The following is a 944785-nucleotide window of genomic DNA, read 5'->3' as shown; positions in this document are numbered from 1 at the left end:
AAGACTAGTTTTCCAGGAATATTTAATGGCTGTCATGGTCCCTTAGAAAGGATGAAGGTAGTAATAAGAAGTATTGGGGGTAGGATGGACAGATTTGCTATGCCACTATGGATAGCAAAGTTCTGGATGTTAGTAGTTAAAAATGAGACATATCCAAAAGAGGCAGCATAACTGATGCCTACCATTTTTTTTTTTTTTTTGGTAATAATACCTATAACCTATGCCATCATTTATTCATTCAACAAATGTTTACTGATGGCATACTATGTGCCAAGCAGTTATAGGGGTTAGTGGTACATCAGTGAACAAAACAGAGAAAAAAATTTCCTCATAGAGTTTACATTTTGATAGATGGGTATAGAAAATAAAAATAAATAGACAATTATGTAGTATGTTATGAGGTGATAAGTGCTATGGAAAAAAATAATGCATCTGGTGGGTGAAATTTTTAAGGGAAGTTCTCATTAAGAAAAGAGCATGGTGAGCTCTGTGAGTTGTGTAAGACTGTTGAATCACAGACCTGTACCTCTGAAACAAATAATACATTATATGTTAAAAAAAAAAAAAGAAGAAGAAGAAGACAGTAGGGAGGGAAAAATGAAGGGGGGGAAATTGGAGGAGGAGAGGAACCATGAGAGACTATGGACTCAGAAACAAACTGAGGGTTCTAGGGGCTAGCCTGGTGATGGGTATTAAAGAGGGCACATTCTGCGTGGAGCACTGGGTGTTACACACAATGAGTCATGGAACACTACATCAAAAACTAATGATGTATGGTGATTAACATAATATAATAAAATTAAAAAAAATAATGATGTAATGTATGGTGATTAACGTAACATAATAAAATAAAAAAACAAACAAAACAAAAAACAAAAAAAATAATGCTACTATGAAAAAAAAAGAAAAGAGCATTTGAGCAAAGATTTGATAAAAGGTAAAGGGATCAACTATGTTGGAAATCCGGGCTCAGATTGTCACAGTCAGAGGAGTACATATCTGATAGAATGCAGGAACAGCAAGGGGATGACTGTGATGCTGAAGTGAAGTGAATGAAGTACAGATAGTGGATGAGATCAGAAAGGCGATGGAGGTCCAGATCCTACAGGAATCTTGTCTGCTGTTGTAAGGGACTTTGTTGTAAGGGAATTTATTCTTAGTATGCTGTTTATTCTGTTGGAGGACTGACATGCATTGACATGTCTAAATGGATCACTCTGGTTCTTGGTTGAGTATAAACTGAAGGATAGCAAGAGTGTAAGGGGAGATCATTTGAGCATGAGTAGAGCCTTCTCTGTATCTGGTAGTTACAAGAATTTTGGGTGCAGTACAAATGGAATAGACCAATAGGAAAACTAAAATTAATAAGATGACTCAGAACTTCTTTGTGAAAAGACTACATGCACACTGTGTTTGTGTCTGCCTTGGTTGTTGGTGTGTTTGGTAAGTCTATAAGCATTTTATGTGTTTATGGTGAATAAATCTGCAATTACAAATTTATGTTAACATCTTGAAATTCTACTCTTTGAAGTTCTATCTGTACTTCAAAAGTACTTTTCTTGCTTTATTTATATCTGGTGGCTTATCTCAATGGATATTTGCTCAATTGTCTCTGAAGAAATATTATAACTCTGCTCAAGGACAAAAGCTTCTCCAAAAATAAATAATTATGAACCTGAGAAGGTATTATGTTAGGGGCTCCTCCAGGAGTAATGGACTCGACAATCTCAGGAGTATAATATTGAGAAGTATATGAGTCAATAGAAATTAACTAAGTGTTTAAAATAGTAAATGTTTTATGTCTAAGACAAATTTGATTTTAAAAGTAATCAAGACTATGGAATTGAAGCAAATGATAAGGCAATTTAGTCTTTGCTATGAGAATAGAAGAAGAATATCAAGATTTCAGGAAAATGAAATAGGAAAAATTACTCATCGGAGTTAGCTATTCCTAAATTGTGGCATATGAATAGTTAAGATGATCAAACCAATAGGAACGAAAGCTTAAAGCAATTGTATAAGTATTAATTTAATTGCACACAGATTTAGAAGCTCAAAAAAAAAGATTTTATTTTCCTACAACTAAAAATAATCTGTGCCATTCCATTCTGCCTAGTAGCACAAATGTACAAATGTAACCATTGTCACTTTAAGGTAAATGTAATCAATTAAATAATCTGTCAATTTGATCAGGATTTTCTCCTTTCCATTCTCCCTGAAAATGCATAGGTATTCTGGGGGACTTCCTTCAGTGTCCAGCGCCAGAGGGGCAAGGCATCTATTTCTCAGTTGTCCTTGTTGGCATCTGTTGCCACCTTCCAGTGGTTGATCCTCAGTTGTTGGTATCCATCCTCACCCTAAAGGTAAAATTTGACTCTTGTTTTTTGTATACTTTGCACTTTCTCTGTTGAGAAACCACTAATTTAGTATGAAGAATGTCTTAGTATAACAAGGAACTTAGTCTAATAAGGAACTGATGTGGTATGGTAGTATATCTCTCAGATGGCTGGCATCACTTCCTTTCTTCTCTGTATATGCATGCTGTTTCCTCATCATGTAATAGCTTGGTTCACCCTCCTCCTCTTGAATCTAGACTCATCCAATTGACTTGCTTGACCAACAAAACAAAGCCTTGATAGTGAAATTTGGAGACTTTCAAAGGCTAGGTCATTGGAAGTCTTGCAGCTTCTGCTGGACCACTTGGAATGCTCACTTCTGGGAACACTGTCTGGGAATCCTGAGCTTCTTTTTTTTTTTTAGTAATGAATCCTGAACTTCTATATGAAATCCAACTACTTTGAGACTGCCATTCTGGAGAGGATACATGTGAGCATTCCAATGAATAGTTTTAGCTGAGCCCAGCCAGTCTTCCAGCCATCCTGGCCAAGGTATTAGTGTGTAAGTAAAACTGTCTTGGACCCTCCAGGTGAGCTCCTTCACAGGCTAACTACCACCGAGTAATAGCTATTGATATGACATGGAACATAAGAAATGCTTAGCTGAGACTTGTCCGCATTTCTGACCTACAAAATCATGAGAGATAATAAGTTACTGTTTTAAGCCACTAAATTTTGAAGTAGTTTGTTAGGTAGCAAAAGATAACCAGAATAGGTGGAGTACCACATTCTTTTCATATCTCAAGTTTTTATCCCATTACCTAGTTAGTACAGTCAAGTTGATAATATAGCATAGATTTCAAATTCTTTTGAGCATTGTGATCTGTTGTTAGGAAAATGATCTTTTCCCCAAAGAACAGGGTCTGCTCCATGAGTCTTTACTTACCATTGTCTGCTGCTTTCATGTGTCATCACCGGGAGACTTTGCAGAAAGACTTTCTTAGGAAATATCACCAGAGTACTTTTTGAGTGAATATCCATTCTCCCTGCTTTGAAACTACCTGCTTAGTTTCTCTGGATCTTTTAGCTATTTTACATACTTTCACTAAGTCTTTTCATTTATTTCTTTGGGCCCTGAAAGTACCAAAATCACACTAAACTAGCTCTAGTCCTTCATTCCTCTTCTGATATGCATCTTTCTGATTAATATATTTACTTTTATTGTTTTTGTTAATTTTTATTGTATGGTAGCATATGTACAGAGTAGTGCACAAATCTTAAGAGTATGCTCTATGAATCTTCACAAAACAAAACACACCTGTATAACTATCACCCAGATCAAGAAATAGGACATTTAGTAGTACCCAGAAGCTCTCTTTCTACCAGGCCTCCACTCATTACCCCAAAGTAATAAAGCATTTTGATTTTTATAACCATAGTTTTGATTGCTTTGAACTTTATGTAAATGGATTCATATAGTATGTATTCTTTTGTTTGAATTCTTTTATTTAACTTTTTGTTGGTGATACTCATCTATGTTGTACCTGTAACAATCTTTTGTTCATTTTAATTGTTATATGGTAGATCACCATATGAATACGTCACAATTGTTAATGGACATTTCAACTGTTCATAAGTTTTGACTAAGTATTGTCAAATATGAATGTTCAAGGCTATGTATATTCTAGTACATATGTACACATTTTTGGTATGTACCTTGAAGTAGAATCATAGGATCCTAGAGTATGTGTATGTTCAGCTTTGGGAGATAATCTCAAACCAGTTTCAGGAGTAGATGTGTCAATGTACACACCCACAAGCAGAGTGCCTGAGAGTTCTAGTTGTATCATATCCTGACACTATTTGGTTTAGGTTTTGTTTTGTTGTTGTTTTTGTTGTTTATTTTATTTATTTATTTGTTTGTTTGTTTGTTTGTTTTTTATTCTTATGTTAATCCCCATACATTACATCATTAGTTCTAGATGAAGTGTTCCATGATTCATTGTTTGTGCATAACACCCAGTGCTCCATGTAGAATGTGCCCTCCTCAATACCCACCACCAGGCCAACCCATGCTCCCACCCCCCTCCCCTCTAGAACCCTCAGTTTGTTTTTCAGAGTCCATCGTCTCTCATGGTTCGTCCACCCCTCCGAATTCCCCCGCTTCATTCTTCCCCTCCTGCTACCTTCTTCTTCTTTTTTTCTTAACATATATTGCATTATTTGTTTCAGAGGTACAGATCTGAGATTCAACAGTCTTGCACAATTCACAGCGCTTACCAGAGCACATACCCTCCCCAGTGTCTATCACCCAGTCACCCCATCCCTCCCACCCCACCCCCCACTCCAACAACACTCAGTTTGTTTCCTGCGATTAAGAATTCCTCATATCAGTGAGATCATATGATACATGTCTTTCTCTGTTTGACTTATTTCACTCAACATAATACCCTCCAGTTCCATCCACGTCGTTGCAAATGGCAAGATCACATTCCTTTTGATGGGTGCATAATATTCCATTGTATATATATACCACATCTTCTTTATCCAGTCATCTGTCGATGGACGTCTTGGCTCTTTCCACAGTTTGGCTATTGTGGACATTGCTGCTATAAACATCGGGGTGCACGTACCCCTTCGGATCCCTACTTTTGTATCTTTGGGGTAAATACCCAGTAGTGCAATTGCTGGATCATATGGTAGCTCTATTTTCAACTTTTTGAGGAACCTCCATACCGTTTTCCAGAGTGGCTGCACCAGCTTGTATTCCCACCAACAGTGTAGGAGGGTTCCCCTTTCTCCGCATCCCCGCCAACATCTGTCGTTTCCTGACTTGTTAATTTTAGCCATTCTGACTGGTGTGAGGTGGTATCTCATTGAGGTTTTGATTTGGATTTCCCTGATGCTGAGCGATATTGAGCACTTTTTCATGTGTCTGTTGGCCATTTGGATGTCTTCTTTGGAAAAATGTCTGTTCATGTCTTCTGCCCATTTCTTGATTGGATTCTTTGTTCTTTGGGTGTTGAGTTTGATGAGTTCTTTATAGATTTTGGATACTAGCCCTTTATCTGATATGTCATTTGCAAATATCTTCTCCCATTCTGTGGGTTGTCTTTTGGTTTTGTTGACTGTTTCCTTTGCTTTGCAAAAGCTTTTTATCTTGATGAAGTCCCAATAGTTCATTTTTGCCCTTGCTTCCCTTGCCTTTGGCGATGTTTCTAGGAAGAAGTTGCTTCGGCTGAGGTCAAAGAGGTTGCTGCCTGTGTTCTCCTTTAGGATTTTGATGGACTCCTGTCTCACATTGAGGTCTTTCAACCACTTGGAGTCTATTTTTGTGTGTGGTGTAAGGAAATGGTCCAGTTTCATTCTTCTGCATGTGGCTGTGCAATTTTCCCAACATCATTTGTTGAAGAGACTGTCTTTTTTCCACTGGACATTCTTTCCTGCTTCGTCGAAGATTAGTTGACCATAGAGTTGAGGGTCCATTTCTGGGCTCTCTATTCTGTTCCATTGATCTATGTGTCTGTTTTTGTGCCAGTATCATGCTGTCTTGATGATGACAGCTTTGTAATAGAGCTTGAAGTCCGGAATGGTGATGCCGCTGGCTTTGCTTTTCTTTTTCAATATTCCTCTGGCTATGCGGGGTCTTTTCTGGTGCCATACAAATTTTAGGATTATTTGTTCCATTTCTTTGAAAAAAGTGGATGGTATTTTGATGGGGATTGCATTGAATGTGTAGATTGCTCTAGGTAGCATTGACATCTTCACAATATTTGTTCTTCCAATCCATGAGCATGGAACATTTTTCCATTTCTTTGTGTCTTCCTCAATTTCTTTCATGAGTATTTTATAGTTTTCTGAGTACAGATCCTTTGTCTCTTTGGTTAGATTTATTCCTAGGTATCTTAGGGTTTTGGGTGCAATTGTAAATGGGATCGACTCCTTAATTTCTCTTTCTTCTGTCTTGTTGTTGGTGTATAGGAATGCCACTGATTTCTGTGCATTGATTTTATATCCTGCCACTTTACTGAATTCCTGTATGAGTTCTAGCAGTTTTGGGGTGGAGTCTTTTGGGTTTTCCACATAAAGTATCATATCTGCAAAGAATGAGAGTTTGACTTCTTCTTTGCCAATTTGGATGCCTTTGATTTCTTTTTGTTGTCTGATGGCTGTGGCTAGGACTTCCAATACTATGTTGAATAGCAGTGGTGATAGTGGACATCCCTGCCATGTTCCTGACCTTAGGGGGAAAGCTCTCAGTTTTTCCCCATTGAGAATGATATTCGCTGTAGGTTTTTCATAGATGGCTTTTATGATATTGAGGTATGTGCCCTCTATCCCTATACTCTGAAGAGTTTTGATCAAGAAAGGATGCTGTACTTTGTCAAAAGCTTTTTCTGCATCTATTGAGAGGATCATATGATTCTTGTTCTTTCTTTTGTTAATGTATTGTATCACATTGATTGGTTTGCGGATGTTGAACCAACCTTGCAGCCCAGGGATAAATCCCACTTGGTCATGGTGAATAATCCTTTTAATGTACTGTTGGATCCTATTGGCTAGTATTTTGGTGAGAATTTTTGCATCCATGTTCATCAGGGATATTGGTCTGTAATTCTCCTTTTTGATGGGGTCTTTGTCTGGTTTTGGGATCAAGGTAATGCTGGCCTCATAAAATGAGTTTGGAAGTTTTCCTTCCATTTCTATTTTTTGGAACAGTTTCAGAAGAATAGGTATTAATTCTTCTTGAAATGTTTGGTAGAATTCCCCTGGGAAGCCATCTGGCCCTGGGCTTTTGTTTTTTGGGAGATTTTTGATGACCGCTTCAATTTTCTTAGTGGTTATAGGTCTGTTCAGGTTTTCTATTTCATCCTGGTTCAGTTTTGGTAGTTGATACATCTCTAGGAATGCCTCCATTTCTTCCAGGTTATCTAATTTGCTGGCATAGACTTGCTCATAATATGTTCTTATAATTGTTTGTATTTCTGTGGTGTTGGTTGTGATCTCTCCTCTTTCATTCATGATTTTGTTGATTTGGGTCATTTCTCTTCTCTTTTTGATAAGTCTGGCCAGGGGTTTATCAATCTTGTTAATTCTTTCAAAGAACCAGCTCCTATTTTCGTTGATCTGTTCTACTGTTCTTTGGGTTTCTATTTCATTGATTTCTGCTCTGATCTTTATTATTTCTCTTCTCCTGCTGGGTTTAGGCTTTATTTGCTGTTCTTTCTCCAGTTCCTTTAGGTGTAGGGTTAGGTTGTGTACTTGAGACCTTTCTTGTTTCTTGAGAAAGGCTTGTATTGCTATATACTTTCCTCTTAGGACTGCCTTTGCTGCATCCCAAAGATTTTGAACAGTTGTGTTTTCATTTTCATTGGTGTCCATGAATTTTTTTAATTCTTCTTTAATTTCCTGGTTGACCCATTCATTCTTCAGTAGGATGCTCTTTAGCCTCCATGTATTTGAGTTCTTTCCGACTTTCCTCTTGTGATTGAGTTCTAGTTTCAAAGCATTGTGGCTCCAAAATATGCAGGGAATGATCCCAATCTTTTGGTACCGGTTGAGACCTGATTTATGACCTAGGATGTAATCTATTCTGGACAATGTTCCATGGGCACTAGAGAAGAATGTGTATTCCGTTGCTTTGGGGTGGAATGTTCTGAATATGTCTGTGAAGTCCATTTGGTCCAGTGTGTCATTTAAAGTCTTTATTTCCTTGTTGATCTTTTGCTTAGACGATCTGCCCATTTCAGTGAGGGGGATGTTAAAGTCCCCCACTATTATTGTATTGTTGTCGATGTGTTTCTTTGCTTTTGTTATTAATTGCCTTATATAATTGGCTGCTCCCATGTTAGGGGCATAGATATTTACAATTGTTAGATCTTCTTGTTGGATAGATCCTTTAAGTATGATAGAGTGTCCTTCCTCATCTCTTATTACAGTCTTTGGTTTAAAATCTAATTTGTCTGATAGAAGGATTGCCACCCCAGCTTTCTTATGGTGTCTATTAGCATGGTAAATGGTTTTCCACCCCCTCACTTTCAATCTGGGGTTGTCTTTGGTTCTAAAATGAGTCTCTTGCAGACAGCATATCGATGGGTCTTGTTTTTTAATCCAGTCTGTTAGCCTGTTTCTTTTGATTGGGGCATTTAGCCCATTTACATTCAGGGTAACTATTGAAAGATAGGAATTTAGTGCCATTGTATTGCCTGTAAGGTGACTGTTACTGTATATTGTCTGTGTTCCTTTCTGGTCTATGTTGCTTTTAGGCTCTGTCTTTGCTTAGAGGACCCCTTTTGAGATTTCCTGTAGGGCTGGTTTTGTGTTTGCAAATTCCTTTAGTTTTTGTTTGTCCTGGAAGCTTTTTATCTCTCCTTCAATTTTCAATGACGGCCTCGCTGGATGTAGTACTCTTGGCTGCATATTTTTCTCATTTAGTGCTCTGAATATATCCTGCCAGTCCTTTCTGGCCTGCCAGGTCTCTGTGGATAGGTCTGTTGCCAATCTAATGTTTCTACCCTTGTAGGTTACAGATCTCTTCTCCCGAGCTGCTTTCAGGATTTTCTCTTTGTCTATGAGACTCGTAAGTTTTACTATTAGATGTCGGGGAGTTGACCTATTTTTATTGATTTTGAGAGGGGTTCTCTGTGCTTCCTGGATTTTCATGCCTGTTTCTTTCCCCAAATTAGGGAAGTTCTCTGCTATAATTTGCTCCATTATACCTTCTGCCCCTCTCTCTCTTTCTTCTTCTTCTGGGATCCCAATTATTCTAATGTTGTTTTGTCTTATGGTATCGCTTATCTCTCGAATTCTGCCCTCATGATCCAGTAGTTGTTTATCTCTCTTTTTCTCAGCTTCTTTATTTTCCATCATTTCATCTTCTATATTACTGATTCTCTCTTCTGCCTCATTTATTCTAGCAGTTAGCGCCCCCATTTTTGATTGCACCTCATTAATAGCCTTTTTCATTTCTACTTGTTTGGATTTTAGCTCTTTTACTTCTCCAGAAAGGGTTTCTCTAATAACTTCCATATTTTTTTCAAGCCCAGCTAGTATCTTTAAAGTGATGATTCTGAACTCTAGATCTGACAGCGTACTAATGTCCGTATTGAGTAGGTCCCTGGCAGTCGGTACTACCTCTTGTTCTTTTTGTTGAGGTGATTTTTTTCCATCTTGTCATTTTGTGCAGAGGGGAATAGATTAATGAGAGAACAAAATGCTAGCAGAGTAACCACGTCCCCAGAAAATATACTCTAAACAAATCAGAAAAGACCTGAAGCAGTGGGATAAGAAAGGGAAAGAAAGAAAAAAGAAAAAGAAAAAAAGGAAAAAGAAAAAGATAAAGATAAAAACAAAATCAAACAAAACAAAACAACAACAACAAAAAAACCAGAATGTGATCAAATATGATCTATATGGTATATAGATCAGTGCCACACACTAGATTTGGGGTGTATTTTGGTCTTTTAGAAGAAAGTGCCTCCCAAAATTTTAAAGAAAGAAAAACTTATATATGCACAAAAATAAGAGTTGATATGATGAAGGGATGGAATATGACTGTAAAAATGGAAATTATAAAAAATTTTATAAAAGGAATTGATAAGAAGTTGTTTGAAAAAAGAAAGAGGATTAAAAAAAGAAAAAAGAAAAAAAAGGGAGAGAATGTGATCAGGCAGGGGAATAGAAAACACCATATACTAGAGATTTAGGGTATATTTTAATCTGTTAGAAGACACTATCTCAAAATTTTAAAGAGAGAACAACTTATATATATATGCCAAAAATACGGGTAACTACTATGAAGGGATAGAATATGACTCTAAAAATGAAAAATAAAAATGTTTTTTTAAAAAGGGGATTGATAAGATGTTGGTTGAAAAAGGGAAAAAGAAAAATTCAAAAAAAAAAAAAAAGACAGTTAAAGAAAATTAACCCTGAAAGACTAAAGAATCATGGGGAAAAGCCATGAATTCTATGTGCATTATTCCCCTAGCGCTGGAGTTCTGCCGTTCTCATTGATCGGTAAACTTAGTCTTGGCTGGCTGTTCTCACTGATCTTCTGGGGAGGGGCCTGTTGCCGTGGTTTCCAAATGTCTCTGCCGGAGGCGGAATTGCCCCGCCCTTGCCCCCTCCCGGCTAAGTAATCTGCTCGGGTTTGCTGTCCGGGGCTTTTGTTCCCTGCGAGCTCTCCGTACAGCTTTGGAGGCGGAGAGTGACGATGGCGGCCTCCCAATCTCCGCCCCGGAGGAGCCGAGAACTCGGGGCCCCGCTCCTCAGTGCGCCCCCAGAGAAAAGCCGTCAGTCACTCCCGTCTCCCCGGTCTCCGGCCGCACTCCGTGCTCACCCGGCCTGTGACCGCGCGCCTTTATCTCTGGCACCCGACCCCAGGTGGAGTCTCCAGACCCAGCAGATCCCTGCGGTGCACTCCCGCGCGGCTCCTCCCGGGGGAGGAAGGTGAGTCTCCCCGGATCTGCTGCTTGTTGGGTCCCTGCTGGAGGAGCAGGGGCCCGACTGTGCCGCGGATCACGGTTTATGGCCACCCCGAGCTGAGAGCTCGCGCCTGGGCTCCGCTTCTGCAGCCGGCTTCCCTGCTCCCTTACCTGGGAGCTCTGCCGCACTCAGGCACCCCCGGTCTTTCTGTGACCCCGAGGGTCCTGAGACCACACTGTCCCGGAGGGTTCCACCCCCCGCTTAGCCACCAGAGTGACGTCCCTCGGCGGAGCAGACTTTTAAAAGTTCCGATTTTGTGCTCCGTGGCTCTATCAGTTGCCAGAAGCGGCCGACGGAGGCCCCTCCCCCGCCGTCTATCCTCCCGAATATCGCCTCGGATTCACTTCTCCGCACGTCCTACCTTCCAGAAAGTGGTCGCTTTCCTGATGAGAGAGTTGTTGCTCTTCTTTTCTTCGATCTCCTGTTGAGTTTGTAGGTGTTCAGAATGGTTTGATCCCTATCCAGCTGAATTCCTGAGAGGAGACGAAATCCAGGTCTCCTACTCTGCCATCTTGCTCCGCCCCCCTATTTGTTTATTTTTTAAGATTTTATTTATTTATTTGAGACAGAGAGAATGAGAGACAGAAAGCACAAGAGGGAGGAGGGTCAGAGGGAGAAGCAGGCTCCCCGCCGAGCAGGGAGCCCGATGCGGGACTCGATCCTGGGACTCCAGGATCATGACCTGAGCCGAAGTCAGTCACTTAACCAACTGAGCCACCCAGGTGCCCTGTTGTTGTTTATTTTAAAGTGTTTGCTATTCTAGTGGATGTGTAGAGATTTTTTATTACGGTTTTAATATTCATTTTCCTGAAAGAATAATAATTTTAAAAACCCATGTATTTATAGCCATTTGGCACACTTTCTGTGAAGTGCCTGTTTAAATTTTTTTCCATTACAAAATCAAACTGTCTATATATTACTATTGATTAATAGAGGGTTTTTATATATTACTGAATTGCGTTTTCTCTTTGGATGTATGGTTGCAAATATATTCTCATCCTTTACAACTTCCCTTTTTACTCTCTTAATGGTGATTTTTTGTGAGCAGAAGCTCTTATTTTTCATGAAGTCTAACTTATCAGTCTTTTTCTTTATGGTTAGCACTTTTTTTGCATCCTATTAAAAAAACCCTTGCGTACCTCCAACAGTTTTCTATTGCTGTTGAACAAATTACTATAAACTTAGTAGTTTAAATGACATTATCTCATAGTCTTTATGGGTCAGAAATCTAAGCATGGCTTAGCTTGTTCCTTTCCTAAGGGTCCCACAGGTTGAAATCAAGGACTTGTCTGGACTGTATTCTCATCTGGAGACTCAACTGGAAGACTCTACTCCTAAGATCATTCAGATCGTTGGCAGAATTTAGTTCTCTGTGTTGGTATGATTAAAGGCCCTGGATATTTGTTGGCTTTTGGTTATCCTGAAGTCATAGAGGCCGCTTGTAGTTCCTGGAGGCTCCCTGTAGTTCTTCATCATGTGAGCTTCTTCAACATGACTGCTTACTTCTTCAGGCCCACAGGAGAGCACCTCCTTCAGGGAGGCCCCAGTCTCTCTTGGAAAGGCTTTCACTTGATTAAGTCAGATCCATATAGGATAATCTCTCTTTTGGTAATAACTCCAAATCAACTTATTTGAGACTTTCATTACATTTGAAATCCTTTCACCTTTGCCATATTCTATTGGTTGAAAGCAAATCACGGGTCTCATCCACACTCAAAGGGGACAGGAATCATGAGCACTAATTTCGGGACTGTCCCAGTCTGGAAGACTTTTAAAAACTATTATCTTTTAGAAATTCTACTATTTTACATTTCACATTTACTCTCACAATCTACTTGGATTTGATTTTTATGTGAGGTAGGGATTAAATTTTTTTTATGTGGATAAACAACTGACCAAGTATAATTTATTTGTCATATATCAAGTGAACATATGCATTTGCTTATTTTTCTAGATTGTGGTTTCTACTCATTGGCTCATGTATCTCTTTTGTGGCAAAACCACACTTTTTATACTTAGGTTTATATGTCTTGATTTCTGGGTAGTATAAATACTCCACATTTTTTCTTTAAGTTTCTCTTAGTTATTTTGTATTTTTCGTATTCCCATATAAATCATAGAATCAGCTTGTCAGTTTCTACAAAATCTCTAATGGGATTTTTATTGGTATTCCATTGAATTTATAGATCAATCTGGAGGGAACTGATAACTAAAAATTGAGCATTTCAGGCAATCTCTCTTTCCTCGCTAGCTCTCATTCTTTTTGTCTTTTAAAATTTCCTCACTACTGTTTTATAGATTTCTGTGTAGAAGTACTGCATATCATTAGGTTTATTTCCTTAGGAGGTAAATTAGCAGTTCTCTATGTGGTTGGAGCTTTTCATTAATCTCAGAAGAGGAAGCATTGTTGAACCAGGAGGCAGGATTGAGAAAACACAGTTTCCCCAAATTCCTCAATCAGAGAGTTAAAATATAATTTCACCAATAAAAATTGTGAATGCTCGGAAGATTAGCTACTCCAATATTCAAATATATGGACAAACTCAGTTTCAAAACCAAATCTAATAGCAATTATAGTGACAGCAAGAGAACTGGCCTGCTTTGAAGTCTCTACCAGGGGTTGGCAAACTTTTTTGTGTAAAAGGCTAGATAGTTAAAATTTTAGGCTTTGTTGGCCATAAAGGAGATCCTGATTCAAGTGCTCAACTCTGCCTTCATGGCATGAAAACAATCAGAGACAATATTTAAATAAGCAGGCATGGCTATGTTCTAATAAAACTTATAAAACAGGTGCTGGCTGGATTTGGCCTAAGGGCTACAGTTTGCTGGCCTCCTGTTCTAAGGCATTGTATAGATATTATTGCAATCTATATGTAATCCACTTAATTATGAATATGGAATGCTTAAATGATAAGCATCTTGATAATGATAAGCCTTGTTGCCTTGCAACAAGGAAGGTTGTTTAATGTTATTCAGAAAGTATAAAAATATCAATGCTTCTGCCCAAAGGGGCAATGTGGTTCCTTACCTCATAGTGTTTGCAGGCTAGTGTAAAGGGGAAGGAGATCCCAGGAAGAACAAAGTACTTCTTGATGATATGGCACTAAGGATTTTCACAGATTTTTTAATGAGGAGGGGAAAGAAAAGCAGATCCATAATGTATATGCGTATTCATATGTAAATGTATATGTATGCATATATTTGTGTTTGCATTAGTATACAGTAACAATTCTCCTACATATTACATATGCTTTTGTTATTTCATTTGTGTAAACTCTTTGAAAGCTAATTCTTCTCTTCGAGTATAACTATAATGCATTTACTATATTTAATTTGACTTATTTATGAATATAGACACAATATAAATAACTTGAATTATGGGAATTTTGCTACACACTTTCTGATGTGCAGTATTTTAGTATAAATTACATCCAGAAAATATAAAGTTCTTAACTCAAAAGCTGTTGATCTGAAACTTTTGAACAAAAGAATAACTTTTTTATGATGTATAATTAAAACATATATAATGTCTTAAATAATAATAGAGGATTAATAGAGATGAGGAAAGTATTCCCTAAGCTCAGATACAGATGTGGTAAATAGAACAGGAATTCAAATATCTGGAGTACATGTTGGGATGAACAGATAGATGATTATTTTCCAAAAATTTCTTAAAACTTTCTGCTGCCATTGTAGTCTAAGGAAAACATGATATGGTCTATCTATGGTCTAGATTTCTTTGGTTAGCTAAGAAATCAGGGTACAATTTGTAATTTCTACTTTTAGAATTAATCATTTTGGACTTACCAACTTACTTGACGTACTGATAAGCAATTTGTATAACATGAACCATTACTAGCGATCATGGAAAAAAGGATTTGTGATCAAATCAATGTGGGATTCATTGGATACTATCTCCCTCTGTTAGAGATTCACCATGTGCATGAACATATGTTAAGAGCTTTAAGTCTGGAAATTAAAAAATATGTTCATGCTTAGCCTAGATTTCTCACAACCTTTTTTTTTTTTAGTTGATCAAGCAGTTTTTTTTCCCCAGTAGAATACTTATGTTCAGAAGTGCTAGTGTTCTACAGGAAAAAGTTTGGGAATCAGATATTGTGATCCATAATTTATTTATTTTCCCATTTTTTTTCCCAACCACTTCTTGTTTCTGACATTTCTAATCAAATTAGTTGTATTTATTTTTGTCATTTCATGTAGACTTCTAGAGCTGGCTAACTTGAGGATAACTTGGGGAGAGAAATTTACCATTTTCTGTACATTGATTCTTGCTTAGTTGAAGACATTAGAGGCAAGTTATATTTTCTATTTTTATCAGCAGTTGACAGAGAAAAATGTCAGCCCAGTAAATACATTGATTATTAGTGGCTTAGCTAAGTACTGTGCAATACTTTTCATTTTTATTGTATATAATAATTATAATTATGAAATAATTATAAAAATAATTATGAAAATATGCTCATTATTAGAAAATGACACAATTCAGAAATTTCTAAACATTATCTTTAATGAGGGCTCCTGGGTGGCTCAGTCGGTTAAGCGTCTGCTTTCGGCTCAGGTCATGATCCCAGGGTCCTGCTATTGAATCCTGCATTGGGCTTCCTGCTCAGGAGGGAGTCTGCTTCTTGCTCTGACCCTTCCCCCACTCCTGCTTGTTCTCTCTCTTTCTCAAAGATAAATAAAATCTTTAAAAAAATTATCTTTAATGAGTAGAAAATTTTTATTTCTTAAATAAAATATAAAAAATTCCCACTCATTAAAGATAATCTTCATTAATAGATTGCATTCTTTGGGGTTTTTAAAAAAATGCATATTAAAGTATTTAATATTGGGTGTGCCTGGGTGGTTAAGCATTGGATTCTTGATTTCGGCTCAGGTCATGATCTCAGGGTTGTGAGATCAAGTCCCATGGGGGCTTGCATTGGGTGTGGAGCCTGCTTAAGATTCTCTCTCTCCCCTCTGCCCCTCCCTCTTAAAAATAAACAAACAAACAAATAAATATTTACTTTTTGGTTTTTGAGTGGTTTTTTTTTTTTAAAGATTTATTTATTTATTTAGAGAGAGTGGGGAGGGGCAAATGGAGAGGGAGAGAATCCTCAAGCAGACTCCCCACTAAGCCCAGAGCCTGACATGGGGCTTGATCCCAGGACCCTGAGATCATGACTCAAGCCGAAACTAAGAGTTGGATGCCCAACTGATGGAGCCCCAGACGCCCCTTGGCTTTTGAGTTTTATTACAAATGTAGAAAGTCCTCCTTTATCCCATGATTTTAAATAAAATAATTTTTACTTCCTCCTTAAAGAGGATGACCAGAAGTTTTGGAAGCATAAGTAAATATGTATAATAAATGGCTTATTGATATTGTGTTCCATATTTATATATGTTCAATGATATTCATGACATGTTCAATGTGTTGTCCCTCATTAGTGTTCCATAGTTCAAATGCACTATAAAGTTGCATTAACAGGGGCTTTCCATCCACCCCAGCACATGCATCTGGAATGCATTAATTTATATCTCTAATTTTCACTTGCCTTTAACATCATCTCAGAAGACATCACCAAAGTTCAACTTGTAAATATATATGTATATTTGTATTGCTTTATATTATAATGTATTTATATATATATTTTCAAACTTTATGACCACTCTGCTTTTGTAGAAAAAAAATTTTTTTAATGTTTATCTCTTTAATTCATCTAGAATTAGATTTTATATATGGCGTGAAGATAGGATCTACTTTTATTTTTTTTCCAAATGAATCATCAGTTGTTCTAATACTCTTTATAGAGCAATCCATGTGGGATCTATGTATGCCCATCTCAAGGCGGGGGGAGATGAAGAATTTTGAGCTACTTACAAAGAGATGAAAGTTGAAGGTACATGAGACCTTGGAGGAAGAGACTAGATACAGGGAAGGATGGTGCATAGCCTTGAACCTCAGGATATGCATACATTTAAAGGGGGAGAGGAAGGAAAGGAGTTAACCAAGAGGTAGGTAGAAAGGCTCAGAGTGGTGTCACGGAAGTTATAGATTAGGGAAGTTTCAAGATGAGGAGAGGACAGCAGTGACCAGCAGGGAAGCAAGAGTGTACTGTGAAATGGGTAAAACAGAATATTTGATACATTGGTTATGCAGTTAATTGAATTCCATGGTACAACTGTGGTATAAATGGCTTTTGGATCATTTTGGATTATCTTCAATTTATTCTATTGTTTTCACCCATGGATATGGATAATTATGAGCTAACTGTGCTGGGAATGGCCAGCAGTCTCTGTACTGACGGATGAAAGATGACTCCAAACTTTGCTGTGAAAGAGAGGAGAAGGCAAGGGGGTCAACGCTCAGAGACGAAGACCCTTTGCTCTTCTTTGCTCCCACCTTTACTGGTCCTTCAGGATAATCACAAATATTTATCACTGTTTCTCAAGCACCCGATGCGTGACAAGGGGTCTTACTGTAACTAGGAGGATCTGTTTACAGAGAGATACAATATGCTAATCTGAGTGTTCTAGTTCTGCTACGCATAGCCTAAGGGACAATGCGTGCATTTCTTAGATCACAGGGCGTCTGTTTGGGGTAAGAGAGCTTCGGGGAAGGCAACTCCCCGTGGCCTTCCTACGGCAGAGTGGTCACGCGGGCCCCGGCGTTTCAAAGGCCTACGCCCTTCTCGGAAACCTTCCATCACCCCCAGCGGCCTCTGTGTTACATTTTAGCAAGTCAGGTATTATGGCTGATTTCATGCTCTACATTAACCCCAACATAACTGAAGGCATGCTCTATTACTGGGTAGTAAAGTGAAATTTTCTGAACACATTTTAAAATTCTGAATGCATTTTATTGAAATTTTACTGGTATGGTGCATTTGAAAAGTATTTTCAGTGAAAACCCAGTGAATGTTCAATGATACCACATATATAAAAGAGCTTTTGACCTAAACAAATCTTACAAATAAAAGATATGGTTTGTGTGTATAACACGTGGTGGGCTTTTCCTCACCCACTTGGTGAAAATATGGAGCACGTTTGGCAGGTCCCTGAGCATCACCATGTTTGTCAGTGCCCTATAGCAATGCTATGTAAGACATTTTAAGCTCGCTAATTCTTTGTTTTTATATACTAGTCATGTCTAGCGCCTATCTGTGGCTCACTTTTTCCTGCTTCTCTCTTCAAAGGAGGTTGAGAGAGGTAGTGAATTTATCCCAGTTTAGTTTGGACCTCCTGTTTGATCAGTCTGTAGCCATGCCACAAGGGTGATAATCACTATATAAATGCCCAGCGACACAGCGTTGCACTCACCTTTCCCAGCTGCCTTGGAAAGCAGCCGGTCTGCAAAGGAGGAAGCTGGGTGCGCTGCTCTGCTCAGCTGCGCACTGGCTGAGGATGGATGGCAGCGGGACCTGGAACAGCTGCTCTACGCAAGACTCACGAAGGAAGCTCCATCTACGCATTGACTGGGAAGCCCATAGGAAATGTTGATGGGACACCAAGGGAGCTGCCATTCGTGATGAATGAGGGGCACTGTTTGTGGGCAGATATGGCACATGGCAGTGTGACAGAGGTGACTCATTTTGATTCGAGGTATTGAGCAGGCTGTGAAACTAGAAAAATCAGCAAACAGGGACAGGCCATGCACTAGTGCCTGTAGTCAGAAGGCAGGGCTTGACCAGCTAAGCTCTCTGTTTGGAGCAGTTTGAAGTGGTTTTTTTGTGGGATTTTTTTTGCTGTTTGTTTTAAAGCGGTAGCCATAAGTATGGAAAGTAACATTGCTAGCATCATTATAATCATATTTGAAGGAAGGTGATGCACATCCAAAAATCGTACTAATGAATGCCAGCTAGTGGTGACATACGAAATGCTGTATTCCATAAAAGTCTTCCTGTCATCTACTATCTGCTTATCCTGATTTATTTTCTTCATAGCCTTATCTTTACCGGATATTTTATTATATGCATTTATTTCATTATAGATTATTTCCTTACAAGCCCTACTGAATAGAGGTCACAGCGGGTAGGCTCTCTGAATGGTCTTATTTCCTGCTGTATCTCTGGTGTCAGCACCATTGCCTGCATGTAGTAAGCCCTCGATCTGTATGTATTTGAGAAACAATGTAAAAATTCAGTCTGACATATTTCTCATGGTTTCTCATAATACTGGAGAGGCTCAGAACATCAATTTAGAATCATAAATGTGCTCATTAACTAAACAGTAATTTTCTTCAAGGCAGTTCCTAAATAGCTGAGTTTTACAGTATTCAAAATGTTTGATGCCATATTTCTGATGGATTTATCAGTTAGAGTTAACAATTTAGCCAGCAAACTCATTGTCTTCTGCTCATGCTGTCAAATAACAGGGTTTTGTTTTGTTTTGTTTTTTTTTTTAAAGATTTATTTATTTATTTATTTATTTGAGAGAGAGGATGAGAGAGAGCAAGCATATGAGAGGGGGGAGGGTCAGAGGGAGAAGCAGACTCCCTGCCGAGCAGGGAGCCCAATGTGGGACTCGATGCCGGGACTCCAGTATCATGACCTGAGCCGAAGGCAGTCGCTTAACCGACTGAGCCACCCAGGCGCCCTCAAATTACAGGTTTTGATTAAATTCCCCTCCTCCTTTTTCCATCCCTCCCATATTGCCCTGGAGAGGGTATTGTCACAGCCCAAAAACTTACCTCTCACTCACTGTCAATACATGGATAATAGGAATCAAATGATCTACTTCCTTTCATAGATTGGGTGTGTCTGTGTATAAAAGGAGGTGGGAAAATTATGAGTTTTCCTAGGTAGAAAAAAAAAACTGGTCGTAATTATTTTAGGTGGAAAAGGTTTGGGCTCTCAGCTTGCAGGTATTCAAGCAGACATAGAGTAAACCCTACCAGACCAAGTGACAGACAGCTGTTCTTGAACCAGTCGGGCATCAGCATCATCTGGGAACATTAATAAGCCAGTCAACAACCCCTCCAAAACAAGAACAAAAAACCAAAAAACCCAGGTTACAAGACCCCATTCTGGGAGTACATCTGTGGAAGTACTGGACTCCAGCATGCAGAAAACTCCCCAGGTGGTTCTCCTGTACAAAAAGTATTAGGAAGGGTTTAACTTTCAGGTAGAAAGTTGGACCCGATCAGCCTTTCTCAGGTATCACCTGAGAGCACCTGCCCCTTAGTCAAGGCTTTTCCCATTGGGAATTCAGTTGTGCCAGGGTTGGGGCCCAATAATCTTTTCCTACTTTTTTAATTTTTTAGGATTTTTTTTTTAAAGATTTTTTATTTATTTATTTGACAGAGAGAGAGATCACAAGTAGGCAGACAGGCAGACAGAGGGAGAGGGAGAAGCAGGCTCCCTGCTGGCACAGAGCCCGATGTGGGGCTCGATCCCAGGACCCTGGGATCATGACCTGAGCCAAAGGCAGAAGCTTAACTGTCTGAGCCACCCAGGTGCCCCAATTTTTTAGGATTTTTAATAAGAGTCCAGGTGATTTGTATTTTCAGGCACATTGGGAAACATTAATCTACAAGACCTTGCGGTCTGGTCCAGTCCTCAGATTCTATGGTTATTCAAATAATTTAATTATCTACTTTATCTCTGTATAGACTCAGTCTTTAAATGATTTTTTTTTTTTTTTTTTTGGTATTAGGAGTCATATAACTAAAATCATAGATGGTGGTACATAGTTGGGCAGTTTATGCTTGGCTTACAGACACATAAATAAAGAGAGTCTTCATTTCATGCAAACTTCTCTGTGGAATGACATGCCCTATGGATCACTGGGCCCAGTAATGTTTTTCATTTGTTTGTGCGTACACTCTATGGTCCTGCAGTCTGTGGTGTGCAAAGGTTAAACTCAACAGCTAGAAAATGATGACAGTAACAAAGTTTAAATAACAAAAAAGCATGGTGCATGAAAACCAATCTTCAAAACCTATAAAACTACCAGTGCCAATTCCTCATTATATTTTTAACTACATCATGATTATGCAACTTGAACTACCCTACAAGTTGCAAAACAAATAGCCAGGACCTAGAGCAGTATTTCCCAGCGATGATTCTGCTTTGAATTTTCTCTTTCTTGCTTTTTTTTTTAACTATATATTTCAAGTGGATTAAATAGGGAATTTTAATTAAGAAAACAATGCTCAGAGCCCTATTTGCTTCTCAGATGCTGTACTCTATGGTCTAGTAAGCATTTTAATGAGTTGTAACACTGCAAGATGTTTCTAGTTCCCTTACATCCTTGACTCCATCAGCATATATTTCTGCCAGACTTTCAAAATGAATTCTATTTTCTCAAAATGGATAATTCTTAACAAAGAGCTTAGTGAAAGAATTTATTCCTATTCTACTTTTTTAGGTACCTAATTTAACGTATAAGCTATTCTTTACCCTAAGTAGCATTGAACTAATTTTTCCTTAGCCATTTTTACATAGATATTCACACTGCAGACGTGTTTGGTTATTTTATCTTACTTTTAGGTCTCCAGATGCTGCAGACAATAATTACAGAAATACAGAATTTTGTAATTTGAAATAACATTTGAGATCATTTATTGTAACATTCTCAATTTTCAGAGGTGAGAAATGAGATTGACAAGGACTAAGTGACTTACTTAAGGCCATTAATTTAAGACAACTAGTGTCAGCACCTGAGCATTCAGAAGCCAGATTCTGAGTTTTTTCCAATCCATACATTGACTTCAAGTGCCCTCACCCTAGCAAGACGTGTTGTTTCTGAATTATTCTTTTAAGCTATTCAAAGAGATCATTACAGATGATTTTGAAAACAAGGTATTTCTGCTTATATACTATATTCAAATATGTTTTTATGTACACACACAAATTTTTATAATTTCCACCATAACACACATATACATGTGGTAATAAAATGTCTCTCCAGACCCAGACTTAGAAATGATTTTCTTCAAGCAGTATGTGGCTTTTATGTTCTCCTTTCTCCTTCTTTTCTCTTTTTCTGCTATTCAACATTTATATCTCAATTCAAGCATCATTTCCTTAGAGGACCTTTCTCTGAGTGCCCAGACCAGGTCAGGAATGATTGCTACAACCTCTCTTAGCACCTTTTGACCTTCCATCACAGCATTTGTAATAACTGTGATTTTCTATTTATTTGTGTGATTACTTAATTAATGTCTGTCTTTCCCCCAATATAGATTGACTCTAGCCCTGTGTGGACTGGCCCACCTGCTATTGCTCATGGTTGTCCCCTAGTGCCTGGTTCAGGGACTGGAACACAGTACCTCCTTAGGAAGCATTTATGACATGAATGAAGAAATGAGTGAAATTTTCTCTATCCTAAAATTTACACTTGTAGTAATTACTCTATTTTCTTCCTTCCTTCTAGTATCAAATTCGTGAAAACTAGTTTTAATTTGTGGTTCCTACTCTTATAACTCCAATATACTGTAAGTAGACTTTACTCCAAGCACTTGCAAGTGGCCCCAGCCTGGGACTCACCTCAAAGGGGTGTTTCGGGATGAACTGATCTGCAGGAATATCAAAGCCATCTTCCTGGTGTCCTAGATCTAAGGAGAAGGAGGAAGGAGACCATGATTGAGAGCAAGAGTGAGAAGCTCCACGAGACTCCCAGCAGAACTTAAGCCAGTGATTATAGCTCAGCATTGCTCAGGGTAGACCCTCAGCATTTATCCCAGTCTGTCAGGGTGGTGCTCAACATCTAAAGCTAAGAGTTCCTCAGGTTCTTCTTAAATATTCATAAAGTGATAACATGTGCCATTTTGTCTTGGCTGTAGGAAAAGGCCATTTCCTTGGACGGTTTGGGAAACTCCATGGAGCCAAGGAAATAAGTCACAGGGACCCCTTCTGTAAATTGAGATGGATGAGTCCCTGAACAGGGGATGAAGATGCATGCACTAGATGATTGAGGAAGGGAAGTGGGGAGGGCTAGCTGTGCCTAGGCCACCTAAACCGAGGTTGGCAGAGTACGCCACCCCACATCCTGGTCCCAAACCAGGGGCCAAAGGAAAGTCAATGAAGAGCATCCTCAGAGAGACTTCTGCCTGCCCAGACTCCCTGGAATGCCAGGAAGAAATGCCACCCATACTCTTAACGCTGCTTTGCCTGTAAAATACAGGGGCCTTGCCCTGAGTAAACATGTGATTAAGATAAAAGACTAGGTGCCTATAGTCTAGGAAAAGACTACAGGATGAGGGCAGCCATCTTAAAAGAAGATGCAGAGATTTTACTGAAAAGGTGAACAAGGACTGGTAGGCAGGTTCCTCATTCTGGAACTGTGAAAATTAGGCCCAGATTCCACAGCCTAGACACACAATATGCCCCTGCCACATGCAGACAGTGAGAAATCCTGAAAGATTCTGGAAAGATGGTTTTGTGGGCCCTAGGGGGAGCCACATCAGGAAGCAAGTTCTACACTAATCTCTGGATTGGATTCTTGGTCACCTCCATACCCTCTGTGAAGCCTTGTGAGAGCTTACAGCCCGATTTGAGCTGTTCTATGGAGAAGTAATGGAAATTCTCATCTCCTGACTGAGTGTAAAAGGGGGTGGATACCCTGCCCCTTCCCAAGGATGGTGGTGGCAACAGCAGACCCCAGTGGAAGCTTGTGGGGGGACCTGGCAGAGTATTCCCCGAGGAGGCTCCACTGACAGGAGTGTTGGCATCATCAGACTTGACCAGGGGACTGCAGGAGACTTGCAGAACCTTCCTGAGCCAGCACAAATGCTTGAGAAATTACAGGGGACAGAAGCCAATCATTATGTGCATATTAAACAGGAATATGACATCCTTAGCACTTACAGCCTGGTGAAGAATAGTCATTTTACTTACAAATGAAAAGACTGGAACTCAAGCTACATGAATTAGTTTATGTGACACACAGTGTCAAGAGCAATGTGTAACACTTCATTCCTAATAGTAACTAATGTTAATGATCACCTGCTGTGTGCCAGGCACTGTTCTAATGGCTTCATGTATATCCTCTCATTAAATCTTTATAACAATCCTGCCAGGTAGGTGGTTTTTTTGTTTTTGTTTTTGTTTTTTGTTTTGTTTTGTTTTGGTTTTTAGCCCCACTCTGTGGATGATAATCACTTGCCCAAAGTCACACAGTGAGTAAGTGGGTCAGAATATGAACCCAGGGAGTCTGACTCCAACATGGGTCCCTCAGTCAGTATCTATACTTCTTCTCTCCATTGACCCTAGTGTGGCAACGTGAGTGGCCTCCATAGACATAGGAGACAAACTCACTTTTTTCTTGGGTGTTCATTTAAATAGCCCACATTTGTTAAACAGACCCCTCGTTGACATGCTGTGCTGGTACACTGAAGAGGTCCCAGGCCAGTTGCCTCTCACTGTATTAATTGCATAAAAAACCTGCGGAGTAGCGACGGAGCTGATCCATTAGCCACACAGGTGTATGGCACGCAGGCACAAACCCTGCCTACACTTTGTCTTTTAGACATCGTAAAGATTTTTCTCATTCCTCCTGTGTCTTTGTTCTATTTCCTCAGCCGCAATGGCACCATTTCCTCTTGGTGTGCCCTATAGATTTTTGAATACCTTGCATCAGTCTGTTTCATGGACTCCCTGCCTTCCTCCTCTTCCTACCTTTGAAATGTCGACGTCTCAGGTTCTGTCCTCTCTTGTCACTATCCATACTATCTTTGGGTACTCTCAGTCAGTCCCATGGCTTCAGCCACCACCAGGATGCCCACAAATCCCAGTTATCTCTCTCTTCCCACATCTTTTTCCTGCTCTGGGGCTCATTAAGATTTTACTACAAAAGATGTATGAGATGTGGTCTTTTTCCTGAAAGATACTTTAACTTAGTTGCTATAAATTGCACATTTTAAAGGAAACAAATATTGTTCTTAGGTCTGTGTTTATTCAAACTATCTTGGTTTTTAGTTAAACTTAGAATATGGTAATAAACATTTTGTAGTTTATTTAAATCATAATTATATGTTAGATATTTAATGTGTACATTTAATTTTTATTGGCAATAAAAATCATAATACCAAAGTAAGGATTAAAAGCCACTTAGGGGAATAGAGAAATACTAACTAATAACATCTTAGTACTTACATTTAATAGAATTATTTTTTGAAATTACTTTGTCTCAGAAATTAAAACAGAAAATGAATTTATAGGTATTCAGTTTTTAAAGCAATTTTATACAGAGAATAAACTTAGCCATTTACAGAGACACAAACTTTGCTTATGAAGAAAACAAATGTTTCCTCGGTAGCTATCCATAAATATAGTTACCAATGAAAAACAGAGAACTTCCCTTTCCTTATTAGTCTCTAGAAATATCCAGAGGATTTTCTTTCTTTCTTTAACATAAAAATGAGTTAATGTCCTTCAGAATTTTCTGTCCATTGTTAGCCCCTCTGAAGCTAAATCTCAGAAGAAAAGTGACTCTGGAATTACTCAGATAATCCAGGAAAATCTTTTAATGTCCATACAAAATACTTATTTAAACCATTGAGTTTGGGCTTCACTTTTTCTCAAGGGTTTTTACCTTTTTTTTTTTTTTTTAAGTCACTTAAAGATGATCTGGGCATAGAAAACAAGTGAAGGGCAAAACCCAGGACATAGGTCACCTCTTCTGACTTGGCATCACCATCTACTGAAACTATAAAATGAAACATCCTAAAACATTCAAATCTATGGGGTCTCTATAAATTACAATAAATAAGACAAGCATTAAGCATTGTGAAAATATGAAAAACAGTGCTGTTTTGGGTCCTCAGAACTGGTGAGGCAAGTCTGTTTTAGCTTTTGGTGTCCACGTAATGACAGCAAGGGCCCTGTAAACAGATCGAGATGTCACCAGAGCCATCTGTTCAGCGCTGCAGACGTGCACGGAGTCTACTAAAAAGAAGGGCCCCAGCAAGCCCACGGAGCCTTTGGCACATCCAGTGGCCCAGCCACACTCATGGTTTAGATCAAGAGTTACACCTGTCTGCACATCTGAATCCATTTATGGGTCACCCCCATGGGAAAAGGGACAAGTTTGGCTAGCTCACTTGTTTGGGGCAGCTGGGAACTCAGCAGCAATGAGGAAGTTCCAGAGCACGTGCAGTTATTACTGAGAAGACCCAGACCTGACAATGAAAGTAAATGGAGTGTGATTGGGTGGTTTGTTCATGGAGGTGATGTCCTCACTGGCTCTCCGTGGTAGCTGGTTACCGAGCCTAGGAAAGAAAAGGTAAAGGAAGAAGAGAACAGGAAGAAGCAACCCTAGAAGAGGCAGGGATCACTCCATAGACAGACGCTAAGATGCCACAAAGGTATAGAGAAGAAACATGAAGTGGTTATGAGCTAAGTGCCCGGTTTCAAATTCCAGCTCTAATGAACTGGAGGAAGTTATTTACCCTCACTTTGGTTCAATTTTCTCGTCTACAAAATGGGAATAATAATAGTCCTCATGTAGGAGGGTTATTGTGGGATTATGTGAGTTCAAATAGGTGGAGCACTTAGAACAGCATGAAACATGGTAAAATTGCTCAGTGAGTTTGAACCTTTATTTGTCATTGTAGTGATAAATGTTCCTACATAGTGCCTGAATACATCACTGCTTCGCCCTGAACACTAGCCACATAGCACACGAGCCATGGGGTGCAGAGTATGGGACCTACAATAGTTCTTAAGTGCATCTCTGTGCAATAGTCCCCTCTTATCTTTGGGGAAAATGTTCTAAGACCCCCAGTGGATGCCTGAAACCTTGAAAACCAAACCCTATGTATACTATGTGTTTTTTTATACATACCTAACTAAGGTAAAGTTTAACTTATAAATTAGGCATGATAAGAGATTAATAGCAATCACTAAAAATAAGAACAATCATAGCGATGTACTGTGATAAAAATTATGTGAATGTTGTCTCTCTCTCAAAATATCTTATTGTACTGTGCTCATTCCTTTTGTGATAATGTGAGATAGTGAAATGCCTCTGTGTTGAGGGGAATGTCATAAGCACTGTGGCAGAGTGGTAGGTTACTGTTCTTCCCCATCTGCTTCTGGACTGCAGTTGACTATGGCTAACTGAAACCATGGGTAAGGGGGAGCTACTGTATTTGACAAATTGCCAGATGAAAAGGAGAAGATCACCTCCTAGAGAACATGAAACTCTTAGAGTCATTAGTGCAAGACTACATAAATCTTGCACACTTTGGGGACATCTCACCCCTTTTTGTGGGGAATCAGTGCATGTGCACACACGGAGTGAGCTCTTACTGCATGTCACATGTTCTAATAACTCTTTACATGTACAATTTCACTTACTCCTCAGAATTCTGGTAAAATGAGCCTAATTATTTTCTTCATTTTAAAGATGGAGACTGACGTTTGGGTAAGTTAAGATGAACTGGAATCAAACAGCCGGTAAGTGGTATAGCCAGAGTTTGGACCCAAGTCGGCCTGACTCTGAAACCAATGCTCTTGGTGATTGTGCTAGAGGGTGTACGGGACAGTGGTCAATAGGAGGCCAGGGCAGCAAGCGGTGCTTGTCATGCTCTGAGGAGATTGCTATATTTTCTGGAGTGTGTAAACTGGAAAATATTAAGCTATGTTCTTTGTGTCACAGAGTTGAGATTTATCAGTCACAAATAAGGATATACAAAATGGAGTTTGTTTCCTGTATCTAAACTCAACTTCTCTTCAGCCCTTATTCCTGCTAATGATAGGAAATGGCCAGTATCTGTAAATTCTGGGGCTTCCACACATTGTTCATATTTTGACATCTTAGGTTCTTCATTACAGAAGATTTTCACAATTCTCCATTAATATCCTGTTCCCATATTTATCTGGGTAGTACCACATTTTGTTTTGTTTTTTTGCTGTTGTTGTTGTTGTTATTCTTATGCCCATCTATCTGGACCTGAGCAGTGGTGCAGCTCCTTTACTTCTGAAAGTTGGTTCACATTTCCAGTTTGCCTTTGTTCTTTGGCAAGAACTATTTCTGTCTGTATTAGTACCCATGGCAAGATAATGGTTAGTGTGGATGCTATAGCTGGACTGCCTAGGTTTATTTCCTAGCTTTGATTTCTTAGTGGGCAAACTCAGGTACATTCTTTCTCTTTTTTAAATTCCCATTTTATTTTATTTTTAGTTTTTATTAACATATAATGTAGTATTTGTTTCAGGGGTACAGATCTGTGATTCATCAGTCTTACACAATTCATAGCGCTCACCACAGCACATAACCTCCCCTGTGTCCATCACCCAGCCACCCCAAACCTCCCTCCCCCTTCCACTCCAGCAACCCTCAATTTGTTTCCTGAGATTAAGAGTCTCTTATGGTTTGTCTCCCCCTCTGGTTTCATCTTGTTTCACAAGACAGATCCTCTGTCTTGTTTCTCAAATTCCTCATATCAGTGAGATCATATGACACTTGTCTTTTTCTGATTGACTTATTTCGCTTAGCATAATACCCTCTAGTTCCATCCACGTCATTGCAAATGGAGGGATTTCATTTTTTGATGGCTGAATAATATTCCATTGTATATATATATGCCACATCTTCTTTATCCATTCATCTGTTGAAGAACATGAAGGCTCTTTCCATAGTTTGGCTATTGTGGACATTGCTGCTATAAACATTGGGGTGCATGTGCCCCTTTGGATCACTATATTTGTATCTTTGGCGTAATTACCCAGTAGTGCAATTGCTGGGTCATAGGATAGCTCTATTTTCAACTTTTTGAGGAAACTCCATGCTGTTTTCCAGAGTGGCTGCACCAGCTTGCATTCCCACCAACAGTGTAGGAGTGTTCCCCTTTGTCTGGATCCTCACCAACATCTGTCATTTCCTGACTTGTTAATTTTAGCCATTCTGACTGGTGTGAGGTGGTATCTCATTGAGGTTTTGATTTGGATTTTCCTGTTGCCGAGAGATGTTGAGCACTTTTTCATGTGTCTGTTGGCCATTTGGATGTCTTCTTTGCAGAAATATCTGTTCATGTCTTCTGCCCATTTCTTGATTGGATTATTTGTTCTTTGGGTGTTGAGTTTGGTAAGTTCTTTATAGATTTTGCATACTAGCCCTTTATCTGATATGTCATTTGCAAATATCTTCTCCCATTCTGTCGGTTGTCTTTTGGTTTTGTTGACTGTTTCCTTTGCTGTGCAAAAGCTTTTTATCTTGATGAAGTCCCAATAGTTCATTTTTGCCCTTGCTTCCCTTGCCTTTGGTGATGTTTCTAGGAAGAAGTTACTGTGGCTGAGGTCGAAGAGGTTGCTGCCTGTGTTCTCCTCTAAGATTGTGATGGATTTCTATCTCACATTTAGGTCTTTCATCCATTTTGAGTCTATTTTTGTGTGTGGTGTAAGTAAATGGTCCAGTTTCATTCTTCTGCATGTGGCTGTGCAATTTTCCCAACATCATTTGTTGAAGAGACTGTCTTTTTTCCATTGGACATTCTTTCCTGCTTTGTCGAAGATTAGTTGACCATAGAGTTGAGGGTTGATTTCTGGGCTCTCTACTCTGTTCCATTGATCTATGTGTCTGTTTTTGTGCCAGTACCATACTATCTTGACGACCACAGTTTGTAATAGAGCTTGAAGTCTGGAATTGTGATGCCACCAGCTTTGCTTTTCTTTTTCAACATTCCTCTGGCTATTCGGGGTCTTGTTCCATACAAATTTTAGGATTGTTTGTTCCTTTTCTTTGAAAAAAGTGGATGGTATTTTGATAAGGATTGCATTAAATGTGTAGATTGCTCTAGGTAGCATTGACATTTTCACAATATTTGTTCTTCCAATCCATGAGCATGGAACGTTTTTCATTTCTTTTATCTTCTTCAATTTCTTTCATGAGTATTCTATAGTTTTCTGAGTACAGATTCTTTGCATCTTTGGTTAGATTGATTCCTAGGTATCTTATGGTTCTGGGTGCAATTGTAAATGGGATCGACTCCTTAATTTCTCTTTCTTCTGTCTTGTTGTTGGTGTATAAAATGCAACTGATTTCTGTGCATTGATTTTATATCCTGCCACTTTACTAAATTCCTGTATGAGTTCTAGCAGTTTGGGGTGGAGTCTTTTGGGTTTTCCACATAAAGTATCATATCTGCAAAAAGTGAGAGTTTGACATCTTCTTTGCCAATTCAGATGCCTTTGATTTCTTTTTGTTGTCTGATTGCTGAGGCTAGGACTTCTAATACTATAATGAATAGCAGTGGTGATAGTGGACATCCCTGCCATGTTCCTGACCTCAGGGGGAAAGCTCTCAGTTTTTTCCCATTGAGTATGATATTCGCTGTGGGTTTTTCACAGATGGCCTTTATGATATTGAGGTATGGACCCTCTATCCCTACACTGTGAAGAGTTTTAATCAAGAAAGCATGCTGTACTTTGTCAAATGCTTTTTCTGCATCTATTGAGAGGATCATATGGTTCTTGGTCTTCTTTTATTAATGTATTGTATCACATTGATTGATTTGTGGATGTTGAACCAACCTTGAAGCCCAGGAATTAATCCCACTTGGGGATTTATTAAAAGGAATAATCCTTTTAATGTACTGTTGGATCCTATTGGCTAGCATTTTGGTGAGAACTTTTGCATCCATGTTCATCAGGGATACTGGTCTGTAGTTTTGCTTTTTGATGGGGTCTTTGTCTGGTTTTGGGATCAAGGTAATGGTGGCCTCATAACATGAGTTTGGAAGTTTTCCTTCCATTTCTATTTTTTGGGACAGTTTCAGAAGAATAGGTATTAATTCTTCTTGAAATGTTTGGTAGAATTCCCCTGGGAAGCCATCTGGCCCTGGGCTCTTGTTTGTTGGGAGATTTTTGATGACTGCTTCAATTTCCTTAGTGGTTATAGGTCTGTTCAGGTTTTCTATTTCTTCCTGGTTCAGTTTTGATAGTTTATACATCTCTAGGAATGCATCCATTTTTTCCAGATTACCCAGTTTGCTGCCATAGAGTTGCTCATAATATGTTCTTATAATTGTTTGTATTTCTTTGGTGTTGGTTTTGATCTCTCCTCTTTCATTCATGATTTTATTTATTTGGGTCATTTTTCTTTTCTTTTTGATAAATCTGGCCAGGTGCTTATCAATCTTATTAATTCATTCAAAGAATGAGCTCCTACTTTTGTTGATCTGTTCTACTGTTCTTTTGGTTTCTCTTTCATTGATTTCTGCTCTGATCTTTATTATTTTTCTTCTCCTGCTGGGCTTAGGCTTTATTTGCTGTTCTTTCTCCAGCTCCTTTAGGTGTAGGGTTAGGTTGTGTGTTTGAGACCTTTCTTGTTTCTTGAGAAAGGCTTGTATTGCTCTATACATTCCTCTTAGGACCGCCTTTGCTGCATCCCAAAGATTTTGAACAGTTGTGTTTTCATTTTCATTTGTTTCCATGAATTTTTTTAATTCTTCTTTAATTTCCTGGTTGACCCATTCATTCTTTAGTAGGATGCTCGTTAGCCTCCATGTGTTTGGGTTCTTTTCAACTTTCCTCTTGTGATTGAGTTCTAGTTTCAAAGCACTGTGGCCCAAAAATATGCAGGGAATGATCCCAATCTCTTGGTACTGGTTGAAACCTGATTTGTGACCCAGGATGTGATCTATTCTGGAGAATGTTCCATGGGCACTAGAGAAGAATGTGTATTCAGTCGCTTTGGGATGGAATGTTCTGAATATATCCGTGAAGTCCATCTGGTCCAGTGTGTCATTCAAAGCTTTTATTTCCTTGTTGATCTTTTGCTCAGATAATCTGTCCATTTGAGTGAGGGGTGTGTTAAAGTCCCCTACAATTATTGTATTGTTGTCAATGTGTTTCTTTGATTTTGTTATTAACTGGCTTATATAATTGGCTGCTCCCATGTTAGGGGCATAGATATTTACAATTGTTAAATCTTCTTGTTGGATAGACCCTTTAAGTATGATGTAGTGTCCTTCCTCATCTCTTATTATAGTCTTTGGTTTAAAATCTAATTTGTCTGAATAAGGATTGCCACCCCAACTTTCTTTTGATGTTCATTAGCATGGTAAATGGTTTTCCACCCCCTCACTTTCAATCTGGAGGTGTCTTTGGGTGTAAAATGAGTCTCTTGCAGACAGCATATCGATGGGTCTTGTTTTTTTATCCAATCTGATAGCCTGTGTCTTTTGATTGGGACATTTAGCCCATTTACATTCAGGGTAACTATTGAAAGATATGAATTTAGTGCCATTGTATTGCCTGTAAGGTGACTGTTACTGTATATTGTCTCTGTTCCTTCCTGGTCTATGTTACTTTTAGGCTCTCTCTTTGCTTAGAGGACCCCTTTCAATATTTCCTGTAGGGCTGGTTTCATGTTTGCAAATTCCTTTAATTTTTGTTTGTTCTGGAAGCTTTTTATCTCTCCTTCTATTTTCAATGACAGCCTAGCTGGATATGGTATTCTTGGCTGCATATTTTTCTCATTTAGTGCTCTGAATATATCATGCCAGTCCTTTCTGGCCTGCCAGGTCTCTGTGGATAGGTCCATTGCCAATCTAATGTTTCTACCCTTGTTGGTTACAGATCTCTTCTCCCGAGCTGCATTCAGGATTTTCTCTTTGTCTCTGATACTTGTGAGTCTTACTATTAGATGTTGGGGTGTTGACCTATTTCTATTGATTTTGAGGGGGGTTCTCTGTGCCTCCTGGATTTTGATGCCTGTTTCCTTCCCCAAATTAGGGAAGTTTTCTGCTATAACTTGCTCCAGTATACCTTCTGCCTCCCCTCTCTCTTCTTCTTCTGGGATCCCAATTATTCTAATGTTGTTTCGTCTTATGGTATCGCTTATGTCTTGAATTCTGCCCTCGTGATCCAGTAGTTGTTTATCTCTCTTTTTCTCAGCTTCTTGATTTTCCATCATTTGGTCTTCTATATCACTTAATTCTCCCTTCTGCCTCATTTATTCTAGCAGTTAGAGCCTCCATTTTTTTTATTGCACCTCATTAATAGCCTTTTTGATTTTGACTTGGTTAGATTTTAGTTCTTTTATTTCTCCAGAAAAGGATTCTCTAGTACCTTCTGTACTTTTTCTAAGCACAGCTAGTATCTTTATAATCGTCATTCTGAACTCTAGTTCTGACATCTTACTAATGTCTGTATTGACTAGGTCCCTGGCTGTCAGTACTGCCACTTGTTCTTTTCTTTGAGGTGAGTTTTTCCATCTTGTCATTTTGTCCAGAGGGTAATAGATGAATGAGAGAACAAAATGCTAAAATAAATGCTAAAAGGGTAACAGTGACCCCAGAAAAATATACACTAAACAAATCAGAAGAGATCCGAAACTGGGGGGGAAAGAAATGAAAAAAAAAAAAAAAAAAGAAAGAATATTCAGGCTGAATATAATAGAGCCACACAGTAGATTTGAGTATATTTTGGTCTGTTAGAAGAAATTGCCTCCCAAAATTTTAAAGAAAGAAAAACTTATATATATACAAAAATAAGGGTAAATACGATGAATGGATGGAATATGACTGTAAAGATGAAAATTAAAAAGGATTTTAAAAAGGGAATTGATAAGAAGTTGGTTGAAAAAAGAATGAAAAAAGAAAGAAAAACTTATATATACAAAAAATAAGGTTAAATACAATGAAGAGATAGAATATGACTGTAAAAATGAAAAATTAAAAAAGATTTTAAAAAAGGAATTGATAAGATGTTGGTTGAAAAAGGAAAGAAGAAAAATTCAACTAAAAAAAAAGAAAAATCAAGAAAATTTTAAAAAATTAACTTTGAAAGACTAAAGAATCATGGGGAAAAAGCCATGGATTCTCTGTGCATTATTCCCCTAGCACTGGAGTTCTGCCGTTCTCATTGATGGGTAAACTTGGTCTTGGCTGGCTGTTCTCGCTGATATTCTGGGGGAGGGGCCTGTTGCCGTAGTTCCCAAATGTCTTTGCTGGAGGCAGAATCGCCCTGCACTTGCCAGTCTGGGCTAAGTAAGTGGCTCCGGTTTGCTCTCGGGAGCTTGTTCCCTGCAAGCTTTCCATAAAGCTTTGGAGGACGAGAGTGAAAATGGCGGCCTCCCAATCTCCGCCCTGGAGGAGCTGAGAACTTGGGGCCGACTCCTCAGTGAGCCCCCAGAGAAAAGCAGTCAGTCACTCCCGTCTCCCTGGTCTCCAGCTGCACTCTGTGCTCACCCGGCCTGTGACCAAGCATTTCTATCTCTGGCACACGACCCCGTGTGGAGTCTCCAAACCCAGCAGATCCCTGTGGTGCCCTCCCGTGCCACCTCAGGTACCTTCTTAAATGACTAAATGACTTCGAATCCTATCAGGATTAGATGTACATTCAAATTGAGTAATTTGATGAGTGGACTGGTTTACAATGATTGTCTGGATTAATTACTCTCCTCCCCTTGTCCTCTTTGATATGTAATTTTGCAGAGTTTTTCTACTCTAGGTAGGTTTACCTGCTATACCCACCCCCTCCACTTTGGTACTGGGTTCAAGCATGTGACTTGCTTTGGCCAGTGCAATTTTAGCAGAAAGAATACAAGCAGAAGTTTGGAATGGATTTGTGCACTGAGGCTTCCTTTCTTGTACTAATACTATAAAAGAAAAAAAAAAATCAGGGTAACCTCCTGAGGTCAAGAAGCATGTGAAGCAGATCTGAGGCTAGCTCAGATCAGTTGTCAGCCAGCTGCCAGACATTTCAGTGAGCCACACCAAGCATTACCCAGCTGACCATCCAACTGATACTAGGCATATGAGCTATAAATGCTTATTGTTAATGCTGTTGTGGCTTTGTGGGTTTTATTATATAGCATTGTGACAATAGCATGAGAATTTAATTTGGGGACTTTTTAAAAAGGGATGTGGACAGGGTTTAAGCAAACCAGAGTTGCCAGTTTAGAAGTATTAGCAGCAGGATGCCCTAGGCCTGAAAGGACAAGGAGAGAAAGAGGTTAATAGAATTTAGAGAAAGTAATGTATGGATATTAGAGCTTGAACCCCAGCCAGTCAGTGGTTACACTGCAGGGAAGGAGTTGGGGGAGTAAATACCCTCATCTCACTCTCCCCACTAGACCTACTAGACTTACTGGCTAACTGTTAGATGAACTTGGTCTAAGATTTCATAAGCACCCACTCTGGACAGTGGTGTTTCAGGAATTGGGATTAGCACCAGATCAGAGCTGAGGCTTTCATAAGCCTCAGCAGTTCTGAGTATTTTCCTTTCCATAGGGCATAGTCAACCTGGTAAAATCACACCAGGTCCCTGTGGGAAGGACTGGGGTAAGATTTAGGATATAGGCCTCTGGCTGTGTTGCATGGTTCTTCCTCAAAGATCCCAGCCTCCCTCTCAGTTAAGGGCCTCTGGATTTATGAACTGGCTCAGTTCTGGTTGGAGAGGTTATAAATTCCCCTATAGTTATTTGAGTTAAGTTTCTGATGAACAAATCTAGAATATATCTGCTTATGTATGTACAGAGATACCTTAATGGGCAGCCTATCTGCTTTATTTCTAGGGATCATTGATGATTCCATAATCAATTTGTCATCCCCTCAAATTCTTGTGGGTAAAAATAGTTTGACTTCATTTTCCCAGAGGCTTATTGTTTAATTGCATGCACCTTATTGCTGATGTGCCAACATCTGGTTTCTACCCCTCTGGGATTGTGTTATTTCCACTGAGATTGGGAAACTAAATTTTAATGCAGCATTCTCCATTGTTATCACTAGCTTGCAAAGGACAGCCACCACAGAACTTTTCAATCTTCTGATATTCTCATCAATGCTTTGGTAAAGGAAGTATTTTGGGGGCCTTTCCATGAGGTATGGTTGAGGTGGTGAGACAGTTGCGTATAATGGATCCATTCCAACCTCCATTTCCCCTTAGAATTCCTTCCTCTCCAGTAACTTGAGCATTTCCACATTTTGACCTCACTGATGTAGATCAGGGGTCAGCAAACTTTCAGTAAAGGAGTAGACAGTAAATATCTCAGGCTATGAAGATCATATGGCCTCTGTTGCAACTACTCAGCTCTGTCATTGTAACCCAAAAGCAATCATAAACAATACAGAAATAAATAAGTGTAGCTGTGTTCCTATAAGACTATTTACATGAATAGATTGAAGGCTGGGTTTGGCTGATGGACCATCATTTGTTGACCCCTGATGTAGATAATTTTTGGATCCACCTTCAATTAGCCAACTTGGCAAATTATCAACACCACTGCCATGTTTATGGCCTAATACATTATTTGTGTGTCCTGGGTGAACAGACTTTAGTTAATGAATTCAGCTAGATCAAGCTTTATCTTACATAATCGATCTAATACTCTTAGATTTTACTTCTATACATGCTCCTCAACACTGCCAGCATATGTTATTTCTCTTTTGGTGTATAGATTATCTCCTTTGGAGATGGCCTTATATTACTCCATCTGGACTGTGTAGGGCTTTCACTTTTGTTAGGGTCCACAGTTAATGAGCAGTGGTTGGGGTTAGATCCTGACAATAGGCATTAGTTTGTGACGTAACTCTCCCTGGTTAATCACTGAATGATGTTTACTGAGGATTAAACTAGTTCCCTTGGAGTGTGGGGAGAGTATTCATGAGGGAAAGAGAGTTCCTTGAATTTGACAAGAGATGTTCAGAGAGTTGTGGGTTCAGAATCATCAGCCTCATCTATATCTGCTATTCCATATCTCATGGTCCTGTGCCTTCCCGTTTCATTAGGACCTTGCATTTATTTAGGGCCAAGAAGTATTGAGCATTTAACTGCTGATGTAGTTCTGTAAACCTTAAGATCAAGTTTACAGGGGAGTAATTTGAAGAGCATCTGAAGAGGGATTATTTAAGGATTGGGCAAAGTTTAGGGAAAATACTAATACCGCTGATGATGGGATGGGTTATTAAGACACAGGCCACCCTGCTAGAGTTAAGGGAGCCCAAAATACACTAACTTAATTAAGAGAGAAATTTATTACTTTCCAGTGTAAGAATCCAGTGGTGAGTGGTCTATTGCTAATAGAAAAGCTCTAACTTTTTCAACATATGACTCCAACATTGTCCCCGTCATCTTCATTTTCTAGGAAACGAGAAAAGGAAAAGGGGATGTTTAGGGGAAGTAGCATCAACTCTTAGTAGATAACCTGGATGTTGCATTCATCATTTCTGCTCTTATCTCATCAGTCAGCACTATCACTAGCCATGCCTTGCTTCAAGAAGACTGGAAATGTAGCTTCTATCTGGGTGGTCACATGCCAAGCAGAAATGTGCTAGAGTTTATCATTAAAAGGAAGAAATGGAGATATACGGGGTGATAATTTGCTGTAGCTGCCTCAAATGACATATTGAAGGTAAACATCCAGCAGGCAATACTTAAAAGGACACATGGAAGGTATGAGATGATGGCCTGGGACCCATATTGTATTCCTGGGGAATTTATTTTTGGACTGAATTCATTTGGTTTAGGATTTTGATGTGACTATTCAATGCCCGAGGTACATTTGTTGATCAGAAAGAAATTATGCAGTAAATGCTATCCTTTTGTTATTGAAACTCATTGTGACACTCATAATTCATTTTTCTTAATATGTGCTCTTGTCCAGTCAATTTATTTTTGTAAGCTTATCTTATTTACATTGGCTTTTTCAATTAAGATCTGCACTGATGAAGGGACAAAAAGTCTGGAAGGGTTATTGGTATTAGACAAGTATATTTTACTTCATTCAACATGGCTAATATTTTCAAGCTCTGAAAAGAATTTTATTATCTATTTATAAAGGTCTCAAGGCCTCATATTTTGCCTTTAATCAAATAGTGGGGAAACGTATTTACTCCTATTTCATGCAGATCTAAACACTGTTGGTACTAATTCATGATAATGTAATAAGAATTTGAAATGAAGGCAATATTAAAAATACAGCATGTACTATGATAAAAAGTGCAATGGTGGTTCTAACATTACCATTTCTGGCTGATGTCAGGATTGGTGCCAAAAAGAGATTATTTTTGATATCTGAAATATGAAAAAGATGATGCATTACATCTACTTGACATTATCATTTCTGATTATGCTTATCTCCCTTAATTTTAACCCTGGAGGGTAAGATAAAAGGTTAGTCTTTTTAGAAGAGTAAAATATATTTTTAGTTCTATTTCTCCAGGCTAGCTAGAGTGAAGAATTGAGAAAATACGTGGAAAAGTCAGCAGTATTTTTGACTGCATTACCATGTACATAGTGCTACCTTACTTACGTTTCATGTGGTATCATGAGGGTAATATTGTTTCCATTTTGCAGAGGAATTAAGTGAGGTTTAGAGAGATTAAGGGCAGTAACTCATTCAACAGCAAACATTCATTTGGTAGGAAATCAAGAATAAAGCAACTCTATCTCCAAATTCTGTATACTTTCTATTATACCATACTGTCTCTCATTATAATAGACAGATAATCATGGTAATTCATATTTAAAAAGACTACCTATATTCTGGCAAGTCACTTATTTTACTTTCTAGTGTAGATTTCCAAAAAGAGAGCTTGGAATGCCTAAGTTCTCATTAAATGTGTTCATACTCATGATCCGTGTTAAATGTTGTCCATTGTATGTCCTGATTCAATTGCTGGGCAAAGATTAATATAAAGAGTTGCAGGTACAGTTGAGGCAGCTTCCGGTGTGATGTTTCTCAAGGTGTGGCATCTGTGATCTGTGTGGACTTAGGGAGCATTCAACATGACAAGGTGAGGCCCACCAATTCTTGATGGTTTAGAACCTTAAAAATGTTAAATTAAAAAGTTGAAAATTAGATAAATTCACATAAGATACAGAGTTTCTATATTTATAATTGTTTAATCTCAGTGAGATCATATTGCTTTAATTTTCCCCAGAATAACAGTATCTGGTTCCATCTGGTGATGGATAGTTTGAGCTACTGGTCAGGTTCTACATTCCTTCCTTCCTCTTTATTTCTCTAGGAAATCCCAGCTTGCAGGGATTTGGCAAATTAGCCAATAGTTCTGGATATTCAGACCAAATATACATCTAGTGATTTTACAGATTTTTCATACTGAAGACATTAAGCAATAGCACCAGATGTAAAATTATAAGCAGATCATACACAGAAGCTGAAAGATCTAGTTAATGTATCATTTTGGGAGGTAGAGGCCAATGACCCTCTAAATTCATTCTGGAGATTCATTTAACTCTGTTCTGTTTCCAAATTTATACAAGGTAATAAAATAGATTTTATAACACACAAAATATGTCATCAATTTCTACCTATAGGTATGAAGAATAACATTAACTGTTGTAGGTTAAACTCTTAGAGATAAAGCCATTTGCATCACAGTTTGGTTTTCTTAAGAAACCCAGTATCTTGTCTTTAACAATAGTAATATTTTGTTATGTAAAAGGTTCAACTGTTTGAAAAATACTAGATAAATCCCTAAGTACGTCAATTGAGGAAATAGTTTGAAATCGTGTAAATGGTGTCTTTTACATAACTGGGTTCGCTGGTTGAAAAGTAACGCCTTACTTCTTATAGAGTACATTTCATGTAGAGAAGGGTCTCTTGTCCTTGCTGACCATTTCTTTATACAGCAGGCTGAAAATAAAGTTCTCAGAGTCTCTGCATATTGGACATTGGTTATGCTTTGTCTACCGATTATAACCTGGTAGGACTCTTATCAGGAGCCTTTTCCTCTGCTGTTCAAGGTGGAGTATTTGAATCCTATGTAGAGGAAAAAAGAGAATTAAACAGCTGGCCTTCTGTGCCAGATCAGTGGCAGGCTTCCATCATCCTGGTCCTGATATAGCACAATTGCTTCCTGATCCTTAGTCTCGGGCTAATTTCATCCCTCCCATTCCCAAGCCTGTTTCACTGGCCTGCCATTAATTCTGTGAATTCTTGTTACCATTTCAATAAGTTTATTTTTATTTAAATCAGCCAGAAATTGGTTTGGTTGTAACTAAAGAATGTTGACCTGATTATATTCAAAACTATTCCTATTTCCTGCAACACCGAATCAAACACAAATTATTTATTACTTTTTGTATTAACAAAGCAAGGTGTTTGGTATTTTGGTGCAAAAACTTAATAATACCCTTTCTTGCCACACAGCTAGTGAGTGCTAAAGTACTTATCCCAAGACACCATTTCTAGACTACATCATGATTCAAAAATATTGTAGCTATAATTTTTAAAAAGGCCTTTTCTCATGTAGTATAAAATTTCAGTGCTAAATGTTATAGAAAATCATCACTTTTCTTTCATATATCTACTGTGCATATTATAAGAGCTGATTCATACTACATCAATGGTTTCATCCAAATGCAAGGTGAAATATCTGGTAGGATACAAATGTATTTGTCATTCTATGTTTTGTGCCATTAATGTTAGGTGACATACAACAAGTTGATTTGATTAAAGGAATTTTGCCAGTGATCTTGCTATGGACTGATTGTGCCCCTCAAATTCATGTGTTGAGACCTTAACCTTCAGTGTGATGGTATTTGGATGTAGGGACTTTAGGAGGTAGTTAGGTTTAGATGAGGTCATCAGGATGGAGCCCCCATGATAGGATTAGTATCTTTTTTTTTTAAAGATTTTATTTATTTATTTGAGAGAGAGAATGAGAGAGAGAGAGAGAGCATGAGAGGGGGAGGGTCAGAGGGAGAAGCAGACTCCCTGCCGAGCAGGGAGCCCGATGCGGGACTCGATCCCGGGACTCCAGGATCATGACCTGAGCCGAAGGCAGTCGCTTGACCAACTGAGCCACCCAGGCGCCCCAGGATTAGTATCTTTTTAAGAACAGCAAGAGACTAGAGCTCTCACTTTCTCTCTTTGTCATATGAAGATACAATGAGAAGACAGATGCCATCTATAAACCAGGAAAAGGGCCCTCACCAAGAATCTGACCATACTAGCACTCTAACCTTGGACTTCTAGCCTCCAAAACTTGAGAAATAAATGTTTGTTGTTTGAGTCATATAGTCTATGGTATTCTGTTACAGAAACAAGAACTAAGACAGATGTGTTCTGTTTTCTTTTTAGCACAATATTTTTCAGTGACTGTAAAGACTTGCCAACAATATGATTTCTATATTTTTACTAGAAGGTATGCAATAATGAATAATCCTTCTGTAGTTTTGTCTCTTCCTCCTCTTTAGTATTAAATATCACAAATTTTTTCTTTAGAAATATGTTGTAATTGTTCTGGAAAAACACAGTTGGTTTACAAAAGAGACCATTGTGCTCTGTTTAGAAATGAAGTAGAAGCCTTAATAACGTTTTATAATTCAAACTGCTGTGGGGACCAGACGGAAATGGATCACAGGTCCAATAAAATTCAATATCAAAACTTATGCAAAATAACCATAACTGAAAATGCAATTGTCTCAGCCTATTTCATATTTGCTCTAGAGTCATATTCATTACATATATTGATGTTATTCTAAGTCACAATATTTAGATTAATATTTTCTTTAGTATTACTTTGCTTCAATAAACCAACTCTGAACCATATTCTCTACTCTTGGGGCTTAGCAACTTGACATTAGACAACGGTAATAATAAAGTGCAATAGAAACAATAAAAACCCAACAATAACAAATGTAAATAATAAGCACAAAAGTGATGTGAAAACATGTTAGTTGAGATTAATTGCAACCTGTTAATTGAATATGAGTTATGGTGACTAATCAGCATGATCTTTATAGTGTATATGCACACTTAATTGTATAATGATTTGTAAGAACCTAAAAGAATTTCCTTGGGATTCACAGATATTATTGCATCTAATCTTTGTGAAATTTATACAAATGAAAATTGTTTTTCCTCTGAAATTACCAAATCACCTGTCGATCACTTGGTAAACCATGGAGGCATTTTGAAGACCATACATTGAAAAATTTTGAATTAGAACGGTGGTTCCCATATTAACATATACCTTTTTCAGTAAAATCTTAACTATAAATATTTATTAATGATAAATTATATACATTCACTTCTCTTCGAACATTTAATGTACATTTAAAGCCTACACAAAAGTACAAAATAAAAAAGATAAGGACAAAGTAAACTGTTTTAAAAATAACTACATTATTGACACAAAAGTACTTTTTAGTATTTATACTAGTATACTATTTTAGTGAGTCTGTATTGTTAAATATATTTTATTATGTTTGAAAACCATCATCAAAACTTTGTGATATGATCATTAAAAAGATTGGTTCTAATTTCAGTTTATTTTGATATTTGGTTTTAATGGATCATTTTAACTTTATAGAAATGATTCCTCCGAAAGATATACAGATCCCAAAGGAGGAAGTACATATTTGGACATATTTAAAAATTTTGATAAAATTTTTTTCAGGTCTACAAGGCAATTACACAAATATTATTAAGAAAACCCTTCTTTTTTAAAAAAGATTTTATTTATTTATTTGAGAGAGAGAGATGAGAGAGAGAGAGAGAGAAAGCATGAGTGGGGGAAGGGTTAGAGGGAGAAGCAGACTTCCCGCTAAACAGGGAGCCTGACTTGGGGCTCTATCCCAGGACCCCAAGATCATGACCTGAGCTGAAGGGAGGCACTTAACCGACTGAGCCATCCAGATGGCCCTTAAAAAAATCCTCTTTCTTGATATTTATTTGTGCTTTTTATATTAGTATTACCTTTAATCTATGGTTTCTTTGCAGGAGTCTTTTCAAGTCACTTTATTTTGTGAGAGCTTCAAAGTTAGCTTCATATAATCTGTGAATTCACTTAAGTAGTCACTCATGAATTGTAATACATAGTGATATGTCTGAGTACACTGAAAGTATGAGTGAAAGTACTATGGACAGTCCCCTCTACTCTTATCTCAGGAGGTCACATGATTCGGAATTAGTGTCAAACTACATGTTAAACTATCAGTAAAGCTTAGTTTCTTTTAGTTTTCTTTTTAATCAATAAAAGGATGATTCTAATATTTCTTCCCACACTATTATGTATCATTGTGCATATCTCCTGGAATGTCTACACACTGATTTTGGAGACCCCGTCCTTTTTTTTTTTTATATCTACTGCTACATCCTGGGAGCCATTTAGGCCTGGAAAGTAGCTGTCCTTAGTAGCCAATGTATAAGCAAATTGAAGGAAAGAAAGGTTATTATCAATTGCCTATCTTCCCTTATTTTTATTAATATAACCTAGCATGATTTTTAGCTTGGCATGTGGTCTACCCAGCTAGAAACTGCATTTTTTACCTGTCTTGCAACAAGGTATAGCCACATGAGTACAGTCTTGCCAATGGGGTATAAGTGGAAGTGATATATGCAACATCCAGGTCATAAACTTAGAAAGGAGGCCTCTATGCACTCCTCTTCTTTCCCCTTTCCACTGAATTACACATGGCAGTCTCCAAGCATCCAGCCTGGAGTCAGTGATGGAAATGTCTTGTTGAAGATGGTAGAGCCATCTTGTCATGAACTGTTAGATAAAAGAGAAATAGATTTCTAATTTACCTGAGCCATTGTATTTTGTGCTTTCTTGTTAGAGCAGCTTGACCTGTTTATCTTAATATAAATCCACATGTGCAGATGGAAGAAGTATTTCCAAGGGACAGTATTTGCTGGTAGCTTTTTCATTAGCATCTAGAACCAATTGCAGGTGAATTTTGACTCATTTATTATCTTGACCATAGATGATAGAAGTAGAACAAAAGGGCAGAATATGTTTAGATAATTTCAGAACAAGATAGTAACAGCTAGTACCGTTTATCAAGCTTTTAACTAGTGTTAGGAACTTTTAATGTATTCTCTTATTTTTAATCATCAAACAACTTTATGAATTTGGAATTATTACCCCTATTTTATAGATAAAATATTTATCCAGAGGGCTTGAAAACTGTAAAATTACTAAGAGACAAAACCTAAGAATCTAAGGTCTCTGGTCTCTTTCCATTCTGCCTCTGCCTTTCTAGATCTATTTAAAAAATAAATAAAGCTATAGCTTGATGGGTGAGGGGATGCTAAGATTTTGCTAACTTTTTTAACAAGAAGATTTCTGACTTTTTATTTTAGATACTGAAGTTACGGTTATGAATCATCCCCACAAAGAAACAGAAATCAGAATAGTTTGGCATATACAGACCATTTATTCCATCAAGATGCATCATGTTTAACCTAAATACTTGGTCAACATGATCTGCTTTTGAGATCACCAGTAAGTATGTTGAAAAAAGTAGCAGAAAAAAACCTTTGATTTATATCAGCTGCATCAGTTTTCACAGGGTTGGATAATTAAGAGGACCCATGAGATTTTCCATGGCATTATTCACTTAAGCTTAAATAAAGATAAAGGATATGGTACAGCAGGAGGAAAAAAAGCACAAATATCAGAGAGGTATAAGACTTTCTGGCACAGGTCCCAGCTTCCATTCTCAGTCACACAGGATGTGCTTTGTCTTTGGATTATGAGACACCAATATATGTGCAAATTGCCTTAATTTCAGGAAAATCAGAGCCCTATGTGAGATATCTTTTATACCCTCCAGCCATGTAGCTCAAACCAGGCTTTATGACAAGGTTCAATAAGAGAAACCAAGAAAGCACACAGAGGCCAAGTGCTAATCAGTCTTTATGTTGTTGTTGTTGTTGTTGTTTTATAAACAATGGTGATAAGCTAGCACAGGTTGTCCCTGTCTGCCTTGGACCCTAGCTCAGGACTATATTCACCAATAGTTAGTACATTTCATTCAGGTTTGGCCAAATGTCAGCACCATGACTCAAAGTATCCCTGGAGATAAACATAGGGTAGGGACAGATCAGCTGAGTAAACTTGTTCTTAACACCATCCACCCTCCTGACGCTTGGTCAAGCTTTCTTAATTACAAATTGGTCATCATCATTCTTCTTTCTGCATTTTCAAACTATTTATGGAGCAAAAAAAAAAAAAAAGAGCAGAAAGATAAACACCAAACTACTAATCATTTGTAATATTCAATGAAGTGTAGGTATTACTTTAAAGAAATGTTTCAGCTTTTCAAATATTCCAGCAGCACAGAATTGTTCATAATTACATACAAGCTTGACAACTTTTTTTAATTTCATTTTTATTGTTTTTTTTAAAACTCCAATACAGAAAAAAAGATCATGAGAAGAATATTACACGATGGTGACTGAAGAAGCAGATAGAAGGTTTGGGTTAGGGATGCACAGAAAATTCCTATATGTGAGTGGAACATGGTGTCATGGAGTCTGAAAGAAGCAATAGGAGGAAAATTAGGATTTGTTTGGTACAAGAGATGAAGGTGTAGTTGGGGGGGGAACTCAACCACGGGACCAACATTCGGGAGCTGTGCTCATATTCCTAGGACCATTGCAGAGCAAGAGAAGATCTTAGAAATACCAGGCAATACGTCAAGATTCACTGTTCTGAATTGTTACAAGAAGAGCTTATTGCCTAGAACTCAATTAGGACACCAGAGAATCCATTAATTCACTCATTTACTCATTCATTCATGTTTACTCTTTCAATACATATTTACTAAACTCCCACTATGTGGTAAAAAAAATTAGATGCAGAATACATTGAGCTAAACATGATAGAAAAAAAAAATCCCTGTTCTCAAAATTTATATTTTGATTAGTGACTACAGAAAGGTTACTTTAATTCTTTCCAAATAGAAATAACATTTGTTCCCAGAGACCATAGTAGGAAGATACTGAAGAAGGGGGCTTAGCATCCTCAGATTTGGGCTTTGGAAAAATGTGCCAGCAGAAAGTCAAAAAGATTATTTCACTGCCTACATCTTCAGAATGGAAGTCTAAGAAATTACATAGTTTGTGTTGAAAATCTAAATTCATAGAAAATTGTCTCCCAAATCTTTTATTGCCATGATAGAATTGTCTTGATGTAACTGGCTATTTCAACATTCCACCTGACTTTATTATTACAGATCTAGACTAAAATGAAGCACAGAGTGAGAAAATGTATGATTTTACTCCATTGATGGTTGTTTTAAAAGTATGTTTAACAAAGGCTCTGCTCAAGCATCACAGATCTGTTTTAACAGTCAAACCTTAATATCGTCCTTCTATCTCATCACTCAATATGATTAGTACTTACTATATTCAAGGTCTATGAGTTAAAAGATTTTCAAACTTAAATATCTTCTATCAACTACAGAAATATAGTTTTTCATTTTATCTCACTTCCTGAAGCTTTTATAAACTGACTTATTTATTTCACTTTATCTTATTTTTAATACTGAAATAGTGAGCACCAATTCCTGCAGTTACAGTTGATAACAGTAAAATCAGAAACCTCATTAGCCAATCAAACTTCTTGTGGCTTAATGGTGATGACAAAAAATCTTTATTTCCATTTCATTAAAACATTGACTGCTTCTTTACTCTCTTAAAGAAATAAAAAACTCTCATGGAATTAGCTGGCGGTTTTTAAGACTCTTATGCAAATTGGTAGCAGAGCTTTAGCAGTTATCAGCAGAAGCTGATAACTCTGAAAAACATGAAAAACTGGAGTGCTTTGACTTCTGTACACATATGTGGCTGCATTTAAAGGTTGAACATGAACCAAAATGAGGTTTCTGAAGTATACACAGTGAACGGAATGAAACCAGCATCTTTGAGAAGAAAATTTAAGTGAAAGGCAAAAGAAATACATTGAGGCCTTAGAAAAGATACTGGAGCAATAATAGATTGTCATATAATAATCAGAATGTGAAGAGTAAAAAAATGAAGGCATCAAGTAAGAAACAGCGTACCCATGACAACTTGGGTAGTTCCTGCTTTCCTTTATTAGAAACAATGGATCTCATCACCATGCTCAAATCTAAAATAATAGCTTCTTGTCACAAGAAAGTCATCTGGATTTTTATTTTGGCTTATGCATTTATGTGGCATTTGCCTGTCTTTTCATGAACAACCTATCTATAATTCAGAAATGTAGATCTTATTTTCAAAAGCTGTTCTTAAACAATATTTTGAAAAACAGTAATTTTATTTTAGGGAAAAAAGGTCACAATCACAGATTTGCTGATTCTAGGATTCTTGGCTTATTTTTCATTTGTTTTAATTATAGAATCCAATTAAACAATAATCCCTGTACATTTCATTGTAAGAAAGATCATGTAGCAAATGCCAAAGTTAATTATTGGACAATTGAGTCTACCAATGAATGGGAGATGTTGTAATTAGATTCATATAAAGAAAAAAGTACGAATGTGAGCTTTTTAGATATGTAAGGGCATATCAAATATACATACTGCTACAAATAAACAGTGAGGAGTGGAAAGCTCTGTATTCAGTAGGCTTAGCTGGGCCTGGCCATACACCAGGTGTGCATAGAGAGAAAGCTTAATAAGCATGTCTCAGTGCAGGTTTGAGGTCTACATTTACGTGTGGACTCTCATTCCTAGGAGATTAGTATCCAGACAGTGAATAGAGCCTGTAATATAGAACACAGCTTTATTGCAGAGAATAGGAAGAAGTCTGTATTTGGAGTCAAATGAAACTGGCTTAGTAGTGTAACCTGTGTATACAGATTTTCTGGACCTTGGTTTCTATGAAATGGAAAAGTTGGATTCAGTGATCCTTAAAATTTTTCTTAACTCTAAATTCTGCAACTTGTTTTTAAATTGTACATTTGGTACCCTTCCTGGTCAACTCTTTTATTATGAAAGCAAAATCAGATTTGACTTTCAGCCACTGGCATTTCAGAAGTATGAGTTAGATGGATTTTGAATAGTGATACCATTATATTCAGGCCATTTAACTTTAAGAAAAGAATTGGTTCCATTTCTACTAACATTAAAATCCCATATCAGTTTAGTATTTCAAAACAATATAATCTATCAGCATATAAATTATTTTCCTCATGTTGTGGGCCTCCTGAATAATGAGATATTGTGAGCTATAGCATCATCTTAGGAGTGCTTCTCAAGGGATCACCAATCAATCATGATTTAAATAATAGTTATCTTGGGTAGCCAAGGAATCTGGTTAGAAAAGTTAATTGAGTGGATCCCTTTAGAAAAAATAAAAACAAAAAGACAGAATAATAACAACACACACACAAAAAACCCCCAGCTGATTGGAACTATGTTATTTGGTGGTCTAAGATATCCAAATTGAATCATTTTCACCACTACTGAATTTCAATTAAGAAATGATCGTTGAATAGGTAAATGTTCTAGAAATATTTTTTCCTGGCAAATAAAAGTTCCAGATACTTTTCCAAGAACATTTTCGTAAATATATGTTTGATTTGAACTGCTACAGACAATTATGGGAGCGTTCCTCTGAATAGTATTATGATAATTAGACAATGGGATGCATATATTTATATACTGCTTGAATTAGTTAGGAATTTTTTTTGTTCCATTTGATAGAAAATCTGAAAGTAACAGTTATTTAAACACGATGGAAATGGATTCTTCTTTTGGATAGAATTCTGGAGTAGACAGTCCTGAGTGTGTGTGACAACTTCCTTTTGTCTGGCTCCATCTGGCTGGTTGTGTTACCATATCTAACTTCCATACTCAAGATCATTTCATCTCCTAGATGGCTGCTTCAGATCCAGGCATTTTATTTGCATTCTAGAGAGCAAATATGAGGAAAGAGAAAAAGAACATATTTTCCTTTGAGGACATTTCCTGGACACTGCAAACACCATCTCTACTTAGACTGCATTGACCAGGACTTAGCCATTTGGCAATACCTAATTGAAATTTAGGCTGGAAAATGTGGTTTTTACTTAAGGTAGTCATGTGCTCAGCTAAAAATCAGGGGTTCTAATAGGAACATAAAAGGTAGAATGGATATTAGGGGTTACTACATATTATTAATTATTATTACCTGAATAAAAAGCAGTAAATACAAAACATATAAAGTAAACTTTCTTCCTTGATTAGATTAGGCAGTGTTGAACAAAATTAACAAATAGATAAACTGCTAGCTAATTTAATCTACAAGAAAAGTGAGAAAACACAATGCACAAAATAAGAAATGACAAAAATGTGAGAAAGCACAAATACACAAAATAAGAAATGACAAGTGGAATAACTTGTAAGAGTAGAAAATAAAGGGGAGGAGTTAAGATGGTAGAGGAGTAGGGGGACCCTAAGTCTCATCCCTTAAATACAACTAGATAGTTATCAAATCATTCTGAACACCCAAAAAATCAATTGGAGATCTGAGAAAACAAGTGCTGTAAGTGACCACTGTTTGGAAGGTAGGAGGTGCAGAGACCTGAATCTGGTGTGATATAACTGAGGATAAGGTGGTGGGGAGGCAGCCTGCTAAAGGAGGCTCCTGCAGAGTATTATAAGCAGCAGAGTACAAAATCAGAACTTTTAGAAGTCTGTTACAGTGGGGGAATTGCCTGGCTTGAAGGAGCTTAGGTGGTGAAATGTGGTGGAATCCCAGGTGTGACAGTGTGGTCTGAGGATCCCAGGGGTTGCAAGAATGTTTGGCACCTAAATGAAGCAAGGTTTCCAGGCATAGGAGCATGGAAGCCAGCTGAGAACAGTTAGTCTAGGTTTTGGTTTACTGCTTTGTGTTGCCATAAACTGCCCAACCACTGCACGGTCATGTGATTGCTTTCCTAGGAGAGGTCCAACATAAAGTAGAAGCATCATGAGACTGCACCCCCCTCCCCCCAGGGAGAGCGTGGGTTTGCATCATGGGAGTCCCTAAAATTTGGAGTTTTGAAACTCAGTTGCATGCCTGCAATAAAAATGCTTGGACCCAGGCAGGGTGAACACAGAATTCTGACAGAAACTGGGGACATAAGAGTGATTGATCGCTCTTCTTTGAGGGTTCACTGAAGAGTGGGGTGTGCAGATTTTCAGCTCTGGGGCTAGAGAGCCAGGGGCTGCCATATTCATCCCACCCATCAGTGCTGACAGCCTTCAGGGAGCAAAAGAGCACTGCCTAGTGGAGTCTGGAGCTGCTTACACTGAGCCCTGCCTTCCTGTGCACTGGAGGCACATTTTCACCAGGGCAAGTCCACCTGAAAATCAGCACAACAGGCCTCTCCCCCAGAAGACCAGCATAAACAACTCGTACCAAATTTACTGATCATAGAAGACTTCAAAGCTTCAGCTCCTGGAGAAAATAGTGTATAGCATTCTTTGTATTTTTATTCTTTAGTATTTTATCATTTTTTCAGTTATTTTCTTATTTTTTCAATTCTTTTTTATTTTTATTTTATTTATATATATACTTTCTATATTTTTTGTTTCCTTTCATTGTAATATATATGTGTTTTCCTTTCTTATTTTGGGACCTAGTTTCTTTTAACAAGTAGACCAAAACACACCCAGGATCTAGTTTTTTGTTGTTTGTTTTTGTTGTTGTTGTTATTGCTTTTGTTGTTTTTCCTTTTTCTTTCTTCTTTTCCTTTCTGGGCAAAATGACAAGATGAAGAAATTCACTCCAAAAGAAACAGCAGGAGGTAGTACTCACAGCCAGGGATTTAATCAATACGGATATAATTAAGATGTCTGAACTAGAATTTAAAATGATTATAAAGATACTAGCGGGGCTTGAAAAAAGCATAGACACAGAGAATCCCTTACTATAGAGATAAAAGAACTAAAATCTAGTCGGGCTGAAATTAAAAGCTATAAGTGGAGGCCATAAAGTGAGGATGAATGAAAAAGAAGAGCAAATCAGTGATATAGATGATAAAATTGTAGAAAATAATGAAGCAGAAAAGAAGAGGGAAAGAAAACTATTAGATCACAAAGGTAGACTTAGGGAACTCAGTGATTCAATAAAGTGAAATAATATTGTATTATAGGAGTCCCAGAAGAAGAGCAGAGCAGGGAAAAAGCAGCAGAATACACATTCTTCTCCAGTGGACATGGAACATTCTCCAGAATAGATCACATACTGGGTCACAAATCAGGACTCAACTGGTACAAAATGATTGAGATCATACCATGCATATTTTCAGACCACAAATGCTATGAAACTTGAAGTCAACAAAAAGAAAAAATTTGAAGGAACACAAATACTTGGAGGTTAAAGAGCATTCTACTAAAGAATGATTGGGCCAACCAGGGTATTCAAGAATTTAAAAAAATCATGGAAGCAAATGAAAATGAAAACATGACAGTTCAAAACCTTTGGGACGCAGCAAAGGTGGTCCTAAGAGGGAACTATATAGCAATACAGGCCTTCCTCAAGAAGCAAAAAAGTCTCAAATACACAACCTAACCTTACACCTAAAGGAGCTGGAGAAAGAACTGCAAATAAAGCCAAATCCAGCAGGAGGAGAGAAATAACAAAATTTAGAGCAGAAATCAATGATATAGAAATTAAAAACAAAAACAAAACAGAATGGATCAATGAAACTAGGAGCTGGTTGTTTGAAAGAATTAACAAGATTGATAAACCCATAGCCAAACTTATCAAAAAGAGAAAGGACCCAAATAAATAAAATAACGAATGAAAGGAGATCACAACCAACACCAAAGAAATACAATTATAAGAGAATATTATGAGCAATCATATGCCAATAAATTAAGCAATCTGGAATAAATGGATGCATTCCTAGAAACATATAAACCACCAAAACCGAAAGGAAGAAATAGAAAATTTGAACAGACCCATAACCAGCAAGGAAATTGAATCATTAATCAAAAATCTTCCAGCAAACAAGACTCCAGGGCTGAATGGCTTCCAGGGGAATTCTACCAAACACTTAAAGAAGAATTAGTACCTATTCTTCTGAAACTATTCCAAAAAATAGAAATGGAAGGAAAACTTCCAAACTCATTCTATGAGGCCAGCATTACCTTGATCCCCAAACCAGACAAAGACCCCACTAAAAAGAATTACAGATCAATATCCCCAATGAACAAGGATGCAAAAATTCTCAAGAAGATACTAAGTAATACAATCCAACTATATATTAAAAAGATTATTCACTACAACCAAGTGGGATTTATTCCTGGACCGCAGGGGTGGTTCAACATCTGCAAATCAATCAACGTGATATACCACATTAATAAAAGAAAGGATAGGGGCGCCTGGGTGGCTCAGTCATTAAGCGTCTGCCTTCGGTTCAGGTCATGATCCCAGGGTCCTGGGATCGAGCCCCACATCGGGCTCCCTGCTCAGCGGGAAGCCTGCTTCTCCCTCTCCCACTCCCCCTGCTTGTGTTCCTGCTCTCGTTATCTCTCTCTCTGTCAAATAAATAAATAAAATCTTTAAAAAGAAACATAAATAAAAGAAAGGATAAAAGCCATATGATCCTCTCAATAGATGCAGGGGGAAAAAAGCATTTGACAAAAATCAGCTTCCTTTCTTGATAAAAACCCTCCACAATGTAAGGATAGAGGGAACATACCTCAACATCCATAAAAACCATATATGAAAGACCACAGCAAATATCATTCTCAATAGGGAAAAACAGAGCTTTTCCCCTAAGGTCGGGAACATGACAGGGATGTCCACTCTCACCACTGTTGTTCAGCATAATACTGAAAGTCCTAGTCTCAGCAATTGGACAACAGAAAAAAATAAAAGACATCCAAATCGTCCAGGAAGAAGTCAAATTTTCATGCTTTGCAGGTGTCTTGATACTCTATGTAGAAAACCCAAAAGGCTCCACCAAGAAATTGCTAGAACTGATATAGGGATTCAGCAAAGTTGCAGGATATAAAATCAACACCCTGAAGTTTGTTGCATTTCTATACACTAATAATGAAGCAGCAGAAAGAGAAATTAAGGATTCTGTCCTGTTTATAATTGCACCCAAAACCATAAGATACCTAGAAATAAACCTAACCAAAGAGGTAAAAGATCTATACTCTGAAAACTATAGGACACTTATGAAAGAAATTGAGGAAGACACAAAGAAATGGAAAAACATTTCATGCTCATGGATTGGAAGAACAGATTATGTTAAAATGTCAATGCTACTCAAAGAAATCCACACATTCAATGCAATCCCTATCAAAGTAACACCAACATTTTTCAGAGCTGGAACAAGCAATTCTAAAAATTCTATGGAACCAGAAAAGACCCCAAATAGCCAGAGAAATGTTGAAAGAGAAAACCAAAGGTGGTGGCATCACAATTCTGGACTTCAAGCTGTATTATAAAGCTGTAGTCATCAAGACATTATGGTTCTGGTGAAAAAACAGACACAGAGATCAATGGAACAGAATAGAGAACCCAGAAATGGATCCTCAACTCTACAGTCAACCAATCTTCAACAAAGCAGGGAATAATATCCAATGAAAAAAAAAGACAGTTTCTTCAACAAATGGTGTTGGGAAAATTGGGCAGCCACATGCAGAAGAATGAAACTGGACCACTTTCTTACACCATACACAAAAATAAACTCAAATGGGTGAAAGACCTAGATGTGAGACAGAAATCCATCAAACTCCTAGAAGAGAACATAGACAGCAACCTCTTTGACCTCAGCCACAGCAACTTCTTGCTAGACATGTCTCCAAAGGCAAGAGAAACAAAAGCAAAAATGAACTGTTGGGACTTCATCAAGATAAAAAGCTTTTGCTCAGCAAAGGGAACAGTCAAAAAACTTAGAAGGCAACTTACAGAATGGGGAAAAGATATTTGCAAGTGTCTAATCAGATAAAGAGCTTTATCCAAAATCTATAAAGTACTGATCAAACTCAACTCCCAAAAAACAACAAATCTAGTCAGGTAATGGGCAGAAGACATGAACAGACATTTCTCCAAAGAAGGCATACAAATGGCCAATAGACTCATGAAAACATGCTCAACATCACTTGGCATCAGGGAAATGCAAATCAAAACCACAATGAGATTCCACCTCACACCTGTCAGAATGGCTAAAATTAACAACTCAGGCAACAATAGATGTTGGCTAGGATGTGGAGAAAGGGGAACCCTCTTATACTGTTGGTGGGAATGCAAACTGGTGCAGCCACTCTGGAAAACAATATGGAGGTTCCTTAAAATTTAAAAATAGAACTACTACCCATGACCCAGCAATTGAACTACTAGGCATTTATTCAAAGTTAAAAAATAGTGATTTGAAGGGGCCCATGCACCCCAATGTTTTTAACAGCAATGCCCACAATAGCCAAACTATGGAAAGAGCCCAGATGTCCAACTACAGATGAATGGATAAAGAAGATGTGGTATTTATATACAATGGAATACTACTCAGCCATCAAAAATAATGATATCTTGCCATTTTCAATGATGTGGATGGAACCAAAGGGCATTATGCTAAGCGAAATAAGTCAGTCAGAGGAAGACAAATACCATATGATTTTACTCATATGTGGAATTTAAGAAACAAAACAGGTGAACATAGGGAAAGGGAAGAAAGAATAAAATAAGATAAGAACAGAGAGGGAGGCAAAGCATAAGAGACTTTTAACTATGGGGAGCAAACTGAGGGTTGCTGGAGGGGAGGTGAGTGGGGGGATGTGGTAATTGGGTGATGTACATCAAGGAGGGCCCTTGATGTAATGAGCACTGAGTGTTATATGCAACTGATGAATTACTAAATTCTACCCCTGAAACTAATAAAACACTATATGTTAACTAAATTGAATTTAAATAAAAAATTAGAGTAGAAAATATAAGATATGGATTACTCTGTATACCTCCTCTATGAAAATATATTTGAAAATGTAAGTTCAATGGCTAATTTTCTATGAAAATAATTTTAGCAGTCATGTTCCCATTTAGATAGTAAGCTTAAACAGATCAATTTTTTATAGAAGTAGAGAAAGTTGTAGAGAAATTACCCTACTAAAACCCACTGGGCTTGAATGGTTTTACAGGGAGAGTCTAACAAAACCTTAAAGACCAGGGTGTCTGGGTGGCTCAGATGGTTAAGCGTCTGCCTTCAGCTCAGGTCATGATCCCAGTGTCCTGGGATTGAGTCCCACATTGGGCTCCCTACTCCGTGCAGAGCCTGCTTCTCCCTCTCCCTCTGCCATTCCCTCTGCTTGTGCTCTTCTGTCTATCTCTCTGTCAAATAAATAAATAAAATCTTAAAAAAAAAAAAAAAACCTTAAAGACCAGATAGTTCTAATGCTATAAGGACTATTTTCATTTTTTATGAGACTCCAATTAAACCTCAAGAAAGGCAAAAAAAAAAAAAAAATCAAATTTGATATGTAAGCTTCTTGAATCTTGGCTTAAAAAATTATAAAAGATATATAAAAGATACTTTGGGGACAACTGAAGAAATTTGAGTGTGAACTAGATATTAGATGACTTAAATTGTGATAATGCTTTTATTTTTAGGAGATGCGTATATAATTATTTAGGGATAGAGAGCCCTAACATCTGCAACAACAGCAATAACAAGAACAAAATTGTTCCAAAGGATAAAAATTATTGGGAAACTTCACATTCCTTTTTTTTTTTAAACAAATGAAATATTGATATTTAACATAAAAATAGTACAAAAGAAAATAATCACAGACCAACCAATATCACTATTAATGCAAATGTATTAAATAAACAGTGAGCTGAATTCAATGACATATTTAGAATATAATGTACCAGGACCAAATGGGATTTATTCCAGGAGTGCCAGGTAGATTTATAATTAGGACATCCATTAATTAAATATACTGTATAAAGTTCTTCCCCTTCTCCTCCTCCTCCTCCTCCTCCTCCTCCTCCTCCTCCTCCTCCTCCTCCTCCTCCTCCTCCTCCTCCTCCTTCTTCTTCTTCTTCTTCTTCTTCTTCTTCTTCTTCTTCTTCAGCTTTTGTGCTATATATATTTTTTGATGCACAACCTTATGACAGTTCATTGTGTATTGTACTTTTTGTCTTCATAAATTTTATAAATTATTTGATGCTATGAAATTCCAAAAGTTTGGTGTTCCCATCCAGGCCTATTTCATTGGCCCCTTCATCCATCACTGGTTTGGGTGGATTTTATCATTAAGTAGTATTTTCAGAAGGCTCATGGTTACTATACTCCTCAAGTTCTTTACTTTTGAAATTGTTTGCCTTTATAAAATTCTTAGTGTTATATATGTTATTCCTATGGCAACTTTGTTGAAAGCTTCCCTATATCTTGGTATTAACATTGTTATGAATAATTTTAAGGCTGACCTAATTTTCTTCCTTAAAAATAAGTTAGTTGATTCTTTTGCTTTCAGGCCTGAAAGTTTGCTATAGATAACTATCTGCTGCCTTCAAATCCTGTCTGATTTTGCATTTGCCTTAGATTTTCTGTGTTTTAAAAATAAAATATTTTATAAATAGTTGTATTATAATAAACTGGATGTATTTGAGAGATCTTCACTCTGTACTTCCAGCCCCCACCTTGAAACCTGCTGGTTATGCATATCCAGCGAGTAGAGTTTAGCATGCTGTTAAATCTGAAAGTTGACTAGCAATAATCTATCTCATTTATCTTGACCCTTTCCACATACAACCTAATACCCCCTTTCAAGTATGCAGGGCATGTGCTATTGGAGTCCACATACACACAAACAGCTGGAATAGCTAAACTCCATTGATATTGGTGGTGGTGGGTGAAATACTCTTTGCTGCTGCCTCTGCTGGCTATTTGGTATACCAGGGAGCTGCACTGTGGTCTGTGCCATTGCCTTTGAGATATGCAAAGGAATAAAAATTCTTTATGCTTGTAGCTCAGAGCAAGGCCAGAGACCCTGCTGGATGAATAGAGATCATTGGCTGCATCAGGCAGGGATTCCTAGGACCCAGAGAGAAGCCTGAATGTCCCAGGTCTTTTACATCGTGATTTGGCATTTGCTTTCCTTCAGCAGATCTGGGTCCACAGCTACATTCCTGATTGCCATCATCCCTCTGTCCTTAATTCTTCTACACTTGCTCCCTGCAAAGGTGGTATGTCTGACTGGTTCCTTGTTTAGCTGTACCTCTTCTGCCACTTTGGTCTGTTAAATTGGGGTCAGGGATACTCATCAAGTTTTCTCATATTCCTAGCTTCAGGCAAGGGTCATCAGCCTGCTTCTTCTTGGTTTTCCACTTACTTTTGGAGCGCTCCTTAGGATGCCTGAGATCTGCATAGTAATATGTTCCTTTTCAAAATCTTTGACTCGGTTTTGATTTGGTGACTATTTTAAACAGATTCTGGGTTGAGGCTGTGGTGTTTTCTAGTATCACCAAAAATCGTTTTTTCTTTCTTTCTGTTTTTAATTGTTGTTTTCTCTGGTTTTAGAGAATGAAGTGAGAGAACTGCCTATGTATCTTTGTTTTAGCTTTCTTGTGGCCCCCTAGTTGGCCTTTTGGTGGTTAGCTACCCCTCCTGTACAGATAGTTTAGCCTACTACCTTCATTTTCTCTGGATTAATTTTTTTTCTGTCCTTATCTCTCTATCACTCTCGTTATCTCTCTAACATGTACACATACTCAGATATACAGTCTCACTCCAATCGAAGATCAGAGTAGAAAATATTTCTTATTTAGTATGAGGTAAGTAGTAAATACTTGTAGGTTAACAATGAAACACTCTGTGATTTGGTGGTGAAATAGAATAAGAGGAAATAAATAGCACAAAAATTTTGCTGAGATTGACTTAAGTAGTGCTTTTTGAACTCCATCGCTGAAGTAGGCTTTTTCTCTTTCTTTAAATCTCTGTTACAGCTGATTACCTTGCAACTCAGATGTTGCCTAAATAAGGAACAGATTCTGGGAGCCTATTTAAATGGACTTACAATATCCTTTAAAGGACAATGAACTATGATTTTTCAAGGTGTTTCTAAGAGAGAAGAAATCCATTTCCATTCAATTGCTCTGATACTGCCATTCAGAAAATATAAATAATAAAAAAAAAGATATCTTGGATCTTTGCTGAATAGTTCTGTATTTTTTTTATGTGAAATGAAATTTAGAAAAGTACTTTAAATCCTAAAATCATACAATGCATTCCAAGAGTGAGACCAAACATTTCGTCCAGAGCAACTGCAAAAATGGAACTCCAACTATCTGAGATGGGAAAGACTGCAGGTGGTGCTGGTCAGAGGAAAATGACAAGAACTCTCTTTTGGACATGTTTTGTCTGAAGTGTTTATTAGACATGTATCCCAAATAGACATATGAAGTAGGCAGTTGGCACACAGGGATCTAGAGTTCAATGGAGAAGTTGGACTGAAAATATAATTTGGGTGCCTTCAACTTATAGATGGCATTCAAAGCATGAGTCTGGATGAGATCACAGTTGAGGATTAAATGTGAAAGAAAACAGAAGAAAGCCTTGGGCATACCTACTTGTAGAGTTTGAGAGGTGAGGAGGGACCTTGTGATGAGATGGAGAAAGGCCAAAGGAAAACTAGGGGCATGGAGAATCCTCTTTCAAGGAAGAAAGAGTGACCAACGATGTGAAATGCTGCTAATAGGTCAGATAAACCAGGACTGAGAATTTCATATTAGACTTAGCAATGCAGAGACCCTTGGAGATGTCGAGAAGAGCTGTTTTTATAAATTAATTATTTACATGTGAGGTTTTAATTAACATCTTCTCTTCCATGAATATCCCAGCATCATAGAAATGCTGTGTCTTCTTTGTTCACCAGAATATTCATATTTAGCATAAAAAGCACTTGTAAATATTTATTGAATGAGTGAATTCACTAGAGATGACCCAATTTTAATCTTTATTTCAGATCTATTTCTGAGCTCCTATGTCATAGATTAAACATTCGGTGGGGAGGGGGTGGAATTCTTCCTCTGGATTTACCAAAGTCATTGCCAATTATTAAGTACTACTATGGACAAACTCTGAGCTTGGCCTTGGAATTACAAAAGTAAACCAGATGCAATTATGCTTTTAAATAATTTTTTATAATTGGGGACACAGACAAATGAATGGAAATTTGAAAAGCCCTTGGATTAATGTAGTGATAAAAGTGAAGGAACTTTGTGAAGATGTGGAAGGAGTGCTGGGTGGGCCTGAGGGTGAAGGCAATGGGAGTATGGGAAGGTGAATACTTCTCAGAGGCCACATCTTTGAGCCTGGTAAATAGGCATCATCCAGGTGAGGTCTCCAGAAAAGGCAAACCCCAGAGGAACATGTGCTAGGTACATGGGTGAGACTAGCCATATCCTGCAAATAAATATTTCTTTGTTTGGTTTGAACCCATCCTTCCACTTCTATACCTTCCATTTCCTCTAGCTCTAGTCTAGGTTTTATATTCTTGGTTTGTCTTTCTACTTTTCCTCTGTTCTCTCTCTTCCATCTCCTTATTTGTGGTTAAATCCTCTTTCCAGCAGAATGTTTTTTTTCTGATTTCCTATCCAGAAACTTGTTTTTTCAATTTAACCTTGAGTTGAATCTGATTAACTTCCTCCATGTGCAACCCTGATGGGCACTGCCCAGATCTCATTCCTTCTCCATTCCTTCTCTCCCTTTCAGAGGGGCCTGAAAGTCATACTTCTCTCTTTTCTCCTCCATCACTTCCTCAGAACTTTCTTCTCCAGCAAAATGTAACTACTTGAACTTTTCTAAATTTACCATTCTGTTTAATGACTCTGACTGTCTTCTATGGCTACCTTGAGTTTCCTCCCAGCACACCTTCCCCTTCTCTGATGACTTGAACTCATGCTATTTTGTAAGATAATTTGCACATCACCTCAGCTGTAATGTATTATTAAGATAGGCCAAGTTAGGCTACAGTAACAAACAATATCAAAATCTATGTGACTAACACAAGTTTATCTCTTGCACTTGCAAGATCCTGCATGGATCTGGGAGACAATTTGGGGATGCTGTCCTTATTGTGCAGGCTCAACATCCCAGGATGTTTCATAGTCTTAAAGCAACACCACATCAACAAGTGCTTCCATGACCCTTGGGACAGGTAAAGAGAGCATGAAAAATTGTGCACTGGCTATTAAACGCTTCTGCCTGGAAGTGACACATGTTGCTGAAATTATCACATTTCAGTGGCATGTGTCCATGCATATATTTACAGAGGAATGTGTGCTGAAGGAAAGGAGAGCCAGAAATCTTAGTGATTACCAGGAGTGTCTATGTGGTGGGATATGCTGGTAAATAGTATTATCCCGATGTTGTCACTCATCACCAGTAAGTTATGTAATGGTCAAATTACATAATTTCTTCTGCTTTTGTTCCTTCAGCTTTAGAATAGGGATAATAAGCTTAAAAGGGTCATTGTTAAGAGCTAAAGTGCTTAGAACAGTACTTAGAAGTAGCACAAGTTGAGTCATTAAAGAATTCTTATTGATTTTTGCTATGAACTCTTCCTTGAGCTGCCTGCCTCATCATCCCACAGCACAGAGTGAAACACTTTTCCCCGTCTTCACTCCTCTTTGTATGCAACCATAGGTGGTTACCTTCATCTCACAGTTTATTTATTTAGATGAGATTGTGAGTTTCTTAAAACTAGGATTTTACCTGTTTAACCTTATACCCTGGAATCTAGCACAGTGCTGGCACTCAATATATTTCACGTGCATGAATGAATAAGTGAACAAAGGAATGAGTTTGTCATTTCAAATCTCTGCACTAGGGAATGATAATGTTTAGGCTTACAAATGCCTCCTGCTTTCCCACACCCCCATAGTCCAAATCCTTGATATTCTAGTTCCTAAACTGCTTCTGTATAATATATGGAAAGAATAGAAGCACTCTTGATCTGAATATTTATGTTTGCAGGTATGTTTTCCTCACTCAAGAACTCAACTACTTTGCTATTTGGTGTGGTCCACAGATTAGCAGCCTCAGTGTCACCTGGGAGCTTGTTAGAAATAGAATTTCAGACCCCACCCCAGACTTACCAAACCGTAATCTGCATTTTGATCCCAGGTGATTTGTATGCATATTAAAATTTGAGAATCATTGTTCTATAACACTTACGAAAGCTGCCAGAATGAGCTCATGTGCCTTCCCATGCACGTGACTGAGAGTTAGGGACTGAGAGAAAGCAGTTTTGGTCAACTGTGTTCATTATGTTTGATTTATTACTGAAGAAAAGAACTTGCCTTTAACTGGTCTAATATTAGCAGAACATACTTAGTATGGGAACTCATGGATTTAGAAATCCTTTGTTCAGGAAGTTAAGGGTTTGTCAGTTAATTAGTGTTAATTGACTTATTATTTCCTTGTCACTGAAAATAAAAAGCATACCTGAGAGAATGGAGGTAGGAAGTTATGGAAGTAACAGGTGGCTTTTGTCAGATGGTTTTATGACATGTAAAGTTGAGCTATTTCTTCTGTAAACTAGCCGATCTTAATATTATAGAAGACTTTATATGTGTTCTTTGCTACTTGAGAAAGAGATCAGGCAGCTGGGCTTCATGTATGTCCATAAAGTGGACGGTAATCTTTATCCTGGATAAAGACCTTCAATTTTTTTTTTAAAGTACTCACAAAGTACATCCCCTGCTGTAAGCATCTTTCATGTGAACAACTGAGAGTGATGCTTGATATCTGTAATGATTCAGGGCAGAGACGGGGCATGCCACAGCTGGTTCACACATGAGTGAGGAACAATAGAGAAGCCAACAGAATCTAGTCAAGGCATGATTTGGTGCTGCATAAAAGTTTCTATTTCAGGAACCATCAAATGACAAATTTTACAGAAAGTCCTATTTCATGACCTGCCTTGAAGTTCTACGGTAGAAGGAAACCTCCCATCATCCCTCATAATGAGTAATACTGTTCAGCATAGTAAATGTTAATGCAGGGTTCTATGGGGGAATTTCCTTTCTATGTGAAAAATGGCCAGAAAATTTCCCATAATTTCAGAATGCTTTTGGTTAAAGGAGCTAGTTCAGAATACTGATATGATTATATAGAAATATGGTCCATAGCTTTTTAATAGCAGAGTGTGCCCAAGAATCAACAGGACAGGTTTGATTCCAGAAATTGCTATCTTGTTCTTAGTAGAAGCTATATATTTCTGGCCTGCTGAGATTGCTATGTTCATTTTGGTTTTCTCACAGATAAAAAAGTCGTTAAAGATTTATTGGATAATATATTCAAAAAAAGTGGTAAACATCTGATATTATCTATCACATGAAGTAACACTTGCTGATTTTTATTATATTTTTGTTACCTCCTTAGCATATTTCCTAAAAACTGGATCAAACATAAAAGAAACATTTGCCAAGAGATACTATTGCATCTTTTTAGCAATCATAACAAAGAGTTTGCATAGCTATTTTAACTTGTTTTGATGGATTAATTGGTACTTATGACAAAGATTTCTTGCATAGTCAATTATTTTGTAAGGTTATCATGAACAATCTATGGAAAACAGCTTTGTGCTATGAGAAAGATCAGGAATTAACAACAAAATAGCTGAATGGAGATATTTCTGCCCTAACATTTTATATTCAAGCATTTAACAGAATATTTCCACACTCTTTTCTCAATGGCATGGCACTAAATATATATATGATTTTTATAAAATCAAATGCATCATGCTCATGAATAGTCCTTTATATACATTGTCATGGTCCTGTAGTTGCCAATCTATCACAGTGCCTCAAAAGCAGAGTTTGTTTTCTCATCTCTGTTATTATGTGAACAATGTAACACTCAGGTGACTTTAAAACTTGACAGATAAATGAAGCTTTAAAGGCATTTGGCTTTAAACGACTAACGACTAAATATCAATGATAAGTGAGTGAAAAGACCCAGCATAGCCAAAATACTTAAAAAAATAAAATTGAAGGAAATTTACTTCCTGATTTGAAAATTTACTATAAAGATACAGATAATAAATGTGTGGTACTGGTGTAAGGATAAACATATAGAAAAATGTAACAGAATTGAGAGTCTGGAAATAAACCCTTATATTTATGGTTAAATTGATATTCCACCAAGGAGGCAAGACAGTTCAATAGGAAGAAAAATGTCTTTGCAACAAATTATGCTGGAAAAATTGGATATACATGTGTAAAAAGATAGAGTAGACTCTTACCTCACACTATACACAAGATTTAATTCAAGTGGATCAGAGATATAGGCGGAAGAGCTGAAAAAATCTTTTTAGAAGAAAAGATAGGAGACAATTTTTGATATCTTGGGTTAGGCAAAGATTTCTTGGACATGACACCAAAATCATGATCCATAAAAGAAAACAATAACAAAGTGGACCTCATCAAATTTTAAAACTTTTGTGCTTCAAAAGACATCATTATGAAAATGGAAACAAACCAGAGACAAGGAGAAAATGTTTGCAAATCATGTATCTGATAAAGGATGTGTATTCAGAATATACAAACAACTCTTACACCTTCAGAATAAAAAGACAAACAGCCAAGTTAAAAATAGGCAAAATATTTGGATAGACATTTAGCCAAAGAAGATATATGAATGATTAGCAAGCATATGAAAAGATTATCAACATCATTAGTCATGAGAGAAATGCAAACTAAAACTATAGTGAAATACCATTTCATACCCATTGGAATGGTTCTATTAAAAAAGACAGACAACAAATATTGTCAAGGATGTGAGGAATCAGAAAGACTTCTGCATTGCTGGTGAGAATGTAAAATGGTATAGCTAATTTGAAAACAGATTGGCAGTTTCTTATAAAATTAAACATAAATTTATCAAACATTCCAGCAATTCCACACCCAGCCATCCACCCTAGATAAGTAAAAGCATATATCCATGTTTAAAAAATTGCATGTAAATGTTCATAACGTTGTTATACATAATAGTCAAAGAGTGGAAATAGTGCAAATGCCCGTCAACTGATGAATAGAGAAAATGTATATTCATAAAATGGAAGACTATTTAGCAATAAAAAGAAATGAAATACTGATAATGACACAACATGAATGAACCTCATAAACATTATGCTAAGTGAAAAAAGTCATACTCCCAAATGCGTGACTGTATTTATATAAAATGATCCAGTGAAGGCAAGTATGCAAAAATACAAAGTAGAATACTGGCTGCTTGAGGCATGAATGCTGTGTAAAGACAGGGATTAATAGGTAATTCACATGAGGGATGTTATTAGTGGGATGAAAATATTCTAAAATTGGATTATAATAATGCTGACTCAGTAAATTCACTAAAAATCAGTGAACTATACACTTAAAATGGGTGAATTATATATATGTAAATCACACCTCCTTAAATTTGTTGAAAAATGGTAAATGAATGATTAAAACAAACAAAATCTAGGTCTTTATGTCATCTTAATATCCAGTTGGGTTTATTCTTGTTAGAACTTTCATGTAATCTCAGTATTACTACTTCTGATGGTCCCAGACATCCATCAGAACACATGTCTACTTACCAACAAACTAGCTCTTTATTTGCAGATAGATATGGACCCAGGGCAGATTATACCCTCTACAGATAGAAGAGGAATAGAACCTTCCTAAACCACAGCTCATTATCATTTCCAACTGCTGATGGGACTGAAACACCCTCCTCCCCTAATTATCTCCTGCTCATATTTCAGATTTTACTTTAATCATGCATCCTCAAGGAATTCTACCTTCTGGATTATGCATGTTTGTCTGCCTTCGCATTCATAAACCAGTACTTTTGCTTCACTGACCACCTGCTGTTGAGATTTTTGCTTTGTTCTGGGCAGTGATGCCATTTGTTACATTATGTTTAGCATAGTAATTCTCCGAAATAGTCTGATAAAGGACTGATTAAATACTAATTACACGGGACTTTGTTAAAAATGTAGATTTCTGTGTATTACCTGTAAGACTCCTGGTGAGTGGATTAGAAATAAGTAATTTTGACAAGCTCCAATGATGCTCCCATGTATGTAGTATGTAGACCACATACTGTTTTTTTGACACAGAGATAACATTGCTGAGGATAGAATCCATCAGGGTATTATTTAATGTAACTTTATTTTGGCATATTTTACATATCATATGATTTACCTGTTTAAAGCATACAGTTAATTGAATTTTTATTAAATTTGCCAGATTGTGTAATCATCACAATAAATCAGTTTTAGAACATTTCCATCACCCTGATAATATTTCTCATATCCATTTGCTGCTAATCTCTATTTCTATCCCACATAACCTGCCGTAGGCAACCACTAATCTACTTTCTGTTTCTATAGGTTTTCCTTTTCTGAACATTAAAAAAAAAAAAAAAAACACCCATGCAATTATACAATATGTGCTCTCTTCTGTCTGGCTTCTTTTGCTTGACAGTTTGTTGTTTAAGAACAAAATGTAAGTGATAAGTGAGACCCAGAATAGCCACATCATGACATGTATCAGGGGCTCTTTCCTTGTTATTGCTAAATAGTATTCCATTGTGTGGGTATACTATATTTTGTCAATCCATTTAACAGTTGATGGACATTTAAGTTGTTTCCAATTTTTGGCCATTATGAATAATACTGATATAAATATTCATGTGTGAATCTTTGTACAGATATACATTTTCTTCTTTTCTTGGGCAGATATCTAAGAGTGGTTATAGTAAATTTATATAACACTATAGGAAACTGCCAAACTGTTTTCAGATCAGCTATATATATATATTTTTATATTTTACATATATATATATATATATATGTATTTTTTTATTTTACATTCCCTTTCCGATTCTCCACATTCTAGCCAACACCCAGTTCTAGAACCAGTTCAAATTACTACTCTGCCATTTGTAAGCCTTGAGACTTTGGGCATTTCTTTTTCACTTGTGCATATCCACTTGTCCAAGAATCACTTGTTAATAAAGCAAATTAATTTTATATATAAAAAAGAATATGTCTGTCCTTATGCCAATACCATGCTGTTTGATAATTATAGTTTTATATTAAGCTTTGAAATTGGGAAGCCTAACTTCCCGATTTGTTCTTCTTTTCAAAATTGTCTTGGCTCTCTAGGTCTTTTGCAATTCCATATACATTTTAGGCCAATGGGAAAATAGTACATACTACACATTTCTCATCACTTTCTGCAAAAAAAAAAAAAAAAAAAAAGACCTACTGGAATTTTCATAGGTATTGTGCTGCATCTATAGATTGTGTTGATCTATAGATCAGTTTGGGAAGAATTTCCATCTTAACACTCATGAGTATTCCCATTCAAGTAGATGGAATGTCTTTCTAATCATTTAGAAATTAATTTCCCTCAGTATTGTTTATGATTTTTAGTGTATAAGCCTTCCACTACTTTTATTAAATTTATTCCTATGTATTATATATTTTTTAAAATCCCACCACAGTACCTGAGATCTGTCATGCTCAAAAATGATTTAAACTGTATACCCAGATATTAACAGTGTTTATGTCTGACAGTGTAGTAAGTGTAATTTTATTTTATTTTATTTTTTAAGATTTTATTTATTTGACACAGAGAGAGCAAGCACAAGCAGGGGGAACAGCAGGCAGAGGGAGAGGGAGAAGCAGACTCCCTGCTGAGCAGGGAGCCCGATGCGGGACTTGATCCCAGGACCCTGGGATCATGACCTGAGCCGAAGGCAGACGCTTAACGATTGAGCCACCCAGGTGCCCCTGTAATTTTATTTTTAAATGCTTGTCCATATTTTCCAAATTTTCCAGAAGGTTTGTGAATCTCTTTTTAAGTTGCTGATGCCCCAAAACATAATAAATCATGAATATAAGAAAAATATATGAGATAGAAAACCTTAACCATAATAATTAAAGCTATTATATACTATACTCTTACTATATATCAGGAATTTTTCCTAAGAACTTTACATGTATCACCTAATTTAATTTCGTCAATGGATTCATGAATTATCTCTATTTTCATGCCTATTTTATTGATATGGAGACTGAGTCACAAAATAATTAAGGTACTTGTCCAAAATCTCAAGGCTTACAAAAAACTTTGAACTGGCTCTAGATCCCAAGCTCTTAACCACTGAAAATTGGAATAAAATCCATGAAAATATAAATAATAAATATCTCTGGTAGGTTAAGATAGATCTTTTAATTAAAATGCTTTTTTGAATTTTCTAAATGAGTGTTAATACTTTTACGACTAGGAAACAAATATTTAAAAGTAGCACAGAATAATTCAGTGGTAGACTCTACTACATGGGATACTTTTGCTTACCTTATAGATCTTCCTGAAACTCAGGCACCAGTGGTTGACCCAATGCGTAAAAACATTTTATCTTTCTTTCTCTATGAATACCTATTCTATTACTGTAATCAAAATTTTACACTTAAATCTTGCATTTCTTTATCCAAATCACAGGCCAATCCAGTAGCAATTTCAGTAGCATAATAAAAAGAAATGCACGTTCACATATTCGATAAATATAAATAAGGAAAGCAAAGGGAATGCAGTTATTTTTAAAAGGTTATTTAAAAAAAGACATACAACTTATTTTCTTTCACTCATGCACCATTAAATAGATTCCTATGTAATGTTTAAATTGACATTTTCACTCAGGCTTCTTCTGTTTTTGTGTCTTGTTAGTGAACAGACTTTTTAATGTCCCAAAGTCATAAGGTCATTAGAAGAACCTTGCATACTATAATTAAAAATTGCTATCCCTTTAGCTGTTTTGCTCAGCAAAGGCATAGGTCACAGTGTCTTTTGGAGACACTGCTCTTGAGATGGGAATAAAAGATTTTGACCTTTTATTGCAGCATTCATGAGTTGGAGGAACTTCATTTATTTTAGGTAAAGAGCAAATGGAGCATTGCCTATTTTTAGTAATTCAAGAAGGACTGGAGTCACCTACAACTTGCCAGTCAATAGTCTTTTCTAATGTCATCCATTTAGGAAACTATTGTACTTGTCTTTAAAACATCGGTGGCTCTTAGCTAGCAATTTGAACACACAGACACAAACACATGGACACACATGTACGCACACAACCATATGACTATAGTCCTGTCACTGATGAACTATAGTCATAAAGAACACAACCCTTATGTGTGAAAGTCTTCCTCCTCTTCCAACAGAAAGGACATATTTTTCAAAACTGAGAAATCATTTAAAAATTGACTCTTAAATGTAAAATAATTAGAGCTCTGGGACTCCATCTAGTTCAATGTTTAAGTGTGAAAAAAAAATGGCTTAGGGTCTATTTGATATTAAATTAACTCTATAATAGCACAATCATATTGGCAGACCCAGCTTGCTCATATATAAAATGAAGTCCATGGATAATCTCTGCACTTACTTCCATTTTAAAAGAAAAAAATTCAGATAATAATTAAAAACTGATAAAAGATTTTGTCAATTCTACATTGGTCACTAAGTCACATTTTATTTATTTATTTATTTAAAAGGTTTTGTTGTTGTTGTTTTTGACAGAGACACAGGGAGAGAGGGAACACAAGCAGGGGAGCAGGAGAGGCAGGCTTCCCGCGGAGCAGGGAGCCCCATGCGGGGCTCGATCCCAGGACCCTGTGACCATGACCTGAGCCGAAGGCAGATGCCTAACGACTGAGCCACCCAGGCGCCCCACTAAGTCACATTTTAAAGCCATATGTAAGTGCTTGGAAAGCTAAGTTCCCTCTCTGGTTTGATTAGACCACATGGAATCATGAACACCTAAAAATTATGTAAGTTCATGAGGTGTTTGAATTGTCTTGAGTCTGTATAGTTTAAGGAGAAGCAAATCTTAGTGTGGCAAGTTGAGTTACTAGGATTCGCAACTGCTGCTCTTAACAATCGATACAAATTGCTGCGTAATTAGCCCAGCTGCAATAATCCATCGATCATGATGACAAGCCGCAGAGAACCAAAGCCATTGATGTCTCCTGCTGTGGCGCACTTTGTTAAGGGTGTGCACACCTCGCTGTAAACGCCAGGTTAGAGAGTCCACCATGTGGTTTGCTTCTGCATTGAAAAAGACTGTGGCTAACAATTAAAAAGGGAATTCAGAACAAATAGAAATGTCTGTTTTTAAGGGTTTGATAAAAGATGGGGTGGGCTTGGGAGCGGAGCTATGTGAGGGGCCCAAATTTCCTATTATTGCTGGTCAGAAAGACAAAATCAGTTAACGCCTCTCCTAGTCAGGACCTCCTTAAAAGAAAAAAGAATGACTTAGGGATGGTGGTGATAGCGGGGGAGACAATGTGTTGATTTTAAAAACAGCATGGAAAGAGAAATTCTGAGTGATATTAATAACTTGTGAAAATTATGTAATTTCAGAAGGCCAACCTGGGAGCAATCTAAAGTTTATTTTTAGAATCAGATGTGTCAGACGCATTTACAAAAAACCAATTTCCTAACTCATCAAAGATAGAAACCTTGGAACTATATGCTGGGTACCTAATCTCCAAAAAAATATGTTATGGTTGTTTTAGAACAAATGCCTATTTTATTGGTGGCACAAGTAACAATTCAACAAAAATCTCAACTAGAATAAAACAGAACTCTCTACCCATACTGTGTTCAACCTAATATAAACTATGTACAGGACGAAGAATAAAATCCTGTAGTGGACCAGCCATTAGGGAGACTCAGCATAGTAGGACAAAGCTAACATTTCCTATAAGATCTTTTTAAATTTTGCTCTGACCAGTATAGAAAGGTCATGGAGTAGTGAGGGTAAATGTGATGTTTCTGTGATTCACTGATAGAAAAAAAAAATCTTTATGAAATCTAATTATGTACAGAAAGAAGCTATATAATTTATTTTGTACTAGATTCTTCAGAAAAATCTTAAGTTCAAATATAAAGACTCCGGAGCCAAGTAGTTTGGAAGAAAAGAGATCAGCTAATTAGGGTAAATCTGGTTAACTGAGGATGACTGATCAGCATAATTAATATTTTGGGGGGAATGAAAGGAAATATTTGAGTCAGAAAAAGTATTCTGTCTTATGGAATGAGTAAGTCTCAGGAATAAAAGGCGCAGATGAGGAATATAGTCAACGGTATTGTAATAGGGTTGCGTAGTGACAGATGGGAGCTACACGTGTGGTGAGCATAACATAATGTGCAGAGGTTGAATCACTATGTTGTACACCTGCAACTAATGTAACATTGTGTGTCAGCTATACTCAAAGTAATAAAATAATAAAATAAAATTACAAAGCAAAAAAAGAGGAAAAAAGAAAAAGAAGGAAGCAGTATACTGTTTTGCATATGTACCTGAATTAAAAGGAAGATTCAAGGTATTATTTACTTCGCAGATATGAACTTTGTAAATATTAATACTATTGTTGGTAAGTTTGAAAGAGATGATATAGACCTTTTTGAAAATTTGGATTCTATTTGGCAATCTATTTAGATTGATGCCGTTAAAATTCTTTTTTTTTTTGCCAATAAAATTCTTAATTGTTTTATCAATGAGAGTCAATGCAAGGCGTTCAAACTGACTGCACTGGGATCTGATAGAGTCATAGGCTCTTCTCTGGGGCAGGCACTCCGAAGAAGACAGCAGCAGGAACAGGAAAAGTTCCATCTAGCAAGCAAAACGCTGCATGTAAAGAGTATGACAAGGAAAAGCAGATAACAGTACTCCAGGAAAGTAGTTCATATCGGGGAGCAGTTTTAATACCAAAAAATGGAGGAGGGGGGATGATATTTGCCTAATAGTTAGCAATGGACAATCGAGGAGCAGTCAGGATAGAGACGTGGCAAGATCGGCAGGTTGGCATCAGGAAATCCTGTCAGCAGGTAGCAGAGTTCCAATCACAGGAAGCCCCCCCGACCCCCCTCCCCCGCCCCCTGCCAAAAAAAGACTGTGGTGGACATTGCAGACTGGCTTTCTCAAAATCGATTCCCACCTCTTTCTCGTGTGGCTTCCTATACTGCAGGGGCTAGTGAGCTAAATCTACATTTCCCACACTTCTGGACGTGATTTACGTTCTGTCACCCAGATGCCTTTACATAAGACTTAAATCCAGAACTGAAATAAGAGCAGAGGGGAACATGACATGAGGCTCCTGTTTTTGCTGGTGCAGATTGAAGTGAAAGTGCTTTGATCTTGAGCTAGCAGCTGTCACTAGGACTTCTTGATCCATCAGGCCGCTTCCTGAGTATGGCCAGGGCAACAGCCGTTCTGAATCATGACTTAAGATTTCTTTTCCTGGAAGATCAGACTAAAGTCTCTTCAGTTTATAAACAATTTAAGAAGCCATTTAATCCCTGATAAAACAAATTACTTTCCGCGGACACCATATAGAGTAGGTCTTGTTCTCTATAATTAAACCCTCCCAGGCTGTTGCAGTGGCAAGCAACCATCTCTCAAAAAGTGAAATTCTGAGGGCGCCTGGGTGGCTCAGTCGGTTAAGCGTCTGCCTTTGGCTCAGGTCATGATCCCAGGGTCCTGGGATTGAGTCCCACATTGGGCTCCCTGCTCAGGGAGAAGCCTGCTTCTCCCTCTCCCTCTGCCACTCCCCCTGCTCGTGCCTGCACGCTCTCTCTCTCACTCGCTCTCTGGCAAATAAAGAAATAAAATATTTAAAAAAAAGAAGTGAAATTCTGAGATACGTTAGCTCACCGGTTTGAACGGAAGGCAGCTAAGAATCTGTTGGTATCATAAAATAGACGCTGGTACTTACTTATGATGTATGAACTGAAACCATCACCTGGGGTTGTCCCAAATAAGGAGCCTATCAATGATGATGTTCTGGTGATGAAAGAGAGCCTGGTCATGATGAGAAGAATAAAGAATGCAAGGACTGTTGTGACTGTGTGGTGTAGATTTTTCTATCTGTTCCAGAGAACTTAAAGGAAAAATGATAAAATAAAATTTAAAGTGTTCTGCCTAAGGTAAGTTCAGAGAATTGAGGAACTACCATGCCTGCCTGCAGGCTCTCTTCTCTCTTGTGGCTGTTGAATTGACAGAGCCCAAAGATAGAACTAGAGCCCGATCCTTCAGGTTTCTGAGCTGCAATACAGTGTGGATTCCCAGACTTCACGTTTCTTATGTGAACACGAGGGCATTTATCAGAAAGAATAGGGCCAGGAAAAATGAAATAGGGCATTTGGCAGACTCCTATGTCTCTGAGTACCTTAAAAGCCCACATTCCACCAAATATTCCTTGAAAGCAGAAGCAAACTCGTTTCTTGTTTTATGAGGCTGTTCTTTTCTTGCCAGAGGGCCCTGTGATGACTGGAGGGAAGTAAGTCGGCAGTTGTCAGCTCTCTGTGTGTCTACACCTCAACGTTGTCTTCAGAGCCGTAGCTAGAATCAATCCCAGCATGCTGGTGTGGTGCAAATACAAAGTCCAAAGCTGGAGGGAAAAGATTTATACAACAAAAAGAATCAACCAGATTTTGCTCATGTGTGATGGCAAAAACCTGCAGTATGCGTGGAATGGATTCCGAGGGTGTCAGACCAAGAAGAGAGAAGAATAATTTTAGATCAGGTTGATTATTTTGCATTGGGTGCCTTGCCAGGGATTCTGGGTTCAATATGCTCACTTGAGCAGCTCAGAATGTTTGACAGAAATGTGGGTGTGGTGGTAGTCAATGCTTAAGCTATGTTACCAGAAATTTCTGGGGATAATGTAGAGAAATGGATGTAAAGATAAGGAAATATTAGGGTATATTTATTTTTTAAATTTTATTTTTTTAAGATTCTATTTATTTGAGAGAGAGAGAGTGCACAGAGGGAGAATGAGAAGCAGACCCCCACTAAGTAGACCCCCAAAGAGGGGCTCAATCTCAGGACCCTGAGATCATGACCTGAGCCTAAGGCAGATGCTTAACCAACTGAGCCACCCAGGCACCCCTTCTTATAATTTTTTTTAAATGAATTTCTTTTTTTTTTTTAATTAGCAAGAGAGAGAAAGCACAAGTGGGGGGAGGGGCAGAGGGAGAGGGAGAGGGAGAAGCAGGCTCCCTGCTCAGCAGGGAGACTTGATCCCAGGACCCTGGGATCATGACCTGAGCCGAAGGCAAATGCTTAACCGACTGAGCCACCCAGGTGCCCAGGGTATATTTATGATGTGCAAATCACTCATCTATATCTAGTTATGTCTCATGAGAGAGCATAAAGGGCACTTTATACAGTGAGGAACTGTCTTCATAAGGAAATACCTTGAGAATTGCCAGAGTGGCTATCTTCTGCAAGACAGACCTGATGGTGGGAGTTGCTACTAAAGGAAAGGGCTCCTGATTTCTCTGGGGGTGATGGGTCCCAGATGGCAAAAGTGCAAGGGACAGCACAATGACAGGACCCAAGACAGAGGCAAATGGGTGTGGTTACCCTAACTGGCAGCAGGGCTGGGGTGATATTGCAGGGTCTGTCAGGGATAGGACTGGAAGAAATGTGCAGAAACTTTATCATCCTCCTTGATCTGTATAAACTGAAACTAAAGCAAATTCTAGGTGGCCTGAGTAATTCTAATTATGAGTTATAGCCCTTTTTCAGCCCATACATGAAAGAGCAAGCACCCTACGATAGTGCCATGAGCACTGTTTCTAGTAATCCCCTGAAAAGGACCTGCAATCATCTCTTAGGAAAATGGCTATGTCCAGGAGAATCTTTGCAGGATTATTGCCATGGGCTCTAGCTACTGTTCATTCCAGAGGACCCAGAATGCTGTTGAAACCCACTACGGAGAGGAGACTTCCTGAAGTCCAGGGACTATCAGTGGAGATTTGGTCTAGGTTTCCTGCACAGTGAGTCATCAGGGACCTATTAGTGAATAATTCTGTGGTTACCTTCCTCGTTTTCCTAGGTACAGTTGGAATAGACTTGTTGGAACAGACTCTGTCTGTTGGCTTCCTGGCGTGTGGGGTAAAGGCTCTGGAGCGGCAAAAGGAAGCCTCTGTGTTAAGGTCCTGCTGTTACAGTCAAGCTAAAAAATGCCATGTACAGGGAGGGGTTGTAGAGATGAATGTTACTATCGAACACTTGAGAAAGGCAGGAATAATCATTTCTGTTACCTTCCCAAATGCTCCCACGTCCTCATTAAGCTCTTCTGTTTGACCAGTGAGAAGATAGGTGGGTTTGGGGAACAATATTCAAGGCCTATCGGAAACTTAGTGAGAGGGTGATTCCAATAGAAGCTGCTCTTTTGTATGTGGTTTATTTTCTGAAGCCAGTCAACACAGACTCTGATTCTTAATATGGAATTGTTAAGTTGGCAAATGCTTTTTCTAAATTAAATACCCCCATAAGGAGAGCCCACAAAAGCAGTTTCCTTTTAAACAGAAGGGGCGGCAATGGACTGAGGACTAGATCAACTCTCAGGCTCTGTGGTAATTTGGTTCAAGGATTGGCAAACTTTTCCTGTAAAGGGCCAAATAGTGAACGTTTTAGGCTTTGTAGGCCACATGCAGCCTCTTTTGCGTATTCTTCTTCCTCTTTCTTTTTTTAAAAACAAAAAACAAAAACAGCTTGACAAATAAAAACCATTCTCAGTTTGCAAGCTTTACAGAAACAGGCTGCAAGGCAGCTGCGGCCTCTCGACCATAGTTTGCTGGCTTCCGACTGGGCTCCTGGGCTCCCTAGTTTCCTCACCCATCCCCAGGATATCACGTCGCTCCAGTACACGTAGAACACTATAACTGTGGACACGGTGGACAGAGAGTAGACTGGGATGTCCTGGTAAGACATGTCCCACAAATTTCAGTGACCTGTTTCCAAGACACAGAGCCAATTTTTCAAACACTTGTTTTTAATTCTGGGTTTCAGAAACAAGAAAAATCCGAGGCAGGACAACTGGACACAGGCTCTGAGAAGGACGCACAGTGAGTGTATCTTGAAGTGGGACCCTCCGGTGTGGTGTGGCTGTCCTCAGATCCTTCCCACCAAGGGCCTTTGGAACTGAGAAATGGCTGAGCCTGCACCAAGGTGTCAGATGGTTCCAAAGGCAAGGAGAGAGAGAATACAGTGGCGGGAACCAGGGCACTGGATGAATAGGTCTTTGGAATATTGATTTTGAGCCTCTTTTACCACTAAGTCATTTTGATTGGGGGTATTGTCTGACCTTGAGAGAGAAGCAAGTCAGAATTTGACTTTAATTTTATTCCTCAGATTTCCAAGAAAAAAAAAAAAAGAAGAAGAACATACCTATAGGTAATATAAAAATAGCCATGTTCCAAGGGAATTTTAAAGAAAGGAACATTTAGAGATTGCTGAAAACCACGTAATGGTGTAATTGTGCAAGCAAAGATGACTTTTTTTATTCATTGTAAGAACAGTGTAAATTGGTTTGTGTATAATAAAAAGTTAGCCTTTCATCAATACTTGGATAAATAAACTGCAACATCCCTGGAATGTGATTATCAAGGGACAATCAAGCTGTGGTTTACTATTTCACGTAGTATGCTTTCTCTTTTGGAACTAATAAAAGCCACAACTGCATGCTTTATTATAAAAAGCAGAACTAAAACTGGCCAGTGTTTTCCTTATTTTAGAAAGACAGAGCTCAACAATGAATCACATATTAGGAATTTGACCTGGACAGTAAGAGATTTGACGTTCTTGCTGCCATCTTGCCATGTAAGTGTGGTTTGTAGTGGGGACAAGTATTTGAATCTCTTTGATTTCATGACCTTTAGCAGAAACATATTTCACTGTACGTATGTATGTTTTCATCAAATGCTGTTTTCTTCTATATTTGAATGTGCATTTGTTTCTCTAGGTATTTTTATTGGCCTGGTGCCCAGTATCTCTCTCTCAATCTGAAATCCTCCCAGTGACCTGCACTCAGAAATAATGCTACACTGCCCTTTATACTCTATAGAGAAGTATGGACACCTGATCTAAGGCTAGCCTAACCATAAGTGAGTCAGCAACACATGAGGCCTGCTGCAAGAGGCTCTCTTTTTTTTTTTTTTTTAAGATTTTATTTATTTGACAGAGAGAGACACAGCAAGAGAGGGAACACAAGCAGGGGGAGTGGGAGAGGGAGAAGCAGGCTTCCCGCCAAGCAGGGAGCCCGATGCGGGGCTCGATCCCAGGACCCTGGGATCATGACCTGAGCCGAAGGCAGACGCTTAACGACTGAGCCACTCGGGAGTCCCAAGAGGCTCTCTTCTTAATAGGAGGCAGATTAATTGCCCCAGTCAATCTGATGCTATCCTTTGCAATTTGGACTGATGAGAATATAGAAGGTCATTCAACTAGCGGTAGAAAGAGAAAGGGGGAACTTCCAAAAAGAAGCAGAGACAATAAAAGTTGCTAAGAAGTATTACTGATCAAAGGGAAGGATTCAGAAGCAACAAAGACTATGGTTCTGAATGGCAGTGTCCTCCAAGTTTTCTTTGTCCCTCCATTCATAGCCGTCCAGTATAAGGTGATCAGGACCCCAGTAGTAGCATGCCAGGGGCTTCTCTGACAGAAAAATAAGGAGAGTTACCAAGAGAGGAAACCACCAGACGGGCCAACACCATACATTTCTAGTATTTCATGTCTGCCCAGTGTACTTCTGTTTTTTATAACTATCACCCAAATGTGTGTGGCTTTTCCAGGCTTTGGGGGTCATATCTCCCTGCAACAAATAGTTAAGAATAGTTGGAGCTGGTATCCCATTTGATTTTTGGAAGCCCAGTATTTTTTTGATCCAAAGAATGCTTATATGTTCTACCAATTTGTTCTGGTTTGCAGAGTCCCCTCAACTATTTATCTTCTGATTCTAACTCCAGGCTGGCTTCTCCACATTGTTGCTGCCCTCCCGATCCACCCTGGGAAGGAACAAAGTCACCCAGTCTCAGCTAAGATTCTGCTACTATGTTTAACTACACTTCACAGATGAATGGTGGGTATACAAAGGAATGACAACAGAGGAGAACACAAACAAAAGATGACTTCTTGGGACTGCTAAGATATAAAGGCCATGTCCTTTCATAAGGAAGCTGGGATGTGGGGATAGTGACAGGATGGGGTGGAGAGGGGACGCTGCTTGGTTTGCCAACATGATGCAGGGAGCATTTTGCATCATTGAAAGAGAAGTGCCTTTGATCATGGGCTCCCTGCCTGGAGTTCAGTTGTCCCACAACCTTCTGAGATCCAGCAAGACACAGATCTAGGTTCTCTCTCATCCACCACTCTTAACCCCCAGTTCAAAGCCTGCCTCCAGGAAACATAATCATCTTCAGAGATTTAATTAGAGCCTAGAACAAAAGAAACTTTTTTTTTTCACTGTTATGTACAGCTATTTTGCTTCCTCACTATTTTGAGAATAATATTCTTTTTGGCTTTACCAGTACAAAAACCCAGCAAATTATCCCCTCCACAAATAAAAAGTAATCTGACCACATTTTTCATATTAATCCTCCATTTGAAGAACCTGGTAAAATGTTCACAGTTTTAAAAGAGTGGTGTTCACCTGTTCCCTGCTTCCACTCACTTCTGAGTACCCCATCTATCAAGCTTTTTTGGTGTTTGTTTGTGTTTTTGTTTTTGTTTTTTTAAAACACTTAAATCTACTCTCAGAGCTTTTGGTTACAAAACCAGAAAAGGTTAACTCAGACAAGGAGGTTTTTATTTTTATAGTATAGAAAGCATAAAATGAGTCACTCATTTGTTTGCATTATAACTTTCATGAAACTGAAACTCAGTCCTATAAAATGTTACTTCATTTTAGACCAAATAAAATGGTTGTCTTTGGTTGTCTTTTCACATTGATGAATTTTCTCAACCATTTCCTAAGGTTTCAAATGATCCTATTTGCCCATAAGTGCAGTGTTTCAAAGGAAGAACATTTTTTGAGCTATCTATAATGATTTCCCAGCTTTCACCTTAGAGAATATTGCAGTGTGTTCTATGTGAAAAGCTTATATTCTATTTACAAAGAAGAAAATCTGTAACTTTTTATTTTTCTGGATATGTTGTAGAAAGCAATATTCCATTGTATATTAAAAAGAAAAGTTACTCCGAAATATCAAAGTCTTCAAAAGGTTAGTGATCACACACACACACATGCATGCACATTCACACATTCGTTCATCTATTAGTATAACATGCGATAGTATTTTTGAAATAACACAGATGAATTTTCTTTTCATGTTCTCTTCAAATTCTTTCTCTGCATCTTCTCTGGCATTATTGTCCCAAGAAAGAGAAACACGATTGCCACCAGAGAGAGGAGGATATGATATAGAAGCCTTGGTTCATAGGGTAGGGAAGTAGAAAACTGGGAAGGGAGAAAGGGCAGGAAATGCGAAAAGGACAGAAAAATGGATGTGGTTGTCCTTCTTCCCACTTAGGGGTTAATCTGCAAGGGAGAGAAAGTAGGTAAGTTGAAATACATTCTGAAGTGCCCCAAACATGGCGCATCTCAGAGAAGTTTTAGACTCAGCCTGGGGTAGGATGTTAGAGAGCACTGACAGAGGAAGGTTCTAGATGGATGGGTAATGACATCTCATGATCTTCATGTGCCATGTGGAAGTCCAGAGTTCCTGTTGATCCTGTGAGGAATATAGAGGTGCTGAGAAAAATCATGGGTCAGAAGTTGCGTTACGACTGAGAAAACCCCTGTCCCATCAGAAGGTCCAAAAGAGATAAAACAGACCTTAAGAACTGACAGATTTCTTAGCAAGTGTAGTGAGAAGTTCAAGTTGGATATAATTTGACTTAAAAATAATTAAATGTAAAATTCCCTAGGTTTCAAGTTCTCAGTTTTCCAGAACCTTACCATCTGTTACATAAAGCTAAATAAAACAGTTTTTACTCTCAGGTGGAGCTTGTGACCCAGTGAAGGAGGCACATGGGTAAACAAATCCAGTGCAGTAAGTGATACAGCTGAGGAAGGTTCACAGTGCTAGGGAAGAACAGAACAGGATTAAATGGATGGTCTTCTCAGAGTAGATGATGTTCCAATCAGACCCTGTAGGATGAGGGTTTTCACCAGGTAGACTTCACTTATTCCTGTGCCCAGATGTCTCCCGGTGGAATTCCTACCAATTATGTCTCCGGAAATCCCTGACATATCAAACATCACCTCCTTCATGAAGATTTTTCTGATTCTTCCCACCAAATTTGATTTCTGCTGCTTCCTTAATGGCACTTTGGCTTAATATTTGGGAAATTCTCTGGAAAGTTCTCTCAGATGGCACAGACCTTAGCCAGATTCTTTAGAACTGTGTTACTTTTCATAGGTGCTGACCAATATCTCTGTAACTAATGTCTAGTCATAGGTAATGGTGAAATAGCTGGCCTAGAACATACAAATTAGTTTTCATAATGATTTTGCCTCTTCCATGTCCACCTTCTTCAGTCTTGGCAAGGGGAGATTGGATAGATAAGTTGTACAAGATGGATGCCAGCTCATGTCATGTCTTTATAGTGTTCCAGAGTATTTTCATGGTCAATCTATAGGTAAGTACTATTATCCCCTTTTACAGATAAGGAAGAAGAAACTCAGAAATTTTAAGGCACTTGTCAAAGATCACACAACTGATGAATGAGCACCATGATTGGAGCTCTAATTTGTCTGATCCTGAAGCACGCATCTTAGCTTGATAAACACATGACATCTTGATGGAGAGCATCTCCAGAGATATAGGTTTTACTGGGGGATAAAGTTAGATCCCATTCTGTCTTGCTTTGGTGATCAAAATTGGTTTATTCCAGCCTAGATCAGGTCATTAAGGGATGGTAAAACTTGATTATACCATGGAGAAGAGACCTAGCATGGTAAATTGTCAGGAAGATTGGATGTAGAGAAATTGTTGAAACCAGGATGAGAAGGATATATTTGTCTGTTTAAGCGATAGAGACACCAATGAACAAAATGTAACAAAATATTCAGAGAGTGGGCTTAGCTCTGGAAAGTACTAGTTGCTCCAATCAATGCCACTGATTACCACAAACATTTCCTACAAACGTGTCTGATAGGTAAGTTTGTCCTTCATTTTATAACATTAGTAACATAATTAGATAATAAAAAAGTATTTGGTTGAAAATGGGGACAGGAAGAAAAACAAGATATTTTTGCTTTTGAAGATGCTTTTGCATTTTTTTTTAAAAAAGCTTTATATTTCTTGAAGTGAAGCAGCATAATACTGTCACCTCTACTCCTTGAATATAGATATCTTTACCCAGTGATTGTCTATAATTTCTCCATTTATGATTCTATTATTTAAGAAAATAGAATTTCAAATAATACATTAGTAGAAAATTATATATATAAGCAGTATTTTTTGGTTAAAAATACTTTTCACACAACCAGATTTAAAGAACCAGATCCCCTGGGGCAAATATTCTCAATCTGGAGTCATAGATGCTATTCTGGGGGATCAGTGCACTTTCTGAAAATTCATTAAAAACAAGAAATGTAAGGGATATATTCTTAAAAGTCAGTAGAGTCTGTAAACCTCAGGTATAAAAAGTGGAACATAATTTTTCTACAATAAAATTAACTTACAAGCACCCATTTGTACTCAGAAACAGATAATTTAGTTTTCTTAGTCCTATTAAAACTTACCCAATGGGTTTAAAACTTACCCAGTTTGAGATACTGTTGCTCCCTCTCTTCATCTTTCTCCCTCAATCTGGGGTAGCTTACTGGTCCAGAGGAGACTGATGAAGCACTGTGATACTGGGAGACATGTCTGGGTGTTGATGACCTCTCTCATTTTCCAAAGAGGAGACTTGGTCTTTGTTCTCTGGGCATGAGTGAAGCACAACTTTGCTCTAGTGAATAGGCTCTGACTATTCTGAGGTCATTGCTTGGTCCCATGCCTGGTATGTGCAATGCCATGGAATTGTGGCCACATCTCTGCACACCGGTCAACAGGCCACACTGTTCCTTGGTATTTTATGTGGCCACCCTTCCAGGTGGCCTCTTCCATGTCCTGTTGGCTGGCCCTCTTTCCCAACTGACTTCCATACCTCCTACAGTTCACAGGGGCCCTATCCTTACGAAGTAGGCACCATGAGAAAACCCAGGGGCTGGACAGGCCAGAATCCTCAGCCCTCCAGAATCTAGATAAGGCATACTAGCATTTATATTTCCACTTTACACCCTTATGTTCAGGGTTCTTCTATTAAGACTGAGATTCTCAAAACACTCCAGTGGGAAAGCTGGATACAAATTTCTTTACTCTTGGGCCCTGTTAACACAAAGGGGAAATCTCCATCCCACCTCCACCTCGAGACTCATTCTGGAGTTCGATGCAATGCCTATTATGGGCTGAACTGTGTCCTGTCAAATTCATATGTTGAAGCCCTAAGCCCAGTACCTCAGAATGTGACTGTATCTGGAGAAAGGTCTTTCAAGAAGTGATTAGGTTAAAATGAAGCTCTCAGGGTGGTACCTAACCCAATATGACTGTTGTTCTTACAAGAAGAAGAAATTTAGACACACTAAGAGACGCCAAAGGTGCTACGCACAGAGGAAAGACCATGTGAGGACACAGAGAAAGGCAGTCACCTTCAAGCTAAGGAGAGAGGCCTTAGGAGAGAGTAACCGTGACAGCATCTTGATTTTGAACTTCCAATCTCCAGCACCATGAGAAATAAATTTCTGTTGTTTATGCCACCCAGTCTGCAGTATTTTATGATAGTCCCAGCAAACTAACATTGCAATTTTCTCCCATCCTTCTAAGAGCTCTGTTTTCTTTTCCTACCTACAGCTCATTTATGGCTCATTCAGGGCAGGAGTGGGTGGGAAGGGGACTTGGTCGCTAGGTTCACATAGGCTCCAGCACACCCTAACCTCAACCAAGTTTTTGGCTTATGCTTACTGGGCATTTGAATCTTTTGTATCTGGAGTCTTTGTTTCACTTGTTCAAGTGGGGGTGACTGAAGGAAGGAAAAAGAAACATGTTTAAAGTTTCAGATCTCAAGTAAGGTGGACCTCCAGTATCCACAGGAGATACTTTCAGGCCCCCAGTGGATGCCTGAAGCCATAGATAGTGCTGAACTGTATATATACTATGTTTTTTCCTATACATACAAACCTACCATAAAGTCTAATTTATAAATTAGGCACCGTGAAATAATGACAACAGTAAGTAAGAATAAAATAGAACAATTATACTATAATAAAATTTATGTGAATGTGGTCTCTTACTCTCTCAAATTTCTGTTGTGGTATACTCAACCCTTCTTGTTATTATGTGAGATGATAAAATCCTACATGCTGAGATGAAGTGAGGGAATGAGGTAGGCATGGTGACACAGTGTTAGGCTACGGCTGACCTTCTGATGATATATCAGATGGAGGATCACCTGCTTCTAGACTGAGTAACTGACACTGTGGAAAGTGAAACCATATGTAAGAGGGGACTAAGGTAGAAATGTCATATATCGTGTCACCACAAATGTGTCTGCATCTGCTCGTCTTTTTTTCTGGGGAGAGTCCACAAATTCTCATAGGGGTTCATGACCACAAAAATGTTAAGATTCACCACCCTGTTATGTTTGAAATATGATTCACTTTCAAATATATGATTTATAAACATTTTAGAAATGTAGCTATTATGTAAATGAGAGCAGAATGTTTATCGTCAATAAATGTAAATGCTATCACACTCGTTTCCTTCATTTAAAAAAAATCTCTGATTTAATTTGCCATGATGAAAGAAGCTAAAGTAAACTGTCTGTGAAATACTTGATTCCTTCTTCATGGTCATCCAGTTCCACATCAAGAGATCATAAAACTATATAACTACTTCCACTAGGACAAGTCATCTTAGAGCACCACGATCAGTAAGAGGCATTCTGCCTCACTCAGTATTTAAACACCCATATGCATTTACACAAAAGTCATTGCTCCTTGTGTTTCTTCTGCCTTTTGTGCCAATATTCATGGAACAGCAAGGGTCAGGAGTTAGCAGTGATCAGGAGTGACCTATACCCCTCCCCACATTCTGGGAAGTTTTATCCTTTCCCTCTTGTCTCGACACATCGCTACCAGCCCCCTGATTACTATAGTAGCTGCCAGGAGAATGTAACTTGCCCTCCATCTCCTGGCCATGATTGTCTGGACTGGGGTACAACACCTGGGCCAATCATGGTACTTCCTTGAAGATTTGGAACTGGCCCATAGACTATGAAGTTCAAGAGCTGTGAGTGACCATGCAACCTAGTGCACACCAGAGAAGCAGAGAAGGTCTGTATAAGAGGGAGAGAGAGGGAGGGAGAGAGAGAAAGAGAGAGAGAGAAATGGAGCAGGCAGCATGGTTGGGGAGGAGGGAGAGATAAAGTCCTAATGGCATGTCCCTGTCGCCAAGTTGTCACAGATGCCCAGCTGCATTCCTGTTTTTTGTTCCATGGGTAGCCTGGTACCTTTACAATGGTTTCTCCTTTTTAGTTAAATTGGGTCAAATTTCTATTTCTAATAACATTTCCCATTAATTTAATTTAAATACACATATACACACACACACACATGCATGCTCATGTAAAAATGACCTTAATGTATGATTATCAAAGCTTAACTCTTCCAGTGTTAATTTTTCAAAATTAGAATGAAAACCATGACTTGATCTACAAAGTTATCATTAATACAAATAAACAACTGTGGTAAGAAAAAGTACCTCTGTCATACTTGGCTATATTTTTATAGGTTTTTAATAGTGAAGGATCACAAAAGTATGGAGTCCTCCTTGTGCCATACCAAGCTCACTTGAAATAGAAATCTCCAGGAATAATGAATGAATTACTTCACTAAAAAGGAGGGTGTGACACCAGCCCTGCAGATCCTGGATTGATTTTATTGCTTTAGATAGCAAGGTAACTACTGGGAATCACGTTTTTTACCTCTGGCCATACAAAGATATTTCAAGAGGAAATGAAAAATATTTTGTCCTTCATTGGCAAATGGAATTATATTTGGGGGGCACAAGTGGCTAGAAGTTCAAGGTTTGTAAAAGTGGATGTTCATTAAATATGAGTTTAATAAACCACAGAAGCATCTGAAGCCTCTAGGCTTATTTAAAGAAAACAACAAATAACTAAAAAAGGTAACTATCAGGCTGATTGATGGATTTTTAAAATGCCACGTGATACATGTATCTGACTCCCTCCCTCCCTCTCTCTCCCCAGAATTTAAACTTCTAGAAGACGTACACAGATACATCACATTTTCCTGAGCAGCCCTGCAAAAGGTCTAGGTCAGCATGATCTGTGTCTGGATTTTAATTGTAAGAGGGTTTTCTGGGTATGTCACTTTAAGTGTTCATTTCCATAAAGACATCAGCTGCATCTATTTTACAACTCTGTCTTTTAAAAGGAACAGTTTAGTACTTCTGGCAATGTGGCAGTCTTCATAAACACACACACACGCGCACACACAGCTCCATTTCAAGTTAGAGGACAAATATGTTAAACATCTTTTCAATTTAGTAGCAAAGCTCTGGCACCCTGATGTTCAGATATTCTTTCAATCTTTCTGTATTTTAAGAAAAGGCTGAAACTGTTGCCCAGTAAGAAAGTTGTATCATCTTGCCAGCAGATCTCTATTAGCAGAATTTACCCATTGTTTCAAGCCCCAAGTATGACATAGTCTTTTTTTTTTCCTCCAGAAATGGGTGTGTTCAGCACTGCCCCATGCAGGAGAAATCGAACCGTAACAGGCTCCTCAAATGTGATCCACATCCTCAAGGGCCTGCCTGGACTGTTAGCCCCTCACCTTTCTTCTTTCCTTCTAGCTCACATGTGATGGTGGCTGGGCATAGCAGAAAAAGCTTGAAGGGAGGGAAAGGGAAGGGCTGCAGGGGCTAAGGGAGAGAACAAGCCAAGCACAGTGTCTGGCCCATGGTGTTTAATTTATTCCATAAACATTTATGGAAACTACAACATGTAAGGCTGTGTTCCAAGCTCTGAGGAAAAGTGATGGAAAAACAGACAGACAAACAAACAAAACACCAAAGTCTCTGTTCTCATAGATAAAGCTTATAACCTGGTGGCAGTTAAATGTTTGTGGAGTGAATGGTTGTCTAGATGCAGGAAATGACAGCAGGGGTGACAGCTGGGGGCAGCTATAGCTTCCCACTTTGTGTAACTCTAAGTGCTGACTTAACCCAAATCGACTTCACCATCCTAACTTCGGGATTCCTGCATGGCAAATGTAACTGATGTGTACTAGCTTTCTCACTCCTATTGTGAATTTAAAGCGCCCTTAGGGAAGGGAGAGGCTGAGGATGCCCGAGTGGACTGGAGCTCGGCCTTACCAGCCTTCCCATTACCTTTGAGCAGTTCAGATAAAACCTCTGCAAGAGAACCGCCAGGTGGCACCTGTAAGGCGCAGATGGAGAGAATCATTTGCCCCGCACCCCACAGCCCGGAATAACCAGGCTGCGTGCCTTCCACTGTGGGCTTGTTGGCTAGGAAGTGGGGGAGTTTTAGTCTCCGTTCAGACTGCGTGATTACGTACCCTGTTTTCTTGACACCCCAAACACGCAGAGTGCAGATCTGTCCCCACGCACTCGGGCTGCCAGAGGCGGTTAGGAGCAGCTCGGCCTTAGGCACCCGCCGCGACGTGGGGGCTGGCGGTGGGTGGCGGTGGGCTGCGCTGAGCTGGAGGCCCAGTCAGTGCCCAGGTCTCCCTCGCCAGACCTCTACCCGGGGCCAAGGCGGAGGAGTGGCAAGAGAGACGGGTCCCAGGGTGGTGGCAGGCTGAAGTCCGGGGCACGGGGAACACCGCCTCCCACTCTCGCTCACCCCCAGCCTGGGCCGACGCTGCCAGTGGGGGGTCTGGGGCACCTCCTCCCGCCCGTTAGAGAACCCTGTGGTTTTTCCGGCCCCCGCTTCAGCGGGGCGGCCCCGGGTCACCCCTCACCTCCACTCTGCAGCTGTGCTCCCTCAGCCCAGGCTGGGCGACCGTCCCCGCTTGCAGAGGGTCGGGGTGCAGGGTGTCAGCTCACGGAGCAAGCGTGTTTGGGTCATCTAGGGCTGGGCGGCCGGGGTACCAACTCCACTCCATCAGTAGCGGGAAGCGAGCTGCGCCAGTTACGAGACTGGCGCTGCCGCCGCCGCCCCTATTGGGCCGCTGGTGACATTGGGAGGAGACCGCTTGGAACGGGCGGAGGCGGAGGAAGAGGAGCAGGGAGGGTGGGGGTAGGGGGCGAAAGTAGCAATTGTGCCAGGGGGCGTGTGAGCAGCCGGAGAGGCGGCCGCGCTGGTGACAACTTCTCCGGGGCGCGCGCCGCGGGGCGGGCGGGAGGGCGGGGAGCGAGCGGCGAGCGCGGCCTGAGCCGGGCGCCTGAGGGAGCGGCGGGAGCCTCGGGGAGCCGCGGCCCGCGCCCTGCGCCGCCGCCGCCGCCGCCGCCTGCTCGCTTCCTCCTGCTTCTCAGCCCCGGGTGCTGAGGCTCCGGTCTATAAATAGCAGGTTACAGCTCCTGCTCGGCGCGCACACGCTCCGGAGCGAACGCAGGAAAGTCAGGCTAAAAGTGTCTGCTGCTGCCGCCGCCCCCCACTCCGCCTCCGGGAGAGGTAATTACCCGCCCGGGATCCGAGGGCTCGGTGGGGATTTCTGCAGGGTGGTGTGGGTGATGGTGGGTGATTCGGGAGGCGTTGGAGCGGGTCTGAGCGCGCGGGGGCACGTCCTGGCGGAGGAAGCTGTCTGTTTTGCATTAAGTTTCCCAGTCTCGCAGCCCCGATAGCTCCTCCAGCCCTGTCGCCTCCGGGGTGGGTGAGCTGTCTCTCCTCGGCGGTCGGGGTACCCCTGTCGCCGCGCTTGCCCCGCTGCCGAGCGCCCCTCGGCCCGGCGAGCGCTCGGGTTTACCCTCTCGCTCACACTCACACTCTCTGGGCCCGGGGTAACTGAGCTCTGGCTTCGCAGACTTTCCAGGTCTGCGCCCACCTGCGCAGTCCCTTTAGAGAGGCCGTGGTGGCCCCGGGGTTCCTTTCATCCCCATCCCGGCCGCGCCGCGCTGCCGCCGCCAGCCTCAGGAGAAGTCGGCTTTAAGGCAAGGGGTGGGGTGGGGGTGGCAGCGAGGGTGACTGGTACTAAGGTTTCAGTTGCCCCATGTCCTGGGTTTTCCTAAAGAGCCCCTCTCCATGACCACCCCCACCCGACCCCCAGCAACTCATTCCGGCAGAGAAGCCCGTCACGTCTCCTCTTGGCCGAGGAGCATCCCTGTCCTACCCCAACGAGGTCTCGCTGAAAGGGGTTAGAAAGCGAGGGCCTGGGGTGAAGGCACGGGGAGCGAGGGTGGTGGTGGAGGGGTCCTTGTTTGGAGTCCGAAAACTGCGCAGCGGGCTCCGCAGCCTCTCGCGCCCCCCTGGCAGGGAGGGCCCAGGCGGAAGGGTGTCTAGGAGCCAGGGCTGGTTCCTAGGCGGACTTTCAGGCTTGTAGCTGGGAGGAAGATGAGGATGCTGGAGCTACACATACCTGTTTTTGCCCCTCCCTACGCCTCTGAAATCTCCTCCCTTTTGAGTGGTGGTTTCTGCCCCCCGAGGACACGGTGGAGAGGGACCCGCAGTTTCTGTCTGGGGACAGGAGGTTTTATGAGGGTGAGGATGTGCATATTGATTAGGTTGTTGCTGCTCCTGCACAAAACTTACTGGAAAAACCCGGGAGGGTTTTCTATTACTCCTGTTGTTGTTGTTGTTGTTGTTGTTTAATGGTGCAGATTCGCTCCTTTGCCTCTTTTTTTTTTTTCTTCTTCTTCTCTGGAACCCGGTTTCCCCCGCCCCCTCTTTCTGAGATGTGTTTTTTTATTTATTTATTTATTTATTTATTTATTTATTTATTTATTTATTTATTTATTTTTTAGAGAGCGAGCGAGAGAGAAACAGCATGAGAGGGGAGAGGGTCAGAGGGAGAAGCAGGCTCCCCGCTGAACCGGGAGCCTGATGTGGGACTCGATCCCAGGACCCTGGGATCATGACCTGAGCCGAAGGCAGATGCTTAACCATCTGAGCCACCCAGGCGCCCCCTGAGATGTGTTTTTTGAGGTCATTACATTTTATGTCTCCAGGTGTTACAGTTTGCATATCTCCTTCCTCTCTGTGACAGAACTTGTTTATAAAGGTGTGAGTTTATAAATCAGTAAAAGCCCAGAAGACAGAGGATAAATTCATCTCTTTTCCCCTCAAGATGGGCACTAGATAGCCCTTTCATTGGTGTAAAACTGCATTTCAAAGACCTTGCTTGTAACAGGAATTTTCTTAACGGGTCCATAGTAAACTGACTTACTGCTAAAGCAGCATATGAGGTACAAGGAATCACCAAGATCGCAGCTGGCTGACGGTGTGCAAGAAGTTGAGTAAAAAGGGGAGTGGGCAAGTGGGCTTTGTTTCACTTAGTAGACAGAGAAACACATTATCTTGTGTTCCTTTTCCATATACTCCAGTAAAACATTGATAATAAGTCAGAGTAAATGATCAATGGCTCTGTGATAAGTACACGGGTGTTAAAAATTAAACCTCTTACATTTACAGCAATGTAAAATGTTACTGCAATGGAATGCTTTTTCAGCATATTTCTTTAAAATGTGATATAGAAGATTGTCCTTGAAAGGTTATGAAATTTACATGTGAAGAGAGTCTAAATGCTCAGTGTCATTAAGAAACGTGCTGCTGATTGAAATATGGGTCTTATTTTGGAAGAATATTCTCTTTGATTAGGCAAATCAATATTATTTGTGATAAACTAATGACCAGTTAGAATGCACATATTTATAACTGTGTTTTGCTTTTGATCTTTCCATAAAGCATAAGAAAACACAGATCAAGTTTGGTCTTGTCCCCCTGTTGTTCAAAGAAGCACATAGTCAAAGTTATAGGCAGAAAATACTTTCGAAATGTTGGATTTGAGCTTTACTTTGGGAGTACCAATTGACTGAATGACTTCATTTATCATAAGATTTTTGTGAAAAGACTCATAAACTAATCTGTTAAATTTGATTGTAGAACAATGCTGTTATATTTTAGTTGCATGAAATGGAAACTCATTAAGCTTGGGGAAAAAAACAGATACTTGTTTTAAATTGTGCAAGTTGAGAGTAATTCATTTCTTTTCTGAGATTTGGGAGTTTCTTTTAGTACAAGTAATATAAGTCCCCACATGGGTAACAGAGTGAACTTTTACTACTTTGAGGTAAAACCCAAGAGAGCAATTCTCCTAAAGACACAGAAAAAAATGCAAACTGATGTCATATCTCTTAGCAACCAAGTGGATGTCAGTTTCCAGGTAAGTATCCGACATCTGAGAATACAAAGTTAAAAAAATTATGAAATCATAATTAGTGAGTGAAATGCTTACTGATTATCTGTTACATTTTCTTATTTCACAGTGTGCAATCCCAGCCAGTACTAATATTAGACATACAAATATCATAATTTTTGTAATCTTCGTGGAATAAGTTGTCTTTCATAACCATGGGTATTCTAATAGAAATGTTCTGTTTTAAATAATCTCAAGTTAAGTGTTAATATTCAGTTCAAAGCTGTGTCTTTCTCTTCTGTATTTTCTACTCTAATTTTTCAGCATTTCCTATCTTTCTAAAGCCCTAGGGAATTTGCTTCATAGGCCATTTTGTTACTACTTTTTTTTATGTTGAGATAGAAATTATTGATTATAGACCTCCTTAGGACACACTCATACATACTTCCATATTTGGGCTTAATAAATGAGGCTATTAGATAAATAATTTCAGCTTAAACATTTATTTTTAGGTAAATCCAAATGATGATGCTACAATCGCATTTTTTATGTGTGTGCAAATACACAGTGTTTGTTTTCCAAAACTTTAAATGCAGTATATATATCTAGAAAACACACTAAGATGTGTGAGAAAATTCTCTGAGTCTTCAGAGTCTCAGGCACAGTTGTCATTTGAATCAAGACTTGTTAGTTCCTTCACTTTATACATTTTCACTACCTTGTAAATTAATAGGAGAATTTTAGAAATGTTTATGGAGTTTTATGGTAATATAACATTATAATATAATATAATATAATATAATATAATATAATATAATATAATATAATATAGTAACTATGTTGTGTATATATCTGCAATTGCAGTGGTTTTTCTTATATCAGGCATAGTTGTAACCACTATCTTACTTCCTGGAATTATCTTGTTATAGATGATATACCAGGCCAGTGGAATATCTAGGAGTTACAATTTTAGATTTTTTTACTCTAATTTTACTAAACATTGAGATGTCATGATAGATGTAATCCCAACATAGTGTGAAGAGTTGGATTTCAATATAATATGTGTTCTTAAATCATATTTTCCAAACTGAGTTTCTTAAATTGCAATGTTTAGAGTAAATCTTTCTTCTGCCTTGGGCAGCCTTATCAGCTAGGTGTCTTGATTATGTGATGAAGGCCTCAAAATAGCCTTAAGAGCCTCAAAGTAGCCTTAATAGAACTAAGTGAAATAGACTTGGCAGTAGTCATTTGGTTAAGCTGATTAAAGGAGATCCTGAAAAGTTTTCTAGATCATGTGGCTTTGATCAAAGATTCCTTTGGGAATTATCTAAATTAGTGATTTCAAGGGGATGGAGGTAACCCTTCCCTTAAAGGAAAAATTCTTTCTCCTTCCCTCCTTCTTTCTCTCGCTTTCTCCCTTCTTTGTTTCTTTACATGCATTTGTCTATCATCTATCTATTTTTCCATGCCTGTCTGGTTATTAAAATGAAACAATGCAACAGCCTAATGCTGAAATCACTGAATGACGTTCTCTACTGTCCACATTTCCAAGGATGGAAAAGTTTATAGGATATACAGGCAGCCTTAATACTCATGCTGATTTTGAATTATTGGAGTAGCGACAACATTGAAAAGTATCTTCTGAGATCAAGCTAAAAATAGAATTTTTAAAAATTTCCATATATTGTTTTTAATATATCTTTTATTTATAAACTTTAAGTACTTTAGGAGAACCTGAGATTTTTATGTTTCTCAAAAACAAGTGTGATTTTGAAAAAGTTAAGTAAAATGGTTTAAAGAAACCCTCTTATTATTTTTCACTATGAAGAACCTAATTGACCGAAATACGAGTCTTTCACTTTTCACTTCAGCTCTTAAAATAGGTAGTTATGTGTATTAAGTAGACCAAACTGATCAGAGATGACCTCTAGCGATTAGCACAACTGAAACACACAAAAAATTATTCACCTCTGGGAAAATAAAGTAGAACTAAAAACCAGTGGCATCTGAAATGGAAATTATAACCTGTAGATGAGGTGAGATTAGAGCTATGTCCTTAAGAAAGCTTGCAAGTATCATTAGTGATTTTTAACATCCTATGATGCCTTTTCAAACTTCTTTGTATGTCAGACTTGCCAGCTAAACACATATTCCACTTAGATCGTCAGCATACATCACATTCATAATAGAATATGTTGCATACTGGATGAACAGTATTAAAAAGTAACAAAAAACCCCAAACATTTCATGTCTTCATTAACAAAACCTGTAGCTTTTTATATTTACTAATCTAATCAGATCTTTCTTACGTAAATTTATGAGAGACAGGGCTGATTTTCTGGTATGTGTAATTTCATTTATTTTTATTAGCTTTCTTATATTGAATTAATTACAAATAACTATGTTTCAAATCTATCTAGATAAATTTGCTTTAAAATCGAGCATTTCCACTTTCTTGAAGACATTCATTGCGCATTTAGAGTTAAAAAGACATTAGCACTAGGTGGCAGTGTGCAATGCTTAGTAGCCTTGTGTCATTTTTAACTGCAGTATATTCATTATTAAAGCTTTTCTTTTAAACAGAATTTATTTATACTGTGAATGTGTTAGTGAAATTATTTGAAATAGGCAGCTAAACCTTTAGCAGCATATTTAGAAGATCTATTGTTTGTAAGACTTTAAAGATTTGATTGTAATATTTAACATACTCTGTTTTATGTGGGGTCTGCTTACATGAGGGATTGTTAGGAATTAATTGAATTAAATATGCCAGAATTCTGCTTATGATGGAATAGGAGAAAAGGAAAGGGAAAATTAAGTGAACATGATAGGAAAGAAACCATATGGCCATTCTAAAATAGACATCATATTAACTGTTTGTATTTTAATCTTAATCCTCTCACTACACAAGCTGAGCAAAAACATTTTTTTTCCTAGCGGGTTGAAGGCTATGATTGTTATTTTTTCTCTAGCTCATTGCCGTTGGGACAATGCAAAAAAAAAAAAAAAAGTGCAGATTGTCTTACTGATGCTTCAGCAGATCCCGTAATATCCTCTGTAATAGTGATGGCCTGGCCATCACAATGACCAAATTGGATTAGTTACGTAGCATTACAATTTACTGGTTATTAGGACAGCTAAAGTTTATCTACACCATTTTTCTTGGTTAATCTAGATGTATGTATCTCTGTCTTTGGCTAAATGATTAAATTATGGGTCTTGGCAGAGTTAATCAATTTATTCCATCATCGGTGCACCAGAATGGGACCTCTGCATTGTTTAGCCACCTGGTTGGAAGTTCCTCAGGATCAATTTGGTAGGCGTTTCAGCCATATTTACTGGACATGGCTGCTGTGGGAATGGATACCAAGGGAAAAGTTAATCAACATAAATTGACATAATTAAGAAATATACTTCTTTTAAAAAAACTTTTTACTACATAAAATTTCAAATGTAATAAAACAATAGAATAATATAACAAACTCCCATGTACCTCCAGCCACCTTTAACAATTGTCAAATCATAGCTATTCTTGTGTCATCCAGTCCCACTCGCTTTTCCCCTCCCTTGAGTTTTTGAAATCAAATCCTAGAAATTATATCAAAGGAAATACCTTTGTGAAGTAGTTATTTACAAAAAATAGGTATTGTAGGGGGGCCTGGGTGGCCCAGTCCCTTCGGCTCAGGTCATGATCCTAAGGTCCTGGGATCGAGCTCCACATTGGGTTCTCTGCTCGGCGGGAGGCCTGCTTCTCCCTCTCCCACTCCCCCTGCTTGTGTTCCCTCTCTCGCTGTGTCTCTCTGTCAAATAAATAGATGGAATCTTTAAAAAAACAAAAACAAACAAAAAAACCCATAAAAACAAAAAATAGGTATTGTATGAAGGACAATTTAAAAAATAATGGTTGCAGTTAAAACACTACATATTTCACTTTAAAAGTCTGAAATCTTGGCATTAGGTAAATTAAGCTCTTGACTTTGTTTCTGGAAAATATGGCAGACTTTATATAATTAGGGAATGTATTTCAATTAAGGTTCTATCTCATATATATTTTTAATCACGAGAAGTATGTAGCAATGTTCCTTAAACATGTTAGGTGGTTAGTACATACTTAATAAACCAATGACTACATTGGGCTTCTTGGATTAAGACAAATGTTGTCTGCATACCTTATCACCACAGTTCTCTTATTTAAACTTTTACTTCTAAAGAGGCAGACATAGAGCAGACCCTTGGCATGCAAGAATTCAGTTTGCATGAGTCAAGATTTTACCATTCATATTAAAGGTACGTGACATATAGTAATCTGTAGTTTTGCAGAAGTATGAATTTAAATCACCCAGTCCTGGAAACTAGCCTTTCAGTGAATGAGCTTAGCCAGTGGCGCAGAGGTTATACCTCTGGGTGATTTTGTGCTCCAGGTAACATGGTACTTCACTTTCTAGGGCTAATTATCCCTGGTGAGTGTGTTTCAGAATATGGGAATCTGAGAAATTGCTCCTCTCCTTTGAGAATATCATGGATATCCTAAAATATACCTGATAGATTTTGTGTAGAGTTAGAATTTTAAATAAATAGAATTCTTTCAGATTTCAAAAAATTGATAGTAACCACTGTGTAAATCTTTGTGACATTATGTGTCTAAGAGAAAATATAATTCCATTGTAGAGAAAACAAGTAATTTGTATTGCAAGGGTTTATATGCCATGCCATATTCTTCATATGTATAAATTATATGGGGAGAAAATCCCCTGTATACTTTTCTTAATATTAGACACATGCTATTTGTCTTTATTTTTGAAATTTACTATAATGTTTTCTTTCCTGGACTATGTTTTAAGGCTGCCTCCCAATTTATTCATGCTCTTCATATTTTCATTTCTCATCTTATATTCAGGTGGGAGTGAAGAATGGTACATTAGAATAGTGTAATGAGAAATAATTGAGCCAGTTGGCTTCTAGGTGATTTCTGGTATTCTTTATTTCCTTTCCCCCCCCCCCTACTCATTTTCCCCCTTGATTATAAATGTAAAAAATCTCCATTGAAAAAAATTTGGCAAGTAGAGACAAGTCTAAAGAGTCAGAAAAAAAAAAAAAAATCACCTGAAGACAGTATTGTTAACATTTAATCGTATTTCTTTCTAGGATTTCCTGTGACTCTTTTACAAAAGTTGAGATTAACCTGTGTGTGTGTGTGTGTGTGTGTGTGTGTGTGAAAATGAGTGATCTGTTTTTTTTTTTTTTCCACTTAGAATTCTGTTGTTAAATTCAGTTTAGAATTTGATTGAGCAATGTGCCAGGTAGTATGTGCCAGATACTGTGCTAGGCTCTGTTCTGGTTTACTGCAATGAATACAAAAGAAAATCACCTTTTCCATGCCTGTAAACTATTTTTCTATCATTTTTTAATTGCTCTCTGTTAGTTAGGGCTATGGATCATTATCATTTGTCTATTCTCTCAACTTAGACTTTTTTTTTTTTAAAGATTTTATTTATTTGATGGAGCACAAGCAGAGGGAGAGAGAGGGAGAAGCAGGTTCCCTACTGAGCAAGGAGCCCAATATGGGACTCGATCCCAGGACCCTGGGATCATGACCTGGGCCGAAGGCAGCCGCTTAACCGACTGAGCCACCCAGGCGTCCCTCAACTTAGACTTTTACATTACTGCCCACCCCCCTCGTTTACTGTTATTACACGGTGATGAATATTTCCTGGATGACCTCATTTTCTGGTATTCCTTGTCTATATTTTTCACTGTTTTCTTAGGAGTGATTTCTAGAAGTAGTTTACTGGATAAAGGGTATGAGCTTTTTAAAAACTTCTTATACCTATTGCCAAATTGCTTTCCAGAACGATTGCACCCATTTCCATTCTCCCTGGGAATACATAAGTCATATCTCCAGCCTCACCAGCACTGAGGGATATTATTTTTTTTAATCTTGTTATTGGGAAAGGTGAAGATGATTGTTAACAATACCACCAATATCATGATCAATAATCACAACAATAACACTTACTGAGCATCTCTTACAGGCCATTCATCATGAAAGACCTTTATATTATCTCATTTCATCTTTACAACAACTTTAAGAGGAGAGCAATATTATCCCATTTTAAAGTAGGAAACTTATTTTTTGAGAGGTGAAGTGACTTATCCAAGGTCAGGCAACTAAGAAGTGGTAGGTCCTGGCCTGTGGTTGATTTTATTTTAAATCTAGGCTTTAAAGTACTACCTTCTTCTTGTACTATTGTTTGATTAGGTGAGGCTGAACATTTTTGAAATGCTTATTTTCATTTATACTTTATTTTTTGATATGAAGTCCTACCTTTAGCCAGTTTGTGTATTGGGACCTGGGTTTTCATCAGTTTTAGTGTCCTTTATGATTTAGGAGCCCTGTTTCTTTGTCATTTATGTCATCTATACTGTTTTCTTATTTTCTTTAACATATAAAAGTCGAAAACATGTGTCTAGTGAAGTTGAATGTCATATTTCTGCTGTTGCTTGTTTTGCTTAGAAAATACTTTCTCATTCATAGAACAGATTAAAATTTCCCTGAATTATCCTTCCCTTAAAACAATTTACATCCAGTTCTTCAATGGCTTTTTTTTCTCTTGAGTCCATCCAACACTGTGATGGTATATGGTGTGAGATAAGACTTAAGTTGACTTATCCCTAAAAATAGTTATGTATTTTCCAGCAGCAGTTTCTGAATAATCCATTCATTCCCCATTTATTTGTCATTCTATCACATCATATCATATATTGTCTTACTGTAGAGGTAAGCATACACACTCCTTCATAGTGGGTTTCTGGTTCTGGTATACTTAGTCTAGTTTTCTGTCAATTCTTTTATTAATATCGCACAGGTTTAAATGTTTTTATCTGCTTAATATCTGTTAAGACTAATACCCTCTTCTTGTTGATTTTTTTTCTGTGTTTATGTGTAGCTTTTAAGATTCTCACTGATATTTCTTCCAGACTCATTTTAGAATATTTGGTAAGCTTTCCCCAAAATAGTTTTGGAGTTTTAATTGAAGTTTTGTTGAGTATCTAAATGAAATTGAGGAGAATTGGCAAATTTACAAGATTTAGTCTTCTTATCCAGGAACCTGGTATGTCTCTCAGTAAAGTTTTGATTTGGGTAATTTTTCATGCTTATATGTAAGGGCTTATGTTAGACATCAATTATTTTGCCGAAATACTTTCCTTTCTCATGTTTCACTCTTCAAACTGACCAAGGAATAATACAGCCTATCTTATGCACCATGGGTCCACATTAGCTTTTCTCATTCATGTTCATATGAGTTGACAAAGAGATGCCATTGGCCTAATGACATCTCTTTGTCCCTGGAGGGAGGGACCCAGGAGGCCTGAAAGCTTCTCTTCCCCATTACTGGACTAGAACCTTGTTCTAAACATTTATTTAGTTTAAATCATGTTACTTAAATTATCCCAAGAAGATACGTTTTGTATAAATATTTAAAACATCAATATGAATAATAGTGCAACTTCCTCAACAGCTTACTAATGAGATGTCATAAAATTGTCCAAAAATATGTATTACTTTGTATACCAACAGCATACAAGGCAGCAAACATTTCTCAGCTTGGTATTTGGTTTCCAGTTGTCAAATCCAACATAATTATTACCTCTAAGATCATCAATTTTGGTCCATTACAATAAGGTGGCAAGGTTGGATAAGTAGTCTGAAGCTATAGCTTATTCATCTGTGTCTATACTCCAGTTATACAGATTTTTAGAATGGAAATCTGGAAGTATTTTCATAAGCACAATTTATGAGTTTCTTAAGTGCTTCATAGCTATATATTCCAGCTCTCTTGCATTGATCATGGTATGTTAAACAATTTGTTTATTGGGATCATTCAGAAGAGAAAGTCTTGCTTTTACTAACTTGAGTCCTCCAGGTTTTCTTGAAGGGGAGACTTACTTATCTCAGGCTAATGGATCCTACTTCTGCTGGTGATGTGTCTCAGGAAGCTACAAATAGATAAGTAGAAGTATTATGTGTGTGCGTGGGGTCTTCAGGCCTGCTCATCTATACTTCCAATTCCAGTTTTATTATTTCCGAGGACAATTCTGTATGGTGGAATTTTGCATGTAAATTATATACGAGCTACAAGTATTAGGGTTTGGTGAGAACTATGTTCATTTCCCTGCCTAAAATTGCAAGAGCTCGCCCATGGATGGGTCACCAAGTCAGATTCTAGTAGCATCCACTTTTCATTTCATAGGCTAGATCACTGAGCTCAACAACAAATGACAGCAAGAGAAGAGCTTATAATTTGCTTCTGTTAAGATTTTCTAATTTCCATGCCTAGGTTTATATATTTCTTTTTAGTTGAATGCTTGAAGCAACAATGCACTAGCAGTGATGAAAATCCTCTCAAAGCCTCAAGAGACTTTTTCTACCAATTGTTGAAATTTCCCCGTCAAAATCTCTTGGGTGATATGATGCTAAGAAAGAATATGTGAGAGAAAAAATAGACTAGTGCAGACAGTACATAGGAAAGAAATTGTAATCTGCTTCCAGCACAGAAACATTAATTATAATAAAAATGATAAAAATTCACTGAAAAATACAGCCTTAGTTCAAGAAGGCACCTTCAAAAACCTTTAGTTTAACTATTTCTGTGCTCAATTGTAGGATGACCAGCATTTTCATTTGTTTGGGACTGAGGAGTTTCAGGACTAAAATCAGGAGAGACTAGAGCAAATGGGATGGTTGGTCATCTTATCTCCACAAACATGGTGAAAAGTATAGAGAGAGTAATAGGTATAAGTTTTTAAGTAATCTATTGTATTCAGTAGAAAGAAAAGACAATTTTTGGTTATAAAAGTGTTACTTCAACATTCTATGAATAAAAATGATACAAAATCTGGACTCAAGTTTTCTTTTGTTGGCAGAAACTTGATATTTTTTATTTATGTACTTATACTTATTTATTCATAATTTATTCCCTGAATACTTCCAAAAATGATTTGAGATGGCTTACAGTAAAACCATGTATAGAGATACTGAGCTTTTATAGCAGTTCAATAATAATGTAAAAGATATATTTTGGAGCTTGACTAAAAGTAGTATGCCTTAAATATTAAATTTGATAATATGAATACTACCCAATGCAAGATCTGAAGTGCTCTAGGTAGGAAAATACATATTGGGAAATTTAAAATCACTACCCAAATCCTATGATTATTTGAGCAATTATTTGATATTATAAGGCTCTCATCAGCTAGTCTGGGTGAGGTATTGAGGAGAGGCCCAATATAGAAGAGCTCTGGATCCATCAAAGTAGGAATAGCAACTTTCTGTCACATGCATGTTTTTGATTCTGGCTCCATATATTCTAGTATTAGACACAGTTGTTTTGCATTGAAAAGACTGTTGCATTTATTAAAAAGACCGGGTGTAGGTCTTTGTTCTTCGAAATCTAGACCATAATGATTTGGGGGGAGTCATTGTAATCTATCTGAGTCTGTTTTCTCATCTAGTAAGTACAGATAATAATAACTATCCCATAGATTTGATTTTGTTTTTTTTTTATTATGTTATGTTTATCACCATACATTACATCATTAGTTTTTGATGTAGTGTTCCATGATTCATTGTTTTTGTATAATACCCAGTGCTCCATGCAGTATCCCATAGATTTGTAGTGAGAATTAAGTGGGATTGGATAGGAAAAAAGACACAAAATATGTTATAAAAGCATAGTATTAAAAATATTGATAACCACTAATATAATTATTTTCCTGTTATTATGCCTTATACCCAGAATGATTATTTAGGACCTGATTTTAGCTCTAAATGTAACCAAGGAAACTATCTACTTTCATCTTGGATAGGGGCAGGTGGCCAAGTATCTTTAATAGATATATTTATTCAAATATATCCAAGTTAGCTAATTTTTTTTTTTTTGGTTAAAATTTTTAAATTACAGGGCTTGATTTCAGCTCAGGTAATGATCTCATGGTCATGAGAGCAAGCCGTGTGATGAATGGGCTCTGCACTCAGCGGGAAGTCTGCTGGAGATTCTCTCTCTCTCCCTCTGCCCCTTCCTCCCCACCGCTTGCATGTGTGCATGTGCTCTCTCTGTCTCTAATAAAAAATTTAAAAGGGGGGCACCTGGGTGGCTCAGTTGTTAAGCATCTGCCTTCGGCTCAGGTCATGATCCCAGGGTCCTGGGATCGAGCCCCGCATCAGGTTCCCTGCTCAGTGGGGAGACTGCTTCTCCCTCTCCCTCTCCCCCTGCTTGTGTTCCCTCTCTTGCTGTGTCTCTCTCTGTCAAATAAATAAATAAAATCTTTAAAAAAAAATTTAAAAGGGAATAAAAGTAATTCAACTTTCTACAAGCAGTTTATATTTAGGTTTTAAGAACTTAAAAAAGGCTCATTAAAAAACAAGATCTCAGGGTGCCTGGGTGGTTCAGCTAGTTAAGCTTCTGCCTTTGGCTTAGGTCATGATCCCAGGGTCCTGGGATTGAGCCCCATGTAGGACTCCCTGCTCAGTGTGGAGCCTGCTTCTCTCTCTCCTGCTGCCCCTCCCCATGTTCATGCTCTCTCTCTCTCTCTCTCTCTGTCAAATAAATAAATAGAATCTTTAAAGAAAAAAATTTCAATTACAGATGTAATTAATTGACTCCATAGGTATAATAAGTGAAATTACCTCATTTTTGTGTAGCAGCCATCTAGGGTTTCTAGAATAAATGACAAAACGTAAGTATGGGGCGCCTGGGTGGCTCAGTTGGTTAAGCGACTGCCTTCGGCTCGGGTCATGATCCCAGAGTCCTGGGATCGAGTCCCACATCGGGCTCCCGGCTCGGCAGAGAGCCTGCTTCTCCTTCTGACCCTATCCCCTCTCATGCTGTTTCTCTCTCTCTCAAGTAAATAAATAAATAAAATCTTTAAAAAAAAAAGTAAGTATGTTTTAAAAATTTTAAATTGCCTTAGACAAAGCAGGCATAACACATTTTTTAAAAAAATATTGATTTTAACTGTCTTCAGATGAGGTATGTCTATTCAGATGGCAACAGTCTCTACTGCTCCCTGTTATACTTGACCCACTTCACTTATGTGTGTTAATTGCCTGACCCTTGCAGGCATTTGAGCTTATATCTTTTAAACTTGAAAAAACAAAAACAAAACCAAATGGATTACATAGTCCTCAAGCTATACTTTATGTACACTATCACATAAAACAAAGCTCTAGTAAAAGGTAACATATACTTCAATGTTATATTTTCTGGTAGTGTTTTGGTTTGACTATACTCTATGGTTACTTATAGCTTAAAACTTGAGTTAAAATAGAATGATAGACTTGGCCTTATTTTGTGAAAATTAAGTACCTTGTACAGATTCTCATCCAAATATGCAGCTATTTTCTCCTGCCAAATGGAAGAGGACTAAGGAATTATCTGTGGGCATAGCCAAGAAATGTTTTCAAAAACAATTCAGAGTCTACTCTGATGAGTTTTAAACCATAATCTCCTTATCTAAAACTGGTTCATTAACACCCACTTGCAAAAATGTTATGAGGATTAAATATAATGTGTGTAGAGTGTACCATGTCAGAACATGGTAAGTCTTCAAGCTCTTTTATTACTATGGTTAATACTTTTTATTTTTATATGAATGAACAAGGAAATGAGATATTAGAGTTATCTGACAATATTTTCTAAACTTTTGAGAGTAGAATTTTAAATGAAATCCTAGTATATAAAGTAATATAAAAACAGTATTCTATTAAGATGGATGCATTTTGTAAGTTCACATTTAAAAAATACGCTTATTGATCATATCAATCATATCAATATGGTCAATCAATGAAAACAAGGAGGTTCCTTTGCTGAACACAAATACATGAAGTCTGGACATATAGAATAGTTGTGCAGTTATATCAACTTTGTCATGCAATTTATTTTTTATTTATTTATTTTTTTTCTTAGGATTTTATTTATTTGACAGAGAGGGATACAGCAAGAGAGGGAACACAAGCAAAGGGAGTGGGAGAGGGAGAAGCAGGCTTCCCGCTGAGCAGGGAGCCCGATGTGGGGCTCTATCCCTGGACCCTCACCAAAGGCAGACACTTAACGACTGAGCCACCCAGGCGCCCCTATTTGTTTATTTTTTACTTTGGTCTCTTTATTTGATTTTTGTTCATTTGGTATTTTTATTTAGTGTCTTTGTTTGGTTTATATGGCTTCTTCCTCTAGATTACTATTTTCTCAAGGATGGAGACTTTTGGCCCCAATACCCAGTAGAATGCATGGCACATGATAGGCCTCAAAAATGTTTTTTGGATAAATGAATAATCAGCAGAATGGGGCTTATTCTACCTGAGAAAAATCACTGTGCTGTTAAAGGTGTTAGAGTTTGAAAAGGACAGGAAATGGCATAATAAAATAACTGACCTAAAAATGGTACTTTCTAGAAGAACTTTAATCTATTAGTAAAGCTCTTGCTACACCAGGAAAGAATCTGGTCTTTGAAAAGTCACCATGCATGTGTGTGCATGTGCACAAGTGCACGCATGCACGCATATGTATGCTCCTTTGTGCATGTGCATTTATAAGAATCAGTGAGGGACAAAGTGAGGGAAATGAGAAGGGAATGAACATTTGTAGAGGACCTGCCATGTGCTTGGCACTTACCAAGCACATTGACTTGGATATGGTCTACCCTTCTTGAGGATATTTGCTGCACCAGAGCCTGTATAAATATGCCCACTGAGGGGCGCCTGGGTGGCTCAGTCGTTAAGCGTCTGCCTTCAGCTCAGGTCATGATCCCAGGGTCCTGGGATAGAGACCCACATCGGGCTCTCTGCTCAGCAGGGAGCCTGCTTCTTCCTCTCCCTTTGCCTGCCACTCCCCCTGCTTGTGCTCTCTCTCTGTGAAATAAATAAATAAAATCTTAAAAAAAATAGAAAACTAATTAAAAAATATATGGCCAGTGAAATGTTTATTACATTTCAGCAGGTGGAATATGGAAAACAATTACAAACTATATGTAGAACTTCTGTCTTTTTGAGGCTGAGTAATTTGTAGAGTTTTTGTTTTGTTTTTTAACCAGACCTTTCTTATCAATGAGAATCAGCATAAAAGGTTTTGGTAAATTGGGGAAAAAAATCCCCATGGGAACTCACATATGTGCTCTATTCTGAAAATAACAATAGCTAGCATTTATTGCACAATAAGAGTGCTTTACTCACATTAGCTCTTTTATTCCCATCAATTGTATGAGGTAGGCACTGCTGTTACTCCCATTTTACAGGTGAGAAAATTAAGGCACAGAAAGGAAATATAACATGCTCTAGTTACATATTTAGTAAGTGGTAGATCCAAGATTCTGAGCCAATTCTTTAAGGACCCCACTCTTGCAATTTGACTCTTTGAGTATCAGCAGCAGAAGTAAGAGGAAGCCTTGTATTCTTCTTGCCAGTTCTATGTTGGAGGTTCTCCACTGAGCTCCAACTGATAGGAAAAGAAAATGATTGCCCCCTTGAGGGTGGCTTGCAGCCATGGTGCCAGAGGCAAGGTGTGCTCTCCCAGTTGTGGTCATGAAGGGTGAAGGGGATGATTCCAATCCAAGAGAAAAGCTGGCTAAAAACAATGTAGGTATCTGCAGGACACTTCCCTTTGCCATTTGTTTCTACTTTAAATCGGGAAAATGGTTACTTAGCTCTGGTTGGATCAATCCATTGAATACAAGGTGATTTTACATGCATTGGGCACACTTAAAAATTTTACTTGTCACTGAATTTTCTATTCAGAACATTCCACATAAGTAGAAATAAATGTTAACCTCTGTAACATGCACTGGTTAAAGCCGTCTATAGAAGTTGGCAGCTAACTGTAGAAAAACCACTGTACAGGCTGGGTTGTTTTTCCCTCCTGCTGTCTTAGAAGGTATATCTTGAGCACAAAATATATTTTATTTTTAGGAGGGATTTGTTTACACTGTATGGTGCCAATGTTTCTAAGGTTTATTTGTGCCATGGCTACTTATAGTACAGATACCAGTGGGACCTTATCTACACTGTAAGAACAATATGTTTGAAGAAAATGAGCACACCTTGGGTGACAACTCTTCATTAAGATAAGCATACATTAAATCTCATTCTATGAAAAATTTTCTATTTCTTAAAGGAAGACAGTGTTGTGAGCTAACCTTGCATGACCATTGCAGATTTGTTTGCGGGTCTTGATGGGGAGGTTCATTTGCAGATCACCCAACATAGAGGCTTAATCTTGGGAAGAGGAAAAAATGCTTTTAGAAAAACACTAGAGGAATTGGTGTTTTCAGCCTGATCATAATTCACTGAAAGCACAGGGGGATCTGTATGAACCATGTTCTTTAAATTAATGGATAGTGAGAAGTCTTTCTTCACCCTTGTGAATCCTTGTAGAAGACATTTGCAGAGAAATTGCTGGAGCTGCTCTCCCGTGGGGAGATTAATGTTTTAATATGCAAAAGCAGACAACTCACATTTCCTTTGCTCAACAGTACTCTGAGCTGCAGTCTTACTGCTTTATTTTCTCCTATAGCTTGTCTTCCTAACAACTTCTGTAGAGTCAAATAGAGCCACTAATGTGAAGCCATATCCTCGGTTGAGACTTGAGGACTCTGCTGCATGGAACTACCATGCAATTTGTGACCTAGATCTGGTGGAATTAATATCTATCTGTAGGTATGAGATTCTTCTGCTCATCCATTTGAATTTTCTATTGGAGTTACCAGCATCAAACTTAGGCACTGGAAAATGTTCTTAGGGGAGGATGTACCCCTAGGCTCTCTCATCACTAATTTCTAGTAAAAGTAGAAGCCAATACAAGCTTCATTTTTAATAACTCCCCACCAATCAACTCCACTCATAACATCTTGTCACCATCTTCTCCTCCTTCCTGGATGGCCAAACTAAGTCCACATGTTTACACACAACTTACCTTCTCATGAAATCTCTACATGGCCATCATTCCTTATCTCTTATATCTTCACTTCTCTGCCTCCTTCCAATGAGCAATGAATTCAGGCAAGATTTTCACATGTTCAAAAGAGTAAAACACCCTCTCTACTGCATAATCCACTCCAGCAACCTCATTTCTCTTCCACGGGACAGCCAATTATCTTGGAAGATATGTTCACAGTTTCCTATACTTTCCCATTTCATTGAAGTCTGATCTCTACCCTCACAGCTCAAATGAAACTGCTTTCACCAGGGTCACTAAGAGACTTTGTGTTAATTCTCTGTCTTTATCTCACTTGGCCACTTGGTAATATCAGATTGTGTTAACTATTCCTTTAAAAAATTCCTCCTTTCTTTTTCTTGACATTAATTCTCCTTTAATTTTTGAATATAAAATATTTTTTATTATGTATATTAAATGTCTATATTACAAGAAAAAGTAATCAAACATGCTTGTGTCCCTCTCTCCTAACTAAATCCCTCTTTGGAATTACACTAAATTCTTAGATCAGTTTGGGTAAACTTGACCTCTTATAATGTTGATTATAATTTTGTATCCATGATCATAATGTATAATTTTGTATCCATGATCATAATGTAGCTCTCTCTTTTTTAGAGTCTTTCAACACAATTTAAACATTTTCTCTATAAAAGTCACCTACATCCTGTGTTCATTTTATTTTTAGGCACCTCATTTTTACTGTAGTTATTTTAAATGGTATCTTTTTTTATTATGTTAATCACCATACATTACATTATTACTTTTTGATGTAGTGTTCCATGATTCATTGTTTGTGTATAACACCCACTGCTCCATTCAGTACATGCCCTCTTTAATACCCATCACCAGGCTAACTCATCCCTCCCCCCCCAGAACCTTCAGTTTGTTTCTCAGAGTCCATAGTCTCTTATGGTTCATCTCCCCTTATGATTTCCCCCCCTTCATTTTTCCCTTCCTGCTATCTTATTTTATTTATTTATTTTTTAAAAGATTTTATTTATTTATTTGACAGAGAGTGAGCACAAGCAGGGGGAGCAACAGGCAGAGAGAGAGGGAGAGGTAGGCTCCCGGTGGAGCAGGGAGCCCGATGCGGGGCTCAATCCCAGGACCCCGGGATCATGACTTGAGCTGAAGGCAGATGCTTAACTGACTGAGCCACCCAGGTGCCCTATCTTCTTTTATTTTTAACATATAACATATTATTTGTTTCAGAGGTACAGGTCTGTGATTCAACAGTCTTACACAATTCACAGCGCTCACCATAGCACATACCCTCCCCAATGTCTATCACCCAGCCACCCCATCCCTCCCAACCCCCACCACTCCAGCAACCCTCAGTTTGTTTCCTGAGATTAAGAATTCCTCATATCAGTGAGATCATATGATACATGTCTTTCTCTGATTGACTTTCTTCGCTCAGCATAATACCCTCCAGTTCCATCCACGTCGTTGCAGATGGCAAGATTTCATTCCTTTTGATGGCTGCATAATATTCCATTGTGTGTATGTGTGTGTGTATATATATATATATGTATATATATATATATATATATATATACCACTTCTTCTTTATCCATTCATCTGTCGATGGACATCTTGGTTCTTTCCACAGTTTGGCTATCGTGGACATTGCTGCTATAAACATCGGGGCACACATACCCCTTCGGATCACTACATTTGTATCTTTGAGGTAAATACCCAGTAGTGCAATTGCTGGATCATATGGTAGCTCTATTTTCAACTTTTTGAGGAACCTCCATGCTATTTTCCAGAGTGGCTGCACCAGCTTGCATTCCTACCAACAGTGTAGGAGGGTTCCCCTTTCTCTGCATCCCCACCAACATCTGTCGGTTCCTGACTTGTTAATTTTAGCCATTCTGACTGGCGTAAGGTGGTATCTCATTGAGGTTTTGATTTAGATATCCCTGATGCCGAGCGATGTTGACCACTTTTTCATGTGTCTGTTGGCCGTTTGGATGTCTCCTTTGGAAAAATGTCTGTTCATGTCTTCTGCCCATTTCTTGATTGGATTATTTGTTCTTTGGGTGTTGAGTTTGATAAGTTCTTTATAGATTCTGGATACTAGCCCTTTATCTGATATATCATTTGCAAATATCTTCTTCCATTCTGTCGGTTGTCTTTTGGTTTTGTTGACTGTTTCCTTTGCTGTGCAAAAGCTTTTTATCTTGATGAAGTCCCAATAGTTCATTTTTGCCCTTGCTTTCCTTGCCTTTGGCGATGTTTCTAGGAAGAAGTTGCTGTGGCTGAGGTCAAAGAGGTTGCTGCCTGTGTTCTCCTTTAGGATTTTGATGGACTCCTGTCTCACATTTAGATCTTTCATCCATTTTGAATCTATTTTTGTGTGTGGTGTAAGTATATGGTCTAGTTTCATTCTTCTGCATGTGGCTGTCCAATTTTCCCAACACCATTTGTTGCAGAGACTGTCTTTTTTTCCATTGGACATTCTTTCCTGCTTTGTCGAATATTAGTTGACCATAGAGTTGAGGGTCCATTTCTGGGCTCTCTATTCTGTGCCATTGATCTATGTGTCTGTTTTTGTGCCAGTACCATACTGTCTTGATGACCACAGTTTGTAATAAAGCTTGAAGCCCAGAATTCTGATGCCACCAGCTTTACTTTTCTTTTTCAACATTTCCTCTGGCTATTCAGGGTCTTTTCTGGTTCCATACAAATTTTAGGATTATTTGTTCTATTTCTTTGAAAAAAGTGGATGGTATTTTGATAGGGATTGCATTAAATGTGTAGATTGCTCTAGGTAGCATTGACATTTTCACAATATTTGTTCTTCAAATCCGTGAGCATGGAACGTTTTTCCATTTCTTTGTGTCTTCCTCAATTTCTTTCATGAGTATTTTATAGTTTTCTGAGTATGGATCCTTTGCCTCTTTGGTTAGATTTATTCCTAGGTATCTTATGGTTTTGGGTGCAATTGTAAATGGGATTGACTCCTTAATTTCTCTTTCTTCTGTCTTGTTGTTGGTGTATAGGAATACCACTGATTTCTGTGCACTGATTTCATATATTGCCACTTTACTGAATTCCTGTATGAGTTCTAGCAGTTTTGGGGTGGAGTCTTTGGGGTTTTCCACATAAAGTATCATATCATCTGCAAAGAGTGAGAGTTTGACTTCTTCTCTGCCGATTCTGATGCCTTTGATTTCTTTTTGTTGTCTGATTGCTGTGGCTAGGACTTCTAGTACTATGTTGAATACCAGTGGTGATAGTGGACATCCCTGCTGTGTTCCCGACCTTAAGGGGAAAGCTCTCAGTTTTTCCCCATTGAGAACGATATTTGCTGTGAGTTTTTCATAGATGGCTTTTATGATATTGAAGTATGTATCCTCTATCCCTATACTCCGAAGAGTTTTGATCAAGAAAGGATGCTCTACTTTGTCAAAAGCTTTTTCTGCATCTATTGAGAGGATCCTATGGTTCTTGTTCTTTCTTTTATTAATGTATTGTATCACATTGATTGATTTGTGGATATTGAACCAACCTTGCAGCCCAGGGATAAATCCCACTTGGTCATGGTGAATAATCCTTTAAATGTACTGTTGGATCCTTTGGCTAGTATTTTGGTGAGAATTTTTGCATCCATGTTCATCAGGGATATTGGTCTGTAATTTTCCTTTTTGATGGGGTCTTTGGTTTTGGGATCAAGGTAATGGTGGCCTCATAAGATGAGTTTGGAAGTTTTCCTTCCATTTCTATTTTTTGGGACAGTTTCAGAAGAATAGGTATTAATTCTTCTTTAAATGTTTGGTAGAATTCCCCTTGGAAGCCATATGGCCCTGGGCTCTTGTTTGTTGGGAGATTTTTGATGACTGCTTCAATTTCCTTAGTGGTTATGGGTCTGCTCAGGTTTTCTATTTCTTCCTGGTTCAGTTTTGATAGTTTATACGTCTCTAGGAATGCATCCATTTCTTCCAGATTGCCTAATATGCTGGCATATAATTGCTCATAATATGTTCTTATAATTGTTTGTATTTTTTTGGTGTTGGTTGTGATCTCTCCTCTTTCATTCATGATTTTATTTATTTGGGTCATTTCTCTTTTCTTCTTGATACATCTGGCCAACGGTTTATCAATCTTACTAATTCTTTCAAAGAACCAGCTCCTAGTTTTGTTGATCTGTTCTACTGTTCTTTTGGCTTCTATTTCATTGATTTCTGCTCTGATCTTTATTATTTCTCTTTTCCTGCTGGGTTTAGGCTTTATTTGCTGTTCTTTCTCCAGCTCCTTTATTTGTAGGGTTAGGTTGTGTATTTGAGATCTTTCTTGTTTCTTGAGAAAGGCTTGTATTGCTATATACTTTCCTCTTAGGACTGCCTTTGCTGCATCCCAAAGATTTTGAACAGTTGTGTTTTCATTTTCATTGGTTTCCATGTATTTTTTTAATTCTTCTTTAATTTCCTCGTTGACCCATTCATTCTTTAGTAGGATGCTCTTTAGCCTCCATGTGTTTGAGTTCTTTCTGACTTTCCTCTTGTGATTGAGTTCTAGTTTCAAAGTGTTGTGGTCTGAAAATATGCAGGGAATGATCCCAATCTTTTGGTACCGCTTGAGGCCTGATTTGTGACCTAGGATGTGATCTATTCTGGAGAATGTTCCATGGGCACTAGAGAAGAATGTATATTCTGTTGCTTTTTGTGAAGTCCATTTGGTCCAGTGTGTCATTTAAAGTTTTTATTTCCTTGTTGATCTTTTGCTAGATGATCAGTCCATTTCAGTGAGGGGGGTGTTAAAGTCCCCCACTATTATTGTATTGTTGTCAATGTGTTTCTTTGCTTTTGTTATTAATTGGCTTATATAATTGGCTGCTCCCATGTTAGGGGCATTTACAATTGTTAGATCTTCTTGTTGGATAGACCCTTTAAGTAAGATATAGTGTCCTTCCTCATCTCTTATTATAGTCTTTGGTTTAAAATCTAATTTGTCTGAGAAAAGGATTGCCATCCCAGATTTCTTTTGGTGTCCATTAACATGGTAAATGGTTTTCCACCCCCTCACTTTCAATCTGGAGGTGTCTTTGGGTGTAAAATGAGTCTCTTGCAGACAGCGTATTGATGGGTCTTGTTTTTTTATCCAAGATGATACCCTGTGTCTTTTGATTGGGACATTTAGCCCATTTACATTCAGGGTAACTATTGAAAGATAGGAATTTAGTGCCATTGTATTGCCTGTAAGGTGACTGTTACACTGTATATTGTCTCTGTTCCTTCCTGGTCTATGTTGCTTTTAGGCTCTCTCTTTGCTTAGAGGACCCCTTTCAATATTTCCTGTAGGGCTGGTTTCATGTTTGCAAATTCTTTTAGTTTTTGTTTGTCCTGGAAGCTTTTTATCTCTCCTTCAATTTTCAATGACAGCCTAGCTGGATATAGTATTCTTGGCTGCATATTTTTCTCGTTTAGTGCTCTGAATATATCCTGCCAGTCCTTTCTGGCCTGCCAGGTCTCTGTGGATAGGTCTGTTGCAATCTAATATTTCTACCATTATAGGTTACAAACCTCTTGTCCTGAGCTGTTTTCAGGATTTTCTTTTTGTTTCTGAGACTCGTAAGTTTTACTTTTAGATGTCGGGGTATTAACCTATTTTTATTGATTTTGAGGGGGGTTCTCTGTGCCTCCTAGATTTTGATGCCTGTTTCCTTCCCCAAATTAGGGAAGTTCTCTGCTATAATTTGCTCCAATATCCCTTCTGTCCCTTTCTCGCTTTCTTCTTCTTCTGGGATCCCAATTATTCTAATATTGTTTCATCTTATGGTATCACTTATCTCTCGAATTCTGCCCTTGTGATCCAGTAGTTGTTTATTTCTCTTTTCTCAGCTTCTTTATTTTCCATCATTTGGTCTTCTATATCACTAATTCTCTCTTCTGCTCCATTTATCCTAGGAGTTAGAGCCTCCATTTTTGATTGCAGCTCATTAATAGCCTTTTTGATTTTGACTTGGTTAGATTTTAGTTCTTTTATTTCCCCAGAAAGGGTTTCTCTAGATCTTCCATGCTTTTTTCAAGCCCAGCTAGTATATTTAAAATTGTCATTCTGAAGTCTAGTTCCGACATCTTACTAATGTCCATATTGATTAGGTCCCTGGAAGTTTGTACTGCCTCTTGTTTATTTTTGGGGAGGGTGATTTTTTTCCATCTTGTCATTTTGTCCAGAGGCAAATAGATGAATGAGAAAACAAACCTGCTAAGAGGATAACAATGACCGCAGAAAAATATACACTAAACAATCAGAAGAGACCTGAAATCTGGGGAAAAGAATGGGAAAGAAAGAAAAAAAAAAAAAGAAGATAAAAAAAATGGAATATGCTCAAATATGATCAGGCTGGTGCACAGATCAGTGCCACACACTAGATTTTGGGTGTATTTTTGTCTGTTAGAAGAAAGTGCCTCCCAAAATTTTAAAGAAAGAAAAACTTGTATATGTACAAAAATAAAGGTAAATATGATGAAGGGATGGAATATGACTGTAAATATGAAATTATAAAAGATTTTATGAAAGGAATTGATAAGAAGTTGGTTGAAAAAAGAAAGAAGAATTTAAAAAAAAGGCAGGAGAGAATGTGTTCAGGGAGGAGACTAGAACAAAGCCATACACTAGAGATTTAGGGTATATTTTGGTCTGTTATAAGAAACTGTATCCCAAAATTGTAAAAGCGAGAACAACTTATATATATATATACACCAAAAATAAGGGTAAGTACATGAAGGGAAAGAATATGACTCTAAAAATGAAAAATAAAAAAGATTTTAAAAAAGGGATTGATAAGATGTTGGTTGGAAAAGGGAAAAAGAAAAATTCAAAAAAGAAAATTAAAAAAATTAACTTGGAAAAACTAAAGAATCATGGTAAAAAAGCCATGGATTCTATGTGCAGTATTCCCCTAGCGCTGGAGTTCTGCCATTCTCATTGATCGGTAAACTTGGTCTTGGCTGGCTGTTCTTGCTGATCTTCTGGGGGAGGGGCCTCTTGCCATGGTTCCCAAATGTCTTTGCCAGAGGTGGAATTGCCATGCCCTTGCTGGGTCTGGGCTAATAATCTGCTCGGGTTTGCTCTTGGGAGCTTTTGTTCTCTGCACACTTTCCGTCCAGCTTTGGAAGACGAGAGTGAAAATGGTGGCCTCCCAATCTCTGCCCAGAGGAGCCAAGAACTCGGGGCCCACTCCTCAGTGAGCCCCCAGAGAAAAGAAGTCCATCACTCCCATCTCCCCAGTCTCTGCACTCCATGCTCACTCAGCCTGTGACTGAGCATTTCTATCTTTGGCGCAGTCCCCGTGTGGAGTCTCCAAACCCAGCAGATCCCTGGGGTGCGCTACCACCCCGCTCCTCCCAGGGGAGGAAGGGGAGTCTCCCTGGATCTGCAGCTTGTTGGGTCCCTGCTGGAAGAGCAGTGGCCCGACTGTGCCATGGATCACAGTTTATGGCAACCCCGAGCTGAGAACCCACTCGGCTCCATCTCTGCAGCTGGCTTCCCCACTCCAATATCTGGGAGCTCTGCTGCACTCAGCTCCCCCCGGTCTTTCTGTGACCCCGAGGGTCCTGAGACCACACTGTCCCAGCGAGGGTTCCACCCCCCACTTAGCCACTGGAGCGACGTCCCTCAGCGGAGCCAACTTCTAAAAGTTCTGATTCTGTGCTCTGCTGCTCTATCACTTGCCAGAAGCAGCTGACAGAGGCCCCCTCCCCCGCCCTCTAGCCTCCCAAATATCGCCTTGGATTCACTTCTCCGCATGTCCTACCTTCCAGAAAGTGGTTGCTTTTCTGTTCAGAGAGTTGCTGCTATTCTTTTCTTTGATCTCCTGTTGAGTTCGTAGGTGTTCAGAGTGGTTTGATCCCTATCTAGCTGAATTCCTGGGACCAGACGAAATTTCAGTCTCCCACTCCTCTGCCATCTTGCTCCTCCTCCTAAAATGGTATCTTTTTAAAAATTAACTATTTGTTAATGGTATATAGGAATTGATCTTGTATTCAGCCACTTTACTGAGCTGTCTTGTTCTAACAATTATTTTTCTATAGCTTTTTATTTTCTAAGTATATTTATTGTAATGAGTCTGTTGCTAGTAATCGCTCTTGGTTTTCTGTTTGTCTTAAGCTGCCTTAATTTGGGGCTTGCTATTGAATAATAGTGTTAAACAATTCCAAGTTTACAGTTTTTCTCTCAGCACTTTACGATATTGTTCCACAGTTTTCTGACTGCTATTGTTACTACTAAGAATTTTCTGTCAGTCCAGTTGCCATTTCTTTGTAGTGATCTATCTTTTCTTTCTGGTTAGGGTAATGGGACCCTAAGCTGGACCACAAGGAAGAGTGCAGAAACTCAGGAATAACAGTGACAGAGCTGTCAGAGAGGGAGTGGTTGCTGGAAACTGGAAGAAGGGAAGGTTGTGTAGAGCAGGAGAAGTGAGCTTCTGTCAAGAGGTACAGTCAGTCCTGGGGATCTCTCAGATAAGGAGTCAAGGTTATAAATGCCTGGACTTGGTCCCCTTCCTTCCTCTGATCTGCTTGTGCTCCACGCTGGCCAAACCCAATCAGAAGACAGGGATCATGATATGATTCATATGATGATAGATACAGATCAGATAAATACAGGGGAAGAGAGCATGGCGGAAAAGGGTGGAAAGAGGGGATCTGGAGGGTTTAACACAAGATATTTAGCCCATTGTATTTAGTTTCCTTTCCTCTTCACATTTGTTTCCATCATTTTCTCTCATTCTTATTCCTTTCTCAAATTTAAATCTCATCTTTTATTTCTTTAGGCATCTCATGCATACTAATATCTGTTGGGTCTAATGTCTTAAGTCTTGAGGTTCTATAATTTTTTGTGTTCCTGCCGACTTTTGCCATGATGGCTTGTTTTCTTGAGTTTATGTTCATTTTTAAGAGTGAGCACATTTTGACTAAAGTTAATCTGTGTGATTCTTAAGGGACCAAAGAAGATTTGAATTTATTTCTGCCAGAAACCATGGACCGCCACAACCTTCTCTGTATGAGCAGTGTCCTTTAAAATTCAGACTCTGAAAGAATAACTATACATACTGTTTTTCAGAAAAGGCCATCGTTTTATATTTTTCTGCTCAGAGGTATGTTGGAGGCAGACAGATTTCCTCATCTATTCCCTTTGTTAATGAGGGGTGAAGTTTTCCAGTCTGCCTTCTGCAGACAGTACTTTACTTTTGAATATTGCAGTTCTGTTTTGGGGGGCAGCTCGGGGTCATCTTCTCCCCAGGACACAGGTCCAAGGCCTTAAAATCTATTCTGCTTTACCTTGGGGAATCCAAGGTCTGGTTTTCTGGTATTAACATTTGTCCTAGCCTTTCTTGATTTTTTTATTCATTTACTTTTACCGCTGAGGGATTTTCTTTAATTCTTTGTGGGCCCAGCATTGTATATATTATTGCAATTTATCTGAAATCCAGGACTTTGGTGTGAGAGGAGATGACCAGTTCTCCTGTTTTTTCACTTCTTGTCTTGCCTTGTCATCCTCAATGTCATTTCCCTGCCTGTCCTTTCAACTTGAGGTACTTTGGAGTTCTCCAATTCTCTGTTCCTGTATCATTTTACATTTATAAATTAATTATTACTTTAATTCACCATTGATTGTAAACTCTTTTGGGGCTGGGATTGTGTTGATATTCACCAATATCTCCCTAGTGTTTAGCATAATCTCTAGCATCTAGTAAGTGTCCAGTTCATATTTGTTTGAGAAAAATGAGTGAATGGAGTTAGTATACCCAAATGGAGAAAGGTCAGTTTGTTGTACTCTAGGCAGGAGTGGTTGGAACAGTGGCAGTCCTATAATGGATAAATACTTTCATTCAACTTCAGTTTCTTGAAGTTTGCACTTACCCTCAGGAAATATAACTTTGCCTCTGGCTTTGTCTCTCCTTTATGCTGCAGGCAATGTTAAGCATTTTTACCCCACCCTTAAAAATACATGCGTTGGTAATATATGTGGACATGTAGAAGTCTAAACAGCTGCGGTTGGTAATGGGATTTTTCTGTCTGCTGAGGGGGATGTTACTGCATCTCTCCTGGTGAATAGTAACAAATTATCATTGGCCTTTAGTCCCAGTTATTATAAGGACCTATTAGTTTGTGACTTTATTAAATTGGATGGTTGGGCTTGAAGACTTAGCTTCAAGTAGAGCAGATAAAAGGAAATGAACTTTTGCTAATAATCAGAGCAGGCAACACCTGAATATACAGGAAGACACTTTAAGTGAACAGGGGTAGAGGGCTAGGGTGAAATCTGTATCAGTATTGCACAGCTCTTATGCTAACAACTTGGAACTGGCTCGTGTGTATAAGATTCTTTCTGCCAGGAACAGGATGGAGAACAAGCTCCTGCTGTGTAGACGCAAACCAAAGACTAACCCTCAAAAGAAAGGATTTCTGGCTTTTCTAAACAAGAGGTGACTGACCTTGAAAGTAAGTGACTATTAGAAGCAGTAATGTGAGAACTGATTTGTGTTCTTTGGTAAGCCCTGAAAACAGTGGTGGGAGAGATGACTTTGGGAGCAGTAGATACCACAGAAAGGCACCAACAGACCTGTAGACAAAGAGATGCTGCTGCAGACTTCAGTAGCTGCAAAGGAAAAGCTATTTCAACAACAGTGGCAAGCTCTCAAGAGCTTTTAAAGATGAAAGTGGTCATTGTGCTTTATCTTGGCTATTTGAGAGAGCTTGCTGGGTTATTCGTTTTTCCCATGTATCAGAAGCTGGAGACTTGAGTTTGCGAAGACCATAGTGGAGAGAGCTCCTGTCAACGTGAATGGAAACACAGGCTTAGCTGGCTGTGAGTGTCCAAGGAGAAACAACAGTTGAAAAGAACATTATTATAGGTGAGGACACTGCAGCCGAAACATCGGAGAGGTAGACCTGTGCAGGAGGATGGGTATTATGCCATTTCAAGAGATGAGGGGGAAAGGTTTTCCATTTGTTTCGCTTGTTTGTGTTTGAGTTTAAGAACAGTTTAGCATTCAGAGGATGAAAAAGGGGACAGAGCAGTGCCTACGGGGATTTGGGGATTTGGGGACAGCTGGGAATGTCTCTAGGAGCAAAACTAAAAGACGGCAACTTCTAGAGTAAAATGCTGGAAAAATGCTATTAGTTCTTTTGTAGCATTGTCCTAAACATTCAAATGAAGAACTTGCTTTATGTAATTTAAGCATATGTTAGCCTCATTCCTCTGTGCAGCCAAATAAATTTACAAACTTAATCAACTAAAGCTTAGGGAAAGGATTTGCCACCTCAAATTTTGGCTGTTAGATCTTCTGGAAAAAGGAAGATGTGGTAATTATTTCTCATGTATATGTGTATTTCCCAGATAAATTTGTTAACCCTCTCTTAAACTACTTGCACTGAAATTACATTTGAGCCTGTCAATGGAAAATGGGCAATATAATCAAATTAAAAAGAAGTTAAGTATCTAGGAGCGGGTACACAAAAAAATGGAACATGTGAAAAGGGTCTTTTATTTTCTACTACTGTAAAAATAAGAGAGTGGGCAAAGCGTTCACTGAGATCCCTTCTAGCTTGAGTGTTATATGGCTCTGAGAATCTGCAGTTTGCATTTTATTTCCTACTTCTTCACTGTGCCCTATGCTATAACCAAACAAGACTACTTGATTTTTCTCAAACATACTCTCTCTGCTTGTTTACATTTTCTCCTTTCAAGTGCTCTACTTTCTCAAGTCTGTCTCTTAAAATTCAACCCAGACTTTAAGGTCTAATCCAGGTCCTAGCCCCTCTTCCACGGAGCTGTCCTCAAGTTCCCTGACTGAAAGTAATCTCCAGGTGCTGTGCACCAAAGCACTTCTGGTTCTAACACTTTTCACATGCTTCTTTGTATCACGCTTATTTGTTTACATGCCCACTCTTAATATCTCTACTAGATTATAGATTTCTCCAGGTCAGAGGTTCTATTGTTAGGTTCCCAATAGCACTGTGCTTTGCACATAATAGACACTTCCTATTCATACATTGATTAGATTGAAGGTTGAATAAAAAACAATTTGCTGGGAGATTAAAGCCAGATAAAGTTATAGTAAAATTTTAAGCTTATGTCATACATTTAGTGAAAATGACCAAACTTATGATTGAGGATCTAAAGCAAGTGAATGGGACCTTTTTTTTTGGCATCTCTACTAGCAGGTAATGAGATGTTAGATTATCAATATTCCTATTGAAGTAATCTAGTAACTATATCCCCCCGAAAAAGTACTAAGTTTTCTAGAAGTCGAAGGAAAGAAAATAACCTATCATATTCACAAAATGCAAATAACTTGCCCTTAAAATATGTCAAGAGAAACATGGCTACTAGACAAGTTTGACACACACTTTAACTCACCAAAGAAATTAGCACACAAATCCAGGGTCATAGTACACAAAATTGCCATCATTTTTCCCCTCCAGTGTGTCTCCTAGCTTTAATTTTTCTGGTGCTAAAATGGAAATGACTTTTTAAAAAAGTCCTCAACACTTTGTCAAGAAATGTTATTTTCAAATCCAAAGGCAGTGATTTTCATTTTGAATTATTTCTAATTTATATCATTAAAATTAAGATGTCTTTTTTTTTAAGTTCTTAATGTTTTTCTTCTAACAAAGAGAGGATCCTCTATTTAAAAAAAATCATTTGTATAAAGTGGAATAATGTTGAGGTGATCAAACTATCTTTGAGAGGGAGACCTTGAAATTCTGTATCTGGATAAAGAACTGGGGACAATGAGTTAGAGTTGAGATTGCTATGACAGCCCATAACCAAAGAAATCTACTCTTCTGGTATTACAGAGAGAAAGCTTTTAGATGGTGCCTTTGGAGGGAATGATTCATACCAGAAAAGCCATAGCTTTGGAGTATGGTTAATGCTAAATTTCAAAATAATCACTTACTTAATTGAGTGGGTTTAAGACAACACTTACCAACTAACTACTCTTTGTGTTTTAAAGCCAAGAGGGTTTAGAGGAAGGAAAGGGTTTAGCAAAAGAGCCCAGAGAACTGACAGCTCTGCACACAGCCTTTGCTTTCTCACTGGAACTTCCAGAGCAGAGAAACAGCTCTTGTCCTGAGGTGCTATCATTCCAACGAGAACAACCAAAAGTCTACCGAGTCTTGTGTGAATGAGTGTTGAAAGCAGAGGTCATTTGGAAGATAAAATATTTAGTGACATGTTCTTAGTGTATTTAGTGATTTATATCTGTAATCAATAAAGCACTTTTTTTAAAGATTTTATTTATTTATTTGACAGAGAGAGAGAACAAGTGGGGGAGCAGCAGGCAGAGGGAGAGGGAGAAGCAGGCTCCCCGCTAAGCAGAGAGCCCGACACAGAGCTCAATCCCAGGATGCTGGGATCATGACCTGAGCCAAAGGCAGACGCTTAACCGACTGAGCCACCCAGGTGTCCCCAACAATGAAGCATGTTAATAAAAAATGTATCTTCATCATTTAAAATTACTGAGATTGAGAAAAATTCAGTCCCTGTTTTTAAAAAAGGCTACATATTAACATTGTGTCATTATCTCTACTTCAGTGGGTTGTTTTGGGTGTGGATAAATATACCCTTGTAGTATTTTACATCTTAATTATTTTTTATTCAAGTTGGAAGAAATGCTGCATTTTCAGAAGAGGTATAGATACTGAAAAAAAGAAACAGAGGCAGTACCATGACCATATTGTGCTAGCACAGAAAGTTTACCTCTCTCATTCATTACTTAAGAAAAATATTTTGAGAAGCTGTGACATATCAGCAGCTTTTGAATGAAAGAATGCTTGAAAACTTTGTAGTGAAAATGTGGTAATCTGTTCACCAAATACTTCTTTCTGCCTTCTGAGCTATCACAAGATCGTACTTCCTGGCCATGCAGGTTTTTTTTGTTTTTATTTAAATTTTAGTTAACATACAGTGTTATATTATTTTCAGGTGTACAATATAGTGATATAGCACTTCCATACATCACCTGGTGCTCATCACAACAAGTGCACTCCTGAATCCCCATCACTTATTTTACCCATCCCCCCACCCACCTACCCTCTGGTCACCATCAGTTTGTTCTCTACAGTTAAGAGTCTGTTTCTTGGTTTGCCTCTCTCTTTTTTTCCTCCCTTTGTTTTGTTTCTTAAATTCCACATATGAGTGAGATCATATGGTATTTGTCTTCTCTGACTTATTTCATTTAGCATAATACTCTCTAGCTCCATCCATGTCATTGCAAATGGCAAGATTTCACTCTTTTTTATGGCTGAGTAACATTCTATTGTATATACATATACACCACATCTTTTTTTATCCATTTATCAGTCTATCTGGTCCTGAGTGTTTTGGGTGACCAAGTGGCTTGTTCTGACCAGTGACTTGTGAGTAACAATTAAATTTGTGTCACCTTTACCTGAGCATCTGCCAGTGCAACCCACTTCAGATCTTTCTTTTTCCCTCTACTATGGCCACCAACATCTTTTTGGTTGGCGGCTGCTCCATAAACCCCAATCCAATATTAGGAGATGCAGAACAGGTCACCAACATGTGTAGTGAATGAGAAAGAAAGCTTTGTAGAAGACAGGAGGATTTAGGAGTTTTTGTTAACATAGCATGACCTTGCATATTTTGACTGAAACAAAAGCAATTCCAAATAATAGAACCAGGTTAGAAGAGTATGTGGAAAAAAGGATGGGATGTCCAGCTCCACTGGTATTACTGAGGGGACCCAAGTCAGGTATATCATGTCCTTGAAAGCAGTACAACCTAATGGTTAAGGGCTGCTGGGTCTTCCAAGACCTAGAATCTAAGCCATTATTTCCCTTTTTATGAAATGGGAGTGATTATCTTAGTACTTACCTCCCGAAGTAGTGATGATTCAATAAGTTGATGCACTTAAAGTGCTCACAGTGCCACATAATAAACATGCAGCAAGCTTCAGTTTTTATTGTTTTTCCATTATTGAAATTGGGATGAATTATAACAGTTGTTAGGAATCTTGAAATCTTTTGGTCAAACTTCCCAGCCAGGTGAGGAAAATCACTTTTACAATATCTCTAGTAGGCAGTTGTCCTGCTTTTGCTTTGTCTACAGTAATTGGGACTCATTACTTTCTGAGGCAGGCAGAAATTTTTCCATATAAGGAAACAAAGGCTGTCTTCCCATGGCTTCTGCCTTTGGGTTTCATCCTGGCTTCTGTGGACACTCAGAGCAAAATCTAATCTTCCTTCCACAGACTATGCTAGTTCCTTTAGTCAGTCTTTTGGTGATAAGACCTCCAGATGCCTTTACTTCCTCAGATGTACTTTGATGTCCCAGTGACCCATTTATACTCTGTGTCCAGACGTAAACATGGTACTGTGGGACCAGTAACACCCGTGTCTCTGCCAGTTGAATTAGCATTTAGCAAGTGCTCAGTATCTGCCAGGTTGTGTCTTCTTTACAATTCTATGAATTAATTTTTGTTAATATCTCCATTTTATACATAAGAAGTGGAGAAAAGTGAAAATGTATCATTTTACCTGTTTTTAAATAAGATTGTTGAATATATAGGAAAATATTTGCATATAGAATTAGAAATGGACATTCACAGAGTAAATTATAAAATTAAAAAAATTATAAAAATATAAAAATAAAATTAAAAGTACATAGCTGATGGCAACTTGAAAAAGAAAATATATTAATATATTAATATGAATCAGGTAAACCAATAATATAATATAGGAGATGTGTATTTTTATCAGGCTTCTTATTAATTTGAATTAGTCTAAGCAACAAAGAAAGAACATTGTCGCCCAAAAAAGGTATATATAGCCACCTTGTGGTGTCATTTTAATTAAGGCTGTGTGTGTTCCTAACATAATGTGTAAAAATATGTTAGCATGTGACTGAAATATAAATCTAACTGTTCAATGAGAAAGTAGTATATAAATCAAATATATATAAATGCCTCAAGAGAATTTAGGCCCAAGAGAATGTAATAAATACTATATCTCCATTGAAGTTTTTTATAATGTTATTATTAAAAATGTAAACTAAAAATAAAAAAGCAATTGACTGAGTTCTCAAGAGGTATTTTAATTCCTAAGAGAAATAACTGACCAGACAGAAGCAAGCCTGCTAATTCACAGTTTGCTAATAAAATGCAGGAGACAGATTAAATTCTTAACCGACTATAACCGATGTAAAATTATAATGGAAACCATGAGATAGAGTCCTCTTGAAATCCATCCAATACGCAAGAACAACTTCAGACAATAAACAATTTAAATTAGAATAAAGGGACTCTGAGTTGGCTAAATAAATGATTTCTTTAAGCTTCAGAATCAGCTTTTCTATATTAAAAGATTAAAAACAAATACACAAATAAAAGCAAACCAACCAACGATACATACAGAAAAGGAGCAAAATAAAAAGTGGTACAGTATATTGCAGCTGTTCGTTTGTATGGAGCATGCCCATTTTCCTCCCCAGTACTGTCACAGCATGGATGGGCAATGGACTTGTCAACTGAAATCGAAAAAGTTCTTCCTCTGCATACAATATCTTCGTGGTTCTGTGACCTGAGAATTTGTTAAATTCAAGTGGACTTAAAATGAGGTGGGATTTATTTCAATTTTATCTAATTTAAGCCATTCTAGTTTTGGATTTGAAGTCCATAGCCTAACCAGGATATACACTGTTTTATTCTGGGTTTTCAGAAGTAAAGCCTGAGACAGGGATTTGGGTGCCATGATTTATTGAGGGGATGCTCTTCAGGAAAAGGGCTATAAGGGAAGAGGTGATGCAGGCCAGGGAAGGGAGAAGACTGAGCAAGCATGTGATTTCAGGTGCATTTTAGCCTTGGCTTGGGGGTGAAAGGAGGGACAATGGAGGCATAAATCACACCATAAACCACACCACACCTTGTCACCCAAAGATGTCAGCCCATCATTGGCTCTGTGTGTGTGTGTGTGTGTGTGTGTGTCTTTAGGGGTGGGGTGGGGAGGAGGCATGTGGTGTTTCCTGTCCACACTGGCCTGGTAAAGGGGGGTCTGGACAGGCTATCAACACAGCATCCTTCTCTATCTTCCTTTGAATTTTATTTTCACCAATTTTAAGGCCTTCAGAAATACCTTTTCTGTATAACTTACTTGCTGGAGGGAGGAGGAATACAGATAGAATTTGTGGCTTAAAAATTATGCTGGGTATTTCACCAGATTGGTAGATAGCTGTAGATTTAGATGAAGTGGGTAAAAGTCTTCATTTAGAATTCCGGATTCATAATTTTCTAAGGCTCACTTTGAATTATCTAGTTGCCATTTTAAGACTTCCTACTTTGTGTGCTTAGTTTTTTTCCTCTGTTGCTTGGAGAGTGACTCAAATGGTAACCGGACCCTATGTTTTGCCATCAGTGGGGTCCATTACAAGTTGGTTTGAAAGAAGTGGATCAAACACATCTCAGCACATTTTCCCCAGGCCATGTGGTAAGGCAGGAGAGTCCTGGATGCAGTCCTTTAGGACACTGGGTATTTAAAAATGAAGTTGTGTATTCAAACTGCAAACTCTTTACTTTCATCAGCATCTCTCTCCTCCTCAATTCTTGATCTGAAATATTAGAGTCCAGGAAGGCTGGGAACATGAAGGTCTGGGTCACTCCTCTTTCTGCAGTAAATACCACAAGGTAATCCCAGCATAACAGTGTAGGACTGAAAGTCATCCATTCCTCAACAAAGATTCATGAGCCTATGAGAACCAGGTGTTATTCTAGATTCTGCGTATGTGGCAATAAGCCAAACTGACCAAGTCTCTGTCCGAGAGGCATTCACATGCTAGTGGTCCAAAAACTCATCCCCAAATATAATAATGTATCAGTGGGAGAGACACAGGATGGGTAAAAATAAAACAGGACAAAGAGTTAAGGAACGTTGGTTACTATTTTATTTAGACTGGTGAGGGGGAAGGGGTTTTCCTTCTTTCTTTAAAGATTTTTTATGTATTTATGAGAGAGAGAGAAAGAGAGAGAGAGAGAGAAAGAGAATGAGCAAGGGAGAGGGGCAGAGGGAGAGGGAGAAGCAGATTCCATGCTGAGCAGGGAGCCTGACACAGGGCCCTGAGATCATGACCTGAGCTGAAGGCAGTTGCTTAACCAACTGAGCCACCCAGGTGCCCCAGGGAAGGGGTTTTCTGATGCAGTGACCAACAGAGCCATGGGGGTGAAGAGGAATAGCGAGTTCCAAGTATCAGGTACAGACAGTACTTGTAAGTATGGAAAGCCATCTTGCTAAGAGGATAATGTGGCTGCTGGGGTTGGATTGAGGCTGGGAAGACACCCAGGAGCTCACCTACCCACAAAATCTTTCTATTGCTGATTTTATATTGATTTTTATTTTTATATTGTTAATGCCGTTCTTACAATAAAGACTTTGAGGCATTCAGCTGACTTTATTCAAATTTTGGTTTTGACAGAAATTATAATTCTGAAATCTAGATAAAGATACAATTGGAAACACACACACACACACACACACAAGATATATCTATAGGTATATTTTTAAAACTGCCTTCCTTTTTTGGTAGAAAACTCAGCCCTGGAATAGCCTCTGATAAGAAAAAGCCATGGAAATTTTACTTTGGTAAAAACGTCAATAATGGAATCAAAAGCTTGCTTCATGTTGTTTCTGAGAAAGCAGCTATTGCTCAATGAAGTAATGGTGGTCTTTGAAATTAGGGTTCTATCAGAGAGGAAATGCAATGTTGGCAAGGGAAGGGCCTTAGAAGGACTCAGGAGCTCCACGTTGTTCAAGGTGCTTCTCTCACGTCATGTCAGGTCCAGGAGCTGGTTTCTTATGGTCTCCTTGTTCTTTAACATTACTGAAGTTCCATTTTTCTTAGTATTTTTGACTACTTGATTTTTCCCCCCTCTCCTGTCACTTTCTTGTCATTTAAGTGCTCCTTCTCACTTTTTTTCCCTCACTGTCCCCTTCCCTTCTCCCTTTCTGGAAAGCTATTTATTTTTTCTAATTCTAGTGAAAGGAAACCAAAAGTCCACCCAGATAAGTGTATCTAAGAAGTTCCAATTTCCTGGTGTCTTTTGTTGTTATTTTGGTTTCCTTTTTATGTCAATATATAGCAGTCATAAAGTAGGCTTAGCTGTTTTTATTTTTTATTTTTTTAGTTCAGATACACCCAGAATATAAAGTGGCACAAATATGATGACAGAAGCGACCCAAGAAATGTTCATGTTAAGTTATTTAAAACGGATTTAATTCTAGTTGAAAGCCGACTTCCTGGGTGACGCACTGTGAGGGAGTCTGAATCCCTGGCTCCGTGGTGTGTGTGGGTTGGCCTTGGCATACTAAGCACTTACAGTTAGTCTCCACACTACTATGGCCTGTTGGGGCCCAGGCTGTGCAGTCGGCCTGTCGCCTCCCTGGACATGCCCCTTGGAACAGAGATATGAAGGGGATGCATGAAAAGCATAAAAGGGCTGGGGAAGTCTGAAGCAGCTACATGCTCAAAGATTAAAGCACTTCATATGCAGTTTGACTTTGAAAAGACTAAGTAATCAAGGGGAAAGCAAGGGGAATTAAGAGGCTTGTAGTAGGTAGCTCTCTTGTGTTTTGGAAGCCTATCAGGTCTCTGACTGATGATTTCATTTCACACGTCTTTAGTCTTATGTTGCTTTTTAGCCATGGCTGGAAACCTCAGTGAAAAACTTTCATCGTAGAATCAGAATGATCAACCACCTTGTTGAATGAATACATGCAATGCAAGGTATAGGAACAGACCTATAAACAGTCGAGAAAATAGTTACATCTCATTTCCTCCCTGATCCCCATCTTTTTTGTGCTGTATAATTTTACATCTAGGACAACCATTGTGATGTGGAAGGCCTGGTGTATATCAGCATTTTCAAGGGCTCTATTTAAGCTGAATCCATTCTTAGAGAAATGCTTTTCTCTGTGTGTGTGTGTGTATATATATATATATATCTTTCTCACCCCCTGTATTAGTTTCCTAGGGCTGCTGGAACAGTATACCCTAAACTTGGTGGCTTAGAGCAAAAGAAATTTATTTTCTCACAGTTCTGGAGGCCAGAAGTCTGAAATCAAGGAGTGGTCAGGGCTGTGTTCTCTCTAAACCTTCTATAGAAGAATCCTTTCTTGCCCTTCTCCTCACTTCTGGGAGTTGCGGGCAATCCTTGGCATTCTTTGGCTTGTAGATGCACTATTCCAATTTCTGCCTCCATTGTCATATGGTATTTTCCCTGTGTCTCTGTATGTGTTTTGTTTTTGTTTTTGTAAGGACAGCAATCATGGATTAGGACCTACCTTAATTCAATATGACTTCATATTAACTAAATCTGTAAAGACCCTATCCTTTTTTTAAGATTTTATTTATTTATTTGACAGAGAGAGACACAGCAAAAGAGGGAACACAAGCAGGGGGAGTGGGAGAGGGAGAAGGAGGTTTCCTGCTGAGCAGAGAACCTGATGCGGGGCTCAATCCCAGGACTCCGGGATCATGACCTGAGCCAAAGGCAGGCGCTTAACGACTGAGCCACCCAGGCGCCCTGAGACCCTATTTCCAAATAAGGCCATATTGTGACTAGTCAGGTCTAGTTAGACATGAATTTTGAAGGGTTACTATTCAATTCAGTACTCCAGCCCCCATCCTACTAGATTGTAAACATTTTTGAAAGACAAGACTATACCTTATTTGTTTGTATAGATCTAGAGTGGCATTTGGAACTCAGTGGATGCTTAATAAATTTTTGTTAAATAAAATGGTTTTACTTTGAGTATTGAAATGTACTATAAAGAAAAAATGAGAGATTTAAATGGTGCCTAAGAACATTTATATATATATGTGTGTGGGTATGTATAAAATACATACACACATATGTACATATACACAAAGAGATGTATGTGTATTTTTATATATATCATTTGTATATGATTTTAAAGAAGTTAGGCACCATGGAGTAGTTACTATTTATTTTTTTTAAGATGGAAAATAGTTTAAGTCTATTGCCTATAGGAAATGACTAAGTAGGTCCTTTTGCTTTCTCCCACTTACTTGTTTTATTATGTTATGTTAATCACCATACATTATATCATTAGTTTTTGTTGTAGTGTTCCATGATTCATTGTTTGCGTATAACACCCAGTGCTCCATTCAGTACGTGCCCTCTTTAATACCCATCACCAGGCTAACCAACTCCCCTACCCCCTTCCCCTCTAGAACCCTCAGTTTGTTTCTCAGAGTCCGTAGTCTCTCATGGTTCGTCTCCCCCTCCGATTCCCCCCCTTCATTTTTCCCTTCCTGCTGTCTTCTTCTTCTTCTTCTTTTTTTTTTTTTTTAACATATAATGTATTATTTGTTTCAGAGGTATGAATCACAGACCTGTATCTCCCACTTACTCTTAACTTTCCTATGATAGCGTATTTGACATAATGGTATGGAAAGTGTGAATACATAATTAAATATTCTTTAAGAAAGTATTATCACAATATTCTTGATAATCCTAATGTTCTTAACAATTCCTTAATAAATGGAAATCAGCAACTTTGAAATTAACCTGTTTTTTAATCTATTCTGAAAATTACCTCCTATGAAAGTTACAACCCTAAGAATAGAGAGCGGCAAAATGTTCCATCAGTAAGATACCTTTGCCTAAAGACCCAATCATGGGTGCAAAGGTAGAGGTACTTCCCTGAGAGTCCTACCCAGGAAGAAAAACAGAAGACATGCATATCTATTCTGTCCTGATCATTTTTCTGACATTAGTCTGTTGTCACAGAAACAACAATGGTGACACAAATTTAGCACTATGACTTCATGATAGAAAGCAGACCTTTACTTTGTTTCACTTTCTTTACACAGCAGGTGGACAAGACCTACTGTGAAGGGAAAAAAAGCATCTTGTTTGAGTAAAAGCCAGTAATTGACAAAAGTGGAGAGAAAAACGAATAACTACCTATGGAGAAAAAAATGGGGTTTTCTGAAGTAGATTTTTACCTTTCCTTTAAAGCAAGATATCTTAATTTTTGAAATATGTCTCCAAATAATACACCTGATTTGTAAAAAAGTAGAATACATTGAGAATGATGCTAGTATATATAATAATATCTAGAAATTAAGATAAGGTTTTGTCAAGTTTACTTACCTAATTTGTCTTCATAAGGTTCAAAAATCTAATGAAAAATTCCTGCAGAAAGATAGCTCTATTGGGATGTCAGAAATTTTCTCATTACAGCTTACATTTAATGTAATGAGTAGCATGAAAGTTAATTGTTTTATTAAACTGAAACATATAAATGGCACGATAGACTTATATTTGTGTAGTTTTTGTTAAAATAAACTTTCTATTTTAGAACAGTTTTGGATTTACAGAAAAAATTATTAGGTAATACAGAATTCCCATGGATCCTTCATCTAGTTTCCCGTATTAATAACATCTTACATTAGTATGGTATATTTGCTAAAATTAATGAGCCAATGTTGATTTTTTTTATTATTAACTGAAGTCCATGGTTTTTTTAAATTTAATTTAATTTTATTATGTTATGTTAGTCACCGTACAAAACATCATTAGTTTTTGATGTAGTGATCCATGATTCATTGTTTGCGTATAACACCCAGGGCTCCATGCAATACGTGCCCTCCTTAAGACCCATTACCGGGCTAAACCATCCCCCCACTCTCCTCCCCTCTAAAACCCTCAGTTTGTTTCTCGGAGTCCATAGTCTCTCATGGTTCATCTCCCCCTCCGATTTCCGCCCCCCCCTTCATTTCCTTAGTTTTTAATCCAGTATTCTTTTTCTGTTCCAAGATCCCATACAGGATACTATATTACATTTTAGTTGTAATGTCTCCTGAGGCTCTTCTTGGCTGTGACAATTTCTTAGATTTTCCTTGTTTTTGATGACCTTGACAGTTTTTAGCAGTACTAGCTGGGTATTTTGTAAGATACCCTTCTACTGGAATTTGATATTTTCTCATGATTTGATTGGGTCTATGGGTTCTTGGGAGGAGGACCACAGAGGTAAAATGCCACCCTCATCACATTATATCAGGAGTACATACTATCCACGTGTCTTAACACTGTTGATCTTAACCTTGATTACTTGGTCAGGAGGTGTTTTTATAATTTCTCCACTGTAAAGTTACTATCTTCCCCCCAACCCTCTGCCTTTCCATATTGTATTCTTTGGGTAGCCCACACTTAAGATGTTTTGGGGTATGGGGGTTATGCTCTATCTCCTTGAATCTACATACATGATTTGGAATTCTGCACGGGAATATTGTCTCTTCTCCTCTCTATATTGATTTATTCAATTATTTGTTTAGTGTAAACTCATGGATATTTCATGCCTTGGATTATAATTCCATACTACTTTATGAATTTTGTTGCTCAAATTGTTCCAGTTTTGGAACAATTGGGAACTCTTTCACAAGTTGGTTCTTGTACCCTATGTATAATTTTTAGATCAGCCAAGTTGAATTTTAATAGTCCATGACATCTCTTATCCTCTTTCTTCAATTATTTGTAAAATAATTTCAGAGAAGGAGACAGATTATTTGGCCATGGTATTAGCAGGTAGCTTGACCAGATAGTAACATCCATTTTCTATCTTTGCTTTCATTTTTATCTTAGCATTTTGTTCATTTATATCTCAAGAAAAATAGACATGTTTCACAATTTATGTTAATATATGCTTGCCAATTATTTTATGCTCTTAGTAGATTTTTAAATCTATTGGGTGTTGGGAAGAAAGCTGAGGATATTGATGGTGAAGGAATCTCCCCCCCCCGCCCCCGCCCCGCAGCAGTTGCTTCATCTTTCGCTGACATTTTGCTTTTGCTTGAAGATATTGTACTTGAATATGATCTCTCCCATAGAGAAAGAGCATGCCTGGTCCTCCTTTATCCCTTTCACCTGCTTTCTTATCATTCCACCCCTTTTGTCTCTGGCACAACAATGGGGAAACACCCTGCTAGGGCAAAGATTATGTCCCAGTCTCAAACCACTGTCTTGTTTGCAGCAACCCCTCAGCCTGCAGCTCAAACCACTTTCCATTCTAGGCACACCTGGGGGAAAGGTGCAGACATTTTTTTGTTGTTGTTGTTCCTTTTTCCTCCTTTCAGGGACAACACCAATTAGAAACAGTCTGATGGTTTGGAGTAGAGTGTTTTTAGGGTTTGTAGAGAAATTGGTATCATGATTTTTTTTTAAAGTAGTTACCACCATGTTTTATTTGGAATTAGAATTTCAATTCAGAATATAAATACTGCTCAAAGACACAAAATACAGCATAATAAAAGGAAGTGAGAGGTAAGAGGTGGGGTTCTTCAGTTACTTTGGGGTTTGTAGTATATAGGACACTAATACACTGTAAATCATTGATTTAGTATTCATTTATTTTGTTGTTGGCACTATGATCTTTTATTTATTTATTTTAAAGATTTTATTTATTTATTTGACAGAGAGAGAGAGACAGCGAGAGCAGGAACACAAGCAGGGGGAGTGGGAGAGAGAGGAGCAGGTTTCCCGCCGAGGAGGGAGCCTGATGTGGGGCTCGATCCCAGGACCCTGGGATCATGACCTGAGCCGAAGGCAAACGCTTAACGACTGAGCCACCCAGGCGCCCGGCACTATGATCTTTTAAAATGAAACTTTTTATTAGCTTGGATCTATAATCTGTGTCACTAGAAAGCTTTGCCAACCTTTTATGTGTTACTGTTTATTTCTTTATCTTTTTACTGCCAGTGACAAGGGATAGAGCAAAGCTTAACTAAATAACACAAAACACCATTACATCGCTTAGTAACATGGAGGTGAAAGCAAGATGTGAAGAAATTGATATTACAGAAACACTGTGTTATACTTACTGTATTAACCCAACTGACTCAGACAAGTAAACCCTGGGCTCTGTTCATCTAGAGATTTTTTAGCTCCATGTGATGATTTGTCTGGAGAGGTTTTTCCTGAAAGACCCATTGGCATTCCTGTATCTTTTATCAAATGGATGTATAGAAAAACATGTTAATTTCCATTTTGAAATGACATGTTTATGAAAGATTTATAAGGTTGCAAGGTAGTGTTATTTTTACTTATTATTGGTTTAGAATATGAATAGTGCATGTATAAATCTCCTTTCTGGGTTTAAGAAGAAAGTGGAGTGGAAGAAACTCCCTCTACAATGAGGCTGTTTTTAAATTTCACTTTTAACATTTTCAGGAGCTAGATCATAAGCACATGGAGACAAGCTGAGGCAGGGCATATGGCATTAAATACCTGGATGTGCCTTATGTTATGGATGTGAATTTAGTGTTGATCGTAGTAAAGCCTTTTATTTTTTGGCATCTAAAGGATAAATGAAAATCCTCCATCTGTGACTGGTGAGGTGTTCCAGAAAGGTGTTCTAATAATTATAAAGGATTGTCATGCCTTTTACAAATACAACCTGTCAAATCCATATAGCTGAACAAGTTGGGACTAGGTTATGGATTCTAGAATTCTTTGCTGTTCGAAAATATTTCACTAAAGTCAGGTGTTCTAATGTCTTTTTTACCTTGTTTTGTTATGAATAAATTTAAATAAATCATCAATGAGGTAATATAATTATTTCTATTTTTCCTCAATGATAGTCTAGTTATTATTTAAACTCTTCAAGCATCCAGGTTGTGTGCATCTCAGAATTATATGCTCACATCCATTATTACACCTCAGGCAAGAAGAACAACATCGTTGTAATGGTGGGATTGAACAGAATTTAATGGAATTAATAAAACATTTATATTTATTAGAAATGCACGATACAATTTTCTAGCTTTAAAGGGGGAGGGGGAAACAAAGCAAAACCAAGAAATTTGGTGATGAAGCAGCTGTCGTGGCCTAAAGCCAGAAAGTGCAATTTCTCTATTCAACACCGACAACTATAAGGGAAGCAGTATTTCTGGGGCAATATAGGACAAGCACAATCCTGAAATCCCAAGCCCTTTCCCACTGTCCAGGCTGAAATGCCTACCTGGGTGTGTGGTCATGTGCATACCATTAAGTATATCATTTCCTGAAGAGTCTGTTGTCCTTAGAATGTAAAGTTTAATACAGAAGTGTGAAACAAATATTAGGGATTTTAATTTTTATTAAGAAGCTCTGTCTCGGGTGCCTGGGTGGCTCAGATGGTTAAGCGTCTGCCTTCGGCTCAGGTCATGATCTCAGGGTCCTGGGATCGAGTCCCGCATCGGGCTTCCTGCTCCTTGGGAGCCTGCTTCTCCCTCTGCCTCTCTCTCTCTGTCTCTCATGAATAAATAAATAAAATCTTTAAAAAAAAAAAAAAAGAAGCTCTGTCTCATTCAATTTTAAGTTAGCTGAGGGAAGGGACTGGGTAATTGTCTTCATACCCTCCTCAGAATTCCCATGGTACATCACACTTAGTAGGTTCTCATAATCTTTTTGTGTGTATGAAATTGAATTGTCGAGTTTGGATTTAGGGGGACATGGGAAATTATAGCTTCTAGTTGAATATATATGTATTTAATTATTTAGGCATTCATTGGATAATATTTTGAGGCCTATTGTGTGCCAGGGCCATGTTTTTTAGGGAGGAAATATGAGTAAGCAAATGTAGATATAGGCCCTCATTCTCACAGAGTGGGGGTGATGAGAGTAAAATGAAAAAAATTTTGAAGTATTATTAACTAGATGGTCAGATATATTAATATGTAAATCAATGCACAAGAAAAATTTCAAGAGTATTTTGTTTTCTGACTTAACTGGTATGTATCAGAAGACAGCTTACCAGGTGTTATAAACTGTAATTTAAATACATTTACATTTATCAAATCACTGTGACAAATTGCAGGTCCTTGGTTGATTTTTAGATAAAGCCAATGTGATATTTTATTGGAGAAGTTGTCAGTAGTTATGATGCTCCTTTCTCAGTCAAGATGTAGTTAATGCCATCAAACTTTTCCAATAACCTCCTCATTCAGTCTCCCCTGGTCAGCATTTCTATGCAGTTGGAGGGCAGTGGGCACCATAGTCCTAAGTCAGGGCAGAGTACACACCTGGATGTCAGTCGTCCCCTTATGGCCTGGACCTACGGAGACTCTGGCTTGGCTCACCTCCACCAGTGCTTCCTGCCCTGCCAGCCACATACCCAACGTGCCTGCATTGTGCTACCCTGAGGCATGGTCACCCTATGGTGTACTAGATGGATGTGTGGCTGGAAGGAGCGGGTGCATATTCACCAACACTGCCTCAGTTCCCAGCCTCTCCTGCCACTGCTCCATGGCAATATCCTTAGGTAGCATGTCATAAGGCAGTAAGTGTTCAGACTCAAAGCAGATTAGTCTTTTAATAACCAGTGCAGAAAAGTGTCAGCATTGTATACTGGTATCTATATATCCTTAATTTTTAAATTGCTAGAAAAGAGCCCTCTTCTGACTAGACATGGATAATTAGTAAAATTAGGAAGAAATAATGTGAATAAATAATGTATATCTTTGGTGAATGACAGTTTGTCTGCAAGGATTTTTTTTGGGTGGGAGGCGAAGAGGGTTAGGGGTTGGATATAAGTATATGATACATACGGTAACAACAAGAGTTGGTTTTGGAAAATTACCACAGTGACTTTGGGATCACAGTGTGAGGTTAATAACAGTCTTACATATGAATATACCTATGTTATGAGTGTAAAGCTTGCAAGTTAGTCAACAATATATTGAGATAACAATAAAAGTGTCTGGGAGAGTCCTTTGTGTTCTACAGGAATTCAGTAGATGTTAGTTGAGCTGATTTTATGAAGCCACTGGCACAGTACTGAAAATATGATTGTATATATTAGCTCTGGCCCCATGACTGAAATGTTAATCTCAGTAGATTACTGCTCATATTTATGGCAGTAAAATATTTATGTTCTGAATCAATGAATAAATAATGCTGATGGATCAAGATATGGTTCAGGGTTATAAGTAAAAGAAGCTAATACAATAGGAACAAAATTTTGTGTGTGGATGCAGAATAAATAGATATGAAATATTTTGTAATTAAATGATAAATGGCAGCACTATTAATAAGTGTTTAATGATAAATCCTTTTTAAAATTTGTGGTAAAATATACATAATAAAATTTATCATTTTAACCATTTTTTAAGTATACAGTTCTGTGACATTAAATACATTCACATTGTTGTGCAACTTCATAATAAATTCTTATTAAGATCAAGGTCATGTTATATCCTGTAGGGTTTTTGTTTAAAAAAAATGGGAAAACCAAATCTTCAGAGTCACTGACTACTGCTCAACTGACTCTTGTTGATCCAGGAACATAAGTCATAAGGAAGATACAGGGGAAGAACACAGATAATTTGGTTCAAATTTCACCACTTTTAAATACATTCTAGTATATATTCTAGGATGTTTGTACAAACTGAGGGTTGCTGGAGAGGAGGGGGGATGGGTAACTGGGTGATGGACATTGAGGAGGGCATGTAGTGTAATGAGCACTGGGTGTTATATGAACTGATGAATCACTGAACTCTACCTCTGAAGCTAGTAATACACTGTATGTTAATTAATTGAATTTAAAATAAAATTTAAAAAAGTTTTACATTATTTTCTTAAAATAAAAATATAGACCACTTTCCTTTTTAAGCTTTTTTGACATTAAAATTCCTTCAACATGCACTGGATTCCAAAACACATTTTACTGATAAAAATCTATTTACTGCTAAGATTAAACTTTCCTTCTTTAGTAATAAGGTTTTAATCCAGGGCACCTGGTGAAATCACTTCATATACAAATATTTTTGATAGTAAAAAAGCCTAAAATTCCTTGTGTTCACTTCACTAACCAACTTGAATATTTGATTTTTAATTTTTGAATACTGTATTATAATATTAACAAATCCACAAATATTTCAGATAACAATATTAGTGCTACTTAGGCATTATAGTCTCATATTAAAAGATATTGATGCTTTTCATTTTGAAGTTCTTTGGCTTTCAAAATCTTCACTATTTTAAGTAGTGAGTTATATAAATAAATATTTTGACAATATTAAAAATCAAAACATTCTGAAAAAAAATTTCTTATGTAGCCAATTTCTGTTGGTGTTCTGGTCATGAATGAATTGGATAAACATAGAGAATGATAAGGATTATGTTTGTATTGTCAAAGGCTATTTCCAAGTAAAAAAATCTCTAAGTTAATATCTAGCTCCTGCAGCATAACAACCTCCTAATGTACTCACTTTATATTATTATTAATTGCTTATGCATATTATTTATCTAAAGTAGAGTAGTCTTGTTGCACTGAAAAAAGATTAAGCTTTTTTTAAAATTTTATTATGTATGTTAATCACCATACATTACATCATTAGTTTTTGATGTAGTGTTCCAATATTCATTGTTTGTGTATAACACCCAGGGCTCCATTCAATATGTGCCCTCTATAATACCCAACACCAGTCTAACCCATCCCCCCAACCCCTCCCCTCTAGAACCCTCAGTTTGTTTCTCAGCATTCATAGTGTCTCATGGTTCGTCTCCCCTTCTGATTTCCCCCCCTTCATTTTACCCTTCCCAGTATCTTCTTTTTTAAACCATATAATGTATTATTTGTTTCAGAGGTACAGGTCTATGATTCAACAGTCTTACACAATTCACAGCGCGCACCATAGCACATACCCTCCCCAATGTCTATCACCCAGCCACCCCATCCCTCCCAACCCCCACCACTCCAGCAACCCTCAGTTTGTTTCCTGAGATTAAGAATTCCTCATATCAGTGAGGTCATATGATACATGTCTTTCTCTGTTTGGTAGAATTCCTCTGGGAAGCCATCTGGCCCTGGGCTCTTGTTTGTTGGGAGATTTTTTATTACTGCTTCAATTTCCTTAGTGGTTATGGGTCTATTCAGGTTTTCTATTTCTTCCTGGTTCAGTTTTGGTTTATATATCTCTAGGAATGCATCCATTTCTTCCAGGTTATCTAATTTGCTGGCATAGAGTTGCTCATAATATGTTCTTATAATTGTTTCTATTTCTTTGGTGTTGGTTGTGATCTCTCCTCTTTCATTCATGATTTTATTTATATGGGTCATTTCTCTTTTCTTTTTGATAAGTCTGGCCAGGGGTTTATCAATCTTGTTAATTCTTTCAAAGAACCAGCTCCTAATTTTGTTGATCTGTTCTACTGTTCTTTTGGTTTCTATTTCATTGATTTCTGCTCTGATCTTTATTATTTCTCTTTTCCTGCTGGGTTCAGGCTTTATTTGCTGTTCTTTCTCCAGCTCCTTTATTTGTAGGGTTAGGTTGTGTATTTGAGACCTTTCTTGTTTCTTGAGAAAGGCTTGTATTGCTATATACTTTCCTCTTAGGACTGCTTTTGCTGTATCCCAAAGGTTTTGAACAGTTTTGTTTTCATTTTCATTGGTTTCCATGAATTTTTTTAATTCTTCTTTAATTTCCTGGTTGACCCATTCATTCTTTAGTAGGATGCTCTTTAGCCTCCATGTATTTGAGTTCTTTCCGACTTTCCTCTTGTGATTGAGTTCTAGTTTCAAAGCACTGTGGTCTGAAAATATGCAGGGAATGATCCCAGTCTTTTGGTACCAGTTGAGACCTGATTTGTGACCTAGGATGTGATCTATTCTGGAGAATGTTCCACATGCACTAGAGAGGAATTTGTATTCTGTTGCTTTGGGAAGGAATGTTCTGAATGTATCTGTGAAGTCCCTTTGGTCCAGTGTGTCATTTAAAGTCTTTATTTCCTTGTTGATCTTTTGTTTAGATGATCTGACCATTTCAGTGAGAGGGCTGTTAAAGTCCCCTACTATTACTGTATTGTTGTCAATGTGTTTCTTTGCTTTTGTTTTTAATTGGCTTATATAATTGGCTGCTCCCATGTTAGGGGCATAGATATTTACAATTGTTAGATCTTCTTGTTGGATAGACCCTTTAAGTAGGATATAGTGTCCTTCCTCATCTCTTATTATAGTCTTTGGTTTAAAATCTAATTTGTCCGATATAAGGATTGCCACCCCAGATTTCTTTTGGTGTTCATTAGCATGGTAAATTGTTTTCCACCTCCTCACTTTCAATCTGGAGGTGTCTTTGGGTCTAAAATGAGTCTCTTGCAGACAGCATATTGATGGGTCTTGTTTTTTTATCCAATCTGATAGCCTGTGTCTTTTGATTGGGATATTTAGCCCATTTACATTCAGGGTAACTATTGAAAGATATGAATTTAGTGCCATTGTATTGCCTGTAAGGTGACTGTTACTGTATATTGTCTCTGTTCCTTCCTGGTCTATGTTACTTTTAGGCTCTCTCTTTGCTTAGAGGACCCCTTTCAATATTTCCTGTAGGGCTGGTTTCGTTTTGCAAATTCTCTTAGTTTTTGTTTGTCCTGGAAGCTTTTTATCTCTCCTTCAGTTTTCAATGACAGCCTAGCTGGATATAGTATTCTTGGCTGCATATTTTTCTCATTTAGTGCTCTGAATATATCATGCTAGTCCTTTCTTGCCTGCCAAGTCTCTGTGGATAGGTCTGTTGCCAATCTAATGTTTCTACCCTTGTAGGTTACATATCTCTTCTCCCGAGCTGCTTTCAGGATTTTCTCTTTGTCTATGAGACTCGTAAATTTTACTATTAGATGTCAGGGTGTTGACCTATTTTTATTGATTTTGAGGGGGGTTCTCTGTGCCTCCTGGATTTTGATGCCTGTTTCCTTCCCCAAATTAAGGAAGTTCTCTGCTATAATTCACTCCAATATACCTTCTACCCCTCTCTCTCTTTCATCTTTTTCTGGGATCCCAATTATTCTAATATTGTTTTGTCTTTTTTTTTTTTTTTAAAGATTTTATTTATTTATTTGACAGAGAGATAGCGAGAGCAGGAACACAAGCAGGGGGAGTGGGAGAGCTGAAGCAGGCTTCCTGCCGAGCAGGGAGCCCGATGCAGGACTGGATCCCAGGACCCTGGGATCATGACCTGAGCTGAAGGCAGACGCTTAATGACTGAGCCACCCAGGCGCCCCTCTAATACTGTTTTGTCTTATAGTATCACTTAACTCTCAAATTCTCCCCTTGTGATCCAGTAGTTGTTTATCTCTCTTTTTCTCAGCTTCTTTATTTTCCATCATTTGGTCTTCTATATCACTAAATCTCCCTTTTGCCTCATTTATCCTAGGAGTTAGAGCCTCCATTTTTGATTGCAGCTCATTAATAGCCTTTTTGATTTCGACTTGGTTAGATTTTAGTTCTTTTATTTCTCCAGAAAGGGTTTCTCTAGTATCTTCTATGCTTTTTTCAAGCCCAGGTAGTATCTTTATAATCGTCATTCTGAACTCTAGTTCTGACATCTTACCAATGTCCATATTGATTAGGTCCCTGGCAGTTGGTACTGCCTCTTGTTCTTTTTTTTTTTTTTTGAGGTGATTTTTTCTATCTTGTCATTCTGTCCAGAGGCGAATAGATGAATGAGAGAACAAAATGCTAACAGGGTAACAACAACCCCAGAAAAATATACACTAAACAAATCAGAAAAGACCTGAAACCGGGGAAAAGAAAGGGAAAGAAAGAAAGAAGAAAAAAAAAGAAAAAGAAAAAGATTAAAAAAAAAAAAAGAATATGATCAAATATGATCTGGCTGGTGCATAGATCAGTGCCACACCCTAGATTTTGGGCATATTTTGTTCTGTTAGAAGAAACTGCCTCCCAAAGTTTTAAAGAAAGAAAAGCTTATATATGTACAAAAATCAGGGTAAATTCGATGAAGGGATGGAATATGACTGTAAAGATGGAAATTATAAAAGATTTTATAAAAGGAATTGATAAGAAGTTTGTTGAAAAAAGAAAGAAGGGAAATTAAAAAAAGAAAAAAGGAGAGAATGTGATCAGACAGGAGACTAGAACAAAGCCATACACTAGAGATTTAGGGTATAGTTTGGTCTGTTATAGGAAACTGTATCCCAAAATTTTAAAGAGAGAACAACTTATATATATACCAAAAATAAGGGTAACTACTATGAAGGGAAAGAATATGACTCTAAAAATGAAAAATAAAAAAGAGATTTTTAAAAAGGGATTGATAAGATGTTGGTTGAAAAAGGGAAAAAGAAAAATTAAAAAAAAAAAAGATAAAAAGAAAATTAAAAAAATTAACTTTGAAAGACTAAAGAATCATAGGAAAAAAGCCATGAATTCTATGTGTAGTATTCCCCTAGCACTGGAGTTCTGCCTTTCTCATTGATCAGTAAACTTGGTCTTGGCGATCTTCTGGGGGAGGGGCCTGTTGCCGTGGTTCCCAAATGTCTTTGCTGGAGGCGGAATTGCCCTGCTATTGCCGGTCTGGGCTAAGTAATCTGCTTGGGTTTGCTCTCGGGAGCTTTTGTTCCCTGCAAGCTTTCCGTATAGCTTTGGAGGACGAGAGTAAAAATGGCAGCCTCCCAATCTCCACCTCAGAGGAGCTGAGAACTTGGGACCCCCCCACTCCTCAGTGAGCCCCCAGAGAAAAGCAGTCAATCACTCCCATCTCCCTGGTCTCTGGCTGCACTCCGTGCTCACCCTGCCTGTGACTGAGCATTTCTATCTCTGGCACATGACCCTACGTGGAGTCTCCAAACCCAGCAGATCTCTGCAGTGCATTCCCATGCTGCTTCTCCAGGGGGAGGCAGGTGAGTCTCCCTGGATCTACCGCTTGTTGGGTCCCTGCTAGAAGAGCAGTGGCCCAACTGTGCCGCGGATCACAGTTTATGGCAACCCCGACCTGAGAGCCCACTCCTCAGCTCCGTCTCTGCAGCTGGCTTCCCCACTCCGATACCTGGGAGCTCTGCCGCACTCAGTCACTCCCGGTCTTTCTGTGACCCTGAGGGTCCTGAGACCACACTGTCCCGCGAGGATTCCACCCCCACGCTTAGCCACTGGAGCAAGGTCCCTCAGCAGAGCTGACTTCTAAAAGTTCCAATTTTGTGCTCCGCTGCTCTATCACTGGCCAGGTAGCGGCTGACGGAGGCCCCCTCCCCCGCCATCTATCTTCCGGAATATCACCTCGGATTCACTTCTCCACACTTCCATAAAATGAAATCACTGTCTCAAAGAAATATCTGCATCCTTATGTTCAATGCGGTATTATTTCCAATAGCTAAAACATGGAAACAACTAAAGTATCTATGTGGGGTGTGTGTGTGTGTGAGTGTGTGTGTGTATACACAATGGAATATTATTCAGCCATAAAAAGAAGGGAATCCTGCCTTTTGTGAAAACATGGATGAACTTGGAGGCATTATGCTAAATAAAATAAGCCAGACACAGAAAGACAAATGCTATATGATCTCACTTACATGTGGAATCTGAAAAAGTCAAACTCAAAAAATAGAGAGTAGAATGGTAGTTGCCAGGGCCTGAGAGTGTGGGAAATGGGGAGATGTTAGTCAAAGGGTACACACTTTCAGTTATAAGATGAGTAAGTTCTGGGAATCTAATGTACAGCAGGGTGACTATAATTAACAATACCATTTTGCATATGCAAAAATTGCTAAGAGAGTAGATTCTAAATGTTATCACCAAAAAAAGGTACAAGTATATGAGATGATGGAGGTGTTAACTAACCTGATTGTGATAATCGTTTTGCAATATATACGTGTATCAAATCATCATGTTGTCCAACCTAAACTTACACAATGTTGTATGTTAGTTATATCTCAAGGAAACTGGGGGTAAAAAAGATACCTTTCATATCATTTAGTAAGTGCGCTATTTGAGGAAAATTCTGGTACCTACTGTAATGCTTTTGGCTTCACAAAACAGGATTCTTAACTGAAAGTGGAATGAACAGTGGGGGATTATTTTTCTCCCAAGACAAGTGAAGTGGAAAATGATTCCAGGATTGTTTCAGCAACTACACAGGTCCAGACCCCTGGGGAGGCTTCTCTTTAATTTTATTGACCTTCCCTCATTCTCACAACATTAACTACTGCTATACCAAATATGGCCTCTTCTCAACAGTCCTCAAGTTCAAGAAGAAAGAGGTAAATGTCTTTGCACATGTTTTTTTCCCTTTTTTTATCAAGAAAAAATTTTCAGATATATTGCCACTGGAAATGAGTAAGTCTAATGCCTACTAAACATTCTCTGGCAAAGGGAAGGGGGATTGCCATGATTTCCATGTAGCAATCATGATTCATTCCCTGGGTCTTGGCTTATTACTGCCTGAAACCTGACCCAAAATAAGCTCCTGTTAAAAAGAAGAAAAGGGGAATGTGTTCTGGGTAGGCATTCAAATGTGTGCCTCAATACCTAAGAGCCAGCACTTAGTGATCTTTGCCAGGGGAGGATAGAACCATCTGTGAATGTTTCATTCCTATATTCTCATATATGCAAAGTCACCAAGTTCAAGCAATGGTTCTCCTGTCTGCTACAGGGTCTTCATTAATCTGTATGTTGATTAGTGCAGGCCCATTTCTCCAGCCAAATTCGCTTCCTGAGTTCCAGATCCATGTATTTATCTAATTGTCTAATCCATAATTAGATGTTAACTTGGATGTCTCATAATTACAAAGAACTCAACAGGTCCACAGCTGAACTTGTGATCTTCAGTCCATCCCGCTCCTCCCTATGTAGTCCCTGCCTCAGAAAATGGCTCCACTATCCAGAGTCACCATGGTTGCTGCCACTTCATTAAAACTTACGTCTAGTCACTGAATTTAATAATTTTGACTTCTAGATATCTCTCAGATCCATTCACTTATATTCATCTCTATTCATTTGCTATATGACATAACAAAATATCACGGACTGAGTGGCTTATAAACCAGAAATTGATTTTCTCATGGTTTTGGAGTCTTGAAGTCCAATATCAAGGTGTATCAGAGTCGAGGCCTCTCTCTGTGGCTTGCAGACTGCTGCCTTCTTGCTGTGTCTTCCTGTGGTCTTTCCTCTGTGTGCACACATATCCTTTGCATCTCCCTACGTGTATATATTTCCTCTTCTTATAAAAACACCAGTCAGATTAGATTAGGACCTATAATAACAGCTTCATTTTAACTTAATCATCTCTTTATAAGGCTCTATGCCCAAATCACATGCTGAGGTACTGGGGGGTTCAGGCTTCAACATCTGGATTTGGGCAACACAGTTAAGCCCACAACACCATCCTAGTTCTAGTTTCTTAACTTTGGCCCTTGTCTCTTGCCTAGATTACTGCAAAAACCTCATTTTATCTCCCAGTTATTTCTTTGTTCTCTGGGTAGAATGTTCTTTATGCCTTATCATAACATCCCATTTTTAAATGCCCTCAGTGATGTTTTACTACTTTAACTTGGTGTACAAGACCCTTTGTAATCTGTTTTTGGTCAACCTCTCCACCTTTTTTTTTTTTTTTAAGATTTATTTATTTATTTGAGAGAGTGAGAGAGAGAACGTGCTCACAAATGAGGGGGAGGGGCAGAGGGAGAGTGAGAAGCAGACTCCCCACTAAGCAGGGAGCTTGATGTGGGGGCTTGATCCCAGGACCATGGGATCATGACCTGAGCCAAAGGCATGGGCTTAACTGATTGAGCCACCCAGGTACCCCTCAACTTCTCCATCATTATCTCTGGACAATTTTTCTTCCACCACATTCCTCATTAAATTTATTTTCCAGCCATATGGATCTTTCAGATTCTCAAAATGACTTGCCCTACAAACTCTGGGCCCTCAAACAGTACTTCCAATGTGGAATAATTTGCTTTTACTTTCTTCATCATCTTGTGCCATGCAAATGCCTTTAATCACTTATGGGCATTTAAGAAATCCCAAGCATAGTACCAAGGAGGGTATACCAAAAGGGACCCTCAACATTTTTAAAAATTAATTTATTTTTTTCAATTCCAGTATAATTAACATACAGTGTTATATTAGTTTCAGGGGTACAATATAATGATTCAACAATTATATACATTACACAGTACTCATCATGGTAAGTGTACTCTTAATCCCCTTCATCTGTTTCACCCATCCCCCCACTGACCTCCCCTCTGGTAACCACCGGTTTGCTCTCTATATTTAAGGGTCTGATTTTTTTTGTTTGTCTCTTTTTTCTTTCTTTGGTTTCTTAAATTACACATATGAGTGAAATCATGTGCTATTTGTCTTTCTCTGCCTGACTTATTTCACTTAGTATTATACTCTCTAGATCCACCCATGTTGTTTCAAGTGGCAAGATTTCATTCTTTTTTATGGCTGAGTAATTTTCCATTGTATATATGTACCACATCTTCTTTATCCATTCATCTATGGATGGATACATGGGTTGCTTCCATATCTTGCTATTGTAAAAAATGCTGCAATAAACACAGGGGTGCACATATCTTTCCTTGTATTTTTGTATTCTTTGGATAAATATCTAGTGGAATTACTGGATCATATGATAATTCTATTTTTAAATTTTTTGAGGAACCTCCATACTGTTTTCCATGGTGGTTGCACCAGTTTCCATTCCCACCAATGGTGCACAAGGGTTCCTTTTTCTCCACATCCTTGCCAATACTTGTTGTTTCTTGTGTTTTTGATTTTAGCCATTCTGACATGTATAAAGAGTATCTCATTGTGTTTTTCATTTGCATGTTAAGAGACTCCCAACATTTAGCACCTAAGTAATTAATACAAGTCCCTAAACAAAAATAATCATCATACTACTAAAATCCTATGGTATTTTCAGGGTTATAATCCAACTATTATGATAAGGTTAATTAGTGTTTTGCCTTTAGAAATTAAAACACTAAGAGATCTATCAGAGTCATTGCATCTCTTCCTTTCCTTTCAGAGATCTGCATATAAACATCAGTTATTTAATATTTCTTGAGAAAATGATTCTGTAATTTCTAGTGATCCAGTTTCCATTAGATAACCATTCCTTTAATTTCATGCCATGCAAGAATCATTAGGATCAGAGAGGAAGCATGATTGTTAAAGCAACCCCCTTTTTTTTTTTTTTTTAAAGATTTTACTTGTTTGACAGAGAGAGACACAGCGAGAAAGGGAACACAAGCAGGGGGAGTGGGAGAGGGAGAAGCAGGCCCCCCGCCAAGCAGGGAGCCTGATGCGGGGCTCGATCCCAGGACCCCGGGATCATGACCTGAGCCAAAGGCAGACGCTCAACGACTGAGCCACCCAGGCGCCCTAAAGCAATCCTTTTAACAGCCTTGTAAATAAGCACTGGTACTTTATAGTTGACTAAGAATTTTTACCTTCTCTACTGCTTCCATAGAGATACATTGGCCATAAAAGGAATGAAACCAGCAGTTGTTTTTTGCCTGGTATAAATTATTACTCACTTTTGGGAGAAAGGAGATTGTTATTTCAAAGGTTTCTGTGTGTACCTTCAACCTAAAAGGTATCATATTTTCTTACTGACTTTAAAAGCATTTGAAAAGAATTCACAGTACTCTTTTTGATTTTTAATTATGCAGCAACCTCTTTCATAAGACAAAGAGTCACTTTGCCTTCATCTAAATTACATGCTTTTTCAGTTATTGTATTCAGAATGATCTTTATACAGTCTAAATTTATTATACTTCTATTAGAGACAGTATTTGTACTTCTAGAAATTTAAGCAATGAAAATAATCCAAAAGAGGCAAAGATTTTATGCACAAATATGTTCATTGCATCATTATTTGCAATTTGGACAACTAAAAAATTAGAAGAACAAGAATATTTAATAGTAGGATGAGAATAGTATTTAATAGTGGGACAAGAATTAATTAAAATTTGATAAGTAAAATGTAAAAATATTTATGAAGAAGTTGATGTACAGGGGCAATAGTTTTTGTTATAGTGTTTAGTTTAAAAAAAGCAGGAAACAAACTTCCAGATATAATAGATCAACTATTAAAACAGTGTATATACAGAGCAAAGATGGGAAGAGATATAAGAAAATGTTAAAAAATGAGTATCTTTAGACTATAGAATTGAAAAGGATTGTTATTTTCTGTGCTTTTCTCTATTTTCTGACTTTTCTCTATTTGATATGTATTGTTTTTATAATCCATCAACATTTATCTTAAAAATTACATTTGAGGGGCGCCTGGGTGGCTCAGTTGGTTAAGCGACTGCCTTCGGCTCAGGTCATGATCCTGGAGTCCCGGGATCGAGTCCCACATCGGGCTCCCTGCTCAGCAGGGGGTCTGCTTCTCCCTCTGACCCTCTTCCCTCTCGTGTTGTCTCTCATTCTCTCTCTCTCAAATAAAATCTTTAAAAAAAATATTATAAAAATTACATTTGAATAGTCCTTTTAATAGCATGGACAATTTTATACATTAATTTCTGTAAATAGAATGCAAAATATTAACATTTTGCATTCTAATAATGCAAATAATTATTTAAAATATATTGGGACTATTTAAAATATATTGGGACTAATGAGTTTCAGATAGAAATGGGTAGAAAGTGATCCCAAAATATATATAGGGAAAAGAGAAGAGATTTTATAAGTAACATTTGTAAGCAATGTTGGTTGTAAAGCATTTAATAGAGGTTGAATCTGAAAATTTATGTTGTATGATGACATTTCAATAGGCATTAATCCCAGTCTTAGAATCTCTTGTTTTTTTTTTTTAATCACTCATTCTTTTTTATTTTAAATGACCAGTGTATTATGTGCACATGGGTAAAGTCCAGTAGTACCTTTGGGCTTATCAAGAAAAGCACCAGCCAATCTCTCACAGTCCCCATCGTACTTCCCAGACACACTTTAACCATTTAAACCATTTTTGTCTTTTTCTGACTGACTTATTTCACTTAGAATAATACACTCCACCTCCATCCATGCCATTGCAAATGGCAAGATTCCTTTTTTTATGGCTGAATAATATTCTAATGTATATATATATGTATAATTCTAATATTCATATATATATATGAAGAAGATGTGGTGTATGCATATACACCACATCTTCTTTTTAAGAAAGAAAACAGATGAACATATGGGAAGGAAGAAAAGACAAAAAAGGAGAGAGGGAAATAAACGATAAGAGACTCTTAAAGATAGAGAACAAAGGATGGAGGCAGGTGGTTAGGGGATGGGCTATGTGGGTGATGGGTATTAAGGAGGGCACTTGTGATGAGCCCTGGGTGTTGTATGTAAGTGATGAATCCCTGAATTCTACTCTTGAAACCAATATTGCACCGTATGTTAACTAACAAAATTTAAAAAAAAAAGAGGTAGGAAAGCTTAATTGCAAAGAAAATTGCAAAGAAAATTCCAAGGACAAGCACAATGTACTCAGTCACCTTAAATTCCCACAAAACCACTGAAAAAGTATAGTTCCTTGTTGGGGTGGGGGAAAATTGTGAGATAAAACATATGAATATCATTGTTTTTTTTCTAAGAAGTGTGTGTATGCGTGTATGTGAAATGTTGCTGCATTTATACTAAAATGATTATGAAATTTTGCATAGTTATGGCCTGAAGGCAATGATGGTTCAATGCCAGAAGTAACTAACTGTCAATACAAATGTAATAGAAGCTTGAAAAAATAAACCATTTCTTTTTTTTTTTTTAAGATTTTATTTATTTATTTGAGACAGAGAGAATGAGAGAGACAGAGAGCACACGAGAGGGGGGAGGGTCAGAGGCAGAAGCAGGCTCCCCACTGAGCAGGGAGCCCGATGCGGGACTCGATCCCGGGACTCCAGGATCATGACCTGAGCCGAAGGCAGTCGCTTAACCAACTGAGCCACCCAGGCGCCCAAAAATAAAACATTTCTGATTTAAGTTCTTTTTATTAGTTAATGCTATAATTTTAAATAAATGCTTAAGTACTAATTGATTTATCAACTTTAGACTTTATTTCTACTTCTCACTGTAAAACATGGCAGATTATCTCATTTATATAATGTCCTCTATACAATTCCCCCCCTTTTCAATTTTGAATAGTTACCTAATTTAGAAAGGTTCTTCAATTATGCATCTGAATAATTTTTGATAATACACCTGAATCTCTACTCCTGTGTCCTAGCCTTTAGAGGGGGTCTCCTTATTCCTCACTGTGCACCAGGAGGGTGTCAGCACCTCCCTTCCTATCCACACTTATTTCTAATTCTGTCTTCCAACCTCTTTTAGCTATATCTGCTATATAGCATTTACATTCTGTTCTGAAACCATAATCAATCGCTTCACACTTTCATTCTATGTCTGTTCTAAAGATGGTGAGTAAGATTGTTTTTCCTTCTTCATGGGCCCAGCTACCCACCTGTCATATTGCTTGAATCAATCTAGCATCAAGGTTAAATGAGTACTGTTGTTTTCTTATGCTCTACTAACTGCTCAAAATCATGACACATTTTGGTTGCTTTATTTGTAACAAATAGCTTTCTTGTAAAGTTTTTTCTATTTTTCCTGATGTCTCTATTCCTCCCTCTCATTCTTCCCTCCCTTTGGTAATAGTGAAGAACTGTTTTGATCCACAGTGCTAATCTCTTTGACTTATTATTTTTTATATTGATTGAAATCTATTTATTCTTCTTTGAAATTTTCTACTGGTGGTCCGCTGTCTTACTCTTCTAATTGAAACCAGTTGCTTACTAGGCTTGCTACATAGCTGTTAAGATTTTCCTTTACTATGTTCTGATTTATTTCTGCTATTATTTCTTATATATTTCTTTCTCGATTGCCATTCTTGTTTTGACGAACCATCCTCAAGTGATTTCCTCTAAGAAGTGGATGCAATAAAAAATAACTGAATTTGTGACTATATGAAAATATATTTATTTTACCCTACATTTGAAAATAGATAATCTAGATAGCAGGAAGGGAAAAATGAAGGGGGGAAATCGGAGGGGGAGACTAACCATGAGAGACTATTACTCTGAGAAACAAACTGGGGGTTCTAGAGGGGAGGAGGGTAGGGGGATGCATTAGTCTGGTGATGGGTATTAAAGAGGGCACGTATTGAATGGAGCACTGGGTGTTATACGCAAACAACCATGGAACACTACATCAAAAACTAATGATGTAATGTATGGTGATTAACATAACATAATAAAAAAATAGATAATCTAGGTTCAAAATTTTCTTCCTTAAACTCTGAAGGCATTGCTCTAAATTTATTTTCTAGCATTTAATTATGATAATGACATATTGTCATTCATTTTTCTTGAACTTTGTTTTTATTTTTGTCACTTTGGAAGCACTTAGGATATTCTCTTTATGCTGGGGAGTATAAAATGGTATGATGCTCAAGATGCTCACATTCATTGTATGTGAATACTGAAACCAAATTCAAAGTGAGGGGCCTTACTTTGGGAGGCATGGATATAAAAATAGAATGAATGTGGAAGCCTTTCATATTCTTAAATTGAAAATAATGATTGAAATGAGCTGAAACATATAAGAGGCATACAAAAAGGCAGCCACTATGAAAGTTTTAGAAATAAGATTTTTAGTGAGAACAACAGGATACATATGATTCAAGAGGTGGTTGAGTAAAGGCATAATTCATTGATTTAATTCATTTTTGTTGATTGTAGAAAGCATTAAAGCATTGGGTAAGCAGAGAGGCCGTAAATTGTTTTGGCCATATTGATAGTTACATTGGTAATAACAGATATGATGATGTTGATTATAATAATAATGATAATTAACAATTATTAAGCATCTACTATATACAGTATACTATTTTAAGATATGCTATAGTAAAGGGGCGCCTGGGTGGCTCAGTTGGTTAAGCGACTGCCTTCGGCTCAGGTCATGATCCTGGGGTCCCGGGATCGAGTCCCGCATCGGGCTCCCTGCTCGGCAGGGAGTCTGCTTCTTCCTCTGACCCTCTTCCCTCTCATGCTCTCTCTCAAATAAATAAATAAAATCTTTAAAAAAAAAAGATATGCTATAGTAAATATTAATTTTTTTTTCTTTAAACTGAGAGCACAGCTTTTAAAAATGGAATTTATCACCCCAAGGACATTAAGAGGAACTTCAGACAGCACTCTTTTGTATGTTTTGCTTTTTACCTATTGCACAAAACAGAAAATGATTTATTAGTGTGCATAATGTTATAGAGAATGAAAGAACAGCAATCTCTTGCATACCTACCACTTCAGATTAAGAGGACCATTGCCTTTGAGGCTCCATGGGTGCTTGTATCATTGTCACCCCTGTGTGTGCTTCCTAAGAGGTTAGATACTAACTGGATTTTGCTTTTTCTTCATAGTTTTATCATATATCTTTCTATTCTTAAACCTGTATTATTAGGTTTTTCATGCATTTGAAGTTCTATAAAAGATATTATGTGTTCTTCCATAGCTTGCTTTTTCACTCAACATTATACTCCTAAGATTCATCTGTGTGGTTGCATGCTCTTGTCATTCATTCATTTTCATTGCTACATAGTGTTCCACAGAATGAGCATACCAGAATTTATTTATCCATTGTCCTCTTGGATTACTTTCTACCAATACAGGGAATGCTAAATGAGTATTTTGTGAAACATTCATATATATATATCAAGGATATATACATAAATTATATGCACATACTTATATCCTACTACCTAATGCCAAATTGTTTTACAAATTACATTCTTTAAATTATTTTAGGCATTTTTATTGCCTCTTTTGTTAAGTGCTGCCATTTTCTCATTAACTTGTTTGTCACTTGTGATTGACTTCCAGGTGTGCTTTCTATATTTTTATGATAATATTTTAAACATTACAAATATCTCCCAATTTGTGGCTTGAATTTTCACTTTCTTTTTTTTTTTTAAAGATTTTTATTTATTTATTTGAGAGAGAGAGAATGAGAGAGAGCACATGAGAAGGGTTAGGGTCAGAGGGAGAAGCAGACTCCCTGCCGAGCAGGGAGCCCGATGTGGGACTCGATCCAGGGATTCCAGGATCGTGACCTGAGCCGAAGGCAGTTGCTTAACCAACTGAGCCACCCAGGCGCCCTTCACTTTCTTTTTATGATATCTTTTGATGGGCAGAAGTTCTTACTTTTAATACAATCTAGGCATATCAACATTTTCCTTTAGGATATGGGCTTTTTATATTTAATTCAAGAAATTGTTCCCTGCCCTAGGGTATTAAAGGTATCCTATCCTATCTTCTTAAATTTTTGTGTATGGTTACACAAAAATATGTGTATTTTGTGTAACCATACACAAAAATATTGTGTATGGAATTATTTTTGTGTATGGTTATCAGTACAAATCTAATGTTATATTATTTTTCCCATTTTGTCTCAGCTTCTTTTATTGAAAAATTCCTCCTTTTTCTATTAACTTTCAATTCAAGTCTGTAATAAATCAAGCTTCCATATATCTTTGATTTGGGATCTTTTATAGTGCTCCTGTCCTATTTGTCTATCCCTAATACATACTATCTTAAACTATAGCTTGATATACTTAATACTTTATTCATAGCTTAAACATAATAAGTCTTCATATCTGGTAAGACACATCCTCCTACTTTGTTTTGATATTCCTTAGGAGTGTCTTGGCTATTCTTGATCTTTTTCTCTTCCCTAGACACATTTTAGAATAAGCTTGTAATAAGGTGATAGATGAATGGATGGATAGATAGATGATAGATAGATAGATAGATAGATAGATAGATAGATAGATAGATAGATAGAATCAATACCACCAAAACCAACTCATTGATTATTTACTTGTATTTGCATTGCTTCTGTAGATCAATTTGGGTAGAACTGACATCTGTATGATATACAAGCAACCAGAACATGGTATTTGTTCATTCAGTCTTATTTTTTCATTTTTTCTCTTCATCCTAATTCCAACCCACCAATTGCTTGCCTGCTCTGATTTCGTTCTAATTATTAATAAGTATGAGCTTACCTTTATATATTTGTTAGCCATCGGGTTTCCCTTTATGTGAAGTTCTTGTCTTGTCTTCATGTGAATTTTGGTTGGTTGTCTATTTTTGCAGAAATTTTTTATATCCTATATTCTTTTCATACCAGATATTGATTATTTCTCTCTATTTGGTATTAATCTATTAATATTCTCAGTTATATCATTAAAGGAACAGAAGTCTTTAATGTTAAATCCATCAATTTTCACCTAATAGTTCGAGTTTGGTGTCTTATTTAAGAAATCCTCATCCGCTTAAATTCATTAAAAATATTCTCATATTTGTTAGCTTTATATTTTTCTATTTCATATTAAGGTCTTCAAGCCTTTGTGCATAATATGGGATTGATAAATAGTATTAATTTTCATCATATAATGAGCTAGATTTCCTAACATCAGCTTTATACAATCTGTCTTTTCCTCCCTGCTAAGCTCTAATTTTCAGATCTGTCAGGAGGAACTTTTGTTCCATTGTTTAATTTTTTTCATAATTGCATATAGTTGTTATTACTGTGGTCTTGTTATGTGTTAAAATGTGGTAGGGAGAGAGTCCCTCTTTTATTTTCTAACTTGGTGTATCTATTCAGGGATAGTCACACACACACACACACACCATGAAATAAGTTTATTAACTTCTTAAAAATATACAGCTGGAATTTTGGTTAGTCTTATTTTGAATTTATAGATTAATTTGGGGAGTATTGATTTTGGGAGTATTTATAGTGTAATTTGCTCCATTCATAAATACATTATGCATTTATCCAAGTCCTCATGAATGTCTTTTAGGGAAGTTTAAAAATTTGCTCTCGGTAGGTTTCTTGTAATTTTCGCCAAGTTAATTTCTTAGTAGTTTTATTTTAATGAATGGTATCATTTTTTAAATGATATTTTCTAGCTGGTTATTAATGATTTAAGAATGTTTCTGAATTTTATAAGTTAACCTGTATTTGGACTTTGCTAAACTTTTTATTAATTCAAAGTTTTTTCTGTTGATTCTAATGCTTTCCCTTGTAGATGATCATAATGACATAATGACAGTTTTGCTTCTTTCTTTCTAGTTCTTATATCTCTTTTTTATATTAAATAACAATGTTAACAGCTGTCTCTGTCTTGTTTCTGAATTTAGAAGCTGCGTCAAAAATTTCTTTATAAAGTATGGTACTTGCTTTAGTATTTAGCCATTAAACACGTTATCAAGTTTAGGAAATGTTTCATTATTTCTATTTTCTTTGGTTTCTTTGGTTTCTTTTATTTGTATAGGTTGTTGAATTTATTTTTTAAAGATTTTATTTATTTATTTGAGAGAGAGAATGAGAAAGAGAGAGCACGAGAGGGGGGAGGGTCAGAGGGAGAAGCAGACTCCCTGCCGAACAGGGAGCCCGATGCGGGACTCGATCCCGGGACTCCAGGATCATGACCTGAGCCGATGGCAGTCGCTTAACCAGCTGAGCTACCCAGGTGCCCCTAGGTTGTTGAATTTAAAGAAATGCTTTTTTTGTACCTGTTGAGAAAGTCATACGAAGTTTTGCATAGTAGTCTTCTTTAATTTCTTCTTTTCCATTTAGTTTTCTTTAATATTTTGAATGAAGCTTTAAATACTTTCATAAAGGTATTGCATATATTTTGTTAAATTTATTCCTAACGACTTTGTGTTTTTTATGCTATTTTAATGTAATATCATTATTGCATTTTATAACTCCTTGTTGCTAGTGTTTAGAAATGCAATTGATTTTTGTATATTGATTATGTTTTCAGCCACCTTGCTAAAATGTTTTATTAATCCTAGTAACAAATGTATTGTGTTTAGGACTGCACCTTATTTATTTATTTTGTCTTTTCTGTTTGACTTTTTGAATCACAGTTCTCTATGCACAGTTGATTAGAGTACATGGTATTACTGTCATTCTAGGACTTTGAGACCTCTGAGGAAATCCTTACAGATACATTTTTTTTTTTAACATGCAGGGCCTGAACCCCAACTGCTGCAACAAATGCATCATTTGCTTTATTTTGCCCTTAATTCGTTTTTGCTCTATTGGTAGTTGCATTGAAATATGTGCCCTGCTTACGATTCTGGTTTTTTTGTTGTTGTTGTTGTTGTTGTTCAGTTTAATGTTAACTGAGTTTCTACTGTGGGTAAATGCTGGTCCTGACAGTAGGCTGGGTGCTGGGAATATAGGAATGGTCGTCAGTCTCAGCCTTTCAGTAACTTAGAGTCTGGTGGATTTTTGGCAGATTTGTTCCTGATTAATTCTTTGTGTTGCAAAGGATAACTTATTTTCTTCAGGAAGCTCCATTTCTGATGGGCTGTTACTAGAAGCAAAGCACTCCATGTGTGTGTTTTATGTTTTTTAATCTTTGTGTTTAAGCCAATAAACATGTGTTATTGACCCATTCCTGGTTCTATAGCACTGTTGACATTCATTCTTTATTTCACGTGGCATCTTGGGACAGTAAAAACGTTAGATCAGTATTGTGCCAGTATTTTGGTTAGGTCACAGATATTTGTCTCGTCATGGGGACACGGAGTTAAGGTTAGGGTATAGAGAAAACTTGCATGACCCAATCCATTTTGAGATTACCTTTGGTAATTTTTTATCTTGTGTTTCTAAGAATGTCTTGGACACTTCATTTTCAGTTTTGAAAGTCAGAGTAATGTTTGAATTAAGTTGGTACTGTTGTCACATCAGCTTTTTACTAATGATGTGGAAAGCATCCTTCTTCTGCTTATGCTATGTGGCTTGGAAAGACTGCTGTGCTTAGATGTGGAGTGATTTTTCCATTTAGGACATTTTCCATTCTAATGACAATGAGAATATGGCCAAGAAAACTGTCACTTTTTCTGAGCCCATGGGAATGTTTTGATTTCTTAAGCAGTGTCCCTGTTTGACCTCACCTTAAAGCAGTTTCATAAGGTAAAAGAAAAAGACCTTGGGGAAATGATTAAATAAATGATCACACTTTCATATGATAGAAAATAATCTAACACCTAAAAACATTTTAAAGGAATTTTTAATGTCAGGCAAAAATATTCATGATAAAATACTAAGTGAAATTAACAAGACAAACTATTGCAACACAGTCCATATTATTAATATTCATTTAGACATGAATTGATAAGTGAGAGTCTTGGTATTTTTCTGTCTCCCACCCCAAACCAAGTTCTCTACTATGCATGTATTGTTTTGATAATTGGAGGGATATTTTCTAAAAAATATAATAAAATTTATTTTTTTTTAAAATTACACATACACAGGGGCACCTGGGTGGCTCAGTCAGTCAAGCATCTGCCTTCAGCTCAGGTCATGATCCCAGGGTCCTGGGATGAGCCCCGCATTGGGCTCCCTGCTCAGTGAGGAGTATGCTTCTCCCTCTCCCTCTGCCCCTCCCCCTGCTCATGCCTGCTCTCTTTCGCTCTCTCTCAAATAAATAAAATCTTAAAAAAAATTACACATACACAAATACTCTCAGTGGGATTAAATATGAGACACTGTAGGGATATTTGTTTCAGAAGTGAAAAAAATTCAAAATCAACTTTTAAACAATTATCTCTTGGTTCTTGCCATTTGAAGTTTATTCTGGAGCTTACTGTTATCCACACTAGTGTGCTAGAGTTGTTGGACATGGGCTGATGAACAGTGAGAAGGCATTGTAAGTCAATGTGAGAATATCTGGGTGGAAAAATCAGTGTTTGGGGGGAGCATATTGATGGTGGCTGGTTTAGGTAGTAGTCAGTGGGTGGGTAAGTAGAAGAGTATGAGTCTCAGGGTCCAGACTTTACTGGAGGGTTATGGCTCCGGAAATAATTATAACTGAGAAAGAAGGCAAAAAGAAGGCCATTTGGTCCTTGAGGTTATAGTACAGAGAGCCAAGGTAGTACGAAATTCTTCTGTAGGAAAATATGGGCAAGATATCAAACTAGTAACTGAATTAGAGCTTAATTGTCAAGAAGTTAAGAACCATGGGGACACCTGGGTGGCTCAGTCCATTAAGTGGCTGCCTTCGGCCCAGGTCATGATCCCAGAGTCCTGGGATCGAGTCCCACATCGGGCTCCTTGCTCAGCAGGGAGCCTGCTTCTCCGTCGCCCTCTGCTTGTGCTCTCTCTGTCAAATAAATAAAATCTTAAAAAAAAAAAAGAAGTTAAGAACCATGTTGCTGGTAGGGCGTGGTCTAAGCCTACTGGAGGCCTTGATCCTGAGCTTCTGTATCACTCCTCCCCAACCTATCTGCCCCCTGCTGGCTGCTCCCGATACACCTGTGGTGAAATTCATCCGGGACTCTTGAGCGGGCAGTGTGCTAATGCCAAAGGCAAAATCCCATTCTAGTTGTTGCTATTGTAATCTCTGACCTTGTAGTATGAAGCCATTTTCTTCTCCTAGTGAATTGCCCATAGAAAATGGTATTTGCTGAAATGCTGAAATCAAATGAAATGAAGTAAGAGCCTTTACAGAATAGCAGAATTTAAGTCCCTCTTCATACAGCAGTAAATTTCTGAGGTAAAGTTATTGATGCTTTCAAATTAAAACTAGTAAGGCGCTTTCTTAGGCATCTAATCTTGGACACATCATGTCAATATTCCAATTCTCTATTTCCTTTTCTATAAAATTATGATATGTTCTACCCCTGCTGTGAAGTCCAAAGTCAAAAGTTAATAACGTGTGTGAAAGCACTTGGCAAACAATAGAAGTTTATACAAATATTAGGTATTATCATAATTATCCTTTAATATAGAACACTCTGAAATGTTGGTAGGTTTCTAAAAGTTTGCGATGGTGTTAGTGTTGGGTATTAGGGAACTGGGGTGAAGTGTGGTGCTTATCAAGTAGTATGCCCACTCTGATGTTGTACTTTTCCCTTCCAAGCCTTTAAAAGAAAAAGGAAAACTACCATATGATCCAGCAATTGCACTATTAGGCACTTACTCAAAGAATACAAAAATGCTAATCCAAAGGGATACATGCACCCCAATGTTTATATTGGTGTTATCTATAATAGCCAAATTATGGAAACAGCCCAAATGTCCATCAACTGATGATGGATAAAGAAGATGTGATACACACACACACACACACACAGAATATTACTCAGCCATAAAAAAGAATGGAATCTTACCATTTGCAATGCCATGGATAGAGCTAGAGTATGATGCTAAGTGAAATAAGTGAGTCAGAGAAAGACAAATACCATATGATTTCACTCAAATGGGGAGTTTAAGAAACAAAACAAGCAAAGGGGGAAAAAGGAAAGAGAGGGGCAAACCAGGAAATAGACTCTTAACTGTAGAGAACAAATTAATGGTTACCAGAGGAGAGGTGGGTGGGGGGATGGGTTAAATAGGTGATGGGGATTCAGGAATACACTTGTTGTCATGAGCACCAGGTGAAGTATGGAAGTGTTGAATCAATATATTGTACACCTGAAACTAGTATTACACTGTGTGTTAACTAACTGGAATTAAATAGACACAGAAAGAAAGAAAGAAAAGAAAGAAAGAAAGGAAAAAAAAAGAAAGAGGAAGGGAGGAAGGAAGAAAAAGGAAGGAAGGAAAGAAGGAAGGAAGAAAGAAGGAAGGAAAGAAAAGAAAGAAAGAAAGAAAGAAAGAAAAGAAAGAAAGAAAGAAAGAAAGAAAAAGGAAAAAAGAAAGAAAGAGGAAGGGAGGAAGGAAGAAAAAGGAAGGAAGGGAGGAAGGAAGAAAAAGGAAGGAAGGAAAGAAGGAAGGAAGAAAGAAAGAAGGAAAGAAAGAAAGAAAGAAAGGAAGGAAAGAAAGGAAAGAAAGAAAATAGGGCAACTCCTGAACTTGGTTTATTTGTAATATGAGGGAAAAAAGGATCTCAATCTGAAACAGTATTCTATTCTGTACCATATAGAAATAGATTTTTATGTAAATAAAATATTAAAATAATAGGGTAGTTTATTATTCAATCAAATTCGTTACATCAGTTTTCTGCCCCAGTTTGCATTTCTTTTCCCCTTTCAGGGCCACTAGTTATGAAAATATATCTATTAGGACTTTTTCAGTTTCTCTAGCATTTTAACAAACATTCAAGGAGATGCAGCAGATGGTGATGGGCATTAAAGAGGGCACGTACTGCATGGAGCACTGGGTGTTACATGCAAACAATGAATCATGGAACACTACATCAAAAACTAATGATGTAATGTATGGTGATTAACATAACATAAAAAAAAAAAAAAGGAGATGCAGCAGAACCAAGAGAAAATCTCTCTTATATAACACTTTGGAAATTCAAATTTTAGTCTCAGATCTATCTTAGAAACTCCATTTTCTATTCTCTTATATATGCATTTTTATCTCTTTCTTTTACTACTTTCAAGGATTTTAAAAACTTAAGTGAGATTATATTTGAGAGATATATTGAGCTTCATGGAATAAAGATGTATTATTAAATTATTAATATATGCTTTACATTTACCAAGCATTTATTGGCCAGCATATCATAATTATCATGCTTTCTACCCCATGGATCAGCCTTTTGGGGGACATTGCAAGTGGGGACAATGTCTATATTTCTTAAGCTGACTTTAAGACCCTCCACAATCAGAAGTGCTCCATTTGCATCTATCTGATTCCCAGGGCTTTCCTCCACTCTGTCTGAACTGCTTTATTCTCTGCTCATCACATCTCTGCCCTCTCTTCCTTCTACCTTTCTGAATCTTGTACTGGTTTGTCTATGACACATTTTCTGATGGGTCAAGTCTACATCAATCTTTCTGAAATTACATAGCATTTACATTGACTTGGTTGTTACTGTGTTTTTTCTTATATTAGTATTTGCCTTAAGTGTATATCTTTTCTCCCCCTTATCTTGACAGTAGATTTTTTTTAGAGAGGAGTTGCTATCTGTTATAGGATATTTTATCTTTTAAACACAAACCTAGTGTTTTACCCAAAGCAGAGTCTGGATACAGATTCATCATTGGCTGTTATAATTCCCAACTACTGTTGAGTAAAACAAAACCGCTGATTGTTTAATGTCATAAAATAAGTTGGTAACATGGATAGGAATGGAACCCAGAATATGGGATTTCTCATTATCCTGACCCTGGCATTTATTTTAATAGATTTTATTTTTGAACTGTTTTAGAGTTACATAAAATGGAGTAAATAGTACAGAGAATTCCTATATACTCCTACACACAGTTTCCCCTATAATTAACATTTTATGTTAGTGTGGCACTTTGATATAATTAATGAAACAATATTGATACTATTAACTGAAGCTCATATTTTACTCATATTTCCTTAGTTTTTACCTAAAGCCTTTCTTTCTTTTTTTTAAAGATTTTATTTATTTATTTGACAGAGAGAGAGACACAGCAAGAGAGGGAACACAAGCAGGGGGAGTGGGAGAGGGAGAAGCAGGCTCCCCGCTGAGCAGGGAGCCCGATGCGGGGCTAGATTCCAGGACCCTGGGATCATGACCCGAGCCGAAGGCAGATGCTTAACGACTGAGCCACCCATGTTACATTTAGTTGGCATACCTCTTTAGAGTCCTTTTGATCGTGACAGTTTCTCCCTTTTCTTGTCTTTGATGAACTTGACAGTTTTGAAGAGCCTGGTTAGGTATTTTGTAGATTGTCTCTCAATCTCGATTTGTCTGATGTGCTTTCATGATTGGATAGGAGTTATGCTCCTTTTGGGTGAGGAGGATAATAGAGATAAAGAGCCTTTTTTTTTTTTTAAAGATTTTATTTATTTATTTGACAGAGAGCGAGAGAGAGCGAGAGAGGGAACACAAGCAGGGGGAGTGGGAGAGGGAGAAGCAGGCTTCCCGCGGTGCAGGGAGCCCGATGTGGGACTTGATCCCAGGACCCTGGGATCATGACCTGAGCTGAAGGCAGACGCTTAACAACTGAGCCACCCAGGTGCCCAAAGAGTCATTTTTTATTAAAGATTTATCTGCTTATTTGAGAGAGAGAGGGAGGGGCAAAAGTGGGGGGGCCAGACAGAGGGAGAAGGAGAGAATCCTTAAGCAGACTCTCTGCTGAGCATGGAGCCCATTGTGGGACTAAATCCCATGACCCTGAGATCATGACCTGGACTGAGATCAAGAGTTGGACACTCAACTGACTGAGTCACCCAGGTCCCCCAAGTGTCATTTTTATCATATCATATTGAGGGTACATACTGTTGACATTATTTATCACTATTGATGTTGACCTTGATCACCTGGCTGAAGTAGGTTTCTTCACTGTAGAGTTTCTCCCCCACCTTTATTTTTAGAGAAAGGGAGATGGTGAGAGAGAGAGTGGGGGAAGGGGCAGAGGGAGAGGGAGAGAGAATCTTAAATAGGCTCCACGTCCAGTGTGGAGCCTGAGGCGAGACTCGATCTCATGACCCTGAGATCATGACCTGACCCCAATTTAAGAGTTGGATGCTTCACAGAATGAGCCACCTAGAAGCCCCTCCCCTTTTTCAACTATTCCCTTGGAAAGAAGTTAGTGTCCTCAGTCCACACTTGAGATGTGCAGCATTATGTTTTACCTCCTTTAGGGCAGAGTATCTATGTAAATTATTTGGGCTATGTCTCTTATCCCTGATTTATTAATTTCTTTACAATCATTTATTTATATCTCTATGAACTCATTGATATTTATTTTATACTTTGGGTTATAATCTAATACAGCTTTATTTATTGCTTAAGTTATTCTAGCTTTGGCCAAAAGGAACTCTTACAATTGGTTCCTAATGCCCTTTTAGTATATGCCCATCAATCTGGGGTTTCTTAAGTTTGTTTTTGTACTTTTTGGCTCTACACGGTGATGCAGGTTGATCTTGTTTATTTCTTGCCTCAGTCCTAGAATCAGCCACTTCTTCAAGGATCCCAGGTTTTTTTAATTGGAGAATGGTATTAGAAACTAAGACATGAGTACTATGTAGGTTTGCTTCATTTAGACTCTCTCTGTTGACATAGCAAAAAAATATGTATGTATATTAACTTGTGCGTTCACACACACGTCTCTATATAAGCATATTTATCTATATTAAGCTAAGCATTATTTCTTACTGATGACTCCAACTCTAACCATTACCATATGGATCATTTTAGTCTCCTCCTCTTCCTTATCTGTAAACATTCACTCTTAGAGGAGAAACCCAGCTCTCACCCCTACCACCCATTAATTTAACTGCTCAGTTCCAGTTTACATGTATACTCTTTCAGAATTGTTAACTTATATCCCTATGAGAAATAACTTTATCAACTAGAATACAGTGTTTACATGGACTTCCTTTTGTTTTTAGTCTTACAGACTCCATTTGTTTCCAAAGTCACTTAGGTCAGCATCATTTCCCCAGCCACATTCAGTGAATTTGTTTCATACATTTGTAATACATTGAGGTTCTCTTGTCACTGACTATCTTACTTCCCTGGATCCCCTGATTTCCAAAATGATTTATTTAAAAAACATGTATACATTAAGTTTTGCCCTTTGTGTTGTATGTTATATGGGTTTTAAAAATGCATAATGTCATAAATCCACCATTATAGTATCATGCATAATAATTTAATTACCCTAAGAATTCTATGTGCTTCACCTATTCATCCCTCCCCTTCTAAACCTCTGGCAACCACTAATTTTTTTTAACATCTAGGTATTTTTGTCATTTCCAGAATATCATATAATTGGAATCACATAGCTTACAACCGCTTCAGGTTGGCATCTTCCATTTAGTGATATACACTTAAGGTATTTCTAGCATTTATGACTTCAACAGCTTTTGCTCTAGGTAAGCTGCTCTTGGCTGTGATTTTATGTACTTTGCATGTCTTTACAGGCTTGGTGGTTTACCCTGCAACCTTTAGTTTGGTCAGCTTTTTCTTTCTTGTAAACATGGGAATCATGACTTCTAAGCTCTTTACCTACAGGAGCTGAAACCACAAGTCTCTGGCATTTTTCTTAACCTTAAGTCTTAAAATCTCTTCTTATAAAGCAAGTCCAACGAGGCATATTTACCTGCTCTCAGCCATTCTGCCATTCATCTCAACCTGCTCTATACTGACTGTTTCCCACCCAGACCCTCATACTTTTGGTGCTGAGCCTGCCTCCGTAACTGGTAAGAAAGAGGTGGGGAGGATTGAGAAAAAGTGGCTAATATGCTACATGAAGTGTTATTACATTCTCTATTCTTTCTGATGCATATTTTCTATCATTTTAATGTTTTGCAGAGTACACAGAGGATCTAAATTTCTGTTTATCATAATCCCAATGTAGCAAAATGTGGTGTTTAAAAAATTAATCTTTCACAAGGGATGAATAAAAATGAAACTGGGAAAACTAAACACTGAGAAGAGAAGAAAGGAAGCCAGGTCAATAAAAATTGTCTATGCATGGTGCTTCAGTCCTCCCTCTAACATAAATATTGCTAACAGGGAAGATATCCACCTTATTTTATTTTATTTTTATTATTTATTTATTTATTTTTATTTAAATTCAATTTCAGTCCAGCTTATTTTAAAATAGGGTTTCTTTAAAAAAGGTTAGCAAGACAAAAAGCGGGCATAAGTCATTGCATCTGAACCACTGACTAGCAAGTAAAGCAGTGGCCTTTCTGTAGTAATTTTTTAAAGGACAGTAATTAAATTCTTTTTTAAAAAAAGATTTTATTTATTTGCCAGAGAGAGAGAGAGCACAAGCAGGGGGAGCGGCAGGCAGAGGGAGAAGTAGGCTCCCCGCTGAGCCAGGAGCCCGATGTGGGACTCGATCCCAGGACCCCGGGACCATGACCTGAGCCAAAGGCAGATGCTTAACCAACTGAGCCACCCAGGCGTCCCAACAGTAATTAAATTCTTATTGTTAATGCTTATTTTCTCATGGAAAGACCATTTTCATAAAGTTTTCTTTTGCTGTTACATTCAATATGTTTAATATTGTAATGTCAATTTTACATACCTCAAATGAATACTTATATCTTAATTTATAAAGATTAATTCTTACTGAATCTGTAGATTATTTTCTCCATTGCAAAATCTTCCCTCCAATCTGATTTTTCATCTGTGGTTTTTTAAATACTTCTCAAATTTCATTAAATTATAGATAGGAAATGTTCATCTAATCCAACCACAACCACTCACTTTATATTTGTGTCTTATCTGTGCCAATGAATGGTGCATGTGTTTCTGGTGGCAGGAAAATCACCTCTTTATAAGATGACCTAGTCCATATTGAACAACACGGCTGTTATGATGTCTCTTTATATAATGACTAAAATCTGTTCCCTCCTGTTCATATCTACACAGAGTAAGAACCTGTTCACAGCTGGACAGAGGTTGGGAGGAGTCAAGTCCTGCCCATGGGAGTAGGATCAGTAGCAAGTTGACTGATCAGGAGAGGCAAACTTGTGAGGGACAGGCAGAATGCAGTTTTCTTTGTGACTTGGAGAAAGAAGTGCTCACCTAGTCATCCCTATAGGATAAATCTCTATGTGAACAACCTCACTCCACTTCTGCTTCCTTAACAACTACTCTTATGCCAGCACCCAACCCTACCACTGTCTTATTGAAAATCTGCCGTACTGAGATTATCTCATACATATGTAAAAGCCAGAGCAATGGTGCATTGTTTCAACACTTTTTAGTTCACAAATTTAGTATTATGAGATTGATTTTCCTAAAGCCTCTAAGGTCTTGAGATAAATGAGCTCATAGGAACTCTCTATATTTCATCAATTTTATATTCACAACAGAAAAAGAAACAATCATGTAGCTTCTGACACCTTTATGAGAAGTACATTAAAATCAGATTCAGTCTAGACAGAATTGAGTTTTTGGTTAAATTGAAAGTTGTTTTCCTGGAATTTATTAATTAATGCCTAAATTCCTTAGTACTAAATGTATGTGTCCTCAGCATGTATCAAGTCAAATATAACTTTGCTTTCCTGTCCTACTTCCCTCATCATTTTGTATTTTGAGTATGTCCTGTTTATTCTATCCCTGAACAGTCCTTCCAATCTATCCCCTTCTCTCAGTTTCCTCTGATATTCAGCCTTAGTTGGAACCCTCAGTACGGCTTTCCTGGAATTTTGTTGAAGGTCAGAGATGAGAAAATCTACTTGATTTTATCATATGTTGAAAAGCAGATACTTAGCTTTATGGAATTGACATTAATAAACTGTGAAAATAATGTTCACTTTAAAGAAATGACATAATTCTCTCTAAATTGAGCCTGAACTTGTTTCAGCTGTCATTGAGGTGCCAGAAATTGCCCTATTCTTTCTTTCTTTACTGTGAATATAAAAGTAGTGATATTTGTTTAATAAATATGAGCTCACTTCTCTAAAGAGCACTGTGGTTGCAGATATCTCTTCCCATACTAGCTGCCACCTTAGTTTCTAGCTCAACTCCCCATGTCTACAGTCTTTATTACTCCATTTTGAGTTCTCTGCCACTGTGACCCTACATCACCATGCAGTTTTAATGACCTTCTAGCTTTCTTTTCATCCTTCCTGCTTTCCTTCTTTCATTCTTTTTCTCCCTTTGTTTTTTTTTTTTATGTCCTCATGGTCAAAGTCTACTTTTCTGTTCTTTAAAAGACAAATATAGCCTCCTGATCTCTTAGATAGAACATGGACCAACCTCTCATGGTTTCAACCACTACTTTTTTTTTTCTGTGAACATGGAATCTAGGAAAAAGAAAGGAGGGATACCATACTGGTATTGACTTCAGTGTACCTTACCGGTATGAAATAATAATAATAATAATGGGAGTTATAGATTTCTAGAAAGAATAGAAAGAAAAAATTTTTGATATGATAGTAAGCATATATTACTAATGTGCCCTTGTCTTTTTTTTATAATCTTCTCTGGTCTATACTATTGGTGGTATATAGATCCATGCAGATCCCAAATTATATGGTGTTTGTATTTCAAAAATTTGTTTATAAATGACCTACTTGAGATCTTATATAATTAAAGCATTGTTACCAATATTTAGATTTGCCCACAAAACACCATTCAACCCATTATAATAAATCTTTCATTTTAATAATTTAAATTATTTAAATAATTATTTAAATAAATTAATAATTAAAATTATGATAAAGCTATCACTTTAATAATTTCATTGCTTATAATTGGTATTCATAAAATTATCTCGTGGGTGCCTGGATGGCTCAGTTGGTTAAGCGTCTGACTCTTGAGTTCGGCTCACGTCATGATCTCAGAGTAATGAGATCGAGCCTCTGCTCTCAGCGTAAAGCCTGCTTAAGATTCTCTCTCTCCCTCTCCCTCTCTGCCTCTCCCTCTGCTTGTGCTCCCTCTCTCAACAAAATATATATATATAAAATTATCTCAGGAAAAAATTTCTGAATTTCATCTTAGGATGCCAGGGACATTTGCCTGTAATTCTATTAGTGACTAAGTTAGAATGGGCTCTAATGGTAGGTCACTAAAAATCAGAGTTGTATTAACTCTACTTATGCACATGGAAAGCTGCCTTTCATGTTTGCATAAAAGGAAATAAGTTGATAATTCCGTTTATTCTCTAGAAGCTACATTGGTTCTAACTCTCATGTGTGTGGGTGAATATAAATGCTCTGAATTTAGACCCCCAGCCTCCAGCCATCTTTTTAAGTATGAATTGATTTCTTCCCCAATATTGAAAGTCATATGTTGCCTGTGTATAAGTTTACATGGTGGAGAGTTAGGGAGTAGCATTTATAAAAAGCTATGGACTCAGAGAAAAAATTATATAGGAAGTAAATATAACCCTCTCTATCCCTAGAAGGCAAAACTGGAAATCTTTCTAAAATAATGATTCCCAACAAAGTACTGGTGGTGAGTTGTATGCTTACCTTGTAAGAATCACCAGAGAGTCTCTTCCAATCTTACCACTTGCCTTAGTTCTTATCGCTCCTCCTTCCAACTCCCAATACTTACCCAGCTGAAGTTCTCTGTTGTTGTGTCACTGATACTGATGAGAGTGTGCCACATTGCTCGGGAGTACTGGGTGGGGGAAAGCTCTCTAACTACCAGCTCATAAGAGTAGGTATTAAGATGACAGAGATCTATTGGAAAACCTTGGGCTCTTTCTGAATCTGTGCTGTAAATCTCTATGTAACTTGCCAATTTTTTAAGATCTGAAGAAAGATCTGAAAACAAGTAACAGGTCTCAAAAAAAAAAAATCATCATCTTTTGGCATTACCTGTCACCAGTTGTCTTCGGATGACTAAAGTTACTATATTATCTGTGTTAGGAGAAAAAGAATAAGGAAAGATGTGTGTGCTTGAGGCTGATGGTTCAGTAATAAGCAGGCAGAAAGGAAGATAAAAAAGCAAACATTTGTTGAGTACCTATGCTAGACCAGAAACTTCCAAACACATTTCACAGTATTATGTGTTGCCAGTTACTGCATACAGTTTTCTGCAGAGGAGTACATTGAGACTCAGTTTAAATAATCTGCTCGAGGCATGTCTAATAGGGCATAAGATCCAGCATCATGAGTAGTTGCTCTGATGGGCCGTGCTTGGTTTAATGCTCTGCTGTCACCATCCTGAAGTTCTTAAAAACTTTTGAACAAGAGGCTCCACATCTTCATTTTCCTCTGGGCCTTATAAATTACACAGGTAGCTCCAAGGCTTGCATAAAAACTTTGTGTTCTGGAACCAGGATATTAGGCTTGGGGGAGTGTGCCTCCCTCAGAAGAAGAATCATTGCTTCATAAAATAGTATAAATAGTATAAGTGGTTGCTGGGTGCCAATGTGGTTTGATGCTTTAATTTTCAATTCTTCTATTGCTATGTAACAAATTACTTAGTGGCTTAAATCAACACAAAATTATTATGCTATAGTTTCTGTAGGTCAAGAGTCTGGCTTAACTGGGTACTCTGCTCAGATTGCTACCAGAATGCAATCAAGATGTCGGCCAGGCTGCATTCTTTTCTGGAGCTAATGTAGCTGTTGTCAGAATTCAGTCCTTGGGATTGTAGGATTTAGGACCTAGAGACTAACCTTGACTAGAGGCCACCTGCACTTCCCTGACATGTGACTCTCTCCAAGGCTAGTGCTCTAATCTAATCACAAGAGTGACATTTATTACCTTTGCTATATTCTGTTGATTAGAAGTAAGTCACACGGAGAGAAGTTTACACAAAGGCCTTAACAATAGGATCACCCTAGGGTCTGTCCAGCACGTATAAAACAAGTCCACCGTTGTTGAACACTCTGCCTACGTGGGCCTCTCTCTTCATACGGATTGCCAAAACCACCAGATTTTGGACATAAATTGATGAGATATAAGGAAAGCAATGTGGCTACTTATTCCTTATCTGTACTTATATCTTGTATATTTTTTTGCATTGCTTGTTGCTATTCTACAAGTCAGATTAAAAGCAAGTTTGAACTGAGTTCGTGATCATTCTCAAATCCAGGCCAGAGTCTGTGTCTGCACTACCTCGCTAGTAACTGGCAGATCTGGCGTTTAGTCCCAGGTTTGTGTAGCTCTGAATTTCATATTCTTCACTGGGATAGATCCAGGTCTTGTGGGGTCTGAAATTTATACATTTTTGGGGGCCCTACATTGAGTAAGAAAATGCAAAATAATAATTTACAAGATTAGATACAAATGGAATATTTAGAATGAGGTAAGAAATCAAAACAAATTATTCAAAACTTGGAGAGTCGGTCTCTTTTTTCTGAGATCTCTGAGTACTTTACCAGAAATGCTTGTATAGAGATGCTTCCTAGTTGCAACTTGGTTTCCTCCCAATCACCTAGAATATTCTATAGGTCCTGGCAACTTCCATTGCTCCAGGGAAGCAGTGCAAGTGATGGGCCTTGGAGCTTTATGAGCTTTCCAGTAAATGTGCTTCTACATCTCACTATATCCTCGCTACTCGGAAACCAACAGTGTTGCCACCTCTGGGAGTTTGTTAAAATGCAGAATCTTAGGCCCCATCTACACTTGCTAAAGAAAACCCTGCATTTTAGCAAGATCCCGAGTAATTTATATGGACATTAGTGTTTGAGAAGCACCACAATATACCACATACTGAGCAGCATTGCTCCCTCTATGGGCTGCACCCTACCTGTTTTTTTCTTGGCCAGAACAAGTGGGTAATAGACCTTAGCCCACAGCTGGTAACAATCTTGACAAGAAATAGTAAGAGCACGTCAAACTGCTTTAAATTAATACAAGTCTCCAGGGTCAGACAAATTATATCCTTGGGATATAGAAAAAAATTATAGCTGTGATTAGAGAAACACCACTAGTAATCTCTGAAGAATCACAGGGAAGCAGAGAGGTGCCATTTTTTTTTCAAAGAAAGAAAAAGATGAATTCTGAAAATTACTGGGTCGTGAGTCTGACAGCAATTTCCTACAAAATTCTAGGAGGAATTATTAAACAGGTAACTTGTCAGCTCTTTGAAATGGTGATCACCAGGAATCATGCCAAATTAACTTTATTTTTTTAAATACTGTGTTTTGAAGAGTGGGAGGCCTAGGGAAAGCTGTAGGTGTGATAGTTTTGATTTTAGATTGGTAGTTAAAATTTCCTAAGGCTATCCTTATGTCCTTATAGACCATATGCAGAAATGTGGTGCAGATAATAGTGTAGCCAAAGGAATTATGGTTCATTGAATGATTGTCTCCTCTAAGTTGAATCACAGATCGTTTGAGGAAAGGAGTTGACAGTGGGTCCGTGTATCAATCAGGGTTCAGTTATAGAGGTGAAACTCCTAGGAATGATATGAAATAAGGCATTGATTATTGGGATATTTGACTTTATACAATTGTGAGAACTGGCTAAAATGTCTGTCTAAGCTGCTGCTTTTGCTGGGCCTGACGTCAGCACTGCAGGAACTCAGGAAGGAAAGATTGATGTGAAACTGGGGAGAACAAGGACAAACAGGAATGTGTGAAGAGGATGGTCTGGATCCTGCTTCAGCCTCCAGATTTCCAATTCTGATCATGGAGGTACCTGGCAGGAGAAGCTGAGGGCCAAACATGCTCCTGGCCTGGGAGTGGGACAAGCTTGGATGGGGCTGTGGCCCTGGCAGCTGCTGTATGCCAATGAGGTCAGCCAGCAGATTCGCAATCAGTCTGTAGGAGCTGCAAGAGCTCCTGGCCCAGTGCCAGCCTTCCAAACTTAAAGATGAACTGCTGTCTTACTTTTGTCTTCCTATCCCACCTAAATTTCTCCTGTGGCCAATCTTAACTCAGAACCATGAGGGAAAGGAATTCTGGGAAATGTAATTCCCACTTTGCTGAGTTGACACAGTTCAAAGCTAATACAACCACAAAGCATTGTTCTTTGCCTTGTCTTGTTGATTTTTTTTTTTTTTTAATAATGGAAAGCTGGTGAATGATAATACATGCTGGATGGCAGGATTCAAAGAAAAAGCTCAAACTAAATTCTCGTCCTTCAAATGTGAAAGGTTCTTCTTGACTATACTCAGTGAACTGGCATCCCAACCTCTAATATCCCAATATATTCGCAGACCTTGCCCTGTTTTTCCAGAGTACTTATTAGAATCTGTTGTGTGCAGTTATTGACTTATTTATGCTTTGTCACCTCTACCAGAATGAAAGCTCCATAAGAGCAAGGATATTGCCTGTTTGCTCAATGCTCAATCCTTAGCACCTAGAATAGAATGATACATAGAAGGCATTCAATAAATACTTGTTGAATGAACCTATTATGAAATTTAATAATAAACATAACATCATATGTGGAGGGATAAAAACCAACTGCATCAGTAGAGAATTAAAGGTATCTAAGAAAAAATCATGAAAGAATACAAGTTTGGGTCTTTTGTTGATATAAGCACAAATTTATAATCAAATTGGAAAATTAAGATGTTTTATTTATATTAGTAGAAACAAAGGAGGTAATATTCAACTGTACTATATATGGAAGGACAAGAGTTAACCGTATTTTTTAAAGACAAAGAGCCATGATATCAACAGGCTAAAGAATAAAAATTACAAGGTCATATCAATTAATGCAGAAAAAATATTTGACAAAAATCTAATACTCATGGGGTGCCTGGGTGGCTCAGTCATTAAGCGTCTGCCTTCGGCTCAGGTCAGAATCCCAGGGTCCTGGGATTGAGCCCCACATTGGACTCCCTGCTCCATGGGAAGCCTGCTTCTCCCTCTCCCAATCCCCCTACGTGTGTTCCCTCTCTCGCTATGTCTCTGTCAAATAAATAAATAAAATCTTAAAAAAAAATCGAATACTCAATTATAAAAACTCTTACCTAACTATAAATGGAGGGGAACTTCCTCAACTTGAAAGAGAACATCTAGGGCGCCTGGGTGGCTCAGTTGGTTAAGCGACTGCCTTCAGCTCAGGTCATGATCCTGGAGTCCCGGAATCGAGTCCCGCATCGGGCTCCCTGCTCGGCAGGGAGTCTGCTTCTCCCTCTGACCCTCCTCCCTCTCGTGCTTTCTGTCTCTCATTCTCTCTCTCGCAAATAAATAAAATCTTAAAAAAAAAAAAAAAAAGAAAGAGAACATTTACAAAAAGCCTATAGTTAATATCATACCTTTTTTAAGATGTTATTTATTTATTTATATATTTATTTATTTTAGAGAGTGAGAAAGAGAGAGTGCATGCATGCCAGCAGGATGAGGAGCAAAAGGGGAGGGAGAAGGAGGAGGAAAGAATCTCAAGCAGATTCTGTACTGAGCACTGAGCCAGACATGGGGCTCCATCCCATGACCCTGAGATCATGACCTGAGCTGAAACCTGGAGTCGGATGCCCAATCAAATGAACCACCAGGAGCCCCCATCATACTTTTTCTTTATCATCATACTTAATGTTGAGAAACTGTATACTTCTGAGATTTGGACAAGGCAAGGATGTCCACTTTTACCACTTCTATTCAATCTCATATTGGAAGTACTAGCTAATGTGGTAACATAATAAAAAGACATGAAAGTTATACAGATTGGGAGCACTTGTTTGCAGATGACATGATTGTCTATGTAGAAATCCCAAAGAATTGACAAAAAAAATTCAAGAAAAATAACCAAGCATAGCAAGATTGTGAGACATGGCTAATGTACAATAGTCCATTGTTTTCTTAAATACCAGCAATCAAGAATTTGAATTTGAAATTAAAAAATGCCATTTACAAAAGTACCAAAAATGAAATATTTAGGTATAGATCTAATAAAATACATATAGATGTGATGAGCGCTGGGTGTTATATGCAACTAATGAATCATTGAACAGTACACCAAAAGCTAATGATGTACTATATGTTGGCTAATTGAATTTAAATAAAAAATACATCTGGAATCTATATGAGGAAAACCATAAAACTCTGATGAAGTTAAAGAATATCTAAACAAATACAGAGATACTCTGTTTGATGGATTGGGAGACTCAATGTTGTTAAGATGTGGACTCTTTCCTATTTGATCTGTACACTCAGTGCAATCCCAACCAAAATCCTAGCAATGTATTTTGTAGATACTGATTAAAGTTTATATGGAAAGACAGGACACCTAGAATAGCTATACCATACTGAAGAAGAACAAAGTCGATGGACTTATACCAACAGATTTCAAGACTCATTATACAGCAACGATAATCAATAGAGCATGGGATTGGTGAAAGAATAGACACATAAATTAATGAAATAGAAACAGTATCCAGAAATAGACTGACACGAATAGAGTAAACTGATCAACAAAGGAAATTAAATGGAGGAAGGATAGTCTTTAACCAATGGTGCTGGAATAATTAGACAATCATGTACAAGAAAATGAATCTAAACACAGAACTTAACATCTTTCACAAAAATTAAATAATAATGGATAATAGAGATAATTGTAAAATGTAAAACTACAAAACTTTTAGAAGGAAACATAGGAGAATATCTAGGTGACTCTGGATTTGGTGGTGACTTTTAAATACAATGTCAAAGGCATGATCCATAAAATAATAAAAAAATTAGTTGGACTTACTAAAATTAAAAACTTCTGTTCCAAAAAAGACATTGTTAGAATAAAAAGACAAGTCACAGGTGGGGAGAAAATATTTTCAAAACACATATCTGGTAAAGGACTTCTTTGTAAAAAATATAAAGAATTCTTAAAATTTAACGAATCTGATTTTTTAAGTGGGCAAAAGATCTAAACTGACATCTCACTAAAGGAATATGAAAAGATCCCAACATCATTTCTCATCAGGGAGTTTTGAGTTAAAACAATGACATACCATTATAAAATGTGTTAGAATGCCTAAAACCCCCAAAACTAATAATACTAATTGCTGGTGAGGATGCAGAGCAAAACGAACCCTCATTCATTTCTGGTGAGAATGCAAAGTGATACAGCCACATTGGATAACAGGTTAGCAGTTTTTTTACAAAACAAAACATAATCTTGGCATATGATCTAGTAATTGCACTCCTAGGTATTTACCCAATTGAGTAAAAAACTTATGTATTCACAGAAACCTGCACATGAATGTTTGTAGTAGTTTTATTCATAATCGCCAAAACACTGAAAGCAACCAAGATGTCCTTTGATAGGAAAATGGATAAATAAACTGTAGCACATCTATATAATGCAATATTATTTATCAATAAGAAAAATACACTATCAAATGACAATAAGAAAAATGAGCTAGTAAGCCACAAGAAGACATGGTGGAATCTTAAATACATATAGCTAAGTGAAAGCAGCCAGTCTGAAAACACTACATATTGCATGATTACAATTATATGGCATTCTGGAAAGGCAAAACTATAGAGATGGTAAAAATATCAGTGGTTGTCCGGTGTTCAGGGGGAGCAGGAGAGGGTTGAATAGGTGAAACATGGGGGCCACCTAAGGATGGTTAAACAATTCTGTATTAAATTATAATGGTGGGTACATGACACTGTGCATTTGTCAAAACCCATAGAACTTTAAAGCACAATGAGTAAAAATGCATGCAAATTTTAAAAAATCATTTGTATGTTGGGGATATTTCTAGGATCGAGTGCAGAATTTAACAAAACAATTTAACTGTATTACATAAGTATGAAACAATCTCACTGAATGGGGTGAGAAGGAAAAAGATTGTGATCTTTGGAAATGAGCTAAGTCCATAAGACTAAGTCCAAAAGAAACCATGCATAAGCAGTGCATAATGCTGTTTCTCACCTGGAGACAGGTTAACACCTTTGATACTGTTATACAGGTGTACTGGAATTGAATAGCTAAGTAAATGGGTGACGCATGGTGGGAGCCAGATTTCTCAATGTTGGAGTGGAAATTTACAGATAAGTAAGGGAGGAGGCTAGAATGATTCATGGTAATGGATTAGAGTTAGAATTACCAATATGAACTCATGTTTAGCTTAATATAGATACAAATAGTTACACACAGAAATATTTTTAAATATGCATATAACATGGGTAAATATATAGACATATATTTTTTACCCTGTGAGCTGAAAGAACCTAGAAGCAACCTCATCCAATAGCAGTAAGTGCACCTAACTCTCAATTCTTGGTTCTAATATTACCTCCAATAATAAAAACAAACAAACAAATGCACGTAAAAACAGGCCATCTAGGAGAAATGGTTGATTTTACATATGAGGCAGGAAATATATAAAATGAGCCCAGAGAATCTTATGGTACCTAAAAGTAAGGAAGTGCTTTAACAAACAATTGAATAAACAAAATGAAACAAACAAAACCCGCCAATGATGTGAGTGTTTCAAAGAAATACAAAGCCAACTGAAAGCTCCCAGTAGTCAAAACTGGAACATTCCAGAAACAAAATAAATAAAGCAATACTGCGTTGTAACCCACAGTACAAAATAAATATCCATGGGTCCATACAGATATAAATAAGTGATTTAATACATAAATAAATGGGGGACAAAGACAAATATCCCATGTAAATGATTTCCAAATAATGCATGTTGATACTCTACCCTCAAGGAGAGGGAGCTGAACTACTCACTCTTTAAATATGTGTCCTGCATTGTGACATTCTTCCAACGAATACAGTATAGAAAAGGGAGTGGGGGGAGAGTAACATTACAGTGGAGAAACCTGACAGACACCACCTTACCAGGTGATCAATGTCAGCTCAATAGTAATGTCATGTTCACAGTATGTACTTTTGATCTGATGTGTTGACAATGTCACTCTATCTCTGTGGTCACTTCTCTTAAGCCCGTAACCCCATTTCAATCATGAGAAAAACATCAATTCTGATTGAAGGATATTTTACAAAATACTTGACCAGTAGTCCTCAAATTTATCAAGGTCATCAAAAGAAGAACAGTCTAAAAAGCTGTCACAGTCAAGAGGAGCCTAAGGTAATGATATATCTAAATTGGATCCTAGATATTAGGTAAAAACTAAGGAAATCCTGAATAAAGTATGGACTTTAGTTAACAATATATCGATATAGTTTCATTAATTGTGACAAATGTCCCATCCTAATGTAAGATATTAATAATAGAGGAAATTGAGTACGCATGGTATATGGAAACTCCTCTATCTTTGCAATTTTTCTTTAAGTCTAAAATAATTTTAAGATAAAGACTTCATTTTTTTTTTTTTTTTTTTTTTTTTAAGATTTTATTTATTTATTTGACAGAGAGAGAGATAGCGAAAGCAGGAACACAAGCAGGGGGAGTGGGAGAGCGAGAAGCAGGCTTCCTGCCGAGCAGGGAGCCCGATGCGGGACTCGATCCCAGGACCCTGGGATCATGACCTGAGCCGAAGGCAGACGCTTAACGACTGAGCCACCCAGGCGCCCAAAGACTTCATTTTTTAAAAAGATAGAAAGTACAGAAGACCAAATCAATGAGTGATTTGGCAACTAGGTTATAGATGGAATGGTTGATTAAAAAATAGAATATATGGTACTTAAAATTGAATAAATGCTTATGAAGCAGTTGTAATTAGGGTGTTTATAATTCTTGCCTTCATGTATTTCAGCTGTTGAATATAAAGGCATTGTGCTTCGTGTAGTTTCCAGTGGCTGAACAAAAAATGGAAGCAGATATCAGCTTAGATTGAAAAACAGAATTTTATAATGAGTAGAGCTGTCCTAATGTGACTAATCTGTCTTTGGAACGAGGTAGAACACTTCTCCTTACCGATTTTCAAGCAGAGGCTAAAGGAATGTCACAGAGAAGAATATCTGGATGAGAACAAGCCTGAAGGTGTCTTCATCTCAGATGCAGTGATTACATGTGTGTTATCTAACTCCACTATGATTGCATTAGTTCAGGTGGCTGCAGGCAGGCCTCACAAACTAGTTATTTTCTTACGACATCCAGATGGCAAGTTTTTCTCTGATCATCTTGGACTTACACACTCTAGATTGGAAGGGAGAAATAATTGTTGAGCACTGTGAGGAATGGGTTTAAGAAAAGCCTTTGAGACTGTATTTATGAACATGCATTCTTCTTTTCTCTTAACATAGAACACTAACAAAAAGTTTAAGAAAACAAAATGAAGACATGAAACAAAACCCCACAGTGGTTTTATACTGGATATTATCATTCAGTTTCAAATAATATCTGGTGTAATGATGCTTGAGGCCAACTCAGTGACTAGGAATCACTTTTGGAGGGCAGGCATCCACTACTGTTATCTATAGGACCAGATGGCTCTCACCCTCTGGAAATCCAGATCAATTCATTTTCTTCTGGGGAAATAGCACTAGCAGAAATTTTGGTCACCACCCTTTCTGCTACTGCTATGAGCATATGAGTATTATCTTGCTTACATGTTTCTATGCTCATCCGTTTTCTCTTCACAAATCTCTACTTTGTGATTCATGCTCTAAAAGTTATAGAACTTTAGGAATACAGAAATGAATATGAGATTGCAGTATCTTCTATCATGTCTGGTCTCTGACAAATGTATGCATCGATGCTCAGGCAAATTTTAGCCCTTCCTATAAAAAATAGTTTAGCCAATAGATCTCAGATCAAGAAATATCTCAGTATATCTAATACAGAGAGTAATAAGTGCATATATACATTTGTGTACATGTGTATAGCTCACGTGATTTTTTAAGTTTATTTTTTTATTTTAGAGAGAGAGTAGGGGGAAGGGCAGAGGGAGAGGGAGAGAAGCAGATTCCCTGCTGAGTGCGGAGCCTGAGGATGTGTCTTGGGGCTCTATCCCACAATCCCCAAGATCTGACCTGAGCTGAAATCAAGAGTTAGTTGCCCAACCGACTGAGCCACCCAGGTGCCCCTCACATGATTTTTAATAGACAATATGAGTACAATTAGAGAGTTCTGTCACCTTGAAATATAAGTACATGGTAAGTAGATCATCTGTCATTTGTAGGCTCTTATTCCTTGGCAATGGTTTTCATTCAATAGGAAACGTAAATAAGGTGATTTTTTTAGTAGAGGACCCTGACCTTTGGATTTTATGTCTACTCTCATATCACACTAGTGTTCTAATTTCTTTACTGATATTAATTATAGTCAAATTAATTCTATGGTGTATGACAAAGTGCAAGAGAAAGCAGACCTATTTTTTTATTGAGAATTTGCAGGCATAACAGTCTACTATGTCTGGCCCATTTCTTTCTTTTTTTTAAAGATTTCATTTATTTTGAGAGAGAAAGAAAGACACACACAGAGAGAGAGAAAGGATGAGCAGAGGCAGAGGGAGAGAGAGAATCTCAAGCAGACTCCACGCTGAGTATGGAGCCTGATGCAGGGCTTGATCTCATGACCATGAGATTACGACCTTAGCCAAAATCAAGAGTCGGAAGCTTAACCAACTGAGCCACCCAGGTGCCACTGGCCCATCTCTTTCTTGACTCTAGTCTAGGAGTCCTCTGAATTTTACTCTCCAGCATCAGTTTCTAAGAGTATCCATGTCCTGGATTCAGACCTCAAGAGCAATTGTACTGCTAGCATGGGGCTTTAAGGCATCCACATTCATAGTATTCATTTGCTTTCATACTTCATTCATATTCTTCTCTGACCCCTTTGGATAACCACTTTTATTATTTGTGTACATGTAGGTCTCCTTACATAGACCCTAACCTCCTTTACTGTTGGGGACTGTGTTGTATTTATTTGTTCATTCCTTCCTGCTCCACGATGGTGTTTTGTTTTTGCTTTTGCACCTCCCTGCTATTGCCCACACTGGACCTTCAACCCTTTCCCTTTCCATCCACCTACTAATATCCACACATTATTTAAGGGTCACCTAAAGTGTCATAGCCTCTGAGAAACAGTTTGTTCAGTTGGAATTAATCACATCTTTCACTGTATTCCCATTCTACTTTGCTTTGGTCTCTCTTATAGCTAATTCCTTCTGCTATGTATTTTATTTATGTCTTATGCTCACCCCAGAGACACACACATGCATATACTATGTTGTAAGCTTCTTAAAGACAGCCATCCTGTTTACCCCAGCACAAGGACTGGTATCTCCTTTACACATGCAGGTGCCTCATAAATGTGAGCTGAATGATATATCTCCGGGGTCTTAAGATAGTTTCAGAACCATCTACTCTCGAATGGCTCACAAATTTATATTCCTAGCCTGGATCTCCCCTTTACCTCTCTTGTATTTATATATTCAATTACCTACTTATCTCCAATTGGCTTTCTAATTAGAATCTCAAACTTAACATGGCCAGAAAACTCTTGCTTGTTTTTCTCACTAAGCCTCCCTTATCTCAGTAACGGTGAGTAAGCCTTGATTTCCCTTTCTCTCACAGTCCGTATCAAATTCATTAATAAATTAATAAATCTTGTCAGTTCATTACCAAAATATATCCTGAATCTTGTGCATTTTCACCATTTCCATATCTATAGCCCTGGTCTAAGCCAGCATCAACTCTCCCTTGGATTAGTGCCACCATCATCTTACCTAAACTATAGTCACAACCTCCTAATCAGTCTTCCAACCTCCATTATTGCTCCCCTAAAACTGGTTCCCCACACAGTTGCCAAGAAAACTCTTTATGGCATGTATCAGACCATAGCATTCCCATTTTCAAGTTCCCCAGTGTCTTCTAATTAAAATCAAATGTAAATTTCTAACTATATCACCCAAGGACCCACACAATCTGAATCCTGAGTAATCTTTGACTTTCCTTCTTTCTCTCTCCCCTTTGTTCACTGTGCTGTAGTGACATCGTCTCCCTTCCTGTCCCTCACATGTGGGAAGCTTGTTTGTTCCTGCCTAGAAATTTTGTTTTTTCTATAGTTTCAGCTCAGAGCTGAAACTATATCATCTCCACCAGGGCCCCAAAGAGGCCTGCCCTGACAACCTTGGCTAAAAGCACCCTCTGCCATCCTCTACCGTGGTTTCTTCTTCTTCCCAGCCCTTACTCGGTGCAGAATGCATTTGTTCCCCCCATTTCCCAGCTAGAGTGTGATCTCTAGAATCTAAAATAGTGTCTGTCCTAATACGTATTTATTGACTGACAGACTAATGCCATTTCATCGGCAGTTCATCTTGCTTATCGGCAGTTCATCTTGCTTCTCTAGATAGTTGGTTCTTTGGTTAAAGATTTTTGCCTGTCTGGAAGCTGTCAATACACCTCACAGCTCTTTCTTGTGCTTGACCGTGAGCCCTTTAGATATCGTGCTTCTCAGAGAACGTGGCACAGAGTAGTCCTGAATAGATGAGTGCATGTGTTTTCTCTTTAATTATGTAATCACTCTTTCCTCCCTCATTCTTTTTCTAATGGAATTGCTTATTAGTTAGAGGAAACTTAAATTCCTATTAGAGCCTTTTAAAACTGAGATTGGGGAATTGGTGAGGCCTATAATTGGTAAAAGAAACTCTGACCTAAGGTACTTGCCTAATGAAAGAATGTGGTAGGAGGGCAGTGGGAATAGTTTTGCTTAATAGAGGAGATGAAGATTTGATGCTCATGGTACCAGTTTATTAGGCAGGAAAACCAATGCTATTAATTCATTGAAAAAATGATCTGTCAGAAAAGTTCTTTTGCTCTCTAAGCTGAGAGACTGGCTTGGGTCTTCTCACAAATTACAGCCCTTTTACTTATATTAACATGATTAAATAAAGATTTATCTTTACTATAAAATTATATGTTGTCTAACAATGTTTTAAACTGAACATTGATATTGGACCTAGGTCACTGGCTTTACACCCAACCAAGGGGATGTTTCACATTCCTTGGTAAACTCTCATGACCAAGAAATGATGTGATTTTGTAAAACAAACATACATACAAGCAAACTGTTATCAGTATTCTGCAAGCATCACTCAGTCTGTTTTCGGTGTTTCCAATATACTTTCCTCACACTGCACACCTCATGCCGAACACTTGAAAATTGAGCCCGAAGAGCTGAAATAATGAAGTTGGCCTTTAATTATTTCCCATTTCTTTCGAATCCCACCACCAGGCCAAGTCCACCTTCCCTCCAGAAAGGTTCTGGGCTCCTTGATAATGACTCCTAATTCTAAAGAAAGATTAGAGTCTCTTTCCCTCCTGTTCTCCACCTCTGAGCTTCAAATGACCCCATTCCTCTGCCCTCACATCAAAGTTCCCATTCCCTTAGTTCCTTTCTTCCAGCTAGATTAATGAGGAAAAACATAGATTTGTCAATGAGTAATAACACCTCAATCTGTGTATCCAAAGCTATTTGTACTTTTAAAATACAAATTCCTGGAGAGAACAATATCTTTAGAGTAATAAATCATCAGTGGTACGATTTCAGACACAACATTCATCCATATCATATTCTAAAACACCCATTATGCACCTAACATCTACTCTAATGATGACATAGTAAATTAATGGAGTTTTAAACTTGGTTGGATATAGCTTAGTTATAGTTTATTAAAATATCACAGGCTTACTTATTAAGGTCTGGTTTCAGTTTGGGGCCCAGAGAAGTACTTCAAAGTGCCCTTCAGAGTATCATGGGAACCTCTCTTTGTCTTTCTCACCTCACCATGGTCCTTCTGGCTGAGTTTACAGTGGAGACAAGCACAGCAGCTGTGGGCAACATGAGTTTGTTAGACCCCTCAAAGTCAGCATATGCAAAATGAACTCATTATTGTCTTCTTCCTTTCTCTGGACATAGTCTCTTCTTTATTTCTTATCTTGGTTGAACATTACTAAACAATCAATTACTTAAACCAGAACCCTGGAGGTCATCTTAGAAAAATTATTTTCTCACCTTCCATATATATCCATTCGGCAAAACATAAATTCTACCTCTTATCCTCACTTCTAGATTAATTTTGGTTTTCATCACATTTACCTCAGGCCATTCCAATAGCCTCCCATCTGATTCCTTCTTGGTTTTTCCACACCAATCCATCCTCTGTACTTCTAACAAGTTCCTAAAACATGAATCCTTCCATTTTTCCTCATTCCCTATAGAATTATTCCAAACTAAGGAAAACGCTACCCCTTTTCCTTGATGATTATGCTTTGACTTTTCATGATACAGATTTGTTTCCTGATATTCACCCATGGAAGTCTGTTCTTTAAGAGCTCCAAGTTCTTTCTTGCCCCTGTGACATGCTTCTGTGTATGTTGCTTCCACTACTTGAAATGCTTCCCCTCCTGAGGCCATTCCTACTTATTGTCAAGACTCTGTGCAGACACAACATCTGTGAAAACTTTTTGGTTGCTATGATCTCTGGGAAGAGTGTGTTTCTCCCTACTTTCTGTAGCAATTAGACCCAATATATGCCCTTATTGTAAAGTTTATTGTTTTAGTTGACAAATGCTTAATTCTTTGTCTGCTGTCTCTAGTAGACTGTGAAGATCTTGAGAGCAGAGTTATTATTATTATTTTTGTATCTCTTGGTACAGCATAGTTGGTATCTGGTAGGTGCTCAATAAATATTAGAGGAATAATAATCACAGCTAACATGAATCTATCTCTTACAAAATGCCAGGTTGGTTCTAATCACTTTAACATGAATTACTTTATTGTGGGACACCTGGATGGCTCAGTCGGTTAAACGTCTGCCTTCGGCTCAGGTCATGATCCTAGGGTCCTGGCATTGAGCTCCTCATGGGACTCCCTGCTCAGTGGGAGTCTGCTTCTCCCTCTTCATTTCCCTCTGCCCCTCCCGCCACTCATGCTCTCTCTGCCTCTCTCTCAAATAAATAAATAAAATCTTTAAAAATGGATTATTTTATTGAATTCTTACAACAATTCTTTGAGGTAAATAATATAGCCAGCACTTTCAGTGCCCTATGTTATTGTCCTTTGACTCATCTCTGATCTCAGTCATTGCTGTGGCAGGTAGTTTTGTGCAAGCTCGGACTTGTGATAAGTGTCTCACCTCAAACATACTATGTGCCAATCTGTTTTCTGTCTCAGGTTTTCTCCAAAACTGCATGAAGTCACTAGATCTGTTTGTGAGCCTACCACAAAGTGAAGGAGATTTAACATTCTTGGGGCAACCCCCAACCACAGGTACACAAGAGCTGGTGGGTAAATGCTCCAGCCTCCCTTCCTTTGGATCAAAAATTCTTAGAGGCATTCTGTACACTCACAGAGGTCCCAGCTGAATGAAGCTTTTATTGCATATAGAAGCAGCTTTGATAATTTAGTCCTATAGAGCTCTGTCTCACTTATCATTCCTTACTCCTTCCAAAGGCATTTCCCAAGTAAATCACTCACACACAGATCTTACCAGGTTTTACTTTGGAGAAACCCAAATTCAGGTGAGTGTTCCTGCTATCCCCATCATATCAGAGATAGAGGCACAGGAAGACTAAATATCTTGCCTAAGGTTCTACAGATGGAAAGTAAGGGAGACTGGATTTGAACTCAGATAGTCTAGCTTCAGAGCCCATTTTCTGGACTACCACTCCATAGTGAACAAAGGTTATAACAGATGTAGAGATCTCAAATTGCATGATATAGGTCACCTACTCTAACTGTATTTAAAACTTGTAGTTGACAGATTAAAGTTCATATCCCTTCCCTAGATTTAGAATACAAAAGTACATTGCTTCTTTGATCTTTTCTCCCCTCCAAATAAATTCCTAATGTTAAGTCCAAAGTGGTTTTCTTCCCCCCTAGGAGAAGAATAGCGTAGAAGAGTGACAGAGGAGACATTACAGTGTTGTAATTTCACATTTTTAGAAGCTCAATTTTTAAGATTTCACAGTGAAAGCCTCTGAATAGTGGTGCTGTGAAAAAAGGAATGGCCATTTCGATCATAATCTAGGAGACCAGTGTCACCGGAACCACTAACTAGTTCTATGACCTTGAGTGACTCTATTCCCCAGTCTAAGTCTCAATTTCCTAAGGTGTAGAATAAGAATAAAGAGTTTATTGCACATGGGTAGAATGTAGTGAATGAATCTAATGTGTAGAAAAAAGATAAAGTGGATATTCTTTCTTTTAGTCATGCAATCACTTAAGAATCTGCTGAAATCTCTGTATATCATCCCCACTGTGTCTCCCCCACCCCAAAAGCACATGCACAAGTACATGCACAAGTCCCGGTATAATTCCAGGGGACTGCATCATCTCTGACCTTTTAGGTTTAAGAACCCATGGACATGACCTCTACATTCCATTCCAACTCTATCCTCCCATAGTTTTAGGTAAGGAGGCATTCAATGAATTCATTCTACTTAAGATTTTCCTACAAAAAAAATAATTTATGCCTCTTGCCAACTAAGACTCACCATGAATGAATTATTCAATAAGAATCCAGGTGATTTTTAAATAGACATTAGTGAGAAGGAGCAAACATTTATATTTTACTTGTATCTTATTGTGTTACTGTTCTCTGTTTGAGTATCTTTTTAAACCATGGCAGTGGAATATGTAATTGATGGGCTATGCTCTACAAATAATATTTGCTGTACAATATAAATAAATTGAAAAGTATTAGGAACATGATTGATTAAATGGATAAGTATTCCCATATATTTCTATCACTGATTCAGTGTCTGTAATTAGGACATTTATGCAAATGTTAGACTGCTCTGTGCTTTTCTACAGGAGGCTATATTGATTCAATATCTCCATTTTCTTTAAAGAGAAAAATCTCATTAAGTGAGAATCTAATGGGCTGGAAAAAATTCAACAGACCAGCCTTGAAGAACAAATACATTTATTGAAAAAAAATAGAGCACCTTGTTAGCTGGAAAGAAATGATAGCTTTGATTTATATTGTATTTGTTTCATAAAACTAGTACCTCTTGTGGACAGTTTCCTGTACACATTTTATGAGTTGAAATCCTACCTTATAAAAGAGAGATAATGATGATCTGAAAAACAATGCTCAATTTTAATCCAGGTTGTATAAATAATAGAAAGGTGGCATACTATGCTGTTGTACTGGTTTAGTTAATCTTTCTCTTAGGAATGATAGGAATTGTGATGATGTTAGCAAGGAAAATCCTATACACTTTTCTGAATCTAAACAAAACTAATTCTATTTTTTTTTTTTTTTTTTTTAAAACTAATTCTATTTTGTTAATTTTGTTTTGAGCCAAACTGGCTCTCAGGTGGCTGATTAAAAGAGGGTAAGGAGAGTCATCAGTTCCAACCATGAGATCACTATCCATCTGTCTACTGATGCTGCATAGTAACTCTTCTTCCAAGTACAAAGTGATCAGTACAGTCTGATTTTCTGTGCTGTGTTTGGAGAGAGTGTTTTGGTACAATATGCCACTTGGTATATATTAGGGTTCAGAACATACTCAAGTGACCATGGCTCTTGTGTTTCATTTTACAGCATTACATATCCTGTCCTTTTTTTTTTTTTAAGATTTATTAATTTGTTTTAGAGAGCAGGGGAGGGGCAGAGGGAAGGGAGAGAGAAACTCAAGCAGACTCTGCACTGAGCATGAAGCCTGAAATGGGACTCCATCTCATGACCCTGAGATCAGACCTGAGCCAAAACCAAGAGTCAGAATATTACTCAACTGCACCCCCAGGTGCCCTTAGTCCTTTATTTTAGCCTGTCCCTCTTATATCACCTTGGCTCATAAGCACCTTATAGGTTTCACTTGCCTTGCTTGTCCCTCTGAACCTATGGTTAGTCATTTCAACATTTCCATTGCCTTGATAATCTCTAATTCTGGGTCACTCAATTGTCTGCTTTCTCCACTATCAGGTAACCAAGGTTTGTTGCAGAAAGCCATGAAAATGTTTGGGCTGAGATCTGTGCAATATAATGCTCTCTCCTCTCAGCTATGTCCTCAGTGTGGCTTAATCTCCTATTTATCTGTTATAGACTTTTAGAATATTTCTGAGAACATTGCACCAAATTGCACCAAATCTTTTTCACTATTTTCAAACACTTGATTATTTGCCTGCTTCCAGAGTAGATAACTTACTCTATTTTATTGAACTCACATACATTCCCTTCTTCAAAGAGTTATGACTTTTTTTTTTAAGATTTTATTTATTTATTTGAGAAAGAAAACATGAGAGAGCATGAGAGAGAGAGAGTTCTCACAAAAGGGGGGAGGGGTAGAGGGAGAAGCAGTCGTCCCATGGAGCAGGGAGCCCAATGCGGGGCTTGATCCCAGGACCCTGGGATCATGACCTGAGCCGAAGGCAGACGCTTAACTGACTAAGCCACCCAGGCGCCCGAGTTATGGCCTTTTTAAGCAAGGCCAACTTCTTAGCCTCATATTCAAGACCCTCCATGCTCTCGCTCCGGCATCCGTGCTATGCTGTGTATATCTGCAGGTCTCCAATTTCTTAAGTTTTCTGAAGGATCATATGTTCTCAGAGTAGATTTTTATTATCACTGATAGTGGGAGGTGGAAGAGTAGGAATAGAGAGGATGGGTACCGATTCTTTGGGTGATGCATAATAAAGAAACCTTCCAATATCTAGGGAGAGGAACAATGGCTCTCTGATTTCTAATATGCTACTGGGAGAACAGCTGGTTCCTCTTTGTTCTTGTCAAAATAAGATGGTTATGTTCACAGGGTGGGATCCCAGTATCATCAGAGCCCCAACGAAGTTATTTTTTTATTTTTTATTTTTGGAAAGGAACTATAACATCAACAGCTTCTTTGATGTCAGCTCAGCATGGTGCTATGCCAGCTATTTTCTGACAGTTGCCTTGAATTTTTCATTACTATATAAAGCAAGAAATGACCTTTGAGGGTTTCAGTATCTGTTTGATGTATGTCTTCATTCATATACTTTTTCAATGACCATCTTAAAAGGGTCATGAAATGAACACAATGATTTTAGTCAGAAAAGAGCTTTTATTGATGTTTTGGTTTATTTGTAAGTTTTTACTTACCCAGTACAGATTAAATGCAGTTTATATTTTGAATGTAAATTACATATTGTTTATTGTATATGCATGTGTAATTTTGTCTGACATTAAAAAGGGAGATAGAAAATATCTTGAGAATGTGATAAAAGTTTTTTTAGGAAAGAAAAATTTATGCTGTCATAAATTGAGTAATAAAATTAGCATTTTGTCATAACTTTTTGAACTTGAAATAAAATGTCTTAAAAGTGGATAAGCTCAAGGAATTTTAAACAGCAGGTTAGAGCTTTTAGGAAGCTGTCAATGAGTAAGGTTAATCATTAATTTCCTACAGAATTTTCTTTTTGTTTCTTTCCTGTAAGAAGGAATAATTTCATCTCTCTGGACTACATTGCTTTTTTGTTGATTTTTTTAAATTTAAAATTCCTTTTTTATCAAGCAAAGTTTCTGTTATTGTCTTTGGAAAATGTCTTAGCTGCAGAGAAGTATGAATATAACAACTGAACCTTAGTTAACATTGGCTCTGACATCACTTTTACTCTGATAGTATACCTAGTACATTTATTTGTTGTTACTAGTTTCCTGTTTCCTTGTGATATTTTTATTCTTCCTTTAGAAAAGCAACAAGTCCAAACTAAATATATTCATGGTTTCAGACGTCTTCCTTAAAATTTGATATTATATTGTAATCCTCAAGCTAGTTTCTCTTCTCAACCATGTGTCAGTTTCTCTGGTGAAGTTTCCATCCTGTGTCTTCAAGGGCAATATCTTAAGTATTTATATAATGTGTTCTGTTTGTTTCTTGGTGTTACATCTTGTGCCTGAGGATTAAAGCCAAACAAGGAGGAAATTAATAATATTGAGATAGTATTTCTCTTAAAATCTATCATTTTTATTTCATAAGTAAAATGTGCTGAATTTTACAAAATTACAAAGCCTTTCATTAGTGCTGACAATTTCACATATGTGGAAAAAGATCTTGAATATATTTAATTATAAACTTTTGACCAATATTCACAGTATGTAAGGTTCAAGTAAGAACGTAATGACACCCAGGTAGAAATGCATACTTAGAGACTTTAAATGACTTCTCTAAGATGACACAGCTAGAGGCTAAGATTTCATTCCTGTCCTGATATTCATCCTTTGATTTAACACAACCTCTTCAAATGTATCATATCTGCCCCCTCCCCCAGCCCCCAATATACATTGTATTCTACTACAATGATTGAAGAAAACATATTTCTTTTTGTCTCTTGGAATGGTACAGTATTCAGCAGTGGATTAGATCTAGGCTAACCAGGCAGGGAAATTCATGGACAAATTTGGGCTGGCTTGCCTCTTCTGAACTTTGACAAACTGTACATATGTGTTTTGGGGGTGTGTGTGGGGGAAATGCAGGTGGAGAACCAAGGTGAGCATGTTCATGGCAATATCAACTACAGTGTTTCCATGAGCCCTTCCAGCTCTAAAATGTTTCCAGAATGCCAAGGGAATGCAGGGTGAAGAATAGGGCACCAACACAGGAGTGTAGGGTGCATCAGAACAAACAAATGAAAAAAAGGGTGGATGTGCATGTGTGTACTTGGCATATCATTGCAGACAGCTCTCTCTGTCTGAGACAGTCGAGGTCATTAACTCCTAAGCCATGGACTCGAGTTATGTAACACACTTTTGTTTTAATTTCAATTGTGTCAGGATTTTATGTTGGATGTAGAAGATCAGAATGGTCTTTTTTGGCTCGCTGACTGAATCTGGCCATCTTCCATGTCTACACAGTTGGCCTTGTGTTCTGAAACATTTTGAAATGGTTTATATTCCACCCTTGGCTAAACTGTGTTAACGCATCTTCACTGTTCCTGTGTGACTGATTCATATTTGAATGGACAAAAAGTCAGAGCTGCTCCAGTGTTCCGTTGAACAGGGAATCTATCACACAATTCACTTAATATCTGACAGAAAGGGCTATGCAATCTTTCTACCTCTGTCAATGTGTGAAAAACAGAAATAATATCATGTGGGTTTGGTTAGCTTGACAGTGACTTTCAAGTAATTTTCCTAATACGGAGTAGGCTTTAAAAAATCTCTCACAACAGTGATTACAGTGTGAACACTTCTCAAAAAGATATAAAATTAATTGAAAAATATGACCCAGTCATCTGAAAATATTGTTATGAATGTTAAAATAGACACATTTCTCAATCCTGAGTACATGCTATTTTGATGCTCTGTGTAGAAAGGCTTTTATAGCAATGATTTAAAATAAACAATATTATACATTTTCTTCATTTTCAGAGTGGGAAATCAATATGCAAAAATATCAAAAGGGACCCATATATAAAACTTCTGCCAGTTTTCCGACTTGTAGGACTGACAACTCTGGCTACCATGGCCAGTAGATAAAATGGAAAATATTGTGGAATACAATTAAAAACATCCAAGATGTGGATGTTTTTAAGCCAATAGCAAAAAATAACTTATTTTATGACAGTGTATTTATTTATGAAAAATATGTTAGGTTTGTACTATATTCTTAAAAAGATAGTAGATGCCATGTCCTAGTCCAGAAGAGCTTATAGTCTGTGTGTGTTTATGAATGCATGTGTGTGCATGTGTGTGTGTGTGCACAAGATGGGGGGAGTACAAATAAATAAGAAATGATAAGACAGTGTGCTTTGTGCTATATTAGAGACCTAGTGCACATTTTTGGGGGGACCCTGAATCCAGCTTGAGGGGGGATTTTCAGGGAAGAATGCACAAAGAACTTGTCATCTGAAACTTAAAGAATGGATGTAATTTAGGCAAAGAAGAGGAATTGAGAGTGGAGAACAGTAATTGATAATGATATTCCCAGATATAACACCATTGCTTGGCCAACGGCAAAAAAGAGAACAGTTTGTTCAGGAAACGCTCTCCTTCAAAAACTTATTTTCAGTGGGTTTTTTCTTTCTTTCTTTCTTTCTTTCTTTCTTTCTTTCTTTCTTTCTTTCTTTCTTTCTTTCTTTCTTTCTTTCCATATTTAATAAAATGCCATTTTATTTTATTTTATTTTATTATTAATTTTATTTTATTATGTTATGTTAATCACCATACCTTACATCATTAGTTTTTGATGTAGTGTTCCATGATTCACTGTTTGTGCATAACACCCAGTGCTCCATGCAGAACGTGCCCTCTTTAATACCAATCACCAGGCTAACCCATCCCCCCACCCCCTCCCCTCTAGAACCCTCAGTTTGTTTCTCAGAGTCCATAGTCTCTCATGGTTCGTCTCCCCCTCCGATTCCCCCCCCTTCATTTTTCCCTTCCTATCTTTTTTTTTTTTTTTTTAACATATAATGTATTATTTGTTTCAGAGGTACAGGTCTGTGATTCATCAGTCTTACACAATTCACAGTGCTCACTATAGCACATACCCTCCTCAATGTTTATCACCCAGCCACCCCATCCCTCCCACCCCCCACCACTCCAGCAACCCTCAGTTTTGTTTCCTGAGAAACAAAATATCAGTGAGATCATATGATACATGTCTTTCTCTGATTGACTTATTTTGCTTAGCATAATACCCTCTAGTTCCATCTACGTCACTGCAAATGGCAAGATTTGGGGGGTTTTTTGATAGCTGCATAATATCCCACTGTATATATATACCACCTCTTCTTTATCCATTCATCTGTTGATGGACATCTTGGCTCTTTCCATAGTTTGGCTATTGTGGACATTGCTGCTATAAACATCAAATTTATTTCAAGAACAGTTTGAATAATTAAAATGATGAAATTCACTTTTAGTTTTTTATAATTAGTGGTTATTGTACATTGGGCTTCTTTACAACATGACTATCCCTTTTTTTGGATTCACTCACTGAAAATATTTTCAGCATAATTTATTGCTCTTTAAGAGTATTTTGGCTTTTCAGCATAGCTGATTTCCTCTCTAGAATTGGCTGCGAAAGCTTTTATAAATGTTGACACCAACTTCAAGTATATTGCTGGTTATTCATGTAAATTTCCAGTTTGTATAAAACAATAACCTTTTATAATTATTTATTTTGCTATGTTTTTCTACTAAATTCTCTGATTTTGCATTCTTTTCTGTGTATCTCTTTTGTGAGTTGAAAGGCATTTTCTTTTCCACGTGTGACACAGCAGAGAAGCTGTTAAAATGATTTATTGCTGTTTCTTAATATGATAGCATAAGAACAGCATTTTCTAGATTTATTTGTTCAGGAACTGTGTTCTCAATTCCATGATACTATTTACTTAATTAGAAATGTAGGTTTCTGGATATTTGTGAAGTTTAGCAGTTGTATATTTAGTGACTGCACAGACAGATCTTGGTTTGAGGTACTTAAAGCTTGGCTTTAATTATTTAAGGTGAAATATCATTCAGAAATATGACAACAAACAAATTTTCTGTTTTGTTTTTGTTTTTGCCAAAGAAAATCAGAGAACTTCTGCTAAAAATTTTTGCCTTTTTTTCCTGCCCCTTGAAGAGCTTAGTCATATGTTCTTTTCTTATTTTTAATTATCTAAGAATGTAGCAGAATTGCTTTGTGGTATAATTAAATAATAATATTATTAGCAATGCTTTATATAAGATGTAGGCTCAAGTTCTGGTAGAAATACAAATTACTTTTTATTTTATTTTATTTTATTTTATTTTATTTTATTATGTTACATTAATCACCATACATTACATCATTAGTTTTTGATGTAGTGTTCCATGATTCATTGTTTGAGTATAACCCCCAGTGCTCCATTCAATACGTGCCCTCTTTAATACCCATCACCAGGCTAACCCATCCCCCCATCCCCCTCCCCTCTAGAACCCTCAGTTTGTTTCTCAGAGTCCATAGTCTCTCATGGTTCATCTCTCGCTCTGATTTACCCCTTCATTTTCCCCTTCCTACTCTCTTCTTCTTCTTTTTTTTTTTTTTATATACAAATATATTATTTGTTTCAGAGATACAGGTCTGTGATTCATCAATCTTACACAATTCACAGCACTCACCATAGCCCATACCCTCCCCAATGTCTATCACCCAGCCACCCCAAGCCTCCCACTCCCCACCACTCCAGCAACCCTCAGTTTTGTTTTCTGAGATTAAAAATTCCTCATATCAGTGAGATCATATGATACATGTCTTTCTCTGATTGACTTGAAATACAAATTACTTTTGTGATCCTGGGCAAATCACTTAAATTCTTTGTGGCTCAAGGTTTTTCTTTCTTTATTTAATCAGAAGGTATTGACTATCCACTGTGTGCATGGTGGTACATTCAGTTTGGAGGGAATTTGGTGGGGGGGTGGATTTTACAAATTAGTAGGAGAAATTAGACACATAGAAAATTGTTATAATGCAACTCACACACTCACACACATAAACATAATAAATGTAAAACAGAGTGTTAATACTGCAAGAGAACTAGTATAGAATGCGGTGGGAATTCTCAGGATAGAAAACTTAATTTTGAGTTGATAAAGAGGAGACTTGAGGATGAAGTATATGAACTCATCTTTGAGTAAAATTTGAGTTTAGAAAGATGTGGAGAGTAGAAGAAATGGTGTTAGAAGGAAGATCTTTAATATAAGGCTTGGAGTCAGGAGACTTTGGAGTTAGAAGGAAGCAAGTAATTTAACTTAATTGGATCATAAGGTGAATTGAGGGTAATCATGGAAAATAAGTTTGAAAATGTAGGCTGGTGAAAGATCATCAAAGTTCTTCAATCCAAACCAGATTCACTGTGTTGACCTTGAGAAGTCATTGGGGGTTGTTAATAAAAAAAAAAGAGAGAGGGAGCCCTTGGCAAGACTTGGTTTTAAATCCTCTCTCTTCCATTTTAAGCTCTCTTAGCTTAAGGTAAGCTAGAGATTTTTACAGAAAATTGGTTTTTTTATCTATAACATAACTAACAACATGATTTTTCTGGGTTGCTGTAAGAATTGGAGATAATGTTGCATGAAGTGTCTGACATACAGTAGTTGTTCACTGAGGGTCGACAATTGTTACCTGTAGAGTGAAGAACCTTTGATGGGTAAATTCCAAGGTTGGTTTCTGTGCTGTGTTTCTGTGATCATTATGTGATATATTTGCTCAGGGTATCACAGAATCTCAGAATCAAAGGTAACCTCAGAGGTCTTCTAGTCTTCTCCCTGTTGGGGACTAGTATCCTCATTACAGCTTTCCTGATTATATTTCAGAATGCCAATCATTTGACTTCTTGGGGGAAATTGTGATTATGAGAAAATGGCTATTTTTCAAAGCAGTCCTTTCGATTGCTTAACATTTAATGGCTTGAGAAGTTTTCTTTATATTGATCTAAAATCAGCAGCTTTCTAACTCCACGCATTAGTTCTTTAATACTCTTTGAAAACTATCAAGCAGTAGCACCCCTTCCACATGTCAAATCTTAAATATCCAACATATGTATATAGTTTTCTTTCGTGGGTTCCTTCAAACTTTCACTTCTAGATCAAATATCCCTAGGTCTTTCATCTACTCATCATATGACATAATTACAAAAACGCCTGCTTCTCCCTCTCCCACTCCCTCTGCTTGTGTTCCCTCTCTTGCTGTGTCTCTCTCTGTCAAATAAATAAATAAAATCTTTAAAAAAAAAAAAAAACTCTTTACTCTCTTGGTTGGCTTTCTTTGTGTTCATTCCAACTTTTAAATGCTGTTTTTGAAAATATAATTCCCAGAACTAAATAAAGCCCCACTGATGAGGCCTAGAGATGAATTCAGCAGATCTTGCTTGATCTAGATCTAGATCAGTTATCGGCTGAAGCCTATGGAATTTTACAAAATACATGAAGACAGGTCTACCTCCAAAATATTCTGAGTCATTAGGTCTGGAGTTGAGCCCAGATATTTGCATTTTTAAAAAGACATAGATAATTTTGTTATCTAACTGGGGGCTTAAGATCCTTCACTATACTTAGTGAAGGAAGGAAGATCACATAATGTTTTTGGGTAGCTACATAACATTATTTTTATGTGCCATATTTGGAAACAAAACTCTTTCTTTCTTTCTTTCTTTCTTTCTTTCTTTCTTTCTTTCTCTCTTCCTTTCTTCTTTCTTTCTTTCTTTCTTTCTCTCTCTTCCTTTCTTCTTTCTTTCCTTTCTTTCCTTCTTTCTTTCTTTCTTTCTTTCTTTCTTTCTTTCTTTCTTTTTCTTTCTTTCTCTCTCTCTTCCTTTCTTCTTTCTTTCCTTTCTTTCCTTCTTTCTTTCTTTCTTTCTTTCTTTCTTTTTCTTTCTTTCTCTCTCTCTTCCTTTCTTCTTTCTTTCCTTTCTTTCCTTCCTTCTTTCTTTCTTTCTTTCTTTCTTTCTTTCTTTCTTTCTTTCTTTCTTTCTTTCTTTCTTCTTTCTTTCTTTCTTTTCTCTCTCTCTCTTTCCTAAATTTGTACACTGCCTCTTCTAGGACCTAGATCTAGGGCTTTACATTTATTCCTATTATATCTCGGCCATTCCAAGTCATAATTTTATTCTACCCATATCATTTTCAATCTCACATACCTTATTCAGATAACCTTTAAGGGTTCATTCATTTGGGGTAAGCATTCCAAGATAATAAATATAAGGTAAACTACAGATTCAATCTGTCCTTTATTTATCGCTAGTCTTCTCTGTTGAGTATTATGTATGTATGCTCTCACTTTTTCATATTTGACATATTTGTTATTTTGCTTAATGCTTTGAATTACCTTTCCTTTCTAAGTTATCATAGCACATGCCTATAGTGTTGGAAGCGAATAGACAGTGGGTCTCAGAATGCTATAATGTAATGTCAGAACCCCTTGGCCTACCACCTAAGTGATGGACAACTTTTGGCCCTTACAAGCATCTAATAAAATGACACCACTGTAGCTTAGTTAGGCTTATTTTGGCTGTAAGTATCAGGAACCCTAACTTAAGATATCTTAAGTAATGAGGGGATTCAATATCTTACATAGCAAGACCTTTAGAGGTAGGATAGTCCCAAGGTTAGTTAATTTGGCAGTATTTGAATGTCATCAAAATCCTACTTTACTTTTGTCTTTTTTTTTAAAGATTTTATTTATTTATCTGAGAGAGAGGGGGAGAGGGAAAACACAGAGGGAGAGTGACAGGGAGAAGCAGACTCCCCGCTGAGCAGAGCCCAAGGACGTGGGATTCAATCCCAGAACCTGGAGATCATGACCTGAGCTGAAGCAGATGCTTAACTGACTGAGCCAGCCAGGTGTCCTTACTTTTGTCTTTCTACTCTGCCCTCTCCAGCGTTTCCTTTCAGGCTAACTTCTTTCATGGCCTCCAGATGGGTGCTGAAACATAACAGCATCCAAGAGCAGAAGGGGGGCCCTTTCTTCTTTATCTGTTTTTAGAATCCTCTCATCAGATATCCTCCCCTATCTCATTCTCCTGAACATGTCCCACATGTCCCAGCAGAAAGCAATCACTGGCAAAGGGGGCTGGACAAATAGTGATTCACTCCCAGGTCTAGTACTGGGGCTGGATCTGGAGATGAGGCCACCGCCCTTGAGGCTGATAGAAGGTTTGATACCTGGGGCGCCTGGGTGGCTCAGTTGGTTAAGCGACTGCCTTCGGCTCAGGTCATGATCCTGGAGTCCCGGGATCGAGTCCCGCATCGGGCTCCCTGCTCGGCAGGGAGCCTGCTTCTCCCTCTGACCCTCCCCCCTCTCATGTGCTCTCTGTCTCTCTCATTCTCTCGTCTCAAATAAATAAATAAAATCTTAAAAAAAAAAAAAGAAGGTTTGATACCTGGTAACAATTGGGGTTTAATGAGCAAGACCTGAATGAAATTGGGATTCTGTGAGCAAGGAAGAAGGGGGGTATGGGAAATAATTTCTGGGTGAGCAACTACCAGTATTCATTATATGAAAGCTCAACAACATTTTCTTTCTTCAGAGAGTAGATATTATTATGCTTCTGAAAATGTTATCAAAATAACATTTTATGAATGGTGGCTTGTTGCTGAACATCAAGCAACCATTTTATGGGGCAAAGGTAACAGAATAATCTGCTTTGTTGACCATATGGTAACATTTTATGTCTCTCTAAAGCAAATTAATTAAAGCCCAACTTTAAAAAATAATTCATGCATGGCTCCAGATTAATACTATGTTTGTGATTCTTTGCCCTATGTGGAAATACTCCATCTTGCTGAGAAAGGAGGATCTTCAGCTCTTTGAAGCAACAGCTCTTTTATTTTTCCTTTAGTCTGACATCTTATAACAACTCTTTTAAAAGGAGTTAGAGTTTTAACTTTTCAGTTGGGACATAATGGGGAGAAAAGGACAATTGAGATCACTGTCAGAGGAAAGTAACTGGGGGAGAAAACAATCTTTAAAAGCTAGATTTTTAAATGCAAATTAAAAATTTGTTTGAAAAAGTTTGTAAAAAGTCAATGTAATATTATTTCTAATTGATCCTAGTGAAGTTTAGAGTCAGGAAAACTGAGAGAAATCAGTATAGGTATAGATGTAGTCTGAGGAATTCATGCACTATAAAGTACTCAGTGGCTTTCAGAAAGAAAACCCAAGGTGAATGAAAGTCTGTGGCTATTATTTGATTTCAATGTTAACCTGAAGAGAAGACTAACAGATTTATGAGAACAGATAGAATGAAAATGTTTGTCATCCACAGAAGAAAATGAAATCAACAACAGAAACAAGACTTTCCATTTATTGTGACCTATATATGTGTCAAGAATTTACCCAGTTTGTTTCATTTAATCCTTGCAACCCTTTGAGGAAGGTTCAATATGGGGCAGGTATAATCATGAAAAATTATGTAATTTTAAATTGTGATGTTCCATACAAATGCAAGGTATTTTTAGTCCGCGTTTTTCTGCACCCATGCCTGTCTATTGTTGGGCATACTGACTCGCCTCAGTGCTAAGGTAAATTAACCAAAGCCCATGCATGCATGGGTCAGAGTTTAGTTATACAAGAATCATTAAGCAATTTTACCTGCCACTATTCTCAAAACCTCATTGTGTTTAAAAAGTTCCGTTAATCAGGAATGAGTTACAAAATCAAATTCATGGCCATATCACACTTTGAAACTGAACCCATTCATATTGCAAATATATATATATATATATATATATATATATATTTAAAGTTGGCAAATAGTAGAACTCTGAACTCAATAACTCTGAAGCATTAAAACAAATTTTTTTTTTGGTTTTGGAAAAGATACAGTTTGCTGATTAGCATAGTGCTGTATTGAAAATACTGCTCTGAGAATTTTTAAGCCTGGATATGGCATAATTATGAAAAAATACAATCTGATGGTAAATATTGGTGTGGACAGGGAGGGGATATACAAGGAAAGAAAAAATAGGTATATATCTCAATGTGCACTTGGCTTATTCACATACAAATGTACTGTTTGGGTTCCAAGCAATTATTTTTGCTCCTTGTCAGTACTAGAGGTCACCACTGCTTCAGCCCAAATAAAGAAGCTCATTACTAAAAGATGTCCTGGAGAACAGCATGACTCATTTACTTAAGAAATTGAATGCAAAAGAAACCCCCAGCTAATAATATTTTGGAGTTATTTTTGAGAGAAGAAGAGATGCAGGGGAATTATTAGAGGTGTAAAAGAAAATTCTGAATGAAAAATTCACACTCTTCTTCATTCCAGATCAATTAGTTTGGAAGTGAGCGCAGATTCCACATATGCCATTAAATATGACCTTACTTGGAATTGTACTATTGTTGTTGTTCTTATTTTTCAGTTGCTCAAGGTAGAAATCAGTCATCAAGGTAATGCCTTCTAGGGTTTTCTTAGTAATCAGCAGACCTGAACTGGGCATTTGTGGGGGGAAAAAAAAAACAAGAAGAAAAGGAACAGAGAAAGAGAATTATAGGTGGGATTTAGGCAGGTGGTAACAAGCCATTTGCAGAGTTTTTAGTAGAATTACACATAGTAAGCATCCTAGAATTTTTTGTAGCAATTTGCACAAACAAAATGATACTGATACAGTTTTTAAATAGTATCTTTGTCATAATTATACTGTCATAAAGCTCACCTCTTTTATCCATATGGGGGAAACAATTTATTGAAAAATATTTTATTTCCTCCTTGAGAAGCATTTCTACTGTGGATGAGCTTTAACAGTAAAATTCATCTTGAAAACAAATTTGTGAAAGATTTGAGGTTTTTCTCTCTTTGAAAAGACGTACTCCCAAGTGTCCCTAGATCACAGCAAGCCACAAATGTGGTCAAAAGGAGATAGGGAGAGAGGGGGATCAATATGCAGATTTGTTTTGAGAGGTTCTCCTGGGCTGACCTGGTCTTCATCATACCAGCTGCACTGCTGGTATTAAGATGATAATCAGCAGGTTGACAGCAAATAGATTTTGGCTTCACTCTAAAGTGGGTGCAAAAGCTGGTAGCATAAGTAATTCAGCAACCTAAAGCTAGCTATCAAGTCATGTTGGATATGCTTAAATATTTTACGACAAAGATGTAGTACATTATTACTGTTGCCCTCCTATGTACAGGTAAAAGTTTACCCTTGAAAAAACTAAGGATTCAAAATAAAATTTAGGTCACTTTATTAGAGCAATATATAACCAATTGATGTTAGGCCAAATCCAATTATTGTAAGCATGGTCTTAGAAAACTAATGCTGCAAATATTCTGTAACATTACATTTCAGTTAAGATGTTTATTCTGACCGAAAAGACCTAGTTGTGACATTTATAGTTCTGACAGAATAAAGGCTTTATCACGTGTCCTGAGGCTTAGAGCTCTCTCTGCACAGAGCTGTTTCCACCTGAGCAGGTATGCCAGGAATTACTTAACACTATTCTGAACCAGGTCCATAGATTCTAAGTCAGTTTCTGGCTCAAAGGAGACACTTTGGAAGTGCTTCCTGGGTCACTGAATTCTAGTAACTATCTGTTAATACATGCTCTTCCTTTCCTTTTTCATAGAAAAAAGGAAAATTTGCCATTCTTCAAAGACCTCTCAGGATGTACAGGAAAATGTGGCCAATAAAAAAGACACATCTGGTCCTTTATTGGGGAATTTATAGGAGGTAGAGTTTCAGCTGTCAGGCCATTGGCAACTGATAATATAAAATATGATGTTAGCTGAGGAATTACGGAGGATCTGTAAGACTCCTGTACAACTCTTGCTGCCTGACAACTGCATTCTGTGACTCTTCCAAGGACAAAAGAAGGGCTCATTAAGTTCAGAATTTCCCCAGCTAGTTGCTTAAAATTAAACAGTAAAGCTGCGAAAGGACGGAGCCTCCTTCTTCTCCTCCAGCAACCAGCAAGGTGTCCACTTCTGACAGAAGAAAGGCAGATAGTTCCAAGCCTCAGGGACAGGGGCTTCGGCAGAAATTTGGGCTGTGAGTCTTGACTGTAGACAAGTTACAGCTGGAAAAGATCCACAGAAGGGGAAACTGAGGACACGTATGATGTGTGGACTCTGCATGAGATTTAACACTGATCTTTAGGAGATTACCAGGACAGCCTCCTCCTGGATCAGAATTTCATTTCTCAGGCCTGCATTCCCCTGTCCACTAGACAACTCTGCTCTCCACATGGAGCAACCTCAGTTTCTTTTTCAGCTGCATATAGATGTGATTCCCTGATCTTTACCTTATGTGGCTGACTTCCATTCTTCCAGCTCTGAAAAATGTCTATTTCCTTAAGCAAATCTTATAAGAAACCTCAACTTAGATATCTATGGGCTTATGGTGTTTGTGTTTTAGCCTTATATATTATGAGGCAGGTCTCCAAATAGGAATAAAATAGAATTCCACATCCTAAAAATGTTAAATTGTTTAAAATAATTTTTTTTTCTTTTTGAAAAGTAGATGTGTCTTATTCAGTTTGGACTGCCAAAGCAAAACAAAGTACTATAGATGGGATGGCTTATAAACAACAGGAATGTATTTCCACAGTTCTGGAGGTTGGAAGTCTGAAATCAGGATGTCAACATGGTTGGGTTCCAGTGAGAGTCCTCTTCCCGGTTGTAGATGGGCTACTTCTCATTGTATCTTCTCATGGTAGAAAGAGAGTGAGCTAGCCTACTGGCCTCTTCTTATAAGGGCACTAATCCCATTTATGGGAGCTCCATCCTCATGACCTAATCACTTTCCAAAGGCCCACCTCCAAATACCATCCCTTTGGGGGCTAAACTTCAACAAATGAATTTTGGAGGAACATAAACATTCAGTACATAACAGAATGTGTGTGGGGTCTGATACACTTTGGGGAGACTGAAATAAACAACTTTCCAAAGTACATGGAGAATAGAGAATATGCAGAGTGAAGCAACACTTAGGTCAGGAATGGGACAACCCAGGTTTGTCTCTTTTGGACCTAATCCTCCAGGCCTCAGCAACTGTTCCCTATCTTAGTGATTTTGCTTAATGATTTAAAGAAGTTAGAGTCAAAAAAAACAAAACTAAACTAAAAATTGAAAAAAATTAAAAATCAGAGTCAAATGTGGAATAAGTGATGAGCCTATAATATCTGTCACACCATTAATTTCTGATCATTGGTTCATATGTTCCAGCTGACTTCAAGGGAGTACTCTTTCTTCTCAGCTCCACATACCACGGGCAAAAGCGATGTGCTTAGACAGGAACCTTACCAGATGGGGCAGAATAGAGGATCACAGAGTCATGGGGTTAGAAGTGTCTTGAGGAGGCCTTTGAGGAATATGAATTTAAAAAAGCACTGCTTCTTAAGAATTTTCATGGAATTGGGGTGAAAGAGGGAGAGAGAGAGAGAGAGAGAGAGAGAGGATAAAGGTATGTATTGGGAGCTGTTTTATTACTTCCAAGGGAAGTAAATCTTGTTTTCATAATTAAGCCCATTTTCTATTGCATTGTCCTCCCTAGCTCTCTCTCTATACTTGAGGGTCATTGTCATTATTGGACTTATTTTTTTACTCTGTTAGCACTCATTATTTTCTCTCTTTTTAAAAAGGGCAACAACAACAACAACAACACTTCTACTTTTGCCTCTTTATTTACTTATACTATTCCTATATCTAATGTTTAACACTCGATGGATGAAACTACTGCACCAAGTTCTGATTATATAGCATATACTGACTCTTTTTTGTCATATTCCTTTTTGATATTTCTCAACATCATGTTATTTTTACAGTTGTAGTCCAAATATGGCAAGTGTCTAGAGAGTCCCGAGGTCTTTCTACAATATTTATACTTAGTTTTTGCATACCATATTAATTCCTTACTCTTCTATTTTTATTTATTTATTTTTTTATTATTACTTTTTTTATTCTTATGTTAATCCCCATACATTACATCATTAGTTTTAGATGAAGTGTTCCATGATTCATTGTTTGTGCATAACACCCAGTGCTCCATGCAGAATGTGCCCTCCTCAATACCCACCACCAGGCTAACCCATCCTCCCACCCCCCTCCACTCTAGAACCCTCAGTTTGTTTTTGAGAGTCCATCGTCTCTCATGGTTCATCTACACCTCCGATTTCCCCCGCTTCATTCTTCACCTCCCGCTACCTTCTTCTTCTTCTTCTTTTTTTTTCTTAACATATATTGCATTATTTGTTTCAGAGGTACAGATCTGAGATTCAACAGTCTTGCACAATTCACAGCGCTTACCAGAGCACATACCCTCCCCAGTGTCTATCACCCAGTCACCCCATCTCTCCCACCCCACCCCCCACTCCAGCAACCCTCAGTTTGTTTCCTGCATATCAGTGAGATCATATGATACATGTCTTTCTCTGTTTGACTTATTTCACTCAACATAATACCCTCCAGTTCCATCCACGTTGTTGCAAATGGCAAGATCTCATTCCTTTTGATGGCTGCATAATATTCCATTGTATATATATACCACTTCTTCTTTATCCATTCATCTGTTGATGGACATCTTGGTTCTTTTCACAGTTTGCACCTACCCTTTCGGATCCCTACTTTTGTATCTTTGGGGTAAATACCCAGTAGTGCAATTGCTGGATCGTATGGTAGCTCTATTTTCAACTTTTTGAGGAACCTCCATACTGTTTTCCAGAGTGGCTGCACCAGCTTGCATTCCCACCAACAGTGTAGGAGGGTTCCCCTTTCTCCGCATCCCCACCAACATTTGTCATTTCCTGACTTGTTCATTTTAGCCAATCTGACTGGTGTGAGGTGGTATCTCATTGAGGTTTTGATTTGGATTTCCCTGATGCCGGGCGATATTGAGCACTTTTTCATGTGTCTGTTGGCCATTTGGATGTCTTCTTTGGAAAAATGTCTGTTCATGTCTTCTGCCCATTTCTTGAATGGATTCTTTGTTCTTTGGGTGTTGAGTTTGATGAGTTCTTTATAGATTTTGGATACTAGGCCTTTATCTGATATGTCATTTGCAAATATCTTCTCCCATTCTGTCGGTTGTCTTTTGGTTTTGTTGACTGTTTCCTTTGCTGTGCAAAAGCTTTTTATCTTGATGAAGTCCCAATAGTTCATTTTTGCCCTTGCTTCCCTTGCCTTTGGCGATGTTTCTAGGAAGTTGCTTTGGCTGAGGTCAAAGAGGTTGCTGCCTGTGTTCTCCTTTAGGATTTTGATGGACTCCTGTCTCACATTGAAGTCTTTCAACCATTTGGAGTCTATTTTTGTGTGTGGTGTAAGGAAATGGTCCAGTTTCATTCTTCTGCATGTGGCTATCCAATTTTCCCAACACCATTTGTTGAAGACACTGTCTTTGTTCCATTGGACATTCTTTCCTGCTTTGTCAAAGATGAGTTGACCAAAGAGTTGAGGATCCATTTCTGGGCTCTCTATTCTGTTCCATTGGTCTATGTGTCTGTTTTTGTGCCAGTACCATGCTGTCTTGATGATGACAGCTTTGTAATAGAGCTGGAAGTCTGGAATTGTGATGCCGCCAGCTTTGCTTTTCTTTTTCAACATTCCTCTGGCTATGCGGGGTCTTTTCTGGTTCCATACAAATTTTAGGATGATTTGTTCCATTTCTTTGAAAAAAGTGGATGGTATTTTGATGGGGATTGCATTGAATGTGTAGATTGCTCTAGGTAGCGTTGACATCTTCACAATATTTGTTCTTCCAATCCATGAGCATGGAACGTTTTTCCATTTCTTTGTGTCTTCCTCAATTTCTTTCATGAGTATTTTATAGTTTTCTGAGTACAGATCCTTTGTCTCTTTGGTTAGATTTATTCCTAGGTATCTTATGGTTTTGGGTGCAATTGTAAATGGGATCGACTCCTTAATTTCTCTTTCTTCTGTCTTGTTGTTGGTGTATAGGAATGTCACTGACTTCTGTGCATTGATTTTATATCCTGCCACTTTACTGAATTACTGTATGAGTTCTAGCAGTTTTGGGATGGAGTCTTTGGGGTTTTCCACATAAAGTATCATATCATCTGCAAAGAGTGAGAGTTTGACTTCTTCTTTGCCGATAGGGATGCCTTTGATTTCTTTTTGTTGTCTGATTGTTGTGGCTAGGACTTCCAATACTTTGTTGAATAGCAGTGGTGATAGTGGACATCCCTGCCGCGTTCCTGACCTTAGGGGGAAACCTCTCAGTTTTTCCCCATTGAGAATGATATTCGCTGTAGGTTTTTCATAGATGGCTTTTATGATATTGAGGTATGGACCCTCTATGCCTATACTCTGAAGAGTTTTGATCAAGAAAGGATGCTGTACTTTGTCAAAAGCTTTTTCTGCATCTATTCAGAGGATCATATGATTCTTGTTCTTTCTTTTGTTAATGTATTGTATCACATTGATTGATTTGTGGATGTTGAACCAACCTTGCAGCCCAGGGTTAAATCCCACTTGGTCATGGTGAATAATCCTTTTAATGTACTGTTGGATCCTTTGGCTAGTATTTTGGTGAGGATTTTTGCATCCATGTTCATCAAGGATATTGGTCTGTAATTCTCCTTTTTGATGAGGTCTTTATCTGGTTTTGGGATCAAGGTAATGCTGGCCTCATAAAATGAGTTTGGAAGTTTTCCTTCCATTTCTATTTTTTGGAACAGTTTCAGAAGAATAGGTATTAATTCTTCTTGAAATGTTTGGTAGCATTCCCCTGGGAAGCCATCTGGCCCTGGGCTTTTGTTTTTTGGGAGATTTTTGATGACTGCTTCAATTTCCTTCGTGGTTATAGGTCTGTTCAGGTTTTCTATTTCTTCCTGGTTCAGTTTTGGTAGTTGATACATCTCTAGGAATGCCTCCATTTCTTCCAGGTTATCTAATTTGCTGGCAGAGTTGCTCATAATATGTTCTTATAATTGTTTGTATTTCTTTGGTGTTGGTTGTGATCTCTCCTCTTTCATTCATGATTTTGTTGATTTGGGTCATTTCTTTTTTCTTTTTGATAAGTCTGGCCAGGGGTTTATCAATCTTGTTAATTCTTTCAAAGAACAAGCTCCTACTTTCGTTGATCTGTTCTACTGTTCTTTTAGTTTCTATTTCATTGATTTCTGCTCTGATCTTTATGATTTCTCTTCTCCTGCTGGGTTTAGGCTTTATTTGCTGTTCTTTCTCCAGCTCCTTTAGGTGTAGGGTTAGGCTGTATACTTGAGACCTTTCTTGTTTCTTGAGAAAGGCTTGTATTGCTATATACTTTCCTCTTAGGACTGCCTTTGCTGCATCCCAAAGATTTTGAATAGTTGTGTTTTCATTTTCACTGGTTTCCATGTATTTTTTTAATTCTTCTTTAATTTCCTGGTTGACCCATTCATTCTTCAGTAGGATGCTCTTTAGCCTCCATGTATTTGAGTTCTTTCCGACTTTCCTCTTGTGATTGAGTTCTAGTTTCAAAGCATTGTGGTCTGAAAATAGGCAGGGGATGATCCCAATATTTTGGTACCTGTTGAGACCTGATTTATGACCTAGGATGTGATCTATTCTGGAGAATGTTCCATGGGGACTAGAGAAGAATGTGTATTCCGTTGCTTTGGGATGGAATGTTCTGAAAATGTCTGTGAAGTCCATTTGGTCCAGTGTGTCATTTAAAGTCTTTATTTCCTTGTTGATCTTTTGCTTAGACGATCTGTCCATTTCAGTGAGGGGGGTGTTAAAGTCCCCCACTATTATTGTATTGTTGTCAATGTGTTTCTTTGCTTTTGTTATTAATTGCCTTATATAATTGGCTGCTCCCATGTTAGGGGCATAGATATTTACAATTGTTAGATCTTCTTGTTGGATAGATCCTTTAAGTAGGATATAATGTCCTTCCTCATCTCTTATTACAGTCTTTGGTTTAAAATCTAATTTGTCTGATATAAGGATTGCCACCCCAGCTTTCTTTTGGTGTCCATTAGCATGGTAAATGGTTTTCCACCCTCTCACTTTCAATCTGGGGGTGTCTTTGGTTCTAAAATGAGTCTCTTGCAGACAGCATATCTATGGGTCTTGTTTTTTAATCCAGTCTGATAGCCTGTGTCTTTTGATTGGGGCATTTAGCCCATTTACATTCAGGGTAACTATTGAAAGATAGGAATTTAGTGCCATTTGTATTGCCTGTAAGGTGACTGTTACCATATATTGTCTGTGTTCCTTTCTGGTCTATCTTGCTTTTAGGCTCTCTCTTTGCTTAGAGGACCCCTTTCAATATTTCCTGTAGGGCTGGTTTTGTGTTTGCAAATTCCTTTAGTTTTTGTTTGTCCTGGAAGCTTTTTATCTCTCCTTCAATTTTCAATGACAGCCTAGCTGGATAGAGTATTCTTGGCTGCATATTTTTCTCATTTAGTGCTCTGAATATATCCTGCCAGTCCTTTCTGGCCTGCCTGGTCTCTGTGGATAGGTCTGTTGCCAATCTAATGTTTCTACCCTTGTAGGTTACATATCTCTTCTCCTGAGCTGCTTTTAGGATTTTCTCTTTGTCTATGAGACTCGTAAGTTTTACTACTAGATGTCGGGGTGTTGACCTATTTTTATTGATTTTGAGAGGGGTTCTCTGTGCTTCCTGGATTTTCATGCCTGTTTCCTTCCCCAAATTAGGGAAGTTCTCTGCTATAATTTGCTCCATTATGCCTTCTGCCCCTCTCTCTCTTTCTTCTTCTTCTGGGATCCCAATTATTCTAATGTTGTTTCGTCTTATGGTATCGCTTATCTCTCGAATTCTGCCCTCGTGATCCAGTAGTTGTTTATCTCTCTTTTTCTCAGCTTCTTTATTTTCCATCATTTGGTCTTCTATATTACTGATTCTCTCTTCTGCCTCGTTTATCCTATCAGTTAGTGCCCCCATATTTGATTGCACCTCATTAATAGCCTTTTTGATTTCGACTTGGTTAGGTTTTAGTTCTTTTACTTCTCCAGAAAGGGTTTGTCTAATAACTTCCATATTTTTTTCAAGCCCAGCTAGTATCTTTAAAGTGATGATTCTGAACTCTAGATCTGACATCGTACTAATGTCCGTATTGAGTAGGTCCCTGGCAGTCGGTACTACCTCTTGTTCTTTTTGGTGAGGTGATTTTTTCCTTCTTGTCCTTTTGTGCAGAAAAGAATGGATTAATGAGAGAACAAAATGCTAGCAGAGTAACAATGTCCCCAGAAAATATACTCTGAACAAATCAGAAAAGACCTGAAGCAGTGGAAAAAGAAATGGATAGAGAGAAAAAAGAAAAAGAAAAAGATAAAAACAAACAAATCAAAACAACAACGACAACGACAAAAAAAAAAAACCAGAATGTGATCAAATATGATCAGGCTGGTATGTAGATCAGTGCCACACACTGGATTTGGGGTGTATTTTGGTCTTTTAGAAGAAAGTGCCTCCCAAAATTTTAAAGAAAGAAAAACTTATATATGTACAAAAATAAGGGTTGATATGATGAAGGGATGGAATATGCCTGTAAAGATGGAAATTATAAAAAATTTTATAAAAGTAATTGATAAGGAGTTGTTTGAAAAAAAAAGAAGAGGATTAAAAAAAGAAAAAAGAAAAAAAAGGGAGAGAATGTGATCAGGCAGGGGAATAGAAAACACCATATACTAGAGATTTAGGGTATATTTTAATCTGTTAGAAGAAACTATCTCAAAATTTTAAAGAAAGAACAACTTATATATATATGCCAAAAATATGGGTAACTACTATGAAGGGATAGAATATGACTCTAAAAATGAAAAATAAAAATGTTTTTTTAAAAAGGGGATTGATAAGATGTTGGTTGAAAAAGGGAAAAAGAAAAATTCAAAAAAAAGAAAAAAGACAGTTAAAAAAAATTAACTTTGAAAGACTAAAGAATCTTGGGGAAAAGCCATGAATTCTATGTGCAGTAGTCCCCTAGCGCTGGAGTTCTGCCGTTCTCATTGATCGGTAACCTTGGTCTTGGCCGGCTGTTCTCGCTGATCTTCTGGGGAGGGGCCTGTTGCCGTGGTTTCCAAATGTCTCTGCCGGAGGCGGAATTGCCCCGCCCTTGCCCCCTCCCGGCTAAGTAATCTGCTCGGGTTTGCTCTCCGGGGCTTTTGTTCCCTGCGAGCTTTCCGTGCAGCTTTGGAGGCGGAGAGTGACGATGGCGGCCTCCCAATCTCCGCCCCGGAGGAGCCGAGAACTCGGGGCCCTGCTCCTCAGTGAGCCCCCAGAGAAAAGCCGTCAGTCACTCCCGTCTCCCCGGTCTCTGGCTGCACTCCGTGCTCACCCGGCCTGTGACCGCGCGCCTCTATCTCTGGCACCCGACCCCGGGTGGAGTCTCCAAACCCAGCAGATCCCTGCGGTGCACTCCCGCGCGGCTCCTCCCGGGGGAGGAAGGTGAGTCTCCCCGATCTGCCGCTTGTTGGGTCCCTGCTGGAGGAGCAGTGGCCCGACTGGGCCGCGGATCACGGTTTATGGCCACCCCGAGCTGAGAGCCCGCGCCTGGGCTCCGCCTCTGCCGCCGGCTTCCCTGCTCCGACACCTGGGAGCTCTGCCGCACTCAGGCACCCCCGGTCTTTCTGTGACCCCGAGGGTCCTGAGACCACACTGTGCCGGAGGGTTCCACCCCCGCTTAGCCACCAGAGTGACGTCCCTCAGCAGAGCTGAGTTCTAAAAGTTCCGATTTTGTGCTCCGTGGCTCTATTACTTGCCAGAAGCGGCCGACAGAGGCCCCTCCCCCGCCGTCTATCCTCCCGAATATCGCCTCGGATTCACTTCTCCGCACGTCCTACCTTCCAGAAAGTGGTCGCTTTTCTGATGAGAGAGTTGTTGCTCTTCTTTTCTTCGATCTCCTGTTGAGTTTGTAGGTGGTCAGAATGGTTTGATCTCTATCCAGCTGAATTCCTGAGAGGAGACGAAATCCAGGTCTCCTACTCCTCTGCCATCTTGCTCCGCCCCCCTCTACTCTTATAGTTTTAAAAACTTTTCCTTATTACGTTCTGTCATCTGATATTTTGCATTTTATCTCCCTGATTTTAGACTCCCTGTTTCACATTAAATTATCTAAAAGACAATAGTATAAGTCATAACCCTTCCCTTAGAAACTTCTGAAACTTCCCACTACCTATAAGGATAATGGTTTAAATTCTTTAACTTGGCATCCATGCTCATCATCTGACCTAATAGTTCATGGTGAGACCTCTCCTGGCTCCCTCAGGGGCTTCGTCCTACCCCGTTACCTAGTGTCTGTGACTCCTGCCTCCCCTAGCTCTGCATCTGCCCTACAGAGCCATGCCCATTTGGTCAGTATCATAAGGTGGTGCAAGACAGGACTTTTGTTTCTTTTCACTATTTTCCTATTGAGTTGCATCCTTTTTTAAAAATAGGACTCTTGTCAAGATCATTTTAAAATGAGTTTCATTTATGCTGAGTGGTACAGTTATGAGTGGCTAATTTTCTTCTCTGTATACTTTTGTATTTTCCAAATATTCCTTATTAAAAAATATTGCAGCTATTGTTTATAGTAATAGCTACAAGTTCTTACTATGTGGTAACAACCATATGGAGTATTACCATATAAAGTATAGTATTATCGGTATTATTGTTTCCATTTTACATGTCCGGTGGTTTATTTGAACCTTACCCAAGTCTGTCTGACTTTAAAGCTGAAGCTTTCAACCACTATAGTCCTTTTAATTATTAGGAAAATAAAAGCTTTTATCAATTATTTACATTTTTGAGAGTATTAATAATCCTCCTAATTTAATATCAACTACAATATTACATATTTGCCATTCCTTTATTCAGAGTTCATAGCGGATTGTATTTTGGACACACCGATATGTATGTATCTCATCCCACCTGTTTTTTTTTTCATAAGACTAATATGTCTCCCATTGAAGATGCAGTCTGTTACTTGCCCTTGAATCTGTAAGTAGGGGCTTGTGACTGTTCCAACTCATAGACTATGATGAAAATGATACACCAAGGCTTCTGAAGCTGAGTCATAAAAAGCATATAGTTTTGGCCTGGTGACTCCCCCCATGTCTCACCCCTCCCCCAACCCCAGTACCCAGTGACAGTGCTGGGAGATGGATAAACATAATTAAGTAAGACAAAGAGAATTCAATCTGGGAATAGAGCAGAATAGATAAGATTTTGAGAAAGAAGTAAATTGTATGATTCCATATAAAGACATTTATTTTGAGGAAACAAAGGAAAAGAAAATTTTTTAAGAAGGAGGAATGAGAAAAAATTGGAACAAGAAAGGGATAGGAGGTATTCTTTAAGACATGTTTATTTAGGTAGCTCCCAAATACACTTTGGGGTTTTTTTTTGTTTTGTTTTGTTTTTTAAAGATTTTATTTATTTATTTGATAGAGAGAGACACAGCGAGAGAGGGAACACAAGCAGGGGGAGTGGGAGAGGGAGAAGCAGGCTCCCCGCAGAGCAGGGAGCCCAATGCGGGCCTCGATCCCAGGACCCCGGGACCATGACCTGAGCCGAAGGCAGTCGCTTAACCAACTGAGCCACCCAGGCGCCCATACACTTTGGTTTTAACATTGTAGCAAACAATAAGTGAGAGTTAATGGTGGGCATAAGTGCTAAGGAGAAAGAGGCGTTCTTACTGAAATGTGTCTTTTTAAAAAATAAGTTATTCCGTAAACTTGATGAATGATAGTTTCCTTAATCATTCCCCCTTCATTGGGCAGTTGAGTTATTTCTGAACACTTTCAGTTATAATTGTGTTGCTCACATGATTTATAGCCTGTGAAGTGGTTTCTTTTTTGTCTTTTTCAATCCGTACACTATTAGTTCTTTTGCTTTCTCATTTATCTGGAGGAATCTTTAATAGAAGGAGGGATATCATTCCATTTTTTATTTCTCCTTGAGTCAGTTTTGGCAAGTTGAGTTGTTCAAGGAATATGTGCATTTCATCTAAGTTCTTGAGTTAATAAGCATAAAGTTGTTCATAATATTTCCTTTTTTCCTTTGTAGAAACTCTAGCAATGTTTATTATTTCATTACTAATTTTATTAATTTGTGTTTCCCCTCTTTTTCCCCCCTGACTAGTTTGCTAAGGGTTTTTCATTTTTATTAAACTTTCCAAAGAACCGGGGCACCTGGGTGGCTCAGTTGGTTGAGCGACTGCCTTCGGCTCAGGTCATGATCTTGGAGTCCGGGGATCAAGTCCTGCATCGGGCTCCCTGCTCAGTGGGGAGTCTGCTTCTCCCTCTGACCCTCCCCCCTCTCGTGCACTCTCTCTCTCAAATAAATAAATAAAATTAAAAAAAAAAAAAAACAGAAAACTTTCCAAAGAACCAACTTGTGTTTTGAAAAATTCTCTATCATTTGTTTATTTAATGTTTCTTTGGTTTCTGTTATGATTTTTTAAAATTTTAAATTCAAGTATAATTAACATACAGTGTTATATTAATTTCTGGTATATACATACCAATTATAAGTATCAGTATAGTGATTATATATATCAATATAATGATTCAACAATTGTATGTATTACTCAGTGCTCATCACGATAAGTGTACTCTTAATCCCCTTCACCTGTTTCACCCATCCCTCCTTCCACCTCCCCTCTGGCAATCACCAGTTTGTTCTCTATAGTTAAGAGTCTCTTTTGTTCTTTGTTTTATTTTCCTTTAAATTCCACATATGAGTGAAATCATATGGTATTTGTCTTTCTCTAACTTACTTCACTTAGCATTATACTCTGTAGATCCACCTTGTTGCAAATAGCAAGATTTTATTCTTTTTTATGACTGAGTAATATTCCATTATTATAATACCTTCTTTATCTATTCATCCATCAGTGGACACTTGGATTGCTTCCATATCTTGGCTATTGTAAATAATGCTGTAATAAACATAGAGGTGCATATATCTTTTTGAATTAGTGTTTTTGTTTTCTTTGGGTAAATACCCAGTATTAGAATTACTAGGTCATATGGTAATTCTATTTTTAATTTTTTAAGGAACCTCCATACTGTTTTCCACAGTGGCTGCACCAAGTTTGCATTCCCACAGTAAACGTCCTCCACATCCTCACCAAGACTTGTCGTTTCTTGTGTTTTTGATTTTAGCTATTCTGACAGATGTGAAGTTATACCTCATTGTGGTTTCAATTTGCATTTTCCTGATGATGAGTGATGTTGAGCATCTTTTCATGTGTCTGTTGGTCGTCTGTATGCCTTCTTTGGAAAAATGTCTGTTAATGTCTTCTGCCCATTTTTATTTGGATTATTTATTTTTTGGTGTTGACTTATGTAAGTTCTTTATATATTTTAGATATTAACCCCTTATCAGATATATCATTTGCAAATATCTTCTTCCACCTGAGGGTTGTCTTTTTGTTTTGTTGATGGTTTCCTTTGCTGTACAAGAGGTTTTTATTAAACTATAAAACATTGATCAAAGAAATTGAAGATGAAAAACAAATGGGAATATATTCCATGTTCATGGTTTTGGACAACAAATGTTGTTAAAATGTCTATACTAGGCAAAGCAATCTACATATTTAATGCAATCCCTATCAAAATACCAATAGGGGCGCCTGGGTGGCTCAGTCATTAAGCGTCTGCCTTCGGCTCAGGTCATGATCCCGGGGTCCTGGGATCGAGCCCCGCATCAGGCTCCCTGCTCAGCGGGAAGCCTGCTTCTCCCTCTCCCACTCCCCCTGCTTGTGTTCCCTCTCTCGCTCTGTCTTTCTCTGTCAAAAAAAAAAAAAAAAAAGATAAAATACCAATAGCATTTTTCACAGAACTAGAACAAATAATCCTAAAATTTGTATGGAACCACAGAAGACCCCAAATAGCCAAAGTAACCTTGGAAAGAACAAAAGTGGAGGTATCACAATCCCAGATTTCAAGATATACTACAAAGCTGTAGTAATCAAAACAGTATGATACTGGCACAAAAACAGACACATAGGTCAATAGAACAGAATAGAGAGCCCAGAAATAAATCCATAATTATATGGTTAAAGGAGGCAAAAACATACAATGGGGAAAAGACAATCTGTTCAACAAAGGTGTTGGGAAAACTGGACTTTCTTAAACCATATGCAAAAATGAACTCAAAGTGGATGAAAGACCTTGGTGTGACTGGGTGGCTCAGTCAGTTAAGTGTCTGACTCTTGATTTCAGCTCAGGTCATGATCTCAGGGTTGTGAGATTGAGCCCTGCTTAAGATTCTCTCCTTCTCCCTCTGCCTCTCCTCACTGCTCTTGCTCTCTCTCTCAAAAAAAAAAAAAAAAAAATGGATTAAAGACCTAAATGTGTGACCTGAAACCATAAAATTTCTAGAAGAAAACATAGGCAGTGATCTCTTAAACATCAGCCATAGAAACATTTTTCTAGAAATATCTCCTTTGGCAATGGAAACAAAAGTAAAACTAAACTATTAGGACTACACTAAAATAAAAAAGTTTCTGTTATGGTTTTAATATTTATTTCCTTCTCCTTACTTTAATTTGATCTTCCATTTTCTGGTTCTTAAGTCAGAAACTTCTATCTTGTTTTCTAATATAGGCATTTAAAGCTATACATCTTTTTATAATCACTACTTTAGTTATGTCCCATACATATCGCTGTGTTGTATTCTTGTCATACTGTTTGAAACATTTTCTAATTTTGTTACTTTTTTTTTCTTTGACCCATGGGTTACTTAGAAGTAAATTATTTAGCCTCCAATTATTTCTTTTCCTATTGTTGTAGGTTTTTAATTTCAATTTGGAAAAAGAACATACTATGAGAGATTTCAGTTTTTTAAACTATATTGAGGTTTGTTTTCTGGCTAATATAGTTTCAATTAAGGTGAATATTATATGTGTTCTTGAAAAGAATGTATGCACTGCAGTTGCTGGTACAGTATTTTATACTTGTCAATTAGGTCAAGATTGGTGGGTGGTGATATTACTTTTTCTTTATTGACATTTTTGTCTCCTTATATCAATTACTGAAAAAGGGATATTGAAGATCAATTGTGATTATGGATTTGCTTGTTTTTCCCTCTAGTTCTATCAGTTTTTACTTCATGAGCTTTGAAACTCTATTATTAGATTCATACATATTTTTAAGATCATTATGTCTTCCTGATGAATTGACCCTTTTATCATTATGAAATATCTATCTTTATCTCTTGGAATATATTTGGAATATATTTAGCTTTGAAGTATACTTTGTTTCATATTAATATAACCACACCAGCTTTCTTACATTTCCTGTTTACAGTCTATATCTTTTCCCATCCTTTTCCTTTCAACTATTTGTCTCTTTAAATTTTAAATTTAAAATGAGTCTTTTGGATCATAGGGTAGTTCTCTTTTTAACTTTTTGAGGAAACTCCATATTCCATACTGTTTTCCAGGGTGGAATTTTAGAAACAAAACAGATGAACATGGCGGGGGGAGTGGGGGTTGGGGAAGAGAGAGGCAAAGCAGAAAACAAAACAGACTCTTAACTGGAGAGAACAAACAGGGCTACTGGAGGGGATGTGGTTGGGGGATGGGTTAAATTGGTAATGGGGATTAAGGAGGGCACTTGTGATGAGTACTGGGTATTGTATGTAAGTGATGAATCACTAGATTCTATACCTGAAACTAATGTTACACTGGATGTTAAATAACTGGAATTTAAATGAAAACTTGAAAAAAGAAAAAAGAAAAAGAAAAGTCTTTTGTTGCTAGCGTATGGTTGGATCTGCCTTTTTACTTCAGTCTTGTAAAATCTGCTGTACAATTGGAGTATTTAATTCAAGGGTAGGCAAACTTTTTCTGTCAAGGGCCAGATAGTAAATATTTTAGTCTTCATGAGTCATATGGTCTCTGTCACAGCTATTGAACCCTGCACTGTAGCACAAAAACAGCTATAGACAATATGTAAATAGACGAGGCTATTTTTCAATAAATATTTACAAAATAAACAGGCAAAATTTGATCTGTAAGTCATAGTTTCTCAACCCCTTGTTTAGTCTGTTTGCTTTTCTTTCTCTCTGTTTACATTTTATGTAATTATTAAATTTGTTGCATTTAAGTCTATCTTCATCTTATTTCTTTTCCATTTTTCTTACTTTTTTGTTTTTTGTTTGCTCCTTTCCTGAGTACTTTGGGCTAATTGAATATGTTCTAATATTGTTTTATTTATTTTCTTGGCTTCTTAGCTCTTTTTTTTTTAATTGATATAGTATTTGCTGTAGGATTAACAATATCCTATCCCTAACTTATTAAACTCTATTTAGAGTCAATATTCTGTTTAACACATGACCCTTCCACTTTATTCACATTTGATGCTTCTCACTTCCTGGTTTCTAATTCTCATTTCCAAAGTGTTATACCCACTCAATAGTAGAATTTTATCAACTTATACCTTATGGATTATGCTGTTATTCACAAATCCTCTATTTTTTCATATATTATAAACTCTACCTTACAATTTTGTTATTATTACTTTTTAATAAGTAGTTATCTTTTAAAGAAGTAAGGAGAATAATATAAACTCCTTATTACAGACTATTTACTTTTCCCAGTGTTCATCTTTCTTTCCTGTAGATCTACCTTTTCATATGCAGTAATTTCCCTTCTTTTTCTAACATTTCTTGTAGTTTGTTTGTTGTGTAATTATTTTTCACTTTTATTTATAATTGAATGTTTTTACTTTATTTTTGAAGTATATATGTGTGAGTGTGTATATATCCATTTTTAATTTAATTTATTTTTTATTTTTATTTTTTAAAGATTTTATTTATTTATTTGTCAGAGAGAGAACACACAAGCAGGAGGAGCAGCCGATGTGGGACTCGATCCCAGGACCCTGAAACATGACCTGAGCTGAAGGCAGACACTTAACCAACTGAGCCACCCAGGCGTCCCTCAATTTTTAATTTTAAATTAAATTTTAAAATACATTTATTTATTTTATCTTGAGAAAGAGAGCAAGAGAGAATGGGAGGAGGGGCAGAGGGAGAGAATCTCAAGCAGACTTTGCGCTGAGCAGGGAGCCCTACTCAGGACTTGATCTCACGACCTTGAGATCATGACCTGAGCTGAAGCCAAGTCAGATGCTTAACCGACTGAGCCACCCAGAGGCCCCATATATTTTTTTTAAACTGAATTATAGTTGACACACAGTGTTACATTTGGAAAAGTGTCTATTCAGGTCCTTTACCCCCTTTTTTAATAAAGATTTTATTTTTAGGGAATCTCTACACCCAACATGGGGCTCGAATTTACAATCCCAAGATTGCGAGTCACATGCTCTACCAACTGAGCCAGCCAAGTGTCCCTGTCTGTTTTTTAATTGAATTATTCGCTTTTTCATTGTTGAATTGTATAAATTCTTTATATATTTTGGATATTAACTACTTATTGGATATATCATTTACAAATACCTTCTCTAATTCAGTAGGTTGCCTTCTCATTTTGTTGATGGTTTCTTTTGCCATGCTGAAGTATATTTTTACTACATATAAAATTCTTAAATAACAATACAGTTGACCCTTGAACAGCGCAGGGGTTAGGGGCACCAACTCTCCATGCAGTTGCAAACCTGTGTGTAACATTTGAATCCCTGAAACTTAACTACTGGTAGCCTACTGTTGACCAGAAGCCTTACTGATAACATAAATGATAGATTAACACACATTTTGTATGTTATATACTGTATTCTTACAATAAAGAAAGCTAGAGAAAAGAAAATGTTATTAAGAAAATCATAAGGAAGAGAAAATACATTTATAATACTATACTGTATTTATTGAAAAAAATATGTGTATAAGTGGACCCAAACAGTTCCAAACTGTGTTGTTCAAGGGTCAACTGTATTTCTTTTCCTTTCACATATTAAAGATGCTGTTCCATTTTTGTCTGGAGTACCTTGTTCAGATGAGAAGTCAGCACTTATTTTTATTGTTGCCTATAGCAATGTGCCTTTTTCTCTGACTGCTTTATTTTTTGTTTTTAGCAGATTGACCAAGATTTACTTTGGTGTAGTTTTCTTTGATTTTATCTTTTTTGAGGTTTCCTCAAATTTTTGACACTCTGGGATGCCTGGATGCCTCAGTCGGTTAAGTGTGTGCCTTCGGCTCAGATCATGATCCCCGGGCCCTTGGATCGAGTCCCACATCAGGCTCCCTGTTCAGAGGGGAGCCTCTTCTCCCTCTCCCTGCCCCTCCCCCTGCTTGTGCTCTGTCTCTCTCTGACAAATAAATAAAATCTTAAAAAATTTTTTTTGACTCTGTAAGTTCATTTCTTCCCCCATCATTGAGCATATTTTTAGTCATTATTTCTTTAAATAATTTTATGTCCTATTATCTTTTCTTTTTGAGACTCCTAGTATACATATGTTCAATTATTTGATATTGTTTTATAGGTCTCTATAACTCTGTTCATTTTTCTTCAGACATTTGTTTCTCTGGTCCTCAGATTGTGTAATTTCTTTTTTTAAAAAAACGATTTTATTTATTTATTTTGAGAGAGAGAGAGAGAGTGCACATGAGCAGGGGCAGGAGCAGAAGGAGAGGAAAAGAGAGAATCCCAAGCAGATTCCATGCTGAGTATGGAGTCCACCATAGGACTTGATCTCACAACCCTGAGATCATGACCTGAGCTAAAAGCAGGAGTTGGACGCTCAACTGACTGAGCCACCCAGGTGCTCCAGATTGTGTAATTTCTGTGATTTTTTTTCCAACTTCACTAATTCTTTTTTCTTCCATCTCCAACTTGCTATTAAGCCCATACAGTACATTTTAAATTTTATTATTCCTCTTATTGTAGAATTTCTATTTGCCTTTTAAAGCTGCTTTCATTTCTCTTCTGAGATCCACTATCTGTTCTCTCATTAAGACCATATTTTTCTTTAATTCTCTGAACACATTTTTCCATTGATTCTTTATTTTTAATGGCCTTTTTAAAGTCATTATCTACTAAATGCAAGGCCTGTGTCATCTCCGTTTATTTTGATACATTTTCTTTACTACATATCCTATTTTCCTTTATTTTTGTACATCTAATAGTTAATGTGTACTGACATTGTAAAAAAGCTACCATATTAGGAGGTATTAAAGGGCTATCTTAACTCTGGCTGGCATGCACTCGAACATCCACCAGCACTGCTTGATCTCTAATATCTGTTTCATTCTTAATAACTCTCTAAAAAGCATCATGTATTCTTGCCCTGCATATATATAGCCCTGTCGTTTCCCAAGAACTTATAGGGAATACTACTTAGACATCTGAGACCTTCCTTCTGCACAGTGCCCTCCTTTCTGACTCCTTGCCATGCATATTCCATGTGCTTCAGCTTCTTTGAACTCTAATCTCTGCCTTGTAAGTGCAGCAGGACCATATGTTTGGCCTGGATCTCAGCTTGCTTTACTGAGGTTGGAAAATTGTTTTTATGGAAAGAGGTGGGGAAATTGTGGAGCTTTCCTTTCACTCATAAAGTATAGTTTTATGCTGTATGTTGTATATAATGCCTCAAAATATTTGCCTTATATTTTTGTCTAACTTTTGATTGTTTATAGTGAGTGGACTAATCCAGGACCAGTTACTCCATTGTAGCCAGAAACAGAACTTCCTGAAGACTTCTTTCTGATGAGGCTTACTATTCATTTCTTTCTTCTATTCTTTGCTGATTTGAAGTTAATATAGTTGATTTCTATTTTTTAGAGATTGACCTTATAATGTTTGTTTGCATACTTAAAATCTTAAGTTAATTAATCTCTATTGTCACCTCCTCAACAATGCAAGGTATCGCAACTTAAATTCAATCACATTCCTCCTTTTTTTGTAAAATAATTTATTTGTTGTTACCTAATTAAACATTATTATTAGTATTATTTTAAATACAGCCTTGTTGATTAAGTCTACCCAATGATCATCAATTACTCTTTTTCCTTATTTCCCATCCCTCTTGTGTTTCAGACTTCCCATCTGGGATTATTTTCTTTCTGTCCCAAATTATTTCTAAAAATTTTTTTGGTGTGGGTCTATTGGTGATAAAATCTGTTTTGATATATCTGAATAGGTATTTATTTTACCTCTGGTTCAAACTACAGTTTGGGAATAGAGTCTTAACTGACAGTTACTTTTCTCAATGCTTAGAATATATTACTCTACAGTCTTTTGGTATACATTTTTGTTTTGAGAACTGCTACTGTTCTATTTGTCATTTGCTTGCTGGTAATTGCACTTCTTAGATTCAAACCCAAGATGGGGATTCTCAGTTTTGTTTGTTGAAATCAGAAAAAGAAAATTAGGAAAGTATTGTAGCATGGGAAAAGCAGGTAGTCAAAGATGTGGATTTAGTGGAAGATCAGCCTGATTCCATAAGACAATCTGCATCGTGAGGGTACCATAGAAATGTCCCACATTAATGCTAGGGAATTGGCCTTGGTATCTCTTTATTATTCTTTGGCAGTGGGCTGTCCCCAGAGGGAATATGGAAACTCTTAAAACATGAGGACAATTATTAAGAGAAGGGTAGGTGTGGATTCAGTGGCTGGTAGAGAGGATATGGGCATGGCACCAGCAGTGTCTACTAAAGTAGTAAATCTTTGATTTCTGGCTGCTTTTAAGACCTCTTTGTCTTTGGTATTCTATAGTTTTACTATTGTCACTAGGTGTAAATTTTTTTTTTTTTAAGATTTTATTTATTTATTTATTCGAGAGAGAGAGAGAGAGAGAGAAACAGCTTGAGAAGGGAGAGGGTCAGAGGGAGAAGCTGGCTCCCTGCCAAGCTGGGAGCCCGATGCGGGACTCGATCCCAGGACTCCGGGATCATGACCTGAGCCGAAGGCAGTCACTTAACCAACTGAGCCACCCAGGCGCCCAATTTTTTTTTTTTTTTTAATCCTGCTTGAAAAACATTGTGTTTCCTGGATCTCAAGTTTCAATTCTGGAAAACTTTTAGCCAATTATCTTTCTTAGTATTGCCTCTTCCAGGTGACAAAATTTAAGAAGACTAAATGCCTCCTTAAAATTTTGCCCTAGCTGCCTCACTTGCCTCACCCTAGGCCTAGGGGTCTAGCCTCTCCTCCATTCTCTCTTATCTCTTTTTCAGGGAATTTGATTGGCCACATGTTAGAACTTTGCATTTTTTTCCTCTGTCTTATGTATGTTTTATTACCTTTTCTTTCTTTGTTGTATTTTATGTAATTGCTCAAATGTACCTTTCAGCCTATTAACTTTCTCTGAACTTGTACCTGATTTTGTATTCAATGTGTCTATAGAGAGTGTAATTTTATTTTTTTTTCTAGAAGTTACCTTTAACCTCTTAAAATTCCAATTGTCTTTCATATTCTATCATGTTTTTAGTTCCCTCTTTTACATATTTAGAGATTTTTGAAATCTTCATTTCATGTTGTGTTTCTGATAATTACAGAATCTGATGTCCTTGGCAGTCATATTTTGGTGTTTGTTGCTTCTTTGGACTCTCCTTTATGAAGGCTTCTTTTCTTATAGGTTGTATAATTTTGGACTGTGTGCTCATATTTGGCTTTTTAAAAATTCTGGGATTCTGAGAGATCTGAGATGAAGTTATATTATTTTGGAGTGGATTCAATTTGCTTCTTTAAGTTAATTTCTCTCCTTGAAGTTTTTCAGGATTTATAATCAGTGTAAAACCAAGGCTAAAAGCTATGGGGGAAGACCTATGGTTAATGCATTTTTAGAAGAGTGATTTTCTTTTTCTCTACTCTGAGCTAGGGATGCCATAGATAAGTTTCCCTTGTCGTTTCCTTATGGTAGAAGGCATTTTTTTTTTTTTAATTGTACATTCTCTTCGGCTCTAAGATGTTCTGAATTTCAGCTCCTCACTTTTTTCAAACCTAAAAGCTTGTCCATTATTTCCTATCAGGCTAATAAATTGCAAAGCTTCAAGATTTTCAATATTAGTAAACAACATCAGGACACCCATGCTTTTGCATGTGGATGTTACTGTTGTTTCAACCCTGCTTCATTCTGCCACTTTAAGGTCGTTCTATGTCTGATGAACTCAGCAGTGCATTTTAAAGTGTTTGTTGTATTTTATCAAGCATTCTAGATGTTCTGAAGGGGAGGGCTTTTTAGAATTCCTGGTGCCTATGTTACCCACAACAGAAATTCCCTGACTGGGCACCATATAGTGTTTAATTTTATCTCCTTTTTTTTTTTCTGTAATATTTTGATAGTGGAATATGGAGGCATTCAACTATGATTCTCTTTTCTTAGATTGTTCATTTATTTTTTGCATTTAAATATCGCTTAGGTTTTCTGTACAGGGATACTTTCAGCACTGCAGAAGATTTTTTTCTGCTGTGTTAGTTTCGATGTTTATATGCTTTGCCAAAGTTGTTGGTTCCTAGAAGGGGGTAGAAAGTAAGAGTTAATGTAGTTAAAATTTTTTTGATGTCTGTTAATATCCAAATTTTTGGACGAAGTTTTCCACTACTCTACTGCATTTAGGCACAGAAACGACCTACTAATAAAAATGACTATCTGAGTAACCAAATTATCCTTCCTTATCCTACAAGATGGAGTAAGTAGAAGATAGAATAGAAAGGCTTGCTGTAAAGCAGTGTAAAACTTCTGGCCTTGGGTCAAGCCAAAAATGTTATGAAAGTGGGCAAAGTGTTCATGTCTCTCTTAAATGACTATTTTAAATCTTAAGAGCAGTGATATATATATAACAGAGTTATCATAGTGATTAGCTGGAGCAAGAGGTCCATAAAATGTGTCCATAGCATTTTTCAAATATAATGTTAGTTCAGTTACATTATGAATAGTGAAAAGAAATATTATTTTTTTCTTTCATTACTTTTAATTTAATGTACTAATGGCTTACTTAAGCCTCCTGCATCGATACTAAAATTTCTCTATTATTGATGTCATTTCTAGATTCCTAATGGTCCTCTTTCTCTCTGTTTTTGTAGGTGGCACTTTATTTTATTTCATCTTTAGTGGTGGTGGTATGTACCTGTATGTCCTATTGGTAATTTCCTTTGACATTTCAGCCCAGCTTTTTTTCAGTATACGTTTCTAAAAGATAAGAATATTTATCTTATGTAACCACAATATGGTTATCACACCTGACACAATTAAAATAAATTCCTTTTTACTATCTAATACCCAGACTACATTCAAACATTCTTTATTTTTCTATGGTAAAATTGTAATGAATGATGTTCCTTGATTCTATATGCTCAGGTAAATCTTATCCCAGCTAGCTCATAAGTTGGTAATCTATTCAAGAGCCAAAGCAAAGAGATAAGGTGATAAGGAAATTTAATAATTTTTTGAAGCTATGAGTATTGGTACTTTATTAAAACAGTAAAAAGCACTTAACAGCACAGAACTTTGTCTTCTATCTTAAGATTGATTTTTTTCCATTAATTTGCTGTTTTTGAAGCTTATTTTTATGGTTTTCAATATGGATGATTCTCTTTGTTTGAGGGTTTTATTAATTATTATGTTTGATTTTGGTTGTTGTTAATGGTGTTTATTTTAGGCAGAGCAAAATCCTTAGCTTAGTAGTAATACTAAAATATCTTTCTGGAACCTTTTCAGGTCATCTTATGTAAAAAGCTAGAAAACCCTAGGACAACTTATTAAGTGAATACCTGAGAACTAAGAAAAAAATTTTTTTTTAAGATTTTATTTATTTATTTGAGAGAGAGAGAATGAGAGACAGAGAGCACGAGAGGGAAGGGGATCAGAGGGAGAAGCAGACCCCCCGCCGAGCAGGGAGCCCGATGCGGGACTCGATCCAGGGACTCCAGGATCATGACCTGAGTTGAAGGCAGTCGCTTAACCAACTGAGCCACCCAGGCGCCCGAGAACTAAGAAAATTTGAGAAGAATTCACAAAGGATTTGAGATCAGCATTGTGCTATAATATAGCATAAAATCTCTCAGGATTTTGAGAAAACAGTAGCTACTCTAGTATTGATTTTTTAACTTAGGAACTCTCATGGACATTTACAAGGCTACACACCAGAACTAAAGCATGTCAGCTCTGTCTGTTTTCAATTGATGGCATTTGTAGTTACTTGTGGAAGACACAGCACCTTGCAAACAAAACAGCCTTTCAGACAGCCCTAGAAGAGAACCTTCTGTTTTAAGTCCTCAATAATTAATTCAGTAAAATTCAGTAACACTGCAGGCAGTAAAAGTGATAGAGATAGTGAAGTACTCAATAATAATTTTAACAGACTAAAACACTTAGTGGTAAAATTGATAAGAATAAATTTCACAGAACCTACAGAGATAAGTTAGCTGAACCAAGGATTAAGAAAGCCTTTAGTTTAGAGGAATAGATCATTTAAAGTGGGTTTCTTTTTTTTTTTAAGATTTTATTTATTTATTTGAGAGAGAGAGCAAACATGAGCAGGGGGAGGGGCAGAGGGGGAGGAAAAGGGAAAAGAAGATTCTCCCATGAGCACAGAGCCACATGTAGGGCTTGATCCCAAGATGCTGGGATCGTGACCTGAGCCAAAGTCAGATGCTTAACTGACTGAGCCACCCAGGTGCCCCCAAAGCAGCTTACTGCTTTATGCCTACTGATCACTTAAGTTCCTTGTTAGAATGAAAATTGTGACTCAATTGGTCTAGTGTAATGCCTGGAATTCTGTATTTCTAACAAGTGCCCCAGTAATGTGATACTATTTATGGACCACCTTTTGAGAATAAAGGATCTAGACCCTGAGTGTTTGACTTTGGCGATAGCATGAGATAGAAGGTGAGAAAATATGCAATAAAATATATAAAAATCATCTCAGAGACTAGTGCTGGTTGTGTATGTGTGTTTAAATGTAAATGGCATAATATATGTAAATTGCTTTAAATTCTTCGAAGGTAGTACCCACTCTAAATTCAAAGTATAGTGTGTATACAATTCTAATGAATACCTGAAAAATATAGAAAATAGTAAAGAAATACACAAAATATATTTTTAAATAACATACATTTTATTTATTTATTTGTAAAGATTTATTTATTTATGAGAGAGAGAGTGTGAGCAGGGGGAGGGGGAAAGGAGAGGGAGAGAATCTCAAGCAGATTCTGGCTGAGCACAGAATGCGCCCAGGGGCTCCATCCCAGGACCCTGAGATTTATGAACTGAGCTGAAATCAAGAGTCAGAAACCCAACCAACTGAGCCACTCAGATGCCCCATAACATACATTTAAAATAAAATGGGAGACTTCCTTGTAAGAGTTAAGTAATATATTTAAATAATAACACATAAGAACCAAAGAGGTGCCATAGTAACGGGTACTGACATGGAAATAGTGGAACATTAGCTCAGCGGAATAGTCGAGAGAACAGAATTGGTGACAGCTACCTGCCTTCAAATCCTGCCTTTGCTCACTGGCTTTGTGGATCAGGTAACCAAACTGTGCTTCAGTTTCCTCGTTTATAAAATGGAGTAATAGTTTACTCAGCTGTTAAAATTGTTACGAGTCTTAAGTGTGTAAGACATCAACACAAAACAATGTCTGGTTTCTATTTGGCAGTGATAAATGTTTATTTTTACCATTATGATAATAATAAGGTACTTCGAAGGTAATTCAGATCAAGAGATTAAAAAAATAGTTTTCAAAGAGTAGAAGTTTTTTTTTTTTTTAGGTCTTTTATTGCTTATATTCCTATGGGAAAATATTTTGATTATTTTTTGACTAAACAACAGAGAGTGAAAAACTTATGATTAAATACGTAAAATTATCAGTGAAATTAGAGCGTATCATTTAGAGAAGAATGTTTTCATCAACTGAGTTAAAAGTCTGATTATTAAAAAAATAAAAGGGCAGAAATTAATTGTTCCTCGTATTTACTTTTTAGTGTGCTTTAAACCTGGTATGTGACTTTGTTGTTGTTATTTCTGCCTTTTCTCTGGCATATATTAAGCATACATTTCAAAATGCCTGTGCCTTGGTTATTACCTTTGTGGTTTTTATTATTGATGTTTAATATAGGCATAATTATAATTTAGAGAAGAAAAATTTTTTCTATCTCATTGCTTACAGACAGAGATAAATAGGTGTTTATTGTATTTTTGTTTTCTATTTATGTTTTCTTTCCAAAACTTAAATGCAGAAACTTTTAAAAACCTACAATTACAAATGTAATAAGTGTATCATAAAATAATAAGCAAAGGAAAATTAGAAAGGAATCAAGTCAGTAGAAATTTTAGTATTTGCAAAGGGAAATAATTTAAAAGGTCAGGTGTAACACTTAAAATCTGACTATGTTTCCTGGCTAATGTAGCCCAAATTAAAAAAAAAAAATCTCAAATGTATGTACTGTTAAATATGCAAATGTGCTTTAAAAAATGGAATATACATATATTTTGTGCTAGATTCCCTTTCATTGAACAGAGTCAACAATGAATAAGTAATTTGAGGGGGAAATGTATAGGTTGAAAATATGGAAATTGGCTGTATTCCAGGGAAAACACTAATGTTCTCTCTTCAGGTGCTGCCCTGAATTATCATACCTGTAGATGCTGAGAAAGAACATTTACAGATTGAAATCTGCTCTTTAATTTCTGTCTGATTGTCTTTAAAATCAGGGATCACCTTTATAATCTCTTTGTACCTTTTTTTCAAGTGGTATAGACAGATGGGTGGGGATTCCAGTACCACTTAAAAAAATGAACTTTATTGGAATATAACGGCCATATAGAAAAGTGAGCAAATCTTAAGTTTACAGCTTGATAAAATTTTGCAAGTGAACATACCTGAAGATCCAACAGCCAGCTCAAGAAAAAGAATAGTATCAGTACCTTAAAAGCACCCCCATGTCTTCTCCCAGTCACTACCCCACAAGAGGTTCCCTCCACTTTTTATATATATGTTGTCATATGGTATGTACTTTTTTGCATGTGACTTCTTACCCTAATTATTGTTTGTGATATTCATCCATGTTGTTCATATAACTGTAGTTTGTTCATTCTCATTAATGTGTAGCATTTCATTGTATGAATAAATCTTAATGTCTTAATTAGTTCTGCTATTAATGGAGATTTGAGCTATTTCCAATTAGTCCCTACTATGAAGAGTGCTGTTATGAACATTCTTGTACATAATTTTTGGCAACCATAGTGTGACTTTATAGTGATTATAAACCTAGGAGTGGAACTTGCCCAGCCACAAGGTGTGCATATGTCCACCTTCAGTAGATACTACCAAACTGTTTTCTAAAGTTACACCAATTTCCACTCTCTGCCCTTCACAAGCAGGATATGACAATACCATTGCTCCATATCTTGCAACTCTTGATGTTATCTGTCCTTTTTATTTTGGCCACAGTAGTATCTCACTGTGATTTTAATTTGCATTTCCAAGAGACTAATAAAGTTGAGGAAATTTTATTATTTTAGTTGAAGATTTGAATGCCTTCTTTTGTGAAATGTCCATTTTTGCCATTTTTCTTTTGAGTTGTCTGCCTTGTTCTTATTGATTTGTAGGAGTTTAAATATCCTGAATATGAGTCATTATCTGATATATGTATTGCAGGTTTCTCCTTGTACTCTGTGGTTTTCCATTTCATTCTCTACGTGGCATCTTTTGATAAAGAGAAGCTCTTAATGTAAATGCACTCACATGTCTTTTTCCCTTTATAGCTACCACTTCTGTGCTCTGTAAGAAATCATTGTCTACCCCAAAGGGAAAGATATTCTTTTCTGAAAGCTTTATTGTTTTATCATCCATGTGTTAGTATACAACCCTCTGAAAGTGATTTTTTTGTATATGTAGGAGTTAAGATTCACGTTTTACCCCAAATGGTTATATAATTAGTTCAGTATCAGTTAGTGGAAAAATTGCCCTTTACCAACTTCTCTACATTGTCAAATTTACTTGTGTAATTAGTTGTCATAATTTGTGTGGTCTTTTTTTTGTTTGTTTTGTTCCATGTATCTGTTTGTTTTTGTACCAATTCCACACTGTGTCAATTATGAAAGCTTTATAAGTTTGATTCTGGTCATTGAAGACCTCCAGCTTTGTTCTTCTTTAATATCACTTGGCTAATCTTGGCCCTTTACATTTCTGTATAAATGTTAGCTTGTAAATTTAAAATTAAAAAAACCAAACTACTGGGATCTTTATTGTGATAACACTGTATACATGGGTCAGTTTGGGGAGAACCAACATCCTTTAATAATGAATCTTCCAATCACTGAGCTTGATGTCTCTCTTTCCATTAAATTTTCTGCTTTATTTTCTCTAGGTAATGTTTCTCTAAGTAATTTTTAATTTAGAGGTCATAAACATGTTTTGCTAGATTTATTCCATGGTATTTGAGGTTTTATTTCTATCTTAAATGTAGAATTTCTTTTTTTTCTAAGTAGGCTCCATGCCCGGCTCTACACCAGCTCCACACCTAGCATGGAGCCCAGCATGTGGCTTGAACTCATAACCCTGAGATCAAGAGTCAGATGCTTAACCGACTGAGCCACCCAGGCAATCAGAATTTCTATGTTTTTGTTTGTTGTTATGTGGTAGCCCAACTGATTTTTGTATAATGACCTTAAATCAGTAACCTTGCTAAATTTACTAAGTAAATGAGACTAATAGTGTTTCCGTGGACTCATTATTCATTATTTTAATTTTAAATGTATTTCGTTATTCATTAAAATAAATGGATTTAAAATTGTTGGTATTTTTATTTAAAATAAAATTTAAATTTTTATTTTTAAATATTAACTGAATAACAGCATTAACTGATATAATAAAAAGAAGCTGGATAAAAGTGTAGGATAGTGTGTAGGCATTTCAGCAGGTATTAGAAAAATTGGAATTATTGCCTCTTCTCTGTCCTCATTTGCATAATACTCGAGTAAATGAGTCTGCCACTCTGGTCTTTTGTTTCCTCATCTATAAAAGAATGACATTGGACTAGATACATTTAAGTTCTTTTTTATCAGGGGTAGATGACTCAGACAACTTTTGGGTAAATGTTTGTGCTTTCAGAATTCTCTTTTTTCTATTCTTTCCCTTATGGTATTGTGACTATGTAGGCAGTGATTGCATTTTCCTGGGGGGGGTGGTGCTAGTAGGTGGGACCACATCCACTCAGCACTCCCATGTTCCCTGATCAGGGTACTTAGGAACTTCTGTCTCCCTAAGGCACCACACATTGGCTGTGGGCATAATGGGACTCTGCCTCAGATTCATGGTTTTAGATATTTCCCTCCCTCTTCCAAAGCCACTTAGCTGCTTCCATGTAGTGTTAAATGCTGAATGCTAGTTTTCTCAGACAGTCTTGAGTTCTCTCCAGTCTATGCCCTGAAAAGCAGTCTACTAGTCCTACTGCTCTTATTACCAAATTCATGTGAGGATTTAACTTAGAGGAGGGAAATGAAGACTTGATATTTGACCTCTTCCTCTTCTGTCTTCTTCTCCATACAACCCTTGAGCCTAAGGTAGTTTTCCATCTCCTTTATATCATACCCTATGTTTTCTTCACTAATGGCATCATATAACTCCATGATCTAGTTCTCTAATTCTGACTTCTAATATGATAATGCCAAGTAAGATCGTCTTTTTAAAAATTAAAAGGAAAGCCTGGTTTTCATGACCGCCACCTTGCTATGGATCTAGAATTCTTGCTGGTGAAGCTGTAGTCTCCTCCTTTCTTATTTTACTTACCTTGTAATAATCCTAATCCCTCTGAGACAAGTGCTACCCCTGGCAGAAAGGTGAGGTCAAACATAGAGAAATGCAAAAGCATTGCATATGGATTATATTTCCAAATAATGACATCTTTGTTTTCTGATGGCATATCATTTCTCATGTTGCTTTGTCTTCTGCTTCTGCTTCTGTTCTATCTAACATATTAGTTTGTTCAAATGTTCTTTAAATTTTATGTGGCAATGACAAGGACTGTAATTTCTATATGGGACATGATAAGACATTTATGCCACAAAAATTAGCTCTGCTTTATCTTTGTTAATAGATATTTAGTACATGGAAGTGAGTATGTATTTATTAGGAACCACCTCCTATGTGCCAAGCATTGAATTAAGTACTAAAGGGGATAGGTGAGAGGCACAAGATACAAATACTCTTGAGGAACTTAAAATATAGTTGGGGAGACATGATAGCACAAGACAACCCAAGAAGACAATATAAATTATATGCATTGGCTATAATTGCTACACAAGGTCAGAGAGTGATAAAATCAACAAACTCCGAAGTACCTGGGGATCACTTTGTGGAGAAGTTGGCATTAAAACATTGACAGGGTGGTAAATTTGGAAGGTGCTGAAAAGTAAGAATTCAGCCACAACCAGAAGGAACAGACATGGAAAGTGGAATTGGTGAGAGCAACGTGAGAGCTATTAGGCACTCTGCCTGACTGAAGATGAGAGATTATATTGAAGATTAGGAGAGATAATATTGATTATATTTTATTGAATTTATATATAAAATTCATGGAATGCTCAAGAAACTTCAAAAAGATTGTATATCCAGTAGGCATATTATACAATTTTTAGCTGCTTCCCCTATGAGTCTCTTAAAATTCAGATTGTGAAAACTCCTATGTAAATGGGAAAATATTGACCCTTTAAGACAATAGCTATCAGATACCAAAGTGATTTATGAACACAGGGCACCTTGTAGAAATTCCCTAGTATGAGCATGAGAACTGGTTAGATAACTCCTACATTCCTAATCCAAAAAGGCTGGGAGGTCTAGAGATTAAAGGCTTATTTCTTTGGAGTGAACTGAGGGTCCATTGGGAATGTCCACAAGGAGGTAGGTTGTGGGGTGTTACCTTTTTTCCCCTCCCAGTGATAAAAAGAGGTGCTTCAACAAAACTCAGTGAGTTTACTATGTGTCCCTTGAAGTTTTGGGGGTGGTTTTGGAGACAGTGGACTGATTTCTGATGAATCTAAAGCCAAGATGAGCTAGTGAGCATTTATGGTAGAGAAAGTAGAGGTGCTCAATTGAGAGTAGCCCATTTCCCCAGGGTTTGTTGGAGAGGTCCCTGTGCAGTAGATCTGGGCCATGAATGTGAGGGGGCAATCATGAAGGTGTCCCAGAGAGCTCCCCAGGGGCTGAACTGCCTTTAGCAGATAGCTGAACGTGTTAGTTGGAGCTGTGGATGTGGTAAGTGATAAAGTGAGACAGTATGACTCATGTTGAGGTAGTATAAATGAAAGGTCCTCAGTGATTGGAGAAGGGGAAATAATCCCTGAAAAACCTGGAAAAGCATCCACTGGTTGAGAATCAGCTTTAAATACATAATAGCTCTCTTAGCTCAGTGAACAGAAAGTAAATTTTCCTTCTCCATTTACCTCTTCTTTCCTTATCTTCCATTTTTTCACTCCACTCCCATATTCCAGAGGCATTGGGAGCAAGATTAACTGGCTGGGGAAGAGGGACCTGGGGTAAAAATATAGGACCAACATATTCCTCTTCACTGGCTGTTGGTTTCCACTTTCAGTGGATCCTAGCTATGGAGGGAAAACAACTTAAACTTTAAATCAGCTTTTTATATGCAACTGGCTATTCTAAATTCTAAATTGAGAATATGTTTGCTGACAGTATACCTGTAAGATTTTTTAAATTCCAAGTGATCAGGGTAGGGTACTATTTCTTGTTGCCTCAAAAGATGCTACATTAGTTTACTAGGACTGCCATAACAAATTACCACAAATGGGGTAGCTTAGAATAAGATAAATTTATTCTCTCACAATTCTAGAGGTTCTAAATCCAGAATAAGGGGGTCAACAGGGCCATGTTCTCTCTGTAAGCTCTAGGGGAGAATCAGTTCCATGACTTTCTCTTAGCTTCTGTTGTCAGCAATCTTTGGTATTCTTTGGCTTGTTGACTCCAGTCTCTTCTTCCCTCATCACATGATCTCCCTCTGTGTGCCTTGTCTTTATGTGGCATTCTCCTCTCTGCATGTGTCTTTGTGCCTCATCTTATAAGGACACACCAGTCATATTGGATTAAGGGTCCCCCCTTTCTATATCATATAATCTTAACTCACATTTTAATTATATCTGAAAAGACTCCATTTCCAAATAAGGTCACATTCGCAGGTGTAAGGGTAGGACTTTAATATATTTCCTGGGGGACACAATTCAACCCACAAGAGAAGTTATGCAGACTTTGGTCTGCTTGATTCCAGCACCTTGGGGTTGGGGACTATTGGTGTGAATCAAAGTCCCTTCCCAGTTTCTTTATTTCTAGTCATATATGCTGTATCTTTCAAAATATACAGTGAGAGGTTCGAGTCTAAAACAGTGTTACTTAATCTGTCCCTATCAGGGATGCAGCTACTAGAAATACCTTTTTATATTTTGTCTCTTTTCTCCTGATACCATTACTAGTATTTCTCTTCTTTGACATCCTCTGAGCATGTTAATGAGAGATTGGGGAGAAGTATAATGGGCTCTCTGCAAGTCAGCCTCATGCTAATCTGGTCTCCATGTTTTTTTTATGATTCCAGTTCTTTGTATGCATTGTCTCAGCTCCCTGGAAAGACATATTCTTACTTACCTGCCTTCCAGACTTAGTCTTCCAAAGTTCCTCTCTTTCGTGAAATTTTCTTAGACAAAACAGGACCGATAGTCAGCCAGTATGTATCAGTTCAGCTATTCTGACTGACTTTTTAAAGATTATTTTTTAAATCTCCCTTTTCTGACTGCAGAATATTCTTTCAATACCTTCTATTGCTCCAACACATTTTGTGTTTTGGATTGTTTAATGATTTAAACTTGGTGTTTACATCAATTACTTGAAATAATTGTCTAAAGATGTGTTTCCTCCACCGAACTGTGTTTTTCTTGGGTCATACTTTGTTTATTGTTTTCTCTAAAGTCAGTCCATACCCTTGTCTTGCACTAGGGGCTCATGAGGTGTTTTCTGAATGGGATTGAGTACTGATAAGAGTACACAAGGGGCAGTTTCTTTAAGAGAATCTTGAAATATATCATAATTTCTTGGAGGGTTTCTTTAAATTAAAATCTTTAGCAAAATCAAGAGAAGCCAATGCAGTAGAGTGGTTGACAACTTACTCATCTTCCTGAAAAAAATTTTTTTCTCCACCTGTCCAAAGACCTAAAATGATTCTTTCTTTCTTTCTTTCTTTCTTTCTTTATTTTTGTCATCACAGACTGTGATTAACAAATAGGCAAATTCGGTGATGTCCAGTATGATACTATTTTAATCATTCCACCACATGGCTCACAGAGGCAGAGATTTTCAGTAGGGTAGTGAGATCTTTTTGAAAGGGGAACAATGATAATAATATTAATGATGTTATTGATAATTATATTAAATAATATTCATTAGTTCTATATCCTTTATACATTTTTATATCATTTATCAGCTCTGTGGAGTAGGAGGGATTATTATTCTGATATTACAGATGAAATGTAAAGGCTTACAGAGTTTAATGTACTTGCCCAAGGTCACTTGCTAGTAAGATGTAGTGATTACAGTTTTAAGACTATTCTTACAATGACTGTTATAGTCAATTAATCAATGATGCTTTTAACTGTTAACATTTGTTCAAATAACTTTCTTGAGGAATGAATTTAAAATTCTTACCTAGCTATGTAACATTCCTTTCTGGAAAGCTGTTGCTCAGACTTGAATTTCTTATTCTCCAATCTGAACATTCAGATAATGATGCAATAAAATCTCTTATGGAATACTCATCAAGATTGTTATATGCTAAGAGAGGGAATAAGATATATTTTCATACTTTTGACTTCTATAAAGTGCTTTCCTCCTTGTTGCAGCATAGAAAAGCTCTGAAACTGCATCATATAAGCAGGGTAATCTGCAATTATTTACAGAGTCATCCCATAATATCTCATCGTATTACTTCTGTGGAAAGACAGAATAGGAAAACACCCAAGCTTTCATGAATATTTTAAAACCCATACTCACTGCAGGAGGGAGAAAAGTAAGTTTAGATAATTGCAAATTCCATTTCAGTTAGCTGTATTCCAAGTAAATGTTCTGTCCCAACATGGCTTACATCTTATCTTTTGAAATGGTGGAAGCTAATGCTTTTTGTTGCTCAAGTGCTAGTTTTGTTCCCATGTGAGAAGATAGAGAAGCAAGGAAAACAAGGCTGAGTATCTGCCACAGTCACCCATGTTCTCAGCTATAGGAGAGGGGGAACCTTTTAGGAAACTACCTGGCATTTATAGCAAGTATTTCCCAAGGCAGCTGCTGAATGGAGCTGAGTATTTTGCTAAGTGATTTTCGTCTCTGACCTTTATTACTAATGAATCTTCTTCAAGAAGTATTTAAAGAGTAAAAAGAAAGGTTGTTTTTATTAATCTCTTTTCTCTTTGCCCACAGAATCCAAAGAAATGGTGTTACCTGGCAAGAGATCTGCTGTTTTTTATGAAAATTCAGATCAAGGTAATGCTTATTTTGAACTGATGTATTTTTTAGTTTAACTCTGACACATTAGACTCATTGGCTTTCTTGGATTACTGGTTTTAGCTATTGAATAACCCATCAAAAAATAATCAAATCATTATCTGAAAAATGGAATGATTTATGATGATCATCATATTCATGAAGTGAATAGTAAATTTTAAAATATATATTAGCTTATCAAAACTATGGATAATGGTTAATTTTATGACAGTTTCTTTCATTTATGTTAATAAGTGAATAGGATCTTGACTAGAAGATTGCATTCTCTTTGGAAATAGCTCCAATTAGTGTATCATATTTACAAATGATAGACAATAAGACAATTAGATTCTTACCAGGTGACAGTGATGAGATTTGCCTTTTATTTAAGCATTAGTCAGATGGCTTTACCTATTATTTTTTGAATATGTGAAAATTTCAGTACAAATTCCTAGAAAACGTCATCAAGTTTTTATAAAGGCACCCTCATGCAAAACATATATTTTCTTTGGAAGATTGAATTATATCATACAGTTGCTGAATAGCATGTCTGATTATGCTTAACAGATTGCCTATTTAGTTGCTAAATTTTCAAATTGCTATGTGATTTATTTACATATCTTGGCCTAAGAATATGAACACTCATGCAAATATTATAATGACATGTACATGTAAATGAAGTGTGGGTATAGATGCAGATATATAATGTGTGTATATTTTATGAATAAAACTATTATCTCAAAATAGTTTTTTATGGAAATTTTTATGAAAGGTTAGAATTGTGATGGGGAACTGGACCCATCTCTCAGTACTTTCTATTCATACAGCTGTGAAGATAGGATGTCACTGTATGTATATGAGCACAAATAATAGAATTATTGAAATATACATTAGACTACATTCTAATTGGAATTAATTGGGTTTTATTTTTGACAAATCATTGAATTCCTAAAAACAAATGAGTGCTGAAACAAAGGTAGCATTTAAATTTAATGGACATCAGCAGGAAACTTGTTTCTGAACTTTAATTTGTAGTTGAACAAAAATTTAGGTTGAATTGCAAATTGGGGTGTTTCTACTTATTTCTAGTTTTCAGTTAATTCTTCAAAGGATGTATAAACTCCTTAAGGAAGCAGATTTTCTCCCCTAAAGGGGATTTTGAATTGTAGGCACTCTATTCAAGTTTTATCTATACTAAAATGTTAATTCAAACTATAAAATATCTTAAAATGGTTAATGACAGCAGTTAAGGGTTGCCTTTTGCATAGAACTATTAACTGTGACTCCCCAGAGAGAGACATAATGAGCACTACTTACTACCTAGACAATATGTGGAACAAGGTGAAGCTGAGCTATATGATATAGGCATAGGGAGATATGTGGTGGAAAAGTGCTTGTTGAGGGTAAATTGATGAATGACACAATAAAGAGAGAGGGAAAAAAACACCCTGAATGAGATGAAGCCAATAAAGAGGGTCAAGGATCTATGACCTTTAGGATGAAAATAAAGAATGAAGGGAGCACAGACTAACCAGGAGGCATTCATGTGATATTTTTCTTTTTTCAGAGGTCTGTATATGCTAATATTCAATTTTACTAGCCTTTTATTTTATGTATTTAAGAGATGAATAAACTTATTCTGAACTGAATGTAATAACAGAAAAAAGTTAGGGTTGAGGGAGGGATATTTCCATTAACATGGTAGAGTTTTCAGAATTGTGTGTGCAGAGTAACAAAATTCACTTCTCCTCAACATGAAAATAAAGGAACAGTCCTGTATACAAAGTCCGAGTGCTTTGGTCTGACAGAAGTCCCCAAAAGCTTACGCTCTAGCATATGTGTATTTGTGTGCAGGGTGTGAGTGGGATGTGGATGAGTAATTTGGAGTGGAGAAAATGGTGTTCACTTCATCATCTCTCTACGTTAGACCTTTCGATTCATTGAAATAAGGATGTTTCCAATCTTATAAAAATAATTCCTATTAATATGACAAAGAATGCTAATTGTTGATGCTCAGTATTCATTATCTCAGATGGAATATAGACATTTAAATTTCAATGTTTAATGTACTGTTGGGTTTGGTTTACTAGTGTTTTATTGAGAATTTTTGTATCCATGTTCATCAGGGATATTGGCCTGTAGTTCTCTTTTTTAGTGGAGTCTTTATCTGGTTTTGGTATCAAGGTAATGCTGGCCTCCTACTATGAATACGGAAGTTTAAGACATACTAGTGAAGGTGCTATTTTTAGACAAATGGGACCATTTAGCTTTCCCAGTTGCACATGACAACTAACACACTCATTTTGTGTAGAATTAACTCTGACAGTGGAGCTCAGAGAGCAAGCTATTGGAATAATATACACTTGAAAGTTCTGCATTTGACTCTTTTAAAGGGGGTATTTTAGTCACAGTATTCTGAATTTTGTCATCCAAAAAGAGAAGCAACTTCAACTAGTCAGGTCAAAATATCCTTCGATATGCCCCTAGAAAGATTATGTACAAAGATAGAGACTGTTATTCTGTCGCACTTCTACATATGTTTATATGTCCTGGAAATAGATTGAATTTCATTAAGAAAATTTCGTGTCTGGAATTTATTTTTATTATGTAGGAATATCAAGTTTTTTTCTCACATATAACTTTTTTGTAAGTAATTGTAATGAGATATTAAGGATTTGGCATTTTTTGATGTACTCTAGGTTGAGATCTAAGCTTAGTATAAACAGTTTTAAGAACTGAAAATAAACTGTGTCATAAGGCTAGTGTATAATGTTACTTATGTTCAAGAGCACTAATAAATAAATTATAAATAAATAATTTAGTGATGTGTTTCATTGTGGTTTATTATACAGATTGTAAGAAACATAGATGTTATATATGTTGAGGCTTAAAAGGATGAAATCTGATATTTTAAGAGCTTACTACATTACTTATATTTTATATTATTTATTACATACCTACCCTAAAGTAACAATGGAAAGTAAATCATCAAAACTTGCAGGTTGATCAATAAGTTAATGACCATGAATTTAAATGAGAAGTAGAAATACTTCGATGACATGTGATAAAAGGTGTGATGTAATTGTCACATTGCCTGAATTAGGTGCCATGTATGATAAATGTAATGCTTTACAGAAATACAGTTGTAGCATCAGGCAAAGTATGCTCCCAAAGGGTGCTTAAAGTGCAAGTCAGACAACAGATCACTGAGCATTTTCATACAGAAGTAATTAAAAAGTAATTCTTAAAGAGGATTTACATGACAAAGAGCTATTATGATAATTTTGAAGAACTTTTTTGGCTTTTATGGTTTTTGTCATTTGAAAAGTTCTTATTATGTTTTAATCTTCTGAGGATTAGATTCTGTGGGATACACCATCTTTTAAAACCTGTTTAAAAACTCCCAAAACTATAAGGCATGGCACTGTATAAAATCGACTCCTGCAAGTAATATTCATCAATTCATCAATATTCATCAGTATCCATCAATTCCCTGCCTATATTTCTTACTTCGTTTCTCTCTTACTCCACCTCATACCCTAATTCTTCTGTTTCTTTATGCTGAATACTCCACTCTGAATGCCCAATCTTTCTCCCTTATTCCCAAGCCTACATAACCTTAAAATATCTCTTTAAGATTCCTTCTGAATTCCTCATAATTCCTTCTGAATTCCTCATAATACTACATCTATTTCTCTCTCTTAACCCCCATATTCACTTGGTAAAGTCATCTGGATGCACTGGCTGCTGCACTGTCATTGATTTGCCTAGGTTGCTACCTAGTAGGTCTTATGTGTGCATGTGTGTATATATGCATATGTATATATATCATTTTATTGTATTATATATAAAGGTACATACACAGACATGGGATTTCTTTCCTTTGATATGAATGTAAAAAAGATTCTTCTGCCATCCATTTTTACTCCCACTTTTGAGTGAAGTACACAAACTTTGAATGAATGAATGAACTTGTATCTCCATGATTTCCACTAAAGTAATATTTAAAGGCTAAAAGAGTCTTTTGTACTATGAGAGTTATAATTTAGCTATGTTTTGTATTATTTAGGTTTGCCTTGAGAACCTACTCTCCCTTTATCACATCTTTTCAATGAGAATAAAATCTAAATTCAAATACATTAACTTATAAAGAAAATAATTTTCCACTATTGAAACATTCTCTTCACCAAGGGAAGATTGGTTTTTGCCACTTAGCACACATGCCATTGAAGAAAATTCTAACCTGAGCTATTCAGCTAAGGCACTTGCTGCCCACGAGCAAAACCCTGCCTTATAAAGACACTGCCTATTGCATATCTCACATCAGAACCAATAGGAAAAAAAAAAGTTGTATTGTAATTTGCCACCTCATTCATTTATGTATTCATTCATTAAATCAGTGTTTACCTACTATATTCATCAGTGCTCTAGTTGGAGTGGGGGTACATGCAAAACTTGAGAGTCTCTTGTTCTACTCACATACACGCATACACATCTTACATACATACATACATACATACACACATACACACATATAGAGACTACAAAACAAATCTCTTATGCTTATAGCATGCTTATAGAAGCATGCTCTACGCTCCTTATCATTTTTCCCAAGTTCAGTTTCTTCTGTGTTTTTCTGTACATCATCATTCATGTGGATGGTTGGAAACCATTAAAGCTGTTCCTGAAAGCTATTTTTAAGTTTGCAATAATTGTTGAACCTCATGACTAAGAAGTTTGTGGCCATTTTGAATGTGTGTGTATGTTTGCAGATATACAGTCTGAAATAATATATTCCCAGCTTCACAGTCTTTTCTTTAGGCTAGGATCCTAAAAGTACCTAAATACTAGGTGTGGAGGTTGGGAAAGGGTGATTGTTATTTAGAAAATGGAGATGAAATTAACGACTATTGGGGTTGGAGCAGGGCTTTTGGGAATTGGGGCTGTCTGGGAACTGGTAATTCCCAGTGGAGGACTAAGAACTTTGAGGGAATTGGTTCCTTTAAGGCTTTAGCCTGTGTGTTAATTTTCATTTCTTTGGTTTTGCAGTACTAGCATTACTTTGGAAGGGAAGCAAATCATTGCAAGGAGAGTAGTGTGGGCAGAGGCAAATAATTTATGACATGGGGTGTCCACTAGACTTTGCAAGTGCATGTGTATGTATGTTTGTCCCTTTCTCTAGTTATATATTTTTAATGCATTTGGCATTTAAAAAGTTATGCCACTAGATGTCAGCAGCAACCTCCCAGGGTTCCTGTGGCCTTAATTGACAACAAATTGGTACTCTATTAGAACATCTTATCTGAGAATAGTAAGTACCTATTCTGAAAATGTAAGAGGCAGTTTTTGAGTTATGAGGAGGATTACAAACATCATAAAATGTTTTGAAATTATTTTTTAAACTGGTTTTTGCTGACCTGTAACAAGCTACTTTTACTTCCAATATTCTCTCTACCAATGAGATGACATGAAGAACTATGTGTGCAGCTGAGTAATTTGTCAGAAGTTGTACTTGATGCCAGATCTCTAAACTTCTGTTTCAATGCTTTATGATTCATTCATGCCATGATTACATGAGTACTTGTGCTTGGGTTTATTTCATTCTGTTGTTGTAGAAGCATTTTGATACTTCAGCCTGTCAGATTGTGTGGTATTAATTTTTCAACATCCACATCTGTGTGCTGTTTATTTAGTAAAGTATAAACTTTCTTGGATCTGTGCTCTGTTGTTATAAGACACTCAGAACACTTTGATAGATGCCAAAGAGTCTGATAGGTGTTTGCTCAACAGGAGACAAGGAAAACAACCTAGAAATATGAAAAAAAATATGTATTTTCCATGAATTATAATACATATAATGTTTAATTCTTAAAACAGCAGGTAAGATGATCTCAGATGTTTTTTCCAGAAATTAATAAGAAAATTGTAGTACTGGCCAAAGTTCAATAGATCCTAATAACATTATTTTAAATAATGAAGTTAATATCTGGTCAAATCAGATTCACATTAGCAGAATGACTCAAACTAATCTTCTGGATTTTAGTCATGAATTAGAACTCAGGTGATTGACTATTAGTTGATCAAGCACCAAGCAGATTTTTAAATAACCTTGAAAAAGGTAGAGTTACTTCCATGTTTCTCTCTTGGAAAAATTATGCTTTCAATGCATTAAAAAAATGTATGTCTTAGGAAAAGCTGGAAATGAGAATTATGAAAATATTTCCTTTCCTAAAAACAGTTCTACCAATGAAGATATTAATGTAAATGTTACACCCTCATCACTTTCAAGATTTTTAAAAATCGTTTTAGTTGGTGCAGTGAGGTAGGGGCTAACTCAACTAGTACGTAGGCCAGGAAATAATTCCTTTCATACCGAAGTTGTTACATTTGGGAGTTATTGGTTTAACTTCGTAAGATTATCACTAATTTTCTTATTTTTTGCATTTCTGTTGTAGAACTACTAGTAAAGGGGACTCATCAAGATTTACCCCCAAGATTGTGGTTATTATTCTTTAATTATGTTTGTAGATGGTAAGGCAAACATTTGAAATTATGCGGCAGTTACTTGACCCATGTACTTTCCTCCCATGGGCCAGGTGCAATGAGTAAGTGCTTTTAATAAATGGAAGGCACATTATTAGCCAGATGTTCAGTTAAGGAACTTTCAACATTGAACCTGGTGTGGAAGCACACAGCTGGCTGGATATAAAACAGTCCATCCTGTGCCTCCCATACTTAACCTTCTAGAAAGAGTTAGGGCCGAGATGTGACCAGAGCATCTGTCTGCAGTCTTTCTCTTTCATCTTTTACAAATAGTTAAATGACACAGATGTTCGTGAAGTATTTTGAATAGAAATATTGCCAATTCTAAACAAACTATTCTAGCTCCACATCAAGAAACTGACTCCTGCTTCCCTATATACCAGTGCATTTTCCCTCAACATGCTCATTTGCTGGTGCATTGACATGGATTAAGTTAAAGTATAGAGAGGGTCAGGTTCCCCTTGGGCTGTTCCGGAAATTCAAACACCTTAACCTGATAATCAAGGGCCACTTTTCTGCTGCTGCATCACAAACCTTCCCAACCTCATTTCCACCTGATTCTTCACCCAGATGTTGCCTCAATCCATACACAAGGATTGATCTGCCCTGTGTATGATTTACTTATTTCTACCTTGATAACTTTTCATTTACCATTACTCTTCTCTCTCCCGACTTCTTAGTCTTCATTTCAGAGACAGAAGACAGTAACAGGGACACTTATGGGAGGTAGATGGTCTATATTCAAATCCCCTGTTGGTGATTTATGAGATTACTGCTACTAAACTGAATGCAAGCTCTTTAACCCACAGAGTCTCATATTGGTTTCCTCTACAAAACCATGAAAAAAATACTTAAATAATTGAGCTAATGCTAGCATTAACTTAAGATATGACTTTTAACTTACAATAGCTACTGGCACATAGTAAGTGCTTAATATATATTAACTACTATTAATTCTGTCAAATTAATCTGACAACTCACTTTCATAAAATTTAGTCTCGAACTGATTATCCTTCACCCAGTCATTATTAATCTTACTGGTGTGTGTTTGCAGCTGTACCTGCCATCCTACTTGTACTTTCATATTTGGTGACCCATACATCTTATCCTCTGGGTATATTACACTCATAATCAATAAGTACGATCATAATATTTGCCATAGCCATACCTAGGGTTATTGTGAAGACAGAGTTAGAAAATAAAGGTAATAATGAAATTAGCGATGATTACTTCTTATCCTGCTTTTGTTACGTGTGAGGAGCAGGGCTAAGAGCTTTATTTACATTGCGCTATCACTTAGCATACATGTTTTGTGAACGATGGACAGGGAGGCAGCGATTCACATTCAGGCCTATAGAGAAGGGAAATAACAGAATATCCAAGTACAGAAGTCAAATAGAAAAGGAAATATAGAATTAAATTCACAAGAGAATTTACTAGCTGAGGTGGAGTCTTTAAACTGTCACAGAGTTCCACTGAAGTTCTGTAACTGGATGCGTGACTTACCTGAGAGAGAGAGCAGACCAAGAAGGGTTGCTATGAAAGAACAGTCCCTCCCCCCAGTACACATGTACTCACACAGAAGGGTGAGGCTCAGAGGCATGTGTGTCTCCGGTTTTTGTAAAGGTAATATATAGATATCAAGATATAGTAATGTTTTGTTAGAACTAATGCATTTATTCTTTTAAAGTCCACCGTTGAAAATTGTATCATACATAGAATTATTGTGTCTGAAAAATACTAGGAGAGATAAAATTACTCTTGTCCTAATTTTTCCTAGTATAAATATTAATTAATCATATAATAAAAATGTTACTGTCCATTTTGCAAGGAAGAAGTTTGCTATTTGATCTAATTGGTGATATGATAGCTGGGCATAGGTATTAGAAATTTATACAGGATGTGTGAAGGGCTTTGGAGATCATCTACTTTTACTTCACTGACAATAAGTGATGTGCTTCCCATTATGATATGGTTACTTTTCCTTTTAAATTTATTAAACTGCTAAAAATTTAATAGAGCAATATTCTCTCTTTATTAGACCTCATGCAGCATGTGGTAGATATCTAATTTTTAATTTTGTTTGCTTTTGGAGTTTAGTTTGGGAAACCTTTTCTTCTTTAGGAAGCTACCCCACTCACATTCTGTGTGGTACTGGCAAATTATGGATAATAATAATAGCAAATATTTATTGACTACTTTTTTAAGGTCAGACAGTGTTCTAAACAGAGTACTAAGATTTAGGGACTAATGGTATTGTTGTTTCATACGTGTCATAATAATACTGTGGAACAAAGATACAAGGAGCAAAACTCATGGGCACAGTCTGCAGATTGGGTGGTCTTACCTGAGTTTGCTCATATATCCTCAGACAGCTGAAGTCAGCTGTGGATTGGTTTTGCTGATCTTGGCTGAGCTCTCCTATGTGTTTATGACTTTGGCTAGGAGAACTGGGCTGACTCAGCTTTGCTATCCTGGCAGTATCAGGGTTCTGAGAGACAAAGAGCAGAAATGCTTGAGAGATTTTTAGGCCTATGCTCAGAACTGGCAGAAAGTTACTTCAACCATCCTCTATTGGACAAAACTAAATCTCAGGGTTAGCCTGGAATCCAGGGATAGGGGAATTGACTTACCATTGGAAAAAAGGGGCTAAAAATCACATTGCAGTTGGTTGGATACAGAAAAGGGGAGAATTGGAGTAAGTTTTGCCATTGATTTATCAGAATCTCCTTTCTACCTGTGAGAAAACAACAATTCAGTGAGATTAAATAATTTGCTACTGGGGTTGACTTGTAAACTTTACCGGGCCTATAATGCAACTTCATTTTCCAGAACCCAGGATTGGACAAGGGGTGGGCATGGGACCTAAACAAATTAATCACAGTCCTTCCATGAGACTTGGTATAAAAGAAAATAATACCTTTAGGTTCAAAAATTGTCAGAATGTTGCCTTAGCATAGCCAGTAATCTTTTGTTCTGCTATTTGGACAAGATATTGAGACAGTTGAAAAAGAGAGAGACAGAGAGACAGAGACAAGAGACAAGTGGCAAGAAACACAGAATGATTAGCATGTAGGAGAAAGATGAAATTGTGTCATTTGAGACACTAGATGCAGACATATTTGAAACTTTAAGCTAACTAGTTTCTTTTTTTTTTTTAAAGATTTTATTTATTTATTTGAGAGAGAATGAGAGAGAGCAAGCACATGAGAGGGGGGAGGGTCAGAGGGAGAAGCAGACTCCCTGCCGAGCAGGGAGCCCGATGCGGGACTCGATCCAGGGACTCCAGGATCATGACCTGAACCGAAGGCAGTCACTTGACCAACTGAGCCACCCAGGTGCCCTAAGCTAACTAGTTTCTTAAAGCAATAAGTTTCTTTTTTGTTGTTAGTCTAGTTTGACTAAGGCCTCTATTACTTGGAGCCTAAACTATTTTATTAAACAGTGATGGATAATTTTGCAAAAGTGGCTATAGGAATATATCTAGTCTTATGTACATTTCCAGAACCTCCTTGGCACTCCTTATCAAAAGGTGAAGAGTATTTTCACCTGAATGGGCTTGTGTGTTCTCTGATGAGCAGAATACTGCAGAAGCAATGCTATGGGACTTCCAGAGCTAGGTCATAAAGAGGGTACAAAACTCTTTCTGGACACTTGCATTTGAAATCCAGTCACCATGTAGTGAGAAAAGTCCAGACCTCATGGAGTAGCCATTTTTAAGGTGTTCTGACTGATGGTTTAACAGTCAGTAGTCAGCATTATCTCCAGCCGTGTGTGGGGACAAGCCTTCAGATGATTCCAGTTCCCAGCCTTGGGACAATTTGGGTGATGATGAATGGAACAGAGATTCACTATCTTCCCATGGGCCACGCCCAAATTGCAGATTCATGAACAAAACAAATGTCATTGATTTAAGCCACTAAATTGTGGGATAATTTGTTAGACAGCCATGGATAAATGCAACACTAACATTATACTCTTATCCTGTAGCTCTTTTTTAGAATTCTCTTTTCTTTTCTTTTCTTTTTCTGTCTTTTTTTTTCCTTTGAGGTATAATTGACATACATTATATTAATTTCAAGTAACGACTTGATTTTTTTTTTAAAGAGAGATTGCATGAGTGGGGGAGGGGCAGAGGGAGAGGGAGAATGAGAATTTTAAGCAGGCTCCAGCATGGAGCCTGACATGGGGGCTTGATCTCACAACACTGAGATCATGACCTAAGCCGAAATCAAGAGTCAGACACTTCACTGACTGAGTCACTCAGGCATCCCATGACCTGATATTTTTATGTATTGGTAAATGATCACCATGAGTCTAACTAACATCTAACACCAACACATAGTAAATAGAATTTGTGTGTTTGTGTGATGAGAAATTTAAGTTTTATTCTTAGCAACTTCCAAGTAAGTATGCAGTACAGTATTATTAACTGTAGTCACCACGCTGTACATTATGCTCCCATGATTTATTTATTTTATATCTGCAAGTTTGTACCTTTTGATCCCCTTTACACATTTCCCCCGCCCTCCACCCCCTATCTCTGGCAACCACCAATTTGTTCTACGTATCTATGAGCTCATTTTTCTTAAAGATTCCAAATATAAGTAAGATCATACAATATTTGTCTCTCTTTCTTATTTATTGCATTTAGCATAATGCCTTCAAAGTCAATCTCTGTTGCGCAAATAGCAAGATTTCATTCTTTTTTAATGGCTGAATAATATTCCTGTGTGTGTGTGTGTGTGTGTGTGTGTGTGTGTGTGTATATATATATATATATATACCACAATTTTTATCTATGCATCTGTTGATGGAAATTTAATTGTTTCTATGCCTTGGCTATTGTGAATAATGCTGCAATGAACATGGGGGTGCATATATTTTTTTGAGGACTCTCTTTTCTTACTTAGACACATATCAAACTCTCCTTCCACCCAATGATTGCCATTCTACTTTTACCCATGCCTTTATTTAAACTCACTCTGATTTTCCAAGTAGACATGGACATTTTTTATTGACTCTTGCCATTAGCTTTTTGATGTAGCTTTGCTTGGAAGGAAATGACCAGGGAACATGGGTTGGGAATATCCATGTTGCTCTACATCCTTACTAAAAGGCTGGGAATCCTGACTTGATGAATGCAGCTCTCATTCTCCAGTGCTATGCTGTCCAAAATGGTGGCCACTAGGCACATGGAATTATTTAAATTTGAATGAGTTAAAATGAAATAATATTGGCAATTCACTTATTTAGCTATACTAACCACATTTCAAGCATTCAATATTTATATGTAACTACTGGCTAACATGTTGAGCAGTGCAAAGTTATAGAACATTTCTTATCTCACTATGTTCTTTTTTTTTTTTTAATTTTATTATGTTATGTTAGTCACCATACAATACATCATTGGTTTTTGATGTGGTGATCCACGATCCATTGTTTTCGTATAACACCCAGTGCTCCATGCAGTACGAGCCCTCCTTAATACCCATCACCAGGCTAACCACTCCCCCCTCCCCCTCCCCTCTAAAACCCTGTTTGTTTCTCAGAGTCCATAGTCTCTCATGGTTCATCTCTCCCTCCAATTCCCCCCCCCATTTTTCCCTTCCTTCTCCTAATGTCCTCCATGCTATTCCTTATGTTCCACAAATAAGTGAAACCATATGATAATTTACTTTCTCTGCTTGACTTATTTCACTTAGCATAATCTCCTCCAATCCCATCCATGTTGATGTAAAAGTTGGGTATTCATCCTTTCTGATGACTGAATAATATTCCTTTGTATATATGGACCACATCTTCTTTATGCATTCATCTGTTGAAGGGCATCTCGGCTCTTTATACAGTTTGACTATTGTGGACATGGCTGCTATGAACATTGGGGTGCATATGGCCCTTCTTTTCACTACATCTGTGTCTTTGGGGTAAATACCCAGTAGTGCAATTGCTGGGTCATAGGGTAGCGCTATTTTTAAAATTTTGAGGCACCTCCACACTGTTTTCCAAAGTGGCTGTACCAACTTGCATTCCCACCAACAGTGTAAGAGGGTTCCCCTTTCTCCACAACCTCTCCAACATTTGTTGTTTCTCTTCCTGTCCATTTTTGCCATTCTTACCAGTGTAAGGTGGTATCTCAGTGTGGTTTTGATTTGGATTTCCCTGATGGCTAATGATGATGAACACTTTTTCATGTGTCTGTTAGCCATTTGTATGTCTTCTTCAGAGAAGTGTCTTTTCATATCTTCTGCCCACTTTTTGGCTTGATTATTTGTTTTTGGGGTGTTGAGTTTGAGAAGTTCTTTATAGATTTTGGATACCAGCCCTTTATCTGTAGTGTCATTTGCAAATATCTTCTCCCATTCTGTGGGTTGCCTCTTTGTTTTGTTGACTGTTTCCTTTGCTGTGCAGAAGCTTTTTATCTTGACAAAGTCCCAAAAGTTCATTTTTGCTTTTGTTTCACTAGCTTTTGGAGACGTATCTTGAAAGAAGTTGCTGTGGGCGATGTCAAAGAGGTTACTGCCTATGTTCTCCTCTAGGATTTTGATGGATTCCTGTCTCACATTGAGGTCTTTCATCCACTTTGAGTTTATCTTTGTGAATGGTGTTAGAGAATGGTCGAGTTTCATTCTTCTGCATGTGGCTGTCCAATTTTCCCAGCACCATTTGTTGAAGAGACTGTCTTTTTTCCATTGCATGTTTTTTCCTGCTTTGTCAAAGATTATTTGACCATAGAGTTGAGGGTCCATATCTGGGTTCTCTATTCTGTTCCATTGGTCTGTATGTCTGTTTTTGTGCCAGGACCATGCTGTCAATGGTGATCACAGCTTTGTAATATAGCTTGAAATCGGACAACGTGATGCCCCCAGCTTTGTTTTTCTTTTTCAACATTTCCTTGGCAATTCGGGGTCTTTTCTGATTCCATACAAATTTTAGGATTGTTTGTTCCAGCACTTTGAAAAATGTCCTTGGAATTTTGATCGGGATGGCATTGAAGGTACAGATTGCTTTGGGTAGCATAGACATTTTAACAATGTTTATTCTTCTGATCCATGAGCATGGCATATTTTTCCATCTTTTTGTGTCTTCTTCAATTTCTTTCATGAGTGTTTTGTAGTTCCTAGAGTATAGATCCTTTACCTCTTTGGTTAGGTTTATTCTGAGATATCTTATGGTTTTTGGTGCTATTGTAAATGGAATCGTTTCTCTACTTTCTCTTTCTACAGTTGCGTTGTTAGTGTATAAGAAAGCAACTGATTTCTGTGCATTGATTTTGTATCCTGCCACATTCCTGAAATGCTGGATGAGTTCTAGTAATTTGGGTGTGGAGTCTTTTGGGTTTTCCACATAAAGTATCATGTCGTCTGCGAAAAGAGAGAGTTTGACTTCTTCTTTGTCAATTTGAATACCTTTTATTTCTTTTTGTTGTCTGATTGCTGTTGGTAGGACTTCTAGTACTATGTTGAACAATAGTGGCAAGAGTGGGCATCCTTGACGTGTTCCTGATCTTAAGGGAAAGGCTCTCAGCTTTTCCCTGTTGAGGATGATATTCACTGTGGGTTTTTCATAGATGGATTTTATGAACTTGAGGAATGTTCCCCCTATCCCTATGCTCTGAAGAGTTTTAATCAGGAAAGGATGTTGTATTTTGTCAAATGCTTTTTCTGCATCAATTGAGAGGACCATATGGTTCTTCTCCCTCCTCTTATTAATGTGTTCTATCACACTGATTGATTTGCGAATGTTGAACCACCCTTGCATCCCGGGGATAAATCCCACTTGGTCGTGGTGGATGATCCTTTTAATGTATTGTTGGATCCTATTAGCTAGGATTTTGTTGAGGATTTTGGAATCCATATTCATCAGGGATATCGGTCTGAAATTCTCCTTTTTGATGGGGTCTTTGCCTGGTTTGGGGATTAAGGTAATGCTGGCCTCATAGAATGAGTCTGGAAGCTTTCCTTCAGTTTCTATTTTTTGAAACAGCTTCAGTAGAATAGGTATTATTTCTTCTTTGAATGTTTGGTAGAATTCCCCAGGGAATCATCCATCAGGCCCTGGACTTGTTTTTTGGGAGGTTTTTGATCACTGCTTCAATCTTGTTACTGGTTATTGGCCTATTCAGGTTGTCAATTTCTTCCTGTTTCAGTCTTGGCAGCTTATAGGTTTCCAGGAAGGCCTCCATTTCATCCAGATTGCTCAGATTATTGGCATATAGTTGTTGATAATAATTTCTAATAATTGTTTCTATTTCCTTGGTGTTAGTCGTGATCTCTCCCCTTTCATTCATAGTTTTATTAATTTGGGCCTTTTTTTCTTTTGGATAAGTCTGGCCAGTGGTTTATCGATCTTATTAATTCTTTCAAAGAATCAACTTCTAGTTTCGTTGATCTGATATACTGTGTATCTGGTTTCTAATTAATTGATTTCTGCTCTAATTTTGATTATTTCTCTTCTAATGTGTGGCTTAGGCATCGTTTGTTGCTTTTTCTCTGGTTCTTTAAGGTGTAGAGTTAGTTGGTGAATCCGGGATTTTTCTATTTTTTTGAGTGAGGCTTGGATGGCTATGTATTTCCCCCTTAGGATTGCCTTTGCAGTATCCCTTGGTTTTGGACCAATGTGTTTGTGTTCTCATTGGTTTCCATGAATTGTTTAAGTTCTTCTTTGATTTCCTGGTTGACCCAAACATTCTTGAGCAGAGTGGTCTTTAGCTTCCAAGTGTTTGAATTTCTGCCAGATTTTTTCTTATGATTGAGTTGCAGTTTTAGAGCATGTGGTCTGAGAATATGCAGGGAATAATCTCAATCTTTTGGTATCGGTTGAGACCTGATTTGTGACCCAGTATATGGTCTGTTCTGGAGAAAGTTCCATGTGCGCTCGAGAAGAATGAGTATTCTGTTGTTTTAGGGTGGAATGTTCTGTAAATATCTATGAAGTCCATCTGGTCCAATGTATCATTCAAAGCTCTTGTTTCCTTGTTGATTTTCTGCTTAGATGATGTATCTATTGCTGAGAGTGGAGTATTGAGGTCTCCTACAATTAATGTATTGTTATCAATGTGACTCTTTATTTTGGTTAACAGTTGGCTTATGTAGATGGCTGCTCCCATGTTGGGGGCATAGATATTTACAGTTGTTAGATCTTCTTGTTGGATAGACCCTTTAAGAATGATATAATGTCCTTCTGTGTCTCTTATTACAGACTTTAGTTTAAAATCTAATTTGTCTGATATAAGAATTGCTACCCCAGCTTTTGAGGTCCGCTGGCATGGAAGATGGATCTCCATCCCTTCACTTTCAGTCTGACTGTATCTTTAGGTTCAAAATGAATCTCTTGTAGGCAGCATATGGATGGATCCTGTCTTTTTATCCAATCTGCAACCCTGTGCCGTTTTATGGGAGCATTTAGGCCATTCACGTTGAGGGTGATTATTGAAAGATATGAATTAATTGTCATCATGTTGCCTGTGAAGATGTTGTTTTTATAGATTGTTCCTATAAATTTCTGTTGTATATCACTCTTGGGATCTTTCTCCTTTTATAGAACCCACCTTTAATATTTCTTGCAGAGCCGGCTTTGTGGTCACATATTCTTTCAGTTTCTGCCGGTCGTGGAAACTCTGCATCTCTCCATCCATTCTAAATGACAGCCTTGCTGGATAAAGTATTCTTGGCTGCATGTTCTTCTCATTTAGTACCCTGAATATGTCTTGCCAGGTCTCTGTGGATAGGTCTGATGTTATTCTGATGTTCTTCCCTCTGTACGTAAGGAATCTCTTCCCCCTAACTGCCATTAAGATGGTTTCCTTGGTTCTAAGATTTGCAAGTTTTACTATTACATGCTGGGGTGTTGGCCTGTTTTCCTTGATATTAGGAGGGGTCCTCTCTGCCTCTAGGACTCGAATGTTTGTTTCATTCCCCAGATTAGGGAAGTTCTCAGCTACAATTTGCTCAAATACATCTTCTAGTCCTCTCTCTCTCTCCACTCCCTCCGGGATTCCAATTATTCTGACATTGGAACGCTTCATGGTGTCACTTATTTCTCTGATTTTATTTTCATGGATTCTGAGTTGTTTTTCCCTGGCCTCCTCTTTTCCCTTTTTATCTATTATATTGTCTTCCAGGTCGCTTATTCTCTCTTCTGCCTCAGTTACCCTAGCTGTTAGATTATCTAGATTGGATTGGATCTCATTGATAGTATTTTTAAGTTCTGCCAGTTCCCCTTTTATTTCTGCCCTTAGAGACTCTATGTTGCCATTAATTGATTTCTCCATTCTAGCCATTGTCTTCACAATTGCTAGCCTGAATTCCATCTCCGACATCTTGGTTATATCTGCATCCATTTGTAAATCTGCAGCATAAGGCATAATCTCTGAGTCTTTTCTATTTTGGAGGCTCCTTCTCCTAGTCATTCTGTTTGAGGGAATGTATAGAGTCCAAATTATTGACCAGAAGCCAAGCAAGATGCACCTGTTTTCTTGGGACCTTAGGGTTGCTGGCCTCTTGTTTCCCCAACCTGTCTTCTGCGGGAGGGGCCTGCTGCGCTGTTACTCAGGCAACCCTGTTTGGGCGGAGTTGCCCTGCCCCCCTGTGGTGGGGGATGGGCTCAGCGGGAATCAGTCTTTGGGGCTTTTGTTCTCTGGCGCCTTTCCCTGCAGCTTTCTGCGTCTCTTCCGCGCGTCAGAGCAGAAGAGACCGTTTCCAACCCTCTGCCTCAGAGCGGAGAGATTGCAGTCTGTTCTTCAGTGAGCTCTTCAGGCCACACCATCTCCGTTTCTGTCTCTGCTGCTATAAACTGCAGCATCCTGCGTTGTGCGCCCCTCCGCAGCGCTCCCAGTCCTGCCTCCAGGTCAGGGCACGTCTCTGCCCTTTGTGCTTCTAAAACTGCCAGCTGCTCCCAGTTGGCCCGCGCGACCCCACTGCTCCGGGTTTCCGACCCAGGGGCTGCAGTTTGCCTGCCCGACCCCACCACTTGGGGTTTCTGGCCCAGGGTGCCCTAAAGTCCTTTCCCTACGCTACCAGTCTTTGAGTCTGTGCCCCGTCTGCAGCGAGCGAGGCTGTCGCTCACCAGCGGTGTAGGATCCCCACAGCCAGGCTCCCTCCCACGGCCGTTTATCCTATGATATCTGCCCGAGGAATCACCGCTCCCCGCATCGTACCTCAAAACCAACCGCCTGCGGTATTCTGTTTGAGGAGATCCAGATCTTCTTACATCTCAGGCTGGTTTTGTGGGTGCTCAGAGTGGTCTGGTAGATATCCAGCTCAATTCCGGGGACCAGTTGAAATAGGGTCCCCTACTCCGCCACCAACTTTCCGCCTCACTATGTTCTTTTGAATGGTACTGCTCTGATTTGCAACTCACACATGTGGTCCAAAGTCAACTCCTTTAAATACTGTCATGCAATGGTAAAAATCTTTTGACCTAGAGCAGAACTCTACAGGATCTAGTCTCTATTTCCTGGGTATAAGTTCCAGGAGAGGACAGAGGTGAGAATCTCAGCTCCATTAATAAAGTTATGTTTAAAAGTTATCTAAAAAAGTAAGGCTTTTTGTAGCCTTACCTACATTCTTTTCTGGCCCCTCAACTTGTGGACAATGGTTTATTTTCTTGGCTACCTTGGTTCCCTTTTTACAATCCTGCCTGATTTTCAGAACAATTCAATTCACAGAAGTTATCCTAGTAACAAAAGATATCCCTCTGAAAATACTTGGGGGCTCTGTTCTCTCAGCAGAGAGTTCCTCATAAGCACACAGGGCTTCTGTTGACTTGAAAGTGAACTCTGGCTGTGGAGCAGATATTACTCCCTTAAAAAAGAAAAAGAATAACTTTAAGGCAAAAGGGCCTTTATTCTCCCTGGGTATAAGTTTCCTTGAAAGCTTGTTTATTGATTTTCCTTGTAACAACTGAGCTTGTAAGCTATAAAAGAAAAAAAAAAAAGCAAATAGAAGCAGGGAAATCAACAAGTTTATTCATCTGCCTTATCTCATTTGTACTCAGTCACTGTGTACATTGTGAAATAAAAAAACACCACAAACCGCAATCCCATTTTTTTTATGCAGTCTATAGAATATTGTTGATCAAAAGGGAAAGCAAACAAACTCTCAAGCAAAGGTCCATTCCCATTAAAAGTGATTGTGACCAAATTAATGTCATTATGTGAGGAAAGAGCTGAAAGCGGGCGAAGTGGAGAAAATGTGGCTGGTCCAATGGGGTGATACCTGGTATGACTACAGTGGTACTGATTTTGATCGCTAATTAATTTGTGACATTGCCTGAAATAACCGCCATTAGCATTGTTCCCATAGGAAGACATCTTCCTAAATTTCTGACCCATGTGATAACTTTTTTAAAAAGTCCTATAATCAGGTAATTTTGGAAAATGCCAAATTTTATGTGTCTCTCCTGTAGTTTATGATGCACATTAGAATATTAGTCTCTGAAAATCCTGCTGTAAAGAAACTTGTTTAACTTTGTTTAGCCCAGCATTTCCTAAAATTAGTGGACCATGGAACCTTTTCTACTTTGGCATATTTTATGCATCCAGTAGTACTAGGCTTTAGTGAAGCACATGTTGTGAAATGCTGCTTTAGAATAAAATATGGATCCCCAAGAGGGCTTGTTTCCACACAGAAGTCACCTGGTAAGAGTAACACTTTCACCATTAGTATCCATCCATACAGACTAACTTGCCTCAATAAACAGGATCCTAAGACCCTGATGTTATGGGAGAGCCATAACATGGAGTGTTTCCTAAAGACGGCTGTTTCGGGAAGGTTCCTGGGGAGTTGGACAATGACCAGCCATCTCTGGCAATGTCTTCCCTAGGACATGAGACTTCCAGAGTTATGTTTTTGGAAAGGTCAATTTTAGAAGATGTCAAAAGGGAAATGATCGGCTGAAGAAAATTTTAATAGCTCCTGTCACTTCCAGATAGTGTTCAATCACTTCCTTCCCCTTTGCAAATAACCATTTCTCAGAAGAGTAGATTACGTTCACTGTTCCTGCTTCCCCACCAACCATCACTCTTTGGCCTATAACAATCTTTCATTTACCTTCTCATTCTGATAAAGCTCCTCTTTCTCAGATAATGTTATTTTCTATTTGCCAAGTGTAGTGAACTCTTCTGGGTGAAATTATTGGTTTCCATAAGTTTGGATTCTGTCTAAATGCTTTTGAGTTCCATATTTATATCTTCAGGCCAGGACACAGTTCTGAGCTTCAAAATTATATTCCCACAGGCATCTCAGACTTACATCCAAAATTGATCTGATAAACTTGTGCTCTAAACCTCTTCTTCCTATAGATCATTGGAAGAACCATCATCCACCTAGTCACCTAAGCCAGACACCTGTGGATCATGCTTGGTTCCTCTTTTTGCTCTTAGCCCCTGAAAATCAATCACATTTCTCAAGATACGTCCTGTGTTCCATAAAGCATATATCCTTCCATGACTTAGGTCTCAGAGTCAGATCAATACCTCTTCTACCTGGTACCTACATGACCTTGAACAAACTTTCTAGTCTCATGCTTAATTTCTCTTCTGTTTAATGGGGATAATAGTAATAGCTAAGTGAGAGAGTTGTGAGTTTGTGAAAATTAAAAGGGGATAAACTAGGGGAGTGGAGAAGATTAAATTGGCTTTCTCTTTTTGTCTCTCTATGGAGGGAGAAAGCATTTATTATTAAGGGAAAAATCTTAATGGCTCATTTAGTGCTTTTACAGGAGCAAATATATTTTAAATAGCAATAGTGAATAAAAAAAAACTAAGGTTGTGATCTGGTTATAATTCATGGGAAAAAGAAGTTTTAACATTTTTCTCTTTTTGTTCCATAATTATGGGTTATTGGAAAGAAAATAAAGGAAGGAAATTGAGCTATGTTTCACATTCTTTAGGCCAATAGAAGTGGTTGTGTGTATGGTGAAGTAGATAAAAAAGAAAGACCCCAAATCAGCATCCCTAGGACATTGGTATTATCTGTTTAACCAGGGCCATATATAGGTATCTGTGTCTTATAGGGTTAGCCAGAAGGAACACTGCTAACATAGGATTAAGACCTGGCTATGAATTTCAGACAACTTTTGGAAATATTTCACATTTTTTGCTTAATAGCTAAAAACTCTCTTAAAAATCATGTTACACATAGAACTGCATAATACAGTGTGGGAGTTACATAGCCTTTGTGTACTCTGAGGCCTATTATCATCATAAGAATACATGATTGATGATAGTCACTCATTCTTTCAGTAAGTATTATTGGTCTCCTCATATGGGCCACCATTCTGGATTCTGGGATATAATATTCTACAAAACAGACAGAAATCCTTGCCCTGATGGATCTTATATCCTAATAAGTGGAGACAGACAGTAAACAAAATAAATAACTATATAGTATTTTATACAAGGGTTTTGGAGAAAAGTAAAGCAGGAAAGGGGGACACAACATCTTGTAGTGGCAGTAAAATTATATGTTTAAGGAGAGAGGCTTGAAGCTCTTCACTATGAAGATGCTATTTGAGCAAAGACCTGAAGGAGGTCACGGGGCCAGTGAGTGGTTCTGATCAAAGCAATGAGACAGTCTGACTTTCCTTTTATAAGGGTTGCTCTGGCTACTCTTTGAGCATTGACAGAAGAGGAGACCAGTCATTAGGCTATTGCAATAATCCAGGCAAGAGGTGGTAGTAAACAGGGCCAGGGAGGTAGTATTGGAGGTGATAAGTGGCAGAGGTAAAGTTCAGTCTTAGTGTATGTGGCATCTCTGAGGCCCATGCTTCGTCTGCAGAAATGTTAGCGTTTCAGGGGAAGACTGAGTGAAAAGAACCTGAAAACAAAATCTTGAGGGAAACACTGGGGAGATAGCAGAAGGATCATATAGAAAATGATGTCACACAAGCCAAGGCCAATGCAAGTTTTAAGAAAGAGATATGAACAATGTTCAGCACTGCAGAGAATTCCGTTATGAATGTATCTGAAGGAGGTTACATCCAATCTGATAAATAGAAGGTCATCAGTGACATTATTCAGAGCAACTTTGGTGAGTTTGCTGAAGCAGAAATAACAGATTGAGATTGGGAATTTAGAAGGCATATACAGAGAATATAGATTATTCATGTATGAAGCTTGTAAATCACAAACTAGTGATTCCTGTCTCTCGCTCTATCTATCACAATTTTACCACAGTAAGAAATACATTTTATACTGTAATCTACTGTACATGCACACACACACACCAATATACATATTTATGTGACATAATTACTACTTTTTTATATGTGCTGTGCACCTTATTTTCTATTTTCCTATATAATTTCTTTTAAAAATGCTCACTAAATTGATTTTATAACCTGCTCTAAGGTCTTGACTCATGATTTGAAAAGCTTGACTACGGGCAGCAGTTACAACAAAAGTTCTCCCCTCAGAACTATTGCACACATTTTCTGCATGCCTGTCAGTCGTATATCTGGACACTTGTGTTGAAACCTTCAGAAACACAATCCCTACCTTACATTTGGAATTTTCGCCTTGCCATCTGTAGTCAAAAAACTGAAGCCCAGGAAGATAGTTAATCCAAACTTACTATAATATGATTAAGACTCAGTGTCTAGTAACAACTCTGGCTGTGCTGATAGGTAAGTGTTTCCTGTGGACCAAACAGTATGAGCCCATTTTCATTCTTTGGTTTTATTCTGTCTCTATAACATGCAAACTGGAGATCCATGATCCACGGCAGAGTGGGTTAACTGTGCTGAGGCACTTCAAGCTCAAGTGGGATTTAGAATGGATCACTCTTGAGCAGTGCTTGGTATATACTAGGCTAATAAGTATTTATCAGATAAACAAATGGCAATAAGTAATACATCATTTTTATATTTATTTTATTTTATTTTTTTAAAGATTTTATTTATTTATTTATTTGAGAGAAAGAGAGAGAGAGAAACAGCATGAGAGGGGAGAGGGTCTGAGGGAGAAGCAGGCTCCCCGCTGAGCTGGGAGCCCGATGTGGGACTCGATCCCAGGACCCTGGGATCATGACCTGAGCTGAAGGCAGTCGCTTAACCAACTGAGCCACCCAGGCGCCCAGTAATACATCATTTTTAATGATGACTTCTTGTTCTGTAAAATTATTGCTAATATAATAGTAAAGCTCATTAAAAAGTACAAAATAAACTTTGCTTTAAAGGAAATTTAAAGGATGGGGCAGTAGGCAGTAGGCCAAAGAGGGTCCCTTGCCCCAAGAGGAGACTGTTACTAAATTGAACAAAAGGATGAAATTGAAGATCTTTGAGAGAAGAGAATAATTAATGGAAGGGGCATATTAAAGGCAACTGTGGGGGATTCCCTTAAAGAGAAGAAAGGTCACCTCTCCTTTGAGGTTGGATGGTTCCAATGATGGGTAAGTTTGAGACTAAGAATGGGAAAACGAGGAGATTGCTTACTAATGTTAACTAATGTCTAAAATCAAGATTTTCTGCTGAGAGTGAGAGGTTATGCGTTAGGAGGTGCTTGAGGATAACATTGAAATTTTGGAACTGTCCTTGGGTAATCTAAGGTAAAGACATTCATAAACATGAAAATTTAGTACTTATCTACTGGCTGTCTCAGATTTTTGTCTTCTTTCTCATTGGTTTAAGGCCAAGATCATTAATTGATAATTCACTACAACTGAATAGGCCCCATCGATTTGTTTTGTTTGTTTCTCATTATTTTAACAAGCCATATTTTAAAATGAGTAGCCTCACATCAGATTTTGGATTTCTAGGTTTAAAAAAACAGCCCAAAGACCTGGGAATAATACAGTGTAGCTAAGCAATGTCTGTTCCCTTTAGAAAAGGCCTGCCTTCTCCTTTTAGCTCAGTCCCCACTGTCACACAGTATGCATTCACCCACATCACTCACTTATGTGCTTGCGGGGCCCCTGTAGGCGTATGAGGATAAAATCCCTGCTTTAAACCTCAGCCTACGGGATTTGTTTTTGAAATAAGCATAGTGAAGGCAGGCTTCCTTATTTAGCTTCAGCCTAGGGTGGTTGTAGCTCAATGGATTGATAGTTTTCAAAGTCTGGTCACTATCCCATGATGACTGAGTTCTAGGTATTAATTCATGTAAATAAAACACATGAGACAGATTTATAAACAATCACATACTCCTGACCAGACTAGATGATGAACAGGCCATCCTTTTCCTATGTGTAAGGCTACTTAGCAGCCTAAATTATTTATTCATTTATTGATATAGTCTCTCAAAATTGTTGTTAAGTACCTGCCATGGGTTAAGAAGTCTGCTAGTTTCTGGGCTTACAAAGATAAATAAGATACATATGGGTACATATGCTCATCTCTCTCATAAAGCTACAAACCTAGAGGGGGAGACAGACAATTTAACAATCATGATAGTGTCATACTCGGGGTATTCTAAGGTACTGTGAATTTTCTTATAGTTAAAGCAATGGCCTTAAGTTCTGGAACCTGATTGAATTAGCAGGCAAAGAGGAGGGGGAAGAGATGTCCAAATGAGGGGAATTGCATTTACAAAGTTTGGAGATATGAGAGCATGAGATTTAGGGGGAACTAGAGGAAATTACCTGTGACCATAACATAGAGGGCAGGAGTAAAGTTTGAGAGATAAGGCTGAGAGAGTGGCAGAGGCCAGGTCATGAATGATCTGGTAAACCATCTTAATAGGTTTGCATTTTATGCCACATGCAGCAGGAACCACCAAATGGTTTTAATTTGAGAAATGATTTCTATTTAGGAAGGTCACTCAGGTCAGATCATTTAGAATGATCCATTCTAAATCCCAGTTTAGGTCAAAGCTCCTCAGCAGAGTTAACCCACCCTGCCATGGGTCATGGATCTCTAGCTGACATGTCATAGAGACAGAATAAAATCAAGGTAAGGAAATTAATATATATTTAGTTGTGAAGAATATAAATCAAAGAGAAACGCTGGCAGCTTGGAAGCACTTTCTAACACATACTGAGTACCTAAGTGTTTGTCAGTACTGTGACATGATCTTGTGTGTCATTTCACTTAATTTTTACAATAGTCCTATGAGGCTGGGCTTTATAATCATTCCAGTTGTAAAGATGAAGAAATGAATGTTTAGAGTGATTAAGTAAATCGTTTAAAGTAGCATAAGAAGTAAATGGCAGAGTTGGGAATTTAATCACAATCTGGAAAACTTATGCTCTTAACCACTAGGCTCCATGACTCCAGTTGCAGCTATCTGGGAGTGACATATGATATAGGGCTGTAGAACTGACTGAAGAGAAGTAGACTTCTTTTGGAAGTGAGGAGAAAAGGATTGGCTTATTTTTGTGATTGTGGATGGAAGGGGCACTTTTTGAGGGTTAAAATGAGAGAAGGGTAACATCTAGGCTTTTTGATCTTATCTACTAAATTAATGACTGGCCAGTTTGTGGAAGATGATGATAAATTCACGTGAATATATTAGAGTTAAGGTTCTATGGGAATGCCTATAAGAATTGCAGGAATTGTGATCTGGGTTAGTGATGGAAAATTGATAGTCCTAAACACCAAAGTCACTGCCAGATCCAGGTGAATACAGACCATTGCCCAGAAACTATGTTTGGATTGGGAATAAAAAGATGATCTAGGAGAAGCAGGGATAGGAGTAGTCTCAGAAATAGAGAGAGAGAAAGAACAACTGAAGGGCATTGATAACAATAGTTGGAGAGAAACCTAGGAGAAGATGGTGAATTTCAAGAGGGAGATAATGACCAAGAACATTGTTTCCGAAATGCTAAATAAGATAACACAGAAATATAATAAATTGAATGATTGGTCAAGCGGCAAAGGGCCCTTTTGGGGAAGAGCCAGATTACCATGGATTGAAGAATGAGTAGAGGGTGAAAAGTATGTAGAGAATTGACATTTATTTATTTAAAGAGATTTGTGAGGGGAAGGAATGAAGGCAGTGTTTGTGAGGAACAGGGATTTGACAGAGAACGATTCTTGTTTGTTAAGAAAAAAGGAATCTTCAGCATGTTTACCTGCTGATAGGAAGAAGTGAATAGAAAAGGAGAAGGCGGAAGATGCAGATAAGAAGAGACAAGTGATTGAACTTCTTGATCAAGTGGTAAGGGGCTAACATACAGAGCATTGGTGGGAGATCTGTTTTAAATTGAATTTTCCCATAGTAACTGTATTAGTCTATTTGGACTGCTATAACAAAAATACCATAGACTGGGTAGCTTAAACAAAAAGCATTTATTTCTGGAGGCTGGGAAGTGCAAGATCATGGTGCCACCAATTTGGTTCTTGGTAGGGACCCTCTTCCTGGTTTACTGATGGCAGCCTTCTCCTTATGTGGTGGAGAGAGAGAAAGAGAGAGCGGTTGGGGGGAGAGGGAGAGAGAGGAAGAGAGAAAGAGCAAGCTCTCTGGTGCCTCTTCTTATAAGTACACCAATCTCATTATGAGAGCTCCACCCTCATGACCTTGTTACCTCCCAAAGGTCCCACCTCCTAATACATTCACCTCAAGGATTAGGGTTTCAACCTATGGATTTTGGGGGGACAGAAGTTTTCAGTCCATTGCAGTAATAGAAGGAAATAGTAAAAAAAATATGTGAAATTGTATAAAGTTTTGTGGTAAGAAGTTAGAGGAATTTTATATGATGGCTTCCATTTGTCCTATGAAGTGATGGAGGTCACAGATTCCTTGGTTATACGTTTTAAATAAAGTAGATGTCCAAAGGAATAGCTTACTAAATTCATATAATTCATACATCGTGGTACTCACCATCATGCAACAAAATGCAATTTCATTTTCTTACAGCAACATTCTTATGACAGAAGTCTTCCACTGATTTATTGCTGAAAATTAGCTCTCTCAAAGTATGTTCAGTATGCTGTTCATCACCGCCACTCCATCTTTATCTCTGTCCCCCTCATCATGCCTTTGTTTGTTTTTAAGTTTGCCTCATATGTGTTCTGGAACGAGTTCCTGTGATTTGTCCACCCTGGTTTCCTTATCTTGCCATCCTGTTGTATCCTGTGTTGCTGATGAGGCCCTGAATCCTCTGCACTGTGAAACACACCTCCTTATATTGGTTACTCCTACTGGTGTGCCCTCACTGGCTTTGGGGAGGGGTACCACTCTCTGCTTGTTCCAAGGGCAGTCATTATTCCTTGAAAGTTAAGTGCTAGATTTTGGATATACCATCTCCCTCTACACTCTGAAGAAAATGTTCTCATATTGGTCTTCCCCAAATGGTAGAATTTCAGAGACTGGCCACTCTTCTGCATTGTTAGTCTGGTACTGCTGGCAAAAGGCAGAGGCCATGTGGGTCTATTTAAGTCTAACCTGGATTAGCTTTCTTTCACTACTAGAACTTTTTCTGTCTCCTATATGCTTCAGGGTTTGGTAACAATACACTGTCTCAGAGAGAGGAGCCTCTTTCTATTCTAGGACTAATTCTGAGGAATGTAGATAATTGCCACACTTATTCTTTCAGCGATAATGGGACATTATTAGGAAATTAGACTGCCTTGGAGAATTTGACATATCTCTATCTATAGATACATAGTATTATCTATCTATATATCTCATATATCTATAAATATATATATCTATATAAATATATATCTTATATATCTATAAATATTTATATCTATATAGATATATATACTATATCCATAAACACCAGACACCCTGCACCAAACCCTGTACTGCTTTGTTTATAAGGACTCACTGGATTCATTGCTAAATTTGGGAACCCGTGTTACTTCTGTTCTCCCGAAGCTCTTGATATCCCTACATTTCTCAACAATCTGTTTAAGGGTAATCCTGTCATCTTTGCTGCTCATGATGTCCCATTAACAGTAAATCTGGCTATAATAGTACTGTGGCCTAACTACTGAATATAACTAACTGCAAAACATATTATTATTATTGTAAGGTATCTACTCATCTTTTCAAAACATGAAAACTACTTATTAATTAAAAACCTGATATTTCAAATACATATTTGTTGTTTGTGAGCAAATAGCTTTGTTTGGAAGAGCCAATACCACGGTGGTGGGTGAGGTGGGCTGTTGGGGCACTCTTCATGAAACTTCTCAGATTTAAGACTCATTGTCCCAGGTTGTGGAGCTGATGCAGTCTCTTCTGTCACTACCTTTTGGCAGTTTGGGACATTATGGCTAAGTCATGTATGTTAATTAAAGAATGGGAATACCCTTGAAAGGCTCAGAGAGTAAGGTGGGGGGGTGCCTGGGTGGCTCAGTCAGTTAAGCATCTGCCTTAGGCTCCATTCATGATCTCAGGATCATGGGAGCCTACTTCTCCCTCTGCCTCTGCCCACCTCACCCCCCCTTGTGCTTTCTCTTTCATTTGCACTCTTTCTCTCTTAAATAAATAAATAAAATCTTAAAAAATATAAAGAGAGCAAGAGAGAGAGAGAGTAACAAGCATTGTACCAAGTTTTCTTCACAAGTTCTCTTTGAATCATTTCATACTATTTTCTCCCCTTTGCAAGTAAGGGAATCAGTGCTAAAAGGGGTAAGTAACTTGTCCAAAGTACACAGCTAACAAGAGTCTGAACTAGGCTTGAGCCCATACCTTTATGATTCCAAAACAAGTGCTCTAGATATATTAATAATCTTTGTACAGTAAGTATAGATAAGTACTTTTCTCTCTCTCTCTCTCTCTCTCTATATATATATATACATATACACCTTCTTCAATGTCATCTAACTTTATATGGAGCCAACACCAAGATATATTAATTCTGTGGAACCAAGTTAAGGAAAAAATATTAGCAAATATCAGTATTTACCCAAAAATTGCTGTATTTTGTCATTCCAAAGTAAATACAAATACCATACTTTTAAATAATGAAAAAATAACCAATTTTTACACATTCTGGAATAAGTAACAGCCTTATTGGAATAAGATAAAGAAGAATAGAACATTTTAAAGATGGCCCCATCAATAAGAATTCTGTGAACCACAAACTTGAAATCAGTTGTATCCAATGTGTATTTAGAGTTGTTCCTGTCTAAAGGTAACATTTTGAACTTAAAAGGATAATTTTATCAAGAAACTAAAGCTTAAAGAGGCCCAAACTGTGAAAAATGATAGGTGACAAGGGTGGAGTTACAAGTCAGGAATATCTTCATTAAGTAGGCTTGCAAACAAGTCTCTCAAACTCCTAAATTAGACTTGACTTGGGTGAACTGTCAGTATGAGTGAGAGCTTCTTTACAATAACCTGATCTGGTTTAATTCATTTTATGTTGAGCTATCACAATATCTACACGTTCCTTATATTTACTCATGTTTAAGAAACTGCAGTAGTTCACTGTCAACCTATGCAGATGTTTATTATGATAGGGTTTGGAAGGAAATACCCCCACAGTGCCAGATTTTCAGGTTCTGCGTAGTTGATTCTGTTCTCTACATCAGGGTAGAGGTACCAGCCCCTGACTTTTGGGAGCTTTGAAAATAAACAATGATTCACAAAGTACCTAGTAGGGAGAAAACGTAACTTTCCAGCTGGTATTAAAAACAAAATCCACAATTTCACATACATCAACATATATTTGGTAAACAAGAGGGCAAAGACCCCTTGGGGCATCTGGGTAGCTCAGTTGGTTGAGCATCCCACTCTTGATTTCTGCTGGGGTCAGGACCTTGGTGTCAGGATCTTGGGGTCGTGGGATCAGACACTGGGTTGAGGCCCTTGAGGAGCCCCTCATGGAGCCCCACATGGAGCTGGGTCTGAGCCCCTGAATGAGCCCTGCCTTGAGCCCCTTTTTGGCTCTGTGTTCAGCAGGGAGTCTGCTTCTCTCTCTCTCTCTCTCTCTCTCTCTCTCTCTCCCCTCTCCTTCTGCCCCTTCCTGGCTCATGCTCTCTCTCTCTCTCTCTCAAATAAATAAATTTAAAAAAAAGAAGGCTAAGGCCTTTTCCTCTCCTTCAAACCTCACCTTTTTCCTTGCTACTCAATGCTTCTTGTTACCATCTTTCATTCCCAGGGTGTTTCTTGTTTTTGATGCTCATTTCTTCCTCATTGCACCTGTTGGCATGTGGCTGCCTTTGATGTGGTTGGATCTGTGAGACATCCCTTCAAGGATGGGCTGGAGTTGACTTTCATGATTTTCTTGGTTACACCAGTTCCCTTTTAGGGCACCCCCTACTGTGTAAGCACTGGGTAGGAGGGAGTATCCACTAAACATTATGGAAATAGAATGGTCTCCTCTTGCCTAGGACAGTCAGGGGTAGTCATGGCTGCCATCTATACCTTCCTGACACTGTCATGCAGACGTTGTATTAGCAATGGCATGCAGACCAGATTGTTCTCCCCGTGTCACTTTTTCTGTGATTCCCGCTGCCTTCTTCTGGCTCACTTGTTCCCACCAGTTCTCCAAGAATGGCCCTCTAGCCTCTCATCAGCCCTGAAATCTCCCTAGTAAATTTCATTATGGCTTAAGGTAACAGAGCAAATTTCTGTTGTTTTCAGTCTATAGCTCTGTTTTCAGTCTGTAGCTCTGATATATGATCTTAACATGTTCTGAAATAAAAAATGTTTAAATCATCTGATGATTATCAACATTTTTATATTTTAGGTACAATATTAGCTGGGTATTCTTGCCCTAGTCTTTATTTTGAAAATTAGCATGAAAAATATAAATTTAAGACATTTCACTGATGCTTAAACTCAAAATCACACGTAATTTCACAGAAAGATTCTAAGAAAAGATTATAATCTGAAGTAGGAAAAAACACTTGCTGCAATGCAAGAATCAAAGATTTTAGTTCCATGCTAATGACCCAGGGCAAAAATGAAGGAGTAATAAATTGAGCAAAAACATAATGGCCAGGTGTTTTCTTAAATAAGAATGCTCTTCATTTTTTTATAGGGAGGAATGAAAGGGTTAATAGAATTTGGAACATATATTTAGACAAAAAGAAATTCTTTATCTTACAATGGAAATACATACAGAGATATAGTTCTATAGAAATCTGACTGACTAGTCCTATCTTTGAAATACGCTTCCCTATGGGCTGAGTTGAAGGAATACCAGATATACCACAGAGAAGAATTGTTAATAACATATTTAACTCAGTATTGTGCATTTATGGGAAAGAGAAGCCATACGGCTTCTCCATTTAGTGCATTTCTTAAGTTAAAATGGCAGCTTATAAGTTGATGCCTCCATTTTAAATAATAAAAGATTTATATAAATGCCCATGGACTGAGCCAGATTCCTCATTTAGTGAGTTTAATCTTTCCTCTCCACTTTGAGGCTTTAGATGTTAGTACTTGGCATCACCATGGACATAGACTGAAGACAACCTATCACCCTTGCATCCTATCTTAACTAGAGAGGCAAATTACGATTCCATTTATGGAAACTTTGCTAATTATTTAATTATTAGATCATGGTTGAATGACCATCATTACACAATAAGGATGTCATTGGTGACATGAGAACAAAAGTTTTGATAGAGTGATAAAGGCAAAATTTGATTGGAGCAGTTTCAAGGAAGAATAGAAAAGACAATTTGAGGACCAAGAATACAGGCAAATCTATCAAGATGTTTTACTACACAGGGATGGAGGGAAAGGAGGGTGGTTGCTGAAGAAACTGTTTTTTTGATTTGTTTTTTAATATGGGAAATATAATAGTATGTTTGTATGCTGATGGGGAAAAAAAGTTAAGAGGAAGAAACTGTGTAGAAAGAAAGAAATGTTGAATGAGGCCCTTGAGTAGTCAAGAATGGTTGAGACCTAGTGCGCAAGTAAGGGGTTGGTTTTAGTCAAGAGCTTATAGAGTTCACCCATGATAATGGGGCAGGCTCAGAATATGCAGGTGCAAATTAAGAAGGTGGATATGAGGTGGGAGCTTGTATGCCTTCTGATTGCTTATACTTTATTATTGAAATAGAGAGCAAGGTTGTCAGAGAAACATAAGGATGGAGGAGAAGGTTTCAGACATTAATGGGAGACAAAGGTATCTAATAGTCCTTGAGGCATGTGGAGGAATGAAAGTATTAGGGATGTATAGTATGATTGCTAGGCTGTCTTAAGAGCACATTGAGGATAGAGATCATGGATATAAAGTGACACCAGTCACCATAGATATGAGCTTTTCTCCAATCACATTCACAACTGCACAGGCAGAAAGAAGTACAGAGTAGGTGGAAAGATGCTTTTACCAAGTGTGTGTTTTTCTCAAGTGAGATGATGAAATGCAAGAGACTCAAGGTAGTCTGGCGTATGAACAAGAGGCTGCCTGTAAAGGCCAACTATGACATTCAAGTTGGGTCAGAAGGGAGGTGAGGACATGAAGAGATAGGGTAGGCTATGCTAACCAGTGGTAGTACAATGGATTGTAGATCTTAGGGGCCAAGCTGAGTTGGAGAGAGCTGAGCTGGGCTGCCATGTGTCAGAATAGTCAGTTAAGACAGTAAGTCAAAATAAAAATTAACTGTCAAGCCTTTAATCACTTACTGATTATAAGTATAAGCAAGAGACTAAACCAAAAAGCACTGACATTCCTGTTCCATTTTTCCCTATGAACAATACTGGCTGGGTGTTCAGTGATCAACAGAGATATGAGGAATCACTTTACTACCAGAGGGAGTCCCAAGCAAAAGATTACTGCAGTCTTATGGGCCCAGGACCCAGAGAAAAGGGGGAAATGGGGGTGGGGCTAGGAGTTAAAAAGTGTTGAGTCGGAGTGAAAAAAAGCTTCTTCAGGGTTCCCTTCTGCTCCTCCCAATAAGAAGGTCTAGGCAGACATTCATGAGGAAGCCCTTAGCTCAAAGACCTCAGAATAATGGTGTTGAGCCAAGAATACAGATATGCCTAAGAGCATGGCTGGCCTTGGGGGCCTGAGTCCTTCACCGCAGCTCCCTTCAGAGACTGTCATGCATGAGCTGTACATCAGGTCTGGTGTGGGGAGGGCTGCCTATCCCTGTGAGGCCAGCCAGGTAAAGCCTTTGTAACTGCCTGGCATCAAGTCTAAAAGATCACACAGAGATATTTTAGGCCAGGAGTTGGACTACTCAGTAGATCCTGATGAAGCCTAAAAATTGTTGGTGACAAGAAGTGAATTAGCAGAATTGGGAAATGAGATGCTTGCAGCTGAGATACAGAGAATCTGGATATTGGTAATGATGACATCTAGGGTCTGGTGGTTGAAATGAGTGGTTCTAATGAGGTAGAAAAAAATCCTTTGAGAGAGGAGAGGTGGAATCATCTCTGTGGAAATTAAAATTGTAACATTATGACAGGAATTATGGTGGACACAGAAATGATGACACATCCTTCCAATGTAAGATACTTAAACATTTATCTCATCTGTATCTTTTTCTATGAAAAATATTTCATGAAAAATTTATTGACTTGAAATTTATCAAAATAACATTTGTATCAGGAATTTTTTTTAAAAAGCTGTAAGATCTGTAACTGCATTATTTTCTTTTACTGGAAGGGTGTGTTCACACAAACAGTTGCCTTTATGAGATGACTGTGGTTGCTTATCTTGATTTAAAAAAAAAAAAAGATTCATTTCAGCCTGAGTTTTTTTTTTCCAGCTTTATTGGGGGATAATTGACAAATATAATTGTATATATTTGAAGTGCACAATGTGGTGTTTTTTTTATTATTTTTTAAACTTAGATTTATTTACTTATTTGAGAGAGAGAGAGAGAACACAGAGAGGGAGAGGGAGAAGCAGACTCCCCTCTGAGCAGTGAGGCTGATGCAGGGCTCCATCCCAGGACCCTGAGATCATGACTTGAGCCCAAGGCAGACACTTAACTGACTTAGCCACTCAGACACCCCTGTGGTGTTTGGACACACACACACACACACACACACACATTGTGGAACAATTACCAAGATCAAGGTAATTAACAGATTTATCAACTCTTATAATTAATTCCTTTTCTCTCTCTCTCTGGGTGTGTGTGTGTGTGTGTGTGTGTGTATGTGTATGGTAAGGACACTTAATATCCTGTTTTTCTTATAGGTTCCCAGTGTCTTTAGTCTTTATGGTCAGTGTCTTTATGGTCTGACCACATAAAGTAATGAAAAGCAATAAGCCTTTGTCATTTAATCATATAGAAAAGCTCACTAAGAATATGTTGTTCAAATCTTTTTCAGTTGAGATTGATAGTTTTATCTAATTAGATGGGGTTTTTAAGAGAAGATGACCAGAACATTATCCTGTGATTAAAATCTACTGCCCCAAATAATAAACTTGCCTTACCTATTCCGTTAGAGTATTATTTTGATTTATATGCTAATATATATAATTCAGTTTCACAATTGATACCAGATTTTTGCTTTTTAATTAATGACAACTCCATAAATTTAGTTTTTCCAGGAGTGAGGCTGATGGTGTTGGTTGGGGAAAGCTAAGCAGTATCATAGGGGAGGGCAGGCTTGGGGTTACTTACCCTATGTTTAGCCCCACAGGTCTTTTCACTACAGGTTTATTATTTGAATGCCTTATTTTCTTGGAAATTATGTAGCATTGTACAACAGATAATTTAATATCTACTTAACTTAGGCTCCTAACAACTGACATCAACATGTAGATGATGTGATTCTAAGAAATTTTTAAAAAACTCATCTTTGGGATAATAAGCTATAACTGACATACTTTTAAACTAAAAGAAAGTGACAGCTTGCCAACTTCCCTATTGTGTTTCACTCTCTCTGAGAATAAATGCATACAATGGAGTGTGCTGGGCTGCACACCGAGGTTTTATCGACTTCCTTGCTGGAAGAAAGTACTTTTATAAAAACAAGTAAAACATGCAAGGAAAGTAATATAAGAAGTAATTTTACAATAAAAGAGTGGAACTGTAAATCTACTTTTGCATGGCTATCCTTGGTGCTATCCAGTTTGCCCCCTCACTAGGCGTCTCAGCTGGCTGGCTGGCAAAGGGGTTGGTGCACTGAGACGTGCAGAAGTGGATGACTGTGTAGTGCCGCCTTTTGAAATGTTCAGAGTTTCGCAAGTAGTAGCTGATGATAAGACAGGAATACGGGGGTGCAATAGACACCGCTGATGCCAGGATAAGACAGTGTGGGTGTAAGCGGAGCAGTAAGTGGTGAAGTTGGGTAGACACCGGTGGTGTAGTTTGTGTAGGAGGTAGAAATTAGTACGAGGTGGGAAAAAGGAGTGTTTGTGCTACAAAGTGAGGCACTGGGTCCATTTTTGCCTTGCACTGATATGTAGATATATTTATTCTGTTCCCTCAGCTAGATTTTGTGCTCTGTGAGGGTAGAAGCCACATTTTATAATTGTCTCCTCAAGCCGCCTGGCACAGTTATGGAATGAGGTTGGTTGTTGCATGAGGAGCTCTTGTGAGGTTCTCTTGTGGCTTTCTGACCTCTTGGGGCACTTGTCTAATTCTCAAGATCCCAGCTTGCTCTTCTGGAACTTGACCTCTGACCTGATGGAAGTGTCTGGGTTTAAGTTCTTTCTGGCCCATCCTGCCCCTTGCAATCTAACATCCTGATAAGAGCATTGGCTTCATTTGTGTGAATGATATGTATGTGACTACTGAGACTTCTGCCTGACAGTTAGGATTTGGTTGCAGTTGGATTATAGATGGATAACTTAGTGCTCTGCTGGCTAGAACACTGTAGCTGTCTTAATGAGCTTTATATAACTGATTTAAATTCTGCTGCACAATTTATTAAATCATATGTGTTGGATAGGTTCCTGGCTTTGAGGCATGCTGCTAACCACACACAATACAACATCTTATTTTTCCTTCAACCAGTTATTTCCAATCATAGACTTATGCATAGTATTTTAAAAATGAACTACTAATTTATAGATAATTGCATGAGGAAAGTGACAGCTGCATTATATTTGATCCTTTGCTTAAAAAAAAAACACATTAAGAACTAAGGCATTCAGATCTTTTGCATGGGAAAAATGTTTCACCATTATTAAAATTCATTTCAATGTATTAATTTTTTAAAAATCTATTTTTAGGGAAACAGAATAGTTATTCAGTTTAGCAAAATAATTTGTTGTGGACTTCCTGGCTAACAGAACACATGCTTCAACTTTGGCAGGGGTGTTTCGGAATTAGTTCCATGTTTGGGACTCCTCAGTCTCCTGGTTCATTGCTGGACTTCAATTTCAGAACTTTATATCTTTGTACAATACTGAAGTAGGGTCAGTGATTTTGATGTCCCCATAATGGAGGTTATTTTTCCAGGTGTTGTTTTGTATAATTTATAGATGATTTTATATAATTTTTACCACACAGGCATAGGGGTTGTTTAACACTCAAGAAAAAAAAAAAAAAAGGATATGATTAAGAAGGTGTTCTAGGTACAATAAATTGTATTGTAATTTTTGCAGATTACCTACCTCCACGCCCACCCCCCAACAAACCAACCTGCAAAGACTCTACGTTATAACTGGACTGATAGTGAAATGTGGGTTTTAATGAAGAAAGTGGTTGTTTTTTAAGTTTTGTCTCCTACTAGAGAAAAATATTTTCCCGAGGGACTTCAGCTGGTATTCCTGTACATTTAGTAAAAGCACATATATTTTTCAAGCATGTTAAGTAATTTAATGGAGAATATTTTGGCAAATTTAATCTGAGAATATTTTTTAGGCTCACTGTTAAGTCTTGTTGGCAAATGGAAGGAAGTGAATTATAAAATGGTGGGAGGGATACTTTCTATTAATATTCTGTATTATTTTTTTCCTTCAATGTTTATTTCTCTTCCAGCATTTTTATTTGTTTCTACTAATCTATTTGAAGTAATGATAAGGCAGCTGAGAACCCAACATGATTTGTTCCATCTGTGGCTTCTGAACAGAAGTCTCTAATGGGACAAAGGAATCATTGCACATGGTCTGTGAGGTTCTTTTCTGTGTGAAGGCTTAGTATTAATCTGTTTTGAGAACACTGAGTAATTCTTCATAGATTTTAAGTCAAAAGGGGGTGCTCAGGTTGTCTATAACCCATACCCTACATTTCAGAGAAGACGACGAGGTCTGGGCTGCCTGTCTGCAGTGAGTGGCAGAGTCAGAAGTAGAACCCAACCTTCTGGTTCTCCCTTACATTTCTTTCTTAGAGCTTCCACAGAGCTCCTTGAAGGGAAGGCATGAACAAAGGAGAATCTGTAATCCAAGGTCATTAGTTTAGGGACTTTGTAGTTGGGAAGTATCCACCTGTTTCCTGAATTGGCCTGAGGAAGTACAGAGAAGAGAGAATGCAAGCAGTTTACTCAAGAGTCACAGGATAAATTGAGGTTCCCTAGATGAGGTGATGAGGATGCTGTGATTGTGTTGTTTCTAAATCTAGATTGTCAATGGATAAGTAGATGCAATCTTAGGAATGATTTTGAGACACAGGGTATCTGCCCTGTCATTTTCTTCAGTGGTCTTCCTATCTCTGCCTGATTCTAATAAATGCATATCATTGTTTGACCCTGTTAAAAAGGTATAACTTGACTATCAAAGTATTAATCAGGGGAAATTTTTCCAGTGGCATCTGTTTTCCAAACATGAACCTTGTGGGCATAGGCTGTATTATGTGGATCCTGAGAAACTAAAATTAACAACAAAAAGTCTGCCCTTTGTACGCATTTTGGACCCACTGCTTTTTTTTTTTTTTTTCAAAATGCTTCAAAAACACATTCTAGTCTTGGTGTCAGAAGGGCTATCATTTTCCTTTGAGTTTGTTTCCCTGGGCTTTTAGAATTTGCCAAAAAATGTGGTGACAGTTAGAGCTAAAGATAATGTTAAGATGAGAAGGAAATGAGACACAGTAGAGGGTGGAGGTGCACTTAGAGCTCGTAGTCTCACGGTGATGGATCTAAACAGATGGCTCCTGACAAGTCCTTAGCTCTGTCAAGTCCCGCAGGTCAGCTGGTCATCACAGCATTGTATGCTTTATGATAACTGAGAAGTATATGCAGAATTTGAAAAACAGTGCGAAAGAGACCAGTCGCTGGCTATAAACAGCTTTTGGGTATGCCTTTTAAAAATAGGTTCCAGGGAAAAGGTCCTGGGCTCGTGGTTCCTGGTCTCTGGAGGTGGGGGTGGGGAGGTGCTGGGGGTCTTCTAGACTGATTTCTAAGCCCTTGCTGTGCTTTACAAAGAGGTCAATTTCACTATTCAGTGGGATTGAAAAGTCAGTATTGGGAGCCATTTAAAAAGTCTAAATTGGCTTTTCTAATGAAGTTGAAGGCACCAGGGGAGGCTCTCTAGGAGGAACGGGAGGCGAGCATTTACAATTCCTTCTCTGGTCCTTTTTACCAATTCTCCAGCAGCTCCCTGCAGGGGAGAGGGCTTCTTTCAAGATTGTTTCAGTGTTAAATTGACACTAAATCAAGAGCACAGTAAGCCCCTAGCCTAGTCTTTTTAAGTGAAAAAAATTTTGAAGGCTGCCAGGTCTCCTGTGGGGAACTGATGCAGAAGGGGATATAGCAGGTAAAACCACTGAAGAAGTTGGGGAATGGAAAGTTGAAATTAAAAGGCTGTTATTTTTATTTTTAAATATGTCTTTCTGTCCTTGTATGTCCTTTCCTCATTTCATTGTTTGCATTATTTGTTTTATATGGTGAATATTTTTTTCTAGTCCAAAGAACAAAAATTACCTCTGAAACATTTTTCTCCATGTTATATTTAGTCCAAGACACTCCAGATCATCCTTTCTATACCTGCATGACACCTTGTTGGCTCAAACTCTTAGTCAGTTTCTTCATGCTTTGTAACACACCTGAGTCAAATAATAATGGATCAATAAAAGATTCCCTATTGTGTCTTAAAAGGATGTTAAGAACCAGCTTCTGACTTGAAGGCATGGTGCTGATGGTGACTAGATCTCTTATCAGCAATACAGAGCTGAGTATGTCATTCACTTTTTAAATAAAACTCCAAAGTGATATACAGGATATTGCATCATGGAAAAGGTTATTAAATGTATAAATGTCAGTGCATTTTGTTATGCAGATGGTAGTTGCCTCTATCTATCTATTTATCTATCTATCTATCTATCTATCTATCTATCTATCTATCTATTTTGCAAGGTAAGGAAAGTTTGATTTTTTTTTTTTTAGGAAAGTTTGATTTTTTAAAATTCCACGAAACAGGAACTTAGTACTTACTTGTGAACTTAGTTCTAGAGGGATGGAGGGAAGATAAAGTATTATTTTCTAAAGAATTACTCAGCTGTACATGAATATGCGCATTTATGTAAAGTAGAATTTGTTTACTTAGAAATGTTTATCTCTAACAACTGTGAGGCTTTTTTTAATGCTTTAGAATGTGACTTGTATTGTGGCTCATTTTATACCATCAGCCTGGGCTACTTTTTAAAGAAGTTTAGTATCATAGATCTTGAGAATTAATACCACTGAGTAGAGAAATGTGACTAGCTCTTCAAATATTTTATGGACTTTTTTGTTCCAAAATGACCCTGAAACAAAGAGTCTGGGTAGTTCTGTTGAAGCAATTATAACTTCTTGGTTTAAACCTAATGAAATAGATTGTCATGGGCAGCTTGGTACTACCTGTTGAAAGCACTCTTAACATGTTATTTGAGTAAGAGATTGCAATTTCAGAAAATTTCATTCAATTCACAAATATTTATTGTCTACCAATAATCTTGGACCTTCACTTGATCCTGGGTATTAGTCTCTCTTCTAAGAAGTCCATAACAAAGAAACATGTAATTAATTGCTGTGAGAGTTCCTTTCCATTAGCATATATGTAAGAGATTCCATTAGCACATATGTGAGGGATTCATTTCCATTAGCACATATGTGAGAGATTCATTTCCATTAGTGTATATCTGAAAGATTCATTTCCATCAGTGAATATACTATGTACAGCAGTGATACAAAATGGGACCTTTGGCTTCCTGAGATGGCTCAGGACATCTACCAGAAAAGAGGGTCTCCTGGCTGAGTCTTGAAGGAAGTGTATTTTCCAGATAAAAATAGTATGGGAAGGCTTTCCAGAAAAGAAGGAAATAACATGTGCAGAGTCATAGAGGCAAGAAATATCATAGTGTATTTAGGGAATTATACATAGTCTTGCAGTGTTTCTTACCAAAATCTTGCTCTCATTTCAGTATTCACAAACAAAAATAATATAGGAAATGACCATCAGTTAACTACCAAAGAGGATGACTTAGTACTGATTACAGGGTTCATTCTGGTGATGAAATGAATCTGCAAAGTGTTTTGAAGACAAACTTTTTTAAAAAATACTCCAAGATAAGAAAAAATGATGCTCTAGAAGGGACAGGTGTCTGTAGGAGAAGGCTCAGTGCAGCTTTGGTATCTATCCATGAGCTGTGCGTCATAGGAGAATGAGCAGGGCAGACAGTACGTCAGGCAAGAGTTGTTTCTTCGAGGCAAAGAGACATAGAGCAAAGTTCACTCAAGTCTGTCATGGTGGGACAGGGGTTCATAGGACAGGATAGAAAGAGCTGGGCGGAAAGAGAAACATGAAGGCTAAAGGAGGGACAAAGCAGAGATTGGTATGGGGACAAGGAAAATGTCACCCTGGCAGTATATGTAGTGCTTGAGCCTGACAGGGATCAGAAGAGTGGGACCCAGGGGATGCGCACGGTGGCCGAGAATCCCACAACATCCCACACTGTTGGGAGTGTCTCAGCAAATAGCATCCATAGCACTGATAGTCAGCAGGACTGTATCCTCTATTCCTAGCAGTGTAAATGTGGCACCAACAAGCCCAAGGTACAGCTCCTTGCTTTCCACGTACTTGCTGTTTCTGGCTGCCATCTCCCTGCCCGGCTTTTGCCTGCAGAACTTTCACAGCTTCCACTACCTGAACAAGCCCAAGGCTTCTGTTTTTCCTTCAAGGGTTTTCCTGAGGAAGGATGATTGAATAAAAGAAAAGAATTAGCAACCTCATTTCCCTTGTGTCCCATTTTGCTTTGAATCCTGGAAAAGTGAAAGCTGAATTGGCTTCCCAGCTCAGGCGACTCTAGAACTTATGCTTATCTATTTCTGTATACAAACCCCAATCAGAGCCTTATTGAATTTTCAATGGTTACTTTATCTTTTTCTCAGTTTTTTTTTTTTCACTCATTAATTTTGTGCTTTGGTATTGTAGCTATTTTAGAAAGTCCTCCAAAGCCCTCTTGAAATGAATTGAAAATTAATTAGTAAAAATAATCAAATACTGTTTCTAATCTCATGCATCCTTTGGCATAATCCTCCCTGTTCTTCTCTGCCTTGGAACACATTCTTGATTCCTTGTCAGTGGGTCAGTTTCATATCTTTTTCTATTTGATATTCTTTCTAAGTAACTCTCAGCACTCATAAGCTTTCAATAAAAATGAAATCCGCCAGTTTACTTGTGGCAAAACTCTTTGTTTCTTACCAGGTTTTTCAAGAATCTTGAGATTTTTTTTTTCCTCCTGTTTCCAGTGAACAGGAAAGAAAACCCTGCAATACATCTGATTTTTTATCTCCAAAACTACTTTATTTTTGGCAAGTCTTGGTTAGCATCCCTTATCTCCTGTAAAATGGATATATACTGCTCTTCAATTTTTGGTTTGGATGACCTGCTATCTAATTTCTAGAGAGTAGAGATAGAGAAGACACATAATCTTCTTTCTGTTGGAGTTTTTTTCTCTTAACAAAGGTTTATTTTTCCAAATTTTAAATTTCGTATGAAACCCAGGAATAAACAAAAATTATCATTTATAACTAAAGTTGTTTTTTGGGCATGTTATACACTTTAAAACACATGAGATACTACACTCAAGTTCAGAGTGGCTGATAAGAATTATCAAAGGTGAACAGTAGTTTGGGGATCACTGATCTTTGCTTTGTATGAAAATGGTGTGATGACATTATTGGTCTGTATTTTATTATTCAAAGTGTCCCTGTGATTCTTTGACCTCACCTGTACCCCAGCCTTCATTGTAAATCCTGACCACTGAGTATCAGGGCAGCTCACACAGAGAGCCAACTGGACTCATTCTGGTTTTCAATTTGAACTTTATTTCTTGACTTTGACCCAAGATACAACTATATATTGCTTATTCAAGTTGGCAACCAAGGTCATCAGAATTTCTCCCTACTCAAGGATCTTAACCTGTGGGTGATGACTTTGTCATTTCCTTCCCAAGATTGTTAATTGAGAACTGGAATCTTCACTTGCAACACTTAAACATTTAAGTGTTGTATTTAAACTCTACCTAAACTCTACCATTCTAGAGAATTTCACAAATGCTTATGGGCTATCTAAGGAGTAGAAACCACAGTCAGTGCATTGGAAGCATTCTAAGTCTCAATTCCAACTTGATTCTGGAGTTTGAAAAATCTGACCAACAGTTTAGGGGTTCAGTTATACCCAATGTTGAAAATATGCCTTCTGGAATTTGTAAACCTGTGCCTTGTAGTTTGTTACTAACTTCAATAATCTAGTATTTAAAATCAAATATCTGTGGCACATATATTCTATGCAGTTAATTTTTTGTTATTATGTAGCAGTGCATACTTTCTATAGACTCAACTATTTAAGTCACTTGTTTGGTAAATATTTTTAATGGTATGGCTAAATTTGCATGTAAAAACCTATTTGATTCTAGAGAAAGTATACCTAATGTGGGAGTTTAAAGACAACTTTAGCTTGGTAGGGAAACTCTTGATCATTTGTATTTTTAGAAATGGTTACAGATAGTGGAATTTCAGTGGAATGAAAGTAGACCATATCAAAAAGCCATACTATGAAATTTTCACCCTGGAAATCACTAAAATATTTATTGTTTATAAAACATTTTTTCACCCTTGAACAGTCTTTGAAATATTATTCACTAAAAATGTCTCCCCAGTGAAGGATTTTTCTAAAGTGCAATTGGCTTTTTTTCTCCCCTCTTCTCTGAAGTCAGGAAGGATCTGTAAAATGGTGAATATTCAAATGTTCTTATAAAATACTATATATTTCCCCGGCTCAGGCAAGTATAGGACTGCGTTGGCAGAAGTCAGCTTCTGCTTATTAAGAAGTATTCCTATGGCTTGTAAAATTAGGAAGCGGCATATCTGAACCTACAGCATTCCTTTGATACATCACTGACTTATACTTTTCAGAATTATGGAAGACATACTTAAGTCTGACTCAGGTAATAATGTCAAAGAAAATAAATATCCACCTTTTGGGCAGCAGTTTAAAATATATTAAATTTTAGAAATGTTCAAAGTCACACACATATGTTCTTAAATTCACTTCCTTTTATTAATGTATAACTAACATGTAGTATTCAAATGGACCTTTTGAGGTTTGGACTATCACTCTGGCTAACTTTTTTTTTTTTTTTTTTTGTAGCCTTATGCCAATTTAGTCCAATTAAATTTTGCCAAATAATTAGTAATGGGGAAGTATCTTTTTTCTCATGTAGGATTAATATGACCAGGGTATATTTAATTAAAGATATTTTGGCTTTTTATTTCAAGCTGAAATGTCTGTTGCTGAATATCAAGGTACCTTTTCAAAAATAATGCCACTGAACAATCAGGAAAATCCAATCAAGTATTAATGGCATATACTAAATCATAATTAAATGACTGGCTTTTTTATTTCTAAATTTCAAACTCCCTTTCTACCACTCTCCTAAATTCTCAGGTCTTTCTCAGTTTGGTGGCTGTTGAGCTATTTGGGAATTACTGGTAGTGGAGTTCTCTCTTGCTTAGCAAGTACAGGGGTAGAGGGAAAGGCATTTTTATAGTAGACTTCATATTGTTAACTTAGACTGATCTCCAGTCTGAAAATATTACCATACTCATAGCTCTGCAACACCCAATCATATGCTCTTGGATAAGTTATAAGAAACTTTCTGGCATTAATATCTTGGTTTCCATGAAGGATTATATATGTGCAATCTTTTTGGCAGAGCCATTCATGAAGGTTCAGATTTCCTTCTAAGAATGTCCCATTTTGTGTTGTTTCACAAAACCCACGTGAAATCTTGGTAGACCTATCCACTGGGAAGCCTTGTTGGATGGCAGCAAATGCCCCATTTGTAAGCATGCTAACCGCAAAGATCCCAAAGAAAGTTTTATTTATGTATACAAATTGAAGGGGTTTTGCAGTGGATAAATCCAAGCTATACCTTCCCTGATTTATTTATTGCCACTCCATCTCCATGAATACCCTATGCTCTAGCCTCCCCAAATAACATCTAGTCCTGAAATACACCATGCTCTCTTTTGCTTCTGTGTTTGCCTAGTTGCCCGTCAAGCCTGTTGCTGCTACCTGGTAAGTATATACTCATTTTTCCTGACTCAACTCAAGCACCGATTCCTCTTTAAAGCCTTCCCAAATTCCCTTCCCTTTTCCCAGCACAGACTGGTTTTGGTACTCCCTTTTTAAAATCACCCCATATTTATACCTGTTGTAATACTTCACAGATTATAAATTTGCTGGTTTGTTTACATGTGTAATCCTATATCCCCGGGTCTTCCCAGCTTGGAGAGTAAAACATAAGGTCACAATAACTTGACAAAAAGGCATTTGTCTGTCTTCTTTCTCCAAAGTTAGTAGTCATGGGATGTCCTATATGAACCTGTTAAGTAGTCCTGTTAATTTTCAAGTGATAGACAGCATTTTTTTTCTTCTATAGCGTGTTCTACTGATGTCCCTCGGAAGACACTATCACCAAGAAGTCCTGTTTAGTGCTCTCAGTGCCTTACAGAAGTTTTTATAAATTACTCTTCTAGTATCTCCTCTTCCACCAGACACACAAACAAAACACACTGAGAAAAGATGTCCTTTTATTCTAGAGCTATAGCATTTAAATATAGGAGGAGGCTCTTCGTATATGTAATATGCATGCGCTGCATTAAAAATGACTTAGAAGTTCAGAGCAGTATTGCTGGAGAACAAAAAAATGAATAAGAAAAGTTTTGACTGAGGTGTTTCAGTTATCTAGAAAAATCATCTCAAATTGCAAAGATAAATTATTCTGAGAGGCTTTCCACTTATCACATATGTATGTGTGAGCACATATGTAACATATAATCATTGCAATACCTTTATTGTATAATACATTCTTCCTTCCCCCAAAGCTAAAATACTCTTCTTTGGCTTCTTTCCAACCCTACTGATTGATATCATATAGGTACCAAAGTTATTTTTTATTAAGCATTTTTATAATACCAAACTTCCAAAACAGAATACTGTTTCTTTTGATAATGAAATGCCAGATAGCACTTCCCTGTCTGTCTCTCAGAATTCCATGGTCAGAATCCCTGGGAGGAAGATATTTTTACCTTCATACACCAATATTCAGCGGAAATATTTTCTATCCCGATGCAACAGGGAAAGCATTTTGTTTTTGTTTTTCAAAGGATTTTACTCTTTTTGTTCAGAAATGGTTGTTATAATCATTAAATACATGAAGACATTAAAAATTGTTAAAATATGGATACAAAAGAAAAGAATTGTCTTTTCATAAATTAATCAAATTAATTAAAATCAGTTTGAGTCTTTTGAAAAGAATCCATAAAAGCTGACAAAGTTGATGTGGGAAGACAACTTAAATGGATAAAGAATTTTAAAAATCTAGATTTATTCTATATTAAATTATTTTGTAAGTATCTTTCGATTCTCACTTTTGTTTTGGGAATCCCCAAGACCACCCCCAGGTTTGATGATTCACCAGAAGGACTCAGAACTCAGAAAAGCTGTTATACTCATAGTTACAGTTTATTTCAGCAAAAGGATACAGATTAAGACCAGTAAAGATGAAAGGTGCATAAGACGTGTCTAGAAGAGACCAAGCATGAGCTTCAGCTTTCCCTTTACAGTGAGATTGTGTGGATTAACTCTCCCTGCAATGACAGGTGAGATGTATAAGGTTTTGCCGACCATGGAAGCTCACTTGAACCTTGTGTCTAGGGTTTATATTGGAGCTCAGTCACATAGGCATGGAGGCCACATGACTGACCTGACCTATTTAGTTAGTCTCTAGCTCTCCTGGGTGTCAAAATGATACAGTGGTCCGGAGCCCCAAGTAAAAAAAATAGAGAGAGAGAAGAGAGGCATTCACTATATTGGGTTGTTAGCATAACCTGTATTCCATGGCCCAAGGCCCCAGGTATACAAAGACAGTCTTATCAAATAGGATATTCTAAGGGCTTAGAAACTACCTCCCAGGAGCCAGTTAAGAACAAGTCCTTTCGTTGGAATGTGTAGGATTTGAGCACGCCAAGCCTGCCAATTTAACCCTTTATTGAAGACTTCACTTGGAGACATCCGAGCTGAAATGATGCATCACGGTTGCATTGTATTTAAGAAAAACTGTGATCCACCAATTCGCGTAGATGTACTCAAAGAAAAGGCCTTGTTTCAATCTCAGAAAATTGACAAATATGTGTGTGTATATTTTCAGTTAAAATAAAATGTTTAAAGCAGCACATATCATTTTTGATTTCTTTTTAAAAAAAAATTTTAAAGATTTTATTTATTTGACAGAGAGGGGGAGAGAGCACAAGCAGGGGGAATGGCGAGCAAAGGGAGAGGGAGAAGCAGGTTTCCAGCTGAGCAGGGAGCCCAATGCAGGGCTTGATCCCAGGACCCTGGGATCATGACCTGAGCCGAAGACAGATGCTTAACTGACTGGGCCACTCAGGGGCCCCAAGATTTCTTTTTTATATTGGCTTTTTAATTTCCTATTTGTCTCTAACTCATCTCCTAAAAAGTGCTTCTAATGAGCTTTAAATGATCTTAAAATTCTCATAGCCATGAAACAGCACACAACATAAGGACAGAGTGGAGATTATATATATATAACTGTGCAATATGTGTTAGAATTATAGTAACCGCCTTAATATTAGGTATGGGACCTGACATGGAAGCCAAAGACTATCAGTGAGTGAGCCATCACTATTTTTATAGAAGTTACCTATGTTTTATTTAATCAGATGTAGCACATTAGTGATAAATTAGTAAGAAGTTATTTATTTGGATTGTGCTGTGCTAAACCTCACGATATCCCAACCTCCAATGCTCTGGATTCAGTCTTACAGAAAAATTATTCTTATACTAAATGCACAAATTCATTGTTAATTTTTTGGTGTTTTCATTCAAGACCTCTGTAAATATTTAAATAATAATCATAAGAGTACAAAATTAAATTTTTATCTTAAATCAGCTTCAAAATAATTTCCATAAAAATGTGAGGACAATCCGAAAAGTATTGATAGTCACACTACCTTTTGTCCCTGAGAAGAGTAGACATATCGAGTAATGAACTATTGACTGAATGTTGATGAACCTGAGTTTATCTTGAAACTTCTGCCTTGGATTGGTGAACAGCTAGAGTTTGACGTCTCTTCACTGATTTATGAAACTAGGTGGTGGGTTGGAACAGCTCTAGGAAATACAGGTTATTGACATTTTCTTAACAGAGATATCTATGCATACAATTTAATTCATCTCACAACTATTTATTGCCATTTTTTTGCACAACAAATACTAGGTGCTATTGGGAGGAAAAATCAATATTGTATTGGATAAATATATAGAAAAATTAGTGCTTATGAACTTAGGCTTCATATAGAAGCAAGGTAATACATTTTGTTCTAAAATAAACATTAAATATTTAACATGTACACAAAATTATGAGGCAACCTTGTAAGTGTGGTTATTTTCTTTCCAACTAAAAATTGCCATACCATAAAATTATCATAACATATACTTCCTTAGTTTTCATGCATTGCATGAAGGCAATATTTCAGTATGTGTTGCTGTACCATTTCTATATGTTAAGAGTTTACTTCATCTTCCAGCTCTTGTTTTTTGCCTATGTAATAGTTACTCCATGATAAGGCTAGTTGATTATTTTGTCTGAATGAATTTGTGATAGAGTAGATGAAAATAATTTGTACACCTTTGTACATTAAGATAATTTAAAATACTGAATCTGTTGACCTCTTATAAAATTAGTGTTCATTTTATTAATTAAGCTGCATTATTTATCTTGGTTAATGTAACTTTATTATATCCAATAAAATAAGTTGCTGATTTTATCCTGTAAATTATTGCAAAGTTTTATTTTCACCTAGCCCTGAATCCTGTTTAGTTAGATGAGGAAGTTATTCTATAACAGTGATGTACAGGAAAGTATCAGTGTAATAACCCAATTATCTGACTTCTCAAGTTTTTCCTCTGAGTCTGCTCTGCAGGCCATCTCATTGGGTGAATTAGTGATGATTTTTTTTTCCTTTTTTTTTTTTTTTTTGAGAGAGAGAGCGAGAGAGAGCAAGGCACTAGGGAGAGAGGGAGAAGGAGAGAGAGAATCTTAAGTGGGCTCCATGCTGTGGAGTGGGGCTCGGTCTCACAAATCTGAGATCATGACCTGAGCCAAAATCAAGAGTCGGACACTTAACTGACTGAGCCAACCAGACACTCCTAGTGATGATATTTTAATGAAATATAGAATATTACAATTATTTTATCAGTGACATAATTTAATAATTTTTAAAGATCATTTTATATTTGATATGTATTGTAGAAATATTGTTCCTTTTCTAGTGTTTATTATTTTATTGACATTAATGATAGAAACTTCAAAAAGATACTATAATACTTCAGATTTTTAAGATGTTGCTTTTGTTTTTTGTCTCTTTTTCTCAATCCTTGTTAAGGTTAAATTGGGTAAGTATTATTTTATAGCCACAAGGAAGAGAGAGAGAGCGCGAGAGGGAGGGAGAGAGGGAACGAGAGAGAGACTCCTGTCAAGGAATTCCATTAAATATTCTATCTGGAGAAAAAAATGTGTCAAAAAACTAGAGAAGTTGTGGAAATTGATAGAATATTTAACTTCTTGTAAAATCATTTTCCACATCATTAGAACATTTGTTTTCAAATGTCAGAAGAAGATGAAATAATTTTACTAGAGATATTGCTTCAAGGATGAGGCTAAAACTCAGAGAGCACTAGAACAATGGAGGATACAAAACCTCCCAAAGGTATACATTAAGACTAAATTGCACATTGGGCAGAAAAGATAGTGCTCTTTATGACTGAACTTTTGAGTTGTTTCTGCATGGATTTGGGATAATTATACATGATGAAATATTGTACAGCATAGACAGCAATATCTGCCAGCCGTATTTATTAAGATTGAATGTACATGGAGCACTGAAATGCCATACAATACAATTTGTTATGTTAAATTTTAAGAAATTTCAAGGCAGATTAAAAATGACACTAGAACAAATTGACTGTCTTTGCCTTCTGCTATAAATCTTCCCCTATTGTGTTTTTTTTTTCCCCCTTTATCATTAACAGCCTTCATTTCCTTGGCTTATGCAGACATCCACCTCCTTGAAAAGCCTTTCATTTTTTCTTTTCTTCTTTCTCCTTTATTTTTTTCTCTCTTTTTTTTTGACTTCTATTATCCACATGTCTGCTTTAATGCCAAAATTAATGACACTTTTAAATGTACTCTTTCATTTTAAGCTTTAGACACCTGACCTTTCCTGCCTATTTAATCTCTTTTTTCTTCAGCTTTCCCCAGTTAGTCAAGGGCAGCTAATTAATTAGCATCCATAACAGAGGAGGAGAAACAGCCACACTTGCTTGCAATGCCTTTTATCCCAGTATTAAATTGCACTTAGAATTCATAAAATCTTGTCTGGTTCGGTAGACTATTCCGTGTTTAAGGCAGTCAGTCTGGCATCTTCAGGTTAAAGGGCATCAGTTGCCCTGAACAGGGTGTTTCTCTTCTTTTTATCATAATAGGGATATAATGCCTGTGCTAGGAGAGGATATTGACTTCAGATCCATGGCTCATTAAAAGACTGTACAAAGTTTAGAAAAACTGATGCTAACAGAAACGTGGTCTAAAGCACCATGTAATTACAGTCAATTCTAGCATAAACTGAGTAAAATTATAGGAAAGTAGGATTTTATGCATGCAACCTGATGCAACAGTATAATTACATACATTGTGTAGAGAATTAAATAAAAACTCAGTCAGCCTAGCAGCCTCTCCACATAAATGTATAACTTTGGGGCTGTTCAGGATTATTCGCTTTGGCTTCTGAGAAGAGATTTGTTCAAGAGAATTTACTAAACAGTAAATGATACTTGGATTTTCTGACTCTTGTGAATGGCTGTGAAGAGTTTCAGGCTTACCTTTGGGTTGTGGGTGTATGTCAAAGCATCCCTAGTGGTGTGACAGTAACTGGAGTCTTAAAATGTGCCATGAGTTGGGGAAGAGAACTGTAGCCACCTTGGTCAGCTCTAGTTTGCCCTCATAGTTTCAGAACCTCTCCCAAGTCCTAAGCCTAAAACCCAAATGAGACGTCTGGGAAGTGGAAATAGGAAGACAGTTGAAAGGACATTTTTGGTAGTGGTAGTCTAGTTCTAGAACTGTGTTTGGTGAACTGACACTTCTCTACTAAAAATAATTAATGCAAAGGTGCGCTGTGTGTGTGTGTGTGTGTGTGTGTGTGAAGGGGGGAGGGAGGAGAGAGAAATTGAGAGAGACAGAGAGAGACTTCAATTTCTAACTAGCTTGCAGGTAACTCATTAAATAAAAAGCCTTAAATTATGCACTTGCTGGAAACTGTTTCATGTCAAGCAAGCGTCTTTGATTCTATGATTTTCTGTCTTTTTCTTTTTCATGGTTATTTAGAAATGTATAGCCAGCTATAAATAAAGATTCAGGTTGTTTGGCAATAGTTACTTTACAGGGGAAACTAAATGCCTTTTTAATTTGGAAGCAAACCTAAAACAAATGATCATGTTCGCTGAAGTGTTTCCCTTGGGGGATGTGATAGGTAAGAATGGGCAATAGGATTTGGCATGGAGGAGGTAATCTTGGAATGCAGTGTAGCTGCAAAAAAATATTTTGACTTGCCTTCCTGTTGGTTTCTTGGCTGGGGTTCCTGGCACAAAGTGAGAAAATCAAATTAATAGGAATATGTGAAGTTTTAATATTTTATGTTAAAGTGCCATTTTAAAATTAGTCTAAAAATAATCAAGCCTAGTTTGAATTCACCAGCTAAGACCTGTAATTAGATTTATGCACTGTGATGTTATGGTTCCAAATCAGAACTCAAAGTGGATGAAGAGTAAGGCTTATCTAAAACCAGCCAGCTTGTCCATGGCTGAAAAGAAAATGGAACAGATAGAAGAGACATTACATCTTCACTAAAAGTTGTCATCCATTTCTAAATTTAACCATTCAAGTCTCCAATGTCTAAATAAGATCCTGGTGTATCCATTTTTTTTTTCATTATGTTCAGTTAGCCAACATACAGTACATCACAAGTTTCTGTTGTAGTGTGTTCAGCAATTCATTAGTTGCATATACTACCCAGTGCTCATCCCAATACGTGCTCTCCTTAATACCCATCACCTGGTGTATCCATTTTTTAAAAAATGTGTTGACACGGTGAATGCTGTTAAAAGGTGTCCAGCTCTTACCGCCCTCTGCCTGAGTTAAGGAGAATGTTCTCTTTGTATAGTGAGGGTGATCATTAATGTTTTCTGGGTAAGGATTGATTCCTATATACAGAATCTTAAGGGTTCTCCCATAGAATAGTGTTTTCTGCTAGATGAGGTCTTGTCAACTCTTCATCTTCTAGAACTCAAATCTCTATATGGGTTTGAGGTGCTGATGGTGCCAGAGAATAAATTGCTTCCGTTAACTACACACCAATGACACACAGCTCCTATAATGATTTTATTTTAATTAGTGCTTCTCAACCTTTCTATAAATATTATTTTGGAATACCTGCTTTACTATCCTGAAATAAAATTCAGAGATATCATGCAACCTACCTACATACATAATTTAAAAAAATAAATCTAACGTTAGGAATGGAGAAATAAAAAGAAGAAAGTTAGGGACTCCTGGGTGGCACAGTTGGTTGAGCGTCAGACTCTTGATTTCAGCTCAGTTCATGGTCTTGGGGTCATGAGATCAAGCTCTGCATTGGGCTCTGCGCTCAGTACAGAGTCTGCTAAAGTTTCTCTCTCCCTCTGCCTCTGTCCTCTCTCTTGCTGTGTCTCTAAAATAAATAAATAAATCTTTAAAAAAAAGAAGATTAAGTTACTATAAAATGATATGTCTTGCTGTAGGTAAATACTCATGCAGGACTTTACGAGAGGACAAAAAATAGCCCTGCAATTTTCAATGCCGTTTTAGTTTCCAAGAAACTTTTAGGGTACTCTGCTGATCCCATTAAGATCCCTGCTTTAAAGAAAGTATATTAAGTGTCTTGTCAAGCCTTTGGATTTTAGATAGATGTTTTCCTGACTTGCTAAAGCAGCAGGACCCCGTCTTCCAAAGAAATTATATTCAGAGGTACAATATATTAATAGTATATAAAGCAGATAAAAGCTCTTCCCCACTTCCAGTCCACCGCAGTGGCTGTCTCTGAAACACTGCAGATCTAGGGATTTGGATATCTGATTGTTTCAGTGACATTTTGAGAACTAAAAATAACTTGAAGTAGATGGAAAGGAAATCTGTTTTTACTAGTAAGGAAGTACATTTTTTCTTAAACTTTCCTTTCTTTTTCCCCCCTTAGAACAATAGAGTAATTCCCTCAACCTTACCATTAGAAGGAATTTTTAGGGATTAGAAAAGATAAATTAATGTCTCTTGGGAAGATGTCTCTGGAGTGATTTATACAATTCTTCATTGCACAGCTAAGGAAATAACAAATGTTTGAGTGCATGAGATGTTCAACTTACTGAATGTTGCTCTAACCAGATTATGAGCAGGTTTACATTTGGGGGATGGGGTGGGTAGGAAGGTTATCTGGAAAGTACTATTGCAAATAACCCTTGTAAGAAATCGGAAGAAAGGTGAGCAAAGGGAGATGAACAGAATGTAATTGCAATATAGGAAGGCCTCAGATAACTCTACGGGGAGCCTTGGACATGGCCCCAAATTAGGGCAGGATGTGGGGCCCAGTCATTGGATGCAGTCTTTTCCTGGATAGAAGTGTAACCTAGGGAGACAGTTTCTGTCTGCCATCTGAGCCATGCTCAGAGACTCAGCTATGAGCTATTAACAGCCAATACTCTTGGCAGCAAGGGAAATGAGTTCCTGGGGCCTGACAGGTTATCTAAGTGCTGGCTCCAGATTCACTTGCTTTATATAGTAACTCTCCTCATCTAGGAACAGCTCTTTCTGGATTGTGGTTGGTTTCTTTTCCTGGGGAAACACAAAAGAAGAAAGTTAATATGACCAACTTCAGCCCTGCTCCTGCTGCAGCTAATACTCCATCAGCTTGTACTCATTCTAGGTTACATTCACCCTTGGCTGGAACCTCTACTGGTATTGATGGCTTACCTAGTGAACTGATCCAAATCCCCGAGGGGTCCAAGCTCCTGATTCCCTTGCCCATCTCAGGCTAAGGTCCAACATCACACTTGCCAATTTACCATTGACGTTGGGTAAGAGAATACAAAGAAATGCCCAAGTCATCATCAGATTGCAATTGTATTATTTTATGTCCCCACTGAGTAGCAGCATCCTTACCTCCTCATGACAATCAGAGTCAACTACGCTCTCGGAAGTATAACTCTTCCCTTGTCTACTAGTATTTTGACATGAAGAGCCCAGAGTGATGGGCACAATTTATAGGTCAATATTCAACAGGACTCTCTCCAAACTACTTTAAGAATCAGAGTAAATTCAATGCAATCTCAATATGAGTGATTTTTTTAAATAGAAATTGGCAAGTTGATTTTAAGATTTGGAAAGGTGAAGGAACTAGAGTAGCTGAAATATTTTTAAAAGATAGGCAAAGGTGGAGGACTCACACCATCTAATTTCGAGACTTCGTAAAAAATATAAAACTACAGTAATCCAGAGAGTGTGGTACTAGAAAAAGGTAAATATATACATGAATGGGAATGATTGGGAACTTTAGAAATAGGTTTATACATACGTAATCAAGTGATTTTGACAAAGTTATAAAACTAATTCACTAGAGAAAGGTAGTCTTTTCAACAAGTGATACTGGAAAAATTAGGTGTCCATATGCAAAAAAAAAAATGAACTTCAACTCATACCGTGCACAATATACAAAAATTAATTCTATATGAATCATAGCTCTACATGTAAAACCTAAACTTCTAGAAGAATACATGGGAAAAAGTCTTTGTGACCTTTGGTACAAAGATTACTTAGATATGATACCAAAAGCATGATCCATAGAAAAATTATAAATTAGACTATCAAAATTAGAATTTTCTGCTCTTCAAAAGACATTGTTTGTTTTTTTTTTTATAAAGATTTTATTTATTTATTCATGACAGACAGAGAGAGAGAGGCAGAGGGAGAAGCAGGCTCCCGAGGAGCAGGGAGCCCGATGCGGGACTCGATCCCAGGACCCTGAGATCATGACCTGAGCCGAAGGCAGACGCTTAACCATCTGAGCCACCCAGGTGCCCCCAAAAGACATTGTTAAGAAAACGAAAAGACAGGCCAGGCCACAAATGGGAAGAAAATATTTGCAAAACACGTATCTGGTATAGGGTTTGTATTCTAGAATATATAAAGAACTCTCAAAACTCAATAAGAAAACAAACAACCAAATACAAAGCAAAATAATTGAAGAGATACTTTGCCAAAGGAGATAAACAGATGAAAATTAAGTACATGAAAAGATGGTCAGTATTATTAGTCATTATGGAAAAGCAAATTAAAGCCACAGTGACATATTAGAATGTCTAAAATTAGAAAAAAAAAAGAGAAAAAAAAAGGACAATAAAAGATCATACCTGTACCAAGAACTGGTAAGGATCCAGAATATCCAGAAGTCTCAAATGTTGCTGATAGGCATATGGAACAGCCACTTTCAAAAACAGTTTGGAAGTTTCTTATTGAGGTCAACATACGCTTACCATATGATTCAATAATACATCTCCTATGTATATGCTCAAGAGAAATGAAAACTTATGTGCCTACATAAGTACACAGAAACTTGTATGTGAATGTTTGTAGGAGCTTTATTCATAATAGTCAAAAAACTATGCAAATGTCCTTCAAATGGCTAATTAATAAACTGTGGTACATTCATACAATGGAATACTACTAAGCAATATAAAGGAATGAACTACTGATATATGCAACAACATAAATTATACTAAGTGAAAGAAGCCAGACTCAAAAGGTTACATACTGCATGATTCCATTCTGGAAAAGGCAAAACTATAAGGACAGAAAACATATCAGTCATTGCTAGACATTGAGAAATAGGTAAGAGTTGACTGCAAAGCAGCATGAGGAAACTTTTTTTTCTTTTTAAATTTTAATTTTAATTCCAGTTAGCTAACATATTTTAAGGAAATATTTTAGAGTAATAGAATTATTCTATATATTGATTTGGTGGTGGCACCTTGATTATATGCATCTGACAAAACTCATAGAATTATACACTGACAAGGGTAAATTTTATAGTATGTAAATTATATCTCCATAAAATAGAACTTTTAAATGGTTCAATGGGGTTTTATTGTGTCCCCTGTTAGAAGTGTTACTCTTTGGGAATTAAGACTTCTTAACCCTCAGAACCTAAAATTTGTTTTGTTTTTTTCTTTAAGATTTTATTTATTTATTTGAGAGAGAGAGTGAGAGAGAGCATAAGAGAGGGGAGACTCGGAGGAAAAAGCAGACTCCCCGCTGAGCAGGGAGCCCAATGTGGGACTAGATCCTGGGACTCCAGGATCATGACCTGAGCCGAAGGCAGACGCTTACCTGACTGAGGTACCCAGGTGCCCAGAACCTAAAGTAATGAGGATGAGAAGCACAAATTTCCCAGTATCCCTGGCAATGATAGTAAGTAGGTCAACACGTATATTTACCCTTGTTTTCCAGACCCATATGTTCTACCCAATTCAAGTTGCAGCATCATACAATGAGATTGCATTTGAGGCAGGCCTTGACGGATGGGTAGAGTTGCGACAAATTTACAAAGTACAGGGGGTTTTCAGGAAGAAGAAATTGTAACAGCAAAAATATGGAGGCAGGAAATGCACAGCATGTTTCAGGGTTTGTTTTGTTGGGGCACTAAGTACGGGCAGGAATATATTGGGATAAAATCTGCAAAGGAAAGTTGGATTATACCGTGAGGTTATGCCGAAAAGATTATATGTGATTTTGTAATACATTCAAGGGCTTTGAGAGACACCTTGGCTGATGATCATAGCTGCACTGTAGGGAGATTGGTGGGTCAGGAGTCCTTAGGATGGATTTATATGGCTCAAGAGTAAAGGTGGTTGCAATGACCCTCTGACTTTCAATATAGCCTGCTTCCAAACCCCAGAGCATTAGTGTTTTTACCTACATCTTCATTCTCATCCTCATCTAGAGCTCTAGAATTGTCTTTTTTTGTTGGGTGAAATTTTAAGCTTACATTAGCTTTTCAAGTAAGTTTACATTAAGGTAGTCTAGTTTTTTCCTTGCCACTGACTTTATGCCTAAATATCTAGGCTTCTAGTTTTTATATTTTATATGACAAAGATTTAACCCTGAATCATAATCCCAACAGTTAGTTCTTGAACTGTGCTCCTATACCCAATTATTTCTATGCAATCATCTGTTCTGAGATTTCCTTCTTGGCCGGAATGGCCTGTGATCTCTTGTCATTTTTCTTGTTCTTGAAGGCCTTATATTTTTCACTATACATGGGTAGACTGTTGCTAGACATATAAAGTGCCAGCCATATGCCTGGTTCTTTACATGAGTTCTCATTTAATTTCCAAAATAACCCCCCTGGAGATATTTTCTCAGAAGGAGACAAAACTTAGAGAAGTTAAATGGCTCATTCCTATTTACACAGTTAGTAAGCACCTGAGACAGAACTGGGACCTAATAATCTGATTCCAGAACCTATACTCCTGACCTCTGTAATGTCTAGGTAGAGGCCATATTCAAACAATTCAGTGTATTACAGTCATTGGGCTTGGCTGTCTCCACTTTGTGGAGCCGGATTCCATCAGCATCATGATTAGTGCCTGATGATGGAAGTAGCTTCCAATACATAGATATCAAAGTCCTGGCCAAGTGGGTCAGGACTCTGAAGAAAGAGACTGGAGGACCTTTCAGGAAACAAGGAAAAACCAAAGCATGAAGATTGGACAAATGTAGCAGGGATAGAGAAAGATTGAGAGGCACACCAATACTGAGAACTGACCCCAGTTATACCATTTAAGCTAGAAGTCTTACTGATGACCCCATCTGGTGCTGGTTCTATAGCCCATTTATGCTGTCAATACGGTCAACATAGCTCCAGAATTTAGGCTTTCAAGTGCCAGACCACAAAGATTGATCCAGGCTCAGGAAGATAGGTGTTGACAAACATGTCATATTCAATGATTTCCTTTGTTTATGAAGTCCATGCTTAAATATATGGGTGGGCATTTTGTGTGTGTATTTATAGCAACTGAACTCCTGCAGCCATTAAAATCTAACAGAACAGCATGACAATAGCCTTAGGCTGTGTTGACCTTCCATTCATATAAAATGGCTTGTTTATCAAGCAAATGAATATTAAGGGTTATTGTCCTCATTAAGGGATTTTAGCAAATTAAAAGGTTGATAGATAGCCCTCGTCTTTACCCTTTTGTTCCCAAGGCCAATGCTGGTGATGTCATTGTACATTAATAAATTGTAGCTGTTCAGCAGAAAGGAAAGTAAGCACAGACCTGCGTACACACATAAACACAGAATATCAATCCCATGTTAAAAAAAAATATTTACAAGGGTTGAATCTTAGAACAACCTCAAAAATTTTAGAAAAAGAAAATTCACGTGATTGATTCTGTTGTTGTTAAAATCTTATTCTCTATGTTTCTAGATTGTGAGTAGGAATACTACTGAATTCACTTTAAAAAACAAGAAAAGCTTAATTTGGGGGTACTTTTTCATTGATTATCTCTTCCAATCCTAATGTTAACATAAAATGATTGGTTTCTATAACTGATACATATTTTATGTCTTAAATATTTTTTTCTGATTATAAAGACAATAAATTTATAATTAAATATGAAAACATGCTATGAACTTTTCTTTTTAAATTACTTATAATGAATCTCCCAGGGAAATCACTATGAATGTTGTGCTTTATTCCTAGTCATTTGATTTTTTTTGTGCAAGTGTTGCTTTTATCTCTGATTACTTTTTGTTTTAATTTACCTTAATACTCTTCCTCATCTTTGTACTTTTTTTTTTTTTAAGATTTTATTTATTTATTTGACAGGGAGAGACACAACGAGAGCAGGAACACAAGCAGGGGGATTGGGAGAGGGAGAAGCAGGTTTCCCGCCAAGGAGGGAGCCCTATGTGGGGCTCGATCCCAGGACCCTGAGATCATGACCTGAGCTGAAGGCAGACGCTTAACGACTGAGCCACCCAGGCGCTCCTCATCTTTGTACTTTTAAACTCTTTCATTTTCTTTTTTTTCCCCAAGTTTTTATTTAAATTCCAGTTAGTTAACATACAGTGTAAATCATTATTCATTATTCATTTTCTTTAGGTATATCTCTTGTATATAGGTTTTTTAAAATTTTCTTTAATCTAATCTGGGATTGCATATATATTTTTATTCTTTTATTGCAGAAGTAAAAATGGGTATCTTGCAGAATAATTAGGAATTATGGATCAGTTATGTAAACCTCCCCACACCTGTTAGTATTTTGACATACACTTTTCAATTTATATATATGTATACACATACATATATTTATTAAGTAAAATAAGTATCTTAAATATGAGATCGATTGATATTTTTAGTGTTCTTCATTACTTAAGAAAATATTTTGAATGTCTCATATCATTTCATATAGTTTATAGAAATATCTTTAATGGCAGATAGCATCTCACTGTATCACTGTATCATAATTTTTTTATTTTATTAGTTATGTTAATCACCATACATTACATCATTAGTTTTTGATGTAGAGTTCCATGATTCATTGTTTGTGTATAACACCCAGTGCTCCATTCAGTACGTGCCCTCTTTAATACCCATCACCAGGCTAACCCATCTGTATCATAATTTTTTAATTGGTTCCTTTGGCTGTTCATATTATTTCCATTTTTTGCATTAGTAAACAAAGCTACAGTGAATAAACTTGTAGCTATCATTGACATATCAATCACTACTTCTTTAAAATGAAATCTTAGAACTGAAACTTCTGAGGAAAAAAGGGTATATGATATATAGGATTTTGGTTCAAGAAAGTAAGATTTAATTTCTTCCTTCAGTTTTCTGGTTCATGTTTTCTGTTTTGCATGCTTTCTTGCATTTTTCTTTTTTGCTCTTAAGTCTCTACTGTTTGTTTTCTTTTAGTAAATTGAAACATTTACATCCCATTTCTATCAGTGCTTTACTTCAAAGAAATTCTTAAAACTTAATCTTTCTAATTATAATTAGTAAGTATAAAACAGATTATTATTATTTTACTGTTATTTGTTGTCTGTTTCACGTTTCTAAGCGAAAGGGATTAACTTGATTTTGGCATTCTACAGTGTTTGACACTGTCTGATATTCCCCCCGCCGGACCCTTGCATTTCCATTTGTATATGTCGCAGTTCTAGGTATTGGATGGCAACAACCTAATCTAGACCAAGAAGGAATGACCCAGGATTGGGTAAAACCTTGGTGGAATAGTAAACACAAAGCCCAAAAGAGACATAGCTGATACGGCTGCAGTGGGCAGCAGAATTGGCAGAGATTCAGAGGCCTTTCATGCCTTCCTGTTCAGATCAAAACATTAGCCTCGTGGATCCCTCAGGTAGACAATTAAAGTCATCAGCCCAGAGACTAAGGTGCTTGACTTCCCTAAGAAAAGTCAAGTTGCACTCATTACCTCAAAGAACACATATGACTAAACCATTTTTCTGATACATTTTAGTCCTTTGTTACTCTTTTGGACTACCTGGAAATACTTTTCCAAGATAATTAGTTCATTTAAGAAAACATTTTTTAAAAACCCCTTTTCTCTTTCACTTTCTTCCCATATTTGCTTTAATTTTATCAGAGTGAAAATTTTCACCCACTGAAAGGTTTCTAAAAGTTTTTAATCGCTTTATCTGAAAATCTCAAAACTCTGGTGACAGTTGCTATAGAAATTCTCAGAAACAGATCAAAACAATTATAATAGTCTTTCAACTTGTAAACAATACAAATTCCAAATTTATTAGTTTTCCTTTGTGGAATAATAAATTATTTAAGACATATTAAATATAATTAGTTCACCAAATTGGATAGATTTTTTTAAAGATTTTATTTATTTCCTTGACAAAGAGAGAGAGAGAGCACAGTCAGGGGGAGTGGGAGAAGAAGAGACAGGCTCCATGCTGCAGGGCTCCATCGCAGGACTCTGGAATCATGACGTGAGCTGCAGGCAAACGCTTAACCAACTGAGCCACCCAGGTGCCCAGGTAGATATTTTGCAAAATACACAATTAAGTGGTTGTGTTTTAAAACCACCTTCTCCCTATATTGAAAAAAAAATCTATTTGTCTCAATATTCTTACTCTCTAAAAAGATCTATTCTTCCATTAAAATGTCAATTTAGCCCATTCTTAAATATAATCACCCATTTAATCCTCACTCTTATTTTACTTCTAGACTTCTATTTCCTGTATTAAAATATGTAATTACAAATTTCCTTGAGCTTCCAAATCTAATCTGAAAAGTAAATGAAATTAATATAATTTAATTATCCTGTCTACAGAACTGTTCTGATTAATTTATTAGCAATGATATTGCTTTACTTTTTAAAGTACTTGACAGTTTTTCAAGTGCTGTCATATCTTTTATCTGACTTGATATTTTAACAAGTAAGATAGATATTAACCATATAAAGTTGAGATGGAATAACTTGTTTGAGTATGTCTTACCTAGAGAAACACCAATCATCCTTTGTATTTTTCTCACACTCTCACCCCCACCTATGTTTTTAATCTCAATTTCTCACCAAATTGAATGTTTCCTTCATCTTGATAATTTATCTTAACAAGGGATCCCAACCTATTCCAATAACTTTAATTTATTATTTATTTATTTTATTTCTGACTGAGAATATTTATTAAATGTTTTGGAGAAAGAAATGCCTTTCAATTATTATAACTTTTCAGTTTTGAGACCATCCCATCTATTTTAGGATTATAACCATTTATCTGATATTTCCATAACCAGGAATTTAAAAAATTATGTATTTTTCTTTTACTTTATTTTAGGGTTTAGAGTTATAGGGTTCCTCTAGCTGTCTCAATTAATACACACCAAGTTTTCTTTACTTCTCACTTCTGCAAGAGTCCAATATGGATATTTCTGATTAGTAGGCAGTTTTCCCCCATGGGGTTATTTGGGGAACTCAGGCTCTTTTCACCTTTTGATTCCACCATCCCCTGGGGCCTCTGAGTTCTCTACCTCAGGTTTATCTGCTTCTTCAGAGCTTCAGGTTGTAGATGACACAATCCATTCTTACATTCTTGCGGTGGGAATGAATCACATGGACAGATCTGAAATGTATCTCTGTTTGGGCAGCTACCTCCCAGAATCTACACCATGCTGTGATTTAGAGCAAATTTTGGTAGATCGTTAGCCATCAAAGCCACAGAAGATTATAACTATGAATACCCCAAATATAACACATGTGATGCTATTTAATAATGAGACACTAACAAGGAAGCATCAGGACTGTGCAAGGGAGTTTTTAAGAGCTTGACCACAGGTTCACAAGGATGGAGCTATGTTCAACCTCTCCCGCTTTTCTGGTTGGCTGTGTCTTAGAATACAGTTTACCTCAATTCCCATCTGATCATCTGGAAGATTTGAGCCCAAGGCAGAACTTACTGGGCCCCATTTATTAATACCTTGTCCCCAACTGTGCATCCACTAATGGTTTCAACTGGACTGTCTCCTGCTTGGAGGGGAACACTTCCAGCATCTATTACTTCAGATGGAAGTAACAGCCTCACTATTTCCTGGTCAGTAGCTGGTACATTATAGGTGAATGGGGCTAAAAGATTCCTGTTTTAAATAATTATCCTTAAAATCTAGCAGAACATAAAAGGAAGATCTAGTTGTGTTTTTATTTTTATTTATTTATTTTTAAAGATTTTATTTATTTATTTGACAGAGAGAGACACAGGGAGAGAGAAGGGACACAAGCAGGGGGGAGTGGGAGAGGGAGAAGCAGGCTTCCTGCCGAGCAGGGAGCCCGATGTGGGACTCGATCCCAGGACCCTGGGACCATGACCTGAGCCAAAGGCAGATGCATAACGACTGAGCCACCCAGGCACCCCTCTAGTTGTGTTTTTAAAGGATTTTTCAATTCTGAAAGAATTGCCATATTAAGAAGTTCCTGTGGTTTCACTATCATAACAGATACGATATTGCAAGTGGAAAGGCTCTCAAACACTACCTAGTATTGAGATTATAACCTATTTTTTGAATTCTACCGCATCTAGTCGATGTCCATTTATGGACTGAATATTAGGAATCTGACAGAAATTCTTCATGCTATAGTTAAGCTTTTTTATTTTTAATTTTTATTTTTTAATTTTTTAAAATTATGTTCAGTTAGCCAACATATAGTGCATCATTAGTCTTTGATGTAGTGTTCAACGATTCATTAGTTGCGGATAACACCCAGTGCTCATCACCACACATGCCCTTCTGAATATCCATCACCTGGCTACCCTATCCCCCCATCCCCCCTTCTGTAACCCTCAGTTTGTTTCCCAGGGTCCATAGTCTCTCATGGTTTGTCTCCTTCTCTGATTTCTTCCCATTCAGTTAAGCTTATTTCCTCTTGTGCATTTCCTCTTGTGGTCTTTTCTCTCGGAACAGGGACAATTGCTGGTTATGACACTTGACCCTTTGCACTTTATCATTGCCCATATAGTTTTTTTTCTCTAATGGATAATTTTAAAATCTTCCCCAGAATTATGATTTAATTCTGCCCTCATTCTTTAGCATTGATTTTACCTGTATCTTGCATTTCAGAATTAATCAAATATCCTATATATCACTTTCAAGATTGAAAAAATAATATTAGCTTTCTAATTGAAAATAAGTCTTGCTTTTGAAAATAAGTCTTGCTAGTTTGAAAATACAGGAAGCTAGTAGTGTACAATGAAAATAGCAGATAGGCTAGGGTAACAGGAAGGTCCCCATGCCCTTCATGTAGACTTTCAAAGGAATAATGCGCGTAAATGAGAAAAACTAAATTAAATTAAGTTTATAACCTACAGTATGTTGCCACAGATTCCAATTTTTATACTCCTATAATTAACTGTGCCACTCATTAACTTTACAGTATCCTTTTAAGTCTTGTTACTTAACCATAGCCTCATGCTAGTTAATTATGGAAAATGTAAGGCAAGGGTTTTTTTTTGTTTTTTGTTTTTTTTTTTTAGAAATATAATTCATGCAGGTACCTTAAAGCACTTAACATACAGGATGTACAAAATTAGCTTCACTTGTCAGATAATTTTAAAGCCAGATATTTAAAATGAGCACATGGAGGATCCACTCATTTAGATTTGGGCCAATTCTAAAAGAGTATGGTTCATTGAAAGCATGGTATGTTCCATAAGAAAATGGGAATTCACTGAAGACAGAAATTGTTAATCTACTATTCCCTGTAAATGAAAGTTTAGAAAATAAAATGACAAGAAGTATACAACTGTGGAGATAATGGAGCTCACCTACTGAGTTGGACCACCAGGTGAGATGATTTTCATAAGTATTATTTTAACGAGGAAATTGATGCCATTGAGCAATAATAAAAGGATTCACAGGAGGTTTTTTTTTTTTTTTAATTGTTGTTTTAAAGAGCATTGACTTCTGAAACTATGCTGAAATACAGTGGGTTAGAAGACAGAAAATCTGAATTCTAGATCAAATTTGTAACTTTTCATTTCACATGTAGTTGCTGTGAGAACTGAATGAGATGTATCTGAAAGAGACTGATGCAGGTACTAGATTCAGGAACCCCCTCCATTACATGCTATCTCTTTTTGGGAGCTATTTGGATCATGCCCTCTGATGGTGGCACTGGGTTTGATCGGCTGTGAGTGGTACTTGCTTGGATATTTGTGTCTCTTTGCTCTTTGAAACATTATTTTAAGGAACAACATCTCTTCTTTTCTCATTGTTTTATCCACCTCCTTGCTGACCATAATTCTTCCAAAATGCCTTCAAAAATATTTGTTGACTTTAATTGAGTAATTGAGTTTCAAATGATAGTGAAATTGCAGCCCTGCTTTTGTTTTCTTCTTTGTAGTATTAGGTAGGTAAAGGTATTTAGGGAAGGAGGGAAGTCCAGCTCTGAAAACAAGAGCTTTAGAATCCAAAAAGATGTGGAATAAGAAACAATAAAAATTTAATAAGCAACCCCTTTGACATTCCCTTGAAATGATACAATTCTATAGTATTTTTGAGTTTGTGAGTTTCTTTAAGATTTTATTCATTATCATTGTGTTTGAAAGGAACTGTGTAGAGTGGAGAGGTAGGGGAACATTGCTCTTTATGGTCTCAGTTCACTAACTCATTTTATGTGTTTTGGTGCTAATCTGAGCCAATTTAGTTTCATAGCCTTGCAGCAAAGGTATATGTTACACTTTAGCAGCGTACCGTATTAGGCAAACTACCTGAGAAAATACCTTCTCATAGAGGGGATGGTGCAGAGAGGTAGTGAGTTCCTTTATAAGAAATTGATTCCACCTTGTTTCAAATTTTGAGGCATTTGGAAGTTCAGAGTAGAATCTAACGGGATGAGAGGAAGAAAATTAGCACCTACGCAGTCAATAAAAAGATACTTATTTAGGACTAACTAATCACCAATTGCTTGCTACAAGTAGTGGAAAACAATAAAACAATGAAGGACAGGAAGAAAGTAACATTTATCAACAGCTGCTTTGGGCCCTTAATCCAATGCTGTGTCTGTTATCGTATTTGATTCTCATATGAGTCCAGTGAGGACAGTATCACCTCCACATCATTTACAAGGAAATTGGGGCTTGGTGAAGTAACCTGTTTAAGGTGATTACAATGATAAGGTAATGAGAGAGGACTGGAGTTCAGATCTGTTCTATTTAACACCCACACCTTTTCAACGACAGTTCTCCCTCCCTAGCTGCAGACAAGTATTTGGGGGGCTTACTGATATAATGCAGGCTTATAATGCAGACTTCATTTGGGCTACATGCACCAGAGGTCATAAAAGAGATAAATAATCTCTGAGGACATCTATTTCTCCACACACAGCGTGGCAGGCTTCAGGCAAAATTGTGATGTAGATGAATAGTGTCTCTTATCCCAAGTTATCCTTGCTGACCTTCCCACTTCTTTACTTGGCAACTCTTCCTTCAGGTCCTCTATCTACTTTGTACCTGTAAAAACAGGAAAGAGCTGGTGTCAGGCATTATATGTATTGGGTTTCAGTTGCTATATTAACTGCATTTCATTTTTATACTGTTTTTCTTTAAAACAATAATACATGCACATAGCTAAAATGTACTTCAAGATACAACAATAAAAAACTGGTAGGCACCTGCACCACCTCTCCTGGCTCCTGAACCCCACTCCCCTGAGACAAATATTTTCAACTGTTTCAGCCATTTCTTCTGGCGTTTCCTCTTTTCTTTCCCTTAATAACGGGCCTACACTATTATCTCTTTATGTACTCAATTTTAAGCATGATCTATTTTCTTTCCATGGAAGCTGAGGATTGAATTCTCAGAACTTCCCCTACACAAACCCTTCTTCCTATCCACGAGCAAAGTTAAAATCCCAATCTTTGGTGAAATGGATATACTGGATTTGCAGTTTTACATGTTGCTGACAGCTGAGTCACATTGTGTGTTATAATTTCATTACTTTTCTTCTAAATCTCTCCATTTTCCTTGGAGTTACTGTCTTGCAGTGTTAACTAGGGCAGGTTCCATTGCTGAAAAAGAGGCCAAATGGCAGTGACTTGAAAGATGGAGTTTATCTCTGTCTTATCTGACAGTCTGAGCAAGCCGACTAGAGCAGATATGACCGTTCCAGTGGCAGGGACTCAGACTCCTTTTATCTTACTGTTTTGGCAGCCTTACCACCTGGCTTCCACTTCATGGTCTAAAAATGTTTCTTTAGCTTGACTGTCATGTCTGTTTTCCTAAAAGTGGGAGGGGGAGAAGATGTGGAGAGCATACAAGTGGAAATATCCTATCGCATTGGCGAAAATTTTGACCCAAGGCTACATGTAACTGCAAGGAGGATACAGGGTATAGTCTTACTAGGACACCTGCATGTCTAGCTAAATTTAGGGGGTTTATACTCAAAGAATTTGGAAGGGATATTTGGAGACTAATAACGGTGTTCCCTGCCTTGATTTCCACTCAAAGTTTTTTCTTTTTTTTTTTTTTTCGTTGTTTGGTTGTTTTGTTTTTAATTTAAATTAACATATAATGTATTATTTGTTTCAGGGGTACAGGTCTGTGATTCGTCAGTCTTATATAATACCCAGTGCTCATTATAACACATACTCTCCCCAATGTCCCTCACCCAGTTGGCCCACCACCCCACCCTCTCTCCCCTCCAGCAACCTTCAGTTTGTTTCCTAAGATTACGAGTGTCTTATGGTTTGTCTCCCTCTCTGGTTTGTCTTGTTTCATTTTTTCCTCTCTTCCCCTATGATCCACTCAAAGTTTTTTCTGACTTTTGCCTCTACTACTGCAAGCCATTGTCCATTCTAAGATCACCTCTACATCCTAGATTGCCAAATGCTATGAGCTCTTCAATCAGTAGGGCATTTCTTTCACTGAAATATTATCCAATTCTATTAACTATATATTTCCTGAAACTCCTACTGAAGATTACAAATGTTCTTCTCTTTTGTGTGGCTATAATTGTGAGTGGGGCAAAATTTAAAATTAATGATTGGGCCTATTGTCGAGTATCTCTTCTATATTTTTACTTGTTGATAGCTAGTAGCATATAATGTCAACAGAGTTTTAGATACCACATCTTGATTTTCAGTAATTATATCATACAATCATACAATTTGTAAGAAAGATCTTGCATTTTCTTTCTCCAGAGAATAAATTAATATTACAAAGCTAATGTTCTGTTTGGTCTTCAAATGCAGTCACAGAATAAATAAAATCTCTCCTGGAGTTGAATTTTGTGTCGCATTCAGTTGCTGAAGTTAACTAGTTAAACTAGTTAGAGCTAGTTAAACTAACTTAACAAGTAATTATAGTTACTTGACAATAATATTCTTTTAAGCATCAAACTGTGGCAAAAAATCCTATCTTAATTAAGTTTAATAATCTAAGCACGAACCATTTTCCTGTGATATGATTTCAGAACTAATGGGCCCACAATTTTAAACTCTTTAAAGAGAGAGAGTATCATCTGCTGAATCTTTGATATTCTAGTTAGAAAATATTGCTGCAATATTCATGGCAGTAGAAGTAGAAGTAAATATTCTTATGTGGGGAGTTTATCTAGTTTCCCATGTGATTCAGAATGGAAAAATGTTGCTCAGCATCACATTTACTGTTTAATAATTTGTTGCTTTCAGTCTTAACTTTGAAATTTTATGAAATCCTCACCCGAACTTCCAACCAATTGACTAAATATTTTTATGGTAAGCTTTGAAAATAGTTCAGGCAAAGAAAGCTGAACTTGATATACTCCAAATAATGAAATAGAATGAGGATTGAATGAGGAACTGTTATAGTAGAGTTTATCTTTTTGTAAAAAAATGAAATATAGCAAAAATACAGAAAATTGCATAAAACAGAAACATACTCTTCAATGTTTATCAAAGTGAAAATCCCTGTAACCATCATCAGGTCAAGGATAAAACATTGCCAGCCCACTAGAGCTCCCTTTGTGTCCCATTTGAATTGCTTCCCTCACTCCCCAAATATAATTAAATCACTTGATTTAGTGAAGGGGGAGAAATCAGAGGGGGAGATGAACCATGAGAGACAATGCACTCTGAAAAACAAACTGAGGGTTCTAGAGGGGAGGGGTGTGGGAGGATGGGTTGGCCTGGTGATGGGTATTAAAGAGGGCACGTTCTGCATGGAGCACTGGGTGTTATGCACAAACAGTGAATCATGGAACACTACATCAAAAACTAATGATGTGATGTATGGTGATTAACATAACAATAAAAATTTTTAAAAATCACCTGATTTAGTTACCTTTTAAAAATGTAGTTTTACCACCGAAGCAGTATGCTTAGTTACTCTCTATAACCTGTCCTGTTCTTGAACTTACTTTATGTAAATAATACGAAGCACACACAATTCATTTCTATCTACTTTTGTTCTATGTTTTTTATGATATTGATTATGTTGTTGTAAGAAGCTGTAGCTTTTACAATTTTTGGTGCTGTATAACATTTCATTTTATGAAATGAAAATTTGCTACATTTTAGCTACCCAGTCTATTGTTAATGGACATTTGAGTTGTTTCCAGTTTGGAAAATTAAAGATGATGCTGCTATAAATAATCCTGTGCATGTCTTTTGGGACACATGTGCATATTTCTGATGGGAACATATCTAGGAATGCAGTTATTACATCTTACGTTATGTCTACCTGCAACATTAGTAGATATTGCCAAAATAGTTTTCCAAAGTGATACCTATTTATATTCTCCCTAGCAGCAAAAAAGGGTTCCCAGTGCTTCACATCCTCATCAAAAGTGGTGATTGAGAGTCTTTTCAAATTTACCCAATTAAATGCGTTTCTAATGGTATCTCATTGTTGTTTTAATTAGCACTTCTCTGAAGTCTAATGAGCTTGAGCAAGTTTTCATATGATTATTGACAATTTGGCTAGCATCTTTTTGTAAATGCTATTTGAAGGCCTGTAGCCCTTTTTCTATTGTGTTGATTGCTTTTTGCTTGTTTTTTAATTGTTAGGAATTCTTGATTGTCTGTATTGTAAAAATCTTCAGCTTTCTGGCTTACCTCTTTACTCAATGTGAATTTTGATGAACAAAAGTTCTTAATTTTGATGTAGTCTAATTTATCCCTCATTTCTTTAATGTTTAGTGCTATTTGAATTCTTTTAAGAAATTTTTTCTCTCTGCTGAGCTGTTAATGTTATGTTACCATATACTATTTTTAGAAGCTTTATTGTTTTACCTTCCATATTCAGACCATTTTAAAAATATATTCAAATGTCTTAGCATGAATTATTGAAAAAAATATCTTTACCCTTCAATTCTGTTTTTGCACTTTGTTTCATTTCATTTATCCATTAGTACCAGTATCTTTTAATTACTGTAGCTTTACAATAAGTTTTGATTTCCAATAGAGAAGGCCTCCTACTCTGTTGTTCTTCAGGAATATCTTGGTTCCTCCTTTGGCATTTTCATATACATTTTTAAATTAGTTTGTTACGTACCACTAATAAACCTACTGATATTTTTATTAAGATTTCATTAATTATAGAAATTAATTTCATTCATTACATTTTTAGATTAGTTTGTTATGTATCACTAATAAAACTACTGGTATTTTTATTAAGATTTCATTAATTATAGAGTTAATTAAGATTTCATTAATTATAGATTTTATTAATGTATTGTATCACATTGATTGATTTGTGAATGTTGAACCAACCTTGCAGCCCAGGGATAAATCCCACTTGGTCATGGTGAATAATCCTTTAAATGTACTGTTGGATCCTTTGGCTAGTATTTTGGTGAGAATTTTTGCATCCATGTTCATCAGGGATATTGGTCTGTAATTTTCCTTTTTGATGGGGTGCTTGTCTGGTTTTGGGATCAAGGTAATGGTAGCCTCATAAAATGAGTTTGGAAGTTTTCCTTCCATTTCTATTTTTTGGGACAGTTTCAGAAGAATAGGTATTAATTCTTCTTTAAATGTTTGGTAGAACTCCCCTGGGGAAGCCATCTGGCCCTGGGCTCTTGTTTGTTGGGAGATTTTTGATTACTGCTTCAATTTCCTTACTGGATATAGGTCTATTTAGGTTTTCTATTTCTTCCTGGTTCAGTTTTGGTAGTTGATACATCTCTAGGAATGCATCCATTTCTTCCAGATTATCTAATTTGCTGGCATATAGTTGCTCATAATATGTTCTTATAATTGTTTATATTTCTTTGGTGTTGGTTGTGATCTCTCCTCTTTCATTCATGATTTTATTTATTTGGTTCATATCTCTTTTCTTTTTGATAAGTCTGGCCAGGGGTTTATCAATCTTATTAATTCTTTCAAAGAACCAGCTCCTAGTTTCGTTGATCTGTTCTACTGTTCTTTTAGTTTCTATTTCATTGATTTCTGCTCTGATCTTTACTATTTCTCTTCTTCTGCTGGGTTTAGGCTTTATTTGCTGTTCTTTCTCCAGCTCCTTTAGGTGTAGGTTTAGGTTGTGTATTTGAGATATTTCTTGTTTCTTGAGAAAGTCCTGTATTGCTATATATTTTCTTCTTAGGACCACCTTTGCTGCATCCCAAAGATTTTGATACAATACATTAATAAAAGAAAGAACAAGAACCATATGATCCTCTCAATAGATGCAGAAAAAGCATTTGACAAAGTATAGCATCCTCTCTTGATTAAAACTCTTCACAGTGTAGGGATAGAGGGTACATACCTCAATATCATAAAAGCCATCTATGAAAAACCCACAGCAAATATCGTTCTCAATGGGGAAAAACTGAGAGCTTTTCCCCTAAGGTCAGGAACACGGCAGGGATGTCCACTATCACCACTGCCTTTCAACATAGTAGTAGAAGTTCTAGCCTCTGCAATCAGACAACAAAAAGAAATAAAAGGCATCCGAATCAACAAAGAAGTCAAATTCTCACTTTTTGCAGGTGATATGATACTTTATGTGGAAAACCCAAAAGACTCCACCCCAAAACTGCTAGAACTCATCCAGGAATTCAGTAAGGTGGCAGGATATAAAATCAATGCACAGAAATCAGTGGCATTTCTATACACCAACAACAAGACAGAAGGAAGAGAAATTAAGGAGTCGATCCCATTTACAATTGCACCCAAAACCATAAGATACCTAGGAATAAATCTAACCAAAGAGGCAAAGAATCTGTACTCAGAAAACTATAGAATACTCATGAAAGAAATTGAGGAAGACACAAAGAAACGGAAAAGCGTTGTGAAAATGTCTATGCTATCTAGAGCAATCTACACATTTAATGAAATTCCTATCAAAATACCATCAACTTTTTTCAGAGATATGGAACAAATAATACTAAAATTTGTATGGAACCAGAAAAGACCCCAAATAGCCAGAGGAATGTTGAAAAAGAAAAGCAAAGCTGGCGGCATCACAATTCTGGGCTTCCAGCTCTATTACAAACTGTGGTCATCAAGACAGTATGGTACTGGCACAAAAACAGACACATAGATCAATGGAACAGAATAGAGAGCCCAGAAATGGATCCTCAACTCTGTGGTCAACTAATCCTCGACAAAGCAGGAAAGAATGTCCAATAGAAAAAAGACAGTCTCTGCAACAAATGGTGTTGGGAAAATTGGACAGCCACATGCAGAAGAATGAAACTGGACCATTTCCTTACACCACACACAAAAATAGACTCCAAATGGTTGAAAGACCTCAATGTGAGACAGGAGTCCATCAAAATCCTAAAGGAGAACACAGGCAGCAACCTCTTTGACCTCAGCTGAAGCAACTTCTTCCTAGAAACATCGCCAAAGGCAAGGGAAGCGAGGGCAAAAATGAACTATTGGGACTTTTGCATAGCAAAAGAAACAGTCAACAAAACCAAAAGACAACCGACAGAATGGAAGAAGATATTTGCAAGTGACATATCAGATAAAGGCCTGGTATCCAGAATCTATAAAGAACTTATCAAACTCAACACCCAAAGAACAAAGAATCCAATCAAGAAATGGGCAGAAGACATGAACAGACATTTCTGCAAAGAAGACATTCAAATGGCCAACAGACATATGAAAAAGTGCTCAACATCGCTCGGCATCAGGGAAATCCAAATCAACACCACAATGAAATACCATCTCATGCCTGTCAGAATGGCTAAAATTAATAACTCAGGAAATGACAGATGTTGGCAAGGATGCGGAGAAAGAGGAATCCTCTTATACCCTTGTTGGGAAGGCAAACTGGTGCAGCCACTCTGGAAAACAGTATGGAAGTTTCTCAAAAAGTTAAAAATAGAGCTACCCTATTACCCAGCAATTGCACTACTATGTATTTGTCCAAAGGATACAAACATAGTGATTTGAAGGGCACATGCACCCCAATGTTTATAGCAGCAACATCCACAATAGCCAAAATATGGAAAGAGCCCAGCCCAGCTGTCCAACTACAGATGAATGGATACGAATATCTCCATGCCTACATACTTGATAAACTAGATGAAATGGACTGATTCCTTGAAAGACATAATCTGCCAAAACTCACTCAAGAAGAAATAGAAAATGAAGGGGGGGAAATCGGAGGGGGAGACGAACCATTAGAGACTATGGACTCTGAGAAACAAACTGAGGGTTCTAGAGGGGAGGGGGGTAGGGGGGAGTGGGTTAGCCGGGTGATGGGTATTAAAGAGGGCATGTATTGAATGGAGCACTGGGTGTTATACACAAATGTATGTATATATACGCATGTATATATACGCAAAAAATGTATATATATATATACACACACACACAATGGAATATTACTTAGCCATCAAAAAAAGGAAATCTTGCCATTTACAACGATGTGGATGGAACTAGAGTGTATTATGCTAAGCAAAATAAGTCAGAGAAAGACAAATACCATATGATTTCACCCATATGTGGAATTTAAGAAACAGAACAGATGAACATAGGGGGAGGGAAGGAAAAATAAAATTAGAGGAAAACAGAGAGGGAGACAAACCATAAGAGGCTCTTAATCTCAGGAAACAAACTGAGGTTTGCTGGAATGGACAGGGGTGGGAGGGATGGGGTGGCTGGGTGATGGACATTTGGGAGGGTATGTATTATGGTGAATGCTGTGAATTGTGTAAGACTGATGAATCACAGACCTGTACCCCTGAGACAAATAATACATTATATGTTGATAAAAAAAATTTTTTAATAACAAAAAAAAAGAAAGTAAGTCCTTCCTTCCTCATTTGCCTATGATAGTCCTGGTTTATACCTATAGTCCTGGTATCCTGTCTAGCTTAGTATTTCTCTGAGGTGTTTTTTTTTATCTCTCACTTATTAATTAATTAATTAACTAATTAATCAAATTACAATAAGCTGGGAAAATTTTGCTAGACCACTGGTTTGTAACTTCAGTTCCTGTATGGTCTCTTTTAGAAGTGGAATGGACACATGTGTAGGGAACAGAAAATAACTATCAATGACCCACCTCTATTTTTTCAACTAATTCCTGTCATAATGATATCAATATCTTCCATTTAAAGATAACAAGCAGAATGCTCACTGATAAAATAAAATGAACTCAAACACAAACAGCTAGCGGTAGCTAACTCATTCTGATCCAGGTGGTGGTTGGAAAGCTATACTATTGATTTTTTTGTCTCTGTCAGTCACCTGCTGTATATGGTATATTTGATAAATTGTGCCTTATAAAAATATTTGTCAAAAAACGAGTGCTCTGGGAAAAGGAAGAATCAATACTTGTGAAAATATTTGGGAGGTGGCATTTTAACATGAATATCTCCATGCCTACATATTTGACAAACTAGATGAAATGGACTGATTCCTTGAAAGACATAATCTGCCAAAACTCACTCAAGAAGAAATAGGAAATGAAGGGGGGGAAATCAGAGGGGGAGATGAACCATTAGAGACTATGGACTCTGAGAAACAAACTGAGGGTTCTAGAGGGGAGGGGGGAAGGGGGGAGAGGGTTAGCTGGGTGATGGGTATTAAAGAGGGCATGTATTGAATGGAGCACTGGGTGTTATACGCAAACAATGAATCATGGAATACTACATCAAAAACTAATGATGTAATATATGGTGATTAACATAACATAATAAAATGAAAAAAAAAGAAATAGGAAGTCTAAAAAAAGGAAGAATAGAAGAAGAAATAGGAAGTCTAAGAAGGCCTGTATATATTAAAGAAATTGACTCAATATTTAATAACCTTCTAATATAAAAAGCCATGAAAATACACGGAAGAACCTTAAATGCTTATTAAGTAAAAGAAGTCAATCTGAAAAGGCTACATACTGTATGATTCCTAATTATATTACATTATGGTAAGGTTAAACTATGGAGATGTAAAAGGATCAGTGGTTGTCAAGAATTAAGTATTTTGGTGTGAATCCAAAATTTTTCTAAAAAAATAAAAAGATGGAGCCTCATATGGAAGTCAAACCAAACATCTACAGCGGACCCCTTGATAGATCTGGACGAGAGAGACCCTGACCATTGCCCCATCCAATGCCCCTGACCAGCAGGAAGTAGCTACAATCGGTCATCGCCCTTTTTCCCTAACAGTAGTTAGGGTTACCTCTTCAGAGGGGGGCGGGGAATGATGAAGGATAATTAGAAGGCAGATAGGCAGGGACAAGGGGCCCCCACCCTAAGAGGAAACCACCCTTGAAAGGATTTTACACCACCCTAGAAGTAGCCCTCCCCTCTTTCCTGTGTGACAAAAACCTGATTGGAGGACAGGCGCAGGAATGGTTAATCAGATTAAAACAGCCCACCAACAAGCCCATAAAACCCTCTACACTTAGAAATTCTGGTGGCAACCCCTTCCGGTCTCCTCCCTCTTTGGAAGCTTTGTACTATCACTTTGCTATCACTCCCAATAAACCTTGCTTTGCTGTTCACCTAAATAAATAAATAAATAAATAATAAAGTTAATTAATACAAAGAATTGATAGTATGTTGCATTTAACAGAATTTAGCTAATATACTTTAACCATGGTTACAGAGTATTTCAACAATTAAGATATTACTTACCTGAAGAGTCAGTTGAAGGTGTCATCAATTTAAACAATTTTTTTTTAAGATTTTAATTATTTGTGAGAGAGAGAGAGAGAGTGTGCACAAGTTGAGGGGGAGGGGAAAAGGGAGAGGGAGAAGCAGACTCCCTGCTGAGGAGGGACACTGGTGCGGGGCTTGATCCCAGGACCCAGGGATCATGACCTGAAGGAAAGGCAGATGCTTAACTGACTGAGCCACCCAGGTACGCATGCTTATAGAATTTTAAAGGTTTAGATAATCCATATAAAGATCCTCTTCCCCAGGTTATTTTAATTTTTTAGAGAGAGTGTCATTTTGAGGAAAGTTAACAAAATTATTTTGTAAGCCCCCCATTATAATAAAACTAATATATTTTGGTCAATAAATCAATATTTCTTTAATGTCTTCTTTGAACCAAGAATAATATGGTTACATTATCTATCATTAGGAAGAATTGCTGCCTCAATGACACTGAGACTTTTAATCCATGAAAATGATATTTCCTTCTATTTGCTTAGGGTTTTTTAATGCCTTAATAACATTTTATGGATTTCCCCATACAGTTTTTGCACATCATTTGCTATATTTGTTTCTAGGTATTTGATTTTTGCTTCATTTTACTGTAATATAAATATTATCTTCTAAAATTTATTTTTGTTCCTTTTTTGGTGTATAGAAATGCAATTATTTTTGTAGATTTTATAGAAATCATGTAAAATTTATTAATTCAATGATGCATTTTGTGAATGGTCTAAGAACACAACCATATCTTTAGTAAGGAGTGATATTATTTTTTTTTCAGTTGTTATACATTAATTAGTTTATTTTAACTTATTGCTTAGAACAATAAGTTCACCCACTTCTATACAACAGTGGGTGAAAGTGGTGATAATGAGCATACTTTTTAAAATGGTCAATCTCAAATAGAAAGCTTTTAACATTTCACTATAAAAGATGATACTTTATGTAATTTAAGGGTATTGTTCTTTAATTGTTTTTATTCTTAGTATGTATGCATACATGTATTTAGCTTATTCTTTCACAGTGAGAAGGATGTGTTAAAATTTCAAAGTGTTACTGAATATTTTTTTTCTTTACTTCTGCAAATGTTTGCTTTCTGTGCTTTGAAGCTATATTAGATGTTTACATATTCAAGCCATTTCATATCCTCCTGGCAAATTCACCATTTACTTATTCTTAGGTATCCCTCTTTGTCTTTAGTAATTCTCTTTGACTTAAAGGTTGCTTTGTGTGATAATTAGAGTTACAGCAACATTCTTTTGGATATGATTTTCATGGCATATGTATTTCCCATTCTTTTATTTTCAATCTTCTTTGTCCTCATAGTTTAGATATTTTTATTATTGCTAAGATATTTTAATTCAGTCTATCTTCTTTTAAACTTTAAATATTTAAATCTAATCCATTTATGTTTATTATAATCATTTAAATTTTGTTTTTAAATCTACCATTATTCTTTGGCCCTTCTGCTTTTTTCTTGCTTACTTTGGATTGATTTTTTTCCCCCTATCAAATTAGAAGTTGTATATTCTTCTACCTTTTTTTTTTAGCATTTATTCTAGTGTTCACAACATGCATCCTTTACCTATTAAAATTGAATATTAATTGGCATTCTCCCCTCATCCCTGACAATGCAACCACCTTTGAACATTTTAACTCAATTTGTTTTACTCTTTAAGTATATGCTTTTATTATTGGATATTTAATTCTTCATTTATATTTAAACTGAAAAGGTATTATTTTTTATCTTGTAGCATCAGCATTCATATATATCCACATATTTCTTTCTTCATTGCTTTTTATTTCTTCCTATATTTCTAACCCTATATTTTCATTGCTGTGTATCAAGTACATAATTTAGTATTTCCTTTTGTATGGGTCTACTGCTCATGAATTCTTTTAAGGTTTTTTTTTTTTTTTTTTTTTTTTTTTGCTATAATACCTCTATTTCACTTTGATTCTTGAAGAATATGTTATTTTGGTAAAGAACTCTAGGTTGGCATATATTTTTTAAAGTACATTAAAATATTATTTCTTCCAGCTTACTTTTTTTTTCTGTAGATAAGTTAGCTGTCAGCATAATTGTTGCTATTTTGAAGTTAGTCCTTTTTTTTACTTTCTCTTTAAAGATTTTTTTTCACCTTTATTTTTCTGTCAGTTTACCATGATGTGTAACTGTAGGTGTCTTTTTACTTCTTGAACTTTGTATTTGTACAGCCTCTAAGTCTGTGGCTTACTGTCTTCATTCAATTTTGGAAAGTTCTCACTTAGTATTCTTCCAAATAATGCAGTTACTCTTTTCTCCTCCTTTTGTTTTGCTCAAATAACCCAAAATTATAGACCCCCATGCTATATATTCCCTGTCCCTTACCGTCTTTTTGGCATTTTTCTCCTTTTTTTCTCTTTATGCTTCATTTAACTATTTTCTCACAACTCATTTTCAAGTTTGCGAAGTATTTTTGCAGCTGTTGCTATTTTACTTTTAAAACCACCCATCAACATGGCTAAAATCAACAACACAAGAAACGATAGGTGTTTGCAGGGATAAAATTGTTTTTAAAAAAAGAACCAATGGGGGTGGGAAGTACATGAGATTGTTGCTCTGAGAAATAGGAAAAGGAATTGATTAAAATTAAATCAGACTGCTGTTGAAGACCCAGATAAAGTAGGTATTCATAGATGTGTAATGGAGTCAATCATTATGATTTTTCAATATTCCTTATAATATTCAGACTATCAGGAGTAAAATTGAAGAAACTGGGAAAGTAAGGTCCAAGTTAAAATGTATTAAGTTCTCTGTTATGAAGTTTTTGTCTTTTCTAACCAACCAGACTAAATTCTTTGAGAGTGGGAACCTGTGTTACACAATGCTTAATATATAAATATTAATATATGATACTGATATTTCTATCCTAGTTAAGTCCAGACTACAATAGTGCTGGAAATGTCTAATGTCACAAGAAGTTCATTTGTTCATTCCTATCATATGAACTGAAACATCTTTCCTAATTTATTTACATACATTGTAGCCAAAGTTTTCAACCCCAGACAGAATAAAATTCATATAAATGTAAAACCTTAAAAAATCCATCAAGTTCTTAATTTTAGTTATCAAATTTACTGGTTCTAGAATTTTATGTTATTATTTTTTATGGGTTCTACTTGGCCAAAATATCCAACCTGGTTTTTTTTTTTTTTTTTCTTATCTCTTTGAAGATAATAAGCCTGATCACTTTAAAGTCTATTCTGAAGGGCACCTGGGTAGCTCAGTCCTTAGGTGTCTGCCTTTGGTTCAGGTCATGATCCCAGGGTTCTGGGATCCAGCCCCACACTGGGCTCCCTGCTCAGCGGGAAGCCTACTTCTCCCTCTCCCACTCCCCCTGCTTGTGTTCCCTCTCTCGTTGTCTCTCTCTGTCAAATAAATAAATCTTTAGATTAAAAAAAATAAATTCTATTCTGCTATCTGGAGGTCATAATATTTTATTTCTATTGTTCGTTGTATCTGGAGGATTTCATCCCTAGCCTTGACCCTTATTTTGGTTTATGTGAAATAGTGTTTTTATTTTTATTTTTTGGATTTTTTAGTAGTATTTTTGTATTGGAGAAATAATTTGAATTCTTTCATGATATTATTTTCCTCCAAAGAGGATTTATGTTAGCTTCCAGGCACCTGATGGCATTGGTAATGCAGGACTGCCTCAATTAATCTCCAATCATTGTGATGACTTGAAGTCAAGCTGCAATTGCAGTGAGGAGTTGATCACTTCTGGTTCACCAACTTCTAACATTAAGTCTCTTCATGTCATGCCAAAGGGATCGATTTACCTACTTCCCCAACTTAGTAGGATCTGGACTCCAATACATTCTTCCTTATGTTGATAGGTTATATAAACTGATTCTTAACTGATCCTCCAGATTACTTTTGAAAAAGTGGCCCCAAAGTCAGGCTTATTTTCCCGGACCTCTGTCCTGCTCTGTATCCTGGTCTTGTATTTTTTTACCTTCTTGTTGGCTCTACAAAATCTGAAAATACATAATTTTTTTATAACACTTTATCCAACTTTCCTAGTAGCAGTATTACTTTGTATTAACCTGTCTGCCCATTAACAGAAATAGAAGTCTTAGTAGAATTTGCCTAGTGTACTTGTTAAAAAACTGAACATTGCCCTACCCGCCCCCCAGCATAAATATCACTAATTTTTTTTAATTTAAAAATAAAGTACTAGAAATTTTTTAAAATTTTAATTTGGCAAAAAATAAAAGGACACAAAATAAAATATAAACTTAGTGGTTTGGTTGTGATAGAAATACAACTTTAATTAGTTTAGATATGAAAGTATTGGCTTATTTAACCAAGTTACTGAAAACAGCTATGACAAGGCTGCCCATAGAAATGACCAAATTTAAAGAGCAAAACACTGAGACTGGTACTTCCCTTGGTTCCTGTGCCACTGTTACTCTTTAGGTGTTGACTTTACTGTAGTACAGACAAGCTTTGTCATCCTGGCAGGGAGTGCAACTAATGATAGTGCTGAGTTTGCATACTTAAATCTTGCCACCAGAAGAGGGAAAGGGGTTTGTTCCTCTCTATTTTTCCTTCTTTCTACTAATATCCAATAAGAAGAATTGCAGGAAATGCCTAGAAAATTCTTAGCTTAGGCACTATGCTTGTTTTTGAATCATCATTGTCATCAGTTTTTACAGTTTGGCTTAAATCTTTTTTTTTAAATTTTTATTGTTATGTTAATCCCCATACATTACATCATTAGTTTTCGATGTAGTGTTCCATGATTCATTGTTTGTGCATAACACCCAGTGCTCCATGCAGAATGTGCCCTCCTCAATACCCATCACCAGGCTAACCCATCCTCCCACCCCCCTCCCCTCTAGAACCCTCAGTTTGTTTTTCAGAGTCCATCATCTCTCATGGTTCATCTACCCCTCCGATTTCCCCCCCTTCATTCTTCCCCTCCTGCTACCTTCTTCTTCTTCTTCTTCTTCTTTTTTTTTTTCTTAACATATATTGCATTATTTGTTTCAGAGGTACAGATCTGAGATTCAACAGTCTTGCACAATTCACAGCACTTACCAGAGCACATACCCTCCCCAGTGTCTCTCACCCAGTCACCCCATCCCTCCCACCCCACCCCCCACTCCAGCAACCCTCAGTTTGTTTCCTGAGATTAAGAATTCCTCATATCAGTGAGGTCATATGATACATGTCTTTCTCTGTTTGACGTATTTCGCTCAGCATAATACCCTCCAGTTCCATCCACGTCATTGCAAATGGCAAGATCTCATTCCTTTTGATGGCTGCATAATATTCCATTGTATATATATACCACATCTTCTTTATCCATGCATCTGTCGATGGACATCTTGGCTCTTTCCACAGTTTGGCTATTGTGGATATTGCTGCTATAAACATCGGGGTGCACATACCCTTTCTGATCCCTACATTTGTATCTTTGGGGTAAATACCCAGTAGTGCAATTGCTGGATCGTATGGTAGCTCTATTTTCAACTTTTTGAGGAACCTCCATACTGTTTTCCAGAGTGGCTGCACCAGCTTGTATTCCCACCAACAGTGTAGGAGGGTTCCCCTTTTTCCTCATCCCCGCCAACATCTGTCATTTCCTGACTTGTTAATTTTAGCCATTCTGACTGGTGTGAGGTGGTATCTCATTGAGGTTTTGATTTGGATTTCCCTGATACAGTTTGGCTTAAATCTTATGCCCATCTTTGGACCCATCACTGAGGTCAGTTTCTTTGGAAGGGGTTATTCTTTTTGGCCACAGCAGATGCTAGCTGTGGGATTAGGGTCTGTGTGTGGGAGAAGAAAAATGGAGAGAAGGACAATTGGGCAGAGGAAAACAATTACCCCCATATTTTATCATATAAAATTTTCAACTCATTTGGAAATAAATAATGTCTACTTAAAGCAGCTCCTCTGCATTCATCCTGTTTGAAAATCTTATGCATATTCTGTTACATCTAATTCTGGTCAACTCTAGTTCAGTTGCCACTTGTTATACTTATATACTGCTGTTCTTTGTCACATCAAAATGTAAACATTTGTTGAATGAGTAAATGAAAATCAACATCCTCCAAGGTTTAGAGTTCAACCCAATAATTAGTCAATATTGATTCTCTGTTCTCCCAGGACGCAGTTCTAATGTATGCCTAAGAATCTCCTCACTTTCCCAGCAGTCTAGAGTAGAAAGAACCACTGGACATGCTTTTTAGCTATTAATTATCTTTGTTTCCTTCCTTAGTCCTGGAAGAGAACAGAATGCTTTCATCTGTATAGTAGTATATTCTGTTTACTGTGTTATACAGGAAAGTTGGTTAAATACTGCTTCCATAAAAATGGGTGAAAAGAGAGAGTAATAAATAAAGTGTGGGAGAGGTAGATTTACTTTTTGCATTTTGTGGACATATTGTGACTGTATAGTAATGGATTATTTCATAGAAAATAAATGTTTTGTGCCATCTCTCTGATTTTCTTTTTGCTACCCCCTGCAGCTGACTTTCCCTGTTATGCAGCATGGGTACTTATTTGTGTTTATCATTTGTTTAGAGAACTCCTTGGGAAGACTCGGCCTGTCATAGAGAAGGAATATATCTACCCTGCAAAGAAAGTAAACATTAGGAATTCTATAATATAGTGGGTTCTTAGATTATGAAATGTTTGTCAAAAGATGAATCAAAGAAAAACATGAACAACCTGAGCACCCATAGAATAATCGTAGCAGAAAAATGGTGCTATAGGAACTTGAGAGTAGTGCAGGTAGCTGAAGCGCCCTGACATTCTATAAAGTTGCCAAGGCAGAAGAGTGTCATCTAGGTTATGCTCTGGTGTCATGGTGAAGGGCTCTTGTACCAGGTAGCTGTGTATCAGAAGCTTCAGTGGTAGCACATATAGCCAGTTGCAGAAGTCTCCCAAGCAGAATCCTTTATTCATATCTTAGTTATGTGAGGCTTTCATTTGGATGAGTGATGCATTGAGGAACCATAGCTTCATGGGTGTTTTTGGATGGAGATATATACCACAGAATGGAAGAAGTCTTCATCCTTTAGCATCAAGTAATATTTATTTGAGAAAGTTTCATCACGTGTTAAGAACAACTAACTATACTCTGTCATCTTAGGGAGATAGATTTTTCAAATGGAAAAAGACAAGGTGGATATATTAGTTTGAAGATGATGATGATGATGATGTAACAAATTTCTTCAAACTCAGTGGCATAAAACAATGTCCATTTATTTGTTCATGGTTCTTTAAGTCAGAAATCTGGGCATGATATAACTGGGTTCTCTGCTTAGAGTTGCATGAGGCTGAAATCAAGGTGTGAGCTGGGCTGAATTCCTACCTGAAGCTCTGGTCCTCTTTCAAATGTCATTGTTGGCAGAATCCAGTATTTGTGGTTGTAAAACTGAGGTCCCTGCCTTTTTGCTGACTGTTGGCTGGGGGTTGATCTCAGCTTCTAGAGGCTGCTCTCAAGTCCTTGCCACATGGTACTCTCCATCTTCAAAGCTAGCATGGGAGAATCTCCCTCGGGTCAAATCTCTCTAATGTTAGGAAGGGTCATGTTCCTTTAAAGGATTTACTTGATCAGGTCACCCCCTTTTGAATAATTCAAAGTCAACTGATTATTAACTTAATCATAGAAATGATAATCCATTATATTCAGTTTTACCCATAGTTTAATCCATTTAATCCATTATATTCACAGTTTTACCCACAGTTTTACCAGGGATGGGAATACTGGAGGTCATCTTAGAATTCTGCCATCACAGTGGGTCCCTGTTTTAGGAAAGTGACTCAGGCAGAATATGAATGATAGATTAGAAATGTATGGAGTTAAAGCTATAGGTGTCATCTGTGTAACATTTGCAATCACATGGTAGGGGCTTTATAGAGCATGGTGCTTAGGATTCACCAAGATGGAAAGATTCTCACAATTAGGCAGAGGAGAGAGAAGTGGCAACAGATACACTGCATATTTACCATCCTTGACTTTTAGACGGTTTCCAGATAGTACTGGTAATAGACAATGTCACCTTGAATCAGAGGAGATACGTTAAGAGTGGAGAAGATGTAAAAGATATACACACAGTGAGACTATGATAAACCTTGGTCAAGGAAATCAGAGGGAGAAGTAAAGATGATTCTGCTCTGGAGCATCATATGCAGGCAGTTCCCACAGGCCACCTCAGGTGGTCAGGAGTGCACAAGGATCTGGGATAAGAAGACGTCTAGGAGCCTACACAAGAGTCTCATGGGCGAAAGCATCCCTCTTAGCAGAAACTAATTCCTATGTGATTAACACAAAAAAATTTTAATAAAAAATGAAAGGGTCTGAATGTTGCCCATATCCCATAGTGGCCCATATTTTCTACAGAGGCCATGATCCGCTATGCCAATCTTCTTCCTTGTCTTGGACCACCATTGATTTTCATTGATGTTTCTTTTCTGAGTTTCCTTGAATATTCTCTTCTTTTGGTCCAGGGAGTTTTCCCAGTGAGTTTTCTCTTTCTCTAATCATCAGGCAGTTTCACGGGTTTTCTCCTCAAAGTAAGGCTATTCATTTAACAGGACTGAACTGCAAAAACTTACCTTTATTCTCTATTTTATGTCCCATCTCTACCCCAACTTCCTACTGTTCTAACCATTGTGAACAGGTATGACATGTACATGGAGATGTTTCTGAGCTGTTGGGCTTCTGGGTCCAGAGTTCAGAAGAGAGGTTAAGAGCTGGGGACTTGTTTTTAAAATGTAATTCTTCACTTTTGATTAACATCATCATTAGAAAGAAATCTCTGACTTTCCTGCATTGACGAAGAGAAAATGAAATGAAAAGTATCACAGTGTTAGCGGAATAGTTTTGTTTATATTGTTAACATTTGTGCTCTGTTCCACTTTGAGCTTCTGGGAGTCTGGTGAGATTAGTTTGCAATAAAAAATAAAGAACTGCAGTTTCAGCAGCAACCATTAGTTCAGCATCTACTTGTGCCAAGTCATTTATACACGCAGCAATAATGGTGAAGTTCTTTAATCAAATGGACGCTGGAACCAGAATATTTGGGTTTTAAATATCTCAGTTTTTAACTGAGATTTGGACCTATGATTTTAACTATGATCTTCAGTAAGTTACTTAAACTTTGTGTCCATTTTCTTATCTATAAGATGAAGATAATAACAGCATTTGTCTCTAGACTTTTTCCATGGATGAAGAAATCCTTCCACTTAAAGCAGTAACAAAAATGTCTTGTACATGGCAAAAACTAAGTAAATGGTAACTGTTACTATTTATATGCATCATGCTAGCTCATCCACACAATTATCCAGCAAGGAGGGGAGGATTTTTGAATTTGTCAGTGAGAAAACTGAGGTTCAGAGATACAAAACAAAACAAAATTTGTCAAATACCTCAGAGTGAGAAAGGGTGGAGTTGCAGTATGAATCCTGTTCAGTGATTCTGGTGATCATGTCCTTTCCACTCTGCTGTGATCTTCTGCATTCATCCCCTATGTTTGCAATAAATACAGATGATTGACAGTGACAAATATTTCTTTTTCTCCTGAATACTTACTTTGGGCTAGATATAATTGACTCCCTTCTTATGCAGTGTCTAGTGTACAGGGACTCCATAAGTGGCCGGCAGCTGTAATCATCATCTATCTCACCATGAGCTATTTAGGACTGACCTAAATGGATACAGTTTTCTAAATTTTTAGGAGATCCATATAGCTTACCTTTCAATTGGTAATTGTCTCTCTCTCTCACACACACACACACACACATATACACACAGGTAAATTCTTTTTTGAATTTATTTTTGGCAGATTTGGTCAATAATAGGAAGGATTTATACTTCATTCTTACTTCCTTATTTTACATTTACATTTGATGATAGAGAAATTGGATATGGTAAAATGGTAGGCCACCAAATACAACAGAATCAGTGAATAAAGGACAAAGAGTTCTGATTTTATTCTTGGTTTTCTATTGGAAAATACCTAAGAAATTATAGTATGAAAGATTCATATATATTGGATATAAAATCAGCTCTTTCAATAACATTGAAGGTTATTTTTTGATGTTTTTAATTTACTTTTTGTGGTATAGAGTTATATGAATTTTAATACATGCATAGGCTTGTGTAAGAACTAATACAATCAGGATACAGAGCAATTTCATCATCCCAAAAAAGCTCTCTCAAAGGTTATGCTTTAAGTGAGTCTTTGGAAAAAATTAAATAAAAAGGTTAAGCTCAGAGATACGAGAGGGATAGGAAAAATGGGGGAAAAAAAGATTAAAAATTTGAAAAAAATCTGAAGACCTGAGTTTTTCTCCTGAGTCTGCTGCTAATCATCTATAATTTTGTAGACATTCTTAGCTTTTTTAAGCCCCAGTTTCTTCATCTTTAAAATGAGATTAGGCTAAATGAGTCCTACTACTCTTCCTTGATTTTGATAAGAATTATGATTATTTGTTAAATCATGTGAACCCAAACATTTCAGAAATAATTCTTACTTTAGTAACTTAATAAATATATTTCCTCCTTTCTTTTCTTATGATCTACTTCTGAGATGTAGTCTTTTGTTTATATTCACTTCTTAATCTATTAGAAAGCATATAAACTGTATAAAATTACATTTTCTTTAATTCCCTCTAGAATGTCTGATTTGAATTAGTTTCATCATTGTGATGACATTTTGCCACATTGATACTTAAATGTGATATTTAAATTGATACATTGTAATAATTTTTGGTAGTCCATCTTCAACAAAAGATGAAACCTGAAGAACAAGTGATGTGAGAAACTCAAACTTTTTTTTTTGGACCACTCTTTTTTCTTTTTTAATGTTCAGTTAGCCACTGTGTAGTACATCATTAGTTTTTGATGTAGTGTTCAATGACTCATTAGTTACGTATAACACCCCAGTGCTCATCACAACACATGTCCTCCTACATGCTGTTCTCTTTAGTGCATTTCCTGGAAGTTGTGTTAATCAACCTTGGCAAGGCAAGATGAAGGAAAATAGGTCATCCTCCACCCAAAGTTTTCCACAGGATTTATGTTGCAGCTGGCTATTTTAACCGATGATTTAAATCAGAGTCATTTTCCCTTTCATCTGTGCTGTTTCCTCTGAACTCCAGGAGACCCGTGCTTGAGATGTAAACGTTCAGTGCCTGGAATAGTGCCAGCTTTTTGTTTATCGCTTCACAGGCTGAATTTTGTGAAATTCGTGACAAAGCATTCCCTCATTATGTTACTAAATTTCATTTTCCCTGATGACTCTTTAGCATCCCCTCTGGGTGTGAGGATCTGGCTGAAATGTGGCTCCCTGCTGTGGACTGCCCACTGGGGCAGGGCCAGTCTTGCTGCAGGGAAGGGAGAGTACACTCTGGGCAGTGAGCAGTGATCCCTGTTTGCAGGTATCAAAGGTGGTACAGATCAACTGTGAATGGGTGAGTTGAAGTGAATGTATGTCAGCTATGTTTATGTCTCCACACCCAGGAAATGAGTAGGATCTATCTCTGTTAGTGTCAGTTTGTCAGTTGAAACAGTGGCTCTAGGCATGGATCTTTTGGTAGACTCAAGGAAAGCCCCTGAGTGGAATGAATGGTTATGAATTAAGAGTCTAAGTGTTCTTAGCTTGAACATGCTTGAGCCAGGTGAGAGCCTACTTTGGCCATCACCTCTGAGTTTAAGCATGAGTTTCTGTTAACCAAGAATATTTCTATAGCATGAGGCAATGCAGTGGGAGACTGGCTAATTTAGATAAACGTACCCTTGATATTTTTGTATTCAACCTTGGAGGACTCTGCCATTTGCAAGTATTCCTAATGGGATCATGACATATGATTTTTTTGTATTTTATTATGTTATGTTAATCACCATACATTACATCATTAATTTTTGATGTAGTGTTCCATGATTCATTGTTTGCGTATAACACCCAGTGCTCCATGCAGAACGTGCCCTCTTTAATACCCATCACCAGGCTAACCCATCCCCCACCCCCCTCCCCTCTAGAACCCTCAGTTTGTTTCTCAGAGTCCATAGTCTCTCATAGTTCATCTCCCCCTCCGATTTCCCCCGCCTTCATTTTTCCCTTCTTACTATATGATTTTTAAAATGTAATTTAAGGTATGGATTTGAGTAATATACACTGTGAGACTGATATATGGGACTAAGTCATTAACTGATGAGTGAATCTAGACATCTGTCAGCCTCTATATATTGATACTTTTTGCATTCTCCATTTGTTACTGTATAGCTTTTTATGTAGTGATTTAAACATTTTTCTTTGTAGTATGTGATGGACAAATACTCTGGACAGAAATTATATTTGTGAAAAACTCAGGGGTCTTTATAAAGATGTATGTTTTGTAAACTTTACCAAGGATGTATAGCTATAGATTCCCCCAAATACTAAGAATCTACTGTTGTGTTATTAGTATATGTCTGATGGTAACCCATTAGCCTCTATTAATTCAAAGTAAAGATGACCTTTGTAGTAGCATGTAACAGTCCTTTAACCCTGTAATCTTGAAACTATTTTACTGTACATAATATCAGAAAAAAAGAACATGCATATATTATATGTATATTAATTTGCACATTAAAATGCAGTACTAACAAATCTATGTCTCAAGCTTAGGTTCAGGGGCATCCAATAGAACAATGATTTAAAACAAAGAGTAGTGTCTTCAACTAGATGAAATTTAACTTTTCTTCCATGTGAAATCTGAAGGTTGACAATCAAAGACTCTTTGGTAGTTCCATGAGATCATCATGTAAAAAGCTCTTTTGCCTCATGGTACAAAGTCACTGCTGGATCTGTACTCATTATATATTCATATTTTAAGCAGCTGCACTATGATTGCATCACAGTGGCCAAAGCTTAGCTGCAAGGATAATCAGGAAATGACAACCTTTATTCTAAGTGACAACAAATCGAGCTAAACTTAGGGTTTCATTACTAAGTGGGAAAGGGAGAATGGATATTGCAGTAGGCAATTAATTTCAACACAGTGTATGTGAAATGTTTGTAAAGCTTAATTTCTCTTAGTTTTTTAGGACAAACACTAAATAAATAATAAATAAAGTAGAAGTTTTAATGTTTTCTTTCTGTATACAAATGGATCATTTTATGCACCTACTTGGCTGTGCCCCCCCCCCCCATTGGAGGCAGAAGCAAGAAGGACGGAGTCTGCTTTCCAATTCAATTTATGAGAGAAGCACAACTGGAAAATATCTTTCTCCTCCACCTGTCCTCCTGAAGATGATTAGCTGGGCAGAACTGTTGGCTGCACCTATGTGTCCTATACAGTGGGCTGAAGAAACCAGTCCTTCAAGTGGGACCTCCCAGAGAACTTATGAATTAGGGTTTCAGCATCAAGATCCTAATAAATAAGAATTGGTGACCTGAATCATATGCATTGAAGTGCCACTTTTTAGTCACAAAGTGTTCATATATTTTTTTCTCATTTGATCCTCAAAAATATCCTCAAGATAGTTTAAAAAGTATGAGACTAATACAGAATCAAGTAATTTCAAAGTTGGTGATCACATGTTCTAAACTTTTAAGGCCCTGAGAAATAAAGCAGTTTTCCCAATGCCACACAACTAGTTAGGAATATAGCTGCAGACACACACCTTCTGACTCCTGGGAAATATTCTTTCCAAAAACTTGTTTGTATTTACCCAGAGATATCAACTGCAAGTGAGAGAAGCATTTACTGTTAAAATAAATGTCATTTTATCTTGAATATTATTTACTTAACCTCTACTTTCAGTAAATGCATAATCCTAACAGTGTTGAGTATGTTAAAATTACACTGTCTAGCTACACTACTAGCTACATGTGGCTATTTAAGCTAACTAAAATGAAAAATCTAGTTCCTCAGTCCCACTCGCCACACTACAGGTGCTCAGTAGCCAGATATGGCCAGTGACTTCTGTCTCTGACAGTGCAAATTATACAGCATTTCCATCATCATAGACAGTCTAGTTCTATTGGACAGTGCTACGCTAGAAGGCTATTCTATTCATTACTTCTTGGTGAGTTATGATTATATCCTTGTTTCAGCTGGTGCATGAGAGTGTCAGGGACAGTGAACAAACAAACTAGCAGTAATAAAAGGGCTAAGAACATAGTTGACGCTTTAAGAAATATTTTTTTCCTATTCAAGAGAAAATAAGTATGTGTGAAATTAGGATAGTAAATGCCACTAAGCAGATAAATGGTTTTTGGGAAGTCATCCGCACAATGGGTATTTATTTATAGAAGGTAATCTAGATAAGCTTTTTAGGGAAAGCATTTTAGATCGTAATTTTTATCAGCAGTAAAGCCATTTGGAGACAGTGTTTGTTTCAGATCCCTATCAGTGAAGTTTTATTTATTTATTTATATTTGTATTTAAAATTTTATTTATTTACTTTAGAGAAAGAGAATGCATGGGGAAAAGCAGAGACAGAGGGACAAACAGACTCTGCCTTGAGAGCAGAGCCTGACATGGGACTCTATCCCATGATCCTGAGATCATGACCTGAGCTGAAATCAAGAGTTGGATGCTTAACCGACTGAGCCACCCAGGCGCCCCATGAAGTTTTAAATACTTTGAGTTAATATGATATCCAACAGTGTGAAGCTGAGCATAATACTCTTTCAGAAAAGGGGGAAAGAGAATTACCTAGAGAGAAAAAGGAGAGAAAGCTGTGTCAGTCATTTAGAATCAAAACACATATTTACTTATGTACACATGATCACATATTCATAGGCCTTTGTTCTGATTGAACTGAAACATTCAAATTCATTTTGATGACTTTTGCATGGCATTTGACAGGACCTGGATGGTGAATTAAATTAGCCTCTCACCAGTTATTAGGCGGCCTCTGGGATCTTTAACCCTCCCACACAGCCTCATGGCCTTAAGGTGAACTACATACACTGACACACTGGAAAATTGTTGGGGACTTTGAGGAGGGAATCTAATTGTAGAGGCAAACCACAGAAAAACAACGGAGGGATAAAGTAGTAAGTATATATGAATTCAAAGGAAGAAAATCTCAATATAGAGGGATAAGAAAAAAAGACATTTCACAAAGCAAGATCTGAACTTCTTCCGAAGCATAAATGGGATTTTGAATGGGAAAAAGAGAAGTAGGATCTTCTGAATCAGTGATGAAGAGTCCTGAAGATGTATGTGAATGTGCCTGCATTTTGCCAAGAGTGGTGGCTGGGAATGACCGTGGGAAGGGAAGGCCTGGTGGGAACGAGAATGTATGTTTGGTTGGTGATAACAGCATTGACTAGAGAAGTGGAACACAGCAAGGATACTGAGGAGCTTGAAAGCAAGGTATTGGCTATGGACATTGCTATCAAACACAGCTTTGTTGACTTTTGGTTGAAGAAGGGAGTGACCAAACTGGTCTTTAGGGCTGGAGGGTGTTGTTCAAGGTGGATCAGATGGAGAGAGACGTAGAGACCAGAGGCTACTGCTATAACCTAGGAAATCAACTAGTTTTTATTGAGCACCTGCTATCTTCCAGGCCTTATTCCAGACCCTGGGGATAGAATAGAGACAAGCCAGAAACTGATTTTGAGAGCAATTGGGTGGAAGATTAGTTTATTAAGAAAGGAAAGAATTGTTAGAAGGTGCAGGAGGCTTATAAATCCTTCATATTTGAGACTGCTGACAAAAAAAAAAAGAAATTCTTTTTGTTTTTAGTCCATTTATATTATCATATTTGTTTCTAATCCCTCTTCTCTCCAAACTCATTATAATAGTGAAGGTGTGGCATTTCCATGTAGTGAGAGAGGAATAACTGCCCTTTTATTGGCTTTTGCCTTATGGGGGGAGATCAACAAAGGGAAGAAGTCCTGGTAGTTCTGGCTAGAAACTCCAAAAGGAAATCTCTACCTTTATTTTTAGGAAATCTGATGGCAAGTGCAGCCATAACTGTGGCTGTTTACAAGAAGTGATTCATTCACCAAACAACAGCAACCCTGCCCCTCCCCCACAACAACAACAACAACAACAACAACAACAACAAAACCTTTTTAGATGCTTACCTTATGTCCTGAATGTACAGCAGTAAATAGTCAGATGGTAGAAAGTATCTGGTGGGGATTGCCTGGGGAACATATAAAATTGATTGTGAAATGTTTAAGAACTGACATTAGCCTCATCTACGCTCTAATTCCGGTAAATGGTGGCATCACTGATTTACATAGGTCTCCATGTGTAAAAGCATGGAATCTGCAGGGCAGGTAGAAAAGCCCTTTTAAGAAATCAGAGCCCTGTTAAATTGGACATTAGGATACATACAAATAAACAGGAAATCCCACATGTGCTGGTATGAGATCATCCTTGAGTTGGAGTCCCTATCCTTCCAGTTACTCTCTGGGGACACCAGAGCAAGGAATTTCATTCTATCCTGTGTCACCTACAGGAGATGTTGGGAGGGTTGCATGACACGATGTGATCCCGCTAGCTCCATACTTGGCCCATCATAATAGAGGCTTTTAATGAATGAACAGTGGTTTTGGAGCCCAGGCAGGAAAAATGTTGCTAGTTTGAGGGTAATTGAGGTGATATTAACCTTGAAGGCCAGAACAAAAAGCACAAAATAATGCCCTTTAATCTGTGTAGTTGTGAAACCTGTAGAGAGATGAGAAGGGTCCCTGACTTGGTACAGACTGAGTCCCTATGTTTTTGGTTTCCACTTGATACCAAAGAGCTGACAATGGCAAGTTTGCTGCCTTAGCTGGTATCAGAAAGACCATTTGCTAAGAATTATGGTGGCTTTAAAACCTCCACAGTCTTTAAAACTTGATACCTTGGATAAATCTCAAATAGCTTTATTGTAGTTATTAAACTACAAATGTCTAAAGAAATGTGGAGAGAAAATAATTTATTTAAACTTTTTGTTACCATTAGCCTTTGTTGTATAACAAATCAACCCAAAAGGCTTAAACAAACAAACATGATTCATTATTTCTAACAAATCTGGGTTTTTCTGGATGGTATTTCTGTTGGTTTTTCCTGAGCTCAGTCATTCAGGGGGTGGGTGAGCTGGGGCTGGCCTCTGCTGGTGTGGATTGGCCAAGCTGCTGAGGATTCCACCCTGAGTTTCTTTGCTTGAAGTGGTCTCGGGGCACAATCCCAAGAGGGCAAAGGAGGAAGATGTGAAGTCTCTGGAGGCCTGGGCCCCAGACCATGATGTTCTTATTGGTCAAGGCAAGTCACAAGACCAGTTCGAACTCAGAGGGAGGGAAAATAAACTTTACCTCTTAATGGAATAAGTAGCAAAATCAAATGGCCAATGAGCATGGGAATAATTATTGCAGCCATTTCTGAAAAAAAAAAAAAAAAAGAGAGAGAGAGAGAGAGAGAAATCTACCTCAGCATTTCATAAGAAGTCAGGTGGATTTACAATAAGGGAAGTTATGCTAGGTGACCAATATAGGGCAACCTGCTGATATGAGGAGTGGAAGCAAAGAACTCCCTCAAATGACTGCCTAAACACTTGTACATTGCTAAGTTGATTATTTACCATGGATGGCTATATGTTTAGGTTTGTTCAGGCCAGCTTTGCTTATGTTTGCTGGCCCAGAGTAAAAATAAATATAACTTTCTCTTTTCCTCTCAAATTATGTAACTTCGGTTAACAAATTTTACATTCACATTAAGTATAGTTTGACTATATACATTTTCTACCTAGAGATTCCATTGTGCTATGGTAAAAATCATGTTGACTAACCTCTGACATTTCCGCACCGCAGCGGATCCATTGGAGGAGGAGTGTATCTGGAGAAGGGAAATTAGAAAAAGTTCACATGCAGGAACTTCTGTCACTGATATATTAGTTTGTAGCTATGGCAACTATTAGTTAGAAAGTGCCTGAGTGAGACTGTTTGTTGGAGCTGTCCAAGGGCTAACTTCATTAGAGAGCAAGAATTGCAAAGTAGGCAGAGAGAGAAGAAATACCACCAAGAGAGCAAATACTCAATTTCCATCTCCTTATCACTAAAAAATTAGGTAATGTGCCAAACCCCACATACTTCAACTTAGAAAGTAATTTCAATTAATTATTGCAAAAAGACCTAAATAAGCATTTCACTTAAAGGAAAATATAAATAAAGCAAAATAATGACAACAACAAAAACATGGGAAACTCATTGTAGTAATATTCATAGAAGTAAAAATGAAGCCATCTTGAGAATAGTATTTTATGCAATTAATGCTCCTCTTTTTTGCCTGCCAGAACTTTAATATCTAAATGTTTGATTTATCATATGTATTTGCCTAATGAGAGGCAACAGTGAAATTCACAGTTCTGAAGTCAGATTGCCTGGATTCAAATCAAGTTTGCTTTCTCTTAGTCATGTAACTTTGGGCAAATTACTTCTCTGTGTCTCAGTTTTCTCATCTGAATAAATGGGGTTGATAATAATAATAATAGTTTCTAATTTTAGTAGTATCTACATTATCTTACGTTTATGAGACAAATGAATTAATAGAAATAAAGCACTTTTAAGAGTAAGAGTATAAAACAATACAAAATAAACATTTGAAAATATTGGCTATTATTTAATTATTGCTGTTGGCATTGGACATTGATACAAACCTTTTACAGTCCTAAATGACAACATATATCAAACACTATAGAAATGTTCCTCACTTTGTCCCAGTAAACATACTTCTAAAACTTTACTTCATGAAATAATCCAACAGAAGGAAAAAGATCTATACTAAGGAATGACTAGTGCAGTGTTATTTTCTTGTCATGGCGAACACTTTATTTGCTTTATTTCCCAACTTTGTTTACAATGCTTGACGCACATGGGATTGTTAATATTTTTCTCCTTGTGTTACAGCTTGGAACTGGAATTCAGATTCTGATTGGTGAAATCCTAGATGCATGCCAATCAATGACTAGTTAAATTTATGATTATAGTATATCCATAAAGCAGATACTATGCAGTGGTTTTTAAAGAGAATGAGGAAAAACAAAAGATCTTGGTTTCTAATACCATTCTTCAATAAAAAGAACCAAGGCTCCTTGGAGAAATGGTCTTGGAATGTCTTCCAGTGCCAGGAGCTAAGAAATGCCAACAACAACAAACCACAACAACACCCTGAAACATGCACACACAATGCTGAGGATATGTCAGAGGGACACAGGAGCCAACTGAAAGAATTCTCAATGAATGACAAAATAAAGTAATATTGGATTGAAACTGAAAGTATAATTACTCATACATCCATACAGCTATAAATGATTAAATAAAAAAGAAAATAGGGGAGAATAGATAAATCTCCCATGTAGAAGAATTGCAAATAATTTATGCAGATACTCTGCCTTTGAAGTGGACCATAATTCCCACTCCTTAAGTATGGTCTGCACATAGTGATTTCCTTCCAAAAACTACAACATGGAAAGGGGGAAAGAAGAGTAATCTTACAGTAAAGAAACCTGCCTAAATGTGCCTTATCTAGGTGATCAAGGTTAACATCAAGAGTAATAAGTCATACTGACAATATGTACCCTTGATGTGATGTGATGAAAATGACACTTCACCTCCATGGACTTCCTCCCCAAATCCCAATCTAAGCATGAGAAAAACATCAGACAAATCCCAACTGAATAACACTTGTTAGAATAGCTGACCAGTCTTTCCCCAAACTAGTTATCAAAAACTGGGAAAGTCTGAGAAAGTGTCATAGGCAAGAGGAGATATGATGCCTAAATGCAATAAAGTATACTGGAATAGAAGAAGGATAGTAGGTGAAAACTAAGGAAGTCTGATAGATAATAATAATTAATATTGGTTCATTAATGATAACAGTTGTACATACCAAGATAAGGTGTTAATAATAGTGGAAACAGGATGGAATATATGGGAACTCTCTTTACTATCTTGGCAATTTGTCTGTATATCTAAGACTGTTTAAAAATAGTTTATTTTAAAAACATTTTTTTATAAACAAAACAAGACTTACTCTTTTTCTCTTCATCTGTTCTCCCTATCAGAAAAGGAGATTAAAGAGCATATAGAACAAGGAGGGCAAAAGACAGAATACACCATAGTTTTTCAGGCTGAGATAACAGCTAGAGTTGTGGGATAAAGAGAGGCATTCAACTGACCAAGAGATTAAGTGTTAATTTTTTTTTAAATGCCTTTTTTTTTTTAAAGATTTTATTTATTTATTTGAGAGAGAGAGAGAATGAGAGACAGAGAGCATGAGAGGAAGGAGGGTCAGAGGGAGAAGCAGACTCCCTGCCGAGCAGGGAGCCCGATGTGGGACTCGATCCCGGGACTCCAGGATCATGACCTGAGGCGAAGGCAGTTGCTTAACCAACTGAGCCACCCAGGCGCCCCTTAAGTGTTAATTTTGACTGAAATAGAAATGTTTGCTATCTCATGATACAACTGTTAATACCTGAAAAGAATCAGAAAAGGCTTTGAGACCTTTCTGAAGTATTCAAGGGAAGGGTGGGTTTGAAAGCTACTTTGAGAAACAAATAATATTGTTTCTTGATTTCTCATCACAAATCCAGTTACTTCAATAAACTTAAGTGGAATATTTGTTGGATAGATGAGTGCATCCACACACAAACAGGTATTTCAGTTGGTTGAGTGGAGTCTCGTGTGCTGTTTGTATATCCTTCTCCCCCTTACAATTATCTCCAGAATTTGTTGGCATTCATGTATTTACTCAGGGCTTTGTGTCTAGAAATTGGAAAACCTCAACAGGGGTTTTGTTTGAGGTGAGGAATGAGAGGAGACAGATGATTGGAAGAAATGACAAGACATCTCTTCTGTATTGGGTTCCTTGGATTGCGTGGTCCCCAATGGAACAAGAGGGAATAGTCCAAATAAAGACTCTTTTCGGGAGCCTGGGATTCTAGGAGAGAGATGAGGCATTCTAGCTAGTGGGGTTGTTCATGGCCCTGGTGTAAAGCATATCACAGAGTTGGGAAGAAGACTGTGTTCTGCTTCAGCAAAAACTGCTTCAGCTGACTTGGCAGAGAACAAAAGTGTTCTCACAACTGTTTGATTCTGCAAGGTGGTGGTAAGGCTCCCTTCTAGCAGAATTTGGGCCGCAGGAGTTGTAAGTGGGAGCAGGAGAGGAGAGGTAGAATGTCTGCAGTTGATAAAATCCTTTTTCTAGACTCTCAAAAAATGATTGATACAATCTTTGAGAGGGGTGGATTTTTTTGCTTAGGCAGGTAGAGTCTCAGAATCATTGTAATTTTGGCCTAAAAATAAATATGACCCCATTCAGAGAAAAAGACATTGGCAAAGCTTCCTAAAAATACACATATATCCAATTTGATCCTTGGAGGTGAGAGATGCAATATTTTTCTTATACCTGTTTTTCAGATAAAGAAAATGAGGCCTAGATAAATTCAGATTAAGGTCACACAGCTAGCAAACTGGTAAAAGTGAGACTCAATTGTAGTAATTTATTTTTTGCATCATATATGTATAACCCAATATATATGGTAATTAATCTCCAGTTAGGAGAAATCATATATTGAACATCAATAGCAAAATGTATAGTAAACAAACTGCCAAGCTCTTAGTGTGTTATGACAGACTATTATTCATTTTGGTTTTATGGGGAACTAATGAGAAAAGTTGATTATTTTTTCCTGATTTTTGCTTAGTAGTGACAGATCAACAAGTATAAAGAATATTGAGTAGGGAGCTGTAGCATGCCTCCTGCAAGTGGACTGGCCCGTCTTATAGAGAGCTCTTCTTTACATTCACCTTACCATCAAAAGGCTTTTGCAAAAGAACTTTTCTCTTTGGTTAGACCATATTTTTTATGGATTGATTATGCTACTATTAATAACTAGCACTTTTCCCTTTATGAGTCATTGAATTCTTTTTGGAACATCTCTACTTCCAGGTGACATAATTTCAATTTGCATTTTCTCTAGCTTCTCCCCCACACACATAGAAAAATATTGTTTGAGTATATTACTTAGTTTCACAGACCTCTAGTTACCTGGGTTTCTTTCCACCCACTTGAACAAACCTAAGTAAAGCGATTGGAAGTGCATGTGCTTCTTTCTCTTCTCCTATGTTTTTGTAGTTTCACTTGATAGCATTAATAAATGTGGAGTAAAAATTCTAAGTCCAGTCTTAGGCCTTTAAAAACTAACTTATGATTTTGTACCATCTGCTTTTTCCATCCTATAGCCATCCATGAGTAGATTTATTTTCTTAACCATTAGATGATTATGTTTTCATCAGATCAGGGAAATGATTGGAGAAGGTGTTCAAGACCACCATGGCCTTACAGTAAGAGCAAATTGGCAGCAGCAGGTGTAATGTGTTTGGGAAGAGAATCAGCATGTACAGCATGTGCATGCCAAATTGCTGGATAATACAACAGTTGCTGGTTCCCACAATGCACAGTTGTAGTGTATCTTTTTATTTTTTTTAAGGAGCCCTTTTCCTTGGCATGATTAATATTTCATTTCAACACAATTGCAGAAGATGGTGAGCCTCTCATGCCAGCCATTATTTCTCGTAATTTCTTAGTAGCATCCACTGCATTATCCCCAGTCCCAGTAGATTCAAGATCAGCTGGAATGGGAGTCATAATTGTTGCAAGACTCGGATAATCTCATACAAAGAACAATATGCCTACACTGATGCCCAATTTAGAATAATAGTAGTAGTCGTCTCTTTGCCATCAGGTAATCTGAAGAAAGATTAATTATTGGAAATAATTGTTATGGAAAGAATATAACTCCTGTCTATTTCGTTCTAACCTAAATTTCACGGAGAATTGTTTTCTGCTGACCTTGATGATTTTAAAGATAGCACAGTGATCAGTAACCTGTTAATCTGACAGTAACTTGGGTACTCTGTTTTTTTGCCTTTGACTTCCAATCGGACTTGGGAGGCTGGATCTGAAAGCTGTCTGCTACATAGAAATACTTGAATGCCTTCCTTTGTGCGGTACAAAACTTGGAGAAAAACTCCCTAAAGCTTTTAGAGGAATATAAAATATGTCCTTATTTTTGTCCTCCCAGATTTCATATCCTTTCTTCAAAGAGTAAACAAAAGTATCTTTTTCTAAACCTGACAGATTTTCCTCAGCTCTCTTTTCTTTGGTCCTGTTCTTTATACTCAAAATAATGACAAGGCATGCCACTTTCTGCCCCTTCTAGCCCATATTCTACACTATTTCAGACATATTTCTTCCAGAAATCTCACAGTGATGAAGTGAGAGAAAAGAGTCCTGAATCACTCTTTGCTCTAAGGATGAATCCTATACGTATTGTACAATTAGGAACTGTCCTGAACTTGGGCCAGATGCTATCTAATAATATAGAGTTCCATCTGTCAATGAATGTATCAGGCCTGCTGAACTATGAAACGGCACCATCTAATCTGCCCCAGAAGCTGAAATTGTGTGAGAGGTAGATTAAGTGATTTTGACCCAATTTATTTAATGTATCTCTCTCTGGTTTAACTTTATCCCACAGGATGGTACAGATCCTGTCTTTTCTAAGCCCACCAAATATTTCAGGCATTTTGTTTTTGAGGGGGAAAAAAAACTAAAGAGAGAAGATTGGATATTCAATAAATATATTTGTCTTCTTTTAATATTTGGACACAAAAATGGACCAAATAAATACATTCTTGTAACCTGCATTGGTTATTTTTTTCTTGGCAGAATCAACACCTGGATTTTAACCACAGTTATCCATGTGGTCTTTAAGTCTCTGTCTTCCCCAATTAACTATATCTCTCAATTAGAGATCCTTAATCAAGAAAACTTTCTAACCATTAGATTATCTTCAGATGCAGGTTTAACATAGGAAGTAACAGAGAGAAAATAGTATGTTGGGCTTGTTTCATGTTAAGATAGGTAATATTTGTTGCACCCAGATTATATGCCTGATACCGAGTGCTGTGTTGTTTAACTCATACAGTCTTTGCAGTAACATGCAAATGTAATAACCCCTTGATGCTTTTGAAATTGGAAAGTTGAATCTAGGTTAACACAGCTAGTAGGTGGCAGAGATGGGGTTGGAACCCAAACGTATCATCTACATCCAGGCTTTTCATGGGGCCTGCTTTCTTGACTAGGTGCTTGTATGTGTCAGTGACTAGACTGATCAGCAAGAGCTGGATTCTTCATTCCATGCCCCTGTCACTTTCTGTACTTTACCTTAGGTTCTCAAACACAAAGTCTGTTTTGCCTTGAGGGTCTTTGCATTTGCTGGTGTGTGGTTTGGAATCACCCTTCCTTCACTCTTTACATTATTGGTTCTTTATTATCCTTAGGGCCTCAAGTGAGATGTCTTTACTTCTGGGAGGCCATCCCTCACCACCCAATACAAAGTAGGTTTCTCCTCCCCTAATTGACTGGTATTCACATTTTACCGGCATTCACGTTCACAGCTCCTTCCTACCATGTATCGCTTTCCACAGTTCATGTTGCATATGCGGTATGTGTTTATCTGCTTGCTTAATTAATGTCTGCATCCTCTCCCTTCATATTCCCCCCTTAAGTGATGGCTCCATGAATGCAGACACCATGTAGCTTTGTTTTAGGGACCCAATAAATTGTTAGATTGTTAGATGAATTAAGGCACATGTACAATACAATGTCTAACATAGCAGATTTAGTGAAATTGCAGTTATTGTTTGTGTGTGTTTGTCTTTTTGGTAGGGATAGATCACAAAACCAAGGCATGTCTACTTTTCAGTCATAGGAGTCCACAGTCACAGATTCCCTGAGAACTTAAAGTTAAGAGGAACATAATTTCTTTCTGAGAGCTAAAGTTTCACATGAAAATGTAATGGATTGCAGTCAGAGTGGGTAAATCACTTCAAAGAAGTTGTAGACAAGTGAGACCTAATTGTAGGCTGAGTGATGTTGCAACATTTCTAGAAGACAAGGTCTGTTATTGGCTGAATTATGCACTCCAAAATTCATATGTTGAAACTCTCACCATCAGAATGTGCCTATGTTTGGAGATAGGGCCTTAAAGAAGTGACTAAGTTAAAATGAGGCAGTTAGGAGGGACCCCAATCCAATCTAATTGGTATCTTTGTAAGAAGAGGAAATTTGGACACAGAAAGACCTGGGGAGTGCATGTGCAAAAAGGAAAGAACATGTGAGGAGACAGGGAGAAGGTGGCCATCTGTAAGCCAAGGAGAAAGGTGTTAGGAGAAACCAAATTTCCCAATGCCTTAATATTGAACTTCTAGACTCCAGAACTGTGAGAAAATAAATTTCTCTTGTTTAAATCTTCCAGTCCATGGTATTTTGTTAGGTAGCTGTAGGAAATTCATTCAGCATCTAAGAATCAGAAGAAAGTTGGACATTCAATGACAAAGAGATAAGATAGTCACACAGGAAGACATTGTCATTTCCTGTTTAAATATTGCTCAAGGAAGAAGCTCATGGATTTTGCATATTCTCATCTTGCTGGAAAGACTTTCTGTGTGGAGATGAGGTGGATTTATCAGTCTGTCTTGACCTGATGCCATCACAAATTCTCATATTATTCACAAAACAAATGTTATTATGTGATATAACAAATAGACTTTTTAAGCCTTTTCCCCCCTAGTTTTATTGAGAAGTAATTGACATATCTAATTGTATAAGTTTCAGGTATGCAGCATGAATGTTTGATTTACATATGTTGTGAAATGATTCCCATAATAGGTTTAGTTAACATACATCATATCATATAGATACAATAAAAAGAAAAGAACAAAAATTCTCTTTGTGATGAAAACATAAGGTATGCTCTCTTACAACTTTCTTATATATCATACACCAGTGTTAACTATAGTCATCATGTTACACAGGCATACCTTGGAGATACTCCAAGTTCTCTTCCAGACCACTATATTAAAATGAATATCACAATAAAGTGAACCAAATAAATTTTTTTGTTTCCTGGCGCATATAAAAGTTATGTTTACACTATACCGTACTCTATTAAATGTGCAATACCATTATGTCTAAAAAAAAAGAATGTATATACCTTAATTAAAAAATACTTTGTTGAGGCGCCTGGGTCGATCAGTTGGTTAAGTGTCCCACTCATGATTTTGGCTCAGGTCATGATCTCAGGTGTTGTGAAATTGAGCCCTGCATCGGGTTCTGCACTCAGGGGGATTCTGCTTGAGATTCTCTCCCTCTCCCTTTCCCACTGCCCCTCCCCCTGCTTGTGCTCTCTTTGTCTCTCTAAAATAAATAAATGTTTAAAAAATACTTTGTTACTAAAACCGCCAACCATCATCTGAGCTTTCAGTGAGTCATAATCTTTTTGCTAGTGGATGGTCTTGCCTCGAGATGGCTGCTGACTGATCAGGGTGGTGGTCGCTGAAGCTTGTAGGGGCTGTGGCAATTTCTTAAAGTAAGACAGCACTCAAGTTTGCACATTGATTGCTTTTGTGGAAGAATTCTCTGTAGTATATAATGCTGTTTGATAAGACTTACCCACAGTAGAATTTCTTTCAAAATTGAAATCAATCCTCTCAAACCCTGTTGCTGCTTTATCCATGAAGTTTATATAACAGTATTCTACATCTTTTGTTGTCATTTCAACAGTCTTCACAGCATCTTCACCAGAAGTAGATTCTATCTAAAGAAACTACTTTCTTTGTTCATCCAAGTTTTATCATAAGATTTCAGCAATTCAGTCAAATCTCCAGGCTCTACTTATAATTCTAGTTCTCTCACTATTTCCACACATCTGCAGTTACTTCCTCCACCGAAGCCTTGAGTCCCTTGAAGTCATCCATGAGGGTTAGAATCAATTTCTTCCAAGCTTCTACTAATGTTGTTATTCTGACCTCTTTCCATTAATTGCAGATGTTCTTAATGGCATCTAGAATGGTGAATCCTTTCCCAAAGGTTTTCAACGGACTCTTCCCAGATCCATCAGAAGAATCACTGTCTATGCTAGCTATAGCCTCATGAAATGTATTTCTTAAATAGTAAGACTTGAAAGTTAAAGTGACTCCTTGACCCATGGGCTACAGAATGGATGTTGTGTTAATAGCCAGGAAAACAACACTCATCTCATTGTACATCTTTATCAGAGCTTTTGGGTGGCCAGGTGCATTGTCAATAAGCAATAATATTTTGAAAGAAATATTTTTTTTTCTGAGCAGTAGGTCTCAACAGTGGACTTAAAACATTTAATAAAACATATTATAAACATATGCACTGTCACCCAGGCTTTGCTATTCCATTTGTAGAGTATAGGCAGAGTCGATTTAGCATAATTCTGAAGGACCCTAGAATTTTCAGAGTGGTAAATGAGTACTGGCTTCAGGTTAAAGTCACCTGCTTTATTAGCCCCTAACATGATAGCCTGTCCTTTGAAGATTTCAAGCTAGACACTGACTCCTCCTTTCCAGTTAGGAAAGTTCTAGATGGCATCTTCTGTCAGTACAAGTCTGTTTCATCTACATTGAAAATCTATTTAATGTAGCCACCTTCATGAATTATCTTAGTTGGATCTTCTGGATGACTTGCTGTAGCTTCTGTATCAGCGCTTTCTGCTTCACCTTGCATTTTGATGTTTTGGAGATGGCTTCTTTCCTTAAGCCTCATGACCCAACCTCTGCCAGCTTCCAACTTTTCTTCTGCGGCTTCCTCACCCCTCTCAGTCTTCATAGAATTGAAGAGAGTTAGGGCCTTGCTCTGGATTAGATTTTTGCTTAAGAGAGTGTTGTGGCTGGTTTGATCTTCTGTCCAGACCACTCAGACTTTCTCCGTATCAGCAGTGAGTCTGGTTTCACTTTCTTATCATTCATATGTTCACTGCAGTAGCACTTTGCATTGCATTCACAATGTGGCTGTTTGGTGCAAAGAGGCCTAGCTTCCAGCCTTGTCTCAGTTTTTGACATGCCTTCTTCACTAAGCTTAATCATTTCTAGCTTTTTATTTAACGGGTGAGAGGTATGTGACTCAGTTGAACAGTTAGAGGTCATTTTAGGGTTATTAATTGGTTTAATTTTAATATTGTTGTGTCTCAGGGAATTGGGAGGCCTGAGAAGAGGGAAAGAGACAGGGAAACTGCTGGTCAGTGGAACAGTCAAAGCACACACAACAGTTATTGATTAATATCTCCATTTTATATGGGCATAGGTCATAGTGCACCAAAACAATTACAGCAGTAACTTCAAAGATCACAGATCACAGATCACAGATCACCATAACAAATATAATAATAATGGAAAAGTTTGAAATATTGTGAGAATTACCAAAATGTTACAAGAGAGAAAGTGAGCAAATACTGTTGGGGAAAAAATGGTGTCAATAGATTTGTTCCATGCAGGATTGCTACAAAGCTTCAATTTGTAAAAAGTGCAATGATCTAGGAAGCTCAATAAAGCATAGACAAAGCACAGTAAAATGAGATGTGCCTGTATGACACCTTTTTTATCCATTTATCTATCAGTGGATGCTTAGGTTGTTTCCATGTCTTGGTTATTGTAAATAATACTGCTATGAACATGGGGGTGCAGATATCTTTTTGAGCTAGTATCTTGTTTCCTCTGAATATATTCCTAGAAGAGGTATTGTTGGATCAAATGGTAGTTTTATTTTTAATTTTTAAGAACCCTCCATACTGTTTCCCATAATAGCTATATCAATCTCACCATCAGTGCACAAGTGTTCTTTTTCTTCACATCCATGCCAGGATTTGTTATCTCTTATCTTTTGGATGATGGCCATTCTAACAGGTATGATGTGATACTTCACTGTATTTTTACTTTGCATTTACCTAATGCCAAGTGATGTTGAGCCTCTTTTTATTTACCTGTTGACCATTTGTGTATTTTCTTTAGAAAAATGTCCGTTCAGGTCCTTTGCCTATTTTTAATCGGATTATTTAGGGGTTTGTTTGTTTGTTTGTTGCCATTGAGTTGTATGAGTTCTTTATATACTCTGGATATTAACCCCTTATCAGATATATTGTTTTCAAATATTTCTTCTCAGTCTATAGGTTGTCTTTTCACTTTGTTAATTGTTTCTTTTGCTGTGCAGAAGCCTTTTAGTTTGATATAATCCCTCTTGTTTATATTTGATTTTGTTGCTTGTGCTTTAGGTGTGATTTCTAAAAAAATCATTACAAAGATCCATATCAAAGAGCTTTCTTTCTGTGCTCACTTTGGCAGCACATATAATAAAAACAAAGAGCTTTCTTTCTATGTTTTTTTCTAGGAATTTCATGTCTTACATTTAAGTCTTTAATCCATTTTTAGTTAATTTTTGTGAGTGGTATAAGATAGGGATTAAGTTTTGCTTTTTTACATGTGACTATCCAGTTTACTCAGAAAAAAGAAATGGATAAGAAAAAAGAAGAGAATGTATTTTCCTCATTGAGTATTCTTGGATCTCTTGTCAAATATTAGTTGATTGTTTATGCTTGGGTTTATTTCTGGGCTCTTGATCCTGTTCCACTGGTTTGTCTGTTTTTATGTCTATACCATGCTCTTTTAACTTTAACTTCTATGGCTTTCTAGTGTAGCTTGAAATCAGGAAATGTGATGCCTTCTGCTTTGTTCTTCTTTCTCAGGATTTCTTTCAGGGTCTTTTGTGGTTCCATTAGAATTTTAGGAATTTTTTTTCTACTTTGGTAAAAAAAATGCCATTGGAATCTTACAGAGATTACATTGAATCTATAGATGGCTTTTGGTAGTATTGAAATTGTAAAAATATTAACTCTTCTAATCATTAAACAGGATACATTTCTACTTACTGTGTCTTCTTCAATTTCTTTCATCAATACCTTGTACTTTTCAGAATAAAGATCTTTCACCCCTTTGGTTAAATTTATTCCTAAGTATTTTGGTTTTGTTTTGGTTTTGATGCTATTGTAAATAGGATTGATGTCTTTATTTCTTTTTCAGAAAATTTACTGTTGATGTATAGAAATGTTACTGATTTTTGTATATTAGTTTTTATCTTGCAACTTTAATCAATTTATTGATTAGTTCTAACAGTTTTTTGTTGTGACAAAAGTTATAACAAAGTCATGACATCTGCAAATGCAGAAAATTTTATTTCTTCCTTTCCAATTCTGATTTTTTTAACTAATTAATTTATTTTTTATTCCTTTTATTTCTTTATCTTGCCCTGATTGCTATAGCTAGGCTTTCTAGTACCAAGTTGAATAGGAGTCATAAGAATATACATCCTCTCTTGTTCTGATCTTAGAGGAAAAGCTTTCAAACTTTCACCATTTAGTATAACGTTAACTGTGAGCTTGTCAGATATGGCCTTTATAATGTTGAGATATATTCCTTCTATGCCTAATTTGTCAAGTGTTTTTTATCATAAGTGAACATCAAATTTTGTCAAATGCCTTTTGTGCATTAACATGATCATATGATTCTTTTTTCTCATTCTATTAATATGCTATATCACATTGATTGATTTACACATGTTGAATCATCCTTGCATCTCAGGGATAAATCCCACTTGATCACGGTGAATGATCCTTTTTAATGTGCTGCTGAATTTGGTGTGCTAGTATTTTGTTGAGAATTTCTGCATCTATGTTTATCAGGGATATTAGTCTGTAGTTTTCTTTTCTGGTAGGGTCCTTATTTTGGCTTTGGTATCAGGATAATGCTGGCTTTGTGAAATTAGTTTGGGAGTGTTTCCTCCTCTTCCATTTTCTGGAATAGTTTGAGAAGGATTGGTGTAAATTCTTTAAATGGTTGGTAAAATTCACCAGTGAAGCTATCTGGTCCTAGGTTTTTCTTCATTGAGAGAATTTTGAATATTCATTCAATCTCCTTACTCATAATTGGACTATTCAGATTTTCTATATCTTTCTGATTAAATCTTGGTAGGTTGTATGTTTCTAAGAATTTTTCCATTTTTTCTAAATTGTCCACTTTGTTCACGTATTGTTGTTCATAGTAGCCTTTTATGATCCTTTGTATTTCTGTGATATCAGTTGTAATGTCTCCTTTCATTTATACTTTTGTTGATTTGGGTTTTCTCCATTTTTCCCTTGGATAGTCAAGCTAGGGATTTGCCAATTTTGTTTATCTTTTCAGAAACCAACTTTTAGTCTGGTTAATCTTTTGTTTTTCTATTTTTCCTTTTGTCAATGTATTACTTTTCTGTTCTCCATTTTATTTATTTCTGTTCTAGCCTTTGTTATTTCCTTCCTTCTGCTAACATTGGGTTCAGTTTGTTCTTATTTTTTTAGTCTCTTAAGGCATAGAGTTAGGTTGTTGATTTGGGATCTTTCTTGCTTCATTGTGTAAATGTTTATTGCTATAATCTTCTTTCTTAGAACTGTTTTTGCCATATCCCATAAGTTCTGGTATGTTGTGTTTCCATTTTCATTTGTCTCAAGAAAATTTTTTATTTCCCTTTGTTTTAAGATTTTATTTATATATTTGAGAGAGCGAGATAGTGAGAGAGAGAGCATGAGTGGGGGGGAGGGTTAGAGGGAGAGGGAGAAGCAGGTTCCCCACTGAGCCAGGAGCCTGATATGGGGCTCGATTCCAGCACCTTGGTATCATGACCTGAACCAAAGGCAGATGTTGAACTGACTGAGCCACTCAGGGACCCCTTATTTCTCTTTTAATTTCTTCTTTGATCACTGATTTTTCAGGAGATTGTTGCTTAATTTCCATCTGTTTGTGAATTTTTCATTTTTTCTTCTTGTTATTGATTTCTAGTTTCCTGCTATTGTGATCAGAGAAGATACTTACTAGAATTTTAATCTTTTTGATTTTGTTAACACTTGTTTTGTGGCCTAACATATCATCTATCCTAGAAAATGCTCCATGTGTACTTGCAAAGTATGTCTATTCTACTATTGTTGGATAGAATATTCTGTATATATCTGTTAGGCTGATTTGGTCTATAGTGTTGTCCAAATCTACTCTTTTCCTTATTGATTCTCTGTCTGGATGACCTACCCATTGTTGAGAGTGGGATATTAAAATCCCAAACTGTTCTTGTATTGCTGTTTATTTCTCCTTTTAGCTCTGTTTTTTGATTTTTTGTTTTGGGGTTTTTTGTTTTGTTTTTGGTTTTGATATATATCAAAATATATATATATATCAAAATATATATAAAGATTTTATTTAGTTATCTGACACAGCATAAGAGAGAACACAAGCAGGGGGAGTAGGAGAGGGAGAAGCAGGCCCCCTACCGAGCAGGGAGCCCAATGTGGGGCTCGATCCCAGGACCCTGGGATCACGACCTGAGCCAAAGGCAGATGCCCAATGACTGAGCCACCCAGGCGCCCCTTTGCTTTATATATTTAGATAATAAACCCAATGTTGGGTACATAAATATTTATAATCATTATATCTCCTTGATGGATTAGCCATTTTATCATTATATAATGATCTTCTTTGTCTCTTTTTACTGTTTTTTTTTTTAAAGATTTATTTATTTATTTTAGGGAGAGAGAGAGAGGGCATGGTGGGGGGGGGGAGCAGAAAGAGAGGGAAAGAGAGAATCTCAAGCAGACCCCCTGCTGAGCATGGAGCCTGACATGGGTCTCAATTTTATGACCTGAGATCATGACCTAAGCTGAAATCAAGAGTCGATTGCTAAACCGACTGAGCCACTGAAGTGCCCCTCTTTTTACCATTTTTAATATAAAGTCTATTTTGTCTGATAGAGACCTAGCTACTCCTGCTTTCATTTTTGTATTGTTGTTTGTTTGTTTTGGTTACCATTTACTTGAAATATCTTTTCCATCCCTTTATTTTCAGTCTAAGTATGTCTTTAAGGTTAAAGTATTTCTCTCATAGGCAGTGTAAGATTGGATCATGTATTTTTATCCATTCAGCCATTTCATGTCTTTTTATTGGAGAATTTAATCCAATTACATTTGAAGTAATTATTGATAGGTAAGGACTTACTATTGCCATTTTGTTAATTGCTTTTTGGTTATTTTGTAGATCCATTGTTCTTGTTTCTTATTGGGCTGTCTCTTTTCATGGCAAACATACTTTTGGGGGGCCCTTGTGATCCCCAACTGCTGGTGTTCACACTCTTGTGAGAGTTTTTACCCTAGAATGTGGTGGAACTTGTGGCTTGTTTCTAACCAATAGAAGATGGAAGAGGTGATAGGATATACATGATTGCATGTATGTAGCATGTTATGTAACATTATGTGTTTGTTACCTAAGATTTTAGCATTCATTTTGCTGGAGTCTCTTTTGCTAGCTTTGAGATATTAATGCTCTATGTTGGAAAATCCCATATGACAAGGAAGTGCAGGTGACCTCTGGGAGCCAAGGGCAGCCTCTGGCCAACTATCACCAAAACAATGAAGTTCTCACTCCTCAGTTGCAGCACTGAATTTCACAAGAAACTGAATTCTGCCAACAACTTGAGTGAACTTGGATATAGATCCTTCCCCAGTCAAGCTTCAAATGAAACCAAAGTCCTGGCTAACTTCTTCACTGCAGCCTATCACACCCTAAACAGAGGACCCAGATAAGATATGGTGATATTGTTACACAGCAATAGATAAGTAACATACTTGGTTTCCAAAATAGGCTTCTTTATACAGAAATAATTCACTGTTTAAACCAAAGTTAAAGAATCTAGTTTATATGATAGTGATTTCTTATTATAAATATGTAAATAAACATTCTGCGTATTATTTTGCTCATATAGATATTTGTTTACTAAAAAAAATTTGGGTTGGTCATGTTGTAATTATTGTTTTAGTTCATGTGTCCACTACTGTTCTCATAGATTAATAGATTGCCATTTTGCTTTACACCAGTTTGATAAGCTTAGTGGTTATAAGTCTGCTCTTGAGAGGTAGATCTATTCTTCATGGGATGACAAAACACAGCTTCATTCAGATAAATACTACTTTGAATGGCTTCTGTGGAGACTGCCATTGGCCTTCTGACTGGACCTCCTGTACACCAAGTACTGAGAAAGCTTTATTATACTGATAGTTCTCTGTCTTTATTTACATGTTTTACATCTTTAAATATAAATGCTTGTATATCCCTGGTGTTCCAACGTGCAGAGGAAAAACGAGTCTCTATGGGGATTTTAAAGTTGGCTATCCTTGACTGTAATTTAGTCATTTAAACTAAAATGACCAAAAGCAGGGCTATTAGATGAATCAAGCATTCCTATAATGGGGTAGTTAAAATTGTTTAAATTCAGTGCATTGGCTAGTTTATAGATAAGTAATTCAAATGGTTACTTTTGTGAAGTTGATACTTGTATCCTCAAAATATAGCAGGACTTTCTAGTTAGTGATAAACAGGGCTAAGAAATATACAACACATTTTTTTCATATATACTCTGCTTTCTTTTTTTGTGAGAAATTAAAGTATGAGAAAATATAAAAACTAAGTATTAAATGCAATTTGTATTATTGTAACACTAATTGTATTGTAACACTAAGTATTATTTAACAATTTGTATTATTATAACTAAGTAACACTTGACTAAGTGTTACTTAGTATATGCTACTCAAGTCCTAGAGTATTGATTGAGTATCTATGATGTCAAAAGCTGTTTCATGTACTCTGGGACACACCAGATAAGTGAAATGTAGCTGCTGGTCAACAATGAAGAGAAGTAAAAAGGGACACATTTCTTACTATGCTCTATATACATGCTCCACTAGAAGTATTCTAAACAATTTTTAGTTTTTCACACAAGCACACATTCTCTTATCTCATCTGTGTCTTTGCACTTGTTTTTCCCCAGACATTGTCTTGGCTAGCTTTTGTCCATTCATAAAAACTAGCTCAGGTCGTCTTTCCTCTGGGATATTTTCCCTGACCATTCTTTTGTCTACAACTAGATTAAGCATCCCATTCCATACCTTCAATCACCAAAGGATGTATATTTATATTGCCACATTGTATGCTCCATTGCAGTTTCTCCTTTTCTTCTCTCTCTCTGTTCCCACACTAGTATTTTTCTATCTATTCCAAACAGTAGCATTTTGGTAAAAGGCTAACAAGCGGCTGCTCACAGGCCCCACACACATATCAGTGTGTGTGTCTATATAGTATATATAGTGTATGTGATTATATGCATAAATATATACAAATGCATACATTTATTAAATATCTTACAGATGTAAAGGTGGCACATAATTTAAAAATAATAAAATCTGCACTATATTATTAAATTCCATATAGCCATTGATTCTCAAATAATGCTTTCATTGATTTTTGCACAATTCTTTTGCCCATACCAACCTATGATTATCTATGATGTTGCCATTTTTTAGGCTACTAAACACTTTAAGTTTAATTTGCATGATTAGCATATTATCCGTTATTTCTTTAAGTCTAGATAATCAATAAAGCAGCAAGTTCAGTCTTGATTTGTAGGGCTCTCTGATATTCATGGTGAAAATGCTCCTATCATGGCCAATTTCAGGTACTAACATGAGCTCCCTGACTGCAAAGTTGGGAAGAGGTGCTCTGTAGCTCAATATATGGCTTTTCTACCGTATAGATACAATTGCTCTCTATGAGCACAAATAGTAAAATGTCCTCAATTAATTAGGAGTAATGAGTTCTGAGTATTCTATTTTTGTTTCTAATATAATTTATTAAATTATAAATTTACATAGCATACTTTTAAAAAATAGTGGCTATGTTTAATAGCTAGCAAATTTCCTGAAAATATAACAATCAACTCTGGTGAGCTAGCTCAGATTGAAGCCAAATGAGATAAATGTTATAGTAGAAGTTCAGAAATTGTGTTTGGAAAGCCCAGGGAGGGTAGAAGTTAATTTTGGATAGGTACTTAAGAGAAAAATTAAAGTTATTACTATCTTATAGACAACATTTCTTCTACATTTTCATGTTTGGTTCACAAAACATTTTCATATTTATAATACCATTTATAATAGACCTCATTATAAATAGCCATGGTACTGAAAGAGCCAGGATTAGAAATCCCTTTTATACATGAACAAAGCAAAATTTGGGGATTTTAAGTTGTTTGTTGCAGGTTGCTTTTATGTCTAGCTCTATTCTAATCTCTGTGGACAGTGTAAAATCATGTAACCTAATTCCTGTCCTACAAGAGCTTTTCTGTCTGTCAGGGGAAGCACAAATAAGAAGAGGGAGCAGAAAGTAATTCCTGGAGTCATGGGTTAAGATGGAGCTGACTGTATTAAGAAAGATAGTTTGACATGGATAGTCAGCAGCAGACTGTCGAGGTATGAGTCCCAGCTCTGACATTTACTAGTCATCTGAACTTGGGCAAGTTATGTTAGTCTTCAGTACTACCTTTCCTTATCTGTAAAATGGGCATAATATTAGCACCCATTCTAGAACTGAGTTTGCTTTTGTGTGTGTGTAGAGTAGAATAGGGCCTTGAACCTGAAAAACATTGGCCTTTTCCATTATTATTATTATAAATCATTTCTTTATGTCTTTTTAAATAAAATACTTACAAATAGCATGAATCTTACAACAGAAAATATAGCATGTTCTGCCAATGCTCAGGCAGTTCTTTTCTGTTACATTTGAACTGTTCTTGTATTTAAAATTCTGGGTTTGGACTCAATTCCATTGTAGCAGTTGTGGAGAAAGGAAGTGATAGGTTGCAGTGCAAACTCTTGAGTGTGATCACAAACTACAGATGCTGCTTTTGGCTTAAAAGGCTTAGGTTGAACCACCAGAGTGAGAAAGGATGATGAGGATGGTAGAGATTGGGTGAATGGTCCTAAAAGTGACTTTTATGTCTTTCTTTCCCTTGGTGACATGATTTATGAGTTCTTTTTTTTTTTTAAGATTTTATTTATCTGACAGAGAGACAGCGAGAGAGGGAACACAATCAGGGGGAGTGGGAGAGGGAGAAGGAGGCTTCCTGCTGAGCAGGGAGCCTGATGCAGGGCTCAATCCCAGGACCCTGGGATCATGACCTGAGCCGAAGGCAGACGCTTAACGACTGAGCCACACAGGCACCCCTGATTTATGAATTCTTTTTAAGGTTTTGGTATTTCTGCTTTAACTTATCTATAACTATTATCCTCATTGCCAATAGATTTTTCTCTATTTTATCTTTTGATATATTATTCTTATTTGGTTTCCCTTGTGCAAATAAGGAAGTTGGAGGCATATCAGGGAAAACAATTGGTCATAATATAGAAATCCATGCCTAAGATCTTACTTGATAGGTTGCATAATGTCAAGGTAAAAGACAGCTTTTTATAAAAATCTATTTCCAATGTAAGGGCAGCTTATCTTTGGGCTTAGGAGATAACATATCCAAAGAATAAACACTTTTATTCTGCCTTTTACTATTTTGGATCATTCTTCCACTAGAATGTAGTTCTAATAGGTGAGGAATTCTTGCTTGCTTTGCTCACTGCTATAGCTTCAGCACCAAGTAAGTGCCTGATGCATATTAGAAGCTCAATAAATATTTGTTAGGTAAACAAATTAGTCCCACCCGGATATTGAGTGTAAATGTAGTTGTGTTACATGTAGACTATTGGGAAACCACAAATGATATCCATCCTAGTTAAAAAGCATTAGAGTGCCTACCCTACAACTCAGTGGATTTGTAACAGCCATGAAAGGGCATAGTCAGGGATTCAATCTCTTAAATGTAACTTGGGCACATGCAATATATAATTTTTCATCCAGCACCTTGAATTATTTGAGCAATTAGGCAGGTAATATACATAGTAGTAACCACAGGGTCAAGGGTGTAATGGTAGAGCACAGTTATCATAAGCTTCATTTTTGTGACAAGTATCAAATACGTCATGTTTGTACTAGTTCTGTTTTCAGGCCAGATTTTCCAGGAAGATCTACATTGAAGTAGGCATGTGTCTGAGGTAGATGATAGTTGCTAATAATAGTAGTACTTATTGAGTGTTTTCAATATGCCATCTCTGGCCTAAGCATTGTACACTCACTATTTCACTTAATACTGACAAAGGATCTGTGCATTGGCTATTCTGATCACTCTGCCTTCTCAATGAGGAAATAGGAACTCAGGGATGCTTATGTTATCATTATATGTTTATGTCATTATTTGTTACTGTGGAACTTTTAAATTCATAATATAGCAGCAATAGAAACATCAGAAAGACACTGAGGTATGGTGGAGAAAGTAGATGGTTGGTTGAAAACTTTGGTTTAGTTATTTAATCTTGGTCATCTCACAACCCACTCTGGGCCCCAGTAGTCTCATCTGTTAAATAGAGTAGGTCTTCAAAATCCTCTATAGTTTTTTTAAAAAGTTGCTATAGTTCTTGTTTTGATTTTCTCCTTGAGTGAATCCATCTATTGTTTCTGTCCAATAGGAACTCTTGTTCTCCCTTTTTTCCTTGTCTCTCTCTCTTTTTTTTTTTTTTTTTTCCTTTTGTTTGGCCTCTCATCATGATTCTGCTAAACTATGGGTGAAATGGGATTTGGGGCTGAATGGAGAGCCAAAATAATGTGGCTAACACTTCCTAAGGGAAACCATATTCCACAGTAAATTTCTCTTCCTGTGACCCCTACCAGAGTTGAAAGTTATTTCAGCCAAATTAAGGATTAACAAGGCTTTTGTTGGATAGCCTGAGGCTCTCAGTGCTAGCTAACTGTCATTAAGAGAGTCTGTATTCCAGTTGCTACTAAATCTACATTTTTATTCATTCATTTCTTCATTCATTCATTCATTCAGCCAGCCAGCCAGCCAGCCAGCCATGTAATATTCAATGAAGTCTGCCTATTTGGAGTCAGTGCCATAGTGGGTCACAATGAATGTCACTTTCCTTATGTCCACAGAGCTATGCAACTGAAAGTAGGGCATTGTTGTATAAACAAGCAAAAAAATTAACAGCATGTTAAGTGCTAAATGAGAAGCATGTACTAGTTACTGTGAGGATATGGGGAAGCTTGCTGAATTCTAAAAGAGTCAGGGAAGCTTTTATCAAAGAGAGGATATTTGAGTTGAATCCTGACAATTTTTGAAAAGTACTCTCTTGATAAGTTGGTGATTTTCTGTCCCCAGTGACAGTAAGACAGAAGATGACAGGAGAACATGGTATCTCAGGGCATACTCTCATTCTCTAAGCTTCAAGTAACTTTATCCAGCCAGGGTAAGGCTGAAAGACAGCATTTAATGTCAAGAGGGCCTGCTCATAATGTCCACATAAGAGATGAAAAATAACCACACAGTGTTCTCATGGAAGAGAGACCATACTAGGCTGGTGGCAAGTGGAAGAGCTTGGAGGAAAGGTGGGATATGAACTGGATCTTAAGTAGATGAAAGGCTAGCAGAGTCTAGGTCAGGAAACAGAAAATAAGAAGGCTGAAGAATATTCCAGGCTGGGAAATAAAGAGTACAGGGAGAGAACCAGCTCTCCAGATGAAGCTGGGGGACAGTGAGAAGACCAGAAAGGGTAGCTGTGAACAGGTAGATCTAATGTTGGAAGTGGATGAGTTCAGATTTCATAATCTCTTAAATGTCATACTAAGGCATTTGGCATTGATGAAGTCCAGCAGTTAAATGGTTTAAGTTAGAAGTTTAGCTATGTCACCTTTTAGTCATATAATCTCAGTCATGTCTCCTAATATCTCTGAATTTTAGTCACCTGTAAGATAGGGATAATACCACTTTCCCTACCTGTTTAAAATAATCAGTTGAAATTATACATATAAAGGTATTTTGCAAATTGTAGACTTCTATGCAAATAAATAGATACATGCATAGCCAACAAGTTCTAAGTAGAAAGACATGAGAAAATTGGAGAATGCAAATTGTCAGTATAATTCAAGATGGGTTTGATGAGGAGGAGATTAAAGTCAAGAAAACAGGTGGTAATGGCACTGGTCCAACACATGAGAGCCTGTATTCAGAAATCATTTGTGGCTGTTCTTCGAGCTAAACTTGATAGACATGTGATTTAGCCCAAGGAATCTATGATGGTGTGCTAAATCCTCCACCATACACTCGCCTTGTTTTCACCACCCTAATATGATCCAAGTCAAAGGTAATAGTTGGAGATTTTTTATTTATGTATTTAATTTATTTGAAAGAGAGAGAGAGCATGCATGCCTGAGTGGGGGGAGGAGCAGAGAGAGAGGAAGAGGGAGAGAGAGAATCTCAAGCAGACTCCCCGCTGACATGGAGCTGGACACAGCGTTCCAACTCACGACCCTGAGAGCATGACCTGAGCCGAAATCAAGAGTTCAACACTTATCTGACCGAGCCACCCAGGCACCCCTAGTTGGAAATTTTTCACAATTGGAATTTAAGAGTGAGAGGGTGACATTCTTTTTTTTTTTTTTTTTTTTTTAAGCATAATAAGGTTGAGAAACAAGCTGGTGAAGATTACCCTTCTCTAGCCAAGTGTATGACTGATTTTTAGAGTTTTTATCTTCAGGCTGAAGTATCATGATGGCCTACCTCAGGAACAATATTCTCCACTTTCTGCTATCCTGTCTTGAAGAACAAAGAATTGCTGCCTATCGTTGCCAGAGACAAGCCATAAATGGATGTAGGGCCTTGGACATGAAAGAGAGGGAAAAGTTTGTTAAAAGAAGGAAGAAACTGAGTGGCACAAGTTTCAAGCAAGAAGATACAAGAGGAATATTTTTTATCAACAAAGATAATGGATATGATATACGTCTCAAGAGCTTAGGTCATACTGAAAGCTGTTCAGAAGGACATACTAAATTGACCAAAGAAGCCATTTCTGAATCCCCATCCTCCTGAAAGCTCTCTGTGGGTTGGCATATACCACTCTGCCCTGATACAACAGTTAACTATTCTTCAGGTTTTTACATATGTGCTTGGCTGGACATCCCCAGGGGTACCTCTCCCCACTTTTAGTCACTAGCATGTAAATACGTAATTCTAGTTCTCCACTGTACAAAGCGAGAGGATGCAGAGAACAGTAAAAGGGGCAAAAAACCAACTGACAGAAGACTGGGTACTGGGGTTAGTATTTCCATTTCTCTTCCTCCTGTAGGAACTGGGAGTCTTTGGGTAAGGATTGCAATAGATGGAGACCATTGTGGGGTATGGAAAGCTGCATCTTGTGTAACTTACCCAAAACCATCTGTCCTCCTTGCCACTGTAATTCTTCAAAATACATATAAGCATATATAAGCAAACATAAATACATTACATATAATATACTATGTAAATAATTTGTATTAATTTGTATTATTTGTACATTATATAATTATATATTTATATATTATATAACCTATATATTTATTAAATTATATATTTATTTATATAAATTTATGTGGTTTATATATTATATAAATGTATAATAATTATATAATGTATAATACAATATGTGTCATATAATATGTAATATATATAATACATAATTATACAATATAATTATATATTATGTAAATATATATTTATTTACATTTATTGAATACCTATTTATGCTTATCATCCTTTCAATGAATATTTACTAAGTGCCAACCACAGGACTCACCAAACTGGAAGGTAAGTATTATTCCCTCACATTTTATAATAGAGAAAAAAGAAGTACAGGTAAAGGGAAAGGAAGAATCTAGTCTAAATTCAGAGTTAATAAGAGGGGGAGTTGGAATATTCTCACCTGGATAAAAATTTCCTTACTTTAAAAAATCCTGAATCACTAAATCCTTGCTAATTTCTCTGTATCCATTCTAATCCTACAAGTAGAAGAGCAGAGAGAGTCCTCTGCTGTAAATGATAATCACATGCAGATTTGTCACTGACTTGTGCTTTTGCCAGAATATAGTGTGGTTGTGAGAAGCAGTGTTGTATTTTAGGGTCTTTCTAACTTCCCACCAACTTTTCAGGATGGCTAAGAGACTGAGTGCCCCATTGCATCACAGCGTTAGTGTTAATTTCTCACTTCCTCCTGAAGGAACCTTCAGGAGTGGAGACATTCCAGAGCTTGTCTGCACAGGTATACCTGGCCCTCAGACCTTCCCTGGAGACGCATATGTGCTCATGACAATTGAGGCAGCATCGTTTCCTTACAACTCCAGCGTTGAGCAGAATGGTATAGTTTTATGGGAGCCAGTGATATAGAGCTTTTTCGATCTAATTGAATTCAACAACAGGACAGTATGACAGGCAATCATCAAAGACAGGAAGAGCTTTGAAGAGAGAAGATAAAATTAAAAGGGCCTACTACTGGCACTCAAAGATGATGAAATTTTTTATCATTAGCTATTTCTGAAGCAATGATAGATAAGTGAAGAATGTAGAAAATGGCTAAATATTTCTTAATTTAGTTTGATAGTCCTGGTATAACCCAGAAAAGCAATTAATTCATCCATTCACTCATTTATTCAATTACTGAATTTTTACTGAATGTTTTCTATGTATCAGGCACAATTAAGCACTCATTATCACCATAGCCTTTGAAAATACCATTTGGCTAAAATATAGGCCTATGTTTTCTTTAGTTAACTGGTGTTCTCTTTACTTCCAGAATAATCTGATTCTAATTTACTGTCTGCCATCCCCTTGCCAAGACCGTCAAGGTATTATTTTATTTAATTCCGTGGCTGTTAATAAATTTTTTTCATTTTTGGGCTGATGTTTTCAATCTCTAGAATGGTCTGAAACTATCTTTTTTATTGCAAGGGCATAGTTATGCTATTTATGGAAGAATTTATAAAGACTGAGCACGTGATAAGAATGGAGTATTGTTATTAAAAAACTTACAACAAAGATTCTTAGGTGTTTATGAGTATATATAATCACTATTGGCCTACTTTAAACATAAATGTTAGCTAGTACATGTGAATAATAGTTAGCTATCTTATTTACATAACCAACTCAAATATTGCTCAGGTTAGCCAGATGGGTGTGGGTGAGATGTCAAGATATGGGATCCAGATGAACAATCAGGGACAAAGAAAAGGAAAAAAATGAGGAAGATTGGAGCTGGGTGGATTTGAAGCTTTTCTGGTTGCAAAAACCCTCCAACTGGGAGTACCAAGGCTTCTCCCTCTTTTCCCCTCCACCTTTTTCCCCACTTTGCACTCTCCCATTTCTGGGAGACAGTGAAGGATTGAGTGAGGACTTCTGGAAATCTTTGGGTAGGTGGGGCAGAACTAGTGCAAAGAAAGATTTTAGTGGGAGCCAGGTAGAAAAATAGGAAGGTAATCATAAGATACAACTTTAGAATAAGAGAGAATATCTGATGGGGGACTTTGGGTTCTTATAGGTTGGAAGAGGGTATGTCTTCCTTCAGGGGTGGGTGTGTGATGAGATGTAGGAAAGAGAAAAGAGGCCTGACATGAGGGAGAAGGACGTACAGTTCATTAGCAGGTCACAAGTACTACATGTATGCTACAGGTGGTGAAATCTGTGATCAAGAGTTCACCTGAGGTGTGTAAAAGCACTAACGTGCAAAAATGTTGAAATGCCTTATATTGCTTAAAAATTGCTAATACATCTTATTTTCTTCTTCCTTTAAATAGAATTTAAAATGGCTTTAACCATAGAGCATCTTCTGGGTGTTAGGTTTCCTGCCAAGTCCAGAATCAAGGCAGATGTTGCTTTCATGGAGCGTATAGGCAATTGTAGGGTGCTGCGTCTTCCCCTCATTCAAATTGGCTGGAAATCATGCTTACCAAAATTTCAGTTTGTATTTTATCCCTTTCCCCAAATTATAACACTTTGAGCAATGTTAGTCCTATTACTTCCTAATTTAAAAAAATGCAGTAAAATATTTCATAATTAATTTTCATAATGCATTGAAGATTTTCAGCGGATAAAGGAACAGGTGTGACGAGGGCTCTAAGTTAATTTTCAACTGAGTATTCAGGGATTTTTTTTTTAAGATTTATTTATTTATTTGAGAGAGAGAGTGCTTGCTCATGTGAGGGGGGGGGTAAGGCCAGAGGGAGAGGGAAGAGAGCATCCCAAGCAGACTCCCTGCTGAGCACGGAGCCCAACTTGGGGCTTGCTTCCAGATCCTGGAGATCATGACTTGAACTGAAATCAAGAGTTGTATGCCTAATAAACTGAGCCACCTAGGCTCCCTAAATGAGTTTTCAGGGATTTTTTTTTTAAAAGAGAGAAAAAAAAAAGTCTGGGACCCCTGGGATGTACTCGTTTAGCAAGAGGACATATTATTAATGTCACTGAAAATCAGTTCATTATTTGGTATGAAACAAAGTACATAAAGGAGCAATTTTGTTTTGTTTTGTTTTGTTTTGTTTCCTCTTCTTTCGTGGACACTGAAAGATGATTTGATTTCTTTAATATATACTGTAGTTCTCTATAGGGAGGCACAAACTTTTTTGAATAGGAGGGTTTTACTGCTTCCTGAACCTTAGATACTCATCCAAAACAATAAATCATATTTTGTAGGCAGAGGGAAGAAAAATAAGTTTATTTTCCTACCTATATATTTCCTATATACAGAAAATTTATGTATGAGAGGCAGTATTTGTTAAATGTATATATATTTTTTAGTGGATCTAATTACTGTATTCTTTATCAGTGGTAAACATCCTTCATCTTTTCTTTTATGTCCACCTATGTTTTATATAAAAGCTTTGCAGGAAAGAAAGCACATATTTCTTGAACTACAGAATACCAGGGTGTAAATGTGGATCTTAGCGCTAACTTTGAATTCAATCTTAAAATATAATCCTCACTTTTAAAGATTTACCCATATTTTGGAGAAGTTTTTATGACTGTTTAGTAAGAAAGAAGATCATCACCAGCACAACGTAGTGTTAAGAACAGAGATCCTATTATAGATCGCCTGAGTTTTGATCTTGGCTCTTTTTCTTTGTTTCTATCTATAAAATAGGCATGCTCACATTATAAGGTTATGCAAATTGAAAGATTTAATATTTATAAAGCACTTAGAACAGATTTAGCACACAGAACTATGTGGCTGTTGATAAACAAAAATAAGTAAATCACTCCTTGGTGGGTTGGAAATAAAGCATACAGAGGAATATGTATAAAGCAATAATAACCCATGTTCATTTGCAGTGTTAGGTACTTTTGCATGTTAATTTGCTGCTTATAATTGTGTACCTTTCCCTGATACTATGATCTCTTTGTACTTCTTGGATGCTGATGTTGTCCCAGAAACTTCTGTTTCTACTCTTTTCTTTTTGAGTTTGCTACATATTATAAAACCTGAATATTGGAGATAGTTTACAATGCCACATAAGAAGGGCTTTTTTCCAATTATGTTTTCATCAGGCAAGCAGCCCTGCTGTGATGGGAATAAATGGTTATGGCATTGCTATGAAATTGATATTGTCTGTTCCAGATGGCTATAGAATTGAACAAACACTGGCCAGAATTATCCTTCAGTTTTTCCAAATATAAGGTCAAAATAGAGATGAATAAAGGAAGACCATGTAGTTTTTCCTTTCCATCTGGCCCTCCAGTGGCCATCTAGAATTTATTAGACAGAGAAACAGAATGTATATGTGTGTACAGTCCTGTGTAATTCGAAAATACTCTTTCTTATTCATATGCATATACAGACTAAAATGTGGGTGATATGTTTAAATAATTCAATAATTTGCTATCTCATTCATCTAAAACTTTTTAGGAGAAAATCACAACAATTTAGTTTATTTTTAGCTTATATTTTCTGCAAAACAGTTAAATTTGAAAAGGTCAGGACTACTGACCTGTAAATATTAATAATCCTTTTGCAATTACCAAAATAATTTGTTCCATATGCCTATAAAATGTTTCCCAGACTTGCTGGATTATTACCTACTGAGAAGTTCAAAAGTATCTATTTGATACTTTTTCCAACTGAGAAGCAATTCTGCCTCAATACCTCAATAGTGCTGAATTATATATTGAAGTATGTCCTATCAAATAATATCCTCAGTAGCTGTTAAGTATATCTATGATTACCTAACAAGATTATTAATGTATTTCTTTTGCTCTTAATGTGTCAATAATGGGAAAGAAACCATTGTATTTTGAGAGTTGTCACTTTTGAGTATTTTTGGAAAAATACATGAAGTGCCCAGTTTTCATCAACTTCTTTGGGACACTTAGAAATTTACATGATGTGAAGGAGAGGGAGAAAGGAAATGATGATGACAGCGCTGAAGTCCCAAGGGCACGTCCTTTCTTTATTTCTTCATTTAGTTATTGCTTAGACATTTCTAAATCCTGTTTTTATGTGAAGGAAACTGGAAGAGTTTCCCGTAAGCAGGCTGACTCCTGCGTGATTCAAGCATTCAGGTAGTGCTGGGGCAGACTTTGGACCTTGGTGAGTCACCAGAAGTAATGAAGTTTCAGATCGTGCAAAGTAAGGCTGAGCTGGGAACCGACTTGAAAATGAAAGAAACAACTTGAGAAAAACAACTTTCTTGGTAAGATCAGACTGCTCTTTTCCCTATAATTTATATGTCTATCCAACAGTAAATAGAAAAAGAAAAGAAAAAGGAAAGGGAAAAAAAAATCAAAACCAAATTAAAATCAGAGGCGATGGGTGTAGGAAAGAAAGCTTGGCCTTGAGCGTACAGACTCCTGTTTTAGCTCCGGAACTGTAATCCTTTAATTGAAGCTCTGCTCTGTTCCTAAGCATTCAACTGTTACTAACAAATTTCATGAAGTGTCTATTTTGAAAACATGGTTGTTTTAGGCAAGCAGCGTCTTAAGTGAATTTGTGTTTTAATTGCAAGAAGGTAGAGTATGATTTGAGAGTACCTGATTTAGAATTTTTTTTTATTCCTTTTCAGGAGCATAAATAAATAAACAGGAATAATGACAAACCTTCCTTAGAGTATGTAATGAACTGTGGTTAGAGAAGAATTTAAAAATGATTACTTTGGGGTAATTTAAGACAAGCACTGTGGTAATGTAAGGGATACACCTTTTTATGTGTACTTTGCCCAATGTGCATGAATTTATTTCACTGTTTTTACAGGTACTAGGAATTAGAAAAAAACTATATTTAATGAGAATCAACTTACTTACTTCAGCATATATTCATTCATTCAACCTTCAAATGCATTAGCTAGAATGAAGAGATTTTTCTCATTCGTTTTACCCTTTCTACCAGGAATAAGAGTACTCTGCTTTTAGCCTCATCATCTCCCTTTAAGGGAAGGCTGGAGGGGCAGATTTTGGGCTTACCACCACCTCTCCTTACTACCAGGAGCGAATGGCTGGAAAAAGGACAAGTAGTTCATGATCAGCAACTTCTGCCTGCTCTTATTTCTCTTTGAGGCTAAGCTGTGCCTTAGAACCCAGTGGGTTGAGCGATGGGGTCCTCTGCCCACCCTCAGCGCTGATCTCGGTCATGTTGCTGTATGTAGATTCAAATGTATTCAAAGGATGATACTCTTTTTTTCATGTAGTTATTCAGGATGCAACAGTGTTGCCAATTTATATAGGGAATTGAAACCTAAAACTCCAGTTCCCATCTGCTCTTAACAGAGGCTGAGAGACCTAGTACAAATTAAATTACTTACACCAGTGTCTTTTCCATCTAACCTATATATACATATTTGAATGTGCAGGATCAGATACCCATAAAATGACAGCACCAGAGCCAGTGAGCTCTGAGGTTGACTAGGCTCTGACAGTCAATCCCAGCTAACTGTTGAAAGCCCTGGGCGGCTCTTATTGAAACTAAGGAACATGGACCTTACTGCTAGATAAGCCCCAATGGAACTCAGAGATAAAAGGGGAACTTCCCTTATTCTTTTACACTTTTTATGAGTTGCTTATAATTTTGGACATATATCTGATTGTTTGTGCACTTAGAAATCGACAGTTGCAGAAGCTTGCAATTCTTATTAATCCCTTGGGGAGTCTCAGTATACACTGAACTTTATATAGGCCATAGAAATCTCTCTCTCTCTTTCTATCTTTCTCTCTTAGTCCATAGAAATTTCTAAACTTAGAAGATTTGGGTTTAAGTACTGGTTCTGCTTCTTACTGGCCTTTTAGCACTGCAAGTTACATGTTCTTTTCAAGCCCTGTTTCTTAATGGAAAATGCAATCATTCTCTTTCCCATTCTGGAGACTGACCTTTCCTGCTACCTGCTCAGTGTAGTAAACAGGAATCTTCCTTTCACTGCTTCTGCAACCCCTTCACATTCAAGGAGTAGAAAAATCATTCTGAGTCTTCTTCATATCATTTCTCAGCTTACTCTCCTCCATTTCTGTGGCCATTACCCTCGTGGAGATTATTAGGACAGCGCACTTGAAATAATGTATCAGATTCCTAACAGGCATAAATGCCTTCTATAGCTTTTATTTTTACCCTTAATTTTGTGTCTTATTATCTGCTGCCAGTTTAATCTTCTTGAGAAATGGCTCTCATCCTGTAATTTTTTCCTTAAACCTCTTTAAATGGGTTTCTTTGTGAACAGAATGAAGGCCAAACTGAAAGTGCATCTAACACATGAGTGTACCCTAGGTTGACTAGGCTCTGACAATCAATACATTTTCTCTGATGTTTCCTCATATTTAAATTCAGGTTTTGCATTTTTGGCAAAGATACCAGAAACTAAGATTGTGACCTTCTCAGCATATCATATCAGAAGTCATTTGATGTTGATTTGTTCCATTACTAAAAATGGTAACTTGGTGAAGGTGATTTCTGCTGGGTTTCTCCACTGCAAATTTACTATATTTCTTTGTGCACAGTAAGGATCTTATGAGGACATAATTTGAGAGTACTTAAGTATCTTGTTATTTATCACACTGTCACCACTAATTTTAGCACCCACTGATGATTCCTGCCTGAAACAATTATTACTGTGGTGTTTGCCAAATGGTGATTTTCTATTTCAATCATTCCTTAATCTACAGATACTAGTTAGAAATTTATGTTAAGGGAAAGTTTATGCTTTCTATATTTGTCCATTGATTTGTTCATTCATTATTTATATCTGTATGGACAAATGAATTCCTTGGATTATAATCTATCGCAATCATTATTTATTTTGTTGTTCAATTTTTCCAGATTTGGCCTTTGGGATTTCCCTTCAGGTTGGCTCCTATATCTTTTTTAAATGTGCCCATCCTTCCCCGCTTTTTAAAGCACTTCCATATTTTCTGACACTGCAAGGTATTTCAGGCTCATCTTGTACTTTCCCTGCCCTAATCCTTACAACCAGCTATTTCTCTAAGGACTCACAGTTTTCTGGTATTAGAGGATACTATTTAGAAACCAAGATTTGGATGCTAGGTGGACTCACTGGCATTGGGGTATCACAATACTAGTACTCTTGAGAATTCTCAAGGTCATGAAAAACAAATAATGATTGAGGACAAGTTCCATATTAAAGGAAGCTAAGGAAATACAACTAAATGTAAAGTGTGATTTTTGCTTTGGGTCCTGGACTGAAAGAGAACATTAGTGGGACATTTGAAGAAATTTGAGTAAATTTTGTAGGTTAAATAATATTGTATGTTGTATTATAATTCTATACATACTGATCTTCCTGTCATGGTCAAGTCAAAATAACATGATCATCCACATATAATTGATTTTTTTGTTTTGTTTTGTTTTTAAGATTTTTTTTTTATTTATTTATTTGACAGAGAGACAGTGAGAGCAGGAACACAAGCAGGGGGAGTGGGAGAGGGAGAAGCAGGCTTCCCGCTGAGCAGGGAGTCCGATGTGGGACTCGATCCCAGGACTCTGGGATCATGACCTGAGCCGAAGGCAGACGCTTAACCGACTGAGCCACCCAGGCGCCCCACATATAATTGATTTTGAATATCACCCCACACTTGTCAGAATGGCTAAAATCAACAACAAAAGAAACAACAGGTGTTGGTGAGGATGTGGAGAAAGGGGAACCCTCTTGCACTGTTGGTGGGAATGCAAACTGGTGCAGCTACTCTGGAAAACAGTATGGAGTTTCCTCAAAAAGTTAGAAATAGAAGTACCCTATGATCCGGCAATTGCACTACTGAGTATTTACCCAAGTAATACGAAAACACTATTTCAAAGGGACACATGCACCCCTGTATTTATAGCAACATTATTTTTTTTTCCTGATTTTTTTTTATTCTTATGTTAATCCCCATACATTACATCATTAGTTTTAGATGTAGTGTTCCATGATTCATTGTTTGTGTATAACACCCAGTGCTCCATGCAGAATGTGCCCTCCTCAATACCCATTACCAGGCTAACCCATCCTCCCACCCCCCGCCCCTGTAGAACCCTCAGTTTGTTTTTCAGAGTTCATCGTCTCTCATGGTTCGTCTACTCCTCCGATTTCCTCCGCATCATTCTTCCCCTCCTGCTACCTTCTTCTTCTTCTTTTTTTTTTTCCTTAACATATATTGCATTATTTGTTTCAGAGGTACAGATCTGAGATTCAACAGTCTTGCACAATTCACAGCACTTACCAGAGTACATACCCTCCCCAGTGTCTATCACCCAGTGACCCCATCCCTCCCACCCCACCCCCACTCCAGCAACCCTCAGTTTGTTTCCTGCGATTAAGAATTCCTCATATTAGTGAGGTCATATGATACATGTCTTTCTCTGTTTGACGTATTTCGCTCAACATAATACCCTCCAGTTCCATCCACGTCGTTGCAAATGGCAAGATCTCATTCCTTTTGATGGCTGCATAATATTCCATTGTATATATATACCACATCTTCTTTATCCATGCATCTGTCGATGGACATCTTGGCTCTTTCCACAGTTTGGCTATAGTGGACATTCCTGCTATAAACATCGGGGTGCACGTACCCTTTCGGATCCCTACTTTTGTATCTTTGGGGTAAATACCCAGTAGTGCAATTGCTGGATCGTATGGTAGCTCTATTTTCAACTTTTTGAGGAACCTCCATACAGTTTTCCAGAGTGGCTGCACCAGCTTGCATTCCCACCAACAGTGTAGGAGGGTTCCCCTTTCTCCGCATCCCCTCCAACATCCGTCGTTTCCTGACTTGTTAATTTTAGCCATTCTGACTGGTGTGAGGTGGTATCTCATTGAGGTTTTGATTTGGATTTCCCTGATGCTGAGCGATATTGAGCACTTTTTCATGTGTCTGTTGGCCATTTGGATGTCTTCTTCGGAAAAATGTCTGTTCATGTCTTCTGCCCATTTCTTGATTGGATTCTTTGTTCTTTGGGTGTTGAGTTTGATGAGTTCTTTATAGATTTTGGATACTAGCCCTTTATCTGATACGTCATTTGCAAATATCTTCTCCCATTCTGTTGGTTGTCTTTTGGTTTTGTTGACTGTTTCCTTTGCTTTGCAAAAGCTTTTTATCTTGATGAAGTCCCAATAGTTCATTTTTGCCCTTGCTTCCCTTGCCTTTGGCAATGTTTCTAGGAAGAAGTTGCTTCGGCTGAGGTCAAAGAGGTTGCTGCCTGTGTTCTCCTTTAGGATTTTGATGGACTCCTGTCTCACATTGAGGTCTTTCAACCATTTGGAGTCTATTTTTGTGTGTGGTGTAAGGAAATGGTCCAGTTTCATTCTTCTGCATGTGGCTATCCAATTTTCCAAACACCATTTGTTGAAGAGACTGTCTTTTTTCCATTGGGCATTCTTTCCTGCTTTGTCAAAGATGAGTTGACCAAAGAGTTGAGGGTCCATTTCTGGGCTCTCTATTCTGTTCCATTGATCTATGTGCCTGTTTTTGTGCCAGTACCAGACTGTCTTGATGATGACAGCTTTGTAATAGAGCTGGAAGTCCGGAATTGTGATGCCGCCAGCTTTGCTTTTCTTTTTCAACATTCCTCTGGCTATGCGGGGTCTTTTCTGGTGCCATACAAATTTTAGGATTATTTGTTCCATTTCTTTGAAAAAAGTGGATGGTATTTTGATGGGGATTGCATTGAATGTATAGATTGCTCTAGGTAGCATTGACATCTTCACAATATTTGTTCTTCAAATCCATGAGCATGGAACGTTTTTCCATTTCTTTGTGTCTTCCTCAATTTCTTTCATGAGTATTTTATAGTTTTCTGAGTACAGATCCTTTGTCTCTTTGGTTAGATTTATTCCTAGGTATCTTATGGTTTTGGGTGCAATTGTAAAGGGGATCAACTCCTTAATTTCTCTTTCTTCTGTCTTGTTGTTGGTGTATAGGAATGCCACTGATTTCTGTGCATTGATTTTATATCCTGCCACTTTACTGAATTCCTGTATGAGTCCTAGCAGTTTTGGGGTGGAGTCTTTGGGGTTTTCCACATAAAGTATCATATCATCTGCAAAGAGTGAGAGTTTGACTTCTTCTTTGCCGATTTGGATGCCTTTTATTTCTTTTTGTTGTCTGATGGCTGTGGCTAGGACTTCCAATACTATGTTGAATAGCAGTGGTGATAGTGGACATCCCTGCCGCGTTCCTGACCTTAGGGGGAAAGCTCTCAGGTTTTCCCCATTGAGAATGATATTCGCTGTAGGTTTTTCATAGATGGCTTTTATGATATTGAGGTATGGACCCTCTATCCCTATACTCTGAAGAGTTTTGATCAAGAAAGGATGCTGTACTTTGTCAAATGCTTTTTCTGCATCTATTGAGAGGATCATATGATTCTTGGTCTTTCTTTTGTTAATGTATTGTATCACATTGATTGATTTGCGGATGTTGAACCAACCTTGCAGCCCAGGGATAAACCCCACTTGGTTGTGGTGAATAACCCTTTTAATGTACTGTTGGATCCTATTGGCTAGTATTTTGGTGAGAATTTTTGCATCCATGTTCATCAGGGATATTGGTCTGTAATTCTCCTTTTTGATGGGGTCTTTGTCTGGTTTTGGGATCAAGGTAATGCTGGCCTCATAAAATGAGTTTGGAAGTTTTCCTTCCATTTCAATTTTTTGGAACAGTTTCAGAAGAATAGGTATTAATTCTTCTTGAAATGTTTGGTAGCATTCCCCTGGGAAGCCAACTGGCCCTGGGCTTTTGTTTTTTGGGAGATTTTTGATGACTGCTTCAATTTCCTTAGTGGTTATAGGTCTGTTCAGGTTTTCTATTTCTTCCTGGTTCAGTTTTGGTAGTTGATACATCTCTAGGAATGCATCCATTTCTTCCAGGTTATCTAATTTGCTGGCATAGAGTTGCTCATAATATGTTCTTAGAATTGTTTGTATTTCTTTGGTGTTGGTTGTGATCTCTCCTCTTTCATTCATGATTTTGTTGATTTGGGTCATTTCTCTTTTCTTTTTGATAAGTCTGGCCAGGGGTTTCTCAATCTTGTTAATTTTTTCAAAGAACCAGCTCCTAGTTTTGTTGATCTGTTCTACTGTTCTTTTAGTTTCTATTTCATTGATTTCTGCTCTGATCTTTATGATTTCTCTTCTCCTGCTGGGTTTAGGCTTTATTTGCTGTTCTTTCTCCAGCTCCTTTAGGTGTAGGGTTAGATTGTGTACTTGAGCCTTTTTCTTGAGAAAGGCTTATATTGCTATATACTTTCCTCTTAGGAGGGCCTTTGCTGCATCCCAAAGATTTTGAATAGTTGTGTTTTCATTTTCATTGGTTTCCATATATTTTTTTAATTCTTCTTTAATTTCCTGGTTGACCCATTCATTCTTCAGTAGGATGCTCTTTAGCCTCCATGTATTTGAGTTCTTTCCGACTTTCCTCTTGTGATTGAGTTCTAGTTTCAAAGCATTGTGGTCTGAAAATAGGCAGGGAATGATCCCAGTCTTTTGGTACTGGTTGAGACCTGATTTATGACCTAGGATGTGATCTATTCTGGAGAATGTTCCATGGGGACTAGAGAAGAATGTGTATTCCGTTGCTTTGGGATGGAATGTTCTGAAAATGTCTATGAAGTCCATTTGGTCCAGTGTGTCATTTAAAGTCTTTATTTCCTTGTTGATTTTTTGCTTAGATGATCTGTCCATTTCAGTGAGGGGGTGTTAAAGTCCCCCACTATTATTGTATTGTTGTCAATGTGTTTCTTTGCTTTTGTTATTAATTGCTTTATATAATTGGCTGCTCCCATGTTAGGGGCATAGATATTTACAATTGTTAGATCTTCTTGTTGGATAGACCCTTTAAGTAGGATATAGTGCCCTTCGTCATCTCTTATTACAGTCTTTGGTTTAAAATCTAATTTGTCTGATATAAGGATTGCCACCCCAGCTTTCTTTTGGTGTCCATTAGCATGGTAAATGGTTTTCCACCCCCTCACTTTCAATTTGGGGGTGTCTTTGGGTCTAAAATGAGTCTCTTGCAGTCAACATATCGATGGGTCTTGTTTTTTAATCCAGTCTGATAGCCTGTGTCTTTTGATTGGGGCATTTAGCCCATTTACATTCAGGGTAACTATTGAAAGATAGGAATTTAGTGCCATTGTATTGCCTGTAAGGTGACTATTACCGTATATTGTCTGTGTTCCTTTCTGGTCTATGTTGCTTTTAGTCTCTCTCTTTGCTTAGAGGACCCCTTTCAAGATTTCTTGTAGGGCTGGTTTTGTGTTTGCAAATTCCTTTAGTTTTTGTTTGTCCTGGAAGCTTTTTATCTCTCCTTCAATTTTCAATGACAGCCTAGCTGGATATAGTATTCTTGGCTGCCTATTTTTCTCATTTAGTGCTCTGAATATATCCTGCCAGTCCTTTCTGGCCTGCCAGGTCTCTGTGGGTAGGTCTGTTGCCAGTCTAATGTTTCTACCCTTGTAGGTTACAGATCTTTTCTCCTGAGCTGCTTTCAGGATTTTCTCTTTGTCTATGAGACTCGTAAGTTTTACTATTAGATGTCGGGGTGTTGACCTATTTTTATTGATTTTGAGAGGGGTTCTCTGTGCTTCCTGGATTTTGATGCCTGTTTCCTTCCCCAAATTAGGGAAGTTCTCTGCTATAATTTGCTCCAGTGTACCTTCTGCCCCTCTCTCTGTTTCTTCTTCTTCTGGGATCCCAATTATTCTAATGTTGTTTCGTCTTATGGTAATCTTATCTCTTGAATTCTGCCCTCGTGATCCAGTAGTTGTTTATCTCTCTTTTTCTCAGCTTCTTTATTTTCCATCATTTGGTCTTCTATATTACTGATTCTCTCTTCTGCCTCATTTATCCTAGCAGTTAGTGCCCCCATATTTGATTGCACCTTATTAATAGCCTTTTTGATTTTGACTTGGTTAGGTTTTAGTTCTTTTACTTCTCCAGAAAGGGTTTCTCTAATAACTTCCATATTTTTTTCAAGCCCAGCTAGTATCTTTAAAGTGATGATTCTGAACTCTAGATCTGACATCGTACTAATGTCCATATTGAGTAGGTCCCTGGCAGTCGGTATTACCTCTTGTTCTTTTTGTTGAGGTGATTTTTTCCGTCTTGTCCTTTTGTGCAGAGGAGAATAGATTAATGAGAGAACAAAATGCTAGCAGAGTAACCACGTCCCCAGAAAATATACTCTAAACAAATCAGAAAAGACCTGAAGCAGTGGAAAAAGAAACGGAAAGAGAGAAAAAAGAAAAAGAAAAAAAAGAAAAAGAAAAAGATAAAGATAAAAACAAACAAAAACAAACAAAACAAAACAACAACAACAAAAAAAACCAGAATGTGATCAAATATGATCAGGCTGGTATATAGATCAGTGCCACACACTAGATTTGGGGTGTATTTTGGTCTGTTAGAAGAAAGTGCCTCCCAAAATTTTAAAGAAAGAAAAACTTATATATGTACAAAAATAAGGGTTGATATGATGAAGGGATGGAATATCACTGTAAAGATGGAAATTATAAAAAATTTTATAAAAGGAATTGATAAGAAGTTGTTTGAAAAAAGAAAGAAGAGGATTTAAAAAAAGAAAAAAGAAAAAGAAAAGAAAGTGATCAGGCAGGGGAATAGAAAACACCATATACTAGAGATTTAGGGTATATTTTGATCTGTTAGAAGAAACTATCTCAAAATTTTAAAGAGAGAACAACATATATATATGCCAAAAATACAGGTAACTACTATGAAGGGATAGAATATGACTCTAAAAATGAAAAATAAAAATGTTTTTTTAAAAAAGGGATTGATAAGATGTTGGTTGAAAAAGGGAAAAAGAAAAATTCAAAAAAAAGAAAAAGACGGTTAAAAAAAATTAACTTTGAAAGACTAAAGAATCATGGTAAAAATGCCATGAATTCTATGTGCAGTATACCCCTAGCGCTGGAGTTCTGCCGTTCTCATTGATCGGTAAACTTGGTTTTGGCTGGCTGTTCTCGCTGATCTTCTGGAGGAGGGGCCTGTTGCCATGGTTTCCAAATGTCTTTGCCGGAGGCGGAATTGCCCCCCCTTGCCAGGTCCAGGCTAAGTAATCTGCTCAGGTTGCTCTCCAGAGCTTTTGTTCCCTGCGAGCTTTCCATACAGCTTTGGAGGCGGAGAGTGAAAATGGCGGCCTCCCAATCTCTGCCATGGAGGAGCCGAGAACTCGGGGCCCCGCTCCTCAGTGAGCCCCCAGAGAAAAGCCGTCAGTCACTCCCAGCTCCCCGGTCTCCGGCCGCACTCTGTGCTCACCCGGCCTATGACTGCGGATTTCTATCTCTGGCACCCGACCCCGGGTGGAGTCTCCAAACCCAGCAGATCCCTGTGGTGCACTCCTACACGGCTCCTCCCCGGGGGAGGAAGGTGAGTCCCCCCAGATCTGCCGCTTGTTGGGTCCCTGCTGGAGGAGCAGTGGCCCGACTGGGCCGCGGATCACAGTTTATGGCGACCCCGAGCTGAGAGCCCGCGCCTGGGCTCCGCCTCTGCAGCCGGCTTCCCTGCTCTGTTACCTGGGAGCTCTGCGGCACTCAGGCACCCCTGGTCTTTCTGTGACCCCGAGGGTCCTGAGACCACACTGTCCCGGAGGGTTCCACCCCCTGCTTAGCCACCAGAGTGACGTCCCTCAGCAGAGCAGACTTTTAAAAGTTCCGATTTTGTGCTCTGTGGTTCTATCACTTGCCAGAAGCAGCCAATGGAGGCCCCTCCCCCGCCGTCTATCCTCCCGAATATCGCCTCGGATTCACTTCTCCACATGTCCTACCTTCCAGAAAGTGGTCGCTTTTCTGATGAGAGCGTTGTTCCTATTCTTTTCTTTGATCTCCTGTTGAGTTTGTAGGTGTTCAGAATGGTTTGATCCCTATCCAGCTGAATTCCTGAGAGGAGACGAAATCCAGGTCTCCTACTCCTCTGCCATCTTGCTCCACCCCCCTATGGCAACATTATTTATAATAGCCAAGAGTGTCCATATATAAACAAGTGTATATATAATGGAATATCATTCAGTCACAAAAAAGAACGAAATCTTGCCATTTGTAACGACATGGATGGAGTAGAGAATATAATGCTAAGCAAAATAAGTCAGTCAGAGGAAAACAAATACCACATGATTTCACTCACGTGTGGAATTAGAGAAACAAAACAAGCAAAGGGAGAGAGAGAGAGAGAACAAGAAACAGACTCTTAACTATAGAGAACAAACTGATGGCTTCAAGATGGGAGGGTTTGCAGGGTAAATTGGGTGATGGGGATTAGGAAGTACACTTGTGATGAGCAATGGGTAATGTATGGAAGTGTTGAATCACTATATTGTACACATGCAACTAATATAACACTGTATGTTAACTAACTGGAATTAAAATAAAAACTTAAAAATGATTCAGGTCTCTGCAACTAAAGAAACTGATCTGAGTTAGGGACAAGATAGTTTAGAAATAACTTTACCATTTAAGAATTTTGAAATTAATTACTATGTATACCAAAAGTTATCTAATCTCTTTTTAAAAAAGATTTATTTATTTGAGAGAGAGAGAGAGAGAGAGCATGGGCAGGGGGAGGGGCAGAGGGAGAGAGAGACAAGCAGACTCCTCGCTGAGCGTGGAGCCCAGTGTGGGGCTTGATCCCAGGACCCTGAGGTTATGACCTGAGCAGAAATCAAGAATCAGATGCCCAACCAACTGAGATACCCAGGCACCCCTAATTAATCTCCTTTTGATGAACATTTACATTGTTTCTATTTTTCCATAAAAATATATAAGGCTATATTAAATATATTTGGTACAAACATCTTCAAACAGTTGAAAATCTCCTTGGGATACATTTCTTGAAGTGAGGTTGGCTAAGTAATTTATGGTACAGCCATAAGCAATATGAAGTTATTAAAAATTATGATATAGATCAACATTTGGCTAACTATAGCCTATGGGCCAGATCATTTGTGTCCATCCATTTGCATATTGTGTAAGGCTGTTTGCATGCTACAGTGCAGAGACAAGAGTTGAGTGACTACAACTGGGACCATATGGCTCTCAAAGGCTAAAATATTTATTATCTGGCCCTTTCTAGAAAGTGTTTCCTAGCCCTGATATAGATTATTAATACGCAGGCTGACAATACTGCTGAGTGAAAAAGAGACATTTTTATTACATATCATATGTATTACATTAATATTTAATAATAAAGTTTAAATCAAATATCCTATTTATTTAAAATTATATATGGGCAAGAGACCCAGCAAGGTTGTTCACCAAAGTGCATTAAGTAGTTCTTTCTTTTTTACATTCTTATTTATAATTTTCGGCATACTCTACATTTTCTTAAAAGGGTTGTCATAGATTGTTTTCACATTTATACTTTTTTTTTTTAAAGATTTTATTTATTTATATGACAGAGAGAGACAGCAAGAACAGGAACACAAGCAGGGGGAGTGGGAGAGGGAGAAGCAGGCTTCCCGCTGAGCAGGGAGCCCGATGTGGGACTCGATCCCAGGACCCTGGGATTATGACCTGAGCCGAAGGCAGACGCTTAGCGACTGAGCCACCCAGGCGCCCCTCACATTTATACTTTAACTCCTCAAACCACTCTGTTCAGTCTTCTGTGCCCAAAACTAGTGAAACAAGACAGCAATGATCACAAGAGACATTGAACGTCACTTTTTTAGTTTTTAAGTAGGGTGAGCATACATAGCAGATTGCCTTGGGACAGGGCTGGTTCGTCACTACTGGGACTATAAATGTCAGCGTAGCCATGCGTTTCTCTTAATTCTGTGGTAGTTCTTCACAGCCTCCGAAGCTGCCCTTTGTCTCTTATGTGTCCTTTAAGTGTTGATGACCTCTGGGCTCTGTCATGGGTCTCATCCCTTCTCACTCTATTCACTCTCTTGGGAACTCTCCCCAGTTCCCACAGTTTGGTTTACACCTATATACTGATGATTCCTAAATCAGTACCTCTAACGTGGAAAGCAATCTTTCTGGGTATTTTTAAGATATCTCCAATCTCATGTAATCTGGGTGTCATCCTTGACATTTCCCTTCCCCTCCATCTTCTGTTCCTCCGATCAGCAAAATTCTCTGGCAACCTAACCTCCTAAAGATTTCATACATTGGTCCCCAGCCGTACTACCACTGTCTGATTCTCTCATTCTTGAGTCTTTCACTACGTACCTTTAAGTTACCTACCAGAAAACAGCCAGAAAACTCAGTCTTAAATAACAACCTGAAAATAATATAGAGAGTGCTCAAGTCACTCTCTTTGTAAAATCACTTCAGGAGACCTCCCGTTGCCTAGTGATTTTTTTTAAAGTGTGGTCAATGAACAATCTTTATCAGACTACCCCCCCCCCAGATTACGTATTAAAAATGTGAAATTAAAAAATCTGAAGCCCGAAGTCTGCCTCCATCACAGTTACTGAATCAGAATTTATGGGTGAAAGAGGCCTAGAAATTTCTATTCTTAACACCACCAGATGATTTTCATGTGCTTTAATGTTTGAGAACTACTTGCCTAGGCCTACGTCGATCATTTCAAGGTATTTATGAGAGCCTCCAAAGCCTTCCGTGGTGTGATTCTCACTAACTTCTCTAGCCTCATTTCCTGGATTCCCCAACTAAAACTTTACATTCTGTTAATATAGATTTCTGTACCTTCTTGCTTATACCTTGCTGTTTAACTTCTGTATATATTTACCATTCTCTCTAACTAAAATACTTTTCCCTGCTGACTTCACCCAGGTCACTCATAAATATATTAAAAGTCTTCACTCAGATATCGTCTGCTGCAAGCCTTCCTGGCCTCCCTGCAGACTATGCAACATACAGGTCTGTCTCCTGAGTGTATTACTACTGAGCTCTGTCATCATGCCTGGCACGTAGTTAATACTCAATAAAGGTTTGACAAATTGAGTTAATAATAGACTTACATGAAGCTTCTTAGAATGTATGGATTCTATCCATTATTTTTATTGTATAACATCACCACAAAACTTTGAGGCTTAAAATAACAACTTATTTAGCTTATAATTCTGTGGGCTGACAGTTTGGTCTGGGATCAGTCGGGCAGTTCTTCTGCTGATACAATTTGGGCTACTCACCAGTGTGTGGTCAGCTGCTGGCTTTGCTTCAGGGGGCTTTGCTTCAGGGGGCTTTGGCTAGCTGATTTTTGGCTGGAGCAGTGACAATTTGCAATGACTCCTCCATCTTATAGAAGGCTAGACTGACCAGGCTTGAGGCATATTCAGGTGGAGACAGAGGGTTCTAGGAGAGAGACAGAGAGAGAATGGGAGAAGGAGGTGGGAAGAAAAACTGGAAGTTATTTTGAGTATTATTCTCAGAACTGGCACAAAATCATTTTTTGCCACTTCTTACTAGCCAAAGCAAATGACAACACCAGCCCAAATTTATGAGGAGCAAATAGACTTCACTTCTTGATCGGAGGCACTACAAAGTATTATGACCATTTTTGCAATCTACTGCATGGGTCTAATGTATATAAATTCATAATTGTCATTTATAATGTAACTTTAAACTGGATTCTAATATTTTATCACTACCATCGCTCTCACCTTATAAATACCCTTATTTCATTTTATCTTCAAACCATTCCATTGCCAAATGTTACTGTTTCTTTTCTAGCTCTGTCACCTAATTTCTGTTCAATTAGCCTATTCCAGAGTACCCTTTGCATCTATTCATGAGCAATATAAATAGGCATGTACCATTCAGTTAATTACTTGGATTTGGTTAAGTCTTCAAATGAAGCCAACATTCCCAGGCACAGCAAACTGCAGACTCTGAGAATGGACATGCTGCCAATCAGAAAACATACCGTCCTTGTATCCTTGAATGTTACCTTTCATTTTCAGCTTTACTGCCTTAAAAAATTGACAATACCTAGCTTTCATTCTGTCATATCAGTTGACCTATTTTCTGTTTTGAAAGTGATATTCATCCTTCTGCCTACGAGAGGGGTTCTTCACTGTTAAAAAGAGCTTTCCTTAAAAGGCAAAGCCATCCAAGGTCAAGACTGTTGGCCTCTTCACTGGTAAGGTGGGTTATGCTCTGATTTAGAACTCGTGCTCTGAACCCTAGCATTCATTATTAGAGTCTGTGCCTGCCTGTCCTGATTTCCATGGTTAGTCTGGGAACTTTAACTTTAATGGCATTTAATTTCATTTTCTTACCAGACCTTAGAAGGAAATCTAGCAATATCTGATATTTGCAAATAACATGAGGCACAAGAAGGGCATGGAAATTATGAAGTAGGCTTTTGAGTTTTCTACCCTAGGGACTTTTTTTCTTTTTGGCCTTATTGTTTCTCTAATTTTCCTCCTCATAAACTCTCAGCAGTCTTTAATTTTTTTTCTTTAACACAAAAATGGATTTAATGCAAACACTTGGGAACTGGACATTTCTGTTTCCAAGAAGCAACATAATTTCTTTCTTATTTTTGAGGACACCTTGGTCACAGTGCTTCCCTGTTTGTGGCCTCACTGAAGCTTAGCATCCAAGCCTATCATTCACCAAGGGGAAAAAGTCATAGAATTTGCTTTGTGACCTGGGATATATGGCATATAAGTGTGTGTTACAAAACTTAATGCATAAAGCTGCTACTTTTGATACAGTCTGGCTCATGGAGAGATGGGATTTAGCTGAATATAATGAGAATTTGATGTGACTGGAAATTGAACAGAAGCATCTTTTTATTGAAGGTGGTGAGCCTTATAACAATCATTTAGTGCCAGAAGTTATTGTTTTTCACATTACTTTTCAACTATAAAACCTTTCAGAGCCTTATAAGAAAATCCTTGTCCTTGTTCAAGCAACAAAAAACTTGGTAACTTTTTCTTTACATCCACATGAAGCAAAATAATGTAGTAATATCCCCTCACCTCCCTTTTTAAACATCTGTCTCAGATGTTCTTTTTGTTAAGAACTGTCCTCTGATGAAATCTCATTTTCCCTCTTTTCTTCCCCTGTGAGAAGCTCAAGGAAGAAAAGAAAAGAGAAAAGAGAAAGAAAAAAAGAATTCTAGGCATGATGCTGGAGACTTGAAATGTACATAGAAACTTTTTGAAAAAAAAAAGATGTTTTTTAGACTTTAGTTAGAATCTTTCTTACAGTGTGTGTATAAATAAGCATTTCAGTTGCTGCAGATCTTTGAAAAGGATGAGTGCCAACAAATCTTGAATCAGACATTTGAATTAAAGTTAGGGAAAAAGCATTCTATTTCTTGCCCCATTCACAAATTGACTTTAGAAAAAGTCATATGAATTTTCTCATTCAGTTTTTCCATTTATAAAATAGGTATCAATTCAAGTGAAAAAAAATTGTTAGTTGATTTCTGTTTCAGAAGTATATTTTTATCTCATCTCAGGTGTCATCTTTAAGCAGTAGTAGTATACTCTTCCGCACCAGAGAATATATTTAGAAAAATTAGTGAGTAGAGAGTTGTAATTTTTTTAAGGTTTTTTTTTTTTTTTTTTTGGTCTTTTAGTGGATCTGATAAAAGTATTTTAAGTTCCAATCTTCTGCAAATATATGAGTTACGCAGGCGCCTGGGTGGCTCAGTTGGTTAAGCAACTGCCTTCGGCTCAGGTCATGATCCTGGAGTCCCGGGATCGAGTCCCACATCGGGCTCCCTGCTCAGCAGGGAGTCTGCTTCTCCTTCTGACCCTCATGATCTCTCTCTCTATCTCATTCTCTCTCTCAAATAAATAAAAATAAAATCTTTAAAAAAATATATGAATTATGCAATTAGTGAGTTTAGCGCTACTTTGTATAGTCTGTTGAATTTCAGTGTGGTCTTCCTAAATATTTTTCTCTGGTTTGGCAACTATTCCCTATAGAAAAGCAGGTTATTAAAAGGGTACTTCAGTTTTCACCAAAATGATAGTAAAGGTTTTGTCAACCTGTGTGAGGCTGATTTTTTAAAATCAGTACCAATATTTATGAGCTTTCAGGATTAAGACGATCTTGAATTCCACACACAGGGCCGGCTGTCCTCACAGCTGTAGAAGAGAGGACAGGACAAGTCTGCCATTCTCAGGGCGGGGCTAGGTGTGCTTAGAAGAGGTACAGGACGATGACAGAAGGGCTTTCAGAAGATGTCTTGCAAACTACAGGCTTGTGATGTTGAGGGTTAGGTGTTGCTAACACACTTCTGTGGTCATCTCCGCAGAGAAAATGATGCTGCATCAACCCCATTTTGTGAAATTACAGAAGAAATATTTCTTTACTTGTATTTCCTGCTGCTCCTCCAATGTGACATCATGAGATGTGAGGATGCTGGGGGGAGTCCAGGCCCTGTACACCACTCAGGTGACTCCGGGAAAATCGATGGACAGAGTGACAGCCACCCTAATCTTACTGTAGACTTTTATTTTAGTGGGTGTAAAAGCTAGCTCTGTGAGTTAAATGTAAATAAATAACTCAAAACTTTATCAACATATAATATGAGGAATAAGAGCAAGCAATAATAAAGGGTAATTCAATAGCTTTCTTTTCTCATTACTTTGGTGTACTTTTGGCAAAATGTTCAGTTTATGCACTGAGCATTTAAAGTTAATTCCAGGTCTAGGTAAACTAGTGTCATAATTAATACATGTATTGAATTATCATTGGTTTGTTATAAAGGGCTGTGATTACAAGTTTCAATATGTAAAGATGTGCAGGTGGTACTCTAGAATTAAATCAAAATGTATCGATAAAACTGATGCATATGATTTTGCTAATTGCGAGCCTGCTCTGTATGGAAACACTACAGGTTGTTTTCAACAAGACATCCGTACTGTTTTATGCTCTTGAATATTACATGCAATTACTCATAAAAATGAGAGGTAAATGCCCCATTTTTAATCTTGGTTCATTAAATACAAGGTATGCAAAAACTAACATTAAAAAAATATGCTTCAAGTGGCAAAAATAAAAGAAACAAAAACAGTGAAATAAAATGGTAGTAGCGTAACCACTCTGCTGGCTCATAACACTCATGCTGTCATTTCATCAGTCAATGAGAACATATTCATTCCTTTTCATCCCACTCACTGCAAGAAAAATTTTGCTTATTGTCAGTTAAATATGAGGAGCACTGTCATAATGGCGAGGGCATTAGCCCTTTACCTAACCAACCATTGCAAGAATCGGAGAACCACGATGACAGACTTACTGTGCCTGGGACACCACTAGCATTCTGGGTCTCAGCTTCCCCCCTCCTTTGGGCCACATGGAGAAGTAGGGCTGCTCAGAGTCCATGGGAGGCACATGGGCACATCTCTAGCTAATGAGCAGTGAGAGGAGGTGATATGTGTTAATTCCAGGCCGAGGCTATGTGATCCTCTAGTGTCTCTTCAGCTGCCAGGAAATAGAGAGGGGGACTCGGCCCTGACGAAGCTTCAAGAGCTTGAGGCCTCCTTTAGCTCAGGTTCCTAACTCCTACACAGAGCAAATTCTCTACCACCTCTCAACATCCACTGCATATTTATGAGAAGGAGGAAATGAACCTTTCTTATGTTAATTCACTGAGATTTCCAGGTAAATTTGTTAAGAGCAGTACAACCTAGTCTAGCCTGAATAATTCTGTGGATTGGATAATTTCTTCACCTTTATGACTTATATTCAGGTAGATTAATAACACTTGTTCCTAAATGAAGCCCTATTTTCTCCTTAACTTTTAGCTTTCATCTTCCTTCTTGCCTTATTTTCTGCTGCCAAATTCAAATTGTTGTCAGTACCTTATTTGGGCCAGGATGATTAATTTTGGAAGATAGCGAGCAGAGGGAAGGTGGGGGGCAGGACAAATAAATGCTATGAACCCAGAGGACAGAGCAGGGTCAGTCTGGATAGCAAGCCACAAGGGACAGAACAAGCGACGAGTGACCTGAGGCCACAGGCAGGTCTTGAAATTTGGGAGTGAAGGTTGTGCAGATGACAGAGGAATGGTGCCATGATTAGCATCCGTGGGCTCTTCCGGCAGTGTGAGATGACAGGTAGGGTGTAGGATTCAGAATGGAAGACTGGGAACAACATTTTAGGATTGAAAAGGGCAATGATGGTTGTCTTGGTGGATACTAGGGACGTGGGTCAAGAGCCAGCGAAGGAAGTTGAGCCTTAGAGGTAGAGGCCCCGGGGAGTGAGGCCACACCCAGCCTGGAGCAGTCATGCTTCAAAACAGAGGTTAGATATGGCCTTGATGCTGTTGCTGCAGGGCTTGTTCAGCATTCCTCGTGGCTCTGGAAGCAGGACCCGAACCTAGAAGGGGAGGTAGGGGACTGAGCCCACAGACGAGACCAGAGCCCTGCAGGAACAGACGTTAGAGAACAGTGGAGTTGGGGACACTACCATCTCTGACAGACCTACTGTGGGGACCTCAGTTCTATTTTATATATCATATGACATGCGAGTTATGTCAATTCCATCGTATCCTTCACCACAGATACTCCCTACCACTGCCTTTATAATTTATTTGTCAGATACCTGCAATGCCTCCCCACAGTTTGTGTGTTTATGTTTACCCACCTACAGCAGGTTTTGTGATGTAGTGCGGACATTAAGAAGGCCCCCTGGAGTGGGCGTCCACAGTCCCGAGTGTATAGCCGGATCCTACTGCTGACAGCTGCCTGTGTGACCACCAGCAGGTCATGTGACCCCTCCGGCTCAGTCACTTCCTCTGTGGAAGCCGTGGGTCTGTGTGTTTGTGGGAGGTGGGGGAGGGTGGCCTAAATGAACTTCAAGGCCTTTGCGTCTCTTCAGTTCTCTGTGGTGAGTCTGACTTTCACAGAGTTGCAGTTCTGGGAAGTAACAGAGCTTTACACACTCTTCCTCTTTGCCCCTTGTCTATGTCGATCTTAACATCTGAACCTAAATTCAGCTCCAACTTTAATCCTCTCTTGGTTTTCTTCTCTCCACAACTCTTCCCCCCAGTTTTCTGTCAGCAGCCCTACCCTGCAACCTGCTAGCCTTCCGCCAGCGATGTCAGCAGCTGTGAGCGCCCATGAAGATGTCCCCTCGTGCACCAGCAATCTCTCCAGGCAGCCTCTCTGAAAGCTTCTCTCAGGCTGAGCAGCTGTGTGAAAACCAGACTCGGGGTGTGATATCGGAGGCTGGCTGCCGGCTCCCGGTGGTAACAGCAGGGCAGTTTTATGCGGTATTGGTTTTGATACATCAGAAAAAAGAGAGAAGAAAGAGCCCCTCTCAGCCCCCCCATCTTCTCTTCTCCTGCCTGTATATACAGGGAGATAGTGCAGGCTTCCCAGGTATCAGCTTAGATGATCAAAACTGTTTTCAATACTTTCCTCTGCAGTTTGTGCACCTCTTTAGGTCTTTATCCTTCTTGCTATAACTGGCTAAGCTCATCTTTCTGACTCAAAGTGGAAATAAAACTGTCTTAGGTGATATAAAACATTTTTCCCAAGTAACACATCAGCAGGAAATCTCCACATGCATATTCCTGCCCTCCTGTCAAAGTTAACTTACCCAGACTGAGCTAATGGTCTTTCTCCCTGTGACCTGGGCTACCTCTCTTCCCCAGGTGACTCCATTTTGGTCAATGGTACCTGCTTTCTTCCCAGTCTGCAAGTCTTTTTTTTTTTAAGATTTTTTTAAATTAATTAATTAATTAATTAATTAGACAGAGAAAGACACAGAGAGAGAGGGAACACAAGCAGGGGGAGTGGGAGAGGGAGAAGCAGGCTTCCTGCCGAGCAGGGAGCCCGATGTGGGGCTCGATTCCAGGACCCTGGGATCACGACCCGAGCCGAAGGCAGACGCTTAATGACTGAGCCACCCAGGTGCCCCCCAGTCTGCAAGTCTTGTGTTCTTCCTTACTTCTTACTTTCTCTTTATCCCTTATACCTTGTCAGACATTAAGTTCTTTTACCTTTTTCCCAAATTGTCTCTAACATTTGCTCTTTTTCCTATTTCTGTTACCACAACTCTAGTTCATGTCTTCATTTAAAAAGCAGTAACTGTTTTTCTTTAGTTTCATACAAGTCAAACTCCGGTTTGGAGTCAGGGACCCCAGCAATACCTGCCTTAGTGTTGGAGGGGTGGTGATGTGGTAATGTTCCCACTCATTTGGTGGCAGGGGAAACAGAGCCTGATTGGTGGTCCAGGAAAGTCTCTTGGTCTTGCTGATGTAGAAAGAGGAGACTCCCATGGGCACTGTCCAGAAACTGCACCTTTGACCACACATGGCTTTATGGACAGAGCCATCTTCTGGCTGGTTGAAGTCCTGGGTTCTGATTGCAGCTGGGGCACTCGGCTTGCAAGGCAGTGAAGCTCTGAGCCTCAGTTTTGCCCACACCTGAGAGGTTTAAATTCGTCCCATCTCTCCTCTCAGCCCTGTGTGTCTCCATGGGTCACTTACAGCTAAGAACTCTGCTCTCTCACCAAATAGGAAAAAATAAATATATGTACTTTCTGCCAGTGAGCGGAAACAGAAATGCTTAAAAAAAAAAATTTTTTTTTTCAACCAGCCTCAGGGCCCTCACCCTAAGTTGGCTCTGAAGACTAGATAAATCAGCTGTAAAATGCCCATTTGCAACTCTTTAGTGCCTAATAAATACATGAGATAGACTGCATTATAACTAAGTCTTACAGATTCTCCCTCCTTGACATTTTTCAGGTCCGCTCTCCTCTCCACGCGGGGGCTGCTCTCTTTACAAATATGCTTACCGGCTCTCACCTGGGCTGCTGACTAGCTTTCTAAATATGCTATCTCTGCCATATTTTCTCAACCTCCAATTTGTCCTTCCCGGTATGTCAGAATGTCCTGTGTAAGTCCCGTGGCTGCAGTCGGATGGCTTGAGGAACTTCTTCAGACTTCACTTCCTACCCTCTCTCCCAGACATCTTTTGGCTTGATATGGTTGGTAGCCATCCTGCAGCCTAATATTTTGATTCTTCATGGCTTTTACTTTTAATCTTCCCCATTGAGTAAGTTGAATTCTCACCCACGTGCTTGCAGGGTAGTTTTTCAGACTCTGACACCCCCACCAGGTCCCTAGGAGCCCAGCATGGATACAGTTGATATTAAGAGGGTGCATAAGAATTCCTAGGCAAAGAATTGGGGCAAAGCTCTCCAGGCAGAGGGACCAGCATCTGCTGAGGCTCAGTGGCAGGAGAGAACACAGTATGCTTAAGGCATGATTTTGCAAACTTCTTCTGTGATATTTGGTTACAAATACGTTTTTCATCACGATGCAGCACACATATAATTAGAGTGGGGGGGGGTGGAATCTAACAAATAACACTGATAAGTTTCTCTTCTCCCATTTCATTAAAATAAAATGCTGATCTTGACCAACTAAATTGTTTTCACACTTCACCAAAATCCATTAGAAAGTACAAAAGCATAGATTTGTGTCCAGACTGGGTGGAGCCCAGGGTGTGAGGGGTAGTTTGATGCAAGATGAAATCGAAAAGGAAAGCAAAACAAATCCCTCGGTGCCTTGTGTGCTGGTTAAGCTTGTCTATCATTAACCTAAAAGCCACCAAAAGGCACCACAGCGTTTAAACAGGGGGGACTTGGGGAGTGTGACATGAGCAAGTTTGTACAATATTCTTGCCACAGACTGATTTGTGGGGGTCAAGAGTGGGTGTGTAAGATAGAGGTGTTTTTTGTTTGGGTTTGGTTTTGGTTTACCTTTCCAAGTGAGAAACGATGGTGGTTGGAATAGAATGGGATAAAGGAGATGGAGCAGTGGACACTTTGAAGCTATTGAAAGGACAGGATTTGTAGGATTTACGGATAGTAGATCTGGAGTGTAAGGAAGCAGAGAGGGTCAGAGATGACCCTGGGTTTTCAGCCAGTGGAATTAAGATGATGGTACACCCATTCATTTAGAAGGGAGGACTTGGGGTGCCTGGGTGGCTCAGTCATTGGGCATCTGCCTTCGGCTCAGGTCAGGATCCTAGGGTCCTGGGATCAAGCCGCGCATCAGGCTCCCTGCTCGGCAGGAAGCCTGCTTCTTCCTCTCACACTCCCCCTGCTTGTGTTCCTGCTCTCGCTATCTCTCTCTCTGTCAAATAAATAAATAAAATCTTTTAAAAAAAAGAGAGAAAGGAGGACTTGAAGAAAATCAGGTAGAAAGTGTATCTTGGTGTGGTCTTCTCCAACAGCAGGAACTCAAGACAGGTTTAAAGGCAAGTGGTTTGTTTGGGAGTTGATACCAGGAAATGCTAACAGGGAAGTGAGCAAGTGAGACAGAGAAGGGGAGGTAGGCCATAAAAGGTATATTTCTGAGGAATTTACTATGGTGTATAAGAGCTCATGCTTGTTGGGGAACTCTAGAAGCCAGTATGGAACCTGTGCCCCCAGGGTTACCCCACCTGGGAAAAGGAGCTGAGGTATTTATGCCCCAGCCCTTCTCCTGTCAGTCTTTAGCTGATTAGTGGACATCAATTCTCTAGCACTTCTACTTTCCATGTGGAGTAGGCAGAGTAAGCTCCAATGGCCAGAGAAAACCTTCAGACAAGAAATGCAAATGCTGGACGTTGGAAGTTGGGGGTAGGAACTGAAATAATAAAGCCAGGGGGCTCTGGGGAGGGCACAGACAGCAGCCTCTGCTACAAGATGTTGTGTGGAGAGGGAAGATGGAGGTAGCAATCTTGAGCTTAGTTGTAGATTTAATGCATTTGACCTAACTTTCAGACATACAAATAAAGACATCACCTTAGATACTTGAGTCGACTTCAGAAGAGGATAGAGAGCTGGAGTCATCCGAACAGAGGTGATAATCCAGGAAGTGGTCGATATTGTCTGTTGGAAGAAACTACAGAGCAGGCACGCAGGAGAGACTCTGCCTCAGACCTGAGGAATCCCAGCCTTTAATGGCCTGATAACGGAGGATACTGAAAAGAAAACTGAGAGTGATTCTCGGAAAATAGAACAGAAACCAAGAGAGTTCATGCTCTGAAAATCAGGGGAAGATAATACTCAGAGAAAAAAGGAGGGTCTGCAGCAACCAATGTTGCTTAGAGGACCAAAAATGTCCGTTACGTCTTGAATCATGGAGATTATTGCTCTCCACAGCAAAGTCTATTTTGGTGGGGCAGTGGAGATTGAAGATGGAGGGAGCATAGGGGTTGTGAGTATGGACTGTCAAGCAGGACTGTGTGTCAAACAGCAGTGTGACCTTGAGCAAGTAATTTGCCCTCTCTAAGTCTAAGTTTCCTCATCTCTAAAATAAAGATAACCATTGTTCCTACCTCTTAGCGCTACTAGAATATTAAGAATCAAATGTTAAATACTAAAACCTGTGCCTGACAGATGATAAACATTAAACAAATTGTAGCAATTGTTAGTTTTATTCTTTATATTCTGCATATTTCTCTGATCTCCTTCTCTAATTTCTCTCTAGTCCTTGGTGTTATACTTTCCAAGCAGATCCCTAGGTTTTGGTAATATGGGCGGCCTGCCAAATGCTCAAAAGCCTCTACTCACCAGTCTACTCTAGGAATCTCGTGTCTCTGACACTGTGTTCTGATAGCTGGTGTAGGGTTCCAGTGAGAACCTTCTTTTTTCTCCCCGAGAGACTTCAAGTTTCAAGGCATGCTCTTTATGGTGAGGTTCATTTATTTAATAAGTGTCAGGCTCCTCTATTGTTTGTTATTTCATGAGGTTACTTAGCCTTGCTGCCCCAAGTGTGGACCCCAGACCAGCAACCTCAACATAATCTGGGGGCTGGTAGAAATGCAGAATCTCAGGCTGTATCCCAGACTTGCCCATCAGAATCTTCCTTTGTACAAAATCACTGGGTGGTGCGCATGCCCATCGAAATGCAAGCAGCACGCTCTTAAGAGCCCACATAGCATTGTACAATGCCACAAACATTCAATCTCAAATAGCTTCCTCACCTAAATTATCTGATTTCAGAGAACTTTTCACAACTTTCCTAAGACCTTGTGGTAGAAACCCCATGACCTAATTGGTTGATGCTTAGTCAATTGCTACTCCTCTGAAATAGGCACCCCCCAGTTTGGCTGTCATATGCTGCTGGTTCAGAACCAGGGCAGGGATTGAAACAAGGGACTCAGTTTGTCTATTGCATCAAAAGTTCAAATGAAACTGAATAGGACTTAAAAGGAAAACTCAGCATTAGCCAGGGTATCCCTTTCCTCAAAAGTAGAAAAAATGGGCTCAAATCACTATTCCATGCCCTAGGAAAGTCCCATGCCTCTTGCCATCCAACTTTTTGAAGTTTGCCATGTGTAATGGACATTCTCTTGGCCATATGTCCCTGAAGCTTCTGCTTCAGCTGAATTTAGTTTGCAGATCAGTGTACCAGTCCTTGAATGTGGCAGTTCCATTCAGAGCTTCACTTGCCTCATTTTTCAGAAAAAAAAAAAAAAATTAGAAACACACAATTCCTTTGTGTGCAGGACAAATTATAACAGGTTTGAGGAGATGGGAAGGACTTACCACACTTAAGTACAAACAATGTAATGTTTTGTACTAGCCAATCCTTGCCATAAAATGCCCCTTGGACATTTTTACAATGGATTCAGCTTTCTGCCTTGTCTTTCCACCCTCCCTTCTCTCCTCCCTCTTACTTCTGGGCAATCTCAGAAAGGAAATCATAAAAGGAAAAAGCCCTACTAATTCTTTCCATTTTGTAAGGCACTATAATTTAGTATTTAGGCTCCCTTTGTAACCCAGACTCTGCTGAAGCTTTGAAAAGGCTACTTGCCATGCCATGTAACTGAAAATGGTGTGAACTCCCTCAGAAACACACAGGCTGAGCATGGCGGATGGGAGCTTATCCAAGAAATTGACTGGGTAGTCATAAAGTAAGGAATGTCCACTTGTAGGAAGGATAGCCTCCTCTTTCCTTTGTCTTTCCTACTCTGTATCATTCTTTGATTAGAACACTTACAAGTTTGTGTTGGCACTTTTTTTTTTTTTTTTTTAGAAAGGGCAGGGGAGGGGCTGAGAGAGAAGGAAAGAGAGAATCTTAAGCAGGCTCCACTCCCAGCATGGAGGCCAAGGTGGGGCTCCATCTTACAACCCTGAGATCATTACCTGAACCAAAATTAGAAGTCAGACACTTAGCCAACTGAGCACCCGGGCACCCTATGTGTTGGCACTTTCTAATTGGTGAGAAATACCTAGTATGTGTCAAGCACACTACTCAGTGATTTATATACATTGACTCTTCCATACTCATAACACTATTGGCAAGATAAGTGTTATTTTATACTTGAGGAGACTGGAATTATGGAATGTACCAATTTTAGCCAGAGTGACACAGTCAGGTAAGTACGCATGTAAGTTAATTACTTCTCTGTTTCTCTAACTAGACTGCGGACTTTTGTGAAAGCGGGAGCCACGTTGTCTTAATATGTGGCTTTGAAGTGTTTGGTCCTCTAGTAAGTTGTAGGGCCTCAATAATTGTTTGGATTGAATATACCACTTCAAAGCACAAAGGATGAGAGAAAAACCTAGTTTCTTGACAATGAAATAAAAGATTCATATATATGAACGTACTTTTTTTCATGATAGAACTGAGAGATCATGAGGTAGGAGAGATAAAAACTTGAAAATAACTTCTATTCTAGGTACATCCCCTTATCTTAGAGAAGTTTAACTTTCCTACCTCAAAGGGATTGAAATAAAGAATGAGGTATGGCTACCCTCTTGAGCCACTCCTCTACCAAGATTACTAACATCCTGGTTTGCTCATTTTCAGTTCACAGACCTTAATTACGTACCACACAGCATGAATCATCCTGTCTGTTCCTACAGGGAATACCAATTTGTCTTCCAGACTATGCAGCAAAGCAAACCTTCCTTCTGCCACTACAGAAAAGAGTGAGGAAGAAAGACAGCAGATTCTGCTCTGCCCACCACCTGGGGAGCATTTTCCTCTCTGAGATGATAATAGCCTGACCTATGGACCACCCCTTGGAGTGCAGGGCTCTAATCCTGGATCATTTTAATCAGAGGCAATGGCCTTGCCATTGTATCACTCTGGACGAGTCATTAACCCCCTAGGAGCCTCAGTCACCTCATTTTAGATAAAGGGGCAATTCTTTCAGAAGGTAAGAATTCGCCATCCTGTTAAGACAGGCTCAAATATAGCTGGATTTTAGAATGTTCTTTTCCCTTCTACTTCTACACTGGGTTGTTGCCTTGTCTGTTTATTGACATGGAAACCAAAGCAAAGGTAACACCTCACTTATCTGGAATTTATTTGTTCTGAAACCTCAGGGCTCTGGGACAAAGCCAGGAAAAGCTGATACCAGGAAGTAAACAAGTAAGACTTCTGAACTGCCACAGGCCCCAGGCCTTCTGAGTCTATGTGTCTATGACCCCTGCTTAAGTCCATGAGGTCATTCGCTCCCATCTCTATGACACCCACGTCCAACCATCCAAGGAATGAGTTCTTTCCTAAGTCAGGTCCAATTTGGATTGATTGAGGGGCTGTATAAAGAAGCAGGGACTCTGTCTCCCACCCATTGTGTTTACTTTCAAAATACAGTCACCCTAGAATGAGGTTAAAAGAAGGCACATATATACCACATCTTCTTTATCCATTCATCTGTCGATGGACAGCTTGGCTCTTTCCATAGTTTGGCTATTGTGGACATTGCTGCTATAAACATCGGGGTGCAGCCATCAAAAGGAATGAAATCTTGCCATTTGCAGCGACATGGATGGAACTGGAGGGTATAATGCTGAGCGAAATAAGTCAATCAGAGAAAGACATGTATCGTATGACCTCACTGATATGAGGAATTCTTAATTTCAGGAAACAAACTGAGGGTTGCTGGCATGGTGAGGGGTGGGAGGGATGGGGTGGCTGGGTGATAGACATTGGGGAGGGTATGTGCTATGGTGAGCGCTGTGAATTGTGCAAGACTGTTGAATCACAGACCTGTACCTCTGAAACAAATAATACATTATATGTTAAAGAAAAAAAAAGAAGAAGAAGATAGCAGGAAGGGAAGAATGAAGGGGGGATATCAGAAGGGGAGACGGACCATGAGAGACTAGGGACTCTGAGAAACAAACTGAGGGTTCTAGAGGGGAGGGGGGTGGTGGGATGGGTTAGCCCGGTAATGGGTATTAAGGGCGGCACGTACTGCATGGAGCACTGGGTGTTACACGCAAACAATGAATCATGGAACACTACATCAAAAATTAATGAGTAATGTATGGTGATTAACATAATAATAAAAAATAAATAAATAAAAGAAGGCACAGACGTCTTTGTCCTTTGAATTCACCTAGGCTACCTCCCATATCTTGCTCCTTCCATACCTCATTCTTGACATTTTTGGTTCCTGCACCCCACCCCACCCCCCGCCGCTTTGGCTCCATAACTTCAACTCCAACATTTGGTTGGACCCCTTGATTGAGGCCCAGGTTAATTTCCTCTCTAAAATTTAGATCGCTCTCCTAAATTTTACCCAGGCACTCCCCAGAACCCAACTCGCAGCCATCACCCTCTGGTGACCATGGGTTCCCTGCACCTCCTCACCATGCCAGAACTACATCACTCATCAGAGTGCACAGTTACTGAGTGGGGAGACTGTATCACCAGCAACAGTGAGGAGAGTGAGCATAGAGCACAACAAGCAAGAGAAAAAACTATAAAACAAGGCAAAGGAACTAATGAAAACACACTGTGATATAAGATATGGGAGAATTGAAAGGACTCCATATAAGAAGATGGGAGACCTGGGGTAGGTCACTGCTTATGTCCCTTTAATTAAATCACATCACTCCTCTCTTGACATTAGTGTACTTATCTGTAACTGAGAAAGCTGGACAAACTCTCAAGTCCCGCTTAATTCTGACATTCTGTCATTCTAAGGGCAATAGAAAACATACATTTCTGAGGGCCTCACAGAAGTCATTTTATCACAGCACAGTATGATAATTAATATTCACAATGATAACTCTGGGTCATCAAGGAAAATTACATTATGCCCAATGTACTTTTAAGGAAGGCCTCATAAAGTTTAATGTATTTTAAAATGGTTTTCTGTCAGAATGTTAAGTGAAAAAAAGTATATACTGTATTGCTACTTGGAAAGGTAACTCCTCAGTTATACTGAAAAAAAGGGCATCTAGGATGACCAAATTTTAAGGATTCTATAGAGTGAAGCTTTGGTGTATCTATAAAGCTTTGATCAAAATAACTGCTTCATACTAAAGTGTTTACCAAGACCAGAAAGGGTTTCCAAATTAAACAATTCAGATGGGTTGTTATGGCAGCAAATAGGTTTGCTCCCTCATTAATATGCATTTTAAGTTTTCATATGTTAACCTCATGTCATATTGTTTTTTCTCTATAAAACAGGACCATCTGAGTTAGCCTCTTCTACTAATTTATATATTGATCTTATCACTTTATATAGTGATCTTATCACCTTCAGGAAGTACTTTTCCTTTGATGACTTTTTTAGTTTTGTTTGGATATTTGTGTTCTTTTAAATGCTTTGGCTATTATTCCATTACTGACAGAAAAGCATAAAATGCTCAGATTACTACTTACAATTTCCACTCATTTGCCATCAAATTCATGACTCTCTCAGTGTTCACCCATGCTGGAAATATTGCTCTGTAGTGATTGGTACTTGGTGACTTGGTTCTTCCATCACTTCAGCATTCCAAGGAGGAGCTTCACAGCCACTGGAGAGCTTGAGAGATGTGTTTCCTTTCTAAAGCTGTTCTTGTGAGCTTCTCTCCAAGCTTACCATTGACTAGAGTCTGAGCCTGTTTTCCACCATCAAATGCAGCCCAGGTTAATAACAATCCTTACCTTATATCTTTTCAAGAACATTGAAGGATTTAGCCCTTTTCTCAATTTTTAAGTATTCAGGCTCTCAAATAAAACAGTGGTGATAAATTCATGAAGTTGGGTTGTTGTTACCTGATATTGCAAAACCAATGATTTCTTCCCGTAACATTTCGGTCTCAAGAAGAGAACAAATATAATGCATCACATTCTAAATTGGTCCCAAAATTTGTTCTCCACACATAAGGAAACCTGATACAGTAGAAAGTGAGAAGTCGTTATTGCAATGTAAATAACTAGAGATAGCATTTTTCTTTCAGGAAAGATAAAAGCAGTCTTTTTTCTGCCAGCCGGGGCTTGCGCTTCGCTCAGCACACTGTGTCACTTCAGCCAAATCACTTAACCTTCATGGTCTTTAGTTTTTCTGAGATATAAAATGGGGTATAAACTCGATGACCTCTATTGGCCCATTTGGCTCTTTCGCTTTCTGATCTGCTAGCAATTCACAGGATGAAGGTCACTTTCCTTTTGCCAAGTGTTGCTAATTGGGCTGCAGAAAATTGGTGCAGTATTAGAGCCACTCATAAGTAGTTAATGTTTAAATGTTACCCAGGCAATCCTGCAAGGATTGGGGGGTTCAGAAGCTGAAGCATCCTTCAATATATCTGAGGGATCCCCAGAACTTGGAGGGAGGGTTAAAGTACAGTCACTATTTTGTCAGGAGGTTTATTATTAAAAATGGTCTGGCTCAAAGATTTCTGAGCCTCCAGAAATAACTATTTGCACACAAATTATTGATTTCAGGGTACTCTCTCTGAATTTGCAGGAAATAACTGCTCAGCTTTTGGAGCTTATTTACTGTACTGATTGCCTTGGTTAAAAAAGTATAAAAAGGGGCGCCTGGGTGGCTCAGATGGTTAAGCGTCTGCCTTCGGCTCAGGTCATGATCTCAGGGTCCTGGGATCGAGTCCTGCATCGGGCTCCCTGCTCCTTGGGAGCCTGCTTCTCCCTCTGCCTCTCTCTCTCTCTCTCTGTCTCTCATGAATAAATAAATAAAATCTTTAAAAAAAAAGTATAAAAAGTACAAAAAAACAATGGAATCAGGAAGACGAGAATAAAGAACGTATGTATTGCTATATGTTGGGAAATATAGTCAAAACTGTGATTTTGAAGAATCTTGAAAATAGCAAATGCTCAAAATATTAAGTTAACCAAAATAATCTAGATGAAGAAATTTACAATAGGTGCTTAATTCTGAAAAGGAGAATAAAATATTAATAGGATTTGTGTCTGCATGGCAAGGATTATAGCTTCATTATATATTCTTTATATTTTTCTGTAGTATGTTATTATTCACAGAGTCTGTATAACTTTTATAAGATGGACAATTAAATGTATTGGAAATTCAGCATCCCTTTGGACTGTTTCTTCTATTTCCTCCAGGGTGTAAGTTTTGTCCAAGTTGCATTACTGTTGAATGGTGTGGCCTTTTTTTTTTTTCCAAATCGACCAAGGATATAAACAACTTTAAAACATTGTTTGAGGATTCCCATATTTCTAGTTAACAATAATAGCCTACAAATATATCACTGAACATCTTTTATGCACTTCCATTTTCACTAGCTAGTTTGACTTTTTGGACATCTCTGTGGCAGTGTGACATTATTATTCCCCTCACTCATAAGTGGCATATTGTGTGACGTCTGTCACTGTGTCACCTCAGGCTCCTCAGTTTCTCAGTTTGGGACATAATACTCAGGTCAAAAGGACTCCACTGGTGGTATTTTATTCTACCAAGTAAACATTTCTAGATAAAGTGAAACAAACTGATTTTCAAAGATGAAAGTCTGTCATTTTTCCTGAAATTGACTTCCCAAATTATTTGAACTACAGACTGTTTTGTGTATCTGTATTAGATCTAATATCTCTTGTTCTTTGCACAGACAAGATAAAATATTGTGTGAAAATGAATGTATTTGAGGGTACAGGAGGCTTTCTGAGAACTAAAGAATGGATAAGTAGTTGTCCACACGCGAGCTTGCCTTTTCAGTCAGAGCAGGGGTCTTCTAGTGTCTTCTTTGCTTCTGTTTCTCTTTGGTTCCTGTGGAGACTGGTTAGGAGTTTGAGGTCTGGATCCTTCTCTGTCGTTTAGTACTTACTCAGTGACCTTGAGTGAGTTGCTCAGTTACCTTTCTTGAGCCACAGTTACCTCCTTTTTACAGTGGGGTAATAGTATTACCTACCTCCTGGGGTTGATGAGAGCATTTCACAAGTCCCCACCATATAGTGCTCGGGATGGTGTTTTGCTCAAAGTTAAGTGCTTAGCACATATTAGCTATAATCATTATTATTATTATCATTAAGTATAAAACTTATGTAACTACACTGAATCTTTACCTCATTATGTCCTGAATTAATATAGTTGCTGTTTCCTTGATATGTTACATTCTAATATCACCTACCCATAACACTTTGGACATTGATACTGGTACATTTACATAAACCAATTATTATTTTTTTTTTCCTACAGACCTATAATGAGGGTCCCTGAGATGCAAAATATAGATTTATATAAATAATATACGTAACTGAAAAAGTACAACTCCCAGAATGTAACCATAAAATCCATTTGATTTTGTTTTCCAATGTCTCTGTAAAATACATTCAGTAGAAGTTTTTGCTCTATTACTGGAGGGAAAACTCCAATAAGTTCATTACTATTGGGTAATAGGAAGTCCTAAGGTCACTTTATATACAAAATACAATCTCGATTCAGAAAATAGGCTGTCTAGTCCAATGTATTAGTCAACACTCAGTCTTCATTTGGTCCCCTTCTCCAACTGAGGCACAGTTTCAGTGGGCTACTTGCTTGTGGGAGTCAAGTCTGATCCAACTTCTCTATCTTCACACTGGCTTCTCTCTCCTTCCTTCCCTCTCTGGGGCTATTGCTTTCCAACCTTATCAGAGTCAAAATAAGGTGGACAGGAGCAATATAAGGGCATGAAGATAGTTCTTTCTTGAGTGATAACATCACAATCCTCTTTGTTCTTTCCTATCCTACCCGGATTTTTTTCTTCCACGGATGCTTCCATAGGTTCTTTGGAAGACCCCCTCCAATGGCAACTTCTGCCGAGACTTGAGAAAAGGGTTCCATCTACCCAGCTGCAGCAACCCACTCTGCCTGTGGTTTCGTGGTGGGCCCCTCCATGTGGCCTCTTTCCATTCTCTCTTCCCCCTCTATTTCTCCCCCTCAAGAAGAAGTCATAACACCCCTAGGCCAGCTTGTACTCCATGTGTTCCCACATCGAATCCACAGAAAACACTACAAATTTGTTCTGATGAACTTTGAAAGCCAGGTTGATTCCAACACGTTAGTAACACTCAAGTTATGCTGCCAGAGCAGTTAGTCATTCCATTTCTCTTTCTGTAGACTTTATAGGAAGAAGTCAGATGTCAGTTCTCGGTGCTCCCACATGCACCCATCCATCCACATACACACACCTTGTGGTAGTCACACATTACACCCTCCACGTAGGCCCCTTGCAAAGCCCCTCACTAGGTTTTAGTTACAGGCTACAATTTTCTCCAGAGAAAACTTCCACACAGACTTTTCTTTACAGCAATCCACTTCTTCCTTGTTTTAGACTTTCACACAGAGTAGGAGCTACAATAACTATGCTGAAGCCTCCTTGGGCCTTTTCCTCAGGTTCCTCCTGGGGGACACTTTCACATTTCCTTCGATGCCTATTATCTGTAACACCTTGGCATCTCATTTGTAGCATCATATTTAAAATCCATATTTTTATGGGACAGGTAGGACTTTCACATACAGCTTAAAAATATTTCAGAAATGTTTCAGTAATTTTATACAACATATAATCTGCCAATATTCAAAGTTAAAAATAACCAAGGCCACATGGAAACTATTGCAATTTAAACTTTGGGAACCAGTTGCAGATTTAAAGACGAAAAAATGCCCTGCGATGAAGTAGAACAAATATTACTGAGCGTCATTGGGAAGTTTCTTTTTTTTTTTTTTAAATGCTGACTCTATAATTGAGTTCTAAGATTTTAAAAAAAGAGAACACTTATATTACAATGAAGTAAAATGACCTTTTAGCTACACAGTTTGAAGTTTCACTAATGGATTTAGCTCCATCAGAAAGAAAAGTTCCATTTCATTTTCTGCCTATCATCCACAAATATAACAGATTATAACGCTAAAGGGGAATTAATTGTGTGACAGTGGAAATGAGTTTGCATAAAATTCATTTACTTGAAAATAGAAGCACTCATATATACCAAATTTGCAGTTAGCTAAGGAGAGATGGTAACAGCAGAGTTAAACCATAGAGCAAAGTGAACCACTAAACTTAATTGTAAACAGCATTTATGTAGTGGTTGAAATAGAAAGACTGAAAATGTGAACAACGATAATGTAATGTTTTCTGTTGGGATTAATGCATTTAAATGTTAGAATATTATATTTTAATTTGTAAGTGTAAGCAAAATGCACTTTAAATTGTGCACATGCATCAGTACTTGAGAAATGGGCTTCCAAATTCTCATTAATGTAATTTTTAGACCCAAGAAGTATGATATTTCCAAAAGGTTTTTTCACCCATGATAATGAGAAAGATACTGTTTTGAGGATGTAAATGTGCATTTTTTTCTTTCTTTGAACATCTGCTATTTTTTTTTTTTATTACACGATCAAACCAATTGATGCTCATTTTGTACAAGGAAGATTTATCGTGTTTACACTGTGTAAAAGACGAATTTATTCAGTGGGTTTTTGTTGACATATGTAACATCTTATTTATTATTACTGATATATGTGTATTAGAAAAAAGACAATCTAGTTATTGATCTGGTAAAATGGCTTTATTGGTTTGCAGTATTTCTAATTTGAGAGGGAAATGAGCTTCATATGAAATTGGTTATTTAAAAGAAACAAGTACCAAATTGCTGTGGCCCTGGAAACCAAGATTAATTTGTAACCCAGGAAGAGGAAAGTATTTTATAAAATTTAACTCTTTACTATTCAAATCCATAGTCCTGAATTAAGTTTCATATTCCATCTTAAGCAGTTGCTTCGTGTGTATTAATCAAGTAAAGACAAGAAAGATTATTTAAAGGTTAGCAGAAATTTAAATTTTGTATCAGAGATGAGATTCAAAGCATCTGCTAGTTTTTCTTGTTAGATAGTTTTCATATTTGTAAAATGAGATGATTTATTCACTTCCTAATAAGGAATGCCATGTTTCCTATACTAGGGAAAAAGTTTTTGATCACTCTTTCAGTCGGTCTAATCAGGAGATAGAAACCACCCTTCAACTTGGACAGAGAAGGTTTAACATAAAGAATTAACAACTAGGGGCACCGGGGTGGCTCAGATGGTTAAGCGTTTGCCTTCGGCTCTGGTCATGATCCCAGAGTGTTGGGATCGAGCCCCACATCGGGCTCCCTGCTGAGCGGGGAATCTGCTTCTCCCTCTGCCTCCGGCTTCCCCTGCTTGTACACACCCTCTCTTTGTCAAGTAAATAAATAAAATCTTTAAAACAAAAAGAATTAACAACTATAGCAGAGGATTAGAATAACTAATAATAAGAATAGTAGATATAAAAGATACAATTATTTCCTCGGGCTGAAATCGTGTACTTAAGGAGTGTCTGCTCCTTCCTGCCTCCAAGCCGGACATCCAGATCTTGTTGGAGTGGACAAAGCCATGGCCTAGGATGGCAGAAAAGTTGTTCCGCTGCCTCACTGGCAGACCTTGCTGGAAAGATGCCCTCTGGAAATTATGGGAAATCCACCCTCTGTTTACAGGAAGGTGTATCCCCAGAGCACTGCACTCCAAAACCACCTGAGAAGTATGTCAGGGGAAACTACTGGTGATGAGTGGTGTTGGCTGTCATACCTTCAGGATCTGGACCCTGGAAAAGCAGCCGTTTGTGCAGTTCCTGGGTACTGTAGAAATAACTTGCGCTGAAGAAATTGGACACTGGGGAAGCCACATACACTGCAGAAGCTGAAGGCTAATGTCTTGCAGGAACATGGTGCATATGAAGCCATGCCTATTGTAGAAGTTGGGTGGATGAGTAGCCATTCATGCTTCAGGAGTCAGCTGGGCAAGCACACAGGAACCAGGAAGGAAAAACGCTTTCTCCTGCAGTCTCTGTGTGCCCTCTACTCACAAAGCTTAACATTTTCCCTACTGACAGTAGAAAAAAATGTTAAAAGGCTCACCTCAATTTTCTCAGAGCAGTTACTGAAGGATGTATTTGGAGCTGTGAGGCAATACATTGATAACTGGCACAAATAAAATTAATAGAAAAACATGCCTAATCCTGAATTAGGCCATGCTGTGCTAGTCTCCAGGGGTGTATGGCTTGGCCCCTGTCGCCCTGGCCCCTGTCTTACCCAGGCTCCTGCCTAAAAACCTGTGTTCCATTCAAAGTAAATTGGGGTATTTAATCAGGAGTGTTAGCCAACCAGAACCCACATAGACATTTGGACTATGTAATATCCTCCTTTGGAGAGATGTTTCTTTTCTCTTTCTCATCAACTTCTTAAATCAGATTTATAGATATGAGATGATTCCTTTATGCTTTGGTTTCCTTATTTGTAAAAGGGCAGTAATATTGGCATCCATATCATTGTTTTGCAGTTCTAAGGATTACATGAGTTAGTTAATTCAAGCTATTTATCACCATACTCAGCATGTACTGAATGCTCTATACATATTATCTATTATATTAATTATATAATTAATATAAGTGTTAATATAATTAATTAATGTAAGTGTTAGGTTACCAAATTAGTTATTGTTTTTATTGCTCTTGGCCTAAAGAGAAGCTGGCTTTAGGAAGTCTCTATCAGGAACCCCATAGATTGTAGATTATTAGCATCCCAAACACTATGACCACCCTGTCTTATTGTCTGATCTAGTGGTAAATCATCCTTCTTAATTTAAATAAAATACAGAAAGAAGTTGAAAAAGGATAGTGGAAAAATATTTGCTTTATGGCCAAAATACCTGGCCATGTTCTGAATTGGGCTTCTTTAATTATTAGTTGTGTTATTGATCTTTGTCAAATTATTTAACCTCAATTTTCTCCTTCAAAAAAAATATATAGATATATTCACATGCATTGTTTATACACACACACACACTAACACATCCCTTAAGGCACATTAAATAAGATGATGTACATAAAGCATCATTCCTAGAAAAACAAAGATATTCAACACATATTACTTCTGTTATAAAGAAAAACTTCCTGTAGACACAAAGCCTGTCTCAGGCTTCACCCAAGTGACAGAAGGGTATTTCTATGCCCAGGTTGCTGTTGAACTCTAGGACAACTGGGGAAATGCACACAAAGGAACAGGAGCTCTGTCTGGGAATAGAAAGTCGAGAAGCACAATTGCTGGGTTTCTCAAGTCTATTTCAAAATCCAGTTATGGAATGAGTAATTTATGGGAGTAAAAGGCACAGCATAGGGGACATAGTCAGTGATATTTTAATAGCATTGTATGGTGACAGACGGCAGCTACACTTGTGGTGAGCATAGCATAAGGTATAGAGTTGTTGAATCACTATGTTGTACACCTGAAACTATGTAACATTGTGTGTCAGCTATACTTAAACAAACAAACAAAACCAGAATTTTCATACCTGTGATACTCTAGCCACTGAGAGACATTGTTCTTCTTCATAGCACCCCATCAAGACTCCACACCAAGGCTTCATTGAGTCTGGGTAACAAAACATGTCCCTTCTTTTCACACAAATTTGACCTCATTCTTTGAAAATTAAATAGGCTGGGCTCAGTAAATGAAAAGAATCTTGTGATTTTTTTGGTCTGTTTTTCATTTTTCAGGGTCTCCACTTCCATCTCTGCCTAAGACATTCAGGACAAAAGATAATGTGATCATGTAGTGTTTTTTTGTTTTTTGTTTTTTTTTTCTGATCCTGAACCAATAAAATGGTTGTAGAATTCTTTTTATTCCACCCCTCATGTATTAAAATAATAACTACAGTCTGTCTGGTATTACTAATAGACAGGGGAACTCTGTGAAAAAGTTATATATTCCTAAAAAAAAAAGTGATCTGGAGTTAAGAGGCAAAAGACAGTAAGGAACCCAAAGCTGAAATGCTGAAAAGAAAATGTGGTAAAAATGTTTACAACTCTATTAATGATAATTTCTCTTGGTTGCCTGGCATATATGTTAGGCTGTAAGTTACTTTAATATTTAAGGATATACTGGGTATATTCTAGAAAAGGTTGAAATCAACTGAGTATGCCCAGGCTTACCCAGAATTCTGCTCTCAGCTACGAAATGGATATAAGTGCAAAGGATCAATTGAAAATCAAGGGTAGAACTCTCGTTGCTTTCAAGTGAAGGGTCTAAATTTTACAGGATGAAAATTTAGGGGTGCAACAATGTGACTTTATATACTTGTCTATTTCAAGCCCCAGTTCTGCCCTATGGCAGCAAACAGTATAGTGGCTAGTTCCCCATAAACTCTATGTTAGTTAGACCTCAGTCCATTCAGAATCATTCCTACTTCTCCACTCTAGGTGACACTTCAGTCCTGGAGGGCTTATGTCCTTTCCTGGAATAAAGAGTGGGGGACATGCAGACTTGTTTCTCATTTAGCCTTTGACCTGACTGTGTACAAAATCATCTGGTCCTAGGTCATAATCTTTATTATGGCATCTCCTGATTATTTTTCTGCCAGGTGAGGACCATATGGTCAATGTCATTTTCTGTTGCAGTATCAGTTGTCATGTTCCAAACCCCTTTTAGATTCATTATCATGCTCTCTGTCTCTCCATCTCCCTCCCACCCCTCTCTCACTCCTTTCCGCCCTCCTAAGATCTACATAATTCATGGTGCACAGAAATATTTAGCTTTTCTCCCACACCATTCTCTGCTGCAGGAAGCTTTTGGGTTGAGACAACCTTGGACAATCATGTTCCTGATATTCCTTAGGATCTCCTCCACGTGATGATGCATGTACTAGTGTAGTGTGGGTGTCCCCAGGTACCTGTTGTCCCCAAGGACTCCAGATGAGATGCTGGGCACAGGTCTCCTCTATTTTCGGTTTCCCCAACAAATCTGGAGCAAAAGAATGGACAGGGTCAAGGACCCTTTTTTTCCCCAAAAAGCTTCTCTTACTTCTTACCTCAACTCTTTTCTCTTTTTATCCTTAGGTCATTAATTAAAAAAAAAAACAACATAAAGCATTTTATGGCTTTCCCTTTGGTTTTGTCATGGCAACTCCTCCCTGAGACAAGATAAATTTCTAAGCCAACCTATTAAATATATTATAACCCTTGTATCCCTCTCAGTCCTAATCATTCTCCTTGATCACAAACTCTAAATTTTCAGCACTCCTCTAAAAACTGCCCCACTGAAACAAATCAAATTCTCAGGTATAGTTGGGGAGAATCAAATGGGACTAACAGCCCATGATTTAGATAGTACATATTTATTAATATCTACCCCCAACTTGAATAAGCAAACTCATCCTAATAATCTATATAAAACAAAAGGAAATCTTTAGAACCTTGAAGGTTTTCTTGTTCTATTTTTAGACAGGGCTTGGCCAGGTGTTGCATAACTCTAGTTATAGACAGACTCAGATATGGTTGACTGAGACATTTCAGCTCAATCTAACTATTAAAATTCAGCTCACATTTTATCATCATTTCGACAAAGATGTCAATGTTGACTTTTAAAAATGCTTTCTGAAATTAAGAATAAACTGTATTATCAAGAACTGTTGGGACACCTGGGTGGCTCAGTCGGTTAAGCATCTGCCTTCAGCTCAGGTCATGATCCCAGAGTCCTGGGATTGAGCCCCACATCAGGCTCCCTGTTCAGCGGGGAGTCTGCTTCTCTCTCTCTCTCCCCTCTCCCCCACTGCTCGTGCTCTCTCGCTCTCTCTCAAATAAATAAATAAAATCTTTTAAAAAAGAACTGTTATCAAGAGAGATAACAAAGTGAAAAAAATGCAAACTTTTTTGTTGTTTGTTTTAAAATTATGCTAAATGTTCTCTGGAACAGTGGTTTGCACCTGAGGGTGATTCTGCTCTCTACCCAGAGACAGCAAAACCTGAGGAGGTTTTGGATTGCTACAATTTGTAGGAGGCTGTCATTGGCATCTAGTGGGTAGAAACCATTTCTGCGGCTAAGCATACTTTAATATATAGGACACTTCCCACAACCAAAGACTACCCAGCCCAAAATATTAATAATGCCACTGTTGAGAAAACCTGCTCTACACTTTGCTCTTTAATGCTTATGCTCATTACTTCTTTTTTTCTAATGCTCATTACTTTTTTTTTTAAGATTTTATTTATTTATTTGACAGAGAGAGAAAGAGTGAGAGGGGGAGCACAAGCAGGGGTAGTGGGAGAGGGAGAAGCAAGCTCCCCACTGAGCAGGGAGCCCGATGTGGGGCTCAATCCCAGGACGCTGGGATCATGACCTGAGCTGAAGGCAGACACTTAACTGACTGAGCCACCCAGGCGGCCCAATGCTCATTACTTTTAAAGAGGTATTTTTTTCCCCTATTATAGAGATCTGCACAATTCATGGTTTTAGTCTCTCCTTCAACTCCATTGATAAGAAAACCCTAATGCTAAAATCTCATTATTTCTCAAACTGTATTCTAATTCAAAAGATACTATTCATTGCTCTGAGAAGAATATCAAGATCATTTGCTTTATTGTAGATTCACAAAACATACTACTATTTCAAAACCTGAGACATCTGGTAATAAAAAAAATACTTTAAATGTTATTTAAGAAAATAGGTTTATTTTGATAAAGGATAGTATTTTCCTCAGCACATCTACTTATTCAATAATCTCTGTCTCTCAACAATTTTAGAAACATTATTTTGATTAGCCTATTTAGTAAAGGCTGGAAGCACGTACTCATGATAATTAGGTACTGAAATTAAAAGTTGTTTTAAATGTTATGATAAGGCTAAGTGCTTTAGCAAATGCCCCGCCCCCCCAATCCTCATGTCTTAACACAGTAAACGTTTCTTGTTGGTTTCTGTCACTGCCTAATGCAGTAGGCAGGCACGGATGGTGAGAACTCTCCTTCACATAGTCATTCAGGGGTACCATCACCTTCAACCTCGAATGCATTTATCTTCAATACATGGCTTCAGGGTCATTTTAGGAGGGGAGGTAATGTGGGGAAGGCACACTAGATCCATAAGCACCTTAGATCACAGATCACTTTGTCTTGCATCTATTGGCCAAAACTTGTCATAAGGGAACTAGGAAATGTCACCGGAGTCTGAGCACAACTTCCCATCAACAACACTACACTATGAAAGAGAAGAACAATTCTTGGATAATCAGCTCTTCATTTCTGCTCTAATGAAGAAGAGGGGTTTTTGTTGTTGTTTTTGGCAGAACTCTGCCTAAGAAGAGAATTATAGTTACTTAGAAGAAAAATTTGGACAACGTATTTGAGGCAAAGGGTAAGATGTTGGGCACGTATTGAAAAACAAAACAAAAACAGAACAAGAAAACCTTCAAAGTTCTAAAGATTTCCTTTTGTTTTATATAGATTATTAGGATGAATTTGCTTATTTGAGTTGGGGGTAGAGGCTAGGGCAGTGAATGATCCTAAATGGTAGAGAAGACAGAATACTGACATTCTAGGAAGATGTTTGGGTACTGGAGGAATGAGGAGGCCTGATAAAGACTTAAGGGAGGACAAAGAAAGAAAACACTGGGGGAGGCCATGATTGCAGGAAGTCTTTGAATTTAAAGCAATGCTTAGATCTGTGTTTGGAGCAAGATAAAAAGAGATGATACAGGAGAAAAGCCAGAGAATAGAGATATCAGCATCAGGGTTCCACTCTAAACAAAATTTCAATATCATTAGAAATGCTTACATAGTACACATTACTTTTCCTAAATAGTGACATTTTATCAGTTAGGGTTCAGTGCAGGAAACAGAAACAGTGCTGGGTACTTCAGGCAAAAATGGGTTTAATATAAAGATGAACTGTTTACAAAAATCTTTAACGCATTGGAGGAGTAGAAGTCAGGAAGCCACCACATGACTTTTGGCGTCAAAACTTTTACACCACTCCGGACTCCAGAGGTCAGCAACTGCTGCTCCCTCAGCCACACTGCGGCCAAAGTCACAGCCTCCTACACCCACCAAGCAAGTGAAAAACATGGGGCCCAACTGCCACCGACACCCATATCTCTTGCAGCCCATCTGCCCCCTAAGTGTCATTGTCTCCCTCGCGTTCTCCAGATCGCAAGACAAGACAGCTCCTTGGCAGAAACAAATTGCATCCAGAACAGCAGAGTAAGGAAGTTGGGAAGTTCAGACCTTCACTACCATGTTTAGCAATTCTGATGAGGAACCGAACATAGGAAGGGGATGGAAGTAGATCCAGTGTCCAGAACGGACATTTTGTTTTCACAGAGAATGCTTTCTTTCTGGAATTGCTCATTTCATTAAAAGCTTAGTGAATTTTTCCTTCTGTATGTTATATTTAGTATTTATAAAAGTTCTCTAAAATGTACTAATTGATTTTATCACAAATGCAAAGCCCATCTCTTCCAGTCAGTTCCCCCTTACCCCAAAGACCCCTTTAGCCAAATGCCTTAAATAGAAGCACAAAATATAGAACAGATTCAAAAGGAAATTTTGAGTATTGGATCTGGGGAATGGTGTGGGATTTTATTCAATCTGGCCAGTCTCTGACTCACCAAGCCCTCCCAGGCAGCCTTGCAGGGAGAATCAAGGAAGAAGCTTTGAGACTCACTGGTCTGTATTAAGTAATGAAGACTTTGTTCTCACATCAGCAAGACACAGTGTGAGTGAGAAAAAAAATAAATTAAGGCAAGGGGAAGGAGGCAGCAGTAATTTAAGTTGTGTTCTTTACCAGACTATTGATCAAATATTTTGACTGAACTGGCTGGTCAAGCTCAACTTCAGCTCAACTACTGTGACTTCCATTGAGTTGATCAGCGGTTACAATTGACCTCATTGACAGATTGGTTGACTTAATACAGATAAATCTTTAAAGGCAATAGCATTCTGTCTGGTCACATCCTGATTCAAATATACTTTGAAACATGTTCTGCTTCAGTCGGGAAAGCTTTTTTGTTGTAGTTAAATCGTCATGTGGGTATGCACAATAAATGTCATCCAGCTGTTTTACAACTTCCCCAGACACTCAGGTATCTGGTGACAAGTATAGCCAACATCTAGCAGGCATGTGAGTAGCCTGAAGCAGGTCTTGTTCCTCAACCCGGAGATAATCCAAACTTTCTGGTTTGTGAAAGAAGGAAGAGCTCTGGTCCACATCTGCTATCTTAGAGCCGTGATTAACAAATGAATGTCTCCTCAGGGTGATATATGTGTGTGTGTGTGTGTGAGAGAGAGAGAGGGAAAAAGAGTTGGCAGGGAGAGGGGGGTTGTAACTTGTTTTTTTCCCCCACGTATAGGCATGTCTTGGACACGTTGCGGGTGCTGTTCCAAACCACTGCAATAAAGCAAATATTGTAATAAAGCGAGTCAAATGATTTTTTTTTGTTTCCATGTGCGTATAAAAGTTACATATGCACTACACTGTAGTCTATTAAATGTACAATAGCATTATGTCTAAAACATGTACATACCTTAATTAAAAATTAAGGTAAAAAATGCTAACTGTTATCTGAGCTTTCAGAAAGTTGTAATGTTTTTTGCTGGTGGAGAGTCTTGCCTCAATGCTAATGGCTGCTGACTGATCAGAGTGGGGGTTGCTGTGACAATTTCTTAAAATGAAGTTTGCGCATTGATTGGCTCTTCCTTTCATGGTAGATTTCTCTGTAGTATATGATGCTGTTTTTTGTTTGTTTTTACTGAATATTATTTTTGGTTTTTAAATTTTTTTATTATGTTGTTTGATAACCATTACCCACAGTAGAATTTCTTTCAGAATTGGAATCAGTCCTCTCAAACTCTGCTGCTGCTATATCAACTAAGTTTATAGAATATTCTAAATCCTTTGTTGTCATTTCAACATTCTTTGCAGCATCTTCACCCAAGAGTAGATTCTATCTCCAGAAAGCACTTTCTTTGCTCATCCATAAGAAGCAAATCCTCATCTGTTAAAGTTTTATGTAAGATGGCAGTAATTCAGTCCCATCTTCAGGCTCCTTCTAATTCTAGTTCTCTTGCTATTTCCACCACATCTGCAGTTACGTCCTCTACTGAAGTCTTGAGCTCCTCAAAGTCATCCATGAGGGCTGGAATCAACTTCTTCCAAAATTCTACAATGTTGATATTTTGACCTCTTCCCATGAATCATTAGTGTTCTTAATGAATCTGGAATGATGACTCCTTTCTGGAAGTTTTTTAATTGACTTTTCCCAGATCAGAGGAATCACTATTTATGGCAGCTATAGCCTCATGAGAAATGTATTTCTTAAATGTAAGACTTGAAAGTTGAAATGACTCCTTGATCCATGGGCTGCAGAATAGATGTTGTGTTAGCAGGCATGAAAACATTAATCTCATTGAACATTTCCATCAGAGCTTTTGGGTGGCTAGATATATTGTACAATGAGCAGTAATAGTTTGAAAGTAATCTTTTTTTTCTGAGCAGCTGGTCTCAATAGTGGGCTTACAGTATTCAGTAAGCCATGTTGTAAATAGATGTGCTGTCATCCAGGCTTTGCTATTCCATTTATAGAACACAGACAGAGTAGATTTAGCATAATTCTGAAGGGCCCTAGGATTTTTTGAATGGTAGATGAGTATTGGCTGTACTTGAAAGACATTACCTACATTAGCCTGTAAGAGAGTCAGCCTGTTCTTTGAAGCTTTGAAGCTGGGGATTGACATCTCCTCTCAGGCTGTGAAAGTCTTCGATGGCATCTTCTTCTAGTATAAGGCTGTTTCATCTACACTGAAAATCTGTTATTTAGTGTAGCCACTTTCATGAATTGTCTTAGCTGGATCTTCTGGATAAAATGGTGCAGCTTCCACATCAGCACTTGCTGCTTCCTCCATCCTGCACTTTGATATTCTGGAGACGGCTTCTTTCCTCAAACTTCCTGACCCACCCTCTGCCAGCTTCCAACTTTTCTTCTGCAGCTTCCCCACCCACTCAGCCTTCATAGAATTGAAGAGAATTATGGCCTTGCTCTGGATTAGGCTTTGGCTTAAGGGAATGTTGTGGCTGGTTTGATCTTCTATCCAGACCACTCAGACTTTTTCCATATCAGCAGTAAGTCTGTTTCACTTTTTGCTTTGTTTTGTTTTTAAAGATTTTATTTATTTATTTGAGAGAGAGAGCACAAGCAGAGGGAGTGGCAGAGAGAGAGAGAGAGAGAAGCAGTCTCCCAGCTGATGTGAGGCTCGATCCCAGGACCCTGGGATCATGACCTGAGTCTAAGTTGAGCTACCCAGGCGCCCCCCATTTCATTTTCTTGTTTTCCATGTGTTCATAGAAGTAGCACTTTTAATTTCCTTCAGTAACTTCATTTGCGTTTACAACTTAGCTAACTGGTGCAAGAGTCCAAGCTTTCAGCCTGTCTTGGCTTTCAGCATGCCTTCCTCACTAAGCTTAATCATATCTAGCTGTTCATTTAAAGTGAGAGATATGTGACTCTTCCTTTCACTTGAACGCTTAGAGACCATTGCAGGGTTACTGACTGAACTAATTTTAATATTGTTGTGTCTTAGGGAATAGAGAGGCCCAAAGAAAGAGAGAAAGATGGGAAATGGCTAGTCAATGGAGCAGTCAGAGCACACACAAAATACTTACCAGTTTTTTGCTGTCTCATATGGCTGCAGTTTGCAGCGCCTTAAAACAATTGCAGTAGTAACATCAGAGAACACTGATCACAGATCACCATAACAAATATTTATATTGAAAATAATTGTAATTATTATGAATTATAATTATAATGAAAATGTTTGAAATATTGGGTTAGTTACCAGAATGTGACAAGAGACACAAAGTGAACAAATGCTATTGGAAAAATGGGACCAATGGACTTGCTTGAGGCAGGGTTGCCACAAACCTTCAATTTGTAAAAAACACAATATCTGCAAAGTGCAATAAAATGAGGTATGCCTGTACAGAAAAAGAGGCCCAAACAGAGCCAGGATCAAGCTCATATAATTTCATACTTCAGCTTTGTCTCTTTTTCTTTTCTTTTCTTTTCTTTTTTAAAGATTGATTAATTGATTGATTGATTGATTGATTTGACAGAGAGAGACACAGCGAGAGAGGGAACACAAGCAGGGGGAGTGGGAGAGGGAGAAGCAGTCTTCCCATGGAGCAGGGAGCCCAACGAGGGGCTTGATCCCAGGACCCTGGGATCATGACCTGAGCGGAAGGCAGACGCTTAACGACTGAGCCACTCAGGCGCCCCGTCTCTGTCTTTTTCTTCTTCTTTTTTTTTTAACTGAATCTCTTTTTGTGTCCATTGGTTAAAAAAAAAAAAAATGTGTGGTTCATAACTATAAAGGTCTTCTTGCAGCATCTAAGTTAAAGGAAGTCTTATTTCAATAGAGAAATTATTTTATTAAAACAATTCTGGTGAAAGTATTTTTACCTTCCTTAACCTTCATGCCCATGCCTGCAATATGGACATGTGAAGATACTTCTCATCTTGAAATTAGTTAGAATTTCAAAGTAGCTTTTTTTGCCAAGGTGTGATTTATATGCTTCTTGGTATTCACAGCAAGTGAATCCTTCAAATTCTTTAAGGCAATACTTAGCATGAGTCATATTTTCTGCAATTGGCATATTCATTCAAGTCATCTTTTCATGATATCTCAAAGACTTATGATACCCAGTGTTATAAATATTTAGGCAAAATAAATGTGAGTTTGCTTGAAAGATAATAGCTCGAGTATTTAGCTTCATGGTTATGTAAGTTCCTATTATATCTGTTTTTAAATATGTATATATACTCACATACATATAGTCCTGATGAATTTACTAGAGTATAATTAGAATGTCAACATTATTTTTATAAGTTTCTGCCCTGTCACTGAGTTTGCAAGAAATTATTTTTAATGTATTACCATTTTTAACACACTCCAGATTGTTGGCTGCCCTTCTTGCCATGTGGATTTAACCAATTTAGCAGTCGGTGTTGAATGTGTTCCATATTTAAAAAAAATAATGCTTACAAAGAAGGAGTATGGGAAGCTGCTTACATAAGGATTTAGGTGGATGATTAACAATCAAAGCAAAGCTGTGCTTTTTTGGTGTTTGTCCTATAAAGGTCATTCATGATGATCATTTCCCAGAATCCTTAAAGTTTAGGTGAGGCGTTTGTTGTTGTTGTTTTTTAAGGTACAGAAAATTTTCAAAAAAAAAAAAAAAGATTGGGAATGATAATTTTCTTGAAATAAGAATTTATATATCCTGTACTCCAGCTTACTTCAGTTTTTTATTGCATTGCCTTTGAAACCAAGATTTGAAAAATTCTAGGTAAATTTTGGAGTAATTATTAAATATTTCTGGAGTTCATGTGGTAAGATATTTTTCATTTTCTTTCCCTCTGTCTCTATATCTGTTTCTGTCTCTATATATAAGTATGTAGGGGTGTGTGTGTGTATGTGTGTGTATAACCTCTGCTATCTGAGAACTGGTTTTTCTTCTGTTTTGTTCATTCAGGCAGCATCTTAGGACATGTACTCAGCCTCCATCAAAGTTATATACCTTGACTTCTCTTTAAGAAACTTCTCTGCCCACTCTCACACTCGACCTAGGTCCTATTTCTCTCACTCCCCATTCCCATCTCTGGAAATCTGTGTCTACTGATCATCCAGGGCTCAGCAGCTTTCAGTTTGAATATATACACATTGCTTAGTTTGAAACTGTTCCCTTGCTATTTATCAATCACAGCTATTGTCCTGTTAATTAAGCACAATTACCATATTATCTCCTGTTTCCTGAAACATATGTCTAGTAAACTCTGAAAATTATTTGGGATTGACTGGAGTAGTTTCAGATGGAAAATGGGAAGCAGGAATGGGAAGTCACATTAAGAGAGGGCCAAATTTCTATAGCACTCCCCCCAGATCAGTCCCATTCAAACCTCAGACGGAGGTGTTCTGGTAGCTGGTTACACACGCTGAAGTCCAAGGTGACTGCAGCATGTGTGGGAAACATGTACTATTTCATTTCCTCTCCCTACTCTCTCCAGAGTTCAGCATAAGCAAATGCAGGGAGCAATAGCAGAATTCCAACGGGGTATTTAAAAAATTTTTTTTAATTTGAGTAGAGTTGACACTCAATGTTACATTAGTTTCAGGTGTACAACATAGTGATTCAACTTCTCTATACATTATGCTATGCTTACCATCTGTCATTATACAATACTATTATAATATCATTGACAACATTCCCTATGCTGTGCCTTTTATTCCCCTGACTTATTCATTCCATAATGGAAACCTGTATCTCCCACTCCCTTCACCCATTTTGCCCCTTCCCCACACTCCTCCCCTCTAACAACCACAGTTTGTTTTCTGTATTTATAGGTCTGATTCTGCTTTTTGTTTGTTTATTCATTTGTTTTATTTTTTTAGATTCCACATATAAGTGAAATCCTGTGGTATTTGCTCTTTTCAGTCTGACTTATTTCACTTAGCATAATACCATCTAGGTCCATCCATGTTGCTGCAAGTGGCAAGATCTCATCCTTTCTTAAGGCTGAATAATATTCCATTATCCATTTTCCTTATCCATTTGTTTATCAGTGAACACTTAGGTTGCTTCTGTATCTTGCCTATTGTAAATAATGCTACAATAAACACAGGGGAGCATATATTTGAATTAGTGTTTTCATTTTCCTCGGGTAAATACCCAGTGCTAGAATTTTTGGATTATATGGTATTTATATGTTTTTTTTTCTTACTTTTCTCTTTTTAAATGTTTTTTTTTTAATTTAAATTCAATTTGCCAACATATAGTACATCATTAATTTCAGATGTAGTGTTCAATAATTCTTCAGTTGCATATAACACCCAGTGTTCATCACATCACGGGCTCCTTAATGCTATTTTTAATTTTTTGAGGAACCTCCATACTGTTTTCCACAGTGGCTGTACCAAACTTATATTCCCACCAACAATACACAATGGTTTCTTTTTCTCCACATCCTTGCCAACATTCATTTCTTGTCTTTTTGATTTTAGCCATTCTGACTTGTGTAAGGTAATACCTCGTTGTGCTTGATTTACATTTCCCTGATGGCTAGGGGTGTTGAGCATCTTTTCATGTGTCTGTTGGCCATCTGTATGTCTTTTTTGGAAAAAATGTCTATTCAGGTCCTCTGCCCATTTTTGAATTGGATATTTTTAAAGATTCATTTCAGCATTGAGGAAGTGGCTTGTGACTTTTACCTTAAATTATACATTGGAGCAATATATTTGGTTTCAATAAAAATCTATCTTTAGGCAGTTGACGAAGGTTATTGACATTTGCAACATGATAGTATTTATCAAGCTAAAATAATATTTCCAAAATTCATCACTTAAGAAAAACACAGTATATTCTCCAAACCGTAAATTTTTTCAAGTACCTCCAACTTGTTCTATAAAATGTATCTTATAGATGTTAATTACTGACTACCATGAACCCTAAGAGTATACACTATAAACATCGGTTTCACAGTACCACAATTTGGTTTTTAACATCAACAGAACATTGAAGGGAAAATGCAAGTTTTGTGCAAAACATCAGGTGTGGCTAAACATCATACTGGATACTTGGGCCAAGACACAACACACATTAGGCAAGACTACAGCTCATTTCAAATACATGAGATAGAAGTAATGCTTGGCTGTTTACTTCTGTGGCAGCAGCACAATTTTAAGATCATAACAACAGACAGGAGCATGAGGAAGATAAAAAGTTAACCTTTAGAAATTCCATGGAATAGCACTGAAATGTCAAACTATAAGAAAAAGCAGTAACAGAAGTTTTAAAAAATATTTTCACTAAGAGTAATTGTGTATTATTTATTAAATTGCATTAAGTTCCATCTGTATGCTCAATTCTGTGTTAGGTTTGGAAATTCAGAGATTCTTACAGTCTAGCAGGATGGACAAACGTATGACCAGTTAATCCTCCCTGGGAGTGGTGAGGGCAGGCTCTTTGAAGGAGGGGAACTGCATCTTCAAGTAGGTATAGGGATTTTCTAGACAAATGAGGCAACTCTGAAGAAAGAAAAAAAAATTTGGAAAGTTGTAGGTGAGGAAGAACATGAGGTATTCTGGAAACTGCGCACTTACCAGCTGAAAGGTAGACTTTTACAGAAGATAATTAGAAAACACCAAGGCCTGGTATGCCATGTGTATCTGCTTCCTTGATTAGAGCTTATCTTATAGCAATGGATCAATGGTTCCAAAGGTTTCATTTCATCATTTAAATGAGTTTACTTGGTTAGCTGCTGTTTTGTTTTTGTCTTTCATTATGTTTCCCCAAATCAAGTGGTCTCATGAATCATCACACACATGCAAATGAGGAAAAGCATATTGAACATTTTTCTCCTAAAAGTGTCATTTGTAGTGTGTTTAAAGTTCCCACAAAGTGATAGGAGCAGAGTTTTAGGTGTGAGAGGGCTATGCATTTGAGAGATGAGGCAAGTGAAGTCTAGAAAAGTTTAAGTGACCTGCCCAATAGGCCTGGCAGATCCTTCGCCAGAGGCAGAAAAGAAAATCAGCATCAGCTCTCCCTTCCTTGGTTATTTTGCCTGCGTGGAGTCAGGTTCATTGATAACAGGAGGGAAGGTCCCAGCTTTCCAAATGCTGAGAAGTGCCAGAAGAGACATCTTCAATTCTGGAGAGGCCAAGGCGCACTACTCTATGCACAGCTGCCGCGTCTTTTGATTTCAGAAGATAACAATTCCTACTAAGAGGAAAATAAAATCTAAAATTATAGAAAGACAGGAAATGATGATGACTCAGTCTTTTGTTAATTTTCAGGTGGTTAATTATCAGTTCAATTAATGGTCATTTATCTTTTCCCTGCTTAGAAATTGTTCAGTTCCAATTTTGAGAAGTTAAAGTCAGAAATGTTTTCTGAAGTGGAAAATGGAGAGAAGGAGGAGAGCTAATTATCAAAGCACAGACAGAAAAGAGATTTAACAAATCAGCTAGCATTGTTTATAGAAATATTAAATGTAAGACTTTGTTAGCTTTCATGAACCAAGTATTGAATGTTTAATTCTTATACAGATAATTGGGAAACTTACTTTTAGACTGGTAATCTGTCAATAGTTTTACTTGCTTTTGAAAAAATAGGGAAATTATGATAGAACTGTACAGATGGTCCCCAACTTATGATGGTTCAACTTTCAGCTTTGTGATGGTGCAAAGGTGAGTCAGAGTCAGTAAACATCATACTTTGAGTTTTGAATTTTGATTTTTTCCTGGGCTAGTGATATACAGTATGGTACTCTCTTGTGATACTGGGCAGCAACAGTGAACCGCAGCTCCCAGTCAGCCATGCACTCACAAGTGTAAACCGCTGATACACTTACAACCTTTCTTTACCCATATAACCCTTCTGTTTTTCACTGTTATTACAGTGTTCAACAAATTACATGAAGTATTCAATGCCTTATTATAGAATAGCCTTCATGGTAGATGATTTTGCCCAACTGTAGGGTAATGTAAGTGTTCTGAGAACATTTAGAGTAGGCTAGGCTAAGCTATAATGTTCATTAGGTTAAGTGTATTATATGCATTTTTGACGTAGGGTATTTTCAATTTATGATGGGTTTATCAGAACATAATTCCATGGAAGGTTGAGGAAGATCTGTATAGTGATGACACCTCTTGGTCCTGCAAAGTTCTGCTCTGTGGAGAGGAATGCAGTCAGAGAAGGCCAGGAGCAAACCCCTCTAAGTCAGGTCCTAAGATAAGGGCCATCCTCACCCAAGTCTAAAGCCAGCCCGGGATTGGGGATATGACACATGATGTAGACATTAGGAGTTTGGAGAAATGATGGGACATCCAGGTGAAAATTTTCTAGAGGGAATTGGAAATACCAGTTTGAAAATCAGGGTTGAGTATGTAGACATAGGATCTTTTTTTAGAATTGATAATGGAAGCCTGGATAAGTATGGGGTGGGAAAAAAAAGGATGATGGAAATGAACTTAGGAAATGTCTACACACATATAATTTATTGATTTAGATAACAATAATGTCCTTGCAAATTATTATTACCATAATAACAATTATAATTTATGGAACCACTAGACATCAGGCAGTCTGTATGGATTAGCTCATTTTAACCTCACAATCCCTTGAAGTAGCTTATGTGATTAGCCCTGTATTACGGACGAGAGAACTGCTATAGCTTGATTACTTTCCATGCATTTCTACTTAATAAATGAAGAATAGCAGCTATGGCAAAGAAACTGCTCACTTTTGCTCTCCTGTCATATAGCATACTCTCATTTATGTACAGACCTTCCTACGAAGAGTCTACAGATCTGCCATGAGTGCAGAAATAGGAGATTGCCTGAAGTGAAGGGAGTGCCTGCTTGGAAATTTGTTTTTGTTTCAATGACATAAAAATTGTTGACATTTATCTGGAAGCAAGAAAACTAGATTTATCTCTCTCTGTGTAGGTGGATGAACTAAACTCTCCTTCAGCTTCTCTCTGTCTCTGAGTTGTTACTTAAGTCAAGGAACAGTAGCAGCAGACAAAAGATGTGTTTCTAGGTGCTCAAGGACTTTTGTTGAATCATCAACTGACTCATGACATTTCTAATGTTTGGCATTGCTAAACAAATTGTGCAGTCATTTGTACAATCCCTCAAGATGATATGTACTCCTTTTGATAATGCATGAAAATCAAAGTTGTTTTAGATATTTTAATATGAGCATTACACTGAGAGATACTAGAGAATGAACCCTTACTTCCTAGGCAATGTATTTTAAGAACAAATGGTATTATTTTCAGTAACGAGTAAATTGTGCTGTACCTGTGAAAAAGAGTACAACAAATGTACTTACTATTAGATAATTATAGAAACATATATAGTTTTCTTCTCTCAGGTTAAAAAGTTTACCGGAGGGGCACATGGGTGGCTCAGTAGTTAAGCGACTGCCTTTGGCTCAGGTCGTGATCCCAGGGTCCTGGGATCAAGCTCTGTGTCAGGCTCCCTCCTCAGTGGGGAGCCTGCTTCTCCCTCTCCCTCTGCCTGCCGCTCTCCCTGGTTGTGCTCTCTCTCTCTCTCTATCCCTGTCAAATAAATAAAATCTTTTAAAAAAAAGTTTAACAGAAAATTGAAAAAGATGTAGAGGTGAGGAGTTTTAATAAATTGAAACCTGATGACATTCTATAATCTTTGCATACTTGGATCTCTTTTATTCTGTGATGCCCATATATAAATATAAGTAAATGGGGATTATACAAAAACATATATAGGCACAATACAAAATTTTGAAATTATTTTTGATGACTTGAGTTTGCAAGTGTGGATCACTCAGGATGGGCTATGTTATTGTAGAGAAATAAACAAATTCAACTTTTAAAGGCTTAGAAGAACAAACGCATATTTCTCACTCAAGATATATGTCTACAGTGGATTGGCTAGGGTGCTAATCAAAATCTTTGCAATTGGAGACCAAGATGAAGGAGTTTCTACCATCCGCAGCAAAGGCAGTCAGTGGCAGTGGCAAAGAAACCTTGCAAATTGTGCACTAGCTATTAAAGCATCTACTCAAAGGTGACACCCATAACTTCTAACATTTCTTTTCTTTTTTTTTAAAGATTTTATTTATTTTGACAGAGAGAGACACAGCAAGAGGGAACACAAGTGGGGGAAATGGGAGAGGGAGAAGCAGGCTTCCCTCTGAGAAGGGAGCCCGATGCGGGGCTCCATCCCAGGACCCCGGGACCATGACCTGAGCCGAAGGCAGACGCTTAATGACTGAGCCACCCAGGTGCCCCAACTTCTAATATTTCATTGGCCAGAGCAAGTTCATGGCTATGTCATCCTAATAAATGCAGTCCTACTGTGTGCACAGAAAGGGTGATGGCACTGATGACTACAACTAGCCCTGGTTCTATGTGTTCAAAGAGGCAAATGTGGGGTTTGGATGTTCATGAGTTGTCTCCACAACTTTTAAAGGCAGGTCATATTCTTGCAGCTTCTTATAAACACAGTATTCCATTTGTTTAAGTATTTTGCTAATGAGGTCAAGATGAAATTTTTATTACAGTTTTACTCTGCTTCACCTCACTTTGTTTCTCAAATAAAACTTTTTTTCTAAGTCTAGTCTTTACTGAGAGTTCTAGAGGGGAGGGGGATGGGCAGATGGGTTAGCCTGGTGATGGGTATTAAAGAGGGCACGTACTGAATGGAGCACTGGGTGTTATATGCAAACGATGAATCATGGAACACTACATCAAAAACTAATGATGTCATGTATGGTGACTAACATAACATAATAAAATTTAAAAAAATAATAAAAAGTATAATATGGGAATTGAGATAAGTGATTAAGAATGGACTTACTCGGGCGCCTGGGTGGCTCAGTCGTTAAGCGTCTGCCTTCGGCTCAGGTCATGATCCCGGGGTCCTGGGATCAAGTCCCATATTGGGTTCCCTCCTCGGCGGGAAGCCTGCTTTCCCTCTCCCACTCCCGTTGCTTGTGTTCCTGCTCTCGCTATTTCTGTCTCTGTCAAATAAATAAATAAAATCTTAAAAAAAAAAAAAAAGAATGGACTTACTCCTGGGGTGCGTGGATGGCTCAGTGGCTTAAGCATCTGATTCTTGATTTTGGCTCAGGTCATGATCTCAGGGTTGTGAGATCAAGCCCTGTGTCCATGGAATCTGTTTAAGATTATCTCTCTCTCCCTCTACCCATCACCTCTGCTCACCCCAGCTTGTGAACGCTCTCTTAAAAAAAAAAAAAAAAACGGATTTACTCCTTCTTAAAAATGTCAACAACAATTCTTACTATGTTCATAGGGAGATGTTGGGCCAACCTGAACTATAAAACTCGACATTATTTTTATTATTTCATTTTTAGAAGTATTTTTGTACATTTTAGAATCCAGGGCAACATTGGTTTCTATTTGTTAAATATAAAGACAAATGTTTGAGAGCTTATTGTTTTGAGTCTTTAAGCTAAATAAAGATCAGACAAAGAACCACTGTACAGTCCTCCTAGAAGGATGCACAGATTTGTCTCACACTGATTGGAAAGCAGACTGTCTTTTAAGAAAAGCTTTATGATTGCTGCAGAGCAGGGAGAACATTTGTCTTGTGTATGTATTCATGCAACTGAAATTGAACTCATTCAGATTGTAAGACTGGTGATATGTTTGCAATACATTTTGAACATTGCCCTCCAAAGATAAAAGGGTGAATGGCCCAGTCACTTTTTAGACCTATAATTTTGGGCTCCATGCCCTGAAATGGTTCTCTGATTCACTTATTTCTCGAGGCTCTGTTTCTGACATGTGTTTCATTTGCTTTCTAAGTGCATTAATTAGTGGCATCTGAATCTCTTTCTTAGCACTAATATAAAAAAAAAAAAAATCCTAATACTTACCATTATGGTTTATGGCTGTTAACATACAGCAAAAAAAATTGTAAGGTTTTCTGCAGGCCCACAAGGCAGCGGATGAACAGATGAGTGGCCTTTGAACAAAATCAAAAGATCTGCATTTACCAAGCCTCTTTTCATGCAATTATCCATTTCACAATTATAGTTGATTATTTAAATTTCTAGATTCTAAATACATGTTTCACTTTTACTCAAGTATTTTGACATACTGCATTCTTGCTCTTCTTTTATTAAATGTTTCCTTTGTTTTGTGAATAATTTACATATGCATTTGTTTTTCTGTTGTTTTTTTTTTTTTTTAATTATGTTATGTTAATCACCCAAATAGTTACTGAGTGTCTATCTTACTCTGTGGCAGGCTGCTGAGCTTTAGCTGACGTGGGTGCCCCCCTCTTGAAGCTTGCTGTCTGGTAAGGGAGACAACCATTAATCAAATAATTGCACAGTTTAAAGTTGCTACCTTCCTAAGTTCTGTGAGCTAGAGGAATGTGGGGTGATTAGAGCATGTAACAGGGAGATCTCATCTTGTTGGGGTAGAGTGGCATGGTTAGGGAAATGTTCTCTGAAAAAAAGCAGAGTGGTTAGAGATCTGAAAGCGAGATGAACCAGGAGCAGGTGGGTATAAGTTGTGTCCCGGCAAGGGGCACAGCTTGCGCAAAGATGCTGGAATGGTGGGAAGCAGAGCTAGTCCTGAGAAGGGCAGACCAAGAGCAGTAAGGGAAGCAGGGGCCTCCTGCTGAAGAGGATGGAGAGGCCAGTTACAGTCATGTGCAGGTCTCCAGTGGTGTTTTATTATCCTGTGAACTAGGAGGCCTTTGGAAGATTTTAAGCTGAAGAATAATATGTGATTTGAGTTTTAAAGAGGATCATTCCAATTGCTCTTCAAAGAAGGTTTGGAGCTGGGCAATATCCATGCGGAGGTCAGGTGGGAGGATCTTGCTACTCCTGGGCCCCAGATGACTCTAGCTTGCATCAGGATGGTGATGGTGATAAGAGGGACAAGTGGATATATCCTAATGATAATCAGAAAATAAAAGGAACTTGGTGATGAATTGAAAATAGAAATGAGATATCTATAACACAATTTTCTGAGGTCTGTTCTCAGTGTAGCCTGACTCAGGATTCAGTGTCTGGCTGTTGAAACAAAAGTAGATTAAAACAAAACATCATTTATTTAAAATGTTCTCATACATTAAAAATGGATGAATAACATGTATGCTTATTAGTTCTATCCAGCTTAATCAATGCATTAATATCAATATTTTGCAAAGAAATGGAGAACTGGCCTTTGTAGATGGCACTAGCAAATTCTGTCTCCCTTGTGGAGGAACAGTCCACCTCGGACTAGTGTCTTGCTTTATTTGGCATGGCCTTTCCCCTTAGGCTGAGACTGTGCAATTGACAGCAAATGTGACCTTCATACAGGCTTGTTAAAACATCTATTTAAGAGAAATTGTATTCTGTTCAGAGAAGGACAGTGCCATTTTACTCAGTTTTGGATTAGATAATAGTAAATCATGATGTAATAATGTTGAAAGCTACATCATCAACTGGGACTCATAAAAGAGAAATTACTTCTCATAGACTATACACATGTGCACAAGAAACTACATGTGGCCAATTTGCCTAACACCATTTCAAATCTTTTTCTTTCAAGTTTTTGATGGTAGATAAACATTTTTTGTTTATATAAGATTTATCATTCTTCTGACTGATATCCAAGGACTTCCCTAAGTCAGAGAACTACTTTTCCAGAAAAATCTATTCATTCTTTTTTTTTTTTAAAGATTTTATTTATTATTTGACAGAGAGAATGAGAGAGAGAGAGCACATGAGAGGGGGGAGGGTCAGAGGGAGAAGCAGGCTCCCTGCCGAGCAGGGAGCCCGATGCGGGACTCGATCCAGGGACTCGATCCAGGGACTCGATCCAGGGACTCCAGGATCATGACCCGAGCCGAAGGCAGTCGCTCAACCGACTGAGCCACCCAGGCGCCCTATTCATTCTGATACAAAAATCTTTCAACTGAGAAGTTGGATGAAGGCCCGTTCCTCTTCCCTCCCCTCCCCCTTCCCACCCCTCATCCCCTCCCCTCCTCCACTCCCCTCTCTCTCCCCTTTGTCTTCCCCCTCCCCTTCCCTCTCCCCTTTCCCTTCCTTTCCTTTCTGTTTTAAAGAGTGACCACTTTTCTTGGTAATGACTCCTTTGGTAATGACTCTTTCATACCCACATAATTTTATCCATCAGAATATCTATTGACTTTTTTCAAACTATATCCAGAATCCAGACAGTTCTCACCACCTTCACCATTACAGTTCTCATCTAAATCAACATCATCTCCATCCTATGTTATTGCAAAGACCATCTGACTAGTCTTCTGGCTTTTAAGCTTGTCCCAGGGTTATATTCTCCCCACAGTAGTCAGTGACCCCTGAAAAATGTCACCTGTATCATAACACTCCTATAAGTAAATGGTTTTTTGGCTGCCCATCTCAGAATAAGGGCTATGTTCCTATCATAGTCCTTAAGACGCTGCATTATTACTGCACTTGAGCTCACTCTCTGACCTCATCTCCTCCTCTCCTCCTCTCTAGGAACACCCTGTCCTCCTTGCTGTCTCTCAGACATTCCAAGCATCCTCTTACATTAAGACCTCTTTGTTACTATTTTTAATGCCTGAATGTTCTGCCTCTAGATATTGTGATTTGTTCCTTCACTTTCTTCAGGGATGTACTCAATCATTGTCTGATCAGAAAGTCCTTTTCTGACCACCTTATCTAAAATAGCACCTTTCATATCATTCTCAATTACTTTTTCCTGCCATAATTTTCCTCGTTGTGCATATCAATCTCCTAGTATATATGGGTGTTTATCTACCTCTTCAGTTCTTTTTTCCACTAGAATGTAAGCCCTATAATAGTTGGGACTTTGACTTTTGTTCAGCCTAGCATCCCCAGCATTTAGAATAGTACCTCATATCTAGCAGGTGCTCAATTGCTTTTGGTTTAAGGGATAAATATTGCTATAGTTCACATTTTCTAGAAACTGGAAAAGGCAAAAAACTGATTGTTCCCTAGAGACTCCAGAAGGAATGCATCTCTGTCCACACTCTGATTTTAGGATGTCTGACCTCCAGATCCATAGGAAAATACATTTGTGTTGCTTTAAGACACTAAATTTGTGGTAGTTTGTTTCAGCAGCAATAAAAGCTAATAAGCTTCTGGAGCTCTCTAAGATGCAGCCTCATAATCCTTTTTAACTCAGTGTATGGATTCGAATCGGCATGCATGGTAGTCATTAGTATTGTTCACTAAATATTTCTGGTTTTTCTTTTGGGTATGTGGCAAAATTAAGTGTTACTGCCTGCTCGAAGTTAGGTGTGACCATGTGGCTTTCTTAGAAAGATGACTAGTTAGTGGAAGTAGCATATGTAACTTCCAGGTAACGTTTATAAGCCTTTGCAGATTCTGCCATCCTGCCATTTTTCTTGTTATTGAAGTGTTGATTTTTTTAAAAGATTTATTTATTTATTTATTTATTTATTTATTTATTTATTTATTTATTTAAGGGGTGAGGGAGCGGCAGTGGGAGAGGGAGAGAAAATCCCAAGCAGACTCAGCACTGAGCATGGACCCCAAGAGGGCTCGATCCCCCGACTCTGAGATCATGACCTTGAGATGACAACCTGACCTGAAACCAAGAGTCTGATCCCCAACTAACTGTGCCACCTAGGTGCCCTATGAGTGTAGAATCTTGATGAAATATACTCTCCGTGAGCCTGGTCTCCTGAGAAAACAATGAGCACATTCCCTCAGCCAACACCAATGGACTTGTAGTGTGAATGAGAGATCATTTTGTGTAAGCTGCTGAGATTTGGGGGCTCCTTTGTCAAAATAGCAAAATCTAGCCCAAACGTTCTCAAACATTTTGACCTTAGGATCTTTTTTACAATCTTAAAATTTCTTGACATCCCAAAGAGTTCTTGTTTATGTGGGGTTATCTATCAATTTTTATCGTGCTAGGAATTAAAATAGACATTCTTAAATAATTCACTTAAAAATAAATCCATTTTATGTCCACATAAAATATTATATTTTATTTATTTTTTAAAAGATTTTATTTATTTGACAGAGAGAGACAGCGAGAGAGGGAACACAAGCACGGGGAGTGGGAGAGGGAGAAGCAGGCTTCCCATGGAGCAGGGAACCTGATGTGGGGCTCGATCCCAGGACCCTGGGATCACGACCTGAGCCAAAGGCAGACGCTTAATGACTGGGCCATCCAGGTGCCCCACATAAAATATTTTAATGAAAAAACTATATTTTCCAGAGCAAAAATAATTTTATGAGAAGAGTGGTCCTTTTAAACATATTTGTAAATATTTTTAATGTTTGGCTTTATATGATCCAGCTGGATTCCCATTATCTGCTTTCACAGCATTCAAACTGCTGCCATTTGTTATGGTTGAAGTATATGGAAAAGATCCAGCCTCACGTAATTATATTATATAGTTGTAAAGGGAGAAGTATTTTAATACCCTTTTCAGATAATTGTGGATATTATTCTTTGATACTACACTAGAACTCTGTAAGTAGTAGTTTTTTTAAGGTGAATTGCAATGTGGAGCTGAAATCATATTAATGAACTTCTCATACTGATACATAAGACCCATTGGTCTGTCTTTTTATTATTCAAGTATAATTAACATACAGTATTATATTAGTTTCAGGAGTACAATATAACAATTCAAAAATTCTATGCATTTCTCAGTGTTCAACCATAAGATTCATAGAAGAAAACATAAGCAGTAATTTCTTTGACAGAAGCCATAGAAACACTTTTCTAGACATGCCTCTCCTGCAAGGAAAACAAAAGCAAATTTAAGCTATTGGGACTAAATCAAAGTAAAAAGCTTCTGCATAGCTAAGGAAACTATCAGCAAAACAACAAGGCAACTTACTGAATGGGAAAAGATATTTACAAATGACATATCTGATAATGGATTAATATCCAAAATATATAAAGAACTTACTCAATTCAAAACCAAAAAAACAAATAATCTAACTAAAAAGGGGCAAAGGACCTGACTAGACATTCCCCCGCCAAAAAAAAAAAAAAAAAAAAAAAAAACATACAGATGACCAACACACACGAAGAGATATTCACTGTCACTAATTACCAGAGAAATGTAAATCAAAACCATAATGAGATATCACTTTACACCTGTCAGAATGGCTAAAACCATTAGTCTATCTTGCACGTTATTTTTTTATTATATTAGTCCGTGTACAGCACATCATTAGTTTTTGATGTAGTGTTCCATGATTCACTGTTCATGTATAACACCCAGTGCTCCATGCAGTACGTGCCCTCCTTAAGACCCATCACCAGTGGACATATGCATGACTTGGAAAGGCATCCATTTGTTCATTTGAAAAACCTTGACTCACTGAGTTTTGCAGATCTTCTAAATGTTAGCACATTTCATTATACACTATCAAAATCCAAGATTCGGGGTGCCTGGGTGGCTCAGTAGTTAAGCGTCTGCCTTCGGCTCAGGTCATGATCCCAGGGTCCTGGGATCGAGCCCCGCATCGGGCTCCCCGCTTAGCGGGAAGCCTGCTTCTCCCTCTCTCACTCCCCCTGCTTGTGCTCACTCTCTTGCTGTCTCTCTCTGTCAAATAAATAAATAAAATCTAAAAAAAAAAAAAAATCCGGGTGCCTGGGTGGCTCAGTTGGTTAAGCGACTGCCTTCGGCTCAGGTCATGATCCTGGAGTCCCAGGATCGAGTCCCGCATCGGGCTCCCTGCTCAGCAGGGAGTCTGCTTCTTCCTCTGACCCTCACCCCTCTCATGCTCTCTCTCTCATTCTCTCTCTCAAATAAATAAATAAAATCTTTATTAAAAAAAAAATCCAACATTCTTTAGTATTGCTAACAAAACCTTTGGAGAAGATTTTATGTATCGAGAAATTGTTAAGACACTGTTGCCAGATACACGTTTTACAATATTCTAGCATTCTTTTGAATATTCAAATTCCATTGAGTTTTTTAAATTTTATTTTATTATGTTAATCATCATACATTACATCATTAGTTTTTGATGTAGTGTTCCATGATACATTGTTTGAGTATAACACCCAGTGCTCCATTCAATACGTGCTCTCTTTAATACCCATCACCAGGCTAACCCATCCCCCCCTCGAGAACCCTCAGTTTGTTTCTCAGAGTCCATAGTCTCTCATGGTTCGTCTCCCCCTCTGGTTCCCCCCCTTCATTTTTCCCTTCCTGCTATCTTCTTCTTCTTCTTCTTCTTTTTTTTTTTTTTTAACATATAATGTATTATTTGTTTCAGGGGTACAGGTCTGTGATTCAACAGTCTTACACAATTCACAGCTCTCACCATAGCACATACCCTCCCCAATGTCTATTACCCAGCCATCCCATCCCTCCCACCCCCAACCACTCCAGCAATCCTCAGTTTGTTTCCTGAGTTTTGAGTGTCAACGTTTTTTTCCTTGAAGTGGCAAAACTCACTTTGTCTATTTTCAAGAAATACTCAATTCTGCAAATATCAGCAAAATTCTCAAGCCTGAATAATTATAGTTTTTAGGTTAATTATTCTTTCAAATAAAAATGGTATGTAATGAAAATAGCAGCTAGTTCAACTTGCAACACAAGTTGAAATACAACAGTATTTCCCAGAGATGACCATTATGGACAGCAGCTGCTGACATGGCTCTTAATGATCCCCGCCCCTAGGAAATCATGCTTTTGTGTCATTCTTTCCCCTTGAAAGAGCTGGCTGCTGGTGACTTGCTTCTAACAAATAGAGTATGGCAAAAGTGAGGAGTGTCACTTCTGTGATTGGATATAAAAGACTATGATTTCCATCTTGCTGGATTTCTCTCTCTGGTTCTTCTCAAATGCTTGCCCCATGGAAAGGGCAACCTGGCAAAGAATGGAGAGTGCCCTCCAGCCAATAACTATAGGGAACTGAGGTCCTCAGTCCAAGTACCCCAAGTAACTTAATCCTGCTAACAACCACATGGATAAGGTTGGAAATGGGGAGGGATCCATTTCTCTCCAGTTAGACCTTGACATGCTTGTGGTCCCAGGTGGCACCTTGATTGCACCCTTGTAAAAAACCTGAGCCAGAGGACCCAGCTAAGCAGTGCATGAGTTCCTGACCCACAGAAACCAAGATAATAAACGTATGTTGTTTTAAGCTGATAGGTTTGGGGGCAAACTGTTCAGAAATAGATAACTAATACAACTATCTACTTCATTAGAAGTGCTTTATATATATGTTTTATTTTTGTCACATGGAATATTAAAGTGTGTCCTTAAGTTCCAAGATTTAATGTAAAAAATTATGAATTTTTACTGATTCATCAAAAATATTCTTAGAATGAATTTTAGTACATGGTGATGAAGTATACAAAATCTGCTAGTACGAGTTGATTCTAATGCCTCAATTTGTTCTAAGCACCCAGTAATTTTATCCACCACTATATTTGTACAATCAGTGCAAATGCCAACACAGTAAAAGAGGACACATGCCAACACAGTAAAAAAGACAAGTAATGTATTGATAATTGCTTTGATTTCACAGAACTCCTGAAAAGTTTCCTGGGATCCCTAGGGATCTGAGGATTATACTTTCAGAGCTGCTGCTATAGACTATCCCAATTATCACATCAGATGAATTTTAATTTGCCATCCCTAGTCTATATATTACAACAGAGTAAAGTTGCTCAAGGGAAGGCAATGCAAAATTTTCATTTAAAAAAGAAAACTGGTTTTTTATAAGGTTTTGAAATTCTGCCTATAGAGTACATGCACATGAATTGACTCTGCTTATCAATTCAGGACTGCTGAAACACTTCACCCCTGGGTTTACTACCCATCCAGGAGTATATATACCAAAACAGCATTTATTATCACTGTGACTTGCTGCACAAGTCACATTGACATCTTATTTCTTAATCATTAAGGAAGGCACTGTTAATATGTTTTTGTGTATGTGTTTGTGTGGATGTGTGTTTTTGTGTGAGTTCTATAAGTAGGAATCTGGTACAGCTTGAATAAGATTTAAAACTATTTCCAAGTACATATTTCATGCTTGCTTTGGCAGCACATGTACTAAAATTGAAATGATACAGAGAAGATTAGCATGGCCCCTATGCAAGAATGACATGCAAATCCAAGTACATATTTCACTTGTATCTTATTACTAACATTGGTGCTGTAATGAATAATAATAATATTTCTTTATGATAGGGAATTTAGAAAATAAATATGTATAAATCAAAAATTATGCATTATCTTTCCACTAAGATAAAAATCATTGTTAGTTGTTTTGTGTGTTTTCTTTCTCTTCATGCATTTGAAATTCACATGGGTAATATTTTAAATTTTCTTTAACAATATTAACAGGCAATTTGAACCCTAGAACTAGCTTTGAAACTTCTGGTTGTGCTTCTCAATAAATTAAACACCAAAGCACATTGATTTCATTGTGAAGAATCCTGGTTTCACATCACAAAGGCAACAGTATTCAATTATCCAAAATGTTTTTAAAAAGTTAAAGCTTTTTCACTGTAGGTTAATTTTGTTTATACTGTTAAACATGTTATATAAAGTGATAATGAAAGATATATATTATTGGCCTACCTTTTACATGTTATCATATACATTTTATAGATTATAAGTTCACATGTATCCATGCATCAATATACAAATTATAAAGCAAAGGAAAAGACATAATAAGAAACACACCAGAATTATCTTGTATTGTTAAATGATAGGGATAACATGTTTCAAGTTCCTGAGGATTGATTTTGTTTTATTAAGCATGGACCCCTAGATGATACAAGGCAGTCAGCACTAGTTTAAAATGCAGGTGACATTCTTGTATGCATCTTACTCTAGAGCGTGTCATGGTAGATTAACATATCTCAGATGTCTACACAGTTGATCCTTGTCACTATGGCTGAGCTGATCCTTTGTAGCTGATTGACACATTATGGCCAAAATTAATGCTGTAGCCAGACCTCTGATAGACTGTTACACTGAAATCTCTCATTATTTCTCCACCTTGATTTCTACCAAAGAGTTGATAAAACTCCTTAAAAACACAATGAAAAATCTGAAAATAAGTAAATATTTTCTGTGGTTAGCTACTGCTCATCTCTTTTTCACACTTACACCTATTGATTTCAAGATAAAATTAGTTTTTAAAATAAAAGTGTTCTTAAATGGTACAGATACAGCATGTTCTTTGCAGACTTCTATCTTTCAGGGGTCAGAGAAGGGTCTCAAGATATAGAGATAGATGGATAACTGTTTTATATTTAATGGCCAGGGATTCCTGCTATTAAAATCTGGGTTCTAGGCTATTACTACCCTCATTTATTATTTATAAAACTTTGTCAGTGTACATGGTATTTAATGTTCGATGAAATTGTGCCAGACAAATTCCCCTCCCTGAGGAGCCTCCAAACTGAAAACAGGTGGAGAAGGATGTAGGAGAGAAATTGTGGGAAGGACAGAGATTGATTAAGGGTTGCAAAGTTGGCATTACTTTGCCCAGTAGGTGGATGGCAAGTAGAACTTGAATGCTGGGAAATGATTCTGAGATTGGGAAGCCATTCAGCATAATAAAACCAATAACCAGAAGCAAGGAAAGGTATCAGAAAAGGAGAATCTCACTCTCTAAGTGAGAAATCCACATCTTCACCTCTGAAATTTCTTCATGCATCGTGTTCACCTGGTTTCTCAGCACCACCTCTTACTCATCATGTTCCAAACCAGTGGTTCTCAAACTTGAACATCATCAGAAGTTTGTTAAAACCAGTTGTGATTCCTGGGCCACATATTGGTCAGAGTATCTGAATCAATGAGTCTGGGGTCTTAAATTTACATTTCTAACAAGTTTTCAGGAATTGCTGCTATTGGAACCGCCCTTTGAGAACCTCCATCCTAAACTAGTATCTCCAATTCCTCTTACATCTTGTCCTCCAAACCGCAGCTTAGAGTTATCTCCAATTCTTACCTTACAATCAGACAATTCCCTAGTTCTGTGTTTGCTTTCCTAAGAATGTCCTTCAGATTTGTTTTAGCTTTTCGAACTGACAGCTATTGATCTAATCAGATACTACTACCATTCCTATCACTACTGCTAGCAACGGTAGGAACTACAATCACTACTAACTACTTTGAACACCTGCTATATGCAAGACTATATAGTAACCACTTTTAAATATATTATCTTACTAAATAATGCCACTAGATCATCTGTATTATCCCCACTTACAAGGGAAAAAATTCATTTGCAGCAAGATTAATTCACTTGCAGTGAGTATTACAGAAAGGATATAAATGAAAGTCTGTCTGACACCAAAACCCATGCCTTTATGTCCATCTTGTAGTCAGACCCTGACTGAAGACCACCTCTTTCATGTAGTCCCTCATTTATGATTAGGTCAGTGCAATAGTGAGCCCTCTCCCTTCTCTCAACTACTAAAGATCTCCTTAATATTACAAAAGACTTAGTATATGATGCGGTGGCATTAGCAATCAGTACAGAAGGGATAGATTAATCAAGATATGTCACTTGGACAATTAAGTGCTTGTGTGACATAATACACAAATAAATAGCAGATGGAATAAAATCCTCAAGTGAAAAATAAAACTGAAAATTTTAAAATGAAACATAAGATGCCAAAGTACAAATGTCACACAAGTGGTAAACATGAACACCTGTCAAAGTAAAAAAAAATGATAAAAAAATGAAAGTTAAACCATAAACCAGGCAAGTTACTTGCAGTGAATTTGAACAATGAAGGATTGGGTAAGAAAATATATAATTAACTGTTAAATCTTCATGATTCACAAAAGAGGAAAACCAGATGGCCAATATGTTTATGGAAATACGTTCATAATTCAAAAATAATAAGGGAAATTCATGTTGTATATCAGCACAATATAAGTCCTACATGTCGGATTAGTATGTCTGAGCATTTGCAGAGATGTGAATCCCTGGGAATTCCTGTGGTGTGCTGGTTGGTGTGTAACTTAGTTCAATTACTTTGGAGAGAAATTTGAAATATCTACTAACATTGATAATGTCCATACCTATGACTTATTAATTCTGCTTCTAGGTAAATACTCTGAAACATCTCTTCAACAGACATACAAAGATGTATGTGCAAGGATGTTTATCACAACATTCTTGAAATAGGAAAACATTGAGAACAAGCCACATGTTCTTTTTTTAAGATTTTATTTATTTATTAGAGAGAGAGAACAAGTGAGGGGGAGGGACAGTGGGAGAGGGAGAAGCAGACTTCCTGCTGAGCATGGAGCCTGATGTGAGGTCAGTCCCAGGACCCTGAGATCATGACCTGACCAGAAGGCAGATGCTTAACCAACTTAGCCACCCAGGTGCCCCTAAGCTACATGTTCTTAATAGGTTATTGGATAATTAATTTTTGTGGCATATTTATACAAAGAACACAATTCCTCAGTTAAAACAGATAAACAAAATCTATATGCATTATCATGGATTCATCTCATAAACATAATTTTGAATACAATTAGTAAATCACAATGTATACAAAATGGTATTATTTTTGTAAACTTAAAATACACAGGAATCCTATGTATTATTTGTGAATCCAAACATACAAGTTAAAGTAAATATATGAACAAGAAGAATATATAACAAGAAGAATTTCGGGATGATGGTAACCCCTGGGGAAGGGGAAGGAAAAAGGGATGGGTGTTGGCCGTAATTGTGTAAGTAATCTTTTGTTTATTATTTAGATTAAAAAGTCTGAGCCAAATATGGCAAAATGCTAATGCTTGTTAAATTAATATGGCAAATACTTGTGTTATTTTTCTCTTCATTTATAAAATTTTTGTGATCAAAAAGGTAACATTTTAACAAAGTCTTCCATGGTGAAAGATATTTTAAATATTCTGGCTTAGTCAAAATATGACCATTTTCTTTGCTGCAAAACTTTTCAGTATTAATATGCTAATGGGCATTGTGAATTGCCAAGAGGGTAATGTCTTATGAAATAATTCCCAAACTTATTTGACCATAGAAGCCTTTTTTTTTTTTTTTTAATAAAACGTCTATTAACATCTCAAGGATCTTTTGGGAAATGCTGTTGTACATCATAGCACTTAGCTTTCTCTAATTGTTTCATATAATTTAACTTGATTTCTCTGGTTATATTCTCCATCTCCTTGAATTAGGACCTGTCTTACTCCTTTTAGTTAGACATGTAATGGACATATATGTAATAAATACTTTGATAGCTTGTTTGATTTTTCTGAGAAATTATTGTGCAAACCATTATACTCAATGTAGGTTTTAGGGAGAGAGAAGGTAGTGAAAGCAATCCTTACATATAATTTTATGTGGAAATAAAAAGCAAAACTCAAGAACACACAGATCAACACAAGATTAACAGTATTTTTCAAACAAGTGGAATATATTGATGATAGAACATTGCCAGAACTAGTTGCTGGAAACTTCCTTTCTACATTTATTCATTCACGTCATCTAACAGGTATTGTGAAATAGCTAAAAAGAATTGATAGCTTCATAACATATAGGAAGTATATATAATGCAATGTATAAGATCTCCCAGAATTAAATCATGAATGAGTTCTCAAAGAACTGAACCCCTTTGAAACTATATTGAGCATAAATCCATTCACAATTTTATTAAAGAATTAATTCATATGAAGATTTATAAATACTAAGTATATCTATTTGGTTCACAAGGATATAATTTTGACACACAGTAAATAAAATTGATTAAGCAAAAATTTGTTGACTTACACTTTATTTTTCATTGCCCACACCTAAAACAGTTAGCCAAACTTAATATCAGAAAGGAATTTCCCTCATTTCTAACCTTTTGACAATTTACAAATATATTAAATACAAATGTTAAATGGAAATATCAAAATTTTAAAGTAGATATGCAAGATCTAGTACCAAGAGTAAATAAGTTAACTCTTGTCCATTTGAGTGTTTCAGAAAAGCACTCTGTGATTCTCATTTCATAACTTCTACCATTTTGTATTTGGTAAAATTCTACTGCTATTTGCTTAAAGATAAAACACTTGAATCTCATTCTTTTTTAATTTTTCATTTTATTATAATTTCTACAGTTCTTTAAAAATTGTTTTAGGACATACATAAGAGAAAATTCCTGCCCTTTACAGAAACTAAATTTGTATATGGTAAAATCTCATGTGAAGTATAATTCAATACTTTTAATATTATTCAGGTTAATTTAGAATTCTGACCTTCCTAAGAGAAATTCATATTAATACTAAGAAAGTAATCTGTGTTTTCAGACTTGTTATTATGTTGGAATCTAATGCTGAGAACAGTTTTTAAATGGTTTCACTAAAAAATTCTACAGGTACCTAAAAGTTTTTAGAGATGTGATTTTCCGTCTGTTCTGTTATTTTAGCCTTGGAAGTATAGTGATATACATAATAAATGTGTATCTTCTCTAACTGTATTACCTTTTAATATTGAACTGGAATGTTAATAATAAATTGATTTTATATAGAGTAGAGGTAGGTGGGGAAGAATGATACATTATCTGCTTTGGGTGCTTCTGGTAATGTTAGTACTTCAGTACCCTTTGTATAATGTTATCATGACTCAGAGTAAAGTTACAATTAATAATTGTTTGAAATTTTTCTGCCAGTGAAGAAACTCATATTTGGTTTCAGTGCACTGGTAGACCTTTGCAGTATTTCAGCCAGATGTTCTTCTCAACTGTCTAACTCATTTCACTATCAACTGAAATAATATGACTCAAATCTGGTAGTTAACAGGAGTTAATGGCAGGACATTAACTCACTACTTATAACTGTCTGGGTAATAAAATGATATCACCAGTATTCCACTTAGGCTATTAAAGTCAATAGAATAATCTATGTTACAAATAAATTGGCATTGCAAATACATTATGAAGATAAGCATGAAGTATTTATTTTTGTAAACAATTTTTTGGATGAGGACATTTTTGAGATGGACTTTCATTGTTTGTACAGGTGCAACTATGTATATCTTAGAGTATTAATTCTCTAATATTGTGTCATTGTCAAAGTGCTCATGCCTTCCTGTTGGTCCTAGCCATTTTGCCATACCTATATGGAAGTCTTGCTTGAAAAATATGTGTGTAGTGTCAGGTTTGGGGGGAAAGGTAAACCTTGTATAAAAGAAAATCAGAATGAATAGTATTTTAGTTATCTATTGCTACATAGCAAATTACCCCACACACAAACACAAATCTTTGTGACTTTTACCAGCAAACATTTATTATCATATAGTTTCTGTGGATCTAAAATTTAGGGGTAGCTTAGCTAAGGGATTCTGGCTTGGGATCTTTTATGAGGTAACAGTCAAGATGTCAGTTGGAGTTGCATTCATCTGAAGGCTTGATTGGGGTGTGAAGATCTGCTTCCAAGATGGCTTAATCACATGGCTGGCAGGTGGTGCTGACTTTCAGAAGGAGGCCTCAGTTCCACATCATTTGGGCTATCCCTTTGAGTACCCTCTTACACTGCAACTGGTTTTTCTCAGAGTGAATGATACAAGAAAAAGGCAGAGGCCAAGTGGCTTTTATGAACTAACCTTGGAAATCACATACTATTGTTTCTGCAATATCATATTGGATATACAGGTATCTAGTGTGGGAGAGAACTATGTAAGTGTGTGAATACCAGAAAATGATGGTTATTTGAGGAGACGACCTTAGAGGCTGGCTACTATGGGTAAGGAGGAGAAGAAAAAAGCATGTATAATTTGAATGAAACACCGTATCTTGACTTTGTTTCAGGACAATGAAGATCTCAATCACTGAAAATAATTTCTGACTGATTTTTGCAAGGTGAAGTAGCACAGATTTTTTTATATTGCTGTCTGTACAAATAAATCACTTTTGTTCATGCCAATAACTTTGAAATCTAGGTCATGCAGAAAATTGTCATTTTATGATGGGGCACCTCTAGTGTCATACATCAAGGTGACAGAGCTAGAATTAGAAAAGTAAGATCCAGCGTTCTTGTCTTTTAACCTTTGGTCATAGTCATTGCTTCTTGCCAGTCCAGAAGCACCCCAAGAGATTCCCCAGATACTTATTGCTGAAATGGGTCAATATTATGCATCCATCTCCAGCCATTGTTCTATGAAACTGTAATTCAGAGAGACGTCAATTTGTTGTATCTATTCCACTGGTAGACGTACATCATTGGTTTTAAGACTTTTGTGACATTTTGATGATGAAACAATGAGGTTTGTAAGCAAAGACAGTGAGTAATTTACCTCCACATACATTTAACTTTGCAAACATCAAGTCATAGTAAAAGGAAATGCATCATTCTAGCCAAGCAGCTGAATCATAGCTGTAAAGCTAGACTTTTCAACATGAAAACCAGGAGTGGAACAGTGAAGAGGTATGAGCACGATAAAGGTGGATTAAGGGAGAAGAGTGGGAGGGTAACCATAGTTTTGGAATTATGGCTCAGCATGTTGTTCTTACATCCCTTTCAATGGAAACAATCTCCATTCTCACCACAGGATGAGCTGCTAAAGTAAATGACAAGATCAACTTGAGATGTTTCGAATAAGAGATGTTAAGGTCAGTTCAGATGCTCAGTGTCTTTGTTTGAGACCAAGACATACTCATAGATATACATTGTTTCTGATGAATTGCTAATTAGATTGAAGGGGAAACAAGGATGCACCTGGTATCTTTCTGCACCACGGGATCACATTTCCTGGATATATTTTACTATCTGATTCCAGGAAGTCAAAGTCCAGTTTTATCAGCTGCAAAGCATCAGATATTTTTATATTTAATTAGGCTAAGTGCCTGATTTATGACACCTGAATCAGGGCTTCACTAAGGTCATCCACCTCGAAGAGATCAACAACATCCAAAATGAATAGGTCTGCTACTGCCTTGCAGCTTGACACTCCTTTATAGACCCAATGACTATTATTAGAGTAAAAATTTGTTCTATTTGTAGACCTCAATTCCTGACCTCTTACAAAAATCAAGAAAATTGAAAAATAATTTTCATATAGACTTGTAGTAGGAGTAATGTAGCTCGCTTTGGATAACTCTAGAATTTATTTCCTGGGTCTGTTGTGCAGAAGGTGGAAAATGGGGATAGTGAGGTTTATGCTACATTTATTTTTTTGTCCAGTCATATGTAAACTAGATGAAAAGATGAATCTCTGCTCAGATTCCTGATTTGAGGAAAGTTTAATAACAAGCCTATGTACAAAGATGTGTTCAGGATTTAGGGAAAATAACAAATATGGTTCAGTGCCCTAGTAACTGTAATAGCAGAGAGCTATTGTTATCTTTAGGTTTTTAGGAGCAGAGGAAGAGAGAGGTAGCAGCGTCCAGAGTGAAGTGAGTCATTTGAAGTGCTGTGGTTTCAACAAAGGGATGCAGCTGACCAGTAGTGACCTGACTAGGAGGAACCAGGAAAATAAATATGCAGTCCTCACACTCCTGTTGACCTCTAATCTCCAGTACTAAACCCAGCTGGAAGCTTATCGATGCTCTTCATATAGGTCAGACTCTGGAGCACAGAGCAAGACAGAAAAAATGTGGGGTATGGATTCGGAGGGGCAAAAGGAAGATATCAAGCATGAAAGCATGCTTATAATTGGCAGAATTCAGATAAAAATATATGTTCTTATTCCTGACCTCTCTGAAATTAAAAAAACAACGTGTGATCGTCTCTAGACTCTGCCTGGGTTTGAATCCTAGCTCCAACATTGACCTCTGGCAAGTGACTTACTCTCTCAAGGCTTCATCATTAAAGAGGATAATCATGGTGCTAAGTCCATAAGGTTGTTGTGAGGAATAAATGAATTAATATATATAAAGCACATAGACCAATGCCTGGCATATAGCAAGCATTATATGACTTTGCTATTATTATTGACTTAAGTCCCACACAGTATCCTATAGTTGTATTGCTCCTTTTTAGGACAAATAATGTGTATTGAGTTAACTTGGATTCCTGTTGTTATTATTTTTCAGTATTCTTTAGCGTTTGGCTATAACCTGGGATTAAATATGTAGGTTGAAGTAATTGAATGGAGATCCTTAAGAGCCTCACTTCTAACTGAAGGAGGCAGGAAACATTTTCCTGAATATTCTAACAACCAGGAAGTGTGGTGAAATTCTTTACTCCAGAAGATGACAACTGGGTTGATCCCATGTGAATTAAATTTGTGATGGAAAAGTTTAGTCAAATGGTTGAGCTTCCGCCACTAAATGAATCCTTTTAGGAAGCATTTTAAATGTGCTTATTGCACAGAATGGTGGAGACAAAAATAAATCTTTAACTTGGAACAATGCCTTTTCTTGAGATTTATTATCTAATTAAACAATTTCCCAATAAAAAAGCATTTAAATTTTCACAGGAACCAAGAAACAGCAGTAATAATATTAGCAACTAGCATTTGTAAATCACACTACAGTTTACAAAGGGCCTTCACACTTACTGGCTCAGTGGTTTTCAAGCTTTTGTTCAGCCATGGAATCCTTTGGTCCTCATGTGCTTATTATATACATATATGTCACAGAAAAATGGAGCGTTCTGGTTCAAGCCCACATGATTAGCCCTCCGTTCCTCACTCTGAGGTAACTCCTATTGAGGGGTGCTGGGTTTCTGAGGAGGACAGTGTGAAAGCTACTTTATTAGTTTCTTTCTAAATTCCTTCCCTTCCTTGGGGGCAGGGTTCCGTCATCCCACTGCCTTTTGGAGTTCTATTCCAAATATGGAGTGCTGGGCCTCAGACAGGGTCCCTGAAAATATTTGTGTTAGTGTGGAGGGAGTTCTCACCTAGTGAGAACTTTGAGAACAGCAGGAGAAAATGACGAAAATTAAGAAGACCCTTAGCATTTCTTTTCCATGCCCCACTGTGATTGTTTGAAACTTAACATCACATCTGTGACCAAGAGTTAGTGGAGTTTGGGATTTTAAATCCCCCAAATCCTGCATTATATAATCCATCCATGTAAAAATTGATGGATGGTCCTTCTTAAGTCAGCAGAACACATGCAGTTTTCTAAGGAATGCACTTTCCAGGAGACCATTGAAGGCAAACTAAATTAAGCCTTGTTTTTGCTACTACTTAGGTATTTATGCACACAATATTTAAAATAATCTCAAGGTGTACGTGTGTGTGCGCGCGCGTGTGTGCGTGCGTGTGTGTGTGTGCGCGTGTGTGTGTGCGTGTACGCTGTCTCTCTCTCCCACCCTGCTCCAATCTCTTTTAATCTCTTCTCCCCCCTCCCTCCCTCTCCAAAGACTTGTTTTGTCAGGATCTAAGCTGAGTTCTCTGCACCATCTCTTTTAAAACTCACATTATTATTATCGGGATAAGGAAATTGTGGCTGGCCTAAGTACCTTAGGTAAAACCTTAAGTGTTAGAATCTGTCCATAGCCCATGCTTTTACCTGCAATACCAAGTCACATGTACAAGCTGGCACATTTCAGCTCCAAAACTGACAACAACAATAATAGCAACACAAATTTGAAATGTCAATAATCATGGAAATTTCATGGTAAAAATAAAGGACAGCACAAAGTTGAATTCTATCATATGTTCTAATTATGTCTTTGTTTAGAAATTTGGGGAGGAATTTGGTTATATCAGTTCTCTTGTAATTGGTGAGATGTAAAAAATAACTGGTCTCTAAGTGGCTTCTGAGGAAAGGATGAGATCTGACTCGAGGGAAACCACATGAGGACTGGCAAGGAAGGGACATTTTCAAGGCTTGCTCACTTTTTGCCTGTACCTTCATGAAAATCTGTTCCAGGTAACTAAGAATTTCCTGGAAGGTAGCATTATTCCATTCTTCTTGCTTTTGCGTATGTTTGAGAGTTTCACATGGTTGATTCCCGCTTATCGTTAAATCTCAAACTACACATTATCTACTTGGAGATGGGTATCTTTCTGAGCACTTCCCCTCTCTAACCAGTTCCCAGTCTAGTGTCAGAATCCCATGACTGTTAATACAAGAATCACTCTTTGAAATTATTTATTTATTTATTTATTATTTATTTATTTATTAGCTGTTCCTTCTCACTAGACTATAAGCTCCACAGGGCAGGAATCTTTGTTCATTTCTGTGTCCTCAGAATCTAGAATTATATCTGGTACATATAAAGCAGTGTGTGTAAATATTTCTTATGAAATTAATATTCTGAAGCTCTTCTGCTGCTCTATAATATTAACAATTTTAGCCATATACCCTTTCAAATGAGACTGATAAAGAGTTCTTTTTTTATTTTATTATGTTAGTCACCATTCCATGCATCATTAGTTTTTAATAAAGAGTTCTTAATGACATTTTTAAATCCTTAAAATATAATGTAAGGAAAATAAGCTGCACAAATAGAATAAAATATAGAATTTTAAGTTCAATATGACTTTAACTGTAAAAGCTTAAAAGAGAAAAACTTGTAAAGATGTCAAAATATTAAATATGGTTGCTATAGTGGTGAGTTATGAGTAATTTTCTCTTGTACTTATAAAACAGTATAATGAGCACAAATTACTCTTATCTGGAAAATATAATCAAGAACTGAAAAAATTCTGTGTAGATCAATAATAATTTTCCAATGCTAGTTTTGTTTTCAGAAATGTTTTCAAGTTATGTATTAGAGACTCTGTCTAGATAGTTGTTGACAATAACAATGATGATGATTAAAATGAGAGACAGTAACAAAGCAAGAAAGAAAAAAATTGAGGGAGCTATAGATATGAGTCATCTATTATATTTTTTTTCATAAACCTGCAGAAGTTTAACTAGTAATATTTTTATTATCCATCTTTTCTTGGTATTTTAAAATATAGGACATAAAGAAAGTTATAAAATATCAACTAAGATGATCTGAAAATGTGTTACATAGACAAACAGACAAATGGTAATTCATTTGGAAGTTGATATACTACTACTGTTTAATAATATCTTGGGTTTATGGTGGCTATTTAAGTGGGATAACAAATCTTAACCTGACTTACAGGTCAATCAGCTGAACTGTACATCAATGACAGCAGGAGCTCTGTTTTTTCAGATATCTTGTATCTCCAGGGCCTAGTGTGATGCAAAAAGGCCTCAACTACCTTTTAATAAGTTAATATATTAGTTATCGTATTTTTTTACAAGATTTAATATATGGAGCCAAAAGTTATTTCTTCTGTTATACTATGATATTCTTATATACCAAATTTCATATTTTTGTTCTACATTTGAGGAAAAAAGTTGCCTACCCAGTGACTGAATCTACTGTTTCACTCAAAGTCAGTTGAAATAGCAATATTTATGCTTACACTTTAGAGTATTATAAATGGCTATATCAAATCAAATTGCATCAACTTAAGTATACACATATAGAAATGATCTAAATGTTTTGCTGGAGTATTATAAGAAAAGCACAAAAATTTAAAAATCTACTCCATTAGTGGTTTGAAACCTCATTCAAAAGTTATAGTTGGGGGTGGAGAGATCATTCTTCCTTCTACTTTAACTAATTATATTTTTAATTATGAAAATATATCCATATATTCCTTTTAACTCTATGCTACAGTGGCTATTGTTATTAAACCTTCCATTTCTTTAAAGCATTGGTTCTTAACCTGGGCTGCATATTGGAATTACCTGGGGAGAATTAAAAACTACCGATGCCTTCTCCACAGCCTAGATATTTGATTTAATTGATCTGGGGGTAGTCTAGGTATTGGAGTGTTTAAAAGTTCCAGAGGTAATTTTAATGTGCAACCAAGGTTGAGAGCCACTGATTTAAACTGTTAAAACATTTTCTTACTTAGACAATGGTATCGTTTTCCAAACTAACAAGCTGACTTTTGTAAGCTCCGGATCTACAACTGGTACTAACTTATTTACAGAAGTCCTTCCAAACAATGTCTATAAATGATTTCTAGATGATAAAAAGTTTTCCCTTTTAGACAGAATGTCAAACAGATCACTTGCCCTCATGTTAAGGTTATTGTAAAGGGTAATTCTGTACCACTTTTAATAATTTATTTTAAGTTCTCCTTAGCGTTATGTCCTGATCTGTACTTCACTGGAATTATACTTAATGTTTCCCTTTTCAAAAGTACATTAGAGAGGGCTAGCTCTTTGAAGATTTTATTCTTTGACTAAAAATTTTAGGATGAAATTGAAAATGAACTTATGAGAAAGTTAAAGTAGGAATAGCATATTGGACTAACCAAAATGTACCCTCTGGAACTCATAAAGAGGGAAGAAATTTGAAAATTTTAATACAACTCTGCTTTATGTAAGACTAGAAAATGAAACAAGATATTCTTCATTTCCCAAGATCTCAGAAACCCAAGTCATGTTCAATTTGGAACTCAAAAGTCTATTTAAAGGATAAATTAGTTTAGAAAATTTGGGGGAAGATATCCACTGTTTTTAAACTTAGTTTCCTGTAGTTTGGTGGTTTAAAAACATTCTTTATATATTGATTTAATAGTGTATTATTGAGTGGAGACTTAAGGGATTTTATGTTTTTACTTCTCATGTACTAGTGCATTTTTAAATTTAAAATGTGGCTCTTGAGGAAACTCAGATAATCTTTAGCATATTGCCAAGAAGGTGTAAGACAAATATAAGTAATAGATGGTCTAAATGTGGGACAAATAAAAATAAGGCATAATATCTAAGGTCTATTATTCCAAGTGCAGTTGATGAGGATGGGCTAGAGCCTTACATTACAAAACAAGCCAAATTAATTTACATAGCACCATTTAAAGCCAGTTTGTCCTGGTATGGGTTTTCTAGCTGTGTGCAAAGGGGAAAAGGGAAGGTGTTTAATTTTTTGCCAAATAAAATGAAATCAGTGTGCCACAGTGAATTAGATATATGTTTGTTCTTTATTATTGATACAATAACTGCTTTTTGAGTAAGTGAAAAAGAAATCAAGTAACCTGTTTGGGTTAACTTGCCAGCTAGGAGAGCATCTGAAAACTTAGCATTTCTCCAAGGGGGCTATGGGCTAACTGAAGGCCAGCCTTTTGTCAGCAAGACAGTGATAGGTGGTGGCAGTCTATATTGGATTAATCATAGTTACTACTGTGTATCTAAACTGGCTGAGATGAACCTCTAAAGGACATAATGGCAGAGTGGCAGTTCATTAGCCTATATAGACTAAATAAACATCTAATTAGATTCTTACTAGGAAATACCTTCATGTGATTATGAGTCCAAAGTGACTCAGCAAGCCCACAAATTAGATTATCTGGATCTTAAACTCTCATAAAAATAATGGTGTTTGAAGAGTTAGCTTGGTCTTAAAATAGTAAATGATAAACTTAGGACTTAATTAGATGTCACTTATTTCCTCACTTATTTATTAAGTAGTCAATTCTGGGACCCCTATTTTCCTTTCTTATTGCACTTTTAAAATCATTATCATACTGAGAGTTTAAGTCAGATAAAGCAGTGAACATGCATCATATCGCTGCATCTTTACAACTGTAGTATGAGGGAGGGGTCCTGATTCCTCTTTTATAGCCATGAGAAAGCTGAACCTGAGAGTTGAATACCTGGTTCATGTTGCCACAGTTAGTATAGAATCTGGCACCATCAACAAGTGGGCCATGTTCTACACCAATGCAAAATGTAAACTCATTTGGTATTAGCTTAATAATTCAATATTCTTTCAATTTTATTGGTTCTACTCACGTTTCTCAATAATATTATATTCAAAAGCTATTTTTAAAAGATTTTATTTATTTATTTATTATTTATTTATTTATTTGTTTATTTATCTTAAAGATTTTATTTATTTGACAGAGAGAGACACAGTGAGAGAGGGAACACAAGCAGGGCGAGTGGGAGAGGGAGAATCAGGCCTCCCGTGGAGCAGGGAGCCTGATGCGGGGTTCGATCCCAGGACCCTGGGATCATGACCTGAGCCGAAGGCAGACACTTAACGACTTAGCTACCCAGGTGCCCCTAAAAGATTTTATTTATTTATTTGAGAGCGAGAGCAAGGGGAGGGGCAGAGGGAGAGGGAGAGAGAGAATCTCAAGCAGAGAGCATGGAGCCCAACCGAAGCTTCAATCTCACAACCCTGAGACCATGACCTGAGCCAAAATCAATGGACTAACAACCCCGGGTCCCCAAGAGCCATTTATAGTTATTTCTTAATTGCCTGCTTTTGCTATTTTTACAACTGTAGTCTAACAATCTGGTACAGGGTTTTGGTATAGACTAATTTCTTTGGCCAGGCTGAGACCTAGAGAAGAGTGCTTTTAGGATCCTGATTGTTATAGCAGGATTTCTCAACTATGTATTATTTACATTTGCACTAAATTATTCTTTGTTATGAGGGATTCCCTGTGCATTGTAAAATGTTTAACAGCAACCCTAACCTTTCTACTCACTACATGTCAATAGCAAACCTCCTCCTTCCCCTGTCCCTAGTTGTGACAACCAAGAATGTTTCCATACTTTACCAAAGGGTTCCTTTGGGCAAAATTACCCTTGGTTGGGAACCATGGTTTATAGTGTCAAGAGATGGTATTAAATTTTTTTTTACTAATCATAGTAAATCATGTTGTGGTTGAAGTTCTATGCAGTGGTTGCCAAAGAAAAATTGCATTGAGCAGAGTTAAACAAGGAAGAATGTTATTAAGATTATTACAGTAGGGAAGAAAGATTAAACTCAACTCCATGGAAACAAAAAAGAGAAGAGTTTTTTTTGTTTTTTTTTAAGCACTGTGATGAGCTAGTAGAAAAGTACTGGGAGACCTTAGTGGGGCGCTTGGTCTCTGTGCAATGTAATTAGGCCATCTGTGTTTGCTAATTGATGCTTGTGGAAGTTAGTCTCCTTACCTACCCACAGAGACTGGGAGATAGGGGTACTATCTTTCTTAATAATTACATTTCAAAATAATGGCCCATGGCTCCTTGAGAAAGATATTCCTGGGTTGTAAAACTGGCTAGAGACTAGGAGAAGATTTACATATCAAGGGGTAAAAAAAAGAATTTACAATTGCAAATTTTTAAAAGCAAATGCTCTAAAACAAAAGAGGTTGGGGGGTGGGGTGAGGCTGTCTGAAGTTTAGTCAAGCTGATGAGAATGGTAAACCCATCTTGGTGATGGTTACAATAATGCTTTTATACTTAGGATGAATTTAGGACATGCCATTTTTAAGTCAGTGGTTGGGTTGGGATTTATGCAGCCATCACATTCTCTCAGTAAAAATGTCTGTGGAAGGATCTGGTGTCGGTTCCACGGCCTGCCTTATTGCTCTCAGCTTATGCCTACCGAAGTTTCCATATCTTCATTTTACAGAGCTGACAACTCACAACCAGAGTTTCATCAACTCTTGAGTTTAAGCTGCCTTTGCTCTCAGCAAATGATGATCATACATTTTCCAAACTGAGATCCATTTTAAACAGTTGTAAACGTTATCAGTTAAAAGAACAGGGTAGGTGCTGTCTTCTTTATTTTTCATTCCTAAAGCCTGACACATAGTAGGAGCTTAATCATAGTTTCCTTCATACGTGGATGACACCTGGGTCCTGGGTCTCTATTTTCAAGGGTGTTCAGCTGTGTCAGAGTTATCTTGCCTCTTAACTGAAGTCCTCAGACAAGCAGAAATTGTTCTGCTGCCTGGGGGAAGTTTTCTGGACTTATCCTCTAGAGGTACTGGGGCACAGCTAACATACCAATGTCCTGGATTCTGTGATTGATTTCAGTGATCAATTCATTCCACACCAATTTCATCAGATAGTACTGAACATTTAACATGAGCAAGATACTGTGCTAAGCACTGGGAGTGAAAAGGCAAGATGCCATACCCTTCCTTAAGGAGCTCACTATTTCAAAGGAATCTGACTATACTCTTGGATACAATATTGAATGATGGATAGGGTTTAAGGCCATGGGAGCACAGAAGAAAATGTTACTTTATCCAGTGACACTGTGAAAGGAATGGAAACAGGGTCATGGAAGTCAAGACCAGAATGTGGGGCAGAATTTCAAGGGCAACATATGTGAACAATGTTGGAAAAGGTAGAGGGGAGAAGTAATGGTTTCTTATATCACCAGTCAATAAGGGACAATCATGAAACAGTCTTATTCTTTCTCTTGCCACTGCCCTCCAATAGACTTCATTGAATTTCCTTTCTCTGTCACTGGGGAATATCTCAGAAAGATCCCAGATCTTTCCTGGAAGAATAGTCCTTGGGTATTAGAACTGAATTTTCTTTTTCTTTTTTTTTTTTTTAAGATTTTATTTATTTATTTGACAGAGAGAGACAGCAAGAGCAGGAATACAAGCAGGGGGAGTGTGAGAGGGAGAAGCAGGCTTCCTGCTGAGCAGGGAGCCCGATGTGGGGCTCGATCCCAGGACCCTGGGATCATGACCTGAGCCAAAGGCAGACGCTTAAAGACTGAGCCACTCAGGTGCCCCTAGAACTGAATTTTCTGATATTAAAATATAGTATAATCACACATCATAACTTTCACCTCTAAATCAATTTAAGGCATCTGCCATCTTTCCAGCTCAGTTCTGACATGAGAATTCCTCAGACCAACAGTGGGGAAGGGGAGGAGGGCATTATCTATTTTTTCATTCCTTCTCCATTTTGCTCTTACAATTCTTTTTTTCCAAAACTCTGTAGCTATGGGTCCTCCATGGTTGAAATAGGGGTAGGATCTAGAAGTAAAGGAACAGTTGCAAACATTATAGTTTAAAAGGTCTCTCCTATCTGGTGCTCTTATAATCTGACATAGTGCCCTGTGTTTCAGATGCCCAATAGCTGTCTCTCTTTCTGTGACAGGATGCTTCTTGAACATAGTCTGATATGGGGAGGTGAAAAGCCCAACTCTCCTCTTTTCTAGGCTAAGAAGTTTTCTAAAAAGCCCCAGTACCTTATCAACCTTAGGTGGACTGGTGATAGGTGGCAAAGAAGGAAAGTAAAGAGATGTTTAGACTTACCTCAGCAAGTCTGGGTAGGAGTGTCTAGCAACTCTCTTTAGAATGTGTGAAGAACATTTATCACCTGCTATCTTCAGTTTTAGGACCTCAGCTAAGACTCTGTGGCAACTGAAACTTCCACTCACTATCCAGCTACATTTAAATTTGTAAAATATTTACTGCTTATAGAATACTAATATACATTGATGACAACAAACTATGTTAGAACATGCCTGGGGATTGGAAATAGACTTACCAGACATCAAAACAAACTTTTGACACTCATCTAAACTGTGGGAATATTAGTTCCTTTATCTGCAAAATGTGGGAAATAGAACAAACATACTTTTCAGTATTGCTGTGTGTATCATAGTGCCTGGCATCTGGTAAGTTATCCAAAAATTTGTCAACATGTTCACTCTTTGAGTAGGTATTGCAGGAATTGTTTGGGAAACAAACAGAATGTCTGGGCATAGGAGAATCGTTGCACTTCAGTGAGGGATTGATTTTGAGGATCTTGATACCATATAAGAGATTTAACTTCCTATACCCAATCAAAACATAGGAAGGAGAATTTAAAATATAACAGGACAATTTCAAATCACTTACACTTGAACCTCAAAATCATCTTGCTTTCCACCTGTCCTCCTTTCCTCTGACTGAGACTGAAATTTCATTGATTTGCAGTAACTATAATAAAAATATTAATAGCCAATATTTATTGAGCACTTAATATGTACCAGGCACTGTGGTGAGCAGTTTAATTGCATAGTTGCATTTTATTCTCACAACCTTACTTCATGGATGAAGAAATTTTGAATTTGGAAAAGTGAACAATGCAATGGAAGTCTTACCTCCAGTTAGTGACAAGGCAGAACATGAACTCTGCTTGTCCAGTACCAAAACCTGTGGGCCCACTGCCTCCCTGTTATTTCCTAACCATCCCACAGAAAATTTCCTTAGTCACCAAGGAGAAAGCTTTAAAGACAAGAGAGTGACCACCATTTGTAATTTTTAAAAATTATATTCACATATGTAATTTTGCATATTTGGATACTTTTCAATTTTTAGTAGTCTTTTTTCCTATTCTTTTTTTTTTTGCCTGATTTTTTTTCTGTTCTCCTTCATCTTCAACACCAATCACCACACAAACCACCTGCAAAATGTGGAAATTCTTGGTGACATCCTAATATTTATCCTTCCATGCTTCCATTTTATATAACTGTATAATGATATAAATATTTTTATGTGATTTGTAAGCATTTATATGTATATTTGTAATCACTTATATTGCAATTATCAAAACATTAAAAATGTGTTTTATTCATTTTTTCTGTACCTTCCTTTTCTGATTCAACAGAAGAGTTGAACAGGTGTAGGGGAGGAAAAACTTTTCCTCTACCCATCTTAGGTTTATTGGCAGAGTTCCTCTAAATTGCACTGACAGAGAAACAGGTTAACAAGAGAAAAACAGTTTATTAACACATGCAGTGTACTTCATGCAGGAAAAACCTCTGATGAATAACTCAAAGAGGTGTTAGACTTGGGCTTATGTAGCATCTTAGCAAAGAATAATAATTTTGTAGAGAAGTGACAAGACAAAGGAAAAGGACTTTGGGCTTCCAGGGGTAGCAAATTGAGAGAAGGTTAAATATACATGAAACTAATGATAAGTAAGGCTAATTAGTAAGGTTTGTTTGTGTAGGTTCTTCCTTAGTGCCATCTCATCTCCAGTGATAAAGTTATTATCCCCTTCTTGGTCCAGGACATAGGGAAGAAGGCACCTTCACAAAAGGAATTTATGTTCTGTTTTCATGTAGGTAAGGGGGAGGGCAGAGAGCTTTTCTTCTTACATCTGTTTCCTCTCAATAACCTTCAGTTCAAAATAGTCATTATCAAAGTGGCATATTTTGGGGAGACATATTCTGCTACCCTTCAAAGGAAATACTTTCAGATCAACTGGCAAATCTCTAATTCACTCTCTTTAATGAGTGAATAAAATTCCATTATATGATATGTTATCATTCACTTAGTCATTCCCCTGTATATGGGCATTCATGTAACAAAGTTTTTGTGTCTATTTTTGTTGAAAATGAACAGAAGAGCAATAATCATCCTGTACATAAGTGTTAATGAACTGGAGCTTTTATTCTATGGAATATATTCCCAGGAGTGGGATTTCATGGTAGAAAAGTAAATGTATTTATAATTCTAATAGATGTTGCTATATTGCTTTCCAAAAAGGCTATAACTCTTCACACTCCCAGAAATGAGTTAGAGTGATTTTTTCTCCTATATCCCTATTATTTGGTGTTACAGATCTTTTTAATAGTTAGAAGCCTAATAAGTGTGAAGAGATACTTCATTGTGCTTTATTTGCATTTCCCCCAAGTATTGGTAAATTTAAACATTTTTCCTCTGTGAACTGTTCTTTCAGAGTCCTTTACCCATATTTCTATTGAGCTGTCCTGCCTCTTTAAAATTAATTTTAACATTTTTAATAATTTTGTATATTATAGATAATTAACCTTTCATCTACAATTTGCTTGGAAAATATGTTTTTCTAACTCTATCATTTGTTTATTGACTTGTTTGCCTCAGAAAAAGTTTTCACATAATCACGTATGTATAACTTGTGGGCTTCCAGTTTTGTCTAGATCTTCCTATCCCTTGACCACATATGCTGCCTTTTCATCTATTTTTGCAATTAAGTCTATAATTAATCTGGAATTTGTTTTTTGCATATGGCATAAAATGGGAATAAATTATTATATTTTTAGATAGCTCATTTTGCCAACATAATTTTTTTGTAATCTATTCTTTTTCTACTAATCACATATAGAGAGATCCATTTCTAGCTCTCTCTCATTCCATTGATCTATTTGTTTCTATACCAATACATAACAATAGTGGTAATAATACAGTGGCTTTTTCATAAGTTCTTAAGTAACTTCTCATTGTTTTATTACGTGATTTTATTAACTGTTGTTGGACACCTACTTCTACTGTAAATCTCAAGTTATTTTATCCAATTCTTTTTAAAGTATTGTAGGGATTCTATTTGTAATTCCATTAAATGTATGTGCTAACTTTGGGGAAAATTATTATTTTTATGACACTATGTCTTCCCACCTAAGGATCTTCCTATTTGGTTCAGATCTTGTTTAATAACTTTTAATACAATTTTATGTTTTTTTTCATATATCGTATGTCTCATACCATTTTTATTAAATTGCTTGTAATGTTTATAAATATTATGAATGGTATATTTTTCTTACTTCATTTTTAACTTTATTATGGCTAGAGAACATAAAGGCTAACAGCTATTTTTTATATATAGTTTCAAACTACCCTACTATACTCTTCCATTATAATTAATGATTACTTTCACTTTCTGAGGACTCATAATCAGGGACCCAAGTATTTCAGCCCACTTACTACTCCTTGCTTGACTCATCTTCCCTCATCTTGAAATTTCTTTTTTTTTCTTTTATTTATTTATTTATTTTTAAAGATTTTATTTATTTATTTGAGAGAGAGAATGAGAGAGAGAGAGCATGAGAGGGGGAGGGTCAGAGGGAGAAGCAGACTCCCTGCCGAGCAGGGAGCCCGATGCGGGACTCGATCCTGGGACTCCAGGATCATGACCTGAGCCGAAGGCAGTCGCTTAACCAACTGAGCCACCCAGGCGCCCCATCTTGAAATTTCTGATCTGATTGTTTGGTAGAGTATTTTTCCAAGTATTTTTTTCATATATTGTATATGGGTGATACTCTCTCTCTTACTGCCTGCTCTCAAATACTGTTCTTTCACCTTGATGGGTGATAGATATTTTGGCTGGCGAAAAAATTCTAGTGTTGCCAGGCTTGTCTTTCAGTTAGTTGTAAATTTTATCCCAGTGTACAGGGCTTCATATGAGAAATCTCATTCCAGTCTGGTTTTCTTTTCTCTTAGGCAACTCCTTTTTTTTGTTTTTAAGCTCATATATTATTTTCTTTGTTTTCAGAGTTGTGAAATTTTGATTGCACAGGCATAAGAATATGTCTTGTCTTATCAGTGAAATCTACAACTTAGTGAGCCATTTCAAATGCCCATTTACATTATTCTTCCACTTAGGAAAATTCTTCTTCTACTGTAATTCAGTTGTCTTGAGTAACTTTCCAGTTGTTCTTTTTTTTATCTTTCTGGAATTTCAATATTTGGATATTAGTTCTACTGTATCTGTCTTCCAAATTGTTTGTTTGTTTTGATCTGGTCTTTGTAACATAACTCGTGGTCTTCCAAGCCATGATTTTGTTTCCTGTGGCAATAATCCACTCCATTTCATTTAATGAAATCTTGAGTTTGGAAACCAAGTTTTTTATCTCTCTGTGTGTGTACACACAAGTGCATGGGCTTATATGTGTGCATGAGCTGAATTAAATTTTAATCAAATACTCATTTGCTTTTTTTCTGGAAGATTTTCTATTTTTCTGAGCAGGTTTTCTGATTACTCTAATATCCCTCTTATCTCTGGCTGCCGATCCTCCAAAGTGGATGCTAAGGTTTTTTGTTAATTCACTGTGGCTGAGGTCTTGCTATTGGGATATTCCACAGAGGGTGAAAGACACTGAAATTTCTATATCTGTGGACCTGTGATATAGGAGCCAATAGCTAAGTGTCTTAATGAGCTGTTGGACCTTAACATGCAGATTGGTCAATGTGATTAGGCTATCTGGGTTTACTAATTGGTGCTTATTGAAGTTAGGCTCCTACCCTCCTACAAAGACTGGAAAATAAGAGCATTACTTTTTTAAATTGTAGTTAAAAAAGAAAAACAAAAATATGAGATCACGAGATCTACCCTCTTAACAAAATTTGAATGTAGTGTATTGTTAACTAAAAGTACAATATTGTACAGCATATCTTTAGAATTTTTTTTATCTTGCATAACTGAATCCAATTTCCACTGAGCAGTAACTCTCCATTTTCTGCTTCCCAACATATGGTTAATCATGATTCTACTTACTGCTTCTTTGAGTTTCCCTCCTTTTGATACCTTATATGAGTGAAATCACACAGTATTTGTCCTTCTATGACTGGCTTATTTCACTTAACATAATGTCTTCAAAGATTCATCCCTGTTGTCACATATGACACAATTTCCTTATTTTTTAAGGATCTTAAATAGATATTTGCACACTTATGTTCATTGTAGTACTATTCACAATAGCCAAAATGTGGAAGCAATGAAAATGTCTACCCATGGATGAATGGATATAAAAAATGTATTATATACAAATAATAGAATATTATTCAGCCTTTAAAAAGAAGGTACAGTCGGGGCACCTCAGTGGCTCAGTCGTTAAGCGTCTGCCTTCGGCTCAGGTCATGATCCCAGGGTCCTGGGATCCCCACATCGGGCTCCCTGCTCCGCGGGGAAGCCTGCTTCTCCCTCTCCTACTCCCCCTGCTTGTGTTCCCTCTCTCGCTATGTCTCTCTCTGTCAAATAAATAAATAAAATCTTTAAAAAAAAAAAAAAAGAAGGTACAGTCATTTATTTATTTGACAGAGGGAAAGAGAGAGAGAGAGAGAGAGTCCAAGCAGGGGGAGCAACAGGCAGAGGGAGAGGGAGAAGCAGGCTCCCTGCTGAGCAGAGAGCCCGACACGGGGCTTGATCCCAGGACCCAGGAATCATGACCTGAGCTGAAGGCAGACGCTTAACTGACGGAGCCACTCAGGAACCCTATTTCTGGTCTTTTAAGGCAATATTTTAGAACATTTTTAGATTCACAACTTAACTGAGAAGAAGATTCAGAGATTTCCCATATACCTCCTACCTCCACACATGCACAGCCACCATAATAGCAATATCACTCACCACAATGGCATATTTGTTACAAAGGATGAATCTACATTCATAATAACCCCAAATAATCACCCCAAATCCATAGTTTACCTTAGAATGCATCCTTAGTATTGTATAGTATATGTTTGGACAAATGTATAATGACATATATTTATCATTAGAATATAATACAGGTAGTTTCACTAACCTAAAAATCTTCTATGCTCTGCCTATTCATCCCTTGGCACATCCCCTGCCCCCAACCAGCAACCACTGGTATTTTTATTGTCTCCATAGTTTTGATTTTTTCAGAATGTCATATAGTTGGAATCATATAGTAGTTAGCCTTCTCAGGTTGGCTTCTTTCACTAATATGCATTTGTTTCTTCTTCTTCTTCTTTTTTTTTTTTTTCATGGTCTGATAGCTCATTTTTTTAGCACTAAATAATATTCCATTATCCGAATATACCACAGTTTTCTTCATTGACCTATGAAGGACCTCTTGGTTGCTTTCATGTTTTGGCAAGTATGAATAAAGCTGATATAAGTATCTGTGGGCAGGGTTTGGTCTGGACATAAGTTTTCAATGTCACTGGATAAATGCCAACGAGTACTATTACTGGACCATATGGTAAATGTATATTTAGTTTTGTTAAGAAACTGCCAAACTGTCTTGCAAAGTGGCTGTACCATTTTGCATTCCCACCAGCAATTTAGGAGAGTTCCTGTTTCTGCACATCCTTGCTAGTATTTGGCATTGTCAGCATTCCAGATCTTGGCTTTTCTAATGGGTATACGGTGGTATCTCATTTAATTTAAATTTCTGTGATGACACATGATGTGGAGCATTTTTTCATATGCTTCTTTGCCAGCTTATTTATATATCTTCTTTGTTGAAGTGTTTGTTCAGGTCTTTTGCCCATTCTTTAATCAAGTTGGTTTCCTGTTGTGGAGTTTTAAGATTTTTTTGTATATGTGGATAACAGTCCTTTATTAGATGTGACTTTTTCAAATATATTCTTCCAGAATGTGGCTTATCTTCTACTTATCTTGATAATTGCCATTCACAAAGCAGACGTTTTTAAATTTAATGAAGCCCAGTTTATCAATTATTTTTTTCATGGATTGTGTCTTTGATGTTTATCTGAAATATCATCTCCATAGCCAAGGTCATCTAGGTTTTCTCCTATGTTATCTTCTAGGAGTTTTATAGTTTTGTGTTTTACATTTAGGTCTAAGATTCATTTTGAGTTAATTTTCATGAGGGTGTAAAGTCTGTATCTAGTTTTTCTTTCTTCCTTCCTTCCTCCCTTCTTCCCTCCCTCCTTCCCTCCCTCCTTCCCTCCTCCCTCCCTTCCTTCCTTCCTTCCTTCCTTTCCATCTTTACCATATAGATGTTCAGTTGTTCCAGCACTATTTCTTGAAGAGATTATGCTCTTTGCCCCATTGTATTGCCTTTATTCCTTTGCCAAAGATCAGTCAACTATACTTACAAGGGTCTATTTCTGGGCTCTCTATTCTGTTTCATTGATTTATTTATTATTTTGGCAATACCACACTGTCTTGATTACTGTAGCTTTATAGTAAATCTTGAAGTCAGGTAGTGTCAGTGATCAAACTTTGTTCTTCTCCTTTAATATTGTATTCGTTATTCTGGGTCTTTTGTGTTTTCTTATCAATGCTAGAATTAGTTTGTCTATATCCATAAAATAACTTGCTGGGATCTTCATTGGAATTGCACTGAATCTATAGATCAAGTTGGGGAAGAACAAACATCTTGACAGTATTGACTCTTTGCATCCATAAATATAGAATATCTCTTCCCTTTATTTAGTTCTTGATTTTTTTTATTATTATGTTATGTTAGTCACCATACATTACATCATTAATTTTTGATGTAGTGTTCCACGATTCATTGTTTGCATATAACACCCAGTGCTCCATGCAGAACATGCCCTCTTTAATACCCATTAATTTCGTTTATCAGTTTTATAGTTTTCCTCATACATATTATATACATATTGTTAGATTTATACCTAAATATTTTATTTGGGAGGAGGATGCTAATATAAATGATACTGCATTTTAAATTTAAGGTTCTATTTGTAAATTGTTGGTATATAGGAAAACAATTGAATTTTATATATTAATTTTATATCCTACAAACTTGCTGCAAGCACTTACTAATTCCAGGAGGGATTTTTTTGTCATTTTTTTCAGATTTTCTACATAGACTATTATGTCATCTATGAACAAAGATAGCCTTATGTTTTCTTTCCAATCTATATATCTTTTATTTCCTTTTCTTGCCTTATTGCATTAACAAAGACTTCCAGTACCATATTGCAAAGGAGTGGTAAAAAGGGACATCCTTGCATTGTTCCTGGGAAAGCTTTGAGCTTTTCATTATTTTTAGAAAAATTTTTTATTTATTTATTTGACAGAGAGAGAGCACAAGCAGGGGGAGTGGCAGGCAGAGGGAGTGGGAGAAGCATACTCCCCACTGAGCAGAGAGCCCAAAGTAGGGCTCAATCCCAGGACTCTGGGATCATGATTTGAGCCTAAGGCAGACGCTTAACCAACTGAGCCACGCAGACACCCCTGAGCTTTTCACTATTAAGTATGGTGTTAGCTGTAGGACTTTTGTAGATATTCTTTATCAAGGTGAGGAAGTTCCCCTTTAGGATATTTTTAGTTTGCTGAGAGATTTTGTCATGAATAGAAGTTGAATTTTGTCAAATGCTTTTTCTATATCTATCAATATGATCATATGATTTTTTTCTTCTTTAGCCTATTGATTTGATGGATTATATATATATTTTTAAAGATTTTATTTGTTTATTTGACAGAGAGAGACACAGCGAGAGCAGGAACACAAGCAGGGGGAGTGGGAGAGGGAGAAGCCGGCTTCCTGCTGAGCAGGGAGCCTGACATGGGGCTCCATCCCAGGACCCTGGGATCATGACCTGAGCCGAAGGCAGACGCTTAATGACTGAGTCACCCAGGTGCCCTTGATGGATTATATTAATTGGTTTTTGAGTGTTGAACATGTCTTACATATCTGGTATATATCCTATTTGTCATGATATATAATTCTTTTTATACTCTTAAAAATTCAATTTGCTAATATGTTGGGGATTTTTTCATCTCTTTTCATGAGAAATGTAGGTCTGTAGTTTTTTTCTTATAATGTTTTTGCCTGGTTTTGGTATTAGAGTAATGCTGGCCTCATAGAAAAAGTTGGGAAATATTTTTTTCTTCTCTCCTCTGAAAGTGATTGTGGCAAATTAGTGTAATTTCTAAGAGTTTAATAGAATTCACCAGTGAACCTGTCTGTTTTATGCTTTCTGTTTTGGAAGGTTATCAATTATTTATTCAATTTCTTTAATAGATATAGGCCTATTCAGATGGCCTATGTCTTCTTGGCATTATTTCTCTTGATGCCTTACATTTCAAAGGGATGGCTCCTAGGTTCTTGAGAAAGTCATTCCTGGGTTGAAAAATTGGCCAGAAGACTGGGAGAAGATTTTTTTTTTCTAAGATTTTATTTATTTATTTGACAGAGAGAGACACAGCGAGAGAGGGAACACAAGCAGGGGGAGTGGGAGAGGGAGAAGCAGGCTTCCCGCAGAGCAGGGAGCCCGACGCAGGGCTCGATCCCAGGACCCTGGGACCATGACCCAAGCCGAAGGCAGTAATGACTGAGCCACCCAGGTGCCCCTGGGAGAAGATTTTTGTATCAAAGAAGTAAGGAAAGAATTGACAATTAAATTGATTCTTGAGAAGCCACACAGTTCTAAATTATCTCTGTAATCACATGGTCTCAAGGGCAGAGCGATCCAGTTCACCTGATGTACTTTCTCTGTCCCTTGCGGTTCAGGAGACACCAGAGTTTATTAAGTCAACCTGATGTACTTTCTCTGTCCCTTGCTGTTCAGGAGACACCAGAGTTTATTAAGTCAACCTTCTCAGGATGACATAGTTACATATGCCAAGTTTTTCTCCAGAAGTATAATTTATTGGGCCTTACCCTTGGGCTCCAGTTCCTCAGAATCTGTCCAAGCCCTATACTACACGGAACAAAGCTTATGTGTTCTCTCATGCTTGGCATCCGTAGCTTCTGATAGTACTGGCTATGAGCAAAAATCTTAGAGCTCTTTGTGGAGGGAAGTGAACTCCTGAATTTATCTTGCTGTTTCTAGAATCTTCTCTGATTCTCAAAGAGAATATCATAATTTTCTAAGCCTACAGAGAGGCTCATTAGGGAAGCTTGGCCTTTAGGCTCTCAATAGCAATCTCAATGTAAGTCATATTTTGGAATGGTAGGGTTTTGGTTAGATTGCAGGGTCAAGGAAGGAAAAAAAGAAGTAAAGGTAGGAAGTGTATAGATTACTCTTTCAAGATAAAATAGGGTTTAAATAATTTCTTAACAGCCTGCAAATTTATCTTTTTTTTATTGGTTAAAGGGCAGAATACTTGGAGGATTGTGAATTGGTAATTGGTATCTTTCAGCAATAATGACCCCTGTGGGGTGATGGATAACATTATTCCCAGGACAACTTATTCCACGGGATGCCTGAATAGTTACATGTTCAGTTTTCTGGTAAAAGCAATTCCTATTCCTGCTCGGTATGTCTTAGACAAAAGATAGTTTGTAAATAAAAATTACTAGAAAAAGCAAAAATATTTCATAACCTGTGTAACTTAATGAAATCTTATTTGGCCTCAGGGAGTCTGTCCAATAAAAGAGACTATAGGTTATATATACCCTTAGATCAATACAGCTAAAACCTATTCTAAATTTTATTTTGCATGGCTTTAAACTATCATATTTCCTGATTTAATTTCCTTTTAATCAAGTGGTGTATGCTAACAATAACTCCTTCTCAGGTATTTGATTATTATTATTTTGCATGGTCAAGGTGTGATTAAATTTTTTTTTTCTCTCTCTCAGAATGCTGGGTTGTTTCTTGTTGATAAGTCAGGTAAATAACCAGAGCTTTTCTCAGTGGTATTAAACCTAGTTCCAGCTCCCTAGATAGGTTGAATAGTTTTTTTTTAAAAAAAAAAAAGAGATATTTTTCTTTATTCTTGAAGATCCAAGGCAGATCACAAGAATAAAGAAATAGCTTCTGCATTATCTAACTACAAAGGTGCTAATAAGCAGTCTTTACAGGGAGAAAAGTCTTTCCAAATACCTTTTCAAAATGCTTTGTACATTTTGGAAAATTCCTTTCTTCTCTTAAACCCTGAGACTAGATACTTACAAAGACACACAAGTTTGCCTTTAGGCTGCCCTCTTTATATTTGACAATTCCAACTCATAGTTTTGTCTTCTAGTATTCAAAAAATGCATTGTAAAGATTATCTTATAATCTAAACTGGAACATTTCAAGTTAATTCCTTTCTAAATAAGACTTTTTAAATAGGTATATTATTTATAATGACCGTTCGCTTTCTCATAAAATCAGAGTCATCCTTAACTTTCTTAGTAGCTACAAATCTCTCAGTTTATTTCTGTGTCATTGCTTTGTGGGAAGTGACTTTTACTCATTAGAAAAATTATGTGATTGGAAAAGGCTGGTAGATTTGAGTTGTGGCCATACATAGCTTGGGTTGGCATTTTTGACACTGACTTACTCCCCTGATGAAATCACCAAAGAAAAGTTAATATAAAAATTAAAAAAAATAAGTTGCAAAATAGAGATAAGCTGGTTATGTCATGATTTCAAGTACCTTTAAAGTCTTATAAATATAGCCATACTACATATGCATAATATGTCTTTTAACTGAAGTTTTGTCTTTTCATTTCATTTTCTCATTTTCTGTGCCAAGTAAGTCACAGATCACATAACTGCAAATAGTCATTTATGTAAGCTTATTTGGAAAATTTGTTTCATTTTCCCTACATATTTCAGATGGGTAGTGGGAGGACACATATTAGTAGGGGTAAGCCTTTTCATTCTCCTATTTGGCAATATGCTAAGTATGCCAAAGACTTTCAGTGCAATGACTAAAGTGAGAGATAATAGACTGGGAGGAGGGGATGAAGTCTACTACTGGAAAATGTGGTTTTTTTCAAGATAACATTGAAAAAGTCCATAAAATTGAAAGCAAACCAAGAATTCAGACATAGTTTTCTTTCTGTAAGTGGAGCACTGTTTATGGATGTAATTATTTACAACTTTGACTCTGGTTTATTTACCCTGTGTTTAGTCAATATAGCATTTGTTTAAAATATATTTGAGATGAGGCAGAGATTAAACACAATGACACATTTTGTGGATTTAAAAGCCTGTTTGGAAGTCTTGGGGCTTATTAATCTCTTCTGTAAAAACTTGAGATTTTCATCATTAACAGATATAGACCTGAATCTCTATTGTACTTTTTTAAATGTAAATTCTCCAGAAGATAGTGCTACAAAAACATTAGACTGGAAATTGGTTTTACTGAATATCAAGATAAATGTAACTTGGGCATATTACATTGCTTGTTGGTTTGCCTTTTTGTGATTCTAACAGTACAGTTAGGATAGGATTGCTGGAGCTCAACATTGTTTACTTATTACCTGGTATTAGTCACAGCTGTAGTAATGAAATGTGACATGGCTAATAAAGTATCAGGTAAAAAAGGACTGTTTGAGATGGGCATGCTAGGGAACTTGGTAGCTACAAACATTCATATATGGTATTTTATGGAGGGTCACAGTAAGGCAAAAAAAAGTCTCACCTTATTAATTATAGATCCATTTTACCCTTATTACATAGCTATAATTTTTTTTTGTACAGACATCCCTTGTTCTTCCTCTTTTTTTTTTTTTGCTATTTACAGTTTGTAACTCCATCTGTACAATGAGTAATAGTGAATCTACATTGTTCTTAATTTGTTTTATACATCAGTCTTAAAGTGATATTTTACATCATTATATTAAATATATTTTCCCAAAGTGGTTGTACCAAGAGGTACATTTTATTTTATTTTTTTTATAATTTTATTATGTTCTGTTAGTCACCCTACAATACATCATTAGTTTTTGATGTGGTGATCCACGATCCATTGTTTTCGTATAACACCCAGTGCTCCATGCAGTACGCGCCCTCCTTAATACCCATCACCAGGCTAACCACTCCCTCCTCCCCTCTAAAACCCTGTTTGTTTCTCAGAGTCCATAGTCTCTCATGGTTCATCTCTCCCTCCAATTCTGTGCCCCTCATTTTTCCCTTCCTTCTCCTAGTGTCCTCCATGCTATTCCTTATGTTCCACAAATAAGTGAAATCATGTGATAATTGACTTTCTCTGCTTGACTTATTTCACTTAACATAATCTCCTCTAGTCCCATCCATGTTGATGTAAAAGTTGGGTATTCATCCTTTCTGATGGCTGAGTAATATTCCATTGTATATATGGACCACATCTTCTTTATCCATTCATCTGCTGAAGGGCATCTCAGCTCTTTCCACAGTTTGGCTATTGCGGACATTGCTGCTATGAACATTGGGGTGCATATGGCCCTTCTTTTCACTACATCTGTGTCTTTGGGGTAAATACCCAGTAGTGCAATTGCTGGGTCATAGTGTAGCTCTATTTTTAAATTTTTGAGGCACCTCCACACTGTTTTCCAAAGTGGCTGTACCAACTTGCATTCCCACCAACAGTGTAAGAGGGTTCCCCTTTCTCCACAGCCTGTCCAATATTTGTTGTTTCTTGCCTTGTCAATTTTTGCCATTCTAACTGGTGTAAGGTGGTATCTCAATGTGGTTTTGATTTGGATTTCCCTGATGGCTAATGATGATGAACATTTTTTCATGTGTCTGTTAGCCATTTATGTATGTCTTCTATGGAAAAGTGTCTGTTCATGTCTTCTGCCCATTTTTTGACTTGATTATTTGATTTTTGGGTGTTGAGTTTGAGAAGTTCTTTATAGATCTTGTATACCAGCCCATTATCTGTAGTGTCATTTGCAAATATCTTCTCCCATTCTGTGGGTTGCCTCTTTGTTTTGTTGACTGTTTCCTTTGCTGTGCAGAAGCTTTTTATCTTGATGAAGTCCCAAAAGTTCATTTTTGCTTTTGTTTCACTAGCTTTTGGAGATGTATCTTGAAAGAAGTTGGCGATGTCAGAGAGGTTACTGCCTATGTTGTCCTCTAGGATTTTGATGGATTCCTGTCTCACATTGAGGTCTTTCATCCACTTTGAGTTTATCTTTGTGAATGGTGTTAGAGAATGGTCGAGTTTCATTCTTCTGCATGTGGCTGTCCAATTTTCCCAGCACCATTTGTTGAAGAGACTGTCTTTTTTCCATTGCATGTTTTTTCCTGCTTTGTCAAAGATTATTTGACCACAGAGTTGAGGGTCCATATCTGGGTTCTCTATTCTGTTCCATTGGTCTGTATGTGTGTTTTTGTGCCAGGACCATGCTGTCTTGGTGATCACTGCTTTGTAATATAGCTTGAAATCGGGCAACGTGATGCCCCCAGCTTTGTTTTTCTTTTTCAACATTTCCTTGGCAATTCGGGGTCTTTTCTGATTCCATACAAATTTTAGGATTGTTTGTTCCAGCACTTTGAAAAATGTCTTTGGAATTTTGATCGGGATGGCATTGAAGGTATAGATTGCTCTGGGTAGCATAGACATTTTAACAGTGTTTATTCTTCTGATCCATGAGCATGGAATATTTTTCCATCTTTTTGTGTCTTCTTCAATTTCTTTCATGAGTGTTTTGTAGTTCCTAGAGTATACATCCTTTACCCCTTTGGTTACGTTTATTCTGAGGTATCTTATGGTTTTTGGTGCTATTGCAAATGGAATCGTTTCTCTACTTTCTCTTTCTACAGTTGTGTTGTTAGTGCATAAGAAAGCAACTGATTTCTGTGCATTGATTTTGTATCCTGCCACATTACTGAATTGCTGGATGAGTTCTAGTAATTTGGGTGTGGAGTCTTTTGGGTTTTCCACATAAAGTATCATGTCGTCTGCGAAAAGAGAGAGTTTGACTTCTTCTTTGCCAATTTGAATACCTTTTATTTCTTTTTGTTGTCTGATTGCTGTTGCTAGGACTTCTAGTACTATGTTGAATAATAGTGGCGAGAGTGGGCCTCCTTGACGTGTTCCTGATCTTAAGGGAAAGGCTCTCAGCTTTTCCCCATTGAGGATGATATTCACTGTGGGTTTTTCATAGATGGATTTATGAACTTGAGGAATGTTCCCTCTATCCATATACTCGGAAGAGTTTTAATCAGGAAAGGATGTTGTATTTTGTCAAATGCTTTTTCTGCATCAATTGAGAGGACCATATGGTTCTTCTCCCTCCTCTTATTAATGTGTTCTATCACATTGATTGATTTGCGAATGTTGAACCACCCTTGCATCCCGGGGATAAATCCCACTTGGTCGTGGTGGATGATCCTTTTAATGTATTGTTGGATCCTATTAGCTAGGATTTTGTTGAGGATTTTGGAATCCATATTCATCAGGGATATTGGTCTGAAATTCTCCTTTTTGATGGGGTCTTTGCCTGGTTTGGGGATTAAGGTAATGCTGGCCTCACAGAATGAGTTTGGAAGTTTTCCTTCTGTTTCTGTTTTTTGAAACAGCTTCAGTAGAATAGGTATTATTTCTTCTTTGAATGTTTGGTAGAATTCCCCAGGGAATCATCCATCAGGCCCTGGACTCTTGTTTTTTGGGAGGTTTTTGATCACTGCTTCAATCTCATTACTGGTTATTGGCCTATTCAGGTTGTCAATTTCTTCCTGTTTCAGTCTTGGCAGCTTATAGGTTTCCAGGAAGGCCTCCATTTCATCCAGATTGCTCAGTTTATTGGCGTATAGTTGTTGATAATAATTTCTAATAATTGTTTCTATTTCCTTGGTGTTAGTCGTGATCTCTCCCCTTTCATTCATAATTTTATTAATTTGGGTCCTTTCTCTTTTCTTTTGGATAAGACTGGCCAGTGGTTTATTGATCTTATTAATTCTTTCAAAGAACCAACTTCTAGTTTCGTTGATCTGATCTGTGTTTCTGGTTTCTAATTCATTGATTTCTGCTCTAATTTTAATTATTTCTCTTCTAATGCGTGGCTTAGGCATCGTTTGTTCCTTTTACTCTAGTTCTTTAAGGTGTAGAATTAGTTGATGAATTCGGGATTTTTCTATTTTTTTGAGTGAGGCTTGGATGGCTATGTATTTCCCCCTTTAGGACCGCCTTTGCAGTATCCCATAGGTTTTGGACCGATGTGTTTTCGTTCTCATTGATTTCCGTGAATTGTTTAAGTTCTTCTTTGATTTCCTGGTTGACCCAAACATTCTTGAGCAGAGTGGTCTTTAGCTTCCAAGTGTTTGAATTTCTGCCAAATTTTTTCTTGTGATTGAGTTCCAGTTTTAAAGCATTGTGATCTGAGAATATGGAAGGAATAATCTCAATCTTTTGGTATGGTTGAGACCTGATTTGTGACCCAGTATGTGGTCTATTCTGGAGAAAGTTCCATGTGCGCTGGAGAAGAATGAGCATTCTGTTGTTTTAGGGTGGAATGTTCTGTAAATATCTATGAGGTCCATCTGGTCCAATGTATCATTCAAAGCTTTTGTTTCCTTGTTGATTTTCTGCTTAGATGATCTGTCCATTGCTGAGAGTGGAGTATTGAGGTCTCCTACAATTAACATATTGTTATCAATGTGATTCTTTATTTTGGTTAACAGTTGGCTTATGTAGATGGCTGCTCCCATGTTGGGGGCATAGATATTTACAGTTGTTAGATCTTCTTGTTGGATAGACCCTTTAAGAATGATACAGTGTCCTTCTGTGTCTCTAATTACAGACTTTAGTTTAAAATCTAATTTGTCTGATATAAGAATTGCTACCGCAGCTTTCTTTTGAGGTCCGCTGGCATGGAAGATGGATCTCCATCCCTTCACTTTCAGTCTGGATGTATCTTTAGGTTCAAAATGAGTCTCTTGTAGGCAGCATATGGATGGGTCCTGTCTTTTTATCCAATCTGCAACCCTGTGCCGTTTTATGGGAGCATTTAGGCCATTCACGTTGAGAGTGATTATTGAAAGATATGAATTAATTGTCATCATGTTGCCTGTGAAGATGTTGTTTTTATAGAATTGTCCCTATAAATTTCTGTTGTAGATCACTCTTGGGGTCTTTCTCCTTTTATAGAACCCCTCTTAATATTTCTTGCAGGGCCGGCTTAGTGGTCACATATTCTTTCAGTTTCTGCTGGTCATGGAACCTCTGCATCTCTCCATCCATTCTAAATGACAGCCTTGCCAGATAAAGTATACTTGGCTGCATGTTCTTCTCATTTAATACCCTGAATATTTCTTGCCAGGCCTTTCTGGCTTGCCAGGTCACTGTGGATAGGTCTGACGTTATTCTGATGTTCCTCCGTCTGTACGTAGGGAATCTCTTCCCCCTAACTGCCCTTAAGACGGTTTCCTTGGTTCTAAGATTTGCAAGTTTTACTATTACATGCCGGGGTGTTGGCCTGTTTTCCTTGATCTTGGGAGGGGTCCTCTCTGCCTCTAGGATGTGAATGTTTGTTTCATTCCCCAGATTAGGGAAGTTCTCAGCTACGATTTGCTCAAATACATCTTCTAGTCCTCTCTCTCTCTCCACTCCCTCCGGGATTCCAATTATTCTGACATCGGAATGCTTCATGGTGTCACTTATTTCTCTGATTCTATTTTCATGGATTCTGAGTTGTTTTTCCCTGGCCTCCTCTTTTCCCTTTTTATCTATTATACTGTCTTCCAGATCACTTATTCTCTCTTCTGCCTCAGTTACCCTAGCTGTTAGATTATCTAGATTGGATTGAATCTCATTGATAGCATTTTTAAGTTCTGCCAATTCACCTTTCATTTCTGCCCTTAGAGACTCTATGTTGCCATTAATTGATTTCTCCATTCTAGCCATTGTCTTCACAATTGCTAGCCTGAATTCCATCTCCGACATCTTGGTTATATCTGCATTCATTTGTAAATCTGCAGCATAAGTCATAATCTCTGAGTCTTTTCTATTTTGGGAGCTCCTCCTCCTAGTCATTCTGTTGATGGGTGTTTGAGGGAATGTATAGAGTCCAAATTATTGACCAGAACCCAAGCAAGATGCACCTGTTTTCTTGGGACCTTAGTGTTGCTGGCCTCTTGTTTTCCCATCCTGTCTTCTGGGGGAGGGGCCTGCCGCGCTGTTACTCAGGCAACCTTGTTTGGGGGGAGTTGCCCTGCCCCCCTGTGGCGGGGGATGGGCTCAGTGGGAATCAGTTTTGGGGGCTTTTGTTCTCTGGCGGCTTTCCCTGGAGACTTTCTGCGTCTCTTCCGCGAGTCAGAGCAGAAGAGACCGTTTCCAGCCCTCTGCCTCAGAGCAGAGAGACCTCAGTCTGTTCTTCAGTGAGCTCTCCAGGCCACACCATCTCCATTTCTGTCTGTGCTGCTATAAACTGCAGTGTCCTGGGTTGTGCGCACCTCCGCGGTGCTCCCAGTCCTGCCTCCAGGTCGGGGCATGTCTCTGCCCTTTGTGCTTCTAAAACCACCAGCCGCTCCCAGTTCGCCCGTGCGACCCCGCCACTCGGGTTTCCATCCCTGGGGCTGCCCTAAAGTCCTTTCCCTATGCTACCGGTCTGCGAGTCTGTGCCCTGTCCCCAGCGCGCGAGGCTGTTGCTCACCGGCGGTGTAGGATCCCCACGTCCAGGCACCCTCCCGCTGCCGTTTATCCTCCCGTATCTGCCCGTGGAATCACGGTTCCCCGCTTCGTAACTCAAAACCAACCGCCTGCAGTATTCCGTTTGTAGAGATCCAGATCTTCTTACATCTCAGGCTGGTTTCGTGGGTGCTCAGAGTGGTCTGGTAGATATCCAGCTCAATTCCGGGCACCAGTTGAAATAGGGTCCCCTACTCCTCCACCATCTTTCCTTCCATTATATTGAATATTGATAGGTAATTCTGTTGATAAGGAATTTATTGTGATAAAATTAAAACTTAATTATCTACTGTAAGGACTGAGGCAGATATGTAGATAATTCAAAGTATGAATAATCTAGTTATTTACACATTATGCTTGGCACAGTTGAAATTAAAATACAGTGAACAGAATATGTGGGGATATATTTGCTGAAAATATGATGGTTAATGTCTTTATCATATAAAAGATTTACATAAGACAATAGGAAAAACAATGACTTAATAAGAATGTGACAAAGGTCTGAGAAAAAATATAGTCAATTGAAAATATACAAATAAAAGCCTTCATACACTAATGGTGAAAATGTAAGTAGGAAATTTCCACTTAGAAATCTCTTTGACAATAGCTACATGACCCAGAATTTCTACTACTATGTACACTTAACAAATGTGCATTTATATATTTATGAAAAATATATTTATAAGAATGTTCAAAGTAGCACTATTCATTATAGCTAGAAAGTAGAAATTCCTCAAATACTCATTAACCATAGAATGCATATATAAAATTTGGTGTAATATGCAATGGAATAATCTATAGTAATGAGAATAAACATTCAAGGAAATGGATGAATATCTAAAAAATAATATTGAGCAAAATTAGCTGGATGCTAATAAAGATTATATATTATATAATTCTACTTGTATAAAGTTCAAAACCAGGGGCATCTAGATGGCTTAGTTGGTTTAACAGTGGACTCTTGGTTCCCCCTGGGTCATGATCTCTGGTCCTGGGATTGAGCCCCACATGGGGCTCCACACTCAATGGGAGTCTACTTGTCCCTCTCCCTCCCTTTTTGCTCCTCCCCCTGCTCTCTCTCACGCAGTCTCTCTCTCTCTCTCAAATAAATAAACAAATAAAATCTTAAAAAAATAAAGTTTAAAAATGGCAAAACTGGACTTCTGCCAAAATAGAAGGTAGTAAGTCATGTTAGGCCAACAAAACTGCTGACAGAACTATAAAAGGTGGATAAATTATAAAAATCATATTTTCAAAGATACCTGAAAGCTGTGGAACCAATGGGTTCTAGACACACCAAGAGTCAGGAGTGATGAAAGTCTTTCCAAAGTGAGCTGAAGACAGCGGCTCTTTATTTCCCTGTGGCATTTTCCTGTATGGTCTGGAGGCTGAGGACCAGGGGTTTACCCAAGAAAATCACTACTCCAATAAAGTCTTAGATTTCACTCAGCATAGAAATAGCAAAGTTAGAGAAATTTGGGACTTCACATGCACAGATGGTTTATTTTGCAGTACTTTTTGAGACTTTGAATGAAACTAAGGTTCTCAACCAAAAGCCTCTGAAAGTGAAATTATTATCACCTCAATCACAATTAAAAACAGTCGAAAACCCTGTGGTAAAATTATAATGGCAAGCTGACAATGAGAAGCTACCAGAACCTTTTTCTATGGACACTTAAGGGTCCTGGAGTAAACTGTGGGCTGAGAATCCAGGATAGCTATAGGCAGAAGGAAGCTACTGGAAAACAGAAATCAGAGAAAAATTTTGATTTTTTGAGGGGTGCAAATATCAACTTGCTACTCTGCCTTTTCAAACATTAATATGGAATTCACATTATCCTGAATTTGTTTCATTATGAAACAAAATAAAATACTTAGTGTGTATAACTCTGTAGAGAAACTGGTATTCCATTACATTACTAATGGCACTATATATTGATACATACAACTGTTATGGAAATAACTTGGAGATATATCTATATCTATCTGTTGGTAGATAGATATGTAATCTTAAAATAGACTTGAGATATACTACTTTTTCAGTACTTCATTGGACCTTTGTAGAATATGCATCATTAAGATGCCTATGATATAAGACTTCTTCCATCCATGACACAATAACTGTTTATCAAGTTATCCTTCTACTGTAAACAACCATCAGACTAGACAAAATATAACAAATGACTGTCGGCTGTTATCGAGCAACAGACAGGGCAAGAACTTGATACTTATAAAAAGGAAAAAAAATGTTAGGTGAGCCTCACATTTTTTCAGTGTTTCTGATTTGGAGCAGGAAAGTAATCCTACACAGAGAGTGGAGATCTCATTGTGAAGAGAAGGCAAACATTGAGTTGAGGCTGTGGTTTCTGATGCAAGGATAGGGTGAGATTTTATGTGGGGCTAAGAGTAGAATATAGATACCAGAAATTGTGTAATGTTAGAGGAAATGATTGCTCAGTCATCCATAGTAGAATAACATTGCTGAACACCTCAATCAGTTGAAACCCCAGAAAGATTATGCTTTGGAAATAAGGGCCATACCATAGAGTAAGAGCCACATCCTAGATTTAAAACAAAATCAGGGTAAATCTTCCCTAACAAAGGGCAAAAAGCAAACTGGACAGGATTGGGAGGGTCCTCCAGGATTTTATCTGCATGTCAAAATTATATATTATTTAATGGGAAACACCATAGCCAAGACTCCTTTCAATGTAAAATCTGCAGTGGCTATCATTAAACAAAACAAAATGAAAATTACTGGTCATGTGAAGAAAGAAGAAAATGTTTCCTAGAATCAAAAGGAAAAGTAGTCAACGAAAACGGAAACCCCGATGACCAAGATGTTGAAAAATAAAATACTAAAACCAGCTCTTATCACAGGCTGTTTATATTAAATATTTTAAATACCTTTTATAAATATGTTTAAGAGTTTAAAGCAACTATAGAAAAAGTGAGTGATAAAGGATCATACTGAAATTCTAGAACTGAAAATCTGAACTTTAAAATGTATCACTGGATGGGATTAACAGAAGGTTGAAACTGCAGAATGAAGGGTAAGTGAACAAGACAGATTAACAGAAATTACCCAATTTGAAGAACAAAGAAAAAGAAGGTGTTTGTTTTTAGGTAAACACAATTTCAGTTACATGTAAAGTAATATTAAAAGGTCTAGTAGGTGAAAATAGAGTCCCAGAAAAAGAGAAAACATTGGGGCAATAAAATGTTGAAATAAATAATAGTTCAAAAACTTCCCAAATTTGCTGAAGACAACACAACCTCTAGAACCAAGAAACTAAAAAAAAAAAAAAAAAAAACCCACAAGTAGCTTGAGTACAAAAGGAATCACCTCTAGTCACATAGCTAAACTGCTGAAAACCAAAGATAAAGAAAAAATATTCGGAGCAGCCAGAGAGAAAGTGCACATTACACATAAGAGAACCACGACACAAATTATGGATATTTTTCTTATCAGAAACAATGGCAGCTTGAAAACAATAAAATAATACCCTTAAAGTTTTAAAAAGAAAACAAAAATTCAATCAGTATTCCATATCCAAAAATATATGCAACAAAACTAAGGGTAAAATCACATTTGAGGGAATTCTTTCTCTGCAGAGTTGCACTACAAAAGAAAGGTTAAAATTGGTTCTGCTGGCTAAAGGCAAGCGATGCCAGATAGAGACCTTTGTCAACAGGAAAGAATGAACAGCGCTAGAAACCATAAATATGTTGGTAAATATGAAAGTCTACATTTTATATTTTTATTATTTTCTTTAACTGAAAACTGACCATTTAGAACAAAAATAATATTTTTTGTGGACAATATTTATAAGATATGACAACAATAGAACAAAGTGGGGGAGGGCAAATGGGATTATGCTGTTGTAAGATTCTTACATTTTACCTGACGTGATACAATAATAGTAGAGTATGATAAATTAAGGATGTAAATTATAATATTTAAAGATATTATTTAAAAACATTATACAAAGGGTTATAAAATTCAATACAAATGCAACAGAATAAAATAAAATATATGCCATCTATAGGAGATGAACTCTTAATATAAAGACCCATATATGTTGAAGTAAAAGGATGGGAAAATATGAAACAGTAATCAGAAATTTGAAAGCTGATGTAGCTATATTGAAATCAAAGTAACTTTAAGACTAGGATTATTACTTGAAAAGAAGAAATATTTCATAATCATAGAAAGGTCAATATATAAGATGACATAACTATTCTACATATGTATGCACCTGAATAACAGAGCTTAAAATGCATGAAGCAAAAATTGGCAGAACTAAAGAATACACAAATGCTTAGTCATAGTTAATATTTTTAATATTGCCTTTCAGGAATTGATGGAACCACTATACCAAAAAAAAAAAAATCATTAAGTCTATTAAAAACCTGAAATCACCATCAAGTTGATCTAATTTATATTTGTATAATACTATTCTCAACATCTGCAGAGCACACACTTCTCCAGGACTTATGGAGCACTCACCAAAATAGACCATATGTTGGACCATAAAAGAAGTTTCAAAAGGTTTCAAAAGATTGACATTTTACACAATAGTTTCTCTGATCATAATATGTACAGTGGAATTAAGTTAGAAAAAACATAAGAGACCTGGAAACTAACCAAATATTTGGAATTAAGTAGCACATATCTGAGTAACTTAGGGCACAAAGAAGAATTCCCAGGAGAAATTAGGAAATGCTTTAATCTAAGTAAAACTTAAAACACAACATAACATTTGTGGGATGCAGCTAGAGTAGTATTTAGAAACAAACAAAAGCTTTTAAATGTTTATATTAGAACAGAAGAAACACTTCAAATTGGTGACCTAACTTTTCACATTAAGAACCTAAAAAAGGGAGAGGAAATTAAAACCAAAGTTGAATAAAAGAAATAATAAACAAGTCAGGAAATCAATGAAATAAAAAAAAGACAAAAAGTTCAAGGGCTCGGTATTGTTTGTTTTTTTTTTCAAAGGATTAGTCAAATTGATAAGCCTCTACCAAGACTGATCAGGAAAACGGGAAGTGCAAATTATAAATATTGGACTTGAAAGAGGATAATAGTACATATCCTAAAGATATTAAGAGAAATACAAAGGAATGTTACAAAAAGTGGACAATTTTTTTTTTAAAGATTTTATTATTTATTCATGAGAGACAGAGAGAGAGAGAGAGACAGAGGCAGAGGGAGAAGCAGGCTCCCCGCGGAGCAGGGAGCCCGATGTGGGACTCGATCCCAGGACCCTGGGATCATGACCTGAGCCGAAGGCAGACGCTTAACCGACTGAGCCACCCAGGTGTCCCAAAAGTGGACAATTTTAAATGAAATGGAGGATTTATTTAAAAATCAGCTTATTGGGGCATCTGGCTGTCTCATGTCTCAGTCAGTAGAGCATGCGACTCATGGTCTTGGGGTTGTGAGTTTAAGTCCCACATTGGGTATAGGGATTACTTAAAATTAAAGTCTTTTAAAATTTTTTAAAAATTAAACATTAAAAAAAGTCACCTTGTCAATACTGACACAAGAGGAAATACAAGATATGAGTAGTCATATATTTGGTAAACAAATTACACTTATAATTCAAAACCTTCCCATAGAGAAAACTCCAGGCCAATGTGACTTCACTGATGAATTATATATTTAAGGAGGAAAATTTCCAATCTCATACAAATTTCCATAAAATGTAAGAAGAATGAACACTTCACAACCAACTTTATGAAGACATCGTGATTGCAAAACTAAAGACGTTAAAAGAAACTATGTATCATTATCCCTCATGAACAGAGACAAGAAATCCTTAACAAAATATTGGCAAAATAATTCCATTATATATAAAAAAGAATAATATGAGCATTTGGAGTTTGTCCCAGGAATGCAGATTGTTTTAATATTCAAGAATTAATCATATATTACACCACATTAGCAGAAAAAGGAAGAAATTATATGAACAACTCAATAGATATAGGATAAACATTTGAAAAATTCAACACCATTCATAGTAAAAACTCTACAGGAAACATCATATTTAAAATTAAAATGTTGAATACTTTCCAGTTAAGATCAGGAACAAGTATATGTTTTCTATCCTAGTCAATGCAAAAAGACAAGAAAAAAATATAAAAGATACAAAAGTCATAAAAACTCAAAGAAATAATTAAAATTGTCTTTATTCAGAAAAGATATATGTATGTAAGAAATCTTAATTTCTGGGGTGCCTGGGTGGCTCAGTCAGTTAAGCGTCTTCCTTCGGCTCAGGTCCTGATCTCAGGGTTCTGGGATAGTCCCGCATCGGGCTCGCTGCTCAGTGGGAAGCCTGCTTCTCCCTCTCCTTCTGCCCCTCCCCCCCGCTCGTTTTCTCTCTCTATTTCTCTCAAATAAATAAAATCTTTAAATAAATAAATTAATTAAATTTAAAAAAATTTAAAAAAGAAATCTTAATTTCCACTACTAGAAATAATAAATGAATATAGAAAGGTCATAGGATACAGGGACAATTTTATACAAATCTATTTGTATATATATGCAGAAACAATTAGAAGATAAATTTTGGATACATTATTTATAAAAGCATTCCCCAAATATAAAATATTCAGAGATTTTTAATAAAATATGTGTAAGACTTCTGAAATGAAAATTATAAAATTTTGCTTAGAGAATTTAAAGAAAATCTTTAATCCATGTTTATGGATTAACTCAATTAAGAAGTCTTTTCTCCCAAAACTGATCTATAAATTAAATGCAGTGCCAATTAAAATCCCAGAAGACTTCTTTGGAGGTAGAAATTGACAAGCTGATACTAAAATTTTATGGAAATAGACAAGACCTAGAATAGACAAAATATCTTAGTCCCGAATTTTAATATTTACTGTAATGCTATTAAGATCCAGATAGCATCTGGTGTCATACATATAGACAAATAGGTCAGGGGATCACAGTGTGTCTAGAAATAGACCTACATATAATGGTCAATTGATTTTTAATATAGGCACCGAGGCAATCATTGAGAAAATTCTTTGCAATAATGTTGTTGGAACTGAATAAATTTAGGTAACAAAATGAACACGAGCTACTCTCACTAGTTGAACGATATTCTAAATTGCAAGTGCTATAATGTAAACCTTCTAAAAGCAAACAAAGTAGATTTTTCTCATGAACTTTTGCTGGAAATGATTTCTAATATATGGTAAAAAAGCACAAGCTATACAAAACCTGATAATTAGAGTTTAAAAATGTGTAAAACATATTCTGTTTGAAAAATTACCATTAGGAAAATGAAATGGTAAGTCACAGATAGGAAAAAATATTCCTGACAAAAAAAATATTCCAACAAAAATATATTTGACAAAAGATTATTTCCAGAATATAAATGCTGCTATCACACAATAATGAAAAGATAAACTTCCCAATTAAAAATGGGGAAAAGATTGGAATAGAGAGTTTCAAATGAACATGTAACAAATGAGTGATGAACATGGAAAATGCTTAAAATTACAAGTTATCAGGAAATGCAAATTAAAGCCATATTTATCACTACATATGGACTGAATATCTAATACTAGGAAAATGAGTAGCACCAAATAGTGGTGAGAATATAAAACAACTGGACTTCTCATACTTTGCTGGTGGGAGTATGAAATGTTACAATCCCTTTGGAAGTTCTAAAATTTTACTAGTTTATAGGAATAAAAGTTTATTTGTTCTTTTTTTTTTAAAGATTTTATTTATTTATTTGAGAGAGAGAATGAGATAGAGAGAGCATGAGAGGGGGGAGGGTCAGAGGGAGAAGCAGGCTCCCTGCCGAGCAGGGAGCCCGATGCGGGACTCGATCCAGGGACTCCAGGATCATGACCTGAGCCGAAGGCAGTTGCTCAACCAACTGAGCCACCCAGGCACCCTGTCTATTTATACTAGTTTTACCAAACATCTTAAAGTACCTTAATTAATGAAACTCTGTACTGCCAGTGAGTCTAAGACAAACCATCATTTTATGTACTGTTAAAATTTTATGTACTGTTAAAATACTTAAATTATGGCACTTCATATAACACACCATCCACCTAACAAAAAAAAAATTTTTTTAAAGATTTTATTTATTTATTTGAGAGAGAGAGAATGAGAGACAGAGAGCATGAGAGGGAGGAGGGTCAGAGGAAGAAGCAGGCTCCCCGCCAAGCAGGGAGCCCGATGCGGGACTCGATCCCGAGACTCCAGGATCATGACCTGAGCCGAAGGCAGTCGCTTAACCAACTGAGCCACCCAGGCGCCCCATTTGCTAGTTCTTAAAGATTGACTTTTTTATTTTATAAAATAGAAATCATGATACCTCCTCTTATCCATTCTAGGACTGTCTTGAAGATCAAATGAGATAGTGTCTTATGTTATGAAAAATTATTTTCCTTCTCAGATGATGAAGGGGTATTGATCTATGTGATGTTTACAAAAACTCAGGTTTTGAAAAACAGATCTCTTTCTGAGTAAATGTTATTCACTAGTTTTTGTAGCTCAGAGATAGAGACTAATCAGTCCGTATCTTAGACTTTAGACTTGTCAGTCTAAAAGTTAAATACCTGAGGGGTTTTTTTGTTTTGTTTTGTTTTATTTCTAAATGAGAAAATTTCCACTCCAGCAAGGTGCTCCTAAAAACATTTAAATGAAGATGGAGGCTATGCTTTGTTCTTTCTGGCCTAAGATCACAGTCTCCTCTATCAAAGTAATGTAGTATCTCTCTTAGTGTCAGGTTAAAAATATATCTGCATACCTTCTCTGAAAGCTATTTCCATCCCCCATAAAGGAGCAGACTAATCTCTTGCAATCTCATACAAAACAAAGATTCTCTGCAGACAGGAATCTCTGCCTTAGTGCCCCAAATGACAAATTAACATTATAACTTCAGTTCCCCCTTAATTGCTTATTTTTTACAGTAGAAATCATTATTAATCAACATCTAAATATAAGATCCCTAATTGCAATTGTTTCCACAATATTTGAACAAAGAGACCTTTTTCTAAAGAATTATTTAATTTACTGATGTTTTTTTCAGAAAATTTATTATCAGTTATTGTTTAAATTGCTTTTTAAAATATTCTGGAATTTAATTGGTAATATATTCAGGCTCTTCTAATTCTAGTGTTTAATTGCCATTGGATGCATTAAGGTAGAAATATTAGAAGTTGTGCTTTGAACTGTAGAGATAGGCTATGTCTAAGATTTCCTTTAATCATTGTCTGTGGCTTATGTCTTCATATACTTGACAAATTCTTGTGAGATGTATGTATATAGTCAGAATGAATTTCTATTTCCATGACTTTTTAATTGGTGTTAATAAAATACTGATTATCTTATTTACTTCAAGCATACGTTTTTACCCTAATGCTCCAAAATTTGTTGAACAAATCTATATTAAATTTGTAAATTATGGGATGCCTGGGTGGCTCAGTCAGTTAAGCATCTGCTTTTGGCTCAGGTCATGATCCTGGGGTCCTGAGATCGAGTCCCACATCAGGCTCCTTGCTCAGCAGGAAGCCTGCTTCTCCTTCTGCCTCTGCCGCTCCCCCTGCTTGTGCTCTCTCTCTCTGACAAATAAATAATAAAATCTTTTTAAAAATTTAAATTATATTGATTTTTAAGCTGCTCCTTTTTATGTTGCTATTATTTATCAGCTTCTGTTTCCAAGTTAGCAAAAATTTTCCATTTTAATCTGACTGCATATGGCAGCCCTCATACATCACTCACCTGATGGCTTTAGGTGCTATTTCTGGTTCTTTTTAAGTTTAAAGTACTCTTCTTAAGATACAGTGCTAAAAGAACAATATGTGATGTTCTAAGACAGGAGAATTTTTCCAATATTTCTACGGTAACCCTGTTATGATGCACAATGTTCTCTCATCCTTATCAGCTGCTCCATCACTAAGATTCATATTCCCAAGAAGTAGTCTAGAGATTCCCAGACCCCATCCTGGCCCTGTTTAATCTGGAGCCCTGGATTCTATGGGTAGAGGTCATCTTTTCAGTACCACATTTTCCTTTAGTATTCAAGTAGCAATAATCTTGAGACCACATTCTATTTAAGAAATTTAGGTCTCTCTCCAAGAATTTCTAAGAATTGCTAATGAGTGAGTGTTCCTGAATTTTAAAAATCTATTCTAGTTGTTGCTCATCACTTTAGAGCAGGTGTCTTTCCCCATTGCCTGTAATTGGATAGTTATATTAATTCTGCCTTAGCTCTTTGTTTTTTAGTTTGATCCAAAATATACACATGGCTCTACATTAGCCCATAAAGCGCAAGATTTCAAGTTTACTGACTTGACTAGGACCTAGGGAAACTCTGATGCAAAAGTAGAAACCTAAGAAGGAATATCAGGTATCTCTGCCTCTTAGTTCCATGAGTAATATCCACTCACAGAGAATTCTCATTGGCCTTTGCTGTATAAATCAAAGGTCATGGGGGGGGGCGGTAATTATAGCAAAGTGATTTAAAAAAAAGTTCAAAAAACTCTTTCTATCCTGATTCTGTTGTGTTTTCTAGAATACTCGGCACAGTGTCAGAACATAAGAACAGTCAACACAAGTTTGTTTTTGTGGCCTGAGCATCATGATTATGTACTTTGAATTATCTAGCTAACTCTATTGTCAGACCCTTTACATTAATCTGTGGAACAGAAGCAGAAGAATAGCATGAGTCTAGTCAATATTATTGGTTCCTATCATTATGACCATTATTAGTTTTGTATTTCTGGAAACTATTATACTCCTCCAAACAAGAGTTCTCCTTTTGCAGGACGCTTATTTCTGGGGACTATGCATAAAAGAAGCCAAAAATTAAATTTGCATCATTATCTCTGCTCATGCTAAGGATAATCTTTTTTGTCATTAAATAAAATATTGCATTATTCATTTATTGAGCATATCATCTATATGCCAGTTATTATTCCAAGTGTTGGAGATAAATGATAATTAGAGATACACTTAAGTCTCTTACCTTATGAAATTTGTATAGCATACGCTGTGGTAGGATCTGTAAATTCTCCATTAATGAATCCCACAGATTAAGATGTAATGTATCACAAAGGAGAATGGATACCATAAAAGCAAATAACGTAGAATGGAGCAACTCAAGGAGATCGGGAAAGGCTTTCTTTAATCTCAGTACAAAGCACTTTCATACGATTTACTCCTCTGGTTCATGGCTGCCTTGTTGCAGACTGATGCCCACATAGCTTGTATATATGCCTAAAAATATAATTCAGGTAGTCTCTCCCAGAACAGACAGTCCACCACAGAGACAAATTCTTAAATAATGAAGCCATTAAATGATCAGAAATAGTGTTGAAGTTCTGAGGAAGGGAGTGGTCAATAAGTTGTTTTTCTTTTCCTTTCATGTTTTGGAAGTAAGTGATGAGTAGGCAGAGAAATCAGACAAATGGAGCTCTAAGTAACAGCTTTATTGCTGATAAAATCTTGATTGGATGATATGGCATATTTGATGCTAGATTGAGCTTTTAATATTTCATTCTAGAATTAAATTTAGCCACCCAGTCTGATTGAGCTGGGCAAATGCCCACAAGATAGGAAGCAGAAAAAAATGCAGTTTCTTCTGATTCAAAACAGAGTGAGAAGCTCAAGTGAGTGAGGAAGGAAGAGAAAGTCAGGAGTATTACTCTAGTACAATTCTTTTTTAAAAATAAGAATCCTGAGGAATGGAAATCCCACCCCATCCCCACCATGCTCTTTTTGTTCCCTCAACCCATCTAGATTTAACAATTAGCCCTATAGCTCACTGGAGTTAAGTCTGGCCCCTATGGAGGAGGACATTGTTGGTTCACAGGAAGTTCTGCTCTTTATCCATAAAGCTGAGAATGACACTGCTCCTCTGTGTATCTGGTGAGAAGTGTAATTTTACTTCTAAAGCTGCACTGTCCAATACAGTGACCATTGGCTGCATACGGCTATTTAGGTTCAAATTAAATAAAATCAAATTAAATAAGGATTCAGTGCCTCAATAACACTAGGCACATTTCAAGTGCCCAGTAGCCAGATGTAGCCAGTGGATACATTTTAGAACAGAACAGATAGAACATAATTGCATCATCACAGAACAATCTTTGGACAGGGGGCATTGAAATAGGTTAGGGTAGTGCATGAAAGAACTCCAGGGCCTTGCAATACCCTAAGCTAGAAATCCACTGTTTTTTATTTCTCACCTCAAATTATGAATAGCCAATATGTTTCATCAGAATTATGCAATTACAACATATGACAACTTAAAGATGCTCAAAAATACAATGCCAATATTTTTTTAATTTTATAGAACCTCTAACAAAAGGAGAGTTTATATCTAAATATAAACCCAATGAGATTAAACTTCCAAATTTCCCTTTCCTTGATTTCTCATTTTGTCCAATGTTGGATTGTGGGGGTAAGGGAGAACCCCTCAGAAGCTTGGGTAGAATCAGTTTCCTCAGTGGTTGTGTGGGTCTTGTAATAGACTAGTGAGGACTACATGTTCTGCCTCACAATTTTTTTTCAGGTCTTCCTTTTCACATTTTTCAGGTCTTAAGTAACTTTCCTCTCTTTACGGACAATAGAAATATTTTTTTTCATTCAACTTATTTATTTAAACAAAACATTTCTGTATTAATAAAAAAGCAAAATGATACCATCTTACATAAAACAAAACACAACATGAGTCGAACAGGTCCTATTAACCTTATAACTACAAAATAAAATTATTTGAATATTAGAATGTTCTATTTTTGGATAAGTAACTTTTTTCTACATTAATATACCTAATATCAGAAGACATTCCCAAATAAAAACCTGTTACAATTAAAACCCTTAAATTTTGCTCAGAGAAAGCATTTGCAAACTGATAAATTGTATCATAAAATGGAAATACTTTAGAAGATTACAATTATTCTTTTTAACAGATATTAACATCCAAACATGGTTTCAATATTATGAATGCAACATATTTTCTATTTTAACTGGTAGGTAACAATGTGCACATTTTGCATAATAAATATTAATATACATCTGTAGTGCCTAAATTCTGACTTAGAGCACAATAGGCTGCATATTCTTTAATAGAGCTTTTCAAATTCTACTAGTCATTCTATGCAAAAGTGATTAAAACCAGTTACACAAAATGCCAGTCTCAGTAATAATAAGGCATGGTAACTGCAAGTGACTTAAAAAAAAATATATATATATATGTATATACATATATACATATATTTGAGTAGAGTTGACGCATGATGTTACATTAGTTTCAGGTGTACAACTTAGTGATTTGACAAGTTTATACACTATGCTGTGTTCATCACAAATATAGCTACCATCTGTCCCATTTTATCTCTATTATAATATCACTGAGTGTATTCCTTATGCTCTGCTTTTTATTCCAATGATTTACTCATCCCATAACTGGAGGCCAGTATTTACCCTCTCCCCTTCACCCACTTTGTCCAGCCCCCAGACCCTTCCCCTCTGGTCACAGTCAATTTGTTCTCTGTATTTATAGTGCAGATTCTTCTTTTTGTTTATTTTTTTATTCCATTTATGAGTGGAATCATATGGTATTTGTCTTTCTCAGTTTGACTTACTTCACTTAGTATAATACACTCTAGGTCTATCCATGTTGTCTCAAATGGCACAATTTCATCCTTTTTTATGGCTATGTAATATTCCATCCCATGTGTGTGTGTTTGTGTGTGTACACAACATTTTCCTTATCCATTCATCTATTGATGGACACTCAGGTTGCTTCCATATCTTGGCAATATTAAATAATGCTATAATGAACGTAGGGGTGCATATGTCTTTATGAGTTAGTGTTTTCATTTTCCATGGATGGAACTGGAGGATATTATGCTGAGTGAAATAATTCAATCAGAGAAAGACATGTATAATACGATCTCATGGATATGAGGAATTCTTTTTTTTTTTTTCCTTTTTCTTTTAAGTTTTTTTTTTTTTTTTTTTTTGAATATGAGGAATTCTTAATCTCAGGAAACAAACTGAGGGTTGCTGGATTGGGGGGTGGGGTGGGAGGGATGGGGTGGTTGGGTGATAGACATTATTAGATCATATGGTATTTTTATTTTAACTTTTTGAGGGACCTCCATACTGTTTTCCACAGTGGCTGTACCAGTTTACATCCGCACTAACAGTGCATAAGGGTTCCTTTATTTTCCACATCCTTGTCAACACTTGTTTCTTATCTTCTTGATTTTAGCCATTCTAACAGGTATGTGGTGATATCTCATTGTGGTTTTGATTTGTATTTCCCTGATGTTTGGTGATGTTGAGCATTTTTCATGTGTCTGTTGACCATCTGTATGTCTTTAGAAAAATGTCTATTCAGGTCCTATGTCCATTTTTTAATGTGATTGTTTGTCTTTTTGGTGTTGAGTTGTATATACAAGTTCTTTATATATTTTGGATATTAACATTTTATCTGATATATCATTTGCAAATATCTTCTCCCATTCAGTAGGTTGCCTTTTAGTTTTACTGATTGTTTCCTTTGCTGTGCAAAAGCTTTTTATTTTCATGTAGTCCCAATAGTTTATTTTTACTTTTGTTTCCTTTGCCTTAGGAAACATATCTAGAAAAATGTTGCTACAGCCCATGTCAGAGAAATTGCTACCTGTGTTCCCTTGTAGCATTTTTATGGTTTCAGGTCTCACATTTAAGTCTTTATTCATTTTGAGTTTATTTTTGTGTATGGTGTTAGAAAGTAGTCCAGTTTCATTCTTTTACATGTAGCTGTCCAGTTTTCCCAGCACCATTTATTGAAAAGATTATCTTTTCCCCATTGTGTATTCTTGCCTCCTTTGTCAGAGATTAATTGACCATATAATTGTGGTTTTATTTCTGGGTTCTCTATTTTGTTCTGTTCATCTATGTGCCTCTTTTTCTCCCAGTACCATACTGTTTTGATTGCTACAGGTTTGTAGTATATCTTGAAATCCAGAATTGCAATACCTCCAGGTTTGTTCTTTCTCAGGATTGCTTTGGCTGTGGTTCCATACAAATTTTAGTATTATTTGCTCTATTTTTGTGAAAAATGCTGTTGGTATTTTGATGGGAGTTACATTGAATCTATAGGTTGCTTTGGTTATATGAAGATTTTGACGATATTAATTCTTCTAATTGATGAGAATGGAATATCTTCACATTTGTTTGTGTCATATTCATCTTCTTTTATCAATGTTTTCTAGTTTTCAGAATACAAGTCTCTCACCTCTTTAGTTAAGTTTATTCTTAGGTATTTACTCTTTTTGGGACAATTGCAAATGGGATTGTTTTCTTAATTTCTCTTCCTGCTACTTCATTGTTAGTGTATAAAAATGCTCCCAATTTCTCGGTATTAATTTTGTATCCTGCCGCTTTACTGAATTTGTTTATTCTAGTCTTTTTTTTTTTTTTTTGGTGTAGTCTATAGGATTTTCTATGTATGGTATCATGTTGTCTGCAAGTAGTGACAGTTTAACTTCTTCTTTACCAATATGGATGCCTCTTACTCCTTTTCATTGTCCGCGGTGGCTAGGACTTCCAGTACTATGTTGAATAAAAGTGGTGAGAGTGGACATCCTTGTGTGTTCTTGACTTAGAGGGAAAGCCCTCAGTTTTTCACCATTGAGGATGATGTTAGCTGTGGGTTTTTCATATATGGCTTTATTATGTTGAGGTATGTTCCTTCTAACCCCATTTTGTTGAGAGTTTTTATCATAAAGCGGAGAAAGGGGAACCCTCCTACACTGTTGGTGGGAATGCAAGCTGGTGCAGCCACCCTGGAAAACAGTATGGAGGTTCCTCAAAAGGTTGAAAATAAAGCTACCATGTGAGCCAGCAATTGCACTATGGGTATTTACCCCAAAGATGCAAATGTAGGGATCCAAAGGGGTACGTGCACCCCAATGTTTATAGCAGCAATGTCCACAATAGCCAAACTGTGGAAAGAGCCAAGATGTCCATCAACAGATGAATGAATAAAGAAGATGTGGTATATATATACAATGGAATACTATGCAGCCATCAAAAGGAATGAAATCTTGTCATTTGCAACAACATGGATGGAACTGGAGGGTATTATGCTGAGTGAAATAATTCAATCAGAGAAAGACATGTATAATATGATCTCACTGATATGAGGAATTCTTAATCTCAGGAAACAAACTGAGGGTTGCTGGATTGGGGGTTGGGGTGGGAGGGATGGGGTGGCTGGGTGACAGACATTGGGGAGGGTATGTGCTATGGTGAGCACTGTGAATTGTGTAAGACTGATGAATCACAGTCCTGTACCTCTGAAACAAATAATACATTATATGTTAAAAAAAAAAAAAGAAGATAGCAGGAAGGGAAAAATGAAGGGGGGGAAATCAGAAGGGGAGAGGAACCATGAGAGACTATGGACTCTGAGAAACAAACTGAGGGTTCTAGAGGGGAGGGGGGTGGGGGAATGGGTTAGCCCGGTGATGGGTATTAAAGAGGGCATGTACTGAATGGAGCCCTGGGTGTTATACGCAAACAATGAATCATGGCACACTACATCATAAATAAATAAATAAATAAATAAATAAATAAATAAATAAATAAATAAACAGATGTTTAATCTTGATCTGGTCAATGATCTTTTTAATGTATTGTTGGATTCAGTTTGCCAGTATTTTGTTGAGGATTTTTGCACCTATATTCATCAGAAGTATTGGCCGGCAGTGGGTTTTTTGTTTTTTGGTGTGTGTGTGTGTGTGTGTATGTCTTTGCCTGTTTTGGTATCAGGGTAATGCTGGTCTCATAGAATGTATTTGGAAACCTTCCTTCCTCTCCATCTTTTGGAATAGTGTGAAGAGAATAGGTATTAACTCTTCTTTAAATGTCTGGTAGAATTCACCTGTGAATCTGGTCCTGAACTTTTATTTTTTGGTAGTTTTCTTGATCATTGACTCAATTTCATTACTTACGATCGGTCTGTTCAATTTCAATTTCTTCCTGGTTCAGTTTTGGAAGATTGTATGTTTCCAGGAATTTATCCATTTCTTCTAGGCTCTCCAGTTTGTTGGCATATAATTTTTCATAGTATCCTCTTATAATCCTTTATATTTCTGTGGTGTCAGTTGTTATTCTCCTCTCTCATTTCTGATTTTATTTGTTTCGGTCCTTTCTCTTTTTTTCTTGATGAGTCTGGCTAAGAGTCTGTCAATTTTGTTTATCATTTCAAAGAACAAGCTTTCAGTTTCATTGATTTTTTTTCTTTTTAGGTTCTACATCATTTATTTCTACTGTGATCTTTATTATTTCCTTTCTCTACTGACCTTGGGTTTGTTTTGTTTGTTCTTCTTTTTCTAGTTCCTTTAGGTGTAAGGTTAGATTATTTATTTGAGTTGTTTCTTGTTCTTGAGGTAGGCCTGTATTTGCTATATACTTCCCTGTCAGAACTGTTTTTGCTGTGTTCCAGAGATTTTGGACCATTGTGTTTTCATTCTCATTTGTCTCCATATATTTTTCTAGTTTCTTCTTTATTGCTTTATTGACCTATTTGTTGTTTTTTATCATGTTGTATCGTGTGGATACATGTTTGTGTTTTTCCAGGTTTTTTTTCTTGTTATTTATTTCTAGTTTCATACTGTTGTGGTTGGAAAAGATGCATGGTATGATTTCAGTCTCCTTAAATTTATTGAAACTTGTTGTATAGCCTAATACGTGATCTACTCTGGAGACTGTTTCATGTGCACTTGAAAAGAATGTGTATTCTTTTGTCTTTGGAGAGAATGGAATGTTGTGTATGTATCTGTTATGTCCATCTGGTTCAATGTGCTACTCAAAGACAATGTTTCCTTATTAATTTTCTGTGTGGGTGATCTATTTATTGATGTAAGTGGAATGTTAAAGTCCCACACTATTATTGTATTACCATCAATTTCTCTCTTTATGTCTATTAATATTTGCTTTATGTATTTAGGTGCTCCAGTGTTGGATACATAGATATTTATAATTGTTATAGCCTTTTGTTGGATTGATTCTTTATTATATGTAATGCCCTTTTCTGGTCTCTTGTTACATTCTTTATTTTAAAGTCTATTTTATCTAAGTATTGCTGCCCCTGACTTTTTCACTTCCATTTGTATGGTAAATATTTTTCCATCCTTTCACTTTCAGTCTGTATGCATCTTTAGGTCTGAGTTAAGTCTCTTCAAGGCAGCACATAGATGCATCTTGTTTTTTTGGATCCATTCTTCCACTCTGTGTATTTTGATTGGAGAATTTAGGGCACTTACATCTAAAGTAGTTAGTGATAGATAGGTAGTTATTGCCATTTTTAAAATTTGCTTTTGGGTTGTTTTTGTAGTTCTTTGTTCCTTTCTTCTTCTCTTGCTCTTTTTCTTTGTGATTGATGAGTAGTGTTTTGTTTGGCTTTCTTTCTCTTTATTTTTTTGTGTATCTATTATTTTTTGTGTTCTGTGTTTGTGGTTACCATGAGGTTCATAACATACATTAAGTTCAAATACATTCTAAAAGAAAGAAAGAAGAAAGAAAGAAAGAAAGAGAAAGAGGAAGAAAGAAAGAAAAGAAAACAGAAAAAGAAAAAATCTTTTTCTCTTATTCTTTTTCCTCTTCTCTTTTACTCCTTTCTCCACATTTTATGTATATGCTCTTATATTTTACACCTTTTCTTCATATTTTTCTTATGTCTAATTATAGCCATTTGTTTTCCATCTAAAGAAGTCCCTTTAACATTTCTTGTAAGGTTGGTTTAGTGGTAATAAATTCCTTCATCTTTTGTTTATCTGGGAAACTCTTTATCTCTCCTTCAAATCTGAATGACAATCCTGCCAGGTATTTTTGGTTGTAAGTATTTTTCTTTTAGCACTTTGTGTATATCATGCCACACCCAGACTGGGTTGCAAAATTCCTGCTGAAAAATAAGCTACTAGTCTTACAGGCTTTTCCCCTGTAGGTAATATTTTGTTCCTCTCTTGCTGCTTTTAAGATTCTTTCTTTTTCTTTAATCTTTGACATTTTAATTATTATGTGCTGTGGTATAGAACTCCTTGGGCTTATCTTATTTGGAACTCTCTGGGCTTCTTGGACTTGGATGTCTGTTTTTTTCTTTAGGGTAGGGAATCTTTCAGTTATTATTCCTTCAAATAACTTTTCTACACTTTTCTCTATCTCTTCTTCTTGATCCCTACAATGTGATTTTTTTTTTTTTTTTTTTTTGCTTGATGTTGCCCAAAAGATTTCTTAATCTATCCTTATTTTTTTAAATTATTTTCTCTGTTTCCTGTTCAGGTTGCATGCGTCCATTACCCTGTCTTTCAGATCACTGATACATTCTTCTGCATCCTCTAATCTAGTGTTGATTCCCTCTGGTGTGATTTTTATTTCAGTTACTGTATTCTTCAACTCTGATTGATTCTTTTTAATATTTTCTAGCTCTTTATAGAATGTCTCACTGAGTTCTTCCATTCTTTTCTCTTTTTCTCCCAGTATCTTTACTCTCATTACTTTAAATTCTTTTTTTTTTTTAAGATTTTATTTATTTATTTGAGAGAGAGAGATAGTGAGAGAAAGCACGAGCAGGGAGGAGAGGGAAAAGCAAGCTCCCAGCTGAGCAGGGAGCCCAACACAAGGCTCAATCCCAAGACCCTGAGATCATGACCTGAGCTGAAGGCAGACACTTAATGGACTGAGCCACCCAGGTGCCCCTACTTTAAATTCTTCAACAGACATATTGTTTATCTCTGTTTCATTTAATTCTTTTTCTGAGATTTTTTTTCTTGTTCTTTCTTTTGGAGCATATTCCTCTGTCTCCCTATTCTCTTTGACTTTCTGTGTTTGTTTCTACAGATTAAGTGAAATAGCTACTTTTCCTAAAGTTGAAGGGGGTGTTCTGGCATGTGGGTGGCCCCCTATGCAGACTGTGTGTGCTTGGTGACTTTTGCTGGCTGGTTGGAGTGATAGCTATATATGTTCATTACTCTCTTAAACCATGGCTTTTTATAGAAAGAATTAAAAAATTAAAAATAATAAAGTAAAAGAGGAAAAGAAAAAAAAGGAGAAGAAAGAAAAGGACAAAACCAAAAAGAAAAAAAGAAAAAGAAAACAAGACAAATTTTAAAAAGTAAAGCAAAATAAAACAAAACAAAAAACACACACAACACTGCAGCTTGTTTTCTGTGCCCTAGCACCACAGCGCAACTGATTGAGCTTGTGGACCTGGGCTCACTGAGGTCACAAGCTCACTGTGAGCTGGACCTTGTTCTGGTCTGGGCTTTTAAGGTAGTGGGGAGAGAGCATTCCCACAGTTCCTTGGCCCTTTTATTTATTTATTTTTTATTTCAAAAAATGTTTTTTGAGATTTTATTTATTTATTTGAGAGAGAGAGAGAGAGCACAAGCAGGGGGAGGCGCAAAGGGAGAAGGACAAGCACACTTCCCGCTGAGCACAGAGCCCAATGTGGGGCTCAATTCCAGGACTCTGAGATTATGACCTGAGCTGAAGTCAGATGCTTAACTTACTTAGCCACCCAGGTGCCTCTCCTTGGCCCTTTTAAACCACAGCTTTTTTTTTTTTTTTTTCTGTGCCCCTGCACAACCAGGGCTAGTGTGGGCTTGAGGATCCTGGACTTGTTGAGGTCATTATCTCCCTATGATGACCCACCTCCCCAGTTATGGCATTGGACCCATCTCTTATGGCATCCAGACCCTACTCCAGCCTGGGCTTTTAAGGGGTGGGGGGGGAGAGTGTTCCTTAAGTCCCTCAGCCCTTTTAAACTGCAGCTTTTTTTCTATGTCCCAATGTGGCTAGGACCAGTGTGGGCTTGTGAACTCTACACTTGCTGAGCTCACAAGCTTTCTATAATGATCTGACCAGCAGTTATGGCATTGGGACCCACTAACTATGGCATCCAAACCTGCCCCTTAGGGTTTCCAAGCCCTGCTCTAGTCTGAGCTTTTTAGGTTGAATGGGGGAGAGCATTCCCATAGCTCTGCAGCCTTTCAAATCCTTGCTTCATTTTCTGTGCCCCAGCACAAGTAGAGATGGTGTGGGTTTGTGGACCCTGGGCTTGCTGAAGTTGCAAGCTTACTGAAACAACTGGACTTGCCCAATGTGGTGTCCAGACCCTGCTCAGGTCGAAGCTTTTAAGGTGGGGTGGGAATGTAAATCATGTCATTCTCCAATCCCTCTGAACTGGTGGGCCTTCCTGCAGCTCCTCTGCCATTTGGCAAAGTTCTAGTATTGTCTCTTTTATATGCTAGTTGCTTTTATTTATTTATTTTTAAAGATTTTATTTATTTATTTATTCATGAGAGGCAGAGGGAGAAGCAGGCTTCCCGCGGAGCAGGGAGCCCAATGTGGGGCTCGATCCCAGGACCCTGGGATCATGACCTGAGCCGAAGGCAGATGCCCAACCATCTGAGCCACCCAGGCGCCCTGCTAGTTGCTTTTAAACCATGGCTTTTGTTTCTATGCCCAAGGACAGAGGGATCTGTTTCTGGTCCCTCAGTCTATCCCTCTCCACTGCCATTCGCAGTGTCAGGGGTAGGGGTTCCCTTTGTTCCTGTATCTCTGTCTCTTGCTGTTCTCTTGTCATTCTCTCTATCTTTGGTTGTTTAGTAGCTGTTCAGTCAGCCCTCAGTTCTTTTTCAGGAGGAATTATTCTATTAATAGGTGTAGTTTGGTGTGTTCTGTGGAGGAGGAAAGTTCAGTGTTTTCCTACATTGTCATCCTGAACCAGAACTACTTCTCTCTGTTTTTCTAAGAGTGATCTGTCTCTAGTGTTCCTTCTCTCTGCTGTTCTCTCACAATTGGGAGGAAGGTTCAGCTGAAGATTAGACAGTTAATCTGCTCTTTAAGTTGGCCCCTTTTGTTGTCTCCTTTGTGGAGCACAGGTACCGTTGCTGACATCTGAGTGTCTTCTTTCCTTTTGATTTTGGTCCAGGCATTTGTTTTTCTAACATACTCCTCTGATTTTTTTGTTAGAGAGACTCCAGTAGTGAGATTTGAAGACATCCATGTCTGGATTTACCAAAAACATCTCATATTCTTGCAAATTTTAATTACCTTCACCTTCCTAAATGGGATAACCATCTCAGAGGTACTTTGTCATATAGACAACATCTAATCTAGGTTCAGAATTCTATCATTATCCTTCTTGGAGTTTCTTTAGTCTGTCTCCTCTAATTTGTTCTTTTGGGGTCATAGTACATAGATGTCTTGAACATGTGCCTATGGGGGGAGTAGTATGCCGAGAAACTGGCTCTCTAGAAAACAAAGGTCCAAATTTTTAGTGTTTGCCCATTTTCCAGGTATAAATACTCCCACCATGGCTGATTTCAGGCTACTAAGAGAGTGTCACTAAATGCAGATTTTGGGGGGGAAATCTCACAGGCTGGGTCAGCTGCTCTGGTGCAGCACTGTTTCCGGAAACTGTAATACCAGCCTTCCAGTCTACAATCATAGAGCCACACTGAAACTAACCCAGTCGTGTTCTGAACTTTTTTTTTTTTTTAAAGATTTTATTTATTTATTTGACAGAGAGAGGTAGAGGCACAGCGAGAGAGGGAACACAAGCAGGGGGAGTAGGAAAGAGAGAAGCAGGCTTCCCACCAAGCAGGGAGCCCGATGCGGGGCTCGATCCCAGGACCCTGGGATCATGACCGGAGCTGAAGGCAGTCGCTTAACCAACTGAGCCACCCAGGTGCCCCTCGTGTTCTGAACTTTTGACACTGATCTCTGAGTCTCTGTTGCTCAAGCATAACGCCAGCTACTGAATCTCTTCCTAGAACAATCAGGATTTTCCAGTCATGGTTTCCCTATTGCACACATTAAGAAATCTGGAAGAGCATGTATCTCAATAGCTTCCTAAGTCCCATTTCCCTTAGGAAGTCACTCTGGTCTGTTCTCAGTTCTTGACCCTCTTTGTTTGGCCTTAATGTATCGGGCCTTCATAAGCCCTATCTAATGTGGAAACAACTAAAGCAAGCATAACACTGCGACTGTTTTTAGGCACAGCCCTTGAATATACTAAATGCTTAAAAATGCTAACTTCTATCATTAGTTTTTGTATAATTATTTTATTCTGCACTTCGAGTCTACCATTTTAGAGGACAATATGTGGTATCTCCTAAAATCTTTCCTTTCAAAGGAAGCAGCCTATCAGCTTTAGTCTATCCTTTTGTTTTGTTTTGTTTTGTTCTGTTTTGTTTTGACCCTAAGTCCTAAGGGTTCTCTTCGGTGGACCATAACCATGAATTTACTGTCTGTAGCTGGCTCTTTTCCTCCAATAAATTTTTTTTAATGTGTTTTTATTTGTTTTGACATTCATTGAAAATAATCTTGCAAGTTGTTTTGGGGCAAAACATTTTGTTACCAGATGATACTCAATCTTTTGGGTATTTTGAGGGTTTTTCTGTCATCTTACTCTGCCTGTCTTTCCATGTTTTGAAAGATAATTTTTAACAGGTGACAGTTTATGGCATTTGACTGGTAGTATTTACTGCTTGTACATGAAGCTCCTCAAAAGAGCAAAATTTTAAAGCTGTATTATCTCAAAATTGATAGAGCTAGTTGAACTTTAAACAACAAAAATATGTACCTTTTTTCTTACAATATTATTGTTTTCCTGTATTATACATGCCTATCATTTTAATCCACAACATGCATTTTTTCCCTGGGCTTGTAGTAAGGGGCTTCATAAACAATCACTAGGATTCTTGTATGTTATTGACTTTCTCTATTTTAATTTAAAATGATTTCCCAACTAATACCCACATATTGCTGCCATATGTCTTTTTCTCTAATATTTAACTATTTCTTTTGTTTCCTCACTCTCATGAGGGTACTAAAGGTAATGTTATTGTGATGATTATTACTTTGGAGCTCATTCACAGTAATCTCTTTTACTACTTCCTATGCACTAAAATACACAAAATGCAATAGATGGATGTTTCCGTCTTGAGAAGTTTTAACTACTTTTTCCAGGAAATAGATCCCAGTCCTCTCTAAACTTTCCAGTGCTAAATCATATACTTATCAATTTATTCGGGGGTAATTAAAATCACTGATCTCTTTGTGTTTTTGTCTGAAATGTGGTTTAACAATTTTACCTCAGATTCAGTAGAATTAATCCTGTTTTTCCCAAAGCTGGTGAAATCAAATCATCTGTGAGCTTTTTAGAAATGCAAAATACCCCTATTATACTGACTGAGACTCTTGAGTCCTCAAGTAATTCTGGTATACAACATGTTTAAAAACAACTTGTTTAATGTATAAATCAGTTCACCTTTTTAATTATTCACTCAATACCATTTTAACCTCTTAGTATATAAAAGGAGATATAGTGTACAGTCAGAAAAAGCAGATTAATATAACAACATACAAATAAATAACCACATAACAAGCCACCATAACATAAATAAAATGAGAGTTCCAAGGGGGGAATATTCTGGGGGCCATAAAGATGAGAAGGCTTCACCACCATAACTTTGGGTTGGTGAAGTTCTAATGGGTAGCCACCTGATGAAAAGTGCCTCCAGATAGAGGAAATTTGTGGAAGCCACAAAACAAAAGCCATTTTGAAAATGGCTGAGACAAAACCCACGTAGAGAATGTTCTGAACTTAAGCCTAAGGAGTATTTTTATATTTTTATTATATGACTGTGAAAATAAAACCCCAAGAAATTCCCTTTTCTAATATGACTTTTGCCCTGAAGATGTTTCTGATACTTCTCAACACAGAATTACATTTCCCTGGACTTCTGTTGTCTGTCCTCCCTAAAGTGCTTGCAGGTTATAATTACCACATTCTTCTGATTATCCTCTTGTCTTCAATTATTTCTGCCAATTTTACCAAAGCCCTGATTACTAAATCATTCATTTTACTTCCTTCATTATTTAGTTATCTAGCTTTGGTATAGACAAATGTGTGCAACATTCCTTGGATTAATTGAGCCTCATAATATCTTGATAGTGGACTGTGATGGAGATGGTCAGCTGGTCCATCAGAGATCCTGGCTCCTTCCCAAGGTATAGAATTATGACTGTCCAACCCCACTGGCACCCAAGGGAATCATGTGACACTTCCAGACCTGTCCCATAAAAGGCTCTCATGTGAGCTTCGTTCTCTCTTTTCCCTCATTTCCCTGCTGGATTTCCATATTCTGGATGACTAAGCCACTTGCCACAAGATGATGGAGTCTTTCTCAGCCTGGGTTCCCAAAGGACTTCATAAAACAGGCCTCCTTCCATATCCTCCTCAGCCAAAAATTGGATCCAGAGATAATACAAACAAGATTGAGATTTTATGGTTAGCTATTACAAAAACTAGCATTACCATAACTTGTACAAGAATCCAGTATTTTTTTTTTAAGATTTTATTTATTTATTTGACAGAGAGAGAGAGCACATGAGAGGGGGGAGGGTCAGAGGGAGAAGCAGACTCCCTGCCAAGCAGGGAGCCCGACGCAGGACTCGATCCCGGGACTCCAGGATCATGACCTGAGCCGAAGGCAGTCGCTTAACCAACTGAGCCACCCAGGCGCCCAATCCAGTATTTTTTAAATGAGTGAATTAAAGGATAGGATTTTCAGTTAATATAGGCACAGGTTTTATCTTCACTTATATCTATGTAATATTTCTGTATTTTTTAGGTGGTCACAACTCTTTTCTGTGAGCATGGGGCATATAGATCTGTCAGGTTCCAAGAACAGAAAAAAAATGTATACCTGGTGGCAATCAGGAGGATAACTAACAATAGTGTATTTTTTTTTATTTCGATACCACTGAATGCTTCTCCTATTCATCAGTTGAAGGAAATCTTAATACAAATAACCCCACATTGTTCAACAGTTTTATTTTAATTTTACTTCTTTGTATAGCTAGGACTTAGGAATCTAATTCATTATTAGAAGTCAAGTAATCAAATGTTAGGAGTCTAAATTATCCCTAAAGGGACAGAGAGATCTGGATTTTATAGGTTACAAAGGATTTAGTAGCAGAACTAGGACTCAGAATCTGTATTTCCAGATTCCCAAGTTCGTACAGTTTTCACTATTCCATTTTGGTTATCTGCTTCAAGAAAAACAAAGAAGAGAGAAGTTTTCCTTTCCAAACACTAATGTCTGCATTTTGTATTGGGTTCCAAATTTCTTTTAAAACTATGACCCAGTGTAACTTTATTTTCCTCTGATGAGAGTCAAAGAAAACATGAGTTTACAATCTGAAGAGAAAGAATAGATGGTGTCTCTGATTTAGCAATTCACATCTCTGCTCTGGTGCAACAGGTTACCTAGGAGAATGGTAGACTGATGTAGAATCAAATCAGTAAGTGTATGGAGTAGATATAAAGGTCTTTTGAGCTGGATTGCTATGCAATGAATCCAAGGTACTGATACTGGGTATTTAAAATGGGAACATAAAGAATACTAAGATGTTGGACATGCATTCAAGGGGAAGAAAAGGAAGCTTAAGGGATATATATTTTGACTCAGTATTAAAGAAGAACTTTCTAGCTGTCAAAGCTATCAAGAGATAGAATATCTGATTTTCTTCCTGAGATAGTGGAAGAAATCATTGACTGTGACATCTTGGTCAGGTGATTTAAATCTACCATAGGGTAGAGGTGATTTAAATGGTACGTGAGGGGGGCGCCTGGGTGGCTCAGTTGGTTAAGCGACTGCCTTCGGCTCAGGTCATGATCCTGGAGTCCCGGGATCGAGTCCCGCATCGGGCTCCCTGCTCGGCAGGGAGTCTGCTTCTCCCTCTGACCCTCCTCCCTCTCATGCTCTCTGTCTCTCATTCTCTCTCTCTCAAATAAATAAATAAAATCTTTAAAAAAAAATAAAATAAATAAATAAATAAATAAATAAATAAATAAATAAATAAATGGTACGTGAGGGATCAGACTCAGTGACATTTTTTCCCACAATAATCTTTGCAGACCCTTCTAGCGTGAGATTCTGAGATATACATGTAAAGTTTGCCATTTAATGCTATAAACTACTAATGATACATTATTGGTCAGATTTTCTTCTTTTTCTTAACATATCATCTTCTCTCTAGTAATACATGCTTTTTCTAAGAATTTGAAAATTCAAAAAAAAGGTTGGAAAAAGGTAAAAATTGTACTGCAGTTTCACCATCTATATAATCAGGTTTCATTGCTGCAAATACAGAATAGACTCCAGTTAGTTTATAGAGAGAAAGAATTCATCTGAAAACATGAAGGAGGGCTGACTTTTCTATCAGACATAATGGGCACAGTGCCAATGACCTTCAGGGCTTTTAGGGGGCCAAATGTTTTAATTTCTTTTAAAAACTGAAGAAAAAAAGAAATTCTACTTTGAAAAAAATTTACTACATAAAATTATATTTATCTTTATAGCAAAGTACTCGTAAGTTATAATTATATAATATATATAAGCTATATATAAGTCATTAGCTGTAATTATATATACACACACTTCCCTGTGTGTGTGTGTCTGTGCGCGCACGTGCTCCTGAACATGCACGCACAAAAAAAGAAGGACTGATGAAGGCAAAAGTGTGTAGGGGCCATTAAAGCCTTGGGGCTCCTGGGTGGCTTAGCTGGTTAAACCTCTGACTCTTGGTTTCGGCTCATGTCATGATCTCAGGGTCATGAGATAGAGCCCCGCATGGGGCTTCTGTGCTCAGTGCGAAGTCTGCTTAAGATTCTCTCCCTCTGCCCTTCCCACCCTCAAATAAATAAAGGAAATCTTTAAAAATAAAGTCTTAATGAACAGAGGCTCAGGCTTGAGGGTGCCTGCTCAGGAGCTCTGAGGCCAGCCAAACAAATGAGCACCACTCCAGAACAAACCTCCAGTTACTGCCTCTGGCATAGCCTCCCTCACTCACATAGCTGATGGGAGCCTGGGGGTAGATCCTCTGGCCCCACTGCCTCGGAGAGCAGAAAGGTCAGCTCTCAGAATGGATCTCCAGGTTCTGTGGATCATGTGCTTCTGAATTCAAGCTTTGTACAACAGTATCTTATCAGCAAAGCCTAGGTCACACGCTTCCACCCTAGCTTATACCACTTTAGGGATAATTTAGACATGTAAGGAATACTGGCATCCATCCTGGTCATGTATAAACTTTTAAGGCGGGGCATTTCCCAAATATAGGAGATGTGTTCCAAAGGTTCTGAACAGCCAAATTCACCGTGCAAAAACTCCTGCCAATACATTGATATGTTAGCATCTAGACTTTCTGGTAGGCATATGTTTTGTTTTTACTTAATAGTTCAAATGAAAGCTATAGCTTCAATTACTAAATACTTATTGTATGATTGATACTGTTGACACCATTTGAATTATCTAATTTGATTTTTAATTAAAAATAACAGCACTTTGAGATAGGCACTATTGTTACTTTTCCATTTTATAAATGAGGAACTGAAGCTTAAAGAGGCTGAGTAACTTGTTGATAGAGATAGTTAAGGATTAGGGAAAATGGAATTTTATGCTTAGTGTTACCTGCTACAATACACCTGTTATGTACAAAACATACAACTGTAAATCCTGCTTTTTACATTTAACATTTTGGTATAAGCCTCCGTAAGCCTGAATTTTAAACTTCTTTTTAAAGGTTATATAATATCCCAACAAATTAATACTACACAACATTTTTGAAGACTTCTCTTTCTGAATATTTAGGCTGTTTGTACATTTTTCCTTTTGAGTCATATTGTAGTAATTCTTTGTATATACATTTTTTTTCTTTTTTAGGATTACTTCCTTGGAATAGAAACACATATTTAGAACTACTAGATCAAATAGTCTGAGAGCATTTTTTGAGAAGCTGGCACCACACTTTTATTTACTTTAATGATGAAGAAACAGGCTCATTAATTCTTCTGTTCAACATTTATTACATTTATTGTATGTCTTCTAAGTACTTGGCATGGTACCTGTAATACCATGATGAATATTTGATAGTCACTTATTAAAAGGGTATTACAGTTTACTGGTGTTAAAATAGGGTGTGCCCTAAATGAGCATCTTGTGTTAATTATATATGTTGAGAATGCTTCCTAGATTTTTGGGACAGGCTGGGAATACCTCTGGAGCTCTTAGGAGTTGAAAAGTGCATTCAAAGAAATTTCAAAATGGCGCTAAGCATGAAAGTTTTTTCTCTTTTGCCGATTTGTTAGATGAAATATTGTCAACCATTGTTTTAATGGTTATTTCCTCGAGCATTAATGAGGTTGAACGTTTTTCCATATGTTCATTAATGACTTGTTTCTTCATTGTGAAGTATCCTTTGATGTTTTGGTATTCAGTATATATATAAAATAAATTTTGGTGCATTGGAACTGTTGCAAATAATTTTGGATCTGCTTTGCTTTTTGTTTTTTGTTTTGTTTTGTTTTTTAATGTAGGGAAGTTTTTTACATAGTTCAATCTACCAGGCATTTTCTTTCTAACTTCTTTTAGCACTTACAAGCTTCAGAAGTACAACTGACCTCTTCAAAAAGACATATATTCAGTTCCATTTTTATTTATTTTTTATGTTGCATTTTATTTGTATTTAATTTCATGATACATCTGGAATTTATATCTCTGTCTAATTGGCACATACTTGATTTTATTCCAGAAAGTTAGGCAATTATCTCAGTACTATGAAAAAAAAATCCTTTCCTCCTCATTAATTTTTGATGTTTTTATCATACACTGAATTTAGGTTTCCATCACATATGCATCCATAGAGTCCTATGCCCATTTGTCTCAATTTCTACCATAATGAAAACAGTTACTAATTTTTCTCCATCAAACTTTCTGAGGGCAGGAATTGTGTTGTCCCTTTAAGGGACATATTGCTTGGTATATGACAGGCATTAAATATTTGTTGAATGACGACATAAAATAGGATGTTTCTGGAATTACCTATATTTTCACACTAATTTGTACATAATTTCTAAGCCAGTTCTGCTTGTGTTAAATGTGTCACAACAATGTATTTTATCAGTAGAGCAAAACTTCCCTTTAATATTCAAGTTCAGAATTTTTGTTATGATCCATGGCTCTTTCTTCAAATGAACTTTAGAAAGTTTTAACAGGTTCCAAAATTACTCCCATTAGAATTTTGATTGGAATTATGCTAAAAATATAAATTAATTTGGGAATAAGTGATATTTATTTTGTAAATACTTTCCTATTCATGCATTTGTTATAGTTCCTTATTTCTCTTTACAGCTTTTTATAATTTTCTTTACCTAATTATTCAAAGTAGCTTATTGATTTTACTGTTACTGCTATAGTGGTTCAAGATTACTGATGCTATCAGGAGTTGCATTTATTTATTTATTTATTTATTTATTTATTTTTATTTTTATTTTTTTAAAGATTTTATTTATTTGACAGAGAGAGAGACAGCGAGAGCAGGAACACAAGCAGGGGGAGTGGGAGAGGGAGAAGCAGGCTTCCCGCTGAGCAGGGAGGCCGATGCGGGGCTTGACCCCAGGACCCTGGGACCATGACCTGAGCCGAAGGCAGACGCTTAACCATCTGAGCCACCCAGGTGCCCCAGTTGCATTCATTTATTTTGAAAACTTTACTTTCCGTTTATTGCTATTATATGGAAAGTTATTGTTACAAATTTACCTCACATCCTGAGACTCTTCTTGAATCATTTTATTAATTTTAATGGAATTTTTTGTAGTTTTTTAGTTAATGTGAAGATCATGTTGAGAATAATCTCATTGTCAGCTAAATTCTACTTTGCCTTTACAATGAGGGATGGGAATTGGGGAACTAAAGTAAGATTTTGAAAACCTGCTTTTGGAGGTAGAATTAAATTTCACATCTATTCTAGAGACAGTTAATTATTTTAGATTCTAATAGCTATATGTATATCATATGTGAGGCAAGCTTTTTTTTTTAGATGTTTTTGAGATTTAATATCAGAGCAGTGCATAGTTATATTGTAATCTGGAAGACTCACTTTTGGACAGAACAGTGGATTGAAAAATTTCTCAAATGTTTGATTCTCTGCATTGGTACTTATTAGTGGTTATATTCTACATATATTTAGATATTTGGACTATTAGTTTCTATTGATACCACAAGCCAACACACATAAAGCTAGAAAAACAAAAAAAGGCAAGACAATTTAAAGGGTTGAATTTCTGGATCAACAAAATCAGTAGGTTATATGTTGTACATGTCTAGATTGATTTAATGAAACCTGGTAGTAATCTCCTTTTTTACTCCCCACAAAAAGAAATCACCAGGTCCACTTTTCCTCTTGAATATCTATGAAATCTACCCCTCCCTATCCTTACCACCACTGCTTTAAATTAGGTCTTGGTCATCTCTTGCTAAAGCTTTGTAATAGCCCCCAAATTAATTTCTCTAATGTCTTACTCCTCCAGGCTATATTTCTCACAGCTACTCACTATTCTGTCTAAAAGACAAACTTGATCATCTTATTTCCTTGCATAAAATCTTTATAGTTTTGGGGTGCCTAGTTGGCTCAGTCATTTAAGCAGCCGGCTCTCGATTTTGGCTCAGTTGATCTCGGGGTCACGGGAAGTCTGTTTGGGATTCTCCCCCTCTCCCTCTGCCCCTCCCCACCCCATGCTCACTCATTCTCTCTCTAAAATGAGTCAATAATCTTTAAGAAAAAAAGATTATAGTTTCAACATCTCCTGGAAAGCAAGGTCTAATCCTTAACATGGCATACGAGGCCTTCCCAAAAAGGCAGCCTGGGCTAGTGGTTATGAGAATGAGTCCTAGAACCAGACTGCTTGGGTTTGAAGACAGGTTCTGCTCCTATTAGCTGTGTGGCCTTAACTAAATATTTACAACAGCCTACAAAATGGGTAGCTTTTATTAATATTATATCAGTTCTCCTTTACTTCCTGTACTTACTTTCTGACTACTTTGCAGTTACTCAAGGGCATTTTGCAGTTTTGTTTCTCTGTTTGTTTCTTAACTGCTGGATCTTTCAGGGTATGAATGTGTGTTTTTCAGAACTGATGAGGACCTTCATATCATACAATTTCCTGATAGACACAGCGTGCTCTCTCCCTGATCTTTTCTAAACTCCATTCTACTCAGCTCCTGCCTTCGGCATAATATCCCCAATCCTCTCACTGATTGGGGATCTTGACCTGGACTCACCCAGACTGTCTGGGAACAACAACAAGGCACCTCAAGCCCAGCTTTCTTTCATGGGGCAACATGGAAAAGGCAAATAGCTAGCTTTGAATTTAGCTATATGGCCGTCACACCAGGACACTGGGGTAGAAGGAGACAGGATGTGAAGGGTGAAAGTATCATTCAGGGCCACAAAGGGAATGGATAGAGGAACCAAAGAAGGCACCAATCTCAATAGCATAAGGTGGAGCCCAACAAAGACTATTCCAATTTTTGTAAAGATTTTATTTATTTGACAGAGTGGGAGAGAGCACAAGCAGGGGGGAGGGGCAGAGGGAGAAGCAGTCTCACCACTGTGCAGGGAGCCTGATGAGGGACTCGATCCCAGGACCCTGGGATCATGACGTGAGCCAAAGGCAGATGCTTAACCGACTGAGCCACCCAGGCATCCCTATTCCAATTTTCTTTTAATATTCCATATTTTAATTCTAGTCAGTAATGTTCAATTCAGCTTAACATCCAGAAGTTGTTCAAAGTAGAATTTTACATTTTCAACTTAAAAACAAACTTTTATGACCTAATTAAGGTATAATGATCTACTCGATCATGTATTGTGAAGGTGATGATAAGTGTTAAATAGGGCTTTTGATTGGCATTAACTCTGTGGGGTGTTCATTTAAAGTGACCATACACTTTGGTGAGTTTGGGTAAATACTGGTTCTTGCTACATGGTGAGAACTGACAAGGGATAACACCATAATGGAGACAAAACCAGTCTGAAAGACTCAGGCTCACATAACACAGTTGGTCCTTCTGCATCAGAAACTTTTATTCTTTGGACCTGCACAATTATCTGGTTTACATTTGATATATTTCATCATCACTGTGTGAGGTGTTGCCCTTGCTGTGTATGCTCTACTTGTATTTTTTAAAGTTATTTAAGGGATTGTTTGGACACTACAGGTCATAGGAGAGTATGTTGACCTCTGTACATCCACATTGCAAGGTAGACAGACTCATTACCTTGGCAGATGTAATGACACCTCAAAGTATCAAGAGGTGTGCAGTCTATTCAAGTGATAAGAGCAAGACACTGTCATCCACTGTATGTACAACAGAGTACAATGCTTAGTCTTGGGTGGGTTAAAAGAAAGATAAGAGAACGGATTACAGTTTTGTTCAAGTATTAGAATAAAGCCACTACCTCATACACCTAATGGCAATGACTAATTGCAGCAAGGTACTTTTTGCAAAGTCTACCTGAATAAAGGCTTAACTATAGCGAACTTAGGACTTTTCTCTGTAACTGGTAAATTATTTTTATCTTTTGTGTTTAGAAATCAGCAGATGGTTTTCATTTCCTTTCGTAGCAACTGAATGACTAGCTTCATGCTTTCTCCTATTCTGAAACTATTTTTTCTGGCACTTATCTTAAAAGCAACTCTGGTTCTAGCAAGCTAAAAAAAATTAGATATCTTAAAAAAAATTGTGATAAAGTGTTTTATTTTCCCCAAATTAAGCAACACCTGGTGTGATTTAAAGCTGACTCTGTAGTTTTCAGCCCCCATATTAAAAATCATTTAGAGGGGTGCCTGGGGGCTCAGTTGGATAAGTGTCTGTCTTTGGCTTAGGTCATGATCCCAGGACCCTGGGATCGAGCGCCGCATCAGGCTCTCTGCTAGGCAGGGTAGTCTGCTTCTCCCTCTCCCTCTGCCCCTGCTTGTGTTCTCTCTCTCATTCACTCTCTCTCTCAAATAAATAAGTATAATCTTTAAAAAATTTAAAAAAAGATAAAAACCATTTAGAATAGTGAGAGATATATGAGAATGTGAGTGAGAAAATCTTATGTCACATCTGCATTATTTACAAGGCTGGGGGAAAGTTTGTTTTGAATAAAGTATAATGGTTAAAGGACAACTTTAACAATAAAAATTATTGTTATTGCTCTCTTTTTGGCAGATAAAATGAAATCTTGGTAATTAATAATAAGTTTATAATTTGAAAATTATTCCTGATAATAAAATAAGAAAAAGCACCAAGTGGCATTTTTTTGGTATACTTTTACTGAATGACAGATAACTATAAATATTTAGATAAAGAACATGAAATAATTGGTAAAATATATAAAATGCCCAGTCTCTGGAACCAGAGCATTAGGTTCAAATTTAAATACTGACACTTAAACTAGTCATGGGACTTTGATTGAGTTGCCTCACCTTTCTTTGCCAATTTCTCTGTCCATGAAAGGTGGGTCATAATAGTACCTACCTTACAGGGTGTTATGTGGGGGGCTAGAGGGGGAGTCCCCAAGACCACCTTCAGGCTTGATGATTTGCTAGAACTCCCAGGATTCAGAAAAGCCATTACACTCCTAGTCATGATTTATTACAGTGAAAGGAAACAGATTATGATTAGCAAAAGGGAGGCAAAGTCCCTCTGCCAACTTCCAGGTGCTCCTTCCCAGCAGAATCCCATGGGGATGAGCTTCATTCTCCCAGAAACAATGTGTGACAATTTGTGTGAAGTGTGGTCCACCAGGGAAGAAGCTCAGCCGAGTTTTGGTCTCTCGAGTTTTAGTGGGGGGATCAGTCACTAAGCATGCAGCACCCGAAGATTAACCTCAGCTACTCAGCTTTTAGCCTCCCCCTTCCCCAAGCAAAAACAGGTGTTCACCATAAATGGATCTGGTCAAACTGAGAGCATAGGCCAAGGCACAGGCTACGAAAACTCTCTTATCAGGCAGACTATTTCAAGAGCTCAGAGGTTATTTTCCAGGAACTGGCCAAAGGCAGGCCTTCCACTGGAATGCGCAGGGTTAACCCTTGCCTAACCAGCGGTGATGAGGAATAAACGAGTTAATCCCCATAGAAGAATATAAACAAGAAATAGCTATGTCCCAGGATTTTGTGATGGTAAGCCCTCAAGTTTAGAATGATGGGCATTATGAACCTATGAAATATTTTAGCTAGGTCTGAATTAGTAAGAGAAGTTCCCGGTGAAACACCACATTCTAACATTTTGTCCTTTGTCCTTTACAGAGCTCTGAAGTCAGCAAAGCAATAATCAAAGAGCAGAGCTATTTGAGGACTACAACAGTAAAGCAGGTACAAGAATGATTCTCAGTAATTAACACATAATACTCATTTAGATTGATGAATAATTCAATCTTATAGTCCTTATTATTAAAAAAAAATTTAAAAAATGCTAATTCGGTGTCTTAGAAGATGTGTGACTGTATTTTATAGATGGCTGATCATATCCTAAAGAGGAATTGATTTCTATGTATACACTAAATTAATTTTGAGAGTTTCAGGTAGGCCAGGCCTAGATAGAAATGTGAAGGAATTAAATAATAATAATAATATTTTTTATTAAATCAACACATATTCATTAAAGGCCTATTATATGGCAAACACTCATCTGTGAGGTAATTGGTGATTTTATAGAATTGAACAAAACAGGATGGCCCATTGCTGCCCTTAAGGTGCTTACAGTCTTATGGAGGTGACATGAAATAAATAAGCAGATATCAACATATGAAAAAAAAACTGTGATAAGTGCAATGAAGAGAAATAGCAGTTTGCGGGAGAAAGTGTTGGGAGACAAGGAAGGAATCTATTGTGAACTGGCTAAACAGAGGGTATTTCTCTGGAAAGCAACATTTAAACTAAGAGTTAAAGTATGAGGCAGAGAGTCCCAGGAAGATGGAATAGCAGTGAATAAAGAAAATAATTGATAAAAGGATAATAAAGTGACTATAGCAAAGTCACAAATGTAGAGAAAGATATAAGATGAAGATGGGTTGATAATTGGATGAAAAAGAATATGGGAACTGGCCCAGTCCCATGGGACCTCACTGGCCATGGTAAGGGGCCTTTGGACCAGGTCTGCTGGGCTACTTTCTGCGCTTGGCATTTCTGTGAATTGTCACTTAGTCTTCTCTCCTGACCCCCCTGAGTAGAGATGCTTTCAGATCTACCACCTGACCCTACCTTCCTGCATCTGCCAAAGCACTGTGGAAATGTCTTAGGATTGTACAAAGAGATTCTCAATGTGTTCACTCTTTTGAATACTAGTTCCATGACATGTACCACATAAAAATGGTTTTGGGTCAAGAAATTTTGAAATTTTCTGAATACTGTAACACTTGCAGGAGCTTTAATATTAGAGGTTTTGAGAACCTATAATAAATAGTAAACAACCAAACATATATGTTTATGTCTATATGTATGTGTATGTGTACCGTTATTTAACCTGGTATTTCCCAAAGCTATTTTTCAGAATTGCATTAGAAAATGTTTCCAAAGGTTCTTTCTTGGAAATATGTATTTTAAGAGGTTCCTTATATTTCTGAGGCTGGTCTTCTTTTAGATAATTTGACCTATTCAGTGGCTATGCACATTAAATGATATTAGATAATTTACTGATTTACTAGAATCTAGATAATTCAAGCTAGGAAAAAAAATCTGTTTGCTTCAGTGGTTTAGCTTTTTCAGGCAGAGGATTTTTCTTGACCTGAATTATATGGTTAATTGCTTCAAATCCTGATTATACTTTTCATGTGAAAATAATATGGAGTAAGGGCTCACTAAATAATTCTCATTATCAGTATTAGTAATATTTGTTCTCTTAAATCATGCAAAGGAAAACCATAAAAAAAGGTTTGCATCTCAGCTGCTCTGAACCTTATTCCTTTCCATTGAAAATATCTTATTCTCCTTGATTTGTAAAATTCTCATAATTTAAAAAAGTCTTAAAATGAGGAAAATGACTTGGGTAGTGCCTACTTTAGCATTTAAGAATGATTTGATTTTGTATAAAATGTGGAGATTTTGTATTTATAGCAATAAAATTTCAAGGAGCCAGAATATTAGTGTTAACTTACACTTATTCTAGAAGACAGGTGCTGAGAAGCATCTGTGTTGGAAAGGGCATTGACTTTTTTATATCAATTCAGCATTTCTCAATTCAGTTAACTATTCTTAAGACAATAAGAAAAACACATGTAGAATTCCCTGGGATTTCATAACTTAGAAACAAAAAGCCTTGTTTCATCCCCAGAAAGACAAAAGACAGACAGCTGTCCTTTAATTACTACTCTTGCAATTTGCTTTCTACTGGAGATGCCTCAAATTTGAAATCTAATTAGAAATCTTAATTGAAATGGCAGGGGAAAAAAAGAAAAAGAGAAAAAGAAAAAGAAAAGAAAGAAAAAGATTTACATGAAAATATGAAAGTACGGGTAAAAATAGAAATTGATAATATCTTAGCCAGATTGAATGAGTCGGCCTCTGGGGAACATGTTATCTGGCATGAAACTGAACTTGCTGTTTTCTCTTTCAAGAAGAATTTTCTTGACCAAATGACTAGTCTTTTAATCTTTATCAATTGTAATTTCCAGGGACTATATTTTGCTCAGGGTAGAAACAATGGTTTTGATGTTTTGAGGCCTGAGTTGAATCCCTGTTCCCTAACTTATTCCCTATCTGATCTTGGACACATTTTCTAATCATATGCAATTTCAGTTTACCCATCTCTAAAATGGAATTTGAAATCCCATGCAACATGGTTTCTGTCTTCCTTGTCTTTTGACTTACACACTGACTGATATATAGTAGCAGATCTATATCTATTAGGTTTTAGAAAGGAAGGAAAGAAGAGAAAGAAGTAACAGGGAACAAAACTAAATTTGAGAATACATAAAATAATATCTAGCACAGAAGAGTGCAAATACAAAACATTCAGAAAGTGTTGGTTGATTCTGTACCCTGGAGGCAAAGACTCAAAACCAGATTCATTAATCCCTTTACTCAAACTTTTTTTTTTCTTGTAGGTATATTGGATTCTGCTCTGCAGATTGTAAACCCCATTTTAAAAGCATAGTGACATATTATTTCTGAATTACAGCACTTTGCATGCTGTTAGGCATGATAGTTGCTCAATTAATATTTGCTTAATTGAGTGAAACGGTGAATTAACAGTGCCAAGAGGATAAGCCACATTGTCCTATTTCCTGGTTTACAAACACCATATCTAACATCCTAAGCAAAAGCGGTTGTCCTCCCTATGAATGATTTCAGTGATAATGCAACCACTTCCTGCTGCTTCTCCATGCACTCTGCTCCCATCAGATTAGCCAATTTCCTGTTGCTTATGCATATTCTACATTTGTAGCTTTTTGTCTTTGCCTTCATCACCTTTATTTTCAATATTTTCTTCTTTTTTGTCTTACAATCTTGCTTTCTTCTTTAACCACTCTTTTCCCTCCTTTTATCTATCCCCACATTTTTGATGTACAAATTTCTCCAAGTCCAATTAAATATCATCACTGTGAAGCAGTCCCAGGTATCTCCTGAGATAACTATCTTAGCCCCCATTTTGTTTGATTGATTGATTGGTTGGTTGGTTGTTTTCAGGCACTATCCCTTATTCCCCATCTGTGGAAAGTAACTCTGACACAAAGCCAATGAAAGCTCAGCTGCATATGTTAATGGCTCTTTTCTTCCATTCTCTACTCCATCCTGTTTCCTTTTACCAAAAAACTCACCAAAGGAGTGAACTTCTGGCAGAGTTTACTGCTTGCTTCCACACTGGTGTCTGGGCAACTGGTGAGATGAATTTAGGCCATGAGTACCAGGTTGCAGTCACATCAGCTGTCTGAGTTTGGTTAGATTTCTGAATGTGTCCTTAGTTCTGGCTGCCATGTCCTCAGAGTCTGGAGTCTGGCTCAACACCCAGGGATCTAGGTGCCCTGATTCCCAGGACACCTCTCTGTGTCCCGTTCCCGCCAGCCTTATCTTATTTTGGGTAGCCCTTCCTCATTTATAATTTGGACACACACATGAGGCTGAGTACTGCCCCTCCACAAAAACCCATTCTACTGCTTCCCCATCCCTCACCCCAAACTCAAGGGAGTCCTTATTTATTGATGCCCATTCAGATCAAACTTGAGTTTATCAATTAATTCTTGGTAATTGGACTCTTGGTCCCTATAAATCAATACTTTATTCCCAGTTCCTTCTTCTTACTCCTTTGCAGAACAGATTCTTTTTTGCTTCCTTTCATGGTTCTTCATTCCTCTTGATTGAATTCACATTTATTATTATTATAGCATTCCATTTGTACCTCTCATAGTCCATTTTCCACTTTTCTAGCCATGTGAGTAATAGTAAATATTAATACTAATAATTCTAGTAACATTTATTGACTACTTGCTATATCTTCTAATCTCTTTTTGTTTGTTTTATATTTACTATTTAAAAATCTACACAGTAAAATTCATGCTTTCTGGTGTACAGTTCTAGACTTTTTGACAAACATGAATAGTCATGTACTCACCACCACAATTAAGATACAGAACACTTAACCTCAAAATCTTCTGTCTTCTACCCCTTTATGGTCAACCTCTCCTGCCCACCTCCAACCATTAGAAATCACTGATCTGTATTCTGTTTCTATAATTTACATTTTCCAGAATGCCATGTAAACTGAATTATACACTATGTAGCCCTTTGAATCTGGTTTCTTTCACTTACTGTAATGTGCCTAAGATTCATCTAAGTTTTGTGAGTATCAGTGATGCATTGCTTTTTATTGCTGAGTAATACTCCATCTTATGGACATACTTTAAGGTGATTATAAATTCATCATTTGAAGAAATTTTGAGTGATTTTGAATTTTTAGTTAAAAAAACATTAAAAAACAAGTTTTTGTGTGACCATAAATTCTATTTCTTTTGGGGGAAATAAACAGGAACAAGACTGCTGGGTGATTTGGTAGGTGTATGTTTAACTTTATAAGAAACTGACAGATTTTTTTTCTTAAGTAGGGATACTATTTTACCTTCCTATGATCAATGTACAAGAATTCCAATTGGTTCACATCCTTGTCAAAGATTGGCTTGCCAATTTAAAAAATATTAATTATAGCCATTCTAATAGGTATATAGTAATAGCTCATTGTGATTTTAATTTTTTTTTTTCTAAAGGTCTAATGGTCTAAAGATCAGTTAGGGAGAACTGATATCTTAATAACAATAAATCTTTCCATTCATGAGCATTCTATATATATTCATTTAATAAATAGATAAATGTAATAAATAAATAATATATAAATACTTCATTTTATTTTATATTTTATCAGTGTTTTATAGATTATAACATTACAGATCCTGTACATATTTTGTTTGATTTATTCCAAAAATTTTTATGTTTTTGATACTACAATAATGGTATTTAAAAATTTTTTTTCCATTTTCATTGCTAGTTTATAGACAGTTGATTTTTGTATATTGACTTTATATTGTGCAACTTTGATAAACTTATTTTTCTAGCTTTTTTGTAGATATTTTTGGCTATTTTCTACATAGACACTAATGTTGTCTGCAAATAGAGACAGCATTAGTTATTCATTTTCTTTTTTTTTTTTTTAAGATTTTATTTATTTGAGAAAGAGAATGAGAGAGAGCACATGAGAGGGGGGAGGGTCAGAGGGAGAAGCAGACCCCCTGCTGAGCAGGGAGCCCGATGCAGGACTCAATCCCAGGACTCCAGGATCATGACCTGAGCCAAAGACAGTCGCTTAACCAACTGAGCCACCCAGGCGCCCTAGTTATTCATTTTCAATCTGTATGTCTTTTAATTCTTTTCTTTGACTTACTGCATTAGTTAAGACCAGCAGTATGAAACTGAAGTGGCAAGAAAACAGTGGAAGTATTAAAAAAAAAAAGTGGAAGTCTTACCTTATTCCTGATCTTAGGATTGTGTTGAGAACGCGAAGTGTTGAGTCTTTTATAATGCAGTTGTATTGATAGCTGTAGGATTTTTGTAGATGCCCATTATTGGGTTAAAGTACTTTCCTTCTATTCCTAATTGCTGAGAGTTTTTTATTTTATGGATGAGAGTTTTATTTTATGCATGTTGAATTTCCTCAAGTACTTTTTTCTGCATCTTTGGGATGATCAGATGCTTTTCTTTTTTAGTTTTTTTGATATAGTGAATTGCATTAATAGAGTTTTGAATGTTAAAATAGTTTTGCATTCCTGGAAAAAACCTTCTGTATGCTGGTTTGTCCTGGAATAAACCCTTTTTATATACTACTGATTATATTTGTTATAGCTAAGATTTTGTTGATGATTTTTCGTGTAAGTTCATGAGATATTGGTCCATATTTTTCTTTTCTTATAGCATCTTTACTTTTGTGTCAAGATAATGCTGACCTTATAAAATGAGTTGGGAAGTATGCCCCATTTTCATTTTCTCAGAGTTTGAGATTAGATTGGAGAGTTTGAGTGTAGATTTATTAGTATTCTTCAAATCTTTAGTATAATTCACCAGGAAAGCCATAAAACCTGGAGTTTTATTTGTAGTATTTAAATATGAATTCATTGGGGCTCCTGGGTGGCTCAGTCTTTAAGCATCTGCGTTTGGCTCAGGTCATGATCCCAGGGTCCTGGGATAGACCCCTGCATTGGGCTCCCTGCCCAGCAGGAGGCCTGCTTCTCCCCCTCCCACTCCCCCTGCTTGTGTTCCCTCTCTCCCTGTGTCTCTCTCTGTCAAATGAATAAATAAAATCTTTTAAAAAATAAATTAATATGAATTCAACTTTGTAATAGGCACAGGACTATTCAGGTTATCTATTTCTTCTTGGGTGAAATTTAGTAATTTTTATTCAAGAAATTGTTCAATTTCATCTGTTACCTTTTTTAATCTTCACATTCTTCAGAAGAGTTCTTTATTTTTATATTAAGGTCAGTGGTCTAAATGATGTCCTCTCTTCCATTGCAATATTGTAATTTATAGCTCCTTTTTATGTTGGTCCATCTGGCTAGAGTTTATCAATTTTATTTATCTTTTCAAAGAAGCAGCTTTTGGTTTCATTGATTTTCTTAATTGTTTTAATTTTCAATCACATTGACTTCTGCTTTTGTTTTTATTATTCTCTTCCTTCTCCTTGCTTTGAGTTTAATGTACTCTTTCTAGTTTCCTAAAATGACATTTTAGATCATAGATTTAAGACTTTTCTAATATTAGCATTCTAAATTTCTGTCAATATCACTTCAGTTGCATCCCACAAATGTTGATGATTTGTATTTTCACAATTCCAATTATTTTCTAATTACTTTTGTGACTTTCTCTTTGGCCCAGTGGTTATATAGAAGTGTGTTGCCTAATTCTCAAACATTTGAGTTTTCCAGATATCTTTTTCTTTTTTTTTAATTTTTTATTGTTATGTTAATCACCATACATTACATCATTAGTTTTTGATGTAGTGCTCCATGATTCATTGTTTGTGTATAATACCCAGTGCTCCATGCAGAATGTACCCTCTTTAATACCCATCACCAGGCTAACCCACCCTCCCACCCCCCTCCCCTCTGGAACCCTCAGTTTATTTTTCAGAGTCCATCATCTCTCATGGTTTGTCTCCCCCTCCGATTTCCCCCCCTTCATTCTTCCCCTCCTGCTATCTTCTTCTTTTTTTTCTTTCTTTTTTTTCTTAACATATATTGCATTATTTGTTTCAGAGGTACAGATCTGAGATTCAACAGTCTTGCACAATTCACAGTGCTCACCATAGCACATACCCTCCCCAATGTCTATCACCCAGCCACCCCATCCCTCCCACCCCACCCCCACTCCAGCAACCTTCAGTTTGTTTCCTGCGATTAAGAATTCCTCATATCAGTGAGGTCATATGATACATGTCTTTCTCTGTTTGACTTATTTCGTTCAGCATAACACCCTTCAGTTCCATCCACATCAGTTGCAAATGGCAAGATCTCATTCCTTTTGATGGCTGCATAATATTCCATTGTGTATATATATATATATATATATATATATATATATATATATATATATATACCACATCTTCTTTATCCATGCATCTGTCGATGGACATCTTGGCTCTTTCCACAATTTGACTATTGTGGACATTGCTACTATAAACATCGGGGTGCACGTACCCCTTCAGATCCCTACATTTGTATCTTTGGGGTAAATACCCAGTAGTGCAATTGCTGGATCGTATGGTAGCTCTATTTTCAACTTTTTGAGGAACCTCCATACTGTTTTCCAGAGTGGTTGCACCAGCTTGCATTCCCACCAACAGTAGATGAGGATTCCCCTTTCTCCCCATCCTTGCCAACATCTGTCGTTTCCTTACTTGTTAATTTTAGCCATTTTGACTGGTGTGAGGTGGTATCTCATTGAGGTTTTGACTTGGATTTTCCTGATGCCGAGCAATGTTGAGCACTTTTTCATGTGTATGTTGGCCATTTGGATGTCTTCTTTGGAAAAATGTCTGTTCATGTCTTCTGCCCATTTCTTGATTGGATTCTTTATTCTTTGGGTGTGGAGTTTGATAAGTTCTTTATAGATTTTGGATACTAGTCCTTTATCTGATATGTCAATTGCAAATATCTTCTCCCATTCTGTGGGTTGTCTTTTGGTTTTGTTGACTGTTTCTTTTGCTGAGTCAAAGCTTTTTATCTTGATGAAGTCCCAATAGTTCATTTTTGCCCTTGCTTCCCTTGCCTTTGGCGATGTTTCTAGGAAGAAGTTGCTTCGGCTGAGGTCAAAGAGGTTGCTGCCTGTGTTCTCCTTTAGGATTTTGATGGACTTCTGTCTCACATTGAGGTCTTTCAACCATTTGGAGTCTATTTTTGTGTGTGGTGTAAGGAAATGGTCCAATTTCATTCTTCTGACAGCATGTGGCTGTCCAATTTTCCCAACACCATTTGTTGAAGAGACTGTCTTTTTGCCATTGGACATTCTTTCCTGCTTTGTTGAAGATTAGTTGACCATAGAGTTGAGGGTCCATTTCTGGGCTCTCTATTCTGTTCCATTGATCTATGTGCCTGTTTTTGTGCCAGTACCATACTGTCTTGATGATGACAGCTTTGTAATAGAGCTGGAAGTCTGGAATTGTGATGCCGCCAGCTTTGCTTTTCTTTTTCAACCAGATATCTTTTTCTTATTGGATTTTAGTCTAATACCATTGTGTTCTGAACACATATGATTTCAATTAAAAAAATTGTCCCAGTTTTAGGGCCCATGCCAAGAAATGGGGACTGCCTTCAGGTCAAAGCACAAGGAAAATGGGGAAAATGAAAAATTCACCTTCATGTGGTTTGCTTCTCCATGTTTTAGCTCCTTTTCACAATTTTCCTGCTTTTGTTTATTTTTTAAAATCCTCAGGTAGCTTGCTTTTTGTGTTTACTTCTAATCAGTGGAGATGGAGTGTTTTGTTGCACTGGTCAGTCTTTGCTGGAAATGGAATGCCTAAAACCTTTGCATACATTAATTTATTTAATTCTCTCTATAATTAATTAGATAGGTATTACCATTTTACCAATTTATATTGAGAAAACTAAGGGATAGTATGGTTAAGGAGATTGCCCAAGGTCCCAGAGTAAGTGGCAGAGCCTCAGCATTTTGGATCCATAATAGGTTACTTTTTCCTTTTCCTTTCTTTCTTTCTTTTTTTTTTGTTTAAAATTTATTTATTTATTTTAGAGACAGAGAGTGTGTGTGTGTGTGTCTGTGAGCAGGGGGAGGGGCAGAGGAGAGAGAAAGAGAGAAAGAATCCAAGCAGACTCCCCCTTGAGCCCAGAGCCCAACACAGGGCTCCATCGCAGGACCCTGAGAGCATCACCTGAGCTGAAATCAAGAGTCAGATGCTCAACCGGCTGAGCCACCCAGGTGCCCCCAAAATAGGTTTTTTAACCACATTGCTGTACAACCTCTCTCATGACAAATTACTGTAACAGTAAGTGCCGTGTGAGAGGGATTCAGATGTGCATACCAGACTAACATAGAGTTAAATTATAAAAGAAAGACTACGGGGGGCGCCTGGGTGGCTCAGTCGTTAAGCGTCTGCCTTTGGCTCAGGTCATGATCCCAGGGTCCTGGGATCGAGCCCTGCATCGGGCTCCCTCCTCAGCCGGAAGCCTGCTTCTCTCTTTCACACTCACCGTGCTTGTGTTTCCTCTCTCACTGTGTCTCTCTCTGTCAAATAAATAAATAAAATCTTTAAAAAAAAAAAAAAGAAAGACTACGGAACAATAACAAGAAATAATCAAACAAAAACACATTTATTAACTTTTCAGACAAAGGATAAAGGGTGAGGAAATTCTCAGAGTACTTTACTAAAGGGAAAAGAGCCAGGAAATGTTAAGTGCTAAAATGTGTCTGGGGTGGGGAGGGTGGGGAAGTGTGGAAATGGGGCAGGGGGTTAGAAGCAGAAGGGAGAAAAAGGTGTGGAGGTGGGTGTTATGCTGGTTACTCTATTTGAAGGATTGAAACTAGTACTTTGGCAAGGACAGAATATAAAAGGAAACTTTTCTATTTACACACTATATTCCATATAGAAGATGCTCAATAAATGCATATCATATGAATTCATGATTATGGTATTTCCTTTCCTTATTTCTAACACATAGGATCAAAGCAATCCTAGAAGTTGTAGGGCTTCAGCCTGAGATTGAGAAGATGGGAGAGGTAGAAGGAAAGTCTGTACATGTTTTATTCAGTATTTGGGCATAAATTAATGACATATTTTCACATAAAATTTGAGCTTGAATATCATATTGTCTCAGTGTCAATCCTTAATATCCTCTAGCTGATCACAAAAGATTAACCCACATTACAAAGAGGATTTGTCAAATCAATCCATGATTTTCTTAAGTTCCATGAGTTGCACCAGAGAAATGTTAGATGAATTTGCAGGTGGAACAATGGCTTGAATATCACTGCTCTGTCTCATTCTTTTTATGATTTTCTGTCCAATTCAAGTTTAGCAACTGAATTCTCTCTTTTTTTTTCTCTTTTTTCATTACATATTGTTTGCTCTTACTTTCATTGTAGTGTAGTTTTACTGAGTAAACATTTAAGGTAGAATGTGTGATTTTGTATATATTGGAGAGTAAGGGCCCTGCTTGCAGTGAAAGACCTGAGACTCATTATCTTTATGCAGTAGGCAGTATGAATGAGAAAACTTAGTTATACCATATTATGTTCTTGTAGATAACCTCAGGCACTCAATGAACTTCTCTGGAGAGCTAACGTGAAATTATAAAAACCACATATATGCATTTATTCTTGTCTATTATAATAAAAAGCAGAAGGTAAAATTTTAATTAAATTCATTATCTGTCTTACTTTGAAATTTCAAATTTCAAAAGAAAATAAGCAATTAATAATCAGAAACTATAATTTAATCAATACTAATTGGAACTTGAAATGTATCATCATAAGGAATTCAGTCAGTTCTGTGAATTAATAACTTCTGATGTCTACATTAGAAATATCCTGCAGATATATTCAAAGTTTCAGTTTTAGGTTTGCTTGAGCACACGGTGCTTAACTGGCCTTGGGTGTTTGTATGTGACAGTGTTCACAAGGGTTTGAGACATTTGATGTTGCTGAGGCTGCACTTCCTCAGAGTACTCTTTAGTACATATGAAGAAAAGAATCAACCTCCAGCCAAATTAAAATTCTTCCTGTACATCTCTGCTTCTTAAGATAGGCTTGAGATGGGCTGCTAGGAGTCATTATATTTGGAATATAGAGTTCTTTGAATAAAAGTATCAGGGTCAAAAAACTGTCATCTTAAGTGCAGACAATAAACTCCTATCCTTTACTTAGTTTTCCAGATCACAGAGGACATTAAAAATACCCAAGCATCTAGTGAACTGCTATATAACCCTCTTGTATTTCTTTAAACCTTTGCTGGGTGATAGCAATTTTTAAAAAGTGCCTTCAGGGCCTAAGACCAGGTTTTACAAGTTTTTGTGAAGTAAGCAAAACCCAATATGTCACATTAAGTATTTATAGAAGAAAAAGTTTCCGTGAGATTTCTGTCTTTTCTGGAATATCCAATGAAAGTTCCTTTTCTCTGTGTAACAAGTAAGAAGCAACCAAGAGTGTCATGCCCTGAAGAAAAGGGTAAAAAGCTCACCTCAGAACTAAAGAACTTCTCCCTAGTCCCAGCATGGCCACTAACCAGCTGGGCTCATGGAGCTCTCCTACCTCATTTCTAGGCCTCAGTGTTCCCATTCCTTAAATGAGACAACCACTGGTTTCTGTTAAGTCTCTTCAAAGCTATGTTCTGTTAGAACACTTAATTATAATTTTCTAAAGAGTGATGATGGGTAGGCATATTGTAACCAATCTGTTGCAAAGAGATGAATGAAATTAAATCAAGCATGTTTTCATGTCTACACTTTGTAATTCTTCAGGATGATTTCATTGTATGATGGACACAACAAAATCTAACAAAGCAGATGGCAGACTAACTACATTCCCAAAGTTGGTCCAAGTACTTCCCCACAGGACATCAGGTCACTGTTAAAAATCTACGTAAATTATGGTGCAGATCTGATTGGTGCTGAGTTCTCAGGAAAGAAGGTGCTTTGTCACAGGGATTGACCGAGCCTCTCTCTTTTACTTTAAATACAGTGGACACCAACGTTGTTCTTATCCTAATTTGAAACAAACGAGCAACAATAGACTGATTTTTGATTTTCAGTGAAGTAAAGGAATAGTCCCTCTGCCTGCTGAACTGAGTTCTCGGCATTGCTGCTTTGTGTTCTGTCTTTTGGAACATCAAGATTTTGCTAATTTCAGTGAGTATTCATTTAATACTCATCCTGACTCAGGACTATTTCTTGACTGAGATTGCAATCTCCAAAAGGGAGCCCCGTGATTCAAAGAAGCAAAAGAAGAAAATATTACCCCTTTATTTAGTAACCAGAATGGTAGATTTGGAGAATTGGATATGTTCAAATCATTAGAGCTTATTTTCGAACTGCAATTATTTAGATTTTTATTCTTGATTTTTTTCATGGCAGCTTGTCCACTGAAAGTATATTCACATCAGGACCAAGTAAAAGTTATAGAGATGAGTATGTCTCAATGAGACAGAATGTTATAAATAGAAGTATAAAAATATCTACCATGATGTATTGTTTTGTTTTGTTTTGCTTTGTTTTGTTCTTTCCTGCGGATTCTGGAACTTAGGCATTAAATGCTATATTGATATGTTACAGGTTTTCCAGAGATTTCTATTTTTAGGAAAGAAAATAATATAAATAAAATAAATGTCTCCTAGGCCTTCCTCCTATCTCTCTACATTTGCCCTAGTATCTTTTTTAAATGATAATAAAAGTTTGAGGATTTTTGTATGATAAAATTAAAAAGTGATGGCAGATAGAATAGAGAGAGGACTCTGGAATTAGAAACTCAAATTTACTTTCTTGTTTCTCCAATTAGTAAGTGGAGCAAATTACTTTTAACCTTCAGTTCTTCACCTGTGAAGCTGGAGTTGCATCTTAAATCTGTTATAAAGATTAATGTTATGCATATAATGTAATAACACAGAGCATGGCACATAATATATACTCAGAAAAGGCACATAAATACTCAGAAAATTATGGCTGCTGTTGACTAAAATGAATTTCAAAAGCAGTGGTAGAGAGTCTCTGTGAAGTGGATATTAGTAGAACATCCTTTGATTTGGTATTTACAAGAAAGAAAAGGAAGTGTACCACTCCAGTCAATTGTATTTTATTAAACCCTTTCCCCTCCACCTGTTTCCATGTGTCACTATAGTTTGAACCAATGTGTATTCTAAAACCCCCAGTCCAGACATGTTCAGTAAATTGATGGACTCTAGATGATCCTGCTTTTGATGTCATTAAGACACTAGTTCTTATTGTGAGCTGCATAATACACGTCCTGGCCAGCCTCCAGCACTTTCCAAAGTGTGGCATACAGTGACCTGGCTCTGTTTAGCTAGGTATTCAACAGAGTTGCCTTGGTCTGACCTTGCCAAGAGTCCAGCAGCAGAGCTAAGGCTGGAGAAAGCAAAGATCAAAGGAAGAAAGAGAGTGAGTACAATCAAGGTTGGGTTAGGGCTGGTCAGTGGAAAAAGTCTAATATAAAGAGGCCAACAAATAGGTGAGTAAAAGCGTAGGTGGGTGTCAAGGGCCCCAGGAAGACAATCCAGATTATAAAATTCTGGGTAGAAATGAAAGTAGGTAGGTTGTGAGTCAGTAGCTGGAGAGACTGAAGCCCAAGCCAGGATCCATGATAGCTCTTGGCATTAGTCTAGAAAGTCCATTAAGTGACATGGGCCTTTAGCCCATATTGGCTCTTTATTTGGTGGAATTCCATAGTCACTTCTCCCAATTTATGAGCATGGATTCTATGTAGTCTTCTATGCCTTAAAATGATGCTTCTCGTGCTTGAATGTAGATGGAAATCCTGTATGTTATAATGCAATTTCTAATTTAGCAGATCTGGGCTCTGGCTCAAGTTTCTGCATTTCTAACAAACTTCCAGGTGATGCACACTGCTGGTCTAGGGAACACATTTTGAGTGGCAAACCTTAAAAGACTGTTGCTGTTCAGCCTTGCTCAAGTCAGTGCCGCTTCCTTGTGGTAAAGATGAGGAGAATATTGCTGACTAACTCAACACTTAGCCCCAGAAGCTGGACTTTTGATCAGTCTGGAGCCCTGACAACTCTCATCTTTATTCTCCGTGTGACAAAGCAGGCTCACATTGAATTTAATATTGGTAGTAAAGCCATACAGACAATTTGGAGAATTCAATTGTCTCCTGACACAGTTGGTTTTCCCAGGCAGAAATGTTGGCCCTGAATGCTAATTCACTGCTCTGACAGCAGTTATCTTCTGCCTGGTTAGGGGCTTCATGAGTTAGGAAGGAAGGCCTTGACCTGAAATACATGAGTGATTTTTTTTTTCAGGTAAAATATTAAATTTGCCCATTTATGCCATTTTTCCTTGAAAGGACCCTTTTTCCTGAAACCATTTTTTTTTTAATTCTTCTATTCCTTTCAAATAATATAAATTAGAATAAATCCCTGTTACTGAGAATAGGGGCCTGGTTGCAGAACTTTGGATATCATTATCTCACAATGATGATAGCCTTCAAAGTACCCTGACATTTCCCATGAGGAAAAATAATCTGAGTAGGCAGAGGTAAATCCCCATCTGGATCATATTTCTGGTTTTACCTCTTCTTACATAGCATTTGGCTGACCCTGACAAGCCCTGTCCATCCACACTCCATCTTGTAAATTTCAGGTGTGTAGAGGGTTTTAAAGTGATCCGGCATTGTGAATTATATCTGGTTTATCAGAATGTCCTGGTTTCAGAAGTTTTGGGACACTGACATGAAGTGAACAAGTGTAGTGGGTTAGTTACCGAAAGGCTATACCATCACCATAATAGAGACTTGCTGTTGTGTTTATTTTTGAAATGGATAGAAATAATCATTTATTCAACATTTTATATCAAAGCATGTTTGGAAACCTAAACAAAAGCCACAGGTACATAGTGTCAGGAAGCCTCCAACACTGCCTGCCTGGACTGCAGCCTGAATAGGCTAGAGAACATCTTTAACCAGAGGAATGCTTAGAACCTGAGCACGGCCCACCCTATGATGCTTTACATTCCTGTCGTCCTGGGATGCCACCTAGACCACAAGCACCTCCTGCCCTGTATCCTTGCCCCTTGTGTCATCCTCATTTTGCTATGGGCTTAGTTAGCCATGACTCAATCTCCCCCGGATCTTCTCACTTTTAAAATGTTACAAAACATCCTTGGGGTCTTCTGTTCCTATGGAAAACAGTTTCTTTCACCTTCTACCTCTTCAGAAAATGTTTCCTTAGTTTCTTCGTCTTAATGGAAACCTGGCTTTCTGGTGTTTTCTGCTTCCCTGCTGCCTACTCTAATATAGACTGGCCATATACTACAGAGACTGGAGGCAGGACTACTATCTTCCTAGTAGCCACAAGAGGCCCTTTAAGCTGTTAGGACCTCATTTAAGATTGCTGATGTCTGGCTATACCACACCTCTACCCCTATTTACTGTGCTCATTGGCCAAATTCCTGCTTTCTTCAGACTCTTGTACTAGACACAGTCTTCCCCTGGTTCCCAGTCCTGTCTGCTATCCTCCTGGGAGATTTCAATTTCCGTGGAAATAACCCATTGAACACTCACGATGCACAGTTTCTTTTTCTTACTAGTGCTAGTGACCAACAATACCACACAATTTCAGCCACTCATTTATGCCCGTGGCAGTCCTCTGGACTTCTCATCACTTGGAACTGAATTATTCTCTCATCTTCCAATATGTTACATCTTTCCCCTTTAATGACTTCCCAATCAAATCTAAAAGCTGTTTGGTCATATTTGCATTATTACGTTCTTGGTTCCACTCTTCCCTCACGCATCAGCAGGCCAAACCCCTACACTGTCAGCTAAACTATCCTTCTCCACGAGACTGCTGAGCACTGTTGGGAGAAAGCCACACAGAGACCTCTACAAATCTGTGGTCTCCAGTTCTTGTTGGACCCATACATCTGCCTCCACCTGTTCCCTCATCTGGTACTCTTGAAGACCAATCCAAACTCCACCTTTCTTCTCCAAGCTCCTACCTAACTCCCTTCCCATTTCCTCTCAACACACGACTTTGCCTTTTTTAATTTATGAGTATTTAGGACATACCAAAGGTATAAAGAAAAATATAGAAGATATTCTGTATCTATTACTCAGTTTAATAAACGAAACTTTCCCAATACAGTTGAAGTTTCTTCTGTTCCCCTTCCTGATCACATCCCTCACACTCATCCTCCCAAACATCATAACGATTCTGATTTTAGTGTTTATCATGCATTTCTCTGTTACTGCACTTCATGTGTATGTACCCCTACATAATATAGAACTAGAGTACTATTTTACATGTTTTAAAATTTTCTAGAAGTACCATCATATCCCTCCCTCTGTCTTCCTGCCTCTCCTCATTCTTTCTCCTCTGTTCTTTATACTTTATGAAGTTAATCAATGTTGATATATGAAATGAAGATCCATTTTTTATAAAATGAATAGGCTACAATATATTTGTCCATTTTCTTATTGATGGACATTTAGCCTGTTTCAATATTTTTTAATTGAAGTTGACTTATTATGAAAATTCCTTTGTCTCCTGGTATGCATTTTCAAGAATTTTTCTAGAATATAACCTTAGAAGTAGAATTGCTTTTCAGCTTAGATCATTGATTTGAAGAACTTCTTTTCTAATATAAGCATTTAATACTATAAATCTCCCCTTAAGCACATTTTGATTTGTAGCATAGTGACTTATTATGATTTAAATGTACATACACACACACACATGTTTTTATTTTAGTTTGTTAGGGTTTATTTTACAACCTAGGATATAATCCTAGTAAATATTCTATGTGTACTTTGAAACAAAATCTATATCCTGTTGTTGTTGAATGAATTGTGTAATAACTGTCAATTAGGTCAAGTTGTTGGTAGTGTTATTTAAGTATTCTGTATCCTCACTGATTTTTTTGTCTACTTGTTTAGTCCATTGCCAAGAGAGGAATATAGATGTCCCTAAGTATATCATTGTGGTTTATCTATTTCTCCTTTCAGTCCTTTAAGTTTTTGCTTCATGTACTATGAAGTTCTGTTGTTAGGTGCATTTACCTTTAGGATTGTTACATCTTCTTGGTGAATAACCATGTTATCATTATATAATGCTGATATTCTCTACATGAAATCTATTTTATTTGATATTAATATAGTGACTGCAATTTTCTTTTGATTAATGTTTCCATGATATAACTTTTCAATCCTTTTACTTTTGACCTATCTATGTCATTATATTTAATTATAAATATGAAGCATATAATCAGGTCTTTTTTATCCAAGCTGATAATCTTTTCTGTCTTTTAATTGGGGTGTGTGTGTGTAGCTTGCATTTAATGTGATTATTGACATGGTTTGATTAAAAACAAACATTTTACTATGTATCTTCTATCTATTCCATCTGTTTTTGTTCTTTTCCTCTGCTTTTAAATTTATTTTGTATTTTTTGTTATTCCATTTTACCTCCACTATTGGCTTATTATTTATACTTATTTTTAAATGTTATTAGTAATCACTCCCAAAATTACCATAAATGTTTTAATTAATTAGTCTACCTTCAAATATTTCAGTGATATAATTGTATACTATACTTTTAGTGTAAGAACTATACAACAATAACTCCCCATTCATCCCTATCATTCTTTCTTGCTGTTGACATTATGTTTTCTTTTTCTATATGCCATAAGCATATAATACATCGCTACTATTTTTGTTTTAGGCCAGTGTTTAGCAAACTGGACAGCAGGGCAAATCCTGAATATTAATTACTTTTACAAATGAAATATTGTAACACAACCCTTCCTCTTTGTTTATGTATTGTCGGTGGTTGCTTTTACACTACCATAGCGGAGTTGAATGGTTGTGACAGAAACTACAGTCAAAGAACCTAAAATATTTACTGTCTGTCTTTCACAGAAGTGTGCCAACCCCTGCATTAGGCAGTTATCTTTTATAGTCACTACAGGAGAGAAAAGATGAAATTAACATCTACTTTCATTTATACCATTTATAGCACTCTCCATTTCTTTTTGTAGACCCAAGTATCTCTCTGTTATGTCATGCATGAAGAGCTTCCTTTAGTATTTCTTGCAGTGCAGGTCTGATGATAATGAATTTGTCAGGTTTTATTTGTCTGGATAAAAGTCTTTATCTCTCTTAATTTTTATACGTTATTTCTACTTTGTATAAAATTCTGGGTGATGTTTTTCTTGTTTCAGAACTTACAAGATGTCACTTACATACTAACAAGAAATCCAAAATATTTTCTTATTTTTGTTACTCTATATGTAATTTGCCTTTTTTTTTTTTTGCTTTGCTTGCTTTAAAATTTTCTCTTTATTTCCATTTTTCAGTAGCTTGAATATGATATACATAGAATTTTTTGGTTTGTTTGATTTGCTTATTTGTTTATTGGGGTATGTGGGTCTCATTATTGTGGTATTTGCTGAACTTCTTGGATTGGTGTCTTGATACTTAATATTTTTAGAAAATCTTAGGCCATAATCTCTTCAAATACCTATTCTGTCTTTTTCTTTCTTCTGAGATTCAAATAACACATATATTTTGTTTGGTATTGTATCACAGCTTTTGAATGCTCTCATGCATTTTCACCTCTTTTCTTTGTGTTTCAGTTTATGTAATTTCTATTAGCCTCTTTTCAAGTTCACTTATTTCCTTGATGGTATCATATCTACTAATGAGATTGTTAGAACCATTCTTCATTTCTGTTTTTGTTTTATTGTTCCTAGGATTTGCATTTGATCATTTCCAATAGTTTCTATCTCTGCTCAAATTCTCCATCTGGTCATGCAAGTTATCCACCTTTTCCATCAGAGTCTTTAATATATTCTAATAGTTCCAACATTTGGGCTGTATATGAATCTGGTTCTCTTGATTGCTTTTTCTCCCTCTTTTTCTGCTGACTATTTTTATTTGTCTTCATCTTCGTCTTTGTGTTCATCTTTGTGTTCATCTTCTTTGTGTGGTGTGTAGGATAGTACAGTATGAAATAAATAGTACTTATGTGGGTGCCTGGGTGGCTCAGTCGGTTAAGCGACTGCCTTCGGCTCAGGTCATGATCCTGGAGTCCCGGGATCGAGTCCCGCATCGGGCTCCCTGCTCAGCAGGGAGTCTGCTTCTCCCTCTGACCCTCCTCCCTCTCATGCTCTCTGTCTCTCATTCTCTCTCTCTCAAATAAATAAATAAATAAATAAATTAATTAATTAATTAATTTAAAAAAAATAGTACTTATGCCTGGAAGGGGCATTTCTCTTTTTCTACTAAGCCTTTAATTTGAGTCAACCTAGTCAGTAACCGACCTGGGTTTGGGTTTTGTTATTGCTATGGCGAACTTCAGTGCATCACCAGTTTAAAATTCCTCTAGCATTCATTTGTACTTAGAGTGGGGTTTGGGTGGCCAGAGACTTTGTTCTCCACTCTCCACTTAAGGCTTTTCCTCATAGCTTTTACCTAACAGGTTTATTGTTCATGCTTTTATGCCTCCCCTGGTGGTAGGCTGCTGCTAGTAGTTTCCTAGTGTTTGCTGGACTGGTAGTTGGGATTGGAGACATTCTCTGTTGTACTATTTCAGCCTTGATTTTAGGCAAAATCTGTATTCTTGGGTCTTGGGAATAAAGCTTTCTCAGCAGTCCTGTCCTTCTCTTAGCACTAGAGGATCAGAGGATCTCTGATGATCTGATCCCAGGAAACTTCTCTGTGCCTCTCTTAATTACAGTGAGTCTTCACCTGTGCCCTGATGGCAACAGTCTGCAATTTTTGCTCTGTAGGGAGGGGGACCCAAGTGGTGTGTCTTCAGTGACTGCTGGCTCCCCTCTCGCAGGCCTGGATCACCAAGGGATGCTTTATCCAGATTCCCAGTTTGTTTCCAATCTTTCTCATGAGCATCTGGTGAGGATAAAGAAAAGTCTGTTAGTGAATGCACACTACTCTTGAATTTATGGCTTTCAGTATCTCTGTACTTTCATAGTAGCCCTTTCAGTAAGTCATTACATAGTTTGACTGAATTCTTATTACCAGCTTATGTGAGGCCTGACATCTCTTCCTTCTGTGGAGGGAAGCTCTGTTCCATGAAGGCATTTGCCTTTTCATAGATTTTAGGCTAGTTGGATTCTCTGAGACTTCTGCTCTCAAATTAGTTAAGGAAAATTTGTGATTTTATATATTCAGCTTTTTCTTGAGTTTATAGTGGGAATAATAGTCTTTACATTTTTGTATAAACTGAAGCCGAAAGTTTCTGTGTTACAAATATATTTCCCTAGTATATAATTTGTTACCTCATTTTTTTGGTATCTTTTACTTATAGAATATGTTTTTATTTTAATGTAGTCAGATTTATTAATATTGCCTTTATGGACTGTGCTTCTGAAGTCAGGTTGAGAAATATTTTGCATTCCATAGTTATAAATATGCTTTATTCTTGAATGGGAAAAAATGAGGCCATTGGGGAGAATATCCTCAAGTTTCTGTTCATACTTTTCAAATCATGCCTCATTTTCTCTTAACCCCCCTCCTCTCATTACAGCAGATTATATCATCTAATTTTTTCTTGCCCCATCAATTATCTCCCATTCTCCTTAATCTTCAATTTCTCTTTTGTTGTTCTGGCCATGTCCTTTCAGCATTTATATATGCTCAAGTGTCCCCATTCTTTTTAAGAAAACCCATCACTTTTTCTTTCTCTATTCTTTTATTTTCTCCAGTTGTATTGAGAGATAATTGACATACATCACTGATAAGTTTAAGGTGTACAGCATGATGGTTTGATTTACATATATTGTGAAATGATTACCACAGTAGACCTAACATCCATCTTCTCATATAGATACAATAAAAATAAAATAAAATAAGAAAAAAAGAAAAGAAACTTTCTCCTTATAATGAGAACTCATAGGATTTACTCTTAACAGCCTTCTTATATATCATACATCAGTTTTAGCTGTAGTCATCATGTTGTACATTACACCCCTAGTACTTACCTATCTTATAACTGGAAGTCTTTACCTCTTGACCACCTTCCTCCAATTTCACAACCCCTACCCTCTGCCTCTGGTAACTGCAAATCTGATCTTTTTTTCTGTGAGTTTGTGTGTGTGTATGTATGCGTGTGTGTGTGTATGTGTGTGTTGTCTTGTTTGGATTCCAGATACATGTGAGATCATATAGTATTTGTCTTTCACGGACTTATTTCACTTAGCATAATGCTTTCAAGGTCCATTCATGTTGTCACAAATGGTAGGATTTTCTCTCTCTTTTTTTTTTTTATGGCTGAATAACATTCCATTGTATATATAATTCCTCAATTTATTTATTTATTTATCTGTCTATGGACACTTACCTTGTTTCCCTGTCTTGACTATTGTAAATAATGCTGCTATGAACATGAAGGTGCAGATATCTTTTTCAGTTAGTGTTTTTATTTTCTTTGGATACATTTCCAAAAGTTGAATTGCTGGATCATATGGTAATTCTATTTTTTTAAAAAAAATTTGAGGATCCTCCATACTATTTTCCATTGTGGCTATACCAATTTGCATTCCTACCAACAGTTCCCACAAGGGTTCCCTTTTCTCCACATTTATGGCATCATTTGTTATCTCTTGTCTTTTTGATGATGGCCATTATAACAGACATGAGGTGATATCTCATTGTGGTGTTAAATTGCATTTCTCTAATGACTAGTGATGTTGAGCATCTTTTCATTTACCTGTTGGCCTTTTATATATCCTCTTTGGAGAAATGTCTATTCAGATCCTTTGCCCATTTTTTTAATTGGGTTTTTATTGATTTTTTTTATGTTAAATTGTGTGGGCTTTTTATATATTTTTGGATATTAACCCCTTATCATATATTTGGTTCACAAATATTTTTTCCTATTCCACAGGTTATCTTTTCACTTTACTGATGGTTTCTTCTCCTGTGTAAGTTTGATGGAGTCCTACTCATTTATTTCTGCTTTTTTGCTTATGCTTTAAGTGTCATATCCAAAATTCCATTACCAAAACCTATGTCAAGCTTTATTCCTATTTATTCTTCTAGGAGTTCCATGGTTTCTTACATTTAAGTCTTTAATCCATTTTAAGTTAATTTTTGTGAGTGGTGTAACATAATGGTTAAGTTTTATTCATTTTTTAAAATATTTATTAGAGAGAGAGAGAGAGCAGGGGAAGGGGCAGAGGGAGAGAATATCCAAGCAGAATCCTGCTGAGTGTGGAGCCTGGCATGGGGCTTGATCTCACAAGCCACAAGATTAGGACCTGAGCCAAATCCAAGAATCAGAAGCTTAACTGTCTGAGCCACCCAGGCACCCCAAGTTTCATTCTTGTACATGTGAATATCCAGTTATCCCAGCACCATTTATTGAAAAGACTGTCTTTTCTCCATTGAGTATTCTTGGCTCCCTTGTCAAATGTTAGTTGACCATATATGCTTTGGGTTATTTCTGGCCTTTTGATTCTGTTCCATTGGTCTATTGCTCTGTCTTTATGCTAGTACCAATGTTTTGATAACCATATTTTTCTAGTATAGCTTGAAATCAGGAAGTGTGATGTCTTCTGCTTTGTTCTTCTTTCTCAGGATTTCTGTGACTATTTGGGGTCTTTTGTGGTTCCATCTATGATTTAGGAGTGCTTTTCCTTTACTTTGGTAAAAAAAAAAATGCCATTGGAATCTTGGTAAGGATTGCATTAAATTTATAGATGACTTGTGATAGTATTGACATTTTAGCAATATTAATTCTTCCAGTCCATGAATGTGGGGTGTCTTTCCATTTATGTGCGTCTTCTTTAATTTCTTTCATCAGTGTCTTGTGGGTTTCATAGTAGAGAACTTTCACCTCCTTAGTTAAATTTACTCCTAAGTATTTTATTGTTGGTGCTATTTTAAATGGGTTTTATTTCCTTATTTCCTTTTTTTAGAAAATTCATTGTTGGGGCACCAGGGTGGCTCAGTCAGTTAAGCATCTGACTCTTGATTTTGGCTCAAATCATGATCTTATGGTCCTGGGATTGAGCCCCATGTGGGGCTCTGTGCTCAGCATGGAATCTGCTTGTCCCTCTCCCTCTGTTCCTCCCCCAACTCTCTCCCCCTCACAAATAAATAACTAAATATAATCTTTAAAAAAAATTGTTAGTATATACAATTTTGAATGCTAATTTTGTATCTTGAAACTTTACTGAATTCATTGATTAAATATAACAGTTTTTTTGGTTGAGTTTTTAGGATTTTCTGTTTATAAAATAATGTCATCTGCAAATAGAGAGTTTTACTCCTCTTTTCCAATTCTGATTCCTTTTATTTCTTTTTCTTGCCTGATTGCTCTAGCTGGGACTTCTAGTACTAGTTGAATAGGAGTCATGAATGTATGCTGCTTTGTCTTGTTCCTGATTTTAGAGGAAAAGTTTTCAACATTTCCCCATTGAGTATGATAACTGTGGGATTGTCATTTTTTGTTTTTATTATGTTGAGATATGTTCTTTCTATGACAAATTTGTTTAAGAGTTTTTATCATGAACAGATGTTAAATTTTGTAAATGCTTTTTCTGCACCTATTAGATGATCATATGATTCTTTTCTTTAATTCTATTAATGTGATCTATCACAGTAGATGGATTTGTGTATGTTGAACCATCCTTGCATCCTAAGAGTAAATCTTACTTGGTCGTGGTGTATAATGTGCTGCTGAATTTGGTTTGCTCATATTTTATTGAAAATTTTTGCATCTATATTCATCATGGAAATTGGCCTGAAGTTTTATTTTTTAGGAGTGTCTCTTCCTGGTTTTAGTATCAGGATAACGCTGGTCTTATAAAATGAGTTTGGGAGTATTCCCTCCTTTTTAATTTTTTAGAAGAGTTTGAGAAGTATAGGAGTGAATTATTCTATAAATGTTTGGTAAAATTTACCAGTGAAGCCATCTGGTCCTGGACTTTTTTGTTGTTATTGGGAAAGTTTTGATTACTGATTTAATTTTTTTACTGGTAATTGGTCTATTCATATTTTTTGTTCTTATTGATTCAGTCTTGTAAATTGTATGTTTCTAAGAATCTTTTTTCATTTCTTCTTGGTTGTCCAGTTTATTGTTATACAGTTGTTCATTATGATCTCTCTCTCTCTTTTTAAAGATTTTATTTATTTATTTGGGAAAGAGAGAGAGAAGAGCATAGAGGAGGGGCAGAGGGAAAGGAAGAAGCAGACTCCATTGAGCAGGGAGCCCAATGCGGGGCTCAGTCCCAGAACTCTGGAATCATAACCTGAACCAAAGGCTGACGCTTAACTGACTGAGCCACCCAGGTACTCTCATCATGATCTCTTATGGTCCTTTGAATTTCCATGGAATCAGTTATAGTGTCTCCTTCATCATTTATAATTTTATTGATTTGGGTTCTCCTTTTTCCTTGGTTAGTCTAGCAAGGAGTTTGTCAGTTTGTTTACCTTTTGAAAGAACCAACTCTTAGTTAATCTTAGTTAACCAACTCTTGGTTAATCTTTTCTATTTTTTTCCTGTTATTTATTTCATTTATTTCTGCTCTAATATTTATGATTTCCTTTATTATGATAACTTTGGGCTGTTTGTTCTTCTTTTTCTAGTTCTTTAAAGTGCAGGTTAAGTTATTTATTTAGAATCTTTCTTGCTTCTTAATGTAGGTATTTCTGCGATCTTCTTTCTTAGAACTGCTTTTGCTGCCTCTCACAAGTTCTAGTACATTGTGTTTCCGTTTTCATTTGTCTCAAGAAACATTTTTTTTTCTCCTTTAATTTCTTCTTTAATCAATTGGCTATTCAGGGTAGTGTTGTTTAATTTCCATGTGTTCCGTGTATGAATTTTCCAATTTTCCTCTTGTTTTTTATTTCTAGTTTCATGATGTTGTAGTCTTAGTCTTCTTGAATTTGCTAAGTCTTGTTTTGTGCCCTAACACATGGTCTATCCTAAAAAATGTTCCATGTGATCTTGAGATAAATATATATTTTGCTATTGTTGGGCATAATGTTCTGTATATATCTGCTGGGCCCATTTGGTCTGTAGTGTTGTCCAAATACATTTTCTTCTTCATTTATTCTTTGTCTAGATGATCTATCCATTGCTGAGAGTGGAGTATTAAAGTCCCAAACTCTTATTGTATTTTTGTTGATTTTTCCTTTTATCTTTGTTTTTGTTTTTTTTTTGTTTTGTTTTGTTTTATTTTGTTTTAGCTTTGTTTTTGCTTTATATATTTAGATGCTATAATATTGAGTGTATATTTACAATTGTTGTACTTTCTTGATGTATTAACCCCTTTATCATCAAATAATGACCTTCTTTGTCTCTTTTTACCATTTTTAATTTAAAGTCCTTTTTGTCTGATAGAATTATAGCTACCCCTGCTTTATTTTGGTTACCATGTTCTTGAAATGTCTTTTTCCATCCCTTCATTCTCAGTCTGTCTGTCTTTAAGGCTCAGGTGAGTCTCTTGTGGACAGCATATTGATGGATCTTGTTTTTTTTAAACCATTCAGCCATTCTATGTCTTTTATTGGAGAATTTAATCCATTTTCATTTAAAGTAATTATTAGTATGTGAGGACTTACTTTTGCCATTTTGTCAATAATTTTCTGGTTGTTTTGTAGATCTGTTGATCCTTATTGTTGTGTTTGTTTGTTTGTTTTATCTTATTGTCTTTTTTGAGTTTTGTTTTTTTGGTATTTGTATGCTTTGACTTTTTTGTCATACTCTTTTGAGTAATTACTACAGGATTTCTTTTAAGATCTAAAAGATCTTAAACTTACATTTTAAGTTTAAATTTAAAAATATATTTTAGAAAAATCTAAAATATCTTAAACTTATAACACTCTAAACTGGTAACAACTTAACTTCAATAGAGTTTGTAAATTAACACTTTTACTTCTCTTCCACCTTGCAGTTTAGGCTATTGCTATTACAATTTACACATTTGCTTGTTTGTTTAATAGTGTTCCTAATAAGAGATCATTGTTGTGATGAACACTGGGTGTTATACACAACTAATGAATCATTGAACACTACATCAAAAACTAATGATGTACTATACAGTGGCTAACTGAACATAAAAAAAAGATCACTGTAGTTATGATTCTTTTAACTGCTTTTTTTAAACTTTCTAATTAGGGTTTTAAGTAAATTATGCACAACTACTGTCAGATTGCAGAATCTATCTATGACTCTATATTTACCATTAGATATCCAGTGAGATTTATACTTTTTATATTTTTATGATTTAATTAGTGTTGTTTTACTTTCTCTTTTTTTAAATATTTTATTTATTTATTTATTTATTTTTTTGTGAGAGAGAGAGAGAGAGAGAGAGAGAGAGAGAGCATGCATGCATGATTGGGGAAGGGGGACAGAAGGAGAAACGGACTCCCTGCTGAGCAAGGAGCCCAACAGGGGGCTCAGTCCCAGGGTCCTGGGATCATGACCTGAGCCAAAGGCTGACACTTAACTGACTGAACCCCCCAGGCACCCAGTGTTCTTTTACATTCTTTCGAAGAACACCCTTCAGCATTTTTTGTAAGGCAGGTGTGGTAATGAACTCCCTCAGCTTTTGTTTGTCAGCAAATTCTTTTTCCTTACTTTGCTTCCAAAGGATAGCTTCACCAAGTATAGAATTCTTGGTTGACAGTTATTTTCTTTCAATATTTTGAATATGTCATCACATTCTCTCCTGGCCTGAAAAATTTCTGTTGATAAATCTGCTAATAGTCTTATGGTGGTTCCCTTGTATGTAACTTCTCTCTTTTCTCTTGATGCTCTTAAAATTTTTTCATTGTCTTTGTCTTTTGACAATTTTAATTAAATTACTATGTCTCAGTGTAGCCCTATTTAAGTTTAACCTCTTTAGAATCTTTTGGGCCTCATGGATCTGGATGTCCATATCTCTCCCCAGGTTCAGGAATTTTTTAGCTATACTATTTTACATATACTTTCTGCCCCTTTTTCTTTCTCTTTTTTTCTGGCATTTTCATAATGTGCATATTGTTTGTTTTTATTCTATTCTATAATTTATGTAGACTTTCTTCACTCTTTTTCATTATTTTTTTCTTTTTCCTTTTCTGACTGGTAATTTTCAATGTCTTATCCTTTAGGTGAGTGATTTTTTTCCTTTTTTGCATGGTCAAGTCTTCTTTTAAAACTCCCTGTTGAGTTATTCAACTCAGTTATTGTATTTTTCAACTCTAAAATTTCTATTTAATTGCTTTTTAGATGGTAGCTATTTCTTTTTTTTTTTTTTTTAAGATTTTATTTATTTATTTGAGAGAGAGAGAATGAGAGACAGAGAGCATGAGAGGGAAGAGGGCAGAGGGAGAAGCAGACCCCCTGCCGAGCAGGGAGCCCGATGTGGGACTCGATCCCGGGACTCCAGGATCATGACCTGAGCCGAAGGCAGTCGCTTAACCAACTGAGCCACCCAGGCGCCCAGATGGTAGCTATTTCTTTATCAAACTTCTCATTTTGTTCATGCACTGCTTTTCTAATTTTATTTAGTTGTGTGTCTGTATTTTCTTGTAATTCACTAGACTTCTTTAGATGATTATTATGAACTCTTTGTTTGGCAGTTCTTAGATCTCCATTTATTTAGGGTCAGTTATTGGAACTTTATTAATTTCCTTTGGTGATGTCATATTTACCTGATTTTTTGTGTGTGTGATCTTTGTATCCTTATTAATTCTATCTGGTTATTTGAATAATTGGGCTCCTCTTCTAGACTTTACAAGTTTTCTGTGGTAGAGACAGCTCTTCAACAGTCAGCTCAGTTCGGGTTTCCGGGTGTCTTCTGGTAATGTCCTTGGGCAGGTGGGGCCTGCTATTATGCTCTATTTTTGGGCAAGCTCTGAAGGGGGTGTGCAGGTTAAGTGCCACTGGCTGAAAACAGTTGGATAGTATTATGGGCTTTGTTCCCTACCCAACTGAAGCTGTAGGATGGGCTCCATGCTTGCCTGGATTCTCTGGTGAGGCTTACTAGATGGTCAGGACTGGGTTTAATATTTGGTAGTGGGTAGAGCTATGAATTGACTTCCCTGACTTGGCAGGGCAGTTAGGATGGGACTCAGGACCTTTAGAATTTATTTTGGGGACCTGAATCAAGCCAAAGTGTGCACTGAATTAATTCCCTGATCCAGTGAGATAACTGGTTGTGCTCTACAGATAGGGGAAGCCACAGGCTGTTCTCTCTGTTCAAGTACCACTGTATGTAGGACTCTAGAATGAGCTATGCAGCTTCCCACATGCTCTGGTTAGGTTCCTTGGTTGGACAGACTGAAAATTGTATTCAGAGATAAGTGGGGTTACAAATTAGATTCTGTGCCCAGGAGCAGTGGGAGAAGCAGCTCTAAAGCCATAAAGCTTTTTATTTGTTGTCTTAACTCAAGACAACCCCCACCCCAAGTTTCCTGAATAAACATGGCCACTAGGTTTGTTCTGCAAACTGATTGGCTCTGCCTGCCCACCTCTCAGCTGAAGTGCCACAGGGCCACACAGCTTCCTGGAATTGCCAGCCGTTCAGGTTGGATGGAGCTGGAAGACACTCTCTACAGTATATCTCAGCTCCCTTGCCCAGGCAGTAGGGGAGGGGCTGCTCTAGGCTACTCTCCATTTCCCAAACAGGTTCTCTGGTTGAGAGGAATGGGAGCTAACCTCACCCTTGTCTGTGAATTAATCCCCTTGTCTGTGTCTAGCATGGGAACACTTTATACTGGCTTTGCTCTGGGGGTGATCCGCTCTGTCTGCCAGACTCTTAGTTTGAGTACCATAAGTCTGCAAAGCTTCCAGGAATTGTCATCAGAAGATATTCTTGGCTCCCTTGCCTAGGCAGGAGGAGAAGGTGCCACTGCAGGGTAGCCTCAATTTCTCAAACAGGCTTTCTGGTTGAGAAGGGCTGGGAACTACTCTCTCTTAATTTAATGACCTTGTTTACTTGAGAAACACCCATTAAGTAGGGTGATCATGTCATTCCCTCAGTTGTTCTTCTCTGCAGCTCTTCCTGTCATTGCCAGTGCCTTTACCAGCTGACTTCTCTTCTTGCTCCCCTGAATGGTTTTGTGCCTTAAGGTTCAGCCTTCAGTCATCCCTTTTTCTCACTACATGCACTTGCTTTCAGTGAATTCATGTATCTCTTTGACTTCAACTATTAGCCAATGATTTCCAAAAATATACTTTTACAGCCTTAATATCTCTCCTGAAATCTAGACTCATGTGTTGAACTGTTTTCTTAATATTTTAAGACATTTCAAAAACAAAATGGTTAGAACTAAACTCATCATCCTTGACTAAAATCCCTCCTTCTTTATACTCCAGATAGTTAATGGTCCATAATTTACTGCTTTTTACCTGAAATTCCTGTCTTTCATCATCTCAATTCTAAATTATATCTAATTCCATTACTAAGGCTAGGTAATTCCATTTAATAAATAGCCCTTTACCCTAAATAATTTTCTTTGGAGTCCAGATTCTCTTCTCTAGTCATCTGTTTCTATTTTGACCTAGATTCTCTTTATTATTTTATTTTCCTAAAATATTAAAATAACCTCCAAACAAGTTAGTTTCCTTATTAAGTTTCCACCTTCTAGTACATTCTCTACTTCGACATCCAGTACACTTTCTAAAAATCAAATAGAATCATGTCACTCTCTTACAATAGGTATATTTAATGTGGCTTCTTTCTGCACTAAGAATTAAGTTTAGTCTCTCTAGCTGACTTTTTAAAATATATCTGTGGAAAAAAATAATAAAATAAAATAAATTTGTGGTATGTAAAAATTTAAATCTATTCTTGTGCATGATCTCTAAACCAAAAAATTTCCAAAAAGACACAGAAAAGGAACTATTGTACTTAACCATAACCATAGGTAAATGCTGTATTTACCACCTAGAAAATGTAGTGGTTTTCTAGAGTTTTTCTAGTAATATAACTGATTCTTTCTGAGGAATGTCTTTTGTTAATAGGTGTCAAATATGAAATTTGTCCTCAAATGCAACAAAGGTAGACTGAAAGTGAATAAAATCAGAACAGTTGTCCTATGATCCATGTCTTATGTATTTGGCTTCATTCTCTGTGAAACTGAATTTATTTTTCAGTTTTGAATGGGTGAGGTATGCCTATAATGGGACCATGTTAGTGTTTGTAGGCATCTTCAGTCCTCTCCATCCACCCAAAAATGCATACTCACTCACACAGAGAGTTGACATTTATTTTGTTAATTATTCACCATAGTGTGCTGAGCTGTTGTTTTGCTAGGATTTACCCATATTGCCTTATTTAGGTCTCCTTTTCAATTTTTAAGATAACTGATCAAGATTAGGGGTTGGGTTTTTGGTGAAGAAATATGAGGAAGTTAACAAAGTCCTTGTGTCCAAGTCCCACATGCATGGCAGTCTTTCATAGATATTATCCCACTAATGCTAATGAATTTGTCATAGAATGTGGTTCCATGAATATGTGTCTGTCCTTATCAGAAGAGACTTCTAAATTTAAATAGTCAAAAAAATAGAAAGCATTATCTTAATTCAAAATATAATTTTCAAATCGATGGATTTGGTCTAATTGATAGCACAATGACCTTTACCCCAGGCTTTTATTCTTGGTTGTATCCTGAGTAGCCAATGTGTATTTATCTGCAACTTTATTATAATATTTTCTAAAGATTCAAGATGCTTTCTGGATTTAATTTTTGCTAGATGATCTTGAAAAACCCGAGCAGAATTACAAATGAAGCTGCTTTGTTAAAACAACAAAGACTTAGGCTGTGGAATTGTAAAGTTGCATTATTCCAAACCAAACTTGATTGTCACTATCTCTTTAAACAACATTGGGCAGACATTTAAAGATTTTTTATACATTTTAATTCAGGTGGTAACTTGACTTAAAACAACACATTCTTGGTCATATATATCAGGCTAAATATCAAAATGAATTTGAAACTATTGAGAGTGTCTGCAGAGGATATTGAATTCTTGGAGAGGCTTTCTCTCCCCCATGCTGATTTTCATCATTTTACTGTTACTTTCATTTCCCTTTGAGCTTTAGCTTTTTAGAATTATTATTCATTCTTTTCACCATATACCCTGATCATTAACCAATTAAAACTTTATCAGGCAGAGAAGCAAGACACTCTATGGATAATGATGAGGTTGGAAACTCTCTTGTACAACTTGTTGGCTCATATTGGAAGAGTGTCATGCCAAATTATCTTTATGTGCTCATGAATAATGTTCTAACAAGGGTGGATGGAGAGATGAGCATAAAGCGTAGTTCTAATGGAAGGAATAATAATAATATTCACTTTGGCAACACATGCTAATGCCTTGACAAGATGCTATCTGCTCTTGCTATTAAATTAGATGCATATTAAGTTAGCAGACCCTATTGCTATCTACTATTTTACAGAATGAACTAGAAGAGAAAGAATACACCTTTCAGCATCTACAAGTCCCTCATATGACCATAAAATAATTGCATAGAGCATACCCATTTAACTTAGAGTTTATGGCACATTAATTGGGTGGATTGATCTTGAAAATAAAAGTGAGTCAGGCAGGAAGGAAACTGTAGTTTCTACCTACCTTTAATTCTTTACACTGAACTCAAATAACTGAGATTTTTGCTGTCGCTATTTCCTAAATGCAGAATTTCAGAGTGGGATTTTGGTCTTTAATGTGAAGATACATCTATATTAAACCAGGAATCATTGTCAGTAACATTTAGACACGAAAATTTGGAAGATTAAACAAGTGTGAAGGTTGATCATGGAAATCAAAGAGGAAGGAGCATCAGAAGAAGGCCAGCACTTTCTTCCCACACCCCAGGCAAATGATGCTGGGGACTTCCAGTTCACAAGTAAGTATGTGTTCCCCTCTCTGTAACTCTCTTCTAGAGTTTAGGTTTTATTTTTTAGCATGACTTGCGACTTTTCTTTTCAGAGGATTCCTGTTGGCCATTTATTTAACACTGCCAAACATATGCCAAACCTTTCATTTAATTTACATTATAAAAATAATCTTTAGAAAACAGTATTGGTTGGAAAAGTTTTCTAAGAAATTTGGTTTTTCAAAGCTTATGGCAGTTGTTAATAACTTTAAAAAAAAATCTACACTCTTTGAAATGAACAGAAAGCTGCCTAATGATTGTCACTCTCGTTTCTCTTGGAAAGTCTAAAATTTTAGTATTGTTAAATGTCAGCAGGAATAAAAAATAAATGGTTACCATGCAAAAAAGTGTTAACTCTGGGGATGCCTGGGTGGCTCAGTCAGTTAAGCATCTGCCTTTGGCTCAGGTCATGATCCCGGGGCCCTGGGATCAAGCCTAAAGCCTCACATTGTGGTGGGGAGTCCCTGCTCAGCGGGGAGTCTGCTTCTCCTTCTGCCTGCCACTCTCCCCTGTTCGTGCGTGCTCTCTCTCTCTCTTTCCCTGACAAATAAATAAAATCTTTTTTAAAAAAAAGTGTTAACCATGTAAATAAAAAATAGGTGATTTTTATACACAGAGGTGGTTCTAACAATATATTAGTAGTAAATTTAAATCGTGTTTGGTAAATGTACCAATAGAAATAAACAAGAAAATTATTTTTGTAATGTTCTTACATTTATTACCAAATGGTTGACTTTTACATAAATTTTAGTTTTGCTTGTTTGGCCAGCCATAAGTTATAATAACTGGCATTTAAGTTCTCATCCACTTTTGTTTAGGAAGACTCCAAGCTGTGTGTGGCCATCAGATATCCACATTACCACATTATAGCACATTATCACTTACCACAGCCTGATCTTGCAACCTTCTAACCCCTGTATGTTCCCACCCTTACTTTTGTTCTCAGACCTTCCCTCCACTTCACTCTAAATCATTTAGCCATGTTATTAGATTTCTTAAAAATCTAGAAAAAAGGAATAAAAACATTTATCAGAACAATGATTTGAGCTATCAATAAGTTGGCAGAATAACTACCACCATAATGTCTTTCATCACCTTATTAGAGATAGCTCTTTAATTAATAATTTACTATTTACAGCAGGCTGGAGTGGTTTGAAAGAAAAGTCTATATAAGAGAGTACTTTTGTGAGGTCATCTTTTTTTAAGGTTTTGCCGCTGTCTACGTGCATTTAAGAGAAACTAACAATTGAAAAATACGTTTTAAATTTGTCAAAGCTGCAAAAAACAATATCTTTTCAGTTTCTTTATAACCATAGAGCTAAGAAGATCAGTCAAAACTTCAGTCACATTTAGTTCTGCTACAAATATTATGAGAACTGACAGCTTATAAATTTGGACAATTAACTGAGTTAATTCTTTCTGCCAAATAATGTATTTATAAATTCTGGGCAGGGTGAAGCATAGTAATATATATTGATATATTTTTGATTATGAGTTAAATATCTTTAATCTGGATTCTTACTCACTATTTATAGGTATTCAGAAGACTCCAAATGAACCACAGTTGGAATTCATCCTTGGTAAGGAATTCCATCTTATTTATACTGATAAATAGAATAATAATCTGTATATATAGTTTACAACCTTATGTTGCTTATATCATTATATCACTGCTTATATCATTATATAATTTACAAACTTTTAAGAACATTGTTCTATAAAAAAACTTTCATTCTTTACGGTGTTACTTTGAGGTGAGTGGCAGGATGGATAAAATAGATAAAGAAGATTAAGAGTACACTTATGATGAGCACTGAGAAATGTTATGAAATTATTGGATTGGGGGCGCCTGGGTGGCTCAGTCGTTAAGCATCTGCCTTCGGCTCAGGTCATGATCCCAGGGTCCTGGGATCGAGTCCCACATCGGGCTCCTTGCTCGGCGGGGAGCCTGCTTCTCCCTCTGCTGCTCCCTGCCACTCTGCCTACTTGTGATTCCTCTCTCTCTCTGTGTCAAATAGATAAATAAAATCTTTAAAAAAAAAAAAAAGAAGAAGAAATTATTGGATCATCATATTGTATACCTGAAATTAATACAACACTGTGTTCATTACACTTCAGTTTAAAAAAAAGCTGAGGGGAAAAAAATCATTCTATGTGATGTCACTTCCCCAATTTGTAAGTAAAGAATTTGAGCTGTAGAGTAGGTCAGTTCACTACCCAAGGGTATAGGGTTCATTGGTAACAGAGTTGTGCCTCTCAACCAGGTCAACTGACTGCAGATCTGGTGTCCAGCACTCATCCTAATACAGTGACTGGGCTTTGCTGCTAATCAACATTTCTTGAAATCTATGTGTTTATCTTCTCCTTGGGCTAGAGACTAGGCTCATATAGTTTTTCTTTAGGCCATTTACAAGGTTCCTGCCTCTTTTTTTCAATGTCACATACTCAAAAATCCCCTTTTTCTTCCATCTTGATTTTGTGGACAGATCCTTAGTATTTGAGAATTTAACTATAATTCAAAACTTTGAGTTTCTTAAGCAACTTTGAAGATCTGTCACATGTAGAAATGTGTAACTTGGTCCAAGGATGAGTTAAAAATGTGCACTCTGTGGCTGATCCACTGCTTAGCTAGTGAGTGGGACCTGCTTTGTGTCTGAATTTGGTATGACTGCAAAATGTCATTAGAGAATTAGCTGCAAAATGGTATTTAAAGAGGGTAAAAATATGGTTCATATGAACCATTTAGAGAGGATTTTTTTCTTCTTATCGTTCTAAAATGTTTTGAAAGCAATGAGGTTTTATAGAATCATACATACATGTATTCAATTTCCTATATAGAGACCGGATATCTAAATCTTTAAATGTGAATATACATGTTTTATAAAGTTATGGACAAATTGAAATATGTGCATTTACTATCTATAGTAGTTTTTAGTGATTTGAAGTCTCAATTATTCCAAGAATATACATTTTTATTTTATAATGAAATAGATTTCAAACTTACATCCTTTGCTCAAAATACTACATTTTGATGTGTAACTTATTGAGATAACAACTATATATAATTTTTTTGTTTTGTTTGTTTCTTCTAATAGAGTTTATTTCTAGAGCAGTTTTAGGTTCACAGCACAATTGAACAGAAAGTACAGAGGTTTTCCATATGCCCTCTGGCCCCATAAATGCATAGCTTCCCCTATCAGAGTGGTACATTTGTTACACTTAAAGAACTTATATTGACACATCATTATTATTCTAAGTCCATAGTTTACATTTGGGTTCATTCTTAGTGTTGTACATTCTATGGATTTGGATAATGTATAATGGCATATATCTATCATTAAAGTATCATGCAGAGTATCTTCATTGCCCTAAAAGTCCTGTGTGCTTAGTCTATTCATTCCTCTCTCCCCTAACCCTTGGAAACTAGTGATATTTTTTTCACTCTCTCCCTAGTTTTGTCTTTTCCAGAATGTCATATACTTGGAATCATACAGTATGTCACCCTTTCAGATTGGCCTCTTTCACTTAGTAACGTGCATTTAAGTTTCCTCTATGTCTTTTCATGGCTTGATAGCTTATTTCTTTTTAGCACTGAATAATATTCCAGTGGTGGGATGTAGCACAGTCTATTTGTCCACTCATCTACTTAGAGATATCTTGGTTACTTCCAAATTTTGGTAATTATGAATAAAGCTGCTTACAAGTTTTTGTATAGGCATAAGTTTTCAACATCCTTGGGTAAACACCAGGGAGCACATTGTTATATGGTAAGAGTATGCTTAGTTTTGTAAGAAATTCCCAAATTGTCTTGCAAAGTGCCTGTACTCTCTGCATTCCCACCAGCAATGCATGAGAGTTTCTGTTACCCTACATCCTCACCAGCGCTTAGTGTTGTCAATGTTCTGGATTTTGGTATAATTCATTTTTTAAAAACATTTTTGTTACAAATGTAGCTAAAAGGTGTTGTAAGTTAAGGATTCTAGATTTTTTTATTTTCCCTGGTATGAAGAAACAGAAATGTGAAAATTCAAGAAACTTCTGTGGAACACCAAAAAACTATACTTTTTTTTCTAGAGAGTGCTCAGATGGTATCAGATATAGAAAGAACTTGTTTCAGAAAGGGAGCTGAGGGCGCCTGGGTGGCTCAGTTGGTTAAGCGACTGCCTTCAGCTCAGGTCATGATCCTGGAGTCCCTGGATCGAGTCCCGCATCGGGCTCCCTGCTCAGCAGGGAGTCTGCTTCTCCCCCGACCCTCCCCACTCTCATGCTCTCTCTATCTCATTCTCTCTCTCAAATAAATAAATAAAATCTAAAAAAAAAAAAAAAAAAAAAAGAAAGGGAGCTGAGTAGCAAAAGAAATCTAGGTACCTCTTGACTCACTGTAACTCTTGCTACTTGAGCCTTTATCTATTCATCTTTCATTTTTAAGGGAAGAATTTTTTTTTTCTTTTTACTTTTTTACTAGGATTTCAAAGAGTAAAGATTTGTTAGAGTAACTTAGTGTTACTCTAAAACCTTCTTATTTGCATCTTGGAGAACAAGGTGAAATCTGAAGGAGGCAGAGACAATTGGAGGAGAGGCTGTTAGTCAAACGTGGAGGCCAGCTTTCAAGAGACAGGGTGCGTAGGCCAAATACGTATCTTCTTTTTCAAATAAACTTATCTGTCTTGTTCAAAGACCTAGCTATATTATTTTGTTTCAGAAGCCCAGTCAAATTCAATAGCAATGCTGTCGTTACTTATATTTCTGGCTTTAAATCATAGATCTAAGAGATGAGCAGCTGTGACAATTTATGCATAATAATATTCCTCCCATAAAAAAACCTCAATTTTCTTTTTTCATATTTATTCAGAAAAACCACTAGAATTTTTTTTTTTTTTTAAGATTTTATTTATTTATATGACAGAGAGAGACAGCGAGAACAGGAACACAAGCAGGGGGAGTGGGAGAGGGAGAAGCAGGCTTCCTGCTGAGCAGGGAGCCCGATGTGGGACTCGATCCCAGGACCCTAGGACCATGACCTGAGCTGAAGGCAGACGCTTAACGACTGAGCCACCCAGGCGCCCAAACCACTAGAATTCTTAACAACAGATAATTTTATCTTATCATATGGCAAAAAATGCCTTACAAGTAAACAAAGTTATTTAGAGTCTTCAGGAAATTGTGTTGTTGGTCCTGGAAGATATATTCCCCAAACTGTTTGTTATGCTTCTGAACATTTTAAAATCCTCAATTGTAGTATTTCTTAAAAAAATAAATAAATAAAGCCTTTTGAAAATACTCCTTCAAGGATATTACAATTAAACCCATGTAGGTTTTACTGTGTATTTTTTGGTACTTTTTTCTTTGAATTTTTTTAATCCCACAAATTCTTTAAGACTTCACCTGCTAACTAGCTAACTTCATAATAATGAGAGAATAATAGTTTCCTAAATATTTTTATCATTATTTAAAAATGCATATTTATTTAATCAAAAAAACAAGGCGTCTTAATACAAAAAAAAATTTTTTAAAGAATTAAAGTAGGAGGCTCTTGTTCCACCTAATTTTTCAACTAAATTTTTATTTGATTCCTGATTCTTTGCCAAATTATTCAAATAAATTGAGAATCTCAATGGTTTGCTTTTAAATTGGGAAAACAGCTATGCTAATTTTGCTAGGTGTCATATTGCTTTGTATAAGTTATTTTCCATTGAGGATTTGTTTCTGCTTTGTCTGTATGCCATTATAAAATCACTATATCTTGCTGAAGTTCCTCTGCTACATCTTTTTTTTTTTTTAAAGATTTTATTTATTTATTTGAGACAGAGAGAGTGAGAGAGAGCACAAGAGGGGGGAGTGGGAGAGGGAGAAGCAGACTCCCCGCTGAGCAGGGAGCCCGATGCGGGACTCGATCCCGGGACTCCAGGATCATGACCTGAGCCGAAGGCAGTCGCTTAACCAACTGAGCCACCCAGGCACCCCCCTCTGCTACATCTTTATTCAAGTAAATGAGGTAGGAGATGCTTAGTCAATTGAGCAAGCTAATTGGTTTAAAAATGTCTTGCTAACACAAGTTCAGCATTTACCGAAAAAGTATCTCAGGTCCATTGCCATTATATTTCTAGTGGTTCACTGAATTTAAATTATGTAACTCACCCTTACATCTGCAACCCTGCTTCCACATTTTTTCATTGTTTCATTTGAATGTGTTGATACCCTTTTAATGTCCACAAAGAGAGAAATAGTTGAAAACCCAAGAGAACACAGATTTTCTTACAGTTTAATAAAATTGTGTTGTTTTTTTTTTTTAAGATTTTATTTATTTGACAGAGAGAGAGAGAGCAAGCACAAGTAGGCAGAGAGGCAGGCAGAGGGAGAGGGAGAAGCAGGCTCCCCGCTGAGCAGGGAGCCCGATGCGGGGCTCGATCCCAGGACTCTGGGATCATGACCTGAGCTGAAGGCAGCCGCTTAACCAACTGAGCCACCCAGGCACCCCAATAAAATTGTTTTTATTTTTTAAAAAATAAGCATTTAAAAAGAGAGATCATGGGGTGCCTGGGCGGCTCATTCGATTAAGCATCAGACTCTTGATTTAGGCTCGGGTCAAGAGCTCAGGGTCCTGGGATGGAGCCCTGCCTCAGGCTCCCTGCTCAGCAGGGGAGTCTGCTGTTCTCCCTCTCTGCCTCTCCTCCTCCCTCCCCCTGCTTTCGCTTGCCCATGTGCTTGCACGTGCTCTCTCTTTCTCTCTCTTTCTCTCTCTCTCCAAGAAAGAAAGAAAGAAAGAAAGAAAGAAAGAAAGAAAGAAAGAAAGAAAGAAAGAAAGAAAGAAAGAAAGAAAGAAAGAAAGAAAGAAAAAAGGAAGAAAGAAGAGAGATCACTTCTTAAAATCTGGGTGCATTTCCTTTGACCATTGTGGAAAATATATAGAGAAGACTAATCTTGACAAAGATATAAAAGAACTATTAACTATTTCTTAAGTTTATCCTCTCATTTATGCTTATAATGTTTACTTTTATATATCTCCACTTACTAGCTCCAAAGTCAATAGTATACTTATGAGTATGTTTTCATGTTTTTATGTGAATACTACATATCATAAATCCAAAACAGTAGGCACTAATGTATATTAAAATAGGAGAGATGGCGTGTGTGTGTGTTTGTGTGTGCATGTGGTTCTTGTGTTATTTATTTGACACTGTGAAGTTACATTCTTAATATAATTTATACATTGATGGCTGATACCTGATCGAAGCCAATGACCAGATATAGGGTGCATCGAAAGACACATTTTAGACATCAACAGCCTCAGTGTCATTTATGATAGGAATGTAAAGACATGAATGCTGGAGTGAAATCTCTAACAGTACAAATCATTCATTCATACAAGTTGTATTGGGAGCATAGAAAACTTGTAAGTAAATAATTTCAGGTAGTGTTAAGTTCTATGTAGAGAATAAACAGGACAACTGTATAGAACATGTTTGGGGGAGAGGTAATTGACTTGGGAGATGGAGGGATTATTTTAGATATAGAGGTCAAAGAAGGCCTCTGTGTATCCAGCGGGACTTAGGATGTTGACACTTATCTGGAAAGTGTCCATACTGAACATAAGACCCAGGTGACTTTCTCAGCAGGAGGTCCTGGCTGTAGTAAATATTTATGCAGCAGGTCATAGGGTTGTAGGAGTGGGAATACTGGGGCTCAAGGGTAATGAATTGGGTTGCTGGTTTGATCAGGAATGAAACCAAGTTAGGAGCTGATCTGGTCTTGGGTTAAAAAAAAAAAAAAGTCTCAGAGGAAATGGCAGAATAGTGAAGGACCACTTGCTGGGTGACTAGAATGCCAGGGTCAGAGTAGGACAATTCTGGGATAGAAGAAATACTGATCCAGTGAGATCCTGGCCCCATGGCCTCTTCTAGCCTTCCTGACTCCCTAACTGCTGGGTAATAGGATCAGCTCTGGCAACTGGATACTGCCAAGCCTCTAGTGAGCAAGAGATAGAGAGCGATTAAGGTTCAAAGCCAACAGATTGTTAAATCCCTTGCCTTTTGTAAAGGTGTTTCATCTTTTAAGAATCCATATTTAAGTTATGGGATAACTTTTTCCAGAGACTTTTTCCTCTTGAAAGAAAATGTAACAACTCCTCCCCTATAGGTTTTATTAGTACATAAAATAAGACTAATCTGAAGCTCAAATTATTTAATAGAGCCTTACTTCATTTTTCAGTTTTTTCTAAAATTGATAAGTCTATAGCAACTGCTATAATTTTCATAGTAATATAGTGAAAGCTTTCATAGATAAAAATCAATAATAGACAATATAGAAATACATCTGTAATCTGTGTGATATGGTCCTATATCATCATACATTTTCAGACATAGTTAACTCTCTTTATTTCCATTTTATCATTTCATTTCTTGACCTTGACTTTTCTGCTAACACCTCAAATTCAGGATGGATGAAGGAAAGTACAGACCACTGTATTTTATTCTCAACTCAAGAGTCACTCAACATGTGTTAATTTTTCTAGTGAAACGTATAGTCTTAAGATGGACTACTATAAACTCATAAGAATGATCTGTCAGAAAGATATTTTATCAAACAAGAGAATATAAAATTGTCAAAGCAGAATAAAAAATTACATATACAACATGAACCTTATTTAACTCTCTTTGTATGTACAAAAGAATAAGATTGGAAGAATAGGTATGAGTATCTTTAACTGTGGTTATGACAGGTTAGTAGAATTCTGATTTCCTTTGTTATACTTTCTTGTATCTTCCAAAATCTCTGCAATCTGCTCATTTAAATGTCACAATCAGGTGCTGTCATTTTAAAAAATGAATAACCTGGGCGCCTGGGTGGCGCAGTCAGTTAAGTGTCTGCCTTCGGCCCAGGTCATGATCCCAGGATCCTGGGATCGAGTCCCATATCGGGCTCCCTGCCCAGCGGGGAGTCTGTTTCTCCCTTTCCCTCTGCCCCTCCCCCCTGCTCATGCTCTCTCTCTCAAATAAATAAATAAATAAAATCTTTAAAAAAATAAAAATGAATAACCTGAATAAGCTGAACAAGCTGAACAAGATAAAAGGCATAGCTGAAGGAGTAAAATTCTGCTCTTTATCTTCGATTAGCTCATCGCATAATTAGAGAGGTCAAACTAAGACTCCTGAAATCATTAAAAGACATTTAAAAACTAAGCTATTTTTAGGGTTTCTAAGAATATAAGAGATTGTGTAAAGGATCAAACTAGTATAGGAAGGAGTAGTCAGAAAAGGCTTCCTAAGGAAAACTAACTTAAAATCAATTCTTCAAGTTAGAAAATAGGATTAAGAATAGGAAGAGGAAAGGAGGAATTACATTCTAGACCAGGAGAGCAGCATAAGCAGACATTTGGTGCTTGGAACAAGGTAAAGACTTCAAATCCAGAGAACACACACACAAAAGGCATGCACTAAGTACTTATTTATTATTATACCAAGCTACATATAGAAAGGCCCACCATCGGGCGCCTGGGTGGCTCAGTTGGTTAAGCGACTGCCTTCGGCTCAGGTCATGATCCTGGAGTCCCGGGATCGAGTCCCGCTTCGGGCTCCCTGCTCGGCGGGGAGCCTGCTTCTCCCTCTGACCCTCCCCCCTCTCATGTGCTCTCTGTCTCTGTCATTCTCTCTGTCTCAAATAAATAAATAAAATCTTAAAAAAAAAAAGAAAGGCCCGCCATCTTGTCTTCCTCGAAGAGAAAATGGAAAATGTGTCCTCAGATTTGATTCTTGATTCATCTACTTATTGGTCTTTTAGAATAGTGGTATATATAGAAAAATTAGTGATTCCAAGGTTTTATAAGAAATTAACTTCACATTCACTCTGTAAGCCATGCCAGTTCTGCCGTACATAATGTGACTAAATAGGCAAATTGAAATTTACCACTTGTGGAAACTATTTTTTTCTATGGAAATGAAGGATTAAAAAAAATAGTCTTGTGGATATGCAACCCACTGTACACCTATACCAGGTAAATGATGTGTACCATCCTAGAATTCAGTAATTAAAATTCAGTTGTATCACAACATCATGTTATGGCACAATGACAAGATGTCCCTAGGTAGGTAAATTCACATATTAGAGTGGCTTTGAAAAAAGGTGAGGTTATCCTATTTGGTTATTAAGCCTTTGTCCAGGAGGATTCTAAATACTTTGTTCTACTATTGGATCATATATAAGGTTATGTGGACTGATTTGGGATTTTGTATATATATAGCCACTATATTTCTCATAGCCTGGTTAGAAAACAAAAAACAAAAAACAGAAAGTCATGTAAATTATGTGACCAGTTTTCTGTGTTCAGAATTTGAAATGTGTATTAAAATGTGCTCAGACTGACAAGCTGCACAAAAACAGTCTCATCTCTTTACAGACACAGCTTTTATAGCTTGTTCGGGCCTTCATTAACCTGAATGTCAGGTTCATTCATACTTTATGAATTGCTATAAATCAGGAGTTGTTTTTATGTGTTTCTCTAAAAGAAAAAAAAAGAAAATCTTAGGAGGCTAAACTTACCAATTCTCTCCTTTGTTCACACTTCTACTTTCCTGCTGGTCTGTGTTCTATAAATGATTATAAAGCTCTGACTTTTTTAAAGCTCCAGTGGGAAAATGGAAGATTTTACTCTATCTTCTTTAGTATTTTTACCCTATACATGACATGCTGCTTCAGCTAAAGGGAATACCAAGCACAGAGGTATATTTTTGTATTTAATTTTTATTGATAGAATATTACTTCTTATAAGCTATAAGATCATCTTCCAGCAATAATAGAAGTACCTAGTAAGAATTAGATCAGGCCTGTGCTTGTCCTATTTTGTTGCTTTATCATACATAGACCACCATTCTCTTGATTCTCACAGTATGATACTTCCCTTATAAAACGTGGCTTTCCACTGAACAATAATTTGCGGGGTACCTTCTCAAGACAAGGCATTGTGCAAAGTGCTCGGATCATAGCAATACCACAAGAGTAGCTACCATTTTCTGAGAATCTATGATACTTACGGTATTATGAAATGGTAGTTACCTCTTCACAAACAGAATGCCATGTTTTCCTCACAACTCAACACTAAACATAACTAACATTTATCAAGTGTTTGTTTACCATACATTGTCCTCAGTAATTTACATAAATTAATTACTTTAATTTTCACAGTTTAATTATGAGATAATTGTTCTATTATCAGTCATTTTTGTTTTAGAGGGAAGGAAACAGGCATGAACAGGTTAAGTAATGAGCCCAAGATTTGAACCCAGGAGTCTGAGTACAGAGCATGCTCTCCTATATTATGTTCATTTGAGAGATAAAAAATGTAAAATTCCCAGTGGTCAACTTTCCAAAGATCCTATGAAAGTTGAGTGACAAAGTCAGGATCCAAGTTGAGGGGGCGCCTGGGTGGCTCAGGCAGTTCAGTGCCCAACTCCTGATTTCTAGGGTGAGGAGATTGAGCCCTGTGTCAGGTTTGGAGCTGGGCTTGGAGCCTGCTGGAGATTCTCTCTCTCCCTCTGCCCCACCTCCCCCTACTCATGCTCTCTCTCTCTCTCTTAAAAAAAAAAAAAAAAAAAGGATCCAAGTTGAATTCTGTTTGATTCTGAAGCTCCTGCTTTTAACCACCAGGCTATATCGCTTTCTTATTGATTCCTGCTTCCCAAGAATTTCTAGGAAGTGATGGAGACAAACAACCACAATGCTAGGCAGATTATGATAAGGGCATACGCCAACAACTATGGAAATACTGAGCAAACAGTAATTAAATATAACTGCAGCATCAGAAACAACATCTCAGAGGAAGTGGCATTTGGACCAGATCTGGAAGGATGAGCAGGATTTCAGCGGTTTAGAAGGAACACAAGAGACAATTCAGGCAAAGGGAGTAAGCAAATTTCATGAAACAGAATCCTAGAGCTCATTTTCCAAGGTGATGCATTTAATGCTCACTTACATATCCCTCTTTATTACTTATAATCCCACAACAAAAATAAATTAAGGCTCTAGGAATTCTCTTGCAATATTTTACAATCATTGCACATTTATTAGAAACTGGCTTTAAAATTCTAAATGAACACAACTTTTTAAACATTGTCTTGCTAGCAAATTTCATTTGGGTATCAGGAACAATTGAGTCTTACTGGCTTTGGGGTTATGTTAGATGAAACTCAAAGAAGCCTTAGCCATGCTGAGCTGGACTCAATAGACTCTGTAGCCATGCTGTGCCCCTGACAATTGCCTACCTATGCAGAGTTTGCAGACAGAGGAATCTTCCCTTTCTTTAAGCTATCTCAATTTTGACAGCATCAGTTAACAAGCAATACTTTTGAGGAGACATTTTCAGAACAACCATTTACCAACAACTCAACAACAAAAAATAATAGACAACTAACAGAAGTGGATTTGCATTTCAGGCTCAGATTTCAGTCTACAGTCTGAGTGGGGAGACAATATATCTCACCAGTTAAGAGATCGGAGTGTGAAGCCAACTGCAGGCGTTTGAATCCTGTCTTTGCTACCACCTAGCCACTCGACCTTAGAAAAATTACAGTGTCTCTGAATCTTTGTTTTCTTTCTTTTTTTTTTTTAAAGATTTTATTTATTTATTTGAGAGAGAGAATGAGATAGAGAGAGCATGAGAAGGGGGAGGGTCAGAGGGAGAAGCAGACTCCCTGCTGAGCAGGGAGCCCGATGCAGGACTCCAGGATCATGACCTGAGCCGAAGGCAGTGGCTTAACCAACTGAGCCACCCAGGCACCCTGAATCTTTGTTTTCTTATCTATAAAATGGGAAGGGTATCAGTATCTACCTTATAAGTTTTTTGTTAGAATTAAATAAGTGAATGTACATAAAGCACTTAAACTAGTATCTGACATATATTTAATGATTGGTTAAGCTTTATTATTTTGAATATAACCTTGGGTGAGTACTCAATGAGTACTTCCTTGAGCAGGAGGTCTTAACACTATATTTTTAGGAATAACAATTGCTATCATTTATTGAACTCCTTCTGAGTGCCAGGTATTAGGCCGTATCCTTTTCATTTTTTATCTCTGCTTCTACAACTGACCCTTTAGGTGTTTCCCACTATTCATGTTTCACAGATAAATTCAGTTGCTTGCTCATGGGTATAAGACTAGGAGATGGAGATATATAGATTTTAACTCCAAAGGCCATGTTCTTTGTGGTTGATTATTAAAAGTGCAGGAATGGGAAAGAGAAGACATTAAAGGCTATCTAAGACCTGCATTATGTTTTTGTACTGCTGAAATAATTAGAGATTTAACTGGAAGAAGAGAAAATGAACCAATTAGAGCTTCTTAATAGGTCTGTTGTGTGGGTAGTTGTTTCTAGAGTCTCAAGGTTGAATGTGTGCTGCAGTTGGAATATAGCCTGTCCTTAGTGACACTGGTCTAGATTCTAGTTTGGCGCTCTTCAGGAAGTTGAGATATGTGACATCATTAATAAAGGAGAAGTATATGAGAAATCAAACTTCTCTTCCCACTTCTCGTTTGCTGCAACCGTATCATTTAATTGAATTATGTTATGATAAATATGTCTATTCACGTCACATTTCCTTCTGAATAATATACCATAGGAGCTTTCAATTAAAGGAAGTCTTTGACCAGGTCTAACTTCACAGGCCAAAATTGATTCTTCACAGAGGTTTGGCAAATTATTTGTTAAATTAGAGGGTTTTTTTAAATGTTTACTTTCTACCTTCTTTATTTGTGTCTTTTATCCATGATCAACATGCCCCATCTTGTTTATTGCTCTTTCTATGTGATTTACCTAATTACTTTCTTCCCTCCATTGTCTAGTTACTGAGAGCGGCTGGTCACTGGAACAGGTCTACCTTTGTAGCATCTGTTGCTACTTATGGGTAATTGGGGAATCAGGACTACCTAGGGGCTTTGTTCATTAGGTGGTCTTGCTTTGCATAAAGTCGAAAGCCACGGAGGTTGTAAGGGAGCAAGATCCCCTGATGCTGCTGTCTGTGTGACTGAAATTTACCAGTCAGCCTTCTTGTGGAGCAGATGGTATCCAAATGTATCCTCGACCACCTGGGAACCATGCCATGGGGAAGAAAAGAGACCTAGTAGAGTGGAACGCAGGATTAAAGAAAAGTCCCTTCATATTTCCACTGTACAAAACAGTCTTTTCCCAAATGATTCTTACTTGAGCTTTGACCTCTTGCAGTTGACAAAGGTGGTGCTATGCCCATTTCACAATGGAAGAAACCGACTCTCAGAGGAGTTAAGTGACTTGCCTGTGGTCTTATACCGGGCATGAGAAAGCCCAAAGCTTTTCAAGTGTTCTGCCACTTATTCTCCTATTACCTCTACTTTACCAAGGACAAAAGATTGTTCTTGGCTGTTTTCTATAGTGGTAAGGTCTCAGAAGTCCGCTTAAGCAAAAAAGGTATTCCCAGGTCAAAACTTGTCCAAATCCAGAATATCAGCTTTATCCCCACCCAAAACTTAAATACCCTCCACTCTAAACAATTTCACAGTCCATGGCTTTAAACAACATTTATGGGCCTTTGTTTCCAAAACTTGCAACTCTTGCCTTCACTTTTCCATGGAGCTCCCAATTCCCATTTTCAACTGGCTGGTAAATATCTCCACTTGCTCATCTAGGAGGTATTTTAAGCTTAAGATAATTAAAACCTGTTTTATGGATTCCCATTCCTGTCCCTCCCAAAATGTCATTCCTCCATGATGCCCATCTCCATAAAAAGCATCACCATCCATTCAGTTATGCCAGTCCCCAAACTATAACCCTTTCTTGATTCTTCTTTTTCCCTAACCTCACATTAAATCCGTCACCAAGTCCTATAATTTCTATGTTGAAAATATTTTCTGAATTTGACCAACTCTCTCTCCTTTGCCACTGCTGTTGTTCAATTCTGAGCAGCTATCAGCTCTCACTGGAGCCAGTTAGGGGAGTCCCCATGGGAAGCTGGCATCTGCTCTTGCCTCTGCATAGTCCCCTCCTGATAGAAGAGCCAGGGTAATCTTTTCAAACTATCAATGTGATTTCTTCATTTCCCTAGATAAAATCCTCCAATGGCTTCCATTTCACTTGGAATAAAATTGAGATATCCTACCACATTCTATAAGGATCTTGAGGAGCAGGCCATTCTCACCATACTTATGCTAACTTTCTAGCTCATTCTTCATTGACCTTGGTCTTCCTTTTGCTTCTCAAACAAGCCAAACATTTGAGTCTTTGCATTTGTTGTTCTCCCTAAGCTGGCTCCTTGGTATGTTTTAGGTCACAGCTCAAACGTCATCTTGTCAGAGAAGCTTTTCTTGAACCACCCTCCCTCCCGACACTCAATTTAACACACTGTTTAAAATTCTCACTAAATTATTATTTTAAACTTCATGTCCCACTAGAGTATAAGCTCCATAAAATATGGAACTTCTTTTCTTGTTCACTGCTATAAAACTGTCACCTAGAATCATGCTGGGTACATTTAGACATTCAATAAATATCCATGAACTGAAAGCATGCATGAATGCCATTGCTTTTTTCCTCTCACATTTCTTCATAAAATAAGTGTATATATTTAGATATGCCCTTGAAATGTTTTTGTAATTATTGCTAACACAATTATTTGTAAAAAGCAACACATTTTAAAATTCTCAATAAATACAGTTATTTAACCATTGATATTTTGTTATTAACAAATTATGTATTAGGAGGGATAGAGCCTTCCTGCCCTTGGAGTTCTTTTAGAAAGAACTCACGGGAAGAATCAGTCATAGGTTGAGCTGAACAAGGGCATTCTATAACTAGACTGTGTAGCTGGTGATTGCTTACCTGTGTAGAATTTTATGCCTAGAATTCTTCACAAAGTCACTTCAAGATTCTGGTATTATGACAGCATCACAAAGCAAGGATTCTTCTTATAGAGATGCTCTGAAGAGCATACATAAACAGATAACAAGAAGCATAGCAGACAACTAAAATAGTAGAAATGCACTGGGTCCAGAAATTTGACTTTACATTTCAGTCTGTACTACATAAACTCCGAGAAGGGGCAATACAAGGGCAGCATTTGAGAGCATGGGCTGCATTGCCATCCTGAGAGCATTTGAATCCTGATTCTGCTACTGGCTACCTATGTGGCTCTAAGCAATTCATTTTTATTGGGAGCGGTTGTGGATTAATCTGAGGTAGTGTACTTAAAGCACTAAGAATGGTGCTAGATGTATAATTGATCACTTAATGGTCTTATTCTAATTATTGTCTTGGGTTAATCCCTTACCCTCTCTAAAACTTTGATTCTATATGTGTAAGTTGCAGATTATAATTCTTATGTCACAGGGTATTTGAGCAAATATATGTGAAAGAAATATATTACTAGTATGTTGTTAGAAATTCAACCTTTTTTTTCACCTATTGAATCAGATCTTCACAAACCCTCAGTGAGAAGAAATATAATTACCATCCCCATTTCCAGATGAGAATACTGAGACTCCATCACAAATCCAGTCACCTGGTCAGGACTGGGATCTATGACCGGGAACCTTAGGTGGTTTACTGCATAAAACAAGTAAGAACTATCAAGGAGACCTTCAAACAGAAGGTGTCTCATATTCTTATCTTACCTAGTATACCACATATCCTGGAAGAGTAGAGAAGGTGGTTCTTCTTTAATTTGAGTAGTGTAAACTACTTCTCCTTTGTTCCGAAACTTCCTGTAAAGCTAAGGCTCTGAAGCACTCTTCAGTCAGCTAGCAGGAGCTCTGCTGAGCTTTGGGTTTGAACTGCTCTCCTTGGAGATCCCAATTTTTCTAAGAAGTATCCTCTCTGTTTCCTTCAAACTTGGATTCTCCTGGAACCACTATCTCCTACTTTTCAAATTGTCTGAGCTATGCTTTTTTCCACATAGTGTTGAACTTGTGGATTTTGCTCTGAATAATTAGACCCTTCCTGCCCTAGGACTATCCCACATTTGCTTTCTCACCTACACACTCTCTTGTCTTCTTTCTCATGTTCTATGTCTCCTGGATCACTAGTCATTTCTAGCTTTAGCTTATCTGTACCAAAACCTTGTTTTATTTCCTGTGAGTCAACCATCTTATGATGGGAGAATTAACACCCCTAAAGCCTGATTTTCTCTTGTCTACAGGAAAATCACACATATGATTGACTCAAGAGATTCAAGAAAGATGGGGAGTTATATTCTTCAAGCTCTTCATTTGTCCTGCCTCCAAATGATGTTCTAGATGGAGACAAGTAAAACAAGAGGCTAACTATACCTCGGGCTAACTATACCTCAGGATCATCTATTCCCCCCCACCCGCTTCTCCCCTCTTATTTTCTCTTTATGTAAGGCCTTGATTTAATATTTTTAATCTACTTGTAAAATAGTTGGCATTAGAGAGGGACAGCAATTTCATTTTAAAAAGCTACTAATTCCACATATAGATACTAAGTGCAGCACATTTATAAAAAATAATATTCCTGAAAAATTTTTTTTTAAATTACCTTAATTTAAGCACCACCTCCTAAAGTGTAAGCCCTTAAGTGTAATATATAGAATGCAACTCTTGTAAAATATTTTGTTTTGGGAAAGCATGTCTAAAAATTGCCTCATTCAGGATTTGGTGAAAGCCAGACCGTGAGTCAATGTGTTGTGTGTAAAGATGTCCAGATTGAACAACTGCTTTCCAGATTGCTTGCTACTTCCTGCCCAAACAAATGGATTCTTTCAGGAGACCACCAACCCCTGAAGGCAACATTCCAGGCCCCTATTTCCTTTATTTGTCCTCAGCCCCCAAATACCTCCTAGACATCAATCATTCTGTGTCCTTAGAGTTCAACAACTGTGAGTGCACTTCTCTTCGCCATCCATCTTTGGTGATTCGGGCTCTGACTTTCCTGTCACCCCTCCTGTAACTCTCTTCACCAGCTCTACTGGCCTCATCTCTTGGTTTGGAGGTAAAACAGGGAAGCAGGCAGCCGCTCCTCACTAACCCACGTGCCCTTCTGGATCTACTGATGGGCCCTCCAATCCTATTGGTTCCCATGTCGACCTGGTAGTCCTGGGAAAATGTTGTCCTCTTGGCCTCTGGGCAGGTAAAAGCCTTAAGGTTGTTCTCTGTGTTGTTCAGTCTTACTTCTGCTATCCTAGTTTCAACACTACAGATTTCCATTAACTGACAATATTTCTTTTAGTATTCAGAGGGACCTGCTTCCATTCTTGGAATAATGTTTTCCTCCTTTCTTAAGCAGCACATATGTTCCTGCTGAAAAGAGCAGCAGAAAGCTGCAAGCGCTTGTTTCTCAAGTGGAACGTGGATCTGGAGCTTGCACACGAAGTCTGTATCCAGTGTCAGGTGATGAGGCCAGACCAGTTTGGGGCTTTCAGCATATAGGGTCAGCTATCAAAACTTGAAGAGACATGAGCACAGACTTGTTTTTAATTCAAAGCGTTGAGGATGGAGTCTCAGTCACCAAGGTGTAATAGTCATGAAAACAAGACAAAATAGTATTTTCTGAGGATTGACATGAGAGAAGCTGAGGGAGTTGGGGACAAGCTGGAGAATGGGAGTCTGCTGGTACTGACGAGAGCAATTTGAACCAAATTTGTTCTTTTCATATGCAAATACGCTCTCTGCTCTACAGCTGGCATCTTCACTGCTCCAGAGCACAGAGGATCAAAGAGCATTTCCCGAGAGCACCGTTGTTCCAGGAAGAGGTTCTTTTTTTCTCTCTCTCTAGATTCTTCAATGATACTTAAATTCAGAACCGGTACTGAGTGGGTAGTTTATTTTCATATGTATAATATTCCGCACTAAGGAAGTGAATTTCATCTTCTCAGACATTTTGTTTTTCTTTTAAAAGGCCAACATGTTTTTATTTAACACACACAGAGATATGCATAAGATGTGGTGGTTTATTTGTATATTATTCTGTTATGGGGAAAAAGTAAAAGAATTTATCTCGGGATCTTTCCCCCCCTACAACATGAATGTAGCTTTTTACATGAAGGAAATCAGCTTAATTTTATAACTGAACCAGTTATAATGAAATTTAGGAGCAGTGGTGCTCAAATCTCAGTGTAGCAAGAATTCTAAAGCAATGTTTCTATAACAACATCTTTTAAATTCCCCCTTGCAAATTATTGCCTATGTTCCTCAATAACTTTGTCATCTGCTTCCTCCCTAAGGCATTGCTCTCATCTTTTCCTCATGTTTTATTTGGGTTCTATTATCAAAGTATCGAGAGTCTTAAAATTCTTGTTACAAAGCTAAATCACCATTGAACATGCAGAGGACCAGACAGAGCAGAACAACGTTTTTTGGGGAAAAAAAATAGGCTGCTGAATACTCTACTGTTGGTGAAAAGCAAATCAATAAATATAGTCTTCATCCTTGAGCCACATGTTGTGATCCACAAATGTGACTGACTGACTAGTAAAAAAAAAAAGAGAGAGAGAGACAGATGGAATTTAGTGGAACAATGAGGTAGCAACAGGCATATTATTGTTCTGGACATGCGCTAACACAAGCAAAGTTTAAGCCCAATGCAACCTGACACATTGTAGGTATACAGTACATTTTGTTTCCTGCCCCCCAACCCCCATCTTCTTTGCATGCTTCACGTATTATCTTAAATGAGAACAACCTTAAAATTTGTATGATATTAGCATTTTATTGTTGTAATATAGGAGCAAAAAATACAGCATTATTTCAGTATGTCTAAAAAATTCTTGCATTAGGATGGCTTTCCTTCTTGTGTGTGTGTGTGTGTGTGTGTGTGTGTGTGTGTGTGATGATTTCTTGGGTTTTTTTTTTTTAAGATTTTTATTTATTTAGGAGAAAGAGTGAGAGTGAGCACAAGCAGGGGGAGGAGCAGAGGGAGAGGAAGAAGCAGACTCCCTATGGAGCAGGGAGCCCAAGGCTGGGCTTGATCCCAAGACCCTGAGATCATGACCTAAGCCAAAGGCAGACACTAACTGACTGAGCCACCCAGGCACCCCTTAGATTTATATCTTATCTTTCAACCTTAAACACTGAGTTGCTTATTTCCCCCTGACCTTCTAAAAACCTAAAATTAATACTGTTGGTTCATGTTATGGAGGAGTATTTATCCTCCTTGAAAAGTCAGGCCCTGATTTTGAATTTGGGACTTTTTTTTTTTTTTAAACTTCATTGCCTTAAAAGACAAAATAAAACCAAAAAAGGAAAAGAGAAAGAATTCCAAACATTCTAATCTTTTTATGCCAACTTTTATGTATTTTTTATTTTTCCAACAAATATTGCTTATGTTGGCAGTTATGCATGGTTCACATACTCTTGAGGGAAGTATGTGTTAATTAAAATCTCCCACACAACAGTTAAGGGGGAAATAACACATTTTTGTTTTATCTCTATGAGGACTTAAAAACAGTTGTTTAATTGAAAGAAAAGCTGTGGTGGGTTAAGAGAGATATATTCCTGACCCTAATAGTCCCACATCTTATAAATATACAGTGATGACTTCAATGACCTCATCTTTCAGAATGATGAGAGAAACATACGTTAGAGAGGAAATTTGAGATGGCAGAAAAGAGAACACAAAGGGAAAATGCCAGATGAGAAAAATTACAGAAAGTAGCCTTGATTAGGTGAAAATATGCTAAAATGAACAGGCATGGCAAGATGTAATGTTAGACTCAATGAATTAAAGACTCTTAAAGATTCTATAGAGAATACTGAATGCTCATAGAATGTATACATTAATGGCCATAAATCAGTGAGTATGATATCAAGCCACATTTTTCTAAGAAGCAGCCTTCAGAAAATATTTAAAAGTGAATAGAGTATTCCCAATTACTTAGGAAAATCTCATTCTGTGGATATTAATATGAAGCAGGGACACTCTGTATTCTGCCATTTTACTGCACACAACTGAATTATCATGGAATGCAGTGCCCTGGGAACAAAGCAGTATTGTCTTCTGAACCCACTCAGGGGATCTGAACTGTAGAGATTGGCAGCCTAGGCTTCAAAAAATCGTTGTCTTAAAATTCTGGAGAGAAAGGAAGAATAAAGAACAGAAAGGAAGAAGAGACTAAATACAGGAAAGCATATTATACATGTTATACTGGCGAAGCAATTAGAAAGAGGGGCTATTCGGCTTAAGTGTTACATTTTTAAATGCATGCTGTAAATTTGTGTAATCTCGATTTAATCACTGGTATAGGATGGTAACTGTGAAACCATTTAACGGAGTACAGTAATTTATTAGGCTGGAAACATAACCCAAATTGGCTTATCAGTTGATTAGTGGGCATCTAATTTTCTGGAATACAAGGAGAAAGATATATATGTGACATTTATAAGAAACCTGACCAAACAAAAGGAATTTGAGAAGTAAGTAAAAAAACTGTATTCTAGGCTGCAAGAGTCTTTCCGACAGCCTTAGGGAAGTGGCTGATCCTCTTAGCCATGGTAAGATAAGAATGGTGCTGTTGAGGAAGCCTCGAAGCCAGATGGTTATTTCCCTAAAGCCCTGTTTGTATAAGGCTGCTTTTTTATTCAAAATCCCCCATCCTCAGTGCCCTGGCCTTTTTTGCCCTTGAGGGGCATGGATATATCTCTTCCATTTTCACTATGAAGAGTCCATAGAGGGTACAAGAGGTAAGATTTCTTCAAAGGAGGAGGTATGCTTCCATCAGGCTATATTGGGTTCTAGATATAACATTTATTTTTAATTGCAAGAAAAAGATAACTTATTAGCATTTGCAGTCTTCCTTTTTGATGAAGGAAGTATACAGAGCAGAGGAGCAAGTCTTTCCATAACCCGTTGGGACATCTCAGGTGTTAAAATAATGCCTCCCTGTGAGCCACCACTCTGTATAAAGGAACACTAACCCCTCAGCTAAACCCCTGCTCATAGGTTGAGTTGACTATTTACATGTAGCTCATCTGCCAGGCAGACAGAAAATAAGCTTCTGTTATTTTTGGCTTCTTTGGAAGTGCCTAATCAGAGGTAAAATTAACAAGTGTAAGCATACACATCTGATTCCACAGAAGGAAACATATTAATGATACCTATGATTTCTGAAACTAACAAATAATCCAGTAAAAGGTTTTAAAACATTTTTATTTATCTATATGAAAACAAGAAAATACCAACCCCCCAAAATCACAGCTATAAATTTAATAAAATGCTTTTACTGAAAAATCAGAAGGTTACACAAAATTAGGACCAACCTGGACCATGGTTAAGCATATAACTACCATAAGAATATTGGAGAGAGAAAATCCATTTTTGTGCCGAGCCATAACTATATTCATATTAACGTTAATAATAACATGTGCCTAGCATTCTAAGTAGATTGCTTCATATAATCTTTATAACAAATCTATGAAATATGTCCTTTTACGTTCATTCTAAAGATTAAAATATAGTGACTCGAAGAGATAATTTATACAAAGTCGCATAACCCCTTAGGCTGGATCCAGGTTTCAAATACAGTGTTATCTTGAGTGAAAAAGCCATTCCTCTATGTTCTTTATGCTATACTGTGTGGTTTCTCCTCTAAGCCTAACTTTCTTTTTGCTAATGTAAGAACAGAAAATAGAGATGTGAAAATTCTTGTCAAAGTCCCCTGCCCTCGTCTCCTTTGCTTGTGGCCATTGCGTTGTTCTGGAGGAAGGAGGATAAACTCTGTTAGATGCCACTAACACTGAATGGCAAGAAGAGAAATGAAATGGAGTGAGGCAAGAAAAATGACCTGACTTCAAAGAAGAAAGAGTCCTTAGGAGAAAGAGAGAGCTGCTTAGAGTCAACTGTGAATTCACAGCACCCCCGCAGCTCCTGCCTCTGCTCTTGTGAAAGCCTATGGCCTACATCTTTGCTAATTCGCACACTCCATATCCAATGAAGGTCCTAGAACGTTAGGATTTGGCCAGTGCTGCTGAATTTGAAGGCACCTGAATGAACAGTTGTGTTCCGCTTCTGATGATTATTGCTGGGACTGAACTCTCTGATAGCAGAGTATGGAGACAGTTCGAGGCTTCCAGCCAAAGTGGGCTAGAATGCTGGCAAGGCTGTGTGGACTCAAGAGACTTGACATGATTTAGAAATGATGGCCAGATGAAGCAAAAACTGATATTTTATGAAAACAGTATTTCTGGGTAGAGAGAATATTTAACTTAACAAGAACGCTGCAGACCCTGCCCCTTAGCTCCTGGACCCTCATATAGTAGAACTACAAGAGCAAAAGATGATCTGTGCTATCTTCCTAAGACTCCAAGTAGTAGCTTGGAGCATCTCGAGCAGAGGTTAGAAACTTCTGGTCCTTAGGCCAGATCTAGTCACAGAGGTATGTTGTGTGGTTCTTACAGCTTTAGCCTACACAGTGACTGGAATTTCAAGCCCTGAACAGATCCTCAAATCAAGCCACAGTGGGCTTTCATTTCTTCGGGCAATGAATTTGAATAGAGGTCCCCTCTGTTAACATAGCATAAGCTTTCCAGTTTGCTCAATGCCTAGACCTCCCCCCAAGGTATTGAAGCTTTATTTATTTTTATTCTTGCACTTATAGCGAGGATTCCCTTCCATGGAGTGAGAGCTGTCTGGCTCCTGTATGAATCTATGCTGGGGATGCCGGTGGGCATCTCATCAAAGCACTGGCAATAGAAAGTGAACCCTCATGTTGCTAGTTACTCCAGAAGAGTAAACAGAAAAAAAAATAGCAGCTCAGAGCTCTTTTATTTTTTTAAATAAAAGTTTCAAATTATAGCTTTTTAAAAAAATAGTCATTACTTCTATATTGCTATTTTTTCCCCTTTTCAGTAAAAAATAAAACAGTCTATTCAGTGGACACAAGCACATTTGAATCCCAACCTGTCAGCATCTTGTATATGTAAACTCTTCTGGACTTTGGGAACATTTTTTTTTAATAGCTTAGTCCAAAACAAAACCAGTAAGAAGGCAGCAATAAAAATTAAAAAAATATATATAGAGATGGATGATGATAGATAGATAGATAGATAGATAGATAGATAGATAGATGAATGATTGCAGAGAGGCTTTTATTAACTGCCCATTTAATTCAAGAAATTCCTAAATGAATAAAACAAAACAACAGAAGCAAAACCCAAAGTGCGCTTTTAGTCTTATGAATTTAAGAAGGCCATTTATGCAGAGCAGAGTTTTGTTTGGATAATGGGCAGTGGCAAGTATGGTTGGAAGACTGAGAAATAGAGTTTTCAGGCTTCTCTATTGGCTACCAAATAATTCTTATGCAGGTTAGATTTTATAGTGATCAAATGAGTAATATCGCCATGAAGCAATCCAATCACTCATCATTTATCACCCCTCCAATGGGACAGTTTCAGTATGTATAGATCCGTGGTGTGTATGGGTTTCACTATATGAAATGCAATGACTCATGCACTGGTTTGGTATTTACCAAGAAATATTGGACCTGGTGACAGTGTTTAAGGAGTTACCTGACTATGACTGAGTCAATAAAAAACATTTTACAGAATAATAAAACACTAAATATTGGTAAGTGTTGATATTAACATTGGTAAATTTAGTATAGTGAAGGGCACCTGGGTGGCTCAGTTGGTTCAACAACTGCCTTCAGCTCAGGTCATGATCCTGGAGTCCCGGGATTGAGTCCCGCATCGGGCTCCCTGTTCAGGGGGGAGTCTGCTTCTCCCTCTGACCCTCCCCCCTCTCATGTGTTCTCTCTCTCTCAAATAAATAAATAAATAAATAAAAATCTTTAAAATAATAATAAAAATATTAGTATAATGATACTGGTAAATTTTGTTTTTCATAGAAAATCCATTAATAAAAAGGGGCTAATATCTTTCTCAACTCCACCCTAAGGGACAGGTAAACAGATGAAGAAATTGAGTGTCCAAGAGTTTGTGACTTAACATCACATAACTAAAAAACAAGGAATGTAGGAATACAGCTGAGGAATCCTGAATGATCTCAGGATCTTTCCATGATATCTTACTGCGTAAGCTTGAGGGAACAGAAAATCCTCTGGGCTGTTGGGAAGAAAAGAGATATGTACTGCTCAAGATAGGAGTTTAGTTTTTGTTTTCTGTGCTGTTTTTATAGAATATAGAGAAATACGAAGTGTCATTATTGCTGTTTTTACTTCTTCAGTATTGGGATACCTGTAAATTGGGTTGGACAGAACATTTCAGTTTAATGAAGATTTTCTGTTTTTATTAGGAGTGAGTCTGAGAGTTTCACTGATAAAATGGAGAATAGCTGCTCACTTCTGGGAAGTAACCACAGCCCACAATCAAGCCTGATAAGAAATCTGAAAAGGAGTAACTTATTTTGAGCAAAGGTGTCATAAGCTCATCAGGTAGAGATGAGGCTACAACCAAGGAAGAGGGCAAGATGCATGTGTTTGAGGCAAATAAACTCCAGCTTTAAAATCCAGGGACAGATACAGTCAATATCAGTAAGTGGAGAGAAAGCTGTACACTCTGAACAGATAAGCGAGCAAATGAGTGATGAAGTTAAACACATTCATAAGGCAAGTAGAGGAAATGATCAAAGTAACCACCAAAGAACAGTAAAATCTAAATCTAGCTTTTTTTTTTTTTCCCCCTTCCGGAGATATGTTGACGTTGAAACCTTGCATCAGTATTTCCTAAAACTGTAGATCTCTTGAGGCAGACAATAAAGAATCATGGCAGTGGGTCTTCCAAAGAGAGATGCCGGTGTGCAGGAGAGGAATTCAGTATGTCAAGAAAAGAAATGGAGCTAATGAGGAATGATGTAAACAAGCCACCAGGGTTTTACTAATGGAAATGTGAGTGCTTACTATTCCTAAGCCTCTAGTTCTTAATATGTAAAACTGAAATAATAATTCAAAGTTCTGTTTTGAGAAATCAAAATATAATTAGCAAAATGCCTCAAAAATAGGGAGGGCTAAATAAAGTGTAGCTATTATATTTTCCACACATACTTTCCTAAGCTCTCCTGTATTGGCAGAGGCATTTAAATAGAGGTGGTTTAAATAAGGAACAAATCATGACATACAGGAATAAAAGGATCTCAAAGTCTGGCAAGAAGAGTTCAGAAGGTAAAAAATTTGCCCAGCATTGCCTAGCTAATAGAACTAAGCAAAAAACAAACTGATTCCAAAGCTCCTGCATTTTCCTCTATCCCATTCTGCTTCTATAAATGAGATGATCTGTAAGCCACTGAAAGGTGATAATTAGATTTAAAATTTCCTTTGCTTTCAAGTTTCCGATTTAAGCCGTAGTACCTCTGTCCCAGTGGATGAAGGTGCTGTAAATTGCTGCAGTGGCAGAACATAGCTTAAATGCAACTGTCCTTCTGTCCCTTACTGAAGCAGTCAGAAGTGTGGGGTAAGGATGGTGATATAGAGCCCGCACACTCTCACCAGGGATCTAGATCCCATGTTCCCCCAGGCTGCCTTAAGCCACCAGCTGAGCATAAACTTGAACCCTCTCTGGTGAGGACACTTTGCATCAGACTTAGCCATCCAACTGCAGGTAGTAAAACTACTATTTCAAAGCCAGGGGAGAAGAGGTGTTGGGACATGCTGAAAAGGAATATATTTTTGGATTTTTTCCCCCAAATTGTGGGAATGATATGTGGGAGGAGAAAATATTCAAGTAAATATGGTATGGTGCAGAGCGTCTGTAATATGAGCCTGGTGTCTCAAGGGAAAATCCTACATTTGTGGCCCCAGGGCAAGAATTAACCCATTCTTATTCCACACTTCTCCCTCCCAGACTTGGCTGGAATCCCAGACAGAGGGCTTTTCTAACCCCTCGTCTTCTTCCTCTGCCGCTGGCCTGTGGCTTGTGCGCTGCTTTGCTAGGGTAGCCCCTCGTCCCAGTTTCTGTCGCTGTGTTTGATCGTAGCCAATAGATTGGTAAGGACCAAGGAAGGGTGCATCAGTACATTTGAACTACTCCCGCCCATGTCAATAAGGAACAGCATGAAGTTTCCCGGATATAGCCCCGCTCAGCTTACTTTGCCTAGGTGTGAATTAAAGCGCAGGGTTTAATGACTAATTAAAGTCCCTCAAGTCCCTGAGCTGGGTGTGCAGAGTCGCACGTTAGAGCTGGGATCCCAGGGAGGTCGGTGGAGACTAGCAGGGGCGGCAAATGCGGTCAGTGGAAATGAACCCTCAGTTCAGCTCCGCAGCACGTGACTTCCTATTTCTGTAAGGTACTTCCAAGGGACTTCCTCCGTAAAAAATCAGTCTGAGTCCCGGGAGATTTCATTCAGCGCAGTCGCTAAGTTTACTTCCAACTCGGGACAGAAGTTTTCCCTGAGACCCCGTGTCAGTTTCTTTTCTTTCTCCTTCCTCTGTCATTGCCAGCATGCAAGGATCTTGTGGCTCCCGCTCGTGATCGGAAGCTGAATACACTGGTGCAGATCTCAGTAATCCACCCCGCGGAGCAGGGTCTGACAAGATACTCAAGCACGGAAATTGTGGAGGTGAGTGAGCGTGCTGTGTGCCTGCCGTCCTCTGCCCTGCTTGTCGCCTTCTCAGCCTCTCTCTGGATTTGAGCAAACAGCTGAAATAAGTTAGTCCATGGCCTGTAGCTATGCTGTGCTACTGTCCTCTGTCATTTAGGAAAGCATACCTGAGGTTATTAAGCATGCATTGCTAACTTACCAAAATAAACAGATGAGAGAAGAGCTTGCCCTTTTCAAAAGAGACCTTATTTTCTTTAGTAAATAGGAAAAAAAAAAAAATCTCACTTTGAATCCTTAAATAGATCACCAAGTAGAGAAAAAAATACACATTTTTGAAAAACTAAATGGAATGAATACTTATTTGGGAGGAATAAAAGAGAGTCATAAAGTGCCCCCAGAGAAGTTAAGTGTTTGCACTTTTCATTTTTTCCTGTGTTCTTCAGGCTGCCCATGGAAACTTTATATTCTTTGCTATTTGTGTGTGTCTTTTTAAAGTACCGTGTTTTTCAAAGAAAGGTAGGTGATTAATTTGAAAAACTGTAATGTTTCTAGCTAAAGGGTGTTATATTACTCATCAGATGAGAGATTTCCTATTTACATTTATTGTTACTAATGTAACATTCAAAATGTGTCGGGAGGAAACTTGTTATTGTATTGGATCAGATTCAAAAGAGGAAGTGTTTCCCTTTTGATTATTTTGTTCTGATCACACATATTTCACGCACTTAGTGAATGAGAAATACGGAACATCTGGGACTACAGAAAGTGTGCTTTAAACTCCTTAGCTTTGCATGCTTTTTTTCAGATTTGTAAGCCCTGTCTGTTTTGACCGGGGAATTTCTCTGTAGGGAACTAAGCAGCCTACCCTAGACACTGGGTTTGCTCAGTGCTGGCCTGTGCTTGGCTGCTGGAATAAATGATTCAGACTGAACTCAACTCATTTCTCTAATGGGAATGACCCAGATCCTGCATGTAGCCTTGAATCTGCCCTTTGGAAACTTTAGGTTCCAATGCTGGTATAATTTGTAGTTAATGCTGTAGTTGAAATAACAAAAATGGTCTGTTCGTATATCGAAAACTTGACTAAAATTGTAAAATTGTTCATTTCTATGAAAAAAAAATTTCAAGTTTGTCCCAGTTTATTCTTAAAATATTGCCAAAACTTAAAAGAAATGATTTTGATACATTTCATTTGTTTATGTTTGAACATACATAGCTGTTTTGGGCTGTTTTATTGACTGTTTTTCCAAAGTGTCTAACACAGAGCTGAACAAAAAGTAGTATTTGTTGAAGAAAAGGAGAAAGAATGAATGACTAAATAACTTGGGCTTCCAGAAACTCATAGACACCTGGTTTACTAAATTCTAGCAAACACTCAATATTTGGCAATATTCATATTTAAATATAGATGTAAAATTTAGTGTTGGATGTCAGCTCTCTCAAAATGAAATCTGAGGCATTGAAATATTCTGTGCACTGCATCCTGTGCTAGTAATTTTATAGCCCGAAGTCCATCATACTTAGTTTCTTTCATTAGTTTTCAAATCGGTCTGAGAAAAAACACAGCTGAACACCTGAAGACAAATGGACATTATCAGAGCATGGCTTTCAATTGAATCATTACAGAAAGGAAGTAAATGGTACTTGATGAGCAAATAGCTTCATTTTAATTGATCAGTCAATATCTTAGATCATTTGCATGAATTTCAGGTTAAATCCATTAAATCTATTCTTAATGGACTGACAACTGACCCTAATTAAGGATTCTGCATATAATGAAAAATTGTTTTTCCAGAGTATTAGCAGTTCTGACACTGTTGCAGTGCCATTTACTATCAGCAGCTCTATCAGTATTTGGGGCTCTGGGCCTTGCTGTCGCCCACGAGCATCATTCGGCAATTCACATCGCTTTTCCAATAGAACTATTTCCTAGAAAAACAAACAGACTCAGACACACTTTCTGCATTCTCATGTGTCCCTGCATGCTGCCAACTGCAGTTGCTGCTTTATTGAATCAAAGTGGTCTGCTTGTGCTGTTACAGGGAACAAGGGACCCGCTGTTTTTGACTGGTGTCACATTCCCATCTGAGTATCCCATCTATGAGGAGACCAAAATAAAGCTAACAGTCTATGATGTCAAGGATAAGTCTCATGACACTGTAAGTACTTGTACTTATTTCTCTTTTTTTGGGGGGGGGGGGGGAGGAGTTATGCTTTTCCAAACCATTGGGTTTGGATATAACTGGCATTTTTCAAAGAGGGTGTTTATACTGTGTTTATGCTTGTCTTATGTTTATAGTTTGCTGAGGATCCCCACCCCCACCCCTCCACACCCAATTCATTTGGCAATTGGTGAGGAGCAAAAGCTTTCAGAACAGATTTTTCTCTTTCTCAGGAAGGCTGGCTTGATCTCTTGTTTTACCTTTCTGTGGTTGTTTTAAGGAGTTGCTGAAGGAGTCATAGTGTGGGCATAAGGCAAGTGGAAGAGATGAACTTTATATACTATTTTAAAACTTTCTAGATATTGTAATTATTCTAAAACAGGAGGTTGATAAAGTGCTCTACTTTCACCGTTTATTCTGGACAAGACTGTGTAGAGAGATACTCCCTCTATTTTCCTGAAGTTGTCCTTGGCACCAAAGCAAACAGAGGGGATAAGGAGAAGCACTAGCCACACGTTTTAATCGGCCTCCTTGCATGGAGGTTATGTAAAGCCCCCGTGGGCTTTTGTCCTAAATTCTTCAGTCTTCCTACAGGGTCTGACTTTTCTTCTCCCTGCATCAGACTGCCTGGTTAGATAGTCAAGGACCTAGGCACTATCTCTAGAGGCCATTCTTAAAATTCCTGGACAGAAGACAATGCTGTTGGGTAGGTGCTGGGAAGGGGATGGCTTAAAAGAGGCCCTCTCCTTCAAATCACTCCTGTCTGTTTTCAAGGCAGGGAAGCTACAGCAGTGTTGATGATCAATAGTGAGCCACATGCCAGGGAACACTTTGAAGGCAGGGAGGCCTTTAGGTTCCAGTAGAGTTTCTGTTGAAGCTAAGCGGTGCTGCTGGACACAGAGAATCACCCATACCTCATCTGGGGAAAACGTCATTTTAAACTCCACCCTCATGTAGGTTATGGTTCAAATAGATAGTGGGAGGAGGTGATGCAACTGTGCAGGGGAGTAGTAAGCAGAGAAATGATTAGGATGATGTGAACTGTGGGATTTTCTGTTCCTCCAAGCACATGATCAAATTCAATTCCCCCAGCAATCCCAAAGCATAGACAGGACAGAATATGGCAAGGGCAGAGGTCTAGGAACACTGTTACAGAAATGAATGTTTCCCCTAAACTCTTGAGTTTGTGAAGTCCTTAGAAATGTCAGAGTTATGGGGTGCCTGGGTAGCTCAGTTGTTAAGCGTCTACCTTCAGCTCAGGTCATGATCCCAGGGTCCTGGGATCGAGCCCTGCGTCGGGCTCCCTGCTCCGCGGGAAGCCTGCTTCTCCCTTTTCCACTCCCCCTGCTTGTGTTCCCTCTCTCGCTGTGTCTCCCTCTCTCACTGTCTCTCTCTGTCAAATAAATAAAATCTTAAAAAAAAAAAAAGAAATGTCAGAGTTAGAAATATGAAATACCTAAGATGTTTCTATCCCCTTTACTCTCCCTCATTTAAAATGTGCATGGATGTTAATGATTTACAGATAGATAATTAGCTTACTCATTAATTATGCTTTTTATTGGCTTCTATTCTGAAAGGTACTTATTTAAGATCTATTAAAGACTTCCTTCCTTCATCAGAGGTGTCATCATATAAAAATATTGGATGAACCTGAATCCCTGCTATGAAATAAGACTTGTGAAATTTGAGCATACTTAAGAGATGCAACCAGCTTTCATTTACTAAGAGCTGTTAATTAAGGCATAACCTCTTCCTTAAAATACCTAACAATTAGCCCTGGTGATGGAAGTGTAAATAGAAACACAGGTTATTAATATGCTAATAGTCCCCATGGACATACAGTCTTTATCCTGGCCCTTGTTCTCTCATTTCTTAAGATTTTCTTTGGGTTGGGGGGCGGGGGAGGGGGGAAGGGGAAGCAGGAAGTGGTTTTCAAGTACAGTTTATAATTGTGAGCACTTAACAACCTAAAAAAATTAAGATCATAGTACTTTTAAGGCCTAAGAAATGAGAATATGTATATGTGTTTTAGAAAATTAATGAATTATGTGCATGTACTTAAAAGTAGTTTAAATATTTGATCCTAGCAAAGCATTGATCCTGTTAGGCTGACCCAGAACAACGAGATTTTTCTACTGACTGAAAACTAATGAGTTGAGTCAGATGACTAAGTTGCTTGCCCTTTCCTATTGAATTTATCATTACTTGGATTTCATCAGTCAAATAAATGTGTTACTTTGCCATGTCATATTCATTTACATACCTATTAATATTAGATATTTTTAAAGAGAAATGATAACCTTTCATCTGTGCCCTTGATACCGCTAATATGTAACTGGTTGTTGTTCTTGTATTCCTCTAAACATTGGACCTAAGATTGATTATCTTACTTAGTAACTTCAGCAGAAATGCAATTAATCATTGTAACCAAGGAGAAGAGTCTGTCCATTCAGAATGACTGTTGTTTCCTCCTACTACATCCTTCATCCTCCTCATTCACTGCAGTAAGTCTTGCACCGTGGCAGATGGACAGATAATGCTTGGCAGGTGGGGAGGTGGAGTACGGTGGGTGACAGGGTCATTATTAAAATTGGAGTGACCTTTTTACTATTTTCCTCATCATGAGAAAATGATCTGTTTTCTCAGAATGTGCGGCTCTAACATCCAGCTGGTTCGTGGGGACTTCAAAGCTTGAAATTGAAGCCCATGGCTAGGATAGGAGAGCCCAAGTTCAAACAGTGAAGCTGGTATCTTCTGGATATATACCGGTTGTGTGCTCTATTTTAAACTCTCTGGAAAATGAAACAACATAGACACAATTGCTTTTAGCACATAGCTCACAGTGTTCAGCCCTAGGGAATCAAGCTGGGACTATGGGTCTTTCATATGTTACAGAAAAAACTCAGAAGAAGGTGAAATTTACATAGGAGAAGAACATCACCATCAAACTTTGTCTTTTTCCCTTCCTCCCATGCAACTGGTGTCTTGGAAGATACTGAACAAGCTCTTTCAACACCACACTGAGGATAGCCATCAATCTGCAAACATATAATTAGGTCACAAAATTGGCTTTGCTCATGGTAGAAATTTGAATTTCTGTGTATTTTGCAGGAGTACACATTGCTTCATTTGTTCTTAGAGTAAATAAATGTTTGCTGTATCCTCAACTTGTTAGATGTTCATTTATAGGACAGAGTCCTGTGTCCAGTAGATACGGAACACTTCTCAGGTGAGGATATATGTCCTAAGATATTTTTTACTGCCAGTTACTAGCAACTCTCCATTTGTACCTTTCAGAAAAAAGTGACCTTATCAAGATTGGATGTAAATGTATTACATTATGTGAGTTATTATGTCCAAGGCAGTTTATTTCTAGCACAATTCCCTACATGGAAGTGTCCAGTTAAGTTTTTTGTGTTTTTCTATGGAAAAGAAAATCATTTACATTTGGTATACTCTGACTTGCTTTGATTTTCTACACTAACTTCTTAGAAGGTTAGGTCTAATTATACTTGTTGAGATCCAAATTCTGTAAGCTTGCCTTCTCTTTGTAGAAGATACAGTACAGCTGATTAGGAAAAGAAATGGATACTATTAATCACTAAGCACATACCAAGCACTGTGTTTAATTTGTTATACATGGTTTTTTCTTTACTCTCCAAAAAATTCGTTGAGGGAGGTATTACCTTGCCCATTTTAAAGGTGAAGAAACTGAGATTCTGAAAACTTAAGTAGGCCAAGTCAAAACTCGTTTCTTTTCTCCAGAGTACATATATTGTTAGCATTACCCTCATTTTCACTTACGCACAGTGGTATTTTTACTTCAGCTGATGCTTTAAAAATGTTCTTTAGTTGGGGTGCCTGGGTGGCTCAGTTGGTTGAGCGACTGCCTTCGGCTCGGGTCATGATCCTGGAGTCCCGGGATCGAGTCCCACATCGGGCTTCCTGCTCAGCGGGGAGTCTGCTTCTCCCTCTGACCCTCTTCCCTCTCTTGCTCTCTGTCTCTCATTCTCTCTCTCTCAAATAAATAAATAAAATCTTAAAAAAATGATATTAAAAAAATATTCTTCAGTTGGATCTTCAAAATTGATTGAGAAAAAAAAATGTCGGTATGCCAGTATAGGGAAAAAACATATCCAAAATTTTTAAGCGCTTAGATTAAGCATGTATAACTAATTGCAAATGTCTGAATAAGTTTTATGAAGTGGCCAACTAATATTAATGAAAAGATAGCTGTTATTACCTGTTGTGAAATGGTTATGTCTTAGACTTTTGCTTTTGTCCACCTGGCCTTTTCCTTTTGTGTATACTGCATGGTCCTCTCAACTTGTTGGTTCACTTTGCCTTTTGTAATGCTCTGGTCTCTACTGTAACATAATTTGCAAGGGGAGTTACCAATTCTGTATAGAAGTAGTTCGGGGTTCTAAGATGTTGCTGCCCTTCACAAATAATTTCACTTCCTTTCTATCTGTTGATGAATAGTATATATTTACAAAGAGCATATTCATATTTTTTTGAGGCATAATTTACATATAACAAAATGGACAGATCTAAAGTGTTCAGTTCAATGAGTTTGATAGTTGCTTATGGCCACATAACCTCTACCTGACTCAAGATATAGAACATTTCCATCATTCCAGAAAGTTCCTTTGTGCCCCATTCTGGTCAATTGCCACCCCACATACTCTGAGGCAACCACTTTTCCATATATAACAACGTGGATTTGTTTTGCTTGTTGAAATGTATGTGAATAAAATCATATAATATGTGTTCCCTTGTGCCTGGTATCTTTTGCTCAACATATTTTTGAGGTTCATATATGTTGCTGAATGGTATTATTACTGAATGGTATTATGTTGCAGTGATACCACAGTTTATTCATTCTCTTATTTACATTTCTCTACATTTAATAACTTACAGCTTTTGACAACAATGAACTAAATGTCTATGAATATTCGAGTACAAGTATTTGTGTGGATATTTGTTTTTATTTTGGGAGGTAAATACTGAGGAGTTAAAACTGTTAAGTCATAGGGCAGATAGATGCAGGTTTAACTTTTTTAGAAACTGCCAACGGTTCTTCAAAGTTATTGTATGACTTTATTCTCCTACTCTTACTTCTGTGTGAGAGTTCCAATTAACTCCACCAATGATGATATTGTCAATCTTTTTCATTTAGCATTCTAGTGGGTATGAAGTGGTTATCTTACTGGGTCTTAATTTGCATTTTCCTGATGACTAATTCTGTTAAGCACTTTTTCCTGTGCTTATTGGCCATTCATCTATCTTTTTTTTTTTAAGATTTTATTTATTTATTTGAGAGAGAGAGAGAAAATGAGAGGGGGAGGGGCAGAGGGACAAGCAGATTCCCCATTGAGCGAGGAGCCAATGCAGGGCTGGATCCCAGGACCCTGAGATCATGACCTGAGCTGAAGTCAGACGCTTAACTGACTGAGCTACCCAAGGATCCCTCTTTTTTTTTAAATGACGTTTCTGCTCAAGACTTTTTTCTTTTTAAAAAGTGGGGTTTTTTTTATTGTTAATTTATAAGAACTTTTCATATATGTGGATGTAAGTGCTTTTATGAATATATGTGTTACAGGTCCCCTCTCTTCCCTTTGGCTTGCCTTATAATTTCCTTAATGATGTATTTTGTTGTTCAGAGACTTTAAATTCTGAGTAAGGTCAGTTTATCAATCTTTTCATTAGTGCTTTTTGTGCCCCCAAAGATGATTATGCTTTGGGTCATGAGAATATTCTCCAGGGTCTTCCTTAAAAATGTTTTATTGTTCTAGCCTTTACATTTATGAATAAGATAGGAATCAAAGTTATTTTCCCCTATGTAGATATCTAGTTATTGTAGCACTATTTGTCAAAAATACTTTTTTCTTCACTAAATTCAGTAGGTGCCTTAACTAGAAATTCAGTTGTCTACGGATAGATGCAGGTCTATTTCTCGATCTGTTCTGTTCCATTGATCACTTTGTCTAGCTTCATGACCACATGACTATTGTAGCTTTATAGTAAGTCCTGAAATAGGTGATTTAAGTCCTCTATCTTTGCCAGCTTTGTTTTTTTATCAAGGTTTTGGTTTTGCCTATTCTAAGAGCCTTAGTTTTTCCACATAAGTTTGAGAATCACTTGTCGATTTCTTCAAAAAGCCCATTGGGATTTGGATTGGAATCGTGTTAAATCTATAGATCAATTTGGAGAGACTGGACATCTTAACAATATTGAGCCTGTTGATCTATAAATATGGTAGGCATATCATTCCACTTATTTAGGTATTTAAATTTTATCAGCAATATATTTGTGTTCAGATCCTTTGTGTGTGGTCATAATACATTTTAAGACTTAGGTATTTTTTTTTTTTTAAGATTTTATTTATTTATTTGACAGAGAGAGAGACAGCGAGAGCAGGAACACAAGCAGGGGGAGTGGGAGAGGGAGAAGCAGGCTTCCCGCCGAGCAGGGAGCCCGATGTGGGACTCGATCCCAGGACCCCGGGATCATGACCTGAGCCGAAGGCAGACGCTTAACGACTGAGCCACCCAGGCACCCAAGACTTAGGTATTTTTGATAGTTTTTCATGCTAACGAATGAGAGATTTTTAAAAATATAGTTTTAAATTCCTGTTTGTTAGTAGATAGAAATACAGTTACTTTTTGTGTATTGACCTTGTATCCTGCAGTCTTGCTAAATTCACGTATTAGTCCTAAAACACTTTTTAAGACTCCATAGGGGTTTGTAAACATATGATCATGTTATCTGTGAATAATGAAAGATTTTTATGTTTCCTTTTCCAGTCAAAGTGCATTTTATCTTTCCTTATTGCACTAGCTCGGTGCAATAGGACTTTCAGTACAATATTGATAGAAGTGGTAAGAGTGGAAATTCTCGTTTTGTTTCCAGATTTAAGGTAGAAGTGTTCAGTATTTCACCATTAAATTTGATCTTAACTGTAGGCTTTTCATAGATGTCTTTTATCAGATGGAGGAATTTCCCTCTATCCCCAATTTCCTGTGAGGTTTTTTTTTTGTTTTTGTTTTTTTTTTATCATGAATCGTGTTAGATTTAGTCAAATGACTTTTTTGGTATATATTGAGATGCTCAAATGTTTTTCTTACTTACTCTGTTAATGGAGTGAATTACATTAATTGTCTCTGTAAGTTAAACCAACCTTGGATTCCTGGAGCAATATTTTCACTATGCAGCAATCTCGCCTCTTTCTCAAGCTTCAGCCTAGTGCATGGGGAAATCAACCTCTGCTCTTCTGCCTCACATTGGAGAAAGCCCCGTGCAGCTCCTTGGTGAATCTCTCAGCTCTCCTGCACATTGAAATGTCCTCCTTCAGTATGTGACTTTCAGTGGGAAGGAGTAGGTGGATGGGCAAGACCCATGCTATGGCTAGGGCTCCTCAGGATTCAGATCTCTCATGCCAGGTAACATGTGCTCATTAAAAGTTTATTGCAAGTCCAGCTGGTTTCTATGGAATGTCGTCCCCTGTTGCTGCTCAGCCAGGAATAATATGGACCATGGGCATTTCTTCCTCCAGGAAGGGTCTGTCATTCCCTGGATTTCATTTCATTTTGGTTGCTTGACACCCTCAGTTTTCTGATGGGTTTAGCAAAAACTGTGATTGGTAGTGTCTCTGACTTCTTAGTGTTCCTTAGGGGTGACAGTCTCTCTTGCACGTTTTTGCATATTAACCAGAAGCAGAAGTGCTACAAATTTCTTTCCTTTAGCACTTATGCTACTCTCTATATATTAGCATTTCCATCTCTACCTTTTTCCCCTCCTCTGTCATCCACGTATCAAGTGCATTACAGTCCTTGCTGCTCTTTACACTGTTTTTCCCTTTCTCTCTTATTCCTGTTCGCTCTCTGTGCTACTGTCTGCATTTGCACAGTACTCCGTCTGTGTCATCTGTCCAGGGCTTTTGTTCGTTTTTTGTCTTTGTTCTTGTTTGGGCTCCCACAATAGAGGAAAGACTATTCAATACCTCCTTACTTTCCGTAAGAAAATAATGATGTTGGCATGGAGAAAGACTGGCTCTTGGACGTGAAATAAGAAAACAAATTGACTCATGATGCAAAGTATGTTTCTTACAAAATCTTTTGGCCTTAGCAGAGTGGCTGTTTGACTGTAAAGTACCCACATCCTTATTTCATGGAGATCAGCAAAACTGTACTTTGAGTATTTTCGCACTTGGCTGTCTATGAATGTATGAGTTTTAGAAACATTGTTTAACCTAGTTTAAAACAACAACAACAACAACACAATAATACCTAGAATTAATATGCCTTTTTTCCAATTAAAATAGAAATGATGAGGTAGGGCCACTTTCCATTCTCTTTTCAAACCTGGGAAACTTAATTAATGTTAATCACAAACATAGAGGAACATAATTTACCCTGTGTTTCCTAATGGACTCTTATTCGCTGAGTCCTACCTCCACTGAACATTTAAGAATGGCTTTTAGGTTTTTACTTTTGTAAGTTTTTGGGCAGTGAGCCCTTTTATTTTTAAGAATCATGAGATATCACTGGGAAGAGTGGTTGGGAGACTTGCAGGGTAACTCTAGTTTGAACAAGTTGAGTCCACAAACTGGAATTTAGTCATGTCTATATAAATCTCATTTGATGGGTGTTGCCCAGAAGTTTTATCAGGAAGCTCTCTGATCTCTCATCACAAGGGAGCAGAAATTTAGGCAGTTAGGTTTCACCTAAGAATACAGCCTACATAAATAGGGAGCACTTTAATACCCAAATCTGATGAATGTTTTTTTTTTAAAAAGCAATAACCAAATTTCAATTAAAAACAAAGGTACATAAATTATAATTGAAATACTCTTCAGTAGAGTCCATCTGTGTGGAAAAAGAAAAATATGATCTGAAAAGCAAAAATGGTTCAATATCAATATGTCTATCAACATGATCCATTTTATTAATAACTAAAGGAGAAAACTCATTTGATTCTGTCAATGGATGCTAAAGACTTCTTTAGTAAATCTAGTGGCCACATCTAATAAAAAATAGATTATATTATATAAATATAACAAAAATCTATCCTAATAAGATAATATAAATGTTCTAAACAGTGAAGTGCTAAAGTCATTTCAATTAGACACCAAATTAACCACTCTCGTCATTATTATTCAACATTTTCTTGGAGGCTGTAGAAAATGAAATGAGAAAGTTATATTACTTATATAAAATTTGGAAGGCAGAAAAGCAAAACTATTTCTCTATTGATATGATTAAAATATAGAAAGCCCAACAGACTTTAGATAAAGACCAAATATGATTTGGTAAGTTGGCTGGTTATAAGATCAATATATTTAAAAATCAATAGCTTCCTTGTTTTATAGCATAAATTACATAGAAAAGTATAACATCTTACTGAAGACTATAAAATAAGATCTTTGCCAATAGGAAAACTTGTGTTAGAAAAAATTATAGGAGCACCTGGGTGGCTCAGTCCTTAAGTGTCTGCCTTCGGCTTAGGTCATGATCCCAGGGTCCTGGGATTGAGCCCCGCATCGGGCTCCCTGCTCAGCAGGAAGCCTGCTTCTCCATCCCCTACTCCCTCTGTGTTCCCTCTCCTGCTGTGAATCTCTGTCAAATAAATAAATAAAATCTTAAAAAAAAGAAAAAAAATTATAATTACCATAAAACAAAAATTGATCTAAATTCAATTTATAAATTTAATATAATTTCAAATAAAATAGCATAAGTATTCTTATGGAGAGAGATTTGGGGGATTGGATAAAATGATCTTAAAATTTACTTTATTAAATCAATATCCAAAAATAGCCAAGGACATTTTTAAAAATAGTAAGATTTACCTGATCAGGCATCAAAACAAAACATAAACCTACTGCAGTCAAATCTGTATGGTTTGATCATAGGAATGGACAAATAGAGAAGTGAGACAGAATATCAAATCCAAGACCAGATTCCAGGATACATGGTGATTAACTCTATGAGATGGTTTAACTCAGCAGGTAAAAAGAATGGGGCTTAATATAAAAAGTACTGGTTAAATGACTATCCATTTGGATGCAAATAATAGTACAGTCATGTCATATTTTATGTATAAAAATATATTTTTGGTAGATTAATTAAATATAGAAACTAAATTGTATTAAAGCTCTTATAAGATAGCTTAAAAGATTGTACAATCTAGAAGCAGGAGGTAGGGAAGTTTTTCTTAAGAATGGGAATCCAGATAGGTTGGCATTTGACCATATGGAAATCTATACATTTTACATGAGAAAAAATATATGGCATAAACAAGAGAGAAAAAGTAGATATGGAAAATTATATGCAAGTCAAAGATTGGTGGATTAATCCCTATATTATTTAAAAAGTTCTTCCGAGTTTAGAAAAGCGTATTTGAAGAGGTAGTCCTCAGAAAAATAAATTCAACTGACCAAGAAGCATTAAAAAATGTTCTAACTGTATTTTCTTGGAGACACAAAATTAAGATAGCAATGTGGTCAATTTTTACAAATAGACTGACAAAAAAATTAAAGACCATTGCTGGCAGGGAGGTGGGAAAAAGTGTACTGTCATGCACTGCTGATTTAATGTGAAAATTTGCAACTTAAAAAAAACAATCTGCCGGCATTTATTAAAATGGAAAGTAAGTGTACATTTTGATTTAGCAACGTTATTCCTGGGTATTAACCTCTTAGAAGTAAAACACTTGTACTTGAGGATGTATGGAAAAAGATGTTTGAGCATTGCTCAAATAGTGAAAAACTGGAAACAGGGTGAATGGCTATCAGTAGTGGAATGTGTGAATAAATTCTGATGTGTCTAAACTAGGGATATTATGAAGCCTTAGAAAAAGTGGTTGTAATTAACGGGAGCTCTAAAAGCAGACTTGGAAGATTCAGGAGGGGCTGCGTAATTGAGAACAGCAAATGCCCAAAATGGTGAGTAATATAATTTCATTTAAAAAAAACCTAATAATGAAAAATGCCTTTATATGTGTGTGTGTGTGTTGTTTTTGTATTTAAGAAATATACACTTGTGGATGACTGTCCTGAGTATGTAGAAAATGTAGGAGGATGAAGGCAGTGGATTGGGTGGGGGAGGAGGGGTGTGGATAATGAGGGCAGAGTAAAAAGAAGAGAAAACGGAGAGCATGAAATAAAATAATAGTGATGAAACAGTCATGTCAATGGATTTCCTGAAAGATTTCCTGATTTTTAATAAAATAAAATGTAACCTTAAAAAACGACTGCCATTCCCATTACTTTTACACAAAATATGTTGTCCTAAGAGGAGTGTTACTTTTGCATCATGACGATTCAGCGCAGGGGGTCTGCGGGTGGTCCTGGATGAAAGGGAACTGCCACAAACAAGTGGCCGCCTGGAGGAGGACTGGTGGGCACAGGACAGGGGCTTCAGTGCCTGGGGAGATGGGAAGGACCCACTGTCGGGGGCTCACCTGTACGGAATGGAGGCAGCAGCTGAGAACATCACCGAGCCCGGTCAGAGCAGAAGAGGAGGAGAATGGCAATCATCTGCAACACTTGAAGAAGCCCCCTGGGAACCCCCCGAAACAATTGCGGGGCGGGGCACTCGCAGGGGACTCTAGGATCTGCAGTCTCAGGGGGACGCACCATCTTCCCCTGCTACATTATAGACAGTAAGCTGTACAATGAATTATGCTTCGAAGTCGATCTAGGAGCGTTTATCTTTCTACCTGCGATCTGTGAGCCTAATTTGGACCCTGAGCTGAGCTATTTCTGCTTCAGTGTATTTCCCTCGTTGCCCCAGGTCTCAAGCATGCCGCAGGTGTTACCATTTGTTCGGTGTCCGGCTCAAGCAGCCTCCTTCTTGGCACAGCTGCTGTGCGGGCGCAAGCTCGGGGAGCGCCCGGTCGGAGGAGGGCCATCCCGAAACAGACCCACGTGGGCACGGAGGACGCGTGTGTGGCTTCGGCTTCCCCTTCTCTCTGGGTTTTGCAAAGCTGACACGTGACGTGTTGCCAAAGCATTTCTTCTGATGAGAAAGGAGCAGAGGCTAGCGATTTAAAAGGTTAGACTGCTTCAGCTAGGAATAGCTTTTCATTACCGTAAGTCTAGACATGCGGCGCCGCGGGAACAAAAAGAAATTGTGAAGAAACAGAGGCTTTCCTTGGAACCATCGGGATGGAATGATCGTTACAACAAAGTTCAGGCTGGTGTTTAAATCCACGTGAAAATTATTTTTAAACTTACTGAGAGGAGTCGTGTACACCCAGGCAGAAGGTGATGTCACATCCTGAAAAGTGTTAAGGGGCATCTGTTTCCACATCACAAGGATTTTCTTCTCATGTTGCCACGAGCCAGGTCACTTCGGTTTCACGACATTAAGTCAAGCTGTCTTTTAAGATGTGCTCATTGAGGTTGGAGCTAAATGTTGAGTATATCATGTCCTGAGGAATTCGATGTGTGAATTCACGCAATTGTTGGTCTTACGTACAAACTTGGGTGGTAGTTTTTAACCATGATAGAGAAAGCAGTCTTCGGAAGGCACTATGGATATTTGTTTAATCAGATATGGGATCTGTAGGGATATTTACAATTTTAAATATTATTCCGATTTTTTTTTTTAATTGCTATTTTGGTTTTGTGAAAAGGACACAGATAGGCATATTGGTGGTTTAAAATGTCTGAAAGCATTTTCCCAAGAAAAATCTTAATTGGATATCAACAAGAGCTCACCCACCTCAAACTGCAGCCGGCCCCTAATTCAGAACATTTGAAGTAGGGGCGCCTGGGTGGCTCAGTCGTTAAGTGTCTGCCTTCGGCTCAGGTCATGATCCCAGAGTCATGGGATTGAGCCCCACATCTGGCTCCCTTCTCAGAGGGAAGCCTGCTTCTCCCTCCCCCATTCCCCCTGCTTGTGTTCCCTCTCTCACCGTGTCTCTCTCTGTCAAATAAATAAAATCTTAAAAAAAAAAAAAAAAAGAACATTTGAAGTATGTGTTACAGCTTTGTTTTTCATTCCTGAATTTAAGTTGAGGCATAGTGAAATGTACATAGTAGCTGGCTCGGGCCTCAGAGCCGCAAAGAAAGGGAGGCCTCCTGAGGGAAATCCTAGACAGCTGCAGGTGTATTCACATATACATATACACATGTTTTAAATATGAATATGTACATTGAGTAATATAAGGCTTTAAGCATTAAGTAAGGGTTTAAACTTTAAATTCCAGGATCAAGTTCATTTCTTGCAAAAAAAAAAAAAAGAAAAAGCCAAAAATACCCTTACGGCGATGTTAGTATTCAGAGAAATTTTTCCCTCTCTGGAAAGAGAATCTTTCCAGTTAATGTACGTTTAAAGGCAGAAGCATATCTTTCAGATTCTGCTTCAGTACCTTCTCCATTCTGCTTTCTCCAGCATACATGTGCAGTACTTGCTTTCCCTGAGCAGTAGCTTCCTTGACCTTGAACTTGCAATCTGAAGAAGTATCTGAAAAAAGACCATGCCAAACTGGAGATGAACTGTTGCAATAAACCATAAGATACATTTGAAAACCCCACCAGTGGATATAAAAACAAGATTTCTGAATGCTGTTACGGGAAAATGCAATGATTGAGCCCCGTGGGGGGCTGTGCACTCAGAGGGGAGTCTGCTTGAGATTCTCTCTCTCCTTCTCCCTCTGCCCCTCCCCACCCCTGCTTGCGTGCTCTCTCTCTCTAAAATAAATAAATATTTTTTTAAAAAGAATATAACTCTTTGACCCTGCAAGGATCCCTTCTCAACTGGGATGCCACGTTGAGAGCAAAGAACATAATAAAGTTAAGAACTGGAAGCTCTAATCTCAGATCTGCTACTTAGTTGTGCGGCTTTAGACAAGTTATCCATTTGGGGGCTCAGTTTCCCAGCTCTAAAATGATGATAACGTCCTGGTCTGTCTACTACTGGAATGAAAAGAGACTAACACATGTAAAAGTGCTTTGGAAAATAAAACTGTAGTAGAAATATAAATATCGTCATCACTTATTGCAGATATTATTCAGATATTATTCTTGTACTCAGGACATTCTTTCCTGAGTGACATTGGTATAATTCCAAGAAAAGGATTAGTGGTTTCATGGTATCAGACTCCCCAAGGTTGACCATGTTTCCAGTGAACTGATTGGTCTGGATATCCCGGATGTTCTTGTCTGGTGATTTGTGGCTGGGTGCAGACCTATGCTGTGCACCAGCCATGTTTCAGGTTGAAACATATCAACAGCAATGAAAAAGAATCTATTTTCTCTGTTGTTATTTTAGCATTTTATTCATCTGACACTCTGCAGTGTGATACTCCAACATTCACTTCCTGAGTGTGTCTTTCCAAAAGGGAGAAAAACTGAAAAAGATGATTACTGCAAAGGCATGCCCACATTTTCCATTGCAGTCATTTTGATACCTGATTCTCCTTCTAACTTGAGTTACAAATAGCTGTGCCCCTAGAGATCTGTCTTCTGAAACCGCTGTGAAAAAGAATATGAGAGGAAAAAAAACCCTCTTCTTTAAGATTCACTTTCCAAATCATACTTATACCTGATGGGCTGACCAGCGAATCACCTTGTCCCTCTTTTTCATTCTTCCAACTCTGAGTCATCATCCAGTTTGATTTTTGAGACGTCATTCAAACTGCCTAAAATGACAGGCTTTTATAGGATTCTTTGACCTTAGATGGAGCAGAAAGTAAAAAGCAGCGAATAAAGAATTCTTTTCTACCTTCTTCACAAACTTACTTCATTTTCCTTCTAATGACATTTGTTAGACCAAAGATTAGCAGAATGTTTCTTCTCTAGCCTGACCTCATGAAATTCATGAATGCTTAACTAGATGAGATCGTTTGAAGAACTTCTGAGGCCACAGCCACCTAAAAATTGTGGAAAAAAATTTTTTTTTCTCTAAAGAAAATAGTTTAACCATTTAGACTCTCAGAAACATCAAAGATAGAAGGAAAGTTTTGAGTGTTATTTATTAATTAAACATCAGACCAAACTACAAGTGGTGTTATGGATGGCAGATTAAAGAAGAGGATTATTTTACTTTATCCTAGCTACCCATATCACTTCATCCTTTATAACAGTGCTAATTCTTTTTTTTTTTTTTTTTTTTTAGTGCTAATTCTTTTTGGGACATCACAGAAAGTAAAGACCAAATAAATGACATAAAATCTCAATTACAAAGAATTCATCCATACAGTATCACATTTGATCTTCCTAGGGACGCTGTTGTGTTACACAGGGCCCTGTTGTGTCAGGGAGCTGGAAAGTAAATTTAAACAATTTGCTGAGGGTCACAATGAAATCACGAGAATCTAAGTCTTCTGCTATTGAATCCATTGAACTGTAGGAAGTTTCTCAGGAATAATATTAAGGTCCCTAACTCTCTTAATAATTTGAGGGTTTTTTCTTTATTATGTTGTGTTAATTGCCATACATTACATCATTAGATCTTGATGTAGTGTTCTATGATTCACTGTTTGCATATAACACCCAGTGCTCCATGCAGTACATGCCCTCTTTAATACCCATCACCAGGCTAACCCATCCCCCCACCCCCCTCCCCTCTAGAACTCTCAGTTTGTTTCTCAGAGTCCATAGTCTCTTATGGTTCGTCTCCCCCTCTGATTCCCCCCCTTCATTTTTCCCTTACTGCTATCTTCTTCTTCTTTTTTTAACGTATAATGTATTATTTGTTTCAGAGGTACAGGTCTGTGATTCAGCAGTCTTACAGAATTCACAGCGCTCACCATAGCACATACCCTCCCCAATGTCTATCCCCCAGCCACCTCATCCCTCCCACCCCTCACCACTCCAGCAACCCTCAGTTTGTTTCCTGAGATTAAGAATTCCTCATATCAGTGAGATCATATGGTATATGTCTTTCTCTGATTGACTTATTTCATAGAGCCTCCATTTTTTATTGCACCTCATTAATAGCCTTTTTGATTTCAATTTGGTTAGATTTTAGTTCTTTTATTTCTCCAGAAAAGTTTTCTCTAGTATCTTCCATGCTTTTTTCAAGCCCAGCTAGTATCTTTATAATTGTCATTCTGAACTCTAGTTCTGACATCTTACTAATGTCCGTATTGATTAGGTCCCTGGCAGTCGGTACTGCCTCTTGTTCTTTTTTTTGAGGTGAGTTTTTCCGTCTTGTCATTTTGTCCGGAGGAGAACAGATGAACGAGAGAGCAAAATGCTAACAGGGTGAAAACAACCCCAGAAAAATACACACTAAACAAATCAGAAGAGACCTTCCAGAAAGTGGTCGCTTTTCTGTTCAGAGAGTTGCTGCTATTCTTTTCTTCGATCTCCTGTTGAGTTCCTAGGTGTTCAGAATGGTTTGATCCCTATCCAGCTGAATTCCTGGGACCAGACGAAATCCAGGTCTCCTACTCCTCTGCCATCATGCTCCTCCTCCAATAATTTGAGTTTGATGATGACTTTCAATCACTGCTAAGGATAAGCACATCTGTAAATGTGGTGAATTTCTCTGTAAGTAGACCTTCAGTAAAGGAAAAAAGGGGAATTTACTTTCTGAAAGTATAAAGACACTGTGGATATCAAGAGTAACTGCCTTGGATAAAGCATCTTGCTCGTGGCATCAGTGTACCTGAGTACAGGTGCCAAAGTGCCCTGATGGCCTTATGATTGTTCATTTCTGTTCGTATAAGCGTACCTTAGTTTGCTGTATAGTAGCTGTGACAACTGTATTTTTTTTTTTTTAAGATTTTATTTATTTATTCATGAGAGAGAGAGAGAGGCAGAGGGAGAAGCAGGTTCCCAAGGAGCAGAGAGCCCGACGTGGAACTCGATCCCAGGACCCCGGGATCACGACCTGAGCCGAAGGCAGACGCTTAACCATCTGAGCCACCCTGGCGCCCGTGACCACTGTATTTGAGTTTGCTGATGCAAAACAGTATTATTTGGTGCCCGCCTTAGGTTAGCTGAGCAACTCTTCAGTGTTGAAGGACTGACATCCAAGAGGAGCTAAGCCATGTCGTCAAGTCATCATGAGATCTTATCCTAGGATGCTGATAATGTCAAGATAAAAATAGCCAAGGAAGAGGAAGAGCTATATATTTTAATGCTGTTTCCTCTAATTAGAAGTTCCTTCAGATTACTTGCTATACCATGTTTAGTTGTATCACAACTTACTAATTCACTTAAATATTTTTATGCTTATTCTGTTAAAGATTGCATGTTTTAAGAAAGCATAAAGAGATGACGAATACACAGGCTTATTTATATAAATTTGATTTTTGTTATGATATATTTGACAGGCTGTTGGGATATCCATGTGGAAATTACTAAGCAAGCATTTGGAAATAGGAACATGGAATTAAGGGAAAGTGACAAGATCTATATTGTCTAGAAACCTCTGCCTAATAGTAGCTTAAATAATTATTCCTTATTTATTTTTTTTTCTCACACAGCAAATGGGAAAGGTGTAATATCATCAGATTCTTTCCCTTTTACATTAGGAAAGCAACTCTGACCCAGACTCTTTCTTGTACCTTATTGACTAGAATTGTATCCTGTAGTCTCAGTAATAGCAAGGGAAGCTGATAAAGCAAGTATCTATTCTTCCAAACTTTCTATATTGGAATGTGCAAAAAAGAAGCAACTTGGAAATGACTTTTGAATTAGGCAAATAACCCCAAGATTTGGAATAACGATTTGAAAGGCATCCTTACAGAAGTGATCTTTGAAAATGAGAGAATCAAGAAAGAAAAATAGGAGAAAATGAACAAAGCCAGAAACTTGGGGAATACTGACGTGGAGAATGAGAGTTGATTAGGTTTCAGTAAAAAGGTGAAGAACAGGTGGCTCAACCGGTTGAGCATCCGACTCTTAGTTTTGGCTCAGGTCATGATCCAATGGGCCGTGGGATCGAGACCCACATTCCTGCATTGAGCTCAGTGGGGAGTCTGCTTCAGATTCTCTCCCTCTGCTCCTCCACCAACTTAAATGTGCTCTCTCTCTCTCTCAAAAATAAATAAATCTTAAAAAGAAAATGTGAAAAGTAACCTCTCACCTGTGAGAATGGCTACTGTAAAAAAAAAAATAAATAAAACAAATAGAAAATAAGAGGTGTTATTTCTCCATGGCTAAGTTATGGAGAAACTGGAACACTGGTGCACTTTTGGTAGAAATGCAAAACAATGCAACTGCTATGGGAAACAGTATGGAGGTTCTTCAAAAAAATTACAGATAGAATGACCATATGATCCAGTAATCCCATTTCTTGTTTCCAAGAAATTTCTAAAAAATTGAAATCAGGATCTCAAAGAGATACTTGCATACCCATGTTCAAAGCAGCACTGTTCTTAATAGCCAGGAGGTGAAAGCAAATTAAATGTCTATCAGTGGATGAGTGGATAAACAAAATGTAGCATTTATATATAATAGAATATTGTTCAGCTTGAAAAACGAAAAAAATCCCATCAAACACTATAACTGGAGAACCTTGACGACATTATGCTATGTGAAATAAGCCAGTCACAAAAAGACAAATTCTGTATGTTCCCACATATAGGAGGTATCTAAAACATTCAAATTCAGGCACGCCTGGGTGGCTCATTCATTAAGCGTCTGCCTTCGGCTCAGGTCATGGGATTGAGGTCCACATCAGGCTCCCTGCTCTGCAGAAAAGCCTGCTTCTCCCTTTCCCACTCCCCCTGCTTGTGTTCCCTCTCTCGCTGTCTCTCTCTCTGTCAAATAAATAAAATCTTTAAAAAAATTAAAAAAACAAAAATTCAAATTCATAGAAACAGAAAGTAGAATAGTAGTTACCAGGGTAGGTGAGAGAGGGAAAAGGGAAGCTGTTGTTTAATGAGTGTGGAGTTTTGCACGATGAAAAAGTTTTGGAGATCTGTTTCACAACAGTGTGAATATACTTAACACTACTGAACTGTACACTTAAATATGGAACAATGGTAAATATTATGTTAGTGTTTTTTTTTTTTTTTTTTTTTTTTACCACAGTTAAAAAAACAAAACAAAACTACCTCAGCTTTCTGCTTTGGTAGATGTGGGCTAGAGACCACAAAGTTGAATTTCTCACACGTCCCCAGGTGATGCACATGCTGCTGGTCCTCTGGTCATACTTTGGGAATCAGGATTCTAACATAAGACTTACCACTTGGGGGCGCCTGGGTGGCTCAGTTGGTTAAGCCACTGCCTTCGGCTCAGGTCATGATCCTGGAGTCCCTGGATCGAGTCCCGCATCGGGCTCCCTGCTCAGCAGGGAGTCTGCTTCTCCCTCTGACCTTCCTCCTTCTCATGCTCTCTGTCTCTCATTCTCTCCCTCTCAAATAAATAAATAAAATCTTTAAAAAAAAAAAAAAAAGACTTACCACTTGGAGTGCCTGGGTGGCTCAGTTGGTTGAGTGGCCGCCTCTTGATTGTGGCTCAGCTCCTGATCTCAGGGTCTTAAGATCAAGCCCCACGTTGGCCTCTGTACTCAGGGCAGAGTCTGCTTGAGATTCTCTCTCTCTCTCCCTCTGCCTCTCCCCTGCTCTCTCTCTCTCTCTCAAATAAATAAGTAAATAAAATCTTCAAAAAAAGCCTTATCACCCAGTACCATAATCCTTTAGGATTATGCTGTAGGATAAGAGCTATAGGTCTAGCTCTTCTCTGCTGGAATAAGGACCATCTTGTTTGTGTATGCCCAATTCTAACCCACTGTTTGTTCCTGAATAAATTTATGTTACATAAATAAAAAAGGGAAAAAAAGATAAAAAGCAATATTTGAAAAAAATGCAGGGAACCAGATAGTGCAGTGTCCTAGAAACCAAATTAGGGGCAAGTTTTAAGATGGAGAGGGGTGTCAGTATTGCCTAAATCTACAGAGATATTAAGGAAGATGAAGAAAGGCTACTGAAGGGGCACCTGGGTGGCTCAGTCGGTTAAGCGTCTGCCATCGGCTCAGGTCATGATCCCAGGGTCCTGGGATTGAGCCCCACATCGGGCTCCCTGCTCGGCAGGAAGCCTGCTTCTCCCTCTGCCTCTGCCTGTCTCTCTCTCTCTGTATCTCATGGATAAATAAATAAAATCTTAAAAAAAAAAAAAAAGAAAGAAAGGCTACTGAATTTAGTGATTAGGAGGTCACTAGTCTTTCAGAAAATACATGCTGAGAAAAAGCTAGAGTTCAAAGGATTAAGGAACAAGTGACTGCTGATGCTATATAAATACTGGCTAGCAAGAGCAAGGAAGAGAAAAGGAGTGTGAATGAATATACAGCAAGGGATTTAGTTTAGGGTGAATTTGAACACATTTGTGGAGATCTAGGCCACCTAAGCAAAACGTGGGAGTCCCCAGGAATTTTGGGGTAGTGGGTAGTGGGAGACTCCAGAACAGAGAGCTGGAGATTGCTTGCTAATTGGTCTTGCCTTTCCTGGAAATTCCTGAATTATTATTATTTTTTTTTAATTATAAAATTTCCTCTGTAGCAGTATATTTGTTACAATCCCTTTCTTGGCTCAGTTTACCAGGTGAGAAATAGTGAAATGTTTGGCTCATTTGGGTAACAAGTAGACTTGAGAATTATTTTTTTGATGTGTTTGGAGATTCTGATGGGAAATGAATTGTTATATGAAAATCACCAGTAATATGACTTCCTTAAGGAACATGAGTGTTGTCTAATCATTTCTTAATGCTTATAACAATATCAATAAAAAGATTAATTTAACTAGTTTGACAAGATGCAGGAATCCAAAATAATTATAATAAAAGACAATTGTGTGATAGAACAAGAAAAAGAATATATATGAAATTACATTCAGTTCTGGTTTATATGTCCTTTTTTTTTTCTTTTTTTTTTTAAATCTTTATGTCTTCCAAAATGTTTACCCAATGACTTTTGCTAAGAAATCCAGATCATTGCAAAAAATTATAAGAAAAAAAAATGTTAGGATGATAAATGCATCTTTGTTTGGAACAATAGTCTTTGAGATTATGGTTAGGATTGTGAGCTATACCCATCTGAACCAGAGCTTATTTCCAAGCTCCAGAACCTATTAATTCTGTAAGCACGGGCAGTCACTTAATCATTCGGGTTTCAGTTCATTAAACAATGAAATGGTGCTAATGATAAATACGACGTAGGGTAGTTATAAGCACGAAATGAGGCGATTGTTGTAAATCTAGCCCAGTGCCTGACATACAGTAGGCGCTCACTGCATGCTTGTTGCTACAGCTGCTATTTTAATATTATCAGGATGATGATGATGATGATGATGATGATATTTATATTTTAGCACCATAACTAACTTTGGAAATGTTTTTGTTTTACTTTATTTTTGTTTGCTTGCTTTAACAATAACCGCAGCAAGATTCTCAACTGGGAATATGATAAAAGATAGCGTTTCCTAAATGACTCTTTACCTTACGTATTTATGTTTAAATATGTTTTATTTATATTTTATAATTATATGTAATCATCCTCCTTCTCATCATAACAACAATCCCTTAATAACACTACTCTGTATCACACACTGTTCTCTAGGCTTCATATATTTGCTCATTTAATCTTCACAGAACACAAGGAGATAGATACTATTAGTAGTGTCTCCCATCTTCCCGGTGAAAAAACTGAGGCACAGAGAGATCCAAAGCTTAGAAGTAGAAGTGCTTGGCTAGGAACCAGGACATTTAGCTCCAGCCTGTGCTCTTCTTAATCACTACATTTTGAAGGACCATCGATAGCATAGTAACTGATACTCATTGTCTAGATACCTTTTATATTTTACCACAAGAACATTTTTACATGTATATTTTAGGTCTCCAGGGGAGCAATTTTAACAATTTCACTAAAATGTATTTTTCTCTAAGCATTTGAGATTTACAATCTTAGGCTTTCAGAACCTTAAAAGGTCAGACGTTGTTACTCTATTCATCTTCTCAAACACTTTCTGCTTTACGAAAGGGCGCCAATCTATTCAATATAGATGCAAAAATAGAATTTATGACACATACAGGTCTTGGCTCTTCAACCAGAGCTCTTTCCACTGTGCTGCATAAACACAGTGTCAGATTTTCAAAATAGTAATTGTTAAAGCCTGCAGCTATTTGAGACTGATCCCTGTTTTCGGCAAAGAGAATAAATGATTCAGTTTAAAACCCTCTATATTTCAAGTCCAGAAGAGAAGTGCACTGCATGCCCTTGTATTTATTTATCTGTAGGCAGATACAAAGGGTAAGTCCTTGCTTCAGGGCCAAGATTCGGGTAAAATCTACGTAAGCATCTTGTGAGATACTGTTTGTGATACTATTAAGGGGGTGGGACTCGGCGTGGGAAGGAGACTCGGGTATTCGCTTCCAGTACCAGAAGATTGAGCTAATACTTTTTCCTGGAGAGGAAACACTTTTGCTGATGATTGGAATGGAAAAGATGTTGTCAACCTTACTTTTTGTCCTCGAGAATAGGTCAAGCTGCTCAGTCAGAGGCATACATTCCTACCAACTGTCAGAAGTCCTACTGGAAACAGAATAAGGACTTGGGAAGGGACACCTGCCTATCACTGAAATACCTCCCAGGGCTCTCGACACTTTTCCACTGCAGAACCAAATCCAAGTGATATTTGCTGCCTTTATTATATTTTTCATCTTTCCTTTTCATTAATGCACAGCATTATTATGTAGATATAAGACTTGGGGAATCTTTTTGTTTGCTTGCTTTAACAATAACTGCAGCAAGATTCTCAACTGGGAATATGATAAAAGATAGCATTTCCTAAATGACTCTTTACCTTATGTATTTATGTTTAAATATGTTTTATTTATATTTTATAAACTACTTTTGTCAAGGTGACTTATTTTTAAGGAAAATCTAAAAGAGATTTTAGAACTCTAGACAAACTCCATGGGGACTTGTGCAGAGATTAGTGTGCTTCATGAGAGGGAGTAATTTTTCAAAGCATACTGCTGGACACTGTCCCAGGCTGGTAATTGACTGTGATGAAGGCATTTATTTATATCTGGGACATGGACACTGAGGATGAACAGACTTGGGTTTGAGTATTGGCTGTCAGTGACCTTGAACATTTAAACCTGGGGTCAGGTCGTCTCATTTATGAAAGGAGGTATAAATGAGAGAACGAATGTAAACTGCAGTATTGTCTAAGTAATCAATATGTCTATTTCTATTGATATATCAGTATGGTCCATCTTGAGTTTTCTTGGCATTTGACCTCAACCGGAGCAATGAGACATTACCTTATCTACCAGGATTGTGTTTTCCTTAGAAGCATTGGAGGAAGAAGCCCTCCTTCTTAGGATGTGAATTGAGATTCTCAGCAGTTTTATTGTCTCTTGGAATGAACCTGTCTGAGAATGTGGACAACAAGGGGGAAAAATAAGAGCCCCAAGTGTTCAGCTGATATTTAAGCGCCAGGATCTAGATGTGTTTCTACAAGAGTAACCCCTAGAGACTTTAGGTGCTGACATCCTTAAGGTGCTTACTTAGAGGAGCTGACATCCTCTACTATTTCCTCTACTTTTTCCATTCTCTTTTTCCCTTCCTTTCCTCCTTCTCTCCATCCTTTCTTCTTTTTGGCCCCTCCCCCTTACCCCCTTTCTCTCTCACTATCACCCATGGAGAATGTCCAAGCTCCTTAGCCTGGCATACAAGTCTCTTCTGGAAGCAACCCCAGCTTATTACCTTAATAAATGTCTTCTTCTTTTTTTTTTTTTTTTTTACTCTCCTACAATCACCTGGAGCCCTATATTTCCCCTGCAGGCTTGTTTTTCTTGTATCATTGGACATCCTATCATGTCTCTATTCCTTTGTAGTCACTCTTTTTCCTTTCACCAATTCTCTTCTTACACTCCCCTGCCTATTTTTCCTGTGCAGCTTGGGAAACATTCCTTGATGTGCTTTTCCATTCATTTAGGTCATAATTTTCTCTGATCCAATGAGAATTTGTACAAACATACATTTCAGCAATTCCTTGCTTTTGTTCTTACGTTTTTACACATTATTTCATTCGAACTGGATTGTATGCTTTTTGAATTGCGGGTGGTATCTTTTATCACTCTGTAATTTCACTTTCTCAGATTATGGGGTTTTTTTGAATGAGCAAATAAATATGTACAACATTTTTTTTTTTGGTAAATGGTTACATGCTTTATAGACATCAGTTATTATTATACAGAACATGGAGGAGAAAGACATTAATTACTAATATTTTGTGACTGAAGGAATAGAGATATCATTTTCCAAAATGTTGAATATTGGAAAAGAAGGAAATCATTATTTGGTTTTGGAGACACCAAAACCAACTGAATTTAAATTGATAATGGTACTATTAAAAATGAACCATGAGAGGGGCGCCTGGGTGGCTCAGTCGTTAAGCGACTGCCTTTGGCTCAGGTCATGATCCCAGGGTCCTGGGATTGAGCCCCGCATCGGGCTCCCCTGCTTCTCCCTCTCCCACCCCCCCTGCTTGTGTTCCCTCTCTTGCTGTGTCTCTCTCTGTCAAATAAATAAATAAAATCTTTAGAAAAAATAAAAAATAAAAATGAACCATGAGAGACTATGGACTCTGAGAAACAGAGGGTTCTAGAGGGGAGGGGGGTGGGAGGATGGGTTAGCCCGGTGATGGGTATTAAAGAGGGCACGTACTGAATGGAGCACTGGGTGTTATACACAAACAATGAATCATGGAACACTACATCAAAAACTAATGATGTAATGTATGGTGATTAACATAACATAATAAAATAAAATTTAAAAAAAAACACCAGAATTTAAGTCAACATTTAAAACTAGAGAGACAGGGGCACCTGGAGGGCTCAGTAGGTTAAGCATCTGCCTTCGGCTCCCAGGGTCCTGGGATCGAGCCCCACATCAGGCTCCCTGCTCAGCGGGTAGCCTGCTTCTCCCTCTCCCTCTGCCTCTCCTCCTTGCTCTTGCTCTCTCTCTCAATAAATAAATAAGAGTTAAAAAAATAAAAATAAATTTAAAAAATTAGAGATACAGAGGAGAGGGGCATCTGGGTGGCTCAGTTAAGCATTAGACTCTTGACTTGGCTCAGGTCATGATCTCGGGATTGTGAGATCTAGCCCTGCATCAGACTCTGCTCTCAGTGGGGAGTCTGCTCAAGATTCTCTCTCTCCCTCTCCTCTCCCTCTGTCCCTTTCCCTGCTCCTGTATGCTCTCTCTCTCTCTCTAAAATAAATAAATCTTAAAAAAAAAAAAAAAGATACAGAGGACAATAATCACTTGATACCAAGCCATTCGTTATATGATTATGACTTAATTTTACAATGTTAATTGGAAGATGTATGAGAAAAGAATTAACTGTTTTAATTCCAGAAGCAAGGACAGTGACCTTTGTTTGAATGGGTTATTTCTTATTCGTAAATATTTTCTACCACTTTGTCGCATGTAGTTGCAAAGGCAGCATGGCTTAGGAGAGGGGTTACTTCATACAGTGGTGAGATCTTTGTATGTTTGGGTATTTTGGTATAGAGGGACAGAAATACAGTGTGGTGGGCTTCTTACTTGTCCATCAATGGGCCTGGCATGCAGTTATCTCCAACCCTCTATTTACTGTTGCGATGGTTTACTGTCTTTAGTCCTGGATTAAATTCATAAAGGACTCAAACCATAATCCCTCCAACCCAGAGAACATACTGGGATATCTGGCCAAACACATAAACTACATAGAACTCCAAAACAGGAGTAGATCTCTAACCCTGTGTAGTGACAGAGCTATGAAGCTGGCATAGATTTTCAAACCCTGGGTTGAGCGTCTGTAGGGTGACTGGAGGAGATTTGTTACTATGTGTTAATCGGGGGCAGGAGAACATAAGGTTAAAAAAGACAAGCCCTGGGCGCCTGGGTGGCTCAGTCAGTTAAGCGACTGCCTTCAGCTCAGGTCATGATCCTGGAGTCCCGGGATCGAGTCCCGCATCGGGCTCCCTGCTCGGCGGGGAGTCTGCTTCTCCCTCTGACCCTCCTCCCTCTCGTGCTCTCTGTCTCTCATTCTCTCTCTCGCAAATAAATAAATAAAATCTTTGGAAAAAAAAAAAAAGACAAGCCCTGATGACAAGCAGATCTGTGTTCGAGTCCTGACACTGCTAGTTACTAACCATGTGACCTTACACAAGTAATATCACTAAAGCTTCAGTTTCCTCTTTTGTGAAATGGAGATAGGAAGAGAACCCTCCTCATAGGTTAAGGGTATTAAATTAGTTACATTGGGCCCTAGCAGAGTTATATTGGGCCCTTAGCAGAGTTCCTGGCACACCAAGGTTCCACATATGCAATTATTTTCATCACTGCCCTTCAATATTTGACAATATCTGTTAGAAATTTTACATGAGGCCTGAGTTGAGAATCAGAGGAAGTTCCAGGGGATTGTGTGCTAAATAAATTCACTCCTCTACCTTTAAGCTACTTGAAATGAGGTAGGAAAAATCATGCAGTTATTAATCATACAAAATCATACAAAAGCCTTGGTGGCTCAGTCGGTTAAGCGTCTGCCTTCAGCTCAGGTCATGATCCCAGGGTCCTGGGATTGAGTCCTGTGTCTGGCTCCCTGATCAGCAGGGAGTCTGCTTCTCCCTTTCCCTCTCCCCTCACCATGCTTTCACTCTCTCTCTCTCAAATAAATAAATAAATAACAATCTTAGAGAAATTATTTTAAATTTCATACAAAAGCTATTGAGCTCCCATTTCTGGATGGGGATGGAAACAACTGAGGAAAAAAAGAATGTAATGGAGTCAAACCAGACCTCCCTTAATGACCGCATGTATACATACAGACATATCTACGAACAAACTAACCTAACATGTGAATCAGTAAAAAGATACAGGACGTTCATCCTAGGGAAGCAAATTAGAAGTATTCCAAATGTAGATAATTCTTTTATGATAAGGAATCAGAAAAAAAAAAAAAATACACCTTATCTCCTCTTGGGATCTCCTGTGATACAAAAAGAACTTAAAGCATTTACTGAGCTCAAAACCAGGGATCTTGGTAAAAGCATGCTGCAAACAGAATTTTCTCACAGAGATTCAAAAGAAAAGGTTGGTTGCAGAAGATTATTAGTTGTCCAATCAGCATTTTCCCTGAGAGAAAACATGGACACGAATTCTTGTGTTAACAAGAGTATTGTTGGTTTAAGGATTGTTCCAAAGTTTTTGTTTTGTTTTGTTTTTATTTAACTCACATCTATTGCATCCATACCCTTGTCCTTCTCTGAAGGAATTCTAGATCATCCATTAATACTTTTCAGATAACATGGTTTTGAATGATACTCTGCCACAGCACAAGGATGCTGCAGGGGTCAAGGACACTATCCCTAAGTGAAAATTCAACAACAGAGGGTTTTGTTTTTGTTTTTGTTTTTGTTTTTTTATCCCCCTAACCTTCTCAACATCCTTGTGAATATTCTTTTTGTTTCTGAATGTGCTTATATAGTATCTTTTACCACTGTAAATTATTGGCTTACTCATAGCTACTTATGAAATTGTGCTGAACTAATTATTAGACCTTGTTAATTATAAAGACCTGCAATATAATCGGCCAGGTATGATTTGAATTTTGCATTTCTATGATTATTTCTATTTAGATGGAATCACCTAAAAGAACTTTCTCTTATTTTCATATACCTAGATAACAATTAAGAGCTAATATCTGTAACCAATATGAAGGTATCAGAGTAATTATTTTTTCTGCATGTACCTTTTATATCATATACACAATCTGCCCAGAGAATCAAGCCTCATGACATAAACTGATGCAGTCAAGCAGCCAACATGACCAGAGTCCTTACATGATGCCCAGGGGTATATTCTATGCTCCTTGTTCCTGTGAGATAGAAGTACAACTAGTGTACTCAGAAGAGAGCCCTATAACATGCTATGCCCCTTTATTTTCGTTATCTACTCATTTATGGAAAGAACCATGGCCTTGCTCATTTCCCACTGGCAAAGCCTTCATGTTTTTTCCTTTACATAAAAAATGCAGTCCCTCTCTTAAATGGGGTCATGAGAAATGAGAACAAGCAGTTGACTATGGATATCAATTCCAAGCAATTCAATGATATTGCAAAAGCCACATATTACTGGGAAGGGCCTGTTCATAGCCAAGTGTCAATAATCAAGAGAAGTCTCCCAGTCCTCCAATTACACAGCTCTTAAATTTCCATTCTGTCCACCAGATCTACCTTAACAGAGCTGTAACGATGTTATTATTTGGGGTAAATCCGTCCAAGCCTAATAATTCACTTAATTTCCCTAATCCTAAATGCACTTAATCATCACTTGTTCTTAATATAAATACTTCACTTAATCTAAATTATCCATTACATCTTTCTAGCTCTCTATATTTCCTCCTGTATGCTTTCCTGACTCACCAAAGGTCTGTAGAATAATTTGTCAGTTGAGTGCCTAACATGTAACAAATTTGTTCTCCAAATACAAGGAGAGATGGAGGTAATTAGGGAAGAGAACATGCCTCTTGTACCAAAGAAGTTTAGAGCTATTGTCCTGTTTCGAGTAGCACCAGGCAGAAGGAAGCTTATGTCTGGCATTTATTTCTTTAATTGATGATTAGTGAGGTGGACTGGCCATGTCAGGATGTCAGATGCTTTGAGGGCTAGAATATTTTAAAACATTCTTCCTAAACTTCTGAATTTTTCTATATTCAATGTTGTATCTCATTTAAATGTCAAACAGGTTTTTGAAACCTCAAACTATTGATGAACAAAAATGATTTACTGTATTCTAAATTCCCTTTGAACAAATAAGCTGGTTATTTTGTTTGTCCTACCTCTGCTTGCCCCATTCCACACCACAGGCATTCTCCACACTTCTCTGTCCTGTTCTGGCCTCACCTACCTCAGCACCTGAGCTCTCCTGCTTTCAGCTTTGCATAGAGGCCAGCCAATATGAATCTCTTCTAGAGCTGAGAGCACAGCAGGAGAGAGAAATCTGACCATGTACAGCCCCCCTTCCCACTCCTGCCCTTGCTCGGTTTCTAGAATTGACTGCTTTTTCTCTCCTTCCAGAGTCCTTGTTTAGTCGGTGGCAGTACTCCTTGCCCTGTCTCTCAGTGAGTCCTCAGTAAATGCAGTCTCTGGCGTATTCCTTGTTCTTTCCCCTAGGGTGGGGGAGACCAACTGCTGGGGCTACATTCCCTGGTGCTTCATGGGGCCATCTTGCATTTCTTGACCCTCCTACACTGCCGGAAGAGGTTCCTTTTATTAATCCTCTTCAGATAAACCGTTTTGAGTGTGCCATCTGTTTCTTACTGGGCCTTGACTGATGCAGCAAATGCAACTTGCTTCAGTAAGGAAATAATTTTTGTTTTTTTTTTACCTAGAATTATGTTGATGGTGATACCTTTAAATCTCAGGATGTTTACATTTATTCCACTCTTTCCTCTTTATTGACTATGTTTTGTTTATCTTTGCATTTCTGAGTCTACATCAATTCCTCAGCACGTTGCATCTCTCATAGAATGTGTTCAAGAAATCTTTGTTCAGTTGAACTGAATTGAATTCACACTGAATTCTCTTATTTTTATTGCATCAGGTACCATGAGTAATAATACTAAGCTGCACATAGATTATTGAGTGACAGTCTGCCTACATAACATTAAAACAGCCGTTTATATAATCATGTTGCACATTATTTCTCCTTTTTCATTTATGTGATTTACCTTAGTTATTCTCATGCAGAAACTTAATTAATGACTCTTTTTAAATTAGAAATGGCTCCCTCTGATAATATTTTATAGAGCCATTTATTCTTTAATATTTATGCAAAAATTATAGTTGTCATTTTATAATATGGAAAGACACTTTTAAAAATCATTGTTGAATTAAGGTAATTATAGGGTCAATTTATATAATCAGGGTGTAAGGTCAAGTGGAAGTTACCCTGAGTAGGTGAGGAAAATGATTATTTTTGATGAGTATTAGTAATTTGGAGAAGAAAACCATGGTAAAAATTTAGTATTTTTTAAAAAAACAGTGATGTATGATCTATAAGGATGCTTTGTGGTTTTATGCCTCACTGAGTCTTGGCTGCTTTTGCAAGACACACGCATTATAATGAGCTGCTGTGTGAAATGACTAATGTTGTGAATACACATCGCATTTCATTGATGTAGCCACATGTCTGAAATAAATGTTCCTTATAGTGTCAAGTGTAAACCTCTCTAGATTCCTCAATGTGCACTGCCCACATCTAAGTGTAAAAGTGGGAGTCTGAAAGCTGCAGGTTCCACCGAAATAGTAGGCTCCAAAAACGTTCGCTTCTTTGTACGTCTTCTGCCTATTCCTTATGGGTTGTTTTTATTCTAGTAAATCATCTCTGTAGGGAAACATACATAATATTCTCCTTTCACTGTTAAAGCCTGCCCTTCCTTCTCCATGGTCTCCATTGATTTTTGCATCTGTATGTGTCTAGTTTATTGAGAAGACTCAGCTCAGTGGGGAACAAACATGAAATGGTTTTATTTTTCACCAGTCTTTGCTCCCCTATTGTGTAGTGTCAGATTCCTCCTCCCAGCTGGGTACCAGATCCCTTAACAACATCCTAGGCAGATACCGTAACTCTTGAGTCATTTCCCATTATTCAAATTCTGACCAGTTGAAATTTCCAGTTGCATTTCTAATACAGAACTTTCCCTTCCAGCATCATGAGCCAGGCTCAGGGCTCCCGGATCCATCCGGAGGGGACCTGGCTTGCTTTTCCAGTCCTACCAGTTTCTCACTTGGGAGCTCAGGACAGGATTGGTTGACCTGCCTTTGAGCACTTTCTTCCTCTCACTTTTCCTTGTGTGCTGAGGAGGGGAGAAAGGAAAAGGAGAAAGAATAGTTGTCTCTCACCTGACTGGAACTGTTGTAATTTTCTCTTTGTTCATTGCCACTACTTCCAAGGCTATGGCTCTCCCATGGCAGGCATTCGTGCACTTGTTGGAGGGCTCTGTTGGGGGGCCTCCCTTCTGCACAATCTCTAGAACCTGATCATGTTCCTGGACCCCATATCCTCCTCCTACTTGAGGCCTCTCACTTGGCTAGAAGTCTTTTTCTGTGAGGTGTTGGTTAAGGGGGTTCCAGTCCAGTTCTCTTCAAAGATGCCCACCTGATTATGGGAACCAAATACTAGAAGGACAAGCTACACTACTAAAATCATCTCCGTCTTTGGTCTTTTTTCAATCTACTTTAACTTTGCTTAGATAAATACAGGGAAATCAGGAATACCCCGCACTAAGGGAAACCAATGAGGTGCTAGAATCCTAGTCTCTATTAGGGGTTCTCTCAGATCCCTCTTATTTAGCTTGTTTATAAATAAGGAGGAGATTTTACTTCCCATGAGGCCAAGAATCCATGGCTCTTGATGACCTCTTTTCTCTCTCCTTCCCCTATGTTTTTTAATAGATAGGTAAGGGAAGCCAGGAGGTTAAAATGGTGTTTATGGATAGTAGAGCTACTTCACCTGCCTTAGAAAGCTCTGAGGATGAAAAACCTTTATTGTTTGCAGTTCTCCATAGCATATGGAGTCCTTAGATTCTTTATGTTCTTAGCATTAAGCATTTATCAGTAACTTGGAGCAACAGGAAAAATCCCATTTAAGATCACGTTACCTGTTCTCATATTCCTGTGGGCAAAAGCACCAGAGAGAGATGTTAGAAAGAGTAACAGTGAAATAACTGAGCTGTATCTCTTTTCTGGAATCCCTCCAACCTCACACCCTATTCCCCACTACCGCCACTCAGGGGATTCTATTAACCAGATCAGTAGAAAGAGAGCTGGGAGGGAAACAGCCACTCAGATTCTAGTCTGACTGCTGCAGAGCTCAGCAGCACCCTGTGACTTCACCCTTCCCTGCCTCAGATAATCCATCTTGGGAAATGCAGATGAACCTGCCTGCCCCTACTGATCTTTCAGAGTGGTTGGAAGACAAAGGAGATAATATCTGAAAACCCTTTGGAAGAAATGTGATGTATAAATCTAGGGTAGTGTTATATATGAGACACCACCTTAATCATTCTTCCACCCACTACAAGACGAGATGTCTTCATGCTGTTCTAAATGTAATAGAAAGATCCCTAGATTCAACGAGTTTTGAAATCACAGTTCTACTTGGCTTTGAGCACTATCTGACTCTATTTCTTTAGGCAAGTTAGGTCATCTCTTTACGTTTGTTTCCGTATCTAAAAAAATGTGCAGAATAATAATAGTATTTAGCCCTCGGAGGCACTGTGAGGGTCAAATACACAAGAAGTGAGAACAGTCTGTGAGATGAATAATGTACTTTGAAATATATGAGTGTCTATGACTATATATGCATATAAAATAATAAAACTCTGTGTAATTATGTATAATATACTCTTATACCTTTCCATATGCACAGGTACATGTCACATATACCCCTTCCAATTATGTTAGTTACAGGATACCATTGAAGAGCGGCCCTTGAAGTTTCTTACATTGATATACACAAGTGAAATAGATGATTCACTGTAACTCATTTTTGTAATGATTTGAAAATTTGTCATAGATGCCTGTGTGTGTACATGTACATGTGATACCAGACTGTGTCACAGGTTACTAGACTTGATTCCAAAGCTGTACTTTTTCATTTCTCTCCTTTTACCTTTGTGTTAAATGTTTAATCATCTGTATTCTCACCCTTATGACTGATTTCTTTCTTTTCTGTCCAGTAATTCCCAGTTTGGACATACATAATTTTTAGATGTGTTAACTACTCCAATCCCCTTTCCTACCTCCATTGAAGATTTGAATTTGTGCCAGACACCGTATCTTGTTTCCTCTCTGTTTCTTTCTTCTGTATCTATGGGTTGTTTTCTTAAATCAACCTTATGAAAGCACTGTCACCCTTATTCCTTAGACCAAACTGGGTCCTCACCAGGCCCTGCCTCGAGGTAGTGTTATAGGAAGCAAACAAATGGAATGATATATTTGCTTTGCCTTTTCTTTTCTTTTCTTTTCTTTTCTTTTTTCTTTTCTAATAAGCTACACCCTTAAATGCTGAGCTAATCAACAAATGGAATGATGTATTTGCTTTTCTTTTTCTTTTTTTTTCTTAATGAGCTACACCTTTAGTTGTTGAGCAAATCAATAAATGGAATGATATATTTGCTTTGCTTTTTTTTTTTAATGGGCTACTAAAGTTTTTCACCCACAACCTGCAATTCTGGAAGTACCTTTTTAGTTCCCTCCATCTGAGCTGCTTTCCTCCTACCCCCTCACCCTCATCCTCTACCTCCATTGAAATAATAGTCCTCAACTTCATCATCAACTTAGACATGCTCCCAGGAGACCTTCCTACACTCCAGTCATTAGGGATTTCTCCTTCCTCTGAACTCATATAGTATCTGTTCCATGTTTATATCACCTGCTGCCCTTTCTGGTTATTTGAGTAAATGTTTTTCTTTTGTACTAGTCTGGTGCTTTTTGAAGTCATGTTGTACTTACTGTTATATTTCCCATATCACCAAGCATGATACCTTAAACAAAATAAACATAAGACCAAAGTTTGTTGACATATGGATTTCTAATATAGTTTGTAATGTTGATAAAGACTTACAAAATTAGTTATTCTATTCATTCTCTTGTCTACTAATATTTACCTTGTCCACCAATATTAATCTCCTACTGTGATAGGTGATGACATATAGCAGTAAATAGGGCATGAGTGTTCATTACTTTAACAGAACTTGGAGAGGAGTCAGAGAGACACAAACCAGCCAACAGACCAAAAATTGTAATCAATGCTAAGGAGAAATGGGATTTTGAGATATTAATAGGAGGAAATTTAATTTTATAAAGGATAATTAGGGAAGTGTCTCTGAGTAAGAGCTATTCAACTGGAAACTTGAAGCAAGTCCCTCAGCATATATATCCACTTACATCGCATTGACTGAAATCTGGTGGCCAACTCTAAATGACAAGGAAAGCTGGGGAAATTGGCAGTCCTGACAAAACTGGGGTTCTGGTAACAAGGAAGAAATTAACAAGCGGTGGGCAAGCAGCAGTGTCTGTTCCACCTCTCCAAACTACCCACGCCTTTGTTAGAGATGACACTGGCCATACAGGTAAGATCAATTCACTCAGAGTCTTGACGATATTTTAATTTAGTTTTATCTGACTTAGGGAACCACCGAGTGGCTTTAGGTAGAGAAGAGACATAATTCTATTTGTATTTTTAAATGATCACTCTAGCTATGATGTGGAATATGGACTAAAGGGAGTTAGGAATGAGTGAGTAGAGTAGATGGTGATGGCGGGACCAGCATAGTAGCAGTGGAATGGAGAGAAATGGTTGGACTTTAGATATCCTTAGGAGACAGAATCGATTAGACTTAGTAAACAATGGGATAAAGTGGGTAGGTAAAGAGAAAGTATCAAGGATGACACTCAAAGGATGTCCACAAAAAATAACCCATATACATAGATGTATATATATAAATATTTATATTTATAAATATGAAAACTCAGCTCCTACAAGAAAAGTACTGACACAGATTTTGAGTCACTTTAGTAGGTTTTTCAAACTATTTGCATGACTATTGGATATCAGAGTTGACATTTTAAGAACAATAATCACTTTTTTGTGAACTGACATAATTAAAAGGTATTCTTTCATTGTAGTCACCATAATCATCATCTTCAACTCTTACCTAAAATTATGTTTTCCTTTCCTGCAGTATGTAGATCCCTGACCTGGTTCCTGTGGGATTTGTGAAATTAACATAGACATTATCCTATCACTGAAATGACCTAAATTATTCATAGCCAAAGGGATTCTAGCATTAATTATTTTCAATGTATCAGTAACTACACTTGGCTTTGTAATATGAAGTGGTCTTTGAAAATAAAAATGTCTGAGATGTATTTTCAGGGTGACTTTCTGTGAATTTCCCAGGTTTCAAATATGTTTACTCCTAAAGTGATGATTTGGAAACACCTTGATTATTGACACCTTTCTATCCAGCACAAAAAAAGCAGATGGTTTTAGATGACCAGCTGCTTCTCAGGAACAAGACAAAGTAGTAAATATTGTTAATAATAATAAGTGACCAAATTTTATAATTTGGCTGTGTTTTATATCTGCTAGATTGGCTGCTTATTCATCCTTTAGATAGTGGCCTTTGAAACTACTAGCTTAATTACTGGTGTGAAATATTTTTATATTAACATTAGGGCCAGAATTCATATACATGTTACCAGAATCCTGATCTCAGGGTCTATGATGGGGGCCATTTTATGATTGAAATTACCTCAATAATATTTCCTTTAGTAGTTCTTGAAAAATCTCTTATATATGAAATTTAACTCAAAAGAAAACATATTCTAACATTTTAGTTTACTTTTTTTAAGATTTGAAATTCTTTCTACAGTAAATACTAAATAATGATAGTTATCACAAGTCCCAGTTTTTTAAATGGGCACAAAATCCAAACTTAGAGAAAATGGCATTTAAGTTCAGCATGACCAAATAAACTTGGACATGAAAACGAATTTCCTGCCCAAAAGGGTTATTTTAGCTCTATAACAAGTCATATAGAGTAGGTTATGGGAATACTAAGACCTAGAGATCGTTGAAAAAAATTGAGTCAGGATAGCACAAAGCTTAAACTAGACACAATCGAGGTGTTATTTTTGAATTAAGAACTCTCAACATTATTTACTGATGGTGGGGACACAAAAGGAGAGAAAGGTAATATATTTTGGAAAACGTATATAGAGAATTTGTTATCTGATAAAGGGTTTAATCATTTTGGTATTTTTACAACTTGGTTTTCCTTTGCTACAATCAGTGAGGATAAAGGAATTTGGGTGGGTGACAATGGGAAGAACTCCAGGTGATGAACATGGGAGAATACCTGAGTGAAGGGAGAACTGGAGAATGTAAACTGGTAAACTTACCTTTGTTAAGCATTTAAATTCTAGGCATTTTAATTATTTATCTATTTAATCTTTATGACAACAACATGAGGGTAGGTGTTATCATTATCGTGACATATTTTTACAAATGAGGGAGCCAAGGCCTGGCTCCATTAAGGGTGTGGCGCAGGGTTGCAAGGCTAGTTGCGAGTGGAGACCAGAGAGAACCAGAGACCCGTTCCAGAGCCTGTGCTTTACCAGTCTTCTTTACCGCCTTTTTTTTTTCTATTTTTTTTAATTATGTTATGTTAATCACCATACATTACATTATTAGTTTTTGATGTAGTGTTCCATGATTCATTGTTTGTGTATAACACCCAGTGCTCCATGCAGAACGTGTCCTCCTTAATACCCATCACTGGGCTAACCCATCCTCCCACGCTCCTCCCCTCTAGAACCCTCAGTTTGTTTTTCAGAGTCCATTGTCTCTCATGGTTCATCTCCCCCTCCGATCTCCCCCCTTCATTCTTCCCCTCCTGCTATCTTCTTCTCCTTCTTCTTCTTCTTTTTTTTTAACATATAATGTATTATTTGTTTCAGAGGTACAGGTCTGTGATTCAACAGTCTTGCACAAGTCCCGTTTCCATAGTGTAGTGGTTATCACGTTCGCCTCACAGTCTTACACAATTCACAGCGCTCACCATAGCACATACCCTCCCCAATGTCTATCACCCAGCCACTGCATACCTCCCACCCCCCACCACTCCAGCAACCCTCAGTTTGTTTCCTGAGATTAACAATTCCTCATATCAGTGAGGTCATATGATACATGTCTTTCTCTGATTGACTTATTTCGCTCAGCATTTACCGCCTGTTCAACAAGGTAAGAAAGAGCACTGTGGCTGGAATCTCAGTTTGTTTCCCAGCACAGTGGGTAATCTGGTGGATGCCCGTGGAGTGGCACAGCAGTGCCAGCAATGGCTACTGTTGGAAGCCCCACAGGAGGCTAATACCACTCAGCTGCGATCCTTTCCTGAGGGATCTGAACTGATTCTTCCAATTCTAACCAGGTCGATCACTGAAGTAAAATAGGTCAGAACAGCCACTTAGACGAGGATGTTATCTGGAAAGGCAAGCTTACTTGCTTGGCTTGATTGTTCCAGCAAATAGGGGCTTTTAAGTGGCTCTACTGTAGCCTTCTCACCACCATTCAGTTGAGACACAGCAATTCGGCTTCAAAGTATATACCTGAGGCATTTTTGTGCACACAGCTTCCCAGACTGGCCACTAAAGAGTTTGGGGCCTTGGGAAATACATTGGTTAACAAGTGTTCCAGGTGATTCTCATTATCAGGGAAGTTAAGGAGATACTGCTCAGTATGGTTCTCAACCTTGGCTTCATGTTGGAATCTGGAAGATTTAAAAAGCACTGATGTCTTGATCCTACTGCCCAGTGTTCTAATTTAATTGTCCTAGGGTACAGCTTGGACATAAGTGGATTTTTTAAAGCTCCCCAGCAGATTCTAATGTGCAGCCAAATTTGAGAATCTTTGCTCTAGAGCAGAGCTGCTCAGCCAGTGTTACTTATACATTCTTGTGCTAAAAATTGGGAAAGGTTTTCAGTCCGTTGAGATTTGATTCTTCTCAGCCTTTAGGGTGGCCATGTGTGTTTGGTGAGACAGAAGTGGCTGGTGCACTTTGACTATCTATGAGTAACCTTTTCTCTTTACTCTGTTGCATCCTATAAATATGATCATTTTCTAGGTCTGTCATGATCTAAAACAGAATGGCTTGCCTAGCTCTAGAATAGAGCATCTGGATTTTGAACTCTCAAGATAATTATAAGGTTCTGGCAGGGTTGCCCCACAGCCTCCTCAAATTTCTTTGCAACATTTTTTTTGTTTTATATTAGTATAAAATTGCAAGAGATCTAAATGCCCACACACATAAAATGAATAAATAAATTGTATATCCATACTAGTAGGGTAGTTAAAAATGAATGAAGTCTTTACATACATTGTAAAAAACAAGACATTGGAAATAAAAACTTACAGATGCACACACACTTACTAAAGATGTAAAACAAGCATGGAGCAATAAAAACTAAGTTGAGGACAGTTACTATTTTTGGAATTGGAGGAAGAGAAATGGGATCAAGAAAGGAAACACAAAAGGCTTAATGTGTTTTCCTTATCTACATCTTTCTTTAAAAGTAGAACTAAATCAAATATGGCAAAATGTTCTGATCAGATTAATGGGAGGTATATGGATATTTGTTATATTATGTTTTCTTATTCTCTGTAGTTGTCTATGAGTTTGAAATTAATTACAAATTAGTTAAGAGGTCGGGAAATAAAAATTACTATAGACTAAAACACAAAATTGTAAAATGCTAATGCCAAAATCACCTCATTTGATACCCATATTATGTTCATGAACATGAGGGCTTTCTTACAGAAAGGTGAGGTCTTTTTCCCATTGCCCATAGATGACATTATTTTTGAGGTTTGTCTGAGGAGAAAGAGGAGCCATGAGCACTGCCTGCCCATACTTGTACTTGCCCATGACAGAGGTGATGATTGCCTTGGCCCTCTTCTCCAGCTCCTCATGAGGGCTACAGAGCCTGGTCTTTGCTTCCCCACTGACCAGGATCCATGGCACCCACTCCCACTTGCCCGGTCAGTCTGCCCTCTCAGTCTGGCTTCCTGGGTCTCCTTTCTCAGCCATAACCATAGAATGAGAGTTTTCAAAAATAGACTCAGCAGAACCCTAGATTCTCTCACCTCCTTTACTTGATTCATTCTGGTTCCCAGCCTGGATAGTTTCCATCGTTCAGATACTTGCATCGTCCTAGAGTATGGAATGTGGCTGGAGAAATTTGTGAAATCCTGCTGTCTGGATTCTCCTATGAAGTCATATGTCTCATCTCAGCTGCTCCAACATGGCTGTTTGCTTTCCTTTCCATGCCTTGTCATTGCTCTAATGTACTGATCACCCTGAAGTCCCCCCACTCCTCAGGTGACCCATCAAAGCATAGCCTCATTCTCTAGGAACTAGAGTCTAGATAACTGAAGATTGTGTGACTCTCCACGTTTTCCTCACATTGTCTCCTCTTTTCAAACATTAATGTAAGATTTATATTCCTTCCTTACTTGACCCGTCTCTGAGATCATACGTTGTCTTTCACATGCGAATTGTCCATTGGTGCTCTTGATCTTTCTTCCTCACAGTTGTAGCCTTTAGAATTCTCATGTGTTTTATTGTAGTAGACGCCTAACCTCTTTTCCTAACCACTCATTTCCTCTGTAATCAACCATATTCATTGCTATGGGAATGATCTTCCTAAAAATACCACTCTGGTTATTTTATTTCACCAGCTCCCCCTTACCTTCTAAAGAAGGTAAATTCTTTTATAATCTGGCTCCAAGCTACATTTGTACTCTTGTTTCTCATGAATTTTCTCTTTTTAGACCTTAGATCCTCATAATACCGACCACTCACCTGTGTTTGTTGGTTTAATTAATACTCACTGCTCTCCCCTCTCCCTTCTATCTAGAATGTCTTCCTCCCTTTCTGTCCTGGCAAAAATCTTACCCCATATGTAAAGGTATAGTGCAAATCTCCCCACCTTTGTACATTTTTAGATCCCTTAATGTGATATCTTCTGCCTTTGAACTTGGGTTGTGATCTGTACCTTTTCTCCAGCACTCTATCATTTTGGATGTTGTAAACTAATTGTTTGAATAGTCCTATTTTGTTTTTGCCCTGATAATCTTAAAAATTCTGGTGAATGAAACTGTGTAGTTCTCATATTTGTAGCCCTGTAACACCTGTAAGAATAGATGCATTGAAGAGATGCATTATTTGAATCACACTGTCCGTTTCTCTTGAGGTTAGGAAAGAATTCAGTAGGAGGAGAAGTGATCAAGGTTGTCTTTATTTAAAAAGGGGTTCTGTCAATGAAATTAATTGGCCTATCTTGAGGATCAAAGCTTTGATTTCCTTAGCCCCATGTTCTGATAAGCAAAGTGGCTTCATAAAGTGTGCATAATTAGACACTGCCGGCCTTGAATGTATTAGTCTTGCCAGAAACCTGTAACAAAAGTTCAAAAGAATCTCCTTTGTGTTTTAATGTGAAGAGTCTCTGTGCAAAAAAGTAATTGCTTTTCTCAGCTGAGAAGGTCATAACTTTTCATAATGGATAAGAATGTGTTTTTAATAAATAAACTTACAAAGTCTAGTTTATTTTCTGTGAAACATGCCTGTGCCTACTTCTGCTCCCATCATTATGATTATGTGTTTAGTGAGTGCCAGGTATGATGTAGATTGTGTAGAAGCAGAATATCGGCATGGTTTCTGTTTGTTAGAATTCAAACTGATGAATGATCTAAAAGCATGAATCAATGACCTTTGTCCCTAAGGATGTATTCTATTGAAAACAAAGGAAATCAAATTTGCATCTAATTAAACCTCTTCTGTCTGGGTTAGTAGATTATATATAACACAGAATCTATGTACCTCCTATAATGAGGTGGAGTCTATTTTCCTACCCTTCAAATCTGCCCTGTCCTTGTGACTTACTTTGACCTGCAGAATATGGCAAGAGTGACTTAATAGGACTCCTGAACCCCTATTTCTAGAGGCCTTACAACTTGTACTTTTGCCTTCTTGGAATACCCCCAGCATCATGTGAAAAGCCCAGATGAAACATTGCATGGAGAGAAAATACTAGATGTTAGCAGCTGTTCCAGCCATCCCAGCTGTGGTCCCAGGCATGTGAGTGAGGGCATTTTAGAGCATCTAGCCCCCGCCAAATGACTAGCTAACTGGGCTCTGTGAGTGAGCCCAGAGGAGATGAACAAAACTGCACAGTGCACTCACAGAATCATGAGAAATAATATATCATTATTGTTTTAAGGCACTAAATATCAAGATGGTTTGTTACACAGAAATAGGTAACTGATACACCAGGCTTATGTAGTTGGGTATATTTAAACTCTGGAGGATGCACAAGCAGAATTTCCCATTCACATAATAGCATCTAAGGTAAGCCCAAAATAAAGATCATTGCAGTGAAGGATTAGACCTCTCTGAGTTACACTTTCCTAATTTGTAATATGAGGACTTTGGGTTTAATGCAGTTAAGATTGTTCTTTGTTCCTGGGGCGCCTGGGTGGCTCCGTTGGTTCAACGTCCGACTCTTGATTTTGGCACAAGTCATGATCTCAGGGTCTTGAGATCGAGCCCCACTTGGGGCTCTGCGGGGCGTGGAGCCTGCTTGGTATTCTCTCTCTTCCTCTGCCCCTCCCCCCCTAAAATTAAAAGGATTGTTCTTTGCTCTGTATCCCATAATGCCAATTCACTTGGACAGTTGGATTTTCTGGAAGAACTGGAATTTATGATTCTAATTTTCTTCTTTGTCCTTTCCCTGAATTGTTCTGGCAAGTTTATTCCGTGAGTGTCCAGGATAGATAAAAGATACAAAATGGAAATGAGTGAGAGCTCCAAGTAAATGGGGTAACAAGAATCCTCCTACTCTGCTTTTCCTGTGAAAATCTTATATCTCCTACATGTAGAGGGGCTGTGCTCATCCAAACCTGTTCTGGATTGCCACGTACTTATGGATGAAAAGCTGCTGGCACAGTCAGGAAGGTGATTTGTGCAAGGTGTCTGTGCACTCCACTGCATTTTTAGGTGTAAGAGTCAGCATGCACATTTGCTGAGCCCATGTCCCAAGGCTCTAAGAAGACTTGTCACGCATTACCCAATATGCTGGATTAAAGGCAGACTGTGACTTTGCTGTAGAAATTTGTCTGTTTAGGTGGGTTTGGGCTGTTGTTTTCCAGGTCTCTGCAGCTGACTGGTCACATGCATTTGACTTGAGTTCTAATGTGTTTACTGGATGTTTTGGGTTTTGCTTCATGACCTTGAGTGATTATTAGGTCAATGAAATCACCCAGTGGGGAAATGACTTAGGCAGCCAAGAGATGTTGAACAGAATTTCACTTAGCATTGGAAATAAATTGACGAAGATTAAAATGCATAGAATTTTGGCACCAGAAGCTACTTCAGAAACCATTTAGTGAGGAAAGTGGACTCGTAGAGCAAGAGGATATGCCCAAATCACAAAACTAGTTAATAGTACTCCGTGCAGTTTGAAAATAAACACTCTATGCTATTCTGCATGCTATTTGAAATTAGAGAACCATCTTCAGTGCTATGATATTATGGCCAGTGCAGCAGGAATTCTGAATATTTCTTTGCACAATATTTTCCCTCAAAAACATGGAAATGGATAACTGAGCAAAGGCAGTAATCAGATCATCCTGGGTGCACTTGAATATGCATGTGTATGAATGTTTATGTGCATATGCATGTATATACATATGTGCATATATATACCTCTATATGTACACATATAGATGTATATAGGGTGGGGGGGAGGGTAGGAGTTTTCCAGGGCAGTGATTCAGCCTGCTTGCCATAGAAAAGGGATAGAGAGCATGAAGAGAGAAGTAATTGCTTGTGCTGACTTAGAAACCCTCTGAAAGCTGCAGTCGTACAAAACATGGTCCCATCAATGTCCTGGAATCTGATTAGCCAGGTCATTTCCTCTTAGGGGAATGGAGATTTCTCTTTTCCTGACTTAGCCTTTAGGAAAATCAAGGCGAAGAGCCTGGAGTTCCCCCTAGAGGCTAATTTTATACACACAACTTAAAAAACAGATTTGCAGTGTACGGATTTTGGTGTTTTTAACATCTTGACAATTCCCCAATGAATATATTAGCCTCAGTACCTCTTCAAATTTTAACAGGACAAAGGTGGAATATTCACAGTTGTATTTCACCAGTGAAAGATTGAAGACACAGATACTGTTTCTTTTCTGTGGACATTAAAAAAAAATGCATTTAGTGACTTATAACCTTCCAATGTGTGCTCCCTGATAGCACATTTGGCTTCTGTGGTCTAAGGTACGTAATAATCTCCAAAGTCAAGGAAATGGGGGTTTGGTTATCAGAGTAGTGAGCTGGGAGCTTTATTTCCAAGCTACTCTGTTTATAATCGAGTAGGCCGCTTGTCATCCGCTAAAGCTTCCGTGGATAATTTGGCTCATCACTGCTGTAGGATGCGGCCTCTCATGCAGCGGGCTGCATTCAGCAATACGCAGACACAACTCAGATGCTGTCATTAACATCAGTTTCTCGATGGCAAATCCCGATAATGCTGGGACTCTAAAAATGGGGGGGTTGCTTTGTCATAGGTGTATAATTAATTGACAGCAATTATGAGAGGTGGAAGGGTTTCTTTTGTTCGTTTTCTCATTTCTTACTTTGCTCTCTGATAACGATGATGTTCCATAAGCCACCAAAAGAGAGGTTGAAGTCCGATCCTATTACATTAGCAGAGGCATTTGTTAAATTCCTGGTAAGACATATGAACATATGGTTTGGGAATATTTTCTGGTGTAGGAAAGTAATATCTATATTTATCTATCTCTCTGAATCTTTAAGAGTATGAATTGCATCGCATACAGAATATTTTAATACATTTCTATAGCATAGATACCACAGGTGCGACTGTACTTTTAATCTGTCTTTCTTGTTTTTCAGTCCTGAGGATCTAAAAAGAAATGAGGGAAGAACAAAAGTTGGCATATTTGTTTTTGTAGTTTCTGTTTTACTTTTTACTTTTTTGGGTGCTGTCTTAATGCTGCCAATTATGGAAGGCCACTTGGGAAGTATTTGTGGTGCTTCCTTCAACTTGATTAGGCTTTGCTGCCAGGGCCTATGGTAAAGGAACTCCTATAATTTACAGGAACACAAAGCAGCCTTTAGAAGCACATTCGCTGAACAGACAGCAGGAAAAAACACACTACTTGGCCAACAAGAGTAAGGAAGCCCATGTCTGGAAAATCTTGCTGAACACCCCATCAGGAAATATTCATTACTTTCATTTTAAACAGCAGCTTCCAGGATCCGTTTTTATATTTATAGAACATTTGGCAGCAAGCGAATGTAATCCTGAGAGCTACATTTTATTTAGTATTTTGCTTTTGCTTTTTAAATTCCACTGTTAAAGCTGTATAGAAAATAATGAGCTCACGAGTGTGGTTTTGACATTCTTCAGTGGGCTCAAATTTAATGGATCTTGCTTGTTTATTATGCTGCAGGAATAAGAATACATCTTAGCCCAAACTCTCGAAGTTATTAAAAGGGACTTCAATTGAAGAACTTTGATATAAAAATGTACCTGGGACTTTGTATAAAAATCTGACTTTATATAGCCATTTATACAGTCATCTGGGCCACCTTATATACTTTCTATGTTGTCTTATTAAACATGTAGAGTATCTGTGAGAAGTACTGTATTCAATTTATCCATGGAAGCATTTTTTATGGCAGGAATGCCAAGACCGGAGTTTGAAGACTGAGTTCAAGTCCCAGGTTTTTCTTTCCCAGGGTTGAAATGTTATTTTATGAGGTGGAGACAATGATGCTTGCTCTCACTGCCCCACATAGGGTTATTGAATCAATCAGGGTTCAGTCAGGAGACAGAAACCGCATTAGTTATTTGAAGATAGATAGTGAATATATATTGAGCATTGAATATAAGTAATTAAGTAGGCATGACGTTTTTATGAGGTGAAACTATCACAAAGAGAGTTTGGAATTATGAAAACTTAGAACCTTGGAGGACAGGATCAGTAGAGCTAAAATGTAGCTCACTGTTGAGGAACTTGGACCAAAACGTCCTGAAGGCCTGACGCCTGCTCTAGCTTGCCCCTGACCCAGACGGAACAAGGGCAAGCTAGCGCTCATATCTCTGTGAGGTCTCCTGAGGGCTGCAGATGTTGGAAGTGTTGCACACTGATTTGGGCTCACGCAACAGAAAGGAACAGTTGCTCCTTGTGTAAAGAAGTATAGGCAGGGTAAAGAAGCCTAGGTTCTAAAGGGTGATGCTCTTTAGAACTGCAAGAAGACTGGCCCACAGGAAGGACAGGCTTCCTCCTCCAGCCTTCTCAGTCTCCATCTAACACTTCCTGGTGGAAGAGCCTAACGTGGAGCCAGTTGGAAAAGCGGGACTATGGTTTTGAGAGTCCCAGCCCCAGCATCACAAGGTAGAGTATAGACAGTGGGCTTGGAGCTGAGAGATAATCACTGGCACAGTTGTATGTAAAACTGCATTGAAAATTGAGATACAAATATAGAATATATTTTGCAATATAAAGGAAGACTTTTATAATCATTAACATTTCGCTCTTTGAAATCTTAGAAAAAATTCTGGCGTAGGTATCCTTAACTGACTTCTGTGTTATCAAGTATCTCACCAATAGCAGGGTACTTAATATTTATACCACACGAGGAGCTTCTTACAGTTGAGGCTCAATGGCTGATGAATAATATGCTTATTCTGCTATAATATAGTAAGAATTAGAGTGTTAATATAGGGGTGCTTGTGTGGCTCAGTCAGTTAAGCATCTGCCTTCGGCTCAGGTCATGATCCCAGGGTCTTGAGTTGGAGTCCTGCATGGGGCTCTCTGCTCAGCGGGGAGTCTGCTTCTCCCTCTGCCTCTGCCCCTACCCCCACCTCCCGCTTGTGCTCTCTCTCTTTCTATCTCTCTTTCGCTCTCTCTCAAATAAATAATATATATTTTTAAAAGAACATTGATATAGAATGAGGTAAGTCTAGGGTGAGGAAGGGGCAGTGGGGTGAGCATTTGAATTACATTAATATTGGTGATATGTAAGAGAAACTGATTTAAGTTTCAGTTTTTTATTTCTTTTGTCAAAGAAAATACTTGAAAAAATGATCAAGAAGAGCAGTGTTGAATGTTATACATTATGTGCTCTGATTGATCTTTAAATTATCTTACAGTGATGGTAATGGAAAAATGGACTCCAATTATAGAACACAGAATGTGACAGTGATTCCACTTTTATCATTTTGCTTAAATAAATCAAGGGCATACCATATGTTCTTGATGACATAGTGTACCCCTGAGTGCTCAGAGAAAGGCTAATAGAGTAGACTGTTCTTAACTGTGGAAAAGCAACATCGAATCCCAGTTCTTTAGCTTCACGGGTCATGGTAATTTTTTTCTATAGCTTATTGTGTCTAAGAACATAAGAAGTAGCTTTGGGTGTGGTGATAACAGTCTGTGTCCTACAGCATGATTATTTTTAGAGTGCATTGAGTACCTTATTTCTATCGTACATAAGACCCCTTATCATACAAATGACCCCTTATTTCTATCGTACATTAAAGAGAATAAACAGATACTCCGGTCAGATAGTGATGATGGCTTTTGTTTTTAAAAATTTCTCTGACAATACTGATTTCAGGAAGATCTGGAATCATTGGAGCATGAAATTCTTGGTTTGTCTATTTTTAAATGATCTGAACAATAAAAAAGTGGTATGTGATTCCTTGATTGCTTGGCAGTAGGTGGTGGGGGAGATCTAAAGGGGTTAATTTTATAAAGACTTTTTTTTGGTATTACATTGAGATAGAGTGATTGCTATTCCTTTATTGCTCACAAAATCTTGCGCTTCAAAAAGTATTTTGTCCCTACATTTGTATCTTTGGGGTAAATACCCAGTAGTGCAATTGCTGGATTGTATGGTAGCTCTATTTTCACCTTTTTGAGGAATCTCCATACTGTTTTCCAGAGTGGCTGCACCAGCTTGCATTCCCACCAACAGGGTAGGAGGGTTCCCCTTTCTCCACATCCCCGCCAACATCTGTCATTTCCTGACTTGTTAATTTTAGCCATTCTGACTGGTGTGAGGTGGTATCTCATTGAGGTTTTGATTTGGATTTCCCTGTTGCCGAGCGATGTTGAGCACTTTTTCATGTGTCTGTTGGCCATTTGGATGTCTTCTTTGGAAAAATGTCTATTCATGTCTTCTGCCCATTTCTTGACAGTAAATCTTTATAAAGTATTTTATTTTTATAAATTATTGATGTTGAAAAGGCCTATATTTTATATTTTCAATGAAATAGAATATTTTTATGCCTCTGCAAGAAAATGGGAAAGCTGGTCCATGAGATTCTTCTGGTGTCCAAATCACTCTCTGGCTTTAAGCTATTGGGTAAGGGGGTAGTTTGATTTCCATTCTCTTAGAGGACCAGTTAGTGGTAAGCTACCATGTGAAAGTAGATTTTTCTTCCTAAGAATTCAACTTACAAAAAGAGTACAACAAACAATACAGAAAATAGCACCCCTTTTATGTCATCTTTCTTTTCCCCCTTCATTTGGAAAGTGATTCACAAATCTAGCTTTTGTCTCCTGGTTATGAGTTGTTTTTATTCTCTGAAGGGAAATAATAACAGATATGTCAAGGATGAGCTATCTTCTTTGACGTCAAAATTATATCTAAATTAAAATCAATTGCTGATCATTGGTCCACGTTAATTTATTTTAACTCAGATTGTAAATAAAGGTCTATCACCATAATAATCTTGGTTACTAGACAGAGTATGTAGCAACAGCTAATAAAGAGCCAAATATGGTAGACATTTGGAAGAGGAACAGAAAAATCTTTCTTTCCAAAGGAGTGTAAAAACACGAGGAAAATAACATCTGCTCCACTTTCCTCATTGGTGCTGGCAAGGCTGAGCTGTAAACACCAGCTTCTCAGAGCATCTGCCTCCAGCTCCCTGCATTGAGCTGGCTGTGAAGTGCATGACATCATTTTCTCTGCAGCAGAAAAGCTCCTGGGAGTGGGCACTCACTGAAGTTGACAGGGGAATTCTCATGACAAATGAAGCTTTGCTCTGCTAACCTTCTGTAGCTTTAGAGGGAAGGACTCTTACTTCAGATTGTTCACTAGGAATATTTTAGACAACCATGGCCCTGGGTTTGCCAACCTGGAGCTATGTTACTTTAGAAGAGTGTGTTGCTAAGCTCATTTTGAGAAAGAAGTTCTTTTATTTCCTTATATCCCAGATTTGCACTTGTCAATTGTAGGGTGAAAAAAAGAAAGAGAGAGAGAATAGAGAAAAGGTCTTCCACATGCTGATGATTTCCAGTGACTCCTTAATCATCTATATTGAGAAAGAATGAGAAGGTGGGGCAGGTGGCTGGAACCGGAGCTCCAGAATTAACCTGATTTGGGTCCACAATTGACTGGCTAATGATACTGTCTCAAGGATTCCAGAAATGAAATATTTTCCTTAAACAAGACAAAACACTGAAGTGACTGGATGGTGAGCACCTTAACTTCATTGAAATGGCAAAAGTCAATTCCTTTCTCATCCTCTGCCAAGAGAATTAATAATGGAGCAATTGATTCAGGGGCTGATGGAAACAAAGGCTCTCCTCGGTGACCTCTTTGCAGTAGCAGGGTTGGGATAGGGCTCTTTACAACAACCCCCTCCTCAGATTGAATGTCCTTGCCCCACCCTACCCTATGTCATAAATAAAGGCTTTAAGATGGAAGAATATTCATCAGATGAAGCTGATAGTTTATCTTTGTTATTGATGTGCACTTTGCCAAAATGTGCTGATGTGTATGCAGTCACGTGATGGAGCTGTGAATTTGTTTTATAATTGTATAGCAGAATTTATGGATTGTTGTCTTTAGATGTTCTCTCGTGTTTTTGATCATTAAAGTTCCCTGTCTCCTCTCTTTGCCTCAGAGGAGCAGGAAATTGTTCTGATTTAGGATGGGGACATTTAACCTCCAGGTGGGAGTGCTGTGATGACCCTATTGCTACTCTTTAAAGGAGATTGTCCCCTTTTGCTGAGCCACCTTTGCTATTATCTGTGGACCTAAATCTAGCAGAAAATGTTCACCTAGTAGTCTCTCCCCATCTCATAAATGCTTTTATATTTCATTTTTAGTCTTTTATATTATGTTCTCAGAGAGTCTCAGGAGAAAAGTTCACATGGAAATCATTTGCTCAGTTATTTTAATTAATAAATTACTTTAAATCGTGTTTTTATTGAACTTCAATATTTTTCACTTTGATTTTTACAATTTGGAATTTAAATGAAAATAATAGCATCATGGCTAATTCAGCTAAGTGTGAATAAATTTATTTCATTGTGAATTTTTTGACCCTGAGGCAGGTGCTCAGACAAGTATCGGCTTGGCTTACTCCAACCTTCATTTTCTGTGTTAGCCATGATGCAATACTTCGAGAGCTTCATAATGATAAGGGCTGTACTTTCCACTCAGAGCACTGGCCAAATAATAATCAGGTAATTGAAATGTGTGCAGCACTTTCACCTGAAAAAGTAGTGCATACTACCCCTGACTCATTAAGACTCTCCTTATGTTATCCCTATTAAGCAGGTAGGTGAAGGATATTGGTCCCACTGGCTGGCACAAAGCAGATAATCAGTAAATAATTGTTGAATATCTATTAACGTTGAAATTAAAGTGACATCAGTCTTTTCTTTAAGCACTTGTTTGGTTGATTTGAAAAATATATCATTTATCATATGAACTTACAATGGAATAGCATTAAATTAATGAAATCAAATGAATTAAAATATCAAATGTGCTTGCTTATCTAGGCACTTCAAGACCAAGACGACACATTAGTTAGCAGAGAGATTGCTTCCACATTCTTGTAAAGACTAGGCACAGAGTAAAATGAAAAATTAGAGCAACTGTAGAACTTAATGAAGCCTGGTATCTTTTATACCTCTTACGTCTGGACCTGGTCAGTGATAGGGTGGCCAGCACTACTAGACCCTGCCTTCTGTGCCCTTTCAAATGGGGAGGATTCCATTTGTGGAACTTACTCTGCTTCTTAGCACATCATCACGCACTACTTGTATGCTACTGCTACTCAACATTTCACTTTACATAAAAGTAGTAAAGGGGGCGCCTGGGTGGCTCAGTTGGTTAAGCGACTGCCTTCGGCTCAGGTCATGATCCTCGAGTCCCGCATCGGGCTCCCAGCTCAGCAAGGAGCCTGCTTCTCCCTCTAACCCTCCCCCTCTCATGTACTCTCTCTCATTCTTGCTCTCTAATAAATAAATAAATCTTTAAAAAAAAAAAAAAGTAGTAAAGGATTCCAATTTAAGCTGATGGTTCAATTATTTACATAGTGTAGGCTTGAATTATTTAATATTTGTCTTAATTTGGTCTGTTTTGCTGATTTGCTAGAGCCATAATATTATTTAGAAAAATTTATTTTATTAAATAGCTCCCAAGCACTCTATTATAATTTAAAAAATATATTCTTTGTTCCTCTTCTGTTCTTGGCTTTAATTTATACTTTTTGGTTATTATTGCTCATCCAGATGGTACCTCTTACATTCTTCGTTTATCTGGTTTGGTTTATGAAAGAGACTTTTATCCTTTTCCATATCATCAATGTGTGAGTTTTTTCTAGTCTCATCTCAGCCTCTATTATTTCATGTTATTTAATGTTTGAGGACATTTGCCTTTTTGATTCCTCCTATAGGCCTTCTCATTCTCAAAGTCTCCTTAAATTATTGAGTGATAGAGGGCAAGAGTCAAAAAGAAGAAAAGTGAAATGGAATAAAGCTAATGACCAGTTTGTCTTACAGTCCTAATGCTTGGATTTAATTAGGAAGCCCACAGGCCAGATCTATGTTCTTCTCCTCTTGGAAAAGAATGAGGGTGTGTTATTTATGTTTTAGTTCATAAATTCCTAGGTTGCAGAGACCGTGTCTATTTAAATTAAGTGTCCAGCTCAGCACTATATAAGATGTGATAATGATGTCCAATAAACTAGAGAGAGCTATTCCTACTATTGTTTGTTTCTTTCTACAATTCCATTTCATTGTTTTTGTGACTATATATGCATGACTTAATGAGTTACAACCATATGTTCACATCAACAAACTGAGGTAGACAGCTGAGGTGAAAAACAGTTTGCCCCAACTGCCACATTCACATCATAGAAAAAGAAAGATCTAGAAACCATTTACCCAAAGGTTCACTTACTAAGCTAGGTATACACTGAAGAAGAAGCATTAACAATTGTAGGGAAAATGGGCAGTTGTAAACCCTAAATCTGTGTAAGCATAAATCCTCTATTTTCTTTGGTTATTCTGGCTCTTTTGATCATCGTTAAATTAAATCATATGTGAGGTACTGTGACTGTTTTCTCATGAAGACCACTTGAATTTATGGGAACTGAAATATTTAAGTTTGACTTGAATTAAATGAACTATCTACCTCTGGTCAGATTCTACGCTTTCTAGTTAACGTGGCTGTGATTCATGTTTTGATGTCCACCAAGTATGTGCTTATATGAGTGTGTGCCATTTCCAGTCATCTCATTGAGTGAGGTCACCACATCCCTTGAGCCATACCTGGTATTTGGGAGCCTCCTGTCACATCTTTATGAATGTGGAGTGTACATTTTTCTCCAAATCTGTTTTTTGTCACTATTTTTCAAATGCTTTATTTTTCAACAATATTTCCCCTCACTGTGGCTTTTTTTTTTAAATCAGAAAAGAATGATCTGATAGTCACTATAGATCCCTCTCATCAAGAAATGTCTTCTTTTTCTAGAGATCTGTCACCTTTAGTGTGTCTTATAATGGAGTCTAATTAGTTATAAGTACATCTGCTACTGTATAATGTCTCTTCTTCTACTAAAGAATAATATTATGACTTTGTAATGCATAGATGCCTCCATAAAGACTTTTTTATTGTGCATATATCCCCAAATATAAGTGAGTTAGGTTGCACTTCCATGTTATTAAGTTGTGAATTTAAGACTGCATAGAAATAAGGGCAACCAAGCAAAGTTAGCTTAGAATAATTTAAGGAGAGCTTGTAAAGCACTCTGTACAAATCAAATGAGATGATAGACACCAAGAGAACAATGTTTTATTCTAAAGTACACCAGCTACAGAAAATATTGTTGTGTGCTAACTGAATGGCATAAAATGGCAAAAGAAATGTGCAAATTAAGGATTATTTCATATCTTTATATTTTATAGAAAAACTATCAACATCTTAAGTGATGTGAGTGTTTAACACATTGTCAAACGAAGTTATGTTCTTGTTTCTTGGATGACTTATGAGTGTATTGCTGGAAAAGGAGTTGATTTTCTTGCTTTACCTGGTATCTTTTTCCACTCATGTAAATTTGTACCTTGTAGAAGCTATATGATTGTGAACTCTGTAATTATGCTGAAGAGGCATGATGGAAATAGGAAAATTTGCCACATTTACATTTCCCATTATGATGCCATCCTTTGAGTTTCTAAACTTTGTATTTGGGTAAAGGGCCTATAAAATACTTTACATAAAAATATACATTATAGGGGCTCCTGGGTGGCTCAGTCGGCTGAGCATCCAGCTCTTGTTTTGGCTCAGGTCATGATCTCAGGGTCCTGAGATTGAGTCCCCGTTAGGCTCTGTGCTGAGCATGGAGCCTGCTTAAGATTCTCTCTCCCTCTGCCTCCCTCTCTCTCTCTCCCTCAAACAAATACACGAATCTTTTAAAATATATATACCTTATAGAACATTTGTAAATACACACACACACACACAAACACACACACATGTAATTCCCTTTTAGGTGCCCTGTTCTATAGCCTGGATCCTGCTAGAGTATCTTAGTGTTAAGGAGACTAATGCTTTCTTTTCCATCCGCAAAGGTTTTTCTTATTTATGTGGTTATTTCTTTTTAAATGCATGCTATTCTTCACAAGAGAAGGGGACTATTTTAGGGAATGTTAATGGATTAAAACTAAATTATAGCCATTATTAGAAAGATAACCAAAGTACACTCAATATTAAAAACAGCTAAAAAGCACAGGAAATCTCATTGTTAATAAATGTTATTAGGTTGCAGCTTATTACTTAGCAGAAGTGATACTCAATGAGCTATCTATGGGCCAAAAATGTAATATTAATATTTATAGTAACTTTATGTTAAATTTGTATAGTGCCTTACTGTTTTCACATGTATTATCACTTCTGATCCCCTAAACAAAGGACACGAGTAAAGGAAAATGGTTGCTATCTTACTAGAGACAAACAAAGAGTCAAAGAGATTAAGTGATTTGACCAAATTTACAATTAGTTTGTGGCTGAGCTATCACAAATAGCCAACTACTGGTCTTCCAATAGTGTGCTAGTTGATGCAGAGGTAAATACAACAGAATATAGGGTAAATAAAAGGAAGCATAAAAGGCATTTGGGATGGTTTGGAGCTATTAGTCATTATTCTACCCAATCAGCTAGGAACTCTGATTATGGGATTCATATTTAAAAAACGGGCAAAACTCCAATTCCCTAGTTTAGTGAAAGGCCAATTTACATTAGTTTGATTTATTATAAACTTTCAGGTATTTTTCAAGCTTTCACAGGTATAGGAATTTACGTGAGCTCAGAAGCAAAGATATTCTTATAATCCATTAAATAAATGTCCTATATCTGTCTACTACTTCATCTCTAGAGTGCCAATATCTCTGTCACTACAATATATGAAATACACCACTTGGAATGGGCTATGTAGTCTACTCAGTTCTTGAGATCCCTGGTTAATTTGCCAGTTAGGATATCAATTTGAGTGGTTCCTGTGTGAGTATTTACTCTAGAAAGCATTCCATTTGCTCTGTAGGAATGAACTGAGACCACAAAATTGTTTCCCCTGGGCTTCTATGCAGCTAATATTCAAATTTCTTCTAATTCATTGTTTGAACTGACAGGATAGAAATTAAATCCTTCGTCTTCTCACTGATGATTTCTCTTCTAGTGAAACTGAGGGATGGATGAAATATTATACTTTTAAGTTAGCGGTGTTGATTTGTACTTGACACACTTAAAGTAGTAGTCATTCTTCGCTTTGCCTTTCTCCACTAATAACAGGGTTTCTTTCCAAATTTCTTTATGATAGCATTCACTTATAATAATGGTTTATAGAACCCTTGGAATGAGGCCACTAACTATTCTAGCTTTCAGTGCATCCACATAAGTAATAATCCATTCAGTGTTGGTACTAGCTTTTTATTGGTAATTAAAATGATCTGAAATCAAAATGAGAGTAATAAATAAAGCTCAGTTTCAAGATCAAGGCAGTAAGCAAGATAGTTCAGACTGCTAGTAAGGAACATGAATGCTTTTTCAGCAAAATTTCTCTATACAAAATGTATAAAGTCTATTTTGAAATTGTTATATATTATGAAAATGTTCATATTCTTATATACATCTCCCAGTAATTTTAATTTAACTCTTCATGCAAATATGCAGCAATTCTTAAATTCTGGCAGAAGAAGCAATTGTGTTTCTGGTTTGGCTCAAGCTACTTTAAGATTTCCTACCTTGAAACAGATTCCTTGATCCTCAACATACACAGCTGCTAAGAAAAACTGAGCATGTAACAGCTGAGAGAGTATAGGGAAAAGGTGGGGAGGGCTTGAAAGGATGAGGGGAGGAGGCTCAAGGCCAGTTTCTTCCATTTCTCGATTTTATTTAGTGCTGTTCCAAAAATCAGATGTGATAAAATTGAATTTGTCAAGTTCTTGGTTAATCAGTATTTTATTTGATTGCATCTTCACTATTGACATCAGTAGAACTCATCTTGCAGTCACTCTTCTGAGATTTCACATTCCCGTACGCTAGCAGTAATAATGTTACTACTGATTTTTGAGAGCTTTCCATGAGTGAGGTCCTGGGATGTGTGTGTTTAAAAAAGTATTGCTTTTGGGCACCTGGGTGGCTCAGTTGGTTGAGCGACTGCCTTCGGCTCAGGTCATGATCCTGGAGTCCCGGGATCGAGTCCCGCATAGAGTCCCGCATCGGGCTCCCTGCTCGGCGGGGAGTCTGCTTCTCCCTCTGACCCTCCCCCCGCCATGTGCTCTCTCTCATTCTCTCTCTCTCAAATAAATAAATAAAATCTTTAAAAAAAAAAGTATTGCATTTAATGCTCATGATTATTCTGGGAGATCCTACTCTTTCTGTTTTACATGTAAGCAACCTGAGGAGTAGATAAGTGTATAACAAATCATCACAAATTTAGCATTTTGATACATGTTATATCGCACAGTTTCCCTGGGTCAGGACTTGGGCTTTGCTGAGTCCCCCGCCCAGGGTCTACAATCAAGGTGTTAGCCAGGGTATGATCTCATCTGGAGGCTCAACTAGAGAAGCACCTGTTTCCTCACTTCTTTTATTCCTTGGTGGTGACCCCTATATTTTTGCTAGCTTTGGACTTGAGGTTGCCTCAGGTCCTAGGAGCTGCCAGTGGTTTCTTGCCATGTGAGCTTCTTCAACATGGCCATTGACTTCATCACGTATACAAGGAGGATCTCTGGCTCCAGTCTGCTAAAAACAGAGTCTTATGTAATGTAATACAACCACAGGGTGACATCTGATCATCTTTTCCATGTAACCTAACAATCACAAGACTAACATTCTGTCACCTTTGTCATATTTGAGATGAGAAGCCAGTCCCAGGTCTTGTCCACACCCAAGGCAAGGGGAGTATACAGGACAGGAATACCAGGAGACAGGGATCATGAGCCACCCTGAGGTTTCCTGATCATGTTAAGTATCAATTCACCAAGGTTACACAGCTTCTGGGATTCGCAGCTAGATGTTACTGACTTAAATACCCATGTACTGAGTACTATATTTTCCTATCTACATAAAATACAGAGGACATAAAATACAACTATGTAAGGTCTGAATGTAGTTCAATTACTATTTTTTAAGATTTTTTTAAAATTTATTAGAGAGACATTGAGAGCAAGAGCAGGGGGTGAGGAGCAGAGGGAGAGGGAGAAGCAGACTCCCCACTGAGCAGAAAGCTGGACATGGGCTCCATCCTGGGACTCTGGGATCATGACCAGAGCCAAAGGTAGATGTTTAACCGACTGAGCCACCTAGGCACCCCTCAATTACTTTTTAAAAGTGTAACTTAACTGATGTAATTTCTACATTTGGGGACTTTCTTAATCTTAATTTACCCCTTTAAGATAAAATAGGTGTATGTTTTATCACATCTGCTTAGAAACATAAATGAGTGTAGTGTTGAATTAGACACCAAATAACACTGAAATAAAGAGACTCACTTTTGCTTTCAGTAAAGTAATGAATGGGTCAAGGGAGAGAGTGGAGGGAAAGTGGCTTTCCCTCAAATAAGTATATTTATATATTCACTAGTAAGTACTCTAGAACCTGTGTAGTGTTTTTCTGTTTAAAAAGTGGATCTTAATTTTTATCATCAGAATGTCTATAAAATAATGGCAAATGCCTTATGAACTGTGCTTTAAGTTCCTAGAGTATGATGCTATAGTTATGAAGTTTCAGGTCCTTTTTTTTAGGAATGGAAGAGAAAAAAACAAAAGATCGGCAATTCTCTTTTTCTCCAAATGGTAAAGACTGATTAAAAAAAGGTCTTCTATGATGTTAAGCCTTCAGATTACTTCCTGTTTAGTCGTACCATTGATTGCTAACAGAGGGGAAGCATAAAACCAGAGGCTCCTCTATACTGACAGGCTAAAGAGGACCCCAGATGGAGTCATGTTTTTTTTTAAAGAAGGGGAGGATCCTTACTCAGAGGGGAGAGAGTAGCTGGCTCTCATCTCCTGTTGCCTCTGCTACATGCTATAACATCTAGTAACTTGGGGAGTAAGAGATCCTCAAACTGAGCCTTCCTGTCTTTTTCCTGTGGAAATTAGGCTACCTTTCCTGTAGGTGAACAGGGAAGAAAAAGCCCCCGCTCTATTCCCTTCACCAGATACACCTTATGTATTCCCAGTTAGTAATTTCAGTTAATAAGATCTCTCTGTTGGATGTGCTTTCTGTGGTATTAAACATACCCTAGCTTGGAGGGACTTTCATATCTGTACTATATAAATAATAAGGCTTTGCTGTAAGAAGACAGTCTTGTAGCTGAGAAATAAAAATATTTCTTTGTAGCACTCTGAGATATTCATGTAGCTAATTTTAATTTGTTCCTCTGCTTAATAATTGATTTTCAGTTTTGCATGAGCTACAGATAAGAGGAAAATGTGTTATTTAATACTGTATCAAAGCGTGAGCATGTAAGAGATCTATACAGTGGGGAATAGATAAATAAGCAGCAACTGAACCACCTTTTCTCTTTAGGGAAAGAGAGAGAGAGAAAAAATAAGAAACAAGTAAAGGAAAAAAAAAACTGAATGAAGTTCATAGCCAGGATTTATGGGGTCACTTGAAACATAGTTCACTTTCCTACACTAAATAATGTCCCCTTCAGTTTCAAAATGCGGTAGTGAGAATGAATGAGGTAGGCAAGAGGGTGTGAAGAATTGTGGGAGGGAAGTGCTTTTCCTCACCCCTCGGAAGGCTATCCAGGTAGCAGATAATAATTGCATTCTGCAACCTAGTGCTGGTAAAAGGAACCCATCCTTCCAAGGGGAAGAATAATTTGTCCTTCATTATTTGTTATATTCCCAGGGCCCAGCGTATTTTTTGTGTTCCTGATTATTCTGCTAGCTCCATAGAAAAGAGTCCTTGTGCTTCTACTTGCTTTATATATGAGCCCAGGAAAGCAACACTTCCGGTAATCTACCTTTATGCTTTGTTTTGCTTCTCTTTTTGCGCACAAGCATGGCTATTAAGTCTGTATCAGTCACCGTCCCAATGGGAAACAGATGGCACTTGCAAATTAGGTTAATTCCAGGAGGGTTTATTTACAAAGGGACTATTTGCAAAGAAGAACCACAAGGAGTAGTGCAGTAACCTGGTTTAATAACCATAGAGCTAGTATCACTCCTAGGTCTGAAAGAGAGAAGTGGGGGCAGCTTCTAGAAAACACACTTGAGTAGAGGCCAGCTTGGTTAAGGGGCATGGCTGGCCATAAGCTACCTCTCAGGAAGGGAGCCAAGGGCATATATATTCTGACCTCTCCTTCCCCTGGGGGACCCCCAAACTGTGATTGTCAGGGCTAGCACCGTCAGGCCCCAATCAAAAGCCAGAAGACAAGGAAGCCCTGTGATGTGGTCCACTGAGCTCAGCCTCCAGAGACAGAAGACAGCACGTAGAAAGGGGTGGAATGTGTGACCTGGGGCAGCAAAATAAGATTGGGTACACTTGGCACAAATTCCAATATATGGAAATTAGAATCTTGAAATGCAAGTGTTTTTAAGGCTTTTATGATAATCAAAATAGATTAATAGAAAATATATAGTACTAATGAGGCATGTACGTTTTGAGAACCTTATCTTGTTGAGTTTGAAAGGTAAGAAAAACAAAAAACGACCTACTCATTAGTTGGGCCTTATGTGAAGGCAAATGAGCAGATCTCTCTATGCAGGTTTTGTTATTGTCTTTCTAGGTCGCCTTTAATTATAAACTACTAGGACAATTGGATGGTTCGTCTCTTGTGTGACACTTAACCAATGGGATTTTTTTATTAGAGTATTTGTTAGATACATGTCAGTATCCAGGTGTTAGGATTCTAGGGAAAGCAAGATGTCAGACACACGTGGAGGAGAGTCTTGAAAGCATTTGCAAGGCAGCATGTGGGCAATTTGGGGATGCTGTAGTTGATAGCCCGTAGGTAAGTGCTAACAGATGACTTCTAGAATGCAAAATTAGAGATAATGATATTGGGTACATTCTTTTAAAGGCGTGTAATTATATACCGCTTTTTCCTCACCTTGTCCCAATGCTTTCAAATATGAACATTTAAAAGAGTCGGGTGAAAAAGATACCATGCAAAGAGTGAAAAGACAGGTTACAGCAACATTTGCAACACATATAAACTACAAAAGACTAAGATCCATTGCATACATAAAATGTACAAAGGACAGGCGCCTGGATGGCTCAGTTGGTTGGACGACTGCCTTCAGCTCAGGTCATGATCCTGGAGTCCCGGGATCGAGTTCCGCATCGGGCTCCCTGCTCAGCGAAGGGCCTGCTTCTCCCTCTGACCCTCCCCCCTCTCATGTACTCTCTCTCATTCTCACTCTCTCAAATAAATAAATAAATCTTTAAAAAAAAATGTACAAAGGACACCTATAAATAAGACAAATAAGAAAAATAAATATGTATAGAGAAAAAGGGCAAAAGGTTTGACTCAGTGCTCCACCAAAGAGATCATTTACATGACCAATGAGTATTTGGGCATCAGCCTTATTAGTAATCAGAGAAATGTTAATTGAAACTACAATAAGGTATAATCACATATCAATAGTTGGCAAAAATGTAGCAAGTCTAGTAATTTCAAGTCTTGATAAAGATGTGAGATTTCCATATGGTTGGAGGTAAATGATGTAAGCATTTTGGAAAACAATTTAGCATTCCAGTCAAGTTGCAGATGTGATCTCTAAAGGCTTAATAATTCTTCTCCTGGAAAGTGATTTATACATGTGCTTCAGAATACACGTGCAAGAATTTCATAGCAATGGTTCATTCCGGCCAATACATGGAAATAACCTAGATATCCATCAAGAGTAATAGGGATAAATAAATATGGCATAGCCATATAATAAACTACTATCTGGCAATGAAAATAAGCGAACCTGAGCTATATGCAACAGCTTGGATAAACTGCAAAAAAAATGTTGAGTTAACAAAGCAAGACAAAGGAATATATATGGTATTTATGTATTTTATATTAAGTGAAAAGGTAGGCAATAGAAAGTCCACATTCTTTAGCTTAGGGGTGCCTTTTTGTTAGATATGCTCTAAGGAAAACAAAAGAAATCATTACAAAAGGACAATGGTTATCTCTGGTGGGGAGAGTTGGGACTGTATTGGGAAAAAGTCTCAGAAAAAAGGTTGCTGGCTGTGTTGCATTTCTTCCATGGTGGTTATATGGGTGTTAATTTGTACTCTTTAAACTGTACATATATGATTATGCAGTTTTCTTTCTGACAAAAACAGATGAACAACTTTTTAAAAGTCAATCGATTTTGCATTCTCCATATTGTGCAGTTTGATGACTGATACTGCCTGTCTCCCGAGGGTGTTTAAAGGTACTATTTTAAAATTTCAAGTAGTATTTAGTTGTTGAGAATTTACACATGAATAGCATAACAAGAAATCTGAATATATAGTAAATAAAGATTAGATTTGCACTAATACCGCTTTCTTTCTGGTATATGGAGAGCAGATCATCCTTAAGGTGTACGTGGAAGCTTGGGGTTATAAGGAAGAAAAGCTGCATTCTAAAGAATATGATAGTTGAAGAAATAGGGTGAAAGGTTAACACAAGGTAGCTTGGACTAGACAAGTAACAGGACCTGAGCTGAAGCTAGGGAAGAGAAGCATTCTGGGCCCCAAGCAGATGTTAGGAACCAGTTCACTGGAGGTTTTGTTTTTGTTGTTGACAGGTTTGATCTGAGTTACTATTAATAAAGAAAATGGGAGAAGTGAAGAAGCTCCCATGGAAATGGTCAAATGCCATTCTTTTTATAACTCCTCCAGCTGCTTTGGGAATTCTTGGACCCTTAGAGAGGCTTTATATATTTTTTTTTTCTACATTTTTCCCAGGAAGTAGCAGACAGGGCATTAGGCCATCCGCTTGAGTAATAGGCATTATCTCTGGGAGATCTCAGGAGGCCAAAATTCCAGGGAGGATGTCAGGAGAGCATTTGCCAAAGGTGTGGTTACTCCCTAAAGAATTTATCCATTCAGTATTCAGAGGCAATTCACCAACTGCCTAAAGGCAGCATGTATTAAAAAACAAAAAACAAAACAAACAAAAAAACAGGTAAACTTAGTCCTGTTTAATATAATAATGACAAGACCTTGCAGTTAACTTATGCTTTTGGATTATAAGGCATTTATGTACAAGTCCTCCTTCCTTCTCATATATGCCAACCTTATTGTGATGTCACATCTTAAAATGTTATCTTTATAGATGTTTAAATGTACTATCATTTTCCAGTTTTCCTAACATCTACAGAGCAGATTTTTGAAAAATAAAGGCTAGAAAGGAAAAACATGGTCATTTAGCAAACCATCCTCTATTTTGAGAGAATGCATCCTTTGCTCTGGAGTTTCTCAAACTTTAATGCACTTAGGGCCACCTGAGGAGCTTGTGAAATGCAGGTTCTAATCCAGCAGTCTGGGCGGGTTCTAAAATTCTGCATTTCTCACAAGCTCCCAAGTGATTCCAATGCTGCTGATCCAATACCTGACTTGGAGGAACAAGAGCGCAGACAGGAACCTGTGGCCCCAGCAAATCCAGCTGGACAGGCCCATGTGCTCTCCTCATACTTGTGACCCAACCGCACCTGAGATGGGTTCATCCAGGTAATCTGTCTTCTGTGTTTCCAGGTTTTCACTGTGGGTACATGTCTGTGATTTTTAAAGTTTTTAAAGGAAAAATAAAACTCTGAGTTTAGGCCCAATTCTGTTCTGAGCTAATTGTGAGACCAGCAAGATTCTGGTCAAAGGGAACCCACTTCCAGTTATAAGATGAAGTTCTGGGGATCTAATGTCTAGTGTGGTGACTACAATTAACAATATAGTATCATGTACTTGAAAGTTGCTAAGAGAGCTCTTAAGTGCTCTCATCACACATAAAAAGGGTGACCGATGTGAGGTGATTGACATGTTAATTAACTTGATTGTGGTGATCATTTTACAATGTATACATGTATCAAATCATCACATTGTATACCTTAAATATATATAGTTTTTATTTGTCAATTATACCTCAGTAAAGCTGGAAAAAATATAATTTTTATTTTGCAAGGATCTGTTGTTTTGATTTAAATTGTTCCTACTGCCTTTTCTAGTCCTGACACCTCTTAGCTCATAAATGAAAGAACACTCAGATAAGGGTCTTCATGATGATGAATGTGATCCTGTCTTTTTTCCCCTTCTATTTTTTTTTTTACTTCCTTGCTATATGTGTTTTTCTTTTCCTCCTTCTTTAGTAAGTTTACCTATTCATGTCCCAAGGTCATTGAGAAATAGTTCTTTTTTTTAATTTAAGAATAGCATTTAATACTCTTCTCTTCCATTGCTCTTTTTATGAATATTGATGTGTCTATGAAGGCTGGCAGTCTATTATTACAAAACCTGTACTAAATGTCGAGCCATGTTTACCCTACTTATGTTTTATTTTAAAGAGGGGAAAAGAGCCAAGAAGAGTCGGCATAGTCTCATAAATTTCTTTTTTAAAATATAAAATTGTCTGAAGTCCCTGAAATGTGATACTGTAAGTGCAAAAGGTCATATCACACAGTTGTCATATTATATAGGAATACACTGTGAAATAAAACGTATACATGATAGCTGTTCTAAAAGCTGGCTTTTTTAAGGAGGTAAAATTATTGGCATGGTTAACTCCCTTAAAGAAATATGTTTGCCTAATTGGAACACATTTTTAAAATTCCTTACTGGAAGATTTCTGTAAGAGTTTAGACTCTAATCTAGAAGTGCTGGTAATGAATGTCTGTTTATGGATCAGAGGGTATACTGACAACCTCAGGTTTTTTCCAGCTGGTGGTACATTCAGTGAACATGCTTGTCTAGACATTGATGCGTAGCATGGTCCATGGCCTGTAAAGACCACAATCAAAGACTTCAAAGAGAGAGAAGATTTTGAAGCATCCACTACTCGCTGCCAGAGCACTTAAAATTGACCCTGGAGCCCAGATATGTCATGAGACCCATTCTTGTAAGCCAGATTCTTTGTGTGTTTCTGCATCTTTCCCATGGCCAAAGTTTCCATTGATTTCAAAAGAATTTCTCAGCAGCTACTGAGAAATCCGATTGAATAGATAGTGCTGGTCACCTCTTCGACAGACATTTGAATTCTGCCGAGTTCAAAATTAATTAACATCATTGGTTTCTGAGACATGGTCTTACCCCTGAGATGTGAGACTGAAGATGGTTTCATTTTCAAATTACTGACTGGAGTACAGTTGTGTTATACTAAGTTCTTTTTGAAACGGATGCCTGAGCTCGCCATAGCCAGGCTCACAGTACATTGGGTCTCAGTAGACCTAAATCCCTGGCACCTCTGCTGTGCTGACTAGCCCCCCCCACCCCTCACCCCACCCCCACCCCCACCCCACCCCGTCCATGATTCCCCAGTGGGCTGGTGGGCTGGAACAAGTCCTGGAAACCTCATGTTGCAAAATCTCTTCCTAATGCCCATATTCAGTTACTTCAAGTCTATAGCTTCTGAACAGGCCAGGGTGGGAGTATTTACTCTATGGAAATCAGCGCACTCTATAAATCACCGCTGCCCCTCCCATTCCCACCCCACCAGAAGCAGTTGTTACACATTAACGTGCACACTACTGTCCTTAAAGGCAGAATCCCATTCAGCATGATTAGATTAAAGCCCCTGGAATTTTCTTGCCTGTGGTCTCATCTAGTCTGTGCAAGAATGAACACCCTTATCTGAGAATGTTTGAAAGTTTCTTCTTGGAAACATCAAAGGAAAATTCACTCTAAGAAGTGCAAAAGGTAAAAGTACAACTTTTGAAAAGAAGAATTTATGAAAATGTCCCTTGTCTCCCATGTCCCTGTGAATGGACTTTGCTTCCATGCACTTAGTTTTAAATAGTTTCCTCTCAAATTTTTTGAGCCCGTTAGCTCCAGTGTAGCCTGCCTGTTTAGGCATTGGGGCAGCAAGATTCTTAAGTCTAAACTTACTGTAAGCACAAAACATGAATTATACGCCAGTTGTTAAGAATTTTAAGTATTAAGATTCTACGTTTTAGGTGTTGGTTTGCGATTTGTCTCAAGTTTGAGACAGTGAGGTCATTAGACATCTGAGAAGATACGTGAATGGTTTGAGGGAATAGGAATATTTTGGGGTTTGTTGAATAGTTATAGTTTAATGAAATTGAATTGCTTTACCAAATACTCGTGTGTGTGTGTGCATGTGTGTGTGTGCATGTGTGTGTGTGTGTATACATACTTGGTTCTGACTACCAGTTTATGTTGTAAAAAAGACAGAAAAAAAAATTTGTTTTTAAAGATTTTATTTATTCATTTGAGACACAGAGAAACAGAGAGAGAGAGAGAGAGAGAACATGAGCAGGGGGAGAGGCAGAGGGAGAGGGAGAAGCAGGCTTCCTGCTGAGCCAGGAGCCGGATGTGGGGCTCTATCCCAGGACCCTGTCATCATGACCTGAGCTGAAGTCAGATGCTTAACCATCTGAGCCACCCAGGCGCCTCAAGACAGAAAAAATTTGATTAAGCAATGGAAAAGCCACCTCACAGACAACTACTGTTCCAGTGGAGATGTAGAATGTGCCACACTTTAACTTAACAAACCCAGAGTTGGATTTCCAACGCGTATTTTAAGTCAGGCCCAGTGATGTGCACAATTGTGTCTATGTAGAAAGATGCTTTTCAGAAGTCCTGTTAATAGGCCTTTTGTGAAGAAAAGGAGAGGTTTGGCTTAAAATTAAAGGTGCTGTTCTTCTCTTTTATATTCTTCCATATGTGCATCATTATTTGCCACTGGGCCTTTGAATCACTGCTTGCTGATATGGTTCAAATGCAAAGGTATAACAATGAAGATATTTTCCAAATACTGCTGCCGCAGGTACTTGCCAGATGTGCTGAATCCATCCATAAACCATCTTATTCATAAAGTTTCTTCAGTAATTATAATTCTGTTATCCTCATTCAGTTTGTTCATACATTTTTTTCAGGGCATTGAGTTCCCTCAGGCATTAGGGTACCAAGCTTCTTCTGAATATTCTTGTATTTCAAGAGCTGTGCTATTCTTCAATATCCATAATATAAATAGGATGTAACTAGTACAACATTTATTATTTAGCGCTAAATTTATTTAAATAATTATTCATCCACAAATATTCTTATGACCAGTTGAGCATTATTATCCTCATAGATGAATGTAATTGTATACACAGGAAATTTATATACCAACTTTATTTATCTGTCAGTATCAAAGTGCTTTCTATAAAGATTTGGAACAAAATAAATGACTTAAGGCTACCCAATGATTAGCCCTCTAATAAAACCTCAATACCTATAGCTTGACCTGTACCCCAGAAAAAGTAGAATAATAGTAATAAAACTCTGATTTGCAAGTGACTCCTAATTGTTCATCTTTCCCATTTTGACCTTCTGCAGTCTGCTCTCCATATAGAATCAGTGTAATATTCTTAAAATATGAAAAAGATCACATCAGTTCTTAGCTCAAATTGTGTAAGACTGATGAATCACAGACCTGTACTTCTGAAACAAATACATTAGATGTTAAAAAAAAAAAAAAAAAGAAGAAGAAGATAGCAGGAAGGGAAAAATGAAGGGGGGAATCGGAGGGGGAGATGAACCATGAGCAACTATGGACTCTGAGAAACAGACTGAGGGTTCTAGAGGGGAGGAGGGTGGGGGGATGGGTTAGCCTGGTGATGGGTATTAAAGATGGGTACTGAATGGAGCACTGGGTGTTATACGCAAACAATGAATCATGGAACACTACATCAAAAACTAATGATGTAATGTATGGTGATTAACATAACATAAAAAAAAAAAAAAACCCTGCTAGAGATTTTCATTGTAATTAGAGGAGACCTTACATTACCAGAGCCCTGACTTTCTTTGACTCTACCTCCCATTTCTTTCCCCTTTATTCAGTCACTTTTTTCAGTCACTCTGGCCTCAGGGCCTTTGCCCTTGATTCTGTCTTGGCCTGGAGTACTATTCTGTCTTGTTTTTCATTGAGCTGGCTGCCCTCCTTCTTCTTCTTCTTCTTTTTTTTTTTTTTTTGAGCTGGCTGCTCTTCTTTATGTGGGTCTTAATCAAAGTCACCTGTGAAGAGTAGCCCACTCTCACTACCGTAGGCAAAGTGTCCCCATCCAGCTATCACTTTATTCCATCACCCTAGTTCACTTTCATGCATACTTACTACTTTATCCAGTTTGGGATTTTCTATCTCTTATTGATGGCCAGAATAAAAGTCCAAGAAGTGATTATTCTGTGTTCACAACCATATTCCTCAAACTTGGGATGACAGAAGACCAACATATGCAAAGGCATGGAGAGAGGTAAGAGGAAGACAGGGTCGGGGAAACATAGTGATTTAGAGTGGCTAGATTAGGGGTAAATGTAGCAAACATCACATCCATCTCTGAAGGAGACTCTGCAGCAAAAAAAAAATCTGCTTAAAAACCTAAGACTGACCTAGCAAACATGAAAGGCAAATCCCAGATGTTGAGGATCGCCGGTAGCAGTCGGTGTGTTTCTCAAAATGGTGGTGGCTAGTAACTATGGATGTTGTTGAATCACTATGTTGTGTACCTGAAACTAATGTAATGTGTGTCAACGGTACTCAAATAAAAAAATTAAATGAGTAAAACATGAACCAGCTTTAACTAAAGTAACTGCATGCTTACCACATTAGAAATTAAAACTCAGAAAATTAAAAAAAATAAAGCTCAGAAAATTTTTAAACCCTTATTAATTTATTTAAAATAGCAAATAATAAACCCCTTACAGGTTAACATAAATAACGCATGTTTTAAAAATTATTGTATTTTGGAAAGCTAAAGAAGTATACCGAGAGAGTGGCATTGTTTTACCATTTTGCAAATCCCTTTAATGTTCAATTTCTTTTAAAGATTTTATTTATTTATTTGAGAGAGAAAGAGCACACAACTGGCTGGGGGGAGGGGCGGAGGGAGAGGGAGAAACAGACTCCCTGCTGAGCAGGGAGCCTGATGCGGGGCTCAATCCCAGGACTCAGATCATGACCTGAGCCAAAGGCAAATGCTTAACCAACTGAGCCACCCAAGTGCCCCTGAATGTTCAATTAATAGCAGAGATGCGTTGTCCTCTCTGCTTCTGTATGTGATCTCTGGTGAGCTCGAATTTCTTGTAGGCTCTGGAGAACTCCACTGTACACTCAGGAAAGAAGAGTAGAAATGGAAAATACCATTTTAGAATTATTATGAAAATAATCTTGACCTTGCAGATCCTCTGATTGTCCCACACTAGAGAACTGCTGATCTATGGTTTGAATAAGATGTAAAGTGCAGGCATTGGGTGTCCTAGGTACTACTCACATGTCACAGGATTCAGTGTGCGCCTGCTTTATGAGAGTAAAAGGAGCCCTCAACTTAATGAGATTGTGTTCCCAATTTTGTAAATCAACCTTTTGAAACATCAAATACATTTTTCCTATAGAAACATTGTTATGTATTGTTATTACCTTCCTGGGAAGAGTTTACAACATTGAATTGAACACCTTTGCTCTTTTAAGACAAGACTGAGTGAGCCATGCAGTAGACTGGCCACTTTGTAACAGTGTTCCTTTCAGAAGAGTCATCTGTACTTCCTGTTTAAAATGCCTCAATCCCATTTCCCGCAGCTGCAGGGAAATTGGGAGTTTTGCTTCAATTTCCCATAGTTTTTTGTGTAGTAGATGTGTAGTATGATTTCAGCCCAAGCTGCAGGCAACACAAGAGGGGTTGAAAGTGTTGGTTTTGGAATACTGCAGATTCAAATTGAGATATTAGCTCCTTTACTTGCAGGTTGAAAGTTACTTAAAATTTAAGCCTCAGGTCATGATCTCAGCATTGTGAGATCAAGTCCCACCTCGGGCTCCGTGCCTGGCATGGAGCTTGCTTAAGATTCTCTCTCTCCCTCTCCTGCTGCCCCTCCCCCCCCCAAAAAAAAGTGAGCCTCAGTTTTCTCATATGGTTGTTTTGAGGATTAAATGGGAAGGCAAAGCAGTGAAAGAAAATTCTCGGAGCGATTTAGAAACATCAATTAAAGGAACGGAAGCAAGTGGGGCCCTGGTATCAGCATTTTGAAAGCTTCTCCAGGTGATTTCTCATGGAGAGCCAATGCTGAGACCCACTGACCAGATTCTTAGCTACTTTGGTAGAATTCTACAGAGAAGAAACTAGTGTGGTAGTAGAATAGAGTTACTGTAGTGATCCCCTTTTTGCCTAGGGATGAACGGTCTTCCTTGGACCGGTCTTCCCTCCCTGAAAGCCCCTCCCCTCTGTGCCTGTACACACCATTTGTTTTCAATCATACACACACACACACACACACTCTCTCTCTCTCTCTCTTTCTCTCTCTCCAGGGGTTGATACTATAAATCAATTTGATCTTTACCCAGGGCTTGGTCATCTTCGTTTGGCTGGGGTTAGGAAAACCTGGGTTGTAAATGATCTCTTAAAATACTGAGTGGTATCACAATAATTTTGTTTTAAAGCTACCTAGAAATTATTTAGCCTTATAGTGTAGGAACTAATGACTTTTCAGTGAGCAACAGATTAATAGACATGTGCCTGTGTTGATATTATTGTTCTCCGTCTAATGGCTTGTTCATTAACTCATGACTGTGGTCTTAATTGGGGGCTGTTAATACGTAAGGATGGTGTTTTTGAGTCTGGCAATGTGATAAACTGGGTCTGTTTCTATTCCCTGAGGCTAATAGATTTTTGGCTTTTAAAACTCTCATTAAGCAGCCCTAGGGAAGACAATTAAAGTCCCCATCAGTCTGGGTTCCGAAGAGGTGCACTGCAGTGGAAGGGATGCACACTTTGGAAGACTTTTAAACAATTTAAAGTCTGATCCGCAGCTTGTTGTTGAAGTGACCCTAGGCAGATTAATCCAGTTTTCTGAAACTAAGTTTTCTTACCTATAAAATGGACAAAGCAATAATAATATAACACAAACTGCAGGAATTAAGTGAGATAATACAAGTAAAAAAATGCATGTACCTCTGAAATAATTAACCCATAGGTCCAGGAAAAAGAGTTGTTATTTCCTTTGATTCCATTATCCTTATCAATTTTAAGCTTTATATTATTTCTTTCCAGGGTTGAAAGTTTCTAGGGCAGCTCATACTCAGTCAAGGTCTAATGGGATCAAGGGATCAGTTCTGATGACTTTTTCCACTTTTCAGAATGGCAGCACATTTTTTTTTTTTTTGGAATATTGGGATAGTAGAGAAGAAGAAAAGGGTGATAGAAGGAGGAAGTAGTAATGGAGGTTTGACCTGACAAAAAACTGTTCATATGGATACATGATGTTTGAATTGAGCACTATATGTATTGGTATGACCATCATAGCCTCCTGTGGGGCTCTGAAAGTCAGCAGGAATGAAGACCTCAACTGAGAATGAGCAGTTATTTAGCAAATTATCAATTAATGTGTTCAGTGCCTGTAACACCTTTTAAGATTGTATTTTTGTAGTGCAAGGAGTTCCTTTATTCTTTATTTCTATCTTAAAAATATCCAAACATCTTAACACTTAACACTTAAAAAAAAAGTCTGTGGCCTGACATCATACAGCTCTTTGGAGGTTTGTCCTTACTGCTTTAGGTAAGTGCCCAGGATCGGACTTGGCTCATAGGTGCAGTACAAGAAGCCTGACAGGGTCCGAACAACACTGCCTCTCCCAGCCTGGTGTCCCTTTCTGGAAGATCCAGAAGAGTATGAGAGGCAGAGGGTCCTACTTTCAGAACAGCAGTAGAGGAACTTCTTGACTTCCTTGAAACTAGACCTGAGTTTCAGCATCTCATATTTTCACAGAACGTGTATCTTTCCAACACTCTCTGACAAAGGAAAGGAAATGTCTGAAGAGATTTTTGCCGTTCAGTATTTTTTCACCTGCCTGTAATAGATCTCTGTAATAGTTGGAAAGGGAAATGGAATAAAATGTGGGTAATGGCGGGGATACTCAGAGTTATGTGACTCTGGAGCCGCATTTGCCGTCATCATTAACCCGAAGAACCACATGACTCCTGTATGACTGGTAGAATTTAGTATAATGGCACATTCATGTAGCGACATTAGAAGTCTTAAAGAGCCACCAATTAAACATAAAGGGACCCATGTGACTGGAGAGCTGTGGTGTGAACATCCGGGCCTTAGGATGTTCTAGGACTCTAGGACTAGATGCATCCAAACTAAGAGTGCTTATATTTGTCTTACTATTATGTCTTTTAGGCTTAGAAGCTGATAGAATGTTCTTGTGTACACAATTTTGTATGTTTTTCTAAGATTTATGTATTTATTTTAGAACAAGGACGAGTGCGTGAGTGGGGGGAGGGGCAAAGGGAAAGAATCCTCAAGCAGACTCCACAGTGAGGCCACAGGGGCTCCATCCCAAGACCCTGAGATCATGACCTGAGCTGAAACCAAGAGTCCCGACGCTTAACTGACTGAGCACCCAGACCCTCTAATATGTTTTGACATGTGAAAGATGATCACATTTACCTAGTAAAGACCAAGACAAATGTCAATATTTATTGGATTATTTTTGGATAGTGCTCAGGCTTCAGGGTAAACTCTGTTTTTACTAGGAGAATTGCCTGTAATTATGCCTTTGTAACTGGTTTGCCAAAGACTAAACTCAATAGACCAACGTGTAATGAATGGCATTTCCCCCCTCTCCAATCATATTTAACTATGCTGTGTTGAATATCACTTTTTATCTCTTAACCACACATTTGGAAGATTCCTTCAATTTCCAGTAACTTTCAGATGTTAAGAAGTTCAGTTTGGGTAGGATGTGGTGGGTGGGGCAAGCAATGCTTCCTCTGACACTACCTAGAGACAAGCCCGACATACTGCAAAAATCATATTCGAATACATCATCAAGTAAGCTGTGAAAGTAATAACGAGATAAACTAAAATCCCAGAGAAAGGAGAACCTTTTGGAGTTGAGCTATCAGGAGCTTGTGACTCTTTGGGCATTTGCTGATTTGGAGAGGAAGCTGAAGAACATGCCTTCGCCTGGACACAGAAAGAAAAATCAGTGACACTCTCAGCACATATGTTGGAGGAAGTAAGAAACTGAGACTTCATCAGCTTCAAGTCAATGAACATTTTTTTCTCAGAAGAGACTTGCTGAATTCTGAGCTTTGCAGGAGGCTAAAGAGCCCCGCCAAAGTCTGACACAAAGCAGAGTGAAACCTCCCACCGTTTCACAGTGCTTAGGAAACAGGCAGAGAGACAGACAAGAGAGAAAGCCCTAGAGGGAGTGGTGGTGAATTGACAGGGAGGGACTCAAAAGCTCTTTTTCACCTGCAGGCATTTACAGACTGTTCCCGTAGCTAGAAGTCGGAGCATCAAGGCTTTGCTTAACACAGGGTGGCCGCTGGCAGACAGAGAACCCAGCAGAGATTTGGGTTTTTATGTGTAGCTGAAATGACAAATTTGGAGACCAAAGGGGACTCAAACTCGTGGCTGCTGTGCCTCTAAAAACATTTGCCAGTTTTTGAAGGTGAATGGGGCACAGTGCAAAACAGGTATGCAGGGACCTCTGAGAATCTAGCATTCTTTTCAGGTTGAGGGCCAAAGACTCCTCAACTAGAGGTTCTTGGTCGAAAGTCCTGGTGGGAGGGGTGGGGGGGTGGGAATCATACCCTCTACAACATGGGTAGACTGAGTATCTTACTTAGTTCCCTAGAGCTGCCATAAGATCCTGCCATACTATGTGGCTTCAGCAACAGGAATTTATTTTCTTGAAGTACTGGAATCTGGAAGTCCAAGATCAAGGTGTTGGCAGGGATAAATTCTTCTGGGGCCCCCCTCCTTGCCTTGCGGATGGCCACCCTCCTGCCAGCTCTTCACATGGTCATCCTTTCATGTTCACACCCCTGCTGTCTCTTCCTCTTCTTATCAGGACACCAACCATATTGCGTTAGGGCCCCACTCTAATGGCTTCATTTTAACTTAATCACCCTATCTCCAAATACAATCACATTCTGAGGTACTGGTGGTTAGGGCTTCAATATGTGAATTTGAGATTAGGGTTTGGGGGGGGGAATGAAGGGGTTAGAGAAGTGGAGATTCAGCCCACAACACTGGGTCTTAAGCAAAAATTCCAGCTAAGCTTTGTTCCAAGTCAGTCCCTGACTTGATGAGAGCAATCCTTTCTCCACTTGCATAAGAAAGGAAAGGGCATCTCAGATAGAAAATATTATTGGGAGCTTTTACAGATGCTTGACATTAAAAAAAAACAACAACAACAATACTAAATATCTTCATAACCAGAAGAATAAATCCCATTCCTTATCTCAAGCATGTTTATGTGCAAATGACTGTCTACCATTCTCCTCTGTGACCTATTTCACTCATAAGTAGTCTTCTAGACCAGACTTTCTCAAACTTGAACGTGAGTTTGAATTGCTTGGGAGCTTTATTAAAATGAAGACTCTGATTTGGAATGTTTGAAGTGAGCCTGAGATTCTGCATTTCTATAACAAGTTTGTAAGCGACAGTCCTCAGACCATCCTGACCAGTTGCAGACCAGTAGGTAATGAGTATGCACACTGAAGTTTAAGAAACATTGCCGGATAATGTCTAAGACCTTTTCCAGCTCTGAGAGTCTGTTCTTTTTTTTTTTAATTTGTTTTCCAAGAGTGCCTTATTCCATTGATTGACCATTGCCTCCTACATTTTTTGCAAACTTTCATAGGATTTGGACCTAGTTTATGAGGTTCACACTCAAAGCACTCTCATCTCTTTTAGAGCAGTAGTTCTTAACTTTGTGCATTGGAATTCAGTGGGGAGTGAGCCTTAAAAAATTACTGATGCCTGGATCCTTCTTGCAGAGATTCTTATTTAATTATTTTAGAACATGGCCTGGAAACTGACATTAAAAAATATTCCAGAGGATTCTAACATGTTGTCAAGATTAAGAACAGTTGCTTTAGGATAGGACTTTTTTCACCCCACTAAAAATAGTACTGGGCCTATTTTGAAACCTTTTTTTTTTACCAGACTAGTTTCTGGCAAAAGTAATTAAATACTAATAATGGCCCACCTGCAAAAGACTTAGATTTTATCCATTGTTGACAACTGAAGAAATTTTCCTCAGGAATTTTTTAATCACTTGGAGGTGGATAAGTTGCTCTCCATAGACTAGGACTGTGATTTCCATTTTTTGCCAGACTCCTCTCCACCCTCTATTGTCTCACACCCAGCCCACTTCTTTCATTAACTTAATCTGTTTGGAGCCTTTGGGTAGGTGAATTTGCAATCTCTATCTCTGCCTCTACAACACTAATTAGTAAGATAGTAAGCTAGAGATTAAACCTTTCCAAGGAGAAAATTTAAATGTACCCCCCAGGGATATTTCGTATAAAATTTTCACATCACAGAGGTGGTTTTTCTAGGTTCACTTTAAGATCCCTTCCAGCTCTAAGTTTCTATGGTATGAATCATTTCAGTTTCTACATGGGTCATTTTCTCTATCCACAAGAAAATTTAAACAGTTGGAAAGTCAATATCTGAGAGTGACTGGTAAGTTTTACACAATTGAAGATGCTTAACAATTATTATTGTATGTTTTGATCCTTGCCTTGTTATCATTACTACCTAAGGGTGAGAAATACCTTGTCTTCTTAAATCTCTGAGATTGCCAGTGTTTATAATAGTCCACTGGATCACAATAAGTAGTTAATGCAAGTCTGCTGACATTAAAAGAGTGAATTAGGATTTAATATGAGCTATTTTGCTTTATTTCTTCATAGCCATAAATGGAATCCAAATTTTTATTCAAAATAAATGGAGGGTCTAAATTATGCTGGCTGCTGAAACAAATGTAAACATCCAAATTTCAGTGTTTTAGCACAGGGGAAGTTTATTTCTTGACTATTGTGGAAGGCAGAATTCTACAATAGCCCCAGGATTGCTGCCCCATGTTGTACACGTTCTAGACCCTGGGACATACTCCTGTCATGTTACAGGGCAAACTTGCCTAAGAAAGGGAGATTATCTGGGAGGAGTCTGTCCTAATGAGGCAAGCCTTAAAAAAGGAGAGTGGATCCTGAAGCCAGCGATCTGAAGTGTGAGAAGAATTTGGTGCAAAGTAGATTCTCTGTTGCTGGATTTGAAGATGGAGGAAGCCACATGGCATAGAATAAGGGTAGCCTCCAGGAGTTTATAGCAGCTGCCAGATGACAGTCATCAAGGAAATGGGAACCTTGGTCCTAGAGCTGCAAGGAACTGAATTCTACTCGCAGCCTGCAGAAGCCGAGAGCAGACCTTTTCCTAGACAAGCCTGCAGATGAGGAGGCAGCCTTGTAAGACCAGGGCAGAGAAGCCAGCCACCTGAGGCCCGGTCTGCTGACCTATAGAGTGTGAATTAATAAGTGGATATAGTTTTAAGCAGCTAAGTTTGTGGCAATATGTTACACAGCAGTGGCAAACTGATGCAATCATTTAATAATCTAATACTGGGAGTGAGGCTTGGCAAATGGCTTTCTCTCCTGTGTGGCTCTGCAGCCCGCCAAGGGCTGGACTCCTTGCAAGGAGAGAGAGACGTCGGAGAGAACATACACTATCCACTTTTGAAAAGTCCAGATTGGTTGCAGCAAACATCACTTACGCATATATTTTATTGGTGAGGACTCGTTACATGGCTACCTGTCAAAACAAGGCATCCTGGGAATATAGTCCTATTTGAGCAGCATCCTCCCCCAAAATTAATATTGTGGAAAGGGGCTAAACATTTCTGTCCCAGTCAGGTTTTCATGTGTTTGAATATGAAGGCAGTTTGGTGTCTCATTCCAAGTGGAACAAGTAACAAATAAACGTGATGAAAGTATATATTCTAATTTGAGATACAGAGAGAATTAGAGTAACATTTTTATTAGGAAAGAAGGATGCACTTCAATGACACATTCATTATCAGAGGCCCCATCAGATGTGACAGTGGTCTAAGAAGAAGATCTGGGTCCTTTCCCTGCCCAGAGGGTGTTCCACACTGTTGCAACACCATCCCCTCCGCCTTCCAGCTGAGCCCTTCCAAGGAAAAGTTGCTCCTTCTTCACGGAATAGTGAGGAGATGCACTTGCACAAGGGCCAGGCATGGACACCCTGGTGCACAGTCATGGCAGCATGGCCTTCTCCTTCTCTGGATCTGGATACTCAACGATGCCTGGCATTCTTCTCACCTATGAAGAATACAGCAGTCCCCACCATCCTCCTGCGCTCCGGGCAGCAGTACCCATGCTCTTTGTAACAAGGCTGGCTAGTATAAGGAGTGTTTTCCCTGGATTAGAGCACTGGAGTGCTGTATTCATCCATTGCAGGGATAGCTTCTTGCTTGGGAACCATTAAAGTTTATGAACCAGTCTATAGGGATTTTATGAAAGATTGAGTATAAGTCACTATATGCTACCTGGTTGTTGTGTTTTTTTTTTTCCTTTCTTCAAGGTAAATTTAGTATCTAGACATTTGAGCTTATGAAAAAAGAAATGAATTGGTTTTACAAGAAACTTAAGAAATATTCAAGACAGAATATATAATCTACATGATCACTTCTATTAAGTGATCTTTCTTTCTTTGGTATCATAAAAGTCTAGACAAGAGGAAGTTATAAGAACTTTAAATGTGTAGTCAGGCAGACATTCTTATGTTCCAGGAAGGACAGGGGGTGGGGTATGATAAAGAAAACCAGAGAGAAGGATTGCTAATAAGACCAAAAAAGGGAAAATAAATTCCAAAGGAAGGCCAGTAAATCTCAGGAGGCATGACATTGCCCATGAACTGGAATATTCCAAATGTTACAGTGACAGCCATTGCTTCATCCCTTCCTCAACAAGAGGGCTCATCTAAATCTGTCCAGGGTTTTGTTTCTGTTTTGTTTTGTTTTGTTTTCAGTGACCTATTCCTCCAGTCTTCCTATCCCCCGTCTCTATCCTACTCTTTTTCCTCTGTCTCCTCCCGCCTCCTTTCTCCTTTCTTTTTCTCCCTCCCCCCCTCATTTCCTCTCCTTCTTCTTCCCTTTTCTCTCACTGCCTCCTTTCTTCCCTCTCAGTGTCAGGTACTGTTTCAAGTGCTGAAAAGATGTACTACAACCACCTATGAGGTCTGTTAGTGACCCTATGCTAAAGATGACCAACAGAAAGACAAAAGACAACTGGCATAAAGTGGTTAAATAATTCTCCCACTATGACTCGGGGCAGAGTTGGGATGCTTCAAGGGGCTCTGATAATGTCACTCCTCTACTCGAATGTCTTACATGATTTCCTATTGCCTATGAATTGCATAAAGCCCCAATTCTATAACATGATAGGTAGCAAATGGCTGCATCTTTTCTCCCCAAACATATTTAACTCTTGCCATTTCCGCGAAGGCCCCCCTCTTATGGTATTATCAGAATACTCACTCTTTCCTAAACACAAATGGTCTTTTACAACTCCATGACACATGCCCATTATACAACACCCTGTTTGCTTTGTCATGATCTTTCTTGCCTAAAACTCCTACTCATCCTTCAAAACCCAGACTACTTCTGTGAAGCCTCTCCTGACAGTCACAGTCTGAATTATTCCTTACTCTGAATGCCCACAGAAAAATGCTCACATTTCTGTAATAGCATGTATTACACTGTACTGGATTTATTAATATATTTGCCCCACCCACTAGTCTCTGAAGTCCCAAAGAGAAGGAATGGGACCTTATTTACTGGCAAACCCAGTGTTTGCCACCTAGTATGTGTTCACTGTAATGAGGGATATAGATTATGCAGGAAAAAGCACCATCAATGTGTAACCTATATACCACACATCTGTAGCATTGACCATAAGTATAAAAGTTTTAGACCTATACATATAGACTATCTTAAATGTTTCATATGAAAATCTGACTTTATTTTTTTTTTAAGATTTTATTTATTTATTTGAGAGAGAAAGAATGAGACAGAGAGAGAACATGAGAGGGGGAGGGTCAGAGGGAGAAGCAGACTCCCTGCTGAGCAGGGAGCCCGATGCGGGACTCGATCCCGGGACTCCAGGATCATGACCTGAGCCGAAGGCAGACGCTTAACCAACTGAGCCACCGAGGCACCCTGAAAATCTGACTTTATAAAATTTAAAATTGGTTTATAAAAGTTCTGTTTTTCAATTCCTCTAAATCAGGAGCTCTGCTAGTGTTTTAAGCATGCCTTGATTTAGGAAATTATGACATACATGTATTTTTTAAAAATACTTGTATCATGTAAAGGGAAGTTCATTCTTTATCTCTCTCTCCTTCATACATGTACACACATTGGAAATGGCAAACTAGTCTATGAATATCTTTCAATTTTTTCATAGTATACAACTTTGGGTTAAGAATCTTTTTTCCCCCTTCTGTAACAGTTTATTTTTTTTTATAAGGAATAAGTGTTCTGCTGATAAAATCAATATCAATTTAAAGACCATACTGCAGTAATTGTCTATATTATTCTACCTTATTTAACATTATATCCAACATTATATTACACAGTGTATCATTATATTATATCATATCACTATATATGTTTATATATAAAGTGTATGTATGTATACATATACATACACTTTATGCTGTCCTATATATGTTGACCTCCACCAGTGTCTGACTTCTTTCACTTTATTTCTAAATTCAAGCATATCCTGGGGCACCTGGGTGGCTCAGTTGGTTAAGCGACTGCCTTCAGCTCAGGTCATGATCCCAGAGTCCTCGGATCGAGTCCCGCATCGGGCTCCCTGCTCTGCGGGGAGCCTACTTCTCCCTCTCCCACTCCCCCTGCTTGTGTTCCCTCTCTCGCTGTGTCTCTCTCTGTCAAATAAATAAAATCTTTAAAAAATAAAAAAAATAAAATAAATAAATTCAAGCATATCCTTTGGATAATGTTATTTGGATGGCAAATACTTTCTTAAAATGATGCATAAACATATATATGTGTGTGTGAATGGATTGCATGTGTATGAATATATATTCACTGTATACATAGTTCATTCTAATATATATTAGATACACATTTTTATATATACAAAATGTATTCTATATACATATATATGTACACTATATATACGTACACGTGTATATATATGTACACTTAATATATTATATACGTATATATACAACTTATATATATAATGTGTGTCTGTGTGTGTGTGTATACAGTAGTCCCCCCTAATCCATGGGGATACTTCCTAAACCCCCGGTAGATGCCTGAAACCACAGATAATACCAAACCCTACATATACTGTATTTTTTCCTATACATACATACCTATAATAAAGTTTAATTTCTAAATTAGGTGCAATAAGAGTTTAACAATAACTAATAATAAAATAGAATAATTATAACAATATAAGCCGTAATAAAAGCTATGTGTGTGTGTCTGAAAATATTGTATTATATTCACCTTTCTTATGATGATGTGAGATGGTAAAATGTCTATGTGCTGAGATGAAGTGAGGGGAATGACATAGGCATGGTGATGGAGCATCACATTGGCATTGACCTTCTGATGATACATCAAAAGGAGGATCCTCTGCTTCCAGAGAAGGGTGGTTGACTGTGGGTAATAATGAAACCATGAAAAGTGAAACTGTGGATGAGGGCGAGAACTAGTCCCTCTCTCTCTCTCTATTTCTCTCTGGTTTCTGTTTCAAAATCACACAGAAAATGTTTGTTTTTCACTGTAGGTTCGAACCCACTGTCCTACCTGAACATACACACACACACACACACACACACACAGAGAAAATATATAGTCTGTGTGTGTGTATGTGTGTGTGTGTGAGAGAGAGAGAGAGAGATGGATCATATATATGCACACACTATATGGTCCATTACAGTCCCCTGTTAATACATAGATTCCTCATCCTTTGAGGCCAGCTAATGATTTTCAGATAATGAGACTGAATGGTACATCTGAACATTCTAGACCAAAGAACATTAATGCAGCTACCACACTGCAAATGCTCTTAGCCAGTGAGCACTGTTATGAAATCCTGAATTGAGTTTGTTCTGCAAATTGTGTTGCTTACTCTGTTGGGATCTCTACCGTCATTTATTTTGTGCTCTGGTGAACAATTTTGAGTCGTAATGACTGACAAATTGTGCAAGTGATAGTGCTGGATCTGTCATAAAGACAGAAAGAGCATTAAGCTGGAAGTTAAAATGCACTGTTTTACCCATGGCTTGAGGCTCTTTCCAAGGAAATGGAAACCGTGTTAAAGATTAGTAGGCCCTTAGGAGCTAGTTCAAGTCTTTTGACATTATGAGCCGTATTATAAGTATCCCTTCAACCTGGGAGAATTGACCAGGTACGGTCAGGTATGTCAGGACTTAAAGGATTTCAAGAGAATTATGATTGGCAGTGTTGCACCTCCAAAGGGATTTTGTGAAAATGACCCCTAAAATATTGATCGATCGTGTGTTTCTGGGGTTCCTCTCTCCCATCCATCCCCCATTTCCTCTGCTCTCCAGTTAGAGTATGCTTGTCTATTGCCCTGTATTCATTTAACTTGTTTATCCAATCCTTACTTCAAATTAAGATATACTAGATTTAGGTTTTATGTGTTTCTTGCTTTTGCTAGCTTTTTCTTAAGTGAGAAAGAGCATCGTGATTTCATTTGAAACATTTTTTTCTTAAATAGAGAAACATTGACTCAGCTGTACATTAGAATCAATATCTGGGGGCAGGAGAGAGCACCAGGAGTTTGAAAGGTCCCCGGGTGGCTCTAATGCACAGTCAGGATTAAGGATCACTGCTCAGTAGAAGATACATGTCTACTTACCATCTAAGGAGTTGATATTTCACTTGGAACACTTTCAAACATATGAAAAGCTTCCCCAGATGACTGATTATTTTATATTATTTCCCTCTCCCCGAGTTGAGAGTTAGTTTTCAAATGAATTTAGATAATGGTATCTGACAATTTGGCCCAGAACTCTCAAGTGGGAGGGATATCCTATAAAGACTGTGGGTTTTGGTGCTCATTTGGAAAATAAATATTTATTGAGCTTGCATGGAATAACTTTCTCTATATCAACTCTCTCCTTCCCCTTGAATATTGAATGAGGGCTGCTTTTTGTGGAGATTAAAGGTGATTAACCTTGGGGCGCCTGGGTGGCTCAGTCTCGTTAAGCGTCTGCCTTCGGCTCAGGTCATGGTCCCGGGGTCCTGGGATCAAGCCCCACGTCGGGCTCCCTGCTCAGCGGGGAGCCTGCTTCTCCCTCTCCCACTCCCCCTGCTTGTGTTCCCTCTCTCGCTGTGTCTGTCTCTGTCAAATAAATAAATAAAAATCTTTAAAATAAAAAAGTAAATATATATATATATATATATATTTTTTTTTTTAAAGATTTTATTTATTTATTTGAGAGAGAGAGAATGAGATACAGAGAGCAGGAGAGGGAGAAGCAGACTCCCCGCCGAGGAGGGAGCCCGATGCGGGACTCGATCCCGGGACTCCAGGATCATGACCTGAGCCGAAGGCAGTCGCTTAACCAACTGAGCCACCCAGGCGCCCAATAAATAAATATTTTTTTTAAAAAAAAGAATAGGGCGCCTGGGTGGCTCAGTCGTTAAGCGTCTGCCTTCGGCTCAGGTCATGGTCCCGGGGTCCTGGGATCGAGCCCCACATCGGACTCCATGCTCCTCGGGAAGCCTGCTTCTCTCTCTCTCTCACTACCCCCTGCTTGTGTTCCCTCTCTCACTGTGTCTCTCTCTCTGTCAAATAAATAAAAATCTTTAAAAAAAAAAAAAAAAGGTGATTCACCTTAAGCCCAGATATCTCTGTATTTGACGAGGGGTGATGGGGTGAGGACCTGGCAGTTCTGTCTGCTTAGGAAAAGCAGGAAGCCTAGCGCGGATAAAAGCGCCCCTTTGCGGTGCTGCAGCAGGTGGTACACACAGGTACCTTCAGTCATGATTAACCCCAGCGTCTGAATTGATGCCCGATGACAGAAAATGACATCCAGCACCTGTGTGAAGCTTCTGCACTGGTTTCTATTTCAAAATCCCGAAGAAAATGTTTGTTTTTCTCTATAGGTTCGAACCAGTGTCCTACCTGAACATAAGGATCCCCTGCCAGAGGTTGGGGTAAGTGTTTCTTATGTTTCCAGAAGGCACATGTATCACTTCTAAGTCTATCATTTGCGGGTCCAAACAGAAGCTGCCACCAAAGTGCAGTCCAGTGCTGCAAAATCCTGCAAAAGTTTTCCTGCTGCATCTGAACAGCACATCTACTGCTTTTAGAAATTGGAAGAGCAGGAAGAGAGTAATGTGCGTTTTGCTTAGGTAAGCCAGGAGTAGGTGGTGGCAACTCCTGAGGGAGAGCCCAGCAGGCTGAGTCCCTGGGATCTGTGCAGAGAGATCGAAAAAGCCTAGAAATAAGTTGGGTCTAAAGAGGCCATGGGACTGAGCCAACTGAAAGGCCTATTGGGAATTCCCAGCAATCCTATAGGCAGTTGACAGCCTTCTTCCGAAAGTTGACGTGTGGAGCAGTGTCCTATGTCCTGATCATTTCGTCATTGGCAACAGCCACCGTCTGAACCTGCCAACAGAACTCTCAAATATATGCACCAAAGCGTGAGTTGAATTGACTGAGAAGAATATCAGCCATCTCTGCATTTGATTGTGAAGGAGAAGGAATAGGGCACTTTGTGTTCTCTCATGCCTATCAGGAGCTTCTGTTTTTTTACTGGGGACAGGTTGAGTCTCTTTGACTCAAGTGAATTTTCATGCTTTCTTTCCTACCTGTCCCTTCAAACTTCTTGTACGTTTAGCTTAGTTTCTCCAAAGGGACCAACAAGTTCTTTCCAGCCTCAGGCCCTTCATTGCTGCAGGTCACAGGAACCTCTCCCTGCCCAGCGCTGCTCCCGCCTACCTCCCTCCCGCTGCTCAGGGCTGGGGGCCCAGGGCTCTGACCACCTCAGATGTGTTCCTTCAAATGGGAACCTCCACTGCAAGCTGTCATCACACCCTTTCTACTTTCTTTTGAAATTTGTTAACTATTAACTTAATGCATTACTTTATAAGGAATTTTATTTAATTTTTGAGGTTCAAGAAAGATGAGCTGGTTTAATTTTTTTCCTCCTCCAGCTGCTCATTCCCACAACTACTCAGTGTTAAATCCCCCTTGCTTGAAGCTTTAAGGACATCTTGGCCTAACTATGTACATTTCCATTTTTTCTCTCATTCAAATTCTTGAAATACATCTTACTCATTTTAAAACTTGAGTTTCTTCCCTGATTTTAAATTGTTTTCTTCCCCCCTCTCCTCCCATCATCTCCCACTGTAGGGTAGACATCCATGTACCTCTAGCTTCGTGTAGTGGCAGGGGGCACAGAGTCCAATTCTCACACAGGTCCTGCCTCTCACTGCTCATATGGTGGCAAGGAGAGAGGAATGGGGAGAGATTCCTTCTGTTCCTGCCCACAGTGAGGGTGTGGTTCCCTTTCTGCTGGTCTTGATATTGCTCAGGCCAGCTCTGCCTGTCAGCACGGGGCAGATACTGAAATGCTGTATCTGTTACGAGCACAGCTGTAGGTATTTCTGGAGACCTTATGGGCTCCTTCCTATGGCATATTTCCCTACCATGGGGAATCTGTCCTGGCTCGACGTTCTCCACCGCCCAGGCTCACCCTGCACTCTCTTGCTGCTGAGACCTACTTTTCCAGCATGTAATGCGTGTTCGGCCATTCTCAGGGCTGCGTGGCACAGATGAAAGGCACATGTATTTGCCATGCCACACAGAAGAGGTGCAGGCTGTCCTGCCACTGTTTCCTCTCTTGGCTCAGCATCTCTCTGCTGACACTTTCTACAAGCCCTGCCAGTATCAGGGGCTAGACTGTCAGTGATTTTCAAAGGAGAGACAATCTCTAGTCCCCAATGTAGTGGAACTAAAGGTGCTTTGGACACCCCCAAGCTTGATAATTGATGTTTTGGGACCAGACTCCTCTGACTTTGAGGTGTCTTCCTAAATGTGATATAACAAAGAGATAAGCCTCATTTCCTAAATAGTGCATCTCCCGAAACGCTCACCTTCCCTCTCTTCTAACACTACCTTTATATCAACTGGGTGTGTCATGGTTACTAATAGGCCAGTTTCTCTAAATTGGCTTCTTTTTTTTAAGATTTATTTATTTATTTGAGAGAGAGAAAAAGAGAGAGAAGGTGCATGTGGGTGCATGAGTGGGGGGGGGGTAGAGGGAGAGGATCTCAAGCAGACTGTGGGAGCTGAGCACAGAGCCCGACGCGGGGCTCCATCTCACGACCCTGAGATCATGACCTGAGCCAAAACCCAGAGTCAGATGCCTAACTGACTGAGCCACCCAAGCACCCCATGAATTAATTTTTAAAAGTCAAAGTAGTACCCGTGGTAACGAGGTCCATATTGGTTTTTTTTTTTAGCTTTAATATTGAACACAGATTGTGTTTAATGCAATTTTGTATTTAAAAATTCTATATTATAGTCAGTTGAAAACAGCTTAAAAGTAATTACTGAAAAAATGCTGATACCCTTAATGATAGGACAATTCAAGACATTTAAACATATCACTTTCTCAACTATATTCCAATTGGGACTGATTAAGAGATCCCTAGGAGTTAAAGATCTGTAGCCTGTGGGTCACATTCACCAACTGTCTGTTCTGAATACATTCAGTTATGCATTGTCTACGGCTGTTTTCTCACTATCATAGCGGAGACATCATGACCTGAGCTGAAATCAAGAGTTGGACACTCAACTGAGTCAGCCACCCAGGCGCCCCTAAATTGGCTTCTTTTTAAGCATTGTGAGGAGGTTTCTAGCTCCAAGCACTAAAGGTTCTCTAACTGATACCATGGTGCATTTGGTATATTGTCTTTGACAAAGACTCAGCTATAATTCTTGGGTCAAAAGAAAATTCTCAATTGACATTCTGTGACATATCTATTATATCAGTTAGGAATGCATTCAGAAGCAAGTAACCTGACAAACAGTGGCTTAAAAGTAACAGACTAATTTTTCTCATGTTAGAAAAAGTTTTGGGGTAATTGCCCAAGGCTGTAGCTACTCAAAAATGACTTCGAGCAACCAGGTTCTATCTACCTTCCTGCTCCTCCTTTGTTATTGTCCAGTCTAACCATTGAACCTTCAGAAGACTGAAGGACAAAAGGCAGCTGATCTTGTTCCTTCAATTCTGGGAAACAGTAACTTTTGATGAAATTTCAATTGGTATACTGCTGTGTACCTATCACTAAGAAGACAGGAGTCCCCAAGCAGAAGAGAATCCGGGTCAGTTCCCACTGGAACAAAATCAAGGTGCTATTAGTAATGAAAAGTGAGCAAAATAGGTATTAGATATTGGTAATGTCTGCACGCTCCTCCTACATGTTAAACTCCGTGATAGCAAAGAGCCTATTTATTTTGTTCACTCTAACAGCCCTAGCTTTGTGCCTGGAAACTAGTAAATTATGATATATGTATTGAATGAATTAGAAAGCACACCATGATTTTGGTTTGCCAACCATCTTAAATTTTTTAGAACCACCTGAATGAAAGGGGGAGGCATCTAAAAACAATTGCAATAGTATATAAATTTTAATAATATGTAAAAATCTAGTACACTTTATGACACATCAGAACTCAATAAAATGGCAATTATATTGTAGACCTAAATCTCAAGTATAGTAAGAATGAGCCTAAATAAGAACAAACCCAAGTTCACATGCCTTGGCATTCTAATACCCTCAGAGTACACAGTATTCTAGATAGAGAAGAATTGCCACATCTTAAGCACCTATCATGTACCCCTGGTTAATATATATCTCATCACTTAATCCTCAAAATATTTCTTTGGACACTACACAAGGGGTCTGAGAGTTTGAGCCCTTGGCCAAGACTTGGCCCTGCCATTACAACCTGCTCACGACTCTAGCTCTTGACTACACTGATTTTAAAAATGAGCTGAAACGGGGCACCTGGGTGGCTCAGTCCGTTAAGCGGCTGCTTTCGGCTCAGGTCATGATCCTGGGGTCTTGGGATCGAGCCCCACATCCGGCTCCCTGCTCAGCGGAGAGCCTGTTTCTCCCTCTCCATCTGCCTGTCACTCTGCCTACTTGTGCTCTCTCTCTGTCAAATAAATAAATAAAATCTTAAAAAAAAAAAAAATGAGCTGAGACTTTTTATTATAAATAGCTCAAATATGTTCTATACATTTCTTTGCATTTTTAAGCAGTATCCATTGGCTGCACCCAAACCTTTTGTTGATGTCTTAGTGAAGCAGATACCAATCTGTGCTGAGACCTTTTGAGGTATATTCATAGTAAATATGTAATTTTTAAATATATGACTTTACCCTAAAATGCCTTGTAATGTTTTCTTTGGACTGTTTGTCTACTTTTAATAGATTTCCTCCCAAGTCTTTTTTTTTTTTCTTCTTCTTTTTTTTCGCTGTGAGTAGTTCATGTGTCTTATTTCCCTTCCTATTTCATGGGAAACCATGTAACCACATCTGTTAGGATTGACAGGGAAGAAAAAGTACACGGGCTATGAAAAAAAGGCCTGTGCTGTGAGTTACATGTAGGAGATGTTGGGTATCGGCCTCATGCTATCAAGTTCAGCTCTTCCAAGGCCTTTCAAACTTGTACGACAGTTCCTGTATATAGTTTTATAAGAATAGGTAAAGTATTATTGATATATTCATTTAACCTCTAAACCAGCACTTTTCCGTGGAAATATGTGTGCCACAAATGTGTGCCACATATGTAATTTTACAGGCTTTTAAAAAATTAAAAAGACACAGGCAAGATGAATTTTAATATTTTGTTGAACCCAATATATACAAAATGTAATCATTTCAAAATATAATCAGTACAAGAAATTATTAATACTCTATTTCACACTCTTTTTCTCATACCATGTTGTTTAAATGTTATGTGTATTTTATCCTTACAGCACATCTCAAATCAGAGTAGCCACAAGGCCCGTGCTTGAACTAGTGGCTACCCATTGGATCGTACAGCTCTAGACAGTACTTGGAAAAGCTTGGGAGGCTCTTAGAAATTGCCGTATAAAGGAAACCTATGCTTTGATTAAAGGCTTTGCGAGATGAACACAGGTGATGGAGGTTTGGCCAGCTCGCGGCAAGGTGTACAGGGCTGTACCTCTTTTGGCTCCTTGTATAGTACAGCTCAACCAGGGACCATTGAGGGCGTGCTGCAGAGAGGTGTACAACCCCCGAAGCATTCTGAATACTTGTGACTTGCTCAGAGTCCCTGCAAGGGCTGGTAGGATAAACTGTTTATTTGTACACTCTATATAGAGAGCAACCAGAGATTGAGGCAGATGCCCCACTTTTTTTCGCCCTGCTTGATATCACTCTCCAGCCAGGTGAGTGAGTGAAATTGTGCAGGAAGCCATTGAGTGATCCTCTGCTTTGGGTGCTTGCACCAGAATGATCCTTGTGAGTGTCACACTCTCATGAGCAGGCAAAAAAGGTCAGAGCCACATGCTGAGCAGACAGAGAGCCTGGCAGAAGGAGAGGGAATGGCCACCTGTCCTGGAAATAAAGCCCAGTGTAATGGGGATAAAAGAATGCTGGACCAAAAAGCAAGAAACCTGGATTCCAACTTGGCCTCTGCATATTAACTAGTTCTGGGACCAAGTGTAAGCCAGTTAACTTCCTTTAACTTCCTATCTTCCCAGCAATGTACTGAGTGCTTTGCCTAGCTTACTTTGATTCTTAAAACTATGAGAATGATAGAGTTATCACATGCAACTTTTTCCTACAGCAGTTATAACTGGGAATGGTGAAGTAACTCGTTCAAGACCACAGATTTGTAAGAGAGAAGACAGAGAAACAAGGCCTGACAATACCCATTAGTGGATAGCTAGTCTGGGGGCTGGGAGAAGTGATTTAATTGCCCAGATTTCCATTTTTGGACAGAATAAAGTGACACTCCAGACCTCTGATCTCCAACTCCAGGGAGACTAATTTTTTGGTTTGTCTTTCACATTTTTCCACTGATATTAGAGCTCCCAGTTTAAAGATGAGAATTTTAGAAACAGCCCTGGAGATGGAAAAGCTTGTTCCTTGAGTTACATTTGAAATATAAAAATTTTTAAAGATGTCTCTCAAATTCCATGCTTATGATTACAGTGATAGCAAAGATAGAATAGCTTTATATTAAGTTATTCTTTTACATTAGCATTAGCGTGCTATTTTCCCTCCATGGGGACTTAGGTTCCAGCAACAGAGAAGACTGTTTCCCTCTAATTCATTCTTTTACAGGAGTCCAGTCAATATCCATGTATATGAGTGATGTGTTTTATTTATGTTGAGGGGAAGCAAATACAAAAACACCTGCCAGAAAGTAAATATAGAGGCAATTCCATTGTTAGTGTTGCAGCGTGGGACAATTATACCCTGTCTTTGGGGATTTCATTAATGCGCTTTATGCCACAGGGAGTCCCCATGGACAGTGATTTGTAGAACAAAGAAGATAATCTTGTACCTAAATAACACCTCCTCGGGTTTGACATGTTTTCATAACACAGTGCTGTAATGTCATAACCTAAATTAGTTTTTCACAAGTCGTATGAGTTCTGTAAAATCTCTTATTATCCTTTGAGATGAAGCCTGTGGCTGCCGGTTATGGTAGAAAAAGTTTGACTCCTGGGCGTTGTCCTGGGCCCTCTGCAAGCAGGTACAGTGAGACAGTAGGCATACCCTGCAGCCCCTCTGTTCGGAGCCCTGGGCTTGGCTCAGGGATGGACAAGCCAGAGTCCTGCTTCCACGGCAGCTCCTGATCTGGTGGACAGAGGAGACATTCAGTGGCTGTGGTCACAACTCTACAGGCAGCTGGGCCTCATGGGGTGTGTGTAGCTCGTGTCTGAAAATAGCCACTCCACCTGTCTCTCATTCCACTCTGGGGCATTTGTCACTTTTATTGATGAAAAGACCTCAGTAACATTCATGACATGTGCAGTTTGTTTTATTAATTCCCAAACCATCCATACCTTCAAAATCTAAAAAGGCAGAGAGAAAATCATCTGAAATTTTGGGGCATCATGAAACCTCTCATCAGTGAAGAGTTTTCTTTGAATGAGGATAAAGAATGAGGAGTAGGAATTTAAAAACCCTGATAATCAGGGAAAGAGGAAGTGAGATAGACATCTGTTTAACTACAAAATCCTACAATGAAATTCACTACAACGATACACAATCCGCACACTAAAATTGTTTTGATTTCCCACATTTCAGCAAATTACAGTACTTTGTAAATACCTACGGAAAGAACATTCTAATATCTATATCTAATAGAGTGACTAACCTGAAAGCTAGTTTTTATGCCAGTTGTTCATTCATTTATTGTCAGCAAACATTTATCACATGCCTACTGTGCACTAAGCAGTATGAGTTTGTGAGAAAACAAAATAAGCTCCTCGTGGAGCTTCAAATCTCAGTTATTTCCAAGGGAGTTACAAAATAAGCAAATATATATATATATAATATGTCATATGGTGATAAGTGCCAATAGAGAAAAATACAACAGGATAAGAAATAGAGAATAGCAGAGTATATAGATGGGGCAGCATGCTCATAAAGGATGTTCTAGTAGCTATCTCTGATGAGGTGACATTAATGCTTTTGTTCAGCCAGATCTCTCCCAGGCTCTTCTCTGCCCTTTGCTGAAAAGTTACCCGAAATTCCTTCATGCTTTGTCCATATAGCACTTGGACTTCCTTTTCTGCCTTGACTCATTCTCATTTCATCACTCATTGACGTATCATCAGAGCTTTCGCCACAAATAGTATTTTCACCTGACGTCCTTCTCCTGATAATTTAGTCTCATGTTCTTCTGGCTTTAGGTGATTTGGTGTCTCTAAGCCAGCTCTGTGAGTTTCAAGTTAGTTCATTGGGTTTATCCTTGCTAACGTGTAGGCATCTCCCACTTTAGAACTGAGTTGTATTTTCAATGTTCGCCCTTGAGTTTTTTTGAAACAATTCTAAACTGAAAAGGAGGAGAAAAATTTGGACCTGAAGCTTGTCTTTCTTATGCTTTACAATTGCTAAGTGTGGTTGCAGCCTTTTGTGTATGAAATAACCGCACACTTTTCGCTGAAAAGACCCCATTGTCCTCAGACCCCTCAAGTCCAGGCTCTCATTCTAGCGCAGCCCTACAACAGACCCATGAAGAGAGAATGCTCTGGAAGATGTAGTGTCGACTTCTTGTAGAGTGTTACAGTGTGTTAGGCAGCAATGGCCTAGATGATATGGGTTTGATATTTTCATGTTTACTTCTTGACCTTGAGGGGAGCATGAGAAATACTCTTTATGGTACACCGTAATATTTTGACTTTTAAATCAGAAGTAGCCCAGAATGTTAAAAAGAGAGGAAAGATTTGTATCCTGGAAAAGAAAAACCAATTTAGAGTTTTATTGTTTACCTTATGAGTCAAAGTGCAGAAAGGAGATATTTGTAGACAACAGCCAGTATGATAGGTTTAAAAAGCAATTTTAGAAAATGTACCAGAATAAGTACCTTTCTGTTTTGTGTATTGGAATGAAGTTGTCCCATGCTAGTATAGAAATAACAAAGGAAACAAATGCTTTTCAACATTGCTGTGATGGGGGGGAAATAGAGCATTTCTATTTATAACTTGTACAGAGTCCCACATAAAAATAGCTCCAACTAACAGATTTGCTCATATCTGGAATACAAAGTTGTTGCTGCCAGTGACTTGAGGAATTCTAATAAGAACGACGACAGCACTGGTAAATATTGAAAGTTTATCCTCTTTTCTTCTATCCCAGTTTTCATAGGGGAAGAAAATTAGTTCACAGAAAAGTCCTGGCTTCGGTATTACACATTTTGTTATTTTCCAGGCTACTGGTCTCTCTGTTTTTAATGAAAAGGATACATTTGCACCCCTGAACCTCACCCCATGAGAAGGCTCTATTATTGTATCTCTGTCAGTGATGATTGTATCTCTGCAAGTGAAATATTTGTCAGGCTCACGGAGTCGACATTTCATTCTTCTAATTTTGAATGATTGGTGTGACAGCAAAAATATTAAGGACTTCTGAAGTTAATGAAAACCATTTTTTCTTATTTTCAGCGAAGCTTCCTGGGCTATGCCAGTTTTCAAGTGGGGGAGCTACTGAAGTCGAAGGAGCAGCTGCTAGTCCTGAGCCTGAGGTGGGTCTTTGTCTGCAGAAATGCTTTAAAGTTAATAGCCGATGATACTCACTGAAGGATGGCGGGGCTTGAAAGTCCCAATTCTTGCAAATGTTTAGATGTCAGCTCTCAAATGGCTCATGTTCTCCACAGCAGCAAGTTATAGAGAAACAGCAATTATTCAAGTTCACATTGAAGTTCATGTTTCACATTGCCAAAGGTTATCATTCTGTATGGGAAAAAAAATTACATGATCAGTAAACTGATGAAATTCTTTGATAGTAAGAATAGAAATGATGAGCACGTTATTAAATAATTTTTCTATTACTTATTAAAATGACTTTCTAAGTCAAGTAAGCTTCTAGGTTGGAACTATGTTTGTTAGTGGCAATATTGCAAATTTATGATAATAGAGGGTAAGTTGATTATTCTCTTTTTTTAAGTTTATTTTGTTGCTATCCTATGAAATATAAAACATAAGTTAAAACAGACTCATATTGAAGCAGGGAGTAGATCAGAGGTAATTTTGAGTATGAGTACAATTTGTTTTGATATAGACCAGACAACAATCTTTAGGAAGTTACATAGTATTTTAAGGCTAAGAAGAGTGTTAAACAGAATAAACTTTTTTTTAAAAAACTTCATTATACATTCTAAACAATGGTATGCTGTTTTCTAAGTGTATAATAACTCCCATAATTATGTACACATAATATATACCTTGCAGTATTTGTATAGTATAAACAAATGTAAAAATTGTATAGGACACTACTTGGAAATCTCAAGACGTTCTTCTTTTGATGAAACATAGAGACCACTCCCAGGGAAGAGACAGTGTCTTAAGTGCTTGCCCTCTGCCTTGCCCCGGCAAGGACCCACTTGTAACCAATTTATTTCAGTAAAGATGCTGTGGCTTATGCCGGAATCTATACTGTGGGCTGTTTCCTTTTCTGATTTTTCCTGATCCTTACAGTTTTGCATTTTGACTTACGGGAGTACAAAGTAATTTAAAGTAGCTCATGTTCATACAGAAAAGTAAGTGTTGATGGGTTCTAATGAGGCCATTATCTTCACTCTCTGCTATGTCTCTTAAATATCTGTTATTTTGTTGTTGTTGTTGTTGTTAAATTTCATTTGGGAAGACATTTTAAAATCTTCACAGTTTTGTGGTGTTGTTCCCAATAAAGTTTTGCTGTGGTGATGTTCAGCTTGAAGTTTGGGTAAAAAGTCTAGCTAGCAATGTCATGGATCCTCTAGAAAATATGTGTTAGTGCCCTAGCGCGGTGGTGAGACCTGACCAGAGTACCCCTGAATTCATGATAGCTGATGTCAAGCATTAAGTTAATTTAGGACCCCTAGCAGGCCACGTAGTTTTCTAGATAAGACGCATAGCACTTCATTCCTCCTCTTGCTGACTCGCATGGATTCTGTCATAACTGCTGTTAACATTAGCACAACACTGCACCTTTAGACACTACCTTTGAAACAGAAATCAGGGGACCATGAATTCTTAGTGAAATGAAGATTAGTAAACACATAGAATATCTTAGTGATAGAACAGGAACAGAAGGGTCAAGTTTAGAGTACTACCACTGTAAGCAAAAAAGGAATATAATCAATACATACTTCCACTTTTGATCTTAATACCTCTGCCTAATACTCATTTGATTTTGATTGTATAAAAGGAAAACAAGTTTAACAACAAAGAATTTAGTTTTCTAGAGATAATTTTTTTAAAAAACTAATTTTGAAATGGCTAGGTTATTATTCTTTCCCTCCCTTTTCATGCTTTGCCAAATTTGTGAATTTCTCTCCCCGTGAACTAGACACATTATAGACTTATCATAGCCTTTTGATTTCTGACGCTTCATGTTTTTTACTTCAGATGTAATTCATCTTCTTTCCCCTGGTTTGTGAGTTTCTGAGGTACTGTGCTGGAAGAACATTAGGTTAGGGATAAGAGCATTTTTTTTTTTTTTTTGCTTGTTTGTTTTGTTTTGTTTTAATACCACTTTGCATTGACAATATTTGCATTTTGTTCCTTTTAGATTCCAGTCATTATTTTTTTAAAGGTTTATTTATTTATTTCAGAGACACAGAGAGAGAGAGAGAGAGAGCTCAGGGGTGGACAGAGGGAGAGGGAGGGAGGGAATCTCAAGTGGACTCCCCACTGAGCACGGAGCCCCACGCAGCTCAGTCTCATGATCCTGAGATCATGACCTGAGCCAAAATCAAGAGTCAGATGCTTAGCCGACTGAGCCACCCAGGCGCCCCATCCAGTCATTTTTAAAGCAATAGAATTCTCAGATTTCTGTGAAACAAATTCACAGAAATAGGGTACGTTTGTACAAACGTTCTCTGATGGTAAGCTTCCCAAAAATCTATGTAGTTGTGTATTCACCATCCCTTTGAGTTGTTTCTTATCAGATAATTCCAATTCCAAAACTCTCAAACTAACTCCACAGAGCACCACAGTTTCATGTGGCTGCTATGTCATTTGTGCTTTGAACTGGAATTTTTTAACAGAATTTGGAATTGAATTCTTTTTTCCCGCAGAAAATTGAAAGGGGCAAGAAGTGTGCATCTTATTTATAGCTTTAGACTCAAATTTCATGAAATATCATATAGTCTATTTTTTAAGTTATTGAATAAATTTTATTTGCATGTATTAGAGAAAAATACCTCCAAAACACCAAGTGGTGCCTACTCATATATATAACTCATCTTCCTTTAAATATGTAGTTACTAAATTACTGTCTGAGTGCTCTAGCATCCCAACTGGACTTGATATCTTTATTTAGTACTAACCCTCTTACTTTTTTATTATATTTACTTTGTTTTGCTAGTCTGCATTTGGTTGTTCCTGTCTCCTCTGACTTCTTTTAGATCTGCATTGTATTTTCTGTTCTTGTTCTCTAATTCATTGCCACATCGTCCTGACTTTCATACTACAGTGTAAACAAGCTAAGGTCCTTGTAAAGAGGATTACAAATGTAGGCGTGAAAGACAGTGGGTAATCTCATAATAACAGTAATAATAATAATAAAAAGCAGAAGAAGGAGAAGAAGAAGGTTCTACGTGCTTTATGCTCGGGTGAGTATATTAGAGATATTGCCTCGTCAACCCTTATCAAATTAGTCTATTGTGCTATTCTTTTTGCCACTTTATAAATTAAGACAGTGAGATATAAAAAGCAGTTAAGTGATTTGCACAAAGTTACAGTGCTCATAAATGGGAAAGCCAAGGTACAGAGCCACACATTTCTGACTGCAGAGCCTATGCTCTTAGTGACCTGCTTCTTGTCTCCTTTGACAAAGGAGAAAACTGAGAACTTGTTAAAATGTATCACACACCATGTGACTTAGGTAATGGAGGAACAAAGCAAGGACTCAGGTGCAGAACCACCTGTTCACGGTTTCTCCCACTTCGGTTTCACTGCAGTGCCTCGTCTTACAGTGAGTGAAGACAGAATGAGTGTCAGCATGCCGTGAAGAATTCAGACAGATTAGCCATGATGGCAGAAAGTGGGAGCCAGCCTGCCTGGTTAAGGGAGAGACTGAGGGAAACCCGTGGAATCTATTCTCACCCCAGAAGCTTGGCATCCTCAGGCCCCAAACCTGGGTTGCTGTTCAAGTACCTGACAGTCATTTGCCCTGCTAACCTTATCTGAATGTCTTAGGACCACGCAAGCAGAAATGTGGAACATCATAATCCTGTTTCATGATTTAATAAAAGAATGGAGAGATTAGCTCTGTCTCTGGGAATGGTACTAGCAGTCGGGAAAAATTACGTTGCTCTTAAAGTATTCAAACAACCACAAAGGCAGAAATAAAGGGGAAAGGGTAAAACTTCTTTTTTAGGAAATCCTTCTCAGAAGAACTGAGACAGATGGATGTGTTTTGATCTTGTCTCTGTTGCATATGAGCTTCATTGCATATCTCCTTGTTTAGGCTACGTTCAGTGCTCATCCATTCAGCAAGCACTTATGAAGAACTTTTCATATGCTAACTATAGTGATAGTTAATATTTTGCAGTTGATGTTACTAATAACACTATTAATGAAAAAACTCATTATTTATTGAGCATCTACTAGCATGCAAAGGAAGTATTAAGTGCTCTTCATGCATGATCTTCAATCTATGCAGCATTATCATTCCTGTGTTCCAGCAACTTGTCTATGATCCTGCAGCCGCTAATTGTACAAGTAAGATTAGAATCCAATTTGGTCTGACTCCAGAGCTTGTTCTGTTTTATTTCCCTGCCTCGTAGGAAGCTAATGATCTAATAGAATCTTTGTTTCCTTCTCTCTAGTTTATATTCTGTCCTTTGGAGAGTTTCAGGGGCCTCATTTCTTTTTTCTTAATGCTTTATCTTAAAATTCAGTTTCATATGCCCATGACATAGTAGAGGTTCAATAATTACTTGCTGGAATTTTGATTCATGATGATGACTTTCTTATATTTGTATGGATGCTTAAATGTAAACCACGTACCATTGCTTTCTGAATGGCATCCACCTAAAGTAGTGCATATAATGGAGCCAAAGCATTAGAGTATATCTGAGACAAGTAACTTTCAGAGTAACGGTGAGGGATAGATTGTAATATGCTTGAAAAGTTGAAAACCTTATTTAGAATTTACTATTTCAGGGTAGGCCACTTTACCTTGTCACAGAAACTTTGAATAGAGCACTTAACGAGTATTCTATTATTTCTTCTGTAATCTTTTGCATGTAACCCCTCCAAGTTAAACAAACATTTATATAATTTTATCAGAATGGATGTGACAAAATATTCTTCAATTTATTCATAAAAGAAAATTTGTTTTCATTTATTACTTCTGCCACATTTACATAGTGCTGTCATGTAACATAAAACATTAGACTCCCATGATCCTAAATACACATATGGTGTTATGTTTTATAATATCCAGATGTGTGGGAGAGGCTATGAAATAAATGAACAATAGATTCCTACTGTTTGTCTTTCAATTTCCCTGTTTTAAGTAACATTTATAAGTGTATATATTTATGCATATATAAATATGTCATAGATTATGTAGATGGGTATGTGTTTGTGCATCTATATTATTTTAGGATTATTTTGCTTTCTCACAAACCAGGAATACATTTTTTTGCACTGTTGTCAAATATATGTGCTTAGATAAAGTAAGTTCGAAATTATGAAGTCTTTAGATTTTCAGTTTTTGGTGTTTTGCTTAATTTAACCTTCTTAAACACACACACACACACACAGATGCTCATTTCAATTTTGTTTCTAAAAGTAAGAAAACAATAAAAAAAACAAACACATATTTTTAATTTAATCTCCCAAAGGCATGTTCTTAGCTTGAGAGCTGGAAGTAATGATAAGGAGGGGTTCCTTGGGCTATGACATACAGTTTTCTACGTAAGCATACTCAGAGTGATAAAAAGCTGAAATTGTCACGAACTTCTCACAGATTGGGAGCCTACACATGTTCTTTAGCCCACAGGGCAATGGATCAGAATGTTTGTTACTGAAATGCATGAATACATATGAACCTCCATAGTCCTTGTGATGAACAGTGGCCACAGATTGACAGAAGAGTTTTAAAGGATAAATTTCTTTTTCATTTCAAATGGAATTAAATTTTCATGGAGTTTGCATTTCCTATCACTGCTCCTTTCCTCTGCAAATAATAGTTATGCAAGTCTTCTTAATTTAAGCACCAGATTATAGTCTTTAAACTTATATGTATGATGAATACTTCTTTAATGACATCTTTTCTTATCAATATTTATTTGAACTTCAGAAGGATTTAAAAAAATTACAGCCAAATATTTTAATAGTCACGTATATTTTGAATATATTTTGTTCTCTTTTAAAAGTCTTCCAATTAGCTTTTTTAGGTATCAGAAAGTAGGATTGCAGCAGAAAGTTCTGATGGTTCCACAACACCAATTCTTATGTATGTCTAAAACATTTTTTTAAAGATTTTATTTATTTACTTGACAGAGAGAGAGACACAGCAAGAGAGGGAACACAAGCAGGAGGAGTGGGGGAGGGAGAAGCAGACTCCCTGCCGAGCAGGGAGCCCGATGCGGGGCTCGATCCCAGGACCCTGGGATCATGACCTGAGCCAAAGGCAGACGCTTAACAACTGAGCCACCCAGGCGCCCCTGTCTGAAACATTTTGTATATTAAATAAGGACAATAGACCTTGGCAGCTGGAAAAAAAAACAAAAAACAAAAAACAAAACCCTCTTTGAGAGGGAATAGCATGTCTGTGATTATTATAAAACAGAATAGTAGTATACTTTATTGAATGCACCAGTGGAAAAGTCAGAAGATAAAGATGGCATGTAAAAGCTACTTCATTGATGCTTTTGCATAGAATTTACTAAAAATGTACATTATAAACCCTGAGAGCAATGCATAAGAACTCTGCATTTTTTTCTTTGGGAGTGAGCAAGCAGGAAAACATGCAAGTCAGTAGCAAATGCACACTCATGATTGATCCAGATGCACATGTAAGGGGAGAGCCTTGTATCTACAGTGTCTCCTTCACTGTTTTTGGCATGACCCAAGTGAAGAAAACAGAAGACGCCTCAGATTCTGACAGACTCTGACCTTGTAAACGTGCAGGAAGAGGTAACTGACACTATTTCAGCTTTATGATGGATTAAGTATGTCACATGTCTTGTCTTATCCAGTCTTCTAATAACATTGCCTGGAAGGTGATATATTCCTGCTGTACTCAGGGGTCAACTGAGGAACACGGTTTGACTTCCTTTAGGTCACGCAGCTGGGACAGGATGGAAAATGGAGACCAAGAGAGAAGTGTCTTTGGTATTATATATATTTTGTTTAGAATCTTAAAATTAAATAATTTTTGAGAACAGAAGAGATCTGGGCACTTCAGCTTCTCCACTGGTGCATTCAATAAAGTTGTTAGACCCCTTTAGCGACAGGGAGTGCAAACATCTTTCCCATTTTCAGACAGGTGAGTGTCAGAAAAGTGTTCCTTTCTTATCTCGAATCTGATGTCCTGGCCTTGGCCCCCACTCTCCTTCATGGAGTTTAGGAGAACAAGCTTCATGCCTTTTCGCTGTGATTACATTTGAAAGCAGCTCGTGTCCAACTTTAAATCGTCTCTCCTTTTTTTCTGAGGAAGGAATGTGATGTGTAGTAGAAAGAACAGCAGGCTTTTATGCCAGACTTGGGTTCAAGTCCCAGCTTTGCCACCAGCTGTGTCTCCCGAGGCATATTGCCTGCTCTCTGTACCATCTGTTAATAGAGATAGTAATGACCTCCCTCCTAGGGTAATTCTGAGCAATTAATAAATGTAGTAAAGTTCTTTGCACTGCTTCGCATTAGAGAAAAGCACTCTATCAATATTGTTATCCTTGCTTCTTGCATTAAACTTACTAATTCCCTCAACCATAACTCAATGCTTGCTTCATTTGCTTGTTTAGTTTGTTGAAGTTCTTTTTTCATTTTTTTTTTTAAGATTTATTTATTATTTGAGGAAGAGAGAGAGCAAAAGGGGGAGGGGAGAGGGGCAGAGGGAGAGAATCTCCAGCAGACTCTCCACTGAGCACAAAGCCCCACACGGAGCTCGATCCTACCACCCCCAAGATCAGGACCTAAGCCAAAGCCAAGAGTCAGACACTCAACTGACTGAGCCACCCAGACACCCCTGAAGTTCTTTCTTAAAATGTAACATCCACAATTCTCTAAAATGGTCAGTGGCAGAGGCGTCAATTTAACCATTGATCCAAATGTATTATTTTTATTATCTGAGAAATAGATACCTGAAACCGAAATTCTGGCTTTAACCCCTCTAACATCAGATATGGCTTCTTATCAGGTGGCAGATACCAGCAAGAGGCATATGGAGAGCAGTTTGGTCAAAACAGAAACAGAGTTGGCCAAAAAATTATTATTATTATTTTTTTTTACTTAAAACTTTTAACAGTATAGCATTGAAATCAGGACCGAAATTCATGAATATAACCCAGTATGTCAATTGCTGTTAGAGTTTATGGATGCATTTTATTCCTGAATATATCATAAACTGTCTACAGAGGTAAATTCAAGTGACATTTCTCAGGACCAGACTTGAGAATAAAGAGAGACATCAAACACAGAAGTAGGGACATTTGCTTCTCCTACTGATTATGTATCAATGTCCTTTGGGGACACAATTGCCTAAAATTATCATGAGCCACTTTCTAATTACTGTTAAATTTATATCAATTTAGTATAAAATCAGAATATGCAAACTGTACACATATCATGCGATCAGAACAGTGGAGAAGTAGAAAGAGTAGGTGATTTAGAGACATATCTGAATCCATACATACCCGAATCTGGCTCTCTGGCTCTTCTCTTGCTTAGCAGGATGGTGGAGTACTCTGATGTCAGTGTGTGAGCTCATCTGTGGAATGGGGACAACATAGTTCCCATTTCACAGGGTTGTGGTGAGGCTCACAAGACTTACTAATGTGAGATGTTTACAACAGCGCCTGACACAAAGTAAGTGCTCAGTAAATGTGACCTGTAATTTTTATTTATTTTTTATTGATTAGCTTGCCTAGCCTCAGGTTTTGTTGTGTTTTGTTTTTGCAGATGAGGAGTAGACATATTGTATAGAGCCTATCAAACAGTATCTGATGCAAAGCAGGTGCAAATCATGCTCATCACCTATTATTAAAATTATCGCTGTTGTTATTTGGCATTTTATTCAACTAGACTGTCTTTCATTTATAATTTAAATGGCTCTGCAGTCATATATTCTGCATTTTTCTTTATGTTCCTAATCCATTTTCATGAAGCTGTAGGTATGACCATGGAAACCAATTAGCACTTTTTTAGTTTGCATTATTCAAAAGATGTCATATTCATCAGATTGCAAATTAGAGTTTTCAGTCACCGAAGGGACAGCACATACTTAGAGCACACTTTAATAGCTTCTCAATTTGTATAGAAAAGCCTGAAATCATTCCTTTTTTAAAATGCAAATCACATAAAGTTAATATCTGTACACAAAGACCTACCTGCTTAAGAAGTTTGAGAGCTAATTTAACTTTGAAGATAATTTGCAGGAATGATTAGGCCTGCAAGGAATTATATTTGACCTGAAAATTTGGTATTGGATTTGCCCATATTTATCAAAGTCACTTTCTTCATTATCACCCTGCATTTCTGCTGCTCTGGACACATTTATATCAGCTTTTACCAAACTGTTTTTTTTGAATACCAGTATCCCTTCAGTTATTCATATATGTTCTTTAAATGAAGGAGTTTTATGTCAAATAAGTTTGAAAATGCTATACTAAAAAAATGAAGAGGGTCACTTCCCTGGAGGACTTCTCAGTGCCTTCATTAGTCCTCAAGGCCCTTTGAGGCTCTCCGAAGACAGATGTTGCCCACAGCTTTCCCAAACTAATCTGAACACAAGGAGCTTCCTTCATGGAACACCTATTAACAGTTTATCAGCTGCTGTGTTCCAAGAAACACAGCTGCATAATTTAGAAAATGCTGATTTCGAACAAGAACAACCAAGTATTTTCCAGAGAAATACATGTATGACTGTCTATATGTATTAACCACTTTTTCCCCACCATAAGCCTGTTTTCTAACACATACATCTGTAGGCAGGCATGTGGTCTTCGTCCAAATGAACACTCACTCTTACACACACACTCCCCACCCTGCACATCATGCTGCTTTATAACATGCCATTACCCACCCCTCCTTCTCCCCATCCCTCACCCCTGGTCCATAAGCATCACGAACCCTGTGGCATTTTACATTCATGCCATGAGCTGTGTAGACACCGGTTTGTAAAATTTGTACAGAACTATGGGAAAGAAGTGACAAAATACATGCTGTCTCTTTTATGTTCATCGACGGATTTATTTTCAGCTTGCATAAGTAGACATACACTTATTTTCACAATAACCTAATATTATAACGACCCCAAACTGAACTTTGTTCTTTCCCTGAAAGCTGTGCTTTTTGGTGCTTTTCCTTTCTTGGCTAAATTAAGAACCATCAGATACCCTCAAGGTAGCAGAAGCTAGAAACCTCAGCATCTTTTCTCAAGTCATCCTTTCTAAAATTCTTATCTGATTATGCTATTTTCCTGCTTTAAAAGTTATATTTCTTCCTGTACCCCCCATACGTGAGCATGTATATGAACTTGGTGTGCAAAAACCTCAGCCAAGATATACAAGACAGTAAGTCTGCTTCTTCAGCCTCATCTGCAACCACGCACGTTACCCTTGACACTGATCACCGCTTCCTCTGTCATTTATAGTGGCTTGTGCACACTTTACACTTTGCAAAGATAGAGTCCGAATCCCCGTATTTCTCTGGAACCCCTCTTCTCGGGGTTTTGAGCTCAGTTTCAACCTCGGCCAAACAGAGCACAACAATGTTTGTATGGTGTGTATGTGTAGATGGTGCGCCTTAGATTCTTTCCCACATTGATAACCAATTATGTTCCTCCATTTTGGGGTATCTCTTATGCAAGGAATAAGTCTTACCCAAGCAGAATACCCTGGTATTCCCCAAATACCAGCTCATTGGGAACTTAGAAACAGTCTCCAGGCATGTCAGTGAAAAGTTTTGGTCACCACCCCCCACCCAGGCTTCTCAATTTCCTATGACTGAATGATGATCAGGCTTTTGAATGGGTGCCTGAAGAAGTAGGTCAAAACTCATCACCCTCCCAGCTAACAGAGGCTTCATGATTACTGGAAAGTCGCCATCGTAAATTGTATTTCCAGTGAGGTTTGACTTTGCTGTTCTATTTATACATTGTCAGTTCTACTTTACACATCAGTGAGCTGTGTTGAGGTACCATCCCTGAGGGAATATAGCTTGGTCGGTTAAGCATTGGACTCTTGATTTTGGCTCAGGTCAGGATCTCAGGGTCATGAGATCCAGTCCAGCGTCACCACGGAGCCAGCTTAAGATTCTCTCCTTTTCCCTCTGCCCCTCCCCAACTTTCCCTCTAAAAAATTTTAAAAAGGTTAAAAAAAAAAAAAAAAGAAAGAAAATTACCTGCCCCTTGACAATGTATTCCCCCTTATAGCATGCTCTAGCTAAGGATTTTTTACCCTAATCTATTAAGTAAAATTCTTTGACGTCTGTAGTTCTGTGGCATAGTATGGCTGTCTCATAGTAAAAGTACAGTTGAAAGATTGTTTGCAGTAAGACTTCAGTAAGGTAAAGAGTTGTCAGGAAAGGAAGACAAATATGATTTCGTTAATGGAAGCTAAGGAAACTAGAAAATATAAAAAAATATAAGAGAAGTTTTAAGAATGCAGAAGAGAAGGATGAAATCAAAGACAAAAAGATAAGACGTAGAATGAGAAAGAAGAAAGAATAGACAAGTTTATTTTGCTGTACTTAATTACATTTAGTAACAATATATGCAAATTGCTTTCAGTGTACACAAACTGTTTTGTAGGCTGTGCTACAATGGGGGACAGTTGCTTCTAATAATGGGCCCAGCCTGTTGTATGGGTGATCTGTTGAGTTCCTTGATCAATGTACGTAAGCTTATTAGGATAAGAAGGGCACGTATTGCATGGAGCGCTGGGTGTTATACGCAAACAATGAATCATGGAACACTGCATCAAAAACTAATGATGTAATGTATGGTGACTAACATAACATAAAAAAAAAAAAATAAGAAATACCTAATAGAAATACCCAAATGACTGATAGATAAATTAGGTATTTAAAGAGTCTTCTTTATAATATTGTGGGGCACTGATGAATTTGTTACACTAAGAACAGTTTTACATCTTGCATATAAAGTAAAGTTTTTTTAAATTAACTGAAATCATTGAATGAAGATTTAAGTTAACCTGATCTAAATGGTACTGGGCATATGTCACATTATTACAAGCAAAAGAAATGACCAAATTCGCCTATAGATATATGCTGAATATTGCTTCTTTCTTAGATTTGCACATGTAAATTGGAAAGTAAATAAGCACATTCCTTTAGGACTTAGTATAAAAATTGATTGTTAAAGACAAATTTAAGGTGCCATAATAAACTTGGTCTAATCCCCATCTGTCCATTGAAGAGCAGAGCAGATAACTTGCATTTTATTTTATCTCATTTTTATCTTCCTCAACATTGATGCAGTCTTTCTAATTCAAAGCAGGTTTGAAAGTTTCAATCCTAAACTTAAAAATGGTGTATGGTGGGGATTATTTTTTCTTATCTAGAATCAAAGTGAAGATTTTCCAAGGACTTACACAATAAATAGGAGAGACAGTCTCTAAGGGTCCTTGGGTTTGCTTGTTTGTTGGGCAGACTGCCAGCTAACACTGAATTTCTGGGCTATTGAGACATACCTCTAGTACCACTAAAAATGAATTGCTTCTATGACCAATTCTATTATTTCTTCTATGATACAGCCTTTAAAGTACTTTGAGGTAGTTAGGCCTGTGATTTTAACATTAGAGGAAGTTAGAGTTCCATTACTTTCACCAGGAGTGTTAATTACTTTGCTTAAATTTCCCCATGAGTAAATGTCATTTACTAATCATAATAATGCTACTGAAATTAGCTTAAAAATTGTGTTCGTAAGGTAGATTTTAAGGAAAAGATCCCTTTATATTTTGATAGGAAAAAAAAAGTTTTCTACCTACTCTTTCATGCATCTCTTCCTCCCTTAAGCCCCACTAGTCCTTGAAACAAGTACTATTCAAGTGATCTTATCTTTCCTGCCAAATTCATTTGAAGACTATATTTAAATAATAAAAGATATTTAAGAGGAAATGGTAAAAACACATATAACTGGTTTCATAGTGTTATAAAATTTTATTATTTTCTCAGAGGTTGTTTTTATAAATTCTTTGAGTTCAAAAATGTTAGTCATGGATGTGATATGGCAGCAAAATTTTCTTTGTGTTTCAGGGCTAAGGTGAGTAAAAGATGGGAATACATATCTTTTGGAGAGTCTTTTTCCTTTTTTATACACTCCAGGTCCATTCCACAATGAAAGCTTTACAAACCTTCCATCTAATGCCTTCTCTATAGAGAGATGTAGTCAGAAAGGAGGGCTGATGAATTTCCAAGAGATAAGGAGGGTTTTCTTCTGGAACTGATTTTAAGAATAGAATCATGAACAACTGAAGCTGGAGAGGCAAAGAATGGAGAACAAGCAACATTTTGTAACAACACATGAATACTCATTCTAGGAAAAAGTTTCCCTTTCTACTTTTGAGTCATACATATTAATAATCAGCACATAAAGCTGATTCATGAGGGTCCAATGCAGACTGTAGGATGGCCAGGTAGATTGTCTCTTATGTCAGCTAGGACTGGAAACCAAGTCACATCACTCCTAAAAATTGTGGTCCCTTCTGCCATTAACTAGACATTAACTTCAAGAAGGAATTTTGTGTGTGAGTGCTTCAGTTTTATTGGCTCAAAAATGAAGACTTTGGATTTGATGATTAGGTGAACTCTAAGATTCTTAGTGCTAAGAATCTGAGGATTGTCACCGTCCATGACTATGACGTGCTTAGAGGGGGATGAATGGGGAAATGGAGAAGAAGGGGTGAAGGTTGCAGGCAAAGGGAGGTAAGGGAGTAATTTTTGCATTACCTAGAGCATGTAATTAGTGAATTATACAAGGAAAAGGTATTGATTTTTACTGGATAACTCCCGTGTTCCTGAAAGACAGCCCTTCCATGATCCAGTTTTAAGAAGTCTTTAGAAACAGAGGTACTGCTTAGAGTTTTGAGGGCACCCCACAATCTTCATCTGTAATTGGGAATAAGAGTACCTCATAATGTTGATACTGAGATTTTTTAGAAAGTAATACATGTAATGCCGCTGACATAGTGCCTGGTATATAGTACCCAGTAAATACTGGTCATCTTTACCATCACCATCATCATCAACCTAAGTGTCTCATAACACTAAGCCTGAATAGCTTTCTCTTCTTTCAAAAATGAGTATACACCAGCTCTAGGCTGTGCGTACCCACCTGTCGTCTTTGGTCATACACGTCCTCTAGCTATGGTCAGCAGGTAAACTACCTAGAGTCCAGTAAGTGATCAGTGCCCATCACGTTTGGAAGGTGACATATAAGCAAAAACTTGGCGAAATTGACCCTGCAGATACCAGCTGAGGAGGGCTGGTGGCAGTGGTGATGGCTGCTGTAGCCAACGTAAAGAACGGTGAAGAGGCCCATGAGGCAGAAGTTGCAAGAGCAGTACAAGGAGGACAGTCAAAGAAATAAGGCCAAGGAGGTGGCAGGGGTCTAGGTGCCCTAGGAGTGAAAGCCACTGCGCTTGCTTCATCCTTTACTCTGAGTGGAGCCAGGGGTCACGAAGGGTTTTGAGCCGAGGAGTGGCATGGTCAGACTTACAGTGTGAGTTGTGTGGAGAATAGACTCACTGCAGGAGGGCAAGGGGTGGGAGCAGGAGGCCAAGTAGGAGGTTTCTGCGCTAACCCAGGTGAGGAGTGATGGTGACTTTCACCTGGAGGTAGCTTGGAGGTGCTGAGAAGTGATCACATTCTGGATATATTTTGAAGACAGAGTGAATAGGATTTGGTGACAACATGGATGTGACATAAGAAAGAAAGGAAACAACGATGAATCCAAAGATTCTGGTTTAGACTTTGGAAGCAGTTTGCCACTAACTTAGTAGGGGAGGGCTGCAGTGAAGCAAGTTTTAAGAGAAGGATTCGGAGTTCACTTTTGAACATTATCAAGTTTAGATGAGTTAAGTTTGTAAGAATGAATTAATAAACTAATGAAGAAAAAAAAGCAACCAAGTGAAGCCTCAGAAAATGTTTTAAACTTCAGTCAAGAGAAGCAAATATATGAACAAGTAAATAGGGAAAAGTTATCGGCAGCCACTCTGGAAAACAATATGGAGGTTCCTCAAAAAGTTAAAAATAAGGATGCCTGGGTGGCTCAGTCAGTTAAGCAGCTGACTCTGGATTTCAGCTCAGGTCATGATCTCAGGGTCATGGGATCGAGCCCTGTGTCAGGCTCCCCGCTCAGCAGGGAGTCTGCTTGAGGAGTCTCTCTCTCCCTCTCCCCCACCCCATTTGTGTGCTTTCTCTGTCTCTCAAATATATAAAGTCCTTTAATACTTCAGTTTGTTAAGCAATAATAGGATGGGGAAGAGAAAGTACAATAACATTAAAAACATAATGGCTTAAATAAAACCACATTGGGAAAAGGAATAGGAATTTGATACTTCAGAAAACAATCTCATGCAAAGGAAAACACTCCTGTGAGTTTCGTCTTTACCACTCACGCAGAACACTTTATTTCTGACATCTCTGATCACCAAATATGTGGGATGCCTGTGGAATTGGGATGCACCACCCTCCCAGTACATGGATGTGTTCACCAACACAGAAGCTATCTGAACCTTGGACTTTTGAGATTTTTATGGAGGGCTGATCACATAGGCAACATTTTAGTCATTCACCCGATTTCTAGCCCCTCTCCCCTTCACAGAAGGTAGAGTGTGGGCCTGAAAATTCTAAGCTTCTAATCATGTTTTGATCTTTCTGGTGACCAGCCCCCATCCAGGAGCCCACCAAACATTGCCTCATTAGAACAAAAATATTCTTATCATCCAGGAAATTCCAAGGGATTTAAGAGCTCTGTGTCAGGAAACAGGGTCAAAGACAAAATGTTAGAACAAAAGATGCTCCCAGTGTTCTTATCACTTAGGAAATTACAAGGGTTTTAATTTTGTGTCAGAAACCAGGCACAGAATGTAATATCTATTTCTATTATTTCACAATCAGTGAGGCAGATGATAAACCCAATAAAAGCAATATTCCAGATTTCAAAATACTACTAGTAATTGTATCCCCTCACTTCTTCCACTGTTTTCATGACCAGTACCACCACCAACAAAATAATAATAATTACTGAGTGTTTCTTAGGATGTCTCATTTTAAGTCTCAAAAAATCTTATAAAGTAGGTGATATTATTATTACTATTTTATAGATGAAAAAATTAAGCTTAGAAGTGTTAAGTAAATACCACATTGCTGGTAAGTTCCAGATAAAAATAAACAAAAATAGAATGGATGAGAGAGAAGGTAATTTATAGGCATAGCAATTTTTAAGGATGCAATAATAGACTTATTTCAAGAAAGATGGGCCAGATTCAGTAATCAAAGTCATATTAAGATAGAACTTTCCAGGGGCGCCTGAGTGGCTCAGTCGTTAAGCGGCTGCCTTCGGCTCAGGTCATGATCCCCGAGTCCTGGGATCGAGTCCCACATCGGGCTCCCTGCTCGGCAAGGAGTCTGCTTCTCCCTCTCCCACTCCCCCTGCTTGTGCTCCCTCTCTTGCTGTCTATCTCTGTCAACTAAATAAATAAAATCTTAAAAAAAAAGAGAACTTTCCAGACATCTGCAAATGTAATCCAAATGGGTTCTCTAGGAATAAAACAAAAGTAATGAATAATGACCAGTACTGAGTTATGTTCTAGCAATTTTTAAAGTTAGTTTTAAGAGTGTGACAGACTGAATGTTTGTATCCTCTCAAAATTCATCTCTTGAAGACCTAACCCCGACTGTGATGTTACTTGGAAATTGGTTCTTTGGGAAGCAATTAGGGTTATGTGATGTCATTAGGATGGGGCCCTCATGATGGAATTAGTGTCCATGTAAGAAGAGACACCAGAAAGCTTGCTCTTTCTCTTCATCATGTGAAGACTCAACGAGAAGGCATCTATCACAGGTCAGGAGGAGATCCTTCACGAGCATCTGACCATGCTGGCACCTTGATTTCAGTTTCTAGCCTCTCTAACTGGAAGAAAATAAATTTCTGTTGTTTAAGCCACACAGAAAATTGTATTTTTTGGCAACCTGAGCAAACTAAAACAACGAGTTACTAGACTCTGATAGAGTTCTTGGAATAGACTGAAAACACGTTCTTCTTTCATCAACTGTGTTTTCTTGTTAACAGTATGAATTAAATTATAAAAAGTTCTTGCTATTGCTGTAGGTCTGTGGTGAGCCACAGACATGGGTCTGTGTTCTATAGGATAGGGTTTTCAAGAATAAGTTGTTAAGAATAAGACCTATTTCAAGAGATACCAAGTGAAAATTAGAAGGCAAGAGGGTAAAACTGATTACTATGTTTGGGAATGCTTAGTAATCCAGGATAAATTAAATAGATTATAATAGTTTATGTAACTGATGAAGATACCATTTGTCAGATTGCTTGTGCCTGTAACAGAAGTGGCTGTGACAGTCCGTGTGGCTTATAGTCATGAGCTCCCACATTATAATGTGAAGGCATTTGTATTTGGATGCGGTTCAGACCACAACTGCCGCTGGAAATAAAGTTTTGGGGGTTCTGAAGGGAGCTGTGGGAAGAAGCTTCTCTGCCTTTCACAGTACCAAATGAGTCCCTGGTTATATTCAGAAAGTGAGAAACTCAGTGCAGAAGTACTTTGGAAGGGTATCATTGATAAGAACGTTCCAGATTCTGTGTGTTACTTAATGGGAGAAGATGATGCTGCCAACAAGAAACAATTCTCTCAACACGTAAAGAAAGTAACTCCAGACATGGACAAGAACGTTCATGCTGCTCTAGGGGAAAATCCAGTCTCAGAATAAAGTTTAAAAGAAAAGAGAGAACGATCCCCAGCAGTCTCTTGCTCAGAAGAAAGACCATGTAGCCCAGAAGACAAGTTGCCTCAGAGGTCAGGAGCAGTCTTTGTTGAAGACTAAACTAAAACCACAATTTTGAGAAGACGTTTCAGATAAGGATTATAAATACATTGACAAGCAGCTAAAAATGAATCACCACCATTTTATCTTTTGGTTTTCAGAAACCAGGTTTAAAAAATCGGATGTGGCCTTCTGATTTCTACAGTTTGGGGACCAACCCCCACACTGCTGCTGACTCGTGAGGTGGCCTTGAGCCTGTTGCCTGGCTCTGGGCCTCAGTTTCTACAAAATGAATTGGATGATACTTATTCTCTGCTCTAAACATTCTCTGATTTTATTCAATCCTAATTCTGAGTTCTGAGGAGTTTATCTAAGAATATAAGAAAAAAATAGCTGCATCCAGGGTTATTTAAAGTGGGGGAAACTTTTATTTGGAACACATACTTCAGTTCTCAAAAATTTTCAAAAGGATATATAGCAATTGCTCTTGAATTGAAAATTCTACTCCTGTGACCTTTAGATTTTACTGCCTTCCTAACTTCCTGCCAAAACCCATTCTTTCTTTTATATGGATTCTTTTTTAGAGAAGTGATAAAAACCTTTTAACTACTAGTAGGTAAACTGTCTTATAATCAGAAATCTTAGAATAATGCTTTAAAAGGGTGATATTTGGAGAAATAATAAATGGCTTTCTTCTGCACTATATGTTGAAAAACTGGTGCAGGACATTTGATCTATTCAAATATATCTTCAAAATCTATTTAGCATGAATAAAAGCAGTATACTGTTGCCTTGTAGCAGTGTCTTGAACTTTAATTACTTTTTTTTCTTTTTAATAAAATTTTCGTGGGAATCTTTATTGTTGTATCTCGACTGCTTTACCTGTGAATCAGTCACATTTTGACCTCTAAAATAATTACTGGGTGATTTAGCAAGGCAGTGTTAAGACTACATAGCAGAACAAGAAAAAGTCAGAAAATGGGAAATTTCAGGTCTTTATAATATTTTAAAATTAGTGTTGCCCTAGCTAAATTGCATTTCCTTATTATGGCAGTAACCATTACTCATTCTGACCACGCAGAAGCTCTAAATTACCAGGCCATCCTTTGTCCACATGGCCACCCATCATTTTACCTGTTTGTCCACTTCCTACTCTAGCCCTGGGGCCCTCTGGTCCCCAAATCTCTTCTGATACCTGAGGTCCCTCCTCAGCCCCACCCCTATCGTCAGTCAGTTCTCTTCATTTAACTAGAAGCTGGTTCTCTCTAATGCAGCCCTGCCAAGTGGCTGCCCTTCATACCTGGTGTAGGATGAACATCTTCTGAAAACTCTCCTGGTTTGAAGCTCAAGGCCTCAGACATACCATTAGATTCCCCGCCTTACTAAGGTCATGTAAAGACGTCACTCCCCTCCTTTCATAACGATTTTAACTTGCAGTTCACTGTGTTGTCTTCAGCACACCTCCCCTCATACATCTTATGATTTAATAGCCACATAAATTATCTTTTCAGTTCATGGGCCTCTCAGGCTTTTCTCTACCCTACTTCAGCAACCCACTCCTGTGGTCTTCCCCTAGATCTTGTCATTAATCCCACCCCTCCAGAGTCTTAGTTTTAAGTACTCTATTTTCTGACTTCCATCTCACATTGTGCCAGCATACTCCTTCTCATTGTTCTTTGGCTGTACCAAATCATTGATCCTAAAGTCATGTCTGTACTCTTCATCACCCCCTCCCTCATATCCACTCTTCTTTTCTTATCCAGTTGAGGTTCCATGGTCCATCACTTAGGAATCACCAAACAATTCTCTCACATATATCCTCAACTCCTAGGTCCCTCTTTTGTTACTATACTTCCTTGGCAAAATAGATAAATGTAGATAGAGGATAGGTAGGTAGGTATGTAGATAGGTGGATAGATAGATAGATGATAGATGAAATAAAAATAAAAGCTACAACAAAAAATGGATAAATTCAACCTTTTGTTCACCTACTCCATGCATGCATCCTTGCAGTTGAGTGAGCTAGGATAACCTGACTTCCATGCTTACAAATTTCATTCGGTTCGTAACTCCTCGCTACTGTTGTATGGTCCTGTATTTCCCTGGTCCATTTGCTCTCCCACTGTCTTGGACCATTATTTTACACCTCCTTATTCCCAGAACCTCCACAATATCTTCCCTCTTCCTCATTCTCAGCTGATTTATCTGGTTTCTGTTTCACTGGGAAGAGGAATTTGACAGTTTCCCACGCTGTATTTACCAACCTACCAGCATGCACTCCGCCTGCCTTCTTGCTGTTATGAACTCTGCTTCATGTCTAAAGTCAATCCCTCCACTAGTTTTTTAGATTCCATATCTTTTCATCTATCTAAGAACATCATCCCCTTTTACTCTTGTGTCATACGTTATTCCCTCTCTACTAGATCATATCTGTTAACATGAAAAATGTCACCCAATCTCCCATATCTTCTAATTTATGCTCCATTTCCCTACTCTTCTGTACAGAAGAACCATTTCAAGAGCTGTCTCCACTTTGCCTGCTCTGGTTGTCTTTTGAATCCATTCTCATCAAGATTTTATCCCTATCATTTACCTAAACAGCTCTTGTCATGATCAGGAGTAAATAGCCTCCATGTTGCTAAATCCAATGGAAAGTTCTCACTGTTCCTCTCCTTGGCACATCTGCACACTGGATCACTATCTCCTCAAAACACATTCTTTAGTTGGTATCTGAGATAACTGAACTTTTTTTCTTCCTACCAGTAAGAAGCTGGCTACTTCTCTATTTCTTTTGCATGTTGCTCCTCATCACCCTGACTTCTAAACTTTGAGGTGTCCTGTATCTGAGTCTAGATATAGACTTTTCACTTTTCATTCATTCACTTACTTCCATCCAGTCTCAAAGCCTTTGATATCATCTATATTCTGACGATCCCCATATTTTTATCTCTATCCTTGACTGATCCCTTGAACTCCAGACTCTCATATCCAGTCACCTGGTATCTTTACTTGACCTTTAAATAAATATTTCACACTTAAAATGTTCAAAACTGAACTCTTTGTTCCTGTCTGCTGCCTACTCCTTCCCCTAAAATCCTGTTTATCCTCACAGTCTTCCCATCTCAAGAAATTGCAATTCCGCCCTTCCCATTGTTCATGCAGGTCTCTAGTCTCTGATTCCTCTTTCTCTTATTCTTTATATCTAACCAATCACAATATCTAGTTCTTTCTACCTTCAGGATAAAAATAGGATCTGACGTGTCTCAACTTCATCCTAATTTCTTCTAACTCACTTTCATGCTTCTCTCTTTGCTTCCCTGCAGTCTATTCTCTGCACTGAAGCCCAGATTCCCACTTTAAAACTTATGTCAATTCAGAGTCTTCTTTCAGTCTGCCACCCCACTCACAAAGGCAAAGTTCTTACAGTGGCCCATGGAGCTCTAGATGATGTCATTCACCATTGCTTGTGGCAGGCATAATACGAAGATATCCCCTAAGATTCCCACCTCTCTGGTGTACTTGCCATGCATGATACTTTCTCCCTGCATGTGGGTGGGACTTATGAATATGATGGGATAGTTACTCCCTTTATTGGGTTACCCCATATGCCAAATCTGATAATCACTCCAGTCATTATACGTAGGTGTCTGGGAGAACCTTGTATGAGATACCATCTTAGCAGACTAGAGAGAGAAATTCTCCTGCTGGTCTTGAGAAAGCAAACTGCCCTCTTGTGTACTGCCTATGGAGAGGGCCACATGGTAAGACCCTGAGGTGACCTCTGGGAGCTGAGTGTCAGTAATCCCAGCTGAGAACTAGTAAGAAATGGGGGCTTCAGTCATTCAGGCACAAGGAAATAAATTCTCCCACCAACCTGAATGAGCTAGGAAGTGGGTTCTTTCCTAGAGTTTCCATGAGACATGAGAATGCAGTGCAGCCTATATCTTGATTTCATTCTTTTGAGGCCCTGAGTTGAGGACATGGCCCAGATTTCGGATCTATAGAAATTGTGAGTTTGTGGTCATTTGTTATGCAGCAAAATAAAAAGAATATACACCTCTCTTACTTAGTCTTCTCTCCTTCTACCCTACCCAGCTTTAGCCACATTGGTGTCTGTGCTCTTCCTTGAATAGGGAACCCTGTTCCAAGGCCTTTGGACCATCTATTTCTTCTGCCTAAAAAGATTTTCCCCAAGAAAGATATATGGCTTCCTTCCTTCCTTCCTTTATGTGTTTGTTTAAATGTTATTGTATTAGACAGGCTTTTCCCAACCACTGAATATAAAGTAGCAGCCCCAACCCAGTGCACATCCACCTTCTTACCCTGCTTAATTTTATCCCCATGGCATTTATCATCTTCTGATGTCTCATTTATTTGTTTACCATGAAAGTTCAAATTCTGTGAGAATTTGAACACAGATTTGGGTTTTCTTCTCTATTGCAACTATCCTTGTGTATGGAATAGTGCTTACAACATAGTAGGTCCTTAATAAATCTTTGTAAATGAATTAATATTTTCTGGGTTTTGACCTTATTTTTAAAGGGTTTTGGTTTAAAATTGTCATATTAAAGGAGAAAAAAGAAAAATTATTTTTAAAACCACAAGATTTTACAGCTTAATAACAGAATAATGTAAAGCAAATCCAAATGCAATTAAGCATAAAAATATTGACACTAGGTATTGCTTGGTTTCAGAGTGCATGCCCCATTGTGCAATTTAAAGCTTAGTGAATTTCTTACTACATAGGTTTGAAATACATTATCTTCTAAAATTATGTTTATACACTATAAAACTTTGACCATATACTGTAAAACTTTTTTAATGCTAGCTTAAAAAAAAAAAATCTCTTACCACTATTTCCTACCACTAAGAAACTGACATAAACCCAAAAGCACAACTCTGATAAAAATATATATAATTCAAAATTTGAGTATTAAATATTGACCCATCACTAGTACTTAAAGTAATTATTTAGTAATTGTCTCCTTTAATTGTCCATGCCTGTTATCTTTGGAATGTTTTCAAAATGTCTTAGAATATTTTGATTGGCTTAGTGACATTTTCAAACCATTCCTATAAAGAGTTTCTGCTCCAGGAGCAGGTCTACTTTTAGTAGGAAACTTTTAGTAAGAAAAAAATGGTCTTAAAAAATATACACATATATATGTATATACATAAATATGTATATAAAAATATACATAAAATATATATGTATATATATATATGTATTTGCTTAAAAAATATGTCTGCATTAAGTCAGGTTTCCCCAGCAATCTAAGCATAATCTCTTATGGTTTTTTTCTCCCTACTATTTCCTTTCTCCTCCAATGATCTTTGTTTAATAGGTGCTCTTTTCCTCTTAATCTCTTTCTCTTACTCAAAATAAAAATTCAAACAAATAAATTTAATAAAATAAATTGACCCAACAAAAAGCCTTAGCAATAGTTTCTCTTTTGTAGGTCTAAATGTAAATAATTTTAGATGGTAGGTTCATCCCATGAATGGGGGTCACTGGCTTGGGAAATTCGCTGAACTTCCTGCATGAGCACCTTACTCTCCAGTCTGATGAAATGTCCCATGGTTCCTGTGAATTTTTTTCTCTCTCATATGACACATCTCTGTCAGCAGATATCTTGCAAGTATAGAACATGAGATAAATTGACACCTGGACTCTGCCATTTCAAATCAGTGTTGCCAGAAATTAGATTTAGTTTGCATAGAATAGGATAGCCTTTTAGTGATTTGGATTCTATATTCCCAGACTAAATGGCTGTTTTTACTTGCTATTTTTCATTATCAGAGAAAATGGCTATGTCCTTTCTCATTTATTCTGTTTTGTAAATTAACATACATTAAAATTGATTCTTTTTTTATTATGTTATGTTAATCATCATACATTACATCATTAGTTTTTGATGTAGCGTTCCATGATTCATTGTTTGCATATAACACCCAGTGCTCCATGCAGTACGTGCCCTCTTTAAGACCCATCACCGGGCTAACCCATCCCTCCACCTCCGTCCCCGAAAGAATCCTCAGTTTGTTTCTCAGAGTCCATAGTCTCTCATGGTTCATCTCCCCCTCCAATTTCCCCCCTTCATTTTTCCCATCCTGCTATCTTCTTCTTTTTTTTTTTTAACATAAAATGTATTATTTGTTTCAGAGGTACAGGTCTGTGATTCAACAGTCTTACACAATTCACAACACTCACCATAACACATACCCTCCCCAATGTCTATCACCCAGCCACCCAATCCCTCCCACCCCACCCTCCACTCCAGCAACCCGCAGTTTGTTTCCTGAGATTAAGAATTCCTCATATCAGTGAGGTCATATGATACATGTCTTTCTCTGACTGACATATTTCGCTCAGCATAATACCCTCCAGTTCCATCCATGTCGTTGTAAATGGCAAGATTTCATTCCTTTTGATGGCTGCATAATATTCCATTGTATATATATATCACTTCTTCTTTATCCATTCATCTGTCGATGGACATCTTGGCTCTTTCCACAGCTTGGCTATTGTGGACATTGCTGCTATGAACATCGGGGTGCACGTACCCCTTCGGACCCCTACATTTGTATCTTTGGGGTAAATACCCAGTAGTGTAATTGCTGGCTCATATGGAAGCTCTGTTTTCAACTTTTTGAGGAACCTCCATACTGTTTTCCAGAGTGGCTGCACCAGCTTGCATTCCCACCAACAGTGTAGGAGGGTTCCCCTTTCTTCGCATCCCCGCCAACATCTGTCATTTCCTGACTTGTTAATTTTAGCCATTCTGACTGGTGTGAGGTAGTATCTCATTGAGGTTTTGATTTGGATTTCCCTGTTGCTGAGCGACGTTGAACACTTTTTCATGTGTCTGTTGGCCATTTGGATGTCTTCTTCGGAAAAATATCTATTCATGTCTTCTGCCCATTTCTTGATTGGATCATTTGTTCTTTGGGTGTTTAGTTTGATAAGTTCTTTATAGATTTTGGATACTAGCCCTTTATCTAATATGTCATTTGCAGATAATCTTCTCCCATTCTGTGGGTTGTCTTTTGGTTTTGTTGACTGTTTCTTTTGCTGGGCAAAAGCCTTATATCTTGATGAAGTCCCAGTAGTTCATTTTTGCCCTTGCTTCCCTTGCCTTTGGCAGTGTTTCTAGGAAGAAGTTGCTGCGGCTGAGGTCGAAGAGGTTGCTGCCTGTGTTCTCCTTTAGGATTTTGATGGACTCCTGTCTCACATTGAGGTCTTTCAACCATTTGGAGTCTATTTTTGTGTGTGGTATAAGAAAATGGTACAGTTTCATTCTTCTGCATGTGGCTGTCCAATTTTCCCAACACCATTTGTTGAAGACACTGTCTTTTTTCCATTGGACATTCTTTCCTGCTTTGTCGAAGATTAGTTGACCACAGAGTTGAGGGTCCATTTCTGGGCTCTCTATTCTGTTCCATTGATCTATGTGTCTATTTTTGTGCTAGTACCATGCTGTCTTGATGATGACAGCTTTGTAATAGAGCTGAAGTCCGGAATTGTGATGCCACCAGCTTTGCTTTTCTTTTTCAACATTCCTCTGGCTATTTGGGGTCTTTTCTGGTTCCATACAAATTTTAGGATTATTTGTTCCATTTCTTTTAAAAAAGTGGATGGTATTTTGATGGGGATTGCACTGAATGTGTAGATTGCTCTAGGTAGCATTGACATCTTCACAATATTTGTTCTTCCACTCCATGAGCATGGAACATTTTTCCATTTCTTTGTGTCTTCCTCAATTTCTTTCCTGAGTATTTTATAGTTTTCTGAGTACAGATCCTTTGCCTCTTTGGTAGATTTATTCCTAGGTATCTTATGGTATTGGGTGCAATTGTAAATGGGATTGACTCCTTAATTTCTCTTTCTTCTGTCTTGTTGTTGGTGTATAGGAATGTCACTGATTTCTGTGCATTGATTTTATATCCTGCCACTTGACTGAATTCCTGTATGAGTTCTAGCAGGTTTGGGGTGGAGTCTTTGGGGTTTTCCACATAAAGGATCGTATCATCTGCAAACAGTGAGAGTTTGACTTCTTCTTTGCTGATTTGGATGCCTTTGATTTCTTTTTGTTGTCTGATTGCTGTGGCTAGGACTTCTAGTACTATGTCGAATAGCAGTGGTGATGGTGGACATCCCTGCCGTGTTCCTGACCTTAGAGGGAAAGCTCTCAGTTTTTCCCCATTGAGAATGATATTTGCTGTGGGTTTTTCATAGATGGCTTTTATGATATTGAGGTATGTACCCTCTATCCCTATACTCTAAAGAGTTTTAATCAAGAAAGGATGCTGTACTTTGTCATATGCTTTTTCTGCGTGTCTTGAGAGGATTGTATGGTTCTTGTTCTTTCTTTTATTAATGTATTGTATCACACTGATTGATTTGTGGATGTTGAACCAACCTTGCAGCCCAGGAATAAATCCTACTTGGTCGTGGTGAATAATCCTTTTAATGTACTGTTGGATCCTATTGGCTAGCATTTTGGTGAGAACTTTTGCATCCATGTTCATCAAGGATATTGGTCTGTAATTCTCCTTTTTGATGGGGTCTTTGTCTGGTTTTGGGATCAAGGTAATGGTGGCCTCATAAAATGAGTTTGGAAGTTTTCCTTCCATTTCTATTTTTTGGAACAGTTTCAGAAGAATGGGTATTAATTCTTCTTGAAATGTTTTGTAGAATTCCCCTGGGAAGCCATCTGGCCCTGGGTTTTTGTTTGTTGGGAGATTTTTGATGACTGCTTCAATTTCCTTGGTGGTTATAGGTCTGTTCAGGTTTTCTATTTCATCCTGATTCAGTTTTGGTAGTTGATACATCTCTAAGAATGCATCCATTTCTTCCAGATTATCTGATTTGCTGGCGTATAGTTGCTCATAATATGTTCTTATAATTGTTTGTATTTCTTTGGTGTTGGTTGTGATCTCTCCTCTTTCATTCATGATTTTATTTATTTGGGTCATTTCTTTTTTCTTCTTGATAAGTCTGGCCAGGGGTTTATCAATCTTCTTAATTCTTTCAAAGAACCAGCTCCTAGTTTCATTGATCTGTTCTACTGTTCTTTTGGTTTCTATTTCATTGATTTCTGCTCTGATCTTTATGATTTCTCTTCTCCTGCTGGGTTTAGGCTTTATTTGCTGTTCTTTCTCCAGCTCCTTTAGGTGTAAGGTTAGGTTGTTTATTTGAGACCTTTCTTGTTTCTTGAGAAAGGCTTGTATTGCTATATGCTTTCCTCTTAGGAGTGACTTTGCTGCCTCCCAAAGATTTTGAACAGCTGTGTTTTCATTTTCATTGGTTTCCGTGAATTTTTTTAATTCTTCTTTAATTTCCTGTTTGACCCATTCATTCTTTAGTAGGATGCTTTTTAGCCTCCATGGATTTGAGTTCTTTCCAACTTTCCTCTTGTGATTGAGTTCTAGTTTCAAAGCACTATGGTCCAAAATATGCAGGGAATGATCCCAGTCTTTTGGTACCGGTTGAGACCTGATTTATGACCTAGGATATGATCTATTCTGGAGAATGTTACATGGGCACTAGAGAAGAACGTGTATTCTATTGCTTTGGGATGGAATGTTCTGAATAGATCTGTGAAGTCCATTTGGTCCAGTGTGTCATTTAAAGTCCATTTCCTTGTTGATCTTTTGCTTAGATGATCTGTCCATTTCAGTGAGGGGGGTGTTAAAGTCCCCCACTATTATTGTATTGTTGTCAATGTGTTTCTTTGCCTTTGTTATTAATTGGCTTATATAATTGGCTGCTCCCATGTTAGGGGCATAGATATTTACAATTGTTAGATCTACTTGTTGGATAGGCCCTTTAAGTAGGATATAGTGCCCTTCCTCATCTCTTATTATAGTCTTCGGTTTAAAATCTAATTTGTCTGATATAAGGATTGCCACTCCAGCTTTCTTTTGGTGTCCATTAGCATGGTAAATGATTTTCCAACCCCTCATTTTCAATCTGGGGTTTCTTTGGGTCTAAAATGAGTCTCCTGCAACCAGCATATCGATGGGTCTTGTTTTTTTATCCAATCTGATACCCCGTGTCTTCTGATTGGGGCATTTAGCCCATTTACATTCAGGGTAACTATTCAAAGATATGAATTTAGTGCCACTGTATTGCCTGTAAGTTTACTGTTACTGTATATTGTCTGTGTTCCTTTCTAGTCTATGTTACTTTTAGGCTCCCTCTTTGCTTAGAGGACCCTTTTCAATATTTCTTGTAGGGTTGGTTTCATGTTTGCAAATTCTTTTAGTTTTTGTTTGTCCTGGAAGCTTTTTATCTCTCCTTCTATCTGCATGCATATTTTTCTCGTTTAGTGCTCTGAATATATCATGCCAGTCCTTTCTGGCCTGCCAGGTCTCTGTGGATAGGTCTCTTGTCAATCTAATGTTTCTACCATTGTAGGTTACAGATCTCTTCTCCTGAGCTGCTTTCAGGATTGTCTCTTTGTCTCAGAGACTTGTAAGTTTTAGTATTAGATGTCAAGGTGTTGACCTAGTTTTATTGATTGGGGAGGGGTCTCTGTGCCTCCTGGATTTTGATGCCTGTTTCCTTCCCCAAATTAGGGAAGTTCTCTGCTATAATTTGCTCCAATATACCATCTGCTCCCCACTTCTTCTTCTGGGATCCCAATTATTCTAATATTGTTTCGTCTTATGGTATCACTTATCTCTCAAATTCTGTCCTCATGATCCAGTAGTTGTTTATCTCTCTTTTTCTCAGCTTCTTGATTTTCCATCACTTGGTCTTCTATATCACTAATTTTTTCTTCTGCCTTTTTTATCCTAGCAGTTAGAGCCTCCATTTTTGATTGCACCTCATTAATAGCCTTTTTGATTTCGACTTGGTTAGATTTTAGTTCTTTTATCTATCCAGAAAGGGTTTCTCTGATATCTTCCATGCTTTTTTCAAGCCCAGCTAGTATCTTTAAAATCATCATTCTGAACTCTAGTTCCAACATCTTACTAATGTCCATATTGATTAGGTCCCTGGCAGTTGGTACTGCCTCTTTTTCTTTATTTTGAGGTGAGTTTTTCTGTCTTTTCATGTTGTCCAGAGGAGAATAGATGAATGAGAGAACAAAATGCTAAGAGGGTAACAACGACCCCAGAAAAATATACACTAAACGAATCAGAAGAGACCTTCCAGAAAGTGGTCACTTTTCTGTTCAGAGAGTTGCTGCTATCTTTCTTTGATCTCCTGTTGAGTTCGTAGGTGTTCAGAATGGTTTGATACCTTCTCCTGTTGAGTTCGTAGGTGTTCAGAATGGTTTGATACCTATCAGCTGAATTCCTGGGACCAGACAAAATTTAGGTCTCCTAGTCCTCTGCCATTTTGCTCCTCCCCAAATTGACTCTTTATTGTCGTAGATGTGTAGATTCTTGTAAACACCATCAGAATCAGGAAACAGAACTGTTCTCTTACCACAGAGAAACTCCCTCCTTCTGCCCCTTTAATTCATGCTTCCACTCACGCCAACCCCTGCAACCACAATCTATGTTCTCTATCACCATAGCTTTTTCTTTTCCAGAAGGATATATAAATTGAGTCATAGGGTATATATCCTTTTGAGACTGGCCTTGTTCACTCTGTCTAATGCCTTGAAATTCATCCAAGTCGTGTATATCTGCAGTTTTGTTTTTTTTTTTTTTTTTAATTCCTGAGTAGTATTCCATAGTATGGCTATATCACAGTTTGTTTAACCATTCACATTAAAGTATATTTTCTTTGTTTCTAATTTGGGCTGACTATGAATGGACCTGATAAAATACCCATCTGCAGGCTTTTTCTTTGACCCTAAATTTTCATTTCTTTATGGTAAATACTTATGATTGGAATTTCTGGGCTATGTGGTGTGTGTTGAGTTGTATAAAAACCCAATGTGCTGTTTTTCCCACCAGCAGTGTATGAAAGTTTCAGTGGTTCTGCATCCTCATCAGCCATTCTATGGTATATAGCGGCATCCCATAAAGCTTTTAATTTTCACTTCCCTAGCGACCAATGATGTTAAAAAATTTTCCATGGCTTATGTGCTATCTTTGCCCATTTATTAATTAGGTGGTTCATTTCTTTGCTGTTGAGTTTTGAGGACTCTTTATGAGTTTTAGAAGCAAATTCTTTGTCAGATACATAATTTGCAAATAGTTTCTTCTAGTCAATAGCTTGTCTTTTCATTCACATAACATTATATTTCACAGAGGAACAGTTATCAATTTTGATGAAGTATTGATTTTTCTTTTTGGATCATGCTTTTGGTGTCATATTTAAGAACACCTTTTTTTTTTTAAGATTTTATTTATTTATTTGACAGAGAGATAGAGAGAGAGAGCACAAGTTGGTAGAGAGGCAGGCAGAGAGGCAGGCAGAGGGAGAGGGAGAAGCAGGCTTCCTGTGGAGCAGGGAGCCTGATGTGGGACTCAATCCCAGGACCCCGGGATCATGACCTGAGCCGAAGGCAGCCCCTTAACCAACTGAGCCATGCAGGCGCCCCTTTAAGAACACTTTTGACTAGGCCCAGTTTATGAAGATTTTTCTTCTGACCTTCTTTTTAAAGTTTTATATTTTTTATGTTTCACATTTAGATCTGTGACTCATTTTAGCTTTTGTTTCAGTTGTGAAATCTAAGCAAAGTGTCATTTTTTTTTTTTCCCAAATGGATGTCTAATTGTTTTAATACCATTCGTCGAAAGGACTGCTTACTCTTTTTCCACTGAATTGACTATAACTTTGTCAAAATATAATTGGTCATGTTGCCTCTGTCTTGCTTCATTTGTCGCTATATCTGCCCTTTCATCAACACCACACAGTTTTGATTACTGTAGATTTTCAGTAAGTCTTAAAATCAGTAAATGCAAATGCTCCATTTTTGTTCTTTCTTAAAATTACGCTGGCTATTCTATTTCTTTACCCTTATTTATAACATTTTGAATTAGCTTATCAATATCTACAAAAAGTCTTGCTGGGATTTTGATTAGTATAGCATTAAATCTATAGATCAATGTGGGGAGAACTGACATCCCTATAAAGTTGAGGCTTCCAATACATGAATACCGCATGTCTTGCCATCTATTTAGACCTTCCTTGATTTCTTCCATCAGCATTTGTAGTTTTCAGCATATGGATTTTATACATTTTTGCACTTAAGCACTTTGCTTGGATCTACCGTAAATGATACACTTTTTGAAAATTTCAGTTTCCAGTTGTTCATTGCTAGATATTTGTAAGTTGAAATTGTGTCTGTGAAACCTAGTATGATAGTTTCAATATCACTCATATTTTCAAAGCTTTTGTTGTATCGGAACGACCTGTCCTTCATCTTTGTCACTCAGGTAACAGTCTGGGACTTAGGCGGGAGGGTGGTCTAGTCCATAAATTATTTCTCAAAATCTCGGATATACTATTTAGATTCATGCATGCACAGTTTGAGGTGAGGCCAGGTGTTGATTCATTAAGTCCCTTTCCTGAGCCCCTTCCTCTTCACACCCTCCTTGGCACGGTCCTGTTTCCTGTGGCTTTCCTTTTAGATGCTCCAGCCAGAAAGCTGGGGTTTTATTTTCTTCTTTCTGCTATGCAGCTGCACTCTCTTCTGGGGCCAAGAAGCAGAAGAACAGCAAGAGGTAAAAGGGATTCACCCTACACCCTTGGGGTCTCAATTCCAATCGGAGAGGAGACGTTCCCTCCGTCATTTTAGACTCCTGCAATTCCTCCTTGCTGCCACCACTGGATTATTTGGGGGCTGGGACATGAGAGGGTGGAAAAAAGAAAAATTATTTCCCAATTCTTCCGGGTGTCGGGAAACCCCTTTTCTGTTCTTTGTGCCAGATTTTGAGGGCTTCTCCTGAAGCTCTCTTTGTTTCTACCATTGACCACCTCTAGGCTTGGGGCTCTAATGAGTCCAGAGCAGGAACGACAGTTGGGGAAACGGGTGAACTCACTGCTGGTTCAGTAGTATCTAAAATTCTGATCTACCCCAATATGCCTGGTGCTATTTACTTTGAGTCTTCAAATAGCTACTCTGTGCATCTGTCCAGGTTTTATAGCTGTGTTCAGTGGATATAGGAGAGGAGAATTGTGCTTACTCGCTCTACCTGCAACATCTTTATGTACCAATAGGCAGATTGTGGCATCCTATTAATTTTAATGTAATTTTGATTGCCTACGAATCCTGAAAAATGCATTTACAAGGTGCCAATCTTGTTTTCTCACCTCACTTACAGGATATGTCTTAAATTTAAAGAGAGAGTTTATACTTCATATTTACAATGAATCAACAAGTTTCTAAATATAACTTATTATATATATATATTTTTAATAGAGACATGAGGAGGGAAAGATGTGCTTTTTTAAAAAGATTTTATTTATTTATTTGAGAGAGAGCGAGCAGAGGAGAGAGAGCACAAGCAGGGGCAGAGGGAGAGGGACAAGCAGACTCTGCACTGAGCAAGGAGCCCAACATGGGACTCAATCCTAGGACCCTGGGATCATGACCAGAGCCAAAGGCAGATGCTTAACCGACTGAGTCACCCAGGCACCCCTGGAAAGATGCGCTTTAACAACTTACTTGTATTGGGATAATTACTTATATTTGGATAGTACTATTTTTAGCAATAAAGAAGACTCTACTAACCAATTAGTCTGAAAACTGATAGTCAATGTATTTGTGATGTGCTCGTGAACCTTTGTGGCCCAGATTGTATAGCTGTAGTAGTCATTACCATACGTTAAAGCATTCTTGTACCTACACTTAAGATCTTTTGTTTTTAGTCACATCAATCTTGTGAGATAAGTAAGATGATTTTAGTTTGTTCATATTTTGTAGCTGGGACATCTGTATAGATGCTGCATTGCCTGCTCACAGTCCCATAGCTCTTCACTGTAGAGGAACCAAGGCCTTTGTTACTCAAAGTTCACTGCACTCTTCACTAAGCCATACTCCATTATTTAATGGTATGTAAATTGGCATGGATCAGTTCAAACCAAAAATATTGAGCTGCCCAAAACCCTTGACAAGTCCTGATATAAGGCCTTGAAAGACAGGCTATATTTCAGTCTCTCTGAGTAGGCATTAGACAACATCTAAGAACTTTTAACAGAGCAAAGAAAATAATACAGTGGCAGGTGCGCTTCAAGAAGAAAACCTGACACGGATGGAATGGAAGAGAAGGTTTCTGGAAGGTGGAAGTAGGTTCTTCAAGTGTAATAAGAGGTGACAGAATTGCTTGGGGTATTGCCATCATGAAGGGACATGTGCAAGAGACATTGTAAGAGGACTAGTCAGTAGGGTTAGTGATGCATCGGAAGGTAGGGGCAAGGCACAGGTGGAGATGGAATGTTCTTTGGTTGTGGTCTTTGGAAAATGATATGCTCTTGATGTGAGTGAGTTGGAGTTGGAGGGAGAGTTAAGTTTCAAGCTTATAGAATATAAAATATCAGGACAAAAGGAATTTGGAGCTCTAGATCATGAAATGAGGACAGACTAAGGAGTATAGAATTATGATAGATCCTCATAGAAGGGATAGTTGAATCCTAATAATGGATGGAGTTTCTGAAGGAGAGCTCATAATGAGCATAGAGGAGAAAACCAGGGACTAAAACTCAGAGTGTGTATGCTATAATGTGAAGAACTACTGCAAGTTTTATTTGAGTATGAGTTTGACAGTATTATATGGCTTCTGACATTTATGAATTTCAGCCAGAATAGAGGTGTGCTTAGTTATACATACTTAATGGAACTCTCACTTCTTTGAGCCCTAAGTAAATCTAACATTGCCAGGTAAATGTATTCACCAGAAAGATCGTCAGGGTGTACTCACTCACTCACTAACTCCATTTGTTTACTTATGGCCTTTGTTTATTTTCCTATCCGGGTGAGATTTATATTTCCCAGGTACGTGTCTAGACAGTTTAAATGCAAGGCATGTCTCACAGCTGAAGATTCTGTGCATAACACCAGGACTACTTTATATTCACAAAAACTGACAGTGGTAATGATGGTTTCTCCCTGGATGTTTACAGAATCATTTGTTGGTTCACATCTCTTTGGCATTTCCAAAACAGAGGAGTTATTTACAGGCATCTTGCTGTTTAACATTTCCAGAGGTTTTTGTTTTTGTTTTTGTTTTCACTCTGGTAAGGATGGTAGGTGGTGAGGAAAGAGTGTCATTTGTTAGAAGACTGTTTTACACGTCCTTTCGTTCAGTCCTCTAAAAATGTTGGTATGTTTCAGCATGTGAGATTGAATATTTCATTAGAAGCTATTTGGGAAGTTATTTTAAAGGCAGATTTTGAAGAACCTTGATCACTAATCTACTCTAAATGCTGAAAATCTGAGTGAGAAGGGAGTACAGGTTCGTGTTGCTGAAAATTTCCTCTTCTTTGTCTTCCATCTTGTTGGCATGGTTAAATATTTGAGTGTACAATAGCCCCCCCCTCCTTATTCGCAGGGGATGCATTCCAAGACCCCCAATGGAAAATGTGGATAGTGTCAAATCCTATATAGACTATATTTTTTTTTTTCCTATTCATACCTACCTGTGAAAAAGTTTATGAGTTAGGCACAGGAAAAGGTTAACAACAATGTAGAACAATTATAACAACGTATCATAATAGAAGCTGTGTGAATATGGTCTCTCTCTCTCTCTCTCTCAAAATAGCTTACTGTACTCACCCTTCTTCTTGAGATGATGAGAAATGATAAATGCCTGTGTGATGAGATGAAGGGAGGTGAATGACAGGTGTTGTGACATAGCATTAGGCTACTGTTGATTTTCCAGTGATATGTCAGGAGGAAGATCATCTGTCGACCACAGGTAACTGAGACCTCAGAAAGTGAAACCATGGATAAGGGGGACTACTGTATTTGCCGAGTATAACTAGGAACTTTGGTGTTGGATCGAAATACTCTATCGGCCATGAATTGTTCATCTTTTACTTCTCATACAGCTTTCTGCATGCAACTGTGCTAATGACATGTCAAGTGGCTGAAATGGCACAGTTTTTTGCTGTTCTTGTTCATATAGATTGAGATCATTATTTATTACTGCAGCCTGTTCTTGTTGCCATGTAAATTGCTAGGAAAGTGTGTAAAATCACTTTTTTGTCTGGGTTCAGTCAAATTTGTATCTTTGTAAAAACACCAAAACGCTGTGCCATAATGGTAGTCAAATCTGTATGTATGCATTGGCTGTTAGAGTCAAATCAAAGGGCTGGTTTTTCTTATAAGTGTTCAGTTACTTCCCCGGTTTGGCATGCAGTTGGCTTGTTTGGTTTGTTTGCATGGAAGGTAGGATGAGAAGAGGAGGAATCATATGATGGAATCACAGGAGTGACTAGAGCACTGCGCTTGAGTGCTAGTATTATAGAAGAGCTGTTAGAGACCAATTTTTCGTTGTCTAGCAGAGGAAACTGAAATCCAGAGATCTAAAGTGATACATCGTTGGTCACATAGCTAGTTAGTGGCTGAACTGGAAGTACTACTTGGATTTCTTGATTCCTAGCCCAGATGTCTCTTCCATAGATCTTCCATGAAGATACAATTTCCACTAGATAAAATTCGGGAGAATTTTGGTGATGAATAATGGTTAAGCTATTATTACTAGCGCCTCCCACAAACCTGATGGGTGATGAATTGAAAGCATAATTAAGCATTTAAGAATGAATTTTCTTCTAAATTTGTGGGAAATCACCTTTGAAACCGCCTTTGAAAACATGAAGTAGATACTTCAATCATGGTTCCCCTGACTGAAGAGAAGTGTTGAATATCCATACTTGGTGTGTGTTAAATTGTTGCAGGATAAATAGAAAACAGCTTCCACATCTTATATTCCAGTCCATTGACAGGATGAACCATGCTTCTGGGTGTCTTGAATTCAGCTCTTTAGTTTTGTAACTTGGATTCCCCATTCTGTCTCTCACAAATCTCAGATGAAGAGACATGCTTTAGAGTTGTCAGAACTGCCTATCCAAAATGGTTTTGGGAAAAAAAAAAAAGATTTTAGAATCATTCTAGCATCACTAGATAAGCAAGCTCCTTGCTTTGATTCCACTCTGGGACTAAGTGGAAGCCTATAAAATGAAGTAGGAAACTGCGAAGGCGTCAAAATTATTTAAAAAGTAGCCAGATAATTGTTTTTTTTTTTAAGATTTTACTTACTTATTTGAGAGAGAGAGAGAGAGAGAGAGCACAAGCAGGGTGAAAGGCAGTGGGAGAAGCAGACTCCCTGCTGAGCAGGGAGCCCAATGTAGGACTGGATCCCAGGACTCCAGGATTATGACCTGAGCCGAAGGCAGAGATGCTTAACCGACTGAGCCACCCGGGCACCCCAGATAATTGTTTTAACAGAAATTAGAGCTGTAGTTTAGGTCACTCCCATAGTACATTACTTATTCAGTCACTTTCACACTTTGAAAGATTCAGCCGCATTGTAATTAGTTATAAACCTGTGTTGTTTGCACTACTAGGGATGTAAGCTTCATAATATCTGTTATTACTAAGTCTCTGTATCTTTAATGAGCACTCAGTCATTGTTGAAATGAAGTTTGAGATCCTATAATGTTTTACTATCGTCTTAGATGCCTAGGCTAGTAAAAGTTCTGGAGAGAATAAAATTAAATATCATATATAAATATCATATAATACATTATAAAATTAAACATCATATATAAATATCATATAATACATTATAAAATTAATCATGTAAATATCCTAATACGTTATAAAATTAAACATCATATATAAATACCACATAATACGTTATAAAATTAAACACCATATATAAATACCACATAATACGTTATAAAATTAAACACTATATAAACACCACATAATACATTATAAAATTAAACATCATATATAAATATATAATACGTTATAAAACTAAACACCATATATAAATATCACATAATACGTTATAAAATTAAGCACCATATATAAATATCATATAATACATTATAAAATTAATCATATATAAATACCATTCATGACATAGCGATTCTATCGTTGCTGCTACTGGTACCTCTGCCCTACTATAGGACGAAGAGGAGGGGTGGAAGGAAGATGCACTCGTCTTGTTTAAGGCACTGTGCTGAGCACTTCACAGCCGTCCTGCCACAATTTAATCCTTACAAGAAAACGATCATCTCCATTTTACAAACGAAGTTTCACGTGGGTTAAGTTCTTGCCCAGGCTCATGCAGCTAGCAGGTAGCCCGAACTCTTAAGTGCACACTTGTGACCCCTGTGGCACGTACTGGTTCATAACCAGGCCCAGGAGAGACTGTGGAAAGCCTACCCTCTGTTTGCAATCATTACGGCATAGTTTGGTGAAAAAATTTAGAAAGCTGTACATAGGTTTGCATTCCTAGAAATGAATCTAGCTCAGTTTGTTCAAGCAAACAATTTTAAGCAACTCCTACGAAAAGGAAAAGATAGCTGTAATTGTTACTGATGATCAGCTTGGGGAAAAAGAACCTGCAAACCTCTAAAAAAGCTATGAGTAGTGCCAACGAGAGCTCTTATTAAAGTCTTTATTAGGTACTGAATAATTGTACAGAGTTAAGTCACACCATGATTTATGACAAGTTATGTCATTTTCCAGTGGGAGAATGGTATAATGAATAAACTACCCCAGAATTGGGGAGCTAATGCAGTTTTTCACAAAATTACTGTCCTCTTTATACACATCTTCTTTGTGATGAGTAAAGTTTCTATATTAATTGCAAATAATTAAGTCAATATGATGATTTCCACTGTTTTGAAAGTCACCAAAAAGCATTTTATTTCATATTTTAATAAGAAATCTTCATTTTAATAAGAAATCACTTTTTTCTATGTACACAATTTTTATTTTATTACGTTATGACATTAGGTATGCATAGGTCACCAGAATTTTCCAATTTCAATCTCCTTAAAAGCACAATTCAAAGGGTGTGTTTTAATTTATACTTTTTATATTTTGAGAAAAACCTGCCATGATCTAGTAACATAATTTGGTTTCCTTTTCACCTAACGTATTCATTATTTTAATTAGTATTTTGGTAAACTATAGAAATTTTCCTAATCCTCTTTCCTGACATCTTTAATGATAAAATAGTGACATTTAGAAGGAATTGGTTGAAAGAAAGACATTTGTATCCCAATTAAAATTAAAAACAAATTTCTGAAAAATACATGACAGAAGAAAAGGAAGCATCGTGTTTCTAATATTAGTCAATTAGGTTAAGAAAGAAGTTATGGCAAAATGTCATGCCTATGGAGTGGCTTGCTGTCTATCTTCAAAATGAGATTCGAGGGGAAAATATTGTGTCACACTGTTCCCATGTTATGATGGCACCATTTATTCTGTATATTTTCTTGCCCAGGAAAAGAAATTAGAGAATCTGAAAGGAGGGTGGTTATTCATTTTATTTTTCTCTTTCATTATTGTTCACCAGAAAATTCATTATGAAGATGATAATGATGATGAAAATCTTAATAAAATCATCATCATCATTAAATGGAGTTTTTCAATGACCCAACAGACGTGAAGAAGATAGAAACCTGAATTTCTGGTTTTGCCATTTGGTTACCTTAGATGAGTCTTTCCATCTTTTTGAGTCTCCGATTCTTTATCTGATGAAGTGTTTACTAAATTATCTCTATGGTTAATTTCTGCTCTGCATGTACCTTAACTTTTTTATGTTTGCTGGGAGAGAACCTCCTTTACCTAGTCTCTTAGAAAAATAGTGTTAGGAAAAAGGCACAGAATCAGATTTTGTGGCCAGTGGCCCAGTCAGAGAAGAGTATAGGGATGTTTATATTCTTTTCTATTTTATTCAACTGTAGTTTTGGGTTTTTTTATTTAAGATTTTATTTATTTGACAGAGAGAGGATAAACAGAGGCAGCGGGAGAGGGAGAAACAGGCTCCTCAGTGAGCAGGGAGCCTGATGCAGGGCTCGATCCCAGGACACTGGGATCATGACCTGAGCCGAAGGCAGACGCTTAACCAACTGAGCCACCCAGGTGCCCCCAGCTGTGGTTTCCATGACAGATGTGCGCAACATCCCATGCAGTTGGTAGAGAGAAGCCATGGTTTATGCTGTTGTGGGGATGTGGTATTGCCAAACAGAACACCGATGCATGATATTTGTGTCCACTTCTGAAAGCCTGGAAGAGGTTTCACCATCATGAGGTAGCTTTTGACAGTCCGTGCACTTACCTCATAAATTGGCGGTTAACATTTTTAAATTAACCACAACAACAAATATTAACATGTTTTAATGTTTTTAAAGTAGTTTGTTTTAATTAAAACTAATGAAGGTAAAGAGTAATATTTGTGGTTTTCAGAAACAAACATGTTTTGAGCATACTTTAAGGAGAGAGAAGATTCTTACCTTTCCATTTCATTTATTTTTGGTTGCAGAACTTCAGATGGTGGCAAAGTTGTTGGCACCATAGAAGTCAGTATCGTGAAGATGGGGGAGATTGAGGATGGGGAAGCCGACCACATCACCGCAGATGTGCAGGGACAAAAGGTAGGGTCTCAGTCAGCTCAATGCACAAATTAAATTAGAAACGATCAGTTTTGCCAGTTGCCTGAATCATCAACACGTCTGTGCACTATGAAATCTTATTATTCATAAGCCAAATGAGAAATCAGCTCTGGAATTGAAGTGCCATAAGCATGTTTGGTCCGCTGAACCAGAGGGTCTATTTGCACGGAACTCTGCAAAGCCTTGCGCCATTCAGCAACGCCTTCTTCTTCGCCCCGGGCTCCCCGTGTTGACACTCTCCTCTCAGCTGGAACAAAAGTACTGATCACTGCTGCATTCCGCTCTAATTAACCCTACGTGAGACGCAAAGAAGATTCCAGGATGGCTACTGCCAAAAGTAACCACTTCTCTACTCTCAAAACCCTCTTAAGAAATGCATTTGAGTTTAGATTTCATTTGTATGTGAAGGAGCACAGATTTAATAATGCTAGGCCTTATAAAATTGCAGAGAGAGAAGTAGGAAATAGCGCAAAGTGGAGGAACAGCTTTGGAGGAGGGGCATCGCCAGCTGGAGGGGAAGCAGCTTCCTTGAACTGAGCATAAAGGTCCCAGTGCATATCAGTATGTGTCCAGGATTTTTTACTTTCTTTTCTCTAAGAAAGAGAAACTTGATATTAAATTCCCGTCTTAGGAATGCAGTCGCCTACTTTATTGAGGCACAGGGGATGGACTTAAAAGCTGCATCTTTTCAGGAAAGATTTTGTGTATACACTATAATTCATACCTTTTCATAAATGAGCATTTTCTAAGGATAAGGCCTTTAGTGACTTAGTTTCTGGCTTAGTGGCCCTTATCTAGGAGCATATTGAATTTGGGGTGCTGAGAAAACATCTACATGAGAAATGCTGTTTAACACAACAAATTAATTTTTGTCTAAGAAAAAACAAAAACAAATTATTAACGTTACAAAAGAAATCTAAGACTGCCTTTCAAAAGAATATTGTTCTTGCCCCCAGAATAAGCTAGGGTCTTACCTGCGGGGCCAAGCCTTGTTCTTCTCTGTTCCTCTGCTCTCCCTCAGAACATAGCGAGATTCATGACAATATTCCAGGGAGGCTCCAAGTTTGAATCTGGTTGCCTGATCATGTAAGGACTGTCCAGAATTTGCAGCAGATCTTCTCAAGATTTGTGTATTCAGCACACCAGTGTGGCTCTTAGGATGTGTGCATCCGAGACCCCCAATTATGGGGCCCCTTTCATCAATCCCCCTTTCCTTTGGAGTTCTATATAAGGTGCGTTATTAGTCACCACGACATGGATCCTTGCCTCAAGATTAAGGAGGGAAGATTTGGAGGCCAGGTGGGGAACTGAGAACAGAAATAGACAACTGTGCTTAGACCTGTGGCAGTATGCCAGGAGATGAGTAGCAGAAACACTTCCCTTTACAACGGAGGCCTATTTTGACTGCTCCCATTCTATTACTAGCCCCCTCTCCAATTCCCTCAAAGCTTTGCCCACCGCCTGACTCCTTTACTCTGTTGCTATTATATAGTGCGAAGTGAATCATACTCTTTTTCGTAAGCAGAGAACTTGATACCCAGGAATATACCCCACCAAAGCCCCACATGATGTTTCTGACCTAGTAATGGGAACTTAAAAAGACTTAACTGTTCTAGAAATAGGTGACGGCAGCATCAGCATGTACCACGTACAAGTCGTAAGTTGACTAAAACGATAAATGTACCATTGTTGACATTAGTCTGGCCTGTCTGGGTTCTTAGTAAACACTGACCTTTTGCGAATTTTTTATAAAGTTATTATAAACTCTGTTGGCAATCCTTCAGAAGCGTCATGATTCGTGAAGAACATGTAGTAAGGTCCACTATGTACAATATTTACAATTATGGGGGAATAACTTTAGCTCAGTGTTTCACAAAGCATTAGCAGAATTTTCTGGAGTGTTTGTTAGATATGCAAACTTCTTTGCATTATCTGCTAAATCAAAATGTCTATGAAGTGTATTAACACAATCTCCTAATGGGGACTTAAGTCCCCAAGTTAGTGAATGACTGAAACATAGGACAAGACAAAGTAACTGAAATCGAGGTTATCTGTAAAACAACACTGCTCTCCCGAGTTTGTATGAATGGAGGAAAAAGAAATGAAACTATTAGCACCAGTCATGTCGGTGAGTGACACGTTATTGCTTGTGTATACTGAAGTAGATAAAAGATTGTAATACCTGTTTTAATGAGCTTGGGCTTCCATAGTAATAAAATACCACAGACTGAATGGCTTAAACGACAGAAATTGATTTTATCAGAGTTCTGGAGGCCAGGAAGTGCCAGGTTGGTGTGCCAGATGACTTCGTTCCTGGTGAGGGCTCCCTCCCTGGCGTACAGACTTTCAGCTGTGTCCTCACATGGCCTTTCCTTGGCACATTAGCATAGAGACAGCAAAAGGAGCTCTTGTGTCTCTTCCTCTTCTTATAAGGACACCAGCCCAATAGGATTAGAGCCCCACCCTTAGCATCTTTAACTTTCATTATTTCCATAAAGACTGTCTCCAAATCCAGTCATACTGGGTCTCAGGGCTTCAACATAATGAATTTTGAGGAACACAATCCAGTTCATAGCTATATCCCTGATGTAAAATACTACATTTGAATCTTTAATCTCAGATAACCTCCAGAGCCTGGAATAAAATATAAATGAAAAGCCAAACTCTGTCCTCTCACATTAACTTACTTGTTTCCTCAAATTATATTGTTATGATATAGTTCTCATCAAGCAAAGGTGGTTCAGAAGGTCATTCACCATACCACACTGGTTCAAACTTTTTGAGAGGGAGAGAGAAAGGGAGAGAGGCAAGCAAGTGAGGTGGGGAGGGTAGAGGGAGGCGGAGAGAGAGAATCTCAAGCAGACTCCCTGCTGAGCACAGAGCCCGATGGTGGGCTTGATCCCACGATCCTGAGATCACAACCTGAACAGAAACCAAGAGTTGGACACTTAAGGGACTGAGACACCCAGGCGCCCCCGGCTCAAACTTTTATTTGATATGTACATACATAGTGAAAGAAGACAAAGTGTTAAAATCACATAGCTAGAAAAAGAAAAATTCACAAAAGAAACAGTAACATGGACATTTTACAAAGCTCATATAATAGGTGAAATGTCGCATTAGGTATCCAAATTTTAACTTTTGGAGTCACCTTTGACTCATTTCTTCCTCTCAGGCACAGTGAGTATGTCAGCAAATCCTGCTGATTCTGTCCAGAACCCAGTGACTTTTGAGCCCTTCCCTCTTACAGCATTGTCTGTCACGTACATGTTCATGGTAGTCTCTTAAATGTCCCTTCTTCCTCCTTCCCGACACCCCGATCATCATAGTCTATTCTCAGCAGAGCACTTGTTAAGACATAACACAGAACATTTCTCCAGTAGCTTCTCAACTCCCTGAAAGTGTAAACCTAAATCCTTTCAGTGACCCACTTAAAGTCCTGCAAGTGTTGGCCCCCCATTACTTTCTTCGCCTCATCCTCTACTCTTCTTCTTTGCTCACTTTCACTTAGCCTCATTAGCTTCTTGGCTATCAAACAGTCCAGATACATTTCTGACTCAGGTCCTTCACTTTGTTTTTCAATCTATCTTTGTAGCATTTTCCCCAGGTAAACTATATGCTTCATTCGCTCACTTCCTTCTGGTCTTTTTGCAAAATATGACCTTCTCACTCTGCCTTCTCTGCCCTGTATCCAAAATTGCCATGCCTACCAGAAACTTTCTATCTCCTTTCTTTGCATTATTTTCGTCCTTAGTACTTATCACTGTCCAACATCACATATATTTTATTTATCTTATTGTCTATTTCCCTCACTAGAATTAAACTCCACGAAAGATACTTGTCTATTTTGTTCTCTCCTTTACTCCTCCCCCCAGTGCCTAGAACAGAGCCTAGCACAGGGAAAATGAGTGAATGAGTAAATGAAGTCAATTTTACCTTGAAGAAATAAAATCCAAAATTGTCTCCTAGAAGGGATAATATTTGGCTGCATATAAGGCTGTGTACAAACTGGTCCATAAGTAAAGACTAGAGTGAGGATGCAGTAAAGAGTGTAGCATTATAAAGGAAAGAGGAAGAAACTTTTTAAGAACAACTTTGAATTAAATAGTCAAGAAAAAAATACGCCACTAGGGAAAGGAGAATGAGGAAGCAAAATAATCAAACCCGGTTAATAGAAAAACCAATGTAATTAACAGCCAACAAGATCAATGAGATAGCCCTCCCCTCTGCCCTGCCACCAAGGTGACTTGGCTTCTTGTCAGGGGAGGAGGATTTTTAACAGGCATCCTCCAGTGAGGCTCTGCGCGGGCCAAGTTCAGCTCCTGCCTTGTCTCCCCCTTTTGTTTAATGTCTATTATATTTGAATGTGGCACAGGGCACAGTACTAATGATCAAAGTAGTGGTGGTTTCTACAAAAGGAAAAAGCCTTACGTATTTAGGACAGTGACAGAGATGGTGTAAGTGGACTAATAATACATCTTCTTTTCACTACGAGCCTAACCTAACTAGTATTTTTTTGTTTTGTTTTGTTTTAAGATTTTATTTATTTATTTGACAGAGAGATACAGGGCGAGAGAGGGAACACAGCAGGGGAGTGGGAGAGGGAGAAATAGGCTTCCCGCTGAGCAAGAAGCCTGATGCGTGGCTCGATCCCAGGGCCCTGGGATCATGACCTGAGCCGAAGGCAGATGCTTAACAACTGAGCCACCCAGGCGCCCCTAACCTAACTAGTATTTTGATGCCTTGCTACCCTTCTCAGGTCATTTTGCCCCCATATATTGAAGTGGTGTTTTAATCAGACATTCTTAGGCCATGGTCAGGGAAAAGGTAGAGTCCTAGGGGAGCTAAGGAGCATCTTAAAGCAGACACTATTTGTCCCTTTATTTTTCCCAAATACAAAATTGAAAATAATATAACTGATTTGACTTATAAGATATTTGCAGGAATATAATATTCATCATTCGTCAAACAATACCGCCTTCTATGTTCTAGGCATTCTACTAGGTTCTGGGTATTCAGCAATGAACCACATAGACACAGATGCTGCCTTCTAGGGAGGTAAACAATAACAAAATAAACAAGTAATATATTGTTGATCAGATGGTACTATATGCTATCGAAAAAAATAAGGGTACAAGGACTACTAGGGAGTGTGGGATGTGGCCCTTTTATACTGGGTGATCAAGGATAGATTCACTGGTAATATGATATCTGAGCTGAAACATGCAGGAAAATAGGGGAGCAAGATGTGGGTATATGAGAGGAACAAGAATTCTAGGTAGAGTGAACAGCAGGGGCAAAGGTCCTGAGGTGGCAGGGTGCCTGTAAAATGGCTGGAACTGGGGGGTTGGAGAGGAAAGTGGTAGAGTTGAGGATAAGGTCCACAGGCAGGGAAGACAGATTGTATACTCCCTTAGAGATCATTAGACTCTGAGCTAGATGCAAAGACAGTGGAGGATTTTTGAGTGTAGGTGCAAATTGATCTGGTTCATGTTTTAAGAGGGACCGTTCTGGGGTGTTATGTTGAGTATGGCCTAAAAGAAGGACAGAAGAATGGAGCCTGTTTATTGCAAAGACTCAAGGCAGAGATGAAGAGGAGTTGATGAGTTGAATCAGAGAAAGTGAAATGTGGCCAGACTCCAAACTTTAACAACCATGATCTAAGGAATAAACTAACAAATGTAAAAGTGCTTAGCCAAGAAGTATCGGTCTTTGTCCTTTATGATCCTTGTCTTTACAGTTTGGTTAATTTTCTAGCCCAATGCATGGCAAATTGGTATGTTAGTTGATATTCAACATCATTAAGCTCCAAGAAATTTATGTATCTTATGTTTCTTCTTCTTGGTCACACTTACCGTCAGATGACACTTTTTAAAGCACTCATCAAAATCAATAGGTTTACAGTGCTATTGGAACAAAAAGCATGTGGTGTTATTCCTGCTCAGAATCACAAATACAAAGGTTACACTAAGAGCACACACAGTATAAGGGCGTAACCCTGAAAATATCCATCATAATGACAGCAATAAACAGTATACATAGCTGGAGGCTCCTTAAGCCTGTGCTTAATGATTCCAAATCATTTTAATCTTTGCATTCTATGTAGCATCTAGCACAGTGTAAAAATGATTCTAGGGTCAACTGTAAAAAAATTAAACAGAATAGGCTGAGGAAATAAGAACTATGGTTCTTGGCTTCAAAACTCTCAATTTAAATAGTAAGACAGTACACTTGGCAAACAATTGAAGAAAATAATTAGTCCAAATATAAAAATATTTATTAATTTAATAAATATTTATTGGATATTTTCTGTTTATGTTCTGTGGATTTAAATCTTGACAGCATTGTGAATAGTAAAGCTTTAAAATACAATAAAGTTGCAAAGTAAGAATGTTATTAGGTTAAAATTATTCTGAATATCTGCCTTCCAGTGTAGATGGAAGATACAAATGTATGAAAATTCTATTTCTGATCCATTTGGTAAAATAATACAGGCCTTCTATTAGGAAACAGAAAGTTGACTTTGATTATGAAGAGGCAAGGCTCCCTCCATGTAGAGAAGCAGTTTCTCAAGATAATAGCCTGATCCCTATGAATTATGGACTTCCTTACTAAAAAGGTTTAATCTAAACCATTTCTATAAATTATATTGTAGGTGATAATCCTGTTTTAGAGAGGAGGATGGCTCAAAGCTTATATAACTATTATATTACATTATTATGTGGAAGGATATCAGGGACAAATCATGAAAGGATTTGAACACCAGTCAGAATATTGGATTTGATTGGACAGCAAATAACGGTTACACATTTTAGAGCAGAGCACTGGTAAGATATTAAGTTTATGAAAGATTATTTTAACAGCCATAGATGAACTAAAAAGTGTAGAAGAAATATTGGGAATAAGAGAAAGAATTTTAAGTATGTCCAAGCATCACTGCACCTTGCTCTAGTGATTTGGGAAGTCCATTTTCCAAATAGCTGTGGAGTAAAAGAAACGATCACCTCTTGAGTTTTGATTTGGTCAGGAAAATGATTTAGAGAACATCAGATTATAAGAGCTGTTTACGGTTATTCATTCTTTCAGTAAAGTAGAACCTCAATAGAAACACTAAAGAAATTATGAGCACATTTTTCCCTATGAAGAAATTTCCTGAGTAATGTGATGAATGTTTATGATGGGGAATAAGTAGTGGACTATACGAATACAGAAGTAACATTTAAATCAATGTTTTAAATTATCGGTCTTTCTTCTCAAAATGTTTGACAGACATATGTCCATCATTAACAGTGACCTCAGTGGCCTAATTCTCCAAGGGGGCTAGTGCCTGGAGGAGGAAGAGTGGAGGGAACAGTTTGGAAATAGCCCAGACAATCTTGATACATTCTCCTGGGGAGGGTAATCTGAGCCCTTGGAGTCTGAGTAAAGCCATGCATGCTACAGAAGATTGGCTGCTTCCCTCAGAACTCCTCACCAAAATAGTTTCTGGGTTTTCCTTTGTTCCGTTTTTATTTGTATTTGTTTATGTCTGATATATTTGCTTTAAAAATTCACTCTCCTCTTTCCTCAAACTACCACACACACACCCTTTTTTTGTGGCTAGTGATAGAAGGAAACTCATTTGAAAAAATAAATGCCAGTCATGTTGGTGCCTGTGTGAAAATAGGTCTCTTGTCAGCTTTCTGGGACCAGAAGAGTGGCTTCCTCTGTTAATTACGGTTTCAAAGAAAGTTGAGAGCCCATCACTTAGTGCTACATGGTCTGGGATATTGTTGCCTATTCCTGCTTCACTCACTAGAAACATGGTAATGTGCTCTTCCGTGTTTCTTCTGTCCAGAACAGTGTTGGTTCTGTAAAAGCTCATGAACTTAATCATAGATTATACATTCATGACGTCTGGACCAGCTTATTTACAAGTTATTTATAAATAATAATTTATAAATCAGATCAGTTTATGAAGTGTCCTCATACTTTATGAGCAAATGTTTGCATTGTTTTGCCAGACAAAAATGTCCTTTTGTCTTATGTAATTTGATGGTACAACATATTTTATCTTTTATTTAAAATCTAGAAAGTAATTTGTTTATTGATCCCAAACTGAGGTGACAAATATAAAACCATCCAGCTTGTCAATGTGATTTGCTGTACTAGAAGATTTCTAACATGTTGGAGACAATTTTTTTCCACTTTTTGCCTTCTTTCCTAAGTTTTTAACTAGAACCAAGACAATCTATAATTATGCAGTACAATCATATGTTAATTATGCAATACAATCATATATATGTAAGTAATCAAAAGTTAAACAAGCTTCATAAAGCTGAAAGTTTTACAAAAATCTCGTTCAACTTTTTTAAACCATGTGCATAGCCTCATGTTTTGGAAACAAAATGGAAGAATTTCAATTCTTAATTTCATTATTTTCACTTTTTTTTCCTTTTATTCTTCCCTAGTGTGCACTGGTATGTGAATGTACAGCCCCAGAAAGTGTGAATGGAAAAGATAACTTACCTTTTTTGAAAGCAGGTATGTATCTCCGTTTTGGAAACTTACATTAGTTTCATATAAACCCAACATTTTAATTTTCTGTGAACTCAATATTGAACCTGGGCAGCATCCTCACAGAATTATTGATGAACACAATAAAATAAATACCAGTGGAGTATGGGTAGTCATTGTTGACAATTTCTTTTTTTTTTTTTAAGATTTTATTTATTTGAGAGAAAGAGAGCGAGCATGAGAGGGGGGAGGGTCAGAGGGAGAAGCAGACTCCCTGCCGAGCAGGGAGCCCGATGCAGGACTTGATCCCTGGACTCCAGGATCATGACCTGAGCCGAAGGCAGTCGCTTAACCGACTGAGCCACCCAGGCGCCCCATTGTTGACAAGTTCTTGTCTCATGGAGCCGAAGAATCTCTGGGACACAAAAGGGTGAAGTTTAAGGGAAGGTGAAAATAGAAAGGGAAGGAAATAGCTCTCTTGCGTGAGAGAGGTCCTGAATGGGTTACCACTGAAAGCTTTCACGGTCGGTCTTTTATAGGAAACTGATGAGTGAACTTGGTAAGTATCATGTCAATATCATGGTTGATTTGAGAATATCATTTCTATATTTAGAATGAACATGTTGCACCTGTAACTATCATGAGAACAAACAAGCTGTTCTTGTAAATATCATCAGTGCAAACAAGCTGTTCTTGTAAATATCATGTCTGTTTCTCCACATCTGGGGTTTCTGTGAGCCTGGCTACATCGCCCCCTGAGTGACCCTAGTCCCCTACCTAGCCTTGCCAGTCCCTTAGTCAACATGACAATCCCATAAGAAAGATATAAAAATACTTTGGCTATTTGGCAAAACAAATTCCTTTTACCTTTGGATTTGGTATTATTTGAAACCAAAACAAGACACATTAGAAGACAGTAAGCTTTAGAAATATGAAGCTCTTATTTAGTTTGACATTTATTTATTTATTTGAGAGAGAGAGAGAGAGAGAGCATGATCTGGGGGGAGGGGCAGAGGAAGAGGGAGAAGCAGACTCCCTGCCAGGCTCCATCCCAGGACCCTGAGCCACCCAGGTGCCCCTAATTTGACTTTCTAATTATAGAATTCAAAACAAAGTTGTTAAAACAGATATAGGGATTCAGTAGGAAAAATTCATACATGCATTTGTATGTTCCTGGGTGTGTATGTATATAGAATATGTTGCTTACAGTAATATATTTGAATTTCAACAAGGCACTAAACCATCTATTAAATAACTTTGTGAATAAAATTGAAACCTATAGTACAATTAAAAAATGTAATATGTGTATGTAAATTATGGATCTACTTTTTTAATGATAATGTAAATTATGTTACCATTGATACTAAGAGTAAACAATGACTAGTACAGTGACAAGCAGTAGGCTAAATGCCTCATATGTCTTGGTTTGCCTTCTGACCTGTGCTGTGGAAAAAGGCACTGTCATTATCTCATTTTACAGATGAGGAAATTGGTCAAGGTCACCTACCTGGCAAGTGTCAGGTCCAGAATTTAAATCCAGTTGTGATCCCAGGGCCTTTTTCTCTTAATTACTAGGCCATGCTATTACTAAAAAGCCATTAATTAAAGTAGGTGTAACAGCAGAACAAGCCTTAGTATTTTTCTAGCCCTGCCATGTCATATGTTTAAACAATGGCATAGATAGCATAATAATCAGCTTAGTGAATGATACTGAATTTCAAAGGCTTACTAATATATAACTGCGGGATGCCTGGGTGGCTCAGTCGTTGAGCATCTGCCTTTGGCTCAGGTCATGATCCCAGGATCCTGGGATTGAGTCCCATATCAGGCTCCCTGCTCGGCAGGAAGCCTGCTTCTCCTTCTCCCACTCCCCCTGCTTGTGTTCCTGCTCTTGCTATCTCTCTCTCTCTGTCAAATAAATAAATAAGATCTTTAATATATGTATATGTTTATATATATATAAAATATTAGCAGTTTTTCATTGCCAGAAACCTCTAGTAATAAGGAATGGAGAAAGGAAAGGCAACCCTTTGACTATGATTATACAGACAGAGAACCCAAATAAAATGTAGTAACAACAAAAAAGCACAAATTATACTTACATAGAATGAGGGATTATACCAAAGAGGAGTCTCTACTTAGCCTATGAGCAAATGACATTTTTTTCATTTCATTTAGGATGCAATATTGAAAGGGATGTGCAATGAATAGTGATGAGTCTACCCAGACAGCCATGTATTCTAAAAGTACTCAATAAGTTTTCAGGCTGGTTAAAATAGCTAATACATCCTCAAATGGTCCTCCTCACATTTAGTTTTCCACCTGAAAATTGACCAAAACTTTAATCCTTTATTTTAAGGTATCCAGATAATCTATTTAATTTACTAAATGTCAATTTTGAGAAATAAAATTGAGTGTGGGACATATTAAATTCATGTTAAATAGAGTTTGAATGAATCAGGTTATCACCACAGTCATCTACACTATAATTATAACTTTTTAATAATTCACTCATGCAAACCTTGTAACTTTTTATGCACAAAGAAATGCCATTTTAAAAAACTGATTAATGTAAATTTCAAAGAGAAAGAGAAAAACGGCTTTCTAAGTAAGAAAATATATTACCTAAGGAAGAAAAGACGGAAGGAGCATTGTGAAAAATAAATCTGCACCTCCTCATATCTGTGCCATAAAATCCGTAAGGCATGAGTCTTAGGAGTGTACTAACTCTTCCAGATTACTAGGATACCATTCCCGATGCATAAATACTAATATGACAAAGACAGCTGACATGGGACTGATGGAGGCAGCTGCATTCTGCAATTTAAATATACTTAGTGGAGTGATTGCTTACAGCCTTTCTCCTTTTATGGAGATGACAGTTTGAGTGGTGATACCCCACTTAGTTCTGACGATATTTCTCAATGTCTTTAGTCCATGCCACCCGGAGGAGCGCTCAGAGCCTAGGATATTTGCCACAGATACTTTCTTTGAGCCTCTTACATTAGGGAAAGATTAGAGTAAATGTGAGTCAAATGTTACAAAAGCTAGATTTTATTTTATTTTTTTTTAAGATTTTATTTATTTATTTGACAGAGCGAGATAGCGAGAACACAAACACAAGCAGGGGGAACGGGAGAGGGAGAAGCGGGCTTCCCACCGAGTAGGGAGCCCGATGTGGGACTCGATCCCAGGACCCCAGGATCATGACCCGAGCCAAAGGCAGACGCCCAACCACTGAGCCACCCAGGCGCCCCACAAAAGCTGGATTTTTAAAAAATGTGTTTAAAATACAACTAAGTACTCTCTGTGAAATGTTTCTGCTCAAAATACAAAAGTGCAGAGGGGCGCCTGGGTGGCTCAGTCGTTAAGCGTCTGCCTTCAGCTCAGGTCATGATCCGAGGGTCCTGGGATCGAGCCCCATATCGGGCTCCCTGCTCAGCGGGGAACCTGCTTCTCCCTCTCCCTCTCCCTCTCCTGCTTGTGTTCCCTCTCTCACTGTGTCGCTCTCTGTCAAATAAATAAATGAAAATTAAAAAAAAAAAAGTTAAAAAAATTACAAAAGTGCATTGTGCAGGATTTAGTATATATGAGTTTGGCCTGTGCATACCTTTGTCTTTTGTTCTATTTACTTTTCTATCTAAACTCAGCAACTTTGGAATTAATCTGTTATAGTCCCATGTGGTTTTTTGTGTTTCTTTTTTTAATCTGTAGGCAAAGGGAGCTACTGACATTCTTTTCAAGTCTTTGTATTAATGTGTTACATGGAACTTCCCAGCCTCAAGTGAGTTATGAAGTACTTATTGAGTGAGTGGAAGAGAATACCATATCTCATAGCAGCTCTTCACTATTCTATTTATATCTCTAGAGGCTTGATTTATTATTCAGGAAATTCACTTATCTATTATAAGACTAACAAGAAAAAGAGCTCTTTCCCCTAAGTTCTCACCTTTTTTATGCCCTGCTTGCCTTGCAAGTTGAACGTATATGTTGGGAGTCTGGGGAGTAGAGGGCAGAAGGAGAGAAAGGACGAGTTGGGGGGGCAGAATTTGCAATTCCTTAAAAAGATATGTAAGTGCCTTAGCTATATGGGGAGACACATTCCTTTCAGCTGGTGCATTTACATTCTCTGAAACTAGACACACTAGAGGACACAGTAAATATTAGAAATGTGAAGTTCTTATTTAGTTTGACTCTCTAACTATGTTAAGTCATAGCATAAAGTTGTTAAAACAGTAGATTTACTTCTCTCATTATTTGCTTATTCATTTGAGCAAAATGGTAGTAAGAACGCTTAAAATTACTTGGTGGTGGTGGGGTGGGGAGCAGAGAAGTACAGTCAGGCCTCTCCTCTCACATGCCCTGCTAAGTCACATCAGCTGAGGAACTTAGCTGCCCCAGAACAATAACAAACGGGTTCTTGTGGTATTAATGTAAGAGCACCGGACGGGCTGTCAGAAGAACTGGTGTCAAAGCCTAGATTTGCCAACCAGCAGCGTGACCCTAATACATGGGTCAGCCTCCTTGGACATCAATTCTTTTAAAATGACCACAGAAACCTGCACAGCCTTTGACTTCCTTTTCTGGCTCTCACATGTTTGAAGTCGATAGAGCATAATTTAGCTTATCCTGTTTTTCTGCTTTTTAGAAATATTTCATAAAAGTATTCATTTTAATCCCTTTCACATGGAGTCACATATTAATTTTTTGTCATTGTTGCAGATGTCATTCTCAGAAGTTATTTCTATTTAATAAGCCTGACCAGAAAGATACCTTTTCAAAATTCTGTGAAGAAGATAATTCTCTCTAAAGTCCCAGTTCTCCCAGGATTCCTTGTAAAAGTATAACGCTACAGAGTACTTCAGCCCATGGACCCTTCTGGCACTATGCCAAATCTGGGGAGCTAATGGGCCCTGTCACAACGTTTCCTCCTTTCTTCACATTTTGAGTGAGTTTTCCCCTGTCAGCAAGCATTAGATCTGATACAGCATCTTCCTTGGCTGAATTCCGTACTGCTTGAGTCGTGAAATTATCCTTTATATTCTTTGAAGAGCACGTTCATGCTGTATATTACCGTGCATGCCGTCCTCCATATTCACAGAGGGTATATCTGACAGCTGAGATTTCTGTGACCGTGTAAGTTGGAATCTAAATAAAAGTGAGGGGACTTCCCTGCTGTCGGTCCTAGATACATGCAGTCCCCTTCCTGTTTGGAGAATTTATTGATGTTTTGCATTTCTTGCTTCACAGATGAATCACACTTTTTCTCAAAATAGGCCACTATATCTTTGATTCTTTTTCTCAAATTAGAGTTAAGCCATCTACTACTTTGCAGAAGATGCTAGATTATATGCTATTTAAGAGGAAGGAACATTGCTTATTTATTTCTGTATCTCCAGGGCCAGGAACACAATAGGAACTCAATAAATGCTGTCAAATGGCTGATAGCAAGTGTATCATCATTTCAATTTATACTTCAGATAAATTACTGTCAAATTCTCATTTTTAAACGTTTGCTGCCTCCAGTCAGTACAGCAGTCTTGAGGTTGTAAGTTCAAGCCCCACGCTGGGTATGGAAATCATTTAAAAAAAATGTTTCCTGCCTCATATGACACCATAGATTTTAGCTGCCTTTCACAATACCTAAATATTGGGGTAACATTCTCCTCACTAATACCCCCATCCAAAGCCACTCATGGCTCAGAATACATTAAGAGATTGTTAAAAATATGTCCCTCTTTACTCATTTTAGGTCCTGATGAATTCCAGCAGAAAAGCAAATTCCCTGTTTCCCCCTTTCTTTTCATTCATGAGCTATGAAATCTACTGCCTTGTTGATTTTTAGATGATGTCATTTTATATAACCAAAGATATCTCTGTTGTATTTTCCCCACACTAATTTAAATAGATTTTGCCCTTGTATTTATAAGTCTCTGATATATAAAATTAGGAGCCATTTTGACCTTTCATACTGGCCCTTGATCCTTTACATTTACTCACCAGATTTCTTTGCTCTTTGCTGTTTTAACAAATATGATAGAGTCCGTTAACTTTGCTCTTTTGGAATTTCCATATATTTTCATTACTGTGTACTAATATATTTAGAATGTTAAATAGCTTCCGTGGAAGAGTGAATTTCATTATCTAATAATCAAAAGAATCATCTCTTAGACACCTTTAAATGCTTCAGCTGTCTCCCTGTAGCAAGTCCATTACCTCCTTCACTGCCCATCTCGGGTAAAACTAGAAGGAAAATAAAGGCAAGAAGATGATATGGCCAAAAAGCTAACATTTTGTGGACAAATAGGACCTTCCTCTTAATCAGGTTTTTTTCATCCTCCATTCCGATGCCTGTGCTTCCTTCAAGTGAGGTTTTCAATCATGTTCTTTACTCTTGCATGTTTCTCTCTCAGCTCACACAGTTGTTGGTGATCTAACTGTTCTTTTGGGGAAAGTAATGGTGGGAAACATCTGAGTTGCAAGGGCTAAGCTTATTTCTGTGGAGTGTTTGTATTTACTGGGCACTGTGCTAGGTGTGGGAGATAAAATGAGGACAAGAAAAACAGCACCATCCTGGCCTTCACAAAGTTTACACTCCAGTGGGTGACATGGAATAATAAGGAGTCAGTTGTAGCATAACTGGTTAAGAACCATGACAGAGATGGGGATGGGAAGGACAAAGGAGACAAACCTATAGGAAGGGACGGGGTGGAAGCCAAGGAAGTCTTCCTGGAAGAGGTGCTAGCACAGCTGAGTTTACTGATAGCCAGGAAAGAGGAATGTTCCTTTGAGACGCAGAGAATTCCTTGAACAGAAGGAAATTGGTGAGAAACAACTTGAGTTCAGAGAATTATAGGTCATTTCAGGTTGCTCAGCATGAAATATGAGCCACCTTCTACCTTTACTACTGGTATCCTTTAATTACTGAATTAGAATGAACAGAGCAAATTATTCAAACTGGAAAGAGTGATGCAAATCACTTTCTGACCATCTAAAATCCAAATTCTACACACTAAACTCGCCAATTATCATCAACTCGAGACTCAGTGCCCACAAAATATTATCTTTATGTCCTATTCTGACATCTGAAATAGTTTTTCTTATTTTTGGCCTTAAATTGAAGATGGAGGGGGCGCCTGGGTGGCTCAGTTGGTTAAGCGACTGCCTTCGGCTCAGGTCGTGATCCTGGAGTCCCGGGATCGAGTCCCACATCGGGCTCCCTGCTTGGCAGGGAGCCTGCTTCTCCCTCTGACCCTCCCCCCTCTCATGTACTCGCTCTGTCTCATTCTCTCCCTCTCAAATAAATAAATAAAATCTTTAAAAAAAAAAAAAAATTGAAGATGGAGGGCCAAGAACTTATGGCTTTGGCTAGACTACAGAAACAGCACTTTGTCCAACACAGCCCATATCCTATTTTCTATTCCATTCTTTTTCTTCTTTAAAAAACAACACACACAATAATATAATTTAGATTTTATAACAAACCTAGAGAAAAGTAACTAAACCATTTTTAGGAGTTCATTTTTTAAACAATTGATTTGATCTTTTTTTTTTTTTTAAGATTTTATTTATTTATTTGAGAGAGAGAATGAGAGCGAGCATGAAAGGGGGGAGGGTCAGAGGGAGAAGCAGACTCCCTGCCGAGCAGGGAGCCCGATGCGGGACTCGATCCCAGGACTCCAGGATCATGACCTGAGCCGAAGGCAGTCGCTTAACCAACTGAGCCACCCAGGCGCCCTTCATCTTTATTGTTCTTAAAAGAGATCTCTCCTTGCTGTGTTTTCCAAGTTCCTCTCATGTCTTCTGGCCACCTCTTTTCCATAACCATGCTTAGGATAGCGTTTTAGTGATTTCTATTTAGGTTTTTCAGTTCTTATCCAATCTTAAAAAGAGCCAACCTACATTTCAGATGTATATAAATCTAAGATACTTCCAAGTACAAATGAGGGAATGTCAGTATCTAATTGGATTACACAGACTTATCTTTAGTAAGTATAATGTAGCATTTGGAAAACAGGCAATGCATGTACACTCAGCTGAATAATTAAACTATTAAACAACTGCATAGTTAAAAGCTACAGAATGAATTCTCTACAAGAATCTGCAGGACATTAAACTAATAATTTTTGTAAGGCTTGAAGCCAATAAAGTCAGACTCCATTTAAATATGTGATGTCTACCACCTCCTGAATGCGAGAAAGTTCACGAAGATAATCACAGATGAGCTTCCTCTCGAGAGATACATTAAAGACAACTGGAGGAAATAAGCATTTGGCTTTTTGATGACCCTTTTGTCTCTGAATCTAAATTTGTAAATTTCTTGTTTGTCTACTGACATTCCTAAAACAGGCACAGGAAAAAAAAAATCATTCTTGTGGTATCTCTCTGGTTTATCTTTTCTGCCCTAGTTTGCTTTTAACAGCGATGCTTTGTTGTTTTCCTTTATGTATTGTCTATGCGTTGGCATTGTTGAACATTTCTTTGGCATCTTTATTTTGATAATTCACAATTAAACAGCTTAGCTTTCACAATTGCTGAGCATGTTACCTTGGTAAAGAAGCTCTGCTACAGTGTCTGAGAGAAACAATATAGAAATTTGAGTTGTGCTGCAATCTGGGGGGAAAATCTGCCATTTATTTTCTATTCCTGTGCTCACCATAGGGAGTGGACCTCAAGGGGAATATATCAATATTTAGACCAGCTTAGAACTTTACTCTTATTAAGTCATCCCAAGACCATGATGTGGTCCAGAACATCTCCACTACTTTTCTCTTGGCAGAATCTGTCATATGATGTTTTTAGCAATTGTTTTGGCAAAAACAGTGAAAAAAATGAGGAGCATACACACAGGGGTCTCTAAAGAATTTATAATAGATATTAGATCGTATTCTGAGTAGACAGGCCTATTGTATGGTCAGAAATACATCTTCTATAAAAAAAGAAAATTGGCATCAATGAAAAGCCAGAGCTGAAAGTGATGGACTCATTCCCATAGCTGGAATGAGTGTGCAAAATTGTTAGAATTGTATCTCTTCTATAGGGAAGAAACTTAAAAAAAATTGAAACAAGTATTTATCATTTATGATCCATTCATTGTTCAGTATTTGGTGCATGAATACCATGCCTTACTTTTATGTGAAGACGATAAAATCTCCCCATTTTAAACACAGTAAGAATTTTGAGTTAAGAACATATTATCTCGTCTTTTTTTGTAACCAGTGCAATAAATTTGCATGGTAGTAAAAAGTTGAGCCATATTTTTGTTCCATTTTTTAAGTCATATTCTATTATATGGTATTTTAAGATACCCAGTAGGTGTTCTTGCTTTATGCGTAGTAGGTGTTTAATAAGGAATGCTGCTGGATTAAATGGGGTTGTAAGGTGGATCCCACTATAGCTACATTGAAATCCTGATTTAGTACTAATGTTTGGAGACCTGAGTTTCAGAAGATCACAACCTGTAACATAAAAGTTAGATGGGAGACATAATTGGGATTTTCTTTTGGATGATCAAGTTTGCCTGATTTTTTTTTTTTTTTTAATTTGTCCCAAGTGTTTTCCTTAAAAACAGGAGCATTCCCACAGAGTCCTTGTATGATATGTACCAGGTGGTCAGAGGAGAGTTCTGGAGCTCATTAATCCAACTGCCCTTGATTTCTGCTTAAGCTATTTCAGCGAAGATTTATATTTATATACACTGAAAAGCATTAAAATAAAAACAATATAATCAAAAATGGAAAGACTAGCTTTGGGATAACTGAGAAAATGAAAAATTTTGTATTTTGTAACTTGATTCAAAATACAAATTTTCTAAAAAATTATTACTTTATAAAAGGCAAGAAAAATGAAGGATTCTTACAAAAATTCCATATAATCTTGAAGAAAAAAACCTCAGAGGTTTAAAAGCAGCACATATACTGAGGATCCATAAGCCAAGTAATTGAATATTTACTTAGGTTACTAAGAAAAAATTTGGACATTTCAGAGACTTTCTGTCTTACTATAAAAGAATGTGTTTATATTCCTGATCATGTTAGCTATATTAGAATTCATGAGATCCCATAAATAGTTTAACCTGACTGACACTATGTTGACTTCAATAGATACTTTTTTTTCTTCTCAGATTCTAGAGATGGAACAGTAGAAGTTGTAGTAAAATTCTTACATCTTTGAAACATTGTCACTTTAAAAATGAATAAGATATCATAGTTTCTTTTATTGTCTGGCTTATATTTCAGATGAAAGAAAATATATCTGATGAGGCCTAATATCCAAAATATATAAAGAAATCATAAAACTCAATAGCAAAAAAAAAAAAAAAAACCAATCAGTTTAAAAAAAGGGCAGAGGATCTGAATAAACATTTTTCCAAAGAAGACATACAGGTGGCCAACAGGTACATGAAAAGATGCTCAATATAACTAATCATCAGGGAAATGCTAATCAGAACCACAGTGAATGGTCACCTCACACCTATTATAATGGCTATTATCAAAAAGACAAGAAATAACAAGCGTTAGAAAGGATGTGTAGAGAAAAAGGAACTCTTGTGCACTATTAGTAGGAATGTAAATTGGTGTAGGCACTATGAAAAACAGTATGGAGGCTCCTCAAAAAATTAAAAATAGAATTTCTGTATGATCCAGCAGTTCCATTTCTGGGAATATATCCAAAGGAAATGAAAACACTAGCTTGAAAAGGTATCTGGTACCCCCAGGTTCATAGCAGCATTATTTACAATGTAGCCAAAACATGGAAATAACCTAAGTGTCCACTGATGGGTGAATGGATAAAGAAATGTGTGATACATATAATGGAATATTACTCAGCCATAAAAAAGAATGAAATCTTACATATGTGACAATATGAATGAACCTTAAAGGAATTATGCTGTGAGATCAGTCAGACACAGAAAGATAAATATCATATGATCTCTCTTATATGTGGAATCTAATAAATAAATAAATAAATAAATAAATAAAACAAAAAAACAAGCTCTTAGATACAAAGAACAGATTGGGGGTTGCCAGAGGTAGGGGGTGGAAATGGTTGAAATTGGTGAAGGACGTCAAAAGGTACGTATTTCCAATTATAAAATAAGTAAGTCTTGGGAATATAATATACAAATTGATGACTATTGTTAATAATACTGTATTTGAAAGTTACTACGAGAGTACACCTTAAAAGTTCTCATCACAAGAAAAAAAATTTGTAACTATGATGGTGACAGACCTTAACTAGACTTACTGTGGTGATCATTTTGCGACAGCATACAAATACTGAATCATTACATTGTACACCTGAAACTAATGTAATATGTCAATCACATCTCAAAAAAAGAAAGAAAATAAATACAATTAATTTTATCTGTGGATCTGTGATATAATATAATTGATAAAACTTAGAGATAATATTTATGTTAAAAATATGATCTCTTTGGACATACAACTCTAGATTTTAAATATTTTGTCTCAACATACTGGAAATATCTGTCTTCTGGCTTCTATTGGTGCTTTTGAAAAGTAAACACTGGCTAATTCTTAGTAGTGGATAAGTAGGTATACTGGAAACTTTGAGTCTGGTTGTTAAAGAATGGGAGGTTTGAAATCAAGGTTTCTGATGTAGCATCGATTCTGATAATGATAATGTCTAGACTATACTTCTGAGAATGGATGATTGCAGAGGAATGGCTGAATAGATCCTCATTTTAATGTTCAGAAAGCTATTGTATATTTACCCAAGTAGTGAATGAGATATGGTCTTAAAGAACATTAAACTTTTGAAAGGAATTTTACCCTATACATTGAGGAGACCTGGCTCATATAACCCATGCTCCATTTTAGTATCAAATTTTGTTTTAAATCAGCTTTATTGGTAAACTGGAGTCAAATAATTATAGGTACTTGACTGGCAATTGACTGATATTTTATTGCCCACTAAGCCTTGGTATCTGAGTGTAACGAAGGCAATCATTGCTCACCAGCAGTGGAAATAAATTTCTGACCGAAATAAATGGCTGGGGAATGTGGTAGAAGGCCTCATGAAAATGTATCAAATATTATCTTAGTATCTGGCTCTCCACTTTTTCCCGTAATCTTTTAAAATCCTTGATGGCATGATCTTGTTACTTCTTCCCTAAACACTTCCCACCCACAAATACAGTTTGTTCGCAACCTCATTGTCTTGCTTCTGGTAATATGTGGTATTAGGAAAGTATGTTACTGACCCACTGGCATTAACGTATGCATAATATTTGAATTGTAATAGCTCTTAAGTCAAGGAATGGACCTTTCTAGCATTTAAGAAATAAAACATTTTTAGTAGTGGGCTGTTTGAAACCTCTGAAATAACATGTCAGTTCTCACCTACTGTATAAGTGAGCAAAGTTGACTAACAATTATCAGAAGAAATTAAGTAATATAATTTTTGTGTGTATTATATATAAATACATATATTTCATATATACTTATAAATACATATGCTTTAACAAAATCTTTAGAAGAGGGGTGCCTGGGTGGCTCAGTTGGTTAAGCGTCTGCCTTCGGCTCAGGTCTTGATCCCAGGGTCTTGGGATCAAGCCCCGCATCAGGCTCCGTGCTCAGCGGGGAGTCTGCTTCACCCTCTGCCTGCCGCTCCCCCTACTTGTGCTCTCTCTCTCTGTGTCAAATAAATAAATAAATAAATAAAATCTTTTAAAAAAAATCTTTAGAAGAGGAAAAAATTAATAGGTGGTAAACTAGAGACACACAATAGCCACATTTATATATTGGAACTTGATGATCATTTCTTATTTATTTATTTATTTAAAAGATTTTATTTATTTGACAGAGAGAGACACAGTGAGAGAGGGAATGCAAGCAGGGGGAGTGGGAGAGGGAGAAGCAGGCCTCCCACCGAGCAGGGAGCCCGATGCGGGGCTCGATCACAAGACCCTGGGATCATGACCTGAGCCGAAGGCAGACGCTTAACAACTGAGCCACCCAGGTGCCCCTTGATGTATCATTTTTTAATTTAATAAAGACTACATGTCCCAGAAGCTAGTAAAAAAAAAGAACAAAATTCTTAGAAATTCAAATACATTAGTGAATTATGATAAAATTCACTAATGTATGATACAAATATGATTAAACCAGTAATTACAGTGGTACACTGATTAATGATCTTATTAACTGATCTTTCTCTAATGGGCATATATTTATAATTTAACTATTAACCTTTTGTGTTTTTCTTCCTTCCCAGTGCTAAAGAACCCGGTGTGTAAATTATATAGATTTCCCACATCTGACAATAAGTGGATGCGAATCCGGGAGCAGATGTCAGAGAGCATACTTTCTTTTCATATTCCTAAGGAATTGATTTCTCTTCACATAAAAGAAGATTTGTGTAGGTAAGAGAAAATAATTTGCGATTGTCTCTCACATTATTTTTTCTGTAAAACATTTTTTCTTAAAGTATGATTATAACATAAAAATCTCGACTTGCCATTGTCCAGTATTGGTGGCCACTAACCCTGCTGGCTGTTAATCATTTGAAATGCTACTAGTCCAATTTGAGATGTTCTTGATGTATAAAATACAGATTTTGAATTCTTATCACACAAACAGAAAAAGACTGACTTTATAATGCAATATTAAAATTTAGGGTATTTTAGGGTTAAATAAAATATATTATTAATTTCATCTGCTTTTTTTAACTTTAAAAATATGAGTACAAGAAAGTTTAAAATTACATATATGACTCTCATTTATGGCTTGTGTTATACTTCTATTGTATAGTTGGTGTCTAGCTAATAACCTGAGTTTTGACCTTGCTAATAATCCTTTTGTCTTTACCTCATCTGCTTATGATTACTGTTTCTGTAAGAAATTCCTACTTGACTGTTCTTTGGACTACTCATCTGTAACAAGACTCTCAGATATTTTTGGTCTAAAAACTTGTATTTATTTATTTATTTTTTTAAGAGAGAGAGCGTGGGGGAGGAGCAGAGGGAGAGAGAGAATCTTAAGCAGGCTCCCTGCCCAGCGTGGAGCCCAATGCGGGGCTCAGTCTCATGACCCTGAGATCAAGACCTGAGCTGAAATCAAGAGTCAGCCGCTTAGCTGTGCCATCCAGGCACCCCCTTAGATGACTGATAAAGTATGCTATATGAATGGACAATGTCGTCATACAGCAAACTTTAATCTGTTGCCATAATAAAACAGAAAGATCTGGGAACTGATTGTTAATAAGAATATCTCTGAGCCATGACAACTCGAACAATTTATTTTTCCACCTTATAAACCTCTAGTGACTTTAAAAATACTGAATACTACATTATATTAAATACTGTTAAGGCTGTAAATTTCAGAAAATTGGCAAATATTTTTGTAACATTTGTAATTGATGAAATACATAGCAAAGTGTGAAATGTCTAAAATTTGGATCTCTGGCCTATGTCCACATTAATACACCAAGTTACTTAATAGTAGTGTACCCTTTCAGTAGACTCTGTAGTCCCCAAGCATGTTGTATTGATCTAAACCAGTGAGCAAACAATGGACAAGGCAGGTCAAATCTGGCAGTATTACAGTATATTTTAGGGTAGGAATGACTGCACAAATACTATATTTCTGAGTGAGGAGTAAGAGAAAGAAAAAGAAAAGAAAACAGAGAGCCTAGATTTTAGAGAAAATCAGACAGGAAACTGGGTTGTAAGAAAACAGCCTGGATTGAGGGGAAATAAAGATTGAAAGAGAGACAGAAGATAGATATTTGAGAGTAGCAGATTGAGGATAATCAGACCACAGAAATCAGATGAAAGGTATTGTCTCAGGACAAGAGAAGCTGTAACATGTTCAAGAACCTAAGTTGACTACCTATAAGAGCTGGCTACAAGGATGAATTAATGTAAGCCAAATTATTCAATATTATCCTTACCTAGAGCTAGTACTAAGCGTATGTAATGGGCAAAACAAATTCCCAGGAAGGATAAGCAAACTTAGGGAGTTTGGATCTTTGAAGTCATAAAAGAATTATCAACCTCAGCATTGTTACATTTTACATTTACATGTTACATGTAACATGTTACAATTAACATTGTTACATTGTTACATTCGAGATTATGGGACACTAAGAACCATTCCTACTAGTGTCATTTCACATGGTAGATCACATTTCACATGGAAGGTTTGGAAAGGATTACTGTTCCTCACAGCGGTTGCAGAATAAGGAAGAAGTCCGTAGACAAGCATGAGTTAGAGGTCATCACAGTGCCTTTATTTCAGCTGAGAACCACAGACGAGGATTTGATAGATGTGGTGGATTTAAGAAGTTAGAGTTAGACCTTGCCCTAAAAATAACTCCTGATAACGCAATCTAAGTTAGCCAGGCCTAAATTCTCACTAAAATATCTGTATCATGCCAGACCCTCCTGGCCAGCAAAGTTTCTGTTGAAAAATCCAATGATAGCCTTATGGGTTTGCCTTGTATGTAACTGTTTTCTTTTCTCTTGGTGGTTTTAAAATTCTCTATTTATCACTACTTTTGCCATTTTAAATACTGTATGTCTTGGTGTAGAGCTTCTTGGGTTGATCTTATTGGGGAGTTTCTGTGCCTGCTGGAACTAGATTTCTGTTTCCGTTCCCAAATTTAGGAAATTTTCAGCTATTATTTCTTCAAATAAATTTTCTGCCTTTTTTTTCTCTTCTTCTGGGATCCCTGTAATCTACTAATCGTGTTACTGGGTATTTACCTAAAGAATACAAAAACACTAATTCAAAGGAATACATGCACCCCTGTGTTTACTGCAGCATTATTTACAATAACCAAATTATGAAAGCAACCAAGTATGCATCAATAGGTGAATGGATAAAGCATATATATGTGTGTGTGTGTGTGTGTGTGTGTATACACACACACACAATAGAATTAGTCAGCCATAAAAAAGAATGAAATCTTGCCATTAGCTACAAATGGATGGATCTAGTGAGTATAATACTAAGTGAAATAAGTCAGTCAGAGGAAGACAAGTACCATATGATTTCACTCATATGTGGAATTTAAGAAACAAAACAAATGAACAAATAAAAAAAAAGAGACAAACCAAAAAACAAACCCTTAACTATAGAGAACAAACAGATGGTTACCAGAGGGGAGGTAAGTGGGGGGATGGGTGAAATAGGTGAAGGGGATTAAGAGTACAATTACTGTGATGAGCACTGAGTAATGTATGGAATTGTTGAATCACTACACCTGAAATGAATATAAAACTGTGTGTTAACTATGCTGGAATTAAAATTTAAAAAATAATCTATAAAGACACAAAAATTGGAAAATTACGACCATTCACAAAACATGGAAATCTATTAACATACTACTACATTGTTAAAATAAAAAAATAATACTACCTTATTATTATACTACATACTATTTATAACATAGTTGCTAATTATTAGAATAATGTTTTGGGTTGAAAATCTTTTTTTTAAGGTTTTTTTTTTTTTTTTTGAGAGAGAGAGGGAGCGAGGGCATGAGCAGGGGGAGGGGCAGACAGAGAAGCAGATACCCCACTGAGCAGGGAGCCCCACGCAGGGTTCAATCCCAGGACCCCTGGATCGTGACCTGAGCCAAAGGCAGACGCTTAACTGACAGAGCCACCCAGGCACCCAGGGTTGAAAATCTTAACTGACAGACCACTAATGCTATTTCATCTAAAACTATAGCAAGCTAGTGAGAAAGAGAATGAAGAGAAAGACTCCTAATATTGCCCCAGTCTGTTTTTTTTTTTTTTTTTTTAAGACTTATTTACTTATTTATTTGAGAGAGAGTGGGGATAGGGGCAGAAGGAGAGGGAGAGAGAGAATCCCAAGCAGACTCCCTGCTGAGCCCAAAGCCTGACATGGGGCTCAATCTCAGGACCCCAAGATCATCACTGGAAATAAAATCAAGAGTCAAACACTTAACTGACTGAGCCACCCAGGTGCCCTGCCTCAGTCTGTCTTTTGTCATTAGTTTAGAGACTCCCTTAAAAAGGCTGAGCAGCTGACCTTCTGCATGTCTACTACTTTTGAGTCCTCCACAGTGCTATCTTTAACCCCTATCTCCTCTCCACTCCTGTTAATATCTCTCTGTCTATCCATTCACTGACAGTAAATCCCAGGGGGAAATAATGAGTTAGGGGACAAGGAGAAAGCAGACTATTCCATATATCATCTGCTTTCTCCACCACCTTTTCTTTTTTTTTTAATTTTTTATTGTTATGTTAATCACCATACATTACATCATTAGTTTTTGATGTAGTGTTCCATGATTCATTGTTTGTGCATAACACCCAGTGCTCCATGCAGAACATGCCCTCTTTAATACCCATCACCAGGCTAACCAATCCTCCCACCCCACTCCCCTCTAGAACCCTCAGTTTGTTTTTCAGAGTCCATCATCTCTCATGGTTTGTCTCCCCCTCCGATTTCCCCCCCTTCATTCTTCCCCTCCTGCTGTCTTTTTTTTTTCTTAATATATTGCATTATTTGTTTCAGAGGTACAGATCTGTGATTCAACAGTCTTACACAATTCACAGCGCTCACCACAGCACATACCCTCCCCAATGTCTATCACCCAGCCACCCCATCCCTCCCACCCCACCCCCCACTCCAGCAACCCTCAGTTTATTTCCTGAGATTAAGATTTCCTCATATCAGTGAGGTCATATGATATATGTCTCTGATTGACTTATTTCGCTCAGCATAGCACCCTCCAGTTCCATCCACGTCGTTGCAAATGGCAAGATCTCATTCCTTTTGATGGCTGCATAATATTCCATTGAATATATATACCACATCTTCTTTATCCATTCATCTGTCAATGGACATCTTGGCTCTTTCCACAGTTTGGCTATTGTGGACATTGCTGCTATAAACATCAGGGTGCACGTACCCCTTCAGATCCCTACATTCGTATCTTTGGGGTAAATACCCAGTAGTACAATTGCTGGATTGTATGGTAGCTCACTTCTCAACTTTTTGAGGAACCTCCATACTGTTTTCCAGAGTGGTTGCACCAGCTTGCATTCCCCCAACAGTGTAGGAGGGTTTCCCTTTCTCCTCATCTCCGCCAACATCCGTCATTTCCTGACTTCTTAATTTTAGCCATTCTGACTGGTGTGAGGTGGTATCTCATTGAGGTTTTGATTTGGATTTCCCTGATGCCGAGAGATGTTGAGCACTTTTTCATGTATCTGTTGCCCATTTGGATGTCTTCTTTGGAAAAATGTCTGTCTTCTGCCCATTTCTTGATTGGATTATTTGTTCTTTGGGTGTTGAGTTTGATAAGTTCTTTATAGATTTTGGATACTAGCCCTTTATCTGATACGTCATTTGCAAATATCTTCTCCCATTCTGTCAATGTCTTTTGGTTTTGTTGACTGTTTACTTTGCTGTGCAAAAGCTTTTTATCTTGAAGTCTCAATAGTTCATTTTTGCCCTTGCTTCCCTTGCCTTTGGCAATGTTTCTAGGAAGAAGTTGCTGCAGCTGAGGTCGAAGAGGTTGCTGCCTGTGTTCTCCTCTAGGCTTTTGATGGACTCCTGTCTCACATTGAGGTCTTTCATCCATTTGAGTCTATTTTTGTGTCTGGTGTAAGGAAATGGTCCAGTTTCATTCTTCTGCATGTGGCTGTCCAATTTTCCCAACACCATTTGTTGAAGACACTGTCTTTTTTCCATTGGACATTCTTTCCTGCTTTGTCAAATTAGTTGACCACAGAGTTGAGGGTCCATTTCTGGGCTCTCTATTCTGTTCCATTGATCTATGTGTCTGTTTTTGTGCCAATACCATACTGTCTTGATGATGACAGCTTTGTAATAGAGCTGGAAGTCCGGAATTGTGATGCCGCCAGCTTTGCTTTTCTTTTTCAACATTCCTCTGGCTATTCGACGTCTTTTCTGGTTCCATACAAATCTTAGGATTATTTGTTCCATTTCTTTGAAAAAAAGTGGATGATATTTTGATGGGGGATTGCACTGAATGTGTTGATTGCTCTAGGTAACATTAACATCTTCACAATATTTGTTCTTCCAATCCATGAGCATGGAAAGTTTTTACATTTCTTTGTGTCTTCTTCAATTTCTTTCACGAGTATTTTATAGTTTTCTGAGTACAGATCCTTTGCCTCTTTGGTTAGATTTATTCCTAGGTATCTTATGGTATTGGGTGCAATTGTAAATGGGATCGACTCCTTAATTTCTCTTTCTTCTGTCTTGTTGGTGTATAGGAATGTCACTGATTTCTGTGCATTGATTTTATATCCTGCCACTTTACTGAATTCCTGTATGAGTCCTAGCAGGTTTGGGGTGGAGTCTTCTGGGTTTTCTGCAAAAGTATCATATCATCTGCAAACAGTGAGAGTTTGACTTCTTCTTTGCTGATTTGGATGCCTTTGATTTCTTTTTGTTGTCTGATTGCTGTGGCTAGGACTTCTAGTTCTATGTCGAATAGCAGTGGTGATGGTGGACATCCCTGCCGTGTTCCTGACCTTAGGGGGAAGCTCTCAATTTTTCCCCATTGAGAATGGTATTCGCTGTAGGTTTTTCACAGATGGCTTTTATGATATTGAGGTAGGTATCCTCTATCCCTATACTCTGAAGAGTTTTGATCAAGAAAGGATGCTGTACTTTGTCAAATACTTTTTCTGCATCTATTGAGAGGATCATATGATTCTTATTCTTTCTTTTGTTAATGTATCACATTGATTGATTTGTGGGTGTTGAACCAACCTTGCAGCCCAGGAATAAATCCCACTTGGTTGTGGTGAATAATCCTTTTAATGTACTGTTGTATCCTATTGGCTAGCATTTTGGTGAGAACTTTTGCATCCATGTTCATCAAGGATATTGGTCTGTAATTCTCCTTTTTGATGGGGTCTTTGTCTGGTTTTGGGATCAAGGTAATGGTGGCCTCATAAAACGAGTTTGGAAGTTTTCCTTCCATTTCTATTTTTTGGAACAGTTTCAGAAGAATAGGTATTAATTCTTCTTGAAATGTTTTGTAAAATTCCCCTGGGAAGCCATCTGGCCCTGGGCTCTTGTTTGTTGGGAGATTTTTGATGACTGCTTCAATTTCCTTGGTGGTTATAGGTCTGTTCAGGTTTTCTATTTCTTCCTGGTTCAGTTTTGATAATTGATACATCTCTAGGAATGCATCCGTTTCTTCCAGGTTATCTAATTTGCCGGCATAGAGTTGCTCATAATATGTTCTTATAATTGTTTGTATTTCTTTGGTGTTGGTTGTGATCTCTCCCCTTTCATTCATGATTTTGTTGATTTGGGTCATTTCTCTTCTCTTTTTGATAAGTCTGGCCAGGGGTTTATCAATCTTCTTAATTCTTTCAAAGAACCAGCTCCTTGTTTCATTGATCTGTTCTACTGTTCTTTTGGTTTCTATTTCATTGATTTCTACTCTGATCTTTATGATTTGTCTTCTCCTGCTGGGTTTAGGCTTTATTTGCTGTTTTTTCTCTAGCTCCTTTAGGTGTAGGGTAAGTGTGTGTATTTGAGACCTATCTTGTTTCTCGAGAAAGGCTTGTATTGCTATATACTTTCCTCTTAGGAGTGACTTTGCTGCCTCCCAAAGATTTTGAACAGTTGTGTTTTCATTTTCATTGGTTTCCATGCATTTTTTTAATTCTTCTTTAATTTCCTGGTTGACCCATTCATTCTTCAGTAGGATGCTGTTTAGCCTCCATGTATTTGAGTTCTTTCCAACTTTCCTCTTGTGATTGAGTTCTGGTTTCAAAGCATTGTGTTCTGAAAATAGGCAGGGAATGATCCCAATCTTTTGGTACTGGTTGAGACCTGATTTATGACCTAGGATGTGATCTATTCTGGAGAATGTTCCATGGGCACCAGAGAAGAATGTGTATTCCGTTGCTTTGGGATGGAATATTCTGAATAGATCTGTGAAGTCCATTTGGTCCAGTGTGTCATTTAAAGCCTTTATTTCCTTGTTGATCTTTTGCTTAGATGATCTGTCCATTTCAGTGAGGGGGGTGTTAAAGTCCCCCACTATTATTGTATTGCTGTCAATGTGTTTCTTTCCTTTTGTTATTAATTGGTTTATATAATTGGCTGCTCCCATGTTAGGGGCATAGACATTTACAATTGTTAGATCTTCTTGTTGGATAGACCCTTTAAGTAGGATATAGTGCCCTTCGTCATCTCTTATTACAGTCTTTGGTTTAAAATCTAATTTGTCTGATATAAGGATTGCCACCCCAGCTTTCTTTTGGTGTCCATTAGCATGGTAAATGGTTGTCCACCCCCCCCACTTTCAATCTGGGGATGTCTATGGGTCTAAAATGAGTCTCTTGCAGACAGCATATCGATGGGTCTTATTTTTTAATCCAATCTGATAGCCTGTGTCTTTTGATTGGGGCATTTAGCCCATTTACATTCAGGGTAACTATTGAAAGATAGGAATTTAGTGCCATTGTATTGCCTGTAAGGTGACTGTTACTGTATATTGTCTGTGTTCCTTTCTGGTCTATGTTGCTTTTAGGCTCTCTCTTTGCTTAGAGGACCCCTTTCAAGATTTCTTGTAGGGCTGGTTTTGTGTTTGCAAATTCCTTTAGTTTTTGTTTGTCCTGGAAGTTTTTTATCTCTCCTTCAATTTTCAATGACAGCCTAGCTGGATATAGTATTCTTGGCTGCCTATTTTTCTCATTTAGTGCTCTGAATATATCATGCCAGTCCTTTCTGGCCTGCCAGGTTTCTGTGGATAGGTCTGTTGCCAGTCTAATGTTTCTGCCATTGTACTTACAGATCTTTTGTCCCAAGCCACTTTAAGGATGTTCTCTTTGTCTCTGAGACTCGTAAGTTTTACTATTCGACGTCGGGGTGTTGACCTATTTTTATTGATTTTGAGAGGGGTTCTCTGTGCCTCCTGTTTTTTGATGCCTGTTTCCTTTCCCAAATTAGGGAAGTTCTCTGCTATAATTTGCTCCAATATACCTTCTGCCCCTCTCTCTCTTTCTTCTTCTTCTGGAATCCCAATCATTCTAATGTTGTTTTGTCTTACCATATCTCTTATCTCTCGAATTCTGCCCTCGTGACCCAGTAGTTGTTTATCTCTCTTTTTCTCAGCTTCTTGATTTTCCATCATTTGGTCTTCTATATCGCTGATTCTCTCTTCTGCCCCCATTTTTGATTGCACCTCATTAATAGCCTTTTTGATTTCGACTTGGTTAGATTTTAGTTCCTTTATTTATCCAGAAAGGGTTTCTCTAATAACTTCCATGCTTTTTTCAAGCCCAGCTAGTATCTTTAAAGTCATGATCCTGAACTCTAGTTCCGACATCGTACTAATGTCCGGATTGAGTAGGTCCCTGGCTGTCAGTACTACCTCTTGTTCTTTTTGTTGAGGTGATTTTTTCCATCTTGTCATTTTGTCCAGAGAACAGATGAATGAGAGAACAAAATGCTAACAGGGTAACAACGTCCCCAGAAAATATACTCTAAACAAATCAGAAAAGACCTGAAGCCAGGGGAAAAGAAAGGGAAAGAAAGAAAAAAGAGAAAGAAAAAGGTAAAAGCAGACAAAAACAAACCAAAAAAGCCAGAATATGATCAAATATGATCAGGCTGGTGCATAGATTAGTGCCACACACTAGATTTTGGGTGTATTTTGGTCTGTTAGAAGGAAGTGCCTCCCAAATTTTTAAAGAAAGAAAAACTTACATATGTACAAAAGTAAGGGTTGATACGTTGAAGGGATGGAATATGACTGTAAAGATGAAAAGTATAAAAATTTTTATAAAAGGAATTGGTAAGAAGTTGTTTGAAAAAAGAAGAGGACTTAAGAAAAAAAAAGAAAGGAAAGGGAGAGAATGTGATCAGGCAGGAGACTAGAACAAGGCCATACACTAGAGATTTAGGGTATATTTTGATCTGTTAGAAGAAACTGTATCTCAAAATTTTAAAGAGAGAACAAATTATATATATATATATATTCCAAAAATAAGGGTAACTACTACGAAGGGATAGAATATGACTCTAAAAATGAAAAATAAAAAAATTTTTTAAAAAAGGGATTGATAAGATGTTGGTTGAAAAAGGGAAAAAGAAAATGAAAAAAAAATAAAAGACAGTTAAAAAAAATTAACTTTGTAAGACTAAAGAATCATGGCAAAAAAGCCATGAATTCTATGTGCTGTATTCCCCTAGCGCTGGAGTTCTGCCATTCTCATTGATCTGTAAACTTGGTCTTGGCTGGCTGTTCTTGCTGATCTTCTGGGGGAGGGGCCTGTTGCCGTGGTTCCCAAATGTCTTTGCTGGAGGCAGAATTGCCCCACCCTTGCTGGGTCTGGGCTAAGTAATCTGCTCAGGTTTGCTCTTGGGAGCTTTTGTTCCCTGCGAGCTTTCCGTGCAGCTTTGGAGGCGGAGAGTGAAAGTGGCGGCCTCCCAATCTCTGCCCCGGAGGAGCCGAGAACTCGGGGCCCCGCTCCTCAGTGAGCCCCCAGAGAAAAGCAGTCAATCACTCCCGTCTCCCCATCCCCGGCCGCACACCGCACTCACCTTGCCTGTGACAGAGCGTTTCTATCTCTGGCACCCGACCCCAGGTGGAGTCTCCAGACCCAGCAGATCTCTGTGGTGTGCTCTTGCACCACTCCTCCCAGGGGAGGAAGGGGAGTCTCCCCAGATCTGCTGCTTGTTGGGTCCCTGCTGGAGGAGCAGTGGCCCAATTGTGCTGTGGATCACGGTTTATGGCAACCCCGAGCTGAGAGACCGCGCCTCGGCTCTGTCTCTGCAGCTGGCTTCCTCACTCCAATACCTGGGAGCTCTGCCACACTCAGGCACCCCAGTCTTTCTGTGACCCCGACGGTCCTGAGACCACACTGTTCCGCGAGGCTTCCACCCCCTGCTCAGCCACCGAATGGAGGTTCCTCAGCGGAGCCGACTTCTAAAAGTTCCAATTTTGTGCTCCACGGCTCTATCACTTGCCGGTAGCAGCTGATGGAGGCCCCCTCCCAGCCGTCTATCCTCCCAAATTTTGCTTTGGATTCACTTCTCCACATGTCCTACCTTCCAGAAAGTGGTCGCTTTTCTGTTCAGAGAGTTGTTGCTATTCTTTTCTTCGATCTTCTGTTGAGTTTGTAGGTGGTCAGAATGGTTTGATCCCTATCCAGCTGAATTCCTGAGACCAGACGAAATCCAGGTCTCCTACTCCTCTGCCACCTTTTCTGTTTAAATCTCTTAATTAACCTCTTGAGAACCATGCTAGAATTCTGTGTCGGGAAGGGAAGAGGGGAAGCTTCTGCTTACAAAGTACTCAGTATAACACCTTGCTTTGGAGAGGTTTACTAAATTACTTCATAATCATGATAAGGGATTAGTATTAAAAAGCAATTTTAGGGGTGCCAGGATGGCTCAGTCATTAAGCGTCTGCCTTCAGCTCAGGTCATAATCCAAGGGTCCTGGGATCAAGCCCCGCATCGGGCTCCCTGCTCTGCGGGAAGCCTGCTTCTCCCTCTCCCACTCCCCCTGCTTGTATTCCTTCTCTCGCTGTGTCTCTGTCAAATAAATAAATAAAATCTTTAAAAAAAAAAAAAGCAATTTTAGTAGGCATAATCTCTATAATTAGTTTTATTATTTTTTAACACACTGAAGTATTATCCACTTACCTTGTTCTCTTCCCTTTGCATCTCTTTTTTCCTGTACATTTGTAGGGGGAAAAAATCACCACCACATAGCAGGGCCTAGTGGGCAGTTTTGGTGGAGACAGAGGACCAGTGCCTCCAAATAATAAGTTCCATTGCTAAGAACAAAACTAGGAACTGTCATCAGGATACACTGGGAATTGTTCAGAGGAGAAAAAGCCCATTTCAGTCCTTAAAACTAAACTATACAAAAATCTGATAGATCTGAAAATTGGCTAGGCACTGTGAAGAGCAGCGTATCCCATATATCATCTGCTTTCTCCATCACCTTTTCGGTGTAAATTCCTTATAATTAGCTTTTAAAAATCAAACAATGAATCTTTCATATTTTGTAAAGGAGAGGGAAAAAAAAACCATGCTAACTCAAAAGGGAAATAGGAAAAATCGGAAAAAAGGAAAACTGACTAGCCATCTCAGAGTGGAAGAAGGTATGGTTATTATGAAACAGAATTAGAAATCCATAAGAAAATAATTATCATCCTTTAGGGAAAATGCTGTAAAACGGAGGGAATAATGCAGGGAATAATGAAATTTTAAAATGAAGCAACCAAATTAAGTCTACAGAGCCAGCAGAAAAGAACAGATCTGACACTGAGAAATTGTATCAGTAACGTGGAAGACAAACATGATAAGCTCATCTCAAATGCTAAACGAGGGTGAAAAATGTTCAGAATGATGAGAGAGAAGATGTTAGATGTACAAAGCACAGAGCTGGACACTACCAAATAATTTGAAGTGTTCTTGGGGAAGAACTCATGCAAAAGCTTGAAAGAAAACAAGAAAAACTTAGGCAGCTTTGGTGTTTTTTCTTTGACGTGGTTAAACCAGGGTAACCTTATACTTCCCTGTAGAAGCCCATAGAATAACACCTACTGATTTTTGAGAGGAAGAGCCTGTGACCCCACTTTATTGTATAGGGCCAGGTTATGAATATTTTATGAATGAAGGTGATGGAAAGGACATAAATATGCAGGAACTCAAAAAATGCCGCTCACAAAACTTACTTGAATATCTATACCATCCATTGAGAAAATAATTTCATTAAGAATTATAATTACTATAAATTGATATAGCATAAAAATTAAATTGGATTATAAAATTTATATAACATAACATAATAAATTAAAAACATAAGAGTGGGCTTTGTCCCGCAAAAGAACTTATATCGTTTCTCTTGGCTGGGTAGAATCTCCAGCCTGGACAAAGCTTTACTCTGATGTTCTTTTCTTAGCTTCTTTTAACCCTAGTCTTACTCAGATCCCAGAAAGTATTTTACTCACCTCAACCTCCTTCCTAAACCCCAAAACTTAGATGAACTGTCTTACCTTGTTGATGAAGACTACAGGTGCCGTAGTGCTGTTGTCTTTCAACACTCCTCAACAGTGCAAAATGCTTCCTTTGCATTCTTGGAAATCCTTCCTGAGAAAATTATATTACATTACATTGCATTTTTTCCATAAAAAATAATATATGTACACTATAAAAAATAGTATAGTAAAAATACAGAAAAGAAAAAAGAAAAAGTAAGGGCTCCTGGGTGGCTCAGTTGGTTAAGCGACTGCCTTCGGCTCAGGTCATGATCCTGGAGTCCCTGGATCGAGTCCCTCATCTGGCTCCCTGCTCGGCGGGGAGCCTGCTTCTTCCTCTGACCCTCCCCCATCTCATGTGCTCTCTCTCATTCTCTCTCAAATAAATAAATAAAATCTTTAAAAAAAAAAAATAGAAAGAAAGAAAAAGTAAGATTCTTCTAAATTTACCACCCAGAAGGGATATTGTGTCTTTATCTTTTACATCTATTCTCATCTTCATAAGCCTTCCTATGGGAAGCAGAATATTGGTCCCCATGATTGTCATGCCCTGGTATCATGCTTAGTTTTTCTTGCTTATCTGAGTTGTTTTATGAATACATCTGTGATTCTACGACATGATGTTAAATAAAAGTGTAGGCTACTAATCAGTGAAAATTATTGCATCTGAATTTTTACTGATACATAAAAAGACTAGAAGGAAAAATAGACTAGATGTATACTAGAGCAATACTTACATATATATATGAACATATTAACAATGGTTATCCCTGGATGATGGATTTAGAATAGTAATTTGCTACACAGCAATAGAAAGCAAATACATAAACCCTAACAAATAAATAACAGAGAATAGACTTGCCAGTTAACTATATCTTAATTTCTTTTAATTTAAACAGTTTATTTTCAAACATTGAAGTCTATTCAAAATTTAGTTCTCCCTCAGCCTTGGTCTAAAAAGTTGTGGATGACTATTCCACAATATTTGGAGTATTTGCTCTTCACATTCAAGAATATGGCCTGCTAAAATCTTCTTTTATGCATACAAATACAATATTATAGTTTGTCTTGGAAAATTACCAATCATTTAGAATTTAAGTTTTCCCCCTTCCCTACCTCAAGAAAATATGTAAGTAAATGAGGATGGGCTTACTGTGTTCTCATGGCAACAGTGACAAAAAGATCCTGGATTCCTTATAGCGTCCTTTGGATGCCTAGTGGTTTCTATGATGGGATGACAGATAACCACTGAGATTCCATGGGCTCCATGTGGCCTTTGAGATACTTATAAAGTTTGTTTTTATTTTGAGTTTAGTTCAGTATTAATACTTTCAACATTTTTGTTTCTTTTACATTACAGATTTTAATTATCTGGAATTTATTTGATTACATTTATAAAATGAAATGCCAAATTAGCCACATTTCTGAAAACTTAGATAATTTCTTCAATATCACTTTCTCAGTGTTCCATTTCTTTCTCACCTCCTTATAATACTTGCCAGTTTCCATGCCTCTCCATTGTCATCACTAAAGTAATTAAGAAAATTAAACAGTGACAACAACAAAATTACCTTCAAAAGAACTGACATATTTGGAATATTTGCTCTTCACATTCAAGAATATGGCCTGCTAAAATCTTTTATGCATACAAATACAATATTGTAGTTTTTTCATGTAGCTTTTGTATGCTTGTTATAAGGATTAATATACTTTATTGATTTTTTTGAAAGAGAATTCTTGTGGACTTGTCAATTCTGCTCTTCCTATTGTCTGTTATTTCTGATTTTGTCCTTATTATCTTCTTTCTTTTTTTGAAACAGACTTCTTGCATGGACTACATGCTGCTGTTATTTCTGTTTTGTTTATTTTTCTCTTTTTTTGAGGTATAATTGACATATAACATTGTTAATTTCAGGTGCACAACATAACTCATTTACTCATTTTTTTTACATGTTTACTCCACCTACTCTAATCCCAACCACCATCACGTCTTGCCTGTGACAGTGCAACAGTCTATTAATGGCTCTTCTGCCTGTGACTTGATCTTCTTAAATCTATGGCTCACATTACAGACTCACACAATCTGATCGAAAATATTATAAAATGCAGATTTCCAATAGGAGTTTCCTTGAGACAGCCCTGATATTTAACCTCTTGAGAACCATACTAGAATAACGTGTTGGGAAGAGAAGAGGGGGAGGTTCTGCTTACAAAGTACTCAGTATAACACATTGATTTTGAGAAGTTTACTAAATTGCACATAAGGGATTAGTAATTAAAAAGCAAACCAGTTCTTTGATCTAGCATGCCTGAAGGATAGGGAGAAATGGCAACTGGCTTATTATGGAGTTGTTATAATGGAAAAGGACAGGAGAATGACATGTTAAAGACAACTCGGAGATCCCAAATACATAGAAAGTTGTGTGTGTGTGTGCGCGCGCGCGTGCCTGTGTGTTTATATGTCTTTGCCTGTGTTTATAATGCTTTAAGTTTTACAGTCTCTCAGCTTGGGTTGCACACAGACAAGTTTTGTAGGTCTTGCCAAACTACCACTTATAAAATTTTTATAGTTTGTTTTACTGTTGCCACGTATTTTGTTTATGTTGAGTGTTTTTTCGGATTTTGTCCTACTTCAAAGGTTTGCTGTGCTCAGTCTACATTGAAATACATTAGTTACTAGATAAAATAATGGTACTTATAGCGTTGAAGCTTCATGACAGCTACAAATATAGTATTAAATCATGGTGTGCAGACACATAGTTTTAGATGGGAGGTTCTGTGACCATATAGTGTTTGGTTGTATCAGAAAAAGTATACCGTCCTACACTGTAAGATGATATTTGAAAAGCCTGTCTTGGTACAAAACTCCATGGTCCATAAAACTCTCCAGGAAAAAAAATAGTTTGATTTATATCATATATTTTTCTCTTTTGATCCCAGGGATGGGGAAAGAGAGACTTTCTGGCAGTTTAGAAGAAAAGAAATATTTTATAAGAATTAACTTGAAGACTTTCTTAGGTTTTATATAAAACATAAATATTGTGTGTATGATGCAGGGAAACAATCTTGTAAATAAAATATAAAAAATATGTACCAAAATACTTTAGTAGGGAAAAATATGATAGTGTTGGAACATACAAAGTTTCATTACTACTTCTTTGGGAGAATGTACATGCCTTGTTTTATATATTAGTGCTTGTAAATATACATATACTAAGTTTGTAGTGATAAAATATTTTATATCAATGAAGGCAAACAATTGTTTTCAACACTATATTTTCGAGTGTTCCGTATTCTATATTGTATAGCTATATTATAGAACTGTAAGTATCTATGTAGATATATACCTATATCCTAAATCTATTTTTTGAATGTAGTATATTCTTATATATGAAAAAGATTGTTGGTATGATATTTTGAAATCCCAGGCTGAAAGCCTAGTTGCTGCACAGAGATAAATGTTTGAGAGACATGTTCTACATGCTTACTTAAATATTATCATATACTGTTAAATTGGTTTCCTAAGCATTATATCTAGTTTGAGAGAAATGCAGAAGACATTTCTTCTCACCACACTTTACGATAAAGTCCATTTATTTCAGACTGATAACACTACAGAAGTGCCTTTTTAAAAGTGCTAAAATTATATATTAGGAATTATAAACTAGAACTAGAATATATCCAGGTAAATTCTTTTTCAAAAACATCCTTACTATACAAAAATATATGCAGTAGGATTGTACAACATAGTGACCCAGCCTGTCCATTTGACGTGGTCTAACATTCTGAAATATAGTTTACGTACTTTGTTTCAAGATTTATCAACAGACAAGGCTTCCCCTTCACGTGGCCTACAAGGCAGGCAGGATCCTGTGTCTACTTCTCCAGCCTCGTTCTATGCCTTATTTATTCTGACATGGCTGAAGCGTATGCCTTTTGAGAGTTCTATCGACATTTGCATACTTGGATGAAATAAAGGCACACTGAAAATCTTTACTGACCTTAAAGAAACATTGATTAGTGGGAAAAGTGATAGGGAACTAGCCATTCTGTTTAAGTCTCATATATATCAAATAGACCTCAAACCGATGAATCTTGTAAATGTTTTACAGCGTTCTCTTTCACTTTGTTTCTCTTTGTATTTTTTTCTGTCTCTCTTGCTTGCTTTCTCTGAGAAAAATCTTAAGTCCTAAATATCCAAAGATGAGGAATAAAAAATATTACGTGAGGACTCCACTGGTGATTCATACCTGATTAGTGTTATTTCTTCTGTTTCATTTTTCTTCATACAGTGTTGATGCTCAGTTAGAATACCATGTGGTATGTTACTTATCATGGAAAGTACATTAGGCCCTACCACCTCCCCATACTGAGGGCAGATGCTGTGTGCCATTAAGTTCATCATTATGGATTCGTGGTGTCACTTAATGAGAGGTCCTGTAGAGCGCTTAGTATCATCAAGCTGACAATAGAAATATGTGTTTTATTTTGCTGTTTGAATATTACAATATCTGCACAGGAGTGAATATGGCAAAACTCATTTAGAGTTTTTTTTCTAATGTGCCAAGGTTCTTGATTTAAAATGCATTGAGCAGGGGAAAGTGTGTTGTAATGATAAAAACACAGAATTGGAATTATTATGGACCTTAGTTCAAGAACCTATATCTGCCATTCCATAAATGCTTATGATTATAGAAAATTACTTAATCTTTCAATTTCCAGATTTTTATAGGTAATAACATTATCATTTGTCTTACGAGGCTACTGTATTAATTATATGAGCAATCAGGACAGTCTAAGGTTTTGTTTTGGGATGTGTGTGTGTGTGTGTAGAGAGAGAGACAGAGAGACAGAAACAGAGACAGAGAGATTTATTATAAGGAACTGGCTTACATAATTATGATGGCTGACAAGTCCTAACATCTTCAGGGTGAGTCCACAAGCTGGAGACACAGGAGAGTCTATGATATAGTGCTAAGGCAAAGGCCAGTGATTTTGAAGCCCAGGAAAAGCGAGTGTTTCAATTTGATTGCAAAGGCAAGAAGAAGCCAGTGTCCCAGTTCAAAGTCAGTCTGTCAAGAGGAATTCTCTCTTACTCAGGGAGGGGACAGGCTTTTGCTCTATTCACCTTCAACTGATTGGATGAGGCCCACCCAAAATAGTGAGGGCAAGGGCTTTACTCAATATACCAATTCAAATGTTAATCTCACCCAGAAACACCTACCATAGCATTTAACTAAGTATCAGGACAGGTTGACACATAAATTAACCATCACAGTATGAAATGCCATATGAAGATACATTTTCGAATCTTTCTCCATCCCTAAAGAAGACTTGACTAATCCAGAGTTACAGATCTAGATCATACAAGGTTAGAGGACTCAACAGTGTCTCATTTTTGTGTTGCATTCATTCATTTTAACTGGGGCAGAGCTCAGCATTCTACTTTGGGGTTAGATTATATTCTGACTGTCTCTCAAATTTCAGGAAAATATAAGAACAACAATCTGCAAGCAAACCTTCCATTCAGTCAGTCCACAGGCCTATATAGAACACTTCCCACAAACTAAGGACTGTGGTAGGACAAAAGTATGAGTAAGACAAGTCTGCCACACTCATAAGCTTAGAGAAATATTCCCCCTATTGGAATTCCTCCTTGAATATATATATCATCAGTAGGCTTTAAAACTATCTTTTACATAGAAGATAAACTTTCTCCTTTTTAAACTATGTTCTATTTTAGTGATCTTAGCCCTAATTTTATTTTCTTTTTTTTAGCAGCAGAAACTTTTTCTTTCCATACAGAACTGTACATGGAATTTCAGTATTAATCAAAAAAACTTCACTGGAGCTGGTGTTTGGCGGGAGTAAGGAAAAGGGCCCGATGCCTGTTCATGTACTTGGCTTCTCTTGTCAACACCCTCCCCCGTCCCTCTAGCCACAGCAGCCCTGGGGGTGTAGGGAACCAAGTTTAAAAACTATTCATCTATTTAATATTCTTGCCAATGCTTTATGTATTATATGTAAAAACTTTAAGGCAGGTTTGGCTATTTTCTTCCAGTTTCCCTAGGACTTATTTTGTGTTCAATTATTTCTCTTAATTCTTCATAGAGTTGTTTGTTTTTAATCTCATTTCTCTCTTTATGCTATTCAATAGTTTTGTGTTTCAAGCATGTTATGTACTTAGTAGTGTGTTCCTTTATGGAAGGTTCAGAGGATCATTATGACCTCCAGAAACTTGCAATTTTGCTGAAGAGAAAAAGCATGTATTTTTGAAATATTTAAACAAGGTAAGACAAAACAAGTCATGTAGACAAAAAGTGTACCGTAAGGTTGTTTCCAGAGATTGGCATGAATATTTCATCAAGTATCAAGAATATCGTACTTTTACAGTTGGAATGCCAAGATCCAGAGTGTTAAGATATTTCTCAAAAAAAAAAAAAAAGATACTTCTCAAGTAAGCCTTAGCAATCACCTGTATCCTTGAGATTTCATCTGATTTAACTTTTATTTTTGTAGGTAGCAAAGCAAAAGGGAATGGATGGCAGTAAGTGCCAAAAAATGTTTAATGTGTAAGAGGCCTAAGCTTCTTAATATTTGAATATTCAGTCTTTTATTTCCAACAGCTTTGTGTCTACCTCTTGGACTCTAGGAGAGTCCTAGCCTATCTCCTAGAAGGTTTGTTTTAAAGATAGAGCTCTAGTGAGAGTAAAGTAATGAATTCACAAAAGATTGTGTGTGTTTAGGAGGGCAATGGATTTTCCAGAAAGACATTTTTGCTGTTATTGTTGTAAAGTTGCAATTGAAGGAGACAGCTTTTGAAAGCAGAAGCTGTTGTTACTGTGAATAAATGAGAATGTTTATAGAGGGAAGGAGTATTTTAAAAAAATTTTCTGTGGATTAAAAATGCATTTACACAGCTTATCTCTTTTGCCATTCACACCAAAGGCTTAGTGAAGATGTGTATTTAACTATAACATTAGTTCCAAGATTGCTGTCTAGAGAAACGTGGCGATATGCAGAGACTGGGCTCTCTCTCTGGGTCTTATAATACTGGACACCAGTATGCACTTGAACGTATTTTAGAGAATATCCGTTTTCATGCACTACATACCTAGTCACTGTGCCATTCTAACTAAAAGGTTCAGAAGTAAAAATATCAAATTATGACTTACCTTTTGTTCGAAGTTAACTTTTAAAGTACATGAAAGTTTACCAATGTAGTCCTAGAAGTCAATGGCCCCACTCATTCAGTGTATGTTCATTAAGTACCTTCAGTAAACGAGGCACGCTGGGTTTTTTGTGTTTTAGTTTAGTTGTGTTTGTGTGTTTGTGTGTTTCTTTGTTTTTACACTGGGGAATTATATGGGGTGAGGAAAGAGGGGACGGGGATTCTAGACTAAAAGACTTGGTATTCTAGTGACTCAGAGACTAACAAGCTGTTTATTTAGCTGCTTCCATCTGTGAAACAAGAGGTTTCAAATTACTCTCTGAACTTCCTTCCAATGGCAACATTCTGTGAGTTTGTAGTGTTTGTTTTTTTTTTTTAAACTCTATCAAAAAATATACATTAATTGCAGTGTCCTGTAACTTGGCTAATCTCACAGGATATTTGGGATAATCACAGTGGAAGAACAGGTGTGAAGTGACACTGTGGTGGTTCCACCTCTAACGTATGTTGGCAAAACGACAAATAGTAGGGAAATCGGTAACATCAAACATACAGATACGTGCACAAAAACACCATTATCATCGGTGCACAAAAATACTCGTGCTTTTTTGAACCGTATTTGTGGTACATATGTCATTAAGGCTTTTTTGTCTAGTGCTTAACCAACCACTAATATATAACTGACAGTGGATGCTAAGAGGGTGTGCCATGCCCCCGGGGAAACCCATCAACCATTTGGTGGCAGGCCAATTAAGTCGGATCCCTTTGAACTTGGAGAGGACAGCGATTTGCCCTAGGTAGGTGAAGCCAAGTCTCAATACGTGCTTGTCGTTCCTGCTCACAGTGCCACTGCCCTCACCCACATCTGACAGCTCGCAGAATGCCGGGTCTAATGATACGGTGCCCCACCTAACATCGTTCCTACCGAAGGGCACTTGCTATAACAAAGGAGGTGCAACAGTGAACTTGCATTTACCGCATGCCCCACCATCCAAAAGCCACAAACCTGATACAATAGTGGAATAATATTAATCATGAAAGGTTCAGCTAAGGCACCACTTTGGGGGGACAGAATCTCAGGATTGGAGTACTGACCTCCAGGATGAAGTTTGTATGCTAAACCAACAGCCAACAGAAGATGTTGTGCCCACCGTAGGTAGAACACACAGCTCTGGGAAAAAGGGTGAGCCCTTTTTACAGTCAGTCACAGTGCCCCACTAGTGGATTTGTGCTTCCTTTCCCTACCACCTTAGACTTTGACAGTTAGAATCCTGATTCTTGAGGCATATGGGGAGGGGTAGTTCTGTCCGTAACCCATAAAGAGTCCTACTCAACCGGAAGCTATATTTGGTTCACACGTGATCTGGTTATCATGCATTTTTCACTACAGTAGAGTAGCAAAGATGGCAAGGGATACTGTACTTGTCACCATGAGGAAGTAGGGCTGCCGCTTCATAATCTGAGCAAAGAGAAATATGTCTAGTACTAAAATGTGCTCCATGCCCAGAGATGAGTGGGAAATTACATCAACTAAGATTCCATAAGAGCAAGGAAACCAAGGGCCTGATCACTTGCGATCAAAGTCTGGGTCACCTCACAAGGCAGCAACCTAGACCAGCTGACGTGCCAGTGGAATATGAGAAAAATCTAGAATGAGTGGAAGAGGAGAGTGAGGAACATCAACTCAGGCCCCTAAGATCACGGGAATATTGGATATTGTAGCATGGTTCGTGACCTCAATTGGGGGAATTGCATCTGGCCATCACTTTGAAGGATTATACTTGAACTCCCTCTTAGGGAAGATAGGAGGATGCTGTTTTATATGCTACGTGGATATCAGGAAATGATGGAAGTGCAAGTTCTGCAAGGGGTTGCCTGTCCTGGGCCCAGGTGATGTACTTTTCTATACTGGCTCAACCTTAAACTCTGCTCAAATTTTGCCTACTTGCTCAATGGAGGGCTCCAGATAACTGCCACCATTGTCACCTGTGTCCTAACACCACCAGCTGTATCGGCCTCCCACAGGGTGAAGACCAGGTATTAACATGCCCCCAGTGGCATCTACCCTGGAAAGATCCAGAGTGGTTCTGGCACCTATAACCAGATCTAGGACAGTTCTGTCTCCACTGGGATATTGCTTCCCCAGTAGCCTCCCTGAAGACACAACTGGAAGTGCAGAGGAGTTAATGTCCCATAGGATGACTCTTTACCAATGAAATACTATAGAAGGAACTGGCGTATAAATGTTTCTTCTTCCATCTAATAAATTTTTCCAAGGTGCATTAGTTCCATATAATTTATCTAGAGCTGTTTCCTGTGACCAAGTAACCAGCCGTGTTTTCTTGTGAAGTTCTGCCCAAATCAGTAACCTCCCACTTGATGTTTGCTTTCTCTTTCCCCTACAACACTTCTCTTCTTACCTCCCCCGTGCTTGCTAACCTGGGACTGCTTGATCTCAGCTTGCTTTCTAGAGAATCTGGCTTGAGATACAAAGCAAGGTTCTTCAATGTCAAAGTTTTGCTCACTGAGTAACAAATTAAAATATAGTATAAACAACCCTTGCCTTCTCAAATGAAAAGTTTCCTGATTTGGGTACACCCATGTACCCGCTATCTTTATCTATTTTAATGCATTGATGTAATTAATGTCTTTCATTTTTCTTAAACTTACAACCACTCTCTTACTATGTCCCATTTTGTTTTCTAACTTTTTCATTACTCTGCTCTGGTTTATTATACCTTTATTCTGTAGTCCCCTGTATTTGAGGTTTTCTCAATGCAGAGAATCTTTATTTTGCTTGTTTTTCCCTTTCAGAACGTGTAGCTGTTCAGTGCCGTCTTTTAGAACAAATGAGCAGTGAATGCCAGGTTTCATCTGTATATGGCTGTGTATAATTTTTGACATATTGGAGGAGTGTAATGAATTTTAAACAGCAGACTATGGACACCTTTCAGCTTATCCTGAGTCACTCCCTAAGAACACTAAACTTTTCTCGCAGCGCTTTGCCGGGCTTCTGTAGGGAAGGAGATGTACCCCATCCCAGTATCCTATAACATGGTCAGCGGCTTCACTATCACCCTTCCTACCCTCCCTCGCCACATCTCCTTTCATTATTCTTTCTGATAAGGATTCAGAGACAACATAAATTGTAGACCCGTGGTGCATCTATTAGTATTAAAAAGGAATACTTGACTAACATTTTCATTATAACTGTATATTGGAAGTAAAGCCTGACCCCTTACATATTAAGTTGATAGATCACACTTGCATCTATCTCACATCTGACATAATTGTCCAGATTCTTCTAGACTTAGATATCTCAAGCTTTTGGATTTATTTGTGTTGGTGGTTGTTTTGTCCTGACTTTGAATACTCTGCCATTTGAGTGAACACAGAGAACTCGACTCCCATTCTCCAGCCTCCCCCCTGTCTCAACTTGGGTCATGAACTTATCTTATTCTTATTGTCTATTAATTAATCACTTCTTTTCCCATGTATGTTGTGTGATGGAACCTAATCTATGGAAAAGTTAAGAATGAGATTAATGTTCACAAAAATTGTGAAGACCTCAGATAAAAGAGCAGCAGTACCATGCTGCATTGCCATTGAAACAAAACAAAGGCAGCTACAAACATTTGAAAGCAAGTCACATTTTTGCACACCATCCATTATTCTTGCATTTAACAGGATGTTGAAGATTGTACATCTTCTGAATTTATTAGCTTGGTATTTAGCATGTTTCACAGCCAAAATAGTAAAGAAGTTTCATTATTGCTAGTTGAATTAGCCTCGTGAAAATGTTGTTGGTAAAAGGTTACAGAAATGAATAAGAGATCTAACCAAGCAGCATATTAGACCATTTATCATTATAATTTAAAAAGGCATTCTGATGATTTGAATTAACTTGGATAAAGCGTGAGAATTAGATAAAAGGTAATAATTAAAGCCTAAATGGCATGATTAGCTCTTCCTTTTGATAAAGAAAAGACAAAACATATGCATACTGCATTTACTTAAATTGTCTTCTTGAGAGAAACTGAGGCCAGTAAATCGTATCTGATTATACCATTTATGGGCTTTTAAAAAATTTTATAGCAGGATGCCTGGGTGGCTCAGTCGGTTAAGCATCTGCCTTCAGCTCGGGTCATGATCCCAGGGTCCTGGGATCGAGTCCCGCATCGGGCTCTCTGTTCAGCAGAGAGTCTGCTTCTCTGCCTGCTGCTCCCCCTGCTTGTGCTCTCTCTCTCTCTCTCTGACAAATATATAAAATCTTAAAAAAAAAAATTTACAGCTATATTATATATAAACTGGGTTACTTGAATATCTTGTGATTCCTTCAGACATAGTCAGAAAGCCCTTCCCACATTATTTTTTTTTCCACATTATTTTATTTTGGATGACTGAAGCCTAGAGTTTAGCTGTTTTTCTATTGAGGTTTTAGTGTTTCTTTTATAACTGAATGTCATATGTATATACACACACACACACACACACACATATATATATATATATTAAGGATAGTTTTTGTCATCTTTGTGAAGTTTTTATCAGTGAAACATTTATTTAACTTGTATTTTTTTTACCTCTTTGACATACAGAACTTTTTTTTTCATGTTGTCCTTTCAGTGTTTTTTGTTTGTTTGTTTTTAAATTTTATTTTGTTATGTTAGTCACCATACAGTACATCATTAGTTTTGATGTAGTGATCCACAATTCATTGCTTTCGTATAACACCCAGTGCTCCATGCAGTACGTGCTCTCCTTAATACCCATCACCAGGCTAACCCATCCCCCCACCCCCCTCCCCTCTAGAACCCTCAGTTTCTCAGAGTCCATAGTCTCTCATGGCTCATCTCCCCTTCTGATTCCCCCCCTTCATTTTTCCCTTCCTTCTCCTAATGTCCTCCATGCTATTCCTTATGTTCCACAAATAAGTGAAACCATATGATAATTGACTTTCTCTGCTTGACTTATTTCACTTAGCATAATCTCTTCCAGTCCCATCCATGTTGATGTAAAAGTTGGGTATTCATCCTTTCTGATGGCTGAGTAATATTCCATTGTATATATGGACCACATCTTCTTTATCCATTCATCTGTTGAAGGGCATCTCGGCTCTTTCCACAGTTTGGCTATTGCAGACATTGCTACTATGAACATTGGGGTACATATGGCCCTTCTTTTCACTACATCTGTGTCTTTGGGGTAAATACCTAGTAGTACAATTGCTGGGTTATAGGGTAGCTCTATTTTTAATTTTTTGAGGAATCTCCACACTGTTTTCCAAAGTGGTTGTACCAACTTGCATTCCCACCAACAGTGTAAGAGGGTTCCCCTTTCTCCACAACCTCTCCAACGTTTGTTGTTTCTTGCCTTGTCAATTTTTACCATTCTAACTGGTGTAAGGTGGTATCTCAGTGTGGTTTTGATTTGAATTTCCCTGATGGCTAATGATGATGAACATTTTTTCATGTGTCTGTTAGCTATTTGTATATCTTCTTTGGAGAAGTGTCTATTCATGTCTTCTGCCCATTTTTTGACTTGATTATTTGGTTTTTTGGGTGTTGAGTTTGAGAAGTTCTTTATATATCTTGGATACCAGCCCTTTATCTGTAGTGTCATTTGCAAATATCTTCTCCCATTCTGTGGGTTGCCTCTTTGTTTTGTTGACTGTTTCCTTTGCTGTGCAGAAGCTTTTTATCTTGATAAAGTCCCAAAAGTTCATTTTTGCTTTTGTTTCACTAGCCTTTGGAGATATATCTTGAAAGAAGTTGCTGTGGCTGATGCCAAAGAGGTTACTGCCTATGTTGTCCTCTAGGATTTTGATGGATTCCTGTCTCACATTGAGGTCTTTCATCCACTTTGAGTTTATCTTTGTGAATGGTGTTAGAGAATGGTCGAGTTTCATTCTTCTGCATGTGGCTGTCCAATTTTCCCAGCACCATTTGTTGAAGATACTGTCTTTTTTCCATTGCATATTTTTTCCTGCTTTGTCAAAGATTATTTGACCATAGAGTTGGGCTCTCTATTCTGTTCCATTGGTCTGTATGTCAGTTTTTGTGCCAGTACCATGCTGTCTTGGTGATCACAGTTTTGTGATATAGCTTGAAATCGGACATCGTGATGCCCCCAGCTTTGTTTTTCTTTCTCGACATTTCCTTGGTGATTCAGGGTCTTTTCTGATTCCATACAAATATAGGATTGTTTGTTCCAGCACTTTGAAAAATGTCATTGGAATTTTGATCTGGATGTCATTGAAGGTATAGATTGCATAGACATTTTAACGATGTTTATTCTTCCGATCCATGGGCATGGAATGTTTCTCCATCTTTTTGTGTCTTCTTCAATTTCTTTCATGAGTGTTCTGTAGTTGCAAGAGTAGAGTTCCTTTACCTCTTTGGTTAGGTTTATTCCGAGGTATCTTAATGGTTTTTGGTGCTATTATAAATGGAATTGTTTCTCTAATTTCTCTTTCTACAGTTGCATTGTTAGTGTATAAGAAAGCAATTGATTTCTGTGCATTCCTGCCACATTACTGAATTGCTGTATGAGTTCTAGTAATTTGGGGGTGGAGTCTTTTGGGTTTCCCATGTAAAGTATCATGTTGTCTGCAAAAAGAGAGAGTTTGACTTCTTCTTTGCCAATTTGAATACCTCTTACTTCTTTTTGTTGTCTGATTGCTGTTGCTGGGACTTCTATTACTATGTTGAACAATAGTGGCGAGAGTGGGCATCCTTGACGTGTTCCTGATCTTAAGCGAAAGGCTCTCAGCTTTTCCCCATTGAGGATGATATTCGTTGTGGGTTTTTCATAGATGGATTTTATGAACTTGAGGAATGTTCCCTCTATCCCTATACTCTGAAGAGTTTTAATCAGGAAAGGATGCTGTATTTCAACATACGGAACTTTAATGTTTGTGTGACCTAAGCTATTCATATCTTCCTCTGCATTAAAATTATTTTTTTATTTTAATTCCAGTGTAGTTGACAGTGTTATATTAATTTTAGGTGTACAATATAGTAGTTCAGCAATTCCATATGTTACTCAGTGCTCATCAAGGTAAGTGTACTCTTAGTCCCCTTCACCTATTTCACCCATCCTTCCCTCCACATACCTCCCCTTTGGTAACCATCTGTTTGTTGTGCATAGTTAAAGAGTCTGTATATTGGTTTGTCTCTTTTTTTGTTTTGTTTCTTAAATTCAACATATGAGTGAAATCATATGGTATTTGTCTTTCTCTGACTGGTTTATTTCATTTAGCATTATACTCTGTAGATCCATTCATGTTGTTGGAAATGGCAACATTTCATTATTTTTATGATTGAATAATATTCCATTATATATATATATGTATATATGCATATGTATATATATCTGTGTATATGTGTATATATATGTATATATGTATATATATGTGTGTGTATATATACCACTTTTTTTTTTTAAAGGTTTTATTTATTTATTTGAGAGAGAGTAAGTGAGAGAAAGAGAGACCACAGGCAGGGGGGAACAGCATGCAGAGGGAGAGGAGAAGCAGACTCCCCACTGAGCAGGGAGCCCAATGTGGGGCTCAATCCCAGGACCCCAGGATCATGATCTGAGCAGAAGGCAGACGTCTAACTGACTGAGCCACCCAGCCTCCCTAAACCACTTCTTTAGCCATTCATCTATTGATGGACATTTGGCTGCTTCTATAATTTGGCTATTGTAAATAACACTGCAGTAAACATAGGGGTGCAAATATCCTTTTGAATTAGTATTTTTGCATTCTTTGGATAAATACCCAGTAGTGCAATTATTGGATCATAGGGCAGTTCTGTTTTAACTTTTTGAGGAAACTCTGTACCGTCTTCCACAGTAGCTGTACCATTTTGCATTTCCACCAGCAGTGTAAGAGGGTTCCTTTTTCTCCACATGCTCACCAACACTTGTTGTTTCTTGTCTTTTTTATTTTAGTCATCCTGACAGGTGTGAGGTGATACCTCATTGTGGTTTGATTTACATTTCCCTGATGATGAGTGATGTTGAGCATCTTTTCACATGTTAGCCATTTGTATGTCCTCTTTGGAGATATGTCTCTACATGTTTTCTGCCCATTTTTTAGTTGGATTATTTGTTTTTTTGGTGTTGAGTTGTATAAATTCTTTATATATTTAGGATACCAACCCCTAATTGGATACATCATTTGCAAATATCTTCTCCCATTCCATAGGTTGCCTTTCAGTTTTGTTGGTTGTTTCCTTTGCTGTGCAGAAGCTTTTTATTTTGATGTAGTCCCAGTAGTTTATTTTTGCTCTTGTTTCTCTTGCCCCAGGAGACATATCCTGAAAGATATTGTTATGCCTGATGTAGGAGAATAATTTTTTTTTCTAATAAGTGCATACAGCTTTCCTAAAACGGATGGTGAATCAATTTCTTATTAGTTTGGCAATGTTTATTAGGTGTTCCTTGTCTGTGGACTTAAGATCAAAATAATTATTTTCTCCTCTTTTCTACTTTTAACAGAAACCAGGAGCTGAAAGAACTTGGTGAGCTGTCTCCACACTGGGACAATCTACGGAAAAATGTCCTTACTCACTGTGATCAAATGGTGAATATGTACCAAGATATTCTGACAGAACTTAGCAAGGAAACAGGTATGAAAGCAATAACTTTTTTACATATTCAAACTAAATTGTATTTCAGGTATGTTAGGTGAAAACAATAATACACATTGTTGTTATGGATATAGAAGAGCCAAAAAAGTTTTTTATAAACTTTTTATATCTCATTCTACCATCTTGGCATGATAGACCATGAAGAAACAAATTGCACTATTTTACCTCATGGGATTATTATAAGAACAACTAAGAATTTTTTAAATTGAATTTCTGTAAAGAAAAGCAGCTTTATACAGGATATATTTTTTCTTTCTGAAATCCTTGTAACATTTTTCCGTGTCAAACACACTTTTCAATATACATGCACACACACATTTATTATTTATTTACTATTAATGTTCAATTCTTTTCCTGCCTAGGGTCCTCTTTCAAATCAAGCAGCAGCAAAGGAGAGAAAACATTAGAATTTGTTCCGGTAAATCTACATCTGCAAAGAATGCACGTACACAGCCCTCACTTGAAAGGTAGTGTATATAATATTCTTTTTTAAGTGGGCAAATTATGTTAGTGTGTACTTTTTTAAAAAGCTTGACTATTGGCAGAATTTAAAATTTTAGAATTAGGTAAAGATCAAGATGAAACAATTAAAGTTGATCATGACCCTGAATACTACAAAAGGGGCTATAGCATTTTTGTTGCTGTGTTTCTGAATAATACTTTAAAAATGTGGCACCTGAATAAAGTTACAGGTGAATATGCACAGTAAGTGTTAACTTCCTTAAGTAGTATCATTGATGGCTGATAATCGTGCTAGTGTTTGAATTAAAAAAAAAAAAAGAAAAGAAAACCAAGACTTGTTCATTTTGTGCTTATCTTGAAAAATCAAAACCCAAGGATGGACTCAGAGGCCACTTTTCTGACTTAGTGGTGACTATCAACAGTCACCCCCGTCTCTATGAGAAGGGAATTTATCAGAAAAAAGGTGGTAGAGTATCTTACTGTACTTAGACGTGAGAAACATTTTTCAAGGAAAAGTGTATAGATTTTTTATAAACATACTTCAGTAAGGTTTATAGTGAATATCATATTGTATTCCTTGTCTCTCTACATAATTCCCTGCTATTTCTTAGTAAAGTATACTTTAAAAATATTCTTCTCATCTCCCTTTTCCTTTAACTTATTGCTACATCAAATTTTGTGCATAAGTAGGGTGATTATCTGCTTCTATTCACATACAACCAAAGTCCCATATTATGCTTTTTGTCCCGCATCGTTGTTAACAAAGCTCTTCACCTCTCTTTCCTCTCAAAAGTCTCTCTGTTTAATAATAAATATTATGGTCATCCTACTAGTACCCATCTTCCTAGGGAGCCAAAAGTTACTTTAGATCACCCAGTCCTCCATACGTGTATGGATATGCAAACATACACAGATACATCTAAAGACTCAGGTTAACACCCTATTTTGTAGCCATTGTCACAATATAGAGGTTCTAGGTTTTAAAAAGTTAAAATCTGTGTTCTGCTTTAGAATCATCTGAAGTTTTACAACCAGAAAAATTAACCATTTTTCTGAGTTTGTGCATATAATTTTGTATATACAACCAGCTAATGTGCAAGCTTAATTGTAGTTATGTCATTCTGATGTATAATTTTAATATCTTTAGTAACCCTTATCAACTATCTGAAATTTTAACTTGGATCCTTTTCACCAAAAATTATGTCAATTTCTATTCTGAAATAGAAATGAGATGGATTGTCCCAAAGCATTTAGATCTTCCTTGATTACTGAGTATCTGTTAGTAGTTTGAACATAACATCTAATGGTTTTAAAAATCATCAAAACCAAAGTATCAACAGATAATACAGAAGCCAAAGTAGTTAAAATCTGTCTGACAATCAATATAATTTTTTTTCTAATGACCAATATGAAATGACTTTAATGATAGAATAAAAAGTTTATATATTTTGGAGTGAAACAGAATTTCAGCTTTATCACTTTTTATATATGACCTTAATTCTGTTATTTAATCTTTCGAAGCAAGTTGTTGTCCTCCCAACTAAGTGAATTAGAATATGTAAAACACCTAGAATGAACAATAATAGCCATTATGATACAGGTAGCATTTGCCATCACTGGAACAAAATGGATCTTTCAATTTCGTCAGGGCTGTTAAAAGGAGAAAAGTGATCAGTTAAGAACCGATTAAGGGACAATGAAATCTTGAACCAAGAAGTACCCAAATTTAGAGAAAAGATGATTTAGAAATGCATTTTGGAAAAATTATCATATGCAAGTACTTAATGACTGATAGACTGAAGAAATGAGAGAAGGCTAATGTACAGTACAGCCATGGATGGATAGCATATCATCAAACCAGATGGCTTGTTGGGGCCAAATTGATATGAATATATACTTAAATAGGCATTCAAGTATTTGGCAATTATCCTAAAATACTTCCACCAAACAAAGGAAAATTATTTTCTAAGTGACCTCTTATTATACTTATTTCTTGAAAACAAAACAAAAACAGAAGCATTTGTGCTATTCTTTCCAAGATGCTATCTGAAAAATAGACTAGAGTGAGCCAGGATGAATACAATGTGTTTAGTTTCTATTTCTCCAGTTCGAAAGAGAGAAACTGGCAATGAAAGAAATTTAGAAAAGCAAACATAATTTCTCCTACTTAGTTTGGTTTAGGATATCTATCAGTTTCCTAAAGCTGCTGTGACATTACCACAGACTGGATGGCTTAAACAACAAAAATGTATTGTCTCACAATCTGGAGGCCAGAAGTCTGAAATCAAGGTGTCAGCAGAGGAGTGCTCCCTCTGAAACCTATAGGGGAATTCTTCCTCACCTCCACCTGGCTTCTGATAGTTTGCTGGCAATCTTTGGTTTTCTTTGGTTTGTTGATGCATCGTACCAATCCTCCATCTTCACAGTATTCCCCTGTGCATCTACATCATCTCCTCTGTGTCTGTCTCTGTGTTCAAATTTCCCCCTTAAGGACACCACCATATTGAATTAGGACCTGTCCTACTGGCCCGATTTGAACTTGATTACATCTGTAAAGACCATATTTCCAAATAAGGTCATATTCTAGGATATCTTTCTTGGGGAGCATAAATCAACCCATAATAACAAGATATATAAAGGAATTTCTTCTTTGTGATGACAAATATCAAGTAGTATAAACAAAAGCAAAATTTTGATGTTACAGAACTAGGGTACAACTCTTAAACTAGAGGATTTTTGACATAGCACTTTTCAGAAAGACTTCTTCTTTTTGAAGATGTAAAGGAGAAAATGTGGGAAAAGACTAGATATCTTAATGGCCAAGAATTAATGCAAAGGTACTGAATTCTACTGCATACTGATTTTTTCCCCAAGGTTATGTAAGTTATATATATATGTGTGTGTGTATAAATATGTATACTGTATATATATATAATTTTATATACATTATATATACTTTTATATACGTTATATGTATATGATATACATATCATATATATATATTGAATATTAAGCTTCTATGTTTTAAAAATATTTATGATTTTATAATTAAGTTTAAAATTTATTATTTGAGATTGGAATTCAGATAAAGTAAGTGCTTATAGACTAGATCACCAACTATATGTTTTAATAGAAATTGAAAACTTGATTGATTTTTTGGGGTCCTGCCACTTATTTCTTAGACATTGATCAAGTTAATAACTTTTCTGAGCATTGGTTTTATTTGCAAAATAAAATGGTTAAAAGTTGTATATGGCAGTCAGTCAAATTTCTACTTACTTATATAACATGTATTCAGCACATTAAATGAATTGCAGTTAAATTTATTTAAGATCCATGGTTACTGATTTGAATGTTTAGCTGAATTACAGACAACATTTTACAAGGTAATGATGCAAGTAAGATTGGCCAAGCCTTGGTATTTCACTGGTGAGTTATTTGGATGTAGTCTAGATTTATTTTCATTCTTACCATTAGTAAATTACATCAATCTGCATTTGATTAATATGCTGCTATATTTGGAGAGGCAGCTTTGCAAATAATATGAGGCAGATTCACCAAATACAAGGCTAATATCTAGCTCTAGAAACAAGTAACTGAGCAGAACTAATGTTGTCATGTCTCATACTGACAAATGAAATAACCTCCATTTAATGTCAGATGCCCCCAGACCCATTAAGTTAATTTTTCACCCTTATTCATTACTTAAATTAAATGCAACAAATACAATCCCAATAGAAATCTTAGACAGCAGTGACAATAACAAAGACAAAACCCTGAATTTAAGAACACAATTTTCCACCTCAAATCTTATTTTCATAGAAAGTTAATTATGAATATTATAAAATATGGGTTCTTATAATATTATGCTATGTTTAACTTATTTTATTTTATGTTATAGATATATAATAGCATATTATAATATATAGCAAAGAGAGAGAGACAGAGACGGAGAAAGATAGAAAGAAAGAGGAAAGAAAGAAAAGAAAGAAAAAACTTTCTACAGTATATCATCAAGCTATAGTTGGAATCAGGTGCAACATAAGCCAGAATTTACTATGTAAGTATGGATTAGTCAGCTAACCTCTCTGCCCTTTAGTTTTCTAATCTCCACACTGAGGGAAGGAGCAAATGAGGAGCTGTTTAGAACTCCATGATTTCTTTATCTTGAGTTTGGGTATATCACCTCATCAGTGAAGTATAATTACTTTTAGATATGTTTTGTGATGTTGCCAAATTGTTGTGACTATTTTGAAATAGATTTCCCTTAAAATTCCTTATTGTTTTATGATTCATGTCAAAGTCATTTTGTGGGCCATTTTGAAGTCAGGGATTATGCTTAAATTGTTCCTTGAAATGAGATCAGCATGTCTACGTTTTGTTTTTTTTTTTTCATTAGCACTATTTTTATAGTTGTAGGAATTTTAAAAAGATCTTCTGGGAAAAAAAATAGACTTATTATCTCATATCTATTATTAAGTGGCTTTTTAAAGGCTATGAGGCAGCCCTATTATTAAATTTCAAACCAACCTAGTATCTTTAGCTTGATGAGATTCAACAACTTGAATTACACTCCCTCGTTATGCTGTGTATGATGCCATTTTCACAAAGCCAAGGACAATTTTTGAGATATAAACAATCAAAAAAAGAAGACACACAGATTATATTATTTTAAGGAAGAAAAAAGGACCTCTGATTTTTTTTTGCTCAAATTTTCTGTAAAATACATGCCCACCTATATTTTTATAGTTATTTCTTAGTACCAAAAATCTGAAAGCTTTTATTCTATACAGTTAAAGACTGGATGTCATAAAGGTACAAAATTTAAACAGCAGGATAGAATGAGGAAAATTTTTAAATGAGACAAATATTACTGATCAGAATGTTATCTTAGAATTTTATTTTTTATTGATTATTTGTTTTGTTTTTGTATATGCTTACTCTTAGAGGAATACAATAAATTTCAGTTAATTCTAACTAAATTTTAAAAAGTACAACTGCTCTAGCTAAGACTGAACATGATACTTTAAGTGTATACCATTCTTCATTAACTAAACTAAGAGACCAGGAAATGAATTCCTTGCTGTCCCTAGATCCGTCTACTATTTTTGTAGTAATTGCAAGTGGTATTCAAGGATGAAGGGGCCAAAGAGGTAAGCCTAGCAGTTCCAATACTGTGATATTGTTAAATGATAATGATCAAATACCATTTGCAAAATACTAAGATTCCCAAGAGTTATAATTTTGTGATTTCCAGTAAGTGTGGTATTTAAAAATTTTAGTGATTAGTGTAAAGTGTGACAGAACCGATTTCAAAGTAAAGGAATATGTTCTTATTTTAGATCTTGTGACAAACCAAATAAACCTATAGCTGAAGAGCACAGCTGTTTTCTCTGGCTTAACTTCATGTAAACTCTGGGAATAACATTCAGCAGATACTTTCTAATTGTTTCCTTCAGAGCCACTCTTTAATGATTGTGGCACCATTCCAATGTGGGGATAGAGGTTTCCCCACACCATCAGTTCTCCAACGTGCTAGGATGCCAACTGAGTGTCCCAAGTTTCAACTCAATTCTGACATTATCTACCTGGAAATAGCATCAGATTCCATGGGCTCAGGGCTCTGTCCCACAAGACTGCCCTCCACTTGCCAGGTGAAAGTCCAGGTTGTTACCTGGACTTTTGACCATCTGGCTATAAATCAAAAGTTCCCCCCTCCTTGGGTTCAATTAATTTGGTAGACCTATTCACAGAACTCAGAAAAACATTTTATTCACAAGGTTACTGGTTTATTATAAAAGGATGTAACTCAGGAACAGCCAGGCGGGAGAGATGCACAGAGCAAGGCATGAGGAAAGTACGCAGAACTTCCGTGCTCTCTGAACACCTCTCTCCCAGCACTTCCACGTGTTCACCAATGCAGAAGCTCCCCAAACCTAGTCTTTTGGTTTTGTTTCTTTTGTTTTTTGAGATTTCATTACATAGGCACGATTGATTAAATAATTGGCCATTGGAGATTGAACTCAATTTCCAGCTCTTTTCCCCTTCCAGGTGGCTGGGTAGAGAGGAGGGATAGAAAATTCCAAACCTCTAATCACTTGATTGGATACACTGGCAACCAGGCCCTCCTTAGGTGAGGTCCAAAAGTCACTTCATTAACATAAGAAAAGACATCTTTAAAGCTCTCAACACAGGAAATTCCAAGGGTTTTAGGACCACTGCCAGAAAAGGGAACAAAGACCAAATATATTTATTTCCTATTGTTAAGCAACAAAAATTCAGCTGAGTGGGCGCCTGGGTGGCTCAGTTGGTTAAGCAACTGCCTTCGGCTCAGGTCATGATCCTGGAGTCCCGGGATCGAGTCCCACATCAGGCTCCCTGCTCAGCAGGGGGTCTGCTTCTCCCTCTGACCCTCTTCCCTCTCATGCTCTCTGTCTCTCATTCTCTCTCTCGCAAATAAATAAAATCTTAAAAAAAAAAAAATTTAGCTGAGTAATTTAAAAGTTCAAATTGGCTTTATTGAATGATTCATGAATCAGGCAGCATCCCACCTAACAAATAAAAGAGAGCTCTATAGAGCTGCAGAAAAGGAAAGATTTTTAAAGGTAGGAAGTGGGAAAAAAGGAAATTATTGGCAAAGGAATCCGTTGTTTTAGGCAAAGTCATCCTCCTAAGGGGAATGGAAGGAAGCTTTTAGTAAATTTCCTAGTGCTGACCAAGAAATTCTATATTGACTGGTTAAAGGTTACATTCCTGGGAGGCTGAAACTGCAGTTAGGTTAGGTATTAAGCCTTGGTTTGCTGATGTGGGTGCTTTGACATAAATGACTATTTTGAGCCTCTGGCTTTCTTTTTTTACATTATAAATCACAATATCACAGTTATCAATGTTTAAAAATTAACACTTCAAAGCAACTTTTTGAAGATCTCAAATGTACGAAGGTGAAGGTTACATAAGCCTAAATTCTTTGAGCCTTTACAAAATATGTACTTATAGATCCCAGCTTTTTGAGGAGTGGTTCTGATCAAGGTAGATAGAATCAAAAGGCAACAAAGAAAAATGAGAGAGGCAAGAGAGACCATATTTGCTCTTTCAACATCCAGACATAAACCCTACTTATTGTCCCTAAAGAGAAAGCCTCTTGATATTAATGGAATATCAAGGTTGGCTTACGAGGTGGGGAAATGGGAGAAATGGCTTCTGGAATATAGATAAAGTTTCAGTTCTGCTAGCTGTGCTGAAACACAACAATACCACTTTTTTACTTGCCTATTTGAAATGTATTCTATGAAGTTCAAAAGTAAAGAATATTTGGGAAACTCTTCTATGTTTTAGCTCCTGGTAACTTCACTCTTGAGAACATATAACTATGTTGAGAAATTGGCTCCCTTTCTGTTCTTAATTTTTTCAAATCCTGATTGTTGTGCTACTAATTATTTGTAAGTTTTCCCTAGAATTTCATATTCCCAATCTGCTTCATTGCTAACTTCCTTTTACTATATTGTTTAAAATGATAAATGGTAAATAAAATTATTAAAATGATAATTTAATTAAAATAATGGGAAATAAAGGATCTGATCTAAGTAAACATTAGATATAATTATAAGGCTAAATTTAAAAAAAGAATACAAACACCACTTTTGTTAGTAAATTTTCTTCTTACAGAGGTATCAGTTAACAATTCTGAAACTATTTTATTTGTATACTATGGTTAACCAAATATGTAAATATGCAAATAGGGAGAGTCAAGTTTCTCAATGTCAGAGAAAGAAGTTAGAAATAAAGAAGTAAGGAAGGCTAGAAGGAATCTTGTAATGCTGAACTGAAGTCAGAGGTAACAATATAGAGTCATGGGTTTGTTGTTGTTAATATAGAAAGATAAATTCAGGTGTGTGTGTGTGTGTGTGTGTACAAGTTAGTATGCATATACATGCATATACTTCATACCTCTGGCACTGAAAAGATTGAAAGCAGTAACAATGAGCATAACTACCCCCAGTATTTGATTTCTTTTTTTTTCAAGAAAATATTTTTTTTATTTATTTATTTATTTATTTATTTATTTGAGAGATTGAGAGCACTAGCAAGAGAAGAGCAGAGGGACAAGCAGACTCCCCGCTGAGTGCTGAGCAGGATGCTGACCTAGATCTCAGGTACCCTGAGATCATGACACTTATCTGACGGAGCCACCTAAATGCCCCCAGCATTTGATTTCTAAACACCATTCTCCAGTAAAAAAAGCTAGGGTTCTTTGGAAAACTGGTTGATTCTAGAGCTGAGGCAGGGAAAATATAAGATCAGTCTAGAGTATCTAGTGGCTCTAGAAAGTAAGGAAGTGCTCAAGAAACAACAATGATGACAACAAATGAGGAGGGTGACATATATAAATAACACAAGATCCAACTGAAGGAGTTCCCAATGGACAAAGCTAGAACAACTTGAACATAAAGATGGTGTTAGATCATAAACCAAGGAACAAAATACTCATGAGTCCATATTGATGTTAATAAATAACTGAGGGGCACCTGAGTGGCTTAGTCGGTTAAGCGGCCAGCTCTTGATTTCAGCTCAGATCATGATCTCGGGGTCCTGGGATTGAGCCCCGTGTGGGGCTCCACACTCAGCAGGGAGTCTGCTTAAGGATTCTCTCTCCCTCTCCCTCTGCCCCAGGCCCCTATGCTCTCTCTCTCTAAAATGAATAAATAAATCTTTAAAAATAAATAGATAGATAACTGAATATATAACATAAAAGAGAAAGATCAACTATTCTTCCCAAAAGTGTTCCAATTAATAAATGTGAAAGGAATGAGGGAAATGGAAAATCACCATTCAGCCACAGCAGTAATAATTGCCACAGGCAAGATATATCAATAGATGCTAAAATTAGTGGGCACAAGTCTAAAAAGAAACAGGATATTGCATTGTGTTAAAATATGTCTCTCTAAATCTTTAGTGACTTTACAGTGAAGAATCAACTGTAGGTAGTGGCAGTCATCACTTTGACCAATGCATCAAGGTTAACATCAAGTAATATATATCAATTTAACATACTCCCTGTTATAATGCACTGAGAAGGGCATATCACCTCCATAGTATCCTACTCAGTAGTGCAGAACTTCAGTCCAATTATGAGAAAACATAAGACAAACCCAAATTGAGGGACACTGTACAAAATAACTGACCAGTACTCTTCAAAAGTGTCACAGTCAAAAATGAAAGACTGAGAAACTGTCATAGATTGGAGGAGACTACATGACAGTGACATGATATGTGGAATTCTAGACTGGATCCTGAAAGAACAAAAGGTATTAGTGGAAAAACTAATCCTAACATTATCTACTTTATTTAATGGTATAGTACAATATTAATTTCTTAGTTTTGATAGTCTATGACTATGTGAGATATTAACATAGGGAGCTTGAGTGAAGTGTATACAGAATTCTGTTCTAACTTTGCAACAACTCTGGAAATCCAAAATTATCTCAAAAATAAAAATTTGCAGGAATATTTAAATAATAAATATGTTTTTGTGTTTTAATAAAAAATTATATATATTTTCAGGTATATAACATGATATTTTGCCATATATATATACATAGTGAATGATGACTATAGCTAAGCTAATTTACATATTCATCTCACAGTTACTGGGTTCTTTTGTTTTATATGTGGTGAGACATTTTTAAAGGAATTCTGTATTTCTTCCTGTTTTAGACAGTATATTAAAACTTAATTCAAATTTAAAAAATAAAAATAAAAAATAAAACTGAATTTAAATCTTATAGAAACATCGATAGCAATTTAGTCAAGATACCTCAGACAAGTAGAATCATGCATTATTTGTCTTTCTGTGCCTTATTTCACTTGATAACTTCAAGGATTATCCATATTGTCACATATTACAGAAGTTCCTTCTTTTTTAAAGCTGAATATCATCCCATTATACCTATACAGCACCCACTGATGGACATTTAGGTTGCTTCCATATCTTGCCTATTATGAATAGTGCTTACACGAACATAGAAGTGCTTATATCTCTCTGAGATCCTGATTTCAGTTCTTTTGTATAAATGCCCAGAACTGAGATTATTGAACCATGATAGTTCTACACTGTGCAAGGATTTCAGTTTGTCCACATTGTGGCTAACATTCACTGTCTTTTGTGTTTCTTGATAGTAGCCATTTTTACAGGTGTGAGATGGTATCTCATTGTAGTTTTGATTTGCATTTTTCTGATGATTAATAACCTTTAACATTTTTTTATATGCCCGTTGGCCATTTGTATGTCTTCTTTGGCAAAATGTCTATTTAAGCCTTTAGCCCATTTTTAAGTCAGGTTATTAATTGTTCTACTATGGAGTTGTAGGAGTTCCTTATATATTTTGGAGATTAACTTCTCATCAGATTTATGGTTTGCCAATATTTTCTCCTCTTCTATATGTTGCCTTTTTAGTCTATTGTTTCTTTACCTATGCAGAAGCTTTTTAGTTTGACATAGTCCTGCTTGTTTTTGTTGCTTATGCTTTTCGCGTCATATCTACGAAACCACTGTAAAGACCAATTATCATAAGACTTTCCCTCTATGTTTTTTTTTAGGGGTTTTACACTTTTAGGTCTTATGTCTAAGTCTTTAATCCATTTTGAGTTGATTTTTGTGCATGCTGTAGGACAAGAGTCTAATTTCATTCTTTTGCATGTGAATAATCATAAATTCTCTTTGTTCTTTTATGTAGTATGGTCCATGGATGGATATGTATTCATCCCCATCCCATGGAGATTTTATATATATATATATATATATATATATATATATACACACACACACACACACACACACACACATATATAATACACACACACATATATATTTCAGATTCCAATATATTTTTTTCTGGATAGTGTATATACATTTTTTTTATTTCTTCAATTAAGAATAATCCTTATATGATCTAAAAAGACAGGGGCGCCTGGGTGGCTCAGTCAATTAAGCGTCTGCCTTCGGCTCAGGTCATGATCCCAGGGTCCTGGGATCAAGCCCCGCATCGGGCTCCCTGTTCGGCGGGAAGCCTGCTTCTCCTTCTCCCTCTCCCACTCCCCCTGCTTGTGTTCCCTCTCTCGCTGTGTCTCTGTCAAATAAATCAATAAAATCTTTAAAAAATAAAAATAAAAAAATAAAAAAAATAAAAAGACATATAAGACAAACTGAATTGAGCCTCAGAATATTTGTTTATTTATTGACATTTATGGAGCACCTACAACTTGGATGAGCTCATAAACAGAAAATAGAATGGAAACAAGTAAAAGTCAGAACTTTGGATATGAAAGAACTTGTTAATAACTTGGAAGTTCTTTATTATAGTTGGATTCAAGAAACACACACACCTTCATTTAGATTTAAAAATAATCAGCTCTTTATTATGAAGAGTGGACAATATTTGAGCAACTTGCTTCTCTTCCTTTACCTGCTGCTTCCAAGTTTCATGGTTCCTTCATAGGTGACTAGAATTCCCCTGAGCAGAGTGTATGAACAAAGAGAAAATTTCTGCTCCTAGAAAGTAGCTTTGGAAAATGCTGAAACTATAGGTGAATTGAAGAGACAGATTCACTAGAAAGCTAGTGCAACTTAAGTTTGGGGCTTTTCCTGTGAATGGGCCTCTTACAAGATCCTGCAAGGGGCCTTAACAACTTGTTTGTGGTCAGATGTTTTGCAAATTTTACAAAAGTAAGCTTAATCCTCCATCAGTTAAAACTGTTCTCTCTTTCTACTCAGAATTCCCCTTCCCTCATTGTTCACCTCTTGCTAGGTGATGTTGGAGAGGCCACAAACTTTTTTTGAATCCAGTGAGAGTCTACAGGCAATTAAAAAAAAAAAAAATTCAGTTAGGAATGCATTTAGTTTGAGCTAATGGGACATATGTATACAGTTTTTAGTTACTTCTATATATTGTTGGTATTGTTGGTCACCCAGGTTTTAGCAGAAATGCAGCATATTCCATGACAGCATCACGGTGATGTTTCTTTTTGCATTTACTTTAAATTAACACAGGAACTGATTCTATTCAGAAGACTGAGCCTCAGTATTACTATCCTTTTCAGACTGAAAAGTGTATTTTCATGGTAAATAAGCAAAACTTAAAATATCATCTTTCTTTGCTTCATTGGTAGGATTACTTCTTATAGGGAAAATAATCATAGGTAATAGTGAATGCTCACCACTTTTAACTACTTTCAACTTCATTATCTACCTGAGGAAACTAAGACATAGAGAGGTTAAGTAATTTTCCTAATGCTGCACAGCTTGTAAGTGGCAGAACTGGGATCCAGACCAAGGGACTCAGGTTCCAGTCAGTAACTTAAACCCCTGGTTTTCCATCCCTGGATTAGAAGTCAGAAGACCGTAGGTGTAAGGTCTTTGGGACTTTAGACAAAGCAGGTCATTTCTCAAGGTTCTCAGAGTTCTCATCAGATAAATGAAAGTGGACTGGAATTTAGTATTGATAACTTTGGGGTGTTCTCATGACCATCTGAGAAAGCTGTGACCCTTTTCCATGAAGTAGAACAGACATACTTATACAATTTGCATATATTTATGGACTCCCCGAAACCCTTTTCTTAACCCTAGATTAAAATCTCCAGGATGAAGAAGTCTTTAAATTTCATGCAAGTCTAATATTCTGCTATATTAAGAAAAGCTAACTTTTAGTTTATTAGTGACTTTTTAAAAGGGCAAGAGATTACCACTAACAATCTATTGAGTGGGCTGTTCAGTAAGTGATAGGTTGATTTGGGTTACATTCTGGGTTGGTTGGTTTGTTTGTTTTCTGTATTGTTTTATTTTGTTTTGTTTGTGTGACCTTGAGTTCTCTCAGTGTTGCTGAAGTCTTTCACTTGAAGACATTTTTTATTAAGAAAAATATTTCAGGTGCATTTGGATTGAACCAGTATAAAGAAGTTATGGTGTTTACCTGAAGCTACTAAAATAATTTATGTTTTCCCTGTAAATGAGAACTGAAAACAACCAGTGTCAATACCAAAATCAATTTGAAAAGGATCTACTATGAAATTAGGTTTCTCAAATAAAATGTGGTTTAACAAGAGATGTTCACTCTGTCTTCCTTCTTATGGGGATACTTTTCATTAGAAGGTAAAAATGATGCTGTGTTTTGAAGCCATAAACTTAATATGTATCAAACTTGATGGCTTTCAAGATCAAAGGATTGAGTTTCAATTTAAATGTATAGATTTTTTATTAAAAAAAACCCAAAGTGTCATGGTGGAAAATAGATCTAGAGACACTGTGTGTATTTTTTCTGTGTCATCTTAGAAAATTGCAAAAGCATGCTTTCGAAACTGTAAGATTTAGTATACACAGAAAGGAAACTACTCTGTATAGATTTTTTTTAAATGCACTAGTACTGTTCTGCCCTTGAGCCAAGATGAATTAATATTTTGGTTCTTTTCTCTGTAAATTTTCTCTGTAAAGATTTTTCATTATTGTTGAATTTCAATATGATTGCAAATTAAATGATGCAAAACTCAATAAGACAAAATACACAAAAGACCAATTAACATGTTATCTCAGTAAGTATATAGAAGAATGAGGGAACATACTGTTCCATACAGTAGCATATAATTAAGATGTAGTCATAAATCAAAGAAATATTTAGCTTGTGTAGGTGCACAGGTGGCTTTTAGAAAGATTGATTAGTTCCTCTTGCCCCCTTGAGATGAGAGTTCAGTTAGTTCTGCAAAATTAAACAGAATAATTTCTCAAACTTCCCACAGTGTGTATGTTCAATGCAGATAGCATGCTGGAGACAAATGTTTGCAAAGTGTTAATCTCCTTGTCCATTCCTGTTCCAGATGCTCTCTATGATGTCATCACTGTGGGAGCCCCAGCTGCCCATTTTCAGGGATTTAAGAATGGTGGTCTTCGGAAACTACTCCATAGATTTGAAATGGAAAGAAGAAAGTAAGTGATGACAGGATGCATTAATGATATTATCTTCCCTTTGGGGAAGTTTGTTTATAAGGTTAGAACGAAGAAGCTTGGTCCATCACAATGAATAGTTCTTGACATCTCCGACCCATTAAGTAACTTAAAGTTGTCGAATGTCCAAAAAAATACTCGAGCACAAATTAAATTAGAATAAATGAAATGCCTGAGTGTGTTGCTAATGGAGTAGCACTATGCTGGCAGAAAAATCTTCTGGAAACCATGCTACTAAAAAATAGATATATTCTAGTATCAACTATGGCTCATTCAATGGAATGGTATTCATGTGGAGATTTAACTGAAGATGGTCTACTTTAACTGTGAAGCCAAAGACACTTGATGGAGAGCATGAGTCCTGATTTTATGAGTCTGACCCTACTAGTGATTTCCATTGTGGCCTAAGGCCAGGCACATAACTGCCTATCATTTAATTGTGTCCTTTGAAAAAGAGACAGCAATATAGAACTCTATCTGTTAAATGATGAGATTAACAGAGAAATCTTGTATTCCTGAGGGACAAGGCATGACACAAAAACCAAAGTATTATCACTGTCATTTATAATTTTATTATACTTCCTCAATTTTTTGTGTGTTCAGTTACTTTAAAATATTGCATCAGTAGTTTATCCCCCAGGTACTCACCCCCACGTACTGAGCTTATCCTATAATATGCCTATACTCATGTAAACCATAAAGAGTGTTATTTAGGTGTGAAGAGTAACTTTCCTTTCCTTTTCAAGTCGTGACTCTTCTTGGATTATGATCCCAAATTTTGAAAATTAGGGGAAAATAGTTATTCTTAGTCATATTAGTTTAGTAATAGTATTAGAAAATCTGAGTGGCAAAACCAGAATTTTTAAAAAAGTTTTATCACATAACACATTTGTTATTCAGTGTCCAGATATTCAGGAAGAAAGCATTAAAGTAAGTTAGAATTGGGGCGCCTGGGTGGCTCAGTTGGATTGAACTTCTGACTCTTTGATTTCAGCTCAGGTCATGATCTCAGGGTGGAGCTCCGCCTTAGGCTCCATGCTCAGCGGGGAGTCTGCTTGAGATTCTCTCTCTCCCTCCCCCTCTGCCCCTCCCCTGCTGGCACTGTCTCTCTAAAAAAAAACAAAAAACAAACTTTAAAGTAAGTTAGAATTGAATAACTGATACACTATTATATTAATATATAAACTAATATATATATATTTTTAAAGATTTTATTTATTTATTTGACAGAGAGACACAGCGAGAGAGGGAACACAAGCAGGGGGAGGGGGAGAGGGAGAAGCAGGCTTCCTGCGGAGCAGGGAGCCTGATGCGGGCTCGATCCCAGGACCCTGAGATCATGACCTGAGCCAAAGGCAGACGCTTAACGACTGAGCCACCCAGGCGCCCCTATTTTTTTCTTTTTTTAAAGCAATTGACTTTGGGGGTTGCTTGAGTGGCTCAGTCCAATAAGCTTCCAACTCCTGATTTCAGCTCAGGTCATGATCTCAGGGTTGTGAGATGAGCCCCGCATTGCATTCCACACGGGGCATGGAATCTGCTTAAGATTCTCTCTCTCCCTCTCTCTCTGCCCCCACCCCTCTCCCACTCACGTGCTCACTCTCTTTCTCTCTTTCTCTCTCACTAAAAAAGCACACAAGCATGCAAGGAAGGAAGGAAGGAAAGAGAAAGAAAGAAATTGACTTTGGTACTTAGATATAGTCCTTATTCAGATTACTCCAGGTTTCGTTGTTGTGTTTGTTTGGTTGGTTGAAAGGGCGTAGATGGAGTTCTATGAAATTTTATCACAGGTGTAGATTAGGGTAACTATCATTAAAGTAATTATAAAGGACTGTTCCATTACCACCAAGGAACTCCCTCAGGTAATCCCTTAATAGTCACACCCTCCCCCAAAACCTCCAGCCGCAGAAAGTTATTCTGTTGCCTTGTTATTTCAGCAGAGAGTAGAAATCGGAATTGCAACCAGGTGCTCTGAGGGGAGAGACACCTCCTATTTAATTCATGGAGGCTGGAAGTCGGTTATCAGAGACCTCATGGGGAAAGGATCCATCTCTTTGTTGAACTGGGAATGGGAGTGTAATACAGGTTTCTGTCAATGGGCTCTACCAGGGAGGGGCGTTTCTCACTGACCCCTTGCTGCACCATTATTTGAGTGGGGGAGCAACCTGCCACTTTTGTGATATCACCCCTAGAATAGACAAGTGTGATTAAAAGTTTTCTGTTCTGTTTGGCCACCCTTTACTAGTTGTTTGGCTTTTCTTGGATGCCACTTTTACCTGGCATTTTGCATCGCTGGGATAAATGAGACAAGGGAAAAAAAAAACTATGGAACTCACTGCCATGTTAATCTTTAAGTCCCAAGGCACCTAGTCAATCTGTCTTCATTTTTCCACCTCTTAAATTCTTCTGATAAATGACTTATAGGTTTTGACTAGAGTGTTTTTTGTAATTAGAGAAGTAAAATAGATTGTGTTTACTCCATCTTGCGTGGAACTAGAAGTCTCTAATCTTGAGACTTCATCTAACCTATTTGTTTTTCTCAATCAAATGTTAGAGTTTATAACACAGTTTAAAGACTGAAAACTCTCCACAGGGCACATAAAATCTAGTTGAGCATATAAAGAGTTGGCATGTGATGATACATGGAACCTAACCATGTAACTTCCTAAAATATTACTATATGCTACTATTAAAGAAAATGTTGAATTGTGTGGTTAGGTTCTGAATAATATTTTTTGAGTTTTAAATATCTCCATGAATATCTGAATTTTTTACTATTCTTCACCTCTCACTGGGATGTTTATATATACATAATCTCACACACACACACACACACACAGCTTTCTAGGATCAAATTTAAAAGAAAAAAGAAAAGAGCATCCAATGCTTATAAACATTGATTTGCTTTAGGTTTTTGATATGTGTGATATATCCCATTGTTTTACTAGTGACTTTATTGACAAAATGCAATGAAGTTTTGTAATTAAAAAAACAATTTGGTGTGGATCTCAAAAGTACACCATAGGGCAGTGATATAGGACAAATATGGCTTGCTGAGGCAATACACAGATGAGCATGGTTTCAGCCAGTCCATCAAGTTAAGAGGTGATCTAAACAAAGACTTTCAGCCTAAAGTGACATCATACTATGCAAATTATTTTTCTGCAGGCTTTTTCAACAACAAATGCTGCATTTGTCAATCAAAAGCAATAACAGGAAAGTAAATTTGACTATATGAAATAAGTAACTTAGACTAACACACTTACTTACATTTGTCAGTAAGAAAATACATTAAGTGAAGGAATTCTCTTCACCTCTTTTCTTCTGATACTTCCCTAATATTTTAGGGCAGTTTTTTAGGGGAACTACCATAGCTGTTATACTACTTCACCTTCACTTATTTTCTTCTCAGCTCTACGAATGAAATATTGTCATTTGAGAGCACATGTAATTTATGTGTCTGTTCCTCAGGGAACTGTTTTTTGATGAATACATTGACCACATAATGGTTTTAGTATAAGAAAGCCTTGCTTATAGGGGCACCTGGGTGGCTCAGTTGGTTAAACCTCTGACTCTTGATTTGGGCTTGGGTCATGATCTCAGGGTCTTGGGATCAAGCCCCACGTCGGGCTCTGCATTCAGTGCAGAATCTTCTTATCCCTCTCCCTCTGCTCCTTTCCCCTCCCCCTGCTCATGTTCTCTCTCACTCTCTCAAATCAATCAATAAATAAAATCTTTTAAAAAAAAGCAAGCCTTGCTTACAGTATTCATATAATGTAATTTAGATCCCATAAAAATTCATTTTAAAAGCTACAAGATAATTAATTAGGAAGAGTGATCTTTTTTTTTAATTTTTTTTATTCTTATGTTAATCCCCATACATTACATCATTAGTTTTAGATGAAGTGTTCCATGATTCATTGTTTGTGCACAACGCCCAGTGCTCCATGCAGAATGTGCCCCCCTCAATACCCACCACCAGGCTAACCCATCCTCCCACCCCCCTTGTTTTTCAGAGTCCATAGTCTCTCATGGTTCGTCTACCCCTCCGATTTCCCCTGCTTCATTCTTCCCCTCCCGCTACCTTCTTCTTCTTCTTCTTTTTTTTTTTCTTAACATACATTGCATTATTTGTTTCAGAGGTACAGATCTGAGATTCAACATGTATCATATGATCTCACTGATAGCAGGAAGAGTGATCTTTTTAAAGTACGAATGTCTGAGTATATTACTCCTCTGCTCAGGAACCTTCAGGGAATCCCCAATCATCCACTGGGCATTCAAAGCATCCGTGATCTCACACCACCAACTTTCTACTTTCATCACCACCTTCTCCTATAGTTGCTTCTTAAATGCTATTCAAATTGTTTCCTTAATGGACCTCACACTTTTCTACCTCTTCTTCTTTCCTTACTCAGTTCCCTTTTACAAGAAATTCTTCTGTTTTCATCTTCCCACTATTTTGTTTCGTTCTGTCAAAACCATACACATAATCCTATTCAAAATTCCACACATCATCATCCTAAGATTCTACCCTCTCCATGATGTCCCAACTTGATTTGACTCTCTATCCTAATATTTTATTTTGTCTCCCCTTATAGCCTTATTAGGTCAGAGTTATGATTGTATTAGGTTTGTTCTTGTCTGATACTTCTGTAACAGTTTGTGATTTGGATGACGAGATATCCTATTGAAATTTGGATCTTCTGGAGTACCCCACAGAGCGTTTGGCATACAAGTTCAAATTCAGCAGGCACTGGAATTCATATATGAATCAGATACAGTCTCTGATTTAAAGTGCTGAAAATACCAGTGGGAGATCAAGTTTCACAAATAATAATAATACAATAGGATCAGTAGTACATAAAGTAGGACTTCTCAACATTGACTGCATATTACAGTTACCTCTGGAGCTTTAAAACATTTTATCTATGCCAAGATATCACCCTAGACAAATTAAGTGAAAGTCATGGGAATGGAGCCCAGGTATGGGTATGTTTTAAAAGCTTCCCAGGTAAGAATAATGTGTAACTAGAGATAGATGTGAATGAATAGTGCTGGGAGAAGACAGGAAGGGTGTGGAGACTAGAAACAGGAGTAGTGACACAGATGAATTGAACTTGAAAAATGTTCAATATAGAATCTCAATTGATATGTATCAGGGAGAAAGAAAATCTATGCAAAGTAATATTTGTTGATATAAGGAAGAAAATTGTGCAAATCTATGCAAAATCTATGCAAAGTAATATTTGTTGATATAAGGAAGAAAATTGTGTTTGATTACTGGAAATTTGTGTTTAAAGAATCCCAAATTCATTAATAGTTGCAAAACAGAACCAATGATGGAAGTAAAGCTATAACAATTTTGATCTGAGAAAACTTGGGCCTGAATAGCATGTGAGCAAATAAAATTGAACATATTATAAGGGTTTTCATGCTGTAAATATGAGATTTTTCTGAGACACAACCCTAATTGTACATGTATTTTTCTAAAGGACCAAAATTAGGATGTTTGTAAGCATGTATTCAGTTGTTATATCAAACATCTATGTGTTCCTGGAGTCAGTGATTTACCTGGAAGCTCTTTAAAGCTTGAGGATTCCTCCCTCAAAATATGATCAATTCTTTACTTCTGTTATTGCTTAAAAGAAAGGGGGAAATTGCCATAACAACACATATTTTGCCTGCTTTGATCATTTGTGATTTCAGCAGGAATTTCAGACTCAGACAGAACTTTCACTAAGTAGGATCATGACTTGAAAGCATAACCCTTTCCTTAAGATGGAAAAGCACCTCATGAAAACCAAGAGCAGAAGAAAAAGTGCCAGTGAAGGGCAATGTCAACTCTTGTTTGAGACTATTAATCCCCTGTGATCTGCCTATTCATTTGGAGTGAACTCAGAACTAACTCCCTACAAATGATCTAATGTCACATGTGTGCGGACATGCCCTGGTGTTCCCACCTCTCCCCCCATCTGTTCTAGATAAGAACATAGTCAACATTTACTACCCCACAATTTCAAACAGAAAAAAGAAAAAGATCACTTGGAAAAGTCATAAGGAAAATGAACTAAAAAAATTTTTTACTGACAGGAAATACATAAATATATATATATATATATATAAAACATATATATATATATATATATAAAACATATATATATATATATATTCTCGTTGAGCCTGCAACAACCTGAGTCTGTATTAGAATTTGGGGGACTTTTCTGAAGGAAAGTAGAACATTAATACAAAGAGTTAAACAAACCAGTCTTACCTTTATGAGATCAATGGTTATGTAATCATATGACAAAACGAAAACTCTTAGGAAAATTTTCCTATTATAAAGAGAAATACAAGTAGATGTTTCCTCATTCTCTATTATAAATAGAAAACTTCTTGGATAAAAGGAAAAATATTGCATTAGGAAAGGAAGCTCTATGTAGCCTACAGTGTAACAGGCATTCAATAAGCCAGAAATGGGAACTGGATGTAAAACCTCATACTACTACCTTTGATACATATATTCTTCTGATAGAATCACTAACCACTGTTCAATTTGGGGAGATAAAACATAAATTAACATTTGTAGTTAGTAGTATAGTGCTGAGATATCTAAGCAAAACTGTCAGTTTTCCAACTTATCCCTTTTTGTACTCTCTCCAGTAACTAGGCAGTAGTTACAAAAATATTTGTTTTAAACCCTTCATTTTCATACTTCAGACTAAGATTCTCCCTCTCTCTCTCTCTTTTTTTTTTAATGAAAGGGAATGAGTGATTCAGATATATTCAGTGAAAGCAATAAGACTGCATCCATGATTTGATTTGGAGAACCAATTTTTTTTCCTACTGAAGCTCTTTCTCTGTCTCTAGCTTGATCTCTGGATTTCTCTCAGAAATTTGTCTTGTTGTTCACTAGCAGAGCAATTTAGTCTGAGATCAGAATTCTGTTTAGTATTTTCTGTGCACCAATAGATCATGTCATATATCTTTTCAGTAGAAATATTTTGATCTTTCAATAATGTATATTTAAAAATATTTTCTATTAATAATTTTCTTTTTTAATTTTAATTCCAATATAGTTAACATACAGTGTAATATTAGTTTCAAGTGTACGATATGGTGAGTCAACACTTCCATACATCACCCTGTGCTCATCACAAGTGCACTCCTTAATCCCCATCAACTATTTAACCCATCCCCCCACCCATCTCCTCTCTGGTAACCATCAGTTTGTTCTCTATAATAAAGAGTCTGTTTCTTGGTTTGTCTCTTGTTCTCTTTTTTTTTTTTCCTTTGCTCATTTGTTTTGTTTCTTAAATTCCACATATGAGTGAAATCATAGGTGTTTGTCTTTCTCTGACTGACTTATTTTGCTTAGCATTATACTTTCTATTATCCATGTCATTGGAAATGGCAAGATTTCTTTCTTTTTTTGGCTGAATAATATTCCATTATAATTATACCACTTCTTTATTTATTCATCTATCAATGGACACTTGGGCTGCTTTTATAATTTGGCTACAATAATTAATGCTGCTATAAACATAAGGGTGCGTATATCCTTTCGAATTAGTATTTGTTGTTTTTGGATAAATACCCAGTAGTGTGATTATGGGATCATGGGGTAGTTCTATTCTTAACTTTTTGAGGAACCTCCATACTGTTTTCCAGAGTGCCCAGTTTGTATCCCCACCAACAGTGCAAGAGGGTTCCTTTATCTCACCATCTTCATGTTTCTTGTGTTTTCAGTTTTAGCCATTTGAACATGTGTAAGCTCATTGTTGTTTTGATTTGCATTTCCCTGATGATGAGTGAAATAGAGCATCTTTTTCATGTGTCTGTTGGTCATCTGTATGTCCTCTTTGGAGAAATGACTGTTCATGTCTTTTGCCCATTTTTTAATTGAATTATTTGGGTTTTAGGTGTATGTTTATTGGAAAATGTAAAAAAGTCAAAAGAAAGATTAAAATTACCTGTAATCTCCCTCCTCAACAAGAGAGTTATTGGTGGCATACAGGTGTGGTCTCATCTAGTTTATTTTTGCACATATAATTTACACCTTTATTTTTTTTCTTTTATAAATTTAAAAATTCAGAAAGGCTTAAAATGGTTAATTCTTCAAAGTATATCAATTGAATGCTCTACGTTAAAAAAAAAATCTGGGCATTTGTCATTCTTTGGAAGTCATGACCAATCCACCAAAACTAGTCTATTTTAAAATATCAGTCTTATAGGTTATAGCTAAAATTCATGTCCTACTTACTCCCAAATACATTTTCTTTCCTTTTGGAAAAAAATACTTTATATCACACACAAAAAAACCCACTTTATATCACACGGGCCCTTTGGAAATAAAGAGTAGGTATTAATAAAAGCCCTATCCATTCCTTTTTTTTTTCGAACCAGCACCTGGCAATACGTTATTTTCAAGGCGATAGCAATTTCATTCTTTATGTAGATTATAATTTGATTCCTTGGGGGTATATTTTTTTCCACCTGTGATTTAGTCTTCTCAGTCACTCTTAGCTCTCAGCTCAGTTCATCTTTGAGCGAATACAAAGCTAGGGCTGCCAGAACTATGTCCTAGGTTTTTCTTCTCCATGTGCACTTCCCTGCATGTAGCTAGCTCCCTGTATACACAGCATCAAATCTTCAAGAGAAAGTGGGTTTTTATCTCTTATATATGTATAGTTTGGAATAGCAAGAAAACAAACCATGTTGAAATAAATAGTCATGTTGAGACTTGGACATATTGTACAATTGAAATGATTAGGCTTGCAAAGCATTGAACTACCTGTGATAGAAGGGAATAGAAGGATTTTTCTAAGTTGCATATGATCCTAAACAAATTTGTAATGCAGTTTTTCTCCTTCTTTATTCTTTTTAACTATACAAAAATAAAATTTGTTTGTAGCACATAAATTCAAAGAATAAAGAAGCATATAAAATGAAAAGCCTACCTCTTCCAATATCTTTCCCTAGAATAAACCAATTAGAACAGCTAAATGTATTTCCCTGTGTAATTTCTTCTAGGCTTCCAACCATTTGAATTTTCAATGGCTATGACTCAGTCCACAAACTCAAGTTCATTGGAATGGGATGTTCTTGAATTTTCCATAACTAAGTTCAATTTTTTCTGGCCCCATTCTGGGTTAAGGCAGAAACTTTCATTTCAGACAGTTCATAGACTCCACTCCCTATATGGATGGAATCAGGGCTTGGGCATTAGTCGCTTTGTGACATTAGTCAAATTGCCTCACCTCTCTAAAACTTAGTTTCCTCATTTGTGGTGTGGAAAAACTGCTTACCTCATAGGGTTGTTCTGAAGATTTAATGACTTCATATACACCAGACAGTTTATAACAGTGCCGGGCACATAATGAGGGCTTAACAGCTTTTAGCTATTATTTATGTAAAATATGTAAATAAGTATATTTTCACTCAGAAAAAGGTTTTGGCAATGCCTCATTTCAATTCATGTAGATCTCATTTTTTAAAAGCAATGTAGCATTTTTTGATTGAATGTAGTGTAATTATTCAACCAATACAATATTGATGATCACTTAGATTATTTCTAATTTTTTGTTATAACTACCTGTGTTCACAGGATACACCCTTATTTTTACACCCCTAAAAACTGTGAGCATTTCTTTTTTGATAAACTCCTAAAAGTGAAATTTCTTAGTTGAGGTGGTTAAATTTTAGAAATGCTGCCATGTTTCCCTCCAAAAAAGTAGTATCAGTGTGCATAAAATGCCTAATTGCCCACATATTCTCAAGTTCTGGGCTTCTGACACCATCTCTGTGTTAAGCCCAGATATGGCCCATGACGTCCAGACATGCATTTATAACCATCTAGCAGATAGCTGTACATTAATGGTATCATCCAACCTCTTCAATGTCAACATATTCAATCATCTCTCAATTTCTTCCCCTCAAACTTCTCTTGAGAATCTCTTTTCTTAATAAAAGTCACCACCATTCACCCAGATGTTCAATTTCCACTTCCAAAAAAATAAAAAATAAAATAAGTTCTATCAGTTCTACCTTCTTATTTTTCAGGAAGTCATTCATTTTGATAATAAATTATGGATTAGAACAATTCTAACCCATGGAATCACCATCTTTTAAATATTCTTCTGCCAAATCTCCTAATCCCTCTCTCTCTTTCCAGATTGGCTCTCATCCAACCTGATTTTTTTCACTTTGGTTGGAGTAATATTTCCAAAAGGCAAATACAATCTTGTGATTTCATAATGTTGAACATTTCTTAGCTGCCTCTTGCTAGGAGTATAAAGTTCAAGGTGCATAATATATTCATGTGTCATCTGGTCCCACCTTCTTCTCCATTTTCATCTCTCACCCCACCCTCTATATGAACCAGACTAAATCTCCTCAGTTTCAGTGCTGCCTACAAGTCTTCTCTGACCCATTAGCTAGACTGCTGCTTTAAGCCTTCTGTGTACAGTCATCCCTAATTGTCTGTCTTCCCCTCTGGACTATGTGTGCCATGAGGACATGGACTGAGTACATCTGGTTTACCACAGTATCCTCAGGAACTAACTTATAAGTGTTCATTGAGGGAGTGAATAAAAGAAGTGAAAGGATCGCCTATCACAGGACTGTCTCTCCTCTGCATGAAAAGATCAGTGTGACTGTATCAGGTAACAGAAACATAGGGAATATTTGTGGAGTTGGCAAAGAGAAATAGAGGAGAATTTGTAGAAAATGTCTTATAAGCTTTAAAAACAGCCATTTTTTTCAGATATTAGAATGTTAGTGTTTGCTTGCACCTCACTAGGAAGGAAAATATACTTTTATGTGTTCTGAAAGGGGATAGATGATAAGTTTTGTAAAAATGGCCTAGCTCAAAATCTGATTCAATATTAGTAATGCAATAGTGATTTTAACATTTCAGTTGGTGACATTTTTCCAGTCACCTACCCAAAAGCTTGTGAAGCCAACTGTGGTCTGAAGCATAGACAAGAAGCATTATATGTAGTGTGACAGTTCAGAATTCTTAAAAATTAAATCTTTCCCTTAAAGAAATGACTTTAATTGTAAATGAAAATAAGTTTGTTAAATGACCTAGAATTTCTAGTGTTAATAAATTTGGTGAAGAGAATAAGTGTCTAAAATGATAAAACACATCATCAGTCCTCATTTGGGGATTTCAGAAAGCCACTGAACTTCTCACCCTTCCATTTCCTTGTTTGCAGTATTGATGTGGCTGATTTCTTTTGAAATCATTAGATTATTAGAAAGAGTGGTTAAAATCTTGAGATCAGGAAGATAATTTGGATAATTTGACTTTTACAATTAAATGTTTTAATTTCACAGCTATTATAATATGACTTCTGGTTTTATCTGGGAAGAAAAAGTAATCAACAGGAAGATTAGGATTTAAAGGATATAATGTGAAATCTAATAAGCAAATTACATAAAGAAGCCTTTCTTACTTAAAAAACTAAATATGAAAAGATAATATAGTTTGAGGACTTATTTTTTATAAATGAAGAGTTGTATTTCTTATTCATTGTAAACTGAAAAAATAAATGTAAATCATGACACTGTTATGTCATCTCAACTAGTATGCATTTAATCCAAAGAAGAACTCTTATACTCAGGTTAAACACTGAGCAATTTCCAGCATATTTTTAAAGCTCCCTATCAGCTTAGATAGTTAATATCCATTGGTCTCAAAGGCAGCAAACAAAAGAAAAGAAAGTCATCTATAAGTAGATTCCCAGGAAATAAAAAACACTGTATTTTCCAGAGCTTTAAAATAGTAGAAGTACTAACTTAGAGAAAAGAAAAGAAAAAGGTATGTATGGGATCTATGTCATGGAAGAATCACACAACTGGCTTGTGTAACATGAGAAAAAATACTGTTATTGCAAAATCTTTGTTAGATGGGACTTTGAGCAATTCAGTGTCTTCTTCCCTGTCATGAGGTCTGTGTTAATAAGTAGTTATTGGAATGATTCTGTCAGAGGAGAAAAATGGCTTAGCCTCGGGTGGTGTCAGCACAGATACAGAAAAGGAGATTGGTTACAGAGATATTTGGGATGGCTTGGCAATTGTTTGGGTTTTGTGTGTTTGTTTGGAGTGAGAGGTAAAAATCCAGAGCTATCAAGAAAGACTCCCAAGTTTCTGTACAGCACACATGTGTATGGTGAAGCCATTCACTGTCCTTGGCTCAGAAATGCCAAGAGCATAAAGAATCTGGAAATGAGGGAGAGGGAGAGGAAGAAGGGTGGGGAGGAGAGAGGGGGAAAAAAGAAGGGAAGAGGGAGGTGGGAAGATGAGGGGAGAGGAGAGAGAGAGAGAAAGGATGTAAGAGTGGGCAGGACAGGAGCCAAATCTGAAGGATATTTGTTTGCTGTATCAGGTCCTGGCAGCTCATCCTGTAGACTATGGGGACTCACTGACAGGTTTTTGTCTGAGGATTAACAGGATCAGATTTGTATTTTGAACCACAGTGAAAAGAATCAAGAAGAACAAACAGTTAGGCCATTATAATACTAATGGGGAGAGGAAATGGGTGACTATGGAGTTAGAGATTTTAAGAAAGCTTTTATAGAATTGAAATCCAACTGGATGAATACTGAGGGAGACTAGGCAGGGTTGAGGGACTCTTAGTACTCTGGTTTATATAAATGGGTAAATGCACAGGTTGCTGGGAAAAAGAATACAGGATGGGGCGCCTGGGTGGCTCAGTCGTTAAGCATCTGCCTTCAGCTCAGGTCATGATCCCAGGGTCCTGGGATCGAGCCCCAATGGTCCTGGGATTGAGCCCCGCATCAGGCTCCCTGCTCTGAGGGAAGCCTGTTTCCGCCTCTCCCACTCCCCCTGCTTGTGCTCCTGCTCTTGCTATTTCTCTCTCTGTGTCAAATATATAAATAAAATCTTTAAAAAAAAAAAAAAAGAAAGAAAGAGAATACAGGAAATAAGCCATCGGTTTCCATTGCTTAGTTAATAAAGTCAATTGTATATATTCAATACGAAAATAAGTTTTGGGAAATGAGAAAATAATTTTGTTGAGTCTGCTTTTTTTTCCAATTAAAGAATCTTTTAAATGTTAGAACCAACAGGTTCTATTCCCAACAGGGAATCTCAGAGATCACAAATTCCCGTATTTACTTTATTAATGGGATTACTCAGATCCAAAGATTAAATCACCTATACATATAAGAACAGAACCAGAGCTAGAAAATTAGACTTCTGTCCCTACTCTCAGGTTCTTCGTCCATACTTATTCACCCTCACGCAGTCGGTAGATATTTAACACAAAACATAGGCTCGTAATAAATGAACAGTGTTAGTTCTAACTAATAATGTAAGTTATAGATGACCTTTCCGGAATTGATTTTGCTGCCCACCAGATAGAAATTTAAGGAAAAAAAAAAAAATTGGTCCATTCAACTCTTTATGGGCTTTAATGAGAATATAATTTTAAGAGGAAACTACTTCACCTTTACAATTACAAAAAATACATGAATTGATGTGGTAGTTAACACTATTTTAATCTGCCTAAAATTGTTCTTTATAGTAGTCAGTAAAAAAAAAAATTTTAGACATTGGTTCTCTGTATATAGCCCTACCAATATACCTTAGGAAAACTACTTATTTAGGAATCAAAATAATAAAAGAAAAAAGTAAACTTTTCAAAGATGATCATAGATTCTATTCATAATAGTAAAATATTAGAAACATCTTGGATGATTGAATAAGCACTCTTTGCATCACTAGCATAGAGCACTATGTAGTCATTTCTACTAGTGTTTGGATTATGAGGTATGTAGAGATGTATATAAAAAAATGTACCTGCAAGAAAACATGAAATTATATATACACAGATGTCAATCTAAACACTGGTGAATGTTTTGGAAAGGATAGTAAGTTTATGTCAAGTGGTGCAGATAGATGCAGACAGCGCTCTAGTTTTTTTGGATACTTTTGTTTTCGATCTCTTCCTTTTTAAAAAAGATTTTATTTATTTATTTGAGATAGAGAGAGCTTAAGAGAGAGATCACAAGCCGGGGTGGGGAGAGGGGGGAGAGGAGAAGCAGACTTCTTGCTGAGCAGGGAACCGGACTGAATCCCAGGACCCTGGGATCTTGACCTGAGCTGAAGGCAGATCCTTAACTGACTGAACCACTCAGGCACCCTCTCTTCCTTTTTATTTAGTTGTACAATAAGAGAAATGTCTTTGTAAAACCCTTTTTCTACTTCTCCTTCCAGCAAATATGGAGAACTAGGTGACCTGAAAAAAAATCTCCAACGACAAAATACATAGAAAGTTAGACGCCATGGGACATCCTTTGTCACAATGCCATGTGACATTGCTTGTAAATGAATGTCTGACCTCTCAAGAATGTAAGAGCCATAGTACTGAGTGGTTAGGAAGAAGCTCTGAAACTATGGCTATGCAAAGGATATTTAAATTTGCAAGGTCTTCTGAGAAGAAGGCTGAGGTTAAAAAAAAAGTTATTTATTCCCTGTTTCTTCCTCTCTGCTACCAGCCCTGGCTTGTGGCATTTAGAGGACAGGCATCATCATACTCATCCACCAATTACCTTGCTGGGTCCCTCTGGCCTTTTGCTTTACTCAGTGCATTCACCCAGTAGCAGTCATTAAATATTTGTTGAAAGCAATTTACTGTGAGATGATTTTCAGATTCTTTCTTTAGTCTAATCTGTGTTATAAAATAGAATCATGCATCTTCTCTAATGAGCTTTGTTTTAATTAGAAGATGAGAATGTCTTCAATGATATTTTAATATTTATAGGCTGTACCTACCATTATGTTACTAAAGAAAAGATGTTTCCCGTGTTAGTTATTGTATTATAATTTTTCCAAATTTAAAGTAGGCCAAATCATGTTCATGAGGTAGTATAACATAATTAAGAGTTCAAACTGTGTGATAATAAAGACCTGGGGATAAACTTTGGTTTTACCATCCATAGTAGTTGTTTGATCCAGGAGAAGTTACTTAACCTACCCAAGCTTCAGCTTCCATATCTGTATGATGGAATAATATTAAAAAAAGAGTTGATTCAAAGATAAACATTAATTTAAGCTTCTATCATATAACTAATTTAATTATATAAGTGAAATCCATATAAGGTAAACAAAACAAATACCATTTGCCTTCTAGTTCTTTTCTCTAAGCCATACTTCTTGCAAAAAATAGAAAGGATACAATGGGGGAAGCAGAGAGGTATGTTTCAATTTCGTGAAGCACATTGTTAAACCCTGTGAAGCCAAAAGGGTATATTCAAGTGCACTGAGGTGTATATTTTCATTTATTATCCACATAGTTTTCTTCTCTGTTAGAACTGAGAGAATGTCTATCCCTCCCTCTGGATTCAAGGGATCGTTTTTTTACAAGTAGTGCTTGAGTTGGGAAAAAATAGTCCTTAGGTTTTTCTCTGCAGATTTAGTTCTGCCACAGAAGCAGAGGCACATTATTCTTTATCATTTTTTTCTATGTTCCTCAACCCTAATCCTCTTCTGCCTGTGCCTCCTCCCTGATCTTTTCCTTCCCTTTTCCCTCCTTGCCTCTTCTTATTTCTAATCTATATTCTTCCATGACTCTACATACCAAAATAATGGCTTAGTTGGGCAAATGGGTTAAGGGGTGGAGGTTATGGTGGTGTGGGGGAGGAAAGGCTCAGAGAAGTGGCAGAGCAAGTCCCAGGATCTGGGTGTGAGCAGGAAACTAAGGAAGAATTGCTTTATTTCGCTCTCCTCGCCTGCCCCCTGCCTCCTTCAACCCTAAGCTAAGTCAAGGATTTCAATGTCTTAGAGTAAAGGATAGAGATGGGAAGACCAGTCTGTGGGGTAGAAGATGATGGTGGCTTGCACCAGGGTTGTTGCAGTGAGTGTGGAAATAAATGGTTGAAATCTGCTTAGGTTTTGAAGGAAAAGGCAGAATTTTCTGGGGGAAAAAATGGACAAAGGTAAAAGAGGAAGAGAGGAGACATACACCACATCAAACAGACCTGCCATGAACTGAGATGGGAAAGTATACAGAAGGAGCTGGTTGTGAGGAGCAGATAGGGAGCTCAGGTTGGGACATGATAAATTGGAGCTGTGAAGAGGAGAGCTTTTGTTTTTAATTAGAGTTCAGGGAAAAGGTCTAGGCTAGAGATTTGAATTTGGGAATCATCACAACTGAAGTATTTAAACTAGAAGATTAAATGAAATTACTTGGGAAGGGCATGGAGACTAAAAAAAGGAAGTGCCCCCAGGAGTGGGTTTTGGAAGGTGCCAACACTAGAGGATGGGGAGATAAGGAGGACCAGCAGAAAGCAACTGATGTGGCATAACCACACAGGAACATACAGTCATTGTTTTAGTTGTATTTTGGTTAGCAATTAGAGTTTATGAATATGAATGTTATTTCACTATGTGCTTTATTTTTCTTTACAACTTGAGAATATGACACCTCTGGTAACAACATGCACATGCCCCTGTGAGTTATGGGTATGTGTGTGTGTTGTGCCTGTTTTCTAATTAAACTGATACATAATTAAATAGATACATATTTTAGTATATATATATACACACACACATACATACATAATACAGATATACACTTTAATTCACTGTTTCATCAGTAGAAAAATGTTACGAAATTAATTTCAATTTTCATGGTCCATGATTTGCTATATTATTGACATCCTATAAAATATTTTTTGTCCAAGCCAATACTTTGTCTTTCTTCTGGTTTTGTCTGATTGATAGTTAATTCAAGTGTTTGGATTCAGTTTAAATTTCAGACCACTATAAAATAGAGTTTAGCTACATTCTTTCTATCTCAATAATTAAATTATACTCATAACTTTCCATTTAAAAAGCTGTAACTGTTAAAATATATGACATGTTTAAAGAGTGAGGCACTGAATAGGTAAAGGAAATTTATGTACATTTAAAATTATTTTGTGGGTGGCGATATTTTTTTTTTCCACACCATACTATTTCATCCTGGACATCAACATTGGTTTTTATTGTGGAAAATGAACCTTTCTACCTCACAAGGTAAGATGCTCATCGTTAAATGACCTAATGGGGAGAACCAGTGCCTGCTATGTAACTTTGCTCCAATGGAGACTGACTTAAGAGCAGGGGCGGGAGTTACAGGAGTGTCCCGTGATGGAGATTGGGGAAGGAGAAGAAGAGGAAAGGGAGTATGTTGGGAGGGAAAAGATGAAAAGTTGATGAAAATAGGGAGGGGAGGCAGCGCTGATAATGAGAAGGGATGCAAAACAACCTGTGCTAGATATAAAGATGGAGTACAGAGCTAGCCTTGTAAAGGGTATCATGGAAATAAGAATAACTGAGGAAAAAGGAACTTGAAAGTTAGAATGAGATAAAGGACCTTTATCAGCGTCATTGCTAGCAAGATCAAGGGTTTAGAGGGGACTCACAGCCAAAACAAGGGCAGCAGGTGTCCCTAAAAGTGCCCAGCTGTGCCTGTGCATCAGCTGGATTTCCTGAGGTGGCTGCTACAGATGCTACAACCCACTGATGCCAGGGAATCTGCATTTTTTAAACAAACACCCAGGCCCTCTCCTCATCCCCAAGTGAACCGTATGCCTGCTAAAATTTGAGGACCACTGAAATAATAGGGAAAGTAATAGGGAACAAACATGTAAGAAATAAATCTCAAAAATGTATGTAGTAGACTCAAATGGAGAGGAGAGTCTAGAGGAATTTGCAGAATTAGAAATATGTAGAAAAAAATAATGAAAGTAGGGGCGCCTGAGTGGCTCAGTCTGTTGAGCGTCCGACTCTTGGCTTTTGCTCAGGTCATGATCTCGGGGTCCTGGGATGGGGGGATCAAGCCCCACGTGGGCCTACATGCTCAGTGCAGTTTGCTTGGAATTCTTTCCTCCTCCCTCTCCACCCCCCGCCCCTACCCCCTGCTCTTGTGCCTTGATGCGCTCTCTCTCAAATAAATTAATAAATAAAATCTTTAAAAATAATAATAATAATGAAAGTAGGTAATGTTCAGGAATAAAGTAACAATGAAATGCCAGGGAAGTATGAGATGAGTAAAGAAGGAAGGCAATGGTGACAGGAGTCAAAAGAATGCACGGGATTGAATTATGAGAGGGCAGGCATGACACCCTCAAAGAGGACAGTTATGGGAAGAGAAAGATGGAAGACCACACATGGCTTCCAGAACTCTGCTTTCCAAGAGCTAAGCCATGGAAGGCCTGTCAGTACCCAGAAGTTGACAGAAGAAAGCAAATTATGACAGTAGAGCACATCAGTGGAAAGGGACCACCAAGCAGCTACTGCACGTTGCTTTCTATGTTGGGTCTGTAGTTAAGTCTCTCTCTGCTGTCAGAGGTGCTGGGCATCAAACATCATCCCCACCCCCACGACCCACCAATATCTTTAGATAATCACTTTCTTTGCAAAAATAACACGGAGTTGTTTCATTTCCTAATCCACTGTGGTGGATTGAACTTTGTATCGGGTCTGAGTACAGATGAGTAAGGGAGACATCACAGGTGGTGATTTTTGTTAGAGGCCTTAGCACACTCCACATGAGATCAGATGAACCAGAAAAAGTTATAGATAACTGGCAGGGACGAATGTTTTCTTTCTCCTCCTCACCATTGTTCTTTGTTCATTTGCTTTAATTTGCATTGAAATATATATAATAAGTAGTTAAGGTATGTTTTATTTTTAGGCTCCCACTTCTGAAATGTAAAAGTCTGTAAGTACAGAATTAAGAGCAAATTCTCCTAAGTGTCACACACTAGCGACATGTTTCTTAGCCTTCGCAAACCTGTATCCCTCATCGGCTTCTTGCCCTAGCTTCTGAATAGTCCAAGCAACCAAGGGTTTTTCTTTAAATCATTGCGATAAATAAATACATAAATAAAATTATGGGAATATTCATTATATGTTTACAAGAAAGAGTGTTGTCTTCCTAAAGAAACTTGTATTTTCCCCTAAAAGTCATTAGTGTAAATGGAAGGGGAGGAGGAGTGCTCCCTGGATGTTAGTTTTTCTCACTGGATTCTAATATTTCTAAATAAGAAATGGAATTATGGGAATTTTAGTAATTTAACTGGTAAGTGTAGAGAAAATAATAAATACTCAACACAGAGTACAAGATATATGAAAAATGCTTTGACAGTTGGATGCAAAGAGATGTAGGCAAGTGCTGCACCAACCAAGTGAACTTTACTCTTCTTTCACTTTGGCTGGTATTTTGCTGGTTTATTCCTTTCCCTGCTGAAATGCTTCCTTTGTCTTTCCTAATCCAAAGATTCCTTCATTTCATGGAATCCTTACCCCCATAGTATGCTTGGCCAATTCTTAGATGATGATTATAAAAGTCAGTAATTCTTCAATTAGTAATCAATTTTACATTTTTTTCCAAGTGAAATGAGAAAGCACTAGGAACAAAATGGGTAATGATAAAATAGCATAATGAAATTTTTATGCTATAAATATTCTTGTTCTATCCAATAAAATTCTCCTTATGCCCACTTGGCATTAATATATTTTCTCCCCATTTCTCAGCTATTAAACTTTACTCACTCTGCCCTACCTATCATGGGGGAAAATATAGGTAGTATTTATTGAATGCTTGCTCTGTGTTAGTCACTATTGTAGGCATTTCACATGAATTATGACCAACCTTACCCACCTCTTAGAATTCTTGTATATTTATTCCTAATTTCCTGTGGAGGAAACTGAAGCCTGCCTAAGGTCACCCAGCTAGTAGGTGGCAGAGCCAGGATTAATATTCAAATTAGCCTGAATATAAAAGCTCATACTTTTCTTTTCACTCTGTACTAATGTGACTTCAAGTTTATTAGTAATTAACAATAATTTTATTTTGAATACTAATACCTGACATATGTAATTATAAAGAATCTTCCTTGTGGTTGAGCAAAACTCGATGTATTTCACTTTTAAAATCTTTAAAAAATATCTTGGTCATTTTACTTAAAAAACTCTTAGGACATCATATAAACCTCTTAGAATAGTTCTTTTCTGTTCAAAAGGAAGTCATGCTATTTGGAGTTCTGTTTCTCATTTGCCATCTGGTACTAAGGACTGCAAATTCTTTCTGCTTTTTTGTGTAACTTGCCTTTATCTTTGTTGTTCCAGTACTGGATACCAGTTTATTTACTATTCACCTGAAAACACAGCCAAAGCAAAAGAAGTTCTCAGCAACATCAATCAACTACAACCTCTGATAGCAACCCATGCAGACCTACTGCTTAATTCTGCAAGCCAGCATTCTCCAGACAGCTTGAAGAATTCTTTAAAGATGCTTTCAGAAAAAGTAAGATCCAAATCACCACTACAGTGGGGAAAATGAAATACCCAAATCCCCATTGGTGTTGCTTTCTGCATACATTGCCTTTCATAGCATCTGGAAATGTAAAATAGACTAAGTTAAAAAGTAAGCTTCAAAGTATTGCCACAGGATCAAAATGAATAGGCCTTGTTCTCTTTTCAAATCTTACTGAGCATTAATTTTTTTTTAAGTAGGAAATGACACCTATTATTGGCTAAGGTATATTTTCTCTTTTTCTTGACATCTTTCATTCTCTTTGGTTCATGGCCTTATTAAAAGAGTTAAATTAGATTTTGAAAATTACTTTATTTTCCTCTGGTGATCAACTAATTTTTATGCATATGAAGCTATACATTTGAATTAGGAATGTCATTTCATTTGAAAGCACAAGTTTGATGTGGATTCTTATCAGTAGCATGGGGTAATTCCTTTGCCTCAGTTTGCTTTCTGCAACCTTATCTACTGGGAGAAGGTTTTAAAAAAATTAAAAAATATTAGCTACTGTTTGAAATGTAGTGGAACCTAAGCCTTAATTTTTTCAAAGGTGCCTTGCACCTGTCTATGCAAAGAGGAAATGTAGTCTGGCATGGGGTAAACACTCAACATCAACTTCCATAGCTAATTAAGGCAGCTGAAAGATTCAGAGAGAGCCAAGATAGAAAAGATAAGTTGCAGCTTGACTTTAAATATAAAATCAGGTGTCCTGGAGTCCAATTCCAATACACTTAACCTTTGCATTCTGAGGACATCTTGCAGTTTATTATGAGATAGTTCCAATAAATATGACCTTGAAGAAACTGAGCAAAAAAAAAAATTCTCATTATATCATTTTAGAATAAAATAACTGTAGTTTGTCATGTCCCTCATGAACAGATTCATAAGAACTTGGGTATTATATATTTATATATGGTTGACTCATATATGTTAATTTATAATATTAAAACCTGGCACTTATTGAAATTTTAATGTACATTATCATATATTTTTCTTACAGAAAAAAAACTAATACCTATTTTCATTAAAAATTAGCTAATATTGGGGCACCTGGGTGGCTCAGATGCTTAAGCATCTGCCTTTGGCTCAGGTCATGATCCCTGGGTCCTGGGATCAAGCCCCGCATCAGGGCTCCTAGCTCAGAGGAGAGCCTGCTTCTCCCTTTCTCTCTGCCTCTCTCCCTGCTCATGCTCTCTCTCTCTGTATCTCTATGTCTTAAATTAATAAGTAAAATCTTAAAAGAAATTAGCTAATATCTATTCAGAAAGGTCAACTGAATTGTCTCATAAATTAAAAAGTGAAAAATGACAACCTAAGACTTCCAGTTCAGAATGCAACATTCTTTCCATGACTTAACAGATAAATATTCTTAGTGGCATCTTAAACAGGTACATACACAGGATAAGGGGGGAATGGAAAGCTAAAAAGAATAACATAGAAATGAGAGAATTATGAAATATAATTTCTGAAATAAAAATATGTACTAGGTGTACTTAGCAGATTGGTCACTTGAGAAGAATAAAAAAACAGGTATAATTAGTATACCTTCTGATGAATGACTGAGTTTGTTTGTTGCATATTAATTCATGAAAATAATAAAGAAATTATTTAATCTTTTAGGGTCATAACAAAAGACAGACTGAGTTTATATGAATAGCTTGAAGAGAGAAGACAAAGGATAGGCCAAATTTTTAACATAAGATCTGAAAGGTTAATGGAAAATGGAATAAGACACAGGTCTTTCCTTGTCTTCCCAAGAGATTCAAGGTTCTTGATGGTTCTTGACTTAAAAGTAATGTGATGAAATTCAAACTAAAAAAATAAGGACCTAAGTATAGACCGGTGTATGATATTTATCTCTCATAGCTTAGATATCACATTCTCTATTTCATAGAGATTGATAAATTTTGTTTAGAAAATCATTATTATTGCTCATCAAAAGGCAATATCAAGCACTTAATTGTGTGTGGTATTGCACTAGATGCTATATGATAAATACTAAATAGAAATGGCCCTTAATTTTTACAACCTAAAATTTAAAAGAATGGGGTGTGTCACATTATGATAATTGTTAAATGGTAACAATAACATAAGGATTTTGTTACAAATATTAGAGGCTATGCTCACAATATATTTGACAAAATCTCACAACTTCTAATTCCTAGTATCCTTTAACCTTAACATAATATACTGAAACATCCTATTGTATTCAAAAAAAGAAAACAAAACATTTTATTCTAACATTTAGCTCAGGGTTTTCTTAAGAAATGTGCTGCTTTTTTTTTTTTTTTTTTTTTTTTTTTAATGGCAATGCCAGGAAGCCAGTATACTAAGAAGTTGAAGATACACATAATATATTGATTATGTTGATCACTTGGCTACTGCAAAGGAATTCTTACTTTTATTTACTTCAACTATCCTATCTCAGTTCCAAACTAAACAGAAGAACTTAATGAGTAGAGGTTCTTTTGTTTGTTTATACTTGGTGAAAGTATATATAAATGTATATAAATATGTAAATGAAAATGAAATTTTGTGATAGTATTTCTACTTCTTTTTATACTCCTCTTTAAATGGTAAGCATTTAATTGGTGAAATAAGCATATATCAAGCAAAAATGAAGCAGAAAATATGACCCATAACCAGAAGAAAGATCAAGCAACAGAAACAGACCCAGAAACAACAGAGATAATGAAATTAGCAAATAAGGACCTTACAACAGCAATTATAAATATGCTCCATATATTTAGGGAAGCAGAGAAACACATACACAGGATAAGGGGGGAATGGAAAGCTAAAAAGAATAACATAGAAATGAGAGAATTATGAAATATAATTTCTGAAATAAAAATATGTACTAGGTGGACTTAGCAGATTGGTCACTTGAGAAGAATAAATAGTGAACTTGCAAACATAGTATTAGAAACCATTTAAATGAAGTACAGAGAGAAAAAGACATAAAAACAGAGAGAGAGAGAAAAAAAGAACAAGAATGACTTACAGAACAATACCAAGAAGTCTAATATGCATGTAATTGGAGTCCTGGAAGAAGCAGAGAGGAAAACAAACAAATATTTGCTGAAGTGATGATGAAAATTTTTCAAAATTCTATGAAACAGTGAAACTATAGATCCAAGAAGTTCAGTGTACTTCAAGCAGAATAAACATTACAAAAAATGAAGGTACATCATCATTGAGCTGCTGAGAAACAAAGATAAAGTGAAAATTGAGAAAAAGAAAAAGTATATATAACAGAATTATTCATAGGCTTCATATTAGACACTATGTAAGCCAGAAGACAATGGAGTAATATCTTCAAAGTACTGACACACACACACACAAATTATAATTCCATATCAAGAGAAGATATCTTTCAAAAATAAAGATGAAATAAAAACCATTTTAGACAAATAAAAACTGAAAGATTTCATAGAAAACTTGCACTACTACAAATTTTAAAGTAGTCTTCAGGCAGAAGGAAGTGATAACATGTAAAAAATAGGTCTACACGAAAGAATAAGGAGTGGCAGAAATGGTAAGTATGTGGACAGATACAAAAAAATTCAAACTTTTATGTACTTAAATATATTTACTCTTTAAAATAAAAATAATACCCGGGGGTGCCTGGGTGGCTCAGTCAGTTATGCGTCCAACTCTTGATTTCAGCTCAGGTCATGATCTCAGGTGTCTGAGATTGAGCCCTGTAAAGGCTCCAAGCTCAGCATGGAGTCTGTTTGAGATTCTTTCTCTCCCTCGCCCTCTGCCCCCCCGCCATGCTCTCACTCATTCTCTCTCTCTCTCTCTCAAAAAAAAAAAAAAAAACAACTTAGAAAAAATAAATAAAATAAAAGTAATACCCAGTGTATTATGTGGCTTGTAACTTATCATGTAAGTATAGACATCAGTGGAATGGAATAGAGAGTCTAGAAATACATCCACACATATATGTTCAAATAACTTTAGACAAAAGTGCAAAGAAAATTCACTGGGAAAATAACATATTTTTAACATAAAACTCAGGAACAATTGGATAGCCATATGCAAAAAATCAAATGAACCTTTCTTTATCATTACCTAACACATCTATAAAAATTAATTCAAAAGATAATAGATCTTAATATACAGGCTAAAAGAAAGAGGAAACAAACAAATGTCAAGAAGACAACACAGGAGAAAATTTTTGTCATCTTGGGTTAGGCAAATATTTCTTAGAACACAAAAAGTAAGAACCAAAAGAAGAAAACAAATGATATATAAGACACCATCACAATCAAAAACTTTCATTAAAGTTTTCAGGAGACACTATTCAGAAGACACTATTAAAAATGAAAAGGCAAGGGGGGAGGAGCAAGATGGCAGAGGAGTAGGAGACCTAAATTTCGTCTGGTCCCAGGAATTCAGCTAGATAGGGATCAAACCATTTTGAACACCTACAAACTCAATAGGAAATCAAAGAAAAGAATAGCAGCAACTCTCTGAACAGAAAAGTGACCACTTTCTGGAAGGTCTCTTCTGATTCGTTTAGTGTATATTTTTCTGGGGTTGTTGTTACCCTGTTAGCATTTTGTTCTCTCATTCATCTATTCGCCTCTGGACAAAATGACAAGATGGAAAAACTGACCTCAAAAAAAAATGAACAAGAGGCAGTACCAACTGCCAGGGACCTAATCAATATGGACATTAGTAAGATGTCGGAACTAGAGTTCAGAATGACGGTTAAAAGATACTAGCTGGGCTTGAAAAAAGCATGGAAGATACTAGAGAAACCCTTTCTGGAGAAATAAAAGAACTAAAATCTAACCAAGTCGAAATCAAAAAGGCTATTAATGAGGTGCAATCAAAAATGGAGGCTCTAACTGCTAGGATAAATGAGGCAGAAGAGAGAATTAGTGATATAGAAAACCAAATGATGGAGAATAAAGAAGCTGAGAAAAAGAGAAAAACAGCTACTGGATCACGAGGACAGAATTCGAGAGATAAGTGATACCATAAGATGAAACAATATTAGAATAATTGGGATCCGAGAAGAAGAAAGCGAGAGAGGGGCAGAAGGTATATTGGAGCAAATTGTAGCAGAGAACTTCCCTAATTTGGGGAAGGAAACAGGCATCAAAATCCAGGAGGCACAGAGAACCCCCCTCAAAATCAATAAAAATAGGTCAACACCCCGACATCTAATAGTAAAACTTACAAGTCTCAGAGACAAAGAGAACATCCTGAAAGCAGCTCGGGACAAGAGATCTGTAACCTACAATGGTAGAAACATTAGATTGGCAACAGACCTATCCACAGAGACCTGGCAGGCCAGAAAGGACTGGCAGGATATATTCAGAGCACTAATCGAGAAAAATATGCATGCAGATAGAAGGAAAGATAAAAAGCTTCCAGGACAAACAAAAACTAAAAGAATTTGCAAACATGAAACCAACCCTACAAGAAATATTGAAAGGGGTCCTCGAAGCAAAGAGGGAGCCTAAAAGTAACATAGAACAGAAAGGAACACAGACAGTATACAGTAACAGTCACCTTACAGGCAATACAATGGCACTAAATTCATATCTTTGAATAGTTACCCTGAATGTAAATGGGCTAAATGCCCCAATCAGAAGACACAGGGTATCAGATGGGATAAAAAAATAAGATCCATCAATATGCTGTCTGCAAGAGACTCATTTTAGACCCAAAGACACCTCCAGATTGAACGTAAGGAGGTGGAAAACCATTTACCATGCTAATGGACATCAAAAGAAAGCTGGGGTGGCAATCCTTATATCAGACAAATTAGATTTTAAACCAAAGACTATAATAGATGAGGAAGGGCACTATATCCTACTTAAAGGGTCTATCCAACAAGAAGAACTAATAATTGTAAATATCTATGCCCCTAACATGGGAGCAACCAATTACATAAGCCAATTAATAACAAAATCAAGGAAACACATCGACAACAATACAATAATAGTAGGGGACTTTAACACCCCCCTCACTGAAATGGACAGATATCTAAGCAAAAGATCAACAAGGAAATAAAGACTTTAAATGACACACTGGACCAAATGGACTTCACAGATCTATTCAGAACATTCCATTCCAAAGCAACAGAATACACATTCTTCTCTAGCGCCCATGGAACATTCTCCAGAATAGATCACATCCTAGGTCATAAATCAGGTCTCAACTGGTACCAAAAGATTGGGATCATTCCCTGCATATTTTTGGACCATAGTGCTTTGAAACTAGAACTCAAATCACAAGAGGAAAGTCAGAAAGAGCTCAGATACAGGGAGGCTAAAGAGCATCCTGCTAAAGAATGAATGGGTGAACCAGGAAATTAAGAAGAATTAAAAAAATTCATGGAAACCAATGAAAATGAAAACAAAACTGTGCAAAATCTTTGGGATGCAGCAAAGGCGGTCCTAAGAGGAAAGCATATAGCAATACAAGCCTTTCTCAAGAAACAAGAAAGGTCTCAAGTACACAACCTCACCCTACACCTAAAGGAGCTGGAGCAAGAACAGCAAATAAAGCCTAAACCCAGCAGGAGAAGAGAAATAGTAAAGATCAGAGCAGAAATCAATGAAATAGAAACCAAAAGAACAGTAGAACAGATCAACAAAACTAGGAGCTGGTTCTTTGAAAGAATTAAAAAGATTGATAAACCCCTGGCCAGACTTATCAAAAAGAAAAGAAAAAGGACGCAAATAAATAAAATCATGAATGAAAAAGGAGAGATCACCACCAACACCAAAGAAATACAAACAATTTTAAGAATGTATTATGAGCAACTCTATGCCAGCAATTAAATAATCTGGAAGAAATGGATGCATTCCTAGAGATGTATAAACTACCAAAACTGAACCAGGAAGAAATAGAAAACCTGAACAGACCTATAACAACTAAGGAAATTGAAGCAGTCATCAAAAATCTCCCAATAAACAAAGCCCAGGGCCAGATGGCTTCCCAGGAGAATTCTACCAAACATTTAAAGAATTAATACCTATTCTTCTGAAACTGTTCCAAAAAATAGAAATGGAAGGAAAACTTCCAAACTCATTTTATGAGGCCAGCATAACCTTGATCCCAAAACCAGACAAAGACCCCCATCAAAAAGGAGAATTACAGACCAATATCCCTGATGAGCATGGATGCAAAAATTCTCACCAAAATACTAGCCAGTAGGATCCAATAGTACATTAAAAGGATTATTCACCACGACCAAGTAGGATTTATTCCTGGGCTGCAAGGTTGGTTCAACATCCACAAATCAGTCAATGTGATACAATACATTAATAAAAGAAAGAACAAGAACCATATGATCCTCTCAATACAGAAAAAGCATCTGACAAAGTACAGCATCCTTGCTTGATTAAAACTCTTCAGAGTATAGGGATAGAGGGTACATAGCTTAATATCATAAAAGCCATCTATGAAAAACCCACAGCAAATATCATTCTCAATGGGGAAAAACTGAGAGCTTTCTCCCTAAGGTCAGGAACGCGGCAGGGATGTCCACTATCACCACTGCTATTCAACATAATACTAGAAGTCCTAGCCACAGCAATCAGACAACAAAAAGAAATCAAAGGCATCCGAATCGGCAAAGAAGAAGGCAAACTCTCACTCTTTGCAGATGATACGATCCTTTATGTGGAAAACCCAAAAGACTCCACCCCAAAACTGCTAGAACTCATACAGGAATTCAGTAAAGTGGCAGGATATGAAATCAATGCACAGAAATCAGTGGCATTTCTATACACCAACAACAAGACAGAAAAAAGAGAAATTAAGGAGTCAATCCCATTTACAATTGCACCCAAACCGTAAGATACCTAGGAATAAATCTAACCAAAGAGGCAAAGAATCTGTATTCAGAAAACTATAAAATACTCATGAAAGAAATTGAGGAAGACACAAAGCAATGGAAAAATGTTCCATGCTCATGGATTTGAAGAACAAATATTGTGAAGATGTCAATGCTACTTAGAGCAATCTACACATTTAATGCAATCCCTATCAAAATACCATCCACTTTTTTCAAAGAAATGGAACAAATAATCCTAAGATTTGTATGGAACCAGAAAAGACCCCGAATAGCCAGACGAATGTTGAAAAAGAAAAGCAAAGCTGGTGGCATCACAATTCTGGACTTCCAGCTCTATTACAAAGCTGTCATCATCAAAACAATATGGTACTGGCACAAAAACAGACCCATAGATCAATGGAACAGAACAGAGAGCCCAGAAATGGACCCTCAACTCTATGGTCAACTAATCTTTGACAAAGCAGGAAAGAATGTCCAATGGCAAAAAGACAATCTCTTCAACAAATCATGTTGGGAAAATTGGACAGCCACATGCAGAAGAATGAAACTGGACCATTTCCTTATACCACCCACAAATATAGACTCAAAATGGATGAAAGACCTAAATGTGAGACAGGAGTCCATCAAAAGCCTAGAGGAGAACACAGGCAACAACCTCTTCGACATCAGCTGCAGCAGCTTCTTCCTAGAAACACCACCAAAGGCAAGGGAAGCAAGGGCAAAAATGAACTATTGGGACTTGATCAAGATAAAAAGCTTTTGCACAGCTAAGGAAACAGTCAACAAAACCAAAAGACAACCCACAGAATGGGAGAAGATATTTGCAAATGACATATTAGATAAAGGGCTAGTATCCAAAATCTGTAAAGAACTTATCAAACTCAACACCCAAAGAACAAATAATCCAATCAAGAAAGGGGCAGAAGACATGAACAGACATTTCTGCAAAGAAGACATCCAAATGGCCAACAAACACATGAAAAGGTGCTCAAAATCGCTCAGCATCAGGGAAATCCAAATCAAAACTTCAATGAGATACCACGTCACACCAGTCAGAATGGCTAAAATTAACAAATCTAGAAATGACAGATGTTGGCGGGGATACGGAGAAAGGGGAACCCTCCTACACTGTTGGTGGGAATGCAAGCTGGTGCAGCCACTCTGGAAAACTGTATGGAGGTTCCTCAAAAAGTTGAAAATAGAGGTATCCTACAACCCAGCAATTGCACTACTGGGTATTTACCCCAAAGATACAAAAGTAGGGATCCGAAAGGGTACGTGCACCCTGATGTTTATAGCAGCAATGTCCACAATAGCCAAACTATGGAAAGAGCCAAGATGTCCATCGGCAGATGAATGGATAAAGAAGAGGTGGTAAAAATATACAATGGAATATTATGCAGCCATCAAAAGGAATGAGATCTTACCATTTGCAACGACGTGGATGGAACTGGAGGGTATTATGCTAAGCAAAATAAGTCAATCAGAGAAAGACATGTACCGTATGATCTCATGGATATGAGGAATTCTCAATCTCAGGAAACAAACTGAGGGTTGCTGGAGTGGGGGGGGGAGGGGTGGGGTGGCTGGGTGATAGACATTGGGGGAGGGTATGTGCTATGGTGAGTGCTGTGAATTGTGTAAGACTGTTGAATCACAGACCTGTACCTCTGAAACAAATAATACATTATATGTTAAAAAAACAAGATCGTAGGAAGGGAAAAATGAAGGGGGGAAATCAGAGAGGGAGATGAACCATGAGAGACTATGGACTCTGAGAAACAAACTGAGGGTTCTAGAGGGGACACGGGTGGGGGGATGGGTTAGCCTGGTGATGGGTATTAAAGAGAGCATGTATTGAATGGAGCACTGGGTGTTACATGCAAGCAATGAATAATGGAACACTACATCAAAAACTAATGATGTAATGTATGGTGATTAACATAACAATAAAATTTTTTAAAAAATGAAAGGCAAGTCATGGACTGAGAGAAAATATTTGTAAAATATTTTCTTACAAAGGACTTACATCAGAATATGTAAAGTATTCTTTCAACTTAATTATAGGACAAGCAATTCAATTAAAATTGGGCAAAAGAATTGAAATGACATTTTACCAGAGAAGAGGTATGAATGACAAATAAATATATGTAAAGATGTTCATCATCATTTGTTTTTAGGGAAATGCAAAATTAAACCAAAATGCGATAGTACTAACTACCCACCAGAATAGCTGAAATTAAAAAGGTTCAGCATCTGAGAAGTTGGGGAGGATATGGAACAACTGGAACGTTCATGAATCATTTATAGGTACACAATTTTTTGTACACTCTGAAAAACAGTTCAGCGTCTCATAAAGTATATATATATATATTTTATATATATTTATATGATCATATATGTATATGATCTAGCCATCCCACTCCTGGTTATTCCCCCAAGAGAAAGTCTCTTACATAAGTTGGAAGGTAATTGAGTAAGGAAGGACTGGATACATGCTTGGTGAAGACCATCCTCATAGGAATAGAGAAATTGAGCTAGGACAATGAATTTGAGTTATTGGACATTATTGGCCATTGCAAAATGTCAGGATTGCTCTCGGGGAAGCTTGCTAAAAAATAAAAATTCTGTTTCAGCAGTTCTGAGCTGGGACTCAGGAATCTACATGTTAATATTGGTGGCCTTGAAAAACATCCTCTAAAAAGGAGCATTAGCTTAAGAAAAGTAAATCAACCAGTAAGAAGACTATGGGAAGTATCCACATGGAATGTAGAAAGGATCTTAACTGGGACTAGCTGTAGAAATATAAAGTAAGGACTAATCTTTGAAATTACTGAAAAGGTATAACTAGCAGAAATTAATGACTAATATAGAAATAAGTATTACTGAAGATGATCCAGACATTTTAGCTCTGAGTTGCTGCATAGTGACAGGACCACACAGTTTGAAAAGCTGGGCAGAACACATTTATTAAAAACACTTGAGATCAGGCTGTGACTTCTAACCTTGAAAGACTTTCACATGGAAATAGGTGACAGTGCTGGTTCAGGAGGTGGGTAGAGATGGATTTTAGAGACAGGGGCATAAAGATGATAGTTGACACTATGGAGAAATGCATTATATCACCAGTAGGGAAAAAAAAATGCTTACAAGAAAGTGGTTTAAGGTCCCTTAGGATCCACTTACCATATTTTAAATGAGCCTGGAACAATGAGTCAACAAAGGAAACTGAACAGATCATTCAAGAAAGAGGAGCATGGAGCATAAATAGAAGAGTGCACTTCACAGTTTACAATGAACTGCCATGAGGGTTTCACAGATAGGCATTGTAATTTTGTGCAAGCTAGGGAAAAGTGATTATGTGATTTCACCAAGGTCAAGTGAATAATTTGTATGATCTGCTCAGATGTCAAGTAACTCTCCTGAAGGTTCAGTATTCTTTTCTTTGGGGATGCTGAACACGTATTGTACTAATTACAGAGTATAGCACTATTGCCCTATGAAATAATTAAAGCTTATCAATTTTTTAAAAATAACCGGGAGTGCCTGGGTGGCTCAGTCGGTTGAGCAACTGACTCTTGGTTTCTGCTAGGGTCATGACCTCATTGGTCATCGGATCAAGCTGTGCAGGGCTCCCCACTCACTGGAGAGTCTGCTTGAGAGATTCTTTCCCTCTGCCCCTCCCCCCTCAAATAAATAAATAAATCTCTAAAAAATAAAAATAACCAGACTTATTGTGGTGATAATTTTGCAATATATATAAATGTTGAAACCTTATACTGTACACATGAAACTGATAATACTGTATATCAGTTATACCTCAATCATAAAAAAGAAATCAAATGGTATCAGATAGGAACCAGTGTAGCTGATGAAAACAAATGAAGCTAGTTGGGTGTAAAACAATAGGGAGTAGTAGGGTCCAGAAAAAAAATAAACAGGATTCTTTTTTGCCATGTACATGACTACTACAATAGTAATCACCTGTTTATGTCATTGGCTCCCTCTGTATTGCAGGTGGGATTAGGCATAGCTTTGAATTTTTTTCAGTGAAAAAATGAGATTCTAAATAGAATGATACTTTGCTTAATTTGTTGAGATCTCTAGTTAAAAAGGGTGGTTTTAAATAAACATATTCCTAACTATTCCTCTGCCATTAATATTTAACCTAGGAAATTCATCCCCAGGAGAAGTAATTTTACTGGTTTTATACTTGCAGATAATTCTGTGTGATACTTTGAAGAATATTTGTGTGAGAATATGAATTGGAAAAATGTCAGTAAGGCAAGAAAACATTTCATTTTTAAGATAACATTTCTCTCTCTTTTTTAGTATCAAACAAATGAAATGATCTACCTGAGGTTCAGAGCTTATGCTTTTTTTTTTTTTTGCTGTATTATTAAACTATTTTAAATAAATAGTTTTGCCTACCCTTAGGATAACATTTAGACAGCCTTTTTGTTTCCTTTATTGCAGTGTGAGCTGAGTCAGAAAAGGAAAAAGGTTTTCAACACTGAGTCAATGGGCAACTCAGAGACATGGTCACATCCTTCTCATGACTTTAACTTCCCTAATACCATCTCAGTTGCAACAACAGCAGCATGCAAATGTATTGGAATTGAGTGATTACATTAATCTCTTCAAGCTCATTTATTTTGACTGTAAAACATCAGGGTCTACATTGGTCTACATTTACTTAGTAGTGCTGGTCAAGAAAATTTGCAGGTCATATGGTTATAGCAATGGAATATTTAGCTATTTTCTAACAAAGTGCAATTCCGTGCAAAGGATCTTGGTGATTCAGAGTTTCCAAAGAGTCAAATCAATTTTTCAATATAGACACAAGTGTTTTTATAAGATTTTGTGTGTTCATTCAGCTACCCCCCAAGAAAATTCTGGGTTGTAAAATTGCAAGAATATAGTGTATTATCTTTGATGTCTTTGGTGGTAAATCAACCCAAATGAGATTTGAATAAATGGAGTGGAATCTCTGTGCATGCATGCAATGGGAAGAAAATGATGGCAATTATAAGAACTGTAGATTTCATTGGGTGTGAATAGATATTCAGCTACATAGTAATTAGGTGACTGTTATGGAGCCTGGAGCTGTAGTAGCAGGAATTCAAAGAAGGCAAGCTGTTTTGCTCTAAAAATAAATCAAAAGAATTTATTGAAACTATCAATAAAGAAATAGTTTAGTTAAGCTGAATGGAAGTAAATTTGCATTTTTAAATATTTAAATTCACATTGATGGATCTATCCATGCTGTATGAAAATTATGTAAATAACATGTTTCCCTATTTTGCTTTAACTATACTGCCTTGTCTGAGTACTGTCTAGCTAAATTTTTCATCAGTATTTTTTTGGTAACTTTCATTCTCATTTTAACACTTCATTGTGAACATCAATTAACACTTCTCTGTGCCTTTTCAGTATAAGCTGCCTTTTTCTTTTGTTTTCCTAACTCATTACCAAAATATTTTTCAACCTTTTATTCTTGTATATTCTTTTTTTTTTAAATATTTCTTGTCTACTTACCTTCAGAGTGCTTTCAATATGACCAATAAGATTCAAAGAGTATTTAAAAACATCCAGTAAAGTTTAACAGTGAAGATAGTTACATCGGCAATTATAGACATGAATAAGAGTGGATAGATATCCAAAGCACTCGGGGAGCTTGGAGTTAAGGAAGAAGGGGAAGAAGGACAGAAGCATGCAGGTGATGTTGGGTTGGTAGGTGGTGTGGAGTAAGGGGAAAAGCTCCTGAATTTGTTAGAAAATTCAGGTTCTGTTCCATTTGTGTTACCAGTAAGCAGTCTGTTCTAGGATGGGGCACCACCCTTGTTTCTTAATTTCCTATCTGGTTAATGAAGAGGTCTGACTTTAAGGTCTCTTCCAGCTCTAGAACTTCATGATTGATTGCAAAGACTTAACTATGTAAATATAACATAGTCTTATTAAGCAGTTGTTTTACATGGGGTTTAGCTGGTTTTCTTTTAATTGCTGACACTCACAACAGGTTTCTTTTTGGGATAATTTAGTAACCATTAGTTAGACGTGCCATTGTTGACGGTACATCGAGAATGAGCCAATAAAGGATTACCTTGAGTTACAGCGATGGTGAAGTCAGCATTACGTCCAAGTGTCTCGTTAAATGGGGATGGCATCAACTATTATTCAAAATAATGCGTTGAGTTAAAGGGCTCCTTCCTAACAGATTACAAAGTGTGAATGTGTTAACAATATGAGTCAATGTTTGAGTTACTTCTCTACTCTTTGACTGAGTAGATTGTTAGACCACATGCATGTTAAGCATAGTATAATACAGAAAATCAGTTACAGCATCCTCCAGTAGAGTACAGGGTGAAGCTATTAAACATTTCATCAGGAAATTGCAAAGTACTACTGTAAAGTTCTTTATTGTTGGGAAGCCGTCATTTCTATAGTACTTACTTGTAAAAATCTACCATGGCAAGTTTCACAGCAGCCTCATTAACACTGAGCATTACTGAAACCATTTGGTGGAGGAGACAGTTTGGGGGGTGATAATAAGGAATAAAAACCAAATATTGTCATGGGAAGACTGCCTGTGCCATCTCTACTGTTAAAATCTACTCATGGGGCGCCTGGGTGGCTCAGTTGGTTAAGCAACTGCCTTCGGCTCGGGTCATGATCCTGGAGTCCCGGGATCGAGTCCCGCATTGGGCTCCCTGCTCAGCAGGGAGTCTGCTTCTCCCTCTCCTGCTCCCCCCTCTTGTGCTCTTTCTCTCTCTCACTCTCTCTCTCAAATAAATAAATAAAATCTTAAAAAAAAAAAAAATCTACTCATGATGCTAAGAAGAAAAAAATTTTCTCCCTCTATTTTTAAGATGCATCTTCCTTTCTTTAGACTTTCATTCTGCTTAAAATATAGAATATACATAGTCTCATCACATTTTCTTTCAAGGTACATTTGGAATTACTTGAAAAGCGCAGTAGGTAGATGGTGTTCAAATGATCATCTCTAGTGAAATTCATCTTCAAAGACAGAATTTGGAACTAAAAGAGGGGGGCTGAGGAGACAGCTGGTGTTTAGAGTGCCCACAGAACCTCAGCATTAACTTTTAGAACAGGAGGACTCAAGGCCTTGGCAGCATCCCAAAACTCAACCATTTTCATTGATTGGTGTGAATCATTTTCTCTCTCTGTTGCCTGTACTTTTTCCACCAGGCACACCACTTATGTGCCAACAAATCTGCTGTTGACCTTCCCATAGCTCTGTGCTGGGATGCCTACCACGGTGTTTCTAATCCTTGTCAATTTCTTTCCAGACAGAGCTTTTTGTACATGCCTTCAAGGATCAGCTGGTCAGAAGTGCTCTCTTAGCCCTCTACACTGCCAGACCAGGAGGTGTCCTGAAGAAACCACCATCTCCTAAGAACAGCACAGAGGAGAGCTGTCCCCAGGACCCACCCCCACCGATGAAAAGGCAGGACTCCATACCACATCATTCAGACTATGATGAGGAAGAGTGGGTAAGCCTCATGCACATCACTTGCCTCCTAATGTTTAGTCCTGAAAAGGAAAGCAAGAAAGATGAGACATCCCTGCTTTTCATCAAAACAAGTAGGGAAGTAGTCATAATACAGACTGTGGATAAATAGGGCACTTTTTTCCTTGGGGGCAAATTATAAATGTGAGTTTTATTCCTGATCACATTCATTTAGCATAAAAATTTATATATATATATTTGGATATATATACACACACACATATATATATCTCCAAAATGTCATAAAAGCAAAAATGCCACAATTACAGGATTCTATAATACTTTTCTGTATTTATTGCCAAGGTATTATAAACCATTAAAATTGTGTTAGAAAAAGAGTCAGAAAATCACTCATAATCCACTACTTGTTGCAAATATTTTCTTGTTGCAATCTAGTGTTTCAGTTCTAGACATACTTCAAGAAGTATTAGCATTTCAGTGGCAGTGGATATAGAGATGTCTTAAATCCTTCTTGTTCATGATTCTATTATTTAAAACAAGATGTTGTTCCAGGTGCTCTAAAATTGGCAAAAGGATGGCTACATAAAAGCATCTGAAAAAACAGCTAGTAAAGGCAAAACACACACACACACACACACACCAAGAAGAAGCCACCATGGTAATAAGAACTCTAGCTGGATAGAATAAGATAAGAAAAACATGAAGGTTCTGGGCAAAGGGGAACAGTGTTATTCCTGAATAAACACATATTGATTATCCAGGAACTATCCAAAGTATGTGCACATAACACACAGAGAAGGAAACTCTTTACTGTATCACGAGTTTAACCAAGAAAAGTGTATTCTAGCCATATAGATGGTAAATAGTTAATTACTACTTTTTTCTGCCACCCTAGAATTTAAGAGCGTTTGGAGAGTAAATTATTTGAAAGGCGTGGCTCTCTAAAAAAATTTTGCTATCTGAAGGGCTGGGAAGTGATGCCTGCTCTTTGTTTAGATAAAATTTCTATCACAGGAAAGACAGAGCTGCGTTCCAAGAGGTAAATGCTGAATAAGTATTTGTTGCTGCTGATTAAGATTACGTTTCTCCCACTGAAGCGTTTTCAAAAGAGCAAATCTAATATTTCTCCCCTTTACCTTCACCTTCTTCTTCAATTTATTCACAGCTCCAAGGCGTATGTACCTCTTAACCTCTCTGAAGTTCAATTTTCTCAACTATAAAGTGAAAATAACAGCCCCTGTTCTGTTTAGCTCTTCAGGTGGTCACGAGATAAATGACTTACTTGTGCAATAAGGGCCCCATTACCTGGAAAGGCCTAGGCAAATGCTTTGTATTAATTTAGTATTATTCCTATATGTTGTCTTTTTTAAGATGCATACATTAAATGATCTTATGATGGGGATTAATACTATCCCTTGAGGTAAATGGGGAGACTGGATCTAGCATAAAATGTGTATTGGGAATTTTAAAGAGTTTGAGTAGGTATAGGAAATAACTTGTATTTCATTTAATTAAACATACAGTGTTAACCTTGTGACAAATAATTTCCATTTTTATGTTAAATGAAGTGAGAATTTTGAAATTGGGTATCTTTTGTTTTGATCATTTTCACCTCGTGGTCATGTAAATCCTCCCCCACACCTTGCTGCTTTCCTGCTGCTCAAAAGTGTCCCTCTTCTGCCCTCCCTCCTTATTTCCTTTTCTTTAGATAATTTTTGAGACCTTCTATATTGTAGGTGCTCCAAATGGGAAGGTTAAGTGACACTAGATCCTTAGGGTCTAGAAGGCAGAGTCTCATAGTGGATAAAACATGTTAGCAAATAGTTACACAATGTTGTGGCCAAGGTTGGAGAGCGCCAGGTGGTAGAAAATAGGCTCTGCTAATACGACTTCCACTCAAGATTGTATGTACAGACGCTTTCATGAGGGGAAGAGAAGGAAGAGCGTGAGAGATGGGCGGTGGGCTGACAAGGTTTTTGTGGTGAGCCGTTCTGTGTTCCTGTGCATCTGCTCTGCCTGGTTCACTGTGCCCCATGCTAGAGACAGAAACACCCGGGGACGCAGGGGACTCCACGGCCTGTTCAGGGTTCTAGAAAGACAAGTGACAACTGCAGAGCAACTTGGGGTTGTACGTGGGATAAAGCTGGCAGGAGGCTGGTGGTCATGTGGATTCCCAGAAGTAAAATTCTTAAGACGTAGAAGGGAAAAGAAAGTTAACCCTTCAAGAAAGAGAATGACTTTCAGACAGGCACACAGCAGCTGACATAGAAGGAGAGAGAGTGTGTGTGTGTGTGATTATTATCATTAGTTGTTTCTTTGTTTTGCTTCAAAGATGGTGAAAATTGAGCATGTTTATACTCCAAAAACTATTTGAGAAGCAGATAGGTGATGACTGGGTAGAGTGAGGCCCTTTCTCCGGAGAGAGGAGATGATTCTAGCACACAGGTAGAGCAGTCCTGGGCAAAGTGGGCTTATCTGCTGAGACTGCAGGGAGACTGTAAAGATCAGCTTCACTTTTGGGAGGCTGGGTGAGGCTGGATGGCTTCTTTTATGTTTGTTTAAAATATTTTCCCAGTTGTATTGAGATACAGCCGACATATAACACTGTATTAGTTTAAGGTGTACATGATAATGATTTGGGAAATCATTACCATAATAAATTTAATTAACATACATCACCTCACATAGTTGAATTATTTTTCTATGAGAACCTTTATCATCTATTCTCTTCACAACTTTAAATATACAATACAGTGTTGTAGTGACTATAGTCACCACACTGTACGTTACCTCCCCATGACTTATTACCTTATAACTGCAAGTTCATACCTTTTGACCCCCTTCACCTATTTTTCCCAACTCCTACCCTCAGCTCTGACAACCATCAGTGTGTTCTCTTTTTCTATGAGTTTGTTTTTTCTTTGTTTGTTTTTAGATTCTATATATAAATGAGGTCATACAGTATTTGTCTTTCCCCATCTGACTTATGTTCACTGAGCTTAATGCCTTCAGGGTCCATCCATGTTCTTGCAAATGGCAGGATTTCTTTCTTTTTATGGCTAAATGATATTCCACATATATACCACATTTTCTTTGTACATTCTTCTGTCAGTAGATACTCAGGTTGCTTCCATATCTTGGTTATTGTAAATAATGCTGCAATGAATATGAGGGTGCAGATACCTCCTTGAGATCGTGATTTCATCTCCTTCAGGCATATACATACTTAAAAGTGGAATTGCTGGATCATATGGCTGTTCTATGTTTAGTTTTTTTAGGGACCTCCACACTGTTTTTCAGTGTGTTTCTGCACCAGTTTACATTCCCACAACAGTACATAGGATTCTCTTTTTTCCACATCCACATCAGCATTTGTTATCTCTTGTCTTTTTGTTGATAACCATTCTAACAGGTATGAGGTGATATCTCATTTTACTTTGGATTTGTATTTCCCTGATGATGAGTGATGTTGAGCGCTTTGCCATGTACCTGTTGGCTCTTGGTGTGTCTTCTTTGGAAAGATGTCTATTCACTTCCTCTGGCCACTTTTTAAATTTTTTTCCATTGAGTTGTATGAGTTCTTAATGTAGTTTGGATATTAACCTGAGTGCTTTATTTTATCCTTAAAATAGAGTTATGTGCATAGAGAAGGGGAAGAGGAGAATAGGCTGAGGAGAGGGGTAAAAGTTTCAAATAGGCACCAAAGAAAATAGGTAGAGGCCCTTAACTAGCAACATTTGGAAAAATTAGAATCCTGGTCCTCGTGAAGGACCAGTCAAGGTTGCAGTAGGAGTCTGTGTGGTTATTAGTTTACCCTTTATTATTCTTTTGGGAATACTTTCCTAGTCTTGACACTAGGAAAAAGTCATACTGATTTGTTCTTCCAATTAATGTGGAAGGGTCCTGTGAGTTTCTCAGCTGTTTTGGTTTCCTTCACAGGCAAAAGGGTAGGATAATAATAAAGATCTGCATCTCCCTCTTTATCTTCTTTCATATTATTTCTGAATTTCCTCCAGAACCCGCTTTTGCTAGAAGGTATGAATACTTTGTCTAAATTTACCACAATTACAAGGAAAATCCTTCCCACTCAGAAAAGTTGCTTCTCTCTCCTCCTAATATAATTTGACTCTGTGTACAAATGTAACTAACTTTGATTGTTACATAACATTCTAACTGATTTTCCATAGCAGCCACTTTCTACTAAAAAGATACCTTGGTTAAAAGATAGAAATCCCTTACTTAAAAATAAATTTACCGAAGTCATAACCATTTAACGTTATTTTCAAAGCTTTATCTAACTTTGAAAAGTTGAGTAAATCCAAAGAAAATGTAGCTAATTGAAAATGCCTTTAGGGCACCTGGGTGGCTCAGTTGGTTAAGCGACTGCCTTTGGCTTAGGTCATGATCCTGGAATCCCGGGGTCAAGTCCCACATCCGGCTCCCTGTTCAGCGGGAAGTCTGCTTCTCCCTCTGACCCTCTTCCCTGCCGTGCTCTCTGTCTCTCATTCTCTGTCTCTCAAATAAATAAATAAAATCTTTAAAAAAAAAAAAAAGAAAGAAAATGCCTTTAGAGACAGTGCTATTAAATGAATTGGAAACATAACTTTGTGTACCACTTTTCTTAGTTAATTAGGTGTTAGAAAAGTTTCAGCTCTGATTACATGTTTAATCAACTTTCTGAAATAATTCAGTGTTTTAAGTTAATTTAGTTAGGTTTCTGTGGTATATGAAAGTATTCTCTGATCATTTAAGTTGGTTTAGATTTGCACATAAGATTACAGTAGCTCCATTTAAAAAAAAAACATTATTTGTTTTATTTAATGTCTTACAATGATTGTAGTTTAAACAATCACTTAACTTGAACAACTATCTTTAGCCTCTTATAATAAATGTTGGAAAGTAAATATATACTTGTAAATTACTCTTGAATTCTGCTCTGTTCATATAAAAACCTTTCTCTCTGAGGTTAAGAGAAAGAATTTCTATTAATTCTAAATCAGTGTAAAGCTGTTCTCTTTTCAACCTGTTTTGTTGGCAAAATTGCTGACATATGAATCTGGATAATAATTATCTAGTCAATATGGGAGAGATTGAAACTAAAATGATCATTGACCAAAAAAGTGTCTGTTATTTGCTGAATTTTACTTATTAAATGATTGACTGCTTTAAAGATTTATTTTCCTGAAAATTAGTAAACAATCAAACCCAAAGGAATGTTGGGATTTTATGACAATCTGTGCAAAGAAATAAACTAATATAACATTCTTCATCTTTTAGCTGGCAAAAATGACATATTGCTTTTCTTTCTATTTATCTCTACAACAGATGCTTCTAGCAGCTGGGATTCCAAGATTAGTTTGTCCAAAATATGAAAGCATGTCATCCAACTAAAGTATTAAGTTGACCCAGTTTTTGTGGCTTCCAGTAATTATACTATTCTCTAGAACACTGTGATTTAACTTCAACATTACTACACTGATGGGTTCGAGGCTAAATCTGGCTACCCTCATTCAAAAATTGTTAAAAAAAAAAAAAAGATAAACTTCTGATCCTTTATATTCTGATCCATTCCAACAGAGAGCAGAAGTAGGAAAACTATTCTTATTAGTTAGTCATATCCCAAATCCATTTTTTCAGTTGAACTAAATTTCTATAGCAGGCAACATTTCACCCTCCAAACTACCCAATTAATTCCCTTCTTTGTTTTGTAAATGTAAATCAAATTTTAAATTTTATTTCCATGCTTAAACTTGGGGAACATTTGCTATGACTTCTTATGGTAAAATGTGTTCATGACAGATAAGCACAATAGATGATCCACATTAATCTATAATAAATTTTCAATAATTTTATAGGTTATAGAAGCCAAAGCATAAATTTATAGTAATATTTATGTCAGACATCCTGTTAACAAAGTCATATATAACCTGAAAAAAATTGTGGTTTCTCTGTAACTTGGTATTCCCGAAGATTGCTTTTTGCAATGATATTTACATAAACCACTTTCTGGCATGTTCTTTACCAACATCTCACATTCCATTTTGTACTACAACTTTCTCTAATAATGTCTAGAACAAATACGAATGCTTAAGCTTCACAAGAGTATTGATAGAACTATTTATATTGCCATAATTAGTAACCATAAGCATACGTAGTTGCAAAATATTACTATTGAAAGCAAAACATATTTAGCCAGCCAGATACCTCCATGGGCAATCCGAAATGATCTGTATTCTCAATGTCACTTGCCATCTTCTGTCTCCATCTTAGACCTTGTCTCTAGGGAAAATAGTTCAGGCTGTGCATAATGCAGAGGTACCTATGCAAATTAATAATTCAAAGAGATCTTGTTTAGTTCTCTGACTGGCTAGAATTATTTTATGTGAAACCATTGACCTGATCTTAATAGGAAGGGAATAAATCTGATTTTTTAGAGGTAATTAATTCTTATAGACAACTAGATACTAACTTATGATTTAACTTTTCTAAAGCAACACCTTATATCTTAGTTATCTGAATGAATAAAATTTCCACTAAATTATAGCCATTTACTTCCAAATTTTATGTTATAGATAGAGATGTATGTAATATATATATGCATTCAACTCTAAAACATTTTGTATAATAAATCATTATTCTTACATCTTATGATCATACAGCCTCATGAATACTGAATTATAATCATTTGTTTATGTATCTGTTTCTTCCATGTGTTCATGATCTTTGTAAGCTCCTAAAGGGCAAAGTCCGCATCATGATCACTGCTGTATCCCCACAGTTAGCAGGCCATCTTCTTATTTTGAAACATGGAATATTCATCCTTAATATGACTCTGCACTATGTCAGCTGCCTTTTCCCTTACTAGAATTCATGAATTATTCTGGGGATTTTGTTTTTCTCTTCTAGTCAAAAGTACCCAGCTATATACCTCTCTCCTTAGTGCATATCTCCTAGTGTCGTAATCAACTTGAGAGGTGACTATTCAAGTCCTCTTCCAGTATCTCCAAACATAGAAAGCAGTAAAATTCAAGATGGATACAGAACATCAGAGATAACCAAAGAACATGATGAAGAACATAGAACATGATGAGTTAAGGCCTTCAAAAGCTTCCAGAAACCCAGTGGTGGCAATTTTAATTGTATTTGATTATTCATGTGCTGATTACAAAGGTCCTAGTTACACAGAAATTTTAGATGCTACCCAGCAAATATGATTGGAAATGACTGTTTTCCCCTTTCCCAGCTTTTTCTTTTTCATCCTTAATCATACATAATAGGGTTGTCTCGTTTTGTTAATCTTATAATGAGGAGGGGATATTGGAAGCATCCGCTCGCCCCATCAGCAAGGGCAGGTAAAGACAGGGAGTATTAGGCTAGTTGTTCCCTATGTGGCAACTGAAATGTGTTCTATCATCTGTTTCCTTAATGGATGGGAAACATCCCTAAACTTCTCCAGTCCATTTCACTCAGGAGAAATGTGCTTGGAATACTTATCCAATATTAAAGTCCACGAAAGGTGATTAAGCAAAGTTCATGACTGTCCATTAAAATGCACAAATGTTCTATTAAAGAAAAGAAACCCCAAATGAGATCTTTATGTGCATCCATATTCATGAAATCCTGACAATTTCTGTATTTTCCCACATGAAGTTAATACATTCACCTTCAGTTCCCTGTTTTATAGCACCTAATACAGTGTTTTATACACACTAGTTCAATGTATTTTTCAGAGTTAATGTAGGAATAAATGAATGAATGGATTTGCTGAATCAGCAGTTCATCCTCCAACTCAAACTAGTGTTTTTAACAGAGATATTTTATTTTTATTAATGTAATGGTGATTTTTCTGTGGTTTCATATTGAATACCATCATCTCCCTTGGATTCTTTATTGACTCTTACAATGCCTGATTCAACATCAGATATTTTAATTTGCCTGTGTATAGTGAATATGCAAACTTGAATGAATATACACACATACTTTAGAAATTTATGATTACATTCAAATCAAGTGCTCTTAAATTTTAGTACATTCCTCTGTGAATAGTGAGTCATTATTTTCTACATAGAAATTTTTGAATCTCCGTACTTTAATGAATAGTTAAAAAAAAATGCTGAGCAGGGCACCTACATGGCTCAGTCAGTTAAGCATTCGACTCTTGATTTTGGTTCAGGTAATGATCTCAGGGTCATGAGATCGAGCCCCACATTGGGCTCCCCACTGGGCATGGAGTCTTCTTAAGATTTTCTTTTTCCACCTACACCTCCTCACCCCACTCATGCTCACTCTCTCTCTCTTTCAAACATAAATAATAAAAAAGAAATGCTGACATATATATAGGCAGACTGTTGACTTGATATATCAGGGTACATTCCGTTAAAAAAAATCAATCCTGGAAATTGATTAAATGCAACACACTAACTGATAATGTCATATAATTCAGCCAGTTGTGCAACTGTCTAGTGATGTGCAGATAACATCCAATTACCAACTTAAAATTAAAAGCTTTAGTTATTCAGTGGATTTTTTTTTTGTTGTTAATAAACAAATGCTTTATGTAATGTTTTCACCGAATTGAAAGCATTAGCATGATGTGGCATTTATTAGGTTGAATGCAGTCATTCAGAGTATGAACTTGGTTCTAAATTTAATTTGAAGTTTCATGTGATAATACTTACTACAGTTGTATTTTTTACTTGTAAGTCACAGGTTGGTAAGTCAATCAACAGTTGTTAATTAAGCATCAATAGTGTGTAATAATGCTATATTGCTAGTTGGGGGAAAGCAAATTAAGTATAAAATATGGACCCTCAAAAGCCATATCATCTAATTCAAGTGAATGGCCAGAACTCATAAAATAAGCAGAGATATTGAAAGATATGGAATCTTTCCCAGATGGAGGTGGTTGTGTGATACACATTAAACATGTCGAAAATATTCAGAGAGAAGTTATATGAAGGTTGGAGAGGATGAAAAAATCATCCCTTCCTTCCTTCTTTCTAATTCATTCATTCACTCATTGGATTCATTCTTTTATTTATCTATTACCTGATGAGTACCAGGACCTGAGAATAAGAGGATTAATTAATAATAGTCATTGCCCTCATAGAGCCCACTGTTAAGCAGAGAGAATAGAATGAACCATTCTTGGAGATAATGAGATTTGAGTGGGTGAGAATTTGGATTGATGGAAGGTGAGAGAAGGTATTCTAAGCATGTGTCAAGATAGAAATATTAGTTCCTCCAAGATTTCCTTCGTATCTTTAATGTTGAGCACTGAGCAAGCTTGTAGCAGATGCCCAGAAAGTATATGTTGAGGTAATTAATAGCATGTATCTAGGACAGCAAGGAGACTGACCTGGGGAAGTTTTCATTTTGAAGATTAACGAGAAATAAGGAGAATTATGTAGGTCAACAACACAACTGCAGACGTGCCTCCGGGCTGAGAGAAGAATGGATACTTGCTGCAGTAGAAAGCCTGCTTTTGATCAGAGGAGTGATGATCTGAGTATGGTGATGGATAAGGTGAACGTGCACTCATGTGTAGACCTGATCCTGTGATAGTTGATTGTATGGGTCTGGCCAAGAGCCAAACCAGGAGAATGTGGAGAAGTCTACTAGAGAAACAGTAGCTGACTAGCTGAATCCACTTCTATGACTAAGAACTGAATTTCAGGGTGAGGCCAGCAGTGTGGTTATCAGGAAACAAAGGTCAGGGATTTTTTACATGAGTAATTAGGTGAAGTTAAGCAGGAGGATCAACAGGAAGCAAAGGTTGGGGAATCTCCCTTAATTCTGATGGATATCACATGTCTGGCTATTTTTAATGCACACGATGTGTATGTCTATATGCGTGTGTGCAGGTGTGTGTGTGTGTGTACTACCTACTGTGGGCCATACATGTGCCAGTTTGTGCCACAGAGTATTTTAAGTGCAACTCCTTTTACCCCACAGTCTGGTAAAGTAAGGATTTAGAGAGAAGACCCAGCAAGCTGTTGAAACAGAGAAGGTTTGCAGTGTTGAGGAATGAGGCCAGTCGAGTACCACTTGCTCTCAGTCAACTCAAGGATAAACTGAAGCTTCTCTTTGAATATGCCATTGGCCATATTAATTCACTGGCCCGTTCTAATCAAAGTCCTCAAAAATTGGTAATGACAAGTGGGAAATTGTACATAGAGATATAGATAAAACAAAGCTACTTTGGACCCCCATTTCAGTCTGTCTTCACATTCTTGCTGATCAAAAATTGGCCCCGGAAAAATTGACCAGTTAAGCATTGCTGAGCTTTTTTTAAATTTTTATTTTTTTAAGTTAACTGCAGATCCAAAGGAGTCAGGATTTTTTTCCATGGCACCAATCTCATACAAGGGTGGCATGCAGAGTAAGCACCATGTCCCCTGCCCTCATGGCTCACTTTGCGAGGTGCAAAGTCCCCCTGACTACTCACTGCCACGTCCATTAAATCTGTGCATCTATTGCCATGGACTTGACCTGCACGTAGCTTAGGTCCTAACCCCAAAATAAATAAGGACCAAAATCAGCACCTGACTCAGAATGGAATAAATATTGCTACTAGTTCCCCGCTGACCTCGTGCCCCCACCGCCGAGAAATAGTTTACAGCCCTTCACCTCCAAGAAGATGGATTGTCTAAAGGCTCCATTAAGGTCAAGGACACCAGTTAGGCTCCATTTAATAAAGGTTAGACTGTAACCCACCAATTTTCCATTACTTACTTCAGCAGGAGACATAGGATAATGGTTGCTATTATGGGGGGGGGGGGGAAGGCCCAGCAAGATGTTTTGCTGATACGTTGTTGTTTTAGTTTGGTTTTGGTTTTGGTTTTGGTTTTGATTCATTTTGTTTTGTTTTGAAACCTCGCAAGTGGCTGTGGAGCTAAGCAGGATCTAGAGTAGTATCCCTGACCTGAAAAGGGGAAGGATGGAAGCACCATGGACTATAGCCACATTCTTATGCTTCCACTGTCTTCACCCCACTGACCAGCCTTTTTTCTTCGTGGGAGCAATCTGAAACATATTGTGTGATCTTGGTAGGGAGAAAATGGAGTAGGCCCCAGCCATACTAGCAATCTAAGCCAAAAGAAGCTTCTACATGGACTGTCCTTATGAGTGAAAATTATCAGAATTAGAATGCATTTTCGATGATCATTTTCCTTTGTGTGAATGCTTTCACAGAGATATTATGGAAAGTGGTTTGTTTAGGAGAGAAATCAGATATTTAAGGTTTCCCTTCAAGAATATTGCCTATCTATTTTTAGCATCCTAATTTCAAAATAATGATTTTGCTAAGAACAATTAATAATTATCTCCTAGGAATTGAGTTATCTTTCCTCCCTATAACCCATTCCCAGCCACATGAATAGATTTTGGGTTTTGATGCTGACACTGTCCTCTGTTTATGTTAGTCACTTATGTCCTTTGACCCAAGTTCATTGACCTTTCAGCTAAGTGATTGTTCTATCCTTGATCGTATGACCCTCTTGATTTCAAACTTAAGGGTACAATGTGACCAGACTTTTTCCAGAGTCATCTCTTAGTGATTTGCCATTGGACTCATTTTCAAGTCTCAGATAACTGACACCTACTCTTGTTCATGTAAAGTGACACACGCCTCTGTGTAATCCTTCCTGTGGCTCCTTCTCCTGACCTTCCTCTGTCTAGCTTGTCCCCAGAGTTCTAGTAATCTCACAAAGAAGAATTCCTACTGGGTGCCACAATTCTGTGGGAGATCCTAGGGGAAGAATCAAGTCTTTGAAACCAGATAGGATTTCTAATTTAGTTATACCCATTTTCATGTGGAATGTTATTCAATATCTCTTACCTTAAGTCTCCTCGCCTCTAAAGACTGAGTCCATAATGTTCATCTTATGTGGTGATTTTGAAGGTAGATTAGCTAATTTCATATAGCAGGTGAATATAAATAGCAGCCCTCAATCTGCCTCTGGGTCGGAGTCATGTCTGTTCTCCTCTCTCCTCTACTCCATTTCTCTCTCTCTGCCTTTCCTCCAGGCCCTGTGCAGTGTAGTGAAGACACAGCCCTCAAACACCTCATAGACTAGTATGAGAGACAGCAATGCAAATGGATGACTTTAATCTACTTTGTAGATGCCATAAAGCAAAAAGAAGCAGTGACTAGCAAAACTCAGCATTCTCTCCCCACCAGCTAGGCAGGATCTCCTCTCCAAAAGATAAAGACCAGCTTGAGTCCACTTGGGGTCTCCTGCTGAGTGTGTCTTCAATAAAAAAATTTGATTATGTAAGAATTATGTTATTTGTTTTGCATAAGAAACTGCTCAATTTCTCACCCCCAACAAACATCCTCCTAGCTTGTGTGTCTTCTAAGTATTTAATGACTTAAATGTTCTTCTACTGTTTGCCACCTAACCTCTTACCATATGGTTGTTGGTCTCATCCAATGAACATACTTCACTCTGCATCTCATGTCAATAAAGTTCTCTCTAACTGGCTGCAAAGATTACTTTTTCTGTGAGTATAATCCTATAGCCCAAAGTATCTTATAAAGGAAGAACAATATATAGGAGTAGAATGTAAAATTATCCTTTTATATATTCTTATATTCTGGCCCTTCGAGATGTAATTAAGAGAAATTGGTTAACCCCTTATATTACTTTCTATAAGAAAGGCAGCATGCAATACTACTTGATTTTTGATCAGAATATAAGGTTCCTCTCAACATGGGCAACAAGAAGAGAGTTGAAAATTTATCTCACGTACAAAGCTAATCTGGAAAATTAAGAATAATCCTCTACCCTTTTTTTTTCCCCTCAATAACAGAGTTTATTCCCAGTGTTAGCTGGAGAGTTACTTCATTTTTCCATTCAACAACTTTAAAGATGTAGTTGCTGGTGGAAATTAAGCCATATTCAGAATAGGGGCCAGTAAGTTTGTTACTGTGGTCTGAAATGTAAGCTCCTCACCAAATCCCAATACAAGTGATGTCAGGACCTCAGTTTGCTTCCCTTTCCCCATGTTTCATCCCAGAAGAAGTGAGCTTTGTTAGGTCTCCTGGGTCATACCTCAGAGGTACCTCCACCTTATTTTCTCAGAGAACAGGCAGGGCATAAAGCAATTTATGGATGTGATTGGTGTCTTAGTTTCCCTTAGAAGGGAAGGACTTTTAATTTTTGGGTGGAAGAAATCTGCCTTAAAGGGAAACATTTTTATGATTATTTATGATTAATAGCATTATTTCACACCCAGGATTATAAGGTGATAAAAAGCAAGTTTGATTCATTTAGGAAAGCCAGTAAGAATAGGATGTGATTTTGCCAAATTGTAATAATTTTCCAAGCACTTTCATAGAAACTATGTTATTGGACTCCCACTGCAGCATGGTGAGGTAAGCAGGGCATTCTAAACTGTAGATGAACCAACTGTGACTCCCCAGAAATGAGGCGGTTTTCCCAAGCTAGCATGCCATGTAGGTGGATCTCGAACTTAACTTTTTAAACTTTGAATGTTCTACTTTTCCCCCTCTGCTGTAGTATGCATATCTGTACACTCCCATATCTGTTTGTTACGTTATTCAACTAACTTAGTCTTTATAAGACAACCATCCAATAATCTAAACTCAACTATACTTCTTTCTTCCTAGATTTATCTTACCCAAAATTAGTTTCTTTGTTTATAAACTAGCAAAATTAACTTGGATAAAAATATGCTTTTGGGTAAAAATGTATAAGCTACTAAAGAAGTACTATAATTAAGTATGATCTTTGCATTAAGTGCTATTCCAAATAGCTCTGAAATAGCTCTATTACAGAGAAAGATGCAAGAAAAGCACCATAAATCCATTTGGTTCTTATGTGATACATAAGATACACCTAACATGTGTACTCAGGTCCTTCAGAGAAACAGAAGCAATAAGATCTATATATATATTTTTTAAAGATTTTATTTATTTATTTGACAGAAAGAGACACAGCGAGAGAGGGAACACAAGCAGGGGCAGAGGCAGAGCGAGAAGCAGGCTTCCCACGGAGCAGGGAGCCCGATGCGGGGCTCGATCCCAGGACTCTGGGATCATGACCTGAGCCGAAGGCAGATGCTTAACGACTGAGCCACCCAGGCGCCTCTAGATCTATATTATTTATTATAAGGAATTGTCTCACACAATTTTGGAGGACGAGAAGTTCCAGGATCTGCCATCTGCAAGGTCTGCCATCTGCAGGCTGAAGACCCAGGAAAGCTGGTGGTGGAATTCAGTCTGAGTCTAAGGGCCTTAGAACAAAGGAGCCAGTGATGTATATTCCATTCTAAGTCTGAAAGCCTAAGAACCAGGAGTGCTGAGGGCAGAAGATCAATGTCCTGATTCAGTCAATCAGGCAAGAAGGATCACATCTTGACTTCCTCCACATTTTTGTTCTATCAGGCCTTTAATGGATTGAATGATGTTCACCCACATTGAGGAGGACAAACTGCTTTATGAGTCCACTAATTCAAATATTAATTTCATCCATAAACACTCTTACAGACACACTCATAAATAATGTTTAGCCAAATATCTGGACGTCTTGTGATCCAATCAAGTCGACATATAAAATTAGCCATCACAGTTGGGGAGTCAGTGACTCCATCTAAATGATGTGGAGAGAGGAGCAAAAAGGGAAGCAAGGGATGAGAGGCTACCATAATGGTAACTATATTTAAATTTTGTATTAAGAAATAACAACTTTTATGAATCAAAGAATTCAGTGTCATGAATTGCCCTAAACAAAAATGGATGCTAATCAGAATTGGTAGGTTGAGTGACAAAGAGACCCCCTAGTGGTAGGGGTTGCTTCCTAAGAAATAAATCAGCCACAATGACATTAATGGCTATAGCACATAATATTGAGTAGAAGTTCTCAGATTTAGGGTGGTCAGAAGCACCTGAAGAACTTGTCAAAATTTCAGTGGACGCTTTCTTCCTAGTGGTTCTGACTGACTTAGTAGGAGCCAACAATCTGTATTTTAATTCTCTGGGTCATTCTGTTAGAGGTGATGTGAAGACCACATTTTAAGAACTTTTGTTACCTAGGGCAGTCAAATTCATAGAGACAGAAAATACAATGATGGTTGCCAGTGGCAGGGGAGAGAAGAGTGGGGAGTTCATTTTGAAAGGGTAAAAGTTTCAGTTTGGGAAGATGAAAAATTCTAGAGAACGATGGTGGTGATGGTTGTATAATAATGTGAATGGACTTAATGCCCTTGAACCGTACACTTAAAAATGGTTAAATGGTAAACAATGTTATGTATGTTACCACAATAAGGAAAAACAAAAATTTTGAATGCAAATTATAGCTATTCTTTAAAAACATTGGTGTCTCTTTGCTTTCTTGCTAAATGTTGATAAGGAAAACAGATATGTCCAGTGTAAAATATCATAGGTTGTGTTCCATTGTGGATTAATATTTCACAGTAGTTCATCATTGTTTTATGACTTAGAAAAAATAATGAACTAAATAAAAAATTTATAGCGCTTAAATTTTGCTTTACTAAGAGAAAACAGATTTCTTCTTGTACATTCATAGTCTGGCCAAAGTAATGGGAGTATGAGAATTAATCACTGAGTCTGCATTCTTATGATTGTTCCTCTACCTGCTTCTCTAAAATGGATTTGTCGGATGTTGCCTTATCTCGTGTTTGCAATAAAAATGTGTAGTGATACTCATGCTCTTTTCAGGATAGGGTGTGGGCCAGTGTGGGGAAGAGCCTGAACTGCATTATTGCCATGGTGGATAAACTGATTGAAAGAGATGGTGGTGGTGAAGGCAGTGGCGGCGGCAGCAAAGATGGAGAAAAGGACCCTTCTCTAGTGGACCCTATCATAACTCATCCAAGGGGTAAGGAGTCATTTTTCCCAATCACTGACTGAGTAAACAAAATGAGAAAGTCATGATAAAATGAGATAGAAAAAGAGGAGTCGATGGTGCCTTTGATGAAAGTGCTGATAGAGTGCTTTTCCACTGCTCTGGCTTAGATGATAGAAGGCTATTTATCAAATTGCATCTCAGTTGTGTTTTCAGAACTGCTTGCAATGCTCATTTTTTTTCTTTTGCTACACAAAAACCTTCTTGAAAGAAGAACAGGGTTTTCTTTTAAAGACTCTGACATGGTTTAATCTACTTTGACACATTCCTCCAAATTTTTATTAGGAAGCAAAACAAGCATCTGCTCCTAAAACTCCTAGAAACTTCTAGGGATATCAGGACAGAGTATCTCATAATGGTTCCTGAAAAGAATGCAGTATGATAAAATACTTTTTGCCTTATTCTGGGGAATATTTTTGTGAATTATCTCAAAACCATTAAGAAGGTTTGGTTCCATATAAGAAGAGTATGTTTGTGCATTATTCCCAAGACATATTAGTAAGTCTCGGTTTTCATGGATGCATGTATACACACACATGGTTACATATGCATGTAGGTGTCTATGTGTGTATATAGGTAGACACACAGATACATAGATACTTTCAGAAGTATGGCTTAATCAAATTTTTAACTATGGTTGTGTCCCTATAAATGGCTTTTTCGTCATTTTTTTTTTGTTAATTTGATTAATTTTGATGAAAAACCCAGACAAATATCTGCATTTCTTTATGGTGGTAAGAACTGCTGTTAAAGTTGTTCCAGCCCTTTTGGTACCTTAAGTGTTTGGAGGGAATAAACAGTGTTGCCCTACTCTCTTCTTCTGAAATCTGCATTTCCTTTTACTTTAAGAAAATGAGTCAGAAGGAAATATGGATACTTATAAAATTAAATTTATGTTTTCCCAATTTGTTTTCCTGATTTTTCATTACTCACATTTTCATCAGGAGTTTAATTATGTGAAACATCAATCTTTCGTTACTTGATTAACAGTGGAACTATTTCTAAATTATGTTTGTAAACTATGGCTTTCTCAAGTTTTCTTACTGTAGATGGTCCTCATCTTCTACAGTACATTCACATGGGAAAGTTGATACTAATAGTCATTATGTTTATACCTACTTGGTTTAACTATATATAGGGATCTTCTTTTTTTAACAATATCAGTTTTATTAGTTAATGGATCTAATGTCAGTTAGATTTTATGTCAGCCCCATAACTTTTACATGAATCAAAGTGAAAGCTCGTCATAACTTATGTCATAAAGAAGTAGTATACTTCAATTTTCTTTAATTGAACATTTATTGACTATCATCTGTAAGCCAGACACTGGGCTGAGCTCTGGAAAGTGAGGTAAGGAAGCAGAATCCATTTTAGTGGCTTGTTCTGTGCATTGATGGGTTTTCAAGGCATAATACTTTTTTAGCAGAACTAAAATGAGGGTTACTGAATTTTGCCACATTTGTTTTGATGTTCCCCAAAACTTCTCATTGACAAGAGTTCCAGAATATTTGAAGTTACATATTTTACCTATATCTTGTATCAAAAGGTTGGATCTGTGGGATCAAAATTACATTTTAAAAAGTAAGAATATTTGGTAGGTAAATATTTGGTAAGATTAGGTGAATCACTTTCATTTGAACGTGAGGCATTGTTTGAATATAGTCTAAAGCCAGACAGAAGCTGCTGTCAATGCAGAATTCACAACTAGATGGGCTTTGTGGATGGTTAAAGTCAAATTACAGCATAGTGCCCTCTAAGTGATTTTATTTTCAATTTATGACCCATATTTATTTCATCCATTCTTTTTTATGTTATAAACATTTTCAGGAGATATAACGATTTAAATGTGCAAAATAAAATATATACCTTAGTCTAATAATAATTTAATATCATATTGTCAAATAATTTCAAAGTTAAAGTTTTTGTTAACATTTTACATGTTAGACAATTGTGTCTAGAGTACATTTTTTGGAGAGGACATTGGTACCTAAAAGAAGATGCATAACACATACAAATAGATGTTTTACAGATGGATCTGTGCTCAGGTATACTTCAAATAGATTATGGATGCTGCATAGTTGGAGTGAGATTGATTAGCTCAATTATTTAATAATAATTTACTTTTATTATGTAATAATATATTAATAAAACAATTATTATGGTTGTTATAGTCTTCTTCTTAAAGTTAGGAAAAAAGCATTTTCAGTTTCTACCCTGACTTTTGTCACATAAAGCAATGCAATAGAGAAATTAATAGTGGTTTCTGGTGCTGATATAAAGCAAACAAATAACCAAAAGTCATGTATTTACCTACACTATCTCCCAAGCTATTTCAGATAAAGATATTTGAGATACACATTGACTAATTATATGTACCCCAATTTACCTGTAGTTTTAAATTTTATTAGAAAAAAATAATAATTTAGAAAATTTGCAAGGAAAAACAAATAGGATTATGTATGATTTTTATTTTTTTATTTAACGTACCCTATGTTTACACACACACACACACACACACACAGTAACCAAACTGGTGTACACATTGTAAATATAGATGTACTATAATGATATCCAGCATATCATTATATTTTGGATATTTCCTGAGAAGCATTTTCTGGAAATGACATTATAATGACTGTAAACTAATTTGTCAAAAGAGAAACCACTATTTTAGAAATGTAACTATTATAATCTCACTGCAGTTAACACATAACACATCTTTGAATGCTGAAGTCTTCTACTACATCTCTGATGTTTTCCCCTAAGTTTGATTGCTGGAAGTGGAATTATTTTATAAGGAAGAGTTATCCCTTCTCCCACACATGCATTTTTACAGTTATCTATTTAGATCAGTGTGGACTCATGAATACATATGCTATTCTTTAGTTTATAATCTAAGAATTTTATTATAATATTTATTTGAGGCTCCAACTCTTCTGGAGTTAGCCATTAGGAGCTCTTTCAGGTGGGTTTCAGTGGGCCTTCTAACAGGTTGCCCCCCCATAGGCTAGTTACTCCCTTACTTTCTTTCTTACTTACTCCCCCCCCTTTTTTTTTTTAAAGATTTTATTTATTTGTCAGAGAGAAAGAGCACAAGCAGGGGGAGCGGCAGAGGGAGAGGGAGAAGCAGACTCCCTGCTGAGCAGGGAGCCTGATGTGGGACTCGATTCCAGAACCCCAGGATCATGACCTGAGCCGAAGGCAGATGCTTAGCCCACTGAGCCACCCAGGTGCCCCTCCCTTCCTTTTTTTACTCACCCCCCCTTCCCTCTAGCACAATGAGGTAGACTAGCTTCAGCTGTCATTTCCCCTGCCCAAGCCCTAGGTTAAGCCGTTTTCCAAAGAACTCTGGTTTCTTCTATTAGGGAATAGTACATAGAAACCAACCAATGGGTAGGAACATTTTGATGGTTTTTTTTAGCAATAGGTACTCTGACCAGCAGTATCTACAAGCACCCTTTTAATCACAGTCTTCCCAGCCTTAAACATTTACCCTGATTTCATGCCACTTTGTGTGGAAGATATCATATTGTAATCTGTCATTTATTGTAACTTTTATGTGTATTTTCTTGTAATTTATCTAGTTATTAGTGAAGTTTGACATTATATGACATAATATTGTATTTCAAAATATTATTTTTTATAATAAAATCCATTTCTTCAGTAGCTCCAGTTTTATCCCCAGCTCATAGCTGGGATGGAAAAACCATTTCATTCTTTTCTTCTTACAATTAATAAATGAGTTGATTCAGTGAATGAGTCATCCAGAATTTATTCAAATGTATGATGTCATAAATGCTGCTATGCATTTGTTACTACATCATTTATTAGTGATTCTTTCTCTCATGTTATATCAGTTTTATTATTTTTTTCTTTCTATATAAGTTCTGCAATTTTTTTTTTCTAGAGGGAGAGAGTTGAGAGTGCAAGTGGGGGAGGAAGGGCAGAAGGAGAGGGAGAGAGAGAATCTTAAGCAGCCTCCATGCCCAGCACGAGCCCTCCTTGGAGCTCAGTCTCACAACCCTGAGATCATGACCCGAGCCAAAATCAGGAGTTGGGCATTTAACTCACTAACAGATTGTAATATATTAACAGACACCCAGGCACCCCAAGTCCTGCAAATATTTTTAATCAACTTCTGGAATTTTTATTCTGTTCATATGGTTTTGACTATTATGTTTTATATTGGGATATATTTTGAAATCCTATAGGGTAAGTCAACCCTATGACGGTCAGTTTTGCTTTCTTCATCACCATCTTTTATTTTTACATTATAGCTGTAATTCCTGTTTGTTTTGCTGGCATATATATATATATATATATATCATGGCTAAACAGATGGTCTTCTGAATTGTTGCTACCTTTTTCCATTTTTTAATGTTTATAACCTGCAGATATTTTTTTCAAGTTGCACATTTTTCTTTTGCAGTGTATTCATTTAATAATGTTTTAAATCTGTAGTTTTGAAGGTTTTTGTTTTAGATCCAGGATTTAACAAAATATCTTCATAAATCTCTTTTCAGGATTAATATATAAGTAGTGCTGATGGAAGTAAAACATTCTCTGCTGTTTTGAACACAAATAGTGGAATACCTTTTCAAACTTACATGGCTTATATATATTTATATGTTTTCTTAGTGAACAAGATTTTTTTTTTTTTTACTTCCCTACACTTAAACATACTTAAAAGCATCTACTGTATGCACGGGACCACATGCCTTCAATTTCATAACAAATTGAAGGCTCAAAGATAAAATCAGTGAATATTAGAATCTTAGATTTTAATGTGCCCTTCAACATTATGTAATTAAACCTCCTAAATTGTCTTAAGAAGCTTACCTATAGTATCTCTGCCAGTTTTCACCTAGCCTGTGGTACTCATCTCCACTGATAGAAAACCATTTTTTATTTTCTAGAATGGCATACTCCAGATGTTGATCTAAATATGTTTCCTTTAATTTTACCCACTGGCCCAGATCTAATTCTGTGCAACAAACAGAACAAATCTACTTTCCTTTTTCCACATTATAGTCTAACAAATCTGAAAGCAACCATCATGTCCTTTTTGCCATTTTTTTGGTCATTTTTCAAAGAACAGCATCAAACACAGAGTAATAGAGGGGGACCACTTTCCTACTTTTAGAATCTATTTTTCTATTAATGATATCTAAGTTCACATTAGCTATTTTGACGGCTATGTTTTTTACTACGAATTTCATTGATACCCATAAATCTTGCTCAGTTTGACTTATCCTTCAAGCATTCAGGATTCAAATAATATTTCAGTACCACTATGTGCTTGACATTGTGAAAAACTAGGGACACAAGGAGATTAAGACATGGTCTGTCTCAATTCTACTGAAGAGATTGATGTGTAAACCCATGACTACAGTATACTACACTTCTGAGTACACTCTAATAAATACCTGTTTCTTTCATCCATCATATCCACTATCCGACTCAGGTTTATTTTATTCACATTTTACAAACATTTTCTGTTCATTCACACAAGTAATACATAAAAATGATGGGAAAACAGAAATAAATACAGATCCTTGAGACACATCACTAAAAAAAAAATGTATGCACTGAAATACACTTGTTAATCACAACTGTTTGGGGATGTGTGTTCAAGCAGTGATATATTCAGCCATTCATGTTACTGCATGCCTGAATTTCTCTGTCTTTCACGAGGTTACCATGAAATGCCAAGGCCAAGTACTCTTTGTCTCTGAATACTCTTTTCTAATCTGCCCAGCTACAAGTCCTGTCAAAAAGGAGATGAAATTCCTCTAATGTAACTTTTCTCAGTGAGCCCATGCTGATTTAATGTCATCACGACTTCCTCATACAAAGGAGGTATACATTCATGTAGATCACAGAATTTGTTTACTTACCACTGGTTAGAGTTTCATGCTCACTGATACTCATGTCCTTTCCTGCTTCCTAATTTTCTTTTAGCTTACAAGGTGCATTTCACATTTCCTAGTGGGACCTGAGAATTCACTCACACCTTTTACTTTGTCTCTGGTTGCCTCCTGTTAATATAATTGTTTGGTAACTACCAAGAATTTATCAGTAATTTATCACCAACTATCAATGGCTTCCTATGCCAGATTAGTCATCTGAAAAAAGTACCCCAACTTCCAAATAGGGACAGATCGAAGGTTTTAGCAAATCACTTTATCGAATCAAATCTCTTTCCTATGTTTTACTTTAGGTTGGCCAGAGTAGTTGTCTGCCTAATAGATTTGAAATAATTAAGAATTAATTAATGAACACAATTATACAAAGAATGGTTCATGGCATTAAGTATATAGAAGACACACACTAAATCTGTGTTAGTTAGAAGACAGAAGAAGATCCTTTCATTCATTCAATATGCATTTGTTGAACATCTACCTGTGCCAGGCATTGTATCCAGGAACACATGCAATCATCACCCTGCCCTTGAGGTCTCATGGGTGAGCAAGTTGTATTTGATATTCAGAGATTTTCCAAAGACAGAATATACAAGATAAAGGACTTAGAAGAGGGAATATACATTTGAGAGTCATTAGCAGATAGATGAAACTGAATAAAACAAGAACAGAAAGAATAAGACAAAATTAGCGAAATCTATAATACAGAGCCTTGGGTCATAGAAATTTCCTTCAGCTGAGGAGTAGGAAGCACTAAGGGGTACAAATCAAATGCAACTTGGATATCAAAGGTATCAAGAGAGAAAATAATCACATTGCTTTGTTAAACCTTACTGCATTCATATTTTTGTGACAAGCACTTACTAAGCCCTGCCATTCTTGCCTCCCTCCTTATGACAAGCTTGTAGGGGAGGTCCTGTTTTTATCTCCATTTTATAGATGAAGAAGTTAAGCAATACTTCTAAGACTACAGAACTGGTAGGTATCTGAGCAAGGATTCAAATGCAGGCAAAGTGATTCCTGATTGAATTTGTCATAAACAATCTGGGTCCTCAGAGCAACTGTAGGTGAAAAATGTTTAGATCTTAAGAGCAGCTTTGCATATAGATTTTCTTGCCTTTATGTTTAGATATTAGTCACATCTAATACTTCACTTGTTTGCTAAGTTTTCTGCTGATCATCCAAAGCCCTAAGTGCCCAGACCCCCACCTGCCTCTTCATGGTGCTTTGTCATTTTCTTCCACCTCATTTCACCTCATCCTTCATGATCTAGTCACACTGGACTCTTTTGAGACCTCACTTTGTACCTTCCACTGCTAGACCTTCAAAGGTTTGCCCATCTCTGCCTTCCACAGGCTCAAACTTGATGTCTTCTGGGGCATCTTCTCTGGTCCCCCAGGCCAGAGCTGGTTTTATGAGTGTGGGAACCAGTGCAAGTACACAGAGTCCCTCACACAGCAGGGCCCTCTGCTCTGGGTTTAATGCTCTGTAATCACCATCTTGCATTCTTAAAAACTGTATCTTTGGGGCGCCTGGGTGGCTCAGTTGGTTAAGCGGCTGCCTTCGGCTCAGGTCATGATCCTGGAGTCCCGGGATCGAGTCCCGCATCGGGCTCCCTGCTCGGCAGGGAGTCTGCTTCTCCCTCGGACCCTCCCCCCTCTCATGCTCTCTGTCTCTCATTCTCTCTCTCTCTCAAAAAAAAAAAAAAAAAAAAAAAAAACTGTATCTTTGTGTTTTAGATAAAGTCCAATGGGGCAATGGAGGCTATGCCTGGAACTTTAAGACTTGATTCACCTATAGTTCTGCCTCCCAGGCTCTCCAGTACCTGCCCGGCTTCCCCATCCCTGTGCCAGCCCAATGACCTCTTTCTGTCCCCATCCTCACCTACCGAAGGGCCTGGGTGCAGGTGTGAAATACTCAGGGTCAGGCTGGGTACCTTTGAGACTCTGTATACATGTGTCACTGAGCCCAAAGGAATATGACGTGAAAGAGTAAATAGAATCTCACCATGACAGGTTGAGAGAGATACCACTGCGGAAGAGAGGAAAAAGGTTGTTTACTCCTTTTGAACAGAAATCTCTCACATTTTAACTTCTCATTGAATTCTGCAAATTATGTAGTCACGCTTTTTACAAGGGTTTCAAGTACAAAGGCCCTCAAGCTGCATACACGGTAACATGCATGTGTCAAGTGAATTGGATAGACACTGGGACAATATATATCCCTTCTAAAGAGGGCCACCACTCCACTTCTAGCCAATCCTTCCTACAAAGGAAACTGAAACTAAAGTTGCTATATCTTCTGATTTTTCAAGTAAATCTGAATTTTTATATGAAACATCCAAATTCTTTAAAGGTCAATAATTGATTTTTTAAGATTGTTAAAATATGAGGAAGGCCAAATAAAATATCTTTGAGGGCCAAATAAGGCTAGCCCATGGGCCACGAATTTGCAGCCTCTGAATCTCTGATTTATTGTAAATCCTATTTTAAATATTATCTCCTCTACTAGACTTGGCTCTGTGAGAAAATATGCCAAGTATTTGTGATTTGCTCTTGAATCTCCAGAACCTAACACAATTCTTGGCAAGTAATAGAGGCCAATATTATGAAATAAAAGCCTAGTCACCTTGATCTATAATGGCTACCTGACAAGAAATGCTTAGGTAGGTATTTTTGATATTATTGAGTATCTTCAACATAGTGCGTATTTATGCATATATACATGAAAATCATTATATTATCAAAACTTATACTCAACATTAAACAATTATTTCAGTGGTTTTATAATAGGAAACATGTCTTTTATTTTGCAAAGAGCAAAGATGCAAGCACAAAGCATCATTTTCATCAAAGGGCTTAAGTATTATTCCTGAATTTAATGAATTTCTACACATAAAGGTAGGTTTAGAATTACATTGGGAAAGAAATATCAATGAATCAGGCTTTTAAAAACTCATAGGTCAACAGGTAAAAAAAAACTTTAAAAGTACACTTACAAGCTAAAAAAAAAAAAAGTAAAAAATAATCAAAAGATACCACAGATATCTGTATTATAAGCTTAGAATTTCAATGATAGTTTTATATTATGAAATTTTCCAATATCCTATCAGAAAATTAATGCTTCCTTTAAAAATTGTGCAATGAATTATGATGTAACAAAACAACACTTGACAGAGCCAAGATTCTCGGCAAGTCCTCAATTTACTTATTTGGCTATATATAACTTTTGACAGATCACTTATATGCTCTGCACCTTACTTTGTTGGTAAAATAAAGATCATCTAAAAATTTGGAAGGTTTCTTCCCAGTTCTGTTGTTTTATGATAATAAAGGTACCACATTATTTTAAGTGATTTTTTTCTTTGAGTCATTCAGCGTATTTTAATTGAGTGCCTACTATGTGCCAGGCACTATTCTAGACACTGAGGATACAAAAATGAACAAAACAGGCAAAACACCTCCCCTCCTGAAGTTCATATTCTTGTCCCAGAGAGACATTAATACAAGAAATTAAGGGAATTACACAACATATTAATGGCAGCAAATAATGTGAAAAAAATATGGAACAAAGTAAGAGGGTTTTGGAATATTGTCGGAGGGCAGGAATTGAAATCTAAGGGGAGTGGTCAATGGCTTCATTGAGAAGCTGATATTAGAACAAAGACAGAAGGAGGAAAAGATATGAGCCATGTGGACATCTGGGGGAAGGATATATTGGGCACAGGAAACAGCTAGTGCAAAAGCCTTGAGATAGTAGTGCCCCCATCATCATCAGTAAACAGCAAAAATGCCAGTTTGGTTTGAATGAGAAGGCGAAGAGAAGAGAGTAGAAGATGAATTTATATAGGCAGCTTGGAGAAAGGATCACGAAGGACCTTTGTATAGACTTTGACTTTGACTCAGAAAAATAAGAGCAATTGAGGGGTTTTGAGGAAAGGGTTAACCTTATATGACATAAATTTTAACACCTCGTCTATTATATTGAGATTAGACTATAGATGGGAAAGGTAGAACCAGGTATAGACCGGTTAGAAAGCTAAGTAATTGTCCAGGTGAGACATGATCATGGCTTGGATTACCAAGAAGAAGGTGGCAGTGGAGGTGATGAAAAGTGGTTGGACTCTGTACTTATTTTGAAGGTAGTGCCAACAGACTTTTCTGATGGGTTGGATGAGAGAATGAGAGAAAAGGAGGAGTTAAGAATAATTGAACATTTCTGGCATGAGCCACTGGAGGGATGGGGTGGAACAGGGTTTGTGGTGAATAGGAGCTCATTTGGGACATGCCAAGTTTACATGAAATATCAAGTATGCACTTAGAGATAAGAATCTGGGATTCAAGAGAGAGATTCAGGTTAAAGATATAAATTTTGATGGAGTACACTTATCGTGATGATCTTGAGTAATGTATAGAATTATTAAATCACTATGTTGTACACCTGAAACTAATATAGCATTATATGGTAACTGTACTGGAATTAAAAAAATAAAGTTGGAAATTGTCAACATATAAATAGTACTTAAAACTGTGAAACCGAATAATGTCAACAAAAGGTTGAGTGTTCAGAGAAAAGGAAATTAACATGCAGATTACAACTGGGGATGTTCCCATGTTAATAGGTCAAAAAGAACGGAGGAACCAGCAACAGAGTTGAATAAGGAATGGCCAGTAAGGTAGGAGGATACCAGGAAAGTATGATATCCTGACATCCAGGGTGAGAAAGTATTCGGGGGGTGGGGTAGTGAACGGCATGCCTAATGCTGCTGAAAGATCAAGTGGAATGAGGACTAAGTGACTCTGGATTTATCAGTGTAGCAGTCACTGGTGACATTGACAAGAATTCCCTAGAGTGGATAGGGACTAAACCCAAGTGAAGTGGTTAAGAGGAAGAGAAAAAAGGGAACTAGAAACACTATCTATACACAACTCTTTTAAGGAGTTTCACCATGAAAGGAAGCAGAGAAATAGGGTAGAAGCTGTAGAGGGAAATAGGGTCAAGACAGATGGGGTCGTTTCTAAAGATGGGAAGATAATGGCATGTTTGTGTGCTAATGGGAATGCTCCAGTAACAAAGGGAATATTGATAATGTAGGAAGAAGGGGAGAGAATTGCTTGAGTGATACTTTTAAGTAGGTGAGAGGAGATGAGATCTGGTATACAGAGAGAGGAGCTGGTCCTAGCTGGAGAACAAACAATTCATCTTCAGAAATAGGAAAGATGGAGGAGCATAAGCAACAAATGTTAGTAGGTGGGCAGACATTGGGTGACATATAAAAATTACTTTATTATTGTAGTAATTTTCTAAGATAGTAGCTAACATTTTGGGGTTGCTTAATATGTGCCAGAAACTTTTAAAAAATATTGCCTGTATTATTTAATTCTTGCAACACTCATAAGAATAATTCGATGTATTTAACGGATGAAGAAGTAGAAAGTTGAAAAAATGTGTGCACTATCAAGCCCGGTCCAGTGACAGAGCCTGGCTTCTGACCCCGTTGGTGTGAGTTGAGAGCCTGTCCTAGGAAGGACCACTATGCTGCATTGCTTCTGTTCTTTCCAGGAAAAAGCATCACTAATCTGTACAGATAATTTTTTGCTGTTATCCTTTTAACAAAATGCTAAGTTTTATTAGACACTAATTAGTGATATTATGAGATAACTTTGTGAAAATCAATCCTGTAGATATCTCTTAAAGGTTATTGTACCTTAGGCAGAAACTAAGAATTGCCATGTATTCATAAGTTACACTTGAAAAATTACTTAACTTTATCATAAATCTGGTTGCTCACACCCACAGGAAAACCGAGATAGACAGAAAAAAAAGAGATTCACATTTCCCATGTGGGAATACTGGGGCATATCATTATTGAATGGAATGCCCTGAGAAATAGTATTGTTTACATTGTATGTGGTCCCTTGCCTACTTTTTCAGCACTTATAAGTTAAACCTATTTACATGAGTCTTTGTTGCATTTGTAGAAGTATTTTTAAAAATGGTGCACTATATTCCGCTGGCCTTGAAGTTTACTAGAAAACTCCTATACTCACCTTGTTCACTTCAGGATAGAAATGCATCTCCTCTTCCCTTTTCTGGATTCCTGTGTTCTAATCAGGCTTCAGTCAACTCAGTATCCACTCCTTCTGTCTTCTCAATCTTAGATACTGCACAAAATTTAAATGACAGGAGCTCTCTGATGCAGATGTATTGGTGATTTCAGATCACTCAGTGATCTATGACCTATGCAGCTTATTCTTAAATGCTCAGCATATTTGTAGGCCAGAGTCCTGAGATTACAGGATTTTTTTTAAGGCCAAAAGGCAAAATATGCCCAATGGATATGAGTGTGTGACTCCTCCAGGTTCATTATAACCCCCAATTCAAAACTTTTGTGCTACAACAAACACAGAGCATGTTTGATTAATGGATTTAGTTCCTGGAAACTGTCTTAGCAGAATTTGCTTAAGGCTTCAACTTTGTGCTACAAAATGAGAAGTTTAACCAGGATATTGGTTGAGGCATTTCCTTTGCTATTTTTCTAAGAGCAAGACTGGAAAGTTTTATGACACTGTGTTCTTAGCCTGTTAAACAAACAAGGTTCCCTTGACACAAGAAAAGGTTGCCTTTGTTCTCATAGCAGCTTGTTTTGAGTTGAGCAGTACACTCATTTCTAATACATCTGGAAGGTGCCAAGATCAGTCACTTACCTTGGATCATATTTCAGTGGACACTATGATGATTACATTTTAAGATTCATGTCTATCCTTTGTGTGAATACCCCTGAGGCCTTAAACTGCTCTGAAGGCACAGACTGCTCTCTGTGCGACTTTCCTCCAGAGTCACCAGAAACCCTGCTTCCATTTGCCCTACCAATACCCTTTATTTCTGGATTTGACCTTGCCTCTTAGCTTTTGGCTCTCTGCTGACACATAGTCTATACCTTCTCGTTTCCTTCCCACCCCTACTTACCTCTTTCCCTATCCCTGCTATGATGACTGCCCACTACGTTTTTTTATTGTTTTTTTTTTTCCTCCATAGCTTCAGGCTCAACATGATTTCCACTGTACTCCTGCCTTGTCCAAGTCCTTCAGTCACATCAGCCCTTCCTCCCTTCCAGTCCCCATACAGCACCTTTGGTCAGTTTATGGCATCTGCCTATGGGACTTGATGTCATCAAACCATGCACCCCTCCCAGACTTCCTACAAAGCTTTGCTTTATGGGTGTTCAGCTACCTGCAGGCCATGCAGCTTCCCTGAACTCCATCCACACAGGACTCCCTTCCAACGTTCAGTCAACAACACAGCTGTGAATGAATATGATCTTCTCACCAGAGATGAACTCTGTTGCCTCTAAACTCTTATTCCCTCTGAACTTGTTTTGTCATGGTCCCAATTTTTATAGCACTTATCAGACTCCCTTATATGGTAGGTATTACTTTTCACCTCTTACTTTCCCTTCTATATTTTAAGCCTCTTGAGAGTAGCAATCACAAGTTAGAAATATAAGTGTCACCCACAGGACTCACTTCCAAAAGGTTCTGACTAACGAATGACTATGTTTCTCATGATGGCAGTGAAGAAAGGAGGGAAAGTGATAAAAGGATGACAGGTTAGCATTTATTAAAGTAATATAAATACAGATTGATTTTTTGATTCCTGGACCAGAGCCAAGAGATGGATGATAAAGATGGCCAAGGGGTTAGGAAGGCTCAGAGGGCATTTTGAGTAGCTGGGGAAGACATTCTAGGCAGCCAGGCCTCAGTGGGTACTTTTCTTTCCCTGATTATTCTTCTATTATCTTATTAGCCTATATGCTGGAGTATGTCCAGATATTTGGAGGCAGTGGGCAGGTGTCCAGAATCTATGACCAAAGTCAGCCGCATGTATTATACTCATACAAAGGAGTTTAGCTATGAAGTATGTGGAGGGGAAGCCTTATCATTGAGTGACCCCTCCAAGTTATGATGTTCAGATTGTAGAATTGTGTCTGAAGGACGGGGCCTTCACTCAGAGGGGCACCCAAATAGAAGTATGTGGGCTGATGTAGGATATAGGTCCATCAAAGCAACAAAGGACTCTGAGCAGGGATAGCAAAATCTGCCACTGTCAGCCCCCAACTGCAAACCCATCGCCAGTTCTGTGGGACCTGAGGTTTGAGCACAGTATCAAAGCCCTGTTGGCTATGCATTTGGTCTCCATTCTGACAACCTTGGGGATTTTATTGCCCTCCTTAGAGGCCATTCTAATTGTTTAGCTTCACAGTTGAGCATCTTCTTCACTGAGGTGAATCCTAAAAGCTGGGCTCATTTCTTCTCATCTCTGTGCATAAAGTTTAATGGGTATACAATCTTTTAGCTTTTCTTCTGTGTCTGAAAAGTTGTGATAATAAAAATAACAATGGCTACAAGCTTGTGTGGAGTTAATTATTTTAAGTGAGCAAAGAAGACCAAACACCTGAGACGAAAATGGCTCAGAAATTGGAAAGAAAGCATTCTGCTCTGCTGCAGTTGGTTGGTATTTGGCTTTTTTATTTTCCTCCTGAGTAACATAAGAGCCATTCAGCTCAGAGGACGTGAACATCCTGTACAGGAAATAGATGGCGTATGGAGGGGGTGAGGGGGGCACCTGGCAGTCATTCTTTGAATCCTTCAGTGAGTGTCACTTAAATATATTATAGAAGCAAGTAAAGGACTGGAAAACAGGCTCTGCTTGGATGGCTTCCAGCACACTTCACAAAGCTCAGGAAAAGCTCAGCTAAGCCACATGCATTTTATGTTTTCCTGAGGAAAGACTCTGCTTGTTTGGTCTCAGGGTTAAGGGGTTTCAGCAAGTTTTTATAGAGACACTAAAACATTCTCTTTATATTTCCCTCTGTCACTGAAAGGAACCCAGAGGGATAGAATCGAGGATGTGGGCACTTAAGTGTCTGCTGAGCCAATTAGCTCCCAGAGAGTTGTTGGTGCAGTGACTATATAGTGGTGAACCCCTAGCCACCTAGCTTCATTGGGGTGTGTGTGTGTGTGTGTGTGTGTGTGTGTGTGTTGTATAAAATCTTAGTTGAAATTTGAAGAAATTAAACTCAGAAGAGTGGATGTGTGCATTTCAGGACTTCTTATTTTGACCAGATAGCCCGGAATGAACACCACTTCATCCCTGCCAGAAAATGTGCTTTATCATGAGAACAAAGTGGAAATTGTGAAGTAGGGAGAGGCAGGAAGGTGAGGGGGAAGTGACAATGGTCTTAAGACTGTCAAGAGCTGTAACTTTTTTTTCTTTTCCCAAAAATATTTTTGAGGAGAAAACTAAAGCATTTGCTGTTCCTTTGTGAGAATGATTTGGAATGCTCACTGAAGCAAAAAGGCCATTTATGAACTGACTCCAGCCTTTCTTTGGCCTGTCATACACCATTGTGTTTATTTGAGAACCTGAGATTTACAGTGAGTGAATATTAACAGGGACCAGAACCTGTAGTCATTGCAATTTGCATTTGCCAGTGCAGTTTTTTCTGTATCTGCTGAACTTAAATTGTTTCTTGGCCAGAAAAAAAATGTAATGTTACCTTTCTCACTTATACTTTTCTATAGGAAGCTTCCTACTATATTTAAGGCATTCTACCTCACTCACAAACTTGTATTTTTCTTGTTTAGAATTAATGTTTTATTATACTGCCATCTGCCTTAAATTTTAGCCATAAAAAGTATATATAATTATAGTAAATGGTGACACTGGAATACTGTTAGCATTAGGCAAGCAGCTAACAATGCTCCTAGGTTTAAAATATCAATGTATTTTTTTTCCAGGCTTTCAGCTTTATTCTATTAAGACTAGAAATCAGACTCCCTTTTTTGATCTGATTGCAATTTATGCGTAAGAATCAACTGGTTAAGTAAGTGTGAGAATAGGTTTGGAAGTGAGTAAGGAAATTATCCTGGTGCCAATGAAGAAATGTGCAAAGAAAGATCTTCAAGAAAAACCAAGAGCTATATTAAATTTTAGCTGTCACTGAGTGTCTTTCAAGAGAAGTAAGTGTACCCTTAAGTTAATTTTCCACTTTCTAATTAGGAAGAGCATATCACACCCTTGACCAAGTTACTGATCTCTTGACACAGAGAGTATGATGCAAGGTGCCTAAACAACCAGCACACACTATGTGTAAAACCATATAGATCAGGTACTTGAATGGAATAGTGACAACCTAGCTCTAATTCAGCCTAATAAGGCAGCGCCACCTACTGCACACAAGCTTTATTTTATTTATCCATAATAAATATGAGCTGAACGGAAACAGCTTATGAGATCTTGAGGATTTATTTCTGCAGAGAGGTGGCCAAGTCTCTGAATAGAAGCTGATCTCTACAGATCTAAGCACAAAACAAAATCATTTTGCAGTCTGTTCTCTTCTAAGATGTAAATCTGGGTCAATTTATTGAAATATTTGTTTTCCTAGTGTATATATGTATGTGTCAGTGAATCAATATATGCATGTAAACATTCATATAGGGAATAATAGAGTGGGAGAGAATGGGAGCTAGAAGAATGTAAATATGAAAAAAATAGGAATAAAGAACATTCCTTTTAGATGTCTACTGATGTGTCTTTTATTCTGAAAATAAGTCTGATGTACCTTCATATGCCCTTTTACATATACTAATGACATAAAAATTAATAATTAGTCAATGCTTGTTTAAATTGAACCATTGTTTAAATTTCATCCTAGGCTGCCCACAAGTGAGTCCTTCATTAAATGATTACAGATTTAATAGGCCTTCGTCGTATTCCCCTTTCTCTAGAGTTTTTTTATTCCTATGGTAACACGTAATTCTACAATATTTTAAAATAATAACTCATAATGTTCCTAATGTATTTTGCATTGTTGAATCACATAAGCATTTACATGAAGTATTAACAAGAGCACATTTTTTTATTAAGTTGGGGTCATTAATTCTTTCAACCATTTTGGTTTATTTCATTTAGTCTATTACAACACAACATAAAATAACTATGTGACGGTAGATATGGTACAATAGTGATTATGATTTTTTTTATCATTCCCTATAACTCTTCCAAGGTCTGAACTGGTTATTGGCCATTTACATCATTCACAGTGAAGCTTACACTTTTGTGCTGAGAAGATCATATCATTTCAGATCCTGAATTATAATTTCCAACATACTTTCATTTCTATTAAATTCCTTTGTCATACTACTATTTATTTATTTATATGTTAATGGAATGTCACACAGTCTGGAATGTATAGTATTTGACATTTTTCAGGGTCTTGATTTCCAATAAAATATAATATAACTTTTTTCCATATCATATGCCAACATCATGATTATGTAATTGAAACAAGTCAGGTATCTAGACATACAAAAAACACAGATGGTTTCTTTTGTATCCTGATTTGAAGAAAGCCTATTTGAATTGTCAAAAACTTGATTTTTTCATATTTGTCTATATCTTTAAAAACTTTTGTTATGGGGTGCCTGGGTGGCTCAGTTAGTTAAGCGTCTTGCCTTTGGCTCAGGTCATGATCCCAGGGTCCTGGAATGGAGCCCCATATCAGGCTCCCTGCTCAGTGAGGAGCCTGCTTCTCCCTCTGCCTGCCGCTTCCCCTGCTTGTGTTCTCTCTCTCTCCCTCTGTGTAAGTCTCTCTCAAATAAATAAAATCTTTAAAAAAAATAAAAATAAATAAATAAAAAACTTTTGTTATACTTAGTGTAACTTTACTCATTCAATTAAAACTGAATATCTGTTAAATGTTAGACTCTATGCTAGGCTCAAGGATTAAAACATAAATTCCCTGCTGTCAGTGAGCTCCCTTTCTTGCAGAGCAAATAGTGTGTGGATAGTTCTAGAACAGTAAGAACAAGGAACTGTGGGCACAAAAGTAAGTAACCCAAACTTCAATAAATGAGGTGGTAGGGGTGGGTGGGAGCAGGATGGGAAAATACACATTGTTCAGTTCACCTGAGACTCAAGACTGCAAGTGAGGATTGTTCTGAGAGGTGAGACTAGATAAGTAGGCAGAGTTCAGGTAATGGAGGCTGTTTTATGCTTTTGGACTTTATTCTGAACGCTTTAGTGTTTTTAAAATGTTTAAAGTAGGGCAGTGAGGGAGTGAATGATGGGATGAAATTCAACTGATTAGAAAGACCCCTCCAGAGACTCCGGGGACACTGTTGAGAAAGGGTTCAAGTAGGGCGTGACTAGAAGGAGAGGGGTAGTAACTGATCCAGAGAATATTGAGAAATGATGAAGGCAGAGGGCAAGGGGACGGTGAATGTCTGGGGGGTTCCATAATGGTAGAACTAATTCAACGTCCCAACAAATGTAAAAACTGTAGAAGAAGTCCAGGAAAACTGGTTTCCAGCATGGGAAGAGTTTGGTGACACCATCCACTAGGCCACAGGCAGTCTCCAGCCTGGAGGCGAGCAGGCCAAGGAAAAGTTCTACTGTACGTATGGTAAGTATACCCAGCCGAGAGATCCAGCAGGCAGCTGGCTGCAGACATCTGGAGTTCAGAGGAGAGATGTGGATCAGAGCTCTTCAAATCGAATCATTGTAAAGCCTTATAATGTGTGTACCTTGACTAAGAAGAATTAACTTGTTCCATCCTCCAAGACCTTCATCTATCCCACTGTTCTCACACCCCCTTCCTCCCTGCAGAGGACTGGTATGAACAGCTATATCCCCTCATCCTTACCCTGAAGGACTGCATGGGAGAAGTGGTGAACCGAGCCAAGCAGTCCCTGACATTCGTGCTCCTTCAGGAACTTGCATACAGCTTGCCCCAGTGCTTGATGCTGACGCTCAGAAGGGACATCGTCTTCAGCCAAGCAGTAGGTGCCTCTTGGGAGCACAGCACGGGGCTGGGTGGCTAAAGTGTATCCGTGGTGATGGTAGAGGTCTTCCTTTGGTAGTTTAATTTTTAAAGGGATTCTTTGCTTAAAGTTTTGATATCAGTTTTCCTTATCCATAATAACTATGAGCTGAACAGAAACAGCTTATGAGATCTTAAGGATTTATTTCTGCAGAGAGGTGGCCAAGTCTCTGAAATGTACGTCTGTTTCATGGTGCAGAGAGTCAGTGAAGAAAAGGCCGCCCATCCTGTCATCATATTATGCCCTGGGGTCTCCACACAGAGCACCGTGGGAGTAAAGGGGTGGCTGCCTTGCACAGAGGTGGCAGCTGGGACTGGCAAAAGGGATCCATTTGCAATCTCCCATTTATACAGCTCCCTAATGAATCCCAGGGCTGGGCCTCATAATGATCCCCTGTATGTTTTGTTTGTCTATAAAATAAGTTCACAGGGCAGTAATGCTTAAAGGCAAGATTTAACAGGACCACCTCCATTGCCTTCACCCAACCTATCTCATGACATCGAGGCTGGTCTCCATCAAAGTGGCTGTCCTGGGGCCCTTTCTTCCCCCTTCTGCGTCCACACCCACAACTGGTTTTAGAGACATAAGCCTGGAGGAAGGGAGACAGAAGGAAAGGGAATATTTTAACCAAACTGTCCATGTCCCCCCTAGTTTGTGGATGTTTCACATACTTGAAAAATTTTAATTAAATCCATGACGCCTCAAAAATCTTAAATATTTTTCAATTAAAGTTTGTTGACTCCAGTCAATTTTTTCAATGACTTTTTTTTTTTTTTTGAGCTTGCTGGATTGGTTTGTGGTTTTATCATCAAATTACACACAAGTTTGCATGACCCTGGCTTCCTACAGCAGCTTCACACAGTGGGATTGATAGTGCAATATGAAGGACTACTAAGTACATATAGTGAGTATTGCTTTAGTACATGTTAAAATCATATTCTCATTCATAAGGATATTTGATCCATAGATTCTGCCATTAAACATAAAAATGCAAAATAAACCTTTATGACCTAAGCATTACAGTAATAATGTAACTTTCAGTTCTTTGCATTCATTCACCTTGTAACTGTATTCTTACCCCCATTATGTTTTGAAAATGGAATTATAGATTATTTCATGGAGTATGAATAGTGGAGTCCTGAGCAGCCGTCTGGCTTTTTTAATATAAAAGGCTCTCTGCCAACATAGTTTCAATGACTGGATTTTTAAAGTCCCAACTCTCTAATGTCTAGAACTGCACTACTTAATACATAGCCTGGTGTGGCTATTGAGCACTTGAAATGTGACTAGTCCAAATCAGTATGTACTATACATGCACGCCAGATTTCAAAGACTAGTAAAAACTAGTTTTATATTAAAAATTAATAATTTTACATTGATTTATAATTGAAATGATATTTGGGTATATTGGATTAGAGTAAAATACATTATTAATATTGATTTCACCTTTATAAATTTTACTCTTTTAAAAATATGGCTACCAGGAAATTTAAAATTATTTATGTGACCTTCATTATTTTTCTATTGGATAGTGTAGCTCTATCTCTATTTCTAGAAATCAAATATCACGCCTGTCAATGGAAAGAGAGCTGCATGATACTCTGTTTCATAAAGGAGTTAACACCTTTCTATAGCCTTCCAGCAAATGTATACATCCTTCTTTCCCTCCAAGGGTACTTGGACTGCTGGAGTCCACTGAAATGGTCCTTATTTCACTGGTGAAAACCTTCAGCCTCTGAGGAAAAGTGTTTAGAATATATTCACTGCATTCAGAAAATCATTCACTAAAATGCTAGAACAAATCCCAGCAGGGAGAGGTAGTACCAAATGACATTTTCTTTAAATAGTATGTTTGTAACAATGTTCCTTTTCCCTTGTGTAGGTGATGAAATCGGAATGCTAGAGGACATGGCTGTTGGCATTTCAGATTTGAAGAAAGTCGCATTTAAAATAATTGAAGCCAAATCCAATGATGTCTTGCCAGTTATAACAGGAAGGCGGTAAGTGGCACCCATTTCCTTGAGACCAAGCTTTGTTAGATATTTGTCTTAACTCCTGAAGGAGCCAAGGAAAATTAAGGTTTGGGTTGGAAAATTTTCTTTTCCCTATTTGGTAGAGAAATGAATGTAAGTGACATAACAGGGAAAGATCTTGAAAAACTCCTAGAAGGCTCGTGAATGTTTATATATTTGTATGGTAGTGAGGTGAGCATGGTAATGCTCCCCCATGAAATATGAGGCATTCAAAAGAATAGCAGGCATGAGAAGAACATTTTTCTCTTTATTACTATCTAGTCCAAAGCTCTGGGTGTTTTTACTTTTGCTGGAATCATTTGGTTAATAGTGTCATAATTCTTGAAATGACTTTATATTAAATTCTGTTAAAAGCAGCAACATTTTAGAAAAGATCTATTTCTGTGTCAGGGGCACATACCACCATTTTTCTTAATTATTTTTGACAATTCACTCACAGACCAAAATTTCCGAGAATGGTTTTAAATAAATAGCTTTGAAGGTCAGTGAATGATGGGCAAAATATCAGAAATAATTAAGAAAAATGATGGTGCATAGCATAGACCTCCAACAGAAGAGTTATAGCCTATGGTAAATCATTTCAGTCAGAAGTCCACCAAATTGTAACCATTCTGCCATTTGCGCTTTTAAATGCTGCATGAGGACATATGAAATTTGAAACATTCTTAGATCACAATGAAAAACTATGAATGTGCTAAAGAGAAAGCCCTTTTCAGGCTGGAGAGAGATGGAGAAGAAAGTAAGGATAAAAGCTCAAACTAAACTTGCTTTCTTGTGTATAGTAAACATACGATGGTTATTTTAAACTTTGTATGAAGGATGCGCAGAGAAACATGATTGAATAAAAGGTGACTATTTCATAAATCAAGAAAAATATCCTCATAAAACTAAATATTTCATATGTGAGCTAGTGCTTAATTTTCCATGTACTGGAAGAAAGAATAAAATTGCTCATATACACACCTGGAAAATAGTACCACTCTGTATTATCAAAAGTGGGGATTATCAAAAGTGGGAAACTGATACTTCTATCATAATTGATACAGGAAGTTTCTCAGGCCATTTGGTATAGTAGAGTACAGATGCTTTTTCTGAGGGAGTTTGCAGGTTGTTTCTAAATTCAAAAGTTACAAAACAGGTGTGAGTAGAACTCACAGAATATGGCAAAGTGAGCAGTCTGGCAGACCCTCTCTCCAAACAGCAACATTGCAATTGGACAGAATTCCCAAAAACAGCCATCTTGAGACAAAGGAAATAAGTCAAATGTGCACACAAACTTACAAATACTTATTAATGAAAAACCAGTGGACATTGGTTAAGGCACATGGTGTCCATGGCACTCCTGCGCAGAGTTGCTCCCCTAAAACCCAGCTTGGTCAGCGCAGTTTTACTGGGGTAACGACAGGCTGAAGAGACCAGCAGTTTCACTTCCAGAGGGGGCTGACTTGATTTGGATTGGAAAGCAGAAGAAAACACACTCCTGAAAAGTTGTTGGAAACAGTGGTGATTTAGATAACAATTTCGTTCACAATAGCATCAAAAAGAATAATTACATCAGACCAGATTTAACAAAGTACTCTTAAGAATTGTACACAGAACACACAAAATCGTGCTTGGAGAAATTAATAAGATCCAATGAACAGAAAGACAGTCTGTGTTCCCAGATTAGGGTACTTGATATTGTTTAGATGGCAGTTCTCCACAAACCAATCTATAGATTCAGAGCAATTGCTTGCTAAATCCCAGTAGTCTTTTGTGCAGAAATTGGCAAGCTAAACCTAAAATTTGTATGGAAATGCAAAGGACCCAGAATTCCAAAAACAATTTTGTAAAAGAACAAAAGAAGACTTACACTTTCTGATGTCAAAACTTAATATAAAACCACAATAATGGAGACCTTCTGTTACTGGCATAAGTATACACATATAGATCAACGGAGCAGACTTGAGAGCCCAGATGTGAACTATTACCGTTAGGGTCAATTGATTTTTGACAAAGGTGCCAAGGTCATTCAACGGAGAATGCAGAGTCTTTTCAAAAACTGTCGCTGTGACAATTGGTTATCCATATGCAGGAAAAGTCATTTAGAACTTCAATTTATGCCATACACAAAACTAACTCACAATGGATCATTGGTCTGAATGTAAGAGCTAAAACTATGAAATTTACAGGAGAAAATATTTGTAATTTGGGTTAGGGAAAGATTTCTTAGATAGGACCCGAAATTCTAGATTCATAAGATACACAATTCCATAGATAGGATTTAATCAAAATTATAAACTTTTAAGGAGCAAAAATATGATCAAGTAAATGAAAAGACAAGCTGCAGATTGGGAAAATAAATGCAAATCATTGACCTGATAAAAGGCTTGTATCCAGAATATATAAAGAAATCTTACAACTCAATAATTATGAGACAAAAACCTAATTTAAAAACGGGCAAAGCATTTGAATAGATATTTTGCCAGATAAGATATATGAGTGGCTTAAATGCCCATGGAAATATGGTCAACATCATTAGGCATTAGGAGAATGCAAATTAAAACCACTGTTAGATACCACTTCGCTCACAGTGGAAATCGTCATTAACAAAAAGTCAGACAGTAACAAGTGTTCACGAGGATGTGGAAAACCTAGAACCCTCATACATTGCTGGTGGGCATGTAGAGTGGTGCTGCCACTTTGGAGACAGTTTAGCAGTGTCTTAAAAAGTTAAACCTAAAAGTACTATATGATCCTTAGGTATATATATCTAAGAGAAAATGAGATCATATGTCCACAGAAAAACTAATGTATGAGTGTCGATGGCATTATTCATAATAGTCCAAATTGCAAAGTATGCCAAGTAGCCATCAGCTTGTGAGGACGTAGGCAAAATGTGGTATATCTATACAACAGAATGCTATAAGTAGGAATAAAAAGGAATAAACTGCCAATACATGGCACAACATAATGACTCCAAAGTCATCACACTAAATGAAAAATGCTAGATACAAAAGCCTACTTTTTATATGATTCTGTTTATGTGAAATAGGTAAAAAAGTAAAATCTGCCGAGACAGGAAATAGATCAGTGGTTTCCCGGGGCTGGCCGTGGGATTGAGGTGTGAATGCAAACAGGTATGAGGGATTGTTTTTAAGGTGATGGAAGTGTTCTGAAACTGGAGTATAGTCAGGATTGCACAACTCTATAAATTTGCTAAAACTCTGAATTATACACTTAAAATGCCTGAGTTTATGCCAGTTCTATTTAAATAAAGCTGACAGAAAGTTACCGTAAAACATTATAAAATGTTTCACCTCCAGAGCAACCTTTACACATGGACAGATTCATTAATTCTTCTCATATTCTTGAAAGACTTGAAATAAATAAACATCAGCCCTGTTAGCCAGGCTTTTGTAAAGGGCACTGAGAGCAATTTGAAAAAGAAAAATAATGTGTCCCTTCATCTGAGGGTAGTGCTAACACCCCTGCTTGCTGGATTCGTGGTATTTCCTAGTTCTCTGGTTTGAAGCTCAGGTAAGAAACAAATCTGAGTCCGTCATCCGGAGTAGTATGTGTCAGTAGGGTTATACTAGAAAACTAAAAATATTTTTACAAAGAGACTCACTAATTGTCCAGTGCTTCTTTTCCCAATAACATGTATTACAATCCCAGCACTATATATAATAGCTCCAGGAACACATGGATTTTCATAAATTCTGAGTGAAACTCTCTACATTTCAATACTCAGTTCACACTGCATCAGAAGATGTCAAGTTTAGGGGCATCTGGGTGGCTCAGTCAGTTAAGCAGCTGCCTGTGGCTGATGTCATGACCCTGGGGTTCTGGGATCGAGCCCCATGTCTGGCTCGCTGCTCAGCAAGGAGCCTACTTCTCCCTCTCCCTCTGCCTGCCGCTCCCCCTGCTTGTGCTCTCTCTCTCTCTGTCAAATAAAAAATAAAAAATCTTTAAAAAAAAAAAAGATGTCAAGTTTAAAAATTTACAAGCAGCTCTTCTCGTTGACCATGTTCTGTGAATCCTAACTCAAATTTTCAGCACTGAACATTAGGGGTAATTTTTAATGGAAATTTCCAATGAAAAAAAGCTGTTCCTGTGATATGCTAATGTTGCAAAAATGATCAGAAACCCCCAAAGGTTACATCTTAAGTAATGAAACCATTCCATTTCCATCAAGCCATCACAAACAGGGAGGTTCATCAAATAGTAACAATCAGGCCCTGCTCAAAGGTATCCTAAATGATTTGGTTTGTTAGTGTCCCTATATTGAAAAATCCATCATTACATTACTTTTCTTACTCTTGATTCTGACTGGGTTTTAAAAATGATTAAATCAAGAAAATAAATATTGAGTCTCTTATGCACGTGGCCCCTGCTATACAAATGAACTAAACATTCTTCCTTTCCTAAAGGAACTCAGAGTAATGGAGAAAAATTTTTAAAACTGTAAATAGTTCTTTATGCCAAGTAATTTAATAGTGAAGTGAACAAAATGATACCCCAATGAATTCATAACAGAAAATAAGCAAATAGCAGCCAACAACCTAAATCAGCTCTATATTCCAACTGTTTGTTTCTTTCCGATGACTCTAACATAACAACGAATGAAATAAGCTTCTCTTTGTCCTCCGCTGCCCTCAGGGAACATTACGTGGTGGAAGTGAAGCTTCCAGCTCGGATGTTTGAGGCACTGCCTTTGCAGATTAAAGAGGGACAATTGCTCCATGTGTGTCCAGTACTTTTTAATGTTGGAATCAATGAACAACAAACTCTTGCTGAGAGGTAAGCTTCAGGTAGAAAATTGGTACTTCAGTTGTTCTTTTCAGGTGTTATGGGTATGCTGAGCAATTCCCTATGCTCCTGCACACGAAACTCAGATAGACTCCTAGGTACATTTTCCTTTTTATCATACCAAGTCATTCGAGATAGCAAAGAGAAATATTCATATTTCAGGATTCCTGGCCCACATCAAATTTAAACGCGGCAAAGGAACAAGGAAAATATTGATGCCAATGCCAAATTACTTACATGGATTAACTTTCTTCACGGTTCCAAATACCGTGTGAGTGTATCCAATTATAGCATTGTTTACGTTCATATGTATTTCAGCATTGTAAACTCAGCCAATTGGGTCAAACTTTTCTGGACCTAAAACACTGTTATTTTTCCCTTTTGTTTACTACAATAGTTGTTACTGGGGGAGGTTAGCACATCTTTTCATAATAACCTGCTTAGTCAAACAACAGACGATTGTACACAGTCCCGTGAGTTACTGTCAAAAACACTTTTTTGTATCTTACATGGTTCAGTTGTAGAGATTATTGAAAATGTGAATAAGACTTAAAGTTCATAAAATACATTTTTAAGAGATTCTGGAGAAAGAAGTTGCTATCCTGCCGTGAGGCCTGGCTGGAGAAGTTCCCCGATGGGAAGAACTTTTGGAGAGTTTGATAGTCTTCCATATTTAAAATGCTTCTTGTCCATAATTCACTCTCCAAATGTGTCCTTCCCCCAAAGGTATCAGTTAAAAAGCACCTAGCATATTCTTTGCCATGACTTGATAAGTATGTGTTAAACCTGTATCGATGTCTTTTACTAAATTAAAAATGCCATTACATTTATGTCCTCCTGAATTTCAGTGATGGTCAAGGTGCCTGTTTTTATCCATTCTCTTCCAGTGGTTTTTCCTTCTCTCCCTCTTTATTTCCTGGACAGCATAGGTTTTCATAATTCTCACTTGTCAGTTACAAAATCAGGTGGCACCTTTATATTTCATTTTTAATTTCAAATTGTGTAGAAGCCATAAATCTCTTTTCTTATAGTATGCATAAATCAGAATATAATTTTATTCACTGTGTTGTACAAAAATTGAGCACTTCTCCACATTAATACCTAAAGTGAGATTGTAGTCCAGTCATCTGAATATATGTGCCTCATAGCAAGTCCAATGGTTGAGGTAAATGATATTTATGAACATAAATTGTTCAGTTTGAAGGGAAAAAAACAGCACAGTACCTTCAATTAATTGTCTCTTCTTTGATATACTAGATTACAGAGTGTTTTGGGTTTGAATTAATAAGTTAAGGCCTGTGAGTGTGGTCTTGAGAGAGACATGAGAGTCCCCATTTACAGACTTTTCAAGGAAATGTTAGCATTGTAGTTACCATTGTATTTTCAAGCCCTCTAAACTAGGTTAGATTGCATCATTTATGTCATCGTGACTATTTCAGTTGTTAGTCGCTTTATTTTAAAAAGTCCCTTCCATGGGGTGCCTGGGTGGCTCAGTCAGTTAAGCGTCTGACTCTTGATTTCAGCTCAGGTCATGATCTCAGTGTTGTGGGACTGAGCCCTGCGTCAGGCTCCATGCTGAACGTGGAGCCTACTTAAGTTTCTCTCTCTCTCCCTCTCCTTCTGCCCCTCCCCCCACTCGCACGCTCTCTCTCAAAAAAAAAAATGAATGAATAAATAAATAAATATAAAAAACAAAAGGTCCCTTCCTTTCCATTTCTCTTCTCTCTCTGGCATATTTTATCTATGTGTGTCTGTGTGTGCATGCACATACTTTTTTTCATATCTGGAAGCTGTAAAGACACTTAAGACTTGAAAAGGAGACAAAATGGCAAAGTGGAAAAAAATTCAAAGAGAAGCAGGAAGGCTGGCACTCTGATATCAGCCAACTACTGATCTGAGTAAATCACTTCCTCTCTGTTCTCTGAACCTTATTTCTCTGATTCTGAATTTTGAGCTTTATCAGGCAACATCTATCAGTTGGGTATGCTATGTAATCCAGTTGTAATATTTTACTACATATTTACCCATTGCCAAAATGTATGTTATGTGTATCCATTCTTAATTAAGTACTAATTACCCTGAGTCACCATAACAAAATACCTCACACTAGGTGGCTTAAACAACAGAAATGTATAGCTCATAGTACCAGAGGCTGAGAATTCCAAGGTCAAAGTTCTAGCCAATTTGGTTTCTGGTGAGAGCTCTCTCTGAGTTTTTCTCTGTGTGCTCACTTGACTTCTTTTTTGTGTACACAGAGAGAGTGAGCTCTCTGGTGTCTCTTTTTACAAGGACACACTAATCCTACTGCATTAGGGCCCCACTCTCATGACCTTTAATTACTTCCTTAGAGGCTCCATCTCCAAACACAGCCACTGGAGGTTGGCGCTTCGAAATGTGATTTTAGGGGGGAGGACACAAACATTTAGTCCATAACAGTGACATTACTCCAGCAAGGATGATATTTTAAAAATACCTTTTGATTATAATCTCTGAAAAAGTCTTAAGAGTATATTTCAGAGTTTAGAGAAACTGTCCTGTAGATTTTCCTGGGTCTATATTCCTATTCTCCAAGTTTAACTCAGTATAGATATTGAACACTGACCTTGCACCAGGCACTACTCTGTCCAGCTGTGGGACACAGGGAGCATGCAGTGTAACAAGATGAATGGACATGATCCCTGTCCTAAAAAAAACTTACCATCCCATAAGGAAGCCAGATCAACAAATAATACATTACAGTTTGACTCATGCAATAGGCAAAGATGTGGAAGGGGCAGGAATAATGGTGGAAAGGAAGTGATTCACAAAGGGGAGAGGAATTCATCAGTGAGATTTCATGGAGTAGATGAGCCTCTCATAAAGCCTGAAGGATGAATTGATCAGGCAGACAAAGAAGATAAGACATTCTAGTTAGAGGGAAGATAGCATGTGGAAAGTCCCAAAGGCATCAATATGCTGCTGGTGAGGGAGAAGAGGGTAACTACATTCCCACAAGTGTTTTTGGAAGCCTTTATGGAGAAGTTAGATGTGAAACTAAGATTAGACTTTTGTCATTATAGGGAGAGAAGAAGCAGTGATGTTTAGTAAGCTGATATGAAGAAAGGCATTAGAATCACTTCTCCAACATTTCATTTATTACACATGCAGCTCCTGGCACATAGTCAATGTTAAAATATTTGTTGAATGAATGAATGATCTGACCATGGTGTAGAGGGTAGACTGGAAGGGAAGGAGACTGAAGGCACAGTGCTGGGGTATTTGGGAGGCTCTATATCCAGTCTAGAGTGGATATAATTAAACGCCTAATATATAATGACAGTGTTAAAGAAAAAGAAGGAAAGTCTGCCAGACAAAGTGAAAAGATCAATGAATAGTGAATGGGGTGGCGAAAAGAGAAGAACTCCAAAAGAGTGCCTAGATTTTAACCTGAGTTAATAGAAGAATACTGGGGACATGTTTAATTCTAAACAAAAGGAGGAGGTGGTTTCAGTTTGGGCTTATGTTGCATTTGAAATGGGGTGGGATAATTCACACTGAAATTTTCAGCTGATATCTAGAAATACAGATTTGGATGGCGATACATATTGGAAGCCATTTACATATGATCCTTTTATAGAGGCACAACTTGGCCGTAAGTTAAATCTGGAAAATGCTTAAAGAAAACACAAGGTCAGTGATATACAGGTAGAGAGTTTTGTGGTGAAGGGGCAGAAGAGCACCAATACAGAGGCTGTCAGCCTTCATGGTGTGGACAGAAAATAAATGTTGGGGATGCCTGGGTGGCTCAGTTGGTTAAATGTCTGACTCTTGATTTTGGCTCAGGTCATGACCCTCAGGGGCTTGAGATTGAACCCCGCATTGGGCTCCATGCTGGGTGTGGAGCCTGCTTGAGATTCTCTCTCTCCTTCTCTCTCTGCCCCTCCCCTGTCTCTCTCTCTCTCTCTCTCTCTCTCTGTCTCTTTCTCTCTCTCCCTCCCTCTCTAAAAAAAAAAAAAAAGAAAAAGAAGTGTTGACAGAAGTAAACCACTCTCTAGAGATTGTAGGGGTCTACATGTGCCTACAGCAACTGACAGTGGACACAAGATTGTATGCAACCAAGTGTCTGCTTTTGATGTTCTGGACCCTCCTCCAGCTGTCACGGGTGAAGAGGATTTGAGGAATGAAAAAGAAGAGGCAGGGTTTTTTGCACTGTAGAAATAACAACCCTGCAGGGGTGGGGAAACTCACATTAACTACATATCAACTATGCATAAGCACAGGAGCTGGTGTTACAGATTTGGTTTTTCATCCGGTTTGCATTTGATGATTGTGAAAATAGTTTGGTGTGTGAAAAGGGATTGGTGGGATCGGGGCCCGTGGAGACTGGAATGTGTTTAAATAACCACTGTGCAATGTAGCTTAAAAAAAAGACTCCTTTAGGAGACTCTTGCCATCTACCTAAAAAGGAGAGGTAAAAAGTGTTGCTTTCAGGAGCTTCTTTATAACCCCTAATTGTGTTCTTTGTTCTGTTTTTAGGTTTGGCGATGTCTCTTTGCAGGAAAGTATTAATCAGGAAAATTTTGAACTTCTAAAAGAATATTACATGACATTTATGGAAAAGATGCCGCCTGATTGTAAGTATGCCAGTTTCAGAAAGCGACAATAATAATTTCTTGATTATAAATTCTCAGGACAGGTCAGACATAGAGGTCAATGGGAGAAAGATGCACGGGGTAAGGATGGGAGAGCAACTCTGAGATTATCTGAACCAAGGAGACTGATTGCCGAGGTGGCATGGCTGACACCTGCCTTCAGTGCCAGTGAAAATACCAAAAATCTAAAAATAAGGAGCTTATAATTAGAAATCTCAATTGAGTCCAGTAAAAATTTTATATAATTCTTAACCATGTAAAAGACTTTAATAAGTATTTTAACTTTCTGATTTAGAATCTGTATCAGATAGATTGCACATATACAAGGAGAAAATCGGATAGAATACAAGTTGATACAGCTAATAAAAAGTGATATGGACGAAGGGATAATTTATTGAATATAGTGGTTGTGATATTTATATGAAACTGTTAAGGCATCCAATCCTATAGAAAGGTATTTTACACTTCGAAATTTTTTTTTTTTTTTTTTTTGGTCATTGTTCAGTTCTTTTTTCCACAAAATTAAGCACATAACATTTGAGCAGTTCAAAAGCAGAGAATCAAAAATGTGTTTGGATTTCATCGATAAGTAGTATAACTATGTTGAAATATTGAGATATTTACAATGATAAGAAACTTGGTTTTAATAAAGTAGGAAATATTTTAATATTTTTAACCAAAAGCTGTAATAAAAGTCTACCTGTCATCTACTCACTGGCAATTTGTTCACTGATCTGAACTTAATCTGAAATACCTTCGGTGGCAGAGTGTTTAGGACTTTTCATAAACCAATGAATCTTGCATCAAAATATTACAACGGTATATGCAAGTTCAAGTGTGGATAGTTAGAAAAATTCACCTGCAGGTTTTTTTTTCTGCCTGCGGTTTTTATATTATTTTATTTCACATAAAATATTATTTCTATGCCAAAATGAAATTAAGTGCAGGGAGACTTCTTGGCAGCCAGCGTGCTTGTGAATTCTAAATGTAATTACTGAAAAAGTTAATAATACAAACAAAACTATTCTGCATTAGTAACTAATGAAAAGTTTTATTTTAACTTGGATGTGGTAGATAATTTTTTTACAAGTGACCTAAAATTTGGATGGAAGTAATTCTCAGAATTCTTGTAAACAACTCAATTTCTACCAGTCCTTTCAAGGTATGGTCACGGGACCATACAGATTTGGATGGCGATACATCAACATCATCTGGGAACCTGGTAGCAATGCAAATTCTCAGGCCTCTCTGCAGATCTGTTGAGTTTGCCCTGTAGTCTGTGTTTTAATAAACCTTCCACATGATTTCTAATCCATGCTAATTTTTGTGAACCAATGATATGCCATCGTTATTCAAATTATATATTATATTTAAAAGTAGGTTGTTGGCAAAGTCTGTGAAGGACTTCAGTATTATATATTAAACAATTATGTCACCTTAAAAAGAAATATGTATAAGTCATGAGTTATTGCCTGAGATATGAAAATCTTTACATTCAAAAAAAAAAGGGCGCCTGGGTGGCTCAGTTGGTTAAGCAACTGCCTTCAGCTCAGGTCATGATCCCAGGGTCCTGGGATCGAGTCCCGCATCGGGCTCCCTGCTCTGCAGGGAGCCTGCTTCTCCCTCTCCCACTCCCCCTGCTTGTGTTCCCTCTCTCACTGTGTCTCTCTCTGTCAAATAAATAAATAAAATCTTTAAAAAAAAAACAAAAAAACTCCCTACATTCAAGTCACTTAAACTCTTCCTAAGAACAAAAGTTTAAAAAAACCTGAAAACATTAGACCTCATATAATATTCTGCTAATTAAATACAACTAAGTGTGTTTACAACTTGTAAATAATATTTCATCCTTGAAAATAGAGTAGACTTTTGCATCAAACCAATTGTATTTCATTAGTTGGATACTTGTCTTAACACACTGAGTTTTTCCTGATACTTTATTTCCTATTATGTCGACATATTTTTGAGACAACACTGTCATAGGCTTGGCACAGAATTTTGTGATATTACTTTGGTTGTTTTCCATAACAAAAGTCCAAACCTGATCTGTGTTATTATACTGACATATGTAGGGTTAAACCTCATGCATAAATATTGTAACCCAAAGTATCATTTGAGTTGCACTGCATTCAAGGAAGAAACTATAAAGCTTTATTAACAGTGTGAATAGAGGTTAAATTATTTGTAAAGGAGGAAAAAATTACCATGCTGGATCATACCCATAATCCATATAATCTATTATGTTTCTTTCAAAGTGAAATCAAGGGATAATTTGTGTCAATGTTAAGAGGATAAGTTAGTCCTCTAAATGCATGACTTTCACTTATTAATCCATTTTGGATGTGCTGTCCATTAATTTACTAACCCTGTTTTTTTTATGATTTATGAATTAAATAGTTGAAATCTACATGTTTTTGAAGTAAAAACCTTTCCCTTTCTTCCCAAAAGAATTTGTTTTTTTACCTTAAGGGATGTCCCCTACTTTTGTGATATTGGGATTGAATGAATAAATCCATTTCAGCTGATTTGAGAAAACATACATGATAGGAGACTATCCATAAGTATAAGGAAAGAAGGATTGAAGAACCCACAAAAAATGGGAAATTGTTAGAGATTAGGGGTCATCAAACATTGCTGTAGTTAAATGAGAAGGATTTCAGCCAGGACAAGGTAAACAAGAATTAACAAATGTGATGAAGAGAAAAAGATTCAAGAGAAGCTGTTGGATTTGGTGGTTATGAGCAGTGATGACATTCCATGGAGTCGTTTACATAAAAACATGGAATGGAACCACATCAAAGTCATTTAAGAAGAGAACTCGTGTTGTATAAGCAGACAGCCAGAGCGAAAGCCACCCTCCCAGGAAAGTTTACAGTGACTTACAAAGAATGAAAATGCTGAAATCAGTAGAATCAAAGAAGAGGGTTTTTCTCCTTTGTTTCTTTTTAGTTTCATTTTCCAAGAGAAATGAAAATTTTAAAGATGTTGAAATTACAGGACAGTCACGAGGGGCTAAGGATCTGCTCTGCACCCTGCCTAGATGTTCTACAGATGGGTGCGTGGATCTAGCCAGAAAACCCATGAGGGGCCCCAAGAAAGAGCAGAGGACTATGCCTCCCATATGATACAGAGATAGAACTTTACTCAAGAGGAAAGAAGGATCATTCTGGCTTTTAGGAAAAGAAATCTGCCATGCCTGGCTGAAGCCCCTGTAACACCTGAAATCCAATACAAGGTCACAGATAATTCTTTAAGATTGGTGTTCTGAATATATAAGGTTTGGAAAGAGGCCGAAGTGTAGTTTAGGCCTGCTGGTCCACCACTGTCTGTCAGGTCTTTCTGGTCCTTTCTGGTAGCTTCAGAGGAAAATGCCTCGAAAAGAGTTTTTTCACAAGCACTATACTCACTTTAGAAACCAGATTAGTCATGGTTTTCCCTGATATCCTGTCAAATTCTTTTAACATCATTATTAAAACATTATTCTTTAACTACAATTTGTAAAAGCTGTGCATGAATGTCAAGCACTCTGACGTTTAGTTTTGCTGGCTAAGACTTAGTTAACAGAGTGCAATTTATTTAAACCAAAACATTTCTGTGTCCTTTGACCTTGTATTTTCAGTTAATATTTTACATTTTTAGCATTTTTATTTATCTTACCTCTCATTTTAAAAAATAGACCAAGGGAGCAAAGCTGGTTCAGTGAAGGATAAAATTAGAAAGAACATTATAATATTAAAACTCAAAATAATGTGAAATATAAAAGTAACAGGACTCCATTAGGACAAGAAAATGTTCATATGAGAAGATTTCCCAGAAGTAGGTGAAAAAGAAAAGCTTAACTATGAATACAGTGTTGAATATCTAAAATCAGATTTTGTTAAGTCAGAAAATAAATCAACTCACCCTTCGTATCTAATACTTTGTCTTTTAAAAATATTGCCATATAGCCATTGAAAATTCAACAAGAGTTTTCAAACATAAGACAGAACTCTAGTAAATCTATAATTTTCTCTAGAACAAGTATGTGGTAATAGTTTCCTGAGTAAAATTATTGGATTTTGTTTCTCTACAAAATGAAAAAGCAAAACAAAAACAAAACAGCTACCAAAGTATCATTCATAATTGTACTTTATGTAAAATAAAATTACAGATGGATACACATCAGACTGTTGCTAAGAAACAGACAACTAGCTACACTATGTACAACACATACTGTGCTCTGGAAGAAATCAGTACTAGGTCTTGGCAAACTTCTTTAGCTGATCACACTGTTGGGCTTCCCATATGGTTCAATACCATAGAGTGTGGGAGGGCAGTGGCTGGCTCACAGGCTAACAGGTTACCTTGTGTTACGAATGGATAAAATCACAGAGGAGCAGCATATAAATCAGTCCTTGGAATATTGAGCATATGTCAGAGAGAAGAATCGCACCACATTTGCTCTGTTTATTAATGAAAATTAAGGCTACTTAAATGGATATTTCCTTTAGTTAGTAATTATATTGTGAACTCTGGTTGCAGACCAGAAAATATGTGATGTAATCAATGCAGACAGCATCAACTATGTGTGCCACATAGATGGGCAATGCTCCATAAGCAAAATAGGGTGCATCTGAGTATCAGTCCACTTACTGTTTATTTACTTAAAATTGGAGGCCACGTGTGTTGACACTTGCAACATGGCTCACTGCTGCCACAAGTTTAAATGTGCTGCCTTTAGTTTTTCAGAACAAGTGGTGGGTATTTCTGGCCCCTGCTTTTCAGAGCCCTCTATCCTTAGACTACCATCCATCCTGAGCCTGGCTTGCCAGACCTCAGCAGGCTCTGGAAATAATCTCAACTTATAAAATGAGAAATGAGGTAAGGCAGATATCTCAAAAGACATTAACAAACACATGCACAGACATGGAGTTGCGCACACACACACACACACACACACACACACTCACGCACACACCCCACTAGATGCCTTCCAACAATCTGAGGTTTTTTTCATTTGACGGAGGGACTTTCTGATACAGGTTAAATATTTCCCAGGTTTTTAAGTAAACTTCTGGGTCACCTGGGTGGCTCAGTCAGTTAAGTGGCTGACTCTGGATTTCAGCTCAGATCATGATCTCAGGGTCCTGGGATCGAGCCGCACATTGGGCTCCATGCTCAGTGGGGAGTCTCCTTCAGGATTCTTTCTCTCCCACTGCCCCTCCCCCTGCTTGCTTGCTTTCTCTCTCTTTCAAATAAATAATCTTAAAAAAATAAATTTCTAAATTAACTTTTTCCCCACATATAACAATACTAGATCTCTTCTGAATGATTTACATTAATATATATGATATTAATATTATATATATACACTCTTTCTGAACATTAGGACAGCCTCTCAACATTTACATTACAGTGACACAGAGGTTCATCTGTGGGTTAAAAATATGTTGTAAGACCCTCCCCCCATCACCTTTCTCCCTCCTCCCAATATATCTTTTCTCTCTGCTTCCTTTTTACTGTCCATAAACTTTAGGGATGAGGTCCGGAAATGCAAGAAGAAAGAGACTGACCATCACACAGGGTCAGGCAGAGAAGGGTATCTGAATTAGACATGTTATGCTAACCCAGGCTGTACTTCAGTAAAACAAAACATAATAACCCCCAAATCCTTAGTAGCCATATCAGTCCTAGCCTAGTCAGGAAAACACATTTGAGGAATTTGCTACAGAGCATTGATGATTGACATTTAAAAACGGGGGGGAGGAGAAATTAACCAGGGATCAACATAGCCACCCAAGTTTAGCAATAGCAGGAAGCTGCTACTAGCCCAGGTGTTAAAGGGACTTAGGTCAGGGGCACCTGGGTGGCTCAGTCGGTTAAGCATCTGCCTTCAGCTCAGGTCATGATCCCGGGGTCCTGGGATCGAGCCCCACATCAGGCTCCCCCTGCTCTGCGAGGAGCCTGCTTCTCCCTCTGCTTCTGCCACTCCCCTTGCTTGTGCTCTCTCTCTGTCAAATAAATAAATAAGTAAAATCTTTTAAAAAGTGTGTGTGGGGGGGTACTTAGGCCAGATGTAGTGTCACCAAGGAACAATAACTAGGGCCACCCAGCTGCATCTTGGTTCTTGAGTGGGGGCTATCCAGTAGAAGCTGGGACCATGGACAGAGCAGTTGCCCCCTGGGAACTGAAGCCATGCGGAAGCCACGGATGGCTGCTTAAGAAGCAGAGAGATCAGGGGAGAAATGAACTGGTTTCTGTCTCCCTCCTTCCTTTAATCTCCCTCTTAATCCTCACGGTCCAGACTTAATCCTGAGTCAGTGGGCAGCAAGCAGCCTGAGGAACAAGGGTTTCCTGTGATAAAGAGCCAAAGGAGAAAAGGTACAGAGAGATACGAGAACAAATCAGCAGTTGAGCTGACCAGCGCAGTCTGCCCCTCTGCCCCTCAGCACCTCTTCCTACCTTTTACCCAGGCAAGAATAATTTCAAACAATCTGTATCTGGACGTGGGGTTAACAGTTTGTGTTTTAACAAGCCCTCCAGATGATTGTGCTGTACAGTAAGATTTGAAAACCACTAGGTTAGACTTATAAAATGTTATAGATTAGCTATCAAATTGTAAATTTGTGTTTTGTGTTTCATTTATACTCTAGACTTGAGTGTAAAAGAAAGTGAAATTCCCAGAATATTGAAATGTTGTATCTTTTATTTATTGTTATTTAACAAACATTTATTGACCTAAGCGAAATGTGTGTATAAAGCAACTCAGCTGTAATCATGATTCTGGTCAATGTGAGATTACTTTGATTTATTATGCCAGGCTAAATTAATGTGTCTAAGTTTCTCAAGTACAAGGAATAATCTAACTATTATAGATTTTTGGCATTTCCAACAAACATGAAAATAAAAGAAGATACAGGTTCTTAAGTTAACACATGAATGTTCTTCCAACAGGAACTATAAATTACTGCATAATTAATTTACTACTAATAATTTCTGTTTTGCAGACATCTAATTTGATACCATGTACATGTCTAGATATACAAATGAAAAATCCAGTTACTTATCCAAATATTTTACTTATTTTCTTTCAAACATAATGTGTATTTGGAAACATTCAGATGACTGAGGAAATTTTCGCATATTACCCATATGTTTGGCATTGCATAGACATTAAAGATGAGGAAAAGGTATTGGCAGTATAGGAGAAATTATTTTATAATGCAGGACTACCTTAAGGTTGGAAATGTTCCAGAAAGAACAGATAAGAGTGGAATTTAAAGATTACTAGCTGTCTCCAATTTTTCTCTACCCATTTTTGTTTTTGTCCAGATCCACTCCAGTCAGCCTTTGGTCTACATAACTTTACTGACATTGGTTTTGTCAGGGTTTCTATATTGTTAAAGCTAATGTTCAATTCTCTGTCCTCATCCTACTTGATCTAGTAATAGATTTGACATCGTTATTTTTTCTGTCTTTCATCACTTGCTTCCAGGCCACCACACTTTTCTGTGATTGTTTCTACTCTCTGGCTGCTACTTTTCAACCTCCATTCCTCATTATCTTTCTGACCTCCAAATGTTGGAGTGTCCCAGGATTTAGTCTATGGATATCTACTTTGCTGTTCTTGAACAGTCTCATTGCTTTATATACCATCATTCATTATTGACCTCTGCACCTACATCACCAGCCCATCTCTCTTCCCGGGTCTCATATATCCTGCTCATCACCTCAAACTTTGTTCCTGATATGCCCTTAAAAACTCACCTTTCCTACAATCATCCCCATCTTAGTTTTTAGTCAATTCTAGCTTTTTTTCTTGCATTGGCAAAAAAAAAAAATTTGAAGTCACTCTTGACTCTTCTCTTTTTCTCACATCCCACTTTCAGTCCATCAGAAAATTTCACTGGCTCTATTCCCCAAGAATGTACCACCAGTTCCCACCACCTGTCTTGCTCCTGCTCTATGCAAGCCCTTGTTATTCTCACTTTCGGATTACGGCAATAATGCCCTTCCAGTCTCTTTGTTTCCTCTCTCAACCTCACTGAGTTTTTATCACTGCAGCCGAAGTGATCTTTTAAAAAGGAAAATAAAATCATGTATCTTCTCAAACTCTTCCAATAGCCCTTATTTTTTTGGTGGACTAAAAACCTAAGTTCTTACAATGGTCTCAAAGGCTCCCTGTAATCTGGCAACAAATCTGCTCTTTGACTTTCCTCTTCTACCTCTCTCTCCCTCCCTTGCTCCCTTCTGCCCCACACTGACCTCTTGCTGTTTCTTAGGACTTTTCCTTGGCCATTTCATCTGCCTTAAATGCTTTCCCGTTATGTGGATCTTTCACTCATCTCCTTTAAGTCTTTCCCCAAATGTCACTTTCTTAGTGAGGCCTTTCTTGACTGCTCTCTTTACAACTGCAGTCTCCCATGCCTGGTCCACTTCTCCATAACATCTGCTGTCCTCTAGTATACAGTATGTCATTTACCTTGTTTGGCTCTGTCTCCTCAGAATGTAAGCTCCATGAGGACAAGTCTCCTTGTCTATATTTTGACTATATCCCAGGTACCCAAAACATTATCTGGCCCAGAGCTTATACTCCAAAAATATTTGTTGAATGATTGAATTAATGAGATAGATGAGGCCATTTAGTTGAATGTTTTAAAGAATCAGAGAAGAATTGGGATCTTGTAAATAATTTAGACTATTCCAAGGAATGCTATTTCTGCTAATAATTGTTGGGGAATAAAAGGATTCTATAGTCAAGTGGTTTTGGAATTCACATTATCACTTTGAAAGTTTTGAAAAGGCCTATAGCCTGGTCAGCAAACTTGTTATGTAAAGGACCAGAGAGTAAAGAATTCAGGCTCTGAGGGTCAAACGATGTCTATTAAAACTGCTCAACTAGAGGCTGCCATTATAGTGCAAATTAAGCCATAGACAACATGTGAATTAATGAACATGGCTAAATTTTAATAAAATTGCATTTACAAAAAACTGACTGGGTTTAGGCTGCAAGTCATAATTTGCCAGTTCTGTTCTACAGTGTCTGAAGCTATTTAATTTTGTTGAAATAGCATTTTATTGCCATATATATGTGTATATATGAAATACTCATGAGCATCTTGCCAAATAAATGCTCCTCAGGACATATTTTAACAAATACCAGTCTAGTCCAACCTTATGAGGGACTTGGGATCCAAGATAGATTTTATTAAGTTCACAGACCTGATGAGTGGGAGAACAGGGACTAAGTTGCATATTTCCTGACTCCCAGTTAAGTGTTTTTTCACTTTTATAGTCCTGCTCTACCATTGCGGTAGATCTAAGGACTCCTGATCTTCTTAATTTAAAATTGCAAATTTAAAAACATTTGAATGTTTCCAGCAGTACCTTTATTTTCTGTTTATAATTTCTACATGCTAATAATTACAAGTTTATTTTCAACTCATTGCAGAAGAAACTCTGATGTATTTGCTTCTTCAAGTTTTTAATGCTCTCTGATGTTAATAAAGATTGAGAGAATTTATTTTTCCTGATCTGTCTCTAGAAGCACTCCTGTGACTTTTTGAAAGGACAAATGATACAAAACAGTATTCCGTTTTAATTCTCTATGTGCAGGTAAAACCACAGACATAGACTTCTAGTGTCCAATAACTTGTATACGAGATAGAAGCAACAAATCCAAACGATACCACAGATAACAAAGACAGACACACATACTCACATATGCCCATACAAATAGCCACCTCCCTCAGCACTGATTTCTGCATCTTCTATGTTACTTCAGGGTCCTCACAAATTAGATGCATCAGTTTTTTGTTTGTTTGTTTGTTTGTTTGTTTGTTTTTTGGTTAGCCTTATTCTGCTCTAATTTGTATAAGAAAAGTCTAAGATTAGTCTTTTAGCCATCCTTACATTTTTCTGCCTTCTTTCCTTCTCACGGGGCCTCTCCTGTCTGTTGACTAAGTAGACTAAGTCTTGCATTACAGATTCTACCGCTCATCAAAGATTGGCTAGACTCCCAGTAAACCAGCCTAGTAAGTCTGCATAAAATGGCATGAAATCAAAAGATATGAATTCAACGGAAAGCTCACTTAAGTGAATCACTTGATGTTTTGAATGCCTCCATTTCATTATCGACTAAATGAGAATAATTAATACGTATATGCCAATACTTCAAAGTACATTCTACCATTATCTCACCAGAGAAAGGAAGTTAATTTTTCCAGTGTCAGTTTCTGTACTGAGAAGATGTCACATTGCACTTACGAATGTGAGAATGATGGATAAGATCATGACAGTGTGCACTTTGAGTTTCTCAAGAGACTTATATTTCTCCTGTGTACAAACAAGTCAACTTATTGATCCAGTTGAAATTGATCGTAAAGCTCTTCCTATAGTTCGAACCAACCTGCCTCTTTTGTCCATTCAATATATACTCTTCTGTCTCATCCGTATTCCTTCAAATAGCTATCTATGCTAACTTTAATGAATTGTTTTCATATAATCACTGCTTATTTGATACCTCTTTTAAAAAACATATATTCCTTTGTGGAATACTCTGATAGAGATGAAATCCTGAAACCATCACTATTAGGATAAGTTCATTGGTCCCACAGTGAGGAGTAAGATAGATATTAAAAATCTTAGGGCTCACCTTCCCTTTTGGAAATAAATATCACCTAAATTAATATGGTGATGACTCCAGTTACATCCAATAAGGAGCCTAACAATTAAAGGTAAATAAAAATTAGTTCCAACTTTTAATTAAATATCAATGAGGAGACAACCAGCAACTCGCAATTTTACTTTTTAAATCCTTTTTTCTAACTCTCTAATTCACTCTATTGAGCATGCCACTCTCTCAAACATTCACTATTTACTACTATTACTATTACTATTCACTACTTACTATTCTACTTTTCTCAACCACAAGTGCAAGGTCTTTGTTTCATTCTGGTTTACCTTTTCTCCCACCTTTATTTCTTCATGCTTCCAATTCTGCACAACAAAACTCCAGATAAAGCAAAACTCGTCTTAGATGTCAGGTAAGGGGGAGAAACTCAAGACCCAAAGACAAAATTATCTGTATCAGGTGGGTCAGAAAAGAGAAGTCTGGCAACATGGGTAGATTAATATATTTTGTTGCTGTCAATAAATATATGAGAATCCCAGGTTATAAAACTAGAACTCACTTCAAGTCAAAAAAGGAGCTATATGAATGGAATAAAATGTAGATCTTGTATTCTTATTACCTCTCTCTTTTTCATTTTGGAGCCTCTTAAAGCAGCTTTATTTCCATAATCTTCTTCCTCTACTTTACCTCATCTATAGCTTTCTTGATACCTCAAGAGTTCTTTATTTTATTCTATATAGTATGAAATATTCAAGATCTCATTCTTACTTGCCTCCAGGAGCCTAAAGAAGTCATGCCAAGACCTTGCGTATTGGGAAAAATCCCTGTCTTCTCAACTGTCCCCCTGCTGTGTTTTGGCTATCATTCTGGCAACTTGGGAGTCAGTTCCTTCCATGTTATCAGAAAGTGGAGGAGCATGGAAGTGCTGAACTTTTTCTGGAGATGGCCTTGTTACACATCTGCATCTCTGTGCTGCCATTTGGCCTTGGCATATTTCACTGGCATCCTGGCTCATACATGGTCAGGGAGGTGGGATACTGGAATTACCTCAAAAGCTGCTTCCCTTTCTGTCCTAAGCTTTGAGAAATCCATTCGTGCTTTGGTTTTCAGATTTTTTGTGTGTAATGTGTGGTCTCAACAGGACTTTTCTTGCTATTGTTCTTGTCAGAGTAAAATACAGGGACTTGGAAGTTACCTTGGAAAAAAGAAAAGGCCGCCATTCACCTTCCTTCAGTGCTAAGGACCTAGGCCACTTACTTGGACACAGGCACGAGTATTCCAAGCAGTACAACTGGGCTCACAAGAAGACTGAGCTGGGTTGGGGGTGGGGCGGGATGAGGGGCTCCAGGGTAGTTCAGCCAGTTAAGCTTCTGACTCTTGATTTCAGCTCAGGTCATGATCTCAGGGTCACGAGATCAAGCCCCACATCAAGCTCTGGGCTGAGCTTGGAGTCTGCTTAAGATTCTCTCTCTACCCCTCCCTTGCTCATGCTCGCTCTCTCTCTCTTAAAAAAAAAAAAAAAAAGATTGAGCTGGGGAATCTGTGTCAAGCTGCTTTTCATACTCAAATTTTCTACTATCTGTGCATAAAACTATCTCAGGTATCTGAGGAAAGTAAGTTATTGAGAGTCATCTACCTACAAACCATCCCCCAACCCTTTGATATGACTTGAAACTGTGGAGATTCAGAAATCAATCATGACTGTTTTCTTTAAAAAAAGGAAACTGGGAAAAAAATATTAATATGTTACAATTCTACTCTCCTCCCTGCACACCAGATTCCATGGCCTTCAATGTAAAATAGTGAGTAAGGAAATTCCTAAAGAATTTTTAACACATTGCTTTTAATATATTTTAACAATTACTTTTAAAGTTTGTCTTTTCATTTGCTATGGGTGATGCAACCTTGAAATTCATTTAAAAAAAAAAAACAATGAAAGTGTGTAGGTCAAAAATATTCAGCTTTGCTCAGGTAGGGAGTTTGATATTTGATTTCTTATATTGCCTTTTTTGTCAATTGTTAAGTTGGAAATACAATTTAAATAAAGCCAGTTTCACTGGGGCTTTTTTCTATATTTTTCAAGATTTTACAGCATCTGAAAGCACATAATTTCCAATTTTAAGACATCTCAATGGCTTTCACCTAGTTGCATTTGTTTGCTTGCTAGTACATTTAACTATAATTATTTCAGAATTAATTATAGATAAGATTTGATATCACAGAATATAGCATTAACCAAGGTGGACTGTGAAAGTATTGTTCTTTATATGTTCATTTTTCATACTTAGAGGTACAGGCCCTTCTAACTTGTTTCTTTTTTTTCGTTCTGATTATTACTAGGTAACAAATTATCCCAAATTTACTGATATAAAAATCAGAATCATCTTATTTGTGCTCACAGATTCTGTGGGTTAGGTGTTCAGATAGAACATGTAGGGATGGTTTATATCCACTCCATGATATCTGGGACCTCCACTGGAAAGAAGATTGGTGGGGAGGGGGAGGGGGTCACTTATGGCTAGGAACTGGAGTCCTCTGCAAGCTTCTGCACTCACGTGCTGACACCTGGGCCATGCTGACTCCAGGGCTGGACTTGGCTGAAACCATTGAGTGGAGTACCTAAACAGGAGCCTCCATGTGTTTGGGCTTCTCCCAGCAAAGTGCCTGGGTTCTTACAGGGAACATCTCAAAAAAGGGAATACAGACAGCCAGGTTCCAAGAGAATCAGACAATAGCTGCATAGTCATTTATGACCTGACCTCAAAAGTGATGTAGCATCAGTTCTGCCATACTCTGTTAGTCAAGACAGTCACAAGCCCACCCACTTTCCAGGGGAAAGTACATAGACTCCACCTCTCAATAGAGGGAGTGTCAAAAAATGTGGAGCCATGTCTTAAGTCCAACACTGTAGAAGTGATTGATGTGCTGCTTTCCAGAGACATTCTTACTTATTTGTCTTTTTCTCACCTCTAAAGCAACAATACACATTTGCAATAAGGCTGGCCAATGTTAAAAATGCTTATATAGAGGCACCTGGGTGGCTCCGTCGGTTAAGCATCTGCCTTTGGCTCGGGTCAGTGATCCCAGGGTCTTGGGATCGAGTCCCGCATCAGGCTTCCCACTCGGGGGGAGTCTGCTCCTCGCCCCTGCTCGTGTTCTCTCTCTCTCAAATAAAAATAAATAAATCTTTTTTAAAAATGCCCATATAACCATGTGTTTCACCTTAGCATGTTTTTTATTGCAAGCGACAGAAACCCTGACTCAAATTGGCTTGAACAAGAGACTTTATTAACAAAACTGAAAATTCCAATGGTAAGGCAGGCAACCCTTCAAGGGAAAGTTGTTTCATTGGCTTAGCAGTATTGAAAAGACACTTTCCAGCCCTACTTCATCACTCAGCCACTCTTAATGTTGACTTTATCCTACATCGGGCCATCTCTTGACTAAAGGATGGCAGGCATGCTCAACTGCCTGTTCAACCAAAGATAAAGAGGACTTTTCTTCCCTCTTCAACATTTGAGTCCTGAGTTTCACTCAGCAGGGGCAGGAGAGGTCACTTGCATACCCCTGAAATAATTGCTGAGGTCACAGTCAAGTTCTGAGTGGCTTAGTTTTCGATGCCCATCCCTGAACTTAGTCCTGACTTCAGAGGGGATAGGATTACATCAGTTGGCTTCAGAATGAGGATATGATTGATCCCGAGTAAATTTTATGCCTGCCAGGAAGTGGGAAATGGGTGGAAAGGTGCTGGGAATTCAGCTTTCATTGCAATTTCATCTTGGAACCCTCTCAGGCAGCATAAAGTCGTATGACCATGAGGTGATGAAGCTATTGCCTTGGCCTCATTAAGCATCACAGATCAATCGGCTAAGAGTTTACAGTCCTATTCCTATTCACTTGTCAGCACCCCACCTTTGATTCCAGTCAGTGTCATCTTAAAGAAACCCCATTTGACAGAACAAGGAGAAAACTGGTATAAAAAGTGACTCTGAATTTGGCTATTCTGTGCCATTGGGGAGTGGTAAGAGACCAGTCACACGGTTTGTGATGGTTTGTAATTCTGATCTTTGTGTGCACCTGTATGCACCTTACTTTGGATAAATTCTGAGTTTTGCCTGAGAAAGTTGGCATCTTATCTGAGACCATGAATGCTTTCCTAAGAGCTACTAATGTCTTCCTCTGTTTTTCAGAGTTGACACAGAATTTAACAGTGTAGGCACTTCTGCCAAGACTTTTATTAATTGTTTTCCACTTCAAGTCGATGAAGCATGGCAGGGTTATTGTTTTCATTTTTCAGTTGACAAAATAGGGACCGAGGGTTAAGCAAGTCACCTAAGACCACATGTCAAAGCAGGGACAGAGTTGGCATTGGAAGTCACTTTCCGGGAATCTTGGCTCCGTGCTTTCTCTAAAAAAAAAAATTATGAAAGTTTCACACAAAGAAAAAAAGAACAGATCGTAAGATAATACACACTAGGGAACCCATCACTTGGCCTCAGAAATTTTGTAAGAAAAAATGTAGATAGAAGGAAAGCCCCCTTTGCACCCTTTCCAGTTCCAATCCCTCACTTTCCCTTCTCAGAGAAAATCAATATCCTGAATTTGGTGTTTAACATTATCATACACATTTTTACCCCACATGTATTATCCATAAAAAATATGGTAGTTTTGCATATTTAACTTTATATTATTACTGTTATTTTGCATGAGTCCTATAATTTTTACTGTTTTGCTCAACAATCTCTATATTCATGCCAATATATGCATAAATAATGTAGCAAGCTTATTGATTCTCTCCATGATATAATATTATATTTCATGATTATATAACAGTTTATCCATTCTCTTTATGTACACTTAGATGGGTTTTTTGCTGTTGTTTAATATTATAAACAATAAATGCAATGAACATTCTTGTACCTTTCACCTGATTACTTTCTTGAACCCCATTTGAAAAAAAGAATACTCTTATTGAGATAGGTATGGAGATTCAGTTACCCTGTCTAAATTCTGTGCTAGAGTAATGCAGGAATGAGTAGACAAAGCAAGACTTATTGGCTATATTTACATTTGAAGGGATTCATTCTAAGTTTAAAAACCAATCCATATTCCCTGTTTACCAGGATTTTCAGTTGATTTATCAGGAGCTGTCATTAAATCTTGAAATCTCACTTACTAATCCACAAACCAGTCATTACTAATGATACTTCCTGCCAGAACCAGACCTGAATTTCTGTAACCTCTAGGATTTTTGTCAGATTGAAAAAAAAAAAAAAAAACTGGCGGCAACCAAAGTATTGAATTGGTAGAGATGTGCTGTGAATAAAGCAAGTTTTATCATTACAGAAATAGAAATAGTGGCCTGAAAATTTTAAGAACATCAAAATAACTTCCTTCTATAAAGCATGCCCTGGGAAGAAGGGGTGAAATTTCTATGGGACATCATGCCTGTCTATCCTAAAGTGCTATCTTTATGGGGTAGAAATAGGCAAAAGATGACCATTTATTTTCAGATCCTTATAGTCTGTTTTAAATGACTGATTAAAAAACCTTCATGTCAATAATGAAACTAAATTATTTTAAAAAATCATTGTACTTTATTCTGGATTCTCAGAATTCTGAAGAAGCCGGTTCATTGTGTTAATACTGGAACTGCCTTTTAGTACCACCAGCTAACACAGATTTGGGGGAAATTGCTGGTATAGGAATTTGGAGACTGGATTTTTTTTTTTTTAATTTCCTCTGACTATGAACCTTGGGAAAGTCACCGAAGCATCTTAGACATGGGGTTGCCCTAAGTCAGTAATTTGCAAATTTTTTTATGCTGACTCCAGGTTGTTAGATCAATTTTGAGGGTTAGGACAATAATAATAAAAATCATCATCATCATCATCACATGGAATAGAACGGAATATATTCAGGGAACAGTGTATGTGATTAGGGTATTATTTCATAAAATTCTTATTACAGAACTGTGTGTGTGTTTTTGCGTGTGTGCATAATGCTGCAGGTAAAATTCGTATTCTGTATTCCTTTCAAAAACATTTGAAAGCCATTTATAGCAGGTGACTTCAGAAAGGACCTCAGGGGGGCACCTGGGTGGCTCCGTCAGTTAAGCGTCTGCCTTCGGCTCAGGTCATGATCTCGGGGTCCTGGGGTTGAGCCCCACATCAGGCTCCCTGCTCAGTGGGAAGCCTGCTTCTCCCTCTCCCACTCCCCCTGCTTGTGTTCCCTCTCTTGCTGTGTCTCTCTCTGACAAATAAATAAATAAAATCTTTTTAAAAAAAAGAGACAGAAAGGACCTCAGGGACATCTCAGATATGGTTATGTCCCTATTAAAATTCCCTAGTTGCTTCCATTTTTTTTTTTTTAGGATGAAGCCCAGAATTCCCAGCATAGCAGAAAAGGCCCTTCAAATTCCTGCCTCTGGGACCAGGCCCCACAAGGACATAATGAACTATGAGCTCCCTGCTTTGACAGTACTGCTTCATGTCTCCACACATTTGCTGACAGTTTTCCTGGGCCTCAAAGGCTCTCTGTAGCCATGAAGCATTATCGTTGCTAGAGATCCTTCCCTACCCAACTATTCTTTATGGAACTGCTTACTCCTTCCCTTGGGTCTCTATTATTTTTTACTGACTTAATGCCATAGCCCACAGTACACTTCACTACAGTTAATGATGGTTTAAAAATCTATCTCCCCCTACTGAACTGTGAAGACTTTGAGGTCAGCTCTTTGTATCCTAAGAATTGGGGTTCTTTCCTTTTCTTATGCATATACTGTGTTCTCCCTTTCTCTCAAAATAAGTTTATTCTTTAAAAACAGCACACATTTATTTTAAATGTCTCAAATGACATGAAAAGGCAGTTGAAAAATCACTCTAAATCCTACAGCCTAACAATGACCGATGTCTCTATCTGCCTACGTGCATGTTTAGAGAGATGTAAGCACCCACATGCACACATGCGCACACACACTTGCACACGCATACAATGTTATACAAACTCATTCATTGATCTGACCAGTTTTTCCTTTCAACGATGTCAAGGACACTTTCCCTGTTAATGATATACCTGTACATAATTTTATATGGCTGCTTAAATTTTAGTTCATTAAAGGCAATGATGGTAGACCTGACTTCTTGTTTCTTTTATTCCATGAGTATGAATTAAAAAGTGGCATTATTGTCCTTACTTTATTTGGTCAGCTATAGAGTCTTGAGCTGGTTTTGTAACTGTCTTCAAGGCATTCCCTTATGCCTTCTTCCCTTTATCTTTGGGCTGTGTCCTGTTAAAATTTCTGTATATTAGAGAGTCTCCTATCAAGCAATGTGATGTTTTTAGTCAAACCTTGTCTGTCTTAAGAGAATCATCTATAGCTATATAGTAAGGGTTTGACTTTTGATGGTTTTTCCTAATTTAGAAACTAATACAGTGGAATCATGCATATATTTTGTATGAATATTTTTAATCTCATCACCCTAACATAAGGATGCATCTCAATTGTACCTGACCTTCCCCTATTCTGTGGTCATGAAATTCAAGATGATATATAACTGTTTTCAATGGGTATTTTTATTTTACCAACCACTTTCACTCTTTGGCAGATACAGATTGCTAGTAGAGGTCATTAGGATACTTCCTCACTCTCTGGAGCTAAGATCAAGAACTACTCAGATTTATTATTTTAATAAAATGAAACATCTGGTACAGTTTTGGAAAGTACAAAGTCACACTATGATTACAACTTATTTGTATTGTGTGTGTGCGTGTATGCATGTGTGTGTGTGTTTGTGAGAGAGAGAGAGAGAGATCTGATTCAGAAATCTATCAGTTTTGCTTCACTGTTACTGGAGAGCTTACATACAGTCCATGTTATTTTTATGGATTTTCTCCTGTTTTCAAACTCAATTAAAACTCTTAGGAATTCTTCATTCTTCGGGTTGTAGATTCAACATTAGAGCACATTTTCATACCGTACAGCATTAATCCAACAACTCTCTTAGAAAGACTTTTTTGTTTCCATCTCTATATTCTGATCTTGACCCCATCTCACCAAGTGTCAGGGACATTTATGTCATGATGTGCATTGCCTTAGGTTTTAATATAAAATGTGTGCCATTTATTACCTATGCTTTAGTTATTAGTAGGTAGAGATCTGAGCATCAGTCATTTCCGGCTCCCTATCTAATTATCTCATATAATTAACTATCACCTCTCATGTTTTCCCTCTTTCCATGCTGTACCTGTCCTCCTTAGTAGCAGTTGTTCTCAACCAGGATAGATTTTGCCCTCGAGGAACATCTGGCAATGTCTGGAGACATTTTTGATTGACAGGAAGGGTACTACTTGTTTCTAAATGGTAGAGGTCACTGATACCACTTAACTTCCTGCAATGCAGAATATAGGTCCATTCCCCGCAATGTAATGTAATCCAAGCCAAAATGTCCATAGTGCTAAGGTGAAGGTATCTTGCTGTAGAAACTGACTTCCTGTGTTTCATTTGAACCTTCAGATTTCTTCCACCCCTGAGGTGTTCAGTTTAAAGTATCCTCTTGATTCAGACTAGCTACTTAGTAGCAGAAAGTGGTTATATTTAGATGTAAAATTATATCTCATGTCTCATCTGTGTCATGCTTTGGTTGAAGGGAGGCTGCCGTCATCATCAAAAATGTTTCCCTTGTTAGTAAAATAATAGTATATGAAAACTGACATTACGCAATAGCACAGAATACGTAAAGGAGGAGGCTGAGGCATATTTCTAAGTAAAGAATAAAGCTGGAGAGATTAATATCTATGATTATCCTCAGATTAATAAATATGATTATCTTCAGATACTCTCTGCTCCAAATGTTATTTGTTGTTATGGAAATTCTACTTGTACATAAATTGAGCAAATCTCCATGGGCAGCTTAATACTAACACGATCCCCCTTTCTTTCTCCTTTTTTTCCCCAGACATTTCACATTTTCAAGAACAAAATGATTTAAAAGGATTACTAGAAAATCTCCATCAAAATATCCAAGCCAAAAAAAGAAAGAATGTAGAAATCATGTGGTTGGCTGCAACGGTAAGCACTCTCCAGCCAGATCTTTGTCCTTGTCACCATGATGACCAGCAAACATCATAGAGTATTTGCTGTGTAGGGTCCAATCTCTGCACTTTGGGTTACCAGATGTCATTCTCCATTATCCAGGGGATTTGGCATTTTCAATGCTGTCGGTAATTCTATCAATACACTAGAACACAAGACGGAAGAAGATGCACTCAACAAGAAACAATTTTACCTATTGGCTTTTCTTGTATATCCTGGATGTAGTTTGACACTTTGAGGCTAAAATGAAGTGTCTTTGGTTTTCTTGATAGTCCATGTTTGCGATGTCAGTCGCCCATATCAATCAGGATTTTGAAGTGCTACTCTAGAGACATATGGTTGCAACAGAATGTGGTTATCAGATCTTTGACTCATGGCCTCAGTAAGGCTCCTGGACATCTTGTTCAATTAATGAGCTTTTAAATGCGTTTGTTAATTTAGATATTAGCATAGAATTTATTACTGATGGATTGCTCTTGGGGTAATGAGCTATATTTTCTATGGTTCTTTCTCATTCAATAACACCCTCAGGGCAGAAGTTCTGCCTTATTTCCTGCCCCAGGTTTCTACCAGAGTGAGGGAGAGAATAATGCCTGTATTTTTGAAACTCTTGTCTGGCAACCATTCAGGCAGAGCTCACATGAACTTATGAATTTTGTTCAGCGCTCAGACCCAAAGATCCTTTCCTAATGCAAGAATCCTTTCATCAGAAAAGGCCCACACTGGAGATCTTTATGATGAATGCCATATTTGTAGTTCCTCTACAGTGTTGCCTTTGTAATTTGGAGTTCGGTAACCGATCTCCTAAAATAACTCTATTCATTCTGTATCAAGAGCATTTAAAACAAAGCCTTGTCCCTATTGCCAGTGTTCAATTATAATCCAATATTACTTACTCTCTTCTGGGAAAAAGGAATGGATAATTTACCACGAGTCTATATAAAATCATTTACCAAGAGCAAGGCGGAGGAAAGCTGCTTTAGCTTCCCTTCATGCCCTCTTGGAGGCCCAGGGAAGAACATCAAAGGTAACAATATGAAACATTGCTTTCAGGCAGCTCATTTGCACTGGTCCCATTTAGCACCATACTGCATTACAGGAACGTTGTTTTTAATAGTTTTTCTACCAGTGGTGGCTGCTTTTTATGTCTTCAAAGACTGCTGTGGTTGTTAATTCTCACAAAAATTTCACAAAGGTAGGTCATGAGCTATTTTTGCTATTTTTACTAATAATGGGATAACAGGAAGGTAATTTGATCATTTACCAAGGCTTTCTGACAACTTAGGAACATATACATATGTCACTATATACATACCATGAATTTGTGTGTCAATTGATAAATGAAAGATGTACATGTACAAACACAAATGTATATTTTCTCTTAGTTTATGTAGTTTTACCATTTGAATGTATAAAAAAGTTTTCCCATAAATCTCATTCATTCCTGAAAATTCTTTTTTGAAACTTAAACACTGACCAAATATGGCTTTCTCGCAGCTCAACTGTTGAATGGATGATTGACTGCCTTGATAAATACACGGTACCCATAATGTGCAAATTTAGCATTATGTAGGAACACTGACATTATTATTACAGCATTTCTGTAGCTGATACCTCAGTTTCAATATCCTTTTTGTAAATCAAGGACTTGGATAATACTTTTAAAATCAAGAAATATAGAAATTCCTTTTGACATTTTCCAAAAAGCTTTTATTTGTCTCTATTTCATTCTCCTCTCTTTTAAAAATCTATTAATTATATATTACTGTGTTAATATTTTACATTCTCATTGAAAAAATATAACACTATTTGGTTTTGTCTTGTTCAAATTTTAAAAAATAAAAAATGAGAATTTAAAGAGACCACATGCCAATCAAGTGTATTAAATTAAGTTCATATGGTTCAGAGGAGCTGTAGAAATAAGGAAACCAAGACCCAACCTGCTCACTCTGAATTGCCTCTGCCTTCTCTTTATGGTAAATGTAGAACATTAAATATCCTTAGTAGGAGAGTTGTATATACTAGAGACAACACATTTTAAAGAATATTCATTCTTTTTAAAAATCATTATCTAGGGGCACCTGGGTGGCTCAGTCGGTTGAGCGTCTGCCTTCAGCTCAGGTCATGATCCCAGGGTCCTGGGATCCAGTCCTGCATCAGACTCCCTGCTCAGAAGGGAGCCTGCTTCTCCCTCTCCCTCTGTCACTCCCCCTGCTTGTGCTCTCTCGCTCTCTCTGTCAAATAAATAAATAAAATCTTTTTAAAAAAATCATTATCTCATAAGTGGCCATTGAGGTCTATATTTCATTATTATGAATATGAATAGCCAAGTCTTTGTTGTTTTATATTAAAAATGTTGAAATACTCTTTATTTGAAAAGATTAGAGTCTTCCAGATGAAAAAAATATTTTATGGTGAAATCTTGCTATCATATTTCTCTAGTCACTTACATTGGAAATAGTGAGAAAGTGCTAAAGGTCTAATAAGGACTTGTCAATCCTAGTGTAAGTATCAGAATCACAATTAAAACATGGTAAAAACCCTTGATAAACTGTGTTAGTATATCTTTTCTTCAAAGCAGAATAACTGTTAAGGCCTCCTTGATGGCAGGTAATAAAGCAAGACTGTATTATATCACATTAGATTTATTTTAAGTGCATGTTGATTAACATTGTTGATACTAATGTAGTGTTGGTCTGTCATATCAGGGCCCTGCCATGGGACAGGGAAGAGAAAGGAAGAAAGGAATGGAGTTATTCACCTGCTAACAATAAGGCAATGAGACAAGAGATTATTGTGGCTCAGAGATTTTTTCTCTTGAATTACATTGGGATAACAAAAAGAAAGAATTTGCAAAAAGAAACAGAATAGAAGGGAAGCTAAAGGCTTGGTCCCTGGCATTAGGCAAACCTACATTAGCATCCTGGCTCTGTTCAGTTGTGCCCAAGTTACTTAATCTAGCTAAGCCTCAATTTTGTCATCTGTAAAATAAGAATGATTACAGCTTCCTCCAGGATTCATGTGCAGTTATTGAAAGAGCAAATCTAGGGGCACCTGGGGGAGTCAGTCGTTTGAGCATCCAACCCTTGATTTCGGCTCAGGTCATGATCTCAGCGTTGTGGGATCAAGCCCCGTGTCAGGCTCTGTGCTTAGCTCAGAATCTGCTTGGGACTCTCTCTCTCCGTCCCTTTGCCCCTCCCCCCATCATGTGTGTATGCGTGCGCTCTCTCTCTCTCAATAAATAAATAAGTACAATAAATTATTTTAAAAAATAATTGAAAGAGCAAATCTATATGAAATTTATTAGCATTATACCTGGTACAGTAGATGTGCACTTAACAGCAACTCTTTGGTGTCCTTATTTTTACCAGTTGCATTGATGAGTGGCTAGTGGTTCACTTATCTGCTTCATGGCACCACGTAGATGTTTGAAATCTCATAACCTAAAGCCAAAACTCGCAAAGGTTTCTTAAATGTAAAGTAAGAAGATGTTAGCTACTTAGCATTCAAACCAAGTGTCTGATCCAGGAAATCTAGTTTCATTTTCCCTTCACAATTAAGGTGTTGCTCCTAGGCAGTGATCATTACTGTCATCCGCTATGGCTCAGGCCCCCTTTCAGGGCAGTGACCATCTCATATGCTTCAACAGCCCCACACCTCACACGTCACATACAAAGAACTAAATAGATTCAATCTGTTCCCCTAGCTTTTGAAATGAAAAGATAATGCGTTTCATTCGCTAGGGCAGATTGAACCAATTGACTATCATAAATTCCCATAAATTTGGCGTGTTTAGATAAAAAGTGTTTATAGATGAGTCCGACACTTTAGAGTCATCTACAGATGGGCAACGAGCTGTTTGTATGTCTGTGTTGCAGATTTGTCGCAAACTCAATGGCATTCGTTTCACCTGTTGCAAAAGTGCCAAGGACAGGACATCGATGTCGGTGACTCTGGAACAGTGCTCGATCCTGAGAGACGAGCACCAGCTACACAAGGACTTCTTTATCCGAGCCCTGGATTGTATGAGAAGGTAGCCTGCATGTCTGCAACTTTCTTTCTTTTAAGGCCATTTTAAAGTTTGGGGGCTTTTGTTTTCCAAATATATATTTTACTGGCAGACTGAATAGTGACTCCATTGCATTTCCATGGCTCATAGCTCATGGCATGAAAGATAAAATAATATTAAGCATTCCCCCTACTCATTTGAGGCAATAAAAGAGAACGTGGCTGGATTTTGATAATAGCTTATGAACTCATTTAGATCTAAGTTTTAAAGGGCTCTGGTCCTTTCATATATAACTTGAAGAACAATTTCTTTATATGTTAGTAATTATGAAAATGTGCAAAATAAAACTCCGTTGTTATCCAAAGAAAATCTCTCCTGACCGCAACTGATAGGTGATCCTCCCGATGTCTTGTAGGGTCTCCGGGTCGGTCACCTCCTTCCTAAAATTATTTTCACATCACTCATCATAAAGGTGGGATGACACAGATACTTTAGAATAGAGAATTAATATTGTTCCTCTGCCGACATTTAGAATGCTATGCCTGAAGTCATGTTTCTTGATTCATTTCCACAGTAATTAAATCTAAAGTCTAAGCCATAATGGGGAGGAAAAAGTGTCTCATTCACAGTGTCTGTCAGGAAGGACACATGTTAATTAGAAAGTTAAACGTAATTGTCTTTTTGCTGCAAAGACCGACTCAGAAGCACACCAGATAGCATGGGACAGACTCTTCTATTTCCAGAAAGGAATGTCCTGTGATGCTCTAGAGAGGACAGCTTCTTATCTGGCATATCATTAGCTACCCCCCCCCCTTTTTTTTTAATGGCTGCAGTCTCTCAGTGGGGCTGTGGACATTTGCCTGCACATGCCCTGTGCCTGCATGCTTTCCCTGCTACTTGAGAGATTTCTGGAGCCCTCTCTGTTTCCCCATTTCATGTCTCTTGGCATTTTCATTGTTCAGTGGAGTTCTATTATGATTTCTTGATAAATGTATGAGGATGTCTTCACGGCCTGACATGAACATCCCAGCCATATAAAATGCACTTGGTTGTTACAAAAAAACTTCTTTTAAAAATAATCTCTCAGCACTAATGGAAGAATTCAGAAACTGAAGCTGAAATCTTCTAAAGTGCAGAAAAAGAATACAAATATCACTGTGGTTAGAGCAAAGGTACTAGGTGGGGAGAAGAGAAACACATGATATTATAGGCCAGATACACACCAGAGGACTATAATGATTCAACAAATACGAATTATCTGGAAGATGCAATTGTTGTTTATTTAAGGCAGAGATAAAAGAGGACCCTTAAATTAGAAAGATGATTCTTTCAAATTGGTAAATAAAAGGTGTATCATATACATGTTAAAATATAAAGCTAGATAGTGTGGCATTGCATAAAGTTTGTATAGAATCGACATTATATATGTAATGGACTTGCTCACGACATAACATGTATAGGGTTCATTTTTGGATTGTTAAAAAATGTAAGGTCTAACAATTTTAATCTAAAAACACTGAAGATCTTAACTTCTATACCACCACTTCTCTGGGGGATCTATATATATTTATATTTATATACATATTTTTTTATAAATTTCATATCTTCAAATTTATCATTTGGTTTTGTGAATGCACAAGAGCTGTGTGAGTCTGTGAGGGCGCACGCGTGTGTGTGTGCATATGTTTAAGGGAAATAATATATGTCCTTTCCTTTAATAACTGCCATAGTTTCCTTCTTTGGATATTCTGTATTACAGTACAAGCCTATTGGTTTATGAGTTCTGGCAATATATAGTAAGTGAGAGCATGGAGTTTGGGAGCCAGCTGACCTGAGTTTTAATGCAGCCTATGTGCCACTTACTAGCCATTGGCAAGGGATTTTGTTTTGTTTTTTTAAAAGCTTTTATTTATTTATTTGAGAGAGAGAGAGAGAGAACAATGGCGTGCAGAGAGAGGGAGAAGCAGAGTCCCCGCTGAGCCGGGAGCCTGATGCAGGGCTGGATCCCAGGACTCTGGGATCATGACCTGAGCCAAAGGCAGATGCTTAACCGGCTGAGCCACCCAGGCGCCCCAGCCATGAGCGAGTTTAATGTTTTACTGCCTCCTACCTAGCGCCTTAGGCAAGTTAGTCAACCTCTTGATGCCTCAGTTTCCTTTATCTGTAAAACAGATGTGATAATAATAGTAGCTCTTCGGAGGAGTGTCTTGAGGATTAAATGAATTGATATGTGTAAAGTGATTACACAGTGATTACTGTGTAATATTTGTTAAGTAAATAAAAATAAATATCAAGAGTCATGATGTTAACATTCTGATCTCAGGTACAGTAAAATCTAATCACTATGATCCCTATAATCTTTGTGAATATATTATGACAAGTTTTGACTCTAATACTATATATTAAAATTAAGTCTACTGCCAAGTCTTATAAATAAGGTTTCAAATGCAATGCTTTATCTATTCAAGAGAATAGTTCTTTAAATTCCACCTTAAAGTGTGCATGTGTTTACAAATGCTGTGCTAATTATGGATGGATTGTATTCATTAAAGTAGGCCTGGGTACGTTTCTTGTATTTTTATATTACTGTGTATTATTGTATTATTGTGTGCCCTTGGAATTTGAGTCATAGATTTGAGATCAAAGAGTCAGTCTAGAAATCTAGTCAAATCTGCTTTACTTTATAAATAATGAAACTGAGCTCTAGAATGTTTTGGCAAGGACTATTGAGACAGAAAGTGTTAGAGCCAGCTCTGGAACATAGATGCCCTTGTTATATTTTAATGTTATTTTCTTTGTACCAAATGAAACAAAATACTATCACTTAAAATTATTCGGTAATGTATTTGACTCCCTCAAATCTGTTACTTAAAATACAGTTGACCCTTGACCAATACAAGTTTGAACTGCATGGGTCTACTTACATGTGGATTTTTTTTAATAAACACAGTACAGTAAATGTATTTTATCTTATGATTTTCCTTATAACATTTTCTTTTTCCTAGCTTACTTTATTGTAAGAATACAGTATATAATACATATAAAATACAAAAGATATGTTAATCAACTGTTTATGTTATCAGTAAGGCTTTCTGTCAACAGTAGGCTATTACTAGTTAAATTTTAGGGAACTCAAGTATTATACATGGATTTTCCACTGTGCAAGGGTTTGGTGCTCCTAACCCCTATGTTGTTCAAAGGTCAAGTGTATTATATAAGTCATATAAATCATTAAAAAACCATGTGCTTTTAGGAATTTGAGACTGTGTGTAAGACTAGAGAAATCTGCCCCAAATCCTGAGACCTTGAAGAGCAGACCCTAGTTCTAGAATATGAACTATTTAATTTCAGCCTTATCTCTTATGTCTGCCATTGTACTGGGGCATTGAGCACAGTGTCTGATCCAGAGTAAAACAAATATAAATAGGGATTGAATAAATGAAGAACAGTCCACATAGGAATTCATTCTGCTGCCTTCTGTTTTTCACAACCATGTAACAATTTTGTCTTTTTTTTTTTTAATTATGTTTTCAGTTATATTCGAGATAGCAATTTAGTTCTTACTTTTATGTCTAAGCCTTGTTTCCTAGGGTTGTCCTTCGGTGTCTGTAGTTCAGTGGTTAATGATAAGCCAGAGGTTGCACTGCAACAACTCAATCCAATAAAGCTTCCAACCTCTTTTGATGTGGATTGTGGACTGTGAACTGTGAACATATTCAGAGTTCAGGAGTTTTCAAACCTGCTCTGCCTTTTATTTCCACCAGACCTGTTAGGTCCTCCTAGTTGGCCAGGATGTGTGAAAGTTTATCAAAACCCTCCATGGCTCTCTCATTTTTAGGATCTCTGGTTAGATGAACAGATAGTCATCTGGGAGTGGCCCCAGTAGGACTGCTGTCTCAGGCTAGCTAAGAGGTTGACTGTCAGCATCCGTTTGCCTGCAAGAGCACTGCTGTTTTCGGACAATGCCTGGGAGTGGCATTTTCCGCTGTCCGCATTCAGGGCAGTCCGGCGCACCGCCCGCCCACCAGAGTAGAGCTTGAGCTGAGAGGGGCAGGAAGACCACACACTTCCCCTCCACTTCCCCACTGTGGGTAGTTTTCCAAGAAACAACAGTTCTCAGCTTGTTGCTTGATTTCCGTTGATTACCAAGGTCCTGAAATGGTTGATTTGACTGTATTTTCCATTCTCATCGTGTTTTGGGAGAAAGAGGATTTGTAGAACTCCTCGGTCTGCCATCTAGGAAATCCCACCCTCAGACAGTGGCTTTAAAAGGCGCCTCAGACTGCTTCTGGGGCTTTTTAAAACTATCTATCTTTGGATCCCATATGATTTATAATTGGGAAGATCTGAGGTAGATCCAGGGATCTAAATTTTTTGAGAACTTTACTAATATTCTGGGACACAACCTTAGATTTTAAAAAATCAGTGTTTTAAAGGACTTTGATCTTTATGCTTTTGAAAATATTGGTTTTTTACTTTATTTAACATCAGTTGCAGTTTATTTTACCACTGAGTTATTCTAACCACCTTTCAGGCTATTTGCTCTGGATTTTTTTTAAAGTTCACCAAGGTTATAATATCATTGCTGTTTTTTGGGTTTTACTTTTCCTTATCTATATTAAATTTTTCTATTGCATTGTGCTTCTCTCTGTAAGTTTCAGATTATTTATGGATAAATGAAATGTGATAGATAAAGAGAAATAAGCAAAGCTTCATTTTGCTGCTTGGTCAGAAACTCCCTCAGCAGAATAAGCTCCATGAGAGCAGGTATTTTGGTTCTCCTTTGTCCATTGCAATCTTCCCAGTACATGCCTAGTGATAGTAGGTCCTTGATAAATACTCAATGAATGGGTAGATGAAGGAATGAATAACACAGGTTTCTAAAATGTTCAGGTCATCTATATTAGGAGTTTTGTGCATACATAGGCATTTAGAATTAAACATGAAATTATTACTCAGTTGTGACATATTTATCAACAAAAGTTCCAGAAGATGAAATTGAAAGCTTTTGGAGACATTATGATATCGACTCAAAAACAAACAGGCCACAAAAAACCTATCTTAACTCATTGTCTGAATCCACCCTTTGTACTATTTTCAAAAATGTCATTCTCTTTTCCTGCATAGCCAATATTACCCACAGGCGCACACTCCTGATGCATGCCTCTGGTTACAGTCTGCTTGACTGAAGTAGCAGAAGGGCCCATTCAAATGAGCCGAGTTAGCAGAGTAACTGGAAAGACCTGGCTCTATAAGGAACTCTTGGTAGTTGCCTACACTGCAAGACCAAAACAGTGATTCTCAACCCTCCTTAGAAACCCCGGGGGACTTGGGGGCTAAATGGCAGGAGTCCCTCCCCAAACCAGCTTCTGGGATGGAGATCAGGTGGCGAATCACTTGAATGAAGTAGACCTCATTTAAACCTGCCACCCTTCAGTAACTTATTTTAATGGCTTTGTGGTAAGACTATAAACCTGGTATATCTATCCTTTCCTTGAGCTTTGAAGCGTACGTGTATTGACAAATTCTCCCTTGAATCCTCTTTAGTGGAAATTTACAAAAATGGTGGCAGCGTAATTGGCAGATTGTTTTTCAAAGAAAGGGATAATGCAGTATTAGCTCTCAGTTTTTGGTTATGGAATCTCCATTGATGCTAAGAGCCATTTGGTCCCAGTGCATTTATGGGAAGCATTTTTAGTAAGGGCTTTTAAGCTTGTATTTCATTAATAGGCAATTAGGAGTGGATTTTAAAATACAAAATTTGACTGGATTATAAAATGTCATGCTTTATCAAAAGTGATTGTGTTGGGAAATTTAAGAGCCACTAAAAAGTATATGAAAATGAAAATGGCACTGCCCTCCTATTTCCTTTAACAGGAACCCCAGGATTATGTGTGTCTACAGTGTCTACAGTGTCTAAAATAACACTGTCACACCATAAAGGTACAGTTGTCTGTACCTTTTATTGTCCTTATGCTACATTACTCTGCAATCTGTCATTTAATAATGGCTCCTTAAAATTAAGATAGTTGATACGCCATTAGTAAGATTAATCAGGGTTCATTTCAGCATACAACCTATCTGTCATCCTTTAGATACAAGGTTTTCATCACTCTATTTTAGTAAATATTGAATTCATAAGAGAAAGACTGAAAGGCTTATCAGGCTTGTTGAGTTTTATGTTGTTGAATGGCATATTCTCAACATGTTGCACCTGAAATTTGTTTTTATTTCCTAACTGATGAAATGTTCTGCTTTATAAGTAAGTGCCCCTTAACCGATTGATGTCTGTCAGTAAAGGTTTTATTTCTAGCTTACTTCTTTGTGGGTTTTACTTTTGAGTCATGTAGTTCATTTGTGTTAAAATAGAAAACTTCTTTTCTTGGTCTTGTTTTCACTTCATCTTCTTTTCCTTTACTTCTGTTGGATTGTATGAGTCAGAGAAAAGCTGCTATTATTTCATATTCTCTGATATTTCAAATATTAAAGTGAATAATAAGCATTGTAGGCAGAGGTAATTGAAGCTTTCAGTTATGTCCTGACTGCCCGAAAGGGCTGTCTTTGTGTAGAGCAGCGTAAGCGGGAGTAGTTTTCCCATTAGCACCAAGTGTTCTCTCTTCCCTGGAGAACTTCAGTAGTGTATTTGCTGCATTCCTTCAGTCTGTATCTGTGACGAATAACAGCAATAAGCCCAGATGGAGTCACCGTCATCGCAGGGTTGCTAATAGTTATGTGAACACTGACCCCATTAGGATGTTTTTGCTTCAGTTTACCATAAGGTAAACTTCCTGAACAAAATGTATGTGCTGATTTTAGGTAATCTTCTTTATACGTTTATTGCATGTCGTATTGTTTTGATTCTAAAAAAGTCATGATTTTCAGGTCTATTTCTTCTTCCTAATTTGTGTTGTGTAGAGTATCTGTTTTCTACTACTAGTGCCATGGGACCCTGTGCTTGTCATCCCGAGCACCTACCAGCTTTGCACACCCCTTCCCAAATAAGTCACTTCTTTTTTTTTTTTATGTTATGTTAGTCACCATACATGACATCATTAGTTTTTGATGTAGTGTTCCATGATTCGTTGTTTGCGTATAACACCCAGTGCTCCATGCAGAACGTGCCCTCTTTAATACCCATCACCGGGCTAACCCGTCCCCCCACCCCCCTCCCCTCTAGAACCCTCAGTTTGTTTTTCAAGTAAGTCACTTCTTTCAATTCTTGAAATTATTACCTGATGGCCTAGAATTATAAGCATATGGAATAGAGGTTTTTTAAATTTTGTTTAATGGAAACAAATACAAGTGAATTTAATTGAAGTGGATTTAACTTCTGCCACAAACATGAGTTTTTTAAAGTCAAGAAGATCTACGGTAGAGTCCTTATTCTAACACTCATTGTCTGTACATCTTTGGACAAATTAATCTCCAGGCCTCAGTTTCCGCATCTGTAACGTAGGGGTAACGATCTCTCTGTGCTGTGGTGGTTGTGTTAAATGAGATCACTAAGTGAAAGTCTCTGTGCCCAGTGGTATCAGGTGGCCTGCTTGCTCCCCATGTTCTCCACATCACCACCTGCCCTGCCTATTCTTCCTTAGCCCAGGTTTCTCCTCCATGCTTCCTCTGATACTCCTGGAATTAAGTTTCCCTGGTCTTTAAGGTCTTAGAAGAAAAGCTCCAAGAGTAATACTTGGTTTCTAAAAGGCTTAAACTCTCTCTCCATGACTGTGGGCTAGATGGTTTGGAAATCTTGCGAGAACCCTGCCAATGGTATCAGGAGAAATCTAGGAGCAGCCAATCCTGGAACAAAGGGTTAGTGACCATATGCCGTCCCGGACAGCAGCGCCTCAGCATTCAGGGAGTAGAACTTGCGCGTGTCCGACCTCAAATGCCCACAGACTTCACTAGTGATTTAGGATATCCAGTAAATAACAAGCCAAGAACCCCACCTCAGGAGATGGCCCGGGCAAATATACCAGTAACGTAAGTATGTCATCACCATATTCAGAGTCAAAAGTTAACATTTATTGAATATCTTCTACAGCAGAGTACCATGCTAAGCAAAGGGGAAATATGCATTTGTAATAAGAACAAGAGCTAGTAATCAATGAGTTCTTGCTATGCACTAAGAATTACATTAAACATTACATTCTATAGGAGGAACCTCTGTTAATTCCCATGGGGATAGTATGAGATAGAGGAGTCCACATGCCTAAAACTTCTGTTACTGGAGTGGATCAGAAGGGAAAAGAAATCACTGTGGGCAGGGGTGCTCCTGGGGAAGGTAGGATTTGAGCTGTATCTTGAAGATGAATATGATTTGGGGAAGCAGCAAGGAGGAGTTAGGAGTTCTTGACTAGAAATATCTAAGTGGGTGAGGTAAGGGTACTGTTTATGAATTCATCTCATTTGTTGAGTGTTTGTATTTACGTAAACCATCATGTGTGGCACATCCAACAACTCATTGTCTTCAGCAGGTATCAGGTTTGTTTATTTTTTTTTTTAAAGATCTACATTCTGAGTTGTTTCTCTCTTTGAAGGGGGTGTTCAGGTTCAGCAATATGTGGCTACACCCACTCACTTCCTCACTTCCTCTACTCTTGCATCTCAACTTTTCAGGAGCAGAAACAGACTTTCTAGATTTTGGCACGTCTGAATGATGTGGTTTCCACTTATCACTTAGGCCTGGAGCACCTGCATCTCTGGCTTTTTAAAGGAAAACAAGCCCTTTCTAGGACTAGTTCCTGCCACACCTCATTTTCCAAGTGCAAAAGCATCAATCACCTCCCTTATTGCCCCTGTGTGGCTAGTCCTCTCCTTTAACATAGTATTCCCTCATATGAATAGACCATAATTTATCTATTCCCCTATTGAATTTTAGGTTGTCTCTGATATTTTGCTATTACAAATAACAGTGCAGTAGCCGTACTCATGAGTGTATCCATGAATACAAGTATGAGAATTTCTCCAGTATAATAAACATAAAAGTGAAATGGGTGGTAAGATATTTATTTTTCACTTCTACTAGATGTTACCAGATTGCTCTTCAAAATAGCTATACTATTTATGTCCCTCAACCCATGCACCTGTGTTCCTATTTTCCACATGCCCAAATATGTGCACTGGATAGGTTTTTACTGATCTGATGGGTAGAAAGTGGTATCTTGATTTTATTTGTATTTTCCTGATGATAAGTGATGTTGAATATCTTTCTAAACATTGATTGGCCATCTATGTTTCCACTTCTAGCATCTCATCTTTATTATATGTTTCATATATTGGAGGTTTGCATATAATGCCAGTTATGAAAGGGTTCTAGCATATATGAACTGCTGATTTATTGTTTAAGTCAAGTTCTAGATAAGAGACCTTCAGGAGTGATAGTTTTTAAAAATATTTGTTTTGTTTTGTTTTGTTTTTCCAAAAAATAAAAGCACAGTGGAGTAGGCCAGAAGGGTCTCTTGGGTTTGGACAGAGAAATGGAGTGTTTTGACAGGAGCCTGTGACATGATAGGAGACATTGTAGTGGTTCATTTTAGACAAGGGACGGGGACTTCCAGCTGAGACACGTGTACACACACAGGGGCAATAAGGGAGGCGATTGATGCTTTTGCACTTGGAAAATGAGGTATAGCAGGAACTAGTCCTAGAAAGGGCTTGTTTTCCTTTAAAAAGCCAGAGATGTAGGTGCTCCAGGCCTAAGTGATATGTGGAAACCACATCATTCAGACATGCCAAAATCTAGAAGGTCTGTTTCTGCTCCTGAAAAGTTGAGATGCAAGAGTAGAGGAAGTGAGGAAGTGAGTGGGTGTAGCCACATATTGCTGAACCTGAACACCCCCATTCAAAGAGAGAAACAACTCAGAATTAAACACGTGGATATGAAACAAATATCGCAGTTCTATCTCAGACCTAGCTTGCTTTTAAAGTTGGCAAATTTGTTAGGGCATTTAGTTCCCATATTATAATGCTTCCCAAATCTCAGTCATTCATTAAACCACCTAATAATTTTTTTCCACAAGTGTCTCTTTTTTTTTTTTTTTAAAGATTTTATTTATTTGACAGACAGAGAGAGAGCACAAGTAGGCAGAGCGGCAGGCAGAGAGAGAGGGAGAAGCAGGCTCTCCCCTGAGCAGGGAGCCAGACGTGGGGCTCGATCCCAGGACGCTGGGATCATGACCCGAGCCGAAGGCAGCGGCTTAACCGACTGAGCCACCCAGGCGCCCCTCCACAAGTGTCTCTTGAACAATCATTACCTTCAGCCTTGTCCTAAGCAATGATATTCATGAATTCATGGACTTGATGTGCCTGTTATATTTGTCCTAAAACCCAGAAGAATAAATCAAAAACTGTTAGAATCAATGTATCATCAGTGTACTGTGTAAAAATTTGCCTTCATCAGAGTGTTTAGTCTACTTGGGTAAACACTGTCATAGAAAGGTTTCAACCCTCCTTCTGACCTGAATTTTTCTTATAATGCTCCAGTCTTTAGCCCAGGAGAACAAACTGAAAGTCTTCATTGGCCACTGTCTAATAAAAAACTAAACTGAGAGTCAATAAGTTTATGGAAGAGCAGTCAAAATACTGTAAACTTTTCTCCTGACAGGAAGATCACCCAGATGACAGAAAAGTTCAAATGTCCATCGTAATGCATTTATGCCCGAGGATAATGGTCTCAAGTCCTATGAGCAAAAATGTAATATGCGCAATTACACCCCATTCTCTCCCATTCATTGAGTCTATCAGGATTCATATGAGTGTGAATGACATCATTACAGGGATCAAGAGTGTAATTTATAAAGCATATCATTTGGAAAATTGGCAGTTTATTATAGTAAAAAAAAAAATCACATGTGGTATTTCTCAAGTATCACAGCATTGTTTTGGTGGAGTCGTTGCTTTGAATCCTCTAAAATCTAAGAATTAAGCCAGCTTGGAGAAGAGTAGTGAGTGTAGGTCAGTGGTTAAAAGGAAGGACTTTGGGGATAGTTGGCCTGGTTCTCCACTTCTTGCAGTGAGAAGAAAATTCTAGGAGCCTTTGGGTTCTTTTATGTGTAAAGAGAAACAGTGTATTTGAGGAAATTGGTAACAGGAATATCAAGTAAGTGCTTGATAAAGTTTAACTATTGCAGTGTTGATTTCCCCAGCATCTTCACCTCATAAGGCTATTGTGAGGATTAAATTAAATAATGACCATCAAAGCACATAACAGAGTACATACTAACATAGTTACATAGTAACGATCAGTAAAAAGTAAATGCTGCTACAGTTGTTACTGATATGGCTATTGTTACTGGTACTATGCTTACTGCTACCACCTTCTTTGTCATAATGGTGTCTCATCAAACTGTCTGTACTAAACTATGCATTGGTGTGACTCCTCAAACTACACTGAAGAAAGTAAAAGAAACAGCCCTTGCAATTATTCATATTGTCTATGCACTGATTCTCGAAGAGTGGTTCCCAGGCCAGCAGCATCAGCATCCCCCAAGAACTTGTAAATCCAGATTCTCAGGCCTCACCCCAGTCCTACTGAATCAGAAACTCTAGGAGTGGGGCCCAGCAATCAGTGCTTTAACAAACTCTCCAGGTGACTGTGATGCATACTTAGGTTTCATAACCTCTGGTCTAGTGTAAGGATGGTATTACATTTTTAACAGTTTTGCTGAGATAAAATTCACATACACCTACCATGCCATACCATACCATACCATGCCATAAAATTCATCCATTTAAGGGTGAAGAGGAGTTAGAGGTATAGAATCAATTACTCAGGGGATAAAAGATAAAGCATAGGGAATCTAGTCAATGATATTGTAGTAGTGTGGTATGGTGACAGAGGGTAGCTACGCTGGTGGTGAGAACAGCATAACATAGAGAGTTGTCAAACCACTACATTATACACCTGAAACAGGTAACATTGTGTTTCAACCATATTTCAATTTAAAAAAAAAATAGAAAATATCCCATGAAATATATGAGATATATTTATATCAAAAACTTCTTGTTTATCTGAAGTTTAAAAAGAAAAAATTCATACATTAAAATTGTACAATTCAATAGATTTTAGCATATTCACAAAGTTGTACAATCATCATCACAATATAATTTTAGAAAATGTTCATCACTTTTGCCTATTCTGGACATTTCACATGAATAGAATCATAGAATATGTGGTCTTTTGTGAATGACTTCTTTTACTTAGCATACTATTTTCAAAGGTCATCCATATTGCAGGTATTTTTCATTACCTTGTAAAGTTCCCTCTCTGTGAATAGTCTTTGCATTCCTTTCTACAGCATTAATATTAGGTTTGTTTATGATTCTCCAGAACAACTCGAGTACGTGTGTACATTTGTATATGGGAATGGGGTAGCTGGATGTGATTGTGTGTGCATGTGAGTTTTAATTTCATGATTTCCCTTTTGTAGAGGCTCCTAAAAAGCTCACAGCCAATTCTGTGATCCATCTACTAGAAATAGATAGCATTCTTAATGGGCCTTTAAAAAAAATATAATGGCCTCATTCCTAATTTCTTTTTATGATATAACCCTTGCATTTACTGTTTCTTCCCCACTTTTCATTCTTGATATCTTACTGAATTTTATGTATCCATTTAAACTGCCTTAAATTCTTTTTAAAACAAGGCAGGATTTAAATACCTAAGAATAAAACCACATAAAGCATCCCCTCTATCCTAAGCTGAAGACTTCTAAATCTATACTTAGCACTTGTCAAATCAAGTTGAATAATACTGATTTATAGGTTTTTCAAACTGCAAAAAAAAAAAAAAATTCAGTCTCTTACATCTGAATTTATGTGTTTTCAAAGTGATATCTGTCCTCTCAACTATTTGAGAAAATAATAGCATTATATTTTTATATGCTTCAGAGTTTGCAAATCACCTTGACTGCTCTTTTGCTCTGGAAAATAGGAATACAATAGATATCATCCTTTGTTCAGTTTCTGTTCCATAATTTAATTTTATAACATGAATTCAGAGATGGAGTGTTTATAACACAGTTTTATTTGATTTTGTGGTATTTTTTTTTCTTGGAAAGACTGGAACAGAAGTGAGAAAACGGCATATTAGAGCTGTCAAGAGATATAATTTTTGCCAGAAAAGAATAAACAAATGCCTTCCTCTTCATGAGAACAAACTGATCTTATAGCAGCTGCTCTTCAAATAGATACATGTATTGAAAACTCCACCATCTCTAGTCGCAAAAAAAAAAAAAAAAACCATTTTCCAATAAGATAACAAAACCTCACGTGCCTACATGCAAGGTACATATGATTAAATAGTACATGGTCATAAAATCAGAGGCAACAGAGGCAGCCGTGGGTCCAGCTTGACCACGTGAGAAATGCGTGGTTGGAAAGCCCAGACTCTGGCAAACCTTTGCTGAGTTTAATCTTTTTTTCCTCAGTGGTTTGACTTCATAAATACAATTTTATTGTGCACGTTAATAAGTTAAAGGTCCCTAGTGAATTGTGTGGTTCCTGAACAGACAGGAGAGACTGTACATAATTGAAAATTAATTCTAAATAATGGTGCTTTATTTGGGGATTAAATAAATCTATTTTTAGCAAGTAATACAGTTTGATATTCATGTAGTCAGTTATAATCCCCCCAAATGCAATCCTTAAAGTTCTTTTATAAATTTAAACTTTACATTACTGAGGTTATGGTTTCAGACCGTAATGGAAAATAGAAATTGTTTTCCATTTCTATTTCTGCCAAGTAAAAGAAAAGTCATGTTCCTTTGCAGTCTGCTTTATATAATTTTAACATAAATGTGTGGATGTTTATTTTCCACCTTTGCCCACACCCCTTGAAGAACAAAAGAAGGATGTACTCTCCTGGTGTGGCTGCTGGGAATGAAAAGAATATTAAGTATTTTTAAAAGCCTTCAGAATTTGGGGATGTTGGCATATAGGTGCTAATTAAAAAATCAATTTATGTGTATTTAAAAATTTTAACTTTAATTTGAAAGTTAGCAACTGCCTTTTGAATATCCTTCTCTTGAGCTAAATGTCAAAATGGTATTAGTACATGTTGCCAATATCTTGCTAAACTCTGCTAATTTCCTCCTGGAGTTTGGTTCGTAATGGAAGCAAAATTTTGGTTTAACTAATTTGATCACACTGAGAAAAAAGAAAACTGAAAGAATCTTGAAAGAATCTGAAACCATGTGTGTGGAGGGTAGGAGGGAAAAAGTTTTCTCATTTATATGGAGTTTGATGAGGTAAAGGCATGCATCAACTTTCATTTCTATGAAATTCTTCCTATTTCTCATGGCTGGGCCCCCTTGGCCAGGGTGGATGGGGGGAGGGTCTTCCAGGCAAACAGTGCTCCCTCCCCCTTACAGAGACAAGTCTTCTGCTTCTGTACATCATCTAGACTGATATTTTCCCCAGCAGCTAAAAGAGAAACTTGCCACGAGGAAGGTAGTGTGCACTCCCCATAGATGTTTATTTCTCCTTGAAGGAAAATGCTAGGTGATCTGATATTCTTGCCATATCTCTGCAAATAAATAAATAAATAATGAGCAACTGTTGAAGCAGTGGTGTTATTCACATGTAAAGAAACTTCTTGCACCATTATCATCACGTGGCCTTACATCTCCATTGACGCCAAGATAGCTAAAGGCAAAATATAGTATTTTGACATAAGATAAATATTTTATTGAAGAATCTGAATGTGTGATTAACACTGATTTTTTTTTCATTTCTGTCAGAATAGAGGTCTATAAATATGCTTTTCCTGTTGAATCACTGTTGGAAGGGAAACGAGATATCTTCTGGCCCAATGCTTCACAGTGTTTTATGTTAATGAATATATGCCTAATAAAATAATTATCTTTTAATCTGGATATTGTTCTTAAGTTGATGACTAGCCCTTTAGCTAAGTTTTGTGGGAGGATTTTCAAAGGAAAATTCTGTACCTGGCATCTGCTGTGGTGGTGGGTAAGAGCAGACATGCTGGAGAATGACAGGGTATTCCCTCCTTGGGTCTGAACTGGGAGAAGAAATGCTTCTCAGAGCAACAGCAAGACTTTATACAGAATTACAAGAGCAAGGTTAGATCTCTGTGTTTGAGGAAATAGTGTAAAACCACTTCAGAGAATAGTCTAAAGCCACTTTTTCTTTTTTTTGACAAAATGAATTTTGCAGCCTTGCAGGACTTATGATCCAAATAAAGTAACTGAAATGGAAAAGTGAATTGCAATGAATCTTTTTAATGTTACTCTTTGACTTACTGTGAAAGCCTAACTATAGATAGTAGTTATATATATATATATATATATATATATATATATACATACACATACATATATATCTGTGTGTATAGATATATGTATATAAACATATACATAACATATATATACAAAAATATAAGTACTGTAACATATACCTAATTTATTTTTATGTTCATTTTGCTTAGACCTAATTTGATCTTGTTCGTAAAGTGCACCTCCATTCAGATAATCCAATCATTATGACTTATGAGAGATGTGCTTATTCTTATACTCCTATTTGGGCCACTAAATTTAATATTAAGTAAAAAAAATGTAATATGAAGTAAAAATATATCTAACAGTGTGTGTCTCATTAAAATGAGACAAATTAAGAAAAAAAGAATACCTGGAAGTTGACACATCAACTTCCCCCAAATATGCCAAGCAGATGACTTTGCTCATTATTTTCATGGATTGGCGAAGGGCCACAAGCTTTAGGTACAGAATAAAATATTATCTTTCAAGCCTTCATGCTGTTCTCCTAAAAAATCAGTTTTCAAGCTACTTCATTTCTGTGCATTTGTAACTTTTCATATTAGTGGTATTTTAAGACTGCAGTATTTGAAAAGGACCTTAGAGATTACCTAGTGACCCTGCCAACCAAGGCAGGAATTCTATGTACAACCTCTCTGACAGATTGTCAGCTAACCTTTACTTACACATGCCCAGTAGCAGGGAGTCTGTTCCTTTGCGTATCAACCCATCTTGTGTTTGGACGGCTATACATTTTATAAAACTTATCTTCATGTTAAGCTGACATCTGTCACCCAATAACTTCCAGTTGTTAATCCACTCATCTGTTTGGATCAACATAGAGTACATCAGTATCTCCTTCCTTATGTCAGCCTGCAAGGATTTGAAAATCGTTGCTGTGTTCTGCTTAATCTTTCAATCCCCTTATATGTCAAAGTAGATACAACTCGTCCTGCCCTCCTTGAAAGATATTGCCACCATCTCTCAAAGCATTCTTTGTTTTAAATGCCCTATATTTATAAATAATTACATGCAAAATTGCATTTTATGTTCTACATGTAACAGGAAGAACACAAAGTAAAATAAGACAAAGGTCTGTATTTCCCTACTCCCTCCCTTCCTTCTTTCCTTCTTTTCCCTTCCGTTATAAAATGCTTACTGTATTTTTCTAGGCAGTTTACAAACATGAACTCCCTTAAACCTTATTTTAAACCCTATAGATTAAGCCTGTAATGAGGAAACAGCCACAGAGAGATTAAAGGACTTGCTCAAGTCTGCACAAGTAGGACGTGGTAGAATCAGGCCATCTTCACGTCTGTGCTTCTAAGAGCCTTGGCTCTCTCTCTTAATCTATGTTTAATCTCTTTGTTCCGGGGTCCATAAATTGTGTGACCCTTAGAACTTTGTCTCACTGTGTAATAAGTGAAAACATGTAGTCCTTTGTCATATACACTGCTGTCTAGGAAGGTTTCTCCTGGCTCTACTGAGATGATTGATATTTTGTAATGAAATATAAATGTATATATTTTTATCCTTGACAGCCTTGTCCCTAAGAAAGTAAGTATGATGGCCCCATTAAAAATGTTCTTGGCTTTAAGAAATGGGGCTCAATTTTATGATAGAACATATTCTTAGCCTATGATACCAAATTAATAGGTAATTGAAGAGCCCTGTAACTAAGTAAATAAACAAATATTTTAAAAAGGTGTTCCATGGGGCACTTTCTCTGGGCATGGTGAAATACCTATATTGGAAAATCATGGAAGGTGCAGAACCAGAAATTAGTCATGTGTACATAGCATGTAGCGATTCTAGAACCAATCTGTGGCTGCTTCTTAGACTAAATCAGACCACAAAGTCTTAACCAAGTTTGAAAATTGGCGAGAGAGACCATTTGGACTTGGTTCAATTTCACTTTGGTTCCCTGATGAACAAGCAGTGCAATGATGTCAAAGAGAACAGGATGCTGGTGAGCAGTTGCACTTAACTCAGCACCTGCTTTCTCCTCCTGAAGGCCCAAAGCACAGGGATGGGAAAGTGAAGGGAGAGATTAAACCCCTGAGTAACTCTACATTATGTCATCTTTGGGGCGCAGCCATCTCTCCCTCAAAGGTCTACTTACCAGCACAGAAGGCAGATTTACAGCATGATGATGACCTACTGTGTTCTTCTTTCTGCAACATGGGGACTGCATAGGCTGACCTTGGTTGACCATAATTATTTTTTTATTTAAAAAAATTTTTTTTCTAGTAAGTATTTCTTTAAAAATATTTCATTCACCATAAGGAGTAGATGGCTCTGAATATTCTCTTACATCAAAGAGGGAAGCAATTTTTGAATGCATGTTATTTACCAAGAATCATGGTTTATATTGAAATTACATATATGGGGATGCCTGGGTGACTCAGTCGGTTAAGCTTCCGACTCTTGATTTAGGCTGAGGTCATGATCTTAGGGTCGTGAGATCCAGTCCCGTGTCAGGCTCCATGGAGCCTGCTTAGGATTCTCTCTTTCCCTCATTCTCTGACTCTCCCCCACCCCACTTGCACACATGAGTGCACTCTCTCTCTTTCTAAAAAAAAAAAAAAAAAAAAAAGCAAAAGGAAGGAAGGAAGAAAGAAAGACATATGAACATGATGTGTTCCTGGTCCTGAAGAAGCTCAAAGCCTATTGGGAGAGAATCACATGCAAATAAATAATTACGGCTTAAGTTTTTATGATATTATATATAAACTGCTTTGGGAAACCTAGATAAGGGAGGAGTTAATTCCCACAGGGACTGTGGGGCACTGTTATGGCTGCAGAGAGAAGGTGACCTTAAGTTGGTATTACAAGACAGGTAAATTGAGAAAGAACACATTCCACCCACAAGAGACTTTGAAACTATTGGTTACTCTAGAAATTTCAGCATGTTTTGCTAGAGGCTAAGATTCGGATATAATGACAATAAATATTAAAAGTAGATCACTTTATCAAGTTATACTCTCTGAGAAAGCAATGACCTTAAGAAAAACTAGAGAAGTGACTTTTATAAGTATCCACAGTTAGGAGCCCTTATCCCTCCACAAACACATCAGTTTCGTAGGAGATTCTAACCAGCCTGCACTTTTCCCCTTTGTAACTGGTTTCATGAGACTGAGGCAGGCAAGACAGTATATTTGGGCTAGAAATCCCTGACGCAATCAAAAACTTAATCTCTCCTATTAGTGTCAATTTTAGTTGACCTTCTCTCAAGACTCATAAACACCATTACTGCTCAACCCAAATTAACCTCCACCCTTTATTCCTAGATTGAGGGAAAGCTGTGTTAGAACCAGATATCTTGCAACAGATAATCATAAACTGATTCTGCCCAAGAGCCCTCCCTACTGGTTTTAATATGGGATTAAACTGTTTCAGCAATATGAAAAATATGCTTCTGCAAAATAGAATTTCATTTTAGGGTTTGTATTTTATTTTTCTTAAATCTCAAACCTTTCTTGTCTTGAGTATTTCATCATAATTGTTAAGCAAGAGTGGTATATGAATTCTGCAGTGCTTTAAACATAATATTGAACCAAAGAATATCTAGCCTTTTGTTCTGTTATATGCTGTTGGAACAAAGAACAGATTGGATCTAAAATAGCTTCCTCAAAGATACTCTAAGGAAAAAAAGAGAAAAAAGGCACAATCTGAGAAATAATAGCCCAGTGATATAGTGATGTTCATTTTAACATCATTTGTGAAAAAGAGGGATTTTTTTATTTGAGTCAGGCCATAAATCAGAATTAGTCCTAATTTGCAAGTCAGTATAAACTGATTAAAATATCAAATCAGGGGGCGCCTGGGTGGCTCAGATGGTTAAGTGTCTGCCTTCGGCTCAGGTCATGATCCCAGGGTCCTGGGATCGAGTCCCGCATCGGGCTCCCTGCTAGGCGGGGAGCCTGCTTCTCCCTCTGCCTCTGCCTCTCTCTCTCTCTCTGACTCTCATGAATAAATAAATAAAACATTTTTTTAAAAATATCAAATCAGTATACAAATAACTATTACTCTAAATCTCTGTTGTGCTAATGAGCTTCTGATATTTACTAAGGTTAAGGCACAATCAATTCTAATCAAATGCATTTATTTTTTGAGTAACTAGCATGGATATGGCCCAAGTGAGGGACACTGTCAGAAAGAGCAACGCTTGGCTCTCTTGAGGGACCTTGACTCAAATGGTATTTTAAATATGATTCTTTAGTATAAGGCACATTAGGTTCATAAAATATGTTCTTTGTCCTAAAATAACTCCAGTCTGATAGGAGAGACAAGACATACACAAATAAAGAAAATGCAGGGCTGCATGTGGTGAATGCCATCTGGTTAGATCCAGAAAGTACTCTAAGTGTTCACAGGAGGCCAAAATCCTCTGACACTCATTTTGCCTAGAGCATTGGAGCTGAATCTTGAGGAATAATGGACTGAAAAAAATATATATATTTTTTTAAATTTCTATTAAATCTTTGGCACCATGGATTCTAGAAATGTTCACTAGGAAGCAAAAAGAGCACTGCACAAGAGAAGAAGAAAGCAAATTTTGATATAATATAAGCATTGTTAATGGAATATTACCAGTTCCAGATTTTATGCCTTCCTTTTTCTTGCCTGTGGCTAGGGAAGAATTTCCATTATCTGTATACCCAGACAAATTTATTTCTGGTTTGGCTTAGGAGCCTTTGCTAATGTTCATGTCAGTAAACACTGACCTCTTAATTTCAAGTCCAGCGCTGAGATTGCATGCGTCAAATTGTCTTTTATTACTGGAATAGCTACTGAGACTTTATTTTTTTTGAATCTTAAGTGGAAATAGATAGACGTGGCCAGTTACTTGAAAGAACCTTTGCTTTAGTTCTCACCTTTTATCACTAGCCAATATTGGAAAGGAAGAATAATAAAGATTGTGTAAGTGGCAGCCAATGAAGAATTTGACCATAGATAAATTTTCTGTAACTTTATTTTTTTTACATTTTTTGAAGATTTATTTATTTATTTTAGAGAGAGAGAGAGAGCATGAGCAGGGGGAGGGGCAGAGGGAGAGAGACAAGCAGACTCCGCACTAAGTGGGGAGCCCGAAGCAGGGCTCCATCCCAGGACTCTGAGATCATGACCTGACCTGAAATTAAGAGTCCCAGGCTTAACCAACTAAGTCACCCAGGCACCCCGATTTTCTGTAACTTTAGAATAAGGCAAACAGATAAAAATAATGCAGATAAAAAGATCTTATGGCTGGTTTTTAACATCCTCATAATAAAATGCAATATTTTTATCATTACAAAAGTTCCTGTGAAATGTGCTGTATTTCATAATTGTGGGTTTGTTATGCGATGATGTATTTATAGTTTTCCATCTGTAATTAGTTATTTCCATGGTGCCTGTCAGTCTGGAATATGGGTACCCTGATATCACAGAACATAATAAACTTTAAGAGAAAAACTTGTTAGTATTTTTCACCTCTCAATCATTCATGTGGTTGACAAGTGAGAGGTGAGAAAATTTTCTGAACAGAGCCTTTAGGGCTCCCAAGTAACCAGAATAGGACAAAAAGGGTATTTCAGTTGCAAAATACAGCACAAAGTTGACTCATGTCTTTAATTTCCTCTTGTTACTAGTATTGTTTGGATTTCCAGAGGAGGCTAGAGGACAGTGGACTTCTGCCTTCATCAGTGTATCCTGTTACAACCGCGGACATAATATATTAACGATACCAACCCTCTGCAGTTTTAGATTTGCCAATTTAGTACTTGAGGCTCTTCATTTCCCTGTAAGATGTTTGTGTGTCTTTGGACTAAGTGGCTTCCAGTCATCTTTGGCACTTTATTACTGACCAAAACATCCAGTAATAGCTTCTTTCTGGAACCTGAAGTATAGGTCGTCCTGGGAATCAAAAGTCCTTGAGGCTGACTTTCTCCATCTCCCTATCACTTCCTTCCTTAGATTAAATTTTTACAGGTACCCAGCATCTTGTTCTTTTTATATAGTCTCTGTGCCATAAACCATTGCATCTCATTTCCTATTCAAAGGTGTCTCTGAAAGTCTAGCATTTTGGAAAAGGGAGATACCATTTAACAGTTTATCTTCTGTAGGCTGATTTTTTTTTTTTTTGTAAGCCAAATTTACTTAGGTAGCACTGTTAATAGTTTAAGTCTCTCTCATTTAAAAGAAAGCATTTCCAACTCAAACTATTCATAAACTACTAATTGCTTTTGTTGTTGTTGTTAAAGGATTCACATGACTTTGCATAGAATGAAACTTTGAATAAAAAAAAGAAATATTTGTAGAAAATCAGATTTAGGGGCACCTGGGTGGCTCTGTCAGTTGAGTGTAGGAGTCTTGATTTCTGCTCAGGTCATGTTCTCAGGGTGGTGAGATCAAGCCCCACATGGGGTTCTGGGCTCTGCTTCTCTCTGTCTCCTCCTCTCCTTCTGCCCCAACCCCCCCCCACCGCCACCACACACACACACACACACACACACTTTCTCTTTCTCTCTCTAAAAAAAATAAATAAATCTTGAAAAAAAAAGAAAATTAGATTTATACAACCTTGAACAAATACTATTTATAACACTTATGATTTGAAATGACCACTTTATTGCTAATCCTGATGACCCAGAATATAATGTGTTCCTTTGGTTAACTCAGATACCTCTGTAATTCCCTTTTTGTACTCTTTTAAAGAATTTAATGGGTATTATCTCATCTAGCCTTAAAACATACACACACACACACACACACATAAGATTTAGAGAAAGGATAGAAAATAACTTTCCTAGTTGACAAAGATCTGCTTTATTTTACGAATGTGGGGTTGACAGTTGTATTTACCATGGCCTCTTCTGAATGTAAAGTCTGGAGTCCATCTCTACCTCAGAGTCATCTTTTTCGTGCTGTATGATAAAGAGGTTTGCAGAATTTGAATCCCCTTTTAGGTTTGTCTTAGGAATCAGTGATTGTCAATATTAACAGTGGTCTATTTAACCATCAAACCAACTTTAATGCACTGTGCTATTGAAAATGAATGCAGTATCATTAGCCCCATGGTTCCTGTGACTTGCAATTATAAATACACAGAGTAAGTCCACAAGAACTATTTTTGAATTAATGAGGCAAAATAAAAGATCTAGAAGGTTCACACTAGTGAATAGATTCATGCACACACACATGCACACACACTTGGTCACTCTTATGTCATAAAATGCTTAGTAGGCTATCTTTAGCTGATGACTACGGTTAAAATTAGCTGACTTTGAAATATCCGTTCAAGTTCAGTAGAACAGATTGTTCTAAATAAGGCAACACAGGTTTAGAGACCTTCATCTATTCTCGTTTTACAGACAGTACATAAAAAAGATGGCATCCCTTAGGTATAGTATTATCTCCATCTCCTAAATACTTTGTGCCCAACAATGTCATTATCTGACTGTGGATATATTTAAGTATGATTTAGGAATCCTTCGTGATTATCCAGCCTCATAATCACAGCACTAGTTTTAGTAATGAATCAGAAAATATTAAAATAAATGTTGCAAATCCTTAATCCAGGCAAGCAGACACTCACAATTAAGTCAGTTCTCAATGAAAGAAAAAAAAAATGACTCTCTGGCCTGTCTGTGGAAGTATCTGAGTTTTAGATTACCGTGTGTATGTGTGTTGTGAACTATCCCAAACTCTGTGTTTCCTGCCCCAGAGACAATCGCTCTCCCTATCATCGTGAGTTCTCTTCCCTAAGCAGCACAGTAGGGATAACAAAACCCATTTCAGTCTCTTAAGTTTAATTCCCAGATGGAACTTGAAATGAGGCTGTAATGAACTTGAACTTGCAGCAGTGATCATCTCATGCATGCATATAAAAGTGTTCAGATACAGTTGTGGCGTTTCCTGACACTACTCTGAGGACATTCGCTTCTACAGAAACAGATGAAAAACAGAGTATACGGCTTAGCATGTTACTACATTGAATAATGTCCATGGGGAAGTCAGCCAGGTTTTGGTGTATCTTATTTATATATAACAGAGCATAACAGAACAACATAGAGCATGATCAGAGGATTTTTTTAATGACCTATAGAACAACATTTCCATTAGAAATTTCTAAATTGATGCATAGAAATGTTTAGCAAGGTTATCTGAAGAAAATATATGAAGGCAGAGATGGATGGTATATGATAATATATCACTAAATACATTTAGTGATAGGTTGATTAAAATGATAAAATATTTCTAAGAAAAAGAACAGATGTCTCCAGTGTCCAAATAACTCCCTAAAACCATTTAGGCTTTTAGGAAGACGCCTTCCTTCAGATGGCTATCCTAGGCATCATTTAGTATTCTATTACTAAAGTACGAAATTACATTCTGTGGACATGAGTGAATGATTGTGCCTACTTATACATTTTATAGGCCAGAATTCAAGTAGGAATAAGTTAAGCCTCAAGGGAATGAGAGAATGGTTGTTAAAGCCTAAGTCAGAGGTGAAAATTGACACAAGAAAGACCTGTATTTGGATTCTTATTGTAACATTCTTGCTCTCTGGTAGAGGTTGGCAGTTAGTAACTCACTGCCCTCCCACAATTTTCTAGAGCTGGTTATATCTTCCATGATTCCTGGAAAAGAAATTGAGGGATTCAAGTAAATTCTGAGTTAAATGCTCAAGCCTATCTACAGTATTTTTTGAAAAGCTAGGCCATGACTGCAAGTACAATTGTAACTTTTATTTATGTGAGGATGTGGTGGTCCGCAATTAGGACAAAGAATACAAGGCAAGATTTCTCATTTTTCCTAACAAAATACCAACAATGGCCCCAATGTCACTAGAAATGGACAGATTTTCTTTCTGTTAATAACACAGAATGTCAGCATCCACATAGTGTCTGCCTGAGATTAAGCATTACCATTTCTCACCAGATTTCTTCTCCTTACTGCTTTCTGGAAGCTCACCCTCTGAGTAGCTGCCAAAATTCATGTTTCAAAACAGAAATCCAGGGCGCCTGGGTGGCTCAGTCAGCTGGGTGTCTGTCTTCTGCTCAGGTCATGATCCCAGGATCCTCGGATCCAGCCCTGAGTAGGGAGCCTGCTTATCCCTCTCCCTCTGCCCCTCCCCCCTGCTTGTGGTCTCTCTCTCTTTCTCTCAAATAAATAAATAAAATCTTAAAAAAAAAAAAAAAAGAGGGCGCCTGGGTGGCTCAGTTGGTTAAGCGACTGCCTTCAGCTCAGGTCATGATCCCAGGGTCCTGGGATCGAGTCCCGCATCGGGCTCCCTGCTCTGCGGGGAGCCTGCTTCTCCCTCTCCCACTCCCCCCTGCTTGTGTTCCCTCTCTCGCTGTGTCTCTCTCTGTCAAATAAATAAATAAAATCTTAAAAAAAAAAAAAGAAAGAAAGAAAAGAAAAAGAAAAAACAGACATCTGGTCAGTCCCCTACTTGCTTAGGAACTTTTCAGTGGTCTGTCCCATGACCATTGCCCCCCTGGCCTCTTCTCTCTATATAGCCCTTTTCCTCTCCACCAATCCCCCAGATCCTTGAGGACATTGTCCTTTGCACACACCATCTGTCTCTGCTGTGCTTCTACCTCCTCCTACCTCCTCTGCCAATTAAACTGCCACATATTATAACAACTACCTTGGATGATACCTCTTATGTGATGCTTCATTGTTCCTTTCTCTATGCTTGAATGTTACTGTATCGACATTCACTGTGAGATCTCGGTATCAGTATTGATTTAGATATCCTTTTTCCCTCTAGTCTTGGAGCCCTGAAGGCTGAAACAGTACTCATCTTTTTAGCATCTAATGCAATGCCTGGTTCATGGTGAACGGTGAAGAGTTAGAAATTCAGAATTAGAATTGTACAGTAAATGATGGAAAAGTTGAGGTAGCTCAGGTTTTAGGCTTAGAGGGTATCTAGGCCAATCCTCTCAAATAACTCTTCAGTTAAGTTTAGTTACGTTGCAATACACACCATCGGTTTGTCAGAGCAACAAGCCCAGAACCTGTTTCCCTCAACACTTCCTCTGAGGCAAACTGGATGGTCCCCGTTTGCCAGATCCCTCCTTTATTAATACTCTTCCCTGAAAGGAGCCTTTCTTCCCAACAACTGTGTTTAAATCTTACCAATAGAGTTTCCATGCTTGTTTAGAAGCTCTAAAATGATTATATAGCACTTACAGAAATTCTGGGGAAAATAGGTTATTTGTACATGTCTTGTCTCCTGGGAATGTTTATATCTACAGATGTTCCCCAAAGTGGAATACACAATGCTTAGCACAATAAAATTAATAAATCATATTCTTAAAATATACATCTAGAGAATAACAAAAAATTGTTATGAGGGATTTTTTTTTATAAAGTACTTGAAAAAACTTTAAATATGATGGGAGTCTGATATAATAGTCTATTCTTTTTTTTTTTTTTTAAGAGAGGGAGAGAAAGAGGTGGAGGAGGGGCAGAGGGAGAGAGAGAATCTTAAGCAGCCTCCATACCCAGCACAGAGCCCAATGAGGGGCTCGATCTCACGACCCTTAGATCAAGACCTGAGCTAAAATCAAGATTTGGATACTGAATCCACTGAACCACCCAGTTGCCCCTAATAGTCTATTCTTGATTAAGCTTTGAACAGGGACGCCTGGGTGGCTCAGTCGTTTCAGCATCTGCCTTCGGCTCAGGTCATGATCCCAGAGTCCTGGGATTGAGTCCCACATCGAGCTCCCTGCTCAGCGGGGAGTTTTCTTCTCCCTCTACCTGCCGGTCCCCTGCTTGTACTCTCTCTCTCTTTTTCTTTCTCTGACAATAAATAAATAAAATCTTAAAAAAAATAAGCTTTAAAAATAAAAAAAGAAAGAAAGATTTGAACATTGATTCCAAGGAAGTCAGAACAACATATTATTTCAGTATAGTATGTCATTTCATACTTTATTTAAACCAAAGCCATCCAAAGGAAAAAAAAAAAAAAGAGAGAGAGAGAGAGAGAAAGAGAAATGAGAGCAGTGGTACTATCTTTACTTATAATATTAAAGTATCCACATTGCTTTCCTTATAATATTAAAGTATCCACATTGCTTTCCTTTAGTGATAGGTTCTCGGTATACATGTTTTTAAGACAGCCCTGGATTTCATCCAATACCAAGTGAAAAGAAAATTGGAACATTTTATCCAGGTTAAAAATCAAGATAAAATGGCATCTAATCTAAACAGACATATATAAGAATAATACATTTTTGTCAGAATTAGATGATTGCACTGATTTTCTACCTACCTTTGTGAGACATCATGACTTTGGTGCGTGGATATTAATTTGAGTAAATGGTTTAGTTTTCTAATTAGCCTATGACTTTGTTTTCTGAGCTCTTGTAGGGCAACATTTCCTAATTCATGTTCCTCTGAATACTAGTTGCCTTTATGATGTTAAATAAGTGTTCCAAAAAAAGGAAAGTTTTTTAGTCTATATCTCCTCAGAATATCACAGAATATCACAATACATGTTATAAGACATAATGTTAAAGTATTAATATTATCAGTAATAAACAGTGAATAAAACCTAAGTATACATTTAAATGAATAATCATGAAGTGAATACCTGAGAAACAACTGCTTAGCGCCAAGAAATAGCATGTTTTCAGCTGCCAAAAGCCCCCACCCTTTTATATGTTGAAGTCTTGTGAAAATTCTATCAGAAATAAAATTGACTTTTGTTAACACTGCACATTCATCTATACTTATGGAACACAATATGGGAAAGTCATCTTAGCAAACTAGGCAATTTAAGCACAGCAAATTTTGGCCAGTAGATAAAATAAGGGAATTGTATTCAAAAAGAATATTTAATGAAAGTATTCACTGTATTCCTGACTGTAGAATTCTTCAGGGAATTAATGTTATTTTATAAAGATGTGCCTACTTATGGGAGAGTAGAGGGAAAACAAAGAAACCTATGTACTTGTTTTAATTTATACCAATATGCATTTGCTCCAGTTTCTATTTATTGACATAGAAGAACATGGGTTATACTTAAGTAATCAGGTAGTAGTTTCTGGAGAAATAAATTTTAAATAAGTAATTCCTAGGGAGTAAATAAGCTAGTTTAATAATAAAAGAGCAACCTCATTTCCCCTTAGAAAGTATTATGCATTTTAATAATTTAGTTTGCATCAAACCTAATTATCATTATCTCAATTATGAGAGATTGAATATTTATAATTATTCAAGGTACAAATATTTGAACAAAAATCTCTCTCTATATTAATGATTTTTTATTGAAAGTATTATAACAAAACATCATCAGAATTAAATGATTATTTCAGGTAGACTAAGATGAATGATAAGATTGACAGTTCTTTTGTGCTATGTATGATTATATGAGGCATGGAATAGAAACATAAGAGAAATAAGCATCATTAAATGTGTACTAATAAAAGCAAGAAAGGAATATTCTACAGGTAAAACATCTTTTGGTTAAAAAGTATCATACTGTTCAATAGCCCATCCAATTTGGATTTGTATGCATTGTTAGTATATATAAATCATAAGAACAAAATATTATTAGAAATAATGGTTAAATACTCTTTTTGAAATCACTACTGTGGACTGTAACTTTTATAAAGAAAATTCTGTGTTACACTGTATGTTTTTCATTAGCCATTAATAGAGAGATCTTGTAGATTATTTCATTGTCATTTATTCAGTGTATTTCAGTATGCATGACACCAATAATAATAGCTGCCATTTATTGAGTACTTAATATATGCAAGGCATGCTAAATATACTATTTGTGTGCATGTCTGCTTATATATATATGTGTTCATGTCAACCTATCTGTAACAATACTATTATCACCCCCATTGGAAAGAAGACAAAATAAAAGTTTAGCCAAATTATATAACTTGTCCAGGTGACATAGGTAACAAGAGGCAAAGCCACATTCAAGTCTAGGATTGTCTGACTCTCCAGTGTATAAACACCATGCTATATCGAGATATAGAATTACTGTATACTATGTACGATGGTATCTACTGAGAATTTTTTTGAAACTGATACTTTATACAATTATAGGAATGTATAGGCTAATAATCTGTATTTTGGTTTTTAATCAACCATTTACTTTTTATTAATCATTCTCAATGGGAAGTATTTTAAGATAATGAGAGTTAACAGCTAATCCTTGATTTACTAGAAAGGAATCCATTAAGATACAGTCCTCTAAAACAAAAGGATAAGTGTCCTGATAAATTTTGGCTTCATACTTGCATGTAGGAATCTTAGGTCACTATTAGATTAACTTTATTTACACAGAGTCAGTTCTTCGTGATCCCCTAAACAATTTCTTAGAAGCTAGTTTTCAAGGAATTACTGACTTTTATTTAGAAAAAGGAATTAAAAGAAGCAGGGTGCCTGGGTGTCTCAGTCGTGATCTTGGAGTCCTGGGATCCAGCCCCGCAACGGGCTCCCTGCTTGGCGGGGACTCTGCTTCTCCATCTGCCTTTCACCCCGCTCTGGCTCTGGCTCTCACTCTCTCAAAAAAATGAAATCTTAAAAAAAAAAAAAAAAAAAGAACAAAAGTAAGTATTTTAGCCATGTGGTTTAAGAGCTCAACACCACCACCTGACAAAAACTCATAAAATCAGCTCTTTAAATCAATGGCACTTCTCATGGGTATGACCTATGGACCTTTGCTAATTGATTTGTGGTTTGGAGTAATTAGATCTGACATCTGGACTGTCTTCATATTTCTTGGCACTTTGTCTTTTAATGAATTTTGCCAATTATCATTTATATTTTTGGCCATAAAATTAATTCCTGCCCATTGATATATTCACCTTTCTGGAAAGAAATATATGGGATGTCTATCACAGAACCACAAAACTCATATTTTAGCCAAGTGCAGCTATTGTAACAAGTCTTGAGTATCAATCATAGCTTATATGGTTGGATTTTATTGCTTGCATTTCTTCATTTTATGTTTCTCCTTCAGAATTTGTTATATATGATATATACCTCTTGATGTGGTCTCAACTGTCACTATTACTTTTTAATCCCGTATCGTCCTCCTCTTCCTTCGGTTTGACTCCCAATCCACCAGACCACTTAAACTGTTTGGTTGCATGTGACGGTTAACTACCTCCTTGTCAAAGCCAGTGATGTAAATAACAGTCTTATTTGTGTTAGACAGTGTTTCTCAAACCTGAATCCTGCACTTATCTCCTTAAGAAGAAATAATTATTGCATACCTTCCTTTCTGACAGAAACTATTTTTAGTACAATTTTACTTACATATGCCCAAACACAAGGCCAGGTAGAAATTCCCTATGCCTTTAGCTCTGATACAACTATAAATCAAAACAAATGGACAAGTTACATAAAACAAAACCAACAAAACTGAGTTAGCATAATTCATTTATTATGATCTGATACTATTTTGCTGAAGTTAAATCGCATATGACAACAGTTTTTAAGTTGCCTATGTTTTTCTGTGCTGTATGATACACTTCTGCCATGACTTTTTTTTTTTTTTTAACTACTGTAAAACCTTTTTGGTAGCATGCACCATTATTTCAGTTTGCTGTTACTTAGCTCCAAAGCTTCATGGTGCATTAAGGCAATTTCTGTTGTTCTTTCACTGTCCATGACCATAGAGCCTAATAGTTGGGCCAATGCAAGTCATAAACAATCAGGCAAGTCTTAATTACTTGTCTGTTGACTGGAGCTCTGCCATTTCTTCCCGCCAATATGTCTTTTGGCTTTGACAAGTTCTCTCTGTCGTGCTGATCCTGTCCTATTTGCCTCACACCTTAATTATTTCAATATCCTCTTCACTGGCTTTTCTGCCTCCAATTTTTCTACTTCAGTCTACCCTGCAGAGTACCTTTTTTTTTTTTTTTTTAAGTAGGCTCCACACCCAGCATGGAGTCCAACACAGGGCTTGAACTCACAACCCTGAGATCAAGACCTGAGCTGAGATCAAGAGTCAGATGCTTAACTGATTGAGCCACCAGGCACCCTACCCTGCAGAGTATTTTTAAACTGATCTTTATAAAACCCAAATACATTATGTAGAATCATATCATCTTGTAGTATCATTTCATCTCCTTGTCAGACCCTGCCCTGTTTCTCCCACTCATCCTCCCATCCTTCTCTCAATGTAAATACATGCTGCTACACGCTTATTCAGCAAACATATAACAACACACAAACATAGCAAGCACCACATATCCTTGCTTCTTTTTTCTTTTCTTTCTTTTTAATACTGTATGCTTTAACCCACCTTCCCTCCACCTAAGTCCTGCTGGGGCAATAGGCATAAATCAGAGCTATCCTGGGCACGCTGGGATGTGTGATCACCCTAAGCCTAAGATCACACTGAAAAGTCTTTAGATTTGAACGCTTTATTTCATTTATGGCAAATACTACATCTCTTTCTCTAATTATTCTGAGTATTTTGAGGTGTCCTATGTAGACTGTAAGGCCATGTATGCAGATACTCTGATCTCCATAGTTTCTTGCCCAATGCAGAATGTAGAGAAGAAAGTAGAGCAATTATTAAGAGCACAGACTTAGGAGTCAGAAGGAATGAGATTCAAATTCCATCTCTACCTCTTTTGCTGATGTAAACTTGGCTATTTCTGAGTTTTCCTTTTGCAAAATGGATCTTTGTACTTCCCTTACAGTAGTAGTATAAAGGTTGAAGATCATTAGGGTGAGGGGATGGGCCTTTATAAAATAATTAGTATTCAATAAATGGTAACTTTTATTACTAACGTTCTATGAGCTTAGCTGATGATTTTATGAATCAGTGTTATGTGAACCCATTCATTAATTTTCTTTTTTTCCTGGAATTCTCAATGGTTTGTAAGTTGGAGCAATAGCAGCTATAGTGATAGATTGAGAAAGGCTAATTCCACACCATAATTGTCTAGAAAAAGGAAGTAAAATGCCTTAGGGATTGCTGAGGAACAGAGAGATCGGGATGAGTCATATGGGCTCCACTTCCTCTCAACCCTGAGAACATTTCTGTATAGGAATGTGCTGGACACCATGTCCTCACAATGTATAAAATCCGAGGAGTGAGAAAGTGGCTTCTTCCTCCCTATTAGGGATGGGGCCTGAGAGGAAGTTCTGTTTCATTGTGTGAGAGCTGAAGAATATCATCAATCTAATTGTTCTGCACACAATCCCAGCTCTACACCCCATGGACTACTAATGAGATCCTTGTCTTCCTCTGGACGCCTCAGCTTTCTCATCTGAATAATGAAGGAGTTGGACCAGGTGATCTCTAACATCCCTTTAGGCTCCAACAATCTGAGTTGAGGAAAAGCTTTAAGCAAATTAGAGGGACCCTAAACAAAACAAAAATAGGGAAAAAATAGCCTTTTTCTAAGGTCTGTGTCTTTGTGTCAGTTGGACAGAAGAGAGTCGATACAGAATGTGATTTCTGACTGAAGTGCAACAAAGCATGAACCAAATGGATAGGAAAAAAAAAACCTGTTGTGTCCTAAGAATTCTCTTGGTTCTACTACAATGAAACTACTGACACATTTTTTATTTTAATCAGAAAAGTTAATTGTAAGCAATTACCACAGTTGGCTCTGAGTGATATTTTGTACTCTCCCAGATAGCCATCTATTTGGCAAACAACACAGCCATTTCAAGAATTATTGTAGAAAATTGTTGCAAGTGTCAGAAATGATGAGTCCTTAGACTCAGCCTGATTATCTCTGTCGGCATAGTTACAAAAGGGAACAGAGAAGGGGAAAAAAATGTATCCAAGATACATACTCTCTCCTGGGTCTTATGATTTATAATTGCTACCTCTGTCTATAATTCATATAAGGTAGGTTCCCCAGGATGTTGATTCACCCCATCCCGTCTTTCAGATATGGTCTCTCATTCATTTCTATTTCTTCTGCTTTACTCCAGACCCTTACAACATTTCACCCAGACCATTGCAGTAGTCTCTTAATTGTTCTGCTTTCTCCAATCCCTTGCCTTCCAGTCTACTTCCTAAAGTTCAGCACCTCCCTGCTACATAGAGAGTGATGCCAAAATTTTTTAGCCTGAACTTTAGGGGCCTCTGTCATTTCAGGATCAATCAACTTTTCCTACATCATTGCCCCCTCCTCTTTTCTATTCCTTTAAGACTGTTGTCAGTTCACACCATTCAGTGCACAAAGTCAGTACTTAAAAGAGTATTTAATTAATTAATTAATTAATTAATTAATTAATTAATTAATGTCTTTGAGTTTTTAACCCAGTATTCCCTCAACTTATTTCATCAGAGATATCTTGGGAAATGTTATTTTCATGGAGTTGTGTTCTGTATCCTTAGAGGGGCTGAGGGGTACAGATCAAAAAGGGAAGTTAATCAAGATCTATAGTCAAGGGACTAGAACTTATATTGGGACAATATCATTAAAAAAAGGAAAAGAAATAGCCAGTATTAAACAGAAAAACAGGAGGAAGTAAGTCTCTGGTCAGTAGAGAACAGCTGAACATCTTTTTTTTTTTTTAAGATTGATTGATTGATTTAGAGTGTGAGGTGGGGCTCCATGCTGAGCATGGAGACTGACCCTGAGCTCGATCTCACCTCCCCGAGATCATGAACTGACGCTCAACCGACTGAGCCACCGAGACACCGCTGGCTGAACAACTTTTGAGATCATTTATCAACCCTGAATAAATAGTGGAGTTCTAGGAAGCCAGTTATAAGGCTTTCCCAATGGCCAGAATCAGGAGTCGTATGCAGGACACAAAATCTAGATAACTAAAGGTCATTAACAGTATTAGATACTTAACCAAATAGGTAGGAGAGAGCTGAAGTGATTTTCTTTTCTTTTACACAAGTCCTGATATTTATTCGTTGCTACCGATACCTGCTACATTTTCCAGGCGATTTTCAGAATAACATAGGCTATAATCTGTCGGTATATATGGACTTTGATTTTTATTTGAGAGCTTAAGGGCAACCCCTGGAGTCAGGCTGCCTGCCCTGCCAGGCCCGCAGCTCCACCAGGGAAGCTGGCTCGCAATGGATTAATCTCATGATTCCCTGTCTGGTGCTTATCAAGAATGGAATCAGAAGTCTTATTTTGGGCATGTTAATTTTCTCTTAACTTGGGGATAAAAATTATCCTGAACTCCAGGAGAATGGCAAACTAAATCAGTGAGACAGTGGTTGTTTATATTTTAAGTACCAAAGCAACAAGCACATTACAGAATGTTTTTTAAGGACTGGTTTCCCTTCTTCTGACTGTTAACTTTGAAGCAATTAAAGCTAAGTCATCTTGTTGGCACTCCGGTACAAAGAAAAGCTAGTTACGTTGCATGGGAAATAGAAAATGAATTATGGGTTTATATCTAGACCTGTGCACATATTTCTTTATAGAATTTCCTTATTTATCTGCCCGCTAAGATACGTAAGATGTAATGTGGTTTTTTGTTTCTTCTAAAGAAATTTCTTTAAACAAGTGTCACTCTCCATTTTGGTTCCCATCCAGCCAGGATGATGGAGTTTGTCATTTTTATTTCGAGCCTTCCTCTTACCACAGGTCTTATCTTGCACTGAAACTTCTAGAAGGCTTGTCTGTTAGCAGTCATTAGCCACTGGTGTGCCCATTTCCTGTTCACTGTGGTATTTCATTCACCTTTATTTCGTTGCATCCGAGCCAAACTCAAGACAAGGGACTGTTTGGCAAGACCAGTGACTGAGGACTGAGGGCCAGCTTCCTGGATGCATCCAGCCTCCCTTCCCGTCTGGTGGTCATTTGTCCCCAGGCACCCATGTGGAACAAGGCACAGGGCTTCACCCCCCCGCCGCGCGCCCCCTACACCAAACTTTGTCCTTTTGTCTTCTTCCTAGTTGTTCTCTGTCTTTATGTGTCTCTCTCTCCCTTCCCTTTCCTTCTCCCTCTCCCTCTCTTTCCTCTCCCCACCCTCAAAGATTCTATTCCCCCTCATTGGCCACCTCACATTTTCTCTGTCATGAGATTAACGAAGGGCAGATCTACTTAGTTTGGGCACAACTAAAATTCCTGGAACACATGCTTTATTCTACAGCCTAAAATATAAGAGAACAAAAAATAATACCTCAAAAATTATTTTACTACAGTCTTACATGCATTTCAATATAGCGATCACATTGCATATTAGTCTTCTCTTATCCAAATAAAATTAACCGTAAACACCTCCTCATAGGCTTTTTTCTTCAGTCCTTTAATCATTTATGATACTTCTTTCTGGACCTTATCCAAATATCCTTCTTTCTAAAATTCTAAGATCAAAACTAGAATCAGTTCTCTGATAATCATCTGATGGAAGCATTTATACTTTCAACTCATTATGTCTCTCTTCCTCCTTTCTTTTTTTTCTTTAAATTTTTTATATATATATAGGGGTGCCTGAGTGGCTCAGTCAGTTAAGCATCCGACTTTTGATTTCAGCTCAGGTCTTGATCTCAAGGTCATGAGTTCGAGCCCCCCCAAATTATATATAAAACATATTTAGACTTGATACCAAGCCACTTTCCTATCTTTTTTTTGAGTTGTTTTTCTGGGCATATGTATGTTCTGTCTCTTCAAAGCAATGTTCAGATACTATCTGAAAGTGTCACTACTTGGAGCCTTGCTTCTTCTGACAAGAGGATATTCCTATTTTCTGGGTACTTTATAAAACTAAAAGAGTGAAATGGAAGAAGAGTAGAAAAGTGATGCCAGGGAGAAACTAAATCAAAATGGTCGAATAAGTCACATGTCTTTTTTTAGCTCTAACAATAGGTAAGAATGGGTAAGAACACCTTCAGAGACCACAGTGTCAACATGCTTGGCATTCTTTGATTTTTGCTCCCTACCTCAACTAGTTCTTATTGAACTGTCATCTATTCTATTAGTAGAAAAAGATATGCATCTCTAGAGTATTGCCGTTATGTTTGAATAGAATTAAAGAATCACGGGAAGGTGGAGATGAAAGTAATTTTAGAAGTCCCTTAATCTAATGTAACAACTAGCAAGAAATCACACCTGCCAGCTTGAGACAGAGCAAGAAGCCTTGTGCTTGAAGGAGCCCAGTCATAAAGTGAGAGGAATATGGTTTTTCCACTGGACAGACAGGGATAAAATTCCCCTATCTGCCACTTGAACAAGTTTTGTGACCCTTTTGGACTCTTGGAGATAATAATGCCGACCAGTTTGGCTTTGTGTAAGAAATGAACAAGATAACACCTACAAAGCAGCTTTCACAGGGTAGGACATGATGCATGGGAGATCTTTTTCTTTACTTCCACACACTCCCTTTGCTTCCCAAGGTATCCCAGACTTTATACTAGAGAAACTTGGACTCTCTGAAATCAGCCTCTTGATTTTTCCTCTTCTCTAAGCCAATGGAGTGCTTCTGATTCTCAACGTCTTCCGTCTTCGTCTTCTCTGATATGCCAGGCTCTCCAGCTCACTATTACTTCCTGATTATTAGGCTCTGGTATCCTCTAGTTCATAGCAGTCCCCCTCCCCCCAAAACATGTCCTGTCCAGAAATGCATTCAGTGTCCTATGGGGAGGACTCCCATTTCCTGTGGGGTTGTGTTTTGCTTAATACTGCTCTTTCTTTTATACCAGACTTATCCATGATGATTAGAAACACTCTATGACCCAGATACTCAAAGCAGTAACAAAATCTTACATCTTCTGAGTAATTTCTTCATTTAGGGGCTTTTCCTATAATCTACATAATATATTTTGAATTAGATTCTGAAATCCAATTAGAATGAAGAAACCATCTTAAATGTGGCAGGTGATCCAGTGGCCACAAAGGCTAATCTTGCTTCTAGGCCACTGGAAATTATCCCACCTTTGACATTGTTTTATCAAAATTTTCCCTGGATTTAAATAGTTGTACAGTTTCTTAAAGTCCTGGAAATATACTTTTAATATTCTAGTTATAAATTAAACTTTTGAAAAGCTTTGGTAGATAATTTGACATTTAAGAGTATTTTAAATTTTAAATTTCATGGGCCTTGATCTAAACTGAACACAAGAAGTCTTTCTCCCCTTATTTTATCAGACTGCTGTGTAAGCAAACTGTGAAGCAGACTAACTACATTCTCAGGATCCTTTCCTCGTGATTGCTGTTGTAAAGCATCGGCAAGGCCTTCAGATTTAGTTTCTCATCTATAAAACGTGCAGTTCAACTTGAAGATTTTTTGAAGTCACTTTTACATCTGAGAATCTATGATTCTGTGATTTCTTGGTTTGTTTGTTTTTTTTTAAAGATTTTATTTATTTGACAGAGAGAGAGATAGCGAGAGCAGGAACACAGCAAGGGGAGTGGGAGAGGGAGAAGCAGGCTTCCTGCTGAGCAGGGAGCCCGATGCGGGACTCGATCCCAGGACTCTGGGATCATGACCTGAGCCGAAGGCAGACGCTTAACGACTGAGCCACCCAGGCGCCCCATATGATTCTGTGATTTCTGTACCAGTCTCAAAGTTCTTATTGATACGAGACCTACATTATATTCATTTTTACACAGATTGGCCAGCTTAAACTCTGATGCAATACACCAATCTAGGGCCTGAAACATGGTGCTCTATTAAGACTGATTTATTAGATGAGTGTGGAGTCAAAGAAAACTCTGTAAAAATATTGGCTTTCAAATCTTAGCACATAATTTCAAGCTGGTGTACCCACGGCCCCAAACCTGGATGTAATTAAATGTTAAATGGTCTCATTTTAGCATGGGAGGAAATCAGCTTTCTGGTCAGAAGTAAATCTTTTTCAATTTAGTTCTAATTGGGAATTTTCCTTTGGGGGAGCTAGAATGGTTAAAGGAATAAAATACCAAATAGCAAATCTCTTCATGAATGATTACCGAGCAGAAGATAGGAAGACTCTCACTTTTTTTTTAGATTTTATTTTATTATGTTATGTTAGTCACCATACATTACATCATTAGTTTTTGATGTAATGTTCCATGATTCATTGCTTGTGTATAACACCCAGTGCTCCATGCAATATGTGCCCTCCTTAATACCCATCACTGGGCTAACCCATCCCCCCACCCCCTCCCCTCTAGAACCCTCAGTTTGTTTCTCAGAGTCCATTGTCTCTCATGGTTCATCTCCCCCTCTGATTTCCCCCCCTTCATTTTTCCTTTCCTACTATCTTCTTTTTTTTTTTTTTTTAACATATAACGTATTATTTGTTTCAGGGGTACAGGTCTGTGATTCATCAGTCTTACACAATTCACAGCGCTCACCATAGCACATACCCTCCCCAATGTCACTTTTGTTTTTAGTGGTTTGGGTGGTTTGAGAGGATACCTGCAGTGGGGGACTTGTGATCTACCATACAGCCGTAGTCACCCACGAAAAGAGGGAGAAATATGCCAATGTCATCAAGTCATGCACATTGGGTTTTATTTAAGGAAATGTCTCCTCATGTAGAAGTGATGTATTTAAAAGTGAGACGTTTTTTTTTACTTGTTTTTAAGTGATGGCTTTGATGGGTCTGTAAAGAAAAAAAAAATCATTTTCTATCCTGCAGATTTAGTAACTGCCCTTAAATGACTGATCATGTCACATTTCAGTGGAGGCAACATGGTGATTTGCTTCCATGGTGATCTACTAATGACGGCTAAAACGAATGACTCTGTATTGTCAGGGCACCTTGCAAGGCGGCCACTAATTAGTTATTTTTTCATAATCCGCTGGTGAGGAAATTACTAATATCATTACTTAACACATCCTTTGCAGTTTACACTTGCAGAGTGCTTAAAAATTCATTTGTGATTACGAGGAAATGACCATTTGTGCTATTCTTAGTAGAAAGAAGGAACAGCACCCGTGTGCACAAGGCGCCATAGTCAGGGGCCTCGAGCCTTAAGTTCTGTGCTGGCCCCTCGGCCACGTGGCCTTCAATTCTAGCTGAATAATGGAATTATTATGTGTGAGGCATTTTTAATGTATTATGCTAATCTGCAGAGAATGAAGTCAGTAAACAATAAAGTAATTCAATTATAAAACTATCCTTCCAGAAACAAAACAAAACAAAAAAACCACCACCTTTTAATTTAGTAATTTTCACTTCTAAGGCATATTCAGCAAACAGACTAGAAAATGTGAAATGTGCTCTGGCAGTTGTTTAAAAAAAAAAAAATCTAGTATAAATTAGTCCCCTGTATTTGCATTAAGGACTGTCACAAAATCCTTTCAACTTACTTTTTGGTCACTAGTGTACTCCTCAGCCAGAGCCTATCTACAGGTGGCCCCAGTGGGAGAGAGTATTTCTATACTATTATATTGATAGGTTGTGGTTAATATTTAACCTAAATTTGTAATCAGAATATAATATTTTTAATATGGTTGATAGATAGATGAGAGAGAGGTGATTTAGGAGACTATACTTCTCTCCTAACAAGGAAGATGGGAGAGGCAAAAAGTCTTCAACGAAGTTAAGATTTGCTACAGATAACTTTCACCTTAAAACTGGACAGGTGGGAATGGTAGTGATACTAGAGAAATAATACTGGGCAAGGAAGCTTTTCTTAATCACAAAAATATCAATTCTTTAAAACCTACCACGTATTTCCTACCTAAGTGCCGTAGAATGTTGAACAAGTAACCAGCTCACTCACACAATTGACAATAGGAATTATGCAAGTCCAGAATAACTCTCCTTTTGCTCAATAAACCATTTGTTTTATTCAGAGAAGCTGCTGTTTCACTTTGTCACTGGCTCCACGGTCCTTAGGTCTTACCAAAGAACAAGGAAACACCAGAGAACAGCACAACATGATTGATTGGATGCTTTAAACTAAGTCAGATAGATGTTCGAAGTAATTATGACCACTGCTGGCCAGTGATGTGGTCAAATGCCTCATCAAGAATGTCTGTGTAGGAGGTTTTCAGGGGCTGCAACTGGTTGAAAGGGGGCTATGGAAGCTCAGAGGCTTGTTCCCATGGCACTCTTCTTAAGGCTGAGTGACAACCAGTTTTCTGCTTCAGAACCTGGAGGAGCTCATAAAGATCAAACCACCCCTTGACAACTGAGTATGATTGAAATTCTGAAAACTCTGAATACTGATGAAATAGAACATAGAACTTTTATTTTTGACTTATGTAAGTATGGCAGATCTCAGACGTGCCACAATTGGAGCTGCTTTTAAGCCCAATTACAAACGTCCATTTTTCACTCACACAGGAAATCTTTTCTTTCCCAAAGAGTCACTCTGCAAATACGGATCTCTTTTCAGATCAGGAGTCCCTTGGAGATAGATTTGGCCTCATCTAAGTAAGATGAGCAGCAGAAAACATAGTGTATGAGCTGAACTAACAGAAGGGTGCTGAGTCGAGTTTTGTTCAACGAATCGTATGGCTGGCAAGGATGACATGTCAGATGTTTCATTCATTTTAAATACCTGACCATTTCCATAAATCATTGTTATAACTTTGAATGCATTATGTAGGTATAGTAACAATAGATGGTGTGTTCCAATGTGCCAGGCATGTCCGTTTGCTTCACTACATACTGTGTTTCTCATTTCGTTTTCCGAAGATGTATTTATCAGATTATTTTTTATGGCCTGATCCATATTTTAGTTTTATTCGTGTAGTCTTGTTGATTGGTGCTGTTATGCTTCTTATGCGATTGATTCTTCCTGGTACGTACACATTCAACCCATGTGAATATCATCTTAGTGTCTCTCTCTTCCTTCTTGCACATAAAGCAAAAAGAATCTTCTTTTTTTAAATGCATTTGTCAATGTAGTACAGGAAGAAAAAAATGCACAGGATGCATTTGGGGCTGTTTAGCATAAAAACTCCATCTGAAACAGCTGTATTATATAACATAATGTGTTGTATTTCAGGATATTTAAGGTTGAGTTTCTTTCCTGTGTGAATGCTATACTATTTTCTTTTCTCCCCTGACTTCCCCCTCCCCCTGTTTAACAGCAGACAAACCCAGGGAGCACTGAATGAATCCGATGATCCCGAAACAGGCTGTCTAACTGATAACAAGCCAACTTCTCGACACTTCTATCCTGTCGCCTTGCTGCTTGTCAGCTCACACCTGCTAGTTGTGTGGCTTATTTTAAGTCTTGCATTACTATTAGCCAAATACCAATAAGTTTTATGTTGTATTCCTTTCTTTTCTACAAATGACAATGGACTTTAAATTACGGGGTGGGGGTGGGGGCGATGCTGTAATATTTCTACATTTTCAGACTCACAGAATTTAAAAAAAAAAACAAATGTTTGAATTGTGTTTTGTTTGTTTTTCCTGAAATCTACAAAAAGAAGTACTATGCATTAAGGGAATTATTTTGCTCTTTTGTTCATGGAAAAGTGTTTCCCACTGTTAACTAGCTCAAAAGAATTTTTGAATTACTGTCTTTGGAATAAGACAAAGAACAGAATCCTGAAAGCTTGAAGTTCTGCACCTCCCGTTTCTCTTCCCATTCAATTTATCAAAAACAATTAAGAATGAATTGGCACAATGCACTGAAACCCTGAGACAAGTCTTAGAGATGTGGGAGGTTCCAGACTTTATTTCCACTGTGCTAATATCATTGTTGCCGTCGGCTGATAGAACCTTCTGTTTGATTCCTTAACCTGTGAGTTATGTTAGTTCTTGGCTTCAGTTGACCCTTTTCTGTCGAGTAATTTTATGGAGAGAATGGCTATTTATGTTTTGTAATTAAATTAACCTGTTTGTAACTATTGTTTGGGTTGATTTGGCTCTCAGAATGCTTTTCTGTTCTTTTTAACAAAGTCTTGTTTGTGTCTTATGCGCCATTTTCAGCACCTGTGACTTTTGTACTGTCTGCACAAGCCCCCTTCCTTTATAAAGCGGAGACTTGGACCAGGCTGTTCGGAAAGCCATTCTTCTCTTCGTTGCACAGCTAAAATAATGAAGTAAAATAGAGATGAAATTTTCCTTTAAAAATCTATAGGGCCAGACTTAATCAATTAAATGCCTTATTCCTAGAACCTGCATCCTTAGGGCTACATGTAGATTTTAATGTGTTTTAAAAGAGACTGAGAAGTTAATTTGTGGCAAAGTTATAAAAAAAAAGGCAGATATATTTATGAAACTAAAGTGAAGCTGTATTGTGGAGCAGATTATATTTAAAGAGTTTATTAAACCTTAAATATCTGTTAAGAGCAAAGAGACTTGAATCATCTCTTTCCGAGGGCAATAACGGTATTGGGCCTGGCCTAGGATTTAATTTTGTAAGATGTATCATCATTTGTGGAAAAAAAAAAAATGTAGAGTTGAATCTTTGTTATTTTTACTTGGACTGTTGCTGCAACTCTGCATTGAACAAATAAAGCATATTTATTTATTCTGTGTTTCATGAAGTTGTGCTTTTTCCCCTTTCACCAGAGAAGGATGCCGCATAGAGAATGTACTGAAGAATGTCAAATGCAGAAAGTATGCTTTCAACATGCTACAGCTGATGGCTTTCCCCAAGCAGTATCGACCTCCAGAGGGGACTTATGGAAAAGCTGACACCTAACTTTACCAACATGTAAATAAGCAGGAACACAAACACGCTGCAGTCGGATAATCTCCACCCTTTTAACTTTTTTATTGTCACGAATTTGTGGAGGGAGGTGATCAGGGATGTTTGCCAAATCTAGGCATTACTTGGATTAGGTATTAGCATATTACTCTGAATGAAATCCGTTAAAAAAATCTGAAGTAACATCGTGTTTCTAGGTCTCCGCTTCAGCGCGTTGCCCCTCACTGGCTGTGTTCAGCTCAAAATGGGTGCATTTCGTTCATGGAGTCCTTCAGCCGGAGGCATTCTGAGGAAATGTAGGCTGTCACAGGAGGAAGACAGGTGACTCAGAGAGGGGCGCTCGACCTCCAAAGGGAAGACAAAAGAGGGGACAGGGGAGGGAGACTCAGACATGTTATTTCACAGCCGTACTCACGTGTAACCTTAAAGCCCATGTGTGGGATTCAGAAAATATTTTTCCAGTGAATTAAAATTCAGTAGCATCAATGCACGATCTTGACTGTGGAAGCTGGTTGCCGGTGTGCTTGTAAAGACTTGGGTCCTCCAGGCCAGACAAGACCAGTCCTCCCGAACAGGTAGATGACAGTGTTAGCAACACGGAGAAGAGACTTTTCCATAACGTGGTATCTTTTCAAAACTCTGACTCGTGCCGTGTGGCCCCATGACAGAAGTGGTGATAGAGAAAGTTGAATAGAATAGTAGGAAAAAACACTGGAGGAACAGCAACTGCAAGGAAATGAAAGCTGATCAGCCTGCTGATGTCAAACCTAAAAATCCCCAACAGCCTGAACTTTATGTAGCCAAGTTCATAAAAGTCAATTAACTATCTTTGTGATGTTTTCCAATAGTCCTCTTGCTACAGAATATAGATGGTGGAAGTATGCATTGTCTGGCATAGATTACTATGTGTGAATAAACATTTTAAGACCTATGCAACCGTAACTAGTGATAAACTGAAACAATTATTTCTGTTAACCTGAATTTGAAATTTATTCTCAGGGAAATCGCACCATAGGTTTTCCAGAATTCCAAATTAGAAATTGCTTTAGAGATCATCTTGTATAAGGTCATTATAAATAGGTAAATTAAAGCACAAGGAAGATATGCACCCCAATCATCCAGCTAGATAATTTTAGAACCATGATTAAAATCTCTTCTTACCTTCCTAACCTGTGGCTTGTCTAGTCTCCAAATTGCCATGCTAAAAATACATGAAAATTGTGGGAGAATGCTAGTTCGTTAAATAGAAATTGGCATTTATTGCCAGAACTGAACCTTGGAGTATAATGGTCTGAATAAATGAAACCTGTTTTCTCCAGATGTTAAGAGTTTATTCTTTTTCCTCACTCATTGGAAGAGTATGCTAGCCAGAGCATAAATCTCCCCTTGGAAATGCTGGAGGGCTGTTACATAGACATCTCCTGGCTGTGACCACATTCAGTGGATGATATTATGAGGCTTTCCAAGCTAGCATGACAGCTTCTTGGCTAAGATGTGTGTTGAACTAAGGACTCCAAACAGATCTCTAGGTTCATGTTGGGTTTTTCAGATTACTACAAATTTTAGATAACTGCTTGGGGCTTTTAATACTAGAATTCTCAATCCATTATTTTAGCTACTGACTTGTGGGCATTATATTTGAGGCCATCGACAAACAGTTTACAGGTTTTTTAATAAAAAGATGCAGTGTACTATAGATCTATTTACAGACAAAGTTTTGTGGTGTTCTCCCTTTTATGCTTCCTTCTCCATTTCAGTGATTAAATATAATTTTTGAATGTTCAATTTTATTTGAAAATGGTAGGATTTGTGGTTATTTCCATGATCCCATTGGATTTAAGTTAAAGAGGTTTGGGATGACAGAGATTCTTGAGTAACAATGAAGCCTCATTCAGTATATCAAAGAGTGGTCCGTGTTCCAAGAGACCTTAAATGAAAATGTATCATCCTGTAAATACTGTTACAAACAGTCATTTTTGTTTATATTTTTAAAAATGAAAACTCTTGACTCAAATACTGAAAAAATACTTATTTACTAGAAAACCAATAAGTAGGGTCTTCTATTTGGGGAAGATATCCCAAAGATTTTTTTTTTCTTTTTAGTAAGTACTGATAGAGAAGTCTCAAAGGCTAGAGCTTACTGTAATACAAATGCATAGAAGTTTTCTTTTATTATTAGCAGAGTCATCTGCCTTTCCGTATACAAAGCCTGTATATCTGTGCATACTGTTAGACGTGGATTTAACCAAGAAAATTCATGTTTCATACCAACAGCAATACTGCTCCTTTCCTGAGAGCTATTCCAAGTACTGTTGGAAATCCACCTATTTCTTAAGTTATTACAGTTTTTTAAATCAAAAAGCAAATGTTAAAAAGTTTTAAAATCTCCTTTGTACAAACACAGCCTCGTCATGCTTTCCTCTCTCTCTTTTTTTATTTAAAATATACACCAGCAGGCCTATTTCAAGGTATCAGATTGAGCCAGAAACTGAACCAAGAAAATGACATTTCCAAACAATATAAAAATTTTTTTGGCTAAAAATATGTTTCCCCTCTAATGTTACCAAATGCAGAAATCAGTTCTGTATAGCTGTTTGCAGAGTTCTATAGAAAACATATTTAAAAACAAGGGAAGGTGAAATCTTGATTATGTTTGACCCAGTGGCAAAAGACCCAGAGCCTGAAAATGTTCCATGAAACAGCTGAACATAAAAGTTTCAAATATTTGGTTGAAGCAGACCCACATCTGGATGCATTTATTAATTTCTCGTGTGTTTTTTTTTTTCCTTTGTAAATATTGTCTTGGATTTTGTTTATATCCTGCCAAAACAATCCTTGGGTGTTCAGTCAGTCCCGTAATCCAGTGAGTCAGAGCCAGCATTTGATCCTGCTGACAAATTGTGCTAAGATGACCAACCAACTAATTAGAGCAGTATACCATGTGACTAACCTCCAGTTCTCACTTTATAAGACAAATCCTTGTTCTTGTTGTTCTTGTTGTTGTTTCTGAAAAACTGTGAAGTCTGTATGGAGTAATGCTTTCCTTCCCAACAAATCAAGCCCTTCCTTATGTAAAGTATGATACATGCCAAGGAGAAAGGATACCATGGTGTGCAAGAACTGACTCATGCAGACTCATGAGAGCTGATCATTAAATTTTCAGGAATTTTGTAAGCCAGTTGTTAAATACACCATCATGAAGTACGAAGTTATCAAAAGCAATTGAATGAATTTTATTAAAAACAAATATAATAATCAAAACTTACCACCTCCTAATTATGTTCCTTCATTTTACTCTTTACCTGTGATTATTTATGTCCACTGTCTCTGCACAGTGGAAACACTATATCATCATGTGCTACTGTGCATCTCTTCCTGACTCCACATCCAGGAACACCACGTGGGTAGCTTGAAATTGACTACAGTGGGAGTATTTACATGCAGAAATTACCCAGTGCTGCAAACTGGGACTTTTAATTCCTGGAAAGCTAGTTGTTAAACATTTACCAGCACACAACTGAATGCTACCATCACTTTTTTCTCCAGCAAATAATAAATAATTGGAAGCATTATAAAATTATTAATATGGTATTAAGTGCAATCAGGCATCTTCAGATGACCACAATTCTGGATTTCCCCTTTCTAAAGACACCTATTAGACTCTAAGTAATATTTGGTATTTATATGTTATTCATAATTAAATTATATAATCATACAGATGCATTTAAAAATGTATCTCTCCTGATGTTCTGCAAGGGAAATCTTAACAGTGCAGCCTTAGTGTAAGCAATAACAACTGTGGGCTAGATTCAGAGAAATGTTAGCCTAATTAGAGTATCACTGAAAATGTGCTTCAGTACAAATTTTTAAGTTTATAATTTTAGCATTTGCTAAAAGCAGAAAAAACAGTAACATATCACTGTGTCCAGATTCTAATAAGTATAGTTCAGTTGAAACCCACACGGTTAGATTAAGCAAATTAAACTCTGGCAGTATGTTAAAACACCACAGACATTTTAGATGTTTGATTTCCAAACAGGATGGCATATCAGTTGTCTAATTCAATATGCAAGGGCACCTTTTTGTAATCTTTAGGAAATAGATTAACGTTTATCACAGATTTAAGAAACTGGCCTGAGAAAAACTGTGATCAGCAGTTACGGAGGGAAGCAAGTGTGTTGAACACAAAGCATCCCTAATAGCTGAAGGCTTTACAAATTATGCACCACTGAAGAGAATGATTTGCTGAGAGTTGTGTGGTTGATCAACAATTTTAGTGTGAACTGACATTCATTTAGCTCAGCTGCAGTCTGCAGAAGCTTTGCTTTTTTCCCCATATTTATATTTTATTGCTTTGCAAAGAAAGTCCCAATATATTATATCCTTTGTTTCTTTGGCAGTTTTAAGTTAGAACTTTCTACCCAAACAGATGCTACCGATAGCAAAACTGTCTTTAAGAACAGGAAAATAAAATCAATGTTTAGATAAAATATTGTGGGCCAATTAGGTATAAAGTTAGGGTATGGAAATTTGGATTTTTACTTTCTGAGTCATGGTGCACATTCATCAGTCTTTGAATTTTATTTCTAAGCAAGTAAGAGAGTCTAAAGCATTTCTGATGTCAAAGAAACAAAGCCTATCTGACTACTAGTAACAAGGAGGTAGGAAAAAAAATTGTAAGGTAATATTAGCCAAAAAAATAAATTGTACGTGCAATTAGCTGTCCTCAGCTTGAATATCATAGATTATGTGAACATTTAAAATTATCAATCAAAAAAGGAAAGCATGGCTCACAATGAAGTATACTACCCAGAGTGAATATCAGGAGAGAGAAGACCTAACACAAGCAATGTTGCCTGATAAGACAGATCTTGTTTATCTGTAATAAATCGAGTTCGTTAAGATGATGTTGCACTTTCCTACTCATAGCATGAATATATTCACGAGCTTCCTAAAATCATTGAAATCACTCTACGGTCACAAAAGGGCATAATCCCACAGTCCATCTTTAATGATCACTTGGTACAGTTTCATTGTCTAGCAGGCAATACTGACTCACATATTGGCGAGATTGCTTTCTCATCTATATAGGTCCTGAGATGCTTATATATCACTGTCCATATTTAAAAAATATTTCATGTCAAAGGACTTTAAAAGTTTTCATAGGCAGGCTCCACAGGTGTGTAAGTGGAGAGACACTCCCATTTTCCTGCACAAGTGTGTTCTTTGTACACATATACTTCTCGTGTGAATATTTTATTATTTTGTTTAACCTAACATCTAATTTTCAGATTCTTGTGGTACCTATCTGAAATGTTGGCATTTGTTTTCTTTTTATGTTAAGTATATATTCTAGATGAGCCAATAATGTGTATTCCTAGGAAATGGGGCACAGATAGGTTAGATCATGTTATACTGGCATTTGAAGAAATATCATTTTATTTTGTTGTTCCGTGTAAACCATATTCATTGTACATTGTGTGTATATTTTTGTTTCAATAAATGTGATTTTTATTTTTTATGTTTCTGTCTTTTTCTCCCTATCACACGTTTTTTTTTTTTTTTTTTTTCGTTTCCATCAGTGTAGCAATGTCTAAAAGTTAATTGAAATAGCAGAAGGGTATCCTAAACAATGGTTCAAAGAGAATAGACTAGTTTTCTGCTAGACCATAATTACAGTGCAAATTTTACATCGATTCTAGGTTAGTCTCATATTCACTAGCAGAATGCATCTTTAAGGGTTGCCATTCTGTAGGAATAAGATCAACCACAATTTAGAAAAGAGTTCAAGAACCAGATGTCAATGCTTCAACCCTGGGCAAATCACTGATCTTTGTAGCCCAGATGCTGGTAGAGTCACTTGAGCACATGAACTAACTTCTCCTTACAGGCTAGTTGGATCTGATCATTCATAACTCATTATAGTAGCTGATACTAGAACGCACATTCCAAAGTTGTAATTATATCTTGTTGCCAAAAAATTAACCAAATGAGGCCCCTGCTTGCATGTAAAGAAAGGATGGAGTTTTGCCATCTGGAGCATTTCAATAACATTGTTGATCCTGCAGCAAGAAACATTCCTCTTCTGTAATGTCATCATCATTAATATATGTTTGTACTAACATGTTGTTCTACATCTGAGCAGGAACAATCTGTAGGTAGCCCCATGGTGGGACAATGCATAATGAATTAGGGCAAAATGCTGCCTGCCGTCAAACCAGAAGACAGCCTCAGTGAAGCAGGAGTGCTCTGCTGCCTTAAAGTTCCACGCAAAGGTACCTTGACTGTTGTAAGTGACATTCCCACTCAAAGTCACAACACAACGAAAGACTCAGAAAATGTGCTCCAGGGCCGTATTTTGGTATCTCCAGAAGGTAGAATCAGGAGGATGGGTGGATGTAGTTGAAGCATATCATGCCATGCACCCATTCTAAGCAAAAGTAGCCACATGGCATGATTCTGTGGGTCGCTATGGCAACAAACACTGAGTTCTCTGTTCTCTCAGTGGTCCTGATGAATAAAGGTGACTTAAGAACCAGTTTTCTGAATAAATATTAAGTGAAAAGGGAGACGATCGTGAAAGCGGATTGGGGTAGAATGCCAGGAATGTGGTGCTCAAGTGTCAAGAGCTCCCTTCCACTTCCTAATCCATATGACTTAGTCTCTAGAGCCCTAATCCATATGACTTAGTCTCTAGAGCCCTAATCCATATGATTTAGTCTCTAGAGCCCTAATCCATATGACTTAGTCTCTAGAGCCCTAATCCATATGACTTAGTCTCTAGAGCCCTAATCCATATGACTTTGTCTGTAGTTTCAGAATTTAGTGACAGCAAGGGTGATAATGATCTGTTTTTCACTTAGTATGGTGGCTTCTCAGTTTTTAAACCAATTGACCATAAGCCACCACCTCCTTCATGCTGGTTCACCTCCTCCGACCTTGAGTGCGGTCTCTTAACACTGTCATTCAGTTCTGAACATTCTTTAGTCTCAATTACTCCTTCTGCTTCCCTTGCCTGCTCCTTCCATTTAGGAAGTCCAGTCCAAAAGTCTAGACTCAATATTCATCTTTGCTCATTTGATATGCTCTCCTTCGAGGTCTTTAACTGTTATTTCTAAGGAGAAAACCCCAGCACAGGCTAAAGAATGTGGGCTTTTAAGTCACAGTGTCTGGATGCAGATCTTGGCTTCCCCAATTAGATGCAGACGTATGTCAAGTTCCTCTATGGCTTCACATTCTGATCTGTAAAAGAGGGGTGTAGTAGGACTTACTTAGTATTTCTTGGTGAAAAGGAGGTGCGAAAGTGTAGGTCTAGCCCTTTGCCCTGTGCCCAGCACCCATTCCCTCCCTAGTTTAGTCCCCCGAAGCCCAATCATCTGCAACTAAAGGGCTGGCTGACTAAAACTCCATGTTCTCAGGACACTTACCATGACAGTTCAGGATATATGGGTTCTGCCCATGAGACCTCTGGCACCATATTTGGAAAGCAGAAGGAAGACAGCCAGGAGGGAGGCGGTGACTTACCGCTTCTGCACCGGTGTGGGCAGACAGGCGTTTTGCAGGAGCAGCTGTTGGACTCCCATATCTACTGCCAGTTCCCCAGCTTGCTAGTAGGTGTGGCTGTGATCTCCACAGTGGTCACAGCAGAGCATTTTCCAGGCCTGTGGGTGGCAATAGTAATTCCTGACAGCCGGACCAGAGGTGCTTGAAGCCAGAAGATTGACGAGGGTCCACTTCAGACGTGAAGTTCCTCCAGTCATTCCCATGATTAAAGAAACATCAAATTCCTCGTATTACACATATTCAATTTTCCTCTGAGAGAAATAACTGGACTGGATTCTCTTCCCGCACTAAACCCTGACTGGTGATACCCTCAGTCTATAGGACATACTCAATACATTTCTTTCCAAGAGTTGTTTGCTGATTAACTTATTTACCTTTGATTTTTCAGCTGGACTCTGGCGCCACCTTTTCCAGTATCATCTGGCCATTTTTGAATATATCTGTTTGAGGGTGTTCATACTTTCATTGCCCTCCTCCCAGTTCACACACAGCCGTCCCAGCTTTCCTGTCCATTCATGTGTCTGTCCCCCAGTCACACAGGTTTACAAGCTCCAATCAGCTTTAACTCGTCCATCTCCGTCAATAGATCAACATTCCATTTGTCACTAGGTCTATACATTTCACCACTGCATCACCTCCTATCTGTTACTTCCCTTTCTTCTGGCCACAGCTACTTCTTTCATACACAGCCTTTGTTGTCCCCAGAACTCTAGCTTTGTCCAAGCTAAATGAAGTTTGGGATTCAATGACATCCACGATTTGGCCTCACCTTATCTACCAAGGCTTACTTTCTATCTCCTGCACCTCTGTCCTCCATACATAACCACACTAGGAGCCTGCATACACCATACGTGTCCCTTACACACATACACACACACTCTCTCTGTCTCTCCCAGGTTTTCTCTGAGCTATTTCCTTTCCCCAATCTATTGCTCCAAGTTTAACTCACACGCTTCTTCTTCCAAAACAATCTTCCCACATCACTCTAAATGGAATCAGTCTCCACTATTCTAGTTTTTCTTTACCGTGCCCTGTATAGTTCATCCATTTGTACATTTCTTCGTTGACTCATTTAGCAGATACTTTCCAGTGTCTGTGTGGCTGGCAGGCACTTGGGGCAGCATGTTTAGTGGCAGGCAAGGGGCATGGCTCTTCCATTCACAGACCTCACTGTCCGGTCTAGTGATGGAAGCAGACAAAGGGGAAACCAACTAAAAAATAAATAGCAATTATTAATTACCATGTTTGATAGGAAGTAAATGATCTAGGAGTTTGGGCAGAGAATCGTGGTATAGGTGAGAGGTATCCTTGCTTTAGGAAGGGTGGTCAGGGATGGTCTCTGAGAAGGCATCACAGATTAAGCCATAAAGGAGGAGGATCACCCAGGAGAGGGAGGGACCTACAAGCAGAGAGAGTCTGCCTGGGGCCAGTGCGTGAACCACAGAGTATAGGGCTGGGGGAGAGATGAGGTTAGACTTAGCGAAAGGCTTTTAGACCAGGAAAGGGAATTCAACCTTTATGTTATGTGCAATTAGAAGCAATTACAAGGTGGGGTGCCTGAGTGGCTCAGTCGTTAGGCATCTGCTTTTCGGCTCAGGTCATGATCCTGGGTCCTGGGATCAAGTCCCGCATCAGGCTCCCTGCTCAGTGGGAAGCCTGCTTCTCCCTCTCCCACTCCCCCTGCTTGTGTTCCCTCTCTCATTGTCTCTTTCTCTCTCTGTCAAATAAATAAAATCTTAAAAAAAAAAAAAGAAGAAGAAGAAATTACAAGGTTCCAAGCAGGGGAACGAAAGTGACCTAGTTTATATTTTTAAAGGATCACTCCAGGTGCCATGCAGAGGCTGGATTATGAGGAATCAAAACAAAGTGGTGAGGCAGCTGGAAGGAAGTTGCAGGCAGTGAGAGATGGTGCTAGGCTGGGGTGGAGACAGGAGAAACGAAGAGAAGCAGAGAGACCCGTGGAACATTCGGGGAATGAGAATGGCAGGACTTGCTGGAGGGTTGGTAGTGGGGGAGTTATAGGAGAAGCAGCCTGCTTTTGATAAGAATTACTTTACTGTAAAATTGCATTTTATTTGGAGTTAGACTCTAAAGTCACTAGTAAGATAAAAACGAAAAGTCATTTCACTGAAATAAATGTAACTAAGAAAACAACTATAATACTACATTGAGAGGTAAGAGGTTTAATGGTTTCTGGATTTGCCATTAACCCTGAGTGAATCAGTTCATTGTTATTTTTCATTTGGCCATATGTAAACTGAAGATAGCATAACTCTCTCTATGCGCGCCCCTTGTCTGCTTCATGAACAAGGAGTGAATTCACCCAAATGCAAGGATTCTCTGAAACATGCATTGCCTCTAGAATATGGTTTTATTTCAGAAGCCCCTGACTTATTCCTAAAGAAAAATATGAACTTGCACTGATTTTCTTTTTTCAAGAGAAATAAAATAGAGGGCTAAACATCCTTTCACCTCTGTTTCATGTTTTTAGATGAGGAGCATCCTCTGGGATAATATCTGTGGTTGCTCATAATACTTTACGCAAATTGCCATTCAGTAAGCAGCTTTTTATTTGGTGAGTGTGAACACAACTGGATATGCAGAGTTTAGCCATTACGTTGCTTCTTTTTTTCTGGTATTTGCTATTTGCCTACCTACAGATATGACATTTTTTTTTAGAAAATTGATAAGAGGCAATATTTCCTCATTCCATGAGGCCAGTCTTACCCTGACATCAAAACCAGGCAACAAGAAAAAAAAGAAAAGTTAATATAAAGTAATTACAAAGCAATACAAAGTAATTGCAAAGAGGTAATTAATGAATTTAACAAGGTTGCGGAACACAAGATCAATATACAAAAATTAATTGCATTTCTCTATTTCTAACAATAATCAATTTAAGTGTAATAAACAATACCATTTACAAAGGCACAAAGGTAAGTCAATTAATACAAGGATAGTTTTTTCAACAAATGGCACTGGAACAATTGGATGTTCACATGCAAAAAGTAAGCCTTCATGAATACCTCAGACCTTGTACAACAATAAATCAAAATGTAAATGTAAAACTATTAAACTTCTAGACAAAACCATAGAGGAAAATATTTTTGAGTTTGGGTTAGGCAAACAGTTCTTAGATACAATAGCAAAAGCACAAATCATAAAAGTAAAGGAATTAATTAATTTAACTTTATTGAAATTAGAAACTTGTTCTGCCTTTAACATTGTGAAGAGAAAGAAAGCCTAGCCACAGATTAGAGGAAAATATGTGCAAATCATATGTCTAACAAAGGATTTGCAACTAACACTGTAAGTAACTCTCAATGCTCAACAGTAGGCTAACAAACTACTCAATTTAAAAAATCATGAGCAAAAGATTTGAATAGACACATTGCCAAGGGAAATATATGGCTGGCAAATAAACACATGAAAGGATGTTCAACATTATTAATCACTACGGAATTGCAAATCAAAACCACAATGAGATACCACTTGAGTATGTGGAGCAACTAGAACTCTCATACATTGCCGCTGGTGGGAATGCATAGTGATACAGACACTTTGGAAAAGAGTTTCATGGTTTCCTATGCAGTTAACATATGGTTAGTGCATAACCCCATCACCTTACTCTCAGGTATTTACCCAAGAGAAATGAAAATGTTTATTCATATAGAAACCTATACACAAGGGGCGCCTGGGTGGCTCAGTCGTTAAGCATCTGCCTTCAGCTCAGGTCATGATCCCAGGGTCCTGGGATCGAGTCCCACATCTGGCTCCCTGCTCAGCGGGAAGCCTGCTTCTCCCTCTCCCACTCCCCCTGCTTGTGTTCCCTCTCTTGCTGGGTCTCTCTCTGTCAAATAAATAAAATCTTAAAAAAAAAAAAAAAAGAAACCTGTACACAAATATTTGTGGAAACTTTATAATTGCCGAAACCTGGAAACAAGTCAAATATCCTTCAATCCCTGAATGGGTAAAGAAACTGTGGCACATCCATACATTGTAACACTCTTCAGCAACACAAAAGCATGGACTATTTCTTTACACAACAATATTGACGAATCTCCCATTCATTTTGCTAAGTAAAAAAAGTCAGACCCAAAAGATCACATTCTCTATGCTTTCATTTACATGGCATTTTGGAAAATAAAAACTGTAGGAACAGAAAAAAGGTCAGTGGTTGCCAAGAATTGTATTTGAGAAGAAGGTTTGACTGCAAAGGGAGAACATGTTGAAATTTTTAGATGTAATTGAACTACACTGTATCTTGATTTTGGTGGTATATAGAGTACTCTATGCATTTGTCAAAATCCATGATCTGTATAAAATGAAGAGTGACTTTTACTGTGTGTCCGTTTTTTAGATTGTATGCCAATTTTTTAATTAATTAAAAATTTTAAAAAATAAAATGCAAATTAAAACCACAAAGAGATACTACCACATACCCACTAGAATGGCCAAAGTTTAAAAAACTTACTATACCAAGTGTTGACAAGGATGTAGATAAATCTCAAAGTAATTATGTTGAGTGTAAGAAGCAAACAAAATTAGACTACATACTATACGATTATATTTATATAAATTCTAGAAAATACAAACTAACCTGTAGTGATATGAATAAATCAGGTGTGTGCCTGAAGACAAAGCTTGGAAATGAGAAATGGATTATAGAAGGGCACCGAAAAACTTTTGGGGGTGGTAAATTACCTTGCTTGTGCCAATGGCTTCATGATATAGATAGGTAAATAGAGATAACAGATCAATGATAGATGGATAGATGATAAATAAGTATAGATAGATGATGATAGATAGATGATAGATAGATAGATAGATAATAGGTAAAAACCCATCAAATTATACACTTTAAGTGCCATATATTGTATAAAATTTATACTCAATAAACTGTTTTAAAATGAAAGGAAGAAAAACCACCAATCTTACAAAAACTCTTCTGAAGAATATAAAAAATAGAACACTTTCAAACATGTTCTTTGAGGCCAGCATAATTGTGATCAGGATACTTGACAAAAATATTACAAGAAAAGACAATCTCTGGCCAATTATCCTTATTATCATAAATACAAATATCTGCACAGAGTATCAACAGCTGAATCAATTAAGATATTTGGAAAAAATGTATCACAAAGAAGCTGAGTTTATTTCAGGAATGTAAGATTGGTATAGTATTCAGGTCTCAGTCAATATAATTTACCACATTTAAAGAAGAAAAGAGTAAAATCATATGGTTTCTTAATAGATGTCAAAAAAGTAGAGTAAAATTCAACAAACTAGAAGTAGAAAGAAACTTCTTACCTGATAAAGAGATACCTTGAAAACTTACAGCATACTGAATGGTGAAATATTTGTAACAGGCACCTGGAAAAGATGTTCTTCTCTCTGTACACTTCGGAATTATATTGGAGATCCGAACCAGCACAATAAGAAAAGAAAAGAATATATATATATTTTTTTATTTTATATTTATATAAATGAATTCTAAAAAATGAAATGAAACATACGATTATGTGATATTCATGTGGATTTTTTAAAATTAGAAATAAGACATGAGAATTAAGAAATGAATTAAGCTAGTCATTCAACATAAGTGAAGAGAAAGCAATTATATTTCCATATACTAGTAGATGAAAAATTAGGAAATACAATTTATCAAAATACATACTTTTCAATTGCATATCAAATGCAGTAGAATCAATATAACAAAAACACACAAGACCAATGCTATAGGTTCAAAGCAATCCCAAGGAAAGTCCCAGCAGGTATTTTGGTGAAAATTGGCAAGTTGATTCTAAACTTCACATGGAATCGCAAAGAGTACTAAAAAATTAAGGCAAACTTTCATAAATTGAACAAATATGTAGTACACACACAGTGAAATACAAAAATTTAATGTACAAGAAAGGTAATTCAGTACTAGTGCAAGTTTAGATGAAAAGAACAATCATATGGACTACATTTCATCTACTCAGTTACCTGACTGCCCGCAAATGTGGTGGGTGCAGAGCACTAGGGAAGGCACTTACCCTACATTAAAAAAAAAAAAAAAATCAATTCCAGGAAGATTTTTTAAACCTTAATGTGATAGGTAAAGGATTAAAGCATCTAGGGGCACCTGGCTGGCTCAGTTGGTTAAGCAAGCATCAGACTCTTGATTTCGGCCCAGGTCGTGATCTCAGGGTTGTGAGATGGAGCACGGAGATGGGCTCTGGGCTTGGCAGCGTGTCTGCTTGAGATTCTCTTCCTCCTTCTTCCTCTGCCCTTCGCCCTGCTCACACGTACTCTCTCTCTAAAATAAATAAATAAATCTTAAAAAAAAAGAATTAAAGCATCTATAAAATAATGAAGATCATCTTTATGACTAGCAGTAGCTAAAGATTTCTCAAACAGGACACAATAGCCCTAACCATCGAAGAAAACATTGATAAATTTGTCTTTGTTAAAATGAAGAACTTCTGTCCTAAGGAGAACATAAAAGCACTAACCACAGAACAAAATGTTAATAAGTGGCATTTATTTTAAAATGAACTTCTATTCAACAAATGACATCATTAAGAGCATTAGAAGAATAATGCAGAATGGGAGAAGGTATTTAAAATATTTATAATGAGCAAAATACTTGTTCCCACGATATGTAAACCATTAAAAGAAAATATGTCAGGTAATCCAGTTAGGGATACAAAAGAAGATATCCAAAAGTATGTAGAGTACTTATCCTCCTTAGTTATTCAGCAAATGCAAATTAAAACCACATTGAGAATCCATATACAGGTAGAATGGTTAACGTTAAAAACCTGACAGGTCAAATATTGGTAACAAAATAACAGCTGGAAGTCTCATATACTGGTAGTAGAAATCTAAATTACTGTACTGACAGATATGGGCCGTATCTACTAATCTGAACACTACACGTACCCCATGACCAGCCATTCTACTTTTAGGCAGTGACATACCACAGATGGGGAGGTGGGAGCATTCTGCCCTGGTGGAAGGAAATTAGAGGATGCCCTGTCTATAGAGAATCTTACAACAAAAACAACAAAAAAAAACAAAAAAATGAAAAGATGGTCAGATTTTTATTGTAACTCTGCCCCCAGAAATTCTAAACAATGTCAATGAGCAAATAGTCTTTCCCCAAAACTTTCTTGTCTAGGTTTAAGTTCTAAACAATTGATCATAGTCAATATTGATCATATTGTTAATTTTAATAATATAGGTCAGCATCAAATTAGCTATTTTATGACATATCCTTTAATAAACTTTGTGTGTTACATAAACATGAATTCAGAGAACTCCCAGTTATATCACTGGTCTCTGACAAAAGTGGACTCAGTTACATGTGTTCGTCTTATGTGTAAGTTCCTTACAGTTCAGAATTGTTAAAATTCATGTCTCCAACTCCTGTTACACTGTATGTTCCTACACAAAAGCATTAGATTCAAAACAATGATCGCACAGCGATTGTAAGAGACAAAATCAAAATTCGAGTCATCCCAATTGTCACTCTACAGAACCACCTGAATAAAGTTCTTTAAAATTTAAAACATTATCATAATGCGAACTGGGAGGGCTACTATTAACTTTTTGAAAATGCAAATTTTTGATCATATATGTAATATTTTACTGAATTTAAGAAAAATCTTTAAAAATGAAACACATTGTTTTTTACATTAATTACTAGTTTTAAAGCTAGAGAGCAAATTAGGAAAATGATTGTTACTGTTTTTTACCTGATTATTACTAAAATTTATTTTGTTATATGGGTGAAGGTGCATTAAAAAATGATTTGCCCTGGTGTCAAATACACTATGCATGCCACTGATCCTGGGTATATATCCGATCGCAATGCATAATGCATACACACCTGAGGACACATCTCACTAACAGAGGCACAAAATAAATGGAGATAACATTCCAGTGCTCACAGATGCAGTTCAAAGCTATGGGAGCTGGATGCTGAGTTACTGGTAAGTGCAGTTCCCGGGCAAGGAGCTTGGCTGGGTCCCCCTCACTGCTTAGAATGTAAGCTGCCTTTATAAGGGCTCATCGCAACGCAGACACTGAAAGCTACTTTAGCTTTTGCCTATTTTTATAAAAGCAAAAATCCTCTTCTTTTGGTCACGGAAAACAGTACTAATGTAAAAGCAAAGTTGCATTAGGTGGACTTTCGAAAAGCAGTGGACACGGTGCTCTAGTTCATAATTTGTTTCTCATACAAGTACAAATTGGTAATTTTGAAATTACAGCTATACAATGGTTAAACAAATAGGTATTTTGTAGTTAGAGCTAAGTTTCTCCCTGTCTGAGAAAGAAGTTATAATAAAGAAAGAGGAAAGATAGAGTAAACACTAGGGTAGACTGAAATCAGATATACTGGTATAAATTTATGTTCATATGTACATATATTTATGTATGTGTAACATACACACACAGGTGGAGATTACATGGAAAGGTCTGCATCATCTATTCCCCAGCTCTGTGCACTAAGAGTGCCTAGACGCAGTCACACACCATAAGCAATGAACACCCCTAGCATCCGCACGTTGATTTCTAAATTCCATTTTCCAACATAAGGAAACAAGATTACGTAGATAAGTGGTTTATTCCAGGGTGGGGTTGGAGAAAATACAAGATGAATCTGGATCATCTTGAGGTACCAGAAAGTAAAGATAGAATAAGCAAACAAACAAAAAAACAAAATCAAAACAACACACAAATGGAACATTTCAAAGGAACACAAGGGCCAAATTGAAAGAACCTCCAATGGCCTCAGTTGGAACAATCAGAGGCACACAATAAAAAATGATAGCTTTGGATTATTAACCGAGGAATAAGATAAGAATTTGTGATAAAAATAAATGCATGAATAAATAAATGGGAGGAAAGAGACAACTTACCCCTTAGAATTCCAATTAATGAATAGAGAAGGAATATAAGTAGAAAAATCAGCATTATTAATGACTCCAATGGTCACTAGTAATAAAATGTGTTGATATCATGTGTTCTCTGTTCTAATGCAATATGATGAGCATGTGATCTCTCTGGTATTCCCAAAATCCATAACATCTGTCTAATAATTAAAAACTATAAGGCAGATCCAAATTCAGGGACAATCACAAATGCCTGACGAGTACTTTTCCAAAATTGCCAAGGTCATGCGTTACAAAAAATCCTGACGAACTGTGACAGATTGGAGGAGATAAAGAAGACATGACAACTGAATGAAATGTAGATCCTGGAACAGGAAGAGAACATTAGTGGAGGTCTGGGAAATCTAAATAAAGTCTGCGGTTTAGTTGATAGCCCTGAACCAATGTTTATGTGTGATGTTGACATTAGGAGGGGCTAGAAGAAAGTCACATGGGAACGCTCCATACTATCTTTACAGCTCTTCTGAAAGTCAAAGGGTATCTAAAAATTCAAAGAAAATTAATTGTTTATATCTTGATCTTTGACCGCTTTGCTCTTTGTCTGCCTCTAATTTGCTCAGAACATGAAACAAAAAAAAGAAATACTATAGATAAATTCCCTAAACTCTCTCTTAAAAAATAACTTTTGTAGGATTTATTTGTTTAAAACTGTAATATGGAGACAAATGATAGATTAAGTGATTTTTCTAGTACAACCTTTATCACTCATCTTTTTTTAAAAATGTCTGAATACCTAAGAAGACTGTGTAGAGAATTTTACTTGAATTATTTCTCTCTTTAGTACATCTTTTTAGTAAATATGTTTTCCAAATTTAGTGTTTTAGGGAACGGTTGGAGTAAGAGATAAGATCTAAATACCTGCAAGAATACCAATAGTTTAAATATGATTTAAAATTTCCTAATGTACAAATAAACTCATGAGAAATATTTGTATTTTGAGGCATTTCTTGAAAATATTAGTTCTTAGAATATTTGAGGAAGAAAACTACAGGGATATTAAATGATTTTGTTCTATACCTGAAGGGTGATAGTAAAGATTACTTTTTAATTCTGTGTGTTTAAGATGAACAAGCATGTATTTGTTTTTTCTGCCTTTACATTGTTTCTACACGAATATCTTTTCTAGCACAGATTTTTCTCCATTTAGAGAACGTAAGCATTCAACATTTATAACTGAGAGGATTGTAAAAAGCTTTTCTGTATAAATTAATTCAAATTTCACAGATGCTACATATATAATAGTTTAAAATCTTTAGATCAGCTTAGACCAAATGCTAAAAGTGTTCTGGACAAGGGGGTGTGGGGAGCACTTAGACAAACATAAGTGAGTGAACATATTATCCAACTCTTAATGCCTTGGAGCCAGAAACCAATAATAGACTAGCAGGAAAAAAACCAAAAAACAAAAAAAACAACTTTTTTAATATATTAAGATGCATAATGAATTTTCAAGAAGAGAAAAAAGAAACCTGCCTGGAATGCGTAATTGATTTTGCTCACAGATGCTGGCTAGGAAAACATTTGAAGACAATAGAGTAAATCATCAAGGAAGCTAAAAGGCACCTGCTGTGGCTCCATGGCGAGTCCAGCTCCATTAAATCCAGAGGCAGGGAGATGAGCAAAGAGGAATTACTTTCTGACACAATACAATTTTAACTACTTGGAAGGCTCAGCTTTGAGGTGGACTTTGACGTAAATTTTAATACATTATAGGTATTGAATTACTGAGTTTAATGAGTTATGAATGGACCTTCGATGAGAAAAGGTTGTGTTAGTGCTAAGGTGTGGAATAAAATATATTTCTTCTTTTGAGGGATAAAGACAATAAACAAACAACTGTTAAATGACAAAATTCAACTGAGTCGATATTGAAGAGCATATTGGCTTTATTCAACTACTCACACATCAGGCAGCCTCCAATCCAGCAGAGAGAAAGGAGCTCAAGGAACTGTACAAAAGGAAAGACTTTTATAAGGAAAAGGGGATGGAACAAGGAAGTTATACTAGACAAGAACATGGCTGGGTATTGCAAGGTTACTTTCCTTTAAGAGCATGGTAGGGGTCTGTCAAGCAGGTTACCTAACGTATGCTTATCGTGTGATTCCTGATTGACTGCCTTATGATGCCATTTCCAAGAGAGCTGAAACTGCAGTTCAGTTGAGTCTTGATCTGGTGACATGGGGCTTAGCATAAGTGACTCCAATTTGGGCCCATTGTCTTGTTTTTAGCCCTACTGCACCATTTTTATGCTGAGCACTGCTTATTGTACTGCAACTCTCTGTAATGTTATATTCCATATGGGGGTTTGTAGAATATTTTTCCTAGGTTTTGTTTTTTGGCTTGTTTTCTGTTGGATAGACAGCTATCCACTGAAACTAATGCAGGTATTATTTTATGTGAAAAAGATAATGGTCCACCACAAATGGAATACATTTTTGCTCGGTTCTTTGTTCTGAGTATAATTCAAAAATAAACATGTGGAAAAAATATATGAGAGAAATAAATTCCGGAGATAAAACTAATAAAAGTGGGATATAGGCTAATTCCCCTATTGTCTTACTAGTGTTCCTATGCCAGAAAGTTACTATTTCTTGTGCTTAGTTTTCTCCATTTTTCAATGAGGTCAATACTGCCTATCCAAAAACACACAGAAAGAAATGATGCATTTCCTTGAAACAGTACAATATTTTAGAAGATCTGGAGCCCTTGAACCTTGGGCATCATTTATGGATGATATTATTAGGTGTGTCATGAATTCTTTTTTGCACGCTATTTTTGATACATGAGATCTATATCAATTTAAGCAAGTAAAATTATTTTCTGATTTTTCAGTTTCCTAATAAAAGAATAAAGATGCATCCTTTTATTCTAGCTCTGTAAGATAATCAGAAATGTCCTTAAGATGTTTCCTATCCTAAATGAACAAAATCCTGCTCTAAATTGGACTTCTATTAACTAGTTGTATTTTCACCTTTGCTAGCATTCTTCTCTTTCCTCTTAACTACCCTTTTATATTGTTATGAAATCACTGTTCTTAAAATCGTCTGTTGTTTCTACTTTTATTTTGTAGATTTACTATATTGGTAATTGGGACCCTCAGGTAAGTAGAAGAATCCTCTCAGAGAGAATAAACCGTAATCAATTTAAAAATCATTTGATTTGTCTGATTGGGCAGGGCAAGTGTCCTAGTCTTTTCTGTGAGGTAAGACGGAATAATCATTATTTTTACTTTGCAAAGCAGAAAACCAAAAACACAGAATGGAACTGGTCACATGTGTAGAGAAGTCACATCCTTGAATACAACCCATTGCCAGTTGCATGTTACAACTTTCATGAGTTGGATGTAGTATCTCCCCTGAGATCAGAGTGAGACGCTAGAAAACCAACCACTGCAACACCAACAGAATTTGCTTTCATAATAGTACATATCAATGATTCCTTCAGGAAGTTGTACATGAAGAAGTATTCTTCCTGGACTGGTAGAAACTTGGAGATCACTTTGGAATTAACTTAGATACATAAACAGGCCCATGACTAGATTCAGTTCAGTTCAACAAATACCTGTTGAGCATGTCCTCTGTGCTGAGCACTGTAGTAGGGGATCGGATTCAAGAGTAAACAGGATTTTCACAATGCAATAGATAAGAAAGAAAGAAAGCTACAATTTTAATATCATGTGCAGTGATTTAAGAGAACAGAGGAAGGGCATTTCACTGGCGCCTAATAGGAAGAAGGGATAACGGGAAGCTTCCTGGAGGATACTGAAATTAAATCCTGGCAGATACCCAGGGTTAGCTAGGAGAACAGACTAAAACATTTTATACCAAATCACCTAAAAAAGCCTTGAAGTGAAAAATTGGTGTGATTACTAGCAGCTCCATGCTTTAAATCTAGTGGTGGTTACAACAAAATGATTTACAGAAGGGTAAAAAACAAACAGGTTTAATCAAGAGGATGAGATGAGAGATACAGTATTTCTTTTATGGAGAAAAACATGGCAATCATAAGCTGTCTTTGGGCATGGCCCAGTTTACCATGTTTCTTAAAGTCTATCTGTTCTTATGCTTGTATATGCTCGGTTTTTAAATTTAAAAAGCTGATCTTTAAAAATGAAAACAACCTATTTATATTTATTTATTCATGAGAATTCTAAATGGACAAAAGCAAGATGTGCTCACACAGTTGAAGATGTGTATGTTTGTATGTGTATGAGTGTGTGTCGACACACATTCCAAACAATACAACTCTATTTGCATTAAACTTATTAAGTCAAATCAATTTCACAGACATGTGGGCTAGAGCTTTGGCACTTAATTCCTCCTGATCTTCCACCTGGTAAACTTCATTTCTCACTGTGTTTCCCTGCAATTTGTTTTTAATGTTGCATTTGTTTGGACATCATTAACAAAGAAAATAGCATCAGGGAAGTTGTAAGGTGTAGAATAGCATTTCAGGTACTCCTGTGAGAAAACAATGAAATAAATTTGCATACTCACCTGTTTTTTAAAGATTTTATTTATTGCTTTTAGGGAAAGATAGAGAGCACGAGTTTGGGGAAGGGCAGAGGGAGAGAGAGAATCCAAGCAGACTCCATGCTAAGCATGGAGGCTCACATGGGGCTGGATCCCAGGACCCTGAGATCATGACCTGAGCCAAAATCAAAGAGTCGAGTCAGACGCTTAACCAACTGATCCACCTAGGCACCCCCGTATACTCAACTGTTTGTCACACAGTCAAATAAAGTTGAAACAAACATAGAAATACATTTTACTTATGAAGTCTGGAAATATTTAATTATTAAGTGGACACCCAGGGTGTGCAGATCCACGAGCTACATAGGGATAAGGACAAATCCACATCACACATCTTACTCCACAGAAATAAATACTTTAGCTGTCAAGCATCTGTTATGGACTGGCTCAGTGATGGGCACTTTGTTATACTTCATTTACCTCATATACCTCATTTAATTTTCACAACAACACGGGAAGGTAAGGAAAGTAGGCTCAGAAAAATTAAGTAGACTATTGTCAGTCACGTGGCTAGAATTCAACCCAGCACCTCTTACTCTATCCCCAGTGGCCGGGGCACTATGCCTGCCTCATTGACTTTTGGCAACCAGAGCACCAGGAAGGGTTAATGATGATAATATGGTGTAGCTGTACTCACAAGAAAATAAAATTTGTGAAAAACCAAGTTTATGAGATAGAAAAATTAGGAGATACTTGTATTTGAAAGGAATTCGAATAGAAAATCTTTTTTCTTATTAAACTTCCTTCATTTTAGTATAGATGTGACACAATGTTACATTAGTTTCAGGTGTACAACATACTGATTCAACATCTCTTTATGTTATGCTGTGCTCACCCCAAGTGGAGCTCCCATCTGTCACCAGACAGCACTATTACAATGTCATTGACTATATTCCCTATGCTGTACCTTTTATTCCCCTGATTTGGAATAGGAAACCCGAATATCTGTTTGTTGTAAACGTGTATGGATCACTTACTATGTGCCAGGTAGTGTGTTAAATTATTTCAGGTGATTATCTCATTTAATCCTCAAAATAATTTTATGAAGTAGATATTATTATTATACTAGTGAGAGGAAACTATGAGATTTGTCCCAAATCTGAGTATAGAACCTGTTTTTCTCCCAACCACTCTTCAGACTCCTCTTAAACTTCCTTCCACAAGAGAAGTCATAAAGCCATGACCAGCTGTGGAAACAGGTAGTCCTTCTCAGACAGTATGTATGAGTAGGAAACTAAAAAGTTATAGACATTTTTCATTTAAACAACATTTTACAAACCTTCTCTCTGCCCATGAATGGGGATTCATTACCATAAGCTACTTAACTCACTAACACCTAAGAACGGATGAACCTCTCCTGACTATTATACAACTCAGAAAGTATCTGCCTTTAGGAGAGAAGTCATTTGAATTTAGAGACTTGAAAAAGAAAATAAGGAACATTTCTATTACTTTAAAAATGTGTCCTAGATTATTTCCTTTGTGGAATGTTACCCAGGTTAGAAATCCTAGGTAAGGAGCACTGGGTGTTATAGGCAAACAATGAATCCTGGAACACTACATCAAAAACTAATGATGTAATGTATGGTGATTAACATAACATAAAAAAAAAAAAAAAGAAATCCTAGGTAAGAATCCCATCTGTAAAAAAGTGTGTTTTAAGTGTACATTTACTGAATATTATTTCCTGTAATGTTAGGTTTAATCTGCTTTAAATCTTGTGATGGTAAAACAGCTCAGGTTATTCATTTCCGTGAAGCTCACGATCCTCATCCTAATACCTGTCCTCTCTAACAGGCTAGCTCTATTTCCAATCACAGGGGGTCACACTGCTATTCTTCTTCTCTTCACCACGACACAGAAAATGGGGAGGGTATTTTTCTGGATTGAATGACCACCCCCTCTCTTGGAAAGCCATTTTCAAAAGATTGTTGAGAGAACATACTTGCCAATTTTTATGACCTATTGTCACCAATCTTGAATACTTTGAAAGAGCAGCTCCTGAACCTGAGGACATTTATTCTGTCATTTAAATCTGGACCGAGCCCTTGTTTTAAGAGAGTAACAGTTTGCTGTGCCATTGTGAGGCTTGGTTCTATAAGTTATGCAAATAAGAGAGTCCATAGGCAGCCTGGTCACCTTTCAGCTTCTGCAGAGACCCAGGCAAAGTCCAAGTGTGTCCAAAAGCTAGTTTAGAAATGACACAGAGCACCCTGCCCAACCTGTGGCATTTCCTTTTGGTGGAAGGAAAGTTATAATGGTGAGGGAATTCCAGTCGTCCCAAGGTAATGATAGAGGCGACGCTCATAAAATGCATGGAGTTAAATAATATTTATCTTGAACTAATCCAAGCCAAGTTATTCACCTACAACTATTAGATTCCTTTTGATAAATATTAGTGACTTCTAATAGTTAGAGGTAGGTAAAAAGATATATTTTTCCCTCCTCCGCTTTGTTAAAATGAAAGCAAGTCTCACTGAATTCTGTCACACATGGGATATTTAGTAGCCAGAAGGTAGGAAGCAAGCACACAAGTCCTTCTGTCTGCTCCAACCGTCCCTCAGGTGTTCTGTCAAAACCTTGAAATGAAAAGTTTACGATTCTAGGTGACCACTTTAATCCGAGTCATGTGAACAAAAGTCTGCTGATCAATGGCTAAATGTAAGACCATTTAGGCGTGAGATCCAGGTAGTTAACTCCACGGGTAGAAGATGAAGGGCAGTCTACATTCCTACATCCTATTCATGTACCTTTCTCTGTGATGTTTCAGCCATCTGCAGATCTTAAACGCCATTCATTTCACCAAAGAAACATAATCTTTAACCTCTGTTACACAAATTAAGAAAATTTATGGTACTGAATTTTCATAAATATGGCTAAACCTTGTTGTGGCCACATCTGCATTATGTCCTTTTGATCAAATACTAGCTAGCCTTCCCTGGCTCGAGTACTAATTAGAGCTGACCACATCTACAATGTAAACTTAAACTAACATTACTATAATAGGAAAATATATTTGTAATAGAAACGAGAGGCAAGGATTTGGAGATTTTGTTTGTTTATTTAAAATTCTATATAACCTATTTAGTAAGCTCTTCCTAGTTGTATTTCCAATATAATCTAATGTATTAATTTATATAACCCTAAGAACTTACAACTCAAAGTAAACAATATTGATGCTGTTTTAAGAGTTAAAATAGAATAAGAATCTAACCCATTTGTTCACTACATCTCTTCTAGTTTCTTAAGGAAATAAGACTACAATCTAGAGAAAAGAACATAAACTCTGAAGTCAGATGGATTTGAAATCGAATCCCAATCTTACACTTCTTTGCTGTGTGAACTCGGACACCTTGCCAAAGCACCGTCTCAGTGTCCTCATCTGTTACATGAGGATAATAATGTCTACATCACAAAGTAATGGTGAGGATTAGGTGGGGTAATGAGCAACATGTTCTTGGCATATCAGAGATACTTACTAAATATAAGTTATCATTATGTTTATTATCAGAATAATTTGAAAATAAAACTAGTATTTTCATTTTAAATAGGTAGCAAAGTAGAATCTACAATTAGAAAGGCTAAGAGTCTAATAGTCTAATGCTGTTCTTTGTTCTGAGTATGGAACATTAGTGTCCTGGGTTTGTAATGGGAAATAGGGCAGAAAAGCTCTTTAGTCTGATTATTTAGTAAAATATCCTTGTTCTTGGCTTTTTTTTCCTGCCCTAGTTGCCTTCTTTAGAAAAATGTTTTAATTGTTTATTAGCATTTTGCCTTTCAGAACTGTATTACAATTATAGTTACAATAAAAAAAGGAGCTAATGTGCAAAAAAAGGGGGGTTTTGTCCTTGTGGTTGTGGTTTGTGGTTTCATTTATCGTCTTTTGTTCCTTTTTGTTGGGTACAGAAAATGAAATGTAGGGCTTATATTCAAAGTTTTTAGACCATATTCCTCCTTTTAATAAACAGGTCAATACCACAGTCCTCTAGTCTATGGGTATAAGAATCACCTAAAAGTCCTTTCTTGAGGACAGATCTTCAATACACGTGGAATGAAAGACAGGATAAAATTGTTAAGCTATTGATTTACCAGCAAGGTTTAAAGGGCCATGTCTAGCAACAGTTTGCTCTAAAAGGGTATAATAATCTCATGAGGAATCTCAGGACCTAATATGTTAAAACCATTTTTGTATCCTTACATAAGGTACATCTTTCCTACTAATTCTCATTAGCCTGCTGAGAAATATGTTGACTTTGAGCCTTTGTTTTAACTGCATTTGGAAACGAGATCTACCCAGAAAGCTTTAGTACAAAACAGTTATGAAGGTCATTGTAGAAGTGAATGAAATAATTACTGATATCTCTTTTGCAATTTATAGTTTACAAAAAAAAATCTTTCATGTAAGTAGGATCTTTAGCTGCTGTGTTATAGACCGCAAATACTTTGAATGTTATATTTCTTGTTCTTCATAAAATAAGTACAAATGAAGTGATTACATAATTGAATTTGACAGCATAATGGAAATGCATTTGTATGTGAATATTATCTGAAGATAATGAAAAATAAACAACAGCAATGCTTCCTTTAACCTTTCTTTATCCATTCCTAGGGAGCTAAAAAAAAAGAAAAGAAAAAAGTTTGCCATTTTATGAACTTGTCCGTGGTGGTCAGGCATGTCTTAAAATTACTCCCTGTGCAAAAATTACACTTTTAAGGGCAAGAGTACAAATGGGGGTGGGTTTCCTAAATTACTCGGCTAAAGTCTGCTCAATTGGCTGTGAATTACTCATAAAAACCACACACTTTCAAAGAAGACCTTGAAGACATCTGCTTAGTCCAGGCTCAAGTCTGCTGTTTAATTTTTTTTTTTTTATCAGTAGCATCATTAGCAAGTTCTCCTCTAGCCTTCTCTGCAACATGTGTAATGATGGGGAACATACTCCTTGGTGAGGTTCCACCTCACCCTTGGAGAAATTAACATGGGGCCATACAAAGATCACTAGACTTCAGATCTGGGGTCTCATGGTGACAGGTTCTTACTAGCTTGGGTGGCGTTTGAACTCAACTGTCCTTATCCGGTAAAATGAGGAAGTTGAGCTAAGATATGTTGTGAGGAAACTTCACTTCAGCTTAAATGATTCTTTAATGTCAAGATTTGCAAAGCCACCCTCGTCTAAATTTTCCAAAAAGCAAAGGTGAAACCCCTGCCATATCCTACGCAGTTTTACAATGAAGAGTTTTCTAAACTCTCTCATTGTCTAGTTTTTTCCTCTATTCCCTGTAATTCCTACAAACTAGAAATTAGAACTACTTTTTGGGTAAGTATACTGCAAAAGATCTTAAACCTTAATCACATGATATTTTAACAATTTAAAGCTAGAAGCTTCCTAGTGTTCTATAACTCATGTGTAAATTTGCCATTTAGTGTGTGCCATCATTTACTTGCTAAAATATATGCTTGTGACTTGGTTATAATAATAGTCATCTTTAGAGCTGGAATTGCCTCCCACCTGGTAACCTTTCTGCATTTGTAGATTGCACGTTCATTTTTAGGCCACAGATTTTAGGTTTGTTTTCCAGCCAAACAACACCTATTATAAGGGTAAGTTGCCTACTTAATATCTTTCCTTCCAATAGATATAGTTTATACCCTAATGGACTTTTAAGAAAGACTTCAGGGCATATGTTAATGTAAAATTTTAAAGTCAATTATATTATCTCTGTAATTCATTTGATTAGTCAGCTAATCAAATAAAAAAATATGTTAAGTAGTTACACAATGCACAGCTTATTTCATTAGTTTCCAGCCAAATTTTTATTATGACAATGACTTTTTAATGCAGACCTAATTATTTTCAATTATATAAAAGGTTTAAGGCACCAGTGCATTCAAAAGACCTTCTGTAACAGTAGAACAAGTCTCATTTTTCTTGGCTTCATGCAAGCATAGGTTGTTTTTATTCCATTGAAGTGGTTAATCCTGTTAACCAGAATTAATAAGAAATGCTTAAGCATGCTGGATATTGATTTTTTGACTAATGTTCTTTCAATTTACACTGCTAAGACTATGTAATCATACAAAAGCAACCTTAGCCTTTTCAACAGCATAGTTTCTTTCCTTTCCAAATTATGCTTAATCATTTTCATGGAACTATTTTAACAAAAATCATCTTTTCTGCTCTATGTGTTCCAACATATTGCTAAAGGCAAAATATTAAATCAGAGACAAATTTAGAGTAAGAGACTAAGTTCATATAGAGACTAGAAAGCTCTAGTTGTCTTTGGCAGATAATGTGCTTCCTTTAAGGCCACCATGGGTAAATGTTAAATCGTAATTGATTTTCCCATTTTTGTGGAATTTCAAAAACAAAATAGCATGCTTTACCTAAGAGACTGGCTTCCTTTTTGGGACCATTTTAATTTTCCTACATGAGTTAGTGATCATTTAAGTCAAAAGAATTGAGAAGGCAATGTGTCACAATTTATGGACAATCAAAAAATGAAAAAGGAAAGGAAAGAAATGAATAAACAATAATTTTGAAAATGTCTTAAACACGGATATTGTCCTAACTTATATGAAAGCCAAGATAGTTGGCTTCAATAGAAATGATACCATATACAAGCATTTCCATATCTCTGACTTAATGAAAGTTACAAAATGATGGAAATGTCATCCATTCTTACCAAGTTTAAATACTTTTTTCCTCAATGTTGTGACAATTTTCAGTTCCCATTGGCTAGAAGAAATGGATAATGTGCTGAATTTAACAGTAGGCACTATTCAAGACTAACAGAACTATAAAATACAATCGTAGGGTAAATTATACTTGGGAATTTTGAAATATTTGAGATGAAAGTAAACTTCTTCAATAGACATAAAATTTTTAGCCAAACTTCATTGATCATAAGAAGCTGAGGGTATATATTTAGCTAAAATGCCACTCTCTCCTCCAAAAAAGACACTGAGGGTTTGGGGTTTCATTTTCGTTTGTTCTTTAATAAGCATAGCTCAATATATGAGGCAAGTATCTTAGTTAAAGGAAAAACTCAAATATTCCCATACTCTGCCCACCTCTGCTGTGGTAGGTGACAGGGAACTCCTATATAATCTTTTAGGAATATGTCCAAGGCTTTGGCATTCGCAAGTGTGATGGAGATAAACTTGTCATATAATAGAAAATGGATGGCTTTGGAGTTAGGCAGATGTGGATCCAAATCCCGAATTTTTTGCCTACTATTTCAGGCAAGTTACATAACTCCACCTAAACCTGGGTCAAGAGTCATAATTACCTCCATTTCATTCAATCACCTAATGACTAAAGGAACTGATGTTTGTAGAAGAAATGAAGAAACTATGTATGTGTTGGCATAAATAGTTTGAATAGGGAAACACCAAGCCTTGGAATAAATTTCTGGCTTTAGAAGTAGACAAAAATAGTAAAACTCTAAGAATATTGGAAGAAAAGAGAGAAAAATATATAATTGCCTTGATATGAAAAGAAAGGTGACTAGTACACAGCTTTTTGTTTTTGCTCTAGTAAACGAGAGATGGGATTTTCCATTCCTGCCTTCTTTGTGTCTATGCTAACAATTGAGCAAATAAATTGAGTAGACTTGTCTTTGCAATAAAAGGCTGAGTTGTGGGAGAAATAGAATATTCTTGAGTTAATCTTACCAAAAGACATCTGTACTCTGCCAAATTTGAAGACATCTCCCAACAACACATCTAAAGAGTATTGATGTTTTTAAAACAAAATAAACAAAAAATATGTGCTATTACAACATTTTCTTATAAGCCTGCAACTAATAGTTGATTTCCATTAGAACGAAATGCACTAACATTCTCTTTATTTTACACTCTTCTGTGCATATTTTAGCTTGTAAAAGTTGTCAATGATATATATGTCAGGCTTATGTATCTTTGGTAATCAATGTCTGGAAAGAAAGAATTGGACGTTCTAATCTTTCTATTATGAAGCTTTTAAAATGTATTTTGGGGGGGCGGCTGGGTGGCTCAGTCAGTTAAGTGTCTACCTTCGGCTCTGGTTGTGATCCGTGATGCGGGATCAAGCCCCGCATCAGCCTGGCATTGGGCTTCCGGCTCAGCGGAGAGCCTGCTTCTTCTCCCTCTGCCATTCCCCCTCCCTCTCCCTATCTCTCTGTCAAATAAATAAATAAAATCTTAAAAAAATAAAAAATAATTAAAAAATAAAATGTATTTTTGGGAATAACCATTGAATATCAGTATGTAAACACTTTAAACACTTTGTAATATAAAAATCAATTCCTTTTTTTATCTTTTGGGAGAAGTTTATTAGAAAAACTGTATGTTTATTACCTTATATTTTACATGCTAAAGAGAGTATTCTCAAGATTCCAAATTAATTTTACTCTACCTTAAGATACTTTATTCCCCAAAAACATATAATATATATGTTATAAACCAATGGCAATTCTGTCCACAATTTTCTTCCTTTCCTTCTCTGTGTGTGGGTTATTTGAGATGTACTGACAATAAAGTTCCTTGATTCTCTTTTTTTCTGTTTATTTGGCTTACCTTTAAAGTGTCCCATTGGCTTATCCCATTTGACGAAGTCCCTTCTGCTCTCTTGTTTAGTGACTCTCATAAGTAACAATAGAATACCAAGTGCTTTCTTACCTGGTGTCTCTAACACTCCTCACACTCTGAAACACAGCAGAGATTTTGGTTGATAATAAGCTCTAGGTTCTTATTAATTGGTCTAGATTCCTTTTGTTAATTCTTAAACTTTATTACTTTCACGTATTTTCTGTAGCTACTGATACTTGGAAACTCACAGTCACAGAAAGCACCCAGCAAATGTGTATCCCTGGGAGCTTTTGTTATATTACTTTCAATAAAAATGACTTAAGCAGCACGTCTGATACTGACATCAAACATTATAAATGAGGCCTAGCTTACTTTTCAAGAAAATACCACCTAAATGTTCTTTCTTTAATAATGTTTCATAGGATTAAAAGTTTGACAGCATATGATTCAAGTTCCACATTATTCTTCATTATTTTGCAGGCATTGGTTCATGAGACATAGTTACATACATACATTGAGTTACTATTTTGATGAATTTTCCTGAGTTTTCACAGATTCATCTTCCTTTTCTTCCTTCTTTCCTTCCTTCCTTTCTGGTGTATTTCTCCTGGTTAAGCAAACATTAGTGAACCTTCTTCAGGAAGCCTCTCCTACTGGTCATGATGCAATGTTTTGTACTCAACGATTTCAATAAGAGACCACTGGCTAGATGAAACAAAATTTAAGATGAACTTCAATGCTTCCTATTGCTGTTGTAGCAAATTACCACAGACTCACTTAACATAACACAAATGCATTATCTTACAGTGTTGGAAGTCCAAACTGGGCGGCACTGGGTGATTGATCCCTGGATTTTAACAAGGTGTTGGCAAAGCTACATTCCTTCTAGAGGCTCTAGGGGAGTGTAGCAGGTTGAATGGTGACCTCCAGAAAGATACATCCACATCCTAAACCCCATCTATAATACGTGCTAATATGATAACCGCTAGTCCATGTGCCTGTTGAGCACTTGAAATATGGCTTGTAGAGATTAAGATATATTGTAAGTGCAAAATACGCACTAGCTCTCAAAGACTTGGTATGAAAAGAGGGATGTAAACTATCTCATTAATAATCTTTTTTTTCTCATCATTAATCTTAATATCAATTACATGTTGAAACGGTAATTTTTGAAAATCTGAATTTAAGATAAATTGTTAAAATTAATTTTACCTATTTTTTTTACTTTTTTAAATGTGGTTAGAAAATTTGAAATTACCCATGTGGTTTGTATTTTGTTTCTATTGGGCAGTGCTGGTTTCTATCCTTGACTTACGTTCTTAGAAGAGGAGGAACTTATCTAGTTACACAGCAGCAAGGAACATTGACCTACTTCTGTTTGAATTTCCCGTACTCTTCTTTATTTTTCCAGATGAATTAGGTCACGGACATGACATGGCTAGCCTCGGGGCAGTGACTTTTTCTTCATAGCCTCAGCATTACTGACTTGGAACTCAATAAATATGAGAATAAATGAATGAGTTATTGAGTTGACTAAATAATCATTTGAATGAATGACTGTATTGAGCAGCACCAAAATCATACATTTAAATATTTATCACTGATGTTCAATTCTCACGGAATGCTTTTCTCACATTCCACAATCCTGTAAATATACAATCAGAGGAAAAGGTCACTTTTATGCAGTGAAGTCACCACTTCTAGCCTGGTGCAAAATGTTCTAAACTTACAGTATCAAAAATGACACATATCCTAACTATTCTCTCAGTTTATACTAATAATTTTCAGCTTTTTTTCTTATTTGCTTGTAAGCAAGTCAACTGAGGTACTACTACTTGTCAGCAACTTTGAACGTGAACAAAGTTCTCCAGTCCCTTTAACATTTAGTGGATTGATTATCACATAATTATATGCATGGGAAATCTTATGGGATGTCCATATGGCAAGCAACATAAACTAATATTCATTGATTTTTTTTTTTTTTAGATTTTATTTATTTATTTGAGAGAGAGAGACTCAGAGAGAGAGCACATGAGAGGGGGGAGGGTCGGGAGGGTCAGAGGAAGAAGCAGACTCCCTGCCGAGCAGGGAGCCCGATGCGGGACTCGATCCAGGGACTCCAGGATCATGACCTGAGCCGAAGGCAGTCGCTTAACCAACTGAGCCACCCAGGCGCCCAATATTCATTGATTTAACAAATTTTTATGGGCACATTCCATGTACCAGCCACTGTGCTAGTTAATTTATATGCATAATTTCATCCAATGTTTAGAATATTTCAATAAATCTTACCATCATTTCCACATTTTATTAATGAAGAAACTTGCAGAGTTTAATTAACTTGTCCATAGTAATGTACCAAGTAGGTATGGTAGAAATTGTCATAAAGTGCAGAAAGTTTTATTTGATATGAATATTTTACTGAGAAAGAAAGAAGCTATTTGCAAACAGGGAGATTTCAAAACTAAAAGTGCTTGCTGCTGGGTATTTACCCCAAAGATACAAATGTAGGGATCTGAAGCGGTATGTGCACCCGGATGTTTATAGCAGCAATGTCCACAATAGCCAAACTGTGGAAAGAGCCAAGATGTCCATCGACAGATGAATGAGTAAAGAAGATGTGGTATATATATACAATGGAATATTATGCAGCCATCAAAAGGAATGAGATCTTGCCATTTGCAACGACATGGATAGAACTGGAGGGTGTTATGCTGAGCGAAACGAGTCAGTCAGAGAAAGACAAGTATCATATGATCTCACTGATATGAGGAATTCTTAATCTCAGGAAACAAACTGAGGGTTGCTGGAGTGGTAGGGGGTGGGAGAGATGGGGTGGCTGGGTGATAGACATTGGGGAGGGTATGTGCTATGGTGACGCTGTGAATTGTGCAAGACTGTTGAATCACAGATCTGTACCTCTGAAACAAATAATGCAATATATGTTAAGAAAAAAAAAAAGAAGAAGATAGCAGGAGGGGAAGAATGAAGGGGGGAAATCGGAGGGCGAGACGAACCATGAGAGACGATGGATTCTTAGAAACAAACTGAGGGTTCTAGAGGGGAGGGGCGTGGGAGGATGGGTTAGCCTGGTGATGGGTATTAAAGAGGGCACGTTCTGCATGGAGCACTGGGTATTATGCACAAACAATGAATCATGGAACACTACATCGAAAACTAATGATGTAATGTATGGGGATTAACATAACAATAAAAGAATTAAAAAAACCATAACAATAAAAAATTTTTAAAAAGTCACAAAACTAAAAGTGCTTGGCTCAGCAGTTAAGCTCAGTTTACAAAGCCAGAATGAGGAAGTGCCTTGCTTTCTATTGTGACTGGTTACCAGGCACTTAACATTCCTTTTAAGGTAGTAGCACCTCATCAGTTTACTTGTTTGTAACTGATCAGCTAGGAAGCTACAAAGTTTAGTTTGAAGTCAGAGTCAGCATTTCAGGGAAATCAGAACTGCTTAAGTTTTCCTTCCACGGCTGTGGGTGGTTGAATCAGGGATATACTCAGACTTTGGGCTCCATTTTGAGTTTTCTTTAACATGATGATTTAGTCAATGTTTATTCTAAGACCCTGTTCTACTACAAAAAAATATTTATATGCATTTAAAGCTTTATATACTTCAAACAATTCTTCAGTAATCATACCCAAGGAAGCAATGTTATATTTAAATATTAAATAGATAAAATAACCACCATGTATTTACAAACTGGCTTCATAAACAGTTGCAGAAAGAGTTGTCGGCAGTGACTGATGGCAGGTATTCCTTGGAAGGATGTCTCATTTCTGCCATCCCAGTAGCCCTTCTCCATTTTTTGCTTGTATAACAATCCCTAGAATTTCCTTTGGAAACCACGCCCATCATGGTTGAACTTAAGATATGTGAATATATGTTTCAAGCCACTGAGTTTGTGGCAGACTATCAAAACATATGATGAGCAAGGAACCTAGCTAGAAAATGATCCAGGCTCTGCCACTAGCTGGCTGTAAAACCTCGGAACATTTACCTAATTATCCAGGTGTCTACACTTACAAAATAAGGGGGTTGGTCACCGTAGGACTTCTGGGAGAAGTTCAGCTGCTAATTGTGACCTTGCCTCTGAGGTCTGAAGATTCAACCCTCAGGGAATTGCTAGGAATTGATTTCTATTAGACCTCAGATGATTGAGAATCCAAACTAAGCACTTGTATCTCATTTTTGAAATTGTTCATTGAATAACAAGCAATAAATATTGATCTGATGAATAGCATTTCATAATGAGAGGACATAGAAAAGAAGAATTTGTAAAATACCAAAGAATCAATTCAAGAGAATTTCTGAGAGTCAAAGGACAAAGTCTCCAGATTGGAAACACTCTCTAAATGCCAAATAAATGCATGAAAAAGTCCCATTCTTCAACAAGTATTTGTGTAATTTTAGAACCAAATAAATAACGGCAAAATCCTCATAGTTTCCAGAGAGCAATAGAAATGTCATCTGCAGAGGAATAATCAGATTGGCACCAACCATTTTATCAATAACACTGATGCTAGATAGTCATGGATTAGAGCTTTCAGAAATCTGACAGAAATAGATTTTGGACTAAAATTCTATGTGTAGCCAAACTTTCAGTCAAATGTTTGGAATAAACACATTTTCAGATATACAAATTTTCAGAAATATTACTTCCCACACACTCTTTGCTCTAGCAAAACAAAATAGTAATCCAAGAAAGACAAAGACAAGTTCCAGAAAATGAGGGTTTCTACCCAAGAGTATAGCCCATGATGACCACTTCAAAGCTCTCCTAAAAAAAGACATGTCCAGATGACAGATGAGAAACAGAGTGTTCTAGGGAAAGGCAGTAAAACAAACACTCTATAAAATGCTTGATAAAATAAACAGTTTAAATATAATATTAGGATAAAGGGACATAGAAAAAGAGGAAATGAGAAACTCTTGGTAAATGAAAAAACTGCACAAAAATGAGCTGTTTGTCCTTCAAATAAACTATATTTATATAATTTATCGATTTAACTAAAAATAGTGATTTAGCTATCCTAGAAGTTTGGTAGATTAAGAGACAAAAGAGTAAATAAATAATTTCTAAAATTGAATAATTGAAAAATAGTACAAGATAGTATTTAGGGGTATGAAAGGAACAACAAAAGAATCAGCAAAGAATCAAAAGGTACAAACTTGCATTTATCAAATAGGAGGTGTAATGTACAGCATGGTTACTGTAGTTAATAATACTGTATTGCATATTTCAGAGTCGCTAACAGAGTAGATCTTAAAAGTTCTCATCACAAGAAAGATAAACTTGTAACTATGGATAGTGACGGACGTTAACTAGACTTACAGTGGTAATCATTTCACAATATGCAAATCTTCCTTGACATATGATGGGGTTATGTCCCAATTAACCCATCAAAAGTTGAAAATCTCAAAACTGAAAATGCATGTAATACACTCAACCTACCAAACATGATAGCCTAGCAACGTGGCCTCCCTTAAACATGCTCAGAACACCTACATAGTGTACAGTTAGGCAAAGTCATCTGACACAAAGCTTATTTGATAATAAAGTGTTGAATATTTCCTGTAACTTATTGAATACTGTACTGAAAGTGAAAACAGAATGGTTGTAAGTATATCTGTTGTTTAACCTCTTGAGCACATGGCGGACTGGGAGCTGCCCCATCAAAAGAGAGTATCATACTTCACATTGCTAGCCCGGAAAAAGATCAAAATTCAAGGTACAGTTTCTACTGAATTCATATTGCTTTCACACCACCATAAAGTCGAAAAATATTAAGTCAAACCATCATAAGTCAGGGGCCATCTGTATACAAATATTGAGCCATTATGTTGTATACCTGAAACTAATATAATATTATATGTCAATTATATTTCAATTAAATTTTTTTTAAACATCAGCTAAAAGAATTAAAAATGGTTGCCTCTAGATAAGCAAACTGGATTATGAGGAAGAGTATGTACCCTTTCATAAAGCTTTACTATTATGATGTGGTGATTTCACCAACTTCAGAGCACACTGTGATAAAAAATATTTTAATATTTTTCAATTTGTACTAATGATATTAGGAAATATTTTAAAATATTTTTGACGTGAGAAAGCAGAATGCACATTTCTCTGTATAATATGATCTAAATTTCGTAAAATAAATCAAATAAATACTAATAATATGTTTTTCTTTTCTCTGTCAAGCATTTGTTTTATTTATTAAAATTTATTGATTATATGTGTATATATGTAGTATATGTATTTCAACTAAATTGGATATATAGATATGGATATATGGATATCTCCTATATACTTTTTTTTTTAAGATTTTATTTATTTATTTGAGAGAGAGAGAGAGCACACAAGCAGGGGGAGCAGCAGGCCAAGGGAGAAGCAGACTCCCCACTGCGCAAGGAGCCTGATGCAGGGCTCGATCCCAGGACCCTGGGATCATGACCTGAGCTGAAGGGCAGCCGCTTAACCACCTGAGCCACCCAGGCGCCCCTATCTCCTATATACTTATACTCATACATACAGTGAGAAAGGAGACAAGAAGAATTTGGGAAGCAAACGTCATGTGGAATGAGCTTCTGATGAGACCTTAGTCTTTACTGTTTAGGCAGGGCATTTTGACATTGGTGGTTCGTAGGGTTTATGCTAAGCCAAGTAGGTTTTTACTTTGCAAAGTTAGCTTTTAGTGATGACACTTAGCTAAAAGTCCTTAAGCATTAGTCACTAGGTATTTTTGACTTTGCCAGTGGCTGCAACTTGTTGTGGTTCTGACCCTAGAAGACATTCTGTAGAGACTGGGCCAAAGGCGTGGGCCATTGGCCAACACAGATGGCCTAAGAGTGCAGATTGCTGCAGTTTGACCTTGAAGTTGTAGCACATGGCAAAGGCCTGAGCAAAGCCTCAGGCTGCAGGCTGCTGTAGCTTATTATAATGCAGGCACAGCCTCTTATTGTTGGCTAGGCTAGAGTGGGATTGTAATCTGCATGTATATCGTGAGAAAGCAAATTTACACTTGAGCTATAGAACACTAGGAAGCTTCTAGCTTTAAATTGTTAAAATATCATGTGGCTAAGGCTTAAGATTTTTTGCAGTAAGCAGCATTCCATTCTACATTCTGGTCACAGGTTGAAACTGCTGAGCACTTGACCTTAAATCGTATGTCTGGTCCAAAGGCCAACTCACAGAAGATGAAAATAGTAGAGAAGAATGTCTGGGTGAGTTTCAAAATGAGAATTATTGTAGCTGGGCATGTGAGTATCACAGTTCCCAAGGAATTTATGAGATGGAACAGAAGAAGATTGTCTGGGCTTAGAAGACCACATGGCTGAGGCACCAGCCCTCCCTAAGACTTTGGGGGCCCCTGCTTCAGAGCCTCAGTAGTAGTTTCAGTTCAGGAAGTCTGAAACAAGTACAGCTCTAAGGTGGAATCCTTTTCTAGAAGGCCGGGTATTTTTAGGTCTAGTTCTTTTCGAGAAGCAAAGAAAGGGTGCTGCTATAACACAAGCATAAAATATCCCACAGATTACCTAGGAATCAGTACTAACCGGGGAGTTCATTCATCCTCAGGAAGTGGAAGCCAAGAGGTTTAGAATAGGTTGGGGAAGAAAGAAAGAAATCTCAACTAACACCAGGTTTGTGAGGAGGGGCTGCTGCCATTGCAAACAAAGATGACAGTCTAGTCAAGGCCACCTTCCTGAGGAGACAGAGGCTTCTGGATCGACCCCTGCCCCACACATAGGGTAAATCCATAGTGACAGAATTAATAATTTGCTGGGAGGCTCTTCCCAATTAAATTCACAGGTTGTAGATTCCAGACAAGTAGACTGGCTGGCAAACCAGACAAACTGGGCTGAGATGGTCACCATCTACCCCAGGATCTCCTCAGACAGCAGTGGGATGGCCTTTGACAACACTGCATTCTGGGTTTAAGGAACAGGATTGTTACCAGGGATCATTGCTCCAGGGTTAGGGTTTGGCTTATATTCTAAATTTGGTGGGTGTGGGGTTAGGGTTACTTCTGAGTCCTATTTTGAAGTGTCTTATTGGAGTAAGAATGAGGAGTCTTGACATTGAACTAAGAATTTTTAAGGCCCTTCCCAGGCTGAAGTTGCTGAAGAAACCCAACTCTACCCAGATGTGATGAACTCCTCTGACGGAACTGAGCAGAACTGCGTGGGGAAGGATAACTTTTGGGCTCTAATTTGTTTTCAAAACCCAAAGGAATCTGGCTTTGGACTTTATATCCCTTCTATTTAACTTGCAAGAGTATTTATTCTTTGAACTTTAATTTCTCCCTAGAAATTAAGGATTGGTGGAGGTAAAGTTAGGGCATCTTTATTGTTGGAATTTTATAAATAGTAGGTCTTTGTGCATTTTGTGATTGGAGTGGTGTACTGTTTTCACCTAGTCTCATTGCAAAACTTCTGATATCCTGTATAGGACAACATGACTAGATGTAATTTGGTTTGAAAATTAGAATAATAATGGATAATTTTTTGAGAATTTACTTAGTAATAGCTAGAATCTTTATGTTATATATATTTGTAATATAATATATATATTTGTAATTACATATATGTTACAGAATAGTAATGTCACTACACATATACTACATAATAATTAAATGGATCTGTAAATTTGTAAAGTCTAAACTTGCCTGGCATTTTTCTCTTCTTTGAGACCCAGCCCACCTACAGAGAGCACAAATTCTACTTTGTTCCTCCAGAGCCAAGCCATCCCCAAGCCAAGTGGAACTTGGTCTCACAGGGCCAGAATTGCCTGTGGTTGGGTGGGTAAGTGCTTAATTTTGGACTTCAGTTAGCTTACCCTTTGGTTTCTTACACAAAATTATGTTCTCTTAGTCTTTTTTTTTAAGATTTTCTTTCTTTATTTGACAGAGAGAAAGCACAAGCAGGGGGAGTGGCAGGCAGAAGGAGAGAAGCAGGCTCCCTGCTGAGCAAGGGGCCCAATGTGGGGCTTGATCTCAGGCAGACGCTTAACCTACTGAGCCACCCAGGTGCCTAACTTAGTCTTTAACAATAATAAAGGCATTATTATAAGCTTCATCTTCTACCCTTTATTTCTCAATTTATTAAGAATTTGGGCATCATTATTCAGCTCTTCTCAGATATTGCAGTAGTGTATGTGCATGGGTAATGCATTGATATTTATGTATATATATAAATAAATGAATATGTATGTATATATAATAAACAAATGTGTGGTCAAATATACTATGCATATAGAACATATATGTACATATATACATATATCAATGTGTGACATCTGTATATGACATGTGTGATATAATTTTTTTCATGATCATATACATAACACAATGCACACTCACACACATATATATACCTATTCATACACATACAAATATATCTGTTTTGTCTGGATTATGGAATTACTAGTGATATTTTATTTACCTTCTTTACACATTTCTGTATTTCCAATTTTTTCTGTTTATTCATTAATCAGAAAAAAATGTTTAAATAACTATATTCAGTTGTCACCATAACTTGTGTCCTGTCTCTTCCTTCTTTCTGCAAATGTTATCCTTTTTCTTCTCACAGAATGTCTTCATAAAGGTATTGCGACTACATCAAAATAAAAAGCCTTTGCATAGCAAAGGAAACCATTAATAAAATGAAAAGGCAATCTACTGAATGGGAGAAGATATTTGCAAATGATACAGCCAATAAGGGTTTAATATCCAAAATATATAAAGAACTTATATAACTCAACACCAAAAAAACCAAATAATCCAATTAAAAAATGGGCAGAGGACCCGAATAGACATTTCTCTAAAGAAGACATAGAGATGGCCAACAGACAATGAAAAGATACTCAACGTCACTCGTCATTGGGGAGATGCAAATCAAAACCACGATGAGATAGCACTCACAGGAGTCGGAATGGCTAGTGTCAAAAAGACATGAAACAACAAGTGCTGGTGAAGATGTGGAGCAAAAAAAAAAACCCCTCATGCACTGTTTATAGGAAGGTAAATTGGTGCAAGCACTATAGAAAACAGTATGGAGGTTCCACAAAAAATTGAAAACAGAAATACTATATGATCCAGTAATTCCACTCGGTATTTACCCAAAATAAATGACAACACTAATTTAAATAAACCCCTATGTTTATTGCAGCATTATTTACAGTAACCACGATATGGAAGCAACCCAAGTGTTCATCAATAAATGAATGGGTAAAGAAGAAGTAGTATATATACATAACGGAATATTCCTCACCCATAAGAAGAATGAGATCTTGCCATTCACAATATGGAGGGACCTAGAGGGTATTATGCTAAGTGAAATAAGTTAGTGAGACAAATACCATATGATTTCATTTATATGTGAATTATAAAAAAATGATGAACAAACAGAAACAGACTCATAAATGTACAAGATAAACTGGTGGTTGCCAGAGGTGTGGGAGTGGGGTGGAAGTGGAGGGATGGGCAAAATAGGTTTAAGAGGTACAAACTTCCAGTTATAAAATGAGTAAGTCACGCAGATGAAAAGTACAGCATGGCGACTATAGTCAATAATTGTAACAACACTGTCTGGTGACAGATGATGACTATAATTATTGTGGTGAGCATTGAGTAATGCATAGAATTATCGAATTAATGTTGTACACCTAACTCATGTAATTGTGTGTCAACTGTACTTCAATTAAGAAAAAAAAAACAACTAATGAGAAATGTTTTGATATATTTTATTTGATTTGGTTTATAGATTTTACCGTTTGGTAACCCCCTTCACAGCATGACCTACTTAAGATGAAGAGTCATGTTATCTTAGTTCAAGTTTTTCTTATGTGCACAAAGCAGTATGCCTTGCATACAGTGAACACTCGTTATTTATCGATACGAAGATTCTACAACATGAAAACTTTCTGGGTAACTGGGTTGAACTCCAATGAAATAATTGTAGAAAACAGAAGGAAAAACAACACTCCCAGTTACATGCAATAAGGCAATGCAACAATGGTCATGCAACAAATAGTTCAATAAGCTTGTTGAAAAAGCCTAAAATAAGACTGTATTCCACATAGGAGCAGATTTAGATCAGGCTCTGGTACACAATATCTGATTTAGGGCAAAATAATGAAAGTGTTTTTGAAATCAAGTCTATGCAAAGACATTATGGAAACATAGTGAGATGCGCTTAATATTTCCTCAGAGGCCATAACAACTCGTCCTGCCGAATCAACAAATCCTGTTATCCTGCCTCTTGAGGGACTAGATGATTGAGTAACAGGCTGCAGATGTGAAATCTTTAAGCTTGTTTTCTGTTTGAGGAGCCCGTCAGGCACTGCATAATGTGATGTGCTGCCCCCCCTGTCTCAGGAAGGCCCTCAGAGGAACCAGCTCCAGCTTGGGGAGTGCACTAAAATCATGTCCAAGCTGTAAGAACAGCTGATCCCTGCTTCCCACCACAGACATCCCTGTCTTCTGATTTCATTGACCTAATGTGCAGCTGGAGCATTCAGAGTTTTAAAAACTCTCCAAGTGATTCTAATATGCAGCCAAGAGTGAGGATCGCTCCTTGAGCATGTCTTAGAAGTTTAATGGATTTTTTTCCCTTGACCTATAGGTTGTCCTAAACAGACACACCTACTTTTCTCAGACTCCAGTGAAATCACTTGGGTTTGATCACAGCTGGCCTGGAATTGTCAAGAGAACTCCTTTTTCACCTCATGGCTCCGTTGCCAGCTTAATGGTGCTTTCCAAAACACGATCCTCCCTCTCAAGAAAAATGTGCCTTTGTCGCATAGAGTGCTAACCTGTTCTGTGGATGTGAAAGAGTTGGGGATGAATAGTGTGCTAAAGGAGGAAAAGGGAGAAAAAATATAAAAACGGTTGAGTAAGGAGACGCTTTTTCTCACCTCATATTCAACAATTTCACAAATTCTCATCTGTAGCAACTGGATTTTAGAATCCCTTGACTGAGAAAAAGCATAATATAAAAGGTATCACAAATTTTAGAAGCTGTAAAAAAGTATAAATGTCTTTACTAGTCCAAGTAAGATCTACATTTGCGGGGGTGGGGGGGTGGCGCAGGGTAAATGCTTGCAACACTCTATTTAGCTTACGGAAAATATTCAGTGCACATGAGAATTCATGGACTCTTCACAGTAATTCTGTGTTTCCTTCAGGGCTCGTTGACCAAAGACTGGCATTACTGTTCTATGTGACCTGCACGTGGCAATAGTTTGATCTGTCCATCTCACCACTTCTAAGACGTTTATTGCCATATTGTCTGGCCCATGGTCGTCCCAACGTCTGGAAGGTCATCCTTATCCCTGCTTCCAGATGCCAGAGCTATTCGGTCATTATGGCTTTTTTTTTTTTTTTTTTTTAACACTACTGAAGAGGCTTTCACTGGTCAGTTTTTATTCTTGGCCTGGGAGCAGCAAAAGTGATACTCAAGCTGAAAGTAGTTGGTCCTTAACTATCCTTTCTAACTACAAACCATGTCAACATTACATTTCCTGTTGGCCATAAGGGAGTGAGGGAACTATCAGAGCAGTCATTTATGTGATGAAATATAACTATATTGTTGAGTAAAATACAGCAAAGGGAAGTTAAATAAACCTTCAGTGTGTTAAATAAACCTACAGCTTGAAGGAGGTTTGCTTGTTAATGGAAAGAGCCAATCAAATCTGTGATACTGATGAAAATCATGGGCAAAATTGACATATGAATGGTTTGAAAGCAGACAGCCCCGTTTCTTTAAAAGCTATCAATCATGGGCATATGTCAAATAGAAATGGTCTTGGTTCCATCCTCACAGGCTATGGATATCCTCGTAATACCTCTTATCATTCTTATCTTTCTTTCTCCACAAAGACGGTGTGTACTCACTGTTGTTAGGTAATGTCGAATTTGCATTTGGATCAGTGCTTAATTACCCATAATTTTTACTTTCATGTAACTTTTCTAAAGCTTACAGTCTAGGGAATAACTATACACCAAGTCTCAGTTTCTTAAATAACTCCAATAAATCATCTCTCCTTGTGCATTTCCAGTGACCACCTAGTTAAATTTTACATTCTCATTAGCCCTAGGAAAACCCCATTTCACTAGCAAAATTGTTCTTACTATTTTATCTTTCACACACCTAGGGCACCACTAAGGTATATCCTCTGTTCTAGACTAAGTGGAACCTTGGATTCTTCCATTTTCCTCACTCTCACGAACTTTCTGAAATGTATTTGTGCTATGGAGATTAAATGCGCTGGAGTTATAAAACAGATCTAAGATGGTAAGAATTTTGGAAGATTCAGAAGCCCTTGTAACTCATTATTTGCACTTGTTATATACTCTGTTTACACTTGGTGATGAGAAATAAAAATTATGAGCCCCAGATCTTGAGCGTTGCATGGATAAAATTATAAATAAAACCATAGGCACAAGTTTCAAAGGTATTAATTAGAAAATTTAAGTGAGGGAATTGTCACAAGTGATTTTGAGAATGTAAAGCGCTGAATTAGCCATTATTCTGCTTAAAAAGAAAATGGAGACAATAAGAAAATATTTACAAAATTTCATGTCAAAAATTTCATTACGTCTATGCTTATTCATAGCCAGTTTTTGTCAAATCTGTTTACTGTTAGAGGGAAATTTTTTCCTCCATCTTAGTTGTCCTTTCATGAGAAAGGAATGAATGAGTAGAACACCAGGACTCTCTTTGTCCTTTTATTGACCTAACTCTGAGTGAGGTTAGGGACTTACCTGACTGGTAACTTGGGAAAAACAAAGTCCTCTTTGTTCCTCTTGAAGCAAACCTACCCACAACTTCTCTTCTGTTCTCTGTCCCATGAAACTTACCCAGAAGTCCCCACCAGGTGGGGACGGTTGCTCTGGTCTAGTTGCCTGTGACAGGGTGGATAATTCTGATTATTTACCTGTTAAGTATCAGGAAACTCATTTGGCTTCCATGCAACTTCCCTTTATTAAGGGTGATACACTGGCCTCATTTGCTGCCCCCCCTTTTTTTTCCAATTTATTCAAAACTCATGGAGAGAGAAGGAATAAAAGCACTAGGATTTACAGACAAGTAAAGAACTTTGCTATATTTGTAAGTTTGCTTTCGTATTTTCCAAAGAACTTTTGGCCTGTTAGCCATTTATCCACTTCTGTGTAACAAACCACCTCAAAACTCAGTGGCTTAAAATGATTTATTATTATTTCTCATGATTCTTTGTATTGGCTGGGCTTAGGTGGGCAGTTCTCAGCTTGCATTTCTCATATGGTTGCAGGCTGTGGGTGGCTATTGCTGGGTTCAGTTGATGGCGCCTGGGGCTAGATGTCTGAAATGTCCAGACAGATCTGGAACCTCAGCTGAAATGGCAAGATCAGCTCTCTCTCCAAGCAGCCCTTCCACGTGGCCAGCTAGGTCTTCCTCACATAAGAAGGAATGGGGGTTTCTTCATAGTTGGACTTCTTTTGGGGAATGGCTTCTCCCAGCATATGTGTTTTAAGAAAACAAGGCAGACACTGTAAAGCTTCTTGGGACGTAGGCTTAGAAGTTAAGAAGCATCATTTCTGCCATATTCTAGAGTAGGCAAGGCCAGTCCTGATCCAGTGTAGGAGAGCCTAGCAAGGACACCGACTCCAGAAGCCTGGAAACACTGGGCATGAGGGGATTAGCCACAACCTATGATATTAAAAACATAAATATTTGTTATAGGTAACTTCATTTATTAGCATGTTTATTAGAAATAATTGTATTTGTTTACTTAGTTATAATTGCTTATCATAGAAAGCTAAAATCTCAATATTCTTATAATAAAGTGCTAAAATATAATTAAATGCTAATTATGATTTCACTCAACATAATATAATCTATTCAATAAGTTTAAAAGATTGTAATTTTTTTCCACTTTGAAAACTATCTGAAAGAACTTCTTCCTTCTATATACTTTTTTTAGCTAAAATAAACAATTCTGCCAGTTTAATTTTAGAGCATAGCATAGACTCTATTTCTTCCACAGCAGGAAAACCTTAAAAATGTGAAATGCTTATATGACCACAAGGAGATGGTAATAACCAGAGCTAAGAAGGCTGTAACCCTCCAGAGTCAGGTATGTGGAAAAAGGAATCCAGGGGGCAGAGTGTGCGGTAGAATCTTGAAAGAGTAGACGGTAACAAGAAAGCACCCAGTTCTAGTCCGATCCTAAAACTAGAAGGTCATCCAGTTCCTGGTTACATGGAACAGGTTTCCAAAGCAGAGCGCAATTTCTGGAAGGACAGAGAGAGAAGGCAGGGCCCTTTGGAGCAACAGATTTAGGGCTAGCAAACAGGGACAAGGCAGAGACTAGGATATTAGCACGGGAATTTATTGCCAAGAGTATGCATGTCATGGTTTTATATAAAGTAATCATAGCTCCTGTAATATATAAAGCACCGAATATTAGTGGTTTTTCATAAAGGAACTTAATTTTTCACTTAGCTTTTAGATGGATGTTTCTGACTGATGAGTGTCTCTCCTTCATGCAGTGCTTCAGAAACCCATACTCTTTCCATCTTAAGACTGTCAGTTTTATCACTAGGATTTCAAGGTTGTCATGCCCATCTGCACACAGCAGCCAAGAGAGGGGGAGTTGAATAAAGGGATTATGAGTAAGAGATTTTCATAAGCCAGGGATGGGAGTGACGACACACATAACTTCAATCACACTCCTCTGGCCAGAGCTCAGTGGCATGACCCACACTAACTGGGAAATGGAACATTAGCCATGGCAGAGACAATGGGAATGTGATCTAGCTGTGTGCCCAGGAGGTGGAAAACAAGGCTCTTGTGAGTGGTTAGCCAGTCTTTCCCACTCTCAGGAATTGGAATTTGAGAAAGAATTAGAGAGGCTTGGTACTGACTCTAAAGAGCTTTTGGCTGGTATTCTTATGTTTCCTCCTTCTTTATAGTCAAGAAGAGTCCCAGGATCTTGAGAAGGGCTAAATGAACAAGGAGGTGTAGTGACCCAGTCTTACAGCTTTAAAAGATAAAAGATTACCATGAAGGGACATCGCATCTACAAAATCTAATTTTGACCAACCATAATTCTACTAATCAAAAAGATCTAAATGGCAGATGACCTAGAGAGCCTAGAGGGGGATGAAGTAAGCATTGCTGAAGAAGTACCATATTCTCTAGTAGAGAATATAGGCTCAGAGATACTGCCAACTATGAAAGAAATAGCTGTTCATAGACATAATGCCACATTCATAAGAAAACTGAAATTGGGTGAGTGCTCTCTCTTATGGATATGGTAAAGAAATATCTTCTGAAACCTAACAATTTCCTACGGCATTAATGTTCTTAGTGAGGATACACAATGCTGGTTGACTTATGAGCATTTCTTTTAATTTGACTCCCTATGGCTGCCTTGATCTTGTTACCAGCAAAATAAAAAGCCACCACTGAAATCAGACTCAATCTTAACATTTCATTCTATCAGCCTTAAGACTTTAACAAATTTCTAACTTTTCCCTTTTGCATCTTTAAACATATAAACATTTGTGTTTTTGTTTTATATTTACTCTATTCCTTAGCTGTAAGGCATTGGAAAAGGTCTGCATTTTCTGCATTGTCATTTGCTTTGGTAAAATAAACTTCTTATGACTTGGGCCTCAATGGAACCACAGGCCATGGTACAGTGGTAGCATCTGCCTGAAGCCAGAGCAACGTGTGAGAATCCATGCCCGCAACCTCTTTATAAGGCAATCATCAATCTGTGAACCCCAGAATGAAGTAACAATATAGAGTCCTCCATAATTTGTAAATATTTTCTTATTGTCTTCATTTTCTTTTTAAGCAGAATAATGGCTAATTCAGTGCTTTACATTCTCAAAATCACTTGTGACAATTCCTTTTGAGACATCCGAAATGACAGCTGGTGATTTTCTTAACCAGTGTTCATCTAATTCACTCCCTAAGCCGTGTGGCTTTGCCGCAATTCACAAGGGAGGAAATGGTTGCTTAATCGCCCAGAAGAATTTCCTGGAGATGCTTCAGTTGTAACAACTTGTCTTCTTCTGCCCATGATCCATGAATAACAAAACAATTGAAAAGGAAAGTCAGACTGAAAATATTACAATGGCATCTCTAGTCAAAATAAAGCACAGCATTGAAATAATTATTTGAATAAATCACACCTCCTCCCCCCGCCCCCGCAAAATATCCATAATTTTCATAACTCAGTTTGAAGCTTTCTAGTACTTGAAAATAAAGTGTAACTTAATTATTTTTTTCACTTTATGTGTGAACACATTCAGCCAAAGGGATAAGATGCCAAGAAATATCCCACCTGCTCTGCTCAGCTATCTCCCACCCCAGCCCTTGTATCATTTTCCTTAGAGGCAACTTCCTGCCACGGAAAGGTTTCTGGATTAAGGGTCAGACCACGTGGTTTCACACAGTCCTGTTCCCTAGCTAGCACTGTGTTTATGGAGAAGTCATTCCCTTTCTCTGGCTCTCACCTCTAAAGTGAGGAAGCCTGGGTAGCCTGGACTCCTAACTAATACTACGATTCCATAATTCTGTTTTCCCATGAAAGAAAAAGCTCCTAAGTGTAAGCTTTAGTGAAGCATCTAGCATGCAAGTGTCCATTTTAACCTAGGTTGTTGACCTTCAATTCCCTTTGGCTGGGTCTGCCCAAAATTCATGGAAAAATCTATTTCCTTTGAATTATCATCATATAATAAAGGTAGACTTTTCTAAAACCTGTCATCTGTCTTTGCAGGCCCATAGCAACTTTTCTCCCCTGCATAAAGCTAACTGGATAATGCTGACTCAACAAGTAAGTTTTACCATAACTCAGTTAATGCTTATCCCTATATATATATATATATATATATATTCTGATTAAGTGACATTGACATGAGACTGCTTTGCAAGGTTTAAAAGGTATCATAGAATATTCCATTTGAGGGCGCCTGGGTGGCTCAGTCAGTTGAGCGACTGCCTTCCACTCAGGTCATGATCCCAGGGTCCTGGGATCGAGTCCCGCATCGGGCTCCCTGCTCTGCGGGGAGCCTGCTTCCCCTCTCCCACTCCCCCTGCTTGTGTTCCCTCTCTCACTGTGTCTCTCTCTGTCAAATAAATAAATAAAATCTTTAAAAAAAAAAAGAATATTCCATTTGATCAACTGCTTTAGCATTCTCTCATGTAGATCAAGCCAGCTGGTGATCAAGTATGATTAGAAAATGCATTGCTTTCTTTTACATTATGTTTTCAAACTAAATCTTCAGTCTCTTTTTTCCTAGAGTCTGCTCCCACCAGTTCTGTAAGTGTATATTCACCCTCTTCTTCCGGACAAATCCAGAATTAGTCTCTTTGAGGATATTCTTAAGAATGGTGACCAGAAAATAAATAAATAAATAAATAAATAAATTAATTAATTAATTAATTAATTAAAAAATTAAAAAAAAGAATGGTGGCCAGAAGAAATGAAGCTTATATATCTAGACTGAAATGACTGAGGTATGAATTTGAATTGAAACAAGAGGAAATGAATTTTTAGAGTGCATAGCAATGTTTGAATTTATTCTGGAATGAATCCTATTATTTTGCAAAGGCATTGTGTGGCTTTTAATAATGATAGTATCCCCCCAACAAAATGAATATATCACCCATTTTTCTTGTGATTTAAAATGAGGAAGGTGAGCTGCTGCATGAAAAATGCATATTTAACAGTAAGTGACAACAGTATTATCTCTCTTATTGTGTGCTAATGAGGTCACCTTTCAGATGTTTCACAATCAGGAGCTTCATTCCACATATCAGTGCAATATTGACTTCTTGGTAAAGAAAGTTAAGCGAAGAGAATTTTTCTGCAATTTCAAAGGAATAAAGCGATGATGGTAATAGCCACATTTGATAGAAATTATGTTTGAAGCCCAGAAACTTGATTTTCCTCAGGAAGTAATAGCTCCTGAGTTCCCAGCACTCTAGTAGATGTTTTATATATATTATTTCTAATCTTCACAAAAATGTTCAAGCTATAAATTATTTCCACTTATTAGTTGCTGGAACTGGCACTTAGAATGTTTAAATTTCTTGAGTGTCCCATGGGTAGAAAATGATTGAACCAGGATCTATATGCAGAACTGCCCCACTCCAAAATGTTTCACTTTCATGGGTCACTTCCCCACCAAGGGTACCTATAAGGGTGGCCACCAGCAATAGGTGGCTTGTGGGTCCTTGAAATGGGACTTGTCCAAAATGAGATTTTGAAAACTTAGTACTAAGAAATATAAAAGATCTCATTAATAGTTCTATTGTCTGAATGTTTGTGTCCCTCCAAAATGAATATGTTGAAATCCTAAGGCCCAATGTGATGGTATTTGAAAGGCAGAGCCCTTAGGGATAGGATTAGTGTCCTTATTAAAGAGACCCCACAGAACTTTCTTGCCTCTTCCACTAAGTGAAAGATACGAGAAGTTTGCCCAGAAGAAGGCCTTTGACAGACTGTGATGGCAACCTGATCTCAGACTTCTAGTTTCTAAACTGTGAGAAATAAATGTCTATTGTTTATAAGCCACCCAGTCTATGGCATTTTGTTGCAGTAGCCCAGACAGACTAAGACAAATCGTTTTCTGCTGATGAACTGTTGAAATAATAATATTTTGGGTATTTAGGTTAGATGAAACATATGATTAAAATTAATTTCATCTGGTTTTAATGTGACGACTAGAAAATTTAAAATTATATGATGGTGTTTGTAGCTCACATTGTATTTTCATGAACGACATTCTCCCTACATTACCTTTTATAAAGATCCATAACACAGATCATATCTTCACCATTATAATCTGAGAGGTTTGGGGAAAAACCAAAATTAGTGCTTAGAAATATTTATTGAAATTAGAAATTTCTTCCTAGTAACATCTGTTAATAACAGACTTTTAATTAACTCAAGGAATTCAAATTAGCTTAGTAAATCTAGCCATTACTCTTTAAATTATCTTAAGGCAAGGATCTAGAACTATTACTCATTAAAGTTCATTTCTAAATAATCTGATCCACACTGGTAAATAAAATACTATTTTATGTATTTATTTATTTTTAAGACTGTATTTATTTATTTCAGAGAGAGAGAGGGAGAGAGCGTGCGCTTGGGGGGGTGGGCAGAGCAGACACCCAGCTGAGCAGGGCTCGATCCCAGGACCCCGAGCCACCCAGGCACCATTTAAATACCATTAAAAAAAAAAAAAGATGACACCTCTGTTCCCTGAAGACTTCCTCTAAAAAAAATGAAATGGAAAAGAAAGGAAAAAAATTAATGCTACCTGATATAGAAATTGCCCAAGATCCATGGGAGCTTCCCCTCAATGACTCTGTAACAAATGTATTGTTGGCTTTGAGGCTAACGTTATTTAATTCTTCCTAAAGTATTATCCATGAAAAAATTCAGCCTGAAATATAACACAGGTCATCTTTACTAGAAGAAGAATTAATCTGAAGAATTCTCATACTTGAAACAATGTCACAGAAATCCTTAACATTTCTCATCTTCCTACCTTCCCCTAACACTGTGAAAGGAAACACCTTTCAAGTTATGAGACTTCTTTTTTTTTTTTTTTTAAAGATTTTATTTATTTGACAGAGAGAAACACAGCGAGAGAGGGAACACAAGCAGAGGGAGGGGGAGAGGGAGAAGCAGGCTTCCCGCAGAGCAGAGAGCCCGATGCGGGGCTCGATCCCAGGACCCTGGGATCACGACCTGAGCCGAAGGCAGACGCTTAACGACTGAGCCACCCAGGCGCCCCAAGTTATGAGACTTCTTAATCAGACTTCTTGCCCCTAATAATAAGCTCCATCTTTGCCAACCTGGGCAGCTGCTTTATCTGTGAGCTCAGGCTTCAAGCATTAGAGCTAGACCCATCGTTTTTATTCCTGCATGGTTCCTCCGTTCACACCCATCTATCTGTTCATAGACTACACTGTCCCTGCCACTGTGCTTGGGACTTATCAGTAGACAATAAGATAACTTTCCCCAATCCTCCTGGAATTTTAGGAGTTATACTGTAAGAACTTACTGGTATGGATTATAAACACCGTGGAAGATTCCAAAATCCCAGGGCTACTAGAAAAATCAGTTATAAAATATGCATGGCATATCATCAATCAGCTGGATTGATAGCTGTTCAACAGACACTGAGTTAAGCCTTCTTATAAGTATTATCTCCTGCACTAAGAGGTGTTAAGTGATGTGTGCTGAGAAAAGGTCACAGAAATACTTGAATTCATTTGAAATGGTTTTTTTTTCCCCAAAATCTCAATCCATCAAATTACACAAACTTGCATGAAATACAAAGTTGCAACCAGCATCAGTTTCTTCAAGTAGCAGACACCATGGCAAATCACTGGTGTGAGGACGGAGAAATGAAGAAACTGGGAAAGACAAACGTATGGCCTGAAACACTGTATATGAACTTTAAACCTCCCCTTCATTGGACCCATCTCAAAGTCATACATAACAGGCACATCATTGCCAGCAATCTGAAAAATCAAAGAAAAGACATCGTTCTTGCGGCATAAGCAGAGATCCCTAGGCTAGTGATGCGATTGGCGGAGCTACAGTCACGAGCTCTGGTAAGATCTTGTCTTGGCACTGACCAGCTGTGTAACCTCCAAAAAGTGGCTCATGCTTCCTGAGCACCTGAGTTCTCACCGGAAAAATGGAGGTGTTGATGAGATCGCTAGCATCCTGTGCCGCTAATCCTGTACATAAAGGATTTGTATCAAATATTTCTTAAGTTTGACAATAAAATATTTTTTCATTCTCACTCGTCACTTCAGTAAAGTGCCATGCTAGAGAAAGAAGAATGCTAAAGTCTTACAGAAAACCACAGAACTGAAGAGAAAGAATACTTCTTCATTTAGCTTAAAGGAATCCAGCTTTGGAACAAAGTTGGTCACATTTTACAAAGCAGATAAACATACACTTTTTTTTTTTTTAATAGGACTCCTTTCATTAGCTTTATATAAGAGCCCAGGGAGGGATGCCTGGGTGGCTCAGTCGGTTGAGCATCTGCCTTTGGCTCAGGTCATGATCCCAGTTGGGATCAAGTCCCGCATCCGGATCCTTGATCAGCCGGGAGCCTGCTTCTCCCTCTGCCTCCTGTTCCCCCTGATTGTGCTTGCTCTCTATCCCTCTGACAAACAAATAAGTCTAAAAAAATAAGAGCCCAGGGAAAGAAAGCCTTTTCTTTTTTTTGCAATGTTAATTTAAATATATACAATGGAATATTATGCAGCCATCAAAAGGAATGAAATCTTGCCATTTGATGGAACTGGAGAGTATTATGCTGAGTGAAATAAGTCAATCAGAGAAAGACATGTATCATATGATCTCACTGATATGAGGAATTCTTAATCTCAGGAAACAAACTGAGGGTTGATGGAGTGGTGGGGGGTGGGAGGCATGAGGTGGCTGGGTGATAGACATTGGGGAGGGTATGGGCTATGGTGAGCACTGCGAATTGTGTAAGACTGTTGAATCACAGACTTGTACCTCTGAGACAAATAATACATTATATGTTTTTAAAAAAAAAGAAGAAGATAGAAGGAAGGGAAAAATGAAGGGGGGATATCGGAGGGGGAGATGAACCATGAGAGACTATGGACTCTGAGAAACAAACTGAAGGTTCTAGAGGGGAGGGAGGTGGAGGGATGGGTTAGCCTGGTGATGGGTATTAAAGAGGGCATGTTCTGCATGGAGTACTGGGTGTTATACACAAACAATGAATCATGGAACACTACATCAAAAACTAATGATGTAATGTATGGTGATTAACATAACATAATAATAAATAAATAAATGTGTATGTATATGTGTATATATATAATCTCAGCTTTTCTGGGAAAGGTTAAAGATATAAAGATAGTACTTTTGTGGTTCTGTTCAGTCTTTTTGAATCTTTTATTTTTTGTACCAATTCCCTAGTCAAAGCGGTATCGTGGAATTAAAGAGAAAAGGGACCTCTGTTTGCTTTCCTAAGACACCACTGCAGTCCTAGGAAGTCACCTGTCACAGGAGACAGTGATTCACTTGAACATTTGCCACCTTAATCTGGGATTTCATCTTCACTTTGAAAATTTCTCATGGCACTGTTATTGTTAGGTCCTTTTACAAAATTTGCTTCATGAACTTTTGTATGTGCAACCCATTGCTCTATCTTTAAGGAAAAGATTTTTGCCTGTTTGTTGTCATTTATTCCCTTGCTAACTTTAAATTTTCTTTGAAAAATAATTTTACTGTTATTATTTTTCCTTGGTGCTTTGTTTTGTTTTGTGTTTCACTATTTATATATGTTTGAAAGAATCTACATAGAATTTCAGTTGAAGCAGAAAACTGAGAGCTACTTAAAACACCTAGCACAGCCTCCCTGTTACTTGGGTTGCCTGTCATCTCTTACTGATGTAAATGCCTGGTGGATGTAGATAAGGACTGTATGAAATGCCAGGGAGAAAATACACCAACCCCACGTAGGCAACTATGGTCAATAGTGATTGACGCCAGAGACAGTTCCTTAGCTTTGTTTTAAAAGCATATTTGCTGTTTTTCCTGATCATAAAAAAAAACACTTGATCTAAGGTGATGATTTGGAAAATAAAAAACTTACTGTCAAATTGGTTTGTTGAAATTTTAAACAAATTGACATTGCCAGCAGCATTATATAAGAATACTCTTTTAGGGCATTTTCTTCAACATGGGGAACTATGTTCTTTTAATTGTCAAGTGTATAAGGTTTTGTGCTTTCAAATGTGTATTATCTTTGATTACTGGTGAACTTAAATGTTATTTAATGTTTACTTCTTCTTTTAAGAATTTCTTACTTATCTTTTTCTGATTTTTCTTTGGGGGGGGATTCTTATTAGTTGGCATGAGTTCTTTAAGACTATTTTTGATGGTGGTAGTATTTAGAAGCTAGTAAAACAAATTGTTTTCATTCTCAGAGATCCTATTTCCCTATCATAGCCCAGAGCTCCCAGTTAGATGCATGCAGAACCAATGTGTATTGCATGGATTTTGGAGATAGAATGCCCATTGTCCCCCTCCATGTGAGAGCTAATCCAGAGGGTTTGTTGCCATAGCTAGGAGGATATGACAAAGAGGATGGAAAAATCTTCCCTTCCTGGACAAGAGATAAGTGGAAAAGAAGAGCTAGAGCAGTAAAGAAGGAAGAACATAATCTGAACAGGTCTAACCCTCATCCAAATCTTCAATGATTCCATTTCCAGAGGAGGAATGCTTTTGTCTTTAGAACTATACAGATAGGAACCCATGGAATTAGGCCAGATATTTGCTCCTGTTACAAATATAATCTGTGTATCTGTGTATCTCTTCATAAGCGATCATATGCCCCTTATTCTACCTACAAATACTCCAATCTTCAGAAATCAGTTTCCCTTTGTGCTCTCTACCTTCTGTGATCTCACTACATCAGAGGGAATGCGTCCTTGGATGGGCCCTGACTTCTCAGAATCCTCCTCGGTCTCCACGGGAGAACGGTTCCACTGTTTAGTCCTTGGACCAGTAATGCTGGGTGTGATCCGGTCCCATTTAGCAGTGTGAGCTAATGCACTGGCACCCATCATGGGAGTCCCTGATTCTTGCCATTTGCCTCCGATTTCTAAATCCTTGCCCACTGTGGCCTCTTCACCTAGATCCAAGTAATTTTTTTCTCCTCAACAGGTACACCAGCAGCTCTGTGTCGTTTGCTCTACACGCACAAGCTGGCGGGAACCAAAAGCACTAGAGAGGCTCTCTCACTGTCTAATGACACTGTGGAGCCCTTACTCCAGTATCATGATGAAAGCAGCCATATGTAATTCTTTTCCTGGCACGTTGTAGTTCTTGGCCCCCTGTCAGTATATGGGGAGGCAAGCCCCATAGCCTACTCCTTAACTTTTTGGATGTTTTAAAATCAGCTCCCCCAAAAGTAGAACCAACGGATGTGGGGATAGGGTGGGAGATAGTGATCAGTAATTCAAAAGTCTGCCTTTCTCCTCCACTTTTATCTTCTCTGATATCCCACAATGTCTTGGGCAAGGAGAGGTGCATATATCCTTTCTCTATAGAATATCTCCTTTTGTGCCCTAAGATTTCAAAATTCATGGCTGAGCACTTAGGTGAAGTGCCACTAACTGGAAATAGAATTAAATAAGGGCAAAAATAACATCTCCATTACATAATTAAGAATAAAAACCATATCCATCACCTTTATAAAAATGTGTGCTAATTTCCTTTCCATTTTCATCAATGTTATTATAAACAAAAATGCTTTATTTTTATGTAGAAAAATATAAAGATGTTCCTTTACTATTTTTAAAAAAATATATGTTGTATGTTAGGGAAGTCCTTCTCTATTCAGAGATCAGAAAAATGTTCATATAAATTGTGTGTAGCATTTTATAATATAATCTTGGATATAAACTCTTCAGTATAAGTTCAGGATTTATTTTCATGTATGATAGGAACTAAAAATCAGAGGTTATAATTTTCTAAATAGTCATCTATTGTCTGCAACCATTTGATGAATAATCCTCTCATTCTCTAACAGTTGTTGTTTCCTTTATCACAAACAAAATGATTATGAATGATAAAGCTATCTATTTTGTTTTACTTATCTGTTGACTTTTTTTACCAGTATTACACACTTTTGATTTTAAATCTTTCTAATACTAGTTTTCTTTCTTAGCCTTTCTCGCTTATTTATTCTTTCAAATACATATTGTGCTAAAGTCTAAATAAATCTAGCTAAGATTTGATTAGAATTACATTAAATCAAAACATTAATTTGAAATGAATTTATTTCATGTGAAATATGAAATTTCAACATGAAATATTGTTTTGCTAATAAGAAATATGGTGTCTCTCTCTATGTATTCAATAAGGTTTTAGTTTTTGCTCTTGTGTGCCAAGAACTCTTATAACGGTTGATTTTAAACATTTCATATTGTTGTCAACATTTTATTATGACTTGTTTTAATTGATTATGGATGATATAAAGCTGTTTATATGTTTAAATATAGTCTAATTGCCACCCTTTATGAACCTTTCAGTAAGTTCTATTTTAACTTCTAAGCGAAATACCTTATCATTTGTATATAATTATTTTCCTCCTCCTGTTCAATAGGTAAGCCTCTTATTTTTTATTCTTATTTCATTTTCTTATATTTCAGAAGAATTTCAGAAAAACATTAGGATGGGAGTTAAGCTGGAATCCTTGCTTTATTCTTGATTTTAGTGTAATATCTCTAAGAGTACATTATGAGAAGGGTAGGGACTAATTTCTAAATGAAAGAAAGTTGACAAAGACTTCACAAATGTTTTAAGACCTATGGGTCTTAAGTCTCTCTCACACACATACGCATGCACACATAAACTGTTTAACCTGAGAGTTTAAAATGTTCCCTAAAGAAATTCAACAGGCAAATAGAGAGACTTGGGTTCACTGAAGATGAATCAGCAAAATGAAATGGACTGTATTAGTTTCCTGTGATTGCTATAACAAATGAACACAGACTGGGTAGTTGAAAACAGAAATTTCTTCTCGTACAGTTTTGGAAGACAGAAGTCCAAAATCAAGGTGTTGGCAGAGCCTCATTCCTTTTGGAGGTTCTAGGGTGGTTCTTTGCTTCTTCCAGCTTCTGGTGACTAGTGGTATGTCTTAACTTAGGGCTGGATCACTCCCGTCTCCCTGATCATGCTGCCTCCTCTTCTGTGTTATCTCCCTTGCCTCTTTCCTATCAGGACACTTGGGATGGTATTTAGGGCCTAACCAGATAATACCAGATAATCTCCTCGTCTCAAGATCCTTAACTTAATCACATGTGTGACCATATCAGGTCATTTACTCTTGTGCTATATAAGATAATATTCACAGGTTCCAGAGATTAGGATATGAACATACCTTTTGGGGGGCCACCACTCAACCCACTATATGGGGAGAAGTGAGTCATTGGTAAAGACCTGACATGTCCTTTTCCTAGTGGCAGAAACGAGTAGCTCCCTCATGTATTAGTCTGCTTGAACTGCCATACAAAATACCATAGACCAGATGGCTTAAACAACAGAAATTTATTTCTCACAACTCTGGAGACTTGGACATCCAAGATCAAAATGCTTGGCCAGGTAGATTTCATTCTAGGGCTTCTTCTCTTGCTTTGAAGGCAGTAGCCTTCTTCCAGTATGCTCACGTGACCTCTTCCTTCTGCTTGCACAGGAAGAGAGAGCAAGCTGTCTCCAGATATAGTCACACTGGGGGTTGGGGTATCGACATATGAATTGGTGGGGGGAGGGGGAGGGCAAGAATGTCCATAACTGAGTCTTTGGCATCTCATACTTCCTATGAATCAATTGAATCAATTGTGATCTCTGCCCATAAATGTTGTTTTATTAAATAAAACAGAGCACATATTTTCCTTAATGGTGGGATACATTTGATAAAATCTCAGTAACAGAATAATTTCAATATAAAATAGTAAAGTTATCCATTTCTTTTTTATAATCTGGTCAGTCAATTTTTTCCAAAGACAAAGAGAGCAGAAGTATATGTACCTTATATGACTCAAGGTCTGAAAAGTATATGTAGAGCTTAAGAAATTAATGAAAATTCCACCAATAAGTAAATTAAAATAATTAAATAAAAAGTGTAACAACTGGTGTTTGACTTAAAATTGTAGTAGTATCTAATATTTTAATTTTTGTAATAAAGTTCTTTTTAATTTTTCAAAATTAAAGTTCTTTTTGAAATTAAATAAATTTTCTTTTTAAAATTCCTTCTAAGTTATTTTGTTGAATTCTGCCCCTTGTTGATTAATTCTTGAGATTCCCTTGGTTCTCATGTTCTTATTGTTATTTATTATTGAAGTCTAAAATTTAATCATTTATAGATGGATTTTAAGGTTTCTGTTGCCTTTTTCTTATTCTTTTTTTAAATGTTATTTTCTTCTAGTCTTCTCTTTGTTATAAAGCTCATTTTTAGTTACACAAATAACAAATTTACATATTTTCCTTGTATAAATCCAAAGCATTACAAATCAGACTAAAATCCTGTTTGATCCCCTTCCCTGATTTTGGTTTTGGTTTCCCTTTCCCCTAATGTACCCACAGTGCTTTATTTCTAAAATATGTATTTTGTCTGACTCATTTAGAGAATGAAGTAGGTATGCACCTCCATTTATTCATTGCTCATATTCATTTGCTTAACCATCATTTCCTGAGGACCACACTCTTATACTCTGGACACCTCTGATGGTCTCATGAATGGAATGAGCAACTCCTGTGTGGATGGAGAAATTTTTTATTATGGATTCCTAATTCTAATCCCTAGCTCCTAGCTTCAAACTATAGAGAATGCTTAACATGCACCAAGAAATTTAAGAATTTTACCATCTCCTTGGTATTGAAACTATAAATATTATTCTCAGATACTAATTTTGTAAAAAAAAAAAAAAAAAGAGAGAGAGAGAGAGAAAAGAAAGGAAGCCAAATTGTCATTGCCACATGTTGGTGGTAAAACTCCTAAGGACAAATAGTTCCAAGAGCACTTTAAATCAGATAAGCAAGGAAATGAAGGCTTGTTAAACAAAGTCATTAAGGCAAATGCCCACTCAAAGCAGATATAGTGAGCCCGATAATAACTCCATTAAATGTTATCTCTAAAGAAAGTTGCATTCATTGTGCTTAATTTACCTCCAATCCCCTTAAGAATAAACTCCTGTGTACTGAGTTTATGGAATGTGGAAGGTAAATAGTCCTTGGAGAGCATATTGCAGGTTGTTATAAGAGATATCATTTTAAACTAAACCTTCAGCATCTGTTTCAGGCTCTGATTACAAATGATGAAACTGACAATAATTTACACTTACTTCATAAAAAGCAAAGGTGGTGATTAAAAAGGATGTGTGATTTTTATTCAAAGCAAACTACATCTGCTATGTTTTTTCTTGTAGCCGGCTGTCTAGAAGAAACGTCTCTCTGCTCCTACCAGGAGGGGATGGGGCTTTCTTGCCCTTTGGGATATCAGCTTCTGTGCTTTCCTTCTTTGCATCTGAAACCAGATGAGCTCCCTAATATAAAGTCTATCATTAGCAGGGTTTGAAAATTG

General features: G+C 37.4%; 1 protein-coding gene, 1 long non-coding RNA gene and 1 other non-coding gene across 8 annotated transcripts; 2 read left to right on the top strand and 1 right to left on the bottom strand.

Moving 5' to 3' along the window:
• Positions 1-74747: 74747 nt before the first annotated feature.
• On the bottom strand, positions 74748-85665 carry LOC123848210 (uncharacterized). 2 transcript variants are annotated; one of them, XR_006791707.3, is made up of 3 exons: positions 85331-85603; positions 80050-80210; positions 74748-75936 (listed from the first exon to the last, which is right to left on the bottom strand). It is a non-coding gene; the product is annotated as an uncharacterized LOC123848210 (long non-coding RNA). The 2 variants fall into 2 exon arrangements; XR_006791709.3 differs by lacking the exon at positions 74748-75936 and adding an exon at positions 77827-78011 and having other exon boundaries at positions 85331-85665.
• Positions 85666-85748: 83 nt separating this feature from the next.
• Positions 85749-910593, top strand: INPP4B (inositol polyphosphate-4-phosphatase type II B). 5 transcript variants are annotated; one of them, XM_064585102.1, is made up of 28 exons: positions 85749-85983; positions 227303-227365; positions 403732-403783; positions 483120-483185; positions 515204-515413; positions 516979-517023; positions 542805-542923; positions 544948-545064; positions 625612-625662; positions 634670-634749; positions 673820-673931; positions 682400-682472; positions 695685-695832; positions 724111-724241; positions 724625-724729; positions 738588-738696; positions 758860-759037; positions 774179-774382; positions 790064-790223; positions 808841-809013; positions 809836-809959; positions 810938-811055; positions 815730-815870; positions 820395-820492; positions 840080-840192; positions 844095-844249; positions 905583-905612; positions 910285-910593. In XM_064585102.1, exons 5-28 carry the CDS (start codon positions 515323-515325, stop codon positions 910298-910300), a joined length of 2691 nt encoding a protein of 896 aa, XP_064441172.1. In that variant the 5' UTR covers positions 85749-85983; positions 227303-227365; positions 403732-403783; positions 483120-483185; positions 515204-515322; the 3' UTR covers positions 910301-910593. The 5 variants fall into 5 exon arrangements, with proteins under 5 accessions (XP_064441172.1, XP_064441169.1, XP_064441170.1 ...); XM_064585099.1 differs by lacking the exons at positions 905583-905612; positions 910285-910593 and adding an exon at positions 885869-891528 and having other exon boundaries at positions 85750-85983; XM_064585100.1 differs by lacking the exons at positions 403732-403783; positions 905583-905612; positions 910285-910593 and adding an exon at positions 885869-891528 and having other exon boundaries at positions 85750-85983.
• On the top strand, positions 411495-411598 carry LOC123849102 (U6 spliceosomal RNA). Its single transcript, XR_006791943.1, has one exon. It is a non-coding gene; the product is annotated as a U6 spliceosomal RNA (small nuclear RNA).
• Positions 910594-944785: the final 34192 nt, after the last annotated feature.

Source organism: Mirounga angustirostris, unplaced genomic scaffold, assembly GCF_029215605.1.
Source record: "Mirounga angustirostris isolate CCGP_5_RB_7025 unplaced genomic scaffold, mMirAng1.0.hap1 SCAF_2, whole genome shotgun sequence".
NCBI classification, from domain to species: Eukaryota; Metazoa; Chordata; class Mammalia; order Carnivora; family Phocidae; genus Mirounga; species Mirounga angustirostris.
The sequence above is the reverse complement of the archived record's forward strand: the minus strand, read 5'-3'. Positions and strand labels throughout refer to the sequence as shown.

What these genes read in the sequence shown, in the direction of transcription:
- INPP4B (XM_064585100.1), top strand. Translation starts at nt 515,323, where the DNA reads ATGGAAATCAAAGAGGAAGGAGCATCAGAAGAAGGCCAGCACTTTCTT. An exon ending in CTTACCTTTTTTGAAAGCAG is followed by an intron (nt 682,473 to 695,684) that starts GTATGTATCTCC and finishes CTTCCTTCCCAG; the next exon opens with TGCTAAAGAACCCGGTGTGT. An exon ending in TATCATAACTCATCCAAGGG is followed by an intron (nt 790,224 to 808,840) that starts GTAAGGAGTCAT and finishes TCCTCCCTGCAG; the next exon opens with AGGACTGGTATGAACAGCTA.